The sequence below is a fragment of the Lynx rufus genome, unplaced genomic scaffold, assembly GCF_022079265.1.
Source record: "Lynx rufus isolate CCGP_SWC_20201006 ecotype Redwood Valley unplaced genomic scaffold, mLynRuf1.p SCAF_8, whole genome shotgun sequence".
NCBI classification, from domain to species: domain Eukaryota; kingdom Metazoa; phylum Chordata; class Mammalia; order Carnivora; family Felidae; genus Lynx; species Lynx rufus.
The window spans coordinates 1562509-2687560 of NW_025814896.1; the positions used below are offsets into that span (position 1 = coordinate 1562509).

General features: G+C 58.1%; 14 protein-coding genes, 1 long non-coding RNA gene and 1 other non-coding gene across 30 annotated transcripts; 9 read left to right on the plus strand and 7 right to left on the minus strand.

Moving 5' to 3' along the window:
• Positions 1-15251: 15251 nt before the first annotated feature.
• Positions 15252-23341, plus strand: RBBP8NL (RBBP8 N-terminal like). Its single transcript, XM_047067931.1, has 13 exons — positions 15252-15312; positions 16116-16158; positions 16699-16794; positions 17080-17192; positions 17809-17881; positions 18276-18406; positions 18553-18635; positions 18853-19019; positions 19409-20093; positions 20344-20470; positions 20945-21015; positions 21456-21585; positions 23211-23341. The coding sequence occupies exons 1-13, from the start codon at positions 15252-15254 to the stop codon at positions 23339-23341; spliced, it is 1911 nt and encodes a 636-aa protein (XP_046923887.1).
• A 3119-nt stretch (positions 23342-26460) lies between these two features.
• On the plus strand, positions 26461-41602 carry CABLES2 (Cdk5 and Abl enzyme substrate 2). The gene is made up of 10 exons (XM_047068812.1): positions 26461-26942; positions 34296-34367; positions 34473-34565; positions 35755-35832; positions 36445-36553; positions 37093-37258; positions 37651-37754; positions 38114-38220; positions 39029-39233; positions 39425-41602. Exons 1-10 carry the CDS (start codon positions 26461-26463, stop codon positions 39563-39565), a joined length of 1557 nt encoding a protein of 518 aa, XP_046924768.1. The 3' UTR covers positions 39566-41602.
• Positions 41603-41715: 113 nt separating this feature from the next.
• On the minus strand, positions 41716-42896 carry RPS21 (ribosomal protein S21). The gene is made up of 6 exons (XM_047068813.1): positions 42849-42896; positions 42635-42697; positions 42439-42502; positions 42231-42302; positions 41870-41925; positions 41716-41783 (listed from the first exon to the last, which is right to left on the minus strand). Exons 2-6 carry the CDS (start codon positions 42682-42684, stop codon positions 41774-41776), a joined length of 252 nt encoding a protein of 83 aa, XP_046924769.1. The 5' UTR covers positions 42685-42697; positions 42849-42896; the 3' UTR covers positions 41716-41773.
• A 17486-nt stretch (positions 42897-60382) lies between these two features.
• Positions 60383-111054, plus strand: LAMA5 (laminin subunit alpha 5). The gene is given in 81 exon segments (XM_047069096.1): positions 60383-60688; positions 64891-65043; positions 74404-74521; positions 75207-75325; positions 75414-75584; positions 75675-75772; positions 80319-80434; positions 80658-80776; positions 80929-81019; positions 81201-81335; positions 81493-81552; positions 85902-86042; positions 86127-86264; positions 86361-86495; positions 86581-86715; positions 86790-86927; positions 87407-87459; positions 87693-87798; positions 87915-87967; positions 88057-88162; positions 88485-88584; positions 88687-88843; positions 88979-89117; positions 89408-89550; positions 89628-89734; positions 89835-89988; positions 90508-90668; positions 90757-90865; positions 92040-92137; positions 92219-92420; positions 92508-92634; positions 93222-93361; positions 94018-94133; positions 94307-94518; positions 94862-95066; positions 95262-95406; positions 95617-95757; positions 95900-96061; positions 96265-96366; positions 96471-96554; positions 97232-97462; positions 97940-98053; positions 98294-98421; positions 98624-98704; positions 98822-99036; positions 99220-99320; positions 99432-99612; positions 99705-99854; positions 100391-100542; positions 100611-100721; positions 100905-101016; positions 101649-101819; positions 101984-102180; positions 102295-102411; positions 102550-102704; positions 103001-103142; positions 103247-103349; positions 103917-104027; positions 104756-104935; positions 105026-105174; positions 105255-105425; positions 105564-105700; positions 105775-105928; positions 106065-106198; positions 106274-106436; positions 107274-107408; positions 107544-107692; positions 107766-107898; positions 107985-108128; positions 108232-108362; positions 108465-108653; positions 108739-108877; positions 108989-109134; positions 109206-109398; positions 109474-109638; positions 109764-109920; positions 110029-110162; positions 110259-110352; positions 110511-110633; positions 110834-110904; positions 110906-111054. Coding segments are annotated over 81 exon segments (11127 nt in total). The 3' UTR covers positions 110975-111054.
• A 472-nt stretch (positions 111055-111526) lies between these two features.
• ADRM1 (ADRM1 26S proteasome ubiquitin receptor) lies at positions 111527-125031 on the minus strand. Of its 2 annotated transcripts, none has more exons than XM_047069095.1 (10): positions 124944-125031; positions 116840-117053; positions 116126-116242; positions 114024-114147; positions 113615-113701; positions 113082-113163; positions 112604-112836; positions 112211-112368; positions 111944-112046; positions 111527-111755 (listed from the first exon to the last, which is right to left on the minus strand). In XM_047069095.1, the coding sequence occupies exons 2-10, from the start codon at positions 117050-117052 to the stop codon at positions 111652-111654; spliced, it is 1221 nt and encodes a 406-aa protein (XP_046925051.1). In that variant the 5' UTR covers position 117053; positions 124944-125031; the 3' UTR covers positions 111527-111651. The 2 variants fall into 2 exon arrangements, with proteins under 2 accessions (XP_046925051.1, XP_046925050.1); XM_047069094.1 differs by lacking the exon at positions 124944-125031 and adding an exon at positions 117781-117882.
• OSBPL2 (oxysterol binding protein like 2) lies at positions 124126-161297 on the minus strand. 5 transcript variants are annotated; one of them, XM_047069092.1, is made up of 14 exons: positions 161226-161297; positions 147994-148166; positions 144548-144656; positions 142743-142818; positions 139102-139236; positions 138556-138653; positions 135678-135860; positions 133961-134068; positions 133264-133353; positions 130755-130878; positions 129232-129360; positions 128085-128208; positions 127087-127177; positions 124126-125335 (listed from the first exon to the last, which is right to left on the minus strand). In XM_047069092.1, exons 2-14 carry the CDS (start codon positions 148028-148030, stop codon positions 125233-125235), a joined length of 1407 nt encoding a protein of 468 aa, XP_046925048.1. In that variant the 5' UTR covers positions 148031-148166; positions 161226-161297; the 3' UTR covers positions 124126-125232. The 5 variants fall into 5 exon arrangements, with proteins under 5 accessions (XP_046925048.1, XP_046925046.1, XP_046925045.1 ...); XM_047069090.1 differs by having other exon boundaries at positions 133961-134128; XM_047069089.1 differs by having other exon boundaries at positions 133961-134128; positions 144548-144692.
• Positions 161298-161384: 87 nt separating this feature from the next.
• On the plus strand, positions 161385-165424 carry LOC124503810 (uncharacterized). Its single transcript, XR_006960269.1, has 3 exons — positions 161385-161566; positions 162035-162104; positions 162222-165424. It is a non-coding gene; the product is annotated as an uncharacterized LOC124503810 (long non-coding RNA).
• Positions 165425-178466: 13042 nt separating this feature from the next.
• Positions 178467-182002, plus strand: HRH3 (histamine receptor H3). Its single transcript, XM_047069741.1, has 3 exons — positions 178467-178716; positions 179791-179957; positions 181082-182002. The coding sequence occupies exons 1-3, from the start codon at positions 178467-178469 to the stop codon at positions 182000-182002; spliced, it is 1338 nt and encodes a 445-aa protein (XP_046925697.1).
• Positions 182003-193657: 11655 nt separating this feature from the next.
• MTG2 (mitochondrial ribosome associated GTPase 2) lies at positions 193658-207214 on the minus strand. 3 transcript variants are annotated; one of them, XM_047068614.1, is made up of 8 exons: positions 206162-206203; positions 205114-205314; positions 199984-200174; positions 197929-198076; positions 196924-197039; positions 195975-196193; positions 195712-195850; positions 193658-195165 (listed from the first exon to the last, which is right to left on the minus strand). In XM_047068614.1, exons 2-8 carry the CDS (start codon positions 205205-205207, stop codon positions 194771-194773), a joined length of 1302 nt encoding a protein of 433 aa, XP_046924570.1. In that variant the 5' UTR covers positions 205208-205314; positions 206162-206203; the 3' UTR covers positions 193658-194770. The 3 variants fall into 3 exon arrangements, with proteins under 3 accessions (XP_046924570.1, XP_046924571.1, XP_046924569.1); XM_047068615.1 differs by lacking the exons at positions 205114-205314; positions 206162-206203 and adding an exon at positions 207128-207214; XM_047068613.1 differs by having other exon boundaries at positions 205114-206199.
• Positions 207215-208861: 1647 nt separating this feature from the next.
• On the minus strand, positions 208862-239781 carry SS18L1 (SS18L1 subunit of BAF chromatin remodeling complex). Of its 4 annotated transcripts, XM_047068585.1 has the most exons (11): positions 239631-239777; positions 229014-229090; positions 228229-228313; positions 226761-226905; positions 226065-226262; positions 224736-224900; positions 224299-224403; positions 223304-223393; positions 215528-215647; positions 212260-212387; positions 208862-211713 (listed from the first exon to the last, which is right to left on the minus strand). In XM_047068585.1, exons 1-11 carry the CDS (start codon positions 239697-239699, stop codon positions 211687-211689), a joined length of 1209 nt encoding a protein of 402 aa, XP_046924541.1. In that variant the 5' UTR covers positions 239700-239777; the 3' UTR covers positions 208862-211686. The 4 variants fall into 4 exon arrangements, with proteins under 4 accessions (XP_046924541.1, XP_046924540.1, XP_046924539.1 ...); XM_047068584.1 differs by lacking the exons at positions 208862-211713; positions 212260-212387; positions 215528-215647 and adding an exon at positions 239179-239251 and having other exon boundaries at positions 222091-223393; positions 239631-239713; XM_047068583.1 differs by lacking the exons at positions 208862-211713; positions 212260-212387; positions 215528-215647 and having other exon boundaries at positions 222091-223393; positions 239631-239781.
• A 335-nt stretch (positions 239782-240116) lies between these two features.
• Positions 240117-245848, plus strand: PSMA7 (proteasome 20S subunit alpha 7). Its single transcript, XM_047068286.1, has 7 exons — positions 240117-240310; positions 242473-242599; positions 243152-243276; positions 243939-244061; positions 244496-244615; positions 245167-245229; positions 245638-245848. Exons 1-7 carry the CDS (start codon positions 240215-240217, stop codon positions 245728-245730), a joined length of 747 nt encoding a protein of 248 aa, XP_046924242.1. The 5' UTR covers positions 240117-240214; the 3' UTR covers positions 245731-245848.
• A 2210-nt stretch (positions 245849-248058) lies between these two features.
• Positions 248059-258749, minus strand: LSM14B (LSM family member 14B). Of its 3 annotated transcripts, XM_047068283.1 has the most exons (10): positions 258455-258749; positions 256571-256734; positions 255366-255501; positions 254492-254608; positions 252371-252538; positions 252044-252121; positions 251661-251822; positions 251191-251341; positions 249242-249427; positions 248059-248645 (listed from the first exon to the last, which is right to left on the minus strand). In XM_047068283.1, the coding sequence occupies exons 1-9, from the start codon at positions 258579-258581 to the stop codon at positions 249256-249258; spliced, it is 1275 nt and encodes a 424-aa protein (XP_046924239.1). In that variant the 5' UTR covers positions 258582-258749; the 3' UTR covers positions 248059-248645; positions 249242-249255. The 3 variants fall into 3 exon arrangements, with proteins under 3 accessions (XP_046924239.1, XP_046924240.1, XP_046924241.1); XM_047068284.1 differs by lacking the exon at positions 252044-252121; XM_047068285.1 differs by lacking the exon at positions 254492-254608 and having other exon boundaries at positions 248060-248645.
• A 26794-nt stretch (positions 258750-285543) lies between these two features.
• TAF4 (TATA-box binding protein associated factor 4) lies at positions 285544-351715 on the plus strand. Its single transcript, XM_047067923.1, has 15 exons — positions 285544-286916; positions 322320-322486; positions 323696-323815; positions 326886-327005; positions 327771-327893; positions 329321-329410; positions 329981-330226; positions 332474-332621; positions 333034-333148; positions 335284-335453; positions 335777-335907; positions 336573-336698; positions 337134-337190; positions 337620-337739; positions 350558-351715. Exons 1-15 carry the CDS (start codon positions 285584-285586, stop codon positions 350723-350725), a joined length of 3234 nt encoding a protein of 1077 aa, XP_046923879.1. The 5' UTR covers positions 285544-285583; the 3' UTR covers positions 350726-351715.
• A 5035-nt stretch (positions 351716-356750) lies between these two features.
• On the plus strand, positions 356751-363440 carry LOC124504184 (uncharacterized). Of its 2 annotated transcripts, XM_047069550.1 has the most exons (5): positions 360821-361308; positions 361800-361890; positions 362656-362856; positions 363044-363078; positions 363219-363440. In XM_047069550.1, exons 1-5 carry the CDS (start codon positions 361072-361074, stop codon positions 363249-363251), a joined length of 597 nt encoding a protein of 198 aa, XP_046925506.1. In that variant the 5' UTR covers positions 360821-361071; the 3' UTR covers positions 363252-363440. The 2 variants fall into 2 exon arrangements, with proteins under 2 accessions (XP_046925505.1, XP_046925506.1); XM_047069549.1 differs by lacking the exon at positions 360821-361308 and adding an exon at positions 356751-357602 and having other exon boundaries at positions 363044-363440.
• A 4952-nt stretch (positions 363441-368392) lies between these two features.
• Positions 368393-908643, minus strand: CDH4 (cadherin 4). 2 transcript variants are annotated; one of them, XM_047069548.1, is made up of 17 exons: positions 908587-908643; positions 905967-906078; positions 521764-521990; positions 520932-520937; positions 500085-500258; positions 433607-433762; positions 425862-426006; positions 415526-415698; positions 396358-396495; positions 383608-383793; positions 376217-376470; positions 375607-375749; positions 372112-372345; positions 370783-371016; positions 370560-370699; positions 369785-369949; positions 368393-368599 (listed from the first exon to the last, which is right to left on the minus strand). In XM_047069548.1, the coding sequence occupies exons 1-17, from the start codon at positions 908641-908643 to the stop codon at positions 368393-368395; spliced, it is 2751 nt and encodes a 916-aa protein (XP_046925504.1). The 2 variants fall into 2 exon arrangements, with proteins under 2 accessions (XP_046925504.1, XP_046925503.1); XM_047069547.1 differs by lacking the exon at positions 520932-520937.
• Positions 740269-740353, plus strand: TRNAR-UCG (transfer RNA arginine (anticodon UCG)). Its single transcript has one exon. It is a non-coding gene; the product is annotated as a tRNA-Arg (tRNA).
• Positions 908644-1125052: the final 216409 nt, after the last annotated feature.

Consider the following 1125052-nt stretch of genomic DNA (forward strand, 5'->3'; position numbering starts at 1 on the left):
GTTCCAACCACAAAATGGGAACAAATAAAATATTTTCAGAAGTGGCACGTGGCAGGATGGGAGCCCCCATTGTCCCTTGGGGGTTGAAGCTACGGAAGGAGCAGATGACCCCAGGCCCCTCTGTCCCTCCCCAGGCCCCTCTGTCCCTCCCCAGGCCCCTCTGTCCCTCCTCAGGCCCCTCTGTCCCTCCCCAGGGCCCTCTGTCCCTCCCCAGATCCCTCTGTACCTCCCCAGGGCCCTCTGTCCCTCCCCAGGGCCCTCTGTCCCTCCCCAGGCCCCTCTGTCCCTCCCCAGGACCCTCGCCCCCCCCCAGGCCCCTCTGTCCCTCCTCAGACCCCTCTGTCCCTCCCCAGGCCCCTCTATCCCTCCCCAGACCCCTCTGTACCTCCCCAGGGCCCTCTGTCCCTCCCCAGGGCCCTCTGTCCCTCTCCAGTCCCCTCTGTCCCTCCCCAGAGCCCTCTGTCCCTTCCCAGGCCCCTCTGTCCCTCCCCAGGCCCCTCTGTCCCTCCCCAGGCCCCTCTGTCCCTCCTCAGGCCCCTCTGTCCCTCCCCAGGGCCCTCTGTCCCTCTCTAGTCCCCTCTGTCCCTCCCCAGGGCCCTCTGTCCCTCCCCAGGGCCTTCTGTCCCTCCCCAGGCCCCTCTGTCCCTCCCCAGGGCCCTCTGTCCCTCCCCAGAGCCCTCTGTCCCTCCCCAGGCCCCTCTGTCCCTCCCCAGGGCCCTCTGTCCCTCCCCAGGGCCCTCTGTCCCTCCCCAGGCCCCTCTGTCCCTCTCCAATCCCCTCTGTCCCTCCCCAAGGCCCTCTGTCCCTCCCCAGGGCCTTCTGTCCCTCCCCAGGGCCCTCTGTCCCTCCCCAGGCCCCTCTGTCCCTCCCCAGGGCCCTCTGTCCCTCCCCAGGGCCTTCTGTCCCTCCCCAGGCCCCTCTGTCCCTCCCCAGGCCCCTCTGTCCCTCCCCAGGCCCCTCTGTCCCTCCCCAGGCCCCTCTGTCCCTCTCCAGGGCCCTCACCCCATCCCAGGAAGTCTGTCTGGAGTCGCTGTGGGAGATTCACTGCAATCCCACTCAAATCTCAGGAAGTCACTTTATGGATATTGACAACGGACGGGAGGCCACGGACCCAGAGGAGCCAACGCAAGAGCTGGAGGGGGACTGCCCGACGTCAAGCCCACCACGAAGCCACAGCAATCGCGCCGCCGTGTCCCGGCGGAAGAAGGCACAGACCGTGGGACAGAACAGAGCCCAGAAACAGGCCCCAGAAACCCAGTCGCCGGACGTCTGACAAAGGAGCGGAGGCGACACGACGGAGCAGAGACCGTCTCTTCAACAACCGGGGCCGAACCCGCCGGCCGTCCGCCTGCAGAAAAACGCATCCAGACACGGACCTTACCCCCTTCACGAAAATTCACTCAAAGTGGGTCACAGACTTAAAGTAAAATGCGAACCCTGATCTCCTCGATGACAACCCGGGAGAAAGTCTCGGTGACCCTGGGGATGGCGATGAGCTTTCAGACACAACACCCAGACAGGATCCAAGAAGGAAAGCTGGCAAGCTGGACTGCGGTAGAATTAAAGACGTCTGCTCTCGAAAGACTGTCAGGAGAATTAGAAGACAAGCCACAGGCTGGGAGACAGTATTTGCCAGAGAAACATCTGATAAAGGACTGTCATCCAAAATACCTAAAGAACTCTTAAAACATAGCAACAAAAACACAAACACAAACATGGGCCCGAGACCCAAACAGGCAGTTAAGCGTCCGACCCTTGACTTCAGCTCAGGTCATGATCTCACGGTTCGTGGGTTCGAGCCCCAAGTCGGGCTCTGTGCGGACAACTCGGAGCCCGGAGCCCGCTTCGGATTCTGTGTCTCCCTCTCTCTCCGCCCCTCCCCTGCTCGTGCTCTGTCTCTTTCTGTCCCTCCCAAATATAAATAAATGTAAAAAAAAAAATAACGCACAAAATCGGCCCGGGTGGAATCCCCTGGGCAGCTCCCACCCTGGGCCAGGTGTCAGGACGGGGGACGGCATCCTGAAGTCACCCTGCTAATCAACAGGCAGCGGTCACTGAGCCCTGCGCCCCACGAACCTGAGAAAGGATCTGACCCATTCCGCAGTCAAGGAGGGCCGCTCCATGGAGGTGGTGCTCAGGGCGAGACCTCGCCAATGCCCGGGACTTAGCTCGATGAGGGGGAGGGCTGCTCAGAGGGCGGGCCCGGCCCGGAGAGATCGGACCCAAGGCTGTGTGGAGGCCACTAGCCGCCCGGCTGGGAAAGCGGGAGTATCTCCGGGATGGCAGGTGGAGAACGGGGACCACCCACCCTGGCTCGGCCCGGGCCGTGTGTCTGACACCCCGTCTTCCCAGCAATCTGAAGAGGTGGACACGCCGTCAGCCCCTTCCACAGATTAGAAAACAGAGGCCTCGCTGCTCAGGTCTGTGCTCGGCGCTCCAACCAGGGGCCTGCAGCAGATCGGACGGCCCTTACACGGCCCTGAGAGCGAGCACCCCGCTCCCCTCACCCCAGGCCTGTCTGTTTACGACCTGATGCCCCGTTCGTTGTGCGTTTTTTCTATTAATTTTGATCTTTTAAAATATTGCATTGAGGGGCACTGGCCGGCTCAGTCGGTTGAGCATCAGACTCAGGTCACGATCCCAGGGTGGTGGGTTCGAGCCCTGCTTTAGGCTCGGTACTGAGCGTGGAGTCTGCTTGGGATTCTGTCTCTCCCTCAGCCCCTCCCCAGCTCGCATGCACTCTCTCTCTCTCTCTCTCTCTCAAATAATAATTTAAAAAAGAAATTAAAGTACTGCATTGAAATATTATTAGCGCTTTTCTTGACAAACTTCACACACAGCTACCATGCGATGCGGCAAGGCCCGCGTTCCACGGGGACAGAGACCCACGTCTACACGGCACCTGTGTCTGCGTGTTCGGTGGCGTTATACGAATAGTGTTATACACTATTATACGATAGTGTTGGAATGACAAATTTCAGAAACGCAGAACAGATTCGTGGCTGTCCGGGTTTAGGGAGGCAGGCAGGGCAGAGGTGGTTATAAAGGGACAAGAGGAAAGTCACCAACGGGTGTCGGGAACGTTCCCTGTTGACATGGGTGGTGGGTGCAGACACCTAGGGAGAAGATGATACTGTAGAATTTAACACACGCACGCACGCACGAGCCCACGCGGGGTAACTGCTGGGTCAGGGGAGACACCTTTTGTGGAAAGGATGCACAGTCCTTACAGCTGCGGGTGACCCCACAGTTATCTCAATAAACATTGTATTTATTTATTTATTTTAAGCTTATTTATTTTGAGAGAGAGAGCGTGTGCGTGAGAGCAGGGGAGGGGCAGAGAGAGAGGGAGAGAGAATCCCAAGCTGGCTACATGCTGTCAGCACGGAGCCCGACGTGGGGCTCGACCTCACGAACCGCGAGATCATGACCTGAGTTGAGATCAAGAGTTGGAAGCTTGAGCGACTGAGCCCCCCAGGCGCCCCTCAGTAAAAATTGTAATTAAAGCAACACCCAACAACGTGCGTTGCTTCTCTCGATTGTTGAGCTGGTGGCCCCTGCCCCTGCCCCGTGCCATCCTCCAACCCGGCACCTCGCGTCCTCCCTCCACAGCCCAGCTCAGGGCCGGCGTGCAGCCCGCTGGCCCCGGGAGCACGCTGGCGGGGAGCCCCCCGCCGGTCCCACTTCTCACGTTTCCGCAGGGGTCAGCCATGGTCACGGGCAAAACCCGAGCCAAACCCCGCAACCGGAAGCAGCTGGAATGTCTGTGGGGGGCGAACGGCTAAATCCGGTGAAGATGCCCATCTTGGGGGTGTGCTTCCAGAACTGACCAGACTTCACCTCTGACCTGCCGACCCCCAGTCTCCAGGGCAGGGCCTGGGCATCCGGCATCTGCCTATCCGTGTGTCTGTCTGTCAGCCATTGATGTCCATCATCTGTCTATCTATCGATCGTCTCTCCATCTGTGTATGCGTCTATCAATCGATATCTGTCTGTCTGTCTGTGGGTCTATCTATCGACCTACCTATCGACCCACCCATGCATATGCATCCGTCCCTCAAAGATCAATCTCCCTGCCCAGCCCTCCATCTGCCCACCTGTCTACCTACCTATCCCCTATATGCCATCTATCATTCCTCGCCCTGTCTCTCAAACGCTGTAGTAGTTACACAAACGGTTGTTTTTAGCAAGAACCCATCAGGGTGTGCAGGGTGTGTCGCGCTGAAGATTGTCAGGGACTCTCATCGGCTGCACGACACGAGCCGGCAGAGTCTCTGAAAGTCCTGAGGCCTTTGGCGGGCAGCACAAGGCTGCTCCCGTCGCTCCCGCCGTGAGGTCTACGTCCAGGAGAGCCGGAAACAAGCGTTCGACCGAAACCTTGGGTGCGTGTTCGCGGCAGCACCACTCACGATCGCCACGAGGTGGAAACGGCCCAAACGTCCATCAGCAGGTGGCTGGGTAAACAGGCCGTGCCCAGCCCGACGGTGGAATACTACCCAGCCCCGAAGGAGGGACGCACTGAGGCTCGCTCCAACACGGAAGGAGCTCGAAGGCTTTGTGCTCAGCGAACAAAGCCAGACACGGAAGATCACGTCCCGTGAGATTCCGCTCCTGGGAAGTGTCCGGACCAGGCGAGTCACGGAGACCGAAAGCGGCTTAGCTGTTGCCAGGGGACACGGCGAGCCACAGCCGACCAGCACGGGGTCCCTTCTGGGGGGGGCGACAAAAATGTTCTGGAATCGAACGGCAGTGAGGGTGGCACAAAGTGGCCACGGAACTGTGCACCTTCGAGATGTTCAAGTGCACAGACGGCTGGCTGCACAGAGAAAGACCCGGCAGGAAACCCTGGCGGGGCAAGCCGAGGCCGCCCTGGGGAGCGGAGAGGTGACAGCAAAGGGGACTTGGGCCTTATCTGCAAGGGGCCGTCTTGTGTCTCCCGTGCTACCAAGAGAGAAGTGTAAAATCGGGTGCCTAGCGCGGAGGCCACGTGGAAGGAGGGTGGAGGGGTGCCCCCCGCTCCCAGCTGCCCAGACCAGGTCCACGCTTGCCCCCGTCGCGAGCCGCAGCCTGGCCCAAGCTGGGCGCACAGCACCCCGCCGCCGGGTCGTCAGAAGCCTGTCTGCAGCGAGGGTGGGGACAGAGGCCCCAGATATAGCCGCAGGTAGCCTTGCCCCCGGAGCCCCCCCTCTACAGGGCCACATTCATAGGTGAGCCATTTATGTGGGGCCAATGCCCACACCCCCATCTATCAATCCAGCAGCACAAACAGCAGGACGGCTGGGCTTTTCAAGCTGCATTTGCAGAGGCCTTTGAAGCCTTATCTCCCAGCCCTCCAGAGCCAGGGACAGAGCCTGGGGGCGCCGCCCCTCACCCCTGGGCAGGCACTGTGCCCCCAGCAGCCTCAGGAAGCAGGGCTGGGGGGTCCGGGGTCCCGGCTCTGCAGCCCCTGCCCCTCAGCTGTGGGGGAGGGCTCCCTGGCCCCGAAGAGCCCTGCTTTGGGTTCTGGGAGCTGTTCCTGACCCCCTGCCGCCCCTGCACGGGTCACCGGGCCTCGGTTTCCAGCTGGTCAGTTTGCCGGGTGGCAAAGGAAGGGTCTCCGGTGTCAGTCACGTTTGCTGGGGGCCTGGGCGTCGTGCCGCCCGAGGGGGGGTGCCACCCAGATAGTTCGTCACACCCCGGCCCCCGGCACCCAGCACCTAGGGTTTCAGAAAGCATGGAACGAATGAATGAGTGAAACGAAGGAACGAGTGCCAGGGTGTGATCTCATTCAACCTGCACACCTTTGTCTTTGGTTGCAGATGAGTAAACTGAGGCTCAGGCCCCCCCCCCCCCAGCAGGAGGAGTGGGCGGGAGAGTGGCCTCCGGCTGGCCTGTTCCCTGTCCTCTCTCCTCCGCCCCCGGAGAACCTTTGCCGGCTGCTCCTCGACGCTGCCGGCTGGCCCGCCGGTGTCTCCGGCTCGGTGCACCGGCAAGGAAGGTCCCCAGATGTCCCCGGGGGCCGCCCAGCCCAGCTGGGCCATTCCACGGGGGTCTCCGGTGTCTGCGGGCCGCTGGGACTTTCGCGTCGGCCAAACGGATCCACCCTTCCCGGGCGGATGGCTGGGGAAACTGAGGCGTGAGCCAGAGTCTCCCGGTGGATCAGAGACAGCCGGCCCCAGGACCCAGGGCCCCCAACACCCAGCCCAAGGGAGCAGGGAGGCGGGAAGACACGGCTTCCCGTGGCCGCCAGGTCTCGGGAAGGGGCCGCGTCACCCTCTCCCCACTGACCTCCCAGCCCATTTTGACCTCATGGGCCCTCCAGGCCTCCCCACGCACATGCGCCCTCTGGCCCTGCACCTTCACCGGTGTGTCCCAGTCCTGTGTCACCGGCCCCGCCCTTTGTGAACCCCCCACTCTCCTCCCTCAGGCCTCCACGGCCGCTCACGGACCCCACGCGGGGAACGTCCAGGGACAGACTTGGGCACACACATCGGGGAGGAAGAGTTAGAGAAAGGTGGCAGAGCAGGACCCCGCCTAGGGGAGGACCCGCCCCCGGACCTGACTCTCCATCCGTGCGGAGAGGCCACATCGTGTTGGGGGCACAGGTGCTGCTCTCAGACAGAGCGGGCTCGGATCCCTCACGAGCTGGTACACCCCCTCCCTGGCCTCGGCCTCCCCGTGAGATGGGGAGGGGGCACGAAGGGACTCTGGTCACAGCATTCGGGGACAGAGGTTGTCACCACTCCGGCAAAACAGTAGGAACAGGGGGCCCTGAGTGCAAAACGGGGACACTTACTTGTCCCCCAGTAGCCAGCCACCACCGTGCCAACACACTGTGCAGAGGGGGGTGACAGGGTTCCCTCGGTGATGTCAGGTCCAGCTACCTACCTCCCAGAGGCGGGGGCGGGGGCCGTGTCCTCCCCGCAGCCCAGGGGCCACACCCGAACCCGGACGACACCCGAAAGAAATCGGGCCTCGGGCGGGGCGAACAGGGACAACGAGGCCGGTGTTCTGCCCCGAGGCCGGGCTGGGGCCGTGTCCACCCAGCAGCCAGGGAAGGGGCCAGGGGCCGACGCCGCTGGGCGACCACGTGGGCGGCGGGATAGTCACACGTCCTTGCGTCAAGAGCGGTTTAGTTTCCTACAGATCGACTTTGTTCTTACAAAACGAAACTCCGCCTCGCCGCTCAGTCCAGCAATGGTCCCATGTTACCTGAAGGACGGGGGACTTCTGTCCACGGAAAACCCGCACGCGGGGGCTCACAGCGGCCGTCTTCGTGACGGCCAACACCCGGGAGCGTCCGAGATGCCCTTCGGTGCGTGACGCGTAAGCGCCCCGTGGTCCGTCCACGCAGCGGGATTTAGGCAGCGCCAAGAAGATGGGGCACCTGGCGGCTCGGTCTGTTGTGCCCGAGGCTTCGTTTCGGCTCAGGTTGTGATCTCGGTTTGCAAGGTGGAACCCTACACTGGGCTCTGCGCCGATGGCCAGGAGCCTGCTCGACGTTCTTCCCTCCTCTCTCTCTCTGCCCCTCCTCCCCTTGGGCTAGCTCTCTCGCAAAATAAATAAATAAACTTAAAGGAGGGAGAGAGAGAAACGAGCTACCAAGCCGTGAAAACACAGGGCAGAACCCTAAAGGTACATCACTACGTGCAGGAAGCCAATCCGAAAGTCTCCACACTGACTCCACCCGGATGAGCTTCTGGAAAAGGCACAAGCTTCTGGAGGCAGTAAAGAGGTCAGTGTCTGCCGGGAGAGAGATGAGTAGGAGGCACACAGGGGATTTTAGGGCCGTGGAAACACTCTGTGTGACACTAACGATGTGTGTCCGAATCCGCAGCACGTGCAACACCAAGGGCGACCCTAATGTACTGTGGACTCTTAGGGCCATGGTGCATCCAAGCAAGTGTCCACTCTGCAGGGGGAGGGGTCTGTGGGCAATCTCTGTGCCTCCCTCTCAGTTTTGCTGGGAACCCTAAAACTCCTCTAACAAAGAAAGTCTATTAATTTAGGGGCACCTGGGAGGCTCAGTCAGTTAAGCATCCAATTTCAGCTCAGGTCGTGATCTCACAGTTGGTGAGTTCGTTCGAGCCCCCCAGTTGGGCTCTGTGCCGAGAGCTCGGAGCCCAGAGCCCGCTTCGGATTCTGCGTCTCCCTCTGTATCTGCCCCTCCGCACTCACATTCTCTCTCTCTCTCTCTCTCTCAAAAATAAATAAGCAAAAAATTAAAAAACAGAAAGTCTATTAAAACAAAACAACTTTATTGAGGTATACTTTGCATAACGCCGTCCCTCTGTGCCGCAGCAGCCCTCGCCCACAAGATGCTGACTTTCGTCCACATCCCTGGGTGTTAGGGGACCATCCCTCCCCGCCACTGGCGAGCGCAGCCCGCTGACCGGTTATCCACACGCCCGGCGATGCACGGTTGGGCGATCGTGAACTTGGCGGTGTGAGCGTCACAGGGTCACAAGGTTGTGGGGCGGATGTGTTTACCTTCTGGAAACTCACAGCTATTGTTTGGTTACTAACGTGGTCCGGCCAGGGCCCCCGCCCACCCGCTGGCCGGCACGGGGTGCGCCTCCTGGGGCAGACCCTGGCCCAGCCAGCGTCACAAATTCCGCCCGGCGGAGGAGGCCCCGGCTCAGAGAGGCTGGGTGAGTGGCCCAAGACGGCTCAGCTCTCCGGGGGGAGGGGGGCGCAGAGTCAGGACTCAAACCTGGCTGAGGTGGGGGAAGGGGAGCAGGGCACGGCCAAGCTGACCCTGGACGGCCACACGCCCACGCGAGAGAACGCACCACACGTGTGCACACGCGCAGGTGAACACGCACAAGGTGTGGGGCAGCTCACGGAGCCACGGCCAAGCACATCCGCTCACGGTCCCCACGCCCCCTCCCTCACGCACACACACACAGATCCGCGCCTGGCAGCACGCGGACGCATGGTCCCCGACAGGAGGGCCGGTGGGAGGCCTTGTGCGGAGGCGTCCACAGAGCTCCAGGGTCCAGCCAGAGCCTGGGATCGCCCTGGCTGACCTCCAGCCCCTTCTGAGATCCCGGGGCCCGGCCACCGCCGCCAACGGGGCCTCACCAGGGAGCAGGAAGTGCCTCGCGGGACCTCACCAGGTCTCCTGGCCTGGAGCCCGGGCCTCCTCCTCTCGCCCTGAGGTCTCCCTGGAGCGCACTCAGTGCCCCTGGGGGAGGCTGGTGCTCCTGTGGGGCCCTGAGGACGCCCGGAAGGGGTGTGGGGAGGGGAGCGTGGGGGGCGGGGGCAAGACGGGGGTGGGGGGTGGGGCAAGGGAGCATGGAGGGGACGTGTGGAGGGGGAGCGAGGGCGTGCAGGACAAGGGGTGCAGGGGGCGCGTCATGGGGCAAGCAGAGGCCGGCCTGTTTCTGCACGAGCGTGGCCACGACGTCCCAGCACAGAGAACAAACGCAGGAGAGCTCCCCACCACAGCAGCCCCCCGCCCGGGCCCAGCCTCACCGAGCACCTCCACCTGCCCAGAGGCCCAGAGATGCCCCTGACCTGGGACACCCGGCCCTCTGGGAGCGCCCACCACGCAGGGGCTCCCCAGACGCAGCAGGGACACTTCCGTCCACAGGTCTGGATCTCCGTCTCCTGACCTCTGGGAGGAACAGGCCTGCGCCCATTATCCCCCGCCGTACAGAGGGGAAACCGAGGCCGGAAAGGTCAGCCCGTGGGGAGCCAGGATGCGAGGCAAAAAAGGGACACCGCGGGCCTCTGGCCCCCACCCACCTCAGCCCCCTCCGCTCCCCTCCCCTCACGGCCCAGGCCCCCGGACTCTCCCTGTTAACTGGCCCCTCGGTAATTATGGGAAACAATCCCGGGTCTGTGTGGTTCAGCCCCGACCCGTTTTGCCACTTTCTGTTCGAAGGCAGAGCCCGTTTGGCAGCTTTGGGGCAGTCTCTGCCTCCTTGCTGCTCAGAGAACCCAGAACCTGTCCGGCGGGTTTGGCCAAAATTGTGCCTTGTTGCCCGTGCAAGTTCACACACTGCTCACTTCTGTCTCCCTCAGGTGGGGAGCGCTGGGGCTCGGCCCGAGGTCGCTGGAGGTCGCTGCAGCGAAGGACCATGTGAGTACCTGGGGACCCCAGGGTTCGCAGCTCCAACAACGGGGGAGGGAAAGGAGGGGGCTGGGGTCCCTGGGGTGCCCAGCCCCTGCTCCCTGAGCAGGAGCAGGGGGGTCGGCCGGACGGGCATTAGAGGCGCAGCCACCTGCCCTGGGGCCCCTGGCCGAGGGGGCCGGGGGAGAAGGCCCAGTGGGCTTCCTGGGCAGAGGGACGGGGTGCAGAGAACTCTGGGAAGTCGTCGTCCGGTGGGGACCCAGGGGCACCAGGAATGGGCCGCCGGCTGGCACCGCATCCTGGACCTGCCCCACCGCCTGGACCCCCACAGGGCAGAGGGGTGCAGCCATGGGGGTGGGGGTCGTACGCAGCGCCACCCTCCCCCCCGGTGCAGTGCTGGGCACCCTGGGACACTCGGCAGCCCCCGAAAAGCAGCCACAAACAGGGACGCGCGTCCCGCGCAGTCTCCCTTGACCAGGCCTCGGGGAGGAAGCCCGGGAAGGCGCAGCCACAGAGGGCCAGCCCATCCTCCAGGAGTCAGGTTGCAGGGCCCGCTGTTACCTGAGCCGCAAAGCAAAACCTCAGCCCGCCAAGCAAGCGCACACCTGCCTTGTTCCCCTGAGCGTGCGTGCGTGCGTGTGTGCACACGTGGGGTACGCGGCTACACGGACCTGTGTGCGTGCGTCGGCGCGTGCGGCTCTCCCCGGGCCTGTGCAGGGCTGCGTGTGCGGCCGGGCGGGTGACTGAGGGCGGCACCGCGTGCGTGGGGTTTGTGTGTCGGGGTGCGCAGGAAGGCGTGTTAGGATATTGTCGGGATGCTGTCACCTCCCTGTGTGCGTGCGGGCGTCACATACGTGTGGCACAGGTGATGTTAGAAACCACCGGGCAGTGACGCCCCTCTGGGCATAAACTGGCCCAGGAGCTATCAGGAGACCCAGGCCATGGGTTTGTGCCCTGGCTTTGTCCCTTGCAAGCTGGGGACCTCACCCTGAGCCTCAGCTTCCTCAACTATAAAATGGGGTTGCCACAGCTACTCCGTGGGTGAGCGTGAGACCCAATGAGTCGTTGCACGGGAAGCTCCCGACAGGTGCCCGGCGCCCAGGCTGGCCCCTGACCGCCAGCCAGCCTCCCGGTCCCCGGAGCGCCCACCACACCCGAGGAGACCCGACAGCCCGAGGTGGCACGGCCTCTGGTGCCTCCGGGAGCCCAGGTCAAGATACATGCCCACCGTCTGTGTCAGGGACAGGGACACGGAGGCACAGCCAGGCGGGTGACTTGGCCAAAGTTGCCACGGAAGAGGCTTTGCCCGTCACCACCGAGGCCCCCCAGAGAGGATGGATGGAGACACTGCAGCCTCTTATGCGCTCTGAGGCTCAGCCCTGAGTCTGCAGACCCGGAAGCCCAGCACCTTCTCGGAAGGTCATGGGGCTCCCGTGTGTGTGTGTAGCCAGCCCTCTCCCGGGGCCTGGGCACTCTCTTCTGTGCGAGGGGGCCGGATGGCACCTCCCCTGGACACGGCCACCAAGACCCAGGGGACCCGAAGCGTCCACACACTGGACAGCTGTCCAAGGATGCAGGTGTGCACCTGGCGGAGTCTGAGGCCTCTCCCCTGAACTCGGGGCCGGGGATCCTGCCCTCTCGCGAAGGGTCTTTGTGGCAGTGGGATGCGTGCTTGTCTGAGGGAGGAGGCACCCCCGTACGTGGCACTATCAGCCACCTGGGGGCCACGTGAGGGAGGCGCTGGTGGAGGGACAGCGGGCAGTGGACACAGGGTCTCCGTCTGCACTCAGCTGAGCACTCCACTGCCAGGTCCTCGGCTGGACGCGCATCGCCTGGACACGCGTCCTCTGGAAGGTGTCACCTGGACGGCTGTCCCTAGATAGAGAGAAAGGAGCCTGCTCCTTCCGGGGGCTCAGCCCCAGCAGGGACCTTCCAGCACAGGCGTCCAGAGTGTCCACGGGCCCCGAGGAGCAGAGCTCAGGCCTCTGTCCCCACCGCACCCCGGCCAGCAACTCAGGCCACCCCCTCCTGTGCACAGGCCACCCGGGCCCAGAGACCGGGGCCCAGCCCCCCACCTGCGGGCACTCCCGGCAAAACACGGAGCAGCTGCTGGGGAGAGCTGGCTCCAGGCAGGTGGTCCCCACCTCCCGCCCCTTCCTTAGACCCTCCCCCCTCCAGGAGAGTGGAGGCCAGGACAGGGTCTACCCCAGAAGACCGAGTCTGTCCACTCTGCCTTAGCCAGATGTGCTGTCACCTGCCCCCCCCCGGGGAGGTCACACAATCCCTGCAACACTGTCACCCATGAGCTGGATGGCTCTGGGCCTCTCCGGGAGAGGGGAGGGGAGGGGAGGGGAGGGGACGGGAGGGGAGGGGAGGCTGCCGCATGATGCACCCCTTCCAGCTCTGCTTCCAGCCACTAGGACATCCTGCCCTGGGTCGCTGCTATGCCCTGCCCCGCACGCAAGAGACCATCTCCTCCCGTCAGGTGGGGCCTGAGGGGCCCTGAGGTGGGGGGGACGGGGTCCACCGGCCCTGCGTCGGCACCCTGGTGTCGTCGTGGGGACCCTGGCCCACCTCCCGCTCAGGCTCGGGGTGCGGGGCTGCTCCCAGGCCTATGGGCACCAGAGGCTCCCTCGGGCAGCTCCCTGTGGACCAGGCGCGGGCCTGTCTGGCAGGTCTGGGTGGAATTTCAAGCACCGCGACTCAGCCCCGGCCCGGCGCTCCTCGCCCAGCCTCGCGACGAGGCCTGAGTCTGCAGAGGGCCTGCTCACTGTGTGGCTCGGGGGGCCCTGCTGCGCGATTAAAAGCCCCCCAGCCAGCGCCGCGGGGCCACAGGGGAACGAGCCAGCGGTGCGTGCGGGGCAGGACACAGCATCCACGGACCCCGGAGCCGGTTCAAACCCCAGCTCCACCTCCTCCCGGGTGGCTGGGGAGCATGACGTGATCTCTTTGGGCCTCGGTTTCCCCCTTTGGACAGCAGGCCGGGACTGGCATTAATGCCTCGCTCGGGCACTGGCCTCTCCCGGCCCCTAGAATCTCAGGTCTTGTCTCCTAACCTCACCAGGTGAGCTCCAGCCCCCAGCCTCGAGGTGGGGCCCCTCCTAAACTCTTGTCATCTCCACTCAACACGCAGCCACCGAGCAGCCACCCCCGTGCCCCTGGCCATCACTTGGGGGTGGCCCAGAGCCCAGGCGGGCCCTCAGAACAAGCTAAGGGGCCCCAGCATCCCAGCACCTGTGGCCAGCCCTGTTCAGGGGGTTCCCACAGCCAGTGCAGGCCAGCAGATGTCACCGCGTCCTCCGGCCGAGGCTTCCTGGTGCTTTGATGCCTGACCTCAGGTCCAAAGAGGCTGCTGAGAGCCACACTCCACGGTCCAGTCTCCCTCAGGCAGCTTCAGAAGCCTCGGCTGGCCCCGACCCCTGGGTTCTCTTGGGGTCACAGTCAAGGACACTCCTGGGTTCCACCCCCAACTCCAAGAGCTCAGAGCATCGTGCCTCTTCTGTGCTCTGTGAGCAAGAATCACCAGTCGGGCCGGCCTTCCGGTCTGGCTCCCGTCATGCGGTGCCACCGCATGACGGCCCCTGGGGCACACTGGCAGTGGCACGTGGGGGTTCCCAGCGGGGGGCTGTTCGGTGGGCGTTGCTGCAAACACTCGCGTGCATATCGTCAGCGCAAACGGGATGAGACAGCGCTCCCTCGGGCCGCCAGGGCGAGGGCTCGGGCACAGCCTGGTGCGATGGGGCCCCGGGCAGCTTTGAGCAGAGGCTTCGAGGGCCTCGAAGGGCCCAGTGCTGTGCAGAGAGTGTGTCCTCGTGGGAAGGGGGGTGACTTGGGCCCCCGTGGGCGTAGCAGGAGAGGGAAGGTGGGGTCTGGGTGGATGTAGGGGGCCGACGGGCGGCTGTGGGATGCCAGCAGGAGACGGGCCGGGAGTACCAGGAGCTCAGCCGCCTGCCTGCGGGGTCCAGCGGACCCCAGGGCTCCTTGGGCTGAAGCCCAGAAGAGGCCACCTCCCCTGGCCTGGAGGTGAGATCCAGAGGAAGAGGGTGGGGTCCGGCCCCAGGTGCACCTGGGAAGAGTCCGTTCCTTTGGAAGAGTCCGTCCGGCGGGGCCTCGTCCGTCCCGCGGGGCTGGCAGCAGCCTGGGTAGACGCAGGCCAGAGTCCAGATGACCATCCACGATTACTCGGGGCGAACTCAGGGAGAAGGGGCGCTGGGGCCTCAGCACCCCTTCAAACAGGCACACACAGCATGGCACACACACATACAGGCACATACCACACGTGCAGTGCTCGTGCACAGTACACGGGTGCGCACAGTACTCGTGCACAGTACACGCACATACACGTACACACATACCACACGTGCAGTGCGCACACCACACGCACACACAGGGCATGCACGGCGCCCCGCCTGGCCCAGGACGGAGTGCAGCCTGAATGCGTGGCAGCCCAGAGCAGAGGTCTGGGTCGGAGGCCCGCACTCGCTCCAGCAACTGGCAGCGCCCCCTCCTCTCAGAGAAGCACCTGGAAGAGAGACCTTCCCAGAAGGGCTCTGCATGTTGCAACCAGCTCACGGGTTAACAGAGCATGTAATGGGTGCCGGGAGCCACTGCACACCAGGCCTGGCCCAGCCTCCTGACCCGTGGCCCAGCCTCCCGGGCCTGGGACCAATCTGTGGCCACAAGGGCAGTGGCAGGCGAGGGGAGGTGGGGGGTGGCATGGGGACCCACGGCCCTGTGAGCCCACTCCTCCCAGCTGCCTGCCCACCAGAGACCTCTCCAGGCTGCCCGGGGCCCGGAAAGGCCTGGAAGGGAGGGAGGGCAAGGGCATCCAGGCCCCAGCCCCCGGGGCCCCTCAATTCTGATCTCAGGCAGTGGACCCTCAAGGTGTGCACGGCCCAACCAAGTACCTCTGAGGACCTGTGGGGAGGAGGGGGTGGGGCCAGCAGTCAGTGGGATTCCTGCCCCCTCCCCGGGACCCGGTGGCCTCTCAGTAGGGGGCCCGCTTCCCTGGGCGGACGAGGCTGGTGTGTGTGTTTCTGCGGATCTGCGCCTGCATACACAGACCCTTCCCCGGCCAGAGTGACCTCTCCCCACGCCTTCCTCTACAGGCTGGGGACAGAGGGGCGGTAGAGGCCAGGGGGCCATTCCCTGTACCCTGAGCACAGAGGGGCCTGGGCCAGAGCCCTCGGGAGCCATGGAGAGCTTCATGGAGTCACTGAACAGGCTGAAGGACGTCCATGAGAACGAGGTCCGGGGTGAGTGCCACGGGGGGCGGGTGTCCACAGCCCTCACCTGGCCCAGGTCGGGGTGCTCCTCCACGAACCTCCAAATCTTGCCAGACCGGGGGGCCCTGCCTTCCAGGCCCAGACGGGGAGTCCTGACCCAGAGCCCAGAGGAGGCAGGCGCCCAGCCGCAGATCAGCATCCCTGAGCGTGGCCCTGGAAGGTGTTCTCCCGAAGGGTCAGCCGACAGCAGAGCAGACATAAAAAGCCAGGCCTCCAACAGAAAGCCAGACGCTTGGGTTGAGATGAGCCCCTCCCCCAGGGCGGGCAGGGGTGCTGGCGGCCCACAGCCGCGTGGTTGCCCACCTCCGGGATGGATGGAGGCCCATCCTGAGCATTCCAGGGTTCAGAGCTGAAATCCTGCTCCCCGACAGGACCCCCGAGGCCAAGAGCTGCCCCAGCCCCCAGGCCTGTCCACTCCACCCCCCATCACGGGGCTGGGGCCAGCGTACTCCCCTCACTCTCGGCCGGCCCACAGCCCTCACACACCACCCTGAGGGCCCGAGGGGCCCGGATCTCTTCCCCGGTGACCTGGAGAGGTGGAGACTGCGTGGGCCCAAGTCAGACTCCAGCCCAGTGGCAAGGGCTTCCCCAGAGAGCGTGTTTTATTTCCACACTGGCTGTACCCCCAGAAACCACCCCTCCGGGACTCGGCCTGGTGGGATGGCCTTGGGGAATCAGTGAGGGGGTCCAGGCAGGCGGCGGGGGTCCGCAGAGGGCCCTGCCTGACAGCCAGGGACAGGGGGTGACCCCCACCCCTTTCCTGGCTCCCCCAGGTCTGCAGAACAAACTCCTGGAGCTGAACTCCGAGAGATGCCGGTGAGTCAGGACAGACCCTGGCCCGGTGGGAAACCGGTGGGAAACACAATGACCACAGTCCAGGGCGCTAACGCTGCCCCCATCCAGCGATGCAGAAGGGGAAACTGAGGCTCGGGGCTGGGGGCGGGGCTGAGTCACCGGTCCGAAGCCGTGCCTCGAGTAGCTGCTGCAGCCAGGACTGGAACCTCCAAGCCCCGCCGAGCGAACAGGGGCCCTCCGGTGGGGGGGCAAGCCGTATCCGCTCGGGGCACCCAGGGCACCAACAGTGAGACCCCCAGGGCCCGCGGGGCAGGTTTTCACATCGCCACTTCACAGACGGCCGCACTTCTGTGCCACCGCCAGCAGCGCGTGGACGCGGCCGGTCACCAAGGTGGCCACGAACGCTCGCGTTTGGGCCGCTGGGCCGGCACCGCCCTCGTAAGGCCGGGCCCTACTAGCGTTCCCAGCAGGTGCACCCCGCAGGACCCAGCCCGGGACTCACCCCGGCAGGAGGGGCCTCCCGGGCAGAGCAGAACCCGCGCCTCGGCTCGCCCCCCACAGGGACGCCCAGAGGGTGGAAGAGCTCTGCACCAAGAACCATCAGCTCAGGGAGCAGCAGAAGGCGCTGAAGGAGAACGTGCGGGTGCTGGAGAACAGGTGAGCGGACAGGGGTGGGGCGGGAGGGCAAGCGGACCGCCGGGAGGCCTCGCGCTCTGGGGGACTGAGCCAGGCGGTGCCGCCCGAGCCCTGAGTAAGAGGCACTTCTGCGGCTCCTTCTCACGCTCGGCAGAACAGGGAAGGCTTCGCCCACGTGCCGGGGCTTCCGCAGTCAGGGGAAGGCAGGGCCGCGTCCCCGGAGCAGGGCAACGAGGGCCCCAGCCCCCTCTGGGGGCCCCGGTCTCCGTCCTGAGAGCGGCCTCTTGCCCCCGCCCCACACCGCAGGCTGCGAGCTGGCCTGTGCGACCGCTGCATGGTCACCCAGGAGCTGGCCAGGAAGAAGCAGCAGGAGTTCGAGAACTCGCTCCTCCAGAACCTGCAGCACGCCGTCCTCCTCAGTGAGCCCCGCCCCTGTCACCCTGCACCTTGCTCTGCCCCACCCCGTCCTCCTCAGGGAGCCCTGGCCCGTTACCCTGCACCTCTCTGTCGCCCCCCCCGGGGGGCCCAGGGACCCCCAGGACCTGCTCGGCCTGACATGGGGGTCTCGGGGAAACAGACAGTGATACAAAAAAGCCCCAGCGGGCCCCGGCATGTCCCTCACTGGTCAGTCACCTGGGCTGGGGGGTGCCCCCGACCTCGGGACGCAACCCCTCCTTCCTGTGATGAGGACAGTCCCACAGAGTCCGGAGCCCCCACCTGCCAATGAGGAGGACAAGCCGCCTGTCCCCCAGGGGGCGCCCCAGAGACAAGCTTCGTTGCGGGGGGGCGGGGGGGGGGGTTCTCCACCACTTTTGACGGCCTCCACAGCCTGGTGCTGTTTACTCAGTAGGGTCCAACCACGCACTCACACAGCAAGCACTTACGGGGCGCCTGTGGGCTGCCAGACCCCGGGCCGAGTGCTGGAGTCACAGCTGGGAGACAGGCCAAGGAGGGGGACTTCCCTGGTGTTGTGGGGACCCTGCCCCTGCCCTGCCTCTCCTCCCCCAGTTCTTCACTGATCAGCGCATTTTGCAGCCAACGAGTTGAACCGGCTGCAGGGGGAAAACGAGACGTTGAAGGAGGAGATAAAGCGGCTTCGGGGCCCACGGTGAGTGGGGGAGGTGAGCACCCACACTCCCCAAACCCCCCCCATGGGAGGCCCCCGCCACTGGTGCAGAGAGGAGGGCACAGGACCCCGGGGGGTCCCCACAGGCCATCCCCACAGCACAGACTTCTAACCTCTCATAGTCCAACAAGTGGGGGCCTGGGGGACACCCTAGAAACTGAGCTGGGTCCCCAACACCCGCGGCAGCCATCAAGGTCTTAGCCCTGCAGAGCCATGGACGGCGGAGTCTCAGGCAATGTCAAGAGCGAGTGCTTTCCTGGTCACCTGAGTGTCCCCGCAGGGGTGGCTTGTCCCCCAGGAGGGTGCGCCCTGGCCTTCCTGGTCCTGGCACCGCCCTTGCTCACCCTCCCTGTCTTTGCCTCCCCTCCGGAGTCAGGCTCAAGCCCCAATACAGGGAGGGTGCCTCAGACCCCCCCTCGCCCCTACCACTCCCCTCCCCGGGCGCTCGGAAGGCCGCCGTCGAGAAGACATCGGGAGGCCATGAGGAGGCCGAGGACGACCACCCAGGTGGGAGTCCCCAGAGGGGAGGTGCTGTGACGGACAAGAGGCCAGAAAGTTGGGCACCACTGAGGAGCCCTCTGGCTGGAGGACGGAGCTGCCCACCCCTCTGAGTGCCTCCTAACCGGCCCTGCCCACTGCTTCTCCTCCCACAGAAAAGTCCACGGGGTACAGGACACCTCCAGTAGCCAAAATCTCCCCAAGCGCCAGCCTGCCCGAGACGCGGGCCCCAGACACGGTGAGCACGAAGGCCCCCGAGCCTGCTCCCCTCTTCCAGGCAGCCCCAGGCTCTGTGCCGGGCACGGCGCCCAGCCCCACGCGGCAGGTGGGCCAGCCAGGGACTGCTGGGTGGAGGCGAGGCTCAGAGCGGGCGGCTAACTTGCCCAAAGTCACAGAGAACAAGGGCAGAGGCCGGCAGCCGCCCCCGCCCAGGCTGACGCGTCCACCCGGCGCAGAGCCCCCAGCGGATCTCCAACCAGCTGCACGGGACCATTGCCGTGGTGCGGCCTGGGTCCCAGGCATGCTCTGCTGACCGGGGCTCCACCAACGGGACACCCGCACTGCCGCTCACCGGGAGCAGCCCCCCCAGCCCACCCAATGAGCACAGCCTCCCCCTGGACAGGTGAGGCCCTGACCGCCACCGCCACCCCAGCAGAGCGCCCGGTCTCCAAATCTGGTCCCACTTTTCAGGAGGCGGCCAGGACAAGGGGAGGGGGGTGTGGGGGTAGCAGATGGGGACTGAGCCCCGGGAACCCTCTCGGAAGTGGTCTAAGACCGACCATCCTCAGTGTCTGAGAGCATCGTGTGGTCGGGACACAGGGATCGTGGGGCCAGAGCAGGCAGCTAAGGCCGGGAAGAGAGAAAGATCTCCGTGTGCAGCTCCTTCCTCAGAGCCCCGGGCCCCAGGTCACTTCTGGCCCCTCCACGACCGTGCGCGCGGGCCTGCCTTGCGAGCTGGGGCAGCTGGGCTGTGAAATGGGGGCTAACCCAGGGCTTCTCCTCTCCCTGCAGCTTTCTGCGGGCCACCCGGCACCCGGTCATGACCTATGAGTCCCTGAAGCGCTCCCTCCGGGCTGACCGCCTCTGCCTCCTGAACCGCCACCTGGCCCTGCACCTTCAGAGCCCCCACGGCGGCCCCCAAGTCCCCGCCTCAGCCCCCAGTGGCCCCCGGCCCCAGGGCCTGAAGGCTGGAGAGGCAGAGGCCTGGGAGGAGCCCATGGGCCCGCTGGGCCTCCCGGGGGGCCCAGTGGACATGCGACACCCTCGGCTGGAGGGACAGCAGCTGCGGGCACAGGGGCGGATGGGCAGTGCCAGGCTGAGGGGCCCGCCCCCGCCGGGGGGCACCCCACCCTCCCCACCAGTCAGCTCTGACTCAGAAGGCCCCCAGGGCGAGGCAGCCCTGTCCGGAGGGGGACACGCACAGCCCGCCGGTCCAGGTAGCCCCAGGGGAAAGGAAGCCACAGCCACACAGGACTATGTCCCAGACAAGCCCCTGGACCTCTCGGAGCGCGGCCGGGGCCGGGATGCCCCCAAGCCTCCTGACCAGCCGGGGTCACTCAGCCCCCCAGCTGCCCACACTCCCAGCCCAGAGCCGCCCCACGGAGCGGAGCCGCCTGCCCAGCCTGTACCCTGGGGACTCAGCAATGGCACCAAGGGAGCCAGAGCTCCAGAGGCAGAAGGACCCCCAAGTCCTGCGGTAAGGGGCCCACCCCTGTTCTCGGCCTCCACGCGCCTCCAACCCAGGCCCGGCATCCAGCCAGGCCCAGGCCGTGCTCCCCCCTCTTCCCGTCAGGTCGGTCCCCAGTGACACAGCCTGGCTGCCTGATTCACGCTAGAGGCGATGCTACCCTCCAGCTGCAGTCAGCCAGAGCCTGCTAGGCTGTGCCCAAGGCTGGGCTGGGGGCAGGGCTCAGATGAATTCAGCTGCTTCCTCACTCCCCCCCCAGGATCCCGCCCAAGCTCTTCCAGGGCCCCACCCCAACGTGCCCTCTCCAAGCGGGACGGGAGATGAAGCTAGGGGGAGACCGAAACCTCCCCCCCACCCACACGGGCCCGATGCTGATGGCCACCCAGGTAGGATGAGTGCCTGGGGTCAGGAGCACCTGGGCGCGGTAGTGGGACGGGAGGGGCCGTGGTCAGTGGCCGCCGAGGAAGCCCGTCCTAGGTCCCAGCTCAGCCCCCTGGACCTGCTCTGCCAAACCCTGGGTCTAGGGCTTGGCACCCCAGCTGCAGTCCCAGAAAAGAGTTGGGGGCCCAGGGCAGGCACATCTCTGACCATAGGCAGTGAAGGGAAGACCATCCTAGCAATTAGGGCTGCAGGGCAGGTACCGAGCTCCCGGTCACACAGCTACCAAGCCTGGGGATAGCCCAGCAGGTGGGGCCGCGGCAGAGGGTCCCGGAGACACTGGGAAGGTTACTCGGCCCCTCGGTGCCTCGGTGTCCTTGTCTGCAGTTGCCACTCTTAGTCTGGCCTGCTAGAAAGGCCTGCGCATCCGCTAGACTCCAGGGCCCCCCACCCCGGCCTGACCCACACCCTGTGTCCTGCAGAGCTCAGCAAGGCCCAAGTGCAGTGGCTGGAGTCGGACGACCCGGACGAGTCAGACACCTCGGACGATGAGGTGAGGTGGATCCCCAGCCGCACGCTCCGTGGGGCGGGGCCGCTGAGCCGCCTGGGCTGCCCCAGGCTCGAGGGAGGGCCCTCGTCCTGACCACACCCCCAGGCCCTCAGGTGCGCCCAGGCTCGGGGGAGGGCCCTGGTCCTGACCACACCCCCAGGCCCTCAGGCGCGCCCAGGCTCGGGGGAGGGCCCTCGTCCTGACCACACCCCCAGGCCCTCAGGTGCGCCCAGGCTCGGGGGAGGGCCCTGGTCCTGACCACACCCCCAGGCCCTCAGGCGCGCCCAGGCTCGGGGGAGCGCCCTCGTCCTGACCACACCCCCAGGCCCTCAGGTGCGCCCAGGCTCGGGGGAGGGCCCTGGTCCTGACCACACCCCCAGGCCCTCAGGCGCGCCCAGGCTCGGGGGAGGGCCCTGGTCCTGACCACACCCCCACACCCCTAGGTGGGCCGGAGCTGCGAGGTGGGGGCCAAGCCGAGCACACCGCGGGAGGGGCCCAGGTGCTTCTGCACCAAGGAGCGCGGGCAGAGCCTGCAGCAGAAGAGGAAGCGAGCCGCGGGCCCCTGGTGCAGAGGTACCGCGGGGACCGGGCCGTCGGGACGGGGTGGGGGGCAGCCGAAGCACAGCGCCCCCACCCCACCTTTGTGGCCGCTCAGAACAGAAACCAGCTCTGGCACCTCCCCCTGGCACAGGCCCCTTTGAGCAGGGACCCAGGTCAGGACAGTGTGGATCCTGGCTCTTCTCAGCCTCACTGTCCCGCCTGAGCCGGTCCCGTCACCCCGAACCTCAGTTTCCCCCCAGAACCGGCAGTTGGGGGGGTGGCAGTAGCAGAGTGAGTGTGAGACTTCCGTGGGATAAGGCTGAGGACAGTTGTTATCACCTTCTTTGGCATCAGGGCGAAGGGGCTTCCTGGGCCACAGCAGCCCCCAAGCCCGGTGGCCCGGAAGTCCTGCTCCTCTCCTGGCCCCTCGTGGCGGGGGTCTCCCGGACCCTCCTGTCCACCTTCAGAGAGGGGCATCACAGAGGGTGCAGGCCTCTGGGTGCGGAGTGTGTCTGTTCCCACTGAGGTGGTGGGGGCTGCTGGAATGTTTGCCGGGGGCGGTGCTGTGGGCCCCTCCCAGGAGAGCACCGGAGCCGGCCGGAGGGTATCACAATGACCTTTCACTTCCTGGTCGGGCCACAAAGGCAGCTGGGCTGAGAGCCTGTGAAAGCCTGAGCTAATGACACAGGCCGCCCTGGTGTTTGTGCAAGCAGACCGGCAGTAGGCAGGCTGGGCTGTGGCCGCCACAATGTGCCATTGTTGCCTGGAAAGTGACAGTGGCCTGTGTTTGCTCGGGCGAGCCATGGAGGAGGCCAGCACACCTGTCATATTTCAAGGCACTTCCTGCTCGGCATATTCGGAGACTGTCCTGGTGGCCACAGTCCACAGGGGTTCTTGGGTATCCACCGCGCCCTCTGCTCTGAGCCAAGTCCCATCCCCGGTCTCCTCCCTGGGCAAACCCAGGGGCTCCCAAGCCGACACCCACCCAAACCCTGCAACGCACACACTGCCCGTCAGCGAGAACGGCGGCGTCGCCCAGCTTGTGGCGGGCACCGCTTGGCTCCAGGGGCAGCGCCCTTGGGTCCTGTGCCCACACGGAGGTTCAAGGTGGCAGATGGGATCGACTGCCTGTGGGCCTCAACACCCTGCCCAGTGACGGGGCATCACTGTTGCACAGGTGGGAAAACCAAGACCCCCAAGAGTTAATCTGCCCAAGGCCACAGGGCTGGTACGTGGGGCCAGGATTCCAACGTGGCCTATCCAACCCAGAGCCCTCGTTCCATTAGGGCCCAGCATCTTGGCAGGACCTACCTGCGAGGGTCCGAGGACAGACCAACTGCGCCCTAGGCCCATGGAGGCACCCCACCAGTGTCTCGGGGATTCTGAGAGCATTTCCCAAGAAGCGGGATTTATCTAGAAGGTCCTGGGCCTTCAGCAAGGCATCGAGGCACTGGGGCCAAATGGTCTTGAGTCACACGCCTGGGGGGAGAGCCCACCCTCCAATCAGACCAGCCCCGCGCCGGTGTCTGGTGCCTCCAGGAACGCATCAGCTCCCCTTGCCCAAACGCTGCCCACAGGGCCCTGGGCAAGAACCCAGCATCACTGCGAGGGGGACACAGACTGCTGCCTGCCACCTAACCTCGGTCTACTCTCCACAGCCTCCAAGAAGCCACCCCCAGGGAGAAGGAATCCAGGGGAGCCCCTGACAGCACATGAGGGGTCCGGGAGCCCAAGGGACCCTGAGGATGGCAGCCCCCCACGAAGCAACGGCAGCTGGGAGGAGACTTAGCTGCTCCCGGGGGCACCACACCCAACTGACAGCCCAGCACAGGGCAGGAGGGGACCCGGACCTGGACCATCTCCACAGGGGCTGGAAAGGCCAAGAGGGGGTCTTTGGATGGCCACTTGGACCCCTCCATCTCCACCTATCTCAGAAATGACCAGCTAGTCCTGGCGCTCGACCCTCACCCCAGCATCTGCTCCTTTGGGGGGCAGTAGGGTTCTCAGAGGCAGGGGAGGCAGGGGTGACTCAGACTCCGGCCCAGCGCAGTCCCCACCCCTGCTGCACGTAGGCAACCCTTCCTGGGCAGTGCCCCCACTTCTGACGGTCTCAGACTCCACTGGCATCCCTGACCCCCAGGGCCCTGCGCGCCCAGCCACCCCCTCCCTGACTGGGCGGAGTGCGAGTGGTGGTCTCGGGCGCCCCCTTGTGGAAGCCTGCAAACATGCCGGCAGTCAGGGTGTCGGGAGGCCAGCGGGCTGCAGTGGGCGCCCCACTGGAGAGGGCGTAAGGTGTAAGAGAACGAAGGTGTAAGGGATGGCATGTGCCGCTGGCAGAGTCAGGGGGTCAGCTGGGTCTCCAACTGCCTGGGCTCTTGAATGCATCCAGGCCTGGGAACAAAACCAGCCCCGTTTGCAGAGGGTACAGGGACCAGGGCAAACTCTGGGGAGGGCTGCAGGGAACAGAACGGAAAATGTGCCCCAGCCCCCACACAGAGTACCCTCCGCACTGACCGACTACTCCTGTGTCCCCAGACCACACCTGCAGGACCCCAGGGCGGCTGGGCCAGGATTGCACCCTTAGCCCTCAGGGGTACCCTGCTCCTTCAGCCATTGTCACTTTCGGAGGGTGTGTCTCAGTACCCTCTGGGGGAGGAGCTTAAACAGGCTCCCAGGCCCCATCCCAGACCCACTGAACTGGGGGTCTTGGGAGCAGGCCTGCACGCGAAGTCTGAGAAGTTTGAGAATTGCTCATTCTGGGCAAAGGCAGGATACAGGGCAATGGCTGGGCCGGGTAAGGCCTGCGACAAATTGAGGGTGCAGGTCTGACAACAGGGGCACCACTCCCCCTCACTCACTGGCCTTCCCACCTGCTGGCCCCAGAGACCAGAGGGACTAAATGCCCAAGAGGGAAGCTGGGGCGGGAGGTGCACGTCTGTGTGTGTGTGTGTGTGTGTGTGTGTGTGTGTGCGCGCGTGTGTGTGTGTGAAAACTCCTATTGTTAAAAGTTGCTCTGATCTGTCTGACATCAAATAAAAGCTGTGTGCAGACAAGCATGGATGGGGCTGGGGAGCAAAAGATAACAGTCCTCCATCGCTCCGTCCCCCCATCACCCCCTTCTCATCTTCCTCATCTGACATCAGCTCAACTGTTAGCTACCCATTTGTCAGCTGCCCACCTGCCAGGGCCCCCCCTCTAGTACCACCTGGGCAGGACTGAGGGTCCACTCTGTGTCTAGGCACACCACTTCACAGCTCTGGTCTCACTCCTTCCAGGAGCCCCGCCAGTCACACACAGCGCCCCCACTTTACAGACAGAGGGGCTGAAGGTCGGGGAGGGTAAGCAGCTGACCCAAGGTGGCCCAGCTGGCAGGTGGCAGAGGAGGCCGAATCCGGAGCTCAGGCTCTTGGCCGCCCCAGTCGCCATGCTGCCCACTCCCCGCGCACCAGCAGGCAGCAGCGGCAGTGGGCACCACCCATGGGCACAGGGACTCCCCAAGAGGGACCTTCACAGGGCAGTTCTGCTGCCCGTGAGTGCCTGGCGGCCCGCGTTCGGTCCTCATTACAGATTTGGTCAAGCCCCACTTTCTGCCTGACGGGAAACTGTCCGCTCCCTCCCAAGCACAGGAGAGGCCTTGAAGGCCAACTTGGTAGGGCACCAGGAAGAGGAAAGAGGACAGGCCGGATGCTGGGCGAGCCTACCTGGGATGGCAAATGAAAATCAGTGGGAGGGGACATGGCCACGGTGGGAGGTGGGTACGGGGACTGAAGGGGGAGTGGCCGTGCAGCAGGCCCCAGCTGGGACAGGAGACTCCCTCACTCATCCTGCCCTCACACAGAAGCGCACAGCCAGGTTGCGTCTGCCCTGCCCTGCCCCTCGCCCTCCCCAGCAGGGGCTCAGAAGATTCCCTGGATCAGGGTGTGTGCCCAGCAGCTACACGCAGAGGCACTACTGGGCCAACCCACCAGCAGGTGCCCGGATCTGCAGCAGCACTGCTGACCCCGTGCTGGGATGTCCCTCACTGAGCCTGAGTAATCCTGACAAGTACCCTGAAGTCGTTGTCCCAGGCAGAAAGTTGGACAGAGCAGACGAGGTGGTGGCGGGACCCTGTCCCCCCCCCCCAAAGACACAGATGGGCTCCTGGGGGCTCCAGAGGGCAGTACCCGAGCATGAAGCCACCTGCTCTGAGGTCAGGGGCACCTGGGTACAGAATGGGAAAGTGAGGCCGAGGCACCACGAAGGCTCAGGTCACGTTGCTGCTGAGGGAACTGCAAGACCCGGCCTGAGACTGAAGGCCCAGCACTGCCCCCATCTGCGCGTGATCCCAGGCAAGTGCCTTCTCCCTTCAGACCCTCAGTGTCTTCCTCAGTCAGTGAGGGAAGCCAGGTGGCACCACCTGCCATTCCAAGGAGCCTTGGGGCTCCTCGAGGAGATGACCCTTTGCAAGCTGAAGCCCCCTCTCCTGCAGAGGGCAGGCGGCACAGCTTCGGCCCCCACACCCCAGCTCCCAGCACCGACACACACCCCAGAGGAGACAAGCGCTGGAGCCTAAAGACTCAGGCTCAACGGAGGCTGACCACGAAATCCGCAATCCAGCAAGAAGAACAGGGCGCCAGCGCCCCGAAGCTCCTGCTTCCGAAACGGGGATTCGAACCTTGGGTGACACGGCTGCCTTGCCCGCCGCAGCAGAATTGCCTCTAGGACCCAGGGGAGCCGCCCACCGTCCTCCTCCCCCTCCCCAGCAAGCCAGCGAACTCCACGGTCCGCCCACCGCGCCGTGCGGGCCAATGAAAAAGCAAGACAGCGGCTCATTTGCATGCGGGGCTCCTCGGCCAATGGGCGGCGTTCGCGGGCGCGTGCGCGCAGGTGGGGCGGCAGCGGCGGGCGGCCGGCGGGCTCAGTCCGAGGATGGCCGCGGCCGCGGCGGGTGGAGCCCCGGGCCCGGCCCCCGGCCCCGCCAGGGCCCCGCCGCCCGCCGGCCCCGGCCCCGCCGCCAGGGTCCCGCCGCAGGCGCCCCGGAGGCGCGGGGACTCGCGGCGCCGGCAGGCCGCGCTCTTCTTCCTCAACAACATCTCCCTGGACGGGCGGCCCCCGAGCCTGGGCCCGGGCGGAGAGAAAGCCCCGCCGCCGCCGCCCCCGCCGCCGCCGCCGCCCGCCGAGGCCCACGAGCCGCCCGCGCCGCCGCCGGGACCCCCGGGACCCGAGCCCTCCTCCCGCGGGGCCCCGCCGCCTCCGCCGCCGCCGCCCGCGCCCCCCGCCAGCCTGCCCGGGCTGCCCGGGATCGCGGGCAGGGCGTCGGCGCCCCAGGGCCTGCTCAGCCCCGCGCCCGCCCCCGCGCCCGCCGGCCTCGGCCTCGGCCTGGGGCTCGGGCTGGACGGGCAACGCCAGAGGTGAGTGCGGGCCCTGAGCTGCAGCAGCGCGGGGCTGGGGTGACCTGGGGACGTCGACCCAGGAGTGGAGGTGGGCCGGCGACCTGACAGCCCGGGACACTGGGTCAGGGTGACCTGGGCGGGGAGCGTCGGCCCAAGGCATGGGGGGCACAGTGGGCCAGGCCCCCTCTGCACAGGACTTGGGGATCGGGGTCACCTGGGGCCCTGTCGGCACAGGACTTGGGGATCAGAAGGTGACCCTGATCTCCTGTGAGCCGCAGACACAGGGTTGGGGTGCCCTGGTTTTGCCAGCCTGAGAAAGAGAGTCTTGCTTGGGCCCGGTCAGTCTAAGATGTGGGGGTCAGCGTCCTCGGGGCTTGTCCCCAGACACCGGGGCCACGGTCCCCTTAATTCTTCCAGCGCCTCAGCCCTCATCAGTCCCCAGACACACAGCCCTGCCAGCTCTGGACACGCCCCTCCCCAGCCCGCCTTTATCCTGGACTCTGGATTCTGGAGCACTCTTGTGTGGCCGCTTGCATTCCCTAGCTGGGCGACCCCTCCATGTGGGCCAGGGTTCTTCCTGCACCGTGACATCCAGTTTCTGAGTCTACTGTACCAGGGCCAACCTCCCAGCCTGCCATCCCACAGCTCCCGCTCCCTGGTACACCCCCTACCTCTGTGCAGACTCCCAGCCCTCCCCCCACCCCGCCCCGGTCCCCTCTGGGTTCAGTGTCCCTGGCCCTGTCACACCCCAGCTTGCACTCACTCCACCTGCTCGGATTCCGTTTCGAGGAAGCCAGATCAGCCCCCACCCTTGAGCCCTGCCCCTCCAGTGTGCCTGTGCCCAGAAAGGCCTGGCTGCCAGACGCCCTGCCTCCTGCCCCGGAGACCCTTGCCCAGCCTCCTGCATAGCTGCAGCTTTGGGTGCCCCTTCAGAACTGCTGCCACTACCCTGCCTCCTCGCCCCTTCCTCCAGGTTCCGGGGCTATCCCATGCCCTCCCACTGCCCACCTGCACCTTGAGGACCCATTTGGGGCCTGGCACTGAGGATGGGCTGCGGTCACAGTCCCTCTGGAAGGCCACTGTGTGCGGGACAGAGCTGCAGGGTGTGCGGAAGGGCCCCAGTGCGGAGCCCCGCAGCCCAGGGCCCTGCAGAGGCGGGCCACTCCTGGGGTCCAGAGGCGGCTCTTCTCAGCTGGGGGTCGTCACGGCTGCACACGCCATGGTGCCTCCCACCCCCGGCCCTCAGACGGGGGTCACGGCATCGGGGTCTTTTCTAGGGCTGTTTTGGTTGGGAAGGTTCAGTCCAGAATACAACGCTTGGCTCTCACTTTAGGGTCAGAGCTCTTGTGTGTGGCCCGTGGAGAAGCGCTTGCCGAGGTCACTGTCCCACCATGACGGAAGTATTTCTAACCACACAGAGGAGCGGCTGCCTCCTGGGCAGGCCGGAAGGACACCCTGGACCCCTTCCACAAACAAGCCTGGCTGCGCTCCGGAGGCGCTTGGGGGGTGACTGGGGCCAGGGGATCAGAATCCCCAACACGCGGCAGCTCGGCAGCCCGCGTCCGGTCCCCTGGGGGGTGACATGGGGGTGCTTGTGCGAGAGGAGGCTGACACCAAGAACCAGCTAGTTCCCTAGCAGGAGTCCGTCCGTTTTAAAAACAGAGCCCCGAAACGCACTTGCCCTCGGCCTCGAAGTGGTCGAGGACGGTCCCCCCCTTGCGCCGGGCGGATGGCAAAGCCCGTCTGTCGTGGGAGGAGTCGTGGGGCTTCGGGGGGGAAGGCGGCTCGCCTGGAGACGGGCCCCAGCTGGAGAGCGACGCGTGGGCTCCCCGCCGTGTGACGCCGGCCGCCCCCTGCCCCTTCCGTGTGCGTGTGCGTGTGCATGTGCGGACCACGTGTCTGCTCAGCAAGCAGGCCGCCCTGCTGTGGGCCAGACCCTGCGAACCAGCCTGGCCAGCAGCCTGCCAGGGAGGGGCTTGGGGGCCGTGGATGCTGGATGCGACGCCGTAACCAGGAGCCCTGTGAGGCCGCGTGGCCCGTGGTGTCACCGCGCGGCCCATTCCTGGGGCGGGGTTGGGGGGGTGTGCAGGGGCCTGAGCTCGGGAGGAGGCTGGCTCGGGATGGGATATGGTGTGGGTCCGGGTGCCCTTCGGTCTTCCTGCTGCGTCCACCCCCGTCCCCGTGTCCCTCCACCCCTGGCGTGAGCCCGGGCCGTGAACCCACTGTCCCTCCCGGCGGACAGATAGCGGGCCCCCCGTGTGGGGACTGTCCATGTCACTCTGAGTTCCCCAGGCCCAGAGACGGGCCCACAGAGGGAGTCGCTGCGGAGTGCGTGAGGGGGCGGCCGGCCTAGCAAAGGGGGCTCCTGGCTGCAGGCTCAGTCGAGAATCTGTTGCTTTCCAGGAGCAGGCGGGGGGAGGGCCTCTTCCAGAAGTCTGTACCAGTGTGGTGCTTCGACCCAGGCCTGCAGAACAGACCTGTGCCCGTCAGGGGCTCTGTGACCACTGGCAGGAAGCACGGCCCCACTGAACCTCAGTTTACTCCTCTGTGAAGTGCTTCTGCCGTACATACTATGAACCCGAGGGGCTGTGTGAGGCCAGGGGAGGTCACAGGCTCGGCGAGGGGAGGCAGTGGCCAGGGCCAGGCGAGCAGACGCTTGTCACAACCAGGTTACCAGCGAGTGCTCACACGCAGTCCACAGCAGGAAAGCTGTGTTTCACACTCAGGGTTGAGTCTGGCGTGGTTTTTCCTGCTAAGCCAATGAGCAAGTCATTGGAATCCCTGTTCCTCTCGAGCCCCCAACTTGGCATTTATTTTCATTTCAACACTGCAGTCGCTTACCACGAGCAGGCAGGACGCTGGGCTCCTCCAGCCGGCAGAAACAGGTGGCCCCCGCCGGGCCCTGCGCCCTCCTCTCTCGCTGCCAAAACAAAGCACCGTGAGCTGGGTGGCTTTGAACAACACAGGGCTTCCTCGCACCGTCTCAGAGCTCCTAGGTCTGAGGTCCCGTCTGGAGGCTCCAGGGAAGGGGCCTTCCTGCCTCCCCCAGCTCCTGGTGGCCCCAGGCGTCCCTTGGCTCGTGCGTGGCCTCAGCCCCCCAGTGTCGGCCTCCATCTGCACGTGGCTTCTCCTGGGTGTCTCTGTCTGCACCTGGCGTTTTCCCCTCCTTAGAGGGACACCAGTCATTGCCCACCCTAATGGCCACATCTTAACTTGGTCACATCTGCAAAGATCCTACTTCCAGATATGGTCACGGTCACAGATATCAGGGGTTAGGACTTCAATGTAACTTTGGGGGAGCCCAGCTGAGCCCACCACGGTCCACGTTAGTGTCCAAGGCACTCGTGACCGGGAAGGTGAGCCGGGGCACGGGGGAGCCCAAGGACATTGCCGTGTCGGCTGGGAACGCAGACTCTCGCAATCCTGGAGGGTTCACGCCGGAACGGTCCTGAGAAGGGGCTGAGCATTTTAGCCGCCATGTTGGCCAGGAGCCACCTCGTGTTCCGGAAGCTGCCAAGCTCCTGTCCAAATTCAGCCAATTTCAGTGGCGCATCTGGCAGTGTGCTCACAACTCTGATTCGGGGGCTTCTTGCTGGAGGACAGCCAGAGGTGGCAGCCAAGGTTAGAGCCTAGAGGCGCTGCCCCAGGGTGGCTCGGAGGCCTGAGACCTGAACCCCAGAGACCACACCCTGGGTCCCACGGCCAAGGGGTCTTCAAGCCTCCCTGAGCGGTTGGCTGGAATTTGGGGTTTGTGCTTTGCCTGGCAGGGACTTGGCGAGATGGGGCACCCAGGACCACCACTCCCTGGACAGGTGTGCACCAAGGGTCTGCGAGGTCGGCCGCTGCGCTCGGATGGGCACGGAGCAGGAGAGCGTCTCAGGTCATTGGCACTGGTACCTGTCAGCAGCCTGCTCTCAGCTGGCCTGACCCCTTCCCTGGGCCCCTCCCTCGGTTCGGGTGGTCCTCGGCCCTCAAACAGACCTCAGGTGGGCACCCCTGCTCCGTTGGGCGTTTCTGTAGTTACAAAGTAAAGGACGTCCATCAGGTGCTAGAAACTAACCAATAGCAATTTCTCTTCCTGTTTGTGTTCCACGTTTCGTGTTTCGGGGGCAGGTGGGGGGTAATTCTGAGAGCGAGCCGGAGAGCCAGCGAGCCGTGGTCAGTGCGGTGGGCACCTGTGCCCCCGACAGCCTCTCCCACACCCCTGACCTCTGGCCCCTTCTTCCCCAGAGAGTCAGATGGCGAGTGGACACCATCCCACATACACTGACCTGGGCGCCACGGAGAGGCTTCTGGGCAGGGGAGACCCGTGTTTGCCCAGACATCCAGGGCTGGGGGGTGAGGCAGTGCAGGGGGCAGAAAGCCCGAGCTGTGTTCTCTGTAGCTTGTTCGTGGGTGGTGTTTTTCAATGGGGTGTAAAATGCAGGCCCAGCTCTGGGGGCAGCACACGCCCCCCCCACCCGAAGCTCTCGGCAGCCAGTACCCCTCGCACACCAAGACCCCCACTTTGTCACCGCCATCACGGCAGCATGTGATGTGCGGGCACGGGGAGGCGACCGCACGCGGCGAGCACGGCGAGCCCGGCCTCCTGCTGACCGCGCCCGCTGCCCCCAGCGGGGAGTGTGCTTCCGCTCGAGCTGCCACAGGGCTTCTGTCCTGCCTGCTGGCCGGACGGACGCCTTTCTGGGTGGCTGTGTCCAGAGAGGCTGAGCCGGGGCACCCTCGGCCGGAACCCGCCCATCCTGGGTGGCCCATCCTGCCGGAGCTGTGTGTGAGGCCCTGGTGGTCTCACCTTGGGAGTCCCCGGAGGGCTCCACATTCCTCCAGAGGAAGCCACCAAAAGACCGGCCAGCGGGTTCTTTGAAAGGGGGCGCTGCGTAACGGACGGCTGGCGCTGCTCCGTGTCCTGGGAAGGGCGAGCCCCTCCTGACCACCAGGGGAGGCCCTGGGAAGGTCCTGCGTGTCCACCACCAGGGCTCTGGCCTCGCCTGTGGCTTGACCGCCGGCTGTCCTGCTGCCTTGGCCGCCCACGACGCGGTCACCTCCACACCCAAGGATGTTGAGATCCCTGGGAGCCTGCAGGCTGCTCCTCTCCTGCCCACAGACTCACTTGCGGAACGTTCTGCAGCTCACTCCGCCCTCTGCGGACGGATGCGCCCAGTAACGCCGGGGAAGCCGGAAGCTGCACACCCGGGCCTCCCGTGTCCCAGGTGCCCACCCAGACCCACGGCTCGGGGTGCCCTGATCGGGGGCCACAGGTGTTCGTTCACCCACGCGCTAATGGCCTCTCTGGAATGGAGGCCAAGTTCAGCAAGGGAGCACCTGAGGAAGCGTCTGGGGGGCGGCCTCGATTCCAGCCACCCCAGCCAGCGCTGCAGCGGTAGTGGTCGCACAGACCGCCTGCGGGGGTGCAGGGCCCAGTACCGCCTTACAAGCTGCGTGATCTCGGGCAAGTTGCTCGCCGGCTCTGTGCCTCCGTTTCCCCACCTGAGAACTGAGAGTGAGGGCACGGCCCGTCACGTGCCGTTGTTGCGAAGACCGAGCTTATATGTAAAATGCTCACGAGGAGAGACGAGTGGAAGAAAACCACAGATGTCTGCAAAAGCAACTGGGAACAGATCTTAACAGCTTGGCGAGCTGACTGCCTCAACCCGGAACCCACGGCAGGAGTGAGCCAGGCAGCAGAGCGCCGTGACGCGCCTGCCGCTCCAACGGGCGCCGGGCCAGAGGCCCCGTGTGGGGCCGGCGTCCACGGAGGTGGCTGTTGGCTCCGGGCACGCGAGCTCCCAGGCGTGCAGGAGCCACTGGCGCATCGCCTGGGAAATTAGCCGAGGAAATGAGTCTGAGGAAGCCACACGGGGCTGCTCCGTGGGGCCTCTGAGCCAGCCCTGCAAAGCAGCACACAGACACCCCCGGGGACGGTCGGGCCGTGCCTACGCCGGTAGGTCCCGCACATCCACCTGCTCACCTGGCGCGGGGACGGTGCTCACCTGCACCCACCCCAGGCTTCTCGGGACGCTGGGTTATGCCCGACACGCCCCTCCTGCTGCCTCGTGAGCAGTCAGCGCACCTGCCTGCGGAGGCCCCTGCCGCACATCCCCCCGCCACCCTGGCCAGGCCTCAGCCCCCCCCCCCCACCAGACTCCCCCCTCGCACTGACGTCCCCCGCCCCGGGCACTCTCCTCCGGCAGGCGGGTGTCCTCCACCGCCACCAGCCCCGTCTCTGGAGGTGGGGCCGGTCTGGGACACCCGGCGTTTCACCGGAGTTTCCACTGTGTTCAATTCTCATTTCTTTTCGATAAGCTTCTGCTGTCTTTGTCATCGTAAAGAAGTAAGTGGAGTGTGGGCTGTGGCTTCGTGGTGACAGCCTTGGGGCCCCCCAGACTGCCCTGCTTGTGTGACCTCGGGCAGGTGCCGAGTTGCCGCAGGCGCTCGATCCGTGGCAGGCGGGGGTGGCTGAGCCCCTAGGGCCCGACGGCTTCCCGGGGACTCACGGGCTCGTAGCGACCTGGATTCCAGGCTGGCTCCACCTGGTGAGGTGGCCTGACCACACCGGGCCTGGATCGTAAGCCAGGGGTCCTGCCGGGGGACAGTGTTGCTCCCAGGCAGGCTGCAGCTCCCAGGAGTGGCGTCCTCTGCCCTGTGCCGCCCCCCACACCGGTCCCCTCCCCAGGAGCCCGCCCTCAGCTCACGTTTGGAGTGAAATAGTGCCGCGGACACCGGGGCACCCACCCGGCACGTGCCGGCCCAGGCTGAGCTCAGGACCCGTGTAGCTTCATTTCACAGAACACACGGCCTCGGCCCCCCGGAGCCTCCCTCTTTTGGGGAGGTGTGGGGGCTCGGGGCTCACCTGTGAGATGTGCTTGTGACCCCCACGAGGACTAGGAAGTCGACGAGTGACCAGGTGGTGGTCTTGGTGCCAGTAACCCGGGTGCATGATCTTGACCTGGAGGTGCAGCCCACACAGGGTCTGAACCTTCCCCCTCGAGAAGCCCCCTGACGTGGGGGAGGGGGGAGGTTGGGAGCCCTCCAGGAGCGATTCCTCCAATCCTGGAAGACTTCCAGAAGCCCCTCCCTGCCTTCAGCCTGCTGTGGCTGAGCGGAGCTGCCGTGCCCGTCCTGGGCCAGAGAGGGCTCTCGGGACCTGCTGGCCTGAGCTCCGGGAGGCAGTGGGCGCTGGTCCCCCTCGCGATGTTCTGGCACAGTCTGGTCCTGAGTCTTGCCCGAGACTCAGATGTGGCCACAGACGGGCCCCTGACGCCACGGCTGCGCGCTGCTGTCCAGCGGGGAGAAGGCCGCGAGCGCGTCTCCGGGTCCGACAGCAGCCGTCTCCCCGGTCTGTTGCTGAGGCCCTGCCCTGTCTTTTTACAGACGGCGAGTTGCCTCCCAGCGCTGCTCTCTCGAGTTCCTGGAAGATGCTGCAGGATGTGCCTCCGTTCAGAGGTGAGGGTCCCGCTGGCTCTGAGACCCCGCGCACCCCAGCCACCAGGCTCTGGGGCCAGAGGGGCTCTAGAGGGAGGGGAGAGTGACCTGGGGTTTACGTTGCAGAACCAAACACATATCCGGCTCCCCAAGACATAAAGGCCTAAAGAAGACTCACTTCATCAAGAACATGCGACAGTACGACACGAGGAACAGCAGGTACGCGTGTGCCACGGGAGCAAGCGTGTGGCCGCCCAGAGGCAGAGCTGGAGTCCGATCCCGGGCCCACGCGTGCAGCCGCGGCGCTGCCCGGCACGTCCACCCTCGAGCCCCATGTCGGCGAGCGGCTCCTGCTTCCCCCAGTGTTCAAGCTCGGGTCCACCGCCCCCTTCCTCTCCGGTGTCCCGGGTGAAGGGCCACCTGGTGGACACCAGCTTGAGTAGGAGCGCTGAGGTGAAGGGACATCGGAAACAGAGCAGGTGTGGCGACGGAACGTGGCCGGGAGAGGAGGGCAGCGGCCGGGAGGTTACACTAAAAGCCGAGATCTGGCTGCCCCAGACCAGGGTGTAGACGGGCAGCCAGGAGGAACTCCTGGGTCTGTGGGTGCTGTGTGGGTGCCCTGAAGGCGTTCCCATCGCCCGTCCCTCACGCCCTGTCCTGCCAACCCTGGGGCATCTGAGCTCGGTGCCCTTCCTGCTGGAGGCCGTGCTGCCAGGCGTCCACCCAGGGGCCTTGTCGGGGAGCTCTGTGTTCTAGCAGTGGCCTGGACCCCCCAGCGTGAACCCCAGTGTGACAGGCCCGTGCTGGTGCTGAGGAACAGGCCCAAGCGCTGGGCTGGCTCCCGGGAGCCCCGGGGGGCCAGCAGTCACAGCCAGAAAAGAGGGGAGTCTCCTGCTGCTGGAGCCGGGCCGGGCCGGGCAGGGTAGATCCCAGCCCAGAGTGGGGGGGAGGGCTGGCCTTCCTGCCACACGCCCCACGCGGGGCGCCTCCTGGCCAGCTTGGCTCAGGACGTAGAAGTAGGCGCTTCTTGGCTCTATCAGCCCCTCCAGGTAGGCTGAGGACAGGCCCCCTGAGCGGGACAGTCCTCTGGGTGCACACCTCTGCTCTCGTGTCCTCCAAAGCCTGGCCTGTTCTGGGTGAGCAGCCCCGACCACTGGCCTCCCGCTGCCTGCACGGGCCGGGCCAGACCTTCCTGTGCTGCACATCCTGTGGAGGGGACGCGCCTGCCAGCGGGACCGAGCACCCTCGCTAAGCACCTGCAGAGAACGGGCGAGAGCTGGGACAGCCAGACCGACTGGCTCTCCTGTCCCCTGGACACCCCAGGCAGCTTGCGTGACCCAAGTCTAGGCGGGAAGGAACTTTCTCCTGGAAACACCTGCCACCTGCTCTGACCAACCCTTCCCCCCAGGATCGTGCTGATCTGTGCCAAGCGGTCCCTGTGTGCAGCCTTCTCGGTCCTGCCCTATGGAGAAGGCCTGCGGGTCAGGTGAGTGACCAGGGGGCCATGGGCTAGGCCCCCCCACCCCCACCCCCCCCCCGGCTTGCAGTGGCCTCACGCCGAGGCCAGCAGACCCGCTTCTGCCAGAGCGCCTCGGGAGCACTGAAGGCCATTTGGGTCCTGGTTCTCTGGGAGGGGTGTGTCCGCCCGTTACTTACACGCAGTTGCCTTGGGACGGTCCTCCTCATGGGGATGCGTCCTGTGGCCGACCCTGGCGAGTGCATCCCGGCATAGCTCCAGGAAGCTGACCGTCAGGGCGGAGATAGCACCACAGGACCTGCCGTGAAACAGCAGTAGAGAAACCTGCCAGGCGAGGGGCCTGGGTGAGGCTGGCCCGGGGGGGAGGCCTAGGGAGAGGCTGGTGCCGCCCCATTACTGCCAGCCTGCTGCAGGTGTTGTCACAGGAAGTATGTGGGGCTGGGAAGGGGCAGGACTGGGCAGCGCGGGGCCCGGGGTCCTTCCCCTGTGCCCGAGGCAGTGCTGGTACAGTTCCCGTCCCCCAGCTCTGGGCCTGGCGGGCGCAGAGCGGGGGCCCCTGCTCCCCTGCCGCCTCTGGGGACAGAGGAAGGCCCCGCAGCTGCCTCCCCCCGTGCATTGCAGTGACCTGCGGGTGGACGGCCAGAAGCAGAGGCATCCGTCAGGCGGCGTCTCCGTGTCTTCCGAGATGGTCTTTGAGCTGGAGGGCGTCGAGCTGGGAGCAGACGGGAAGGCAAGAGTGGAGGCCGTGCTCAGTCCGGGCTGGTGGGTGGGCCGGGAGCTTGTGCTCGCCCAGGCGATCAACACGGAGCTGGGTTTTTCTTGACTCCTAAAGTGCAAGGTGTCGGGAGGAAGCCACACAGCCCTGTGAAGATAGGCCCCTCACCTCGCTCAGCAGCGAGCTGATGGGAAACGGCGCGAGTTGGGCGGGGGCCCAGGTGCTGCCTCCGTGCTGGAAGTCAGAGGTCAAGGGCTTCAGAGGCAGCAAGGAGGTTCCTGTGCTGCAGATCCCACGTGGGGGATGGCGCAGGTGGCATTCTGGGACGTTCTTGTTACTGATAACACTAGCGTCAAGTGTTGGTGTAACAGGGAGGGATGCCCGGGAGCGTTAGCTCTCAGTGGGTCCTTCCTTGTCCCCATGAGGGTGGCGTTCGTGTGGGGGCTGCCTGCAGCAGAAGGAGTAAGGCACAGCTTGCTTGGACTTCTGGTCTTACGAGGGGCTGTGGACCCGGGGATGACTGGGACTGAGCCCTGACACCCGTTCCCCTCCAGGTGGTGTCTTATGCCAAGTTCTTGTACCCTACCAACGCCCTGGTCACTCACAAGACAGACAGCCACGGCCTGCCACCCCAGCCCCGGCCCAGCATCCCCCGGGCTCTGCCAGGGTCAAGATACAAACCTACCCCAGCCAAGTCAGCACCAGCCGGCACGGATCTAGGTACCCCACGTGCCCTAACCGGGTGCCGGGCAGGCAGCCACACCAGCTGGGCAAGGGACACACTGTGGCAGGCAGACCAGAATCACACTGAAGCCCATAGCCCCCGGTCCAGACGGGGAGCCAGGCTTGGGAGAAGGGAGCAGACGGCCTGTGCTTCATCCACCCAGGAACTGGAGAGATCCCGTGTCCACACACGGCTCCGGGGCAGGGGCAGGGGTCTCTCGGTCAGGACATCCTTCCACCCAGCCCTCAGGGACAGGGAACCGTGGCCTAGGGTCCCTCCCAGACCCCAGAAGCATTGTTCCCCAGGGGCTAGTCCAGGGTTCCAGCTGAGGCTTGGGTTGGCCAGAGCCCCGGGCTCATGGTCGGTCAGGGCTGTCCTCTGCACACAGGGACTGACGCAGGGGACACGCTGGAGTATAACCCCAACCTCCTGGACGACCCACAATGGCCCTGTGGCAAGCACAAGCGGGTCCTCATCTTCGCATCTTACATGGTACGGGGGGCACCGGCGCAGGCCCAGTCCACACGCTTCTGGGTGTTCGGGGGCAGGCTGAGGGCGAGCCGCCAGGGCAGGGTACTGGGCCCCCCACCCCAGGGCACCAGCACCTCGGGGCAGTAGGGGGTGTGCAGCAGGCCAGAGGCTGCGCTGACCACACCGCCCTGGCAGCCTGGGTCACCACTCTGCATCCCAGGCTCTGGGACCCTCTGTCCTGAGACGTGTCCTCCTCTGATCTGCTGCCTGAAGCCATTTGCAGACCCAGGCCAGCGTGAAATCAGCCCCCAGGGTCTCGGGTGGGTGGCCCCCAGAGCTGTGGGGGGCCGACCCCTACCCTGCGGCCTTCTCGCACACAGACCACGGTAATAGAGTACGTGAAGCCCTCTGACCTCAAGAAGGACATGAATGAGACCTTCCGGGAGAAGTTCCCACACATCAAACTGACACTGAGCAAAATCAGGAGGTAAGGGGACTGAGGAGAGATCTCTGGGCCCCGCCACCGTGATGAGGCCGTTCCTCTCCTCTCCTGTTTCTAGTAGGTTCTTGAGCTTGATAAATCCAGATGTGCCCCGCCCGAGTCCCCTCCTGCTGTCTGACCAGGCCAATGTCAGCAGTTCCCCACCCCCCCCACCCGCCACCTCCGTGGGTCAGGCCGCCTCAGTGCTGCTTGCACCCACACCGGCTAGCCCTGCTCCCTGATGCCCGTAACCACACAGGAGGTGGGCACTGTGGTGACCCCATCTGACAGACGGGATCGAGGGCCGAGGAGGCTTGCCCAAGACCTCAGCGAGTTAAGTGGCGGACCGCCCGGAGCCCAGGCAGCCTGGCCTAGTTGGGACTCCTGGGGATCGCCCTTCCCTGGGCCCTCCTCGCCCCACTGTCTCACTGTCCCCCCTCACCAGCACCAACGGGCTTCGCTGAAGGTCCAGACACTGCTTCAGGGCCTTTCCGCGGTGCTGTTTCTCCCCACATCGTCCCTCTCGCAGCCACAGGGGAGCAGGGACTCTGTCCTCTGTGGTGGCCCCTGGAGGGCAGCATGGGCTACCCAGTACACTTCGGGGGGGGGGGGTTGGGGGGGGCACGGCCCGGCGCGAGGGGCAAGGGGAAGCCGACATCCGCCTGCTTGTCCAGCAAGCTGCGGACCCTAGGCCGGCCGTGCCCACCTGGAGGAAATGGTGCCTTCTCAACGGCCCGGAGGGCCACTCTGGAGCAGGGAGAGGGGCGGCCACTTCCACTGCCCGTCAGCACCCGGCTTCCGTGTAAACCCGCAGTTTAAAACGGGAGATGCGGAACCTCTCTGAGGAGTGCAGCCTGGAGCCTGTGACGGTGTCCATGGCCTACGTGTACTTCGAGAAGCTCGTCCTGCAGGGCAAACTCAACAAGCAGAACCGCAAGCTGTGCGCCGGGGCGTGCGTGCTGCTCGCCGCCAAGATCAGCAGCGACCTCCGCAGGAGCGAGGTGAAGCAGCTCATCGACGTGAGTGCGCCCGGCCCCGCCCCCGCCCCGGCTCCGCCCCCGGCCCCGCCCCGGCTCCGCCCCCGACCTGCTCTGCACCAGGGTGGGGGGGTGGCTTGTGCAGAACCCGGCTGGGGCGGAGCGGCTGGTGCAGAGCTGGGGCTCCACATAACCTCCCTCCTCCCTTCTCCCTCCTCCCTCCTCCCGTGCAGAAGCTGGAGGAAAGGTTTCGGTTCAACAGAAGGGATCTGATCGGGTTTGAGTTCACGGTGCTGGTGGCCTTGGAACTCGCGCTCTACCTTCCCGAGGGCCAGGTGTTACCTCACTACAGACGCCTCACGCAGCAGTTCTAGCCCAGCCTGGCCTCTGCCCGGAGGGCGGCCACCCCTCCCACACCGCCCAGACGCCCCGGCGCTCAGGGCTCCAGGGATGTGTCCGGGTGAGCGGCCGCCCGGCAGGGACGGCAGGGACGCGCCTGCCCCTCAACTGATGCCGCTGTCCCTGCACACCTGCTCCCTTGGAGGACACCGCTTTCATTCCAAAGCACACCACCCGCCATGGTACATTCCTGAGAATCTTCTCGCATTTTTACGCGAGCAAAACGTGAGGTTTTATTTTTTTCATGTGCCTGAGACCGACCCGATCCTCAAGTGGTCATTTCGGCATCTTTCCTTTGCACCGCCTGGTCTTCCGCAAACCACCACAGCCACTGCGCTCGCATCGCAGAGATCTGGGTTTCCGGAGCCTGCGGAACACTCTGGAATTGCAGAAGTTGGCGTATCGAAACATTAGTCTCGGCTCTTTCCGGTTTTCGTTGGTGGACACAGCTCCCTCCCGGCCCAGCTGAGCCCCTCGGGGATGCCCACTGGCCTCCCCCGGCATCCTTCCACAGGCGGGGCTCTGGCATCAATGCAACTAGGGCAGACTCCGGTTTCTCTCACTTTTTACTCCAAGCATCGTGTCACTGTGAAATCCTGATGCCCGAGCGTCACACATGCCAGCAGGCCTCCGCGCAGACACTAGCCCACCCCAGGGGGGACCCACCCTTCACCTCTCACCGGGAAACCCTGCTTGCCTGCGACACTCTGGACCTTCAGGATGTTTGTTGGACTGCTTGCTCCTGGCTCTTGATCTTTCTAAGCAATATCGTGATGGAGAAAACCGGTGTATTTATTGTTACTTGGGATTTGGTTTGATGGGTCTTAAGGGAACAAAATCTGGTCGGGAGCAGTTGAGGCCGTGACTTGGAACACCACACCTGACTCTCAGGCAGGCGGGAGGGGGACGGGCTACTCCACAGCCCCCACCAACGGCCCCATCTCCCTGGGGGGTGGGTGCACACGCCTTTCTTCGTAGGCAGGACGCAGTCTTGGCTGTCACACGAAGCAAGCCCAGGGAGTGGTGGTTGTCACCTGTGTGCAGGCCTGTGCCCCTTCTCTCAACAGGGCCCGTGTTCGGCTTTCCCAGGTCTGCGTGTCCTTCCTGCACGTTCTGTGACCCGTTCTCCAGCTCACTGTCCCGTCAAACACTGAAGAACCAAGGATGATTTCCCTCCCTGGGTCAGCTGGCGTTAAAAAGGACCACGCTGGCTGGGCCATTAAGCTGCTTCCCTGCCGTCCTACAAACCTGTCAGTCTCTGCGACAGCCCCACCGTGTATTGTGTGAACTGACGCTTTTGCCAAAAGGAGACACCGGTTCTGCTCATCACGACGCTCAGGCACCAGCGGCTCAGCCTGGACCCCAGCACCCGTGTCTGCGTGCAGGCCAGCTGTTCCTCTTCCCCCCGGGGGATGAAGCCCAAGCCTGTATTCCAACCCTATTTATTGTGGGATAAACTCCCTGTCCCCCTCGACGGCCCCTAATGCACACGTGTCCCAGATGGACGAGGGTGGGAGGGAGCTGAGATACAGGTGCTTTTCTCCTGGACAGCAACGTGTGCAGCCCTCGTATCTCAAGGACACTCTAGTGTGCCAAGCACTGGAAGGGACGGGTTCCCAGACTTCACCTCAAGAGGGCATGCGTCCTGGTCCTCGACAATTTCCACACAAGTGTTCGAACAGCTGACAGCAGTTTAGGTTTCTGTGTTCCCATAGTAAGATTTAGTCCTTCACAGACCCGTAACTCTCCCTTTGGTGTGTCCTGTCCCCGACGCCAAAAGCTGCTCGTGTGGCGGTCAGTGATCACTGCAGCAAAGCCAGTATTGAAGCCAAACGCATCTGAGCCCCTCACTCTCTAGATCGAGCCCAGACATCTAAGAGGCGGCTCTGAAAGCAGCTGTGCATTTAAAAGTGCGCTAAGCGACTATCTGACCTCAATGTCAAGTCACATGTCATTTGTTTGCAAACGGTAATGTATTTGTGGTTCAAAGTAAAATGTGATTTTGCAAAGTATGCCACAGGTTGCCTCCTTTCAGCTGACCGGCCGCATCCAGCTTTACAGCAGCCCTCACACTGATGCCCAGAGGAAGGCATCCACACTCCCAGAATGAACCAACACAGGTGGGTTTTGCTATTTTTGTTATTTATTTACGACAAACATCTCACATCTGTAATCCTCTCTGGTCAGAAGTTCCTAGGACAAAAGTAAGGACGACGTTAAAACCTCATTTCAGGAAAGGTCCCGGGCCTCTGTGCCCAAACACAGGCCATCTTACTTACTTTGAAACGATGCCGTCGGCCTTGGCCAGTCGTAGAATGGAGTCATCAGACTCACCCTGGAAAAAAGTGCTCGACTATCACCCCTGCTAAACCCAGCTGGCAGGAGGTCCAGTGGAGAGGCCTGGCACAGGGCCTCATACCTGATTATGGGGGGCGGGGGGTGGGGGGTACCTGAGTGCTTTCTCAGGGGTTCCTATCTTGGGCCCCTTAGCAGCCCTATTCCGCGGCAGGAAGGAACAGGCGGCTAGCACAGCCCCACAAGTTCACCCACTCTGCCCACAAATCTACTCGAGCCTCCAGAAAGAAAGACCCCCTTCCCCACTCAACCGCACACCCGGTGCGCAAAGCCAGGGAAACTCACCATCCTCCGGATAGCCCCGCAGATCGCATAGGTTTTAAACTGGCCGTTAAACCTACCCGTCACCTTGTCAACCTGCAAATCGTCAACGCGAATCCTAAAGATCTGGGGTCCGGGAGTGCTCAGCCCGCTAGGCCACCCCGACCTGGCTTCGGCCGCCCTGGGGGCTTTCCCCCGGGCGGGACAGGCCCGTTGCCTCCGCCCGGCTCACCTCGGCCACGTTCATCTGGATGGACGCGTGGTCCTTGGCGCCGATGATGCGGTTGCTGGCGGAGCTACGGGGGGGGGGGGGGTGCGGTAAGCGCAGTGAGCGGGGGAGGGGAGAGGGGAGGGGAGAGAGGGGAGGGGAGAGAGGGGAGGGGAGAGAGGGGAGGGGTGAGCGGGGGCGGGTGGAAGGGCTCGCTCACCATTTCCGCGGCACGTACAGGTCCACGAACTCTCCGGCGTCGTTCTGCATGTCGACGGCAAGCCTGCGAGACCCCGAGGCGCCGTGAGGCCGGGCCGCGTCTCCGCTGCAGCCGCCCCGGCCCCCGCGCCTTCTCCCCAAGCCGCCCCGGCCCTCGGGTGTCGGCTCCCGCCCGGAGACCCCGCCCGGAGACCCCGCCCGGCCGCGCGACCCACCTGCTGCCACCACCACCACGAGCGCGAGCGCAGAAAGGAAGCACTTCCTCCGCCGGCGGCGGTATTGGAGGACGGGGCGGGGCCTCGGCGAGTGCTTCCGGGTCCCGACGCGCCGCGGGGCGCCGCCGGGCGCCCTGACGCACTTCCGCTTCCGGCGGACGGGGCGGGACCTGCGGGTGGCGGCGCCTGGCCGACTCGCGGGAGCCGGTGGCGGGCCCAGGCAGGCGTCGCCGGGCTGGGGGACGCCCGGGCCTCCGCGGCTTCTGCTTCCGCTGTCAGCCCCGCGTGGGCGGGCGGGGGCCGTGCAGACCCCTCCTGGGACTTCGTCCGCGGCAGTGGCCGAGCGGGAGGAAGCCTCGAACAGGCTGGGAGGCGGCGGGCGGACTTGGGGTCCTCTCTAGGGCGCGGGGACACCGCTGTCGGGAAATCGAGGTCGGGGCAGGGAGGGGACGCTGCCAAGCTCCCGGGGCAGGACCCGCTGAGACCTGCCTGTGTCTGCATGTGGGTCAACCCAGCTAGTCCTGGTGATCAAAAGATTCTGTAGCTGGAAGGTGGGAGAGGCAGCTAGAATACCAGAGTGCCAGGAAGGAGAGAGTAGCAGAGAGAGGTCTGCAGAGGGATCTTCCTCGAGTGTTCAGCGGAATAGGGACCCCGGAAATAAACCACATATGTGGTCAAATGATGTTCTACAAGGCTGCCAAGACCACCGTGGGGGGGGGGGAAAGGACTGTCTTTTCCACAAACGGTGCTTGGAAAATGGGACATCCGCATACAAAAGAAGGAAGCTGAACCCTTACCTCAACACCTTATGTAAAAACGATGTGGATCAAGGACCTAAAACAAAATTCTTTTTTTTTTTTTTAATTTTTTTTAACGTTTATTTTTGAGATAGAGACAGAGCATGAATGGGGGAGGGTCAGAGAGAGGGAGACACAGAATCCGAAACAGGCTCAGGCTCTGAGCTGTCAGCACAGAGCCCGACGCGGGGCTTGAATTCACGGACCGCGAGATCATGACCTGAGCCGAAGTCGGCCGCCCAACCGACTGAGCCACCCAGGTGCCCCTAAAACAAAATTCTTAGAAGAAAACCTAGGGCACAGGCTTTACGACATTGGACCCGCCATGATTTTGAAATGAGACCAAAGGCATGGACAAAAACGACAAATCGCGCCTCATGAAAATGTTTAGGATTTGTGCATCAAAAGACACCATCAGCAGGGTAAAAAAAGCAACCTACAGAATGGGAGAATATGTTGCAAATCATACACCTGGTGAGGGATCAATATCAGGATATAGAGAGAACTAAAACTAAACAAAACCTGTTTTAAAAGTAGGCAAAGGACCCCAGTAGACATTTCTCCAAAGACGTATAAATGGTCAGTAAGTACGTTTAAAAGATGCTCAACAGCACTAGTCCTTAAGGAAATGCAAATCAGGGGCGCCTGGGTGGCTCAGTTGGTTGAGCGTCTGACTCTTGATTTGGGCTCAGGTCATGATGTCCGTGCTGACAGCACAGAGCCTGCTTGGGATTCTCTCTCTTCTCAGTTTCTCTCTCTGTGCCTCTCTTTCTCTCAAGATGAATGTATCAACTAAAAAGACGGAGGAGGAGAAGAGGGAGAGAAAGAAGTAGAAAAGAGAAGGAAGAAGAGAAAACTTTAAAAAGAGGCAACTGTTGGCATGGTTGTGGGAAATTGGAGCTTTTGCTCATTGTTGGTAGAAATCTGAACCGTGCAGCCATCGTGGGAGAGAGTATAGCGGTTCCTCAATTAAAGATAGAATTCCCGTATCCAATAACTCCACTCCTGAGTGTACACACAAAAGAATTGAAAACAGTGTCTCCAACAGATACTCGCACACCCATCTGCAGCCGTATTATCTACAACAGCCAAACGGCAGAAGCGACCCGTATGTCCGTCGGTGGATGAACGGGTGAACAAAAATGGTCTACACGTAGAAGGGAATGTTATTCGGCCTTAAAAAGGAAGGACGTTCTGACACAACGGGTACAGTTAAACCTTGAGGACATTATGCTGAGAGAAATTAGCCAATCACACGAAGACAAATGCTACACAATGACACACGAGGTACCTAGAGTCGTGGAAATCAGAAAATACGATGGTAGTTGCCATTGTGTGGGAGAGGGAACCGGAGCTGGCGTTGAATAGGGAGAGTTTCAGTTTTGCAAAGTGAGTTCTGGAGTTGGATGGTGGTGATGCTAATGTGTTATTAGAGTATTTAATACCATCGAGCTGTACGCTTGCAAATGGTTAAAGTGGTAGGTTTTACATCTGCGTGTGTGTTTTAATGTCTGTTTTTGAGGAAGAGAGAGTGTGAGTGGGGGAGGGGCAGGCGGAGGGAGGGGGAGAAAGAATCTTAAGCAGTCTTCACGCTCAGCTTGGAGATATCCAGATATATTTATTTATTTTAGTGTTTATTAATTTTTGAGAGAGAAACAGAGCAGGGGAGGGACAGGGAGAGAGGGAGACAGAATCAGAACCAGGCTCCGGGCTCCAAGCTGTCAGCACAGAGCCCGATGCAGGGCTCAAACCCACGAACCGTGAGATCATGACCTGAGCCAAAGTCGCACGCTTAGCTGACTGAGCTACTCAGGCGTCCCAATATTTATTTATTTTAAAGACTTTATTTTTAAGTAATCTCTGCACCCAACATGGGTCTCAAACGCACAGCCCCAAGACCAAGAATTGCATGGCTCCACCAACGAGCCAGCCAGGTGCCCCATGTTCCGTGTATTTTAACGCAATATTTACGTATTTTTTAATGTTTATGTAATTATTTTGAGAGAGTGAGCAAGCGGGGGAGGGGCAGAGAGAGAGAAGGAGAGAGAATCCCAGGCAGGCTCCACACTGTCAGCACAGAGCCTGAGGGTGCGGCTCGATGTCATGAACTGTGAGATCATGACCTGAGCTGAAATCAAGAGTCAGACGCTCAACTGACGGAGCCCCCCAGGCACCCCCAGAACAATTTTTAAAAATGTAAGATGATAGGATGCACACACATGGGTGTGCACATCCTTTCCTCTAGGGCAGAGTCCCAAGGCCAAGTTCTTCAAGGGGAAGAAACTTGTGCCCCCCACCCTGTGGCCCAGGAAATCTGGATTTACTCTCTTAAGAAACGTTGCTGTCCAAGGTCCCAGGTCCCACTTTGGAGCAAGTAGTCCCTGACGGCAGCCAGGTACCAGGGGAGGGAGGGCTGCAGACAAGATCCTAGGTAGGGATGGCCTCGTTGTGCCTGTGCTGTCCCCGGCAGCCACTGTGGGGCGTCCGAGAGCTGTGTCTGCACTGCCTACAGCTGCGCTGGGGCCCTAGGGCAGAGGCTCACCTGTTTGTTCCCGGCCCACTTCTCTGGAACTGAAGGGGGCTGAGCCATCTCCCTCAGGCCCCTGGTCCCTTGTCCGCGGGGTAAATTGTTTACTGAGCTTCCGCTGGGGTCTCCAGGTTGGGCAAGGGCCAGAGGCCGGGTGGAACAAAGGCAGCGGGGGGCAGGAGGACCTGGCACTTGAAGACAATCAGGCTAAGCCCTTTTTGTAGATCCCAGGGCAGCCTCTAGGAGCTCAGCAGCAGCTGTCCGGCAGGGTGGTGCCGTCCAGGGTTCCTGAGTGCACCTGTTTCTACTCAAGAGTTATATGCCTGTGGGGTGCCTGGGTGGCTCTGTTGAGTGTCTGACTTCAGCTCAGGTCATGATCTCACGGTCTGTGAGTTCGAGCCCCGCATCGGGCTCTGTGCTGACAGCTCAGAGCCTGGAGCCTGCTTTGGATTCTGTGTCTCTGTCTCTCTCTGCCCCTCCCCTACTCATGACCTCTCTCTCTCCTTCTCAAAAATAAACATTTAAAAAAATTGAGAAGAAAATTAAAAGAAAAAAGTATACACCTGTGCTCTCGATAACCTTGACTTGTCAATATCACATCAGGATCACAAGTCAAGCTTGCACTGTCCCTCTAAATTACTCAGCTGCCTTCTGGCCATGAAGTAGGGACAACGGTAGAGCCACCCCACAGGGCTGGGGTGGTCTGCGTTCAACTAGTTAACACGTGCAGTGCTCAGCACGAGTGCGGCACTCGGGAAACCCCCAGCCTGCTAGTGTTCGTCACCACCACCACCACCATCACCATCATCACCACTACTGTTGTCATAATGTGGTTCCAGGTCATACGGTTGGGTTTGAATCGTAGGCTGGTGACTGGCAGCTTGCACCAAAGACAGCCCGATCTCATACGGGTCCCCGTTCAGGCTGCCCGGGGAGGGCGATGGCGGCCAACAGCAGCTGGTTGGTGTCTGTGCAGCAGCCACGTCCTGCAGCCCCCCCCCCCCCGCCCCCCGCATGCACAGGTAAACGAGGCCCTGAGACGTGGGGCAGCTCAACCTTCCAGGGGAGCCTCCCCCTCCTCCTCCCAGAGCAGCTGTTTCTGGGCCAGGCGCGGCCAGGCCGGTCTGAAATGCATTGTGTGTGGAAGGGAACCGGCCAGAACCAGGAAACCCTCCTTCCGGGCCCGGGGCGGGGGCCAGGGTGAGCGGCAGGTCAGGGCCGACCAGACCTGCCCAGGAGTTCCAGCCACCAGCCCCTCCGGCCTGCCCTCCATTCCCTTGAGAGCAGGCCTGGCTCACCTCCCTGGGGCTTGGTGGGGGGCGGGGGGGGGCGGGGAGTGTGCAAGCCAGTGAGCCACCAACCAGGGCCTGGCCCCACAGCCTCCCGGGCTTTGGGATCATCGTCTGACCTCAGAGAGACACAGGCAGTCACCGGCCCTCCCTGGTCTTGATGAGGGTCAAGGGAGGTCACGGTGGGCGTGCGGCACCCCCATATGGGTCAACGTAACCGGCCCAGAGCTTAGGGCATCTGGCATCGTTACTCAGCCTGTCGGGCCCCAGGGAGCGTGGAGGGGCCAGGCCAGCGCCCCGTCCGTTCTATTTTACCTTGTTTTATTTTTCCATTTTGTCATTTACCATTTCGCTCTCTTTTACGTATATGTCACATTGTTTTTCTATTTGATTTTTTTCATTGAGGCGTGATAAAAAGCACAAATACAAATCCTGAGTGTTCCGCCCTCTGGGTGCTCCGCTCCGCTGTTCACCTGGGCAGGCAGAGCTCCCCGTGACCTTGCAGGATGGAGTCAGGCTCTGGGTGGGGCCGGTCCCCTTCCCCCCCCCCCACCGCCCCCACCGCCCCTGCCGCCGCTCCCAGGAGGCTCATGCAGGCCTTCTCAGGACACAGGTGACGTGCTGGGGAGTCCGGTGGGGGCTGAGCTAGGCGCTTGGGGCACATCTGTGCACCGGGTCCGCCTGGAGGGGCCAGCTGACAGCAGGGGGGTACTGAGGTCGGACACCCAAGACTGTCCCGCCTCCTGGCCCCACCCCTCCTGTGGGGGCTGGCCACAGAGGTCTGAGCCAAGTGACAGGAAAGGAGGCCCTTCCGTCCGAAGCACACGCGGGGCGTCCGGCTGGCTCGTCCCCGCGGACACACAGGGTTTGCCAGGCTGGCCGGAGGCCAGCGCGTCCCAGCCCAACCGGGTGGGGATCCAGATTCAGTGGGAAAGCACGGCCGGGCGCAGGCAGCAGAGCCCCCCGGGGCCCAGGCCAGGGTCCGACCCCAGGCGCAGACGGAGCCCCCACGTCCAGGCAGTGACTCGGGCGGGGGGACCTGGGAAAGGCCTGCGTTCCGGCGCCGTCCCCCTGCCCCCAGGCCTTCTCCCCTTCTGCTTCCCCATCAGGAGGTTGGAGCTGTTGTCCCCACACCCATGGGTGGAGGTCGGGGCTCAACAGGAAAGGGGCGGCTGGGAGCCCGGTGAGCGGCGCAGAGATGGAACGGTGCCACCCCCGGGGGAGCGCTCTGGTCAGGGAGACGGAGAGCTGCTGTCCCCGTGGGAAGTGGGCCCGAGGGTGACCCTGCAGCACCGCCCAGGTCCCAGCCCGCCTGTGCCCGGGCTCCGCAGGAGTGGGTGTCCCCGGCGCCCGGCCAGGCAGCCAGGACAGGGAGCTCTCGGCCTGGCACTTCTGAGGGAGGTTCATGCTTCCTGCCTGTGAACCAGCAGCTGGGGAAGGCCCCGCAGAGGCCCCATGACAACCCTGTGAGCCCATTTTACAGAGCAGGAAGCTGAGACCGAGGGAGAGGACGTTTCCCCCACCCCCAGCGTCACATGGCTGGGGCCACGCGGGCTGACGGTGAGATGATCACAGCCAGGACCCGGCCTCTGTGCTGGAGAGGAGCTTGGATGGTGGGGTCTCAGGCGCGGGCACCTTCAGAACATCCCTTACCTTCGTCTGTGCCCCAGCGTCTGTGGGCCTGAGCTGGACGAGACAGGTAGATGGGCAGGTCCCCAGCCCCGGGCGCTGAGCTGGGCCCTGCCCCCAGCAGGGCGCACCAGCAGCTGCTGAAACAGGCCCAGAGGCAAGGTGGAAAGTGACGGAATCCGAATTCCTGTCCCAGGCATGTGGGTCTGGCCCGGGCTTGTCCTTGGCCAGCCGCCAGCTCCCGCCCCTCCCCACCCCCAGCTCTGCAGGCACTCTGGGCCTCTGCGGCCCCTCCACCCGCCAGGACCTCCACCCGCCAGGACCTCGTGTGAGTGGCAGTGGGAAGACAGTGGTGCCGGGAGCTGTCCTGGGCCCAGGCTGGGCACTGGGCACTACAGTGTGCGAGACCGATGGTCCCTGTCCCCAGAGAGCTCGTGACCCAAGGAAGAAGGCCATAGCATCTCATCTCAGGTGTAGGACAGTGGGTCCCACCCAGGAGCTGTCCCCCCCACCAGGATCCCTTCCAGGACATCACACCTGGGGGAGGAGAGGTGCTCCTGGCCACCAGTGGGTGCGGGCCAGGGGCGCTGCTCAGCTAGCCGCCCGTGGTGCCCACGACGGCCCCTTCGGGAGGCCTCGGGCCCAGAATGCCTGGTCTAGGGTTTTGAAGGGCTACATAGGCTGGGCGGTCAGGGAAGGGATGTCCGAGGAGGGACAGTGCCACGTAGTGACCAGCCCTGAGAGGTGCCGCGCCTTTAACACCGGTCACCCCAGTGCCCCTGCGGACAAGGACTGAGTGATGGGCGCCCTGGAGTGGGGGCGGGAAGAGGTGCTGGGCTGGGGAATTCCAGAAGGCAGAGGCTCTCCTGCCAGGTTCTCAGCTCCCTGCAGCCCCTGCCACGTTCCTCCCCTGGGTGGGCAGGCGATGGGGCTCAGTGCACTCCCGGCAGAGATACAGCGGGTCCGGGAGCAGCCCGCACCAGCCTCCCGAGTGACCCAGATCACCGTGCAGGCCCCAGGGGCCTGCTTCCTGGGGCTGGGGCCACAGGGCCTTGCCAGGACTCAGGTTTGCCGTCGCTGGAGAGCAGCGGGCCACACCGTCTGCCGTGAGCAAACCTCCCGGGTGGGGAATGAGTCCCTTGCAGACAGGGTCAGGACTTACCAGCGTGGCGTGGTCAGCGGGGCCCGAGCCTCAACAGGCAGGGTCACACATGGCCTCTCCGATCGTTGGTGCCCCCCTCTGTAAAATGGGCTTTTGTGGGCATCAGATCAGATGGCGCACGTTAGGCACTTGCCCGGCACGAGGGCACCAGACAGCAGCTGCCCAATGGCCCCCTGGGTGCTGGGCGCAGGGTGGCTTGGTGCTGCTGAGGGGCTGGCCCGACAACGAGGCAGGAAAACACAACCGGCCCCATTTACACAGGAGTCCGGTGGGGCGGGGACGCCTCTGGCCTCAGGGCGCACCGCAAGCCCAGGACAGAGCTAGGAGGGTGGGCTGCGGGAGACCTGGGCCCCGAGGGAGGGGTGGCTCTTAGCTCCCAGCCTTCGCCCCCCTCACTGCCACTCGCAGGTTCCGAGAGGGGGCCCAGACCACTTTCGAGGAGACTGGACTCCCAGTGGAACCCCCCCGCCCCGCCCTGCAGTGGCCTGACGGGAGCCCCGCACATCTCCCTGTGTTTACATTCCCCCGGAGGAGCAGGACACATGTTTGTAAATGTCTGCTGGAGGCAGACAGGCCTGGAGCTGAGCCCGGCCACCTTCATTTCACCCCTGGGGCAGAGGACAGCCCCAGAGGATCCTGGAGGGGCTCTCAGCAGCCCACCCCTCTCTGCCAGGCCAGACCCGAGCCGGAGGCTTCGGACACTGGCTGGGTGCACACCTCCAAGCCTCCCCCACCTACTGGGCATCCCGGAGGGCCCCCTGAATGAGATCAGGGTGACAGTAGAGGGACGCGGTTGGGGGTCAGCTGCATTTGAAACACTGGTGACCCTAGGGGAGCCCCGGGTCAGGCCACCTATAGGATGTGCAGGGGTGAGGCCCAGTGCCTCTGGGGCGCGAGCCCACAGGCCCCCTGCACGGTGACCAGGGCCTGCACAGGGGACAGGGCAGGAGGGGCTGTGACTCAGCATCTCTGCAGACGGGACCCAGTGGCATCACACACTCAGGCTGAGTCAGTCCACTGTTTGGGGTTGGTGTCTCTGGTTCACCGCGGCCCTAAACACGGGCCCGCATGTCACCGGAAGCACGGGACCGGCAGGCCATGCGGTGGTGGGTCCGCAGGCACCCTGACGCATCCCTGCCCCCACCATCTCTGCTGGAGGCCCGATGGGCGCTGTTCCTGCGTATGCTGTGCCTTCATGGCCCCCACTTGGCATCCACGCTCCTCTTGATGCCTGGGAAAGGCCAGCCGTCAAGCCATGCCCCAAGCCCTCTCCAGTCCCTGCACAGCCCCTGCAAAGAAGCCATCTCCCAGGAATCATCCATGGTGTGGCAGCACCGAGACTTTGCGCCTCTCTGGGCTGACGCGTGCGCCACAGCACGTGGAGCCACACCTGGTCCCCCACTCGCCCCGCGTGGACGTCGGGACCGTCGTGCACAGCGCGGCCCTCGATGTTTGTGGACAGGAGCTGTGTAGATACGTGCCGGCATCTCTCCTGGTACGTCTGCGCAACGGAAGGGCCGGGTCACCCGGTGGCTGCACTGCCACCGTCTGGTGTTTCCGTTCTGCGTGGTGGCCGTAGAGCAGGGACTGCTGGAGACGTGCGGCAGGTCAGGTGCTGAGCCCTGACCCCCTTGGCCTGCCTGCTGCGGGGCCTCCAGGCCGGAGTGAAGGCTGTGGCCACAGGGTCACCTGCTCAGCACGGGACTCCAGACACAAGATAAATAACAAAATGATGAAATGAAAGAAATAAAATTTTTTTAAAGAGTTGAGTGAACAAAGGAAAAATGTGCAACAGAAAGGGGTGGGTCCTGGGGCCGTGGTCTGCAGGTGGGTGAGAGCGGGCAGGGAGAGGCGCTCCTGGCCGCAGGAACTCCTTCGTCACAGCGGCTGGGGTGCTGGGGGCCATGTGGGGTGGCTTGAGGTGGGGCCGTGGTACAGGGCCATGGTGCAGAGCGCGGTGCAGGGGTGTGGTACAGGGTGTGGTGCAGGGGCGTGGTGCAGGGGTGTGGTGCAGGGTGTGGTGCAGGGGCGTGGTGCAGGGGTGTGGTGCAGGGTGTGGTGCAGGGGCGTGGTACAGGGTGTAGTGCAGGGACATGGTGCAGGGGTGTGGTGCAGGGGCATGGGGCAGGGGTGTGGTGCAGGGACATGGGGCAGGGGCGTGGTGCAGGGGCCATGGTGCAGGGGCCATGGTGCAGGGGTGTGGTGCAGGGGCCATGGTGCAGGGGCCATGGTGCAGGGGTGTGGTGCAGGGGTGTGGTGCAGGGGCTGTGGTTCAGGGGCGTGGTTCAGGGTCATGGTGCAGGGGTGTGGTTCAGGGCTGTGGTGCAGGGTGTGGTGCAGGGGCTGTGGTTCAGGAGCATGGGGCTGGGGCGTGGTGCAGGGACCGTGGTGCAGGGGTTGGTGCAGGGACCATGGTGCAGGGGTGTGGTGCAGGGGTGTGACGCAGGGGCGTGGTGCAGGGACCATGGTGCAGGGGTGTGGGGCAAGATGTGGTGCAGGGGCGTGGTGTAGGGGCCATGGTGCAGGGGCCATGGTGCAGGGGTGTGGTGCAGGAGTGTGGTGCAGGGGCATGGGGCAGGGGCATGGTGCAGGGCCGTGGTGCAGGGGCCATGGTTCAGGGGCGTGGTGCAGGGGCGTGGTGCAGGGGCCATGGTGCAGGGGCGTGGTGCAGGACTGTGGTGCAGGGGCCGTGGTGCAGGGGTGTGATGCAGGGGCGTGGTGCAGGGACCATGGTGCAGGGGCGTGGTGAACGGGCCGGCTCCAGGCTTGAGGGCTGATGGGTTCCCAACAAGGGCCACAGGGCTGCTCGCCTCCGAAAAGCCACCTGAGCTGACAGGCCCAGAGGCCTCTCGGCGGAGGCGGGCAGAGAAGGGACCCCGTTTCTCAGTGGGGGCCACAGGGCAGGTGGGCCTGAGCCCCCGGACAGCGCCCAGGCCAGGGCTCCCCGATGTCTGAGAGGCACCAGGACAGATGGGCACGTACCGCCCAAGGCCTCCCACCGCTGCACCGACCCCGGCCAGCCCCTGGCCCTGCCGCTGCGACCCCTTCAGAGCACCTCCCAGACGGACGGCTGTCGACACCGCGGGTGCACGCCTCTCCGGCCCTTCCTGGCTCCTTTCCTCCCCAAGCCTCGGTTTCCCTTCTGGGAAACGGAACGGTGATTCCCAGCGGCCACCCCAGAGCCTGCCTGCGAGGTGCAGGCACATGGCGGACCCAGGGGCCCCCCCATCATTCTCAGGAAACGCACCCAGGTCAGTGACTTGGGGGAGGCCTAGAGGTGCCGTGGCTCCGGGTCCCTGCCTCGGTCAGCTTACCCAGACAGCAGGGGAGGGGACAAGAGTCCCGGTCTCCACAGCCGGCCCGGAAAATGGCTGCCGCCAAACACAGCGGTGGGTGCCATTACCACCGGTCTCCCTCTGCCCTCGGCCCAGGGCCTCCCTGGGGGTCTGCCCTGTGGGCTGGCAGGTGGCCTGCGGGTGGGAGATGACAAGGTGGAAATCGCCCCTACTTGTTGGGTCCTGGGGCCGCGTGGGGGCGTGGGGTCTGTCAGCTCAGGGTCCCAGGGGAGCCGTGACCTTGGCAGCCAGCTGCTGGGACCCTGTGACTAGAGCTGCACAGGCAGGCAGGAGTGGCCCTGTCACCACCACTGCTGTCCCTTGTTAGAAATGAGCCCTCTCCAAAGGCTTCAGGAGACCCCAGCACTCTGAGACCAGACATGGGGGTGGGGGTGCCCAGGGCTGCCCGAGTGGCTGAGCTTGGCCAATCTAGGGCATCGGGCGGGGAGGAGAGAGAGACAGAGACAGATAGTGACAGAGACACAGAGAGCTCAGCCACAGCCTGGGAATGAGAAGCCTGGACAGGGAGAGGGAGAAAAGACAGAGGAGCAGGCCATGATGAGGAGAAGGATGGAGGGTGAGGGAGGTGAGGCCTGGCTCCGGGGTGGGGGGTGGGGGCCCACTGCTCTGAGAGGGGCCGGGCCCAGGCCGGGCCGGAGGAGGGGGCTGGGGGGGGGGGGGGGCATGTGCCTGGCTGGTCGAGGCCTGGGGCAGGGCTGCTGGTCCCAGGCCAGTCCCTCGAAGGGAGAGGGCCCCACCTGTCGGGGGCTGCTGTGGTTTCTGCCCCAGGAGGAGTGCAGACCCAGCGGGGTTCAGGGGACCCTGCTTCCTGCCTGTGACCAGACGCCATGGGGAGCTGCAGGTGCGCCCCTCTATCTCTGGGCCCCCGACCAGATGTCGCAAAGTTGGGAAGGCATCCGGGCGAATCTGGCTCCCTTCGAAGGCTCACGGGCCCAGGAGGCTGGGGTCTGGGGGCTGCTGGAGACGCTCCCAGCCGTTGGCTCACGGCAGCCCTGGCCCTGCCCTTCCCGGGGGATCAGATTCCTCCTGGGCTGAGGACTCCTGGCCATATAAGGCCGTCTGCGGGCACCTCCTGGAGAAGCGGCAGAGCCCTCACCCTCGCCCGCCCCCCATGGGAACCAGAGCTTGGCCAGGCCCCCAAGGATGGAGGGGGGAAGGAGCTTGCCAGAGCCCGGTCCTGCGAGGGAGGAGGGCAGGGGCAGGCCCCGTCCTGGGCTGGGGCTCGGGGCCCCCGGGCGCCACCCTTCCCTCCGTGCCCCTCACCTGTTCCCCGGGGCTGCCCAGTCTGCGCTGTGAAGGAGGGAGGTGGTGCGGATGGGATGGCGGAGCACCGGGGCCAAAGGTCAGATAGGATGAAAACGGCCCCACGGGAGTGTTGGCGCCCTGGGTGCCCGATGTGGCCGCTGCGGTGGTCTGTGCTCCCCACGGCCTGGACCCCAACCTCACACCCCAGCAAGGTGCTAGGAGGTGCCCTGACGGGGGCCCCCCCGGAGAAAGCTGCACGGGGCTGGGGTGCCAAGAGCAACCTCATCACCGGCCCAGGCTCTTGCTTCGCCTCCCAGACAGTGATGCTGGGGCCCAGCCCTGTCCTTCCCTTCCCCCGAGGCTGGGGCCTGGGGCTTGTTGTAGAAGCTCGTTCTGCAGGCCAAGGGGGGTCCTCAAGTGGAGGGGTGTCTTGCCAAGATGCAGACTCCTGGCCCATCACAGGTGCCACCCTCCCCTACTAGCCCTGGCTTCCGGCTCACAGACCCCGGGCCTCGAGGGGGTGCAGGACGGGGGGCAGGAGTGCGGTCACTGGAGCCATGAGGGGTTCTTCCCAGGAGCCTGAGCCTTCCTCTGGGAGCCGCAGCCTGGCCGGCTCGGGGGAGGCAAACCCGAGAGGGCAGTTCGTGCCGGGGCCGCTCTCTGGCACCTGCCCTCTGCCAGGCCTGGAGATACGGCTGGACTGACAGGCAGGACACAGCTGCGATTTAATTTAATAAAATGAACGAGTCCAAGAAATGAGACGGGGCCAACGCCCACTGGCTCTCTGGGGTGGTGCCTGGAGGGGCCAGACCCGAGGCCAGACAAAGGGGTGGGGGGGGGGTTCTGTGGTGTCCCAGGTGGAGGTAACGAGGCCAAAGTCCCACGAGAGGGGCGAGGACCAAGGACGGCTGGACGGAGGGGCGTAGCCGGGAGGCTCCTGGCTCCACAGGGCCCGGTGGGCTGCGGTGCGGGGGGGACGGGTACAGCGCAGGGCCAGCCCAGGGCCCAGCACCCAGCGGCCAGCAGGCGCCTGGAGCCTATAGCCGTCATCACAAGAGTTCCAACCCACGAAAAGCGGCCTCTGACAACGCTGACCTTTCTGGTTCCTTCCAGCTCTCGGTGCATTTCACAAAACCAGGCAGCTCCACGTCGTTGTGGGAAGGGCTCTCCCACACCCACCCAGAGTCACTAAGGCTGCAGGAGGGGGACGTCCAGGCTAGACCCCGGACTCTGACCCCCCGGTCCAGGACTCTCTGTACACTGAATGTACATCATTCTGCGGAGAGCCACGAAGTCCCTGATTTGAGCAGCCCCGGCCAGCAAGCTTTTCATAGGGCAGCCTGCCTGTCCAGGGCACGAGCTGGGGAGAAGGCAAGCCTAATTGGGGACGCTCCTGGGGGAGCCCAGGATCGGGGGGACTGGCCGGCCCTGGTCTCCTGGCCCCTGGGCACACCCTAGCCTGTCTGTGCCCCCTCCGGGGCACCTCCCACCTCCCACCATGAGGACGCCTGCAGGTCAGGCCTGCAGTGGGCAGTGTGAGGGGCATGGCCTGAGGGCTGGGCACACAGCAGGCAGAGAGGGACCCCTCCTGGAGATCTGGGGTCAGAAGACTCCCAGAGTAGGGGCCTTGGCCGGGCAGCCCAGGGTGATCGATCCCAAAACCACGTGTCCTCAAAGCCAGGGAGAGCAAAGCAATGGCCGGCTGGGGCCACAGGCTGGGAGGACAAGGTACCACTCCTTCCGGAACAACCAGAGGCGTGCCCCGGGCCCTCCTCCCGCCAGGAATGCCAGGGCTCTCACCTGGCTCTGTCCTTCGGGGAGGGGTCGGACCCAGGTGGTAGCCCAGGAGGTCAGCGGTGCCCCTAGCTAAGGGGAGGGGCTCAGCTGCGGCTCTGGCCCTCTCTCCAGCCCCCGGGTCCTGGCCCCCACGCCTCCAGGCCTGTCCTCTGCCCACTGGCCTTCAACGCCCCAAGCTCTGGGCCCGCTGCCACTGTGGCAGCCAAAGGCCACGGGAAGGCTCTGGGCTGAGCAATGGCCAAGAGGGCACCGGGAACTCCCCCAGTCCTGCTGGGTCTACAACCCTCTGCCGAGGCCTTCCCCCAGCTGGGAGTCCTCAGAATGCCCATCTGGTCTGCGTCCCTCCTCCCACTCGACTGGGTTCGACCAGGGCCGACGGTGGCCGTTCAGCTCGGTGCCTGCGCCCAGCCTCTCTGCCCGAGGACGGGGTGCACGTTCTCGCCAGCTGGGCTCCCTGGAAGGGCCTCAGAGCAGGCCTCCCAAGGCAGCGCCCCGCGACATTCCCGACCACAGCGCCAGCTGCTCCAGGAGCCCTCTTCCTGCTGAGACAAGCTCTCCCAGCGACGGAGCAGAGCCTGGCCGCCTGGCCGCCTCCTCCTCACACAGCGAGGCGGGGACACCCCTCGGTGCAGCTTCTTCCAAGGGTGCAGGGCCCAGTGGGTACGGGCGGGGGGGGGGGTCCAGCGCCGCCGTCTGTTAGTGATTGTGGCCACGATGATGCGTCCTGCATGAGGAGCCAGCAGGCACCCGGGCCCCTGCTTCCCGGAGAGGCTTCCCGAGTTTACTAGGCTCAGGTTGAGTCAGGTGTGCCCGGCCTGCCCCTCCCCTCCCCCACAGCTGCTCTGCGGATGGGGCTGAGCAGGGGGCTCTGTGTGGGGGAGGGGCTCGGGTGGGGCAATTTGGCCCAGGGAGGAGGAGGAGTCCGCCGGGGCCAGACGTACCCCCTCAGGCTGCCACCTGCCCCCACCTCCCCCCCAGGGCCCAGTTACCGCACAGTTGGGGGCTGGGTGGGGAGGGCTCTGGTTTGGGACCTCCCATCCGGTGGTGGCCAGAATCTCTCGCAGGAGGAGGAAGACAGGCTGCGTCCGTCCGTGCCCCTCCAGCCTGAAGCGCACCCTGGGATGCCCACCCTGGACTGAGTGACACAATGCTAGGGCAGTGGGACAAGGGGGCACTTCATTAGGGACTAGTGCCCAAAAGGTGCCCAGTAAACGGGGGGGCAGAAAATGAATGACCAAATTCCTCCTCCTTGCTAACTTGCCCTCCTGGCTGACCCCCGGACTTTTTGGGCTCAGTTTCCCCACTCGTAAGCAGGAAAAGTGGCTGGCCGGCCTGCGGGTCAGAGGAAGACGGGAGACATGGGTGGGCCACCTGGGGGTGACTTGCCAGAAGCGTGACATGGGTATCAGAGGTAGAGGCGGGTAGGGGTGGGCAGAGCTGGACCTCCCCTCCCCTGCCCTGCCCACCGCCCCCCAGAGGTGCCCTGGAAGAAGCCAGTGTGTAGCCTGGCGGGGGTGACACCTCCATCCTCCGTGCTGCTCCCCTCCCTGGGCACACCAGCTGGCACACGGTGGGGGCAGAGGGTGGGCACCTCCCCCAGCCCCTTTCACCACATTCTCCTCCGCCCACGTCACCCCCGACCCTCCCAGCCACCAGATGCTCCCGGGGCAGCTGTCTGCCGGGAAGCAGCTAGCCCCGGGTTAACCCTCCCTGCGCTGGGTGCCTTGGCTGACTCAGCACATTCTCAGGCAGCCCCCCTCCGGGCTGCTCGATGCCCTCCGACTGGGAGGCCCGGCCGCTAGGCTCAGAGGGCTCCCACTCACCACCTCTGCCCGCCGGCCCCTCCAGCGACGTTGGGAAGCTGACCTGGGGTGGGGGTGGGTTCCCAGCCTCCCGCGCCCAGACCACCAGGACCCCCAGCTATCAAGGGGGTGCCACGGGCCAGGGTGCGGTGCAGTGATGTCCGCAATGGGGGGTGGACCCGGGGTGGGGGGAGCTCAAATTCCCCATCTGGGAACTGTGCTACTGCCCGGGGGTGGCTTTCTGTCCTTCACAACGGACCAGAAATTAGCTCATGAGCTGGCCTGCCCGCTTGGGGACCCCAGAAATCTCCGCATCCCCCCGCCCACCCGGCCGCCCTCTGGGCCGGCTCCTCCCCCACTCAGAATTTCTCCTACAAAGGTCCCCGCCTCTTTTTACCCTCCCCCAGGTGGAAGGACAAAACTATGGCGGACTGAGGGGGCGGAGGAGGCTCATCCCCCTTGCCTGTTTCCCAACTTGGAAGACAAGGGGCCTCCCAGCTCCCTTGGGATACAGGGTCTGCGGGAGGCCGGGGACAGCTAGAAAGATGTGGATGATAGTGCGACCTTCCGGAACAGCTGTGGCTGCAGGACCCCCACGAGGACCGGCTGCCCGCCACCGAGGACCGTCCAGGGGGTCCCACGTGGGACATACACCCAGCTGGCGTGGCTCAGAGAATGGGGGGAGCTGTCAGCTCAGCAGCTGCGTAACACCCCCCCCCAATCCCCCAGGCTCCCCGTGAGGCCGATTTGGGCCAGGAGCCCGAGGGGAGGAGGCCCAGTGGCCACAGCCACCCAAACCCAGAAACAGCTGGGACCGAAACTGAGTTCTGGCCTCTAGACCCCGTCTCATTTCCCAGGCATCTTCCAGAGAGCGAGCGCCTGCCCAGCGCGAGGGAGTGGCCCCGAGCCGAAGATGGCGGAGGCCACAGGCACCTCCCGGGCACAAGGGTGGGCTCGCAGCCGGCCCGGGACACCACAGGTGCTCAATACATGTCCTTTGCAGCCAATCTTCGCCGCACCCTCAGGGCTCTGAGCACCCTCCCTTTGCCACAGGGGCCCACAGTGGGCACCTGTGCCCTGTGCCTCTTGGTCCATTTCCCTATTCCAGAATATCTCGAAGCCAAGCCTGGTGCAGGTGGGAGCTAGCCAGGTTGAATCTGACCTGGCCGCCCCAGGGGCGCCTGGGGTCTCCGGTCCGGGTCTTCCTATCCCTCTCTGCAGTTGGGACTTCCTTAGGGCCCCCACTCATGGCCAGTCATGGCCGGTAAGAGCGCACTTTCTCCACCTGCAGAATGACGCAGACATGGGGGACAGTAGGAGGGGAGAAAAGCCAAAGCTCCAGCGACAGAGGGTGAGGTTGCAAGGGGTCTCCGGGGAACCAAGAGTCCGGGCTCCGGCGGGGCAGTCGCTCTGGACGGTGTGCCGGTTCTGGGGTGGGGGGCGTGGACGGGCTGGGCCGCTGTTGGGACAGACCGCGAGGGCTGGCCGCTGGGCGAGCGCGCCTGACTCTCCGCGCAGCGCCTGCCCCCGGGCCGCCGGGGGCGCTCGGCCGCCAAGAGGTGCCCAAAGTTAGGGAAACCAAGAGCGGAGCCGCCGGGCTGGGAGGAGCGGGCCGGGCGCCGCGGCCGAGGGGGCGCCGCTCGGGACCGGGAGCCAGGCCCCGGGGCGGGTGGGGGGGGAGCCGCGGTCGGGCCGCGTCCCCACGGCCTGGCCCCGGGCCAGCAGGTGCCCCTTCCGGGAGGCCGGCCGGGCCGGGGTCCGAAGGGTTAAGGCCACCGGCCGCCCCTCCCCCGCCCCTTCCCCGGGGCGCGGGACGCGGGCGCCCGGGCGGGCCGGGGCGGGGCCTGACGTCCGCGGGCGGGGCGAGCCGCCGGCCGCCGCCGCACTCCCGCCGGGCTCCCGCGGCGCCGTGGTCCCCCGGAGCTGGAAGATGGCGAGGCCGGACGCGCGGCTCTGCGCGGGGTGCGCACGGGGGCCCCGGGGGTCCCGGGGCCCCGTGCCGCTGCTCCTGGCCGGGCTGGCGCTGCTGGGCGCAGCGCGGGCGCGGGAGGCGGCGGGCGGCGGCTTCAGCCTGCACCCGCCCTACTTCAACCTGGCCGAGGGCGCCCGCATCACCGCGTCGGCCACCTGCGGCGAGGAGGCCCCAGCGCGCGGCGCCCCGCGCCCCACCGAGGACCTCTACTGCAAGCTGGTGGGCGGCCCCGTGGCCGGCGGAGACCCCAACCAGACCATCCAGGTGCGCGCGGGCCGGGACTGGGTCGCCGCCGGGCGGGGCGGGGTGGCGGGGGCCCGGGCGCCGGGGCGGGCTTGGCGGGGAGCGCCCAGGTGCGGACCGAAGCCCGCACGTCTAGTACGGACGCCCAGGTTCCGCATTTCGGGAAACGGAAGGGACCCCAGCTCGGCCATTCGGGCCCGGCCAGAGAAGTGTGCGTCCCCCTCCGTCAAGGCGGGACGCAGCGTGCCCGGGGCGGGAGGGGGCCCGGTGCCCGGTCCCCGGTGTCCCCAAGTCCCGGGATCCCGGCGAGGGCGGGACTTGGCCTCCACAGCGGCTGCCTGTGGGGAGGGGGTGGGCCCGCTCTGCCTTCCCCCGGGACAGGCTGGAACCTGCTGGGTGGGGGTGGGGCTGGGGTGCGGGCGGATCGGCGGGTGTTCCTAGAGTTTGGGGCCAGACCCAGGAGGCCATCACTGCGGATTGCAGAGGGTTGAAGTTCTCTCTGGGGGTCTAGGGACTTGGTGGGACCCTTGGGGGGGGGGCGGGCAAGCAAACAATGATATTTGGAGCTGAGCATGGGAAATGCAGACTCAATCGGGGGCAGCGTCCCTGCCCCGCAGGTGCTGAGTCTGTGGGCTTCGGTCTCCCTGGGGAGACGTGGCCTCAACCCTGAAGACCCCCTGGAGGCATGCCCACCCCGCCACAAGTGTGTAGGTGGAGAATGGGCCAAGCGGTACCACCTGACCAGGGAAGCAGGGCCGTTAAGACGCTCTGGACTTCAGCTGAGGGCTGGGGTCCTGGGTTACCCTTGCGGGGGCGGGGGCGGATAGGGTCTGCTCCGGGGGCCCCTTGACACCCCTGCTGAACCTTAGGGAGAGTGGGGGCCCGGGGCTGGTGTAACCTGAGTCGTTCAGTCCGGGTAGGAGAGGTTGGGGGAGGGGAGGAGGGCAGTTGGAGAGTGGATTAGCTGGGGTGGGTGATGAATGGAGGAGCCTCAGCTGGGCCCCCTGCACTTCCTGCCTGCCCACTGCCCTTGGCCCAGGGGAGGGAGGGGCTGAGAGGGGGCTCTGGTGCCACAGAGCCCTCCTGGGACAGAAGCGTCACCTCCCTTGGGCTCCTGGGCTCACCTTGTGCTCTCCTCTGAGCCCAGCACAGCTGATATAAGAGATGTCAAGCCCACATTTCAGGTAGGGAAACTGAGGCCTGGAAAACCTGCTGGAAGCCCCACAGCCAGACCAGGATCGGGCTGGGGTGGGCAGTGGAAACCTGGGTCCCTGCTGCAGCGCCCCCACCCCCCCACCCCTGCCACATCCGGTTGATGTCAAAGAGGCTGGGTCTCAGGGAGCTTGTGTGTGGGTCTCCAGAGCTGCCCCAGAGTGCCTGGCTGAGCCCTCGCTGCTGTCCCTCTAGAGCACCTGCCTGCCCCCTTACAACTCCTCGCTGCGCACCTGGGGGGGCGGGGGGCGGCAGAGCGGCAGCTGCCAGACCCCTGAAGGGAGGGGCCTTTATTGCTTAAAGGAGCAGCTTGGGGGCCCCTGGTCAAAGCCTCTTTCCTCTGCTTCTCTTAGCTGTGCAGTTTCTCTCCCTGGGCCTCAGGCTTCTCATCTGCAAAATGGGCACAGTACGAGAGCCTTCTTCACCCGAGTTAGCCTGAGGACCCTGGGAAGCCATCAGTTATAGTGACTTCTGACAAACGTGGTGTCACACGGGAGGGAGCAGGCCCTGAGTGAGCCCCCACAGCGCATGGTCAGGCGAGAAAGAGGAGGAAGCTTCCCTTTGAACGACCGTAGCGCTTGCTGGTTAGCGTCCCGGTTCTGAGGCTGCCAGGTGCACGGGGAAGATCACTTGGCCTGGCAGACACAGGCTGAACAGCCGTGTGGCCTTGGACCAGTCCCCGGCCCGGCCGGTGCCTCTGCCCTCTCCTCTAAGGGCAGGGGGTCTGCTCACCGCCCCGGCCTTCCAACGGGCTGGTGATAGGGCCTCGCCCACAGGCCCCAACTGGAGCCGAGGGCCTGGGGTAGGAGGTGCCAGGGAGGCGACCCCATCCTCGGGCCTCACATCCTCCGTGACCCAGCGCCCATGCTGGCACAAGACTGAGCTCTCGGGATGGACAGAAGGTGGGGGTCCCATCTGGTGGGGGCTGCTGTCCGGGCAGGACGGGCACTGGAGCGGGCAGGGGGCAACTTGGCATTCAGGCCCTTGTGGCCTCAGGTGGGCATTGCAGGGATTCCGGGCTGGCCCTGGGCCCCGCAGGGGAAGTCGGGGGCTCAGCTGCCGGCGTGGTGACTCACGGGGAGGGGCGTGTTACTCCTGTTTCCTCACTGTGTTCCCGGCAGGACCCTCTGTGGGAGGGAGCCTGGTTTCCCCAGCGCTGCCCACTGTGAGCCAGAGCCGGGCTGGCAGGCCGGCCGGGAGAGCCTCTTGTGGGGACTAGAGAGAGTCAGCTCTCCTTGACCCTCTGGGTGGGCCTGAGCAGAAACTTTCCTGACCTGCCTGGACCCTTGACCCAGCTTCCACATGGTGCTCCCAGGCTTGGTTGGGGGCGGGGGGGTCTAACCACAGGCAGCCTTCTCTGGGAGGCCCACCGACCCACCAGGTGGCCCTGCCCACCTCCCTGGCTTCGGGTGTGGGGTCACCACGTGAGCTTGGCAGTGGAGCCACCCACAGACATGACACCCACCGTTCTGGGTGGCCACTGCTCCAGCCCCTAGGTGTGGCCGCTCTGGGCAGCGGGCTCAGGGGCACAGTCAAGAGCTGGGCGGTGGTCCCGCCACCACTGAGCTCTGGGCCCCTGAGCAGGGGACAGTGACCAGAGAATCGCTAGTAGCCAGAGAATTTCAGGCCCTGTGATAGGACGAAGAGGCGGGTGATGTACGGGGCTTGGCTGGTTGGCTGCCTGGGTGGTCTAGAGCTCTGGGGCCCTGCAGAGGGGGTGACATCTGAGCTGAGACAGGACAGGAGATGAGGGTCCAGAGCCCACAGGCGGGAACAAGGTCTGAGACACAGTCACCCGGAGCACCTGGCACCGGGGGTCCTGGAGGCTGCTGGGTAGAAGGCTGGGTGCCCAGGCTCCGTTGCATTTTGGTCTCACTGTCCCGGGCCCGGGGCAGACGGGTCCAGGAGAGGCAGGGGCCCGCCTTGAATTTGTGGAGGCTTGGGGGCTCTCTTGGCTGCCAGGCCTGGGAGTGGGGGAGCAGGGGATCTCCCACGCTCCTACCTCCAACTCCTAGGACAAGGTCTGGCCCCCGGGGAGGTTGGGAGGGGTGGGGCAGCCACATTTCCCAGACACAGCCTCTGGGGCCTCAGTCAATGCCAAGTCCCAGAGGGCGGCCTTTGTGTGCGGAGGGATGGCAGGTCTGGTTTCCTCTGGGGTGGGGGTTGGGTCTCCACTCGGCCTGAGGCCAGTGCCTAGCTGTGTGCCCCCCCGCGCCCCCAGGCTCCCAGCACCTGCTCCTCCCTGACAGGGACGCCTCTGTCCCCCCCCCGAGGATAGGCCCCCGGCAGGTGGCTGGACCGTGGCAGAAGCAGCTGCTGGGCCCCACGTGGGATCCTTTAATCGTGCTGTGGCCGAGGCAGGTGCTAGTGTTATCCCCACTCTTCGGATGGGGACACTGAGGCTCACGGTGCTGTGACCTGGCTTCGTCCCAGGGGCTCAGAGGCGGCAGAGCCTGGAGGTCTAGGCCTCTCCTGCCGGCTCCCCACACGCCTCCACTCTGGGCCTCTCCCCACAGGCCGCCGGAATGGCTTAATTCCGTCTCTCTGGAGACCCTAATCCAGGCTCTGGGTGAGAGCCCGACTTGGGGGGAGCTGCTGACGGAGCTGGGGAGGCAGCCTGAGTCTAGCCGTCCTGGCCACCTGGACCCCTGCCTCCCTGCTGTGGGGGGGAGGTAGTGGTGACATCCCCCGCCCGGCCTTCTTTCCCCTCGGCTCTGGCCGCGTCCTCCTTTTTTGTCCTCCTTTTTCCCGTTTCTCCTTGCTTCTTCCCGGCCTGGGGCCTGGAGCGCACGCTCCGTTCGCCTCCTCGGGGAGGCCCACGCTGGTTTTCCCACCTTAGGAGGGTGCCGCTCTCCCGTTTCCTCCGGGAGGGGTGTGACCGTGTCTCGACGAGCCAGGTGCCCTGAGTCCAGCCCATCGCAGGCGCTCCGTGTGTGTTTGCCGGGCGGACGAGGGTTGGCAGGTTGGTGGGCGGGAGGGAGACCGGCCACCTGAGCACCCTGTCCCCGCAGGGCCAGTACTGCGACATCTGCACCGCCGCACACAGCAACAGGGCACACCCCGTGAGCAACGCCATCGACGGCACGGAGCGCTGGTGGCAGAGTCCGCCGCTGTCCCGGGGACTGCACTACAATGAGGTCAACGTCACCCTGGACCTGGGCCAGGTAGGGCCCCTCTTTTGCCCCCGCAACCCCCACCGCTGCAGCTGCGGCTGGAGAACTCACCGTGGGGCCCCGGGAGAGCCCTGGGGACCGGGGGGGCTGGGCACAGGTGGCTGCTGGCCGCAGGCCCCTTGCCGACGGAGGCGTGGGGGTGGGGGCCTTCTGTGTGTTTGTCAACATCCCTGCTGCACTCAGGGAGGGAGGAGGGGGGAGGGGGCTCACCAGGGGTCATGGGGTGAGGGGACAGCTCGGAGGAGGGCCTGGTGTTTACTCAGAGGAATTCCTCTGCCTGGAGCCTGGCTCCGGCTGGCGGCTGTGGGAGGAGGCCCTGGAAGTGGACATTCCTGGAATAGCTGCGTTGCAGTGAGGCCACCTTGGGGTTAGGTGTGCGTGCTCAGGCCAGGCCCTGTGCTCTCCTTGGCCTTTGAGGTCTCTGTGCAGGAGGAAGGGTGGGGCCGGGCATTTCTCAGCGACACACGCACCCCCTTGCTGGCTCTGGGCTGCGTCAGACTCCCCCAGGCTGCGTCCTGCTCTACGTGTGGCTTTGCCAGGTGCCTGGCCTTGGGGTCCTGCCTGTGAAATGGGCCAGCAGTCCCGTTGCCTCTGCCGCTGGGACTTCAGTGGGGGCAGGTGGATGAGCCCAAGCCCGGAAGCAGCCAACACTGGGTCTTCTTGGGGTCTGGGCCCCGAGGCCGATCCTGCCAGACCCCTGCCTGTTCACGGCGGTGGCTTGGCCACCGTCCTGGTGTGTGACCTGGTGGGTCTCTGCTCCAGGTTGAGCCTCCGTCCCGCTGTCACCCTCATGGTGTTAGGAGAGGTGGTGAGGTGGCCGGAAGGGCGGGCCCCATGGGCAGATTCAGGGTACGTTGTTGGGATACCTTCTGCCCCTAGCCGGGAGGCCTGCAGGCCCGGCCCAGGGGAAGGTGGGCAGCGAAGGGGTGGGTTCAGGCCCCAACAAGTGGCCTGGCATTTCCAGTGGGAGAAGCAGCCGACGTGCAGGGGCAGGAGTTGGGCCGGAACAGGGGTGGGTTGGGGGCGGCCGCCTTTAATGGGCTCCCTGCCAGGGTCTCCTCCGGGCTGGTGGTGGTAGCCGGCCCGAGTCTGCAGGGGGCTTGCTCTGTTTCCCTTCAGCTCACTGGGTTTTTACCACATCTGTGCTCTCCTGTCCTCTGGAAGGGGTCTGGGAGGGGCCTGTGGGACCCTGGGGTCCTCCTCTCTCTGGCACCGCCTTGGGGGTCCATGGGAGGGAGGGCGGGTGGGGAAGTGGAGCCCACTCCTGCTCCGCTCCGCGGTCAGCCGGGGGGACCTGTGCTGAGCTGGCATACTCTTGCCTCCTCACCTCCTCCGGGGGACAAGCCCGGCCGCGGAGGGGAGGGGGGAGGGAGGGAGGCCCCTAGCTGGGTGCACAGTGGCCCGGTCTCCATGGCCACCCCAGGGTGGCCGCAGAGCAGGTGGGCACGATGTCTACCTGAGGCGCAGTGAGTGGGGCCAAGGAGGAACTTGGACGGTGCCCCACACCCTGCAGCTCTGGCCCCTTTGGGCTCCGTGGCCCCTGAGCCGTGGCCTCCATATCTGTGAAACGGGCCAGAGTTGATGAGGCTGGTGGTACGTTTGCTTTGCGGACTGGTTCCAGGCCAGCAAGAGGGTTCGCCGCATGTGTATCCGGACTCTCCAAACCTCGGTTTCCCCAACTGTAAAGTGACGCAGAGGGGAGAGGGGTCATTTCTAGCTGTGTTTGGGGGAGATTGACTCACCCATCCACCTAGCCATTCTTCTCTCTCTTTCTCTCCTCCCCTTCCTTCCTGTTTTCTACCCACCCATTCAGCCAGCCAGCCCGCCCACCACCCACCCATCACCACCCCATCCATCCATTCACCCACTAATATCTCTTCTTATCCACTCATTCCTCCCTCCTTCCTCCCCCCGACTTTACTGACTGCAGACAGATCCCCCAAAGCCCCAGTCTTGGTTGGGCCAAAGGGCTGCCAGCCTGGATTGGGTTGGGGGACAGAGGAGGACAGATACTGCCTGATAAAGTGCTTTGGAGTTGGATGGGGCACATGGACCCAGTTTCTAACTTTGTGGGGAAGAGAGACGTCTTTCCTGGGGATACTTCCCAGTCAAGATGGAATTCTGGAGGAAATTCCCGAGTTCGCCACCTTCCCTCTTGGAAAGGGAGCTCATTGCTTGTTCTTCCCTGAGCCACCGAGCAGTGACTGGGTCCCTCCGGGGTGCCCTGCTTGCTGGGGCTGGGGATGGAAAGCAGGTCCTGACATCAGTGCCCCGATGTAGGGAAGGGGGAATTCAGCGAGGGCTCGGAGGGCGGAGCAGCAGCGGCCTGCGCATGGTGGGGAGGTGTTTTAGGGAGTGGCCCTAGAACGCGGCCCTCACAGTGACCTAGGTCTGAGCCCTCGAGGCCCCCCGGCCTGGTGATGGAGTGGCTGATGCCCAGTCAGACTGGGGATGTCCCCAGGGCAGGGCCCTCCGAGCGCGCTCCCTGGGGCGGATGGGGTGACAGGCTCGGCCCGAGGGGCGGCCGCCTCCAGGTTTTCCGCCGTGGGGGCTAGGCGGTCCCGCGAGGCGTGGGCCCTGGGGTGGGGCTGGGCTTCTGTCAGGAAGCCGGGCTGAGCGGGCAGTGGGGCTGGGCACACCCCCTGTGGCGGGCTGCCAGCAGCCTTTGTTCTGGGATCTGGAGCGGATACCCTGGGAAGGGGGAGGGGGCAGCTGGCATCGGGCATCGGAGGCCTTCCTGCCTCTGGAGAACTGGGCAAGGGGGCGGGTGGGCGACAGGACAGCTCCTAGCCATGGTGGGTGGGCCTGGGGCTGGTGGGGCTTGATCCCTGCAGCGTCTGTGTGTCTGGAGGCAGTGGGGCCCGTGGGGCCTCGTGAGCCTGACCCTTCTTTCTCTGAGTCACTCGCATCCTTGTGTGGTCTTTCCCGTCTCACAGTGGAGGGGGAGCCGTTGGACCCTCCTCCTTCCCGTTTTGCAGATGGAGAAACTGAGGCTATGAGAGCCCAGCCCTGGCTGCAAAGGGCGTGGGGAGCCCAGGCCTTGGCTCCCTGCCCTGCTCGCCTTGTGGACCTTGGCTGGGAACACTCAGACCTGAGAGAGCCAAGCTGCTGGTCTGACCAGCCTCAGAACTGGGCCTCCTCCGGAGGGGTACAGGAAGACTCTACAGCTGGCACTTTCCTGGGTCCCAGTGACCGGCCTGGGGGTCTTCCCAGGAGCCTCCTGCCAGCCTGAGGCTCCCCCTTCCCCCAGGGCAGGGTGGGTGTTGTTCTGACTGCCCTGGCTCAGGCCCGCACCGCAGGGTAGGTCCCGGCTCAGATGATCTGCCCCCTTCAGGGGTTCGGCTGTGGGGTCCCGGCCTTTCCCCCTGAGCCCAGTGGTGTGGTTTTTTTTTTTTTTTTTTTTTTTTTAATGTTTATTATTTTTCTTCAGAGAGACAGAGACAGAATGAGAGTGGGTTAGGGGCAGAGAGAGAGAGGGAGACGGAATAAGCAGGCTCCAGGCTCCGAGCTGTCAGCACAGAGCCCGACACGGGGTTCGAACCCACAAACTATGAGATCATGTCCTGGGCTGAAGTCGGAGGCTCCACCGACTGAGCCACCCGGGTGCCCCCAAGCCCGGTGGTCTTAAGGAGCTGGGCACAGATAGCTGGGGCTCGCTGTGGGGTGGACCCCCTCCCTTTCCAGACACCCCCTGGGGCCTGGCCACGGAGGAGGGGCTCCCCTCAGTGGTCCTCTCCCTCACCTGCCCACCGCCACCAGCTCCCCAGATCTGGCTTCAGGTGGGGACGCTCATCCCCTCCCAGCTGCGTTCTTGCCCTGTGGCAGGGGCAGGTCAGCCCTTTGTCCCAGCCCTGAGAGGTATGGCCAGGTAACGGTACAGAGGGACCGGGGCCGGCATCAGGGTGTGAGGCCAGGGTGAGGAGTCTGCCCTCCGTGGGGGACAGTGGGGAGACAGGGCGCCAGCAGCCACCCCCCACCCGGTGAGGGTGCCGAGGAACAAAGCCTTGGCACAGCTGGTAGCCACTGGTGGGTGAGCCCCCCGTGGGCACTTGGGGAAACTGAGCCAGTGTGGATGGACCAGGACCCTGGTACTGGTTTCTAGATGAGTTGTCGGGCTTGGTCCCAGCCGGGCCACGTGGCCTCTGTGCCTCCTGGGCTGTTCCCTCCTCTAGAGTGGGGACAAGAGCACCTCCCTGTGGACTTTGTGCCTCAGCAAGGGCCCCAGAACCCACTGGCTGCTTTCGCTGTTGGGGTCCCCCGTGTGGCTCTGCCCTGCCAGCCCCGGTTCTGGGCAGGATGCCCTCAGAGGCCGGCCGGCTCGGGGCTCCCCTGGCAGGCCTCCTGGTCCCCGGGTGCCTGCTGGCCTGGCTTTCTGGCCCAGCTGGGCACTCGGCCATGCGGCCAGCACCCTGGGAGTGTCATCGGGGTTGTTCAAGGGAAGTGGCAGGAAGTATGACCGAGGCTGGTGGCCGGGCTCTGGTTACGGAGCCCAGCAGCCGGGACAGGTGCGGGGGCTGGTCCGGACATGGCCCCTTGAGCTGGGCTCCCTGGGGGAGGACAGTGAGGGGGTCCTGGTGGCATCCCTGGGGTAGACATCCCCCCTCTCCCGAGAATGAGCGAGACCCTTTACTCAGAGGACACAGGGCCAGAGGGGCCGCCATGCTCGCACGAGCCACCCAGCACAAGGCACACACACCTCCCTGCCACCTCCCAGGCCTCCCCTCCCAGGCCCCGGTGGCCCCCAAAGCCTCCTGTTTTCTGTCTGTAAACAAACCCCATGCATCGGTGACTAGCAGCCCCACTCACCGAGACTAAACTGTTTAGGCTTGGGCACCCCCCCGCCAGGATAAACTCTACTTCCTGTGGCTCGGGATTGACCATCTGGCCTGACCTGGGCCAGGCTGCAGGGAGGAGGGGACGGGGGGGGGGGGGGTCAGTGAGCTTTGGGCTGGGGCTGGGCCCGAAACCCTCCTTCAAGGCCTCAGTGGTTGGGGTCTCTGAATACCCCTGGGGCCCAGCTCTGTCGGGGTGCCGAGCCACGTGGGACACTCCATTCTAGCCGTTGGGCTCCTACACACCTGTCGGAGGCCCTTCCACGCCCCCCGTTCCCTGAAAGTCTCCCCATGCCGCTCTGCCCACCGGGTGCCCTGACCAGCAGTGTTGAGGCCCTGACGCCTGTGCGTATCCTCCGTTTCCGTGTCCTGCCTCCGTCCCGACAGTGGCTTTCCAGTCCTTGCCTCTCCTGGAACTGGTCCTCGTGTAGCCTGTTTTCAGGCTCCCTCTTCCCACTGTGTGGACGGCCATGCTTATTTACCCAGTTGGGGGCTTGAGTAGACACGCCCGGCCCAGCCTTGCCGGCCCGTGCCGCGGCATTGATCGTCATGGATGTTTCCAGATGGGGTCCCTGCTTAGAGGGGTGCAGACCCAGGGGTGCTGGGCCCTGAAGGTGGGGGGATCCAGGAGGTCAGGGAGCTAGCCCGGATGCCTGGTCTAGGAGGGACTTCCTGCCTCCACCGGGCCACAGTTTGGGACCCTGGCCCATCCCGGGAATGTCCCAGGCATCGGCCTGGGGCCTTGCTTCCTTCAGGGCCAGGGCTGAGTCACACATTGAGGGGTGATTCACACCGCCCAGCCCAGCAGGGGAGGAGGGGGCTGGGCTTCCACCCCCCCCCCCCAACCTACCAGGACAGGGGCGTCAGGGCCGGCCTGGGTCTTTCCAGCTCCAAGATGAGACGGGGCGGAGGTGGCCACGCTGGCCGTGAGCACCTCGCACTCCCATGTTCCAGCCGTGGCCCTGCCTTTAGTGATATGGGCGCCTTAACCGAAGAGGTGACTGACCAGCTGTCACCCTCTGCCCCCCTCCCATCCCTGGGGGTGTCAGGGGCCCCTGGTGGGGTCTGGAGTCCCTCCCTATGTTGTCCGGACCCCAGCCCTGGCCCCTGCAATTCCCCTCCCCCCACCGCTGCCTTGGCACCGAGCATGTGTTGGGCACCGGGTGCCCTGTGCACCCTCCCCGCCACCTCCAGGGACAGGTGGTGTCTTCCCGTTCGGAGCTTTTGGAGAGACACCGCGCCCTGACCCGCACCTTTGCCGTGGTCGTCTTCCGACTGTGCTGTGTCCAGGGAGGGGACGCACAGCCACCGCAGTCTCTAGGCCTCCTGTCCTGGCCCCAGCCCCCCTCAGGCAGTGGTCACCACCGGGGCACGTGCCCTCCCGGGTCAGGAGGGCGTGGGGGCCAGGGGGTGCGGCGGCCGAGAGGCAGGTCTGGCTGCCGTCCTGGAGACGTGCCTGCCCCGGAATAGCCAGATTTTTAAAAATAACTTGGAGGCTTTTGTTTGGCTCTCGCTTTAAAAGACATTTTTTTCCTTTTGCACAGAACTTCGCGGCAGCGGGAAAGGTCAGCCCCAGCTGGCAGCGGAGCCCCGCGGGCGGGCGGGCGGGCGGGCGGGGGGACGGCCGTGTCCAGGGAGGCCAGGGGTCTGCTCCTGCTCCCAGGCCACGTCCAGGGCAGCTGTGCGGTCCTGGCAGCCGGAACCGGTTGGGGACAGATGGGGAAGGCTGGGTGCACGGCTACGTCCCCTCCAGCCTGGGGCCGTGGGCACAGCTGTCTGGGGCCCCCCGGGTGACAGGCTGGTGACGAGGTGGCAAACAGACGGAGGCAGGGGTCTTGCTCGCGTCTAGGGCGCTGCGCACAGGGTGGAAGTTTCCGTGCTGCCCTCGTCCCGCCTGCTCCGTGCGTTCGAATCAATATTTGTGCAAGTGCCCTCAGCTGGGAAAAATGCGACCGGCCGCCGACCTGGGGGAGGGACAGAGCCGGCCAGCGGAGGGCGCAGCCTGGTGGCCTCGCTCAGGGAAAGGCGGGGGTGGGTCCCAGGGGGCTTGGCGGGAACCTTTCATTTCCTCGGGGCCTCTGCTGGGGGCCGAGCTGCCGCCCCCACCCAAGAGCACACACCCAGGGCCCCCCCTCCACCTGCCATGCCCCCCTCCTGCCTCACAAAGACCCCTCCTGCAGTAGGGGCCATTTGAGGTCCCCGGGGCTCCCTGGAGCGCCTGAGGGCTGGCCAAGGTGTCAGTCTGGGTGTGGGGTCTGTGCCCCAGAGACTCAGCCCCTCCCCCGCAGGCGGCACTGAACGGACGATGACCTCAGAGCCCGGCTGTGGGTGAAGAAGCCCGCGCCCCCACCCCCCTCCCCGGGGAAAGGCGGCTCTTGGCTTCAGCTGGGCCTGTCTCTGAAAACTCCAGGCCTTCTGGGAATGACAGGACTCGGAACGGGTGTGTCCCAGGGGCCTGGGACTTTCCCGTCCCCCTCCCCCATCCTTAGCGGCCCGTGCCCACCTTCCCTCACAGGATCACCACGGCGGCCCCAGTTGATGGGGGTTGACTGTGGGCCTTGGGCAGCCTTGAAGTGGCCCCTGCCTCGTCCCGTGGGGCCCCAGTGCTCTGTTCCAGGGCAGCAGGCGCTGGCGGGGCCCTGCTGAGGGCACGGTGGGGGGCCTGATGGGTGACGTCACCTCTGAGGCTGGTGCACCGTCCACTGCCTACCTGGGGGGGGGCCCTGGGAGTGCGCCTGGGGTGGGGGTGTGGGCGCCCCACGCGGCCTGTCTGCTCACTCTGCTCTTGTGTGGGACCCCCCCGCCCCTCCTGAGTGCCCAGCCTTCCCTGTGCAGCTTAGGGGCCGTCCGAGTCCCACTGCCCGCCCTGCCCGTGTCTCCTTGGAGCCCAAACACACCCTGCACGGGCAGAGCCTGCACAGTGGCCCTGCCGGCTTTGTTGTTCCCTTAGCGGCGGGGCAGAGGGCTGGGGGAGGGGGAGGCGCTCACTGGCCCTCAGAGCTTCGAGGCCTGGAAAACACTGCCCCTCCCCCATCCCGTCAGCACACAGGGGAGGCTGAGGCCGGGTGGGTGCAGGGACACCACCCCCCGGAAGCGTGTGTGCAGGGGCGGGGCAGTCATGCCCGGCTGGTGTGCGAGGGTGGGCCTCCTCAGCCGCCCTTGCCTCTCAGGGGTCTCGGTGGCCTCATCATCCAGGCCACGGCCGGGCGGGTGCCTGAGCCTCCTGGCTGTTCTCAGTGAGCCAGAGCCCTTTCCTGGGAACTGTGGCCCAGAGTTGGGGGCTCTGGGTGCTGATGTGGGGACCCCCTGCCATGCGCCGCACCCCCAAGGAGCCGGGTCCACAACCTGTAAGGGTCCTCCAGCCTCCGTGGGGCGCTGCCTCTTGAAAGGGGCTCCTTCGTTACCTCGCCCTGTGTGTCTGCATACCGGAGCCAGCATGGGTGGACTGCAGTCAGGAGGGCTTCCCCGAGGAGGTGTCCCGATTGCCCTGTAGATCCCGTGTCGGATGGGGCTGGGGGATCAAGGCTAACACCTGCTAGGCTGCGGGGCCGGGGAAGCAGTCGACAGAGGAGGGACCCCACCAAGCCCCTGGAGGCACAAGACATTTAGGGACATCCAGGGACGCTGTCCTCCGGTGAGGAAGAGGTGAGAGGCATACCTCCCTGGAGTGAGGTTGTGCTGGGACAGAGCAGGAGAGGTGCCCCTGTGCTGCCTGCCGGCGCTTGAGGGACTCTAGGTGCCTCTGCGGGAACAGCTTTGCCCTTCCCGGGCTGGGTGCCGCCCTGACATGCCCCGGGCCCTGTGAAGTACCAGCTCCTGGGCTGGCGAGGGTTCCTTGGCCCAGATCTGAGAGGGCTTATGGTCCAGCCCCTCTGCCCCACTGGGGTCTCCTGATGAGCACAGGGACCTGCCGTCGGGGCCTCCGGGGCCGTGGGCCGGTCAGTGGGAGAGGGAGCTGGTCCTGAGTCAGCTCTGAGAGTGCCATGGGGGTGACCGGGGTGAGGCTGGAGGGGGGCCCCGTTCCGGGAGCTGCTGGCTGTTTGAGGAGGCCAGGCCCATTTGGGAGCTGGGGCTACCGTCTGGCCACCTGCCCAGGCCGGCCACCAGAGCCTTGGGGACAGTGGAATGAGCACCTGACTTGGCCGGCCAGCCTCGCTGCCTGGGCACTGTGGACAGACTGCCCCTGTGCCCCTTCTACCCCGGCCCCCAGGCCTGCCTGCAGACTGAGCCTGACCCACGTGCCGCTGGGGCAGAGGTGGAGGGAGGCACGCCAGGCCCAGGAAGGGAGACCGTCAGAAATGGGGGTTCCCACCCTCAGTCTCTGTGTCCCCGGCATGGGCCTCGGCAGCCACAGGCCTGAGCCAAGGGGCTGTGCCCCGAGCCGGCTGGCCCTCGTGGGCCAAGCCCACAGACGTCCAGCGTGGGAGAAGAGAGCCCCCCCTTACGGGGTGGGGTGGCCGTCCAGGCCCTGAGCTGAGGGGAGGGGGCCTGGGGGCGTCAACACCTCACCCTCCCGCAGGTTTTCCACGTGGCCTATGTGCTCATCAAGTTCGCCAACTCGCCGAGACCGGACCTCTGGGTGCTGGAGCGGTCCACGGACTTCGGCCACACCTACCAGCCGTGGCAGTTCTTTGCCTGTGAGTCTCCCGGCCGGGGCTGGCCAGGGGCGTCCCCTGGGGTGGGCCGCCATCCCCGTGCTCTCTCAGGGGCCCCGAGTGCCAGGCCTGCCCTCACGCCCAGCTTCCGCGCATCAGGGCCGTCGGGCGTGAGGTCCCAAATGCAGGTGCGTGTTCAGCAGTTCCTTTCCCTGACGTGGGCCCGGGCTGGGTCCAGGCGCTGGTGGTGCCAGGATCTCTGGTGCCACATCTTGGCTCTCACTAGACCGGCTTCATGGCCCAGCAGCTCCAGGAGTAACAAGGGGAGCCGGTCAGGAGCCCTGACGTCTCCCTGGCGCACCTGTCCAGCGCCACCGTGACCGGCCATGTTGATGGGGACGCTCCCGCTGGGTGGGCCTGGGCCACGGGTCCCTCAGAACTCCGGGGGCGAGAGTGAGGGCGGGGAGTCCTCCACAGGGCAGTTGGGAATGGTCCCCCAAGCATGGGATGAGGAGGGCCATTGCGGGGCGGGGGGGGCACTTGTTCTCTGCAGAGAGAGGCCGGCGTGGCGAGGGCCACGCCCTCCTGGGGCAGCTCCCTTCTCAGCAGGTGCCTCGCTCCTTCAGCAACTCCCTGTGGGGCCGGCGGGGCGGCCCCTCGAGGCGCAGCAGTGTCGGGGAGTGCCGCCGGGGCCCCGCGCCCTCACCTTCCCGCCCGGTTCCCACAGCCTCCAAAAGGGACTGCTTTGAGCGGTTCGGGCCACAGACGCTGGAGCGCATCACGCGGGACGACCACGTCATTTGCTCCACCGAGTACTCTCGGATCGTGCCCCTGGAGAACGGCGAGGTGGGCTCTGGGGCAGCACGGTGGCCGGTCCCTGCTGGTCTGGTGGTGGCGGCCCACACCCTGGCCTGACCCTTTGCCCTGTGTGCAGATTGTGGTATCCCTGGTGAACGGGCGCCCGGGGGCCATGAACTTCTCCTACTCACCCCTGCTGCGTGACTTCACCAAAGCTACCAACATCCGTCTGCGCTTCCTGCGCACAAACACGCTGCTGGGCCACCTCATGGGCAAGGCGCTGCGGGACCCCACCGTCACCCGCCGGGTGAGACGCCGACCGGTGGGCCCCAGGGGCGGTCTGGCCGGGCTGGGGCTGGTGTGGGTGGGCCGTGGCGCTCACCGCCCGCGGGTGCAGTATTATTATAGCATCAAGGACATCAGCATCGGTGGCCGCTGCGTCTGCCATGGCCACGCGGACGTCTGTGACGCCCAAGACCCCACGGACCCCTTCAGGTGAGGCCCGCCTCTCCCCGCCAGTCCTCATCCCCTTCCCAGCTCCGGGGCTTGGAGACCCGGTGCCGCCGCCCGCCGCGTCCCCGGATGACGCGCCCTGGCTGCCGTCCCACGGCCTCGGTTTGCTCACATGCGCGGCGAAGCGGGGGCAGCGTGCGTACGGCTCCCCGGGGGGCCCTGGGCCTGGCTCGCACCCGTCTGCCCAGAGGCCGGCAGCGAGGGGTTCTTGTCCGGCCCTCCGGGCCGGCTGCTTCTCCCGCCCCAGCAGGGGAGTCAGGCGGGCGTGGGGACATGCCTGAGACTGCACGTCCTTGTTCTCTAGTCCCCTCCCTTCCCTCGGGACACAAATAACACCTGCTCTGCTGTCCCCGTGCCTGACCTCGTCCCCCACCGCAGGCACGGGCCCAGGAGCATCTGTTCTGGGGAGACCGGGAACGTGCGAACCTGTACCCAGTGTGGGGTCCCTGCGGGGCTGATGCTGCAGGCCAGGCGGGTCTGGGGCGGACGGAGGTGCCAAGAGATGTAGCCGAGTCTGGATGGGGGGCCCGTGGAGACCCCTGCCCGCTACAGGGAGCTAGCAGGCCGCCCCTGCCGCTTCCCCGGCCTTGAAATCCTGCAGCCCCCACCTCATGCATTTGGGGTGGGGGCCTGCGCTGTGCTCTCTGCAGGCCATTGTCCACACCCCCACTTATGGGGGGGGCAGATGAAGCCCGGACAGCAGGGGAGGTCACCCCGTTCGTGGCCTCATGAGCGGCGAGCCCCGGGCCGCCTCAGATACGGCCGATGGGTCTGAGGAGGGAAGGGTACGTTCACCTGGCCGGAGGACGCAGGCTGGCTGCCCGCCTCCCGGTGGCCCTCCGGACCCATCCGGCCCGTCCTGCGGCCCTGTGGCCCCGACTCGGGCCCTCGCCGGCAGCGTCGGCTGCTGAGCTCGGGCCCCGCTAGTTGCTCTGGGAGATCGGGTGCCAAGTGGGAGCACGTGCCAGCTGGCAGAGGCGCCTGCTGGGCGCCAGACCGGCCTCGGAGGAGACGCGGGCCTGCCCTTGCCTGCCGGGAAGGCGTCGGTATCTGCTCTGACTCACCTGCACACGGGTGTGGACGGGGCTCAGCTCACCCTGTGGGGCACGAGGGGTGGTGCCCACGGGGCGGCTGCCCCAGAACCACAGACGCTGACCCCCCCCATGCCACGTCCCACAGCTCCAGCCTGCCCTGCTCTCCCTGTTCCCATCTCCCACACCTCTGCCCTCCTCCGGTGGGGGGGCTCTGCCCCTTACAGCCCCCGACCCACCATCTCCCGTGGGTCTCTGCCTCCTCCCCCGCCTCGGCCTGCACCATCCCCACCTCCTCCACCTGGAGCACCCTCACCTCCTCCTTCACCTGGAGCACCCACACCTCCTTTTCCTCTTCCACCTGGAGTACCTGCACCTCTCCCTTCTCCTCTACCTGGAGCACCTATACCTCCTCCTCCACCTGGAGCACCTACACCTCCTTCTCCTCCACCTGGAGCACCCTCATCTCCTTCTCTTCCACCTGGAACACCCTCACCTCCTCCTCCTCCACCTGGAACACCTGCACCTCCTCCTCCTCCTCCACCTGGAGTACCCACACCTCCTCCTCCTCCTTCACCTGGAGCACCCTCACCTCCTCCTCCTCCACCTGGAGCACCCGCACCTCCTCCTCCTCCACCTGGAGCACCTGCACCTCCTCCTCCTCCTTCTGTTCCACTTGGAGCACCCGCACCTCCTCCTCTTCCTTCACCTGGAGCACCCGTACCTCCTCCTCCTCCACCTGGAGCACCCGTACCTCCTCCTCCTCCTTCACCTGGAGCACCCGCACCTCCTCCTCCTCCACCTGGAGCACCCGCACCTCCTCCTCCTCCACTTGGAGCACCCGCACCTCCTCCTCCTCCTTCACCTAGAGCACCCACACCTCCTCCTCCTCCACCTGGAGCACCCGCACCTCCTCCTCCTCCACCTGGAGCACCCGCACCTCCTCCTCCTCCTTCACCTAGAGCACCCACACCTCCTCCTCCTCCACCTGGAGCACCCGCACCTCCTCCTCCTCCTTCACCTAGAGCACCCACACCTCCTCCTCCTCCACCTGGAGCACCCGCACCTCCTCCTCCTCCTCCACCTGGAGCACCCGCACCTCCTCCTCCTCCTCCACCTGGAGCACCCACACCTCCTCCTCCTCCACCTGGAGCACCCTCACCTCCTCCTCCTCCTTCATCTAGAGCACCCACACCTCCTCCTCCTCCACCTGGAGCACCCGCACCTCCTCCTCCTCCTCCACCTGGAGCACCCGCACCTCCTCCTCCTCCTTCACCTGGAGCACCCTCACCTCCTCCTCCTCCACCTGGAGCACCCGCACCTCCTCCTCCTCCACCTGGAGCACCCGCACCTCCTCCTCCTCCTTCATCTAGAGCACCCACACCTCCTCCTCCTCCACCTGGAGCACCCGCACCTCCTCCTCCTTCACCTGGAGCACCCTCACCTCCTCCTCCTCCTCCACCTGGAGCACCCTCACCTCCTCCTCCTCCACCTGGAGCACCCGCACCTCCTCCTTCACCTGGAGCACCCACACCTCCTCTTCCTCTTCCACCTGGAGTACCTGCACCTCCCCCTTCTCCTCCACCTGGAGCACCCTCACCTCCTCCTCCTCCTCTACTTGGAGCACCCGCACCTCCTCCTCCTCCTTCACCTAGAGCACCCACACCTCCTCCTCCTCCTTCACCTGGAGCACCCGCACCTCCTTCTCCTCCTCCTCCTCCACCTGGAGCACCCTCACCTCCTCCTCCTCCTTCACCTAGAGCACCCACACCTCCTCCTCCTCCACCTGGAGCACCCGCACCTCCTTCTCTTCCTCCACCTGGAGCACCTGCACCTCCTCCTCTTCCTCCACCTGGAGTACCCGCACCTCCTCCTCTTCCTCCACCTGGAGTACCCACACCTCCTCCTCCTCCACCTGGAGCACCTGTACCTCCTCATGCACTGTTGCCCCTCTGGTTTGCCTGCCCCTTCTGGATGGTTCTGTGACCTTCTCTGCGGAATATCTCTGTGGCATCAAGGAGTGGTTCTGTCTTCTCTTGCTCAAACTCATGCTTTCTGAATCTGAGAGAGTGTTTTTGTTGGTTCGGGACCATTCCTGGCCATCGGCTCTGACCTTGCCCCTTACACCTCTTTCCTTTTTCCAGAATTCTGTTCCATAGACGGGAACTTCTTACGGTTTCCTTCTGTCTCCGGACTTCACGTGTGCTTCCCTATCGGTTTTCTGAGCTGCCTTTAGGTGATTAGTTTAGATCACTGAACCTCCAGCTGAGAGTAGCCTGTCTGCTATCTGGAATTTTGGTGATTGAATTTTTTGTTTATAGAAGTTCTGATTGGTTCTTTGGCTACACCTGCCTGTTTTTCATAGCGTTGCAGTTTTGTTTTAGGTTCCTTTGGTTATAACTTTAAACATTCGTGTTTTTGGTTTCTTCCCATTTGCCCCCAAGTTGCTGGGGTCGTGTCCTGCTGATCTGCTGCGTTGGCTGTGTGTTGTGTCGCTGCTGGGCCCCAGACTGGGAACGATCACTCCAGAGTAGTTTTGTGAGGGCCTTTGCCAAACACCCCAGGGTATCACTAGCCCAGTACCACTTTTTACATTAATTTTTGGTGCCCTGACCGTGTAGACCGTGGAAGAACCAAACAACAGGTGTGGACTCTACATTACGGACCCTCAGAGCTGGGGTGGAGACAGACCGGCTTCCTGGGGCCACCTCTCTCTGGCAGCCACTCCTGCTTCCTCTTCCACGGAGGCTTCCCAGACGTCCCCTGGCCCTGAGGGCGAGCAGTGTTGATTCCCAAGGCCCTGCAGACACTCTGGGGGGAGGGGCCGGATCCGTGTGATCTGAGGCCTGGGTCTCCGTGGACCAGCTTCTGAGGTCCTGCTCAGGACACGCACAGTGCCTGCAGCTGCGGTGCTGGCCCGGGACCAGAGTCAGCAGCCCCGAGCTGTGGTTCCTGCCCCCGCCTCGGTTGAGTGACGGAGGTGTGTGTCGGGTGGGGCTTGGGCACGGGTGTTCTGCAAACTCGGTCCTCAGCTGCGGCCAGCTGTCCCCCTGACCACTGAGCCAACAGGAGCTGCTCTCCAGCACAGCAGGCAGGCTTCCAGCCGTCTGGTGTCCACCCCCGCTGGAAGAGGAAGCAGTTCCTGGCCACTTGCCCCTGGGGCGGCGCCCTGGATGCCTGGGGGTATCTGGCTGAGCTCATACTGCTGAGTGAGACCTGGGCCTTGGAGCTGGCCCAGGGAGGCTGTGGGCTCGGCCTTAGGGCCCGGCCACAGGGAGGAGGGCTTAGCTCCATCAAGAAGGACCCGGGGCTCCAGGCTGACCTGCAGGCAGGGGCCACCTACACTGGCCACTGAGTGCCCTGTCCCAGCCCCCCGACACGTGTCCTGGGCCCTCCTCCCATCCTCCGTGGCGGCTGTGCACAGCCCCTGCCATCTTTCTCCTCGTGTCCCTTTGGGTCCACGGTGGGGCCCATCCTGTCTCACATGTCCCCCACAGGCTTCAGTGTGCCTGTCAGCACAACACATGTGGGGGCTCCTGTGACCGCTGCTGCCCAGGCTTCAACCAGCAGCCGTGGAAGCCGGCAACCACCGAAAGCGCCAACGAGTGCCAGTGTGAGTGCCCTGCACGTGCCCGTGTGTGCACACACACGTGCTCACACGCCTTTTCCCTCCGCGTGCTCTGGCTGCGTGGCGGGCTCCCCCCCCACCCCCACCCCCACCCCCACCCCAGCCGGGCCACACCCGGGGTCACCCGTGGTCTGTGAGGTATGCCCTGGGGGTTCCCGCGAGAGGGGGTCAGGGAAGGCCTGTGAACAGCCACGCCCCTTCTCTCCAGCCTGCAACTGCCACGGCCACGCCCACGACTGCTTCTACGACCCGGAGGTGGACCGGCGCAACGCCAGCCAGAACCTGGACGGCGCGTACCAGGGCGGGGGCGTGTGCATCGACTGCCAGGTGGGATGGGGGCGTGATGGGAACTCGGGCGCGGGCGGGGCTCTAGGGGGGTGTGGGCAGGGCCCCACGCAGTCTGCTCACCCAGGGCGGGGGGCGGGGGTGGGGGTGGGGGAGCACGCCCGGGCTCAGGGGCCGCGTATCCGCCACCCCAGCATCACACGACCGGCATCAACTGTGAACGCTGCCTGCCCGGCTTCTTCCGTGCCCCGGACCAGCCCCTTGACTCTCCCCACGCTTGCCGCCGTGAGTGGGGTTGGCCCGGGTGGGGCCTTCCGGGGGCGGGGGCGTCCGGGGTCTCCGGCTCCCTGCTCCGCTGGGGTCCCCACCCCGCCGTGGGAGGCCCGGCCGGGGTCTCGCCCGGCTTCCCGGGGGGCGGCCCAGTGGCCCCGGGCCTGCCGTCTCACGACGCCTCGGCCCCGTCCAGGCTGCAACTGCGAGTCGGACTTCACGGACGGGACGTGCGAAGATCTGACCGGCCGCTGCTACTGCCGGCCCAACTTCACCGGGGAGCGCTGCGACGCGTGTGCCGAGGGCTTCGCCGGCTTCCCGCGCTGCTACCGTGAGGGCGTCCGCCTGGGGGGTGGGGGGTGGGGGGACCAGGGCTCGGTCCCCAGAGCCCTGGGAGGTGGGGGGACCCAGGGTGGAGCCTCCGGTCCTGCCCGCGTGTCCACTGGTGCTGAGCCGACCTGGCTGACCCGCAGCGTCTCCTCCCTCAGCAGCGTCCTCCTCCCCCAACCACACCGGGGAACAGGTGCTGCCAGCCGGACAGATCGTGAGTAAGTGTCGCCCGAGGTCCCTGTCCTGCCCTGGGCTCCGCTAGAGCAGAGCAGTGGGGCGGGGGGGGTGGGGGGAGCCCCGTGAAGGACCCCACGGGAGGGGGGGTTCACTGTGCTCACCTTACTTTTGGTTCTTGTGTTTTTAAGTTTATTTTGAGAGACAGAGTGGAGCAGAGGAGGGGCAGAGAGAGGGGGAGAGGATCCAAGCAGGCTCCACGTGGTCAGTGCTCAGAACCTGACCTGGGACTTGAACCCACAAACTGTGAGATTGTGACCTGAGATGGAATCAGAGGTCAGACACTTAACTGACCGAGCCACCCGGGTGCCCTTTGCTTCTTGTATTTTTATGCAAGTAATGCATATTCGTGCTAAAAAAAAAAAAAAAAAAAAAACCCTCCTGAAGGATGGGGAAGTATAAAGCAGAAAAAAAAAGATATCCGAGTTGCACCATTTACAAATAAGCCCTCTTCCTACAGCCAGGACCTCCCTGTGTGCCTGCACACTTCTGCAGACAGCCACGTGTACATGAGCTTTGTAACTGTGTTTCCACCCACTGTGGCCCTGCAGACGTGTCCCTCCGTGTTCCGTGTCATCCCAACAGATGTAGCGTTTACTTCACTCCCAATTGTTAGAAATTTAGGTTCTCTCCAATTAAAAAAAAAAATGCTACGATAAACATCCCTGTAGCTAAAACTTTCCATAAATTCTCAATCATTTCTGCAGAACGATTTCCTAGAAGGTTCTGAGTCACTAGACATGCATGTTCGGGGACATTTTTGGCTGCAGGTTGCCAAACCGCTCTCTGAAATGAAAGAGTGTCCAGTGCAGTCACGTTAGCGGCATCAGCGGACGCTCAGGGCATCACCGCAGCGACACAAGCTGCTTGCGACCGTCAGCCCAGCTGGCAGGACGCTCACCTGTCGGAGACTGCCTCCCCCTTGTCTTTCTGGAATCAGGCGCGCCTTTCAGCAGATGGTGTGTCCCAGTCTGATGGGCATCCACGTTGCTGGCGGGGCTGAGCTGTCTGCACGCTCAGCAAACGATGGTGGCTCACATGCCGGTGCCTCCACCGGCAGGGTCCTCTGCCTTGTGTCTTGGGGACTCTTCTCTACTGTGCTGCCGTTTCAACCCTCCGGTGGTTCTGTCGACACTTCTTGCCTCTGACTCAGTCGTATGGAGGTGGTGCGCCCTAAACTCACTTATTCTTGTGTCGCTTGGTCTTTGACGGTCTCTTCTTTACATTTAAATGTCTGTTCTTCGTCAGTGGCGTAAACAGCGGTCAACAGACTTCGTCCAGAAAGGACCAGACAGGGCCTGCCTTTGATTTTGAGGGCCGGGTGTCCTTTCGTGGCTCGTGAGCCCCGCTGTTGTGTGCCTTAGCTGGAAAGCGGTGTGGACTGTGTGAACGTGAATGGGCCTGGCTGTGTTCCAATAAAGCTTTATTTGCAAAGCAGGCAGGGGAGCCAAGCCCTTGGACTACAGTTTGCTGAGCCCCAGCATAACTCCCAAAAGCCCTCCGGTCCCTGTGGCCCAGGGTTGGCGCTCCATGAAGGCCATGCTGGTGGGGTATTCAGGGCAGTCTGCTCCTTGTCCAAGGAATTCCGTTGTGTCTTTCCTAAATTTTTTTTTAACGTTTATTTATTATTGAGAGAGAGAGAGAGCGTGAGACAGGGGAAGGGCAGAGAGAGAGGGAGACAGAATCCAAAGCCGGCTCCAGGCTCCGAGCTGTCAGCACAGAGCCCGACGCGGGGCTCGAACTCACAGAGTGTGAGATCATGACCTGAGCCGAAGTCGGACGCTTGACCGACTGAGTCACCCAGGCGCCCCTATTGTGTCTTTCCTAATGCAGACCTTTGTGTCTGTATCTGTCGGGGAGACCGGTTGAGGGTTTTCTTGGTGTTTTTCTTTGGTGTGTGTGCCATCTTGTTTTCATTTTGTAATTCATTTTGTAAAATACTTGGGAAATGACCCTCGCTTGGACGGTTTAAAAATCACGGGAATTACCCATTTCTTAAAAGTTTGATAGGACTTCCGAGACCACGGGCCCTGACACCTGTTGTTTACTGGAAGTCTTCGACTGTGGTTCTCGTTCCTCCCGTGGTCTTGTATCTGTTGATTTCCTGCCTCAGCCTAAGTCCATTCTGGTCGTTTATATTTCTTAGCAAATTGCTTATGTCTTTTGGTTTTGTTTTGTTTTTTATTAAAGATGTTTTAAGTTTATTTTTTTTGAGAGAGACAGACCGTGAGCAGGGGAGGGGCAGAGAGAGACAGAGAGAAAGAGAATCCCAGGCACGATCAGCACTGTCAGTATAGACCTGAGCCGAAATCAAGAGTTGGATGCTTAACCAACTGAGCCACCCAGGTGCCCCTGGATTTTAAAATGTAGTTGGGGGGCGCCTGGGTGGCGCAGTCGGTTGGGCGTCCGACTTCGGCCAGGTCACGATCTCGCGGTCCGTGAGTTCGAGCCCCGCGTCGGGCTCTGGGCTGATGGCTCGGAGCCTGGAGCCTGTTTCCGATTCTGTGTCTCCCTCTCTCTCTGCCCCTCCCCCGTTCATGCTCTGTCTCTCTCTGTCCCAAAAAAAAAAAAAAAAAAAAAGTTGATAAAATGTAGTTGGTATAGAGCCACACACAGCGGTCTGTCGTGATTTCTACCTTCCCTTTCGTTTCTCTCATTGTCTGTTTTCATTTTCTTTCTTTTCCTTTCTTCCTCTCCTGGAAGTTTGCTTAATTTATTGGCGTTTCCAAAACACAGGTTAAGATTCCACCTATGAGACCTGCTGGAGTTTTTTTCTTTGTAGTTTGGGGGAGAGATTTTGTTTCCTAATATTGAAAACCTTGAATTAAAATCTTTCATTCCTTCTACTTTTTTTTTTTTTAATTTTTTTTTTTCAACGTTTATTTATTTTTGGGACAGAGAGAGACAGAGCATGAACGGGGGAGGGGCAGAGAGAGAGGGAGACACGGAATCGGAAACAGGCTCCAGGCTCTGAGCCATCAGCCCAGAGCCCGACGCGGGGCTCGAACTCACGGACCGCGAGATCGTGACCTGGCTGAAGTCGGACGCTTAACCGACTGCGCCACCCAGGCGCCCCATCCTTCTACTTCTTTTTAAAACAAAATTGAAGCGTAGTTAATGTTCAACATCCGGGGAGTTTCAGGTGGACAGCGTCTTCGTTTGATATTTGCACGTATTGCGAAACGATGACCACGGTAAGCGTGCTTAGCGTCTTGTCGCTACACAATTACAGAATTACTTTTTCCTCATGATGAGACCTTTTCAGATCTTTCAGCAAATTTCCAATATGCCATCCAGCACAGTGAACTGCACATCACACCCCACATCTTTCTCGTTTTTACACCTGGAAGCTTATACCTTTGGACGCCTTCACACCTTTCTCCCACCCCTGGCCCGGCAGCCGCCAACGTGTTCTCCGTATCTGTGAGCTTGGTTTTTTGTTTCTGTTCTAGATTCCACGTATAAGTGAGATCACACGGTATTTTGGTTTTTTTACTTTCTTTTGTTGCTGTTTGAATCACTTCTTGAACTTATTATTTTCATTCTGTCCTAGTTACAGCAAGGTGTGAAGCATTGGGTCTCAACCAGGGGTGGGTTCGATTCACGGGAACGCGTCTAGGGCAGGCCGTTGCTGCGACTGCGCCGTGCCAGTGGCCCTTGGCTTTATTCAGGAGCCGAACGGAGGCCTCTGAGCTTTATCTTGTGAAAGGAGACGTGGCCGGCAGGGACGTGGCCTCGGTCGGGGCTGCTGCTCTTGGCTGTGTCCCCTCTCCTCCCGCGGGGTCTTTCCTTCCTGCGTTTGGCCAGATTGGGCAACAGAACGTGTTTTGGTTTTGCACGGTTTGTGTTTCCTTCTCGGGGGGGTCACAAGTTCCATTTTTGTCTCCTCATCTGGCCCGGGGTCACCCTTCCATTTCTGATAAATATCAAACCATTATCTTCTACAAGCGACAAAAATTAAATAGTATTTACGACCTTTTCTCAGACGTAAGTGGAGACGTTTGGCTCACTTTTCTTCCTTCTCTCCAACCCACAGAGTTATTTATAAAGACTACAATGTTCTCTATGATTTTGTTTGTACGTTTTCTCTGGTGGGGCGAATGCCTGCGGTTGACTTAGCTGTGTTAGCGACGACTAATTATCCGGACTACAGCCGTCCTGATCCCCTTGCTTGCAGTTTTCCAGAAACGTGGGCTTTGCCTTCTTGGGATTTTTGTCCTTTCGTTCTTGTATGAGCGCATGAGGCGTAAGGAGAGTTTGCTGAGAGAAGAGGTTTTCCGGCGGGGAGGGCTGGGGTCTGCGAGGCGCCTGAGACTCCCCTCTCACCCCCCAGACTGTGACTGCAGCGCCGCCGGGACCCAGGGCAACGCCTGCCGGAAGGACCCGCGGGTGGGACGCTGCGTGTGCAAACCCGCCTTCCAGGGCGTCCACTGCGAGCTCTGTGCCCCGGGGTTCTACGGCCCGAGCTGCCAGCGTGAGTGTGGCCCCGTGTCTGTCCTCGTGCGGGCCCCCGGAGCCTGCACCCTCTCTGACTGAGTGTGGCCACCCCTCCCTGCAGCCTGCCGGTGTTCCAGCCCCGGAGCGGTGGATGGGGACTGCGACCCTGACTCAGGCCACTGCGTGTGCCGGGAGGGCTTCGAGGGGGCCGCGTGTGACCGCTGTGCCCCGGGATACTTCCACTTTCCTCTCTGCCAGCGTGAGCGAGGCCACCCCAGCGGGCACGGGGGTGTGTGGGGCCCAGGGTGTGGCCTGCCTGGCTCAGGGGGCCCCCATGTGCTCCTTCCCTCTATAGTGTGTGGCTGCAGCCCCGTGGGGACCCTGCCCGAGGGCTGTGATGAGGCCGGCCGCTGCCCGTGCCGGCCAGGGTTCGACGGCCCTCACTGTGACCGCTGCAGCCCGGGCCACCATGGCTACCCCGACTGCCACGGTGAGCGGAGGGCCAGGGCGGGGCCCCGGGTGGAGCGGGAGGGCCACCCACAGGCGCCCCGGGCCTAACCCCGTGTCACCTGCAGCCTGCACCTGCGACCCCCGGGGTGCCCTGGACCAGCTCTGCGGGGCAGGGGGCGTGTGCCTCTGTCGCCCCGGCTACACGGGCGCTACCTGCCAGGAATGCAGCCCCGGCTTCCACGGCTTCCCCCACTGTGCCCGTGAGTGTCCTCGCGGGGGGAGGGTGGGCGGCCATGTCCCTCCTGCCCGCCCACACCCTGCCTTTCTCACCCAGCCTGCCGCTGCTCCGCCGAGGGCTCCCTGCACGCGGCCTGTGACCCCCGCAGCGGGCAGTGCAGCTGCCGGCCCCACGTGACGGGGCTGCGATGTGACGCCTGCGTGCCCGGCGCCTACAACTTCCCCTCCTGTGAAGGTGAGGCCGGCGCGGGGTGCGTGGTCCGTGTAGTTGCCCCTTCGTTCCTGTTGGCCACGCCACGCCCGTCCACGCGCCGTGTGTGCTCACGCGTGCGTTCGTGTGGCCGTTCACGCACTGTGCTCACGTGGGGGCCCGCGTGCCACGTATGTGCGTCTGTGGGCCTCGTAAGTGCGCGCACACGTTTTCACGTGATTGTTCTCGGAAGCGCGTGCTCCCTCGCCGTGTTCACGTGCTCTGTGCACCTACAGCGTGTGTTCACACGTTTGCGTGTTCCCTGTGGGGGGGGAGGGCACGTGTCTTTGTAGCCGAGGGAACCAGAGCACAGAGGCACCCTGCACGTGTTTGCACGCCTGTTCATATGAGTGGGAGGCACGTGTGCTGGCTCCCACGGAGCCGTGGGTCCTGGCCGGGCCCGGGGAAGCCCTCGGCCCTGAGTCAGTGACTGAGAAGTGACCAGAGCCCGTGTCTCCCCACAGCCGGGTCCTGCCACCCTGCCGGCCTGGCCCCGGCCGATCACACCCGTCCTGAGGTGAGCCCAGGTCAGCCCTCAGTGGAGTTCAGCCTGTCACCTCCAGGGAGACCATCGCTTCCCCTGCTGCCCTGTCGCCTTGGCAACCTCAGGGCCCGTTTGTTCCCTTGGCTGGTCCTCGGTCTGCATCCCAGGGACATGCCCGAGATGGGGCAGGGTCGGGGCTCCAGGGCCAAGGGTTTCGGGTAGAAGGGCAGGGACCCATTCCGACCCTCAGTCTCATCTTCTCCCAGGCACAGGCCCCTTGCACGTGCCGGGCTCATGTGGAGGGGCCGAGCTGCGATCGCTGTAAACCCGGGTTCTGGGGGCTGAGTCCCAGCAACCCCGAGGGCTGCACCCGTGAGTCTGGGGGTGGGTGGGTGTCGGAGTGCTGGGGAGGCTCTGGGGCACGGGAGCGGTGTAGGGAGGCGAGTGCTAGCCCCGCAGGGTCCAGGCCCGCTCTGCCTCTCCCCTAGGCTGCAGCTGTGATCCCCGGGGCACGCTGGGTGGAGTCGCCGAATGCCGGCCGGTGAGTCTGGGGGCCGAGGTGCCCGGGGGCTGTGGGGCAGGCGCGTCCCGACCCTCCCTGCTCGGTCTCACCTTTTCACCCGGCCACAGGGCGACGGCCAGTGCCCCTGCAAGCCTCACGTGTGTGGCCAGGCCTGCGCAGCGTGCCGGGACGGCTTCTTCGGGCTGGACCGAGCTGACTACTTTGGCTGCCGCAGTGAGTGACTGTGTCCCGCGGGGAGGGCCTGGCTGTCGTGCGGGCACTCGTCGGGCAGCCTCCGAAAGCCTGGCCAGGCCTGTGCTGGGCACGGGGGCCGCCCTCTCTCTCCTGTGCCCCTGGCAGATGTCACTAGTCGGCCCCAGGGTCTCATCACTGTCCGGAGCCCCAGGCGACCCCTGCGGGTCGTGGGAGTGGGCTTTGTGGCCCCATTGCTCTCTGCAGATGGTAGACCGAGCCCCAGGGGCCCGGGCCCGGTGTGGGAAAAGCGCCAAGGCCGGCTGGGGGTGGGCGGCACTGACCTGGCTCCCTCCCGTCGCAGGCTGCCGGTGTGACGTTGGCGGTGCGCTGGGACAGGGCTGTGACCCGCGGACGGGCGCCTGCCGGTGCCGCCCCAACACCCAGGGCCTCACCTGTGCCGAGTGGGTGCCCCACCCGGGGGGCTGGAGGGCAGGGGGCCGGAGAGGCAGCTCGTCCGGTAGGGGCCCCGGGGGACGGCCCTTGACCGCCCCTGTCGTGGTCAGGCCGGCGCGGGACCACTACCTCCCTGACCTGCACGACCTACGCCTGGAGCTGGAGGAAGCGGCCACGCCCGAGGGCCGCACCGCGCGCTTCGGCTTCAACCCCCTCGAGTTCGAGAGCTTCGGCTGGAGGGGCTACGCGCAAATGTCGCCCATCCAGGTGGGTGGGGAGCTGCCCGGCCCAGGTCTCAGCGTCGAGTCCCCACTGCGGCCGGCAGACGGGGCGGGCGGGGGACCAGGCTGGGAATGGCCAGGGAGGGGCGACCCCGACTCTCCGTGCCCTCGTTCCCCCCAGCCCAGGATCGTGGTGAGGCTGAACGTGACCTCCCCTGACCTCTTCCGGCTCGTCTTCCGGTTCGTCAACCGCGGGCCCAGCAGTGTGAGCGGGCGAGTCTCTGTGCAGGAGGAGGGCAAGTTTGCCACCTGCACCAACTGTGAGTGCCTGGGGGCCTCTCGCCGCCTGTCCCGCTGCCCACCCCGCCCCAGCCCCGCTGCCCGCCCCACCCCAGCCCTGCTGCCCACTCCGCTGCCCCCCCCCGTCCCTCCCCCCAGCCCTGCCCAGCCCTGCCCCAGCTGCTCCTGCCCCACCCCCTACCCTCCCACTTCTGCTCCAGCCCCACTGGGGGCCCACGTGTGGGTGGGGGGCCGGTCTGTGCCCTGGGGGAGCTGCAGCCCGGGGTGGCCCGTGGGCTGAGACTAGGAGTCTCACGGTCCACGTCCCCAGGTACGGAGCAGAGCCAGCCTGTCACCTTCCCACCCAGCACGGAGCCTGCCTTTGTCACCGTGCCCCAGAGGGGCTTTGGGGAGCCCTTTGTGCTGAACCCCGGCGCCTGGGCCCTGCTCGTGGAGGCTGAGGGGGTGCTCCTGGTGAGGCGGGGGCTGAGCGGGGTGGATCAGGGCCCGCGGACGGGGCCCTAGTACCTACCTCTCCCCCCGCCCGCCAGGACTATGTGGTCCTTCTACCCAGCACCTACTACGAGGCGGCCGTCCTGCAGCTGCGGGTGACCGAGGCCTGCACGTTCCGGCCTGCTGAGCAGCGCTTCAGGGAGAAGTGAGGGCCGGCCTGGTGGGGTGGAGGCCTGACCCTCACTGTGCCCACTGCGTGTCCCTGCTGACGGCATTCTGTGTCCCCCGCCCTCCCCCCAACCCAGCTGCCTCCTCTACACGCACCTGCCCCTGGATGGCTTCCCTTCAGCTGCAGGAACCGAGGCCCTGTGTCGCCGTGACAACAGCTTGCCCTGGCCGTGCCCCACGGAGCAGCTCAGCCCTTCGCACCCGCTCCTGGCCGCCTGCCTGGGCAGTGACGTGCGTGTCCCTGGGACCCCACAGAGGGGCAGGCAGGGTCAAGATCCGGGGAAGGCGTGCCCTTGGCTGGAGGTTGGGGGAGGGAGGGCCCGTGCCGCGGTGACGGCACACAGGTGCAGGCAAAGCCACAGGTTTGACGTCGGGAGTCAGAACAGCCTTGGAGCCTCATTTGTAAATGGGGTGTCGCTGACCCCCCCGCCCCTCCAGCTTATCGCGAGGAGGCAGAGAGTCATTTGTTCTCTCTGAAGACCCAGGCTGGGCCTCCGGGCAGCAAGCACTCAGCAGCACTGAGGCCAAGAGGCCTTGGGAAGGCAGGGGAGGCTTGGAGTGAGCAGAGGTTGGAGGCCAAGTGGCCATGGGGGTGTCCTGGGAGGAGTGCCCCGGGCAAGGACAGCAGGTGCAGACTCAGACCTGGGGGGGGGAGAGGCTGTAAGGGCTGTGCCCAGGGGTGTCCAGGGAGTGCACGGGGTCTCGTTCTGCCGGTGGGGCCTCTGATCACTCTGTCCCCCCCACTCCCAGGTGGACGTTCAGCTTCAGGTGGCCGTGCCACAGCCGGGCCGCTACGTCCTGGTGGTGGAGTATGCCAATGAGGACGCCCGCCAGGAGGTGGGCGTAGGCGTGCACGTCCCGCGGCGGGCCCCTCAGCAGGGGGCGCTCACTTTGCACCCCTGCCTCTACAGGTCTGTGGGAGTGGGAGAGGATTCGGGTCTGGGGGGGACGTGTGGGAGGGCTTGGGCCCCCCGCTGACCACCCCGCCCCCGTCCCCAGCACCCTGTGCCGGGGCGCCGCCCTGGACACGCAGCACCACCTGGCGGTCTTCCACCTGGACACGGAGGCCAGCGTCCGGCTCACGGCCAAGCAGGCACGCTTCTTCCTGGTGAGGCCCTGACCCCTGACCTGCATGGGCCCCAGGGCCCCCCTGTGGCTTCAGGCCTTTCGCAAGATTTCAGACGGCATAGAAGTAGAAGAGTGTGGGGAGCCCAGGTGCCCAGCAGCCGCCCCACCGTTAGTGCGCGCACGGCTCGTGGGGAGGGGGTGCGCGGGGGATTGGAGGGGAGGAGAAAGTAACTATGTTAACAAAAAACCGCCTTCTGGTACGATTTGCAAGAACATCGCGGTGTGAAGGGGTCTGTTCGGCGGGGTCGTTGGCTCCTGGTCGTCCTCCGTGCCCTGAGAACGAGGACGACCTTGCCGCGACACGGGCCCCTGCACCTGCCTGGGCACGAAGCATCGTGCCGTGCTAATGTCGCGGACGCCCAGGAGTGAGCGGAGACGTGCCCTCGATAAAGCTCAGGGCGGGTGACGCTCGCTCTCACAAGACCAGTGTTACGTTTCCCGCCCTTTAAAAAATGGATCTTCTCCGGCACATGCTGTTGTAAAAGCGTCGCATGTCGGGAAAGACTCACAAAGGGAAAGGGAGCCCCGTGGCTGCCCGCCGCACCCCCTCCGTGCGCTTTCTGGGGCTGGTGTGTTTCACGCGTGTTGCTGAAGACACGGCCGCAGGGCTCCCGCCCGACCAGCTGACGTCAGGGCGCCTGCGTCTATGCTCAGCCCTGTGGCGGGGACCCAGACCTGCCTCGCGTGCACAGCCCAGCGTGGCTCTCCCTCACCCCCCACACCCAGGCCGGGAAGCAGCACGGCCCCCCCCCCCCCCGACGCCCCTCGGCCCCCGTGGCCGCCCCCCGGCACTGACCACGCCATCCCATCAGTGTGTTCTGGAGCTTTGTTACCGGAATCGCACAGGGCAGGTGTCCCCGCCTCCGCTGTGGGGTTTCCTGGGCAGCTTTGGTGTCTCCCGTTTGTTGTATCTGCCACACAAAATACTGTCGCTGGAGCTGAGGGGGAGGTCGCGGTCGAGGAGCCGCAGAGAGTGACAGGATGGATGGTGGAGGGGAGACAGGAGGGTGGCCCCGAGGAGAGCTGAGAAGGGCTCTGGTCTAGACTGTGCAGCCAGAGGAACCAGGGACTAGGCGCAGAGAGCGGGACGCGGGGCCGACGCGGGGTGTGGGAGGGTCCCACGCGCACGTCCACGCCTGGCTCTCTGTCCACAGCACAGCGTCACCCTGGTGCCCGCGGAGACGTTCAGCTTGGAGTTCGTGGAGCCCCGGGTCCGCTGTGTCAGCAGCCACGGTGCCTTCGAGCCCAGCAGGTGGCGGGGCCGGGAGGGGCCGGGACCGCTGGCGGGGCACACTGGCCGGCCCGCGGGGACTCACTCCCGCGCCCCCTCCAGTGCCACCTGCCTGCCGTCGCGCTTCCCGAAGCCGCCCCAGCCCATCATCCTGCGGGACTGCCGCGTGCTGCCGCTGCCTCCCGGCCTCCCCCTGGCCCGCTCGCAGGACTTCGCGCCCAGCGCGCTCCCGCCAGGGCCCCAGCCTCGGCCCTCCACTGCCGTGGACCCCGACGTGGAGCCCACCCTGCTGCGCCACCCCCAGGTGAGGGCCCAGGCCGGGGGGACTCCACCCTCCGGCCCGGCTCGCACTCCTACCCCCGCGCCCGCTCAGCGGAGCCTCTCCCTGCAGGGGACTGTGGTCTTCACCACCCACGTGCCTGCGCTGGGCCGCTACGCCTTCCTGCTGCATGGCTACCAGCCGGCGCACCCCACCTTCACCGTGGAGGTCCTCGTCAGTGGGGGCCGAGTCTGGCAGGGTGAGTGGCAGGGACGGGCCGTGGGGGCGGACCCCCGGACGAGGAGCCAGCCCGTCGGGGGTCTCTTCACACGGCCCCTCGTGTGGTCATCGCGAGGTGCGGACATCGCGAGAGGTGTCCGCTCTCAGAGGAAGGGCCCAGGGCCCAGGGCAGGCGGCAGCCCCAGCCTCCGGGCCCCCTTCCCGGATTCACTTGATTCCCTTCCAGAGTCGGGGCTCGCCCCGTCACCTAGGCGGGTAATCCCGGGTTCACCGTGGGACACGTGTCGACGGCACCTGTGTTCTCACACGTGTGTCTGCTTCGTTTTTGCTCGGCCGAGCTCGGGACCTGTGCCTAGCGGGCCTCTGTGTGTGGCCACACCCGATTCACGTAGCGCGAGAGGGCCCAGCCAGAGAGGCCTGACGCGCGGTCACATGTCTGCTTTGTGCATCGCAGATGCACGCCCCTTGGTGGGCAGGGCGCTGTCCCGTGGCCATCTCTTCCTCCCTGGTGGCTCCGGGAGAGACCCCGGAATGAGGCCACGGGGCCACGGCCGGTCTGTGGGGCGTGGAGGGTGTGCGCCGACCTGCCTTTTCATCCCCCTCCAGGCCGTGCCAACACCAGCTTCTGCCCACACGGCTACGGCTGCCGCACCCTGGTGGTGTCTGAGGGCCAGACTGTCCTGGATGTGACCGACAGCGAGCTCACCGTGACCGTGCGTGTGCCCGAGGGCCGGTGGCTCTGGCTGGTGAGTCCTGAGGACGCCATGTCTGCACGCAGATGTCTTGGGGCCTGACGTGGGGCTAGCGTCTCTGGGTATGGATGTCCTGAACGCGTCACACCATCGGTCACCTCAGGCTCAGGCAGGCTGTGTCCATCTGCGTGGCCCAGCCCCACGCCAGGTGCCAGGGAGAGCGGGCTCCACGGACCTCCGGGCCAGGCTGTGAGGCTGGTGGAGGTGGGAGGGTGTCTAAGAGCCAAGATGTTGCCTGCTATCCCCCTGGAGCCCTGCTGGTCAGGGTGGCCTTCTCGGAGGAGGAGGCCTAGAGGGATGGAGAGGGAGGGCAAAGGCACGTCTGGCAGACAAGGATGGGAGGGGGGCACCAAGAGGCTGGACGTTTCTTTATCGCTGAGCATCACAACCCCAAGCGTCCATTAGGCCCCAGAAGCCGACCTCCCTTCAGAGCAGCCCACTGGGCACCCAACACCTGCCAGCCTTGCTGGGGCCCGGGTTGGGTGTGGTGCGGCCACTACTGTCTTAGCTGCCTGGCTGGACCCTGGCCGGTCACAGAGACCCCCCCGCCCCCCTTCGTGATGCGCTGCTTCCGGCAGGCTCTGGTATACTTCCCCAACCTGGGTCCTCCCCTGGGCCCACGGGAAGGTGACCAGGCCTTGGTGCTCTAGGAGTATGTGCTGGTGGTCCCCGAGGAGGCCTACAGCTCCAGCTACCTCCGAGAGGAGCCCCTGGACAAATCCTACGACTTCATCAGCCAGTGCGCCAGCCAGGGATACCACATCAGGTGAGGTGGGCTGGGCTGGGCTGGGGCTGGGGCGGGGCTGGAGGCGGGGCTCCGGGTGGGGCGGGGCTGGAGGCGGGGCTCCGGGGTGGGGCGGGGCTGGGGCGGGGCAGTGGGTGGGGCTGGGGCGGGGCTCTGGATGGGCACTTGGCCTCACCACCTGATTCTCCCCCCAGCCCCAGCAGCTCGTCCCAGTTCTGTCGTGATGCAGCCTCCTCTCTCTCTCTCTTCTATAACAACGGGGCTCGGCCTTGTGGCTGCCATGAAATGGGAGCCACGGGCCCCACATGTGAGCCCTTTGGGGGCCAGTGTCCCTGTCGTGCCCATGTCATCGGCCGTGACTGCTCCCGTTGTGCCACTGGCTACTGGGGCTTCCCCAGCTGCAGGCGTGAGTAATTGAGCCCCCAGGGGTGCCGGCGAAGGAGGGTCCTAATCCCAAGGAGGCTTCCCAGTGGAAGGAAGTGTGGGTACGGTGGCCAGGAGAAAGTTCTAGAGCTCTGCTGCCCCGTCTGTAGGACCTCAGGCAGCCCGTGGCTTGGCTGTCAGGCAGGGTCCGGGGACCGGACAGCGATTCTGGGCAACTGACCGCACATCAGAGGAGCCGCCTGGGCCAGGCGGCCTGGAGCTTGGCGAAACCGGGCCGGGGTGGGGTGGGGTGGGGTGGGGTGTCCTCGGGCCCGGACCCCCGGCCTCTGATGGGGCAGAGGGTTCACCACGCCCGTGCTCTGCAGCCTGTGACTGCCGAGGCCGCCTGTGTGATGAGCTCACCGGCCGCTGTGTCTGCCCGCCTCGCACCGTTCCGCCCGACTGCATCGTCTGTCAGCCCCAGACCTTCGGCTGCCACCCCCTGGTTGGCTGCGAGGAGTGTAACTGCTCGGGGCCTGGTGTCCAGGAGCTCACGGATCCCACCTGTGATATGGACAGTGGCCAGTGCAAGTGAGCTGGGCTGTGGGACTGTCACCGTGGCCCGGGGTCGGTCCTGGGTCAGGGATGGCATTGCCACTGAGAGCACCCCCCCCCCCAGGTCTGGAGGGGGGGTTACACCTCGGGGATCCGCTGCCTTGGGGGCCACCTGTGGTCTCAGTAAGCGTGGAGGGGAGGCCCGGCCAGCGTCTGAACTTCCTCTGGCAGGTGCAGACCCAACGTGGCCGGGCGCCGCTGTGACACCTGTGCCCCTGGCTTCCACGGCTACCCCAGCTGTCGCCCCTGTGACTGCCACGAAGCGGGCTCCACGCCCGGCGTGTGCGACCCCCTCACGGGCCAGTGCTACTGCAAGGTGAGGGGCCGGGGGAGCCCAGGTGGCCTCCACGGCCTGATGCCCCACCTCCTGTGTTGCCTCAGCCACTGAAGCTCCTCCTCTGGGGTCACGGGGGGCTTCCCGGCCGATTCTGGGGACCCAGCCCGTCAGCGAGCGGGTGACGGCGAGCCAGGGCGGTCGAGCCCACAGCACGTGGCCGACCGACCTGCCGTGTCCACCCGCCCCCAGGAGAACGTGCAGGGCCTGAGGTGTGACCAGTGCCGCCTGGGGACCTTCTTCCTGGACGCTGCCAACCCAAAAGGCTGCACCCGCTGCTTCTGCTTCGGGGCCACCGAGCGCTGCGGGAGCTCGGCCCACACCCGCCGGGAGGTGTGCGGTCAGCAGGACCTGCGCTGGGGCGGGGCCGCCTCCCAGAGGGGACACGTGACCCCCAACCGGCAGGCCCCGGGTGCGGGACGGGCCCCGTGGCACGTGAGGGTGCTCACCCCGCGCCCCTCCTGTGTGCCCGCAGCTTGTGGACATGGAGGGCTGGGCGCTGCTGAGCAGCGACCGGCAGGTGGTGCCTCACGAGCTGCGGGCGGCCTCGGAGCTGCTCTACGCCGACTTGCGGCTCGGGGCCGAGGCCTTCCCTGAGCTGTACTGGCAGGCCCCACCCTCCTACCTGGGGGACAAGGTGAGCGAGCGAGGCCGGCCCTGGGGACGGCACTGTGAGGGCGTCCAGGAACCGGCTGGGGGAGGACAGCAGTGAGGAGCCCACGTCCGGGGCGGGATAGGGGCTCTGTGAGGGTGCCCGGGGCCCAGCCCAGCCCCGTTGCTGGTGACCCTGGGCCCGCGGTCAGGGTCTGGCCGGGTCACGTCTCTCTGCCCTGCCTCCAGGTGTCATCCTACGGCGGGACCCTCCGCTACGAACTTCACTCGGAGACCCAGCGGGGAGACGTGTTCATCCCCATGGAAAGCAGGCCGGACGTGGTGCTGCAGGTAGCCGGACGGGGCGGGTGTGGCCGCGCGGGCTGGCGGGCACCGCCGAGCGGGACGGCGGGCAGCCCGGCTGCCGGCCCTCATCTGCCCGCGCGCCTCCCCAGGGCAACCAGATGAGCATCATGTTCCTGGAGCCGGCGTACCCGGCGCCCGGCCACGTCCACCGCGGGCAGCTGCAGCTGGTGGAGGTGAGCAGAGCTGGTCCGGGCACCCGGGGTCATCCTGGGTCCTGGCACGGCCCAGGGGAGCCCAGGGGAGCCCAGGGGAGCCCAGGGGGCCTGAGGCTGCCGTGCCCGCTCTCCGGGACAGAAAACGGGGCCTGGGAGCGGGAGCTCGGCCCCTCCCCCGCACACATCGCCACCCGCTGCTCTGGCCGCCCGTGCCCGTGGCGCTCCCGGCCGCCTGCCGGCCCGCGGGGCCCTGACCCCCAATGGCCGAGCAGCTGCTGGGGCGCCCGGCGGCCCTGCGGGTCCAACTGCCTTTTGCCCCGGCCTCCCCGTGTCTACCTCGGGAGCAGCGGCTCTCTTCCCAGCTCGTGGCCTGTCTGGGTCTCTATCTGAGGTGTCTCCGGGTGAACGGAAATTCAGATATTTAACGGATTCAGAGTTCTTGATTTTTCACGTGTGGTTAGTGTTTCTGTGTCTCGTTCACGTGTCAGTCTCTGGAATCAGAAAGCGCTCACCTACGTTTTGTTCCAAAATTCAAAGCATCTCCTCCGTGTGTTTGAATCCTTACCACGTCTGGAGGCGGTGTCTGTGCTCCGTGGGAGGTGGGGGGCCGGGGGCCGGTCCCCCCACGGGTGGTTGGGCTGTTCTGGCCCCGAAGTCACCCGTCCTGCCCCGCTGAGCACCGTCACGGCCCACAGGGGAACTTCCGGCACACGGAGACCCACAGCGCCGTGTCCCGCGAGGAGCTCATGATGGTACTGGCGGGCCTGGAGGAGCTGCACATTCGCGCTCTCTTCTCCCAGACCTCCTCGGCCGTCTCCCTGCGCAGGGTGGCGCTGGAGGTGGCCGGCGAGGCGGGCGGGGGGCCTCCAGCCAGCAACGTGGAGTCGTGCATGTGCCCTGCCAACTACCTTGGGGATTCCTGCCAGGTGAGGTGGGGGCAGGCGGCCGCGTTCCGTCTCCCCGTTCACCTCCCGCCCGCCGGCTGATCTGTCTGCCCCGCCCCTGTCACCCGTGTCCCTGCCTGGCCCTCCGTACGCACGGCTGCGCCGAATCCCTTCACTGCCTGGCCCGCCTGCGTCCGCGGGTCCATCCCGGCGTCGCCGCGTCCCACGCCTGCCCGCCCTCCTCCCCTTCACGCATTCGTCCACCTGCTTGTCTGTCCGAGGGGTTCGTCACTGAGCACCCGCCCGCTCAGAAGAGGCATCTGGAGGAGAGAGAGGCGGCCCAGCCCACGTTGGGGGGCTGCTCACCGAAGTCAGGGCGTCCATATGCCTTTGGGGATCTGACTTCATGTCTCCAGCCGGTCGGGGCCAGGATTCCTGAGGGCCTGAGAGCGTGGTCCCTCGTCTGCGCTCTGGGGCTGGCTCTGCTTCCTTTCCTGAGCACTGTGCCTCTGCCCCCAGGAGTGTGCCCCCGGCTATTACCGGGACGTCAAAGGTCTCTTCTTGGGTCGCTGTGTCCCCTGTCAGTGCCACGGCCACTCAGACCGCTGCCTCCCCGGCTCGGGCGTCTGCGAGGTGAGCAGGGCCCAGCAGAGGCCGGGCAGCCCACCGAGACACAGACTCGGGGAGACCAGGGCCCTTGGATCAGCGGTTGTGGCCACACTGGGGTGCGGGTGGAGGGAGGTGTCCTGGGCGGGGCACCGGCTGGCCTTGGGCACAGAGTCCCTGGCACGGCTGGCGGGAGGGCTGGTCAGACCCTGCTGTGAGGAGCAGGGCCTGTGTCGCCAGCGCCGCCACCTGTGCCTTCCGCCCCAGGGCTGCCAGCACAACACCGAGGGCGACCGCTGCGAGCACTGCCAGGCTGGGTTTGTTCGCAGTGGGTCCGAGGACCCGACGGCCCCCTGTGTCAGCTGCCCCTGCCCCCTCGCCGTGCCTTCCAACAAGTAAGCTGGGCCAGCCGGTCCGGGGTCCCCCCAAAGGGCGGCTGGTGGCCACGCTCCCTTACAGCCCAGTGTGGAAGGTCACCCTCCCCTACCCGGTTGGGTCAGCACTGCCCTCTGGAGGCCGGGACAGCTGAGGTGGGCTTTCCGGGTGGGGGCCCCTGGTGGGCGCACCGCTGTAACAAGGCCATCTCCGGCCCCACAGCTTCGCGGTGGGCTGCGTCCCGCGAGGTGGCCGCACACAGTGTCTCTGCAAACCCGGCTATGCGGGCGCCTCCTGCGAGCGGTGAGCTAGCTGGGCGTGGGGGCGGGGGCTGTGGGGGGCGCGCGCGTGAGTCGGCATGGGTATGGGTGGGCGTGCGTGCGGGTGGGCGGAGGCCGCTCACCTTGCCACCCTCCCCAGGTGCGCGCCGGGCTTCTTCGGGAACCCTATGGTGCTGGGCAGCTCATGCCGGCCGTGCGACTGCAGTGGCAACGGTGACCCCAACCTGCTCTTCAGCGACTGCGACCCCCTGACGGGCGCCTGCCGCGGCTGCCTGCGCCACACCGCCGGGCCCCGCTGCGAGAGCTGCGCCCCCGGCTTCTACGGCAACGCCCTGCTGCCCGGCAACTGCACCCGTAGGCGCGGGGGCCGCGGGGGAGGGCGGGGGGCGGCGAGCAGGCCGCCGCGGGGGCCGCCGTGGGATGGGGTGGGGGGGGACGGCCGGGCGGAGCGAGGGGCTCAGGTCCGAGTACGGCGGCGAGGAGGAGCCCGGTGAGGGAGGGGGCTTCAGGGCTCTTGCCGCGGCACCCCTTCTGCAGGGTGTGACTGCTCCCCGTGCGGGACGGAGACCTGTGACCCCCACAGCGGGCACTGCGTGTGCAAGCCAGGCGTGACAGGCCCGCGCTGTGACCGCTGTCAGGTAGGGCTGCCCGGGGGGCGGGGCCTGCGGCTGGGGGCGGGGCCTGCGGCTGAGGGGCGGGGTCTCCCAGCTGGGGGGGCCCCCCCGCCGTCAAGGTGGTCTGTGCCGTAGGAAGGACACTTCGGCTTCCAGAGCTGTGGCGGCTGCCGCCCGTGTGCCTGCGGACCAGCCGCGGAGGGCTCTGAGTGCCACCCCCAGAGTGGGCAGTGCCACTGCCGGCCAGGGGCGGGAGGGCCCCAGTGCCGTGAGTGCGCCCCGGGCCACTGGGGGCGCCCTGAGCAGGGCTGCAGGCGTGAGTACCGGGGAGCCGTGGGGTGGCCGGCCCCCCCCCCCCCCCCCCCCCGGGACCTTCTGCCAGCGCTCACCCCGCCCCTCTGTACTTAGGCTGCCGGTGCCAAGGGGGCCACTGTGACCTGCACACCGGCCGCTGCACGTGCCCCCCAGGGCTCAGCGGGGAGCGCTGTGACACCTGCAGTCACCAGCACCAGGTGCCGGTGCCCGACGGGCCTGGGGACCGCGGCGTCCACTGCGAAGGTGCGCCCCTGTGCTCTGGCCCTGCTCCGCCAGCCACGCCCGTCCCTGCATCCTCCCAGGTCTGCCTGTGGGCGTGTGGGTCCCAGCCCCTCGTGACCTGGCAGTCCCTATGCTAATTTCAACTTCCAGAGAAATGCTGTGACCCCAGCTCTCTCTCAGTTTTCCAAGGGGTCCCTGAACTTCATGCTGACCCACTGCTTCGTTCTGATCCCCAAGTCCTGGACTCCCCAACCGGCCCTTAGCACCCCTGGACCCACCCTGACCCTCTACCCGCTTCCTGGCACCTGCCCAGTTCCCTGCTGACTTTCTGAGTCCGTGCCGACCTCTCGGTTGAGCCTGTGATTCCCGTGCTCGCCTCTGACCCTAACTAACCGCGTCACTTTCAGCGTAGCTCGACATTCCTGTGCCAGTTCTGTGATCCTTGGCTGACCCGTCCCCACCACACCATCCCCCCGATTCGTTCCCTGGCCCCACACCAACCCCCGACCCCATACTGACTCCCCCTCCACCCCCCCCCCCACCCGTGCTGCCTGCAGTGTGTGACCACTGTGTGGTGCTGCTCCTGGACGACCTAGAGCAGGCCGGCGCCCTCCTCCCTGCCATCCGGGAGCAGTTGCACGGAATCAGCACCAGCTCGGTGGCCTGGGCCCGGCTGCACAGGCTGAATGCCTCCATCGCTGACCTGAAGGTATGTGTCAGTCCGGCCCCCCAGCCTGTCCTCCCGGGGCGCAGGTTCTCACCTTCTCTCCTCCCCAGAGCCAGCTCCGGAGTCCGCCGGGCCCCCGCCATGAGACAGCACAGCAGCTGGAGGCCCTGGAACGACAGAGCTCAGGCCTCGGACGGGACACGCAGAGGCTGGATGGCCAGGCAGGACCCTGGGGGACGCCTGCGGGGAGGCCCCTCCCCCAACGCTCCCGGGGCTGCTCCTCCCCTGGCGCACCCCTTCCCACAGCGGCCTGGACCTCCAGAGGTCCTCTCCCAGGGCCCCCGACTGTCTGCTCTCACCCCTGATGCTCTGTGCCGTGTTCTGACGGGACGCTGTGTCCACAGGCCACGAGAGCCCTAGCCCGGGCTAGCCGGCTCCTGGACGGCACTGAGGCCTCGCTGGGCCGGGCGCAGACACTGCTGGCGTCCATCGGGGCTGTGGACCGCATCCTGAGCGGTAGGGGCGAACCCAGCCGGGCAGGGGATGGCGGGCAAGCAGAACGGTGCTCAGGGTCCGAGCCGGAAGTGCTGCCTCCAGGGGGCTTGGTGCCGGAGAGCCCCGCAGGGTTGGCTGTGTCCACGGGGAGATGGTGCCGTGCCTGAGTGGGCCGCAGGGGGCAGGAGGGGATGCAGGTGTGGCCGGAGAGGAGCGGGCAGGCGGATGCTGTGGGGCGTGCCCGCGCCCTCTCTGGGGATACCGTGCCCCCTTCTGGCGGTGCCCCATTCCCCGGAAAAACTTACAGACAGATCAGTCACCACAAGAAGAGACTGGGGGGCGCAGGCCTGGCCCAGGGGTCAGGGAGGAGGGGAGATTTCAGCCCACTGCCGTCCTGGAGCAGGAGCTGGCCAGGCAAGGAAGCCGAGGGGACGGGCTGAGCAGATGGGCGGCAGGGTTTGGGGTGGGGGCGAGGAGGTCAGGCGGCCCGGCAGCCGAGCACAGCCGTGGCCTGGAGCCAGGGTCTTTCGACTCCTCCAGGGCGTTTCTGGGTCACGTGCTGGTGCCCTGAGCGTGCTCAGGCGGGGTCTAGTGGGCAGAGGTCGGCCTGGGCCGCGGGCTGGCCTTGACAGACCCCACCCCTGCCCCTGTAGAGCTTGAGTCCCAGACAGGCCACCTGTTCCCGGCCAACGTCTCAGCCCCGTCGGGTGAGCTCGTGCGCCGGACGCTGGCCGAGGTGGAGCGACTGCTTGGGGAGATGCGGGCCCGAGACCTGGGCGCCCCGAGAGCAGCGGCTGAGGCTGAGCTGGACAAAGCCCGGAGACGTGAGTGGTGTGGGTCCCAGAGAAGGAGGGATGGGGAGCCCCAGGGGGTGATGGTCAGCCCAGAATGGCTGAGATCGGCTTGAGATGGGGCATTGGGGACTGGGCGGGACCTGGGCCTCGGGAGTTCCGCCTGAACCCCCGTCCCTGTGTGGGGTCTTGGCCAGTGCTGGCCCGCGTACAGGAACAACTGACCAGCCGCTGGGAGGGGAACCAGGCACTGGCCGAGCGCACCCGAGACCATCTGGCCCGGCACGAGGCCGGCCTCATGGACCTTCGAGGGGCCCTGAATCGGGCGGTGGGCACCACTCGGGAGGCGGAGGAACTCAACAGCCAAAATCAGGAGCGCCTGGAGGAGGTCCTGGTGAGGGGCCCTCCTCTCCTTCCCTCTCCCGCTCACCTTCCTGCCCTGCAAGCTCCTTGTTACGTTGTCCCGTTTTTTTGTCCCTGTTACCCTCTTCTTCCCCGTGTCCTCCAGCAACGGAAGCAGGAGCTGTCCAGGGACAATGCCACTCTGAGTGCCACCCTGCAGGCGGCCCGGAACATCCTGGCCCAGCTCTCGGAGCGCCTGCACGGCATGGACCAGGCCAGGGAGGTGAGTGCCACTCCTGGGGGCACCCAGGCAGGTCCGGGTGGGCCTTTGCGTGTAGGACACGCCTCTGGGTTCCCACATCAGATGAGAGCGAGTAGGGGGTCGGGTTGAAGGTCCCACGTAGCCCTCCCCACCCCCCAGGAGTACGAGCACCTGGCCGCAAACCTGGACGGGGCCCGGACCCCGCTGCTGGAGAAGATGCGGGCCTTCTCCCCGGCGAGCAGCAAGGTGGATCTGGTGGAGGCTGCCGAGGCGCACGCGCGGCAGCTGGACCAGCTGGCCCTCAACCTGACCAGGTGCGAGGCCCGAGAAGCGCCTCGGGCACTCGCCAGGTCCTCTCTGGGACACGGCGAGTCTGGGAGGGCTCTCGGAGAGGCTGCTGTTTCCCGCAAGGTCTGGGCAGAAGCCCTGACCCCAGCTGGCCATAAGCTACAAGGAGGGCGCGCCTGGCAGGGAGCAGGGAAGGGATGAAGGGTGGGGGGCTGGAGGAGGCGGGCGGGCTGGCCTGGCAGCTGTGATGGCAGGAGGGAGGGCCCGAGGATGCCCGGGTCCCCCGGCCGCACAGCCAGTGTCCCTCTCCCACCCCCCTCAGCATCATCCAAGGAGTCAACCGGGACCGTTTCATCCAGCGGGCCATCGAGGCCGCTAACGCCTACGGCAGCATCCTCCAAGCGGTGCAGGCCGCGGAGGGCGCTGCTGGCCAGGCGCTGCAGGAGGCGAGCCGCACGTGGGCGGTGAGGCCCCGCCCCTCCCCACAGCCCCGCAGGAGCCCCTGCCCTCCCCCTGCCCCGGCTCCCGCCAGGCAGGTGTGACCCGGGTCCCGTCCCCGTGTCTGCAGACGGTGGTGCAGCGGGGCCTGGAGCCCCGAGCCCGGCAGCTGTTGGCCAACAGCAGCGCCCTGGTGGAGGCCGTCCTCCGGGAGGAGCAGAGGTTGAGCCGTGGTGAGTGCTGGGGGGGGACGGGGGCGGCCCTTTGTGCCCGCTCACGTTTGGGGAGCCCGCTCACGTAGGTGACGGCGTGAGGGAGGGGGAGGGCTGCCTGTGGGGGGGGAGTCCTGGTCACCGTCCGCGTGCTGCCCTGACAGCCAGGCAGAGGGCCACCACTCCCCTGACCTTGTAACGGGCCCGGGAAGGGTCTTTGCTACTGTCCTGGTTTGGGGGCCGTGTGCACACCAGCCTGTGGCATGAAGAAAGGTGGCAGGAACACTCCCTCTGCTGCCAGAACCTTGGGGTGTGGGCAGCCCACAGGCGGTGGCCCAGCTCTTCCGAGGTTCCGTTATCTTATGGACGAGACGGGGATAATTACGCCTGTGGAGGGACCGGTGGCTGCCACGAGCTCATCACTCCAGCACCTGCCCAAGCTGGGGGCCCTCGTGTCCAGAATTCCCCGTCTGTGTGCATGTCGGCCTGGGTCCATCCTTGCTGGTCGGGCCGACAGAGAGGGCTGGGCCTGCGTGCCAGGAGTGGGGGAGGAGGGGCTCCCGGGGCTGAGGCTGCCTTCCGCCACAGCGCGGGCTACCCTCCAGGGCACCGGGACCCCGCTCCGAGATGCCCAGGCCAAGAAGGAGCAGCTGGCAGCCCGAGTCCGGGAGGTACAGGCCATGTTGGCCATGGACACAGGTAGGTTGGTCTCCGTCTGGCCTCACCTTCCGCTTGTCCTGGGGTGAACAGACCCCTCCCCCACACGGGCGTCATGCTGGTCCGTGCTCCCCAGTGGGCTCTGACAGGGGACGTGTTTACACTTGGGTAGCCCCAGCCCTGGGACCCGGCCTCTGGGGCAGGGTGGCTGCATGGGGAGTGTGTAGTGGGGACATTTCACCCCCAGGGGTTTGGGGCATTGGGCAGGACCTGGCTCCCGGGAAGGATGTCCAAGGGAGGACAGGGGTGGTTGGAGGACATGAGGTGTAGGTGGGACCGAGGCGGCCGTTGTGGCCGCAGCCAAGGACGCAGGCAAGGCCTCTGGGCAAGGACCGGTGTGCCCCACCCAGGTCCGACCGTGTGGCTGCCCGCTCGAGGGTAGAACGTGCCAGCAAGCTTGCAAATGGGGGCCGTGGAGACTTACGCAGGGCCCCGGGACAAAGGACGGTGGCCATGGGGAGGCAGGGCCCTGGGACGGAGGACGGTGGCCATGGGGAGTGGGCGTTAGGGTGACCGGGCCGTGGTCTGAGAGGCTGGCGTAAAAGGAACCATCTGGTAGAGGACAGGACAGGACAGGGCAGACAGTGGTGTTTCCAGTGCTTGTTCTCGTGAGCTCTGGGGGGAGCTGGCGGTCTCCCCGGATGGGAGGTGAAGCCAGGGTGGTCCTTGCCTGCGTCGCTCTGAACGTACCTGTCCGCTGCCCACCACAGACGAGACGAGCAGGAAGATCGCTCATGCCAAAGCCGTGGCCGCTGGAGCCCAGGACACGGCCGCCCGTGTGCAGTCCCGGATTCGGAACATGCAGCAGAACTTGGAGCGGTGGCAGGGCCAGTACGGGGGCCTGCGGAGCCAGGACCTGGGCCAGGTGGTCCTGGACGCGGGCCGCTCAGGTGGGCGCCTGGGGTGCGGTGCCCCCGACGGGGGTGGCCCGGGAGCCTGTGAGACGGGGCCATCAGGGTCACCCCCTCTGCTCCCCGCAGTGTCCACCCTGGAGAAGACGCTGCCACGGCTGCTGGCCAAGCTGAGCCTCCTGGAAAACCGTGGGGCGCACAACGCCAGCCTGGCCTTGTCCACCAACATCGGCCGTGTGCGGGAGCTCATTGCCCAAGCCCGGGGGGCTGCCAGCAAGGTGGGCACGAGTGCCGGGGGAGAGCGGGCGTCCGGGGGGTGAGACGGTGGACACTGATGAGCCACGTACCCCCCGCGTAGGTCAAGGTGCCCATGAAGTTCAATGGGCGCTCGGGGGTGCAGCTGCGTGCCCCTCGGGACCTCTCCGACCTCGCCGCCTACACCGCTCTCAAGTTCTACCTCCAGAGTCCAAAGCTGGCGTCTGGCCAGGTCACCGGGGACCGCTTCGTGCTGTACATGGGCAGCCGCCAGGTACTGGGTGGGCACAGCGGGCACGGCAGTCTGGGCGGAGCCAGGCACCAGGTTGGCGGCGGGGGTGGGGGGGTGGGGGGGTGGGTGGTGTTGCTGTGCTGGGACCCCCTCCTGCTGAGTCTCCCGCCACCTCCGCAGGCTGTTGGCGACTACATGGGCGTGGCTCTGCGCGACCAGAAGGTGCACTGGGTGTACCGCCTGGGGGAGGCGGGCCCCGCCACCCTGAGCGTGGACGAGAACATAGGGGAGCAGTTCGCCGCAGTCAGCATCGACAGGTGGGTGGCCGGGCCCCCCGTGCTTCCCCGGCCACTTGGCGGGGTCCACTCCTCACCACCCCCTCTGCCCTCAGGACCCTCCAGTTCGGCCACATGTCCATCACGGTGGAGAAGCAGACGGTCCATGAGACCAAGGCCGACACGGTGGCCCCTGGGGCCCAGGGGCTGCTTAGCCTGCATCCTGACAACTTCGTCTTCTACGTGGGGGGCTACCCCAGCGACTTCACGGTGAGCCTGGGCCCGCGCTCCGTCCCGCCAGGCCCTGCTCCGTGTGTGGCTGCGGTCCCGCGTGCTACACCGTGGGCACCGCAACTGGGGTCTGCCCTGGGTGAGGGGCGCCCTGACTTGTGCCCTGTGCCCACAGCCCCCGGAGCCCCTCCGCTTTCCCGGCTACCTTGGCTGCATCGAGATGGACACGCTCAACGAGGAGGTTTTCAGTCTCTATAACTTCGAGGAGACCTTCCAGCTGGACACGGCCGTGGACAAGCCTTGTGCCCGGTACGTGCAGCCGGGGCCTGGCCCTCCCCTGCGCTCGGCCCGCTCTTGGCTGACCCTGTGACCTCTGACCTGTAGCTCCAAGGCGACCGGGGACCCGTGGCTCACTGATGGCTCCTACCTGGACGGCTCGGGCTTCGCTCGCATCAGCGTGGGCAGTCAGATAGGCCACACGAAGCGTTTCGAGCAGGAGCTCCGGCTTGTGTCCTCCAACGGGATCGTCTTTTTCCTGCAGCACCAGGCACGTCCGCGGCCCGGCCCCAGCGCGCCCCCTCCCCCCACCACCCTGTACCGACCTTGTGCCCCCTCTCCAGCCTCCCCACCGGTACCAGCCCTGCTCCCCGCTCCCTAGTGCCCCCCTGTGTACCGACCCTGCTCTGCTTTCCCTAGCCCCCCCATACCGACCCTGCTCCCCTCTCCCTAGCCCTGCCCCATACCAACCTTTCTCCCCACTCCCTAGCCCCCCACCATACCGACTCTGCTCCCCCCCAGTGCCCCCCCGTACCGACCCTGCTCCCCCCAAGCTCCCCCCACCCCGTACCGACCCTGCTCCCCTCTCCCTAGCCCCGCCCCATACCAACCTTTCTCCCCACTCCCTAGCCCCCCACCATACCAACCCTGCTCCCCCTCAGCGCCCCCCCCGTACCAACCCTGCTCCCCCCCAGTGCCCCGCACCCCATACCGACCCTGCTCCCCTCTCCCTAGCCCCGCCCCATACCAACCTTTCTCCCCACTCCCTAGCCCTCCACCATACCGACCCTGCTCCCCCCCAGTGCCCCCCACCCTGTACCCACCCTGCTCCCCCCCAGCGCCCCCCACCCCATACCGACCCTGCTCCCCCCCAGCGCCCCCCACCCCGTACCTACCCTGCTCCCCGCTCCCTAGCACTCTCACTCCCCACCCCATACTGACCCTGATCCCCCTCCCCAGCCCCGCCCTCTTCCTCAACCCTATATGGACTCTGCCCACCCTCCCCACCCCATACGGACCCCACTCCTCCTCCCCCGGCACCCCCAGCCCATACGGACCCTGCCCCCACCACCCCGTACCGACCCTGCCCGTCCTCCCCACCCCCCAGGACCAGTTCCTGTGCCTGGCAGTGCGGAAGGGCAACCTCACCCTCCTCTATGACTTTGGCACCGGCCTGCAAGAGGCACAACCACCCCACAACCTGGCGTACAAGCTGCAGGCCCTGACCTCTGCCAGCAAGGCGGTGAGGCTGGGGGAGGGCCGGCGGGCCCCGGGGTCGCCCTGGGCGGTGAGGCGGGGGGGGAGGGGCGGTGAGGCTGGGGGAGGGCCGGCGGGGCCCGGGGTCGCCCTGAAGCCCCTGCACGCGGGCGCCTCGCAGATCCAGGTGTTCCTGCTGGCGGAAAACCGCAAGCGCGTGCTGGTGCGCGTGGAGAGGAGCTCCGTGTTCAGCGTGGACCAGGACAACACGCTGGAGCTGGCGGACGCCTACTACCTGGGGGGCGTGCCGCCTGACCAGCTGCCCCCCAGGTGAGCCCGCGGTGCCGGGGCGGGCGGGGCCTCCAGCCAGCCGGGCGGTGGCCCTGACACCCCTCCCCCGCAGCCTGCGGCAGCTCTTCCCCTCCGGAGGCTCCATCCGCGGCTGCATCAAGGGCATCAAGGCTCTGGGCAAGTACGTGGACCTCAAGAGGCTGAACACGACCGGCGTGAGCGCGGGCTGCACCGCCGACCTGCTGGTGAGCCCGCCCCCGCCCTGGCCGGCGGCGGCACCCTCTCCGGGCCCGTGTCCGGGGCCCTCACCGTCACCGTCCTCCTCCCGTAGATGCAACGGGCCGTGACTTTCCACGGCGACGGCTTCCTGTCCCTGGAGCTCCCTCACGTTGCTCCCCTCACGGGCCAGGTCTACTCGGGATTCGGCTTCCGCAGCACGCGGGACAGCGGTCTGCTCTACCACCGAGGATCCGAGGTGCGTCAGCCCCCGCTCCCGGCAGCGGCCGCATGGGGCTCGGGCGGCTGGAGGGCAGGAGGCGTGCCCCGGCCTGGTCCACTGACCTGGCCGCTGTCCCCAGGATGAGCTATGCCAGGTGTCCCTGAAGCAGGGCCGCGTGACGCTCCGGCTGTTGAGGACGGAGGTGAAAACTCGCGACGGCTTTGCTGACGGTGCCCCCCATTATGTCGCTTTCTACAGCAACGACACAGGGTGAGCCCAGCCCGCGGGGCCTCTGGCCGCAGTGTTCGGGGACAGGGTGGCGGCAGGGCCACCGGCAGGGCAGGGTGGGGGAAACGCTGCTGTCCCCTGCAGGGTCTGGCTCTATGTGGATGACCAACTTCAGCAGATGAAGCCCCACCAGGGGCCGTCCCCCGGGCCCCAGCCCCAGCCCCAGCCCCAGCCCCAGCCCCAGCCTCCTCAAGCCGCTGAGCTGTCCTTGGGAGGCAGGCCGGAGCCTGGCGACTTCTTCAGTGGCTGCATCAGCAATGTCTTCGTGCTGCGGTGAGCCTCGGGCGGGGGTGTGGGGGCCGCCACCCATCCCCCCCCCCCCCCGTCCCCCCGACGCTGACCACACTGCCCCCCTCAGGCTCCTGGGGCCGCAGCGTGTGTTCGACCTGCAGCAGTACTCCAAAAGCGTCAACGTGACCGCAGACTGCGCTCCTGTGCCACGTGCCCAGACCCTCGGGCGGGCACCTCAAGGACCGCGGGCTGCGGCGCTGCGGAAGGTAGGGCGCGGGGAGGGCAGCGTGAGCGAGGCGGAGCTGGGGACTGTCGGAAGGCGGCCCCCACGCATTCCTGCGTCCCATCTGACCACCCCGCCACCCCCCCCCCCCCAGGCTTCCCGACGCAGCCGCCAGCCCCCCCGGGACCCTGCCTGCACACCACCCCGGCCCCTCAGGAGCCCCCGAGATGCCTACCAGTTTGGGGGGCTCTTGCCCAGTCACCTAGAGTTTGCCCACGTCCCGGCCCCCCCGGGGGACTGGTAAGTCTGGGCCAGGTGGGGTGGGTGGGGGGGGGGGGCCGCCCAGGCTGATGGCGCCGCTTGGCTTCCAGGTCCCAGGTCTCGATGCTGGTCCGCCCTCGCGCCCCCCGAGGACTCCTGCTCCTCGCCGCCCCTCTCACGGCCGGCGGCCCCTCCCTGCTTCTCCTCCTGAGCCACGGACGCTTTGTCGCTCAGACGGAAGGTCCCGGGCCCCGGCTCCGTGTCCAGAGCCGCCGGCGTTCACGGGCTGGCCGGTGGCACATGGTGAGGCACTGAGGACAGGGGACACGGGCAGGGCCCTGGGAGCTCCCACTCTGACACGCCCCCTCCCGCCCCCAGGTGTCTGTGCGGTGGGAAAAGACTCGGATCCAGCTGGTGATAGACGGGGTCCGGGCCCAGGACCGGGAGCGGCCTGGCCAGCAGCGCCGGGAGCCGGGGAGCCCCCGGCCCCGAACTCTCTTCGTGGGGGGCCTTCCTGCCGGTGGCTTCAGCCCTAGGCCCCCAGTGAGAAGCACCTCAGCGCCCCCCACACCCCCGAGAACCACCTTGCTCCCCACCCCACCCCCCGGCTGAACTCCCCTCCCGGGGCTCCGGGGCCCTCCCCACACCAGCCCGTCTGTGCCCCACAGGTGGCCGTCAGCGGCTTCAGCGGCTGTGTGAGGAGACTGAGGCTGGATGGGCGGCCTCTGGGGCCCCCCACACGGGTGGTGGGGGTCACGCCATGCTTCTCAGGCCCCCTGGAGAAGGGCCTATTCTTCGCAGAGAGCGGGGGAGTCGTCACCGCAGGTCTGTAGGGCATCAGTGCGCCCCCGGCCCTCTGGGGAGGGAGTGGGGCTCTGGGGCGGGGGGACGCCGGGCAGCCCTGCCTCCCTCCCTCACAGTGCCTCCCCGCAGACACCCTGGGGGTCACCCTTCTTGACGTGAGCCTGGAGCTGGAGGTACGGCCCCGGGCAGCTTCCGGCCTCCTCTTCCACCTGGGCCGGGGCCGGGCGCCCCCCTACCTGCAGCTGCAGCTGCGAGAGGAGGAGGTAGGTCGGGCGGGGGGCGGTGTGGGGGCGCTGCTCCCACACCGCAGTGTGGACCCGGGTTAGCGACGCTCTCCTGACTCACCCGCCCCGCCCCAGGTCCTGCTGCGGGCGGACGACGGTGGCGGGGAGTTCTCCACGTGGGTGACGTGCCCTGCAGCCCTGTGTGACGGGCAGTGGCACCGACTGGCAGGTGAGCCGGCCCCCCCCCCCCCTACGGCCGAGCTCCCACCCCGCACCTTTGTGCTCGGGGGAGTGCCCAGGAGGGGCAGCCGCGGACCCCCAGTGGGACCCCCTGGGCAAACAGCCCGGGCCCCTCCCAGCCCAGTTACAAGGACTCTGTGCCCGCAGTGACCAAAGGCGGGAATACCCTCCGGCTGACGGTGGACACACAGACCAACGGCACCCGAGGCCCCACGGTGGCAGTGGCCTCAGGGGATGCCCTGGCCCCTCTGCACCTTGGGGGCCTGCCCGGTGAGTGTGGCCTCTGCCTGGGGGTGGGAGCGGCCCCTGAAGGACCAGGTGCTGGGATCCACCCCCCCCCCCCCCCCCCCGGTTCCACCCCACCTTCTGGGATGGGGCAGCCGGGGAGACAGGTTTCGGGGGAGGGGGCGCTGCTGGTGGGACACTGGCCTCTGTTCCAACCTGTCTCCCATCTTCCTTTGTGCCCCCAGGGCCCATGAACACACAGGCTGGGCCTCTGGCCTACCATGGCTGCATGAGGAACCTGGTGGTGAACCGGTCCCCCCGTCACCTGGCCTCGCTCTGTGGGTGTTCAGGGGGCAGTGGGGGCCAGCGGCTGCCCCGCCACCTAGCGCGGCTGCCCCTCCAGTGGCCATGCAGGACAGTCTTCAGGGGCCCCGGGCCTGGAGTCCACGGGAGGGCGGCCCCAGGCAGGCGGGCTCCCACCTCGGAGCCCGCAGGCCCTGCCCTCTGCTGTTTCAAAGCCTGTGTCTGTCTGGATTCTAGGCTCTAGGGGTGATGAATCTTCTTTCTGGAAACGGCTTTAAGTTATATCTCTTTAAACAAAAGGATAAAATTCTGTAAACTGGGGTTTTTTAATACGTTTTATCTTTCAGTTTCATTGAGATTTTCCTCCACCAATTTTTAGTAACGTGAGAAATCTGCCCTGCTTCTGAAATTAAAAAGTTACTACTTCTGTTTAACAGAGCGTTGACTTTAATTGTGAAAGGAGAAAAGCAGTCAGAGGCGATCTGGCCTCCGGACGTGCTCACGGGGGCAGCGCCGGCCCGGGGGCTCCCCTCGCCTGGAGCGGCTGTCCCCCCACCCCCGAGTCAGAACTGCCAGGGCTGGAGGGGCAGCGCTCGGCCCGGCTCCCTCCTGGGCACACGGGAAGACCAGAGGTGGCAGGTAAAAGACAAGACCTTTATTTCTCAGCAAGCGGCACGGAGGTGAGGGCGCGCTCCGCGCCACAGGCGCCATCGCAGAGGCCGCCGGCCGCGAATCCCGACCCCTTGGGGACAGCAGATGATTAATCTAAGCTCATGTCCTCCTCTTCGTCCTTCTTGTCCTTCCCGTCGCCCTCCTGCTCGGATCTGGCACTGTTCTGCATGGCTTTGGCAAATGCTTCCACATCTAAAATACGTTTAAGACCGTCAGGCGCCCTTCCTAGACCCCGGCCTGAGTCTGCTAACTGGAGGGCACAGGAGATGAAAACATCAACACCAAGGCCCAGGGCCCAGCCGGCCAGCCCTGTGCCGTGCAAACTACAAGGAAAAAAACAAACCCTGCCCTGGGCGCAGGGTGGGGGCGCGGGCACTTACCGCCTTTGTTGGCCGCCTCCACGGCCTCTGCAGGCAGGCCAAACTGGCACATGAGGGGGCCCAGCTGCCCAGAGGCCAGGGCTGCACTGAACATGCCCAGGGCCTGCGAAAGAAAGCCAGACGCCCCCTGAGCACACGCTATTGGTGAAAGCCCGGGGGGGGGGGGGGGGCGGGGACGCTCCGTGACCGGGAGCCACGCTGAAGCTCGGTGAGCTGTGCCCCCTTCCACCGAGCACATGGCAGGGGCACCCAGGCCACAGCGTCTACCTGCTGGAACTGGGGCGAGGTCAGCGTGTTCTGGATCTCCTCTGCCGTCTGTGGCAGTGACTCCCCAGAGGGCAGGTAGGGCAAGAGGCGCTCCTGGACGTCCGCGTTGGCGAGGATAGGGGCCATGATCTCGGGCGTCAAAACACTGGCCAGGTCAACTAAGACATAAGCGCAGGGCCATCAGCGGCTCGAGGCGGACACAGACACCCACGTAGGAAGCCAGCCGCGGACGCCCAAGCCGCGAAATTGGCGGGTGTGGCAAGGTGAGGGGGGCAGCGGCTCAGCCCGGGGACACGCTCGGCCCCACGCCTCGGAAAGCCAGCAAGCGAGCAGGCAGGGGGCGGCAGGCACCTTCACCCCCCCCCCAGCCTGGACCCGAGGAGCACGTGTTACCTTGCTGGCCGCCTCCTGGCCCTGCCGGCACGTTCATAGTAGCTAGAATGCTCTGAAGGTCGCTCAGCTGGATGGGCTGGGTTGGGCTGGCTGCCGTGCTGGTTCCATTACCTGAACTGGGTGCGGGGCTGGGGCTGGTCACCGAGGCAGCTGCTGGAGCGGAAGGGGCGGGGGTGGCTCGGGTAGAAGAGGTGGTGGAGGACGGGGTGACTGCTGCCGACTGGCTCCGCGAGCTGGGGAGAGCGAGGGCAGCGATGGGACGGCCTCACACCCTGAGGGTGCCCGCATCGGTCCTGCCCCCGACGTCCCGGAACTGCTGGGACTCCGGAAGAGTCTAGGCCCCAAAGGACCCTCCCCGGGGGGGGGGGGTGACGGGGGGGGAGTTCTCGGTCCTTCGCCATCTCCTACGTGCGGTCTCCTTCGAACGAGGGGACGCCTGGGGGCACACAGGCATGGTGGGGCGGAGCACAGGGCTCACCTGGACGAAGAGCTGCTCGCCGGAGGCCCTCCACTCCCCAGTAAGCTGGCCAGGCCCGGCCCGGTCAGGGCCCCCAGTCCCCCTGCGAGCAAAGAGACGTGAGCTCAGATGCCACACCCTCCCGAAGAGCCCACCTCTCCCGGCCAAGCATCCTGCGCGAAACCCAAGGGATGAGGGGAAAGCAGTGGCCACAGCGGGCCGAGGTGCCGGACTAGCGACTGCCTCACTCCATCCATTAGGTCCGGGCACCTCCGTCCCGGTCTGCAGACGACGCACTTAGCGCGCACTAACACGCGCTGCAAACCCGGCGGAGCAGCGAGCGCTTCCCAGGCGTGCGCGACACACACCCGCCCCGGCACGACAGCGGGGGCAGCAGGGAACGGGGGGCCCTTCCCAGGGAAGCCGGCATGAGGGACACGTGTTCACAGAGACCACTCGGAGCCAACGAGGAACTAAAGGAGGAACTCGAATGGCAAGGCGACCCTAACTACGGCTGTCCGCCCCTAGCGCAGGCCGCGGGGCCGTGGGGTTACCCAGTCCTCCAAGGCCGGCGGGTCCAATGAGCTGCATGAGCTGGCTGTGGCTCATGTTCCCCAGCAGACTCTGCAAGCCGCCCTCGCCTGTAAGACAGGAGGTGCTCAGACTCGGGCCTGTCGCCGGGTCAACACCCACGGGGCCCCGGGGAGGCTGGGGGACTCCGGCTGACGCTGAGACGGAGCGTGTGCTGGGACCTCTCCCTCGGCTCTCCCCCCAAACCGCAGGTGCCACGAGCCGACAGGGTGGAGCCGAGACGTTTCGCCCCTGGAAGGTGGGGCTGGGGACTGATGGGAACTGGGACGCCTCCGTGTCCCTTTAAAACAACCAGCCTGCGCCATCAGGGATCCAAGACCTCGCCACGTGCTCGGACACCCCAGCGTGTGTGTTCTGGGAGGTGACCGTTACCGCCCAGTGCAGAGAGCTCGTGGCCTCCACTCCCACTCGCCCCCAGCGCTCCAGGCATCGGGGGGTTGTTCAGATACTCGTTGACCTTGCGGCAGTGCTCCTCGTCCTGGTCCGTCTTGGGCTCCTGTGGGGGGAGGGGGTACAACCGGAGCTGCCACAGGAGAGCCCACCCGCCACCGAAGGGGCTCACACACGAGGGTGAGGGGCTCAGACAGGTGATGTTTCCTGTCCACAGTCAGACAGCACTGAGGACAGGGCCCAGCAGGGCGGACAGGGACAGCAGTCCCACAAGATCGCCGGTGCCGTGGCAACGCTGGTTCTCAGAGTAGCGACACTGAAGCACTAAAAGCGCCCTACATGCACCCGTAAGGCCCTCTGACCCTCCAGGACCGGACCCTTTACACAACAGTCTAAGAGCCACAAAACCTTCCGGTGACTCGCGTGAAGCCACAAAACCACCGGTTGTGACCCCACGGCACACAGAGCAGCCCCAGCCGTGGCCCCTCGGGTCCGCTGGGAGCTCCATAAAGAGGCTCGCAGGCGCTCACCAGCCACAACCTCCCGAAGTGCCCCCAGGCCCACGAGCCAGAGTGCCCACGACCCATTCCTCCGTCCCTGAGCGTGCACCGTGGGCCTGTAGGGTGCTAGGGACACAGAAGGGACAGAACAGAGCTCCTCCCCTCCAGGGCAGAAGGAAGTGGGGAGAAGGGCAAAATCGGGAGAAACAAAAACAGTAGAGCTGGTGAAACGATTTTTTTTTTATTACTATTACAAGTTCCTATTTTTGAGCGAGCACACATGTGGTGGAGGAGTGGGGGGTGGGGACAGGATCCTAAGCAGGCTCCCAGGTGTCAGCACAGAGCCGGACACGGGGCTCGAACTCACGGACCGTGAGTTCATGACCTGAGCCGAAGTCGGACGCTTAACCGACTGAGCCCCCCAGGCACCCTCTGGGGAAACATTTCTTGGCAAAACTGGGGAAACAAGCTCATGGCCCCATCTCTGTCTGCAGATGAAGTTTTAGTGGAACAGGGCTGCACCCATTCGTTCACTTCTCGTCCACAGCGGCTTTCACGCTCCTTCGGCAGAAGCACAGCCTGTCCAGCCCACAGAGAGGAAAACCTTTTCTGCCTTGTTCCGGAAAGTGCTGGGGGGAGGGCAATAGGTTCACCTCTGGGGAAGGAAAGTGGCAACATCTGTCAAAACTGCAAAAGCGGGGACACCTGGGCGGCTCAGTCGACAAAGCGTGGGACTCTCGATGTCAGTTCAGGCCACGATCTCATGATCTCATGGTCCCCCACTAAGTGTGGAGCCCGCTTGGGATTCTCTCTCCCTTTCTCTCTGCTCCTCCCCTGCTCATGCACACACCTGCGAGCTCGCTCAAGATGTTAAGAAACCCAAAAAGCAAAAAAACCCTGCAAACGCACTTGTTTACCCACTTCTACCAAGTCCGCTTCTGGATTTTAACACGGCGATCACCACCACCCCCTGTACGGGAAACAAACCTGGTGGAAAATCACTCTGTAACACGCCGCCTGCAACAAATCGGAGACGCAAACGGGCCCAACGGCCGACAGGTGGGAGAAGGCTGGGCGGCTGTTACGCCCAGTGGGATGCTGCCTGCCGCCGTGGGCACCAGGACGCCCTGCCGCGCTGACCCAAACACCCCAAAGCACCCAACTGGGGGGGAGGGCGAGGCAGGGCTCAGAAAAGCCTGGGAAAGAACACTCCGTTTCTGTACAAATACACAGCAAGGAGAAAGCGTGTGGTCAACCTTGCTTCCGCCGTGCGTGCTCACAGCCCAGGGGGGCGGGGGGAAGAGTGGGTGACAAGCACATCATGGGCCGGGTGCCCGTCGACGCATCAAGACCGGGGCCCGGTCCAGAAACCGCTCTGCGTGCCAAGGAGTTCCGGGTCGTGAAAGGGCACCGGGAGCCCAGCCACAAGCGTGTGCCCTCTGCAAAGGTCCCCTGCTCCGCTGCCTTTGGCGCTAGGAGCTCCACGGAAATTCTCAGGTTCCGCGGCAGTCACCTTCGGCCAGCACCAGCTCTACCGCCCGGTGAGCCACGCGGAAAGACCACAGGCCAACAAAACCTACCCACCTGCATCCAGAAGAAGAGCCGTTTGGACCCTGCCTTAAACTTGAGCACGTAGACCCTCCCGCTGGGGCACTGCGGCACGCGCTTGAACTCACAGTCGTCAGGAAAGATGATCAAATCCTTCAGAGAGCCACAGGGGAGGAGTCAGCGTCACACAAATACTGCCTCCGCGGGAAACATGCTGGGTCCCGTGTCGGGGGAGGGGGCGGGGTACAGGATGCACCACCGGGTGGAGAGGCCAGGGTCACAGGCACCCCACCAAGGGCATGAGGGCCGGGAGAGGGGTTCGATGCTCAACAGGGAAGGGGGCCTTTCGGCTTTTCAAGGATTTTGAACAGAGACGTCTTGGGAACGACGTTCCCAGGTGGGTTCAAAGTGGGTCTGCGCTGCTCTCAACAAGGAACACACGAGCCTGGAGAGCAGACAGCGCTAAAAGGGAGGAGAGCTGGTGGAGCGCAGCGTTTACACGGCACCCGAATCCCAGGCACAATGACGGGAGCAGTCTACAGATCCGGGGCGGGAGACCCGAGTGCCCGTGAGCAAAGCGCAACAGCTGGTGTGGGCCCCCGGAGCAGCGGCGCCCACATATCCCAGCAGCACACCCCCACCGTAACAGGGCAGCTGCGCGTCCAGAGCCAAGTGAGAGCAGCTACGCGTGCTTCTGGAAAACCGGACGGTCCTGACGACCAGGCGGGCTTCCTAAGACCAGACACTTACGTCCTCCACGTTCCCCGATGTCCTGTCCTTCCAGCAGAAGTGAATGAGGGAGTCATCCGTCTGCTGAATGTACACGAGCCCTTTCCGTTTATCTGGGGTGACAGTAGTTCCTTTTAGCGACATCTTCCCTGCACGAAACTCCACCAGATACTTGTTGGAGGAGCCTCGGGAGCCTGGCACCAGGCTTGGAAACAGAGCGCCTGAAGTCGTCATCCTGGAAGAGCGACCAGCAAGCAAACCCGGTCAGGATCATGAAAGTCCCAGCTTCCTCGTCCAATGTGACACTGGCGGGACAGAGCGAAAGGCCGCCACCAGGCCGGGAAGAGAGGGGGGCCCCCGCGGCGGCGCAGTCTCCCTGGAGCGCGCAGCCAGCAGGTGCCGGGGCGCGGCCGCAGCTGCTTCTCAGGTTTCTCCACGATCGGAATTAACCTGTGCACCCCAACCGCGCCCCGCTTCCCGCCGAGAACCCCGCTCAGCGCCACTTCTGCGGCCCGGGGCCCCGAACAAGCTCAGCAACGTGAGCTAGGCGGAGACGGCGCCGACACCTCGGACAGGACCGAGACTCCGGCCGGGCTCCGTCGGGGCACGCCCGTTAAGCTGCGACTCGGCAGACCGGCGCCCTTGCACAAACGAGCGCGGTGGGAGGGTGGGTGGGGGAGGAGACGGGACAAGCCCCAGGACCGGGGTCGCGCCGCGCCGCGCCGCCCAGGCTCCTCCGCGCGGGGCCCACGGGCCCACCCCGACCTCGCGGCCCCCGCGGCCCCCGCGTCGCGCGGGGCGGTCGGGCCGGCACGGCCGCCGCCGGCCCGAGCGCCCGAGGCCCCCACGGCCGTCGCCCCGCGCACGGCCCCTGGCCTCCGCCGACCCGACCCCGGCTCGGGGACCCCAACGGCGCAGGCTCCGCCCCCGCAGCCGTCCCCGCCCCCCGGCGACCCCCGCACCTGGCCCGCGCCGCGACTCGGCCGAGAGGCGCCGTCCGGGCTCGCTCTTCCTCCTCAGCGCCTGCCGGGCCCCGCCGGAAGTTCTTTCTCGTTCCGCCCCTCCCGCCGCTCTCGCCGCCGATTGGGCCGTGTCAGGGGCGGGGCCGACGCTGAACCGCCAGCGATTGGAAAGGGCAGCCGTCCATCGACCCGCCCCGCCCCGTCCCGCGCCCCCTTCCGGCGGAAGCGCGGGCGGGCGGCGCGCGGGCCAGAGCGGCCCCTATTGTTGCTGTGTCATAGGGGTGCGGCGGCGGCCCCTGGCGGCGGCGACCGGAGTGGCGTGGCAGGCGCCGACCCAGCGGTGGGCGTTGGAGCCCACATCCTCACCGTCGCGGGAGAGCGGCGGCACCTGCGAGGCGCGAGGGGGCGTCTCAGGTTCACGGCCAGCGCTACAAGCCAGGTCCCAGGACGTGGAGGAAACAGTCCCCGAGTCAGGGGAAGGGCGTCTTAGGACCCGGGGGTTGGGGAGGGCCGGCTTCACGACCGCAGGGGTATGTGACCGAACCGAAGCCCAGGACTCCGGGGCCTGGACGCAGAGCCCACGACATCAACGATGGTCCTCGGGGGCGACAGAAGTCCCGTGCGGTACCCCCGGCCCCGTTTCCCCCGTAATGGTGCCAAGATGGGTACCCCCTGTTCTCCCCCAGGGGCTCCCCATTCCAGTGAGGACAGTGCTGGCATGGCTGCCTCCCTTCTCCCTGGGGGGGCGGGGTGCTCCTACTGACCCCATTCTTGTCCAGCCCCCCCCCCCCATACCAGCGAAGACAGTGCTGGCGCGGCTGTCCCCCACACTCCTTCTGTGCCTGGAGTCCCCAGAGGCTGATGTGTGTGCTCAGAGTGGAGGGCAAGAAGCCCGTCCTCCATACTCACAATGAGTGACGGGTGGCCCTCCTGCTGGTCTTTGAGCCGCCGTTTCCATCCTGCACTTTGCTTCGAGGCTCCAAGCAGTTAGCAAGGGGGCGCACACGGAGCCCTGCACCCTCCCTGCCCCATGCTAGACCCCCGTCCGCCACCAAAGCAAGGCCACTGTGCGAGCTGCCTGACGATTTACCAACTAGATAATGTATACACAGGCTTTGTTTGAAAGCTTTTTGTAAAAAGTGTAAAAGTGGAAAGTAGTTTTGTTTTGAAGATTTATTCACGCTGGTACATGTGGGTCTGGTGCATTATTTTAATTCCTGTATAACCTGTGTAATAATAGTCTGAAGGACAACAGCTTCTGTGTCCATTGTCTTGAGATCTAAAGACTCACCAATTTTGTTTTGGAAAATATAGCTGCTTTTCATTAAAAATTGTTATTTATGTTCATAATGAGTTCGTTGTCTTTTTATTAAATACCTTTACTTTTCTTCATTTCGTTTCTAGTAGGGTGAATCCCAACAGATAAGAGCCCCCACACAAACTCCACGGACCTTGATAATTCCTGAGACCACAGGGGAGAGGGGCGCAGCTGTAAGCCTGTGACCGTGACCGCCCTCTCGGAGCTCAGGGGAAGCCAGAAAAGACAACAACGGGAAGATCCGCTCCGGGTGCCCCGAAGATGGGCCAGCGGGCAGGCGGCACTTGTTCAAAGTCAGGAAAAGTTAAAAAGCTGCCACAGGAAGCCGCAGGGAGACCAGCGAACTTTCCAGACCCTGCAGAGCATGGGGCCTCGAAGGGCACTAACCAGAGCGGCTCCTCAAGCAGGAGGTGGAGCCTGGGGCCGGCCCGGTGACATGTGAGTGAGAAACAGGCATGGCCCAGGCCCCCGCCGCGGGGCGCCATGGGGAGCACGGCATTGGGGTGCGCCCTGGCAGCCCCAGCAGAGCCGGAAGCCCCCGCGGCTCCTCCTGCGCCAGGCGGCAGGGCCTGGGCGCAGCAGCTAGAGAGGGGGCAGGACGTGCCCAGATGCGTCACCAGAGAGGGCACGGCCGGCAAGACACACAGGAAGAGAGCCACACCGTTGTTCCCGCGAGTGCAATTCAAACACGCGGAGTAGAACCGTCAGAGCAGAGGACAGACGGTGCGGCGATAGCAGGCGCCACCGGAGAACACGGTTTGGCGAGTGGGTTTTTGTTTTTCTTTCTTTCCTTTGAGTGACATGTTCCTTTTCAGAGCAATCACAGGTTCTCACCAAAATGGAGCCCATCGCTCTCCACATATGCACAGCCTCCTTGCCACGAACACCCCGCAGAGGGTGTGCCGTGACAGCCCGCGGCCCCCACGGACATGCGGCGTCGCCAAGAGCCCATCTCGGTGCACACAGCCCGCGGGTTTGGACAAACGTATGGTGTGGACCCACCATCTCCCTGCCCGGAAGTGCCCCGCGCCCTCCTGGCCACCGCTCCCTCTTCCCTAAGCCCTGGACGCCACTGGTAACTTTTCTCCAATCGTGTTATATTGTGATAAGATACACGGGACATACGATCTGCCATCTGAACGTTTTTGAGTATGCCGTTCGGTGGTGGTAAATACATCGTGATGTTGTAACGTCTCACCACCGTCCACCTCCAGAGCCCCCGTCACCTTGTGAAACACCAGCTGCCCGTCCCGTGTCCCCTGCTCCGGCAGCCACCACCCTACCGCCTCCAGCATTTTGACGGCTCTGCCTAATGCGATCAGTGGAATCAGACAGCGTCCGTCTTTCTGTGGCTGATTTCAGTGAGCACAACATCCTCAAGGTTCACCCGTGTGGCAGCAGGCGTCAGAACGTCCCTCCTTTTCAAGGCGGAGTAACAGCCCCTGGTCCGGGCGGACTGCGTCTTGCTCGTCCGTTCGTCCGATGGGGGGACACGAGGGCTGCTCGCGGGCTTCAGCGACGCTGCCTCACGCTGCTGTCGACATGAATGTCCAAGTCTCTCTCCCAGACCTTGCTTTCAAGTCTTTTGGGCCCGTAACCACAGCGGAATTGCTGGATCATCTGGTGATTCTATTTTTAATTTTTTGAAGAGCTGTCATACCGTCTTCCACAGCAGCTGCCCCGTTTTCTGTTCCCACAGACAGCGCACGAGGGTTCCGATTTCTCCACATTCTCACCAACACTTGGTTTTTGCTTGTTCTCGACAGCTGCCACCGTAATGGGTGTGAGGCGGGACCTCCGTGTCGTCGTGAGTTGCATTTCCCACAAGATTAGCGACGTTGAGCGTGTTCCCACGGGCTTATTGGCCACTTGTGCATCTTTGGAGAAATGTCTAGTTTTGAATCAGGTTGTTTTCTGTTTGCCCGGTTTTAGGGCCTGGCTCTGGCAGCACTGAGTGCTCCGTGGTCCCCATCATCAGATACGGCAGAGGCTGGTGGAGCCCCTTGTCCGTGCACCTGGGCATCCTGAGGGCACTGCCATCCTGTGGACCATCTGTCCCTCTGACCAGAGCCACCATGGCTATTTGGATGACCATCTCCACTCAGCTCCTCCTCCTGCGAAGTATGTAGCTGCTGGGCACCTAGGCCAGCAGCCAGGCAGCACGGACCTTCCGGTCAAACTCACACCACATTCTGGGCATTCTGTTGTTGTCACTGGGGGCTCTGATCCCCAGGAGAGAAGAGAGATGGTCAGTCAGAGCTCCCCACTTCCCAGAGAACGCAGGTCCCTTCACCCACCCGTTGTGCCCACACAATGGTGTCACGGTGTCCCCGAGCCCCCACCACCATGACAAACAGTTTTCTGAAGCAATCCGTGTGCGGGGCCAATCCTACAGAGCGCACAGTCCAATCCGACACCCGTGCACGGGGACTCGTCTGTAGCCGATCTGCAGTCCTTTCCAGAGAGGCCAGAACGACTGGGACAGTGAAAAATTGCTCAGTGCAGAGCAAGTGTCAGCCACCACCCACTTCCAAGGAAATCTGTATTTGGAGCTGGGGTTGAACATTCATCTTCACGGATCTGCTCGGTCCTCCAAGAAGAACCTCCAAGAGTAGTGGATGCTGTTTACACGGATGGGTACTGACAGTTATGACCTGTTATAAAAATAAATCCGTCTCACCAGCCATACTCTTGCCTGACATTTTCGAGCTACACTGACACAGGATAAACAGCGTGGCAGGCCAGCCAAGCACGTGCACAGCAAGGAAGGAAGGGCCCGTGTCTGTGTGTCGTCACCTGCTGCAGAGACCACGGGGCCTTTACGAATCGCCTGACACAGGACCGTTAGGTTCTCAGAGGGGCGACGGAGCTGTGCAGCCAGGGAAGGGCTGGCTGTCTAGTAAACTCACGCAAGAGACACGAGAAACAGTTTTTACTTTGCAAAACCCTCCCACCACGCACGCAAAAGACAGTGAGGCCCGAAGTAATACAGGTGGAGGGAAGACCACCGGTGTGCCTTGGGTCTGGTTACGTGCTCTGATCCGGGACCCCAATCTCTGCACCACTGTGGACCTGAGAGAGGCCTCGGGAAGACGTCTGAAAGTGCAGACATTGAGACGGGACAAACCAGGACTGGCGGGAACCTCGTGCCGACTGAACTCTCCTCGCCGCCCAGCCCTCCCCTCGGAACGCAGGGGTGATCAGGAGAAGGGCCACTGGTGCTTCCCAACTGGGAACTTTATCAGCACGTCCGTGCTCTGTGCTCCTCGTGCGTACGTGAGACTGGGAAAGCCGGTGAGTCACCAACTCTGTTGGGGAGCACTCTTTCCCAAAGAGCCAGTGTCCCGAGAGGAGGCTTGTGGCCAGGGCCGCCTGGAGGGCTGCCTGCACCTTGGGGAGCCTCCTGGCATTCCTCTCCTGTTCTGATTTCCTGACTCCATGTTCCGACCAGAACCCAGCAAGCAGACGGCACGGCCTCCGCTTCACCGGACGCGCCTCCCCAGCGGGTCGGCGTCACGCTCGGTCAGACACGCGGCCAGTGGCACCGGGCCTGGGCCTGCCCAGTGCCCCCAGAGGCCACCAAGGCTGCACTTGATGCCTCCCCCAGTGCCAGGCCCGCTTGGTCTGACACGGGTCCCCAAAGCAGGTCGCATGTCTGGCAGACCGGCGGGCTGACACTTCCACGCGCTTTGCGGAAGGAGTCTGAAGGGGACGCGGTGGCCAAGCCCTCGGAGCTGCTCCTCAGGGGCGCCCTCCCTGCGGCCGCTCCGGCTCTCCACGCCAACACTCCCACGCGGCCGCTACCCTCCTAGGGCCCGGTGTCTGTGCAGAGCCGTCTCGGCCCTCACGCGTCCCTCCCACCCGTGCCGGGAAGTGGCAACCGGGGTGGCAAAATGCCGTGATGTCCCCGAGGGCCCGGGGCCTGCTTCTCCACGGCCTCCTCCTGAGCAGGAGCCACGACCAGGTGCCAGTGACCCTGGCCGCTTGGGGACAGATTCGTGCCAGCCGCCCCCCGCCCCCAAACAGACAGGACCGTCGGTCTCCAACACCAGGTGGCCTATGAAACCTAGTCAGCGCCAGGGGCCCCATGGCGTTAGGTTATGTCGCACACGAGACATATTCCAACGTGGTGTCTCTCTGTCCCTGGATCAACCTCCAGTGGCTCCTGACAACTGTGTGCCTAGTCAAGGACGCGAGACTGGATCCTCACCCCAGAGGGGAGCAAACTCATCACATCAAGTGCTTAGGGGAGAGTTTGCTCCACTGTCCCTGCTGCACGGACGGTCGAAGTTACAAAATTACTCTAGAAAGCCCCTGGGTCCTTACGGCAAAGCCCTAATGACATCAACGTGTGGCTGAGAAGCCACCACTTTCCACACAGGCCAAAAGCATCGGTAGCAGGTGCCTGTGTTTTAAGATGCATTTTCTAGTGAAAAAAATCTTTAGTAGAGACAAACCTCTGGCATCTGAAATGACCAAGGGAGATGAAGTTGAGGCAGTCACTTTACACGCCGGCATTTGCAGAGACCGAAGTTTAAAAACCATAAGCCAAGTGAGGACGGCCCCACAAATGCGTATGTTCTGGTGTCCACCGTCCTGCCCTCCTCCTCTGGGGCCTGGGCCCGGTGCGTGCTGAAAACCAGCCTCCCCAGCAGACTCAAAAGTGCAAACCTCGTTGGCCTGTTATCAGTGGCAGTGAGAAACGGCTTCATCTGCAAGAAGTTGTTAAACTGCCCGAAATACTGTCCTTTTAAACGTGTCCTGGGACTGTGCCCTTCGACATTTTCAGCTCGCCCTCCCTCGTGGACAGCGAACCCGCCCCCGGCCGCAGGTGCATGAGGTCCCCATTCGGACGACCAGATGCGCCATGACCCCGTCTCAGAACAGCGTCAGAACCGTAAAGCCTCGCACACCTCTGCCCGTCGCCAGTGGCTCCGCTCCCGTCTCCGTGGAGCAGACGCTCGGTTGCACCCAACACCTTGACTTCCGGTTTCCAAAGCTACAGAATCAAGGCTGCAGAACAACTATTCGCTTTTAAAAGTGTTTTAATGACAGATGTGACGTCGAAGCCCGGACACACAATGACGACAGCCTGCCACCGAGAACCCAGCACTCCATACGGCCGCGTGAGTGCGTGTACGCTCAGCAGACGCTCTCCGTTCAGAGCTCCGCTGAGGCCTGTGGTGTTGACACTTCTACAGAAAGACAAGAGCCACCAGAAGGGATGTGTCTAGGATGGACACGCACCTACTTTTTGTTAAGTAACTTTAATGACACGGCCGTAGCGGCTGCTGCTTCAGAGCCTCCCGCAGGGCGCACCTGCCGTAGGCACGGCGACCCTCTGTGACGCGGGCCTGGCCTGCAGAGGCCACGAAGCCCCGGTGACAGAGGCGGGGCCCCTTTCGAGGCTGGCAGCAGCCTGGGGAGGTCCGTCACGACTCTCGAGGTTTCCGGCCACCCCAGGCTGTCACGGTAATGCTTCATTTCGGACAGTATACGATTGGTGATTAATGCAAACCTTGCTCTCCGGCAAAATACTATTCAAGTAGTTTTAACTTAAATATTTTAAAAGTAATCTTTACATTATTGAAGACTGGTAAAAAATACAGAATCTGACAGCTTTTCATTTCATTCCATCTGGTGCTCTGAAAGTCTTCACTTTTGCATTACCGTAATCTAGGAAGCAACCCCTGGCCCCGTAAAGCTCCTCGAAGGGTTACTTTCAAGATCCGTCTTCCCCTGTTACTGGTTCGAATGCACGACAGTCTCAGAAACCCTTTGCCACTGCGTTAGGAGGAGGGACACGGGGGGGGACTTAGAACTAAGACCCTTCCTGGTTACTTACTTCCATTATGAACTTTACAATGAAGAGGGTGCTGTAACAAGCCGGGCTGATTCCCGTCACGTGAAGGGACGGCAGAGGATTGTCCTTTTCCGCCCTTAATGAAAACATGATGATCCCATGTGAAGCTTGATGAACAGTAGTAAAATGTTTGGCGATCAGAAGTTAATTAGAATCAAATCCTTGACCGGGGATGGTGCTGTCTCCACGGACACAGTCGCTGAAAAAGCTGGTTTCTGCCGTGACCTCTTGACGGAGTCCGGTCTCCGGTCCCGGGGGCCACTCCGGCCCCTCAGTAGATATCTGGGCAGCGGGAGAAATTCCGCTCAAAGTAGCCCCCTGCATACAACCAGTCGGGAGCCCCCGTGTGCGGGTTGCTGCCTTGATGAAACCACCTGGAACACAGAGGACATGGTCAGGAAGCACGTGGACAACGGCTCGTGTTCCCTGCAGGGAGGCATCACCGCATCAGCACGCAGCTTTAGATGCAGCCCAGGGCAGCAGCCGCGGCTGAGAGTTATCAACCACGTTTTCTCTCGAACGCTGTCCCCGCGAACAGCCCAGAGTGGGCTTCGCCAGCAGACCCTCAAGGCCTTCACAGAAACACGCTGGGCTGTTAGCAGAGAACGGCCACTATCCCTTCCGAGGGAAGGACGGGCACAGTGCTGGTTCCTTCCCTGGAAGCAGGCCTGGCGTGTCTAACTGGGGAAGGGGACGACCTGTGGGCAGGGAGGCAACGGGGCCGCCACCGCGGGCACGTGTGTGGCACGTGCCCTGGGAAGCCCCCCGGACCCTCGACTGCCGGCGCGCATCCTGAAGACGACGAAGGACCTGGGGCTCACAAAGTAGAAGGAGTCATCTGAGGACCAGATATCGCTACTTCTGCAATTTATTTTTTAAATCGATTCCTTAAAGACAATGAAGGAGGGTGGATGCTTTTCAAGCTTTTTCTGGAATGAAGCCAATTCCAAATATTGGAAAGACTGAAAGCGCAAACTTAAATCAGGTCGGAAGCCCGAGCACAAAGAAATGGTTTTAAAAATGTTAGTCACAAAACAGCCACAGGAGGCGACCGTGACCAGGCCTAGAAAACAATGCCTACAGCGCATCAAGCTGGACTGGAAAAAACACTCAGTGAACAGCTCAAAGCCACCCCAAGATTTTTTTGTTAATTGTTTATGTTTTTTTTTTAATTTATTTTTGAGACAGAGAGAGCCAGAGCATGAGTGGGGATGGGGCAGAGAGAGGGGGAGACACAGAGTCAGAAGCAGGTTCCAGGCTCTGAGCTGGCAGCACAGAGCCCGACGTGGGGCTTGAACTCACAGAGTGTGAGATCATGACCTGGGCCGAAGTCAGATGCTCCACCGACTGAGCCACCCAGGTGCCCCATGCACCCCAAGATTTTGCTAGGACTAACATTTTAACGGACATACGTTTTTAATTATGCTCAAGTATTACGGTACTTACCCGACTGAATCCTCACCGAATGGGCTGTTTTCACGTAATTACGACCACTGACAAACCAACCGCGCTTTTCCAGTGAGACAGCAGGAGGCCCCGGGCCCACAGGGTCTGCTCCCTGTCTCTGTCTGTCTCTGTCTGTCTCTGTGTGTCTGTGACCCTCTCACCTGGTCTGAACACAGGTGTGTCCCCACCTGCGATGCCCCCGGGCACCGCTCTCCACACCCTCCCTCTCCACGCTACCACGTGGGGCCGGCCGGGGCCTATCCGGCCACCTGTGCCACGTGGCAGGTGACGTGGACAGGAGCAGCCTGCAGCAGTGCCAAAGGGCGATGGCTGAACACACCATTCCTTCCACAGCACTGCCTTTCCACAAGCTGTGTCGTCCTCCAGCTGGTGGCCTGGTTCAGACTACGGTTTGTTTTAAACTGTCCTATTTGAGAGGAATGCTCAGGGTCAGATGCGCTGTGGGCAGGACTGCCAGGCCCGGGTCGGAGGGGACCTGTCCCTGCACTGGCAGGGTGCCTACTCACCTTCGGGGACACTCGGCCCGTCTGTGTCACGGAACCCACGCCAGACCCGGGGCTGCGGCCCCGCGTTAATGGGACCCCAAAATAGCTTCTGCTCAGCCACAGGTGCACGTGGGGCCCTGGCCACTGCCCTCTCCCAGCCACCGAGGCCTCACCTGGTCTGCCACTCGGCCTCCTGCTTGGCCCGTTCCCTCCGGGCCTCCCGCTGCTTCTCTTCCAGCCGCTCCTTCTCCTGGCTCGCCAGATCTGGGGGCCAAGCACACGGCGTGGGTAAGGACTCAGAGTTGACGGTGAGGCTCCCGGCTTACAACCAACGGAGGCGAGGGTGGAAGGAAACAGACAGATGCGGCAACGCCCCCACCCCCAGACCCTAGGTGAGAAGTCACGCTGGTCAGAAACGTCGTCGTCTGCAAACCACACCCGGTCACGAGGCTACAGCAGCGCCCCGACCCCAGTGTGGCTGCGGGGAGAGGCAGGCCTTTCCCCCGCACCGCAGGAGGGCGCAGCAGGGCTCGGGAAGGAGCACCACGCAAGGGCAAGCTCAGGCTCACGGGCGACTTGACCCTCAGGGCAGGGCCGGGGCCAGCGGGGGCCGCTTCCCACAGAGGACCGTCCCGCGTAACCTGACCCTCGGGGCTCTGTGGCCCGGTCCCGGGTGCAGGTGCAGACACTGGTCCTGGAGAGTGGGGGTCTCCCTGCCCCGTGCAGTCCCTCCACTCGACACCGACTGTGTCCACAAAACCCAGGACCGCTTGGGACGGCCCTCTGGCCAGCGGCCCACCGCACGGCTGACGTGGACGGGTGAGCTGGCGTGCGGCCGCTCCCTCGTCACGCGGAGACATCCACGGTGCACGAGCAGCCTGGGCCTGGGATGCGGTCCCACACTGACTTTGGACGGAGAACACGTCCAACCTTGGAAACGTTACCCCAATTTCGCTGATAAGAAGAACCGGGGGACTCGTGTTCCGCACGCGTTGTCCTTCATTTTTCTAGTAACTTAATCGTATCCTATCCACAAGGGGACTGGTCTGCAGCAGGCTGGGATTTCTAAACCTCTTCCACCTCGGAGAGTGCGAGATGCACTGTCCTCGGTCTCCCTGTCTGTCCACCTGCAGCACGGGCGCCCCCCGCCCCCACCGGCCCGCGAGCGCACCCATGTCGCCGTTCTCCATGCCGCGGATGTCGGGGCGCAGGCGGCAGTCCGTGGGAGCCAGGGTCTTCTCCATGCCGCTCTGCAGCTCGTTGAGACTGACGGTGAAGCTGGTAAAATTGTACATCTGGGGGGAGAGGCGCAGAGACCCGTCACCACGCTGGCATGTTTCCGCGCTCCGCTCAGCTAGGCCGCTCGGGGCGGCTGGGTCCTGGCCACTTCTGCCGGTCCACGCTCTGCCCCACAGTCTGTGCGGACGCAGCCCCACAGCCGCCCCGCCCGACCCGCCCCCCCTCCCCCCCCCGTCAGGTCCTGGGAAGGCCCCCAGCACCTCCTCACTGTCCCGCACCTGCCAGCCCTCCAGCTCCACTCCTGGGTCCACAGACACGAACCACAGGGAGGAGGAACAAGTGTTGTTTGTAAGAGGAATTCCTGGCAAGAAGTACACCTTTGCCCTGTTGGGTCGGACTATTTTACACTCTGCTGGGAGCCAGCAGTGGCTGCGTCGAGGTGACGTCCGTGTAGGTGGGGGTTCTGTGTCCTTTTTACTGTGGTCTGGTAGGGTGATAGGAGTGAAGGTATACTTCACATGTAGTCCGTATGTTTTAACGTATGAACGAGATAAGTAATGATAGATATTAAAATAAAAGTTACTACACAAAATTATTACATTTATACACTCACCCTCTATACTGCACCCTATCACACAGGATGTAATAAGCTTATCATGTGCAATATAAATTATAAGCGTAATTTTCAAGCATAAGTACCAAAGTGCATTTAAGCATCTGAACCGACAAGTCGGGAAAATAATCTCTCAGAAGCAGTCTGGAAGCCCCTTTCAGTGAGACCCAGTCGGTGCAGGCCGCCTAGAGAAGGTACCGTGTGCACGCGGGGCACCTGTCTCACCGCATGTCGGGCACGGCAGCACACCCACACGACATGTTGGCGGAGCACTGCCTTTGCCCCGGGGAGGCCAGGCCGTGGCCAAGGCTTGACCGGGGCTCCGGGAGGGCGGGGAGCCCTCGGAGGCTCACTCTGCGGAAGCAAGGTCCTAGGCGGCGCGGACACGGGGCCGGGGAACCGCTGAGGGGTCTGGCCTGGCCAGGGGTCAGGGGTGCGGAGAGGGGCGGGGGTCAGGGGTACGGACCTGGGCAGAGTTGGGGGGCCGAGTGTTGACCCTCCAGAGTAGCTTGCTGCCTGGAATGACCTGTACAGTCTCCTGAACCTCGGGCACGGCATCCGCCACATCGCCGTCAGCTTTCTGGGAGCTGTCGTCCTGAAACACAGAACACCGTGGGCCGGCCGGCCAGGTGGGACAGCTACTCTCGGAGCGACTGTCAGGCAGGGCAAGATGGGCTCTCTGGTAAGGGAGAAGATGCCGTGATGCTGTCTTTGCAGGGGCTCCCCGTGCTGGGGCTCCCCCAGAGGGCAGGAAGTCAGCAGCACGGGAGTGCACCCCCCCGCCCCCCCCCCCCGGGGAGAGCACACACCAACACCAAGGGAGCCGCCGGCTGGCAGGTGGGGCTGGGGGGCTGGGCCTTCGACAGCGGCGGCCAGGCGGGGTGCGGCCCTCCCCGGCCGGAGCCAGTCCCCACACGCCGCAGCTCGGCCCTCCGCCACAACCGCTCACGCCGGGCGACCTCATGGACCCTTAGCACCTCTAGACTGAACCCCGTCTACAGATCACATCTGAACACGAAACGCAACCACCCTCACATTTCCCAAGCAGCAGGACCCGGAGAAGGAAGCAGTGGCCACCCCCGCAGCTGCTGCGGGAGAACGCGGGGACATGACGACGCGGCCTCGGGACCCTCCCGGCCGACGTCCAATGGGGCTCGGTACCGCTGGCCGCGGGCCACGGGGTTCGGTGCCAGGAGCTGCAGAAGGCTGCTCCCGGGCAAGTGCTCACACAAGTCTGTCTCATGTCGAGTCACCCAGAGGACAACGAAGCTAAACTAAGGCACCAAAAGCCACCCCTCCGGGCATTTCACATTCCAAGTCTGTGTGGTCTTCACATGGAACGTTCCTTTTGCTTTTTAAAGTCAAAGAGCACATTGGAAGGTGTCCAGCAGCACTCAGGCGATGCCACAGGGCCGGACCACTGAAACCCTGGGGGAGGCTGGACGCCTCTCTTCTGACCTCGAACAACCTGACCCTTCCTTTGAGCTACTAACTTCTAGTTTTAGCCCTGAGATCATCAGTGTTCCAAAGCTCTGGGTGGGGGGAGTATCCTTGTCAAAACTTCCCAACTGTGGAATATATTACCTGGTGCTCAGAACTGAAAACACAGACATGACAGTCTTGATTTTTTAATAGGTCTAAGCTAACGAGGTGCTGGGAAACAGGAGGTTTACAAAGAAGAACCCAGAGCACGGCGTTCCCAGAAAGAAACGTAGGTGCACTTGGGCTCTGCCAGGCCTGGGGGACATGGCGTACCAAGTGGCCCCCGGGCCCGGCTGACGGCAGCAGCCTCTGCACACAGAGACGCAGGGAAACCGAGGCCCCGAGCAGCACACAGACGGACGGGCGGATTCCAGGCCTTCATCCTCTCCAGCTGGGACCCCACAGGCCCAGCAGAGGGAAGGCAGACTCCCCCGGCACTCGACTCTGAAGCCCTCCCCGCCTCGGGCCCCCCCCCCGCCCCCCCCCCCCCCGGGGGCAGCACCTTACCGGCTGTGGCTTGCTCAGGTGGTCGCCTCTCCTCTCCCGCTTCTTGAAGGACTCGTACGCGGCAGGGTCTATTCCCCACAAACACTCTGTCCATTTTCCATAGATCATAAAGAGCTTCTTTTTGCTGTAGTCAAAGGGAATTTTTAGTTTGCTTCAGTTTTTTTATTTACCTTTGGCAATCTCTACACCCAACGTGGGCTCAAACTCACGACCTGGAGATCGAGAGCCGTGTGCTCTTCTGACTGAGCCAGCCAGGCGTCCCACCGAAGGGAATTTTTAAAACCGTGTTTACAGCAATTATAAACCCTTCATCTAAACAGGCAGCACCTCGATTGTGACCGTGACCGTGGAGTACATTCCCATTCTGGTTTGTCTCCTTGTAAATTTTAGGACCTCTCTGCACGGAGGTGCGAAGAGGAAAATCTGCCTTTGAGGGTCCCCCCTCGGGCCTAATTTGCCAGAAAGAAGATAAGGGCACAAGCCCCCACGAGTGTGGACAAGAAAAGGTGAGAAAAAGGGAAGGTTTCGCTGGAACCCACGTGCTGGTCTGGCCACTGCCCTTGAGATACATGAACCTCCAAGACTGTGTCCTTCCCTTTCCTACAAATCACATCAACAGCCCTCGCAATTTCAGCCGGCATTGTCTGCTTTATCCTCATATCCACAGATCGGATGCCCACATCAGTACCCGTCTGCTTGCTTCATTTCCTAACGACCTCTGGAAACTGTCCAGATCAACCACCAGAGCGCTCTGCCGGACTCCAAAAGGAACAACGCCAACAGCGCTGGACTGTTTTTTGTTTTTTCTTTTTGTCTTTTTTGTGTCTTCCTGCGGGGAAAGCACGGTGGCCACGCACCCCCTGGAGATGCTGTTCTGCCAGGCGTGTGACATTTCTGGGAGGGCGGGCACCCCTGCCTCGGGCTCAGCCCGGAAAGTGGCCACGCGGGGACTGGCGGGGGACACTCGGCCAGTCCTCACTCAGGACTTAGTCACCTTGGCCGACATATTCTGTCCCCAAGAGGCACGGCGTTAGGCAAGAGCTCACTCCAGTTTGGGATGGAAAATCAAAAAATCAGAGCAGGGTTGGCAGACCCTCCGGGACGGTGCGCGTGGCAGTGAGGAGTGGCCCGTTTCTGCAGGCCCGTTTCACGCGGACCACGGTCTCTCTCTGGGTTGTTTCCACCACCAGGGACGGGCTGCTCGGGGCACTGGCAGGTGCCCTTGTCCTGAAGAGGGCTGCTGTCCTGCAAGGTCTCCGAGCTGAGCCCTGGCTCACTTCAGTGGGCACGGCGGTCAGAGTCTAAAGTCTAAAAGCATCTGACAGGCTGTTTGAACAGGTGACTTTCTGGTACTCAGCAGAAGAAGAAACAGCACCCACCGTTTTACACTGGAAACTTGTTTCTAATTAAAACGTAGGTGGGGCACCTGGCTGGCTCAGTGGGTAGAGCACCTGACTCTCGATGTCAGGGTGGTGAGTTCAAGCCCCATGTTCCCATGGAGGCTACTTCAAAAAAAGAAGGAAAGAAAGAAAGAAAGAAAGAAAGAGAGAGAGAGAGAGAGAGAGAGAGAGAAAGAAAGAAAGAGAAAGAAAGAAAGAGAAAGAAAGAAAGAAAGAAAGAAAGAAAGAAAGAAAGAAAGAAAGAAAGAAAGAAAGTGTCTAGTTTTTAGGAGGTGGAAGGGGTTTCATGACATTATACAAATCCCAATTTCCTGACTGGGGAATAAAAAGTGAGAAATCTGAGGCCAAAAACATAAGATAAAACAACCCAAAGGTCGGGGCGCCTGGGCGGCTCGGTTGGTCAAGCATCCAACTTCGGCTCAGGTCACGGTCTCGCAGCCCCGAGTCGGGCTCTGTGCTGACAGCTCGCAGCCTGGAGCCTGCTTCGGATTCTGCGTCCCCGCCCGACCCTCCGCCTCTCTCTGCCCCTCCCCTACTCACGCTCTGTCTCTCTCTCTCTCAAAAATAAGTAAACGTTAAAAAAAATGTTTTTTGAAATAACCCAAAGGAGAGAGAACCCCGGAAAATCTACTGGGAACTTCTGACCGTGTCTCTGGTCCAACACTTAAAAAGTCTCTAACTCACAGAGTGCCACGAGCCGGCCCGTGGAACGGAGGCTCCCACCACGGTCTGAGTTGTGTCTGCAACACGAGGCAGACACCGCCACGGAGGAGACGCGTGGTCACGTCTGCCACCTCAGTTCTGTTGGCAAAAGCGCAGCGTTTCCTCCCAATGAGAGCACCTCATCTCCTCACGTCCATTTTAGCAAAAGGAGTCAGACCCAGACCTCTCCTCCTCCGGAGAGGGCGAGACAGACCCCGATCACTCACCGCCCGGAAACGACACTTAAAACTAACCCTTCGTCTCTCTGTAGACCCAGCGAGGGAGCGTCTTCTCTAAACCAAACAGTCATAATCTTTTCTAGTGTGAACAAACGTCACTGGCACGACTACATCGCCATCAAGGGGCGCACGCGCCGCCCACGGTGAGCCACCCGGACGCAGACCTACTTTTTGTCCTGGATGTGTCCCTCCACTTTGTGAAGTTCTTTTCCAAACAGTCCACATGGTTTAAAATGAAGCACACACTTATCTCCAGTTCTGCGGGAAAAACAAACACAGGCTTCCGTCGTACGACGCGAAATGTCTGGGAAAGGTGAACCTAGACACCCGGGTGGCCGGGGCTGGGGCGTCAGGCAGTGACTGCGATGGGCGCGGGGCACCTTTCTGGGGTGACGGAGATGCTCTGACACTGCCTGGTGGCGACGGTACAGTTCAGTAGATACACCGAAATTCACTTAAATGCGTGAATTTTACGGTATGCAAATTGTATCTCAATAAAGCTGCTGCAAAACAAAGCCGCTATGTCACGAACTTCCAGGAGGAAGGTTCGAGGGTGGACAGAGATCAGTATTTGAGGATGTTTCACGTGGGAATCCCATCATTCTTTAGTGTCATTTAAAATTTCAAAATCAATTCACTATTGCGACTGAAACCAAAACAAGAGGTAAGCAGGGGCACAAAGATGATGCCACCACCGACCAGCACCGTGGCGGCCACCCCCAGGCCTGGCTCTTCCCGCAGGCGCGCCGAACCCCGACAGCCTGAATGGCGGCCCGGAGCAGGCCGGAAGCGTGTCCCCGAGCTCACGGCAAGCGCGTCTAGGGCTCGGCGCGGTGTCCGACTGGCGCACGACCGGTGCCGTTACCTGTGGTTTACAATCTCCACCGTCCCGTACTGCTCTATCCAGAGCTTCCCGATAATCACGTTGTGCACACAGCAGGTAGGGTTGGTCCAGGTGTAAGCCTCATTGTGTCTGTGAAAGATGCCAGAAAACACGAAGTCAGACGCCAGCAAACAGAAGCACTGCGTGACCCTAAAAAGCAAAATGCCAGACAGAATTAAGCCGTAATTGCCTTGAAACCTGTGCCGGAGTAGAATATCGCTTTGAACTCCCTCGAACAGCGGCTATTTATTTAGCATTTGTTTGAAATTTATTTCTGCTTTCCTTTGTAGCATCAACAAAGCTTTCTACTTAAATGTCAAGACAAGTTAATAAGCAACAGGAGACCACCGAGACAAAGAGAAAAGGCTGTCCCGGGAAGCTGTCCACACAATGGCCTCTTCAGCCGGCGCCTGCGGGAGCCGCACGGCCCACACCCCGCCCGAGGTCCAGGGAGCAGCTCCGTTCGGAACGCCTTCCCAGACGCCTTTGCTCGTATCCCTCATCCTCCCCCAGTGGCCTGACCCAAGGAGAAAAGAACCCCCACGGATGTGATGCAAGTTCATGAGACCCGTGTCTCGAGGGAGGCCGTGTCAAAGAGCCATGATCAAGGGCAGAGACTAGCTCAAAGCAGAAGTATTTCAGGACAAGTATTCGGGGCCCCTCAAATTTCCAGGGGAAACTCAAATGCGTTAATCAATAAGATTTGCCACTTTTCAATTCTGCATGCCCCGCCCCAAGAAAGCACGGACCGCCGCAAGACGCACATGCTCCCCAGAAATGGGGTGCCCTCACTGCACCTGGTGACCCCATCAGCCCTGAGGTACACGGGGGTCAGGGGCTGGTATTCTCCGGCAACCAGCCAGGCTGGGCCAACGTGAAACAAAAATCATACCCCGTGCTTCATCACGGCGGGCCACGGTTAGCAAGACGTGCCTCTCAGGGAGCCTGCGGCACGCCGTGGCCTAGACCGGGTCTACGCTGGTTTTGCAACGTCCATGCGACTGCTAGAGATTGGGCTTTTGCTTTGCGAGGGGTCCGAACAACACCGCACTGGGGAGCGTTTGGACTGAGATTTCATGGGTGTGCGGGCAGCCTCCACGACGCCCCTCAAAGTCCCCCACCTCCCAGGTTTCATCCGTGTCTCCCTCCCACCCTCAAGCAGCGTGGTCCTCGTGACCAACGAGGGTTTAAGGTCAGGGTGAGGCCACTTCTGCGATGAGGTCCTAAGAGACACCGTGGCGGCTCCATCCCCCTTGGGTCCCCAGCTCTGGTGGATGCCAGCACCCCGCTGTGAGCACCCCCAGGCCTCCCGCCAACGGCCACGGAAGGGGGCCTACAAGCAGATGTCCCACCAGCCGCCTTCGGCCCGCGTCCTGCCCGCCACCTCACGGGACCCCGAGCCAGAGCGCCCGCCACGCCGCCCCCCACCCCGGCCCTAGCCCTCGGAAACCACGTGGCACAGGAGAGAGTGGCTGCTGTAAGGTGCTACGTGCGGCTCGTCACCAAGCGGAAGGACTACCACAGGCAGTGACTAAAGCCATCCAGGTCCTCGGGGGCTGTCCCAGACGCCCACATCACACCCAGTCCCGATGAGGGGTCTGGGGGGCGTTGCCTGTTCGAAGGAGTGTCTGCCGGGGGAAAGACCCTTCCGCTGGAACTTAAGAAAGGCGCCCTCCAGGCCCCCGGCCTCCGCACTCACTTGAGCAGCTCCAACGTGATGGTGCCCCGGGGCTCGGCCTCCACGCTCTTGCCCCAGAACTTCAGCTTCGGGTAGATGGAGCCGTGAAACAAGAAGTCCTGGTGGAGGCCCTCTGAATAAAATGCACTGATCGGGGGGTGGTGGCTCACCTGCTCGGATATAAATCTGAACCCTAAATCCTCCCTAGGCACAAAAACAAGAGGGAGAGAGCACATCAGTGACAGCGAAATCCGACAAAGGTTGGCTCGGCACACCTCCTGGGGGAGCCCCGCAGCCCCTGGCCACCCTGAGTGACAGAAATATTCAACACTCGCTCTCTCAGGCCACCCTTGGCCTGACACTGACCGCCCCCCCCCCCCCCCCCCCGCCACACAGACACTTGCACGTGCACCCACCGCCTCTGGGCAAATCTGAACCCCGCATGGAAGGAGAAAGAGTGTGAGGGGCCTCCACTCACGCTGCCCCCAGCACGTGCAGGCCTAGAAGAAAACTCGTAGAGCCAGTGATTTAGACGTGGCCACCTCAGCCCTCAAGGGGCACCCAGCGCCCAAGACCCGCAAGAGTGGGGAGCTCGCGGCCTTCCCGAAGGAGGCCCTCCTCTAGTCCCTGCTAGGGCTCCTGGAAGTTCTGTGACATGCCATGTCTGATGCCCCAAGATACTCCTGGGCCAGGAAACGGGATTTTTAGTACATGCTCTTTTTCAATAAAAATGTCAGTTTCTAATTGTTCCGGAACTGTGAATACACCTACAGTTGTAGTCGTTAAAAATTATAAAAGCTAAACCACATAATTACTAACTTAACTGGAATCAGAATTTCCAATCGTTACAGAGGAAGGAAAGTTGAAAAATTAGATTTTAAAAGGTTGCCAACCAAGGTATGTAATTTACAAAATGAATACTTGTCTAAGAAAAGCAAGTGCTATTTTTAGCCGTTGAGGAGCAATCTGTAGGGAAGAAGACACTGGAGAACGACTTGGTTTAGTTACAAAGCTCCTCAGACCGGAAGGGCCCTCGGGGCCCCGCGTGCAGCAGACGCGGCCGCAGTGCGACCTGGACCCGAAGACGGGCCTGCACGCCCGGGAAGATGCTCGTTTCTCAGTCAGTCCGGGGCTTCGCCTCAACCCCTCAGCCGAGTCCTGGCAGTGACCGATGATCAGGGGTGGCCGTCAGCACCACGGGTCGTGGATCGTGGGTCATGCTGTCTGTGAACCCACGTGCTCACTTCCCGTCGTCTGGAACTTCTTTCGTATCAGCTCTAATTCCTCTTTTCAAGATTTGTTAATGGTGCTTTTTAATAACGAAACGCCAATAATGTCCTGGTGGCTAGACAAGGTCAGAGCCACCCACCCCGGCACCAGGACACATGCACCGTGGGGAGGCAGCAGGGGCGTGGCTGATAAAGGAAGCGTTCTCTGGGAACTCACAACAAAAGTTCCTCTCAACAGTGAGTCTCGGGGCAGGTCTTTCCCTCACCTGGGCCTCAGGTCCCCCATCTCTGGACTGAAGAAGCAGGGACTTGCCACGGTCACCCAGGGTCGCCCGCACGGACCCCCACGGCAGCACCGTGCCTCCAACCCGCCCGGCTGCCTCAAAGGCAGCGGGGTTCCGAAAGCAGGTGCCCGCGCACCGAGCGGCAGCCAACATCTCCGTCCGTGAGAAAACCAGGCCAGCGGCACGCAGAGGGGCCAGCGGCAGGGCCGCCCCGGGCGGCCAGAAACAGGTCAGAGCCTAGACCCGGACATCTGTGCCACCGTCCCGAGTGGGAGGTGATTTACGCCTGTGTTGCTAACACTGCCGACTCCTCCCGCAAAGGTGTGAAAGCAGTGCTGACACACACACCCTGGCACACGCTTCCCTGAGCCGCACGCGCCCGGCGCGCTGACTCAAGCAGACCCACCCCCCACAGGCGTCCACAACCACTTACTCACCTTTGAGAAACTCTCATCATGAACAACTCGGCCATTAAGGGCAATAAACGGCCCGAGAAGCACAACCCGCAGGGCTCCCTGAGATCAACACGCCGTGACGACACAGCACGCCGCCACGACTCCGCGGCGCAAGGGGGCGGTGCGTGCATCAAGCTGGGGCGCACGCAAACGCCAGACACAAAACGTGGCAGCGTAACTTAGCAAAAGCCTGTGACACCGTGGGGAAATGACGATGGCACGATGCTAAATGACAGACCACACACGTGCACGCCTCGAGGAAATCGACCACAACCTTCACGGTCTCCCGTGGGATGACGTCTCCCTTTTCGCTTTTCTCAACTCACGCGTCTTCTAAAAAGGGTGGGCTCTTACCGTTGAAGTTACGCTTTCATTTACTAAGACACCCCCACAGACTCTCTACAGGACCCGGAGGGAGCCCCGAACGGCCCCACAGAGGAGCCCCAGCCGGGCTGAGCAGATGGCGGGGAGCACAGCGCCTCCGTCCGCTGATTTACTTGCTGGTCTGGGTGGGCACCTCACGCGGGCAGCGGGGTCGGGAAAGAGCACCCCAAACAGGCCCGGTCCACCCTCGTGGGGCCCCCGCCAGGACCGCCACAGGCCGTGCCGTTTCTGGGGCGTGTGCGGGGCTCAAAGACCAGGTCAGAAGACCAGGTCGGGGGGGGCAGCACGGGGAGCCACCTGGCAGAAACCCCACCCGGCCCCTCGCCAGCACACGGGAGCTACTGCCCGCAGCTGCACCTGCCCTGGTGACAGCCACCAGATGCCCTGCTGACGTGGGCCGGCCTCACGCACGAGGGCCTGTGTCCACGTCGGTTCCAGGCGAGCCAGCGCCCCTCCGTCGCCTGTCGCCTCCCCTCCTCTCCGGAGCCCGGTGCTCCGCTTCACCCCTGCGCAGCCGTGCCGGGCGCCCGCGGCCCCGACCCCTTACCTGATCAGCTCGTAAGTCTCTCCCAGGAGCGGGTTGAAGGGCTTGCCGGTCCTCTCCCACTGGGAAGCCACCGCCGACACCGCAAAGGCAGCAACGCACTGGGAACAGCGCACAGGATGGTGAGTGGGGGGCCACGGGGGGGACGTGCAGCCTCTCCGCGCCAGATGTGCTCCTGGTGGCACGAGTCTCCCTTGTCACGTGTTTTGAGATTGCGGAACTTCCGGGGAAACGCCCTTCAGCACGAGCACTTCCTCAAACCACACGGGCAGGAACCGTGTGCCCTCCTCCCCCAGCCCGGGCGGCCCTGAGGCCCCGTGCCAGGTCGGCCGGGGTGGCCGCACCCACACGCGGTGGGGGGGACGGGGGGGGGGGCAGGGGGGCCGGTCCCGAGCGGACCTAGGAGGAGCCGAGGCACAGGGCAGGACGGCACCCAGGAGTCAGCGGGAGCCACGCGGGCCGATCACCACGGGGCCACTCACGTGGCGTCATGCTCACTGAACACCACAGTCTCGTGTCTGGCGCCCCCGGAAGGGGCCCACCGCCCACCTGCATCCTTTCCAGGGCCTGGGGCTGGCAGGAGGCTCTGTGAATGAGGTCCACGTGCTCCATGTACTCCGTGATCCGCTGGAGGAAACTCAGAGGCTCGTTGAAGGCGATGGGCATGGTGATCTTGGACAGCTCCTGGAAGGAGCCAGTGAAGACTCGTCACCATGGGACCGTCCCCAGGAACCCGAGCCCACGCCCGCCCCGCTCTGAGCGCAGGGAAGATGCTCGTCTAGCTCGTCAGGAGAAAGGAAGTCAACCCCGTGGAGACCCGGCCTGCTCGCCTGCTCGAGCAGCAGCGCTGCACACGGGCCACGGGCAGGGCAGGACGGAGAGAGGCCCTCACAGCCGGTGGGGGTGCAGAAGGGGGCCGCCTGGAGACGGGGCACCACGGCAGAAGCGTGTGCGCACCTGCCCTCTGGTCCCGCGGCCCCGTTTCCGGGAGCCCGCCCCACAGATGCTCTGGCAAACACACAGCAGACATTTGACAGGGATAGGCGGCCAGAAGGCACGGCACTGCGAGGTGACCGTAGCCTAAGCAGCGGCGCCACGCGGCTGTGGCACCCCGCAGCGAAACAGAGGCGGAAAAGCCTCTGGTTCGTCTGAAGAAAGAGGGAGGAGATGACACACGGTCCCCTCATGAGGCACGGGAAGACAGACCACGGAGGGTGGAAATGGTCTCCTCGAGGGGAAGGGCCAGTGCAGCGCGAGGGCAGGGACAGGAAGGGAAATTCTTGGAACCTCAGCCCAGAGATCTGACTTTAGGTTTACGATTTTGAACAAAAGTAATTTAGAAAACCAATGTCTAAACATCGAGAACAAAAGAAGCAAATGAGCGCACGCAAGCTCTGGGGGCCCAGCCACGTGGACGGGGACCACGGCAGGTAACTCCAAGCACGGTGACCGGAGACACGCCCTCCGGACAAAACGACCCACAAAAGGCAACCAACTCGCACGTGTCAGCACACACGCTGGTGGCGGCAGAAGTGGTCCTGTCCTCCGGAACCGTCGTGTGTGTGGGATAGAGCAGGTGAGTCATTAATTGAGTGCTGGTCTAAATCGGTCACCTGCACTGTCGTTAGAAACTGGGATCATCGGTGGGGGGGGGAAGAGGCACAGACATTCGACCGAGGGGGCTGGAGTAATCCCGTCATCCCAGATTTCAACCGTCGTTGAAACAAATCCAAACAGCTCCTAGCTCTCCCCCCGGAAAGACCGAGAACAGCAATTCATAGCCCACCCCCTACCCCTAGGGCCCAGCTGTGGTCCTGAGTCCTCTCTCTCCCTGCACAAGCGGCTGACTCCAGATCCTGGACGAGAAAGGGACAGAATGAGCCAGAGCTTCATCTATAAGGGATCACGGCCAAGCCGAAGAGGCTATTAACAGCCAAAGAGGGAGTGGCTCGGGGGCTGGAATGCACCGGGGAGGTCTGACTCCGTGAGTTTGAAAAAAAAGAAACACAGACAAGCTAGTTGGTTACACTGGCCATGCTGGGTCATGCTAGTGAACCACATCATGTGGCGACGGTGATAAAGTGAGAATCACTCACTGACCCTGACTTTCTTCTGCAAACCGCACTGGCGGCCGCAGAAGGGCACGTTCTCGGCACAGAAACATCCCAGGAAATAAAGGAAGAGTGACAGCACCGGCCCGAGCGCCAGGAGCTCTTAGTCGGGAGGGAGGTAACACCACAGACGGCAGAAGCACAGACAGAACGGTGCTCCGACAGCCGGGGACTGGACCCGGTGGGTAGCGGATGGTGCTAACGCGTGGCCTTCTGAAGTGTGAGGGTGGCCGTGCTGGTGGTAAAGAGCAACACGAAAAGTATTCACGAGTGGGGTCTGCTTCAAAATACGAGGAGAGGCGGGCAGCGGCGAGGCGCGGTGGTGTTCCCCAGCCCTGCCTGCCTCAGCGGCCCGTTGGCCAGCCCGGGGCCGCCGTCCCAGCAGGCGAAGGAGGAAGAGGGCCGTGTGCCACCCCAGAGGCGAAGCCCGTGGGTGCCGAGCCGGTGTAGCCAGGGGACGCGCCGACCCACGTGTTAATCCGAATGCATCCTACGGCGGGTCCTTGGGGAATGCAATGTGATGGTGTCGCTTTATGACAAGAAGCTGCAGGACCAAGGAGCTAGTCAGTGTTTATTATTCATTTTTGAGAGAGAGAGACAGACAGACAGAACCCGAGCCGGGGAGGGGCAGAGACAGAGGGAGACACAGAATCTGAAGAAGGTTCCAGGCTCCAAGCTGTCAGCACAGAGCCTGATGCGGGGCTCGAACTCACGGACCGCGAGATCATGACCTGAGCCAAAGTTGGACGCTTCACCGACTGAGCCCCCCAGGCGCCCGACCAAGGAGCTAGTCAAGTACGACACCTATCTTCAGACAGATACACCCACCTAGACCTGACCTGCTCACACAGCCAGAAACGTAGGAGAAAACACTGCTAAGAGAAAAGAATCCCAAGCATGCCATTTTAGAAGACAAGAGATGTGTGGGGCGCCTAGCTGGAGTGACTCTTAGTCTCGGGTTGTGAGTTGGAGCCCCATTGCTGGGTGCAGAGTTACTTGAAAATAAAAATCTTAAAAAATTAAAACATAAAAAAAGCCAAACAGGTGCGTACACAAACCCGTGTGTGCAGAAGCAGGGTCAAAAGGCACGCCTGGGCTTTCCAGCTCTGTCTGCCGAGAGGCCTGGGGCAGGGTCACCCCAGGAGCGCCAAGCACATCCCACGCCAGCCCTTGGTGCCTAAACACCAGCCGCCAGTACGAAGACAGCAGGGGGTACTAGGAAAGCCAAGTCAAGTGCGTGGTGAGCAGTGACGCTCCGACAGGAACGCTGGCGTCTCGCTCACCGAGCCCCGGCTGCTACATGAGACGTCACCACGACGGGAAGCCGGGTGAAGGGCAAACAGCTCAAAGTACCACCCACAACCGTCTAGAAGTCCAAAGTTACTTCAAAATAAAAAGTGGGAGAAAAGAAGCAGTTTCCTCTGGGAAAGGGGCTGAAAGAGACGAGGGCAGAAATAAACGGCGGTGGCAGCACGCATGGGAGGCACGGGGGACAGGGCCGCAAGCCTGTCGGTACAACGCTGTTGGTACAACCCACGGCCTGCGGTGCGCCCTGCCCTCCCAAGGCGGGCACAGCTCACATTCCCAGACGGTGACAGTCCCGTCACGCAGGACCACAAGAAAAGAAGCCTAAGGCCCCGGGACACCGATTATCCAACCACCTCCTCTGAGCAAACCCTGATGCAAACCCTGAGCATCTGAGCTGTGCCCCAGGTCCCACACTCCTGCCCGTGGCTCGCCCTCAGCCTGTGTCGAGCAGCCCACGGAAGCTCCCCACGTCGTGCGGACTGTCCAAAGCCGACTGGGAGCCCGTCACAGAACGCCAGGGTCAACGTAAACCCCCGTGATGCGTCTCACATCAGGAGGCTTGCCTGTGGGGTCACGTTCCCGCTGGCTGTGAACACCTTAGCCTTCGTGCCTTTTCTCTCCCCCACCCCACGTCTGTCCCTGTCCTATCTTATCGTCCTCGTGCTACAAATGTGCAGAGCACGTCTCCCTAAACTATCAGCAGTGCAACAGATACCCAGGAATTGAAAACGTTTCGGCTTCAGGCCCTGAAATGAGTCCCTCTGAACTTACCAGGCCGATGCATTTCTTTAATATGCTCCACACGCTGAAGTCACTTCTGGTAAACATCGGGGCAGGCAACGACGTCCTATGAAAGAACGACCAGAGTGACACGGGTTGGTCCCTCCAGCACCAGGTTCACTTACAACTGATGATTTTGCCCAGTGACCATTTTTTTTTAGTTTTCAGATGCAAACACCGGCCATGTGTCTGATCTGGCAGCTGAGTGCTGTTAAGTCCTAAAGAAACGTCTCTGCACAGGCATCCTGGAGGGTCTCCCGGGAAAGGACGGTGACCACGGCAGAGGCCGGGCCAGGAAGGCACAAGACAGAGCCGCGTTAACAAAACCTTTCGGAAGTCTGCCGGGAGCCTGCCGGGAGTCCCTTTCAAACTCAAGTTTGTTCTCCTGAGGCTCATTCCTTTCTAGGCTCTCTTCCTGCCAGCTTCCCGGGGAGGCCTGGCAGTCTCCCTCCCAGGAATTGGGCTGGGCTGAGACACTATTCACCTGGGAAAGAGGGGTGCCTGAGCGGGCTGTGAAGCTAGGGTTGGGGGGCGGTGTGCTGGACCCGTTGGCAAGGGTCAGGAGGGAAGAGCAGGAGGAGGGGGCCGGGGGCCGAGGTAGCAGGGCAGACGGGCTCCGCTGTGGGAATGGGCTGGATGCACCTGAGGACTCCAAAGAGGCCCCTGTCGGCTGGGACCAGTGACAACGGGCCCGGGGCCGGAGCCAGAGGAACACAGAGGGCCAGCCCTCATCCCAAGAGGAGAGGGACCCTGCGGTCCCCTCTCCCAGCCAAGACACTCTGTTCACCATCGCTGGGGACCACACAGACACTGGCCGAGAGGCAGAGGCAGTGCATTCAGATCTGCCTAGTGCCCGTAGGGTGGAGAGGAGACGGGAGGGTGTGGAGGCAGTTGCGGGCGCTACAGGGGCGCAGGAGGGGCGGCCGGACTGGGATGTGACACAGGAGCCGGGAGGGCTGAGGAGCCCAGACGTGTGTAATGGGACCACACGTCAGAGCTGGGCGACAATGCGTGGGGGCAGGAGGACGGTGTTAGGCCGACGCACGAACCAGATTCATGGGGCACTGAGCGGAGGACAGCAGAGCATGACCCACTCTAGGACAGGCCATCGGAGCACACGTGCAGAGGTGCTCCGACGCCTGCCGGGAGAACGAGCCGACAGGCAGGGGTGGGACGCCCGAGTCCCCCGCTGCGTGCATCTAGCAGGCGCTGGGGTCTAGGGCCCAGAGCAGGGGCTGCGGTAAGGCTGCAGGGCTCCCTCAAGCTGCAAAGCAAGTCAGCGTGGTGGGGGACAGAGGCCGCCTGGCCACCGCCACCGCCTCGCGGGGCCTGTCTTGCCCTTGTCCTCACTTCTGCTAGGGAAGACTTAGGTCACCGTCTCCAGAATCTAACTCAGAAGGAAAAGGAAATGTGGGGAAAAGGAAAAGGGGACTTGCTGCTCTAAACACCCATTTCCAAACCATAGGGCAGACAGGCAGTGCGACATTGAGAGGCAGGCGGTCTGCAGGGGGCAGCAGGAGGGCGGCCCTCCCCCCCGGTCCACCCCGCAAGTCCTGGGGCGGGGACCGGAATCAGCAGTCAAGGAAGTGCCATCACTGACCTCCAGGAGCCAAGGAGAGTGGCGTCAGGTCTCAGAATCTGTGGCTGAACAGGGCACCAGGGGATGCTGTCTGGGGGCACCATGGCTGGGTCACCCCTGGGCTCAGGACTCAGGAGAGCTGAAGGGGCGCCCTGTGGCACGGCCAGGGCGTCACAGATACAGCGGAAGATTCTAAAACGCGCGCACGATGACGTACCTGTGCTTCTGAATTCCATTTTCTCGAGGGGGCCTCTCCCCGGCCTTTCCGACCCCGTTACTTCTGCCGGAGTCCACACACATCACCGCAGCGACTCTCTGACTTGCCTCTGAAAATCCCCCGGAAGAGCTCTCAGAATCAAAGCCTGCACACAAGCAGAGTGGTAGTTTTTGCAGGGCCGGGGGGACACAGAAGCCCAGCTCCAGGAGCTCTGAGCGCGGAATACCGGAAGCTCTACTTCATTCCTAACGGGCGCATTTTGCCACAATTCGCTCTGGTCCCCAAGAACCCGAGGCAGAGGCGGAGGTAGGAACGCTTCTGGGGGCTTCCCCAGGAGCTCAGACAGCACGGGTGCCCTGTGCACCCGGTGCAGCCGGGCCGCCACCTGAGGTCTGGCTGGGAGGCCGGGGAGCGCGGTGTGCCCGGGTCTCAGGCCGGGCTCACGCCCTTCGGGGCAGGCCGCCTCTCCGGCACTCAGACCCGCCCCTAGGCTGCAGAATGTCCTGTCTCTGCACAAGGTCTGCAGTCAGCCCCGCCTCTTCTAAATGCAAGCCGTGGGGGCGCCTGGGGGGCTCAGTTGGTTAAATGTCCCACTCTTGATTTCAGATCAGGTCACGATCTCATGGTTCCGTTCATGAGATCGAGCCTCACACGGGACTCCATCCTGGCAGCGCAGAGCCTGCTTGGGATTCTCTCTCCCTCTTCCTCTGCCCTTCTCCAGCTTGTGAGCCACCGCCCCCCGCCAAAATAAACTTTAAAAATAAAATAAAATACAAGCCACAGCACTGATGCTACAAGAACCTGCACCACGCAAACACACCGCCAGACTCTCACACCCATGAGCAAGAACCCAAGCACAGAACCAGCTGGAGCTCAGAGCACACCTCACGTCCACGTCCACAAAGAGCCACAAAGAGCTCGGTGAGCCGCAGCCACCAGGGAGGGGCTCCTGGACCACGGCGCTTGGCCATGACAGTGACCGTTTCCGGGAGGACGCGGGCTCACAGGGAGCTCGGCGCTCGCGCTGGCCCCTCATTTCACAGACCAGGGGGAGGCCCAGGGCATAAGGCCAGGCGGGTTGAGCACGCCGTCAGGCCCGAAATATAAAGAAACCTGCTGTGACACTTTCCTGAGGATACACAAAAAAGTCCTGTCTTGTACTTTTCCATATTGACAGGTTCCCAAGATGGAGTGTCCACACTCATCACATGGTGGCTTTGAGAGGATACATTAAAAACAAGCCTCTTTAACGATCAACATTTTCTGAAACAGCCTGCCACCTCTGATCTCACTGAGACAAAAGCAACATCTACTTAATCCCCAGTCCAAACTTGGCTTCTTAAGGAGACCCCCGTGCTGCAGGGCCTGCCCGCCCTCCTCTGTGTGTCCCTGTCCCCATGCACCCCCTGTCAACGCTAAGAGGCTGCAGGCAGCAGCTGTGAAGGAAAACGTTCACCTAAATCACTGCCCGAACCTGCGCCCGGGAAAACAGGGCGACACATCACTGAGAACCCTGCTGAAGTCTTTTCTCACATTAAGCCGGCGCGACATAAACGGTTTAAACATTTTAACGTACAACACGTGTTTATTACAGAAAAAAATACAGATAAACAAAGGAGAAACTTGAAATCACCTGTCATCTGATCACCCAGAGGTACACGCTGTTAACAGGTCTGTTTCCGTAGCCCTTAATCCGTACAAGTTTTTCACGTACTTTGAAAACTTTCCTCTTAATAGTGCCGGTTCTTGGAGGAAGTAACTGCCCACGAAGCCATTCCTCTAAAAACTGCCGGGCGTAGACACTTCCCCTTAGATTACACAGGAAGGTGAGTCCTGTGGCGAAGTGATCGGGATTCTGCGTCCTCCACGGTGCCTCCCTGGGGCCCTGCTGCTTGTCTCCCACTATTTGGTTTAGACCAAAGAGCCGAAGTGAGCCATCATTTCCGTGGACAGCTGCGTCCCGGGTCTCAGAGACGTGCAGAGAAGTGCAGCCGTGCGGGGAGGCGGGGGCAGGGGGAGGGGGGGTGCTTCTCTAAACGGCGGGCTACACAAAGCTCAGGTCCAATCCGGGGAGAAGTCTCCAGGTGGAGTCTGGAGACGTTCAGGGGTCCAGGTCCACTGGTCCCAAGCAGAAGGAAGCTGCCCACAGGAGTCCTAAGGGAAGGGCACGCCAAGGCCGGCTCTCTTGGTTAGAGGCCTGGTCGCCCCACAAGGGCCAGGAGGCCCACAGAGCACGTCTCGGACGACGCAAGCGGTCACTGAGGACCATGCAGGTTAGGCGGACAAGCGCATTGCCTAGGCGCACAGTCTCGAGGAAGACCGCAGCTACGAGACCAGGAAAGACGACTCAAGTAACTGAGCTCAGCCCCTCCTGCTGCTGCATCTCAAACAAGAATAAGTCAACAGTTGGGCTGTTGGTCCATCAACCTGGTCTGGGAGGAGGGGCCAGTCTGGCCGGTGAGTGACGAACGCCCCAGGCACACTGACCGGGCTCCAGGAGACAGACATTCACACAGCAAAGCGTGTCCAGAGGGGACAGTCACAGCAGTCACTACGGAAGTAGCCCCTTTGGCCACACCTGAAAGACCATCACTAAAAACCTGGTCTGGAGAAATATTTCAAAGTTGCTATTTTTATACTCCTCCACCTAAGGAGGAGGGAATTGGACTAGAATAGTTTCTCGAAGTCCCTTTCCACCAGTAAGAGTCCTCAACAGATGACAAAGGACGTTCCAATTGTTGACCACAGAGAATGGAGGGCCGTCTTGAACTTGAAGAGTCTTCGGGCCCATACGGCTACTTGTCACTTTCCTGCAGGTGCTCAGGGCTCCTTCCCGGTGATGGCGAGCAGCCAAGCTGAGCCAGTGCGGGCTGACCCAGCCCAGCCTCCCCTCCCCTGCCCCTCCCGCCCCCCACACCCGCACAAATCCCCATGCCCTCAACACGCTGTTTTCCGTCAGGCATACACTATCGTCTTTCGGACTACAGGCCGCGCAGCAGTCCTTAAAATGGTCACAGGAAAAGCGAAACGTAGCTGAACTCTGAAACGGTAAGAGGCGTCGCGGAAGCACGCACACTCACGAGCCTTGGAACACTTTACGCAGCACTAGACAAGATCCGGTTAGAACAGAGGACAGCGAGGCTTTGATCGTTACGTATAAATAACATAAGAGAACTGCCTGTCTCACTTAGGATCCAAGTAACGGTATTTACGCTCCAGGGCAACTCTTTTAAAGACTAAAACCCAGTTGCCCCTTCTTGTTATCACCTGTGGCCCAAAGCTGAGCTTCTCCCCCGCAGCTGGGATAGGGTACATGCGAGTCAACGCCGGGGGACACGTCGCATCTCTCTCCTGCATGGCCTCACATCCCAAGGCCAAGTCCAGGACCCGGACCCAAGCTCCTGTGCCCACACCGTGGCCTCTGAGTCACTTCCTGCCCCGCTCACCTGTGACAGCATCAAAGAATTCCTCCTCGCCGTTCATCCTGCCGTAGCCCGGCTCCCTCGCCACCCAGTCTTGGCTCTTCTACTGAACCATTGTACTGGACCTACATCGACAGTGTGAGTAATCGTGCGCCGTGAACTTTCCTTCTGGTAAAAACCCAACAGGCACTGGAAATCTAAGGGGAGAAAACATTTCAGTACACTTAGCTTTCAGAAGTTTTATGGTTCAGAAACATTTAGAAAATACCCATTCACAATTCTTGAAATCAATCTCAATTACAACGTAAGCAAAGAAATAAAATGAGTGATCTAACAACAAACGCAGGATTTCAAAAAGTATGAAAACATCCATAATATAAATATCCATCAATGAATAACAGATCAAGAAGTAATCATTATTTGAAGTTATTAGTGTTTTTTTAATGTTTACTTATTTTTGAGAGAGAGAGACAGAGTAAAAGCGGGCAGGGGAGAGGCAGAGAGAGAGGCAGACACAGGATCCGAAGCAGGCTCCAGGCTCCGAGCTGTCGGCACAGAGCCCGACGCGGGGCTCAAACCCACGAACCGTGAGATCGTGACCTGAGCCGAGATCAAGAGTCACACACTTAACCAACTGAGCCACCCAGGCGCCCTTATACAGTACTTCCATTTTTTAAAGATAATTACAAATTTTTAAAAAGAAAACAATGAAATGATAGATTCGGAGCGAGTTACTGTACAGGTGGAAAGGCGGCTCAGTTTCCGTGGGTGTTCACTCACATGTCTGGGGCTCAAACCTGCCCCCAGACGTCCCACTGAAGGTCACCACATACCCACACGGAAGCTACAACAGGTGGTTATAGGCAAATGTGCGGAATGATTTTCAAGTATTTGTTTCACGCCAACTTAAACAATTTTTTTAATGTTTATTTATTTTTGAGAGGAGGGGGAGGGGCAGAGAGAGAGGGAGACACAGAATCCGGAGCAGGCTCCAGGCTCCGAACTGTCAGCACAGAGCCCGACGCGAGGCTGGAACTCACGAACCGCGAGATCGTGACCTGAGCCGAAGTCAGACGCTCAACTGACTGAGCCCCCCGGGCGCCCGGAAGAACAGGATTTTATAAATGGAAGAGACTGAGCAAAAGATTAGCCTTGTCCCAGAAGGTTTGACTTTTTACAAAAACAAGCTGAGTCCATCTCACTATGTTAGTGACACAGATCTGGGCCCCCAGAGCCCTCCTGCGAGTTCTGAGGGTGGTGAAGGGGCAGCCGGGCCCGAGGGAGGGACATGCCCTCTGTCCTTGGAGTGGAGACACAGCACTGGGTGACGTCCCCAGAGCGACTCATCTCTGGACCCGTCCGGTGCTACACGAGCTCCCACACTAGAAAACAGACTGGCATTAAGTTCCTCCATTCTTCCTGCCTTGAAAGGCTCTCTCAGAGATGCCTTTTCCCTTCCCACCGGCGGAACCAGGCACCAGGCGGCTTCTGGAAACACCCATACAAAGCCTCGCTCACAAGTCCGGGATTCGTTGCCTGTGCACGTTAGAGAAGTTATTACTTACTTCCAGTTCCTCTGGGACAAAATGTGTCCCCTCTACAACACGTAGCAACTTGCTCTGCCCCGCTAGAAGCCACCCAAAGGACCCAGGGTCCCTGGAGGAGAAATGGCTGAATCCAGGACTGGGAACCAACCCTCCAGGGCATCAAGAAGCTGGGGGTCCCGGCACAAGATGCAGGATGGGCCTGCAGAGGCTCCCTCTGCAACAGGAGAACCGTCTGAGCACCAGGCTGCTCCAAGACACTGAGACACGTTGGGTACAGCTGGGTCCTCGCCCGCGAAGATGCCGGAAGGAGACGGGGCGGCCGTCCCGGATGATGCCGGCTCACCCGGTCGTCCTGGAGCAGGGGCCACGCCCATCTCCTCAGTGTCGCTCTGATGTCGTGCCCGTGCTGCCGCAGCGAGCACAGCCGACTTGCTCTGAGAAACCAGTCAACGACGGGAGCACCAGGAGTCCTCCTGTCTCCTCTTGGGCGCAGCCTCTCTGCACCGCTGGCGGGGGGGGGGGGGGCAGGTAACCAGGGTGGGCGCCGCTACAGAGCAGTTTCCAGCGGGTCCATGGGATGGGATGAGGGCGTGTGAGAGGCGAAGGGGCCGGGAGTCCTGACCCGTCCGTGCGGTGATCCCCCACCACGGGCTGCAGTGGATGCTCACTCCCGGCCTCTCCGGGGGGACACCAGCCCGGGAGACACCACCAGTCCTCCCGGCTTCATACAAAACGCCTCCCCTCATTGAGAGGAGTCTCATCCAGCTCTCTCCGAGGGGCGCCCTCTGACTGCCGTCCGTGCGTCCAGGACCCCCGCTCAAAACGCAAAATGTTCCTCCACCACTCGTACAAGTACCTGTGCCTAAGCCTTACACATCCATCTGCACGACTCTCTCAGAAAAACAGATCTGCTCGCCTAGGACTGAGTGAGTGGCTAAGGGACCCTGGAGGTTACTCTCCAGGGTCGACTCAAGAGGAGACCCGTGAGTTATCTCTCTTTCTCTATAAACACCAGGCAAGGCCACCCAGAGGTGATCTTCACAGGGAAAGACAGGGACACGAGTAAATGAAAGTGCTGAATCTACTTTTGCAGTTAAATTACCAATTCTGGATTTTTAGATTGTTCAAACTAACATAAGTCCTATCTAACACTTTAAAAACGTGCTGGCAGGCACCAACCAGATGGAAGGGAAGGAAGGAAACAGAGGACCTGCCTGACACAGTAAACCAAGCAAAAATACGGCACACACCTGGAACACGCCCCGAAGCAGCAACAGGACACACGGTCTCCAGCAGCGACCGGATGTCAGGCCACAGATTACATCTCAACAGATTTTACCAAAAACTCTCGCGCAAATCACCTCCTCTGCCCATAAGGCAACGAGTTAGAAATCGATAAAAGAAGGAAAACTGGAATACTCACAAACTGTGGAAACCCAACGGCAGGCTCTTAAGCAAGCAACGGGTCAAAGAAGAAATCACAAGGGAAATGAGAAAATACTTAGAAACAAATGAAAATGAAGACACGATATACCCACACGTAGGAGACACAGTGAAAGCAAATGCTGAGGTGAGGGAAACTTATAGCTACCAACACCAGCATCAAAACTCTCAACCTAACTCAAATCAACAACCCGACTTTACAAGCTGAGGAAAAAGAACAAATACCGGGGTTAGCAGAAAGAAGGAAATAAGGACAGAAAAACAGAGAAAATCAATGAAACTAAAAGTTGGTTCCCTGATAACATCAACAAAATGATCACCTTCGGCTAGGTAGACTAAGAAAAAGAGAGAGAATACGCAACTAAAATTGGACATTCTTACCGATTCGACATAAATACAAAGGACTCGTAAGAGCCTACGAACTATGAGCAATGATACGCCAACCACCTGGATACCCTAGATTGAAACGGACAAATTCCCGGAAACACAAGACTCACCAAGACGAACTCACAAAGAAACACAAAATCTGTGACTAGTAAGGAGACTGAACCAAGGATCAACTCTCACGGCAGGGGCGCCTGGGTGGCTCAGTCAGTCGTGCGTCCAACTCTTGATTTTGGCCCAGGTGATGATCTCCCGGTTCGTGAGATCAAGGCCCGCATCAGGCTCCTCACGGACAGCATGGAGGCTGCTCGGGATTCTCTCTCTCTCTGCCCCTCTCCCTGCTCACATTCTCTCTCTGTCTCTCTCAAAATAAATTTAAAAATTTCACTTAAAAAAATCTCACAGCCAAGAAAAGCCCTAGGCCCGATGGCTTCCCTGGTGTATTCTACCAAACATCCAAGGAAGAACTAAGACCAATTCTTCTCAAACTTTTCCAAAAATTGAAGAGGAGGGAGCATTTCCTAACTCATTTTCTATGAGGTCAGCATGACCCTGAACCAAGGCCAAACAAAGACACTACAAGAGGAGAAAACTACACTGCAATGTCCCTTAAGAACACAGAGGCAAAAGTCCTCAACAAAATAACAGTAAAATAAACACATTAAAACGCATTCAGCAACACATTAAACGGACCATACACGACGACCAGATGGGATTTCTTCCTGGAGCGCAAGGATGGTTCAACATATGAAAACCGATTGATATAATAGGTCACATCAACAGAATCATGGGGAAAACACACATGACCTTCTCAGTCGATGCATAAAAATCAATCTGAGAAAATTCAACACATTTTCGTGATAAAAACTCTAAAAGCTAGCAATAGAAGGACAGTACCACCCCCTAGGCAGAGCCAAATAGGAAAACCAACGGCAAATACAGTCAAAGGCGAAAGACTGAAAGCTTTTCCTCTAAGATCAGGAACAAGGCAAGGATAGCAGTTCCTCAAAAATTAAACACAGAATTATCACATGACCCAGCAATCCCACCTACAGGCATTTGCCCAAAAGAACGGAACGCAAGGTCCTGGAGAGATGTTTGCACACGCAGGCTGACAGCAGAATTACGCACAACAGCTAAAACGTGGAAGCGAGCCGGTACCCGCTGGCGGGTGAACAGAGAAACCAAGTGTGCTTTATACGTGCAATGGACCATCCCGGCCTCGGAAAGGAGGGAAAGGCTGATACCCGCCACCACGTGGAGGGACCTTGAGGACACTGTGCTCAGTGAAGTGAGCCAGGCACAAAAAGCAAATACTGTCTGATTCCACTTACATGAGGACTTAAGGAGCGGTTAAATTCATAGACACAGATGATGGCTGCCAGGAGCCGGAGGCAGGGGAATGGGGATTAGTGTTTAATGGGGACAGAGTTTCAATTTTACAAGACGACAACGGTGCCAGCGAGGGGTGGCAATCAGGGTTCCACACGGTTATGAATGATTTACTACCACTGAAACGCACACTTAAGAACGGTTAAGATGGGGGCGCCTGGCTGGCTCAGCCAGCGGGACGCGCGACTTTTGATCTTGGGGTTGTGAGGTCCAGCCCCACCGTGGGTATAGAGATTATTTTTTTTAATGGTTAGGATGGTACATTTTATGTTATTCTACCACAACTGTAAAAATTGCAAAAAGTACATTAGCACTGCAAACAAAAAATAAACGATTATGCACAGAGCTCAAACGCACCGGCTGGTAAGCTTAGTCAGCTTCACGCTAAAAGGGAAAAGCTGCCATTATCACCAGCGATGGGATTGTTGCTAAGGAGGGACCCCAAAACCTCATCTCACACTCCAACCTCGGGGAATGTTTCTCCTTCTGACGGCTCAAAGTGGTGGCTCATTCTCACCAGGAAACCGTGTGGCCGTGTGAAATCGGGGACCTGCAGAGCAAGGTCGGGCGCTGGCACGGGGAGGGAGGCGGACGCGGACCCCAGGCCGGAACGCAGGGCGGTCCCAGAAGATCGCCAGGGCGACTCGGGAGGCCCTGCACGGAGAGCAGCCTCGGGAACTGGGCCCGCGCTCAAGGCGCCGACTGCCTACGGCTGGGTTTCCATCCAGCACAAGTCAGAAGCTGTACCTTCTAGCGCACAGTTCATGGCAAGGCTCTCATGGCCCCAGCTCTTAAGGTCAAGGCCAAACGATCTAGAAACAGATGCCCCGTCCACAGTGCAGAGAACTCGGTGAGCCTCAGGCTAGGGAGGCGACAACCAAAGCCCCCCCCCCTCCTCCCCCGGGTCCCCGTGGGCGTGAGACCCCTGGAGAGACGTTACAGTAACACTGAAAGTTACCAGAGTGCTCGGCGGTTCCCCAGGAGCCCCGGAGCAGGAAACACTGTCACTTCCGAGCGTGGAAGCCGCACGGCTCAGCACACACTGGACAATTAGCCGTGGGCGGGAAGTGAGGAACAGGGTGGCAGAGATGGGAGCGAGAAATCAGGAACAGGGAAGCCAAGGCTTCTCGGTGACGCTAACGCGTGGCAAGGGGGACGCTGGCCCTGGCGGAGGGGCGGCCCCCCGCTCGCGGGCTCTCTCCACCAGGCAGCTCCACAGGCTCGAGTGAGGGGCCCCGAGCCACCCCGTCCTGTGCCTCTGGAGACCTCGCCCCTGTGGGGGGACACCGTGCTTGGGGCCGCTCGTACTTTTCGTGCCTCGAAGCCCACTTTGTGCACGAGGCCCACCTGTCACCGGATGCCTGCAGACCCTTGCCCTACGGATGCCCACTATGCCACAGCCCCGCTTCCCTCCTTCGTAAAGCCTCAAAAATTCACGCAGGCACACACCCCACCCGCACAGGCTCCAGCCCGCCAGAAACGCACTCGCGGGCTCCGTTGGGCGCGGGGCCGCTGGCTGCCGGGGACTCTGAGCCCCCAGAATGGGGCTGAGACCACAGGGCAGGGGCCTTTCCCGCTGCCCACCCGGCAGCCCTGGCCAGCTCCCGGGATCCCGCCACACACAAGGAGGCGGTCGGCAGAGCAGGGAGGCGCCGAAGCACCGGGGCCGGTCGGAGCGGCAGGACCTTCCCAAGACCCAGCCGCCGGGTGCGACCTAGTAAGGATATCAGGCCAAGCCCGCCGTTCGCTCTCCTTTCCAAAACCGCCTGCACTGCTCAACTCGCAGTCACGGAAACACGCCTCAGGCCACCCGCTGAGGGACCCTCCGGCCCGCCCGTTCCCACAGCCGCACAGCCGGGGCGGTCAGCGACCTGCTCGGGGCGCACACAGCCTGTCTCACAAGGTGAGCCGCACGGACCGTCTGCCTCCCTCCCGGGGAGCGCCGCACACTCGGGCCTCCGGGACCAGGGGCGGGAGCAGGGACTGACCGCTGGGCTCTGCGTCCTTCCACCCGTGCGGGATGTGATTCCATCCGGTAGCACGCGACGCTCCACCGAGTGCCGTTTCCAGGCCACGCCGGGTGAGCCGTGCGTCCCTGTGTGTGTCCCTGTGTGTGTCCCTGCCCGGGTCTGCGTCATCTTCATCGCAAAAGCCGGCCTCCTGACACTGCAGAATTTACAGCTTCTCCCCCGACGGGCAGCTGTGGGCTCTTTCCAACACACTGGCGCCACCCTCAGAAGGCACCACCTCGCTTCCAGACCGGCCAAGCCGGTTTACCAGCCACTGTGCAAAGGCTGGTGGGTGGGGTTAGGAGTCCACTCAAGAAACGGAGGGCTTCTGGGCTTGAGGAAGGTACACGAACCTCTCATGCTCTGTCAATCGCTAACTGTTTACCACTCTCCGGGCCAACAGGGTGGCCTTGAAAGGCAGGCAGAGGGTGAAGCTGCCTGGCCCGGAGGAGGAGAGCAGGGGAGCCACACTTCCTGGTGGGACTGGGCCGGCCGGCTCGGCAAGCGGGAGTGAAGCACTCCACCGCCCAGGACCACTCCTTCCAGCTCCCTGTGCCCCCTCCAGCTCCCTGTGCCCCCTCCAGCTCCCCGCCTCCATTGAACCAAACTCCTTCTCATTCAACGAGTGCCAGGAATACATCACACACTTCAAGGAACAAGAGCTTAGAACCCAGCACCAAGTGTTTCCAAACATGCACAAGATGAACGCAAGCTTTTTCACGTACACACGTTTGTTTTAATCGACCTCGTCATTGCGAAACAGAAAAAAGCGGTTCCAACGCAGCTCGAGAGAACGCGTGAGAACACTCGGGAACTCTGTCCACGGCCTGTGGTCTGTGTTCACAGAAGACCGCCGAGCAGCCACCACGCCAGAGGGTGCCGTGCAGAGCCCTGAGAGTCCGCAGGGCCAGCCCCCCCCGCGCTGCCTGGTAGCCTTTGATGAGAACCAAATGCCGCGGACCAGCAAGCAGCGACCGTGGCAGCTGGGATGTGGGGTGCGGGAGCAGCGAAAGGGGGTGCCCCGGCCATCCTCAGGGCACCCCACTCCCACAGAGCCTGCTGCCAGCCTCCGTCCGGCAGGATGCTTCAGATGCCATCTCCGTCACGGCACAGAGTCCCGTCTGCCATACCTGCCCTTCCCTGTCCCCCGTCCTTCCCGCTCATCTCCAGGCACGCCCTTCTCACTGCGCTGATGTCCGACCTGCTGGTTACTCTCAGCAACACTTCCTGAACACTAATGGTGGGGACGGGCGGTGTCAGGGATGAATTTGTAACCAACGTCCCAAATACGAGAGAGAAACAAAAGGGGAAAAATCGTAAAGCTCTGAGTTCGTTGTTTTTCTTCAGGAAGGTAACTAGGTTCTCCACTAAGTTCTCCAAAGGGCTCTGGATCCAAAACTGGGCTATGACCCCACGTGTGGGCCCCACGTGCCAGTGAGCACACCAGGCACCTGAGAACAATGGAGCGGGTCACACACACGTCCCGGAGGCCCAGATCCAGTAGATCGGGGGCTGGGCCTGGAACCTGCACTTCTCGGAAAATTCCCCAGGTTCTTCTGATGAGAAGCCAGGGTTAAAATCCCTCCGTCGCTAACCAAAGAGCCTTCCGCCCTGACAGGCGTCGGCATTCAACCCAAAGCACAGCTAGCACAGGCAAGCACCTACAGCACCACTGAGAGGCTGGCTCCCCGCACGGGGACCCCTCCCACCCTGCTCTGTCCTGGGGACCTGCCCTGCTCCCCCAACCCGGTCAAGGACTCTGGAAGACAGGTCCTTGCTCCTAACTTATACAGGATTATACAGCATGGCCCCGGCCCTTCTCTCCCCTGTCCAGTGTGTGACAGTGTGACATCTGTCACCACTGTCCTTTTTCCTGGTGCTTCTCTACACACCAAAGGGTTCCAGTGTGGACATCAAATCATACAGTCACCCTGGTTTTAAGGCAATGGCAGAAGTCACTTTCTGGCCAACACAGCGGCTCAATGTGTCAGACTTCAGCTGATCTTTTCTCGCGATCAGCCTTCTGTTTGTCCAATAAAACTCACAGCCTTCCCTGCCCCGTGGCTGCCACAGTTTTTTCCAGAATCTGGATTCAGTACAGCTTCCCTACAGACCATTCTCGTGTATGTCATGCTCTCTCCCAAGAACCTCTGCACCAGCCTGGACCAAGATTGTCTCCGGGCACCTTTTAAGGCCAGTGCCCGTCCACCGCTCACCATCAGACAGGCCTGGCCACCCAGGAGCGGCCCGGATGGTTTCCACCGCTGACAGGCCTCAACCCTGGGGACAGCCCCAGACCGTAGCACCCAGGGACCCAGGGTCTCTTGAACAGACTCCCAGGCACGGTGGGATGAGGCCCAGAAGAGCGCCACGCACACGCCCAGCCCCCACCCCCATCAGGCCCCAAGGCTCAGCCAGGACCGATCCCAAAGTCTGGGTCTCCAAACAGCGCCTGCAGGCAGTGCCGCCCGCATCTCAGACGTCTGCTTCTTCAAGACAATCCTTGGTATTTTTTTACTTGTAAGTCTCCTCTACCCCCAATGTGGGGCTCAAACTTACAACCCAAGATGAAGAGTCGCACGCCCTACCGGCTGGCTCAGTCCAGCCGGGCGCCCCACGACAGCCCTTCGTAAAGGCTCACTTCTACTCTGGCCCAACACAAAGATCACGACGTTCGCATAACCTGAAGGTCCAGGTGAGAGCCCTGGTTTGGGGTTCTGCCCAACGGCCCCAAGTTCTTTTCTGAGTTTGGAAGGGAGAGGAAGAAATGCCGTCAAGTTCGCAGGCCTGCCCGAGTGGCCATTGACAGCACAGTCCCCAAGGAGAGCTGCGGGTACGGGCCGCACTCCACACCGCGTCTCCCAGTCCGGGCTCGACCCAACCCGGGCGTGACGCGGCTGTCACACCAAGCACTTTGAGAAAAAGAAACGACGTCAGGGACACAAGTTAATCACCGCGCGCAGAAAGCGCATGTAAAGTATCCAAGTGCAACCCAAGATACTAATGCTTTTTATTGATCAGTCAAGTTCACATACTAACTTCCTTTCGGTCTCACTCCGCTACGACTCCACTGTAAAGTGCGCCAAGCTCAGGGGGAAGCTGCACACGTGACAGCGTGCCGAGCACTAAGTCAGGAGTCAGCCTCCACCGGGAGGACACGGCAGTGGCCCGGACCACGCGCTGGCTGTCCCCGCGCCCAGGGCCCTCGGCTGAGGTACGGTGTCTCCGTAAGCACCGGACAACCCCACGCGAACAGTCGGAACTTGAAGGCATCCCCGTGACTCATCTCAGCAGAAGGCAGAGCTGCCCACCAAAGATGTCCTGGCTTCGCTTCGAAACCGCATCTGCGCCTGTCTGTGTCACGGCCAACTTCAGCGCTCTCTGGCCGGGACGGAAGGGGCAGCCGAGGGGCACCCGGCACCCGTCATGATACTGGACACTCTCCGTTACATTTTCACAGACAGTCCTCACAGGAGCCTGTGCTGCAGCCACAGACCCCGGACGCGAGAAGAGAGAAGTAACTCTGCCCCATCGAAGTCAAGGGGCTGCGGCTGGAGCCTGAGGGCCCCCGCCCGCGCTCTCCCTGCTGCCCCCACCGCCTGCGGAATGATTCTTCAACTCTGGAGCACGTTAGCCACCTGGAGCACCGTCCTCCCGGCTCTCACTCCATGTAAGCCCTACGTGCCTCGTATCCGCCGCAGCCAAACTCCCAGGAAAAGACGAGGCCGTGGCTTTTCAAAGAAATACTAAAGAAACCATTTGTACGAGACAACTAGCCCCGTTTGAAGACAGTACTGAGTGCCTAAAAGGTTGGAAGACTTCCCCACTAAAAAACCAAATGTCCTTTTGTAATCGGCTGAATGTAACAAAATGTTAAAAGTCCAGCCAGCTTTAAGTGCACGTCCAAGCCTCATTTGCTAGCATTTCCTGGAGGGCATGGCTGAGGGCACTAGGATGAAAGTCAAGTGGCACTTTTTAAACATTACAATAACCCCGTTGGTCAAAACGCTAGACAAAACGGGAGTCTGATGCCCTGAAACGCCTCTGAGACAAGGAATGCCCTGGGCATGCTTCAAGGTAATGCAGCGAGTCTGCTCAGAACTGAATTGCGAGCCACAACGTCAGACCTGCATGGACCTCCATCATCGCCCCGCTCCTACAATTCAGCCTTCCGCACGGTGAACATCAACCACCTTGCTGCCAACGAAGCAACTGGGCAGCAGGTGGGATATTTCAGGAAAAGCTGGGATAGCCAGATGGAGAATTCTTTTATTTCAGTAGGAATAAAATGGTTCTATAAACACTCGTGCTCACAAAAAAATGAAAATCTCTCAGGTGCATATACTGTAAGAACTACAATTCTGACACATTGTAATACAGCACATGTAGAATGTTCCAGAAGAAAACGTTGAGGGGCTATTGTAAACAATAATTTTGTTTTTTTTCAACGTTTATTTATTTTTGGGACAGAGAGAGACAGCATGAACGGGGGAGGGGCAGAGAGAGAGGGAGACACAGAATCGGAAACAGGCTCCAGGCTCTGAGCTATCAGCCCAGAGCCCGACGTGGGGCTCGAACTCACGGACCGCGAGATCGTGACCTGGCTGAAGTCAGACGCTTAACTGACTGCGCCACCCAGGCGCCCCAATAATTTTGGTTTTAAAAGGCCATAGGGAGGGGCGCCTGGGTGGCTCAGTCGTTTGAGCTTCCGACTTCGGCTCAGGTCATGATCTTGTGGTTGATGAGTTCGAGCCCCGAGTCAGGCTCTGTGCTGACAGCTCAGAGCCTGGAGCCTGTTTCAGATTCCGTGTGTGCCTCTCTGTCTGCCCCTCCCCCGCTCATGCTCTGTCTCTCTCTCTCTCTCTCTCTCTCTCTCTGTCAAAAATGAACAAACATTAAAAAAAATTTTTTTTTGTTTTTAAAAAGGCCATAGGGAGAGGCACTTCAAGAGTGTAAACTCTGAAGCCAGCCTACTTGGGTTCAAATCCCTGCTCTATCATCCACTACTGTGTGACTCAGAGTAAGTTACCCACCTCTCCGCTCCTCGACTCACTCATGAACACATTAAGGATGTCAAACACAGGAATAAAGTGAATATAATAGGCTCGCTGCAGTCCTGGGAAGACAACTGTTACACAGTATCACCACCCGAGGTAGGAGCTGTTATTAACATTAAGGGCATGTGACGCAGACAGGAAAAGCAAATCTACCCAGGAGAGTCAGTCCATGCGTGGTCATGTTTTCAGTGACAACACCATGCCAGGCCCCGCGCTGGACAAGGAGGAAGTGGAGCCGGTAAGGTTCCTGTTCTCAACAAGAGGAAAGGGAACTAATAATCTGGAGCACCTACTATGTGCCGGGGACTTGGGGGTGATGGGGTCGTCTGCTCCTCAGCCCTGCAGGTAAATGACATATGGCACAGAGGAAGGAGCTGAGGCTGGGGGAGATGGGAAAACACCACCCAGCAGACGGTCAGCAAGAGCCTTCTACTTGCAGGGATGCCCTCGGGGACACCGTCCTTGCACCAGCCCCCAGGGCTGTGTCCCTCCTACATCCCCAGTGGGTTGGAGGGGTCAGGCAGCTTGCTGCCTGCATTCCAGAAATGAAGGAAGCGAGGGAGGCCAGGCGAGGGAGGCCAGGTCTCCAGATGTGCCCAGGCAGGCAGTCCCAGAAAAGGGGCTAATGCCGCAGCTGCGGGCCCAGGTGGGCAGCTGGTCCCGGACTGACACTCAGGATACAGACCCGGGACGTGAGCACGGCTTCCCGGGAGGTGACCCTCACACTCAGGAGCACCGGGCCAGCACCTGGTTTCTCCTCCCGCACACGTGGGGGTACCGACTGGAGACCGCCTCAGGCCCCGTTCTGCGAGGCTGCGCTCGGTAAGTCCGACGGCTTGCGCGGGAGCGGGGAAAGAGGAAACACGTCCGACCTGTGCGACATCGGTGTCCGGTCCAGGGCGCCCCACGGCACGACGGGCAGCGACGGCTGACACACGGACGGCGAGCCAGGCGCGGGCGCACCAGCCCTCTCACAGGTGGTCGCCCGGGGCGGCGGGGTCCCCGGCGGGGACGCTGCCCCTCCGCGCGGCCCGCGTGTGCGACCCGGGGCCGCAGCCCAGCCCGCCCCGGCCCGCAGCCCGCGCCCCCGGCCCTCCCGCCGCCCGGCAGGGCGGGCAGGCGAGCCCAGGCCTCCCAGCCCACCCGACTTCCGGCGCCGCGGTTGCCCGGCGACGCGGGGCCTCCGCCGCCGCCCCCCGCCCGCCGCCGCCAACTTTCCTCCCAAGTTTCCCCGGGGCCGCAGGGCTGACGGGCGGGCGGGCGGCGGGGGTCGGGCCGGGGTCGGGCCGGGTCCAGGCCTGGCCGGCGGGTCGGTGAGCACGGGGCTCCCGCTCCCCACCACCACCCCGCCCCGCCGGGCCTCCCGCCCGCCCGACGCCCGCCCGAGCCCCCGGCGACGCGGGGCCGGGGTCCGGGCCGCTCACCTGGACCGCGGTCCCTCCGGCGCCGGCCGAGCCTCGCCGCCCACCCCGCCCCCGCCCCACAGGCCCGCGACCCGCTGACACCGAGGCGGAAGTGCGGCCGGCCGCCAGGCAGACTGACAGCCGGCGCTCTCCACTCGCCGCGCCCGGCGCCGGAGCGTCAGCGGCCGTCCGCCCAATCCGCGCCCGGCCCGAGGGCCGCGCCGGGAGGCGGGACTATGCTAATCATTTGCGGGAGCGGCAACCCCCGTTGCCCCTCGGGAGTCCCGCCCGCGCGGAGGAGTGACGCCACGGACAGCCAGTCACAGCAGGCAGAGGCGGGGTTATGCAGATATTGACCCTAGGTGGGTGGGAGAGAGGGAGGAAGGGGCGTGGCTGGACGGGTTGAGTTTACAAACAGCGAGTCAGGTGGCGGGGGTGCTGGGCGGTTGGTGGCTCTGCGCTACGCTGTTCCCGACCCCCAGGGGACGGGCGGCGGCGGGAGTCCTCCTCTCAAAGCTGTCTTCCTCAGTTCAAACATGTTGCGGGCTCCCCCTTGTCCACGCTCCTTGGCATACCATTCATCGCTCACCAGAATCCTGCGCCAATTTACCCTCCGGCCGTATCCCTGGCAGTTAATTCCCCTGTTTAAAACTCACTAATCTGTAGTGGCTCCGCGATTGAGCCCAGAAGCTCTGGAGTCAGACCCCGAGCTTGCATCCTTATCAGCTGTGTGGCCTTGGGCAAGTTAACTAACCTCTCTGAGCCTATGAGCACCCAGATTTTCCCATGCAAACTAGGTTTCTCCCACCCTCATCCCATTTGAATCACAGGTCTGGGTTTGGGTGAGTGGAGTAACAGGAACCAACCAGGCTGGTTGCTCAGAACGTGATTGATTCAGGGGTGAGCAAGTGACCCTGTCCTGGCCAATGAGGGTCCGCCCTGAGACTTCCGCTGGGGGTCGGAGAGCTCAGGCCAGAAGGAAGGCTGAGGCCAAATGACTCTCCCATCTGCCCACAGACCTCTCCAGAACTGGGCCGGCTGAGAGAAAGACGCTGTCTGGAGCTACTTACTGGGCGTCTTGCCACCGTGAGGGATGTGGCGCCCGGGAATGAGGCCAGCCCAGAGGGAAGCGAGAGCACACGTCCTGGGTCACCTGGAACAGCTACACCCTAAGCAAGCTCTGTCCTAGACTTTTCAGTTACAGGAGCTACTGTATTTTCTTTTCTGCTGAAGCCAGTTTGAGTACAAAGGAATACTGGGTCTTGCACCCCCAACAGTACTGACAGAGTAGTCGTGACCACATGGCACACGGAGACAGTCCCGCTCACGGCCGCCTCTTCCACAAAGCCGGACCCCACCCCCACCGTGCCCCACCCGGCCTCCTGTCCCCCAATGCTGGTCTCCGCGCTGCCGCCTCAGAATGTGATTCCCCATCTCTAGCAAGGAGGAGGTACTGACAGGTCACCCCCAGCAGGACTAAGGGTGCCTTGAGGGCAGGGGCCGGCCTCGACTGAGTGGATGGGGTCTCCGGCAGGGGTGGGGCCCAGAGATCCCGTCATCCCCCATCCTAGAGACTGGCCCAGCTCACTGGTGGGCCCTGTCACTGCCGCCCGCCGACGTGCTGGGACTGAAAAGGAGCTCTCCCAACCTCTGCTGTAGAGAGAAACCGGGAGAGGGTGGGGCCAAGCCTCCGAAACAAAGGCGTTGCCATGGTTACCCCTGAAGAAACCGACCCCAGCAGAAGAGGGAGGTGTGTGCAGGCCCCCAAGCCAGGACAAGGACAAGGCCTGTTGCCATGGAGATGCTCCAAAGCTTCCCTTGTGGGCCTGGCCAAAGTCCAGTGCAGGGTCCCAAAACCACCACCCCTCATTCGAAGAGGGGGCTTTGTGATTCTGACCTAGGGCAAAGGACACGCCCCGAGGGATTCAACCTGCCGGCCCACCCCGTGGCCATGACCTCTGGGGTGAGTGCGGTATCGGGGAGCTAGGGCCAGAGGAGAGGCTGGAATGGAAAGAGTCTCCTGTCTGCCCACGGGCCACACCAGGGCTCAGCTTGACCACCTCTGCCCTGGCCTTGGAGTGGGGTAGGGTCTGACCCCAGGTGGGCCCTGCGGCTGGGATATCAGTTTACCCCCTTTTAACAGATGCAATAAACTGAGTTCCAAGGATCAGGTGCTGGTCCTTCCTGGTCCCCGAGGCCAGGACTGAGTGAGAATCCCCTCTTGGCTGATGGCTGGGAGGACGGCACCTGGGACCCAACGCAGGAGCATTTTTCCTGATCTTCAGTAGGTCAAGAGGCCGATTCCAGAGGCAAAATTCTCTAAGAATGGGACAGAAGATGGGAGCGGAAAAGGAGACAGAGGGTTTGGGGCCATGCGATGATGGTGGTGGTGGCTGACGTCATCCCGTGGGTGACATGTCTTGTCCAGTTTCACGCCTGCGACGGCCAACCGAGTAGATACTATGTGTGATTCCCACTGTGCAGATGAGCAGACTGAACCTGTGCTGAGGAAGCGGCCCAGGAGCTCGTCAGAAAGACAGAGACCTGCCCAGACCTCTCCACCGGGTCTGCCCCTGAACCAGATGCCCAGCTGTTCCTGGGTGGCTGGGGCCCTGTGGGACTCCATCTGGGTCACCATATCAACTACTGTTGACCTACCCACTGGCGGGGGATTGCCACAGAGTCTCCTCCATCCTGAGCGCTCAGGCCTGGCTTGGCTCCCAGGGTCCCCTCGGGATCCCGGGGTCCATCCACGTATGCTGGGCTGGTACGTAACTTTCAGGGTGCCTGCTCCTGCAGGAACTGCTCTCCGACCAGGCCAACCCCAAGAGTGTCTGTGTGTCCCTCACCGCCCCAGAATTAGAACCTCCCTGTCCCACGTCCCGCACGAGGCTCAGTTGATATCGTGACCCAGCAGCCCTGTGGGTGGCTGCCCGGCCTCCCCTCAGCAGCTGGCCGACCTGTGGGCCCGGTGCCCGGAAGCCCCAAATGTGTGGGAACGCGTGCCCCTGCTGTGCCGTCAGGAGGCACGTTCACACGCACTACCCTCCTGGCTGTCTCCCCGAGAGGACGCAGAACACGGACGATGCCTCCTTCAGATGGGGAAACTGAGGCTCAGGCCGCAGAGCCGGCCGGCAGCCAGAGCCACCCCGTAAGCCCAACCGGGCTGGGCGTCCAGGAGTGCCGATGCCCGCAGTGCTGGCCTGGCCTTTGCCTTGGAAGGGGGCGGGGCGGGGCCCGAGGCTCAGCCCTCTCCCTGCCACCCACGGGCCTTTGCAGAGACACCTTCCGCTCTCTTCTGTGGGATGCTGGGGCGTCTCCTCTGAGGATGCCACCTGGGTGGCCGGAGAGCGCTGGCCACCGCGGCCTGGCCCTGGCCCTCACGTGGCCCAAGCGGATCCTTCCCCATGCAACCTTCTCGTCTCCTCTGCAACGTGACAGCGCTCGGCTTCCCCGTCGTCGGAGGAGGGTATTTTTAGTTTTGAACCCACCACGTGAAGAGAGACAAGTTATCAATAGCAGCGGCAAAGGGCTTTTTCTTTTTTTTCCCCATGGCTTTGGGGCCTGAGCAATCTGCACCCGTTAAATTCTGCCAAAGAAAAAGCAGTGCCTTCCTCTTACCCACTTTCCACCCCGCTGCGGCTCCGCCAGCCAGCTCCTCCCGGCGCGACCCCGCCTGACTCAGCGGCACCCCCATCCCTGGGGGAGGGAGTTGGCCCTGAGGTCAGCGTGTCCCCTGGAGGAACGGGCGGGGGTGAGCTGACCCCGGGGGCCGAGAGAGAGGGCAAGGCAGGCGCGCGGGGGTTGGCGGGGCCCCGCCTTCTACACCCACAGAGGTCACATAGGCCCCACTTCTAGCTTCAGTAGCAGCCCTAGCATTTATTGAGCACTTACTGTGTACCCAGCAGTGGGCTGAGCATCTTTGAGGGCGCTTTCCCAAACCAGGTGCCATGCAATCCCCAGTCCCTTGTGGCTGTTATTAGGTGTTTCTGGAAGAAAGGGTTTCGTGGCCAAGTAGGTTTGGGAAAGCTATGTAAATGAAGCCGACGAGGGGGCACCCAGGTGGCTCAGTGAGTTAAGCGTCTTGATCTCGGCTCAGGTCATGATCTCACGGTCCGTGAGCCCTAAGACCCATGTGGAGCTCAGTGCAGAGAGCAGAGCACAGAGCGTGGAGCCTGCTGGGAACTCTCTCTCCCTCCCTCCCTCTCTCTGCCCCTCCCCCGCTCGTTCGTGTGCGTGCGCACGTGCGCACGCACGCTCTCTCTCTCTCAAAATAAGTAAATAAATGAAATCATAACTAAATAAATAAACTAGGCCAACAAGTGTCCTCTCCGATGCAGGGTTTCCCAGGGCCCTGCTCACTCTGGTATATGTGGGAGCCTCTGGGATACGGAGGACCCACCTACAGACCCAGGATTTGCTGGAACTGGGAGCTTTTCTTCCATGGAGTGTCCTGCAAGATGCTGGAGGGACCCCTACCTTGCCGGGGGCAGGGACGTTCGGACCAACGCAGCTGCCTTCCCTTCAGGGTCAGCTGGAGCTGCACGTGTAGAAACTCAGAACAACAGAGCCTTCCGCAAGGCAGAAGCGTCCTGTCTCACGGGACGCAGCCCGAGCTGTCCAGGGCTGGCGGGGAGCCATGCGTCATCGAGGACCACGCCCCAGCCTATCGTGTCGCCGTTCTAGAGTCAGCCTCCATTCTCAGGTTCACCTCATGGCCCAAGATGGCTGCTGCTACTCCAGGCATCTCATGCATATCTGGCCGGGAAGAAGGAAGCAGAGAAGGGCAGAAGTGCTGCCCCACAGTGAGTCGGCCCCATTTGAGGATCGGCCCCTGAAAGCTCCAGGCACTTCTGCTCACTCTTCGCTGGCCAGAACTGCGTCCCACGCCATTCTTGGTGGGACAGCAGCATTTTAGCGGAGGGCATGGCCAGCCTGAACAGAACGGAGGACCCATGGCCTGTGCCTGTGCCTGGCGGGATGCTCAGCGTCCCCAGACACTGAAGCGCTCAGCGTGGGCCTGTGGGTGCCCCCTTCCTGGCAGTGCCCTGACTTCAGGCCGGTGGTTCCTTGTGGTACCTGTCGACCACCTGCTGTGCTGGCTCCGTGGTGCCACTGGGAGGCCCTGATTCCAGGAGGCCAGAGGGGACCTCGGGCAAGGGGAGGGGCGGCTGGGCCCTGCCCCTTCTCTCTCCACCCCTCCTAGGGGCCCACGTGGGGCAGGAGGGGTGAGGTGCGTCTGCGTGCGGGGCATCAGCAGGGTGGGCAGAAGCAGGAGAAAGGGGCACCAGCAGCAGGTGGGGGTGGGGGTGTTGGGTAGGAAACACCGGGCATTTGAGGTTCTTCTGGGGGTCAGCGTGCCCCCTCCATGCCATCCCTGGGAGGTGAAGGCAGGGGAGGGGAGAGGAGGGGACAGCTGGCCACGGTGTGCCAGGCACGCCCCAGGCCTGCCTTCGTGGCTCATGGAGGACTGCGCCCTGTGCGACCTGTGCAGTCAGGCGAGGCTCCGTGCTCAATTCACTGCCCCGCTGTGGCCGCCTTGAAATTCTTCATTACTGGGGAGGGGCCCACGTTTTTGTCTTGCGCGAGGCCCCACAAATTCTGCAGCTGCCCTAGATGAGGTACAGGAATCAGGGCCCGCAGGTGCTGCCTCTCCAGTTCATGCACACAGCAGGCTGGGTGGCTCTGTCCCCTCCAGGCAGGGTGGCAGGCTGGGTGAGCAGGTCGGGCTTGTTCTGGGGAAGAGGCTTCGTGCTGGGGACTCAGCCGGACCTGCCCCAGCTCGGGGAGGGCGATCTGCCCGCGAGTCCCACAGCCAGGGCAGGACCAGAGACGAAGCCATCGGGCACCTCCAGCCACTCACTGGCTACAGGAGTAACATGGCTTTCTGGGCTCCTAGCCGAGCTACACACGGTAGGTGCTCAATAAACGCCCCTGGAGGCTGGCAGGCGGTGGGTGCAGGTGGTCTTGGCAGGCAGCCAGGGTTGCGATGGAGCCTGGAGCCCCCTGCGGTTTGCAAACAGGGGTTCTTCCCAAGCCCGCTTCCCCAGAGCAGGGTGGAGCCCAGAGGAGACAGAGGCGTGCGAAAAGCACCTGTGAAGGCAGGACACAGGCGTGGCCCCAGAGCCGAACAGCCAGCGCTCTCCCCAGCGGCCACCCCTCCCTCCTAGGAGTGGCCAGATTCTCCTGAGGGACCTCCACCCCGAGGCTGGCCCGATCCCGTACCCCAGGCAGGGCACGGGATGGGACCTGGGGCATCACTGTGTCACTCTGGGGTAATCAGGCAGGCGGGGGGCTTGGTCTCAAGGGCGTACATTGTGCCACGGGGAGGGGAGCAGAGCTGAACCTGGGGCGGGGAACGCGGGTTCTGATGAGAAGCCTCCAAGCCTGCTTCTCCCCACGGGGAGTCCAGGCCTCTGGAGCGCTCCTCTCCCCATCAGGGCATCGCAGGCCGGGACCACCCTTCCGGAGGGTGCGCTGGTGAGTCACTCAAGACAGACTCCAAGGAGCTCCGAATGTTTCCGGGGGCATTTAGCCACTGGCCTCTCCAGTATTGCACCATTGTACAGATGGGAAAACAGAGCCCAGGGAAGGGATCATTACTTGTCATGTGGGTGTTTCCGGCTCTGCATGAGTCAGCAGAGCAAATCTGGAAATGTGAGAGGACTATGTGATGCCAGGGAAAGGTAGATCCAGGCTGAATCTGGCAGGGGCATGGGGAGAGGGCAGGGACTGTGGAATGGGCAGGGGTATGGGGGAGAGGACAGGAGCATGGGGAGAGGGCAGGGTGTGGGGGAGAGGGCAGGGGCGTGGGGGAGAGGGCAGGGGCATGGGGGAGAGGGCAGGGGCTGGGGGAGAGGACAGGGGCGTGGGGGAGAGGGCAGGGGCATGGGGGAGAGGGCAGGGGCTGGGGGAGAGGGCAGGGACTGTGGAATGGGCAGGCATATGGGGGAGAGGGCAGGAGCATGGGGAGAGGGCAAGGGCTGGGGGAGAGGGCAGGGTGTGGGGGAGAAGGCAGGGCGTGGTGGAGAGAGCAGGGGCGTGGGGGAGAGGGCAGGGACATGGGAAGAGGGCAGGGGCTGGGGGAGAGGGCAGGGGCATGGGAAGAGGGCAGGGGCATGGGGGAGAGGGCAGGGGCATGGGAAGAGGGCAGGGGCTGGGGGAGAGGGCAGGGGCATGGGGAGAGGGCAGGAGCATGGGGGAGAGGGCAGGGGCTGGGGGAGAGGGCAGGGGCATGGGGGAGAGGGCAGGGGCATGGGAAGAGGGCAGGGGCTGGGGGAGAGGGCAGGAGCATGGGGAGAGGGCAAGGGCTGGGGGAGAGGGCAGGGGCATGGGGAGAGGGGAGGGGCATGGGGGAGAGGGCAGGGGCTGGGGGAGAGGGCAGGGGCATGGGAAGAGGGCAGGGGCTGGGGGAGAGGGCAGGAGCATGGGGAGAGGGCAAGGGCTGGGGGAGAGGGCAGGGGCATGGGGAGAGGGCAGGAGCATGGGGGAGAGGGCAGGGGCTGGGGGAGAGGGCAGGGGCATGGGAAGAGGGCAGGGGCTGGGGGAGAGGGCAGGAGCATGGGGAGAGGGCAAGGGCTGGGGGAGAGGGCAGGGGCATGGGGAGAGGGCAAGGGCTGGGGGAGAGGGCAGGGGCTGGGGGAGAGGGCAGGGGCATGGGGAGAGGGCAGGAGCATGGGGGAGAGGGCAGGGGCTGGGGGAGAGGGCAGGGACTGTGGAATGGGTAGGCATATGGGGGAGAGGGCAGGAGCATGGGGAGAGGGCAAGGGCTGGGGGAGAGGGCAGGGTGTGGGGGAGAAGGCAGGGGCGTGGTGGAGAGAGCAGGGGCGTGGGGGAGAGGGCAGGGGCATGGGGAGAGGGCAGGGGCATGGGGAGAGGGCAGGGCATCTCCCCGGGTAAGAAGCAGCCCTTCCCCCAGGGCCCTGGGGAGAACCCAGGTGCCCCGTGTGTCCCTGCAGAAGGCAAGTCTCTGGTCTGGGTCTGGGCACTGGGACTTCATTGTCCTCAGTCAAAGCTGAGCCGGCCTCTTTCTGCTGTAGCCTGGGTCACGCCGCTGTTGGAAGCAATCTCCCTCAAGGACTTGGGGACATCTCCCTTATTGGGTCCGGCGCCCCGGCACTGAAGGGACACTGCTATTATTGGGCCCAGCGCCCCCAGCACCGCAGTTGGCTCGCTGGTTACCTTCCTGACAGACACAGGCCCCACAAGGAGCCCCCCCGAGCCCCGGGGTTCCCCGAGCACACAGAGGCGCCTCGCCAGGGCCGGGCCCCGTCTCCTCCTGCAGGAGGCAACGCCGGGTGGTGTGGGCCCCGCGTGCAGGCCCCGTGGGGCCCCCCTGAAGGCCGGCCACCTCAGGGGGGAAGCGGGGCCCGGGGCTGCAGGCAGGGGCAGGGTGACGCTGGCGCGCTGGGGGCTGGGACCGGGCTCACGCGTGCTCGCGCCCGCGGGGCCCGGCATCCGCAGAGGCAAGATGAGGGCTTCGGGGGGGGGGGAGGGGGACACGGGGACCCGTGGGGGGTCAGGTGATGGGTCAGGTGTGGGGGTAGGAACAGAAGCTCGGCCAGGCTTCGGGCTCCAGGGCCAGGGCTCGGCCTTGGGGGCCCTCACGAGGCCCGAGGCCCGAGATGGGGACCGGCGACCTCTCGGCCTCACCCCTGGAGCGGAGCAAGGCAGCAGCCAGTCAGGGGGAGTGGCCTGCACACAGCAATCAATGTCCCAGGACAGCCCCCAGTGTGCCCAGCCCAGAGGTCACCCCGTCCCCTACCCCCGACAGACTCCTCTACCTGTACCGTGCTGACCTCAATGGTGCCGTCCAGGGGCAAGGGCATCGTCGGCCCGTGTGCGGAGCACGTGGCCCCTGCCCAGCCTCAAACCCCAGGCCTGGGGGTCTGCAAATGGACTGCGGTCACCAGGCCCACCCCGCCCGATCATCATAGGAGGGGCCCAGTGGGGGACAGGCACATCGAAGGGAGGGGAAGGTCGGCCCCGGATGACGCACTAGGGAGCTAAGGCGCTGTGGCCGTGCTGCTGCTGGGCAGAGGGCACCGAGCAGAAACACGCTCCGGTCAGGGCAGGGCCTCCAAGGGCAGGCAGCAACTGGCCAGCTGCCAGCCAGGAGTCCAGACGAAGGAGCGGCTCAGGGCAGGGAGTGTTGGGGCCAGAGCGCGGCTTTCAGCGTGGGACAGGACCCTGGGCACCGTCCCCCGCTCACGCAGGCCCACCCCTCCCCACTAGCCCACCGCTACAAGCCCTGGGACTGGGCCCCGGGTCAGCGTGGCCCGTCCCCACCTCTGTCCGGGCTGACGACCCCCAAGTTCTGACATTTACAGGAAAGAGGGAGCTCTGGTCGGTCCGAAGGCCCCAGAGCAGTGGCGGCTGGGGAACCGCGGAGTATGCTCAGCCCAGGTCCCCAGGCCCAGGTGACCTGTGGCAGGGCTGGGTCACCCAACCAAATACTCTTGGGGATGGCCGGGTCCCGTCCCCCACAAGCCGGATTCAGGTTCAGAGCCCTCCAGCCTCTCACCAGGCCCCGCGACAGCCCCCACGCAGCCTGACCCAGGGCCCTGGAGGAGACACAGCGGATGAGAGCAGAGTTCTCTGTTTTCTCCACGGAGCGCCCAGGCTTTGCCCATGGGGGGAAGCTGCACAGATAAAACACGCCCCATTCTGGGGCGACTGGCGGCTCAGTCGGTTGAGCGTCTGACTTCGGCTCAGGTCATGATCTCACGGCTCGTGGGTTCGAGCCCCGTGTCGGGCTCTGTGCTGACAGCTCGGAGCCTGGAGCCTGCTTCCGATTCTGTGTCTCCGTCTCTCTCTGCCCCTCCCCTGCTAGCGCTCTGTCTCTCTCAAAAATCAACATTAAAAAAATTAAAAAACAGGCCTCATTCACTCAGGGAGTACTCGTCAGCCAGCCGGGGGGTGGGCACAACCAGAGAGAGAGCCTGGGTCTTGCAGAGGGACTTTCTGGAGGTACAGGTGCCTCTTTCCTCAGAGAAGGGCATTTGTTACCCCTCTGGCCCCTCAGCTGTCCCCGCCCCTCCCCCAGGCAGCTGTCCCCATGCCCCTCAGACCACACCTCTCCCAGGCTGCGCCGCCTCTTCCGGGGAGCCCACCAGAGATTACCCTTCTTTTGTGTCTGATAGCTCCACCCAGCCCCACCCTTGGGGGAAAGAACCCAAGGTGAGGACGTTTCAGACCCAAGTCAGGTGCCGACTCCCTCTCCACACTCACTGTGCTCTTGGTGGCCTCAGCCTCTGCCCTCGGCCTCTCGTTCCCCCCAGTGGAGACCGAGGCCCCGGAGGGGGTCTCTCCAGCGAGGACGAGGTGGGAGGGGCCGAAGTGGGGTGTGAGCTTTTCTGGGGCCCGCTGACTGGGCCGTGGGCCGGGCTGACCCAGCCTCCGAGCCTGCAGCACCGGCTCCCGGCGAGCAAGAAGTAGGCCAGGAAGGGCTGCGGGCTTCCTTCCCGCCGGCGGAGCCCGAGGCGGCCTCCAGAGCCGCCCTGCCCGGGCTCTCTGCGGTCTGCCGGGCCTGAGCCGCCCTCGCCCCTCACGCCCCTGCACGCCCTTCTCCCCCTGTGCCCCGTGCTCGCAGCGGACGCTCGGGAAGAAGGCGGTCTCGCAGTCCCGGCTGCCCCCGGGGACCCCCACCCGGGGGCTCTGTCCCGGGGGCCTCCCACCGAGCTCCCGGGGCCCAGGCCCACCCCCAGGAGCATGCCCGGGCTCCCTGGGCCCTGCCGACGAAGGCCGTGCTGGGGGAAGGGCCAGGGGCCCCCCACGGGACCCCCCACCCCGTGGCGGGTGCGGGGGGCGACCTCGGCTCGCCGCCGACCACCCTTCCCCCTCCGTCCTTCCTCTGCCCTCCACAGGGGTGGGGTTCTAATGATGTCAGCCCACGCTGCCGCAAGCTCAGGCACGGCTGCCAGCCACCAGGATTAGGTCTGAGCCAGGCCAGTGGCACTAATTCTGGGTTTCTGTTGGCAGCCCCCCCCTTCCTCCCGGGGAGTGAATGAGAGCGCAGGAGGGCAGCCCAGCCGCAGGCAGCGATCTCAGGGACACATCCCCTGCTGGCAATGGTGAATACAGGGAAAAGACAGATGGCGAGAAGCTGCTGTTCTCTGAGCTCCTGGATACAGCCGTGTCTGAAACCTACCCCCTGGACCTTTCAGCCACAGGCCACAATCAGTACCCCCTCCCTTAGGGGTATCGAGTCGGTTTTGTCATTTGCAGCCACACTTCAGCAACTGTATCCCTGGTCCTCCCGTCCCCTCTCTCCTTCCGGCCACCTGGGCCCTGGGCCCAATTCAGCTCTGTCCCTAAAGGCAGGGAAATCAGACCCAGCTTTTATTCCAAATTGGTGGCGTCCAGAGCCATTCTGGTCACACCCGGACCCTGAACTCATCAGGACGCACCAGGAGCTGGCTCAGAATGTCACCAAGAGAAAAAAAAGAAAAAAAAAAAAAGACAAGGAACAAAAAAAGAAAACTCTGCATTCCCCGTATTCAAATGAGCTCCTGCAGAAAGAGAGAAAGCAAACAGCAGTGGTTCCTCTGAAGAAGTGCCACCGCGCTGGACCCAGAGGCCTGACGAGTGCTCTGGCAAATGTGCCGGGGCCGTCACCAGCAGGACAATCGCCCCGCAGCTGGGCCTGGGCAGTTCCACGCCTCCATTATTCCTCATTAGTGGGCACGTCCCACGCGGCAGGGCAGCGCGCTGCGGGAACAGCCGCGGGCACGCGGTTGGTTGAAGGAGAAAGGTTTTTCCAGCACAACGAGGGTGGCTAATGGCAGAGCCCGGTGACAGCGTAGGACGCAAGGGACAGCGGCCTGCTGGTCTGACACGGGCAACCCCCAACTTTGTTTCTCCGGCGCGGAGCTCCTCTAACCCAGGACCCAGGAGGAGGGGGGCGGGCTGCCGCGGGGCCCGGCTTCTGATTCCAGAGCTGGGGCTGGGCCCTGGGGGCTTGTCGACGTCTGTTCCAGAACGTCCAACGGGCAGTTGAATCTCGGGCACCCCATTGGCCCCAGTCTGCCCCTCCTGCATGCTCCCTGCCCACCGGTGCCACACCCTCCTCCGAGCCACTTGAACCCAAAGCCTGAAGTCAGCCTTGACCTCTGCCTTTGTGTCACACGCCTCACGGGTCAGCTTCAAAAGACACCCAGGATCCGGCCAGGTCTTCCGCCCGCACTGCCATGCAGGGCGGGGCCACATCACCCTCACCGGGGGCACCTCCCCCCGCCCTGGGCCTCTGCCCTCCACCCCGCCAGACTCTGTGCACCGAGGAGGGGGGCCCGGCACAGCCCGGAGCCCTGCGGGGCCTCCGCCTCCAGGCAGCACGTCTGCCCTCTCCCACGCCGTCCCCTTGCTCTGTGCCCCAGCCACAGACACACGCTCCCACGTCCTGGTCCTCTGCTCCCGCAGTTCCCTCTGCCTGGAAGGCCCTTCCCTCCAGACACCAACCGGGCTGCTCCCTCCCTCCTCAGTCCTCAGTGGGAGGGACAGCTGAGCCCCTCTGAGTGCTGCAGGTGCTGTCCCCTGCACGTGGGGGCCCCCCCGGGGCTGCCCCAGCCTCTCTCCTGGGGGGACAATTGGAGGACAGGGATGGCGGGCGAGCCCCTTTGCTACGGCCGGTCTCGGGGCTCAGCTGGGGCTCAGCCCCTCCCTCCTCCACGGTCCAGCCTACCCGGCCAGCCTCATCCCACCTCGATGTCACCCTGCAGGTCTTGGGGGCCTGCCTGGGAGGGTGACCCACACCCTCACCCCTGAGGGTCTGAGTCCCTGGTTGCTGTGCCTTCTCAGGCTGGGACAGCTGCCCTGTCCACGCACATGATAGTCACACGGGGGCCCCACGGTGCCAGGAGGGCCCTGCACTCCGCACGTGTCCCCACGGCCGCTTTAGGTCCCAGCAGCCCCACCCCTCCTGCTGACGGAGCCCTGACTGCTCCTCCTGTCTGGGCCCAAGGGGCTCGAAATGCCAGGGAGGCAGTTGAGGCTGAGTTCACCAGGCCCTTGCCCGTGTGTCCGGGTGCTAGTGTGCCTGTGGGAGGGGGCCTGTGACCCTGCAGAGCCCCGGGGGTGGGGGTAAAATTCCTCCGTGGGCCACGGCGTCCGGGCGTTCGTTCTCCTCCCGCCGGGCATGCAGTGCCGCGTACAGACCGGTTCGTTCCGCTGGGTCCCGTGGGGCGGCGCCCGCCCTCTCGGCCATTGCCCTGCTGTGGTGCCTTGGAAGGCTGTCCGCGTCTGCGTCCTGCGAAGCGACCCAGTCCAGGCTGGCGCGGCAGGCCGAGCGGGCAGCGGACTCCACGCTGATGGGCCCTGACAGGGCGCCGCCCGGCATGGGTTTCCCTGTCCTCGGGTCAGGCTGCCATGAGGCCCTGGGTCACGGTGACGCGCCCACACCCGAGCCCGTCTGTGAAGACCGGCCAGTGTGGAAGGGGCCCAACGTATCCAATTCGCCACCAGGCGGCGATTTGTTCTCCAGAAGAATGTGCCATTTTGGGGACTCGGCGCTGGTCTCTGTTGCCGGCGGGGTCGGACGTTCAGAGGAGGCGGTAGCCAGGTCGTCCTGGGCAGGTGGGAGCCCGGGCTCCTGGCTCACGCGTGGCCCCTGGCGCGACCGCTCTGTGCCATCACGCCATTCCCGGGGAACACTGGGGCCCATAGGCACACGTCCATCCACACGGCCCCAGCCCAGAGTCCTTGTCCCCACCTCTGACCTGACCGACCAGCCCCGCGGGCTTTGGACCCTGCCCCCGAACCCACAGATGTTGTCACCTGGGCCGTGTTCTGGCCCACGCGGCACCTGCCACCAGGGGCTGGGAGTCCCACCCACTGGGAAGACGTGCGCCTCGCCTCAGCTCCAGTTCAGCAGCAGACCCCTGTGCCCCACTCTCTTGAGAGGAGAGCTGAGTGGCACACGCCGTGGCTACCCCCGGCCTGTGCCCTGACACCGTCTGTCCCCTGCTTTGCTTCATTTCCTACAACCGTCGGACGGAGGCATTTACTCAGTCACCGCCTTATGCCGGCCTCCCTCCGTTAGGAGAATGGGCGCGATGCCTGATATGTAGTAGGTGCTCAGGAAAACCTTGTTGCATGGATGAATGAACGAATCGATCGATCCGTCGGTGGGTGAATGATCTCCTCTGTGTGGGGTTTGCAGGAGATTCTGGCTGGAGTTTGTGTGAGTGGGGTGCTTGCTCTACGGCCCCTTTGTGAGACTGGACGTTTGGCACACCAAATGGAGAAACTGGGGCACGAGCCACTCTGCGAGGGTCTCGGTGAGCCAGAGGAGGGCCCTGCTCCTGTCCCCCAACCATCAACCCGACTGTCCCAGGGTCTTGGAGGGTCCATGCCATCCAGGGACCTGGATACTCACTTCTTGGGACAGAACCCCCCGGGCAAGATGTCCTGTGCACAGCCGTATGAGGACCTGCCTCATTCACCCCAAATTGCCTTGGCCCAGTTGGGCCCAGCCCAGCGGACATCAGGCTTCTGTCCAACCAAGGTCAAAACTGGCCTCAAGGGCCTTGATGTCAGAGCCGGGCCAAGAGTGTGGCTGTTAAGTGAGGGGCCTCTGGCCTCGTGTGACCTTGGGCAGGTGGCTTTCCCACTCTGCACAGGGACCTTCGGTCCTATCCACCTTTGAGGGCAAATGGGAGTTAATGAGGTCATGCATGTAAATGCCAGGAGGAGGTGCTCACCAGTCTTGGCCATGGTCACCCTCAAACTTGTGGGTCAGCCCTGGCCCTCCCTCTCCTGATGGCCTCAACTTACAGAGGCCGTCTCCACCTCAGGAAAACACATGACTCCTTTGAGTCATATAGCTGGCCCCCCAGTGCCAGGGTCTAACTGAGTCCGTGACCCCTCCAGCTGCTGTGGGGACAAAGACTGCCAGGGAAGGCTCCAGAATATTGAGAGCCACAAGGACAACCACGGCCAGCTTCACCGAGACTTCAGAGGGGCTGCCCTCTACACAGACTTCCCCTTGACTTGTCCCTCCATCCCGTACAATAAGCAACACGTAGTCCTCATCCCAGGGGGGACACCGAGGCTGGAAAAGGGGCTCCCAGCTAGTGAGAGAGAGCCAAAGCCCCCCTCCAGTCCCCCATCAAACTCCATCTCCCAAGGCCAGGGGTGAAGGGCACCCACACAGCACCATCCGGCCAAGGCCAGCCTTGGGCGACTGGGAAAGAGCAGGGCCTGGGGGACCCGCTCAGCAGGGAGCTGCTGGCAGACAGAGCGTGGGGCGCAGAGTCCCGACCCAGGACCAAAGGTGCGGGAGAACTTGGGGGATGGCAGTGATGGGGTCCAGCGGCTCTCTGCTCCTCCAGAAACTCTCTGCGTGGCTCGCCTCACCACCAACTAGCTGCCTGGTCCTGGCACAGCCCTGCCCGCCAGGCACACTGGGGTGGGGTGAGGAGAAGCCCGGGAGCCTGCAAGAGGAACGGGGCTCGCTGGTGGAGGGGAGTACAGCCAGGTGCTCAGAGAGGGCTTCTGGGAGCACGAGCTGGAGCCCCGCACTCCTCCTCCAGCACGGGGCCGTGAGAGGCCGCGGAACAGTGGGCCCCCTGGGGCGAAGGTCCGGGGTCTCCTGAGGAAGGGTTAGAGGGAGCCTAGCCTCCTCCACTTCCCAAAGTTTCTGAAGTATCTCTTGGGGCCAGGGCAAGAGACGGTCCCCGCGTGCTGAGGAAGCCGCGGTGGTAAGTATGGGAGCGCCTGTGTGTGCCGGCGGGACAGCAGCCCCTCCCCCCAGCCTCGCTGCCCCCACCCCCCACATGCAGACTCGCCCATTTCTGTCCTCCTGGAGGCTTCCGCAGATGCGCGCCGCTGGAGACAGAGCAGAGAGAGTCGCCGCTTTTCTCTCCCTCGGGCGCTGTTCCCTGGCTGTCTGCTGTCTGCTGTGTGTGTGTCTAACTGCCGTTCGTGGGTCCCCAGCCTGACGCTGGGTGGCTGTTTCCTTGGTCTGTGGGTGTCTGTGTGTCTGAGTGTGGGCGCATCTGTCTGTCTCGCTGTGTCTCCTGCCGAATCTGTCCTTGACCCTGTCTATCTGAGCATGTGTGTCTGGGGGGGAGGGGGTGCTCCTTCCCGCCGCCTCTCCTCCCACCCCCCCCCTCCTGCAGGCGCTAACGCAGCCGCGGCAGCTGCTGCCTTGGCTGCGCCCTAAGCGCAGTGACCTCGCCTGTCCCTGCAGCGGTGACCGCCTCACTCTGCTGTCAGCAGGGGGAGGGGGCCATGGCCAGGCTCTGAACCTCTGGCCTCTCCCTGCTCAACCTGGGGCCCGCCGGAGCCCCGGGGGGGGGGGGTGCTCCCTTCCCGGCTGGGCCCACTTGGCCCCCCATCTTCCCTTATGTAACTCCACAACCGTCTGCGCCTTGCAGGTCACCCTAGACCCTGCGCTGGGCTCTGCCCAGAGTCCCACGCATATGGGGGCTGGAGCGGACCCCTGGTCGGGGCCCCTGCTCTCGGAGGCCCCTCCCCCTCCTTTCTCCTTGGGACGTTCCTTCCCCTGAGACCCGCTTGCCTGAAGCATGACAGGAGGAGGGGTCCCGCGGGGCAAGTTCCCCTGGGCGCAGGAGCAGGTGCACCCCTCCCTGCATTTCAGGTCCCCACAATCGTCCCGACTCCCGACGAGGGCCCGCCAGGGTCGCCGGGGTTGAGGGCGCGGGTTCAGGCCCGGCGGCGCAGGTACCGGCTCCTGTGCGCGCGGGCCGGCTGGCAGCAGGCGCGCCCCCCGCCCCGGCGCCCGCCTGCTCGGGCCGGGCTCTCCGCCAGCCGCCGAGCGCTCCTGGCTGGGGCTCCGGCGGCCCGGCGGGCACGCGGCGCTGTCCGTGGTGCTGCCGGCGCCGGGCGGGGCGGGGGCGGGGCGGGGGCGGGGCGCGGGCGGCAGCCAATGGCGGGGGCGCTGCGCGGGGCGCGGGGGGCGGCGGGCTGCGCGCGGGGCGCACTCGGCTGCGCGCTGCACTCGGGGCGCACCGGCGCTCTGGCGGCGGCTCGGGCTCCCGCTCCGCTCCGGGTCCGCCCGGGCTGCAGCGGTCGTGCCGCTGGCCCCGTTCGGCTCGGATTCCGGCCCGAGCCCCCTCGGCGCCGCCAGCCCCGGCCCCGTCCCGGGTCTCGGCGCCCGCGGACCATGCGCCGGGCACCCCCCGGGGAAGCCGGCCGGGCCGAGAGCCCGCAGACACCAGGCTCCCGGGCCGGGGCCCCTCCCGGCCGCCCGGCCGGCGGTCCGCGCCCTGCCCCGCGCCCCGGCGCCGCCTGAGCCGGCGGGTCATGGAGCGCACGCCGCCCGACGGGCCGCTGAACGCGTCGGGGGCGCTGGCGGGCGAGGCGGCGGCTGCGGGCGGGGCGCGCGGCTTCTCCGCCGCCTGGACCGCGGTGCTGGCCGCGCTCATGGCGCTGCTTATCGTGGCCACGGTGCTCGGCAACGCGCTGGTCATGCTCGCCTTCGTGGCCGACTCGAGCCTCCGCACCCAGAACAACTTCTTTCTGCTCAACCTCGCCATCTCCGACTTCCTCGTGGGTAAAGCCCCCAGCCCCCGCCCGAGCCCAGGAGTGTCCAGCCTGGCCCGGCCAGCAGGGATTGGAGCGTGGACCTAGGGCGCCTTTCTGTTCGGGCACACGGCCCCGCCAGGGAGCCCTGTTTGGGGAGGGGGCGTCCGGGACCCGGGGTGGGGCGGGGGGCGCGGGCGAAGTTCCTTGCCTCCCCCACCCGGGACCGGGGCTGGGGGGTGGGGGGGATGTTCCTCGGGAAGGGGCCCCGGCGGGCGGGCGGGCGCTTGGCCAGGCGCGAGGCGCAGCGGCCGCGAGTGCACACCGCTGGCTCTGCGCCGTAGCCAAACAAAGGCTGCTGGCGGACTCAGGACGTGCGGAGGGCGCTGGGAGAGGTTTGGGGGAGGGGACATGGAAGGGAGTTTTTAGAGCCGTGTTGGGGGAGGGGGGCGTGGGGGAAGCGGGGTGGGGTGGGGGAGATGCTCGGAGGAGCGCGCTCTCACGTGTCCGTGCACTGCTGCCGGCTTGGGGGCGGGGCGCGCGGAGGGGGCCCGAGCACCAGACACCTGTTGGGGCTGCTAAGTGCGTCTGCCAGACCCTGGGCCGTGGGAGCGGCTGGCGTGGTGGCAGCCAAATGCCCTTTGGGTCGGGAGAAAGGCGTTCTCTCTTTCTGAGCTGAGGAGGAAGGGCTGTCCAAAGGCTGGGTTAGGGGCTGGGGTCCAGCAGGTGGAAGAGGAGGGAGGAAATTTTCCTGCCTCCCTTTGGGGCCTGGGAGGACTGCACAGAAATGTGGACGTACGGAATCAAGGCTTGGGGGGGGGGTCTCATCGTGCCCGGAGGTCCCCACCCCTGGATCTTCCCTCCTACCTCCAAGTCCAGGGGACGCCAGTGGGACTGGAAGCTAGGCAGGGGCTGAAGGCCAGTCGCAGGGAGGAGGGTGTGCCTAAGAGACAGGGCGGAGGCAAGGGCAAGGTCAGGGTTGCCGGTCCCAGGAAAGCGGCCGTTGCGCCACCCCCAGGTCCTGCCTGTCTCTCCACTGTGGTGGGTTTGACCCCAGGCCCCTGTCCAGCCATGGCCCACCGTGGCCCTGCTCTCTCTCCTACAGGGGCCTTCTGCATCCCACTCTATGTGCCCTATGTGCTGACTGGCCGCTGGCCCTTTAGCCGTGGTCTCTGCAAGCTGTGGCTGGTGGTGGACTACCTACTCTGCACCTCGTCCGTGTTCAACATCGTGCTCATCAGCTATGACCGCTTCCTGTCAGTCACCCGCGCTGTGAGTCTGGGAAGCCGGTGCCCCATGTTCGCTCCTGGGAGGGGGGTGGTCAGGAAGTGGCCACAGCAGAGGATGGCCACTTCCAAGTTGCGGGCAGTACCGGGTGGGCTTGGTCTCTGCTGGCCTCACCCCGGACATACCGGGTACTCTATGGCCAGCCGCCCACTCAGTAGCCATTTGCTGCCGGTAGGACGGGTCCTGGGCCAGGCGGGAGGCACGTCTGGACCCGGCATCGGGTGTTCCCGAAGGAAGGGGGGCAGTTCAGCCTCCGCCCTGGAGCAGGTGCAAAGTCTGGAGGGCTGAGGGAGGATCCGGGCCAGAGGTCGTCGGTGGTACCCTCCCCACCGTGCGCTCGTGTGTGTGTGTGTGTGTGTGTGTGTGTGTGTACATGTGCGCACAAGCGTGCCCCCGGAAGTCAGTCATCAGCTTCTGGCTCCACGAGCTCTTCCTGGTGCGAGTAGTCACCGTGAGCCAGGGACGCTGGGCGGCCTGGGCTTCCCGCATCAGGGCCAGGCGGGCACGGGGGCAGCAGCCGGAGTCCCGGTGGGCCCTCTTCTTTGAGATGACTCTGCCAGTCACTCTGAGCGCCCTCTGCTGGGGGCCCCACGTGTCCCCGCCTGGAGAGGCCACGAGACCGTGCAGGGCAGGGGCTCAGGGTCCCCTTGAGCCAATCCACCTGTGGTCTCCGCCTCTCTCCCTGAGCCACCAGGGAAGGGAGGACAACTTCCACCGTGAAGATTGCACGAGACACGCAGCAGGTGCCGGGGGCACGGAGCCCGGCACGGGGGGCGCTCGGTGGGCAGGGGAGGGTGACAGGACCTCCCCCACCCCCCGGGTGCCCACGGCCAGCAGGGGTAGCACACAGGCAGCCTGGCATGAAGTTAGCGTCTGGGGACGATCTGAGGGAGGTTGCATGACCGCGGGAGAGTGTGCTGGGGCCTCAGCCGGCCGGACCCACGTGGGGAGCGGGGGAGGGGAGGGAGGCCGCGCGCAGAGGCCCAGAGGCTGCGGCGGTGGGCGGTGGGGGGGGGGGCGCGCGCGGCGCGGGGTGTTGGGGGAGCTCCCAGTCCCCTGTTGCTGCTTCCCCGGGCCCCTTCCCTCCTGACCCAGCGTGTCCCGGGCAGGTCTCCTACCGGGCCCAACAGGGCGACACGCGGCGGGCGGTGCAGAAGATGGTGATGGTGTGGGTGCTGGCCTTCCTCCTGTACGGGCCGGCCATCCTGAGCTGGGAGTACCTGTCCGGCGGCAGCTCCATCCCGGAGGGCCACTGCTACGCCGAGTTCTTCCACAACTGGTACTTCCTCATCACGGCCTCCACACTCGAGTTCTTCACGCCCTTCCTCAGCGTCACCTTCTTCAACCTCAGCATCTACCTGAACATCCAGAGGCGCACCCGCGTCCGGCTGGACGGGGCGCGGGACCCCGAGCCCCCGCCCGAGGCCCAGCCCTCCCCGCCGCCCGCCGCGCCCGGCTGCTGGGGCTGCTGGCAGAAGGGGCGCGGGGAGGCCGTGCCGCTGCACAGGTCCGGGGTCGGGGCGGGCGAGGCGGCCCCGGGCGCCGAGGCGGGGGAGGCGGCCCCCGGGGGCGGCAGCGGTGGGGGCGCCGCGGCCTCGCCCGCCTCCAGCTCCGGCAGCTCCTCGCGGGGCACCGAGCGGCCTCGCTCGCTCAGGCGGGGCTCCAAGCCCTCGGCGTCCTCCGCGTCGCTGGAGAGGCGCGTGAAGATGGCGTCCCAGAGCATCGCCCAGCGCTTCCGGCTGTCCCGGGACAAGAAGGTGGCCAAGTCGCTGGCCGTCATCGTGAGCGTCTTCGGGCTCTGCTGGGCCCCGTACACACTTTTGATGATCATCCGGGCCGCCTGCCGCGGCCACTGCGTCCCCGACTACTGGTACGAGACGTCCTTCTGGCTGCTGTGGGCCAACTCGGCCGTCAACCCCGCCCTGTACCCGCTGTGCCACTACAGTTTCCGCCGAGCCTTCACCAAGCTGCTCTGCCCCCAGAAGCTCAAGATCCAGCCGCACAGCTCCCTGGAGCACTGCTGGAAGTGAGCCGGCCCTTGGCGGGCACCCGGGGTGGCGGGGGGGGGGGGGGGGCCTCCCACCGCCGCCCCCGCCAGGCTCCGGTTTCCTGGGCAGCCGGCCACACCGCCCCCGACCTGGCCGCCCCCGGGCGTGAGCCACGCCTCGTCTCCAGCCCGCCCTAAATGCCGCGGCAGAACCTCTCAGACCGTCCGCCTGCCGCGGGGGCAGCTCGCCGGGCCGGCCAGAGCGGCCCCTGCTGCCTGAACCGGAGCCTGGTCGCCCACCCCGCCGCTCAAACCCTAGCTTCACCCCGGGAGGAACAATCCCAGCCACGCCGCCCGCGCCCCACAGACGGTCCGGTGGCCGGTGGCGTCCACCCTTTTGCACAAGTGCTGCTTGGTGTCCTTCCCAAAGCGAGTGATCGGCGTGCGCTCCGGGCCTCGTGAGCAGTCTGCCGCTGCACGTGCACACACCTGCGCACACCTGCACACGCCCCGCCCCGCCCCCCGCCCTCCCCACAAGCCAGGGCCACGGGCTCTGCTGCTGTCTGTCCCCTGCTCGAGCCCAGGCCCCGGCCCCCTCCAAGTCCCTGCGCCCCCAAAGTGCCAAGTGCCCCCCAGGAACCCGCGGCCGTCCTCCGCCCTTCCGTTCTGGGTGTTTCAGGAAGACGAAGAAGAAAACACGTCCGTGAACTCCATGTTCCTTGGCTGTTTAATCAAGAGAGACAAAATTGCTGAGGAGCTCAGGGCTGGATTGGCAGGTGTGGGCTCCCACGCCCTCCTTCCTCGCGCTGCTGCTTCCGGCTGAGCTGCGCCAGCTGCTTCTGCCCACCCCGCCCCCGGGCTCGGGGTGCCGGGCCCTGCCTGGCGGCTCCGAGCGCGGCCGGGGCCCCGGACGCCTGCTCGTCGGGAAGGCCGCCTCTCTTGCTTCATCCGCTCCGGCCGAGGGGTGGGAGGGGGCCCCCGGGGCTCGCAGGGGCAGCCCCAGGACACCGGGGCCGTCGGCCACGTCCCGTGCACCCCGTCGGCGCTGTGCATGCCCCGCTCCCCGCCTGCCCGCTGCCCTGCAGACTTCGAGGTCCACAGTAAAGTGTATTTTTTTATTGGTGCTGATTCCTGAGGCCTTCCTGGGGGCGGGCTGGGCTCCCGTACTTTGGTCGGGACCCCAGGGAGACACAAGGCCACTCGGCAGGGGATGAGGGGCAGGGGGGAGACAAGGCTGGTCTGGCCCGTCCTACAGGTCCGGTCCCGATCAGAGACGCCGTGCCCCCAGCCACGCACCCCTGTTCAGGAAGGCGGCATGGAGCGAGGAGGGCCTCACTCCAGCCTCAAGAGTATGACCCACAGCCCCGCCCCCTGTGCCACCTGCCCACCACCCGGGACCGGGGTTCTCCTGTGTCACAGGATCTTCCACCTGGGGACCTGCCAGGGGACCAGCTGAACTCCAGGGGTGGAGGGGAAGGGATGGGCCCGAGGAGGGGAGCCACCTCGGGTAGAAGAGGGGTCCCCGGCAAAGGCGTGGAGGCGGGACTGAGGGTGGCAGATGGGGACGGGGAGAAGAAGAGGGTGGTGCTGGGTGAGCCTGGGTCCAATGAACAATCAGTCCCTGCATGCTCCACGGCGGGGGCAGACCTTGTTCCCGCCCCAGGGGCTCAGAGTCCCCTGGGAAAGGGGGCGAGGCCAGCACAGCTTTGGGGAGATACAAACTTGGGCGGTCGGAAGCCACCGCCTCCAGGAAGCCTGCCTTCCTTTCCGGCCACTAGAGCGCTCCCTCCCCCGACCTCATGCTCTCTCCCCACCACGTGGGTTCTACTTGCACAGCACTTCTGACCCCTTCCTTCCTTCCCCACTGCAGACACAGCCTGTCTCTTACGGCCACATGCCACCGGGCCCTCGGCACCGGTCAGCAAGCTCTGATTCTCTCCACTGCAGAGCGAGGTTTTTCATAGCAACATTTCAAAGCCTTCCTCCCCCAGACACCTCTCACCCCGCAGCTATACCTGCACCTTCATTTCCCAAATGCCCCAGAAAACTTTCCCAGAGCCCTAAGCTGGCGCCCCTTTCCTCCACACTCTCGAGAGACCCCCTCCGGCCCAGGCAAGATGCTCTTCTTTCGCCCCCTCCTTGGTGCCAGAGGGAGGGCCGAGCCTGGGGGCTGGGCGGTGTCTTGAGCAGAGGTCGGAGCGGGGGGGGGGGGGGCGGGGGGGGGCGCTGCAGGGGGAGCGGTGGCAGAGGCGGTAGGCGCCACCCTCTGCGGGGCCCGGAGCTCGGGGAAGCCCTCGTGCTCTGGGGGCCCCGTGCACTGCCGGCCAAGGGGCCTCCCTGCTGGCCCCGCGGGACCTGCCTGCCAACCCCCCACGGCGGGGGTCTGTCCCTGCAGCCCAGAGCTGTCCGGGGAAAGACAAAGCACCTGTCCTCTGCAGCGGTGGGCGCCTCCGTGCCCGCGGCACAGCCAGAGCCCTCGCTGCCCCTCCGCCCAGCCCTGCTAAATGGCTACAAATTGGAGGATAAAAGCGCAAGCTTTCAAGCAATTTTGTCTTCAATCTCTGGAAACTGCTGCTCCCCGAGCTCCTGCGTGAGGCTGGAGGAGGAGAGAAGAAAGACACCGACTTTATTGGGCCTGAGTCCTGCGGCAAACAAACACGCCAAGGGGGCCTTTCTCCTTGGAAGCAGGCGCACCGGGAGGGGACACAAAGCCGGCGGGCCCGGGGCGGGAGCGGCAGCCTCTGCAGGGGCCCGCCCACGCCAGCAGCTGTTGTTCGTTGAGTACCTACTGTGTGCCAGGCACCGTAAGGGGTGCTGGTCGGCTGGGAGGTGGACAACCAACTAATGGCCATTTCCACGGGGACTGAGGACTGCAGGGGACATCAACAGGGCAGGGGCTGGAGAGGAGGGGCCGCCAGCTCACTAGCCAGGGGCTGGGAGCCTGTGTGAAGGGTGGCGGTTCACGCGCCCACAACAGTGACTGACCCCGGTGGCGGGGCGCTCCAAGACGCCGCAGGGACCAAGCCTGGGGCCCGAAAGAAGGGCGTGCAGGCAAAGGGTGCCCCTGGGAACAGGTTCCAGGCACCGCCCCTCCCAGGCTGGTGTGGACCCTATGTTTTCAGGGTGCCATGCGGGCACCCCCCACCTTTCTACAAAAGGGAAAGTTACCCGGTGTTTCCTCTGGGCAGCCGGGGCCACGGCAGGGACGGCTGGGGCCCCTCCGGCTCTGGAGCCCTGCCGTGTGGGGGAGCCACGTGGCCGTCTGTCCTCCGCCCCCACCCATCCTCACACCCACGGCTGGGCTTGTGGGTGCAAAGAACCTTTTCCAGCAACACTTGCTGGAGCCCCTCTGTCCTCACAGCCAGCCCACGAGGGGTGCTCACATTCTCCACTCTGCAGATGTGGGAGCCAGGGCTCTGGGTTCTGGGAGACTCACCCCACATCACAAGCCCAGTACACATCGGGGGCCAGGACTCCACCCTCCCATTCCACTGGGGTCTCCCCTGTGCTCCCCTGAGCACCAGGGGCCCCCGTGTTGTCCAGGAGGGGGCTCCGGGGAGCCTTGGAACCGGAGCTCAGCGCTGTTGATCTTAACACAAGCACGTGTTGAGTATCGGCTGTTTGTGCTCCGTTGTGTTGTGCACAAGGAGCCGGGAAAGTCACCCCTCCTGAGCCAGCAAGTAGAGGAGAGAAGGGGGAAGAGGCAAGGTGGGCTATGGAGTGGGAAGCCCCAATATCCAATGCCCAGGTCAGGCAGGGAGTGTGTTTGGAGAGGAAACTGAGGCCTGGGAGAGGGGACTGCCCCACCTGCCCAGCGGGTCTGGGGGAGGCTGCGACTGAGGCCAGGCATCCTAGGGAACATCTAGCCCTTTCTCCTTCCTGTCCCAGTAAGTCTCGGGGGCCAGGCAGGGGCTCCTGGGCCTCAGTTTCCTCCTCCACACAATGCGGTCCTGGCTCGGCAGGGTGATGCGGGGGCAGGGATCCCTGGGGCTCTCTCCTGGGCCCCCAGGGGCCAGGGGGCGCTGGCTCTGCCCGCCCATCATTACAGAAATGGCCCCATCGTCCATGCTGTCTGCCCTGTACCCAGCGGGTAGCTCTGTGCTGACCTGTGCCTCCCGGCTGGCAGCAGGCAGGCTGGCTGGAGGGGCTCCAGGAGTCCCCTCGGCACTGGCACCTAGAGGGCTCACCTCTGCCCCTGCTTTCCTTCCTTTCTGTGGAAATGAGCATGGGATCTGGGCGTGGCTGGACGGGCAGGTGGTCTGGGCTGTGCCACCTTCCAGCCTCGGCCCCTGCAGATCTAACAGCGTCCTCACAGGGGCTGCAGGTGGCAAAGGACACCTTGTGCCTGATACTTGGGGGACCGGGCCCGGCCCTCCAGTCCTCAGGGCACATCCGGTGACGGTGACCCACCCTGGCGGGGGCCATCCGGGAGCTGGGGATCCTACAGGAGGGGTCGGGGTCAGGGCTCAGGGTCAAGCCCCACAGGAAGAAGGCAGGGACTCGGCTCCGGCAGGTCAGGACCAGGGAAGGGGCGAGGAAGCGTGGCCGTGGAACCTGGCACAGGGAATGTTCCCCGGGCAGGAACGGCTCCCGGTGTCTAACACTCACTGAGCCCCAGGCCCCATCGTGAACCCGCTTCCCATCTACACTCACCTGGTCGTCAGACAGATGAGGTGCTTCTGTTCCGTTTGACAGGTGAGGACACTGAGGCACAGAGGTTGAATAATGACCTGCTCAAGGTCCCACAGCTAATGAGTGGCTGAATTGGTGCTGGTTCCTCCTGTGACCACTTTCCCAGCACCCCAGCCCCCAGGGGCCACCTTCTCCGGCTGGTCCCGAGCCCGACAGCCCGGGCCCCCGGAGCCCCTCGGAAATGCACACAGGCGTCTGGCCCCCTGCCCCTTCTTTGGGGAACCACTCCCCCTTCACTCCAGCGGGTCCCGGGGGCCGGCCCCACCCACAGGCTTCAGGACCGGTGCGGGTCCCAGGCGTGGCTGGTCAGAATCCCCGTGACAGGTTGGGGTAGCGCACATCCCGGGCCCAGCCGGAGAGCAGCAGTGCTGGGACCTTGGCTGGGACTCTGGGAAGCCCGCGTTGCCCTGCAGCTGGTGGCCCCCAGCGCCGCCCTCACGGAGGCTGCCCCCTGGCGGGAGCACAGCTCTGCGGCCAAGGCAGAGGAAGGCCTGTCAAACCCTGGGAAGAGGCAGCTTCCTGGTGCCATTGTCCGAGCGCCTGGATCCAGCCCTGCCTAAAGCTAGCGTCTGGATCTTTCTGTTTCATGAGTCACCAAATACCCTTTTCTTCCTACGGCTGACACAAGATGGGGTTTTGCAGTGTGAGGTGCTGAAAATGTCCTATCCAGCAATACTTGGCCTGGGCTGGCATCCCTCTGTCTCGGGGGGCAACGGAGCCTTCCTGCCCATGGGAGGTCTGTGTCTTTGATGAAGAAAAAATGGGGAAGTGAATCAGCTATTTAGTAAAATAATAATTAGCTGTTTGTAATGGTCATGGGTAGGAAAGCAATCTTTTCTTTTTTTTTCTTTTTGGGGACAGAGAGAGAGAGAGAGAGCACGCGTGCACAAGTGGAAAGAAGGGCAGACAGAGAGTGAGAATCCCAAGCCCTGACTTGGGGCTCGATCCCATGACCCTGGGATCATGACCCGAGCTGAAATCAAGAGTCTGATGCTCAACCGACCACCCGAGCCACCCAGGCGGGTGCTCCAGAAAGCAATCTTTTAACGCATTAGACTCTGAGGGTAGAAAAGTCAGGAGGCTGAGGCCACATGCCTGTGACATCTGTCCTGTCCACAGGGTGCCATGCAGGGACCTGACCAGGACATCCTGCCCCCCCCCCAGGGAAACAGGCAGCTTGCTGTGAAATCTGCTCGAAGGGCCCCAAAATACAAGAGCCCCCCCCTTACCTGTGGGGACCTCGCTTCAAGACCCCCACGGAAGCCCGAAGGCGTGGGGGCACCAAGCCCTACACGCACCAAGTGTTTTCCTCGACACACACTCCGCCCTCGGTCGAGCGCGGTTTATAAACCCTAACCGGGCGCAGCGGGAGATTAACAATAACGGTGAAACAGAACGGTTGTGACAATGTGCTGTGACACACGTCGTGTGACTGGGGTCTCTCTCCGGGGCACCTTCTTGTCCTGGGCTCACCCTCCTCGTGCCCAGGTGATGGGACGAGATGCCCGCGCCAGGGGATGGACGTCACGTGAAGGACGCGGCACGTGACGCAGAGCCAGGCTGCACCTGACCTTCCGACCTCGAGTCAAGGGGAGTCAAGTCCTCTGCTTCCCGTGGGGAGCCCGACGGCAGGTTAGGAGGGACTACTGTCTCCCTCAAAAGAAAAAGAGAAGGGAGAGAGGAGATGCTTTTGGGCGTAAGGAGGGGAGGTGACGAACTGTGCTGGGCTGCAAACGCATCTGTGACACACCAAAGTCACACCAGTTTCCAAATTCAAACATGACAAATTTCATGATCTTTAAATGCTTCTACTTTAAATGCTGATGATCTTTAAAGAGTCCAGCAAACCCTGGTTCCTAGCTGCGGTGTAGGAGTTGGGGCAACTCAGTGCATGGGGGAGAGCCTGCCTTTTGCCCTCCTTCCCAGGCCCCGGCCTCGGCTGGCTCCCCAGCTTGGCAGAACCCCGTGCTCCTGGGAAGCCAGGGGGCTAGGCAGGTGGGCAAGCTCCCCCTGGTGCCCCCAGGGCCCACAAGCTTTCTTTGTCAGCTGAGGTTCTGCTCGGTCCTGCTCCTAGGCCCGCCAATCTATTAATTCATGCTAAAGTGTGATGGACTACTCAGGGAAAGATGGAGATTTCCACTTGAACCGAGGGCATTCTTTAAGTCCAAGTGAGTCACATTCTAATGCAGGGATTTCAGACAGGGACATACCATGAGTGCATGCAGGGATGGTATCAGTGAACCTTCTCGAGCCCCTGCTACCTGCTGGGCCTTATGCTACACACTGATTTGGTCAAAGGTTCCAGATCTATCCAGCTGGGAGGTCAGAGCCCTTGGACAAAGCCCCTCTGGTGGTGCAGTGGTTCTGTGGGGTCACCAGGCTAAAGGAATCTACTGGGGCCACAAGGATATTTCCTGGGATCAGAACTGGGCCCTTTGAGATGCCCCCTTTGGTCATCTGGGGATCCCAGACATTCCTCAGTGGTCCCCGTGAGCCAGCTGGCACTGGGGCAGGCCCAGGCTGGCTCCTCTGAGTCACTTGGGAAGGCGCCCACTATCTCTGGGAGGGGGTGGCTTCTGCTGGGGCCACCCCGAGTACACCAGGGGGAAGCTGGTTAGAAGTGGTCGGTTAGGGCTGTCCTAACACAGGTGGAGTGCGGAAGTGACTTAGAACACGTGCTTTTGGGGTGGGGGTCCGGGCTGCTGGGGGAATTTTCTGACTCTACCCTCCCAACCTGGGGGCCTCCCCTGGATTTGGTCAGCTGAAGGCCTGTCCCTGGGGCTGAAGGGGGCCTCCCTGGAGGACAGAGCCACAGCAGAGTGTGAGCCGGGCAGGCCTGGGGCAGCGTGGGCAGGGCAGAGGCCCGGGGCGGGGTGGGTGGGGGTGCAGTAGGTGGGGGAATCACATGGGGCGGGGGGTTTGCACCTGCCTCTGGCCCTGGCTGCAAGCCTGCAGCCTCCCTCCGCCTGCCAGGGGCTTCCCTCTAAGGGGTTGGAAGAAGGCGGTGCCCTAGGCCAGGGGGTGCCCCCGCTCCCCTCCAGCCCTCCCTCCAGGCACCGAGCTTTGTGTTTCCCCGACCCCCCTTCCCACACCTCCTCACTTGAGGCAGGCAGATAAAAGACAGGAGCCCATGCTATCTGGATTTCAGATTTGCAGCAGCTAACGCTTTAGCGTAAGTGTGCAGAGCTCTTTGTTGTGGATCTGAAATTCAAATCAACACATCCGGCAACCCTCCCTGTCCCTTCCCAGGGACATGACTCTGTGGGGGAGGGGGTCCAGGGGAGGGCCCAGCTCTAAGAAGCCACCCAGCTGTGTGGAAAGGACAGGGTGGTTGGGTGGGGGCGCTGGAGGGGTGTCGGCCCGAGGCCCGGACCCCTGGGTGTGCTCCCTGGAGTATCCTGGGTGGGGCCGACGTGAACAAGCGTAAGACGCCCAGGCCAGGCCAGGGGTGACCCTGCTCCCCCGGCCTTACCGTCCCCACCGTACAGACGAGGGAGACCAGGCCGGAGGCGGGGTTAGCACAACTCCCAGTGCTGAATGTAACAGGCATAGCATACGGGTGTAGTAATAGACCACGGCCAAGGCAGAAATCGGAGTGATTTCCCGGCTCTGGGGGAAATATGGAGCCATTGGTACCCATCAATTTTTTGCAAAGACTTTTTCTTTAAGGAACCAAATGATCACAGGATGGACACTACCCCTCAGTGCCCCATCTGTGGCCCCCATGGCCCCCAGGCAGCCCTGGCTGTGCCCCGGAAGTTTAGAGGCCTGTGGACTGTGGAATCACCAGGTACTGCGACTCCCCTTAGCCTGTGTGGCACTGTGCACTCTGGGCCAGGTGGCCTGGGGGTCCCCCTGCCCCATCTGGCCTTTCAGAAGCCTGGAGCGATGCTGACATCAGAGCCCCAGTGCAGGCCGTGAGGAGCAGACCGTGCCCGGCGGGTCTCGAGGAATTTCTGCCCACACCCATTCACCCCCACGGTGCCCTGGACTCAGGAAGGATATTCCCTGCAGAAGCCTGATGCCCAGGGGTGGCTTTGTGTCCTTTCAACCTTATGTATCTGCTTTTGACATTTGTCAGGAACGCCAGGCTTGGTGACAGAGGGGACGACGCAGGCCCGATCTCCCCGTCTCCACGGAGTTCATCCCAGAGCAGCGGCTTCTCCGGTGTCTTTCCTGCTTTTCCTTCTCTTTGGAGGCTGTCGTGGATTCACACGCAATCGTAAGAGACAACGTGGACCCCACGCTCCTCACCCAGTTTCCCCGTGGGAGCCGCGTACAGGACCGCCCAGCGGGACCACAGCACGGGGGCCACCTGCACTCGCGTGCAAGCGTGGGGCGGGTGCCTAGCTAACGTTCTCGTCGCAGTCAAATACAAAGAATCTCCCCTTTGACCTTAAGTGACACCAGGCACGGTCACGCTGTGCACCTGTCACTGCCGTCCAGCTCTACCCCTTCACCTTCCCAAACTGAGCTGTGCAACCCGAGAAACACGAAGTTCTAGGAGATTTTACCACCTGTGCAGATCGTGTCACCACAATCAAGACACAGGACAGCTGTCATGGGGGCCCCTCGTGATGCCCCCAGAGCCCTGAGCACCACACATCCACCACCCATCTGGGCAGGTCTTCAGGAGTACCGTTGAAATGCAACCCCACGTGTGGCCTCAGGGGTGGGGTGCGGTGTCCGGTCCGCTCCCGCGTGTCGCTGAGCAGAGCTCTCGGCTCGGTGGCCTTCCGTGGTACGCCCCGACACACATACGTGGTCCTCAAGGGCACCGTCCTGGCACAGCGCACATCACAGGTGCCTGTTGTCAGCGAACCCCGTGGGGGCAGGAGTCGCTGCACAAGCCAGGTGGCCGCAGGAGCCGAGACAGGCTGACAAGGCCCACGGTGGGCCCCGTGGGGAGGCCTCCCCGATTTCACGGGGTACCTGGGGAAGGGCACGCGGACCACAGGGAGCGCTTAGTGTGGCCCAGAAACAGCTGGCGCGGGGGAGGGGCAGCGCGAGCGGCCAGGCCAGGGGAGGAGGGGCCTTTGCTCCAAGGGAGCAGGTGGCCCGGAGCGGGGAGGGAGGAGCTGGGATGTGCAGGGGCCACACCACGCATGCTGCTGGCTGGAGAGAGGAGGGGACTGACACCCTGCAAAACATACATGATGTCGAGGTAAAAAGGGGGCTATCCTGGCTTGACTGGCCGCTCCCCCGTTCATATACAGCAGAACCTCAGGATGTGACCTTATTTCGATTTGGAAATAGGTCCTTTGCAGACAGAATTAAAGATCTCAGAATGAGGTCGTCCTGGCTCGGCGTGGGCCCAAAGTCCGGTGACTGGTGTCCTCGTAGGATGAGGGGATGCACAGAGAAGCCACGTGACCGCGGAGGCAGACCGGAGGGGCATGGTGCGAGCCCAGGACCCCTGGGGGAGACAGGGTCCCCCGGCGCCTCCCGAGGGGGCACTGCCCTGCCCGCGCCGTGATGCTGGACTTGGGGCCTCCAGAGCTGGGATGGAATGAGGTTCTCGTTGTAAGCCCCCAGCGTATGGACTTTGTCACGGGAACCAACTCCCCCGCCACGTCCCTGGCCTGCTCCCCTCTCAGGAGGGCGCTCGTGTCTGGGTGGAGCAGGTCTGCTGTGGGGCTGCAGGGCCACAGGGAGGGCCTCCGGGCCCCACCACACCTGGGCTGCCTGCCAAGGAGCCCGAGGCCGTTGTCCCCAGATAGCTGAGCTGGGCGCACGGGAGAGATCAGGGTCTCAAGGCGCCCGGATGGAGAAGCCCCACCCCCAGCTCACTCCGCACCTGAGCTACACACCGATGTGGACCCCAGCCCCACATTCCTGGCTTGAACCCACGGCGTGGCCCGGACCCCGTGCGGACAGTGTGGACGGCGTGTTTTTGCCTCACCCGGGCCTGGGGAGCTGCAGGCTGGAGGCCTGTCGGTCCCCACCCTACATTCTGCAGGTTAGGACAGGTCACCGGTCAGCCCGGTCTAAAGGCAGGGACAGAGTCACCTCTAGCAGGACAGGACGGGACAGGACAGGCAGCACAAAGCTGTGGTCATCTGCGGTTACCCTCGCATCTCAGGGCAGGTGGCCGACCTCCCTGTCCTCCTCCTGGAACTGCCACGTCCACTCGCACCCACCAGACTGGGAAAGGCGTGGGGGACAGACGGGCCTCCGCAAAGACAAAGGGAGGGCAGCCAGCTTCCCCAGAGGCCAGCAGAGCAGGGCCATCTCTTGGGGTGGGGTGGGGACAGAGCCGAGGGCAGGGGTGCTGAAGGAACCCTCAGGAGCCATGCCGGAGTCTGGAGGTTTGTTCTTTGGAGCAAGTGGGTGCAGGCGCTCTGGAAGTGGGGGGTGCCAGGCCTTAGGGCCAAAAGTGGGCGGATTTGGAGGGCGCAGCATCCTGAGGCTCAGGCCCCCGTCGTCACAGCCACTTCCAGAAAGGCCATGAGGAACCGAGTGACAGCCACCTCGACGGGAGGGACTGAACCAAGGGGCAGAGCCTGCACAGGCCACATGGGAACCGCAGGCGGAGAGCACGGGAGAGGGAATCCTCAGGGCAGAGGGGGACCGGGGGCTAGAGCATCTGGGGAAAGAACCGACAGGGAAGGACAGGGGTTAGTTAGGACAGACAAGGGCAAGTGGCCCAAGGCAGAGGTCAGCTCCAAGGAAAGGATGGGCCACACAGAGGGCTGGACGCCTCGGGTAGGTCCCAGACGGCACGCATGTCCCCTATCCACAATCATGAGAGGTGGCCCTGGTGTGGGGCTGGGACGGGAGGGGGGTGGCACTGGGGCCTTGGCCACTCAGCGAGTCCTCCCGCCAACCACGTGCCTTTACAAGATATATTTTTCTTAAACGTCCATTTATTTTGAGAGTGTGCGCACATGGAAAGGGGAGGGGCAGAGACAGAAGGAGAGAGAACCTCGAGCAGGCTCCTTGCTGTCAATGCAGAGCCCGATGCTGGGCTCGATCTCGTGACTGTGAGATCGTGACCTGAGCCGAGATCAAGTCAGATGCTCAAACCCATTGAGCCACCCAGGCGCCCCTCAAGATATTTTCAAACTAAAAGAAACTTAAATGTACCTAACATCAGACACCATTCCTTTCTTCGTTCCATAAATATTTATCAGAGCGTCTTCTGGGTCAGGCCCTGAGGCTGCCGGGGGCCCGGCCGAGAGCAGGGCAGACGCGGGGAGGCAGCCAGTGTCGCCCCTGTGCAGAGTACCGCGTGCCGGGGCCCAGCCGGAGATGAAAGGCCACGATAATTAATGCCGCTCTACGAAAGCCTTTGTGGTGGCCCCAGAGAGAGCGAAGAGATCGCAAAACCCATCTGTGTTTCCAGAACACAAGGACCTCGGAAATTATCAGACATTAAAATAAAGCTGCAGGCAAGGGACTCTGGTTCCAGCGCAGATGTGACGCAAGTTCAGAACGGAGCTGTTCCCGAGGGCTCAGGTCAAGTGTGTCATCGGAGGGGACGCCGGCACCCAGCCCCCCAGCGCCCAGCAGCCGGCGGCGGGGACCCCGTGGCTAGTGCCCACAGGAGCCAGGGCCCCCTGCTCCCCATCCACTTTGTCCCTAAGGGGCCCTCAGGGCCGTGGCCCAAGCGTCAGACTTTTTCTGGGGGGAACACAAGTCTGCGCCGAGTTAATAAGCCGCACGCGGCCGGGAGCCAGCCGCGTCCCCGGGTCGGATATTGGGTGCATTCAGTCGTGACGCAAGCGGCTCCGCGCAGCACAGCTCCGTCTGGGAACAACCGGGGAGGCGTCGTCCTTCCTGCTTCTCTCAGACGGGGGCATTCGAGAAGAGCCCGCGCCCTCCCGTCCCCTCCTAGGGCGTGCGGGCCTCGGGGGCGGCTGCCGGCACTGACGGTTCCGGAGTGGGGGCTCCTGGGCCCGCGCCTCCCGCTCGGCCGCGTTTGAAGGCCGCGGGGTCCTCGCCGATGAGGGCGCCGAGCGACACGCATGAGACCCCCTCCGCCCGCCGGCGGGTACGGGAGGCGCGGAGTCTGCCGGAGGGGGAGCCCCGGCTGGCGGCGGAGGGCGCGGCACCAACGCTGCCGATTCTTCGCAAGCGACTCTCGTCTCCGTGCCGAGCGGGGGGGATGGGGGGGCGCCTACCACCTGAGCGGCTGGCGGCCGCGCTGCAGCTCGGTGGCCACGTGCTGGCGGTGGAGCTCCTGCAGACGCAGCAGCAGCGCCTCCACGTTCTCCCCGGTGGCCGCTGACAGGGCGACGGCGCTCGGGCCCAGGCGCGCCCGCAGCCGGGGCACGGCAGCCCGGGCCTCGGGCAGGTCGACCTTATTTGCCACGACCACGTGGGGCCGCTGGGACAGGCCGGCCTCGTGCTGCTCCAGCTCCCACTTCAGGTCCTCAAGCTGAGTCCACGGCTCTGGCTCCGAGAGATCCACCACGAACAGGAGGAAGCGGCAGCGCTCGACGTGCCTGAGGAAGGCGCTCCCCAGGCCCCTGTTCCGGTGCGCGCCCCGGACGATGCCCGGGATGTCCGCCACTGCAGGGGGAGACAGAGCAGGGGGGCTGCCTCCGGAACCCCGGACACGGATGCCGCCGGAGGCTGAGGTATGCGGGGACAGGCTGGCGGGGGGGGGGGGGGCGCCCGGTAAGGAACAGTGAACACACGCCAGCCTCTGGCTGTAAAAATGATTCAGAAAAGGGGAAAACGGCCTCCTGTAAACTGTTAGGAACTGGATTGCTGACAGAAATTATTATAGAGCACTCTGCAAATGCAAAGTGCTATATGAGTAACGTGAGCGGCAGGCTCACTGCGTTTAACGGGCACCTTCCCTCCCGGGGAAAAAGTCTTCTTCCCTCGAAATGGCACGGGGAAAGCTCTGAGGTCACGTGTCACCTCCGCGACAAGTGCCGAGGGGGGAGGCAGGCCTTCCTCGGGCCTGAAAGGAGCACACGACTCCCGAGCGCACTTCGACAGGGGCTGCAGCAAGGCCACATCTGGGGGGGCGGCTCTGAAGGCCGACAGAAGCACGGCTCCGAAGGACACTGTCTACACCCAACCTCGGAGAGGACTATGAAGTTCCACCTGCTATCTGTTGGTGATCGTCACAGCGAACAATCCCAACGTGGGGCTTTAAGGTGGTGAACGGGTAGGACGCCACGGCAGGCCTCGCGTTCGAAATGGCCCGGAGAAGCGAGGACTTCCCGGCATTGGGGAACCCAACCTGGAAGAGAGGCAGAGATGGGGTGTCACCGCGGGGCACCTGTGGCGACACCGGGGACAGAGCGTCTATCGGTCGGCAGTGCCCACACCCCCTCCTCCTGCCTGGGGCCCCACACGATACTCACCATCCCGGCGTGGGCCACCGTCTTGAGCTCCAGGAAGAGGACACGTTCCTGACCGGGCTGCCCGGGGGTACAGGTCACCGGTGCACGGTTGTCATTGGCCAGGAAAAAGCGGTTGCCTTTTCCTCCCGCACCTCCCCGAGCGGCGACGTACTCCGCGCCCGGGCAGGACAGGTCAGCCACGACTTCACTGCCCTCCTTCACTAAGGTGCCCACAGGGACCTGAAAATAATGAAGCACTTGTGGGGCTGGAGGGCAGACATGTGAGTGGACCAGACCCCATGCATCTGTCTGTGTCTAGAAGAAGGGGGGGTGTAGCAGAGGGAGGGGGCAACACTAGGTCCCCCTTCACAGAGCTACGAAGCACCAAGAGAAAGGTCCCGACCTTCACAGGGACTTTATGGGGCTGTCATAATCCTTGCATGGCATTCAGATGGCTTCTTCAAACAGTGTTTCTAAAACATTAGGGTGGATGGAAGCATCCGGAAAACACTGGGATAATCTGAGAGAGAGATGGCCTGAGAGGGTCAGGACAGAGGAAGAGCGGACCCCTGGAGTCCCGCTTTTTATTAAAAAAAAAAAAAAATTTTTTTTTTAACGTTTCTTTATTTTTGAGACAGAGACAGGGCATGAACGGGGGAGGGTCAGAGAGAGGGAGACACAGAATCCAAAACAGGCTCCAGGCTCCGAGCTGTTAGCACAGAGCCCGACGCGGGGCTCGAACTCATGGACTGTGAGATCATGACCTGCGCCGAAGTCGGCCGCTCAACCGACTGAGCCACCCAGGCGCCCCTGGAGTCCCACTTTTTAAATACAATTATTTTGTGATTTTTGAGAACGGGTCATACACACGTGTGGGATAAAATTAGGACCAAGTCTCGGTCTCGGGCAGCTGTGTGTCCGAGCCAAGGGGACCCCTGTGAGGCACCCCCCGAGGCCACGACAGGCTTACCCGGATGTAGAGGACGGCGCCGCCTCGCCCGGAGCAGTTCTTCCGGCCGCCGGCTTGCCCGTGGAAACCCTGGTACCGCGACAACACAGAGGACAGGGACTTGACTTGCTGGTCAGCTACGAGTCAGAACAACGACCTTCACCATTGTTGGCTTAAAAGCAGAATTCTCTGCACACTGTCCATTTCCTCTGGTTGGGTTTAAGGACATTAGGAATGCTTGTGCATGGAAACATGGAATGAAGTCGTGGCACAAGTTACCGAGCGAGCAGTGGGATATTTTAATTTTTTTTTTAAACATTTCTTTCTTTTTGAGAGACAGAGCGCGAGCAGGGGAGGGGCAGAGAGAGACGGAGACACAGAATCGGAAGCAGGCTCCAGGCTCTGAGCTGTCAGCACAGAGCCCGAGGTAGGGCTTGAACTCACAAACCGTGAGATCATGACCTGAGCCGAAGTTGGACGCCCAACCGACTGAGCCACCCAGGCGCCCCGCAATGTGACATTTTAAAAAGCTAAATTCTCACTTCCTTTCAAAAAAATACAATTTCTGAACATTCAAAATCACCTATAATACCATCATCAATGTAAAAATAGTTCCACTTTCGGGTTTGCCTGGGCGGCTCCGTCAGTTAAGCGTCTGACCCTTGGTATCGGCTCAGGTCACAATCTCAAAGGTTCATAAGCTCGAGCCCCACAATGTGGTCAACGCAGTCCACAGCCTCCCGGAACGTACCGAGACAGCAACACCGACCCTGTTGTTACGTGCTGGACTAGAACGTTACACTCCCTGAGAGTAAACGCACTTTGTACTCCTGAAATTTAGAAAAACCCACCACTGAAGTTGGTTCAGGGGCGTTAAGTACGAACACACATATAATTTAATAAAAATGATGTCCATATGTCAACATTTGAATTCAAATTCCCACACGGATAAGAAGCTGGAGACGCTCCACCCCAAAGAGGAGCAGACACCCCGATCCTTCCCACACGGCCCCTGGGGACACGTGCCTTTCAGGATGACATGGCCACCGTCACCTCCATCACCACCGTCGGGGCCTCCGAACTCCTTCCGGGGCTCACTGTGGAAACAGCTCACCCCGTCGCCTCCACATCCCCCTCGGATGAGCACTCGGCGATGGTCCACAAAATGCCTCTTCTGCAGAGAGCACAGCGAGCCCGCTCGTTACTCCCTCCGCGATCCTCGCGAGGACCAGGCAGCCATGTGGAATGTGCCTTTTGTATCTATGACAGGTTTTAAGACTAGAGGTAAATGACGCTAAGGTTACTAATCTTGCCTCCAGTGCAAAAATAGGAAAAGGTTCCCACGAGCCCCTACTACTTGTAGGCCCACGTCAGTCAACAAGGCACATGTAAAAAGTGGTCAGCACGGAACTCAGTTGGATAACGAAGTCAACATTCCCGAACTAAAGAAAATGAGAGTTGTTTAGAGAACATTCCTTAAACAAAGCATCTTTCCATGTTTTTTCAAATAGGAATATGTTACTGAAATAACAGGTCTTTACTAATGGAAAGACACCATAATGAATGCGAGAGTCCTTGGTGGATTACCAGGCTTCTAACTTTAAAGAAAGAATGTTTTCTGCAGCCCAACTGAAAAGGGCTTATGTTTGTTTATTTTTTAATTAAAAAAAAAAATCTTTATTTTTGAGAGAGAGAGAGAGAGAGAAACAGAGACAGAGACAGAGTACGAGTGGGGGAGAAAGAGAGAGAGGGAGACACAGAATCTGAAGCAGGTTCCAGGATGTCAGCACAGAGCCCGACGCGGGGCTCGAACTCAAGGACTGCAAGATCACGGCGTGAGCTGATGTCAGACACTTGACCGACTGAGCCACCCAGGCGCCCCTGAAGAGGGCTTAGGTTTAAATGTAGCAATACAAACAGAACTCCTGACCTGAGAGTAAGTGTTGCTCTAGGCCCCTAAGGGAGGCACAATCTAGGAGAAGAACTAGAACTAACTAACTAGGTTCACATTTGATAAACATTAGCTCATCCTGGCCAGCTCTCCAAGGTGCCAGGGCACAGTGCCGGTGTCCCGCTAGCGTGGAACCCGCCGCCCTCCTGCACGCGCGTGCGGGTGGACGCAGCCATCCACAAGGCCCCTCCACCAGGACCCAGGGCATCTGCATTTCTGTCCGCTACTGCATAAGCAGATCTTTTTTTTTTTTTTTTTAATACCCAAGTATTTTAAGATTCTCTGGCACCACCACGTGGAAAAACCACGAATTACTATTTCAAAAACTTTGCTGTAGGCCAACATAATCAAGATCAACGTGATGGGAAAAAAGCACAACTGATGAACATTCTAGGGAAAATTAAACTTAGATTCAATTTGTACATTCAGCAACGACCATGCAAAGCTGAGGTACGTGGTAAGTTGTCCAGAGAAAACACTGTTGGCCCAGGTGATGCTCATCTGCCCACACCCCTTTAGGAGGAAACAAAGTGGGTCGTAAGCACCTATCTTCTTAATCAAAGGTCATTCACGTTCTTTGTAGGTCTTGAATTTAGAACAAAAACCAGGTAAGACTTAAAGAAGTATAAAGCTAAAGGCATGCCCCTTCCCCCCCCAGATGTTTTAAATGAAGAACTACTCGTACGTACTTAAGAACGTACCTAGTACACACGTCCCACGGGCGCCTGGGGGCCCAGTCTGTGGAGCGTCCGACTCTCGACTTCGGCTCAGGTATTGAGCTCACGGTGGGGGAGTTTGAGCCCCACGTCGGGCTCCGTGCTGGCCTGCCTGGAATTCTCTCTCCCTCTCTCTGCCCCTCCCCTGTTAGTGTGCACCCTCCCTCCCGGCTGCAGGGAAGGAGCACGGCGCTCCGGCAGCACCCACGCGCCTTCCCCGCTCTTCGTAGTTTCCACGAGCACAGGACTCGGCGCACACAGACCTTCTTTCCATCTCATCGTGTTCAAGATGCTACATGTGTAGCATCACACACATCAGAATGAAATGAACAGGAAAATGAGATCTCAAAACAGTGTGCCTTGCTTCTGAGAGAGGGAACTGCAGGCAACCTCCTTCAAGGTCAGAAATCTCACCAGCTTCTTCTCGGAGAGCGGTTTCTTTCCGGGGGGCTCCTGGTGCTTGGAGAGGTCCGCACAGCTGGCCGAGAGCAGCCTGGGGGGAGCGTGCCACGGGAGCTGGCCGGGCGCGACCCGAGTCCAGCGCCCCACGCCCCCAAACACGGTCCGCGGTCCTACTGAGAGAAGCCTCGAAGGCAGCATGGCTCCTTAACAGAAATCAAATTGGCAAAATCAGACGCCTGGTTTAAACCTGCAAACCGAGGGGCGCCCGGGTGGCTCAGTCGGTTAAGCATCTGACTCTTGATTTCGGTCATGATCTCATAGTTGTGGGATGGAGACCCAAGTCGGGTTCTGCGCGGACAGAACGGAGCCTGCTTGGGACTCTCTCTCTCAAAATAAATAAACTTAAAAAAAAAAAACAAAACCCACAACCCTGCAAACTGAAACTAAAGAAAAGGCCTGTGCACAGCACTATCTCCACGTGTGGTTCTGAAACACGTAAACAAACTCACTAACAGGACAGTCTTCCATCACCACTCTCAGCTCCGAGCCAGGAAGGGTCACCTGCCCTTCTCAGCCTCTGTCTTACTTGGGAGCAAGATGTGTGTACAAAGGATTTAAATCGTTAAACCTCCCGCAGCACTGGACGCACTCCTCTACAGGTTATCAAATATCTGCTCAGTGAGAACATTAAGAAGAAAACCTGAGCCTCAAATAAAAAGTTCTTAAAACACCCAGGGGTGCCTGGGTGGCTCCGTCAGTTGATTTCAGCTCAGGTCACGGTGTCACGGTTTGTGGGATCGAGCCCTACGTCAGCACGGGGTCTGCTTGGGATTCTCTCTTCCTGCCCCTTCCCCACTTGTGTGTGTACCCTCTCAAATATTAAAAAATGTATTAAAACAGTCAATTACTCAAATATTAGTGGGTTATCCTGTGCAGTTCAAAAATAGCCAAACTGGACCAGTGAGAATACGGGCTATGGAGCGCGGTGGTTATGCCCCCAGACTGGAAGCAAATGTCCCCTCTGCCCCTTGTCCCCAGTGTGGACCCGGAAGCACTCTTCCCTGTGCGGCCTCACTCTGTGCATCCGTCAATGGGACGGGGCCGGCAGGATAGGCCGAGTTAATCCCCGTGAACAGGCCGCCCACGTGCGTGCTCAGTGTGAGCCACCTGTCCCTAACTGGGGGCTGCTCACACCCTTACCAGTGCCCACACATCTGTAGGTGCCAAGGCCACATGTGAGGCAGCCTGGGACCTGGCCCTCTAGGGGTGACAGCCCCTTCTCCCTTTGCTGTGAGGGCCTGAAAGCCACCCACTCTCAGACGTCCCTGATGCGTGGGCACACGTGTGCCATGTAAAAGAAAACTCAGAAAGCTTTCCTCCCGTTTCTAAGTATGAAATACATACGCAAATAGGAAAAGAAACGTACATGTAATGTTTAAGATATAATTAGAGGGGCGCCTGGGGGGCTCAGTCGGTTAAGCATCCGACTTCGGCTCAGGTCATGATCTCACAACTCGTGGGTTCTAGCCCCACGTCGGGCTCTGTGCTGACAGCTCAGAGCCTGGAGCCTGCTTGGGATTCTGTGTCTTCCTCTCTCTCTCTGCCCCTCCCCTGTTCACTGTCTCAAAACTAAATATTAAAAAAAAAAAAAAATTAGAAAGCCACCAAGTGTGTAACACAGCAGGAGAAGCGACAGAATTTGCTTGGACCTCCCGTGAGCCTCCAGCTCCACATTCGGGCTCCGCAGGGAAGGGATACATTCTTTGTAGGAATTCTTCTCCTAGCAAGGCACTGAAGAGTTTTGCTTCTCATTTGGAAACTGTCACAGTCATGGAAAAGGCAGAGTCGGGGGTGAAGGACCCTTTCCTTCCTGAATCGCCTGCGGGGAAGCTGCCGACCTGACGCCCCACGCCCCGGATCACCCCACACGTGTCCCCCGTGGAGCCGGTGTCCCCCGCGAGCAGGCCACCAGCCACACGCACGGCCCTCCCTTCAGCCTCCCTAGCCTGGGACGCTCCTCAGCCTCGCCTTGGCTCTCGTGCCAGTGACGCTTCGAGGCCACGGGCCAGGTGTCCCGCAGCAGGTGTGTGTCTCCCGTCTGACTGACGTCCCCTCCCCTCGTGACAAGAATGTCACACAAGCCCCGCAGAGGGCTGGGTCTCCTTGGTCCTTTCCTGATGCACTCTGAGCATCCGACCCCTCTGGGGTCCCTGCCGGCTTCCCCCTCGTCATTAGCTCCCCATTTATTCACCGTCGTGGGCTCGTGCTTTTCTGTTTTAGTGAGCTACACTTGGATATGCATACGTTTACTTATTTATGATTTATTTACGTATTTATTTATCTATCTACATATCTATCTATCACGTTCAAACGGTCCCCAGTTTGGCCAGTGGCGGCCCATCCATCTTTGAGGACTTCCTTGCTTCCGGGTACAAAACGTTCTGGGCTCACTTCGTATTCTCCCCAGACGACCCTGAGATCAGCCTTTACTCAAGAAGCCCCAGTTGCTGTGAGTGGAGAATGGGATTCAGAAGCCCCCGTGCCCGCTGGGCAGGCTGGGGTTTCGCAGCTTGCGGGCTCTCAGGGGGGACCCGGAGGGCAGACAAAGGTACGCACACCCACACACCCACCTGTGCATCACTGCTACGCCTGTCCACCCACAGCTAGCGAGCAGCGTCTGTCCAAATCCAGGAATTCACACCTACGTGCCCAATTGCACACCGCAGGACGCACGCTCATTTCCTCTTTCTGTCTCGACAACTCCATTCTCTGACTGCCAGGTCCCCGCTTCCAGCGTCCTGGACATGTTTGTTCACTGGCTCAATCCTCATAGCAGCCAAACCCTCCCCTCCTCCACCCCCCATGCTGGGCTGAACGCCAACCCCCCGCCCCGGGGATACCCTCCTGTTACCTTTCTGTAAGTGCATACTGTTTTTACAAGGAACTTTTATTTGGGAATGATTTTAGACTTACAAAAAAAAGGTGAAAGATATTCCCATATACCTCTTGGCCGGTCTCCCCTAACGTTAGCGTCTTACGTGACCGGGATATGTTTGCCAAAACTAAAAACCCAACTTGGGTTAAACTCCAGGTGGCATTCGGAGGGCACCAGTTTTTCCACCAATAGCTCTTTCTCTTTTCCAAGGCCAGAGCCAGGGTCCCACACCGCGTTAAGCCATCCTGGAGTGCTATCTTTAAGACAAGGGCTGTCCGCCCAGCATCACAGGCCCAGCAAGAACGCCCTTCAGGAGGGGAGATGAAACGAGACGGTCTCAGATGGTGAAAAAGCATCTCTACAAGAGATGCTCGAGAGTTCCTGAGGTGAAGGAAAACGGCGCCAGAGGGACACCCAGATCTTCGGCAGCAACAGAAAAGGTAAATGAGTTACAAGCACTGCCAATTTTCCTGGTAAGATTAGACACGTAAGATCACAGCAAGCAAGACTTACTTATAACACCGTCCAGTGGGTTTTCAACGCAGGCAGAGGTCCTACACCTGACAGCGTCAGATCGCGGGGAGATGAAAGGGACCGTGGGGGGCAAGAGGCCCACACCAGCCTCAGCGCCGAGCAGGCGAGGACAGGCTGGGCATGTGCACCGTGTCCCCCAGAGCCGCCCCTGACACGCAACACAGAGACGGCCCGAGAGCCAACCGACAGGGACAGGGGACGCTTCAAAACACGCCAACGGTTCAGAAGAACAGGGCTAACGGAAACAGAGAGGACACACAGAAAATAAACAATAGAACAGTTTAGTTTAACCTAACCAGAACCGTAACTGAGGTAAGACAGACGTCCAGAAACAGCATCACCGGACACGGGGGAAGACATCTGATAGTGACCCAAGGGCACCGAGCAGCTACAGATGTGCACAATGACAACTTCAAAACACATGAAGCAAAATCTGAAAGAACTGAAGGGAGAAACAGACCGCTGCACAGCCATCCTGGGGAATTTTAATACTGCTCTCGCTCTCTCAGGAAGTGATAAAAAGAAAAAAAAAAGGAGCTGAAGAGAAAACAAGCACACAACCGAAAACAGCGACGAAGATGCAGAAAATCTGAGCGATCTTATCAACAGGGTCGATCTGACATGCACAGAGCAGTTCATCCAACGACTGCAGAGCAGACGCTGTTTTCAGGCGTCTGGAACACTCACTAGACAGACCATCGGACGGGATGCAAAGCTTGAAGCATTGATTCAAGAGGATGGAAACCACGGAGGGTGTGGTGTGTTCTCTGGCTACAAGACCGACGTCAGTAAGCATACAGTACTAAGGAAACCCCGATTACCCGGAAGTTATACGGCACGCTTCCATTTTGAAAGGAACGGCAAGGACAGCACAACGTGCCCAGTTCAGGGGACCCTCGGGGCTCTGCGTGCTCACCCTGGCAAAGAAGAACAATCTAAAACCAGCTAAGATCAAGAAACCAGAACGTGCAAAGTGGAAGGAAGGAAATTATAATAAAGAGGAGAAATAAACCCTAGCAGACGAAAGAAAAACACCACAGCCACTGAAAAGATACACTGAAAAGATTCATGGCGCTAACAAAGCTCTCATCAGACTGATCAAGAGTGAACGCAGATCCCCAATGTCAGGAATTTAAAAGGGGTTCTCAGCACCAACTGTCCAGATACGAAAAGGGTAAGAGAATACTATGAACAAGTTTTTGCCAGCAAATTCAGCAACTTACGTGAAATGGACAATTTGTGAAAAGTGCAACTTACCCAACTAATACAACAAGTAGAAAATCTAAATAGCTCTGTGTCTACTAAAAAAAGTTAAACTGCTCATAAGAAACATCCCCCAAAAGACTCTAGACTCAGACGATTTTACTGGGAGATTCTAAAGAACATTCAAGGAAGACATAAGAGCAATCTTACAGAAACTTTCTCAGAAAAAGGAAGTGAGGTCACTGCCTAACTCATTTTACAAGGCCAGTGAAACTCTAGTACCAAAGCTTCATATTACAGAGAAAATTACAGTCCAACATCCCTCATGAACATAGACACAAAGAATCCCTAACAACACAGGGTCCAGTTGAGTCTACCGCGAACCAGGGCCAAGCGGGATGACTCCTGGAACACAGGCTTTATTAGCAGTTACAACCCCACCCCCCCTTCCCACTGGCAATCACACACACCTGACCCAAGTCCACAGCCATTTGTGATCAGGAAAAGGAAACGCTGCAGCAAATGAGGAACGGGAGGGTACATCTCCAAGCTGACAAAGGGCATCTGGCCCACGCGGCCATCACACGGGATGGAGAAAGACTGGACTGTTACCCACGATGGAGAAGAAGCCGCTATGCTCACCACTGCTACGCAACACTGTGTTTCAAACGCTGCAATAAAGAATTAAAACAAAACAAAAAAAGAGAGGTGACAGCGCAGAAGATACGATTGTTTCCACAGAGAGTCCCAGGAAAACCCATAAAACAATGACTAAAATTAATAAAACGATTAACCAAGTTTGCAGATTACAAGGTTAACGCACAAAAACCAATTGTATTCATACACTAGCGGCAAACAACTGGAAAACGAAGAAAACAGTCTCATCCACGGTAGCACCATACATAAAAAGTGCCTAAAAATAAGCGTTAACTATCAACATTCAAGACGTCTACTGCGTTGCAAAATACTGAGCTGAGTATTTTTTGGGATCGCCTTATCTGGGCCTCACAACTACTCTGTAAGCAAAGTACTTTCAGTCCCCCGACTGGCAGATGAAGAGGGAAAGTGGCTCTCCCAAGGTCTGAGTGGTCAGGCGGCAGCGGCGGAGCGAGGAAACTGGTAAAGGGGCAAGTCCTCCAGCATTGCCACCAGCACATCCACGGCAAAGCCCGCTGCAGGGCTGTACCGTGCACCCAGCCCCGGCCGACACCAGGTACAGGGCACCGGTGACACGAAACCCGGAGACCTGTGGCAGAGGTCATCGGCTACAGGGCCAGCCAGAGACCTGCGCTCTGAATCTTGCCTACTGGGCTTACTTCCTCCTTCCGGCCCTTCCAGCGCCTGGTGGAAAAGCCTGCTGATTGCATGCCTGAGTGACAGGGCTTCCCTCGATAAGTAACAAGTTCAACTTTGTTTCACACTGCTGTTTTCCTTCTAATGCCATCCCTGCACCGCCCAATGAGCCAACCACATGGGGCTATTCAATTTAAATTAGTTAAAAATTTAAAAACGGGGCACCTGGGTGGCTCGGTCAGCTGCGCATCCGACTTTGACTCAGATCACGATCTCACCCTTTGTGAATTCAAGTCCTGCATCGGGCTCCGTGCTGATGGCGCAGAACCGGCTTCAGATCCTCTGTCCCCGTCTCTGCCCCTCCTTTGCTCTCTCTCTCAAAAACAACATTTAAAATAAATAAATAAAAATGTAAAAATACTGTCCCTCAGTTACACAAGGCACATTTCAGGTGCTGACAGCCACGTGTGGTCAGCGGGCCCCATACTGGACATCCCACTTCCACTATTATAGAGAGTCCTTCTGGAGAGTGCTGGTCTCTACTGTGGGAACTCAGGAAGTGAGCTCAGATTCCTCCCGGGAGCATCTGTCTACTGGGCCCGTTCAGCAGGTAAAGGCCAGACAGTGATGAAACCCAGGGTCCAGAGTCCAGTGGATGTTATGATTACAGGATGGGGCTTTTACAATTGCTGGAAAGGTACTCAGCACATGGCAAGGGCTCCACTTTATTATTTTTTTAATATTTACTTTTGAGAGAGAAGGAGAGCGCGCACGCCACAGGGTAGGAGGAGAGACAGAAAGGGAGACACAGAATCTGAAGCAGGCTCCAGGCTCTGAGCTACCAGCACAGAGCCCGACGTGGGGCTGGAACCCAGGAGCCTCGAGATCATGACCTGAGCCGAAGTCGGACGCTCAACCGACTGAGCCACCCAGGCGTCCCTCCAGTTTGTTTCTTAAATTACTTATTATTGTTTTCCTTCTAGTAGGCTCCCTGTCCAACGTGGGGCTATGAACTCCCCACCCCCAGATCAAGAGTCGGATCCTCTACCGACCAACCGAGCCAGCAGGGCCCTGGACACTATTACTTCGCTCTATAAAGCGTTAAGCTCAGTTGTACTGCTGCGGAGAAGTTATTCTTTGCCAGGAACCTCTTCTAAACCTTCTACAGAAATTTCAAAATTCATTCCTTACAACCACCCAAGAGCGTGCGTGCTGTTTGCAGAGCCGGCCCGGAGACACTTGCTCTCCCTGCCGTCGAGGAAGCTGGTTCCGGGCCGCTCCCGTCTGGTTCTGGTGGCGGCACCCTCTCCACTAAATCCTCTGGGTCCAGGGGCAGAAGCAACTCCACCGTCGCAGCTCCAGGTCGGCGTCCCGACTGCACGGTCTCCGCACACGTTCGCTCCTCGACGGCGCCGTGGCGGTGCCGCCCGCCCCGGACCCGGGAGCACGCCTGCTCGGGGGCCGCAGAGACACCCGCCACACCGGGAGCACCCGGCGCGGGAAAGCGGGGCAGGGAGCCGCGTTTGCAGCAGCGCTCCGTCTACACGCGCTCCGACATGTTTCGCAGGACGTGTGAGCGCTCGCGCCCTTTCGCGCGGCCGTGCGTCCCCGGCGGTTACGCAGACACGCACGGAAGGACGCGGGGGCGCCCGGGACCCAAGGCCGCTCTCACAAGGCGTGCCCGCCGTCGCCGTCCCCGCGCCCCCGTCCCCTGGGCCACCCCGACGCCCGCCAGCGCCCGCACTCACCGCTCCTGGACACGTCACTTCCGGGGCTCGGACCCGGGCTGTCAGATCACTTCCGGGGCCGGACCCGCCCCCGGCAGGCTGCGCCTGCGCAGGGCCTGCCCAGCGAGCGAGAGCGGAAGATAGGACCTACTCCGGACCACGTCCTTGGGCGCAGTCCGCGTTGGCTGTGTCGCGGTTGGAGGGGCGCCGGCTGGCGGGCACCCGGCCACCGCGTCAGACACCCGGAGCCCCGTCCGACTGACGCGGGTCATCCCCACCAGAGACCCGCCTCCTCCGTCAGGCACCGGCTGCCCCCTTCGGACAGACATCTGTTTCCCCCGTCATGCAGACATCTGCCTCCGCCTTCAGACGCCGGCCACCCCCATCAGAGACCCGTCTCCCCCGTCAGACACCTGCCTCCCCCGACAGCCACGGGCCGCTCCTGTTAGACCCCTGCCTCCCCCGTCAGACCCCTGTCTCCCCCATCAGACACCGGCCTCCCCCGCGAGGCACCGGCTGCCCCCATCAGACACCCCCCCACCCCGGTCAGGCACCGGCCACCCCCATCAGAGACCTGTTGCCCCGCTCAGCCACCCACCTCCCTCTTCAGACACCAGCCGCCCCCATCAGACATCTGCCTCCCCCGACAGCCACGCCCCCCCCCCCCCCCCCCCCGGGACACCTGGCACTCCTGTCAGGCACTGGCTTCCCGGGTCAGACATCTGCCTCCCTGTTCAGACACTGGCTGCCCCCATCAGACACTGCCGCCCCGTCCAACTGATGGCTGTCTGCATCAGAGACCTGCCTCCCCCATCAGACACCCGCTGCCTCTATCAGGCACTGGCTTCCCTGGTCAGACATCTGCCTGCCTCCCTCTTCAGACACTGGCTGCCCATCAGACACCATCGCCCCGTCCAACTGACGTCAGCAGTCTGCATCAGAGATCCACCTCCCCCACCAGACACCAGCCTCCCCGGTCAGACCCCGCTGCCCCTGTCAGACACCTGCTGCCCCCAACGGCCATGGGCCGCTCCTGCCGGACAGACACTTGCCTCCCTCATCAGACACCAGCTAGCCGGGTCAGATGCCTGTCTCCCCTGTCAGACAGACACCCGCCTCCCCTGGCAGTTACCCACCGCCCCTCCCCCATGACCAGGTGCTGGTCCACTGGGTCCGAACACAGAGAGAAACTGCCCTGTTAGGGTGGTTTTGAAGAACCAGTTTATTCATACATTACACCAAATCATAAGCAATTTATACGCGCCAAACTCCCGACTGGAAAAAACCGAACTGATAGGATGTTTTTCAGAAAATGTACCGTGCTCACAAATAAGACGAATTTGACCTGTTCCGTTACTAGAAACGAAGTAACAGCGCAACAAATCGAAAGGGGAACAGAAGCATCTTCCTCCTGTGCGGCTCTGAACAGACACCCGCACTCAGACCACCTGTTCCCGCAAACACCGGTGGCCCTGAGGCTTGGGCCCTCGCAGCCCCGCGGTCCTGAGGCTGCCCCCCCCCCCCGGAACCTTCCAGCAGCCCAGGTCCCCACCAGCCAGTGGCTGCACGGCAAACTCTAACGGGGGTGAGGTTCTGCGTGCCGCCGTGTTCGCGTGCGCTTCTGGACGCTGCGGGCGTCTCTCAGGTCCGAGACCTGCTGTGGCTCGGGGACAATTGGGAGGAAGAATGAGCATCACGTTCCAAGCGTCCTTTGCATCGTCACTGGCCTTCTGTGGAAGGAGTCATAAAAAACAAAGCACCATCGACCACACTGCACGAACAACTCACTTTAGCCTAAGCTTTGCAAACATGTTACAGAAGAGAAGATGTAATAGGTTTAATAAAACAGAACTGCTGGCACCACCTCTTCCCCACAACAGCACATAAAAACGGACGAGACATTAAATAAACATTCCGTTATTAATCATTAAATATATTAATACCCCAAATCATGTATAAATTAGGAAATAAATGTACAAACTATTTCACAAAGTGCTTTTTAAAATATATACACAACATTCAAGAAATTCTTAATGTAAGACATTTCAGATTGAAGTTCTGGGATAAGTGTAAGTGTCCTTTCCTTTCAAAAAGTATTAATACAGCACTTAAAAAAACACACACATAAAAGGCATATTCGCAGATTGGCAAGGAAGAAAAATGAAACCACTTTCACAGTTATCTAAAATGTGTAACGTTTTCAGTGGGAAATTTTAGTTCCCGATGGAGTTTGCAAATCAGTTCTATGAAAACTGTCAGGAAAGAACAGGACAAAATCGAGGGAGACACCTCCCTAAATGAAATTACTAATGTCTGTGTCATTTAGCAACTAAGAACTCTCTTTCAGTAATTTAATAGAGTACGTATCTTTAAGCCCTTACCAGCGTTAAGAGTTTTTAAAACCCATATGCCTATAAAATAGACGCTCCTATCCCAATGTACGTGTGATTCTGTCCCCACAGAAGAGGGGAAAATATGCTAGAACAGGACTGGTACTCATCTGGGGCAATCTTTAACCTGCACCTCAGTTCTTCATCTGTAAAATGGGAGCAGTAATTGCCTCCGTATTTCCCAGTGTGGACTGTCACGATTCATTCAAGCAACAAAACAAAAGAAAACAGAACAAAAACAGCATAAAATGCCTTGTAAACCGTAAGCCATTCAACACCTCCGGATGAAGGACTATTGTAGCTTTTCAAACGCGAAACTTATCAATTTAAAAACACCATCTTCAGTAGACCTGGTATGTAAAGAATTGGATATTTTCTTGAATTTTCTTGGTTGTTCTTGGAAGTATGTCAGCATTTATCCAAATATGTTTTTAAAGTACTCACATGGATACTATTATCCAGGTAAAAGCTGACAGAATGTTTGTATTACTAATTAGTGAAACAGAAGGTTTCCTTTTACTATGCTTTTCCAAGTGAGCTGTGTATAATGCTTGAGAACTTAAATGGGATTTGATGTTCTAGGAATGTAAAATTTACTCAAATTTCCCTACATAAATCCTTTTCCTTGGGAAGAACACAGTCAAATTTGTGGGGTTCTTTTTGAAAATAAGGTGTGAATTTCAGATATCTCTAAAAGAAAAGGAACACTTGCTTAGAGACCTGGATAAGCAGGTCCTGGAAGAAAAGAATATAAAAGAAAATACTTGCCAACCGTTTGGAAATTTTGGTATAAATATTTTAAATTCTCAATTCGGAATAGGGCAATATCAAATATCCAAATCCCAGAACTGACCGTCAGATAAATAAGGGCCAAGGCCAGTCATTTTAAAGAACTACCCCCTTTCCTTCCCTGGGTCAGGCTAATCGTACGTTTATCTGGAATATACTCGTTGATCCCTCTTTACTCTTCATACAAAAACATAAAACATTTTGGATAAACACAATTGGCGAGAGACACAGGGAGCGCACGAGCCTGGAAAGGGCTATTCGCAGCCTCCCCAAACGAAGCATGTTTATACTTTCCGCTGTGTACCAGAAACTGACCCAAAACACAGAAGATGCCCTCCCCTGCCATCGAGGCACAGGGAGAGGCTGCCACCCAGGGGCTGTGCGCGCGTGTCCGGCTGCGGTGCGGCCAGTGAAAGACAAGTTTACAACCCACATTACGACAACTGCGTGAGGAGGAGCAGACCCGAGGCCTGCTTATGTGAACACACGGACTATGGCATCTGGTAGATGTGTCCCATCGCTGGGCACAGAATACTCTGGTGACAACAGGACCCCTAAAGCTAGCTAGAAACATCAAGGGGGAGGGGGACAAAAGAGACAACCTCCCCGTCGTATGGACGTACAATACTATACACAGCACCGAATATGTCACACCATCAAAGCGCCGTCTCTCGCCAGCGGTGCACCCTTGGCATCGTACCCAGATGAAATGTGCACGCTTCACATGCAGACGCTGCGTGGGGCGGAGGGGCAGTCAAGAGGTCAGAGTTCACCAGAACTGCCACCGGCCCAACCATCCCCAGGGGACATGCCACCACAAGGCTCTACTAAGAACGCTTGTCCCTTACTGCTGGTAATTTCCATACTGGCCCTGTAAGAGACCGAGACACGTGTTACACTTCCGTAGTTGAGACAGACCTCCCACCCCGCGCCCCGCAGCCCACACCCAGGACTAGGGACGGAAGCAGGGATGGGAAGCAGGCAAGCAAACAGCTCTCTGCCTAGATCTCGGGCGGGCAACACGATCGCTGGCTTTCTGAAGGCCGTCCATCCAAGCCTGCGGCCAATGATTTAGATCAGAGGGTCAGCGAGGCTCACCCTTACCAGCTGCCCCCCAGTAAGACCCCCCCAAGGGGCCAAGCTCCCACAGGTGACTGGTCAGCAGCAGGGCTGGCTGCAAACTTGGGCTGGGACCCAGACGCAGAGCCACTCGGCCAGCCGTGTCTGACCGAGTGCGGGTATGCTATGCGTACAGTAATTCGCAAAAGCCTTAGCGGACCAGAGAATTCACATTCTGGAAGAGACCCTGGCAGCCAATTCCTTCCTCTCCTTATTCCTCACGACCATAAGAGAAACCTCTGTCACGTTTCCACAGACACGACGGATCTGCGCGTCTGAAGGCATCCCCAAATCTTGCCTGCTCATAGCCATAAGGCCGCTGCTGCTGGGCGGACGGGCCCGTCTGAGATGCCCTGTAGCTTCCGTACTGCTGGCCTTGTCCTTGCTGGTACCCGGAGTACTGTGAGGCGGCTCCCTGGGCAGGCCCTGTGAGGACACACACCCGAGCCATGAGAACGACCCAACGCCCTCCCCAGCCCTCCGGAAGTGTGCCACACCGCTGGATCCAGCGGTGGAAGCTCAGCCGAGTGCTCGAGCAAGGCTGCCGTCGGCTCCTGCGCGGCCCCCCGGCCGGGGCTAGCGGGCCGCTCCCCGGCGCACCTGCACCGGCTTCCCGGCAGCAGCGAGTCCGCCAGGGTGGTCGCCACAAACCCACGAGTTAAGCACCACAGCAGCTGTTGAAGACTCGCGTGCGAGAGGAAGGAGGTAGGCGTTCCCGTGGAAACTAAGGCAAAAGCTTTGGAAAGAACCGATAAAGGCCAAGGGGGCACCTGGGTGGCTCAGTCCGTTAAGCGCCAACTTCGGCTCGGGTCGTGATCTCTCAGTTCGTGAGTTTGAACCCTGAGTCAGGCTCTGTGCTTTCAGCAGGGAGCCCGCTTTGGATCTTCTGTCTCTGCCCCTCTCCCCACTCGCGTGTGCTCTCTCTCTCAAAGATAAACCCTTAACAAAAAAAATAGATTTTAAGGCCAAATAATTTTTCAAAAAATTGTTAGTCAGTCGTGGCTATAAAAGGTTGAACAAAAATCTTGAACTGGGGCTTACCTTCCTCACCGTGTGCCACGGTCACCTGTGAGCTCAGGAAGACACCTCACGCAAGGGCCCCGCCTGGCAGGTGATCCTGAGGTGCAGCGAAGGCCGAGTCCCGCGGCCTGGACCGGTTCCCTCAGGGAGGCACACGGTTTATGGAGGGGACGGGGCCCAGCTCTGGCTGGATGAGCGAGAGGGGGCTCCTGACTACAGTAAACGAAGACATTTCGGTACAGACAGATGGAGGTTTTATAAAGACTCGCAGACTCACTCTTAAGGAGATAATCACCCACTCATTCAGGTGGCGAGGCCGGCTTTCACTGTATCTTACCTCATTGTATGTATGTATGTATTTATTTATTAAAAAAATTTTTTTTCAACGTTTTTTATTTATTTTTGGGACAGAGAGAGACAGAGCATGAACGGGGGAGGGGCAGAGAGAGAGGGAGACACAGAATCGGAAACAGGCTCCAGGCTCCGAGCCATCAGCCCAGAGCCTGACGCGGGGCTCGAACTCACGGACCGCGAGATCGTGACCTGGCTGAAGTCGGACGCTTAACCGACTGCGCCACCCAGGCGCCCCTGTATTTATTTATTTAAATGTTTATTTTTGAGAGAGACAGAGCGTGAGCAGGGGAGAGCCAGAGAGACAAGGAGACACAGGATCTGAAGCAGGCTCCAGGCTCCGAGCTGTCAGCACAGAGCCCGACACGGGGCTCGAACTCACGAACTGCGAGATCATGACCTAAGCCGAAGTCGGACGCCCAACCAACGCAGCCACCCAGGTGCCCCTCGCGGTGTATTTTAAATACTGACGGTTTGCCAGGCCATCACGTGGTGGCCATGTCGGGCAGCGGTCCTCCTGTGACAGCAGCACCTGGGCTCTGGGGAGGGTGGCCCAGATGCGCCTTGGGAGCAGGCGGGGACCCTGGGAGAGCGTCGTGCGGCCTCGGGCTCTTGGCAGACATGACCCGCAGGCAAGAGGCCAGGCCTGCCCTGTTTCAGGTGTACCTGCCTCAGGGGCCGAGGCCCATAGAGGGCTGGGCAGATGGGCGGGCTATGCTCCCGGCAGGACGCTCTGCTGTGCCGGACGGCCTGACCTCGGGGAGACTCCGCTGACCTCCAGTGGATGGGGTGTCTCCCCTTTGTGGCTGCTGCAGCTCAAAAAGCCCACGTTTCTGTCCGACGGGCCTGGAGACCAATGCTTGCCGGCGGGCTCCAAGGCAGAGCGCCCCACCCGGGCCCCTTCGCCGTCTGGGGAACGCTCGTGGGGCGAGCAAAAGCTGACGAACGGGCGAGCCCCTCCGGGAGCTGCTGCGGGACTGACCCACACGTGGAGAGGCTCAGAAGATGCCCATGTGCCCCTGGCTCTCAGTCCCTAACAACGTTCTCTCGTCAGGGAACCAGAGCTCCTGTGAGACCTGGCTACGTCTAGGGCTAGTGCAGGGAGAGCATCACGGTCCCAGAGAATAAGGAAATGCTCAGAAACAAAAGGACGGGGACATGTCAAAGGGACTGGAAGAGCTCCCACGAGGCAAACTGGACATGCTGAACAAAACAGAGAAGTACTGGAATACAACCCAGCGTATAAAACTAATATCCACAGATACATACTAATAAATGATTAAAAGTGGAGTGCGCCTTATAGAGGAACTCCAAGCAGTCTACGGTAGACAATCCCCCCCTTGAGTATGGGCTGGACTCAGGGGCTTGCTTCCGATGACTGGGGGAAGGAGAGGAAGATGGGACAGCTCGATGGCGGGGGCACCGGGTGGATGCCTCTAACCAAGCGACCACACCTAGCATCAGAGTCACATCACGTTGATGTGGGATGAGAAGGGTCTTCCGCCCCTGCGAGCTTTCCAAACCCCACAGCCCACGGTCATCCTGAGAAAAAGCTCAGACAAAGCCGACCGAGGCTGTCCAACAAAGCACCCGTCCAGTCTCCCTCACGACTGTCAAGGTCCAGAAAGACCGGGATTTCTGAGACTCTGTCCCAGCCTAAGGAGCTGTGAGACTCAATGTCCTGTGGGACCCCAGAGGGGTCCCGGGACAGAATAGGATACTGGGGGAAACCCCGTGAGATCTGGATAAGCCGGGAGTTCCGTCCACAGCAACGTGCCAGCGGAGTTTCTTAGTCGTAACGATCACGCTGTGCTCGGATGAGGTGAACAAGAGAGGAACTCTGTGCACTAGCCACACAGCTCCGCTGGAAATCTAAAACTATTCCAAAATGGGGGCGCCTGGGAGGCTCAGCCGGTTGGGCATCAGCCTTCGGCTCAGGTCGTGATCTCACGGATCATGGGTCCGAGCCCCACATTGGGCTCTCTGCTGACAGCGTGGAGCCTGCTTTGGACCCCACGTTCCCCTCGTTCTCTGCCCCTCCCCTGCTTGCGCTCTCTCTCTCAGAAATAAATAAAACATTAAAACGTAGATAAAACTATTCCCGAATGAGCGTACTAAGTGTCACTGAACGAACAGCAGCGTTACCGCGTGTGGGGCCCGGGTGGGAAGGCACGCCCTCCCCCCGACCCCCTTACCGTAGCCCGGCTGCTGCCCGGGATAGCTCTGCTGGTTGGGGTACTGCTGCTGGTACCCGGCCTGCTGCTGGGCTGCGCCCTGCTGGTACCCCGCCTGCTGCTGGCTGTACTGCGAGTTCCCTGTGGGGGGAAGGAGACACATGGGTCATTCCCAGGGACAAAGGCAGCCCTTCCCGCCACTCAGGACGTGGACGCCTCGGAAAACCCTGGGCCACCTCGACTACCTCGGAATCTTCTCTTTCCCACAAATCTTTTACGACATTTTCTCTTCTTGTTTTAGAAGATTACGAATAAACACCCAAAACGAAAGTGAACCGGAAGCGAAGGTTAATGCAAGTGTTTTGGGTTGAACCGTGTCCCCTCGAAAGGTACGTTGGAGTCCTTACCCACACACCTGTGCACGTGGTCTTATCTGGAATTAGGGTCTCTGCAGATGTGATCAGTGAGGGGCAGGCTGGCTGGACTAGAATGAGCCCTAATCCAATGACGGGTGCTGTCGTAAGAGGGAGTGTGGACACAGACGCAGGGAGAGCCACGTGTTGACAGCAGCGTGGAGTGACGTGCCTACAAGCAAGGACACCCGGGACGGCCGGAGCCACCGCAAGCGGGGACGGAGGCCGGGGACACACCCCGCATCGGCTCTCGGACCCCTGGCCCGTTTCAGCAGCACCTGGTCACGGCGGCCCTGGGCCACCACGACAGCCAGAGGCGGCAAGTCGGGACAGTCAATCCCGGCAGCCGCTCAGCTGTGGTGCCGGTCGTGGGAAGGACAAAGCACGAGGACTCGCACAGGCAACTGAACGCACCGCTGCCGATGCAGCCACATGGCGGCCAGTGGGGAGGAAACGGAGAAACTCTAACGGTCTTGGGCGGAGAATCAGTACCGGTCTCTGAGCCTTCGGAATGTTCTACACACGTCCCCCTCCCTTGCTGTCTCTTCTCACCGGTAAGGTGTGTGGGACGGGGCCGCGGGCCAGAGTGGGTCCCAAGCAGGCTACACGGACTACCCCACGTGCTTCCCGTGACACTGGGAGGGGGACACCACCACACCCCCATTTCACACACGGGGCGCAGAGAAGGGAGATTCAGAGACGGTCGGTCCTGTGGCTGATGGGACACGCTGAGGTGAGCGGCAGCTCTAAGGCTGTGTCTCCACGCGGCTCGGAAGGAGCCCTGATGTTTCCGGACACCTTCAGCGTGGAGGCGCACGTCCGCGGTGCTGGCTCAGATCCACATCGGGTTTTTCCCTTGACGTTAGGAAATCAGTGCCACAGAGCATTTTTTTTAAGGCAGATATATACATGTGTATATGTATATTTTTTTAACGTTTTTTTATTTATTCTTGAGACAGAGAGAGAGTGTGAACAGGGGAGGGTCAGAGAGAGAGGGAGACAGAATCTGAACCAGGCTCCAAACTGTCAGCACAGAGCCCGACGTGGGGCTCGAACTCACGGACCACGAGATCATGAGCTGAGCTGAACTCGGATGCTCAACCGACTGAGCCACCCAGGCACCCCAATATACCTATATATTTTTAAACGTTTATTTATTTAAGTAATCTACGCCCGACGTGGGGCTCGAAGTCACAGCCCCGAGATCATGAGCTGCACGCTCCCCCGACCGAGCCGGCCTGTATGTTTCTATCTTCACGTTGGTAAAGTCCAAGCACTATTTCAGATTCACTTTTTCTGTTTTTCAGAGAAAATGCCTTAACTCTCATTTTCAAGATCTCACCAGGCAGTGTCCACGCTAAAAGCCTCGTTGCAGAAGGAAGCCTGCAGTGAGAAAAGTGAGGGTCCCAGTGAGCGCCTCGCCGGACGTGGGCCGAGAGTTAGATGGAAATCTTCCTAGAGCCTTCCCGCCGCAGGGTCTCCAGAGCTGCCCGTTCAGGTTCAGGCTGGAGACGAAATTCCATTCACGGGTCTCCAGACGCTTTTATAAAAAGACCAGCATAAGCGTGGTTCTGTCGTGTTCTTTTGACTTAGGGCTTCGCTCTTCAAAACCACGCAGAGCGTGCAGCCTTCGTAGTGCGTTCGGTCCTGAGTCTGCAGCGGGGGCTCAGGAGACCCCGGCCCTCACTCGCCAGCGACACCTGCCAGCAGACGAATGGCTGGCCCGGAGAGGATGTGGCAGCCCCCACCTACCCGTGGGGACCCCGCTCCAAGACCCCCATGGACGCCCGAAGGCGTGGGGGCGCCAAGCTCTCCACACCCCAAGCGTTTTCCTCGACACACACCCCAAGTGCGGTTTATGAACTCGGCACAATGGGAGATTAACGGTAACGATGAAACAGACTGAGCGTCAGGGAGGGGATCCTCTGCTTCCCTCGAGGGGCCCCGTCACTGAGACGGCAGGGAGACTGTGGGTGGGGGGAGGGAGGGACTACTGTAGTTGCCTGTTCTTTTCTTTATAAGCAAAACATGTCCCAGAAAGAAGAAAATAGAGGCCAGATTATGAAAACCCGTATTTGTCGAATCCTTTTTTCTACTTTGTTTTCCCAATTAAAAGTAAGTTTTCCTTTTCTAGGAGCCGTAAAATACAAGTATTTAAAAACCAGATCCTGGTGGCGTATTTTTCTAAGCAGCAGCTTTCCCGAGAGCCGATTCACCCCGCGAGGGTGTAAAACTGTCCGCGGGGACGTCAACAGCAGCCACCAAAGCAGCGTGCTCCGACCCCAGGGCGAGTCCCCCCTACAGGGGCCCTGCAAACCCACCGCATCTGCTCTGACAGCTCCTTCCCCGAGGCCGGCAGGCTGGACGGCCACGGGTGGGCAGCCACGGGGCAGATGCAGGGCAGGACGCGGGGCGGGACGTGGCGGGCTCCACACCTCGCCTCGCTCACCCTGGAAGCACATCTGAGACACGGCGGGTCCTCCTCAGGGCTTGACGTTTTTGCTCAGTCTGCGTACCTCAGCCTCACAGCCCCTTCTTACTGGACGGTAACGGAGGAGCTCACTCACAGGCTATCCGGCTGCGGCCTGGCACCCAGGAGGTGCGCCACAAACGTTAGCGGGGACGCCCCTGGGAAGCACACATCCGCCCTCCCACGCCCGGAAAACCTTCCCTCCACCGGAGTCAAGCCCAGTAGGAAAGGGGCCTGGCTGAGCGTCGTGGACACAAAACCACCCCCAGGAACCAGTGACCCACCAGCTCAGTGACGCAGTCTATAAAAACTATGGAGCAGGGGTGCCTGGGTGGCTCAGTCGGTTAAGCGTCCGACCTCGGCTCAGGTCATGATCTCGCAGTCCCTGAGTTCGAGCCCCATGTCAGGCTCTGTGCTGACAGCTCGGAGCCCGGAGCCTGCTTCCGATTCTGTGTCTCCCTCTCTCTGACCCTCCCCTATTCATGCTGTCTCAAAAATAAATAAACATTAAAAACAACAACAACAAAAACCAGGAGCAAGGGTGTGCCTTGGGGACACGCATGGGCCACTCCGGGTCTCCTCGGGGCAAGACCCTGAGGACACCCAGGATAACAGCGCCGTGACCATGGGACCAGGGGTGCGATGGGTCTGGACGGCGACAGGGTTGGGCTGCTTTGATCTTCGGAGATAGTCAGTAACGTTTAATATCTGTAAATTTACCTTCCGCACAGGCAGATACGTTCGCGAGATCCACAAATGTGAACACGAAGCCAGCCCACCTTCAAGAGGTTCAGGGAAAAAGGCCACCCGCAGCCTGCCTGGTCGCCACCCAGTCCCCTTGCAGCCACTTCTATCGGTGTCCTGACCGTCTTTCCAGAGTTTGTCCGTGGGGTGTGTGTGCATGTGCAAACATGTACCGTGTTCCGCAGAAGGCGGCACCCCAGACACCCTGGTCCTCAGCACCCGGCCCCACCCGGATTTTCCACCACGGCAGCCACAGAGGCTTTGCTTCCTTCAACAGACACACGGACCGGTCACAGGGCCACAGACCCTGGCTCTGTCTGCTCTCCGCCACTGCAGATCTCAGTGACAGGGTGCAGCAGGACTTCAAGGCTTCCGTGGACTGCTCGGCGGGGGCCCTGATGGCGCTGTGTCCACCTGGCTCGGCCGGCCCCACATCCCCTCATCCCGCTTGGCCTGGAACCAGCCCTTTGCACGTTAGCGCCCTCTCATTCTATGGGACCACCCGGGGCTCCTGTCCCATGCCACCTCCTGTAAACCCCAGGACCAGCCGCCGCGCCCCACAAGGCTCCCCATCACACTGTGGAATAATGTAATGACTGGAAGACTCTTAATTTTGGCTTCAACCTACCCCCTCATTGCTTCCACTCGGTGCCCTCCGCCTGCACGGGGCCACGGGCCACTCACGCACATCCAGTCTCCTCAGAGCAGAACACCGCCTGCCTCTCACACCACACCCGGCTCTGCCACCCACCGTGGGGTGACCTGGGCCCTGTGACACAAGTACGGGTAGTGCCGGGTCGAGGTCCAGTTAACGAGACGGAATGAAACACTTCCAGATTCAGGAGGAAACCATTCCGTCTGCCACACCTGCCTTAAAAAAAGTGACCGTTTTAGCAAACGTCCCGCGGATTATGGGAGGCGAGAACGCGTGAGCCTAACGTAAGGGTATAAAAACGTGCGCTTCGAAGTTCCGAAGGCTGAGCGGCACGTCCTGAACTTGTCTTTGGAGCAGTCATTTCTGCCGGAAGGTTCTTTCCTGAGCACTCTCACCGGGACGCCGCAGAGCTGGCGGTGAGCAGAGGGCCCTCCCAGTGGAGAGGGCTGAGCGCCGGCGTCCCGGGAGGCAGACGGAGGGCCCACGGCCGCGGCCTCTGCGGACAGGCCCCAGTGCTGGCGGAGGAGAGCGTGCAGGGATGAGCCCCAGGTGGCCCCGGGAGCTCACCTCTTCCCGGCAGGCGGAGACCCAGCGGCGCAGACACCTGAGTGCGCCAAACTCGACTTTTTACGCGTCAAGTTGTTTCTATAATGGCCCAAACACGCAGAGTTTTAGCCGTGTAGAGCCCACCAGCTGGTGTACCCTGTGAAGTGTCACCAGCAGCTGCTACCTGGAGGCAGGTCAGTGCTCCACAGCTGTCGGCCCCTGGCCCGGAGCCATGCTGCTGGGCACAGGAACCCTCTCCCCGGGACCCCCGTCTGCAGTGTGGCCTCTGGCCGCGGCCTGTCTGCGGGTCTCCCGCTGCGAGGGGCTCCCCCTCCAGCACCCTGTCGAAGCGCCTCCCGGCGAGGCTGCGTGGGCGCGACTGCCCGGTGTGGGCCCATCTGTTCCCCCGTCAGCCCGCGATCCCTCCACCCTCCCATACCCGTGCCAGTGACAGTGACACGGGCCGGCCGCCACGGTCAGGAGCCCGCAGAGCTGTCGCTGGGCCAGCGTGGGTCTTGGAAACGTCCAAGGTGAGGGGCATGTGGTGCGCCCCGAGAACGCTCACTCACACCCGCCTTCAACTGGAAGCGAAGAGAAGCACCTGAGCTTCCGCTGCACAACAGCGCTTGGGGCGACCGTGTGGATGAGGGGACCGCCTCGGTGGTCTCGGGTGGCGAGTTTACTGTGGTCGTAACGGAAGGCACGACCAAGCGCGACACAGGAACCACCTGAGTCGTGGTGAGGAGGCAGGATAAAGGTGTTGCCCGCAGGGCGCCTGCGTGGCTCAGCCAGCTAAGCGTGCGGCTCAGGTTGGTGAGTTCGAGCCCTGCGTCAGGTCCGCTGCTGTCAGCTCAGAGCCTGCTTTGGATCCTGTCTCCCCCCCTCTCTCGGCCCCTCCCCCATTCTCTCTCTCTCAAAAATAAACAAACATTAAAACAAATTTTTTAAAAAAAAGCGCCACCCTTTCCCCATCAATGGCCAACACTCAATCACTTGACTGGTTCATAAAAACAACGGGGAACATGAAGTTGTCCATAAATAATTTTACTTCAAGGTGGTTGGGATGTTCTGTTCTCTTGTTCTACACCCATCATCAGGTTTCAGATCCAGCCAGGGGTGATGGCCAGGTCACGGCACCTGCTTTGGGAACAGGTGGGGCACCTGCCGGGGTAGGGGTGAGGACCTGCCTGGCTGTGTGATGCACAGGCACGGGCCATCACGGGGCCTGGGGAGCCAGACTCGCCAGGACAAGAAGGCTGGGTCTGAGCCGTGTTTGCAAGCAACACCCAAACGTGGAGACGGGGAATCGCTGCGGGGAAGTCCTTCCAACTGGGCAATTCTCCCGTATTCTCCACATGTCCTATAATCTCCTACCGCCATAACTAAGAAACAAGACCGCGCCACAGAAGACAGAATGCAGTTCTTCAAAAAATCAAACACAGAATTACCGGACCACCCCTAATTCTACTTCTGGGTATAAATGCAAAGGAAACAAGAGCAGGGACTCGAAGAGACATCTGCACACTGACGTTCACAGCAGCGTTATTCACGACAGCTGAGAGACAGAGACAACTCAAAAGTGTCCATCGATCGGGGCGCCTGGGGGGTCAGTCGGTTAAGTGGCTGATTTCGGCCCAGGTCACGATCTCACCGTCCGTGGGTTTGAGTCCCGCGTCGGGCTCTGGGCTGACAGCTCAGAGCCTGGAGCCCGCTTGGGATTCTGTGTCTCCCTCACTCTCCGCCCCTCCCCCACTCACGTCGTGTCTTTCTCTCCTCCCCTCTCTCAAAAATAGATGTAAAAAAATTTTAAAACATCGACCGTGAAATGGACGAACAAGATGCTGTGCCCACACACTAGAAAACGATTCCGCCTTTAAAAGGAAGGACACTCCGATAGCTGCTAACACACGTATGAACCCTGAGGACATTATGCTGACCGAAGTGAGCCACTCACAGAAGGACAAGTGCTGTATGATCCTGCATGATGGACGCAGTCACACACAGAGACAGAAAGTGGGCGCCGGGGGCTGGGGGCAGGAGATGGGAACCAGTGTCTGATGGGGGCGGAAAATCAGTCCGGAAGACGAACAAGTTCGGGGACGGACGGTTGGGACGGCCGCCCAATGTAAGTGTGCTGAACGTCACTGAACTACGCTCAGAAATGGTTCAAGCGGTAAATACTGTTGTGTTTTTAGCTTAATTCTTTTAAAAAGCCACTGTAAGCACCTGGATTTGCAAACTGCCTGTTTCATGGTTATATCTGTGTTTCCTTCCCCAGGGGCCCTGCTACGAAACCTCACGCTGTCTCCCCTTCTGATGTCCTGACCGGGAAGCTAGGCTATAAATGGGCTGATGTCCCAGTGCCCTGTGGCCTCACGGTTTTCTCTTCTCCTGGGGTCTCGCAAGGGCAGCGAGGTACCTTCACCCTATAGGGGCCCTGTCTGAGAGGTTAATGTGCAAATTTCTTCCTAGTTGTGTTTGGTGACATCACATTGGTGGCTGGAAGTCAGTGTGAGTGGGAGTATTCACAGCAGGAAAATGGGTGCGTGCTGCTACTTGGCTCTGTGTTGTCAGAATCTGCTTCTAGAACGTCACCGCCTCACCCCACCTCTGCGGACAGCTCCCAGCCCAAGCTGCACTTGATCTGGCCAGCAGGTGTTTCAAGAAACGCCCAGGCCAAACCCAAGGAAGCCACGCACCCCATGTGCATTGCCTGCCTGGCTCGGGAGGGACACGGGGTGCCCGGACCCCACAACCGAGTCGGGAACTCTTAAGGGAGCCCGTCTGAGCTCCCCCTGCACAGATGGTAGGGTCTGTGCCCCCACAACTCCAGAGCGGCCACTCCAACCACCCCGCCCGCGTCATGAGTGCAGGACCCGCAGCAGCCACAGGTACCCTTGGCCTCACAGAGTGCGGCGCCACCCGGCATAGCGCGTGTCTGACTGAAGCGTGGGCCCCGCGCAGCTTACCGCCCTCGTAGTAGTGCTGCGTGGACTCCTCGAAGGACCGGTCGTAGCTCTGCTCCGTGTACGACTGCTGGTAGGCGTAGTCTCCGTGTCCTGCGGGAAAACCCACATGGACCACAGTCAGTGGGGGGTCCAGGCCGCCTGGGCTCGGGGTTCAGTAGTGAACTGAACGGGCAACACATGGGGTCAGGAGTGCCCGGAGTCAGGCCCGATCCGTCTTTTTCCCGCAGGTTAAGTCTGTGAAGCAGCTTCCCGCCACCTCCTGGCCTCCATTCCCTTGAGACGCAGGCAGCCACCCTGCTTGGGGGTGAGCGTGAGGAGTCCGTCTGTCACAGTTTACAGAGAGGAGACCGTGTACTCAGTGCCCGACACGTGACAAGGCCCGGCGGCCCCTCATCCCGGGCACCGTGAGCCCTCAGGAGGCCTTGTCACCATCATGTGGCGGCGACACAGCTCGCCCTGCCCTGGCCTCGGCCACCTCCCCACCACCCACCCCACGCGTGCTCCGTGCTCAGGGTCCTTCCCCCTGCAAATCCCACCAATCCTAGGTGACCGCTTTCCACACCACCTCCGCAAATCCTGAGACTGTTTAAACGTGACCGAAAGGCGGCACCAAGGGAAAAGAATCCGCAGAAACTGAGCAGCAGATACAAACCGCCGCCCTCGGAAGGCATTTCATAAGGGCTCCCGTGTCCACCTTCCAAAACAATTACATGCCCTGACTGAGGGGACGGCACATCTCAGCCTCAACCCCCTGCTGCCGTTTGGGAAGGGAGAGAGGAGCCTCAAGTAGGTGAGTGGCTGTGGCCTGAACTGGAAGCTTCTCTCAGCAGAGACCAGACGTGCCCTCACCCCCGTTCCCAAAGGCACTCGGGCGAGGGGGACTCCGGGTGTCCTGCCGGCAGAGGCCGGGGGCGACGGGTCTGCACTGGGGGCGACCGGAGCACAGCGGTGGGCAGCCACCCCACGGCCGGTGCTGGGGCGGGTGCGGGCCTCACCGTCAGGGTAGTACTGCTGGCTCATGGGCTCCGAGGCGGCCTGGCCGTGTCCGTACTGCTCGCCTCCGTAGTACTCCTCCTGGCCCAGGTACTGCTGGGACGAGCCTGGGGGCAGGACGGTAACTCAGCAACGGTTCTCCCATGACGTGACAGCTTCCTCGACGGCCTGGTCGGGACCCCCCGCATCCAGCCCCCAGTCCCCGGGACCACACTTACAAACCTGACCGCCCCGGCACCTGCTGCGGACCCTGCGCCTGACTTAACCCCCTACAGCCCCTCAAGCCCGTCCACCTCCAGGAGCGGCACCGGCCCTCGTCCTTCCATATTTCGTTAGCCCCACGAGGCTCCGGACCATCCACGATCCTTGCTCAATACTACAGAACTAAAGACTCACGCCCCCCAGCTTCCCAGGCAGAAAGACGCGGTGAGGGCATTACCTTGCTGGGAGGGCCGGTAGGGCGCCAGGGGCCGCTGCCCCATCATGCTGCTCCCCTGCCCGCTCTGGCCCATCATGGCGATGGACGACTGGCCCTGGTAGTGCTGGCTCCCGCCCTGCGCCGAGTTGTAGTGGGACGAGGCCGCCTGCTGGTGCATCATGGACACTGGGCGACACGACAGACCCGAATAACCCCGAGAAGCTCCCCAGGCGGGTGTCCTCACCCTCACCCCAGACGCCGGCCGCATCCCTGTCTGACTCCAGCTCCCGGGCCACCTCCACGCACAGAGAAACACGAGTCCTGTCCTGTGATCCCTCGTCCCCCAGACTGGTTGCGAAGGAGCCATGCCCGTGCCCCCGGATGTTCAGGCCTGTGCCCTCTGGCCTGTCCAGTCGTGCCGCCCCTGCTCAGAGCCCGCTAGAGCAGCACTGCCCAGGAGGACGGGAAGTGAGCCATGCCATGACAGTAAAACAAACAGGTGAGACCTATTTTAGTAATATATCTTGGCTCGATATGCCTAGAATATCCTCATCTTGGGGCACCTGGGTGGCTCAGTTAAGTGTCTGTTGATTTCGGCTCGGATCATGATCTCACCGTCTGTAGGTCCGAGCGCCGTGTTGGGCTCTGCGCTGACAGCACGGAGCCCGCTTAGGTTTCTCTCTTTCTCTGCCCCTCCCCTGCTTGCTCATTCTCTCTCTCTCTCTCAAGAAAAAAAAAAAAAAAAGGTGCCTGGATGGCTCAGTTGGTTGAGCATCTGACTGGCTCAGGTCGTGATCTCACGGTTTGTGAATTTGAGCCCTGCGTCGGGCTCTGCTCCCCCACCCCCGCCCCTCCCCCTGCTCATGCTCTCTCCCTCCCAAAAAAGCCAGACATTACAAGACTTTGTAAAAGTAAACTAGGGAGAGAGCTCATGATCTCCCTGTCCGTACCAAGCCTCTGAAATTCAGTGTCTGACACTCTGGGACAGCTCGACGGGGACCCGACGTTTCCCAGTGCTCGGCACCCCACTCCCAGCCCACGGGTCTCCCTTGGCCCAGCGTCTGTGGCCCGGCTCGCTGCCCACTTCTGCGCTCTGGCCACACCGCCCCCGACCCCATGTGAGCCTGGTCCCGTCCTCAGATAGGGCACGGACCGCCCCTCGGCACGGCCTTGCCTGACGCTCCCGCGGGGACTGGTGGAAACCCCTTCTCCACAGAGCCAGACCTCACGTGGTCTGTTCCCACGGCCCCCACCCCTTCAGAAGCCCCACGGGACCGCGTGCACGGTCTGCACATATTTTGAAGGGTCACGGGGGCCGGCGGGGTGTCCCAGGGCTGAGCAGGGCGGTACCTGGGTTGGACTGCATGTTGATGTTGGCCCGGGACACATAGTTGCCGATGGCGCCCTGGCCCTGCAGGGGCACGCTCTGTGAGGCAGGTCCCGAGTGGCTGTAGCCAGGCCCCGTGCCGTGGCCGCTGCCCGACATACTCATGGAGGTGGTGGGCAGCGTGCTCTGTGCCGTCTGCTGCATGGACACGTGGTTCGGACCTGCCAGGAGCACAGGGAGGGGGCCTTAAACCCACCAGGGACCGCGTCTGATGGCAGGCCTGGCCCTGCCGCCAGACACCCCACGTTTCCTTCGAGCGATCGCGCGGAGGGAGGCCAGCCCGTGGTCGGCAGCGCCACCGATGAAGGAAACAAACCGAGTGCGGGAATCGCACGTTAGCTGTGACGGTGACGGTTCCCGGTGGCCAGAGATCGAGCTCTTGATCCGGAGATAACCTTTTTGCTCTTGTTTAAAAAACCCACCAGGAACCCGTGTGGATGTGAAGTCAAAGCAGAGCAGGCGACCTGAAGCGCTTTATCCCCTTTGCATGTTACCCCTGCTCACGTGCACCCGGGCACAGCGGTGCCCCCGCAGCCGGGGCCTCTGGGAGGAGGGATGCCCCACGCTCAGCTCTGCAGGGCACGGGGTGCTCTGCCGAGACAGCCAGGCACCGGGGAGCCCGAGGCGGTGACCCTGTCGCCAGTGCTCCGGGTACTCACCGTTGCCGATCTGGCCCTGCATGAGGGAGGACGGGGGCAGGCCCGTGCCAATGGCATCACTGAGGCTGCCCTGGGAGTGCAGGCCCTGGCTGGAGCCACTCTGGGACAGCGCTCCGGGGCCCAGGTTCATGTTCTGGGTGGGTGGCTGCAGGCGACAAGAAAGTAACGGGAGGCTGGTTAACCCAGAGAGGAAGCACCTGAAGCCCTCCAGGGACTCGGCGGTTCGAGAGAGCTACCTCGACGGCTCACGGCCACCTGGCAGATGTCTGTGACCGACTGCCGCTCACACACGTGATCGGTGACTGCGGACTACGAGGCCCAAACACCTCAGGCCAGGAGACGGTACACCGAGCATTCTTGTGAGCGTTCAGACCTTAAGCGAGTACCAAGCTAACCAGCACATACCGGAGATTCAAAGATGGGCCCTCCTTACTGGGGATGCAAGGGACCACCTCACCGGTCCACCGCACTGCCCCTGCCCCTGCACCCTGGCCTCAGCTGGCCAGGATTCGCTGTGTCCCTCACCCACACCACCCCATGCCCTGGGGCCTTTCCACAGACTGCCCTGTGCCCTAGCCCTCTCATTGCTCCTCCCGTGCGTGCGCCCTGCCCCGCAGCAAGCCCAACCGTGATCAGGATGTAGAAGGCGACGGGACGCACGAGGGACCCCTGCACCCTCACCTCCCGGATCCAGACCAAACAGCAGCTCCGAAGGTTCGGAGGCAGATGCTGTCTACACCTGGCCAAGAAAATGAAGTTCCCCGCAGGATCCACTGCTGTCTCCAGAGCGAGGAATCCGATTTCATAGGCCAATCAATGTCCGTTTAACAATTTCGTCGGCAAGACACCCTGGCACCTATGACATCGCTTTCCAGGGCACCAGGGGGCATCGCGTGTGTCCCAGAACGTCCCTGCCCACCACGGTCTACACGGGCCGGTCCTTCTCGCGGCTCTGCCTTCCGGTCCACCTGCGGGAGGCGGCCACTGCTGGACCTTGCCTTTGCAGCAATTATTTGATTTGGGGAAAACGGATTTTAAAAAGCTAAGCAGAAAACAAAGTATGTTGACACTTAAAACCTTCACTGCACCGGCGGCATCTCACAGTTCTGTTGCCGAATCGGAGCGCCGTTTATTCCTGGGCAGCATCTTCAGACTCGCTCAGAAGGGCTCACGATAAAGAGCGAGAATCCCCCGCACCACCTCCTGTTCCCCGCGGAGACCTGCCGCCCACCGTTTCTAGGTTTGCTTCCTCAGGGTCACCTCCCTTTGCTACAGAAACTGATGTCACAATTCTGACCGGTCCACTTCTGACTCGGGCCGACTGGCCTCCTGCCCCCTTTGCGGGCTCCTGTCTGTTCCTTGGCTACTCCACGTAACACGCTCCGACGGCTGCTCCCCGGATCGCACCGGGCAACTGCACTGGGCGAGGGTGGCCCACTGTCCCCCCCTGCCCCCCGCGGGCACTCACGGCGGGCAGCAGGGACTGCATGTTCTGGTTAGAATCCGCGATCGTGGCCAGGTAGACCAGGTTCCGGTGCAGGATCTGCTGGTACCTGCAGGGGAGGGGCACACAGTGAGGCAGCGCCCGCGGGCCAGTCGGAAGCAGCGAAGTCCACCCGGGACAGCCTCGCAGCCGGGCCCCAGGGGGACACTGACCTTCGGGGACGGGGCAGGCAACACAGCGCTCTGTGCTCTAGCACAGGGCCGGGCAGGGGAACAGGACCCGGCTTGAGTCGTGAGCGGGATCCCGTCTGACGAAAACATGCTGAAAGGCCCCGAGGCGGTGGCCCGAGGGCACGCGCCACCAGGTCTGTTCAGAGCGGTGGGAGGAGGCAGAAGACTGAGGGAGACACCGGAGCGGACGCCAGAGGACAAGCCCTCCTCCATCTGACCGTGACACGCGGCGGACTTGATCTCTCTGTCCCCTGGAAGCGGCCCCCCAAACAGGCCGGGAGGATGTGGGGAAGCCCGGTTCAATCCAGGAAAGCCCCCAGGCGCGTGGCGGCCGCTCACACGCGCCAGGCCTCCGGTGGCTCTGACAGCCAGCCCCTGCACCTACTCCGCGTCCGGCCCCGGGGGTCACACGAGGTCCCGCCCGGGGGCGCTCATCGTCCCCTGGTGTGTCCCCCAGCAGCCCCCTCCTCCCACCCTTCATTTCCCTCCACGTCGTCTCCCCCTCCTCGGGGAGCGCCCCGGGGTGGGGGGACGAGGCCATCCTCTGAGGGTGACCTCCGCAGCCCGACGGCCACTTACTGGGTGCACTCGGCCGTCTTGCCCTTGCTCTGGTAGTCCAGGATACACTGGATCAGGTGATGGTTCTCGTCCAGCATCTGAAGGGGAAGCAGATGGGAACAGGGACACAGATGTGTCTCCGGCGCCCGGCTGGAGGGTCACGGGGCGGAGCTGGAGTCGCTCCATTAGGTGCGCGACAGTAACCGTCACCCGTGTGCAGGCGTTCTACGCGCAGAACTGCCGCTCTTGCGCATCGCGCCGCTCGGCAGAACCGAATACTCTCCATGTCCCTGTGCTAAGCATGTGGCCCTCCATGTGCCGGGGTCAACCCCCCGCCCCCCCCCGCCCACCAAACCCAGGGGCGGGTCCCAGGACCTCTCACCCGGCAGATGAAGACCCACAGCCGCCGGCTCACCATTTTCTAGGGCCCGTGACCGCAGCGCATCTGTCCAGCTAGGGTGGGCCCAGAGTCTACGTTAGGGATGCTGGGCCGCCGGGTCTGTCTGGAGAGGCCAGGCAGGCAGTCCCGCCCGGGGGGGGCAGCTCGCGGCCCTGCAGGGCACCACAAAGGCCTACCACAGCCAGCTTTTCAGGACGGCCACGTCGGGGGCAGTGCCCGGGAGAGTCTGGGGAGACCCGGGAGGAGGCGATGGAAGGAAGCACAAGGGGGAGGAGGGCCTAGTGGGAGCAGGGAGGGGTGCGCCGGAGCCGGTGGGGAGGGGAGGGGAGGGCAGGGCAATGTGCACGGGGCGGTGCCCACCGAGGTGAGCCCTCCTCCAGCCAGCTGTGAAGAGAAGATCCCGGCTTATTCACCACCCGTGCCCGCGAGCACCCTCTGGAAGGAGGGGCAGGACCGCGCCCAAGGCCAACGCTGCTTTCCACGGAAAGGTCTTTACTCGGAAACTCGGCCGAAAGAAAGCTCTGTGACTTTTGTCCTCAACGACTACCGGTCACCACGGTGCGGGCTCTTCTGGGAGGGCTCAGCGCCACAGGCCCCTGAGCCAGAGGAGGCGCCCCCTGCTCGCCACCGCCCAGAGGGCAGCTCACCTTCCTCCCTGCGCAACGTGGGCTCCTCCCTGCACTCTGACCACGGAGTCCTCCTCCAGAGCTCGGGGCCCGAGCCCGTCCACGGAGGGGAGGCCAAGGCAGCACAAAGGGCCTGACTGGGCCACGCCGCAAGGCCGAGTCGGCCCCGCGGCCCTGCAGCCCTGCTAGGCGACCGTCCCCCAGCCTCTGCGACCTCGGGGTCGGTCTCTCCTGCTCGGTCTTAGTTTACAGCTCCGTCCTGTCTACCCTCCGCCGTTTTCTCCCACGTGGGGGCAGTGGAGGCAGGCACTGCGGGCCCAGGAGCCGCCAGGGGGCTTGCTGAGGGCAGGTGGCGGTGGCTGGGCCCACCACCCTGAGGGCAATCGGGACTGGGCGTCCAGGCTGATTAAGGTAAACGACTAGAATGACCTTCCTCTCCCTCCGAGAGCCACCCCTCTACGGCTTCAGCTTCCTGCCTGAAACTGCCGGGCAGGGATTCTCTCCCAAGGACACACGCCGCAGAGCTGAAGTGCTATCAGGAGGTCCGTTTTAGCATCGTCCTTTTTTTTTTCAATTTACTTCTTTTGAGACAGGCAGTGACGGAGAGAATACCCCAAGAAGGCTACGTGCTGACAGCGCAGAGCCCGACGCAGAACCCGATGTGGGACTTGAGCTGACGAACCGGGAGATCGTGACCTGAGCCGAAACCAAGAGTCGGAGGCTTAGCCGACTGAGCCGCCCAGGCGCCCCACCACATCGTCCTTAACGTTCCAAAAGGGACAGAAGCTAAAGAGTCAAGGTCAGCAACACTTCAGCAGACCGTAGCGTAAGCAGCCATCGCGAACGGTTCGCAGTTTTCCTGCGCACGAGGAAACGTACCGTTAAGGGGATCGAGGAAAAGGACACGAAATGGAGCACCATCTCAGTTAAGTTACGAACACTTGGGAAAAAAGGCCAGGCCAGAGTGGGTGACAGATGGCGGACTGGAGGCCCCTGACCTCTAAACCCTGACGACCCGGTGAGCAAGGGACGTGAACAGAGCAGAGCTGAGACAGCAGTGACAGAGTTCTAGAACCGGAGAGCAGATCCTGGGGTGCCGGATGTGACACAGCCACACCGGGAGCCCAGAGACCAGGAAGGCGGAGGCCTCAGGACCTTCCCCACTGCTCACCGGTAGGCAGGGAGGCAGAGAAGGGGGGCGAGGCAGAGGGGTAGCACCAGGGCACCGGAGGCAGGGGCGCACCCCCCAGTGTCACCACAGACCAACCCGCCCCGGGCCCTGGCCCTGAGCAAGAGTACTCCCAGGAAGCCTGCCACCTAGAAAGATCTGGACGATCTAGACGATCTAGACAAGCCGAGGCCAGCTGCAGACGCCGAACCTGGGGGAGACGAAGACCATGCAAAAAGGAAGCTTAGAAAAACAAAAGGAGAGAAAAGCGCAACTGTTACTCATATCCCCAAAAGACAAAAAAAACCGTGTTCGTTAAAATATTTTTTTATGTTTGTTTATTTTTGAAAGACAGAGACAAAGCACGAGCAGGGGAGGGGCAGAGAGAGGGAGACAGAATCTGAAGCAGGCTCCAGGCTCTGAGCTGTCAGCACAGAATCCGACGTGGGGCTCAACCTCACAGACTGCAAAATCACGACCTGAGCCGAAGTCGGACGCTCAACCGACTGAGCCACCCAGGTGCCCCAAAAGACTGTACTCGTTAATAAAAGATGCCATTAAACAAAGCAAAAAGAGCTCTGGAATATTTCTGTATTGACCAGAGCAAAAAACAACGCAAGGTTGGAATATAAAGTTGAGAAAAACTCCTAGAAAGCAGATTAAAAACACCAAAGTAGAAAACAGAAAAGATGACAAAATTAGAAAAATGATCTGACTGGCAAGAAACAATTCTTCAAGGACTTCCAGAAAGAACACACAGGGAGAAAAGTCATCTAAAAATTGGTTCAAAGTATTTTTTCAGAATTGAAGGATGTGAATTTCCATATCAGAAGGTTCTCCAAGGGGCCGACTTGCCAAAAACATCAAGGACAACACAGAGATCCTAAAAATGAACCAACTGAAAAACTACGGCAGTGAGTTTCTCCACACAGGCCAGAAGTTGGTGGACAGTGGAGAACAACTACCTGATCCCGAGTGAGGCTTCCTGAGGCGGGGCGACCAGATCCCGAGTGAGGCTGAACAGGGATGACCAGATCCGAAGACTTCCTGAGGAGGGACGACCGGATCCCGAGTGAGACTTTCTGAGGAGGGACAACCAGATCCCGAGTGAGGCTTCCTGAGGAGGGACGACCAGATCCAAGTGAGACTTTCTGAAGGGGGATGAATGGATCCCGAGGGGAGGCTTCCCGAGGAGGGACGACCGGATCCCGAGTGAGACTTTCTGAGGAGAGATGATCGGATCCTGAGGGAAGACTTCCTGAGGCGGGGTGACCGGATCCCGAGTGAGGCAGAAGAGGGATGACCAGATCCAGAGACTTTCTGAGGAGGGACGACCAGATCCTGAGTGAGACTTTCTGAAGGGGGATGATTGGATTCTGAGGGGAGACTTCCTGAGGAGGGACGACCGGATCCCGAGTGAGACTTTCCGAGGAGAGATGATTGGATCCTGAGGGGAAGCTTCCTGAGGAGGGACGACCAGATCCCGAGTGAGGCTTCCTGAGGAGGGACGACCAGATCCGGAGACTTCCTGAGGAGGGACGACCGGATCCCGAGTGAGACTTTCTGAGGAGAGATGATTGGATCCTGAGGGGAGGCTTCCCGAGGAGAGATGACCGGATCCCGAGTGAGACTTTCCGAGGAGAGATGATTGGATCCTGAGGGGAGACTTCCTGAGGAGGGACGACCGGATCCCGAGTGAGACTTTCTGAAGGGGGATGATTGGATCCTGAGGGGAGACTTCCTGAGAAGGGACGACCAGATCCCGAGTGAGGCTTCCTGAGGAGGGACGACCGGATCCCGAGTGAGACTTTCTGAAGGGGGATGATTGGATCCTGAGGGGAGACTTCCTGAGGAGGGACGACCAGATCCCGAGTGAGGCTTCCTGAGGAGGGACGACCGGATCCCAAGTGAGACTTTCTGAAGGGGGATGATTGGATCCTGAGGGGAGACTTCCTGAGGAGGGACGACCAGATCCCGAGTGAGGCTTCCTGAGGAGGGACGACCGGATCCCAAGTGAGACTTTCTGAAGGGGGATGATTGGATCCTGAGGGGAGACTTCCTGAGGAGGGATGGCCAGATCCGGAGACTTCCTGAGGAGGGACGACCGGATCCCGAGTGAGACTTTCTGAGGAGAGATGATTGGATCCTGAGGGGAGACTTCTGGAGGAGGGATGACTAGATCCAAAGACTTCCTGAGGAGGAATGACCAGATCCGGAGACTTCCTGAGGAGGGACGACCGGATCCCAAGTGAGACTTTCTGAGGAGGGACGACCAGATCCGGAGACTTCCTGAGGAGGGACGACCGGATCCCGAGTGAGACTTTCTGAGGAGAGATGATTGGATCCTGAGGGGAGACTTCCTGAGGAGGGACGACCAGATCCCGAGTGAGACTTCCTGAGGAGAGACGACCGGATCCCGAGTGAGACTTTCTGAGGAGAGATGATTGGATCCTGAGGGGAGACTTCTGGAGGAGGGATGACTAGATCCAAAGACTTCCTGAGGAGGAATGACCAGATCCGGAGACTTCCTGAGGAGGGACGACCGGATCCCAAGTGAGACTTTCTGAGGACGGACGACCAGATCCGGAGACTTCCTGAGGAGAGATGACCGGATCCCGAGTGAGACTTTCTGAGGAGAGATGATTGGATCCTGAGGGGAGACTTCCTGAGGAGGAATGACCAGATCCGGAGACTTCCTGAGGAGGGACGACCGGATCCCGAGTGAGACTTTCTGAGGAGAGATGATTGGATCCTGAGGGGAGACTTCCGGAGGAGGGATGACTAGATCCAAAGACTTCCTGAGGAGGGACGACCGGATCCCGAGTGAGACTTTCTGAAGGGGGATGATTGGATCCTGAGGGGAGACTTCCTGAGGAGGGACGACCGGATCCCGAGTGAGACTTTCCGAGGAGAGATGATTGGATCCTGAGGGGAAGCTTCCTGAGGAGGGACGACCAGATCCCGAGTGAGGCTTCCTGAGGAGGGACGACCAGATCCGGAGACTTCCTGAGGAGGGACGACCGGATCCCGAGTGAGACTTTCTGAGGAGAGATGATTGGATCCTGAGGGGAGACTTCCGGAGGAGGGATGACTAGATCCGAAGACTTCCTGAGGAGGAACGACCAGATCCAAGTGAGACTTTCTGAAGGGGGACGACCGGATCCCGAGTGAGACTTTCTGAGGAGGGACAACCAGATCCCGAGTGAGGCTTCCTGAGGAGGGACGACCAGATCCAAGTGAGACTTTCTGAAGGGGGATGACTGGATCCCGAGGGGAGGCTTCCCGAGGAGGGACGACCGGATCCCAAGTGAGACTTTCTGAGGAGAGATGATTGGATCCTGAGGGGAGACTTCTGGAGGAGGGATGACTAGATCTAAAGACTTCCTGAGGAGGAATGACCAGATCCGGAGACTTCCTGAGGAGGGACGACCGGATCCCAAGTGAGACTTTCTGAGGAGGGACGACCAGATCCGGAGACTTCCTGAGGAGGGACGACTGGATCCCAAGTGAGACTTTCTGAGGACGGACGACCAGATCCGGAGACTTCCTGAGGAGAGACGACCGGATCCCGAGTGAGACTTTCTGAGGAGAGATGATTGGATCCTGAGGGGAGACTTCCTGAGAAGGGACGACCAGATCCCGAGTGAGGCTTCCTGAGAAGGGACGACCGGATCCCGAGTGAGACTTTCTGAAGGGGGATGATTGGATCCTGAGGGGAGACTTCCTGAGGAGGGACGGCCAGATCCGGAGACTTCCTGAGAAGGGATGACCGGATCCCAGGTGAGGCTTCCTGAGGAGGGACGACCGGATCCCGAGTGAGACTTTCCAAGGAGAGATGATTGGATCCTGAGGGGAAGCTTCCTGAGGAGGGATGACCGGACCCAAGCGAGGCTTCCCGAGGAGGGACGACTCGAAAGGCTGGCAATACCATCGGGACGAGCCGGAGATCAAGGTGGAGCCGTGGCCGGTGAGTCGTGGCGAGACCCTCCCGAGCCGCTCTCCACCCCCCCCCCCCCCCCCGAGGCCAGCAGGGTGACCGGCCCCCCGCTGTGCGCGCCCGGGGGACACCCGCCTCCTGCCGGCCTCCGCGGTCCCTCCGCACCCCTCTCCGCGGCTTCCTGAGGCCTCCGCCGGCGCCGCAGCCGGGCCGCACACACCGAGCGCCCGCAGCAGGCCGGCCCGTCGCGGAAGGGCCCTGGCTCCCCGGACGGGAGCCGAGCCGGTGCCCGGTCCGCCGCCGCCTCCCGCTCCGGCCTCGGGTGGGGGGAGGCCGCCGGGGAGTGCGGTCACTCTCCGCACCGACATCCGTCACCTCCTCCCCGGAGCCTCTGGCTTCTGTCACGTCGGCGCCGCAAACGTCACGGTGCCCGCCGCGGCTCGGGCGGGAAAAGACCGGCCCGATCTCTTCACGGGCCCTGAGGGACTCGGGGACATCGGCGCCGGGTCCCCCCACTCCCGCACCTTGGGCGGGGGCGGCACTGCCTCGGTCACAGCCCGGGGATCCCGGGACAACCGGCCTCTGACTCCACGCACGCGGGCCAGGTGCTCGGGCCCCGGCCCGCTGGCCGGGGGACAGGTTAGGGGCACGGGGCCAGGGCCACCGGAACGTCAGTGGAGACACCTGTTGGTGTCACGTGGCAGACCCCGGCTGCTGCCCCGTCCCCGGGTCCCGGGCTGCCCCGCGAGGGTGGGAGGCCGGCGCGTGCCGGGGGAGCGCCCGGATGCTTCCTCACCCTCCGGCCCGAGGGGGCCCCGCGGAGCCCGGGCGGCACCTTCTCCGGAGGAGGGCCCGTGGCCTCGTGTCACGGGGCAGAGGGCCCGGGCCCGGCTCTTCCCTCCCGGAGACGGTGCTTCCTCACACTTCCCCCACGGGGGCGGCACTCAGGGCCTCACGAGCAGACCCACGGCACCCCGCGCCCCGGCCGCCCGCAGCCCCCCGGGGTCCACCGGCCCCAGGACCGGCCCCCCCGGGACCAGAGGCAGGAGGCATCGCCCCCTCCCGTCCCCGGGGATGGAAAGAGAGACAGGTTCGCGGTCTCTCTTGCCCGGGACCGTGCTCACCGGGGAGAAGGCTTTCGGTGACAACTGCCCAAGACAGTCAATTAGGCGAGCTGGGGGTGGGGGGCTCGGCGTCCGCAAGCCGCTGGCAGCGGTAGGACGGCGAATTGTTAAAAAGGCCAGTTTTACCTTCTTTACCGAGTCAGCTCACGTGCTTGAAGACGAGTTCCAGGCCTGAGAACGTACGGCACCCACCCCCAACCCAGACGGCCGTCCTTCACCTCTGTGCCCCTGCCCCCCAGCCCCCGGGCACGAAGGGCGGTGGCGCAGGGCTGGTCTGGTGCCGCCCCCTCCCTGACGCGCAGATCCCGTGCACGGCACCGGCCCTCGGGGGTCTCGCTCGTCTGCACTGGACCCGCGCCGGCAGACACGCCAGGTGCCCAGCTCCCGCAGAGCCTGTCTCCCCCCCGGACAACGTGCCGGGGGCACAGGGGGACAAGACTCCGTTCCCACCCTCCGGCCCAGAAAACGAATTAAGGAGAACGACACAAGCAGGGACGGTAAAACTCACGTTTATTAAGCGACTACCGTGTGCCAAGAAACTAAGAGGTGCCTGGCCAGCAGCCAAGGCCTGGTGTCCGGGGCCCCCTCCGATGTGCCCAAGCCCAGCCACACGGCCCACGGACGCGACTGCCACGCCACCCTGCGAGCGCGGTGGGAGCGCGGCACTGGGCGGTGGGGACCCCTGGTCCCGAACCAGCAGAGAGCAGCCCACGCAGGTCCCAGCCTGCAGGCCAGCTAGCCAGCTGCGGGGACACTGCCCGTCTCCACCTCAGGGTCCCTGGCAAAGTCACATTCCCTACGGTCCCCCCCAAGTGCCGTGCTGCCCTCTGCCCCGGCACCGAAACGGTTTGGTCACCACCGGAGAAACCTCCCGAGCGCTCAGCGCAGGCTTCCCCCAGGCTGGCTCTCCCCGCCCTTCCGGTTTGGGCCCCGTGACCTGCTCCGTGTAGACCACCTGCAGGACCGCCCTCGACTCCTTCGATCTCCCGCATCCTTCTGTGCAGACCACGTGCGGGACCGCCGCAACTCCCTGGATCTTCCAGAGCCTTCCTAGCCTCGCTCCTTGGTTTTCCTTGTCCGGAATCCCTCTCCCAGACACGTCTTCTGTTACGAGTTAAACCGTGTTCCTCAAAATATTCGGTTCGAGTCCCAACCCCCAGAGCCTGCCAACGCGGCCAGATTTGAAAACGACGTCTTTACACCGTATTCGAGTCCAGGCGAGGTCAGACCGAGGTCGAGGGAGCCCTAAATCCTACGAACGGCGTCCTTAAAAGAAAAGGGCGATTCGGACACAGAGATACACGCGGAGAAGAACACCCCGGGAAGGCCGAGGCAGGGGTGGGGTGAGGCGTCGACAAGCCCGCAGCACCAGGAGCTCAGAGAGAAACAGCAGAGCCTCCCCGAGAGCCCCCAGAAAGTCACCAGCCCTGCCCACGGCTTCATTTTGGACCTTCTGGCCTCCAGAGGATGAAAAGTAAATTTCTACCGTTCTAAACCACCGAGTTTACGACAACGTCGCGGCAGCCACAGGTAATGAACACGTCTGCTTCTCCCCGACGCTTCCACTGGCGGAACCAGGGTCACAGACGCTCTAGTACGTACCGAGCACTAGCTGTGCCAGGCAGCGTGCCAGGCTAGGGACACAGCGAAGAATAATTCGGTAACGTGCAAACTCAGGAGCCCCGGCAACCTGTCAAAGCGCTGCAGTTAGCACAGGACTGCCAAGAGAGAATGGGGGAGGGGATGTCTGAGTGGGCCTTGAAGGCCGAGCGGGAGTTTGCCGGGCAAAGTCCTGCTCAAATAGATGCTGAGGACAAGCCGTGTACTTCCTGCTCTCTCGCCTCCCTCAACGCTCCGAGCGTGGGTGTAAGACCCGCACCTCTCAGCCCCTCACAGCCAGTCAGCAAGACCCCCACCTGTTCCCTGCCACAGCGCCAAGGTAATACGCGCACTGCCAATCCCGTCAGTACAAATCAGGTGAGGGCCTAAACGGAAGACCCGTTTTCCACGGTCAGCGAGTTTCCCTCTTTGCGACCTGATGCCTGGGGACATCAGGCGCTCTGGCACGCGGTTTTGCCCGAAGACTTCCGGGAGCTTTAACGGGGCGTGAGCGCAAAGTGCAGACAGCTAGATGGGTGCTAAGCCAAAAGAGGCTTTGGAAACAGTGTCTGCGCTCATCACATTCGAGCTCCAAAAAGGCAAGGTGCCAGGAAACCCCCCTGGATTGCCCGAGGGTGCCTCTGAGCCAATCCTTTGACCCTGTGTTTAGCCAGGCGCTCCCAGGGCAGTCACCGGCGACATGTGACCCTGGAGCCACTGTGCGGGTCTGTCTCCCCGCAAGCCACTTAACAGCAACCACGCTTGTCTTCGCTATGCCTCAGTTTCCCTATCTGTAAAACGAACACAGTACCTGCCTGCCACAAAGAGTTAAGATCCGCAAAGCCCAGCGAGCGGGCAATGCAAAAAGCGCTCGGTGTTTACTAAACAAACGCAAACGTCGCACTTCTGCCCCTTCTCAGGTGCTCTTTCCCGTTCGCAGCTCGCTGACGTCCACTCGCCAAAACCGGCCGCAGCAAAGGCAGTCTGCAGACAGGCAAGAGGCAGAGGACAAGGTCCACAAGGTCCTGGCGAGCCCCTAGGCAAGAGGGGCCGCGGTCGTGAAGGCGAACCCCGCCGGCGGGAAGCAGCCAGTGGGGAACCGAGGCGCACCGCTGACCCGAGACTCCCCAGGGCGAAAAAGAAACCAGGGCAGCTGCCAGAGACGCCGAGAAAACACAAACGGGAATGGCTAACACCGATTTTCTTCTGAACTTGCCTTCTACGGAGAAACAGAAGACTGAAAATCCCAGACCCAAAGCGTAAGGCTTCTGGTAAAGGTGCCCCCACACCCACGTGAGCGTGATCTCGGTAAAACCACAAGGCCAAACTTACAGGACGCGGGGAAAGGCTGTAAAGCGAATCGGTAAAGTTTCTGTTAGGTGAGGAGGCTGGCCGGGGTGTCAGGCTGAAAAACAATGTGACACGCGAGTAAGGGCCGCGGCGCGCGGCGGGCGGGTCGGCCCCGGGGCCGCCGCGCTCCGGGCCGGGCTCCGGGGCCGCGCGGGCTCGGCGCCCCGCGCTCCACGCGCCCCCGCGGGCCTCGCAGGGCCGGGCCCCCGTGCGCCCGGGGCCCCGCCGCCGCCCGCGCCGCCCCGGCCGCCGCCGGCCCGGCCCGGCCGGGCGGGCCCGGGCCCCGTCCCCCCGCCGAGCGGGCCGCGGGCGGCGCGGGGGGCGGCGGGGTCGCGGCCGTCGGCTGCGCCCCGGCTTTGTTCGCGCCCCGCGCCCGCCGGCAGCCCGCGCCTCGGCCCCGCGCGCCCCGGCCCCGCGCGCCCGCCCCGGCCCACCTTCTGGATGGTTTGCTGCGTGACCTCCCCTTTGCCTCGCGGCCGGGCGGACGCGAAGGCCACCGACATGGTCGCGCGCGGGATCTGCCCGAGCTCCTCGGGGCTTCTGCTCCGGCGGCGCTCGGCGGCCCCGGGCGCTCATTCTCCGCAGTCGCTGGGGGGGCGGGGGCCGCGGGGGGCGCCGCGCCGTGGGCTCGCCCGCCCCGCCGGCCCCTGCGTCGCCCCCGGGCCCGCCGCGCCGCCGCCCCCGCGCGCCGTCCGCCCCCCCAGGCCGAGCCCCCGGCGGCGCCCCGCGTCGGCCGCTCTGCGCCCCGCGCCCGGCCCTCCACCACCGAGCCGCCCCCCGCTCTCCGTCGCCGGTGGTTCGGCCCGGCCCCGCCCCGACGCGCGCGCACGTCAGCCGGACGCCGCCTGACGCCGCCCGACGCCGCCGTAAGGCGCCGGACGCCAGCAGCGCAGTGCGCGGCGGCGGGGGCGGGCAGGCGCGCGACGCGGGAGCAGAGGCGTCGTGAATCGCGGGCCGCGCGGCCGTGAGTGTGCGCTTTTCCCCGGCTCCGCCGCCGCCGCCGCGCCGCGCCGCCGGCATGAGCTACGACCGCGCCATCACCGTCTTCTCGCCCGACGGCCACCTTTTCCAAGTGGAGTACGCGCAGGAGGCCGTGAAGAAGGGCTCGACCGCGGTGAGCGGCGGCCGGCGGGGCCTGGCGTGCGGGGCGGGTGGCGAGAGCGGGGCGGCGGAGGCTGGTGCGCGCCGGGCTCCCGGGGTCGGCCCGGCTTCGCCCGTGCTCACGGCCTCCGCCGTAGGGATGCGCTTTGTTCGGGCGGCTCTCGTGGAGCCCCGGGATCGTTGGTGTCGCTGAAGGAAGCGGGGCGGGGGCCCGTCTGGGACCTGCGGATGCTGGGACGGCCGCGCAGGCGGGCGCAGGAGAGTCTGGGGCCACTGCCCTCCTGCCGGTGGGTTCTCACCGAACGGTGGCAGTGCTACATGTGTGCCAGTGACTTCGCACGGGCGCTCGCGAGGCCGGCGCGCTCGGTGTGAGCGCTGAGCCTTGGAGTACCGGTTTCTCTTTCCCTCGGGCGTCTCCAGGGTGTATGAGCGGCCGTGGGACGGCCATTTTGGCGGGTCACCCTGCAGGGCCCTGCTTGGGCCCTGGGCCGTGGGCGCGGGTGCGGGCGCCTAGCAGCAGGGCTGGGTCGTTGTTGGCTCGGTGACTCCTTCACGTCCGTAAGCAACTTAGGTGAGCCGCACCCCTGCGGTCCCGGCCAGGGGACTTCCCCACTGGGGACGGCGGTGGTCCTGGAAGCCCAGGTGCGCTTCAGGAACAAAGGGAAGCAGGCTCTCCGGGGCGGCGGTGCCACCGGGAGCCCTCCACCGGGTCGGGCAGCTTGGCGATCATTCTCCTGCTGCCATCTGAGCACAGATCTGACGTTTGGGCCACCATTTGAATTTTGGATGGGGGATGCGTTTGAGACATCTGTGGGTCTGTTTCCTGGTGTTACTGGTTTTCCTCTTACCTGCTGCCGTCTCGGAGGTTCGCGTGCAGAGAGAAAAAGGACACAGCTCTGGGCGATGAAGTGCTTTCATTTCCTGAATGTCTTCTGAAATTCAGGTCCAAAATCCATCTTCTGGCCCAACTCGGGTTAAAGAGCGCTGGGAGAGGAGCTGCTTGGACACTCCCCGGCCCCGTACTCCCTCGGGCCAGCCAGGGTGGCTTTGCTTAAACCTCCCAGCATCTCTGAGCCTGGCTCCCTTCTCCCAGGGGAACCTGGAGGGTTACCTAAGAGCATGAAGAGCCTTGAAGTCAGAAACACAGATCAGTGTTTTTCCACCATGGCCTGGGGCTGGGGGTGGGGGTGGGGGGCGCGGGCTGGAATTTTGCACCCCAAGGGGTGTTTGCCAACGGGTGCAGACCTGTTTCTTTGCCTGTGAAGTGCTGCCAGCTGACATCTAGGGGTAGAGGTGGGCAGGGCAGCCCCAGGGCCCGCAGCGCCTCGGCTGAGAGATCTCTGGGCCGAGACGTGTTGCTCCTTGAAGCATTGCCCCATTTCTATCCGCTCCTGCCCTGACGGGGTCGAGGGATCACTTGGCCAGTGGGAGATTTTTCCATGTTTCCGATACGCTCTCCTCTCCTGTACAGTATCTGCTATATGCAGAGAGCAAGCTAATTCCCGGGAATAGTTGTTAAGAGTTGTCCTTCCACTTGAGGGCAAACCAGACCTTCCCCAGAGCTGTGCACAGGTGTGCCATGGTGCGGGGGGGTGGGGGGGGGTGTTGTTTCAATGTTTTTTTACTTTGAGAGAGAGGGAGCGGTGCACACGTGAGCAGGGCAAGGGCAGAATCTCGAGCAGGCTCTGCACTGCCAGCGCAGAGCCCGACTCGGGGGCTCGATCTCACAAGCCACTGGGAGATCATGATCTGAGTGGAAACCAAGAACTGGATGCTTAACTGACTGAGCCACCCAGGTGCCCCCAGCGTGGGTTTTAACATGCTTCACAGCTACAGAAACATTGCTTTCGGGGCACTTGTCTTGAATGTCAGGATCTCAGGCTTAAAAGCCTTGCATGTGTCTCTGTGATTCTCCCGGTTGAAGGTATATACACAACAGTTACTGCGTTGTAATTGAGACTTCGTATCAGTACGTTCAGTGCACAGGAGTGGGTGCCCAGGTCGTGACACTTGGGCCAGCTCTGCCAGAAATGGGTCAGTATCTGTGATCTGCGAAGCGTGGGGCCCCCACCCCCAGGGTGTTCGCAGGTCCCGGTTACCATCTGCTAAGCGCCCTGAGCCTGATGGCAAACCCTCTCGTTGCTTTCTTAAGCACCGTGTTGATTTTTATTGAAGGTCGGCGTGCGAGGGAAGGACATCGTTGTTCTGGGCGTGGAGAAGAAATCAGTGGCCAAACTGCAGGATGAGAGAACCGTCCGCAAGATCTGCGCGTTGGATGACAACGTCTGCATGGCGTTCGCAGGTGAGTGGGGCCGGTGCCCTGGTCCTCAGAGGCCCTTATTAGCACTTTGGAGGCCGTCTCAGTGGGTTGGCTTTTGGAAGATCTAGAAAGTGGGGAAACTAAAGTCGTTTAAAAGGAGCCGATTGGGACCTTTGCCAGCTTCACCAAAGCTTTTGGGGGTGGGAGGCTTTGCTGTTGCTGGCGCATGACTGGATCACAGTTACAGTCTGGAGACAGGCCTGGCGAGCCTGGTTTTCCCCGACCACAGTTCCCTGCTGTGGGGCATGCTGGGTGCCCCGGGCACTCTCGTGGCTTCCCGAGCTCCTCCGTGCGGGTCCACTCTAGCAAGATCCCAATTTACGTAAACTAACCTAGGGACTGACGTGTCTTGTCCGAGGCCTCTGTGCACAGCCAGAGGATGATCACCCCGGCGTCCATCACCCAGATGACCTGAGAGCTGGGTTTCAGAGGACTGGCTGGAATATGTAACTGCCGTGTGGTCGTGTGACCTGTGCCGTCCCCGATGGGAGCCGATGAGGCGTGGCTCCGGTGGCAGTCTTTCTGCTGTTGCAGGGCTCACTGCGGACGCGAGGATAGTCATCAACAGGGCCCGGGTGGAGTGCCAGAGCCACCGGCTGACCGTGGAGGACCCAGTCACCGTGGAGTACATCACCCGCTACATCGCCAGTCTGAAGCAGGTGGGCATCCCGCCACAGTAGTTCATGGTACCTGTGTGTACCTGTTTGCAGAGGTCCCTTCAGGGGAATCAGAAAACTGCTCTAATTCCACGCACAGTCCCGATCTTTGTGCAAATGTAACTTACCGTAGGTTATCCATTTTGGTGGCATTGTTTGCGTTTAGTGGTGTGGGACGGTCCAAATTCACGTTTCTGAAGGGACGTGATAGTCTCTGTCTTGATGTCCTGAACGGTTGGCTTCCAAGCATTTGGGAGGAGCTGAGAGCCACCTCCACCCTCTGGTGACGTGCCGGTCATTTTAAAGTCAAGTGTGTAGCCAAAGCGCGTGTGTTGTCTCTACGGTCCAGCGGTCTCGGTTGTGCTCTACGATGCGTTCGGTCGTGGGCAGGTCTTGCACACCTTTCTGAGCCAAACTGCACAAGAGAAGGAGGACCCTGAGTAGTCCGGGCTCACGTCCCTCATCGTTGGAACTGCAGATAACTTGAGTGTCTCCATCCCTTCAGCGAAGGCTCAGCTGTTGGGAACGCCGTGTGCGTGTGTGTGTGTGTGGGTGTGTGTGTGTGTGTGTGTAAGAGAGAGAGAGAGAGAGAGAGAGAGAGGACTTAGGGTGGGTTCCACAGGACCTTTCGTGCTGAGGCATTAACATGTTCCTTCTCCCGCTAGCGCTACACGCAGAGCAATGGGCGCAGGCCGTTCGGCATCTCTGCCCTCATTGTGGGTTTCGACTTTGACGGCACCCCCAGACTCTATCAGACGGACCCCTCGGGGACGTACCATGCCTGGAAGGTGAGGCCCTGACAAAACAGAGAGTCTTCGGGCGGTCTCGCCAGTAAAAAGTTGCAGAGGCCACTGGAAGGTACCGCGTCTCCTGCTGGTGTAAGGAGGCCGTGTCCTGCGGGTGCGCGTGCACGCGTACTCACCACCCGTTTGTTCTGTGACGCTCCTGCTGATAGAGCGAAGGAGTCATTAGACATTGCTGTTTGAGACCATGTCCAAGGATAGGGAGCAATGGGGGTATGTGACATGAAGCACAGTCACCCATGTGTCTTTCAGTAACAAAGGAGAATCCCACTCATGGCTAAGGATCAGCACCAGTTCCAAACAGCTCTTTGGGAAAGGAGTCCATAGGGCAGGACCAAGGGGCCAGGCTGCTGCGGTCTTGTCCTCGGGCCGGTTCGGGATTGTCGTGCCCTGCACCGTAGAACACATTCCTCTTTCAGGCTAATGCTATAGGCCGGGGCGCCAAGTCCGTGCGTGAGTTTCTGGAGAAGAATTACACTGACGAAGCCATCGAGACAGACGACCTGACCATTAAGTTGGTTATCAAGGCTCTCCTGGAAGTACGTTTGCGTTTGAAATCTGGTGCTTGGGCTGGGCAGAATGGACAGCACAGAAGTGGGCAGCTGTGTGCAGGCAGCAGGAGCGGGGGCGGTGAGGCCGCCGGCGGTAATGCTGGGCGCCCCAGGGCTTGGTCGGCCGGGCCCTGCCCCGGTGCTGTCAGCTCCCTCATGCGGCTGGGGCAATCAAGGACCGAGTTGCTGGTCCGAGGGCACGCTCAGGTGAGGAGCGGCAGAGGCAGGACGGGAGCCAGCAGGTGTGGAACTTTCCACTCAGAGCACGCCGCTGCTAAGATTGGGGGATGAGGAGAATGGGGACTAGTGGCTGGGAGTTGTGGCCTTGGGCTTTGTCAGCACTTGGGAGATGCTGGCAGGTAAAGCCAAAGAGGCAGGGGAGTGGCCAGAAGGCCAGGCTGGCGTCCAGCTGTTGGGCTTTGGTGGGGGGGGGGGGGCAGGGGGGCTGGGAGCCTAGCTTGTGTGGAAGCAGGGGTGGCGGGGTGGGTGGTGCTGGTGCCATGCAGGTAGGCACCTGGCCTTATTCTTCGCTTTACAAGGTGGTTCAGTCTGGCGGCAAAAACATTGAATTGGCTGTCATGAGACGTGATCAACCCCTCAAGGTAATCACCGAGGTCGTCTGGTGTCCTTCGCTCTGGAGCATCCCCAGGGATGGGGCGGGGGCGGGGGGGGGGTGGGAACAGGGACCCTACTCCTGTGGCGCTTGTGCTCCAGGAGATTTCTTCCCAAGGCTCCCCACAAACAAGTGGAAGAGTAAGCATCATCATGTGGGTCTCCGGGGGAGGCTGGGGCTCGCGTGGCTGCTGGGCATGTTGAAAAGCTGCCGCAGGCCTCTGGCAAGCTGACCGGTGTCACCCGGATCAGGCGCGCACACCCTAGTTTTTCTGTTAGAAGCTGCTGTGAGGTGCATGTGGCCGGAGCCCCAGAGCTTTCCTCCCCAGGGGAGAGGGGGTGCTGGTTCCCTGGTGCCTTGTGTGCTTTGGAGGCTAACTGTAAACTTTCTTTGGTAGATTTTAAATCCTGAAGAAATTGAGAAGTATGTTGCTGAAATTGAGAAAGAGAAGGAGGAAAACGAAAAGAAGAAACAGAAGAAAGCATCGTGATGATGAAATCTTGAATTGATTTTTAAATTCAAATCATGGATTTTCCAAGTGATACATAGGCATTTCCCTCCACTCATCTACTGTCCAAGGGTCCTGCAATAAACTTCCTATTTGTTAACCTTTTCTTCAGAGCGTGTGTCTCTTGGGTGCAATCAGGACGGCTCTGTAGAAAGGGGGTCTTCCCCTCGCTGTGTCTGAGCGCTCTCCTTAGTGTGCGCTCTCCTCTGTGCTCTTGTCGCCAGTCTCGAAGTTGCCAAGCTACTGGTGGCGGGCCAGGGGCGTCCAACTTTTTGGTTTGGGAGTCCAGCAGTGCTAGGAGCGCACGCCAAACGTGACGGCTGCTTTAGACAGGCGCGCGGCATTAGAGACAGACGCCGAGACTCCCGAGTTTCTCTTCCCAGAGGGGCTAGCAGACGGACCTTGTTCCTTCCTGACGGACACACGTCAGGGAACACGCGGCGCCCAGTTGGTTTTCACTCAGAATCCCACAGAGCAGCAGCCGTGTTCAGAACGAGTCGTTTCTGCTTTCCCTAGATCAAGTCTTCGCACTTGTGTGCTCTCCCTTGAGTTCCTGGTGCTGATTGTCCCCTGTGCTTGCTCTCCCGCCAGAGATGGCCCTTCCAGGTTCCAGCCAGCAGCAGCCTCGCCCTCGCTCTGCCACCAGTCCCGGTGACAGGACCACAGGACCACCGTCGGGCACCCCTGCCCCACCGGGCGATGGCACAAAGGGCTCTTTGAGTCCCTGGGCCGGCTGCCCTGCCAGCTGTGTCCTTGGGATTCCAGGGCGCTGCTCCCACCTCCGTCTGCAGCTTCCCTCACTGGGTTCTCACTGAATGGCACGTATGTATTCGATCTAGAAAGGAGTAAAAACGCCCAGATACGTTTTGAGCTCAGTGTAAAATGTAGAATTGTCAAAACGTCAGCATAGAGCGTCAGTAGTGAAGTTAATCATTGTGGTAAACTGTGACGGGACTATATTTAGATCGCCCAAAGGAAATACCTGCCTAGTGCGACCGCTGAGTCACCTACTTCGTGGAGGATTCGTGTTTTGGCTACCTGCATCTGACTGTGGAAGATTTTAACTTTTTATTGGCCAAGGATGTTAGTTGTTTCCCCCAAAAAGGAAGGTTGCTGAGAACTTGTTGAAATTGTGAAACTGACCACGGTGCCGTGCCGTTGCAGGCCAGCCCCCTGCTGCTTGGCCCTGCTCTGGGCCCAGCGGAACCACAGGCAGGCACCGAGGGAGCAGTGACACGGTGGATGGGGCGGGCCTTTCAAAGACCCCCAGAAACCCATTTCAGTGATGCGGGGCGCTTTCAGTCCAAACAGCCACGTCTGCTGTTCTGGATGGTGTGGGGTCCAGCCCTGAACAGGCCACAGGGCACAGAGGACACAGGAGCTCCAAGCAGCCTGGGGTGGGGGGCAGGCATCTCCCAAGCAGGTTTACTGTGGACAGAGCTTTTAGAACCAGCTCTTGTCCCATGTCTGGAGAGCAGAGCCCCTTGTTCTGGGAAGCTGGCCCGCTGCACACTCGGGCTGGCTCATGCCCTTTACCCAGACCAACCGGGTCAACGTCACTCGAGAGCAGATGTCGCCAAGGAGCCTGTTAGCGCGAGGCCTGAACAGCTCCTGCCTCTGGACGGGCACGGCAGACAGGATAGGACTCCAGCAGCACAACCAACAGAACGATTTTACTCTCAGAGCAGAGAAGAAAGTTTTAAAGGTTTGCACGTTTATTTATAATTACAATTTACATTACTCCAACAGAGCAACCCATTGCTAGGTTCTAATTCTTAGCCATTAAGTCCTACAAAAATAAACCCAAGCTTTTACAGTAACTGAATCAATACAGAACTAAAACCTTTATAGCTATTTAAAGGGGTTTAGTTACCAAGGTGCTTATGTTCAACACAATGCCCTGTCCATCAGAAGGGCGCATGCTTATACTAAAGGTCTGACCCATTTACTCATGCAACAAATTTATATTCCCCACCCTCCCTCCACCCACCTGTAAAACAAAAACACAGAACTATTTACAATCAAGAAGAAATATGTTCTCGGTCAACCGACCTTGCAAAAAAGACTGGCTCGTTTCCAAGTGGATGAGACACTGAACGGTGGCCAGAGTCCAACAGTGACTGGCCTGGGTCAGGGGATGGCAGGGACGGGGCAGGAAGGGTGGGGACACCACAGGGCTTTGGTCCCCAACCCTGATTCCTATGGAAGCCAGGCTCTGAGCAACAGTTCCTAGCTCACGTTCAGGACCCCTTCCTAAGCCTCCAGGACTTAGCCCCCCCCACACCCGCCCCCACCACCCACCAGCCCTCAACCTTGACATCACGGCTCTGGATGTAAGGGTTGTCTGGTTTGCTTCTACAACATGATCCGTGGGACACCCCCACTCTCCCTGCCCAGGCCCACCCACCCCCGCACGTCCCCAGGCTGGCCCTGCCTGACTCCTGAGACCCCAACCTACGGCACTGGGGGGGTGCCAGGCCAGCAGCACCAGAGGCCAGTTGGGTTATAAAGATGCAACTGGCTGCCACGTTTGCCGAATGAGATTTGGCTCCACTTTAAAAAAGTCAAAGCTGTCACACAAAAAAAGTCACAAAGTGAGGATCAAGCTTTTGCTCTAGAAACCTTTTTCCAAAATACCAAAACCTTAGAATTAGGCTGTGTGCAACTAAAGAGGAAAGACAGGCCAAGATACCTCAAAGAGGTTACCCACGAATACTTCCCCCAAACAAGTGGTTCTAACTCAGACCACGTCCAAGTTCAATTAAGTCCAAAACATAAGTAGTAGTATGAGAATTTTCCAAACTCGGTAAACAAAGTGACCCACGTCTCCCAAGTAAGTGCAGCGTTTTCCGATAACCTCAGACACAGCTTCGTTTCTGTGCTGCTTCCGCAGGCACCTGCGAGAAAGGGACAGGACACTACGTGAGCACGCTCAGCACGTCCCACTCGGCAGCCCCCGCCCCCCCTCCCCCCCCCCCCCCGGCAGGAGCCAGGCACACAGGGTCCTGGGGAGAACGAGGGTGCTCAGCCTCCCTCCCACCCCAGTCAGGCCAGGGCTCCCCAGACTTTCCAGTCCCCATCAACCATGAAAATCACCTTTGTACACGCTGGGCACACCTGTAGCCCACTGCCCACCCAGACCCATGGGGCACACAGGTGGATGGGACCTTGTTCATGCGCACCTGGGGGTCCCTGCGGGGCAGGGAGGCCAGCTGGTGACGGCAGTCCTTGCCGACCACACTGCAGTAGCACGCGCCCAGCCCCCACACCCGGACCCGCACTTCGGGGGCCTGCCGTCCCTAGGAGCCCCCCAGGTGATTCAGAGGACCAGGGCCCTCATCTCGGCCCCAATTCCCGCAGGCTCCTCCTCTTGCTGGAAGCCAGGGCCGCCGGCTCCAGGGCTCCTAAGCTCTTCCCGAGGAGGGTGCCCACGGGCAGTGCCCCCCCAACGCCCTCCCACCACCGGGTCCAGAAGCTCCCTTCCGTCACTCACCTGCGGCCCCATCCTTACACCCTGCCGGTCCCAGCTCTGTGGGAAGTTGGGTTGCGGCGGGTTGTACCGTTGCCCCTGCCCCCTCGAAATCCACCCCTGAAGCTACGGCCACGAAGAAACCTTCCCGATACCCCGAAAGTCTCCGTGTTGAGCTTCCGCTCTTCGGCCCACGTAGTCCGCCTAGAACTGGACCACAGACAGGTGCGTGAGACCGAATGCAGCCGGCATCTGGTCACAGCTTCCTGAGCCAGCACAGGGAGGGGGTGTGGGGGAAGGACCGGCAGGTGGACCCATCAGAGGGGGTGACCCAGTCAGGACCCCGCAGCCAGAGAGCCCACCCTGCGGGCGCTCCCGGCCACACCGCCAACGGGGTCTGCTGCTCACCGGGCGGGGCTGCCCAGCATGAACTCTCCTGCCTTTATCGACAGGTGAGTGCGTGACACTAGGCAGTGCCCAGGCAGGTTCTGAGACCTGGAGCGTACCGCAGACCCCTCCACGGAGAAGTTTCTAGTATGTGAGGAGAGGGCTGGGCTACATGCAGCGGGATCTCCAAGAATATGAGGCTTACACCCTGGGGACGGTGGGGCCACGGCAATGACACCACGCACCACCCAGCGCCCTTCGTACTGAGGATGCGGCCAGCACCCACCTCTGTGTCCCAGGTGAGGGCCCCACGTCCGCTTACAGGCACAGAGCTCCCGCTCCACTGCCCCCCTGGCCTCGCTTAGAGAGCCAGCAGCTGCACCCTCCACCCGCCCAGCCCGACAACCCCGACGGTCGTCGTGGTTCCCCTCACAACCTGTCAGCAAACCCGGTCCGCTCCCCCTGCCAAGCAGAGTCAGCAGCCGAGCTCTCCTCCGCCGCCGCCACCACCCGATTCCGAGGCCCCAGGACTACCGCACAGGCCTCCGGGTGGGCCACCGGCCCCTCTGCCTGCCTTCGGCATCCTCAGCGGAGACGGGGGAGAGGTCAACCGGCACCACCCCCAGCTCCAACCTGGACAGCCGCCCACAGCTCCCGGCACCCAAGCTGGTCGTCACCGTGACCTACTCGCCCTGCTCGCACGCGCCCCCTTCATCCCTGACCGCCTCTCTTGGGACTCTGCTCCGGCGTGCGGCAGACGCCTGGCAGGCGGCCCGTGTGCAGAAGCTTCCTCCGTCCACCCACGAGCGCTCCCGGCACCACACGGTGTGACACCTCCGTACTCGATTTACCTTTACCTCCCACCCCAGGCCCTGCCCAGCCTCCTCCTGCCCGTGCCCGGACGCGTTTCTATCCTATTCGCACACGTACTCTCTACTTTCCCTGCCGGGATTGAAACATAGGACAGCAGGGCCCCAGCGTGTGCTGTGCCCTCGATGCCCAGCAGGGTGTCTGGCACTCCGTTTGCGGAATGAGTGCACACGGGTTTCTGTGCCTGCCCCTTCTATACCGTCTAGCTTGCTCGCAGGATAACCTCTGAGCACCAGTCTCCAGGGGCTCTAACTGCACGCCCAGGTCCCCAGTCTCAAGCAGTCGGGAGCCGAACACGCAGGCCAGCTGCTGCAGGCAGCAAGGGCCTCAGGCCACCGGGTCGGCTGCCAGGACAAGGCGGCGTGTGACCGAACGACCCATCACTCAGCTGGGGAGCACGGTGCCGAACTCAGCCTCAGTGGACAGAAGAGTAGCAGCGCCAAGATGGAAGCGGAGGCCGGACCTCGGTCCGACCCTCAGGTGCCTGTGACTGTCAGGGGTTCCGCGCTGCCACCTGCTGGCGCCACCGGGACCGGTGTACTCACACGGCAGAAACAGGAGGAGGATCTTAGGTTTGTCCTGAACTTAGACGGGAGTCTGGTCTTCAAGAGAGCATGGCCCAGGCTCTGGAGTTTTGAGGCAGAACGAGTGTCTTCCTGCCAGCTCATCCAGGCCTCGCCAGCCCCGAGCCCGGCCCCCTCACCAGGCCCCCTGACCTGGTCTTGAGCTCAGAAGAGATGTTGTCGAAGAAGGACTTGGACTTGTCATAGTAGCAGTTGGGCCCCAGGTGGTCTTCCTCAGCAGGAGCCTCGTCACTCTGGGTCACCACCGCTGGGTCCTTCTCGTCCCCCTTCTCAGCTTTGTCATCTGCAGAGAGAAGCAGAGTACACGGTGATGCCTCCCTCGGCCAGGGCGGGCCCCTGGTCAGCTGTCCTCAGGCCAAGCACATGGGCGGGGGGGGGGGGTGGATGGCTCGTCGTCTGTGTCAGAAGGGGCCCACCCCCCCAGCCGTGTAGCTTGCTTCTCACCCACGAGCAGTTTGCACATTACCCCAAGCCTCGTCCTCACTCAAGAATTCTTAGATGGCGCCGCTTCCACACCTGCCCCGCCCCCACCCATCTGTCTTGCACCTGCAGCTACAGACACTCCTTGGTGGGGAAGGCACCCTCTGCGTAACGCCAAACACCTTTAAAATTCAGTTTCTTCTTAAACTCTTTGTCCAGCTCCTCTCTGTTGAACTGGGCGTTTGCACTCTCAAAATCAAAGTCGCCTTCAAACTTGATCGTGTTCTCTTTGACGTTAGTCGGGCGGTTTTGCCCTCTGGAGCGATTCCTCGTTCGTCTGTTCCCTGGGGGAAGGAAGGAAAGCCGTGACTGGTGAGCCGCCGAGCTGACATTACTCCAGTGAGATGGGTGACAAAGAGGGGACAAGGCACACGGAAGCGGACACTGAGCCCCAGCGCCCCAAAGCCGTCACCCACAGAGACCAAGCAGAGGGGCGAGCAGAGAAGCGGAGCACAGCGGGTGGCCCGCGGCTCCCCGGAACTCAGGTGGCAACAACAGCTGTTACCTGATCGCCTCCTCTGAGGTCTTCTGTTCTCGTCGTTCACCTGCCCTTGACTCTGCACAGCTGTCGGCTGAACTACATCTAAGGCGCAAAAGGAAAGAGTAAGGCAAGCGCCCACCGAAGCAGAGCCCAGCGACGGAAGCGGGGTGGCGCTAGCACAGGGGCCACGCAGCAAGGGCGGGCCCTGCGAGAACACGCGGTGTTTACGATGGGGGGCAGGGGGTGCGGGCTTTTGAATGACAAAGAAAGAAGACAGAAAAGAGAACCCCAGGAAGCAGGGCACCACTCTGAGGCGGTGAAGCGGACACCAGGACGGGAAGGGACAAGTACCGCTGGTGGTCTTGCCGCCCGGCTGGGCCGGGCGCCCGTTCAGCTGCATCCCCACGGTGGCCTTGCCAGGTAACAGCTTTTTGGCATTCAGGTTATCGACAGAACCAGTCTGGACGGCCTGCTCCACCATGGGGCTCTTGCCGACTGGGACGGATGGAAAACCAGCTCCTGAGATGGGAAGGGAAGGAGCGCTGAAGACCAGAGAGGAGAAAACCTCACGGCCCTCCAGCCCCTCCCTCGGGGTGGCAGGCCGGGCAGTTGAAGGCACCACCTCGAGACTCTCCCAAGTCTGGCAGAGCCTCCCGGACCATCCCCTCCCGTGACTAGCCCGGCGGCCACAAGGCCAGCTCACCAGGGAGCCCTGAGCCCCCGATCCCCAACCTAGGTAACCCCGAGGAGACAAAAACACCCTGCCAGAAACAAACACTTCCCAGGTGGTTTAGAAAACAGCTTTCCAAAAACCACACAAGCTCTAAGCCCGAGGGGGCTCCTTGGTTCCAAGATGCTGGCAAATTCACGGTCTGGGAATTTGTTTTGTTCTGGTCCACGCTGGACAAGAACCACCCCGGTCTGGGATCTTCTAGTAAACGGTCATTCTTTAAAGTTAAGCTCTAGAACGCGGTCGTTTGTGCTTGAGGCATAACAAAACCAAAAAGAATGATGTGATAAGACCCGACTACAGAAAAGCAGTGCATCTTGAAGAGACGAAGGCTCCCAGGCTGCCCTTGGTGGTGGGGCCGTACCAGAGTCTGTCCCTACAACACTGCAGTCTCAGCCCTCGGCGGAGGTCCCAGCTCCCGAGGTGTCCTCTGAGGCAGGAAGGGGGAGAGGGCACGCCACCCACACTGGTCCATCCCCCCCCCCCCCAGTACCGTCTAAACGGGGCACTGTGGGGCTGGGCAGAGGCATACAGAGCTCTGAGGCACAAAACCTGGGCCCTGAGCATGGAGGTCACCATCAGGAGAGACGGCCCATTACGTGTGAAAATTGGCTATTTCAGTTTTCTGGTTTTTCACGTGAGACAGAAACTAAGGCAGTTACTGTGAAACCTTCCTCACGACCAGATCAAGAGAAGAGCTCCCAAGGCAAGCTGGACGGCCTCGCATACTGGCGCGCGCAGGTGTCCTGTGACGGGACCACGCTGGAGCCCCCTCCCCGGCCTGCCACCTTGCCCAGCAGGGCCCTCCCGGGAACACAGCCCGGCTGCTCCTGCCACACTCTAACTCGATGGGGGTGAGACTCAGGCTCACCCGTTCTTGATAAAACAAAACCATCAACAGACTACCCTCCCCTGAGAGCAGCTTTACACCAACAATTCAAAGAACAAACCGTCTAACGTAAACTTTGGGCAAAAACACCACTGCTTCCACGTCAGGGACACACTGGCATCCGTGTGGGAACGGAAAGCAACACGTGCGAAATAACAGACTGGCACGGATGCTCTGGGTGCGACCCTGGACCGAGCCTCCGCAGGGGGAAGGCAGGGCATGGCGCTCTACCCAGTCAGGCACGTGAACCTCAGCTCTCAGAGAAACGAGAAGAACATCAAGAAAGACCAAGACGCCCCAACAGGTGCCACGGCCCAGCTGAGACAGGCAGTGCACCCCGGCATTAACAAGCTGGTCGCTTGGCCCACGCCGTTCACCTGCTCGAGCGAATCTCCCAATTCTAACGGGGCTTCACGTTAGAAAGACACCCGAGGCCTCTCGGAAGGGTGACGAATATGCCACGCGGCTCCCAGAACAGCAGGTGAGTTTCTTAGGGACGCTCCCCTGCAGTGTCACCCAGCAATCTAGAACACATTCTGGGCCAGCTGAAGCCCCAGGGAAAGGCTTTCTGTGCAAAGCTTCCCACATTTGGTAGTCTCGATCCAGGTCCAAGCAGCCCCTGGACCCAGGGGGGAGTGAACAAGTTCCGGGTCAGTTCTTTCTGACGCCTTCTTTAAAACCGTGCGAGCTCGTTAGTAAGTCACGACTACGTGTTGAACCACATGGAAGCAGCTGAATTGACCCTCGGGCTTGGCAAAGCATCTACTACAGCCACTGTCGCTCTGGGCTACTGGTTTACCCCCTTGCTCTCAGGACGGCAAGACAGCATGCAGCTCTCCCCGACTGCGGTTACCCTTGGAGGTGAGCTGATGTGGCTCTGAGGACACGTCAAGCTCTGAGGCGGGCTGTGGAGACGGAGAAGAGCTAGGGCTGGAAGCTGCGGCCGAGGCTGGAGGGCTCACCAGCTTCTCTAAAGGAAGACAGAGGAGAGCAAAAGAGAAAGTACGCAAGTAAGTAACGAGACACCGGTCCCGTGTCCAGCAAGCTCGGAAGAGCCAAGCAACCTCTCACGGGACACGTGGCTCGCACAAACCTATTCTAGAAACACCGTGAGCCAGGCAGAGCAGCAGTCCGGACAGCGTGACTCAGGAGCCGCCCAAGAGCAGGTCTGCAGGGCCTGCCCACAGCCCCGGGCCGGGGTAGGAGCCTGCCGACTCCAGGGTTTGAACGCCTCGCAAAGCTGCGTCCGGGGCCAGGCAGACTGTCACGCTACACGTGCAGAAGAGAACCTCATTCCAGGATCGACCCACCTCGGGGGACGGAACTTTTGAGCAAAGCAGGGACAGCAAAATGCCTAACGGATGGGTATCGATTCAGCTTTTTGCGTTTACGGGCTTCCAAGGTGTCAATAGTTAGAGCCCATCCGTAACCACAAAACCAGTTGTTTCTTATTGAAGCAAACATGCCGTGACTTCCACCCAGACCCAGGCTGACGTTGCAAATGAATTTTGATTTGACTCATCTGTCCCCAAAGTCAGACGAACTCTTTTACTCTCAATTGAAGAGCGAGCCGGCGTTCTAACTGGTTCAAGTTGCACCGAGTGCCGTGCTGAGCGTGCGGAACAAGCAGAACAGGCCAGGAGCAGGGTGTCCCCACGATCAGGGTCTGCGGCCCCGCCTCCTGGAGATCACAGCGCGAGTTTAGCAGACAGAAACAGGTTACTCACCTAGACCCAAGGAAGCGGCGTACTGCTGGCTAAGCAGAGAGCTGGCAGCCAGCTGGCTGTAGGGCGGCATCCCTCTGAAGGGGCTGTAAGGCACGTGTGGCTGGAAGGAGGAGGCCGAGCCCGAGCCCAGGGAAGACTGACCAACGAGACACACAGATGAGAGCAGCGCAGAGCGGTCAGACGTGTCTGCCTGTGTTCCTGGAGGCCCGGGGTCGCGGGGCAAAGCCTCCAGAACCACGTACGCGAGCTCAGAGCTGCCTTTCCCACATCCCGTAGCCAGGTCCGCCCGTCCGGGTCACTCTAACCGGAATTTCCCCTAACTCAGTTAACCCCTCAGATGGCTCCCCACCGGCTGTCGTTCCCTAGGTTAGCCTCTGTAAGAGGGCAGACCTGCCATCCGAGATTTGGCCCTGCCCCCAACACGCAGCAGCCCAGCCACACAGCTCCCACACGTGCGACACCTCTCCGGTCCCCTTACCCTCAGGGACGCTGCTGCCTGTTGCTCCCCAAAGACCTCTTTGTGCCCCGAGGCCTGACTCAGGTACTTGCCTCTTCTGAAGTCTCTGAGAAGTCTCCCTCCAGACCTTTCATAGGTCTGGCCCGGGGCTTCTCCACATGTCCCCAGAGCCCCCCCAAGCACGCTACCTTCCAGGGAGCGCCCTCAGTCCCAGAGCCTCCCGCAGAAGCAGCCTCGGAGCGACCAATGAATATTCAGATGTGCAAGTCAAGAAACTATTAAGCTAGGCTCCCCGGTAATCCTGGGCAAATTCTGCCCTAACGCAGGAGGCACATATACGGCATAAGAACCGCAAGGTCCATGTCCCACGACACTGGGGTTTAAAATCCAGACGACGTCAGGAGAGCAAGTCCTGCTGTCTCGACCCAACAGTAAGGACAAACGTGATTCCCCAAGCCTCCCCGGAAGACTAGAAGCACCACCCCCTTCCCTCTCTCTCTCTCTCTCACACACACACACACACGCACTCGCACACACGGAGAGTCTCACTCTACAACACACGACACCGCAAGCTGAGGGAGGTTAAGACTTTCTGCAGCAACAGCCTGCACAGAAATTAAACCACTTTTCATTGAAAGGCTATTCCTCGAGTCGAGTGCTCCCGCCAGACAGAGGACACCAAGTTCCACTTGGAAAGCGGCACCTCTCGGAAAGCGTGCCCACGTCGGGAGGAGGGCAGCACACTTACTTGGACGATAGCAGGGTCCTGCGGGAGCGTGTGCTGGGCTTTCGGAGGCTCACACACGGTGATATCTTTGATATCACTTCCCCGGAAAATGATGTACTCATAGATCTCCTCTCGCGGGGGGGCCGGCCTATCTGTGGGACGGTCTTCGGTACCGAAAGACCTCACTTGGGAGTTGAGAGAGAGAAGGGTTAGGTTGTCGTCCTCGGCCAAGGGCGTTCAATCCATCCTCCTGCACTGCAGCCCTCGGGCACTCTGTGCCCGGCCCTGCCCTGCACACCACCCTCGGTCCACCTCCCAACGGCTACTCCGCCCCCCAGTTTCCAGAGCACAATGCCTACAAGGCCCCGGCTGGCAACGCTCCAGAAGGTTCGGGGCCCAAAGACAAGTTAACAAGTTCTGAGGCCCACAGTCCCCCGAAGTTGACGGTTCTCAAGTGTGAGCACAGGAGGGCCAGCGCCCTGAGCAAACAGTCCACTTTGCAGAACACCCCTCACACCCGACTTCCGAGATTAAACAGCCCGCCAGCTGCTTTTTGCCTGAAACCTCGCCGCACGTCACCCCTGGGAGTTTGTTTTGTTAGGCGAGAAGCCTGTGGGCTTGTTACCCGCACCCTCCCCGGGAGGGGCTCTCACAGAAACAACGGGAGAAGTGGGCTCAGAGCCTGGACCCACACCACCGCCAGCCTGGGTCTGCCCGAAGGCCTTCTTGGGGTATGCACCCTTCCCAGCAGGGTTCAGGCTCTGGGGGCAGAGCTGGGCTCGAAGCAGCCTCTATCTAATCTGAGCACAACTCCTGCTAAGGACCAGAGGCTCTGGGCCTCAGTTTCTCCAACGGGGATGGCATGCCAGATACACTCAAGTGCCAAGGGTATACGTCAACACATAACCTTGCAACTCTGGATTCTCTCCTGGAGCCACGCAATTGGTCTCTCCTAGAACTCGGGCGCCAGACTTTAGAAGGTATGCCCGGAGTTTGGAATGACTGCGTCCTGAAGGCCCAAGGCTCCCTCTGACGTGGGAAACAGGGACACGATGCCCTGACCCTCACAGGCCCAACGACACCCATCAAACACCCAGGGTTTCTGCAGCCCTGGCTGCACCCGGCACTTCTCTCCAAGAGGCAAGGGAAGGACACTCGCCATCTTCCCCCGGAGGATGAAGACAAAGAAACTTTGAGCCACCTCCTCCTGCCTCTACAAGCCTGGAAAAGATTCTGGACTCCCCTAGAGCCACATTCCAGCCTCCTGCCTCTACGTCTGGCGGGGGCTTCAGGGTGCTCACGGCGCCTCCAGGGAAGGGTCGGCCACAAAAGGGGAAAGCCACAGACTGAACGTCTGCATTAGGGCAGGAGAGCGCTTTAAGTGGGGGCACCCAGCAGCCGACCGATGCTCCTCTCCCGGCAGGAGGCTCCATTAAGACGTGGTGTTTGTTCAGGCTCAAGGCCCCAGCTGCTTAATAGGTTCCAGAAGGGCTCACAGGAGTAGCGTTCTGGGGAGGCCCCGGGGAGCCTCAGGCCCCTCGCCCCGCCCCTCCTCCGCAGGGACCGGGATCTCGGCGCCCGCCGCCCCCTCCGCCCAGCCCAGCAGCACCGGCCCGCCACCTGCAGAGGTGGGCTGCGCGGAGGAGGGGGCGGCGCAGTGGGAGCTGGGCCCGCCCCCACCTCCCCTCCCCACCCTCGGGCTGGGCGGGCCGGCCGCGCACAATAACCCGCCGCCGGGGCCGGGGGAGACCATTGTGCCGGCCGAGCCCGGCGGGGGAGGGGGGGCTTCGCGGGGGAGGAAGCGCCCGAGGAGGTGGGGGGCGCCCGGAGGGGGGGGGGCGACGGCGCCCACCGGCTGTTGGCGCCCGGGGGCCGGGGCGGTTGGGGCGGCCGCGGGGCCGCTACCTTTGGCGAGCGCCACGGTGGAGTTGTCCGTGTCGATGGTGTAGAGGATGCCCTCGTAGCGGATCTGCGCCTTGGAGATGAGGCTGATCTTGCTGCCCAGGTACGGGGTGCCCGAGGAGCCGCTCATGGCGGCGGCCGCCCGGCTGGGCCTGGCCCGCTCGCCTCCGCGCGGTCGCCTCGCCGCCGCCGCCCGCTCCTCCGCCTCGGCGCCTCCTCACCGTCGCCCGACGGGCCTGCGCGGGGACCAGCAAGCAAGCGGCGGCGCGCGGCCGGGGGCTCTGAGGGGAGCGCGGGGGAGGAGGGGCCGCAGCAGCCACATCCGGGGCCTCGCGCCGCCACGCCCCGCCCCCGCACGCTCGCCGCCCATTGGATAGCCGCGCCTGCCTCCCTTTAAATATGGCCGCGCCGCTTGCCTGGGGGCGGGCCCGCTCTCCGCGCCTGCGCAGCACGCGCCGTGAGCCCGGGCGGGCTTCCCCCGGCTCTCCGCCCCCTCCTCGGCCAACTCCCGGCGGGCCCCGCGCGGGGTGGGAGCACGAGACCTGGCTGGCAGGCTCGGGGGGAGGGGTGGGAATCGGGAGGGGCGGAGCGCGCGTGCGCAGGCAGGGGGCGGGGGCCATGCTGGAGGGGCGGGGCCGGGGGGCGGAGCGCGGCGACGAAGCCCTGGGCGCCAGTTCCTGAGAGCAGTCTCCAGAGCTCCATAGCGTCTCTGCCGAAGAGACCAGAAGAGCTTCCCCTGTCCTGGGCTGGAAGGCCGCCCGGCCGGGGTGCGCCCCGTCCCTCCCGTTCTAAAGCACCGGCGGGCCGGAGTCCCTGCCCGGGGGGGAGGGGGGGCGGGCGGAGGCGAGGGCTGCGGGTTTCTGCCCGCGACGTGGAGGCGGGGTGCGGGGCCGAGGTCCCTAACCGTGACGTAGAGGCAGGGGCCAGGTTTCCCTGTCCAGCGAGGTGAAGGCGGGGTTCAGGGTCCCTGCCCGGGAGGCGAAGGCGAGGTTTGGGTCCCTGCCTACGAGTGGAGGCGGGGAGACGGGAGTCCCTGTCTCGGAAGGTGAAGGCGGAGTTCAGGGTGTCTGTCCCGCGGGGTGAAGGGGGGGGGGTTCGGGGTCCCTGCCTGCGACGTGGAGGCGGGGGCTCGGGAGTCCCTGCCCAGGGAGTTGAAGGCGGGGTTCGGGGTCCCTGCCTGCGACGTGGAGGCGGGGGCTCAGGAGTCCCTGCCCAGGGAGTTGAAGGCGGGGTTCGGGGTCCCTGCCCCAGACGCGGAGGCGGGGGCTGCCCTCTGGGCGCAGTGGCAGCTGCGGGTAACGAGCGCTTCCGGCGCGTCAGCCGCTAAATATAAAGTGCTGAGCGCATCTTCTCTTTTAATCCCTCCCCTCCCCCAAACCTGCGGTAGCTTCGTGTCCCTTAAAATAAATCCCAGCCCGCTACCAGCGCCTCAAAGCCCCGCCTGGCTTGGCCTGGCCCGCCCGGCTCCAGCCCGGAGGCCTCCTGGGCGTCCTCGGTGAGAGGCGGAGAGGGGGGCTCCGACTGTCCCTGCGCGGTCAGCCACTAAGAGCGCGCACGTGTGCGCTGGCTTTTTGTCCGTCTCTCCCTCTGGCCCGGCCCATCAGATCAGGGATTAGTGCTGGGCCCTGGAAGAAACTTGGCGCATGGTGACTAGCATTTTATAAAAATGAAACAGAATAAAACGGAAAATATCAGGGCATCCCACATAGAATATTGTTTTGTGTTGAGGCCATTTACATGTGTGAATATTTACGTGGGTACTGGGTCAAATGTGGGATGTGTTTCTTATCAGAGTGCCAAACAAACGAATGAAAGCCACTGCAGAGAACAACTTGAGCCACCCCACAGACCAGGCGTTATGACTCCCCTGGTCTTACAGAGGAGGACTGAGATCCAGCACAGGACAGAGGAGCTGCTGGCAGGACAGGTGCCTGCCCGTCACAGAACACTCCGGTCCCACCGGCGCTCAGCCATGGCCAGTACCAGAATTTGAGAAAAGGGAGCGGAAGAGATGGAAAAGTCTTCAAAATGTATCTGCCAAGAGCTCCCTGTACATTTTAGACCTGGTTCTTGACTCGTGTAAAATTGCAGTGGTGAGGAGAGCAAGGACAGGACGGCCATGGAATTAGTGTAGCCCCACTGAGAGAGATCTCTGGGGATCCGGGCATCCTGCTCCTGGAACAGAGGTAGGGCTCTCCCTCACTGTGGCACAGCCTTTCCCTGGGAGCGCACCTGTCTGGAGTAGCTGTCGTCCCCTGTCCCCTGATCATCTCTGCAACCATCTGGCCTGGTTGTCCCCCCGTGCAGCCGCAGCCCTCCTTCCCTCCACTTTCCAGCTCTAGAACATGACTTGCCCAATGTTACAGATTCTGTGCCTCCCAGATCCTGGTTTCTGGGCCACAGGCCTCTGTGTTGGAGGTGGGGAAGGACTCTTCACTAACAGGAGTTGGTTCTGTCTTGGAAAAGAGAGTTAGACCCGAAGCCTCAGGACCAGGGTGTGGTGTCATTCCTGGAGACCTCCAAGAGCCTGCTAGGCTTCTTGGTGTGCAGCTAGGTGGTTCCCTGAGGACATTAGCCGCGGGGCAAATGCCCAGGCAGGGCAGAGGCTAAAAATATATGGGGCACACAGGCCCAGGAATGCCAGTCCTACCACCCATTCCTTGGTGTCCTGCCCAGAGCGGAGGGTACTTTGCAGAAGGTTTGAGAAGGGGAACGGTTGTGGCCATACCTAAACTTGACTCTGGAGGTCATCGGCGTGGTCTGTGTCCCAAGCTGGGGCACACCCATCCAGCACGTCCACCCTAGACAGACAGCTCTTCACGGAGCCTATCTATCGCCAAGCCTTAGACTCCTGGGGTGGGGATGGGGGGGGGGCGTGGACGGAGAGACTGCTGAGGAGCTGGGAAACCCTGAGCAGTTCGGACTCCCTCTCTCAGTTTCTCCGTTTGTCCAACAGAGATTATAGCTGTGCTGCCCATCTCGTCAGTGCTGGTGAGGAGCCTGGAAGACCGTGCCCGTGGGGGCCTTGGCAGGGGCCAGGAGCCCACCGCCTGGGCCCACCCAATGGGAAGCTGGCTGTACCGAGGACCACCCACTGCAAACATGAGCCGCTTACCTAAGCACCTGCTGTGTGTATGGAGAAGAGCGAAGCGGGCCCTCCTAAGGACAGGTGTGAATATGTGGACGTGGGACGCCACCCTGGGTCCCATCACCGGCTGGCAGCGTCACACGGCCAGCGTCCTGCAAGAGGAGGGCACGTTGCCACAGCATATCACTGTGACTCTGATGTCCCCCTGAGGAAGTATGGGCCACGTGACCGTGGGTATGCTAGGTATCACTGCTTGCTAGGAGCAAAACGTAACAGGTGAGTTGATTCAAAGACACGTCAATGATGGGTGATCTACAGAGCAAGTCAAGTCAGTGGCCTGAAGCGTGGGAGCATGCCAGCGGGGCAGGACCTCACCCGTCTCCTGAGGCTGGCACGAGGGAGGCGGGTGCTCGCCTCTGGGGAAGCCCTGGCCCAGCTGCAGGTAGCGCCGCCCGGAGGCAGCCGAGAGTACAGGCGGGCTGGGCGCGGAGATCAGGGCTGGCTTTGAAGGTGCCACCTACTAGGCCTTCCCAGCAGGGAAAGGGGCTGGAGGCCCAGGGTGTTCGGGGTGTTCGGTGGCCGGAGGAGCCGGGAGGGAAAAGACTGGAAGGGGATCTTGTTGTTCTTCCGGAGCCAAGAATTCTGAGGTCTGACCTGCTCTCTGTGAATCCTGTTGAAATCCATTTCCTCCTGCCCAGGGCCCTACAGGGCTGTTTTCCTTAGAGACACGAGGAGCACCAGTAGGTGAGGGCCTGAGGTTCATGCATCTTGTTCCCCCTCTCCCCTCCCCCCCCCCCCCGCCCTCTCCCCTCCCCTCCCTCTCCACCCTTTCCCAGTTAAGCACTCTGGTGTGAGGGAGCTAGGGAGTGAGAAGTCCAAGAAAAACATTAGGGCCCCGACCCCAGCAAGCCACAGCCACCTTTCCCGGCTTCCCGCTGGGCAGAGGGCTGAGCAGAGTTGGCTCCCCGAGGGGAGCTGCCCCTCAGAAGTTCAGAGGGAAACGCTTCGAGATTCTGGAAATAGGAGAGGGCACCAGAGGAGGCCCGAGGGGCTTCTCTCCTGATGGCGGTCAACTCCGCTGCTGCTCCCCGAAGCTTGAAGAGTGGGGACAGGGTGGGGGGACATGTTCCTGGGCCTCACTGCTGGAACCCGGCCCCCGGGGCCTCCTGGCTGTGGGGTCTCCCAGCGTCCGAGACGTCTAGACCCCACCTCAGAGAGACGAGCGCTGAATGTGCAAGGAGCTGCTCACGCGGGACCAGCGCACAGAAGAACCCAGTCACGCCCCGTCCCGGATCTCTGCCTGCGGGGCCCTGGCGGTGAGGGTGACAGCCTGGGTGGGGTACGGGCGGCCTCAGGACCGCCGCCGGAGCCATCCTCAGCCACAGGGCCCTGCCACCTCTTCCCTCTGCCTGGGGCCCCTCTCGGCCTTTCCAGGGAAGAAGAGACATCCAGGCCAAGAGGGGCCCGGAGGGACAGCCTCCCGGCAGGTGAGGGGGTGGTTGGGGGTGGCCTGCTGAGGACAGAGCTGGACAGCAAAGTGGCAGATGGCCTGGGGGTGGCTCCTGGTTCCCCCTCCCCTGCTAGTTGGTGGGGGCCCCTGATGGTGCCACCCTGCCCCCCACCAGCCTGAGAGCCCTTGCACAGCCGGCCTGGCTCGAGGGGAGCGTGCCATTGTTGTCTGTCGGGCTCAGCTTACAGGGGCCGTGAGAGCGGCCAGCGCAGCGAGTCGGTCCGGGCCGCCTGCCGGCCACCTGGACCTTGTCCCCTGACAGTTCCCGAGGGAAGAGGGAAAGGACGACCAAGTGACCAAGGCCACAGCTGAGGGTGAGGAGAGGGCATGTGACGAGCAGGGAAGGGGGGTGTGTGGCCCCCTGCCCCTAAAAGATGGCTCTGAGGACCCAGCGACGGTGCGTCTGCTCGCCAGCAGTTGTGCCCCAGAACGCTTTCGCAGTGAAACCGGAAACCCCCGGGCCCGCTGGCAGCAGATTGGACCTTTGATGGCAGCGTGTGCCCTGCTGGAAGATTCTGGGGCACTGAGTGTCAGTGGAACTGGGCTGCAGGGACAGGGTGGCAAGAGAAAGAGACGGAAAACGATGGCCTGACCCCCTGCACGTAGGCTCACAGGGAAGCACGCCCGCGCTGTTACGGTGGCGGTCACTAGGGGCCTAAGGGCTCGAAGGAGCCCGCGTGGCTTTGGGAGCCAGCCACGCATGGGTACTGGTTACACAGGTGCATTACATTTGTGGATATCCGTGGAGCTGAACACACGTGACCTGAGCACTTCTGTGCGCATGTCTATCACACTTGGAAAGAAAGTAAACGGAGAGCCTTGTTCCAGGGCAACCCACTATGCTTTTACTAAGTGCCCACAACGGCCGGTGTTTACTGAGCTGCCCCATGCCGGCACCGATGCCCGCCCGGTCGTGCGTTCCCCTCCCCTGTCCCCGGTCCCGGGCCTCGGATGTGTGACACCGCACCTTCAGTGGGGAGGCGGCCAGCCAGGTGCTCGGCCAGAGGCACACGACCAGCAGACAGCAGGGCCGGGATTCCCTTTGGAGCGTCAGGCTGCTGGCCTGCGCGCCGTGCCCCACAGCCCTCAGCCCTGGGGGTCAGGGACCAGAAGTGACTTTTGTACTCAAGGAGCTCACCCTTCCAAGGTGTCCCGGATGGGGGCTGCCCTGAGGCTGGAGCTGGGCATTTGGGGAAGCAGTTACTTCTTCAAGGCTCTGTCCTCACCGCACAGCCTCGGCAGTTGCCATGGAAACCCACAGGCTTACCCGGAGCGTCCTAGGATGCCTGCTCCAAGTCGACTCCAAGGCTGGGCCCTGTGTGCCGGTGGGGCAGAACTGCAGCCCCAAGGACGAAGTAAAGAGGGAGTGGGAGAGACCGCCCAGGCTCCCAAAGCCTGGACTCCGCTGACGGCACTCCGTAAGCCAACCTGAGTGCCCCTTGTACACTTACTAAGACATTCTCACGGCCCAGTAAAAGGCTGCAGCATGCGGATGAGCCAGGCACACGGGTATTTTCACTTGCGTTAAGGTCTGGGGTGTTAACCCAATAAGCCTTCCCTTCTGCTGCTGCCTTAAACATCCTGAACGCAAAGGCTGGATTCATGCACCGGGTGGAAAGAAATAATGTGCATGAGGAGCCTGTAGGTGCCCGGGTGGACACAAGGCAGCGCGTGGGCCGGGCTGGGAAGAGGGCTCGTGCCCCAGGAAGATGGCTCCTCAGTACAAGACCGCTTCCAGCTTTTCCAGTGGGCACCAGCGGCTACACAGAGAGGACGGCGCCGGAAACCACGGCCTGTGGCCCATCCGGTTCCTACAGGCCATCACAGACCTACGTGAATACATGCTTGCCTTTCTCAAGCTCCGGGCCAGGAGAGCCACGTTTGCCTTGGGACTCTTGCTGGGTTTGGGGGCAGAGTGTTTTCACAGACAGCCTTCAGCGTGAACTGCGGGGCCTCAGGATGACCACTCCAGAGTCTGGTGTCTCCACCATGGGCTGGACTGGAATTCATGCCTTACTCACCTCCTTATTTGTTTAAAAGCTTTATGGACAGGCATCTGGGTAGCTCAGTGGTCGAGCGTCCGTTTTGGCTCAGGTCATGATCTCGCGGTTCGTGAGTTCAAGCCCCACGTTGGGCTCGCTGCTGTCAGCACAGAGCGTGCTTGGGATCTTCTGTCCCTCTCTCTCTCTCTGCCTCTCCCCTGCGTGTGCATGCACGTGTGCTCGCTCGCTCACTCTCAAAATGAATCAACAAAAAAAAATGAAACTAAAAATAAATAAAAATTTTGAAATATCACATATCATAATATTCACCCATTTACAGCATACAGTTTAGGGGCGCTTGGGTGGCTCAGTCGGTTAAGAGTCTGACTTCGGCTCAGGTCATGATCTCGCGGTTCGTGAGTTCAAGCCCCACGTTGGGCTCGCTGCTGTCAGCACAGAGCGTGCTTGGGATCTCCTGTCCCTCTCTCTCTCTCTGCCTCTCCCCTGCGTGTGCATGCACGTGTGCTCGCTCGCTCACTCTCTCTCAAAATGAATCAACAAAAAAAAAATGAAACTAAAAATAAATAAAAATTTTGAAATATTACATATCATAATATTCACCCATTTACAGCATACGGTTTAGGGGTGCTTGGGTGGCTCAGTCGGTTAAGAGTCTGACTTAGGCTCAGGTCATGATCTCACAGTTTGTGAATGCTGGTCCCACGTTGGATTCTGTGCTGACAGCTCAGACCCTGGCACCTGCCTTGGATTGTGTCTTCCTCTCTACCCTCCCCCACTTGTTCTCTCTTTCTCTCTCTCTCAAAAATAAACAAACATAAAAAAAATTTTTTTAACGTAGGGTTTAGGGACACGAGGGTGGCTCAGTCAGTTAAGCATCCGACTTCAACCTGGGTTGTGATCTCACGGTCCATGGATTTGAGCCCCGCGTCGGGCTCTGTGCGGACAGCTCAGAGCCTGGAGCCCGCTTCGGATTCTGTGTCTCCCTCCCTCTCTGCCCCTCCCCCACTCATGCTCTGTTTGTCTCTCTCTCTCAAAAATAAACGTTAAGAAAATTCAAAGCGTACAGTTTAGTGGGGTTTAGCATAGCGCCAGAGGCGTAAAGCCACCTCCAGTGAATTCCTGGATCACTTCATCCAAAACCTCTAGCCACTAGTAATCACTCTATGCTCCACTCTCCCTGAGACTTAGGCAACTACTGTGGGTTTGCCTGTTCTAGAAATTTCACTGCAATGAGATTCTATACTATGTGGTCCTTTTGTTTTGTTTTGTTTTTGGCTTTTATTTCAGAGAGAGAGAGAGCATGTGCACGCGCATGAGCGGGGGAGGGGAGAAAGAGTATCAAGCAGGCTCCATGTTCAGCACAGACCCCAATGCAGGGCTCGATCCCACAACCCTAGGATCATGCCCTGAGCCAAAACCAAGAGTTGGACTCTCACCCGACTGAGCCAACCAGGTGCCCCTACACTACGTGGTCTTATGTGACGGCTTCTTTCACCTGGCATCCTTTATACACGTTTTCAAGGCTTCTCCACATTGCAGTGTTGATTGGTGCTTCCTCGTTATGGCTGAGTCACATTCCACCGTACGAAGTTGCTTGTGTTTTCTCAGGTGATGGCCGTTTGGGTCGTTTCTAATTTTCAGCTACCACGAATAACACAGCTATGAACATTTGTGTGCAAGTTTTTGTGTGGACTTATGTTTTTATCTCTCCCAGGTATATACCTAGGAGTAGAATTGCCTGGGCACGTCATCGTTCCATATTTAACATTGTGAGAAATGGCCAGACTGTTTTCCAAAGTGCCGTACCACTCTATATTCCCACAGCAGCATGTGAGGTCAACCGGCCCCGGCCCGATGTTATCTGGGGACAGGGTGTCCGCGTGTCAGTGGTGCTGCTGCTCCATCCGGGAATGAGACTCATTTCCCTGCTTGGGTGAGTGCCTCGGCACCAAGTGTCCACTCCCTGCCGGCATTTGCCCGAGGGGCAGACTTCTGTGCTCAGATGAGCAGGGCAGATAGAACTTTCTTCAAAGCTTGGCATTGGGAGGGGACTGGCCACCCCTGGGAGAAGCCTCTTAGCCTGGCTGGTCACGCAGCACAGTGGACACGGGCATGCAGCCCAGAGACCCTGATCTCCAGTTCCAGGTCTTCAAGCCTGTTGTTTCCATCCCCATCCTGATGCACGCAGACCACGTGTTTTCATTTCTCGGAAAAATAAGGCCCACACGGTAAAGTTTGCAGCAAGTGCTCGAAGGAGAAACCGTAGCAGTTGAGATTTGTAATTGTTGAGCGTGTTCCGGGCATCGTGCTAAGCAGCCTGACAGGCACAGCAACGCTCCAGAGTGGTCTCACAAACAGGAGACTGAGGACAAGGACAGGTGGGGAGCGTGCCCACCGTCCGAGCAGAGCCCGAGTGCACACCCAGGCTGGGAAAGCCACGGTCTCCAGTGTGCCGTTACACATCCACCCCACACGTTTGCTGAGTGAATCGATGAGCTGCCCCGGCTGCCCTGCCTGTCATCACACAAAGTCCAAGCGAGAGGGTCCCAGGCTGGCTTCTCCGGCAAGCAGGTGCCGAGACGAGGGATGGTATGGATTATTGGGAGTAACACCCACGGGGGAGGTCGGGGGAGTCAGGCTGGGCTGGGAGCTGTCAGCCACTCTGCAGGCCTGGCCAAGTCTCTGCCCACCCAGCGGGAGCTGCTGCTGAGGAGAGAGAGTCTGGGGGAGGAGCCCCACCCTGGGCAGAAATGGCCAGGCCCTGGTGCCACTGCCTCCCACCATCCCTGCTGGGCTCAACAAAGGCGAGTCAGAGCCTCAGGCCACAGGTGCTCAGCCTCTCACAGTTGGACCGCAAGTCCCTTTAGGAAAGGAGATCTGTGTGGCCGCAGTTCCCTCCTTGTGCCCACAGGTGCCGTCCCCTTGCACGTGGCGTGGCCGTTCCTCCAGGGCTGCCCCAGCCTCTCTTCCTGGAGGGAGGTCTCACAGAGGAGGTAGGCAAACCAGCCTAGTTGGTACATCTGGTCTCGGGGCTCAGCTGGTGCTCACCCCCTCCCTCCTCCGCTGTCCAGCCTTCCCGGCCAGGCCAGCCTCACCCCACCTCTGCTGTCACCTCTGCAGGTCTTGGGGGCCTACCTGGGGCTGTGACCCACATCCTCATTCCTGTGGGGCTCGAAATGCCAGGGAGGTCGGTCTTCCACTTGCGGTTTCCACTTCCTTGATGCTCTTCCTCTGGGCTTCCTATGGGCCAGCCCTCCCTTCTCTTTCTGATGTCATCCAATCAGACGGGCCATCTGCAGCCACCAGCCACTCTGTGAAAATGGCCAAGCAGCCCCCCCCCCCGCATCCCCTGCATCCCTCCCTACTTTACCCCCCACATCCTATCCCTATAGGTGCCCTTGGCTCTACCCCCTAGGGTGCCAGCCCTGTGAGGGCAGCCTTGGTCCCCAGTACCTGCAGCAGGTGTGAGCACCTAGTCCAGATGTGCAGGGCAGACTGCTGCCAGGTGGGTGGAGAAGACAGTCCAAGGCCCTGGTCCCGCCCACTGCTGCCCTACTCTCCAGGCCCGGGGCTCGCACACTCACTGGTGGGGAGAGCTGTGTCGTGGCGGGCGGGGTTCGGACATCATGTTTCTTGGGGGGGAGGGACGGCCATCGCCCCAGGTGGTTTGTCAAAAGTTTAAAGTCAATTTTTATTTGACAGATAAATACATAGAAACTCAGGAAAATTAAGTGGCCTGTCAAGCACACTTGGCTTTAAGTGCCCGACGCAGTGCTGTCTCCAGAGCTTCCAGGCCCGCCGGTTTTCAAGAGGAGTTAGAAATCTAGATTTTTAAACATGTTTGTTTATTTTTGAGAGAGGTGGAGCGTGCGAGCAGGGTCGGGGGTCAGAAAGAGGGGGAGAGAGAATCCCTCCCTCCAGCAGGGCTGGAACTCACAAACCGTGAGATCATGACCCGAGCTGAGATCAAGAGTCAGATGCTTCATCGACTGAGCCACCCAGGCGCCCCTAGAAATCTGGATTTCATGAGAAACCTGGTTTTATTTGTCAGCAACTCATGTAATTGTCCTATGACACTGTGCCCAGATTCTTCCTGAAGCGGCGGGGGGGGGGGGGGTGGTGGGGGGGTGGGGGAGCTGGCAGGTGCTCTTGGCCCCTTCACCACAACCCCCCAGCTTTCAGCTCTCGGGTCAGACACGGCTTTTCTTCCTTCTCTCGCAGACAGGCATTCAAGTGACATTTCTTGATGTTTCCAGAAGACTTCCCCCGCCCTCCCCACCTCTGGCCAGTGTTTCTACCGAGTAGTTGGAGCTACGTATGGTGGTAGCGGGAGATGAAGGACAGCAACAGTGAGAGCTCCTTCCAAAAGTGCCTTTCAGACAAATCCAAATGTAAGGGGGTGACTTCCGGTTCAACCTAGCTTAGCGGGCACACGTACCGCTATCCTCTCCCAGGACCCAGCAGGGACCACAGAGGGACGCTGTGGCACCTCCTCTCCCTCATCTGGAAGACAGGTGCCGCGGAGGCCCTGGCAGTCGGACCAGGGAAAGCCACAGAGGCTCCAGCATGCCAGGGGGCTCTGAGGGTGGGGCGTGAAGGGGGGTTTAGAACAAGCACGAGCAGTTATGACCCCAGACCCAGGCTGCAGAGGCTGGCAGAAGACCGGAGGCCCCGGGTTCTCTCTCGGGGGTCAGGGCCAGGAGGCTCTGGGTTCAGGGGGCCCAGGCACAACCACACGCACCGGCCAGGGAGGAACAGGGAGATGAGTTCACAGGCACATCTTGAGAGGCGACCTTGGCCCTGACTCTGCTAATTCCCAGAGTTCTGGCAGCCAGGCTTGCCTCCCGTGCAGGAGATGGGGGGATTCTGCAGAATTGGCCTGGCTTCCCGAGACTTCTGGCCGAGTGTCTGGACCCTGCTGCTTAACTTTAGTTGTCTACCCTCACCCCACCCAGCCACGCTGCTCGTATTAGCACCTAGTGCCTCTCATGAAGACCAGCAAACCTCCAGGATCACCAGCCCCTCGAGGTAAGAGCATCTAACACGAAAGACAGATTCCATACCTACCAAAATAAAGGAGCCCTAAGGAAACAGAAACAATAAGAGTAGCAAAAGATCATATAAAAAAGAAAAAAATCTCTAAGAGAAAATACCACACCCATGACCTAAGAACGAGGTGTTATGAAAAAGGAACAGGCAGAGAATAAGAGCTCATTTGGGGGGCATCTGGGTGGCTCAGTCGGTTAAGTGTCCAGCTTTTGATTTCAGCTCAGGTTGTGATCTCAGGGTTTGTGAGATCGAGCCCTGAATTGGGCTCTGTGCTGACACCATGGAGCCTGCTTGGGATTCTCTCTCTCCCTCTCTGCCCTTTCCCTGCTTGTGCGTGTGTGCTCTCTTTCTCTCTCTCAAAATAAATAAATTTTTAAAAAGAGCCCTTTTTTTAATTAAAATATAAATAGCAAAAGTGAAAACTCGAAGATAAGTTTCCCACAAATTAGAAAAAAGCAAAATGAAAAAATACAAGAGAAAATATAAAATTAGACCACTGGTTTAGGCACAATCTAACGTATAACTAGTGAATTAGGAGAACACAGAAGGGAGAGATTCGTCAAGGCAGTCATCCACCAGAAAATGTCCTAGAACAGGAGGACGCGAGGCTCTAGGCCAAAGGAATGAAAACCCACCCCAGACAGGGTGTTGCAACATTTCTAGAACCAGGGCACATCAAACTGACTCTTCCATCTTCCAGAGAGCAGGCCAGGTCCCCTGTGAAGAGCCCCGGATCTGACTGGCCCTGGATCTGGCAGCCATCACACGCGGGCCCAGGTGACAGCAGCATGGCCTTCGAAGTTCTGAAGAAGCTGTGTTTGGAATCCCAGAAGCTCTACGCAGTGAATCTTGAAAGAGGGCTGCATAGGGCCACCTGCAGGTGACAAGGGGCCCCACGCACCTGTCCCAGGAAGCTGCCAGAGCACGCACGAAGAGTGGGCAGGGGGCCCGTGGAGGGGTGCACGGAAGCCAAGCAGGGCTCGCTGACACCGGGAGAGCTGGGGCATGGGGTCCCCTTCCAGCACAGGGACACGCACCCCCGGGTGGCCGGTGGAGGAAATGGGGGGTGGAGGGCCCTGGAAAGGGGCAGAGCCCCCACACTCTTGTGTCAACTCCATAAGTAGACGTTAGGAAATTGCCACAGGCAGGCCGCAGATGGGGGTCCTGCCGGGGTGGGAGGGAGGGGGAGGTGGGCTATGCTTCCTTAAGACCGACTTTGCTCCGATGCTAAGTCCGTCCTAAGAGAACTGGGAAGACGGCCTTCTGCCCGCGCCCTGCCCCCATCCGGGAGAGCGGTCGGTGCGTCTGAGGGGAGGCAGTGCTGACGGGACACGCAGGGATGGGTGGGCTGTGCTGTCCAGACATGGCCAGGTGGTGAGAATGGGCCCTCCCGAGGCTGTCACAACCGGTGGCCCCGGACCCTCAGGTCACTGCTTGATTGATTAATCCCCTGGTCACTGATGCATTTGTGCCACCGACGTCCACTGGGGGCCTTCCACATGTGAGACCCTTGCTGGGTGCCAGGATGGAGCCAGGATCGACACTGGACAGCCACAGGCTGGCCGGAAGGTGGCCTTGGGGGCGGAAGCTGGGAAGCGGGCCAGTGTCCCCAGCAGGGTGTCAGGTCGGTGAGGAAGCCCAGAGAGGCCTCGCGGCAACCGTGCTTTTTGCTCAGGCTCCGAGAGATGCCCATTGCTTCCCCTCCCCCGGGTGGCACGGGCGGGGCCGCATGCCATGCCGCCGCTGCCGGCGGGCCTGGGCCTAGCAGTGTCCTTGTTGCTGGGACGTTCTCACCCTCCTGACAGGAGGGCGGATTGAGGGCCCTGCTGTCTGCCGGCCGGCCTGGGGGCCCTGACTCCACACGCCGCTGGGACTGTGTGCCCCGAGGCACCTCGTCCTTGGCCGTGCTGCCCAGGACATTTGCACAGCCGTCCCGCACAGGCTCTGTGTCTCTTTTCACGTGTCCCTCCCGCTCTGTGGATCAGGCCAGGCTGGCTCCTCCCCACGCCCTGGTCCTTGCACACAGAGTGAAGGGCACAGAGGTGACAAACTTGAGCCCCAGGCCAGCCCGAGGCCATGCAGCAGGAGGGGACAGAGGAGGGACCAAAGCCATTCTGGGTGACCATTACCTGCCTGGCCCTGTGTCTACACCACTAGCCAGTGGGACAGTGAGGAGACCAGCCCAGCACAGGTAATACCTAGTGCCCCGCTGCCCTGCCTTTGCAGGAGAACCCCTTGCTGGGCCCTCACCTTGCCATGCCTGAGTAGGCCTGCTCCCACGACACTGCCTCCTGGAAGCCCTCCTGGCTCCCTTCCAAAGCAACACTTCTGTATCACCCTGCTGACTATCCTTGTGCTACTCTGGCTCTGACTCCCTGACTCACGGCCTTTCTGATTTCCTGTCACCCTCCCATGCCGGCACGTGTCCCCGGAGCCCAGCACAGGCCTGGCGCACGGTGGCGTCCGTGAGGCGTTGGCCAAGAAATCAAAGAACACGCTTCCCTCCCCACATCGTGGAAGGAGATGCCTGCGTGTGGAGTCCCTGCCCTGTGGAAGTCTGTCCCTGGAGCCATTTCTCTCCTCCCCCCACATCTGCCTGGGAGGCCCCTGGTGGCCCCTGCCGCAGGCCCCCAGGGCACGGGCTGCGCGCCTGTGTGCCAACGTCCGCAGCTAGCCGCGTTCCCGGGAGAAACGTGCGTTTCTGTCCCCGCTGTCCGGCAGGGAATGTTCGCGGCAGCTTTCTTCACTGTGGCCCTGCCACCTGAAGGGCGGCTACACAGGCGGCGGGTATCCAGCCGGTGGAGAACCGTCTGCGAGAGCTTGCCCGCGCACGCGGGCCTCACCTGCCCGGGGAAGGGTTCCCAACACAAAAGAGAAGTCTGGGGCTCCGTGAGCCTGACCCAGCGTCGCCCCACGACCCTGGCGCTCCTCTCTGAGGGGGGTGCCCAAGACAGGCAACAACGAGTGCGCACAGCAGCACCGTTCCAGAGATAGAACAACCCAACATCCGCCAACCAACGGACGGGTCCACCAAACGCGGTCTCTCCACCGGCGGAGTGTCACTCGGTCTCAATAAGGAGCGAGGCATGGACACTGCCGCGTGGACGAGCCTTAAAAACACAGTGCAGAGTGAGAGAGGCCGGGCCCGGGAGGACACACGTCGTATGATCCCATTTGCAGGAAAATCCACAGGGACAGAAAGCGGCCCCATGGTTGCCAGAGACTGGGGAGACAATGGGGTAAGGACTGACTGTTTCCAAGTCTCCTTTGGAATGATGGAATGTTCCGGACTGAGAGGGGACAGCTGCACAACAGTGCCAATGTACTCACTGCCACTAAGTCGTATACTTTGACGTGGTTACGGTGGTGGATTTTATGTGGTGTGCGTTGTATCACGATACAAATCAACCCCTCACAAAAATAAAACATTGGGAGTGGAAGAGCGTGAACTCTGCCTAGTTCCACTGACCAAGTTTCTGTATGAGCTCTAAAAACAGCATATGGGTTCTCAGGGCAGGACCTTAATTTTGCAAACTGTTTCCGAGTTGAACAACCCCCTTTGATAGACTGGGAATATCAAAACGCCTATTGGCATGGATTTGGGAAAGGTTTTAACGTGTGAGAAGACAAGCCTTCCTCCCCTAAAGAAGAGATCCACTGGCTTGCCCATGACTTCCAACCTCATACTTTGGACACATGCTACTCTCCTTGGCTTCCCGAGAGAAGGGCAAGTGACTCATCCCAACCATTCCCCCACTTCAGGAATCCTGAGGGAAAAGATCGGGAGTGTGGGCATCTCTTGTGTTAGAGCACAGAGTCGTAACCTCAGGGGATGGGCGACTCATCTGAATGAGCTTTTCAGAATGCAGGTAACTGGGTCCCTCTGAAACCTGTGCGTAGAACTCCGAGAGAGGCTGGGTGCACCTGCGTGCCTACCTGTGCGGGTACACACAGCACCTGAGTCTGTGTGTGTTTTTATTTGACTTCTTAGGTGCTTAATGTCTCATGTATATACAAGAATGTATACATCATGGTGTGCCTTTCATAATAAGGAAGCAGGAGCCCACGTGCCCACCTCCCAACCCAAGAAGTAGAGTTTAACCAGCCCCTCCGAGCCCTAGAAACCTTCCTTAATGGTGTCCTTCAATGGAGAGACCATCGCTCAGTCCCCTTCCACTGCCGCCTTGCTTGGCTCCTGCCGTTGAGTCTGGGTGTCTTTGGTTTATGCTCCCCAGGGGTGGGGGTAGTGTTGCCTGGCTGTGTGGGATGGGGCTTGGGTAGCAACACGGGGTCCAGCTACACTGGGGACTTCCAGTGCCTTCTTGGTCCGTACACCAAGGAAACTGGCAAATGTTATAAATCAAGGCTCCCCCACCCACTTAGGAAGACAGTTATCAAACATTCACCAACGCCTAACTGGGTAGTTGATCCCTGACTTCTAGGACCTCAAGTTCAGTGCAAGCGGTAAAACCTACAAGCATAAGATAACTTAAGAATGTTGACGAGAACCCCTCTGGGTATATCCCCTAAAGAACCGAGATCGGGGTCTCGAAGAGACATCTGCACACTCACGTTCACAGCAGCATTATTTACAACGGCCAAGAGAGGGGAGTAACCCAGGTACCCATTGACAGATGAATGGATAAATAAAATGTAGTCCATCCATACACTGGAGTATGATTCAGCCTTAAAAAGGAAGGACGTTCTGACACCTGCTGCAACATGAATGAACTTGAGGACATTATGCTCAGTGAAGTAAGCCCGTCACAAAAAAGACAAACCCTGTATGATTCTACTCACATGAGCGACACAGAGTCAAGATCATGAAGACAGAACGCAGACTGGTGGTTGCCGGGGGCCAGGGGGAGGGGAAACGGGAAGCTGTTTAATGGGTGTAGAGTTTCAGTTTGAAAAGGTGAAAAAGTTCTGGAGATCTGTTGCACAACAATGCAAATAATTCATTTTTTAATTTTAATGTTTATTTATTTTTGAGAGAGAGATAGAGAGAGAGGAAGGGAGGGAGGGAGGGTGAGCAGGGGAGGGGCAGAGAGAGAGGGAGACAGAGGGTACGAAGCAGGCTCCAGGCTCTGAGCTGGCAGCACGGAGCCCGACACGGGGCTCAAACTCACCAGCAGTGAGATTGTGACCCGAGCCCAAGCTGGGTGCTTAACCGACTGAACCACCCAGGCGCCCCAACAGTGCAAATAATTCTTAACGGCACTGAACGGTACAGTTAAAAATGGTGAAGATAGCAAATTTTATGTTGTTGTCATTGTTATTGTTTAACCACGACCAGAGAGGAGGAAAGAAGGCATTTTGATGGCAGCAGATTGCTGGTGGGGACAGCCCTGGCTGGGGACGCAGGACACTTGGGTTTGGGCCCGTGTTCTCCTATTTCCTGGTGGCCTTACGCAAGTCACTCACCATCTCCGAGCCCTGACGTCCTTGTCTTACGGGACGAGGGGTTTGTTTTAGGCTTTCCAGCTTAGAAAGCTGAGCATGCACAAATGAGTCTGACACGTTCCCTCATTGACTTTCACTCAAGTGTGACATTTACAAAAAAACTACACGCATCAACACATTCTCTCAAACCGAACACACCCGTTTAATGCCATTGTGTGAATAGACTGCCGTTTATTTACCCATTTTCCTGTTGATGGAAATTTGGGTTGTTTCCAGCTTGGGGTGACCATGAACAGTGCTGCTTGGGCCCCTGCAGCACCTTCCGCTGGTGCACACGGGGCCCTGCTGTGGGGCACGTGTGCGGGAGGCCTGCTGGGGGGGCTGAGGCTGCTCAAAGCTCTGTGGAAGTTGCCCAGGATCTTCGCATCGGCAGGTGCTCCTTCTCCTGGCCAACTAGGTAGCGTCAGCCCTTCCGCGTTTGGTCTCTCGGGGTGGGGGAGGTCTGTAGCGGGCCTAACTTGCATTTCCCTGGTGACCGATGAGGCTGAGCACCTCTCACGCCCCAGTTATCCTCTCTGTCAGAGGTGATGTCTTCTGTCCATTTTCCCGTGTTGTTCAGATCTTCTCCCATCCGGTGGGCCACTTCCCGTTCTTCTGGTGGCGCCTTTCCGCGAGAAATTCTTAATGTGGTCCAATTTATCATTTTTTTCCTTTATAGGTTTTAGTGCTTTTTGCACTTATTAAAAAAAACCAAAACCGTACTCCAAGATCATAAATATGTTTCCTTCTTTTTAGAATTAAAAACAACATTTATTGAGAGAGAGAGAGAGCGCGCGCACACATGAGCAGGGGAGGGGCGGAGAGAGAGGGACAGGATCCCAAGCAGGCTCCCAGCTGTCAGCACAGAGCACGACTGGGGGCTCGAACTCAGGAACCCTGAGATCGTGACCTGAGCCAAAGTTGGACACTTACCCGACTGAGCCCCTCAGGCGCCCCTAAACATGTTTCATTCCAGAAGTTTTATTTTACCTTTTACGTGTAGCTCTTCCAGTTCAGCTGGACTTGATTTTTCTGTATGGTGTGAGGTTTGGATCAAAATTTTTGGATCAAAATTTAAAAAGAAAATTCATTTTTCTTGCTTGTGGGTAGCCAACTGATGAAGTGCTAATTATTGGAAACCAAAAACCATCGTTTCCTCACTGCAGGTGGTTGTGCATTTTGTTGTGAGTAGGCTGACTACGTGCGAGGGTTTTCCTGGACCGTCTGTTCCATTCAGTTGGCCTGTTCGGCCATTGTACCAATACCCCACTGTCTTAAATACTCCGGTTACAGTGGCTGAATATGTGGTGGGGTAACCCTCCAGCTTTGCTCTTTTTTTTTATAATGATTTTTTAATGTTTTTATTTATTTTTGAGACAGAGAGAGACAGAGCATGAGCAGGGAAGGGGCAGAGAGAGAGGGAGACACAGAATCGGAAACAGGCTCCAGGCTCCGAGCCGTCAGCCCAGAGCCCGACGCGGGGCTCGAACTCACGGACTGTGAGATCATGACCTGAACTGAAGTCGGATGCTTAACCAACTGAGCCACCCAGGTGCCCCCCCCCTTTTTTTTCAGCTTTTCTCTTTTTTGCAATTATCTTAGCTATGTTTGACCTTTTGCATTTCTGCATGAATTTTAGAACTAACGTGTCCGTTTCTTTTTTTTATGTTTATTTATTTATTTTTTGAGAGAGAGAGAGAGAGCAGGGGAGGGGCAGAGAGGACACAGAGGATCTGAGCCTGATGAGGGGCTCAAACTCATGCAAAGTCAGCCACTCAGCCAACTGAGCTACCCATATTTGAGAGAGACAGAGAGAGTGAGAGAGAGAGAGACAGTGTCTGAGTGGAGGAAAGGCAGAGAGAGAGGGAGACAGAATCTGAAGCAGGCTCCAGGCTCTGAGCTGTCAGCACAGAGCCCGACACAGGACTCGGGCTCACGAGCTGTGAGATCGTGACCTGAGCCGAACTGGGAGCTTAACCAACTGAGTCACCCAGGTGTCCCTAACGTGTCAATTTCTAATACAAGGATATTATAAATGAAAACCCCCTCTGTGCTTTGCTTTTGTTTGCAACCCACACACTTTGGTAGGTGGTATTTTCAGTAGCATTCAGTTCAAAATATTTTCTTTCTTTCTTTTTTTTTTTAAATATATATTCTCTTCTAATTATTTTTTCAACTTTTTTTTTTTTTTTTTTTTTGGGACAGAGAGAGACAGAGCATGAACGGGGGAGGGGCAGAGAGAGAGGGAGACACAGAATCGGAAACAGGCTCCAGGCTCCGAGCCATCAGCCCAGAGCCTGACGCGGGGCTCGAGCTCACGGACCGGGAGATCGTGACCTGGCTGAGGTCGAACGCTTAACCGACTGCGCCACCCAGGCGCCCCTCAAAATATTTTCAAATTTCCCTTGTGATTTTTTTTTTTCACCCTGGGATTAGTTGGATATTTCCAAATATTTGGGGTTTTTATAGCTATCTTGTTGTTATGGGTTTTAATTTAATTCCAGTATAATCAGAGAACATATTCTGTATGATTTGAGCCCTTTTATATTTATTGAGACTTGTCTTATAGCTCAGCATTTGGTTTATCTTGCTAAACATACTGTATACATGAGAAAAGAATGTGTTAGGTGTGTTTGAAAAATACGAGCTCAAGATAGTTTATATAGTGTTCAGATCAGTTGTGTCCTTCATGAGTTTTTTAGTTCATCTGTTCTATGCAGTGCTGCGAGACCCATGTTAAAATCTGCAACGATTGCTGAATGATCTGTTCTCTTCTTAATTTTGTCAATTTTTTCTTTACGTATTTTGAAGCTGTTATGAGGTACATACTGATTTACGATTTTTGTCTTTTTGATACAGTCACCATTTTTCATGAGGCAGCCTCTCTGTTTATCTCTGACGGTATTCTGTGAAAGCCCATTTTATGTGATGTTAACACGGCTCCTCCAGTGTTGGCAGGCTTCCTGTTGGCATGATAGATTTTTAAATTTATGCCTCCTGTGAAAATAGCATATGGTAGAGTCTTGCTTTTATATCCTTTTCATCGAGGTGCTTAATGCCTTACACTTAATATGATTGATTTGGTGGGCTTTAGGTCTCTAATCTATTTGTTTTGTTGGTTTCTTCTAAAATGTCCTCTTCCGCTTTCTTTTGGGTGATCTGAATTTTTTTTTACCTTTCTGCTTTAGTTATTTGTTGGATTTCGAGGTGTACTCCTTTGTGGTTTGTTTGTTTTTTTAGTAATGGCTTTGGCGATTGCAGTGCACAGTGTCTGGGAGCCAATATAGCAGAATGTACCCCAGATGTAGAGCCTTCCAGTGTCACAGGCCCATTGTCTGCGGTCGTTGTGTGCCTCGCAGCTACATACAGTAAGATCCCCACAATGCAATGTTACAATTGTTGCTTTACACAGACGTATGGATTTTAGAGGAATGAAGAGGAAAGTACTCTTGTATGTGTATTCAGTTATGTATCCTTTTCATTCTTTCCTGATGATCGAGTTTCTAGCTGGTATCATTTTCCTTCAGCCCGAAGAATTTCCTGTTTAGCATGTCCGGTAATACAGGTCTGCTGGTGAGGATTTCTTTTAATATTCTTTTATGTTAAAATATATTTACGTACTCTCATTCTTGAAAGCTGGTTTGACGTCCTGCAAATGTGTTGACAGGCTTTCTTTCAGCTCTTTGTACATGTAGTTCCACTCTCTTCTGGCATCCATAGTTTCTGATGAGAAGTCATTAGACTCCATGTGTCGTTCCCTGGATGGCTGTGACCGCGTGGCTACTTGTAAGAGTTTTCTCTTTACATGTGCCTTCCAGCAATTTGACTATGCTGGGCCTATGCATGGTTTTCTCTGTGTTTATCTTGGTTGGGGATCGTGGAACTTCAAGTATGTAGATTCATGTCTTTTACCACGTATAGAAGATTCTAGAAATTATTTTCTTCAAATAGTTTTTCCTGCCCCATTCTTTCTCTCCTCTCGTTTTGTAATTTCAGTTACACGTATGTAGACCTTTTGAAATGGTCTCACAGATCCTTGGTCTCTTTTATTTATTCCCCACTCTTTCAGACTGAATAAAGTCTATGGATAGATCTTCAAGCTCACTGATTATTCCTCTGTCATTCACTCTTCTGTTAGGCCCATTTAGTTAACTTTATATTTATGATATTTTAATTTTCAGTTCTACAATTTCCATTTTCTAAAAAGAGTTTCTAAGGGCACCAGGGAGGCTCAGTTGGTTAGGCGTCCAACTTTGGCTCAGGTCATGATCTTGCAGTCTGTGGGTTCAAGCCCCGCGTCGGGCTCTGTGCTGACCGCTCGGAGCCTGGAGCCTGCTTCAGATTCTGTGTCACCCCCCCGCCCCTCCCCCACTCACACTCGGTCTCTCTCTCACAAATAAACATTAAAACAAATAAAAATAAATAAATAAAAATATACATATAGTTTCTAGTTCTCACTTGTGGGTTTTAAAAAATATTTTCCCCCATTAAAAGCATATTTTTCTTTACATCAGTGATTACAGTTATAACAGTTACTTTAAAATCCTTGTTTGCTAATTCCGCAATACGGGTCACGTCAGGGATCAATCTCCATTACTTACCCTTTTTGGTTTGAGAATGGCTCTGACATTCTCCTTTTCTTTGTAGATCAAGTAAATTTGGATTGTATCCTAGACACATTGTTATTTTCTGTTGACTTTGGAGTCATATGTACACATCCCCAGAGTTGGTTTTATTTTGTGTTTGTGTTGTTGTGACGCTAAGACTCGGCAGTGCTCGGGCTACGAACAACGACCCGTGGGCAGCAGCTCTGATCTCATGTTAGACCTCATCTTGGTTCTTTTGTTCTCAGCCTACCTGCCTGGAGTCGGCCCCATGCGTGTGGTCCAGTGTCACCTGGGGATTTAGGCCCTATTTATAAACAGAACTCAGGCCCCTGCTTCTCTTACTCCTTCCCTTCTGGGATGTCCCTGCATCTCCCAGAGGGTGTCATTGGCCCGGCTCCGTCTCCCAGCCCCTTAGGCAGAAGGACTATAGGTGTTTTGTTGGTGCTTTTTTTTTTTTTAATTTTTAATTTTTTAAAATTTACATCCAAATTAGTTAGCGTATAGTGCAACAGCGATTTCAGGAGTATGTTGGTGCTTTATCTGGTCGGTGTGGCATGGGCTGCAGCCTGGCCTTAGGCCAGGAGTGTTGAGACAGGCAGCCCCCCTCCCCAGCATCTGCCTGCCTTTGCTCACTCTGGCGACTCCAGGAAAAGGTGTTTTGTATTTTGTCCCGAGCTCAGAGTGCTGTCTGTGGGAAGGTGAGTTCAATAGGAGGTTACTATTCTACCACACTGGAAATGGAAGCCCAGCTTTCAATTTCTGTGAAAAAAAAAAACCCTGCTGGGATCTTAAAACCTGTTTTGTATTGAATCTGTAGATCACGTTGGGAAGAAAGGACAGGCTCCTAATTCTTGAACTTTGTATATCCCTCCACATACTTATTTTTTCTGTAATTTCTCTCAATCGTGTTTTACAATTTCCTCTCGTTTTTTGTTTGTTTTGTTTTGAGAGAGAGAGAGTGAAAGAGAGCGAGAGAGAGCACATGTGCGTGCATGAGCGGAGGAGGGTCCAGGGGGAGGCGAAGAGAGAGAAAGAATCTTAAAACAGGCTCCAAACCCAGCTCGGAGCCTGACATGGGGCTTGATCTTACAACTGTGAGATCTCATAACCGTGAGATCAAGACCTGAGCTGAAATCAAGAGTTGGACGCTGAACTGAGTCACCCAGGTGCCCCTCTGTCTGTCGGTCTTTTGCTTTGTTTTGTTAGTTTTACATTGAGGTGTTTGGTTGGTTGATGCTTTTGTAAATGGTCTAACTTTCAAAGTTTAAATTTTTACATTCTCACTGGCATTTAATGGTCAGTGCCTAACCTTAGCTTTACGTATCTTGTGCAAACAGTTAATGCTAATGACACAGGTTCCAGCGACAAAACCTATGGTTTGGTCCATCTCCGAGAGCACCTGCAATGAAGTTTTCAAAAGGTAACTTTTCAGGAATGGAGGCTGGGGCTTTACGAATTGAGCATTTAAGCTGAATGAGGGGCAAGCTGTGTCTAGGAATTAACCAAAGCAATAGGCAGTTCTACCTGAAAAAATCCTCTGAGGGGCCTCATACTCAGAAAATGGAGTTCGGCAGCCTCACCTTTCCAGGGAACGGGGACTCAAGACACCAGCAGACTCCTCGGACTTGATAGGAAGGCTGTTTCTTGCTTGTACTCTGACGTGGCAAGGGAGACGGCCCAGGAAGGCTGACCTATCGGAGTTCCCACCTAAACTTCGAAATAAGCCCCTCCCTGAGCTAAACTAGTAAAATCCATCGTGACAGCTGTAGTTAGCTATTTGTGGGAGTCAGCCAAGACACCGTCGTAAATGAGTCACTCGAGAGTTTGTAGACAGCCCGCATCCAGCAGATACAGGTCAAGCTCCGAGAGGAGGCAGGCCTGACTCTAACTTCGGAGCAGACATCTAATCAGTGTACCGAGGGCTCGGTCCACCTTGCCAGTCTAAAAGGAGCATTGCCAGTGTCTGTCAGCTCTGGGGTCCGAGTCCCAGGTTTCTGTCTCCACCTGGAGAGACCTTGGGCTACTAATGACATCCTTCCTGAGCGTCAGTCCCCTCATCTGCCACACAGGCTTGGCCTGGCATGGAGGGAGAGCTCAGTGTGTCGGTGTCGCTTACCTGTGGCCACGGAGCAGACTTCAGCACCACACTTTCTTTCCGAGGCAGAACAGGGAGGGGTGGCCTTGGCTAGTGGATTCCACTCCAGATGCACCAACTCTCAGGCTACTGTTCTGGGGCAAAGGGGCTGGTCGGGCTGATGACGGCCTTCTGATTGATCTGAAATTTCGGTCTTCTTTCCGTAAGTGAACAAACTAGTCATCTGTTATATTGGGTTGAAGTGTCCCCCCCCAATTCACATCCGCCCAGAACCTCAGCACGTGACAATCTGGAAATGGGGTCTTTGCATATGTAATTGCTTAACAGTGTTGAGATGAAACCATTCTGAATTTATGGTGGGCCCTAAATTCAGTTAGTAGTATCCTCTAAAGATGAAAGGAGGGGCACCTGGGTGGCTCAGTCAGTTGGGCGTCCAACTTTGACTCAGGTCACGAGCTCACGGTTTGTGAGTTCAAGCCCCGCGTTGGGCTCTGTGCTGACATCTTAGAGCCGGGAGTCTGCTTCGGATTCTGTCTCCCTCTCTCTCTGCCCCTCTCCTGCTCATGCTGTCTCTCTCAAAAACAAATAAAAATGTTAAAAAATTAAAAAATAAAAAAGATGAAAGAATACACAGGTGCCTGAATGGCTCAGTTGGGTGAGTGTCCAACTTTGGCTCAGGTCATAATCTCACGGTTCGTGAGTTTGAGCCCCACTTCTGGCTCTCTGCTGTCAGAACAGAGCCTGCTTAAGACCCTCTGACCCCCTCCCCCCAATCAAAAACAAATAAACATTAAAAAAAAAAAAAGATGAAAAGACACAGAGATGCAGAGAAGCCGTGTGACCACAGAGGCACAGATTGGTACAAGCCCAGGGGCCACCAGAGGCAGGAGGTGGGAAGGACCCTGCGCACTTTAATGTTGGACTCCTGGCTTCTGGAACTGTGAGAATGAATTTCTGTCGTTTCTGTAAGTCCCTGTTTATGATGATGCTGACAGCCCTAAGAAGCGGATGTGTCTACATCTATGGATCAGTTAGGTGTTCCTGCACTTGACCCCGGGTCAGGGATCCATTCTTGATGACCGGCACACCCTGCCAGATCCAAGGGGCTGAGGAGCACCATCCGCTGGGGTGGGGAGGTCCCCCAGGTGAATGGGACTCTGGTAGCCTAGGCCTGGGTCTTTAAAAAATGTTTTCTTATGTAGTATTGCAGGTAGACAACAGAAGCAAAGGGAACACAACCGACATCGCGTACCTTTCACACGGCCAGAGCAACGCGGACATGATTTACTCTCGAGTTTGAGTGTGTCTGAGGCTTTCTCTATTTTATTGAAGAGACACCGAAAAGGCGCACAACGTGGCCCCATGGCTTCCTCACTGCCCCTGTTCACTCTCAAGGTGGGCAGTGCTCCAGGGAGCACTGTGGCTCCCATCTTCCCTGGGGGGGGGGGCAGGGGACGGGGACTCCCCTGGCAGGGAAATGGGACCACAGGGGGTGAGGTGGGGTGCAGACTTAACCGCCCACACTTCCTGTAGGACAGTGCCCTGGAGCAGTCTGCGGGTGAGATCAGCGCCCCTGCAGGGAGCAGGCCAGATGCAGAGGAGAGCAGCGATGCTGGCCTGCGTCCAAGAGTGCAGGCTGACCTGACCGGAGGCTGGGGGAGGGGGGTCCCGTCAGAGAACGCAGGAAGCCACCGCTGTGTGGAGAAGCAGGGGTGCCCTGAGATGGCACCGCCAACCTTCCGGGAAGACGACAGTAATGTAGCAGGGGCGACCTGAGAGTGGGGATCCCCCCTCCCCCGCAGTCACACCGGCCCTCCAGGGTGCAGCGGAACAGAACAGTGGGCTTCACTTTCTACCCCCACCCCAATCGTAATGCTTTGAGGGTGTGGACGATGGCTCACATCTGTTTCCCGGTACAGATGTCCTCACACGGGGCCTGAAATCAGCCTGCCAATGCTGTTGCTTGGCCTACTTTAAGCTTTTCTAATTATTTGTAAGCGTTTAGAGATTACGATTTTATACAGAATTCCACATTTCCGCTATTTGAAAGCCAGACCCCAGCCCGGGCCGGGCTCCAGGGGCTGGAGGAGATGGGCACGGGAGCCGCGGGTCCCAGCCCCCCGCCCCCACACCCGGCGCGTCCCGTTCCTCCTGCGCGCGGAGGTGCAGGTGCACGGGTCCCCCGCCCCCAGGCGCGCGGGGCTGGGTCACGCTGCCCGGAGACCGCGGTTGTCCTCGCCAAGCGTCCCGGAACACCGTCTGTTGGTAAAAAGCAAACAAGCAAAACCCGGCACGAAGAGCACTGTACCTGAGCTAGTCAGTTCTACAGCGGAGATGCTCGTGCACAGTGTTTAGGTCACGCACTTTGTCAAAGGGAACAGAGCAAACAGGAAGAGGCCGTCCACACAGGACCGCTCCCGACTCGGGACTGCCGGTCGCCACAAGCGCTGTCGGTTCCCCCAGTGATTTATGGATACCCGTGTGCGGGAGCCGTGCCGCCCCAGGCCGGGCGCCACTCCCTCCGGGGAAGCTCGGGCCGCGGCGGGGGGACGGGGACGGGGACGGGGTCGGGGACGCGCGGGGCCCAGGACGCACCGCCTCGCCCGGCAGTCGCGCAACCGACGCCGCGAGGCCAGTCCTCGGCCAGGCCCGGCCCGCCCGCAGCCGTGGCGCCGCCGCCGCCCGCCTGTCCCGGCTCCGGCCCCGCGAAGGCAGCGGCGGACGGGCCTCGGGAGCACGGCCTCCCTCCCATCCTCCCTCCCTCCCTCGACCGCCCGGCGCTCCCGTCAGCTCCGGCCGCAGCCATTTTGGAACGAGTGCAGACAAAGAGCGAGTCACCGTCGTTGCCCCCAGCAGGCCCGGGGTGCGGACCCCGCCTGCCGCGCCTAGCCGTCCGTCTGCCCCAGTCCCTGGCCCTCCCGGCCGCCCGCACCCCCACAGCCCGCCGGCCCGATGCCGCCCGCTCGCCCACCGAGCCCAGGCCGCCCGCCCGCGCCCCGGCCTCTGCCGCTAGCAGCCATTGGCCGCGCCTTTTAAGCGCGCGCCGCGGCCAATGACGAGGCGCCGAGCGGCCGGGCGGGGGGCGCCGTGGCCAATGGCAACGCGCCGGGCGGCGGGCGGGGGCGGGCGCGCCGCCGCGCCTGCGCACCGCGCCGTCACCGCCCTCTACACCCCCCCCTACGCCGGCCGCCCCCCGCCCGCCCGGCCGCCGCCCCCGCCCCGCAGGCGCGCGCCGCCCCCCGCCCGCGCCTGCCCGCCCGCCCGCCCGCCCGCCCGCGCGGAGCCTCCTCCCCGCCCAGCGCCGGCGAGCGGCGGCGGCGGCGGGCCGAGGAGGAAAGATGGCGGCGGGCTCGGATCTGCTGGACGAGGTCTTCTTCAACAGCGAGGTGGACGAGAAAGTGGTGAGCGACCTGGTGGGCTCGCTCGAGTCGCAGCTGGCGGCCAGCGCGGCCCACCACCACCACCTCGCGCCCCGCGCGCCCGAGGCGCGGGCCGCGGCCGCCGGCGCGCTCGGGAACCATGTCGGAGCCGGAGCGGCCGTGCCGGCCGAGGGCGCGCCCGCAGCGGCGCCGGAGCCGCCCCCCGCAGGTAGAGCGCGGCGCGGCCTGAGCGCGGGCGGGCGCCGGCCGGGCCCGCGTCCTCACCGCGCCATCCCGCTTGTCCCCGCAGGGCCCGCCGCGAAGCTGAGCGCGCTCGAGGCCGGCGCCGGCGCCGGGGCCGGGCCCGGGGCCGGGGCCTGCGCGCCGGGGGCCGCGGCCGCGCCCGCCGCCCAGCCCGCCGCCCGCAACGGCCCGCCCGGCGGCCCCGGCGCCGCGCAAACTTTGAATGGGAGCGCCGCGCTGGGGACCTCGCTCCGCGCCGCCGCCGCACCTGCTGTCAGCCTGCTCCACAACGGGCCCGCGCCCGCGCCGCCGCCCAAGCCCGCCGCTGCCGCCGCCACTGTCATCCAGACGCCGCCCTTCCTCGGCGCCCCCGCCGCGCCCGCGCCCCGCGCCCCCTCGCCGCCCGCGCCCCCCGCGCCCGCCGCGCCCCCCGCCGCCGCCGCCGCCCCGCCGCCTCCGCCGCCGCCGGCCGCCGCCAGCCTGGCCCGGCCGCCCGGCCCCCCGGCCGGAGCCCCGGCGGCGGCGCAGAACGGGGGCAGCGCCGCGCCCGCGCCCGCCCTCGCGCCCGCCCCGGCCCCCGCGCCCGCCCCGGCCCCTGCCCCGGCCCCGGCCCCCGCGCCCGCCCCGACCCCTGCGCCCGCGCCCGCCCCGCCGCCCGCCGCCAACAGTCAGCCCGGGCCCGCCGCCGCCGCCGCCGCCGCCGCCGCCGCGCCCGCGCAGGTGGCCAAGGCCGACTCGCCCAAGACGGCGGTGCAGCCGGCGCCCGCGCCGCCGCAGGCCCTGGCGGCCAGCTGCCCGGCCGGCGCGGGGGCCGGCATGATCCTCGGGCCAACTATGCAAGGGGCGCTGCCCGCCGCCGCCGCCGCCGGACTGCCGCCGCCGCCGGCCCCCGGCACCCCCACCGGGCTGCCCAAAGGCTCGGCCAGCGCGGGGCCCCAGAGCCTGCCCAGGACGCCCTCGGCCACCACCGGCGGGATCCGGGCCACGCTGACGCCCACGGTCCTCGCCCCTCGCCTGCCGCAGCCGCCTCAGAACCCGACCAACATCCAGAACTTCCAGCTGCCCCCAGGTGAGTGGCCGCGCCGGGCGGGCCTGGCTGCCCCCGCGGGGAGTCCAGGAAGTTGTGGGGCTGGCAGGGCGCTGAGGTCACGGGTCTTGCGCGGGCCTGCAGCGAACGAGCCGGGGCGCTCCCCTGCCCGGTGCGGGAGAGCTCTCTGCCATGCGTGTGTGTGTGTGTGTGTGTGTGTGTGTGTGTGTGTGTGTGTGTCTGCGGGCACGGCCCCGGGTGCTGTGGCAACAGGGGTCCCCTTTCCTGGGGCATCGCTTGGCCTCAGCTCGCTGCTTGCATTGCAAAGTTTCTGGGCTCCCGCCGTGCAGCAGCGGCTTTTCTGCTCTCCCGGCTCCCTGTGCCCCTGTCCCGCTCCTCCCCTCCCCCCGCCGTGCAGCGCTCTGGCTGCCGGCCTCCGCTGGAACGGCTTACTGGGTTATGCAGCCTGGGTCCATGGCTTTCCTGGGTCTGCTGCCTTCCCCTTCTGGTTTTGGGGATCGGTTGTGTTAGAGCCTGTGAACGGAACTCGTCTGCTCCTCTGTTACTCTGGGCTGTGATGGAGGGCTGGGCACTCCCCCCAGCTGGTGAGGTCAGGCAGAGTAGGGACGCCCCTTCCTTGTGGCCGGGCAAGCGTGCATGGAAAGCTTCCGCTTCCCTGCTAGCGGCAGGATGGCAGAGATCCCAGGTGAGCCCTGGAGGGATCCTTGGGCACACACACCCTTCCTGGTCCACGTCCCTGCCTCCCACTGTGTCGTGCACTGCTTCGGCCACAGCGTCCAGCAGTGCCGTGCTGCGGGTTAAAGGATGCTCGGTCGCTCTGGTTAGTGCCATCCGGTGAGATCGGCGGGTCTCTCAGAGGTGCACACGGTGGTGCGTAGCGAGGGGGAGCAGTCGCGGCCACAGCCTGTGCGTTTCCCGGGTCTCTTGGGTCATCCCCGGCAGCCCGTTGGGGTTCTTCAGGTCTGACAGTGAAAGGTACCCCACGGCGTCCCAGCTCATGCTGCTGTGTTTTGGGATTCTTGAGCAGAGAGAAACTTGAGCACTGAGAAGCCCTGTCTCCTCTCGCATCCCCTCCGCCTCGCCCGCGAGGACCGGGAGCTTCTGGAGAGCTCCTCCCTGGCTGTGTAGTAACATGTGCTGCTGTAGCGGCCAACGCGGTGGCGGGAGCCGAAACAGCACCTCCCGTGTCCCCGCGTGCTTTCTGGGAAAGAGCCGTTGGTCACCTTGTCAGAATTTCAGCGTCTTAACAAGGGAGGGTTTTCTTGTCAGAGCCCGTGAGGGTGTTCTTAGGCCGGCAGGGGCGGGGGAAGTGGGCAGCCCAGACCCACGTCTCCGGGGTGGGAGTGGGGCTTGCCGTGCTCGGAGGGGACAAGGTGACGCAGAAGAAGTTGCTGGAGAGGTGTCGAGATGTCCCTTAGGACGCGTCTGGTTTGTTTTTTGAGTTTGTAGTGGGCGCTTATTTGAAGGTTCTGTTTTTGCTCGTTGTGTGTGTTTTGAGTTTTCGGTGGAGAATAGGGCTGATCTTTTAGTTAACCTTTGAAAAAGGGAATTCGGGGTTGTGGTGCATTATGTAAAACGTGGGAATATCCTTTCGCTATGTATAAAACTCCCTTTCTGGGGGTCTTGCACAGCTCAGCACCTGCCTTACTCCTGCCAGAGACCATTCCCGTGCCGCACTCGTGTTGTTGGGAACTGGTGTGAGCTGGTCAGTAGTTGGCCAGGCAGGCGCTTGGCCTGACCGGCAGGGCCTGTGTGACGCCTGCAGGTGCGGTGGTCTGGGGATGGCTGGGTCTCCTTGGTCTGTGCCTTGGCGCAGGCGAAACCCCTTCCTTATTTTTGTGCCCGGGGAGGAAGCCATGGTTGGGAAAGGGCGTCTCTGCCACGAGTGACCCTGGACTCACTTTCATCTTTGGTTTTAACGTCGCTGTCACAGAGGTCTTCGTGTGCAAGTAGACCAGTCCTTGAAAAAAGCTGTAAGAGTTGTCATGAGCGTTTGTGTTAAGTCCCCGGGATTTGAGAGCAGAGAGCAGCCCGTGTTGACATTGGGGTGACAGATGTCTTCTAGAATATAAAAGATGTGTGTCCGTGTTTTCTTTGATGCTCCCCACACCCCGGCCCCCACCAATTGGGAACTCTGAATAGTTACATCGCCTCCTTTTTACAACAGCGGGAGCAAAAAAAGTATCACCCCGAAACAAAGTTCTCGCTTTTAAATAGTGCAATTTTGTAAACCAAAATGACAGGTTATGAATATTCTAGTTATATAATCGATCAGGAAATACTAAACTCTCTTCCTTGATGTTCCCTCTTCATTGAAATCTCTCATCCCAAAGACGTATACAGCGGAGGTAGAAGTGACTTATACAAATAACCGTGCTCGGCTAATAGCTCATTCTTGCTACAACTCAGAGACGCAGACACTTGGGAAGGGATCTGGGGCGGGAGGCCTTTCCAGGCTGCACACAGGTGTCAAGTGAGCGTGTATGAACGAGGCTGGCCCGTCAGCTCCTCTCCTTCCTGCAGGTCGAGCTCCAGATGGGGAGAGGAGGTACGGGGGTCTCACCGGGGCCCCAGGCCTTCTCATCGTGCGCTGGAACCCGTGTGGATTTTGGCTTTAGCGAGTTCCATTTTGATCTTCTTTGTTAGGACAATTTTGTAAAGAAACGCTTACGTTGTTGTAGTCGATTTGCTCGTTTGAAGGTACCAGAGTGTCGGTTTTGTCCGCTATGGGGATAGCAAGAACAGATAAGAGATTTTTGCCGCAAAGGCACTTCTCCAAGAACTGCGAAAAGCGCTCGTTTCATACAGCTTGTTAGTCGTAACATCCCGGTAATATTATGATCATCATTGAGAGAAAAATAAGTGATATGACACCAAAATTAGCATTTGCGTAAATGGTTTTGAAAGATCTTTTCAGGTAGATGCTACGTTAAAGATGCTCATTTCCAAAGGTTATCTCTTGGCGTGGCAAGTTAGTGTTTTTTGCAGTGGACGTCTGTTTGTCCTGCTTTTGCAGAGAATGCTCTCCTGTCACCTGAAGGTTTGGCCAGGGCGTAGGTTCTCATTCCGGGACGGAGCACCGTTTCCTCTCCATCGGCGTAGTTGCCTTGGCCTGGGAACATTTGCGTGCTCCTTATTGGAAGTGAATATTATCACTGTTAATATCCTTGCTCGTAAAAACATGGCTCCCACCATGATGAACGCAGTTATTTGCTGGTAGGGAAGGGAAGAACCCAGCGGTAGCCGACTGGGCTGTTGGGCCGGGTTATTTCCCAGAGGGCTGACCCTGAGCCGGGCGGTAGGGTGTGGAGAGCCCAGCACTGAAGTAAAAGGAACTGGACATTCTGGTGGCCGGTCTTGCCCGCAAGTGCTGTGGCCCGAGGGGTGCGTTTGCACCTTTAGATTTTGTTACTTGAGGGCACTCTTGCCTTCTCTGCCTGGAGTCCCAGTTGCCCCAGCTAGAAAGTGCCGCTGACCATTTTGCAAAGCATTGTGGAATCCTGTCGGGACGAATGGGACACACCTCCATTGTGTAACGTCTGTTATTTATGTGCTGTCCCAGTGACGTTACGGTTTTTGCGGGTCTTAAGCATTATGTTGCTGTAGATGGTGCCAGGTCTAAAGACAGCTTTATTCTCATCAAAACCATAGCAGCCTTGGACGCGTTTTCAGTCACCGGGGAACCTGGTGCGGTGGCTGACTCTGGTTGTGTGAGTGGGAAAGTTGCCGGGCTGTCACAGGCCGGTCACAGACCCGGTGGACGTGTCCTGCTGCCGTGGGGGCAGTGGGCGCGGCTGCCTGCTCGGAGTGGGCTTTGGCATGGGGTTTGCTTTAGCCCAAAGGCCTTGGGGTTTTGCTTTTGATGTACTTGTGTAATGGTGACGTTCACGAAGAGAAAGGGAAAAGAACTCCTGGAGAGCCACACGCGGCCGGCACTGGACAGCTCTGCTTGGCGGGGACAGAGGTAGCTTCTCTGAGCTTCCACACCGTGGGCTTGGAGGGGAGGCCATCCTCTGTCCGCACCTCGCCCCTGACTGTCACCACTATCTTAAGGGAGGACAAAGCCGTCTTGGCGCCTGGGGGTGGGGTGGCGTTTCAGGCGTACGTGGGGGTCTTTTGGAGCTGGCGGTTCTCACCTTTTGGCAATAACCAGGAAAGGGGTCCCTTAGACCCTCCTGGGGCATCTGTTCTCTCCTGCTGCCTACCGTGCTGGAGGGCAACGCGTGCTGTGCGCATATGGCACAATTACTGGAGTTTGAAAAGTCGAGACTTCCCGAGTCCTTTGCGTTTGCCGGTCCAGGGTAGATCCGTATTTCTTAGCGCCCCACGAGGAAGTGGTTAGCAAGCGGGATCTTGCTACCTGGGTGGCCGATGAACCCAGGGGCCAAAGGGCCCGACTCCCAGGAGTTCTGTCACCTCCGGGCCATGGCGAGTGAGTGCCCTCGCTTGTGCTGTAGGAGTTGCTGACAAGTGGGCACTGGGTCCCCTCGGGCAGTGGTGTTTGATCAGAACGGGACTGACCCAGTTCAGACCCTGCCCTAGAAACGAAGCAGGTTGGTGGGGCAGAGCAGCGGGGCGCGCACGTGGCTGTTTCCTTGAAATCAAAATAAAGGTAGTTCCTGGTGTGCTCCTAACCCCGACTTCGGCTTCGGTGTGTAAATGTAAGCTTTCCTCATCTGAAATGATACATTTGAAGAAAGCTTTTCGAGAAATAGCTGGTCGTGTGTGAGTTGATCAAGACAGAATTAACTGGTTTTAAAATTTTGAAGCAGAGATTTAAAAGGACTCTGGAGCAACTTGCCTTAGGTTTGGGGAGTTTGCAAAGTTCTCAAGAGCACTTTTGCTTTTCCTCATGTTGATGATAAGCAGGAGTCTCAGGTTTTCTTGGTCGTCCTGGGAAATAGTTACTGTTTAGGGTTCTCGTCTCTGAAACTTGTCTTCGACTGGAGTCTTTATTTGATCAGGTCTTTGATAGTAAGAAGACTGAAGGAGAGAGGTCCTTTCTCGCCACTGGAGCCTCTGTCCTGGGTGCCGTGCCCCAGCGTGTGAGGGACAGTTGTTTCCAGCTGGGGGTGAGACTGCCACGGCGTGGGGCACTGTAGGTTAGAAACACGCGGACTTCAGGGCGGTAGATTGCTGACCAGTGCCTCTTAACACCCCGTGTAGTAGATCAGGTGCTGTAGCCTCGTTTGGAAATTGAGAACTTTATGTTTCTATGCTAGAACTGGGAACCCTTTCAAGTACAATTTTTGTTTCTTACACATCCTTAGATGTCTGCACTAAGGGAATGAAATCTTCAAAACACAAAGAGGTATAAACATTGTCCACAATTTAGGCACCCGCCCCCACATTTGAAAAGTGCATGGATACCCCCTCCTTTTTTTTTTTTTTTTTTTTAAGAGAGAGTGCAGATGAGCGAGGGGGGGAGAGAGAGAGAGAGAGAGAGAGAGAGAGAGAAAGAGAAAGAGAAAGAGAGAAGCAGGGCTCACCTGAAGCAGGTCTCGAGCTCACCCGAAGCGGGGCTCAAACTCATGAATTGTGAGATCATGACTTGAGTCAAAGTCCGATGCTTAACCGACTGAGCCACCCAGCCGCCTGCCCCCTTCTTGTCCTTCTTTCCTCTGTGGCCACTTGCCTGGCCACATCCCCCTGCATGTGAGTGGACGGAGGCCCTCCCAGTGTGGGTGTGTGAGTGAGTGTAGATTGGGCTGGAGGCTCAGAGCCCCTCTGCAGTCCTTCTCAGCTGGGTCGTCTTTTTTTTTAGTTTTTTTTTTAACATTTATTTATTTTTGAGACAGAGAGAGAGCATGAGCAGGGGAGGGTCAGAGAAAGAGGGAGTCACAGAATTTGAAACAGGCTTCAGGCTCTGAGCCGCCAGCACAGACCCCGACGCGGGGCTCGAACCCACAGACTGCGAGATCATGACTTGAGTCGAAGTCGGACGCTTAACCGACTGAGCCACCCAGGCGCCTCTCAGCTGGGTCTTTTATCCCGAAGTTGGAGTCTAATGGGACCTCTCTGCCTCTTGCATGTGGCCTGGGAAGGGAGTGATGGACGTGTGTGGTTCTTTGACCACTGAGCTCCTGAGGAGGGTGTGACCAGGTGGTATGGGACCTCCTCGCTGACATCGGGGAACTTGTATCCCGAGGGCATATTTTGAAATGTTTTCCAGCTCTTAAGGTTGGGGAAATCCTAAAACAGGTCTTTATGACCGCGTCGCATTGGACAGCAGATTTTAGCTGAGGAGCAAGCAGTGAGAAGGTTGTGTCGCTGTGCAGTGACTTGTTTTGGGCAGTCGGCGGTCAGAGTGGACACGGAGTGGACAGAGCAGGACACTAGGAGCCAGAACAGCAAGGCCCTCGTCCTCAGTGCTGCGCCCTCCGCACTCAGAGTGGCCGGCGTTGGCCTGGACACTGCAGAGGGCAGAGAGGGGCCTTGTGGGGTCAGCAGTGAGGCCCGGCGCTTTGGGGAGGGGGGAGGTGCTGGGGCGTGGGGTGGCCATACTGTGTGGACCGTCTTGTGTTGCCACCGCAGCTGGAAGGGGACGGAAGGCAGCGTTTCCACCTCAATCTTTGTGCCACGGTGTGGGGGGCAAGTGCGTCAGGGGAGCTCTCCAAGGGGCCGTCACGCCTTTCACAGAGGAGCTTTGTCGAGTGCTTTTTAATATAATCCGTGTACGGATTTGCGTAGACCGACACCGTGGGTTAGTGAACACAGCAGGTCACGGGCCAGGCCTGGCGTGGTTTGATCTTGTCAGGGCGCCCCCGGCGCCCCCACGTCGGGGAAGGGGAGAGGCGGGTGCTGCCGGTGGGTGTTGTAGCAGAACCACAGCGTCGTAACGCTACTAGTCCTTTGAAAGGGACTCCTTTCCCACGTTTTTCCTCCTGATACAAAGTTTTATTCATTATGGGAAGCGTGGGCAGAAAAGAAAACCGTGAGGGAGAAAATAAAGTTCCTCATAATCTCGCCTTGCCCGGCTGGTCACCACCTGTATCCGCCTGCATGAAGCACGTGCAGGGGGAGACCTTCGGTCACCGAGGTCCTGCCGCGCCTCCTGCCTTAGCCTGTGTGGGGAGTGCCCCCGCCCTGGTGGCCTTTGAAGTCCCCTCCTTCGGAGCTTCCCCACAGGCCCCTGGGAGGGGCTGCTGTGGCTCACATCCCGTCCCCTGGTCGGCTGTGAATGACCCTCAGGTGAGTGTCTTTGTGCACAGCTCTGCGGGCGTCTGATGGATCGAGCATTCATGAGTCTTTGATACAAATTGCCTTCTTGAGGACTCGACCATTCACGCTTTTAAAACCGTGGTTTTGAGAGCCATGGCCAAAATGATGATTTTTTAGAAATTGCTACCATTCTACAGGTTTCGTTTAGAAGGTCGTGTCTGGTTCTAGGGTGTATTTCTTTGACCAAGTGAAGGTGAGCCTTTTCCCGTGGATGTGGATGGAGACCGAGGTCCTTTGCTCTAGGATGTACGTCGGCCGGGGAGCCGATCCACGGTGCTGCGAGGACAGGGCATCACGGGGTGGCTGAGACCGAGGACTGCAGTGAAGGGGGACGGGGGCGGAGGGCCGTGGGCCTGTCTGGAACGTGAAGCGTGTGGTGCCGTTTCTGAGGAGGCATCAGGGGTAGTTGAGCGTAAGGTGTGGGCTGGGGGCAGAGTCCGCGAGGGGTCAGAATTTGGGAGTCCCGTGGCATTTGATGGAAGTTTTGGCCGTGAGGGTGAGGCCGCCTCCTGGGGGACTGTCTTGGAGCAGGGGGAGGGCGGCCGGGAGAGCAGGCGGGCCCCCCCTGCTGCAGGTAGGGGGGGCGGAGGAGGCCTAGGAAGGAGGGGCGACCCTGAACGCCACCTGCCTTTCACCTGCCCTTCGGGGAAGTGGACAGGGGCAGTTGTTGTTTTAGGAGCTTTTTATGAAGTAGGAGTGTTTGTCATTAAGGCAGCAAATTCCTCCCGGCTTCTTTGCCTTTTTATGTGTGGAAATGGCTGGGGAGGGACATTAGCACTTCCGATGAGGTGACGAGGTGCTGCGGTCGAGCAGCCCACGTGGTTTTGCACTTGTGTGCCCGCCCCGGGCTTCCTGCCGTGTGCCGATGGACAGACTCGTGAGTCTGAGGATTCTAGAGCCGGGTGGTCCCAGTGAAGATGCTGAGACCCAAGGAGGTGAGTGGCTTTTCAGAGACTCCTCAGCCCCTTACCCGAGGGGCTGGGCCCAGAGAGAGGCCAGCCAGGTGGGAGGTCTGGGGCGATCACTCCTTCCTGCCGCATCTCTTGTCTTCGTGCCTACTTGAGGCAGCTGACACAGGGCCGGGCCTTCTCGCGAGAAGATCCACAGCCCGGCGAGTCCCGAGCACACGGCAAGAGGCTGGCTGACCCCAGGGGCCGACACGCTGGTGCTGTCTGTTCCAGAGAGCCGGCTGTAGGAAGGCAGGGGTGTGTCCAGCCGCCGCCGGACTCCTGGGGTCAGCGGGGGCTTGTGCCTCGTGCTACCAGACGGCCCCCCGGCCTCCTCTCCGAGTGGCTGCGGGCATTAAGGTTGGGGCCATCCCGACGGCGGGAAGGGGTGAGTGGTCGGGAGGTCCCCTGGTCTCCAGGTGCAAGTCCCTTTCTCCTGACTGCAGAGCCGTGCCCGGGCGGCCACCCATCAGCCTTGCTCGTGGCCTCGAAGGGCAGAGCCACGCCTCGTGAGTTTGATTAGTCGGTCGATGAGCAGACATTGGGCACCAACTTCAGATCAGACTTGTGCTAGAGTAGGGCAGTCCCCGTCCTCAGGAATTACTTTCTGATGGGGCTGTTGGTGGGCCACGGAAGATGGGTTTGCAAGGGGAGGAGGTGGGGATAAATGCAGCATCGTTTCTGAAATGGAATCTCATTAGCCGCTCCTTTTCCTGCAGTAATTGCTGAAAATAAGCTTTCTGTCTGTTATAGTCCATTTTGGACACTCCAGCATTTTCTCTGCTGCTCTGGACTGATTAGATAACAAGTCAGGGTTGCTGCCACTTTGGTACGTATTTAACAGTTGAGAAACTTTGTTCAGAGCGTCTCCCAAGCTCTAGGTGACATATAGTAAAGACAGCCTCCAAGTGGGCCGTGGGAGCCCGGCGCGGAGCTCACTGGGAGTCCTGCGAGTCTGGGCCAGGGTCCCGACCGCTCTGGGCCAGGTGCCCGGTGGGCCAGCCCTGGCTTGCGTTTCATGCTGAGTGGTTTGGACACCGCTCTCTGGGGTCCCGATCCTGGAACTGATGGTGGAGCCAGCCCCTCTCCGACTCTGGGGGCTCTACGGTCCAGACACACCTCCGTAGGGGTCTCTGACTGTACTTGGCTTGGTGACCACCGAGACGGCTGGCCATCTCCCGGCGTGGGTAGGGCTGCCGACCTGCTGGGGACACGCCACCCTCGAGGACACTGTTGTGCCGTCAGCTCGGGGAGTTTGCTGGCCTGGCCTTCTTGAGACCGTCAGCCTCAGTCCCTCGGAGGCCCGGTCACGAGCAGCTGCGTGTGACGGTGTGCGGCGGGGGCAGAAGCACGCTCCGTGCTCAGTGCTGGCATGTTGGACGGCAGAGGTGCGCTGTGCACGGAAGGCAGGTTAGGGGTGGCAGAAGGGGGCGCACGCTCTTCAGGTCTGCGTGTCGCGGGCACGTGTGTGTCCAAGTGTGGGAGGTGGCCGGAGGGTGTCCCCTCGTTCCCTGCAGGTGGCTGCTTCTGGGGCGGTGGGGGTACGGGCCTGCGCACGGGACCTCCACTTTTCTCTGTAACGTTTTATTTCTCTTAAAGAGACCCGAGGCCACTATGGGAATTTTTAGTGACTGTTTGTTCTGGGGGGTGGGCCCCTAGAGTGTTTCCTCTTGCAGTTGTGTGTAGTTTAGAACTTTCCAGGCAGCTCCTGGATGTGCTCATCAGTAGATGCCCAGTGTGGGGTCGTGGGCAGGCGCCAGGTGGGGCTGCAGGCACGGGAGGGTGTAGTGTCGGTCACTTGGGTGCCTCACTGTCCCCGCCCCGTCGCACTAGCTGTTAGTCGCGCCTCGTCATTCCTCACTACGTCCCCTCTGCTTGGGCTGCTGCACACAAGGACCTCCACGGGTCCCTCGTTACTTCTAGAACAAAGCCGGACTCCTGACGGTGGTCTGGCCGTGGGGCGTTCACAACCTCCCCGCCTGCTCTGGCCCCCCCCCCCCCAGCTCGCTTCCACAGTGGGCAGCGCACCAGGTTGCGGCTGCACCTCACAGCATTATTTTCTGGGTGCTTCTGCGTGTCGTTCAGGCCCAGGCTGCTGCAGTGCTTCTGGGCGCCGGCCTCATGGCCCCCGTGGTAGAGCGGGGCGCTTCCTCGGGACTGGCGTGTCCCACCGAGGCCCGTCTCCGCGGGGCCTGGCAGTGGGCGGGTGGCCGTGAGTCGGTCCAGGCGGGGCTGTACCTGCCGGCGAAGCGGGAGCACCTGAGGTCGGAGAGCGTGGCTTGTGCCGCGTTCATTTTTGAAGCTCGGCATCAGCGTGGCGCTCGTGTGGCGGGGATGCCTGTGGCGTGAGTCAGGGAGTCTTCTGGAGGCGTTTGTGGTCTGTCCGCTTGGTGGACGGGCCACGACTTTGAAAAGCCATTAACTGAGACAGAAGACTAGTGCGGGACAGGATGTTTTGGATCTTAGACGCGCAGAGTTGAGTTAGTCACAGTCTCCGGTCCCCGCGTGACCTGCTGTATGTGACGAGCACCTGCAAACTCCACCCCACAGAACAGCTGGGAGCCTGCCAGCATCCCGCGGGACCATCCAGCCCCCGCCGCCCCCAGCCTGTGGCCGCCGTCGTCCTGACCCCACGGCCTCCACGCCTTTGCTTCTCTTTTCCTAACTGCCCGTGGCCTCCCTGAGCATCGTTAAGTGTGTGGGGTTTTTCAGCTTCAAGCGTGTGGAAAGGGTACCGTGCTGTGAGGCGTCCTTTGGGACCTTGGCCGTAAGTGATGCTTCCGTCCTGTGCTGTGTGGTATTTTGTCACGTGGAGACAAGCAGGACTCCTTCATCTCCTCTTGTGTTGTTTGTGAGAAGGGCCCTCACACTGCGCCTGAGTCTCCTGCCTGGGGAGGGGTGGCCAGCCCAGGGGGCACTGGCAGACTCTCATCTACAGAGCCGCACACAGGAGAGATCTTGAGAACAGGCCGGGTCTCTTTACGGAGACTCACGTTCTTGGTTCTACATGTGTACGCGGGGGTCGTGCACCGGGTGTCCGGGCGGGGGTCAGGGAGACCTGAGATTTGCGTCTGAAATTCAGAGGTGGGTTCAGGGCTGGGGATCGGGGGCGGGGGCCCTGATGATATTTCAGGAGACGTGTCTGGCTCAGCTGGTGGGACTCTTGATCTCGGGGTCGTGAGTTCAAGCCCCACATTGGGTGTAGAGTTTACTTTGAAAAAAAAAAAAAAAAAAAAGACTGATGTCATCTTAAACCACGAGGGTGGTGTGCTCACCGGGTTTGGAGGAGGGACAGTACAGCCCAGAGAAGAGAAGACAGGCCAGAGACCTGTTGGGGGACATCTGACACCTAGAGGTGGAACAGAGGAGGAACCAGCAGAGGGGAGCGGGCCCAAGCAGGGGGCCCATGGGGGGCCCGCGGGGGGGTGGGGCGCAGGGTGCCAGGTCATGGGGTCAGGGGTGTGTCAGGGCGGTGAGTGTCTACCTGTTGTGTGTCGGTGGCCGGGACAGGCCGGGCCTCTGGGGGAAGGTGGGGAGGGGACAGCCTTTGGGGATGCTGGTTTCGGAGGGGGAAGGAACAGAGCCACGTGCTTGGAGTGTGGGGACGGTTCCTTTTGTTGTTTCTGGACTTGTTTCCCGAAGACGGGAGATTGGGAGCCGTGCTCTCCAGGAGGAGCGTGATGCGGGCCACACACAGTGTGAAGTTTCTGGTAGCGCCTTCAAACGGACAAGGGATGTGAAAGCGCGACAAGGTGAAGTCCGTGTTAACGCATCGGGCTCAACCCCGCCTCCCAGGTGTTGCCAGGTCGACACGCTGCCCCCGTGCACGGTGTCCAGAGCCGCTGGCGTCCCGCTTCCTCTGGCTGCTGTGCCGGCACGTGGGCTCGCTCAGGTGCCTGCTGGCCGCCCGGGGCTCGTGGCTGCTCTGTACGTACCTGCGCACGGGTCAGCGGTTGCCACAGAGAGAGGGAGTGGGGGGCAGGGCCCAGGGGGCAGCCAGCAGGCACTGGCTGGTGCCAGCCGCTGGGGGATGCCAGGTGTCCGGTCAGGCATGCGGGGGGGGTGGCCGAATGAGAGGACGGGAGCCGGGGAGGAGGGACGCTGAGCCAGCCTCTTGGATGAGGGAGGGTGAGGGGCTGAAGTGGCCCAGCCCCACCTCCACTGGGGGGGTGAGAGGGAGAGCTTGCCCCGGTGGGGGCAGCAGGTACAGGTGGGGGCCGCTGGGTGGCAGGGAGGGGACACGACAGAGGTGGCCTTCCTGCCTCCTTCCTCTGGAGGGCCGGGGGCGCGCGGGAGGCTGTCCCCGGGCTTTGTGCCGGGCGGTGTGCCCTGTGGCCCGACCGCCACACAGCACTGCGTGCTCCTGAGAAGTCGGCGTCCCATATCAAACCAGAAGTGGGGTTCTCTTGGAAGAGGGGCACCCTGGCGGGAGGGTGGGTCGCCTGCAGGGCTGGAGGGTCAGGTGTACACTTGCCTGGGATGAAGGTAGCTGATCAGCAGGGGTGGTTGGAGAGTGAGGGGCGGACGTGGGATCACGGAGCCGAGATGGCGTGTAAATGGCTTGTTCTCGCAGCGTGGCCCTGGGGCCGGAGGGTGCGGCCGGCAGGCTGGGGAGGCCTCCCGCGGCGCCCCCAAGCCTCCCGCGGCCTGCCTTCCGGGTGCCGACGTGTGCCTGAGCGCTGTCCGTGCGTGGCGAGCACGCGTCCCCATGCCCGAGACACCTGCACCGGCTGGAAAGGAGGCACCTGCGGAGCCCGGCGTTGCCGGGTCCGGTCTGTGCCAGAGGTCCTTTCCTCACCTGATGTTCCAGGTCCCCTCTGGGGGGGTTTCCTCCCTTCTAAGTAATGTCCTGCTGTTCTCTTTCTGAAATGCCTTTGAGTTTGTCAATTTTCTTGTGTCTGGGGGGCTTGTTTGCATGCCCCCCCCCCCCATCTTGGCACTTTCAGCTCTTCCCCAGGCTGCTTCCTGCGGGAGGAGCCCCACGGATGCCTGGTGCCCGGGATGGTGCCGGTCACACAGCAGTGTGCAGGTCTCTGTCTTGCTGGAGCCTGTTATAAGGGGTCTGCCAGTTCTGGCTCATGCAAGCGCTGTACGGACGGAGAGCCATCGTGGTGCCCTGGCTCCCCTCGTAGCGGTCAGGCGGGACTGGACAGGGGACCCCTGACGCAGGGATGTCCTCTGTTTCTGAGGAAAGGACCTCGTGGCCATAAATTCTTCTGCCTAGAGCGTGGACATCCTGCCCTGAGCCCTGGGGGGTGCCAGAAAGACCCCTCCCGTTCTCTCAGAGTCTGCTTCTCTCTTTCTGCCTCTGCGGGCATCTCGTCCTTCTGTTGGCTCCTCCTGTCGGGGGTGTGGGGCCACGTCCATTCCTTGACTCTCGGCTTCATGGGCTCTTGGCGGGGGAAGAGGTGTGGCAGATGGGAGAGTTCTGCTGGTCAGCCAGCTGTCCATAGGCCACTTCTTAGGGGGTTTGGGGTACCGCGCTTGAGTCTCCAGGTACCAACAAAAGCAGATGACGTGTTTTTTGGGTTTTGTTTTGTTTTTGGTAGAGAGCTTAATTTTTTTTTTTTTTTTTTTTTTTAGCGCAGTTTAAAGTTCACAGCAAAATTAGGAGGAAAGTACAGAGATTTCCCATAGGTCCCCTCCTCCCCCCCAGCACAGCCTCCCCACTGTGGCCGTCTCCCACCAGAGGGTACCTTTGTCACAGGGCATGAGCCGCACTGACACGCCATCCCTTAGGGAGCTTACATTAGCTTCATCTCAGAGGTTTGGACACACGGAGAAGGACACGTATCCGCCTTTATAGTGTCAAACAGTATTTTCACTACCCTTGAAATCTTTTGTGCTCCACCTGTTCACCCCTCCCCACCTCCCGACCCCATCTTTTTAATGTCTGTAGTTGTGCCTTTTCCAGAAGGCCCTACAGTTGGTGTCACACAGTGCGGAGCCTTTCAGATTGGTTTCTCTCACTTAGTGATGGATGTGCATTGATGATTCTCCTCCATCTTTTCATGGTTTGAGAGCTCGTTTCTTCCTATCACTGACTGACAGTCCATATTCTGGATCTACCACAGTTTATTTATTTGTCACCTTTGAGGGACGCCGTGGTCGCTCCCAAGTTTTGGCAGTCGCGAGCACAGCCGCTATAAAAATCCGTGAGCAGGTTTTCGTGTGGACACGAGTTTTCGACTCGTGTAGATAAATCGCAAGGAACACGATTGCCGGCTCGTCCGGTGAGACTATGATTCGTTTTGTAGCAAAACACCAGACTCGCCTCCAAAGCGGCCGCGCCGTCCTGCGTTCCCGCCGGCAACGGCCGAGCGCTCCTGCCGCTCCGCGCCCTCGCCAGCGTCTGGGGTCGTCAGGGTCGTGGCTTTGGGCCCTGGTGACAGGCGTGCGTGCGTGGTGCCTCGCTGTTGTGATTTGCGTCTCCCTGACGACCCGTGATGCGGAGCGTCTGTCCCCGCGCCCGTCTGCATCTGTGCGTCTTCTCCGGTGAGGGGCCTGCTCGGGTCTCCGGCCCGTTTCTAATTGGGTTGTTTTCTTACCGTGGAGTTTTAAGAGCTCTTCGTATATTTAGGATGACTGTCTTTTATCAAATGTCATTTGTACCTATTTTCTCCAAGTCTGTGGCTCCTGACAGTCTTTCCGAGAGCAGACGTCTTTAATTCTACCGCAGTCCAGCTTGCCAGCTTTCCTTCTTGGATCCTGTCTGGGTGTTGTGTCTGAAAGCTCATCGCCATCCCCAGGGTCACCGAGACTTTCTCCCGGGTTGTCATCGAGGAGATCAGGGTTCGCATTTTACTTTAAGTCTGTGACCCACTTTGAGTGAATTTTCGTGAAGGGGGTAAGGTCCGTGTCTGGATGCGTTTTTCTGCAGGCGGACGGCCGGCGGGTTCGGCCCCGGTTGTTGAAGAGACGGTCTCTGCTCCGTCGTGTCGCCTCCGCTCCTTTGTCAGACGTCCGGCGACTGGGTTTCTGGGGCCTGTTTCTGGGCTCTGTTCTGTCCCACGGTCTGTGCCTTCTTCCGCCGGGACACGGCGGCGCGATTGCTGTGGCTTCGCGGTGGGCTTGACGTCGGGCAGTCCCCCTCCAGCTCTTGCGTTGGCTCCTCTGGGTCCGTGGCCTCCCGTCCGTTGTCAATATCCATAAAGTGACTTCCTGAGATTTGAGTGGGATTGCAGTGAAGCTACCGACCAAGCTGGCAAGAACTGACATCCCGACGATATCGAGTCTTCCTGCCTGTGAACATGGACTGTCCCTCCATTTATCTGGTTCTTTGTTTTAATTCATCAGAGTTTTTAGTTGGCTTTATTTGGTCTTGTATTTCGTTAGATTTATAACTAAGTATTTCATGTTTTTTGGGTGCTAACGTAAATGATAACGTGTTTTAATTCTATTCATTGTTGGTTTATGAGACAGTGATTGGCTTTTGTAAGTTAACTTTATATCTGGCAACTTTATTGTAATCATTTTTAGTTCCAGGAGTTTATTTTGTCATTAAAAAGAAAAAGCTTACTTAGTTTTTGAGAGAGAGAGAGTGCGGGAGAGAGCAAGCACGTGCAAGTGGGGAGGTGCGGGGGGGGGGGGATCCGAAGCAGGCTCCGCGCTGACAGCAGCATGCCCAGTGTGGGCTCAAACTCCCAAACCAGAAGATGGTGACCTGAGCCGAAGTCAGGTGCTCAACCAAGTGAGCCATCCAGGCGCCCCTTCTGTCATTTGGTGGGGGGGGGGGGTTCTACGTAGATGATCTTGTGAACAAAGACAGTTTTTTATTTTTTCCTTCCCAATCTGTGTACCTTTTATCTCATCTTCTGTGTTGCACCAGCTGGGATGCCTGGTGACACGTTGACGTGCAGCAGTGAGAAGAGAGACCTCCTTGCCTTGTTCCTCTTTTTAGGGAAGCTTTGAGTCTCTCATCGTGAAGTAGGATGTTAGATGTTAGCTGTAGGTTTTTTTGCGGACAGTCTTTATCAGGTCGGGGGAGTTGCCTTTATTCCTAGTTTACTAAGAGTTTTTCTCACGAATGGAGGTATTTTGGGAAGAGTTGTCAGTGAGCATCTTCCCTGGGAGGTCAAAGGGGGAGTCAGGCAGGGAGACCTTAGGAGGTTCCTGCCATATCCCGGTCTCAGGAAATGCGTCTTGGTCTAGCCGGGTGGGAACGGGGGCAGTAAGAGACATTACCTTTGTGAGGGCAGGTGACAGACAAGGGGACAGGGCACAGGAGGAGGATAGGATCGACCCAGAAGGGCGCCCATGACTTCTCTGCCCACCGGGGGCGGGACGTAGAAGTCAGGCACTGTGCACGTCTCCTGCACCCCCACTGCCCTCTTGCAGATGGGTGGCTGAGGCTCGGGTTGGTGAGGCACGCTGCCCGGGGCCTCCCTGATCCTGAGCCCGCTTGCCCCTCCCTGGCCTGGGGACCGGTCATGATGGTGGCCCGGTGGGGGCATGCGTTAGCCCTGCTGTGTCCAGAGGAGCAGCAGCTGTGTCCGGCCTGGTGGGTGGCACAGGTGCGGAGGTGGAGGTCAGAACTGCTGTAGCGGGAGCCGGTGCGATGAGTGTGTGCGGGGCCGAAGAGCTGGCTGCCTGGGGAAGGGGAGTGCGGGAGGGGGACGAGCCCTGGGAACCCTGGGCGGGGGGAAGTCCCCTTCGACCCTGCAGATGGTTCTGGATGTTGCTGTCCTCCTGAGCCAGGGTCAGACGGGCCCACACAGCGACAACCAGTAGTGGGACTCTGTGCAGCCAGGCTCCACTGCTGACTGGCTGTGCAGGTCCCCTCAACCCTTGAGTGCCAGCTCTCGGAGCCATAACACGGGTGGTTAGCAGTGCCCCTCGGGGACAAGGAGGTGTGCCCCGGGGAGTCTTGGTACGGCAACAGATGTCACTCTGCTCAGCCCCCACGCACGATTCAGTGTTTCTACGAAAGCATTTTCGGTACCTCAGGCTCCTCAAAGGCAAGCCCCCTCTTTGGTCTGGGGTTCAGGTGAACAGGCCCCCGTGTGCTCCAGTACCTGGGAGGAGTTGGCCATGTCACTGCAGGAGGGAACCCGCTCAGCCCAAGACCTCCTGGGGCTTTAGGGGACTTTCAGGGGTGATTTTTGGTACTTGTGTTGGAAAGCAGCCCGCCGCAGTGAGGGGGCACCTTGGTGGTGGAACAGAGTGGGCGTGGTGATGAGTGCACGTCGGGGTGGTCGGGCTGGACGGGAGACCAGCCTTGGCAGAAGGGTGCATGTAGGAGGGAAAAAGGTTTGGGGGCCACCCTGGCCGTGGGGGATCCCGAGGGAACAGCGTCCTGGCTGATGCTTGCTCGCCAGGCAGCCCCTCTGTCTGAGTGTCCTGGCAGGGAGAGGTCTGGGAGCCGGCATTGACACAGGAGATCTCAGGCTCCCTCGGCTGTGTCGTCTTCTACGTGATTGAAACGGGGCAGCATGGGTTTGTAGGTTGTAGGGTACTGCGTTTGTACCGTGGGAACCAGGGGTCGCTTTTCTCACGGCGAAGCCGGACTTGTTCTAAAGCAGAGTGAAGCACTCTGGGGGCGGCTGGCGTGCTCCGTTTTCAGCACAGGTTTTAAGATTTTACCCCCCACCCTTGTGAGTCAGTTCCCTTAGAACGAGACTGGCCCCGGCGCTCTGTGGGTGTGGCTTCAGACCGAGTCCGGCCAAGACATGGCCCTGCTCTGCTTTGGTTGGTCCTCACTGTTCTTGCTTCCAGCATCCACCCGCCCCCTTGCGCTTGTAGGGCGCCCGTTTCGGGGTGGGGGGGGGAGGTAAGGCGAAGCACAGTGGGTCTCTGCCGAGCAGTCTCACAGACGGACTGTCAGGTGGGAGCGAATAGCGCCCAGCTTCCGTGCGCGCTCCATCACACCTGGTGTGCCGCTCCGGAGAGAAAGGATGTCAGCAGAAGTGGATCATGCATTCTGGGATCGTCCTCTGTCGGGTGCAGACGCTGGCCGCAGAGTTCCCAGAAGTGGCAGTGTGGCCCTCTGGCCGTGACACTGAAATCTCAGGTGGTGATCTTTATGACCGCGGGTTAAGTTAGTACGAGATTTCGTAGGACACAGGTAGCCCGAACCACAGTGGAAAAGATCGATCCACCAGACTTCAGAATCAGAAGGAAACTTTTGCTAGGTGATAGTCGTCGTTGATAAACTGGAAGGCAGGCTTCAGAGTGGGGTGGTGCATCTGACGGAGAACTTGTGTAGAGCACAGGGAGGCAGGTCAGAGCAGTGGTCAGAAGACCGTTAAGAATGGGCAGAAGAGGGGCGGCTGAGTGGCTCAGTCAGTTAAGCGTCCGACTTCAGCTCAGGTCACGATCTCACGGTTCGTGGGTTCAAGCCCTGCCATCGGGCTCCGTGCTGACAGCTCGGAGCCTGGAGCCTGCTTTAGATTCTGTGTCTCTCTCTCTCTCTTTTCCTCCCCCACTCGTGCTCTGTCTCTCTCTCAAAAATAAATAAAAATATTTAAAATAAAAAAAAAAAGAATGGGCAGGTCTGAACAGACACAATAGAAGGTATAAAAATGGCCCTCAAGCATATGAGAAGATGCTCACGTCATTGGTTATCAGAGAAGGACACGTTAGAGTCCAGTGGGTACCCCATCGCTTCCACGCCCACTAACAGGCTGCACCCCAGCCGGTGGGCGTGGGGGTCATGGAGCCCGCAGGTTGCCGGGGGTGAGTGCCCAGTAGGAGGAAACAGCACGTGGCAGGTGCTCGAACAGCACTGGGTCCTTGCTGTGTCCAGCAGCCTGTCCAGGAGGAGTGACGTGAACGTCCGCGAGGGACTCCCTGGCAGCGTTTGCAGCAGCCCTACTCACCAGAGCCCAACTTGGAAATAACCTAAATGTCCGGGAGGTGCACGGCGTGTGGCCCGTCCGCAGTCGGTACTTGGTGACGTGGAGGAAAGGGTGCCGACACCTGCAGCTTTGTGGAGGGGCTCACAGCACTCTGCCGGGTGCAAGAAACCAGGCCCCGGACACCGGCCGTTGCACGATCCCAGGTCTCCGAGACCCCAGGAGAAGCCGCGTGGTGCCCACAGCGGTGGCCTGCTCTGGGGAGCCTGCCACGTGGTGCCGGGGCGCTTTGTAACTTGATGGAAATGTTTCAGGTCTCGACTGCAGGAGTGACTACTCAAGTGTGTTTATTTGCTCGAGCTCCCAGATTGTGCGCTTAAAACAGGTGGACTTTATTCTTTGTAAACTAGATTTCAGTAAAGCTGCACCTAAAAGGTTATGGTGCCTCTTTCTCTGTCTGCCTCGGTGCTGCATCATGTTCCGGAAGGGAGGGTAGTTGTCATTTGTATAAAGTGCCAGCGTCTGCGGTCTCCTGAGGCCAAGAAGCTGGCTCTGGTGTTCAGGGGCTTGTTTGAAATGGCTTCGTTAATGGTCGATCGGGTCTGATATGCGTACGCACTTTTCTTATGGCTAAAACAGAGCGCTTGGAAGCGTCTGCATGCGGTGAGGAGAGGTTTGTTGGCTGTGCCTGGAGAAGGGCCGCTGCCCCCCTGGGCACCTGTGTGAGCAGTTACGTGCTGGGGGCCGTGGGCACCACCCGAGTCGGGTCCATCTTGGCTTTGTTCAAACGGAAGCATCGCGTGGTCTTCGTTAGAGAAAGTGGAGTGTCCGTCAGGGGCTGGCTGTGCACTGAACCCCACGGATGCGTCTGGGGCTTCCCTCCAGGCCTGGCCGTTTCCGTAGTGGCCGCTAGAAGGTGCAGCTCCCCTTGTCCGTAGTTACAAACATCTGGTTTTTAAAAAGATGTAAATACAGAACGTATTTCCATGTAAATACAGCAGCCCCCCCCCCGCCCTTATTTGCAGGGGGATCCGCTCCAGGACCCCCAAGGAAGCCCCAAAGCGTGGGAGCACCAAGCCCTACACGCACCAAGTGTTTTCCTCGACACACACTCCGCCCTCGGTCGAGCGCGGTTTATAAACCCTAACCGGGCGCAGCGGGAGATTAACAACGGTGAAACAGAACGGTTGTGACAATGTGCTGTGACACACGTCGTGTGACTGTGGTCTCTCTCCGGGGCACCTTCTTGTCCTGGGCTCACCCTCCTCGTGCCCAGGTGACGGGACGAGATGCCCGCGCCAGGGGATGGACGTCACGTGAAGGACGTGGCACGTGACGCAGAGCCAGGCTGCACCTGACCTTCCGACCTCGAGTCAAGGGGAGGGTCCTCTGCTTCCCACGTGGAAGCGGCGGGAGCCCAGCGTGGATGAGGGGGTAACTTCCGTGATGTATGCTCATCCTGCAAGATTTGATAAGGACAAAAAAATACGGGAAAGACGTGAAGGGTGATCCATATTATTGTCCCCAGGCGATCATTGTGGCTGTCCCTGACGCACCGTTTCCTTTCTAAAAGTTCCCCGGTCCTCCACTACTGTGGGGAGTTACAGACTCCGTGGTTTTTTTTTTTTTTTTTTTTCCAACGTTTATTTATTTTTGGGACAGAGAGAGACAGAGCATGAACGGGGGAGGGGCAGAGAGAGAGGGAGACACAGAATCGGAAACAGGCTCCAGGCTCCGAGCCATCAGGCCAGAGCCCGACGCGGGGCTCGAACTCACGGACCGCGAGATCGTGACGTGGCCGAAGTCGGATGCTTAACCGGCTGCGCCACCCAGGCGCCCCTTTAATGTTTATTTTTGAGACAGAGAGAGACAGAGCATGAACGGGGGAGGGGCAGAGAGAGAGGGAGACACGGAATCGGAAACAGGCTCCAGGCTCCGAGCCATCAGCCCAGAGCCCGACGCGGGGCTCGAACTCACGGACCGCGAGATCGTGACCTGGCCGAAGTCGGACGCTTAACCGACTGCGCCACCCAGGCGCCCCAGACTCTGTGGTTTTAATGGCCGTGTCCTTACCGAGTGCCAGCTCTGTGCCGGCACGTTACATGTGATGGGGGTCCTTCCGGAAGGGGTGACGGGCCGCGTGCGCCACACGAAGTTCCAGCACGCGCACATCGGGGTCTGCTGCGCAAGTGAGGCGGGGTAGGAGGTGCTGTTCAGACGGGTGCTCAGGGAGGCCACTCCGAGGAGGGACAGGACGGGGGGCTCCCAGAGCGCCTGCGGAACTTTCCAGACAGCGGGCTGAGCCTGCATTCTGGGAGCAGCCAGTGGGGAGTGGGGTCCCAGGGGTGTGGCTGTGGCAGGCGGCGGGCGCGAGCATGCTGGGTCGCTTGCACGGCGGGCTTACGTGTCGTCCGCGCTGCTCTGCGGTCTCTGTGCCTGTGTGGCCGGGCATGGTCCCCGCCTGCCTGTCCCCAGGTGCTCTCTTGTGTCTTCCTCCACGTGCCCTGGGCATCCTTTTCCTCCCGGCCTCTGCCTGAGCCTGGAGTTAACTTCTGTGTGCCGGCGGCGTGGCTGTCAGCGTGCGGGGTTCGTGGACGTGGGAGGAGGCGTTGGGGGATGGCCCCGCGCTGTCGCTCTGTCCCCGTTGGCAGTGAGCGCCCCCTTCCTTCAGCCGGAGAAGTGTCAGCACGTGGCTTGGGCAGGGCCCCGCATCTGGGGTCAGGGAGCCAACCGCAGGGTACTTCCGATTCAGGTTGCTAACCCAGCAGGGGTCCCTTAAATTCTTTGAAATTGTGTTTGTAGCTCTTCCCTGGCTCGGAAAATCACGGGTCTGATAATGCAATCCTGTTTACTCACTTGGCGTATCGTACCATATGCTTAGAGTTTCACAATTAAACAGTAAAAGTGGAGTTTAAGGTTTCTTGCAGTTCCTGTGTGTTCAAACTCCATTGAAATAATTCCTTTTTCCGTGTGTTTTGTTACCAGTTTGATGATACACGCTTTAGTTCTCTGCCCGCGGCAGGAGAGCTGGGTCTGCAGAAGCCTTTCCTCTGTCCCCTCTCTCTTGCCTGTCCCCAGAGACAGTTTAAAGTTTTTATTTTCATTGGTTTCTGGGCCATTCATTCAGTTTCTTTTTCTTTCTTTCTTTCTTTCTTTCTTTCTTTCTTTCTTTCTTTCTTCCTCTTTCAACAGGCTTTTTTATGGGGAAGGGACTGAAGAAAGGGAATTGGATGAGAACTGATTTATTTTTATTTATTTTACAGCTTTTTATTTTTATTTTGTTTTGTAATGTTTATTTTTTGAGAGACAGAGAGACACAGAGCATGAGCAGGGGAGGGACAGAGAGAGAGGGAGACACAGAATCCGAAGCAGGCTCCAGGCTCCGAGCGGTCGGCACAGAGAGTCCCGTGTGAGGCTGGAATCCACAAACTGCGAGATGATGACCTGAGCCAAAGTCAGACACTTAACTGACTGAGCCACCCGGGCGCCCCCGTATTTCTTTTTGTAAGAGCAAGCATGTTCGTGTTCACACCTGAAGTGCACGTGTGCGGAGTTGCACCCTGTTTTCCTTGATGATGTACCCTGGAGCTCATCTTGTGCTGGCATTCTGTGTTAACTGAGAAACGGACTTTTATATCTGGCCCACTCAGAGAAAAATTACTTTTCCTAGCGACACCTTCCTGCACGGTGCAGGCACTAAAACCTTCAGAATACCTCTGGAAGGAATGGTCCAGAAGGACACCTGAGCTCCTCCTGCCACAGGGACGAGGCCCAGCAGCCCACGCCGGCCGAGCCGGGGAGCTCCGGGCTGCAGGTGGGGGCCTGCCGGGCGGTCCCGCCGACCGAGGTGAGAGGCAGCTCCCCCCGGGCTGCTGTGCTGTCGCCAGCGGGTGACTCAGCCTCCTGGCCACGCGCCAGCCGGGTGTGAGGAGGCTCGCCTTTAAATAGAGCTCAGCACGCGTAAGGCTTTTCTTGGGGGTTAGACGCCCATAAGACACATGCAGCACAGTGCGCCCGCTTTGAGAAGTGCGTGCATCTGTCCGGCCCCCTCACACTCCGGACGCACATGCTCCATTCACCCCCAAGGGCCTCTCCTGCCCTCTCGTTGACAGGTACGCGCCCCGCTTCGCGTCTCTGTAGTTTTGTTTGCCGTGTCACAATTCGCGGAAATGTACTTGCACGTCGCGATCGTGTCTGGCTGCTTCACGCGGGGTGTTCTGGGTTCGCCCCGGTCGCGCACACACCGTATCCGTCAGTCCACCGGGCGCCGGCGGTTCGGTTTCCTGGTTTGGGCAGTAATGAATGAAGCGTCTCTGAGCGTTCGTGGACAGGGCTCGGTGTGGACGTACGCGTGCGTGTTCTTTTCTCCAGGGTAAATACTGGGAGCGGAATTGCTGAGTCACAGGGGAAACCTGTGTTCAGGCTCCTCAGGCTCAGGCCAGACTTTTCCTAAGTGGTTGTGGGAATGTGCTGTTCATCCAACAGGAGAGTTCCTGTCCCTGCACGCCTGTGCCGCACGTGGCAGGGTCGGCCTCTTGCGTTCTAACTGCCGGTGGGTGTGTGGTGGCGCCCCACCCATCTGGCTTCACGGTCCTTTCTTGAGACTTAGTCTGCATATCGTGACGTCGACCCCGTTGAGCGTCTGACTTTGTGAGTTTTAACAAACACATACGTTACGTGTGACTGCCACCACGGTCAAGGTGTGGACTCCTCCCCAGGCCTGTTGGCGGTTGCCCCCGGCGGCCCCTCACTGGCCCTGGCACCCTGTCACTATGATTTGCCTCATCCGGGGTTCCGTAAATGTGAGCTTGCACAGTGGTGGTCTTGTGTGTCTGGCCTCCTGCACTTAGTGGGACGCTCCTGAGGCTTAGCGGGGTGTCGCACGCACCCCTTTCATCGTGGACGACTGTTCCATGCCGTGGATTTGCTGCATTCTAGCCGTGCTCTGAATCGTCTCTCTCTAATTGGTAAGAGTTAACCTCTATCCCGGTTACGATTCCTTGGAGGTCACGTATGTGGCCGGTGTGCTCCTCAGCTGACGGCCAGCCTTTGCACTTTTCTTCATGGCGACGAGTGGGTTTCTTGGTTTTCCTGTAGCAGCATTTGTCTGTCTTGTCTTCGTGGTAAACACCTTTGAGTCATATTTAATACCTTCTTCCTAACCCCAAGGTCCCAGGGATATTCTCCTGTATTTTCTTCTGACATCTTGACATTGGCTTCTGTCCCACAGGATCAGCTGTGTGTGTGTGTGTGTGTGTGTGTGTGTGTGTGTGTGTGCTGCGGTAGAGCTCAGGGTCACTCTCTCCTCTTTCTCCAGCAGACAGTTGCCCCAGCACTGTTTCTTTGAATGGGCCTTCCTTACCCCACTGGTCTGCACGTCCCTCTGCAGTATTTCAAGTTTGTGTTACATAGGGGTCAGTTTCTGGGCTCTCGGTGGCTCTCACTTGGTTTATCTGCCTTTTCCTTGGTAGCATCGTGTCCATAGTGTGCTGACACTGTGCTGACACTGGGGCAGTACCTCACTCGCTTCTTCCAGAGAATTGTCTGTTTTTTGGTATTTTGATCTTGCTTATACATTTTGCAGCCAAATCTTTGAAGCTTGTGAAAGTCCCCATAGTTGCTTTGATTGGGATTGTATCGGTCCGTGGGTCAGTTCAGGGAGGATTGACATCTACGGTATAGTGCCTATGTATTCACGAATTTGGTTTATCACTCTATTTAGATCTTCTGTAAGATCTTTCATTCAAGTGTATGTATTTTTTTCCATGTAGGTCTTGTTAGATTCTTTCTAGGATTCTCTAAATAGTAGTTTTTAAGAATTGCATTTTCTAGTTTTTGGTGATGGTACATTGGATTGTAGTTGAGATTTGGATAGTGACCTTGTGTCTACCAATCTTATCGAATGCTTTCATTAAAAAATGTGTGTGCCATTAAAAAAACTTTATTTATTTTGAGATAGAGAGTGAGAGTGTGTGGAAGGATCAGAGAGAGAGAGAGAGGGGAAGAGAGAGAATCTCAAGCAGGCTCTGCTCTACCAGTGTGGCGCGTGATGTGGGGCTTGAACCCATGAGAACCGTGAGATCATGACCTGAGCCGAAGTCAGATGCTCAACCGACTGAGCCACACAGGCACCCCTGTGGGTGCTGGGTTTTTTTGGGTGTTATATGTGAAGAATCCTGTTCTGTACAATTAATGACAATTTCATTTCATCAGAGCCTTATGCTCCCACTCCCTGACCTGTCCTCTGCGCTGTCGGCTTGCTGGGACCTTGGGTACGGTGTTGGGTGAAAGAGGTGATGGCTGGCCTCTTTGAATTATTCCTGATTTCAAAGGAAATGCTTCTAAAGATCTGCCATTGGAGACGATAGTTTGTGGATTCCCTTCATCAAGTTAAGGAAGCTCCTTCCCACTGCTAATTCTCCGAAGTTGTTTGCTTTTTTTGGCGGGGATATTTATTCTGTAGTCATGAGTGGATGTTGAGTTTATCAGATGCTTTTTCTGCCAACTGTGGGAATTGCCTTCATGTTACTGAAAACTGCACAGTGTCTCTTGTCAGCACCTTCTTCCTCCCACCTGCGCTCTCCTTCCTCGTTCTCCGGCTTTTCCAGCCGCACCCCCACACCCACACTTCCGGAGAGTTCTGAAGCCACCAGCTAGGAGCCCCCGGCTTCTCCTTCCTGAGTGCCGGCCCCTCCTGCCTGGGCCCTTGGGGCCTCGCTCTCCTGTGCTTGGACCTCAGCCTCCTGGGTCCCCTCTCTGTGCCCTTCCCAGCTGACCCTCGCGGTGTCCTCGCCTGCGTCTCTGGGACAAGGTGTGTTCTCCCTCACCCTCCCGGCAGCGAGGCCCCACTCCTTCCCGCGTCTTTACCGTGTCGCTTCCTCCGTGAAGCCCGTTAGGCCCCTCAGATGAGGTGCGGAGGCCCCCTGGCTCCGGGCTCCTGCAGTGCTGCGTGGCCCCCCTCCATGGCCTGGGTGGACGCGCGCGGGTCCGCTGCTCGGCTCGTGCCCTCCCCCCACCACGCGGGAGGCCCCAGGAGCGGGTGCCGCCTTGTGCTCCTGGTTTTCGTTGGTGCGTGTTGCATGCTGGCACGTAGTAGGTCCTCCGTGGGTGAGTTGCTGGCTGATGGCGGGAAGGGATGGGCTCGGGCCCCTGCTTTGCTTCCTTGACTCCAGTGTTCTGAGAAGCGGGGCTGCCCGGGGCTGACGTTCTGCCGTAAATCACGTAAAGTCACGGCCTCTGCCACCTGACCTCCGTTTCCTTGAACTTGTGCAGCATTTGCACGAAAACTTCCACAAGAGGCAGGGCGTCCAGTGTTCAGTGTAGCTCTACGGCCCCAGGCGCTGGACGGGCCTCCAGCCTGGCTCCCCCGAGTCCGGTCCTGCGGCACGGGCGGCTCTGACTGGCACGGCGCCTTTGACGCTTTGAGGTCAGTCCCTCTCCTGCGGCCTCTGTGGCTCCCCAGCCAGCTGGACACGTGCGAGGGCACAGACGCTCACCTCAGGGTGGCCGAGTGTGCGGATTTGAGGGTACAGTAGATGATACTGACTGTGCGAGGACGTAGACCTTGCCGAGTAGAAGGCCACGGGGATGACCCTGCAAGGGAAAGTGCCTTTCTCTCTGCTTACTGATCCTGACAGAGACCCAGAATGTTCCTCCAGAGCATCCTGCGCATTCTCCTCCCCGGTGTTCGTGCAGAGCCACCTGTCCTATTTCCAGAGCTGCTCTTGGGACCCTGGACACCAACACAGCTTTGTGAGAGAGGCGGTGCAGAGGCGGCTTCTTCGGCACCTGCCTGGGGCTGCTCTGCACGTCTGCTTTGGGACTGCGTTCCTGAGGCTTTGCCGGGAGCATGTGCACGTTTACTCTTGTCTACACACGGTTTACACTAGGAAGCACTTAGGGTGAATAACAGCAGTATCCCTCACAGGAGAAGACAAAGTCCAGAGAAAGGGGGTAGGGGAAACGAAGGAAAGGCAGGATGGACTGGGGGCGAGGGCACGAGGGGCCCTGGGCTGTTCCGCTGCTGTGGGTGCGCTGGGGGCACAGGTGGGGAGCAGAGCCTCCCCCGGTCAAGGCTGAGGGAGCACCAGAGGAGTGCATGAACCGCACCTGGAAGGGCGTGGTAACGTGTGTGTGCAGAGGCTCTCGGGTGATGCAGGGCGTTTAGGATTTCAGCCTGAAGAGTAAGAGGTAACTGCGCTCCGTCTCGATCCTGAGAGTTCAGGGAGGTTGAGGGGTTGACCTGGGCCAGTGGGGGTGCTCGCTGCCCACATGGGGAGGCTGCCCGGAGCAGGAGTGCAGACAAGTCGCCGACGCCCCTGGATTTCAGGGGTTTTAGAGAAGTGAGAACATGAGAAAGTGGCGCTGGCCGAGCAGAGGAAGGACCGGGGCGCAGAGCCCACGACTCCTCTCCCATGCGCTGTGCCCTCCCAGGCAGGGGCAGGGACACTGGGTGAAGTGCGCTGGGCCGGTGCTTGTCCGCCAGCCAGGCAGGTCGGGCCGCCGGCCCCTTGAGAGTGGGGAGGCCTGGGGCCATGATGTTGGAGGGCAGCCTGGCCCTCGGTTAGGGAGGCTGTGTCTTCCGTCCTGCCCTGTTGTCGGAGAGCCGGCCGTGTCTTTTCTGGGGACGGTGTCTTCTCTCCACCTTCCAGAAGAGCAGTGACACGTAGACAGTGCTGGAGCTGCAGGGCGGGGCTGCCTGGACCCTTTGGCGCGTTGGTGTTTAGTGTCTGTTGAGTGCGAGGCCCCGGCCGCCCCCGGACACGTGCAGCATGGAGCGTCCGGGACCGGGCTGGGCAGACGTCCATGGGAGAGAGCGCCTCGGCTCCCAGGGTTGCGATGGGGCCACAGGGATGGGGATGGTGCGTGGGTCCCGAGGTGAAGTGGTGGTGGACCTTGAGGGGGGGGGGGGCAGAGGTGGCGGCAGGCAGCCCTCCTCACAGCCCGTCACCCAGCCCTTGCTGGCCCTGTTTTTCTCGCTGTGGATTTAAGTGACGCGGGGACTGTAACACTGACGTAAAGGGCCGTAGATGGTGGGGCATCGTGCAGACACCCTGAGCCGTGTGCAGACCGTGGTTTTCGGCTCTCAGCACACCGCTGAGCACGCCCGCGGCACTGTCACCCGGGTCGGCCCCCTGTGTTGCTCCGCAGGTGTATTTTTACGTCACACATCAAGGACATGCGTCTCTCCCGGCACACAGTCGGAGCACATTCCTCTGGATCATGTGCGGTTCTCGGTGCGGACGTGGCCCGCTGGCTCCACCTGTGCCTCCCGGGCGAGGGACGCGCCTTCCAGCACTGGTGCTGTGAGAAGAGACCCTTGCCCAGAATTTAAGCCCTGCATCCACCCCAGGCTGTGATAGATGTAGGTGAAGAGAGTCATCTAGTAATTTGCCCGTCTTCGTTAGTGAGGCTGAGCTCCTTGCTGCCTGGCCCTTTGTGTTGCTTTGGGGAATCACGTGATACATTTTTTGGCCACTGATATTTACTTAAAAAATGTTTTTAGATTTTATTTTTAAGTAATCTCTATACCCACTGTGGGGCTCGAACTCACAACCCTGAGATCAAGAGTCACATGCTGCATGGACTGAGCCAGCCAGGCGCCCCTTGGGCACTTTCTAAAGTAGATAAGACAGCTGTGATTACGACAATTTTGTCAAGATTTGGACAGAATTTTGTTTTCAGAAATTATGCTTTAAACACATTCATTACAAAATTTCGACCCGTATGGAAATGTGTGACCCACCCCACCCCCCACCCATGGCCTCTTCCACCGGCCCAGCCCGTGGCAAATGGTTTCGCAGGGGGTGTGTGTGTGTGTCTGTGTGTGTGTGCACGCGCGTGTACATGTGTGTACATGTGTCTAAAACACAGTGTCTGAAGAGTTCTGGGGACATGCTACTTTAAACTGTTAACGTCCTAAGTTTCATCAGGACTTGGAAAGCCCCAGGACGCTGTGAGGAGAGGGAAACGTGATGGGCTGTGGAGTCCTGACTCTGTCTCAGGCCGCCATCCGCTTTGAACCCTGAACTGGCGGGGGATCCACCTGCCCTGAGGCTTTTTTGTGTTTCTGTTTTATTGAAGCTCCGGGGACCCGCAGCGGTATGTTGGTTTCAGCGCACGATGCACGACGTACGACGTGGCGATTGGCATGTCTGTCACGGTCATCCCGAGTTTGGTGTTTTGTTTTCATCAAACATCTCAGATATTTTTTCTAATCTTTCGCATTTGAAAGCATTGACAGCATGGGAAAACAGTTCCCTTTTTTTTTTTAATATTTATTTTTGAGAGAGAGAGAGAGGGAGAGGGCATGAGCAGGGGAGGGGCAAAGAAAGAGGGGGACACAGAATCCGAAGCAGGCTCCAGGCTCTGAGCCGTCAGCACAGAGCCTGACGTGGGGCTCGAACCCATGGACCGCAAGACCATGACTTGAGCCGAAGTCGGAAACATAACCCACTGAGCCACCCAGGTGCCCCAGGAAAACAGCTCTTCACATGCACGTCCACCAGATAGCACACTAGCCACTGGTTGTATTTTTCTTGGCTCATTGTCCTTACGATGGTTGGGCTTGTTTGCAGCTGGCCCGTGGAGTGCGGCTGGAGGTTGTGTTCTCTTTGTCTGCCCCTCCATGCAGACGTTTGAGGGTGTCAGTCCTGCCCCCAGGGAGCTTGTGCTGAGGGAGGCACCGTCCGGGAGCCACAGTCGTAGGATGTGGGCCTCGAGCTGGCTCTGGAGGCAGCAGAGCAGAAGGAATGTTCTAGAACAAGGCCCTATGGTAGGCAGGGGCTCTGTGGCTGGCGTCTTCAAGGTGAGGCTGCAGAGGGAGGGCCATCTTATCCCAAAAGCTGTGGGAAGCCCCTGCAAGCTCTTTGGTAGGAGGGTTTCCGAACCATTGCTCCATGGTGAAGGGAGGTTGACCATGCTGCTGGGTACCAGTAGCTCATCCCTGGTCATCTGTACTTTTCTGTTTTATGGATATTCCAGAGTCACTTGTCCTTTTATGTGCTGGTGTACTTCTGGTTTGTTCCCACCTTGTTACACACAAAGCTGCTGCGGGTGATGTGTGTGTGGGTCTGTGTGTTGTGTCGCCCTGGGGACCTGATGTGCGCTCCCTGATGACTGGTGTGGCGCACCCTCACGTGTGCTCACTCGCCATCTGGTATCTTTGGTGAGTGGTCTCTTCAAATGTGTTGTTTCTTATGTGTTTTCTTGAATTCTGTATTGTTGTGGATGCAGGCCTGTCCTTGGGTGTGGGCCTTGCGAGGACTCCATCCTGCGGCCTCTATTTTCATTCTGAGTGTGGTTTCCAAAGAGCAGAAGTGTTTAGTTTTGATAAAGTCCAGTTTACCAATTTGTTTTTATGGGTTGTGTTTCTGGTGTTGTGTCTAGACTATCTTTGCCTAACTCAGGGTCACAAAGATTCCCCTTCCCCCCCCACGTTGTCTTCCAGAAACTTAGAGTGTTAGGGCTCACGTTTAGGTCTGGGATCTGCTTGGAGTTGCTCTCGGTGTATGGTGTGAGGCACGGATCCAAGTCCATGCTTTTCGCGTGTGGATGTCCGCTGGTTCCCCATTTGTCGAGAGGCTGCCCTTTTCCCATCCGGTTGCCTTTGTAGCCACCACTGGTCCGTGTTTGTGCAGGCCTATTTCTGGACTGTTTTGTTCCTTGATCTGTTCGACTTTGCCTCAGTGACCGCAGCTTTCTGATGCCTTTGGAAAAGGTCAGTGTTAGCCTCGACTCGGTCCTCACTCCTGCTTGTTTGGGTTACTCTAGGACCTTGTGTTTGTGGATTGTAGAATCAGCTTGTCTGTTTGCACACAAAAGCCTGCGGGGGTTCAGGTGGGTTTTGTGTTACATCTGCAGATGGCGTTTGCGGGGAGTTGACATCCTAACCACGCTGGCCTGGTGAAACTCTTCACGTCACGTGTTCCTTAACGTCTCTCGGCCGTGTTTGTAGCTGGCGGTGTATGCTCAGATGAACTGAAGTTCGTGATGATGGCATGTGTGTTGTGCAGGGAGCTGCACAAGCTGGAACATGAATCGGGTCAGAAGCTTCATCTCCAGCTAAATATTCAGAAATGCGGTAATGCCACTGCTCCCTGCCCCGGAGCAGCAGTGTTTCCTCCTGTGCTGCTCTTGTTTCCAGCCTTGAACTGCCCCCCTGTGCAGATGAAAAAGAAAATATTGAAGTTTGCAACAGTAAACAGGTCTTAAAAGAAAGGTGCCCTCGGTGCGCACTGTTAAACACCGATGCCCCCCGGAAGACGCAGGATGAGCCTTGACGAACAGGGCCCCGCACTCTGGTGGGGACTTCTTCACCCCCCAGCTGGCGCCCCAGCTCAGCTGGCCGGTGGGTCCTGCACCACTGTCTGCTGGCACTTCAGGGGCCCAGGGGGAGTTTTCCAGAAATGATTGTGCAGTTTATGGACGAGCGTGGTGAGATGTGACATTGACCAGCTGCTCGTGAAGGGTTGAAACCCTGGGACCAGGGCCACGTGTCTGGCCTCACGTGTGAGTCGGGTGTGGATTGGGCTCAGCAGCACTGTTTGGTCCAGTTGGTGCGCTGTCCCTTCCCTGCTTAGGCCTGCGTGGCGGGGTGTGGTGCCAGGACGCGGGAGCCCCGCCCACGCGCTTGTCTGACCCTGTGCCCCGAATCCTCGTCCCTGTGCGTTTAAGAGGCGGACAGCCATGAGAGTAAAAGGAACACTTGGGCCTTAATTTCCACCAGCTTTACCGGTGTCCCTGTTAGCATCTTGCTTGGTCTGCTGCCCCTCCCGGCGGGGCTGCGGGTGGCGGTGTGGTGGGAGGGCCCCAGGGGCGGTCTCCCTTCTTCCCCGGCCCTCCCGGCCCTCCCCCTCCACGGTCTCCTCCTCTTGGCGCGGGAGCATGGGGTGTGCGGCACTCAGAACTGAAGCATCCGGCGAGGTGCAGACAGACTGTGCCCTTTTCTTGGGCACGTCCTGACTCCGGCTTCTTCAGCATCAGCGTCGGGGCTCAGAGCACAGTCTCATTGTGCACGTGTGTGATCGCGGACGGCTTTGCCTTTCCTGCCGCTGTCTGTGTTGACTCTCACCACGGCCCGGCGGAGACCTTGTGGTGGAAGTCTGGTCCCCCTGACCCCAGCTGCTGCTCCCTGCTCCTGTCACTCCAGCTCCCGCTGTTCCCTCGGGGAGGCGCCCCCTATCCCAGGCCCGCGTGTGAAGGGCTGTGTCCTGAGCCCCCTGGCTTCCCCAGAATTGAAACAAATTTGTTTTGCTTTTAAATTTCAGCATGGTTTATTATGAAAGGGACGTTTTGGAGGGAAGCTTACTTAATGGGCAGGTGGGGTTCCCAGCGGAATCCAAAAGTGCCTGTTTAATTTGTAGTGTAGCTTTGACCTACATTTTGGTTAAAAATACGATAAGGAATGTTGTAGGAGAGGGATCATGACAGCTAACATTGGGTGAAACCTTGAGTTTATCCTGAACTCTGGTGCTCGAGGAGGGGTCGGATCCGTTCTTAGGAACTGGCGGTCCGCGCGATACTGGGATACTGTGTGTGCGCTCCGCTCTGCTGTGTGGGGCGCCCTGCCTCCCAGGGAGGGGCGGGTCAGGGTCTCGTGTGGCGAGCACAGGGAGGCCGGTCACTGCTGCATGGCACGGACCTTGGAACTACCGGCAGGGCGTTCTTGCTGTGCACTGTCATTTTAAAATCTGAGCTTTCACAGCAGCAAAAGATAGAGAATAGTCCAGTATCCTCACCAATAAAGAAATCATAAATACGCTTTGGATGGAATATTACGTAGCTACTGAAAATTGTGTTTTTGAGGAATGTTCAATGACACGGAAACAACTTACGCTACAAGTGAGAAGACGACGCGGGCTGAGTAGCAACGCCATAGCCTCAGTTGTGTTCACAGTGGCCTTGGTGTGTTTTCCACGCACACGGTCACCAGAGGACGCGGGATTTCAGGAGATTTGTTTTCCGTGTGCGTCTCTGAGTTCCTCAAGTTTCCCGTACAAACTCTACTCTGGGAAAGATATCAAAATTGTTAAAAAAGAAAACCCAAGTTCTTTTCTGTCTGCCCGATCAGGGTTGTGGCTTCCGTGGACTGGCTGGTTTTGGCTTTAATGTGTCTGGAGTAGAAGGGAGGCGGCGGCTCCCGGGTGAGGGAGGGGCCGGGCTCCATCAGGAGGCCTGGAAGGCCGGTCCGGGGCTCCCAGGCTTGCCTGGTGACTGCCTGTAGGGCTCGGCTGCACGGGCCAGACAGGCTCTGAAGGGTCTCCTGAAGTGGGCGTTGTGTTTTCCGTGTCAGGGCTTTGCCGGGTGGCCCGGATGTGCGGGGGGCCTTTGGCGGCGTCTGTGGGTGGGGGAGGGGCCCACCTTGCCCCTGCAGAGGGTGGGGAGGGGCGGCCTCCCGGTGTGACTGTGGGCCAGGCCTGTGTGTCTCAGCGTTGGCAGGAGTAGACTCTGTACAGCTGCTTATCTGTTTGAGATGAGTGGTCACAGCCAGAGTTGACGAGATCCAGGGCTGCGATAACGTCATTAAGACGGGGTGTTCGACGCAGCGGTCGGTGTGGTGACCGTCCTCGGGCTATTCTGCCTATTGCCCGATCAGTGACCATAGCTGGGGAGACTGGGCGTGAAGTGCGGCCCCAGGACAGCGCCTGCCCTCCTGTGCACGTAGCCTTCCCTCCGCCTCAGGAGCGAGTGGCTGTTCTCGGGTTCGCGGTCAGTGGGGGTCCCGGGGTCTACGAGCAGCCCGCCTCCCTCGTGTCCAGCTGTGTCCGTCAGTCTCACTGCTCCATTTGCATACCCACTTGGACGTGTTTGTAATGCCCGAGTCCAGTTACGTTACGTGCTTAAAGTTACGTGGTCACTTCTCCAAATTTTGTTCAAACCACAGGCCTGCTGCGTGGCTCATGGTACCTTTTCTTACGGGTCTGTGGGGCCAGGGCACCACTTCTGTTTTGTTAGCATCTTAACCACGTCACTGGTTCATACATGTTTATCCTTTAAATATTCCTCTAAGTTTCTGTAGGTGTGATTTCTTAAGCAGAAAAGCAGCTGACAGTCAAAGCGCGTTCATGCACTGCCACGTTAACAGGCTTAAAGTTGGGGCACTAAGTCACGGGTGCTGCCGGGCCCTTTACGTGGCCAGGGGCCTGGCCATCCCTCCTCGCTGCTCGGCGACATCAGCAAGTGGCTTCCCAGAACCCTAACGAGGGGGAGGGGGTCTCTAGTGACTAGTGACAGGGGATGGTGGGCTTGAGAGACTGGCATTGGGAGGAGGGCCAGGTTTCCTCTTTTGGGGTCCCCAGTGTGCTAACGGGCTCCAGGGTCTAGGAGAGTTCAGCAGAGTGTTATTTCAGCAGCTGGTTTTTGTTTTGTTTTTACATTTCAGCACGGTTTATTATAACGGGGACGTTTTGGAAGGAAGCTTACTTAATGGGCATGAACGTGGTTCTTTGAAATGAGGGATTATAGCTGTGAGCCCGGGAGAGGCCTGTTACTTCTGGACGTCATGCTGGGTGTCGAAGGAGCCGGGACCCGGGGGTTCAGGGGCTCCTCTGGGAGTTACTGGGGTCGTTCAAGCTCCCGTTTGGTTCGGGAGGGAAAGCCCTGATGCTGCTCGTTGTGAGGCCGGCTGGCCGTTTCTTCTCGGAGAGGCCACCTTGTGTGCAGCCTGGAAGAGGCCGTGCCGTGCCGGGGAGGCCTCCTGTCCCGGAGCGCCATGCACCGGGCCTCGTGCGAAGCGGAGCGTTTCTTCCTCGCCCTGTCCCACCAAGTGGGAGACTTATCCCCAGCTGGGGATAGGCTGCTGTTTCTGGTGGAATCGACGACGTAAGTGCTTTGTGGTTCTTGAAGCGACAGTTAATGCCGCGTCTGGCTGGTGGCACTTGCTTCCTGGTGATGGAGCTCTGGAGCTGCCAAGCGCGGGTGGCCGTCCCTGTCCCTGCGTGTGTGTCGCGGGCGCCCCAGGTTAGCCGCGGGCGTGGCACGGCCCCCGCACCCGAGAGCAGTCCCGGGAGTTGTGTTCCCGAGAGGAGTGCCTGCTTCGGGCCCCGAGGACCCCAGGCCTCCCTCCTCCGAGACGGCCGGTGGGGCTGGGGGCGGTGGCGAGCGCCGGGCCGCCTCGTGGGGCTGGCGTGTGGCCGTGCAGGCGGCCGCGGGGCAGGTGCTGTGGCCGTGGGAGCTTCGCCGCCTGGCTTCCTTTCCAAGACTCAGTTGCTGCTTGAATCCCACGAGGAAAACCTCGTACGTCTTTCTGTCCCGGACGCCGTCTTTCTGTCCCGGACGCCGTTTTTCTGTCCCGGACGCCGTCTTTCCTGGCGAGTGTGCGACCCTGCACTCTCGCGGCTTCTCCTTTTTCCTTCTCAGAGCCGACCGGCTCCCCTCTGGTAGGGTCAGCACCTTCCCTGGCTGTGGCGGAGGGGGGGCGGGGGCGGGCACGTCTCCTGACGCCAGGTCTCCTCTATCCCCAGGTATGGTCCTCGTGCGGAGCGAGAACGGGCAGTTGTTAATGATTCCTCAGCAGGCCTTGGCCCAGATGCAGGCCCAGGCCCACGTGCAGACCCAGCCTCAGACCACCATGGCGCCCCGCCCTGCAACCCCCACAAGTGCCCCTCCCGTCCAGATCTCTACCGTACAGGTGAGTGCACGCGCGCCAGGTGGCAACAGCCCGAGGGACGTCCTTCCGGCAGGTGTCCCGCGAGGGCGGAGAGGGGCGGCCACGCGCGGCCACCCTCGGGAGGCTCAGGGGAGCCAGCTCCGCGTCCATGCTCAGCGAAACTCTGCCTGGACTCCGTCCTGTCTGTTCCCTCCCCTCCCGTGACGCCACCCCCGGTGCCTCAGTCTCCTCTTCTGCAGAGTGAACCCTGCGTGCGTTAGTGTTATTGTCAGGGAGGCGCGTGAGAGCGTCAGGAGATTGCGTTGAACGGCACCCCCGCCCCACGTGCTTGGGAGGTTAGCACCCTGGGCCCGGAGGTTGGCTGGAGGGGGGACGGGACCCCCGTGCTGGCGTGTCTTGTCCGCATCCTGACTTCCGTTCAGCGCGTGCCAGCACGCTACCCGCGTCTTGTCTCCCGATGCCTTTCTGCCCGGTGCCGTGGCCCTGCCGTCCTGACTGGCTGGCTGGTTAGTAACTCAAGTGGAGGCTGGAAGGGGCTTGAGGTCTCTTCCTCCTGTGATTTCAGCCGCGTTCCCTCGGGAGGTGAAGGCCTGCACTGTAGACGGAGGACTTGGCTGTGCAGGGAGACACCGTGCCCCTCATCGAATGTCCAGGGCGGCTCAGAGCAGTGTTGTCAAGGCCCGTGGGGCCGTGTGAGGCGAGATGCAGGCAGATGACACCCGTGCTGTCACCGTCACGTGTGTGTGTTACCGTCTGGCCGCCAGCGTGGCCGCTGTCAGCCCGCGTCTGCACCACTGTGCTCAGGACTGGCCCCGTCTTTCTATCCGGATTAGTGTCAGTGGGCCGCTCGGACCGCTGTCTCCTTTACTTCCTGTTCCGCAGCAACGTGACCCATCTTTAGACCCAGGGGACGCACGCTTCTTACCGTTTCAGTGCTTACGAACAAGATGACTAGAAATCCACACAAGGACTGATTTCCCAGATACTCGCGTTCTTTAAAGTCCACGTTTGGTAGACCGGGGTGAAGGAGCCCGGTGGTGGTGTTACCACCGTACGCACAGATTCCGGTCGCACGCTCCCCCCTTGAAGTGGGGCGGCTCTGTTGACTGTAGCTCGCGGCCCGATGCGCCCGAGCCCCCCCTTCTGCGGTAGCGGGCGATTCGGCTGTGTTGGGGGCGGGGAACCGTGTCAGTCGTTGCTCCTTTTAGATGATGCCTGCTTATTTTTCAGGCACCTGGGACCCCTATTATTGCACGGCAGGTGACCCCAACAACCATAATCAAGCAAGTGTCTCAGGCCCAGACGACGGTACAGCCCGCCACGGCACTGCAGCGCTCGCCCGGAGTGCAGGTGAGGAGGCCGTGGGAGCAGCGCCCTCTGCGTGGAGGTCGGGCCTCGCGGGCTGGGAGGTCGGATGCAAAGGTGGGCTTCGGGAGGAAGTGTCCTGAGGACTGTTTTGTCTCTGATGGCCTACCCAGGCTAGGTCAGGCTTTTCTTTAAACCGCATGGGATTGAACACCAGCGGTGGGGTTTTTTTTTTTTTTTTTTAAATATTTATTTATTTTTGAGAGAGAAACAGAGCATGAGCAGGGGAGGAGCAGAGAGAGGGAGATACACACTCTGAAGCAGGCTCCAGGCTCTGAGCTCTCTGCACAGAGCCCGACGCGGGGCTCGAACTCGTCAATCGCGAAATCGTGACCTGAGCCGAAGTCGGTCGCTCAACCAAGCGAGCCGCTCAGGTGCCCCGACACCAGCAGTGTTTTTAAAACGTCCCCCTGGGGCGCCTGCCTGGGTGGCTCACTCGGCTGAGCGTCTGACTCTTGGTTTCAGCTTCGATTATGATCTTGTGGTTTACGGGAGCGAGCCCTGTGTCGGGCTCTGTGTTGATAGTGTGGAGCCTACTTGGGATTCTCTCTCTCTCTTAAAATAAGTAAATACACTTTAAAAAAAAAAAAAAAAAAGCTTCTCCCTGTGCCAGAAGCATAATTACAAATAATCACCTTAATTAAAAAAAAATTTTTTTTTTAAATTGAGAGAGAGTGCATGCGAGCGGGGGAGGAGGGCAGAGGGAGAGAGAGAATCCTACAACCTCTGGGATCATGACCTGAGCTGAAATCAAGAGTCAGAAGCTCAACCGACTGAGCCACCCAGGTGCCCCCCCGCCTTGTTTTTTAAAAAATGTTTATTTATTTTGGGGGAGGATGGGCAGAGAGAGAGAGAGAGAGAGAGAGAGAATCCCAAGCAGGCTCCGCACTGTCAGCACAGAGCCAGACACAGGCTCGAACTCACGATCTGTGAGATCGTGACTTGAGCTGAAATTAAGAGTCAGCCGTTTGACCGACTGGGCCACACAGGCGCCCCAGAAACAATCGCCTTATTACTATTTGACCGTAAAGCAGAGGAATCTGTAGCGTGGACGGTTTGGGCGTGGTGCCCGCCGACCTGTAAGTGCGGGGGCGAGGATGTGCGTCTCGTCTGGGAGCGGGGCCTCCTGCTGCTCGTGTGCGCTGATGGGTGTGATCTCCACAACCCCCTCCTCCTGGTGAGGCACTGACAGGTGAGGGGTCGGGGGCTTCTGGAACGCACCCCTGGGCCCGTGTGCGGCTGCCCAGCTGCCCTGCGTCCCCGAGGCCTGTGCCCTTTGCCAGGAACCAAGCCCGGTCCCAGAAACGTTCCCCATCGGCCTTCTGGGGTTGGTGTGTGTGTGTGTGTGTGTGTGTGTGTGTTCTTTCCCGGGTGTCCGAGGCTGTGGTGGGGAGAGTGCCCTGGTGACCCTCCCCTGTCAGCCTGCCTCTGGTCAGTCAAGCCGAGGGCAGGCTGGCCCCTTCCGTCAGCCGGGAGGAGCCCCCTGGGCAGGGTGGCGGCTGGCGCTGGGCGGCCAGGCTGGGGAGCCGGAAGCAGAGGGGTTCAGAGCTGTTCGGTCCTGAGGTGTTTCGAGCGTCCGTCACGATGCAGGTTGTGCGGCGTTGGCCACTTTGTGTCGGGCGTCTGCCGTGTGCGGGGACCGCGCTTCCGTCGTCGCTGGTTGTCGTGTGACGCCCCCCTGTGCTGCTGTGGGGCGGGCGCTGTTCCGGTTTCCCAGATGAGGAAGCCGAGGCAAGAGTGGTGTGGACGGTTGGCGGGGGAGGCCCAGGAGCCTCCTGGCGCCGGGCGCCCTGCCCTCTGGCTGCACCTCGTCGTCTTTCCTTCTGTGTCTGCGGCAGGGAGGTTGTTCCTCGGAGCAGCTGGACAGGTGGGAGCAGAGCGGCAGACTCGTGTCCTCGGAGCGCCCGTGAGAGGGTGGCTGTCCTGGGACTCGCTCTCCGCCTGGGTTCAGTCCGGTGGGCGTGTCAGAGTTCTGCTCACAGTGAGCGGAGCTGTCCTGACAAGGCCCTGAAGCTGGCGGGTCAGGCGGAAGGCAGACGCGGTGTCGGCACCACGGGGTGACCTATGCACGCGTCAGGCCCGCAGAAGGGAACGTGGGGAGTGTGGCTTGAGGTGCAGGGGACTTGCACGGGGTGACAAGTGCCCTGGCCGTTTCCGGGCGTCCGGAAGCCTCTGAGCGGTCCCCCCAGCTGCCCCGAGACGGTGGCTCCGTGTGTCCTTCCCCGCAGCCTTCCTTCGAAGGGTCATGTGATGTTCTCAGTAATCCCTGCGAGCGAACCTTAGGAGTGAGCGAGCACACTCGGGTTGTAAGGAGAGGGCCCGCCGTCTCTAGCTCCGTCCCCTCGCGGGGTGGGGGGTTGGGGGCTGAGCGAGCCACCGGCACAGCCGCAGATGCTCAGGGGAGGCCTCCCGGCGCGCCGGGCCACAGACAGCAAGGTCTGGAAAACCGGAGAGGGAATGTCGAAGGCTAGACGCATCAACTGGGAGAATGTAATACACAGAGCAGTAACTGTTTGTCGCGACGGCTCGTGTGGAGCCAGGCTCCGGGAGCCCCCAGGGGCTGCCGTGGGGGTCTCCGGCCCCTCCCCACTCGCACCCACTCCCTACGGATTGCTCAAATCTGCTCGGAAAGCCCTCGTTTTGTGATGTTTCTCGATGAGGCTCGCTCGTGGAGAGCAGGGAGAGGCTGGCCTGGTGGCGGGGGCGCAGCTGGGGCCCCCGCCGGAGGTGATGTGGGTGGAGACCCGGCGGGAGGACGGTCCTTTCCCGTCACTGGCTTCTGCACAAGCCAGGTGACACGTTTTCAGCTGTAGTTTCTCCGTTTTGCTTCTCATTTCTGGGAGGACAGACACTTCACACTGGTGGCCGTGGGACTCCTGGCTCCGGCCTCCGCTGGCCAGGCTCTGCCCTGCCCGGGCTCCTTGTCCCCAGTTTTCGGCCAGGCTCGCTGTCCGCGGGGTCCAGGGCTCCGCCTGCTGTGGGTCTCGTTCTTTTTGGGGGATGTGAGGGCCGTCTCTGCAGGCCCTCTGTTTACCTTGCCTTTGGACTCTCGTAGCCTCAGCTGGTTCTGGGTGGCGCTGCCCAGACAACTTCCCTCGGGACGGCCACGACTGTTCAGACGGGGACACCTCAGCGAACGGTGCCAGGGGCCACCACCACCTCCACGGCTGCCACGGTGAGTGCCACCCGTGGGTGGGAGACGGGAGCCTCGAGGGGCCCTCCGCCCGCCCGCAGCCCCCCTTCCTGCAGGGTAGAGCTGCGCGGGGCAAGCACGGCCCGGGGACCTCGGCCTCTCCCAGGCGGGCTGTGAGCCAGCGGGCTCTGCAGGGCGGCGGGAAGGCCCTGTCCCCCTGCTTGAGGCTCCAGGCCGCACAGAGGTCCACGGTGACAGAAGCCCAAAAGGTGGCATTTGAGGCCGCGGCCTGTGCAGCATACAGGAGCGACTGTCCCCAGAGCAGAGCCACGTCCCTGCTGGGCTTCCAGTGGCTCCCCGCGCACGTGCGCGTCGGTCACCTGCCGGGGTCCTGCTTTATTTAGACTCCCTCTCACGCTGCTCTGCTCAGGCTTTTCCGCACCTCTCGTAGCTGGGTCATAGTTTAATTCCTTTTGTTGCGAGTTTACGTAGACGCCAGCTTTTCTTTATGGTAAAGCCATGTCATGGGGGACGTGCCACAGGTTCCTCACGGTCACGCGTGTGGTTGTTCGCCCGGTTACGTCCCCGGGCGTTGAGCTGCTGGCTGAGTCAGGGTGAGCTCTGCTGTGCCCCTCGCTTGGTGTGGCCACACGGCACACGTCCCGGCTTCCACCCCTCAGCAGCCCTGAGAGTCGCTGCATTTTCTGCAAAGGAGTTTCTTGTAGACGTTCCGGTGAACCCAGAGGCTCTGATGGAAACCTGCCTCTTTAAGACTTTTTCACTTGTATCTTTTTAACTTGAATCCAGGAAACCATGGAAAACGTGAAGAAATGTAAAAACTTTCTATCTACGTTAATAAAACTGGCCTCATCTGGTAAACAGTCTACAGAGACAGCCGCTAACGTGAAAGAGCTGGTCCAGAACCTACTGGTAAGAGGATGCGGCTCTGAGCACTTGTTTGACACGCGGGGAGGTCCCGCCAGAGGCGCGCGCGGCCTGTGGTGGCCTCCTGGGGACTGACCCGCACCCTTGGGTGGAGGCCGGCGCCCGGCCCGTCCTGCTTCCCACGGCACTCACATGAAGGCCCCTTGAAAGCGTTCTGTCCACCTCAGGAGCGTTTGTAAACACACCTGATTGAGAGCGTTTTCGAGGCTTTTTCTTGCACCTCTCTGTGGGCACGGCCGTCTTCTCTGCGTCCCCTTTGGTCTCAGGTCCCTCCTCCTTGCCCTTCGCTTTCCTTTTGGTTTCTTTGTTGAGGAAGCCTGGTGGTTTGACATCTGGGCTCTTGGATGCTTTCCGTCCTTCCGCTGGAGGGATGTGTCTGCCCGGGGCCTCCGTTCTCGACGCAGGCAGCCGGGTGGGGGGTAGAGGGGGGACCCCTCCCCCGGGGTGACGGGTGGCAGGACAGCCACTCTCGGAGCCGCCGTCTCCTCCCCAGGGGGCTGGCTCTTGCCCCGCTTGCAGGCCACCCTGGTTTTGGTCTGGAAAGGACAGAAGTCGTGCCCCCGCAGGCAAGCAGTTGCTTGGACCACGCACTTAAGTATTTTCAGGGAGCGTAGAGATTGAAAAACGATCTCCCCTCTCGTGGGAAGCAACAATTCCTAGCTTTTTGTTTTAATTGTAACAGTTCCGCCTTCTCGTGAAAATCGCTGACAGAGTAAATGCCTCTCCTGTTCATCCCCGTGGTCCCTTGTCTGTGGTCTGTCCCCTCTTGCCGAAGGAGCCACTCGGCACTACGTCCCTCGCTCCCCACGTGATCTGGCAGTACCCCTGCCCCCGCCTGGCTGTGCTCTCGGCAGGGCACCGGGGCCCCTGTTCCACCTTCTCATGGGCCCTCCTGGTCTCCTGGACGCTGTTGCCGCTTCCTCTTTGAAGCTGGCATTAGTTAGGGCCTGGCTGCTGGTAACACCCCAAACAAGAGGGCACAGGTTGGACAGGTTGGGCGGAAGCTCGAGTTCCCCTGCGGGACCCCAGACGTCGGCAGCCCTGGCTGAGAGCGCTCCCTCTTAGGGCTTCCTCTCGAGGATGGCCCGTGACATCCCGTCCCTGCCCGCCTCTATTTGCCTCCCCTACCCTGAGACCACACATGCTTCGGTTTCCAGAACAGGGTTGTGCCCCCCTCTTGTCTGGGTTCTCACTTCCCACCCCGGGCTTCCTCCTGGAGGCTTGGGGGTCTCAATGTGGGTCGCCTCTTCTTGTAAAGGCGTCCCTGACTTGCCCCATGCTGTCACCTGTGCCCCATGCAAGACCTGGCCGAGAGGACGCTGATTCCAACAGGGCACCAGAGCAGTGCTGAATAACAGAGGAGTGTTAACTTGTGTTCACGAGAGAATTTTGTTGTGGTTTTCGTTTTTAAGGATGGAAAAATCGAAGCGGAAGATTTCACCAGTAGGTTATACCGAGAACTTAATTCTTCACCTCAACCTTACCTTGTGCCTTTCCTGAAGGTAAATGTGGAGACCCCCTGCGGCACTGCACGCCGGCAGCCTGCCGTGGGCCTGGTGGAGGGGAGAGGGGGGCGCCCAGGTGGCCCCGTGGGCTTGTGGGTTTCAGGTGCCCTGTGACGCTCCTCACGTTCCCCGTCAGGGGATTTTTCTCTGAGCCCTGAGGCCCCTGGCCTGTGGCCTGGCCGCTGGCACAGAGCAGACAGAAGCACCGGCCGGAAGGCCGATGGACGGGGCTCGCCCGTTGGCGGTGGAGTTCAGAGGCATCAGGCCGGCCCTCTTAAGTAACTTTTGGTGCCGTGACATTCTTAAGAGCCTTTCGGAAATACCGCCCTTTTCTTTTTTCTGAACAAATTCTAGCCGGTTCTTTCGGAGAATAATCCTGCTCGGTGACAGCGGGGCTGCGGGTTAGTGCGCCCGGCTGCCCGCGCCGACGCCCAGAGGCGTGAAGGCGCTGAGACCCGCGCGGTTGAGCTTGAGGGGCTTGCTCCTCAGCGCGGGAGGTTTCTGGGTTTGTGAGGAGGGCGCCCGGCCGCGTGCCGCCGCCAACCCTGTGTCTGTCTTCCCGCCCAGAGAAGCTTGCCCGCCTTGAGACAGCTGACCCCCGACTCCGCGGCCTTCATCCAGCAGAGCCAGCAGCAGCCGCCGCCCGCCTCGCAGGCCACCACCGCGCTCACGGCCGTGGTGCTGAGCAGCTCGGTCCAGCGCACGGCCGGGAAGACGGCGGCCACCGTGACCAGCGCTCTCCAGCCCCCTGTCATCAGCCTCACGCAGCCCACACAGGTTGGCGTTGGCAAGCGGGGGCAGCCCACGCCGCTGGTATGAAGGCGAGAGCCTCGCCCGTCACCCCCGTGCCCACCTCTCACGCAGATCGGCCACGGCTCAGGGACGCGTCCCCGCGGGCAGGCGGCAGGGCTCCCGCTGGGGGAGGCCGGGGCGCTAACAGAGTTCAGGCGTGAACTGGGGCCGAGGCCCCGCACGCGTGTTTCCTGGGAAGACGGGATAAGCCCGTTGGCTCTTACCCAGCGGCCTGTCCATTCCCGGTATCGGCCGGGGGTGTTCGTGCCCCCAGTGAACACCGGGCATTTGTAGTGAATCTTCAGTGGGACGTTATCTTTGATCAGGAGCAGCGGCCCCGGGACAGGAAACCGTGTGCCTGGCGATGGACACATCAGGCAGGCGGTCGGTGGGCCTTTTGTCTCACGGCCTTGAGCCCAGCTCTGCAGCCCCAGTTTGGGTCTCGGTGACACAAAGCTGCAGGCTACCGATTGTTGATTTAAGGTGTGGATCCAGTTTTCTGAGTTCCGTGGCTAGATGAGGGCTGTCTTTGCTGGGAAGGGTTGCATTTCAAATTTTTTTTTTTTTTAAGTTAATTTTGAGAGTGAGACCGCGTGAGTGGGAGAGGGGTAGAGAGAGGGAGAGAGAGAATCCCAAGCTGGCTCCGTGCTGTCAGTGCAGAGTCCGATGTGGGCTCAAACTCATGAACTGTGGGATCATGACCTGAGCTGAGATCATGAGTTGGACGCTTAACCGACTGAGTCACCCAGGCGCCCCAGGAGTTGCATTTTAAATGTGCTCCCCAAACCTGGAAGGGCAGTTGGCTTTTTTAATTTCAGAGGGATTTTGTTGCTTTACAGACCATTAGAGTTCCCCCACGGTGCAGGTTCCCTTGTCACCTGATAGCGGGTCGTAGAGTGTGTTTTGTCACAGCAGCCACATAGTAACTGAGTGAGCCACCGGTGAGCCACCAGAGTCCATGGCGCTGTTTGCCCACCTGCTCAGGGAAGGCTTTGTCTCGCGTTGACCACTGGTGAGGAAGGTGTGCTGAGATGGTGGGTGAGAGCGTCTGGTCTGCCGGGCTGGGCACTGTGCGGTGCTGCGGGCTGAGGGTGCGTGCGAGAGGAGGGCTTTTCGTGCCGAGGGTGCAGGTCTGTACGTACAGGGCCGTCCTACCCCCCTGGCCTAATTTGTGCTAAAGGGGCGTTCCCTTGAGGAGAACCTCGTGGGTCCCAGTCTTTCCTGGAAAGGTCTGACTTGTGGTGCGTAGTTGTGACCTGACCTGTGTTCCTGGTTTGTGGTCAGAGGCTGTGGTGACCCACGGGGTCACTTCTGCACTGCGTTTCCCAGTCCCGCCGGGGGCGGGGGGGTGTGTGTGGGGGAGCAGCAGTGGGATCAGGCCTGAGTCCGGTCCATTCCTGGATCCTGGAAGCCTATGGAGATGAAAACCGTGGCTTTTCCCTTAGTTCGTGGCAAAACCTGACTCTGACTCTAACCACCCTGAGGCAGTTGTTGTCTTGACTCTTCCTTTAGAGGGTGAATTTTCATGGGTTTGTTGCAGAAACAGTTTGGTTGCAGGGCACCACCCCGTGTCCCCAGCAAGTGTCTCGTAATACCGGGCACGCCCATCAGGTCACCTACGTAATAACCTTCTGGGCCGGGCAGTGTGTCTCTGGCACAGGGAGTGCCACTGTGCGTGGGGCGGGGCGCTGGGCTGGGCCCAGGGTTAGACGGGGCGGGGTGGGGGGGGGGCCCTGGAGCAAAGGCAGAGGCAGGAGCTCACTCTGGCTGATGGGAGCTCCAGGCAGCGCAGCCCCGAGCAGGCCTGGGGGCAGCAGGGGACACAGCTGGGGCTGGACCCAGCTCTGGGGTGTCTCCCCAGCTCAGCTTCGGGTGGTGGACACGGGCAGGCCCCCACGGGGAGGCCGCGGGAGAGGCTCTTCCCTGTAAGGCCGAGGGCTGAGTTAAGGGCAGGATGCGGGAAATCTGACCCCCCCCCCCCACCACCCCCGGGGTAGAAGGCGGCGCATCTCTTAGAGACCCTGTGCGGGAGGGAAAACGGGCCCTGCAGTCGCTAGCAGCCGTATCCCCTTCTGAGATTTGGGGGGAAGGCACGTGTTCCACGCCAGACCGCCGGGTCAGCCTGCCTCGTCCTGGCACCGACCTCAGGCCCCACGTGCAGGTCTGCCCCCAGAGCTCACCTCTTCTGTGGCGCGGACGTGGGCGGCCAGGTCCCGGCAGGGCCCCCGGCTGGGCGTGGGTGCTCATGGGCCCGTGGCTCTGCCCCAGGTCATCCAGCAGCCGCCCAAGCCCGGAGCACTGATCCGCCCGCCGCAGGTGACGTTGACGCAGACGCCCATGGTCGCTCTCCGGCAGCCTCACAGCCGCATCGTGCTCACCGCGCCTCAGCAGATCCAGCTGAACCAGCTGCAGCCAGGTGAGGGCCGCGGGCCGCACAGCCGGGGCTCCCCGCCACCGCCCCCCAAACGTCCGGGCGCCCTCTGCGGCGTTCACGGCGCCGCGCGGCCATCGCCGCGTCGGGGTGATTTCAGGGGCGACGGGTCCGGTTCGCGCTGCTGGGTTCTCTGTCCCGAGCCCCTCCTGCACCTGACGGGTGCGCTCGTGCCTTCGCCCAGGATTTCGGGCGAGGGGTCCCGCGTGTTGACGGGCGTCACCGTGGTGGGTCGGCAGCGATGCCCTCCCCTCAGCCGCCAGGCTCCCGAGCGGTTGGGCCCATGTGTGTGGCGGGGGAGCGGGGGCACGCCCGCATGTCCCGCGGGGAGGGTGCGGTGGGGGGGGCGCGCGGGGCACGCGTGCAGCGCGTGGACCGCTGCTGTCTTGTGTTGCAGTGCCCGTGGTGAAGCCCGCCGTGCTACCTGGAACCAAAGCGCTCTCTGCCGTCTCGGCTCAAGCAGCTGCCGCGCAGAAAAACAAACTCAAGGAGCCCGGGGGAGGCTCGTTTCGGTACGGGGCGCACTGTCCGCGCTGAGCAGGTGGCGGGGCCAAGGCCTGGGCCTGTGGCAGCCTCGCCCGCGGGGCACCGGCGCTGTGGTTTTGGGACCGCTTTCTTTCCGTGCCTTTGACCCCCATGTACGCGTTTTCCCGCAAAGTTAGCGCAGGGAGATTTGCTGCAAACGCATAGCAGGAAGTAAATGAGCCGCTGTTTTCTGTATGAACTGACAGAAAAGCCATCGTTGTGACGCTAGGTCTTGGTGTTCCGAGTGCGTCGTGACCATCACGTAGGACGCCTCACCTGCCCTTCTTTTAACTTCAGACTTTTGGAAATAAATGCTGTGGTTTGGGCTCTTGAGCAGCTGGGTAAAAAGCTGCGTGTCAGGGACGCGCAGCGGGAAGGCCGTGGCGTTGACGTGGATCAGGATGTGAAGCAGCGGGAAAGGACACGTGTCCTCGGGGTGTTCACGGGCCCGCCCCCACCAGACTTCGTCCCTGACACCGTTGGCCGCTGGAGCAGGGCTGGCGTCAGCGGTGCCGAGCCGGGGTCGGCGCCCGAGCGGGGTGAGGAGGGCGCTGTGCCTGGATGGCCCGGTGTGGAGGGCCTGCGCCCGGTGGGGGCGGGGAGGACCGCCCCGAGGGAGGGGCCCACCTGTACAGCAGAGAAGCGAGGGAATGAGGGCCACGGGGAATCCGGGTGTGTCCCACGGAAGGAAACTTTACTGCGGGCACGAGGCGAGCTAGAAAGGCCCCGTGGTGCCAGGTTAGCTCGTGGGGTCCGTGTCCGTGTCCATGTACAGATTGCGGGGGCTCCTTGCTGTGTGCACCAGAGGCACCTGGGAGTAGCGCCTGGATGGCAGGGAGCCTGCCCAGTGCTCGGACCACGGCTTCCAAAAACCATTGTGGCGCCGTGACCCAGGTGCCTGAGAAAGGCTGGTTTTGGGGTCTTTGCAGGGCAAGCTAGCGCATCTCATCAGGTCAGAGAGCGGTGCTGGGGTGGATGGGCTCCCTTCCCCTGTGCGTGTCTGTAGTGACAGACTGTGTGCCCTGGGTGAGACAGGAAAGCACGAGCCCGTGACGGTGAATAAATGGGGAGCTAATGACGAGGGGGAAGCCGGCAGGGACCCCAGAGGGGTCAGATGCTCAGAGTGCATCAGGAAAGGACCAAGGAGACCCGGCCCTCTGCAGGGCTTGTGTGACATTCTTGTCACGAGGGGAGGGGACGTCAGTCAGACGGGAGACACACACCTGCTGCAGGGCACCTGGCCCGTGGCCTCGAAGCGTCACTGGCACGAGAGCCAAGGCGAGGCTGAGGAGCGTCCCAGGCTAGGGAGGCTGAAGGGAGGGCCGTGCGTGTGGCTGGTGGCCTGCTCGCGGGGGACGCCGGCTCCACGGGGGACACGTGTGGGGTGATCCAGGGCGTGGGGCGTCAGGTCGGCAGCTTCCCCGCAGGCGATTCAGGAAGGAAAGGGTCCTTCACCCCCGACTCTGCCTTTTCCACACTTGTGGGACCATTTTAAGAAAAGAATGCTGTTTGATTTTCTAAGCCAAGTTTCACTGGGAACAAACTCCTTGAAGCCGTGGGTCCTGTGTGGCTGGGTTTGCTCTCTGAGCTTAGTCCTGACCGTGGGGGAGCCCTCTACACGCATCCTCGTGCTGGGACTCCTGTGCAGCTTTAACGCTTAGCTGGTCTTCCTTTAAAAGAACGGACTCCCAGGGCGCCTGGGGGCTCAGTCGGTTGAGCGTCCTACTTTGGCTCCGGTCATGATCTCACGGTTCGTGGGTTCGAGCCCCGCTTCGGGCTCTGTGCTGACAGTTCGGAGCCTGGAGCCTGCTTCGGATTCCGTCTCTCCCTCTCTCTCTGCCCCTCCCCTGCTCGTGCTCTGTCTCTGTCTCTCTCAAAAAATAAACATTAAAAGAAATTAAAAGAAGAAAAAAAACCAGACTCTTTTTCAAAGAAGACCGCTGGGCTTCCTCGATCAGGTGACGGTGCAGGGCCGGAGGGCGCCGGCGGGACGCTCGCCTGGAGGGGCGTCCGTGCGCTCTCTGCACGGGGTCCCCTGCCCCGCTTGTGGACCGCTGGGTCAGGCCCCCCGAGCGTCTCCTGACGCGCCCCTCGCTCAGTCAGCTTATCTTCCTCTCTGAAGGGATGACGATGACATCAACGACGTGGCCTCGATGGCGGGAGTAAACCTGTCGGAAGAAAGTGCACGAATATTAGCCACGAACTCTGACTTAGTGGGCACCCTGACGCGATCCTGTAAGGATGAAACCTTTCTCCTACCAGCGCCTTTACAGAGAAGAATCCTAGAGATCGGTACGTGGGTGCCGCCGTCACGGGGCCCCCGGTGCACATGCGACTCTAGCCCCGCATAGAGCCGTCTTCTGCCCAGCTCCCCGGCGGAGCGCACTCGGTACCTTGTCCTGCCTGTTACCGGTGCGGTACTTTCCCCGAGCTCGATGCCGGTGGTTCTCAGGTAGTTGCAGCGGGTGTAGACCGATCCCCCCACCCCCACCCCTGCCCCGAGGGCCTGTCCAGGCCGCCCTCCGGTCGCTCTGAGCGGTGAGTCGTGGAAGACAGAACGGTGACTCGGAGAGGAGAGAAGGAGCTTCGGCGGCTAAAGCGTTGCCTACCCCCAGGTAAAAAACACGGCATCACGGAGTTGCATCCGGACGTTGTGAGTTACGTATCACACGCCACGCAGCAGAGGCTACAGAATCTCGTGGAGAAAATATCAGAGACGGCCCAGCAGAAGAACTTCTCGTACAAGGTAACACGCTGCCGTCCTGAAGAGGCCGAGCTGGCCGTGGACTCCGGGTCGGTCCTGCCGGGAAGCCTCCTCCTGCACTGGGCGCGCGGGGCCGCACAGGTGTCGCGCTGGCTCCGAATTCTCCACGGAGCTGCCTCAGCGCCGTGCGCCCGGCCGGAGGAGGAGGGCAGGCCGGGCCTGCATGAGGCACGGGGCCGGCGCCGTGGTGGGGGTCCCGGAGCCCCTGCCAGTGCCACCGTGGCATGCCCACGGCCCCGAGCCAGCCCTGCTCCCGTGACTCGGGCCGCTGCCCCGTTTGTGTCGTGGAGGGTCACCTGCACCGAGGTCCTGCCTTCAGGGGCAGGTCGCAGGGTGGGATCTGCCTTCCTCTGTCCTCACGTGGGAGCTGTGCAGAGGGGCCCAGCCGCGTGAGGCCCGTGCCCTCGGAGTGGCAGTGAAAATCAAATGATGCACGAGCGTTTGAGGTGGAAACCCCTCGTGAGCCCCAGCACGGCTCACTGAGACTCCGTCTGCATGCTGGCCTGCAGACCCGTCCCAGGCAGGCCATCCGGGCCGGGGGCGGGTGTGCGGGGCTCCGTAGGACTCGCTCTGGGGAAGCGGGGTGTGCGCAGCCCGTCCAGCCCGGTCCCCAGGTTTATTATGACCGTGTTCTTGCCTTTCTGTAGGATGATGACAGATACGAGCAGGCAAGTGATGTCCGGGCTCAGCTCAAATTTTTTGAGCAGCTTGATCAAATTGAAAAGCAGAGGAAAGACGAGCAAGAGAGAGAGATCCTCATGCGGGCGGCCAAGGCAAGTGTGTGCGCTTCTCGCGGCCGGCCGCTCCCACCCCAGGCCCCGGGAGGCCAGCGTGCTGTTGGGGCCGGCCCGGGCCCGAAGGCGTGACGCATTTGATTTGGAAGGGGGCCTCGGGTGGGCTGCAGACCTGAGCCAGAGCTCCTTGGGCCGACCTGGCCCACCGTCCGTCAGAGCCCTTGACCGGCGGGCACGGTGAAAGCCACGTGTGAGCTCTTCTCCAGGGGGACTGACCTTCATGATGGCTGTTTTCTTCCCCATTGTGTGCAGCCTAAATTGTTACGTTTGGGCCGCAAAAAAGCATTGAAAAATGTAACATATGTCCCGTCGTACAATCTGGATGTTATCATATCATGAGTAAGATAGCGTGTCTGTTAGACGATGAACGCTTAGGTCCGAGCTTATTTTTCTTTTTACCTCTTTAAAAAATAGTCTCGATCCAGACAAGAAGACCCAGAACAGCTAAGGTTGAAACAGAAGGCAAAAGAGGTAAGCGACTTCAGCCAGAGAATCTTTGCTCTACGCTTGAAAATAGACTCTTACGTAACCTGCTCGTGCCACACAAGAAAGGGTGAGCAAGGGACGGGGTTTCTGTAGGACGGGCACCGACACAGCCGCTCGAGACGGCTGCAGACAGCCCGCGTCCCGCTCCCAGATGTGGCGGTGTTTCCCCCTGGGTGCGCCGTAGCCTTTGTACTTCCGACTCGTTACGTCCTCTGGGCTTTGAGAGGCGCGCTTCTGCTTCTGCTCCTGCTTCATTTTTCTGATTGCGGGATAAGCTTACCGTTGAAGCCAAACGTGAGAGAAATTTGAACTTTGACGGTTTCCGAAGACCCGCTGCCGCCTCTGTTTTTTCCGTAGCAAAGCGAGAGCCACGCGTGTGACCTGACGGTCCTTGTTTTCCTTTTCTCAACAAAGATGCAGCAGCAGGAACTGGCGCAGATGAGGCAGCGGGACGCCAACCTCACCGCGCTCGCCGCCATCGGGCCCCGGAAGAAGCGGAAGGTGGACTCTCCGGGACCGGGGTCGGGGACGGAGGTACGGTACCGTGGCGGCGGCGGCGAGGAGGGCTGGAGGGGCCCCGGGGGCGTCTCCGCTCTGTGCGCCAGGTCGGGCAGGTGCCCAGGATCCTCGACCGCCCTGCGCGCCCCCCCCGCCGCGGGCCTCCCTGGAGTACTTGTGCGCCCGACACCTCACGCTCACGTCAGCTTGTCGTGGACGCTGCGGGAGCCCGGGTTCTCGCCACACGGAGGCTTGGTCCGCGTGCGTGGACGCGGTGAGCGTCGGGCCGCCCGCGGAAGGAGCTGTTGGAAGAGGCCCGTGCGTGGGGTGGGCGAGGAGCCGGGCCGGGAGTCCGGGTGCCGGGGAGAGGGACCCGTGCCGCTTTCCGTGTGTCCAGATTTTGTTGGTTTCTCGTGTTGTTTGTTGTGATACCTTCACACACGGTTGTAAACCCAACCTTAGGATTTTGTCATCTTGGTTTACCGTCCGTTGTGTTTTAAGTTACGACAAGAAAGAGAGCCTGGCGTTTCCCGTTGGCGTGTGTAGTTTCTGCTTCTGGAGGCCGCGGTCCGGGCCTGCACGAGCAGCGTTTCCCTCGGCCCACAGGACCTCATCCGGCATTTCTAGTGGGCGGTGCGCTGGTGGGGGCGGGGCGGGGCGGGGCGGGGTTCGCTCAGCTTCTGTTTACTCGAAAGGGATGGCGTTCCCCCCCTCAACTTTGAATAGTACTTTCCCTGAATGCAAAAGTCTGGGTAGACAGCCCTTTTTTTTGCATTCTACGCTCCTGAAGGAGCTGAGCGTGTCCAGATGGGAGCCGTGTACTTTAGGTGAGGACGTGCTAAGAGGGATGTGGGAGCCCCACGACCAGGCACCCCTTATGCCCCTGCTCCCCGAGCCCCTCTGTTTCACGGCTGGAGTCCTTCACGCTGCGGAGGGCATCCCCGTCCCAATGCTGTGCTGTCTCGTTCCGGATCACAAAAAAGGTGGGAGGTTTCCTGGCGTGTTTTGCAAAATGGCAGAACCCTTTTTCCTAACCTGATCAGCAGCTGCGATGGATGTGTGACCGTCTCTCTCCCGTGGAAGACGTGGTTCCGGTGTCTTTGGGCCCCACGTGGTTCACGCTTGTGCCGCGCACCTGACGTATCTCCCTTCTCTGGCTGCTTTGACGTTTTCATTGTAAACTTGAGAAGTTTGTCTCGGTTCTTTTTAGACTTGGTTCTCTTGACATTTGGCCTGCTTGGGGTTCTTTGATCCGTAGAAGAAGTTCCTCAAATTGGGGACATGGTGGCCTTCATTTCTTCAAAATTTTTTCCGGTTCCGGTTTGCTTTTCCTCTTGGACTTGCCAGCGACACGTACATGAGACCTGGTGACGTTGCCCTCGGGTGTCTGGGACTGTTCGTTTTTCTTTCATCTTCAGGCAGAATGATTTCCCCTGTTTGTCCTCGGGCCCCCTGACCACATGGAGCCATGTCACCCGCAGGCAGCCGTGGAGCCCACCCACTGAAGCTCGCGCCCGCCGACGTGTTCACAGTTCTGGGGTTTCCAGTCTTTCTTACGGTTTCTGATTCTTTGCTGAAGTTCCCTGTCTGCTCACGTGTTGAGAGAGACCACAGCCCCCGGGACATCCTGCCTTTGGCCTGTTCATAAAAGCTGCTTTATGGGGCGCCTGGGTGGCTCAGTCGGGTAAGCGTCCGACTTCGGCTCAGGTCACGATCTCGCGCTCCCTGAGTTCGAGTCCCGCGTCGGGCTCTGTGCTGACAGCTCAGGGCCTGGAGCCTGTTCGGATTCTGTGTCTCCCTCTCTCTGCCCCTCCCCCATTCATGCTCTGTCTCTCTGACTCAAAAATAAATAAACGTTAAGAAAAAAAAAATTAAGAAAAAAAAAGGCTGCTTTAACAGCCTGTGCGGGTCCAGGGTCTGGGCTCAGACCGTCTCTGCTGGCCGCCCTTCTCCTCACCTGTGGGTCCCACTTTCCTGTTTCTCTGCGTGTCTAACGATTGCCACTCGGTGCTGGAGATTGTGGGCGGCAGATGGACTCACTCCCAGGAGTGCGGGTTCTCGCTTAGCAGACGGTTCATCCTGACTCGGTCGGGCGCTTTGTTTTTCCCTTTGGCGTCAGTAAGGGTCTGTGGAACGCCCCTCTGACCTAGTGCGCCCCCCGTAGACACTGCCTCCCCCGTCCAGGTGGCTCCCGGGGAAGGGCAGGTGGCCTCGCGGCTGGGTGCTGGGGTGGGAGCAGGGTCTTCCCGCTCGGGCAGGCGGGGCTCTGGCCGGGAGCGTCCTGTCGTGCGTGTCGAGCATGTAGCGGCCTCGCTCGCTGCAGCAGTGCATAGCCCCGCGGTCCCTCTCGTCCTCCCGCAGGGTTCCTCGAGGGACCGTGTGCGTCACACTGATGATTCATCTCGATGTTGGTGTCTGTGTGGTCGTTTCGGTTTTCTGTGATTCCTCTGCCGGGTTGTTTTGGGATGGTTCGTGGGGAGGGCGTCTGCAGGTGCTTACACGCGGAAGCAGCTCGTGCCCTGTGTACTTGAAGGCCCGTTTGCGTAGCTGTGAAATCCTCGTCTCCCATTTGCTTCCCTCGAGAATCTTGAACGTGTTACTCCGGATATTTATTCCTGGCATAAAGTGTTGCTCTTCAGGCCTGATGATAGTCTAATTTTATTTCTCTTATACGTCATGTGTTCTTTTAGCCCAAGTTACCCGAAGAATTTGTTTTTTTTTTTCTTACGAGCCTTTAATTTTCCTTGGAACCGGTTGTCTGGGTTGGCGGTCTCGGGTATGGGTGGCGTTCACGCAGCTTCAAGTCTGTTTTCGTTCGGGAACATCTTTGGTGGCTTGTTTCCCCGGCTTCCTCCTTGGAGACCCCGACGGGGACCGTTGTGTCGTCCTTGCCTCTTGAACCCTCTGTCGGCCTCACTTGCGCTCACGTTCTTGTGCTCGTGGCTTCTTGAGTTTTCTGTCTGATGTTTTCTCAACTCTGGCGCCTCGTTTCTGAGTTTCGCTAATTCCGGCTTCTCTTGTTCTTTACGACTGTCGTCAGTGTCTCTTAGCTTGTTTTGAGGTAGACCGTTACAGTTTTGGTCTGTTTGTTGATTCCGTCTTCCCGGTGTTTTTCACTGTCTGCAAGGATGTTACCCGTCTTCGTTTTCTCCCTTCCCTGTAGCAACTTGGGGGGGAGGGGTTCAGTCCTCGTGCTGTCCGTCGGCTCTTTTCACGTGACTTTCGTTTCCTCGAACTCGATGGGCGTGTGTGTCTGAGGTAGCCTGCGAACCTGGCGGAGCCCCTCTCTCGTGCCCTTCGTGTGCTGGACGCTTGCTCTCAGCATCCACGGCTCCCCTCCCCGCCTCGCCCCTGGGCCGTCCCTGTCTCCACCGCCCCGTCCTGCCCACCTCGTTTCCCACCTCCCGATCTTGTCCGCGGGATGCTGCTCTGTGGCCGCTGCCCCCTGAGGCCTCCAGCCCGGCGGTAGCCCGGCCTGCACAGTTCTGGGGGTCCCGTTCGGGCTCATCTTCGCGGGGTTTGCTCTCAATAGCAGTTGCTGGTCTTGGGTTTGGCCGCTCAGTTGCCGTGAGTCATACACGGGCCTTTGGGAAGATGAAACTGCTGCCCCCGTTGCTGTCTTCCCAGCAGACGGTGCTTATTTAAAAATACACTTTCTTTTAATTGAAGATCGTTTCCAACCTACAGAAGAGTTGTAGGAGGAGTGCACGCAGCTCTTTGTTTATGCTCTCAGTTCTGAGTGTTGCATGACCCCGACCCCGTCACGGTGTCTCGTGTGTGTGTGTGTGTGTGTGTGTGTGTGTGTGTGTGTTACACGTGTGCGTGTATACGTTCCTCTGATGGAGTGTTTTGCACCCCTAGTGCTGCTGCCGCCGGGCCCTGTCTGGCACGAGGCCTCACAGACTCCAGGCGGGATGTCTGCCTGTCCTCAGGCCTGCCCCCGTGTCACCAGTGGCCCCAGTAGCATCTCCACGTCTGTGCAGGGACGTGGGGCATCTGGTTGGCTTGCACGTGAGCCTGTTAACGGATCCCTCGTTCTCAACAGCGCTCAGGGGATGAGCCTCGGCCTAGGCCTGTGTGACTCTGGCAGAAACGCCTCCATCTCGATGGCACTGTGTCCAGTCTGTCACATGAGGAAGCACCCCGTGTGGTGACCTTCCTACTGATATGGACCGTGGTCACTAGGTTCGGCCACACTGTCCGGCGTGTAGTCACCGCCGTTCGGTTAGTATTTGTTCGCCTTGAGCGAGGAGGTGTTCCAGGACTCCGCGGGCCACCCCAGCCTCAGCGCCATCGCGGCTGCAGGCCGTGACGTCTGTCCCCTTCACGCCTTCTGCTGCAGGAAGACCTTTCCCTGCGTCCTCCGTCCGCCCGTTTGTTCGTGCGTTTGTTCGCCACCGTGGCCGGGGCCGTGGTCTCCCGTGGTCTTCAGTGGGTTGTAATCAATCTCTCGTTATTTCTAGATTGGGCAGTGGAAGCTCCTTCAAGCTGTTTCTATATCCTTTTGAAATGTCACCCTTGTTGACACATCGCGGTTTTACCGGCGGGAGAGGCATCCGGAGCCTCCGGTACTCCTGCGCCCTCGGGCTCCCGGCCAGGAGCCCCGGTCCCCCGCGGGGGGCGGCGTGTGGAGGCCGGTTCTGAGCTCTGCACGCCGGTTCCAGGCCCCTCTGCAGTCCACGCAGGGGAAGGTGCGTGCAGGCACAGCCCTTCTGCATCTGAAGCGGTCCCCGCACTCCAGCGGGCACCCCGCTTCTGGTCCGCACCCAGGGGCGGCTTCCCGGCCTCCTCCCTGTCCTCACCTGTGAGTCCGTGTCCGTGGGAGACCGAATGCCGTCATTGCCGATGTGTTTGGTCCTTCGCTCAGCACACCCAGCCTCCCAGACGCTCTGGCTGCTGAGGCCCCGGCGCTGGGGGGAGGGGCGGGCAGGTGGGCAAGGCCCGTGGGTGAAGGTCCGACTGGGTTCAGATGTGTCTGGAGGACACGCCAAGGAGCGGGACGAGCGTGTGTTTCCAAACCCCACGGGGAGGGCCGGGCACGAGGTGGCTGCTTGCGGTGAGCGCGGGGACCCTGAGCGACACGGTGGAGAGACGCAGGTCGCCAAACACTGTTCTGGGAGGTTCTTTCATGCGTTGTTGCTTTTGTCTGTTTTTGAACTTCAGAGGGAGGCTTATGTGTTACATATATAACAATTAACATAAAATCCATACTTTAAAAAGTTCTCCATATGCCTCTTCTCATCAGTGGTAATGCTTAGTTCTTTTTCTTTTTTAGTTTGGGATTATTTCCTTGGGATATGTCTTTTTAAAGTAACTTTTTTTTTAACTGATTTTGTTTATTCATTTATTTTAAATGTTTATTTTTGAGAGAGAGAGAGAGAGAGAGAGAGGGCAGGAGCGTGTGAGTGGGGGAAGGGCAGAGGGAGAGCAGGACAGAGGCTCTGAGAGGGGCTCCACGGTGTCAGCACGAACTCACAAACCGTGAGATCATGACCTGAGCCGAAGTCAGATGCTTAACCGACTGAGCCCCACCGGCGCCCCTGAACTAATTTTAGACCCGTGGAAAAGTTAGGTAAATATTGGAGTATTTCTATACACCCCTCACCCAGCTTCCTGTAGTGAGCCGTCAGTGTGCTTAGATGGTTCATAAGACCTTATTTGATTTGGTTTTTCAGAATTTAATTTTTTAAAATTATAATACACCTTGTTTTTTGGAGGAGTTTTAGGTTCATAGCGAAACTGACTGAAAGTACAGAGATTTCCCGCGTGCTGCCTGCCCCCGAACACGCACAGCCTCCCCACCGTCAATACCCACCGGAGGCTACATTTGCGAAAACTGATGAGCCTCCACGGACGCGTCATCACCACCGAGTCCACGTGCGCCTTGGGGTCACTCTCGGCGTCGTGCGTTCCGCGGGTCTGGACAAACGTGCGGTGACGTGCACCTGCCTTCACAGCATCGCGCGCTCTAGTTCCACGGCCCCGAGACCCCCCGAGCTGCGCGTGTTCATCTCCCCGCTGCCGTCACCCCCACCTCCCGCCGCCCCGACGGCCACTGACCCTTTACGTGTCCACGGCTGTGCTTTTCCAGGAAGTCGTGTGGCCGGACTCACGTGTGGGGCTCCTCAGATCGGCGTCCTGCCTTAGTGACGAGCGTCGGAGCCTCCTCCCTGCGTTTTCGCGGCCGAGAGCTCGTTTCTTGTGAGCACGGAGTCATGGTCCACGTTGTGGATCTGCCACAGTTTATCCGTCACCTTCTGAAGGACGCCGTGGTCGCTCCCAAGTTTTGGCAGCCGCGAGCGCAGCCGCTGTAAAAATCCGTGGGCAGGTTTTCGTGTGGACACGAGTTTTCGACTCGTGTAGATAAATCGCAAGGAACACGATTGCCGGCTCGTCCGGTGAGACTATGATTCGTTTTGTTAAAATTTTTTTTTTTTTTCAACGTTTATTTATTTTTTGGATTTTTTTTTTTTCAACATTTATTTATTTTTGGGACAGAGAGAGACAGAGCATGAACGGGGGAGGGGCAGAGAGAGAGGGAGACACAGAATCGGAAACAGGCTCCAGGCTCTGAGCCATCAGCCCAGAGCCCGACGCGGGGCTCGAACTCCCGGACCGCGAGATCGTGACCTGGCTGAAGTCGGACGCTTAACCGACTGCGCCACCCAGGCGCCCCAAGACTATGATTCGTTTTGTAGCAAAACACCAGACTCGCCTCCAAAGCGGCCGCGCCGTCCTGCGTTCCCGCCGGCAACGGCCGAGCGCTCCTGCCGCTCCGCGCCCTCGCCAGCGTCTGGGGTCGTCAGGGCCGTGGGTTTGGGCCCTGGTGACAGGCGTGCGTGCGTGGTGCCTCGCTGTTGTGATTTGCGTCTCCCTGACGACCCGTGATGCGGAGCGTCTGTCCCCGCGCCCGTCTGCATCTGTGCGTCTTCTCCGGTGAGGGGCCTGCTCGGGTCTCCGGCCCATTTTTCATTCAGGTTTATTATTGTTGAGTTTTGTGAGTTGTGCGCACAGTTTGTTTGGGGTGATGGTCCCTGACCAGATGTTTCTTTTGCAAATATTTTATCTATGTTTGATTGTCCCCATCGTCCTCCTGGGGACCTTTTCCTGTTGTCACTCAGGACCCTCTTTGCTCCTTCCTCCGTCGCTCCTTGTTCCCTCCTGATCTCAACACTCACGAAGTGTGGGGGTCGCTTATTTGGTACAGAGTCCCTCAAGTTGGGTTCATCCTGGGTTTCCTCACGATTAAGTGCACGTTCCATAATTTTAGCTAGAATTCACAAAAGGGATAAGGTGCCCTTCTGAGCGCGTCACATTGTGGCGACTTGGATCCTTTGGCTAAAGTGGCGCCTGCCGGGCGATCACGCCGTGAGCTCCTACTTTTCCCGTGTGGCTGTCTCCTGCAGTGGCGGTGGTGCTGTCTGCCCTCCGTCCTTTCCGCCCCCCCCCCCCCCCCCCCCCCGCTTATTCCTTCATTTAACGATGACTTGTGTGCCATTGTGCCACGCCGGATGACCTTGTGCCCGAGGGTCTTTGTGTTCTGGGGCGCACCGCTGAGGGCGCAGCAAAGTTGCCAGGAGGTCTTGTTAGGAACAGCCGGGCTCCCCTCCCGAAGATCGGGTCGCTTCGCCTTCCCCCGTCTCACCAGCACCGCGGGAGATTGTTCAGGATTGTTTAAAATTGTGCCAGTCCGGTGGTGACACAGGGAATCTTGGTGACTGTGCTGTGGGTGCCTGAGAACAGGCCTATTCTCCCGAACGGTGTAGAGCTTAATAGATTTCCACAACACGCACCTGCTGCTCAAGCTGACCAGTCTTCTGAATCCTTGCTTATTCTTGTCCATTCGATGGGTCTCGTACGGACTGTGGCGATGTAAAGTCTGTGTCACTCGTGCGTTTCTGTCTTTATCTCCTGTGTCTTCTGCAGCTGATGCTTTGTAGCTGGGCTGTGTGTGCCACGTTGTTGGGTACGGAAGTATTCAGAAGTGTCACATCTTCTGTGAATTGGCACTTTTAGTGTTAAAAAATGTCTGCCGTTGTCCAGTGGGCTTGAGCTCTGCTGTGTCCTGAGTTAGGACCATCATTCACCCCACTCTCTGCACTTCCCTCACCAGAGAGAATCTCTGTCCCTGCTTTGGTCTTATACTTCCTGATTTTAGGTATGGCTCACATCTATAGCACGTGCCTACGTCTTGTTTTCTGAGCCGAATCGAAAAGCTTTCCCTCTATTAGGTGAATTGAGCCCATCTGCCTTCTTCTGTTACGATCAACACGCTTGGTCTCTTCTGTCTCACAGTGTTTTATAACTATGCCTATTTCTTACGTTTGCTATGATTCTCTTCCTCTGAAGTGTATATTCTCTGCTCTTTAATTAAAATGTTTGTATTTAGGAAGGCTTACGGTTGTATTCTGGTGGTTATTTTTGCACATAAACCTTGTTAAATGTCCCCTGGTTTTTCTTAGCTGTTCAGCTTCTTAGTTCCCATAGGGCTTGAGCCCCGCCCACTTTCTCACAGCAGCCAGTGCACGTGCCCCTTGCTCTCCGCCCTCCCGCCGGGCCCCTCCTCAGCTCCAGTAAGCGGTGTGGTTTCCTTACAAGTGCTTCTGCCCGCCCCAGCACTGTGCGTGTCCCCTGCCCATTCCTGGCTTGGATGACGACTGCACTGTGGCCCAGCCCGCGGAGGCCTCCATGCAGAATCCCCGACACTTGCATGTTGCAAAAGGTCTTTCTGTGGCTTCGACAGGGAGGATGGTCTGGCTTGGATATAAGATCCTTGGCTCGCACTTTCTTTCAGTCCTTCTGTGAATGAGCGTCCGTGGTCGTCCTGCTTTGGAAGCTGGTTTTGAAAAGCCCCGATGCCAGGCTGATTCACTTGCCTTTGTCATTTATTGTCTCTTTTACACAAGGCCTTGTCTTGATCTTTGAAAACTAGCAATTTCACGAGGAGATGTCAGAGTCGGTTTTCACGGGAACTTTCAGTGTGTAGATTTGGTCTTTCTGGTTCCTGGACTCTGGCTTCCGTGTCTGTTGTGTTCTGTCTGCTTCCTTCTTCAGAGGCTCTGTTAACACAGGCCTTTGCTTGCCCGCCACCTGCCCTTCCCCAGACCTTCCGCGGCTGCGCCCCTCACGAGCCTGCCTTTCCTCGCGGGTCTGCCCTCGGTGCCTTGCAGTTAATTCATGCACTTCTGAGAGATCTCTGTGTCTCCTTCCCATTTTTTTCTTGCATTTACTCCACTCTCATCCCTTCTGTTTTTTAATCTACTTCTCTTACCGTTAGGGATTTGTCATTCAGGGCACTTCTCATGTCCTCAAATGTTTCAGGACATCTTTTGGTTGTTGGAAGTGTTGTCTTAATGGTTTTCTTGTTTTTCCAGACAGTCTCTGATGTGCGTGGAATTCTGTTTTCTGATTTTTGCGGTAGATCTTGACAGACTTGCTAATCTTGGGTCACTTTTGCCAGGTTTGGGTGTCTCATCAGACTTGCGGTCTGATGGCGCCCTCTTCTGACCGCGCTGAGCAGTCGGGTAGTGTGGCCGGTTTTCTGTTTGCGTTGCTTGTAGGAGGGTCCTGGAGGGTCCTGTGTCCTTTGGCGGTGACGTCCCGGTCTTGCAGGAGCCTCAGTGTCCCTTTAGTTCCTTCCCTTGTCGGAGGCTCTGTGTTCTGAGGAGTCTGGACGCTAGACTGGGGTGGACCGGCCATTCTGGGTGGCCTCTGTCAGACCGCGGCCCCTCGCTGTCTCCTTCCTCTGCCTTTGCCACGTCACCTTGTGGGTTCAGGAGGACCTGCCAGGTGTTCTCATCTGGAGTCTTTCTGGAGCAGGGCGCTCCGTGCTGCCACGTCTGCCGATGGAGCGATGCCTGGGTAGAATGGTGCCTTCTTGTTCTGAGTTGGTTTTGGGGAGATGGAGGGAGGTGTCGGGGTGACTGAGTGGTATGTGTCCTCCTGAGGAGAGTACCTGCGTGTCTTTGCCGCCACGTGTACTCCCGGCCGCCTGTCTGCACCGGGTGCTCTGTTTCGTGGACAGGGAAGGCGCAGAGACGGGTGCAGGCGAGTTGGGGAACCGAGGGGAGCAGGGCGAGCCGGTCGGAGGCTGTGCCATTGGGTTCGCTGGAACCGGTTCGGCCCAGGCTCCTGGCTGTCCAGCTGAACGCGGGGCGGGGGCACAGCCTTGAGGGGCCCCTCGCTCGGGAGCCGCTTGGCCGTGCTTCTGGGGGCCCGTGAGTGCAGGGCTCTTGGCTGCTGTGGCCCCGAGGTGGACATTTCCCTGAGACCGTGCCCAAGGGCCCGTGGCACCGGGGTTCACGTGTCGGCACGCATGGCGAGCACCCAGCCACGCCGGGGGCTTCTCTCCCTGTGAGCATTGGCCCCCAACTGAGGTGGCCCCATGAGCCGGGATTTGGACGGAAAGCGGGGTTTTTCCCATTCGGTTTTACATCAGGTGCTCATTGCCTGTCAGATCGATTGTGGCATTTTGCCAATGGCAAGGTTGCCTTCAAAAGAAATAGCTCTTTTTTTTTGTCTTGGACCAGTCAGTCCCGTGACCGGGCTGACAGGTGTGCGACGTGCCGTTTTCAGGGGAGGACCTGCTGTGTGCAAGCGATACATCCAGGGTCGCCTTGCTCTTAGCCCAGCGCCTGCAGAGACCGGGCAAGGCAGCCCTTTGATGGGGTGTGGGCGTCACCGCTCCCCCTGGGGGCCATCCCCGCCCCCACCGGTTGTTCCGTGATTCTGGGCTGGGCGCGGTGTCGGTAGGCTGGGTGGTCACGGCCGTCCTCTCTCCCGGGCTCCGGGCTCCTGTGACCCCTCCCGCAGCCAGAATACCCGACGAGCAGTATGACCAGGACCCTGGAGGGAGGACGGTGAACTGCGTCCTTCCGTTTTGGCATGAGATGGGGAAACGGTGCTCGGCCCGTGTAATTAGAAGTAATGTGAGTATTAAGTAGGATATCTTTGAACATCGGCTTTTTACAACATCCATAGAAACACCAGGAATTGAAGTTTCTCGCTGGCCCTCAGAGCGTGCCGCCTGCACCTGGGGGCGGCACTCCACCGGCTCACTTGCCCGTTAACGCTTTGAGACCAGTTGTGGTTTCTAAGAAATATTGGAATAATATCGCAAGTATTATTTGTCTTGAGTTCTGACCCGGTAATTTCCACCTGAAGTGGGGGCCCTGTCCTACCTGTTTTTGGCTGTTGGCTTTCTGTTTGGAAAGTAGAAACATCAGACGTGGTCCAGAATTGGTCACGCGTGTTGCAGAGATGTTTCGGTCCGTTACGTAGGTAGTGCCTTTGCTCTCTGCATGGCTGCGCCTGTCCCCGTGAGTCTTGGCGTCTGCAGGGGAGGTGCAGAGGGCAGGCCACCATCCGCGGGCAGCTGTCTTTCCAGAAACTGGCCTCTGCTTGGGCGTGCTGGGCTCTCCCCATGGTGTCTGGGGTGCAGAGCGGCGGGCCCCCAACGGGCCCCCGGGCTCCTGCCGCTCCAACGTCATCACAAGCCTCTGCGGGGGGGGGGGGTGGCGCGGTGTGTGTCTTGCACAAAATGCTCCTTTAGGGCTGTTACTGAGGCTCAGGAAAGCACGGAGAAACCAGAATTGTTCTTCCAAACAAGGAAAAGTAGCTGCCACGCAACCTGGCCTGGAGGAGGGACCTCAGCCGTGAAGGGTGGTGGAGGGGGTGCAAATTGTAATTGAGGTCAAAGATGGGTGCGTGTGCACAGGGACTCCCCTGGGGGAAAGGGCTCAGGTGGCAGAGGGACCTGGTGCCCGGAGCGTGCGTGGGCCTCGCCCGCCACCTGCTGGCCGGCTCCCGGAACTGCGGCCTGGTCAGGGTAGGGCTCTTCAGCTGTCGGGGAACCCTTTCCTCCCACCTTCCTAAGCTGTGAGAACATGCGGTAAAAATACCCTGTGTTATGTTTGCACTTGAAATATGCACGAGCAACTTTAACCATCAGAACACAGATGCTTAGTTTTCATTCTGAACGGAGAACCAGGCACCACGCAGTTGGGAGTTGTGTGGTCGGACGGAGATGCGGTGCTGGAACCCCAGGACCCAACACGACGCATCCGGGAACACCGCCCCCAGTGACTCTTTGTCCACGTGCAGGCGTCAGAGACTCGCAGAAGCTCGGCTATTCCCCAGCGGTGCAGGCCCTGAGCCCAGTTGCTGCTGTCGGCCCGGAGGTGGCAGTGTCCCGCTGAGACTGGCTGGGAGCAGGGTGCCCCCTGTTGGCCGCGGACGACCGCGGTGACCCCAGAGCTCTGCGGTCCAGCCCACTAACCGGCTGACCGCCCGCCCGCCCGCCCGCCCAGCCTGGGAGTTTAGACTTTGCAGCATTGGGAAAGTGCCTTTGCCGGCGACATGGGGACGACACGATTGCCCCGGGTGTGGCATCGGTCCCACCTGGCCGCCTGGACACATGGAGGTCGGGGACACCAGCTTCAAGCCCAGGAGCTGTCTTGCCATCCCCCTGGGGCAGGAGCCTCCGCCTGTGCCTTCTGCAGGCCCCGAGGGCCGGAGTCTGAGCCCTGGGAATTGCAGGGGTTAGTGCCCATATGGGTGCTTGAGACCACCGGTCCCGGAGGTCAGCGTGGGGGCCGTGCCCCCTGCTCGCACCCCCTCCCTGTTAGGGACCCGTAAAGCACTTCAGCTCCAGGAGCAGGTCTGCAGGAAGGAGCCTGTCCCACACGTGGCTTCCTCCAGCTTCAGGGTTCCTTGGCACACCTGTAGGGAAACTCGAGTGGCTGTGGGCACGTAGCCCTGGGGCCAGCACCTGGCCCTGCCCCTTCCTGCCAGCGCCTTGGGTCCCGCCCACCCGTGCACACCACTAACTCGGCTGTCTTCTTTCTCGTCACCAGGGGTCGGGCCCAGGCTCGGCGGTCCCAGGCAGCTCCGGCGTCGGAACCCCCAGACAGTTCACGCGACAAAGGATCACGCGGGTCAACCTCAGGGACCTCATATTTTGTTTAGAGAATGAGCGTGAGACAAGCCATTCACTGTTGCTCTACAAAGCATTCCTCAAGTAGCACAGGGCGGGCGCGGCGTCGCGGATGGAGACGCCTGGGACGCTTTTATATATTTGCAGATGACGCCTTTTGTAACAAGCAAATGGGATATTGTTTAAAAAACAGCCACCTCTTTACAACGGAACAGTTTTATATTCCTGTTTCTAAGTCAACTCTTCAGTGCGGAAGAAAACACGTTTCTGTAACAGAGAACACAGAGGCCCGTGGGCCCTCTTAAAGGACAATTAACTCTTAACTCATCTTTGATTGAGTGGCCTTCTTGCCAAACAAGCCATATATAAAAACTGATGGAATCGTTTAGCAAATAATTAGTTGCCCTCTGTCACCTCGTAGCGGTTTCTACATTATTTGTGCGTTTTGGTTCATTCAACCCGACTTACTGCGTAGGTGTGTGTCTACAGCGATGACCTCATTTCATTTATTTTATTTTTGTATTAGTCAGTTGGCAAAGCAAACTGATTTTTTAGACTATTTATCTGCCCGTCCCCTCCCTCGCCAGAGTCCCCGAGGAGCCCGGAGCCCACGGCGCGCCCGCGCGGAGCGGAGCCACCTTCCTGCTCAGGAGAGGCCGTGCCGCCGGCTCCTCCCGAGCGCGTGGTCGGCACCTGTACAGACGCAGTTTATTTGCTGTAGTTTGTAAAGCTGTAAAGTTAAAAGAAATGAAAACCTTTTCAGCATAAATATATTTTACTTGCACTGTGTTTTTTAGCTAAAAGTGGAAACTTAGATGAAATAAAATCAAAGTTGAGAAGAATCATCAAAAGACTGTTTCTCAGTGTGAATCAAGTGTTGAAAAATGGTTGGTGTATTTTGTCAGTAATTGTACATAATTTTTGGCACATAACATAAAAATGGCTATGTAAACTATAATTATTTTGCTAAGAGACTGTAAGCAAGCTGTGGGCCGACTTCGCAGATGTCCAGAGCAAAGCCCCTTCTTTGTACCTATTTTTTTATTACAAATATACTAATTGGTTCTTTATATTTTCAGAGGTTATTGTATTAAATTGTCTATTGATAGTACTTTTATGACTGTAAATACTTGGGCTTTCTCCGTGTGAATCCTCACGTCAGACTTTAATTCGCGCGAGTGTGAACCGAATGCTGATCAGTATTTTTTATCGACGCCCGAAAACTGTTACGCCTTTTATTTTGTCTTTTAGGAAATCCCTGTCTTTCCATTTTTTCATGTAAATTTTGCACAGTTACTTGTTCATATGTAAATATTTTACTTTCAAAAATGAAGTTTTTAATTGCTATTGTTTTATATAGGATTGAAAGAAAATTAACTCCTTTATTAAAAACAAATTTATCTGTATCTGTTTTGCCCGTTTTTCCCGGTTTTCCAGTTTTAGATCTGCCGCCAGAGGCTCAGCTCTGGTTCCGCTGAGGTGTTTGTTTAGGGGCTCCTTGTTAGCATCAGTGTGTAAACCCCAGCCACTCGGGGAGGAATAGCCTGACCTCCGCAGACGGGACCTCCGCGCTGCAGAGTGAGGCCTGGCAGGAGGGCCCGAAGCCGAGTTGCCTCCCCGCGTGCTCGGGCCGTCCGGGCCACCCCGCCTGCCTTCCGTTGCCGGACCGCCCCACCTCGACACAGGTACGCTGGGCACCTGTCCTCGCGGCTGGGGCACCTTGGGGAGAGGCGAGGTGAGGCCCTTGTGGGCCCGGGGGGTGGTTCTGAGCACAGACTCGTGCCCCGGAGAGCCCGGTGCGGACACAGAGTGGCGGAGCCGGATGGGGTCTCCAGGACGCCCGCCTCCTTTCTGCCAGCCAGCGTGGCGGACCGGCCAGCGCCCTGCCTCCCGAGCGCTGCTGGAGCCGGCCGTGGCGCACTCGGGGCTGGCGCCCAGTTTTCACCTTAATTGTAACTAGTCTGACGACACGCAGCGACGTGTGGGCTTCCGTACAAGTTACACTGGAGAACACCGCTCGCGTCGGGGTGCCCGTTCCGTGGTCTCCGGGGGTTGCCAGCCGTGTCCCCGAGGCCTGTGTCCCCGTTCTGGAGGCCAGAAACGTGAGGTCAGGGTTTGGCAGGGTTGGGGTTCCCCCGAGACCGCGAGGGAGTCCGTGCCGGGGCTCTCGCCCAGCTCTGGTCGTTGCTGGCACCTTGGCCGCAACGTTTGTGTGGCGGTTTCTCTGTGCGTGTCCCTCTTCGTGTCTGAATCGCCCCTTGCCACGGGACCACGAGTGACCTCATTTTAACTTGACCTCCGTAAAGACCCTGCCTCCAAGTAAGGTCATGTTCCGAGGTGCCGGGGGTTAGCCTCCACTGATCTCTCTTGGGGGGACACACTTGCCTGTCACACCTGTGGTGGCCGAGGACAGAGCCTGTGCAGGAAGCGCTTTCAGGGTTTCTAAGTCTCCCGCCCACGGGAACAGGCCCGAGGTGACTTAGCGGGCAGGTCACACTGGTGCTTTCTAACCACAACCTCTTTGTTTTCGTGAAGCTGTTGGCCTGAAATAAATCAGGTCAGTCGGTACAGGACGGTCGTGCTCAGATTTCTGTGGGTGTGACTGACTTCCAGCTTGTCTGCACGTCCTACCGGGTCGGGGACGGTCGCAGCCACAGCCGTGACGCCAGCAGGAGGCCGCGCACGGCCGAGGTGCTGCCGGCAGCCACGAGGCACGGGTCTGTCCGTCATTTTCCCTCACCAGACCGGTAGCTGTGGGTCGACGCCCACCATGACACGTTGTTAGTTGTCCGAGGTCGGGTTTGGGTACGTGGGCGGGCTCGAGGGCAGAGGGCTGGCTGGCGTCGCCTGGGACGCCGGCTCTCACCGCTCCGCTGCAGCAGAAAGGCAGGAAAAGGAAGTCAGGCATCACGTTTGGAAAGGAGGAAGATGGAGGAAGAATCCCAGATGGCGCCATTGTGCGCACGCAGAAGACTCGGACACACGCTGCCCAGATTCGGATTTGGTGAGATTGTAGGAGGGGGGTCAGTGTCCTAAATGAACCGTGATTCTGCGTCCCAGCAACCCGCGGCCGCCAACGACACGACCAAGGTCAGGATACCTAGGGATGCATGCAAGGAACTACAGAGGAGACCCTCACACCCCGACGAGAGAGACGAAAGCAGGTCTGAGTGGAGAAGGTGCCACGTTTACGGAGCGGACGGGGTGTTGCGGGGAGGGCGGTGCTGCCGCGCTCAGAGCCCCGGCGGATGGTCTGCCACGGGACGGTCTGAGTCTGGAGACCCGTACGGAGCTGTAGATGACTTGGAATAGCCAAGGCGGTCTAGAGCGGAATCAAAATGCTCACGCTCCCAGGTTTCAAGACTTGGCGTAAAGCCGTGCTAATCGAGCCGGGGTGGTATTGGCGTGTGCGGGCAGACCCGGTCAGCGAACACCACAGAGTCCAGAAGTGGATCCGCGTGTTACAGCCACTGGGTTTTTGACAAAGACACCAACGCAGCGAAGGGAGGCCGGATGTTAGTGCAACTGGGGGCCTGAGGGCAGAGGGTGAGTCTTGACCCCGTCCTCACGCACACGCAGCCTCGTTTGAGATGGACCGCGGGCCTGGATGTGGAAGCTGAGACTCCAGAGCTTCTAGAAGACTGGAGTGGGCGAGGACCCTCATGGACATGGAAGGCACAAGCCATAAAGAGAAAAACGGCAAAGTGCACTTAAGTTCTGCCTGTCAGAAGATGCCCAGTGAAGGCAGACGGGAGGCCGTAGGCCGGGAGAGAGCGTGCACGGGGTGTAAACCCGATAGGAACCCGCATGCAAAGTGTGTAAAGAGTTCCACAGCTCAGTAAAAAATGTCTGAGACACTTGAATGGGTCCTTTATGAAAGACCTACAGGTGGCCGATGAGTGAAAGAAAAGTTGCCCATCATGACTGGTCATCAGAGAAATGGAAACCAAAACCATGGCGAGACCCGCCACATGCCCACCGTGGTGGCTCAGACTGAAAGAGGCTGACACGAGGCCCCCCCGGGGCCTCAGTCGGTTGAGCGTCGGAGACTTTGTCCAGGTCACGATCTCGCGGTTCGTGGGTTCGAGCCCTGCGTCGGGCTCTGTGCTGACAGCTCGGAGCCTGGATCCTGCTTTGGATTCTGTGTCTCCTTCTCTCTCTGCCCCTCCCCTGCTTGCACTCTCACTCTCTCAAGAATAAATAAATGTTAAAAAATTAAAACAAACAAATGGAATGGGGTGCCTGGGTGGCTCAGTTGGTTAAGCATCCGACTTCACAGTTCGTGAGTTCAAGCCCCGTGTAGGGCTCTGTACTGACGGCTCAGAGCCTGGAGCCTGGTTCGGATTCTGGGTCTCCCTCTCTCTCTGCCCCTCCCCCATCCACGCTCTGTCTCTGTGTCTCTCAAAAATGAATAAACGTTAATAAAAGTTTTTTTAAAAAGAAAGAGGCTGACAGAATCACGTTGAGGGGCAGGACGCCGTTGTGAAACAGTCCAGCCGCTTTGGAAAACTGTTGCCCTTTTTTTTTTAATGTTTATTTTTGAGAGAGCGAGCGTGAGTGGGGGAGGGGCAGAGATGGGTGGACAGAGGATGTGAAGCAGGCTCCATGCTGTGAGTGCAGAGCCCCACGCGGGGCTCGAAGTCACCAACTGCGAGACATGACCTGAGCCGAAATCAAGCGTCGGATGCTTATGTGACTGAGCCACAAATGGAGCGCGTGTCTCCCTGTGATCTCGCGGTTCCTGCCTCCGTCATATCTGTTTGAGAGAACTGAATGCCTTTGTCTGTCAGAGACCGAAGGCGAACGTTCATTGTGGCGCCGCTCGCTCATGGACTGAGGTGGAAACAAGCCGCCGTCCGTCAGGTGGTGAGTGGATCCCAACTGTAGTGTAATCGTCGATGCGATACTGCCCCGGAGGAAAGAGGGATAAACCGCTGATGCTCTCAGCAGTGGAGCTGAATCTCCAAAGAATCATGAAGAAAGAGGCCAGTCCCTCTGGTTCCATTTGTGGGAAGCTCAAGGCCAGGAGAATCCCGGAGGTGATAGGCGTCCGCGTGGTTACCCCGGTGGCTGGCGCGAGGGGCACCGGGACCCTTTGGGCCGGTGGGAATGTTCTGTCTCCACCCGGGTAGCGGTCACGTAGGGGTGCACAGATGTAAACAGGCTGACAGGTGAGGTCTGTGCATTTTGACCCATGCAAAGTGCACCTCAGTGAAGCCTGGGGAAACCCCCCCGGGCCGGACCTCAGCTCCACCTGGACAGGTGACCTGGCCCCACGTGATCTGGTGCCGGATGAAGAGGAAGGTGTGTGGATGTCTCGGGACAGGTGACGACTTGTGATCTTGAGGTTGTCCATACTCATTGATCGACTAGTTGATCGTTAACTAGTTTATCCTTCTCTCAGACTGTGGTCTCCAAATGTAAGTTTTATCTTAAAAAAAAAAAAGTCTACCCGGCCTCCCTCCGTCCCCGAGCTCAGGGCCCCAGCTGGCCCCGAGCCTGAGCCTGCCCCCGCCCACCTCGCACAGCCGAGGCCGCCAGGCTGTTCTGGTCTCCTGCTGCGTCTGAGCTGCTTTGGGGACCCACCTGCCACCTGAAGCCTCTGTATCCTTCGTGCCTCGCATACAGCAAGCGCACCACCAGTGCACGCTCTCAGGGTGGAGGCTATGCAGTTAGAAAGACCACAGTCCGCGGGGAGCCTTTCCAAACCCTCCTGTTCCAGCGACGGGCTGGCAGCCTCCTCTGGGCCGTTCTGGGCCATGCCCAGGGCGCGTTTGCCCCAGGAAGACCAGCCCCAGGGAACTTGTCCCTTCTCCTTAAGAGATAAATGACGCCTATTTTCCAAGAATCTAATTGTCGGTGCAGGTTGCTTTATCAGGCTTTGCTGTAACTGCAGGATTTCTGTATTTTTGAGAATGGGCACCCACTTAACCTTTATTTCCTAAAACGTATTTAGCAAAGGGGAGCCTGGGTGGCTCAGGTCATGATCTCACGGTTGGGGGGGTTCACAGTTGGTGGGTTTGAACCCCACATAGAGGTCACTGCTGGCATTCTGTCTTCCTGTCTCCCTCCCTCTCTGACCGCCCCCCCCCGTGTCTCTCTCAAAAATAAATAAATATTAAAAATAGAATAAAACGTGTTTGGCAAGTATCAATGAGCACGTCTCCCGCAAGGACGGCTTTTGCAGGGACTGGGGGGTGCGGTCGAGGCCCAGTCCGCAGGGGCGCTCACACAGGGCTCTGGCTGGGAGAAGTGGCCTGGGCACTGGTGGCCACCGAGCGCCATGGAAGAGTGGGGCTCTCTCCTGGACATGTCGGGGGAGGAAGGTGGGAGCGACTTTTCAGGCGCTTGTTTGGAAGTTAAAGCAGGAAGATGCCCGCACACGGCGTCGAACGGGGCGCACCTGCCCCCCCCCGCGGCAGGTCCCTGAGAGTGTGGGCGCCTCATCCTGTCCAGCCCCGTCATCCACGCGCTCCCGTACACACTTCTCCGGGAGACACGGGAGATTCGGCCACGCAAAGACGCGTACACAGGTATTCACAGCCGTTTTATCTGAAGTCGCCAAGACCTGGAAAAGCCCCGGTCGTCCGAGAGCAGGTGACGGACACACCTCGGTCCGCTCGGCCTGCTCGCACAGCGCTCCCGGGGGCTGCGAGAAGCGCCGTACGTGGGCGCCCTGGGCACCGTGAGGGGGTCTCCGCGTGAGTGCGACAAGTCTGCGGACTGCGCCTGCGCAGGGGTGAGGAAACTCGGGGTTATCTTGGTTGTGGGGCCGGCTTCGTGCGCCCGTACCAATGCCGGAAGTTTCCAGAGGGCGCGCTGTAAGCATGTGCGGGGTGCCAGACATCAACGATAGCTCAGAGATGCCAAAATGGGTGGATGAGAATAAAAAGCAAATTGGCGTTCCAGTGCGGACTGGCTCGGCCCGGAAGTGGCCCAGAGGAAGGCACAGGCGGAAGGCACAGGTGGGCGGCGGGTGGCCTTGGAGGGGGGAGTGGAGGTGGTCGTGGCCGGACCGACCGGATGTGGGGCCGGGGGACCCCGTTCTGGGCCGGAGGTGGGGGGTGGTGAGGCAGAGGGGCTCCCCGGTTCCGGACCGGATGTGGGGCCGAGGGGCCCCTGGTTCTGGGCCGGATGTGGGGGGGTGAGGCAGAGGGGCTCCCCGGTTCCGGACCGGATGTGAGGCCGAGGGGCCCCTGGTTCTGGGCCGGATGTGGGGGCGTGAGGCAGAGGGGCTCCCCGGTTCTGGACCGGTTGTGAGGCCGAGGGGCCCCAGTTCTGGGCCGGATGTGGGGAGGGGGTTGAGGCTGAGGGGGCCTGGGTCTGTGCCGGATGTGTGTGTGGGGGGTGAGGCACAGGAGCCCCCTGGTTTGGACTGGATGTGGGGGGGGGTGAGGCAGAGGAGCTCCCCGGTTCCCGACCGGATGTGAGGCCGAGGGGCCCCAGTTCTGGGCCGGATGTGTGTGTGTGTGTGTGGGGGGGGGTGAGGCAGAGGGGCTCCCCGGTTCCCGACCGGATGTGAGGCCGAGGGGCCCCAGTTCTGGGCCGGATGTGGGGGGTGAAGCAGAGGGGCTCCCCGGTTCCGGACCAGATGTGGGGCCGAGGGGCCCCTGGTTCTGGGCCAGATGTGTGTGTGTGTGTGTGGGGGGGGATGAGGCAGAGGGGCTCCCCGGTTCCGGACCAGATGTGGGGCCGAGGGGCCCCTGGTTCTGGGCCAGATGTGTGTGTGTGTGTGGGGGGGGGGGGATGAGGCAGAGGGGCTCCCCGGTTCCGGACCGGATGTGGGGCCGAGGGGCCCCAGTTCTGGGCCGGATGTGGGGGGTGGTGAGGCAGAGGGGCTCCCCGGTTCCGGACCGGATGTGAGGCCGAGGGGCCCCAGTTCTGGGCCGGATGTGGGGGGTGAAGCAGAGGGGCTCCCCGGTTCCGGACCGGATGTGAGGCCAAGAGGCCCCTGGTTCTGGGCCGGATGTGTGTGTGTGTGTGGGGGGGGGGGGTGAGGCAGAGGGGCTCCCCGGTTCCGGACCGGATGTGAGGCCAAGAGGCCCCTGGTTCTGGGCCGGATGTGTGTGTGTGTGTGGGGGGGTTGGGTTGAGGCAGAGGGGCTCTCCGGTTGTGGACCGGATGTGAGGGGGTGATGCGGAAGGGTCCCCGGTTCTGGCGTTGGCACAGGGTGAACAAAAGGGGGTTTGTGGACTGAAGGGGGAGGTCTAGGCTGGGGCTGTGGCCATGGGGGTCTCTGGGGGTGCCAGGCAACAGGCAAGGGCCAGGACAAGGACTAATGGTGACAGATGGGGACCAGGAACCCGGGAGATGGGAGGGAATCTGGGGGGCAGCTGCCGGGGGAAGCCAGGGGCACTAGGGTGGGGAGGGTGGTGGGCGCGGCCAGGGCCTGAGGTTGTGGGCTGGAATGTGCCCCTGGTGAGGACCCAGGGGGCTGTTTGAAGGTGGAGATGCCGGAGTCCGTTTGTATCTCGGGGGACAGATCCCGGGATGTGGCAGGGGGGTGGTGGCAGGGCAGGTGTGCTAGGAAGGAGAGCCGTGCAGGGCAGAGAGGGGGTGCAGGCATGGCTCGGAGGGAGCGCCTCGTGGTTGGGGCCGGTAGGACCGGCTGTCTTGTGGGGAGCTGGACTGAGACTCAGCCGGTGCAGAGGCGGAGTGGAGAGTCTTTCTTGCTGGTGTTACTGGAGCACCTGGGTCCAGCTGTGCCTGCAGGCCCAGCACTGATCCTTTTCTGGAGGTGCGGGGGCAGGCGGTGACTAGATTTTCATTTGTCATTTCAGCTGGGCCTGCACATCCAGCCCAGCCCCGAGAGCTGACTCCTATGGCTCCCCCCCATCCCTCTCTCTGGGAAGGGAACCTGCCCAAGTACTGCTCACTCCCACCCCGGAAGAGCAGGGCCGATGCAGCCAGGCAGGCGGACCGCCACCATGTGGGGAGGGCAGAGGGCAGGGCGGTGTCAGACATAAGAGACGGCGGGGAAGGAGGGAGATGCCGGGCCGTGCGGTCCGCGGCTGAGGTTATGTCTGCATGGCCCTGGGGGTGCCTGGGCTGAGGGGGACGTGACCGGACTGAGGCCCCTCATTTGGGCACCGGCAGGTGGGGAGGGGACCCTCAGCCTGCACCTACCCCTAAACACCTTGCCGGGTTCCTGCCCAGCTGCCCAGGGTCCCCTGTGCACCCAGGGCCGAATCAGGGCTCACGCCCCCTCCTCTGGGCACGCGTGACCTCACCCTCGGAGCCTGTTTCCTCGTGTCTGAAACGGGGACAATGGCAGCATCCCCCTCCCCAAACCCCACCGTGGCTTACAGGTTAACCAGAGCCTGCGCAGGGAGCCTGGCCCCGCCCACACTTGGGTGTCAGCCCGGGGATACGAGTGTGGGACTTCTGGCTTCCAGATCTGTGAGAAAATCGACCTGAGGTCAGCCACCCAGTCTGTGGTCCTCTGTTACCGCAGCCACGGGACACTGGTGCGTCAGTTGAGCATTTTACAGCAAGCCGTGCGGGTCCAACCACGTCCGAAGCTGGGTCGACCTGGGTGTCGGTGCGGACCCTCCAGAGAAGGGGCTCGGGGGTCCTCACCACTGCCGGGAGCCCCACTGCCCGAGCTGGCGTTTCCTCTCCGACACAGCCCCTCCCTCGCAGTGACCTCGGCTACAGGGACTTCCAAGGCCACCAAGGAGCAGGGCTTTGTGTGGCTGGTCATGGCGCAGGCAGCCGGGACAGCAGAGGGGAGGGTGCCGAGAAGGATGTCCACTGGTCTGTGACTGTCCCCACCTGACCCTCCCCGCAGGCCCCATGACCTGTGCCCCGCCTGCTCCAGACCTGCTCCTGACCGCCAGCCTCTTGGTTTCCATGACAACCATCCCAGAGATTGAAAGGGAGGGAAAAGCAGGGTGGCGGCTGGCACAGGAGCCCGCTCCGGGTTCGGGGAGCTCACCCCTGCCTGGTCACTTGGCATGCTGCACTGCCACACCCCTTCCTCGGGGGTCTGCCCTGCCCCGCCCTGGGGGCTGCTCTTCCAGGGCCCCTACCAGCTCCGGGTGGGTGTCCCCTCCAAGGGGGCCCGTCAGCCTTGCGCAGTGGGAGGGGGGAAGGCAAGGTCACTCTCCGTGGGATGCGGGTCTAGGGGCCTTGGTGGCCGTACGAAGAGGGAGGGACGGTTTGGGTGGGTGTGGGCCGGCCGGGCTCAACACCGTGGGCAGAAGTCAACGCCAGCCTGCCCTCTGCTGAGCCAGCGAAAGCCCTAACCACCCGAGCCACAGTTTCTGCACCCGGAGAGCGGAGATTGATGCCTCCTCCCCGGTGGTGGTGGGTGGAGGTCTGGGCAAAGGAGACCAGCCCCTCCGCAGCTGCCCCCCATGGCCCAGGAGCGACATCCCCGCTGGCTGCCTGGGGGCCGGGGGGTGCGTGCTCTCTGCACCTCACGCCGCGCACATGCTCTGCTCCTTTGGGAACAGGAGCACACGGCCCTGGACGCCGGGCCATGCGGCTGGGCTCCCAGCCCCCACATACTCCCTGGGCTGTCCTGAGCGCTCGGGGGCGCTTGGCCTCTGTCGCATCTCACTTCGTCTCCCCACCTGCCCACAGTGCAGCTGGTGTGGCCCCGGAGACCTTCAGGGACCTGCCCAGGGTCATGAGCTTCAGGAAGGACAGAACTGGACGAAACCCCAGGTCTTAACTCCACCAGGCTCTGGCCACACTCCCGCTGCTGCCCCTGGGTCTTCTCAGCTGGGCCGGGGGTGGGGGGGGGGCTCCTCCCAGCCCCGCCCTGACAGGTGCTGGAAACTTCGCAGGGACAGCCAGGGAGGTCGCTGCCCTGCTAACGTGGGGGGACAGACCACAGCATGTAAATGTTAAGTCACTAAGTTGTTGTAAAGACCGAAATACAGACCGTGAGGAGAGACTGAGGGCACAGGAGGAGGGTCCCGCGTGGGAGAGCTTTTCCCACAGAGAGGTCTGAAGATTCAGGGCCACGTGGGCCTTCCCGGGAGGCTGTGCAGATGGAGCCCCCGGGAGCCCACTGGCCGGCGCAGCAGGGTCCCTGTGGCTGCAGCTCAGGGGGCCGGACCTCACCCCTCCCTGTCCCCACGGTGGTCTCTGAGGTAAATGTCCAAGCAGACAGTTCGGTCCTAGAATGCGGAATTTCCTATGGACATTTCCAGAAGCCACGCAGCAGGAGTGCCGCCAGTCGGAGGGTCAGCACTGCGGACAGCGGACAGCGCCCTGCGGGAGCCCGGGGACGTGCCTATGCAGGTGAGGGTGTGAGCCTGGGGGCTCGGCCGGTGAGCTGGTGGGCGTTTGGGGGTGTATGAGGGAGCGTGCGTGTCGGGAGGGTGGAAGGAGAAGCCGGCGACTCAGGCCTGCATGAGCGACCCCTGCCACCCGGCCACATACCACTCCCTCTGCCCTTCAGTGGGCACCCAGAGCCCATGCTCCCTGTCAGTCCCGAGGACCCATATTTGGTGGGGCCTGATGCTGCTGTCCTGATGGCTCACGTGGCCATTGGTCCCCAACGTGCCCCCCCATTCCGATGTGACCCGAGGGCCTCAGTCAGGGCAAGGTTACTGCCACCCCAGCCTCAGGAGTCCACTGGTCAGGACAGCAGGTGCGGAGCTGTGGGCATTGTGGGACGGGCCCTCTGTGGGAGCCTCTGGGCCTAGGTCCCACTTAAGGAGGGACCCTGCCCCCCACCCAGCGGCTGAGGCCCCTTCCATCTCCGGTGAGGCTGCTGAAAGCCGCAGACTGGAGGGTGTTGAGCCACCGCCGTTTGTGCCCACGCACTGGCCCTGGGTCTCAGGTGCCGCAGGGCTGTGCGCAGAGAGGGGCCCTGAGCGCCGAGGGGCGAGGCCCGGGTTAGCTGGCCAGCACTCCCGCTCACGGGGAGGTGCCCGAGAAGGCAGTTAGTTGTCCAAGCCTTGGTGGCATGGGGGAGCAGGGCTCACAGCCCTTCAGGGCCGTTGTGGGGGCACAGGGGGCAGTGGGGTCCGTGCTCTGTATGTTCTTTGCTGACGGTAACAGGACTGAAGTGGCCTCATAAGTCAGCCATTGTCCTCCGTGGAGTTGCGCGTCAGAGCGTTTCCTGCACTTCTCACCGTGAGACGCTGTGTCGAGGCATCTGGCGCCTTGTGAGAGCCCAGCGCCTTCCTCCCGCCCCCAGCCTGGCCTTGGGCTGTCAGGGCACAGGGCAGCTCCTGGGGACACCAGCTTGGGCAGCATCAGGTGGGCGGATCGGGGGACCGACCGGGGGACACAAGGGATGTGTGGGAGGAGAGAAGGGTGACCGTTCCCTGGGCTACTCAGGGTCTGGGGTCAGAGGGGAGAGGAGGTGGGGACACCTGCTCTGCACTCCCACGAGGCAGAGCCCAGTCTGTTAAAATCAGGTTCAGATTAGACGTCTATTTCTCAGGTGAAACAGCTCTAGGTGGATGTTCCGGGACAGAGGTAATGGCGCCATCGGCCACTGGTCTGGCCGTCACTGGTATTGTCACTGGGAGGCGGGCAATGGCTTGTGGCACCTTGACCTGGAACGTGAGGGCTTCTCGTTTTGTCCTGCATCTCATGGGCTCTCCCTTCCCCCTTAGAACACACGCCCCAGGGTCCACTCGCAGCCCTGATACACCCTAGACCCACTCCTGCTGGCCTCATCTTGAGCTCCAGACTGTCCACGTGTGGCTGTGCCACGGGCACAGCCAGCAACATGGCCAGAGCCGAGAGCAAGTCCTCCCCACGCCTGGGGCAGATCCGGGATAGGGGCCCCCACGAGCCCTAGGCTCCTCAGTCCGCCATCTGCTCCTGCCCCCCCCCCCCCCCCCCCCCCCGGGTCCATCCTCAAGCCCTGGCCCTAATCGGATCAAGGAGCGTTTCTGCTGCCCTCCCCCAGGCCACAGCATTGACCTCTTGCCAGGAGGGCGGGCTTCGGGTTGGTGGCTGACCTGCCCCTGAGGCCGTGGCCCTGTGATGTCCTGGGGGAGGGGGCCTCTCATGGGGCCTCTGGGCAGCTGCCTGTGGCCCCTCTGCCCGTCCCAGGGTCCCCGGCCCTCAGGGTGGGTTGTCAGTGGGGGAGCCAAGACCCCTGGGGCTCTGCCAGTGCACCTGTGAAGTGACCGAATGCCCCTCCCGGGCCTCCAGGGAAGGGGCCTCCTGGCTTCCCAGAGGCCCCAAGCTGCACTCCTCCGGGATGACCAGCCCTGTGTTGGGGAGCCGGGTGTGGGAGGCTGTTCTTTAGCACAGTCTCCCCCCACCTCCACCCCCCAGGGCCTCACTCCGGGGGTCTGATTATAAGGAGTTTGTGCCCTCCCACCCCCCACGGCCTGTCCCAGGCCCAAAACACTAGCCTAATTATGCATGTAATTAGCTGCTTGCTTGGCACCCTCAAAATTAGCAAGTGGCTAATTGTGCCTGTAATTATGAACTGCACCCGTAATTAACCGTGTGACTTTTTGTTATGCATGTTATTGTGGATGCAAATTTGTGCCTAAGTAAAGGCCGGAGGGAGGTCGGGAGAGTCAGCTCTGCCGGGGGCTGGGGTGCAGGGAGCAGCCCCCTTGGCTCAGGTCTGGCTGGCCCACTTGGTAGCAGGCGAGCAGGGTGGCCCCTCGGGCTTTCTGAACTCAGTTTCCTTGAGGAGGGCGGGGCCTCTGCCGGCCCAGCCTGGTCGGGCTGGGGTGCGCGGCCTCTGCCGGCCAGCACCGCGCTAGAGGCCTGGCTGCGGGGCAGGGGAGGTGTGAGCCACCCCTGGGGCAGTGGCAAGCCAGGAGGCAAGGGGCAGGTCATGTGACTGAGCTGGGCCAATCAGCGCGCTTCTGAGGCCCACCCGGCCTGGCTGGGTTCCCAGCAGACGGAGAGCCTCCACGGCGGGGAGGCGGCCAGGGCCTTGAGACGACCCGTGGGGCATGAGGACTCTCAAGGTGACCCTGGCCGTCCGTGGCATCACGAAGGCAGGAGAACCTGCGGGCTCGACGTAGAACTTCTAGGACCTGGAAACGTTGGCACCTGCGGCCTGTGGGCTTTCGTTTGTATGCTTTCCCCGGCCTCACAGATGGGAGGATCGTGCCTGGTTTCGTTCACGCGCGTGTTCCCGGAGCCCAGAACCGTGCCTGGGACACAGCAGGGGCCCCAGAAACGTCTGCCGGATGAACAGACCCCACTCTCGACACCGAAGTCCCGTATCCGGCCACCTGCTGTCCGGGGGCACCACTGGCTTCTCGAATGCTCGGAGAAACACAAGCCAGGTTGAGCCGACTATTTAAAACGGGGACTTTATTTACTCGTCTGGAGCAGTGCGCCAGGGCCCCGACTCCGCTCCAGCACAGGGCGGCTCCGCAAAGCCGCTACTCAGTTTGGAACCAAGACTGCCGGGCACTAAAAACACATTGAGAAAACATCGACGCTCTTCCCTTTTTTTTTCCCTTGGCTTTTTTTTGTTTTTGTTTTTGTTTTTGCTTTTTTGGTACAAAATGATACAAACAACAATACAAAATAGTTGTGCTGTTGACGGTTACAAAAAAAGTTGGGGCGTCTGCCTAACTCCACGGTGCTCAGAGTTGCAGTGGGGACACGTCATACTCCGGTATCTTTCCCCAAAACAACCACAGTCATGCGGGCTGCTACACATTTTGTCCATTTTCAAAAAGAAACATGCAAAAAACAAAAATCAGAATGGAAAAAGGAGAGAAAAGGAAAAGCAAAACGCGTTCCAATTATACACAGAGGAGGCTCCCCGCTGGGCAGAACCTGTCTTACGTGCGCGCCGGGCCGTGCGAGCGCTTCCGCAGGACGCGCTGGGTGTGGCGCTGTCTACGCGAGACCTTGCGGGTTTTTTGGTGCCTTTTCTAGCACTGACAAAGAGTGAGACTCCCCTCCCCTAACTTTGTACCTTGGAGAGGACAGAGGCGCCCCGTGCATCAGCCGGTGCTCACGCTAGGGAAACTGAGGCATCGCGAGGCCCTGACGTTTGGCTGTCTGGGAGGCCCAGACAGATGCGGGGGTCCTCGGCCGGGGTGCCCGCCGACCACGGCCGCGTTCTCGCCTCCACCCTACGGTGCAGGTGTGTCCTGTTCGCAGAACGAAATTCCCTACAGAAACGAAACTGTGCCCTGGCACTTTGCCAGTGCCGAGTCTGGGCCTCCGTGGCCCCGATCACGGGCACGTGGGGTCCGTGAGAGAGGCGTCTGACGCTGCTTGCACACTTAGCTAATGCTAGCTTGACCTCGGAACCTGTTCCGAGGTGGATGTGGGAGGGCAGGGGAACCCCATCTTTCTCTGGCCCCCGAGGACTGCGGGGGCGAGCGAGAGGGGCAGCTGTCTAGACATTTGGAAGCCGGGATGGGTGTGAGAAGTCCCCCGTCAACATCCGCCCAGCTGGCGGCCACAGCCTCAGCCTGCAGGATTTAGGCAAACTGCATCAGGGGCCGGGTGGCAGTGAGGGGCAGGGGTGTGGGGCGAGGAGGCAGGGGAGACAGGCACCTGTGCTGGGGTCCACGGGACCGGTGTGCAGGAGGCCGGGTCCTGGGCCAGGCCTGGCACGTCCGTCCCTGAGGAAGCCCAGGGCCCCGGAAACCCGAGAGAGTCGGGATTTCAGAGGAGAATCCACAGCTGCCTCGGTGCCCGGACCGTGTTCACACTTAGAAGTTCAACAGGTGGATGAACTTTCCAAAAACAACAAAACACACAAGATTCCAACTCGCCTCCATCAGTCCTGACCCCACCAGCAATCCCTCGAATGGCCACGTCCCCAGACACAGGGACAGTCCTTGCCTGGCCCCGAGGCATCTGCATAGCTCGGCTTTGGACAGGGGTCCTAGTCCCCCTTTACAGCCCCCCCCCCGCCTCCCCGAGATTGCCGTCTGCATAGACGGGGCTTCCAGCGTGTGACACAGTGACTGTCTTTGTCCCTCCCTTCCTCCCCAGGCAGGGGGAGGGGGTCAGGGGCAGAACCCACTTCAGCCTCACCACCAGCCGGCCACACACCAGTGCTCACGGCCCCAGCTCAGCTCTGGGAGAACGGCGGAGTTGGCAAGGAGTTTGGCACGCGGAGGAAGCCTGCCGTCCGGTGGGGACAAACCCAGACCCACTGCACGCACACACACACACACACACACGCCCCCATGTACACCTCTGAGGCCAAAGCTGTTTGGAAAAGAGGGTGACCACAGGCAGGGGGACAGGCCATAGGCTGAGACTGCATCAAAGACAACCAGACGGACAGCACGGACAGCAAGCTGAGCCCTAGCCCTCCCCACCTGCCCAAGCCCTTGAAGCTTTTCCTCGAGGCTCCAGGGTGGGAAACCGAGGCAAGCCAGCTTCCCCGAGGGCACCCCAGTGCCAAGTCCCGCCCTCAGCCAGTGCACCCTTCGGCCCCTTTCTTGGGGAGCCTGTGAATAGACCAGGGTTCTCCTGCGAGGCTGTCTTCTCCCACCGGGGATCAAGGAGCCTCTTCTCACCCAGAGAACAAACGCGGTGGGGTCTCCCCAGTGGGCCCCGGGGACACGGCGCCTCTCACGTCCTGCGGAACTGACTCTCGAGTCTGGCGTATACGTCGGACCTGCCTGTGCAAAGGGCTGTTGCAACTCTCGGGAGTCTGAGCAGCTGCTCGGGGCTGAGCTGGGTCCAAAGGAAAGGAGATGGGCTGCTGTTTCAGGTGGGTGCCGTCCAGACACATCTGTGGGACCCATGGCACAGCAATGTCAGGGCAGCCTGGCCACTTGGAGCAGGTCTTTGCTGTGCACGTGAGCTCAGGAGCATCGGAGACTCCGATGCAGAAGGGCTGTGGCTTGTGCGGGTTCCCGGCCCTGCCTGCCGTCCGCACGGCCCTCACGGATGTGTCCGGTTCTCGGGGGCTGGGCCTCTGACGGGGTCCTTCGGGAATCCAGTCGCGAGGGGCGGAGGGCTCGTGGCAGGGTTTTCGGGGATGCTGGCTGGTTCGGGCTGTGGCTTCTTGGGACGCTGTATTCTTCCGGACCAAAGGCAACGGGGACTTGGGTGGAGTTTGGGGTGACAGTTGTCTCTGGGGAGGGACCCGGGGACAGCCGAGGGAAGAGATGGTGAGCATCAGAGAAGCCCCTGGGAACCCCACCCGCCCCAGCTATTTACAGCGTCTAGAGTCGGAGGGCAGCCAAAGACGCGTTGAAAGCCAAGTGCACACAGCGGTGCGTCTGGTGGACAGGCCTGGCCCGCCCCCGAGGAACTTTCTGCGGCTGGGTCTCCTGCAGCCCTCCAGCCTCAAGGACACCTGAGGGCCCAGGAGACCCCCACCGTGTAGAGCAACGCTTCAGGGCTAGGAAGGGCCGTTGGGATTTGGACCCCAAACTGGGTTTTCTTTGTAAATTTTGTGAAGCAAATCACCCACTTTAAAAAAAAAAAAAAAAAAAAAAAGGACACTTTCTCCCCGATTCCTTAATTGGTGCCTTCAGAGCTGGGACTGGCTGGGGCTGGGGGGGTTGCTCAGGACTGGGGTTGGGGGGCCGTACGTGGTCTGTCTGCTTGCTTTTAGTCACTCCTGAGTTTGAGGGAATCTGATACATGTACCAAAAGGCACTTTTCTTTTTTTGTTTTTAAAAACAGTGCTTCTGTTCTAGGAAATTCAAGTTAAGACAGAGTGCCTCGCGCTCTCCTCCAGCGCCAGCCAGCTACTGCGGTGGGCGACGCGCGCCTGTTGGGGGGGCTGGGGCGGGGAGGGACCCCCTAACACACCACTAAAGGACACGTCCGCGGGGAGCCGGGCAGCCCGGCGCCTCCCACAGGCCCCCTCTGCGGCTCAGTCCTCCTCGCCGCCTCCGTACATGTCCGCCAGCTTCTTGAACCTGGGCCCCCAGTCGTTCAGGTAATCGTAGTCTTGGTCCCCGGAGCTGGACGAGTTGAGGGAGCTGACGGAGCCCGCGGTGGAGCCGCTGCCTTCGTAGTCGAAGACCAGCAGGGAGTCGTAGGGGGGAGCTGTGGGGTCATTGTCGGCGGCTCGGAGGCCCTGGGTCACAGAGACACGGGGTGAGGGGTGGGGGACACGGGGGCGCCCGGGAGCGCTGGGGAGCAGGCCAGGAGGCTGAGCTTTGCATACAGTAGGTTCTCAGTTAAGTGCGGCCTTGTCTGACCGAGGGGCCTCAGAGAACGGAGCAGGGCTGGGGTGTAGGGAAGGGGGAACAGGTGGCACGCTAGATGCTGGCGGCCACACCGATACCGTGAGGCGAGAGGGCTGGGTGGGGCCTGCGCCTGGGGGCAGAGGGTCGCGATCCCGTGTCTCTGCCACTTGGAATGTGACCCTGAGGTGGCCACAAGTCAGAAGTCTCAAGTTGCCCCACGGTCACCGTCCCCGTGAACAAAACCGGGGACGCAGCAGGTGTTGCCAGAGCCCCTCCCCGTGCGCCCTGGCCCTCTCTCCTCCCGCCGGCAGCTGCGCTCTCCGCCCGAGGGGTCCTGTGGCCTCCTCCGGGACCGTGGGGGTGGTGGGTGCACACCCCCGCTCCTGAGCCCGTGGGGAGGGGCTCCCGCTGGCCCCGCCCCGGGCCGTCCCCGTGGGGAGGGGCTCCCGCTGGCCCCGGGCGGTCACTGCGGGGTGGCCTGGGTGCCCACAGCGTCGGCTGGCTGCGACACACCTCACTGCCCAGCCCTGCCCTGGGAAGGGCACCCGTATCACCCCTCCGTAAGAATGGTTTGAAGCTTCCGTGTTTACTTTTCTCTAAGAATTATCCGAAATGGGCTTTTAATCCCAGATCAGGGGTTCTGAAATTTCATCACGTCCCGGGGAGTAAGTGCGGCTGAGGCAGTTGAAGAAATCTGACCTGCGGCTGGGACGTGACGCGTCTCAGCAGCGTCCTGAGACACCTTTGTGTCTCTGCGAACCACCCCCTGGGCTGCGATCTGTGTAAGTCAGTTATTTTAGGGTCAGATTCTGACACGGGCGGGGTACACACGTCGCCAGCCCCCCCCTTGAGGCGTCAGCGTTAGAGAGCAGACGGGGGGACACGCGGGGCCCCTGCGGTCACAGGGGCGCTGAGGACAGGGTGACTCCTGAGCCCCGGTCTGGATCTGTCCCCTCAGCCCGGCCTGGCCGCCCCACGCGGCGAGGGGGCTGTGGCCTGTGCGCGGTGCCGGGGCCTTCTGCTCAGCGGAGCGGCCCTGCTCGGGCGGCCTCGCCCCCGTGCGGAGCACCCACCTCGGTGATGAAGTCCCCGATGTCTCCCGGGTGCGGCACCACGGGCCTGACCGGGTACTGAGGCTCGGCGCCCACGGGCCGCTCGTCCACCCGCCGCACCCCCGGGGCCTTGCTCAGCACGTGCTCCATGGACTCCGGCTGCTGCAGCTGGCTGAGGTCGTAGTCCTGGGGAGGGGCCGGGCGGGGGTACCAGCGGGGGCCGCGGGCAGGGGCGCCCAGCGCGCCGGCCGCCCCGGCCCGGCACCCGGTCTGCCCTCCCCGCGAAGCCCGCTCCCCGAATTCATCCCAGTCCTGCCCGTGACCCCAGGCTGCCCTCGCCGGTCTGACGCTCCCCCAGGGCCCCGGGGACCGCACCCCGCCCCTGCCAGGACGCGCCTCCTTTGTTCCCGGGAACAGCCCGGGGCTGGGGCTCCCGTTCACCTGTCTTAAGGGGGCACTGAGCTCTAGCGGGGTGCACAGCCGCCCCAAGTTCCCCACGGCCACCTCAGACCCGGAGTCCAGCCGGGCAGCTCCCTGGAGTCCGCGCTCCCGGGCGCCCCGTGCACGTCCCCGTTGTGCGCGCGGGCCGGGCGGGGACAGGGCTGGGGTCCCGGCTAAGGGGGGAGAGCGGGAGGGGGGGGGCGCCGTGCCAGCCCCCGGGTGCGGGCGAGGGCGGGCAGGGAGGCCACGCCCACCTCTGCTGCCCGGGCAGGTGCGTGGGCCCCTCCGCACCGAGACGAAGGACAAAACGCCCTCCGGCTGCGAGCCCGGAGGGGGCCGCGGCCACGCGCCTCACCTGGTCCTCCTCGCCGCCCCCTTCCTCGTCGTACTTGAGGATGTTGTCACGCACGTCGTCCTCGGGGTCGATGAGCAGCTGCTTGGTGTGGCGCTCCTTCTCCCTCCGCTTCATCCACACCACGAACAGCAGGACCATGGCTGCGGGGGCAGGGGCCGCGCCGTGAGCAGGGGCGCATGCGCGTGTGAGCACGGGTGCGCATGCGTGGCTCGGCCGTACTCACTGAGCAGGATGACGACGCAGATGAGGATGGCCACGATGGCGCTGGTGCCCAGACCAGCCGCCGCCACGGCGCCAACCGTGGTGCAGTCGCCGTTCTCGTCGCACGGGCACACCTTGACCTTGATAACGGACGTGTTGGACAGCGGAGGGTTCCCGGAGTCTGTGACGATGATGGGGACATCGTACATTCCAGCCTCCAGGTAGAGGATACGCAGGCTCAGCTGAGCATAGTCACCTGGCAGAGGGACAGGACAGGCTTCGTTCAGTCTGCAGCCGGCACTCCTTTCCCCCAGGACTTCGAGGGGGCAGAGAGTCTGACAGCGCGAAAATCTAAAATATATTTGGTCCGTGCATGCACGCACACACGTGCTAGATCGTTCCGTAGAGTGAAAAGATATTGGCAGTTCAAGAAAAGAGCAATTGCAACATGTAGGATGAAGAAATCACTTCCTTAATATATAAAGAGTTCTGCCAAATCAATTAGAAAAAAACCTCAAAGAAAATTAGGCAAGGGCATTGAACAATTAACGGAAGAAACAGCAAATGGCCAATGAATAGATGAAAAGAGGGCACTAGGTAGTTAAGAGATGAAAACGGAGACAATGATTTTGGCTAATATTGGGAAAATGCTCTTTAAAACTGACATTCAGGGCTCCCGGGTGGCTCAGTCAGTTAAGCGTTCGACTCTTGATTTCAGCTCATGTCGTGATCTCATGGTTCATGGGATTGAGCCCTGGATTGGGGTCCTTGCTGACAGCATGGAGCCTGCTTGGGATTCTCTCTCTCTCCTCTCTCTCTCTCTCTCTCTCTGCCCCTCTCCCTATTCACACACTCTCTCTTTCAAAACAAACATAAAACGTTTTCTAAAAACCAAAAAATAATGACATTCAGTGTTGGTGAGGGCTTGGGTAAGCAGGTGTTCTCTTGTACTCCTGGTCAAACTACAAATTGGTGTGACCTTTCCAGATGCATCCTCGGTGCTAGAAAATTTCAGAATCTGGATACCCCTTTATACAACAAATCCACACCTAGGAAACTGCCCTCAGGAAATAGATCGGTCAGGGTCCCGCCAGTCAGTGCCGCGTGCAGGAAGCAGTCACGGACATGAGTGGCTGGGGCTGCGGGATGTTGACGGCCGTGCTCGTTCTAAGAGTGGGACTGCCTTCATGGCCCCCTCAGGGACGGACTGGAGCACGGCCAGCGTCCCCTGCCTCATGGGGGTCCGGTGGGGGGGCAGGGCTCCCGTCTCCACCGCTCACTCTTCCGTGGGCCCCCTTGGGGTGCCGCGCCCCAGACGTGTCCACTCTGCTGGTGCCGGAGGCGGGCTCACCGTTCAGGCGGGTGATGGTCCAGTTCTTCCGCACGGCGGCCGGGGCAAAGGGCAGCTCGAAGACATAGGGGCCAATGTTGGGGTCAACGTCGGCATCGGCCGCGGTGATGTTGATGGCGTTCAGGCTGGGCTTCTCACAGATCTGTGCCTCCTTGGGCAGCAGCTCGGGGGCGTTGTCATTGATGTCGATTAGATAGATCTGGAGGGTCCCGGTGCCACTAGCAGGGGGGATCCCTGTGGGACAGGCACAGGGTGACTGTGCGGGGTTGCTCCTGACTCTCCACGACCACGGGCACACGATGATACACGTGGGACCCGCCCCGGCCCCACTGCCCTACCCAGGGATGGATCCCCGGCCACATCCACAGCCCTGAACCTGCACCAACACCTGCTGTACAACACACACAACCACTCAGCTGTGGAGCTGCCAGTGTGTGCGCGCACACACGCAACACGTGTGCGCATGCACACACACGTGTGCACACATGCACGTGCACAGTCGCCCACAGTACACATGCGCACGCAACACAACGTGTACACAGGCACACGCACACATGCACACATGCATGCACGCACGTGCACACATGCAAACACACCCGTGCACACGCGCAACACGCACGCGCACACGTGTGCACACACGCATGCGCACAGTCGCCCACAGCACACATATGCACGCAACACATGTACACATGCACACGCACACATGTGCACGCATGCACACATGCATGCACGTGCACACATGCAAACACACCCGCGCACACGCGCACGCACACACGCAACACTCACGCGCACACACACGTATGCACACATGCATGTGCAGTCGCCCACAGCACACACATGCACACAACACATGTACACATGCACACACACATGCGCAATGCATGCACGATGTGCACGCATGCACACGCATGCACGTGCACACATGCAAACACACCCGTGCACACGCGCGCGCACACACGCAACACGCATGTGTGCACGCATGCATGTGCACAGTCGCCCACAGCACACAGCTGCATGCACACGCGTCCATGCATGCAACACAACGTGTACACATGTGCACACACATGCATACACGTGCACTCATGGATGCGCACACATGCAAACACACACGCCCATGCACACGTGCACGCACACACACACGTACGCGCACACATGCACGCACACACGCCTGCACACATGTGCATGTATGCACACACAAGTTGCCCACAGCACTCACGCGCACGTGCGCGCGCACAGTTGCCCACAGCACTCACACAGTTGTCCACAGCACTCAACACGCATGCACGCATGCACACGCACACGCACAGTGTGCACACACGCACATGCCCACCGTTGCCCACGGCACTCACGCAGGGCTCTACTGATGCGCGGCTGCAGACGGCGCTCACCAGCCGGGCCCCACCCCTTCCGGGCCCCGTGCCGCCGGCACCCGCCTTCTCTTTCCCGAGCCTGGGCTCCTTGCGGCCAAGGCCGTCCTCCGTCCTAGGAGGCTGGGTGCAGCCTCCCCTTTTCGGGCTGCCCTCTACTTTCTGCTGCTTTGGCCACGGGTTCATTTAAAACCACTTTCTAATCCGGCAGCTTGAGCTGCTGGAGGAGGGGCACCACCCCCACCAGCCGGGCTGGCGCACCTCACGGTCAGCTTCCAGGGCCGGGCTTTCGCAGACCCGGAGGGTCAGGGAAGCCAGGAGGGAGGCCAGCAGGTGGTGACCGGGCCCCAGCTTTCACTTGCCGTGGGACGAGCCTTTGTGCGAGTGCTACTCTCGCTCCTGAAGCCTCAGCGGCACCACCGTCCTAGAACCCACCGGGCGTAGGTCTGCCTCAGGACCTTTGCACATGCTGCTGCCTAACTCTGGGACTCCCCTGAGACCCCATCTTCCCTTGGCTTGTTCCTTCTGGTCCCGCAGGTCTTGGCCCCGCGGCTCGGGAGCACAGCTGGAAGCCCTGGCCCCTCCCTCCCATGCCCTGCTTTGTTTTCTTCCAGAACTTGCTCCCTGAAATTATCTGGTTGACTTGTTTCTCATTCGTCTCGTGGGGGCAGGAGACTGCTAAGTTGTCCACTAATATCCATTTCCCTGTTTGTCTTTAAAAGACCTGGAGTCCCAGATTTTATCTGGGATCATCCCTGCCCAGCCAGAAGACATATTTCTCAACATCCCTCGCAATGAAACGTGGCTTCGTGGCTAAGTCCTGGCCTTTACGAGCTGGGGGTGGAAGTCCTTAGAAGGGCAGAAATGTGTCCCTGCCTTTCTTGGTCTGCCTCCTGTCTGCCGGCATGTGGTCGTGACGGCTGGAGCACGGCAGCCATTGTGGACCGTGCTGTAGCTCGCTGAAGACACACAGGTGGCCAGAGAGAGCCTGCTTTCTCAAACCAGACCCCGGACCCACGGCTGCCGGCCTGCCTCCAGTCTTCTTCCGCGTGGGAGAAAAGAAACCTCACTCACGCTGCGATTTCTATCACCGTTACGCGGCTGGACCTGGTTCTAGCTGACACACGGGCCCCTGGAATGTCAGCCTTGTCTGTTCGGTCGGCTGATGAGCGTCTGGCACACAGCAGGAGCTCGTGGCAATGACAGCACTGGCAGTGGCGCCGACCTGGGCTGGGCCCTGTTCCCAGTGCTTCAGGGGGCACCAGCTCATCAATTCTCACAGCCCCAGTGGAGGCGGTAGGGTTATCCCCACTTTGCAGAGGAGGAAACCGGGGCACGGAGCGGTCAGGTCTCTCCCCACCACTAAGTGGTGCCGGACTGATTCCTGGCTCTGGGACCTTTCCTCTCCCCTCCTGTGCAGAGTCGGGTAGACACCCTGGGCTCTGGGCCTTGCCGGCTCCTGGGTGCCCTGGATCCGGGGCAGGGTGGCCACGGGGCCTGGGGTCCCAGCACCCATCTGTCCACACCCCTGGGAGGCCCCAGTGCTCGTGAACCTTCTTCCTGCCCCATCCTGGCTCCACTGCTGCCGCCTTTGCTCAGCCCTCCCTCCCTCCCCCCTGCCCAGCCCTCCTGCCTCAGCCCAGTTCACCTTCACCCCTACCCGAGGCCCCTTGGGGTTCCCCAGTCTGGCTCAGGGGCCTCGCCGTCACCCTCTCCGGGCTCCCAGGGCTCACACGGTTGGCACGTGGCTTCTCACGGGTGTCTGCCCTGCCTCTGGGGCCCCTCGTGGGCCCCTGCTCGGATGAGGCTGCCGGGGTCCGGGGTCAGGGGTGGTCAGAGTCACAAGGGGCGGCATCCCGGGGCTGCTTGGAGGAGGCCCTTCCCCGGCCCCCTCTGGTGGTCAGGCAGCCCAGAGCTCTGAACGCATGCACAGAGGGGCCTGCCCGAGGGCACTGAAGGACGATGAGGTCCCCTTGCGCCTCCGCACAGGACACCTGGCGTGGCGGGTGCCCCCCTGCTCCCCTCCTCCACCTTCTCCGGGTGCTGGACGGGCCTCACTCGGTCTCCCTGCCATAAAGCGCACGGCAGGGGTGAGCACCCGACAGTCGCCCCCTGGAGTGGGACGCACCGTTGTCAGCTGCCAGGAAGGTGGCCTCGTAGACGTTGTTTTTGATGTAGAGGGATTCGCGGTCAAGGACGGCTGCCGTGGTGATCTGACCGTTGGTGGCGTTAATGTGCAGCCAGTTTGCTGGGTCCGACAGTTTGGAGTATCTGAGGAGGGAGGAGGTGAGGAGGTGAAGGGGGGAGTGACCCCGAGCCCCCGGCCTGCCCTGGCCACCGGGTCCGCCAGCCTGCACTTGGCAGGACGCGGCCCTCGCGGGGCGCCCGCCTGGACCCCGGGGCTTTCCCTGCCGCCCGGGATGGGGTCCTCCCTCAACAGCGGCTCACGGTCGCCGTGGCGGACGGGTTCCCGATCCTCACAAGGACCCCAGGAGGCAGATACTCTCATTGTCCCCTCTTTACAGACGGGGAGACTGAGGAACTAAGACGGAGAGGCCAGGGGACCCGCAGCGACCTGGACCAGGACCGACCTGACTCGAGATACTGCTGAACGTGTTGAAAACTTTCCACCTTCTTGGGTGAGCGCCTGTATCACACGGGCCGGGTGATCCCCGCCGTCCCCAGCCCGGAGCTCCTGGTGCCCCCTGCCCGGACGCACAAGACGGGTCGGGACCCACCTCACGGCCTGCTGCATGAACCGGTCGGGGTCCACTGCCGAAAACGTGGTCAGTACGGTGCCGGTGGGCACGCCCTCCTCCAGGCGGATCAGCTTGTGGTTCGAGGGGAAGTAGGGCGCCTCGTTGATGTCCACGACGGAGATGGTCACCCCTGCCGTAGACTGGAAGGACATCTGGATCCCACTGGCCAGGGGCGCCTGGTTGGACACCATCACGGTCAGCATGAATGCTCTGTTCAGCTCGTAGTCGACTGCCTGGAACAAGGGAGGCCCCAGGGGGTGAGCCGGCACAGGCACCCACGGGGCCGGCTCAGAGGGTGGGGGCCGTGGGCTGGTTGGTCGGCACCCGCCGCCCCGGTCTGTGCCTGCGCCTCCCGCCCGCTCTGTGCCCAGGAGGCCGGTCCCTAGGGAGGCTGGCCCCTCGTCTCTGGCTTCCCGTGGAGTTTGCCAGCGGGGGGAGAAAGAGTTTGGGGAAAAGGGCCCCCGCCGCGCCTTCCCATCATGCCGTGCGACGTCGGTGGCAGGGCTCCCGGGGGCCGGCTCCCAGTGGCGGCACCCCTCTGCGGCTCCCTCGTCAGGTGCCGCTCCCTCCAGCCTGGCTCGCTCAAGGCCCCCGCTGCTGCCTGTCTAGGGGTGCCCTACTAGGTGCCACGGGGGGGTCCTCTTCTGTTGTTCTGACCCGCCCAGCAGCCTCAGGACACTCACGCATCAGGTCTGTGGGTTCCCTTCCCTCTGGCGTGGCCCCTACGCTAACATGATTCCCGGTTACGCCCTGTTGGGGCACCGGGAGCCTGACTGATAAATGCCAGAGCTCAGGGAGGGAGGGAGGCTGTACGGAGGCGCTGGGGCCCCGGCACACGTTACTGCACGTAACGGCTCAAAGGTGGGCTGCGGCAGTCTCACTGGAAGCCACGCAACACGACATGACACGACACCCCAGGACACGACGGGACCCCCTGTAGCAGCACCTCAAACTCCTGTTCAGACCCTTGCGGGGTAACCTACGCACGGACGGGTCCCCCCCGCGGTATCTGGGTGGTTCACGGAGGGTGTGCTCCCGAGGCAGCCCGGATGCCCAGAGCGCCGACTGGGCGAGCCGAGCGGACCGCACGGGCGCAGCGGGAGGTGTGAGGAATGAGGAAGACAGTGAACCGAGGTGGACGGAGCTCTGGGATCTGCCGGGGAGCAGAAGCAGGTGCACAGGAGGGGGAGGAGCTCGGGGTTGTGTGTGTAGCTGTTCGCATCTGTGGAAAGGAAGACCGTAGGGGTGAATCGCAAGAATGCGTGAAAATGGTCCCCTGCCAGCTGGGGGACGGAACAGGGTGGAGGGAAGGGCCAGGGGCATGAGTTTGCTGGGCACACGCCGTCACAGAGCTTTGGCTCTGGAGCCGTATGGCACCTTACACAGCCACTGGTAAGACAGTACGAGTAATGTTAGACGTGTAAAGCGATCTCCGAAAATTGCAAGCAAACTGAAATAAATGAAGTCAACTGTATATCAACATGACTCTCAAGAGAATAATGATTTCAGGTGACCAGGGCAATATGTAGATGGTAGTTCTCTCTCTCTCTCTCTCTCTCTCTTTTAATGTTTACTTTTGAGAGAGACAGAGGGAGAGAGAGAGAGAGAGGAGAGTGAGGGAGGGGCAGAGAGGGAGGGAGACACAGAATCCAAAGCAGGCTCCAGGCTCCCAGCTGTCAGCACAGAGCCCGACACGGGGCTCGAACCCATGAACGGTGAGATCATGACCTGAGCCGAAGTCAGACGCTCAACCGACTGAGCCACCCAGGCGGCCCCTGGGCTTATTTTTAAAGCCTCTGATGTATATTCCAGGATAAGGTAAATAAACGCGTGTAATAACGTGGTTTAGGAAATAAGATTTTCCGGGTACGAGAAAGGAAAGACGAGTATGAAGTCACCGAAGTTAAGTAAAAATCCTCCAGTGTTAAATTCGAATAGAACGGCCATCGGAGTCAGTGAAGTGAATGGAGCCGGGCAGGGTGGGCTCGTGAAGGGTTGTTCCTCGCTCTGCCCCCTGGGACCCCGAGGAAAAACGGCAGGCAGGCAGCAGCGAGCCCCTCCGCCGTCCGGATGCTGGCTTCTAAGTACCCTTCTCACTGGAGAAATGGCCGACCCAGACGGGAGGCAGGCCGGGCCGCGAGATGAACTGGGGGCGTCCGGTTGGGCCACGGTGCAAGGAAGCACTCAGGAAGGGACCCAGGAACCAGCCAGGGGAGTTCCCACCGGCCAGAACCGATCATGACTGCAGCTGACCAAAGCACGGTGAAGACATAAAAATCCACGCATTCTTAACCGTAGTGAGAAGATGAACACACACACACACACACACACACACACACACATTTTGTTTATTGCTCTGGTGGGATGATGAGTGGTCTCCAAAGACATCCAGGTCCTGATGTCTGGAATCTGTGACCACGTCGCCCTCCATGGCACAGGGACTTTGTGGACATGATGAAGTTAGGGGTCTTGCAGTGGGAAATGGCCCAGGACTCCCCAGGGGGCCTGAAATGCCATCTGAGGGTCTTTACAAGGGGAGACAGAGGGACACAGCATCAGCTGTGTGAGCACCGAGGTTCTGGCTCTGAGGAGGCAGGAAGGGCCACAGTGTAGGGATGTGGTTTCTAAACTGGAAAAAGCAAATGGAATCCCCAGGGGGAGCCCAGCCTTGCCGGCTCCTCGGTTCCGGCCCAGTGGAGCTGATTTTGGACATCCGACTACCAGACGTGGGAGAGAATAGCGTGTGTGTTGAGCGCCTCCCCCGGGCTGGATGTGATTTGTTACGGCAGCACCAGAAACTCGGAGGGATCGCGGCCAGCCGCCAGGCTGAGAACGGACGAAGAGGAGTAACGCGTACAGGATTGCTCTCGCGTGTCCTGTCGGGCCCCGTCCTGGTTTCGTGTTCCTATTTAGTGGCTTAGGGCAACACAATTTGTTATCTTACAGTTCTGGAGGTCGGAAGTCAAAACTCAGCGTCGCCGGGCTGAGGTCAAGGTGTGGGCAGGGCCGCGCCCTCCCGGACACTTGCCTTCTGCAGCCCCCGGAGCCCCCGTGCTCCTGGCCCCTCCTCCCCCTTCCGAGCAGCAACCTGCCCCGTGTGGTGCTGTCTGAGCTCTGCCTTTTCCGCACGGCTCCTCCAACACTCACCTCCTGCCCCCGTCTCGCAAAGAGGCTGAGTCCAGGGGGCCCACCCGGACTTCCCGGGGAAGCGTCCTCTCCCAGAGCCCCTAGCTGACTGGGACTCGGGCCCGGGCATCTCTGGGGGGCCGCTGCTCTGACCACCGCGACCTGCCTTTCACCTAAGAGCACAGCCCTTGCTGCTGAGGGCAAGCTCTTTAGTACTGACTCATCGCAGCCAGGGAACGACTGATTCTTAAAAGCACCGTTTTGTACGAGTGGAGACACGTATCCGGACAAGGGCCACCAGCAGATGATAAGACCAGCGGAGGCGGACCGACGGAGGACTGCACGTTTGCGGGTACGAAACGTCACGCCGCAGCCCGCGTGCCGGTCATAAGGGGGGGGGGGAAGAGTCAGGTCTACAAGGACGGAAGGGGCTGTCAGCGCCCGAGCCCAGTGGGCAGGCTTACGTGGCCAGAGAGGGACGGCCAGGGGCTTCCTGATGGGACTCCTCTGCTCCAGCCGCAAAGCTCGTCCCCACGGAGGGACCCTGCAGGTCTAAATCCCAGGGCACGGGAATTGTGGGAGAAGAGGAGCAAGACACCTCGTGATGAAGTGACTGGACAAATCCGCCACGCGGGGCCAGATTCCGTCGGCCATCTGCCGCTGTGTCTACGACAGGTGGATGGTGGACGGGACGGTGGAATCCTCTAGAGTATGAGAGGTTCGAGAGATGCTACGACCAAAGGCACGCAGGGACCCCGTTCAGATCCAGGTCTGAAAAACCACCGCAGACAGACACTTTCAGGAAGGTTAAGGGGAACGGAGCACAGATTTGGACCGGAGACTCTGAAGGAAACACGGCCCGGGTCTGGTACGTGGTTACGTAAGCGGAACGCGTGTCTGAGGGCGATGCATCCTGACACACTTAGGGGTGGAGAATCACGAGGCCGGGGACTGAAAAACGCACATCAGCCACAAGTGTGGATGGCGGGGATACGGAACAGGCTCACGGCCGTCCGACTCCTGCCAGTTTCCACGGAAAGTAGTCGAACGTGCTTCTGCTTGGAGAGGAATGTATCTGCTGTGTCAGTTTTCGCTGCGGACCCCCTACTTGCTGGTGGCGGGGCCGCCCCGCTGATCCGACCTGAGCCCCCTCCCCCCCACCCAGGCCCATCCCCAGCAGCTCGTTTGTGAGCATTAGAAACCTTACACGCACTGCATCAAAGCCACGCCTTCTCAGCTACTGCGACAGAGGGGGTATTAAGTAGGACACGAAGGAATTTAGGAGCAGTGAATAATATTATGGGGTGGGCGCGGGGCTTCAAGAGACCCCGGGGCTGGCCCCACGGCAGAGACCGGGGCTCTGGCCTGATGTCCCCCCCATCGCCCTCTCCAGGCGTGGTCCCCGCGGGCCTCCGGGAGCCCCGCCCCATCCCCACCACGAGACGCCACGTCCTTCCGTGGCACAGGCCGTGTCACGACTGCCGTCTTCCCCTGCCCCTCACAGCCCTTTGAGGAGGGGCTTCACCTTGTGTCTCAGCACAGAGCCAGCGTGGGTCGGCCTGGGGCAGCGGGGGATGGTCTGACGCCTCCCTGGTCGCCCACCGCTGCCCATCACCTGGCACGCGATGCTGGGTGCTGCGAGGTGCGTGTTTGCGGGAGGGCCTTGATGTCACCAGGGCAGGACCCTCACCGGCCCCAGCGGGCGGCCAGTGTGGTGAGGCATGCTGGCCCGAACCATACTGGGGGACTTCAGGCCAGAGGCCACGAGCCCCTGTCCCTCCCAGGTGTGGGCTTGTTTCCTCCGTCCTGATGTCCGATCGCCTCCAGGCCCACAGCACACACCTGCACCCACGCTGTGTCCAGGGCCCCCTGGGGCCAAACGGCGGCTGGTGTCCTAGCGCCTCCCCCAGGACCCCCCGAGAGCCGTCTGGGGACGGGGCGACGCCACTTAAGTGTGATGGTTTTGTCCGCGAACGAGCCACCACAGGAAGTAATCTTTCTCCCTGTTTATTGGTTCATGTCCCCGGGGGACACGGAATAACGCTGTGTGTAATGCATTAAGATAGTGTCACCGGTCTGAGTGAGAACGCCTTCCAGAAACACTGTTACGGCCAGTAACCGTCTGTAGGAGGGCGAAATAAAACACACTTGTAATGGGGAAATCGATAGGTAATCTGCCCCTCCAGCTTCCATCAGGGCGGCTGTGCGTGCTCCCTGGTCTCACCGTGGCTGCCTCCCCGGACGTGGCCAAGACCCTTCGCTGAGAGGCGAGGGGCTGGGGGCACCCTGCTGAGGGGGGATTCGCTTCTGGGCGGGAGCTGTCACCTGCGGGGCTGCGGGGCTGGTGGAAGGAGGGGCTTGTGGGGGCCACACGCCCTGTTCCCCCGATCCCTGGTCCCCTGCCCCCCTGCGACCCCGCTTCGGCCTCTGGGAGCCTTACTGCTGCCGAGGGGGGGGACAGAAGAGGCCAATTCTTGGATTTTCTGATTCAAAAGCTGAGGTCCAGGTGAGGCAGGAGAAAGGGCCTGTGATTGGTCTGCGCCTGTGGTTTTCTCCTTGGAAGAGATTGTGGTTTCGTGGTTGGAGGAGGGACAGGAGGGGGACGTGTGGGGAGAGGGCGGGGGCTCTCGAGGAGGCTGGGGATGGTGACAGATGCCCACCGGGGCTGGGGGCCTGGGAGCAGAGCGGCTGTGCCCCAGCTTGGCTAGAGCCTGAGAGATAGCAGGCCCAGTGGGGCTGGGGAGGAGGGGGCCGGGGGCGTGGGGGGCAGGGCAAGACCTGCCCGAGGGGACTGTGTATTTCCTCAGACTTCAGGGCCGAGGGACAACGCAGCCAGCCCGGGCCAGGGGGCTGAGGGCCAGGCTGGCCACACACATCTCTGCAGTGGCCCAGGGGTGCTCTCCTCCCCTACCCGGCACCTGGTCAGCCCCGAAGGCAGAGGAGGTCCCAGGACTCTGGGGGGCACAGGGGCTGGAGACAGCAGGCGGGTGGTGTGACAGAAGGCAGGCACACCTGCGGCAAGAATGTCTCCGTGGCTCCTTCTCACGCCCCCCCTGCAGACTGTCAACTCCGCGGGCTGGGCAGTGATGTGTACCCAACACAGGGCCCGATGCCTCCAAGGGACCTGGGGACCCTGGTGGGATTGAGGTGACCTTCCTTGAACACTGGGGGATGGGTGGGGAGGCAGCCAGTCCGTGTCATGACAGCAGCTGTTCCTGTCAGGTGAGCTCTCACTGCCTTCCAGGCGCTGTTCCAGGCGCCGCCCTGCCCTTCTCTGTCCAGGATCTACTGCGGTGTCAGCGACAGCCCTGTGCGTCCGGGGCACAGTGAGGGTGACTGGCCCGTGCCCACGGTAAGGAAGCCAAGAGCCGGCCACCTCCCCTGACTGCCCCCCACTGCCCGCGCCCCCTCCTGGCCACCCTCCTCTGCAAGACAACGTCTGAAAGGATGCCGTCTTTACCAAAGAACGCAAAATTAACCCGAACGTGCTTTCCAACACCCATCTTGCCTTAAAAAGACTTTGAACTGGGAGTCTGGAGGAAAGCCCCGGGTGGGTAGCAACGCAAAGAAGGAAAAACGGAGAAGCGTGGTGTGGGTGACGGATGCCATCTGCACACGCGGTCCGGGCTCCGTGGGACGGTGCGGCCGCCTGTGCGCCCGGCGTTAAGGGCCGTGAAACTCAGTCTTAGGTGCACACGTGGTAGGACTCACTTGTGACTTCTGACGAGCGCGCAGTCCTGTCTCCCGCACCGCGCTGGGGACGCAGGAGTCCCCCCAAGCCCCTCACCCTGCCCCCCGGTCGTCACACCCCCATCCCCAACACCGTTCTTGACATTTGTCTATAAATCACGACACCAAATCCTGGATCAACACAGCACGGGGAAGGGAAGGCACAGGCCTCAGCTGTTCAGAAAGGTACATGACAAATCTTCAGACGTTAGACAAACAAGTCCCGCCATGCCGGACGAGGAAACACTCCTTCGTGGCTGAGCTGGATTTATCTCTGGGATCCAGGGATGGGGTTCACCCATTCCTGGACTGAGGCAGGGATGTGGCCTTCAGGGAGGGGACAGGAGAGTGGTCTCTGGGGGGTGGGGGGGGGGTGGCAGGTCAGGCTGCCCAGTCCCTGGAGGTCACACGACCAGGTCCTTGGGAGCCCGCCTCCGGTCCAGCAGGTGGGTCCCAGGGTCGCGGCCCCGGGGCGGAGCTCGCCACGGCTGGCAGGAAGCGAGGAGGGCACCCACCTTGACCACGGTGACCATGCCCTCGTTGGTGACGGGGTCCGTGCGGATGCTGAAGTGCCCCGAGGGGTCCCCGCTGATGATGCGGTAGAAGGCGTTCCAGTTTGGCGAGTGGGGCTGGTCTCGGTCCATCACGGTCAGGTTGGCAACCACCACCTCCACCTGGTTTTCGGGTACCTCCCCTGCGTACTGCAGAACACAAGGAGACAGTGTTCTCACCCTGTGGGGCCTCTCGACCAGCCCCGGGGATGCACCCCCTGTCGCCCGCAAGTGGGCCCATTTGGCGCGCACGGTGGCTGCTGAGAGCCCTCCGCCCCCCCCCCCCCCCCCCGCTCCCGCCCCCGGCTGGCCCGGGGCTCAGAGCCGTACCCACCACCTTCAGACCAAGGCTCACGGGCACCTGCACACACGTGTGCACCGGCCTCCCTCCTGAACCCCCTTCAGACCTTCCCCGTGTGCCCGGAGGCCCATGTGACAGCTGGGCACACGAGACACCACAGCACGTGCTCGCAGCGTGCAGGGCTTCCCGGGAGAATCCTGCCCGGGCTCCCCGCCCCCCGCCCCCGGTCCCGGCACCGTGCCGGGCGCTGCCCATGCCGTCTCCTCAGGGTAACCCTGTTCTCACCCCCATTTTACAGATGAAGCAAGAGAGGTTAAGAGACCCTGGGGCACCACAAAGTGGGGTGCAGAGTGCCAGTCCTGAGGACCAGCCCCCTGTCACCGTGGGCCGGGTCACCGGCTGGGGAGGAAGGAATCCAGAGACAGTCTTGGGAGTGGCCCCAGGCAGCCTGGCTCCCAGCCCTCGTCCTCCCGGGCCCCCTCCGTGCCTGCCTAGTTTCAGCAGAAGTGGTGCCCGAGCCTCACAGGACTCCCCGTCACCACCACCCGCGGCGCACGAGGCCTCCCGGCCACGCTGCCCTGTGCCCACCCGGGGGCCGCGGCCCCAAAACGCCCTTTCGCCCCCCAGGACAGGCATGGCGTCACTTTACGCGGAGGACAGTCTTCCTGTGCACCCAGGGAGCGGCGGGCCTTGGCCTGTGCTCCAGAACGAACTCACCACCCCTGAGTGCGTTTCGAAACGCCCGGCAGGGGGTGTCGGGCAGCCGGTCACACGTCCTCCACCACCTGAGTGCGTTCACGGCTCGGACTCTGCAGCTACCATCTGGGTTCTTTGACACTCTGCGTCCGGGGCTGACGGCAGCCCAAGGGCCAGGCCCCTACACACGGCGCCCCCGTGCGGGGCTGGCTGGCTGGCTCTGAGGGGACCCCCTCCCCCCGGGCGACAGACGCCAGCTGGTGGGTGTGGCATCCGGCCTCCCGTTCTCTCCCTCGGGAGCTTGGGTCATCCTGGGAGAGACTGGGCCCCTCCAGCCCGGCTCTGGGCCTGGATTGCCGCACTGGTTTCTGCCCCGGGCACTCGAAGATTCGGGCCTCAGCTGGTCATTGGCGAGGGGGTTCTGGGTGCAAAGAACAGAAAACTGGGCCACAGTGCCTTGAACACAGGGGTTGACCTCCCAGAACCAGGAGCCCGAAGGCCGAGGGTGGCCATCGGTGGTTCTGTGGGTCAGTGATGTCGGGGCTGGTGGCTCTGCTCTTTCTGGCTTCCTGGAGGTCAGAACCCTGCAGCTCAGCCAGTGTGTGCTTGGTGTGCGGCTCCGGGGACCTGGGGCCTCAGGCCCAGCGAAGGAGGAACCGGAGCCCCGGCAAGGTCGGCTGCCTCCGGGGCTGCAAAGGGCTCTGTTCAACCCAAGGTAAGAGCACAGACCTTCACCTGCACTTCACAGGCTCAGGAGAGGCTCCTGTGTCAGCCTCCTGGACTTTGGGCATCGACGTCCTGCCGGGAACACCACAGCCCAGCCGCTCAGGCACGCACAAAGGGCCCTCGTCACCTGGTCCTCGCAAGTCTTCAAACCCTGATAGCATCACCTTGTCAGCAAGAACAATTGTGAATTTATCCAAGAAGGATCTCTCCCACCAGGCCCTCAGACGCCGTCCCACGCAGCAGCACGAGATCCTATCGTGGGATTCGGGGGTGCTGGCGCCCGTGACCATTCCGAGCTAACGGCCTGTGGCCGCTCCCGTTCCTCCAGCAGGTCCCGGTCGCCGCTGTCCTCCTGAGCCTGCCTCCACCAGCCGAAGCTGCGGCCCCGGGGGCCGGCGTCTGGGAGGCGCACTGGTGGGCGTTCTTCCCTCCATCCCCAGGGCCCCAGGGACTCAGCCGGGAGCAAGGGGGCCGGCCCCTACCCTCGTGGGACTGTGGGGTGCCACAGTGCACAGCATCAAGGTCCTGGCAAGGGACAGCAGGGCTATTCAGCCCAGTGGCCAGAGACCCAACGTGGAGGGGGGAGGCGGAGCCCTGCCTGACTGGGGTCCCAGGCACTTGCTGTCGGGGAGGGAGCGGCCCTGCCATCGCTGTGGGTGGGGCGGGGTCCTGGGGCTGAGAGGCCTCAGGTAGAGGACCACGGGGGCAGGGCATTCAGAGGGCACTTTGCCGAGGCTTGGCCATGAGGTCTGGAGAGTGCAAGGGAGGGTTGGGGGGCTGGGGGCCAGGAGGCGGGTCGTCCTGGGGGGGGCACAGGGCTGCTTCGGGCAGTGTGTGGGTGCGTGTATGCAAGCGGGGTGCCCTGGTCCCTGGAGCTCTCAGGAGGAGCACAGGTGTGGGGTGACGCCCCCCAGTGGTCCTCAGGGAGGTGGGAGCCGGGCAGAGGAAGCAGCGGAAGGCCTGGAGCCGGCACAGTGGCCCCCCCTGCATTCGTGGGGGGGCGGTGGGGGCAGGGAGACTCGAGGCCCCCAGCTGGGGCCAGTCTGCTAACCGCACTGAGCCAGCAGGCCTAGGTCCCACCGCCTGGTGTCGCTTGAGCCTCCGGAGACACACCTCCCCCTGGTAGATGCTCGCCCCGGGCCTCCCTGCCGCACCCAGGGCCACGCCCTCTGCCGGATGTCACCGTGTCCCCAGTGCAGGAGGCGCTCTTGGAGGCTGTGACCACCCGGGGGCTGCCGACCTGGGCTGAATGAGAACCGAGTTTGTCATCCACAAAACGGGCACGCCGCCTCCCGCGAGGCTCGGGGATGGAGAACAGGCACGAAGGGCCTGGCACACTGCCCGGCCCGGCTCCGGGCCCTGAGCACAGCTCCCTGGCTGCAGAGGGAGGGCCCAGCTCCCCGGGAGCGGAAAACAGCACCTACCACACCGGGCGAGGCCACTGCCCGAGGGAGCCCGTCCAGGTGGGCGCAGGCCTGGCTTGGCCTCAAGCAGCCGTGGAAGCTTAAGGGGGTCCCTCGGCCCCTCTGAGCGGGTTTCCTCAACTGAAGACTGGGGCCAGGGACGCCCGCTGCCCACCTCCCAGGCGGCAGGGGGGGAGCCGGCGAGCAACGTGTGCCCTCCCCGGACCGTCTAGGAATTCAGAGTAGGGATGACCCAGAGCATCTGTGGTCCTGGGGCCTCGGCGCCCGGACTCTTGTGAGGGGCTTCGTGGGAATGGAGGCCTGGCAAACGACAGGGCCAAGTTCAGGCCATAGCCCGTCTTGTTAATAAAGTCTGATCGGCACACAGCCACGTCCCTTCATTTACATGTTGCCTGTGGCGGAGTCCACTGATTGTGACCTGGAGCTCCCAGACTTGGAAGTGATGGCTTCACGCCCTTTACAGAAAAGATCGCGGACCCCTCTCGAGGCCGCGATGCTCCCCACCTCGGTGATTCAGAAATGGGCACGTGGCCTCCACCAGCCAACCGGGGCTCACCGAGTTCTGGTGCCGTCTCTGGCCTGGGTGTTGCGCCCACACCTGCCTGAAAGCGTCGGGTGCGGTGGGGCCGCCATCGGCAGCCTGAGGGTGCCAAGCCCAGAGGAGGCGTGTCCCGAGGGAGGCTCCCTGCGGCTCGTGGGGCCTGGGTCCAGCCGTGCCTGAAGTCAGTGCTTGGTTTTTGGCCTCTGAGACCCGAGGAGTTTTCTTTTCGGTTAAGTCGCCAGAGTCAGTAACTTTTTGGTTAAGTTTCTTTTTGGTTAAGACTGTTAGGCTGCCTGGCTGGCGCCTTCCGAATCCCTTTCTTTATTTTCTACAAACTTGCTTTCGCAGCTTCCTCTACGGCCACGAGCTGGTCAGGTGGCCTAGGACCTGCCGGTCGCATGCGCCTGCCTGGCTGATTCCGAAGCGAGACGGAGAGGCCCCGTGCGCTGGCCCCTACGGGGATGGCGCCCAGTTCAGCGTGGGCAACATGAGGGGCTGCTCCGGCTGGAGCCTCCGTGCCCGACACGGCGGGCCCTCGGGTCTTGTGACCGCTCACAGCTGTGGCAGCTTTCCTCTCTGTTTAGATGACTGGGGTGGTCCGGGCAGTGTCACCTAAGAGCCAGGCTTTGGGTGTGCCCCCGCGGGTCACCACAGCTGGCCCGATGGGCACCTCTGTCTGCTCTGCTCTGCCTCTGTCTCCGGGGTGTGGGGTCCGTCCCAGAGCTTCACGGCACGGGCGAGACCTGTGTGTCCCGGAGCCCGATTCCTCCCAGACTCTGGGTGAAGTTTATTCCAAGAGTCTATTTTAATTCATGCGAGTTTAATAAAGGTTCACAAAGAAGGGCCTTAAGCTGATAAATCTGGCTTAGGATTTTCTTATTAACCTTCCCCTAGCCATAATGAGTTTTTAATTTAATTTTTTCAGGTTTTCGGGCACAGGGAAAGCCTCTCCCATGCCTCATGGGATGCGAAGGCAGATATTTGGGAAAGAAGGAATTTTAAGATCACTGGAACACAGTGTCTCGCCTAGATGGTAATCCAGAATTCAAATGTAGCCCCATCCCCGGGGGCGGGGAGGATTTCATCTAGCACAAACACAGCTCCGAGGCAGAAATCCGCAGGGCTCCCGGGGGAAGGTCACATTAGCATAGAGGAGGATTTGGGTGGGGACAGTGAAGCCCAGCAGGATTCAGAGAGGACGGAGAATGCCAGCCTGTCCACACCCCACAGCATAACCCGGGAGGCTGTGTTTTTGTTTCTGTTCCGATCACTTGGAACCATGGCTGGTCCTAAAAGTCCTAAAAGACGCGTGCGTGGGCCGGAGGACTTGACCCTCCCCCAGCCGCCTCTTGGGATGCAGGACACCCCCTCCTCTCCAGTCCGCACCCCCTGCACTGGTGGGGCATCTAACCGGGAAGGAGGGGTGCCCTCCCTGACCTGGAACTCAGGGACGTGCCACAGTCATTAGCAGAGCCTGGAGAGCCGGCCCCGGGAGTCCCCGTCTGGCCAGGATGGGGCTGTGGTGCTGGGGGGGCACCTGGGGAGGGGTCTCCGTGGCCCCCCCCCCCCGGGCACACACCAGCACTGCCCCTCCATTTGTCCTTGGCTTCTGCTGGCATATGTAACTACGGATGCGCCTCTGGACATTCCATTGGTTTTATTGTTTAGAATTTACTTTTGTATCCAGTAAAACCATGATGGTTTCTGCTGGGCTCTGAGTTCAGATCAGAATCAGATTGGAGGACCAGTGGCCCTGATCCAGAAGCAACCAGAAGGCTCTTTATTCACCCTGCACATCACAGGGGAGGGACTGAGGTCTGGGGGCCAGGATGCCCCCCTGAGCCTCTGTCCCCACCCCGAGGAGCTGTCCCCAGAGGAGGCAGATAGCGCAGGGGGTGCGCCCCACCTCACAGGGGAGGAAAGAGGCACGGGGCCTCCCGGACCTGCCTGAGGTTAGCGACTGGGCTGTGTGGGAGACCGGTTAGCAGCTCCAGCCTCTGACCCCCATGTCTGCCTGCAGTCCGGCTGGGTGGGGACCCAGGGGGTCGAAGAACGTGTCATCTTTGGGAAGCGGACACCGGCATGGCAGGAAGGGCTTGTGGTGGGATGTGATGTCGGGTGGGGACGGGCGCTCCCGCCTGCCGTCTCTCGGTGCTCGGAGGAGATCCGAGTAACTATGGCAGAACTTTGCACTGAGTGTCCGTGCGCAGTTAAGGGTGTTGAGTCCGTGCCCGTTTTGAGATGCCAAATTCTGATTCTCAGGAACTCATGCTGAGTTCAAATCTCTCCCTTCTCCTGGGTTTGTGGACGTAAGTCGAAAAGCTGAGGAGACCTGGGATTCACAGGACCTGGGGGGCCAGAGCGGGCCCACTTTCAGGCGGTACGGGCCCAGCCAGCCCTGGGGAGGGCGGAGTTCGCTGGGGGCCAAGTGCTGGCCTCCACACTCGCTGTCCTCCTGTCCCGTCTCCAGAGAACGGGGCGGCGGGGGGGGGGGGTGGAACTGCCATGATCACATGCCCTTTTGTTTTTTTGTTTTTTTTTTAATTTTTTTTTTCAACGTTTATTTTTGGGACAGAGAGAGACAGAGCATGAACGGGGAGGGGCAGAGAGAGAGGGAGACACAGAATCGGAAACAGGCTCCAGGCTCTGAGCCATCAGCCCAGAGCCTGACGCGGGGCTCGAACTCCCGGACCGCGAGATCGTGACCCGGCTGAAGTCGGACGCTTAACCGACTGCGCCACCCAGGTGCCCCCGCCCTTTTGTTTTTAACACTAACACTGAATTTAACTAAATTACTTAATTTAACCACATTAATTGTTTTCACATGTAATCTCATCCATGCTTCTCTGGGGACGGGAAGCAGGCCATGCGGTCACCACGTACAGTGGGGGCTCCGGGGGCCTCAGTCGGTTGAGCATCTGACTCCTGACTTCTGCTCAGGTCACGATATCCCAGGGTCATGGGATCGAGCCCCGAGTCAGGCTCTGTGCCAAGAGTGTGCAGTCTGCTCAGGATTCTCTGTCTCTCCCACTCTCTCTGCCCCTCTCCTGCTCTCTCTCCCAAATAAAGAAACAAGAGGAAACGCGTCTCATCAGCTGCCAGGTTTTAAACGGCCATAATAATGCATCTTAATGGCTTCTATCCACCCCCCCTCCCCCGCCAACAGATGAGGAAACTGGGCTGACAGGGAGAGGTCTAGTGACTTCGCTGTGAGTCCCTCGCCTGCAGAGTGAGAGCTGGGGCAGGACTCCAGTGTGTGAAGGCGGGGGCCTGCTCGTGCTGCTGTGACGGGCTGGCGGCCACCCGTGGCACGTTCACAGTGCAGCACGGTTCCAGGCGTAAACCTTCACGGACACCAGTGGACGCTCCTGACATCCCTTGGGACCGATGACGCTTTTGTGTAAAGTGGGGACATTGAGAGAGGTCCGGCTATCAGCCCAGGTTACAGGGCTAGGAGGGACCAGGCGGGGGGCTCGTGAGGGGCCTCCTGACTCCAGGCGAGTCAGGGGGAGGGTGGCTGAGCTGGTGGCAGGGGCCTGGGACCCCGGCTATCCAGGCTCCACTCCGGGACCCGAGGACGAAGCCAGCAGGAGGTCCTCGGGGCTGAGTGCGTCCTGGGGGCCACCGGCCCCCCACCCAGCTGACCCCCACGCTCACCCTCGAGGGGTGCTGAGTGTCCAATGGCCGTACAACCCGCCAGCCCTGCGGCGGGGGCACCTCGCGGCAGCACACGCACAGGGAAAATGACTTTTAATTAACATTTAAGGGTAGGAACTGGATCATGCAAATCCCCCCCATCTCCTCAGCTTCTGCTGATTGTTCTTGATTAAGCTCGATAAAAATAGCCTGGCTGTGCGGGGATGCGGCCGGCCCTCGGCCCCGCCCACCACCCCTGTGCCAGTGTCCTGGGCCCCGCCTGTCACCCGTCTCCAGGGACACACCATGGGCCACCCTGACTCCCGAATCTAACCCACGATTGCCATGTGACCCAGTTACCAGGACGTTAGCACATGGGTGGGGGGGGGCGCGCACTCCTGCCTGGAAACTGGTCTCCCCCCCACCCCCCGCCGCAGCGGCCTTCGGGTCTGACCGTAGCGAGGCTGCCCCCTGAGCGCTGTCCTGGCGGACGTCAGGATCCGAGGTACCGCTGAAGCACTCCGCCTTGACTCTCGGACCCTGCGCCCACTCCAGGCCTGGGGCCTGCCCGAGGCCGGCCGGGGCATAGGAGGGGCAGGCAGGACGTCCCAGGGAGCCAGGCTGTGCCCACCTGCCCTTTGCCTGGACGGGGGTCACGTCTGGGGTCAGATGCACCTTCTCTCCAGGGTCTCCGTGCGCTTCCGTGGCGCCCGCTTCTCAGAGGTGTGTGCGGATCAAGGGGTGCCCTCCTCCTGGTGCGTCCCCCCTCCTGGTGCCCCACACAGCGCTCCCTCCCCTCGCTCCCTCCCCGGCCCTCCCAGGACTGGCACTTGGGGGAGCCCGCGGGGGTTTCAGTGCGGCTGCGTGTGGAGGGGAAGACGGGGTTTGGGCTGGCAGAGCTGGGCTGGGGCTGGGCCGGTGGGGGGCAGAGGTGGTCCCCCCGCAGGCCTGCCCGCAGGAGCGGGTGTGGGGCAGCCAGGGGCCCTCGCTGTGGCCGCTGAACGTGCTCCGCCTCAGGAGGGGACAGGACAGCCACGTGGCAGAGGCGGGGCCCGAGGCAGCAGGCGCTCTGGGTTTGACTGTCTCGCTGTGTGACCTCGGGCAGCCCGGAACTAGCCCTCTGGGCCTCAGTCGTCTCTGGTGGAAAAAGGGGCAGTGGCCATGTATGTGATGACCACCGTGGCCACGTCAGGGAAAACCTCTCAGGAAACACAGAAGCTTCTAGGCGTGACCACCAAGGCCACGTCGGGGGGGAACGTCCTCTCAGGAAACACAGAAGCTTCTAGGCATGACCACCGTGGTCACGTTGGGGGTGGGGGGGGAATCCTCTTAGGAAACACACAGAAGCTTCTAGGCGTGACAGCCATGATGCTACGGCTCCGTCCCCGGTCCGGGCGGCCATCTGCAGACACAGCAGTGGCACGGGGACACGGAGGACACGCGATGGTGGCCAGTGCACGTGGCTGTTCCGTGTCTCCTTCCCCCTCCGACGACTCTGTGTGAGCCTGACGTTATTCCCAAACGAGCACTGAAAACATCCCAAGGCCACTCAGAATCTACGGACACGGGAGGGTCTCCGAGACACATCGTGAGTGAAAGAACACAAGTCGGAGGACACCAGGCACGGAGCGGGGCGCAAGGTGGAGGCGGCGTGGGGCGGAAGGGGACGCCTTCGTCACGGTGGCTCCCTCGGTAGCTTTTCGGTTACGCTACCGTGTGTGCGAACTACCTGATTGGAAGCTCAGCCTGGTCTCCACTCTGCCTAGAACTCGTCTGTGGGCCTCGTGCGTAGAGCCGCACACGCAGTCACGGCGGCTCGCTTGGCTCAAGCTCCGTATCTGGACTTGGGATCAGAACGGGCCCCTCTGTTCCTGACGCCAAGAGGGATTAACTGCCTCGCCTCCTGGAGCCGGACCGGGCTGGCCGCCTGGACTGCATCAGGGAGGGAAGAAGGATGCGCAGCCGCCCAGGTTCCTGGGATAGTGATGCCGTAAGAGAAGCAGAGAAGACCCAGCCGGCTGGGGACGGCACCGAGACAAACTTCGTGACCAACCAGGGACCACACACGGGCGGTGGATCCGTCGCCCTGGCGGGAAGAGCTAGCTGGAAGCCTCCGCCGAGGGGAGGACGCTCTGCCCAGGACCCTCAATCGGACCCCCCCCCGGGCCGTTCACCGTGGGGCCTCCCCAGCCGGGAGGCTGGATGTGGTGAGCACCCGATGTGATGCATGAACCCTTCTCTCTCCTTCTCCGTACTCTCTCCCCCTTTGTGTTTACTCTGTTTACTTCCATACATTCCCTTTCCCTTATAATCGATACAGTTTTCCTCCATGAAACAGAATGTTTAGCTATGGTGAACTACTGTCATTCAGAACAATCTTAAAAACAGAGAAAAGGATGAAACGAAGGAGGGCATCCACGGACGGGGTGCTCACAGATGGTCCAAAGATCTGAGCTGGCCACGGGGGACCCCCAGGAACGTGGGAGATTGTCCGACCGCGCGGGTGCCACCACAGACGTGGGCTCCACGGGCGTTCTGTTGGATGAGAGAAGCCTGGCTCCGCAGAACTGCGCGACCCGCGTGACTCCATCCACGTGATGTCGTAGGACAAGCAAAGGTCACCCTGGCGATGGACACAGGGGTGGGGGCCGCCTCTGGGGACGGGCACGGGCCTGTGCTCCTGGCCGGTGGGAACGTTTCCCGGAAGGTCCGTGCGTTATGCCGCATTCCCGTCACACCTCAACAGCATCGGCAAGATCTCCATCCGACTCGAAGCCGGAGACCAAGAGGTCTCTCTGGGAGCGCTTGTCTGGAGCCGATGGGCTGTGTCTACTTTGGCTCCTGGTGTATTAGGCAGCGGCCGACCATCTTGGGCGTAAAAGAATCAGGCTGTTTGGGGGCAGCAGGGTGGGCGCAGGCTCTGGTCTGCCCCATGCCGGAGCCCTCTGCCTTTCCGCCTGTCGCTGCAGCCACCGGTCTGTGCCATCGCCTGCCCTCCCCGGGTGGCCACACCTTCTCCAGGGCACCTGGGTGCAAGCGCAGACCGGGATCTCAAGGCAGGTGGGGGCTCTGAGCATCCTTTCCGGTCTCTGGGAGCTTTTGCCAAACCCCGTGGTGGCCGGAGGTGACCAGGAGGGCTGGGCTGAGTCCTTGACTCCCCGGTCGCTATGGTGGCCCATGCCCAGAAGCACATCCTTCACTACCAACAGGGACAGCTGGCTTGGTTTCCTTCTGCCCTGTCCCCGTGGCGACAGTGGAGGTCCCGAGGCTGTTTCCTGGGGGTCCTGGCGGTCACGAGGGCTGGTGCCACCGCCCCAGCAGACAACAAGGGTTCGCAGTTGGCACCAGGACACGAGCGTATCCCCGGGAACAGTGTCCTCTTGCCTGGGTACCCGCCCGGGACCACCTGAGACCCCTGAGGCGGCAGGCGGGTTCTGAGCGTCCAAGGTGCCCACCCACTCGGCGCAACCGCCAGGGTCGATGTCAGATGCCTGGCGTGGTGCTGGCTCCGCCCCTCACTACAAGGTCACCTCTGGGAGGCGTCCTGCTCCCGAGGGTGCTGGGGTCACAGGCGCTAGCGCGGGCCTGGCATGTCCAGAAGACAGGTCTGCCCGGCCAGGTGTGTGCCAGGCCCTGCTGGGGCCTGCAGCCTGGGCATTATTCTCCTTCCAGGGTCGCTCGGGGCCGCTTCACCCATGTCCAGACTCCCCGGGACATTGGCCCAGGGCCTTTCCCGCCATTGCCCACTGGCCCAGGAGAGCAGGTGGCCGCGGAAGCCAGCCCGCTCCTCGCCAGGCGGGCTGTGGATCAGCAGCTCCGCCCGCGTGCAAGCTACCGTCCGCCCGCTAGATGGCGCTGCGCCCCCACAGGCAAGGCCACCCCGCCGGTTCCGGGATGTGGGAAGTTGGGGAGGGGGGTGGAGGTACAGGGCTGTGGGGTCTGGGGACTCTGTGATTTGGGGACAGGAGCACTCGGGGCGTGGGGCGTGGGGAAGCAGGAGGAGAAGATGCTTGGACCCCAGGGAGGCTCTCGTCTCCCAGACTCTGGCTTGTGAGATGTCTTCCTGGCGCTGACCGCCTTCTCGGGGAGGAGGGGTCTCCTCTCTGTTTCCCCACCGCCTTCCCCTCCCCCTCCCCCTCCCCCCTCGCTGCACAGCAGGTGCAGCTTCTGGGCTCCAATCCCAGCCGCTCCCACTTACGGGCTAGCAGTGAGGGTCTGGGCAAGTGACTTCGTGTCTCTGAGCCTCTGTCACTGAGGGACTGTCGGGCGAGGGCCCTGACCCTCACAAGGTTGGGGGGACCAGAGCCTGGCAGGGGAAGGCTCCCAGCGTGGCTTGTGCTGTCGCCATTACTGTCACTGTTCTTGCCGTGGCCCCCTCACCCAGTCGGCCCTCCGGGAGCCTGGACCCCAGCAGAGGCGGTGGCTCTGAGAGGCCATCCCGAGACCTTGGGGTGGCAGCCGCCAGCCAGCACCACTCTGGGGGCCCTTGCTGACCTGACCCTCCCTCCCGCCCATCCTGGCCCCTGCACCCGCCACACCTGAGGACGGGCGCCTGCCCTGGTTGGGGGTGGGGGCACAGCGCCGCTCGCCAAGGACCTGGGCAGTCATCCGGGGAGGGTGTGGACCAGTGAGTGGGGAGAGAGCAGGGCCGGCCCCCCGAAGACGGCTGGGTGGCACAGGAGGGGGTCACCAAACGTGCCGGGCACTGAGTGGGCCGTGAGGATTTCCTGGGGAGGGGCTCCTGGCGGGGCAGCGCTGTTGAATCTGTGACCCCGGGGCCCTGCCCCTGGGACGTGCCGGCATGAGCGCAGCTGGTCTCTGTGACTCGTGGGCTCTAGACTCAGAACGGAGGCGCATGAATGCCCACCAAGCGCACTTGGGCACCCAGGCCGGGAGCAGCCTGGTGTGGGCAGCGCTGCCTGAGGGGGAGGAACGCCCGGCGTGTCCCCACCCCCCACGACGTTCTGCTCACGGCAACGTTCTGCTCCCGCAGGAGCCCCCTCCCCGCCCAGGAGGTCGCGTTGCATACACGGCCACACGCAGCCGCACGCGTGCCTCCCAAAGCGACCGGGCCCCAAAACCACAGGTCAACTCCGGAGAGAGTGTCCAGCCCAGTCTGTCCCGGGCACTTCTCAGAGCGTCAGCTGCGGCTCAACATCGGGCCTCGCGGTGCCGGACTGGAGCACACGTCCCCCCCGCACCCACCCCCGGAGGCAGAGCCTTGGCAGGCCCTCCCGTCTGTCTCCCGCCGCAGACCCCGGGGAGGCCCCCTCCGCGTCGGCCTCCCGCTGCCCAGGGCCGTTGCGGCCCCGCTGTCCGTCCCTCCATCACACTCAGGGAGGGGAGAAGCGGCACGAGCCGCACCCGACGGCCGCGAGCTGCGTACTCACCGTGCTCGTGGTGAACTCCGGCGGGTTGTCGTTCACGTCCGTCACCGAGATGATGGCCGTGGCCGTGTTCGACAGGCCGTAGTTGAGGTTCCCTTCCATGTCTGTGGCCTGGACGATGACTGTGTACTGCTGCACTTTCTGGAGGGACAGGGGCGGGAGGGAACAGGCATCAGTTTGGGTTTCGGCCCGTCCTTTCCATCAACACGCGCGCTCCCCGTGGCCGGCCCCTGCCGGGCGGGACGCTGCCCGCAGGGGCCCTGGCCGCTCTCGGCTCCTGAGCCGCTGGGAGAACGCTCTCCTCCGCTTGCTGTGGGGCCACCGCGCGGCCCGGGGCGGCCTGGCTGCTCTCGTCTCGGCGTTCCCGGCTTCGGGAGGCGCGGATCATCGGTGCCGACGCAGCAGGGAGAACGGGGGGGCGAGAGCACCGTGTTGCGTGGGGTTCGGGAAACCAGGGATGGACGCTTTGCAGAGAGAGGGGCAATCCCACGGACACGCCAGGGCTCCATGAGCCGCCCTCAGACCGGCCTCCACATCCGCGGCTCAGAACAGGGTTCTGAGTTTACGGTTTTGTGCCATCGTTTCCTCGTTGTCTGTGCTCACCAAACGGAGCTCTGGGAGGCCACGGCTGTCTTCCTCGCCACCGTGTCCCCAAAGCCGACAGCAGCGCCCAACACATAGAGCATTAAATGTTCCTAAGCGACCGTCGGTGACCACAGAGATGCTGAGGAACAGTGAGCTTGTCCACTGAGGTCCCTTGGTGCCTGATAAGGCGTCTGTATATTTGTGGACAGCTGGGAGTCGCTGAGGGGCCTGGAGAGAAATCACGTGATCCAACAAGCGTATACAAGGGGTCAGCAAACTATGGCCCTCGGGCCAAATCTCCCTACCACTGCTTATTTAATCTGTAAATAAAGTTGTACTGACACAGGGCCACGTCCACTCAGCGCGCTGTCTGTGGCTTGTTTCTGCATGACAACAGCTGAGTGGCTGTGACAGAGATCACGTGGCCGGAAAAGCCTACAACGGTCACTGTCTGGCCCTTGACAGAAGGCGTGCGTCAGCCCTGGGCTCTGACACCAGACAGCATGAGCCGGGTACCCCCGGGGCAGGCTGGGCAGGGACACCACAAGCTTCTCCGGGAGCCAGGGCGGGGGAAACCGGGGGAGGCTTCTGGAAGAGGAGGGATGTGCTGCCCGGAGGTGACAGCGTGGCAGCCCCTCCCCAAGCTGGGAGGAGCGTGTCTGGGCTCACGAAGTCCACCTGGCTGGGCCCCGGACTGGGGTGGGGGCTCTGGGGGCTCGGGAGCGTCCACACACTGTTTCCCACCTAGAACCTGCCCTGTCCTCCCACCAGTCAAGGCCACTGTCCCATGCGACCGTGGCCTGGGGGCCCGGTGCAGCCCACTCCAGGGTCAGGACGCGTGTGGGGGTGGGGGGTGTGCTGGCTCCTGGCCCCCATCCTCCCCCCACTTCCTCCCCCTGGCTGTCACTCCAGGTGGTGACAGGAGCCCCTGGAGGAGCAGGAAACCGCTCCTCTGTGCACACCTGGGTCACTCCTTCTAGGGGACCGATCCGTTGGATGGGGGGTGGGGAGGCACAATCAGGGCTCCTCAACAGGCCTTCCAGGGCGACAGGCACGAGGGGAGGGGCCGAGAGGCGCGGCGGCACGGGGGCCGGCCTGCCAGGCCTCAGTCCCCATCTGTGAGAGGCTGTGTGCCTGGACTCCAGCCTAGTGCCTGGTACACAGTAGACCCTCGATCAGTGTTTGTTAAGTGAATTGAGTAAATGGCTAAAACAGCTGACACTTGTGAAAATGGATAGAACTTGCAACCAAGGAGACGTAAAAAAATAATAGAAATAGCTTCACTCTGGTGCTGTGCCACGTTCGAAAGTTTTCTCACAAAAGATAAACCTTTACTTCCTTCCCTTCTTCCTTTTACCATTTACCCATCCATCCACCCACCCATCTCTCCATCATCCATCCCTCCCTTCCTCCCTCCCTCCACCCATTCATCCCTCCATCCCCCTGTCCCTCTATCCTCCTATCCATCCAGCCCTCCACCCATCTACTCACCCATCCCTCCATCCACCCACCCGTCCACCCACCCATCCCTCCATCATCCCTCCCTCCCTCCCTCCCTGCCTCCACACACCCCATCCCTCCATCCCTGTCCCACCATCCACCTATCCATCCAGCCCTCCACCCATCCATCCATCTACTCATCCCTCCATCCACACCCCCATTCATCCCTCCACCCACCCATCCATCTATCCCCCCATCATCCATCCTGCCCCCTTCCCTCTCTCCTTCTAACCACCTGTCATTTATGTCAGGAGAACCACAACCACCCCATGAGGTGGCTGACATCTTCTCCTCTGTGCTGGGCACAAGGGAGCTCTAGAAAGAGGGAGAGGCTTCCCCTCGGAGGTGCATCAGAGATGGTTCTTGAACGAGGAGTGTAGGGCTCACTGGAGAGGGAAGCTCGGACAGGCAGCGTGAACAGCAGGGGCAGGAGGCCCAGTGAAATCAGCCCAGCACGTGGCCCTGCCCACGCGGCCCTGCGTCTTCCCACAGCTGGGGCCACCGAGCGCACCAGGGGCAGGTGGACGTGCCGGTGGGGATTCCGGATACCCGTCGTTGCCTTCTGGCTTTTGTCGTGGACAAAGTGCATGTGGAGCCAACGGTGCCCACACGGCAACATCGGTGAAGACACCTAGCGGTCTCTTTCTGAACGGACGGTACACGGAGAGCGTGGCCGGCGCCATCCTCGACGGACTGCCCGCGACAGCAGCACGGTCAGGGTTCACCTTCACCGGCGCGGACAAGGCACACGCAGAAACCCGCCAGGCCTGGCCTCGTGGCCCTGCCCGCGGCAGAGGCCGCGTCCCCAGGGCAGAAGGAAGACGCCCTTCCTTCCCGTCCATCAGAGGGGCCACCTGTGTCAGGTCACAGCTCTGCCTTGGCGAGGACTAGGACTCTGGTGCTGGAGGCGGTGCCCGTACCGGGGGAAGGCCGCCAAACCGATCCTGAATCCCCACATGCCTGAGCCTCGGTCCCTCTGCACCCCGCCCCGCGTGCTCCTTGCCCCACCAGGATGCGGGCGCAAAACCCGGTTTCCCGCAGCCTCGCTTTGGAAGGTTCTCTGGTTTAATCTGACTTTCTCCTCCCCCCCGCCCGCGCAGGACCGACTTCCAAGCCGCACAGAATCTCGGCGGAATCCACCCGTGATGGGCAGGGGACACCTCGGGCCTTCCTGCACGCCGGTGTCCCTCATCACGGGGCAACCCGGCCACCCGGCTGGGTCGGCGTCCCTCTGCCAGTCCTTCCATGTGGCCACACGTGCCCAAGCTGGTGCACACTGACTGTCACATCGCCCCCCACGGCTGGCCTGGCGCTCGGGCTCCGTGGCGAGCACCCTGTGGGCGCCATCGGGGGGAGCAGTGAACGAGTAAGTGGGGCCTGGCAAGACAGCGCCCGGCGCACGAGTGGGCAAGTGACGTGATGCCTGAAGGATGCGGGTGTGCAGGACCACACCCACCCCGCTCCCGGGTTGCTGGCTGCACTCTTCCCTTGGTGCATCATGGAGCCCTGGACTGTGAGACAGCCGGCACGTCCCCGCCCCTGTGCTGGCCTTGCTCAGGGCACACGGCAGCGTCCCCTTCAGTGAGGCTTCCCCCACGACCTGTGCCACTGGGGCTTTGACTGTCTGACCCCCGGGGTGGGAAGGAAGGGGGCCCGGTGGAGCAGACACGGAGCGACCAAACCTCCTGCCCCACCTTGCTTCCCAGGGCCACCACCACAAGGGGCCAGAGCAGAGGACCCGAGAGGGCACAGGCTGGAGGCCGAGGGAGAGATCTGGCCAGAGAAGAGAGGAAAAAAGTCTGATTGGAATGTGAAGTCTCTTTTCCACACCGTCCTGTGTCCTCCGTCATTGACTTACAAGCGACACGGGACCACCTGGGCTACTGGCCTCAGAGACACAGGGACACACATGCATGTGCACGTACGTGCGTACGTGAACGTGCGTGCCTGGTACCTGTATGCGGACATATGTATGCACGTATATAGGTATGTGAATGTGTACAGTTGTGTGCAAGTGTATTTGTGTGTGCACGTGTGCACGTATCCATGTGTACATCCATGTGTGCATATTTGTATACGCACACGCACGCACACATATAGGTACATGTACACATAGTGCACACGTGCATGTATCCACGTGTACATCCGTGTATGTTTGTGCACGCACACATGTGCACACACACAAGTATATGTATATGAGTATGCGTGATGCACGTATCCATGTGTACATCTGCGTGTATGCACACACACGCATAGAGGTACGTGTACACGTATGTGCACACACGCATGTGTCCACGTGTACGTCCATGTGCGCACGTTTGTGTCTGCACACGCGTGCATATAGATATATGTGCACACGTGTGCACGCGTGAAGGTATCCGTGTGTACATCCATGTGTGTGTGCACGTGTGTGCAGCCCACCACCACTAGAGGGTGTGCTGGTCTTGCTTTTGGAGGGTGGGTGGGGGACTCTCTGGGCCCTGAGTGGGTGGGGGGGAAGACCACCCCCCCAGGGAAGAAATGTGGGCAAGGCCCCAGCAGAGCTGGGCCTCCCGGTGGGCGGGGCTCTGAGACCCGGGCCAGCTCGGCCCTGATCAGGGTTTGCACGGCTGTGAGGCTCCCGGCTTGCGGGGGGTGGGAGGCACTCAGCTACTGTGCTGCTGCTTATGCTTTAGAAAGGACATTCTCAGACCCAGGAATGTCGTCTTTTTGCGGCACCAGATCCCCTTCTGGAACGGCATTCAGAGGCTGAGGAAGGCGGCCAGTCACCTGGCGTCCTTGGACACGATACCCTTACATAACCATCCCGTCGTTACTTACGGGAAGGCTTTGGCATGGTCAGCGGGTTGATGTATTCATTAAATAAGGCTTCGTGTCATCGTTTCCGCGAGGCCTGGTGTGGGAGCCCTGACACGGCAAGGGACGTTTTTCAGGGCTGTTCTAGTGCCTCCGGCTGGCGACGCCACAGACCACATTTGCCGCGAGGCGCCTACGTTCCAGCGGCCCTGGGGAGCAGGGGTGAAACCCTCCCTACTTTGCAGTGGATCAAACTGAGTCCCGGGAGGGGGGCGCACATGGCTGGTGGATGGTGTGGCTGGGGTCTGGCCGTCTGGAGCCCCCAAAACCTGCCGCCCGGGTCTCCTGGGACAAAGAGATGACCCTGGACCCACAGTGGTCCTTCTCCACGGGCTGAGCTGTGCAGCGGGCCTCTGATCTCCATATCGGCCCCTGATGGAGCTGCAGGGAGGTGGCCGGTGGGGAGTGGGCGGGCCTGGGCCTCCTGAGTCTCCCACCAACCGCCCCCCGCTGCTGCCCAGGGGGACCCCTCCTCCTCCGGTGCAGTGAATTCGTTGAAATGGGATCTGGCCATTTTCAAGTTCGAGACGAGGTAAGAAAATCGAAAGTGGGGGGTCCCGGGGGTTTTTGCTTAAGATCCCCATAGCTCAGCATTTAAATTTTGCAGAACATCCGTCAAGAATGCAGCTGGCTGACCTGCCCGAGAAAAGCATCCAAGCTTCCTGCGGGCCCGTGTTACCCACTCCCCGTGCCGGCCACCAGGACCGCACCCTGACCCACGTCAGGCCTGGGCTTGGACCCCCACGTGCCGGAGGGGCCCGGGCCGCCCCCCGGCCCGAGAATGGCCCGTGTCACCCCCCACGCTCGTGTCTGCTGCAGGTGCTCTGCAACGGGCTGGCAGCCGGGATGCAGGTGTAAGTTCAGGCTGAGAGCCCGGCGTCCACCGGGCAAGCCACAGACCCTCCCAGCATCCCTCCTCCCTGAATGAGGCTGGGGTTCTCCTGCTGTCTGGTCACCGCCGGTGCCCCGATGCTCCCACCCTGGGCCACAGGCCCCCTCGTGCTTCCCTGTCACTGCAGTCACTGCTGGAACTGCCATCCCTCAGACGCTGACCTACGAGTACACTGGGGGCTTGGCCTCCCCCCTGCGCCTGGGGCTTACTTGCTTAGCACCTGGGTGTCGGATCAGGCCCTGAGAACCAGCCAGGAGAGCTCACGGGACGGACACTGTGGGAGGAGGGCTCACGGGAGGGACACCGTGGGAGGAAGGGACACGGGAGGGACGCCGGGGGAGGAGGGGACACGGGAGGGATGCCGGGGGAGGAGGGGAAACAGGAGGGACGCCGGGGGAGGAGGGGACATGGGAGGGACACTGCGGGAGGTGGCACGGGAGGGACACCACGGGAGGAGGGGACACGGGAGGGACACTGCGGGAAGAGGGGCTACGGGGGGAAGGGGGCGCAGGAGGCGGGGGAGGCGGCACGGGCTGCTGCTCCTGTTCACTGGGACTCGTCCCAAGGGGTGCAGGGAGTGTGACCACCAAGGAACATGGGCTGCGGGTCCTTGAAAGCTCCGTCACCCCACGAGCAGCGATCTCGCGCCTCGGCACATGCCCGGGGGGCTGGGAAAAGAGTCCAACGCAAACGCTTGTCCAGGGCTCGCAGGTGCACTGGCCACGCGGCCACAGGTGGAAACAACCCGGACGCCCATCCACCCGTGATGAATGACCGGCTGCGGTCCACGCACACGCTGCAATACGACTTTGGCACCTCTGGGAGGAACGGAGCACGGACACGTGCTGCCCCAGGGGCGAACCTTGACGGCACGGCACTGGGCGAAGGGAGCAGAGGCCGCCTGCTCTCGGGCCCCGCTGACGTGACACGTCCTGCCAGCGCCAGCCAGTTGAGACAGACATCGGAACAGTGGCCGCTGGGGGCTGGGGGGCAGGAGGGGCCGCCGGCGGGGACAGCGTTTTGGGGGGGATGACCAGGCGGGGGGGCGTCTCCACTGCCCTCCGCACCCTCGGGGTGTGTGGGGCCGGCCGCCTCCCCCCAGGGCTGCGGCGATGCTGCGGCCGCGACAAGCCTCACCCGGCCCCCATCTCCTCCCTCTGCACCGCCAGGTTACTCTGCAAATGAGAGAACGTTCCAGCACTTCAGGGACGGTGTCCTCCCTTGACTGCACGGGGAGTGGCCACGCAGTCCCCAGCAGCGGATGAGCAGGGTGCCTGGCTGCGTCCCCATCTCCCTCTGTGGGACCGAGGGGAGAAGAGCTCTCAGGAACGACCACCGAGGATTTCGGGGGTCTGAGACCCTGGGAAGACACAAGCCAGTGGCAGGGGGCGGGGGGGGGGCTGTCCCGTCCTAGGAGATGCCTTGGTCCCTGAGTCCTGGAGTTTCTCCCCCTCGGGGCCCCTCCCGGCCACCCGCCTGGGTCACAGACACAAGCACCTGCACTGGCGGGAGGTGGGGCAGCCACGGCCACGTACACACAGCTCACGCCTGATCACGGAGGGGCCACGTGCCCTAGCTCCGCAAGTCCAGGATTCCGCGGGGCCTGCAGGGCCCGTGCCCTCCTGCACTGTTGCTCTGGGCGTTTCCCACTTGGTGTTGCTGCCATCTGGGGCCACGTCATTCTCTGAGGGGGGCCGTCCCCAAGTCGCGACGATCAGAACTGTTCGCAGACGTGGGGGAGGGAATCCCCCTGGCTGGGAACCATCACTCCAGGGGAGGAGACAGCCGATACGTGAGCAAAACGTGCCACATCAGATAGTGACAAGGGCTGTAGGAGAATGAAGGAGAAGCGGGCCGAGAGTGGGGGGGGGTTCGTGGGGTGCTAGTTTCCACAGGCTGGCCACACAGGGCTTCTTTGTGAAGGAGTCACTCGATCGGCCAACTGGTGGGTATCCCGGGGAGGGATGTTTTAGGCAGCGGGAACAGCCAGTGCAAAGGCCCTGAGGCAGGCACTCTGGCGTGGCCGGGAAGGGAGGCCAGCGAGCAGGGGCAAGGTGGACCAGAGGGTGCAGAGGATACAGAAGCTACATTTGGATTTTACTCTGGGGGAGACAGGAAGCCACCGGAGGGTCTGAGAAGGCAGCGGAGGTCGGATCCGGTGTGGACTGGATCCCCTGGCTGTTGAGTGAGGACAGAAGTAGGGCAGGAGCAGAGGCCAGGAGACCAGCTGGGAAGGTGCCATCGAGGTCCGGCGGGCGGAGCAAGCAGGGGTGGGTGAGACAGACTGGAGGGGCCGTGGGGGCAGGGGCCCTGGCGGCCGAGGGCGTGGGGACGCAGGCCAGGTGGGGGCGGGGAGGGGGCCGACACGCGTGGTCGGCACAGTGACCACGTAGGGACGTCCCTCCCTCTGCCTGGAGACGCTGGCTCTTCCCCCCTCTCTCTTGGGACGGGGTCGCTCTCCCTTCTGCCCCTCACTCTTGCTGGCGGCTCCGTGTGAGAGAACACAGGCGCCCGCCTGGGGCCCGTGGCTGCCGGACGGTGGGGCTGCAGGGACCCCCGGGCAGAGGCCGGCCTCCCGGCGCCTTGGGAGAGCGGCACCCAGAATCCAGAGCCTCCCAATTTTCAGAGAATCCAGAAACCGGGACTTTTGTACAAAAATCTCCCGCTTAAATGCCGTTTTAAAACAACCAACCCTCACTTCTGTGGCCGGACCTGTCTCTGGGCTGCTCGAGACCCTGGATTGGCTGACAAGGTGCCTCGAAGCCGAGGGCACGGGTGAGATCCCTGTTCCACCCCAAGGAACGCGCCAGCTAGGGTCACCTGAGGTGGGAGCAGCTTTGGGGCCGCCCGGTGTCTGCCCTCGTGCCGGGAGGGCAGCCGCCTACGTAGACGAGCGAGCACGGCCGCCACGCCGGTGGAACTTTAATTACAAAGTTGGATTTATTCACAGGCTGGGTCTGGCCGAGCCCCGGCCAGCACCGCCCTGACATCGCCCTCCTCCGGAGCCCGGGCGAGGGCGGGCCCTGCCCCCCCCCCCCCGCCTCCCCCGCCATCCCGTCAAACCGCACACCTCCAGGAAGAGGGTGGCCTCCCTGCGCCCCTGCCCTCCAGCCAGCCTCTGAGGAGGAGGCAGAGATGGGAGACGCCTGTCAGGGCTGAGAAGGCGGGGAGGGCTTCCTGGAGGAGTTGGCAGGTGGTCCTGCCACGACTCCCATCCCAGGGCTGGGACACGGGGCCCGGGCTGTTCCCGTGGGAGGCCCGGGTCCTTGACCTGCCTCTTGCCCCGCACTCACATCTCGGCTCAACAAAAAGATCAAAACCAATGAAAGGTCCACAGCGGGGGACAAGTCGCGCAGATCCCAACGACGGAAAGCGGGGAGGCCGTGGCGGTGATGCACCACCAGGCGCCACCGGGGGCCACACCCTTCGGCCGTCGGGACGGCTCTGCTCCAACTGAGGACACAGCGGCCTCGGCGAGCGCAGGGAAGGGAACGCGGGTGCGCCCTGGTGTTCGTGTCTCTTCCAGAGCGAGGGTGGCGGACCGCTCTTTTCTTCTTGGTGCTTATTTGTGTTTTCTTTAAAAACATGTTTCTAGGGGCGCCTGGGTGGCTCCGTCGGTTAAGCGGCCGGCTTCGGCTCAGGTCACGATCTCGAGATCCGTGAGTTCGAGCCCCGCGTCGGGCCCTGGGCTGATGGCTCGGAGCCTGGAGCCTGTTTCTGATTCTGTGTCTCCCTCTCTCTCTGCCCCTCCCCTGTTCATGCTCTGTCTCTCTCTGTCCCAAAAATAAAAAAACGTTAAAAAAAATTAAAAAAAAAAACATGTTTCTAAATACTTATTTATTTTGAGAGAGAGCGTGGGTGGGGAGGAGCAGAGAGCGAGGGAGAGAGAATCCCAAGCAGGCTCCGAGCTGCCAACACAGAGCCCGACGTGGGGCTCAAGCTCACAAACCGTGAGATCACGACCTGAGCCGAAAGCAAGAGTGGGACACGTAACCGACTGGGCCCCCAGGGGCCCCCTTATTTGCGTTTTCTACCACGGACATGTTGCTTTTGTGATAAGAGAGACCGCGAGGCGTTATCGTGGAGAAAGGCTCCAAAGGCTCCATCCAGCCTGGGCTCCGGGGCAGGAGTGGCTGTGACGTCCAGCGCTGGACCCCGTGGCCAGAAACGCGGCTCTGAGGGTTCACAGCATGCGTGGATGGGCCACCGTGTCGGGAGCGGGCAGGGGCGGGCGGCAGGGTCTGGGGTGCAGATCGAAAGCCCCATGACGAGAGCACCTTTGTGTCTCCTCTCCTCCCCTTTCCGGCGAGGAGAGCGGGAGGACTTCCCGGGCGACATCCAGGCCACACGGGGTGAACTTACCCAGGGCTCCATAAACATGCCTGAACACCAGCCGGCGAGGAAGGCCCACCTCCACCCTGCCCGGCCCCGCCACTGCCTCCCCTGCAGTGGGCGTCTTTGGAGGGCTTACAAGGGGCTCATTTTCTAGGAAAACACAGTTTTGGAATTTCCCGTGTGGCCTGCCACCAGGCTTGTCGTGAAGCAAAGGGGACACGACGATGCCACCAGGCTTGTCGTGTAGCAAAGGGGACACGACGACCCCGTGACCACAGGATGCCCCCCCCCGAATCCGAGGAACGGGACGGCGTGGACTGCGGCCGATGGCGGTGATCCACGAGGGTCATCACACTGGAGCAAAGCTGCGTGGACCCTCCTCCACGAAATCTCTTCGTGTGCCGACAACGCAGGTGCGGCATCCCGGGACCCCCGGGCAGGTGCTGGCTTCGCGTCCCTGCAAGTCCCGTGAGGCCACGAGAGAACTTCCTGGGCCCACCCTCGTGCGGGGAGACACCGCGAATCGATGAAGGTGGCCGGCGAGGGTCAGCACGCGTGGGGACGGAGAGCCTGGGTGGGGTCCGTGGTGACCGAGTGACCTCGCCCAGGGGTGGGTGAAAGCGAGTCCCAGGACGTCCGGGGCTCGACACCAGCCGCACGACACAGCCGTCAGAACAGAAAGCCACCCTCGCCTTCGGAACGGGGCCCGAGTGTCACGTTCGCCGTCCCGTCCGGCCACAGACACTCTAACCGGGGAGGTTCAGGTGAGCGGTGCCTCCCGCTGGGCACACGGGAGACGCTGGGGCCTCTCACACCTTACGAGGCCTCTGCTGACATTTTAATCATGTAAAAACGCTCAATTTACATAGCTCTGCCTAATTAGACACGGTGGCAATTATGTTTGTGGATTTTCCCGTCCATAAAGATGGCTCGCTGTGCCAGACGGGAAGCTGGCTCCGAGCAGCGTCTGCGGGGTTTCTCTCCCCAGGATGCTGCCGTTCCCGGGGTGGGGGGACCAATACCCTCACGGAGAGAGAAGGAAAAGGCAGATCTGTGTAGGTGTCTCGTGGAGAAACCACGTCCTGTGGCCTGCGTGCCGCCCAAGGGGCAGGGGGAGGGCGCCCTGGCCGGGCAGGGGCTCGGGAGTCACCTGGGGTCCCCAGGCCCTGCCAGCAGCTGCCCGCCGCTGTTACAAAAGCCTGGAAATGGAGCTGTGTTACTGTTTGCCACCGAGCGGCCCGGACCAGGGCGTCCGCTCGACTGCGGGCCTTTATTCACACTCTCCCGGAGGCCAGCGGGGGAAGCTCAGGGCAGCTGGGACCAAAGCACAAGCAGGAGCTGGGGACATCAGTGAGGGGAGGACCCTCCCGCGGCCACCCCCACCGCGTCCTCTACCCGGAGGCAAAGGCAGACCCCGCGGGGAGCGCCTGTGGGCAAAGCGGGAGTGGGGATCTGGTGCGGGCCACCTGCCACGTCTTGCCAAGCCGCTGACGGGAGCCAGGCAGAGCCACAGTCCTGGCACCTCCCCGGGGCACAGAGTCACAAACTCAGAGTGAGCTCCCCCAGGGGGACAGACACGGCGCCCTGAATCCTGACGGCTGGTATCTCACGGTCATCCTCGGAGCGTCCCTCTTTCAGCTCCAGGCCCCACTCTCTGATGAAGTGCAAACGCCACCTTGTCCTGCCTCTTATCAACCATTCCCACTTTAGTATAAAGCTCTGGGTACCAACTCTGGTGGACCGAGTCCAGTAAAAAAGGCCCCAAAGAGCGAGGACACATAGGTTGGAGCGCTTGGTAGCTGGGAAACAAAAAAGTCCAGGCAAGTCCTGATCTCTCCGAGCTTCAGTCAGAGGCAACAGGTGAGAGAGATGGGCTCGCACGGATCCAAGGTCTGACAGCAGGCAGGGATAAGGGTGGGCTGGCTGCAGCCCCGAGGGGTATGGGGCAGGCCGCACAGGGCTCAGGTGGCATGGTGACAGATTTCTCAGACCGTGTCGCCGTGGGTCTGCCTCCCTGCTGGTCCCGCCCTTGCCACGTCCACCCTGCTGACGCTTCTACACGTTTCTTGAGCAACCGCAGCGCCCGAGGCACCCAGCCGATCGCCGGGCCGTCAGACCGAGCCTGCCATCCAGAGCTCGTCGGGCAGGGGACTCGCTGTAAAGGAGCCAACAAGCTTGCGCAGTCTCCCTCGAGGGGGGGCCGCGAAGGAAACGCCCGGTTCAGGGGGAGGCGGAGGACGGGTGCCAGCCCTGTGCAGACTGGTCAGAGACACCTCCCTGGGGGCGACGTCTGTGGAGACAGGAAGAACCGGGGCCTCAGGTCCCCGGGGACAGGGGAGGGTGTGGTGGGGGGTGAGCCATGAGGCGGCGGCGGAGGGGTGGGCCAGCCCTCAGCACCTGGGGAGTGGGAAGCTGGGGGGGGGCTGTGGGCAGCATGGGCACAGAGGCGGCTCCTGGCACTTCTCAGGCGCCACCTCCTTCCTCCAGACCCCCTGACGTCCCTTCTGTCCGGGGACCTCCCCCTTTGCCCTACAGAACTCCCGGGCTTGCCTGGCATCACCATGACGCCTCGCCCCATGACGCCGAAGGAGGCAGGGAGTGTCCATCAACTGCCTCAGGACCACGGCAGCCTGTGGTCTGTGGATGTGCTAATCAGTGCAGAGAGCTTGTGTCTAATTATTTCACTTGACTCGCTTAAGATTCAGAGACCACCTGCTCTGGGCGGGAGGATGGGAAGGGCAGCTGGAGAGGGGCGCTCGGCCACTGAGCAGACACCCGAGGCGGCCTCCCCAAAGGAGAGGCCCAGCCTCCCGGTGGGACGGGGCCGAGGGGCAGTGGAGGCCGGCGGACCCGGCACGGCCACACTCTACCCAGGCCGAGCGATGTGCGGGCTGGTGCGTTCCCAGCGTCTCTGAGAACACAGGGCAGAGGCCGGACGGCAGCGCCCTTGGCGGTCCCTTCGCCAGGGGCACAGTGCCGGCAGCAGGCGCACGGCAGGGGTGTGGAGGACGGGGCCCACGCGGTGCAGGGGCTCAGACAGGACAGGAGGGTTCCTGGGTGGGCCGTCTCCACTCGGGTGCAGGGGCTCTCCCTGCTGGACAACACAGCCTTTCTAGGGGGGCCTTTGTGGGGGCTTTGCATCTGCAAAGTCGGCTCGAAGGTCTGAAGCGTGAGGTCAGGTGGGGGAGGACTTGACTGCAGGGCTTTGTGCCGAAGGCCGGACGACCGTCCAGCACAGGATGTGGACGTGGCTGTAGTGTGTGTGTGTGGGGGGGTCAGGCCAGCACGTCACCGCACGGGACGCTTGTGGGAAGAGCTCGGCTGAGTGAACGGTGAAGACAGAGGGGCCCGGAGACCCTGGGAAAGACTGGATTTTGTCCTGAGAAAGGAGGCCATGGAGGGTGTTCATCTGGGCGACGGGTGACTGGAGACTCAGGGCAGAGGGTCACGGGGCACGGAGGTCATTGTGCTTCACGGTGTTGGGTCACCGGTCACTCTCTCACCAGCCCCCCTGCTCTGCACCCCTCGGCCGTGTCTGTCAAAGGGTGCCCTCCGGCCTCTGGGCCCCGCGTACAAGGAGCCACCGCCGCTTCGGCCGGTGTCCCTTTAAGGGTGGGCGCGGCTGTCACCGGCCGACGGACGGGGCATCTCACGTCTCCCAGGCAGCGGCAGTCGGCGGAGCTGGGAAGGCCCTGAGCCGCGGGTCACACATCCAGCCCCACTCGAGGGTGCGTCCTGCCACCGGGCTGCCTGTGCCCTCAGAGGTCACGTCCTCTTCCTGTCCCACCTCTCCTGATCGGCCAAACCCGACTCTCGAGGACCCTGTTGCCTGTCACGGCCGCTCCAGTCCCCCCTCTGTCAGATGTCACCGTGGTGCCCACTGAGTGAGGGAGGTGCGTGAGTGGGCTTCTCAGAGAGCCCTTCCCACGGACTCAACACCGGCCTGCTCGGCCCCCCACCTTGGGCCCAGAACAGGGGTTCGAGGGGGGATGGCCGGTTACTTCAGGGTGGGGTTGTTAGAAAAAGCAAATAAAAATACGGACGTACCACCCACTTAAATTGGAACTTCAGACAAATGACTAACTTAGCATAAGTATGTCCCATGCGGTATTTGGGACATACTTACACTAAAAAGGACTTGTTTTTCTGGAGCTCAGGTCTCCGTCTGGCAGGGTGGAGCACAGCCGCTCCGCTTGGCTCAGGAGCGTCCCCGGAGTGTCCCCTGGAAGGGCTGGGGGCCAGGCTGGGGTGGGCAGGCACCAGACGAAGACACGCACTTCAGGGGTACCGTCCTCCCTCAGGGCAGCACGAGCCCCCGCCCAGGGAGCCCTCACGTTCCCGTTTCTCAGGGGAGGAGAGCAAGGTCCTTGTGACTGACAGCGCTGGCCGTCACGGGGCTGGGGTGCCCAGAGCTGCCCTAAGGCTGGACGCGGCCTGTACACGTGTTCCGTCTGCCTCGCCTGGGATTTTGAAAAAGGTCGAACCTGGGGCGCCCGGTGGCTCCGCCCATTAAGCGTCCGACTTCCGCTCAGGTCATGATCCCGAGGTTCGTGGGCTCGAGCCCCGCGTCGGGCTCTGTGCTGACAGCCCGGAGCCTGGCGCCTGCTTCGGATTCTGTGTCTCCCCCGCTCTCTGCCCCTCCCCTGCTTGCATCTGTCTCTCAAAAATAAACATTAAAAAAGAAAAAGAGAAAAATCGAACCTGGAGCCTTCCCTGCTCGAGGTTCCAGTAAGGTCTGGGGTGTGGCAGGTCGTCCCCAGGCCTCTGGCACCCTCCCCCATGCCCCGTGTGACCTCCCAGCCCCCTGGGGCAGAGCCTCTCTCCTGCTCTTTGACCTGCGGCCTAAGACCCCCCCCCCCCCGCCCCCCGCCGGCCAGGAACCGTGAGCCGCTCTAGCCTCGCCTCCCTCACTTGGGAAGAAACACGACTGCTAGCACCCCTCCTTCTGCACCCCCACCCCAGGCTGTTTTGAGGACGAAGCGGTGCTGTGTGCTCTGCCCGGCGGCGTGCAGCTTCCGTGGGGCCCCCGGAGGGGCCCTGGTGTCCACAGCAGGTGCCGGGTATCTGTTTTCTGGAAGCAAGGACGGGGCCGGAAACGCCCACGCGTCGGCAGTTATCCCTAACTCCCGCCGTCAGGGGGCCTGGCCAGCGTGCCCTCTGTCCTTCCCTCCCTGAGCGGGCCTGTTGGTCCACACACAGATTAAAGCCGGGAACAGAGGCCCCGTTCCTCCAGCACGGCAAGGCTGGCCTGGGGAAACGGTAGCACGGTATCCAGAGCCTTCCTCGCGCGGCCTCCCGGAAGGGTCCTCTGGAAAGAGGCTCCGTAGATGCCTCTTTCCTTCCGGAGGAGCCGACCCCGCCAGCCGGAGCTCCCGGTAGGGCCTGTGGTGAGCAGCTCTTGTTATCTGAGAAGGAGCTGAGGGCAGCCGGGCGGGAGGGACGCTCGGCTGGCTGGAAGGGCACCAGCCCTCCCGCCCCTCTGTCCCCTGTGCCTCAAGTCCACACCCATCAAATACTGAACAGAGCTCCGTGGAGAAGGTCGTGGGACGGCGGGGCCGGGGTCTGCCCGTGTGAGAAATCGACGTGCCCCAGGGCGGGCGCCCCTCCGCCCTGTCGCGGTGGGGGTCTGGGGCGGGGGAGCGGATAGGGCCACCTGCACAGGAACCTGGGGATAGCTCGCAGCAGCAGGGCTGAGGCGGTGTGGCCCGGAGCTCTGAGACACAGGGCTGGTGAGAGAGCCCACCCCCACCTCCCGCCCCCTGCAGGCCGCGGACAACACCAAGATGGGGAGCGGGCCTCCTTCGGCCTCTGCGCCGTGGTTTAGGTCAGCTGACGGACGCCCATGTCTCTGGGGGACTGGATGAGGCAGAGGGGCCACGGCGTCTGCCCATGGACACAGGGAGGTCACGGGCGGGCACGAGGGCGGAGCCCGAGACGGGGCTGGCAGCAGTAAGGACCCGGATGCTGCGTTCTATTTGGCGTTACGGATGTCGGTTTCAACGCCGCATGTGGCTGGTGGCTACCTGCAGCCCGCCCTTGGAGGGCCACTTCCTTCCCATCCTTGAGTTCAAAGGACACCTGTTAGGATTTAGGAATCCCAAGAAGAGCAGGTCAGGCCTCAAGAGTCTCTCCCCCAAATTCCTGTCCACCTGCAGGCTCAGAATGTGACCTTATCAGGAAGGAGGGTCTTTGTGGGTGTAACTGGTTCAGATGAGGTCACACTGGATTAGGGTGGGCCTCAAATCCAATGACGGTGTTCCCCTAAGAAGAGGAGACACAGAGAGGCACACACAGAAGCCACGTGACCGGAGGCAGAGCCTGGAGTGACGGGGCCACCAGCCAAGCAGTGTCCGCAGCTGCCAGGGGCTGTGACAGGCAGGAAGCGTCCTCCCCTCGGGCCTCCAGAGGGGGCCATGGCCTGTCCACACCGTGGCCGCGGGCTCCTGGCCCCTCGAAGTGTGACACGGGAGTTTTCGGAACTTTGTTACAACATCCCTGGGAGACTCCTCCGATGCCCTTCCCGGAGGCAGCGATGGGGCCGGCCCTGGGGGGGCTTTCTGCCCTCGGCGGAGGCACGTGGGGTTCTCCCTCTGTAACCCGTGCCGCTTCCTGGACGTATTTGTTCACTTGGTGATTTCTTCCTTGCCGGCTTCTCCTTCCCGCAAAGCGAGCCCCACACGTGCTGGGAGGCCGCCTGCCCTGGTCACGGCTGTCTCCGCAGCGTCTCTGATAGTTTTTAGCACATACGAGGTACTCAAAGTTTTTGACCGAATGAAGGAACGTGCCTAGTGGGATCTATGATTTCTTGAGGCAAGTTAGCTGTGTGATGCGTAGCATTCAGGAGAAGTGAGTGCTGGTCATTTGTCCCAGAGAGCAGAAAATGTGATCGGTTCTACCAGACCCCAGGGTCCGAGCAAGGTCACCTCCTCTGAGAAGCCTCCCCGGATTTCTCCATTGTGACAGCACCTCATCCGTACAAGATACTTCGTGCATGCGATCCCCGACACCCCCCTGCAGCATACTCATTTATTTAGTCTCCCACTCTGCACACCCCCCCCCCCACACACCTTTGGGGACAGGCCTAACGAGCTCTCCATCTCCTGCGCCTCACCCAGCACCTCTGTCCAAATCTGCTCCACAAGAAAGGAAAAGACCGTGTGAATCTCTCCAATGGCCTTCCCATCGGGAATCACTGTCGCAGCCTGAGGCTCCACCTCCCCGGCTAATGACAGCCGCCTCCTGGGGGCCGGGGAGCAGTCCCTCCCCCGGTCCCTGACTCCAGGGCCTGGTGTGGACGGAGCCGGCGCCTGTCTTGGTCCCTGGGGGGGTGGTGGGGTCTTGACGGGTCCCCCAGTGCACACATCTCCACCGACGCCGGGACAAGAAAACTCTGAACCCGTGCCTCTGCAGCCCCACGAGTCTCCCTGCCAGTTCTCGTCCCGCTGCCACGGCCCGCGCCTCCCCTCCCTGCCCACCAGGCTGGCGTCACTGTGTCCGTGTCTCAGAGGGAGGGCACTGTGGCTGGCGCTCAGGGCTGTCCGCTGACACGCTCACGGCCGTGCGGCTGCGAGGGCCACCCTGCATCCTGCTGAGCCCCGATGCCGCACAAATGACCTCTCGCGTGACCTCCCCGCCCCAGTCCCCCAACCCCACTACGAGTTAGGAATTCCAAGGAAGGCACCTCGTGCCTTCCCGGGAGGCGGGGGGCACTTTCCATGCTACAACCTGGCGTTCACTGATTAGGAAGGCGCAGGTGGGGCGGCCCGGCTGGACAGGTTCTGGTAGCTTTGTCGGGAGGAGGTCTATCCTCTAGGTGTTAGGTGTCCCCTCTCCAAACCTACAGGATCACCAGGTGTGGGGGTCAGTCTGGGACGGGAGAACCTGCTGGGAGAAGCTTGGCCCTGAAAATTGACACCTGGCAGGGCCCCGGCTCACTGTCCCAGTTCAAGATGAGGTCCCCCGGACCCAGAGAACAGGCCCGTGACACTTCCGGGGAGGGGGAGCCATTGGCCACCGAGATGAATGTGGCCAGGAAGCCGTTGCTACAGGCAGCAAGCCAGGACCGAGGAGCACAGCCCTGTTTGCTCTGAGCTCAGCCAGGGTCTCCTCCCAGTCCTGGGAGCCGAATGCTTTAGAGGATAAACTGAGTCACGTATCCTTTAGAGGGCATGCCGGCCTGTGGTCACAGAGCGAACAGGAGGTTGTCATCGAGCCCAGAGGCAGGACAGGCAGGTGACAATCCTCTGAGAAGCTCGGAGTACCCGCGGCTGCCACCTGGGGACTTTCAGCCAGGAGCAGCTGCCGAATCTGCCCGGGGCCCCAGAGCCAGGTGACTGGGGCAGTGCCGTCTGTCCACACGGGAACGTGCGGCCCAGCGCCTGCAGACGCACCCGACTGTGGTGGGAAAATGCCTCTCCGGCGGCAGCAGCAAAGGCTCCTTTTCCCACCCTGTCCTGAGGTGGCCTCCCTCCGGGGTCCGGCCCTGGGTGGGGTCCACACAATGGGGTGAGGGAGTCTGGGTGTAACCCAGGGGCCAGCCTCGCGGGGTCCCGGGAGGGGCAGGGAAGGTGAGAAGTACCCAGCATTGGCTCTGATTGTGCCTGGCCCGCGCGAAGGGTGCCGCCCCCTCTGTGCGCCTCACTTCATCGCGGGGTACAGCGGATGGCCTGCCACCTGGACGCCAGGGTCAGACGCGGGAGGGAGTTCCAGGTGTGTACGTGCCAGTCCCCAGACCCGGGGACCCGCTGTGCGGCATCCTGAGACCCACAGAGGTTCGCCCCCGTTTTTCCGAGCCTGGGCCCCTTGGCCCCACACATCCAGCTGGGCCTGTTCTGCAAACCACACGTGGGACCAGCTCCGCGATCTATTGGAACTGCTTTGTGGAGACCCCGGTCCTCCCACCCCCCCACCAGGCGCAGTAGGAGATGAGTCTTCTGGGGACACGACCCGGGCCAGGGCGGCCTCTCCCACACGGGCTCCCCGGCCCCGCGACGCCCACCTCACCTCTCGGTCCAGGCCAGCTGCCACCGTCACAATGTCCCCCGTCTCGCTGTTGATGGTGAACATGTTCTGGGATGGGCTTTGTGGGGTCTGGGTCACGATCCGGTACCGCACCATCCCGTTGGCCGTGGTGCTGTCGTCAGCGTCATTGGCCGTGACCGTCATCACGTAGGTGCCTGCGACGGAGAAAGCATCTCAGGTGGAAATTGCTGGCGACACGTGCGGCTGCGTCCTGGCACACACCCAGGGCAGACATCACCAGCTGATCGCAGATCCGCGTGGAGGCCTCCGGAGCCGGCCATTCCCCCCCCCCCCCCCCCCCCCGCCACGTGCCGGACGCCGGCCAATCGCGGGAGATGGTGCTAGAAGGAAACCTGCTCCCGCACTTCCGCACAGAGACCCTCTGCAGGATTTCTGCTCGAGCTCAGGGCTCAGCCCTTCCTTCTTTCTCAGCTGCGGGAGGGCCGGGGCCCAGAGACCACGCTTCTCATGCTCCGAGCCCAGCGCTCTCCGCCCGCTCGGCTCTCAGCCTCCGCAGGGGCGCGGGGCGCGGTGCAGCGGGACGTGGGGGCGCAGAGTGGCGGGGACGGGGGCGCGGTGGGGACGTGGGGCGCGGCGGGGACCTGCGGCACATAGAGAAGGAACGGGGTCTGGGCGGTCTGCGGAAGGCATGGAAAAGCGCTTGTGGGGCGCAGGGAAAGCGAGCCGAGGGGAGACCCCGCAGGGGGCTGTGCACACGGGGGTGGAGGTGGGGTGTACGTGCAGCGGTGCCTGCGGGACACGCGGCTGTCTGCGTTTCAGATCCAAGCGGTTGGGGAGCCGCCCCCGCGGCCCCTCGTCTCAGTGCTGGCAGGGGATGGCCCGACCCTGCCTCCTGACTGCAGGTCCTTTTGGTGTGCACCCTCCCCGGGTTGGATCAGCGCATCCCGCCCCCTGGCCACTGTGATGGGTTCAGCCGTGGGCACCTCACCCATCAGAGCCAAAGGCAATAGTTTCCTTCGCTGGGGTTTCTGGGAAACCAAAAGTTGTCCCTGACCCTGGAGCTGCTGGCTCAGTGAGTGAGGTTGGGGGCTATGGGCACTTTGTGGCCACAGAAGGCCAGGGCCATCTCAGGTGACAACTTCTCCCTAGGAAGCCCCTGGATCAAGCTGCACCTGAACCTATCACCTAAAGACTTTTTAGACATCAAGACGTTAAGGAACAGTAGTTTTAGGTTCATAGCAAAACCTGACTAGAAGTACTTTCGTGTCCCTGAGCTGATGCATTTCCATTCTTGTGCCATTTGAGTTTGAGTCTGTGTCACGCGCAGCTGAGTTCTGAGTAGCACCCCCCCCAGCCTCGTGCCTGCCGTGTCCTGAGCTGCATGTGTTGACTTCAGTTCCCCGCTCCCAGGTTGGGAACAGCGTGCTGTCCAGGGCCCTGCAGGGGGGCAGGGAGTGTGGGCACCTTCTTTGACAGGATCCTTTCTTGGGGGTTGTTGTCTTAAGCTGGGGCTGAACCGGGCTTGGGGTTTCAAGCTGTGCAGCTAGGCCTCCAGGCCTGAGAAAGGGCAAGGAGGAGGGGGGAAGGGCAAGGGGAGAGGGGCTCTACACCCAGAAGCCCCGTCAGCCGGGCCTCCGTTTCCTCATGAGCTCCTTGACGAGGTCCCTGCTCCCAACACGGCCCCTGCCTGGTGACCCGGGGAATCAGTTTCAGGGACCACGGCGTTCCCAAACCTTTAAAATCCCAGGCCCAGAGTCAAATTTGGTGCCTCGTGAGAGAGAGTTCTGGAGGCAGTGTGCGGGCCGGATGCTGCCTAAGGCTCTCGCTGTCTGGGACCCGCCCGGTCAGTCCGTGCCCTCTGGCTGTGCCCCGGCAGCCGCTGGGTGTGGAGCACTCGGTCTGGCTTGTCAGTAGCAAGAGCTGCCCTTTAGTTTGGACTCGTTATAACACTGGGTTAATTCTTCTCTGACTGCAGAAGGAAAGCCCATCCGGTAACCAGTGCATGTTCTCTGGAAGATATCAGATGGTTCAAGGTAGGAAAAGCCCACCCACGACCCAGTCCCCGACACAACTGCCTAGCACCTGGCTTAGAGTCTCTGGTCAAGGAGCCTGAATTTCACATCTTCACCACCGAGAGCCTTTCTGCCCTTCCTTTTTTTTTTTTTTTTTTTTTTTAAAGCAACTTTATTACTGATTAAAGAAATGAAAGGAAGGCATTTTTCACATACCAAAAAGGCAAACACTATTTAAAAATAACGATGATACAGGGACGCCTGGGTGGCTCAGTGGGTTAAGCGTCCGACTTCAGCTCAGGATCTCACGGTTTGTGAGTTTGAGCCCCGCCTTGGGCTCTGTGCCAACAGCTCCGAGCCTGGAGCCTGTTTTGGATTCTGTGTCTCCCTCTCTCTCTCTCTCTTCCAAAAATAAGTAAACATAAAAAAATATAACGATGATACAGAATAGCAGTGACATATAGAGGACCTGGGACTCCTGCGTCCCCTTCTCTCCAGGGAGCAGACGGTCTCAGCTTCCAACCTCACCTTCCGGAGGCAGTTCCACTGTCTGTATGTATCCAAATGCCTTTCAAACGTGTCCAGTCAAGAAATCCACTTGTAGGAATTTGTCCCAAGGGGAAAATCACAGACGTACAAGAGATGATTGATCCGTGCCCTCGGCTGTCCGTGCGGACATGGCTCCCGATGGCCGAGTGTGAAAATCCTCGACGAAGACTTACCAAACACCCACTACGTGCCAAGCACCGTGTTTGGCATTGCACGTTAGTGAGCAAAACGGGACAAAATCCCTGATGCACAGGGGTGGGTGTGACTATCAAATCCCCCACATGAGGACCCTCGTAGGGATGCAGTGTTCCATACCTTGACTGTATGGACCCCCAAGTCCTGGCTGTGATATTGTGCTGAGGTTCTGCGAGACTGAACACACAAGCATATGCCAGCCGACCAGACACGAAAATAGAGCTCTAACCCGCCACCCGCAGGGACCAGCCCGGTGGGGGACATGACCTGCCACCTGCAGGGACCAGCCCTGCAAGCACAGCTCTCTACAGGTCAGCTTGGAGGAGGTGAGACCCTCTATCTCTGGTGACAATCCAGGAAGCCACATATGAGCCCAGCAGCAAAGAGCCCAGAACGGCCGGGACTTGATCAATACCTGACAACTTCCCCGTTTAAGTCCCCCTGCTTCTGACTCAGGGCTGACCAGGGTGTGTCCCCAGTGACACAGGACCCCCCCCACCCCCATCCCCAGGCCCGCAGTCCCATCAGGGACACGCGGACGCTCTCTTAGGTGCACGTTGCACGTGGCTCTACAGCGATCTCCAGTAAAAGTCCAAGTGGAAAGACCCCTGACCCGTGAAGCTCACGTCCAGTGGTGCAGACAAGCAAAGAGCATAATCGATACGTAAATGATATTAGCTGTAGGACAGCGGGGTGCTGGTTAAATAAATCATGATGTTCTTATAATAACATTCCTACGGTGGACTAGCTCAGAGCCATTAAAATGTTGTAGAAGAATATTTAATGATATCTGAAATTTTCATGATACGTGTACGGCTCCCTGGAGAAGAATGAGGTTTCTCAACTCTTCAGTACGACCCCGGTCTTTAAAATCTCGTGTTTATGCGAAGGAGAGAAGGCCAGAGGGTGTATGTCAAATGCTCTCGACAGCAATCTCTGAGTGCGGGACCGCACGTGTAATTTGATTTTTGCTTTCTGAGTTTCTTTGTATCTTCCAAGTTTCCTTCAAAGAGTTGATTATCAGAAAATAAAATGTTACTAAAAAAAGCAAAACAGAAAAAGAAATACTCAGCCGAGAAACAGAATATGGGACTTCTTTTTTTTTTAAACCTAAATCACAATTTGGTTTCTCTCAAAAAAAGAGAGATTCTGAAAATCTGCTGGGTCTGTGGTCACCACTGCACAGTCAGGTGATGGGCGCATGTCACCAGAGAACCCTGCCAAAGGTCGGAAAGGGGCAGGGTCGCTGGGGAACAGAGGAGATGGGGGTAAACCCGGGGCCTTCGGGGCCGCAGAGCTGAGCAGGGTCCAGGAGGTGGGAAGAGGCAGGAGGAATCCCTTTTCGAGAGCTTGGAGGGCCCTCTGGGGGAGGCGCCTCCCTCCCTGTCTGGGCGTGTTCTCCACCCCAGGTGAGCTTGCCCACCCGGTGGGCACCGGGACTCTGCTGACCCAAGGGGCAGGCTCTGACCTGCTGGGTCCCTGTGCCACCGTCTACTCCCGACACACGAGGGCTTCTCCTTCCAAACCCTGCCTCCTACCTTGGTCTCGGCTTTCTTTCCCCGAGGCCTGCAGTGAACGCTGTGGCCTGTGGCCTCCTCCGTGTCCTTCTGTCCTGGGGTTTGGAGGGGTGAGCCCGACAGGCAGTGGCTAGTGGCCATGACCTCACTCCCTCCTGCAAGGCTCTGGCAAGGTGGGTGGTCTGGCAAACCTCCGCCAGGGAGCTCGAGGCCTTTCCTCAGGCACAGACAAGGTGCTGGGGGGTGGGGGGCTGAGACGGTGCTCCGGCAAACCGGACGGTTTGAAGCAAGAGAACTTTATTATCCCCCAGAAGTGCAAAAACAAAGTGTCGGCAGGGCGGTGCCCCCTCTGAAGGTGCTGGGAGCGGAGGGGGTCCTTCCTGCCTCTGCCGGCTCTGGGGGCCGCCAGCCACCCTTGGCATTGCTTGGCTCCAAGCTGTCCCCTGCCGTCACGTAGCCTCCTCCTCTGTGCCTCAGTCCTAATCTCCCCTTCTTACAAGGGACTCCAGCCCCAGTGGATCAGGACGTATCCCAATGGATTATGTCTGCAAAGATCGTGTTTCCCAAGAAGGCCACATTCCGAGCTTCCGGGGTGACCCCGGTTTGGGGGGACACCATTCCAGCCGGTGCAGGGACTGGGGTGGGCCTGAGGCGGGCGGTTAAGCCAGGCAGTTGGGCTGACCCCTGGGTAACAAGGCACTGGAAGAGAGACCTTTCCAACCAAACGCCTGTGGCCTCGGGCCAAGCTGGGCTCAGGGTCAGACTGTACTCCATCCGGATCAGACCCCGGCCCTGCCGCTCCCGGGGCCTGGTTCTGAACCTCACTGAGCCTCTTGGAGCCTGGGGGTCCTCTTCTGGAAGCTGGACGTCCCTCGTGGGGTCCCGAGGGCATGCGCCGGTGCCTGGGGCGTGAGCAGGGCCGTCCCCATGCGTCTGGGGGCTGTGGCTGCCGGCCTCCAGCCGGGCGGGCCTGAGTCCACGCACAACCACGAGCCCCAGCTACCCCAAGGACAGGCCACGGCCCGGGCATGCCCTCCGCTAAGGAAGCGCTTACACCAGCAGCATCTATGGTAACACGGGGAGACGGCGCGTCCTCGTTCCCGGGGCCCAGAGGACGAGAAACGAAGCATCCTTCCAGGGTTTTCTGGGCGCCTCCTTGGGCCTCTCTCCCCGGTAGAAAGGCTTCCATTTTTCTTGGCGAATGAAACAGAACAAAGGGATTGTATTTTCATCTACGCGGGGCCGCTGCCTGCCGCCGGGGTGGGGAGCATCTCTTACTGTTCGCACCGGCAGGGAAAGGGGAGAAAGCAGAGGGTCGGCTCTTGCAAGAAATTCGTGTACAAACGCGGCCGTCCGCCTTAAAGGATTAATTTCACAAGCCTTAAATTGAAGTTTAATTTGAAAACTAATTCAGCCCCATAATTGGCTTTCTGCTCAAATCACTGAGGCTAAAGATTTAAATTCTTAATATTCAGATGACTTTCAAGTATCCGGTACCATCTGTGCATCAGTCCGTGGCATTAATCTCAGGGAGCCCTCCGCCGGCACAGAAATAAAATAAATAAATAAACGGGCCACTAATAGAATAATCTATTTAAGCAAAAACTCTGCGTTATCAAGATCAGGGTTTCTTTGACTTCATTGGCAGCATATAGATTTCTCTGCTATTTAATATTTTAAGGCGACATTAATTTCAAAATTTATAATATAGGCCTTCACACAGTTACGAGGGGTTAGGGAAATCAGGAATTCCAATTAAAGCCTTTTTTAGTTAAAAGATAATCACCGCGGAGGCATCTTTTCTTGTGAGGGTCTCCAAGCCTGCCTCGCAGAACTGTCAGCCGAGCAGCTCCGAGCTCCAGGAAGGAGGCCCCGGGCGTGTCCTGAGCCCTGGTTAGCCTCCAGGGCTCCCGGGTAGGGGGGCTGTCGGGCTGGGGCTGGGGTTCACGGCGTCCCGCCCTCACCTGGGTGCACAGCGGTGAAGAGAACAGACAGGATCTCTGCCCAGCGCTGTAAGCCAGCAACAAAGTAAGTAACTCCGTGAGTAATGGAGTATTAATGGAAAGCGGGGGGGGGGGGGCAGACAAGCCCCCCTCACGTGGGCTGAAGAAGCGCCATGTGAGCTGAGGGAGGAAAAGGGGCCAGTGTCACAGTGACTGGGGGCAGGACACCCAGGCTGAGGGCACAGCATGTGCAAAGGCCCCGAGGGAGGAAAATGCTTCCTTTTCCCGAAGGCCTTGGCCCAGGTGAGCATCTCGTACCACTCGTTAGCACGTACATAGCATATAGATTTCGGGGTTCCTCAACTGGACAATGGACACCTTGAGGGTGGGGTTTATATTTTCCTATCCTGGAGAAAGGTGCTCTCACGTGTATACAACATGTGTTTTCAGCAGGGGGTGGTGGGGTAGGGGGGTGGGTGGGGAAACTGCCCACGCTACATTCTGCCCTTCTCCTGTTTCGTTCTCGTCTTTTTTGCCTGATAGTGGATGTGATGCTTAGAGGCACGGCAGCCATTTTGTGACCATGTGGCAAGAAACAAGAAGGGGAGGCAAATACTGTGTGCACGGATGGCTTCAAGCTCTCCCCCAAACCCCCACTGGTCCCAGCTGGGTCTTCTGTGACTTGTGGCCAAATGTGTTCCTGACAGAGACCTGGGGAGGGGAAGCAGTTTGTACAACGGTTAGCACTGTGGCTCAGAAGTCAGACTGCCTGGGTTTAAATCTTGCCTCTGCCCGCACTAGCTGTGTGTCCTTATTCACCTCATCTCAAAAGTGGGGAAAACGAAAGTGCCTGTCCCGTAGGGCTGTCGTGGGGAGGTCTTGGAGAGCTGCACGGAAACACGCACACGTTAGCCTGCGGACATGTGCGTGAGGTCCGTGCACTGCACAAGCGTCAACATCCTGGAGTGGTCTCGCACGACAGTTCTGTGAACCGTTCCCCCGGGGGAGACGGCTGGAGGGTTTGTGGGGTGTCTCTGTATTCTTACAGCTGCGTAAACCATCTGCTTTTCCTTCGGGGACTCACGCCCGCCACCTGCTCAGACCCTATGGCTTGAGGGCTCCAGAACCAGACCCTGTCTGTGCCTGCAACACGCTCTCAGTGCTCGCCCTGGCCGCGGCGGCTGCCTCAGGCCCGGCACACGACCCCAGCCAGGGCATGGGGATCTGCCGGGGCTCCTGCCGGACCCCCTCTCCCGGGGCCGCCCGAGGCTCAGAGACGCCTGCAGCTGCTGGGGTGGCTTGTCCACAGGGAGAGAGAGCCTCCCGGGGAGCGAGCGAGCACCGGGGAGGGGACAGTCGGACAGTGGCCAGCAGGGCTCCGGCCGGTCCCACTCTGGACACAGTATCTCGGCATCTGAGGCTGCTGCCCGTCTCTGGACTCTGCAGTTAGATGAGGCGGTGAATCCCCTTTTCCAGGGGGGCCTCTGAGGTGGGCTTTGGATACCCAGAGATCGAACAGCTGTGATCAGAGCAGAGGCCCCTCTCGACCCCAAACCACGATAAGCACTGCTCCAGCCTGCAGGACGGGCCATCCCAAGACCTCCACGCCCTCCCAGCCTGTGTGACCCAGCGATTCCAGGGAGCATTTCCTGAATCGAGGGGGCGCCGGGACTGGGGAAAGAACGCGGGGTGAACGTGGGGCCCGGCTGGGACCCTGGTCCGGAGTCAGCTTGCTAACGTCCCCAAGTGAACTACCCAAACCTTAAAAGGTTTTTACCTGGCTGAGTCAATATTTCATACATCCTTCCGTTTGTTTTCCCTGGCACGTACGCCTGAAGCCCGCCATTAGCCCATCACGGCAGAGAATCGTGACGAATTTCCAGTGGTGGTTTTCCTTACCCCACAAAGGCACCGTGGGAAACCTGCCTGTTACCGTGATTCCCTGACGTAAGGGGAGGCATCGCAGAGGCCATTTCCAAGTTCCGCCCGCCTCGGCGATGCCACGGCCTCGTTTGGTGTCAGCCTGCCCTTGACCAGGCGCGTGAGGGCGTCAAGCTGGTCCTTCGCATCGCGGCACCGCTCCGCCCCGGGCTTCGCTCTGGGACGTGGTGTCCCCGCTCCCCTCTGAGGGCTGTTCTGCGGTCAGGGACAGACGCTGGGTCCCCCAGGGACTCTGAAAGTCAGTCAACGCCTCGTGTAGACAGACTGAGAGGCACGGGAGTGGCCAAAGAGGACCAGTCTTGGGACCCACACCGGCCTCCGGTCCTCCCGGCCACGCTTGGCACGCCACGTGGCCCCGAGGGGCTGGGCTGATGGAGGCGCTGCTCCCGTCTCCAGGCTGAAAGGCTTATTGCCCGTTTGTTACCCTAATGAGTAAAGCCGGTCACACGTTTGGGAAGACTGTCTCTATCGATTTAAAAGAAGGCACGGGAGGTTTGAGCTGTGATATCCGGGCGCCTTGACAGAGCGTTCTGGGTCTTGGGGCGAGAGGCCCACCGTGTCTGTGGTAACGAGAAAGCCCCCCCAGCCCGGCACCCAGCCCCCTGCCTCCGGCTGCATAAGGAGCTGGCGGCTTTCGTCCAGTCTCTCTGACTGCTTGGAGCTGATGTGCCCGTCGGCCGCCTTCCCCTGCCTCTCCAGGGACCGTCCCCTGCCTCTCCAGGGGAGGAGCCGCTCCGGGTGCCGGCAGAAATGACGTCACACCCCGTCCCCTTCACTGACACCAGGCTGGCCTGCGTCTTGAGGTTCTGAGACAATCGAAAATGGCACTCGCCTTGTGGAAACAGCAGCCCCGGGAGACGGAGCTACGACAACGTCCTCGGGCGGGGGAGGGATGATAAATGCTCGCCCTCGCCGCCCCATGGTGGCATGCCACCGGCCCCTCCCGGGAGGCCGCCTCCGCTCCGGGCTCCTTGTGCCCGGGCTTCCGCTTGCCCAGGGCCAGGGGCCCCGGAAGGGCCCGGAAGCCCTCCCGGGACGGGGAGTCGCCCACTAACTTACAGACGCCAGTCACGCTGAAGTTCAGATCGGCAAGGCGGCCTCTGGCCCTGGAAGCAGGTTCCGACGTTGCGTGGGGCACACGCGTGACAATGGCTACCCTCACAGGCAGCTGGGCGCCCTGTGTTTTCGTGGCTACTCCCGGCTCAGCTCCACCCGCCCCGACCCCGCAGGCAGGTGTCCCGGGGACGACACTCCATCCTCGGAGGAGGCAGCGGTTTAGGGCCTCGCCTCTCAAACTTGGGCCTGCGCACAAACCACCGGGGGGCGGGGCATCGTGCCCAGACTCCAGGCCCCGCCTCCAGAGCCTGAATCAGGGGTGCGTGCTGAGAGGTTCTGCATTGCCAGCGTGTTCCCAGCGATGCCGCTGGTCCCCGGGCAAGGTTCCGGAGTTGGCTGGGGATTCCGGCCCGCTACGCTCAGGAGGGCTGCTCGCTTCACCTCCTCGGACCCTGAGCCGTGTCTTGGCTAAAGGGGAGAGGGAGGGCGCCCGCTTCTTGGGGGATGCGGATACAGAGACAAATCACGTGCTTCGCCAGGGGCCCGGCCCATGATGAAGTCAGCATCATTTACGCCAAACTGAAGTCTGTGGGAAGACCGGCTCTTGGGTCAACTCTGAGGGGTGCCGGGCCTCGGGCACGCAACTCTCGGGGCTGGGGGCGCCCGGCCTTCTCGTGGGTTTCCCACGGGGCTTGGAATAAAATGCAAAGTGTGGCCTGGGAGACCTCGAATGGCAGGTCTCCTCTCTGAGCTCGCCTCCTGCCCCGGGACCTTTGCCCGTGCCTTTTCCCTCCCCAGGCCCCCTTCGCCCACACACAGACCGCAGACCTCCTGTCCAGGCCGCTCCTGCTCCTGCTTCAGCTCTCAGCCTATAAGTCCCCTCCACAGAGGGGCCCTCCCTGATCTGCAGCCACCTCCAGGACTCTCAGCGCCCCATGGCTTCCTTCTGAGCCTTATCATCACTGCAATGGCCATATTCACCTGCGGTAGCCTGTCTTGTCTGCACCCCTCTCTGGACCGCTCCCAGACGCGCTGTGGGACACGCAGGAGGTGATAAATGAACGCATCAGCAGAAGGGTCCCGTGGGGGCCGCACGGCCTCCCCGGAGCGCGGGGCCTCCTGTCGTCAGGGGCTGAGGGCTCACCTGGCTTGGAGCCTTCGTCCACAGAGCCGTTGTAGACCTGGTTGACGAACTCGGGACGGTTGTCATTCATGTCGATGACGTAGATGTACAGGTCGATGGGGTTCTCCACCTTGTTGCCGTTCATGTCCACGGCGTGGGCTCTGAGCTGGAAAGCAACACAGACACCGTCAGCCGTGGGGAACGGCCGGGAGCAGGTTCCCGAAGGCCCTCGGCAGCAGGCTGGGGGTGATGTGAGGGCCTGGGCCCCTCAAGGGAGAGTCTGGGCAGGGGTGTGAGATTGGGACACGTCATGAAACTTCTCTGAGCCTCGGCTCTCGCCTCCGTGGAAACGGGGAAGGGTTGTCAGCAACCCTTAGTTTTTGGATGAGTTCATTCATTCATTCACCGTTCACTCATTAATTTATTCACTCAACCAGTATCTGTCACGGGCCTCTGTGCACCAGGCACGGGCTGGACCCGAGATTATTGCCCAGTGGAACAGACGTGGCCCAGCCCTGGGGCTTCTCATCTGGAAGGGAGAGGGACGTCAAGAAGGAAGAGAAGACAGGTAACTTGGGTGTACTGTTAGCGGCCGGCTGGGGTTGGGAGGAGGCCGGGCAGGCCTCCCAGAGGAGGTGATATTGGAGCTGAGGCCTGACGAAGGAGATGGAGAGGAGAGCAAGGGTGGAGGTCCCCATGGGGGTCCCAGAGTGGCTGAGGCCAGCCGAGGAGGCCGGAGAGGGGCCGTGTGGGGCCTGGGATGTGGGGGAGAACCGGGTCTGCCCAAGGTGTCTCTTCACCAAGGCTGTGACTGTCACACGTGTCTCTGTGGAAACCGCATCACCCTGCAAGCTGGACATGTCAGACCCCAACATCTTTGCAACAGGACGGCACCAGGCCAAGGGCATGAGAAGAGCCGTGCTGGAAGCCTGTTGGAGTGTGGGGGGGTGTCCCCGAGCTGGGCGGGGGGCACACGATCCTCTCCACGGCCTCCTTGGGAAGGAGGAGGCCGTGTGCGTTCCACACCTGCCCCACGGAGGCTCGGTTCATCGCGACGGCCCCGAGTGGAATTTCACCCTTGAAGTGTTTAAGGAGCCGGGCGGTGGCCGCAGTCTCTGGGGCGGATGTGAGTCCCTAGCACCCTGGTCAAGGGACGTGAAGCCCCCTCGCCGTGTTAGCCCCCGGCCGACCCATCCTGCTGCGGAAGCTCTGGGCGGCGGCCAGGTGACCCTCCGCCTCGTCGAACGCGGCCCTGAGCAGCGCACGGGGTCAAGGGTCAGGAAGCCTCTGGACAAGGTAATCCTGAGCTCCGGTTAATGCTGGCATCTCCCAACGGAAGTGGCGGTGCCCGCTTTGGCGCGGCCCTGTAGCAGAAGCGGCCCCCGGCTGTGAGGCCCGGGGTCCTCCTGGTCTCCCCCCATCCCGCCCCCCAAATGTCCGTCGCATCGCTAGCTTCTGCGGGGGTGTCCGAGGCCCCCTCACCGCTCGGGGGGCCCGTCCTCCTGCGGAGACAGGGAAGCCGTCCGCGCCTTTGGCGACCTGCAACCCCAAGCGTCTCGTCTCGCGTGAAGGGAAGGTCCCGCTCCTGCGATGTCGCGTGCAGGACGTGTGTCTCTTCTCGCTATGGGAGGGGGACAGGGAGACGCCAACTTGTGAGCTTGGTCTCGGGCCCCAGAGGGGACGGGACGAGGGCGGTGGGTACGACGGGTGCCTGCTGCCTCTCCGGGGCTCGCGCTGCGTCTCGCGCTGGAGCACGGACCGCGGAGCACCCCACGCGGGCCCTGAGGCCGCCTGCGGGTGGGCGCTGGGGTGGCACTGGCCGCGCGCCTGCTCGGGGCCGGGCAGGGCCCCAGGAGCCCCACACGGGTCACTCACGCCTCGGGTTTCACAAGAACCCGAGAGACCACCTGGTCCCGACCGCTAGTTTACGGACGGGGAAAGCGAGGCTCAGGAAGACGGCGGTAGTGGCGGGACTCAGCAGTGGGTCTTACGTGCGGAGCCCTCGAAGGAATCTTCTGGAGAACCATCTTGCAAAGCAAACACGACCCCTCTTCGTTTCGTGATTTGAACGCTCGTGTCAGTGACCCGTGGCCACGGACGATCAGCTGGCTCTCAGGTGGGAGGTGTGGCCGAAGGTGCCCGAGGGTGGGGCATGTGGATCCCCAGATGAGGGAGCGATGGCGGGTCGCCCCCCGACGGGGCGGCGTCTTGTGGCACGGCTGACCGCTACGCAGGGACGCCGTCTGGGCGGGACGCGGTGGCCTCGTGGCTCTGGGATCACGGTGCTTCACCGGCCGGTGGCCTCAAGGGAGCCGGGCGCTAGGCAGCGGGATAACGTGCACAGCTTGAAAGCGGAGGGGGCCACGCGCCGAGGGATGCAGGTGCCTTTAGGGGGCGAGAGGGGCCCCGGCGGCCAGCCAGAAGGAAGTGGGGACCTGGGCCCGGCACGGCCTGAACGGGCAGGAGGCAGACACTTGTAGGCCGGCTTCACCTCGACCTGCACCTGGCGAGACCCTGGGGCACAGCTGCCGACTTCTGACCTCGAGTGTGAGCCAGGAAGCGGGTGTTATTTGAAGCCACCGAGTTTGTGCTCGCGCTGGGGGGCACCCCGTAAGGTAGGAGTGCCGGGAGGGGCTCGTGCTGGAGCCTTATGGGGGTGTGAGGGCCGCCAGGACCCTGACCTTGGGGGGGACAGCAGAGGGCTTCACGCGGTGGGACAGAGAGTTGAAAAACGGGACGTGAGGGTTCAGTCCAGAATTCGGCAAATGGATCTGGCCGCCCTCCGGTCCGGGTCCCGTTGTCTCCGGCCGACTTGTCACCCCGCAGGGGGCAGGGCTGACACTGCTGGAGGTGGCTGCCAGGGGTGGCCCTGGGAGCCCCAGGGCGAGGGCCCACAGTGCCCACTTGTGAGATGGGGTCTGAGGAGACTGAAGTCAGCAGCCCCGTGGGGCACATTTCCTAGTTGATGACGAGCGGGAAACAATCATTTCTCCGTCTCCCAAGACGGGACGTCAGGGCCGTGGCCGGAGACGGAAGAGAATGTGGGCAAAGTGTCTGGAGGCGAGTGAGTCACCCAGAGACCCGGACACCGAGCCGAGTGTGTGGGGACGGGTGGATGGTGTCCCCCCAGAGTTGCCGGCTTCCTCTCGGCCGGCTTGGGTGAGCAGGGGGTGTGGCCTGCCTGCAGGTGTCCTTGGAAAGGACCAGGGGCCCTCGGGGGCATCTCCGCTTCCTCTCGCCCAGCAGCCATCCCGGGGGCCCTGCCCCGTGGCCATAGGCAGTGGCACCAGCCACTGGGGCAGCAGCAGGAGGGCTGAACCGGGGCCCTTCCCGGGGAGCCCAGAATTCCAGGGCTGACTTTGGTGTGAGCTGCAGGGGAGAAACAGTGAACTGGAAACACCAAGAGCGGGTCTTCATTTTGAGCTCAAGGTTTCCAGAGTAATTAAAATAAAATGCAAGGGAGAGCCTCCCCGCACGGCGTGCGTTCTCCCAGGAGCGGCTGTGCGGTCAGCAGGCGCTGGGGCCTGCGTCCTCCGGAGCGGGCTTGGCGGACAGCCCCCGGCACAGTCCCCAAGCCCCGCCCACTGCACCTGCTGGCCGCGCCGTGGTGAGAATCTGAGAGAGAGACGCGAGCTGTGCCCACGTTTGCATCTGTGGGGCTGGGGCTCTGCTGCTGGCAGGTCGCGCCCCCCCCGTCTCTCCCTCTCCCCCTTGTCTCTCTATTTCTGTGTCTCTGTTTCTCCCTCTTGCTCTGTCTCTGCTGCGTTGTCGGGAGGGGAGCTGACTCTCCATCTCGAGTCGGGCCACAGATGTGTGTGGACGGCCCGTGCAGCCCGTGGGGGAGCCCACGGGCGCGTGAAGGGGATGCGTCTCGGGCGGCATGGCTGCGTGAGCGCCCGTGCTGGCCGAGTGTCGGTTGGCGCTGAGGACCTGCCGCGTAGCGAGCGGCGCACCAAGAACTCGAGAGGAGGTCCCAGGCCGTCGTCGGTCCACCTCCTTTCCCACATCCCGCCGTCCCAGGGCCCAGCCTGGGGTGTCCACGTGGGGGAGCGCGTGGGCTAAGGTGCTGGCAACACTCGGCCGCGGGAGAAACAGAGGTCAACGCGCAGGGGCTCTGGGGGCAGCTTGCACTGGGGCTGACAGGGCTTGGGAGGCCCAGACAACGACGGGCTGTGAGACCCACCCCTCACAAGCCTCAGTCTCCGTGAAATGGCCTCGCCGTCGATCCCACCTCAAACAGGACCCCAAGTCTGGAGGCTGGCCACGCGGGGTGGGCTCCGTGGCCTGAGACCACGCAGCCTACGGGCCCCGAGCTCAGGAGGGCCCGCGTGTGGCTGAACGCCCTGCCGTCACTGTCTTGAAATCCTTAGTCCAGATGAGGGTCCCCCATTTCGTTCTGCACTGGGACCCGGAATGTGTGGCCATCCTGGACGTCAGAGCTGAGCAGGACCTTGCCCGGGGCGGCCCCTCCCCACCAGGCCAGCCAGGGCCGTGGTCACAGAGCAGCCGTGGGGGGCAGCCGGTCCAGGGCCTATGACAAAGGTTTTCTTTCAGCGGTCTGGACGGTCCGTAAGAAACAGCCAGAGGAGACACCTGCACTGGGGACAGCAGGGGTCGCTGGAGCCCCAAGGAAGGCAGGAGAGGTGCCCCACCGGGAGCTCCCCCTCCCCAAACCACGAAGCAACCGCGGCCGATGGCTGCAGTACAGAGAGAGGAGTGACGTTTCAGGGGACACTGAAGAGCCACGTGGCGCCAGCCCTACGGTCAGGAGAGGGGTCGCCGGGGGCCAACCCTACCGTCAGGCCTCAAGAGAAGGGTCTGGCACCTCAGGCCCGGGGGAGGGGCTTTCTCTAAGCAACCGTGATAATGAAAGACCAATCTGTCTAATCTTGAAGGAGGTTAGCATGATCACCAGCACGTGGCCTCTTTGTGGGGCTGTTTGGAGACAAAGCTCTCCCATGTCGGCCGAGGCTCTGGATGTCATTGGCCAATCAGGGACGAGGGCCGCAGGGCAGAGGGACACCTGACCAGGTGGGCGACGTAGCGAGCAAGCAGCAACCCCCTGCCTTCTCTTCTCACTCCCTGGGAACGCTCGCCGGTCCCCGACCGCTGGCTGCACATCCTTTTAGACTCGGGGGCACAGATGCCTGGAACAGCGCATTCAGAAGGGGCACGTGCCTCTGGGAGGGTGAACAGACCACAAGGGAGGTGGGAGGGGGGCAGGGAGGAGGGGTGGCGCATCCCCAGCGTCCGGCCCCCGCTGAGTGTTGGGTGTGGGAACAACCACGCCTTATTTTACCAGGGCCTCGGGGAAGCCCCCTGCAAGCCCCTCCCGGGGGGAAGGCACCCCTGAAACGGCCTGCCTAGACACCAGCAGCAAAATGGGCCCGAGCGTCAGTGGCCACCTGCTTCAGGGTTTTCAAGTCTGTGTTTCTCCCTCCACGTTCCCTAGGCCTGGGAACGGAATGACCGGTCTGGCTCAGAAAAGATGTAGTGATTTTCCTTGTACCTGCTTCTTCTCCCTGACCCTGGCCCCCACCGTCCGAGGGGCAGTCAGGATGACACCCGGATGCCCATTCCCAGTGGCATCTCCAGGCAGGACACACCCACTCTGTCAAGACCTGTGGTCTGATTGCTGAAGAATTTGGGCACGTGGTCTTTCTTAGGGGTTTCAGGCCAAAAGGCTTTGATGCCTTTTAATCCCAATGGTATAAGCGCCCCCTGCCCGGGGCCATGTTTGTTCATGTTATCACTGTAGGCCCACTGTCAACCACAAGGCCTAACATGTACTAGGCACTTGAGAACTGTTCCCCGGATGGGTAGATGGATGGATGGAATGTATGTATATATGGATGGATGGATGGATGGATGGATGGATCAGTGGATGGTGGGTGGCTGAGTGGGTGTGTAGATGGATGGATGAGTGGATGGATGGATGGATGGATGGGTGGATGGACAGATGGGTGGATGGATGGATGGATCAGTGGATAGATGAAAAGATGGATGGATGGATGGACGGATGGATGTATCAGTGGATGGTTGGGTGGCTGAGTGGGTGTGTAATGGATGGATGAGTGGATGGATGGATGGATGGATGGATGGACAGATGGGTGGATGGATGGATGGATCAGTGGATGGTTGGGTGGCTGAGTGGGTGTGTAGATGGATGGATGAGTAGATGGATGGATGGGTGGATGGATAGATGCGTGGATGGATGGATGGATGGATGGATGGATCAGTGGATAGATGAAAAAGATGGATGGATGGATGGATGGATGGGTGGGAGATGAAGTGGTATACCCAAAGAGAAGAGTCTGGAAGCATGAGCCAAGGTTTCTCTTGGAAGCTTCTCTGAAGAGGGATGTCTGGGTCTAGTGAACTGGGGATTTCTGGAGCCGGGAGCCTGACTTTGATTCCACACCTGTCTCTACTCATGGGCGAAGACCCATGAGTAGAGAGGAACCTTCTCTTCCATGTTGACTAGCTCTGTGAAGCTGAACCCACCTGGGACTTGGGCAGCCAGTCTGAGACCGTGGCTAAGAAGGATGGACCAACCTCCCAACCTGGCTTCCCCAGGTCCAGTCAGCCTCGCACCCTACTTCTCATGGGGCATCAGGGGTCCCTCGGGGGAGGCCACCATTGTCAACGACAGAGTTAACCTCTCCCACCAATTCCTTCTCTCTGCGAGTGGTTGCTGTGCATCCCCTGAGGGCCAGGCTCTGTTCTCGGGCCTGGCGATGTGGTGTGGATAGCTTGATGGCTCTTTGCCATGTGGAGCCTTCCTGCTAGTGCCAGGAGGTGGACAGTGGGCCCCAAGAAGATAACCAGAGAGTGGCGGCGGTGTTTGGCCATGTTCGGCACTGGGGGCTGAAGCCAAGTGAAATCTGGGCTGATTACGTCCACATCAGGGCAAAAGGCTGAGAACACGATGCTCTCCGACGATGGTCTTCATTTCCAAGTTACGAGTGAGGACCTGGACATTCAGACATCGTGATGACAACTACAATGTGCACACCGGCCGTATCGTGCGTGGGGCTCTGTTCTCCGGGCTTTGCACATGTGAACCCTGCATCCTCCCACCTGGTGAGGGGCCCGGGGTCCTCACCTCTGCCTCCAGCTCACACTGCCTCCAGCTGGTGCAAACCTGCATCTTGCAGGTGAGGAGGGGGTCTGGACGGGGGACCGGCCATTAGGGTGGAGGCCACGAGACGCTGCTGCTTTCACCTGAGCTCCGGGGTCCCTCCCCTGAGCTACCACGTCAGGGAGGCCAAGCAGGAGAGGAGCCAACAGCCCCCAGAAGCCCGAGCCCTGCAACGTTTGTGGTCACGTCCGTTTCCCCTCTGCGTGCCCCGCTCCGAGGTGGCACCAGCACAGCACTCATCCCGGACCCGCTGCCGGCTCTCAGAGAAGCAGGTGTGTTATTCTAGGGCTGGACAGGATGGAACTGCTCACAGAGGTGCTCCAGAAAAAGGGCCCCACGGTGCCCAGCAGCCACGTGTCCCCTCCCTCCACCAGAACTAATGAGCTCCTGGGAGCACACGTGGATCTGGAGCTTCCAGACCAGGGGTCCTTCCAAGGTGGTCCCCAGACCTTCCTGTCTTCCCCCGGGAATGTGGCAGAGGTGTCCATCCCGGGCCCGCTGAATGAGAAACCCCAGGGTGGTGCCCAGCGCCGTGGGCTTTACACAGCCCTGCGGGCAATTCCAGCACAGGCTCAGGCTGACAGTCTCCTTCCCAAGTTAGGAACCCAAGGCCCGAGGTACTCACGTGGTAGGAGGCTCGCTCCTCCCGGTCCATGGGCCTAGTGACATACATGCGTCCAGACATGGAGTCGATGCTGAAGACCTCCATGGGGGGCTGGTCGGCACCCACCCCCGTGATGCTGTACCGGATGGGGATGTCGTTGTCTTTGTCGGACCGGATCTGGAAACAGGAGCAAAAGCAGAGGAGAGTCAGCCTGCGGCGGGGGGCAGGGGCCACGCTTCCTAAACGTCCACTCATCCCACCCCTGACTTGCTTGCACTTGGCCAACTCGGGGAACATCAGGTATCCGCTCTGGGAACTGGACTTGATCTTAGCCAAAAGGCCGAGAAGTGATATCTGCTCTGGGAACTGGAAGGGCAGCCAGTGATGAGGGGGTCATGGAGTGCCACCAACCACACGTCCGGTGGCCCAGCAGGTGACGGGGAAAGACGAGACCACGGAGCAACCGCTACAGAGTCCAGAGGGGAGAAAGGCTGGGACACAGCACACACACCCGCTACGTGTTCGTCCGTGTCCCAATATCTTGCGCCTTTGACGGGGGCACCAGAGAACAGGGTCCAGTCCCTGAAGGTGGGAGGCTGTGAGGATGGGTCGGGGCAGAGAGGACCCGCAGCCGGGAGGTAGACACAGATTTCACACTGAGGACTGTTGTCACAATGGCTACAGGCTACATGTGAACGTAAAAGTATTTTCACGGAGAACTGTGAACTCTTTCATTTAGAGGAAACAAAAGCTCTTGTAATGGGAAGGGGCACGTGACGGGAACGGGGGTGCCCGCTGGAAGGTAACTGGTTTCTCTGAGCCCCCGAGACTGAAAAGGTATAATTGATAAGGTCAAAGTAACAGATTGGAATTCAACTTTGGATACAGTTGACTCTTGACCACGGGGTCGAACTGCGCTGGTCCATTTATATAGGGAATTCTTTTGGATAAATACACTACAGGACTGTAGACGTATTTTCTGTTCCTATGGTTTTCCTAATAACGTTGTCTTTTCTCTGGCTTACTTTATCGTAAGCACATGGCACATAATACACTCAACATAGAAAATATGTGTTAATGGACTGCTTATGTTGTTGGTCAGGCTGCTGGTGGACAGTAGGCTATGAGTAGTTAAGTTTTCGGAGGTCAGAAGTTATATGTGGATTCCAGGCAGTGCTGGGGGTGGGTGCTCCAATAACCCTTCATCGTTCACGGGTCCCCAGTATACCTTTACAAAATGCAGTTTTTTCCCTGTAAATCAAAGCTCAGGGATCATAATAACATTTTATAACGAAACGGACACGATGGAAACCTCCAGGTCTACAGAGCGGGGTCGGCTGTATTGCAAGACTGCAAATAAAATTCAATGCAGAAAAAAAACAACCCCTGAGCTCATGGACACAGAGGACAGGCAGGTGCCAGAGGTGGGGGCGTAGGGCGAGCGGCACGAGCGAAGGCGTCTAGGGTGCACACTTCCTGGTCTAGAATAAGGCAGTCACGGGATGGGCGGCAGTTAGCGGTCGTCTCCCGCCCATGTGCCAGCTGCTACGTCTCCAAGTCCTCACGACAAGAGTCGTTTTTGTACCAGGTAGCGACAGATGTTAAGTAGATTTCTCGGGTGGCTGTTTGGGAATGTACCCCCCGCCCCAAATACTCCTGTCCTCCACCCTGTACCCTCCCCCCTCCTCCACAACTTCTCTTCCAACCCCATAACTCTCGCCTCCCCAGCCCCTCCCCCCTCCACAAACCCCTCCCCAACACCCCGCTCCTTCCCCCTCCACATACCTCTCCCCACCCCTCCCCTCTCCACATATCTCTCTCCCACCCTGCCCTCCCCTCCCACCTCCCCAAACCCCTATCCCACCCCCACCCCCACTCCTCCCCTCAGTCTACGAGGACTGTCTTTGTTTCCATCTCCCACCTCCTGGCTCTGCCCTGAGCAGCACACACCCGGCAGGGCTCAGGCCAGGCCACGGAAAGAAGGGCCGGGGCCAGGGCTGGGGACGCATGTCACCCTGTGCCGTCCCTTGGGCCGTGGGGGTGTCGGAGCTCTGCTGTGCTCATCTTGGCCACAGCTACCCCTGCCTCCCTCCAGGGATGAACACATTGGGTCCCGGGCCTGCCGCCTTCTGCCCGCTCATCGCTCACAGCGCTGGGCGCCCCAGGACACGTGCGTACCCTGTGTTCATCATGGGCCCTCTGCTGCCCACCGAGTAACGTCCTTCAGCCAGGACAGCCGAGTGCGAGCAGCCCAGCGGCAGCCGCGTCCAGGGAGATGAGTCTGTACGGAGGACAGAGGACAGAGGACGGGCGCCTTCCTGGCCACCTGGCTCCTTCCCCAGGGCTCCTTTCACAGGACAGCGGCCCTGGCCCTCCGTGGCCGTGAGCCACCTCTTCTCCCCCGAGGGAGTTTGCGCCAAGGTGTGGTCGCCAGGGAAATGGGGCGGCAGTTGCCAGTCTGGGTCCCAGAGAGGAAGACCCCTCTGGCCATCTGCACCTGCGCTGTTTGTCCGCGTGTGGGGAACCCGTTAGAGCAGATCAGACCCCGTTGGGGAACTGTGTGATTAGTGTAGAAAGCCCCAGGCTGGCTGCTTATGAAGCACAAGCTCTGTCTTCTGGGAGCCCGGAAAGTTCTAGAAAGTTCGGTGAGTTCGGCACTTGAGAAGCGGCCGAGCTGCGCTGGATGGAGGGTCGCTGGGTTCGGGCCAGGCAGTCTTCCAGAGGCAGGGGCTCCGGCAGCCGGCCGGCGAGCACAGCGGACGGCCTGGCACGCTTCTACCGCGTTCTCTGGGCCAGACTGCCCATCCTTCATGGGGAAATTTAATTATAAAACCACTGAAAAGAACCCACCACATATTTAAAGAGGTTTTATTTTCTGCAAAGGAATCTCATTACAGTTTGACCACTGGGTGCCTTTGCTTAATTCCCCAGCTGCCGCTCTGTGTGCGCGCCCGGGACTCAGTGCCGGCTCGGGGATGCTCCGCACAGTTTACCACATTAAGAAGAAATACTGTACAAATGAATTCACCAGATCAGGGGAGAGCAGTTTCCCCTTGATTTGTGTCTGGAAAATGAGGAAAACATCACGGCAGCATACGATAGGGCCATGAATAAAGAACACAGACAGGCGTTTCTATCACCACCTCACTTTTACAACGCCACGGAGAATTAGGCTCTTTTGCATTTGTTATTAAAGGACAGAACAGATGGTAAAAGGTTAGTTTAAAGTGACGTCTACATTAAAATAACTTATGGTGCCGGGCGATTGTTTTCACCCAGGGACTTGTGCGTGGAAGGCCGGCTCGCGTCCTTAGGAAAGGCCGGATGAAATGAAGGATTCTGGCAGAATCTTCCCCAAGGAGGAGGTATTTGCCTAATCTCAAATGAACTTGAAACCGGAGAAAAGTCACCATGTGTGGGTTTGAATCGCAAACACCTCGGAGGTTTATTCCCAAAGCATCGAACCGGACAGAATCACGTCCAGACTCCAGCAGAGAAAGCCTCACCCCGGGAGAGGAAGACACCCCAACAAGGAGAGAGGACCTTCAGCTTCAGGCTGGTCCCCTGCTCCCGCCCCGCGTCACTTCAACACCTTCACGTGCCGTGGGCCGGGCCCTGCTCTGGGCGGACCCTGCCCTGCCCTCACGTGGCTCGCGTGCCCGGGGAATCAGACACACCTGAAAAAGTGACACCCTCTTAGTCCACAATTAAAAAGCGTGGTAACGACTGGCAGGGAAGGAACAGGGTCCTTGAGAGGCCCCAGGGGAAGAGCTCAGGGACAGGTTTGAACTCCACTGCCTTGTATAGTTTCTCCACACGCACCACGCACGCTCGTGCACACACGCGCACACGCACACACACGGCTGGATCTCCCCTCCCCTTTCGCACCCAGCGTCCTGGAAGGTGCGGGTTCCGTGTCCTCAGGGTTTCCTTGCCCGCTATGAGGTGTCCCCGGGACCTCCTGCCCTGACATTTGCAAGCTGCTCTCAGGTTCTGAGGACCAAGTTCTTCTGCGAGGACGTAAATAATTCTTCTGTGGCGCCTTCCGGGTGTTCCTCCTCACCGGGTATTAAGCCCGGAGACCTTCCCAGCAAACAGACTACACACCCTCGTTTTTGTTACCTTCTGGGACTGCTGAGGTGCAGCGGCCGCCGCTCGCCCCCCGCCCGGACCGGGACCATCGGGACGCAGGACGCGGGTGGACACGCGGCCGTGGCTGCAGCCAGCCAAGAGAGGCAATTTTCTTTCAAACCCTTGACTCCCAGCAGAGCCCAGAGGTAAGAGAAGGGTTTCACCGGACACATTTGTAGCTCCCCCGTGGCCGCAGCGGGGCCCCAGCTCCGACCGCTGGGGCTTCTTGGTTTTCTCAGGGTCACCTCAGGCTTTCTCTGTCTGCTGTCCTGTCTGCGCAAATGCCCGTCTGTCCTCCCTTCTCCCTCCCGCGTGAGCACTAACATGCTCAGCTCCCTTTTCTGGGCCCCAGGAGCACAAGCACCACAGGCTGTGTCTGCAGGGATGGCGCGTGCAGCTGTGGGTGAACACACGAACCATGGACACATGGCCTGGGGACGGGAACCACGGACACTCGGCCTGGGGACGGGAGCCACGGACACACCGCCTGGGGACGGGAGCCACGGACGCACGGCCTGGGGACGGGAGCCACGGACGCACGGCCTGGGGACGGGAGCCACGGACGCACGGCCTGGGGACGGGAGCCACGGACGCACGGCCTGGGGACGGGAGCCACGGACGCACCGCCTGGGGACGGGAGCCACGGACGCACGGCCTGGGGACGGGAGCCACGGACGCACGGCCTGGGGACGGGAGCCACGGACGCACCGCCTGGGGACGGGAGCCACGGACGCACGGCCTGGGGACGGGAGCCACGGACGCACCGCCTGGGGACGGGAGCCACGGACGCACGGCCTGGGGACGGGAGCCACGGACGCACGGCCTGGGGACGGGAGCCACGGACGCTCGGCCTGGGGACGGGAGCCACGGACGCACCGCCTGGGGACGGGAGCCACGGACGCACGGCCTGGGGACGGGAGCCACGGACACACGGCCTGGGGACAGGAACCATGGACACTCGGCCTGGGGCAGGAACGGGGGGCGGGGCAGGCAGACAGCAAGCAGACGGCCAGTGTCACTTCCACAGCCGCAGGGAAGCCTAAGGCAGCGGGGCTGGGGCGGTGGGCGGCACCGAGGGCTTCTCTGGGCCCTGTGGGAGGAGGAAGTACACAGGGAGAGAAACGTGGGGAGCAGCCGGAGGTGGGAGGAAGCAGGTGCACTCAGAGCCTCACGGGCTGCTGTGTGAGTGAGGAAGTGAGCAGAGAAATGAGAAGGGGGAGGGGAGTCGGGGAGAGAAGCAAGGTCTGGTCACCCCTCACCTCCCCCGACGTGGATCCCACAGCAGGAGGGGGGGGGGCTCCTGGGAGGTTCTGCTCCCACCTCTCCTGCCCTTGCAGAGACCTCTGAGGGTCAGAGTAAGGGAGTGGCCTTTGGCAGGAGAGGAAGGGACCACGGAGGCTGGTGGGCCCTCTCCTCACGCGCCAGCAGGCCGGACGGGACCCCCTCCTCGCGCGCCAGACGGGGCTGGCAAAGGGAAGGCCGGTCCCCCACCCGTTCCGCCCCTGTTGGTCTTGGGCCTCTTTGTCCAAATTGGGGTTTCCTCCTATGTGTCCTCATGCCTCAGAAGCCTCTGTTAGCTCTGAAGGAATCTCCACCCCGTCCCGGAACTCCTTGGGGACCACTAAAGGGGAGCCCCAGAATGTCCAGCCCCACCCCACCACCTTGTCCAGTCCATCTGCATATACGGGCGTGGGGACCAGAGGGGCGAGGAGGGGACAGGTCGTACAAGTAACTGGGGACCGAGAGTGGAGTCACCTGTCTTCCCAAGAAGGCTTTTATACACAGACAGGGAGGCCGAGGACACGGGGCCCCTTGCACAGTCACACCGGGGACAGCCCAGAGGGTCTCTGTGTCCCCCAGAGCGGCTCCCTGGTCGCCACTGTCACTCGGTGTGCGGGGACTGTGGAAGCGCCATATTTTAAGAAGCCACCACGACTCTGAGCTCTGGGACCAGAGCTTCAGTTCAGCTGCTTTTGAGAGCAGCTGTGACATCGTGACCAGTGTCTGCGTGCGTCCCTTCCAGCTTGCCGCACTCTGAGAGCCCTTTGCCACCGTGCTGAGAACAGCGAGACCCGGTGATGATCAAACTGCTCTCATCGAATTAACGGGCCCAACTTGGGGCCGCGGGCGAGCCAGGGTTCTTCCCTCCCCCAACCCTCGCTGCTCTCTCCCACATCACCGCACGGGGCTTGACGATGTTTGCCCGTCTTGCATTTTATCCAGTATTTTCCATGTGACAGAACCCAGCCCTCAATTATTTTCAATTAGGTTCTTGTAATGACCAGGAAACCCCAGAATGTGATAGGAAGAGGCATTTGTTGTGTAACATTCACACTGTTACACATTACCATTCACAATTACTTTGAGTTTTAGAAATCATGAAAAAATCCTCAAAGTCATATGAATACTAATGAAAGCCATGAATATGTTCTTCCAGAATTTGCCTGGTGGGGAAGAGTGAATTAGATGCTTCTCAGAAATGGCCTTCGGGCTGCACCAAATTAACAAAGACAGGTAGCTACTTAATTTGTGGTTTGGGATTACAGGCTGCACGACGACGGCTGGCGGTGGGGGTGACTCAGCACCCGTTCCTGGCTCTTCTAGTAACGGAGGCCCGATTTCCTTTGGGGGGTCATCGTTCCCCATCGTGAGTGGTCTTGGGGAGACAGTCCACACCCCCTGCACCCCCCGCACGCCTATCAGCCACCAGGCAGGCCTACCGGCCAGGCTGGGCCAATCAGCTTCTCTTTCCCAAACGTGGATCTTGAATCAAGAATGAGTCAGGGCCTCAGCCACAGCAATTTCTTACTCGACCCGGCTCCATAGGCAAGGGAATTAAAAGTAAAAATGAACTATTGGGACCTCATCGAGATAAAAAGCTTCTGCACTGCAAAGGAAACAATCAACAAAACTAAAAGGCGACCGACGGAACGGGAAAAGATATTTGCAAATGACATATCGGACAAAGGGCCAGTATCCAAGATCTATAAAGAACTCACCAAACTCCACACCTGATAAACAAATAATCCAGTGAAGAAATGGGCAGAAGACATGAATAGACACTTCTCCAAAGAAGACATCCAGATGGCCAACAGATACATGAAAAGATGCTCAACATCACTCCTCATCAGGGAAATACAAATCAAAACCACACCGAGGTACCACCTCACGCCGGTCAGAGTGGCCAACATGAACAAATCAGGAGACTCTAGATGCTGGCGAGGATGTGGAGAAAAGGGAACCCTCTCGCACTGCTGGTGGGAATGCAAACTGGTGCAGCCGCTCTGGAAAACAGTGTGGAGGTTCCTCAAAAAATTAAAAATAGAACTACCCTACAACCCAGCAATTGCACTGCTAGGAATTTACCCAAGGGATACAGGAGTGCTGATGCACAGGGGCACTTATACCCCAATGTTTATAGCAGCACTTTCAACAACAGCCAAATTATGGAAAGAGCCTAAATGTCTACCAACTGACGAATGGATAAAGAAATTGTGGTTTATGTACACAATGGAATACTACTTGGCAATGAGAAAGAATGAAATCCTGCCATTTGCAGCAAGGTGGATGGAACCGGAGGGTATTACGCTAAGTGAAATAAGTCAGGCAGAGAAAGACAGATGTCATATGTTTTCACCCATATGTGGATCTTGAGAAACTTAACAGAAGACCATGGGGGAGGGGGAGGGGGAGGGGAGAAAACAGTTCCAGAGAGGGAGAGAGGCAAACCATGAGACTCTTAAATACCGAGAGCACACTGAGGGTTGATGGGGGTGGGGGACAGGGGAAAGTGGGTGACGGGCACTGAGGAGGGCGCCTGTTGGGTTGAGCACTGGGTGTTGAATGGAAGCCGATCTGACAGTAAATTATGTTACAAAAAGAAAAAGACTGAGTCAGGGTGGAAAATTCTGGCCGGGGTCCCTCCACTAGTACAGAGCCACCTCCTGGGCAAGACCCGGAGCCCGGGCCCCCCCCCCCGGCTGGCCTGCCCTCCCCTTCCCGTCCGTGGGAGCCCAGGACCCTCCTGGGCACGTTCTTGCCGCTTTGGTAGCTGGACAGCTTCCCACGGCCTTAGGTCAAACCTCCTGACCCCGTGCGGGCCGCAGAGCCTGAGCACAGCGCTGGGCAGGCACGTGCTAAGCACAGGAGAGGTCACTGGGGTGCTCACGCATCCGCGCCTGACACCTCCCCGCAGAGGCCCCACCCCGACCTCTGGATCCCGGGGTCAGAGTGGCGCTCCCTGTGAGCAGAGCCCGACACAAAGATGCTTCTGGGGGGCGGGGCAGCTGAGTGGGAAAAGGAGAAGACCCAAGAGGGAAAAGAGACGTGTCGCCCGGGGTCTGGCTTTAGTCTCATCCCACGGTGGCGGGGGGAGTCCCGGGGTGTGACCTGTGGCAGAGAAGTCCGGCCCAGGGCGAGGGGGGTCCTCCCGGGCACCTGCCACCGGGGCATGGCCAGTCCTCTGCGGGGGTGTCCGACTCTGAACCGCCAGCAAGACCCTGAGCGGGCGGGGACGGTGCACCGGCCCCTGGGGATCTGACGGTACCAACGGCACCGGCCGCACCCCGCTTACTTGTCTCCACGGTCCTTGGCACTGCCAGCTTTTTCTGGCTTTTTCTGTGTCGCCTGCCTTCTTTCCATCCCCCACTGCGCTGTGCGCTCAGGAGAGAGGGGCACGGGGTCACTCACACAGCACGTGGCCTCGAGCGGTGCTCGCCCGGCAGTAGGTGCCCGGGCAGCCTGCTGGAGGGACACGGGACCCTGAGCAGAGCAGCCTGGCGCAGCTGTGCGAACGTGGTTGCCAACGAGGGCCGTCGTCCGCAGACAAGCCAGAGCGGGCCCACTTCCCCCGTCCAGGACCCGAGCTAGGAATACCCGTGTCCCTCAGGGAGCCCAAGACAGGAAGCTGAGTCCACGGGTGCACTTCCTGCCTCGGTCTGATCAAGTAGGGATCAACGGACCGGATGACGTGACACGGGAGCTTGTGGGCCGAGTGTTCCCTCAGGGTTGTCGTCCACACCCTGGTGGCTGGCATCCTGCTTCTCCAGATGAACAGCGGGGGTCTGGCCAGGAGCTCTGCCTCGTCGGTGTTCGACACGCGTTTCCTGCCTGTGTCTGGAAGGCCCTGCCCACACGGCCTCGGTTTTAACACAACAGCTCCAGTCTGCCATTGCCGTGTGCTGGCCCGGGCTGGGGGTGAGGGATGACACCGGACGTCCTTGGGAACGTGGGGCAGGGTGGGGGAGACAGAGGCTGTGGTGGCCAGGCCATAGCTCGGGCTGGGGGGAGGCCGCGGGAGGGAGCCCGGAGGGGCAGGACCCGGCGCTGGGATGAGCCCCCAGCCCCTGAGGGACAGGAATGGTGGGGGTGTGGTGTGAGCAGGCATTTGGGGACAGCGAGGGGGGTGAGGCTGCGCGCAGGCTGAAATGGGGCACCCGGGCAGCCACCAGCCCTGCTGTGTCTGCTGAGGCCCCCCCCGCCCACCTTCAGAAACCACTGCCCCCCATGCTTTGCACGGGCCGGTGGGGAGGACCGTCTGTGGGCACCAGGAGCACGTCCCCCAGCCCAGTGACTGGCTCAGGGAGGGGCATGTGACCCAAGCTGGGCCCACGGAGGTGTTTCCTTTAGGGATGAAGGTCTCCTCCTCATTCTCTTGGGAAGGGCACCCCAGGGACTCAGGACAGGTGCCCTCACCTCCTCTCTAGCTCCCCTCCTGGGTCAGGTCACCTGCCGTCTTGCTTCCTCGTCACACCTGGAAATGGGATCTAATGCCAATCCCTCAGAGCTGTTGTCAAGAGCGCGGGACAGACTGCAGTGGATGGTCTGCAGCATGTCTGAGGGCTGAGTCTTTGGTTTAGTCAGTACCAAGGGCTGAGCACTGTGCTTAGTCAGTACCGAGTACCGTGTTAGTACCAAGGGGTGAGTGCTATGCTCAGTCAGTAGAGTACTGTGCTTAGTACTATGCTGAGTACGTGGCTTAGTCAGCAACGAGGGATAAGTGCTGTGCTTTCTCAGTACTGAGTACTGTGCTTCGTCAGTAGAAAGCAGTATGTTTAGTCAGTACTGAGGGATGAATAGCGAACTTCTTCAGTAAACGATAGCTGAGTATTGCGCTTTGTGAACCGCGGGCTGAGTATGACTTAGTGAGGGCCAAGGACTGAGCCTTGCTGAGTTTATGCATTGCCAATAGTGGGGACCGAATACTTTGCTTTGTCATAGTCTGAGCAGAGTATTCGACTCTGCAGTAACGATGCCTGGGTGCTTTGCTTTGACGTCTCCTCCAGAGAGCCCAGTGTTCCAGTAGATGCACAGAAAATGCTCTGCAAACCAGATGTGGATGACTGAACAAACAAGGGACAGGAGGACACAGAAATACCAGATGAGGCTGAGGTTCCGGGCCACAGTGCAGGGGATACAGCCTGCCCCCTCGCTACCACAGGGCGTTTGAACCCTGTCCTTTGTCAAGTGTCAGAAATCACGCTGCCTGGCTCGAGCAAAGGGGCGACGTACTGGCTCTCGTGTGGGAATGGTGTGGGTTTCAGGCACAGCTGTATCATGGCTCCGGTGATGCTCTCAGCACGTGTTCTCTCCCTCTGTGGCCCTTCTCACTTCCGTGGTTACACCCTATCTGCCTAGCAACCCAGCAGCCACGGGGACAGACCGACAGCCACCGCAGCGCAGCAGTCACACAGCCGCTGTATCCGTGGCACGGACACAGGGGCAACGCAAATGTGATCACGGCCACGACAGCTCACGCTTCTTCTGTACCCAGTCTGCTGGTGCCACGGGTGTTATCTGCCCACCCGCACAGGCTCAGTTACCGCTCAAACTCAACAAGCAGCGTCAAAGCCCCATTACAGACAAAGAAACCGAGGCACAGGGAATGCAGCCACTTTGCCAGGCCAGCTGGTTCCCAAGCACCCGAGCGGGGTCCACACCTAGGCGTCCTCCCCAGAGCCGGCGCTGGCGCCCTGCGCGCTCCGACCCGGGAGATGCTGCCCTCCCGGGGGCTCCATGCAGCTGCCGTCCCGTCCTGGACCCAGCAGCCGCGGCTGGAGACCGGACAGGCAGATTCGCCGGGCACGGGGATGGTGGCAGAGCCCGGCCTCTCCGTCCGTGCCGCCGAGAGTGGGTGAGGAGGTCCCCCCAGCGAGGTCGAGGTGGGCGGAGGAGAGGGGTGCCAGGCGTGTTCCGGCCCCTGCTGCCAGGCCGGCGGCTCCCAGGCCGGCCCTGCCTGTCGGGGGCTGCATCTCAGTGACCGTCCGGAAGCCACCGCACCCCCAGCCTTCGTGGCGATCGTGATGGCAGAAGGCCAAGGGGCCACAGGGCTCGGAACGGGTGGCACCATGCGCGTCGACACTCTGCTCCCATTACTGGTGGAGTCCCAGCAGAACGATGGTTCTCCTTAGTTTTGCTTTGCTCCAGGAGCCTGGAGAGGGGCCATGCTGGGGATCAGGGATGGGTGCCGGGTGAGCAGGTGGTCCTGAGGAGGGGGAGGGGAGAGGTGCGGGGTGGGCTGGGGTCCCGAGGAGGGAGGGAAGGTGGGGGGTGCAGGGGTGGGCTGGAGTCCCGAGGAGGGAGGGAAGGTGGGGGATGCAGGGGTGGGCTGGGGTCCCGACGAGGGAGGGAAGGTGGGGGGTGCAGGGGTGGGCTGGGGTCCCAAGAAGGGAGGGATGGTGGGGGGGGATATGGGGTGGCTGGGGTCCCGAGGAGGGAGGGAAGGTGGGGGGGGGATATGGGGTGGGCTGGAGTCCCGAGGAAGGAGGGAAGGTGGGGGATGCAGGGGTGGGCTGGGGTCCCAAGAAGGGAGGGATGGTGGGGGGGATATGGGGTGGCTGGGGTCCCGACGAGGGAGGGAAGGTGGGGGGTGGGATATGGGGTGGGCTGGGGTCCCGAGGAGGGAGGGAAGGTGGGGGGTGCAGGGGTGGGCTGGAGTCCCGAGGAGGGAGGGAAGGTGGGGGATGCAGGGGTGGGCTGGGGTCCCGACGAGGGAGGGAAGGTGGGGGGGGGTGCAGGGGTGGGCTGGGGTCCCAAGAAGGGAGGGATGGTGGGGGGGGATATGGGGTGGCTGGGGTCCCGAGGAGGGAGGGAAGGTGGGGGGGGATATGGGGTGGGCTGGAGTCCCGAGGAAGGAGGGAAGGTGGGGGATGCAGGGGTGGGCTGGGGTCCCAAGAAGGGAGGGATGGTGGGGGGGATATGGGGTGGCTGGGGTCCCGACGAGGGAGGGAAGGTGGGGGGTGCAGGGGTGGGCTGGAGTCCCGAGGAGGGAGGGAAGGTGGGGGATGCAGGGGTGGGCTGGGGTCCCGACGAGGGAGGGAAGGTGGGGGGGGGATATGGGGTGGGCTGGGGTCCCGAGGAGGGAGGGAAGGTGGGGGGTGCAGGGGTGGGCTGGGGTCCCAAGAAGGGAGGGATGGTGGGGGGGGATATGGGGTGGCTGGGGTCCCGAGGAGGGAGGGAAGGTGGGGGGGGGATATGGGGTGGGCTGGGGTCCCGAGGAGGGAGGGAAGGTGGGGGGTGCAGGGGTGGGCTGGAGTCCCGAGGAGGGAGGGAAGGTGGGGGATGCAGGGGTGGGCTGGGGTCCCGAGGAGGGAGGGAAGGTGGGGGGGGGATATGGGGTGGGCTGGGGTCCCGAGGAGGGAGGGAAGGTGGGGGATGCAGGGGTGGGCTGGGGTCCCAAGAAGGGAGGGATGGTGGGGGGGATATGGGGTGGCTGGGGTCCCGACGAGGGAGGGAAGGTGGGGGGGGGGATATGGGGTGGGCTGGGGTCCCGAGGAGGGAGGGAAGGTGGGGGGTGCAGGGGTGGGCTGGAGTCCCGAGGAGGGAGGGAAGGTGGGGGATGCAGGGGTGGGCTGGGGTCCCGAGGAGGGAGGGAAGGTGGGGGATGCAGGGGTGGGCTGGGGTCCCGACGAGGGAGGGAAGGTGGGGGGGGGATATGGGGTGGGCTGGGGTCCCGAGGAGGGAGGGAAGGTGGGGGGTGCAGGGGTGGGCTGGGGTCCCAAGAAGGGAGGGATGGTGGGGGGGATATGGGGTGGCTGGGGTCCCGACGAGGGAGGGAAGGTGGGGGGGGGGATATGGGGTGGGCTGGGGTCCCGAGGAGGGAGGGAAGGTGGGGGGTGATATGGGGTGGGCTGGGATCCCGACGAGGGAGGGAAGGTGGGGGGGGGGATATGGGGTGGGCTGGGGTCCCGAGGAGGGAGGGAAGGTGGGGGATGCCGGGGTGGGCTGGGGTCCCAAGGAGGGGGGGATGGTGGGGGGGATATGGGGTGGCTGGGGTCCCAAGGAGGGGGGGATGGTGGGGGGTGTATGGGGTGGGCTGGGGTCCCGAGGAGGGAGGGAAGGTGGGGGATGCAGGGGTGGGCTGGGGTCCCGACGAGGGAGGGAAGGTGGGGGGGGATATGGGGTGGGCTGGGGTCCCGAGGAGGGAGGGAAGGTGGGGGGGGATATGGGGTGGGCTGGGGTCCCGAGGAGGGAGGGAAGGTGGGGGGTGCAGGGGTGGGCTGGGGTCCCAAGAAGGGAGGGATGGTGGGGGGGATATGGGGTGGCTGGGGTCCCGAGGAGGGAGGGAAGGTGGGGGGCGATATGGGGTGGCTGGGGTCCCGAGGAGGGAGGGAAGGTGGGGGGCGATATGGGGTGGGCTGGGGTCCCGACGAGGGAGGGAAGGTGGGGGGGGATATGGGGTGGGCTGGGGTCCCGACGAGGGAGGGAAGGTGGGGGGGGATATGGGGTGGGCTGGGGTCCAGAGGCGGGCAGCGTGCTGCTGCGGGAGCCCCAGGGACGCCTGCTGTGCGGATGCCCCCAGTGTAAGGAGCGGTGACACGTGAGGTCCTCGAGGCACAGGCTGGTAGGACGGGGGAGCAGGTGAGAAGCTGGTATTAATAAAAGTTGCCACGCTGGGAGCCCCGCGACTCGGCTGGCACAGCCCGTTCGGGAGCGTCGGCCTGGCTGCAGGAATGGGGGCGGCCGTTTCTAGAAAGGGGGGCGGCCTCCTCAGATCCAGGGATTTGAGCACAGGTGCTGGAGACAGGTGCCCTGGGACTCCCCCCCCCCCCGCAAGTTTTTCCTGCCCCCTAAGAGGGGCCAGCCTTTGAAAGAGATGCTTGTTACTGGGAATCAGCCTGAAACGGACGCCAGAGCTCCACTGTTCTAGAAGGGATCCATCGCCACGATGCATCCTTTCAACTGAAGTCCCGCTTTCTCTGTACGCTCGGTTACAAGAGGGCAAACATTCCTTGGGGCCACTGGGGCAGGCGATCGGGCCACGGGAAAGAAGTGGCCGGCAGACAGGTTTGTTCGGCGACGTGAGGCCCTGGCAGGGACGGGGAGGATGGGTGTGAAGCAAACCCCATCCACAGAGAGGTCCCCAGAAGAGTGACAGCTGCGTCTCTGGAAAGCTCGAGCCTCGATGTCCCTCCCAAGGCTCCTGCCCTCCTGCCCTTCGAAGCCTTCGGGTCTCCCATCAACGCCACGTCCCCAAGCAGCCCTCCAGGACTGCCCTGCCTGAGTCGCCCTATTCAACGGCCGCTTTCAAAGTCCTCTCTCGACGCTCGCGTATGAGCTGGGGTGTGTGTTGGCACCGATGGCCGGTCTCCCCTCCGCTGGTGCCCAACGCGGCCTGGGCCGCAGCCCCTGGGGGAGCTCCCGAGGCAGCCGGAGCTCGGGGAACGCGCGCTGGCTGGGTGGGTGGGCAGTGCCGCAGAGACCCCCTTCCTCCCTCCTCTGGTCCCCAGAGACCCACTCTGTGGACAGGAGCAGGTGCCGGTCCCCAAGGTGATCCTCCGTCCGCGTATGCTGGTGCACCTGGGGTGGCGACTCTGCGCCCGGCCCTGCCCTGAGCACCGCACCCGGCCTCCCCGACTCCCGCTACAGCCCCCAGGCGGACGGTGCCAGCCCCGTGTCAGGTGACGACACCGAGGGTCAGGGGGGCGGGGCTGGGCTGCGGGTCCAGGGCCAACCCCTTCTCCGCTTCGTCTCCACCTGACCACGCCTGGGCTCTCTGGGGCGCTGGACGAACGGGAAGCACCGACACCGGGTCTCAGGGATCCCGGGAAGGCTTTGTTCTACAGGCAGTTTCCAGGGCTTCGTCTCCTTGGGGCCGCACCCCGTAAGCAGACACGGGCTCTCTGATGTGTGCTCGGCAGGACCAACAGCGAGGAACCTGAGGGCCCCCAGGCGGGATGGCCGGGGTGGGTGACACAAACGGGCCCGTGCCCAGAGGAACACGTGGCCGAGAGTTCCTGGGGAACCGTCCTTCCTGCTGGAAGGGGCCCCGGGGAGCATGGGAGTCTCCATCCTAGAGCAAAGGAGCCCCGTGTCGAAACACATTCTCAGGAGCAAGTGGCCAACGTGTTGGTGGCTGAGGAGTGGGGGTCCCCTAAGCCCCGGGGGACGTTTGTTCCTCTCTGGCCCAGCTAACGCTGCCATGGGTCCCTGATCCACGTTCCGAGCCGGGGCCCATGCCTTAGGCATCTTTGTACGCCGTTCCCTGCACCGTGTGCCCTGGATCTTCTGCTGACTCCTGCCAGCACACAGGAGAGGCTCAGGGGAGCACACGGGAGTGGTTCAGGGGAGCACACGGGAGCTCAGGGGGAGCACACAGGAGAGGCTCAGGGGAGCACACGGGAGTGGTTCAGGGGAGCACACGGTAGCTCAGGGGGAGCACACAGGAGAGGCTCAGGGGAGCACACGGGAGTGGTTCAGGGGAGCACACGGTAGCTCAGGGGGAGCACACAGGAGAGGCTCAGGGGAGCACACGGGAGTGGTTCAGGGGAGCACACGGTAGCTCAGGGGGAGCACACAGGAGAGGCTCAGGGGAGCACACGGGAGTGGTTCAGGGGAGCACACGGTAGCTCAGGGGGAGCACACAGGAGAGGCTCAGGGGAGCACACGGGAGTGGTTCAGGGGAGCACACGGTAGCTCAGGGGGAGCACACAGGAGAGGCTCAGGGGAGCACACGGGAGTGGTTCAGGGGAGCACACAGGAGCTCAGGGGGAGCACACAGGAGAGGCTCAGGGGAGCACACGGGAGCTCAGGGGGAGCACACAGGAGCTCAGGGGAGCACACGGGAGCTCAGGGGGAGCACACAGGAGAGGCTCAGGGGAGCACACAGGAGTGGTTCAGGGGAGCACACGGGAGCTCAGGGGGAGCACACAGGAGAGGCTCAGGGGAGCACACGGGAGCTCAGGGGGAGCACACAGGAGAGGCTCAGGGGAGCACACGGGAGTGGTTCAGGGGAGCACACAGGAGCTCAGGGGGAGCACACAGGAGAGGCTCAGGGGAGCACACGGGAGTGGTTCAGGGGAGCACACATGAGCTCAGGGGGAGCACACAGGAGAGGCTCAGGGGAGCACACGGGAGTGGTTCAGGGGAGCACACAGGAGCTCAGGGGGAGCACACGGGAACTCAGGGGGAGCACACAGGAGAGGCTCAGGGGAGCACACGGGAGTGGTTCAGGGGAGCACACGGGAGCTCAGGGGGAGCACACAGGAGAGGCTCAGGGGAGCACACGGGAGCTCAGGGGGAGCACACAGGAGCTCAGGGGAGCACACGGGAGCTCAGGGGGAGCACACAGGAGCTCAGGGGGAGCACACGGGAACACAGGGGGAGCACACGGGAGCTCAGGGGGAGCACACAGGAGCTCAGGGGGAGCACACGGGAACTCAGGGGGAGCACACAGGAGAGGCTCAGGGGAGCACACGGGAGTGGTTCAGGGGAGCACACGGGAGCTCAGGGGGAGAACACAGGAGAGGCTCAGGGGAGCACACGGGAGTGGTTCAGGGGAGCACACGGGAACTCGGGGAGCACACAGGAGAGGCTCAGGGGAGCACACGGGAGTGGTTCAGGGGAGCACACGGGAGCTCAGGGGGAGAACACAGGAGATCTCAGGGGAGCACACAGGAGTGGCCCTCCTCCTGCCCTGCATGTGTGGGACAGAAGCTTTAGAGCCCAGGACTCAGGGCGCCCAGGAGCATGTAGTGGGACTTGGGGTCTGTCTGCCCACCACATGGATCGCCCGGGTGCTCACCGCACCCCTGCCTCGTAGCCCAGGGCACCCTGTCTCCCCCTCCCCAGCTGGAGCCTGCAGAGAAGGTGGGTTCTGCCCCTGGCCCGACAGAACTGGGTGCAGGGAGAAGGTCATGCTGAGCCCCTGAAGGGCAGAGCCATCAGTCCCCAAACCCGTGAGCATGGCCACTCTCACGGCAGGAGCAAGGCGCCCCTCTCATCCCGCAGCGCATCTGCCGATGGCTGTCCACACTGAGGGCGCTTCCTTGGAGCTCCTGGAGCCCAAGCCCTACCCCGGCGGTTTGTTCACAGAACACGCTTGGTGGGGAAGCACTGACTCAAATGCCATCTCAAGGGGATGCCCACGGACCACCTCCTCAAATGTGAGAGTCACCATGGGACCCAGACTGCACTGGGCACGTGCCCGAGGGACCTAAAAACAGGTGGTCAAGGAGCACTCGGACACGGATGCTCACGGCACCGTGCCCCGTGGCCCAGCAGACACAGCCCTGCTGCCCAAGCGCTGACGACAAGATTAACGAGGTGTGGCCTCTCCACACAAGGAATATTATTTGGCCATAGCAAGCAATGAACACGATTCCCGCTGTAACGCGATGAACCACACAACCGCGGGGCTCAGGGAAAGACGCCAGACACAGGAGCCCACGTGCTGTGTATGTCCCCTTACACAAAAAGTCCCGAATAGGCGAATCCATAGACACGGAAAGAGGCTTTGTGGTTCCCAGGGACTGGGGGAGGGGAGCGGGGACCGAGTGCTTGAAGAGCGATGGAATGTTCTGGAACTAGGTAGAGTGATGCCTGCATGACATTGTGAACGTATTAAATGCCGCTAAAGGTGGGGCGCCTGGGTGGCGCAGTCGGTTAAGCGTCCGACTTCAGCCAGGTCACGATCTCGCGGTCCGTGAGTTCGAGCCCCGCGTCGGGCTCTGGGCTGATGGCTCAGAGCCTGGAGCCTGTTTCCGATTCTGTGTCTCCCTCCCTCTCTGCCCCTCCCCCGTTCATGCTCTGTCTCTCTCTGTCCCAAAAATAAATAAACGTTGAAAAAAAAAATTTATAAATGCCGCTAAAGGTAAATTGTATGTGGTGTGTATGTCACCACAGTAAAAAAAGGGGGGGGGGTGTGAGGGCCAGAGAGACCGTTAATGATTCAGAAGCGCTAGCACGGCTCCCTGATTATGTACAAGTCCCCAAACTTCGGGACACCAGGTGGCCTGAGAGCAGGACGGGGGAGGCCGACCTGTGAGGAAACCTCCTGTTCACGCACCGAGGGCCAGGGAGGCGGCATGGCCCGTGTCACCTGCCACGCCGTTGGCTGTGAGCACCTGGCGGATGATGGTGACAAGGACCGGATTCCGGCTCGGCATCTCTAGGTTTAAGGCAAAGAGCGGAAGCTGTGCCTTGCCCCTCCAGGGACTGGGTGGTGAAAACTAAGGACCGTCCTGAGGTGCCGCAGGACCTCCCATTTGGACCAGGACCCACCGCCCAGGCACTGGATCATTCTCCATCGCAGGGCGGGGGGGGGGGTGCGTCCTGGGCACTCAGGGTGCTGAGCAGCGTCCCTGGCTTCTGCCCACTAGATGCCGGTACCCGCTCCCCCTCCCCCCTGAGGTGTGACAACCAAACGTGCCTCGAGATACAGCTCCATGTCCCCGGGGGACAGATCTGCCCCTGGTTAGCTCCTGACTTAGCTCATTTTGCACGAGGCTGTCCCACCCCTGAGCTCCCCTGCTCTGCCTGGAGGGGGAGAAGGAAGGGCTCAGGAGCGTCCCCTTTCTCACGTGAGTCGGGGACCCTGGTGAGCTGGAGGTGAGGACCGGAGCTATCCCGAAGCCACCTCCGGAAGCCCTGAGAGTGGCTTCTCTGCTCGGGGTGACACGGGGCGGAGACCAGGGTGTGAGCCAGGCTGAGCTCCCATTTTGCTGGTGGGACTCAGTTTCCCGAGGCTGGAGGACGGAGGTTCCCTTTCCCGGCTGACCATCCACCAGGGAAGCTGTCAGCTCCTGGGGGGCACCCGCACGCCCTCCCACCTGGCCCTCCCCATCTGCAAGCCAGCCGCCACGCGTCCCGCCCCTCCCGCGCTCCGATTCTCGGACCTCCTCTCCTGCTGGAGAAGGGGCCCTCCTACACGGTCTCCCTGTCCTAAAGCCGCTGGGCCGCGCAGAGTAACGTGACCAGGACGGTAAGTCCACTATATTCACAGCAGTGTGCACACCAGGGGGCAGGATCCCAGGTCACCTTAGCAATCTGTCTACACCCACCTTTCGCACACGTGCGACGGGCTGAAGGGTGACGGGTACTGATGTGGGAGGCAGCAGGGGCCGTACTGGGTGGACCCTGGGGCGGGGTAAATAGCAGAGGTTCTGAGGGCCCCAGCCCGAGGGCTACTTCAGCCCCAGGGCAGGCGACCCGGGGGACGGCCGTCCCAGGCTCCACGTGGGGATGCAGCCCTTGCTGGGGAAAGACGGGAGTGAAGCGTTAAGGCTTTGTGTTGAAGAAAAACCGGGCCAAGCTATCGTCACCTCGACAAGGGAGCTCAGTGAAGAAACCTGTCAGGGGACAAGAAAGAAAGGACAGATGTTCCCTTGAGGCGTAGGGGCCCGCACCCCCACAACATCACCCGAGGGGGAGGCGTGTCCCCCAGGAAAGGACACTGCTGAGGTCCGCCACCCGCGGAGGGGCCCCAGAGCTGGGCGGGCATGATTTGGGAAGGGGGCAGGGCCGCGGTTTTCTGGCTGCTGGCTGCCAGGCACCGACCCGCCCACGTGCGAGGGACAGATGGCCCGGGTGGCCGAGCTCAGGCCCTGGGGGTGCTCCCCTTCCGCAGACTAGTAAGCGGACAGCCCTTCTCTGTTCTCTTGATTCTCTTGCTTGAAGAATACTAAGAAAGCAAAACAGAACTAAGGGATCCACAATGTCACCTGTACAAGGGTCCATGAACAGGGTGACTTCAAACAACGGTCATTTATGTTCTCACAGATCCGGAGGCCTGAAGTCCCCAACCAGCCCCGCAGGGCTCAGGTCAAGGTGCTGGCGGCTCGTGGGGGTATCTCTTCCTCACCTCCGCCTCTGCTGCCTGTGGCCACGAGGCCACGGGAGTGTCGCCACCTTCCCTCCTGCTCTGCTCTGTAGCAAATCTCCCTCCTCCTCCCCCTGCTGAGGAGACAGCTGTGCTGAGGGCCTGCCCAGTGATGCTCTCATTCATCCACATGGTCCCTCGTCACCGTGAAGGTGACCCTTCTGGGTCGGGGGGTTGGGACAGGGAGGTTGTCTGGGTGGGGCACTGTTCTGGAGCCCATCGCGCCATCATTTATAAACAAGAAGCCAACGTTTCCCTTTTACAATAAAAACTGTGTCTCCATTGTGGAAAAAAATCTTTAATGGCAAAGCCTGCCTTTTCCTATCTGTCTTAAGTTGAAAAACCTACCCATGTTCATGGAAAACCTTAAAGCCGTGGGATAGGGACCAGGGCGAGTGGTGAAGAGTGGCTTTGACTCCCTTTTTCCCTCTTAGCCCCTCTCCCAGAGACAGGCACAGGTACAGGTGTGAGCGCAGGGACAGGATGGGATGGGTACAGGTGTAAGTATATTACGGGCCGGGTGTAGGCGAGGTGCAGGTGCACATACAGGTGGGGGCGTACATGGGCCTCATTCTTTCAAGAGGCACACAGCATTTCATCGCACGGTTACACTCTGATGTACGTAACCAGGCTGAGAGAACTTTTAAATACATTCTCTTCACGCCTTTTAGGAGACGTTTTGCCAGGTGAGAGGCAGGCATCCGGGCGGTGCCTTGTTTTCCACAGGGAGAAGCCCTGACGGGGAGGGGCTGCTGCGACTCAGAGTTAGGGTCAGAGGGGGGACATCAAAGTGCCTGCGAGGACTGGCGCGCCGGATTTCACTGTGGAGTCCTCCCGGGTGTTTCCCCCTTACTCTGAGTTTATTCTGAGCTCGGAAACAACCGTGGGTGACCAACAGAGGATTATTCTTCGTAATAATAATGGCCTTGACCCGAATTGGGAGGAGGGAACGAAGTTCTGGAGAGTAACTGTCCTATTTCTGGACAGCGTCACAGGGTTTGCTAGGCCGTGGACAGGATGCTGACTCTGCCAGGAACCCGCCTGTGCTGCCCTTCCAGCGGGCTGGCCATCACGTACTCCAGCCTCTGCACTCAGGCCCAGACAGGACACGCCGGCCGTCCCCGGCCTCTGCAGGCACAGGGCAGTGCCCCTCACTGGCTGCCTCGGGCCAGCTTTGGCTCTAGGACTGGCCCCTGGCCCCGGCCAGGGGAGCTTGCTTCTTTCTCCGGGACTCGTGTTGGCTGTGAGAACCTAGTGCTGGCTGGGAGGAGGTGGGCAGACCTGAGATTGCCAACAAAGGTTTTCTCGCCCTGAACCTGACGCCAACCTGGTTCTGCTTCCTGGACTTGCCGTCCAGCCCACACCGAGTAACTCTGCTCCCCGGCCTCTGCAGATGCCCCACCAGGCCCTCTCGCCTCAGCCTTTCCCACACTCGCCTCCTTCACTCTTTCCGGACACACATCTCAGAGACGCACACTAGGCGGGGGCACGCTACAGGCCTGGAGAAGTTCCACGGGAGGGAGGCCGGCTTCACCGTGGTCAGCCCGGCATCTGCCAAAGCCCTCTGACCAGCCAACATCCCGCCGACCCCACAAAAGCGCCATTACCGTACAGAGCACTGGTGAGATACACTTTCATAGAAAGTGATCTGTTAGAAATCAGCAATGATGCAGTCCCAAATCAAACGTCTATGCATTTTTCCTTATTCACTTTTCCAGTTCTCTGATACTCTCAAAGAGCTGAGAATTGCTTGTACTTCCGTTCTACATAAGCTATTTTAAAAATTTTAATCTTTGTGCTGGCGGTTGTGCATAAAACAAGAAGGTAGACCAATTCCTTTTCCTCCAGGCAGTACGAAGACTCATAGAAACGGTGCCTTGTTTAGCCTGTTTATTACTTATGGTGGTGATGATGGCGACGGTGTTGATGGTGTTGATGGTGATGACGATGGTGACGTTGGTTATGGAGATGGTGGTGATGACGGTGGTGACGGTGATAATCGTGGTGATGCTGGTCATGATGATGGTAATTGTGATGGCGGTGACGTTGGTGACGCTGGTGACGGTGCTGGTGATGGTGGGGACAGTGATAATGGTGGTGGTGATGATGGAGATAGCGATACATCAGTATCATGATGATAGAAAAGGTATGTTTGGAAACCAAGTGGGCAGCTGACAATATAATGGAGATGCCACAGAGCGAGTTGGGTAAGACCCAATTCTGGGTCCAGACCACTTGGGGCTAATTCCTGGGCCTACTATTTCCTCCCTTCTGATCTCGGCCTCAGTTTCCCCATTGGTAAAACAGAGATCCATGTAGTCCCTACCATCAAAGTTTGGGTAACTTTTAAATGAGGTCTTGTATGTGAAGCACTGTGTCTCGTCCACAGTAAGTGCTCAATAAAATGCTTATGAGTGAGCCCGGAGTTGAGGCGAGAGTCAGAGGCTGGGTTCTACAAATTTTAATGTCAGTGTCGTCAAAGAGAGAATTTGGGGGGTAAGTCATGGGGTAAAGGAATGAAAGAAGGAAGAAAGGAAAAAGGATTCACCAACTCTAGGATCTGCAGGTCAAGTGATAAAAATCAGCTGTTACGCCATAAACTCAAACACTGTTTAACTGCGGCTCCTGGGTAAGAAAATGGCCATGGGGTTCAAGGAGAGTGTGGGGCTTGGAGAGACCCAACCTTTAAATGTCCTGTTCGAAGAAGCCTCGTGGTTCAACTGCCAACACTCAGAAAATTTAACTCCATCTGGTCACCTTAGGAGGACTAGGCCTGTTTTTATAACGCACGCGGTCCCAGTGACATCGGACGATGTAATGGTTCCTTTACAGAGTAAGTGGGAAAAAGGCTGTAGATGAAAGAAGTCTTCAAATGAAAGGGTTCTTTCCCCCTTCGAAATCTCCCTACAACTGGATTAAACATGACCTGATCCCTTGTTTGGCACTGGCTTACTATTTCTCATCAAGACCTCTTTTCTCCCAAGTTTTCATGCTGGTTAATTCCAAATACATTAACGAGGTCAGTATTAGAAATACGAACACGTGCACACACAGGCTCTCACAGCAGAGGCAGATAGCTCAGCGTCCGGAAGAAAACGATGGGACACTCCCCTCCTCAGGTAGGACCTGTGGTCTACAATGATATTCCCCAGGAGTCCCTCTGTTTTAAGGCCATCCGGCCTCTCCACCATCATCAATTCACTTAATGCACACGGTGGGAGGCGGGGGGAGGGGGGGGACGTCTTTTCTGTATCTTTAGCCCTCTCTGTAGGGTTCAATGGCCACTACTCATGTCAAGCCATACACGTTATGCACGAATCCAGTTACCCAGCAGCACCCGGCATTTAGCAAGTAGTAGCAGACATGCCTTTGGAGAGCCAGACTTGATGAGACCACCCTGAGGTCTGACGGGAAGCTGGTGTGGAGTAGGGCTGTGATCTGAGAGCCACGGAGGCCGGCGAGATTCTCTCCCTGGGGGAGCTGTTGCTCTAGATATCTGGTGGGAAATTACAATGAAGAGAGAAAAGGAGCCGATGTGTTTAACTACGGCAAACACAGGAGTGGTCCTTAGAGACTCGCCTTCCTCCAGCAATTTCTTCCCTACCCTAAAGACATTGTCTTTTGCAATCTTCTCAACAAAACACACTTTTTACACCTAAGAAAGCTGGCCCCCTACATGGCTTTGCTGCAAAGTATTTATCGATTGAGCCATGCTTTGGTGTAAAATATACTTAGCGGAGAAAAGCATGCCTTACTTTTAAAGACCTTACGTGAACTGGCAACGTAAGTGTGTTACGTTCATTTATTCTTTGCTGCCAAATATTTCAGTGGACAAGGGGTTTAGCAATTCAATTGAGCGCAAACACACAAATGCATGGTGAAGATACCATGTCAGTGACCATGACCATAGGTTTGGGAAGCAGACAGTTCTGGCTTCAAACCCTCCCCCTGCCACGTGTTAGTACACCGTTGGATAACCTTGACCTGTCTAGCTCTCAGTCCCCTCGTCTATAAAGGGACGTTGATTCCTGCTGCATAAAAACTCTCAAGAGGATCGAAACAAAGATGCTTATAACTCGGAAGACTCCTAGAAAGTGCTCAAGACGGGGTGATCACACCTTCCTCCTCCTCTATGACCATCACCGTCACCATCATCATCAAGCTCACCACCGTCATCACCGTCACATTCATCACTGCCGCCATTATCGTCACCGTCACTGTCACCGTCACCACCACCATCACCGTCGTCACGAACACCATCCCCAGCATCACCGCCAACATCGTCGCTTTCGTTAACCCTATCGGCAGTTGCATCAAGCATCGACATCACCATCAGATTCATCACTGCCATTGTCACCATCACGGTCACCGTCATCATTAGTGCCAGTGCCATCATCACGGTCCAAGGGGCTCACTTGTCCAGAAGGAGGGAGAGCAAGAGACACAAAAAACATGTCATCTACCCACACTGAAGAAACGGACGAAACCCAGAAACAGACATACCCAAGAGTACTTACGGGGCAGCTCAGAGCATCTGAACATTTCCAGGGCTTCAGCCTTTGCATCTCTCAAGGATTCTAGACATCGTGTCTGATATCACAGGGGGTGCATGTGTGACCCTCCAGTGGTGAATTAAAATTTCCCTTATTTAGTACCTTGGGGCAGTGTGTTTGCAACTAGGGGAGCGTCAGGTGGTCCAGAGGAGGAATCCCCCGGGGGGTCGGTTCAGCCAACTGGACTGGACGCCCAGCAGCTCCCTCTCACTTCACTAGGGTCTCACACAAGTGGCAACGAGCCCCAGGAGGTGTCCCTGGATGCATCAGGAGGCCGTGTGGGCTGGGGTCCAAGGCCACGATGCTCACCCACTAACACCTGCCGGGTGACCTGGGCTCACCTTCCTGGCCCCTTCATTTCCTGGCCTGTAAAAGGAGGCTTTGGACCAAACAACCTCTGAACCACCTCTCCTGCCTCGAAAGCCTGCTTTTATGACGACACAAAGTGCAAAACGCCAAGTGCGTGTTTCTGAAGCGGGAAGTTGAAGACCTGCTTTATTTCTCCCCGTGTCCAAGTGACAGTGTAATCGGGAGTGACCTTCACCGGCTTTAACTCAGACGGCCCGGTCGTAAACCACGTGTGTCACAGAGACAGACTCCACTCACCCTTTGGGGAGGTGGTGAGACACAGGCCTTCTTGGGGAGGCGGAGGGACCGAAACCCTACAGAGGACAGCGGTGCGACCGCGCTGGGCTCTCGGCACCTGCTGAGGGGAAGCTGGGCAGACGCTGGCTTCGGAGTCGGGGCGGGTCTGAGGGGAACGCGGTGCCGTGACTGTCCCGAGCGTGTGCCCTGTCTCCTGCCTCCCGGGGGGCAGAGCTGTGAAGGTCTCAACAGACCCAGCACTTGGGACGCTCCCGTTTCCTGTGGAGGGAAGCCCGGCGCAACACGGGGCCTTCCCCACCGCTTTCACCGAAGAATCCGGATTTTCAGCGCCTCTTTAAAAAACTGGGACATCCGGTCATGCCGGGCTCATGGTGACATTCAGGGGGCCTGAGACGGTACTCTCTTTACGGGGGCACCTGCTGTCTTGTCCACTGTGGTCCCCACCACGCGCTCTTGTCTCCTACCCTCACATGACCTCACGACAGGAAGCCCGCAGCCACCTCGGAGCCCCCACGGCACCCGCTCAGGGTCTCGGGTCTTATGGTTCCATCCCAGACCGGTGGCTGCTTCTGTGCGGGAGGCGGGCCTTGCAGGAACTCGTCACACGGGGCCGGTTCCCCACAAACGCAAAACCACCTCTGACCCAGCTCCGCTCCCTCTCAAGTTTGGAGGAGCCGTGGGACACACCCCACCCCTCCCGCCCCCGGGGCTCTCGGCTGTGATGCGTCTGAGCCTCAGATGGGGAGGCAGAGAGCGTCTGCGCGGGGCGTCAGGATGGCCGGGTCGCGGCGGCCTTGGCAGGTGCGTCCGACCCCCTGCCCTGCACGCACACCCCTGGACGCTGTCCCTGCCCGGGGTGGCCTGTGTGCCCCACTTGGTCCCTAGAGACAGCCCTTTGCTTCTGCAGACAGCCCGGCCGTCAGGGCCTCGGCCTCCACTTCCTTTCTGCTGATAGCCTGTCAGATGGCACAGGCGACACCCCGTGACCCCGCCCCCCTTCCACTTGGACCAGCGGCCTCTTGGGGGCCGTGCTGTCACGTCTGACTCCCTCCTGCCCGAGCCCTTCCAGACAGACACCCTCAGCTTACCAGGATCCCCCGACTTGGCCACACTTGTGTAGAGCCGAGCAGGACAGGCCAGTCGTGGGCTGTCGGGCCAGACGAGGAGGGACGCTCGCCTCCCTCGTTCTAGACCTCATGCCCTTATTAAGGCGGTCTCTGGCGATGTTCAGTTTCCCCAGCACACCGCAGAGCTCGGGGTCAACCGAAACCTCACGTGTGTTTTACGCCAAACTAGCAGGGCAGGGGTGAGCGACCCAGGGCGGGCTGCTGGCGCCAGCTTCCCGGAGCCTGGGACTCTGCTCCCCACCTGTGATGGCTGATTTCGTGCGTCAGCTGGCCTGGGCCACGGGGTGCCCAGTTACGTGGCCCCACATTCTTCTGGGTGAGACTGCCGTTTAAGTCAGTGGACTTCGGGCCGAGCAGACCGTCCTCCCTGAAGCGGGGAGCCTTCCTCAAGCCAGCTGATCTCTGAATAGAGCAAAGGGCCGGCCTTCCCCAGGCAAGGCAGAGTCCCCGCAGGTGGCCCTCAGACCGTGTCTGTGCCATCGAGTCCCCAGCCTGCAGTCCTTATAATCCTGCTGTTTCTCTGGAGAAGCCCTGAAAGGGCACCGGAGTCTCTTCCCGCCCCCGTCCCCCCCCACCCCCCACGGACGGTACATCGCACGGCGGGGCCGGCTGCCACAAGTGACATCCTCTGTGGGGGACTCAGGGGACACACCCTCTAGTGCTTCCTCAGAGACGTTTCCACTGACCAGCTTCTTCCTCGGGCCCCGCACAGAGGAGGCGCCACTGAATACCTCGGCGATGGCTGGCTGGGTCAGACCCCGGCAACTCCAGGGGCGTCAGCGACGTGCCCCCCTTATCAGTTTTCATTTTAGCACCCTAATAAAAATGCTGATAATCTAAACATGGCAATAACTCTGCTCTATAAAAATGACTGTCTCCTCGTGTTACCGCTGTCATCGGAGGCTCCATAACCCTCGCCACACGAGACAAGATGGTTATTGTATTAGAATGAATAAATGACAAAGGTTTTATTACGTGAGTGATTTTTCTAGGCGTCAAGATGCTTTTTATGTTGTACTCGGGTAATGAACACATAATTCACCAACACATTAGAGTGCCGACCTTAGAGTCTGAAGGCACAGTCACTGCAAATAAGTAAATTATTAATGAGATGATACCTAAAAATACAATCGCAAAGTCCCACCTTCCTCCCTAAAGAAAGAAAACCATCTAGTAACCACTGAAGCCCAAGGAGCTAGGAAGGGACCAACCCCCCCCCCCCCCCCGCCGGGAGCTTCCTTTGTGGCATGATGGATGCCACGGCCAGTCCGAGCTCCCTTCTCCTGTCTCCCCCGACAGAGGCTAGAATTACACCTCCCTTGGAGCTGGGGGAGGCCTGTGACCAACCTCTAAGGATGAGGCAAAAGGGAAAGTCTGTGGCAGCGAAGGGATCCTGGTGTGTTTTTGCGTTCCCGACAAGCATGAAAAGATAGTTACTACTGTCACTTCTTGAGGTGGGCAAGATGGCAGGAGCATGAGCAGCCCTCTTGCAACCACGAGGACTCAAAGCCAACCCTTAACAGTGGTGGAGTCAGGAAATAAAGTGTTCGAGTCCTTGAGTGTTGCCGAACCCCTGACCCGTCACCGACTTTCCCTTCTCTTCTCAGACGTGGAATAAAGAGCCGGTGCTCAGGCTGCTGTAGGCTGGGTGCTCTGCAAGGAAAGCGGCCTCAGGGATGCAGACCGTGGGGTGTTCTTGCCACGAGGCGGGGGGCTCCCAAAGGGAAAGCAGGGGCTAGCCGGCCACAGGCCCTGCTTCCATGGCGGACAAGTGTCCCTGTGTAAGGAGACCCCCACAGGTCCCCTCGGAAAGCAAGAAGAGTGAGACTGAGCAGGGGGGTGAAGGGACGCGTCTGCTCCCGTCTTGGGTGTGGGACTCGAGGCGGGTGCCTTGGTGCCGCAGGCCCCGGGCGCTGGGACCTGGGGGCGCTGTGGGGAGCCCTCTAACACCTCGTGGCTGGAAACAGCCGTCTCCCACCTACAGCCTCTGGCCAACCCCACGCGACTTTTGCCGCGTCTTCTCCCAGCCCCCACACAAGCGTGGCTGGTGTGACAGGGGCGGCGGGGGTGGGGGGGCCGCAGAGGGCGGTGCTCACAGACCCCCTTTCTCATCTCCCTCGCGGCACACAGGTGTGCGCATCCCCGCCAGCCACTTCTTTTGTGCAAGAAATCAGAAAGGTTACAAGCAAGTGGATGGAGGGAGGTCTCCACGTTCCGTTTGGTACAACTTTACAGAAAATCGGAAGATCTTCTAAGTGTGTTCCTGTATCCTGCCTAATATAAAAGGCCAATGATGGTGATGTGGGTGAGGGTCTTGTCTCTTTTCTTTGTTTTCTTTTTCCTTTTCCTTTTCTTTTTCCTTTCCTTTCCTTAGTTTGTTTTTCTGTATTTAAAAAGACCTAAGAAACCTGTCTATTTTTAGAAACACAACCCCTCTGCTGATAGCCTTGCCACGGGTGCCACCCCCCCCCCCCCCCACACACACACTAGAGGCTCCGTGAGCTTCTCCCTCGTCAGCTTGAAGGTCAGGGGCCTGTAGCTTCAGGCAAACGTGCAGAGATTCGAGGGCAGTTGTGTTCACAGCATTCAAATCCAGTTCAGGCCAATCGAACAGGCACGCAAGTCAAGATGTGTGGGCTCTGTTTCCAGCCGTGTCATTAAGTGTGGCTCCAAGCAGTTCCAGGTGGGGTGGGCTTCGTCTGTCCCCTGGGCTGCATCTGGGACCCCCGAGCTGAGGCTGGCCTACTCTGGGCGGCATCCAGCCACCTTTACATCCATGACCTCGGCTGTCCCTGTCTGACCCCTGTGGGGACTGAGGCCAGTGTCACCTGCCCTCCATGCTGCCGTTGTGAGGACAGCACACGCTCTGTGCGGTGGCCCCATCCACGTGAGGAGAGAACGAGGGTTGATGTGCGTAAGTCATCGGGCACGCGGCCGATGAAGAGCCCAGGGCCACGTCGGTCTGGCCACCTTCCTCCACGTTGTCAGTCTGGCCCGGGGACACTGGGTTTTGGCCCAAGGCACCATGGCTGGGGATAAATGCCCAACAACAGTTGGTGGAACCATTCCCTGGGGTGACCAAGGGGACAGGGGCAGGATGGGGGAGGCCAGAGACGGTCCCTCGAGAACGAGAGCAGGTTCCATAAGGAGAAAGGAGAGGCGAGAGGCCTTTGAAAGCAACCTAGCTCAAGGTCACAGAGTGAAATCAGTCACTGGCTCCTCCGCCCTTCCCCCACCCCCCTCTGTCTGGCCTGGCTTGTCCAGTCCCCGAGAACCCCGTCTGCCGCCCAATAACCGCTAAATACCCGAGCCCCCGCCCCCACCAAATGAATACGCATTTCATCCGTACAACTAAAATAGCTCCTTTAGAAGCGTCTTCCCTCCTCCCGGCACACAAAGCTGGAAGGGAGGGCTGGTAATTATACGGGTAACGCAAGTGGTCCCAGCCTGGCTGGGGGCTTAGAGCCTTCCTATAAATTATACCAATCGGCAGCACAGGGGAAAAACCCCACAAGGATATCGAAAGTGATGCTTTCTCCTGATGTACACAAGTCCTGGGTTGTGGCAAAACAGCATGTGTGTGTGTGTGGGGGGGGGGGGCAGAACAGCACGTGGGGGGTGTCGTCGTAAAGTGAGTGTGGGGCCCCAGCTCAGCCGCCTTCACAAACACGTATGATCGTCTCGATGATGTATCGGGAGGAGACGTGATAAATCACAGAGTTAAGGGGTCTGCAGAATACAAATGCATCTGGAATTTTCCTCAGGAGAAATGAATGATGTGTTGTAAATGAATCTGAAAACCATCTGCGGATGCAAATATCGATAGGCTCCGTCCTGACCCTGGGCCCCCCTCTCTTGGAAGGGGACAGTTTCAAGACCAACGCTGCTTCTGTTGCCCGGGAGTTGCCTCTGACGCTTCTTCATGTCTGTTTCTCTTAGTGCCTTCCCGGTCTGGCCACGATGCTCTCCCAAGCCAGGTGTCCCGGGAGACAGAGGATAAGGCATTGCGGGTCCAAGGTCCCTGGACCTTGGGGCTGGGGCTGAGAACACAGGAGAGAGCCCAGACACTACCGGCTGGCGCCTCCTTTCTGATGAGGGTGTCCAGGGGCATCAGGCACAGCCACGGGGTTCCTGCCGCGAAGCCAATCTCAGAAAAACCCAGGGGGCCCCCCAATAGCTCTGTGTCGCTTTGTAAGCAGCCCCCCGGGCCAGGGCCTCAAGAGTGACCAGTAGAAGTTTACAGAACCCACTACAAGTTTGCGTCATTGATTTGGGTGACATGCAAGGCTTCTGTTTGGGTTTTTGGGGGTGGAGACGGGCAGGGAAGCTGCCCAGAGAGCCAGTGGTCCCCAAGAGACACCCCAGGTCCACGCAGGACCTGCAGGCAACTTTCCAGAGCTTGCAGTTCAGACCTGGGGCCCTGGAGGGTGGTCCTCACAGACTAAAGCCGGGAGATGGGGAGGGCTGGGGAAGGACAGGGGCCCCGGCCCCCCGGGGAAAGGCAGGCTACTTGGCTCTGGCCCGAGCCCGGAGTCAGGCAAGCCCTCCTCGCCATCCGAGTGAAGTCGGAAGGTGTTTGCAAATTATATAAAAATAATTATATAACGGTCAAACCTCCAATGGTTGAAGGCTGTGGGCTAAAGCCTGTGGGTTCCTGAAGGTCGTGAGTCCTGACCCGGAGCTCAGGCGAGCTCTTCGGCAGCTCAAGAGCCCTCGCTGGCTCCTTACAGCCCATTGGGAGATCGTCCGGGCATCCACGGCTGTGTCTCCCCTTTCGAACCTGACTTGCAGTTCAAGCTCTCACTCTGAGTGGCCTTTTTTTGCGGTGGAGAATGGACTGTCCAGCCAGGCAGCTCTGCCCGTGGCCATGGGTTGGGGCCTGATGAACTCTGTGGGTGGGTCTGTGACCTCTGAGAGCTCACCACCCAGCACAGCAGACAGTGAAAGAGGAAGTGGCCAGCTGGGCACAGATGGCTGGTGACAGGCAGGTCGGGACGGGGACATGCCCGGAGGGGCCCACTGATACAGGCAGGGGCTGGGGAGGCTTCCTGGATGCTGCTCAGCCCCAGGGGCAGCACCAGCAAAGGGTCTGGTGAGCAAAGCGGAGAGGGCACCCCAGGCAGAGGGATGGGCCCCTGACATGGCCGGAGGCACATGCGGGGGCCCTGGGGTGGGGAGGCGGGGCCCTGCGGGTGGGGAGGCGGGGCCCTGGGGTATGGAGGCGGGGCCCTGCGGGTGGGGAGGCGGGGCCCCGGGGTATGGAGGCGGGGCCCCGGGGTGGGGAGGCGGGGCCCCGGGGTATGGAGGCGGGGCCCTGGGGTGGGGAGGCGGGGCCCCGGGGTGGGGAGGCGGGGCCCCGGGGTATGGAGGCGGGGCCCTGCGGGTGGGGAGGCGGGGCCCCGGGGTATGGAGGCGGGGCCCTGGGGTGGGGAGGCGGGGCCCCGGGGTATGGAGGCGGGGCCCTGCGGGTGGGGATGCGGGGCCCTGCGGGTGGGGAGGCGGGGCCCCGGGGTATGGAGGCGGGGCCCTGGGGTGGGGAGGCGGGGCCCCGGGGTATGGAGGCGGGGCCCTGCGGGTGGGGAGGCGGGGCCCCGGGGTATGGAGGCGGGGCCCTGCGGGTGGGGAGGCGGGGCCCCGGGGGCTCCGTACAGGCCCGCTGGTGATGTCTGCCCAGGACTTAGGCCTATTCTGGCTGAGGAGGGCTCACACGGTTCTGCCCCTTAGAGCAGCCTCCCCAGAGGACAGGCCATCCCGAGGGGGCTCATTACAGACCCTGGTATCTGCATCACCTACATTTTCCCCAAAATCCCTGGCACAGAACCTTTTGTTGAATAACACCCGCTGACATGTGGGGGGCACCTGCCTGCCCTGGGGTCCTAATCTTGCTCCCTCAAGAACTCACATGAATGAGAAATTCAGGGCTCAGAGTCAAGACTCAGGCTGCCTGGTCCCCCGCCACCTGTTTCGTGACCTCTCTGGGCCAACTTCCTCCCTCCCTGGAAGATTGGGAGAGTGACGGTCCTGACTGTCCAGGCTTCTTGTGAGGAGCGGAGGGCGTGACTCAGGAAACACGCTCAGCGCAGGACCAGGGCAAGGACTGTCCGCTCCTTTGGTTTTTGTTTTCATACTGCCTCTAGAGCCCTCCTCCCTCAAGAAGCCCACCCTGCTTGCCGTGCCCACACCAAGCTCTCCCCTTCCTAGCAACGCAGGCACCTGCACGGTCCTCTCCTTCTCGTTCCCACTGAACCACTGGCTCCCAGGGACACAGATAAGCCTCTCCGTTTTTAAGGGTCTCCCAGGGCCTGGCAGGGGAGGAGGCCACTGCGGGCACGGGTGTCGACAGATTCCGCAGAAGCCTGGAAGGTGGCTGGTGAAACAACGGTCCAGGTGAAGAATCACCCGTGTGACTCAGCAGACCGTGAGCAGCGCATTTTAACGCAGGACAGATGCACAGCAGCCTTTTCTTTAGGCACGAGCTGCAGTGTGGCGTTCTCTGTTCCTTTCTGGGACGAGCTGCTGCCAGAGCGTTGAGGTCAATATGGAAGCAGGTGCACGCGGCAGAAGCGGGGCCGGGAGCAAGCACACGTGACCGCCGAGTGCCCAGACTCGGTGTGGGGACAGAGGGGCAGGGGAATCGCAGGGCGGCCTGTGGCTGGCGTGTCCCCCGGGAGACGGAGCGCACCTGCTGGTCCGCCAGGTGACCGAGTGCCGTCTGTTGGGAGAACTTCTGTCCCGGGGGCGAGCTGACGTGACCACCATCGTGCCTGAGATTCTTCCGGACTCCATCGGCCCCCATCCTCATTCCCACCCGCCTGGGGACAGATGGCCGGCTTCCACCAACGGCTCACCCGTTGCAAGAAGCCGAGAGGTCCTGTTCGGGGCCCTGCACTCATCCGCCCCTGAGATAGGCAGCTACTTGCCACAACCAGCTTACGCCTCAGGTTGGCAAAACCACGGCCTCTCTTATTACAAAAGTGAACATCTCGTAAGATAAGAGAAAATAAATTTGGTGTTTAAGGAAGTGGAAAATAGAATTTTCCACGCTTTTTCCATAAGAATCTCGGCGGAACTCTGCCACCAGAGTCGTTACTTTTGTATTTAGAAGAATCAGGGAGCAGTTGAGAAAGCTGTTCCGTGTGAAAGCCCACACACAGCAGCGCGGGGTTTTAGGTTGGGACGGGTGGCCGCCCCTCCCCAAACGACCCCCCGTCTCCCCTTGTTTCCTTTTGCCCGAGGCCTGCTTCCAGCTCACAGGAACCCTGAGGGCCCTTTCGTGGCACATTCGCTCCAGAGCAGAGCCAGCATCTTGGGGGCCCCGCACAAGGGAGCCGCCTTCCAACGCCCCCAGTTTGCTCCCAGGTGCAAGAGTCTGAGTTTAGGTGAGTTGAAGCTCCTCAGTGCCAAGTGAGATTGCTTCCTTAAGCCTCCTTTTGTAAACGGAGAGAAGTGGAGGGTTAATAAATAAATACAGGCATCTGAAGCAGCCGGGACAGCCAGGGACAGATAACCCAGCTCCTGGCCCCAAACCTCAGCTTGTCCTGAGCTTTTCATTTCTGGCTGGGGTGTATTTTGCATTTGATAATCTAGGATTAACAGTTTCTAAGATTTAACATTAGAAAACCGGTGTTCCCTGGGTTTATTTCCATTGTAGCTTGGAATTCCCCGGCTGTGGCCTCTGGGGGCCTGAGAACATAATCCCTACACTTTTAGGAGGTTCCCCTGCTGCCCGCCCCCTTGACAGGAAAGGTGGGTTACAGTCAAGTAGGTTTCCACTTCGGTGGGGTGGGGGGGGGGGAGGCCCGAAGGGAATCTTCAGGGCTCCTGGGGGCCAAGGAGTTTAATTGCAGGCGGGTTAACCCTCCGGAGGTCTGAGTGCAAGGCTGTACCTTCCTGTGGTATCTCAGAGCCTTCCTGGACCAAGGCCGTCAAGGGTCAAGGCCAGGCAGGGAGCTCATACCGTTTGGAAGGCAGCAAAAGGGCCACCCACCCTCCCAGCTCATGAGTACAGAAGTTGCCGGAACTTCCAAGCCATTACTGGGCTGGGACAAACGCTTCGTGGTCACAAAGCACAGGGACTGCGGTCCCAAGTGCCACGGCCCTGTGGCCTCTCCTGGGTAGACGTGGCAGGCGTGGCATCATGGTGCTTGAGTTAGGACTTCATGGGTCGCAGGGCACAGCCCCTCCTGGCCTGAGTCGTCCTCCCCACGCACGATACGTGCTTTAGCAATTCCAGGGAACTCAAGTGCACTCGGGGCGCAGAATTTTCCAGCATCCTCGTCAGTACTTTCTGAGGTCCTGGGTTACTGCAAAGCCAGGCAGGGAACCCTCAGTTTACAGAGCGGAAGAAACAGAATTGCAGAAGCTTCCTCCCGGTGTCCACAAGGGAGCTTGAACAGGCACTAGAAAGCCTCGTGCACTGAGCAGAGCAAAGGGTCCATGGGCCGCTGGGCTGGCGGAGGGCTGGGCAGGCGGGATTCCTGCCTGGGGGCCTAAGGGAGCACTGACCTTCATGGGGGGGGGATGGGCAGACTTAATGCAAAGAAATGGCATTGTTAATACTGCCCCAACCCATCCCAGGGCTCCAGAGGTGGGAAGGTGCTCCCTTCTCAGTGCTCACGCAACAGCAGGTGCCTGGCAGCGAGGACGCTCGGAAGCTACCTTCTTAAACACTCCCCGCCCTGACGTACGGGCAGTTTCAGTGCGGGGACGTGAAGGGCCAAGAGTTTATGAAGGTACAATTGCAAACACTCCAGCATCTTAAATCAGTATTTACTGGATGCAGTCTTCTCGCGAGGGCTCGTCTTCGTATCACCACAAAGCAGGGTTTAACTGTGCCAGAAGCGTTTTCTCAGAACGGGAGCCCCGCGTTTTGTCTCTTGCACAAGCGAGCTTTCTATGTGTTAGTCCAGGGCCTCCAGGGTGAGAGGTGAGGCAGGTTCCAGCTCACTGGCTGCGAGGATGCGGCTTCCGGGGCGGACCAGCCAGCCTCGTTCCCCTGGGGTGGGCTGCCAGGACCTTTCAGACGGCTCGGGGGACCCAATCCTGCTCCCACATCCTAGCTGTGTGACCTCGGGCAAATTACTTACAGTCTCTGTGCCTCACTTCGCTCGTCTATACAGTGAAGCGTAAGAGGGTGGAAATGAGAGGGGATCACTCCTGGGATGTTCTCCGGGGGTGTCAGTCATCACACCATCTACGAGGGGGGGCTGTATCATCCCCGACTCGGGTGAGGAAGTGGGCCGCGGGAGGGGCACAGTCACACAGCTGGGAGACAGGGGCCCGATCTGAACCCACAGCTCGGGCTCCCAAGGGTGGGCTCTTCTCGGCCGTGTGGCCCTGGCCCAGGTGCCAGCGTGTGTGGGGTCTGGAGCCCCGACAGGCACAGCTGCTCCTAACCTCTGTCGGGTCTATGCAGAGTCCAGGCCCTCCTGAGCCCACGCGGGCTGCTGCTTGAGCCTAGAGCCGTGGGCTGCGTGCTGGGAGTGTGGACGGACCACACGTGCACCGAGCCCCGGCCACAGGCCGGCTTGGGTCCCGGGGCCGGGGAGGTGACTCACAGCCACGCCCGCGTGCACGTGCGGCAGGGGCTGTGACAGAGTGTCAGAAGTGACCGTCATCTGCCGTACGGGAGAGGGCGGTGGGCGAGGCTGTGGGGCCCCCAGGCAGCCGGGGCAGCTCCCCGGGGGCAGAGGAAGTCACACTGCTGTCCGGGTGGAGGGAACGAAACACGTGAAGGCCGGCAGCAGCCGCCAGGGGCCGAGCTCGCCCATTCACCATTCTGGGGGTCCCACCAGAGTCTGGGCTGCCCTGTGCTGCCGGGGTGAGGGCACTGGGTGCTCTCGATGCCGTGTTCACACTAAACCTTTGGAAGCGGACAGGCCTGGGTCTGAGGCTGCTGCCTTCCGGCTGTGTGGCCTTGGGCCAGTGACTGAGCCTCTCTGAGCCTCCGTGTCCTCATCTGTGAAAAAAGGAAGATCACGGGGTCTGTGCAGAGACGCTCACTCGGCCCAACCTGGGCGAGGGGGACGAGGCCAGAGGTACAGGTGAGGCCCAGCTCTAGCCACCTCGGTGCCCAGCCAAGGGCACTGTCGTCACCAACAAAGCTCCTTGGCTGAGAGAGGAACGTGGACTCCTGAGGGCACCTGGCCTGGGTGGCCAGGGAAGAATCCTGGCTCATTAGAGGATGGGCGGGAACGAGGCGGGGGGCCTCGAAAGTGCTGGAGGGAGCTGGAACCACGTGTTAAACATCCCCTTGCAATGTTGTTTACACTGTTAATGCTCACAACTAAAGGGGTTTGCCAAGGACGTTAGAAATTCTGTTTGAAATCTGCGCAGGAATAATTTACGAGCTACTCTCTGGGAAGGCGGGAGGCAGCATGTGGGTCTCCGTGGCTCTCCGACTGCACGAGGACTTCCTGCCCTCGGGCCCGGCACCGGCAGCCGTGGGCGGGTGTCCTCACTCCGGGTTGGGGCCTCAGAGCCGTCCCGCTGGGTCAGACCCCGGGTTCTGCTCGTGACCAGGCGGCTGTAATTTTTCCTGACCTGTTTCTGTGACTGAAGTCGACCGGTTCCAAGAGGCCCCTGTCTGTTGTCGCCATCCGGGGAGCAAAGCAGCTGCTTAGAGATGAATTGCTCTTCCGAGATATTTGGGGGTACGCTAGTCGGGGCTGCATGCATCGGGCACAAATCCAAGTCCTGGAAAGTGCTCACGTCCGAGTCCTAACTGCCTCGCCTCTCCCCAAGGGCCCGGGTCAGTAATGAGCCATTTTCTACATGAATTCACTCAGTATCTGTCGGTTGGTGACTGAACTGTGCACCAGGACGGGACAATGTGGTCAAATTTCAAGGCTACGTTTGGGATGGTGTGACTTAAAATCTAGGCTACGTGGGGTCCGGCAAGGTCAGAGGACAAGGGGAGAGGCAGCCGGTGTCCTGCCCAGACCCGCTTCCCTGGGCAGTGAACCGTCGTCCAGCTGCCCCCTTCTTCGAGAGCTGCCCTTGGCCAGCGGGAGCCCCGCCACGTGGGAAGCCAGGCCCCACGGCCAGCGACTGTTAGGGGCACGAAGCGGGGCCACGACTCTGCCCCCCGCTCCGGGGACGAGCTGAGACCACATGCTTGCTTACCCTCTTCTCTTTCCTGCCCGCCCCCTCCCTCCCCTGCCCCCAATCACAGCCACTGAAATCCCGGTCTCAGTTCTGCTTTCTGGAAAGGGGCGACATGCGGAGACAGCGACCCTTGAGAGCAGATGAATGTGTGGCCCCTGGTCCGAGATCCCCGGAAAATACAAGGGTGGGGTGGGTGCCTCGGGGTGACAGACCTCAGGCCCCACGGCTGCAGGGGAACGGCCCCTCGCGGGCTTGCAGTCGTGACCGTGGGCGCCAGCCAGCAAGGCCAGCGAGCGTGGGCACCAGAGACCCCAGCACCTCTCGGGCTGTGCAACGTCCAGCCCTCAGTTCGCTCTTGCATTTGCTTCGCTCATCGCTGCACGGCGAGCTTCCCTTTCCCATCGCAAAGGCACACAAGCGGTTTACTGAGTTTTCCTCGCTTTGCGTCCTCAAACGTTTCGATCTGTCTTACGCGAGAGTCACGGTCACCGCTCCCCCTGCGGAGGGCGTCGTGCGAGCCGAGCAGGCCGCGCAGTGCACAGCCTGGGTTGGGGCAAGCCTGAGATGCCAGCGTCTGGACCCGGTGTCTCGGGAAAATCTCGTTTCTTGAGCCCGAGTCACTTGGATCTCGCCCAGCACTCTCTGGCCTCCACCTGGATCACGTCCACCGCGGAGCGTGTTTTTCCTCCTCCCTAAGAGCTTGGGATGCTTGTGTTTGTTAAAGATGTGGTTTCTGTTGTGTTCTTTCCAGAACAGCACGCCTGACAGGCGGCAACGAGGCTGCTGATGAAGCAGCTGTCAGCACATCCTGCCACGTCTGCAGGGGTGAGGCGCTGAGCTCACACGACGGACCCCCTTCTAGCTCCCGCTACAACCGCGCCTGGTTTGCAACAGCAGGATAATGTCAGGATGGCCCAGGGACTGCAAGGGCCACACCCACGCCCCGCTCCTGCCCGGAGAAGCCCGTGGAAGGGTAGCCACTCTGCTGAGAAGCTCCGAGACCCTGAGGGTGACCCAGACAGCCGCGGGTCGGGACCTTCTCAAGGACGGTGGCCCCCCACTTGGTTCTGCCCTGAGCTGCAGAGAACCGATTCTTTCGGATACGCTTATGGTTTTTGGTGTTGGCCTTGGCTTGTTGGGGGGCTGGTGGGGGCTTGGTGGAGGGGAAGGAGCGGGGGGGCACGGGGACCAGGCTGGGGCACCCAGAGTCTCATCTCGGTGGCTGTGGCTCAGTCTTTAGGATTCCAGATAAACCCCCCACGGAGTGAGCAAAATGAGGGCTCCAGAACAGAGATGCAGCCAGCAACATGCCCCAGGGCAGGTTTTTTTTTTTGGGGGGGGGGGGAAACAGGATAAAAAAATATTTATTAAATGTCTACTGGATTTCAACCTCAATTAGCAGGATTGTGTCGTAGGCCACTTTATCTTTTTCATTTAAAAAAATAGGTCCAGAGTAAAGGAAAGGCCGCCCGTCACTGAGCCACTGTAATTCGGAGTTGGGGTGAGAGATACGTGCTAGATAAACTTGCAAGTTACAGAGAAAGCTTCACGTCTGGCTCAGTGTTCCCTATTTAAGAGACAGATTCTTTTTTTTTTTTTTTAAATAAAGGGTTTTAGATTTTATTTTGAGGCTAGCTAGCTTTGCATAGCAATTCTTTTTTTATTGTGCTAAAAAACATATAGTGTTAAATTTACCATCTTAACCATTTTTATGAGCACAGTTCAGCGGTGAGTGCATTTGCGTTTTGTGCGGTACAGCTCCAGAACTTTTTCATCTTGCAAAGCTGAGCATGAACGAGCACCCCCCCCCCCCACTCTCGGCCGGGGCCAGGCCTGGCTGGAAGAGCGCCGTGAGCCGCGTGCCAGGAGAACCACACGACACACGCAGAGGGGCAGCAGCGGTGGCATTAACAGCAATGGCAGCTGCGACACAACCCACTCCCCCACGCTGCAGGGCGGCGGTGAGATTCTGCGGACGCCCGAGACCCCTCCCTGTAGCCCCTGCCCTCCCCCCTTCCTCGGGGCCAGCGGTGCCTTGCTTGGCCGGGGGGATCAGCGTGACTGCCTTGCCTGCCCTCGTGCGTCTCTGCCTCTGTCTGGAAAAAAGCCGGGTTCCTGCGGGAGAACCTTCCTGCCGTGAGGTCCTTCGCTCAGGCCACGCCCGCCAAATCCCCGCGCACGGGCAATAAACCCCAGCATTACGAGGTGTCTGTCCTCCAGGGCGGCCTCAGCGACGGACACGGTGCCCTTTCCAAAGGAGACCCAGGTCTCCTCCAGCAGCCCCGTCGGACTCAGATCGGCATCCCCACACCCCTCTGTGGCCACCAGGCCCCGCACGCTCCGGCCCTGGCCAGGGCTCCCCATCACCACCTTTGCTGCCCTCGACCCTGGACGCCTGTCCTGTCCTAGGTGTCTGTCAGTTGTAACACTGGCGTGTGTCCCAGCTTCTGTCTGGTTCCCCAGCCGGCCGGCGACGAGCAATGTCCCCCAGGTTAGAGACCACGAGTTCTGGCTTTGGTTTCCTCATCCATCATCTCGAGCGGGATCTGGAGACTCCTCCGCGCACGGCCTCCCCAAGTGCAAACGCTAATTAGGCCGGGTGTCACCTACGTGTGGGCACAATCGCACTGAATCACCGGCATGCCGGCACCTCAATGTTTTAACGAGGTGTCACTTGTTTTCAGGTTCCTCGGAACTCGGGATTGGTTCTGGGAAGACGGCAGGTGGGTCCGCCTTCCTGGGTGTCATTTGCGAGGTGCGACAACATTAAACAGCACGGATTAATTTGATCTCTGAGTGCACTGAGGCTCCCAGCCGGCCTCCCCAGAAGCCCCGGGGCTGGTTAGGACGGCACTGGTCCCTAGAGACGCTTCTGCACAGTTAACAGGTGGGAGGACCCGCCTCCCCCTGGGAGGAAGGCATCAGGGACGGATCAGTTCCGAGCCAAGGTCTCCAGCCCCCCGGGACCACTCACCACACCGCTGCCATCACGGGCATTTTCCGATCTGTGACAGGTGCCTCCTTGCTGGGACCGGATATGGTTTTCGGAGGTGGATGGATATAGGGTTCCTTTAAACAATAACATCAGTTCTGCTGCCATTCGGGGCAGTTCCATTCTCTGTAGGTCTAGTCACCGGGTTTGTTTTTTATTAAACAAAGGTTACGTGGAATATGCTTTAAAATACACGTACTTAGTTTCAAAAGCGAGTTGACTTAACTAACACCATCGGGGAAACAGCAACATATGTGGTGTCCGAGCAGAGGCAGGAAGGGTAAAGGTGGGGCAGCAGGGGACTCGCCCCGGCGGCCCGACCCCGTCAGCGTGCAGACAGTAAACAGCGAGCGTGTACGGCCGCAGCTCACACATTTGAGAGGCAAACAGGAGGCTGAAAGCATCAGGAGGGAGAAGTGACAATTGCAGAAGCTGCTTGGAGGTGTTGGATCACTCTTCTGTTTCAAATCACATTAGGAATGAATTTCGCATATATTTCCCTTAATGTTCTGAGACGCCGTGAGATCGAGGAGGGAGGGGTAAAGCCGGGACTGGAGAAAAACCCTACACATCATTAAGATCTAGAGTTGGCCCTTAATGTGTCCATAGCCTCAAAATGAGGTCTAAATGGAGGCTTTTTTCCCCCTGACTATAGGGTGTAGCGATTATAAATGTGTCTTTGCACGGAGCCTTAGCTCTACTTTTTGGCAGCTGGCATTGCTACATTTGAAACAAGTCCAAGAAAACAGATGATGTGTCCATTAGGTTCCAAATCAAAGTCCAGATTCTCGAAGTGCAGATTCCTCGGCGACTGGCAGAGGCAGTGTTCTCGCACCCAGAGCGTCGTGGTGAGAACCCTGTAGCTGGGTCCCCCGAGTCCCCAGCGTTGGCAGCTGTCTCCTCGCTCGGACGCGGGTTCCGGCCACTGCAGCTCACAGCCCAGCTGCAGACCCGGCGTTCAGCGGGATGAAATCCGTGCATCCCAAACACGGTGGGAGGACATCTCCCGGCACTCGCCAGGCTCGAGCTCACCAGGCCGGGACTGGGGTGTGCTGGCTTTCTGGCCATTTCCACGCCGGAGACGCTCCCAGGACAGGCTCGCTGCCTCCGTGGCAGGCTTGCCCGAGGCGGTCGGTGCCTGGCCCGAGCCCGCCCAGCCAGGCTCTGGAGCGCACCCTGGCCATGCCCGCGAGCCCACCACCGGGTGGATGTTACTTAACATAATGACGGATGCTGCTGCTGGCTGTGAGCTTTCTGGCTTTGCCGAGCAGCTCGAGACGTGCAGACAAGACTCCTGTCACCTCCCTTCCTGTATTTCACAATCCCAGAGGTATGTGGCCACCCTCTCGACACCAGACGTCTCCCCAGGGCGTTTGCTCCGTTGCATCGTTGGAACCTGAAGAGCCATCAGTGGCTTCTCAGCTTGTCCTCTGGTGCCTGTTTATTTTCTCGAATGCTACTCGGTCCTTACTCTGTGGCTGCTTCACACAAATGATCCCAGCATATGAGACCTGCCCGCAGCCGCCTCCCCCTGCCCCCCGGATGGCAGCATAGCCATGGCCAGACCTCAGACAGGGGACAGGGGACCGCGGACTCCCCAAGGGAGGACCGGGAGCAGACTGGGGAGGGCGAGGTCTGGATCCAATGGATTTAGCTCCGATAGCCTCACACACAGACGCCTGTCACCAGATGCTACGAGACTGGTCCACAGCCCACGTTAAGTCCACCTGAAGACACGGGCTGGGCCTCCAGCAGCAGCCACTCTCTCGTCTAATGTCACTGACACACCCCCAGGGCTCGCCCCACCAGCTACTCCGCAGCCCTGCCGGCCGACCCCCCCAGACACCCCGTGAGCCCCTCCCAGGGCGCCCCTCCCCCATCGGCGCTTCTGCTCCGGGCGGGTGGCGGGTGGTTTCCATGGCCCCGGGAACTCTTACACCAGGGACGAACGAGACGTTTTCAGAATCATCTACTGTGGCGGTTTCTTAGCAACCCATTATTAGAGGGCCTCTCCGTAGTTAAAAAAAGATCTCCCTCTCCTGAAAGTGGGGCTGTGGTTTCGAGAAGCCCAAACCGTCTCTGTGCCGGGCGTCGGGTTCACCAGGACAAAGACGGCTCTTCACCAGGTCCTTGGGGCCAGTGTGGTTGCCGCCCAGCCTGGCCTCGTGGAGCACGGACTGACAAGGCGCCGGGCACACGCCTGGGACGGCACACGCGCGTCACGGATGGTGGCCCCTCCCAGCGGCCTGCGCCGGACTAAGGTTTCCACCTGCATTTCCACACCTCTCGCCCCAGAAATTGAATGTCCTCCTGAGCAAAACGTGAAGACGTGTTTTTCTCCAGCAGCCCCCAAGTCTGATTCATATCCCAATGCTGTTATGGCATCGGACCCCCCACGGGAGCGCCCCGCGGCTCTGACGGCGTGCGTGTGCGTGTGTGTTTCTCTGGGGAGGGTGTCTGGAACTTTCCTCGGACTCTCGCCTCTCCCTGCACCCCTGTACCACAGCAGAGCACCCCCTGACCCTGTGGTGCCCCTTCTTCAGGGCAGCGTCCTCCTCCCGCTTTTCTAAACCTGTGGGAGGTGCTGGAACCTGGCTGGAGCTGGGCGTGAGATCTGGGGCGCGTTCCCTTGGCGTGGAAACCTCTGTCCTCATCTCTGGAACGGGAACAGGGAGGCACCCCTCCTGGGGTCTTTGAAAGAACAAAGGGGGCCACCCCTGCAGAGGGGCCCGCGTCACGCCGGTCCCAGCGGCACTCAGGACCCCGAGCCCACCTGTCCCTTCAACAGAACCGCGGGCTGAGGACGGCAGGGGCAGGCGTGTGGAGCGCCGGCCCCGGCCGGTTTATTTATTGAACCGGATGGAGCCACGGCGCATCTGGCTGCTTCCCAGAAAAATATTGTCCAAGATACCTAAGCTTTCTTCTCCGATATGAGAAATGAAACGAAACAGGGCTCAGTGGTTCCACGTGGGCGCCTGCTGGTTTCCGGTGGGAACGTCTTCTCATCCCACATGGGGTGGGTCCTGGTGCGTCTCGGTGGGGCGGGGGGGGGCCCGGCCGTTGGCACACCTGCTCATTCACGCTCAGCCCCCTGGACGGCACGGGTCCGAGCCCTGACCACTCACGGCCACAGGTGGTCAGGATGGGTGGGGAGCTTGCCCCGGTATCTATGCCTCCACACGCGGATCACACGGGCTTGGCGGGCACCGGGGGGCCCTACTCTCCGGGCCGGTGGTTCTCAAGCGTGGCTGCACAATTCGAATCGCCTGGGCCGCTTCCAGGGGCCACCGGTGCTCGGGCCACCCTGAGACCCTGAGAGCAGCATGTATGGGGCAGGGCTCCAGGGTCTCCCCGAGGGGTTAGAGCAGGCAAGCGCACACCCCTCCCGCTGCCTTCACCGTCGACCCGCAGCTCCCAAAAGTGGCCTCACCCGTGGCCCCCCCCCCCCCGACCCGTCCAAGCCCAGCCCCCTCAGCCCACCTGACGGCGCCCCTCCCCAGCACATGTGCCCTAGCAGGGTTCGTCCGCAGGTGCCTGTGCCTGGGGGGCTTCCTCGTGTCCTCCAGCCTCCCCGCCCGGCGGGACCTCCTCCTCCAAGCCCCGCAGATGCCACACCCCCGCCCCATGCTCACACGCCCGCCCGCCTGCTTGTTCTCCTGTGCGGTGTCTTCAGGGGAGAGATTCGAAAGACACAGGCGAGTACAAGGCTGCAAGATGAGCCCTCGCACTCCCGTCTCCGGGAAGGAAGCCTCTCGTCCGCCTGGCCGTGTCCCGCGGCACCCAAGGGCCACAGGGGAGCTGCGCAGACAGGCTCCCTGGACGCCTCGTGTCGCCCCGTCCTCCTGTGCCCACCGTGTGGCGGGAACTGCCCGCCTGGCCGGGCCCCGGGAGGAGCCGCGTCCGGCTGCGCTGACACCCGCGTAAGGCAGCCGGGCGGAGAGCCAAGGCTCTGGCGTCTGGGAAGGTTCAGGGGCACTTCCGGCTCTGGAGGCCAGAGCTGCCCGTCCCACACGTCAGCCCGTCGCACAGGACACAGGCCTGCACGTGGACGTCTTCCCCCAAGCAGTGGCGTCCCAGCCAGCCTAAATGCGCCCCACAGCCCCCGCCGCGTGTGCACCTGTGGCACAGCCGAGGCAGGCCCCGAAGCAGGCTTCCTGCCTTCCCCGCCCCGGGCCACCGCGGCCCCCCTCCCAGCTCAGGGCAGCAGGAACTGCGGCAGACCCCCGGCGAACACGAGTGGCTTTCTCGTGGGCGTGCGCCCGCATGACCAGCCTCCCTGCACACTTTCCCACACGACCACCGAGCTGGAGCCTCTCTCCGCACCGCTGTTCATACCCCCAGGCCCGCCGGGTGGGGTTTAAACACACGACGACCCACTAGTTGAGTGGCACTGGTCCCTGAAGCTTCCCCGGTGATTCTGGTGCAGAGCTGGGTTCTCCCACGCTCCTCACGGGACGGCAGGTGCCTGGGTGCTGAGAGGAGGAGGCGGGTGCCTCCCGGGACCCTGGGACGGCCGTGCCTTCGGGGACGCTGGAGGATGGCTCCACGTGTGGCCCCGGTCCTTGCTGACCTCCCCACGCTTCCTATGCCCAGAGGACGTGGCCCACCTCCCGCCACCCCGTCCACAGACCGCCCATCCTGGTCACTTTGAACGCACCCGTCTGTTTTGGTTGCCTATCACCCGCCCCCCTTCTGCTGGGGGGAGCGTCAGATCTGTCCTTCCACGCCGACCGGTTCTCCCGCTCGCGGGCACTGGTTCAGTTCCGTTCACGGCCGGCCTCCCAGCGTCAGGGGCTCAGGGCCACGAGCCTGCCCACACTTCACACGCCAGTCGCCAGTCCCAGCTTGTCACCTGAGCTTCTCAACGAGGGCCATAAATCAGGGGTTCCCACAACCGCCCGTCATGTTTGATAGTTCGCTGTAATAGCTCAGATAGCTTGGGGGACGCTTTACGTAGGATCGCGGTTTACGGTGACGGTACGCGCGACTGAGCAGCCAGACGGCGTTGCACGGCGTGAGCTCCGGAAAGGTCCTGAGCGCGGGGGCGCCTGTCCCCCCGGAGCGGGGCGAGCCACCCTTCCCGCGAGTGTACTGGAAAGGTCCATGAACCCCGTCACACAGGGGTTTTTACGGAAGTTCCCTTAGGTAGCCGCGGTGATTAAATCATTGGTCCTTGATGACCCTGATGTCAAAGCTACGACCCACAAGTCACGTGGTTGGTCCTTCTGGTGACGGCCCTTCCTGAAGCTGTCAAGGGGGCGGGTGTGAGCGATGACCCTTCAGGGGCAGCGCCTGCCTCTCGATTCACCGCTGCCTGCCTGGGTCCCGTCTCCTGGCCGGCACAGCACAGCTGGCCGGGACCAGAGGGGACAAGGCGCGAGAGGCGTCTTGGCAGGGCCATACCGCGGTCCCATCCTGTCCTCAGCACTGCCCTTGGGGCGGCTCGCACTCACACGCGGTTCGCAAGCCGTGGCTTTCACCTCCCGAACAACCCCCCCACCCCCCCCGCCCTTGGTATCTGTTCCATCATCACCCCTGATGAAAATCGAATGTTTGGAGAGCACGTGCCTCTGTTTCAGCCAGAAAATTCACAAGTCTGGCAACCTCCCTGGATGAGAGGCTTGTGTTACCGACAAAAGGTGTCAGTTGTTTGTAATCCCACGGACCCGGCTGCCTGTGTGACGTCTGCTGGAGACACAGGGCAGAGCGGAGCCCGCGGGCCCTTCCTCGTGGACACTGTCCCTACCGCACGCGGCCCTTCCTCTGGGCTTCCAGCTTTGAGCGCTCGCTAAGCTGCAGGGCCACTGGAAACGGAAGCTTTTCTTACAGCGGATTTTCGTTTTGACAGTTTAATAACCGAGGATTGGACAGAGGCTGGGACATTTGAGATGCACCTTCCTCGGGGACAAAGCAAGGGGGTGGCACGTGCCCCCATCTGGGGGAACCACGGCTGACAGGGCAGCGAAGCCGTGTTGTCGCCCCCCGGGAACCAGCAGAGTCAGCGCGGAGGGCGCCCCTGATTTGGGGGGATTCCATCCCCAGGGACAAGCGCCCTCGCGGAGGCAGAGATCACAGCCGCCACCTCCGGCCAAAGCTACTTCCTGTGTATCAAGTTGCGTTTCATGTTCCAAGTACCGTTGAACAGTTGGACGAGAAGTTCTCATTTGGGAACCGAACTTACACTAAAATACTGCCTGCCTCCCGGAATTAGGGGTTTTTAGACTCGGAAATAACCAGCCCAGGGAAACCGGTTTGGACAGAGGCATCGGCTGGGTGCGTCTGTCTGGGGCCCCGTTAACTGCTGGCTTGGCTGGGCCACCGTGAGCCAAGTGCCCGTTGGCTCCTTGCTGGTCCAAAAGCTTCGGGACTGAGGCCGGGTGGGGCCTGTGCGGGGCCACCCGGAGGGGACCCGGAAGCCCTTCGTGGGCGCGGGGTGAGGCCCGCGCCGTCGGCTGCCTCACTGAGGAGCCGGGATGGCTCTCCCACAGGCGGCCACGTCGCGGATGGACGCGTGAGGCGTGTGCGGGGCGGGGGCGGTGGAGGCAAGAGGAGGCTCTTTGCTGTCCGGGGACTTGGATTCCGGCCGTGACGACACAGCCCCTCCTCCCCAGCTGCCGCACGCGAGGATGTCAGACTCGGACGGCCGGGGTGATGAGAAAACGCCTCTCGGCTGGAATCGGCCAGAATGTTACACAAAGATGACAACCAGGAGGGGACAGAGTGGGTGAGGAGGGCGCTCAGTGGCCCCCGGCCGCCCCCAGTGCTGGTGCTCGGAGCCCAGATGAGGGCAGGCCTGGGAGGTGGGCAGTCCAGTCACCTGTCCCGTCCCCCCTCCCCCCCCCCCCCCCACCAAGGCGGTATCTCTGTCCAGCCAGCTTCTCTCCCCCCACGCTGTCCCGGGTGCGAGGCACCTCCGTGGACTTCACTTCGCTCGTTCTCCGCCTGTGTCTCATTGGCAGCTGCTCTTGGAGCCGCCGTGGCCGATTAGCTTCGGGCAGCAAATGAAAGGCAGGAGCAGATTCCCAGTTCTCCTTCCCGGTCTTCTCCCCCAGGTGAGTTCTCATGCCCTCCCAAAGAGAAGGCTGGTCTTCTCCCCCAAGTAAGTTTTCTTTCAAAGCAATCTTCTGCAGAAGAAAATAATCTCTTTCTTTCTTTTTTTTAAAGCTTATTGAATTTGAGAGAGAGAGAACAAGTGGGGGAGGGACCGAGAGAGAGAGAGAGAGAGAGAGAGAGAGAGAGAGAATCCCAAGCAGGCTCTGAACTGCCAGTCCAGAGCCTGATTCGGGGGCTGGAACTCACGAACCGTGAGCTCACCACTGAGCTACCCAAGGGCCCAGAAATTCATTTCTTTATAACTAACTTGGAGATAGTAGAAACAGGGATAATGGGGCCACACCCACGAATTTGGGGGACTTTGGTTCCCCCCCGCAGTTAGCCAGCCACGACCAGCCTGTATGAGGTTCTCGGTTACACTCAGAGGGATGGCTGCAGGGTGAGTTTTTTTTTTAAGTTTATTTCTTTTGGGGGGGCAGACAGAGAAAGAGAGAGAACCCCGAGCAGGCTCAGCACTGTCACTACAGACCCCGATGGGGGGCTCGATCCCATGAACCGTGAGATCATGACCTGAGCTGAAACCGAGAGCCAGATGCTTAATCGACTGAGCCCCCCAGGCGTCCCGGGGTTGGAAGCCCAGCTCTGTGCTTTGCGAGGGAACCTTGGGCTCTCTGGGCCGCTGCGGGGATCACAGGCAGGTCAGAGGGTGCCCCTCCTTCCGCAGGGGCTTGAACAGAGCAGGGGTGTGTCGGCAGGGGTCTGGCTCCTCAGAGGGCTAACAGACCTTAGCTCTTGTCGGCATCCTTCTTTTGGGAGGCAGGGTGAAGGGCGTCACCGGTGGGAAGGGGGCAGAGACCAAATCTGAGCCTCTATCTCGCTCCGCTCAGAGGGGTCCCGCGGCATTCCGCTCTGGGCATTTGACGAGCCGCCTGTGGCCCTCACCCAGGTCCTAATCCCTGCCGGTCACGAATGTCACCTTACATGGCAGAAACCAGTTTGCAGACAAGACACAGTTTAGGACCTTGAGAGAGGAGGTCATGCTGGGTCACCCGGTGGCCCCAGACGCAATCACAGGTCCTACGAAACAGGAAGAGGCGGGTCTGGCTCCAGCGGTGGGGAGACGTGGGGACCAAGCAGAGAAGGGAAGATGGCCTTGACCATGGAGGAGAGGCCACGAGTCGAGGCTCGACGGCGCCTCTAGAGGCTGGAGAAGATAGGGAAACAATTCCCCGAGAGCCTGCAGGGCCACCATCGCCTGCAGGCACCCTGATTTTCGGGGTTCGGACTCCGACCTCCAGAGCTGTCAGAGGGTAAATGTGGGCTGTTTTAAGTCACTGATTTTGTGGTGGTTACAGCATCCATAGGAAACCAAGGCAGGCAGGGGGGGCCTCTTCTGTGTTTCAGAACCATGGGGGGGGTGGGGTGGGCAGGGGAACAGGGTTAAGTCGTCAGGCCTCCGAGGGCCGTGGCTCTGACCGCACCTGCCATGGGTCGCAGCCAGACGCCCCCAACCCTCTACCAGGAGGACTGTCTGCCCGCTCCCCAATCTCCGGGTGCAGGGGTTCTGCTCTGCTCTCTGCCAGCAACGAGGCTGCAGCCTCTGGGGGCTCAGAGCCACAGAGAGCGAGGCCCTTGGCAGCCGCCATCTCCCCGGGGCAGGGGCTCCGAGGCCCGACTTCACATGGCAACGTGGGCTTTCCCAGCCCCCACGGACGACCAGGCCTAGCCCCACGATGCCCAAGTGCCTGGGTGAGAAGACGCGGTCAGTGGCCCTCCCAGGTGTTCCAGCAACGATGTGTGGGGGCCGGAGCCGGGCCTGTGTTTACACCCAGGCACACGCAGGCCGGAGGCACAGATGGGCCCTGGAGAGGCCACAGAGGGGACACTGGTGGTTCCCACCTGTGAGCAGTGAGGCCCCCACATGCCAGAAGGTTCTGAGGCCTGGGGTCCCTAAAGGGCTCATTGATCAGGCAAGGTGAGACAGGAAATTCCGGCAGACCTGTGCCCCGTGGGCACACCATGAAACTGTCCACACCCTCGGCCTGCTGAGCCCTTGCCTGGAGGCCCAAGGCTCTGCCAGAACCTTCCGAGCCCCTGCCGACAGCCTCCACTCACACCACAGCCCCAGAGATGTTCCGCTCGGATGGATGTGTGCTGGCCGGCCACCCTCCCGAAACCACAAAGGGCCACCCGCACCAAACGGAGATGCCGGTGGGGTCGCCGGGAACCGGAAGGGAAATCCCCCACAAGCCTCCAGAGAATTCTGACTCAGGAACACTGTAGTTCGCGTGAATCCTCCTGATATTCGTGGGAGTATGGAAAATAATCCTTTTACATTTGGACACAGATTTAACTCCACCCCCCACTCCTGAGCGAAACAGCTGTGGATGTCAACCGAATCCACACGGAAACCAGCCCCGCACACGGACCTGCCTCTGTAAAGTTCCCCAGTCTGTAGCTATTTAAATGTGATTTCCAGATCAGAGCAACAAGGCCGTTACTTAGTTTATTTAAGGTATTCGAATATTATCTGATTATTTAGAAACATTTATAGGAGCTAAATATAAAGTAACAGTTGATCATAAATGTAGCACCTCTAAAATTAACCCTCAATCCCACAGCTCTGACAAGACGCTAGTGTGCATGGAACATAAGGGGAAAACTTTGAAAATCTCCTTTAAGAGGGCCTGGAGCCCGGCGGGATCCCAGGGGAGGGCCTGGAGCTTCAGTGCGATCTTAGGAGACCCTTGATTGTGACGGAGCAGTTGTCAGCTCTTGGCCTCTGGTTCCAAATGAGACAGGGTCAGCGGGGCTAATTGTCATTGGCTGCGGGCTTCACAAGGAAACGCTGACAGCAGTCAATGACACACAGAGCTGGGCCAGAGGGGGCGGCCCCAGCGCTGTGCAGTGGCCACCGCCCTGGGAGACTGTGGCCGGCACCCAGGCCACAGGGGCCTTGCCTCCCTGTCCGGCTCAAGCCTGTCCTCTCCAGGGTCGTCCAGGGCCCCTGGTGTCCGGGCGGCTTACCCGGCCTGCCGTCCAGCCTGCCGGCATCCGCGAACACCCGCCCCCTGGAGCAAGGGGCCCGAATGAAGTGCTCTGGTGTGTGGGGTGCATCCAGTCTGATTTCCAGGTGGTTCCCCTCAGCACCGCCACGCCAGCATTGTCTGATGAGTCACTTTCTTCCCGGGGAACCCGCAGAGGGTCTCAGCGCAGGGGATACTGGGAGCCCGGAGCCCTGTGACCTGTTGCTGTGGAATAGCACCGAGGCAGAGAAGGAGCCGTGGGGTCTGAGCAGAAGGAGCACCACCCCATTCCTGGCTGTCTGTGGTGAGAGGTGCTGGGACCCACGCATCCAGGGGAGGCTGAGGCCAGGGAGGGATGCGCCCCAGAGCAGGTGGCGGAGGGCGAGTGAGAGGCAGGATCACCTCAAGCGGAGGTGGAGGTTGGGCCGGTGCGGGAGGTGCCCGTGGGGCCCAGACTCTGGGCCGGCGGGTGCGTGCGGCTCGGCCGGTCCCAGGGGCCGGCCGGGAGCAGAGCTGCTTGAGCTCAGATCACAGGGGACATTTATGAACCATGTGTCCTGGGCATTCCAAGGGATAAAGGGGCGCTTTGCAGAGAACTCTGGCCGCGGCTGGCTGGGGACCGGCTGCCGGGGAGAAGAGGGGAGCAGAGACACGGGCCGTGGACTCCCAAACGCTTTGTCCCCTCCGGCCTCCCAGGTGGACTGACACCCGCAGGGGACGAAGGCAGAGTGGGAGCCCCAGCGTCACCCGCATTCCTCCAGCACAGCCGCGGGGAGGGCACACCGTCCGTCTGGGAGCGAGGGGCCCGCCCGACCTTCCTGGTCAGCCGGGGCTCTGCGAGGCCAGCACCGTATCGTTCTTGTCCGGCCCCCGGCCTTTGGTTTTCAGTGCAGTCACAGCTCCGCAGAACTTGCTGGACTGAGAACCGGGCTGTGGAGAAGCAGCACAGATGCGTACCTTCTGCCACAAGGGTCAGGCCTCTTTCCTGACCGCCCCCTGCCCCGGGCACGGCCACACTCCGCGGGAAGAACCCCATGTGCCGCGAACCCTTCTAACTGGCACGGTCATTGGCGGCCTTCCAGCGCATGGAGAAGGGACTCGTGTGGCCAACGGTCTGCCAGGGTGGCCGGGCCCTCGGGTCAGCCCTGCACAGGACACACGGGTGGCCCCCGCGGGCCCCTGCTGGGGCCCCAACCCCCCTGCAACCGGGAGGGAGGGTGGCCCTCCCGTTGGGGACACGCGTTGAGTCGCTAAAGCGGGTACCATATGGCGCTCTTGTGGCAAGCCGGAACAGGCGTGAGGCTCGTCACCGTTGGGAAAGCAGCGTGAAACTCAATTTCTCGGCGAGGCGGAACAGTTTCCACTTTAGCACAAGCCCCTGCAAACGGCGTCTGCTCGGCGGCCCTTTGTTCTCCCGTCCTGACTCAGCTCAGCGGTGGCTGCTGAGCCCCGGCGCAGCCCCCACACCCAGCCTGTAACTCAAGCGGTGCCCTCAAGGTCGGCCCCGCCCGGGTTTGACCACCGAGGACTGAGGTTCCCCCCCATGCCTCCCGAGACCCTCCCTTCCCCCAAGCAGGGGCCGCGCGGGGCCCAGGGAGAGGGGGACCTGGTCCATTCCTGCGGGATTTCCCTTCCAGGGGAACAGGAGGCAAGAATCCGGTGCAGGGCGGGGAGCCGAGTGGAGAGCCCACACCAGGAGTCCTCCGGGGCAGCCCCAAGCTGCAGGCAAAGCATCAGGTGACAGTCGGCCGGGCCACCAACAGGGCCTTGTCCACAGGCCGGGACGGGGCGGCTTTGAGCTGTCGGTCAGTGCACAGGGGTGGGGCGGGTAGGCGTCCTGCTCTGTTGTCTCATGGCTGTGTGACCTTGGATGAGTCACTCAACCTCTCTGAGCCTCAGTGCCTGCCTCTGGGAGTAAATGGTATTGCTGCTTACTGCGTGGTCTGAGGGTCACGTCATCGACGGCATCCCCTGGGGCAAAGTGGAAATCCAGGAGCGCGCGTGTGTGTGCATGCACGTGCCCACGAGTGCACTCGAGCGTGTGCACAGCAGGGCTTTGCTGGACACTTGGGGAGGCCTGTGACTGGAGTCAGGTCAGGCGGGGGCCGGGCTCAGCGGAGCTGGCGGGGTCCCGTCTTGGGGGCAGTCACCATTCACACCCGCTGGCCGGGTCCACCTAGGGAGGGAGGGGCCCGGATGCCAAGTCCCATCAGGCCGATGGCCACCACTCCTTAGGAACAGGAGAAAACCGAAGTAGTGGACCCAGGCAGCCGCCAGGGCCTCAGTGCTCCAGGGCCTGAGCATGGGCTGAGTTGGGATGCGACAAGGGAATGCACCACCCACAGGGCATCCCGGGGGCACTCAGACGCCCACTCAGAGCTTCGAGGCCCCTTGGGCCTGGGAGGGATGTGGGGGCAGCTCGTGGTGCTGGAACCTCAGGGCCTGCTGAGCCCCTGGTCTGGGTCTGTCTAAATGCTGGTCCTCGTAGGCACAGACCCCACCTGACATGCTCGGGGGTGCAGAGGCCTGAGCGGCTCACATTTCTTCCAGAACAGTGAGGACAGCGGGCCCGGGAGACTGCATGTAACACCCCCACCCCTTCCCCTGCCAAGTGACAGGGGTGTGCCCGGGTGGCTCAGCCTGAAACCCTGGGAACCAGAGAGTGTCCCTGTCTCCACCCCCACTCCCTAATCAAGTTGTGTGGAGTCTTTCTTCCAGCCCGTCTGGGCTCCCGGGCACCCCACTCCTCCCCAGGCACCTCCCCTGCCCTGCCTGGCCCACACCACCGCTCCCCTGGGCCGGCTCCCTCCTCCCGAGGCTCCGCTGCAGCTCTTGTCCTTAACCTTCCACCCCCCACCCAAAGGCACGTCCCAGACCACCACGGGTGGGTTTTTACAGGCTTCTCAACATGTGGGGCAAGGGCTGAATCTCCTGCCTGGTCCAGAGGGCCCGAGGGGCTGCTGGGCTCCTGCTCTCCTCCCGGGCTGCCCTCCCACCTCTCCTCACTCACCATTCTAGCTGCAAAGACTTTTCCAGTCCTTGGGTATACCGGGCTTGTTCCTACCCCAGGACCTTTGCACTTGCTGTTTTCCCTGCCTGAGCTTGCCACAGCTGGCTCCTAGTCTTGCAGGGGCTCAACAGCGGCTTCTTGGAGAGGTCTTCACCAACGCGCCCCACCTAAAGCACCTGCTTCCTCCCCACCTTGCCTGTCCCCGTCTGTCTCATCCCTGCGTTTGATCTTCTCTGTGGTTCCGCCCATCTCCTGGCAGTTTCCTCTCCTCTTGTCTGTCTCCACCACCAGTGTGTTAGCTCTCGAGGACAGGACAGAACCGTGACCATGGAGAGGCCGCTGTACCTCAGTGCTGACCAGAGCCGGTGCTCAGTGAATGCCCCCGTGTCCTCATGGTGCGCTACGGGGAAAGGTGATCAGCACGTGGTGGGGCGAGGCGGAGGGACCCTCCCTTCTCCAGCCTGGAGGGCCCGGAAGGCTCCGGACTCTTCTGAGATGCTGGTTAGTCGTCTGCTTAATTTTGCTTGTAACAGACCGAGGACGTAGTCCTTTTCTCGTCTTCATCGCCTCACGTGTTTGGGAAAATGAGATCAGCCTCTCCACTTGAGAATTACAGCCCGTGAAGCCTCTAAAAGCCAAAACCAAACAGGAAACTCAATCGAATAGCAGCCCGAAGGCCCGAAAACTTTGTGCGGGTGCTCAGAACGTGAGGCCTCTTCCGACGGCTGGTACGGAGATGTCCGAGTCCCGGGTGTGTGGCCGGAGACCCAGCCGCTGTGGGAAGGGACTGTCAGCCAGAGGCAAACAAAGCACAGACGAACCGTGTCACAGCGGACTCACCAGCACTGGCTCTTTCCCCGGCGTCCTTTGGGGGCAGACGCGTGGCTGTCCCAGCGTCACTGGGGAGGCCAGAAAGCAGCACACGCATTTCCGTCGTCTTCTGTGGCCTGGAGCGGGTCTGGTTTCCCAAACACCACCCGTCCTTGGACCCTATCCGTTCCGACTGGCTTGGCTTTCGAGCCTGTGTCCCCGCACCCTCCTTTCTGTGGGTGGCAGTTGGGTCTTTAAGCCGAGAGCTTGGTGAGGGCAGCTGCCTCCATGCTGGCTGTGTACAAGCCAGAGGAAGTTGCCAGGAAACACCAACAATCATCGTGAGCGTGAGCGTGAGCGGGTCTCCCGCGGGAGAGAGTGGCCCGGACCCCCAGGAGGGCACACGCGGCCTTCAGCCCGTCTCCTCCTTCGCTCTAGGGAGCACCTGTTCCAGGCACCCAGGCAGCTCCTGACCCCGTGTCTGGGTGGTGCCTGGGACGCGGGAGAAGGACCCGGGGCCCGTGTTTTCGCCTGCAGCCGTGCTCCTATGCTGTCCGTTCCCTTCCGAGCACGCAGCCATCTTTGAAAACAAAGCCTGTGTGCTACGCTGTCCCAGCTCCGTCCCTGCAAGGCCCAGCCCTGGGGGCTTGGGCTTCTGGAGGGTGCTCTGCGGCTGCCTCCCAACCACGCGCACCGGGGCCCGAAGCCCCACGGCCCTGAGGCCACCGAGTGGACCCCGAGGTCCAAGGGAGGCTCTCACGCCTTGTGGGTCACGAGTGTCTGGGCCAAGGCCCCCACTGCCACCCCCGCATCACCCCTGACGTAGGGCCACTCGAGGAGCAGACACGCCTCGCAGGCGCCGGTCCCAAGGTGACTTTCAGGGAGCCATCGGGGCGGGCCCCGAGCCGCCCTGGCCGAGCCGCCCTGCAGGGCAGACCGCACAGCGTGAAGAGCCCGGCCTGTCTTGCACGCCCTGCCCAGAAGCAGGGGTCCCTGCGGGACGCTCCAGAACAGTCTCCTCGCCAGGCCCCGTCCTCACCCCTGCCCCCGCCCCCCCCCCAAACCTAAAGCACGGGAGCCTCGCCCCTGCTCGCCGGCCTCAGCCCCTCACGCTTCCCAGTGTGCCATTCTCGCGCGCTGACCCCGGATCCAGGCTCACCACGTGGCCACGCGGGCCAATCCGCGGCTTGGCGGGGACGTCGCTCCCCGGTGTTCGCAGGCGCTGGCCTGCCCAGGATGGGGGGAGCGGCCCGGAGCCCCGGGTCAGACACAGAGCGGGATGTTTCTCCTGCGGCTGCCGGGCGCTCCTGCCCACATGCCTGCCGCCCACCCCCCAACCCCCGGCAGGAAGCGGAGCTGGAATCCACCCCGCGGTGCTGGCTGGCCAGGGCCCCTGCCCACTTGTGTCCTGCCCGCACCTGCGTGTCGCTCCGTGCCCACGGGGCTGCCCTGTCCTTCCCAGGAATGTGCTGGCCCCATCGGAGCTGCTCGGCGCACTCTGGCTCAGGGGACGCGGCCCAGGTGCTCACAGGGGCCCCGCGGGACTGTCGGCGAGCGAAGCAGGGGCAGAGGCTCCCGGTCCCGCTGATGCTTGCACCCAGGACGGGCCCGTGGACGGCGGCTGTCCCGAGCGTTCAAGGAAATACTCTCACGTGTGGTTTTTCTCTAGGGAACGGAAGCCCTACGTTCCACGGCGTAAATGCTGGGAACGAATTCACGTTTCCGCGGAACTCCGCTTACATCACACTACACGCATCTGCAAGGTGACCCACCGTGGGCCAGGCCGGGGGCGCCCTCCGCTGCTCTGGGATCTCAGGGAGGGATGGGGGGGGTGGAGAGTCACACAGGGGTGGCCTCCTTCCCTTCAAGCCCAGGCTCAGATCGGGGAGAGCCCAAGGGTCTCGCTGCTCCCAAATCTTGAATTTCACCGCGATGGAAACGTAACAAAGAGGTTTTGTCGAGGTTTTCAACTCCGTTACCGTGCCAAGCAAGGGCAGTGGAACAACGCCCTTCGGTGCTGGCCGTTGCAGGGGCCCCCTCACCAGGCAGTCTCCTTCGGCCGCTGCCACTCTGCCTGGTCCCCGAGCGGCAGCCGGAGGGGTCTTGGCCCATCTAAGCCTCGTCCCGTCACCCCTTGGGTCTCAGAGAAAAACAAGTCCCCCCCACAGTCACACGCCCCACTCAGGACCTGGACCTCTGGTTCTCCAAGCTGGCTCACCCTCCCCCTCTCTCTGGCTGTCTCCGTTCAGCCACTCTGACCTCCTGGCTCTTCCTCTAAGACTTTGCTGTTCCCCCTGCTCAAATCTCTTCCCTTCTGCAGCACCACGATTCTTCTGCTACTGTGCCCCACACCCTCTGGCCCCTAATAGTTGGTTTACTTATCTCTCTCCCCTGAACATAAACTCCAGGGTGGCTGGACTCTGTCTCATCCATTCTCTGTGTACCCTCTGCACCTGAACAGCACAGAACGGGTGTTCAGGTTGTACGTAAAAGCTTAATGAGCGTGTGATGGAGGAACAGATAACCTTCCCCACGACCTACTGTCACCATTTCACACCAGAATGAAGGACACCCTTTTCCAGGAGAGGGCCGCCAGCAGCCTTACCCCAATATAGTCTGAGGACTCGACCTCCTCTTGGCACTTGTCGGAGGACCAGCCCCACCCTACGGTAGCCCCAGGGCAGCCAGAGGGGACAGGGGAGTTTCCCTGGTAACAACTAAATTGTCCTGGAGGTAAGTGAGAACAGGAACAGTGAACCAGACCTGCCAGCCAGGTGGGATGCAGCCCTCACCTGCCCAACCACCTCCTCCCACCATTGCTGGACACTGCTCCTTGAGTTCCAGAATATTCTGAGCCCTGATCGGCCCGACCTCCTCTTTGGCCTCCACAGTGAGGCCCAACGGAACTCCCAGCTCGTTCCCGCACTTGGAGATGATGTCTGGTCTGCAGACTCGAGCCTGGTGGCCATGGCAAAAGTCCTACTCGGCGGGAGACCCGCTGTGACTCTCCATTTGTGGCAGGTGCTCAGAGCGCCTGCCCTAAACACCCACCCGCACAAGGCGCTACAGCAATTCAATGACTAAATCAAATCTCTGAATATTAAGTTAATGATGGAAATCTAAAATATTAATATATTCTAATTAAATATTCTCCAATAAATTATCGGAGCGTTTGCAGTGATTTGATTCTACTTCCGTTTCTTCCAGATCTTTCAGCTGCATAAATATAGCCATTAAAGCAATTCAAGAAAGGGAACATTTTCTGCTCCGACGAGGGAACAGTAGACACAAAGGATCTGCACGGTTCTCTCGCGCGATTGATTAAATCACAGAACCCAAGGCCGCCGAGTCGGTGAACGGCTGCTTTCTTCACGTCCCTCGGGCTTTAGCAAGGACAGTGTGAATTCCCTTCAGGTCTCCACACGATGTGTAATTACAGGGAGGCTGGACGGCTGCTGCGGAAGGGTCTCGAGTGGTGTGTTTGTGTTGGAAGCCGGGCTGGGCGGGGGGCAGGGCCTGAGCCCCCCCACGGGGGGCTGGGAAAGCGGCAGTTCCCACCGGGACTCACGGCGGGAGGAGTCACAGAGTTTCCAGGAGAACGTCACTCCAGGTCATTAAGAACTCCCCTGGAGTCACGTCTTTAGTCAACGGCTCCTTCCCTTCCGGTGACAAAGCCGTGGATGCCACTTCCTCTTTAGCTCTTATGAATTACAAACCCCACAATACAGCCCCACACCTTTGCCTTAAACAGTCAGCTGTCTTTTCAGTAAAATATTATCCCCCAAGTGTATCTTTTCCTGTTCTCCCCATCCCTTCCTGCAGATCTAAAAAATTTCCAGCCTTGTCCTTTCTTTTCAGCCTAAAGAACATTCTTTACCACTTCTTGTGGGTCTGCTGGTAATGAATTCCCTCAGTTTGCTTATCAGAAATGTCTTTATTCCACCTTTAATTTTGAAGGACATTTTTTTTTTCTGGATACAGAATTCTTGGTTGATAGTTTCCTTCATTCAGCAACTTGAAAATGGCCTTCCATTGCCCAGTGGCCTCCGAAAGAGAAGCCAACCTTCGCTGCCCCTGCCCTCTGACAGACTGTGTCTCTTCCTCTGCTTCCAAGATTTCTCTCGAGTTTTTGAATTTCATCAGTTTGACTAATGATCAGGATTGGGCTTTCTCTGTATTTATCCTACTTGTGGTTCAATAGATTTCTTGGATCTGTAAGTTCGCTTCTCTTATCCAGCTGAAATTTTGTGTTTCGGTTTTCTACCATTCTTCAGATTAGGTGACTTCTACTGATCTATCTTTACTTATTTAATTATCTAAAATGTTTTATTTATTTTTGAGAAAGAGAGAGACTGCGAGTGGGGAGGGGCATAGTGAGACAGGAACAGAGGATGTGAAGCAGGCTCCACGTGGTGACAGCAGAAGGCCACATGTGGGCCTTAGACTCACAAACCGCGAGATCACGACCTGAGCCGAAGTTGGACGCTCAACCGGCTGAGCCACCCAAGACCCCCTGGTCTATCTTTAAATGTAGTGACCCTTCTGCCACCTACAATCCACTTGGAAGCCCATCCAGCAAGTTTTTATTAGAGATATTGTACTTTTCAGCTTTACCACTTCGATTTGGTTCTGTTTTTAGTTTTCATTTTTTTCTGCTGTGGTTCCACATGTATTCATTCGTTCTGACTGTGTTTTCCTTTGAGTCCTTGAACGTATCTGTACAAGATATTTCAAAAGTCTTGTTGGTAATTTTAACATAGTAATCCCAGAGTTAGATTCTGTGGGCAGTTTTTCCCTCTTAATTATGGGTTACATTTTGTCTTCTTTCTCTCTTTTCTTTCTATTTTCTGGGGATACGTCTAGTAATTTTTGTTTGCGTATTGGTCATTGTCGATGATACATTGTACAGACTGGTTCTGTTACCTTTCTCTGAAGGGTGTTCATTTCTGTTAAGGCAGGGAGTTAACTCGGCTGGACCTAAATCTAAATCTGTTTCCCTTGCAGGAGACAGCAGTTGAAACTTCCGCTGAGTTCTTTCGATCTTCTTCCTGTTGCTTTTTGCTGGGTTCTTTGGAGTCTCCCTCCCACACGCACAGCTCCCTGGCTAGGCAGAAGTTATAAGCAGATGTGAGAGTCTCCATCTGTGGCTACACGTCTTACAGGATTGATCCCCTCACATTCCGCTGCTTTGTCAGTTCTAAACCCCATCTTCCGACCCCTCTGACCAGCGAGATGGGTTTTCTGTGTGAGAGCTAGCTGCCTGTTGATGGCAGGATGAGAAGTGATCTCAGAGGGAAAGTCACATAAACAAGATCTCGCCCATTGCTGTTTCCTCTGAAACTTTCAGTTCCTGTCGGCTACTGACCACTGTCCAGCAGCTTCAAATAGTTGCAGACTTTTTTTTGCCGAGTTTATAATTGTTATTTCAGAAGTGTTAGCCTGACATATGCTACTCTACCATTACCAGAAGCGGAACTTCCGAAGTAATTACTTTCAAGGATTGTATATTAAACCTCACAATCTTCAAAATGACCATGAAAGGCTAACCAGTAGAGATGGGCACAGTAGCTGCGTCATTCACTCATTTGATAAGTCCTTAATGACACCTATTTTGTCCCCAAGGTTGTGCTTGACAGGCGGACTGTCCCTCAAGGACCTTTATGTCTAGTGGGAAAGACAGATCAATAATCATGACAAAACAGTGTCAAAAACTCTGCCACGGTGGCAGGCAATGGGGCTGCCATGCCCCCTGTGGGAGGGCCTGTGCCGGTCCTGGGAAGCGGGGTATTCTCAGAGGAGGCAGGGAGGGGCCAGGCTGGGGAGCGTCAGGTGCAGTGAGAAAGTCCTCCAGGCTGAGGGAAGGGCTCGTACGCAGGAGTCCAGGTAACCAAGGGTGTGACCAATCTGCACGTAGCCCAGCGTGGCTGTAGTTGGGTGTTCCAAGGAGCGGAGTCAGACCATGAGGTCCTGTGAGACATGCTAAGGAGTGAGACCCTGTCTTGGAGACTGAGGGAACAGAAGAAGGGGGGAAACACACACATGCCACGTTTTGAAGGGTCACCTGACTTTCGTGAGATGGTGAATAATGATCGCTTGGTCACTCACACATGAACGGATGCCTTCCAAGAGCCAGAAACTAGGTTCCTAGGCGAACGCAGTGATGACCGTACCACAAGGTTACCCAGCGGACGTTTCGCAGGATAACACGGAGTCAGACTTCAGCTGGTCCCATCAAATGCATTCATGCATCTGATCAACATCTACGGAGGGTCTACCCTGGGTCGGATACGGGGTGACTCTCCGTGTCCCTGTCTCACACGTTCACAGTGCCGACCCCGGCCCGGGACACATCGCTCACGGAGCTCCGCAGAGACCCCACCCATCCGCATCCACACAGGTCAGCAAATGTTTGTGGTTGGATATGAAGCAACGTGGCACCTGTGCACAGAACGGGAGCCAAACTTATCCTGGAAAATGCGAACCGGTCCGGTCTTCTCAGCTCTCTTGGGCTGGCAGGTGGGACGCGGATTCTGGCAGTCCTTCTGAGCCCCCTGCAGCCGTGCTCTCGTGAGCTCCCTGCTCTAGAAACGGCCTCCCGCTCATCTCTCACCTTCGCCGCGTGGCTACCCTTTGTGCTAAGCGATTATGTGACCATCTCCTTTCCAGGCCTTGCTCCGAGGACAGGTTTGCACGAGCTGCTGTCCGTTAAAATACCGACTTCTGAAATTGAAGGACGCGTCTCCCGGTAGCACAGCCTTCTTCCTCATCATCTTGAGCGGGTTCCTACAGTTGCCCCGGACAACCTCTCAAGTTAACAAGTTCTGAATTTTTATTAGACTTCTTAGAAGTCGGATTTTATCCTCATTCCGAATCTTGCCAGAAGTCAAACCTAACACACACGCTAGAAAAGCAAGTGGCTTTTCAGAACCCTCCACGAAGGTACACATGAAGGAATCCCAACCGCGGTAGCAAAGGGACCAAATTCTGAATGACGGGCAGCAGGCGGCCTGCCCGCAGGCCCTCGGAGCTGGAAAGCGCTCTAGTCCTCTCCCTCTGAATCTGGTGCCTGCACGGTGCTGGGCACCTCAGCTGGCCCCAAACCGTCCCTTCCAGAGCCGGGATTCAGGAGCAGGGAAAATCCCCTCCTGCCCCTTCCCAGAACACAGGGTCTCCGGCTTCTCAGGGGATCAGCCCGCCTGCGAGTGTCCCCCCTCGGCTCTGAAGCAGGGACAGCCCGGAGCTTCCGAGTGCTGCCTCTGTGATGTGGCCGCTCTCCCCTCCCCACTTAAATTTAGACGGCGGCCTAATTCCGGTGGGCACGCCCGCAGGAGCACTTCCATACTGTGCCGCAGACACTCCCCGCTCCTGGCGGCCCAGCCCATCGTGGCCAGCCTTCCCTTTTCAGGGTTCTCCTCCACCCAAGTCGCTTATTCATTCTCCCTGCATCGCAGAACTAATGCTAGTCCTTCCAAGGAAAAAGCCTGTAATTAACAGAGGCTTTTGGGGAAGAACGTTCTGCCTGCTTCTCTCCTGCCCAGTTTTTCATTTAGCATATTTTATCAGAATGAAATGCCTTAATGAGCACACAACTGCAGCTGATCCCAGCTGAACCTCAAAGTGCTCCTCGCTTGGCTTCCCGGCCCCATCAAGCTGTATTCACATTTGCTGGGACTCGGGCTTCTTTCTGGAGCAACTTCCCCCAAAACAGGGACAGGAAACTCATCAACGTCCTGCAGACAGAGACGGGGGCAGGAAGCCTCCCCAAACCCCTGCCCGGGCTAGGTAAGAGCTGAATGGGGGGAAGGGAGGGAGCCAGAGAGGAGGGAGGCAGGAAGTGAGCACATGACAGTGTGGGTGTCATACGCGTGTGCTATCACGTGGGATGGCACGGGTGCACACGTGTGTGTGTGCTTCTGCCCCGAGTTCTGACATGATCACCGGGCGTGCACTTGGAAAAGACAAATCTCTTACAGAAACTGTAAGGAGATTCTGTTTTCCATCTGCTGAGGATGCATCTCCCCATTAAGATCCCAGCTCGGCTTGGGATTCCGTTCCACGGAAAGTACTCCACCATCAGTCAAGAAACTCTGAAGGCCCACCAGGAGGGGCGAGATCTCTGCCGGGACCCTGGTGCCCCGGCCTCCACGGTGTGTGAGCCGCTGGGCGCCCAGACAGCGCCCCCCACCGGGCTTTGCTTCCATCACTCATTCAATGAACGTAGTGCCTGCTGTTTACAACACTAGAGGCGGGGGAGGCCTGTGCTCAGATGCGTAAGTAGCAATCATGAAGTCACGTGGTACTAAGTGCTGTGGAAAAAGCAAGGGGGGCCGTGGGGCGAAGACCAGGCTTGGAGGGTCAGGTCTGACCTCTCGTCAGGCCACCCCTCGTCCCGTCCCCCTGGCACAGGGGAGGCGTCACAGACGAAAGGACACACGTGCTCTCACAGGGGAACCTTCCGGGGGCAGAGACGCACATCCCCTTCCCTCCCTGCACAGCTGGCCCCCGTTTCTCCGTGTCCCTTGCGATAAGGCACGGCCACACACCTGGCTTCGGCCAGGGGACTTCAGGCAAAATGAGTGCCTGCCACGGCCAGGCCTAGCCAGTCCTGCAGCCCTCATTCCGGGGCCCCGAGTGACCGTGGTACAGAGCCCCCCTCCCCCAAACCACCTTCACAGGAGCAGGAAACAACCCGTCTTGTGTTCAGTTCTGAAATTCCGGGAATGCCCTTGATAGCAGTCAGCTAACACTAACCCACACCCTATCCTTCAGCTCGTGGCCTGTTTTGGAGTGGCCGTGGCCAGCATGGAGGTGGCCCTCCCTATGGGGGCTGCTGGACACGCCAGGGTGTCCGCGGAGCGGAGGACAAATTTGTTCAAAAGCACAGCCACGGGGCGGGCCAGGGGACAGCGAGGTTGAGCTGGTGCCACCGGTTCCCTGCTTTTCTCGGCGGACACCTGAGGCCACGTTCCCGTTTCCTTCCTCGAGGTCCAGGTTAGACGCGTCAGTGGCAAGGGGGTCCTCGGGATGCTGCGGCCCCCATCAGGGCACACAGATGTCCTTGTGACCAACCCCCTCCCCCATCAATGCATCCACGGGCCGTGTGGGAGCCGAAGGCTCGGCCGGCGGGGGAGACTTGGCTATTTTGCCTCCAGCTATGACTGACCGGCCCCGAGACCACGGCGGGTCCCTCGGGTAGAAAGTACAGAGGTGTCGTCTTCTCCATCATCCAGGAGGGGACAGGCCCTGGGAGTCCTCGCGGGTCAGGGGCTCTGCCTACGGTACCTTTCACAGCCTGTGTACGGATGGGCGCAGAGGAGGAAAGATTCGTGTGTCCCTACTAGGACCACTAACCTGAGAAACTCTGAAAGCCAGGACAGCAGAACATTCCAGAAGTGCCAGGATGCACGCACAACATCACGCGTGCACCTGCGGCGCGTGAGCAGACCAGAGCCCTCGGTACCCATCACAAGGTCGCGCACTCACTATAAGGTTCCCGCCAAGTGCCGGGGAGGTGGGCCAGGGTGCTTCCCAGACGCTGGGAGGTAAGCTGGATGTGCGCTTGTCAAACTGGGCTACATCTGGCCCAGTGCCTGTTTCTGCAAATAAGGTTTCATTGGAAGACAGACGCGGGGATAGTTTACGCGTTGCCCACAGCAGCTTTCGTAGCGCAAAGAGTTGAGTATCTGAACCCGAACCCGGCTGGCTGCTTAACACGGCTACTATCTGGCCTTTACAGAAAAAGCCTGGCGACCCCTGAGTCAGAGCAACTGCTTCCTACCAAGCTGATCTTTGAGCAGTGCAAAGCACGAGGCCGTAAGTAAGACCGAACCACACAACGGCGAGCCGGCTCCCCTTCCGCTTGGCTTTCCATCCTGATGACACTCATAGAGGAAGCTGCTGGTACTACGGCCTCTTGGGAAGGCTGATGTTTGCTCTTCGCCTCCCTTACAAACAAGTCCCAGGCGGCCTTCAGGCTCTGAGGGTGACAATTACACAGCCAGACACCAGCAGCTGTGTTTTCTCTGCCTTCTGCGAGTCTCGAGTCTCGCGGTCAGCCTTCCTCGAAGCCACCAATGCCAACTCTCCAACTGTGACCGCAAATAAAGTCTCCTCTTGGCATAATTTACATTAGAAATGAATCCCTGACAAAAAACACTAGGTAGTCGGATGACGAGTGCTCGTCAGACACGGTCCCCGAGGGCAGAGAGGGGGCGCGCACGTGGGGGCCACAGAGCTAAGTCATCCTGTCGGTGGCCGGGGGTTGGCAGACTGACCTTGAACACGGGGTCCTGGGACTCCTCCCCCAGGTTGGGGTTCACGTCTTGAGTGTTTCGCTCAAGTCTGTGCCTGCATCACAGGGACCTCCCAACACTCAGGACACTCAAGGGCAGGAGGGGCTCTGGAAAGCTCGAGCTCCCCGTCTCACGGGGGAGGGGGAACTGAGGTCAGAGGGTGGCTTCTCCCCACGAGTGGAAAGACTGTCCCGCGTCCCTCCTGCGCCCTCACGCGCCTGCAACACAGGCCACACTTCTGACCCCCGAGGGTGGGGGGCTCCCCCACCAAGCAATCCTGTGACACCGGCGGGGTGTCTGAAGTTTAACTGACACAGTTTATTCTGTCGCGGGCTGCGAAAACAGCAGGTGTCCGTCCCACAGGGAGGGGCTCAGTCCCGCATCGCGGCTCCCACCCAGAGGGCCTGCCACGACCCCCTCTAGCCCAGAGCAAGTCTACTCGCTAGATTGTCATAATGAGTGTAAGTCAGGAACCCCCGATGGGTAAGACGCGGACATGCCAGGCTCCCTGCCCCTCCCCGGGCCGCCAACAGGAGGCTCTCCACACCTTGTCCCTCGGGGTTTTTATGGAAGCTGCATTACAGACTTGGTTGATTAAGTCACTGGCCACTGGCAACAGACTTGACCTCCAGCCCCTCCCCGTCTCAGGCGTTTGGGGGGCAGGGCTGAAAGTAAGGTCTCCCCTCTCGGAGTCGGTTCCCCTGGCAACCGGCAACCAGTCCCCAGTCCTTAGGGGACTCTCCCAAAGTCAGCATTAACATGACAAAAGACAACTCCAGCGCTCTCAAGGGGCAGGAAATTCTGAGGGTTTTAGGGGCTTGGTGCTTGGGGATGAACAAGGTTCTGTGGCCGGGGCACCGCGGCCATGGCGTGTGTGGAGGGGCATCGGCTGCGGGGCCCGCTGCCTTGCTCTGCTCCGTGTCTGCATTTGAAACGCACAGCCCAGCTCCCTGCGTGGGTGCAGCGGAGACAGGACAGGCTCAGCAGCCCCCGGAAGGAAGGCCACCCGTAGCAACACCCCGGCCAGTGGGGCGAGGCGCTCCCCAACGATGGGGCGCTAAACAGGATCCTCACCGTCGTTTTACCAAAGTATTGCCCGCACTGGGTTGCAATTTTCTCCAAAGGGAAGGAGGAAGTGCTAGTTGATGGCCTTGATTTTGAAACACAGATCTGTAGAACCACTTCCTCCCTTCTCCCAGGGAAAGCACCTTTGGGGAGGGGGCCAGGAGCTCGTGCACTGCAGGAGCCCTACCCCCGACTAGGGATGCAAAAGCCCCGAGTTTGGGGTCACAGTCTCCGTCCCAAGTTCCGGAACTTCCCACCGCCACCGTCATCCCCAGCACAGACACGCCGTCTTTCCACCATCCAGCGTCTTAGTCGTAATTGGAAAAGAGTGTGAGCAAAGAAGGGTGTCAGAGGCCAAAGGCCATGCCCAAGTCGCCACCCTGCCCCCTTCCATCAGCACAGGCGAGCCGACCCAAGTCCGGCCGGACCCCCCCTCCCTGGAGGACGAGGCTGCCCTTCTGATCTCTGTCTCGTGCCGTCTCATTACCATCTTGACCTTCTTGGACACCGAGTGCAGACCATCCCATGCTCCCGCTCCAGGACAAGCCCGCCAGACTCACCTGCAAGATCCCGGAGGAGAGGACGCACTGAGCTAAGACCCTCCCCAGCCAGCAGGAGGGGTCTCCACTTACCCGCACCAGCTGCTGTGGGAAGGGCCCGCGGGAATTTTCCGGCACGTTGATGGGTGGGATGACCCAGTCTCGTTTCTGTCTCCTCAGCCCGTTGGCATTCTGGTGCTGGGGCCACGGCAACAGCGTGTCATTCGGAGGCTGAGAGGCGTCCAGACCTGCACTCGGCTTCCCTTTCTGCAGCATTAGTCGGAGGGGGGAGAGAAGAGTCAAAGAAGTCTGGTTAAGTTCTGCGCAGAGGAAAAGGCATCTGTTCAGAGAATCTGTTCTGTCCTAGATCAACACAGAGAGACTGGATGACGCTTGGGAAAGTGGCTAAGTGTTCGGGGGAAAAAGATCAAGCAACGGAAGAATGGGGAAAGAAATCACAAGGGAAAACACAGTTTATTTATTTATTTTTATTTATTTATTTATTTATTTATTAAAAAAAAATTTTTTTTTCAACGTTTATTTATTTTTGGGACAGAGAGAGACAGAGCATGAACGGGCGAGGGGCAGAGAGAGAGGGAGACACAGAATCGGAAACAGGCTCCAGGCTCTGAGCCGTCAGCCCAGAGTCCGACGCGGGGCTCGAACTCACGGACCGCGAGATCGTGACCTGGCTGAAGTCGGACGCTTAACCAACTGAGCCACCCAGGCGCCCCAATGTTTATTTATTTTTAAGAGACAGAGAGACAGAGTGTGAGCAGGGGAGGGGCAGAGAGAGAGGGAGACACAGAATCGGAAACAGGCTCCAGGCTCCGAGCCATCAGCCCAGAGCCCGACGCGGGGCTCGAACCCACGGACCGCGAGATCGTGACCTGGCTGAAGTCGGACGCTTAACCGACTGCGCCACCCAGGCACCCCTATTTTTATGTTTTTAATATTATTTAATGTGTATTCATTTTTGAGAGAGAGAGAGAGAGAGAGAGAGAGAGAGAGAGAGAGAGAGAGTTGGACCAGGGAAAGGGCAGAGAGAGAGGGAGACCCGGAGTCGGAAGCAGGCTCCAGGCTCCGAGCTGTCAGCACAGAGCCCAGCACGGGGCTCCAATTCACAAACCGTGAGATCGTGACCTGAGTGAAGTTGGACGCTTACCTGACTGAGCCACCCAGGCGTCCTGGAAAACACAGTTTAATTTAAAGTTCTTGTTTACGAAAACACACCCTAAACACAGTTGATAACGCCGGTAAACATGATTTACAACAAATCTGTCAAAGGATGGAGAGTCTCACTATATAAAGAGTTCCTACAAATCAATAAAAAATTTAAATCTTTTTGGTAACAGGAAAGGACAGGAAGAGAAAGTCATGGCAAAATAAAAAATCAGTAAGCTTATTAAAAATGTTCACACCTTCCGTTAATCAAATGAATGCAAACTGAAGTAACGTACTCTCTTCACCTATCAAACTGACAAGATTAAATGAATGGATCTTCAGTCCTGTGCACTGTGCCGTGTTAGTCGGCTCAAGCGATGTTTGAGGGTGTTGGAGCCGGCGTTAGGCAGACCCGGTGTCTTGTGTCTATGTGCACCCTAAGGTCCACTGACTCTGGGCGAGTCGCTCTGTCCCTCCAAACTCCAGCTGCTTTTATAAAACGGGGCTGGCAATAACAACACTGATTTCAGAGGGTTGCTATGGCAACTAAAGCCATCAGAGCCCCTGCCTATGGGGCAGCCACTGGGACTGGATGGTGGCTGAGCCCTGACCGGATGCTGCTGGGGGCTAACCACAGCCTTCTGCTGCTTTGGGCCAGTCCGTCAACAGCCTCAAAAATGCTCCTTGCTGTCAGCTGTACATCAATTAAAAAAAATCAGGAAAAAAACCCCCAGTGGTTCCACAGCTGGAGATCTGTCCCCAAAACGCTACACGCAAACAAACATCTCCATATAAAATGTTCACTGCAGATGTTTTTGTAATAATATTATGGATATTATGTATCCATCAAGTAATGAAAATAATCGGACAAAACCTCTGGAGATCTGATAGCCGCAAATAACAGGCAAAAACATTTTTTTAATGTGTACTTATTTTTGAGACAGAAAGAGAGAGACAGAGGCAGAGCGCGTGTGGGGGAGGGGCAGAGAGAGGGGGAGAGAGAATCTGAAGCAGGCTCCAGGCTCCGAGCTGTGAGCACGGAGCCCGACGTGGGGCTCGAACCCACGAACCGTGAGATCATGACCTGAGCCGAAGTCGGACGCTTAACCGACTGAGCCCCCACGTGCCCCTAAATTGTAGTTAAATGCAGAATGCTATGTTTGTATCTTGGGATATTACAGAGTCATTAAAAGCTACCCTTTGGAGACGGGGACATGACGAATGTCCATCAAATAATGTAAGTGGAGAATGGCAACAGAGTATACACGTAGCACAAGTCCCTATTTGTGTGTGTGTGTGTGTGTGTGTGTGTGTGTGTGTAAGGACACAGAAAAGACCGGAAGGAAACATCAAAATGTAAACTTTTGTTTTCTCTGCTCACCAGGGAGCTTTCCCCAAGTTTACTTTATTCCTTTTACCTTTCTATATTTCTGAATATTGCAACATGTATGACTTTCTATATTAAAAAGTTTCTATATTAATTTCTAAATTAAAGGAGCCACAGCAGAGCTTCACATACACACGCGGTGTCTGCGGACCCTCACGTGCGCGCCCGGCGTCTGTGCGGAGCTTCGAGTACGCACGGTGTCTCTGGGTGTGCCACCTCCTTGCTCCTTTTCCGGGTGCCCCGGCACTGTTTTCATGGCTGGTGCTCGTTTGACTCTGCTTTGGAGACAGCTGCACATCACGGCTCACAAGGCAAAGACAGACCTGGAATAGGACAGCCCACGGCACCTGGCCACAGTCCACCCGCCTCTAGCCACGGCGGGTCCCACCCTCTGCCAGCAAGATGGGCCTGGGTGGTCTGAGCACTGCCGTCTGTGGACCCAGGACCTTGCCCACTTTTTTTTTTTGCAAAAGAACTGCTTAGAAATAAGTTAAGTACATGTGGACAAAACTGCCTACTTGATGAAAAGGTAAACTCTTCCCGAATCCACGGGCAATGCCACATGGACAAGCCACGGGGGAAGGAGAGACCCCTCTGGGACGCCCCCCAGGCCCCAGCGGACTCCCGGCCCGAGCTCCTGCAGTCGAGCGTTTGAGGCAACTAAAACCACAAGCCTTTCGTCCACCACTCCCCACCTTCATCGGAGAGGGGCCACGCGAGGTGTGCACGTCCCCGGGGGCCTTGACTTCTGTTCACGTCAAACCAATGGCTGCTGTGACTCATCTTCCGGCTCTCAGGATGACACAGCGATGGGGCCGCATCCTTACTTTCCTCCGTGAGCTTCACAGAGAACCACAGAACCGCTTTCAGAACGGTCCTGGCCACACACGGTCCCCTCACAGCCCGGGCACAGACAACTGCCTTCCCTGCCCACATGAGTAGCTGACGCCTTGTGGGCCGTGAGCGTCCCTCGCGGTCTCTGCCTGAACTCCCCTCGCCGACTCAGCAGGACGTGTCCTCAAGCCCACTTTCCTAGGGAGGCACAGAGGGGGCCTCAGAGAGGCCGAGTCACTTCAGAAGGTCACACAGCTCACTGGGCAGGGACAGGATCTGAACCTGGGAGTCAGACCTCAAGACCGGAGCCCCTGGCTGAGTGCCACCCCTCACTCGTGGGTCTCGTTGCCTGGAAGTCACATCCCCTTTACCCGACCTCAAGTCATGTGTGCGGAGGCCCGGCAGGAGTCAGCGTTCCCGGAGAATTGCCTGCAGTCTGTGTTAAGGAGCCACCAGGTGACTGATGCGTTCCACAGCCCGGTCTGGGGGCTTCTCAGCTCGCAGCTAAATAGTTCGCCTGTCCCCGGGCACCTGCCCCGGGAGGAGGGACAGGGTTAGTGTTTGTTCTTAAGCGTGTCGGCTTGAGGGCAGCCTGCCGGACTTGGGAGCCTTGCACGAGATGCCAGGGAGCCCCGGCCACAAGCACAGCCGGGGGAGGGGGTGCTGGCCATCTGTGGCTCCCCCGCTGTCTCCCCCAGTGACGGTGCGGAGAACACAGGTCTGCCCCACCGGCAAGGCTTGGGCACCAGCAGGCAGAATGCTCACCCGAGTCCTTTGTATTTCAGGCTCGGGGTTTTAAGGAGTTTTCATAAAGCTGCTTTTTTTTTTTTTTTTTTTTTTTGAACTGCTTTATCTTCATTTGCTGAGGACGAGCTTGCATGGCGTTAATTTCCCTAGTGTTGTTTAAATAAATTGCACATATTTGCTACTATTTTAAAGCTGTGAGACACATATAATAACAAAATCTGGCGAAAATCGATGCCAGACCTGTGCAGCCTCAGCCTGGAAGACACGCCCACGTCTCCGGGCAGAAACGTTGGTGCAGATGATCGGTTGCCCCCCTGGAACAAGCGTGCCGTTCTGACACGCGGTCACCCTGGGCCCACTCGGAACACGGCGCCTAAACACCGATGCACAATTGCGCTAGTTACAAATAATGCTTCCAGTTACTCTCAAAAATATTTCCTAACGGATGACACCCGCGGATTTTCCCAACGTGCTCCCGAATTCTGTATTTCTGAGTAAATGATGGCCGGGTGCCGGACAGCGGAGTGAACGTGACCTCTGTGCCACTGTTACTAGAAATTATATATGTGCGTGTGCACATACAGGTGTATATTGGTGCGTGCGTGTGTGTGTGTATGTGCAATGCACGCAGGTACGTATGTGTGTGCACGAGTACATGCATACACGTGTACGTGCGTGTGTGTTTGTATGCTGTGTGCGTGTCTATAACACTACAGTTTTCCCAAAACCGACAGCCCGGCATCATGATAGGCTGGCCACACCCCATCACTGGGTCTTTACAGTCTCATCCAAGCTAGAAGGGTCATTACTGGCAGGGATGGGGGGGTCCTCGCTGCTGAACTGACCGTCGGATCCGGCCAAGCTCACACCTGCACATCCGGAGAACAAAGAGCCCTGAGGAAATCACTTGGTCCTGCTGTCCTCTTACCGGATGCCCAAGAAGGTGTGGTTAAGAGGTTAACTTCCTGGAGGCGCGGACAGCTTGTGGACGCACCCCGCCCGCAGGGGGCCGAGGCATTATTTTGGCCCCACGCTGTGGGTGCTGCCCTGCCCGGGAGGTCGTAGGGCTTCACGGCCACTCACTCGGCACAGAGCAAACTCAGTGGACAGATGTAAACGTGGGGTTCCCCATGCTTCCTGAGCGCCGAGTAAGTGACCCTCAACCTCCACCCTCATGTGCTCGTGTGGAGTGGCAGGCCAGGAGCTCTGATGACAGTGATGGCTGTCACGGGTCATGGGGGCGCCGTGGGCCCAGGTAATCTCCGACTTAGTCCTCAGGACAGCCACACTCTCCATGGGACAGTGACCAGCACGAGCCAGGAACAGGCGGGTTCGAGCTGGCACTGCAATTCAGGCCATCTTGGGAAGGCACAGATGCTTCAGGGGGATATTCTACCTGAGTGGGGTACTGAGGGGTGAATAGGAGTTTGTTGTCGGGAGAATGAGTAGCCAAGAAGGGGGCAGATGTGGACGCAGGACGGTGTGGGTGCCTGAAAAATCAGGCAGATGCCCTCATGAAATTCAAGGGCTGTTTGGGGCCTAGAAATAAAGTAGAATGGGGGGGGCGATGTTGCAGGCTTTCGGGGTCACAGGGCTGGTCTGACACGGGCTGCTCTTCACTGGCCCTGCCGGTATTTGTTTTGACCCCTGCACCCCCAAGCCTTGGTTCCTCTTCTGTGAAACGAGGAGGCCCTTACCGGGGGGCAGTGTGGGTGACAAGGTGACACTGAGGGCATAGGGCAGATGGCGGGGTTTCAGCCCTACTGTCAGGCTCAAGGTGGGGAGAAGAAACCCACGAAGGGTCACGCCGGAGGGGGCTCTGCAGGCTGGACTGGACTCCCAGGGGTGCAGAGAGAACAGGGTAGGGGGGCTTTAGCCTGGACACCTGGGGGTGGTGGCTTGGCCTGGAATGAGCCCCGAGTGTTCAGAGGGGCAGGTGGGCTTAGGACTGTCCCATAACCTTATATCCCAGTTAAGGAAACTGAGGCACAAGGAGGAGAAGGAATGTGTCCAAATTGCCTAGTAGTGAGGGCGGGGCTGAGCCAGGGGGCGGTGGTGGGTGGGGAGGGCGGGGACAGCCCAGGGAGGAGACTTCCTGGATGCTGGAGGCAGGGTTTGGTGTCCCTGGATGGGCCCATCCCAGAGCCCTGTCCGGACATGGGCAGGCGTGAGTGTCCACCTTGGCATCGAGCTTGGCACGCCATCTGCCACGGTGGCCTCCCTCAGGCGGGCAGGGCACTACCCCCGGCTGCGGGATGGATGGGCTCCCTGCCCTGGATTAGGGTACGACTGGGTGGGGGGGGACCCCCCACCCCTCACTACCTGGGCTGCTGGTCTCCCTGGCCACACGGATAGAGCCCCACCTGCCTCCCGCCCCACCCTCCCCTCCCCTCCCCTCCCCTCCGAACACCCCAGCCACACCCCTGCTCAAGGCTGCACACTCTTGGTGCCCAGGTGCCCCAGGCACAGCCCACCCCGCCCCGAGCACGTACGGGCATCTCCCAGAAGGGGCAGATGAAGGGTGTGGAGCCCGGCCACCTGGGGAGACGTGTCTCGCGGTGCAGACACACAGAGCCACACTCCCACTCGTGAAACCCTAAATCCGCTATTTCTTAATTAGCTTTATTCACGAAGTGTTTCCCGTTTCCGATCGCCTCTCCCCGCTGAGTCTGAATCAGCAGTGCTCTGGACTGGATTCGTTCTGCTGACGTTGCTCTGGGACCGGGGTTTAGGGGGACTTTCTCAGGCGGGCGTCCCAGTGCCGGGAGTGGGGCCTCGGGGGGTCGCTTACAGCCTCTGGGCCTTGGTCTCCAGGCTCACGGGGCTGGATGAGCTCTGTGCTTTGGGGCCACCTGGACAGCTGGGGTGCAGGGTGTGGGCTGAGGCCCTGACCTGGGGGGGTCAGCCTCACTCCACGACTTGGGGAGGGGTCATCCCCCTGCTGGGCTGGAGTCTGGACTCCCTGTGTCAGCGGACACCGACTTCGAGGAGACAGAACGCCATCCTGTGTTTGCACAGGCCGTGGGGCTGGTCCTTTTGCAGACGGTCTGTGGCACCTGGGGGCCTGGGGGACCCAGGACTGGTGGCCTTAAGGTCCCTCCAGGCCAACCTGTGTGGCCCTGGCAGGTCCCTCCTGGCAGGCTCTCTGGGCAAGTCCCAAAGGCAGGTGTCCTCTCTTCCTAGGGATAATGTGACCTGGCCCTTGCACTCAGCACAGGGGTTGTTATTTTAGGGAGAGAGGTGGGAGGTAATGGACCTGAGAACAGAAGGACGGCCCGCCAAGGACCGCAGCCTTCCATTTCAGCGAGACCGAGGCCCCCGAGTTCACGGGCAAGCTGCATGTTAGAAGAAACCATCCTTTCCACCCCCGAGCCCTGCCCGTCCCAACCTGCACCCCAACAGCCACCTGCGAGGCCCTCTCCCCAGGCGGGCTTTCCCCCCACCGGCCCCTCAATCGGCACACTATTCTCCCACGCTCCCGGCAGCTCTGTGCCGCCCGGTCCTGCTCTCCGTGCACCAGAGGGCTGTTCTCTGTGTCTGACTGTGAGTGTAATTGAGTGTGACCTCCAGGTGAAGTCTTCAGGGATTCCTCAATATGAGGAAGAAGCTGGGTCATTTCCCTCCATCATCAATTCACCAGCGAAAGGTGAATAATGCAAAACTGACCTGAGGCAGGATTTAAATTATCGCCTTTTTTTTTGAAAAAGGAGAAAAAAAAAAGAAAGAAAAATCGTGCCAGGGGAAGGCTATAATCATCCCTACCTCCAATCGACATGCAAAAGGTTATAATTCATCACATTCTTCTATTATCTAACCATTCACCTGTTAGGGGCATAGGATTATTAAGCCGAGCGTGAGCACTGGCTGTAAGTAAACGGGCTGACTCATAAAACATCAGAGGTGAAGGTAAACAGGGGGCATAAATAATCAAGCGTCCGCCTTCGGGACAGAATCTCCAGGTGTCTCCCTGGGGTGACTTCCCCACCGTCTTGGCTGGAGGTGGGCATCAAGCGGTGAGTGTGTGAATACGTAACAGCGTCCCTTTTTCCTTGCGACAGGGATGCAGACGGCAGGTCCCGCCACACCCCCTCCTGACCCAACACAGTGGGCTCTGCGGGGGGGGGGGGGGTCCAGGGGTCTGCACGGTGGACATGCTCGGCGCAAGCACCAGCCCCACAGGGCGTAGACATGATGCCCAGCGACACTAGAGAAACAGCAGTGTGTGGGCAAGGCCAAGAGAAGAGCCTCTTGAACAGACAGGCGGGGTGGGAGGAGCCCAGTGCAAAGCCCGGGCTCTGGAGCACAGCCGGGACTGCGCTCCCACGCACGGTCGTCGGGCGGGGACACTTGGCGCTTTTGCAAAGTGCGATGGGTACAGAGGGCGTGGGCCACTCTCCGGAGCCGTGGCTCAGAAGTCACTCCTCCCAGGAGGCGACACAAACCCGGGAACGGCTTCGACATTCCCACATGCCAGATCCCAAGGGCTGTGTTTCTAAGGGGCGCCCAGCAGCCCCGACCCCTGAGGGTGGGGTCCCAGGCGACAGACAGCCTGACGTCCCCGACAGCCCATCCCACCCCGTCCTCAGGTCCCAGGCCGGATGCTCCCTTCACACCTCAAATTCCTTCCACTTTGAGACAAGAGCATGAGCACAAGTCCATCTGATTCGATGAAAAAGTCAATGGAAACATTTTCAGTTAGTTCCTTGTGGGACATGCCGCGTGGGTGCGGTGTCTGATGTCCTAGAGACGTCTTCTTAACCAAGGGGGTCCTGGTCGGCATCCCGAGGCGTGCCCACCCCCTCCCCCTTGGTCTGCATTCCCCGAGTCGGTGCCTCCTGGGGAAGGTCCCCGGGCCACCTGATGTCTCTGACCGGCGGTGCAGCCCTGCGGACCCCTGTCACCCCCAGCCTCCTGGGACAGGAACATCTGCACTCACGGGATGGAAGGCTCTGGGGGCCCTGGTGAGGCCGCGAGCTTCTCTTTTTCCAAAAATAAACCAGCCCTTCCCTCTCATGACACTGAGCAATCTCCAGAGAACGCAGCTGGTACGTCTTTCCTTTCAGCCAAGCTGCCTCCGCTGGGGTCCAGTATGGGCTCCCGGGGCACCTGTGACCTCTCACGCACAGAGTGACCACACGCCTATTTGCACAAGCTCATCCGACCGCTCTCGGGTGGCCGATCTCAGCCATAAACACGAGACTCAGGGGCAGGGGTTCCAAGGTGGCCGGTTACACAGGGGTCTGCGGTCGGGGGCTGAGTGGGGTGTGACGTGCCATCCTGCACCGTGAACTGGCCCTACCTCTGACGGCACGAGGGCGGTGGGGGTCTATCCCCTAAACCCAAGCGTCGCTTCTGCCTCTGCCTCTGGCTCACCGCCCCTCCTGATTTCACTGCCTCCCTGCGGCTCTGGGTTACAGGTGCATCCATAAATAGCGTGCCCCCCACCCAAGTGTCACACGTGGCACTGACTTTCACCGAGGGCAGTTAGGTTCCTAACGAAAGAGGCACTCAAGTCTACACCAATCGTTCACTCCTCTCTTCCTACTTCCCTTTCGACGTGCATTTGAAAACCGGTACATGTCCGCCTGCAGGCACGTATGTTTAAAATAGTTAACTAGGGTAGTGTCTACACCCTTCTGGCTGGTTTCCATGGTAGCTAAGGATGGACAAAGTAAAGTGGTATTTACCAAACACAAAATGAAACAAGGGAGACGCATCCCCGTTCTCCAGCAAAGAGAACACGCAAGCCATTCTAAACACACATTTGCATGAGGTTGGTTCCGAGAGGTGCTTAGTGGAGTCTCTTTCCGCGACGCTGCTGCGTGGAAGAAGGCGCTGTCTCCCCCATGCACCGCTATGGTATTCCTCACTTCCGATCTCTTCTAGGAAGGGGAGGGAGGTCGTTTTGAAAACTCCCACGGAGAGCGTACAAAGAGAGGTCTCCTGAACAGAGCAGCATGGTTGTGCCTTCAAGTATCTATCTGGGAGGAGAGTCTTAGTGACGGTGACAGTGGGGGGCGCCCTGGCCTCGCTCAGGCACGCCCAGGCCACTTAGGGAGGGAGGGGCTGGTGCAGCCCTCGCTCACACCTGGCCAGGTGGGGGTCCTGGCAGGTGCAGTGACCGGTCCCGTCTTGCAGCTGCAGCTGGGCCTGGCCCTCGGCCCCTCTCTGCCCTGTGGCCGGTAGGGCGAGCGCAGACACCGAGGGCGGTCCTGACACCCCCTCCCACCGGGGTCAAGCAGGCCGCCGAGGTCGGGGAGTTGTGAGCGGCCCTGCGGGAAAGAGTTCAGTCACCGCTGCTCAGGGACTTTTCCCGTCGGCGCCGTTTTGTTGGGAAGGTGTCATGCTGTTCCCAAGTGGGGTCCAAACCACATTTCTCTTCACGAACGCCTCAAAGCTCGCCCTTGTCCCCTTAAGCCTCGTCTCCCCCCCACAATGAAGACACGAGACAAACCCGAGAGCAGGCGAGATGGGCAGTCTGTGTGCAGACATCATGCTCGCGGGCCATGATGAGGATCCCCATCCGAGCACAGAAGAGGACAGGAGACCCCACAACGTCCAGACAGGCCCTTGCGTGCGGGCGTGTGCGTGCGTGCCCTCGGCTCACTGCCGCGTGCCCGGCCAGCCTGCTCACCGTCCCCGCCTCCCCAGCTGGCCCACGGCCCCCAGCGCCCGTCTCCAGACCGGGGCCTGCACACCTCGGCACTGCCGACATCTGGAACTGGGTCATTCTCTGGGGTGTGGCCGTCCTGTGCATTTGTAGGGGGCTGGGTGGCAATCCTGCCCCACCCACTCGATGCCAGAAACACCACCCTCCCCCTGCTGTGACAACCCAAAATGCCTCGAGTCTTCTCTGAACGCCCTGGTAGAGAACTTGCTCTAGAGAATCACGAAAGTTGTTTGGTTACAAACATCTTACATGGGATTATTCTTCCGTTTATAGGAAAAAATACGATCGCGGTAAAAAAACCAAATGAAATTAAATCAGCAAGTTAAGCCAAACTGTGTCACTTTTTCTGGGAGCTGTTAGCGGTGGAACCAAATGGATTCTCGCACACGGGCGTCAATGGGTGAGAAAAACGGTCAGTTTCGCCAGCGTCGAGGATTCTGGAAGGCTTCGGTGAGGACGTGGGAAGGGTCTGACGGAGAGCCTTAACTCAAGCCGAGGTCCCGTTACGTTCCCCCCGAAAGGCGCCTGGGGACTCTGGGCCTCCAGTCTATTCCCAGCGTCTACCGCGGACGTGGGGCCCACGGGACGGGCTCCAGGCCACGTCAGCGCCCCGCCGACGGGTTTCAGGTTCACAGGTGTCCCTGTCCGTGCTGGGGGCTCTTGTCGTGGCGGAAAGTGCCCGTGACCCCGTCGCTGTTGTTTTCACAAACAACTTCAGGAGTAAGGATTGTGTATTTAACCAAATACCAAATGGGAGCCCAGGCCTTGGAAGGAACCAGAAACCTGTGCTGGTCTGGAAACCCGGTTCGATTTTCATCTGAAACAGCTACAGGAGGGCAGCGTGGACACCTCACGCCCCACACTTCCGGGGGGGGGTTCTCTGCAAGGCCCCCAACACGCTCACGCACACACACGGGCCCCATCAAGAGCCACAGGCCCCGGGGCGGGCGAGGGTGAGCAGGGCACACACGGGCACGCGCGTGTCTGCAGGGCTCACGGTCGCAGGCGTGCACGCCGTCTCCGCCCACCTGGCCCCCGGGGAGGCAGCGCACGGAGAAGCGCCCTGAGTGCCGGCGGCCCCGCAGCCCAGGCCTGGTGGGGCCGAGACGGGATTCTTTCAGAGGACGGAGAAGCTGGGGTGGGAGGAGGCCTCGGTCTGGAGCGCCGGCTTCTTCTCGTGTTTTAGGGCTCAGCTCAGACGTCACCTTCCTGAGCCCCGGACACAGCAGCGGCGCCTGCCTGCTGCTCAGTCCCCACCCCCCCAATTCCCGGTGGTGTCCCCGCCTCACAGGACAGAGCCTGCGGCAGGGTGCTGTCTGGCGGGGACGCGGCAGCACTCCGTCGTCCTTCCCCCGGGAAGGGACCTGACCTGGGACCTTTCTGACTGCCTCCCCGGAAGCCTCCTTGCCTGGCCTGGCAGTGGCCCTCCGTGTGGGGTCCACGGTGCCGTGCGGATCAGCAGCGAGCCACCCGGACTTCTCCGGCTCACTCCCCATCAAGTCTCGCTGACATGGTGCCTGGGACAGTGTCCCTGCTGGGTCTGGCCGGGCACATCATGGGGGTTCTCGCTGGCTCTGCAGAGGCCCTGTCACCACCGCCCTGCCCCCCCCCGCCCCCCCTCTGCAAAAGGAAGGGTTGACCCGGGCACCTGTTCAGGGCCGTTCGCAGCCTGAAACATCATCTACATTTGACCTTCTCCCTGGTGCCTCCCACTCACCGCAGGCCGGGAGAGGCAGGGTCGGGGACAAGTCACACTTGCCCCGAGGGCCCTTCTCCGAGACCACAGACAGACAAGGAAGCCGAGAGGCACCTTCCACCAACGAGAACAATCGCTGCGCCCTTCATGCCAACAAACGGTTAAAATGCCGTGAGTTTGAGAAGGTTTGCTCGCCCCTGGAGACCCACGGGCGTGGGGGCGCTGACCGGGCTGTGGCCGCCAGCTCTGGCTCTGGACGGGGACCAGCCCAGCAGTTTGTGTGGGTCTCGGGTGTGGCGATACACGAGAATGTGCACGTGTGGCTTCCCCGGGGCGGTCCCGCCAGGAGCAGGCCCCGCGTGCGGTGACGTGGGCTGAACCCACGGGAGCGTGGGGCGCGTGAGCACTCGGCTCCCCACGGAGAACCGCGGACCCTGTCTGCACCTCGCTGACCACTGAGGCATCTCCTGGAAGGTTCTTTCTGAAGACACACAGTCCATTCCCTGGGTGCTTTCCCAAGGCGACACCTCACACGGAAAGCCTCATGTGGGCCCCCCTTCGGTTGAAACCGCCAAACCTGGGTGTTAGGGTTCAGGCAGGGGCACGACAGCCCTGTGGCGCTCACCTGGGGGCTCTCCTGACCCGGCCGGCCTTACCATCTCTCGGGTGGACGGCAGGAACCGGTTCTCCCCTCCCCTCCACCGGGGACCAACCTGGGTGCCCTTGGTGATGCCGGTAATGGGTTCTGGCCCACTCTCAGGATGCAGGGGTGACAGACTGTGGGTCTGGGGGGCAGACCCTGAGACGGAGAAGTGACGGACCACAGAGAGGAAGGCTGCTGGACCGTGAGGCCTAAAGCACCAAGGTCTTGGCCACGCTTGTCCTCACTGTACTGGGGACCCAGGCGGCCCTATGAAGGGGACTGGAGGGCATCCGGAGCCCTGGGGGGTTGCACGGGGTCTGTGTGCCCTCCGCTCGGCTGGCGGATGAGGCCACACACCTGCTGAAAGCCACTGAACCACGGCCTGGGGGGTGTCGACAGCAGACATTTACCGTCTGGGTTCTGGAGGCCGGTAGTCCGAGGTCAAAGTATCAGCAGGGGTTAGTTCTTCCCAGGGCCGAGGGGGAGAACGCGTCCGGGCCTCGCTCCTGGACTCTGGTGCTTTGCCGGCAACCTCTGGCCCTCCTCGGCTCACAGAAACGTACTTGCTGTCCGTCTCCACCTCCAGAGAGCTCTGCCTGCGTGCACATCTGTGTCCAGACGTCCCCTTTTCCCGAGGACGCCGGTCACTGGATTGGGGCCTCCTTGAAGGACCTCACCCCAACAAAAGCCCGTTCACAGTCTCATTCCCAGCGGCCGAAGGCCAGGACCCCAACATACACTCCTCAGGGGGACGCTTTCGGCCCACACACGTGGGGAAGCAGATACCTCGCGGCAAGATCCGCGCCGGCCTCCGGGCCCGGCTGGGTGTGGGCGCCGCTCGGCTGAGCGTGGCTTTCATAAACGCTGACGTGCGCGTTAAGAGCCAGGATTAGTTTCATAAACAACGGTTTCTTTTTTGCAAACTATACCCACAGGTCCCATATTGCCGCCTCCAAGCACCACCGCAGCCAGTCAGCTGACAGCCGCACGCGAAACTTTATCTTCAGTATTTACTGTTAGGCCAGAATATTGCTCTGATTCCTCAGGGGCGATTCAGCACTCCGGTGGGAAATATGTGACCTCATTTGCATTTTCTAATTGAATTGCTATCAGCTTTCCTGCAAGACTGCACAGAAAAAAGTTCTTCCAGATTCCAGCACTGCTGGTATTACCCATAAAAAGGCCGCCTTTGAATAGTTGCTAAGAGAGGAGAGGAAAGGAGGAGAAGTGTTGCCAAATTCGTTCGGTTCACGTAGCTGTCAGTGCTGTCCAGCCCCAAAGAGTCGCTCAGACACCGGGCACGGAGGCGGGGCTCGGAGAGAGCCGGACGCGAGAGACACGGGATTCACAGAACCGGGAAATTAGGGGGTCCCTGAGGGATGTGCTTCGGAGCTTTTGCAAGAGCTTCTCGGGACTTTGCAGCCTGTAGACTGCTCCCGGAAAAGGGCGCTTTGTGTCTCTAGAACCTTCTGCCGGCCGCACCCCCACTCACCTTGTCCCCGTCTGAACTCCCCGCTGTACCCAAACCCGGGCAGGAAGCCCTCGGCACGCGCTGAAAACGTTCCACCTAGAGCTGGTTTTGGGGTGTGGGGTGTGGTAGGGGCCAGTTCACCTTTTTTCCTGAAGGGCACCCCATCAGTCCAGCATCATCTACTGGAAAGATGGTCCTTCCTCCATTACCCTAGGGAGGGCTTGGCAAACTTTCTGCCAAGGGGTCAGACGGTGACATGTTTCTTCTGCAGGCCAAGAAGTGAAATTGAGGCTATTAATATAGATACTCATACAGCCATTTAAAAATACAGAAACCATTCTTAGCCTGCAGGCCATCAAAAGGCAGGTGGCAGGTCAGCTCTGGCCGCGGGCTGTGGTGCGCTGACCTTGGCCACAGAGCGTTACTCTGCTCCGTGCGCATATGACAAGGTTTATCAAGCTGGATGCGTGAAGTGGGAGAATTCCGTTGTACAAAAGTGATACCTCCATGAGGATGAATTTTAAAGAAACATTACCTCTTTTTTTCTGTGCTATTCTGCCCCATTTGTGCATCTGATTGCTTTTGCTCCCAAACCACCCATTTGAATTACTGTAGTTTAGTGGTTCTCAAGTGGGGGCGATTAAAAAAATTTTTTTTCTAAGGTTTATTTATTTCTGAGGCAGAGAGAGACAGAGCATGAGCGGGGAGGGAGCAGAGAGAGAGAGGGAGAGACAGAATCCGAAGCAGGCTCCGGGCTCTGAGCTGTCAGCACAGAGCCCGACGCGGGGCTCGAACCCAGGAACTGGGAGATCATGACCTGAGCTGTAGTCGGACCTGAACCGACTGAGCCACCCTGGCGCCCCAGGTGTTTCTTCATCTATTTACAAGCAGCCTGGCATACAGCGGCCCACCCTTTCTGCTCCTTCGGGGTTCCGGCTGGTTTGGACGGGGTGCCGGTTTGGCTCTCTGGACAAGTTTATAGGGGTGAGCTCCAACTCGTCCTTACGGCGGGTAGAACTTCCTGTGTGGCCACCACGGGTGCGCGCGCCCTCGGGATAAGGATTTGAATGGAAATTGGCTTGTATTAACGAAACCGCTCACATTTTCTTCTTACTTCAGTTTTGCTCAGTTGTGCATTTCTGTCACTTCAGGAAGATTTTCAAATATGTTGCTATAAACTGTAGGTAACACACTGAAATGCTGGGTGAGATCGGTCGTGAGGCCGAGTTTTCACTTCTGACGTGGACTGTGGTTTTCCCTCTTGCTCTGACCAGCTGGGGGTTTCGAGTCAGCTGCTGTCTGGATTAATTCTACCGTTTTCATTTCCCTACTTTCCCCTCTTGGTTTGACGGTTTCCTCCTTTCTATTTTGTTGCATTTCACTTCTTTGTCTAATTTCTCGAGACGAAGGTTCAGGCTGCTGGCTTCCTCCCTCCTTCCGCCCTCACGGGCACGTCAGGCTGGACCCCGCATCCCGTGTAGTTGTGGCTCCAGCTGCCGCTTCCCGGGCTCAGCTCAAAACGCTCTGTAACCAGCTTGGGATTCCTTTCCTACCCGAGGCTCAGTCAGAAGTTCTTACTCAACTTCCACACCTGAGGGGACTTTTCCTTACTTTCCTCGTGACGGATTTCTAGCTCCACGGCTCGGATTTTCTACCTCTGGAGTGTGGGGCGACCTGGTTGGAGGTTCGGCCTCCGGCCACGTTTCACGCAGGGTTTTACGTGTATTTGAAGGTCACGTGCACGCAGCCGTGGTTGGTTTCGGTTTCAGACCCGTCTCAGGGAGGTCAGGCTTGTTGAATCTGTGCGTCTAATCCTCTAGTTCCTTGCTGGCATTCTGTCTGCTTGCTCTAAATGTTCTCAGAGGGGTTCGCTAAATTTTGCCGTTAATTGAGTATTTGTTTATTTCTCCTTTCAGTGCCACTAACTTTTGCCTAGATATTTTGAAGCTGTATTATTAAGTGCACACAAATTTAGGATTCTTTTTTAAAAAGTTTATTTATTTTGAGAGAGACAATGGGGGAGGGGCAGAGAGAGAGAGGGAGACAGAGAGAGAATCCCAAGCCCTCCGTGCAGAGCCCAATGCGGGGCTTGATCTCATGAACTTCGAGATGATGACCTGAGCCGAAATCAAGAGTCAGATGCTTAACCAGGTGCCCCTTTTTCTAAGTTAATTTATTTATTTTGAGAGAGAGACAGAGAGAGAGAGAGAGCAAGAAAGAGAGTGAACAGGGGAGGGGCAGAGAGAGAGGGAGAGAGAGAATCCCAAGCAGGCTCTGTGTTTTCAGCGCAGGGCCAGATGCAGGGCTCTATCCCACGAATCACGAGATCATGACCTGAGCCGAAACTGACCGAGCCACCCAGGCGCCCCAGATTCGGGATTCTTATGTTAACAAAGGCCCCAGTTTCCTCCTGATGAGTAACTCCAAGGCTTTTCCCCCACGTCTTTCCACTTGCAGCTTTTCTCCACCCTTACGCTTTTGAGATCTATCTTCTATGACCTGCGTGCAGCTGGGGCTTTTCTTTAACCTGTCAATTTGTTTTCCTTTAATTACAGCAGCTTATCTATTTTCATTTGTTATAACGATCAACGTATTTGCAAACCCACCATTTTACTCACAGAGAAAAATGGGGTTCCTCTACTCTTTCCTTCCATTTCTTTGATGTTTTTTGGATTGATGTTTTAGTATTCCATTTTCCCATCTATTATGTTAGAACTTAAACAACTGTAGGACTCTTTTTTAAGAAAGACTTTTTAAAATGTATTGTTATTATTATTATTATTATTATTATTATTATTATTTGAGAGAGTGCAAATGAGCAAGGGGCAGAGAGAGAGGGAGAGACAGTGTGGAGCTAGATGTGGGGCTTGAACTCACAAACTGTGAGATCATGACCTGAGCCGAGGTCAGATATGTAACTGACTGAGCCACCCAGGCGCCCCAAGAAAGACCTTTTTTTTTTTTTAATTCACATTGATAATAGAGGTAAAGGACAAATTATATTTTTAAGGCATTTAAAAAAAGTGTTGCCTAAGTTTGCAGACTAGAAGAGGTGAAAATATATACACAGGAAATACCCAGGATGCTTTGCACAGAGCTGGTCATTAAGTTATCTGGCTACAGCCTAATGCTTTCATCTATAATCACGTTAGAATCCCACGAAAATCCCAAGGGAAAGTAACTATCTGTCACTACGATAGGTATCTTTTTCTCAATTTGATACAAGGTAAGACTGACTCTACGTAGACTTTAGGTAACTCAAGTTAAGATATACTTTATGACCCGAAATACTGTCTACCTTGGTCAGTGCCCCATGTGCCCACCACTGTGACCTTGCAGTGGTTTTCCCGGATCTTCTACAGGGGTCTTTGTCTCATCCGAGTGTTGTATTAGTTTGATTTCCATCATCTTCCAGGACAGAGGGAGCATCCCAGACCCTCCAAGTCCGTGCACCCTGTCTGCAGGTTACCTGTCCTGCATCTTTCACCCCCGCAGTGTCACGCCCTCACTGCTCACAGCTATTTCCGCCTACTTAACCTCATGGCTTTTCATTCTGGGATTCCATCTCGAAGCGTCCTGTTTCTGCCTGTGTCGGAGTCTGTCGTGGCGCTGCCTGAAAGGCAGTTTTCCTGGGTCACAGAATTGTCTCTGTTACCACCCGCCACCTTCCGGGCCCTACCGTCCCTGCGAGAAGCCAGCTTCTGTGTCACCACTCCACCTTCCATGGAGCTCGGTCTTCTGTCTGCTTTCGGATCTATGTGGCTCCGGTTTTCAGACATTTTACCATAAAATACCGGTTGGGACTGAAGGTGTGTGTCCCCCGAATTCATACGCTGAATCCCGACCCTCAGGTGTGATGGCGTCAGTAGGTGGGGCTCCCGGGGGGCTGTGATTAGGACCAGAGGAGGAGGTCATGAGGGCTGAGCCCCCGTGATGGGATTAGTGCCCATTGGTGACTTTCTAAAGGTCATGAGCAAGGGTGTTTCCTCTATCCGCTCGCTGCCAGCTGAGGATACAAGATGTCCGGAGGAGCAGTCCAAGAGAGGGCCCTCCTGGGAACCTGAGCACGCAGCCACTCTGATCGCAGACCTCCAGCCTCCAGGACCGTGAGGAATACACCTCCGTTGTTTACGAGCTCCCCCGTCTACGCTCTTTCTTTACAGAGGCTTGAATGGACCGGGACCGTGCTAACCGGCAATTTTCTTTGTGTTACCCCGCTTAGAGGTCACGGGGCTTCGAGTCGACGTGTGGATGTCTGCTGTCAGTTTTTGGAATATCTTCTGCCATTGTGTTTTCAAATATTACTCCCGTTCCATTTTATCCCCCCTCGTATTCCGAGCGTGCACATGTCAGAACTCCGTGCTACCTCTCCCATGCCCGTTACTCTCTGTTTACTCTCTTCCTTCTGATATTTTCTGCTTCACTAAACCTCTCTTCAACTGTGTCTAATCTGCAGGAAGATGGACTCTTTGAGCTCTTTCTTTCGTTTGTTACATTTTTCAGTCACAAACGGCTCAGTTCGTTTTTATTCTTCTAATCCTCTGTCAAAAGCTTGTCTTCAATGTGCTTGAACACAGTGAGTGCAGTTATTATCATATCTGTCTGATAACTCCGTTACCTGGAGCCACTCTGTCACCTGGAGCCATTAAGGGTCATTACTGTCTTCTGTATCTGACTTTTGTGTACCTTGTCCCGTCCCCACGGGTGCCCAGTGACTTTTAGCCGAGTGCCAGACATTGTGTGTAAGAGAAGACGGGGATAATTTGAGGCTTACTGAGATACTTTTCACCAGAGAAGATTTACATTTGCTTCTTGCGGGTGGTGAGGGACATCAGCCACACGGCACGACCTTAATCCATGTATAGAGGGTGACCTTATTCAAAGGTTGGTATTGGTCTCTGTAGGGACTTACCAACTAAGTGACTCAGTGTCTCACACAGACCCTCCTCCCTGCCCCTGGGCACCCCCCTGAGGAGGGTCCAGTGGCTGTGACGGGCACAGGACCACAGGACTCTGGGGGATGGGGCCATGCTGATGACAGCAATGAGCCCTGTCCTTGTGGCAGGGGCTCTCCAGAGTCTGCAATCTGCATGAACTCACATTATCTCACATAATACTCATGACAACCCTACTGTTATCCCATTTTCCAGAGTAGGAAACCTCCCAGAGGTCATGTGACTCGTCCCAAAGCATCAGCCAGTAAGAGGAGCCTTGATTTAAACCTGAACCCAGGGCAGCCAGGCTCCTTTTGATGCTGAGCTCAGCCGTGCCTAGGAAGCCAGTTTGCACTCCTTTCTGGAACATAATTCTCCCATGCAGCAAAGGGGCTGTGGTTGACGGCTCGGCGTCCCTATCTGTAAAGTGGGGACAGTGACAGCACCTGCTTCCAGATGTTTTGAGGGTCAGAGGATGGCCACCTCTTAGGGCAGGGCCTGGGTAGGGTCCCAAAAAGTCAGGACGAGGTACCCTTGGTTTGAATGTGAGAGGAAGTGGGGCGCCATCAGGTGACGGGGAATAAATACAGAAGGGCTGGGTTGGGTGAGCTGCAGGGACTCTGCCTGCCACGTTTCACACACTCAGGGGTGCTGTCCCTACAGCACTTTTCAGCTAGACTCCCTAGGATGGTCTGAGCCTGGGACACGGATTCCCCGTCCCCCCTCTGGGCGCTTGTTGGGTGGGCCTGACGTGGGGCCGGAGGGGCTCTAGTGGCGGGGACTAATTGCAATCACCTTCCGAGAGGAATCGGGATTAATTGCATCAGAAATCGCTTCATTAACACGCCGAACAAAAGGTGTCATTATGTTTTCAATCAGCGCCTTTCATCTGAGGCCTTCCACAGGCTTTGAGGAACTCTACCCTCTGCTCACAGGCTCAGGGTTTCTGCACTGCGATCAGGGACGTGAACCTTGACCCTGCCAGCCCCTCGCCTACAGGGAAGGGCCGCCCCAGGGCCCGCCTTGCTCACTCCTTTCTCATCGCCACTTCGTCATCATCACTCGGGAAAGAATGGAAAACCACGTCCGTCTGTCTTGGGGTCTGTAGCATCCACATGGTGAGGCTCGCGAGTCTCTAGGGCGCCAGTGTTAGAAACACGTTTCCATGCCTGGTTCAGTATACCCACAAGGGCACCTGACCTCCTTCCCAGGCGGATCAGCCCATCACCGAGGACAGAGAGCTATCTGCCCCGTCACCACTTTCTCTCTCTCTCTAAGTTTATTTATTTTGAGAGAGACCGAGAAAGAGGGCGAGCAGGGGAGGGGCAGAGAGAGAGGGAGACACAGAATCCGAAACAGGCTCCAGGCTCCGAGCCGTCAGCACAGAGCCCGACGCGGGGCTCGAACCCACGGACCGCGAGATCACGACCTGAGCCGGAAATGAGTCAGACTCTTAACCGACAGACCACCCAGGCGCCCTGCCACTTTCTCTTTCGAAACGTAAACCACCTCCAGTTTGTTTAAAAGACAGGATAAACAACACACAGGTCCCTGTTTTCCCAAAGTGGGTTCCTTGGCACACCCATCTTGCAAGGTGTTCCAGGAAGAGGGTTCCCTGATCAGCCGGCCTGGGAAGCTCGCAGACGGCCTGCCCCTGGGGCCCTGGGTAAATCTACAGAAAGGCATCTCACCAACTTGGTGTAACCCTCTGCTTCCCAGGGCCTTTTCCTGAGGGACTGCCTGGGAACGCAGTTGAAGGTATGTTCTTTTCTGCTAACCCGCTGCATACAGTGACTGCATCAGGATAATTCGGGGGCCTGTGAGCTGTGAGGGTCTCGGTCCACGTTCTCCCTCTGCTGGCTGATGCCGGGTGTCACGGGCCTGTCCCGGGGGCCAAGCGAGCTGGAACTTCCCGCTGACCCAGCAGCCCCAGGCCTGAGGCCAATGCCGCGGGCAGGAGAATTTGGGGCGCCCGGCGAGGCACGGAAATGCGGGGCCTCGGTTTTTAAGGCCGTCAGGAGGGCGAGAGCCACGTATCAAACCAGGCCTGTGCGCCTGCCCGCGAGGCCAGCGCCCCTCGGGAAGGCGGCCGTCCGATGGTCCTCTTGGGCAGACACAGCCGGCCGCGTGTCCCATGCTCAGGGGACTCTGCAAATGCTGTGCCACAGTGACCTCAAGGAGAGGAGGGAGGCCACTCGCCAAGCCCCGCGTGGGGCCACATCTTACCTTGTGTGCCGGGCGCGCAGACGAGGGCTGGGCCACCAACAGCCGCACCACGGCGTCCCATCGCTTGGCCGTCTGGCCGTCCCGCGCGGTCACGGTGAAGGCCACCTGCTCGGAGGGGATCCGCAGCTCCCTGGTGGCAAAGACGGTCCCGTCCGCCCTCACTTTGAAGTCCACGCTGTTGGTCTCATACTGGGTCCCCTTGGTCCCCAGACAGCTGCTGAACGAGACTGCAAGCGGAAAGGAAGACAGGGTCAGGACCAGCCCGGTGCGCAGGGGGGCGTCACGGGCGCTCACGTGGCTGCACCTCAGCAGCGGGTCTCCTGATGCGCAACACGGGGGAAAACAATGATTTAGCCGACTTCTTGACCTTCGGGGGACGTGCTTTCTCTCTACCCCCAGGGAAGGGGCGGCCGGCCTCAGAAACACCACCTCCCCCGTCACCGCGTCTCAGTCCACCCCGAGTCCGGCCGTTAGAGGCGCCACGGGGATGCTCTGCCCGCAAACGCTCCCTCGTCCGACCCCGCTCACTGCCTGCAAACCTCGTGCCCCCAGCGCCCTCCGGAGCCCCGACGCGTCCGTTTCCTCAGCCCGAGGACTCTGGGTTTGGGGAAGGAGTGGGCCAAAGCGGTGCTCTGAGTGAGGCCACGATCTGCCGTGGTCTCTGGTGCGTGTCTTTTCTCAGGGACCGCACCTGACCCCCGCGCGTTCTGTCGGGATGGCTGGGCCGGGTCCGGGTGACCCGGACGCCTGGAGCCTGAAGCAGCCGGCACGCTGACGCTGTGGCCTGTGCACGGCTTTGCTTCCCGACCGCGAGTCAGGCACCGAGATGCCCGCCCCTCCTAGTGACTCCGTCGCCGGTCATCGTAGCTCCGCGCGGGAAAAGGCACCTCGGGAGCCGTGCGTTCGCTGGGACCACATCGGCGCGGTTTTTTTTTTTTTTTTTTTTACACGGCTGCTTCTGCCACCGCCACCGCCACCACGGTAGGTAAATTATGAGGCGCCAACAGCCAGTGCCGCATTCTGCTGATAGAAACGATGGATAAAGTTACGTAGTATTTATAAAAATGTGGGTCTCTCAGCAGTTACGGCGGGAGAAGTGCGTTTTTAAGCAATTTCACTGTCACCGCTTACGTGATTTAATTACTATTTATTCCGGAAACTAAAAAACGCGTCTCACGGTTACAGTGGATAACGCGTTTCTCCCCTGCGTTCACCTCGTATTGTCGCTTTGCCTTGAAAGCATAAATAACGCACTCGCTCCGTCATCTCACGTGCTTCACCTGAGACGTCCCCCCAGTCACCACACCTCCCACTGGTGGGGTGCGTATAAAAATGTTTTCAAACGGGACGAAGCCAGGCGTTTGCACCCGGTCTGGCCCGAGGGCGGGAGGGTGTGCTTGGGCTCCGGGGGGGGGGGGGGGGCGGGCACAGAAGGCGAGGGCGCCGGGGGCTTGGGTGGCTCGTGGCTCCCCAGAAACATGTCCCCCAACGGGGGGATAACGGAATTTCATTCCAAAGGACAAGAAAATTCCAGACTGCTCTTACGGTACCATTCGCAAGCAAATTAAAATCAGCCGCAAACTAAGCTGGATCAGTCATTCCTGACACCCAATTGTCACTGACAAGGGTACAAATGACAGCCCTGGGAATGTTGGGAGATTAGCACAAAATACATAAATAAGCCCCTTTGTTCTCTGAAAGCACATCTGTAGCAACGCTAACGGAACTGGACAGCGACGGAGGGTCGGCATTTCTTCAAGACCGAAGGGTGATGCTGTGGCATCCAAACACCGTCAGAGGGTGTGGGTGAACTCAAGGGAGAGTTGGCGTGGCCCCAACGGGAAACGCAGAGTGCTGTCCCCAGGGGCCCTTCGGACGGCGCGTGTCCCCAGGGGACGGGGGACCCTCCGGGACACCACAGGTGGCGCCACGCAAGGCCCTGTGACGTGCAGCTTGCCAGCAAGCAAGCCCGCGGGGTAAACGGAGGGCTGCCCCACACGGGCGGCCACGCGACGCTCGTGGGTGTCAGAAGCGGACGTGTTTCCGGTCTGTCTGACAGGGCCCTGGCCAGTCCCCACAGAGCAGTGCTGTGGGTCCCGGGGAGGCCGTGCCTTTCCCTGGGCACCCTTTTGGGCACACGGAGAAGCCTGGCTACAGCCATTCGTCACCTGGCCTGCCCTCTGGGAGGGGTCGCCCCCACGACCACGGTGCTTACGGGGGAAGGGGCACAGCCTGGAACCCCCGGACACCGGCACGCAGGGCCGGGAGCCGCAGGGGGTTCGGTCTCCGGACGTCAGGGCTCTGGAGAGGCAGCTCCGCGTGGCCCGGAGCATCTCTCCTGTCGACCCTCGGGTCAGGGTGCTGCCTGGCACCTCGTGCCCGCGAGCTCCTGCGCAGGCCAGGCCGGCATGGGGGTCTGAGAATGGCCTCCGCCCTGGCTGGGTTTCCAGGCTGGCTCGGGACAGACACCCAAGCTGCAGGTTTCTGGCGGGGTCCTCCCACACCCGCCCACCCCGAAGGCGCCGGACCCCAGGGCCGGGCCAGCCCTCGCCCCCTGCCCCTTGCAGTGCACCACCCCGTTCTGCCTGGGAGAAGCCTTGTGCGTCTTGCCCGTGTGCACCTGGACGGCCACGCATGTGAGGGCAGGGCCGCTGTCCTGGCTTCCCACTGTGTCCCTGGGGCTGAGGACAGTGCGGGCACAGAGTCGCTATGACAGGAGGCGAGGCCTCCCCACAACGCTCCCCCCCCCCCCCCCGCCCCGGGCAGCGAGGGGAACGGCCAGGGTCAGTCCAGAAAAAAATTTAAAGTCCCAGGAGACTCTGTCAGAAACGTTTCCCTCGATGTTGATACAACCAACAAACGCAGAGAAACTCCTGCTCGGAGTAGATTCGGGTTGCGCGTCCATCCTGCTTCAGGCCGGGGCTTTCTGGGAAGGGCCCCCTCAGCTGGACGCCGGGTGGTCTGCTGGGCACGGCCGCTCCCGCTCCAGAGGAAGGCACAGCTGGCAGGCGGCATCGTCCCCATTCTGCAGATGGGGACACTGAGGCCCGGAGACGCTTCGCACCTTCTCGAAGCGGCAGGAGGGGGAGACGGGCTCTGCGGGCTCCCGGACGCCGCCCGAGGGAGACCCTCCTAGTCTGGCTCTGTGTGCATCTCGAGCACCGACTGTGCTGCTGGGGTGGTACCTGCACCTGGTCGCTGGGGCTGCGGCCCCCCAGGCCCCCGGGAGGCCTGAGATCTGCAGGTGGGAAGGGGGTCTACAGCACTAGCCCCTCTGGGACGGGCGGCCCAGCACTACCTGCGAGGGGAAAGTCGCCCCTGGGGCAAGGGCGCATCCCCCCTCCCCCGGAGTCCCCGGGACCCCTGGAGGAGGCCTGCTCTGGAGCTGCGTCCTCCTGTCCTGGGCGGCGACGCAGGATCGTCCTCCTCCAGCCCCGACCTGCTGCACGCGTCTCTCTAGGGCTTGCTAATTACTTGCATTAGTTTTAAACAAACCTGACAAGAGACAGGAGTCCTGAGAGACGTGAAAACCAATAATCTAAGTACAGACAGCCACGGCCCCACGGCCGGCTCCCCCGGTGGCAGCCTGGCCCGCACAGCCAGCGTGGCGGGGGAGGCCGGGGAGTGGGCCCTGGGGGCAGGACTCGGGCGGGCTGCCTGCCCCAGGATCTTCCCCGGTGAGCGCCTGGCCGACCCTGTGCCACCAGAGATCACCAGTGCCACGTGTGCTGCGGGGAGGCTGTGTGCCACGGCCACCTCCACGCCCGTCCGGGCCCCTCTGGGGTAAGAGCCTGAACCCAGGTCTGCGCTCGACAAGCAGCGGCCTCTCTGAGCATCTGGCTCTGTCCCCGCTGTGGCCGGGATGCGCCTCACCAGGCACAGGACAGACCGGTAAACGCCCGCTTGTCTTACGCGGTGGCCCAGGGGAGCAAAGGCTCTCAGCCAAGGACACGCAGGGTCGCCCATCCCATAAACATCCGTGGCCTCCTGGTGCGTGGCCCTGGGGCTACCCGGGCGCGACAGAGCGGAGGCTCGTGCGCGGGTGGCCGGAAAATGACAGCTTGGCTGGTTGAGGCACGCAGGCTGCTGTGCGGGCCAGTAAGGGGGCCCCAGACCAGGCTGGGGGTCCCCAGGGTGCCGATGGGAGCCCAGCAGGATGGGTGGGGTCAGCCAGCACTTGGGATTCTGACCCCGTGGATCTGCGTCCACGCCCGGGGCCCCGCTGCCCCTCCCCAGCCGGAGGTGTGGACCCAGCAGCTCTTGGCGTCTGTCTGTGGAGGCAGGCGGGTCCTGGACAGGACGCATCTGATCTTCAAGCCCATGTTCTGTCCCGGGAAGAGGCCCAGGGAAGAGCGTGAGCTGCTGCGTTCACCGCCCGCCAGCGTCCCCCCCTGCTCCTGACGTGTCAACACTTAGCCGGTGGCAGCTGCGTCTGACCCCTGGCTGGACACTGGGGGCGGGCTCAGCACCAGAAAACGCACCGAGTGTCCTGAGGGATTTCATTGCTGTGGCCGCCTCCCTGCTCCCCTCCCCTCGCCAGGAGGTTGGCAACCCAGAGCGGAGTCTGATCGGCATTCCGGGCTCGCGGTCCCCCCGCTGCGACGCTGCCGGTCCACACAAAGGGCAGGGATGCACCTGCCCGGCCATCTGTCACGGACGCAGGTTCCCGTGCGCCGTGTGTCAGTATCTGCCATCCTGGTCCCCCTCGGAGGGCCTGTTTGAGTGGTTCGCGGAGATTCCGTGGCCCCCCTGCCTGCCCTACCCTCCCAGGACCCGCGTGGAGTCTACGGGGAGGCGCTGCCCCACGCTAAAGGTGGCTCTGCGCCCGCGGAGCTCACGAGAGTAACCCCACTCACTCATTCTAGTACCAGAAACAATTCACTTACAGATACGACAGGCACCAAAGCCAAACACAGTCGCTGCCAGGTAGAGGTTAGGGTGTGGGGTGGGTCAGAAACGAACCGAGTCATTACATCAGAAAGTTAACACTCCCAAGGGAAGCATGCCGGTGGCGAAGGAGAGCCTGACCCAGACTTGGTGGGGCAGGGAATGCTTCCCTTACGATTTGAGGGATGAGACAGCTCCTGTGAGGCTTGGGCAGGCCACACCGGCAATATGTGCAAAGGTCCTGTGGCAGAGGCAGCGCGGGGTCTCGAGGACCCCAGAACTAGCATGACTGTAGCAGGGGCTGTTGCAGGGTGACCGGAATGAAAACAAGCGGGCAGAGACCAGCACAGGCCGAGGGAGGGGCTTGCAAAGGATGCCCAAAGCCTCTCAGAGTCAGCTGAACTAGGACACCACTCCCCCTCCATAATCCACGCAGGATCAGTAGAGCTCTGCCCCAGGAAGGAAGGGCCGCCTGCCACTCAGCAGCCTCTGGAGCTGAGGGAGTGTCCTGAGTGGACGAGACACCCCTTTTGGGGGCCAATGTGAAGAGAGGGTCACAGTGTTTTCTGGCCATAAAAACGGCCCAGTGAACTGAGCTAGGCGTCTGCCACTGTGACTTCAGAAGCATGTCCTCAAAATTTAGCCACAGAGTGGATCACAGGACCCCGAGCAGAAGGCCCCAGCACCCACTGCAGACACGTCTGCTTGGGACAAGAATGCCAAGAGCCAGGAACAGAAGGAGCGAAGGAAGAGGGAAAGAGCAAGGACTGTGGGCGAGGGTCCCTCCAGAGGGGACACACGAACCAGGGACACCGCGCAGGGAGGTGCCACAGGGGTGGGAAATGAGGTCGTCCCCACGGGACCTTAGGACCCACCCCACCCTGGTCCTGGGGCCCCCGAGGGGGCCTCTCATGGGTCATCCAACCAGCTTAAATAGCCTGCTGACTACGAGGCCACCTGGGGACCGTGACCACTGGCCTTGCCCGCGGAGGGCTGCCCGCAGAGCCGGAAGGCAGACTGGTGGCGCCCGGGGCTGGGGGAGGAGGGCGGGAGTGGCCGCTAACGGGTGCAGGGTCTCTTTTGGGGCGGTAAAAAGTGTTGGAACTACGTAGAGGTGACGGCCACTCATCGAGACCATCCTGAGCGTCACTGTTCACTGTGAAATGGTGAGATGTATGGTCTATGAGTTCTGTGTCAATGAAAACCAGCTCCTGGGGCTCCCTGAGTCCCCAGGTCCTGGTGCGGGACTGCCATAGAGAAAGACCTCCCTAGAAGGGCCCGTCCTTCTCCCACAGAGGCCTGAGGACCAGCCCGAGGCATGTGGCCCTCGCCCACAGCCCTCCCCCTTCCTGGCCCCAGCTCTCACCGTCTCGGCCCCAGGCACAGACCAGGGTGCTCACGGGGGTGCCGGGGGCAGGAGTGCTGACCTCGTGGAGAACGGTGCACGGTGTCACAACTGCACACAAAGTGCAGACACCCGGGTCCCAAGTGAGGGGCAGGGAGGGCACTCGGGGGTGCAGGGACGCTTCCCGAAGGAGGCCACGTCTGAGCTCGAACTCCGAAGCTCACTGGCATCGCTGCCTAAACAGACAGGAGTGAGCCGCGTCTGTCCGCGTGTGGGATGTCTGCACGACGCTGGGAGAGCTCAGGGCTCCAGGTGTTTCTAGAATTTCCTGGGAGTGTCACCGACCCACAGAATGTCCGCACCACAAAAACGAACTACTCCGGGCCCTCACCGTAATGCGAAGTGACCTCTACGTGCCGGAAGACGGTTAATTATGTTTTAGAACGCATTCGTTTATTCGAGTGACCCCGCGAGCCCTACTGACCCCCTTACAAGATGCCCTTGTTCTGCACACGGGCCCCGGACACTTTTAGTGCTCCGTTAATCGACGCCCCGACACTCAGCGTGTCGCCTCTCTCATTTCTCCAGGATGGTGCAAAAACCTGAACGGCTCATCCCTCCCCGGCCCCGGCCCCGACCCCGGCCCCACTGGCTCACAGCAGACATGTGCGGCCACGCTTGCCCGGCTGATGCAGAACACGCACCGGTGAAAGGAAGCCCGTCACCCCTCCTCGAGAGGCCCCATGTTTAACCCTTTACCCTCATCCCTTTTAATTGCTCCTCCGTGGGAAGAGGGGGGCACGCCGGGAACCGCGGGCGAGGGGCGCGCGGTTCTGCCTCGTCGACGGCAGCGCCCGCCTGACATTTACGGAGAGGCCGTGGGCTGTGTCTCCACTGGAGAACTGCGTCGTGCTGATGAGACGGGGCCCTTTTGATTCTTCTCCTTGTTAGGTGAGCCGAGAGAGATCAAATGAGCCAGAGGCGAGCTCGTAGCTGGGACAGTGCTGAGGATAACTTCACCCGATAGAGTCGGCCTGCCTGCCTCCCTCCCTTCTCTCCTTCCCTCTGCCCACCCACCCTTCCTTCCCTCCATACCCCCTCTATCTATCCATCCCACACTCACTGCACCTCTATGGTCAGGTGCTGGGGAGCCAGAGGAGGTCAGGGCAGCCTTGGGCCACCGGAACTTGGGGGGAAGATCAAGGTTGGAGAGGAGGTCGTGAGCAGGGGCCCTGGTGGGGGCCACTCTGTGTCAAGGGCCCCACGGATACCTCCTCTCCCGCCGATTCTCCCCAGCGAGCCCCCACCCCCCCACCCAGGGACCCCTGCCTCAGGGACGTGAGCTGAGGCTGCAGCTAAGGGCTCAGCGAGGACGGCCAAGCAGTCACCCCCAGCCCCACTCGGGGCTCAGCTCCCACCACCTCCTCCAGGTGAAAGCCCTGCCCCACAGGTGCGGCACAGAGGTCAGCCGGCTGGATGCCCAGGGCTGTGCTCACCCCACCAGCCCCCCGGCCCCTGACAGAGGACCTCCTCTCTGCTGGCCAAACGCTCCAAGCACTGGGCCTTGGCACACAGGCTCCCCTTGCCCGGAACACCCTTCACCGCCACGTGAGCCTCCTCCAGGGAGTCTTCCCGGATTCATCTCAGCTGCTGACCCCTCTCTCTCAGAGCTTCATGCTCTCCAGTGGCTTCCCAGGGACCGAGGCCGTGCGACGTGCACCTGTCTGCCCCCACGGACGTGTTTAGAGTTGCTGGGGCACAGGGATAGTAAAAAGCAGAGGGATGTTTGGCGGGTTTTGTTAATGTGGGTCATGCATGTTGGCGGTGCCCGAGCGGGACCCCCGCTAAGAAGGGGCTGCCTCACAGGCCTCACGTCTGCCGCTGCCCCTGCGGCCTCCGAACGCACGGGGGCCTCACTGAAACCTCAGGCAACCGGGACCCTTGCACGTCCTTCTGGGCTGTTTTCTGACCCGTGTTTTTAAACACAGACACGATGCTGCACACGCCCCTTCCTCCGTGGGGCCTTCCGCTCGACACGGGCCCACGACCACGGTGCACAGCAGAAGCGGGGTTCCTGTTTGTGGGGTGCAGGAGGCCGGGTCGTGGAACCTGTGTGTCCACCACTTGCAGTCCGGGAAGCCTGTGCCCCACCGGGCTGACGCCCGGGAGCAATCGGCCTGCACGTGGCCACCCGCAGATGTGCCGGAACCTGGCGAGGGTGCCTCGGGGCCAGGGGACTCGCGGCCGGTCGTCTTGTCCTCTGCCACCGTCTTGCCCCGTCCAGATTCCCGAAGCAGCCACGTGTTCACGGAAATTGGAAAAGTGTCATTTGCAGCAAAGTGCGTGTGAACCTGCTGACCTTCTGTACAGCGGGTGCCCCGTGCCAAGCCCTGAACTGTGTGAGGGAGGGAGTGGGGAGACAGGCAGGCCCCCCGTGCAGATGGCTAGCGCACGTCACCCGGGAGGACATGTTCTGGACACGTGAGCTAGGCGTTCACGGGCTAGGTCGTGTCCCTCTCACTGCAGATGTCGTAGTGCCGGGAGTCCCCTGCTGCCCTCCACGATGCCACCTGCGACCTCACGAGCACCAGGAGAACCCACCCCTCGGAGGACACGTGCATGAGATGAGCACTGTTGGCATTTTGACGGGGCCTTTTGAACTTTAAATTGATGTGAGGGGCGCCCGGGTGGCTCAGTCGGTTGAGCGTCCGACTTCGGCTCAGGTCATGATCTCGTGGTCCGTGGGTTCGAGCCCCGTGTCGGGCTCTGTGCCGACCGCTCGGAGCCTGGACCCTGCTTCGGATTCTGTGCCTCCCTCTCTCTGCTCCTCCCCCGCTCACACTTTGTCTCTCTCTCTCTCTCTCTCTGTCTCTCGCTCATTCTCTCTCTCTCTCAAATACAAACAGAAACGTTATTTAAAAACAAAAACTTTGAATTCACGTGCATTCAAACCAAGTGCGACCCTTCCTCCCTGGCCCTTGGCTGTCACAGCCGCAGGCCCCCAGCTGGGTTACGTTCGACCCCTGCACCTGCCGCCCCGTCTGGGCCGCCCGCCCTCCGCTCCATTTGTAGGGTTCCGACGAGAGCCGGAGCCTCCGCCTGCTCAGAAGACCGAAGACACGGGCCCCTCCGCCCTCCCGTCCCGTCTCCAAACCAGCAGCTGACAACGCAAAGCCGAGCTGATTCATTCCAAACTGGCTCAGCGCGTTATTCATGTCTGAGCGTGAAAAATAACAGCCAAGCTTCCTCCGGGCACAGAATGTGTACAAGCCTCTGCCTCCAGCTTCGTAGGGGCAAGTGGGGTGCGTGCTCTCAGAGGTCCTGTGTGGGGCCAGCGTCTCCACCATCGGCCACCCGAGCTGCCCCACCTGTCCCGCTCCGTGCCGTCCAGGGCTCGGCCACCCGGGCGTGTTTCTCCCCACAACACATACCACGTGTCTCCACGCCATACGCGGGGATGCTCCCTCCCGCCCAGCCTTGGCCACGCTCCAAGTCCCCCCCCTCCCCTGCAGCTTGTGGGGGGCTGTCCTTTGTGTTCCCACAGCTGGCCACCCTGCTTGCTTCGTCTGGCTCTGGCCACGGCCGCCAGCCTGCGAGCTCGGGCTGTTGGGCACAGGGCCCGCACTCCTCACGGCGACCTCCAGGGCCGTGGCGCCCAGCAGGTGCTTGAGAGATGCTGGGGGATAAATGCACAAATCCCATTTCCGGGAGCTTCTGAAATGAATATCCAATGAACTAAGGAGCCAGGGGAGACACATCACAAAGCGCAGGAAGCCAGTCTGAACAGGCACCACGCCGTGTGACTAGGATTCCACGGCGTTCTGGAAGGGGCAAAATAAGGAGACCGTAAACAGATCAGCGGTGGCCAGGGCGGTGCGGAGGGCGGATTCGCGGCACTGTGCACTTGTCCAAACCCACGGCAAGTACAACTTCAACCACGGGCTGCAGTTAACAATAACCCATCAACACTGCCTCACGCCCACTATAACGACACCCCCCACGAACGCGAGGTGTGAATCAGGGGGGACACTGTGCGGGGTGGGGGAGAGGGGTGGATGGGAACCCTCCGAGCTTTCTGCTCTATTTTCCCGTAAATCTAAAACTGCTCAAAAAAACCTATTAAAAATGGATATTCACTATCCATTAGACATACCTTCTCCAGAGAAAACACGCCATCTCAGAAATGTTAAAAATCCCATTTGGAAGCAAAACACTGGAGCCTCTCATGCCGTTTCATTTACGGCTGGTAACATAAAACCTGCCTCTCCCGCTGGGTTTCCTCGTAATGAATCGAACGCCATGCCCCAGCCATCACTGACTGTGTCTCTTCTAGGACATTCTTTCTGCCCAAGAAAAACCAGCCAAAGTGGCCACGCATGTGTGCCCTAGTCCGAGGGACCCGTGTCCTCCAGCACACCCCCAGGCTCCATATTGCCCTCAAGGACTCTTGACGACCTTATTTCGTATTTCTGGTGCCGCGTGGAAACTGGAGGCACTTTAGGGAGAGGCAGCAGGGTGTGCGTGCGGCCCTCGCGTGGGGACCCAGGGCGGGGGACCAGTCTCAGCACGGTCCTGAGCTCACGCACGGACAGCGAGTTCTCTAGGTCCAGGTACTAATTAACAGTCCTCTGTTCAAGAAAACAAAGGCGCAGGTGCGTTGGAGATGCCGAAATGGGGTGGCGGAGAAAGGTTCAAGGTCTCAGGGGGGTTATTTATGCCTCAGTGCTTTCCCGGGGAGCCGTCTGAGCTCCTCATTAGTACCTCGCACTGATGCCCCGTCAGAACGAGCGTGGAGACGTCTCCAGCAAGGCGGCCCTCCCACCCTCGCAGGGGCCTGAGCAGAACGTGAGGTCGGCCGGTCCCCCCACCCCCAGCCAAGCAGGGGATGCGACCCGGCCCCATTAAAACACGCCGCAGGAGGCCCCCCGGAGGACATCGACCTTAATGGCTATGACCGCTGGTGGCGCCCAGCTAGGCAGGAGGGCTGGGGACGGGTGTTCTGTCCAGCGAGGGCCAGGACCGTTGCATGGGCTCTGCCCAGGGTCACCGGAGGGAGGCAGGAGGGGCCGCTCGGTCCAAATCTCCACGTGCAGGGATGTGGGAGTCGTCCTAATGGCCCCAAATGTTGGGGGTGAGCTCCAGGAAATGGGGGTGCATCGAGAACCCGGGAGGGGTGGCTGTCCCCGTCTGGACCTCTGCTTTCTCGTCCAAGGTTCTGGGAGCCCATGTGGAGAAACAGCGGTGATGTTTTGACCATTAAGAAAAGAAGGGTATGTTTTATTGAACATGTGAAAGCAACGTTTCATGAACTGTCACGAAGGAACATTTTGTGAATATTCATTCGTTCGTTCGTTCACTCACTCAGGTCCCTGCCAGGTGCCAGGAGCACGTGACCTCGCCAAACCCTCACAAACCCATAATGAGTCCTGGGATTTTCCATTTCACAGGAGTGAACCTCAGAAACACAGAGGGTCACTGGACCCCGAGGTCCACGGCCAGTGAGTGGCAGGGCCAGGGATGAGGGGGGCCCCCCGCTTTGCTGCTCGCCTGACCCCCAGCCACCAGGAGCGCCCCTTCCCTGTCCTTCCAAACGTGATGGCGGTCATTATAGCGTTAAGGCAGACACCGCTGCCTTCAGGAGGCGTCCGCTGGGCTGGGTGTCCCGGGACGTGTGGCACAGGCCGCCACGGCCCAGGCGGGGCTCGCCGGACAGCTTGGCCCCACCGACGGGAGCCCGGCACCCGGGGCCCACGCAGGCCTGCGGCTGCGAGAGGGGCGGGTTTGGGGCGCCCTGCACCCCCGCTCTGGGTTTACGAGCGCCCTTGTGCAGGGCCGGGGGCTGGGCTCTTTTCACACACTGAATGCCACATGCGTGAGGTGGTGAGGAAGACCTGGAGCTGACAGCCAGGGCTCAGGGGAGCCAGGCCCGGGGGTGCCCTTCACAGCCAGGAAACAGGACCGACTATTTTTAGAACCGCCAGCCTCCCTCTCATTAGCACCTTCACATCAGGACTGAGCTAATGAAATCACTCGCCCGCCGCTAAGGCCCAGGTAGAGAGATGGCCCTCTTTCCTGTCCCCAGAGGCCACCTCCCCCGCCCCGCCCCAAGTCCTCTGTGCAGAGGGGGGAGCCCGCCAGAAGGGGCGCAATTCCCGATGACCTCCAGACCCGCCTTATAATTTTACTCTATTTCACGAAAAGGGCAGTTTGGGGCTCTGGGTTTTTTTTTTTTATTTTAATTTAAAAAAAAATTTTTAATGTTTATTTATTTGAGAGAGAGAGAGAGAGAGAGAGAGAGCATGAGCGGGCGAGGGGCAGAGACAGAGAGAGACACAGAATCTGAAACAGGCTCCAGGCTCCGAGCTGTCAGCACAGAGCCCGACGCGGGGCTTGAACTCAAAAACCGAGAGATCAGGACTCGAACCGAAGCCGGACGCTCAACCGACTGAGCCACCCAGGCGCCCCTGGGGCTGTGTTTTAAAGGCATTCCTCTCTGGCTGACTCACCCATTCACAATTTAATTCCTTCTTCTCAAAGCTCCCACGGAGCTGTTCCAGACACCTGAGGAGGGTGTGGTATCTGAGGCCCCTGTGAGGTTTGGGGAGGTGGCCCCACTGACCATTCATGAGGGGCTGTGATCCAGGGGAAAGTCCGGCTCTGAGTGTGGGGCCGGCGTCCTGCCGGGAAGGCCTGCGGCCACCACGGCCCCCGTGGGCCATCTGTGGGACGGGTCCTACCGTCTGTCCACCCTGCCCGTCTGCGTGCTGAGTGGCCTGGCTTGCGTTCCCATGCTGCCTCCTTCCAGAGCCTCTGTTCTCCAAAGTGGGGAGACAGTAGGCAAGGCCACGTCTGATCTCATAGTGCCCCCGTTCTACTGGAGGAGACAGAAAACGGGATGTCGTGGGGCAGCTTAGGGGGCGCTCAGAGCTATAGAGAAGAGTAAGACAGACAGGGCACCGAGGGGCGGGGACAGTCAGGAAGGCCCTGGGCTTGGAGACCAGGAGCGGGGGGTGGGGGGGCAGAGGAACACACACGCACAGGTGCACGTGCACACTTAGGGTTCACATGTGCATGCGTGTGCTCTCCCTGCAGAAAGGGCCCCTCCTGAGCTGGATGTCTGCACGGGACGGACGGGACAGAAGAGAACACGGGACTACTCCCCAACTCATCCACACCCCAGATGCGCCAAAGAGCATTCTCTCCTGGGTCTCTTCACCCCTCTTTTTTTTACATTTATTTATTTGAGAGCAAGAGAGAGCGCGAGCAGGCTGGGCAGGGGCAGAGAGAGAGAGAGAGAGAGAGAGAGAAAGAGAGAATCCCAAGCAGGCTCTGGGCCCCCAGCGCACAGCCCGATGCTGGGCCTGAACCCACGAGCCATGAGATCATGACCTGAGTCGAAATCAAGAGTCGGACGCTTAACCGACTGAGCCACCCAGGCGCCCCTGGGCCCTTGTAAATTAAAAACGCACAAATAAACAAAACGTGCTTAACCCTCTGCCCTTGGCTGCAGACGTTCACGCCAGGAGGAGAATTTAGAGGCACAAGGGAACCCTCCAGGTCCTGGCCCCACTGTGCACGGCACCAACCACACGCAGCCCCCGCGGCATGGGATAAGCCCACTTGTTCGTCCTGTGATGTGTGGGACGCCGGACGTGTGCGTCAGGAAAGGCCACTGCGACTCAGAAACCAGGCTGTGAGGCCGCAGGGGGGCAAGGGCGTCCGGATTTCGCAGGGGTGCGCCCTCCCCCCACCGCCAAGAGCTGGAAGCCGGAGGACTTCTCCCAGTGGCTCTCAGCTCACAAATCCTGAAGCCTCGGGGTTCTGAGCGGGGCCCCGACCGAGTCTGGGTGGGCCACGAGGGTCTGGGCTTCTCCCGGTGCCGGCCGCCGCACTGGCCCGGCACCTCCAGAGGTTGGGCTCGTCGGGGCTGAGTGTCACCATGGCCCTGAGCTTCACCGGCCCGCTCCCTCTATAAATACAGCCGGGGCCGCTGGCCAACCATTTTCCTAAAGTAAATAAAAAGGAACTCAGGAAAGGCAAACACATTTCTCCCTTCTCTCAATCACGCAGACAGCCTAGACCTCTATCTCCATGTCTCATGTCATCAGACCTTTGTGTCCCAGGTGTATTCACACCACGTGGGCTTTGACGCGTGTGGGGACCCCCTTGGGACGAGCACACCTTGGGGTGGCTGCAGGCCAAGGGCGGAAACATCTGGTCTGTCCCCCGTGCCCATGCCTTCCGCGGGGCTGGGCAGGCCTTCAGAAAAGTGCAGACTTGCTCTCAGGAGTCTCAGGGTGCAGGGGAGGGAGCCGACCACCTCCCCTCAGGCCCACAAATACACTGAAAATGGTGGCCTGTTAGGGGTTCCGTGGTGCCAGGTACCAGGAGAGCCCCAGAAGGGGGCTGATGTCCTCATGGAGGGGGGGCCTGGACGGGAAAGCAGGAGCCAGTCCGACCCTGGGGCAGAGGGGGACAGCCCCGTAGAGGCCAAGGGTCCACCTTGCCCTGGGCCCATCTGGGGCCCCACCAGGCCCTGGGGGTGTCATGAAGGGGTGCTTCAGAAAAAATGGGGCTCCTTCCAGGATGGGCCTCTGACCACACCTGGGGCTCTGCGAGCGACTGGGACTTGGGGACATGTTTACCAGGCTCATGACCAGAACTGCTCAGTGGTAAGGGCTGAATTGCCCCCCGACACGGACTCATGGAAGCATCCTCTTTGTCAGTCAAGGGTCACCCCAAAGAAGCAAAGAGCTCGTGTAGCTCGTGGTCCTGATCCAAATCCTGTTTCTAAAGGAAGCAAAGGAAACCGCTGCACATTCTCTCTCTTTTTTTTTTTTTTTGCCTTTTTAAAAAATATTTCTTTAAAGTAATCTCTACACCCAACGTGGGGCTGGAACTCAGGACCCCGAGATCAAGAGTCATATGCTCTACCGACTGAGCCAGCCGGGTGTCCGGCCACACACTCTTTATGCGTCACATCATTGTCCAAGGCAGGTCTGAGGAACACGGGCCCACGGCTAGTGGGGGAGGGGCAGGGACATAGTTCTGCATCTGTGACAGTGGTCACTCTGTGTCCGTCTGGGACATTTCCAGTGCAGGTTAGAGCAGGCGAGGGTCTGGGAAGTCCTGAAAGGCCAGGAGATCTGCATAATATGAGAGTTGGGGATTCAGGGTGCATCAGTCAGCAAGAGGCTCCGTTAAGCCGAAGTAACAAACATCTCCCAAATCACGTGACATGGGCCGTCTGGGAGGCCCCGGGCTGGGGAGTCCTCACTGGCTTTCAGGTCCCTCCCAGGAGGGACGAACCTCCTTCTGCTCCCACTGCCACAGCAAATCCTGCGGCCGACCCCCACGCCAAAGTCATGAGGGAGTGAGACCCTGCCATGTGTCCTGAGGACCGAACAGCAATGCCATGTTGGTAGTGTTTAATGTGGACACGGCAAGGTTGGCAACGGCTGCTCGTGTGACCGTCAGCTTTGACTGTGGTGCCTGCCACGACACGGAGAGGCATGGCTACTCTTTCCAATAAAGAAAATGGCGCTCGGGAAGATTAACGCCCAAAGGAAGTCCTGCATCTAAAGAATCCGCGCCTGTGCGTGGCTCTCAAAGGCCCTCCGTGCTTCTCTGCCTTTCCAGTTCCTGCTCCCACGTTAGCTGCATGTTTCCCGAAGGGGGAGGTTCTGGCATTTCTCCTTTTCTATCCTCCAGCAGCAGTGACATTTGTGCAGCGGTGACCCACACTGTCACACAGCCTGCTCCTCCGACAGGGGCCAGTCGGTAGCGATGGCCTTTAAGTCCCACTGCCTGGGGAGAGAGTCTTGCGCTGGGTGGGTCCCTGCCCAGCTAAGCTCCACTTTGGTGACGTTGTCCTGGCAGGAAAAACAGCCAGTTAACGAAGTCATTTTGGAGGTGGTGGACCCTGGCCTCACACGGTCCTTGGCCCGATCCCCAGACCACATCTACGGTCCCTTACAGAGCAACACAGCAGTGGCAGACCCTGTCCCTAAGGGAGCCCCGGGTGGAACGTCAGGCAAGCGGAGAGTTTATCTCAAGGTAATTATCCCTTGTACAAGTTCGACACGAAATCTTGATAAAGGGTTGTGGTGTAATATGGTGGTGAGGCAGCTCAACCAGCTGCATAAAAATTATATGACATTTTACTCCTGAGTGTAAATTAAAATTTGCAGAAAGGTCAATGAAGCAGGAGTGACATTTTTCAGACGATTTAGGCAACAAGAACGGAGGAGGCTGGAGGCGGAGGGGAACCCCACCCACCTGGCCAAGCCGACCCGGCCCAAACTCAGTCTGCGCCCAGCGGGCCTCGCTCCCGCTGCGCGCACGCTCCAAGATGGCCAAGGAGGGTTCCCGGACTTTCCCTGGAAAGAAACGACAGCCTTTGGACCAGACTCTTCTCGCTGCTGAGAGAAGAGAGGTTTGTGCAGTCTGCCTCGCTGAGTCCCTACTGTGTGATCAGCACCTACTACGTGCCTCACAGTGCAAGAGCGTGCAGCATGCCGCCTTGCCAAGAGCTGAGGCCCGGGAGCCAGCAGGGCGAGCTGTGTGGCCTCGGAGAGCGTGCAGACGTCTCTGAGCATCGTATCTGACCCAGCGCCGGCACCCCAAGACCACGTGGCTTGAGCCCGGGGCCCACGGTCAGATTTCTGGACCCTCTGCCACGAAGAGGTTGCCAAGCTAATGGTTACTCTCTCGGAGCCAGCCCTGCCCGGCAGGACGTTTGCCATGATTAAATGAGATAAATCGGCAGAACAAGCCCAGCACAAAGCCCGGCAGGCAGCCGGCTGCCTAGCCTGGAGGCAGCGGAAGCAAGCGGGGGGCGGGGATGTGGGGACTCACTGGGGGCAGGGGTGTGGGAGCACCTTCCAGCCCCCAGGGACCGCCCTGGCTCCCGGCCTCCTCCTCCTCGGCGACACAGGGAAGTGAAAAGAAGACGCTGACTTTCACGATAACAAGACGCAAAGTGGCAACGTGGATGTTTAAACTGCAAGTAAGCAACGTCTTATCACCTTCCTTCCTTTTAACAAAGGCAAGGTGCTCCCCCACCAGACGTGTCTTTATCTCAAGAGTCAGGGCTGCAAAGTGTAACTTAATTTAAAAAACAATTATGAGCGAAACACAAGCTCCCAGGAATTATCCATTCTTCAGAAGGAAAGAACAAAGGCGTCCACGGAAAGCCACGAGCCCCTCTTGTCTTACAACATTAGCGCGGATGTTCACACGCACTTCAGGGACGAGAGAACCCCGACACCCTGCACCTTCCCGTGGTTTCTCTTCTGGGGGACCGGAGAGGGCGGCTTCGTAGGTGTGCACGGTCTAAATACAGCTCTGTGCGGTTTGCATTCACAACGCTCAAGGCTTTGTGATTTAAAGCAGCAATTACATAGGGAAAGAAGATAAAGACTGGGAGAAATTATCTCTCTGCAAGGTTGGGAGGGAAGGAAGCGAAGGAAGGTTAATTTTTTGGTGAAGTATTTCCAGTTTTTTCACGCAACCATTTTGCAACATCCCTCATGTTTTCGCACATTACATGCTCTTCCGGGGGAATAACAGCTTGTGTTTTTGAAAGCAGGGAATAAACACCTCACAGGCGTCCGTGGCTGAGTCGGACCCCGGAAGATTCTGCAGCCAGACTGCCCACCTTGGAGATGCACTTGTACGTCCAGCCACCAAACAGTGGGGCTGAGTCTTTCTCTGTGTTGGTAACGAACAAAAACTGCCAAAGCTTAAAAAAAAAAATCTCTGATTAGAGCCCACCGAAGCTCACAATTACGCGCTGCTCTCAAATGCAAAGCCGTTGGCTGCAGGTAACGTCAGGGGGTTGGATACGGTTTTGGTCACTCGCTCCTGCCAGTGCCCCCCATGAGCACCGACGCGGTGGGGAGGGTCCTCTCCGCACCAGGTTCCGAGGACTTAGAACCACTCGTGACTGCCGAGTGCCGTGTTTCCGTGGCTCAGGGCAGCCAAGTCCCCGGGGTGGCTGTCACTTCACCTGCTGGCCAGCGCCCTGGGCATGGAGGTGTGTGAACGAGCAGGAGACGGCGTCCGTCATGGCGAATCACAAAGTCTGAGAATTAGCCGCTGTTAACTGAGAGTTAACTGTTAGTCTGAGAGTTAGCATTCAGGGGACAACAGCCTCCAAGGCCAGAGTGCCGGTCCGAGTGTGGAGGCAGCAGGCCGTGTGGACTGACGGGCTTCACCAGGACTGTCCGCTGATCCCGGCAGCAGAGGGCACGCTGCTTGGCATTGCCACCCTTTGCACGAATGTGAACCCTCTGCTGGGGTCCTCGCATCTGGCTGTGCCCAGGGCAGGCTGCCGTGAGCGGCTGGGGGTGGGGCGTCCCACACGGCAGAGCAGGATGGGGGGGGTGGTGAGGCAGCCGGGGCGCCGCCCCCAACACGGGGTCTGGGTGTGGCGGAGATGTGCCGCTTGTGACACTTGGTGTGACCCGAGTCCTGCCCTCCAACACCCAGAGGGGCCCCGTTTCACCGGCCCCGCCTTGTAGGAAAGAACAAGGACAAGACAGTGGCTTGGTCTTAGGGAAGGGGACACACGAGGGATCTGGGGAAGGTGCCCCTTCCCCCTGCGCCCCAGACAGGGCAGCAGGACCTAGTGATTCTGCTCAGGTAGCACCTTCTTCTCTGTGACAGGTCAGCGGTCCCAGCTCTGAGAACCCCGCGAACGTCCAGGGGCAGGGACATGGGCCGTTCTGTCAGGTTGAGCACATGGAAAGCATCGGTTTTGCGTGTGCATATTTTGTTTATTTGCCCAGATAGCGTAAAGACTGGGCGCTTCTGAAATGTCGGGGTGAGAAAGGCTGGCTCCGAGAAAACAACTCTGTTCAACCGACCCTGGCTGCATGGAAGCTTCTAGAGCCTTCTCTCAGCCTTCACTGCCCAGTCTCAAGTCCCAGGGCCGTCCCTGGTGAGTCAGGGACAGTTCTGCTGTTTGTTCCCACTGGCTCGTTAACACGAATACATACAACTTCTGGGGCGCCCGGGTGGCTCAGGCGGTTGAGCATCTGACTCTTGATATCGGCTCAGGTCATGATCTCACCTTTCACGAGATCGAGCCTCACGTCAGGTTCTGTGCTGACAGTGTGGAGCCAGCTTGGAATTCTCTCTCTCTCCCTCTCTCTCTGCCCCTCCCATGCTTGTTGTCTCTCTCAAAATGAATGACATTAAAAAAACCATGACTTCCTACCCATTCAAGAAGGAACTCTGGCCACAGCCAAGGGGCTCACTCTGTTGGCGGCCTGGGGACGGATGCCCCGGGCAGCTGGTGATGGGTCGTCCCTGGGAGTGGACGCTCCGGCAGAGCCAGGGATATGCCGGAAGGATTGTTTTCCCCATACACGGATGTGTGACACAGGCTTTAGGCTGGTGAGGAGGGCGGGTGGGGAGAAGGGCGTGAGGAGTAGGGGCTGGGGAGCTTGCCAGACACGAGGCCAGACACCCTGCACATGACCCCGGCTGCCATCCCGCCCTGTCTGGGCTGCTCTGGATCACGGCTGCCCTAGCCCGGGCCTGTGTGTGCCCCCAAGCACCCTCTCCCAGCACCCACCGCACCTCTCACCTACTCGCTGCCCTCCCACCAAGGCCGGGCAGACCCCCACCGTCCCCTGCCCCCCGGGCTCTAGGCTGATCCTCGCTCCCCAAGGTCCAGGGTCCTTCTCAAACCTCAAGGCTCCCTCCCCTGTCCCTTGCCCTGTAGGTCCCTCGCCCTGGGACCAAGGTCGTACAGGCCACTCGGTCTCATCATCGGCCTCGCCCAGCCTCCCAGCCTGCTGTGCACCAAAGCCCCCTCCACCTTGTGCCTGCACCCCTGCAGCACCTCCTTTTGGCCTGCAGTGTCAGCCCTGTCTGGGCCTCGCCCGCCCGCCCGCCCTCCTGTGCACACCCCTCACTGTGGGGCAGGCGTCTCTGTCGCTCATCTCGGTGTGTAAGTATCCACCTTGAGCTTCCAGGATGTTGGCACTGGCCGGTCCCCACGTGTCCAAGGCTGGCTGTCTCTTTCCCCGAAGGTGGGATGTCGCTTCTGCAGAGACGCCTCTCCTCATCCTCCCTGCCATACCTCGCTGCGCTTTCTGGCCCAGCACACACGGGCTTTACCCAGGGCTCCACAAACCTGTGGGACGGTAGCTTGTCTCCCTCCACGGGGGGGCAGAACGACGGCCCCTCAAAGTGGTCCACGGGGACGTGGCAGATGTGACTCCGTTACATGTCCTGAGATGGGGCCCTCGCGGTAGTCACAAGGGTCCTACAAGGGGGAAGCAGGCGGTCAGAGCTGGAGGCTCGGCGAGAGGAGCAGGTCAGAGAGAGGCGGGCAGGTGCCGAGCTGTGCAGGGGCCTCCAGGAACTGGACGAGGCCGGGCGAGGACTCTCCCCCAGAGCCTCCCTTGGGAGCCAGCTCTGCCCACACCTTGGCTGTGGCCTCACTGTGGACTTCTGCCCTCAGAACTGTAAGGTAATACGTTTCTATTCTTTGAAGCCACTAAAATCGTGGCTCTTTGCTCCAGCAGCCCAGGACACCCCCTCCCTGGCAGGCACACCCCCTGAGGGTGGGCCTGCCCTCCGGCTCTCCTAGGACGGGGCCCAGCACGTGCTGAGCGAACGAATGGGTGTGAGCCACAGCGGGTCACCTCGCCTGCAGCGCTGCGAGAAGGCGGCCCGCGCTGGTTCCGCACAGGGCCCGCCACCCCCCTACTCAGGCTGCCACCTCAGCAGCCTGCCGGCCCCAGAGTGGGGGGCTGTTCGGTTCACTGAGCAAGGTCCCTGCTCATCGATTTGCATCGGTTTAATTACGGATTGCATAAATACATACTTGAAGCTTGCCACGAGGGGTGTTCTGCCACGGAGAGATGACTCAGAAGCAGCATGAAGACGGAGGGCCTGTTGTGGCTGCAGACTCACCGTGCTGTGTGGTTCATCCTCCAGAACCTTCCATCAAAGCTAAATGCCCTCATCATCGCTCCCTAGGACAGGGCGCCCTGAGAGCCCACGAGCCGCCACTTCTCCAGGACGCTGGGGCTCAGAGAGGCGAGCTCTGTTGCCTGAGGCTGCACAGCCAGCTGGCAGCAGAGCGGTTTCCGGCTACCAATTTTTCTGGAAAGTTCTCTGGCTTGGTTATCACCAGTCTGGGCTGGGGGAACCCGCTGAGTGGAGGGGAGCCAGCCGAGAAGCTCCGAGGCCCAGCCAGCAGTGCCTTCTGCATCCCCCAGCCCCTCCCCCACCCACAGGCAGCCAGCAGACAGGTGAAACCCGCCCCCTCAGCTATTGTCTCAAAGTTCTAAACTCGCGGCTGGTGGCAAACTTTTCGCTAAATACACAGATGGTCCTGCCCGATCCTGTTAATGAAAATCTCTCACATGGCTACAAAAACAGACGTGATCATCTGTTTTCCAACATTTTGAAAAGAATCTACAGAGGTGTAAGGTGCTACACAAATGAGAATAATTAGCTTGTGCCATCTGTGAAAAAGAGGAAAGGAGAAGCCGTCCCTGCCTGCTGCAGCCCCTATTTCTGGCTTTGTGGGCACGGAGAGCCGCCTCGGGGGTCCAGGGGCAACGACGGCTCTGTCCACGGCGTTCTCGTGCTCTCGCTTCCCCGGGAAGCGCACGGTGGCCCGCCACCTCCCGGAGGCCCTGCTGGCCTGGGCCCAGGTCCACACGTTTGCTCACATGCTCCGGGCGGGAGGAGCAGGTGGTCTCTGGGCTCACTATCTGGGCAGCCGGCCACGTGGTCTGGTGCAGGGGTGGCGGGAGGCGGGGAGGTGGGGATCGGGGCCCTGGGGCTTCTCTGTGAACTCACTCCCGTGTCTACGCACTTGCTGGGCACCGACCACCAGGCAGGTGCGGTCCTGGGAGGGGTGCCAGCCCAGGCCCGTCTGTCCCGTGGAGCCTGCGTTCGTGGAGGGGGCAGGCCCTGAGCTGTCCAGTCCATCCGCTGAAAGACCAGCATTTTACTTTTTAACCAAATCTCCATCATGCACGGATACTTTAAAAAATTTTTTTCTTTTTAATATTTGTTTATTTTTGAGAGAGAGAGGGAAAAAGAGAAAGAGAGAGAGAGCATGCAGGGGAGAGGCAGAGAGAGAGGGAGGCACAGAATCCGAAGCAGCCCAGAGCCTGACACGGGGCTTGAACTCACGAACCGCGAGATCGTGACCTGAGTCGAAGTGCGACGCTTAACCGACTGAGCCAACCAGGCGCCCCAAATCCAATAATGTATTTATTTATTTAAAAAAAAATTTTTTTTTTCAACCTTTTTTATTTATTTTTGGGACAGAGAGAGACAGAGCATGAACGGGGGAGGGGCAGAGAGAGAGGGAGACACAGAATCGGAAACAGGCTCCAGGCTCTGAGCCATCAGCCCAGAGCCTGACAAGGGGCTTGAACTCACGGACCGCGAGATCATGACCTGAGTCGAAGTGCGACGCTTAACCGACTGAGCCAACCAGGCGCCCCAAATCCAATAATGTATTTAAAAACATATACCATGACTAAGTGGGTTTATCCCACGTATGCGTGGCTGGCTCAACATTTGAACATCAATGAATGTAACCCATCACCTCAACAGACTAACAAAGGAAAATGACAGGATGACATCAACAGGTGCAGAAAAAGCATTTAGCAAAATCCAACACCCATTCATGATAACAAGTCTCAGGAAACTAGGAGTGGAGATTATATTCTCAACTTGATAAAGACTATCCACAGAAGCCGTAAAGCTAACATCACACTTAACGGTAGGAAACTCAGAACTTTCCTCCTCAGACCAGGACCAAGGCAGGGATGTCTCTTCTTGCCACCGCTTTTCAACAATACACGTGAGGTCCTTGCTAATGCAATAAGGCAAGAAAATGAAGCGAAAGATACACTGATTGGGAAGGAAGAAAGAAGACTGTCTTCGCAAAACTAGAAGAAGTGATTATGGCAAAGTTACAGGATACAAAGTCAATACACAAAAGCTTATTGCTTTCCTATACACAAGGAACAAGTGGAATTTGAAATTAAAAACAGTGCCATTGACATTAGCACCTCCCGAAGTGAAATACTTAAGTACAAATCTAACACAATACATTTCAGATCTGTACGAAGAGAACTCCCAAACTCTGATGAATGAAATCACAGAAGAACTACATAAGGTGGGGATAGTCCATGTTCATGGATAGGGAGGCTCAATATTGTCAGGATGTCGGTTCTTTGCAGCTTGATCTATAGATCCACTGCAGCCCCACTCAAAATCCCAGGAAGCTCCTCTGGGGATTTGCCCAAACTGATTCTAAAAAGTGTATATGGAAAGGAGGCAAAGGAGCCAGCATAACCACCACAGTATTAAAGAAGGACAAAGTCGGAGAGCTGATGCTACCTGACTACAGACTTGCTAGAAAGCTGCAGTAATCCAGACGGAGTGGACGGGCTCCCCTGGGCAGCAGCCAGTGCAAACCCCGCTGCCCACTCCCCAGGCCAGGGCCTGGGTCCATTACACAGCCAGCTTCAGTGCTGAGGCCCTCGTCCAGGCGTCCTTTTGCATGATGTCAGGGGTCACCATAGTGGGAGTCAACAGGGCCAACATGTCCTTGAACTGAGATCAGGGCGTACGAGGTGATGGGGCAGGGGGACTGAGGAGCGTGGATGGGACCCCCAGAGGAGGCGTGAAGGCAAAAGGGAACCTCCTACCTCACCGGTCCCCAGGACTGCTGGCAGACACATCCTTGGTTGCCTTCTCCTGATTCTCCTGCCCCACTATAGCAGTCAATCCTGCAATGGCGGCCACTTCTCCCACACTGAGTAGGGCTGACCTGTGTAGCCACCAGGGATGTGGCAGAAATGAACACGTGGGACTTCTGAGGCTGGGCCATAAGCAGGCTGGGGCTTTCCTTCCGCTCTCTCTCTGGAGGCTACGTCTGGGGAACAGCAGCCATGTTGTGGGGATGCCCAAGCATCTGCCTGGAGTCCTGGAGGGAGTCCGCCTGGCAGGGAACGGAGCGCGGCCAGCCCCACTGCAAGTGGGTCCCAGAATCCCACCAAGCCCCTGGAGACCAGCTTGGCTACAACCACACGAGGCATCTTGAGCCGGAACCACCCAACTAAGCTGCTCGCAAGTTCATGAGCCGACGAACCACACGGTGATCAGCGTTCGTTCACTCTTTTGGAAGCCACTAAGTTTGGAGGTGATTGGTTACTTTTGTTACGACACCACAGCACTACCCCACGGTCACTTCCCATGGAAAGGAGGAACGATGGCTGAGAAGGGGCCTTGTTGGGTCTGAGTAAGAGAGAGTAGGAAGCAGCCCCTCTACCTACTAGGGAAGGAGCTTTAATTCTCTGCTAAGGTGCTTGAAATACTCCATTCTGGGACCCTTTCTCCACCCAGACAGCACGCCGCCTGCCTCTGACCTGGGCCTCTGGGGCCAGGACCCCTCCTCCACCCGGACAGCACGCCGCCTGCCTCTGACCTGGGCCTCTGGGCCTGGCTCGCGGCAGGCAGCAAGGGAGCATCCACAGAGCGGCGTGACGAGATGGCTTGACAAGCCCGGGCCTTACCCAAGACAGGCAGCACCCGCCAGTGGAGTCTGGGGGAGCAATCAGCCCCCCGACATCACCCGCGACAGTCCCAGAGCCACAGTCCCACTGAAGCACATCCTCTTCTCAACTTCTCCCTGGAAGTCACCTCTGTTTACGTCATTTCCATCTGTGTTTTGGAGAAAGTTGCCGGAGCTGGGTGTGGGGGTGCTGTGGGCACCATCGAAGACGTGGTGGGGGTCCTGGGGACAGATCTGGCCACTGTGACCCTCAGAGGAAGAAGGGGAGTGTCCCCAGGGACAAGCCAGGCAGAGAAGTGCAACCACCCCAGGCAGGCTCATCCTCCCTGCACCCCCACAACCGAGGCCAACCCCAGGCCTGACGTTAGGGTCTCCTGCAGCCTGACCCCGTTCTGGACTCCCAACGCGCCCCTTCACGGACCACCTTCCACTGGGTGCTCCATACTGCAGTGACCCGTCTCACCCACATCTCCACATTGCCAGCATTTGAACACAAGTGTAGCCACTGCTAAACGGAACTATCTGGAATCTTACAGTGGTGAGCAGACCCTCTGACTTGGGGTGATACCATTTCAGGTGTTATCCATTAAAAACGACTACTCCTGGGGGAATAATCCATTTGTTCTATCAACCATTAACATCTTAGTGAGAATTAGTTTGCCTGATGAACGAAATCATCACTGTTATGCCTTCCTACCAGGCACAAGCGTGGCATTCCAGAAAGGTTAGAACCTTCTATATTATACACATGCCGTTTTCACTGGATTTACCTTTTCCCAGCTTCTGTGTACGTAAGAATTACATGTTTAACTTCTGACTCTCCCGTAGAAAAGAACCAGGGCAGGGACCATGCCTGTTCATCTGCGGCTGCAGCCAGTATGCAGCCGTCAGGGGAACCTCTGCAGACGTGGGCCGGAGGAGCGAGCAGGAGGAGTGTTCCGGGCTCTGCTGATTCATCACTGTGACTTCCTCAGGGCGGCTGGCTGAAATGAAGACAGCGCTCGAGGAAGTCTTGGAAAAGACAAGAGAAGGTGGGGGAGGAGAACACGGCGCAGGGGGCTCAGCGCAGGGGGGGAGCTGTGTGCATGGGTGGAGGGTGGGGACCGTCGGGGCTCGGGTCTGGGGGTGGGTGCTGCTGAAGACAGGCCCAGACCCGTGTCCCGGGAGCCTGGTGGGGCCTGACCCCACGAACTACAGACAGCTGCACGCGCTTCACCTGAGAGGAGCCCGGTCCCTGCCCCACCCCCGTGCCCCGGGATGCCCCCAGCTCTCAGGAACTGGGGGGCCCCGGGCAGTGTGCCCGCAGACAGAGTGGCAGGAGCAGGTGTTGTGAGGGAAGGCCTCGGCTTTTCCAAGGGAGCTGCCAGAGAGGGAGAGGGCCTTCCCACTCCTGGAGGGCTGGCTGGGGGCCACGGTGGTCTAGGAGCAGGAAGGCCACAACGGTCCCTGAACCCGTCCTGGGGGTCTCTGGGAGCCCGGGGAGCTGACCAGGTCAGGCTGCCTTCTCCCCAGCCTTTTCTGCAATCCGAGTTCTAGGGTTTCAAAGCAGAGGCAGGTGATCTCTTGGGGTCCTTTCCCAGGGCCGATACCCCCTATGTGCCTGAAGGAGCACCCCAAGGGCAGCAGAAACACAGGAGAGCAGAACAGGTGCGCAGGAAACGCTGCCATGTCCCGGATGCGGCCGCAGAGCTGGGCACCATGGGCTTGGGCCGGGCCTGGGTTCTGCCGCCTGCGGGGGCCACCCTGGCACCCCAGGGGAGCCGCCCCAGCTGACGTCGCTGTCGGAGCGAGGCTAGGCTTCGGGCGGGCGTGGGCGTGAAGAAGGCTCCACAGACGCTGACGAGGAACGTGGGCCGCTATTTCTGGATTCTGCGTCTGTCTCCTCGGGAGGAAGCGCGCACAGCCTGGCCTCCTCTCCACCGGCCGGCGCTGCCGGACTCGCCGCCGGGCTCTTGGAGCCGCAGCGCGGATGTGCGCCAGGAAGGCCCCCCGCAGCCCTGCCAGACGGACGCCCAGAGAGGGGGCTGCCTTCCGCAAAGCCCCCAGCCCGGCACCCCGTGCGGCTGGACTCCATCCCGGCTCCGTCCGCTTGGTGGGTCCTAACCCCTCCCAGCACTGATCGGGATGTTACCGACCCCCGCCTCCGGGCCCCCCTTTTACGAGGCCACCTTTTCACGACCCATCAGGACAGGATGCTGTGAGTGACAGGCCCAGGGACGCCTGGGTGGCTCGGTCAGTTAAGCGTCCGACTCTTGATTTCGATTCAGGTCATGATCTCATGGTTTGTCCCTTCCCGGTTTAATACTGTCCTATGGGGTGCCAGGCACGTTCCAGCACGGCAGGAGCGCGCCGTGGCACGGGGCCGTGAGAGCTGCACGTGGCCCGCCGTCTGGGTTCTGATGGCCTCTGTCTTTGTAAAAGGCCAGGCCGGGCTCCCTTTACCACCATTGAGCACGTGGCTCCAGGGACTGTCTGAGGCCGAGGGCCGAGATTTCTCTCCGAGGCTGAGTCTCGCCATTAACATCCTTCTGGAAGCCCGTTCGCTGAAGCTCACTGCTCAGGCCAAACCACAAGCGTGGTGCACAGAGAAGTCAGCCTTGCGCTTTCCAAACGTCAGGAAGTGTGCGGTTTATGTGGGATCGGAGGGAGAATGTGTCCCCCAGCCGATTTGACTGTGGAAACCCAGCTTCCGGCTGGGCCTGTCTTTCTGTTCGTCCTTCCTCCCTCAGGGTCTGCCTGTGGCCCAACTTTCTCTGCTCCTGAGACACCTTCCCCCTCGTCACATCTGTAAAACCCGAGTCCACATGTGTGGCTCTCCCACAAGCGAGGCCACCTGTCGGAGCCTCCGGTGTGGCGCCCCGGCGGCGGGCAGGGTCTTTGGGTCCCTCGTGATGCCCCTGGAATGTGCGGAGCCTCCTCAGTCAGCGGCCCACCTGCCTGCCTCCTTCCAGAGCCGTCGGCACCATTGACGTATCCGTTTCTGTGCTGGTACTATACTGTCCTGATGACTACAGCTTTGTGATACAGCTTCAAGTCCGGGACTGTGATGCCACCAGCTCTGGTTTTCTTTTTCAGGATTGCTTTGGCTGTTCGGGGGTCTTTTCTGGTTCCGTACAAATTTTAGGATTGCTCGTTCTAGCTCTGTGGAGAATGGCGGTGGCTAAATGGGCAAGGGGCCCTGAGGAAGACACTTGCTGGGATGAGCGCTGGGTGTTATACGCAGGGGCTGAATCGCTGGAATCTACTCCCGAAATCATTCTAGCACTAGATGCTAACTTGGACGTAAATTAAAAAAAAAAAGCGGTCTGCCTGGCTCCCTGGACACTGGGCCTCCCCCGGCCATCACCTCCAGCTGTGAGCGGGGGTGGGGCACTCGGGCACTGCCCGAGGGGGAGGGGACTCTCAGACCTCAGCTGGGGGTGGGGGTGGGGGCCATCCAGCGCCTTTAAGGGGAGGAGGCGACACTTACGGGTTTACGAGGAGCTCTGAGCTCTGCACATCACGTCTGGGAAACCTGACACAATGAGGGTATTTGATTTGGCCGTTAGTGATGCGATTTTTCACTGTTGACACGTGTGTGCAGAAGAACCCAGCAAACCCCTTGCAAATGGAGCCTCCGGGCCGTTCTGCAGGCTTCTGACTAATTTATACAGCTTCACTGAAGCCTGTGCGGTCAGAGGGGACCAGATGCCGGCCTCTGAGCCTGGTCGGGGTCGACAGCCAGGCGACACCATTACTCCTGCTCTCCCCGTCCTGACCCGCGGGGGTCGGAGCAAGCCCCACGATGCTGTCTCCCGACGGAGGGTCCCTTTGAAGTGGCAGGAAAAGGACACGCTGTTGCTTCTATGAACGGCCACTGGCCACACGCACCGAGATTGGTAGAGGTGGTGCCAGGGGACATCTTCTGAGTGCCACAGTCCTTGCCTCGCCACAGGGTCAGCCCCGGGGTAGGATGCTTGCACACCTTAACCCAAATCTGAGGCCGGAGCTTCAGGGCTGAACGTTCTCCCCGCGGGGTGGGGTGAGCCTGGTCCTGCAGATGGCCGGTACCCACCATGTCCCCTGCTGGACTCCCTGGGGGCCGGATGACATTCTGTGCCTTTCAGGTATTGGTTAACCCTCCTCCCCCCACGACCGTCTGCAGTGAGCTCAGGCCGGAGGCCGTCACAAAGATGAGAGCAAACATTTCCAAATGAAGCCACTTCCCAAAGCTTGCCGGCCCGTGTGGTTTACAGGGAGCTGGCATGGACCCATGTGGCACTGAGGAGGGGACGAGACTTCAGGTGGCTGAGATGTGACCCAGGCAAAGGGGACAGAAACCCCAGGTGCTTAAGGGAGCCTGGGAGCCCCGCACGCACTTCTGGGCTTAGCTACTAACTCATGGCGGGTCTTCTGGACCTACTGCAGAACTCCCCAAACGAGGGCTCACGGTCCAGATCCGAATTCTCAGCCAGGGGTCAGTGAGACCCCCCAGGGGTGCCTGGCACTGTCTGGAGACACCTTCAGTTGTCACGCCGTGGGAGAAGAGCTACTGACTGGCATCTCGTGGGTGGAGGCCAGGAGGTTGCTCAACATCCTTCGACACCCAGGACAGGCCCTCGCCACGATCCATTGACTGGGCCACACGCCAGCAGTGTGGAGACTCGGAACCCCCTGTCTAGGCTGTAGATACTACATATCGGCCAGTTTCACATTTAAAAAAATCCAGATTTTTAGCTTGTCAGGAAGATTCAGGATATCTGGCGACATACAGCCCTCTTCATGGCAGCCGTCGGTGGGAGGTCACATCCGCCCGGACGGCCGTGCGCTCACGGCCATGCCCGCTGCTGCCTGCTGCCTGTCTCCTCGCTTGACCTCACGAGCCCCGAACCCGAGGCTGCTGACCCCATGTGCCCTCGCCTCGTGTTCAGGTTGGCTGTGTCTGAGGGCAAGCTGCTACCCTCTCGTGAGATGCGTCAGCCAGGCATCCAGGAAGGTTGGCCCGGCTCTGGGATGGACGGGCATCCCAGCTTTAACAGTGGCATCCCATATGGCTGGTGGGCATGGTGGACACAGGGACCCTTCGTCGCAAACCCCCCAGGAGTGAGGAAGCCCCCACTGAGACTCCTGTTGGAAAGGAGATCGGATCTTGTAGACTTAATATCCCTCCTGGCACCTGTCCAGGCACGAAGGTGGCCACAGGGAGAAGCCGAGGCCCAGGGACACAGTTCAAACGCTTCTGACCCCATGAAAATTAATTTCAGCCACCCACTCCTGTTCCCAGCTGGTTAATTCTCTTGCTTCCAGTGGGCTGAGCTGGGAGGGCTCACAGCTTGGCTTTGCAGGAGGCTGGGGGAAGGGCCCCGGACTCTAGCCTTGCCATCCAAGGGCCATCTTTTCTCCCCACTTGTGGCGGAGGCTGGGCTTCCCCGAGCTCAGAGCGTGGCCGCCTGCCTGGCCGCTCCCAGAGGCAGCGGCCCCCTGCTTCTGTCCCCACAGACATGCCACGGCTCCGCCCAGATCTTCAACCTTTTCATTTTATTGGCAAAGTTTACTTGGGAGTTCTGAAAGGTCACAATTAATATTTCCAAATGAAAAATACAAGGTAAAGAGCTCTGAGTAAATACTGTTTAAACCCACAGCCAATCAGTGTGCTTAGAATCAAAACAAAGAGGATGAGACGAAGGGGAAGGGAGGCCATCGAGGACCCCACCTGCGGGAGGGAAGAAAGACCCCCCCCCCCAGAGCCTAGCGGAGCCCCGTCTGGGGTCCAGAGGGGATGCTCTCTCGAGGTGGACCGGATGGACGTGCCTGCCGTGCTCTCTGCAGGTTCATGGGGACCCCGGGAAGAGGCGGCGTGGACGGAGAGGACGTAGGGGCTTTGATTCCCATGCCCCAACCTCGCTCCTTCCCCACCAATTCGTGGGTGTGGACAGATGACACCTTTTCAGGATTAGGTTAGTTAGCACTCCGCACAGCCGCGTCATAGCCCACTGCCACCGCCGGCCGCAGCCCCTCCTTTATGGGATTCCAGGCCACGGACGCCCCCAGTTGCGCTCAGACGGCAACCACGCCCATGCGTGCCACGTTCATCTTCTCCGTCAACACTGCTGCCACCTTGCATTTGGCCTACGTGCTTGGGTGTAGGGTCTCCTCCAACCAGGAAGGACGCTCTGGTGTTGGGGTCCCCGCGTCTGCATGAAGGAGGGGCTCGTGCACAGGAAGGAGACAGGGGACCGAAGGCTGACGCGCTCAGCTTGCTCAGGGGGCCCTGCTTCTGATCATCAGCTCGGCCTCTGCAGCGTTTATGGCGCCCGAGGGCCCCGGCAGCTCTGTGAGCCCTCTGCGCCACGTGACCGTGAATTCGGCAGAAGGGGTGACCTCTACTGTGTTCGTGCTCTACCCCCAAACACGGCACCGCCACGGGACGAGGAACGTGACAAACACAGGTCTGCCGAGGGAGGACACTGAACACCGTCCTCACGGAACACGCACACGCCTTCCCGTCTAGCACACATCTGTGGGACCCCCCCTCCCTCACCACAGGGCAAGCAGGTGGTCGGGCACACCAGGCCCTGCTGGCTTTGTAGGAAAGTGACAGGTGTAGATGAAGAGATCTAAGTTTCTATCGAACGGAACAGCAGATGAGTTGCAAAGTCCTTTGAATCGCTTTGCAAAAACCAATCCGCTAAACCAGGCCCATACACCCTGTGCCTTTTCTACACCCTGTGCTGCCTGGGACTGGGTCTACAGAGCACTTGGGAACCCGCAGCTCACGTACGAGGTCGTTGTGATTTTAAGATGCACACTCAGAGAAATAAAAAGCATATATTATTAGCAGCCATTCGGACTTGCTTTAACTCCGACGGCCCTGAATCAAGGTCGCGATCAATTCCGCGGACATGAGAGCCGTGAGCCGCATCAGTGAGATGCCCGCAAGGACTCGCAGCAAAACACAAAATGCAGAAACACTCTCACCCGCGTTGGCTTCTTCGCCTGCACAGGGGAGGGTGGCCTTTGCTTTCCCTTTGCAAGGCAAGCTCCCGTGGGCTTCTGTCTGGAACATTCCTGGAGGACAGAGCCGTCCATGTGCCCCCTTCCTGCCCTGCTAAATGCAGAGCCCCCGCCCTGGGCTGTGATCCCGCAAGGGTTACAGGAAGGGAATTACAAGCCACTCCGATGTGCCGTCTTTGCGTGGTTCTCAGTAAAACCTACGTTTCCAGGATCGGTGCCCACAAGAAGGCCACGGAGATTTTGCGGGAAGCGGCAGACGATTACGTGCTCCGTGGCAAACTCTCAGATCAGTGACGTCTGGACAGAGCTGAAGGGACAGGAGATGACAATAACAAGGACCCTATCTTCCCGCTGTCCGACTTGTGTCTGGCAGAATTTGCCTCGCTCGGTGAAGACGGGATTTCTCCAGGCCTCGCCGTGGCCCGGTGCCACCTTCTGGCCGTCCACTGACCGGCCAACCCGGGCTGGAGGAGTTTCTGTTTCGCCTGAGCAACGCTCATTCCCTTGGGATAGAGTCAAGCTTGCAGCCCAGGAAAGCAGTTTCCTTCCAGGTTCACCGACATATTCGCATCTGGAAAAGCCTCACCAGGCAGGGGTGGCCTGTCTGCATCTGTCAGGACAAGGCCAGCTCTGAGCAGGGCGATCCGTGGGTCGTGCAGGACCTGGGGTCCGTGTGCAGGAGGCCTGGCTTGTCTGTTCGCACATCCTGCTTCCGTTCTGTTTGTCCAGCTGAGCACGGCCGGAACGCAGCCGCCACGTGGGACCACCGGAGAGGGCCCCACGTCGGATTCTAGACCGACCTGCCGGTGGGCCGGAGCTTACCGGTTTATCCGCACTCAGGCCTGAAACCACTCCCTCTGGGACAGCCAGAGCGACGACACGCATCAGCTCCACGGACCCCTTTGTCATGGGCTGAGTTGGAGGAGGGTGGCCACCGGGGTCCTTCGTGAACACGGGGGTGGACGTGCCCAGAGGGAGCCTCGGGGAGAGCACTGTCTGCAGGTGGAGGATGGGCCGGCGCACGCGCCCCTCATGCCCTCAGAGGGAACCGACTCTGGGCCACAGCGGGACCTTGGACCTGCAGCCTCCAGAACCCAGATGGCGCAGTTCCGTTTGAGCCACTTGGGGTTCTTTGTTAGAGCAGACGCTTCCTCTGCCCAAGACGCTGGGTCTCCCTCCAGCCACAGCAAGACAAGGAGCGTGTGGCACGCATTCAGTGAGCGCCCGTGGCGCGGACACATGTGCTGCGCTGGGTCCAGGCACTACATCCACGGACGTGATGCCTGTGACCCCAGCAAGCGGAGCTCGCCCGGGCTGTGACGCTCTCATTCAACACGCGCGTGGCGGGACCGTCCGCGGGGCAGGTCCTGTGCCGGCTGACAGCACTGAGCCCTCGGGAGCTCACGTTCCAGCAAGGGGCTCGGCTGGCGGACAGGAGTCAGGACCTGGGTTCCTGATCCCCGCTGTCATTGTTTCCAGCAACAGCTGACCCCAAGAGCCGAGGAGAAGCCCTGGGGCCAGACTGGGAGTGTATTCCAGCCTCAGGAAGAGCTCGGAGAGCACACGTCCTGCAGGGAATTAGAATCCTTGCGATAAAACTGCTTCCCTGCAGGTGCCGGGTGGTCTGGCCGGGGGCAGAGTGGGGCCCTCCCGTCTGTGGGCGGAAACGGGGGCACGCCGCCCTGCGACTCGGACACCTGGCCAGGCGGAGCCTGGTGCTCAGGTCTGGGGGGAGCTCAGGTTTAACACGGCCCTTGGTGCGGCCAGAAGAAGAAAAGCCTCTGTGACCTCCTGCCGAAAGGACACATCCTTCTCCCCAGGAAGGAGGGGGATGAGCGTCGGGCTCAGAACACTTGTCCCGCGGCAGGGGCTTTATCCCAAGGCCTCCCTCGTGCTGCCAACGTGCGCTGGCTCCTTCTGCAGGGAGAAGGTGCGAGCCGGCCCTTCCGGGGCGCGTTCGGCAACGGTGCTCATCCTCTGGATGCGAGGATCTTGTGGCTTCAGGAGAGACGCAGCAGGGAACCTCTCTGCAAGAGGAAGAGAAATAAAAGCCCAGAAAGTAATTCTCGGGGCGGAGCTCAGCAGGAGCACCGGGCGATGGGATGGCTTCCCGTGGACTTGGTGCAGAAGCATCTCTGGGTCCCCGACTCCGCCCCCTCGATGGCCTGGTGGCCGCAGGCGGGAGCCGCTGGGCGACGCGCGGACGGATGTTTCTTTCTCCCCCTAAGCACTGTAGTCAGTGAGAGCTGCCAGGCGGGCGCACACGGCCCCCAGCTTCCACGTGGCCTTGTGGCCTAGGACGCCGTGCCCACGTGTCGGGCGTGGTTCCTCAGCACCCCCACGTCCACGTGGTTCTGCTCTCAGAGCAAACACTGGCTGCAGAGAAGTCCAGGCAGTGGGCTGGTGGCGTGGGGACGTCGGCCTAAATGACCGACGCTGGGCTAGCAGCCTCGCCCTCGGGCCTCCTCGGGACCAGGACGGACGCCGTGGGACCTCCTGGGCGCCATCACGTGGGACAAGAAGGGCCGAGCACCCTCGATCTGTCCAGCTGAGGGGCTCCTCCTTGGGGCGGCACTTGGGGGCCAACTATGACCCCCTGTCCACTTTAGCCTCCCTCCCTCTGCCCCCCACCCGCCCTCCATCGCTCCTGCCTGTTTACTCCAGCCTTTCCCCGCAGGAATTTCCACAGGCTTCCTGCCTGCTCCCACGCGGCCTGCCTTCCGGAACCTTCTCTTCCACGCTAGTTTTTCAGCTCTGTGCTCACTGTGACGCCCAACGACGTGGTGACCTGCACTAAGCAAGTGGCATCGGTGACTTGGGATCTGTGGAAAGAACCCCTTCGTGAGGGGACAAAAGCGCCATGGAAGGCGGCCGTGTTATCCTAATTGGCTGCACGGGGCTTCTGAGTGGGGCGCGTGTCGCTCGTGGGCAGGCTGCGGCCAGACCCCCCCCCCCCCGCGGTGTGTGTGACCCACACACAGGCTGTGTGTGTGAGGCACCGTCAGCCTCCGTGCCCCACCCCTCCCCGGGCCGGGCTGCGCTGCCCTGCGCGGGGCGTGCGGTGCTCGGGGACGCCGGTCTCAGCCACGGTGGCGGGGCTTGTGCGCAAACACGTTATCCCCAGCAGGCATCTCCAGCCACGATGACCTTTACGCGAGGACGGCGCGACCGGCCAACTAAACGGCAAAGAAGTTCGGAGCACCTGAAGGTCACCACGTGTTTCACAGTGAGGCTCTAATAAGTCATGCCCGTGGCCCAGGCTGCCATCTCCCTCCAGGTAAGGACCACGTCAACACGTGTTCCACGGTGGGGCGTGGTGGCCATTGTGCACAATGCGAAGTGGCCCTGGAAACCTCCAGAAAAACCAAAAGAAAAAAATTTTACATAAACCGGACCACGCTAGAACAAACGCTGGAAACCTCAACTCTCCGTCTTCAGTCGTGCCCGCCAGAGCCGGGAGCAGAAGCTGGCCTGGCGGGGGTGTCAGCGCGGGCTCACCTGGCCTTGTGCTCGGCTCCCAGGGCAGCAGCGAGGGCCCCCGAGACACATGGGGGGAGTGCGCGCGGGGCTGAGGACGTCCAGACCCGCACCGCCCAGCACAGCAGCCACGGGCCACTTGTGATGTGGAGTGTAGCACCTGAGTTGCCACACGTGGCTGAGGCCACGTCTTGGGCGGTGTGGCTCTAGACAACCCTGGTCATTTCACAGGAGGGAAACCGAGGCCGGGAGACTGGCTGACTTGCGCAAGGCCGCATAAACAGTCCACGGCGGGCCGGGCACCACCCGTGTCTCCCGGCGTGGTCTCGTGGCTCAGCTGCCCATCGCTGCCTCCCCAGGGAAGGCGCTCATTCGGCGAAAGAGAAAACCGACCTGGGCCCCGGGGAGGCGTGTCCCAGGCGGGTGGGCAGCAGGACCTCCCAGCCTGGGGCAGGGACGCAGCCTCGGACGTCCTGCGGGGACAGCGCAGGAGCTTAGTTTTCAGACGGCGGGTGGCAGGGTGCTGCGTGGGCTCCAGGACACAGGGAGGCTGCGATGGAAGCTCCTGCCAATGTTGGTGCCACCGGGCGTCCCGTCCCTGGGGCGAGGCTCCCAGCCCCGACCCGACTGTGAACCGGCGAACTGAGCTCTTCACCATCACACTGTGCCCTCCCCTCCCGGCCCCAGGAATCACCTGGAAGCCTTCAGCCACATGCCAGTGAATCTGAAATCAGGTACCACCCTGCATTTCACTCCTGTGGTTCCTGTAACAGATGACCCCAAACCCGTGGTTGACCACAACAGGGATTCATTCTCCTGACCTCCGGGAGACCGGAATCCGGAATCCAGGCGGGGCAGGGCCGCACCCCTGCGGGGGGCCCCAGGGAGGTGGCTGCGGGGGCTCCCGGGCTCGGGGCTGCCTCCCTCCCTCTCTGCCCCCGTGCGCGTCTGCAGGAGTGCCGGGTGCACCTGCTCCTACACCGGCAGAGTAACCCCAGGACCACGCTGTCTCCCGCGAGGCAGGCTCCCGTGGTCTCTGCAGGCTGGAGACCCGTGTGTGTCCACAGCTAATCCCCTCCCTGCCGGCGACCCCCGTGCCTGTGGCGCACAGTGCTAATTACTCTAAGTAGGTATCGGTTCTGTATCAACATTCCCAATCTGGAGGCGTGGCTTCCGAGCATTAGAATTCTGCTCTCAGAAAACACGGCTGTTTTGATCTTTCTACGAAGCCAGGCAGGAAAAACGCTGCGCCGATTTTCTGCACCTATCCGAAGAAATCTATCTTTAACACCCTGCTTCCTGCCATGTCAGTCTCTGAAGGCACGGGGGGGCCTGTTTCTGCTCCTCCGCGGTGCGGCGGATCTGAAAATATGACATTTCACTCCAGCTCCTGTCAGCACTACCCGCGGGTGTCGCTGTGCACGGCGGGGCCCTCTGACGGGGGCTCCCGTGCAGAGGAGAAAACCGCGGGCTAATGTCCTCTTTACAGCGTCTCGGGTGGGGGTGGCTCACGGTCTGCAAGGGACGCAGACGACTGGAGGCGCAGGCGCGGGGCTCCCCGGGGGGCACATCTCGGGGCTCCCCAGGGCGCTGCTCCGAGGGCCTCCGCCTGTGTCCCAGGGCTCCGGCTGAGTCCCTGCCCGGCAGCTCATCATCTCGGGGGGCCCTTGGTGCCCCCGAGGAGCACAGCTGGTGGAGAACATTCCCAGTCTCCGCTTTGAAATCCCAGTTCACGTTTCATCCGGCAAGGAGGACTCAAACGCGTGTACCGCCTCATCTCCCTCCAAGGGTCATCTTCGTATTTTTACCTCGTCCTAAATAAGAGAACTGCGTTCTCTGTGTCAAAGCTGGGGGGGGGTGAACAGGCAGGCAGGCTTGACACAGAGCAGACACGTTTAGCTCCCCGCTGAAGGAGACAGCGAAAGCCAGCATTACAGTCTCCAAAAATGCGAAACAAATGAGGCCGCCCCTCACTCCTGCCATCACACCCGGCGAGTCTTTCCGACATCTTGCGGGTTCACAGAAGAATGTCGCCGTGGGTGTCGCGGAAGGGTTCTCGGTGGGAGGGTGACTTGGAGAAGCCGAGGCAATGCTGGCGTCTCGAGAACGGCAGCGGACCCCGCGTCCGCGTGCAGTTGGGGGACACCCGCCAGCGCGTGACTCCACCCGTGATCTGGAGGGCACCTCTGCCTGTCCGCCAGGTTCTAGGTGTGGCGGGTACCGACACACAGGCAGAGCCGTTGCTCTAGAACATTCTAACTGGAGATACTGAAAATCCCAAGTAAAGAAACGACTGCATGCAGTCCCGGGGAGTGGCATGCTATAAGAGGATGCAGGTCTGTGGACAGACGTGGCAGGTGTGACGTGGCAGGTGGCCGGGCTGGGGGTTTACCACGGGGCAGGTGCTCTGAGGGGCAGAGAAGGAAAGTGATAGAGGCCTTCACGCTCAGGGGACCTGGGGAGTTTGCGCGCGGCTTCTCGCCACCCTAGCGCCGTGACCCTTGCTCCAAGGGTCCCAAGCAGCTTCATCAGGACACCCAGAGAGCTTCCCTGAGCGCGGGGCGAGCCCCCCTGCTTTGGCTGCCCCCTCCTGCTCACCCTCTGGGCCTCTGGCGAGTTACCCCCAGTGTCCAGCATGTGACAGGCAATTGATGAAATGTGGGAACACAAGAATGATGGGGTGACAGACCCTGGTGGCCCGTGTGACCTGCCTTCCCTGTGGGAAACCTCCCACGACACTCGGCTGAGCCAGCACAGGACTCGTCCATCTGGGAGCGACAGGTTAACAGCCGCTGGTCCATCGGGTGAAGGGTTAATAGAGTTCTTCGGGATCCCAAACCAGCCATTCAAAACCCCAACTGCCATTTCTCCTAGGCTCCATCCTGTGGCCGGCTGTCCTCGTGGGTCATTTTAATTGGATAACTGAAAAAAAAAATCCCTTCTTTCGTAATCCTCCTGACACTATTAGCTTCAAGGCTTTCAGGAAAATGTGCTAACTTCTGACCAGTATCCCCAGAGGCATTTCTGAGGCCCCATCTAGCATTTGCAAGACAAAAGACAAAAAAAAGCAAAAACAACAACAACAAAAACCCCCCACTCCCTTGCTCGTAGAAAATGGAGCATTAAAATAGAATCTAAATCCATTTTTCTGATCGATTGTTGCTGAAATGTGTGAAAGTGGCAGCAAATTGAGTCACACGGAGCACAGGTGGGCTTTTGCGATGGTGCGCACTTGTTAGAAATGTGCCCCCTGCCCCAGCCCGCCTGGCGCTCGGGGATTTGCTGGCGCGGGTGCGTATCTGAGAAAATTTCCCGGTGCAGTCAATAGATGTGTACTAGGGAACGAGGCATAAAACACACCCACAGTGAGCAAATCTGTGTGATGTGGCACAGAGCGTCTCCCCCTCTTCTGACTTTTCTCTCAAGCCTAAAGGGAGATTAGTGTGAGGTCAGTCTATCTATTTAAAACAGATCCTTTCAGGAATATGTTGACCAGAAGGAAAAGAAAATGCCTTTGATGCTTCTGGAAATACATAAATATTCCTCTGATGAACTCCTGGATTAAACTTGAGGACACAGGTGGTGCAAACAAATGTAAGAAGTTTCACAGACACGTGCACACACGGGCACATCCTTATCCCCCCGTGGCCCTCATGTTCCCTCATGCCTAGAAATTTCTTTGCACCGAGACAAGGTGGAGAATTTTCCTTCCTTGGCAGAAACAAAGGGGCTTATTTCTTTGCAGATTCTCATGCTACTTAGAAATGTTAGGAAGGCTGTAATGGATGCAAATTTATTTTAATGATTCAAGACTTTCTATATTCACACACACACACACACACACACACACACACACACACACCTCTTTCCTCTCTCTGACCTGGAGTGGTGGCAAAGCAGGCATTGGTGAGGTCGCAGGGCAGAGGGCAGAGGGCAGAGGGCAGAGGGAGAAGAAGCCTGGGGGCCAGTCGGGACCTGGTCCCTTAAACCCCCCCGCAGCCGATGCAGGTGGAGTCGTTCTTGGGAGGAGAGGGTCACTCAGGAAGTTCATCTCGGGGGAGGGAGGGCTGGATTCCGGAAAGCCCGAGAGGCGGGGCCTGCACTGTGCAGAGCCAGGGGGGAAGGCCCCGGGAACCGTGTCCACTCCCAGATTCTGGGCAAACGCCGCCCCCGAATTCTGGGTCCCGGCTGCTCCCTGAACCTCACAGACCCTGGGAGACCCGCAGCCAATTCTCTGGTCTCTCCTGCCAGACCAGACCTGACCCCGGGGCTCGGGCCGCAGCCGTTCACCGCGGGAGCGGGGCCCTGGGGACGGGTGGTCCCCTGGGGACCGGTGGCCCGTGGTGGTGATGTTGCTGTTATCCTCTCTGTGCACAGGTGCACCCGGGAACCCTGCCAGGCTCAGGCCCCGAGGTCTGGAACAAGTATAGGGAGGTGCGATGGACGCGCTCATTGAGACAGAGCGAGAGCCACTCAGAAAAACGGCTCAGGCATGTGGACGTGAGCAGCCGAGTGGACGCAGTGGTCCCTCCTCGACCCTCCACTGTCCCCACCTCGGTCCCTGGGGCTGATGCCACTGCCGGGAACCACCCCCCGGCCAGCCCGATCACACACAGCAGCACCTCCTCCAGGAAGCCTCCCAGGAATCAGCCATTGCTGAGGCCCGGCCCCTGCACTGACCCATCCGCTCTCACGCTGCTCACGCAGCCACCGGCCGCCGTCCTCGTCCAGTGGGGTTAGCACCACACCCCGCTGCCCCGAGCAGCTGTGCGGGTCAGTCATGGCCCCCCGCACGTGGGCCACCACACGCGGGCCGGACTCAGGGAACACGGGGCGTGGGCGTCTGACCAGACACCCTGGGGAGAAGCTCGTGGCAGAGTATGTCCAGTCGGGTTTTAATTTCGAGAGAATGAACGCATCATCTTTGTGTGTTTTTACCCTGTGCAAAAGGTGAGGTCTCCGAGGAACGTCACTTAACTCATGGTGATTCTACTAAGTGGTTAAGGTTACAGGGACCTTCCCCACTGATGACACACAGGCTCAGTTCTGAACTTCTGTGCAGCAGAAAATGCAAGAGCAAGGACTCATTGATTCTTCGTGGAAGCCCATGGTCCTGTGGTCACTGCTAAGTTCTAGCTCACAATGGAGGCCCTTGGAAGGCATTTTGGGGGGAAGCAGAGCCGTGCGGCGGTTCGGTCGTGGGCCTGAAGCCCGGCAGTATGGGGCGGGGAGCAAATGAGAGGGAGAGAAGGGGCAGGGGGAGACAAGGAGGCTGGAAGGAGAGGGAGGGAGGACAGGGAGGGGGAGACAGGGAGGCTGGATGGAGAGGGAGGGAGGACAGGGAGGGGGAGATAGGGAGGCTGGATGGAGAGGGAGAGAGGACAAGGAGGGGGGGAGGGGGAGACAGGGAGGCTGGATGGAGAGGGAGGGAGGACAGGGAGGGGGAGACAGGGAGGCTGGATGGAGAGGGAGGGAGAACAGGGAGGGGGAGACAGGGAGGCTGGATGGAGAGGGAGGGAGGACAGGGAGGGAGAGACAGGGAGGCTGGATGGAGAGGGAGGGAGGACAGGGAGGGAGAGACAGGGAGGCTGGATGGAGAGGGAAGGAGGACAGGGAGGGAGAGACAGGGAGGCTGGATGGAGAGGGAGGGAGGACAGGGAGGGGGGGAGGAGGGTCCAGTCAGCATAACTTGATTTGGTGACTATTTGCACAACACTTCACCTGGTGCCAGTGGAGACAACAATGCACAGAATAAGAATACTCCAGATCATGTCAACCCTACAGGTTAAAGCAATGGTCCAGCTTAGGAGAGGGCATCACAGCTCCCAGGGCAGGTGCCGGGAGGGTGCAGGGTGGGAGGAGGGAAGGTACAGGGCAGGTGGAGATGGGTGCGGGGAGGGGGCATAGAGAGAGGAAGGAGGGTGCGGGGCCGGTACAGGGAGGGGGCCCCTGGGCTGCAGACCAGACCCCTGAGACTCGGGTCCACCTCAGAGGACCCTGGTCTATTGAATTTAAATATTATGTAAGCAAACTGTTAACAATATCACGACTAAAATAATAGCCACACTAACAAATGGGATTTAATTTCCTCCTAGGAAGGGACTTAACACTGAAAACAAGAGACAAAGACCCCCCACCCCAGGACCCAAAAGCCTCACACCCCTGGGGTCTCTCCAGGAGCGCCAAGTTCCCTCCTGGAAAACACCTCTATGCTCTAGACACACGATAACCACAAGCCACGTTTCCACTTTTTAAAATAAATGCGCGCCCCATCAGGTGCTTACTGACGAGCAGGTGCTCCTGGAGATAAATGCTACCTGTCAGGACCTCCCTCCGATCAGACTGTGAGGGAGACAGGGTTTCCAAGTCACTGACTTGGGAACTTAAGAAAGCTGAAGTGAGTTTGCCCCGAAGGAAGCCTTTGCCTCCTCTGTCCTCAAACCTATTTCTGAAGAGTTCTTCCTTGTGCTTAAACGGCTCCTGCCTCGGTCTGTAGAATCAGAGCAAACTCCCTGACGACAGGGCCGCCTGAGTCGCGAGGACAGGACGCAGGTGCCTCGGGGACGTTCGCCGCACCTGTGCACCTGGGGGTCATGCCCACGGTCCTCGTGGCACGAGGGCCGCCTCCACGTGCGCACAATCACCCTGGGTTTTGGGAGAAACTATCTTTAAGGACTCACATCCGCAGGGGAAAAGCAGGGGAACAGCCGCTGTCCGGTGAATGGGCCGGGGGCAGGCAGGGGACCCTGTGTGTCCACCGTAGGGGCGGACCCTCTGAACAGGGGCTCCCGGGGAGGGCTTCGCCCCGCTGTGCGCTTGGGTCACAGGACGGTAGGACCAAGGGCGCCCTTGCTGGCGAGGGGGCAGAATGGCCGGCGGACCAGCTCTACGGAGCTTCAGGGTGACTCGAGGGGCATAGGGAGTGAACCACCCCTTGGTGTGAGCACACACGCACTCACGCTCATGGACCGTCTCCTCCCTAAACCGTTGGAACCCACGCTCTGTCTGGGTCTGTTCCGGCTGCTAGAGCTAATATTTCAGGCTGTGTGGCCTGTTTCTTGCAACTCAGAGGTGATGCCTTCCCACTGGGTCCTCAGAAGACGGGGAGGGTGAGGGAGCTTTCTGGGGTCTCCTTCCACGGGGGCCCCGCTCTCAGGACCCCATCGCCTCCCAGGGTCCCCCTCCTAACACCGTCTCCCTGGGGGCTTAGAATTCAGCATGCACATTTCGGGGGGGCAGGGAATGCTGTCTAGAGTGAGCTGGCGGGCGTCCTGGGCCAAGCAGGAGTAGGACAGGGGAACACTTAGCCGGGGACGGGGCCACGGCTCTGCGGCAAACCGACCGCCATCAAATTCACCAACGGTTTGTGCAGATCCAGGACTTTCACAGAAATCCCGATTCTTTTAGGAAAAGCTGGCAAGACCTCCATTCTCTTGGCAGAAAAATCTGCAAAATGATCGGTACAGACGCCACTGGGCTATTTTCACTGGGAAAAAAAAAAAAAAATCCCGCCACCTCGGCTAGTGCTAGAACGGATCTTATTTTTGCCTTCTGTATTTATCAGAATTTTCAAGAACTGCAAAATGTCCTCCGGTAAAGGAGGGAGAGGGGTCTGGAAGGGAGAGCCTTTCCTTCCTGAATGTTGCCACCCAGAATGTCAAAGGCATTTGGCAGGTCAAAGGCGCCAGGACGGTCAAAGGCGCCGTCCTGGAGGGATCCGTGGGCTGGTCTGTGCCGCCCGCGGTAACGTGTAGGTTCATGCACGGGGCACTTTCCGGTGGGTGGGGGAAGATATGGGACGAGGGTGTGGGACCCCTCTGAGGGCTGGGACCCTGGAACTCCGAGAGGTGCCCCAGGTGCCCAACGTCAGGACAGTGGAAGGGGCCCGAGGGCCAGCTGGCCTCATGCTAAGCGTGGAGAGCCCGAGCTAGGGAGGGAAGCAGACGATGTGCAGGGCACCGTCAGGGCAGGTGCAGGGCTAAGGAGCGTCCTCTACAACGTGGAGATCTCTGGGGCCGACAGAGGGGGCCTAGTTTGCCAGGAGAGCTAACATGTCCTCAGGTTTCTCTCCGGGCAGGCAGGTGAGACCGGGTGGGGAGGGGGGTGGTATCCAGACTTGTCATTCAATCCCCGTATTGCGCCAGCCGGAGATGGACCCCCGGTTCACCCACGGGGTGACCGAAGCTTTAACAGATGAGTAAGGGGAAGCAGGTTTGAAGCCGGGCCATATATGAATGGCTCTCAAGAAATGATAGAAGCTAAAAAATAGATTAAAACCCGTTGTGCTGAGTGAAAGAGGCCAGGGATAACAGCCACGTGGCGGATGAGTCTGTTCACGTGAACCGTGCAGAGCGGGCGAAGCCACGGGACAGAAAGACAGGGGGCATATTAGCAGTGGTCACATCCCCTTTTGGGGTGATGAAATGTCTTGTATAAACTGTACTGTACGAAAAGGTCTGAGACCCTGCCCTCCCCACCCAGCTCCACCCCTGCACCACACACATCATATCTGACCTACTTGATCTGCGTGAGTAAGACAGGGAGGCTCAGAGCCACGAGCTCTGGGTCCGCTCTTCCCCTAACTAGAAAGTTCCATCAGGCAGAGCCCCGTGGCCATATCCGTGGTGCTGCCTCCCTGGCCCCGCTTCTGGGCAATCCCCACCCTCACTGGCAGCATTCCTGACGGTATCCTTTTTTCCCAAAGCCAGTGGTTTCATTCATTTGTTTCTTTGGTGGTTTCTGGAATGTTCTGTGCCCTCAGGGCAGGGCCTCCTCTAGATGAACTCTACATCCCTGCCGCCCAGTGGGTGCCAATCACCCTGGTTAAACAAATCCACAGACAGGGCCTGAAGTATAAACATCCTGCTCTGGCCCCCACCTCCCCAGAGGTCCACCACCAGGAAAAACCTGTCTCCTGTCTGTCTGTCTGTCTCCACTGTCGATGGCTGAAAGCAGACAGGGCTTTAGATCAGGATGGTTCATGACCACAGGGCCTGGCTCAGAGCAAGAGGAGCTGGGACCACGTGATCAGTCTTCCCAAGACAGATTTACGGTGCGCAAGGAAACGCATTTAAATATTTGATCTGAAGAAGAAATTTCATTCCGTAAAGCATGTGTTTCACTCCACCGGCAGCCGGTAAGCTACAAGCAAAGGTTCAGAACTGCTGGCCCATCTGCAGAGAAAGCTGACAGAGCTCATCGCGTGGGCCACCGTCCCGCCCGCTGGAAGGCAGGTGTCTGCCCCTCCCCAGCCAGCCCTCCCTCCTGAGACACCTGCCCACTGGCTTCCCCTGGTGGGGTCCCAGGATGCGTGGGGAGAACCCCAAGAAAGCCAGCACACGCTGGTCATCACGGGGCCCGAGAGGAGATCTGCCAGGCCCGTCTTCTGTGTTGCGGAAACAGCGTCTGGAGCGGATTATTTCCTCTTGTCCTGGAGTCCTCTCCGCTGTCCTAATATCTACTCCTTACTACTTTCAAAGACCGGGATTTTATAAGACAAACATATGGATCTCAAGATTTATCATATGCCTTCCACCACATAGACGTGGGAAATACAGCTGTGTGTACTTATTCATATTCTGAACATTTATACGCGGCATATAAATTCACATAAACACATTCCGGGGAGAAAACAGCGTCAAAATCGTGTGAGGTGAGTCCAGCTGCCAGGCCTGAATGGCATGGTGACTTTGTATTTATTTTAATGGACTCTTGTCTGTCATTTCCAGCTTCATAAAAATACAGCCGATTTTTAGGAAACCAGCCAAGAGAGAACCATTCGCAATTTGTTCTTACGCATCTTTTCACTTGATGCATTTTCCTAAAGCAAGAGTAACGCTAGCTGAGTGAGCAGGTAATACACCTACTTGTAGTACGTTTGTTTATGGACATATTGCCTCACAGGTAAAAAAAAAGTTCCCACAACAAATGCCATAATCCTACACACTTGAGAGGAATACAGTGCTACACAGATTAGAATCATCTGGAATTTTGCAAGATGCCTCTTCACTAGACCAAAAATGTCAGGTGTTCCCTCGGGGGCTAAAATCCACACTTCTTTCAGCCATTGTTTTATCCTTAATGAAATTTTAATGCCTGATTCTCTCCTTTTCCTTCCATCCATTCAATCACTATTTATCCATCCATCCAACCATCCATCATGTATCCATCACCCATCCATTCACCATCCATCCATCCATCCACCCACTCATCCCTCCATCCATCCATCCATCCACCACCATCCATCATTATCCATCACCCATTCATTCATCCATCCATCCACCCACCCTTCCCTCCATCCACACATCCATCCATCCATCCATACATGTATCCATCATCTATCCATCCACCATCCAACCATCCATCTATCCAACCATCCATCATGTATCCATCACCCATCCATTGACCATCCATCCATCCATCCAACCATCCATCATGTATCCATCACCTATCCATTCACCATCCATTCACCATCCATCCATCCATCCATCCATCCATCCATCCATCCATCCATCATGTATCCATCACCCATCCATTCACCATCCATCCATCTATCCAACTATCTACCCATCCCTCCATCCATCCCTCTGTCCGTCCATCCATCCATCCATCCATCCACCCATCCAGCCAGCCAGCCACCTTCTTCTGCTCCCTGAAGGTAAGTGCTGTAAAGGTAGGAATGCCTGGCTGTAGATGCCCAGGAGTTGCATGTTTACTGGCAGTGCTGAAGCCACCAGTACTCTAGTAGCATCTCCGACGCACTGGACTACTTCCTGCCTCCCTATCCTTACTGTGCCTTTCATGCTCTGCTTTGAAACTGCCCCGATCCCTCATTTCTCCAGTGGGATTACACTGGATGACGTGGGATTTGCTGAGGAGATGCCTCGGGATTTGAATCGCACTGGGAACCCTGAAGTGACAGAGACCCAGGAGGGTCGGGTTGGCTCAGGGACATGCTCAAACCGGGAAGGGCACTGAGTGGTGCCATCAAAGCACAGGGTTAGGGGTGTGACTGACACCTTTCCATTCTGTACCCTTTGACCCGCCTTTGTCTTGCTGGGGGCTCGGGCATCCTGGCTTTCCTGCCGCGTGGGGGCCTGTGGCTCAGAGAGCGTTAGGGGTGGACCTGTTTGTGGCTGTCCTAATAATCTGGGCAGTCCCACACTGCTGCTGGTATGGTAAACACACCCCAGCACAGAGCCTTATCCAGAGACGGCACTGGCCTGGGGCAGCCGGAGCAGAATGCACCGCCTTATACCTCAAGGCCACAGAGTCTGTGTCTCAAGTGGATGAAAACAGCCCCTGGAGAGAAGGTGAGTGCCAAGGAAGAAGCAGCTGTGGAGTCCCTGCTTCAGAGAGGGGGCCGACCGTGAACTTCTGGTGGTGGGAGGGGCCTGGATGCCCCGTTCGCATGGCCACCTGACCAGTGAACTGCACCACCCAGGATGGGACCAGTATCACATCAAGGGAACGTGACCTGAGTTTAGGTCCTCCTGATTCAGGAGCTCAATGTGTCCCCAGACCGGCAGCAGCAGCATCCGTTGGTGGGAGTGGCGGAATCCACAGGCCCTACAGAAATGTCAACGTTCTGAACCCCCAAACCTGTAAATCTATCGCCATCCACGGCCAGAGGGACTTCGGGATGTGGTTGGTTAAGGGTCTGGAGATGGTCCTGGAGTATCAGGACGGCCCAATGTCATCATAGGGTTCTTCCAGATGGAAGGAGGAGGTCAGAGTCAGAGAGATGGGCAGGTGCTGGCTTTGGAGGGGGAGGAAGGGCCAGGAGCCAAGGCATGCGGGGGCCTCTGGAAGCTGGGAGAGGCCGGAGCAGGGCCTCCAGAACGAACACGGCCCTGTCGACAGGCTGACCTCACCCCGTGAGACCTGCTGTGGACTCCTGACCTCCAGCACTGTAAGATGACGGCCTCTTAAGTCCCTGGTTTGTCATAGCAGCCACGGAAGGCTAACCCACTGGGGACTGCTTACAGGGAGAGTTCCCAGGCTCTACCTCAGACCTGCTAGATTGGAAACTGTAGGGACGGTGCCCCCAAATCTGTGTTCTAATGAGCCCCAGGGGCCCAGTGACCCTCACGCCCTTTCTCTGTCCCAGAACCCCACTGAGGCACGGCTGGCCAGATGGTTTCAGACAGGAACTCTGCCTCTCTCTCTCGTTTACCTATGGTTTGAGCCCCTGGGGTGGGTGGGTGCTGGTGGGGATTTGCAGGCCTGGTCCTCAGCCCCTCCATGCAGGGCACTGCAAACAGCTCACGGAGCTGGGGATGCTGAGTCGCCCCAAACAGCGGGGACACGAAGGACCCCTGTCACGCAGGGTCACTGGTGGCTCACACAGGGACATAGCCGTAGGCTTAATTAAGCATCACATTTTCTACTCCTGCCCCGATGCACCACATACACCCTGAAAAGACAAACTGTGAAGCACTGTGCCCGCTCCCTAACCAGGAAACCAAAGGTATCGTAACTCAGCAACCATTTGCAAACTCAGACACGGAGCTTGGTCCTGTGGGAGCTCCAAATGCACCCCTATGCCCAGCTGCAGAGGGCACCCCGACTTTCCATGTGCCCGGGAAGCTCTTTCTGGGGGTCTGCAAAGGCAACCACAGCCCTGTGCCTGGGCCTGATCTCTCCAGAAGGACTATGATTTCCTCCCGACCACTGGCTGGTGCCCCATTTTCTCACCGCCCCCCGGGAACGAGGGCCAGGGGGAATAACAGATTCCTTCAAATGTATACGCAGTTACACAGTTCCAAGAATTTTCGAATGCATTTTTGTCACCTTTTGGGTGATTGAAGCCTTATTTTTATGCATGGCAAAAAATCTTAACAATTCACAAAGAGTATTTTGTAGGATTTGGACAAAAGAGAAAATTCATACTGAGCCCTGCAAAAAGCTCCTTAGCGGCGAAGTACTGTGTACAATTTGTAGGTAATTCACATCAAATTACGTCTCCAATTTGCCGGCGTGTGGTTGGAAGACGGGAGTGCGGGTGCGCAGAGTCCTGAATGATGTTAGCGGGTCCACATCCTCTCCCTCTGGTCACACCGTCAAATCATCAGAAGTGGGGTCAGACACAGAGGGCAGGAGAAAGGTCACCGCCCCTACTCCTCGCTTCCCAGCAGACGAGGCCCCTCAGAAGTATCTGAATGTCCCCCGGGAGAGAGGTGACTCCCCCCCAGCTGGCCTTCGGAGGGTGCAGGATAGTGAGGAGCCAGAGACAGGGCAGGGGCCCCAGGGCCTTTGCTGGCAGTGTCGGACACCCTGTGCGGGGTTGGGGGGGAGGATGGCCTCACCCTGGGCCATCACCCAGGACGGGGTGGTCTACGTCCTGCGATCCCCACCAGGGATGCACTGACCACTGTTTTAGAAATGAGACGCTGACACCGTTTCTGGTGCCCTGACCGTCACAGGCGTGAGCGGGCCTCGCGTGGGCTAGCGCTTCTCCATGCCTGCCCCCTCGGCCGCCTGCCCGTCCTCCCTCTCTGCCTTTCCTCCTGATTTCACGGCCTCTGCCTTCGGGGAGGCGATCTCCCCACAGCTGGCCTGCTCCAGCAGCCTGGAGTGACGGTCGCCGCTCTCCCCACACCCGGACCCGGGAAGTGGCTCCTGCGGGTGTTCCCTCCCATCCCTGGCCTTTGTCAGAGGAGGCCCTGACTTAGCTCAGTGCAGGACCGGGCACTGGCCTTGGCCTCACCGGGCCCCCACGTCTCCGGCAGAAGGAGGCCCCCAGCCCCGTTAGGTGCCCACGTCCCTCAGCCTGGCTCATGCACACGCCTGCACCCAGCACCCCTGCAGCCCCTTGGTCCATCTTGCTGTCAGCCTGGCCAGGCCCACCGCCCTCCCTCAAAGTCCAGGTCAAGGTCTGGCTCTGGCTATGCCACCTGACATTCCGTGTGCCCAGGAGGGGCCACGACCGGCCTGTGATGGGGAGGCCCCTCCTCCAGCCTCAGGCAGGGTAGGGGTGGCGGGGGCCTCCGGGGAGGTGGCACTGAGCTCGCTGGGGGCCAGCTCAGCGTGGTGCTCCACAGCCAGTGTGACACAGTGCTGTCACCTGCTCGCTCTCGGGGGCGGCCCTCGAGGGCAGGGGTCCTGCTTCTGTTTCCCTCCTCCCTCCGCCTCTCAGACCGGCACCGTGCGGTGCTCCAGCCAGGAGGGGGCTCCCCAGTGTCTTTCCTTCCCGCTCTTTTAGGGGCCCTACCCAGGGCCTCCCCCTGCTGTGCTTCCCTCCCGGCCACAGTATCGGCCTCCCCTGAGATCTGGATCTAAGTTGTTCAAACACCTGGGCTCTGCTCCCCGCAGGGGCCCCAGCAGCGTCTGTGAGGCACCCTTCCATCTGAGACGTGCCGGGGACACACTTGGGGGGTGGAGAACGGTGTGTGGGTGGGGGGCGCACCGAGCAGGAGTGAGAATCCAGGGCAGGGTACAGCAGGAGCACAAGGCAGGGGGCCCTCCCCTTAGGAGTCTTCAAGGATGCGTGTTCAACCCACAGGACACGAGTTACGGACGCGTGTGCTTGCTCCCTTGGGCACCAGCGTGGGCTGAATGGTGTCCCCCAGATTCGAGTCTGTGTAGAGCCTCAGAATGTGACCTTATATGGAAACGGGACTTGGCAGGGTAGAATTAAGGTGGGGACAAACATGTGCTTGCACCGGGACGCACCCGAGTGGCTCAGTCGGTTGAGCATCCGACTCTTGATTTGGCTCAGGTCATGATCTCAACACGGCTCGTGGGTTCGGGCCGGCATCAGGCTCCGGGCTGACAGCCCGGAGCCCTCTTGGGGTTCTGTCTTTCTCTCTCTGCCCCTCCCCACTCATGCTCTCTCTGTCTCCCAAAATAAATAAATAAACTCCGAATTAAAAAAGAAAAAAGACGGGCTCCTACAGGATTAGGGTGGGCCCTAAAACCAACGGCAGGTCGCTCACGGGAGACAGCGAGCCCACACAGGGCTACGGAGAAGAGGCCACACGGCGGTGGAGAAGGAATCGGTGGCATCCACGAGCTGAGGAACACAGAGGACCACTGGCCAGCCTGGGAGCGGGGAGGGAGGCGCCGAGCGGACCCCCCCACAGAGCCCGCGAAGCAACCAGCCGCGCGGCACCTCGGTCCCAGACTTCCGGCCTCCAGAGCTGTGGCAGAAGAAACCTCTGTTGTGCAAGCATCACATCTGCAGTCATCTGCGCGGCAGCCCAGAAACTCCTACCGACCCCAGACAAGCGCCCGGCTGAGCAGCTGGCTCTTGTGGCTCCTGACGTCCAGGCGCCTGCTGGCCACACTTCGCTCCTGGGTGCTCACCTGCGTTGTTTATGGCTCCGGTATCTACTTACTTTTTTATTTTTTTTTTTATTTTTTAACGTTTATTCATCTTTGAGAGATGGAGTGCAAGCATGGGAGGGGCAGAGAGAGAGAGAGAGACACACAGAATCGGAAGCAGGCTCCAGGCTCCGAGCTGTCAGCACAGAGCCCGACGCGGGGCTCGAACCCACAAACCGCAAGATCATGACCTCTGCCGACCGAGCCACCCAGGCGCCCTACTTACTTCTCATTTGAAGATTCTGAACTAATTAACCAGTTAACATCTTTAGAAAATACTGTGTCCGTCCATCTGTCGGTCCGTCGTCTTCCTCTGTCCTTAGGTGGTATCGAGCTAAGCCCGCTTCACTGAGATCTGGCCGGGAGGGGATCCGTCAGGAAAGGAGGGTCTCAACTAGCGAAAGAGTGTGAAGCGTGAAGTCCTGTTGGTTTCTTTGGAAGTAGATGGTTTTATTTCTTTCGAGTCTGAGCGTTCACGCGGATGGGAGCACGTTAGCGAGGACCGCAGTGAACTGGGCTCGTCAAGCAGAGGCCGGGCTGGAAGCGTCCTAGTGAGGGGGCACCCGTGTTTCTCTCCGCGCTTCGTGTCCCTGTTGTGCATTTAGCACGTCTGCTGCCCGCCAGTGGCGAGCGGTGCCGCTAACGTGTCTGATGCCGGTTGTCAGCCTCGGCAGGTTAAGTGCCGTCCCCGTAATTGAATCTCTCCCGGAAGTCGGCCCTCTTCCCCAGGCTCTGTGCCAGCGGCCTGATGGGCAGCCTGTCCCGCCCAGCAGCCGGGCCCCAGCACACCGAGGGAGTCCGCAGTCCACCCTGGGGACTGAGCCGTGGGTGTGATGTGCCCCGTCAATGCCCCTCCTGTCCCAGGTCCCCCGGTCACCTGGTCCCGCTCTCCTCTTCCAACGGTGGGAGCTGGCACGAGGCTCCGCTCGGCTCCCGGGGGGCACAGGGGCACATTTGCTTGTCGTCTCAGGGTACGTGGAAGGATCTAGAACGCTGCCGGGCACTCTCCCTGCATCCCCTTAGAAGAACGGGCAGACTGCCGAGGACAGCGCAGCCCGAGCCTCCCGGCAGACCTTGGGGCTCAAGCGTCCTCTGCTTGTTCGTCTGCCCCCACCCCATGCCCTGCTCTGAAAGGGAGTCCATCCTGGGCGGGGGGAGCCCCAGGACCCCCACCATTTGTACTGCCCTCCCCACCCTCCTTCCAGGCCTCTGTACGCCCTCCTTCTCAGGTGACGGGGGATTCCCCAGCAGACTCGAGTCAGAATGAGCTCTGCCTCCTTTCAGGGCCACATGAGCCCACGGCCTCCTTCCCGAGCCGACCCCACGGCCCTGCTTCTCCATCTGAGTTCTTGTACTGAGACTGTCTTGTGGTCGGCGAACGGACCGCGGTGAGGTACAGCCCAGCACCCCTGACTCCGGGCGACATGAGCCACACCAGCACCCCTGTGCTCGAGGGAGCCGTCACCCCCGCCCACCCTGCCTGCACGGTACTGCGGCCTCCGCCGTGTCCTGACACACGGGGGGCCGGTGCTTCCGGGCTCTGTGCGTGGGGAGGGCCAGGTGAGAGCCGGGCCAGCCCGGGTGTGCAGGCGGGCGGCATGCAAGGCACCGGCTCACGGTGGCACTGGGCCTGTCGTGAAGCGCTCTGATCTCAAACCCCGTGGGGCTCGGGCCTGTCCCCTCCCCCCCGGAGTGGGAGGGGGCCCGCTGCTGCCCGAACCTGTGTCAGAGCGGGCCCCCGGCCAGACCCCGCACACAGCCCACGCGGCAGCCACGAGGATCCTGGCAAAGAGGCAGCGGGCCCGTCACACTCAGACCCCTCACGGCCCCGCCTTTGCTCTTAGAGAGACCATCTCCGTCAGGAGCCAGTCAGCAACGTCTTCCACAAGGGGCTGCACGGTAAATCCTGGGCTTGGTGGGACGTACGGTCCCCTTTGGCCACTCCACTGGGTCATCCAAGTGCGAAAGCAGACACAGGCAACATGTCAATGACGGGCGTGTGTGCCAGGAAAACTTCACTTACAAACACAGGCAGGGGGCCCAGGTCTGGCTCCAGGACCCCAGTGCGCTGACCCGGGCCTAGCGTCCAGGGCCTCGCCGTCTGGTGAGACAGCCACCAGCCACGTGTGGCCACAGCGCCCGCGAAACCCGGCCAGTGTTAACTGAGCTGAGCAGTCAATGTAAAGCATCGGCATGAAAAGAGAGAACGAGGTTTCTCATGGATAAACTCTTCCGCTGACCACGTGTTGAAATGCTGGTTTGGGTACATCGGGTGGATTAAAATTCATTTCACTTGCTTGTTTCTACTTTTTAAATGTAGCTCCTCGAAACTTAAAAACTTCACAGGCAACCTGCCTGCACGGCTCTGGTTTGCTTCCAGTTCTGATGCCCCCGCCCCCAGGCCCCGAGGGGAGGGCTCCGCCCTGAGGATGGCTTCTCCTGTTCCCTGTGGCTGTCACACGCTCCTCCCATGTGGAAACGCGTGTCTGCCCCGTGTCTCCAGCTTCCTCCTTGGCATCGCTCTCTTTAGCTCAGGTCACTCTTCTGGAAGGCGGCCGTGTGGCCGCCCACTGACCGGCACAGCTGCCCCGCCACTCTTGCCCCTTGTGCTACACACCTCCCTTCTGCGCCCTTCGGCTTCCGCGGGGTCCCCGAGCTCACGTGCGTCTGTCCCCAGCTGACCCTGGACAGCCCGAGGGGGGGGACCCTGTGCCAGGCCCGGAAAGAACGCCTGAGGAATCTCTGTGGGACAGATTCAGAGTCTGCAGAGGGCAGCGCGAGAATCGGGCAGCGCTCACGTGCCCACCCGTGCCGGACGGTCCTTTCTGGGGGCTGGAGACACAGCTCTGTCCCTTTATCAAGCCCCTCCGAGGTCTTCCTTTCGTTCCTACTACGATAAACGTTACATTCGGAGCATGGGATCTTTCGGCCCGTGCCATTTGGAAGGGGACCCTCACATGACACAGAACGTAAGCACCTTCACTTCTTGAAGGACATCCTCCCTGACCGCTGTCTCATTCTGTCACATTGTCTGGAAGAGACACGAGACTTTGATTTCCCCCTTAGCAGCAAGGTAATTTGCGCATGTTATTTGCTCTGTGGGCATCTCCATAACCCGTTCGGAATTTATTTCATGATGTCTCTTGAAACCACTGTGGACCCAAGACACGCGGAATCAAACTAATGACCTCCGTGCGGACCGGAGGCCTCCCCCTCCCGCGAGAGGCTGGGGGAAGACGGGTAAATATTAAGGAGCAGGGTTCTTCTGGGCCCTGGCCACGTGTTCTCGAGACAAAGAAGCCTTAACAGAGTTGCAGATGTTCGCATGCACTATGGGATCTGCCATTTCATCGGAGGCAGAATCGTCAAGCTCTGTAAGAGCCTCTTCTCTCCAGGTACACGGGGTAAAGAGACCCACGCGCTCAATCTCAGGTTTGCACGGTGGCGTTCAGGGTCCCCCACCCCCCTTCACTGGGGAGTTTTAAAAGGATATGGTGGAAAGATAGCTGGAGAAAGGGAGGCCGGTTTTGAGCTGTCTGTCCTCCTTTCTGCAAGGTTAGAGACCCCATCTGGAGCTGCGGGCCCGTGGCTGACAGGCGCGGAGGCCCCGGGGTGGCCGTGATCAACCACATCGTCCACAGCATCGTCCTACAGTTGTCCGGGGCGGGCAGGGCTGCGTCCCCTCTGGACGCTCGGGAGGCCGCCTGCCTTCCTCGGCTCCCGGCCCCTCCCTCCATTTTCAAGGTCGGCAGCACGGCACCTGCCTCTCTGACCTCTGTCTCTTCTGCCTCTTTTTCCCATCCAGACCCTCCTGCCCCCCCCCCCCCCGCCCCGTACAAGGACACGTGCGGTTGCATTTAGGGCTCACCCAGGTCATCCCAGTCACTCCCCCCTCAGCGTCCTTTGCTCCCATCAGCAAAGTCCCCTTTACCATGTTAAGGTGACACTTCACAAATACTGGGGAGTGGGACGTGGACGTCTTTGAGGGCCACCCTTCTGTTCCCTACGTGTGGCTTCTCAGACCTGAAGAGTCTGGGTGCCATACCGAGGTGTCCCAACAGAGAAGCGCGTTCGCTCTGCAAAGTGGAGGACGGTCACCTCCCACTCTCTCAGAGCCCCCTGTATTTCCCAAGCCCCTCCCTCCTCCTTCAGCACCGATGGCTGGCTGCAGGCTCACAAGGGCCCCACCACACCTGAGCTTCCTCATTTCCCTTCTCGGCTCCCCTGCAAGGGCTGCTGTGTCCAGCTGGAGAAGACGGCCAGCTTGGTGGCCGGGCACCGTCTCTGAGCCTACCGGGTTCTCAGGGGGCTCTGCCATCTTCTCGCTTGTCCTCCACTGGATCCTCTCCAATTCCGCTCAAAAAATACTCCAGTCTTCACCACTGACCCCAAAGACCTGCTCTGGGCCACCCTCGTCCTTGACAGGTGGCCTTGCCATTCACCTCCAGAGACCATCAGCTCCGAGCTTTCACCCCTCCCATAGTCTCATATGTTGCCTTGCCTATGGCTATTTTGAGCCATGACTCCTTTTTTCCACAGAGCCCCTACTGAGGTGGGCATGTACTAGATGCTGAAGTGACACCTGTGAAGACACTGTGCAGATATGTGTCACCCTCATGCAAAGTATAGATCCCTGACTGGGGACTCTGTCTGACTTGGAGAAGGGTGCATAAGGAATGGGCCTTGAATTCATCCTGGAATCCCAGTTCAGACACAGAGCATGGTACACATTCTTAGTACATACAGAGCACTTGGGAGGCTCTGGGATGGATATTCCACCCATCCTTCATCCATCCACCCAAGCCATATACCTATCCATCAATCTACCCATCATCCATCCATCCACTCATCCACCCACGTAACCAATCATCCACTACCCACCCATATACCTATCCATCAATCTACCCATCATCAATCTATCCATCCATCCATCCACTTATCCATCCATCATCCATCCATCCATCCACCCTTCCATCCATCCATCCACCCATCCATCCATCTATCCATCCTTCCATCCATCCATCCTTCCATCATCCACTCATTCATCCACTGACCCACCCACCCAACCATTCATTCACTGATTCATTCATCCATGCATCATTCATCCAGCCACCACCCATCCACCCACACACCCATCCATCCATCCATCATCCATCCATCCACCCATCCACCCAAGCCATATACCTATCCATCAATGTATCCATCATCCATCCATCCACCTATCCAACTCTCCACTACCACCCATATACTTATCCATCAATCTACCCATCATCAATCTATCCATCCATACATTCACTTATCCACCCATCCATCATCCACTCATTCATCCATTGACCCACCCACCCATCCATCCATTCACCCATCCATCCACCCGCCATGCATCCATCCACCCACCGTCCATCATCCATCCACCATCCACCCGCCATCCATCCATCCACCCGCCATCCATCCATCCATCCATACACCCACCATCCGTCCACCCGCCATCCATCCATCCATCCATACACCCACCATCCATCCACCCGCCATGCATCCATCCATCCACACACCCACACACCGTCCATCATCCATCCATCATCCATTCACTAATCCATTAATCCATGTATTCATCCCTTCCTTAATTGAGTACTGACTGTGGGTCAGCATTTGATAAGTATACGTAATTCTTTAAGGGCAAGGACCACAGCTTAAACTTGGACCATCACAGGATTTTTAAGACTGGTCCATTTACTTCTGTCTAACCTTCCAGAGGGCCCTTGTTTGGTGGAGAGGGTCCCAGAGCTCAGTTGCTGTAAAACCCGCTTATAGGCCATTATCCTACTGACCCTCATCCCTTGTCCACTTTCTTTGTCCTCACTGACACCCTGGGTCCACCTATTGGGAGTGGCTGACAAGTCCTGGGAATCCCGACAAGCCATGCAGTTTTGTTCTTCCTGAGTGGATCCAGCAGCCTCCAAGTACTAAAGCAACCGTTTCCTTGGATAAACGTTCCCCCACCTTCTAGCAACAGTGCCTTGTTGTGCAGGGAATCACCCCTCCCTCTCCTGGTCCATTTCCGTGGTGGGAGTAACGGCCTCACCATAGCTCCAAAAGAGGGCACGTGATCCTGGTCCAACCCCACTGCTACATGTTCACGGCCTGGGTCAGGGACGGACACACCACTGAGGCTGAGTCAATGACAGTCATTCCCAATATTTTCTTGGAAATACAGAGGGAAGGAGAAAGTCTGTCTCTTCATGCTGAAAACTTCCATCCTGAGATACAAAGATGGAAACCCGGAGGGCAACAACCAGCCTGGGTGGGAACCTGCGTCAGGACAGAGGTAACCAAGAGAGAAGCACCACTGAACACACGTCTAGCCGTTCCTGCGGCCGGATCTGCCGATGTTGCTGCGGGAGCCACACTGTTTGTCAGGGTGCTTCAAGCTGTTTTGCCGCGTGCAGTCGAGCAGCCCTGCCTCCCGCCAGCGCCGTGTTTTGGCCACGCGCTCCTATCGTTAGGTCCGTTCCTTCTAGAAAGGGTGTTGCTGCGGTGGGGTGGGCAGAGTCCCCCCGAGCCTTCCCACGCTGAGCGGTGCTGGCCTCTTGAGTGCACAAGCCTGGCTCAGGCCGCTCTGCTCCCGCTGCTCAGGTGCACCGGCGGCCTTGCCGTGGTGGGGCCCGGAGCCCCTGTTCTGCAGCTAGAGCCGCGTCCTGCATGCATTTATACGCTTTATTTATACTAAGATGTCACAACCATCCTACAGCAGGCGCTGGTAAACACAGCTGCCAGAAATTATTTTCATTAAAGCCTTTTGTGGCTGAGGGGGAAGGAGAGAGGGAGAACACTCTTTGCCATGCAAAAGGAAGGCCATTTAATGGGAAAATGATCACTTTGGCTAGCAGCAGATTCGAATTCCGGGAAAGAGCTTTTCTCCGGGAACCTGAGGCACACGGGGTGACTTTCTGGTGGGGACTTGGGGCTTCTGCTCTGCACTTTCTCACTGCTCCTTGATTCCTCTGGGCTTGAGAAGACGCGCTACAGCACAGGACACTCAAGTTCTACCCAATCTGTGTCCCAGCCTCCTGCTAGAGCCCTCAGTGGCTCCCCAGTGGCCTTGGAGTCAAACCGAAGTCTGCGCCATGGCCTCTAAGGCCGGCGGTGGCCTGTGGCTCAACTGTGATTCTTGCTGAATGTCTCCTGTCGTGGTGCCACCGGCCCCTCAGTGTGGGGACACGCCAAGCCTTGTCCTCCACTGGCCTCTGCACTCGCTGCACCTTCTGCAAGAGCCACCAGCACGGCAGGGATCCACACGACCGGCTGACTCTCTGGCCTCCAGCCACACGTCCTGGGGATGCCTGTCCTAGGGCTGGGGGGGGGGGGCTTGTCTGTGCTCCTTACCTTGTTGCCTGAGAACATGGGCTCCATGAGGCAGGGCCTGTGGCAGGTGCATAATTACCCCAGAACGAAGGAAGGGCCCGCCTGACGGGGTTGCCGGCTCTGGGGACCCGGGGGCGGCCCTGGAGCTCGCAGGATGGGGCTCTTCCTGGAGCACCTACCCCGGCTTCCCAGCACGGCCTGCAGGGCGGGTGGGGGGAAGGGCTCGTGCGCAGTGCCGACGGGTCCAGGGGGGCTGCCGGTAGAAGGGACCCAGGTGTGCCGGTGGGCGACCCACATTCTAATTATGTGCTTTCCTCGAAGCCTTTACTTTCTCTCTGGAAGAAACAGCAATCGCAGCAGGCAGTTAGGGAGGGAAAAGTGATCTCTTGAGGGCCAGCTTGGCCTGGGGACCGGTATCCTGCCAGTATCAAGCCACTGGGAGCTTCTCCGAAGCCCCGGGTTTTAACTGGGGCAGTGACACCTGCTTGACTGGGCCTCTCTGACCCCCGCTCTTCTCCCCGCTGTGGTGGGGAGACCGCACACGGCCTCGGGGGAGATTCCCCTGGACGCGGAGCCCTCAGTGTGCCGGCGGCCCGGGTACCCTGACATGATGCACATCACAGGACACGCGTGTGCCGGTGTGAGCCCGGCCCCGTGACAACCTCCAGGGCGGGGGTGCACGTTCCACATGGTGCCTCTGCTTCCAGAAGCCGAAGGCCCTCCCTGCCTCCCATGGCCACTTTCTGAGGATTATGTACTTTTCTTTCCAGGCTAGTGCATCGTCCGCAGCTCCTGGGGCTTCCCGGGGCTGAAGTACACACGCCCGTACACACGTGTGCGTGGCTGTCTGTCGACACTGGGACAGACACGCGCCTGCACGTCCACGGCCGTTTGCACACTCGCACTCACAGCTGCTCTCCCTGCACACTCACAGGCACGGCCCAGAAGTGAGTCTTCCCCAGGATGACAGCCAGCGGACAGCATCTTGAAGGACACGGGGCTTCCCCTCCCCCAGGGCTGGAGAACGTGAACACGGCAAGGACCCACCAGCCCAGGAACGCTGCTCTGGTCAGCACCTGTCTGGCACTAGAAGTTTCCCGTAAACCACCCGAGGCAATCAGCCGGCTGGTGCACAAGGCAGAGGTGCTCCTGGTGCAGCCTCCAGAGAGCACACGGGGTGCACGGCAGCCCCCCCAGGCGGCGTCCCCCCCGCCCCCAGCCCTGCTCACCGCCGGGGTCTCCCTCCCGAGACACAGCTTCCTCCCACCCCCTTCCCACACTCCTGCTCCTCACATGCCCTTTGAAGCACCTGCTTGGCCAGCAAACGTGTTCGGGACCCGGGGGGGTGAGGCCATGGGGCTGAGGGCAGGGGTGCGGGGATGTAGAGCCGGCCCAGAGTCTCGTGCATCACCCTGACTGTGTCACCTCTGAGCCTGGGCACGTCAGGTGCTGTGGCGGCCACCCCTGCTCCATCGGAGCCGACGGGCATCTCAGCAGAAGTCACGGGACCACGGCTCGCACACCCCAAACGTGACAGGTTGTACGTCTGAGGACAGAAGAGTTCCTCGGGGCTCATGCGGCGAGACCCCCCCCCCCCCCGGGTGCGCTGGCTGCAGCCGCTGGTGTTCAGACAGTTGGCCCCCTCGGATGGATTCCGGGTCGGTCCGTGGAGTAGCCACCAGCTCCCAGCCTCTGGTCCTCACCGGGGCACCGACTTCTGGGGACCATGTGCCATCGCGACTGCCTTCTTTTTGGCCAAGGGCACCAAGAACAGCTTGGCTAGGAGGGCGGGAAGCTGGCCAGCCAGCCGAGGTTAGGAGAGGGCTCCTGGCTCCTGTCTGCACGGTTCGGGAAAAGGCGCCTGGTACGTAGGCCTGGCATCCACCTCGGACGGGCGGGCACGGCTCCCGTACTAACAAGACTCCCCAGCCCTTCTGCCATCTCAGCCTCCGCCCTGACTTGTGCGAACCGGCCTTGCAGGGTGCCACCTCAGTACGCGGCCGCCGGGGACCCCTCACTGCCGTGTTCTCTGCTCCCCGCCGTCAGCCGAGACCAAGTAGATGTTCAGACAGTCCAGGGGAGCGGGGCCGTGGTCCGCGTCGGGAGGACTGTGTAAACCTTGCCCGCAGCTGTCGCCAGCCTGCACATCAGACGCTCAAAGGTCAGGGATAAATGTGATGTTATGTGACCCGCGTGGACCATCAGAGAGCCCGGCTGCCCTCGGCTCCCCCCACACCTCATCAAAAACGAATACACAGGAAGCCGCCCGGGAGTGCCCGCTCGCTTCCTTGCAACCGTGAGGAACTGCTTGCGGATCTTTCCAGACCCCCTCAGCCCTTGGAATGCACACTTCACGGGAGCATTTGTCACTCGGTGAGCAGACCCAACTGGGATCCTGCACCGCAGAGGACGGGGAGGCAGAGCCTGGGGGAAGGGGCTCACCGTACGCGCGCAGGCCAACACGCAACGCGAAATCGCCCTGGGCCGCTTGCGGACAGGCTTGTCGTTCAGACTCAGACCTGAAGACCCAGGCTGGTTTTTGGTCGGTTTTCCTTTAGCATCATCTAGCCGATCACAGATCAGATAGGCGCGTGCGCCATTTGGGGAGTGAGCATTCCCGCTCGGGCCCGGCCAGCGACCGTGTCAGAAACAGCTGCCGATCGCAGGCGGTGATGCTGGCACTTACTGGGCTTGGAATCCAAACCCACCACAAGCCACTGGGATGGCTCCTGCCTTCTTCTTCACGATGTGCGAGCAAGACATTGTCATCAGCTCAACAGAGCACATGCCCCTCGGGCGCTCACACGTGCCGATTCCAGCACTTGGACCCTGCCAGGACTACCCCGAATGCGTTCCACCCCCCGACAGACTTGGCGAACAGCCACCCACCTACGTCGGCGGCGTCTCTGCCTGGCGGTCCCCATCTCTTAGCAACCGGAGATTTGTATTTACTCAACCCCAGACTGATGGGCTGGCAGAAATAATTTCAATTATTGGGCTTGTTTTCTGGGGAGGAGTTCCGTTCACATATGATGGAGACTGTTAATTTCAAGAAACTTCATTTGACTCACGCTGCTGTGGTCTTCCGACCGAGCGCTGCAACGATGAGTCTTAATTGTGGAATGCAATACCCAATGTTGCAACAACAAAGATTCTGAGTTCATGGGTGTCTGCTGATCTCCTGGAAGGCAGTGCCCCCTGGAATGAAGGGACAGGAACCCGGATGTGGAGCTGAAAGCCTGGCCCCCGAGCAGATACCTTGTGGATCTCATGGGAAGATCCGAGGGAGATGCCCTTTCCTGTCCGTGCACCAGGGTTGATCTGGGCAGGTGTATTTTGGGGAGGGGTGTGCCAGTCAGATACAGGAAAAGCTGCTCTCTGGTTTCCTGCCTGGTGTGGCTTGGGGTTCAGCCACTCTCCACCTACACTCGCTGGCTTCCTGAATCACCTGGGCCTGGCCCTCTGCTCGTGCAGGCAGCTGCATGTTTAACAAGCTGGTTAGGGGAGACGTACAGACATGTGACATTCAGCCAGCACGGGGCGGCAGGTCAGCTCACCCTGTGGCTGTGGCCAGAGCTGTGGTCTCTGCCTCCCCGCTCCGTGCCCCGGCCTGGTGGACCCCTGGCCGCTCTCATCCTGCTTTTGACTCACATCCAACGGGAATAAACACCTGGGATCAAGTCAATGGCCCAAGTGCCTGCTGGGTCAAGAGGCAAGAGGAACACAGCTCCGGGAGGGAAGGCAGACAGATGAAGGTCCTTCCTGGGCCCTGCTCTCCCTAACGTGCGTCTGTGCGGGGAAGGCACCTCCATCGGGCAGAGGCCCCGTGCTGTGAGGCTGGGAGAAACCACTGCTCGGGCTCCGGACGGGCCCCTGCCGGCTCCCCGTCATCCGTGCCAGTTCACCAGGTGGGCACCACACCAGCACTCTGTGTCCACTGTCCCGCCTTGTTTCGTGCATGGTGCGCCCCTGTGGTCTGTGCTCTGACAGGCCCGGTTCGCAGGTGAGGGCTGGCGATGCGGGGGACAGGGGCTCTGGGTCAGCAGTCACCCGGCAGAGCCCGGTCCTAGCTGTTAGGTCGGGAGGGGCCCCAAGGAGTCAAGGAGGAGCGTGTAGGGCTAAATTGCAAACTGGAGGCTCCAGGCGAGTGGGACTGGCCTCTCGGAAAAGGGGCTGGAGGGGAGGTCAGGCGTGGGCGGGGGGTGGGACCGCGGTTTCTGGGCCTCCCTGGCATCAGTACCCCACTTTCCTGAGGCGGCGTCCTCCTGCCCTGGCCTTGGTGGAGGCGACACGGACCAGTGGGGCACAGGAAAGGGACAGTGTGTGGTCAGCAGTGAGGCAGGAGGGGGCGGGAGGGCCCAGGGTGGGAATGATGTGTTTGCTCCTGGGTTCAGTGGCACACCAGCGCCCAGACGCTCAGCCGGGAGGGGTCCTCGCCTGACCTGACCCCCCACCCCGGGCCGTCAGCACGTCCTTCCAGCCTCACCATCTCCAGAGACACCAGCTATGTCCAGGCCACCGTCGCCTCCGGCCTGGACGAAGGCCAGTCTCCCTGTTGGTCTCCCGGGGCGGCCAGGACAGCTCCCGACAAACATAAGCCTGGCCGGGCACCAGACGCTTCCCCATTTGCGACACGTCCCCATAGTGACAGTTGGTCTGAGCCTCGTCTGCCTCTTCGGGCCGCACGTCCCCAGTTGTCCGGAGCCGCCCCTCCGGCTGGCCCGGTGGCCCCGCCCCTCAGGGTCTTAGTTCCCATGTGGCTCCTTCGTTAACTTTCGGTGCAATGTCACCTCCTTGGAGAGGCTGCCTCTGACCCCTGCGCCGGGAACCTCATTCCCCCGCCCCGAGTTCACTCACTGTGTGTGCTGTCGTGCCCTCCCTGGAGATAGAGCCGGCCACGCGGCATTCACCCGTGCCTCATGGATGGAGGGTGGCATCCAGTGTCCCTTTGTCCCGAGTACACACTTAGTAGAGAACCCGCCGTGTATCTGTGCCATCTGTGCTGGCCTGTAGCAGTCAGTGTCACGTGAGCATAATTGGGGACAGGCTTCAACCGCAGGCTGGCTGGTGGCAGGCTTCCTGGAGGAGGAGGAGGATGGCAGGGCCCTGAAGGATGAGCAGAATCCCCAGACAGGTGGGTGTTTCTGCCTGAACATGGGAGACGGAGAGGAGGCCTGAGGGGCTGCACGAGCATGTGATCCGGGGTGGCCACTGGAGAAAGCTGACACGCCTGAATCACAACACTGTCCCCCTCCCTCCGCACAGTTACGTGGTGGATGAACGGATGTTCTGCACAGGGAACGGCACGCTGTTCCCCCCCCTCGTGCCCCCGCTAGGCCAGCCCTGGCCTGACTGTGCTCCCCTCCCTGTTGACCCTCCCCCAGGCCCCTCTGCGTGTGCACCTCTGTGTCACTTCACTGCGCTGGCTTCTGTCCCCAAGTCTTTGTGCAGCCCCAGCCCCAGTCGTCGGCCTCTCTTCCGAGCGTGAGGCCCACACTCGATGCTACGAACGTGGGCGATAGATTGTTTCATAATTAATTGAATAGCACAGCCTGGACGTTTTCAATCACCTGCTGACAACAGTTACTTTGTGCGGCTCCAGGACGCCGGCAGTGAGCTCTGGAAGGTTCCAGCACACACCTTAACCACCTGTCATTTCCATGCGCTCTAAACATGCAATTTGAATCAGGTCTGATTTGGAAGATGCGTTTCCGCAGCCTCCCTAAAGGTGAGTGATGACAGTCGTAGGGTGGAAAGCACCAGTTAGGTTGGCAGACGCACAGCATGAAGCCTGCCCGTGTGACCTCCTCCCACGGACGGCATGTGGCACGGACGCCTGGGGCCGGAGAGTGCCCGTCACCCGTCCCGGGGCCGAGAGAGACTCACTAGGACGTGGTCCACCTGATCCAGCAGGAGCCCCGCCTCCATACTTTCCCGATGGCCCACAGAAACAGGGGTGGCCACAGAAGTTTCTGGAAAGGTTTCCTAACCCCTCAGACGGCTCAGCTTTTTCTACTGCCCTCAGCACTTCACCGTGCCAACACATCCAACGCCACCTGGGTGCCATTTTTCTTCAAACCGACCCACTTTATTATTGTCTACGCATACAGACACATGACCCACGTGCGCACACACATGTCTATACACGTGTGCATGTTTACACATCTGTGCACCCCCCCACACCCCCCCTTTCCATCACTTCCCCCCTTTCCACACCCCCCCTTTCCATCACTTCCTTAAATCTCCCTTAGGTGGAAAACCAGTCTCATCACTTGCTATGAAAAACAGGCCATTTTATTTTATTTTTTTTTAAATTTTTTTTCCAACGTTTTTATTTATTTTTGGGACAGAGAGAGACAGAGCATGAACGGGGGAGGGGCAGAGAGAGAGGGAGACACAGAATCGGAAACAGGCTCCAGGCTCTGAGCCATCAGCCCAGAGCCTGACGCGGGGCTCGAACTCACGGACCGCGAGATCGTGACCTGGCTGAAGTCGGACGCCCAACCGACTGCGCCACCCAGGCGCTCCAAACAGGCCATTTTAGAAAGAAGAGAATGTCATACTGTTCTGGCCAGAGGGGCTCGGAGGCAGGGCGGCGTGACGGCCACACACAGCAGCTCCGGGGACAGACGGCCTGGCTGAAATTCCACTCTGGAGATTTGCTGCTGTGTGACCTTGTGCAAGTTACTTAACCTGAGTCTTGGTTTCGTCGTCTGTAATGAAAAAAAAAAACCCCGGGACATCGAGTCCTGCAAATACATGGGTTTGCCCCCAAAGGACAGACAGTAAGGACATAAAAGTGTTGCTGATTATTTGAACTGCCCCCCCGATCATCTCCGGGCTGGAGCTCTGTGCCTGAGGCCGTCTTGAGAGGCGTCACGGGCACGTTTGTCAACTGGCATTTTCTCCTTGAGGTTGTCAGAACAGGTGGGAGAGCCTTAAACAGAAAGCATTTTCTTCCCGGCGTGATTTGGCTTTTTCACGCAGTGTCCCTGTGCTGCTGTGCGCCCCGGAGTCCCCTCGGGTCCTTGCCCACTGGGGGGCCATCTGCCTGGAGCCTGAGGGCTGTGAGCTTCCTCATGGGTGGGGGGGGGGTTCCAGAACTTCTGCCATTCTTGGAGCGCCTAGCAGTCAGCGCTCCCTGGACAGGGGCGGGCGGGGAAAGGCCCCTGCGCCTTGCCTTCCAGGCCCTGGTGCAGACGTGGGAGCCCGCGAGTGGGGTTCTGCCTCCAGATGATAATTCTCGCAGGCGCTGGAGCTCCAGCTTCAGGAGCCCCTGTGTGACGTCACGCGAAACGAAACGCCCAACGGGGTGGCTGTTGCAGGTGGGAGGTTCCATGACCTCGCTGTCGTCGGGTATTGTTCCCTGGGAGCCCGGGCGCTCGGTCTACCCAGAGGGAGGGGACCCTTTGCCCCAGCCTGGGGACCAAGGCTGCCTGGCCAGAAGGCCAGGATACAAAGACAGCTCAAGACTTAAGTTTTGTTTTTTTTTTTTTTGTTTAAGGTCTGTGACGGCTGCTTTTCACGCCTGCGTCCGGGGACCCCGCGGCAGGGTACGCGGAAGGAAACAAATTAAAACGGCTCGAACTGAGCAGGCGTCTCCTGAATGAAACATCAAAGCCAGCCCCGGGCGGGAGGCGGGTGCTGTTTTATTTATGGTGAGGCCCTATTTACAGACTCTGAGAACTTCCTCAGGCCGTGGGCGTCCTCTCTGCGCGAGCACCCGCCGTGCCTTGCACCGAGCCCTCCGGTGTCTCCACACGGGCAGAGGGTGGATGTAGCTGCCCCTCCCTGGACCTGCTCAAGCCCCCGTTGGATGGGCAGTCACCGCAGCGGCAGACTTGGGAGGGGGGTGAGACGGGAATGCTGAGCACCTCTAAGTACTTGGACATCCCTGGGTACTAAGCACCGAGCACCCTAGCGAAGGACATAGGCACCCTTAAGTACTAAGTACTGAGCACCTATGCTAGTACTCAGGCACCCTAAGTACTAAGAACCACACACCTCTTCTAAGTACTCAGGCACCTCGAAGTGCTAAGTACAGATGGTCCCTGACCTACGACTGTTCAACTTACGATTTTTTGCCTTTACGATGGTGCAAAAGCCATATGCATTCAGTAGAAACTACTCTCAAGTTTTACTTTGGATCTTTTTGCGGGTCAGTGCTATGCGATCTGATGGTTTCTCATGACGCCAGGCAGCGGCAGCTCCCAGTCAGCCATGTGACCAGGAGGGGGAGCGGCCCCCAGGGTACCTATGACCACCCTGCACCCAGACATCCCGTCTGCTTCTCACTCCAGGACGGCATTCAGTACGCTACACGTCAGCACTTTATTATAACGCAGGCCTGGTGTGAGAGGGTCCTGCCCAGCCATGGGCTCAGCTCACACGAGTGTCCCTGCACGGGGAAGGCAGGCGGGGCTGAGCTCTGATGTGCGGAGGCCAGGCGTATGCCTGCATTTTCGACTGGACGATATTTTCCACTTGGGACGGGTTCACCAGGACATCTCCCCATCGTGAGTCCGGGAAGATCTGTGCCAAGCATCTCTGTGAAGCTCTCAGCCTCCTGAGCAGACAGGTGGTCGGCAACCAGGCAGGACCCCGTTTCACCTCTGGGTGTGACTAATTGTCAGTGGTTGGCCCCGATCTCACTCCACGTGGCTCCATGGGATGACCTTCCTTCCCCTTCGGACGTCTGTCCCCAGCTCCTGACGCGTGTGCGGACTCAGTCAACCGCCATCTGCCAGCATGGACCACAGCGGACTTAGGGTAAGGGTGGAGGATGGCCGGGGTCCTCCCGGGAGCTCTTGGTAGAAGACGCACAGAGACAGGGCACACAGACACGGCTCTGCACCGAGCAAGACGGGGAACAGGGGGACGTGGGAGAAGCAGGCTACGTGTGTGTGTGCTTGTGCATGTGTGTATGTGCCCGTGCGTGTGTGTCGTGGGGGGGGGCTGTTCATGGAAGAAAATTTCCTGGAGGTAAGTCCCAGGGAACCAGCTTGGCGAGACAGGTAGGGTGAGACCTTCCAGCACACCTGGGTTTATCAGATTCAGTCTTATTTTTAAAAAGTTTTAATTTTGAAATAATTGTAGATTCACAGGAAGTTGCAAAGACAGTAGAGAGAGGTCCCAAGTGCCATTCACCCAATTTCCTACAAGAGTCGATCTTAGGTAACAGCGGGACAGTAGCAGACAAATCAGATCTCTTACGTGGGAATGACTACGAGGTGTATATCCCCCCCTCGGTGCCTCGCCAAAGACCCGGCCTCTCATAAGGGCTAAATCCGTGTCCCGTGAACAGCCTGCCGACGTCACACATGGTCAGTGCAGACGAGTTCTGTGGCTGGGACATCTCTGCCATAACTTGCTACAAGATCACTATCACAGAAGGCTCCTGAGACCCCTTTCGAAATAGGAAATTGAGGGGCACCTGGGTGGCTCGTCGGTTAAGTGTCCAACTCTTGGTTTCAGCCCAGGTCATGATCTCACGGTTCATGGGTTCGAGCCTCATGTCGGGCTCTGTGCTGCCAGCTCAGACCTTGGAGCCTGCTTCAGCTTCTGTGTGTCTCTCTCTGCCCCTCCCCCACTCACGCTCTCTCTGTCTCTCAAAAATGAATAAATGTCAAAAAAAATTAAGGAAAGACTCTGTCTCTCTCAAATAAATACACTTAAAAAAATAAATTGGAAATTGATTTGGGGGCACATGTGGGACCACACTCCGTGATGTAGATGGTCCTTCTCTCCAGCTATTGAAAGAGAATTTCCTCCTAGACCCAACTCTAACATTCATGAAGGTATCACAGCACATCAGAAGCCATGATGTAAGGTCCCATGAAAGTGCGTCCTTTTGTCCTAAAACAGAACTTGGGTTTGTGTGGTGAATCTTTCTCTCCCTCTGGTTTGTGGGGCATGACGGTGTCCTTGCTCCCACACACCGAACGGAAAACACGAGGCTTGTGAAGTCAGGCGTTCCTGCCCAGCTGCCCTGGCCCCCCAGAGGTGGCTCCCTGACCCCTGGGCCAGCCTGGACCCGGCCACCGAACCCTGGCTGTCCCTCTCCTTGGCTCCCCACCAGCCCTGTCTTCTCTTTGGCAGCGGTCTCATAAAAAACACTCTCAGAGTTTTTAGAATTCACCTTCAGATTTTAGGAATCTGCTCTCAGGCAGTCTGAGGAGGACAGGACGGGGGGCCTACCAGGGCACTCACTGGTCTGGAGCGGGGTCACGAGGCCTTCAGGGCCCCGCACAGGGGCCTCCTGTGGTTGCCGCTGGCGAAAATCCAGGGGTTTTGTGAGACCCCTGATTCTTAAATGTTGGCGACTAGTTAAAAAACCCAACTTTTCCAGGCAATCAAGAGTTACTGGTTACTATTAATATTTTAAACAAAGGTTTCTCTTAAATCAGTCAAAACTGAGAACAGTAAGGGACTTTATTTGACCTTCATCGGTTCCTTCTCTGATCCGAGTCTCCGACCTACAAACCCTCTTCCTTTGCCGTGAAGAACTCGCCAGGCAGGCCTACCGCTGACAGGTTCTCCGGTTTTGTTCGAGAAAGTCTTCGATTTTCTTCACTCTTCAAGGACCCTTGTGCTGGATACAGAATGCCGGGGGTGGATTTCTCTTTCTTTTCTTTTTTTTTTTTTTTAATTTTTTTTTCAACGTTTATTTATTTTTGGGACAGAGAGAGACAGAGCATGAACGGGGGAGGGGCAGAGAGAGAGGGAGACACAGAATCGGAAACAGGCTCCAGGCTCTGAGCCATCAGCCCAGAGCCTGACGCGGGGCTCGAACTCACGGACCGCGAGATCATGACCTGGCTGAAGTCGGACGCTTATCCGACTGCGCCACCCAGGCGCCCCGTGGATTTCTCTTTCAAACCTCCAGTGCTGGCCCGGTTCCTGAGGGGGATGGCCACTGTGGCTCTCACCCCGTGCCTCTGTCCGGAAGGTGCGGACTTTCTCTCTACGGCTCTTCCGTCGCTACTGATTCCTGTCCCAGGGCCCCGTCGGCACCTTCCTGGCTCGGCAGGTCCCACCCTGGGGGTCCACCCTGTCCCCGGGACTCTGCACGTGGAACCAGCACTCCCAGTGCCGTGCCAGAAGCTTCCGAGTGTTACCGTGCTCACCCTTCACTTGGCAAAGAGAGTCACACGCTCGTCCTCAAAGCAACGCCAAGGCCGGCCGCAGCCCCTGGGAACTTGTCACATGTGACACCTGCAGACTCAGGGGCCCGGGCGCGGGTGGGCGGGTGTCTCTCCCCTCGACATACCTGAAGATCACACAGGGCAAGCCACAGATGGGCACATCGGCATGATCTTTATAGCATTCGGGTCTCCCACCAGCACGGATTTCACACTATTGATTTTTGGTCTATCTCAAATCCCACTCGGCGCCCCGTTTCACTACGAGGTGAATGCTGTGTTTACATTATTAAGTGTTCTGCAAATATCTTCATTTTGAGACCCTCTCTCTGATCAATGTTCCTCAGCAAAACCCAGAGCGTCAAGTAACCAGCCCGAGACGAGGTGGAGAAGTCTTCCTGTGGTTCCCTCCCAGGAGTGGCTTCTGTTTTCTGTGACCTTGAACAAGTCACAGAGTCCCTGCCCTGCGTGTTCCTAATCTGGGGACCTGGAAACCACCTCGACCTGCACCTGGTCACAGGTGCTTGAGAAGAACTTTTTGATAAACAAGAAGAAAGGTCCTAAAACGGTAGTGTGAGACAGGCACTCACGAGCCGCTTAAAAACGGTCTCGTGGGTGTGTGTTTATAGCCCCAACCCCCAGAAGCCACTGAAACGCACCCACGGGAAGTGCACCCATGGAGAACTTCCTTCTCATGGCTCAGGGCCTGCACGGGCACCGGCCTCGCGTTGGCAGTGCTGAGGTTGCGTTCACGCATCAAACACTCACACGGTCCGAGACAGAGACCGGAGGCCCTCCGGTCGGAGGCACGGATGCTCTCCCTACTCAGCCTGCTCGGATCCCCGTGGACGACTCGCAGGTGACACACGGGCCCTGTCATCAGATCCACGCAGACGCAGTCAGGTCCTGCTCGGGCCTGAGAACATTCTAGGTGCTGGGGACGTGTCCCTGGCGGCCTCAGCCACGTGCTCAGGAGAGGGGCTGCGGGCTCCCCAAAACCTTGGAGGTCCAGGCTGGACAAACGTACCAGCGCCTAGGCCCAGCGCACGTGAGAGGAACCCCCTCCCCCAGCCTGCCCGTCACCCGCGTCCAGCCTGGGGGTGACACCAGCAAGTTCTTCCTTCATCCACCTGCTCCCTCCCAACCTCCCAGACTCGTGTTCTCCGCGGCAGGGCTGAGCTCTGAGGGCTCATTCCTCTGGGCAGTCTGCCTTCCCGTCTTCTGTGACTGCCCATGAGGGCTGAAGCCTCGCCCTCGTCTCTCCACGCTTCCACAGCAGGGTCACCTAGAGGCTGCGTCTTGCCATCCTCAATGCCTGGTGGCTCTTCACCAGCCGACGGCGTTCACCTGGGCAGTGCCGCATACCCACTGTGTGCCGGGACTGAGCCCGACACTGAACCCACTGTGCGTCGAGACTGAGGCTGCGTACCCACTGTGCACCGGGACTGAGTCCATGTACCTGCTGTGTGCTGGGACTGAGCCAGGTACCCACTATGTGCCAGGACTGAGCCTGAGACTGAACCCACTGTGCGTCGAGACTGAGACTGAGTACCCACTGTGTGCCGGGACTGAGCCCGTGTACCTGCTGTGTGCTGGGACTGAGGCCACATACCCACTGTGTGCCGGGACCGAACCCGAGGCTGAACCCCCTGTGCGTCGAGATTGAGGCCGCGTACCCACTGTGCGCCAGGACTGAGCCCGTGTACCTGCTGTGTGCTGGGACTGAGCCAGTGTACCCACTATGTGCCAGGACTGAGCCAGCATACCCACTGTGTGCTGGGACTGAACCCACGACTGAACCCACTGTGCGTCGAGACTGAGACCGCGTACCCACTGTGTGCCAGGACTGAGCCCCTGTACATGCTGTGTGCTGGGACTGAGCCAGTGTACCCACTATGTGCCAGGACTGAGCCAGCGTACCCACTGTGTGCTGGGACTGAACCCACGACTGAACCCACTGTGCGTCGAGACTGAGACTGAGTACCCACTGTGTGCCGGGACTGAGCCCGTGTACCTGCTGTGTGCTGGGACTGAGGCCACATACCCACTGTGTGCCGGGACCGAACCCGAGGCTGAACCCCCTGTGCGTCGAGACTGAGGCCGCGTACCCACTGTGCGCCAGGACTGAGCCCGTGTACCTGCTGTGTGCTGGGACTGAGCCAGTGTACCCACTATGTGCCAGGACTGAGCCAGCGTACCCACTGTGTGCTGGGACTGAACCCACGACTGAACCCACTGTGCGTCGAGACTGAGACCGCGTACCCACTGTGTGCCGGGACTGAGCCCGTGTACCTGCTGTGTGCTGGGACTGAGGCCACATACCCACTGTGTGCCGGGACCGAACCCGAGGCTGAACCCCCTGTGCGTCGAGACTGAGGCCGCGTACCCACTGTGCGCCAGGACTGAGCCCGTGTACCTGCTGTGTGCTGGGACTGAGCCAGTGTACCCACTATGTGCCAGGACTGAGCCAGCATACCCACTGTGTGCTGGGACTGAACCCACGACTGAACCCACTGTGCGTCGAGACTGAGACTGAGTACCCACTGTGTGCCGGGACTGAGCCCGTGTACCTGCTGTGTGCTGGGACTGAGGCCACATACCCACTGTGTGCCGGGACCGAACCCGAGGCTGAACCCCCTGTGCGTCGAGACTGAGGCCGCGTACCCACTGTGCGCCAGGACTGAGCCCGTGTACCTGCTGTGTGCTGGGACTGAGCCAGTGTACCCACTGTGTGCCAAGACTGAGGCCACGTACCCACTGTGTGCCGGACTGAACCTGAGACTGAACCCCCTGTGCGTCGAGACTGAGGCTGCGTACCCACTGTGTGCCAGGACTGAGCCCGTGTACCTGCTGTGTGCTGGGACTGAGCCAGCGTACCCACTATGTGCCAGGACTGAGCCAGCGTACCCACTGTGTGCTGGGACTGAACCCGAGACTGAACCCACTGTGCGTTGAGACTGAGGCCGCGTACCCACTGTGCACCAGGACTGAGCCCGTGTACCTGCTGTGTGCTGGGACTGAGCCAGCGTACCCACTATGTGCTGGGACTGAGCCAGCGTACCCACTGTGTGCTGGGACTGAGCCCGAGGCTGAACCCCCTGTGTGTCGAGACTGAGGCCGTGTACCCACTATGCGCCGGGACTGAGTCCATGTACCTGCTGTGTGCTGGGACTGAGCCAGCGTACCCACTATGTGCCAGGACTGAGCCAGCATACCCACTGTGTGCTGGGACTGAACCCGAGGCTGAACCCCCTGTGTGTCGAGACTGAGGCCGTGTACCCACTGTGCGCCAGGACTGAACCCATGTACCTGACTGAACTGGGGTGCGGGCCCCAGGGACCCGGGCTCCCTATCGGGCGAGGCGCTCCAGTGTCTGGGACGAAGCCTGGCACCTGAACGAGTGAGTGCACGAATGAATGAGCACATGTGACCTGCCTTCGGAGCCGACGCGCTAGTGGAAAGGCCGTGATCTGCTTGGCTAGGGCGTTCCCATCTGCCAAAGCTGGGCCAGCGGGACGTGGCCTCTCCTCCCCAGAGAGGGGGACGAGCCCCTGGTCAGAGGAGCCAGGCCGGGCCTGGAACAGGGGCCGTGTCTCTGAACTGGATCCCATCTGCCATTTCATCCTCCAAAAGGCCAAACAAAAGAGGTGTGCGTGCGTGCATGCTTCTAAAACCGGTCACACGTACACATTTCTTCTGCTGGGGAAGTAACGTATCTATTAAGAAATGAAGGGCACATCCAGCTGTAAAGCAGACCAACCTCAGGAAGGAGCCTCAGGCGTATTTTCACATTTGCTTCCAACCCTTCCTCTGCGTTCATACACATGTAAGAACCTGCACGGGGCCGTATGCACACGGTTTCGACCAACTACAGATACAACATATGGAATAAAAGTGACAGTCCCTCCTGGTGTCCCTGTCTCCTGCCTCCCCCCCCCACCCCCACCGCCATCTTTCCCAAGGAGGCGGGGGGCGTATCTCTACAAGGACCACGGCTGGGACGGCCCCCGTGGTGTGACCACCACTCTGCACGTCCAGAGCCCCATCCTCCGTGTGATGGCCACTCTCTCAAGGTTCACCAAATGGTGAGATTGTCCTCCCCCAAATTGCACATACTGCTTTTGGTCTAACCTAATTTCACACGGTTTCATGGCATTTCACTCTTCTGTAAACATTTTCAGTGTTATTAATGCCAAATGAACCTGAGAAATGGATTAAGACACACCCAGGGGCAGCTGGGTGGCTCAGTCGGTTAAGCATCCGACTTCGGCTCAGGTCGTGATCTCACAGCTCGTGAGTTCGAGCCCCGTGTCGGGCTCTGTGCTGACAGCTCGGAACCCGGAGCCTGTTGGGATTCTGTGCCTCCCTCTCTCTCTACCCCTCCCCTGCTTGCACTCTCTCTCTCTCTCTCAAAAAAAAATAAACATTACAAAAAATTAAAAAAAAAAAACCAAATGGAGTGGAGCGCCTGGGTGGCTCAGTCGGTTAAGCATCAGAGTTCAGCTCAGGTTGTTCATGGGTTCGAGCCCCGGGTCGGGCTCTGTGCTGACAGCTCAGAGTCTGGAGCCCGCCTCGGATTCTGTGTCTCCCTCTCTCTCTGTGCCCTGCCTCCTCCCCTCACCCCCCTGCTCACGTGCTCTCTCTCTCTCTCAAAATAATAAACATGAATAAAATAAAAAAATTTTAAAAAGGCCCATCCAATAAGTAAAATGAAATAAATTATAAAACTCAAAGTGAAAACATAAAACAATATTGCATATGGATGCTTTGTTAAAAATTTACACTGTTTCCCATACAATGTAAATACACAACTAATGAACAATTAAAGTTTCTTTTAAACTCTTGACACTTTCTCTGGCATAATTATAGGAAACGGAATTTTTTTTTCCCAAATGAAAAATCACCCCACGAATTAATGTCCCAAGCATCACCCGGGGGGCCACAATCAGGTAAAACTGTATTTCAAGGTTTTATGAATTTGAATGGATTTTGGATTTTTCCCAAATGCTAATGGTGGGGAAGCATACAGCGAACGTTTTTCTGAAGGATAATACAGCAGTATTTAATAAAAGCAGTACAGGTGACCCCCCACCCCCATCATGACCTGATAACTCTTGTTTTACAGCGTATCCTAAGTAGTAAGCAAATGCAAAAATGATGAAGCGTGCTCATTACTATGCGGTTTACAACTTTGAAAATCGGAAGTGACCCAAACATCAGTCTTAAGTGCTGGTTAAATCACGGTTTCCCCATAATTGTGGAGTTACTCACTTAAAACGATGTAATTTACAACAGGGAGGGACGTGCGTGGTTTTGTAAGTAACCAGGCACCCTGCCCTTGACTGAGGGCAGCACGATCCTACTGTGGTGAACGAGTCCGTCCACCGTGTGCACAGGTGTGAACAGGAGCGTGCATGGCGGGACCGTGTGAACTAGCATGGAATTCTGTGCGGATACTGCGGTTCTGGAGTTTGCTTTTCTGCATTTTGTACTGTTTTCTACCACGAAGGTGTATCGTGTACCTCGAAAAGGTTGAAGAGTTGGTGACGTCGATTTGAACCCCGTCCTGTCCAGTCCGCTTTCCCTCCTTCCCATGACTACAGCTCTGGTCCCAGGCAGGGACGTCCTCGAAGGGCATCCCGGAGGACCAGCTGCTGTCTTTGCCCCGCAGAGCCCACCGCTCCTCCTTATGGGGTGTCTCCCCTCTCTCCGCACGGCGTCCTCTAGGCAGCAGGAGCTGCCTAGAGCTTTGGTAGAGCTATTGCGGTAGCCGTGCATAGAAATCAGTATGAGGACCATTTAAGAACACCATCATGTGGACAAACTACGTGTGGATGTGTTCATTAAAACCCTTGCCGATGTCTGAATGAAATGCATTTCACGCCACTGAGGGAGGCTTAGCTAATTGTTAGGTCTCGGAAAAACTAACAAAGTCCTACCGATTTCTGGATTAGCAGCACTGAAGACCTGTAATTATTATTACCTTTGAGTATGGAAATAAATCACTTAAAATACAGTAAACAAATACACCATATAAGTGCTCATATGTCGATGCTAAAAGATGGCTTTTCTAAAGGTGAGAACTTGTCTTATTCAAAACTATATCCTGTTGCTTAGTACAGAGCCTGACGTACGGTAGACGCTTGGTAAGTATTTTTGGGGGGTGAAAAGATGACATTTAATCATAGATAAGAAACCTAGCATTCATTCGGCAAGTGTATATTGTATATATTGGCCGCTGAGTGTGTGCAAGGCGTCCTGGTGAGCGTTAGGAATTCAGCTTGAGCCAAACAGTCCCTATCCTCGTGTGGTGCACACATTCCTGGGGAAATTCGTCTTGAATAAGTGTATAATTACAGAACAGGAAAGCGCATGGAGAGAGAAGGACCAGGCTGCAAGAGAATAATGGATGGGGGGGGGTCTCATCCCCACTGAGGTGATGGGGCAAGGCTCTCAGAGGAGGTGAGCTCCCCAAAGGTAGGAGAGGACCTTTCCAGGTGAGGGACAGTGGCACTCGAGCAGCAAGGAGCTCTAGACTCTGAGGCTGGAGGGCACGTGGCCCAGGGACACCAGGGAAGGTCTCTTGAGGCCCAGACGCGGGGTCCCAGTGGGAACGTAGCCCCAGGCGCAGAGGTCAGCGGCTGCCTGCCGACAGGGGGTCCGGGGGCCGCGCCGAAGAGTTCTGATCGTGCTACGTGTGGCAAAGCCTGTGACGGGTTCTAAGCAAAGCAGCAGCATGATCTTATTTTTGAGCAACCCAAGAGGACAGTGCTGGGGGACCACTTCCTCTGGAACTAGTGGGCCCAAAGACCTGTGGCCGTTACTACCTTGAGTCTGGAGACAAACCCTGGGACTCTGCTGCCCCAGCACAGACAAGGAAGGAAACCGTCCCCCGCGGAGAGCTTCATGGGCGCAACTCAAAGAGCTTCCCCCGGATGCTGTGTGCCCTCCCTCAGCCCCACCGGCCGTCGCTCAGCATGTGGGGCATGAGGCCACCAAGCCAAGGTCCTCAGTCATCCAGGTGTCAAGGCTCCAGACGTAACAACAAGCGAGTCCGAAGCCAAGGGAGCGTCCAGGGAACAAGGGATCACAGCGGCTGCTTACGGCCTGCGTGCCTTCCCCGTAAACAAATCACAGACCCAGGCGCTTCCTTCGAGTGACCCTACATGTCGTTTCCAGATATCCAGTCTCCCCGCGTCGACAGCGAGGCCCCCGTTCAGAGGCGCTGGCGGGAGCTGAAGCCTGAGCCCTTCCTGGCAGGTGCCAAGCCGGCACGTCGCCTCTGCCGGCAGGAAGCAAAGCTTTGTCATGAATGCCGAACTCCCTGGTTCCTGGTTCCACTGCCGCAGAAAGTGTCAGCTCTTCACCTCCAAGAGAGGTTTTGTGACAACTTACACACTGGGACCTGGATGTACAACTTCTAGAATCTCAAAAACGAGTTCAATGAAGCGGCATGTGGGAGGAAGATTTTTACACGAGAAGTTAGAAAGGGAGCCAAAAATACAGAATGAAGTCTAGGCTGCACGCCTCGCCTACAGGGCCGCGTCTCGGCCTCACCTCCCACCCGCCCCTGACCTTGGGCTCCGGCCGCGAGACGGAACGGCCAGTGCAACAGGCGAGCGCACGTGTCCCGTGGACTCTGCCAACAGCCAGTCTTGGGGACAGAAGGCTGCAGGTCCCAATGGCAGACAGACGCGTGTGAGCAGGGGGGCTACCTGGGGCGGGACCAGCCACGTCCGTGACTCTGGTTACGATGGGGCCGTCCTGGGGGGGAGGCGGGTTCCACACCCCAGTGTGAGCTCCTTCCGGGAAGACCCCTGAGTGGTAACACATGAACAGCAAATACGGGTCCGGCAGTTACGGGGCAGTCAGGATGCAAGCACTTCGCACGTGAACTCGCCGGCCCTTCCCAACTCGTACGATCCCTCTTTGACACAGGTGGGAGCTGAGACACCGGTGCTGTGACCTTGGACCCTGGGAGCGTGGCCCGTAGCTATCTTTCTACAGGTGCTACAGGGGCCCTGCCCCTGGTTCCCTACTTGTAAAGGGAAAACGAGATACTTGCCCGAATGGAGACTAAAGAAGGACTGGAAAACATGAGCTTCTAGCAGCCCCCACGACACCCCCGCCTGGTGGGCGTCACCCTGTCTCTACCCTACAGACCAGGGAGCAGAGCGTCGGTGCTGGGATTCGAATGCAGGTCCGCCAGCCCCGGGGCCTGGGTCCTCAGGTTAGTGCACATCGTGTCTGCAGAGGAGGGTCCTGTTACCCCAGGGCCACCAGAGCAGGCTATGACAATGCAGAGCGGTGGGCAGCCTGCTGACCCTGCTCCTCCCGCCAGCGCCCATGGTGGGGGGGGAGCACCTCCGTTCTGAAAGCCCACTCCTGCTCCCACACTGTCAGAAAGACCCAGATAATGAACAAGCACGTGGAACGTATCATCGCCCCTCTGTGCCACGTGAGCCGCTCAGCTAACAGGTGGTGTGGAGGTGGCCGGCGTTTCCCGTCCTTGTGTCCTCAGAAGGGATTACGGCGTCGGCTGGACCTGCAGAGCCTCGGCCGCCGTGAACGCAGGCTAATCGGGGTGCTTGTCCTCTGTACCCTGGTGGCCACCAACAGGCTTCCTGCTGCCCAACCTGTGCCCCTCCCGTGCACGCCCAGCAGGTGGCAGGGCCAGCACCCTCTGCGGGGGAGCTCCAGCGAAGCCCAGTGGGTGGTGCGGCCGAGCCAGTGACGGGGACGTCCCCGGTTTCCCGTTTAACGGTGCACCAGGGCACTCGCCGCGGTTCTGGCCACATGGCCGAGGGGTCCTGAGCGAAAGCCTCTCCGGGAACAACAGGCGGGGGGGGGGGGGGGCACTGGTGGCAGATTCCCCATGAAGCCCCGAGCAACGCCCGGCGCTGTGTGCGTGTGCGCGTGCGTGTGGATGTCCGCACACACAGATGTGTGTGCGTGGGTGTGTGTGTGCACGGGTTAGATGCCTCCACTCTGTCCCGTTGAGGTAAGGAGACGGAGTGTGCCCTTCTGGCATCTGACAGTTTATTCGCTTAGCAAATCACCCCTCGCACTTGACTTTTCACAGTACCGGGTGAGTCATGTTTTCGGAGCCCTTGCTCTGCTGACACAGTGGATTTGGAATCAATATTTTGTGCTGGAGAAGAGAAGCTGTATCAGGGCTCAGCACAAGGACGTGGGTCGGCTGGGTGACCAGGGTGCCACTTGAAGCCAAGGGCACTCCCAGGGCTGTTCTGGTGGCTCAGGATTTCGTCGCATGGAATCGAACCCGGGCGCTGCACCCCAAGGCTGAGCCGGACCAGCAGGGAGTTTGTCGGGGCCCCTGCTTACAGCGGAGACACCTGCTCGGGGACATATGCCGGGGCTCCGCCGGAACTGGATGAAGCCCCTCCCCCCCCCCCCCCCCACCCCAGGGGACGGCAAGGGCAGGCTGGGCCGCAGCTGGAGTGTCATCCGCTCTCCCTCTCAGCCTCTCCGTGCCCAGTTTTGCATTGTCGCCTAGGACAACAGGATGCTGTGCGAACTCATGGGAGGTCACACCACGTGGGAGTCCTCATTTCCCAGGTTCCTCCACAGACACTTTCGCAGCCACACCCGCAGTTTTGAGCCGGCATGAGTTAATACGCATTCCAGCAATTCAGAATCAGAGAACGTTCTAGCATCATGTGTAAGGCTGGATATGCCTTGAAATCTGTAGAAACGCATTTCTTCCTTAATTTAATTCACGGCCCTTGGCTGAAGCGCTGTTGCAGAATTTTATGATGCTCTGGGCCTTGGCGAATCCGGGGAGACCTGCCCAGGGACAGGCGGCGGCTGGCTCCCCCACCTTGGTGGGGCGGAGTAGGGAGGGGCCTCGCGGAGTGGGGACACTGAGGCTGGGCACACGCCTGCCGCCCTTGCCTGTGTGCACGTAGCGAGTGAACGGGCTCAGACGCCACCCCATTCCTCCGCTAGCCCCACGGCGAGACGCGGACAGACTGGGCGACTCTGCCTGCGGGCACAGCCGGGTGAGCCCAGGGGGGCCCGGTGCCCACGCCTGCACCCGTCAAGCACAGCCCGGCCCGCCGCATGGTGGCCTCACGGGATGGCCCGGCCATGGCGTGCAGACGCCTGACCAGGGCCCCACAAGGGATGCTGAGTCCCTGCAGGCTGGCTGGACACACACACCCGGAGGGCCCTGTGGCCCGGGGACCTGAACGACCAGGGGGTTCAATCCCATCCGGGGCCAGGTGGGGGTGCAGCAGCGTGAGGACGACCCTGCCTTAGGTGACAGTTTCTCGAATGAGCCGACTTCTCAGCGCAAACACTGCAGGTGTGCTGGGCCCTCTGGGGTCCTGAAAAGGAAGAAGATACAATCTGACCCGCCCAGGGGCGACGGCACGGCCGCGGGAGGAGGCCCGGCGCAGGGAAGGCCTGCCGTAGAACAGAGCTCCTCTGCCCAGCCTTGCCAGGACGGCCAAGCCAGCCTGGCAGCATTGCTTGAGAGAGAGAAAGAGGTACCCGTGCCATAAATAACAACCAGAAAGCACCAGTCACAAAATGGGAAAAAGCCAGAAATCCCCTCACAGCCACGGGTGGCGGGTTCCAGTGGGGCTCTGCCCTTCCCTGCCCCCGCGTCAAGCTGCCCTCCTTCTCAGGCGTCCCTTCTGATCCCGAAGAAGTCCCTGACCCCATGCAGGGCCTCGGACACAGAGAAGAGGCAGGCCTCCTGCTACGGCCTGTGCCCCGGGCATTTCTCTGGTCCTGACATCACGCCCGGGGCAAGAGGAGGGGCCTGGACCGCGGGTGCAGAGCTAGGACAGCCACGGGTGGGGGTTGGTCACCAACAACCTTCCTGTGGACACGGAAACACAGCCCAGACACACTGCTGACTGCTCTGTCCAGCACCCACCCTGGACGGTCGCTTGTGTCCCCCACGTCGGAGCTGAGCCTCACAGCCCTAAGGGGTTGTTGGTAGAAAGGGACCGAGAGTCACCCAGACACAGACCAACAGCGTAGCGCAAACTCCCACGTCGCTTCGAACATTAATCAGTGCCTCATGTTTAATTAATCTTTGCTGAGTTTGCTGAGTGATGAAAGTAGAATTTTCCATCGGTAGGAACAACACGTATGTATTCAGGGCCCTTCTATAATTCTCTGCCAGAGAATTTCTGCCAAGTCTTAAAGATCCATCTCCAATCTCCCCCTCTCTTTAATTTTTTTAAGTTTTATTTAAAAAAAATTTTTTTTTTCAACGTTTATTTATTTTTGGGACAGAGAGAGACAGAGCATGAACGGGGGAGGGTCAGAGAGAGGGAGACACAGAATCCGAAGCAGGCTCCAGGCTGAGCTGTCAGCACAGAGCCTGACGCGGGGCTCAAACTCACGAACCGTGATATCATGACCTGAGCCGAAGCCGGATGCTTAACCGACTGAGCCCCCCCAGGCGCCCCAAACCCTCCCACTCTCGATGCCTCTCGCCTCCTCCCCATGGGGCGTGACCGGGACTCACAGGTAGAGACTTACTTTCATCTTTCGGCCATAGCAGCACCCCTGTGGTATACTGGCCAATACACCTGTCTACACTCACAGACAGGCCCCCTGGATGGTGACAGGTCTGCCCCACCAGTCAGGTCCGCCCCCAGTAAACACCCGGCTGACCGCATACTTGTCTTCTGAGTTGTATCTGCACCTGCCCAGGGCACGCTCCCACGCCACCCCCAGAGGCAGGCCCCCACGCACCCTGGACGGGAGCAGGGCCACGTGGGTCACGGGCGCTCGGCCACAGACACACACACGAAGCCACTCTTGGTGCCCTCGATGAGCTGGTGTAAACTCTTCCGTGCAGGAAGGCTGGTCTGGCTGCACACGGCTTCCTTCAGCTAGAGAGAGATCTTGCTATTTTCTCTGGGATTCTCTCTCTGGATGTACCACTAAACACCAAAGCGGCAAAGTTTCACGAGGAAGTGCGATCTCTGGCCTTCTTCCTCCCATCAGCTCTCCCCAGTGGACCATCCACGGAGAGAACACAATAAGACAGCCTATAAGAAAGTAATCGCTTCAAAACAGAACAGAAGGCAACGGTGACAAAACAGAGCTGCGTCTGGGTTCAGCCTCTGCCAAAACAGTTCCGAGGTGACAAAGATGGGCATTTTCACTGCCAGAGAGCCAGGCCGTTCTCTGCTCACGATGGTATTCTTAATGGGAAAAAAGGACATCAAGTAATTGGCCAGCTGACCTGAAGTCCACCAAGAAATAAAGACGCGGCTCACAGCCCTGAGAGTTACTGAAGCTCGTGCCTTCAGCTCTGCGTTCAGAATATAAATTGCCAGGGGAGACGGAGATGGATCTTTCCGGAAAACAGCCCTTCCTTTTAGAACTTTGCGGGGTCGTGACCCATTTGTGGACAAGCACAACCTTGATTTACCCTGGACTCCCAACCGCCATGTGAAAGCCCAGCACTAATCGGGGTGACCTATCGCCCAGTGCCTCTCTCATGACCTTCAAGGAGGTCATGTGTTGAAATTACTACCGTGAACGGTTTCTATTTCAGGTGGAGAAGAGCGGGCATGGTAGGAACAGTGAGCGAGCGCACGACGGTAACGACAGGGCAGCAACGCGACACGATCAGAGAAAGACGTCGATCAATTCAATGGCACTTGCCATGCTGAACGGCCGAGCTCGGGGAGGGGGGAAGCCCGACGCTGGCCCCCTCCGGAGCACGACAGAGGGGAATGCTCTGGGAGGCGGGCGAGAACCGTGGGCACTTAACCACACAGACCATAATTGCACTGATTACCACAATTGAAGCGGGTCAGGTACCTGCATTAGAAACTCATGCTCCCCGAGCATTTTCAGTTTACTGCCTGGCACGAGCTTCAGACGGCTGCCAAATACCGTAGAACATCACCTATCCTGGCCAGACACGTTTTCCAGGTGGACGCAGCTGTTTTCCTTCTCACCGTCATTCATTCGTGATTGCGCTCATTCATTCGTTCCCGCGGCGGTAGGGACAGCGGCTGGGGTTTGACGAACACCATGCCACGGGCTGTGCTCCGCACGAGAGGCCATCCTACTGCCATGACGATGCCATGAGGCGCTTCCTGTCTCATGAACGTGAGGCCTCTCTACACGTCCCCCCGTCCTTCAGCCAACACCGTGGGAGCTACCAGGAGCCCTTCTCCCCGGACAGCCCACATCACCCCTGGCACCCCTCTCTGGCTCTCCGTCACCACTTCCCTTCCGAATGCCCTCAGAGCTCAAACACTTCGTCATCTCACGGGCCCCGGTGCTTCCCCTGGCTTCTCACGCCAGGCCCACCCGCCATATGCAAGCCCACTGGGTGCTCCACAGAATCCAAGGCTTCCTGTGTGCACGGATGCACTCTCCTTAGAAAGCATATCACAGACCGTGGGTCCTCACCGTGTAGTGGGGACTAAATATTTGGCACAGCACCGGGCACCGTGAGGTCAGCAGGCAGTCTGCACACCAACACCTTATACGGGAGGCTTGACCTTTCTATTCAACCGCGGGGGACACTGTTCTCTCCTCATGTCTCTGGCTGCCTTGCAAGCCCCCCAGCCTTGAGCCTCTGGTGGGACCCCCACCCCTGTCCTTCCACCCATCCGTCCCTACGTTCACGGTCTTTCTCCTTGCTCCACGGAGAGCTCCACGAGAGCGCCACGGAAGGGTCTTTGAGGACATCAGTGATTAAGACTCATGCAACCTCCATGGGTTCCTCTCTGTAACTGTGCCCTCCTGAAGGCTCTGGGTCTACCCAGCACACGCACCCAGACACCTTCTGCCCTGTCACCTGACTTCCAATCCACTTTCCGAGAAGCCAGAGACACCCCACTCCCAGCTGGGATGCAGTAAGCTGCCTTCTGGAAATTTCTGGAACCTTGATGCTCTCATACCTGTCTGAGGTCAGGCCTCCACGTGCCAACTTTCTGAGTGAAACCTCTTCGGGTTTTTTTTTTTTTTTTTTTTTTTTTTTTTTTGCCGCACTTGACCGTGCATCTTGAAGATCCTACTCAGATGCTGGCTACTAAGACAGCCATGCAGGGAGACGAGGAAGTTAGGGGAAAACCAAACACGACTGCCGCTGGCAGGGGGAGGCTGGCCCCCACGGGATGGAGGCAAGAGCTGCTGATGGGCACGTTCCAGAACTGTCTTCATAACCCAGCGAGCGGCGAGCTGAGTGGTTGGACAGCGCTGTTACTTGGGCAACCGAGCCGCACATACACGGAGCCAGCCAAGTCTGTGCGACAACGCTCCCATCGCCAAGTTGGCCTGTGAGCTCGGGCGCCTGGCTGGGAGCGAGATGGAGGGTCCGCAGTGAGCAGAGAGGGTGTGGCCAGAGCTGAAGCCACCCCACTGACAGCCTGAGAAACGATCCTCTCTCTGGCCCCCCCGCGTTTTCACGTGCCCTGTGGCCCCGAGGACTTGCCAGAGGATAAACCAGAGAAGCACCTCACGGAGCCTTCCTAACTGTGCAAAGCAAACTTGATCCAGAATCCGTTTCAATGGCGAGCCTCAGAGGAGGCCAGGAGAGGCACGGACGGAGTGGGCCTGGAATTATAAACGGGTGGCAGAGTCCGGATCGTCAGCAGGACCCCCAGCTCCGAGGTGGGAAGGCTGTTCTGGCCGGACTTACAGAAACCAGTTTTAAGGGAAAAAACAAGCAAACAAAACTCTCCACGGTTCACACAGGGAAAAACAAACCTAACTGGAGCCAAATCCGCTGACGCTCAGCCTGAGACGTCATTCTTGCCATGTACACGTTACAGGGGACTCAGGGTCAGCGAGGGACACGGCGGGGAGTTCGGAGACTCGGAGAAACCGTGAAGTGGACCACGCACTCCCGGGTTTTACAGCCCCAAATCCGGAGGGGACTACTCCCCCAGGGTCCGCCCCGTGTCCCCCGTGCACAGGGCAGCCGACTTCTGCAACAGTGCAGGTCTCGTCAACGCGCAGGTTATTCTTATAAAGCCACAGATGCCTTGCGCTGGAGAACAAGGCTAATATTGTACAAGGCTGGCATGAGGGTGGAAAGGAGAAGGACGAGAAAACGAGGATAGGAAGACAAGTCCACACACAGCTGCGAGGGGGCAGGGTCTGAGTCACCACAAACCACTGAGAGTCAGGGCCGGGGAACCTCCGGGGACGGCCCAGCAGGGGCTTCCCCAGGGGACGAATCAGAGGCTGTGTGCCCGCCACCCGCATGGCCCGCGTCAGCCCTGGGACGGAGCCGAGGCCCTGAGCTGAGCGGGAGCCCCCGGAACGGTCCAACGACCGGAGTCGAGATGAAGCTTGCGTTTCAGCTGGCAAAGGAGCAAACTAATTTTTCAAACTAAGATCCTCCTTTAAAACCCCCTGCACTTGCCTTGTTAACGTAACAAGAGTCCTAGCAAATCTCTCTTAAAAGGAAACTTTCTCACTTATTTCTGACGCTCGGAGTCAAATTCTCCTAGATTAAACAGAACTCTACTTACTGCCTTTTCGCTAAGGTTCTGACTTCCCCACGTTTAATTTTGGGGTTTCCGGGGGCCGTTTCTTACTTAGGGGACACACAACGCGAGGTCTAAAGAGAAGTGTGCAGGCGGAGTCTGAACGCCTGCAGAGTCCTGCCACAACCAGCAGCACAAGGTCTGCGAGGGGCCGCCGAGCTCCTCGTACTGGGAACAGACGGGGCAAGACTCACGAGAGACCCGGGGGTGCACGCCCACGGGCGAGAACGCAGCGCTGACCAGCGGGGACGGCGGGGGTCTTGTGGGCACGTCGGCCGCGCCGGGTCCGCTGACGGGAGCAGAGGGCTCCAGAGGGGGCTTCTCAGAGTGGGAGCCACCTGGGAGCACCCCCGAATGCAGATTCCCCGTGAAGCAGGCACCACGCGCTATGGAACTTGGAAGCGGTTTCTTCCCCACACAGGGTCCGTCCCAGGTGCCAAAGCGCGGGTGGACATCGATGCAAATGCCTGAACACCGTCACTACGGGTCCCTGGCTGAGGGTCTCACACACAGCGGTGTACAAGACAGAACCACCACGGCGTCAGAGCTCCTTCTCACTACTTGCTGTGCCTTGAATGTCACCTCCTCAGGGAGGGCTTCCGGGCTCTCCTGACCTCTGCCCCTCTCCCATTCCTGCTCACTTCCTTCTTAGCCCTGTCAGCCTCACTGTGGGGCTCATGTGCCTGCCGCCCCACGGGCATGGATGTGTGAGAGCGACCAGTTCGGTGCTGTAGCCCCAACACCCGGCTCAATGCCCACCTGCTGGGGGAGCAGGCAGTGTTTTCTAAGAGAAATATAGGGCTTAGTTTTCCAGCCACTGCCACCCACTCGTGCTTTAGCTGGGCTTCCAGGAGTACTCGGACCCGGCCACAGAACTGGGATCAAGAAGTGGGTTCTCGCCCATGCTAACCGGAGATCCTGGGAAGCGTCGCGGGGTCTCGAGGAATTTTAAATCAGAAAATAAACTTGTTTCCGGCCAAATGTGAATCCTGGCGCACGGAGATGGGAGAGCATTAAGGCCCCATTAACGGTAACGCCAAACGGAGGGCTTTGGGACCCACAGGCGGACACCCCGAGGTGTGAGCGGGGGCGTCTTCGGGGACGTGAGGATCCCCTCGAGGGCCAACACGAATCCACACCCGCCCTGACCACATGGTTTCCCGTCTATGGATCCAGGCTGCCCAGTACTTTCCCTTCAATGGCAGCTCTGCTCACGGCGAGTCTGGAGCACAGCGGCTGGGTGGGTGGGCGCCTGGGCAAAGTGTCCAAGTTCCAACCTGCTCGGTGTACCGGTCACGGCCGCGATGCCCGAGCACATTAGGAGAACCCAGGGCACACCGCACCAGTGCTGAGGTGTGACTGTGGCCAGCGGGGGCTGGAGAAAGTTCCGGGCTGGGGTTGGTGGCCAGGGTTCTCCAGGGTCTGTGGTGAATCCACCTGCAGAGCTCAGCTCTGGGGGGATGTCCCAGGGCTGGGGCGGCCCCCTTCTAGGCCTCTGGGGGCACCAGGAACTTTGCCAGAGCCTCTCACCCGCCTCAGAGCCTGTATCCCTGATTCCGTGTCCCTGATTCCATGCCAGGGCAACCGCTGGTGCCCCTGACCCTTACCCCCTGCCTCCGTCTGCCCAATAAGAGAGGCAGCGTCCCATCTAAAGACCTGAGGCCATCTAACAGAGAAGCTCGGGGGGCCCACTTGGCTGCGAGGAGGAAGGGGACTCGGGGACCCAGCACCTTCACTGGGCAGGGCCTGGGGGGTGGGCAGTGTGGCAGATTTTGGCAAGGCCGCGGCCCCCCGGGGCTCCCCCACGGCTCCTGCGGCCACCTCCAGTGATCATTATTAACAGGGCTCCCTGTAATTGGAAGATAAACCTTGCAAGTTCATAGCTGTCTCAAATTCATCTTTAACTTAAAAAGAAACATCAATAATTAAAGCCGACCGCATGTGCTGCGGCAGCACGTGTGGGGGACAGATAAGGACCCGCCAAGCCTTTGATTATGGCTCCTTCTGCCTCAGGGGATTTAGACCCTGGAGTCCCGGCTCTGAATTATTTGTTTTAATTTCATTTCTGGCATCGGTGAGTGCCGAGAGCCTCCTCTTTCCTATGCCCCCGGCGGCTGCTGGGAGGGACTCGGGCCAGAGGTCAGAGCCTCGGTCAGGCCGGGTGGCCGCAGCCAGAGGGTTCGTCACCTCTTGGTGGCCGCTGCTGTCCCGCTTCCCACGCTCCTGGGTACCGCACGTCTGCAAAGGAGCCCCGTGCCCCAGTGTCTGCAGAGAAGCCGTTGGGGCCCCGAGGGACTCTGCCCACTGGGTCAGGAGCAGAGGCGCCCCAGACGGAGCCCCGACTCGTCTGTGAGATGCCTGAGCTGAGAAGCGCACGCAGGTGCACGCTCATTAAGCATTTATCAAGCCCCACTGTATGCAGTGCACCACCAGAGACAAGGCTGGGAGATGAAGGAAATCCCACCACCCTGCCCTGCCGGACCTCGAGAGGGGAGCAGGGCCCCGCCGTCCGCTCAGCGGATGCCGTTACGGGCCAGCACCGAGGGTCAGGGCGCCTCTCCCAGCGTGCTCACTTGCCCCTGTGCTGCCACGCGTGAGTGTGCTCAGTGTGGAGGTGGGGCTGGCCCTGCTGCCCCACGGACGGCTTCCCCTGTACGTGAGGACTGGCCAGGCCCCAGGCAGGAGCACTCGCTGGAACTTTCCGCCGTAGCGAGCGCCACGACGCAGGAATTCCTGAAGGCCGCCTGATGTGTGGACGCACCCAGGCCTGATGTCCCAGGGAAGGCAGAACGCAGATGAGCCCGTCCCCAGGGCTCCCTGGTTGGGGGCGGGGCCCAATCTGGAGCGCACCAGGGGCCCAGAACCTGCGGCATTTTCCGCCTGACACGTGGTCAGGGGTCACGGGCAGAGGGCGCAGAGAGGGGCTGGGGGCCTGTGGGAGGGTCCTCGGCAGTATGGGAAGGAAGTCAGCCCCCCAGGGCTAGTGCCACGAGTCCCTGAACTACACACCAGCTGAGGACCATGGAAGGGTCCTGAAAATTCCCAGTGACCTTGTGCTGCATGAGGAGGGGGGACTGAGACTCCTGGGTCGGGGGGTGAGGAGAAGCCTGGGAGGCTGTGGGCCTAAAGGTGCCATGAGGGGAGAGGCGAGTCCACTGGGGGGGGCACTGATGGAAAAGGGAGGAAACTAGATTATCTGCTCCCCACCCGCTCCCCGGCCGGCGGGGCTGCCCCCCATTGGCTCCAAGAGCTGCTGTCCACACCTCTGTGTGACCACAGACACCTGGCTGCAAGCGTGGGCTCCGTGGTCGACAGCCTGGGTGTTCCCCAAAGGCCACCACCCACAGATGACCTTCACGGGGTGGTGGCCCTCACGGATGTCAGCTTTCCCACTTGTAAAAAAAACAAAGACAGCCGGAGGTGCCTGGTGCTCGCTGGGTTGGGCATCCAATCCTTGATCTCGGCTCAGGGCACGATCTCACGGTTCATGGGTTCAACCCCCACGCTGGGCTCTGTGCTGGTGGTATGGAGCCTGCTTGGGATTCTCTCTCTTCCCCTCTCTCCCCCTCCCCTGCTGTCTATCTCTCTCTCTCTCTCTCTCTCTCTCTCAAAATAAATAAACATTAAAAAACACACAATAAAGAAAGATGGACATTATCTACCAATAGTTCTCCTCCACGGGAGAGATTCTGTCCCAGGAACATGTGGCAATGTCTGGGTACATTTGTGGTGTCACAGCTGGGAGAGGGTATAACTGGAATTTGGTGGGTGGAGGAGGGGAGGCTGTTGAACGCGCCCCCCCCCCCCGCCCCCCATACTGCACTGTGCCCAGGGCAGCCCACAGCTGTCAACGGTCCCCGGGCTGGAGGCCTCAGTGTTCCCCGAGGACCAGCACACCTGCTCACAGCACCAAGTCAGCGGGACCAGAGGGGGCCCAGCAGGTGCACGGGGCACAGGAACGACCCCATACCTTGCGCTCAGGGACACAGTGCACAGGAGCCATCATCAGCCTAGAGAGAGACGACCACCATGGCCACGCTTACAGAGGTCACGGCCCTGCTGTCCCCCTGGCGCGCGTCCTGAGGGAGGCGGTCACCCCCAGACCACAGAGGCAGCCTCTCCGAAGCTCTGTGACCGCCGGGCCAACGGGTGGGGGAAAGCGGCCCCGCTCCCTTCTCTGCTCCCGCCCTGGGGGCCGAGGACTTGGCTCTCACCCTTGTCTGAGATACACTTGCCTCTGAGCGGTCATGCCGCCCCCCAAACCCTCTCCTCCTCACGTCATCGGGGGCTGTGTCAGCCTTGGCCCTTGCTGTGGGATGCTTTCCTCTCTGCTCCTCAGGCCACTCAGGCCTCAGTGACCTTCCGGAATGTTCACCACCCTCAGCGCACTCCGGCATCAATCCAATCTCATCTGAAGTGCTCTGTAGGGGTTTACCGGGCTCCCCAAGGACCCACTAGAATTCCTGATGAACTCCTGGATGAAGAGCCCTCGTCGCCCCCCACCCCCACCTCAGCGAGCAGCGTGTCCTCGGAACGGAGTCTGCGGCGAGAGGGAGGGGAGGCTCCCGACCAGGGCAATGGCATCGCCCCTGCACCCCTGCACCACACCATGGACTCTGCCCCTCGGCAGCCAGGTGGGCATCTGTCTCAGTGTCTCAGGGAAGTCGCAGACCTGATGCCCCAGGATCCCTGGAGGCCAAAGAAACACGTGGGCAGAGCAGGGGACGCCCTGCTGGGACGGGGCAGCATCCGGGTCACCTGCAAGATGTGGGCTCGAGGGGCCCAGGCACGCCACAAACCTTGAGTGACGGAGGCGGGGCGGAAGGAGGTGGGGAGGCAGGGAGCAGGAAGGAGGGGGCGCTGATAATTAATAAGGAAACCTCTGGGATCCTCAGAAGGAACCAGAATCCCAGAGCCCGGGCAAATCTCGAAACGGGGTCCAGACAGGACGTTCAAGTAACAAGACGTTACCCCTTCCCTGGGACTGGATCTGAAGCCAGCTCCCACAGGAGCAGGAGGTGGCACGGGGGGGCTGTGGGACGCTTCGAAGTCCTGGGATACCAGGTGTCTAGATCGACTTCTCTTTTTAAAATTCGCTGCAGCAAATGAGGCAGTGTCGAACGGACGCCGGCAAGAGGAGGCAGGGAAAGGGAGTCGTCACAAAGCAGCAGAGGTTGGGAGGCACTGGACAGACCCGGGCGCACAGTCGGGTTCTCCAGCCCAGAACATTCCCCCAGGTGTGCCCCACCCTGAGAGGACACAGCCCTGTCACGGGCGCCGTGACTGGCATCTTGGCAGAGTCGGTCCCCCTCCCTAACCGTGAGGGGCCGCCGCGTGGTTAGGCATCTCTTAGGAGCCGCTGACCCTCTGCCCGAAGCAACGAGCCGATCCGAACCGCTTTCCCCTGAGGTGTCCAGTTCTGCCCACCGGTGCCGAGTCCTGTGTGAGCCGCTGAAGGGGTGCAGTGACTTCTCTCCCCACGGGGTCATGAAGACGATTCAGAATCTGACTTCAGGGTTATCACCCACCCGTCTAGGAAGAGAGGTTTGCAAACGGCGTGTTTTTCTACTCATTTCCCGGCCTGCATTTAATTTTTCTGAACTGTTTTTCTTTCTTTAAAAATTAAAAAAAATGTGTATTTATTACTGAGAGACAGACAGAGACAGAGCATGAGCATGGGAGGGGCAGAATCTGAAGCAGGCTCCAGGCTCTGAGCTGTCAGCACAGAGCCTGTCGCGGGGCTGGAACTCACAAACCGTGAGATTACGAACTGAGCCGAACTCGGACGCTTAACCGACTGAGCCCCCCAGGCGCCCCTAATTTTTCTGAACTTTTAAATTTTTCTTCAAGTGCCCTTAAAAGAATTCAGGATGCTCTGAAAATACCTGACTCCCTATAATTCTACACACAGGATAAGGGCAACGGGTTACACATTCTTTCCCACTCTCTTAATGAGAGCAACCAAACCCTCTACGGTTCACAGAGCCACCCGGGGGTGGGGGGGCTAGCTTGAAGTCCCCTCCTTCCTGACCACAGAGGGGATAGTCCAGCTTGCGAAGAACTGGAATGGCAGAGCTCTCAGCCAATCAGAATGGAGGGGCGTGGCCAGACCCCTGCAAACCCCTGGGAGCATCGGTCCTGGGGTTCCGCCTCCCCAGAGAGAGGGCGCTTCCCCCGTTCCGTCACTGAGTGTTCAACCATGTGCACACGCCTCCAGAAAGCCTCTGTCCCCCTTCACTTTCCACACCTACGTGCTGACTTTGGGGACACGAGGGTTTCTCCTTCCCGTTAGCGAAACTCACCTATGTGGTGCTCGCACCTGCACACACGCTCTGCTCATGAGCCCAGGTCGAATGTCAGTAATGCTCTCATGTCAAAGCAAAACAAAGAAACCATGAAGAGTGCACTGAGTGAAGACAGCTGGCATCTTCCAACCGAGATGGGCTTGAAAGGGAGCAGAGTTTTTCTCCTCTGCTCCGACCTCTCCATTTAAAATTGAACCCCTCCCTGACCCACACTACTTCCCACCGCCCTGCTTCCCTGATACCCTAAGGTTTACTGATTGTGCCCAGCCCTCCCACCTCTACAATGGCCACCTCCCAAGGGGAGGGATCATCGGCTCCTTCTGTCTCCTGCCCCACCCCCCCCCCACCTGCCACATGGCAAGCGCTCAAAACACAAGCTGAACGAAGGAATGTCCCTCAGGGTGCAGAGGCTCTGCAAGACCATCCTGCCCCCAGACAGCGTGTCACCGGGCAGGGAATGGTTGGCCCATGCGTAGCAGGTGCACAAACACGTCAGTCACAGTGCTTTCTGGCCAGCCAAGCGCATTCACGCACACAGTCCTCTGAATCCTCTCTACAAGGTGGGGACAGACATCAGGACCATGCGACTTAGGATCAGAAAACTTGGGGCCAAGACACGGCTCAGCCCCGGGACCACACAGGTCACGAGTCTCCTCTGAGAGGTGGGGGTGATGATCCGGAAGCCTCCCTACTCCGGGGAGGCTCACGAGGCATTCTGCAGTCTGTGACATCATCTGTTCTGAGGTACAAAGGCCCTGAGCCTCTCAACAGTGTCTGCCTCTGTGGCCAAGTCTAAAAAAAAAAAAAAATCCCCGAAAAGCAAACAAAATCCTTGTTTTTTTCCTCTTTAAAATGATGTTGTTTTCACTGCTTTCAGATTTGTTTTCGTTGATCTGCTGATACTTGGTTCTCACAATGAGTAGATGATCATTATTTCTGACCTTAATATAGCCTTGTGTTTCTCATGCTTCCTCCTCCCACACGGTCTTTTTGGAACAAACTATCACACAGGCTGCTCAAAACTGTGGACGCCTCACACACAAATCCTTAATAAAGATGCCAAGTTGGTTCAGCAAATGTCAGAGATTTCTGATGTCATGGGGGAGGAAAAAGTTCTCATTAAATATTTGAAAGTGGAATGAATGTATTAATTAAATACTCAGAGAAACGCGATCTTGTTCAAAATGGTCCTTCCCTCCCCACCACGGAGGGAGCAGAACATCACCACACCACCCGCGCCCGGTGTAGACGCTTGGGGGTCCTGGGCACCGTCACAGGAATCCTGACAGAGGCTCTGGGCGCCACTCGGGAGAGACACGCCCCCTGGCCCCGCCCCCGTGGGTCCCCTTACCGGCATTCGCGCTTCCTGTCAAGGACCTGCCACCCTCAAAAGGCAACGTGAGCGGCCCGGGAAGGCCTCCACGACTCAGGAACAAAAGCTCCCTCAACGTGGGTTCTGAGCCTCACAGCTGATTCACGATTACAGGGAGCGGGACTCAACTCGTCCACTCGGTCGTCGTGTGGCCCCGGCCACCGGGTCGACCCCCTGGGCCTCAGACGCGCGGGCTTGGCTCGCCCCCATCTTGCAGATGAGGAAATGCATCCCCAGGAAGAACAGGCCGTGTCCCAGGGACACGGAGGAGGAGACGTGGAGTCCGGGTGCGAGCCCTGGCCGTCCGCGCTGCGGTGGGGACGCCTCGGCGCCGGTCCCCCCGGGCTGGGTTTCTCCCAAGAGGGCGCAGGTGTCTCCGTCTCTGCTCAGATGCTGCGTGCGTGTTGTTTCCTGTTTGCAAAAATAACCTTATGCTCAGTGACTTGTTCAAACAGCACTTACTGTTGATGGCTGGTCCCCAGGGCCACACAGTGACAGGCCAGGGCCTCCGTAAAGATCAGCGCTGGCACACTCTCAACAAGTGACGCGGATGCCTGGCCGCTGGGGGTGCCCCTCGGATGGCGGAAGTAGGCGGCAACCGCCTTGTTTTAGGTGTTTGCTTTGTTCTAAACCTGCTTCCGTTGAGGTGGTATTTCTGCAAGTTCTCACGGAGGCGTGGTCTGAACCAAGAAGACACAGGTGAACCCGTGTCTGCCCCACTATCCGCCCCACAAGGGGGCTCCACCTGGGACAGGAGCACAAAATGCCCAGGTTTCTCCACGGCGGCGGCCGCAGAACACAGCTGCTGCCTGCTGACCGCAGGACATCCCCAGCGTCCCACTGCCCGCAGGACCACGTGGGCTCGGAGAGACATGCTCCCACTAATCCCCACGTCGACTCGGCGAGGGGCTGCTCTCACCTCCATCTTGCAGACGGAGAAACCGAGTCTCAGAAGGATGTTCACTCCCCTCCCCAGGGCCACCCAGCGGGCGCACCGTAGGCTCAGAGCTGGAGCACGGACCCATTTCACCCCGAGTCCAAGCTCTGACCTCGTCCTCCCCGCCCCTGCACTGTCATCACCTCGCGTGACGGTTGGCGTCAAAGGCTTCCCCAGGCTGTTTGACTGATTTCCTGAGTCACGCGCTGTGGTCCAGGTTCATCATGCAGGTTCATCCCAGGGGTTCACTGTGACAGCTTCCTGGGCCGAGGGGCACCGGCCCTGACGAACCCCACCCCCGCTGCTCGGCCCCTCATTTCTCCGACTTGCGGCATCTGTGCAAGCAGCCGAGCCGACCGTCACGTCTGGGGCCCGCGTGTGAGACTGAGCAGGACCCGCGCCTGAGACCGGTGGTTGCAGAACATGCTTTCCTTCCTGGCTGGGGGGGGGGGGGGGGGCGTGGAGCTTTGATGGGAAGCCGGTTTCAGTAATTACTAGTTTAAACACTTAACCTATTTTTATTTTTAAATTAAACACCTGTGTGTATTAGGGATCTTTAGACAGAAGCACACACATTTCATTTCAAAGTGGGTTTTCATCTGTGGCAAATTCAATAAAATATGAAATTAACAAATGTAAATAATATCAACAGTCCAAATTAAATATCAAAGCCATCTTGTACCTCAGTGACTAAATGTTACTTCCAAAACAAAGTCCCCGAACTATCAACCACCCTTACCAGTGCGACGCTCAGCTGTTGGGCGCTCCGCACTGGAATGACATTTCCCCACGCGGCCGCCGGCGTGTACGAGCCAGGGGAGGGCCGGGATGGAACCCCGTTTGACAGATGCGGGCGTCAACAACTTTGTTACTCTGATTGACTGCATGGTATTTTAGGCAAATTAACCTGTCCAAAAAAATTCTTTATTACTGCGCTCATGCACAGATGGAAATATGAACTTGACAATTCTGGGTACCAGCTTAGCAATTAACTGAAATGTTTCAATAGACTAATGAACTTTCATTCGAGGCATGTTCCCTGTCAGCAGAGGAGACAGGCTGTTGTCTGGGCAGGAGCTGCGGAATGTCAAACAGAGCCCAGAAACCACGCTCCGCACAGAGGGGCAGGCGGGGCAAGTGCAGGAGGACCTGATGGGTAGGAGGTTTCGGAAGGCCCGGGAACCGAGCACCCCAGCCTGGGATGTGGTCCTTTCGAGAGTTCCTTTATCATGTTCCAACTCCACCTGATGGTTGGGTTTTCTACAGAAACCTAGGTTCACGATGCTGACCTTTGATGGAAGAATATGGATGGTGCCATTTTAAGAAACGCACAAGAGCAAATATTAACAGTATGGCTGGAAAACAGGAACAGAAGCTAAGGATTCCTTGAACTCTTGCAAACAAGTACATTTACAGATGTGATGGAGTGACCACCCTGAGCTGGGATGAACCCAGGGACGCAGGGAATGAACCCTCCTCTGTGGGACAAGGGCCTCCCACCAGCACATGGTTGGGGAAACAGGGTGAGGTTCCTGTTTGCTAAATCAGGACGGCACACCCAGGAAGGTGCTTTAATTTTGTATCTGGTCCTTATTACAACACTTAAGGCCACTCTCTGCAAACAGATAAACGAACACCTCTCTCCAGGGGGCCTAACAGAAAAGGAAAGAAGTTGGTATCAATGAAATGGACTAAAATTAAAATAACTTAAACATTTTGTTAACGAATTATGGAACACATTGGTAAATAGCAACCTCATCTGTAGTCTTCTAGCTATACTTTGTGTGTGTACAAATCTTCAACAGGTAAATCTGTGATAGATGCTGTATATGTGTTGAAGATTTGTACATCTGTCTATCATCTATCTATCCATCCGTCCATCTGTCCGTCCATCCATGTATCCATCCATCCACCCACCCACCTATCCCCGTATTCATGTATTCATCCATCTGTCATCTATCTATCATCTATCCATCCGTCCGTCCATCCATCCGTCTATCTATCCATCCATCCATCCATCCACCCACCCACCCATGTATCCATCCATCTCTCTATCCATCCGTCTGTTCATCCATTCACCCATCCGTCCATCTATTCGTCCGTCCATCCATCTGTCTATCCATCCATCCATCACCCACCCACGTATCTATCTATCATCTATCTATCTATCCATCCGTCATCCATCTATCTATCCATCCATCCACGTATCCATCCATCCACCCATCCATTCTAATGTGATCATGGCACAAAGCGCTACATGCCCAAGCCCATGAGGATGCTCTCCCTCTTGAGTATGCCCTCTTGACCCTACCTCTGAGTTGACTCAGCCACAAGGAAGCCCAGGAAGACACACACTGACAGCAGCTGGGATTCCCAGCCTGTCCCCTCTAGGATTCTGGGCTAGAGATGCCACCACCTGCAGTCTCCCTTCTACAGGCATCTCCCAGAAGCTCAGGGGCTGACGTGCCCCACTTGGGAGCTGCCAGCAGGCTCCCCAGCAGCCACACCCCAGCACCTCACTGCCTGCTGTCATCCAGCACCTACAGCAGTGTCCTCCCTGGACACAGTCCTTGAGTGTCACTTGTTCTCCCTTGCCTGTGTGACATCAATGCCCTCGCGACATGCCCTCACGCCTTCCCATCCTGTGCACACTTGCAAACTCACGTGCAAGATTCCACCCTGTGCACCAATGCCCCAGTTGTGACACAGGTCGCAAACAGTGGACATGTTCACGGTAAAGACTAAAACCTGATGTGGGACTCTACGCCCTCTGAGATTCAAAGAGCCCCCGCAGGCTTCACGCGGATACCACCGTGTTCTGGGGACCAGGGCAGAGTGCCACCCGAGTAGGTGTGAAACGTGGTCCGGGACTGACAGTGAGTCGTCAGCATTCGGTAGAGCTTTTGCTCTGGGGTGAACCCAGAGTTACAATCATCATTTTGTTTTTAGAGACAGTTTTGGTAACGAAAAATAGCTTCGGGTTTGTACAAAAATAGATTGTACAAGCTGGACACAACTTCAAGAAAGCACTTACTTGACAGATACCGTCCTACTTTGGGAGAGTCCAAAGGCTACAGCAGGGAGTACGGCAGCCAGGGAGGTGCTGGGGGGGATGTGGAGGGGGAGGGAAAGGGGATCCTGGGGGGGTCCGTTCTTGTCCCACGAGTGACGCTGCGGGTTAACCAGTACACATCTCCCCTCCTGCTCGGCAACAGCGCGAAGGCACAGACGTTTGTGCGCAGAAGTGTCAGTGACCACGCCTCGCACACTCTCGGCCAGGCCTGCTGGCTTGAGCCCACCATAAGCCGGGGAGGGGCCACGGTGTGCACTTGCTACTCAGAAAGAAGGAGGCGTGTGAATCTGATCCCCCACCCCAGCCTGTGCCGTCCTCTGTCGAGTTAGCCCCACCCCTGCCTGGGTGATGCGTGTGCACTCCGAGCCCAGACCTCCGGGATGAAGGGAGGCTGGCGTGCTATCTGGTCCCCTGGTCTCTGTCCCCTCCCTGCAGTTCACCACGTGCCCTCAAGTCTCAGTCCTCAGGACAGAATGGACAATTTGCCCCAGTGGTGCCGGTCTAGCTGGGGCAACAGCAACTGCCCAGCACCCAGGATGCTCCCAGCTGCCCTGCCCCGGCCCTCCGCTGCAGCCAGCGCCTTCCCGTCCCTCCCGCCGCCCGCCCTAAAGCCCCCTCCGTCCCAGGTGGACATTCCATTGCATGAGTGGGGCACGAGTGCCCCGGGACGAAGGTGGGTCACCACACGTGTGGGGAGGGAGCCCCTTCTGGGAGTTGCTAAGGCACACAGTGTGCACGGGTACAGACACACCCACCCTGGGTCACAGCAGTGGGAAACCGCAGTCCCCACTGGAGAGGTGGCAGGGCGGGATGACACCACCCAAGCCCTGAAGGCTCGTCTCAGGGCGGCTGGTGGGCTTGGCTTGAAGAAAATGAAGAAGCAGATAGGTGTTAAGTCCTGAAGTTCACCTTCTCTGCTCTTGAGAAACGTAACCGTTTGCTAGTTCTGAGTCGCAGGTGGGGGGTTATCCAGCCTGCAGATGGCGGGAGGGCTCTGATGCACACACGTACCTCCCCCTGAAACGCCTTCACCTTGCTCCTTCTGTCCGCTCAGCCACCGGACACGGTCTCTTCCCTGCCCTCTGGCAGCTTCCCGAGGCCCACTGTGCCCCAAAGACAGGGAGGCATGTGGAGGATGCACAGTGGGGTCCCCACCCGCTCCGGATGCATGGCTTAGGCCGTCACAGAGGTGGGTTTCGGGTCTGGGTCTGTGTGCAGAGGCCCCCGAAAGGTCAGCCCCTCAACGGAGCACACTCCGGGCTGCGGGCGAGGACCACATGATCACCGCGGTTTTGGTCGCAAACACGCCGCGGCAGAACAGCAGGGGGAAGGAGCCCCCCGCGGGTCTGCACAGACGCCACCGGCTGCTCTCTCTGTAACAGGGACATTCCTCTCATGTAACCTGCACACCTGCCTGCTGCTTTCTCTTAGTTAAATATGCCTGATGACTATCTGGCCACCCCACCCCAAACCCCCGCAAGATGGGTTTCTTCTGGGGAGATCCGAGAGCGGAAGCCACTCTCCTGTTACACGGTCTCTCTTCCAGCCTGGTTCATACTGGGGTTCCAAGACTCGCCCAAAGACAGGTGTGCCCGACTCCACGACACCGAGGGAGCAAAGACGTGGGCTCACAGATGAAGTGTCCCACCCCTCGCCCGCCCAGCTGGCACAAAGGCAGGGTGGGGCACATGGCTACCTCCTCGTCCCACCTGATGAAAGGCTGCAAGTGACCAGCTGTCATTTTGGGGATGTTGAAGCCAGGGGGGCCGCCCTCTCCTCCCAACCCATTACCTTCCCCATCAGAGATGACCGTGCAGACCCTTGGTGGCCAGGGAGGAAGTTCGTGGGCTCCGTGGCCTCTTTTGCCCTAGCTTTTCCTAGTTTTAGATTCGTTCCTGCACCTACTGGCTCAAGCCCATACGGCTAGAGGGTCCTCATCTGTACAGCAGGGTTGGTATGAGTCCCCACCCGAAAGACTAGCAGGGCAGTGTGTGTGGGGCCGTGGCCACGGGGCAGTGTGGGCAATGTGTGCAGGGCCGTGGCCGTGGGGCAGTGTGTGGTGTGCTCCCTTCCTTCCCGGTGGATGTGCACCAGAGACCAGCTCTGCACGGGTTCTCGAGAACTCCAATTCATCTGGAGAAGGGGGGGGATTACCATGGAAACCGTGATACCAGCAGAAGAACTTACACAACCTGGTGAACTGTCCCTGTCTGCAATTGCCCTCGCCAGCAGCCTACATCTAGAAATGCAAGATTCAGTTGGCCCTGTTTTCGTACATGCTGGTTTTTACAGAAATTGTTAATTCTGCTCTCTCTGTCAAATCCTTCCATTAATAAATAATTATGAGGTCTGTTGGGAAACACAGAGCTAGCTGGGCCCAGATACATACGTTTTCCTTAAGACACTACAAAGAGAGAAGAGAAAAATGCCAAACCGTGAATCGTCAGAGTCAACAGGCAGAGTACGTAACACCAAGTTTCCAACCACCCGCTCTCTGTTAATTTATTTTTCTCTACCTGTTATTAAGGCCAAAAACTTAAAAGTTTGTCACTAACTTACACGGGATCACTTTGAGGTTTAACTGATTACAAATGTTTTTCATTATGGGAAGCTCAAGTTGTTCACTCAAAAAAAAAAAAAAATCCAACAACAAAAACTCACATGAACTATAAGCCTACGTTTCAAGGGCATAAATTCCAACACAGCTAGAAACGCAATCTTGCCGTGAGGGATGGCCGCCGGTGCAACTTCTGGTCTTCTCTGGGCGGGCAGAGTTCACTGTTCTCCCGCCATGGGTGTCGTGCACACGAGGGGCTGCCATGGCTCCTGCAGAAGGGCTGGGCCGGGGGCGGGATTGTGCCACGAGCTCCCTCGCCGACACGTGAGGGAGTAGGGGTTCGGCTCTGGTCACCCACAGAAACAAGAGGTACTCATTTTCCCGGTGCTCTTTGCTCACATCCTCTGGGGTGTTTTCTCTGGCACCGACCAGTTCTCGAATTCTCCGACACCCGGGTGTCCACCAGCTGGGCCAAGGACACCAACCACATGGAGTTGGTGCAGGCCCCACGGGTTAGGGGCTCAGTCCCACGAGACTGTGCCCACTTCAGACACCAGTCACCAGTCCCGGGTCGTCTCTGCCCTCCCTGCATGCCACCCCCACCCCCGTCCCCCAGCCCCGTACTTCTCATTGGCTGGGGTTTCCCACGATCCCCTCCTCCGGCTCAATGATTTGCCAGAATGGCTCACAGAACTCAGGAGAACAGTCAGTTCACTTATGTTTATGGTTTATTATAACGGACAGAACTCGGGAACAGCCAGATGGAAGCTACATGTGGGGTGAGGTTTCCTCACCCTCCCTGGGTGCACAGTTGTCCAGCACCTCCTGTGCTCACAGCCCGGAAGCTCCCGGAATCTCACCGTCCAAGAGGATTTATAGAGTTCCATCTCTAGCCCCATCATCTCCTCTTCCCGGAGGAGGGCAGGTGGGGCTGAAAGTTCCAGTCCTGCAGTCACCACATTGTTCTGGTGACCAGCAGCATCCCCAGGCTGCTGGGGGACCCAGGGGACCTCACTAGCTCAGGGGGGTGGCAGAGGCTCACGATGGGTAAGGGACACACAGGAAACTCCTGTCACACAGGAAATTTCAAGAGCATTAGGAGCCCTGTGCCAGGAAACAGGGACAAAGACCAGACACATTTCTTACTGTACTGCCCATCCCTTCCGGCCGCCTCAGCTGCCTCCACCTCCCTGCGCGTCCCGCCTCTGCAGGCTGAACAGCTGCATGGGAGGCTTGGTCACCTTGGCAATCACAGGGACCCTAGAACAGGCACACGCTTAAGCCGTGGCGCATCTGGAAAAGCAAGCACCAGCGACTGCCGTGGGGAAACAAACCAGCTCCTGAAACCGCTAATCTGAGCTTCAAGGATGTTGCAAACAAACATCTTGTACAGAGAAGCACAAGGCTGCAGAGTCCGCTGCTCCCCGGAGCCCGCTGACCGCCAGCCCCGGGATGAGGCCCAAGATACGCAGAGAGAAAGGGATGAAGGCAGACACAGACGCCCCTCGTACAAGCTTTCCTCTCCTTCATTTAATCTCCTGGAGTTAATTATTTCCCTGGGGGTTTAGGTATCCAGCTCACTAGATTTACTTTCTTCTGAAGCCCTTTCTCCCAGACTTTTTTTTTAGCATCACATCCTGGATTCTGCTCAGAGAAGGACAGTTTATAAATGACTATTACCAACACCAATGTGGAGGTGATGAAAAGCAATGTGTGTTTAACACGGAGGCAAGTGTGTTTCTAGGGAAATATTAAGGGGTGAGAACACTGCCACGTGGCACTGGAGGTTGGTGGCACTGGAGGGTGCTCCCGCTGGCTGACACATGCAAACGGGTGTCTGGTCGGATCCGTCACGAAGGAGGAGGTCTGCCCCACTTCTAGATGAGCTGCTCTGGAATAAAGCCTCCGGCTTGCTCTGCCTGGAGGGCAGTACTGGCTCCCTCTGCAGGTGTGTGTGCTTTCTGAAGCAGCGGGGCGGAGACAGGGGAGACAGAAAGAAGGAAAACCCCATTTCTTTCCCCAAGGAAGCACTGGGAGCTGAAGTGAGATGATAAAGAGATGTGAGAAGCTCCTCTCCCTGGGCCAGCAGAACCGGGAGCCACACCTTTACTCGCCCTCCTGGAGGTGTGACGGGCTGTTTTCAGGTCATTTTCCACTCTACACACAACAGAGATACAGGTAAAGCTCCTGGAGAACCGAGTTCTCTGCAGTAGCAATTAGGCAGAAAAGATGGCCCAGGGCCAGAGACTGAGGGGGAGAAGTGAGGCTCCAGAAACAGACCCATGTGGGTATAGTCCCTACCTCACACCAAATGTGAAAGCAGAGTTCTCACAAGTTACAGAGCTCTGTGAAACATGTAAAACCACAGCATTAATGGAAAATGTAGGGGGCTGTTAGTGATCTGGAGGTAGCGGGAGATTCCTTACATAAGACCCAAGAGTCTAAACCATGGCATGAGAATGAAGGATTTCCCTTCCACTAAGTCTGTAACTGACAGAGTCAACCAACGAGTGCCCGCTTGGAGACATCTCACTTTGCAAAATCGACAATGGGTATGATACCCCAAAAAACCTTTGCAAAACCACAAGAAAAAGTCAGGAAAATACATATATTTTTTAAAGACTGCAAAGGATATGTGTGGGCAGAATTCACGGGCGAGGTAACTCAAATGGCACTGAGGTATGTGAAAAGATGCGAATTCAGGAAAATGCTCAACAAAGCACAAAGAAGCCAACTTTAAGCCCGCTGGATTCGAGAACACAAGAGGTAACCGGCATGCCCACTGGTTTGCTCATTCCACATCCTGTTTGAACAGTAACCATTAAGAAAGACAAAACGACACGTCATCCCTGTGAAGGCTCGATGCCACTGACGTTAAGTATGTCTGCCTGCCCCAGACACATGCCCTGAAGCCTGAGAAAGGAAGCCGGCCTGGGATTCAGGCTGGACACGGCTCTTGGTGTCCAGCACTGCCCTGAGACATGTGCGGCACAGCCTGGCCCCACAGCAGCATCTTCACGGAGGGGCCACGGCGCAAATGCCACAGTGGTGGCCTGCGAGGAACGTGGACATCTGCTCTCTGAAGCAGGGGGTCATGCCTGTATCCCAGTTTGGTTGGGGGCATGACGACTTCACTGCCTAGTACTTCCAGTAGTAATCCTGGGACCTGCTGGCCACACCCAGCAGCCACAGAACGATGACGATTAAGGGAACATGTTGGACCAGTGACTGGGAGAGCAGCTCATCTGGCACCCAGGTCTGCAGAATCAACTCTCCGAATAAAATAGGGGGAAGTGAGGAAAGCTTCAATGGACCATGTCAGTGGCTGGGTCGAACATTCCTAGACCACAAAGCAAAACTGTGAGCATAAAAGGCAAAGAACAATGTGCTCCAGAGTCAGGCCACCGCTCCAGTGCTGGGTGGGAGGGCAGGGGTTCTCCAGGACAGGAGTCCAGAGACCCTGGCTCCAGGCCGGGGGCGCTGTCCAGGGTGCTGCTGGCTCCAGGCCGGGGGCTCTGTCCAGGGTGCTGCTGGCTCCAGGCCGGGGGCTCTGTCCAGGGTGCTGCCGGTGACCACTGACCAGGGTTCACGGCAGCCCCATCTGAATGATCAAAGAGCCAGCATATTGGCCAGGGAGGGTGCCCCATGGGTTGTGTCCACTGACAGGCTTTCTCTGTTCTCAAAATGACAGCTGCAACTTCCCATTTGACAGAAGCCACTGGGTAAATTTACTGTTAGCACTTTCCAGACGTGATCAAGACACCGCCCTGTCAACACACATGGCTTAAAAATAAACCTGCCCTCACCCAAATTATGTGTGCTTGAGGGACTGAGCATCCAGTGTTCTAGAAAGCTGAACACATCTGGGCTGGACGCCTGCAGCCCAGGACCCGGCCAGAACATAGCACCTCACACTCCAGGGGTGGGGGGTGGGGGTGGACTGGGCCAGTGTGGGGGCAGGGGGACAGAGAGGTGCAGGAGGACAAGGCTCATTTTTGGGAAACTCAGTTTCAAGGTGGAGCTCAAAAACTTGCAAGGGAGGAAGACTTCCCTGAATGAGGAGCAGTAGGAGGAAAGGAAGGAAGGAGCAGGTGTCGATCCGGGTCTGGAGTTGACAGAGGGGGAGAGACCCAGCACGTCAGACCCAGGACAGAACCGGCCAGACTATGGTCTCCGAGGTGAGATGAAGACTCGGCCAGGGGCTGCCTGGGTTCGAGGGCAACCTGTCCAGGCGAGGAGAACTCTGACCCCAGAGAGGGCCCGTATGCTGATGTTCCCGACCTCTAGCCTCACAGAGGCTGACAGGAGTCCACATGCCAGAAAAATCCCTTTAAAAAAAGTCACACATTTCCGCTTGATCTTGTTACATTAGCACCGACTTCATGGTTGCCAACCATTTTGTGTGTTCGCCCGCTTTTTCGCACTGCTGGGCTAGGTTTTATGTCCATTTTTAAAAAGTCCACAAGAAAAATAATTTATGAGAAAATCATAAATAATGGGTGTGGGCCATCAAATGTGTTTTCAAAATAGAGCTTTTTCTTCTTAAATGGAATCAAAAAGCTTTTTGGATTAAAAAAAAAATCTTTTCGCATTCCAGAAGGTCGTGGTATTACTTAGCGCTTTTATGAAAGGAAAAAAAAAAAAAGCAAACAAACATTAAAAAGAAAACTATCTCAGTTCATGTATCCGGGGCCCAGGAGAAAATTCCACCTTTATATATGTGTGTATTAAAAACCCATTTGGCCCTCACTTGAGGGGTGTGTTTGTTTTCCATCACGCTCGTGTATTTAGCCGAGCATCTGGGTTTCAGTTCATGCGCTGGAGGCAGATTCAAACAGCAACGGCGTTAAGACAAGACCGCGAAGGTTAACAGACCAGGAAATGGACAAATCACTGCTGTGGCCGCGCTAGGTTTGTGGCTCCACCTGGTCCTGGTCTCGCCTCACGTGAGACCTCTGGCCCAGTTTCCCGTGGGCCAGTTAGTAGTTTCTGGACGCTGTGGCCCCCACAGAATCACAGCTGGGACCCTCAAGGCAATTTGGGGATGATGGCATCCGGGCGTGCCCTCTTTCCCACGCAGCTCTTCAAATAAGGTCACCCAGGGTCACTCAACTGCAGTCCATTAGAAATCCATTTCTCTCCCTTCATGACGCATGGGGCACAGGCATGACACTGGACACGTGCACGTGCGACGGGAGAGGAGGGGAAGCCCCCGGAGACAGCGGGCCCTCCCGCTCCTTGGTGCATCACGTCTCCTCCTCGGTAACAACCGTGAAGATACATAGGACACTCAAAGGAGCAGAGACCCCTCAGCGAACACCCAGGACAGGATGCCTGTGAACTCCGTGAGCCGTGGAGGGAGAGCGTCAGGCTTTGCAAGAGGAGGTGAGCTCGGTGGAGAGGCTCGGATCCTGACTCAGACTTTTGCTGCTGTGTGATTCTGGGGGAATTGCTCAGTGTCTCTGTGTCACAGCCCCGCACAGGGTTGCTGAGGCAGCGTGCAGGCCGAGTAGCCACTCTCCACCCTCCATCTGCCCTGTGGTTGCATCACCTGGGCTTGTTTCTTCATCTGTCAAGTGTCTGTGCAGGGCCCTCACAGGGAGACACCACGTGGACGGGCTCTGGGCCAGGGAGGGCCATGCAGAGCTTTGGCAGTGCGTTGGATGTGAGGCTGGCCTCAGCCATCGGGCTCTCAGCTTTGGCTGGGGCGGGGGATGGGGCCATTCCTACCTTGCACATAGTGGCACTGGCCTCAGCGGGTTCCAAACGGCCCTCCTGTCCTGGTACCAGCCCCCCTCCCCTAACAAGAGGTGCGTTTGGTCCCAGACATGGTTCATCCTGGACGGCAGATCATGCCCAAGTCCTCGGCAGCACTGGCTCCCTCCCCTCCCCTGCACTTGCTGCTTCGTCTCCACAGAGTGGGGCGTGTGTTTTCACCTCCTGTGCTGACTCCCTCTGTACAGGGATCGTCAAGCTGGTACAACGATGCTTTATCTGTGTGCAAAAGCTGCATCCTGTGTGCAGAACCTGCCAGGTAATAGGTTCTAATGGCACCCTGCTGTTCCATGGGGCAGAGAAGTAAGGAGAAGGCAGCCGGGAGAGAAGTGTGCACATGTGTGTGCGTGTGTGCATCACTGTGCATGTGTCTATGTGTGTTCGTGTGTGCATGCATGGGTGGATGTGTGTGTGTGTGTGCACTGTGCATCTGTGTGTTTGTGTGTGCACGTGTTCGTGTGTGCATGCATGGGTGCATGTATGTGTGCACCGTGCATGTGTGTATGTGTTCGTGTGTGCACGCATGGATGCATGTGTGTGCACACTGTGTGTATGTATTTGTGTGTGTAAGCATGGGCGCACATGTATGTGTGCACTGTGCACGTGTGTATGTGTTCTTGTGTGCCTGCATGGGAATGCACATGTGTGTGTGCGTGTGGGACAGAGGGAGGGAGAGAGACAGAGAGAGGGAAGGAGAGGAGGAGCACACAGGAAGACAGGGACAAAGACGGAGAATTAACAACACCGAACACCATCCAGGTGGCAGCAGAGGTTTGTGCCTTGCTTTGTGGACGGGCCTTTGTGACCTGAGCCCCAGGGGCCTCCATCAAAAGCTGAATTTGCTCAGTAGCCAGCGCCTGGCTGCCTACCCATGCCCAGTGGCGGGCAGGACTCATTACTTCCAATAACAGTAACTCAAGCTCATCACCTGACCTGAAGGCTGACATCTTCCCGACCGTGTGGAATTGCATTTCACGGAGAAGTGCAAATAGGCAGGCACGCCCCGGCCTTCCACACGGTTCACACCAGAATTTCTAGCACAAAGCACTCTGGAACGTCACTCGGAACCGACAGGCCCGAGCCCGGCTCCGAGTCACAGAAGTGGGGGTGCTGGGGAGCAGGACCTGCCCTGCCGGGGCCAGACCTCTCTCTTCCACTGCCCATTTTCCCCCAAATTACCCAAGGACCCCTTGTTTATTTCCATTTCTCCCCAAGTGATGCCCAGAGCAACGCTCACCAGGAGCTTGGTAATTAGGCCACTACTCTGCAAGCTGCTGGATTGAGAAGCAGCACATTTGTGAAATGCCTCATCTAGAAAAACGGTAGTAAAGAACGCACACGTGTGCGCTGGGGGGGGGGGGGTGGGGGGCGCACACGCGCTCTCAAGTTCGCGCACTGTGGCTCCTCCCCCGCCACATGCACCCCAGGGCAGGGGGACGCTATTCCTACGGGACCCGAAGGCTGGCGATGCTGCACGAGAACCGTCACCGCTCCCGGCTGGCCTCTGGCCTGGGAGCGTGTCTGCCAAACGTTCCCCATCCCGGACCCTGTGCTCTCCCCACAGTTACTTAGGCTGCGCCGACGTCCAGGAAGGCTCATTAGGCACCAAGCGGAGCTGCTGCCGCCTGGGGAGACGCTACCATTAAGTCTGCATCGCATCCTCCACGCAGCGGCCTCTCTCCGAGTCTCAGGATGCTGCCTCCCGGCCCTAAACATGCTGTGTTCTTGGCTTCAGACACAGAGGGCACTGGGAAGACAAGACATCAGCACAGGGCCTGGGAGTTAATTCTGTCTAAACATACAGTCTAGAATGTGCAGGTGTGGGGGTGGGGGGGGAGGGGCGCAATGGGACGTGTCCCGTCGGTTGTGGCTGGGTTTTAGGAAAGATTCTGACACACGTATGTGTGCACATACGCATATGCACACGTGCACTGCACGCCCGCAGGGATATATGAACACCTCCCGGGGCTTATTATGGGCCCAGTGCTTTTCCCGTGTTGTCTGGGGTCTGATTCAAGCGTCCAGGCAGTTAGGGAGCTGAGTTCTTCACTTCTCCCTCTGGAGAAGTCAGCAGGCCTCCTGGCCCAGCTCAAATGTCCCCTGGACATTTGGGAAGTCTCATGGCGTCCTCTGCATCTTGCACTCAGAACTGCTCTGGGGGCATGGGGACACAGAAGGATCGTGGAGGGGAGAGGGAGGACAAACCCTGGGGGGGGCGTGGCCTCCTTGGGGAGGGGCTGGGGGACGGGATTTCTTGGAGGGAGGGGTGGGAGGCGGGACCTCCTGGGGGGAGGGAGCTGGTGGTTGGGACTTCTTGGGGGTAGGCGGTAGGACCTCCTGGGGGAGGGGCTGGAAGACGGGACCTCCTGGGGCGGAGGGGCGGAGGGGCCGAGGGGATGGGAACTTCTGGGGGGACGAACTGGGAAGGCCTTTCAGCTTGCAGTCCTTGGAGGCTCCCCCTTGTGTCCCTGCAGACACACGTGTTCCCAGGACGGCCCTGCCACCTCTTTGGTGCACGGCTGGCTTCTCTTGGCTCTTGCAACACCTGCCTCGGGGTTCTCCATATCCAACCATGCCTCCCTCTCCGTGGGCTTCCTCGCCCAGGTCTGGGCGTGGCCATTCCCTCGGGTGACCTCACAGAGGGACCATCGGGAGTGGTGTGGGGCCTGGGGCTGCCCCACTCCAGGACTCTCTGCCCCTTTCTGTGGCTTGATTTTTTTCCCTGGCGCTCTTCACCACCGGATGGAAACACTTCTGCGGCTGCCCGTGGTTTCGTCTTCTCTCTGTGCTCAATCCCAGACCCGTGGAATCAGGGGCTTGCCTGTCCCATTCAAGGTCACATCCAGTGCCCGGCAGGGTCTCAGGCACAGGAGGGCTCAGACAGTTCTCTGTTGCCTCAAAGAACGAAGAGGTGGATAGACCACACTGAGCTTTTAACTTATCTGTCCTTCACACCAGACAGGACTTCCCAGGAGCCCCGCTGGGCGCTTCTGGTCCCCGGTAGCCACACAACCTGTGGTGAAAAATGGTCGGTCCGTCCAGAGCTTCCCTAGTGTCCATGCCCGCGGATCACCTGGGATGTGCGGGACCAGGGCGGGGCCCCGGAGTCTGCATTCCCAACAGGCCCCAGCTGCTGCTAAATCTGGGGACTGTACTTGGGCCTTGAAGGCTAACATGTGCTGTTAAGTCAGTGAGCCCAAAGGGTCGGTGGGGGCCCCAGCAGCTCTCTGCACAAGTGCCCACCATGCCGGCCACAGTTTACCATCTGAACGCCGCCCCTGGCCCACCTCTGCACCCCAAATTTTCTGAATAAATGACCGTATGAACGACACAGAGAATGGGGTGCTGCGCACCTCGGGGGATTTTCGTGTTAAAGCACGGGAACGAATCTCCCCTCCCCTCCTTCCTGCTCACCCGGAACGTCCATGAACACTGAAGCTTGCGAAGTCCAAAGGGTGGCTTCTGTTATCATTGTTGTTCATACTACTCACTTCGTTTTTTGCTAGGCCCCTTCCCCTGAGCATCTGTCCTGCCTGTCCGTCCATCCTCTGTCCGAGCCCAGGACCCAAGGTTCCGGGCTTCCTTCTGAGGACCCCGACATCCGCCCAGAGCGAGCTGCTTCTGGACAAGCGGGAACGTCCATTTTCCACTCGGGGTGGATCAGGGGTCTGTCTCTTGCTGCACGGGGGCCGTGCTTGAAAGGCGGCGAGGAGAAACCCTGTGATCCAACCAGTGCTTTAGCGTCTCAGTGACGCCACTGGCCGCGTCCACAGCAACCCGCTTCTCCACTAACCGGGAGGACTGCGGTCAGATGGCACCGGGAGTCACAGTCGTGATCCGGGCCCAAGGTTGTCAGAAGCACCCCGTGTGGGCCGGGTGGCCGGGCCTGTGCCGTCTGCCTGCCGGGGAGCCTCGTTCGGGGGAGACGCGGTGAGGTGGGACAGGCAGGGCCGTCAGATGTCCTGCCACTGTCCCTCCCATGACGTGCTCTTGTATCTAGTATTTAAGAAAGAGCTTTCTCGACAACTGTGTTTCCAGCCCAGGTTATGTGGCTGCTGTGGGCTTAGCGTGCGCCGGGGCCATGCCGCTGAACTTGGGCGTAGGCTCACCGGAAGGTGGGGGCGTCTGTCTCCTGCAAAGACTCAGTGGCCGTGAGTGGGACACCGGCAACACACCGGCGAAAATCAGCTGCTGCCGGCGAGGTGCTCCGATGTCTGCTTTCAGCCCCGCCCGTGGCTTGGCTGGCTTTGTCGTGGGGACAGGCGTGGAGGGGGTGCCTGGGGAGGCACAGGGAGGCAGGCAGCAGCGGGGGTGCCTCTGAACAGGCCACAGGAAGGGCACAGCCGAGGTGCTTCCCCTTCTGCACCGTTAGCGCTGGCACGGTGCCAGGCCACACGCCCCGGAGGTGCGTCGGGAGGGCGAGACAGAGACCAGGGCCGCATCAGGGCTGTGCAGGTACCGGGGCAGCAGAGCAGAGGGGGTCGGGAGACCTGCCTTGAGGAGGGACAAACAAGCAAGGTGTTGAAGGTAAGCATCGGCTCACTGGACAGCAAGCGGGGCTGAAAGAAAAAAGCCCAGGACGTTATGCTGACTAACGGCTGAAGCTGGCCAAGTGCTTCTTCCGGGGGAACACCACGCCGGGGGCTTCCTGGCATTTGTGTGCCAGATTCTCACTGCAGCTCAGTGGTTCCCGTGACAGAGACAGGGGAACGGAGGCTCAGCCCCGGCCCCGCAGCAAAGAGGCAGAAGATCTCTGCCTGGCACCAGAGTCCTTCCTGCCCTAAGACAGCTGAGCCTTTGCAGTGTGGAGGCTGGCATCCAGGCGCCGCCCGTCAAACCTGTCAGCTGCCCGCACCCCAACATCCTTCCCCAAAATTAAACGCCGTAGCGCCTGTGGTTTCGCGCAACTCCTGCCTCTCACCACGCCCTCTGCTGTGCATGTCGGCTGTGCGTCCCCGGGCCTGGGCCGAATTCTACATCTTGTCCAATCGTTTTCTTCGTGGCATTCTGGGAGCCAGCCGGTTCTGAGAAGCATCTCGGCACAGTCAGACAGTCTGTTCACACAGAAAGCATTCTTAAATTATAATAAACCCTTCACGCTTTCCCCGTCATTAAAACGGTGTACCTGTCACTTCGACTCAGGAACCGGTGGCATCTCCTCGGAAAGGCTGCTTCTCTATCCTGTGGCTAAGACTCCTTCCTTTCTTTGTTTTCGAAGCAAGAGCACAGCAGTGCAAGACTGCTCCTGTGTTATGCATGGTGAACTGAAGCAGGTTTCTGCTTCAACCAGGATCAGGGAGAGGAAGTGTCATCGACAGAAAAGGAGGAGACAGTGGGGGTGAGAGGGAGAGACAGAGCGCCTTTAGGAGCAAGACAAACACAGAGAAGTTTCTAGATGCTTCTCCACTGCCATATTTGTCACCAGGACGGGGCGCACGTTCACAGAAGTCTATGGTCTTGCAGGGACACGCGGTCAGTAGTCATGCCCCGTGTGTCCTGTGGGCGCCTGGGTGAGGCTGCACCCCCGGTTTCCAGAAGCCCCTGCCCGCGTGGGGGTGGAGGGGGCTGCAGGCTCTGGTCGTTTCCCAGTTAACACAGTGCAGCTCTCCACGGAAGAATCAGGAGGGGAGGCCTTTCAAAAGCACTCATCAAACACCTGTGGGGTGCACAGGGCAGGGCACTGATGCATTAACTCAAACGGTGGGTCTGCACAGCACCGGAGAGAAGGGCAGAGCCCAGGGCCCGGCGGATATGCCCGCCCTCTGCCCCCTCTGCAGCCCGCGGGGCCCCCCAGGAGAAAGGGAAGCCACAGCTCCACACGCAGCACCTCGGGCCCCTCACCGGGCACATGAGGCTTCCCCGGCCTTCCTCCAGCAGCCCCTGCCCCAGGCTCAGGAAGCGGCATCATCTCATGCTCCTGCTGGAGCTGGGGGACGTCTGAATACCCAACTCCGAAGTCTGTGGCTACTGCTGGGCGAGAACCCGGCATAAGTGACGGCACGGGCCGCTAAGGTCCCCCCTCCCAGGAAACACCTCAGCTCTTCCAACAGAAGACAGGAGCGAAGCTGGTCTTCGCACAGTACCTCTGAGGGCGCCAGGGGGTGCGTCACACTGGCCCGGAGGGTGGGTGCAAACAGAAAGAAAGGGGCTTCAGGTGATGCCACGCTGAACGTGTCGGCACGGTCGCGTCAGCTGAAGCGGACACGGGGACACTGGGGCATCCCTCGCTTCTCCTGTCCCCAGCCGCCTCTGAACATGTGCTCAGTGGCCCCAAGATGCTTCGTAGCCTTTCCTGACTGCAACAGATGCTGGAACCACCGGTGCAGGGTCCCCCAGGAACAGCTGGTGCCAGGAGCTGGTATTAGCTGGTGACCCCAGAACCAATCCACCCAGCCGGGAAGGTGCTGGCCACGGACAACCAGCTCAGGCCATTTTGCATCAGAGGTCATTGCGGGCCGGCACAGGACCCCCAGGGAACCAAGTGCACATTGGGGCGAGTGGGGAAGAAATGCAGGAATGTGCCCAGATGTTCTGAGCTCCCCAGCCCCCTGCTCAGAGCAGCTCCTGTGCACCCGAGTCACGGATGTACAGACCCCACCCCAGGCTACGTGAAGCCGAAGGCAGGGGCCAGCTGGGAGCCCCATGTCCTCCTGACCTAGGTTTCCACGTGAAAGCCCTTCTCACCCCACTGCCCAGTGGCTGCAGGGGCCATCCCACCCTTCGTGGCCACTCAGCTCACCCCTTCCCCTCCGAGGGGGTACGGGTCCAGCAGAAGGGAGATACGGAGGCTTCAGACAGGAGGCAGCCCGAGGTGGGAGGAATGGGGTCCTGGGGTGGGAGAGTCTTAGGGGTGCATGACCTCCAGAGGGGCTCCCGAGGGGACGGTGCCACATGTCAGTCATGCGGCCACAAGGGGAGCCACGTGGCACAGCCCGTGATTCCCCATGGCACACCGCAGTTGAAGACCACCCGAAAGAGCATTGTGTCAGCGCCCCTGGGAGATCCAGCATTTCCTGGCCCACCGCCGGGTCTTGTTACTTAACACGCTAATGAAAACACGCTTCTACGTCACAGATTTTTTTTCACGTTTCGACAACTACCTGCCAGTGTGATCGCTGGCCTTGTGATGCTGGCCTCAGGTTTTGCATGTGAAGGCACGGCTCCACTGGGGGGAGAGGCACAGGCTGCACTAGCCGTCCAACAGGGTCAAGGACAGAAAACGGCCTCAGAACGAGAGGCGCCGAGGCCGGAGAGCGTTGGCGATGCGGGCGGTGGGGGGCTGGGAGGGGGAAGCCTGGGTGGCCCCATGGAGAGTCACCGTCCCCATCCACAGTGTCGTTCTGCGTCACTATTACTAAGCAGGGGAGGTCGTGGCACCTGCTCCATCCAGGTCACAACTGCGTCTCCAAACCCTGACCAGAGCTGGTGCTCGAGGCCCAAGAAATGCTTGTGACTTTAATGCTCTCAAGTTAAATGTTAAATGACTTTAATTAAACGTTAGCCACTGTTTTTATCACAGCAGCACTATTATGCTCTCTCCTCCTCCACCCACCCCCTTCCCTGCTGACACTTGGGCAGAGTCGATCGATCAGCCCTCCTTCCCTTGATGAGACCCCGCCCGCAGCTCCCGAGACCGGTCGCTCCAACCTGCACCTCCCCGCACACCCCTCCTCTCTTTAGGCCAGGGGTCGGGGCATAGGTGTCAGGCACTGTTGTAGCGAAGCCCCCCCCCCACCCCCACCCCGCCTCCAGGGCCGCATGAGCGCAGCACGTGCCCTGGACAAGCACCGAGCGCGCTCTGCCCCCGGCTCCTGGGAAGCCCGCTCTCACGTGTCAGCACACAACCCTCTCTTTGCTTGTGGTGCTGGGAAGTAGTCCCAGGGAGCAAAAAAAAAAAAAAAAAAAAAAAAACAAAAAAAACAAAAACATCATAGGGGCTGAGGTCAAAACTACTTTGTCCCGGTGCTTAATGCCATCTGTTCCCCAGAGACTGCCCAGCGTCACCCACTCAGACCTTCCCATGCACACTGCAGGATTCGTTTGCTCTGGGGCTGAACTCTGTAATGGAGAGGCCATGGGCTCCCAGAGGACCATTCCCCTGCAAGCTCACACATTCTGGTCGGGAGCGCATGGCCTCTCCTTGCCCTGGGCCAGTGGAGATTGGATTTTTATGGGCAGACGTTATATGGGGGAGGGTTTTATGGGAAGCCATTATGGGGACATTCATAACAACCAAGCCCACGGTCGACTTCTCAAGTCAGAGGCTGGGCCAGGTCCTCGCACGTTCCATCTTTCTCACCAACGCGCTCCTCAAATGCAGTCCCCAGAGTTAATCCACATGGCGTGGTTTTGCTGTGTATAATACACCATGTAGGTTGGACGGACAGGGACGTCTTTGACATCTAAATGAGCCCCCACGTCTTCCATTCTCCACGGTGCCTCTTCTAATGTTTTTAAACACTAAAGAAGAACCGACAGAAACATCTTCCTGAGAAAGAAAGGCTAACTCTCGGGTGGCCCCCATCATTTGCTCTATGGGAGACGCAAAGGAGGACTGGAGTTCCCACCACTTGGCAGGGTCACCATGGAGCCCCTTTATCCCTCCTAGAGGCTTCTCTGTGGAGAAGGGGATCTGGACTCAATGCAGGCAGTATGAGAAGCCTTGGGAAAGGCAGCCCGGCACACACTCAATGTGAGCACACCTGCTCGGGGAACCTCCTGGGGCTTTAAGGAGACCCAACACCGGGGTCTGGGCTGAGGCTACCCCTGAAGGCCGCCCCGAATCTTGTCCTTCCCATGTGCATGGCGTGGAGGGCAGGCGAGCTTGTGGCACACAGCTGGGGGCACACCCGGATGGACGCTGGCACCAGGGTCAGTGAACGCAGGAATGCTTTAAGGTTGATCATGACGTCGGGTCTAGGTGTGACCAAGGTTTAGGGTGGTGGGCGGGCTCTCCCTGGAGAGGCAGGTGAGGCTCCAGCATCTCTCTCACACACCACCCCCCGTGCTCTGTGCTGCATCCGTGCTGTTCCAGGCAAGAGCGGCCGTAGGTGTGGGCTCCCTCCTCGCCACCATGCGGGGCACAGAAAGAAAATATCTGCACATGACGTATCTGATAAGGGATGTGTATCTAGAATGTACAAAGAATTCTTACAATCCAATAAGAAAAGATAAATAACCCAATTAAAACAGGGCCAAGGACTTGAATAGATATTTCTGCAAAGAAGAGATCCAAATGGCCACTAAGCACATGAAAAGATGCTCACTGTCCTTAGTCATTATGGACCCATCCAGCGCAAAGCAAATCAAAACCCGAGATACTATTCATACCTGTGAGGAATGGGTATGGTCATAATAACAATAAAAAACCCAGAAAATAACAAGCGTTGGTGACTGTGTGGAAGAGTTAGAACGCTCCTATGTCCCTAGTGGGCTATAAAATGGTGCAGCCGCTTTGGAGAATATTTGGCAGTTCTTTGAAATGTTAAACACGGAGTTGCCATACATGCCAGCAATTTCACTCCCAGGTATCTACCCCCAAGAACTGGAAATGTATGCCCACACAAACACTTTGTACACGAATGTTCCTAATAGCACTACTCATAGTAGCCAAAAAATGGGAGCAACCTAAATGCTCATCCCTGGAATGGATTGGCAAGATGGGATATATTCGTTCTGAATGGCTGTGTAACAAACGACCAGAAACTTATGGTCAGAAGTCTGAACCACGTCAGCAGATTCCTCATGGAGGCTCCAGGGGAGAATGTTTCCTTGCTTTCCCAGCTTCTAGGGGTCACCTGTGTCCATTAGCTTGTGGCCCTACATCCCTCTGGTCTCTGCTTCCAATGTCCTATATTCTCTCTCTGACTCTGACCTTCAGCTTCCTTCTTCTATGAGGACACCTGTGGTTACACTGGACCCACCTGGCTAGTCCCAGATAATCTCCCCATCTCAAGGTCCTCACTTGAATCTCATCTCTAAAGTCCCTTTCACCATGTAAGGTGACATAGACACAGCTCTGGGTGTTAGGCTGTGGACCTCATGGTGGGGGGCATTATTCTGTTTACTACCCATCCAATGAGTGTACAATGAAATACTCTTCTTCAGTAAAAAAACAATGAAGTATGGACACACTCTTCAATACACATGGACCTTGACAACAGTATGCTAACTGAAAGAAGCCAATCACAAAAGACCACATATTTTATCATTCTATTTACATAAGACATCCAGACTAGGCAAATATACAGAGACAGAAAATATACTGGTAGTTGTGTAGAGCGTGTGTGTGTGTGTGTGTGTGTGTGTGTGTATGTGTGTGTGAACGGGTAGTGACAGGGTGGTTAGAAGGGGGATGGGCAGTGGCTGCTAACAGGTGTGGGGTCTGCTTTGGGGTGATCAAAAGGTTCTGAAGTTATATTGATGATGAATGCCCAACTCTGCATACACCAAAAACTGTGAATTTTACATTTTGAAAAGGTAAATTTTTTGGTATGTGAATTTTATTATAACAAAGCTGACAAAAAAGAGGTTATTTGTCTTTTTCACCATGATGCCTTTGCACTGATGGTAGAATGGTGGATGCCATGGCAAAACCCAGGCTAGGGGCTCCAAACAGTAATTGGCCCTCAGTATGTTCTTCATCACCGAGTCTTTACTGGGTTGGGTGGGGGGGGCGGTGGATCATTTCACTAAAGAATGTCCTGGATGAAACAGACCAGCAGAAATTAGTTTTGTTAAATCTTGACTCAAACACATTCCTTTCCATTATTCAGTGAGATGAATGGGGAAGCAGAGGTGAAGGACATACCAAAGTGTGGTGGGTCAAGGTGCAAAGCACTTGTGTGACTTTTGAGTTACAAGCTGAACTAGCCACTCTTCTCACAGAAAATTATTTTTACTTAAAAGAACAACTGACAGACAAACCATAGTTAGTCACATTTGAATGTTTGGCAGACATTTGCTTGGAAATTAACAAAGTGAGTCTGTCACTTCAAGGAAAACAACTGACAATATTTATTGCCAATGATAAAATTAGAGCTTTCAAGCAAAAATGAGAGTTTTGGAAAACTGGTGTCTGCCATTGTGAGCCTGAACAGCTTCCCGGCAATTAAATATTTTTCTCATGATACTGATGGTGATATTAATGAGTGAATTTTAAAAATATTACAAGATGGAAGATATGAGAACTCAGAAAACCAACAATTTCAGAAGATTGAATCCACGTAATCCATGGATTTTGTAATCCATGATGTTACAAAATTATGCATGCCTTAGAGATCCATTCAAAGTACAAGATAAAACAAAGTAGGAAAAGTAATGTGATGGTTTTAGCTTCCATATTGTAGCTAAGCTTTAGGAAACTAACACTTGTTAACTTTTGGTGTAATATCAAAGAAAAGAACCCATCGTTATCTGAAAAGGGCATTAAAATACCTCTCCTTTTCCATTTACACATCTACGGGAAGCTGCTGGGGTTTTTTTTTTTCCCCAACCCAAACAACATACCACAACAGAGTGGATACAGAAGCCAGACATTAAAGAGATTTGCAAAAATGTAAAATACTGCCACTTTTCTCACTAAAATGGTTTTGTTTTTCACAAAATGTGGTTCGTTTTCATAAAATACGCTGTTTATGTTAGCATATATGTGGTTTATTCTATGTTTAAAATTTTTTTTTCATGTTTATTTAGATGGGAAGGGGCAGAGAGAGGGAGACACAGAATCCGAAGCAGGCTCCAGGCTCCGAGCTGTCAGCACAGAGTCTGACACAGGGCTTGAACCCACGAACCGCAAGATCATGACCTGAGCTGAAGTCGGACGCTTAACTGACTGAGCCACCCAGGCACCTCTATTCTTCTTACCTTTAAATGAATTAATTAATAACTGTTTTTCAAATGTCTTAGTCTTAATGTCTACTATGGTAAATACCAAAAAATGTCACCCGTATATGCAAAAGGTCTTTGGGCCTTCAATAATTTTTAAGACTATAAAAAGGAGCCCAGAGAACATGATGCTGGGGAGGCGCTGGCATGTCCTGCGGGATGTCAGCAGAGACGGAGCCAAGCAAGAAAGAGTAGAAGGAGAGCATCCGGAGCACTGGGCTGAGGAGATGGGCTGCCAGCCAAACAGGGAGGTCAGCGCGGGCCTCAGAGGGAGTGCTGTGGGCTGAAGCATGTCCCTCAAATCTGTATGTTAAAGCCCCGACCTCCAGCACACAGGACATGACTGTGTTTGGAAACGGGCCCTTTACAGAGGTGATTAAGGTTAAATGAAGTCATATGAGTCAGCCCTAGTCCAAATGACTGGTGTCCTCATAAGAAGCAGATATTAGGACACAGGTACACACACACAGAAGGATGACCACGTGAGGACACAGGGAGAAGATGGCTGTCTATATGCCAAGGAGAGGGGCCAGGAGGAACCAACCTGCCCACACCTTGATCTTGGACTTCCAGACTCCTGACCATGAGAGAACTCACCTCTGTCATTTAAGAACCCCATCTGTTAAGGGGACCTGAGCAGAGTGATATGGGGAGAGTCACAGAGTGTTCAAAGGGACTGAAGAAGTTAAGCAGGTAGATAGGAGGAGGAAAGGTGTCTCAAGCGCTGGGAACAGTGAAGGCAAAGACCCTAACATGGGAACAGCACATGTGACTAAGCTCCAGAGAGGCGGGTAGAACAGAGTGATGGCAAGAGCAGGGGGCAGAGTATGAGGTGAGTGGGAGCTGCTACAAAGACCACACTCTGCTTTGAGTTAAATGTGGACCCTCTGCATGACTGGAGCTGACCAGTGAGGTAACCTGGCTTGAGCTTTGGTAGGATCCCTCAGTCTGCCATGCTGGGCAAGGACTAGGGTCAGCAAACTTCAGCATGCCCACCACCATCTGATTTTGTAAAGTTTTATTGGAACTCAGCCACACCATTCATTTACATGTTGTCTGTGGGTGCTTCACACTCCAATGGCAGACCTGAGCAGCTGCAACAGAGTCTTATGGGCACCAAAGCTGAATATGTTTATTATGGGCCTTTGATGGGACAAGTCTGCTGATCCCTGGTATTGACCATGGGGATGAGTGTGGAGTCTGGGAGATCTGTCAGAAGATGACTTTATCCCTCATGCATAGCGTGCTAAGAACTGCTTTTGGGGAGTGACCGCAGCAAAGTGGTAGAACAGGAAGCCCCTGATCCTTCTTTTCCTATGGTGACAATGACTTTACAACAGTACATAGATAAATCTCCTTTGAGAAAAATCCAAACACCAGTAGGGTAAGAGGTTCTTGCATCCCAGACGAGCCAAGAAGTACTACATCAAAAGTGGTAGGAAAATTCATGGTATTTATTCTTCGCAATCCCTCCCCTAGCATAGAGCAATGTGATGGAAAGAAAACTGCCAACTCCTGGGTTGGGAGGGGAGAAGAAGAATGGAACATAATTCAAGATTCTGACTTTGGGGTGTATGTGTGGCCGAGAGAATGGTTTTTGTCTTCCCTGAATCTAAACGCTGACATGTATGGGAGCCAGGTTGGAAGGCACTGAGAAGAAAAGAGATCCCAAGGCAGTCTGGCACCAGAGAGGCTTAAGTGCTACAGACAGAATGTGGGGGGGGGGGGCGCATGCTGGTAGAAATAGACAAACCTCAACTAGGAAATTACATATAGCAGCCCAGAGAAGATGCCCTCCCAGAAAAGGCTTGAGAGGCCTCCAGAATCTCTCTAGCAACCTACACTGGTGAAAGTCTTCTATGTACTAAACCAGATTGTAAAGACTGAGGAAGGTGGTTTTTTCTCCAAATGCTGAAGTCCCAACGAATGATAACAAAATAAACAACAGAGGGAGGGAGGGAGGGAGGGAGAGAGAGAGAGAGAAATGTGGCCCAATAAAAGGAACAAGTTAAATCTCAGAAAATTAGCCTTAAAGAACTGAAAATATATAAATTACCAAAGAATGCAAGAAAAAAAAAACCCATTGTTATCAAGAATAGTCAATGAAGCAGAAGATAGCACAGGAGAACAACTAAATGGAAGCAGGAAAATGATGCATGAGTAAAATGAAATATCAACAAAGAGACAAAAACAGGGAAGAAACAAACAGAAATTCTGGAGCTAAAGAATACGATAACCAAACTGGAAAATTCAATGCAGGAGTTCAGCATCAAACTTGAGAAGGACAGAAGAAAGAGTCAGTGAACTTAAAGACAGGGTATATTCAAAACTATCAACCAGGAGAATGGAAATAAAGCAGAATGAAGAAAAGTGAAGAAACCCAAAAAACTTGACACCATCAAGTGGACGATGACTTATGAGAGCCCCAGGAGGAGAAGCAAGAGGGAAAGGGGTTAGAGAGCCGACCTGAAGAGACAATGGCTGAAAATTGTGAGGGGAGAAATGGACAGGCAAATTCAAGAAACTTAAAGAACTCCAACTAGGATGAATCCTGAAGACCCCTACACTGAGGCACATTGTAATCAAACTCAAAAGCCACAAAGAATCTTGAAAGTAGCAAGAGAAAAGTGACTTGTTGCCTACAAGGGAGCTCCCATAAGATTACCAGTGATTTCTCCGCAGAAACCTTGCAGACTGGAAGGGAGGGGTGTGATATATGCGAAGTGATAAAGGAAAGAACCTGCCAGTTTAATCAAGAAAACTTATCTGGCGAAACTGTCCTTCAAATATGAAGGAAAAACAAAGACTTTATCAGACAAAATTAAGACTTTAGCAGATAAACAAAAGCTGAGGGAGTTCATCCCCACTGCAAGAAACACTAAAGGGAGTCTTTCCAATTAAAATAAAAAGATACAGTGACACAAATTCACACGAAAATACAAAACTACCTGGTAACGGTGCACGTATAGACAAATGAAGAAACCCATATACTGTAACGTAGGAGCACAATTCTAGCATATTATTAAAAAAAACCGAAAGCATACAAGGTTACTATAAATCTATGTCAATGGGTGTGCAATATTGAAAAGGGTAATTTGTGCCATGGTCACATAAATTGGGGGGTAGAGATGTAAAAGAGCTTTTATATGTGGCTGAATTGTTACGCTCTTATCAGTTTAAATTAGATTGTTACAACTTTGTGTTGTTTTATGCAATTGAGATAGTAACCACAAAGAAAACACCTATAGAATGAACCAACAGGCAAAGAAGAAGGCAATTTAAGCAGGCCACTACAAAAACTGGGCCCATGGGTGTCTCAGGTCCTATGTGAGTCTCCTAGGGACGGCATGCAGCTGGATTCTGGTGTTTTCTCTGGTTTTACTCACTCAGCCCATCTGTGTGTTCTCACTGGGGAGTTCCCACCCGATGTGGCTACTGATGGGGAAGGACTGATTAGCGCCATTTTGTGAACTGTTTTCTGAACATCTTGGAGCTTTTTTGTCTCTCCTTTCCTCCCTTGCTGCCTTCTTTTGTGTTTTCCTGATTTTTCTGTAGTGACACATCCTTAGCTAGGCCAAGAATAAAATGAGAAAAGACTCACACAACTAAAATTAGAAGTGGGAGGGGGCGTTACCACTCATGTCGCAGGATTGAAAAGGATAGTGAGAGAACATGATGAACAGCAAAGCGGATTACCTGGAGGAAATGAGCGCCTTCCTAGAAACAGCCAACCTACCGAAGCTGAATCACGAAGAGATCCTACAAGGCTCTGAACCGACCTACGACTAGCAAGCAGAAATGTACTCAGGAGCGAGGCGGACCCCCGGCGCCGGCCCGAGGATCCCACTTGAACGCCGCCTTCTTCGAGCTGTCACTCTGACAGAGGAATGATCTCTCATTTCCCAGAGAAGGGCTGTGGGCACAGGTCTGTGCTCAGTCAGAAGGCATCACGTGATGCCAGCCTCCTCCAGGAGCCGGCTGTTGCCGGCGGCCCTGTGCTGTCTGGACGCACGCGCAGCAGTGAGGGGAGATCGAGTTTAGTGTGCTCCTCTCAGGGACTAGGTCTCCAGGCTGCAAGATCCGTCCTTCCAGAACATTCCCTGCTCTGACACCACCAGGGCCACCTGCTGCCAAGAGAATGACGCGACGGCTGCCCTCACTCTGACCCTGGGTTCTGGCCAGCGTGGGGTACTTGCTGTCCCCTCCTGGCCTGCCCCCTTCAGCCCCTGAATTATAAGTGTTGGCTCAGACTCAGTTCCCCATGGAGCTCCAGGGAGTCTAAATGTGTAGCTTCCTGCTTCTGCCCCCTCCCCCCCAGCCACCCTCTCCCCTGGTCGCACCCCATCTCCCCCCCTTCCCCTGCAGCCCTGCTCTCTGGCTCCCACCTTCTGCCATAGAGAGAGTTCTCATTTCTTGGGTTTCCAGCCAGCTCCCTATTGGCACCCATGGGCTCTGTCTGGTTCCTTCTGCTCCTGGAACTGGCCCCCTGCCTACGTCAGTCCTCCCTCCAGGCTGTTTTCCTGGACGTGGAATGCTTTTTGCTTTGCGAAAGCCTCCCCTTCCTTCTGGTCTCAAATTCAATGCTGCTTCCCGTGGGTGCCTCCCCAGGACAGTCACCCCTTCGTCGCGCCCTCCTTGCACTAATTTTCCCTGGAGTTTGTCGAGTGGAGCCATTTGCTGAACAACCATCACAAGCTGCAGGCTCTGGGGAAGGCAGGGAGCCACAGCAGAGTCCCACACTGTGACCACCCCCCTCCCCCCCAGCACCAGCCCAGCAGCACAGGAAGACCCCACGTGGCCAACTGCTCTGACGGATTCTTCAGTGAGCGAGTGCTGGGTGCCGGGCAACCCCCTGGGGATAGGAGACACAGCACACCCTCTTGCGGAAGGAGGGGCCAACTGCAAACACACAGGGTCGTCTACACCTTCAGATCGTGCTGGGCAACACGAGACAGAGCAGGCTGGGGCAGGGGAGGGGGCACCCCCAGGACACAGCCCGGGGGCCCCGGGAGGACTCCAGCTTTTATCCTCAGCAGAGGGAGATGCCGTGGAACCCTGGTCAGAGCCGGGCTTTCCGAGCGGACACCCTGCCCCACCTGCTCTGATGCGCACAGATGTGAACACACATCACGTGGGCGCAGGGCCACGGACGCGGCCGGGTGGAAAGGCAGAGGGGAACAGGGTCCCAGAAGGGCTGGGAGCAGGTCCGCTGAGTGTGTGAGTGTGGAGGGGTAAGTGAGGGACGGTCCCCCAGAGCAGAAGGGCCGTGTCCCTGGGACTCTGGAGGATGCTGTCCAGGAGCACTTCTGTGTTCAGCAGGGGCAGGGCAGACCTCGACGTTGGGGCGTCACAGAGCCGTGACCGGCCTCATTCCTCAGACTGGGGCCTGGAGACCCTGAGACCCCCAGCCGTCAGGCCTTGGGCAGGCTCAGCACACACGGATTTGTTTAAAATGCCACATTTTTTTTTTAAATTTTTTCAACGTTTATTTATTTTTGGGACAGAGAGAGACAGAGCATGAACGGGGGAGGGGCAGAGAGAGAGGGAGACACAGAATCGGAAACAGGCTCCAGGCTCCGAGCCATCAGCCCAGAGCCTGACGCGGGGCTCGAACTCCCGGACCGCGAGATCGTGACCTGGCTGAAGTCGGACGCTTAACCGACTGCGCCACCCAGGCGCCCAAAAATGCCACATTTTTAAAGACAAAATACCGGAGACGTATCCCAACAACGTGACAGGACACCATCCGGACGGCGGATGGCGTGTTAACCAGAGTCTGCCCCTGACTCCGGCCCACTGAGCGGAAAGTGGAACACGCTTCCCCGGCCCCTCCCCCATATATTAACGTGAACAGAGTCCCTTAGGTAAACGGTGGAGGGGCCGCCCCGAGTCGGCGTGGGTCCGAACGACCGCGGCTGCTGACGCTGAGGAGCCTCTCCTCGGGGTGTGAGTGGAGGTCCCTCGTCCTTCTGCCTGCACCCTCCTGCCCCGGGTGCTGGAAGGCCTGCGGGAACCACCCGCACTCCCCTGCCCATGGGCCGCACCCCTCCTGCCATCACACACAAAGCCAACCTGAACCAGCCTGCAGGACACCCCGCTCGGGACCACCTTCTGGCCTCCATGTTCACCGTCATGTCTGCCCACATCCTTGAACAGCGGCCGGCCTCCCCACTCCCCCCTAATCCCCCCACACCCGCCCCCCGCCGCAGCCAGATGACCACAGTCACCAAACCCATCAGATCACCAAATTAAGTGTGCTCAAAGCCCCCACGCCTGTGCCTCACCCCGCTGTCCTCTGTCCGTGGAGCCCACCAAGCTCCGGCCCGCCCCACTGCACCTGCCTCTCCCCTGCCTGACGCCCGCGTCCTCAGCCCGCACGACCAGCTCTCCCACCTGTAGGAATGTCTGGCCTCCCCTTCAGGGAGCGCTGTTCACCCCACTGGCCGTCTCAGCTCCCGGGAGCCCTCGGTGCCGTGGACCGAAGTTCCTGTTCATGGAGCTGGCTGGCCTGTGGCCCATTTCTCTCCCCCAAAGTTCTGGAGTCCCCAGGGCTGGAAGTTCCGTCTTTCCACTTGACCCCTGAATTCTTATGATCCCGCACATGACCTGGCATCCCACAGACAGCTGTGAAAGAACAAAGTAAGTTCTGGATCATTCTGGTGGGCTCACCTCTGTTCCTGTACATTACCTACTGAATTACATACGCCACAGGCATATTGTCACCAAGAGAAATCTCCCAGCAGCAAAAAAAGAATCAGAGAGTATCTACATTGGAAACAGTTCAACGAACAGGATGAAAGGAGGCGAGCTACATACGTCCCTTCTCCGAACATTTGAAAACTCAGATGAAGAAATCACTTTGGATTCTTTTTTTTTTTTTTTCAACGTTTTTATTTTTTTATTTATTTTGGGGACAGAGAGAGACAGAGCATGAACGGGGGAGGGGCAGAGAGAGAGGGAGACACAGAATCGGAAACAGGCTCCAGGCTCCGAGCCATCTGCCCTGAGCCCGACGCGGGGCTCGAACTCCCGGACCGCGAGATCGTGACCTGGCTGAAGTCGGACGCTTAACCGACTGCGCCACCCAGGCGCCCCTCACTTTGGGTTCTTAAATCCAACTTGAACCTCTTTGTTTTAACGTCCCTTTTGCTGCTTGGGCAGGAGGCTTTGTTCCTAAGACACGATTCGAGTCTCATGCATGCCTCCATGTGAGTACAGGTAACTCCAGGAAGCCTGTTCGGCAAAAGTTAATCGGAAATCAGAGATTACGTTTCCCTTTGTGTTATGCACACATTTAAAGTCATGAAGGAAAATTCTAAGCAAATAAATCATGTTTTACAAATTACTAATACCCAAGGAACAGATTAAGATGTGCAATGAAATTACGTTCAAGTCTCAGACGTACCGGTACACACACATCTCTGATCTATTGTCAAACGCTCGAAATAAAACAATTATAGATGTTCGCGTATATTCTTCTCCTGTGTTTTCAGAGCCGAATGCCAAGAGTCTGCTCGGAGCCGCACAAAAGATAAAACAGGACGAGGTCTCAGCCCTCGGGGCGCACAATCAAAGTGAGACAGATAAAACAATTCAGACATGAAATACATCAGCTGAAAAGCCTGTTAAAATTTATGAGGTGCAAGGTTTTGTTGGCTTTTCCAGGGAAAGGCAGACCCGCGAGGGGAGCCAAATGACGGAAAGCCGCCGTGGACCAGGGTGATGCAGGGGAGGGCCTAGTGAGAGACGCCGGGCGCCTGGGGCCGTGGCAGAGAAAGGGCGCTGGGCCAGCGTGAGGGGCGGCCCGTGTCTGGAAGAGCAGGGACCCCAGGTCAGAGCGGATGACTCAGTTTCCCCGTGGGGAACGTGCCTCGCTCAGATTTATACACAGAGGCACTTGTACCTGGAACTGGCCGCTCCACGCTGAGCTCACGCTCTCCGCTTTTCGTGTCCCCTCCACAGGGCCTGAGTACAGGCTGGTGCTCCGCGTGGGTGCAAATGACCAGGGAAAGAGTCCCTGCTGCCTGGCCCCTCACCCTCACTCTCTGCCCAGACTCTGCTTCTGGAATTCCCGATCGTGGGGCCTGAGACCAAGGTGGCCGTAGGAAGAGGTCTGTCCTCCTCCCAACGGGTCAGCGTTAACGAGTTTAGACCATCTCCGAAAGCCACCTAAAAATCTGGAGTTTTCCCAGTTTCCTGGGTCAGCATCTCCCCCGATTGTGGCTGCAATTAATAAGGAATGAAAGGCAGCACTTGCAGAACGGCCACGGCACGCACGACGCGTGGCAAAGCGCTTCCCCGTGCGTGTCCCGGAAGGATGCCCGGCGCGTACCGCCATGGACAAGCAAGTTCTGCGTGACAGCAGCACTTGGGTTTCTAAAATGGAAAACAAATCTGCGCACTTTCACGTGTGTTTGTACCTGTACAGGAAAGCGAGCACACGAGACTGAAAACGCCGGCCGACTCCAGGAGCAATCGATCGCGGGTTGGGTGGGTGTGTGGCGGGGCTCGTGGGTTGCTCAACAATGGGAAATCACTCATGTGTTACTTGTGCAATTAAAAACGAATTTAAAACAATAAATATCAATGAAAGCAGCTGCTTTCTGCGGCTTAATCTTCCTTCAGAAAAGGCGCTGAGCACCAGGTGGGCGGTGAGGCCGGGTCTCCCACGCCAGGCCCTGCTGGCCGGGGGGTCACAGAACCACCGCCCCCGCTGCCCCCCCCCCCCGGCTCTCTGCCAGCACTCACTTCTGACAAGATGACTTAAGACCAAGGGCTCGATGGGAAGACGGGAGCCCTCTTCCCAGGTCTCAGAGTCAGTGTTATCTTGGTTAAACTGACTTGGAAATCAATACAAAACTCCAGCAGAGGAAGCACTGTGCCCAGCGGAGCAGGTGTCCCCGGGCCTCTGCAGGCGGGGATGTGAGCAGGAATGAAAGGGGCAGAGTTAGGTGCACCTGCCTGGGCTCTGCCCGGTCGTTTGGTGCCCCCACTTCAGGCTGCCTGGCCTCCCTCACCTTCCTGGAGGATTGCTCACTCTGCCCTCGTCGGGGGACCTGCGTCCAGGTCTCCCCAGGGGCGCCTCTCCTCCCTGTCCCCCCTCCGCTCTCTCCCAATCTCAGTCTTCCTTCAGCAATCAGATGAAGACCTCTGATGCCCAGAAGCTGAGAAGCCATGTCTACCTTCTCCAGTCCCCGTGGACACCCCTCCCTGCACCTCCTTCCTTGGTCGTGGGGCACGTGGAACGGAGGGAGAGTGGATTCTCCCTCCTGCACTCGAGTTCCTCGGAGGATGCCTGCTTTGTCCACTCTTATCCCTAGGGTTATTAGCACACAGTAGGCACTCAGGTCTGTTCAACAAATAAACTGATTACCGCAGCACGGCAGATGATTTTAGAAGTAGTATTTAATCGCTTTGTGTGTTTCTTGTCTCCCATAACCTGGTGAGTTTCCCAGTGGTGGGGTGGTGGGGGACGGAACATGACCTGTGGTCCCAGGCAGCCTGGGTTCAGATTCCGGTGCTGCCACTCACTGGCTGGGCAACTCTGGAAAAGTCACTCCGACTTCCCACGCCCCTGGTTCCCTATCTCAGAAGGAAGATGCTTCATAGGGCTCATCTATAAGCATCAAGCACATTCACGTGTGGGAAGGGCTTTGGATTGTGCCAAGGGACCCATCAGTTCTGAAGAGTGTTCGCTGTAGTCTTCATCACCATCAATGCCATCATCAACGTCGGCATCATCACCGTCTTCCTCATCACCATCATCACCATCACCATCACCATCACCACCATCATCACCATCATCGCCATCACCACCACCACCATCATCATCACCACCATCATCACCACCATCATCACCATCACCACCATCATCACCACCATCATCACCATCACCATCATCATCACCACCATCATCACCACCATCATCACCATCACCACCATCATCACCACCATCATCACCATCACCATCACCACCATTATCACCATCATTGCCATCACCACCACCACTATCATCATCACCACCATCATCACCATCACCACCATCATCACCACCATCATCACCATCACCATCATCATCACCACCATCATCACCACCATCATCACCATCACCACCATCATCACCATCATCATCACCATCACCACCATCATCACCACCATCATCACCATCACCATCACCACCATTATCACCATCATCGCCATCACCACCACCACTATCATCATCACCACCATCATCACCATCACCACCACCATCACCACCATCATCACCACCATCATCACCATCACCATCACCATCACCACCATCATCACCATCATCGCCATCACCACCACCACTATCATTATCACCACCATCATCACCACCATCATCACCATCACCACCATCATCACCACCATCATCACCATCACCATCATCATCACCACCATCATCACCATCACCATCACCATCACCACCATTATCACCATCATCGCCATCACCACCACCACTATCATCATCACCACCATCATCACCATCACCACCATCATCACCACCATCATCACCATCACCATCACCACCATTATCACCATCATCGCCATCACCACCACCACTATCATCATCACCACCATCATCACCATCACCACCATCATCACCACCATCATCACCATCACCATCACCACCATTATCACCATCATCGCCATCACCACCACCACTATCATCATCACCACCATCATCACCATCACCACCACCACCATCATCACCACCATCATCACCACCACCATCATCATCACCACCATCACCACCATCACCACCATCATCACCACCATCACCACCATCACCACCATCATCACCACCATCATCACCACCATCATCACCATCATCATCACCACCATCATCACCATCACCATCACCACCATTATCACCATCATTGCCATCACCACCACCACTATCATTATCACCACCATCATCACCACCATCATCACCATCACCATCATCATCACCACCATCATCACCATCACCATCATCATCACCACCATCATCACCATCATCGCCATCACCACCACCACTATCATCATCACCACCATCATCACCACCATCATCACCATCACCACCATTATCATCATCAACATCTCTAATGTTCCACCAAGTTCCAGAAGGATCCCACGGTTGATCTTCAATAAAATCCTATTGAGTTGAATTTGACCAAACAATCAGAAAGACAAAACTTCCTCCGAATATGAAAACTGAAAATTAAGGAGGAAGCGATACCTAAGCAACATACACTTCGCAGAATATAAATGACCTCGTATCAAAAAAGAAGCCGGCACCAAAACGAGACCCTGAAAAACAGAGGTGATTTGGCTGCTGGGTTTATCATCGAGACGACAGACAAAGAAGAAGCGGAGGGAAGGCAAGGTCAAGGGGTCTTTCTGCAAGGTCAAAGGTGAGCCGGCTAAAGGCACTCAGACCCGCGACCTGGGCCTCAGCTGCCCCACACAGCATTGGCTCGGGCAGACGGTGTTTTCCAGCAGAATCATTTTGTTGGAATGTTTCAGAGCAGACCCGTGGCTGGGTTCCAGCCCTGCTGCTTACCACACCGGTCACCCTGGGCCAAGATTCCCGAGCTCCGGGCCGTTTTCCTTATCTGAGCCGTGCAGGCAGAGCAGTGGAGGGAGCCCAGTGCCGGCACGTGACGAGCTCTCAGCACTGGGACGGCTGTCCGCAGGTGAGGGAGGGGACAGAGGGTGCTCAGAGGTGACGCCCCAGGGAGACACCATCACTCCTTCCAGGGAAGCTCCGGCCTCACTCAGTGCTCTTCTCACCAAATCTCGCGGTGACCCAAGGGCAGGCAAGTGCGAGAGCCGGAGGCCGGGACATAGCCCCTCTGTGCCATTTGCCTTGGGACGTGGGGCCGTCTGGGGGCACGGCGGCCTGTACGGGCTCTGGGTCACTGCTGCCACTGTCTTGGGGTTGTGTTCCCAAACCCATTCCCGCAGCCCCTGTCCCGATCCAAGAGGCCCACCTCTGCCCCCACACACATTCCCACAGGCATCTGTCGGCTTAGCCCACATTTTACTACTGTCTTAGTGAAAATCTACGAGTGCATCTGTTCAAACGCAACGCCTCACCACCTTCCCCTTACAGTGGCCAGGCCATGTGCTATCGCCGGAGACAGAACCACAGGTGACATAGGACCTGTCACTCCCCCTGAGTGGCCATTCTAGCAGGAGAAACAGACTATATCAATCTGCTAACAGGCCAGACAATTAGTGTGAGAAGAGCCTGGGACAAAACGGATGGTGTGACGGGGCCGGGGTGGGCCAGCGGGCATTCCAGCCTAGACCTGCAGGGTCTGGTGCAGCTTGGGTGCCCGGAGCCCAGGACAGAACATTCCAGGCCCCGGGAAGCCTAGCTAGAGGGCTGGCTGAAGGTGGACCGTTTAGAGCCCTGACAAGGAGTTCACGGCTTTATACTGGGAGCACGGAGGACGCCGCTGGGAGGGCTGAAGCAGGGGCATGTTGTGAGCTGGCGCATATTTAAAAGGTCGCTCTATTATTCTGAAGGCCTCTGTGGTCATATGGTCATTCTGTGCTGCATGTGGGGCTGGGAAAACGAGGAGGGGGCGGACGCGTAAGGTGGGCATCACGGCAAGGAGGGGTCGGGCCACCGGGGAGGCAGAACCCCTCGAAAACCAATTCTCGTCTGCTCGCGTTGTTTGAGCAGAGGCTGTGGGTGCAGGCACCAGACCGGAAACGTGATGTGAGCATAAGGCCAGAGGGTTAGGCCCGTGGGAGGGAGCGGCCCTGTGTCAGGCGAACTGCCCTGATTTGGACAGTAAAGTGCCAGGAGGGTCCGGGGGTCCCTGGGGGGCGGGTGTGGCCACGTTCCACTCGGGTATCTTTAAGGAGCCCCAGAGCGTGCAGGACAGAGCCTGTACGTGGGCAGATGTTTAAAGAAAGGAAACCGGATGCGAACAGCAGCCCCAGAGTTGATGCTGGCTGCAGGAAGGTTCTAGAATACGTCACTGGCCAGATGGGATGGCCCAGAATGGAGACGCATTTGTTTGAAAAGAAAAATACTACACCATTCTACATACTTTTTGTTCTCTGTGAGATGTTTCCACCGACCTCCCCAGAGTCCCTGGAGACCAGAGTCCCGCAGGTGTGTGGGTTGGAAGCTGCCGCGTTAACATAAATGTCATGGGAGAAGGTCTGCATCCCCAAGTGACCCCCCGTACATGCAGACGTGCCCACAAGGGTCTTCCCCAGAGGGGCCTCAGCGGTGTTTTTTTTTTACGTTTACGTATTTATTTTTAGATAGAGAGGGAGCACAGTGGGAGAGAGGCAGAGAGAGAGGGGGAGAGAGAACCCCAAGCAGGCTCCATACTGTCAGCACAGAGCCTGATGTGGGGCTCAAACCCACCAACCGTGAGATCACGACCTGAGTGGAAATCAGGAGTCTGACGCTTAACTGACTGAGCCACCCAGGCGCTCCTGGTCTCAGCTTTTAATCCTGAGATCAGGAAGGTCCACAGAAAGGTTATCAGAGGGATGGTAACGAGTCCAACATGATTCCCAAAGTAAGGAGTCACCGAAGCTCCGTGTCTCCTGCCCCAAGCTCGTTGCCCTGTCCTGCCAGGGTGCCCACGGGCCCAGCCTCCCAGCAGATGTCCACGGTGCTGCTGAACCCTGGGCAGACGCTCTACAGGGCAGGGCGGGGCAGGGCAGGGCAGGGGAGGGTGGGGATGAGGTCCGGACGGGGCACCTGCTGACTACTGCCCTGGGAAAGCTGACGTGCCCCGTCCTGATTTTCCAGGGAACAGGTATCATTTGTCACATGAGAGGCACCCTTCCCTCTTTGCAGGGATTTTTTTTTTTACAGCAGGTGCGGTGGCCCACGTGCCCGTCACTCAGGTGCCACGCCCACTCATGACGCGGTAATAACGCAGGCAGGGTTTTTTTGTTTGTTTGTTTGGTTTTTTAATAGCATTTGCCTGGACTTCACACAGATTCCTTTCTTGCCGACATAAGAGTGCGTAAATCAAGGCCTTCACCCTGGGTCGTGTTCTAGCCCAAAAGGGTACGCTCCAGCAAATCAGCTGCTTTCTAGCTGATAACGACGCCGCGAGCACGGAAATTGCGGGATGAACGTCAAGAGCACAGATGCTCATTTCACAGTTTTCTTTATAATGAAAGTGCATGCAATTTAATTAGCCATTTTATTTTCCCAAAAAAAAAAAAAAGTACATTTTGGCTCTAAGAGCTTCTGAAGGTCTCCTAACGAGGAGGGACGCTTGCATTCAGGACGAGCCGCCAGCCTCCCACTCCAAGTTTCCACGTGAAGGCAAACGCCACCAGCTCAGCACTGAGGTCTGCAGCCCGGCCCGGCCGGCATCTCCAGGGGCCTGAGCTCTGCCTTGGGCGCCCCGGGGAGGAGGGTGTGGGGAGTAGGCCACACGCAGGGGACCTCGCACCTCTGGAAGGGTGGACGTTACCACGTGATCCGGGAGACAAGGGGAGGCAACGCCCGGTGCAGCTGGCCAGCCGTGGGTCCTCCCGGTGGGTCCGGTGGCCCGGGGCGGGGGTCCCGTAAGCATGAGCCTGAGGCCAGAAGGAGCATGCTTTTCTCATTTTGTGGCCTCGCACCCCCTCTGGGAAGCCCCCACCCCTATTCTCAGGTGTGGGGTTTGAGCAGGAAAGACCCCCGTGTGGTTGGGCGGGGGGCTCAGACTGGTTCAGAGACTGGGCTCAGGCCTGGTCGGGGGATTCGGGGAAAGAGAACCAGTTGCTGGAGGTGTTGTCCTGTCATCCCCTGTGTGGGCGGGACCACCACCTGCCCGGGGACAGGTGTGTGGAACCCCAAACCGAGGACCGGAAACACACTATAACGGGGAGGATGAGGGAGACCGTGTCTGGTGACATCACCTACTGTGCACGGACTTTGAGTTTGGTCTTGTGTCCCTCACACCGCAGACTTCCAGCTGCACGGCAAGTGCGAGCAGGGTGTGCGGAGAGAGGGGTCCCCGGAGGACCCTGGGACGGCCGGCACCGCCTCCTCGGGTCCTGGGCTATGGTGGCAGGTCCAGAGCCACAGAAACGTCCTGCCCTCGATGAGCTACCGTTAGCTCACTGCGCAAAGTTCAACCAGTGGGAAGCGCGCACATCCCCGGGGAGTTTGCATTAATTTACAGGGAGAGCCCGCGGCTACACCCAGTGCGCTCTCAGAATGCTGTAGCACAGAGAGCGTCTCACAAAGCCCAGCCTCAGATCTTGTAGAAAACCCGGATCTGCTCGTTTCCGCACAGCGCCCACATTCACCCCGCCCGGACCGGCGCCCAGGACAGTGGGGACACAGTGTCTGTCTGGGGATGGGACCTCGGTCCTCCCCTGCGTGGGGTGTTCCATGTGGGGCGTCAGACTGGGAGTCGCTCGGCGGTAGGGCCGGGATGCGGAGGGAGGACCGGGGTCGCCGGGCTGGACAGGATGCCCCACCGTCCAGAGGGGCCCGTGCAGGGGGAGGCCGTGGGAGGACAGGAGCCGGCAGGGAGAGAGGCTGGAGGGAGGAAAGGAAATTACAGGGGAGGAGACGGGAGAGGAAGGAGGGCCTGCTTTGCAGGCTCCCAGCTTCGCCTCAGGCTAGCTTGCTGCTAAGACGATACGGGGAGGGAAGCCAGTGATCAGAAATGTTAATTATGTCAGGACGCAGGCCTCCTCTAGAGCAACTTCTCGTTCTCCCGGGGGCCGCCCAGAGCCACCACCAGGACGGTTTAATCAACCGCGGTGGGCGCCTCCTCCCACCCACGTTGTAGGCTTCCCGAACCCGCTAGAACAATAGAACAATAGGCTGCTTTTTGGAAGGCCGCCTGCCGATTCTGTCCGCCCTCCCTGGGGACCCAGACCCCAGGCCCGTGGCTGCGTCCTAGGAGGCGAGAGTCCTCTCAGCTCCTGTAGACGACGGTAAAGTATTTTCCCGGCACAGGTCCGTCCACACCCAGGACACGGGTGTGGACGGCACAGGTAAAGGTGTGCACCTGCTTCTCATGGCATCCACTGCATTTTCCGCGATGACTTTTAATTTCCTACCTCACTTTAGGGCTCTTGCAATGATGTCCTTGTCTGGCATTAAAAGCAAATACACCTCAGGGTGCCTGGGTGGCTCAGTCGGTTAAGCGTCCGACTTCAGCTCAGGTCATGATCTCACGGTGCGTGGGTTCGAGCCGCGCGTCAGGCTCTGTGCGGACAGCTCGGAGCCTGGAGCCTGCTTTGGATTCTGTGTCTCCCTCTCCCTCTGCCTCTCCCCTGCTCACACTCTGTCTCCGTCTCAAAATAAATAAACATTAACAAAAAAAAATACACCTCCCAAGACCCTAGAGTCCCCAGGCTTAACGAAGTTCATCGTGGATGCACATTTTCAAGCTTCCAGAGGGAGTGCTGAGGGGCACCCCTGCTTCTACAGAGAAGTGGGTCCCCTCCGCACAAGCCGTCCTGTGCAGCCGGTCCTGGGGAGGCCCGTGGCCAGCGGGGTTCTCCTGGGTGCCGATGCCGGCTGCACTCCCCCGGCAGGGATGGATTAGAGACGCCTGCCTCAGGTGAGGGCCGGGGAGACGGCTTCCCCACTCGCAGCTCTGTCCAGGAGCCCGGCTGGTCCGCGGGAAGTAGGGAAGCCCAGAATGGGGGATTACGGTGGATGGCTGACGCGTTCTGGGCTCAGTACTGTCAGCACCGAGGGGTTCTTTGTTCTCTCCCGACCCTGACCTGCCAGCTATGACACTATCAGCCAGAAGAAGGACTGGGGTGGACAGAGTCACCACCAGGGCACACGACCCAGTGAGGACGAATCTGAGGCACTGTCTGCGGGAAGAAGCTGTGTTTTATGTCCACACACACACACAAAATAAAAGCCACACCGAGGAGCCCAGCTCCCTGCGCAGCTCTGGGAGAGAGCCCGCACCCACCCGCCCTGGGCTGGGACCCACCAATCCTGGGGGTCCGCCTTTTATCTTGTCTCCCACTGTCGCTTCTCCTTCTGCCCTCCCTCCCTTTCCAGTCCTGACGGTGCTCCTAACACGGGCACCAATTCTCAGAGCCAAAACCCCTCCCCAGAAGGGCGGGTCGCCCAGGGGTGGTGGCCCCCACCTGTCCTCCCAGCCCTGCCCCACGCCACCACCCCGCCCCTGCCCCACCTCTTTGTGGGAGTAAATCCCATTCCTTCCTGAGATCTCAGGTCAGGAGCCCCCAGGGACGCGTGTACCAGTCTCCCGTCGGGGTCACTTCCTTTGCCATATGCTCTACGGGAATCAGCAAACGCTTCCTGTAAAGGGCCAGACCGTCTAGCGGGGCACGCGGTCACTATGGCAATCACTCCACTGTTGTCCTGTGAAGGCAGCTTAGCCAATGAGACCTGCACAAAACAGGCAGAGGAGCGTGATGTGCAGACCCCCTGCCCTGTAAAATCCATGGGCCTCTCTTCCTTCATTCCAACATTTTATTAATGGCAGAGTCTCTCACAAACAGATTTAAACTCCATGAGAACAAATTCATGTCTTTCTACCACCATTACAGCCCATCTGATAAATGCTGGTGCCATGTGGCCCTGAGCCTGGCACTAGAGCAGTGTGCAACCCAGAAGCATGTATCCTGGTTAACACTGCCAGGGAAAACCTTTCTCCTTCGCCCTCTACTTAAAACTTGGGGATATGTAGGCTTGAATTGATCACTGCCAGCTTGCTTCCATGAGGGGAGAGCCTGACTGAAAGGAGCCAACCTGGAGGTGGTGGACATAATCATGAGGACCGCTTCAGCCCCTGGATCAAGCCGTACCTGAAGCCGTCCCCAGGATTTCTCTGTTATACTTAAGATTTTGTGCCAGCCATTTGAGTTGAGTGTGGCCACTTCAAATGGAAAGAGCCCTAAATGAAGTCCTTGATGAGTAAAACACAGATCTCTGACCCCACTTCAATGCTTTTCCAGTGCCTCATTTTTTAACTTGTAGAACTCTCCATGAGCTCCTTATTACGTTACAAGCTGCGAAGGTTGTCCCTACTCTATCCTGAGAAGATCTTTGCCCAACAAACTCTCCGCCATGTTAGTTTATCCCTCGCTGGAAGGCTGCCCAGGGCGTTTAACTAGCTACTGTTCGGGCATATGGCAGTTGACGCATCTATAAGAATCCTGGACTTGGTCCAAGGCCTTTATGGGTGAGGCCAGAGCCCACAGAGAAGAGCATACAATCTAGTTCTAGAACAGGGATGTGAATACACCCCTCCAGGGAACAGCTGGGCCTTCATTCACAGATTCCTGGCCCCGGGAAAAATGAATGAGACTTTCTCACCTGACCAGAATTTACCGCTTCTCTTGTCTGGTTCAATGACTGGAGCTCTCGGAAATGCTTTTTTTGTTTTTTTACTTAAACTGAAAATTATTTTTCTCTCTAATTAAATAAGATGCACAGATTTCGGTGGCATTCTCAACTGGGAAGAAAGGCAGGAGAAGGGAAGGAGGGGGCGGTGGGGCCAGGCTGAACGCGACAGCGTGAACTGTGTATAAAATTTATCTCCCGGCAGCGATTTGCCGGCTGTGGCTGCCGTTCCCGATGTGCTCCGTGGTTTCCCCCATTACATTAAAATACCTCCATCCATTTTCATTTCATTTGCTCCTCGGGGCTCACGTGCCTTCTCCCCAGCACATCCTCGCGTGCAGAAAGGCAGGCACATGCGTTTGCCGACTCAGAGGGTGAGCGCACAAGATCCCCACTGAAAATATTGACCTTGGCGTGGTTACAAGTGAGGAGATGCTCTTTTGAATCTAACGTGTGGGCTGGGCTCCTGCCACGAGGAGCAGGGAAGGCACCTTCGCGGCCGCTGCCAGGGCTCCGAGCCCGCGGGCGGCTGGCACGGGGCACCGGGCTGGTGAGAGGCGGATCCTGGAGCGCGGGCCCAGGGCGGTGGTGCTAATGGGCTGCGGGTCCAGCCGTAGCCGGCCGGCTCCCCGGGCCCCCTGACCCGTCAGGAGCTGCGGCAATTAAAGCCACGCCTGCTGCTTCTGCAGAGCGAGGGCGAGGCGGGGAGGCGGGCAGAGCAGCCGCGGGGAGGGGAAGGGCTCCTGGCAGTGCGCGAGATGCTATCGGCACACAGCCTTCCCTCCCATCTGTGCGGGATGTGAGTTCCCCGAGATTGTGTCTGTGTGCAGTTTACCTACGTGCACAGCCGTGGTTGTGCTGTGAGGGGGCCTCTGCCTTCCGAGGGCCCGGAACACACAGGCGGCTGCCGCTCCCCCTTTGCTAGTAACGCGGGAATCGCTCTAACGGCAGCGAACGAACGTGGGGCGTGCGGAGGGCTGGCTCCCGGCTGCCGGCTGCCGACTTGGGCTCATGCCGCTCAGCGAACACCAGCGGCCGGGGGGCCCCTTGAACGGTGCGCGCCAGAGGCTCCCTGCCTGGCCGTGGGGGTGCTCACCGCTGCTCACAGCGCCCGGGGCCCCACCCACCTGGCTCCGCATCTGTGATACGAGGGCCTGCGGGGTCGGGCTCGCATCCCGAGGACCCCTCGAGTGTGCCCACACGCTCGCCAGACCGAAGCCCCGGCCCTCCTCAGTGGTGTCAGGTCCAGCAGCAGCGATGATCTTCCTCTCCCAGAAGTGCCACGCCAGGGGACATGTCTTTGCACAGGGGTCTCCAGATGCTCAAACTTGTTTTGGTTTCTGAAATGAGCCAATCCCAAGGCAAATGGCAAAATAGTCACGAGCACCGCCTGGGGCCAGGGGCTGCAGCGACGGGGACTTTTCACCCCTCCTCCGGGAGGCTAACAGGTGATGCTCCGTGGGCTCCTCTCTGGTGGTTTCTTGCTTCCCGGGGCCCAGGGCTCAGCTGGAACGGGAAACCCTCCCCTGGACCAGCTCGCTCTCCCTGATTCTGCGCAAAGTCAGGACCCGCAAAGGGCTCCCCCAGCGTGCTGTCTGCCCTGCCTGCCGACCTTCCTTCTTCCTCGGGGCTCTTTAGAAGGTGGTACCCCAGGCAGCGGCCCTCCATCCTCACCGTGTTTAACTGCACGGGACTGTTGTGCTAACCGACGCGCGCTGGTCTTCTAGCACCTTCTCACTGTGCAAAACTGGAACTCGGTGCCCACCGGGCACTCCCACCCCAGCTCCCAGGGCCTGGCACCCCCTCTGTTCTCTGTCACTGTGGTTTGGGCTCCTCCGGGGACCTGGGACGAGTGGAATCACACGGTATTTGTCCTTCGACGTCTGGCTTATCTCGCTGAGCATAACATGAGCAAGGTTCACGTGTGTCGCAGCCCCTATCAGAATCCCCTAACTTTTTAAGGCCGGGTAATACCACGTCGCGTGAAAACACCACACTTGGTCGATCTACTCGGTGGCCGATGGAGCAGCACTGTGCATTTCTCTGCGAGGGATTTTCACCAGACCCACCCTTCTGGTTCACACGTGGTTTAGGCTCCATCTTCCCCGAGCTCCCGTTCGTGTCATGCACAGAAATGACTGCTCTTGGCTGTGTGATGCAGACTGAATAGGGACGAGGGACATACGCAGCCTTTACAGCTAAGAGCTGCCCCCCCCTCCCCGAGGCATCGTGAGTGAGAGGGGAGGGGCAGCACCCGCCAGGAACCGGCCTTGAGCGGATGGACGCTTCCAACGGAGGCGGGCAGGACCTGGGGAGCCTCCTGCCCAGGGAGTGGGGGACAGGCTCACTCGGCCGCCCCTTCCGCCACAGCCCTCAGGCCGTGTCAGCGGCACCCATCCAGCCCAGGTGCCCATTCCCAGGTGTGCCCCGGAAGCGAGCCAGGTGCCCGCTCCCAGGTGCTCACTCCCAGGTACCTGCTCATTCATTCCCACGACAGCAATGCTAACACACGCTCCCATCTGAGAGGCTCAGCGTTACTCCACGTGGAGGAAACCCGCAGATTTACCACTGCCCGCCGTCCCCTTTACCTCTGGGAACTTGACTGTTCAATTCCAGGAGGGGCGCTGCGTCTGCCCTGGGCCTGCCTTCGATGCCTTTCTGGATCACTCCGAGGGTCTCAAAGGTGAGTGTGCTTGCAGGGGGCTGCACACGGAAGGACGTGCGCTGTGCTCAACGGGCCTAAGGGGTGAAGAGTCCCCAGACTGTGTACACATTTGGAACCTCAGAACGTGACTGGGGTAAGGGTCTTTGCAGAGGGACTTGAACTAAGGATCTCAGGACGAGGTTGCCTGGATCAGAATGGCCCTAAACCCAACGTCCGGAAAGTGGAGATCTGGAGACAGACATGGGCGCCCTCCTCCGAGGCTACTGGGGACAGGTGGCCACGCAAGGTGGGGGAATGGGACGCAGAAGGCAAGGGCAGAAGGAACGTCACCTTGGGCAGGTAGGGGGGCTGTGGAAGGAGCTGAGCTTCGTCCCCAGCAGGTCGGGCTGCATGCAGGACCCGCATCGTCTTGACAGGTGCTGAACCTGCCTGGCTTCAGCTTCACATCTGCCCGATGCTACGGCTGCAAAGTGCCTTAGACGGAGGTCATTATGGGGCAAGAGCACACGATTCCACGGCGCCGAGGTGCCTGGGACACAGCTGGGGCTCGGCGAGTGCACTGCCATCGCTCCCCGAAGGAGGGGGCTTCAGGAAGCACTGCATTTGCACTCAGGCGGGGGCGGCCTGGGCTGGGAACCACGGACATCCGGGTTCGTGGCAGCGAGACCGGGCCACGGTTACTCGACCCGTCAGGGCAGGGAGAGGACCCGTTTCGCGGGACGGATGTGAGGATGGAGTGTGGTGGCGCCCCTAAGGCCCCAGAGCAGACCTCCGGCCTGCCCCGCTGTGCCCGAAACGCAGAGAGCAACCAGGAGCGGATGTGTCCTAAGCGCTGACGGCAAGATCCGGGACAAGGCAGGGAGAGGCAGGAGGTACCGGCTGGAGCCTGGAATCTGCAGACTTGCCCCCTGTGGCCTTCCGCGCCCACGGGGACCCCCTTCCTACAGCGTGCCAAGGAACCGGAAGCTGACCCGTAACTCCACAGGCGTCTGCGTTTTGAATACGGCTGCTTCCCTGGAAGGAGCAAGGGGGCGTCGGGGGTAAAAACAGCTCCACGAGGCCACTAGACAGTGCCAGCCTTGGGTGCCCACAAGGTCACGCCCAGATGTCGCAGGTCAGGAGAGGCTGTGCCTGGGGCAAGGGGGGCACGGCTCTCACCAAAGCAGGCTGGGCCTGGCCACCCCAGGGAAGGCATCACCGCTCGGAGCCGAGATGCCCACGCGTGGAGTTACGGCATCGGGCCACGGGGACTCGGCGACTGGGGTCCTGCCGGGAGAGTGCTCTCTCGTCAGAGCCTGCATCGGCCACTGTGTGATAACTCGCTCTGCCGCAATTTACATACAAAGACAGCTTATTTAACTTTTTAAATTAAAGCTTAAAAGCCCTTAATTAAAATAATAAATCACAGAACCATTCCCATGGCAAGGTGGGAGTAGCTGGGTGGATTCTAGATTCCTCTCATCAACCACGCAAGGTCTGGGTCGCAGCATCATGTGGCCACTCTCCCCGCCCTGCAGGCTGGACCCCGAGTGCTGATCCGAGCTCAGGTCCCGCCAGGATGCCCCTGCTACACAGGGCGCACGTGGCCGGCTCCCCTCTGCCCCTCCGGGTTTCTCGGACAGCCACTGTCCTAACAGTCAAGAAGCCCCAGGACACTGCCCACGGCCAGGCACACCCAGTCTCTTTCCCCCGGCAGCCGGTGGGCCAGCACCTCGGGAGACGGCATTGCCACCACCCTGGTCCCGGCCACTTGCCAGAAAGAGGGAGCTTCAGAAGCCAGAACCCGGAGAAGGGCTGATTCTGGAGCACAGGGAAGGCAGTGTAAGCGTTTGTGGGGTTCTGTGTGTCTGCTGCTCTCTTCCCGCCCACGTGATAGGAGCAGGATCAACACGATTCACCCCTGCTGTACTCGTGGCAGAGACGATGAGGACAGTCTGCTGTGCTCCAAGACCGTTTTGTTTGTAAGAACAGACAGCAGGGCAGGTCTGGCTCCCGGGCCGCAGCCAGTGGGCAGAGCCCGTCAGGATAAGGTGCACCTGCCCACCATTCGGTTTCGTGGGAAACACCCAAGGAACGGACCCCCTTCCGTGATTCTGCTGCACACAGGACACGGGGGGATGCGGGTGTGTGTGGGCACCGGAGCCTGAAGCTCTGGGTTTGCATCCCTCTAGCTGTGTGGCCCGGAGCAATTGCACACCTGAGCTGTGACTTAGCTTCTCGGCTGTAAGATGTGGGGCTGCGGAGGGGACCCCAGCGGGCTAAGCCCAGGGGAGCGCTTAGCATAGCTTCGGCTCAATCCCCACCGTACAGGAGTGGTTTACGTACCGTCTCCGGGTCTTTCTCTCTGGTGTCACAGCACACACGGGGGATCAGGATGGGAAGGGAATTGGTACGATTCCCCATATGTACTGTGACACCAGAGACAGAGAATTATTCGCTGATGAGTCGGAACGCACCCAGGGTCTCAGGGCAGAGGAACAACTGTGTCTGGAAGCAAAGGAAAGTATTAGTCTTGAAATGCTCGGATACTTCCAGCGACTAACCCCTCGGGGATCTGGGGAAGGGGATGGACAAGTGCCCACAAGTCCCACGGTCCCACAGGTGGGTGGCCTTGCCGTCCCCACCTTCCAAACCAGAAAGTTAAAGCACAGAAGCATTAGGACCGGCTAGCCAGGGGTGGGCAGCAGCGTGGACCCAGGCAGCGGGGGCTACCCCTTCTGGACCACTTGGACGGACGACATCTAGAAACATCCACGGAACAACTTTTACTACAACGGTTACGTGCACTTACACATTTAAAAAAATGCCTGCATTGATTAAGCGTTGCTCCCAAAATACTGTATTTTTTTTAAAAAGGCACCCGCTCTTAAAATTTTGTTTTTAGTTTACTTATTTTGAGAGAAAGACAGAGAGAGCGAGTGGGGGAGGGGTAGAGAGAAACAGAGAGAGAATCCCAAGCAGGCTCCGCACTGTCATCGGGGAGCCCAGGACGGGGCTCAAACCTACGAATTACAAGATCATGACCTGAGCCAAAACCAAGAGTCGATGCCTAACCGACTGAGCACCCCCCCCCCAGGCGCCCCAGGCACCTGTCCTTTAAACCTGTTACCCCAGACTTGGTAAAGCGCCCAGGGGAGAAGGGGCCCTGTCTGCTGTGTGGATGCCCGTGGGCTCCCAGGCTGCAGCCACATGGAGGTCTTCTGCCGTCCGGGTGATGGGGTCACAAGCACACGGTGTGTGGGGCCGGGCACCTCTTCCCTCAGGCACCGCCGGGGGCTCGGCTGCCAACAGGTGACGGCAGTGCAGGTGAGTCAGGCTGGGAAGCCAGTCAGAAGACGCCACCAGGCGACAGGTGCGCTGGTTCAGGTGTGCGGGGCCCGAGGGTCTCGGCTCTCCCGGGGGGGGCCAGCGTCTGCCCACCAGCACTGGTCTGGCAGGCGGGAGGATCCGGGAGGCCAGCTACGCGCCCCACGCACAGCACGGATGACTACGGGGATCGTTAACTGTCCCGTGGGACAGCGACCACACCCCCTCCTCCCTCACACATGCTCCCTCGTGCCGGTGACACACAGGGGTCCTCCCTCCTCTCAGCTCAGGCTGTCAGCGCCCCAGCGCACAACCATGTTTTGTTTCCCTCTTGTTTCCAGGCTGCCCAACAGGGAGAAAAGCATTTAATCTTTAAAGCCACTTAGCACAGCTGGTGACTCATCAGTGAGGGGACTTGAGGCTGGGCCAGCTGGCAGCTGACACACCCATCCAGGCTGCGGCCACCCCCTCCGCGGGTTCCCCCGCCCCATCCACACGCACCCCCGCCCTCTTCATGGGGACTCCCGTCCTCTCCACGGGTCCCCCACCCCGTCCACAGGGACCCCCACCCTCTCCACTGGGACCATCACCTTCTCCACAGGGGCCTCCGCTCCCCCCATGGGGACCCCCACCTTCTCCACGGGGACCCCTGCCTTCTTGCCCGCCCCCGTGGGGACCCTCCCACCCCCTTCATGGGGACCCCTGCCAGCAGGAGACCCTAGAGGTTAGAGGGCCGCTGCTGTGCGTGTGACAGGGAACCTCCATGGGGTGCAGGTCAGTATGAGTTTCTCTAACCACCTTTACATAGTCAATACTGACTCCAGCTTTCTTCATGGTGGTCTTCCTTCTTTGTGCCTCAGTTTCCTCATTTGTGAAAGGGGAACAGTAATAGTATCTGCCTCCCAGGTGAGGTGAGGGTTTGATGAGTTAATGCCACTCGTAGAATCATGAAAGACATTCAGCGCCGGCTGGCAATGACCTTTCATTATGAGGGAGTGTTGACATCTGGTGAGGGAAGCGGGAGGGGGGGCGTGACTCTGGTCCTGTGGCCGTGGCACGCTCAGGGCTCCCCAGCGCACAAACGACGCAGGACCTTCATTCATTTGGCACACGGACCACCTACCACACTGTGCACGGCACGGAGGGTGGAACAGACCAATCCCGGGGTTACAGCAATGAGGCCTCAGGGGACGGTCGTCCGGTCACAGAGCATATGGTGCCTGCTCCTGTGCCTTCGGCCTCAGAGCAAGAGAGAGGGTCTAAGGGGGAATCTGATTCCCACACTCTGTCCCCCCCAGGGCCCTGTTTGCACTGAAAGTGGGTACGGGGAACAGAAATCGGGCTTCGGGAGCAAGGCACGGCCAGTGTGACCATCTCTGAGAGATGGTCCTGGATTCGGGTCAACTCTTCTCAGGGACACGATTCCTGGCGGGAGTTACTGAGCATCCCTCTGAATCCTGGACACCGCGGAGAGCCGGGTAATCTTACGCCAAAAACCACCACCAGCTAGACGGAGTGAGAGAGATTCCATTTCGTTATTAGCCGATCATCACAGGTGGCCTGAGTATGCTATTACCACACTGGTAAAATTCTGTTCCGAATTTCACAAAAACCAAAATTCCAACCTGGAAACATAACTGTTCTCATCGAACCGGCAATTTCCGAACAAGCCCCGACCCACTCCAAGAGCCACTTTATGGTCACGGCTTGAAATCTGGTTGGAATTACCTTGATAATAATACAGCCATTCGTTTAGCAATGGTGCACCACGCAGCTAATGGATCTCGGAGGCCTAATTTCTAGAATCCGGTGCCGCACCGTTATCGTACGGCGGGAATTAGCGACGCTTCGCCAGAACGGAACGGCCCGAGTTTGTCTCTGCGTGATTAAAACACAGGTAGTAGCGCATTAGTGTTGTTAACAAGACCGTCCATTCCAGCCGGGTGATCCATCCAGGAAGGGCAATCCGCCAGAGCTCAGCGCTTCCCGCCACCTGGAAATCCACGCGCGTCCAGACGTGGGGAGGCTCGATCTGGAATAAGTCTCTACGTGGCGGCTGTCTGGCCCACGAATCCCCGCGAATGTGCCCTCTCCTGTGCTCCTGTGAGCTGTCGAGAAGCTCACCTCCAGCACCGAGCCGAAGTCTAGCGTAAGCAGGCCGTGGTCGCGGAGCACGTGAACCTTGCGTGACCCAGGGCCGTCGTGCTGAAGTCACACAGGACTAAGGGGCTCGTAGACCAAATGTGGAACCGTAGCCCTCGAGCTGCATCAGACCACCGCCTGGCCTGGGGGAAGGGGTCACGCCCACTTGCGAGCTGCTGTCCCCGGCTGCCTCTGTGCCACAGGCCTGAAGTGCTTCCTGTCCGGCCCCTTTCAGAAAACATGCCTCGTCCCCTGTCTCAGACCGCAGGGCCCCCCCCCCCCCCCCGGGAGAGCTGCCTGGTGAAGGCAGAGCCGGGAAGGAAGGAGGGAAGGGCCTTCGCCGGCCCATCCGCTTGCCCTGTGAAGGCACAACTGTGACTTTTACGGATATTAGCTCACGGAGGGTGTCCGCTCACCCGTGAACACGACACCCAGAGACAGCCAACAGGAAGGTTGAGGCTTGATAAAAATTCTCACCAACTCATCAAAGGACGACCTTACATTTGGAAAGACCCAGAAATAAATTTCAATTAATGGAAAATCAATTTCCAGTGACATTTCTGTTCATCAGGCCCCAAATTGAGGCAGAGGGCATGAGGAGGGTGTGGCTGCCTGGTCGGGCCGGCCGCGACTCCCCCCCCCCCCCCCGCACCGCTGCTCCGCGTCTGTGACCCCTGGCCGGCCGCGTGGAGCCACCACTCACCGTCCCGGGGCCGACGCACCCGAGGCGCGTGCAACCGCGAAGACCGGTGCTCTGATGGGCAAGCTGCAGACTGCTTGTTCTCAGAGGGGGTGCTACCCACACGCGGGCCTGTCAGATGGCGGCAATGCCGTGTGCCGGACCAGGGGGCTCCCACGCTCGTCTGCTCGCAGTTGTGGCTCAGCTGAGAGAACATTCAAGTTCACGCTTGGACTCCGGCCGTTTCGCTGTAGGGGCCCTGCTCGTATGGAACAGAAGTGTGTGGGAGGAGTGCCCAGGTGCACCGGTGGTGATGACGACAATCTCCGCACGGAGGACCGCATCACACCCTGCCGCCCAGAGCCTCTCTCCAGGGCACCTTCTTCCCCATCCTAAAAACATTTGGGTCATTCTCCACCTCCTTTTGGATCTTGCTGTCACAGGAACTTCTAAGAGACCAGGGCTGGCATCTGCCCAGATCTTTCTACACGTATTCATGGAAGAGACCCAGATTTCAAAGACTCAGTGATCCCCAAATACACGTTCTTGACCCCAAAGCTCAAGCCATCCCTGGTGAACCGCTGTGGTCCCCCGTCGAAAAGAGAGGGAGGAACATGCACTTCCCTCTGGGCAGGGGGGCCGGGGTGAACCCACCGCGGGCGGAACATCCGAGCGGGAGAGCGGGGGCCGCACGCAGAGCCACAGGCAGGAAGAGACACAGGCTGTGTCCCTCTCTAATACCATTTGTAATGTGTAATCAATCTTTACGGGCTGTCCCCACGGGGAAGGAATAATGGAATCAACTCACCACACAACCGCAAGCCATGTGCATCCCGTTAAAAACGGGACCGCATCACATTTCCTGGAGCGGTACTGACGACTCCTTGAGGTGGGTGGGAATTGTTTCTAAAAACGAACGCTCTGTGTGATTTAAAGAACCCTAATATGATAAAGGGATGTGCCCTGCCACTCTAACGAGCCCATAACTCATCGTGCGGGCCCAATCCATCCCAAACGGCATGGCCGTTTATGTGGAGTTCTCGAATAAAGGGTGTGATTTTGTGATTCATCACATCAAACCCGCTTAAGTCTCTGCACAAATGGCTCCAGAGGTGAACACAATAGAAAGGTGGAGAGTGACAGGCTGCTGCCCCTCCAGGTGTGGGGCGGGTGCGGGCCCCGGAGGACCAGCCAAGCAGCCAGGGCGTCTGTTCCAGCCAGCAGCAGGGGCTCGTGCTGCCGGAGGTCACCGGGCAGGGGTGCGCCCAGCTACCTGCCCCAGGTCCCGCAGCCAGGAGGGCGAGGCTCGCGTCACGTGCCCCATCGCTCTGGCTCCTGCGGAAGGCAAAGCGGACTCAAGGCCCCGAGTTCCTCACCCCGTGAAACATACGTACAGCTTCGTAGACCGACCTCCATTCATATTCATGGAGTCACTCGCCTGGGGACTGCCTGGGGCTGGGGAAGCAGAGGAAGGAGCTGCTCACAACGTGCTCCGTGAGAGCACCTCCCCCATGCACGTGCCCTGTGCACACACACACACACGTCAGGCCCACGGTGGCTCCTCTGCTCTGCTGGGGGGCAGGTGCAGGACGGGTGGCAGCTTCCAAGCCTCCCGCTTTCCCGGCAGTCGCGGCGGGAAGCTGGTTGGTCACCTGTTACCAGCCAGGGCTGGGTTCTTGCAAAATTCCCTGTTTTTTTTTTGGCTGAGCTCCCCCCCCCCCCTTCCGACAGCTGACTTCCGTGCAGAAAGGTTCCTTCTGGGTCCATCTGACTTTAGGGGGAAAGTCAGGACTGATTGGCAGTGGTGATGAGCACTGAGGTGCTGCCCTGTGGCTCCGTGTTCCTCACCACGCCATGCCCGTGTGACAGGGGTCACAGGACAGCTCATCCACTGGCTGCCATGGAAGGCGGGTGTCCAGCCAAGACGTGTGTCCGAAGGAGATGCAGGTCGGGGCTTCGTCCCGAGTAAACAGACGACACCAGAAACGGGCAGGGGTGTGGCCTGGAGCGGATACAGAGGATTCCATTCCTGGGACCCAAACGGAGATGGGCCGGGCTGCTCCGAGCGACGGACAGGGGAGAGCCCACCCTTGCGCTGGGGAGGGGACCCCTGGCTTGGGCGCGTGCAGGGGTGGCTTCAAAGACACAAGGCAACTGACCCCCCCCACCTGGCTGCCCCGGGACGGGGTTCCCTACAAGCCGTGTCCGAGCCTGGCACTCATCTTGGAGGAACGCGTCTTGGGGCCCCGGCCGCCAGCACTGGGTGCACGTGACCACACGGTGTGATACGGCAACGGCAGCTCAGCATGGGGAGCTGTGGCGAGGAGGGGGAGAGAATGTGAAAAATTCAGTCTCCGCCACAGTGGTTACCACGGAAAGGGAGGTGACACCAAGTGCCAGCGACGCTGTGGAGCAGGCAGGACGTGGATGGCGCTCGAGAACGCCCCCTCCGGAGCCTGAGCGCGTCAGCCTCCGAGGAAGGGGCGCTTGTTACAGATGAAGGGCCGGGGCTCAGACAGGCTAGGCCACCGGCCCAGAATCACGCAGCAAATACGCAGAAAAGCCGTGACTTGAAGGTCCTCAGTGAACCAAGAGAGACCCGTGTGCGCCCTCCGTGTCCCCCTAACACCATCCAGATGCCAGGGACGTGGACGACGTCTTTCCAGTGAGAAGGACGAAGGCGGGAATCAAAAGGCTGCCTTAAAATACACGATGGAAGTTCTGGATTTATAAGTTTGGGAAGAAATCGGCGTCTCCCTGGGAGCCTGCTGCACATCCCCCCCCCCCCCAACACTTCCTTCAAAGCACTGTAGCATTTTTGAAAAAGAATTGCCCACGTTTGCATTTCCAAAGGTTTTCAAAGAGCATTCCTTGAGCTGGGAGCTGGTTCTTGGAGGGACGCCAGGAAGACGCCTGTGGTTTCAGAGAGCCTTCCTGACTCCTTCCAGCCACCCAAGGCTGGAGATCCCCTGCCTATGGCCGAGCGTTTGTGATGGGACAGGTGGGAGGGGTGCCGGCCCCGTCTGTCACCGACCGCCCTGCCCACTGGCTCAGCCTTGGGGTCCGAAACATGTTTTTCAAGACGGAAGGGAAACGACTTCCCATCGGGACGCTGGAAAGCAGGGAAGGACAGAGCTCATCTCTGAGCTGAGATGTCTCTGCAGAGTCGGGATCCGGCGTGACCGAGGATGCTGCCTGGACCGTATCTGTGGGCCTCGCTCCGGCCCCCAAATCTCCATCCCGCCATTGTGACCCCACGCAACAAGGCACGCAGCACCCTCCCGAGGTTTCAGCCCCGTGCTCTTACCAAAGAGCCGTCTCTTCCCGCCAGGTTGAGGGTGATATTCCAACCACCTGCCCGTGGCTCCCCTCACCACCTCCTCATTGTGACGCTTCTCCCCAGAACAGGCTTCATGGGGCACATCTTGCAGTCGGGCTGCGTGATCAGAAGGCACTAAGTCCGCCCTTTGAATTGCTTAAAAACAGGCGCAATTTATTTGCTATACTGTAAGAATTTATTTTTTTTCCACCCTAAGAATTTAAATTTATGTAATCACGCTTTAATTTTTTTAATAGACATTTCAAGCCACTAAAATGGAACCAATCCGAATAAAATGATGCCCCGAGAAGTTGGCCTGGAGGTTAAAACAAATTAAATTTGAAAACATCCTAGAGCAGGTGACGGGGTGGGAATGATGTCAACGTCTTAGGCAAACACCTTCGCCCCTCTCCTGGGGTCTCCTGGTGATTTATGTACCGTTTCTCCTCCTCAGCCCGGAGCCTCGGCCCGTGGCCCTCCGGGAGCCCCCCACACCCAGTCCTCACGCCGTACCTCTGGCCGCCCACCCAGTGCACGCCTGTCTCCCACCATTTTCTAACTTTACAAGTGCACGGGAGATCCGACCTGGCCTCCTCAGAAAATACGACTTTTCCACAAAACAAACGGTCTGTGAACCTGGCCAGAACAAAGCTGATCTGGGTCCCCTCCCCACGCTGGCCACGTCGGGGAGAGGAGCCCATCCAACCCCAGCCGGGTACCAGGTGCAAATCCGGGTGGGGGCCTTCGGGTCCGACCACCGTTTTCTGGCCAGCAAACCAGAGAAACAAAACAAGGGAAACCCACAGGTCGGCAGACCGGCCCGGAAGCATCCGCAAGGGGCTGAGACAGGAGAGACGCAAACTGGATGCTCTTTGTTCCTGCTGGGCCCCCTCTGGGCTCATCCTGTCTTGTCAGGGAGGGAGGGGGCAGTGCCCGGTGCCCCTCGTGTCAGCCCCCCTGCGTCTGAAGTCCAGCCAAGCAACATGTTACCCAGGAGAGCTGAGTGTGACCTTCGAGGGGCCACGGTTTCTGGGTGCCAGTGTCGGGCCCGGGGCCCCTCACCCTGCCAAAGCCCAGCTGTTAACCGCAGTCTGGCCGGTCTCCTGCCAGTCTCGTTTGCAGATGCAATTCATCCACAAGCTGCATTCAAAGCCTTCGTCCTGTGTCCTGCATCTTCCCCGAGCGGCCCAGAGATGCCACTCTGCCAGCACTGGTACAGCCCCCCAGCCACACTCCAACAGCTTCCCTCCAGGGCCACTGCCATCAGCCTGTGATACGGTTCTCGCTGCCCACCTGGCCGCGTGGGCCCGGCCACAGGCTCCTTGAGGGGCGGCCGCCCTTGCCGTCTGCAGGCACGTGAGCTGGGGTGCTCCTCTCACCTCCAGCGGCCTCTTCATCCCCGACGGCGGCCCCAGGACGCAGACACAGAGGGGCTGTCCAACCCCAGGCCCCACGGCCGACACACACAGCCACACCATGTCCACTGGGTACATGCAGCGTGCGAGGAACTAACAGAATTCGGGCTGTCGGCGCTGGGGGTTCAGGATCTGGGGCGTCCCTCACCTACCCTGGCAGGGTCAGGGCTTGGGGCGGCGAGCACGTCTGTCCTGCCATGTCTGTGGCCAGGAGTCTCGGAGACGCCCGCCCACAGGTGTCCGTGCAGTGAATCCATGAAAGAGTAAATGACGACACGGCCAAGCTAGGACGTGTGTGTGTGGGGGGGGGCGGGGGGGGCAGCTGGTTTCCCAGCAGCATCGCAGCAGGTGCCCGTCTGCCGTCCCCCAGACCCGCCCCACCCGCCCCGTGTGCCCTGAGCCGGGACTGGGAAACGCCCAGCTTCGAGCTTCGGGGCACATCTCCGGCCCCCGAGCGCTCCCTGAGGGATGCCCGGCCAGCCCTCCCGTGGAACCTCTTCCTGCAGGGGCGCCTCCTCCGGAGAGGAAAGGCCTGAGTCCCGCCGGTGGATTCATCGTCAGAGTTTCAGTCTTCTCGACAGGCCGACTTGTCACATCCAGGACGGGTCTCCAGGCGGCATGCAAATCTCTCCCCCAGCTCGGCTTGCACACAGTTGGCATCCTCGCTCTTGGAGCCAAGAGGAACACACCGCCGCCCATTAGACTCCAGTGGGAAACATCACCCACGAAAGGAGGGGACCCGGAGCCCTCTACGGAACCACCGAGCGGGTACGGGCCGAGACTGGAAAATGCCGCACACGCGGCAGGTCACGTGTGCTGGCGGCACTGGGAGGCCGAGGGCTCTGGCATCTGGGCAGTGAGGGCTGATGGGAAAGGAGTTCGCACCGTGACTGCGCAAAGCAAACCCTGGTCGCCAGCTGGGTCTTTCCGGAAAGCGGGGGCGGGGGAAAGCGTGGCCCCAGGAAGCCGGGGTGGGGAGTCCGCATGGCGGTCGTCATCCCTCCCGTGCCATGCCCGTGACAGACCAACGCCCGTGACCCCGAGGTGAGAGGACACTTCGCTGGGACCGGCTGTCACAGTTTAGGACACTTCCGGCAGCGTTCTGAAATGTTCATTGGCCTTTCGCGGAATTTACCGCCACTTCCCAAATGTACACTTTTTGGACACGGCCTCACTTTTCGCATTTTAAAGGTAATTTTCAACGTAACTTAAGGGAGAACTGCTTGGCCTTTCAGAAAGGCTGTGTTTGTCCTCAGGGTGGTCGGCAAAGTGTGAGGCTCGCGGGGGCGGGGCCTTCCACCTGGTGGCCCCGGGTGCCGCCCGCCAGGATGGGCCCTCGGAGGCGGGGGCCCCGTGTCCCCCAAGCCCACCCAGGCACAAATCATTTCCTAAGGGCCCCGCCTCGCTCACCTGCACGTTTAATTCCTTCTTCACGTAAGCGTGACTTTACCCAGCGAGCGTATTTGCCAAATTCCAAGATCCCAGTACTAAGTCCTTCCCTAAATGTGAAATTCGGTTTTATAATTCATAAAAACTCTCCTTCCTCAGGAGCAGGGAGACTGACCAGCTCCCGCAGGTGAGCTGTCGGGGAGTAGGGAAGACGGCCCATGGCCCACGCCTCAACCACCCAGGCTGCACTCCAGCGTCCAAAACGTTCCCACACTGGCATCTGCCGGTCAGAGTTCGGTCGGGTACCGGCCGAGAGGAGCTCGGCAGTCTGGGGTCCCAGGGCCAGCCTGTCCCTACTGAGTCCCGTGAGTCCCAGCACCATGAACACAGAGAGACACTGTGCCGCCCATCACACCTCCTGCCTGGATGGACACACATCCCACACGCTTCCCTGCGGGGATCCGATGCCCTGTTTCCCAGACGGTGGCAGAGTGCTCACGGGGACCACAGCAGAAGGCGGCACACGCCCCCTGTCCCGGCAGGCCGGCCAACATCAGCCTTTCTCTTCTGGGGGGCTATGGACACCTGGGGCTGGGTCCCTCTCTGCTGGGGACACGGGGCAGCGTCCCCCCGGGGGGAGGTCCCACCGTCTGCAGAGACGCAGGCCAGCTGTGGGTCTTGGAGGAAGAGGCCACCTTGCCGACGTGGCACCTGCCACATTCTTTTTAGCTCAGCTGAAACGGCTTCTTGCTGGCGACACAAAGAACCCAGGTCAGAATCTCAGCACCTTCCAGAGCACCTTCCAGAACGCCGAGGGGGCGAAGGTTACTGGAAAGCTGTTCCGTCAGCAGCTCCAGCCAGATAAACAGATTTCTAGTCACCCCCCCCCCGCCCCCCCTCCCCCCGGGGCAGCGTTTGGGCAAGGAAGGTACCAACCCTGTCAAATAAACATTACAAAAGGCCCATTTACCCTTGCAGAGTCACTTGTAACGGGCACCATTCAGGAGGGGGGGCCGCAGCTGCAGTCTGGGAGTGGACGCCTCAGCCCCTCTAGTGTGACCACACCCGACCACGGCCACACCACGTCACGTCTCAGCACCAACACGCCCAGGTGCGCCATCCGCGTTTTGCTTTTGACACATTCTTATAACCAAAGTTAGAAAGAAAATATTGCTCAGTTTGGCAATGTCGTAAGTGACAAACGAAACCTATTACGGCTGAGAAATTAGCAGAGCTAAGTGACATTTGCGAATTTAGCAACAGTTTTATTGCTCGACCAAACTTTTACTAACAAAAGAAACTGTCGCTTCTCCAAATCACGGGCACCTGGAAGATGGTTTCTGGAGTCCGTCAGAAGCATCCGAGGGGCCCCTGCCAGGTGCTGATGAGTACCCTGGAACCCCCAGTGCACACCCTTCCTGATGCCAGAGCTGTTTACCAAAAGGAGCAGAAAAGCCCTTTTAAGATGTTGTGCTTACATAATACCCCTCATGTGTTTCCAAAAATCCACACGGTTGGCGGTTGGTGAGGGCTTTTTTTCCTCTTATGCCAACATGGAAAATTCCCCAATATTGTGCAAAATATGAATTTTCCATGTAAAGGATTGTTACTTGCGTGATCATGGAAAATAATACTTTGGAGCCTCATAACTAACTCTGTATCGTAAAGAGGGTACCTACTGCAAATTAAAGCAATGAGATAATTAACTTCACGCTCCTCCGTCTGGCAAATGTGCAATGTCTCAAAAGCGCTGGGGGTGGAGGGAAGGACTCTCCCACCACGGCTGGGACGGCAGGCTGGAACGGCCTTTCTGGAGAGTAAGCGAGCGACAGCACGGGAATTAAAAACACAACTGCCCTCTGATGCGCAAATCCGGGTTCTTCCGGAGTCACACACGATGCTCTGCGTCGCCACACTGTTCGTAACGACACAGAGTCAGAACCGGCTTCTGTCAGTCAGGACGGGGTGTGTTTTGCCGCACTAACAACCAGCCCACAAACCTCAGGACCTTAACCCCAAACGATTCCATTTCCAGCTGGGGCAGCCCTCCGACCGGCTGCCCTGTGGGTGTTGGCTCGGCGTCCCAAGCTGCTTTGAGTTGATGAATTGCCATATGGGAAAGGGCCCCGAATGGTCTCACGTGGGCGGCTGGATGTTTTGACATTTGGTGGCACACACCATTGCCACTCAGATTCCATCGCCCAAAGCGAGCAGCGTGGCCACACCCGATCTAAGGGGCACCCCCGCCAGGCGCCCTGCAGGGGAGCAGAGGTGGGAAACTGGGGAGAAGCAGCCACGCCCTGCACCCCACCTCCCCGGGAGAATGGGGAGTGTCCTGTGGCATATTGGTGGGTGGGCAGCGGCTAAAGGGCACTGGGTTACTGAGTGCCAACGAAGAGAGATCTCTAAACAATATTACGTAAAACAGGTCCCCTTCTAGTACGACGCGGCACGGTCCCATTCACACACTTTTTAGATAAGTCTGTGCAAAATTTAGCATGGCTTCTGTACCGTACGTCATGGAGAACAGAGAAGGTACAAAAACACGGATGGAGAGATGCCACAGGCAAAAGTGTTGCTTCTGGTAAAGAAGGAGATGTCACTTATCGCGTAGTGATCTTCTTTCCGTAGAAGTCTATTAACGTCTGCTGATTCTGGATGGCGGCCACCCCAGTGTTTACTAGGTCACTGGCACTTTTCAGTGATTTATGGAGTTTTTTAAAGATACAAAACTGGGGGCACCTGGGTGGCCGGTCGATGGAGCGTCCTACTCTTGACTTTGGCTCAGGTCATGATCTCATCGTTTGTGGGATCGAGCCCCGAGTCAGGCTCTGTGCTGACAGCATGGAGCCTGCTTGGGATCCTCTCTCCCTCTGCCCCTCTCTTGTTCACACGCATACACACTCTCTCTCTCAGAAAAATAAAAATGAAAATAAATAAAGATACAAAAAGTAGGCAGTACGTGCACTGAAAAGAGGAACGCACCCCATACGGTGGCACGCAAGTGAAGAAACAGCAGAGAGCGATGGCGGCCAGGACCCTCCGATGCTGGTGAGTCCCCGACGGCTCGGTCGCTGGTCTGAGGGGTGGCCTCTCGGGCCCACCTTTCCTCCCAGCGCTCCATTGATACACATTCAGTGCACGTTAACTCACTTACACGAGGTATCGACTCCACTGCTATGGCAGCAGATGATGGAGAATTCCACATTTTGATTAATAACCTGAGCAAATACATACGGAATTCATGATGACTGCAGTGTTTAATTATTTTCTGGAGAGGGCGGGAAAGACATTAAGTTTCCCTGAGACACCTTCCGGGCACACGGGGAAAATGGCAGTGAATACGCTATTTTAGGCAGCAACGGGGAACCGTCAAATTTGTCCTCCCACCCATCCTTCCGCTTTTGACAGTCTGTGATGAACACATTGAGAGAGAAACCTGAGGGTGTGCCGAGCCGGTGTGCCGAGCCTCAGCGCCGGGGAGGGCTGGCGGGGGTTCCAACTGCACACACCTTTGTGCCATGACCGCCTTAGTGGAACGGGTCAGGGTCAACCGCGTCACAGGAAGCCGCCAAATTCTAGTGCTGCCGAGGGAATCAGGATTCCTAACGCTGCCTCCGGCCAGCCTCGAAGACGCCTAAATAAGCCGGCACCCAGCCGTACCACACGATTCCATCGAGGTTCTGGAAAACACCCCAGAGTCAGACACAGGAGTGGGAAGCACCTACTGAGAGCTGTGGCGGCTCTGAGCTCATCTGTCATTATGGGGGACTTGTAAGGTCCTGCCGCCCGTTCCCCTTGTTACAGCCACAGCACCCAGCACTTGGGAGGGTGCACTGAGCACCGCCTGATATGAGCTTGTGAAGACTGAAAGCCCAGGACCAGAAGCTGACATTATGTGTCCCAAAGCACATTCTCCTGTCTCACTCATCACAGGGGTAGGAATTTTCTGTGATTAGATATCAACATCTGGGGTATTCGTTCTTGTGTGCTGTTCTTTTTTCTTTTAAATGTTTATTTTGATACATATATATGTTTATATATCTATATTTATATTTATATCTATATCTATATCTATAGAGAGAGCATGAACAGGAGAGGGGCAGAGAGAGAGGGAGACACAGAATCCGAAGCAGGCTCCAGGCTCTGAGCTGTCAGCACAGAGCCTGACATGGGGCTCAAACTCATCAACTGCGAGATCATGACGTGAGCCGAAGTCGGATGCTTAACTGACTGAGCCACCCAGGTGTCCATCACCTTTTTTAAAAAATATTTATTTATTTTTGGGAGAGACAGAGAGAGACAGAGCACGAGCAGGGGAGGGGCAGAGAGAGAGGAAGACAGAATCCGAAGCAGGCTCCAGGCTGAGCTGTCAAAACAGAGCCCGACGCGGGGCTCGAACCCACGCACCGTGAGATCGTGACCTGAGCCGAAGTCGGACGCTCACCCCGCTGAGCCCCCAGGCGCCTCCTATATTCTGTTTCAAACGTGGCTCTCGGTGGTTTTGTGACTGTTTCTTGGTGCTTCCCAATTTCCAGAGCACAAGCACCGCATTAACTGGCATTTTTTGCTGGGTTTTACACATCTTTTCATGGAACTCTTTGCCTTTCAATAAAGTCAATTTCTTAAATGTGCTACCACATGCAGGATCTTTCTAACTGCGGTTTCTAAAGCTGGATAAGCAATATGTCGCTGTTCATTCGTGTTCCGCCCACTTCCTGAGCACCTGCCCCGTGAGGCCATGTTTGAGGCGCCAGCACGGCAGGGGTGCCAGACCCACACACGTGTGTCAGCTTGGCCTCTGAGGTCCCGCTCGGTCTGTTACCTGCCCTTCCTCTGTCCTCACATCCTCATCTGACCACAAGCCCATCGGTCTCCCATCCTGGCTGAGGTTGCTGGGCAGCAGGGGAGGAGAGGGAGGGGAGGAAACGGCAGGGGACGTGCTGAGCCTGTGGCTGCTCTCGGGGTGCCGTTCCCCTTGGCCCCCCCCCCCCCCCGGCCCCTGGAAGGAGGTGTGGCACGGGAGCAGGTGTGGTCTGCTCCCTCCTTCCCTGCGGGACAATCACAGGCACAGGTGACAGGGGGTGGGGGCTGCGGGATGGAACCCACCGAGAACCAGGAGCCAACTCAAGACCGACAGTGGCCTGGGATAGTTTTCTGCACTTCTGGGTGGAACTGTGTCCCCCCCAGATTCACGTGTTGGAGTCGTGACCCCCAGCCCCTCAGAAAGTGACCGCACTTGGAGACAGAGTCTTTAAGGAGGTGATTACGTTAATGGGGTCATGGAGTGGCCCTGATCCAATAGGACTGGGGTCCTCACAAGAGGAGGAGATGGGAACACAGAGGAAGACCATGTGAGGACAGGGGAGAGGACGACATCTACACGCTCAGGAGGGAGGCTCCCGGAGGAACCCACCCATGACACCTGATCCTGGACCCCCAACCTCCTGATCGCAAGAGAGAAAACTGGGCTGTGCCCGGTGCCCGGATACCTGGCCCGGCAGCCACCGAGGCCCACGTGGGGAGTGAGCTGCGGCATGGAGCTTGGACGTGGGGAGAAAGGCGAGCAGCAGATACGGGGAACGAGGTGGCGGGCGTTCGCAGGGCCTGGGGTGCAGGGCTCAGGAGCCCGGACTGCATCCCGCCTGGGGGGCTGTGGCACGGAGATCAGGACCCTTCCCTGGTCCTCCCCGCACCCCAACAGCATTTGGACGGGAGCAAGCTTCACGACGTCGAGGGCCAAGCACCCCGTGCCCAGGCAGGAAGCCGAAGCATCACGGCCCTCGGCATGGGGCAAGTTCAGGGCCTCTTGTGGGCCAGACCCTGTGTTCCAGCCCAGCCCAGCCCGGAGCCCCCGCTCAGCAAATACATGCTGGGTCAATGAGAAGTGGTGTGTCTGCACGGGGGGCTGCCCCCAGTCACGGTTTGACCCAGGCCTGGTGAGTCACTCGTGGTGGATATCAGGGCAACTGCAGTCCTTGTCAGGGCGTGCCAATGCAGCGGGGGAGGGCCTTTGGTTCCCTGCACACAGGCAGACAGGGGTCGTGTTCACTCTCCCAGCGACGGGCTGGGGCTGACCCGGTGCCCCGAGGACGGCAGGAGGAGCCAGCGACCCAGAAATCCTAGCTGGCCTGGGTGCACCACGCGCAGGGGTCCTGCCCGAGGGGCACGGACAGGGGTGTCCTGGGGGTGAGCTGTCTCCCTGGCTCCCAGGAGGTCAAGGCCACTGAGAACCAAGGGGCAAGAGGGAGAAGGGATGGGGCCAGAGCTGGGCTGGGCCGGGTTTGGCCTCCAGGTTGGAGCTCGGACTATTAATTCTATCCTTTCATATCCACGCACAACAAAACTCTGTCTGTCTGCGAAAACACCTCTCAATTCGATTGCTTGGGGGCCTCCCCGGAGGCGGCTGGGTGCACTTGGAGGGTGTCGTCCTCCCGGACGAGCAGGCATGGCCGTAGGTTGGCGGGGGTGAAGGTAACGAGACTAAACCCTCCGCCAGAGAAAAGACTGCTCCAACAAGAGATCCGAAGGAAAATCTGCAGAAGAGCACGGTGCCCACCGGATGCCTTGATACATGGATGTGCCAGTTCTCCCGACACACGGGCCCCGGGTTTATCTTGGCCCACTTGGCCACCACCCCCCCCGCCCCCGCTGACACAGCCCCCGCAGCCCTCAGCTGGGCGCCAGCTGGGTGTCCAGCTGAGGGCTGCCTCTGTGTCCGTGACCGTGGCCAGCGGCAGGGAGGCACTCGCTGTTGCTTCGGCGGTGGGGGCGGGGGGGGTGGGCAGTGAGTTCAGTCTTCAGAGCAGAGCAGTGAGGGGCGCGACCCCGAAAGACCTGGTGGCGGTGACTGGGGCGCAGACGCTGGCTCCGAAGGGCTGGTAAGAACAGGCAGGTCTGACAAAAACTCTGCCCCTTTCACGGCCCCGCGATGTCCGCGTCGCTCGCGGGGACGTTCTCCCCGAGTCCAAGTCCAGGGCTGCCCGGCTTCCACCCGGTGAGGCCCTGTTTCATCCTTTGCTTTGACAGGCCGGGCTCACTGTTCCCCACGAGGCTCTGGCTTTTGAGTTTCCGCGCAGAGGAGAGGGGTCTGCGGATACACGGGGTGGGGGACGCCTCACGGAGGGGAGGGCGCGTGGCTGTGCAAAGCCCATCGGCCTCTGCTCCCCTCAATTCTGGAGAATTCTCCGTTGCTCCAGCCTTCCCTCCTCGGGCTGGCTGGCTCTGCTTAGCAGCGTCCTCTGACGTCCACCCACGCGGTGCCGGGGGACCCTCCCAGGTGCTGCAAGTGTCTGCAGGTGCGGGTGTGACACACACCTACAATCACCCGCACATATACACAGAAGTTTGCGGTTGGGTATTTTAATGACGCTGTTACTTGTTTTTTAATGGCGTTCACCAAGGAGGTCTGGTGTTTCCCTACTGCACTTAGGCACAGGCCTCGGGGAGGCAGGAGGAGACAGTATTTGAGGGGCGAGGGCCAGTCCTGATTTTTGTGGACCGTCAATGCACAAGAGCCCTTCCTCCCCTGTGGGAGCCGCCCCGTCAGTGAAGCCGTGTCCTGGCCTCAGGACAGTCACCCCCACCCCCACCGGAGGAGGGCCCCGTGCTGCGGGGGGGGGGGGCGGCGCTGTGGCCGTGGGGGTCCTCTCCCCGGGGAGGCTACATCCCTTGAGTGAACGAACGAAGACTGGCACGGATGCTGCCCTGAGCAGGACTCCCCTCGGGTCCAGTTCTAGCTCTGGCCGGTCGGGCGGTCTGCACCTGTGGGGAGCCCCGGCCGCTTGCTGAGACACGGCTGTGATTTTCCAGGCTCGTGTGGGGTGGAAGGCTGCTGTATCTTCTCTCAACAGAATAAGGAGAAAGTGGGAGCACTCACTGGGGGGGGAGGGGGTCCTTTGAGGCAGAAATACCCTGATCCTTCAGGATGTGGCTCGAAGTCCTGGCAGGGATCAGCCTGCTTCCCAGCCTTGAACCCACGGAGGGGCAGGGGTTCTCTGACCAGCAGCAGGTGCAAGGGAAGTTCAAGTGGCCATGTGCAGGGCTCCCAGGAACTCCTTCTCAAGCGCCCCAAGCACTTCACCTGGGCCCACTCAGCCGCAGCTGAGGTCTGTGCACCGGGCCGGTGCTCAGAAGGGCTTCATAATGTGTTCACCGCTCCCTGTCACTGTCCTGAAATTCTCAACTCTTTGTGAACAAGGGACTCTGCGTTTTAGTTTGCACTGGGCCCCACAAACCATGTCACTAGTTTCAGACTTTCCTCACATATAATTTATTTCTACAACATTTTACTTAAAAGTTTTTTTGGACAACTATGCATTGATCTTTTTTCAAAGCCTGATATTAGGACCATTAGTTTAAATCCAGTTCTGTCTTCTCTGTATCAGCAGAGATGAGCAAATGCACCTGTGCTCCTGTTTCATGGGCCCGTGGATTCAATTTGTACACATGAGGTCGAGCCATGGGGGCCCCTCCAGGGGTGTCCCCGTGGCCAGCGCCCCCTCCTGACTCTGCTTACTTCTCTACAGGTTGCTGGGGATCCAGGTGAGTCGACCGGACCCATTTCTTGTCTAACTGGCACTAATTTGCCACTCAGGTCAGCAAACCGTTAGATCATGCTTCTGAGCCTCAGCTTCCTCATCTGTGAAATGGGAATAATTATAACCGCCCAGCCTGGGTCACAAGGTTTCTGGGAGATCAACTAGAGTTGGGGCTTAAGCAATGTGAGCGATGGATGACCCTTCCTTGGAGGAAATTCTCAGACTTGAAGGGCAGAAGCTCTGTGTGTATAAGGCTGTGGTTGTCGGCATCCAAGGGGTGGATGGGATTCATGTCTTCGATCGGCCAACTTCTGGATGAATCCGGGATAAATGCTCCCTTCCTGCCACGGCCACGGTGGAGGCTGCCACGTGCGTCCTCTATGGTATTTCGACGACAGAGGCTAGAAAAAGGCCCAAGTGTAGGGAAGGACCTCAAAAGCAGCAGAACCTGACCAGTGTGGACGCACAGGGCTGTTTCCCCAGCTCCAGACCCCAAGCCCAACCGAACAACAGCCTTGGGGGCTCCCCTCGCTCTCCTGCAGACAGATGGCCAGGAGCTTGGCGGGGTGCCTGGCCTTGGGGTAAGTCTGAGGGCCTGCTGTTTGCTATTTACCAGCTTTTAAACAACCGTATTAGCATAGAACACATATGCCAAAACACACACATGGTCACAGAAACCAAGCAAGCAAACAAAATTTTCTCCCCGCCTCTCCCGTGGGCCACAGTCCAGCCCCACGTGGTTTTCATTCGGCCCCTTTCGCTCCCAGATCTACAGCAAAGTCCCTTAGTGCCCCTGTCTGTACAAGATGCAAGTGGAAAACGAGAAAAAAAAATGGAACAATCTCACTAATATTTTAAGCCACAAAGTAATATTTCTATAGCAGAGTGCAAATAGAATTTTACATAATGCACAGAATAAATGCCTCTGAAAATCAATATTTCCAGCTGGATGTACAAATTAAATGATGATATTCAAGTGCAAGATTAAAACAATGATTTAAGATAGAAATTGAGTTATATTATCTCATGCCTGCCTACTGCTGAATATGTTAATAGAACAAATTTGTTAGCATTCAGTCAATTTATCTCCCTAAACAGGAGGAGGTGGGGATTCCTGTCTGAAAAGCAAAAAGCATGGGGAGAAACACCTCCCAGAGTACATCCTGGGGAAAATACTGCCCAACCAGAGGCTTATTTGGGAATTGGGAGGCCGGATGTGGCTTGTCCTCCCCTGTCAGGGAGACTCGGGGTTAATTTTCCAGAAGCATCCTTGGTTCCATCCCTGCAGGTCCAAAGGCCTCGTGAGGCTCCTGCCTCTCCACTAATGCGGAGGGTAATTAGGCCTGGCACACTCGAGGTCTGCAGGGCCCACGCTCCCCACAGTTAACACCCACGGTCACGTCCTCACCCTATTTATTCTCTTTGAAGAGTGGGAGCTGGCTCCGGCCCCTCGGGATGTCTGCTCAATAATGCAGCAGGAGGCACAGCGTTAATGGTCCCTGCACACGAGGCATCTCTAATTGCAGAGAAAGGCGGCAGAAACGAGGGAGCGGCCAGGAGCCCCCCGCCTGGCGTCGGCCCTCTCAGGTCCCCAGGTCTTCTAACACCGGCGGGACAACGGGCCACTTAGTCGGGGCACAGCTTGCCAAGCTGTCCATGCTGCAGGGTCCTGGCACTCTTGGCGATGACGTTGCTGATGACGGCTGAAGCAGCAGGCATACCTGCTCAACCCAGGCCCCGCGTGACCGGCAGCCCCCGGTGTGGGCTTCCTCCCCCCACAGCAGCCTCAGGCAGCGCTGGCCCCAGAGCTGCTCTAGGTCGCCGCGGACCTCGCGTTCTTCAGCTGCTTTGCAGAGTTTGCTGCCATGGGGCCTTCTTCCTCCTTAAAACTCCCTTCCCCTTGAGCTCAGTGACAGAGGGTCCCCACTCATCCCCCTGCTGTCTGACCGCTCCTCCTTGGAGCTCCTCCTCTTCCGCAGCCGCCCGCTCTCCACAATCTCCAGGGTCCTCACCCTGGGGCTGTCTTTCCCTCGCCCCACCTTGCCTGGGTGGCCTTCCTTGTGGAAGAAGCTACGTGGAAGGTGTGAGAAGGAACTTGGTTCTGCTGCACCAGGAGAGCCTGGGTGAGAACAGGGCGCAGCCCCAGCCGGCACCTGGCTTCACTAACAGAACCCCAACACGGGAGCAAACTGCACTGGCATTCCCACGAGCACCACGCTATGGGACCCCGTGTCCCCAGAGCCTTGACAATGACAGCAAACTTTTGGATTTCAATAGATTGGCAAGCGTGGCCCTCTGGTTTGCTTTAAACGGACCGCAGGTCTTTCTAGAGATGAGTTGCATTTGACACGAGGTTGGGGGAAGTCTGAGGTTTAGGGACCCACTGTAATTCCTGGCTCAGACTCCGTGCATCTAGCTTGGCGTTTGCTCTCATGTTGGTCAGGGCTCAAGGGCCCCTCAGGACAACTTATGGAGCATCCCTTATGTGTTAAGTCCCAGGAAGAGCAGAGAAAGCGGCACATGGTTTAGTCAGGGCACCATCCTTCCTGGAGTGGTGGTGGTGATGGGGGGGGGGGACAGAGAGAAAAGCCCACCGTGCTGTGGCGCTGGTGGAATTGGATTGCCCGTGTGGAACCTTCCACGGGGTCTGGGCTCTGTGAACCGTCCGAGGGGGCAGAGGGTTTTCTGTGACAGGGGATCAGAGTTGGCGAAGTGTCTTCGTTTTGCTCACACACATTTTTATCAGCATCTCCTCCCCGGATGGCAGCCAGCCTCAGGACCAGCGGCAGGTGACACTTCTGAGAATCCATCTGACATTTTTATGGCTGAAGATCCCAGCCAGGGGCCGAAATCCCCTCAAGTTCCCACACTTGAGCAGCGAGGAAGATAAGACCAAACTTTTAAATCCTGGATAATCCTCACTTTACTAATAAGCAGTTTTTATCTAAATCCTGCATTTAAAATTGTGCTTTCCCAACTGATGCTGGTAAAATCAAGTTCCCACATCCAATTTCCAGTCTGCACTCAGAAAGCGCTAACCCCTCCAAAGCCTTGTTGCCGTGCCTCCTCTCAAACAGATCCTTGGTCCCCATGAGCTGGGACTCAGCCAGTGCCGCCTCCACTGTCCACATGCCTAGAAGAACCATGAGGTCCCTCAGTTTCTTGTGGATGGAATTCACTCTTGTCCTCCCACCATGACCCCACCCTCAAGGACGGCCCATGAATCCCTTTTAAAAAATCTATTTAATTCCGAAAATATTTTTTACAGCACACATCGTCGTGTGCCAGACGCTTAGGTCTTTAATATTGATTCTTTCATCCCTGTTAAAACATCAAGGTAGATCCTTTGCAAGGCCCATTTTACAGCGTGGGAAAGTGAAGCAAGAAGGAGGCCACCGAGATGGTCAGTTTGGGAACCTGAACTCAGACACGGCAGTCTGGGTCAGGGTCTTCCTACATAGCAGCTGTGGGTAGTGAATCCCAATGATGTTAAAATAGGTCGGTCCTATTTCCTCCTTGACCCACACAGGTGGGGTTCTAGAAATGCACCTTGAGAGTGACTGTGTGCCAGCCCACTGCTGTCCACCAAGGGAGGTGCTGAATATCTGTCTGAAAGATGGAGCTGCTCCAACGTCGTTCAAAGGCAGATTCAGCACCCCTCGGTGGACAGCACCAGGCCAGCGCCGAAGGATCCAAAAGAAGAAAAAGTTGCAAGATGCTTCCACTGTCTCTACCTGTTAGATCAAGCTGAGTCTTGTTCTTAGCCCAGGCGCATATACTCCTGGGCTCTGCCTTCCGGATATGGTGGAACAGATCTGACTATTTCATGACATTAGACACTCCCAGTGCATTTTCTTCCCATCCAAAAGCATCCTCATTGCCAGTCTGTTTTCAGAGAGGCTCCCGCCTTCCCCTTGATCGCTCTTGCTGTCTTGTTTTGGCTCTTGTCCAGTCTTCAAAGATCTTTCCGGAGATGCCAGGGCAAAAGGACTGCTTTGCCGGTTCCCAGCTGTGTGGGTTCCAGTCAGTAAATGGCTGCGTCCTCCACCGCACGGACGGTGTTCACTCAGCTCTACTCCACCCGCCATGGGCAGCTTTAATCAGCACAAGAAGACCCCAGATGCTGTCAGAATGAGACTTCAAGAAAAGGGCCACCTTGGGGGCAACTTCCACAGCAGCTAACGACGAAAAATGACGCTATGAACATATTCCACCCAGCAAAACATTTCTTCTACTGAAAGAATCTAGAATAAGAACAAGAAGTTCTGAAAGTAAGCTACAAATTATCAAGGAACCATGCTATAGATTTCCTGTAGATGGATCCCATGTCATGTTATAACACATTTGTATGAGATTATAAAAACCAATATTCACCCCGGGATTGTGCAATAAATAGAATTTATTAAAGTACTTGTGAAATGCCTCCAGTGAGAAATTCATCTTTGATCCAGATTTTAATAAGGATTATATAATCATAATGAGACTGTAATAAAACAGCATTACCTGAATAATCCATTTTATTACCAATTTTATTATGAGTTCTCATTTATTACAATTCACTGGATATTTAAAGCATATGTAAATGATGTGATATAAAATATATGAAGAACCAGAATTATGGTATGTGTCTATGTAAATTTATCTTCCTGATATCTAAGATCTCCAGATTTCCAAAGATTATATAATCAGAAAGGCTCTCAACAAGAGGTTAAAAATGTGGCTTTGGGTCTCAGGAATCAAATATGAATGCCTCACCATGGAAATGGCCATTCCATCCCACAGATATGAAATCCAAAGTCTGCAGGATTAAATCTTTATTAGGAGCAGAATACTCTAGCTAACAGATACTGAAAACATCACCAGAAAACTCCTTTTACTTTACTCCTGCATTATAAGTGTAATATGTGGACATATGTAATCTTCAATAACCAAGATCAAGATCATGCATTTGTAAAAACAAAACAAATCAAAAAACAAGGCCAACACCAACTCCCTTTCCAGAAACAAGGAGACTAGGGTAAACGACACCTGCCTTGCCCACATCACATGTCCCGATTGCATCCTGGCTTTGATTGTCTACATAACCTGCCTTCCATCTCTCGATCTCCTGGCTCTGGCCTCCTCTTCTCTCCCACATTTAGGAGAGAACTCCTCCTTAGCTCCTCCTGCCCTCCCTGATCCTTGCTTTTTGGGTGTGCCCTGTTCCCAGCTAATCAATAAAACCCTTAAGAAAGGGGCAACTCCAGGCTCCATCCACTGTGTCCAACTCCCAGAATAACACCCCGGAGGCTGCCAGCATGCCTGATGGCCCAGAGAGGCGTCATCCCTCTCTCCAAAATCCAAGGTGCCACAAAGCAAAAGCAAGATGGCGACGGAACACGTTTGCTGAGCTGGTTCTAGTGAGTAGCTAATGATGCTCTTCTGCCTTGTTCCGTGCCCATGATAAAATGCCACGTCCTACTGATGCGGCCCTCGAGTGTCCAGCACACAGAACGGAATGCCTTCTGTAAGAGAGGGAGCCAGGAACCACGGTGATATATCCTCAGAGCTCTCACTCACTGGAGACAATGGGGCCAGGAGTCTCTCCCTGTTCTTTCACAGACACACGCAGAGCACCACAGGGATGCTGGGACAGGAGAGGAGACACGCAGATGTCACAGTGCCTCTCTGCTCACTGCACATATGCGCCTGTCCTCCGGGAAGGGAAGAACGGATCCCCGCCTGAAAAGCTCTGATTCCTCTTCTGTGAGGACGGAAGGACATCAAGGATGTGGAACTAGACAGAATGTACACAGTCACGGTGTGCCCCAGAGCCCTGCCTGCAACATGGGGCCTAGAGTTCATTATAAGGTTTCACAGACTCTAAAAGTCTTTGCGAGGGTAGAGCTCATGTTAGTGTTCTCGCCACAGTCACAGACACACAAAACAACAACAAAGGGACAGAGGGAAGCTTTTGGAGGTGAAGGATATTCACTTCACGATGGATATCGTGACGAAGGTAACACGAATGTGTACACGTGGGCCAGAACTGAGCAGACCACACATTAATTGTGTGCAGCAGTCTTTGCACCAATTGCACAGTAAGGCTCCGGGGGGGGGGGGGAGCCAAGATCCTGTGCTTTCAAAAGTCGACTCGGGAGGGGCACAAGGGGGGCATCTGTGTGCTGGGCACGTGGTTGTGACTCCCGTGAAAATTCAGAGAGACGTACAGTTTGTCTGCTTTTCTGTTCGTATGTTGTCCTTTCCGCCGAGTCTGAGAAAATGAGCAGAGGGCTCCGAAATTTGGAAATACTGTCAAGGGCAAAGAGCCCCCCCTGAGTGCCCAGGGGGCCCCACACACTGTGGCTGTGGCCTCGGTGGCAGGCACTTGACAATCAAACTTGAGTCAATTTTCAAAGAGCTTTCTGGAAGAACATAATTAGATTAGAACATTACATTTGTTAATTTTTCAGTTGCTCATTAAAATTGACACGTCATTTGATTCTGACAGAAACCTTTTTATCTTGATGTAAAGCTGTAGGCATTTTTTTAAAAAATAAAGCTATATTTAGGAAGTTCTGAAATACGACAACCACAATCATGAAATCGAACCGCTCTCTCCATCACTCACATCCGAGAATCACAAAATAAATCATCTTGCCCCCATAACATCGGAAAAGAAAAACAAACAGGGCTGCAGCCTTTATTTAAACTTTTGCAGAGATGAGTCCGTTATGGGGCGGGGGCGGGGGCACGTTCCTGACTCGGGGGAGCGGTTCAGGGTGCCAATGGTTAGCCCACTCCGCAGACGAGTGCCGGGGAATTCAGACCACAGGACGTGGGTTCCAGAAAGGTCTTTGCTTTCTGTGTCACAACACGGCCCTGCTAGGCCCTCCCTAACACGGAAGCTGAGAGAAGAAAAAGATCCTCCTGCCTGTGTTCAGTGAGGATTCCTGATGAGCCGGAGCAGAACCACCAGGGTCAGCAACTTCCAGAAAGAGGGGGTGGGTGGTAGGAGGCACGGAAGCCTTTGGGGAGAGGCAGGCATGGGTCCAGTCCCCCCTCGCACAGATGAGCCACGTGCTCATGGACCTTCTGGTCCCGCATCAATAAAGTGGGAGTAATAAAAGCACTAACCTTGTGGCAAGGCCAGGAAGCTGACCACCAACGCAGGTGCCTGTCCATGGGAACAGGGGGGAGGCTTTCACCCGAGCGGCGCCTTGGGACTCCCCACTGCGTGTGTGAGGGGGACAGATGTGCCTTCCCTCGTCTCTCGCAAGCCCGCTGCCAGGTGGACGGGGCTCCCAGGACTCAGAGACACTGGAGGCTGACACAGGGTTCTTCATGTCTGAGCGAGGGTGGGACACCTGCAGTGGTCTGTGACTCAGAGCGAGAAAGGGACGTGTGGAGACCCCGGGAACCACGGAGGCCACAGCGCAGAGAAGGTGAGATGCGGGTCTGGCCATCGCATGGAGCCAAGCACAGCGCACAGATGTTTGTTTCCTCCTCGTTCTTCCTTCTAAGCAAGTCGCCGGCTCCTGCACAGGGAGAGGCTTTAGCTGAAGCCTGCGGACACCTTGAGATGCATCCTCGGTATGTCCCCGAGGAGCCGGCTGGGGGTGGCCAGATCCTGGCGTTCGGGGCCGCACGCCAGCCCGGGATGCACCAGGCGAGCCCGAATGGGGCAAAGGAAGCAAGCCCTCCACCCTTCTCTCTCCCACGAAACTCCCTAAATCTCCCACGAAAGCTCGGCCCAAAACGCAGCTGCGGCCGCCCCACCCCGCCCCCCAAACGTCTGCTGTTCCAGTTTGGTCTCCAGTCACTGGAAACTTCCAACTGCGTTAAATTACACGGGAGATGGCTGAGCAAATGGGCACAGGATGAAACCAGGGAATTCACCCCCTGTGAGGTCTGTCCAAGGTACCACTTGAGCTTTACGATGACAGGGCTATCATTCAGAGACTGACACGCCCTAAGTCACTTCTGACCCGGAATAAAAGGATAAAAAGCTGTCTCTGAAAGCAGCCTTGTAATTTCAACGCACATTTCAACGTTCCCGTTAGAAAGAAGGATTTTTTGTTTGTTTGGTTTTTACGAAGGATGCTGGGGGTGGAGAGGATAAGGAGAGGCAGTCGCTTCGTGTGCAAGATTCTGGTTTCTCTTTGTTAAAGAATAGACTGGACAATCTGTTTACAGATACTCCTGTAACGGAATGCTCTATGAATATGGCTTTTTTAATTTTAATTTTGAAGTTACTTGTGACTCACAGCAGTTGCAAGATCAGTGCAGAGTCCCTGAGGATTCCTCCCCCGGACTCCCTGCGGACAGCACCTTACAGAACCCACGTCCTGGACTGCGAGTGGGGATGCGACGTCGGCACGATGCTGGGGACACGGCGCAGCCCTCGTTCAGTCAACACCGTTTCACACACGCTCTTTTAGACCTTGCTGTGAACGTATTCCTCCACCGGCAGGCGTGCGAGGTGGGGACACGGCTCTTCCCAGTGACACTCCAACCCCAGCAGCGTCAACAGAAGCAGCACAGCGACCACAAGGAGCTACCGGATGTATGTTTTCTCCGCAGCTGTAATAAACATGCTCAGAGTGGCGGGAGGGGTGTTTAGAGACGGGCTGGTGCGCGGTCGCTGGGCTCTGGGGAAGTCCCAGGCTCCTCAGTGCAGGGCACATCATGCCCCATGCTGTCACTCAGGAGGGACAGACGGAACGCCCCTAGCACGGCGGATCCACGCAGCCCCCTAGCGCCAGCCTCCCAGGGACTGTCCCCTACGCAGGGCCCGGGAGACGCTCAGGGAAGCCGACAGCACCTTCTCACTAAACCGCTCAGCTGCACGGATCCCCAGCCTTTCCGGCCTCCGCACCCTGCTTCTCAGAGCTTTGTCTTTTTTTTTTTTTTAATTTTTTTTTTTCAACGTTTCTTTATTTTTGGGACAGAGAGAGACAGAGCATGAATGGGGGAGGGGCAGAGAGAGAGGGAGACACAGAATCGGAAACAGGCTCCAGGCTCTGAGCCATCAGCCCAGAGCCCGACGCGGGGCTCGAACTCCCAGACCGCGAGATCGTGACCTGGCTGAAGTCGGACGCCTAACCGACTGCGCCACCCAGGCGCCCCAGAGCTTTGTCTTTTGAGGCAAGGAGCCGCCTATGGGAATGCTGCCCACTTCGGGGGTGTGGGTGGGAAGAAAAGCTCTCCCAAACTTAAAACTTTGGTAAAACCGCGCAATCCACAAACGGTGACCGGGATCCCGCTGCACTTGCTGCCCCTGTGCACAGTGGTCTTTGCCTGCTCCCCTCTGCCCTCCAGGTCTCAGCAGCTCCGCTGGCCGCAGGGCGTCCGCAGGGGTCTTTCTGGGCTCTGGGCGAGGCAGACGCCCGTCCCTGCCTGGCCCTTCAGCCTCTGAACACAGTTCACCATCTGGAATGGAGCGATTCCACACCTTGCAGGATCTGACAAAGATCCTGCCAGCAGACTTCTGTGTGTGTGTGTGTGTGTGTGTGTGTGTGCACCTTGTGCACGTGTGAGTGCACCATGTGTGCATCTGTGCGAATGAATGTGTGTGGAGCACGTATGTGCTCATGCGTGCACACCGCACGCACCTTTGTGTGCAGGTCCGCGTAATACACGTGCATGCATTTATGCGTACTAGTGCACACGCGTGTGAGCACACTGTATGCACGTATGTGTATGCACACTGTATGCACATGTGTGAGTGCACTCTGTGTGTGGGCATGTGTGTGTCCACAACCCTTTGCACCAGGGTTCTGGAGACGCTCTCGTGTCGACCTGCTCTTGTAAGGTGGACAAGTTGGGTCCCCCCTCCCTCTGGCCCAGGGCCCTAAGGTGGGAATTCTTGGTGCCTCTGTCATCGCTCAGAGTGCGAGCGGAATGGAAGGTCGAGTCTCCATCGGCTGTACTTAGGCTCTGAGAAGTTCCTGCCACACCAGTAAACATCTCTGAGCTTCCCTGGGACTGTGCACGGGACACACCTCCTTGCGCAGGGCTGCAGCACCAGGAGGGAGGGCTCTTTCTGCCCCCGGGGCCTCCACCTGAAGGAAGTGCCCTTGCCTCAGGTCCCGCCTCTCAGGGGGCATTTCAATTAAAATGGCTAAAAGTCACCCCCCACCCCCACCCCAGGCACAAGAAGCAGAGGGGGGAGGCTGAGCTCACCAGCCCTGAGAGCTCAACGTCTGGGCCCGGGGCCTGTACAGCGTCTTCCTGAACGGAGGAGGGGCCGGTGGGGGCGGGGAGTTGGCAGACAAACCTCCGAGAAGCAAGCAAGTTCTAGATGTTGCTCCTCGGATGCTGGAACTTTTGGAAAATGAAGGCCTGCGGGGACCGGGGCGTTGTCCCTGCCCCTGGGACCACCAGCCCCGTTTCCCCCGCTGAAGACGGGGGTGGCCATCAAGGGTCAGGAGGGGCAGGGGGTGGGAGCTGACACGAAGATCCAGGTGACGGCCGCTGCTCCGACCCAAGGATGTGGGTCCTGCGGACGCTGTGCCTGCTTCCCGGACGTGCGTGCGGCGCCTTCCTATGGACGGGTCAGATGCTTCACGGCCATGCTGCCCCTTCATGAACCGTTCTCACCCGGGGACGGTTTGTCCAGCCCGCTCGCACCCCAGGGGTGCTGGGCAGTCATGTCCCGGGACATTTCCGGATGTCACAACCGCGGGGGCTGCTCCTGCATCGAGCAGGCAGAGCCCCGGACGCTGCACCCTACGACGCATGTTCCACCGCAAAGATGCTCAGCTCCAATGTCGGCGATGCCCGGGCGAGAAATGCTGACCTATGCCTTCTGTCTCAGACTCTCCTGTGCAAAGATTTCTTTAAAAAAATTTCCTTAACATTTATTTTTGAGAGAGAGAGAGAGAGAGAGAGAGAGAGAGAGAGAGAGAGAGAGAGAGAGAGCATGAGCAGGGGAGGGGCAGAGAGAGAGAGGGAGACAGAATCTGAAGCAGGCTCCAGGCTCCGAGCTGTTAACATGGCGGAGCCTGACGCGGGGCTCGAACTCACGGACTGTGAGATCATGACCTGAGCTGAAGTAGGCCGCTCAACCGACGGAGCCACCCAGGAGCCCCATCTATGCAAAGATGTCTTATCATTACAGCTTCTCACAAAAAATTCCTATTGCAAAACTTTTAGAAATATATATTTTTTGAGTCGTGGTGGTGGGAGGGTCAGAGAAAAGAAGGAAAACAATGAACACGTGTTTCACCTCAAATATTTCCTATTACAATAGGAATCCAATTTCTTTCCAGTTTTTTTTTTTCATTTCTGAAACAGGGAGGGGTATAGACTATATTTTTCCCCCTTATTTTCTCCCCACGTTTTTTATTTTTTTTATTTTTTAATTTAAAAAAAATTTTTTTTTCAACGTTTATTTATTTTTGGGACAGAGAGAGACAGAGCATGAACGGGGGAGGGGCAGAGAGAGAGGGAGACACAGAATCGGAAACAGGCTCCAGGCTCTGAGCCATCAGCCCAGAGCCCGACGCGGGGCTCGAACTCACGGACCGCGAGATCGTGACCTGGCTGAAGTCGGACGCTTAACCGACTGCGCCACCCAGGCGCCCCTCTCCCCACGTTTTTTAATAGGCACCCACAAACCCACTGTGACCCAGCTGTGTTCCTCTCCCCTCCTGCCCCCACAAAAGGGTGGGATTTAATTAATTTCTCAATGTGCTTTTTTGTTCCAATTCAAGTTCAATTAGTTGGATGAAATGACATAATGGGTATGAAACAGCTCCGAGAAGAGTTTAAGGCCCTACACACATAGAAAGTGTCATCACCGAAACCATGGAAAACAATTTGTCCACTGTAATTATGTGGCATTTGCATGGGTAAGTAACAAACAGCCCGCGTGTTCGTACAACGCCTCAGACTTCGCGGACCCCTTGTGTGCACGGAGAGAGGAGCAGCGAGTGGTACGCAGCCCTGCAGCCCTCCAGAGGCACCATGTCTCAAAATGCTTCTCCGTCAGCAGGGAGACTGAGTGCAATGAATCAAGTACCTTCCCCTCTCTCCGTGAGAAAATCCAAGCACAGTGGCTGGTGTCGTCCTGGCACGTGTTCATCGGTGGCAATCAGGTATCAGTGCCTTCCCCCCAACACTAACCATCTTCAATTTTATTTTTTAAAATGTTTATGTATGTATTTTGAGAGAGAGAGAGAGAGAGAGAGCGAGCGAGCAGGGGAGGGGCAGAGGCAGAGGGAGAGAGAGAATCCCAAGCAGGCTCCACACTGTCAGCCCAGAGCCCAACACAGAGCTCAAAACTCACGAACCGTGAGATCACAACCTGGGCTGAAATCAAGAGTCGGAAACTCAACTGACCGAGCCCCCCGGGGGCCCCTGATTTTACTTCCGGCACGAAGGTTCCCAGTGACGAAAGGAACCCGCTGCTCACAGGTGACGAGAGTGCTCGGACGCTGTCTCTTCCCCCAGTGGATGGCAGAACCTTGCCCGTCCTGAACGCCAGGTGACGGGTGGCCTTGGGGCCCGAGGTGGGGGGGCAACTGCTCTGCACGCGTCCCCCCCAGGGTCCCCACAGCCTGCCTGACCAGAGGGGGAAAATGAATCAATTAATAAAAGCAAATTACCTTTTACCAAGTTAAATAAAAGCTAATATAAATGAAACCCTGCGTGTGTGGCAGATTTATACGCGCTATAACCATTCCATTCCAGGATGGAAACGTTTTAATGTGATATTAAAAAAGATCAAATTAAACTTTAACGCACGCAACCCTTGGTGTCAGAAGCGGCAAGACGCCTCTCTCACGTTTGCACGGAGCCCACGGACCGCGGGTCCACTCGCATCAACTTTCCAGAGGTGGGGAGGGGTGTCTGGCCTGCAGCCCAGCGCACCTGCTACCTCCTCCCCCAGTCTGGGAGCAGAGACCCCAGGTCTGCCCCAGCGCCCCGTTACTGGTACACGAGGGCTCAGGTGGGGACGGGAGGTGGCACTGAGGCGGAGCTCGGCCAGAGCTCAAGGAGGACTGCAGGGGACGCAGGTAAACGGGCAGGGAGCACGCTGGCTGAGGAGCAGGACAGGCTCTCCCAGCAGGAGACCCCGGCTGGCATTCGGGGGGAAAGGCCCGGAACCCCTTCCACTCCTGGGACTCAGGTCAAATCCCCCCACAGGCCCGGGAAGCCCACCGCGCGCCGCAAAACACAGGCCTTGGCGCTCTTTTGGGAAAAGGATCGCAACTGACGGACTGTCCTCGAACCAGTGGTACCAAGATCTGTGCTCCCCCTTCCCAGGAAGACAAACTTCCCGGATGCTCGAGGGGCCACAGTGCTGCAATGTTCCCGCTGGAGAAGGTCCGGGCCCGGCTCTGGGCGGCTCCGCATGGCTCTCTGGGACCTGGGTGGGGTCAGCCCAGCAAAGCCGCGTCTAGTGGGTAGAGATGCCATTAAGGTCTGGGCTCAGGAACTAGGTACTCCCCGTTCGCGTCCTGGCCCCCCGAGACCTGGTGACTTTGCCTGCTGAGTGTGCCTCATGTCCCCCCTCTGTGACACGGGAAGGTACCCGTTTTCTCAGAAGCCCACCGGAGATCAATGAGCGAGTGCACGCCACATGCTCGCTGACACCACTCACAGGGACGCGTCTGTCAGAAACTCCACTCGGACAGTCTCAGGACAAGGAGCTGCGGGGGGCTGATGCCCCCCGCGTCTTCGCTGTCCCGCAGACTCACGGTCTCTTTCTCCCCAAGTGCGGATCCTGAGAGACACATCTGGTCATGCTTTAGAGAACCCCGGTTGTTTTCCGGTCGGGTGGGGGTACCGAGGACACGCAGACGGGCCAGGCTGTCCTTGTCCTGCAGGAACGCAGCCGGGGAGGACGTGCGGGCACACACGGGCGGCCCCCGCACACAGGGTGCTGACCGCAGAGGGCAGGGAACGAGCCTGACTCCACTGGATCGCAAGTCCTTCCCGGCGACAAGCACTGTGAGGGCACCATCCTGAAAAGCGTCAGTGAGGGTCATGTTTAATTCCCGATGACGGCACCGGCCCTTCTCTGCCCTGAGAGATCCGCCCACGTCGCCAGCACGGTGTCCACCCCACGCACCCCGCGAGGCCCTGTGGGAGCTGTGCCCTCGTGGATCTTTCCTGACCCCCAGCGCAGGTGAGTATCCCCAGCCCACGTGAACATTTCATTACCCTCGTCATTTTCATGCCACAGTTTGGGTGATCATAATCCTATTTTCCCAACGAGGCTGAAAGCTCTTTCAAGTCAACGAGTTCAAACACGCACAACAGCAGAGTCATTAAGCCTTCGGGATCTGGGGCCGGGAGGCCCGCTGGTGCATTCTGTCTCACAGCTCAGCTCCTGGGCCGGAGAAGGTGGCAAAGATCGGTGTCCCCCCCAGGGCCACTCAGAGGATCAAAGAAGGAAACGCAGGTCGAACACCGATCTCTCGGTGCCTGACCCACGGGAAGGGCCCTGCCGACCGGTCAACTTTACCAGGAGGAGTGGGGACGGGCGGCATATGCGTGGTGCCCGTTCCCCGCTGGGCATCGTCCTGAGCACTTCGCCTCGAGGCGTCTACGCGGAAGGAGCCGTTATTGCCTCCATGTCGCAGCCGAGGACACCGAGCCCAGAGAGGTGAGCTAACTTCCTGAGGCCACACAGACATCAAGGGACGGACGTGTGGGCTCTGGAGCCAGGCTCCTAACCCTCACTGGGGGCTGATCCCACCCAACCGCCCCGGGAGACACCCCACTCTACAGATGGGAAGAGTGAGACCCGGCGGTCGTGTCTCCACTGACGTGGGCATTTCTGTGGGTGACTGCCACCCGCCAGCTCCCGGCAGGACTACGGAGAAGATCCTTGGCAGAAACGTGTGGCTGGACTGGTGGACGTGCACGCGCGTCTTGAGACCCAATAGTGTAAAACTGTGCCGCGTGGGTCTCTGCTGTCAGGGTCGCGGGATCTCACAGAATGGATGTGGATCTTCCAGGGAAAGGTGGCGGGCGGCACGGCCAGCTGCTGGGCAGGTGGGGCAGGCGCTGCTGGTGCGCGTCAGGGGCCTCTAAAACGGGACCGCGAAGCCCTTCGGAGGCGCCTGCTCAGGGGGCGTGAGCACAGCTGGGACCGGCCGCATCAGCCTGCTGTGACCGGCGCGTCTTCCAGCAGCAGCCGCTGGACCGTTGGCCGGGGGAGTGGAATCAAAGCCCCGGAGGCTAGAAACAGGGGTGGGAGTGCCCAGAGGCAACGGCTTCGTGTCCAGCACGGAGGCGTCCCATTTCCCCAAGAGTCACGAAGTGTTAGGAGGGGTGAGGTCAGCTTTCGAAGCAGAGAAATGCCACTAAACGTGAAGCCCTGGCCGCTAAGGAATGTGAGAGAAAGTCCAAGAGCCCAGAATCTTGCAGTGGAAACCTCCAGTCCAGCATCACACCTGCGGGGTGATGCCCACACTCAGCCACTTCAGGAAGGTCCAGTGGGAGGCAGTAGGGTTCTAGGAGCATGTGTGCCATGAATGGGTGGATGGTTGGATGGTTGGATGGATGGATAGATGGATAGATGGACAGACAGATTCCAGTCTGTCCTTCAAGGGTACTTTTCCTATTGGGGGAGCAGAATTAGCAGAGGGAGTGGTTAGGGACTGTCCTCTGCACCTCAGACCGCTCTGATATAATAACACCAGCCACGCGGCTGGCTGTGGAGGCTCCATGGGCTTCCTGGGCTTGGGAACTAGGGATGGTCAATAAAGGGACGACGGTGGTCCGAGCACCTGCCCGGTGCCTGGGACACGTGAGTGCAGAACGAGCACTAGACGCTCGGAGTGACAATCGTTATTTCTTGGAACCCAAAGGCCACATCTGATGGTCCCTGAGAGTGAACAGGTGACAGGTGACATGGGCCACGCCCTCCTGGTGACGGAGAGGCGCCTCAGGCCCCCATCACTGGGGGGGCCTGGCCACAGGAAGCCCCACCCTTGAAGCCGTGGTGGCCACACCTGTGCATTCATGGGGAGGAGACCCAGAAGGGTGCCCAGGCTTTCAACTCTGCACAGACCAGAACTGAAGACATACGGAACAGGACTGTCCTGAGCCACGACGGTGGACACGCGGCTGGCAGCACGATGCTCAGGACCAGACACGGGGAGGGTCCTGTTCGAGCGCTTTGCTTTCATGGTCTTGTCTGTTCCATTCCCCCCACAGTCCTATGGGGGGGGCATGTTCATTACCCGAGCTCTGTAGTCCAGGGGGCTTAGCCACTTGCCACATTCCAAGGTCAGGAGTGGCAAAGGAGCGAATCACTGTGGAGGCTCGTCCCCCTCCCGTGGGCTGCAAATAGGCAGCTCTGGGAAACTGTGTGCAGGCTTCTGCCAACACCGGGCACACACCTGCGCCAGGCCCCAGCCATCCCAGCAGGTGTGCGGGCACAGAAACGCACCAACGCCCACGCCCACGGATGGCCGTTGCAGCCCTACCTCCTGACCCTGGAAATCTCCCCAGTGCCATCAGCAGGCGGAGGGAAAAATGATCCTGTCTCCTTCTGCAGGGGACAAGCAAATGCACAGCAGACTGGCTATGGCGCACAGGACACCGCGGATGGACTCAAAACCCCACGTCCCGCTAAAGGATCGAGCCACAAAAGATCCCACGTACCTCAAGTTCAGAGTCAGGCAAACTAGTCCAGAGGGTTTGGCTTGGGCATCTGGTCACCCTTCGGGCATGGGATGGTAGCCCCGAGAGAGCTTCCCAGGGGGGTGGGAGGTACACGTGATTGGCTCCACGTCCCGGCCGCACTGGGGTCTCATTTGTGAAAAGTCATCTGGCCGCGTGCTTATCATTTTTTAGGGAGCTGTATCCCAATACGTTGAAGAAGTCCTGAATTATACCAATAGGACTTGCTATAGGTGTTGAAAGGGTGACCAGCCTTGTGCCCAGGACGGGCAGGCAGGCACGCCCAGGGCACACTTGTAAGGAGGAGCTGGGCGTGAGTGCTGCACTCACTCTTGGGGACCTGGGAACGGGGCCCAGGTGGGAAGACCGAGGTTTGACGTTCCATCCGAGGCCGCATCGGGCCCTGTGCCGTCACCATCCATCCAGGCTCTCCACTATTCTGACGTTTTGCTTTAAAACAGCCCAGCCGCCGGGGCGCCGGGGTGGCTCAGTCGGTTGAGCGTCCGACTTTGGCTCAGGTCACGATCTCGCGGTTTGTGGGTTCAAGTCCCGCGTGGGGCTCTGTGCTGATGGCTCAGAGCCTGGACCCTGTTTTGGATTCTGTGTCTCCCTCTCTCTCTCTGCCTCTCCCCCCGCTCACACTGTGTCTGTCTCTCAAAAATGAATGTTAAAAAAAAAAACAAAATAGCCCAGCTGCCGAGTCGTGTGCCAAATGACCTTGTAAACTATTTTCCGTGATGCCGGGACTCAGGGACACGCTGGGGGCAGATGCCCTTCCAGGGTGGCGAGAAAATAGATCCTGCCTGCCAAGTGCGATGCAGCGTAGCCACTGTGCCTCGGTTTCCCCACCTGTAGAGGCTGTTAGCATATCTCCGGGGAGTCCAAGAGACGAGGGGCAGGACGTGATGCCCAGGTCGTGTCTGACGTGGGCTCCACAAATGACAGGTGTTGTTCTGGGGAGCGAGGGCGGTGGCAGAGAAGGGGCGGAGCGCTGAACGGGCTGCTCGGTCAGAGCAGGATGTGTGGGTCTGTGGGCCTGTCCCTGTTGCACTGAGGGCCCAGGGCTGCGGGAAGAGGAGGCCGGAGTCCACTGCCCAGCGCAGGGCCTGGCAGGCTGGCCGGGAGAGTGGGGACAGCATCCGGGCAAGAGAGAAGCTCTCGGAGGCATCACATCAGGGAGGGCCAGGGGCCCGGCTGGCAGAGAAAGGGACTCTGGGTCTCGCCCGGGAGCAGGTGGGAGGTGCACGGGGTGGCGTCTCTGTGAAAACTGGACAAGCCAGAGGGGGGGGAGGGGAAGGGAGGGAGGCTGTTCGATTAGCCTTCCGAGAGGACGCATACGTCCGAGGCAATGATTTGGTCTGCATCTGTCACTGTGTGCGGTGCTCTCCGTTCCCGGCTGTGGTTCAAAGAGAGGTAGGGCCCTTCAGCGGGAGGACGGCAGTGTGGCGCGGAACCCGGGATTTGCTGCGCGTCTGTTCCTGGGATCTCCATGCAGAGTGACGCTCCGTGTGATGGCAGCCACAGCTCAATCACGTCCTCAGGAAGGACACCTGGGACGGAGCAGGGACCCCCCCCCCCCCCCAACTCCTGACAGACAGCGTGTGCAGCTCGAAGAGAGGCCTTGTGAGGAGGGTCCCACCTGCTGGAAAAGCATAATCTAACTGGCTGGCTGTGTGGGGGCGGCCAGGGGGCTCCGTGGGCCTTCATGTATCCCGAGTCCTTCTGTGCTGACCCTGCAGGCTTGAGGTGGGGGTCCCAGGCCATGTCATGAGAAGTGATCGCCCTGGACCCAGGAGGGGGACAGCAGGCTGGGCCACCTGAGATTTTAAACCTTTTCATTGGTTGCTGGATGTAAAACTAAGCAAATTCCACATTGAACAAAACCTCCCTTTTTTGTCATCTGAACACGATTCTGAACCCTGTGCTGTGCCTGACACTTTGAGGGAAGCGTGGGGACAATGGTGTCTTGATTCCAGGTGTAGGGTGGGGCCCAGGGTGTCCACCGGCCCCCTGTCCCCAAGGCTCAAGGCCACGCAGCGGCCAAGGCAAGTTGTTCCGAGGCCTCCACAGGACCTGGCCCTTCCCACCAGCCCACAGCGGGCGCCTGTGGCCTCTCGTCCCCACGTCCAGAAAAACAGCATATTTACGACCATCTAAATCCTCTGGGCCACAATATTCCAGACCTGCTCTTGAGATGATGAATATCTGGGCCAAAATTCCATCTGTGTTTCCCGAGGCAAAATAAATCTATCACTCTTAATTCGGCGAGGATCATGTCAATATATCACCAGTCAACCTCGGGCCCAGGAAATATGTGGCTTCAGTAAACGTCTGGTCACTCAGTTAATGCCCTTGCCCCCGCTTGGACGGAAGCAGATGGAGCCTGGGAGGGCACAGGGGTGAGCGGGATGGGGACAGCCATCTTATACCGGGGACGGCTGCTTCTGAGCAGCAGGGGCCTCATCCCAGCTGTATTGATGCCCACCGGTGCCGTTCTCAGAGCCCGCCTGGGGCCAGATCCCAGGATCTGCCTTCCGCCTGGAGGGAGCCCACATCTAGGGAAGATTCATGCAGGAGGTCTGGACAACAGTCACTGGGATTCAAATGACACGTGAGCCCCGAAAGAAGCGGCAAGGGCTGATGGGAGATTCAGCTAGATGTGCGTGGGCAGAGGGGAGGGGGAGGTGATCAAGTATGGCTTCCTGGAGGAGGTGACATTCGAAGTGAGCTTTGAAGGGAGATGTGAGTGACAGGTGCTGGGGACAGGAAGGCAGGAGGTGGGACAGAGGGCGTAGGAGGCACTGGGGAGAGAAGGGGGGGGGGGAGGGGGAAGGGCTGAGCGCTGGCCCCCGTGGTGTCACGTCTTGCACTTGAGAGGTAAGGACATCCTATTGCCATTCACAGATGCTGATAGACAGCAAGTTTTTCACGCACAGCTGGTATCTCAGGATGTTATGGAGCGAGCATCATATTTTAGGGGTAAGAAAGGAGGGAGAGAGAGAAGGGGCGGGGGGATTTTTCCATATGGTGAAGGTTCTCATTAAAATCAATTGTAAACTTTGCTAATGGCTGGGTTAACATCATTTGGAAATCATTGTAAATATCAGCTGCATCTATATTCAGCATTTGAAATTTCCTTATTGAAAGCCTGGGTGGCTTTGTGTGTGGTTTTCAGTGGAGCGTTATTCATTTAAAGTTGTTTGAAAATCCGATCAGAAAGATCTTCAACCCAGAAATTTAGTGATTTGAAATATGCTGTCTTCTATACTCTCGGGTGCTCCTTTTGAGGGGTGTTCAGAAAGAGGACAACTCCAGGAGTGGTATATGGGGGCGTGTGGGGTTTCCGGACGGGTCCGGACCTTGTGCTCCGTGAGGCTCTGATCTGTCCTTGGGGATCCTGATTGAAGGCACGAGGGGCTGGTTCAGAGGGTTTGCAGGGACGCTGAGTTTCAGCTCCATCAAAGGGGGGGGGGGACGGGACACTTATTACCTGAATGTCCTGATCTGCCAGGTGGGCTGGTGAGTCCCTCCTGGAGAGACAGGTCTGTCCCGCATAGGTCCCACTGCTGCCTGGTGTGAAGGCTGGCCACCCCGGTGCTACTCCCCGTCATTGCCACGTGATCGGATACCCACCGCTGGGTATCTGGGGGATTGCGGCAGTGCTAGAAACGCGTGTCCTAAGCTATTTTCGGGAAGGCGGGTTCTAAGAGTGCGAGGCGGCCGAAGATACCGACGGGTGGCGCATGTTATCGAGTGAGCTAGACGTTTCCGCCGTCTGGGACGATCACCGACCTACACTGTGGCTGGCGGGTGGGTGTACATCCGAATAGCCTGGGGGGCACAGAGACTCCCCGCCCTGGTTCCACACCGCCAGCTGCAGTTTTCTGAGGCAGGGCCTGGAAATCCACATTTGGGGACCCCGGACCTAGATGACATCCTGTATTTTCTTCCATTCCCCTCCCTCCGTCTATTTCCATGCCTTTACTGGGATTCTGCACTGACACACTAAGTGGTGAAGCTCGGGTGTTCTTTTTCCTTTTTTCATGGATACACTGTAGAGTAATATCTGGAAAATTCCTACATGCCTGATAAGATGCTCACAGAGAATGAGTTCCTTTTATCTGCTCTTGAGAACTGCCACGTGTGCCCGCTGGGATGCTGAAATTCACAAAGACACCCTTCGCCGGCCCTCATTTATTCTTGTTCCCACCCGTCCAGAGTCTGCAATCAGGCCCACTGTGTTTGCTGACGCGGAGGTGAGGCCTCCGGTTTCTAAGGACGGCGAAGCACTAAATCAGAGCCACACTCTGCCCCGCGGCCTGGCCGCGGGCCGCCACGGTCTGCTCGGCGGAGGCCAGTGCTCTCTCGCGTCTACGATCATCGGGCCGCACCTCTTTCGTGCTCCCTCCGTGGTGGCTGGGCTTGTGCGTGCGTGTGTGCGTGTGAGAGCTCGGAAGGCCCCGCGGGCTTTTACGGCCAGGCCCGCCAAAGAGATTCTCGAACGCAGGGAGAAATGAGCCCCGATCACTTAAATCGACCATCCTCTGCTCCGAGCTGCTGCCCATTTGCAGTTTGAATAATAAGCTTCCGCGCATCTCGGGCCCGCAGAACGGCAGGTAAAATGGCTGAGTCCATGAAAACATACATCACGGAGCCTGCCTCCTCTCATGACCCAGTTCTGCCAGTGCTGGAAACGGAGACCAAAAGTAGGTCATCAGAAGGAGAGGACGTGGGTGAGGGGGAGGAGAGCATTTCGTGAGCAATCGCTGAAAAACGCTCCGGTGTCGGCTTTGCGAGAGTAACGAAACACCGGGGCCCTGTTTTCAAGACACGTCGGCTCCTCAATTAGCAGGAAGTGCTGTGCCCCCATCCTGAGCCCTCGCGTGCCGTGCCGCAGAGCCCAGGTCAGCTGCGCTTGCGGTGGCTCTGGGACGCTCATGGTGCTCCCACACGGTGCTCCAGCCTCCCTTGAGTGGGGGCCAGCTCCTCGCCCGCCAGCGTGCAGGGACTCAGCTGCACAGGCACCGACTGGCCGGATGTGGCCGAGGACCAGCTCCCAACAGGTGAGGGCGGCTTCTCCAGGCCCGGGTCTCCGCCTTGGAACATCAAGACCCCACAGCGGGGGCCCCTCAGGCTGCGTGGGGCGTGAGGGGTGTGCCACGCCGAATCCATTTGTGAGCTCACTTCCACTTTCAGGAGGAGGCGATGTTCTCCCAGAATGCATTTACTTACATGCGGATCTCCCTATTGGTGGACTGATCGGCCACATCGTTTTTAGAGACGCGGGGACGATGCTGTGTTCCCACAACAAGAAGGGGAAACAGGATACGAACTTGTACCCCCCACGTGGTTTCCCCCGGCGAACCCCGGGGCACAGAGATGGCGAATACACCAAAATATTGCACTGGCCGCGGTTTTGCTCCAGTGGTAGAAGCGGGTGTTCTAATTGATCTTGTTTATGAGTTTTTAAAACGGCCTCTGAAGTTTAGGAAAGTTTTGCATTTACAGAAAAGTTGCAAAGACGGGACAGAGAGGCCCCCCCCCCCCCACTGCACCTCACTGTGGCGCCTGCCGCTGTTATCACAGCAAGCAGATGCTGACCCACGGTTACAAACTGAAGTCTGTTCACTATTCATTTTTTTAACTTTTTAAATGCTTATTACTTTTGAGAGAGAGAGAGTGCAAGCAGGGGAGGGGCAGAGAGAGAGGGAGACACAGAATCCGAAGCAGGCTCCGGGCTCTGAGCCGTCAGCACAGAGCCCGATGCGGGGCTCGAACTCATGAGCTGTGAGATCATGACCTGAGCCAAGGTCGGACACTCACCCGACTGAGCCCCCCGGGCACCCCAAGTCTGTTCACTATTCTGACACCCTTGGGACCCCGCCCAGGACCCCACACGACACTTAATCCTCATGTCTCCTTGGGATCCACAGGGCTGGGCTGTCACAGTTTCTCAGACTTGCCTTGTTTTGGGTGACCTTGGAAATTTGAGAATCGCGGCCACATGTTTGCAGGCTGTGCTGTTTTCTGTGAGCGCATCATTTCTTTTTCTTCGAGTGGAAGCTTGTCTCTGAGGCACAGCGAAGGCTGCCTGTGCTGATGGCTTTTCTTCAAACTTCCTCCCGGAAAGCACGGAACTGCTCGGAGGCGCTGCCCTGCTAAGCCCCCGGGCACCGTCCCCATGGTCTCACAAGCTCGCTGAAACCCTTCTCCTCCATTTGGATTCCTGGCTTCAAATAAGAACTAAAAATAAACCAAATCTACTTACAAAATAGATGTTGAGTGAGCTAATTTAACAGCGCATTATCTGAAGACGGTTATTATAATCAAGATGGCTCTTCGTTGTTCTACAATCTCCTAATTAGATGTGGTACCAAAAGCTATTCTGGCTTTTAGAAAAATTACCTTTGGAGAAAATGTCTGTATTTATAAACGTCTGTGTATGTGTGTGTATATATATTTATTTTTAGTTGTTGCATCTGACTTAAGAAACTATATTCTACTGAAAAACTCACACAACATGTTGCAAACTCACTCAGGCAGATAAGAAAACCCAACACCCTCGCAACGGGGTGCGTGTCACTGAAGCCGCGTCGTAGGGAAACTGCGTGGTTACAGGACAGAGTCGTGGTTACAGGTGACCTCGTGTCTGCGTGGTCGGACCTCGACGTTCTCTGCGTGTCTGGGGCTTTCTGGACACCGGTCGCCCTGCACCGGTTCTGCCCGAGTGAGAAGAGCGGCCCCCGATGGGTTGACGGGGGGACGGACGGATGGACATCCCTCACCCCGGGGACGCCGGGCAGGAGGTCGGTTGTGGGCCGCCTGCATCGCCACACGTGGGTCTGCCTTGTACCCTGTGCCCTTCCTTTCCCAAACCCTGCAGGCAGGTGCGTCTCCTTCCCCGCGAGGCATACACATGTTCCCGGATTAACGCTTTGATTGGCCAAGTCGCGCAGCAGAAAGATGGAGGGTGTGTCCTCGAGGGGGAAGGAAGGAGTCACGTGGACACGTTTAAGGCCTTGGCAGTTTTCTGCCACATCCCTTCACTGAAAACACCCCCGCAGGCCCGCCGCGCTCCAGAACCCGGCCGGCAGTGGTAGGAAGCGTGGGGCGGAAACAGCCCTGCTACCCAGGGACTTCACTCTTCCCGCATTCGGAGGACCCGGAGGCAAAGGCACAGGTGCGGCGGTGACGGCGTGTTGGGAAGGACGGAGAGGGGCCGCGAGCTGTTTCTCGCTTGCACCACGTGTGAGCTGCCTGGCCCCTCCGGGCCTCAGTTTCCCCATCTGCAAAGAGGGCTCGTCCACTGAAGGTGCAGGTTCCTCACTCAGGATTCCAGAAAAGACTCACGTCCGGGACAGCACGTCACACGCTGCTTGCTCCCTCCCGCACTCGATTTGGACACGCAGCACCGACTGGAAGTCGTTCTCTCTTGGTTCTTATTCGCATTCAGGACACTGATGGGGAGGGAGCAGGGAGCCCCACAGCCCGACCTGCGGTGGGTCTTTGACACTCCACCCTCATCTGCCCCCGACCCCCCATGCGGATGCCACATCCGGTTCTCTGTGCATGATTCTTTCCCGACACGTCACTTGCTCGTAGGGAATACGTAACAACGAGTGGAAAGGACAGACAGGGGAGCCCGTGTGGGGCCACAGAGTGAGCAGCAGTCCCGCCATGTGCCAGCAGGCAGACGCGGAGCCCGGCCCCCCCGGTGGCCCCCGACACCCCGGCCCGTGGGAGGGAAGATACACTCACGTGCTGTTCCTTCCATCTCGCTGTTCCCGCGACAGCTACTCAGCACCTATCCCGTACGGGCTGGATGCCAGGGTCGTGACTCAGGCAACAGCCCCGTCCCGGCCCCCAGCCCTGTTAGCACTGACCCTCGAGAGCCATGAACAAGTCAGAGTCAGCTGCCCAGACCCAAAGTCTGTGTTGGGCTCCTCCGGCCGTGGGGTTACCTTCTGTCCCTAGGGTCACAGGAACGAAGGCAGAAAGTAAGTCACGCCTGAGTTCCTGGCTCCCGGGACCGTGGACCGGATCCCAGAGCTGCTCCCCGCAGGGACAGCGCACTCCCGGCGAGTCAGGGGACGCGGGGCCAGTTCCCGCGTGTTCAGGACCGGCTTAGAGCCTCCCTCCCCCCGCCAGCCCGCCACCAGTCAGGGCGACAGCGGCCCCCGCCCCTTCCTGCCCAAATTCACCTCTTTCTCACCCTCACCTTGCAGCAGCCACTGGGACGCCCCCCACACCTCACATCACAGACCTTCCTTCCAGACGTGAATGAAAGCAGGCGCGAACTTAAGAGTAATTTCTTCAAGAAATATAGCCTCAAGCCCTACATCTTCAGCAAAACGTTGCCAGCGAAGCCATGAGCGCTGAGCTGTGTTCTGGAACAGGAGCGCTGTCCCCGCTCCGCGCTCTGAGCACCCGCCCTGTGCATCTCTCCCTCCTTAAACCAGACGCGTCTCCCAAATCCAGCCCTCGGTGGACCTGGAAAGCACTGAGCAGGCACCGTGCGGGGCTGAGGGGGGGCGTGCGCTTCCCTCCCGCTGACTCTGGGCCCAGATCAAGGACCACGTTGCCACACACGGCCATCAGGAAAGGAGCCATGTCACTGTGTTTCAGATCAGTCAGATTTACACGTGACGAGGACACCTGGCTGCATCGTCCACGGCGCCCGGCATGCAGGTGAGCACCTGTAGCCCGGGCCCCTGCCCCCCATGCGTCTGCCCGGGAAGACCAGGCCCAGAAGCCCTGCACAGGCGGGTCAGGATGGCTCATCACCAGGTGCTGTGTGGTCCTGAATAGCTGCCCAGCCTCTCTGGGCCTCAGTTTCCCCATCTGCAGACAGCACGCAGGAACCACACAGACCTCCCAGAGTCGAGGCACTGAGCGCCAAGCCCCAGGGACTCCAGAGCGCCTCCAGACAGGTGTAAGTAGTGAGGTCCCCGTTCCAAGGACAGCAGTGCCCTGATCCAGGGCGGGACACGAGGCCACAGGGAGCTGGACGCATCCGCCCCAGAGCCCAGAGCAAGGAAGGGGGATTTCCGTAAAAAGCACGCTGCCAGCCCTGGCGTCCTCGGTGGGCCCGCGGTGTCTCCCTGCGGCGCGAGCCAAAGACACATGAGAATAAGTGGCGATACTCAAAGGGAAGTGGAAGGGTTGGGTCCATTTTCCACAGACCTACCTGACCTGTTGAATCACATCAAGCAGATGATACGGAAGAATTTCCCACTTTGTTCAGGATGTGGGTAGTTGGACCCTCGACTCAATCCCCCCACGGTCAAATGCCATACCGGGACTCCAGGTAAAGTGTGACCTATGCCCTCTTATGACCCGTGACCTTTGTCCTTCTACAGATGAGGGGTGAGTCCCACCGACACGGAGCCAGCACAGTCCGGCGTTCATGATCCCGCGAACGTGCTCACCCGAGGAAACATCCGGGCCGCGTCTTCAAAACAGCTTTTACATTCACTTTTACTGGAATCATTCTTTAGGACCTTTTGTTCTGTTTCTTTCATCCTCTTTTAAAAGAAAGTCCCTCACATTCACAATTAGGCCTGCACCCTGGGCCCGCCGGCTGCCCACGCTCCGTGAGATCTCCGGCCATGCCCTCCTCCTGGGTCCGCGATGGGCCCCTTCTCCCCAGAGGTCCTCCCCCCCGACCGTGCGTCCCATTTCTCAGGCTGGTTACTCCACTCACAACCAACACCCCAGGCCGCTGCGGCCCGGTCCAGCCTTTCCCTGTGCATCCCAGGGCGCGTACACCCCCGCGGCGATCCCAGGTTCTCCCTGGGATCCAATCAAGCCACTGCTGGAATGTTCATTTGGACAAATCATCTTTGGCCTACACGACATCGGTGAGTTGGATTCTACTGTTATTCCCGCTGTTTTATTAAGTGAAATGGCCAAACAACCACACAAAACCTGGGTCTTTCGTCTAGAAATGTTCCGAATATTGTCTGAAAGGAACTAATTTCTGTAGAAGTCTTTTCCACCGGGAACAAAAAGGAAGGAAGAATGTTTCCGGCTCATGATGTCGCACTTCCCTGCACTCGCTGGACGCCAGGAAGCTCACAGCCAAACATGAGGCTCCCTGTAGCACTCAGGAAGATGTTCCCAGCACGCAGGACTGCGCGAGCTCGGACAACGACAACCGTCACCTCTGGTGTGTTTCTACTTTGCACTTGGCCTTGACCTCTTCCCCACTGCTGACACCCCCGCACGACGCGGGGTGGGTATGGACACAGGTCACCGCAGGTGCGGGAGTGCCCACTGCCCGGCTTCGCTCTTTTCTTTCTAAAAACAGTAACGCGCGAAAACTTCCACGTAAGCTTAGAGAGAGCGATAAATCTCGCTCTAAGAGAGCACACGGCTCAGGCGCAAAGAGAGCGTCTCCTGACCACACCAATTCACGCCACACCCGCATCGGTCTGGATTCCAGGGAACAGGAGACACCTTCAGCTATTTACCGTTAACATTTCCCGAAACCGAAAACACCTCTGAACTGGTTGCCACAAACAGAACAACCCGAGCCTCGAAGAAGCAGCCCAAGGGGACCCCGCGAGGCAGAAAACGGGGTCCCAGCAGGAGCCCGCGCCTCCAGGTCACACAGAACAGACCAGACCGCCGGGCTGCTACGGTGCGAGCGGGTCTGATGCCCCCCTGGAATCCTGCGCTCTCTTCGTTTGGGCCTCGCGGATTGCACCCCGGTGGAGTCTACCCGCTTTCTACACTGGCTTCTCAAGTCGGAGCGTCCACACCAACTGCTCATTGGTTCATGGCTTCGCTGCCTCCTCTGCACCCCTCCCCTACGCGCGCAAGTTAGCGACGCCCCCGCAGACTCGGACACGTGACCGGTGTCGCCCACGCACGGCCGCAGCAGCAGATCCGCTCACCGGTCTTCGCGGTCCACGCAGGACCTTCGCGCGGCACCCACGGGGGAGCCCTGGGAGCCGAGACACGTCCTCGTGGGCGAGGCGGGTGGGTATGGGCACGCGTGTCCAAGCGGGATCACTTACCTAGGAAGAAGAGAACAGAGAAGTTTCGTTAGTGGGGTCCGGCCGAGCTCCCCTGTGGTGCCCTAATGGAAGGCGGTAACACCCACCGGTGTCTCTGCTTGTCACGAGTATTCTGGACCCCCCCGTTTAATCTGCATGGCACACATGCTTTCCAGAACACGCTCCTCTCCAGCTGCTGAGCCCCTCTCTAGTCGGGCGGCCAGGGTGGCTCTCTGCCGCACGGAGAGCGTGCGCACAGAGGCGGTGGGGTCAGCGGGTTGAAGGGGGCTCCTGACCTCTCAGCCAGGATTCTTCCCACCTGCATTACAATTATTCCTAACTGACTCTCAGTGCCCGGACAGGGAGCTTGGTAAACAGCAATAATCAGCAGCATTTCCTTGGGGAGCCTTGACTCCGTCTCAATTTCCCTGGGTCCCCCTATGCCACCCATTTATAACGGCTCTTCTGCACAGAAGCTGGACAGAATAACGTATTTTCTACATTGTCCTAAGCTGCACGCTGGAAGGAGCCATGGACGCTGAAACTACGAAGCTTTAACATCAGATACGGAGAAACAGCTTGAATCAAGACGCTGGACTGTGGTACCACCTCCCGACTCTGGCTTTCCTCTTGCCCCCAGCATGAGCACATACGACCCATCTAGGGCACCAAGAAAAACGCGGTTCTGGCACCGACCAGAAAAGACCTTGGAGATCATCCACTACCTACAGGAGAAGACAGTTCTTTCTCCCGATCGTGTTAGTGCCGCCCGCTGTGGACGCAGAGCCTGGCTCCTGGAGAGGCTTGCTCAGCACCCTACTGCAGAGACAGTTAGCTGTTCCAGATGTGCAAACATAAGGAGTTTGCACTTCCTGTCTCCACGGCAAGAGGGTTCCAATGGACACCTGAACGTGCCCACGTCGGGGCCTGAAATTCCCAGGGCACCTCTTGCGCCCAGGACCTCTCAGGACCCCGGGCCATGAGGCCGTAGGATGGGGTGCTTGACTGGCTAATGGTTTTAACACAACTCACAAAGATGAAATATGAACATTGACTTTAACAGGAAATGCTCCCGCCTAACCCCACAGAGAGCCTGTCAGAGGGTCAAATTTTTCACGGTAGGCGGGTGCAGGCGCCTCCTGGGGCAGGAACACAAGTTGCAAAATGCAGCCCCTTCTCTCGCTCTGTGCCTTCCACTCCTGTGCGAGCACACAGTCCGTGCTTCCCCCTGGGGACGTCGCGGTCTGAGGGCGAACCCGACGGCCGGGTGAGGTGGGAGACTCGGACAACACGTTTTCTTTCTTTTTTTAAGTCTATTTATTTATTTTGAAAGGGAGAGTGAGCACGAGCAGAGGAGAGGCGGAGAGAGAGAGAGAGAGAGAGAGAGAGAGAAACCCCAAACGGGTTCCGTGCTGTCAGCACAGAGCCTGACGTGGGGCTCAAACCCGCAAACTGCGAGATCACGACCTGAGCTGAAATCGAGAGTCGGATGCTTAACTGGCTGAGCCACCCAGGTGCTCCTGACGCACGGTTGTTATGAGCGAGTCCCGCCTGTGGGCTCGCTCCCATGTGAGCATCTGAGCCCACTCTGGGCCCCCAAGGCAAGTGTGAGTAATGACTCCGTCATCTGTGGCCATCAAGCTGGGGCCTCCAGTGCCCTCCTGTCTTTGTAACTACCGGAGAGCCTATTAAAAATTTAATTTCCATTTCTGAGCGCAGCCCGTGCCGTGTCCGTTATCTGAGAAACACAACGGTAATGCAGACAGATTACCGACCCCTCCCCCATGCTGCCGCCACAGAGGTCCCACGCAGCTGGGAGACCCCACATCACCGACGAGGACACCCTGGTGGCTCCCGGCAGGGAAGTGACGGTCCTCACGCTGACAGCCATCGTCACGGCACCAAGAGCCATCGTAAAACTAACAGTAATAGTCATAAGGGCCCAGTGACGACTCGGTGACACTTGAGACGGGCCGGTGCCCATCTAACAGCTCTGGATGGACTACCCTGCTGACCCTGCCGACCACCCTGGGGCAGACAGAACCGTCACCCACATTCTGGGGACGAGCACGTGATGTGCAGGGGTGCCGGGGAAGCCAGGATCGATCAGAGGCGTCTGGCCCTGGGCCCAGACGAACGGAAAGCAGCCCCTTCCCCGGGATCTCACGCACAACCTCCGCTCCCTGGGGAGACTGAGGGCGGGCTCTCAGCGCAACGTCTGGGGGTCCCTGCACAAGCGGCAGGGCTGCGGGATGGCGGGCCACCCTCCAGCCACATTGGGCGACCCGAGGACCCTTTCCTGTGCAGCCTGAGGCCTGGCTCCTGAGTCCGATCCTCGCTCACCCATACGCCCGACTCTGCTGTTCCCGGCCCGTGGCCCCCAGGCTTCCATCCACACGGGGAGGTTCCTCCAGAGGAGTGGGGAGTCCTGGGGCCTTAGCTCAGCCGAACTCCACTCACAGAGGAGATACAGCCAGTGGGATGCGTAGGGCTTCCACAGACCCTGCGGAAAAACTGGGTCAGTTTTGGGGGACGACCTCCTGGGACCGTCCGAGACTCACCTGCAAAGCGGGGCAGGTGAGGAGGCTCGGAGTTTATCCTAACATTCAATGCTTTTTATATTAAGGGGATTCAAAAATTCGGCAGTTATTAAACTGAATTATTTCCAAAGAGCTAATAAAATCGGGAGCCATGCTGTCCCCCGAGTTTGCTTACCATTAATTATTGAAGCGTCGATATTTACACAGTAAGGAGAGTGAGAGTGTACATTTGTGGTCACTCGAGCCAGAACACTCTGGAAGTCCTCTTTCACTGGGCTGTAGACGAGCCAGCCAGTGTCCGCTGAGCCCTGACCCCCCGCCCCCTGTGCCCCCAAGGCTCTGCCTCAGCCTCCTTCTAAATGAAGCTTCAAGTAGATGGTGTGCACTTTAATCCCTACAGCAGCCCTAAACGTAATGTAAAGGGTAGAAGTAAGAATCCAATAAGTAACGTAAAATTCTAAAAAAAAAAAAAAAAAAAAAATCAATTTATATAAGAGGGAAAAATGAGAAAAAGCAAAGTCACAAAGGGAGACAGACGTTTGACTCCAAGCACATCAGTAATAAAACTGAGAGGAGGCACACATCCCATCACAGGGTGCGAACTGTCAGAACTCACAGAGAAACATCGGGACCCAGATACGCACCATCCACGGAGATGCGCTTAACACAGAGAGAGGCGGGCGGAGGGGAGATCGAAACACGCCCGCCCCACGGACGGTAAGCGCACAGAGGCCTGGGCCGCTGTCTTGATGTCACATAAAGAGACAACGACCGGGGCACCTGGGTGGCTCAGTCGGTGGAGCGTCCGACTTTGGCTCAGGTCGTGATCTCGCGGTTCGTGGGTTCGAGCCCCGTGTCGGGCTCTGTGCTGACAGCTTGGAGCCTGGAGCCCGCTTCGGATTCTGTGTCTCCCGCTCTCTGCCCCTCCCCCGCTTGCACTCTGTCTCTGTCTCTCTCTCAAAAATAAAACAAGAGACAAGACCAAGAGTGCTCACCAGGGAAACGCAGAAAACACCTGCCCACAGCAGGATGTCTGAACGACCCCAAACGGCCAGCAGCTTCCCACTGCTAAAAGGTAGAACCCAAACCGAGCCTGAGGTGCACCCCAAACGGGTGCACTAATGGTGGACGCACCACGGGCAAGCGGTAGTGAGAAGTCAGAGCAGCGATCGCCTCTGGGGCCGGGTGGGGAGGGGCCGACCGGGCACAAGAGGACTTTCTGGAACGTTCTGTGCCTCGATGGCAGTTTTGGTTTGTCACACTTGCCACGTGTGCCTTTTTCTCTCTGGGAACGTCTGCCTCAAAACCGCCAACAAATGCTGACATCTGTGCCGTGAGGTGCACGTGGAGTGTCGGGCTGTGGCCCCCGTTCGTCCGTTCTGGAGTCCAGACAGGGACGGGAGGGAGAGCTGGGCGTGCGAAGGAGCCCGCGCGGCGACACGTTAAGCGCGGAACTTCCGTGGGGGCCGTACGGGTGTTCCTGGCTCAGCCGCTCCGTAAGTTTGAAAGATTTCACAGCAAACACCCGGGAAAGTCCCGCGGTGGGTTTCCCTTACGTGCCAGGTGTCTGGAATGCTCTCTTCCTCTGCCTCCTGCTCTCCGCCCCTGGTTCCCTCGAGTCCCTCTCACCTTCTTCAGCTTCTAAGTGGCCGTTCCCACCTGAATGAGAATGTCTCTGCGTATTAAAACAGCGAGTGTGCCCCCGTGTGGGCCTCCTCACCCCACCGTGGGCCTCCGCCCCTGGCCTCTTGAATTCGAGTCTCTGCCCGCTACTCCTGCTGTTCAAGGCGGCTACCTGAGGACAGCCTCTCAGTGCCTCGGTTTCCCCAGTGCAGACACTCCGCTGGCAGGCACACACCCCCAGAGAACGTGGATTAAGTGAATACACGTTGACTCCCTTACTTATCGTGTTAGCTGCGCACAAAACGTCCCGTGCTTGAACCACGGCCTAGAGCGCTCCACCTTCTAGAAGGAAACAGTAGCCCCGGAGCGGGGAACGAACTCCCCAAGAAGGGAAGAATGCCAGTTTTCAGTAAGTCCCTTTCTCTCCCGTGCCTTGTTACCCAAGATTGATGCCTTTGACTGGATGTCTCCAGAAAAATTCTTAACTGCTATGTAATAAAATCTATTAGTGGATAATTCAGGTTCTCCCACATATAGATTTTTGTAGATACAGAATGTTTTAGGAGAATTATTCTCTCACACATGTTTTATTAAAAAGCCTGGCGCTAAACATCGTTCTTCTTAAAACAAAATTACTACCTGCAAGGAAATAGCTGTTTTGGAAAGAAAGGAAGGGGAAAAAAGCCCTTTCCCATTGTGCCTTCCTGTGTTTCATTACGAGCTGTTTATTAAGTATTGAAGGGATAATGGATAACAATGCATTTGTTAAATGACAAAACTTCAAATACAAAGACTCATTTATGGGTCTCTTTCATAGCAGCGTATGATTTTCTAAATCTATTCAAGGCTTATAGATTTTAGTGATTTGCACACAGCATGTGAGGGCAGAGACGGGAGTTCGTTATCCAGTTTAGAAAAAGGAAGACCAAGGCAGCAATTTATGCAAATCTCTCAACTTTCAGGATGAAACGGAAGCAATAATTTTTAAAACAACCGGGAGCGGGGATGAACCTTTGGGCGCCCGGGGCCTCGTGGGCAGAGTCCCGGGAGACCATCCCCGAGGCGGTGGGCTCCCGGGGGCCCTGCCCCAGTGACAGGCTCCTCGGTGCAGCTGCGGGGAGGGAGCTCGGTCAAATGCCCGTTTTCCTGCCACCCGCTGTGATGCCCGGGGAATTTTGCCGGTGGCCTATCACAGCGACAGGAGCCCGGAGTCTCACTTCGCTGGTTTTTAGGTCTTGCTTCCGGGGGACACCGAGGGCCACAGGGTGGGACCAGAGGGGCCACCCCCACCTCCACAACCCACCTGAGCCGGCTCACCTGTAGAGGAGCACAGGCCAGATCTGCTCTCTCCCCGGAGGAGGGTTCAACCTCCCGGGCAGCAGTGGGGCAGGAGGGGCCGCGAACAAGGAGACAGGCTTAGTGGAGCGGGGCGGGGGGGGGGGGGGGCAGACAGAGCCAGCTAGACTAGTGGTTTGTCACCGGCTCCGTGGACGGGGTGGGGAGCCAGCCTCTACACTGCCGTGTGTGTGCGGGCCCACCGCTCGCGGGAGGCACAGACACGCTTGTGCTGTTCCCTTCTGTGCTGGCCGCCTCTGCTGTCGCCAACGAGAACAGATGACGGGGCGCACAGGCTTGCGGCCACGGAGGCACTTTCTGCGGCAGTTCATCGGCTCTCGGTATCCAGCTTGTTTTTCCAAAAAAATATTTTCATGGGGGGCAGCAGAGGCCATGACCCCCAGGGGGGAAGATTGCTCTGTGAGAAGCACAGACTTCAGAGAACCACAAGGTACCTCTGGGAATCACCTAGGAGTGGGGAGGACACATCTATAACCTGAGCAGGGTGCAGCCTGTCTGGGGACTGTGGGCTCCGGAAGGGTCCACGTGGAGTGTGTGCTGCTGGTTTGGAGTGGATCGTAATCAGCTTCCTCTGGAGAAAGGTCAAGAGCTGGGAAGATCCATTCTGGTGAATTTCCAGGAAAGATCTCGAGCTAAAAGTAAATGGGTTTCAACGATCTGCTTGTGTCTCTGGCTGAATTCACATACTTCATCCAATCCTGCGGGGCTCAGGGCTGAATCCAAGCCCTTGGACGACCTCCCAGCTGACGACCGCCAGCGCTCAATGCCGGAAATGATGCTCCATTCCTGTGCATCACACCCCGACGCTCTCCTGCCCCTGCACTCAGCGAGGGGGTCTGTCCTGATGCAGCCGCCAGCTGCTTTGCTCATTCATGCGCTCCGATGACCTTCCCTGTCGCTCACCGTAACGTAGCCCAGCTCTGTATCAATCTACCGATGGTTATCACTTTTATTGTGTCCACACACTCCCTGCTTTCTGATACCATCTCTGTGTGGGGACTTGTTCGTCACATGGGTGCCCTGCTCAGATGGGGAGTGGCCTGCACGAGAAGAGGCATCTCAGGGGACCTCTTCACCATGGCATCTCCGATCCCAGTGATACTTGGCATCTGGTAGACAGCAGTCTCTCCGACAGAGCCTTCCACTGGGAAAACGAGAACGCACAAAGAAGCCCACCCACACCACCACCACCTCCGGTGTCACCACCAGTATACCAAGACCACATCACCAACACTGCCACCACCAATCCCAACACCATCAACACTACCACCAGCACCACCACACCAACATTACCAACATCATCGCCACCACCACCAACACCACCAACGTCACCAACATCACCAGCACCAACACCAACGTCGACACTACCACCATCAACACCACCACACCAACATTACCAACATCACCACCACCACCGTCAACGCATCACCAACACATCACCAACATCACCGACACCACCAACACAATCATCAACACTACCAATGTCAACACCACCACACCAACATCGACACTGCCACTATCAACACCACCACACCAACATTACCAACATCATCACCACCACCGTCAACGCATCACCAACACCACATCACCAACATCACCGACACCAACATCATCACTATCACCGTCAACAGCACCATACCAACACCACATCACCAACACTGCCACCACCAATCCCAACACCATCATCACTACCACCGGCACCACCACACCAACATTACCAACGTCATCACCACCACCTTCAACGCATCACCAACATCACCGACACCACCAACACAATCATCGACACTACCAATGTCAACACCACCACACCGACACGACTGTCAGCAAAACTAACACCACCAACACCAACATCCCAATACTACTGTTGCCAACATGAACACCACCAATACGAACACCAACATGAACACCAGCATCAACACCACCAGCATCGATGCCATCATCACTGACAGAAATGCTGCCAATATCATACCATCAACACCACCATCACCGACATTAACCACACCCCTGCCAGCAGCACCACGGCAACCAGTATCAACACCACCATCACCAACACCAACACTACCACCACCGACATCAACACCGCCAACAAAACAGAGGAAGGACACGCCCACAGGGTCGAAACAACAGAGAAAGTAGCACACTTGTCTTAAAATTGCCCCAGAGAAGTTCTTTCTCTGTTCTTCAAGATCAAATCACAGTTTTTAACATCTTTAACATTCCGTCCACTACTTGAACTCCGTACGTCACTCTGTGCTATCCCTGTCCTGTCCCTCTTTTTTGCATTTTCTGCTTTTCACCAGCCCGTGGTGGTGGAGTGTGCCAGTGTCAGGAGAGTCACAAACACCCGTCCTGTGAGAGGGCTGGGGCAGGAGCTCTACAAACGCGACAAACGTGAGGGTCAGGCCCTACAGTAAACCACACAGGACGGGGCTGCTGGGTCTCAGCCGCCATGGTCCGCCCTGTCGCACAGCAAACCCTCCTGGCAGGTGCTGTGCTACCTGTGGGCTTATTCACAGGACGCACACACGGTGGTTGGGAGACTCGGCGTAAAACCGCTGTGAGGTAACACGCATCTGGTTACAGCCTGTGCCATATGTTGTACGACAAGGAGTCAGCAATAAAATTATGCTACTCTTCTCCAAGGCACTCCATTCCCGAAGACTTGAGGCCGACGGAGTTCGGTAAATAGTCATCCAGCGCAGGCAAGGATTTCTGCCTAGTCCGATGTATCTTGAATGTGACTGTACAAATCTTACGCGAAATGCCCGTTGCTGGGCGATTAAAGTACAGTCAACCATCCCTGTTGGCGCTGTGATTATCCTGAGTGTCGTTTTATATTTCTTTAACAGTCAGGGGTATTTTAAGATCCCTGCATTGGACCAGTCACCTGACCAACTGTGCACAGTAGCAGGAAAAGGCCCACTTAGTCCAGAAACACGTGAGAGTGTGATCTCATCATTGCAAGTATAAACACGTGTAGATTCGGGTCATAGGTACAGAAACAATATCGAAAACGTTGAAAATAAATATACCAGAATTTTCGTTGTGCTCATCCCCGGGTGATGACATCCAGCCAACGGCTCCTTCCAGATGGGACGGCCGCAGCCACAGACAGCCCTGTGTTCCTGCTCAGACAAGCAAAGAACGTTCTCCTAAAGACTTGTCTCCCAGAACACAATGCCCCCTGATGTCACCTAGTGGCTCTCCTGAAGTGCCATCAGGGAGTGAGCCTACATCAGATACGCCTCGCGGACCGCGGGGATGCGGCGAGTGGGGCGCTCCTTGAGCGTCCGGCACGGAAGAGTCACCTGGGCCCAGGTTAAAGTGGGCACTGGTGCCCGCTCTACCCGGAGGCAGGTGTGCTCTGTGAGTGGGGGCATGCAAATGCCCCCGAGCAGATTATAGGACAAGCACAGGGGAACCGGCCAGCAGGCATCCTCACTCTACAGTTACCTAGTCACACGAAACCGCACTTGGCCTCGCCATCCATGAAAACTGCTACAGTGACAACATGGCAAGCAGCAGCATGCACGAGCTCGATGGACCCAAACCGCACTCATGAGAGTTGTCGCCTGAGCCAGGGCACTGGAGTCCTGGGATCACCCAGCCCCGCCCCTGCCATCTGTTGTTGTTAAAACAGTTATATTCAGGCCCCAGCGTACGCCTCACCGAAGCCCGGGTCACGGCCAGTCTTTGTGGGACGGTCTGTGAGGACTTCCCTCCACCCAGGAATAAGCCGCCTTGGAGGTAACTTCCGTAGCAAGGACTGGGGCTGAAGTGCCCCGCTGGCCGGCCTCAACCGGGAGAGGAGAAGTGAGCCGTTCACCGGGTTCTCGCTGGGGCCCGTTCGCTGCCCCGAACCAGCCAGATGAACCTAAGGCCCCCGTGGCCTCCTGGGGCGGCACCTGCCTCTTGGATCTGGGGGAATTCCAGCGGGCAGCTTCCCGCCCGCACCCAAGTCTAGACTCCACAGGGAAGGCAGGGGGCCCCGATTTCCAGTCCAGCCTCACGGGTGACGAAGCGGCCAGTCTGATCCCCGCCGGGCTCCTGTATCCCAGCGATGGCTGGAAACCTCAGAAGATGGCTCTGGTGCACGGGCACCCGTCAGACTTCTGGCAAGCGGGTGACCATAAGTAACCACCTTGCATCACGGGGCAGCCGACACCTCCCGAATCACAGCCTGTGTTGTTTTACCACGTCTCTACCCATCCCTCCGCTCCTCCACAAGTCCATGTGACTTTGGGGGACCCAAAGCGAGCCACAGACCCGAGAATAATCCACCCACAAATAGGTCACCCCGCACGTCAGTAACAAGAGCTCAATATTCGCTCAAGGTTTTTCCTTTTGCTGTGAAGATGCACGTGGAGGGAAACGCAAAGATCTCAGGTGTGACACCGACATATCCTCTAGGACGGTCCCGTCAAGGTCGTGAAAGTTGTCCTTGCCCCCGAAAGTCCCCTCGCCTCCCGCCCTGACCCCGACCCCCACCGCCGCCAGAAGCACACGCGATGACGGTGTTTTCAAACCATCGACTCGTGTGGCTTCTGGAAAGAACGTCACACAAATGGAATCGGACACCAAGCATTCCGTGCGAGCCTTTTTCCACTTCACGTGCTTCTGGGATGCATCCCCGTTGCCCACAGGTGTTAGCAGTTTGCTCCTTCCTGTCGCCGAACAGAGCAGAGCTGCCCAGACACGCCTGTGGGTGGCCGGTCGCCTGGGCCGTTTCCGGTTTCCGGACTATTGTCAACGAAGCTGCTTCAAACGCTCGGGTACGTGTCTCTCGTTTCCCTTAGATAACATCTGGGGGAGCAAAACAGCTGGAGGGGACGTACATTTGATTTTCTTCCTTGAAGACAAATCATGTGGCTGTTGACGGTGAGGAGTTGGTGAGGGAGAGCGGCAGGCCCGTTGTTACAATCTGGAGAGAATGCTTTATTATTTTTTAAAATAGTTTTTAAAGTTTATTTATTTTGAGAGAGAGAGAGAGAGAGAGAGAGAGAGAGAGAGAGAGAGAGAGAAAGTGTATGTGTGGGAGGGGAGAGAGGGCACAGAGAAGGGAGACAGAACCCCAAGCAGGCTCCATACTGTCAGCACGGACCCTAAGGCGGGGCTCGAACTCCCGCATCGTGAGATCATGACCTGAGCTGAAACAGAGAGTCAGACGCTTAACCAACTGAGCCACCCAGGCACCCACCGCCGAAGAGAGTATTTTAAATGCATGCTCCTGGGCCCCGCTGACTAAGAATCTCCCTGTGGGGGCCCAGGGAGCTGTATTTTTCAGCAGTTTCCCCAAATAATGCTGCCGAGGGGCTGCCTTTGGAGACCACTGGGTTCTGACTCCCAGCCCTGGCGGATTAGGTTCCAAAAGTCAGTCAGTTGCTCAACCGCCTGCACAGCGTGCTAACCTCTAAATGGAAGTCACGGCAGCAGCCATGTCCTAGGGTTGCCGAGAAAGTAAAAAAGCTTAACACGCACGTGGCGCTTAGTGTCCAACCCTGAAGCACAGGACACACGTTAGGTGTCGGCAGCAGAATCAACTGGCCTGTCGAATGGACCCTGGTGGAGAGCCCCGCTCACCCTTGGCTGTGACTCTTGGCACCTGGAGCTCAGCCCTGGGGGAGCAGGGACGGACAAGTCAGTCCGCTTCAAGTTCAACGCCACTCTGTCCCAACTCTGTCCGTGGCGCAGTCAGCGTGCTGAGCCTGGTCTCGCCCCCTGTCCATCACGGGCGATGTCGGGGGTTCCGCCGAGTATGGCGGTCAAGCCCCCGGAGACGTGCACGAGGGGCGATCACAGCACACAAGACCCCTTTCTCAGTTCTCCTGACCAGGGTGGCCCGTGTTAGCGAGACTGGAAGGGAAGGACAGGAGATGGAGGGATGCCCGGAAGCTTCCAGGCCGGGAGCTGGGAAGTCCCGATTCCACGCGGTGGAGACGGCCAGGGATGATGGCAGGCAACACATAAAAGCACGGAGTGAGGGCGGACACTGGTTTTCCAAACTGATGGATGAATAAAAACTAAATAAACTTGACTGGTACAGAACAGCCAGACCCACCGATTCCCTGTCTTTGCATCTCTGGACATGAGCAACGCGTTCAGGTCATGCTGGACCCAGGACATGCCGTGGAAGGCAAGGCCCACGGTCCGTGTTCTGTGTGCACCTACAAATGCTCACGGTCTTTTAGAAAACGCTCCAGGGACAGAGGACAGCGGCAGGAGAATGGCCTCTAATTTCTAATGACGTTAAAAACCACTTTCGGCCTTAAGACTCAGGAGACCGAGGAACAGGGTCGAGGAGCGACGGCGCCTGAACCCGGTTTGTATTTCTGCCGTCGTCACTCAGCCCTCCAGCTGCCACTCAGGCCCCAGGACACTTTTTACAGACTAGGCACTTCTCGTGCTTTAGAACTTATCCTGCAATTTAAAATAAATCAGCCCCGTACAGATCCTAGCACAGGCATAATTCACTCCAACGGAAACAATCGTAGAGCAATCACCACCACGGGATGCCTTTTAGCCAAAGCCACTCAGGAGGATCGTTCCACGGGGACCCTTGGGAACTCTAGGCGTTTGTTTACGGAGGCTCTCGACAAACGAGTTAATCTGGAATGCTCTCTTAAGAAATTAGAAATGGCCCTGTTCTGTTAAACAAGCAGGTGTCTCTGTGACAGGGACTGGCGTCTCCCGTCCCCCCGAGGCTCGTCCACACGGGAGCTGACCCCCTGAAACCTCGCTACCACGTGTTCCAGGGCTGGAGCCTGGGGTGTGTGTGGATGCAGAGGAGGCCCCACTGCTAAGGCCGAGGAAACGCAGACGAGCGCTGGACTCACAAGGATTCGTCAGCGGTCACACGCAAACGTGGGGGAAAGTCCTGCCCCGGCCCCGTGCCTCCCGCCACGTCCAGGCCAGGAGTGATCCAAGCCCTTCCCGATGCCATGAGTCCCTACACCGGGCAGGTGATGCAGCCCAGAACTCCCCCCGCCCCCCACTTCTCTCCTTATTGGTCAGAGGGCACATCCTGGCTTCCTGGCACTCCGAATCCAGGAAAATAATCGTTCAAGTGCGTGAGCGATGCATCCATGGGTTTGTTGGTCTCCACTCAGAGGCGGGTGTAGGAGAGGAAATGTGCTGGAGGGAGAACCGGGAGGAGCCTGGGGACCGGGACCAGAGTGAAGGGACTCAGTGTCTGCCCCCGGGCACCCTGCCGGCAGGAGGCTGTGTGTCGGCTGAAGCCTTTACTGGGCACCGCGGCAGGCACAGCTCTGTGTCTGGCCACCGTCTGGGCAGCGGCCCGTAGCCTGTGCTCGCTCATTCCACGGTCACTCTGCCTTTTGCCGGCAAGCAGGGGCGTCCCTGACCGTTGCCGCAAGGGCGCTTCACTGAGGCCCCGGGGGTGGCCAGCGAGCCCTCCCGCTGCCACCCTGCATGTCCCCAGGGGCCCACCTGGATTGCGTCTGGTGGCCTGTCACGGGGTCTCCCCCAAATGTGGCCACTCTGCAAAGCCGGAGGTCTGTCTCCCGCAGCTGTGCGGCCCCAGGACCTCACGCCGTCCTCGCCGAGTGGACGGGCTCAGTGCACATTTGCTGACAGGATCCCCAGATCCCCGTTCGTGATGTGGAAGGCTCTGGGGGAGAGTGTGCTGCTGGGGTCCACACGAGCCGCTCGACACCCGGCCAGAGAGGGCGGAGTGAAGCAGGAGTCAGGCAGGTCTCCCCGACACCCTGCACTTCCATTAAGAAGGTAAACGGAGCACAGTCCTCGGTCAGGGAGACGCGTCGAAGCCCGTGGCTGCCAAGCCCGTCCCACGAGGAAGCAGGGGCACTGACCTCAGTTCTGAAGGGCCCAGTGCGCTGGCCTAGAGCATCGACACGAAGCGTGGTGTGCCCGTTCATCCCGGGGGCCGCGGGCGGCTGGGGGGGCCGCCTTCCCGCCTCTCGGCAGGGAATCTGCACCACACCCACGTCCTCGTCCCCAACGCACAGGTGCTCCCCGCCGGTGCCTCCTTCCCGGCCCCGGGGGAAGGCCCGGACCGCTTCAGGCTCTGGTCTTATCACGCCTGCTCCCCAGACGGAGGGGGATAAACACACGCACGAGGGGGCAGTGGGGTAGCGGTCAGGGGAGGTCGGGAGCCGGCCGCACACACTCATGACGCAGGTTCAAACCCGGCTGGGCTATTCGGGAAGTCGCGTCACCTCTCTGCGCTCCAGGCGAACGGGGTCGCGACGGCTCTCCCGCGCCGTTCGTGTGACGAGAACAGACACACAAGTTCCCGGGATGCCCGCCAGGGTGGGCGCACTCCGCGAAAAGCTTCCGAAGCGCAGCGAGGACAGCTATCACCTGGGAAGCTGTTGGGGCTCTCGGGCTGCTTGTCTCCCGGTCGTGGTGACAAAAGGGCAGAGAGCCAGACGGCTGCTGGGCATCTAACGTGGCCCGGTAGCAGGAGACCGGCGGTACGGATGCGGCGGTGAGCAGGATGGAGGGACGGGGACGCATCCCGGCCGCCGTTCCCTCTCATGGCAGACGCCCCACCGGAAAACACGCCGCCCAGCAGCGTGGCCTTTGGAGGCTTCGTGGAGAAGCCAGGAGTGGAACCTCAGGACGGACAGAAGCGCACAATTCTGAGGAGAGTTAGGGGCACGAGAGTGAGACCTGGGGATGTAGCCGGCACGGTGGCAAGTCTTTGTTCTGGGGGAGGATGGAAATGGGGGCCTGGCATGTGGCAAGTCTGGGAGGCCGGGCGAGACCGGGCTTTGGGACCTCAAGAGTGTTCTGGGCATCTGCCTCGTGTCCCTGAGGCCTGGGGGACCTACAGGGTAGCACAAGGTGAAGGCTGTGTTTCAGGAAGGTGGGTCTGCAGCAGAGAAAGGGGAAAAACATCCAGAAGCAGGTCTGGAACACGGAGGATGCCAGGGGAGGGAAGTGCCTGAACACGAGCAGCCAGGAGGCGAGCGGGGCGTCAGAACGAACGAACGAACGAGGGAGTAAGGACGAGACGCGGCAGGACGAAAGCAGGGCTCAGATGCTTTGGCTTGTGTGGGCTGCTCCCCTGGACCCTCGTGGGCCAGAAACCCCGAGGGGCCTTCAGAAGCTCTTGCCTGGGGCCACCTGAGAAGCAGTCAGATACCCGGTCGCTCGGCCGCACACACCCAGCGGTGAGCTGTTGGGGGGCGGCCTGGGTTCTCCTTCGCGAGGCTTCCGATCGGCTTGGGCTCCTTCACACCCCGATCTTAGGCCCCCACCACAGTCAAGGAGCTCCCAGGCTCACCCGCTCTTAGCCTCAGCTCACGGTGTGTGCGCTGACGTCGCACTGGCTGAGGCCACCCTCGGAGGGAGGAGCACCATCACAGTCAATAGGGTGCATGGGGTGGGGGATTTCTTGTAACCGTCTCTGAAAGCAGCTGGCAAGATGGGAGACAGAGGTAACGACAGGTGGGGACAAAGCCGTGGTCTTGCGCTTCTTGATTAGATTTGAACCGTTTGCTGGGAAAGTCACAAATGCAGTGCGAATGGCTTCAGCTACGTTATTGAAGGGGGCAGTAACGTCTGGGGGTACCTTCAGGTACCGCTGGATCCAGGCACGCAACTGTTCCGTCAAAGATCCAGCTCTCACTTTGTACCTCTCGGCTCTGCCTTCCTCTGCCTGAGCTTCACTTCCTGTTCCACCTTCCCACCCGGCTGGCCCCCAGCAGTGGGCTCCCAGATCCAGAGGAAAGAAGGCTACTCTCTCCCAAAAGTCTGTGGCGGCAGGAAAGGAGTGCTTCGGAGCAGCTCGGTGTTGGGGCTGACTGACCGGTTTCAGATCCTGGCTCTACCGGTCCCTGGCTGTCTAAGTCCCGTGCCTCAGTTTCTTCACCTGGAAAATGGGGATGGTGATAGCATGACCCATCTCAGGGGGTGGACTTGGGGACAGTGTTTGGCATGGGATGGGTGCTGCATGGGCGGCTGCTGTTGTCCTCAAATCAACCACGTAGGCAACGGCCCATCCCTCCAGAGAGAGCTGTCAGTGCAATGGTCACGTGCACTGGATGGCTCCAGGTCACATGACATGTGCCCCCAGCGTCTAACCGCGTGGGGGGGTGGTCAGCTGAGCAAACATCCAGGCCCTGTTTGCAGAAGGGCGGGGAGAGCGTGAGCGGCAGGCTGTGAAGAGAGCTCAGTCCTGGCCGAGAAACCAGCCGTGGCCCGCCGCCCGCCCCCAGAATGCACAAAGGCAGCGCTGACCACAGGTCCGTGCTGCTGAAATGGGCCGTTTGCTTCCAGAAGCATCTCCTTATGGATAACAGAAATGCACACTGGAGACAGACATTGCCAGCATCTTGAAGAACACTGGTACACGTGCATTTCGGCATCATTCTGCCTCCAGCTCTCTGATTACACCTGGCATTTTCGGGGCCCTGCAGAATCCTTCCTCTGGGAATCCGCATTTTGCAGAGAATTCACGTATCTGGAACGAGCAGGAGCGATGGAGCCGAAGGAGAGGGAAGTCCCACGTGGCGGCTTCCCGAAGCAACAGGGCACATCTGTGCCCAGTGTGAACACACGCACACTTCATCCTGAAAGATGAAGCCGTGGGCCCCTTGCTCAGGACCGTCCAGCTGAGCCCGGCAGGGAGGAGTGGGGAGAAACAGGAGGGCCAGGGATGTGAGGTGGAAAACTTATCACGAGGGACATCGCATGAATAAAGATTTGGAAGCATTTTACTGCATTTGAAAATCATTTTCTGAAGCAGTTTCCTGGAAAAAAAATTTCACGTATTCTGATGATCTTTTCTATGCAGAGAAGCACCAGGAGCTAGAGAATGAGAGACAGGGTGACTTCTAACTCGTTCTTGCATTTTTCACATCAAGTTAGCGCTGCCTGTGGGTCTGGTACTGGGCCCTGGGAGGAGAGGCGCCTCGGGAGGGAGTGCTTGCTCACCCCAGCCCTGCACACCCTCGAGAAGTCTGTGCTGGGACTCACCTGTTTGAGTGCACAGGTGACAGAGGGGTTTAAAGGCACGGAGACACAGGCGGGAATGAGACAGCCAGCACACGGTCGTGCCCTGGGAGCGGAGAGGCGGCCCTCTGGCATTTCCAGACCCATGCACGGACAAGGGCGGGCTAAAGGATCTCCACCTTGGGCCCATTTCCCTGACGTGTGTGGCCAGACTGTGCTTTGCTGCCGTGGGGCCACCCTGGGCACTGCAGAGTGTAAGCAGCGTCCCTCGCCTCCAGCCGTTAGGGGTCAACCGCATTCTGTCCCCTCCCCAAGCTGTAACAAAGCGTCTCCTGATCTTGCCTGGTGCTCCCAGGGGCAGCATTTCCCTGCAGCACGCCGAGCGCAGGGGAGAGGGGACTCAACCTGCCATCAAGTGACTGGAGTTCCAGACCAAGGATGTCACTGCCCAGTTGTGCGGCCAATGGTAACGGTGTTGACTGTGTGCTCCACTCATTCATCTGTAGAACAGAGTAGACGCTCCCTGCTTCCTTCTCCTTTGCCTCTCCCAGAAGTCCTCTGAGAAACAGGCAGAAAGACAGATGTGAACACGCTCATGGTCCTCTGAGAACCGAGCGGAGAGATCAGTGTGAACACGCTCACAGCCCTCAGAAAACTGGGAAGACTGGTGTGCACACACTCACAGTCCTCTGAAAACTGGGCAGAGAGGTCAATGTGAACATACTCATAGTCCTCTGAGAACCAGGCAGAGAAGTCAGTGTGAACGCGCTCATAGTCCTCTGAGAACCGGTGGGAAGATCGGGTGTGAACATGCTCATGGTCCTCTGAGAACCGGGCAGGAAGACTGGGTGTGAACACACTCACAGTCCTCTGAGAACCAGGCAGAGAGGTCAGTATGAACATGCTCACAGTCCTCTGAGAACCGGTGGGAAGACTGGTGTGCACACGCTTACAGTCAGCAGCATCTGAGCTGCATTCACTTTGTGACTCCATGTGTGCACAGAGTGTGCAGGATTTGCCCCAACATACAGGCCACCAAACTGAGGTTCAGAGAGGAGAGGCGTGACCTCCTTAAATTCAACAAGTCGGTGCCAGCACTAGACGACCGAGCTCACAGTGCTGTCCGTGGTCTTGGGGTGGTGCAGGGAAGAAATGGCAGGCAGGCAGACCCGATGTCCTTACATGTCCCCATGGCACAGCCCGGCACCCACACAGAACACTCCTGGGGACCCTGCCAGGGAGCAGCTCCTGCCTGCCCCCACAGGGCTCTGTCCTCCCCACAACATGGCCCTGCCTCCTGCACCTTCACCAACCCGGTGTCCAGTCAACCCCCAAGATCTGATCACTACATGGATCTCTTGCTCTTGGGGAGAGTATGGCGAGGACCCTGAGGATCTAGAAGACGGGCACCAACTCTACACTTGCCTCTACATGGCACATCACTCCAATAGGGGTCTTCCCACTGAGATGGGGTCACAGGGCCCAGACTGACCCACCACCCAGCTCAGTGATCCGTGGAGAGGAGAAATACAGGGCAAGCCCAGGATTGCCCCCTGTTCACTGCCTGGAGAGAGTTTCCAGCATGGGGTTCTGGGTTCAAAAAGCCAGGGGTTCCCTGGGCTGAGAAGATGGAGTGAGGGTCTGGGAGGGGAAGGGGCTTAGAAGTAATGAGGCAGAATATACACCCGAGAGAGCTATAGAGCTGTGGAGGGAATTCCTTCAATCTTGGGCTGAACATGATCAGAGGACACATGTGAGAAAGCACTGTGGTCTGGAAGCATCAGGGGAGCTCACCTAGGGCTGGAAATGGTGTGTGTCCCCACCAGCGGGGAGGGGCTTCAGGCTTCACAGCACACTGAGCAGACAGTCAAAACAGGAGCAAAAAGAAAAACTGCCCCAGTCCTGGGACACACTTAGCCCTGGGCTGAATACTGCTCTGATCTTCCATTAACAACACAGAAGAGCAAGATCCAAATGCATCAGTTTCCAAGTAACTTCCCCATGTCCTAGACCAGAGATCAAGAATATTAACAGGAATACAGAAATGCTTACACACACAGAAGCAAAATTCACAGTATCTGGCACTGCATAAAAAATACCAGGCACACAAAGAAGCAGAAAGATATGACCCATAATGAGAAAAAGTGATCAATAAAAAAGATCAGGAGGAGAGAATTAGCGGACAAGGACACTGGGAAATTACTACACCTCTATCCACATGTTCACGATGGCAGGGGAGCAGGATCGTGTCCTGCATCAAACTTGTGTGGGGGAAAGCCACAGCACCCGAGATGCGGAGTGAACTGGGGTCGCTAGCAGACCAGCCGCTGCAGGAGAAAAGAAACTACCAGACTGGCAGACACATCAACAGCAAATGTCCAGATGAAGTACACAGAAAAAAAATAATTTGAAAGAACAAAGAATCGGTGAGTTGCTGGATGCCTTGAAGTGACCTACTAAATTTGTAATTAGAATTTCCACAGGGGATGGGGGCAGGGGAGCAAATGTGCTTGAAGTAATGACTACAATTTTCCAAATGTGATGAAAACTATAAATCCAAAGACTCAAGAACCCAAACAAAAGAAACAACAAGAAAACCAGGCCAACACAGTTTATGATTAAATTGCTTAAAACCAGTGATAAAAAGAATTCAGGGGTGTCTGGGTAGCTCAGTCAGTTGAGAGTCTGACTCTTGACTTTGGCTCAGGTCATGATCTCATGGTTCACGAGTTCAAGCCCTGAGTCAGGCTCTTCGCTGAGCGCGCGGAACCTGTTTGGTATTCTCTCTCTCCTTCTCTCTCTGCCCCTCCCACATGCATGTGCATGCATGCTCTCTCTCTCAGAATAAATAAATAAACTTAAGAAAAAGAAAGTCTTAAAACCAGCCAGAGTTGGTGGGCGGTGGGGGATCCATTATGTACAGATGAACAAAGTTAAGGACAACAGATTTTGTCTCAGAAATGATGCAAACCAGGAAACGCTTGTGCCGTATTTTTAAATCTTGAAAGACAAAACAAACAAACAAAACCCCAAACCAAAAATTTTATACCCAGCAAAACTATCTGTCAAAAAAATGGCAAAATAAAGACTTTCTCAGAACACAAAAGCTGAAAGAATTCAGCACCAGCAGATCTGCCCAATAAGGCATGTTAAAGATCTTCCAGATAGAAGGAAAATACAACCAGATGGAAGTCTGGTTCTACACAAGGGAATTACAAACTTCGGAAATGGCTGAGGGAAGACAGAGCTTTCTCTTACATCATTTCTATGAAGTGGTAAATGAAACATAGCTAATCTCTGTTATGCATTTATCACATCACGACAGCTTGTTGTTTCTCTGTCTTCTTTTTTTTTTACATTTATTTATTTTTGAGAGACAGAGACAGAGCACAAGTGGGGGAGGGGCAGAGATAGAAGGAAACACAGGCTCTGAGTAGGCTCCAGGCTCTGAGCTGTCAGCACAGAGCCCGATGTGGGGCTTGAACTCACAAACTGTGAGATCATGACCTGAGCCGAAGTTGGATGCTTAACCAACTGAGCCACCCAGGCGCCCCTGTTTCTCTGTCTTCTATGTTCTGGTCTTTGACCTTGACAGATGGAAGTAATACGTATTCACTTTGTATCCTCAGGACACACATGGCACTTAATAAATACCTGATGCATTAGCACACACTTGTTGTAGGCTACATGTACATCCTGGTGGGCAATAGTAAGTTGTGTCACACCTGGGTCATCTGCTGGATGGAAACCAGATTCAGCTCTGGGTACTCATCACTCATGTTGTTATGGACCGAATGTTTGTGTCCCCCAAAATATACATGTTGAAGCCCTAACTCCCAATGTGATGGTATTTATAGGTGAGCCTTTTGGAGGTGATTAGGAATAGAGGAGGTCAAGAGGGTGGAGCCCCCGTGACAGAATTAGTGTCCTTTTAACAAGAGGAAGAGACACCAGAGCTTCCTCGGTGCCATGTGAGGACGCAGCCAGAATGTGGCCACCTGTGAGCTGGGAAGACATCCCCCCTCAGGACCCAGATCTGCTGGTGCCCGGACCTTGGGCTTCGCAGCTTCCAGAACTACGAGGAACAAGTGTCTGTTATTTCAGCCCCCGAGTCTGTGACAGCAGCCCAAACAGACTCACACACAGGAAAGTAGGTCCGCTGTTGTGAATCAGGGTTGGGTCACTCTTAAAACACAGCAGAGTCCCCAAACTGCTCTGATGTGTCCACAGCTGTCCCCAAATCAGGGGCCACTAGGTAAGCTCGTTTTGAGGGTGAATGCCCATGCCTGGCCTGGCTGCCCACATTTTTCCATTCTGGCACAGATGCCGGCTGCTGGCACCCCTTCTCCTCCAGGCCGCACCCCTGGGCACACACATGCTTGTGGTCCAGCAGCGCACACGGCATCTGGACCCAGGCTCTCTGGGCGAGCCCCTTGTTGTCTGGGGTGCCAGTTACTGTTCCCGATTTAGAGGCATATTCTTGTACTCAGAACAGCCACGATCCCTGCCAATAGATTGAAGGAAATGTCACTGCTCACACAATTACAGACAGCTCCAGCTCTTCTCTTACAGAAGTTCTATTTACATCTCATAAACTATGTTGGTGCCTTTTTTTAAACAACGAAAGCTCTATGTCTGTGTATGAGATTGGGAGGAAGGAATTATTTCCCAACCTGTGAAACCTTCCACAGGACGGAAAGGTTCTGCTTCGGAATACGACCCCCTAAAGCGCTCACCCAGCAACAGGGTCGTGAACGGCCCCAGGAGGTGTCGTCCTTCCCCCAGGGGGAGACGCACGATCTTCTTAGGGAGCAACGGGCTGGAAGCAGGGACCGCCACTCTTGGCAGTCCTGCTGGGGGAGAACCAAGTTTTCCCCCGGGCAGCTCGGGGCCGTCGTTCACTGTGTGTTAAATGCAGGGTAACAGGGGTCCCGCCAAGAAACACGGGAGCTCAATGTGAGGCTCCGTGTGAGCGCTCCAGTGCCTGGAGGTCTCTAAGTTCACCCCAAAAGTCGTAATCTGATTGTAAAAACTAGGTGAGGGTCATTTTGGAGAAGCATTGAACTGGAAATCCTTTTTTGTAACAGGCTATTTTTCAGAGCAGTTTTAGGTGCAGAGCAAAATGGAGGAGGGGAAGGTGCAGAGGGTTCCGGAATGCCCCCTACCTCCACCCATGCACCGTCTCCCCACCGTCGACACCCCTCCGGAGCCAAGCATTTGCCACAGTCCGTGAACCTACGTGGGCACGTCGTCAGCACCCCAAGTCCCTGCTTTATCTTAGGGCCACTCTCAGTGCTGGGCATCCCGTGGGGCTGGACACACGCCCCAGGACATGATGCACCCACACAGCATCCCACAGAAGAGTTTCACGCCCGGTAAGTCCCCCGTGTTCCACCTGCCCCTCCCCCTCCCCAGCCCCTGGCAAACACTGATCTTTTACAGTCTCCATAGTTTCATCTTTTGCAGAATGTCATATGGTTGGAATCACACAGTGTGTAGCCTTTCCAGACTGGTTTCTTTCACTTAGTAATTTGAATTTAAGTTCCCCCCATGCCTTTTTATGGTTTGGTAGCTCATTTCTTGTTAGTGCTGACTGATATTCCATTGTCTGGATGGACCAGACAATGACCCTCCCACCCGCCAAAGGACACCTTGGTTGCTTCCGAATTTTGACAACGACAGATAAAGCTGCTGTAAACACCGGGGCAGGTTGTTTCGTGCGGACATTAAGTTTTCCATTCCTGTGGGTAAATACCAAGAAACATGACTGATGGAAATCCTGTTTTTATATTAGAAACTTCCTCCTAATTGAAAAGCATTGAATGCCACTATCAAAGGCACCTGCCCAGCACCCCTCCCGGGCCAGCAAGAAGTAGAAGGGACATCTGAACGTCGTCCTGTCCAACAGAAACTTCTGCGGTGACAGGAATATTTTGTAGCTGCCGCGTCCAGTATGGCAGCCAGCAGCCACATGTGGGTACTTGAAACGTGGCTGAGGAGTCAACGGTTTCCTCATATTTGATTTTACTTTACTTAAACTTAAATGGCTACGTGTGACGAGTGGTTGTGATGAGGGACAGAGGTGAGCTCAGGTGTGCTCGAGGTCTCCCGAGGCATCAGGCGCGGGTTCTGTCACCCAGGGATTCCTGCCTCCTGAGCATCGTGGCCATCACGTGGGCCTCTTCCCCTTTCCAGTGGTCTCAGGACACAGTGGATTTCCCACATTCTCTGAAGCTCCTCATCTGCCTGTCCTGTCCCTGACTCATACTCTGTCCTCTGCCCCTGACGCGCACGCTGTCCTCTGCCCCTGACCCGCACTCTGTCCTCTGTCCTGGACCCGCACTCTGTCCTCTGCCCCTGACCCGCACGCTGTCCTCTGCCCCTGACCCGCACTCTGTCCTCTGCCCCTGACCCGCACTCTGTCCTCTGCCCCTGACCCGCACTCTGTCCTCTGCCCCTGACCCGCACTCTGTCCTCTGCCCCTGACCCGCACTCTGTCCTCTGCCCCTGACCCGCACTCTGTCCTCTGTCCCGGACCCGCACTCTGTCCTCTGCCCCTGACCCGCACTCTGTCCTCTGTCCCGGACCCGCACTCTGTCCTCTGCCCCTGACCCGCACTCTGTCCTCTGTCCCGGACCCGCACTCTGTCCTCTGCCCCTGACCCACACTCACCCCCCTCGTGGCATGTGCAACCCCCATCTCCCTGGCACAGCTGCCCCCCGGACCATCGCCCTCTTGTCTCCTCTCCCTCTTTCTACTCAACCCCGTGAAGCCTGGTCCACGTCCCCTTTGTGGACAAAATCTGGCCAGAACTTCTTCCCGCTCCCTCGTGCTGCATCTCCCTGTCTGCCCTGCGGCCCCATCCCTGCCCTCTCTCGCCCTGGACCGTAGTGCAAGGAGCTGACGTTTCAAGCCCTCTCAGACTGTCGGCCAACAAGACTTGGCCAGTGGAAGGAGGTGCGGGGGCAGCGGCCGGGGCACCTGTCCCTTACCGGGGCCCAGCACCCCGCCCTGCTTGGGCCCCGGCCTCCAGCTGAGAACAGGTATGTCTTCGGGCCTTCACTCACCTCTAGCTGCCCCTCCCCCTGCTTCCCTCGATGCTGCTCAGGTCTTCTAACACCTGGGTCCAGGTTCTGCATTCTTTCCTCTAGGAGGGCCCAGCTGTGTTTCTGTTCTGAGACTCAACTTGGCCCGTGACCTCACCTTAGTGGCCCTGAGCATGGTCCCGCCCGTGCCAGTGAGCAGACCCAATCTTGTCCCCAAAGGCATCTCCTCAACCGCCCTCTGAAATGTTGTTTTGTTTTGGAAAAAGCTTCCGAACACACGGCTTAAACTCACGGTCGGTCTCACCCTGCCTAGTACCTCACCACGGAGCCTTCACCTCACACAGAGCCCTGAAGGGGCATTAGGGCAGCGCTGGTGCCCGGCGGGCGGGGTGGGGGTTGCGGTCACGACCGTGTCTCACTTCATCTCTGAGCCTCAGTTTCCTCGGCCGTGAGACGAGGAAAGTAAAGACCCCACCCGGTAGTGTTGCCGCGAGAATTAAATCTGTACATGTAGGAATTTGCATATATACACGTACGCGCAGGGTCCACGTCTAGAGGCACACGCACACAGCTGTACGTTTAGGACACATGATCAGAGCGCACACACACGCTCTCTCAACCGGTCTGGCAGGCAGGGACGTTCTGCAAATTGCGATTTTGACTTCCATCCTCCCACGCACAGGAACCGGCACTCCAACCCCCCTGCTTTTCTGGAACTTTCCTATTTCGGGACTCAACGCAGGGCTGAGATTAACAAAACATTTGTGGATTAAGAGCTTAAAGAAACTCCAACAAAACGCTGAGACCTGAGTCAGAATCACATCTGTTGTAAAAATTGTGTGTTTGGTCTTTAACTCCAATTAATAGTCCAGCAAAAAACATCAAGGGTCCTCATTAACCAGAATTAAGCGTTTCGAGTTTTCTCACATTACTTCTAGGGGCTGTAGCACTGTCCACCCAGCAATGCTAATTACCACCAGTGCCACTGCCCCAGTGGTGACGACACCAGGCCCCCTCCTGCCCCTGAGGGGCTGGCTCTTCCTCACCTGGACCACATTCAGCGTCTGTACTGAGGTTTGCATTACCTGGAATTCTGTCTCTGGCCATGACACCCACAGGCAGACGCAGGAGCGGTGCCAAAAGGAAGATTTCCTGCAAAGTCAGTAAGCCAACGCGATGCAAATTTATCTCACAGTGGTGTTCGTTTGCAGTCCATGGCAAAATAGCAAGTGTGCAAACATTTCTAGACCGCCATGAAAGCAGAGGTGAGGTTTACTGTGAAGCATGAAGCTTCAGGGGAGGAAGAGGAAGGGAGGGAGGGGAAGGAAGAAAGGGGAAGGGAGGGGGAAGGAGGGGAGAGAGAGGGAGGGGAAGGGAGGGAGGAAGGGAGAAAGGTGAAGGGAGGGTAAGGGAGGGAGAGAGGGAGGGAGAGGGAGAGAGGGAGAGAGGGAGAAAGGGGAAGGGAGGAAGGGAGAAAGGGGAAGGGAGGGGGAGGGAGAGGAAGGGGGAGGGAGAGAAGTCCTACAGCAAAGAAGGGGAAGGCAGGAGGGGCCGGGGGCACCGACCCAGAACACCATGTTTCCGGGAACATCCCCTTTTGGTGGAATGGGATTTCAGATTTCAGATCTGGGTGTCTCAGGGTGTGCAAGTCCGAGGGAGGCTCGGGACACGTCTAATTTCTCCCCAGACGCTCCGTATCTTCCCTGGCACTTTTTAGCACTGTGCTCACAGTAGTCGGGGTGGGGTGGGGGTGGCTGTGCATTACCGACCTCATAACACACACATCCCCTGTCCGGTGAGTTTCGTAGGTGGTTCATATTTGCAGGCTTTGCAAACAGAGCGCCTCCTGCAAGACGTGGGACGGCTCCAGTCGCAAGCATCACAAATGACAGGGGGGAACGGGCAGATTCTCCTCGTGCAGTGTTTGCCTGGAGTATTTAATACTTTCAGAGATCCTGGCAACAAATGATACTAGGAAGCAGATTGCCTAGTGGCAATGAAAACCCCAAAGTTGACAAGCAAACCCTGCAGCCTGCACTCCAGATAGAATGTTCTGAAGTCCTCAATAACATGCTCTAAAACCTCATCCAAGGCAGAAACAACAGAGTGCTGGTACCATCAGCCACAGCAGGAACTTTCTTAATAGAATATATAAAAATGCTCCAGGCAGTAAAAAAAAAAAAAAAGGAAAAAAGAAAAAAAGGAGGATATTTCCAGAAAGAAGAATGTTGAAAGCAATCATAATTATGTCTTAAAGAGAGGGTTTGATTGCTTCACCCACGTCACCCAGGGCATAGTGATTATAAAACTCATCTCTCTTCCCATCGGAGGTAAGAGAAGCCTTCTTAATAATCTAAAAAATATTGCGGTCTCTCTCCCAACCTGTGGGAATTGATGATATTTACGATCCCTAAGGCACTGCATTTCTTTCGTATCGAGGAACACCAATAATAATGTACTATTCCATTACAGAAGAACGTCTCACTGGGTGAATGTGTTCCAAGGATCCAGAAAATGGAGGAAGTTAAAAAGTCATCCTCTGTGACCCTCGACAAAGCAGCCTGGATCTAAACAGGGAACCAGGGTGGTCCGATACTCTCCGATGCTTTTTCCAACAGAATCCAGAAGACGCGCCGTGAAAGCATGAACTGGTACACAGTGAAGCAGACGAGAGAAGAAAAGGACACAGGGAGAAGCCATGCGTTCAGAGCTGGGTACCAAGATCAGCAGCGTTCCCTCCTCCCGGCACGGGTGTAAGAGAACGTGTGTGCGTGTGTGTGCAAGCCACTCGGTGCTCAGTGCCTTATTAAAGTTGCTTTAAGAAAACCATACAGACATGATGGGCTTTTTTACCCACAATGTATTTTATTACAAGCGCACAGAACCAAGAACTGTAAGCAATTTGCTAAGTGAACCGGAAATTCAACTCTCTGCTTATGAATTAAGTTATGGGGCCCGTTGGTTAAAACGCGAGCTCCTAAAATAGGTTGTTTCTGCAAATAAAGACTTCGGCATGGAGAAAACAACATGCTGGCAGAGACGACGCGGGAGACGCTTGGCTCCTCACGGGAGGGACCGGCAACCCCTCCGATCACGGCCCTCTCAGCTGCGGCGGACTCCTATTGGCTCGATAGAGCCCGTTCTTAAATACCCAGAAAACGGGTCCTCCTGCTGTTAAACACAGACACTGTTAAAAACTAAACAATACAGGGGCGCCTGGGGGGCTCAGTCGGTTAAAGGTCCGACTTGGGCTCAGGTTATGATCTCACAGTTCGTGGGTTTGAGCCCCACATCGGGCTCACTGCTGTCAGCACGGAGCCTGCTTGGAATCCTCTGTTCTCCCCTTTGTGTCTCTGTCCCTCCCCAGCTCTCTCTTGAGCACTCTCACTCTCCACGTATATAAATAAACTTAAAAAAAAAAACACTAAATGGATTACACTCACAATTAATATATTATATTAAAAACGTGCGTAACGAATACTCAAAATTTCTCACTTCCTAATTATTTCACTACGTTCTACTAACTTGAATGCTGTCGGGGTTATTCAGGCCTCTTGACGCCCAAAGGCAGAAATCCCATATGATGAGGTGCAATTTTCATCTCTCCCGAGCCCACGGTCAGTGCCGTCACGTTGCAGCTCGAAACAGGCCACGGGATGCAGCCCAGTAATCGGCAAACGCCAGGATCGAGGCTCTGCGCCCCCCCACTCTGTGCCATGAGGTCAAGGCCTGGCGTGAAGCTGCTGGACACAGACCACCGGTTTCATACCGTGTCATACTTTTGTATTCGAAGAACGTTCAGCAAGAACAACGTTTTACCACGTGACCTAACTGTGTGGGGAAGTAGCTACGTCCCTTTCCCAGCAAAAGGGAAACAGGGGATTCCCATTAGGTCACAAAGCAGACATGCGTTCAATTCTGCCTCCTGCAAAAACGTAGGCCAGCGGCAGTGTTTGCCGAAGAAACTCATCAGTAGATGCCGCGGACGTCACGGAACTGACCACAAGCTACCGAAATTACAACCGCTTCCCGCTAAGTGGCCGAAGGCAGACCGCGGAAGTCTTGAACTCACTTGTGAAAGTCAAGCCGGCCTTGGCCCTCCGCCCCGGGGGGACGTCCTGCCTGATGGTGTCTTTCTTTGCTGGTGAGGAACTCTGCGATGTGGACTGGGGGCTCTGGGCCGTGCTGTCGGGTGGACCCCCAGAGGGGCTGCAGGCGGGGTCAGCCATGGGCTGGTCCGCGGTGCCTCAGTGACAGAACTCACACCAAGATTCTGGACGCCTGAGGGAGCCCGTTTGGTGCCACTCTATGCATGCCGTCACACAACGGTGCTGCCGTGCCCAACAGGAGAGGACAGTGGACACTACCCCGTAGCGGTGCCTCCTGGGCTCCCCCCGTGCCTCTACCCACGCGGTCCCTCCTGGGCTCCCCCTTGACTGATTTTAATCTGGGTCCTTTTGCTGGAAGAAGACTTCTCCATCACTCTGATGGGTTTTAGCGAGTTCTGGGAGTCTCCGCGAGTTATCGAACCCTGAGGGTGGTCCTGGGGACCCCTGAGCTCTGCAGCCGACCTCAGAAGGGAGGGTGGTCTTGAGGCTGGTCCTCGAACTTCGAGCCGCGTGTGCACCAACGGCTGATACGCGTCTCCCGGCAGACACCCTGCGTCCTGCACACGCGTGGGCTGCTGCTCTTGGCGGTGCCACAGCAGGGCTAGCGCGAGCGGTCAGGGCAAGCTCGTGGTTTCTCAGCGCACTCGAGACGAGGCCTCAGAGACTCGGCCACAAGAATGGCACGTGGGGAGAGTCACCAGCGCATTACACATAAGCTTTCAAAAAACAAGCAGCAGAAACGGAAGGCGGTCTTAGTGTTTAACAAATGTTGGCTTGGTAACAGCACACGAGACGTTCTTTGTTGGTCGTCAGCGTCTCGGTCGGGCCTGATTTAGGTCAACTGGCCGTGGCCTCGAGAACGAAGAAAGCGTGGCCTTGGGTGGCAGGGCGCCTCCCGTCTCCCCCGCAAACCGGACAGGTGGCCCCCGCGTCCCCGCAGGCTGGGTGTGGGAAGCGGACGGAGAACTCACTAAAGACCCCGCCACACCGTAGGCACTCTCAGAATGGCAGATATTATTAAAATACCCGAAAATATCACTGCTTACGGGGAGAAGAGAGGTACAGATGAGAATTTCAATCTTGAATGAACGTCTTCAGCAACTTTAAGAAAGGACAGGGTGACTGGGGAGCCATCCGGGCCACTCTAACCAGGGAAGGACTGACCCTGAACTCATCGCCCTATAGCTGGGACCCTGTGGCATCTCATTTGGGGAGCACGTTGGCCCCCACAGTGGTCCTGGGACCGGCCTGAGTCCTGCCTCCTGCGCGGTTCTTCCTCTCCGTGGCTCTCTGCTCCCTACTACAGCCCAGGCTTCCCCTTCGTAGCCATTTTTATGAAAGGAAAAAAACAAAACAGGGAGGAGAATGATATCTAATAGGACTGCAGCAAAATCAACTATTTTGGTCAAGATAATACAGCTGTGTTCACATATTGTCAAACATCTGGAGAGAAGCTTAAAAAAACCCACTTGAATCTAGTCGTCTTATGGGGCCTCGATGCGTTTAGGCGGCCTGTTCTTAGCAAGTGTCCAATTTTCCCCCGTCAGTCGGCTGCTGTGGTGGCAGAACGGTGGCCACGGCGGAGAGAAGGAAGTGGAAATTCAGGTCTCCTTTGGTGGATGACACGTACTACACGCGATTCACATGCTGAGCTAAATGGGATGAACTCAAAACGCAAGCCCACCCCAGGGGAGGATTTGATTTTATCTCCCTGCCGTCCCACATAGACACTTCCTTCATCAGCGAGCTCACACAGGCAAAGTAATTTGGAAGGTAGTCTATGGAGAACACAGGAAAGTCCAAATTTGTCCTAAATAAATAAATAAATAAATAAATAAGGCTGTATTTTAGTCCCCATAAACTAGTACACCAGACTTGAGAATCTGTTTTTCTGGCTTACAGTTTTTTTTTTTTTAATGTCTATTTATTTTTGAGACAGAGAGAGAGAGAGATAGAGCATGAGAGAGAGAGGGAGACACAGAATCCGAGCAGGCTCCAGGTTCCGAGCTGTCAGCACAGAGCCCGATGTGGGGCTCGAACTCATGAACCGTGAGATCATGACCTGAGCCGAGGTGGGACACTTAACCGACTGAGCCACCCAGGTGCCCCATGGGAATAGGAGAGTGTAAAAAAAAAAAAAAAAAAAAAAAATCTCTGGTTTGATATCCACCAGCCCCTCCCCGTTATCGGGTCTCCCTGGAAAGTCTTTTTCTAGTGCGTAATCCCACAGAAATCCCATTCTTTCTGGATGCTCGGATAAACACTGGAAAGCAGCAGGTAAGCTATGCCCAAAAATCAAAATGCAGACTCTCCAGCAAATTCTATGATGAGCCCCTTCCTCGTTCCCAGAGGGACAGAAAACACACACCGCGCTGCCCCTTCCAGAACTCCACACGCCTGACCCAAGTCCCCGCTGACAGTCACCGGGGATGTTCAGACACATCTTTTAAGTGTGTGGGCATATAAAACTCACACACGCTCTAAAGAAATTCGACATTTTCAGACTTTTAGCTTATTAAACAGGAAAGATGTTAAGAAGCGTGACCTGGAAAGGAGAGTCCTCCTTCGCGCTGAGCCTCTGGTTTGCAAGCGGCCTCTTTGTTCTAGTGAAAATTAGTTTGGTAACAGCTCGGAGCCCACGGTGAGTGGCGAGCCCATCCCCCACCAGCGGCGGGTACTGGCACGAGTGCCCGCTCGCTCGGGAGAGGATCTGGGCTCAGCACATGAAGGCTGAATTGCTTCTCACCCCAAGGGCAGCAGAGACGTCCAAGTTAGTTATTGGACTGTTAACAAAGCCCATCCGAGGGACCCCTTGGTCCAGCTGGCTCCTCCAACCTCCACTCCAGAATCCAGGGAAGCCATTTGTGTCCAAAATTGCCCAAATCAATTAACCTTCTCTGGTATTACTCACCACTCAGGGACAGAATTCTGTGCGCAAAAGCAAAATGATGTCTTGGCGCATCATCAGGCCGGGCCCTCCGAGGTAATAACAAATGAGGATATTCTGGTCAACAGCCCAATGTCGGACTGTCATCTCTCAACTGAGTTACAGGGGTGGCGTTAACTTCTTTTACTACAACCTGAAAACGGCCCAGAACATACTCCAAACACTCGCTCTTTATATTTGTTCCGGGTTCCAAGTGGAAGTTAGTAAGATCCCATCTATAATAATTACAGCTGGAAACAAGCCTACTGGGACTGTTTAAGAAACATAATACGCAGGGACAGCATTAACTGAATACTGCTTTTCTCTGTTTGACCATAACAGGGCTTACCCGTCCTTCTGGGACTGTCTTTCTGACACCAGGCAAGGCCCCAACGTACCAAGTTCCCCAAAAAGTGACGTGTCGCAAAGGAACAAGTTTTATGAGAAGAGGCAGCGCTGGCCCCACTAACTTCTAAGCTCGTGGACAGGGGTGGCGTCAGCATGGAAATCAACCGCCAGGAGGAGGGCCACCTGTCCCGGCTTCCCGCCAGCCGGCTCGAGCTCCAACCACACCTTGCCATTCCCCGCTGACCACGGTCGCGCTCCGCTCCGCTCGGCAACTTTGGGGCAGGGGTGTCGTCCTGACTACGGGCCCGACCTCCCTTTCTTAGAGCATCTGTTTTGGAACATCGCACTTGTGAATCCTGCCTCTACCCGACCAGGAATGACTCCCACCAGGCTCCAAGGAGCAGGCGGGGCCCCCGCCTCCCGGTCTCTGTGGGCGGGTAGGAGCCTACCTGCGGTGAGCGTCGATCAACAAACGCCGGTGGCCCAACTCACAGCACCGCCCACCCCGCTTCTTCCAGTTCCTTCCTGGCGCTCACCCCCGTGTGAACGTCTTCGGTTCTAGCGGAGCTAGGCGCGCTCTCTCGTCTCCGTTATGGGGATGTTAAGATCTTGCTTGCCTGCTTCGGGGTCTCTTGCACGGTTCTGGTGCCGTGACTCAGACAGCTTCATTGCTGGGCCCTCGGACTCCTCACCTGGGACCCCAGGTGTGCACGGTGGAAGCCTCTGTCTTCACTCCGGGCCGACTGGAGGGGTCCCCTGGTGAGCCCCACCCCGGAGCAGCCGCTTGAAGCTTGGTCGGGACACCTGGGCGCTTGGGTGCTGAGTGCAGATTCGGGCGGGGTTGGGGTCCCGGGCCGCCGTGTGGGCGAGGCGTCACTGGCGTCGAGCACGGGTTATGTTGCCGAGATCTCGCCGGGCGGGGCTCTGCCTCTCCAGTACTTGGCGCGGGCTTCCTTCGTGGACGTCTTGCTGCTGTCACCCCGGTGCCCGCGTCCCCCCAGGGAATTCTCACCCGTCTGACTCTCCTCCCCTGAAGACTCCTGCTCTGTCACCAGCTGTCCGCTTCCATCCCCAGTGGTGTGATTTCACTGAGCACGACCTGGAGCTTCAACAGAGAACGGAAGTTCTTTTCAACAGCAGAGAAGAGGCCTGTTCCGGCTGGGCTTTGGAAAGTCAGCCCACGACAAGGACGGTGGACAGAGCTGAAGCCGTGGTCCCGGCTGGTGCGGGGCTGCCTTCATGCAGTTCGGTCGCCCGCCCAGGCAGGTGCCTCCGGCCGGTGGAGGGAGGGGTCCACGTGGCGCCCGGAGCCCTGGGCTCAGAGGGAGCAGGTGGAAGGTGTGGCAATTGTCAGGATCTAGCTCTGCTTGGGAGCCAGGGACGAGCTCAACAGGGAGGAAATCTACGTAAGGATTTACTTAAAGTGAACTTATTACTGTCAGGGTCCTGGGGGGCTCAGTCGGTTAAGTGTCCGACTCTTGATTTCTGCTCAGGTCATGATCTCAAGGGTTTGTGGGACTGAGCTCCATGTCAGGCTCTGTGCTGAGTGTGGAGGCTGCTTGGGATTCTCTCTCCCTTCCTCCCTCTCTCTCTCTAAATAAACTTAAAAAAATGTGATTTTACTACCTTTAGAATATAGAAGCAGGAAAAGATTAAGGAATCCTTAGCCAGAACTGCAGGGCCCCCTTATTTAACAAACAGGTAAAGGGGCGCCTGGGTGGCTCAGTCGGTTGAGCGTCCGACTTCGGCTCGGGTCATGATCTCACGGATCGTGGGTTCGAGCCCCACGTCGGGCTCTGTGCTGACAGCTCGGAGCCTGGACCCTGCTTTGGATTCTGTGTCTCCCTCTCTCTCTGCCCTTCCCCTGCTCACGCTCTGTCTCTCTCTCGAAAATAAAATAAAAATTACAAAAAACCCAAATAGGTAAGAAAAATTTTACTAAAAATACCAACTGTTTGCATAAAAATGACTCTCCTCCACCTTGGAAGACCCACAGCTACTTTGAGGAGTCCTTGGCCACGGAGGACACAGAGGAAACCCCAGCAGGTCATGTTTGCAATCAGGCAAAACCTTTTTGTGCTGCTCAGCAGGGATTTGGAGGGAGTGGTGTCCAAAGTACGGAGTCCTCAGGGTGTTTCTGTCCCAGAGGACCCAGTGAAGTGAGGCGCAATCCCCACAGAAAGTTCTAACCTGCAAGGAGGTTTCGGAAAGGCGAACACGGAGATGCCCAAACACCCTTCCTGTGACGGGTTTCATCAGCTGGGGCTGCAGGGCCATAGCACTTTCCGGTCCTGGGTTGATCTGGGGACTTGCTCATGAGTCCAGCTCACCCCTCCTCCTCGACAACTTCCTGGTCAAAGAGCCTCGCTGTCGCATCATGACCTCTCGTGCACACGGGTGCCACCCTGGGGCCTGAGCCGGGAGGGCCGGACACAGCAATCCTTTGTGTCCAACTCAATGTTTAGCGGGCATCTTAATTTTTCATGGATTTGCCACCAGGTTTCACGTTGACCTCCGGCCCTGGGAGCTCACGCGGCAGCTTCCAGCGCCTTGGGCAGCAGATGCCAGTCAAGTGCAAGGGCCGTGCGCTCATTCCGTAAGATTCCTCTGCAAACGGCGCGCATCCTGGTGGGACGACTCCAGGTCAGTGCACAGGGTAAGGGAGCGAATGCAGAAACGACACAGGAGGACAGGACACCAAGTGCAGGGGAGGAGGAGTTTAGGGAAAAAGCAGTCAAGCTCCCACCCCCACGGCAGGTGCCTCCCCTCCCACCCGGGGTGGGGGGGGGCCTCTGTGCTTCCCAGGCCTCACCCCTGCCCTCAGGAGCCGGCGCCTTCCCTCCGCCCGGAGCCAGCCACTTCCACGAAGACTGTCTGAAAAGATGCCTCGTCACCGGGCCTGCAGTCTCCCCATCCTTCCCGAGGCAGGGAAGTCACCTGCAATTTCTCCGAAGATCATCTACGAAGGCGCTTTCCCACCGCCGAGGTGTCAAGTCTTGACCGTCCGCATGTTATGTTTCGGCGAAGGAATGTAGTTCATTAATCCCGCAAACTGACAATTAAGAGGCAGTGCTTGCCAAGTGCTGCCTTGCTTCGTGCCCCTTTTAATTGCGGGGGAAGTGGAGGGGCTGTAGCAAGGCTGTCTCCCTCCCCGCTGAAGTCCCGGCTTAGGGATTTTGTGCTTTTCTAATCCAATTTGCTCCTGACATTGCCAATATTCCCTTCCTAACAACTGGCACAAAACCGGGGGAAAGAGGGGAGATAACGACACTCACTGTTCAAAGTCGGGGGTCTACACAGTAGGCCCGGTTCTGCGTTAGGAACCTGGTCCTCCCCCAGCGTGCACTGGTAACGTCTCGGGAAAAAGCTGCAAACAGATCGGGGCAGGACCACCGAGGCGCAGGGGCCCGTCCCCCGGGGGGTGTCGGGAGAGCCGAGGCAGCGGGCCCAGCTGCCAAGCAGGCCAGCAGGGAGCAACAATGCTGGGTTTCATAGTAACAGTAATAGGTGACCACTGCCGTTTATCGAGTCGGTGGCGAAACAGAAGACCTCATCGGTCTCCCCAGCTCTGAGACGTGCACCGCCGCCTTGAAGCCAAGTTCAGCACCCCCTGCTCCCTTCCGCGGCGAGACCCCCTCTCTAGGAGAGACAGCCGGCTCAGCCACCGCTCAAGGGCCCCAGGGCCACCCACTCAACACGTTCCCCTCCCACAGGGGCCGCCTCACCACCTGCTCCTGGGAACAGTTCCATTCACACCCGGATCGGGGTGGCCTGGCCGCTTCCATCCTAGCCCCCACGTGCAGACCCTGTAAAACCAGGTCCCCCAACGGCAGGCGAGTCTAGGGCTCTGAGCCCCCTACTGCACCCTGTCAGAGCAAAAAGCTGAGACCCAGATCTCCCACTCACGTCGTAAGGCCGAACATCAGAAGAACCGGCTGGCTCCCGGGCCCAGTGAGGGAAGCAGGTCTCACCTCCGATTGCCTGGGCTCACCTTGTTCCTTGCAGGACAAGACGCACCCCTTCTCTGCTCCAGAGCCTTGCTACATTGACCAAGGCTTCCCTTCCTTGGCAACGGAGCCGGGGTGCCAATGAGCAAAGACAGCGCCAATAGCAGGGCGTGTGGTCACTCAGTGCTTATTACACACCTGCGTGGGTGACGTGCTCCTGACCCCTCTTCTCCTTGAGGTTTACACCCATGCACACTCATCCAGCAAACGTTTATTGACTTCCTACTAATGGAGAATATCGACTGACTGGCACAGCGCCCTCTCGGGCCCTGGTGTCGGCCACCTGCCTGATACGTGGGCGGCTTCCTGACCTCCACTCGCCCAGTGCTTCTAGACTTTGCAGGTGGTTGCTGGCCTAGAGACCCCCAGAGGGAGGTCCCTGTGGGCCCTGGGGTCAGCGTGCGCCGAAAACCCAAAGTTGAAACTTTCGGCAGACCTCTAAGGTTCTGTGTGTCCCTCTCCCCACCTCAGCGGTGTGACGTTCAAAGAGGTGATTCCAGACAAGGGCACAACACAGTCTCTGAATGCACACACATGCGAGAGTCAGGGACGTTATTTCTGCCTCACAGACAGAAACGAGAAGGGAGCTTTGGTTCATAAACATAAAACGCAGGCTCCACTGTGTGCCCCAAAAGGAGTCGTTGCTGAAATGAGATGGGCACCCCCAGGATGGGGTCCTGGGATTGCCGCTTCATGATGCCCATTCCTTGCTGGGGACCTAACAGCCCCTCAAACCCTGACCCCATCCTACAAGTACACACAAAACTCTGGTTCAGGGATTCTCAGTGGTGACTTCCCACTAGACCTACACAGGCCAGGAACTAGGGGACAGCGATGCCTAGTGCCCGTATCTGCTCTCACGTGGCTGACCTGGAGAGGGTGATGGCTGAACAGGCCAGAGAGAAGCTAAGCCTGTGCATCAGGCGATATAAGTGTAAAAGGGCACTGAGATGGCGAAGGGGCACTGGGGAGGCTCCAGGGGACAGTCTGGGCTGCAAACTGACTGACCAAAAGGAGACAGCCAGAGGGAGATCTGGGTGAAAGACTTCCAGAGAGAATAAAAAATGTAAAGTCCCAGGTGCTGGGCCAAGCTTGCTGGTCCCCAGGATGGATGGACTATGGGACTGGCCAGAGCTCAGAGGCAGGAGGTGCAGGGGAGAAGCAGGAGGAGCTGAGGCCAAGAGGTCTGTGAGATCACTGGTGGGGGGCAAGTAGGGCCAGAGGCCGGCTCTGCCGACCCTGATACGGCTTCGGTCATCACCACCACCACCATCACCATCATCATCATCGCCATCGCATCATCATCGTCACCTCCACTGTCACCACCATCATCACTACCGTCACCACTGCCACCTCCACTGACATCATCACCTCCAGCACCATCATCATCACCATCACTGCTACCTCCACTGTCACCACCATCATCACCTCCATCACCTCCATCACCATCGCTTCCACCTCCACTGTCACGATCATCGTCACCACCATCACCATCATCATCACCACCACCAACATCATCAACATCATCACCACCACCATCATAACTGCCACTTTCACCGTCAGACCACAGTCACCAACACCATTGTATCAATACCATCACCAAATTTTGGCTGCGTTGCTGGTCAACTTTCTCAGAATAACCGTATATCCTAATGTCTCCAGCTCTATGTTTGGGTTACCCTTACCAGAGTTACTTGAGGGAGGATAAAACAAGTCCCTCCCTCACTCCGGAGATGGTGCGGGGCGATGTGAAGCTCCAGTGAACAAAGAAACTAATCGGAGGTTTTGCCCACCTCTAAGGTACACAGAGAAACTGGCTGCGGCGGCCATAGCGGCAGATGTCGGCAACAACTAATTGTTTCCAAATGGCCCGTGTGGTTACTGCAACACGGCGGCTGTCTGTGAACTCCACGTAGGTCCTCATTGTTTTCAAATGGCTCTGTCCAACAGAGACAGTAAACACAGGTTCGCTCTCTTTTAAGGAAAATTCACGCTCTGAAAGGAGAGCTCTGGTACAAAGCACCTCTCGCCAGTCAGTAATTTTCTGACAAATTAAAACACCGATTTTTCTTTGTGCGGCAAGTTTCCATTTATTACCCATTGTGAATCCAGGCTTCTCGTTCTCTGTCTGTTAACTTGCTCACCCCCAGGAGAAGTTTTCCTATTATTCTCAGAAGCATCACTGCATTTATAGAACAACTGTGTCTCCACGTAAGTATATATAATCACACTAATGACACATCTAACATACAGGGCGCACCCTCTGCTCTGAAGACACCCGGAGAAACGTCCTTACAGAGCTCATCCCTGGAGCTCCTCCCCCACGTCTCTCGTCTTCTGTAGGTGCTCTTTGTGCATCCATTTTGTTCAAGGCCGTCTTCGATGTTCCAAAAATCAATTAATTCGCATGCCAGTAGCTTAAACGTAGTACAGCCGATCACCTGGGGCAGAGTTTCTCAATCCCAGCACTTTGACAGCCTGGCTGGATGCTTCTTTGTTACGGGGGCTGTCCTGGGCAGGTGGGATGTTTCCTGCACACGCAGGGCGTTTGGCAGCATCCCTGGCATCTACCCACTAGATGCCAGCACAATCTCTGAGGCTGTGACAACCAAAGCTGTTCTCAGGAATTGCTAAATGAGCCCCGGAGTAAAAGCAAAACCAGCTTTGGGAACCACTGACCGACAGGAAAACCTCAGATGCTTACATAACTTAGTGTTCTTATGACAGCAAAATATGGTTTTTACTCACCAAGTTCCCAACATATTCTACTTAGGGGTGGAGCGGTCCACTCATGCTAATGGCCAGAGATGGTGAGCTCAGCACATATGCTGGACAGCAGGCTCCAGAGGGTACTTCAAGGACAGTGATATTTAAGAGCCATCCCCCTACCCATCTCTCCATTCATCCATCCATTCATCGATCTATCTGTATCAGCTACCTATCTATCCATCCACCCATCCATCCATCCACGCATTCATCTGTATCATCTTTCTATCTGTCTGTCCGTCCTTCCTTCCTTCCTTCCATCCATCCATCCATCCATCCATCTCTCCATCCATCCATCCATATTATCTATCTATCTATCTATCTATCTATCTATCTATCTATCTATCCCATCCACCCATTCATCTGTATCATCTTTCTACCTATCCGTCCTTCCTTCCTTCCTTTCCTTCCTTTCCTTCCTTCCTTCTATCCATCTCTCCATCCATCCATCCATATTATCTATTATCTATCTATCTATCTAATCCATCCACCCATTCATCTGTATCATCTTTCTACCTGTCCTTCCTTCCTTCCTTCCTTCCTTCCTTCCATCCATCCATCATGCTTCCTTCTTTCCTTCCTTCCATCCATCCATCCATCCATCTCTCCATCCATCATCCTTCCTTCTTCCCTCCCTTCCTCCCTTCCTCCCTTCCTTCCTTCCATCTGTATTATCCATCCATCCATCCATCCATCCATCCATCCATCCATCCATCCATGTTTATTTGGCTACTTCACACGAGCCAGGGCCCATACTACAGATGAAGTGTAAGGACTAGCTACAGGGTCCATGAGGAACTCCTAGTTGATCACAGTGGCTCTCATGGGGATGGCACCATCCCAAGGAGTGGTTTTAACAATAAGGGGGGTACATTGTTGTTATCACCACGTCTGAGTGCCTTTAGCATCTTGTGGGCAAGGACTAGGGATGCCAAGTCGTCCTGCAAAGCATGAGAAGTTCCATGTGCACAGCTGATGTGGCTTGTCCCGTAAGCTTAGAATTATTTGGGCCCAGACCTTAATCGTGTCTTACATGTAAATATCACCTGATCTGGCAGGGATTCAATCTGCAGTGAATTTTCCCAGGAGGGACATTATCACATGAAGAGAGGGGGTGTCGTCCCTTGTGTTGTTCAGCACTTTCCAACAGCTCTTCATCGTTTCGGAGAGTCAGGTCCCCAATTGTCCCCAACCTCAATGCCCACCTGAGCCACTGAAGTCACCAACCTAGCTGCGTCCGACACAGCAGCTGCCACCCACCCAGGGGGCCCAGCGATGGGCCACAGGCCCCCGGCTGGGTCTTCCAGTGGAGTCCTGCCCGGGTGTGGGAACCCCGTGGGTGGCGCATGCCGTCCTTGTGACCCTCCTTTATATCACGGGGATGCCAGAGAGTCATTTGAAGTGTATGCCTTGGGACACGAACCACTCTTCTGTTTTGATTGTGGTGCTAAAATAACCTACATGAGATAAAACTACAGACTACCTTTGGGGGTGATGAAGTTGCCCTGAACCTGGACGGTGGTGGTGACCGCGAGAGTCTGAGAACACTAAATGCCACTGACCTGCGTTGAAAGGTGTGTGTGTTACATCACGGCGAAGCTGTTCCGTGTACGTGGTACGTATACAGCCCCAACTCCATCCAAGTCCGAGCTTCCTGCCCTGCCCGCAGCCTTCCTGACGTGCGCCCCGCCCCGGCACGCTCCTGAGCCACCGCCCCACTCACACTGGGGGCACCCAGCCAGCCTCGTTCAGGTTCTGACCGGGCCACAGACCTCTGGGCTCCGGGCGGCCTAAACGCCCCTCCCTCCCACCTGTGCCCAGCGAGCCTTGGCCTCCGCATCAAGGGGTTTTCACTAACACCCACCACGCCCGACTTCCACACAGGTCCATCTGACCATTTCCTTGCCGGCTCCCGTTCTGAGCCACCAACTCCACGAGAACAGGAACCACCTCCACCTTGGTCGCCTCTGTGTCCCCAGCAGCCAGCACAGAGGCCGGAAGAAAGGGCGGGCACTATCAGTGACCACTGGTTGCGTGAGTGGGCGTATTTCTCATCAGAAGCAGAAGCTGATGTGAAGCCGTCAGGAGGTAGGTGAACAGCAGGCTGGTCGGTTCACCTTGCGCTAAACAAGCGATCACACACTTTAAAAACCGCGTGGAACCGCACACACGCACACCCAGGTGCAGGACTGACGGCTGACGGGACGGGCTTGGGCGTGGTACCGACTGTGATACTGTCCCACGACGTCACTACTGGAGGCAAGTGGATGAAGGGTGGACGGAACCTCTCTGTACGGAGCTGTGACTCTCTCTTAATTGACAAAAACCTTTTGAGCACGTCCCACGGGTGCGCCTGACCCCCAATGGTGCTCGCGGTCTAGACGTGTAGAAAGCGTCACACAAGATAGGAAGTCTGATACGTGTGCAATTGGGCAGCGTGGGGGGTGCCACTGAGAACGGAGACCCCACCCCGGGCGGGGGGGGACAGGCGAGCGGAGGAGGGTCCACAGCTCCCGAAGAAACAGCGGGGTGCTCCCCACAGGGTGGCCCTCATTCTCTGCCCCACGGCCGCCAAGCTCGGCGCCTTCTTGCACTCATCGTGCGAGAAGGCAGCACCTTCCGCCCCCAAGATGTGAGCTCCGCGGACAGTCTGCCTGTTCGGCCCCCAGAGCAGCCGGTACATGGTTTTCATTTGATGGAAGCTCTTTTACAAACTTCTGAGGGATGGATGAGCGCTCTGCACGCGGCCACAGGCAACGCATTCCAGAACACTGGAGAGGCGCATGCAACCCCGGGGCCTGGCGATTAGGCATCTGCGGACAAAGACGGCGGGGATCACACAGGCCACCCAGCCCGGGCAGAGGGCCTGGCTGCCAGGTGTGGGACCCCTGAGGCAAAGTCAGGGGCCGCATGCAGGCCCAACGGCTCCCGGAAAAGGCCTCCCGCCGTATACAGAGTTTCCTTGGGGCCTACGATGGGTGACGGGAAAGCCTACGATGCACCTGCTGAGCCCATCACCGCTCCGCCCTCTCCAGGTGTGTAAAATACATGTCCCCGGACATGACCAGGCTTGAGAGAGCAGCTGCCTCAGGGGCCAAACACCTGGCTGCGCCTCAGAGGTGCCCTCCACCCTCTGCCCCCCCCCCCACTGGGGTGTCAGGTGGTCCCACAACAGAGACAGATTCTCTCGCCAAGGACCATGCATGGTGCTGACAGTGACTATGTGGCCCTGGCTCCCAGAGAGCACGTGTCCTCTTACCTGCTGGTGAAGCCCAAAGTCTAGTTAAGGGTGGGGCTTAAACTCTAGTGCCCTGGAAGGAAGTCGCTGCTGATTCACATTTGGCGGGGATTCTGAATAGAGGGTCTGAGCCCCCCGAGGGTCCCCAGGGGACAGACGAGGAGGAAGGGAGCTGAGGCCCTGCACACATGCTTGCCACAGGCCAGGCCCGCAGAGGCGTCTGTGGCCCTGAGGACGGGATCTCTTCTGCAAGGGTGACTGGTCTGTGTGTGGGGAAGGGAAGCATTCCCTTGTGTCATTGGCCCCACGCTGTAAACAGAGGCAGGACCATTCAGGTGAAGGTCGTGGGACCACATGCAGGGCAGTGACGGACATTCGGTGTTCCAGATGGCACCCTGTGACTCTACTAAGGAAGATACGCCAAAGTTTGGGTTTTAAATAAATGAAAACAAATCTGCCGCCCACACCACCTTTTCTGTGTGGTGCTGAGCGCCTCCCGAGACCCGGCCCCCACAGAACACATTCCACACTCTCCCGACGGCCGGGGAAGTGGGCGCCGTGGATACCTCTCTCTGCAGGGACCCCACACTGACCCGGGCTGACAGAGGTCCAGCCACTTGCCAGGGCCTGGTGGTGAGCCAGCGGGGGAGGTGTGTGGGCAGAGACCCCCGTGTGGGGCGCTCTCCCCTCCCCAACCGCATTTCCAGAAAGAAATTCGAGCTCCTTCCGGGAACACCTGGAGACACCTGGATAGGCGTCATCAACACCGCCACCCGCCACGTGTGACAGCGCTGAGACCCACACACTGTTCGTCTTCCCAGGTATCAAATGACGACGTTAAAATTACTTAATTGCTTCCCGGAAGTTCGATTTTCACTTTTACATGTGCTTCTTTTTTAAAAAATTGTTTTACTTTAATGTTTATTTTTGAGAGAGGGAGGGAGGGGGGGGAGAGAGGGAGAGAGAGGGAGAGAGAGAGAGAGAGAGAGAGAGAGAGAGGAGGGGCAGAGAGAGAGGGAGACACAGAATCCAGGGTCCGAGCTGTCAGCACAGAGCCCGACGTGGGGCTCGAATTCACAAACCGAGAGATCATGACCTGACCCGACGTCGGACGCTTAACCGACTGAGCCACCCAGGTGCCCCACATCTGCTTCCTATTAAAACCTTTTTCTATGCAGTGAGCTTGGGAGGAGACACGGCACTGGTCTGACTTTCAAGAAGTTGCCAAGACTAAATGACACACTAGCTACCCTGTTTCCGAAGTGTGTTATTACAGGGTGGTGGGCGGGTGGTGGGGGCGGGGGGTGGGGGAGGCTGGGTGAAGACTGGGGCCTGGCGGGGCTGGCTGGGAAGAGAGGCAAGGGACAGAGGAACGGTCACTGTTTTTCTCTTTTCCTTGAACCTTGAACTCAACACCCACCTTGGCTGCCAGGGACTCCCTGTTCACGGGGTTACCTCCCCCTGGGGCTTATCCACTACAAGGCCTTTGCTCGTATTGAAGAACGCGTCCAGAGGATTAACGGCAAAAAAAATCAAATAACGTTATCTCTTGCTTTCCCTGCCTTACTTCTTACAAAATGTAGGAAAACTCTCCAACAATCGTGGAAATTTAAAAGCCGAATAACAAAACTCCAACAGCAAGCCCACCAGATAAGACGCTTCAACAACCATCTGTACCTTTGAAATTCATTAACGAAGGCAATTTACTGAGCCTGCCCCAGAATGCATTATTCACGCGAGAACAGCGGCACTTGATAAATATGGAAGGCTTGACTGTTCTGCGGGGTCTGAATGCTTTTACATAAATTCCCACTGGGATTAGCAATCTTTCCAGAAATCAAACGACACCTGTAAAGCTACTTAAAGTTGGCTTTTCTTCCCCATCAGGTGGGGTAAGGAAACCTTTCAGTGAAGGACGAAGATCCATTACGGGCGGAATCAGGCATCATCTCAAATAATTTTCTGACACATGACAGTGACTCCGAAGTTGCCGGGAGCGCCCCCTGTGAACCTGCCGCCCGACTGTAGGCGGGACCGGGAGGACGGAACGCTATTACCTGATCACAGCCCGAGCGCGACACACGACAGCCACGGAACTCGCGATCAACCGGCCAACCCGCCAGCAAACAGACGGAAGCAGGTGCGGGAACGGCCGGTGCCAGGTTCTGAGGCAAGGGCCAAGGCCGTTTCCCACGAGCGGGGCTGACCGTCAAGCTGACGTTTTGTAAAGTGAACTTAAGTGGTAGGCAATTATCTGGATAATTAATTTTCAAATGGTTTCTGCCTAGACCATCTGAACGCCTGTGAATGAGGGAGTAGCCGGGGGAGAAGTCCAAATTCCCTCTGGATCTCAGCCGGGCGGGTTTGTTCCTCAGAAACAAACGGTAGCACGTGTCACCGTCCCCTGACCACGTGATCACCGTCCACTGACCACGTGATCACGGAGCCTCATCTGAAGACACACGTGGCCAGAAGCCCTTCACGCTCAAAAGTGAAGAGTGAACGTCTTTCTTCTTGGTCAGACCAGTGCCGGTGGCTCCAGTCGGCCGGGCCGGGGTGGGGGCCGCTCACTGTCATGGCCACACGCCCCAGTGGGCAGACCAAGCTCACGGGGAGAAGGCGGCCCCGACCAGATCCTGCTTGTGAAGTGTCTTTGCTGTGCTGCGGGATCTTGGACAAGGGTCCTGTCTGTCCCTCTGATCCCCTCATTACCCGTCTGCAAACTGGGGGTGGGACGCTAATGTCTCCTACACGCAGCACAAGGACGGGGATTCACACGGAATCCACTCACTCCAGGTTCCTGTTATTTCTACTGATAGAGCGGAGTAACCTTGTTGGGGGGCCACCCAACCTCCTGACCAGCCCAGGGGCCGAGGAGCCCCCTTCTGTAGGCTCCCACCCCCATGTCGTCTGGGTCATCCTGTCCTGACACCCTCTTGCATCCTGCAGGTGTCTGCACCCCAGGCCTGGAGTGGGGGGCCCTGTCAGGGGCCACGAAGGTACGTGTCTCAGAACCCCAGGTTCACCGGGCCTTGGGGTTGGGGGGCATCGGGAAGGGTGAGAACCGAGTGGCCACGGTGCTGCTGTCACCCCTGTATGGGGCCCTCCCTTCCCTGCTAGGCGACAGCCCAGACCCCCTGACTTCCAAACAGCGGGGGCGCCCAAGTTTTGATGTGAAGTCTCGCGATGGTTAACGGCGGGCGGCCCGCTTTGTCCCACAGACGCTGCAGGAGTGGAGCAGAATAAACCCGGGGGAAGCTCCTGGTTCCTCTTACCTTCCCAGCCTCACACCCTGTGCCGCCACCTGTCCGCTCACCTGTCCAGGTGGACAGGTCAGGGACACGATGCAAAACCGGCCCTCAGGGCCAGGCCGGGAGCCACCCCGTCCACAGCTGCCTGGGTCCTGAGCTGACCTCGTGAGACCTCCCCTCCAGGGCCTCTCGCTCTGGGACAGGGGTGGGGGCAGGCCCCGCCTCAGGCCTCACGGGTACGGTGACCCGACCCTGTGACTCTGTCTGTAAGTCGGGAAGTGACTGTGGTTTCGGGACTGCTTTACAAGCAACAGCACAGAGCAGCGATGACCACGGTGTTGCGTCCAGGAGCTCGCTAACATGCCCGCCTTGGCCCTGTCCCCACCTTGCTGTCCTCCATCTGGGGCTGAGCTCCCAGGACCCAGGCTCAGGTGATGACTGTCCCCGCCCAGTGGCAGCAGGCTGGGCAGGAAGGAAGGGGCTGTCTGGGCTCACCGCCCTCCTCTCTGCCTGGACACCACCCTCCCAGCCCCGTCCCCTCCCCTCCCCTCGGTGGAGCCCTACACCTCCCCCACTTCCGGATCCTTCCTCCAGGAAGCCCCCTCAGCCTCTCAGTGCTCGGGGCGACTCTCCTCGACTCAGTACCCAGCTCGGGCCACCGGGTCCTGGGTTCTCCCTCCAGGCGAGCAGGAGCCCCCTGGGAGGGCAGGAGAGAGAAGTGTGAATGCAGGTGCGCATGCTCCCTAAAGCTGCTAGCTCCCCTGTGTCCCAGGAGCTATCACTACAGCTTTTGTGCAGGTCAGGAAACGGGGGCTTTATAGGGATCATACGGTTTAGCTTCTACGACATGGTCACACTGGGATCTTCACTATGTCGCGGGGCAGAGGCGGGTGAGACGCCGCGATGTGGCTCAGAGGGGCCCTTTCCACGGCACCCACCCTGAATCTGTGGCCTCCAAAGGCAGGTGCCACACATGTACCTGCCCGGCACGGAGCGTGTGGGTGAAAGTGCACCGGGGGCCCAGGAAAAGGCAGGTGGGGTGGGGAGGAGGGGGGAGGGAAGTATCTCAGAAGACGTGCGGTGTCTCTTGATGCAAACCCGCTTCTCTGCTGACCACGCCAGTCCCCTCTCTGCGGGGGCTTGTGACCCTGATACGTGGAACGTGTCCTAAGTGAGCTGCGTGGGATCGAATACAGATACAGGTCTGCCCGGCACTTCCCAGCGGCTGGGTGGCGGTCAGGACACTGGGGCGATGCCAGGGAGAACCCCACTGCCCTTCAGGGGTGGGGAGGCATTCATGCAGCCAAGGCCCGCTGCTCTGGACAACTGTGCCCAAATAACCTCCACCAAAGCACCTTCGGACACCACCATGGTTTGCTTGGCACAATGATCAGGGCACTGAGATACTGACACTAACAGACCTGCTCACGTTCCGGCCGTGTTTTCACAACTAACTGTATTTCCGTGTAGAAGTTGGCCTTGAGTCTGAAGCCTCCCAAGCAAATCCTCTGTCGAGTGAAGAGTCAGCTGACGTGAATCGGGTCTCCAGACGTTAGAAGCCCGTGTGACCCACATCGCGTCCTGTCCCTGCTGCAGGGAAAACTGACGTAGATGGACAGTCTGGGTGCGGATCCGGCCCTCGGTCCTTGGCCCAGGGTGGCAGGGGAGGGTGCTGCCACGGGCCCTGCACATGTGTGTGCCTCCTGCCTCCGGGTGCTGTTAGCCCCCCTGGGAAGCATCTTTCCCCAGCCCCAGCTGGCCCAGAGGCCTGCAGCTTGGGGTTCCCCCAAGGCCCCGTCCTGGGGGATGCCCCCCTGAAGGGGGCTCATCCCGAGACAGCCCTGACCCACAGACTGGGGTTTCACATCCACAAACAGGGCCCACGGAGGATCTCCACCTAGACAGCTTTGATCATCACGCGCTCGTCATCAACACCGTAGACACAAACACGCCCTCACTCCCATCCCGGGTAAGGGTCCCGGTCAGTGACAGGTGCAGAGAGCCGCCTGGCTGCGGCAAGCTGCCCAGTCCCCTCACACGGGACCCAAGCCTCCTGCTGGAACTGTCTTCCCTTTAACGACAGGAAAACTGAAATCAAGCACGCTCTGAACTGGCTACGAAAACTCCTGAATAAACAGAGTACCGCGAGTCCGTGCACCTCTAAAAGCAGCGCAGAAAACTACATATGACACAGAAAGTAGCCACAGTCTCTGGATGAGGCGGGGGCCAGCCAAGATTATGTGGCATAGTTTCATTTTTGCAGGCTTAACAAGAAAGGGTAGAAGGGATACGCGTAGCTCAAAATACCTAGAGTGGCAATTTGACGTCCTTAATCTTCGTCCACCTTCATTAAAATCTTCTATCAACGTACGCCGTGAAAGTAATGTTTAGAAAGCAATGAACGTTGAAATCCCTTCTTCTGGTCCTATTAGGGGACTGTGCAAAGCGATCATTTCTGCAAGATGGGCTGTACGTTTGGTGAAAAAACGTCCTCTGTGTCTCGTGACAGGCAGCGCGTGCAAAACAAAGAGGACGGGAGGGCCTGGGGGGCAGACAGGAGCACAGGAGAACACGGGCAGCAGAGAATACGTAAGGAGCGGCTTTAATTCCCCCCCGCCTGGCCGTCCACGTGGCCCTTGCTGCCAGGTCCTGCCCCGAGCGGACAGGGGGCCATGCTGCGGGCCTCCCCAGGCAGCCTTCGCCAGGTTGGTGCCGTGCCCTTGAAGCGTCACTGTCCCCGGCCATGGGGCAATGCCACAGTTGACAGACGCACCCCAGTCCCCATCCCCGCGCACCTCCTGGGGACTGTGAGGGCAGTGACACAAGTTAATGTGAACCGGGTTTTTAAACCGGTAGAGAAATCCTCGCGGGCTGAAGACCTATAGCAGTGCCTGAAGCCACGTGACTGCTGCGTCCTCCTGATCAAACTTTAAACGCTTCAGGGCCTTTTGATTTTGTTTTTTGTGTGTGTGCCATTATTGGTATTTCTCCATCACTAAACTCGAAGATTGGCTTAAGAAAGACAGACAGAATAGCCTTTTCAGAGTATCAAAAAGAAGTCCTCGGATGTGCAGGCCTATTTGTAGATTCATTGTACGGAGCTGTGCGTCCACGCGCGGAGAAGCTCACCATCACCAGGTTCGACACAATTGCGATTTCTGAGGCTTGGTCTATTTCGGTCATTTCCTGCAGCGGGGCGCGATAACGCAGGCCGCGGAGGCCCTCCTGCGCCTATCAGAGCCCAGAGCTGGCGGAATCAGAGATGCCTTTGTCCATTTAAAGGCACCCATTATCTCTCCGGAGAACACAATATGTGTTTATTTTACAAAAACCCCCAACACAAATGGAAATTAAAAAAAAACACACACATTATGGAGGAGGTTAGAGGGACCTGCTCCATGGTGTACGATTAACCACATTCCATCAGGTGCGAGCAGCAAACATCGCTAAACAATCGAACTTTCTAGTATCTTTTTTCTCCATTAATTTCTACATTCTGCTCATAAAACATTCGCATAATACCTTTCTGGTCTGGCGGAGTGCGGGTTTGCTTAATAAAAATCTCTAATGGAAACTATAAAAAGTCCTTTCAGTCAACAGGAGGTAAAACAAATCACTCAGCACCCACGACTCCGGGGACACCGAAGGATCAGGTGCAGACTTGTCCAGGTGTGGCTGCTAGGGGCCCAGCCAGCTCGTCCCCGCGGCCACTTTTAAGATCCTTCCGGTCCCGGCCCTGAACTGCTCCAGGGCGGACGGGAGGGCCCCAGTGCAGGAAAGGGAGGTCACAGAAGGCCCGCACAGGGACCTGGGGAAGCCTGGGAGTTCACTCCAGCGGCGGCAGCAAAACCAGGGTGAAGAAAAAGGAAGGGAGAAAGGAATTGGGGAAACACAGTGGGAGATGGTAAGGAGTCTGGGAAGAAGGTGGGTCACAGAGAAAGGCAGTGGGTCACGAAGGGAAAATAAGGGAAACGCATCGGGGGAAAGACAGACGTGGTAACAAAAGCCAGGACGTCTTCGAGTCGGCCGGCACTGCGGATATCTCCGAAAGGCAAGAGAAAAACGAGGGATATGTCTGCAGAGAGAGCGGGGCAGGCAGAAAGCTTCACAAATGGCACGCAAGGAAGTCTTCCAAGTTGGAGAGCAGAATTTCAGTGGGAAGAAGGAAGCGAACAAGAAAACAAACCCCTGAAGATAACAAATTCAGCAAGAAAAAGCAAAGGGTCCATAAATTAGGGGCAAGAAAAGTTCAGCTTCACTGACTAAAAATGTAAACAGCCAACAACAGATTTTCCCCCAACAAGCTGTACTCATTAGCGCAGGTACGTAAGCATCTTCCAGTCCCACCTCCACGCCGGGTGACCTCGCAGGTCCCCACGGTTCGTGAACATGCCACACGGCGGGGCTTCCGGGAGGGCGGAGGGGCGGTGCATCTACAAGCCTGAGACGTGCCCCGAATCTTCACTCCTGACTGGCCCTGCGGGCAGTGTCAGAAGGTGCAGGGGACACGCGCACACGAACGCCCCCTTCAGAGCCACCTCCTGCGACGAGAAATGGAAACCAGCTGACCTTTCAACATGAGACGTCACAGTTCAACAGTCGTCAGCCAGCCCTGTGATGGAACATTTACGTGGCCGTGAATGACGGCCGTGACCGATGACGGAAAAGACTGTACGTGTGAGGGGCATATTTATAGCGTTTGTTCAAAAGCATGGCCACCAATTTGGCTTAAAACTATTTTCATCAAAGACACAGCTGACTGAAGTGCAAAATCTTTTTGGGTTGAAAAGTAACTTCCGTAGGCTGAACAATCAAACATACACTTGTGTAACATTGAAGTCTGTACTCGTACTTGGGTGATGGGGGGAGGGGAAGTGGGTGATGGGCACTGAGGAGGGCACCTGTTGGGATGAGCATAGGGTACTGTAGGGAAGCGACGAATCACGGGAATCTACCCCCAAAACCGAGAGGCACGCTGTATGCCCTGTATGTTCGCCGACTTGACAATGAATTATATTAAAAAATATATATATATATAAGACACCAAAGTAAATTTATGGAAATAAGTTTTGTAGAAAAATAGTTGGCCGTTTGCTCTAAGAAGTGTATGTGAAATGATCATCTTTGGGGGCGCCTGGGTGCCTGAGCTGGTTGAGCGTCTGACTCTTGACTTCACCCTGTTTATCATGGTTCGTGAGTTTGAGCCCCGTGTCGGACTCTGTGCTGACGGTGCAGGATTCTCTCCCTTTCTCTCTCTGTGCCCCCCTTGTTCTCTCTCTCTGAAAATGAATAAATAAACTTAAAATAATATATATGTTTAAATGATCGTTAAAAACATCTTTTTAATGTTTATTTATTTTTGAAGGAGAGAGAGGTAGAGCATGAGCAGCGGAGGGGCAGCGAGAGAAGGACACACAGAATCCAAAGCAGGCTCCACACTGTCAGGGTACAGCCCAACTTGATCTCAGGGACCATGAGATCATGACTTGAGCTGAAACGAAGAGAATGTTCGACTATTTTTTTAAGTTCAAAAAAATTAAAGCTAAATAATGTTTAGGGAGAAACACGAGGTAATATTTTAAAGCAAGGGAATGATAAACATTAATTCAGCGTAATGTATACGGGGAGAGCACAAGGTTATTGGTAATCTTCAAACTTTTATTTTATTTATTTATTTTTCATATTTATTTTTGAGAGACAGAGAGAGAGGGGGGCAGAGCATGAATGGGGGAGGGGCAGAGAGAGAGAGGATGACACAGAATCTGAAGCAGGCTCCAGGCTCCGAGCTGTCAGCACAGAGTCCCATACGGGGCTTGAACTCACGAACTGTGAGATCATGACCTGAGCCAAAGTCGGACGCCCAACCGACTGAGCCACCCGAGCGCCCCAAATGATCATCTTTGGCCGGTGGCACCGTCTTCTCAGCTAGACTAAAGAAGTCTGGGTTTTGGATAATCTCAGTAAAACTCACCCTTCTGAAGGATCACCCCCACACACCTCCGGTCTTTCTGGGAGTGCTGAACATTGCAAGCTTTGTGTTCTGCAAGCACATATCTGATTAATTGTTTTGCCTATGAAAATTACTTCCCCAGTCTAAAGACCTCTAAATGGTAATCGTCTTTATGTGGGCAAAAAGAGCTTCATCATTAAAAAAGTCTGAGAAGTTGTGAGCTTTCATTTTATTACTAGTCTCTCTTTTTTATAATCCAGAATGCAATGGCAAAACGGCATTAAATGTGTCTGCCTCTTTCATATTTTATTTAGGTACATGGAGTTCACTGTTTTTATGTTATTTGTCTATTACCTTCTGTTAAAAGAATTTGAGAAGTAACTGGGAATAACTGACAAATTGTATATATTTAAGGAGTTAACAGTCCTTCTGAGAGCGGACTTATGACCCAGTGTGTTTAAATTAGGTGCCAGAGGTCCCCTCTGGTTTCAGTCCTCCTGCCCCTCTACTGCATCGAGAACGGTCACCGGAGCCCATGGGGACCAGACACGTGACGTCAGGGTTCTTCTGGAGGAGAAAGATGCCAGCATTTGCCCAGACTCCCTCCGCAGGGGACGAGGGGCACGGGGATCCACCCCACCCCCACGCCAAATTGGGAACGTGTGGCTTTAACACTGGACCCAGGGAACATAAACACTGCAAGGAAAGGAAACGTCCTGCAGTTTGCAGGAGCCGAATTCTGCAGTGTCTCCCCACCCTGATTGGGAGCACAGGAGCCCGGCTAAATATAACAGAACCAGGCGGATTTAAAGCTGGTGACAAAACCACATCTCTACAGCGAAAGGTAACACTGCCATGGTCCCTGAGCCCGCTGACTTGCAGGAGGCGGGGAAGAGGGAACGGAGGGCATTTTCGGCCCCCCTGAATTCCACCCCTCCTGTTGTTAGCACTTGCTCTGCCTTTTAGGGATCCCTCATTGCGTTCAGTCTTGGCATGGGGCCCACTTTGGGGGACATGTTCCCCCCACCCCCGCCCGGCAGCCGTGCAGAGCTCAACTTGGGCTTGGCCAACCGGACCCTTCCTGCAGAGACAGAGTCTTGCACACTGATGCTGGTCCCCGGTGGGGGCACGACGTGAGGCTCCAGACGGGCCCCCTTGCTTCCCACCGGTTGTCCGACTGGGTCCTCCAACTCCATCGATACGGGGCCTCCCTGATGGGCTTTGCACATACGTTCCTGTGTGCCAGGGATGGCCGGAGTTGGGCTGTGACTGTCGCAGTCAGGAGCAGAGGAGGGACAGCGGGACGACAGTGGCGAGAAGCGTTCCCGATGCCTTCCGCACGCGTGCACGCACGCACGCACACGCGGCCCAGTCCTGCCGCCAGCCCGCGATATAAATGAAATGAGTTGTAGCCTTCAGATCCGTTCATTTTAATAACTTAGCCGGCAGTCTTCTCTGGAAATGAATATCTGCTCCAACGGCTTCCAGCTTTCCTTGTAAAAATAATGGCAGTTAATAGGGAAAGGCTGTCATGTGTTCCAACTCCAGGTACCGCCGGCATGACAGCTGTGTGATCAGACGGAAGGTACGCGGAGACAAAAGGAATAATTAAAATGAGCCACCAGAACCAGCCCTGGATTTAAATGTTTAAATGTTTTAATTTAAAAGAACAATGGCACCGGGAAAGTCTCCTCGCATCCGGTACTGACAACCTGCCATTTATTAATCAGTGTTAAATACCAGCAGCTCTGGGTTTGACACCAAACAGCAGATGATGTGTGACGATCCCTAAAATAGCAGCCGTGTCTCAAAGCTGATTTCCCAATGACTCTGGCGTAACAAGAAGGCTCTGGAATATTTACTGTACCAATTAAACAGCATTAACCACCCCTGCGGCAAACTGAGAGTCCCGGGCACCGATACTAAACGCGCAGAGCCCTCCGGGCAAACCGAGGTGCTTTTGCATGTGGCTCACGGTGTCAAGTCCGCTCAAAAAAAGCAAAAAGCCTATTACGAGGGCAGTGGCTGTCCACCAGGGGCCCCTTGGTCTGCGGGAGACATTTGGCAATGTCTGCAGACACGTCTGATGTTCATAACTGACACTCAGGGAGGCGGGTGCTATTGGCATCTCGTGGGCGTGGTCACGGCTGCTGCTGGACATCCTCGCGCACAGGACGCGCCCCCCCCCTGCCCCCCCAGAACCATCTGGCCCCGACGTCAACAGCACCGAGCTTTAGGGACCCTCGGAGTAAAAACATCTACTTCTGGGGAAGCAGGGCTCAAGTTGAAGAAATGTGTACTCACACACGTACGTTGCTTTTCAATCAGCAAACAGAGGGTCAAAGATCTGCTTTGTTACTTATTTTATACAAGGAGCTGCATCTCAGGAGTCCGGGAGCCTTCCCGACTGGCTGACTTGACTTCCGTCTGGAGCCGAGGCCCCACCAAACGCGGGTCAGTGTCTAGCCTGTTGTATCTTACTCCCCGGAATGCAAACTCCCGCTCAGGACTGCGGGCGCCAGAGACAGAGTCTGACGTGTGACCCCCCCCAGGGCAGCCCCGACACACCCCAGCGGGCCGGTCAGAAACGCCACGTCTACTTAAAACGGTGGTTAGCTCTGCGTTTTCTTGGAGTTCCCCACACCTGCTATAATTTCTTTAACCACAAACATTTTCACAGCAGGACGATAACCGTAGAGATGGTTCACTTCGATCCGACAATGATGATGTTGGTTAAAACTACGTCCTGAAGGTGATGTGCTCAAAAGTCCCTCTCTCGGGAAGACCCGGCCCCACCCCACGCACTGGCTTTCAACCCCAGCCCAGCCAGCGTTCCCGGTGTCAGAGCGCCCCGACCTGCCTTTAGTGCCTCTGGGATGAACGCTCGAGAACTCGCTCGGCTCAGCAGAGCCTGAGGAAAGCCGTCCTGCCGACTGCGGGCAGCGAAGACGACACTAACGGTCCTGGAAGGCGGCTTGGGGCTCTTTGGTCGGATTCAGGCTGGTTACCGTCACCAGGAGGACGCGCAGGTACACAAACGGGGTTTCTGAAACCCTGCGGGACTTTCTACCTCGGCGGGGCCTGAGCCCCGTTAGTCAAGAGAGGCGCCTGGGGGGGGGCCCTCGAACAAACACGCCCTGCAAAGCGAGTAGTCAGTGCCACCTGCCTCTTCCTTCTCGTGGACCAGACGGTGGTGCACGGCAGTGGTAAGAGGGCGTGGCTGGTGCCAGCGACTGGAGTCCCAGCCCCAGCCGGCAGTGTGGCCTGGCTGGCTCTGTCCCGGTGCCCACTCTCGGGTCAAGAGGCTGGTGAGTGTGTGTGTGTGGGGGGGGCGTCCCTTCCTTCAAAAACCCCCCTCTCTAACGCTTAGTCCTGTCTCCTTTCAGTTGTCCCAGAGAATGGGCCCTTAGGCTCCCGTGGTGGGCAGGACACCGGCGGGGCTGAAGCTTCGACGCGGCATCACAAGTCTGAGACCGCGGGAGAGCCCCGCGGAAGCTGGCACAAAGCCTGCCAACTCCAGGTCGCTCCCGACTCGGAAACGTGTGAAGAACTGTGTCTTTGTCACCCTGAGAATGAAGCCAGAGAGAGGAGATGTCTTTGAAGTTCTATCTGAACTCAGCGGAAACTTCTACCTCAGACCCGGGTCTCAGTGCTGATCGTTCTGACGCCTTTGCCCACGGGCGGCCTGCCTGCAGATGTGCTCCTGGGGCCTCCCGGTGACTATGTCCCTGTGAGCAGCCACGCTCAGGCTCCTGACACGGATACCAGGCCTCGTCCGCTCCTCCCCCCGCGTCAGCACAGCACCTGCGTTTAAGCCTCAGGAGATCCTTGTCAAAGCAGACGATCCAAACTCTCGGACAGACACAGAGTACAGCCACCGAACGCCGGAGCGAATGACGTGAGTCAAATATTTGATTGGCGCTGTATGTCGGAAAACAAAACCAGAACTTACTGAAGATACGTTTATTTTTCCTAGTGTTTAATAAAGTTTCGGTTCTAACAGCGACTGCGCGCTAGCGTTTAGAGCGAAAGACCGAGTCAAGCAGCCTGTATCTGCACACCATCTTGCGAACCAAACTCCCTGCAGCCCCGATAGGATGTTCCTTTTACAGACGACTTTAGAGCCCTTTCGTACGCAGTGATTGTTATAAAATATAGTCTAGAATTCCATGGATTCTCAGAAGGTGTTCTCTTAACTGTCGGGTGTCTTAATAGTCCTCTCGGGTGAACGTACGTTATCATCGGCGAAACGCTGATTTCTGCCTCTTTGATGACTGTCTGCCTGAGCCCCGCCCTGCTCTGCATCTGTCAGGACGCCTGGGCGGGATTCCTGCCATCGTCCAGCAAGGCGCTCATCATCTGCACGGAATCCTGTGTTTGTGCACTATTTGCACCTCCACTTTGCAATCATTTGACACGGCATTCGGAGTTTACTGCGGGCCCGCGGCAACACTGGATGACCCGCAGAGAGTGAGCCAAAGAGGCGCGGTGTGCTGGGCTGAGATGCGCCAAGCAGTGAGCAGAGAGGCAGGGGCCACTGGGAACTCCGTGTATGGGTGGTCTGTGCACAGCCACGTAGTGGGGGTGATACAGAGTCACAGTGTGAGGAGCCACCCCTGGGGCTGCGGGGGGGGGGGTGTCTCCAACGATGGTGTCACTGATTCCTTCCTTCTCTGTACTTACGGGCTCCTCTTCCCACTAGAGGGAGACGCCAATCCCCTCCCCGTGAGTGTGGACTGGCTGATGACCACATTGACCAATAGACTGCAGTGGACAGATGTTCTGGGACTTCTACTGATGGGTCACACGACCCTCTGGCTTCCATCTGGGCCCTTGGAATGCTCTCTTTCGGGAGAGGCATGTGTTTCGGGACACATGCCTCAGAACTGGTCCCCAAGCTCTGGGAAGCCCAAACCATGTCTAGTCTGCAGTCTCGGCCAACCTCCCGGCTGATGGCCGCCATCCACTGCCAGCCACGACGTGCACCATCTTGGATGCCCAGGCTGCTCATGGCCTGGGATGACTCCAACCCCAACCACTACCAGACCACAGGTGCACGGAAACCCCAAGACGAACCACCCAGCTGAGCCCATCTTTGTTTCCACAGAACTGAGCAGAAGTATCGTACCGGTGTCTTACTCCTTTGAGTGTTGGGGTTTGTCATACAGCGACAGGCAAGTGAAACATGTATGCCAACACCCTTCTTGGGGGCTGGCTTTTAATTTTTTTTTTCAACGTTTATTTATTTATTTATTTTGGGACAGAGAGAGACAGAGCATGAACAGGGGAGGGGCAGAGAGAGAGGGAGACACAGAATCGGAAACAGGCTCCAGGCTCTGAGCCATCAGCCCAGAGCGCGACGCAGGGCTCGAACTCACGGACCGCGAGATCGTGACCTGGCTGAAGTCGGACGCTTAACCGACTGCGCCACTCAGGCGCCCCGGGGGCTGGCTTTTAAAAGACAGGCCCACATCTTCCAATAACACAACTTCCAACGCCGAGATTGTTTTGACCATTTTGACAAAAAGTCAAACTATTTTCCAGTTAAGAGACAAGTCTTTTAAAAGTTAAAAATGCAATCAGTCAGAACAGTCAACAGAGAAGACATATGCCTCTCGGAGAGGAAAAATAGAGGAAGTGATGACAAGCCACACCCGGTGATTTCAAGGCATACATGTAACAATGGGACTTCGCTGTTTCGATGTTTTTAAAGGAGTTGAACCTTTTCACTAAGTTTTTACCATTTGGGATGCTGAAAACGCATTGGGCTTTTTCTCAAGGACTTCTGGGGATGTTATCGATTTAATAAGATGGCAAGACTTGGTTTCTGTCAAGGATCTATTTCAGGACACTCTGGGGGGTGCTTTCTGTGGGTATAATCCTATCAATACAGCGTTGCAAAGTTTTTGCAGAAGTTTTTTTTTGAAGCATATATATGCTTCTTTTTCATATATAATGTCTTCAGGGAAGCTTTTCCCCACCTTATCCACTTAAATAAAGTTCTGACATGCAAATAAATTTTGCATAAGCAGAGATATACGACACCCACAGTTAAGGACTATGGCCAACCAATTATACCCATGTGTCATTTTCGCTTTTACAAACCCCTGATAAAAGAGAAAATCTTAAAGAAAGTACTTCACACGTAAAATATTTCTTTTATAGCAAAATGTGTCCAATTGATTTATGAGGTCCTCTCAAGGAGAACAAAACACACACTATAAAACCGAAGCTCGCAGAAAGGTTTCTTGGCTTCTCTAGAAGAAACACTCAAATTGTACGGGGTACGGATTTTCATACTTCCTAATGTGAATTCTTCACGGAAGCCGCGGGGCCCTACTGGTGGGTGTGTTATTTTTATGATAGTAGACGTTTTTAAAAACAGTAGAGCTTCTCAAGCACTGGGCCTTTCATTCAGGACATAATTGGTCAAATTTGGTCCATGGGTTAGGGAGACGTGGGGTACAGCCTGCCTGGTTGAGGACTTTGAACCAAGACCGTCGAAGGGGATGAGCTCGGTGTTGGCACACTGGTGCCCACCGGCCAGGTGTGGCCCCGCCATGGAGAGATGTTGTCGGGGTCCAGACGGCTCATCATGGCGGCTCTCCTGCTGTGAAGGCAGAGCCGTATGGGTGCAATGGAAGGACGGAGCACAAAGCCGAGGACATTCGGCGTCTGGCCCTCAACAGAGCCAGTGCGGTGACTTCAGGACTGGCTGAAAATGGCCAGTCCCTTTGGGATGATCAGTGTGGTTTTGCAGGTCACTGAAGATGGCTGCTTTGGCGTGAAGGTTATTCTCAGCGGAAGGCAGCTGAGACCCTGCGGGCTCAGAAGGAACGTCTGCCCCTCCCTTAACTCCATCAAAGAATCTAAATTGCAGGTTTTTCCCAAAAGAAAGGTTACTGGCAGAGATGCATTTTATCTGAGCGACCCATCTGTGTGGCAGGACCGATATCTAGTTCCCTGCTCTTCTTATCTCCATGTGAAGGGCACTCCTTCCCTCTCAAGTCCCAGACCCCGTCCCCCTAGTTCAGGAGGTCACGTATGCCTCATTTTGCCTGACTGTCTTTGGAGTTTCTGTCTGCGTGGATTCCCGGTACGTATGCCATTAAATGTGATTTTCTCCTGTTACTCTGCCTCGTGTCAATTCGATTCTTACTCCAACTAGAACAACCTTTGAAGGGGACCGGAGTCCTTGGTCCCTGATGGCTTCTGCTAAGGAGACGGGTGCAGGGCTGGTGGACCCCCTACTGGCCTCGTGGGGTCGTCAACCCTGCACCTGTCCCTACAGGATCCCAGTGACCTCCCGCCTCTTAAATGCAGTGCAAAGGACCTGAGTTACACAGCAGAAGCTGCCAGGCAGTGACGCTCAGGAGCGACAGGAAATCCCTTGTTTCCTTGCAGCCTGAGCGCGTGGATGGCCCGCTTGTAAGGGCACCGTGGGGTCACGGCACGGGCTGTGCGGGAGGAAGGAACCCGAGAGCCCGGCTCTGCCATCGGCACCCGCACCCCCGCTGGCTGAGAACGCCAGGCTTCCAGCTTCTGGAAGGAAGCGAGCGGCCACCTGACCAGCTAAGTGCCACGGTTTGACACACGTTCCACAGGAGAAGGGATCCGACCGGAGAGAGTAACATACACCGAGGGGGAGAAGCACATCAAGGTCAAGAGATTCCTCCCGCGAGCCCAGGATGTGCCGTGAGAGCCACGGCTGCGGAAGCCGGCGGACGGAGCCAGGGTCAGAGAGGGGCCAGGAAAGGCGTGGGGCCCCTGCTTCTCACACGCACAGACGGGCCGGGGCCCGGCTCTCCTCCAGCCTCCTCCGAGCCCAGCCTCGCTCACACGACTCCCTCCTCCAAGCATGGCTACTGCGGGAGCCCCCACCCCGAGTTCCAGGCACGGTGCTGGGTGCTGGGTATTGGGCAGGCGGGCCCCCCCAAAGGCGGGCCGGGAACGACCTCGTTGTACCATGAGAATCGGGTCTTTGTCCCTGGCCTCCAACACCGAGCATCTAACAACCCTCAGGGTTTCCTGAATGTGGGGAGTTTCTGTCATGCTCGTGAGGCCCCTCGTTTCGGGGGGGGCGGCTGTCACTTGAAGCCTCAACTGCACACTTGGAGAGTTGGGGATTGACCCAGCCTGACCTCCAGGGGCCAGGGACAGGAGGGGCGGTGACACAGCCAGTGCCCGAACCAGCCGTGCCTAGTGACGGGCGCTCAGGGAAAACAGCACGCAGAAGCACAGTGGGGCGTCCCAATGCCACTCTGCTGCCCCCGGGGACAGGAGCTCCACCCCGCTGCCCAGGCCTCTAGGGACACTAATCAGAACTGTGGCCTTTTGGGGCCCTGTGGGTCCTTCTCCCAAAGTATCGAATCTGAGGGGGGTCACGGGAAATCTGGAGCCTGTAACCCGTTGGTCAGAAGTACGGCGGTAGTTTGGAGGAATTTGCCTGTAGCCTGTGGGGCCTGAGCTAACACTGGGCAGCCAGTGTCCGAGTGGAACAGCAGAAGCCTCGGCTGGTGTGGGACGGGGTTGAGGGGAAGTGGAATCCACGGGGACCTGTGTGAAGGGCACGTTGCCTATCACCGTGTTTAACAGAGGGACGGGGTAGGTCAAGGCTGACGCCAGGAGGGCCTGATGCGGCCGGGGAGGTCAGGGGCGGCTTCCTCGAGGATCTAACCAGGCCACAAAAGGCTGAGGAACAGCACGTGCAAAGGCCCTGTGGTGAGACCAAGTGTGGCCAGAGAACAGAGAGCTCGGGGAGGCCTTATCACAGTGGCTTCGTGGTCACGGAGGACCTGTGGTCCAAAGCCCTGGGAGCCCCCTTACCAGCACCACGGGCCCAGAAGGCCCCTCCTGACATGATGGCGGCTGGGGCTCTCATCCCCACCATAAGAGCCTGCGGCCGGTCCCTGGGGCTCATCAGAGAGCACAGGGCTCTGCCAGCCCCTCCTGGGCACACCTGCAGGGGCTGCCGAGGGCTGTGAACACATCCCTGGGGTGGAAGCCTCTAGAACCAAAGTGGCAGATCCATTTAAATGACTGGGCTCAGCATCTAAGGCCCTGCCAGGGGTGAGGAAGCCATCAGTCACCGGGATAACAGAATGGCTCGTTCAGAGCAAGACGGACAGAGGCCAGGCGCGGCCTAGGCAGCGGATGCCCCCGTGTCCTGTGGGTTGGTTGAGCCGCAGGAGGTCGCCTGGGCAGCGTCAGGCTCCACACCCGGCAGCTGGGTCTCCCGGGCGTAAGAGGGCCCAGGGGCCATGTACGGTGAGGGCTCGGCCCTGCGTCAGCTGCACACAACTCGGGGCACCCCTCCTCGCGGCGCCTGGTCCCGGGTCCCTCGGTCTCCCCTCCCCTGCCCACTCGGTTGAGAGCTCCGTTCTGGGCTGCACCTTCTGCAGCCTTCCGCGCACCCAGGCGGGGCCGCCAGGAGAGGCTGCGTATCCCCAGAGCCGGTGGGCCCCCAGGGCCTGCTGGGGTCTCCGCCCCAGTGAGAGCCTCACAAACAAATTCCCTGGAACGGCTCGGGCAGGACGCCATCCTCCTTGCTGCACTTCCGCCTGCCTGTCGAGGGGCAGCCTCGGTTTCCTGTCAATGAACCCAACACGGAATCCAAACCCTCAGGCATTCTGCAGATTCACAGATCACGCACACGCAGTAAGTCACGGCAGCTACGAGGCCGATCGCCGTGAATCTGTGGCTTAACGGTCTCAGAAGGAAAGCCAGGTTTGCCTACACAACCCGGCCTGAGCACAGAGCCAGTGACTCCAGCTTCCTATGCGTGGGTGGGGCTGGCTATGGCTGCAGATCTGAGATCCAGGCGCTAAGAAAGAGAGAGAAAGGAAAACACAGGGGGTTCCACCCCTTTACGTCGCGGTGGGGGTCCGCAAAGGTAGAAGGATCAAGTGCCAGGGTCACTAACAATCAAGGCTTAGGAAGAAAGGGACGGGGGAGAGAGCGGGGGGGGGGGGTGGGGGGGGCGCAGGGGTGGGGTGGGGAAGGACCCTGGGGCAAAACGGGCGGTGGGCAGCTGGGGGGAGCACCGGCCCGCACAGCGCACGCTGATCACAAGCTGCCACTGGCCCGGCACTGCCCTCCTGCCCGTCAGTCCGGGGAGACTGTGCTTTCTGGTGGCCTCCGTGTGACAGCGGAGGAGGTGGGGCTGGGCCTGGAAATTAAGCACACTGGGAGGCACTTCAGTCCTTATGAAGTTCCCTGATGCGCCCACAGGAGCAAGAAGCAGGCGCTTACTCCCAGGACCACTGCGACGGAAGCAATTTCCACTGTGGCTTCTCATACTTAGCACTCGGTAAAGCTTGCGTTCTCTCCCCAAAGGAGAGCCAGATTAGGTAGGGAAGAGCCTGACGTCTCTAATGCAACCTGATCTGGCCTCGCCGTGCGCAGGGAACGTGCAATCTGTCTCATAAATGCATCGCAATGTTCCACAAATCACCCACGTTTATCCCCCGAGACGTCTTTAACTCGGGGCTTAGAGTTACAAATGAATTCTCCTATGGATCTATTATTCTCTCAAATAGCAGAGAGAGAGGGGATGGGGTTGCACAGCGCTTTCACAGCGCTGGGCTAAATTAGATCATGCAAAACCTAACGAGGATCATTCAGAAAAACGATGGAACTAGGGCAGCCAGGAACTGCAAGCCGACTCCTAATTGGGCACTTAGCCAAGGATCAGATGTCACTGGTGTGTCCGCTCCGTGGGCCACGTGCCGATCTGATCCCTGACACTCGGAGGCGAAGTCACCGAAGAGCGGTCGTGTGGCATGAGCCCCTACTTGGAAGTGGCTGGCGAGTGCCATGTTCCAGCAGGTACAACCTCCTCTCCAGAAGACACTGCACCTCCCACAGGGCAGGACAGCCACGGCCAGGGCAGAAGAAACACCCACTCAGACAGGTGGGTGGGTGGGTCAACAGCCGGGCGGAGATTTAAACCCACCAGCACTGTGGCCCACGTGCTAGGTGCCATGGTTCGTTCCAACCCCTCAACAATCAACAGCTCTTTCTACACGTATCAAAGTTGACGAGGCCGCCAACAACGTTGTGCTACCTGCCCCGCAGGAGCATCCCGGACCCCCTCCATCCACAGCTCACTCCTGGCCAGCTACAGCCGTGGACGGAGGTGTGCATGGCCGTGGCCGGTGTCGAGATGTCCTGCAAGGGCACGGGCATCAGGGCACGGTGTGCAGGCAGAGGGACAGAATCTGACAAACAGAACCACACACAGGGGGTCAACTAGTATTTGACAAAACGGAGTGATTTAACAGGAAACGGAAAGGCTTTCCAAGAAACGGTGCCGGAATAACTGGACCCCCGCGTGGAAAACACACTGATCCCTACCTCACCCCACACACAGAGGTTAACTCAAAACCGCGCACAGATCTGAATACAGAAATGAAGCTCTAAAACATGCCAAAGACCCAGGGGAAACCACTGCTGGGGCTCTGGACTAAGAAGAGATTTTGGAGACAGAACGTAAAGAGCGTGACCTGTAAAAGGAGACATCGACGAACTAGCTTCCTGCTCTTTGAATGATATTCGCACGAAAACAAGGCAAAAGCCACCGGATGGCAGAGAACGTTTTCATTATAGCCATCTGACGAAAACCTGCATGCAGAATATACCAAGATCGCTTGCAACTCAACAATAAGATAAACAACAACAATATCCCAGAATCAATAAAAGATTTAAACAGCGGCTGTGCAAAGGAAGACACACCAATGAGCAATGAGAGTGTCCAATGCCATCAGCCTGTAGGGAATGGATATTAAACCACAGTGAGGTTTACACACTCACCCAGGGGCCACAGTTCCAAGCACTGGGCACACCACCTGCAGGAAAGGAAGTGGGGTTCTCACACGGCTGGTTTGGAAAGCTGTCCGGCAACGTCTAGGAAGTTAAGCACCTGCGTCCCAGCCGCTCACGCCAGACAGCTGACACACGAAGGACGCGGGCACAAACGTTACGGCAGCTTATTCACAGCAGCAAAAACCTAGAGAAGATCCAGAATGCCCACCAGCGGGGGCACAGAATGCATGTCTCCGTTCAGGGGAATACCAGCAGGCAACAGTATAGTGACACACACACAATAACGCGGACGATCTCTGAAACATTCAACAGGGCAACCGAAGAGTATGTGCCCCTTGACCCCGTCTCTTCAGAGCTGCAGAAAATGCCAAGTGATCCACGGTGATGGTAGCCTGATCGCTGGTGCCAGGGGTTAGCAGGAGGAGGGTCCACTGCACAGAAGCAGAGAAAGCTTTCCAGGGGAGACGGGATACTCGGAATCTTGCCCTGGTGCAGGTGTCATGAGCGTATGTATCTGTCAAAACTCACGGAGGGGCGCCAGGGTGGCTCAGTTGGTTAAGCCTCTGACTCTTGGTTTTAGCTCAGGTCATGGTCTCACGGTTCAGGGGACTGAGCCCCAAGTCGGGTTCTGTGCTGACAGTGCAGAGCCTGCTTGGGATTCTCTCTCTCTCTCTCTCTCTCTCTCTCTCTCTCTGCCCCTCCCTGACTTGTGCTCTCTCCCGCTCAAAATAAATAAACATTACAAAATATTTTAAGAGCTCATGGAAGTATACACTTTAAAGGGGGTACAGCATATTGTACGTAAATCTTACCTGATAAACTTGATTTAAAAAAACAAACAAACAGTAATCTTGACCAAGCGAGATTTTCTCCTACACGGGAACTTCAGAAGCCAAGATTCGTTGAACCGATCTTCCCCATAGAATGTTTATGATTTGAAATGGGGGTGAGGTGAGGGGAGTTTTGTTTGCTTGGGTGAAAGAAATGATTTCAGCGACGCTTTAAATACAAGGTCCCCTCTATCCCTCACTGACGTGCTGCCCCTGGGTCGGTGGGGCCCAGCACGTGTCCAACACGGCCTCGGTCCACGGAGGCAGCGCACTCCGGCCGAGCAGGGAAACCCACCCCAGAGCACTGCTCGATCCACGCCGAGGGCAGCACCTCTTCAGGAGGTGGCGTCTCGGGTGCCGTGGAGCGTGGGCAGCCCACATCACCCAGCTGCCAAGGCAGCTTAAAACCCGGTTCCGCAGGGGGGGCTGGGGCCGGGGGCCGTAAGCACAAATGAATACCCGGGCTTCCTTCTCTGTCTCTCGGTCAGTAGGAAATAGAGAATACACCTTCAGCTAAATGAGAGCTGAAGTGTACTGGAGGAATGCTATAAATTATATGCAGGCCACCAAATAAAATTCAATTTTCAGGTAATGTGAAGGTGTAATGCGTCTGGAGAAGCTGTTTTGCATATCACACCAGACAGCAGGTAATAAGGAGGGAGGCAGGGTTTGCGACTGATCTGTCACAGGGCCGCCGCGATTGTCCCAGTCCCTCCCTCCTCTAATCACACCATTGCAGTGTTGATTCAGAACACCGCGGCCCATGAAAAATGTCACCGTTCTGTCGATGGCGCGGATCTGCTGGCAATTCCGGCGAGCAGCCGCTGCACATGAAGGTGATAAGGCGCTCTATCCTGCCATGCTCAGCAGGTTTCTCGTTTCCTCCTGCAATTACACATCAAACTGTTTTAGCTTCACACGCTCTGGCACTATAAATGGCCTCGAGGCAGAAGGCCGCCTGGCGCACTGAGGAGCGGGCTTCAAAGCCCAGTGCAGACTCCCGATCCGGGGAGGCTCTCCACACCCTCTCGGCCCCTTCCCTGCGTGCACACACCCACTCTGCAGAGCCCTGAAGACATGCCCCAGAAATCATCCTCTCATTATCTCTGTGTAGTCCAATTAACAGAGGGCTCGGGGAAACATTATTAAGTGTCAGTGCAGGAGACACGGCCCCAACGGAACTGGAGCGCACTTCACGCCCTGGCCTCTCCAGCGTGGCCCACGGTCTAGCAGAACAGCACGTCCTGGGAGCCTGTTAGAAATCCAGTGTCCCAAGATCCCTCGGGGACCTGCTGACTCATAATCTCTAGAGGTGGGGCCAGGAATCTATATTGATGGGGCATCTCCAGGTACGAAGCCCAGCCCCAAGCTATAATCATTCAAGCCTGCCTGTATCCCTGGTGCTTTTCTCAGGAATCACTTACCTGGTCTCTGATCAGACACCAGACAGGCTCAGAGGGGGTCTTCATAGGGCATACTTTTTGGAAATTCTATTCATCTACCCACCCATTCATCCATCCATCCATCCATCCATCCAGACATCCACTCGCCCATCAATTCACGCATCTATCTATCCATCCATCCATCCACCCACCCACCCATCCAAACAAACATCCATCCATCCACCCACCCACCCATCCAAACATCCATCCATCCATCCATCCACCCACCCACCCACCCATTCACCCAACCATTCACCCAACCATTCATCCATCCACACATCCATCCACCCACCCACCCAAACAAACATCCATCCATCCATCCATCCACCCACCCACCCATCCATCCATCCACCCATCCATTCACCCAATCATTCATCCATCCACACATCCATCCATCCATCCATCCATCCATCCATCCACCCATCCACACATCCATCCATCCATCCATCCACCCACCCATCCATTCACCCAACCATTCACCCAACCATTCACCCATCCACACATCCATCCACCCACCCACCCATCCAAACAAACATCCATCCATCCATCCATCCACCCACCTATCCAAACAAACATCCATCCATCCATCCATCCATCCACCCACCCACCCATCCATCCATCCACCCATCCATTCACCCAATCATTCATCCATCCACACATCCATCCATCCATCCATCCATCCATCCATCCAACAAACAGATACTGGGCACTGCCTCATACTGGAAACACAGGGATGAGAAGCTGTCCCGGGTGCTGAGCTCTGTATGTATCAAGCACATAGCTGGCCTTAAACAAACTGACACCTTCATCACTAGAAGAGGCAAGAGAGCCTGATGGCTGGAGTACATGTGTATGCTAGAGGCTGGGAATGCTGCTTCTGCCCCGACCAGCTGTGTGACTCTGGGAAGCAGGATAGTCTCTCCGAGGCTCAACTGTGTTGGGTCTGTGAGATGGAGACAATAATGGTCTCTGCCTTGAGGGCTGTTTGTAAAGATTAAATGAGTTAATAAATGGAGACCAGCATCTGGAAAGAGGAGTCAAACATAAGTGGCCATTATTATCATCATGTTATTGTCACCCCTGAGAACAAGGAACCCATAATCTGGAAACTGCAAACAAGTACATTATAATTTCTTTCGAAGGGACAGAAAAATACAGACTGAGAACAGGGGAGAAACAGACCCGTAAACAATCCTCCTCATTCATTCACTCTCTGTCTCTCTCTCTCTGTCCCCACCTACCCTCCTGCCCATCCATCATCCACCTACTCAGCTAAGGTTAATATTACGGTATACATATGGCAACACGTACAAATCACAAGTGCACAGCTTGATGGGTTTTCAAAGTGAGCACCCCCAGCATGTGGCCAGTGTCCAGACTGGACTGAGAACATCGCCAGGACCAGAGAAGCCGCTCTCATGCCCCAACCCAGCGCCCACCTCCAAAGGCGACCACTCCTCTGCCTTCAGTCGACATCCGATCTGTGATGGTCACCTTTGGTGCGCATTCTTCAGGAGGCTGGACAGTATTCCGCTGTACAGATATCTCATGATCTACTTATACATTCTATTATTGATGTCTCGATGGTTTCTAGTTTGGGGGACATAACGGGTGACGTGGCTAAGATATTCCTGCGTTTGTCTCCTGGTGCCCATCTGTATGCGTCCTGTTAGGGATCTGTCTCACGGTGGAGCTACCGGGACACAGGACACGCCCACATTCAGCTTTGGTGGGAACTGCTGACGGTTTTCCTAGCGGTCGGGCCAGTGTCCCTCCCGCCACCAGCATCCCAAGAGCTGCTCCATGGCTCCCCTTCAGGGGACTCGGAATAGCCTGTCTTCTCAGCGTTGAGAATCAACACACCACAGGCCTTCCCACTCCGTGCCTGTTCTCAGCCCCCGCAGGTGCTTTCTGCCCAGTGTCTCCTCTCGTCCGAGTGTCTCCTCCATCGCAGTCCGGATGTCAGCACCCACTCCAGCGACCGTGCCCCCCCGTGAGACACCGGCCTCTGTGCCCTGTAGGTCTCTTTTCTCTGGGATTTTGGCCTCTCAAGTCCTAGCTGCCTTGGGTGTTTTCTGGTGTTTTCGAGTCTTTCCTTCTTCCTCTGTTTTTCCCTTGTCCCTCCCCCCCTCCCTCCTATCTACGTAGGGCAGCCATTGGTTCCAGACCAGTCTGAAACCACCCACTCTGCCCCACTGAAACTAGAGGTTCCGGTCGGCATGTGTCGATGGATAGATGGCCTGGTGGGGCTGTCCTGGAGGGGGACAGCCGCTGGCAGAGACGTGAATAATGACTGTCATGAAAATTGGGGGTCTGGAGGTGGCATTGTGGACAGAAGACAGAGCAGGGGCTGCAGGTCCCCGGGGCTCCAAGTACGTGCTCCTGCTCAGGAAACGGGAAGAAGGCACTTTGTTGTGGTGGAGAATGATGTGCAGGGGAGGAAAGGGTGGGGGAAGGTGACACGGCCAGAACGACCTCAGCTGGGGGACAGTTCTGATGAACGCAGGGTGGCGGGAGGCGGAGACTCAGAGAAGGTGGCGTTCTGGTTTCTCGAAACACAACCTGAAGCCCCTGCAGGAAAACGACTCACACTCCTGGCCTTGGACGTGTCTGTGCTGGAACTGAAACACAGCCTCCACCCTGGCCCACTGAGAAACGGGCTGCCGAGCCCCATCCGCGCACGACAGGGCCCCACCGATCAGGGTCAGCTGTCCGCACCCAGGACGGCGCCCCTCACATGCTCAGAGCCCGTGGTCTCTGCAGCGCTGGGGACACGGAGCCACAAGGAAGGGCTCAGCAAACACGCGTGCGTCAGCCTCCGTGTTTAAACACGCAGTGGGGGAGGGTGGGGGAGGGGCATTGAGGAGGGCACCTTTTGGGATGAGCACTGGGTGTTGTATGGAAACCAGTTTGACAATAAATTTCATATACTGAAAAAAAAAATAAACACGCAGCAGGGAACCACGCTCTTGGCTTCAAGGTTGTTTTTAATTAACTGCTTGTTCCAAAGACGCCAGCCTGCGAATCACTTTGTGACTCTTCTCCTCCCTCATTAGACCCTGAGTTGCTGTCCTACACACGCTGCTCACTTGAGTGGTAAGTGAGTGACACAAACATTGCAAAAGAAAACACCACCTACCGGGAACACGATACACGATTACAGAAAAATTAGCAACCATTAGCCCGGACTCCGCGCTGGTTTTCCATAAAAGGTCACAAGGAAGAAGTTCGTTTAGAAGAACAACCTGAGCGTCCAAATGGAGCCCATACACCCCGTGCTCCTGAGACAACCTGCGAAGACAGCACGGAGGGAAACACAGCTTTGGCCTCAAGGGTCTCCGGGAGTTGCCGTGACCGGTGCCCTCTGCCACGTGCACTGGCGCCCACGGCCCAGGTCCCCTTGACCACGAGGCACCGCTGTGGTCTCAGTGTCCAGGACCCTCCTGCCCCGCACGCCCACGCCACGGCACCACCAGCATTTCTACAGCAATCACGACTGGGGGCTATGAGTCACACACACACAGACCGGGGACGCACGGGAGGGGGCGACGGGGGCGGCCAGAAGGCCAACGATTCCTGCAGCCTTTGACGCTCAGAGCCGAGAACCCGACCCGAGATTCCGCCGTTTTCCACATAGAACAGCGGACTCCACCCTGCCCCCCATCCTACCAACGCCGTGTGAACGTGCGCTCCCTGAACTTAGCCACATGACAACGTGCGTGTGGGTCCCAGATAACACGCTACAGCACGTTAACGCCACTCGCTATAACTTTCCTGTGTTTCTCATCTTTCATATACGAAGCCAGGGTATTTTCCAAGCAAAACCGCTATCGTAATCAGCCCGATTAAAACACCTGCTGTCAAAAACGGAGATTATTCCTTCACCTGCCAGATTAAAAAAAAAAACCAAAACGAGCCATCTCCACTAAATACATTATGCATTCCTCTGTCCTATTTATTTCGTTGCTTTTCCCCCTGTACCCCGTAACACGAACACCTCTTCATCACTTTTTAAACAGCAAAGACTGCAGAGTAAACCCCGCAGGGTCTCTCTCCAGATGGACCGTTGCTAATTGCGGTGTGGTTTCGCCGCATTAGCGGAGAGCGGATGTGCACAGGCTTTGGTTCTAGGGATGGCCCAAGGCCACCGATGACATCAGCGGCTGACGTCTCCCCCTGGGCAGTGCCCCTGCGCTGGAACAGGGAGGCTTCCTGAGGCTCGTTGGACGGCCTTTCTGGAAGGCATGGACCCCCACCTCACCTCCCAGCAATCACCGCAGCGTCGACCCTGGTCAGCCGGTCCCTCCTCCCTGGCTTGGCCTCGAGGACCACGTCCCACTCAGGTGCCAGCTGCAGACCTGGATTCTGCTTCCTGCCCTGTGTTCACCCGGGAGCCCCCATCCCCTGTCCTGAGGCTCCCTGAGCTGCTCCCTGCCCCGTCCTGGGTGCTCCACCCAGGCCCTCACTGACCCTCCCTCGGCAGACCCCCCCGAGTGCCCGAAGCGGGCTGCTCGGGGTTCAGGGCAGGCTGTTTTCCCAGCCGCCCTCCTCCAACCCCTCACCTGCCCGCAGTGAGCGTGGCGCTCAAGGGACAGGTGTGCCGCCCGTCCGCGGGGGCTGGCGCGAGCTCCGCTCTGCGGTCCAGGCGTTGCAGACCTCACTGTAAGACGGGGCTGCCTGCAGGACCACAGGGGCGGCTGAGGGTCCGGCTGAACCGTGTGCTGGGTGTCCCCTCCCAGCCAGCCCTCCGGAAAAGCAAGACAGCAATGGCTCCCATCACGGTAGACCGCTTCTGGGCTCCGGATGATGGGAAGACGGGGCCGTACTCTTGCTGGTGGCGGCTCTCGGGGATGCTGTGCTCACATCTGTCCACACCTCGGGCTGGGGCAGCACAATCGCCCTTCATCCTTGCTGTATGCACACCTCACGTGTGTGAGCGTGCCCTGATTCGTTTCCCCATCCCACTGCGGATGGACATCCGGGTCGTTCCCAACTCTGGACCGCCGCGAACCTTCTAGAACATGGCTTTGATGCACACCGTGCCCTTCTGTAGGGTGTAATCCTACAAGGGGAGCAGCTGGGCCACAGGGAATGCATGAGCAGCTCTAAAAGACCTGCCGTGTGGTCTCCTGAAATGATTGGGGCTGTTTATTTTATCTTTGGTGCCCCCCCCCCCCCCTGCAAAAATCACTGTAAACAGAAGTAGCAGTGAGACTTTCATTGTCTCATCACATCCCACGCGGGGCCGGCTGCCCTGCACTCTGGTGCTGTCGGGACAGAGGTGACACCTCTCCCTGCTGAGACCTGTCATTCCACAGTTCTGGCGATGATGTCGCACCTCCAGAGTGAGGGGGCACCTGCACACAGTCACGGCCTCCCCTCTGGCTCTCACCCCCTTTCAGCTCCAGCCCCACCAGGCCTGGTCCTGACCCTGCCCTGCTGCCCCACAAGGCCTCGGTGCAGGGGGAGGGGCCGACTGCAGAGGGAGGCTTTTTCTCAGAGACCGGGATTCCCGTGGCTGCCCGCACTCCTGTGACCCGCGCTGGCCGAGGCTGGTGTTCCTGGACTGGGCGTCAGACACTCCTGGGTTAGTGCCCGGAACCTCCTCTCCAGCAGTGGGTCTGGACAACTCTTCACCTGTCTACACTCTCTGGTAAAATGGGGCCCACCGACACCCCCTCGGAGGGCCATGGTTAGAATGTGAGAACACACAGGCTTTGCAAACAGCCTTCAGCCTGTACCTCGTGCACGGGTGCCTGTCGTGAAGCTGTGGACAGTCATGTCCTCACCATGGGGACGGGTGACACCGTGGCCGTGTAATTCAGAGCCCGACGACGGCACGTGTGTGGAGAACACACAGTAGGGCATCGGTCAGGCACAGGGTACTGGGCAGACCTCCACAGGGTGACCCTTCAGCTGAATCAGCCAGAAAAGGGAAAGTGCTCATGCGTAGAAGGAACAGGATGGCAAGGGCCCGGAGGGGTGAGCCTTGGCGCGGGAGGAGAGGGACAGCCAGGACGGCCCAAGTGAAGCAGAAGCAAGGACAGCAGGAGGGGAGCCTAGGGGTCAGCAGGGCCACACGTGTGTGGCTGGGAACCGTCGATATCCCTGGGCTGAGCGTGCCCCTCCCTTAGCGCTGTGCTGGGCCCGGTGAACAGCCATCCGCCGACGCGCAGTCCGGGATGTCTCCTTCATCTCAATGGCCCCCGGGTCTTCACGTCCCCCGGGTTTGGGCTCCAAGGCACCGCTGACCAGTCTAGGTTGTACCAGTTATGAGGCAGGAGGCCCTAAGGGCCCCAGCAAGGACCGTCGGGGAGGCCGTCATCAGGGCACTAGATAAATCAGAAGTCGACAGGTGAGGGCAAGAACCGACCCACAGGTGCTGCCCTCTGGGCACAAGGTGGCCTCGGCTGTACCTGCCACGGGGGACGGTGGTCCAAGCTCAAGGCACTTCTGTACTGAGCCCTCGCTGTGGCCAGCAGCCCCGCCAAGCTGCATGCGAGGTCCTTCTCTGGCGACAAAGTGTGGATCCACTGCGGGGGACTGAACGGTGCTCCCCCCAAGACACAGGTCCGCTGGGACTGTGAGCGTGACCTCGTTCGTTAAAAGGGTCTTGGCAGATGTAATTAAGGACATGGGCCCTTGATGAAATAGAGCCCTGGATCCAGGGACAGGAGAAGAGACAGGGAGGAGGCACCCACGACCCACAGAGAGGCCACGTGATGGCTGAGCAGAGACGGGGCGTTAGGACACTGAGGGTGCTGGCGGGGCAGAGAGCAGAGCACGGCCTCTCCCTCGCCACCCGCACGAGGAGCCAGCCCGCCGACACCACGACCCCAGCCTCCCGGCTCCCAGACTGTGAGGAACCACATTCGGTTGCTCTGAGCCCCCGGCGGCCCATCCTTACAGCAACGGGGCCAGTGACACACACATACATGGTCTCACTTGGCTGTCACACGCGTGCTGTTCTTGGCCCACTTTACAGACGGGAAACCAGGGGTTCAGGGAACCTGACCGGGGTCATTTAACCTCTCCTAGTTAAAAAAGAAAAAAAAAAAGCCAGAGGGCACCGGGGGGCTCAGTCGTTGAGCGTCTGACTTTGGTTCAGGTCATGATCTCACGGTTCTTGAGTTCAAGCCCCACGTCGGGCTCTGTGCCGACAGCTCGGAGCCTAGAGTCTGTTTCAGATTCTGTGTCTCCCTCTCTCTCTGCCTCTCCCCTGCTTGCACTCTGCCTCTCTCTCTCTCTCTCAAAAGTAAATAAATGTTAAAAAAATTTTAAATGCCAGGGTTTAAACTTGAACCACGATGTTCACTTCAATCTGATGCCTACGATAGGCCTCGAGACCAAACGGTCAGTAAGAAGCCAACGGCATCTTCATTTTCCTGATCGGCATTTACTATTTCACAGCAAAACAGCAGAAGCAGGTGAGTTCTCCGTGTGCTCTGTGAGCGGACGCGGCTCCCTTCTGCACACGTCTCGAGGGCCAAGTACAGCCCCGGGGAACAGACAGACGTGTGCGGACAGGAAACCTAATGGATCGACGGCGTTCTTTCCCCACACGTTTTGACTGTGAAGACGGCCTGGCTGCCAGGCTGCTGACCAGAAGCTCTGTGCACATGAAGGTAACACCCCCGACCTGGGTCTGGCCTCTGGGGCCCAGTCAGCTGGATGCCGGTGCCACCGTCCTGCCCCTGCCCTCCCTGTGCAGCTCTGGTTGTTTACTGGGGTCTGCAGATCGGTCATTCTGAGCCACAAACAGCTAGAGAGTTCTCCCAAATCTCCGCGCTACTTATCAATATATAAGCACACTCCAGCCGGAGATGGGCTGGGGTGTGTTGACAGTTGTTGATGATAATCAACTCAGGAGGGAAAATGTTCTGCTGGCCTGACTCCTTGCACCGGAAGGTGCTATGCACACTGGCGATATTTTTAGAGGTAGCACCTGGCACTTCCACGTGGGGCCCACACCCCACAGCTGGCTCAAGGTGGAAGAAACAACCTCAGCAGATTTGCAGGTACAGAGAGAGGGAGGGAGGGAGGGAGGGAGGGGGGAGAGGTAGAGACAGAGAGGGAGGGAGAGAGGGAGGAGAAAGGGGAGGTGTAGGAGGAGAGGGGATGGGGAGAGAAATAGAGAGGGAGGGGGAGTGAGGGAGGGGAGAGGAGGAGGGGGGAAGAAGGGGGAGAGATAGGGAGAGAGATAAAGAGGGAGGGGGAGAGGGAGGGAAGAGCAAGACAGGGGAAGGGGAGGGGTGAAAGACAGGGAGGGAGACAGAGGGAGGGGGAGGCAGGGGAGGAGGTGAAGGGAGGCAGGGGAGGAGGTGGAGAGAGAACACAGGAGATAAGTGTCTTCGGATACCTGGACGGTGTGGCCCCTGACAGAGGGCTTTTCCTATAAAGGAGACAGGCCACAGGATCTGGGTCTCATCTGAAAGGCCCCTGGTCAGCTCCGAGGGCCACGCTGTTTACTGAGAACTAAGGTCAGGCCGGTCCTGCTGTATTCTGAGTGAGTGTTTGCACACGCCTCCCCAGAGCAGCCCCTCCTTGGGTCCATGGTCATGTCCATGCAACACCTGGGCCAACCACCCCCCACATGCACCCCTATGATTGTGTACAGACATCCAACGCTTCCCAAGGGCAGGGAGTCAGGAAAATACTGTCCAAAGACTTTACCGCTTCAAAAAGACTGCCTTTTATTAAAAAGCATAAGCCCCCAGTCCCCAAAATGGCACTTGGTAAACTTTCCGTCCAACATCCATTCATGATAAAAACTCTCCACGAAGTGGGTGTAGACAGGACGCACTTCAGCACAATACAGGCCACAGCCACCATCACGCTCGCTGCTGGCAGACGGGGAGCTCTCCCCGAAGATCAGGAATGAGACAAGGTGCCCACTCCCCCCATTCCCCTCCACACAGCGCCCCAAGTCCTCGCCCGAGCAAGCAGGCAAGAGGAAGAAATAACAGGCATCCAAAGCGGGAAAGAGGATGTAAAACTGTCTCTGTTAGCACGTGACATGAAATTATACCTGAAAACACTAAAGGCTCCGTGAGAAAACTTCGAATAAATGAGTCCAGTCAAGTTGCAGAATACAAAATCAATACGCAAAAATATCTGTTGTGTTTCTACATACGGATAACGAGCCATCGGAAAGAGAAATTAAGGAAACTATCCCATTCACGATTGCATCAAAATGAATAAAACAGCTGCTAATAAAAAAACGTCGAAAATCACGAGGTATCCGTGAAAGAAATGGAAGGCGACACACAAATGGAGAGACGCTCCATGCTCCTGGACTGGAAGAATAAAGACCGTTAAAATGTCCATCCCGCCCAAAGCAATCCACAGGTCAGTACAATCCTTCTCAAAGCCCAATGGCATTGTTCACAGAACTAGAAAAAGCAATCCTAAAGTTTGTATGAAACCAAAAAGGACCCCAAACACATGGTGTGGACAAGTCTGGACGGCCTCATGCAAGAGAATGAACCTGGTCCCCTCTCTTACACCACCCACAAAAATCAACTCAAAGGAGATTACAGACTTGAACATAAGACTTGAAAACATGAAACTCCTAGAAGTCAACACAGACGGTAAGCTCTCTGACATCAGTTTTAGCAATAAATTTTTTGATTTGTCAGCAAAAGCGAAAATGAACAAGCGGGGGGCTCAGTCGGTTAAGTGTCCAACCCTTGATTTAGGCTCAGGTCATGATCTCCCTGTACATGGGATCAAGCCCCGCATCGGGCTCTGTGCGGACGGCACGGAGCCTGCTTTGGGTTCTCTCTCTCTATCACTCTCTTCCTGCCCCTTTCCCCAATAAATAAACTTAAACAAATAAGCAAGTGGGAGCACATCAAACTAAAAAGCTTCTGCACAGCAAAGCAAACCATTAACAACATGAAAAGACAACCTGCAGAATAGGAGAGAATACCTGCAAACCATCTGATAAGGGGCTAAGATCCAAAATATGTAAAGAACTCCTGCAACTCAATAGCAGAAAACCACAAACAATCCAATTAAAAAATGGGCAGAAGAAGGGGGCGCCTGGGTGGCTCAGTTGGTTAAGCGTCTGACTCCGGGTTTTGGCTCAGCTCATGACCTCACAGGTCATGGGTTCAAGCCCCACATCGGGCTGTGCACCGGCAGTGCAGAGCCCGCTTGAGATTCTCTCGCTCTTCCTGTCTCTCTGCCCCTCCCCTGCTCATGCTCACTTTCTCTTCCTTTCCAAATAAGTAAATAAACTTAAAAAAAAATTAAAAGGCGGGCAGAGGGTCTGAATCGATGTTTTTCTAAGGAAGATAGGTAGGTGGCTAACAGGTATATGAAAATACGCTCCACACCGCCCCTCATCAGAAATGCAAATCACAACCACGACGAGATCCCGCCTCACCCCTGTCACAAGGACCGTCAAGAAGAAGACAGCACGTAACTAATGCTGGGGAGGGTGTGGAGAGAAGGGAGCCCCGTTCCCGCTGGCGGGAGTGCAAGTTGTTGCGGCCACGACAGAGAGCAGGACGGCAGTTCCTCAAAAGATTAAAATGGAACGACCCTATCATCCGCAATCCCACTTCTTGGTATACATCCAAAAGAGTGAAAACAGAATCTCAGAGCAATACCTGCTCTCCCATGTTCGGTGCGGCCTTATTCACAACAGCCTGGCGCCCCGCGTCACATAAATGGGTCTGATCATGCGTAGAGTAAGATTCAGCCTGAAAAAGGAAGGGCGTGCCGACAGCTGCTACCACGGGGGTGAACCTTGAGGACACTACTCTGAGGGAAGTGAGCCAGTCCCAAAAGAACAAATACTGCGCGAGCCCGCTTACACAAGGGACCTAGAGCCGTCACATTCACAAGGACAGAAGGTCGGATGGTGGCTGCCAGTGGGGGTGGGGGAGGGAGGGAGAACTGGTGTTTCGTGGGGACAGAATTTCATCTTGGGAAGATGAAGAGGTTCTGGAGATGGACGGTGGGGACGGCTGCCCAACAGTGTGAATGTTCTCCATGCCACAGAGCCTACACTGAAAAATGGTTAAGATGGAAAATTCTATGTCATGTGCATTGACCGCATTAAAAATCATCCTCAACTTTTTCTTTATACCTTTTCTAATGTTTTTTTTTTTTTAATTTATTTAAGAGAGACAGAGACAGCACGAGGTGGGGAGGAGCAGAGAGAGAAGTAGAGAGAGAGAATCCCAAGCAGGCTCCACACTGTCAGCGCAGAGCCCGACGTGGGGCTTGAACCCATGAAGCCATGAGATCACGACCTCAGCTGAAACCAAGAGTCAGACACTCAACTGACCCAGGCGCCCAGGCGCCCCTCGCCTGATCGGACAGTTCTGCAGGCCCACGTGACGCACACCTCTGTGCCCCGGGGGTTCTGATTCAGCGGGTCTGGGGGTGGGCTGACCGTGTGTCTCCAACACTTTCTGGGGAGATGTGGATGCCACTGGCCTGGGGATTTCCAGACAGAAGTCCTGAAGCCTGTGGATGGCAGAGGGCCCAGCCTCTCCCTGGCTGAGCTGGCAGAGCTCGAGGAGGGACACGGGACATCAGTCCCCACCTGGTCTCGGCTGCTGGAAGACACCTGAGCACTGGGTGCAGGCGCGATGGGCGTGGTCTCTCGCCGGGAGACCTTCGCTGATGGGGCGTTGGGTCCAGCCCGGCCGCCCAGCCTCATTTCCACAAGGAGGCGAGTGGACTTCAGCAGGAGGCCAGCAACTGGCTTTCCGAAGGGCTTCTAATTCCTCTCCCGCTGGGGAAACCACCCGACTGCGGCTCCGGTCGGAATTCCGATTCTGGGAACCGACACTCCCTTCTGCCGCTCACTCCCGGGCTTGCAAGGGGACCGTCATCAACAGCGCCGCCAGGAGGACCACAAAGAAGCACAAGGATGTCGTGGGGCTCCGTTCGCCACAGCCTGCTGGCCCCGCGGCAGGACCGGCCTCTGCGGGAGCGCGGGCTACACAGGCAGCCGCAGGCTGGCCGCCCTCTGGAGACGGCCCAGCCCGAGCAGCCTGCGCCGACCGAGGGCAGGGGAGGCGCACCGGCCCTGCCTCTGGCGTGCCCACGGCCCGCTGGCATCAGGGCCTGCCCCCCCCTGCCACCCAGGGCGCGGTGCCTTCACGCGCAGGTGACATGTCTGCATTAAGCCGGCCGCTGGGGAGCGTCATGTCAGACTCTGGCCCCAGGACCTCAGGATGTGGCTGTACGTGGAGACGGCGTCTTTCGAGAGGTGAGTACATTTAACGCCGTCACCGATCCGACAGGCACCTTCACAAGAGAGTAGGACAGAGACGGAGGGACAAACACATGAAGACACCGTCCACAAGCCAAGGAGAGAGGCCCCAGGAGAAGGCCTGCCCCCACCTTGACCTCTGACCGCGAGAAATCTCCCAGCTGGAGCCCAGCAGCACAGGAAGGGCTCCCGGGAAGACCCACTTGGACCTGGGGTGCTCACATGGACGTGGGGACCAGGGACAACACCTGTCACAAATGAGGGACCTCGGTGAGAACCTGTGGCAGACAGGCCCTGGCGCCGGGGACGCGCTCAGTGACGACTGGAGCACCGACTGTGCTGGCCATGATCACACGAGAGCTGCAACATCACGGCAGTGACAGCCACGATGGGGGCTCTGCTGTGACGCGGGCGTGGGGCAGCCTCCGTCCGATCCCCGCCGTGGTGCTGTTATGTCCCCAACCTCCAGGTGAGGACACAGCCTGCCCACAGACCCAGGTTGCTGAGACAGTGAGGAGAGGCCAGCCCCCTCCCAGCCTAGGTGCTCCCCCCCCCCCCGGAGCACGGAGGTCAGGTGCTGTGCTCCCTCTCTTGCTCACCCCCTCGCCCCAGGACCACAGTCTGTGCTGGCAGCTGAGGGGCAGGTTGAACAACTTCGCAGTTGCCTGCAGCCTGGCAGAAGGGAGGCAGGGGGGAGGGGCAGGGGGTCAGCTGCAAAGGAAGGAGGGGGAAGGCGCTTGAGAACGATGGCTTAAAACCATGGTCGACACCAAGGGCACCCTGCATGGAAGTCACATACAGACAAACAGCCAGGAGCACCGAACCGAGAAGGGGTGGGTTCAACGCAGTCATTCTTAGAGGCAGAGGGGCACTGTCAGCACGCATGCCCTGTCCTCGGGGATCAGGCCCCAGCGTCCCTCTGCCCTGGCTCCTGAGGTTTGGGGGGGCTGCCTCTGCCCCTCCAGCTCAAAGGATGTCACAGGGCCCAGGCCTGACCAACCAGAATGTTCTATTTATTTTCTTCTCTTTTCTTGTTATTTTTCTTAAGAGAGAGAGTATGTGAGCGGCCAGGAAGGGCAGAGGGAGAGAGAGAGTATCCAAAGCAGGTTCCATGCCCAGTGTGGAGCCTGATGTGGGACTTGATCCCACAACGCCAGGATCATGACCTGAGCTGAAATCAAGAGTCAGATGCTTAACCAACTGAGCCACCCAGGTGTCCCACAGAACATTCCATTTAGAGCCACTGCTTCAAGGGGAAAAGAAGAGGTAGATTAAGCCAACCAGATGCAACCCAAAGCTCTTGCTAGAGCTCCTAGCTAAGAAAAGCTGTTTTGCTGGGTTTGCTGATTCCATGGACCCTGTCGGAGCTGATAAGGTGGCGGGAGAGGGAGCCAGCCTAGTTCGAGGACACAGTCCTCAGTCTCTGGAGGACCAAGACATGCCATGGAAACTTCAGTTATATGAGCCAGTCAATCCCCGCCCCAGCCTTCTCTCTTGTTCTGAAGCCACTTTGAGCTGAGTTGGGAAAACAAGAGGGGCCTCAAATGCCGTGCTAAGCAATCTAGACTTCAGGATTCCAAGCCAGTGGGGCGCCAGTAAACGCTGAAAACCGGCTCTCTGGGAAGGACACTAATCTGTAGCATTTGCCAAGTTCCAAGGCCACTCTCAAGCCCCCACACGCCGAGACTGACGATGCCACTGGGGGCAGACCGCTCAGGTGGCTCGGGCGGCAGTCAGGAGCCAGTTCCAGCCATCCTGGGTCACGCCTGGGGGCCCAGATCTCAGCAACATTCACTGAGATTCCCCTTGGTTTGTCTTGGTGTAGATTAGACTGAGACAGACATTCATCTACCTACCAGGATTCAGTAATGAACCAGACACGGGGCAGTCCCAGAGGAGGACGTGGCTGCTGCCTGCAGGGGACAGCAGGTTGTATCAATGGCCAAAAGGCATCCTTCATCGCTCTCAAGGGCCTGCCATAGCCAGGCACCCCTGCTTTAAGGGTGGGGAGACTGCATTCACCTCTTTCTAGAGGAGGCGGCTCAGTACTCACGGTCCCGCACTGAGACGTGGCGTGGCCCCCATCGTGGCCCCCCTACAGGACCACGCTGAGGAGTGAGCATGGTGACAGGCGCACGTCCTGCGGGTGCCAGCAGATGCCTGGCCTGAGGCTTTTCTGTCCAGCCTGTCCACACCAGCGGGCCGCCTGCCACGCTCTGCCCACGGTGCCGACACATCTCCACCCCCACGCATCCCCCAACGCACACACAGTCCTTCCTTTCTGGCACACATTTGCTCCCTTTATTTTTATTTTTTTGAGCTCCAAACTTGCTCTGTATCAGACAGAGCTCAATGAAATGAGCTGTTCAATGTAGCTGCTGAGCATATGGTGGGCCACATCTAAGGCATGACTGTGGTGGCGTCTTTGAAGTGGGTGACACAGTGCAGTCCAGCTGGTGGCTGAGCCTCCATGTTGATGCTCGGCTGTCTGGCCCTGTGGGACGCTGCCCACTTGAAAACTAATACAAGAAAGACAAGGAAGTCTTACTTGAGGTTGTGCCAGCCAATCATCCAGGCGCCATCTCTGCTGAGGTTGTTACATTGAGAACGCAGCTTTTCCTTGTGTGAGGGAATGACTAATGTGGTTCTGAAATCAGACCCCCTAGACGGGCCCCAAGGCGGATGCTTGGGGTGGGGAACTCCTGAGGACACAACATGGTTCCCCATTTTGATGACAGTGTGGGACGGTGAAGAAGAATATCTGATCCATGAAAGCAGGGACCTCATCAGCTTCGTTGGTCATGGAATCCCCAATATCTAGGAAGGAGGGATGCATGCGTGGGTAGGTAGGTGGACATATGGATGAGTGGGTGAATGAACAGGTGAGTGCATGCGTGTGTGAATGGGTAGGTGAATGGATGGGTGGCTGACGGATAGACGGACACGTGGATGGATGAACAGGTGGATGGATGAATGAATGGATGGATAGATGGATGGATGGATAGATGAGTGGAAGGACAGATGGATGGACGGATGGATGGATGAGTGGGTGGGTGGGTGGATGGATGGATGGATGGATGAGTGGATGGACAGAGGGATGGATGGATGGATGGACAGATGAGTGGATAGATGGATGGATGGATGGATGGATGGACGGACAGATGAGTGGATGGACAGAGGAATGGATGGATGAGTGGATGGATGGATGAAAAATGGATGGACAAGTGGATGGACGGGTGAGTGGGTGGGTGGATGGATGGATGGATGGATGGACGGATGAGTGGATGGACAGATGGATGGATGGATGGATGGATGGATGGATGGACAGATGAGTGGATAGACAGAGGGATGGATGGATGGATGGATGGATGAGTGGATGGATGGATGAAAAATGGATGGACAAGTGGATGGATGGGTGAGTGGGTGGGTGGATGGATGGATGGACAGATGAGTGGATGGATGGATGGATGGATGGATGGATGGACAGATGAGTGGATGGACAGAGGGATGGATGGATGAGTGGATGGACAGAGGGATAGATGGATGAGTGAATGGATGGATGAAAAATGGATGGACAAGTGGATGGACGGGTGAGTGGGTGGGTGGGTGGATGGACAGAGGGATGGATGGATGAGTGGATGGACAGAGGGATGGATAGATGAGTGGATGGATGGATGAAAAATGGATGGACAAGTGGATGGACAGGTGAGTGGGTGGGTGGATGGATGGACGGATGGATAGACGGATGAGTGGATGGACAGATGGATGGATGGACGGATGAGTGGATGGACAGATGGATGGATGGACGGATGGATGGATGGACGGATGGATGGACAGATGAGTGGATGGACAGAGGGATGGATGGATGAGTGGATGGATGGATGAAAAATGGATGGACAAGTGGATGGACGGGTGAGTGGGTGGGTGGGTGGATGGATGGATGGATGGATGGACAGAGGGATGGATGGATGAGTGGATGGACAGAGGGATGGATAGATGAGTGGATGGATGGATGAAAAATGGATGGACAAGTGGATGGACAGGTGAGTGGGTGGGTGGATGGATGGACGGATGGATGGACGGATGAGTGGATGGACAGATGGATGGATGGACGGATGAGTGGATGGACAGATGGATGGACGGATGAGTGGATGGACAGATGGATGGATGGACGGATGAGTGGATGGACAGATGGATGGATGGACGGATGGATGGATGGACAGATGTATGGATGGACAGATGAGTGGATAGACAGAGGGATGGATGGATGAGTGGATGGATGGATGAAAAACGGATGGACAAGTGGATGGATGGGTGAGTGGATACAGGATCACAAGATATTCTTCTTTTCCTTAATAACTTACAGGAAAGGCATTAAAGTGTCACTGGACTTTCCTACAGCTCCAGCCTGTCCGGTCTCAGTAAAAAAGCCAACACTCCTGAGGTGCAGCTGGCTGTTCTCAGGGCTTTGGCTGGTTTGGATCTCTGCTGAACCCTGAGCTGTGCGCCCTCGGGCAAGTCCCTTCCCTCCCCTGAGCTCATTAGCTCTCATCTGGGAAAAGAAGTGAAACTACATTCACTATCGGGTCTGGTCCAGGATGCCCCGTGGCGCTGCAGGCCCCCCGACGTTAAGTATGACGGTCAGATTTCTAAAACTGTGAGTATTCTCAGCCACCAAACGGTATATTGTTAGTAGCTGTGACTGAGCCTCTTTCAAAGTTTCCACGCTGGGAATATTAAAAAATGAGTGACATTTCAGGGCGGCAGTGAGGATGCAGGGTTAAAGGCTTGCCCACATCTTCCTGGAATGATCCTGGGGACTTACTTCTCTCACTTACAGCAGCTTCCACCTGCTTAAGATATGCTTAGTAGTTCTTATCCTATTTCCTCTTTAAAATAATTCTAAACCACACAAAGTGAGACAACAATACAGAGTCAGATTCCCTGCCTGTTGGGAGGGACTGTGGGCCCGATTTCCAACCACGCACCAGCTCTAAAGAGCATCCAAGCCGCTCCTGGCGGCCCCAGTGAACCCTCGCGTTTTGATGTTTAATTTTCAATTTGCATCTTTAAAAAGGTAACATTTGATCCAGATGAGTTGGTCTGGTCTGAAATGTTTATCTATGAAGAACACATTTTAGTTCCTTCTGGAGAGGGAGGAAACCCCTTTTCACGTCGTAGTTATTTAAAGAGTGTTAGGGAGGCGTAGTGTGTCTGTCTCTGAGGCCCAGCTGTGTTGATGCGTCTTTGGCGGTTCTGATTCTGGTACCAAATGAGGGAGAAGCTCAAGGTCAGGGACGCCGCCTTGCTGGCCGCGAGCCCTCACCACTGCTCCAGGGGTTAGGAGGCAATTCCGAGCCCAGGAACGGGGGGCGGGGTGGGGGGGTGGTGCTGAGCAGGCCTCTGTATCTGTGCCAGCCCACGCGGGGCCTTGGAAGGCAAGAGCATCTTGAAAATGTTGCTGCTTTCCTTTTGGCAAGATTACCGGCAGCTTCCCAAACTGCTCAGTTTCCAGAACCTTCAAGTGAATAAGCCTTCAAGAGCCAGACACACGCTGACAGCACCTGAGGACAGAGCGACCTGGGGCCACAGCAAGCAGTGTGGGCGCCCCCAGAAACCGGGAACATCCAGGAGACAGATTCTCCCCCAGAGCCCCCCCGGGGGACACGACCCTGCTGAGAATACACCTACGCTGTTTAGGCCACTGAGTGTGTGTTGATTTGCCACAGCGGCCGTAAGAAACCGGTGTTCGTCTGGCCCATTCGCAAACCTCACAGAAACGCAAACGAAGAAATGGAATGGCGCGGCGTGCAGCCTTTCCAGTCCGGCTTCTCGTGCTCAACAGAACGTGTGTGACCGTCATCTACGTGGTGCTGGCTCCTTCCCACTGTCACCACGTGTCACCCTGCAGGGCCGAGCTGCGGCCCTCTTCACCCATCTTCCCGGGCGTGTGGGCTCAGGAAGCTGCCTTGTGGAGCAGGTCAGCATGAAGCTTCTAGGAAGAACATTCCTGAACGGTTTTTTATTATTTTTATTGTGACACGTGTCTTGAGAATATACCTGGGGGCAGAGTTTCCGGAGAAACGTCAGAAAGAAGTTTCTGTCTAGCTTTGTGAAGAGACAGAAAGTTGTACAAAGCGGTGAAGTGCAGCCCACCGCTGTCCACGAGCCACGAAGACGAGATCAGTGGCTCCCCACCTTCCCCGTGGCCTCCCCGTGCTTCGGTTACAATTCTACCGCCAGCCCCCTGAAAACGGTGTATCTGATCAGTGGCCAACTGCTGGGGTCCGGGTGCTGGGATTCGGGGCCCTCGCGGGTCCACCGGCCACCAGGTGAAAGGGCCCCGCCACACAGGCCACCAATGGTGAGCACAGGAAGCTGTGCACGTGGGGAGGGGACGTGCGTTCCCATCGCAGGGTTGCAACAGGGGGTGGCCTGTCGAGGGAGCTGCCGTTACGGTGGAGTACTGAATAGTGGAACGGGGCCAGCTGTGTGAGGCAAGGGGGGAAGAACCTTCTAGAAGGAGGGAGAAGTAACTGGTGACGGCAACTACTTTTTGTTGTAGGCGTGTTCACGAGGGTCTCGGGGAGCCGGGGAGGGGCGCCCCTCTGGGAGTGAGCGCCGTGGACGGTGTATCCAGGCAGAGGGCAGGGGCCCCGGGATGAAGCCGGATATTACTGGGGAACCGGGGCCAGGGGAGTGGGGACATCTGACCCTGGAGGCTGAGGACAGAACCACCCTGCTGAACCCCAGTGATGGTAACGCAGGTGGGGCCTCTGGGAGATGATTAGTAGTAGACGAGGTCACGGGGACCAGGCCCCATGATGGGATTCGCGCCCTTAAGAACAGAGGAAGACCCTACCTTCCCCCATGTGAGAACGCAGCCGGGGCAGGGAGGGGGCAGGGCGGGGCAGGGACAAGTGCTCACCAGGAACCAAAGCTGCCAGCTCCCTCACCTGGCACTTCCAGCCCCTGTAAACGTCTGATGCTCGACCGCATCTTCGTACAGCAGCTGGAGTGAACACTGCCTTCAACACGCCTTCCCACCCCTTTGCTGGAATATTCCGTCGCCGTCTCCTCCAGGCTGGCTCCTGGATGCTGTCCAGCCTCAGCTCAAATTTCTCCCGGTCAGAGAGGCTGGCGGTGGCCCCTCAACATACAGTGACACCCCCTCCTGTCAACGTCCCCAGCCCCCCCCAATACATCGCCTTCTGACAGCAAAGGGTGTGTTCCCCCAGATCAGCCCCAGCACGAATCCACAAGCCAACCGTCTCCTGTGCTCTCCACACTGCCAAACACCAAACCACCTAAGATCCTCCCCGAGAACTTGGAGCCCTGGAGGCAAAGTGCACTGTGTTTTCTCCAGATGAGGATTTGGGAGATTTGCTGCAAGCCCGGGGGGGGCGGTTTAAGTGATGAGGGACAAGTGCTCGCAGTGCAACCTCATGTCCATCACAGAGAAGATCTGTTGGAGAGACCCTTGGATTAAATCCACGTTTCAGCCTCGGCTTTATTTCCCCCTCGGTGCAGACGTGAGGATACTGACCAGTTAACGTGAACGCGGGGGATTGGGGCCGTGGCTGAACCGTGTGTGGTCCTGCCACACGGACTCCGTGAGCGGCTCTCGCTTCCTGTTCTTTACCAGCGTGGGGGAGTCCCGGCCCCAAGGTCGGACATGGGCACCAGGGTCCATCTCATAGACCAGGGGCTGCCCCCACACCTGAAGCATCGGTGCCATGGGGACGAGCAGTTTCTAGAGTGTCTCCCAGCACAGGCACAGTGTGGACGCGGCATGGTGTCTCATGGGGAATTGCCAGCCCCCGGCGGGCGGGGAGGAGGCCGGCTGTGGCTTCCGAGGGGTGGGAAGGCTGAGGCGAGACAACAGGGTGATGGACAGCTTTCAGTGTAATCTCGAGGCCCCCCCCCCCAAAGTCAGCAAGGTGACGACACTGACATCAGCCAAAAGAACACACGATCTTCTTAACAATGTTCGTCCTACAAAGAACAAAACAGCCATCTCACCTCCAAATCCCGGGAGCCCCTGGGAAATTGGCATCGTCCCCAAGAAATGACTCCGATTCAGGGGAGGTGTGACTGAACGAAAACGGTGCCGTGTCCCCTCGCCGGCCCTGCGGTGCGGTCCCCGTCCCACCAGCTGAGCCACGCCGGGGACACCACGCCCCCTCGGCCGTCACGATCCCAGTTAAGTCCCGCAGCCCCGGGTCTGAGCCAGGTGCGTGGGCCGCTTTCAACGCCACGGGCAGTTTCAGGGAAGGCAAGAAGCATGAAATCTACCTGACGCTCTGACGCGAAAGCACTCCACCGCGGGGAGCAGAGTGAAAGGTGTAAAATTAGACAAATTAACCCAACTTCCCAGAGAAGCGCGGTGTTCAGGACTGGAGCAGCTGTTGCCGCTGTTTCTGGAAATTCAAACAAAGACAAGGAAGCCGAGGGATGTGCCGAGGGGCCTCCTTTCCCTGGCAGGAGGGGCACTGTGCGCGAACAGGTGGCAGCTGGCGGGGGGCGGGGAACGGCTGCCCACCCGTCTGCCCACCCCCCCCAATGCCGTGCCTTCCCGGTGCCAGCCCCCGGGACGCCCGGCCACCCCGTCTGATCAGTAGCACGTGAAAAGACATGGTCTTCTCGTTATCACTTAACTGAGGTTGTCAGTCTCCTAATTGCTTCAATAAAATATAATTAATTAAGAATAACATGTGGAGATACTTACATGAGCTGGAGATTGCACACGGCAATTTCTAGATTTTTCCTGATACTCTGTGTCCTGCTGCTGCATTCAGACAAAGGGGGAAGCTCTCCAAGATCAGAGACGGTGCTTTCCCGTTTGCCCTTTGGGTTTAGGAATAAAGGCAACTGAAACGGCATCCCATGAGGCATGGGGAGCGTGAGCTCGAGTTGCTGGTAGGAAGATGCAGACACGGGAAGGTGTCAAGTCGGCCCAAGTGGCTGCACGGCCACCAGCAGAATAGCTCAGAAGACGACACACCCTGAGGTGCAGGCGGAACCGAGTGATGTGCACGGGGACCCCTTCTCTTTCTCTGGGTCCAACTTACACGTTTCCCGTGAGAGGCAGTGTTTGGAGCCACTGCCCCCACGTGGAAGTAGGGGTACAAAGTGGTCACTTTCCAGAGTGTCCTGACTTCTAGGGAGGTAGCCACACACCTCAGAGTATGACAGCAGCCGATGAGTGAGGCCACACCTGTCCCCCCCCACCCCCCACAACACACACACTCATCATGTCTCTGGTCTGTGTACCTGTGGCTTCTACCTTCAAGGTCACCTCGTGGACCCAAGGTAGCTGCTGGACCTCCAGCCATCACTTCTGTGTTCCACATAGGAAAAAGGAGGAAGGAAGAAAGCCGAGGGGGAGGCAGAAGGGAAAGTTTGCAAAAAGAAAAAAAAATTTCCAGAAGTCCCCCAACTAATTCCATGTATTTGCACTGGGTCAGAACTTAGTCATGTGGTAACACCTAGCAGCAAGGGAGCCCGGGAAACAAGCCTTTTGTTGAGGAGATTACTTATCCCGAGTAAACGTGTGGATCTGTGAAGAAGGAAGAAAGGGGGGAACGGGACTTTCTCCAACAGATTCCACTGTGGTGACCAGTGGGAACGTCGCTAACCCTTCCGTTTTCTCATCTGTAAATTGGTCTAACACTTCCGGTCAGACACGCATGTGCTTTAAGAGTAAAGCTCCACGCAGATATTCATTAGGATGAAAATGCATTCTGCGCTAAAGAGCTAAACAACTGGGCAGATGTTAGGGCAGGTTTCCAGCCGCGCAGGCGAGCGGGGCCCCCAGCTAACCCTCGCTCCACCCCTCACGCGTGGAAGGCCAACGAGGAGCCACGTGAGAACCACGGGCTCAGGGCACGCTGGGTGCACTCGCTGCTCCCACACCCTGGGCGACACCGGGTGAGCCTGGCCCCCAGCCCCTGCCTGGAAGGTCCACGCACCCTGGAGGGCAGGGTCAGTCTCTCCAAGACAACAGCACGCACGTAAGACCAGCTACAACATCAGCTTGCAAGGGACGATGTCAGACGTGAGCCAGGGGCACGCTGGCCTGTGCCGGTGCCCACAGCGATGCCCCCCAGAAAGTGACGACCAGTCTGATGCCCTGTGCTGCTTCTACAAGGAAGACAGGCTGTTTTGGGGACAGATGCAAAGAACCCATGTTGGTGGATAGAAGCTGGTGGGGGGAGATCTGGAGGGGTTGGGATTCAAAAGTTCTCTCTACTTTTGAATATGTTTGGCATTTTCCATTAATAATCTCTTTACTTTTTTTTTAAAAAAGGTTTATTTATTTATTTTGAGAGAGAGAATGAATGAATGAGTGGGAGAGGAGTAGAGAGAATCCCAAGCAGGCTCTGCACGGTTAGCGCAGAGCCTGATGCAGGGCTCAAACTCAGGAACCGGGAGATCATGACCTGAGCCGAGATCGAGAGGCGGACACTTCACCGACTGAGCCACCCAGGAGCCCCAAACTTCCATTTTTTAAAAAAGATCATTGATGAGGGTGCCTGGGTGGCTCAGTCGGTGAAGTGTCCTCCTCTCGATCTCGGTTCAGGTCATGATCTCCCGGTTCCTGAGTTTGAGCCCCGCGTTGGGTCCAGACTGACATCACCAGAGCCTCCTTGGGGTTCTCTCTCTCTGCTCCTCCCCTGCTCACGCTCTCTGTCTCTCTTCCTCAAAATAAATAAACATAAAAAAACCGCAACAAACTCTGTTTTGCTTTTAAATAATTGAAGATACTGTTTGAAGAGTCTGGTGTTTGAAGAGGTCAGTGTGCATAAAGATTTGGGGTTCGGTTTACAGCAAACTCGGCCCAGCCAAGCCCAGTGCGATGCCCTCACAAGAGGCCGCACAAGCTAGAAACGCCAGCTCCCGGGAGGCAGCCTCACCAGGCCGGGCCCTGCTCGGTCACAGTGTGAGGGCTGCTCTGTTGTGGGGTCTGTTCCTGTGGCGCGTGTTCCAAACTGGACGCTCTGCTTACAATTGTGGGCTTGACTGAAGGGACACCCAATGGCTGATGCAAGCCGATTACTTTTCCCAGACACGAGGAAGTCACGGAGTGGAGGGGAAGGTTTCCCCCGTTGCACAAGGCTAGCCCGACTGAGATACAACCACGGCCCCTCTTCCCTGTTCAGAAAAAAGGCCGGTGGGTGGGGGGGAAGGGGAAGGGGTTGGGGCTCAAAGTCCAACAGTGGACCCCGTTTTCCTGCAGCTCCTGGTTCGGGGTGGGCGGGGGGGGGGGGCGGAGCCGAGCTGAGGCGGTCTGGTTAGGACCCAGAGTGAGTGACAAACCATCTCGAACGCCCTCGCCGTGTGACTCAGAGGACCTGACTTCACCACCCAAACCCATCGCGCTCGGGAACCACGGCCGCGGATCCAGGGCTAACTCGCAAACACAAGTGTGTGCAACAAGTTCATGACAAGAGAACCAAACAAGGAAATGGATGGCTTCCAAGCCTGTCCAAGAGCGGGACGTCACACGGCAGGAATGGTCATCAGGAACATGTCCAAACCCAGTGTTTTTCTGGAACCTGTGTCTGAGTTCATCGGGACAGAATGTACGATGCCCAAGAAATACGTCAAAATAAATCCCCACTCAGCTGGGTTCCACTGGCCCAAGGCACCGTGCCCGGCCCGCGTGGGGCATGTCTCTCCTGTGTGCGTCACCGGGTCACCACTTGGGGGCATGGTGACACTCCTTGGTGCCAACCCTCCTTTGGGAGGCTCAGAGTGCATGAGTCCCAAGAGGAAGCAGGGCAGAGGAGGAAGGACATGCGCATGTTTCTAATTTCTTGCTTACTCCCCACGGAGAAACTACGGGGCGGACAGTAACAAATAGCGAGTGCCACTCTCCCCCGACCCAGCGGGTAAGATTCATTCCACTAAATCTAGTCGCAGTGGCTCACATAGAACACCACTGCCTGCTTCTCTCAAGAGGGAGGTGGTTCCCCCAATGGTGCCCATCAGTGAAGCCATGGAATGACCCCACGGAGCCCACGGGACCCAGATACTTGCTCAAATACCAACCTACAGGTGCCTAAAGGTCCTTGAGTGATAAAGTTGGTATTTAAATGAGTAGATTTTCAGTAAAGGAGATCGCCTTTCACAATGCGGTGGGCCTCGCCTAATCACTTGAAGTCACAACAGAAAAAAGTCTGAGATGCCCGAAGGAGAGGAGATTCTGCCAGCAGGCTTTCTTCCTACTCAACTGCGATATCCACTCCTCCCCAGAGCCGGCCGCCCGCCCTGCAGATTTCAGACATGCCAGCCGCACAAAGTGTGGGGGCCTGTTCCTTCTGGTGCATCGGTCTCTGTATGCCCACAACCTATGGGTTCTGTTTCTCCGGACAGCCAGGGCCAACACAAGGTCCCTCCCGCTCCCCTTCCCCTTATAGGCGATAAGTATCAAATAGCGTTATTCTGTTCTTGTTGTTATTCTTTTGTGTGTAAGCATCACTCCTAAGAACCTCATCTCTTGACTACGTAAGTTGTAGAGACCCAGAGTGCAAACCTATCCTAACGCAAAATCAGGCCTCCGTAAATATTTAACGCTCAAAATCTTTCAAGCTACAGAATCAATGCCAAGATAAAGAACGAGGACTGATAATACTTCAATGTTCACTCAACGCTAACGTGAGAATGTAAGTGAACGAACGCAGAAGGGGAGTCCCGCAGAAATACGGTCAGCTCGTGCCCCGACGACCTTCCTTCCGCTCTGCAGTAAGCAGCATACACAGCTCGCCATGTGCTCCCCGCGCTCACTGCTCAGCGCCTGGGTCTCTAGCACACAAGTGAGCCCTGCCCCCCGGCAAACGTCCATCCTGTGGACGGGGTGTGCTTAAGAGACAGTCATGCAGAGCAAGCAGATATTTAAGGCCAAGTCGCAGAAACACTGGTGGTTCCTGGACTCGTGGGGAGAATCACATCCGTTCATCTGTTCACTCCACAGGCCCTTCCCCTCCCCACGTACAGGTGCTTTGCTAGGAGTGGGCACCCCAGACACCAGTAAGAAGTGGGGTCCCTACCCAAGTGGAAATTGTTTATTTTTCTAACAAAAACTCTGACATAACTTAAATGTTTATATCTCATTTGCCAACACTTTATTTTAAATTTATTTCTAATGTTTATTTTTGAGAGAGGGAGAGTGAGAGCATAAGCGGGGGAGGGGCAGAGGGAGAGGGAGACACGGAATCCGAAGCAGGCTCCGGGCTCCGAGCTGTCAGCACGGAGCCCGACGTAGGACTTGAACCCATGAACCGCGAGATCATGACCTGAGCCGAAGTCAGATGCTCAACCGACCGAGCCGCCCAGGCGCCCCAACGTGACTGTGTCATTCTGAAGAAAACGACAGGATTTACGAAAGTACCGATGCACACACAGCAGGGGCCTCCCCCAGGAACGGGACACAGGTTTCAAGTTCCATCTTGTCAGCTTTTCAAGGTGACTGTGGGTCACCTGGGTCCACCCTCAAAAGCCAATGCTTAAAAATATACGTGTTTAGGGAATCATACAATCCCTGCAGAAAAGCTGAGAAGTCACAGGCATACAGTCTGATAGATTTTCACAAAGCGAACCCCCCCTGTAAACCTCCACCTGGACGGAGGAAAGGACGCGGACAGCCTCCTAGGACCACCCCTCCTTCTCCTCCCTCTTCCCAAAGCAAACACCCCAGGAGAGGCCTCGTTTTCACAGACTTCTTCGTTGTTCCCTATTTGAGTAAGTATTTTTATCAAAATAATTTTCCCGTAAGGATTTAAGTAGTACTAAAAAGTATATCACAAAACCCACCAGGCGTCTGTCACACCTTCCCTCTCTGTAGGAGCGTCCAGTCCGATCCCAGGGCTGACACAGGGTTACAGGTGCCTCCGTGTGGACCTCAGGGCTCTGAGCCTGGAAAACGGGGAAGGGCTGGGGCTCAGGTGTCAGAGGAGTGAGAAGGCAGGCCGTTCCAAGTGGGCGGTGTGGACACTCTGGCCTCGGCCGCAAAGGTCTGAGTGCACACTGGCCATTGCCACGGTCAGCGGGATCCGCCACGAGACCAGAGCATTTTCTAGATTCGTCCTAAACCTGCTCTTGGCCATCACAGTGACCCAAGGAGCTCATTAAAATACAGACTGGGTCCCTGCCGGCCAGATTTCCAAAGGAGGACTCAGCCTCTGGGTCCTCAAAAAAGTCCCCTGGTGGTTCTGGGATGGGGCGTCCTGTGTTTGAGAACCATTACTTTTTCTAGAAAGGTCCGGTTGATGGATATTTTAGGCTTTGAGGGCCCCATGGTTTCTGTGTCAACTATTCAACTCTGCTTTTATATGAAAGCGGCCACAAAGGAAACCTAAGGAGCAGGTAAGGAACAGGTGTGGCCGTGTGAGGATAAAATCCTATTTACAAAACAAGCAGAGGGCCAGATACGGAGGCCCCGCCTCTAGTCCTAATCCAAACGGTCTATCAGACACATTATGAGATTAAAGATCATGGGGGCCCTCAGTCGCTCTGATGAAATCACCCAGCGCATCTGATGTTACTGAGGCTACGCGGAATGCGGGTCTGTCCACACTCTCACTAGTGAAGGAGCTCATTCTACGTGATCGCTGTGCCTTGAGATCGCAGCACAATGAGAGAGTTAGCGAGGCCTTTAAAAATTAAGTGTTTAGGGGCGCCTGGGTGGCGCAGTCGATTAAGCGTCCGACTTCAGCCAGGTCACGATCTCACGGTCCGTGAGTTCGAGCCCCGGGTCGGGCTCTGGGCTGATGGCTCGGAGCCTGGAGCCTGTTTCCGATTCTGTGTCTCCCTCTCTCTCTGCCCCTCCCCCGTTCATGCTCTGTCTCTCTCTGTCCCAAAAATAATTAAAAAAAAAAAAATTAAGTGTTTAGGGTTTGAATAACGTTATTAATAACACCAGATGTGTATTAGTAATGCCACATATATGAGCACGAAAGCTCTTTTACTGCTAATAAATTAAGTAAACATTTATTTGTTTCACCTCCTAACACACCCACGTATGTTCACTGTGTGTCCTCACTCAGTCGCAGCAAGACGGGGGCCCCTGTGCATAATTTAAAGGATAACAAATGTCCGCCTTCTGGGATTAAGCGGTCAAATCTTTTTTCTCTGGGGTTTGGAACCACGGACGGAGGGATGGGGTCCCCAGAAACTTCTCTCCTCTCACAAAGCCTGGAGATTTCCGGCCTCGGAAGGGGCGAGGGCCTGAGAAGCGGAAGGAGGACGCCAGGGCCCCCCAAAGGCCTGGCCTCCCGAGAGGAGAGCCAGCGTCCGATCAGGGGCTGCCGCGCCTAGCGCTCTGGGGTGTCTGCCCTCCGGCCTTGGGGCCCATGGCTGGGCGGCCAGGCAGGTGGCTCGGGCCTAGCGGGCAGATCTTCGTGCCGGGCACGGAAGCTTCTAGAACATGGTGGGCGTGCAGGAAGGCCGGACATGGGCGTGCGGGCACTCACGGTCTGATGGCTGTGGAGACGTCCTAAGTGCACACGTGCCTGATTTGGCCTACGTGCCGGCTGAGGAGCTCTCTTTGTGTTTTAACATGACACTTCTGACGAGTAAAAATGGAAAGATTTCACATAAAAGTCTGGGTTTAACTCCTTTTGGGAAGTTGGCAGGTGTGGCCTCTCTGGCTCAACAGGCCGAGGGCCGGGCGCGGCCTGACTGCTGTGGGGGGAGCCCGGTCACCACTTTGCCGCGTCCTCGCCCCTCCCCGCTGCCCAGCACCCGACCCCTCCTCACGGCAGCGTCCGGAGGTGCCTCCTCCCTCCTCCCTCCTCCCCACCATCAAGGTGCGGGCGCGGAGAATATGCTCTTCCTTATGGAGGTGACGTAGTTCCCAGAATGGGGCTTTGTCCCTCCCCGTCCTGAGAGACGATGGGGTGGGACGGCCTTCCAGGGGGGAGAAAACGCCGGAGCGGAGACTTAACACGGGGAAGCCGTCAGGGAGGAAGGACACGTCTGAGATGGAGGGGGACGGAGGTCAAGGGCAGGGGTGGGTGGGGGGCCCAGAGGAGGGAACACCCTCCAGAAGTGTGGCTCCTCCTGAGACGCAAAGCCGAGGTGACCTGGGTGTCCCTCGGGCGAGACGACCCCCGTCCTCTCCCCCGTGTAACAACAGCCAGCACTGTCCCAGGTGGTCGGCACGATGACAGTGCAGTACCTGCAGGAGGGCTTCACGTAACATGTGTGAGGGACTAAGGCCACCAGGTCACACGGACACAGTCCAACAGGTGCAACCGCTGTTACCAGCGAGGACGCCGATGACAACGGACCCATTTTCCGGGAGAAGTGAGCTCCGTGAGGCTTGGCAGCAACGGTGGAAGCCGCGGGCACTGAGGCACGACGGATCTCGGCACAATCCACAGGTTTAGACAGGCTGGTTTTGAATCCCAGCGCGGCTGCCCCCTAGCTGTGGAACCCCTGGGCAAGTCACTTAGCTTCCCTGGGCCCAACGCTCTCTGTTACGGGTACCGTGCGAGTACCTACGATGCTCTGGACGCTGTACGTGCTGATACCAGAGAAGCGTTGCTTGGATCCCTGCCTGGCACGTGCAAGGATTTAATAAACCTTGGCATTTGCCGTTGGTGGCGGTGATGATGATTATTAATTATCGAGCACTTATCCCTGCCATGACGCTCAGCTCAATACGTGCGGTATCTCATTTAATCCTCAAAAGAACGCAGCAAGCCGCACACTCTTATTCCCCTGATACCACGGAGGAGTTTGAGGCCTGGAGTGATCGGGCACACGGCCAGGAAGTCCCCTGAAATCCACGCCGGCACGGTGATGCCGTGGGTCTCTGCTGCTCGCAGCTGGACGGCCGAGCCCTGACACGGGGCTCGGCGGTGGGAGCAGCAAACGTCTGCTAAGTGACAGAGGGGCTCGACAAAGACTTCCGGGCCGGGCAGTAACGCAGAATGACTTTCGCGAGAACAGCTTGTTTCAGGATGTTCCTCGATCCTGCCAATTAAAGCGTCCCGGTTCGATCGTGCCAACGCCTGGGGGTCCTCAACATCAGAGGGCTGGTGGCCGTTTATCTGTGCATCAGACACTCAGGAAGGAAGGCTTCTCACAGGCCCCCCACACTGATGGAAGACCGAAGGCTTGCCCCGCGTTTCTTTCCAGAAACACGGGGTCCACCATCAGACTTCTTTGCGGTGAAGGGAAGACAGGGCTCCACCCCCGCCCAGGCCAGCCTGCGTGAGGACCCATTAACAGCACGGTCACTGCCACCAGGACTGTGCTGCAGAATCCGGCAAAGGCCCTCAGTCAAATCAGGTGACAGAAAGGATATTCCTATAGAAGGAAATGAGAAGTGGAAAAGAAACAGCTTTGATCACAGACCGGGCCAGCAGGTGGCACACGGGCCGCTGTCCCCACGCTCCCTGCCCGGTGGGTCCTGTGCCAGGGGGCCGGGGAGCGTGGGGCCCCCCCACAGGCTTCTGCTGCACTGGGGAGCCTTTGTGTGGGTCAGCTGGTTATTAGAAGTCAGGTGACACGGGAAAACAGCGTGGGGAGAAAGGAGGGCTAATGCATTTGACATTTCTAGAGAACCGTGGGGGGCAAGCGTTCCTCCCCCAGGAAATAGATGTGCCGTACTGGCAAGTGCTGCGAACAACGGTCCGAGGTCCTTTGAAAATGTCAAATTTAACAGCACGGGAAAATGTCTTTTGATTCGGAAGATGAGAACTCAGGGGAGTTGAATTAACAACGGAGCAAACATTTTACCAAGTAATAGGGCCTTAGTGCCCTGGCACGGGGCACCGCGAGGGGCAGCCTTTAATCTCTGGAGTTTAATGAACTTTGAAAACTACTCAGTAAATACTCCAGGCCTGGCAAGCGCCCTGGCAAGATAACGCCAGCCCCACTTCAACGGCCTGTGTCATTTTTGTTATTAAAGAAGGTTAATTTTCATATGCAAGGAACTCAGTTCCCTGGAAAGGAACGTCAGGGCGGCACGTTCCGTCCCAGAGGCCCCTGTGCTGCCTGTGCCTCGCGGAACCGGGTTCTAGAGACGGTTCTGGGTGAGCACCTGCCTGCACGCAGGGTGGACCCGGGAGCAGCGGCCACGTTCCGCAGAGGCAGCGGCCCCGGCTCACTGGGCCCGCCAACCGCAGGGGGCACGCCCGGCCCGTCCCGGGGGCGTCAGACTCCCCGCCGAACACAGAGAAGGGGGCCTTGGAGACACGGCGCTGTTCTCATCTGGCAGCCCCGCCCCCCACCGCGTCCACGTCCTGCAGCACGACCTGGTCACCACCCGGAGTAAACGGGCATTTGCCAAAGCCCAGCACGAGTTTACTGCGGCGCTCGCCCGAGCCTCGCACCGGGCTCCCGCGCACGAGAGAAGTTCGCACGACAGCTTCCTCGCCAGCCAGGCCTGGACAAGCCCACCCAGCCGGCTCGCCCCGATCTCGTCCCCGCCCCGGTCACCGAGAGCTGCTGCCCTCCACACGCTCGTCACTACCTCTCTGCTCGGCGCCGGGAGGGGAAGGGTGCCCGACAGACCCGATGCGGCGGCCGATGCCCTCCTCCCGCCCCGCCAGGGCCGTGCACCCACGGGCGTGCCTTAGGAGCGCTGCCCAGCGAGGGCAGATTGGAGGCACGGCCATAATTAGGGACAGACGGCGTCCTCAGAGGACAACGTGCCAATGCAAAAATACGCTTTCCCTAGTTTTTTTTTTTTTTTTCCTAAGGGTCATTCTGCTTCTACTCCCCGAGGCAGAGAGGAAGAGAGTTGGAACAACCACTCTCACGGCCCAAGCACAGACACGCCAGACCCAGGGAGCGTCCCCGGAAGGAACACGGGCGGGAATAAACACACCTCTTTGCTGCTCAGGAATGAGCCTCTGCTCAGGTAGCCCCAGAGCCCTCACGCCAAATGGGGAGTCCCCCAAAAGGCTGTGGGAATGGCGTTCGGAGGGACAGGGGCACAGGTGCGGTCCAGACGGCATTCCTCTGCCCATAAAGCGCTTCAGCGGGGTGCATGGGCCACGACAGCAACCGCTGACGGGACACCAGTGAAAAGCGGCTGTCCTAGACCTCGGTCCGCTGTCAGGGTCACGTCTAGGGTGACCCCAGGCCCAACCCAGTCCCAGCCAATGGCTTCCAGGCCCCCCGACAGAGCAACATGGCGGCTCAGCCCCCCCCGTCCCTAAATGACGCTGAGTCTGTCCGTTTGGGTAAATTGTTCCTTTCCTGGGCTCACCTACCTGGCAGATCACAGAGTGGACACATCCCAGGGGTGTTTTCTAGAACACCCCCTGAGCTTCCGAGGATTCTGAGGCCTGAGGGCACGTGCAGCTACCCAAGCCGGCACCAGAAGTTTCCCCAGGGACAAAAGCTAGCAGGGAGGAACCGCGTGCTGTGGCCACGCCACTCCCACGAGCCACACTGCCTCTCCATCCCCAGTCTGCGCTAATTAAAAACACCTCTTTAACCAGCGATTTTTAATTACAAAGTTACATCAGAGAATTTGCAAAACTGACACAGGGAAAAGGAAGGACCTCCCGAACGCGACCAGGTTTCTCACACTTGGCACTCCCAACAGGAGGACCATTCTCGGCCGCGGGGGCCGTCCTGTGTCTTGCAGGATTGTTCAGCAGGGTCCCTGGCCCCCAGCAGATGCCAATAGCACCCCCCCCCCCCACCAACCTGTGGGAAACCAGAATGTCTCCAGACGCCGCTGAGTGTCCCCTGAGCCCAGGTGAGAAGTCCGGACCACAACCCCATGCGGACACTCTGCCCACGCTCTTTCTACACACGCATCAAGTCAGGTATTCATCCCACGGGTACTTGCGAGGCACCTACTATGCGCCGGGCATCGGGATGAGGGGAGATGGATGTTGTGGTGAATAAGAACGGCAAGGTCACATTTTTAAGGGAAGAAACAGATGCTTACAAGTTGTGCAAAGCCCTCAGCGCTCATCCGACACAGACAGGGCCATGTGATCACGAGGGGCTGGGACGGGCCAGCCTGGTGACCGGACGGAGAAGCCCAGCACTGAGGGAACGAGGCTTGCACCTCCACCGTCCCACCAAACGCCACCCTCGCACGCCACGGCGTGTGCGTGGGACCTGGGGCTGACCGCTCTGCCCTCCTCTGAATGATCTCTGTGGCTGTTTTCTTCCTCAGGAAACAAAACAAATGTGGGGGGAGACGGGAGCACGCCGTTTTCGCACGTTAGTCCTTCCCTTCGAAAACTAAAAATTCTCACTAAGTGGATGTTTTCGTTTATCGTAAACTGCTGGGTTGAGTGCGATGGGCTAATTATTTCCGCACGGTCTAAAAGAGGCCCAGAATAATTGTCTACAATTTTCTGCATTTGCTTTCTCCCAAAGAACGTATTTTTCTTCCTTAAATCTCAGAGCCTGAGTTCCTGATTGGGCCCTGGTGATATCATCTGTAAAATAAGGAGGCGCTCCAATCAAACGTCAATCACAAAATGTCCCAGCGATCCTTCAGGGCACAAGCTGGCGGCCTCTCGGACAGACAGGTCAGGGAGGGCACCGGCCTCCGACACCTCACGCCGGCCCTGGCGTGAGCAGGGCTCTCGTCTCCCTTCCCTCCAAATCTGAGATGCTGCCTGCCGACTCCCACCTAAGCCTCCCCTTGCAAAGTACCCTTCTGAGTCCCCATCTGCTGCGCTCAGATGGTGACTGTGTCACCCGGTGCGGCTTGTCGTTTTCAAGAACTTGCTAGATTGTGAAGGATGACCCTCCAGCGTTTCCACCGCATCCGCGTTTGCGCCCGTCTTTCCCTCGTCGGGAGAGGCCTCTCGAGCAGGTACAGGGCGCTCAATTCTGAGGTCACAGAGCCCAGATGCCGCAGGTCTTTGCAGAACCCCAACCTTTCCCTTTCCCAAAGCAGTAGTAGGCCCCACATCCCCTTCTCTCACCGCTAAAAATCTCCAAGTCGTAATAACCATGCGGGCTGCCCATATTGAGCCACTTAACAGTTCATATGGTCTTTAAAATGCATATCGTGTGACAGGCGATCTGGATTTGTGAATGACAGCTTTTTATTAGAACTGCCTTGCATCCTCAGGAAAGATATTATCTTCCTGTCTTTGCAACTTGCCAACAACATCTTGAAGGATTCATGGAGGGGCACAAATGGGGGGGGGAGAGGAGGCTTTGCTGGCTCCCGCGGTTGTGGGCGGGAGAAGGGGAGGGCGGCCGAGAGGGCTCCAGCCGAACTGCTGGAGTTTGTGCGAAACGGGACGCACACCTGTCCACAGATTCCCCATCGGGGGCGGTGATGGCGACGCTACCGAGAGGTGACCCGGGACCGGGACGAAACGGAGACAGGTGCGATCAAAGCACGCACGGTGTCCAATCCACCACGGAGGCGGTAACAAAGGCATTAATTTAGCTGCAAACATTAAATGTGTACAGGAAGATGGATTTTCTTAACAGTTCAGCGTGGCATAACCTTAACGCAGTACATTAAAATCATTCATTACAATGAATAAATAGCTTTAATGAGACTGGAGGATCGAGCCGTCTCCGTGTAAGCGGGTGATGAAGTAAAGCAGGTGATAGCTGTCACCGAGCATAAATTATGCAAAAATAATACCCTTAATATCATCTCTCCAGCGCATTGTTGCTTTTGTTGAATATTCAAAGGGACGGCTTCCCAGGACAATATCAAATTAGTCTGTGTAATTAAAAAAAAAAAAAGTCTGCAACAAAATTATTTACCCCACCTTAAACACCGGCCAATTACCGTCTGATTTTCTCCGAACGATCTGTCCGGGCTCCACGCATACCACCCAACTCCGAGTGAGTTTCTTTTTGTTTCAAATTCCTGAAGTTAACATTTCCCTTCTGAAACTTGCAACGGGAATTGAAACAAAGAACGTTCAGGCACAGAGGTGGTTCGGCAGCGGGAACGGGAGGAAACGGCACCGTGATTTCTCACTTGCCCTTCAGAGGGTTCTTACTCGACTCAGTGCCTTTACATGACACATTCCAATAGCCCCCCTCCCTTCTATTTTAGGTTACAAAATGTGACAGCCATCCCGTAAAACGGGGGCGGCGGGGTCGACACAAATACCGGTACTCAAAGCACTACCACTGCTCTCAATCAGGAGGATGAGGTTCCAAATTTCCTCAGTGACCCGTGCAGGACTTTGCTACACAGGCTCCCAGGCTGAATGATCTTCCATGACTATAAAAACCACGGCTCTAACCATTCCCTCCTGTTTGGCGCTGGTGGTGAGGAGCGCAGCGTGACTTTGCACGGCTGACTGCCGATGAAGGCCGCGGCGTGCTGTGGGCTCACCCATCGGTGCCCGAGCGCACAGCGCTCCGCCCGGACCCCACCGAGACCCGCCAAGGGGCTCACTCCAAACCCTTTGCGTGTTCAGCGTCTGATCTCCAGACCCTTCCCAGGAGCGGACCCAGCAGCTTATCCTGTGCCCGAGCCCCAGCTTGAATCTATTGAAAGGAGCAGCGCTCACCACGCCCGGGGAACGCGCCCGGTGCGCCAAGCACTCACTGTCGCGGCCACCATGTCTGTGGTTCTCAAGCTTCCCTTTCCGTGGTGGAAGGCGGAACCCTGGGCGGATGGTGAAATCCGGCCTGAATCAAACGGCTTTGAAGGGGGCCTGTGCTGTATACACACCTCTCCGACTTGAAATCAGACCCTCAAAAGACAATTATGCCTAAAATCTGTGGACTGTATCGAGGTCAGTTTGCTGGGGGTAACTTCTGGGAGTTAGACCAGGAGGGGATGGGGTCGGGGGGCCTTTCTGTACTATGTTGCAACTTCTTTGTAAATCTTTGTTTCAAACTAAAAAGTTCGTAAATTATGCTAAACCATACAGAACGGTGCAAGGAGGGTTGAACGGTGACCCCCAAAAAGAGAAGTTCACGTCAAACCCCTGGAACCTGTGTGCATCACTCTATTTGGAAAAAGGATGTTTGCAGAAGTAACCGGGTGGAGATCTTGAGGTAAAGAGATCAGTCATCCTGTTGGATTATCTGCTGGGTCCCGAAATCCAGTGACCAGTGTCCCTAGAAGATGGGTCCCGAAATCCAGTGACCAGGGTCCCTAGAAGATGGGTCCCGAAATCCAGTGACCAGGGTCCCTAGAAGATGGGTCCCGAAATCCAGTGACCAGTGTCCCTAGAAGATGGGTCCCGAAATCCAGTGACCAGGGTCCCTAGAAGATGGGTCCCGAAATCCAGTGACCAGGGTCCCTAGAAGATGGGTCCCGAAATCCAGTGACCAGGGTCCCTAGAAGATGGGTCCCTAAATCCAGTGACCAGGGTCCCTAGAAGATGGGTCCCGAAATCCAGTGACCAGGGTCCCTAGAAGATGGGTCCCGAAATCCAGTGACCAGGGTCCCTAGAAGATGGGTCCCGAAATCCAGTGACCAGGGTCCCTAGAAGATGGGTCCCGAAATCCAGTGACCAGGGTCCCTAGAAGATGGGTCCCGAAATCCAGTGACCAGGGTCCCTAGAAGAAAAGGAGAGAACCGCGGGAGAAGGGCAGGTGATGTGTAAGCGGGACAGAGACGAGGGACGTGGCCCCCAGCCAGGGAGCACCCACAGTGTCAGGACCGGGAGGAGGCCGAAGGGTCCTCTGGCTAGAGTGTCCGGAGCGAGCGCAGCCCTGCCCACACGTTGATCTCAGACCGAGTTGTTAAAGCAGCCACGAGATCCCAATATGCTATCCTTTCAAACTTTTCAAGGAACAAAACCTGCATCCCAAGGAACCCATTAGAACTGCTTCTCCGGAATATGTTTATTCAGATGAAGCAAAATCAACACCACGTTAAAAAATCTAAAAGGACAAAGTGGTCACGTTATTCGTTATAATTGGGGGACGCGAGAAGATTCTGGGACTGCCCGCCCGCTCATCACAGGGGCCGCGTGGGTCTGCTATTCAGCCCGTCACAGGAGTTGACCTTACAAGGTCCAAAAAGCCTACGACGTCAACATGGGGGAAGATGGGGAGCCCCTCACCTGGCGCTGAGGCCCATCCCATCACTTTGAACTGTGGTTCTGACGTTGTAGCGGCCCGGGACAGCCTGGTTCTGAAGGGGACTTGACCTGAGCCTAACGCTGACGTTCTCCCTGGGAATCCAGTTCACGCCCTTCGGACCACGTTGAAGACGCGGAGGCCGCCTCCCCGCTAACGTGGTTGGTGGACTTCAGAAAGCCACGGTACAGGGGGTTTGTGTTTCACATCTGAGAGGCAGAAGACCCGCTTCCCTCCGTTCCCGACTGAAGGGTTCAGACGCTCTCAGAATCTGCAGGATGTCAGGTTTTCCCAAACCATCACGGGGCCTCGGGGCTCTCGGATGCGGATGGAGTCGGTCCCCGCACGTGCTGGAGGACCAGAACGACAGGCTCTCTGTGCAGGGCATGGAGTGCACGGCCCGCGGTGTGGACGGGCCGGCTCGGAGCTGGGAAGGGGCCCCCGGGCCGCATACCAGCTCAGCGTCCCCAAACCCCCAGTCTCGGTGACACTCGAAGGTCACCTAACAACCACTTCTCGTGCGGGCCGTGCGCGGCAGGCCTGGCCCCCGGAGGGTTTCGCACTCAGGCCAGGGACAGGAGTGGAAGAGAGAGGGTGGCAGAGTGGAGCCCAGGAGGGGAGGCCGCACAGAAACCCTCAGCCACGCAGCCACACAACTCCTCGGCCACCGACTGATGCTCCCACGTGGCACACGATCCTCTGGATCTGTCACGGGCCAGGAGCCCCCAGAGTGGCATTTTCCAAGGGGACCAGAGCTCCTCGCCCGTCACGCCAGGGGACGCGGCCACATTCCCTGGAGCCCCTCAAGCTCCCGACCCCCGTCGTTCTAGACTGAGCCACAAAGTCTTCCGTGATTGCAGAGTACTGCTGGCAAAATGTGTCACTGGGCGGTCCCTTCCGAATCCCCCGTTACCGTGGCAACGCAGACGTGCAGGACAGCCTCCCATCACGTTTTGGTGGTGGGAGCGCATTCGTAGTTTGATCCTCCTGCAGTTCCCAGCTCGCCTCATCGGTGCTCACGGCCTGGGATGAGAGAGGTGTCCCGGATGGCGCACGGAGTGGGCTTTCGCCCCAAGAGATCCGCCCATCCTGTCGGAACTAAGAAAGACTGTCAACGGGATCTTGGCCCAGGGAACTTCCAGCGAGGAGAGGCGGTGTGAACGGGGCCTCACACTGCGTGGGATCCTGGACACCCTCACCTGGGAGGCTCCAAGCGGTCCCGCCACAAGCCTAAGCCCATGTCCTTCACCCGTGAAATGGAAATACGAGTGTCCCTCCCAGGACTTCCCTGTGGGTCTGTGCTGAGACACATGGTAGGAAGGGCAACTAGGACTGTTGCCTAGGACTGAAGAGGCCAGAAGGAGGGGCTCATACCAGCCACACGCCATGGGGAAGAACACAGAGGAAGTGGCAGGTTCCAAGGCTGGCCTTCGCCCCACTCCCCGCTGATCTAACCTCTGCTCTGGGCATGGCTCTTCCAGGACCAGAATGTTCCACGTGCAAGCGTCCACTCGAACCCCACGTTCTCTCTCCGTGCCCTTCCCCAGGTTCCTCCTGCTTCCACTGCTGTGAAGTTGCCATTTCTCCAACCTGGGAAAGCTGGCCCGAGGCTGGCTTCCTCCAAAAGGGTCCCAGCTACCCACGAGCTCCCTCTCCTGAGATCTTTGCCAGTAGCACTCACATTCCACACCATAGAATTCTGGGGTGATTCAGTCCGTGGCCACTTTCTCACGTCACACAGTCCATGCTCATGTTGCCGACACCAATGGGGCCCAGGTGCCAGACATCATCACCACCCTCTCTGCTGTCAATGTTGGAGGTATCACTGCTCATACCACCGTCACCACCACCATCATCACTACCTTTTCCATCACCACCTCCATCACCACCACCTCACCATCACCATCATCACCACCATCTCCCTCACCACCATCACCGTCATCGTCACCATCACCACCACCACCTCACCATCACCATCACCATCATCACCATCATCACCAACATCTCACCATCACCACTACCACCTCCATCACCACCATCTCACCATCACCATCATCACCACCATCTCCCTCACCACCATCACCGTCATCGTCACCATCACCATCATCACCATCATCACCACCACCACCACCATCACCATCTAACTGTACTGAGCACCTAGTGGGTGCCAAGCACTCTTCTAAGCACCAGCCTTAAAAAGCCCCTCTGAGCTAGGCACTACCGTTATCCCGCTTTACAGCGGAGAGAACTGAGGTCCAGACAACATAAGCAATTTGTCCGAGGCCACAGGGAAAGCGCACAGAGGAGCCAGCACCCGAGCCCAGGCAGTGTGACTCGAGTCAGCTCTCCTAACCACACCCCAGACTGTCCCCCGACCCTTCTCAGGACCCCCTGGGAACTCTGTAGGCACACCACACACGCCATACGTGAAGGGATGGCCCAGTTGACCTCCTCTCTCACCCCCTCCCTACCCTGGCCATCTCTTCCCCTGTGCAGCCTTCCTGGATTCTGTGTAGGGGTGGGGGTGGGGGGGTCCCGCATCCCCACCACGTCACACGCACCGCGCTCACGTTCCCACATCTTTGTCCCCTATGAACACGGGATCCCCTAAGGAGCGACCACCTTTCACTGCTGTCGCCCCACCAGCACCAAGCTCCGTGCCTGATCCCTGACGGCTGTTTGACAAGCGTTTAAAAACTCAGAGTAGCTGGTCTGCCAAAGCTTGTTGACTCACTACCGTCAAGGAGCCCGCGCCCTCTGTAGCGGTAAACTCTCCCCGAGCCGCATGTGAGCCACCTCCCGCACCCCGGCCACCCTCCTGCTCCATGTGCGGCAGCTTCCACGCCACTCTGCGTCATTTCTGAAGAGGACGGAGCGTCCCAGACGCTAACGGTGAGCGAGTCCAGAGTTCACGCGGCCACGCGCGTGTTTCCGTTTTCACATCACCACACACCCGAACGAGTCACACTTCGTGTTTATGCGACCCTCAGCGCTTTCGGGTCACTTTACGGTGTGTTCAAGAGCTGATCCAACGGTGTCCAGAAGTGAAGCATGAGCACAGCGAGGTCACAGTTCACAAAACGGCCCAGCGCCCGCACCCGCCGGGCCGCGGTGGCAGGACGATTCGGGGTAAATCTGGTACCAGGTTTCAGGGTTTTTCGGGGCGGGGGGTCAGACACAGCGAGGGACGTCTACAGCTCTCCCTGCTGCTCTCCCTCCGCTAAGCCCCAGCGTCCTGAGAGGCCCCGGACGGCATTCGTCACAAGAAATGCAGCGGGAGAGCGCGCGTCACATTATCTGCAATGAACACAGAAGATGATCGCTGGTTTCAGAATAAAATGTGCCTTGAGCAAGGCGCCGGGCACCGAGAGCAAGCAGTCAGAAGGCACAGCCCACTGCACTCGGGTCTTGCCGGACCGCAAAACCTGCCTCCCGCTCGCGGACCTGAGCGACTGTGGGGCCGGGAGCTCGGAACTGTCTTGGGCCCCGGCGGGGCTGCTGATGGCGGCCACGTGCAGGAAGGCACGCGATTTTCTCTCGGGCTTCGGGGCCAGACGGGAAAGACGGGTGCAGGGTCCCCGGCAGGAGAATGCGCCAGAAGGAGTGGGCTCCGGGCAGCCAGAGCCTTCGGTTTGTTAGGAATAAGGCAGAAATCGCGATTTTTAGGCAAGATAGGAGCGAGCACTGACACGTAAAGAAGACAGAAGTGGGAAGCATCCTGTGGGACGGATAAGAGACATGTGGCCGGCGTCTGGGCTGCAGGCTGGTTTATGACGGCCCCCGCGGCTGCAGGTTCGACGCCGTTAACCCCACTCCCCGGCATCACCAGCACGCACGTCCGGCCTTCCCGTGGATGTGGAATCAAACTTTCCGATCCGGTGAACGTGTTCTGTCACCACCGAGGTGGCCGTCCTTCCACCTGGGTGAGCGTGACCGTCACCTGGCTGGCTCATGGGTGGGGGTGGGGGCGGGTGGTCTGGCCGGGGCTCCCCAGGGGTGGTCGCTGCCACCCCCCCCCCCCCCCGCTGCCACCCGGGTGTGTGAGAGCGCCGGCGAGGCTTGGGAGCTGCTCCTGGTGCCGCTTCGTCATTGACGAGGATACCTCGGCACACCTGCGAACAGGTGTCCACAGCTAAGGCAGCACCACGGAGCCCTGCAGCCCAGCACGGATGTGCTGGGTGGGAGCGACGGGCAAGCGTGCGCTCAGAGACGGTGCCTCGCTGGTTTTCTCTGGTCGTCACACCGGGTGGGAAGGGCTGGGGTACCGCTCCTCACGCTGCCGCCCCCGCGTCCGTGTGTGACACGGGCCGCGGCACCACTGCGTGACTTCAGGACCAGCGGCCGGGTCGCACGTGCGGGGCAGGCCAGGGACGGTCGGGCGTCCGAGGTGGTCACGTGCTTACTCCGGGGCCAAGACGGCCGCCCAGCAAGAGGGGGCAGAGGGCGAGACGGGGTCCCGGACGTGGAACAGACGTGTCGAATTCAAACAGGATTCACTTCAGCGGTATTTCCTGGAACCCGAAATGGGCAGTGTCTGCAAACACAAGCTGCCCGCCTGTCGTGCGACCAAACCCCACTTCTGAGTCATCCTCACGAGGCCGGGCTTGGTATGAGCTCCCCAGACGACAACAACACATGTCTGGCCGGGGCGAGGGGCGGAGGGGTGCGGGGGCGAGGGGCGCAGGGGGGCCGGGAGGAGCAGATGACAGATCCGCCCTGCGGAAGGGCCCGCCCCCTGCTCTCCCGGTCCTTCAGCCAGGCTCGGCTCAGGGCTGCCCTGGGCAGGACCGGGGGGGTCCCATGGGAACGCAGCAGGCCCTCTCCTGGGCCAAACGCAGCGACAGAGCTGGACCCAAGGGGCGACGAAGGTCTGCCCGGCCCTCTGGCGGTGGGGGCAGGGGCCGAGGGGGTGCTGTTGTTTAAGGGCAGCATGAGCCGGGGGCTGGGAGCCCCAGGGAGAAAAGTGTGGTTTGGAGAACAACCAGATGGGCCTGCCCACACGACCACCAGCTTGACGGCCTTTCCCGCCTGGCCCGGAGCCGACAGGATGAACGCACATCCACGGGGTCTCCCAGTTCCTGGGTGGAAGGGAACAGCCTTTACTGAGTGCCTCCTGGACACCAGGGGCCATCCCAGGAGGAGCCCCCGCGTCTCCAGCTGCCCCCAGGACCACAGGGCCCCAACGCGGTCTGCCTGGAAGACGCCGCGGGACCACAGACGACGGCCATGACCTCACGCCCAGAGTGGAGGCCCGCCAGTGCCCAGGGCACCGCCGGCCTCCTCTCCCACTTTCCCACCCTCTGCTGCCTCACTTCTGCCAAGCCCCGTGCAGCCCGGGGCCAAACCAATCAGGGCAGCTCCAGAGGCTTCTGCGGGGCTCAGAGCACAAGCTGCAATCAGATTACACGCTCCAGCGCCCAGCCCTGCTCGCTCCCAGCAGAACGGAGCCCTTCATCAACACTGAGGCCAATTAAAAAGTAGGCAGGCTCCCAGATAAAACCATCCCCAAGCTGTGCGTTCCCACCACCCCAAGAATCCCACGGGGTGACCACTGCCCGTGCAGCTTGCGCCCTCGAGGGATGGACCGGACACAGGACAGGGAGGAAGGGCCGAGGCGCCACTGGCTTCCCACGCTGCCGAGAGGGCCGTCCCTGGGGGGCTGGAGCCCCTCGACTTGAACACATGTGCTTTTCATGGAGTCATTTTGTGTACTTCCATTAAAGACCTTAATACCCAAGTGACGGGGGGGGGGGGGGGGACCCAGCCTTCTCATTATAGTCTCTGTAAAAACAATATTGTAAAAATCTACCACTGAGTTATTTACAAAGCAAGAGATGTAATCAGTATTTAAGCACCCGCTGGAACGATGGGTCTTTCGCTGAGAGTCGCAAGCCCTGGCTGGCAGCGAGTGTTTGAATCCTTTTCCGGGACCTAGAACCGAGCGATGGTCTGTCCTTTGAGGCGGACACATGCCTGTTCGAAGCCATACGAGGCCCTGGCTTTGGAGAAGGCCTCTGCGTATGCCACGGGCATCACCATGCGTACTTATCTCAGAGCCAGGGGCCCCCTGGGGGCACGGAGAGGCGTCCGGCCCGGCCCTCCACCCGCCTGAATCCGGTGACACCACAGCCACCCAGGTGCTCAAGGTGGGAGAACCGGGCCACCTTGGAGCTCCCCAGGTCCCGCCAGGTCCGCCACTCCCCTCCAAGCCCGCGTCCCTGCTGGAGGCTGTCTCCACGGACGGAAGGGTACCTCTAGCTGTACAGTGGCAACGGCCTCGGCTAGGGGGGCACCTCCAGCCCTGCCTCATCAGCAGCGGGGAGGTGACGGACCAGCGCACAGAGCTGGCTGCGGGCCGTGCTGCTCGGGAACCTTCCTACAGGCTCCCGACACCTAGAATGGCATCCACGCCCTCGCTGCCCTGCGAGCCCCCGGTGTCCCGTCCCTGCCCCCTTCCCCCCTTCCCCCCGCTCCCCCCGCTCCTGCGTGCGGCCCCACGACGCTGAAGCCTACCTGCTGTGGCACCTGCACCTCTGCTCTCACCGACCCCACTGTGCGCGGCCAGCTCCTCTCTTCCTCCACGTCTCCACTCAAATGACATCTCTGCAGGGGTCTTCTCTGACCACCTGATCTCAGCAAAGTGCTCCCTGGACTCCCACCTCTTTGGGCTTGCACTGCTCACTCGTTCTGTAATTCTTGTTTTAACAGCCTCCCAGACTCACAGAGAAGTTGCAAGACCATGCATGACCAGTCATGCCTGCAGGTGCATTTCCTCGACCCCACGTGCTTGACTGCTAACACATCCCCCAATATGTATGTCCTAAAGCCAAGGACGTCCTCCTTCGTATCCCAGCTCAAACATCAAGATCAGGGCGGGAACAACTGACACAATGCTACGATCTCATCTACAGACCTTTCCCAGATTTTTCTAACCACCCCAGGAACGTCTTTTAGCAAAAGAAATTCCCAGATCAGGCACGGAACTCCGCCGTCCCCGCTCAGGTTTTCTTTCGTCGGCTTTGTGACCTGCGCATTATTTCTTAAGTTTATTTATTTATTTTGAGAAAGAGAGAGCAGGATAGGAGCAGAGAGAGGGGCAGAGAGAAAGAATCCCAAGCAGGACCCACATTATTAGCACAGAGCCCGACGTGGGGCTCGAACCCAAGAACCGTGAGATCGTGACCTGAGCTGAGATCAAGAGTGGGACGCTGAACTGACTGAGCCTCCCCCCCCTTTTCTATACAGTTTATTTATTTCGTGACTTGGGCATCTTTGCGGAGTGCACTTTGAGGAGTGCAGACTGTTCCTCGGTTTGGGTTTGTCTGAGGTCTCTCGGGAACAGATCCGGGATCCCTGGGGATCAAGGGCTGTGTGCCAGCAGGCACGCAGTTTCCACGTGTCCCGCTACCACAGGTGCCGTGGCTTTGACGGCTTCACAAGGACGCATCTGCCCCACGCCCCACGTGGAAACTCACCTTTATTTTCCCCTTTATAACTGTTAGGAATCTTTAGGAAGATGTTTTGGGTCCGTCTGCCTCTCTACCCTCCTTAACTCTCGCCGACCAGACTCACCACCTACGGACGCTTCTCGCCTGCATCACCTGCCGTCAACGCTGCGTCGAGCGGCGCATTCCTGGTTCCATCGGTCACGCCTCACGTGCCGGCTGCCTTTCTTTCTGCTGCAAGGATGCCCCGCCCCTTCCTCACCCCCAGTCTTTTCTGTTTTCTGTCAACGTGGACTCACACATTCTTGCTCTACTCCCCAGGCTACGAGCCCCGCCGTCTTACTTATTTCTGACTCTCGCACTTCCCCAGATAGGGCTGGTGGGGGCCGGTCAGGCTGCTTCCTGGGTCTCTCTGCCATGTCCCCACCGTGGCTGGGCACTCCCTTTCCACACTGTTCTTCTCCTCACCGTCTTCACTCCGAACTCGCTCAAATTCTGAGGCTTCCTCGTGCGTCGGTCTCATTCACTCACCCCTGTCCTGCTGTTGGGCTCATCACTGCTGTCTCTTCAGCTCCAGAACGCGTCTGGCACAGGGCAAGCCCTTAGCCAGAGACAAACACCAGACGTGTCAGGACACGGTGAGCCCGGGGAGCAGGTGTCCGAAGGAACCCAGTGGACACGTTGGTGCCCTGCCCACGGCCCCTCGGCCCCCGGTGGGGCTGGCGTCTTTGATGGCCAGTTCCTGCCTATGTGGCTCTCCCGGCCACGAGCAGTTAGCAGCCGGCCCCGGGCAGTGAGAGGCGGGCACTGATGGGTGAATGCCTGCCTCCTCCTTCCTCGCGGTGGGTTCCCCGTGGTCTTGCAGGGGGTCCCCAGAGGGACTGAGCTACACTTGCCCGAGGCCGTGGCCTCCTTCACAGGCCCTTTTCTGGTTTTCCTCCTTAGACTGTCTCCCCTCGTCAGCTTTCCTGGCATCATTTTCTCAACGAGCTGCTTGCGGCCCTTCCTGGCAGGGTCAACTGTTAGGGCACTCGGAGCTAAGACAGGAACCCCGTCCTGGGATGAGCCCCCAGGGCTGCAGAGGCCAGCTGGAGGCGAACTAAACGCAGGAGCTCAGGAACATCTCTTTGGAGGTTCAGCCTTCAAACCCGGAGGAGTGCAAAACGCAGACGCAGGCATTTCCCCAGCAAAGCCCGTGCTCCAGTTCCGACAATCTGTCCCCACAGGGAGCCCACACTCGCCCTCCATGCTGCGACGCCAGGGAAGCCGGGAACGGCGAGAAACCCTCTGGTCTGGATCTCTGACGCCCGGGCTCGTGCCCGCGTGCCCACCCGAATCCTGCACGAAGGCAGCTTGCCGGTTTCGGTTTTATCGCAGCTCACGTCTGAGTGGTCGTTAGAAAATAGCATCTAATCCCTCCCGGCTCAGTAGAATTTGGTCTCGTTTAGTTATTTGGGGTCTGCCTTGGATCTGTTAAATAAAAATTATGCTGACACTTGTTAGAGATGGTAAGGGGGACGTCATTAAAGGGGGACCACTGGAGTGGGGCTCTGCAGGGGGAGAGAAGGGGCTCAAATCTCTGAATGCAAGGACAAGCGGGTACCTGCAGCCAAGGGGCAGGGATATGCTGCCCGCAAGTCCCCAGGGCTCAGTTCTGATCTGACGGCTCTCAAAAGCCACCTGCAGGCGCCTGACAACTGTCTTTCCAAAAGCGGATGCAGGCACGCCCTCAACGCAGCACAGTCGATGAGCCTCAGTCTCCCTGACGCTCTCAACATCGCTGCGTCAGGTCGAGTTCATCTTCAAAGACACACAGGCCTTGATGGGGTCCAGGCGCTGCTTTCGTCCCAGCTACGGCCCCTTCTTGCTCCCCCGCCCCTAGCCCACCCTCCAGACTCAGCTCCGCCCCTTCCCCCTGACTCCAGCCAGGAAGACTTTCCAGTCATCGGACCAAGGGGGTGCTGTGTCTACGACCCCGCGGCCCTTGCGCTCCTCCATAGCGTGGAGCTCATCGCCATCTGCCTCTTGTCGAACAGGAGCGGCTCGTGAGCAGGGGCTGTCCGCTTCCTGGCAGGCCCTGCCACCGCCCCGCACTTGACGGCTTCCTAGCAGGTGCCTGCAAGTTCCAGAGAGACGCTGAGCCCTGGAAAAGACCCTGTTGGGATGACGATTATTTGCAAGAACTCACAGAAAAGTTGGGAATCCTACCCAAAGGATACAGAGACGAAGAGACAGTCCCCAGACTGGAGGACGCCGTTGTGCAGAGGCTATCAGCGTGAACGAGGAGGACAGATGCACAGCCCCCAGTGGAAGCTGCGACAACCGCCGTCACCAAGTTCCCCAGGCGGCCCCAGACGCTCCCCGAGTTCTCACCGGCCACGCTGTCCTGGAAGTACCCCCGGAGGTGGGGACGGTACTCAGACTTGGAGACCACACGTGGCCATGCCAGGACTGGAGCCCAGGGACACTGCTGCCTTTCAGGACACCAGGGGACCCGCCTAGGGGCTTACCACAGTCACAGTGAGCTAGAACTCAGGAAAGGGACTTGCCAGCTGGAGGGGCGGGACAGGGTGTCTAAGCGGGGAGAACAAAAGGATCCTGGGGCACTTCCTCACAAGCCACATCTAGGGCCGGGCCGAGCTGGGACATCGAGCTTCTGGGGCTGCTGGCAGATCTGAGGGAGACGCTCAGCAGAACAAGTGCCTCCGAGGCATTCCTTGGTCATTCCAAGACGCTCACTGAGCCAGAGTGAGCGAGCCAGTGAGTCACGTTTCGGCACTGGAACACTCTGGTGGGGAAGATAAAGGAATGAAATCCCGATCGACTGGGACGGTGCTCGGCCAGAAACCAGCAAAACCCAAAAGTGGAGACCCTAGTGGCGGGGGCGGGGGAACCTCCCACGAGCAGGTGGTCAGTGCAGGTCTGTCTGAAGAAGTGACGTTTTTACCATAGCTGAGGGACGAGAAGGTCTTGGCATGCAAATAGAGGACAATGTCGTGGGCGGCCAAAACTACGCGCAAAGGTCCTGGGGCAGGAAAGCGGTCCACGGATTTAAAAGTTAAAGGCTGTGAAGCTGAGGCTTAGTGGACACTGTGATTAGCAGAGGCCAGGCCCTCCTCTAGCCTGGGTTTCAGAAGAAAGGTCTCAAGCAATCGTGACCTGGTTTGTATTTTCTCACATCCCTCAGGCTGGTGAGTGAGCAAGGGAGAGTCTGAGATCATTAAGAGGTGACTGCAATCGTCGAGGTCTAATTGCTTATTATCTGGGGCTCAGCACAGCGGATTTACCTACGTTGCTGGGAAAAAAAGTCACAATCAAGGAGACTTTAGCTCTAACAAGGTGGATGAGAATATCTTCCTGGATCATCACAGGGTTTAACAACAACAACAACAACAACAGGAAACCCACGCTTGCCCGTAGCCCACAAGTGAGTTGCCGGTCGTATACTGCTCATCCTGGAAGATTTAGTTCCGCATAGTTCCTGAGCAGCAACTCCCTGCGTGGTCACGTACGCATCCGAGACAAGGTGAACGCCTCACAAACGAAGACTGTTTCTGCGTGGAGCGCAGGGCTTGCCATCACAAACCACAAATGTCACCCAAGAAGTGGGATGTTCAGGGAAAGAAATCCCCGTCGTATAGATGACCTTATAAAAAGTAAAGATTTCTCTTTTATTTTTTTAATATAATTTATGGTCAAACTGGCTTACATACAACACCCAGTGCTCGGCCCAACAAGTGCCCTCCTCAATGCCCATCCCCCATTTCCCCCTCCCCCCCACCCCCCCATCCACCCTCAGTTTGTTCTCTGTATTTAAGAGTCTTCTGTGGTTTGCCTCTCTCCCTCTCTGTTTGTAACTCTTTTCCCCCTCCCCCTCCCCCATGGTCTTCTGTTCAGTTTCTCAAGATCCACATGAGTGAAAACATATGATATCTGTCCTCTGACTGACTTCACTCAGCTTTTAAAAAGTACGTAAATAACCAAAATCAACTTGGTAATAAGTAGGACACCCTACGGTTCTCTAATCATCTAAGAAAACAGTGTACTTAATGTTCATACATACAGGCACACACATATGCACACACGTGAGTGCACACAGGTGTGCGTGCATGCACACACACACACACACACACACACACACGGCCTGGGAGATGTACAGGTAAGTTCCACCCAACAGTCAACAGAAGATTTTCATTTTGTACAATTTCTCCCAGAGATTAGAACAAGAAGGGCCAACCCCCGTCCCCATTTGGTTTTATGAAGCTAGTGTAACCTCAATGCCAAAATCAAGCCAGAAAAGTACAAGGAAAAATTATAGGTAATCTTACTTTGGAAGATATAAAAATTACTAATTATAAAAATCAGTAAAATAAATCCAGCAAGGCATACTAAGGTTGTGTCTCATGACCCAGCAAAGTTTATCTCAACAACGCAAGTTTGTTTATTAATGCAATTTCCTATGTGAACAGATTAAAGAGAAAAATTATGAGACTGTCTCAATAGAAGAAAAAAATTGCAAAACAAAGTCATGGTAAACTAAGAATGAAAGAGAACTTTCTAAACCTCATAAAGAATATCTTTTAAATCTACAGCAAACATCGTACTTAATGACGTATTATTAGAGCCACTGCCTTTTAAATCAGGAACAAGACAAAGTTATCTGATATTAGCATCTCTATTTAACACTGACTAATTAGCAAGAAAAAAGAATCCAAGGTACAAAGAAATAATTAAAAATAGCATTATTCATAGATGACAGGATTATCTACATGCTAGAACCCCAAAGAATCTATAATTTATTAGAAATCAGAAACTGAACAGATTGTTAGATACAAGATAAATTTACAAATGTGCATGGCACTTCGATACTCTAGAATGTGTGGGACATGTAATTTAATAAAAGATGGCATTACTGATCATGCACGAAATATCAAGTACTGTAAGTAACTCTAACAAGAAGTGTGTAGGGGCGCCTGGGTGGCGCAGTCGGTTAAGCGTCCGACTTCAGCCAGGTCACGATCTCGCGGTCCGTGAGTTCGAGCCCCGCGTCAGGCTCTGGGCTGATGGCTCGGAGCCTGGAGCCTGTTTCCGATTCTGTGTCTCCCTCTCTCTCTGCCCCTCCCCCGTTCATGCTCTGTCTCTCTCTGTCCCAAAAATAAATAAACGTTGAAAAAAAAATTAAAAAAAAAAAAAGAAGTGTGGAAAAATTTATGGAGAAAATTGTGTATTACATCATCCATTTGCACAATGGAGAAATAAATCTTTAGAGGTAAATATATCAGGTTCTCTCCCCATTGGGCAATAGGTTGAAAAGAATTCTAATGAAAATTCCAGAATATTTTTGTGTTTTCTGGAAGGTGTTTCCAAATTTCTATGGAGGAACAAAGGATAAAGGACAGGCAAGGAAGTCTTGGTGAGAACCAGGTGGGAAACTGCCCCGTCTACACCCCAGGCTTAGAACAAGGCCGAATCAGCACAGGGTACTCCTACAGGTTTTGACAAACAAATCCAGAAACACACTTGCACGTGTGAGAAATTTCTATATGAAGGACTTAACTGGAAATCAGCAGAGAGTAGAAAGGTTACCCAAGGCACCATCTCAGTCAGCCCTCCACACGGAATGAATGAAGTGAAGCTGTATTTGTATCCCACTCCATTTACAAAATCAGCTCCCAGAGGTTGGAGGACTCAAATGTGAACTTCTAGAAACATCTGAGAAGCAAATGTACCAGAGTGCGCTTAAGGAGGCACTTCTTAATGCACACGAACAATCCATAGTTGCAGGAAACAAGCGGTAAGCTCCCAGCACTCTGAAACTTGTGTTTATCAATGACGGCACGAAGAAAGCTGAAAGAAAAGATGCTAATTGGGAGAAGATATCTGCTCCCTTCAAATCTAATAAGGAATTCACAGCTAAGGTACCTAAGTAACTTTTACAGATCAGTAAGAAATGACAACTTAACAGAAAACTGAAGTTTAACAATAGAAAACCAAAAAAAAAAAAAAGAATGTCAAACACATGAAAAGACGTTCTGCGTCATTAAGAATTTTGGAAATGGAAGTAAAATCATATTCGCATGCCAAAAGTTTTTTTGTTTGTTTCTTTTTTTTTTTTTTTTTTTAATCTGCTCCAAACCTTTGAAAAACATTTGAAGCCATAGAAATTCTCAGACGTCGCTCACAGGAAGGTGAACTTTTCCAAGCACTTAGAGGAGCACGAGATGTTTCCCCTTAAAAGGTGAAACAGTCCTATTCCACCGGGCAGCAACTGCACGTGGACCTGTGCACCGGGGACACCCTTGCACACGGAATCAACAAGTTCGCAGAGGTCGCATCCGTAACAGGAGAAAACTGGAAACAAGTCCACGTCCGTCCGTGGCAGGTGCATAAATTCTGCTACGTCCCTCCGACAGACCCGTGTGCGCCAGGGAAGGAACACACGGCAGCCACGGGGCAGCCCCACGAACGGAGCCCAGAAACACAACGCATTTGTGAATGTGAGAGACTGCGCGCCCAGCCACAGGCACAGCACTGTCCCCGACACCGCGGAAACTCACCAGGGAAGGAGGCCGTACAGGCGAGGAAGCTCGGGCACAAAGGGTTTCACGGGCTCGCTCCGGACCACGGGCTCAGGGCCAGGTCTCGAACCCGACAGCCGGCTCCGGGGTCGACATCGCTAGCCCTGTCGGTGCCGGTTCTCAGTTCAGAGGGCACATCGTAGGACTTCCCGTTTCCAATGCTGATGACAGTGGTCTGGGGCCACGCTCTGAGAACCACTGGGGATCACAGAAGCCCCTGCGCCTCATGATCTCCATGGAAACAGGCTCACTGTGGCCTGGGGTTGAATGGGAGATGCGTCCCTCATTCAAAGTCACTCAACCGGAAGCAAGACAGAGGCTACGTCTTCATCTGGGGATTCGAGAAAAGCAACTTTTTTTAAACTTATTTTTTGAATTTTAAAAACAGCGGCGGGGGTGGGGGGGGACAGAAAGAGAGAGAGAGAGGGAGGGAGAGAGAGAATCCCAAGCAGGTTCCACACTGTCGGCACAGAGCCTGACATGGGGCTCGATTCCACGACCCTGACAGCACGACCTGAGCCAAAATCAGAAGTCGGACACGGAACCGACTGAGCCGCTGAGGCGTCCCAACAAGTCCCACTCTGGGGCCCGAGCACGTGTTCACGGCGGGCACGTGCGCCACGTGGATGTGCACACGGGCCTGGAAGCCGGGGAGAGGGTGGGCCCCAAGCCCCCCCAGGAGCCCCTTCTGAGTGTAGCACACGGTTGTGCGAGCTCGGGCTGAGCTCCGCATGGGCAGCCTCCCCGTAGAAGGAGCCACGTGAGCCTCCCGTAGGCCAGGCCACGAGGGCGCCTGGAGCTTCAGTGGCCTGTGAACGAAGTCACACACCTTGGGGAAGGTGGGGGGGGGCCCACCGCCGCTGGCTGGGTCCACGGGAGCTGCTGCGTGGCGTCCTGGGATGCACCACTCGGGGGTGCCCGCCACCAACAGAAAGCCCCCGCGAACCAGGCGGAAGGGGTACAGTCAGAACCCTTCTTTCCCAGGCCCTGCTCCAGGGGGGTAATTCACGGTGAGTGTGGAAGGTCACGTGGAAAGGCCGGCCACGGGCAACTCAGAAGTCACGGTTCCAGATCTGGTTGTTCTGATTCACTCACCCGAGAAACATTCACATTCTGAGCTCCGGCCACGTGGTCCCCATGCGGCTCAGGAGCTGCCCCGGGCACCAGCAAGGAGCTGCTCTGCCCTCGGGCCCCGCCTGGCCACCGGCTTGGCCACGAAGCCCCGAATTACCCGCCTGTGGGCCCGGGATCTCTTCATTACATTTGTCAGGATTTTACTTCTGCGGCTGCGTGTGTGCGTGGGCACGTGTGGGTGAGCACGCGGCGAGAGGGGGTCTCTGATGCTTCTTGAAAGACTGAAGCCCCACAGGCGGAGGGGCCGTCTGTCCTTGGCCAGCGCGTCCCCGTCACCCAGCTCAGCACTTGGCAAACGCCAGACGCTGGGCGAGACATGTCTCGTGCACGAATGAATGAGCGAGCTAATGAACGTGCGAGCGGGTTGGGGGAGTGAGGAAACGCAGGTCACACCGGCTGGAGCAGTGGCCGCCCGGAGCCCCAGGGACCCCAGGAAGGAACTGGGGTCCCCGCACCCCCTCACTTCATGGATGAGACCATCAGAGCCCCCAGCCACTCCTGCACTCAGGCAGGCCACGTATCCAACGCGTGACCAGCAAAGGGACACGTGAGGCAGGTCAAAAGGCTTCCTGATCAGCTTTGAAAACTTCCCGGCGAGGCCCTTCCAGTCTGTTCCGTCGTCCAGTCGCGCACAGTCTCGGTAACTTCCTCCTGCTTGATGGCATCTTGAGCCGGCACAACCTCGTGATCCCGCCCCTCCTGCCCCAGAGCTGTCCCGGGCACCCCTCGGGGTGGGCCCCACACCCAGCCGGGCTCCACCGTCCAGACCCACGCTGAGCCCGCGGACCAGGGTCCCCTTCCCCACCGGCAGCTTTCCTCGCTCCAGCCCGTGGCCCACGTACCCAGCGCATCCCTGCCAGGCCTGCCCTCGACCTGGACGCTCCCCTCCCGACGCACTGCCTGCCTGGCTCCTTCCTGCCTCTCAGGACTCGGCCCAAATGGCTCCTCCTCGCGGACCCTGCTTCCCTAGCACCCGCCCTACTGGGCTCCGAGCTGCTCCTACTGGTCAGAGCACTGTAACCCTCACTGCTTGCTGCTGGTGCCCTCACCGGCCCCTGCAGACTGCGCCCGTGCTGTGCGGGAATCCCCCGTGCCTGGGCCATGACGGGCAGCCGGATGCTGGGCTCACCTCGCTGAGGGTAGACGCCACCAGTGACACATCACGGTGTCCCTCCAGGTGCCCCGGGCACAAGGACGAGTGGACGGACGGAAGCCCCTGCCCCCTGACCTCACGCCTGCTCCGCTCCCCGGTCCTGGACGTTGGCTCCCTGTCCCCGCACCCTGTGCTGTGTGGGCTCGTCACTGCTGTTTGGCAGATGTCCGTTCGAGGAAGGAATCGGGAGCGAGCCCCCCGCCCACACGGTCGTCAGAAACCGAATCACAAGGGCAGCCTTCTCCTTCTCGGAGCGACAGACGCCGTGCAGATTAGGAGGTCCAAGCGGCGTGTCCGACTCACGTGCTGTGCTCGCGGCAGCTGCGTGGCCTGCCCCCGGAAAACCACAAACACTCCCAAGGACTCAGCAGCCCCGATCACCTGCGCTTGTCCCCGGGCTCGCTTTTCTCTTTTTGACACGCATCGTCACGAAAGGTAAGGAGTGATTTTTCTCCTCCTTCGTCCCGACCCACCAAGGTCACGTGAGCACGTGTCTTGGCAAAGGGACGTGTCCCCTGTTGTGGCTGGAAGAGTCTAGAAGGTCTAGAAGGGTCTCCGGAGCCCAGGCGGGCCCCACGCTGCACACAGATGGAGATGTAAACTCTCAGTGGCCTCCTGTCTGTAATTTATCAGCAGGACAAACACCCCGCGAACCCCTGGACAGAGCTTCTCCACTGCTACCTCCTGAACTCTGACGCTGGCCGCTCCCCAGCCTGTGTTCTCAGAGCAGCCAGTCCACAACGGTGGAGCAGAGGTCCTGTTCCTGGGATCCGAGTTCCCTGTGTCTTTCCCCAAACTCCTCCTGCTGCGTTTTTAAAAATTATTTTTATTTTTTGAAAGAGTGAGAGAATGCAGTGGAGAGACAGAGGAAAGGAGGGGGGAAGGGAGAGAGAGGGAGAGAGAGGGAGAGAGAGGGAGGGAGGGAGGGAGGGAGGAAGAGAGAGAGAGAGAGAGAGAATCTCAAGCAGTCTCCATGCACAGTGCAGAGCCGGACGTGGGGCTCGATCACACGACCCTGGGATCATGACCTGAGCCAAAATCAAGAGAGGGACGCTCAACCGAGGCGCCCCCTGCTGCACCATCCTCTGTGCCTTCGCCCAGCCTTCTGCCGAGATGGGAGGAGCCAGCCCGCACTCCGCTTGGGTGCAGGCTTGGAGCCTCAGTTCACGTGTCCACAGCCCTTACCGATCAAAACCATCTTCCCAAAGTTGGGGTTTACATGCCTCTGAGTATTCTGGCCGTTTGTCAACAGATTCTGTAAAGTGGTGGTGGTGGTGGTGGTGGTGGGTTTTGTTTTGTTTTTTTCTATGTCATGCTAAGTGTAGAAACCCTCATGATTCCCAGGGCCCGATATCTGGTCCAGAACTGAGCCCGAAGGTCTGTCTTTGTGCCCTGGCTTCCCTCTTCCTGGAGACCCTCTCCAGGTGGCCTCTTTCTGCCCCAGTGACATCCCGCCTGGACCTTCCTCACTGTGGTCACCATCCCCTGCATTTGAATCACGGCACCCTTGACCGTGAGCTCCTGGGCAGGGCCCCGTGCCTGGCTCACGGTGAACAGGAATAAATGGCAACCACTGGGAATGAGCGGCTGGCGGCAGGACTCATAACTGAGACGCAGCCCTGAGCTCCCCCCAGCCCCAATGGCATCTCCTGCTTCCTGTTTCTGCCTCCCAGCCGGCACCCTTCTCTCTGAAAGCCCCTCAAGGGTAAGGAGCTCACTCGGTCCCCAGAGCACAGCCCCGGGGGCGCCCGGCAGCACACTCCGGGTGCACGTGAGCATCGTCCGCTCTTCCCAAGCCCAGGGCCCATCTGCCTGGCTGTGGCCGCTTCTGCGAGGTACTGACACACAGAGACGGCCTCACAGACAGCCTGGCTCGGGCTTTAACGACGCCGGTTATAATGTGGGTTCAACGCGAAGAGAAAGCTGTGTGTGGCGATTACTTCCCTTTAGAACCAGGATCTTGCCAAGAGTCCCAGATTTCAGCTTGTGGATGTTATTTGTTATTCCTTCCAGAAAGTCATCGTCTCTGTTCACTTTCCTTCCGAGGATTTGTTTGATCTGTTGTCTTATCTGAGCTTATTATGGCTAATTACTCAATAAAGAACTTCCTTCCTAGGCCTTTCCCTTTAAAGTGTCATCTCGTGGGGGCGAAGTCACTGTCTGCCTCTTTTGATTTCGCTCCATCAGAACCCGGCTTTCATCAAGACGCTCCACAGACTCTGATGGGAGCAGTTAGTGCAAAACGCAGCCTTTAGATTCCTCCTTCCCTCTCGCCGCTCTCCCTAACGCTGAGAGATGAAACGTGGGAACGGAGAGGGTGGCTCTAAATCCCCCCCCCCACTGAAGGCACCGAGGGCCTGCACTGCTGGGGACGCATGCCTCATTGACTACTTTGTGGGACAGAACAAAGACCCCAGCCCAGCCCCCTGGAGGCCTTCGAACCCCCCGCGCTGGGGCGGCGAGAACAAATCAGCCTCCGTTCACGGGCCATCCGTGCGCCGGGAACCAGGCACTCTCAAGGCAGATGTTTCTAGAGCGAACGTGGCCTGCGTGCATTTAACTGCAGAATTTCCCAGGAAAGGGAAGGGGGGGAGCGCGTGCACACGGACCCTCAGACACACGTAAACACGGATGCACGCGCGGAACACAGGATTCTGGGGGCAGGTGCGGAAGTGACCCTCGCGACGAGCCTCCTCTCATCCCACAGAAAGGGCGCATAAGACACAGAGTAAGGAACTCACCGGGCTTAAGAGGGTCCTTCCCAGGGTGGTGATGTGTGAGTTCATTGTTTCTTTACGAAAAGAAAGCCAAGATGAGAAGTCACTGACCCAGAAACTTCCCTTGGAATTAATGAACTCAGGCTGCCAGCACGTAAAATACGGCACGTCTCCTTGCTGGCTGATTTCTGGGCACCTTTGCCTTGCGGCCTCCACATCCCGACTTCCCCTCCTGACCTTGACGGGTTTAAGGATGTCCATGTGGTGAACACTCTGATTAGAAACGCCCCCCCCCCAAGTTTCCATGTAGGGTGTCCCGCAGCCCAGGGCTGGGTGCACCACAGAGGAAACGTTCTCCCTCCCGCCGACCCCGGGCGGAGATTTATGGGGAGCACTTGGTGGCAGAACTCCCTGCCAGGCAAATGGTTTTATGTGGTTTTATGTGTCTTCCTCTCCTTCAGCTCCCGCATTAATGGGATTGTTCCCTCTGGTAAGAATTACTGTCTTCGGCCCCAGGCCAGGCTCGCTGTTGCCTTAAGCCTCCAGCACCCGGCCCTCCAAACCCCCAGCGCAAGTGTTCTCAAGGCAAAGTCTGCACAAGCGAGGGTTCCAAGGGGAAACAGAGTCTGACCCTCTCCCAGGGGAACACTGGGGCATCTGTTCACAAGGGACTGGACGGACTTCAGATCTCGCTAATTGACAGTATAATGCTGCAGATTGAGAATGCCCTCGCTCAGGCGGCGGAGAAACGGGAAGGGAGCTGTTGAGAAAGCCACAGTTGGCTCTGCCTTCATTCACGGAGTATTCATGGGGCGCCTCCGGGAGGCCTTAGAGCAGGGAAATCGCGGGTTCCCGCCGCCCTCCTGGAGGGCACAGTGAACAGGAAACACCTGGGGGCTGTGGGGACAGCCTGACCGGTGTCCTGGTGCGGCGGGCGCAGGCCTGGGGCTGCGGGGACAAAAAGGTGGCAGGATCGAGTCCCCGGGAGCCCTGTTTGGTGGCTTGTGAAGATGGAAACAGACACCCCTTATCGTCCCAGCTGATCGTCCAAGGACAGACTTCAGCCGTGGTTTTGAGGCCTTCGCGCGGGAAACACTGGCCCTGGCTCGGCTCACGGCCCATCTGTCACCCCGGCGGAAGACAAGAGGACAATTCCCAGGCATTGACATTAGCACGTCTTATTGTAACTGGCAGTTAGAGCACATACGTTTGGGAAAAACCAAGCACGAGGTAGAACTGTTCTAAATTTTGAACCTGACAAAAACAAACACCCTTTTTCTTTCCAAAAAAAAAGATTCATAAGCAACTACCAAGTGGCCAGTTATGTCCGTGTTGCACGGGGGTTCCAGGGAACAAAAACTCGAAACAAGGAGTCCTAGGTCCTGCCCTTGGGGACCATAAGATCAAGGTTGGAAATGACTCCGTGGCTTGTAGTCCTTGTTGGTTGTTGGAGAGGGATCTGCGCCGCGGGGCCCGCGCTGCGTGTCGGCAAAACATTTTAATTAGCTGCCGATATTTGAAAACGGGAGATTGCACATTTCATTCTGGCTTCCTGGCTTCTTGTGGAAAATCTGAAGGTCTGGCCGCACTGGGCCTTCATCCTGAGCTGCCGTGAGCTCGCGCTGGTCCCCTACTCTGGGTCACGAGCTGCCCGCTTTGTCTGGTTCCTCCCAGGGGACTGTCCGGCCCCTGTACGGATGGGAACACGGGGCCATGACAAGTGGGTAAGAAGAGACGTGAAGAGATCATCACCACCGGGGTGGAGAAGAACCCACACAGGAGGCCCCACGGAGGGGAGGGACGGCTGTGGGGATCGGAGAAGCCGAGGGGTTTCCTGACCGTCCACCTGTGTGGTGGCAACATGGCAAAGACGTAGCTTTAGACCTTAGCCAGCCACCTCCCGTCCTCCTGTCTCACTCGAGCTCTCGGACAAAGCCACGAGAGACGCTCAATGTCCAAGGGGAGGCACGACGTGAGGGGATGAGGCAAGGGGGCAGGTCACAGCTCAGCACAGGGAGGATTTCTAACGGAGCGGCCCAACATGGCAGTCTCGGCCGTGCCTCCAGCCGCTGGGGGTGCGCAACCTGGGGATGAGGGCCACGTGCTGAAAAGGCACCCCAGCATCTCCCCGGGCGGAGAGCCCTTCGCCTCTATGGAGGGTCCTAAGTCAAGACACCTTGAGGAATCTGGACCTGCCAGCAACCTCCTTCCTTTCTTAGAAACACGTGGTCCTGTCAGAACTGTCTCTCCCTTCCAAGCAGCTGCCAAAAGGAAGAGTGAAAACCTGAACAACCTCTTTGAACTAAATTTCACATTTTTCAAATGTGTACAGTTAATCCCAACCGAGATCCAATCTGCTGACTTTAAAGAAGTATCCCAAACTGGCTGATTTTCAGTTGGTTTGGCTTGATTTTTTTTTTTTTTAAGGGATATTTTCTAATAGATGAAAAAAAAATTCCTTTTCATGCTTCACTAATGCAAAAACAGCTGAACCAATTTAGCTCAAAGTTTCTCAATAGCTTGTTACAATCCTAATTAAAATATTCACATTCGGCACAAGCTTTGGGGAACATAAGATTGCACTGTCAGTCAAATTCTGGCTGAATATTTACAACCAGCCGAACAGAAGCAACTGCTTGGATTTTACTCTTTGTTACCTCTTGAAGAAAATGCAGCCAGACAATTAATGGTGAGGGGATTAAAGCGAGCGAGGGGCACTGCATTTCCCCGCTTGGCCGGACTCGTAAACAATTGGGTATAAAGACTCTCAGGGTTCTTGGCGGAGCTGGGGTGGGGTCAATGCCAAAGACCTCATTTCCCCAAGTCTCCTGGGAGACGGTGGCTCTCAGCTCAGGGAATGGCCGTGAGGGTAGGCGGGAGGGTGTAAGTGCCCGAAGAGAACAGAACAGAACACATTAGCACCCAGATGTACCACCTTCCAGCTGCAGGACCCCAGGCAAAATGCTAAACCCTCTACCTAGATGGATTCCCCATCAACTCAGCGGGAAGGATGATACCCCCAGGGCGAGAACGCATGCAGAAGTCTTAGCTCACCATTGGGCACACAAGGGATGCTCTATAAATGCCGTTGCTATATTTTATCAATCTACCTCAGCAGCGCGCCCAGGCAAAGACAAATTCTTCAAGTACAAAATTCTGAGGAAAAAAAAAAAGGTATAGCCATCCTGGAAACAAACTTTTAGCAAGTGCATGATAAGCTTCATTCCTTCTGAAACACCAGGATGCTCTCCTGACAACCCGATCATTTCCAGAACAATCCATCAACGTCTTATCCCATAGACGTCAATGTCCTTTTGGGCTGTGAAGAACACAGGGGATTTCCCAAACTCCCTAACACTTTCCAGTTCTTATGAATGCTGTGTATGTGTGTGTCTGTGTATGTACAGATGCATACGTAGATGGATGGATGGATGGATGGATGGATAGATGTGTAGGTGACAGACACACAGATGCATGGATGGATGGATAGATGTGTAGATGGATGGATGGATGGACCGACAGAGGTGGAAGACGATACATACCTATACATATACATATACGTATACATATACGTATACATATACACATACACATACATAACACGCACGGGTAGATGGGTAGATAGAAGACACGTGTGCAGACCATGTGTGTGCTCACACACATATGTACATGTCTAGGGGATTTTTCCCCATCTTAGCTATCAGCTACTACTCCTCAGTGTCCTCTGTAGGCCTGTCTCCATCAGTCCCCATGTTTCTTCTCTTAAACCAGAGCAGATGGCTGACGTGTGTGCAAGACAACAGTCTTGAGAAGGCCCGTGCAAGAGCTCAGGCTGGACTCTGTCATTCCCACTCTGGAGGCACCTGTTCTTTTGCTTCGCTCTTTGTGTTTGTCTTAGATCCAGAAGCCTCCACAAGAGGAACACTTATGTGCACCCTGCCCCATCCGCCTTGGTCCTGCCGGGGTCACTGCTGAGCCCCGAGGGTAAGGAAAGCCCCCAGAATGGCTGAATGTACCTCGGTTCCATCCAAACACCCACTTTTCATGTTGGCAAAGGCTGAACGGAGAACAGCCCCCACTCCAGCCTTCCGAACTTCCCCTGTGTTGGCCATTTCCTGACTCAGAGCTCCGTTCAGGGCCTTCAGTCCTCCAGGGAAGGTTTGTTCACTCTTTATTGCCTGGACATTAAAGGATTTGGGGGTCTCTCCTCAAAGAACTGAAATGGAGCGTTTTCCTCGCTACTCGATGATACGGCAACATTTGGGGAATTTTATCCCCACAGTGGCTGCGTCAGATGTGCTGAGCGTGAAGCCAAAACCCCAAAGCCAGCGAGAATTACGTTGGCTTTGCTTTTCTTTATGAGAAAATGGCCTATAAAATGTTAACGTGCGACTCCCGATGTGGCCAACGACGCCTAATTAACAGGGCCTCCGTAGGTAAGGGAGCCAGGCACGGACAGCCAGTGGGGGACGGAGGCTCTGTTGTCCCCACGAAGGCCCGTGCTCACCTCCGTAGCATACTTCTGGCCAGCTTCACGGAGACTAGGAGCGGGGTGGTCAAGTGGGGACAACGGGTTGACCGAGGCCGGAAGAGCCCGGTGCTGGCGGGAGTCAAGGTCAGCTGTCCCGGCTGCCTCCGCTTGTGGCCAGGCCAGAAAGAGGGTCTAGCAGAGGGCAGACGGGGATGAGCAGTAGGCTGGGGTAGACGATGTGTCACATCTGGGCCCCGGGGCAGGCAGAGGTCGGAAAGCCGCCCTCTCTTCTCCCTGAATTCCGATCTTTGACTTATGTCAACAGCAGCAGCACTGGCAACTGCCTCCTGGGCCCTGGCCACTTGCAGGCGTCTGCTGCACTCAACCACGCATTCTGATGACGTTCGCAAAGACCCAGCTTGGTGGGTACTCCTCTCCAGCTGGGGTACCAGGGAGCAGGCTCAGGTGCTGATGTGACGGAGGCTTGGAACTCAAGCGACAAGGGTGTGGCCCCCTGGAGCCCCTTCCGGCCAAGCTCGTGCTCTCCCCCGCCCACCACTATCTGGAGAACACCCCAGTTCCACGGAGCAGCGGGGTGCCCACGCCCCGTCCTGCTGACCTCGGGGCCTCGGCTGGGGGGTGGGGGGCTTCCCCAGCCCTGGAAAATGTTCACCAGCACCCCTGGCCCGTGTGCGCTTGATGCTGGTGATGACAGCCAAAAATGTCCCCAGACACGGCCAAACGTCCCTCGAGGGCACGATCACCCCCGGGCAGAAACCAGCGTCACAGAATCTTCGGTTACCACCGTCGCCGTGAATTCTTTACTCCCCACACCCAAAAGCAGGAAGACAAAGTCTTCCAACAGTAAAACTGAAAATGAGCCCCCTACACACACGGCGGGGCTGACGTCACTGTTCTCTACCGTCCTCAAAGAGAAGTTCCCCGAAAGCAGCCGAGCTAAGTCGCAACCTCCTTTTCAGATGTTTCTGAAGTGGCCCATCCCGCGCCCCGGTCTGCAGGGCCGCCCGTCCAGCGGGAGGCGAATCAGGACACAGCATCAGCTTTTACAGGCCAATCAAAAGTTCTTTTAAGAAATGAGGAGGGGCGCCTGGGTGGCGCAGTCGGTTAAGCGTCCGACTTCAGCCAGGTCACGATCTCGCGGTCCGGGAGTTCGAGCCCCGCGTCGGGCTCTGGGCTGATGGCTCGGAGCCTGGAGCCTGTTTCAGGCCTGGGTGCCTTCAAACCCCCAGGGGCCACACCCCGACTGTGAGCAAGCCCCTCCCACCAGCTGACCAGGCTTTGCTTCCACTCGTAGAGAGGCAGGTTTGTCACTTACGGGCTGGAGAAACCCACCAAGAATGAGGGCAAAGTCCAGACGTAGAGCCCGGTGGGGCAGAAAACCAGAGAGACCCAAGCAGGTGAAGAAGCAGGGGAGCTCCAAACGTCTGGCCCTTCATTTACTCGGAGTTGGGTGAGAAAAGGCAGTGCTCTGTCCCAGAAGCGGTGGGAGAGCATGAAAACACAGTCGGGGTCCCCAGGGGCCCGAGTCGAGCCTGAGCACCTGGCAGTCCAGCAGGACACAGGGAGACAAACTCATCTCCTTGGCAGGTTGCTCTGTGAAGTCTCGAGGTTTCCAGGGTCCTCCGACCTGTGTGTCTCAGTGGAAAATAGGCCCCGTTTCTTGCCCTCAGCATTTCACACATTCATAGGGTGTCAGGTTACTTGCTGAGCTGTTCAGAAGAACTGAGAAGACCAGAAAAAAGCCAGGCAACAGACTGCCAGAAAACAAACATAACATGTGTAACAAATAAGGAATCAATGTCTAGCATATATAAAGAGCTCCTACGAATCAATAAGAAAAAGCCAAACCGCCCCAAGGAATATATTCACCTATGCAGAATTACAAATGGGCCATATAAAATGTGACATGTTCAAACCTACTAGTTATCAGGGAACCAGAAATTTTAAATAATATAATGTTCTAATTACCAGATGGTCAGAAACGAAAAGGGCTGAAAGTACCAAGTACTGGAGAGGCTTCCCAGAATGAACACACTCATGTATTCTTAGTGGATGTTTAAATGAGTGAAGTCATTTTTAAGGGCAATTTAGCATGTGTCTCCCATTTTTAGAGGAGTTCACCACAATGGAGAAAGACATCAGTCTAATAAGGAACAAGGAAGGCAACAGCCTTCCTATCGATGTCCTCAATACTAGTTAAATAAATTAGCAGGATACTCAACCTATGGGATACCCTGCAATTTTTAAAAGAAAGTAAACCCGTATGTTCTGATAACGCATGTTCTCCAAGGAGATTTAAAAAGCAGCTTGCGGAAACGCACACATGACAAATTCCATTTGCGCTAAAATATTTACCTAGGGTGATGTACCTATGGAAATACCCTGGAAAGGTGCCAAGGGGAGCTGATGGGGGACACGGGGAGCCCTTAGGGTCTGCCTGACTGCATGTCTGACAATGACGATTCAGTCTCCTACTACTCGTGGGGTGCACCAGCGAGAGAACAGAATTATTCCATATCCTACAGGTCAAACCCCCGTGGGGGGGGTCACATGTCTTCATCCTGGGACGGGAACCCCCTGAAAGGACACGTACTGTGCCCGGACGCCGGCCAGGGACGTGTCACCGAACTGAGGCCACAAACGGCCGATCTACACCCTTCTCAGGTCTCATTTCAACTGCGTGCTGTTTCTTTGTTTTTAAAGAAGCTGTAGTCACGCTTTGGATAAAGTGGGGGAGACGTCACTTCTCACAATGTCCACAAACTCCCAGACAGGCCTGCTCCACATCTGTCTGCTTCTTCAGAGTTTAGCGACTGCGCGTGGTTTTGCAGCAAGCCTTCGAGAGGCGGCTGTTCAGCCGCGGCCCTGAGGACGACCAGGAGGCTGAGCCCACGCCGGCGACCCAGGTGGCGAGCAGACAGGGCAGCTCGAGCCCAGATTCCACCCGCGTGTGGCCGGGCCCCTCCTGTGTCTGAAACGGACGTGACCACAGTCCCTGCCGTGGGGCTGCCGGGGGACGGAGGGGACGGGAGGCGGCAGGCTTACTCGCGTCGGACCCCCGGAGCCCCTCCACCAGCAGGGCCACCACCACGGCCACCACGGCCACCACGGCCACCACGGCAGGCCTGGCCCAGGTGTACCGATGTCTCTCGAGGGAACAGGGTCTATGCAGGGACCACCTCAGGCTTGAAGCATGTTCTCTGCCTTCTGTGACTCACTCCCCGGTTCGAACAGAGTTTCCTGTCAAAGTTACTTCTAGAAAATACAGAAGACCAACAGGCAGGTTCCCAACGTCACATCTCCTATGAGGACCACAGGTTTGTGCACTCGAGACAGGGCCTCTCCTGAGGCCACATGAAGGGAGCCCCTCAGCAGAGGGCGAGGGCAGTGGCCTGGGGCAGGGCTCTGCTGACCTCGGGTGGAGACAGCACGGGGCGCGGCTGTCCCGGCTCAGAGGTCCCCATCTCCTCTCTTAGACGACGGTCCCCAGACAGGGCAGACAGGTGGTCAGGTCGACTCCCAGCACGGGGGGCGTCCCACGCGGGGCCGGGTGAGGGCTCTGCCGGGCTGTGTGTGCTGCATCCCTCTGCAAAGTGCCCTGATGTGGTGGCCCTGTCCTTAGCACGTGCTTCATTTTGTTTTTCCCAGTTCCAAAGGGAACGTTTGTTAGAACAACAGGCTCAAGAGTAACGGTCAAGCCGATCTTTCTCAAGCTTATTAGCACGCGTAAATTACTACGACGAGGATATCAGCCACATACTAACAGAACTCGCTAGAACAAGTTCTGATGTAGGCAAGTCCGCCACCTGGGACGTATCTGCTGTTTGCTCTGTTATACAGGATACTCGTCAACTACCGTGTTACCAACACGCGTCTCTAAGTTTCAGTTCTCACCTGCATTCCAGAACGATGATAAAATAATGCCGTTACTTCAATTACAAACATTAAGAAACACGTTTATCGACGGTTACCACTTCTGAAGATCAGAACGCGCTTCGCCGAAAAAGAAAAGGAGAAGAAAGTCCAGACCGGCGACGATGGGGAAACCGACTCTACTGTTGGGCAGCGGGAGCGAGAGGCCAAAAAAGTCACCAGGTTCCGTGATGTCAGTCAGGTAAAGGGGAGGCAGACCTCCGTTTACTGCCTGAAGTAGAATTACATCACCGAAGAGGTGACCCGAAGAGGCCTCCTACGCGGGCTTTTATTCCAGCACGTGCTTCGTGTTGGAGGGTCTCACCGCGCAGTCCGGTCGGCAAGGCTGCCCCCACCGAGCCGTGCACGAACGTGACTGCGGTGCTCCCCCCGACGGGGCTCCCCGTCGTGGAGCTCGGAGAGCCGCAGCTCCTCGCCCCGCACCCCCCCGGCGGAGGTGTCCGCACCCCGAGTCTGCCAGCCAGCCAGCCAGCCCAGCACCCAGCCAACACCGCGGCTCCCCACGGCCAACGGAGAGGTGCGACGACCTGGAGGGATCTGTCCTCACCCACTTGCAAATTAACTGGCTCACACCTCAAGAGGGTGTCTCGTCCCTGCGACTCAGTTCACAGCAACCGTGAGCCAGCGCTCAAGATGGTGCTACCTCGGGACACGGGACACGGTACGTCCCACGCGTGGCGGGAGCCTGCGAGGCGCTGCTCTGAAGACAGGCAGGATGGGTGCGTGCTTAGTTCTTTGTCCCCAGAGCCACCGACTGCACCCGTCACTGTCTGCGATGACGACACTTTGTCCCTTTGGACCCAGGCGGCTTCCAGAGAGGTGGTGCATGTTCCGTGCAAGAGGCACCCTGCCCCGTGACACAGTATGACTTTTTGTGCACAAAATCCTGGAAATCCTGGATCCTGGATGCCAGGGTTACACCACACGAACGAAATACGCAACGGAAAGACTGTGATCAAGTGTGGCCCTCCTTCTCCCCTCCTCATCCACGGAAGGGCCTGGGCAGCCAGGCCCTGTCGTCCCAGGGAGGCGTGGGCCCCACATCTCTGTGCCTTTTCTCCAAAAATGCCACTTGAAAACAAAAAGTAAAAACGAAACGCGGGAGTTTTTAGGACCCTGTGTCAATTATATAAAAAAATCCAAATGGTTTGCCCTTCCACACCAGAAACGAGAGGCAGTTACTAGCTGTCGTCCGCCGGCTTATTTGAAAGCTGGGACTGTCACCTCTGAAACGACACGTCCTTCTGTATTTCCTGAAGTCTCACCCCACACTCGTCCACCCTGCCCCGGGGGAGTCAGTCTCCAACCAAAAAACAAAAACAAAAACAAAAAAACAAAACCACCATGAGGTGCAAACGGATTCTGGATTATTTAAATACAGGAGGTAAAAGAAAACAAAAGAGAACCAAAATGATGCTGTTACTGGAAGGTCTGTTAGAGAAAGTCTGGGCAGAATTCAATCTTCCTACATTTGGCAAGAGAGGACAGTTGTTAGTAACTCCTCTGTGGTGAGGACAACCAGCTTCCTGCTGTCTCCGGACTCAGTCACTTCAGATGCACAAATATTTAGCATTACGGTGGAAAAATGGGGCAGTGGGAGGCCACCATACCAGAGGGTCAGCCGTACACGGAGGAAGGTTCTCCACAATAAGCATGTACGTGGGCGTCCAGACTCCTCTTTAACCATGTGAGGGGTGACCTCTAGTTACGGGATAGCCGCGGGATAATCCGATGACCGTGTGCACAACGTGAACACCCGTGCCCACACGCCGCAGATACCTAGGTCCCAGCTCCCAATCGGCCAAGTCAGCCGCAGCGGAGGAGACCGACGGCTTCTTCCCAAACCAAGAGGCTTTCTTGGGTCCCAGGGCTACATGGCATAAAGCAAATACCTAACAGAAAGACTGTGATAAGGCACGAGCCCTCCCTTCTCCCCAGGAGACTTTCTCAGTTTGGAACAGGCCCCCATTCGCCTGTGTTTGCACAGCGTATACAACTGTGCTAAGACAAAGCGAGGTGAGCAGATGCTTCACGGACACCCAAGCAGGGTTCGCTTTGCCCTGTGAGCACCTGTGGGTCTCAACTTGGACGAGCGGCGGACTGGCAGGTGAATGACCGGTGGGAGCAACCCTCAGGGCCTCTCTCAGAGCTCATACCGCAGGAGACTGGAAAGCTCTAGTTCATCTTAAATAACACTGACAGCTGCCATTAACACTCCCCTCTGAGATTTGTCATCCTGAGTCACCACAGGAAAAATCGTGGGAGTAGATATCCTGTTACGTTTTTTTCCTCTTTGGTAAAGTATGGGAAAGGAAAAATGTGTTGATAGTTTGTGTGTTTTCCTTCTTTTAAGCAAAATCCAAGTAAGAACATTTAGAACAATCTGAAAAAGGCGGCTGCTCACCTGATCACACGTATACTGCTAAAAACAGGTAAGCTATCACACACGGACCCCACCGGCACCACTGAGGTGGACCCACGGAGCTGCGAGGTCACGACTGGTTTGCCAAAGGGCCCTTCTACACTAAAGAGAGGGTGCTGGGGCCACGCAGGGGATGAAGCTTTGGGGTTGGCCCCAATAATGTTGGGGTCCAATAACCAGAGTCAGTGAGTCGGGGTGCTGTGGGTTCCTACCACGAGGCCAGGACGAAACGGGGTCCTGGAGATGAAATGTTAGGTAAACAACCATGTGATATGTGGTTTTTTACATGCACGTGCCCATCTTTGGGGCAACAAGAAAAGCTGGTGAATTACTCCGTCTGGGATGTGTGATGGAGAGGAGGGGGGCAGGCTGGCCAGCCACCTGGCCACGGAATGAACAGGACTTACGTCCTCTCCCAATGCAGTCACCATGCCTCCCACCTGCACGAGGACTCTGCTGGTGAGCCTGGCTCCCTGCTCCACTCCCGCTCCTACAACCCAATTCTCTGCATTGACATGCCTCCCAACTAAGCGTGGACCCAAAAGCGGTCTCTCTATCTGCAAACAGCCTCCTTCCTCTGACTCACTGTGCCCAGCCGCTGGGACCGCCTTGTCCCTCTAGGACTTCTGGTGTACCCTCTGCCTCTGTTCCCTCCTCCAGAAACGCTCAGCCCCAAGGCCTGACCCTGCCCCCCTGTCCGGACCTCAGGTCCTGTCCAGACCTGTCCGGAGCTCAGTCCTCGGCAGCAAAGCAGTCCCCATCACACCGTCCTGCTTTATTTTCTGCATAGCGCTCTCCTACGTGAAATCATCTTGCCTGTGTATTTACTTGAGGGCTTTTGCCTCTCCTTCCGGAAGGTGACTCCACGAGCAAAGGAGAATACAAGCAGAAAAGCCTAGGGAAGTCCTGGGTCCAAAGCAGGAGCTCAGTAAACTTTTGTTGGATGGAAGCTCAAAGCTTGCTGAACGGTGACCCTGAAGAAACAAGTACCTTGGAGAGCACCTCGCTCAGTTCCCAGGTCTTTCCTTCCAGCCTGGAGCCCACCCTTCCCTACACACAGAGCTGACTCAGAGGGCAGGGGCCCCTCCTCCAGAAGGAGACGCCAATGCTTGAGGCTCTGGCGGCCGTCTTTCTTGCTCTCCAGTTAACTCCCAAGCATACGGATGACTACTCGAACCCTTCAGGTAATTGCAGTGCAAGCTGAAAGTAAATCGGGCAGAGTGGGCTCTCGGTCGAATGAGACGTGTGAATTACCAGCAGTGTCCCAGTGAGGATGCCTTACGCTGCTGTTACAGATCTGACACCTGGGGACTCCATCAGTAATGGCTTCTTCGACGACGCAGACCTCTTTCAGCCCGTACTACATTAAGCTGAGTAAAAATTAAACGCTGACCGTTCAGTGACACTTTATATTCCCAAGGAAACATGGCTAGTGAATTGTAGGGGCTAACACTGTGTTTAAAAACTGGAGACTTCGGGTTTCACTATGTTAGAAATCACAAGGTGGTGTCACTGGCGGTGTTAAAGCTAGAAACAAAAGAAGAAAATGATGCACCTGTCGCCCACTGTCCGTTTCACTGGGGTAGAAATGCCACCTGGATGGACGAATGCATCCACTAATATGTCAACAAGAAGGGGAACAAATTAGGACCGGTACAAAATGCACACACAAATCTACTTATGTTTCTCATCAGGAGAATGTTAATTCTTAGAAGAATTTGATTGTTCACCAAGACGTGGGTAGGAATCAGAAAGGACAGAGAAAGCATTTCTGCTCCCAGCATCACTAAGCCAAAGGCGTTCTAGCCTCGACCCTTAGTACAGTCTTTCTCGTTACCCAGCAGAATCTTACACTGACTCATGCTGGGTCCCTGTTCTACCCGTAAATTAGTAGTGATTACTACCAGTGATTAAGTGTCCCATAATTCCCCTGATTTTGTCCCTGACTTCGTATTACCAATTTTAAACTTACAGAAAGCCTTATTCTGAGCGTGTGTCTATGAATTTGTGTTAGCACTGTAGACATAACCAAGAAATTAAAATATTAAAATTGAACACAAGACGCTAGGAAGCAAGGACTCAGCCAAAAACGACAATGAAAACCTAACACGAGAAATGTCAGGACATATAAAACTTTATAAATTAATGAGCCACAGGAGAAGCAACCCCTTCCTTCTTCGTGAATTGGCAGAGTGGCCCCTGGCTACCTTGTCACCGGGAAAAATGGCAAACCTAAAACCAAGAACACTGGAGGACATTCACAAGAAAGGAACAGACACAGAATTTCCCTGAGTTGTGTCTCCTCTCTCTCTCTCTCTCTCTCTCTCTCTCTCTCCATTTTAACAACCTCAACATATATCTGTGTTTTATAGCAAATTACATCAAATCCTTTTGGAATGTGGACAGAAGAATGACAAACAAATATGGAAACCCGACAGACTAGCTAAGCAATTCCCAAAGCAGGACAGACGTGCACATTGAGAGCATAATCAGTGGGCTCTCCCTCGCTGTGATCCTGGGGAGGGGGGGGACCCTGAGAGCAGGACCCTTCAAAGAAGAGCACAAAACACGGACAAAGAGCAAGGCACCATTTGGCGGGTGCACCCCCTGTCCTACGAGGCCAGCATGATCTCCTCTCCCTCTGTCGGGCCCTCCCTCTGCCTCCCATTTCTGCTCTCACAGAACTTTGGGAAGTCCTTGTCACCCGCTAAGGTCTGTCATGCGTCCATGGCTTCACCCAGAGTCGTTCTTCCTCCCGGACTCTGCTGTCTTCACTCTCCGCACAGACACACTGCTTTACATCTGAGTCGAGTCTGTGTCTCAGGGAGCCTCTCGCCGTTGGGGTATTTTTCACCTCCGCCCCTACAGAGTCTAGCCTTGGGCACCCTTCCAGCCAGTGTGACTGTCACGGCAGTGATGGGCACTCTGCCACGTGACGTGGACACAATGGCACATGCCATCTTGGGTCATAAAGCCTAGGGATCATGCATCCAAAATCAATCCTCGGCGAGTCATAGTTACAAGAACAACGAACAACTTCGGCCAGGATGCCACAGTGGAGACGACACGAAGCGGACCCACAACAAGTCTGCGAACAAGACAGACACCTTCTCCTCGGGACCAAGTGGGGCCACGTGGTAGTCAGCCCCAACTCACTGACGCCGAGTGATACGGGAGAGATTGAAGGTTTTTATGCTGGAATGGGGCGCAGGGGGCAGGGAGACTGGGGAATAATAATGCAAGCTCCTGCCGCAGGGTCTTACACGCACGTACTAGCTCCCTGAACATGTCCCACCTGTTGGATGCGATCAGTCTAGGTTCTCACACGGACACACGGCATCCGCACGCGCACACCTGCACACGCGTTTTCCCGCAGAACCGTTCAAGAGTTCTAGTTAAATATTGCTCTTCTCATGTTCTTGGCTCCCAGCCAAGTTTTTTTTTTTTTTTTTTTTTTTATTTTTGGGACAGAGAGAGACAGAGCATGAACGGGGGAGGGGCAGAGAGAGAGGGAGACACAGAATCGGAAGCAGGCTCCAGGCTCCGAGCCATCAGCCCAGAGCCCGACGCGGGGCTCGAACTCATGGACCGCGAGATCGTGACCTGAGCTGAAGTCGGACGCTTAACCGACTGCGCCACCCAGGCGCCCCCAGGCTCACTCTTGATACAATCTGAATGAAGATTCGTTTTCGGCAAGGACGGCTAACCTGAAGTTTCTTTTACCTTAATTCATAACCATTTTGGGTCTCACGTTCCAGCCTAGACCAGACACTCCGCTACTTTTCCACGTTACACTTGCCGACAGAAAACACTCCTTGAGAGCACCGTGCCTTCCAGACAAGCACAGTCCGCCCCCGCCCCCCCAGCAGAGCCCTACGATGACACCACACCCCAGTCTGTGTGCCCCCCAAGGAAGCAGGCAGGGCAGCACTCCCGTTTTCTGAGGGGTCAGTGAGGTCCTTTGTGAGGGCCAGAGAAAACGCAAATCTGACAGCGTTGGGTCAAGGAGGGAGGATTTCAAATATTCAGGATCCTTAAATTCCTTTAAAAAAAAAAAAAGGCTAACTGTACAGTTGGGTAAATTTCACTTTACATCCGGCCAGGAATGCCAGGCAGAATTTATCCACCCGGGAATTTATCCGCTGCTCCTAACCGGGCGCCCACAGGCCCCGTGATTGTGAGGGAAGTGCTTTCAAGTTCAGAGATGACCAGAGGGGTGGTCGTGCGGGGCCGTCCTCCCTCCCCGTCCATCCTTCCACCACGGCAGAGCAAACAGTCTGAACCGTACCGCCCGATGGTTACAATCCGCGCTCTCCCGGGAAGCTGAGGCTCGCCGTCCTTCAGACCCGAGGCGCCTAGATGGTAGTAATCCGTAATCCTACACAACGCCACCACTGCCAGCAGGCCTCACAGATGGCGGCCTTATGCATTTTGAAGAGTTTTATGAATTCCAGATCCTTGGATTAAGCAATCAGGCTTCAGTGTGCACCCTGCCATCCACCAGCGCCCCAGGCAGGAAAAGGCACCGCTCGTCCCTGGAAAATACTTACCCCGGAGCCTGCTCGGATGAGGCTGGCGTGTCCAAGCCTTGCACACTCGGTCTCCGGTCCATCGCTATGCAGCCTTCTCCCTCTCGCCTTGAAGACGCCGTGCATGAAAAATGGCCCTGAGCACGCAAGCAACGTATGGGTTTACGAGACCAGCCTCCTGTTAACAGCACACAGCCATCAGCCCACAACCGTGTTCACCATCGTAGAAGAAAGCGCGTCGGCTGTGGAATGATATATTTGCCAGCGGACTCATCAGCCAGTGTCCAAGACGGCTGAGAGTCCCGATCTCCTTCCTTAACCTAAGTTTACGTTCGATAAGATACATCGCACCCAAGCGTGTGCAGCCTTCTCCTGGCAGGTCAGCACACAGCAGTGAGGCCATGTTTTGGCTGTTCCCCAGCTCTCTGATTTGGTCAGTATTTCGCCGGAAGATCGTTTTCTTGGTCACCGGGGTCATGGATGTCTCCAGTTATACAGCTGAAGTTAAAGCTCAGTAAAAACAGTGACAATGACTGACATTTACGGGGCAAAGCGATGTGCCCCATTTCGTGCTGAGCACTGCCCCCCACCGATCAATCACTGCCAACGGCAGCACCTCCACCAGCGAGGTCCTTCCTCGGAAACGTGGGAACTTGCACGGAGGCGCCCGTAATACCAGCCACTCAACGGGGAGCGTCCGCCTGGTGCTTCCCCCGCATCAGCCTGAGCACAGACGCGTGTCAAGGGATCCTGCCTTTCTGGAGAAGGGGGCGGACAGACCCGGGGTTACCCCACTCCCCTTCACGGGACCACCTCAGGCTGCTGCCGCCCGATGGGAAACTGTCTGGTCCCATGGGAGACACAAGAAGCATCTCAGAGTTCACAGTCTAAACCCGATCACGCAGCTTTGGCCAGTGCAGCCCTCACAGGGCCACGCACTAGACAGGATGATTTGCACCCAGTGTGCAGGGCTTTATAAGGAAACGGCAGCAAACATAACCAAAAAGGGCAAGGAACCATGGTTTCCTTGATGGCATATTCTAAATTCCTGGCCCAGCAGTTACCGAAGGATGAGTAACTTCAATACACAAGTCTGCGTAGAATCAGTTCTAGAAAATCCAAAATGCCATCCCGCGGACAGACCCCTCTCACGATATCCCCAACAGACGGGCGCCCGGCCTTGGCTCACTAGCCCAAGTGAGTTCCTCGGTTCCTTGTGCGGTCGACTGGAGCGTTGGCGTGTGGCCCACACCGGAAGGCTCTGGTGTGAGTGACTTCTCTGTACGTTCGTGGAAAACCATCTCCTGGACGTCGACTGCTGGCTTCCGCGACCTCGGGGCAAGAACGGTCTGTGCCAACCTCCCACCCTCCTCCACAAGTGGCTGGCCTCCCTCCCTTGCTCACTCTTCCTCCCTGCCCCTGGACCCTCTCGTTGGGATTACTCGTATTGTACAGTCACATAGTATTTTCCAGTCTCTCATTCAATTTCAGGTTTTAATGATGGGATTACACTTACCTGGGATTTTAAATTATGTCAAAGAGGCTTTCTGGGAATTATGATTTCTTAATTAACTCATCTTCTTAAACTCGGCTAATACTCTTTATATTCATAAAATGAACTCGGAAGCAATGAGATGGCATTTAAAATCTGCAAGCAAATAACTCTTTAAAGGTTGTGACTAATTCAGAGGGCTTTTCCCCTCAAACATCCTGCACTGGTTGCTCTAGATTCACTGCTCTGATCCAGCCTGGGGAGGGGCCCTTCTCAAATGCTGCATCAGATGATAAATCCCCGAGCCGTACGATGCCCAGCTATGCCTGGCAGGGAAGGGGTCTGAGCTCGAGGAAGCCCCAGGGTGTCCACATAACAGGTGTGGGGAGAGGCAAGGACCCGCAACGCGTGTGTCCCAATCTGCTTTGGAATCCTTTGCGAATTCCCACAGTCTGCCTCGCGGAGTTCAACATGAGCCAGTTTTTATCTAGACCACTTCTTCTGAGAGGGCCTCTTGTTCAAGACCAATTACATAAAATCTCTTCAAGTCCGTATCGTTTAACGACGAAACACTTCAAAACCAAAAAAAAGTGTAAGAAATAATCACACACACGCACACACACTCACCCCACCTAACTGAACAAATGAGGGCACACGCCATATGCACCTCAGATCTCCAGGAACGATCACACATCCCAGTGGGAGCTCCCTGGGCCCGCCCTCCTCCGACCTGGCCTCTTCTGGAAAGGCAGAAACCACACTTGGAAATTGGTTTGTGTCTCCTCTCTTCATTCCCATGCTTTTGTTCCGCACGGACATATAACCCGAATGTATTTGATCGAATATTCGATCAAATATATTTGAGGGTGTTTCAAAACATCATCTAAATGGTACCATTTAGTCAATATCATTCTGCAATTTTTGTATACCATTATGTTAGACGTTTATCCACGGGGACACGGATACACAGTTTATCACAGAATCACACTGTTTGACTGTATCACAGTTTACGCATTTATTCTCCTATCATCAGACATTTTGGTTTTCTTCTGTTTGCTTTTGTTCCCCCCCCCCCCATTTTGAACAAGACAGCAGTAAATACCCTGTGTGTTCTCCGTGGGGATGTGTTCAAGAATGTCTCCAGGAGATACACCTGGAAGCAGCGAATTCGCTTTAGGACTTCCATGCACATAAAACGAAGGATGAGATTTCCTCTAAGATGCTCAGTCTTCCGATGGTGTTATTTTGGCCCTAAGGATAGTTTAATGATTAAAGAACAAACACTTTCTGGAGAACCATTAGTATAATTAAAAAGCCTCCCTCCAATTTCAACTAAAATCTTTGGTGTTGTGCAACTCTTGAAATGATTATTAAAAATGAACAGTAACGGTGAGTGTGGAGAGGCACAGATGACTCAGTAATGGGCACACACGCCGGGGTCTGCGGGGGAGGGGCAAATGAAACCGGAAGAGCCCAGCCCTGGAGCCCTGTGGTGGCCTGGCCAATTCTCCGGTCCCCATTCTTCAGGACGACACGAATTCACGGTGAGAAGACCCACCATCCTCGTCCTCCTACTTTATTTCTTGCCCGAGTCTTACAACCATTCCATCCGTCAAGACGGAATGTTCTCCTCTGAGGTCCTAGGTGCACAAACAGACTTTTCTGGTTCTAAACCTCTGATTTTCTTCTCCTCGACCTTTCCCCGACATCTCTCCTTAAAGTATCTCGATAGCTTGAACTTTTGAATGAGTTTTGAAGCAACGTGCATAGAAAGGCAATGGTTGAACCACTGCTCTACAAAATGGCTGGTGTTCTTCTCCTCGGTCAAACCAAAAGGGTGAACCTAGCCCCATGGCGTTCCTGGGGACAGCCAGAGGTGATCCCAACGATCAAATCTCTCCTTGCCCGTGGCTGCCCTGCAAGCCCGCCACCCTCTCGCCCAGCCCTGTGACCAAAACCTTGCAGAAGACCCCAACGAGGAATAGGAGTCCTTGGATATTTGCCCAGTTAATAAGAAAACTATAATGGTATTATGAGATAACCAAACTAATTAACCCCCTGCAGTTTGAGAAAACTAAAAACTCCGGGGCAGAAACTCACACACACACTGCAAAATTACCAGAGGAAGGAAGGAAGGATGAAGGAAGTGCCATTCCTACCCTCACAGCAGTGCAAGTCATCGATGCAGCATGGGTTGAGAGAGTAGGAGAAAGCACACACAGGAAGGGAAAACTCACAGCTCAAAGAAACAGAAATATCCAAGATGGCAGAAGTCACGGAATGGGACGTCAGGCCTTCCAAACGGGGAGCACGTGGTGTGAAAGAGTGGAAGGGACACCCTTCTATCTATACACTGTCAACCCCAGCCCCATCGTTATCATTAGCGTCTTCTTTATCATCGTTACCATTATTTTCTTCGTCACCCTCCTCATTATCATTTTCCTTCTCATCCTCACCTAGATCATCATCACCATCACCACCCCCACCACCACCCGACAAAGCAGTGCGCCAGCCATAGCCAGGAAACGACGCATCAGCCTCTCAGGCATCCCTGGGAGGCATTTTCCCGGACCACCCCCCCTCACAGTGGAGCCCTGGCCGCTCAAAGAGCAACGGTGGCTCACCCAGGGCAAGGAGAGTGGAGCCGGGATTCCACCCCTCACCCGTTTTCTCAAGCTGTCAGCCTCAGAGACCGAAGGGGCGTGGCTGCTTCCCATCGGCCCGACTGAGGCCAGAATCTCCGTGCCCCCCAGACCGCTTGTCCTCACCTCCACGTGTGAGTGGATTCACCGCTACAGGGTTTTGTTGCCATGGGAGGAAGGGAAGAGAGACCTTTACCTACAAGGTCTCACAGTGAACACAGGGCAATCGGGCCCTGGGACCTCAGAGTCAGCTGAGTGTCCGTGACTCGGGGCCACCTGCCCTCTGCAGGAAGGAGTGGAGATTCCACACCGACAGCCTCCCCTGGTTCCTGTTAAAAAAGAAGCCGGTCTCCGCATGGACAGAATCCCGGGAGGCACTCCCTGCTCCCCCGCAATACTCAGTGAGGACCTACCAGGCACACAGGATGGGCACGACCAAGGGAGACGGGAAGAGGCCCGTGCAAAGGCCTTCCTGGAAGGGGACCAAGAAGGGACCAAAGAAAGACCACGTGCTGTGCTGGGCAACAGGTGCCAGGAGGTAACAGACCCCGAAGGAGACAGGGTGGAACGCTCGGATTTCGCCACACCACTGCTGATGCTGGAGGAGGCAGGGGAGGAAGCACACCTACTGTGTGCCGGGCACGGTGCCATGTGTGATGCACACATCACCACACTGCATCCGCAAGCTGACCAGTGAGTGAGGCGGGTCCTGCTCTAACCCCCGCCGGAGAGAGAAGACAAGGCTCGGTGAGCTGACACGATCCTCTGGACCTCACAGCCGGGAAGTGGGTCCGTCTGGGTCCCGTGGGATTGAGGCAGGCGGCGACGGGGGGAGGTGCCCCGAAAAGGAGATGCCCCCAGTGGGGGTGATCGACAGAGCAGGACCTCCTCCCAGGACGGCATCAGAACTGGGCCAGATAACGAGGAAAAGGCAGACCTCCTCCCTGGCAGGCAAGTCGCTCGGGGGCGACCGTGCTGGGGGCGGGATGGAGTGGCTGCTTTTATCAGAAGACAGATTGACAGACTGAGTCGGGGCCGTCTGTCCACAGACACCTGCATCTACCTCGAGGACTCTAACCAGATCGGAGAGGTAGAGACAGAGTCACCAGCAGGGAGAGACAGTGGCCGGTGGCCAGCCACTACCAAGGTCACCCTTTAAGGAACCAGATGCAAGAACACTTTACAGCTTACCCCAAACGCTGCCACGAGCAAGCCGTGAGCCCCTGGCTCCGGGCCCGGGAGGAGGCGCAGGTGAGACTCACTGTGCCCTCCAGGAGCCACACCTTGTACATCACAGAGAAACTGCGATTAAAATTTCTCAATATCAAACCAATCGATTCGTCTGGAATCTTAAAGAGCTTCGTACGCGCCTTACTCCTAAGTTTTCGAACAAAGCGAACGTAATTACCTTCGATCTCCCTTGGACCAGATAGCGGCAACTCAACCGTCACGGGGACCACAGACAAAATTGCTGACCCGGCCCTGCTCGTCTTGGCACGCTGGCTGGGCCGCTAGGGGGAGAATCGATAGAAATACGTCGACATCTGTCCACAGCCACGCGGCCTCTGCTCTCGGCCCTCGCGGAGGTGTCACCCCCACGCGAGAGGGCATCTTCAGATATGCTTGATCTCATCAGCTTCCCGCGGCAGCACTGTCGCGGCCACCGTGCTTATTAAGAAGACGCGGAACGCCTCTCGCCTCTGTTGACAGGTCTTTGAGACTTAACGGCGACTGAAGGCTCGGGCAGCCCCTGAGCGGACTTCACGCGGGGAGGGCGGTCTGGGGGACCCTCCTCCTTGTCCTCCGGGAGTGTTTCCTGGACGCCGTGCGGTCTTTCGCCCTGCACCAGGAAGGCACGTCTCCTGTCCACACCCCGAGGTGTGCGCCCCGTGGGCAGCCTCAGAATCCTGTCCGAGGCGAGACAGGCACGTCCAATGCTGCCACTCGATGCCCATTCATCCAGCGCGGTTTGGGTACCTGCTGTGCGCCAGGCGCTGGGTGCGGAGCCGCGAGCCAACAGATGCCTGTCTGCTACAGAGTGTCCCCTCCCGTGGAGGGCAGCAGACAGCAAACACGTCAACGAAGGGGGCAGTTTCAGAGGCTATCTGTGCAGGGAGCAGAGCAGGGTGACCGCTTCAGACAACTGATACCCGGAGAGGTGGCTCCTGAGCTGAGACCCGAGAGGAAGCCAGCTTGGCGGGGGCGGGGGCCAAGGGGGAGGGCACACAGGCGCCATGCAGAATCACTGGGCAGGGCGCCAGGGGAGGAGAGCAGGGGCAAGATGGGCAGGGGTGTGAACGTAAAGGGGCCTGGGGGTCCCCTCCTCATAGAGTGGGAGCTGGGGGCCTGGACACCAGGCTTTCTTCCCAATAGCTTAATCGAAATATAATTTATACACCAAACAGCCCATCCATTGCAAGCATAAGCCACGACGGTTTTTAGGTCATTTTTAGAGCTATGTCACCATCACCGCCACCTAATTCCAGAACATTCCACCATCAGAGTCACTCGACATCTCCCCACACCCCAGCACTGGTGACCACTGAGTTGCCTTCTGTCTCTACACGTTGCCTGTTCCGGACCTTTCGCAGGAACGGGACCCTGAACTGCTGTGACGCCTGCCCGCACTGAGCCTAGTGTTCTCAACTACAGCCGTGCCGGGGCGTCTATCGGGACTCATCCTTTTTATGACCAAATCACGTCCCCCTGTATGGACTTGCCACCTGCTGTCCACCCGTTCACCTGCTGACAGGCGTCTGGGTGGTTTGCACTTGAGCTGATGTGACCACCGTGCTGCCCAAGTCTTTGCCCGCCCTTGGGCCTCCTCCCCTCGGGAGCACACAGGGGTCACAGGGGCTCCGGATCTGCCCTTACGAAGCCACGTTGGAACAGGAGCTCTGGCTGCTGGGTGGAGACCAGCTGTGGGCAGCGCACGGGGGGTGGGGGGGCCAGAGCCCTGCTCAGCGGCCGCGAGGGTGTGGCTCTCAAACGCATTCTGGGTGTGACGCAGTTTGCGGGGGGGGGGGGGGGATGAGGGAGAGTGAGGGCATCGGGACTGTCCTCATGTGTGAGCCAGCGGGTCCTGGAGGCTGTCCCACCTCCTGCTTCTCTAGTCCAGATGGGCAATTCCAGGGGGCATCCAGGGTGCACGTGTGTGTGCACACACATACACGTGCACGTTTATACACACACGTGATGGGCACGTGCACACACTTATACACACATGTGCATATACACAAATACACAGCATATAACACACATACACATAGATATCCACGTACACATATACACGTGCACATGCACACACACACGTTTACACACACACACGATGGACATGTGCACACACATACACACACAACCATACACACATATACACACATATGTGCACATACACACATACACACAGATACCCATATACACATACACACAGGCACACAGGCACACACACACACACACAGACGCATAAAGATGTACACACCCACAAGCACACGCACACACACACACACGTGCACACACGCACCCAGATCCATCCCTAAAGGTCTCGGACCCGGAGGCTGTGTGAGTGTCCTGAAGTGCACGCCATTGACTTGTGAAGCCCAGACCCGCATGGGAGTCACGTGCCATCTCTCAGGCAAGGACACTGATGCTCTGGGGCCATGGGACGTCCCCAGACCGCCCCCGTCCCTGTGACGTGCTAGGTGAATGGGCCGTCCAGTCAGCCGAGCCTTTCCCTAACGAGCCCACAGCCTTTAGGACATTACAGCTGGCAGCTTGGCCGCAGAGCCCGGCGGGGTGAGCACACGGCGTGTCATCGGGCAGGGGGCGTGTAGAGGCACGGGGGCATCCCGAGGAGAGGAGGGGGAAACTGAGGGAGACAGCAGCGAACGGGGGCTCCCGCCGGGCTCATCTGCCCGAGGCTCTGGGAGAGAGGTCACCCCCGCAGCCACGCGAGGCAGGCCTCCCGGTCACGGGACACACGGTCACACTCACGAATGGAGCCGCCGGCCCCCGGCCCATCAGGCGGGAGCAGCCGGCCGGGGGCTCTGTCAGCGGAGAGCGCAAGCCTTGAGCGCAATCTTAAACGCGTTCGCGCCAGTCAAACAATACTGAAAGTCAAGAGGTAGGACTGATTTTACTAGAGTGTATTATTTAGCCCAACGCAGCCAACGTGGTATCGTTCACACACGTCCTGTATACAGCGCTGTTAGCGGAGGCCCTTCCCTCTCTCCTGCTGCGTCTCAGACGCCAGCCTGCACGGCGCTGACCCGGTGCTCCGGGAGCGTCCCTGGAGGCTGGGCCCCCTGGTCCGGGAAGACGAAGGTTTCGAGCTCAGGTGCAGAAGACTCCACCGTAAAGCGAACGAGGGAGGGGAGAGTAGCCCTTCTCGGCAAATCTGAGCGTTATCGGTCCCAGTGCCTCCCCGGAGCTGCAGGAAGGGGGCTGAGGTCACGAAACGCGAACGCCGATGCCCGTTACCAGCTGTAAGGAGTGCACGCGTCACGCTTTGCCCGAGCAAGGGCAGGAACGTGCCACTGTGTGACCTCGCGTGGGGATTTGACCCTCAGAGCCTGGACGTGACCTGCAAAGTAGGGATGACAGCTGTGCCCATCTCTCAGGGTGGCAAGGCTCACATAAGATTACCTGTGACACAGCCAGGGCCAGACGGGCTTTGATAATGAGCAGGACGCGGTTTCAGGAAGGGAGGGCAACAGGAGGGAGGCTTGGCTGGCTGGACAAAGGCTCGGGGAGGCGGCCCCGAAGGGCGCAGTCCACAGCACGTCTTGGGGTCAGGCCCATCCTGGGGGAGTTTTGCCTCCCCTGCCCCTACCTTCCCTCTGGAGCCCACCTGTGACCTGAGCTGTGGCCGGAGCCCCACCCCCAACCCAGGCTGCCCACCCCCTGGCCAGGTCGGGCAGGCGGAGTCCTCCAGAAGGGGCACGTCTGGGGCAGCGGCAAGGAGGCTGCCCTCCCACCTAGCAAGGAGCCCCGCATCTACCCACTCATTCCCAAACGGCAACCCTGCAGCCTCTAGACTCTGAGACCACCCCCAGACACAGCAGGCAAGGTGCCTGCCCCCGGCACTTACCATCTAGGGGAAGAGGACCCCAGAGAGGAAACAGTGACCACAGCAACTGCTCTAGGGCCGAGGACGGTGCCCTGCCTGCAGGTGCCAGTGTCCGGGGATGAGGGGGGCCAGCCGGAGGGCACGGCTGTGGGCGGCATTCCAGAAGAAGGGAACAGGGAATAGAGCAGGTGCAACGGCAGCAAAGGCGGGAACGTTCCACCTGCAAGGGAGGGGTGGGAGGCCTGCCCCCTCGCAACGCTCCCCCAAACGCAACCAGAGGACAAGCAACCCAAGGGCCTGTGGAAGGGCAAGGGCCCCCGAGCTGGGCGCAGTGAACCCAAGCCCCATTCGGTCTCTTCAGGTCTCAGGGGCCGCACGTGCTGAGCAGTGGTTCAGGAGCCACGTGGAGTTACGTTTGTTTTTGCAGCAGGCCGTCCAGACAGCACAGACTTTAATTCTGAGCCACTCCAACTCAGGGGCAATAAACCACGTTATTACACGCCTCGCCTGAAATGTCAACGCAGGGCTTTGGCAGACACACCAGGCATCTGAGCCACGGAAGGTGGCTCCGCTCACTGCAGTGCCACGCAGTGGCCCCCTTTCCCGTCCCACCATGGGCCCCGGACGCCCCAGGCCGCCTCCACCCGCACACGGGCCCACGTACACGGGCAGGGCCGCTTTGGGCCACGCTGATCTCCCCCCTAACTGGCCGCAAGCGGCCTGGCCCGGCTGTCTGGCCGCCTGTGCGGTAAAAAAGCCACTGCTGGGGTCTCCTGAAGCCAGGGTCTCAGGAGCGCCCCTTACAGCCGCACCCCTGCAACACCCACCCTGGGGGACCGCGACTTTGACTCTGGGAACGTTCAGCGTGCGAATGCAAGTGGTGGCCACGCCTGTGCCCGTTTCTCTTCATCAGAGTTGTGCGACACCCCTTAAAATAACCCCCGCTCTCGGAGGGCCGGCCAGCAGTCTCTGCCCCGGGAGGCTCGTGGGAGTGAAGCACCAACACCCTTTACAAGTACATGTCCGGCCTGGGCCAAAAATAAAGACACCCCAGTGCGCAGAGGGAGAGGCTGAGGCTTTGTTTCGGGATAACGCTGGGCAGGATTGAGGCCTGGGAAGGGAAGAAAATCTCAGATCTGTGTGGCAAAGAGCACTGAGATCGCAGGCTCGTCCTGAAGTAGCTGGGCATCTGAGAGCACGGGGGAGGGGGGGGCCCAGGAGGGCTGCGGCCACGACGGGGACATCTGACCCCCACGCAGGTGCTCTGGGTACTCTGCTGTCGTCCCCACCCAGGGCACAGGAGGGAGCACCTGGCATCGGGAACCCCGCCTGGCGGGCCAGCATCGCGGGAGGGGTCTCGGATCCTGTGCGGACACAGCTGGCACTCCCAAGCCACCACCACGGTGGAAACCTGGTGCCGCCCCGCAAACACGGGGTCCCCCTCGGCCACCGGACGTGCGTTTCCCAGGCTTCTCGCCAGGGAAGCCCTAAGACAAGCCCACCTTCCGTCGGGCTCTGCTGTGATGAGAACAGTTACGGAAACGGGGCCGGTGGAGAGGGGTGCGGTCGGAAAGGGCTGGTGCCTGTTCAGCGCGTGTCCATCTTGCCAGCCACGACTGGCCCCTGCCACGGGTCACGAGCTCCTCGGGGCCGGCCCGCGCCCGGGCCTGGCCTTGGTGCTGCAGATGCGTGGCGGGGAAGCGGACAGATAGCAGCACCTTCCCACGTGGGGCTTCTAGTCTCGCTTCTCTCTGAAGAGCCTCTTCGGGCCCTCCACAAATGCTTACCAAGGGCTCCTGGAGCCAGGCACCATTCAGCGCCAAGGACGACAGCCAGGGCTCACGGTCCAGGGGGATGAGAGAAATAATTAAGCCAGACGGTTTCCAGCAGGGATTACTGTCAGAAATGAAACCACGTGGCGAGCCAACGCCTGCTGTCATCTGGGGCTGGGGCGTCGGCCGAGACACGAACAACAAGGACCACCCGTGGCCAGAGTTGGGGGGGGGGCATTCCAGTTCTTGAGGACAAGCTGGACAAGTGTGGGGAACAGACAGGACCAGGTGGCGGGCACGCAGCGGCTGCGGGGAAATGTGCCAGGGCTGGGCCAGGTGGCAAATGTGTGCACGTGTTTGCCAAGCACGGTGGGGCTGGGCAGGGCAGGAACGGGATGGGATTCAGGCTTTTTAAATGACCCCTCAGACCAGTGTGGGCAATGGATTCGGGGGGCAAGACGGGATGTGCTGAGGGGCGTGTGGTCATCCCAGGGGAGGGGAAGCGGAGACGGTGTAGAAGTGGCCGCGGCAGGATGCAGCCCGCGGTAAGCTGGGAGGGACGGGGACACAGATCTCTCCTGCAGCGAGCCTCTGGAGGCTGCGGGGAGATCGGCCCTTACACACGTTGCTGACAGTGTAAACCACACAGCACGGCCACGGACAACATCCACCCACACGTAAAAGGCACAGGCCCTGGGACTCAGCCGTTCCAATTCTGGGAAGTGATTCTGTGAGATGTTCCTGGATGCGCAGGATTATTTCTACTAGGAAACTGGTAATAAACGACTACCTGTCTGGCAGGAGCCGCCTCAGGCACGGGCAGAGCACCCACAGGACCGGATGCCAGGCAGCTACTGAAGAGAACGAGGCGGAGGGGCGCCTGGGGGGGCTCAGTAGTTGTCAGACCAGCGCAGGTCACGATCTCGCGGTCTGTGAGTTCGAGCCCCGCGTCGGGCTCTGTGCTGACAGCTCGAAGCCTGGAGCCTGCTTCGGACTCTGTGTCTCCCTCTCTGTCTCTGCCCCTGCCCCATTCCCTCTCTCTCTCTCTCTCAAAAATAAAAATAAATTTTTTTTAAATGTTCTATGAATATATATAAGCACAAATATTACCTAACATAGAGTCCCCAACAGATATGTTATCTCACAAATTTGCTTTCTCACCTAAGAGTAGCTATTACTCAAAATTCCGTGGCCGTTCGTAGAATTATACCTCATGCTTTGTAAAGGCTGCCTCGTTTCCTGTTCCGCACTTGGCTGAGACAGTTCTCGGCTGATCGGCAGGGGTGGCGTCTCATTATAAATAACCGTCCGGTGAGCGCACGTGTGCACCCGGGAGCAAACGCCAGAGTGAGTTTCTAGAGATGGAAATGCTGGACGGAGGGGTGAGTGGACGTTGTCAAATGACCGTCCAGAATGTCGGCTATAAATCCCACCGCCCCGCCCCCCCCACCCCCGCCGGCCACATGCACGAGCGTGGATTTCGCCGCACATCCCAACCCCGAGCGTCACACCTCTTCACACCTGCCAACCTAATCAATAAGAAAGTTTTATTTTCCATCGAAGTGAGTGTGAGCACCTTGAAATGCCTCTCCGGCACCTAAAATCCTTCTCCTGTCAACTGCGTGTTCACCGAATGCGGCCACTGTTTCTTCACACCCCCCGCCATCCACGCCAATTTGAGATCCTCTCATTGATTTCCAAAAACTCTTTACTTATTAAAAGAACTGTCAAAGGTAATAAAAACGTTTTCCCCAGGTCTCTATTTTTTCTGTGAAGTTTAAACCGTCCGCTTTTGACAGGAACTTTAATTGTTACACCCTCAGACATAAATAATTGTCTTTCCTACGTGACTTTCGGGAACACGAATTTCTCGGATAAAATAGGAGGCTTCCCGGGGACCATGCCAGGCGGCACCCACAGAACCGCTCAGGGAGAGGGGAGGGGCACGGCAGCCCCCCCTCGCCTGGCCGAAACGAGCCCTACACCTTCCGGCCAATAAAAATGCACCCGACCGGCCAGCTGTTTGGAAGTGACCCCCAGGAAGGCAATGCCAGAAACGGTTATGTCGTGCGCCTCGAGACACCGCGAGGCCGGGCCCGTCTCGGTCCTTCAGATGCTCTCGGATGACGGAGATGAAAAGTCCGAAGAAGCAGCACATCTTGCATTTCGGGCCTTCTCACCGCCGGAAGCCAAGTAAAAGTTTCCTCTTTGGCTGCCAGCTGACAGAAAAGGCCGTCCTGTGGATCCTCGCCCTGAAGCGCGCCCAGGAAGCCCGTCCGCCCACCCCACAGGCAGCAACCCCTGCCCCCCTGCGCCGGAGGCTTCCAGAATGCCCATGAGGCCTCGGGATCAGAAACTTCACTTTATACGGCGCAACCTGAACACGAGTTCTGCTTTCTCATACGGAACCTTAGAAAGATGGTCACTGATGGGTCAGGACATGCTCGTGCCCCCCCCCACCCCGGAGCAGCTGAAACCCCACACCCTCCAGGCTGGCCACACAACAAACACACCTACATTTCCACGGGCTTCCGAAGCCACACGGCACACGAGAGAGGTAAGTGTGTATTTCACAAGAATAACCCTTTTTCTCCCTCAGCCGGCTTCCTCTTATGCGAGGAATTTCGTACGAGTGAGCCGAAATAGCTCAAAACCTGCCACTCACTCACTCGTTCATTCAGTGTGTATTCATGGAAGCTTCCATGAGCTCAACTTTGGGCTAAGCCCTTTCTAAAACAAGTCACGTAAGTGAGGCGTCTGGAAGGGGACCTACTAATTACCTGCCTAAGTAGAGACTCCTACAAAGAAACGCTAAGGGGAAACACCACAGAAACACTATATTTGTCACCTAAAGTTAGTGTCTGGAGACAGAAGGGAACAGGAGGGGACAGCTTAATTATGGCAAGTTTCCTTCAACTCCTTTTCTCTCCAGGATCTGTCCACTCAGAACGGCAGCCTCTACTTTCCTGATGGGTTTGCAATGGCGTCACCGGCACAGGGGGAATGGGACGTGTGGGGACCGGCACTGCGTTTGAGGCCAACCCGGTGGAAGAGGAGACCCGGCCCATTCGATTAAGCAGCCGCCACAGCGGCACAGATCTTGTCCGGGTTTTCCGATAACCCCCTGACCAAGACGGCTGATGTTCTGGGAGGCAGCTGGCCACGGAACGCTCTCCGGAAGGAACCACGTGGACAAGAGAAGACCAGCACCGATGACACCCTGCGGGCACCGATGACACCCGCCTTCCTGGGCACGCACCCCTCCCCCAGCCCGAGCCAGCCGGCCTGGGCGTCTGCCTTTACTGCACGGAGCACAGACTCCGTCCATAACTGCCTCTTCTCTCCCAGCCCCAGCTGGTGTGAAAGGCTGCGTCCCACCTGCAGCGTCCTCTCCCTCCCAAAATACACGCCTCCCCGGGGCACCTGGGTGGCTCAGTCGGTTAAGCGTCCAATTCCTGATTTTGGCTCAGGTCACAATCTCACAGGTCGTGGGATCGAGCCCCGCGACGGGCTCTGAGCTGACGGTGCGGAGCCTGCTTGGGATTCTCTGTCTCCCTCTCTCTCTGCCCCTCCCCCGCTCAGTCTGTCTCTCAAAAATAAATAAATATTTTTAAAAAACACACACCTCTCATGCTGACACAGCTCAGGAAAGACACAGGTCCTAGTTTTCTTCCACCTTTTGTTGGAAAAATGAGAAATTTCGAGGCCCTGCTCTCTACAGATAAGGGAACATTAGCGGAATTTAAAATAGCAAATTCACACCTGAAGGGGAGGATACCTTGGAGACCTAAGATTTCTATTTAAGGCGAACACTTACTTACGACCCACACAGGACAGCAGGGCTACAGAAGCCAAAACACAAACCTGCTATCCTCTCTTTGCTGACAGTTGACTCTGGGCCAGGCACCAGGCGAAGCCCCGGCCAAGAACGACTCCTTTATCGGTGGGGGGGGGGGGGGGGGGACGGTGCTCCTGCGGCTGCGCCCCTGCCCTGTACCGTGTGAGCAGGTGGGGGGAGCCAGCATTCACCACCGTGACCCCAGGGACTTCCTCCAAGTTTAAGAGAAAAGCTCCGTGATGCTCCTGCCTGCCTGTGCCCACCTGCTGGCCTCCGGAGAGTTTTCCGCCCCAGAGCTCTGCCCGCAGGAGCAGCCTCGACAGCGAATGCGTAGACCCCGTCTGGGCGCGAGCCCCGCTCCCTCCGCCCCTCTTCTGCCTGCCCCGAGGATCAGGGCACAGGGTTAACAAAACGCCCCTAAGTTCACGTCTGCCTGGAAACTCAGGACGTCTCTCATCTGTAAACACAGCCTTTGGAGACGTCATAAGTGACGACGAGGCCACCCACACCAGATCAGGGTGAGCCTGAATCTGGAGACAGAGGGAGATGTGGACGCAGGGTCCCCTCAGACACACAGGGAGGAGGCCGTGTGATGAGGGAGGCAGGGACTGGAGTCGTGGTCACCAGCCCAGGGCCTCCTCCGGCAGCACAGGAACCCAGAAGAGGCAGGGAGGACCCTCCCCCGCAGCTCCGGGAGTGTGGCCCTGCACACACCTCGATTTCGGATGTCTGGCCTCCAGAGCCCTGAGACAGAACACGTCGGTCGTCGGAAGCTACCCAATTCGTAGGGATTTGTTATGGCAGCCCGAGGACACTCATGTGATCGGTTCCAATTTAGCACCCAGACTCCTCCAGGAAGGCCTCCTGGGTCGACAGCGCAGACAGAGCCCCCATCAGGTTCCCGGCAAGGCTCGGTGCACAACCGCCCCTCCGTATCCATCCCCCGGGACTGGCACCTGGAGGTCAGGGTCACGTGGGGACATCCTAGAGCCTCGCACGGTCTCACAGGTATGGATTTCCATGCAAAGGTAAACGGAACCGCTTCCAGGTCAAGTCCCAGAGTCCCGGAAATGACCTCTGTGATCTCCCCTCAATGCGCTGACATCAGAGCAAATACTGTCCTGTAATTTCAGGAACGAGGGCCTCGTCTGGGGGCAAGTCACACCCTAACCTCCTCTCTCCGCCTCAACATCACAGAGCCTTGAGTTCATCATTTCCCCAGCAAGGAGGAATTAATTCCAACAAGCCTCTTGGATGCCCCGAAGATCTACAACAGCCACAGTGTGCGTGCAGCAAAGGTCACCGCGTCTCGTTACCACGTGACGGGCAGACCGCGCCTTCCCGCCAGAGCCCCTTTCTGGGACGGGGACCCCACGACCTCACCGTATCAACTCAGCCATCCAGAACGTGCTCGGATCGCTTCCCGGAGTTGGCAGCTTGGCCCGCCTGCACACCGGCTACTTCAGCAAAGTACCACCCGAGGCGCGGGGGGCGTCGGGGCCCCGGGGAGGTGGGACCGATGTCGACGGGAGCCAAGCACCGCTGGCCCGCACCCGGAAACGTTGCAGTATTGTGCCTTCCAGGTGTCATCTTCCCCGCGTGGGCTCAGACGGCTGGACAGACCTCTCCCGGCCGAGTCCGCAAGAGCAGAGGGTGTGGGTATCACGGCTGTCGCTGCGCGAGGAGCCCCCGTGGCGTCAGGCTGACGAGTTCAAGCGGAGGCCGAGCTGAGGAGGGGGGCTGACCTTGCCGTCCGCTCGGGTCCCCAGACCTGTGGCCAGGGATCCCGCAGGAGACCCGGGGATCTCAGTCTATCCTCAGACAACCCAGTGTTGCCAGGAACCTTCGCCCAGTCCTGGCACCTGCTTCCACTGCCGACTGTTGTTGACATTTGAATTCGGGGAGGCGAGGGGCACACCGGGCGGCGGGCGGGGGCAGACGAGCCGGGCTCCACGACACGGCTTTCAACCCCACCCACCGCACTCGCAGGATGGCCACGAGGGCCCCAAACGCCGGAGCTCCGTCCCCCGCTCTGTGAGCCGAACAACATGAGGAGACCTCCCGGCAGCCCGGGGGGCGCAGAGGGGGTGACGTCCACTTCCCGGTGCGTGGAGCACACTCAGGAAACACCCTGAGCATCTACAAGCCTCACCGTCACGCCTGCCAACGGCCTTCCCAGCCTCCTGTGGGCACGTGCACCGGGAGCTCACCGGGGCAACCCCCCTCCTCGTGCTGTCCTGTCTCTCTCTGCAGGTGAGTGCTCTGTTCCAGAACCCTACCCTGGGTAGCTGCGGGGGCGAAGGCAGCATCCTGTGTGGCTGGCACACCGCCACGTCTGGAAGGGATGTGGGGACTCTGGGGACCAAAGCCACTCCGTGCACAGCTCCGTGCTGCCTCAGCACACACCAGCATCTTACCTACTGCAGGGACACGCGGTGGGGAGCCAGGTGTGCAGCGGGGGGGGGGGGGCCCAGCATGCACCCCAGGACTCACCCTGAGGCTGCAAAGGAGAGGAGGGAACCCCCCCTTTCCCATCCAAGCAAAGAAGGGAGAGAAGGGAGGGGAAGGGAGAAGGGGTAGGTGGGCAGGGGGAGATAGGAAGGAGAGGAGGGGGAGGAGAGAGAGGAGAAGTGGGAGAGGAGGAGGGAGAGGAGGAGGGAGGGGAGGAGAAGGGGAGGGGGAGGGGAAAAGGGAGGGGAAGGGGGAGGGGAAAAGGGAGGGGAAGGGAGAAGGGAAAAGGGAGGGGAAGGGAGAAGGGAAAAGGGAGGGGAAGGGGGAGGAGAAAAGGGAGGGGAAGGGGGAGGAGGGGGGGAAAAGGAGATAAGGGAGGGGAAGGAAGAAGGGGGAAGGGGAGAAAGGAAAGGGAGGAGGTGGAGGAGGAAGGAGGCAGAGGAGGGGAAGGGGGAGGGGGAAGAAGGGAGGGGGAAGAGGGGGAAGGGGGGAAGAGGGGAAGAGGGGAAGGGAAAGCAGGTGAAATGTCCCACGTGTAATAAACATCCGGCCTTTCTCTGTCCTGTGTGTCGTTGCGGTCCATGGAGGTGAGGCCCGGACCCGGAGAGCGGGAACACAGCAGGTGTCGACTGCACGCACCTGGGAGGACCACACGCCGTCCCGTACCTGAGGGAGTTCAAGGACCCAGAGGAGGTCCTGGCTCGACCTCTGACTAGCCAGGAACCTCAGGCCAGTGACTTGCTTCTCTGTGCCTCGGTTTCCCCATCTGTAAAGTGGGGGGACTGCTGCTGCTGCTGACAGACCCCCACCAGGTCACAGAGAGGACTGTGTGAGTACCACGGGGGGAGCCCCCGTGCTGGTACAGACTGCTGTGACCGAGGTCATGACAAGTCCCCGGCACATCGAGTCACCAGGGCGTATTGCACGCAGACCAGCATTTGCCAGGGGCCACCAGGGAGGGGGCTCTGCCATCAGACAGTGGCGACGGCTGGACGCAGCAGATCCAGGGGGCCCCAGCTCGCAGCTCCGTAAATGCCCAGGAGGGAGATGACGTCACGCACGGTCTCCCGAATCTACTCACCCTCGAGTGGAAATCCCTACATCCACAGACACACGCGCACACACGTGCACACGCTCACACCTGCACGCACGCACACACACGTGCACACACACTCAGACACACACATGCACACACACACGTGCACACACATACAACTGTTCGTGTTTTTAAAGCATTAGCATTCCAAAGCCCCCATCTTAGAAGACGTCGGAAACAGCCACCAAAGCAGCGACGATCGTGGAGCTTCTGGGTCAAAAGGTGCCCTCACCTTCAGAATTCACAATATCGGCTTTGCTTCCTCTCCGCGCTCCTCGGGGGAGGCGCGGTTCCCTAGATCGACGAGCAGACTGTATTCATTTCCCAGGGAACTAACTGGTCTAATTTGCAGAGTTAACTAAATATTGGAGCTCTCTGACCTCGATCAACTGCTAATGAGACCGCAGAGCCCCCCCCACCCCCACTCCTCTCTCTTTCTCGGAAAATATGCAGGGTGGCTAGTTTTATTTTTTTGACCACTGGCCGAAGGTGAGACCAGCCGGGTCACACTGCCCTGTGGAGAGCCTTAGTATCAGATTATCTTGGAGGACCCAGTGGTCAGAAAGCTCGAGGCACACAAGACGAGCACGCTGGGCGGACCACAGGCCACGTCCCCAAAGGCAGGCAGTAAAAAGCCCCCCACCCCCGTGCCTTTCTCAAACCACAGTCTGCCCACCCCTCCAGCCACCTGGCCATTTCTCCTGTTCCCCTTCAGCCACGTTCCCCTGACCACAGGACCTTTGCACAGGTTGCTCCCTTTTCCAAGATACTTGCTTCCTTCTTCACTTGGTTGGCTCCACTCATCTCTTGGATCTCAGCTAAAGCCAGGCTTTCTGAACCCCATGAACACTTTGTGCTGGATAATTCTGTGTTGAGGGGCATCCCGGCGCTGCAGGACGTCAACCAGCAGCCCTGGCTTTCACCCACAAGATGCTCACAGCCACCCTCCCCCACTTTGACAAACAAATGTCTCTAGGTGTTGCCAAGCGTCCCCGGGGGCAGGCCAGGCCCTGAGCCCCTGGAAGAGGCCACGCCCTCCAGGTCCACTCTTCCTCCCATCTGTTCCAGCCCCAAGGTCTCCATGGTCCACTCGCCAAGCTCAAATCTACCTTGAGCTGGTGGTAGGTGATCAGTGCTCACCCAGCCTCTGGGCTGTGAGCTCCCAGGACAAGAACCACCCAGTTAGTCCCTGCGCCGAGCACAGTCTGACTCGTAGGAGCTCAGAAATGCTGGCTGAACGCATACATGAACGACCACAAAACAGAACAAAACAACAACACAAAATACAGGGAACCAGAAGGACACCTGTGCCGGCCCCCAAGAGGCTCAGGAGCTGTCTCAGGGCCCCTTCTGGAGCCCTCCGGTGCTGCCCTATCAGCTACACGGGGGTCCCAACTCAATCCAGGGATTCCCCTTGCCCCATCCTGGGGCGCCCCCAAATCACCCCAAAACATTCAGCACGAGGTCTACTCTCCCACCGGTTTGTAAGCGGATAACAGTGCTGACCACAGGCACAACGTTGTGCGGCAGAGTTCCAGAATATCACCGTCCTGCGCAACTGTGCTCTCTACCTGCGGACAAGGGCTCTGCACCTGTGGACAGGAGCTCCTCACTTCGCCTCTCCCCCGCCCCTGCGAGCACCTGCCATATGATCCAGCAACCCCACGTCTGGGTATGCGTCCAAAAGAGCTGAAGTCAGGATCTCAAAAGACATCCGCACTCCCAACGTCCCCTGCTGCCCTAGTCACAACAGCCAAGACCTGAGAACCACCCAAGTCTGGCCCTGGCTGGATGGCGAGGGCAACTTAAAGGCTGCTGCTGCGACACTAATATTGAGATTGCAATCTAGCCCTACCTCCCGGTCGGGCATGGGGAGAAGCCTGTAACGGCAGAACTCCCCGACTCGGATCATCCTGTTGACCCTGCGCATGTGTCCGTATGTGCACACAGATCCAGCTGTGGCTAAATGGACGACCGTGACCTGGAAGGGGTCTCTTGCTCTGCCCTCCGCCTTACTGCCCGCGTCCAGGGGCAGGCACACAGACGTGTGCCCACCAGTAATTGAGGGTATAGAGGAAAAGAGGTCGGACACGTTTCTGGACCTTAGGGGGCTCACAGTTCCTGATCGGGGGCTACGCGCTGAGTAGCACCCTAACTCAGTCATCACGGATCCCAATTCCCCCCGGGCTCGGGAAAGTCTCCTGCCGCCCTGGATCCCCTACACCATCCGTCCCTGCCACACCCGTCCACACCCGCTGCCTGACTCACCATCCATAAAGCTTCGAGGACAGGACTGATTCCTCAGGAGAGAGTCGACATTAATTCTAAGAGAGAAAAAAATGGGCAAAGAGGAAGGAAGGAAGGAAGAGCGTCTGTCTGGGGAATCTTCACACACCTAGGTTTTTTACGGTTCACAGCAGGAAATCCGGACAGAGTCGGACTCGGGGCAAGGCTGCTTCCCGCTGCGGTCACTGCTGGTCACTTCAGAGCTGAGTCCTGGAGCTTCACCCCGACGAGCGGGACAAAGTCTGAGGCCGACGGAGAACCACTGTCTGAACAGCAGCTGGTGTTTTCACCTTCATTAGGGCATCAGGTGCTGGTTTCTAGGGCGGGCAGAGGAGCCCTCAGCCCACACTCAAGGTTTCGACAAAAACTGCGGCGAAGAGGGCGAGGGTCCTCCTGCGGGGCAGCCCCAGGCCTCTCAGACTCGCGGGGAACAAACCAACCGGCAAGGTGCCCCCAGCACGACCCCCAAGGGTGCCAGACCGGCCTACTTTTTCCCAAACGCCACGGGGCATTCCACCTCTCCCCGCCTTCTGACGGGTTCCCTTGCAGAAGAACCACGCAAATTCACCCTTGCCTGGCTGGACAGACGGACACCCACAAGAAGACACGGAAAGCGCCCTCCATGACCGGCCGTTGGAGGAGGTCACCTAGCCCGCCGGCTGAGTGGGGGAATCGGCGGCTCCTGACCCCTCCCTTGTCCCTGGGAGGTGGCTCTGCCCACCCTTCCCCCACGGGGAGCCCTTCCAAGGAGTCAACCTTGAGAGGGCGCGAGGCCCTGAGGCCATGGGGGCCGAGCAGTGATGGAGACCAGTTGCAGCCTCTCTGTCAACGCGAGGTTCCACAGGCAGGCGCAGGATCTCCTCAACTCCCGGCCGCCCCAGCGGCCTCACAGGGAGGTCCCCTTGCTTACGAACCCTGCCGCCTACCCAACCACAAGGGCCCGCACCTGCCACCTTCCCTTACTTTGCACAGATGGGGCCAGTTTCCGAACCAGCACCGGCCCTGCATCTAGAGCTGCGGTTCCCGACCAGGGGGATCTCCTGCCCCCCAGCGGACCCGGGGCGACGTCTGGAGGCATTTCTGGTTGTCACACCGGGGGAGGGGCTGCCACGGGCACGGGGCGGGAGGAGGCCAGGGATGCTGCTGGGTGTCCTACAGAGGCACACCCACAACAAGCACCATCCCGGGGCCGCCGGGTGGACAAGCCCGGTCTAGAGCCAAGACAGGGGCCCGGGCCGCGGGGTGGGCTAGTGGGAACACACTGCGGCCGCAGCCTCCCCCTGCAGGTCAAGCACGAGTTGACAGGATCCACAGGGCAGGCGCCTGGACACTCGGCCGCGTGGCCACCTCCTTCTAGAAGAACGGGCTCCCCGAGACACTTACAGCTGTGAAGGTGCAGGGGAGGCTCCGTGCCCGCCGGAGGGAGGCCCGAGGACCCGCGTCCAGGCCCCGTGGGCGTGGCGGCCGTGACCCTCCCGCTCAACGGTGGCCGTGGGAGACGCGGGCGGCGGCGCCCGGGCCCAGCAGCAGCTCAGAGAGCCGCCCGCGTGTGGAGTGGAGCCAGGGCGCTCCAGCGACAGCGGCTCTCCCATCCCCTTCCACGCGGTCGGCGCCCGCTCGGCTCCCATTAGCCCATCTGTCTGATCAAGCCCCACTCCCAGCAGGCAGCCACGTTTGTGGCCTACTAAATTAATTGCACTGAAAAGCATCCACTCTCCCTTTAACAGACAAAGCGATCCCGCTCAGAGGACGCGGCAGAGGGCAGACGGGCAAGGGCGAGGGGCGGAAACCCGATAAGGCGGTGCCGACAGCTCTACTCCCCCTCGAAGCCCAAGGTTCATCCTGCCCCCTGGAACAGCACGTGTGTTTCGCTGCCTGAACCTGATTTAGGGGGACAAGTGGACTTTTTCAAACTCCTCCGAGCCTCCAAATTATAAACTTGGTGAAGCACGGGCTCCATCTGCAAGGGGCAAGGTCTTTTCCATCGCCGATGTTCCAGAAAATTAGATTTTCCCGTTCTTAACCTCTCCCGATGGAATGGATTTTGAAAAACGCACATGCGTCAAAAAGCCTATCTGAAAACACCTTCCATTTGGAAGCTGAGCCCCGTTTCGTTTCACGGCTTTCCTGAAACCCGCCGGCCCCCGCCCACCAAAACCCGCTGGCGGGAGGGAGAGGGCGTGAGGACGGGAGCGGCGTGGCCTTTGCCGCCTCCGATAACCCCCCCGCTGTCCGTGGCCTCTCTCCTGAAAGCGTCCCGCCTTTCCCAAGCACTGACGACAGCGAACTAGGAACAGGCCCAGCACGCGGCTCCCTCGGCCGGACCCCCGCCACCTGGCCCCCCGGGAAGCTTCGGGCATCCTTCGCTGTCCACCCCCTCACGTCTGTTTCTACAGCAGGAACGGAAAAAACCAGACTCCGGCTAGCTTCGCGGGGCCGGTGTGCTTCTGCGAGCCCGGAGTCAGGCTGCTTCCGTCTGAGGTGGCCACCTGTCCCCAGGGCCAGCTTTCTCTGTCAGCTTGAGCTCTGTGCTCCCCGAAAGCACCTGTTCCCGGGGCTTCTCTCCTGCCTGGCGTCCGGCAAGAGCTTCTCACCCAGGAATCCAGAAGCTGGAGCCCCTCGACGGTCCTGTCCCATCACAGGCCCACCCCCACACCACCCCGTGGCCCCAGGGAGACAGACACTGCTGCACGCGGGGGCATCCCATCGGCCCCGTGAGCACCCGAGCTGGGGGACCCTCCACAGAGCACATGGGCCGGGTCTGGGGGCTTCCCTCAGACACAAGCTGAGGCTCTGTGACCAGAGACTGGCAAACAGGCCAGGGACAAACAAACCAGGTCCCCCCGGTCCCCAAGGAGCACTCAAATTCCTTGGGGTCCAAGAGCTAAGTTCATTGCCCTCCACGGAGCACGGCCGCTACAGCCAGGGCATCGGTACCTCCTGGCTCCCTCCCTCTGTGGTCTTTCCGGAGAAAACCAGGGACTGTTAGGTTTTCAAGAGCGTCCTCTGGGGCCCCCAGAATAAACGCCCTCCTCCCACACACAAGCGGTCAGCTGGCATTCATCACCTGTTGTGTCTGGAAGGAAGAGACTCGTCTACTTAAACACCACCTCCCAGATCTGCCACGGCCCGACGGCGGGGGGGGGGGGGGGAGGATCTCACGTGGCTGCGACGGTCCTCCCTCGATTTGCATGTGGAATTAACAGCTCCCTCTGTCTGGTTCTAAAAACATAATTACGTAGAGGTTTATGCCCGTGACAAGTGACTGGTGGCGGCCCAGCAGGGTCTGTCTGTACGAAGCATGGTGTGCCGGGGGCAATCCGGCAGCAAGCTAACAAATCCGAGCGAAGGGCGCCCCTCGATGAAGGCGCTCAGGGGGCTGTGCAACCACCTGGGACTGTCCCTTCAACCCCCTCCCCAGCCCAGCCCCCAGCCTCCGGGCCCTGAGCCCTCGCTGGTGTCCCGGGTGGTGGGGGCTGAGTCACCACCAGGCACCAGGAACGGGGACGCCTTAACAGGCCTCTTATCTGACCCTCGGACTGAGCCAGGCCCCATGCAGGACACGGGATTAAAAAGGATGAAACGAACAGACTTTAGCCACGACCGGGCCTCGATAGGCCACAACACGAAAGGCATCCTGGGCAGGGCCAAGCCTGGAAAGTGGATTTCCTCCTCACGTGATTAGGGTCCCGTCCCTTGAGCACGGGCCCTGCGTGCCATCCTCCCCAGGTCTCAGTGCGGCTGGAGGGGAGACAGGAGAACAGACGTAGAACGCAGGGGACCCAAAGGAACACCAGGTGTCCCTCGGGCCACGCTGGGGTAGGGTCAGGTGCAGGAGAGGCCGCGGTGAGCACAGAAGGCCTGCGCCGTGCAGTGCCTACTCCCCTGCCTGGTGGGCGGAGGGGGGGAGGCGCATCCTACCCACACCCCCGATGTCTCTCTTTAGGACTGACTAGATCCGGAGTCGCTGAGTAAAAGCGCATGACCATTTCTCCGGAGCTTGACGGATTCTCTCACTTTCCTTTGTATCTCAATTTAACATCTCTCGCGACCATGTAAAAATGCCAACTCAACAGGTGATTGGCTGGTTTTAGGTAACACCGCTCTAAAGGGGAAGGAAAAGTTTATTTAATTGGTAGGACAAAAGTGGAAAATTCCCATGTTCAGGTCATTTCCTTGGTTACCAGTAGGAGCGCACGTTTTCCCCGAGTTAGTGGATATGGGCTGCTTACGCTCAACGGGTTCCCACCAACCTGCATCACCTCTTTGTATTTAAAGGTGAGAAATTCTCCATCACACGTATCACAATTCCTTCTCTCAATCTGCTTGCTTTCCACGTGAAAACATTTCATTAATAAAAGGATTTTTTTAATCTTTTTTTTTTTTTCTGACCCAACCCTCTTTTCCTTTCTGGTTCCATCCCAGGCTTTTCTGTTCAGCAGGGATACTTCCCACCCTATTCAGACAAACACGCGTCCCTCATATTTCCTGGGTGTTGGTTTTTTCAGGGGCCAACTTGAAGTGTCTAACGGTCCATCTACAACTCAAATAAATATTCATCTGATCCGGGGCATCATCTGGCCCTGAGCCCCCGCAAAGCTGCTTCGCCGTGAGTCTGAGTCTGAGTCTGACGGACACAGGACAGGTGCCCAGACCCCAGCTGGGAAGTTGAGACACTCTCTCCTATCCCTGTCTGGCGGTACCTTGGGAGAGCCACCGCGAGCTGAACCGTCCTTCCCCCTGGAAAACTGAAGCGCTACCCCTCAGCACCTACGACTGTCTTTACGTGTAGAACCTCTAAAAAGTAACATAGGTAAAGTGAGGCCCTAGAAATGGCCTTCATACAACGATGGCAGGTGTCCTTGTAAGAAGAGATCAGGACACAGACACACACAGAGGGAGGACACGGGGAGAAGACGGCTGTCTACACACCAAGGGGAGAGGCTCGGAAGAAACCAGCCTGCCCACACCGTGGTTTTCAACTCCTAGCCTCCGGACTGCGAGAGAAAAGGTTTCTGTCGTGTGAGCCCCCGGCCTGTGGTCCTTCGTGGCGGCCGCCGAGCAGACTCCCCACCTGGCTTGCAGGACGTGAACCTGGCTCCCTAGCGAAGGGCCCGGACTGCCAGCAGGCTCAGGGCTACCCCACCGCTCTGGGCCCCGCTGGTTCAAGGACGGGGCCGTCCCGCAGGCTGAGCTCCATGAACAGTCGCGGTTCGGAGGTGGGGAGGTGGCCTAAGCCATCTGGCTGTAATGAGCCTTAGGGTCTTTGCACAGCTGGTCCCGGACAGTGAACGCGGCCCCTCAGGGGACCTCCCTTACACACCTCAGCCCCACTCTTCTCTCCAGGGGACGCCGAAAAGCTGGTCTGTAGTCACCACACTCAACCCCAGGATTGCCACGTGGAATACTCGTCGTGGGCAAATACCAGAGATCTTTCTTGGATTTGTTTCTTGTTTTTAACATCTACTTATTTTTGAGAGAGAGAGAGAGAGAGAGAGAGAGAGAGAGAGAGAGAGAGAGAGAGGCAGGCGCAGAGAGAGAGGGGGGACACAGAATCCGAAGCAGGCTCCAGGCTCCGAGCCGTCAGCACAGAACCCGACGCGGGGCTCGAACCCACGAACCGCGAGATCGTGACCTGCGCTGAAGTCAGACGCTCAACCGACTGAGCCACGCTGGTACCCCCTCTGTGTTTTTAAACAGTAAAGACTATAGGCTTTTGCCCTAAATGCATTTCAGATGAGTCGGACGCTTAACCGACCGAGCCACCCAGGGGTCCTGAAGCTCTTCCTCATTTTCCAACCAGGGACCCCAAGTTTGTTACCAGGCCCACAGATTCGCAGCCAATCCTGGGCCAGCAAGGGCTGTCAGAAGGGGGCAGTCTGGGCGTCCGCTCACCCACCGGAATCGAGATCCAGCAGGCATCGGTTCTCCTGCCACCGGTGGGCTGCAAGCCGGCTCCCGTGGCCCGCTCCCGTGGCCCAGCCTCCGGCCGGGTTCTGAGCAGCTTCCGACGTACGGAGGGCCTATTTCAGGCCTGGGGACAGGAGCCTGGCAGCGAAGTCTCACCTCCACACGTCGGAGGGCCGGCCTCTCCTCCACCAGCAATCATCAAATTCACTTTCAAGTCAAGACCCCGGGGAGCTGCCTGACCTGGTCCCCGTTAGGCAATGACAACCAGGCACTGGGTAACTGTCCGCCTCGCACCACGCGGAGAGCCCTGGCCCTCCCCGCTGCCGCCCGCCCCCCCCCCCCGGCAATTATTCCAGTGAACAAAAGCGGCAGCCGCCTCCCCAGAAAAATCTCGGAGGCTGCTGGCGTGTCTGGCTTTTGCCAGGATGTGCAGGTGGACAAAGATCAGTGCACAGCTTTCCTGCAAAACGGGGCGGGAAGGGGGGTGTCAGGGACGCCACCGCGCCCCGCCCCCTCCCCCCCACAAGGACACTGGATCCCACTAGCTCAGCCCGCACAAGACCAGTTCCGCCCACCCACCCTTGCGGCTCAGAGCGGTTCTGTGACAGCTTCTGCTCGAGCGTCTGCACACATATAGGAGTGTTGAACATTAAAGAACCCGTCTGCGGCGTCCTTGAACGTCACACGCCCCTGGCGGGGTCCGCACCTGTGGAAAACACGCTGCATACACTTAACACCAAGAGGCTCGTGGAACACCGGCTGGAAGGTGCAGAAGACGCTGGCATTTCGTTTCCCCCCGGGCACCGAAGTTCAACCCCGACACACTCCACTGTCTCAACCCGTATCGTGCTCCCAAAATTCCGGTCATCCCACCAGCACAAGGGACGTGTTCCCAAAGGCCAAAGGCCACCGCAGAGACGCGGCACGAGCCGTTCAGGGGGCACCAGCAGTGTAGACAGGGCGCGAGCACCTGCAGGGAGCAGGCTGCCTGTTGATGGGAAGGAAATCAGAGCGCACACGGACCACCATCCGAGTGACTCAGAGGTGGACCAGAGAAGCAGATCCAAGAGCTTAGAGGCCACGGGTTTCCACTGACCTGAAGTTCACCATCAGGCAAAACGGGGGTGGGGCAGACGCCTGCTGGAGCGCTTATCCTAACAGAGGGCCCAGAGGAGGCTCCTCACTCTGCCCCTCCGTAAGCAGGCTCCATTTGGGAGGCTTCGTCGTTTGCACACACTCAGGACTCACGTCCCTTGTTTTTGTTTTTTGTTTTTTTTTACCTTGCACGTAGTTACACGGCAATCAAACATTTTAAAAGCGTAATGGCGTCACGGCAACAGAGCAAATGAAACCCTTCCTGTAAACTGCAGTTTTGAAGGAACCTAGGACGTTTTGCCTACAGTATTCTACGGCAACTTGCTTCGTCCAGATGCACAATAATCACCCTTCCCGATAACTCTGAAAGACTCTTAAGATCAACAGGTGGAAGGAAACCTAAGCAATGAAGGAAAGAACAGAAGCTTTCAGACTCTGAAAGAGTGACAGCCAGGGACGAACAGACACACAGCCGCCCGCCTTGGGCCTGGAGTCGTATCAGAGTGGTGGCTGTGTCACAAAACCATCAAATGGCTACAGAAACAGAAGGGGTGCCGTTAGATACGGCTCAGCGGTAATTACAGGCGGGTCTATTTCTTGCCCGTGGGACCGGTCTGTGGCCCCAGTTTCCACACCTGAGGCCAGACGTAGACGCACATCTTCAGCTCTGGTCTCCAGGCATCTCCCTGCTGGAACGTTTGCCAAACCCACGTGGGATGGGGACGCACCCTTCATTCGTTTGTTTCCGTCTTCCTGACAAGCGGAAATGACGACGCCAGACCGTAGCGGCTTGTTCCAATCCTGACGTGACATCAGCCGCACCGTTGGTTCTGAGCAATCCGACGGCCACTCAAAGCGGGTGCCAACGCATGCCCACCAACACCCTGAGAAGCTCACCGGCCAAAGGGAAGAGAAAAACTGGTAAACAGGAGGCAGGAGAATTGGAGGGAACCGAAGGGTTTAGTCACAAGCTCCTAGAAACCGCCGTGGGGGCTCGGGATGACACAAGGAGGTTCGCGTGCGGGACCCTTGCTCCACACAGTGTGGTCCTGAGTCCGGTAGCTACAGCGTGGGGGCCTGCAGACCCTCGGGCCCCCGCCGAGACCCTCGCGATCAGAATCAACACTTCACACAGGATTCTCACGTGATCCGTGGGCACACGACCTCCGAGAAGCCTGAAGAAAGTACGGTTGTGGCACTGGATGTCCACACTCAACAAGGGTCACGGATACAACGCTCCTCTCCCCCCGGGACGAAGGGGAAGCCTCGCGAATGAAAAGACAAGTTCACGTGCAAAACGCGCAACGCATACTCACGGGCGGTCAGGCTCAACGGCACACGTTGCTGGAAAACACACACGTACGAACCACGCCCATTTAACACGCGCACCCCAGCACACACACACAGATCACCTCCTGCCCTCCAGGGGCTCGTGGTTCAGAGGGGAGACAGGCAGTAAAAAGATGTAAATCTAAGGTAATAAAGCGTCACAGGCTCAGTTCCAGAGTGATTTAAGGGGAAGGAGGAGACTGCACAGGTCACAGTCATGACCTGGGGAAGCTGTCACACAAGCACCCTCGCTGAAGGCAGACTGAGCTGTGTGCTCGACTCCATCCCAAATCCTGACTTGTAAGAGATCGGGCCGGGGCTTCCCAGGGAAAGAAGTCAAACACGAAATACGCATTAAAGGAAGGGCGGGGCTGACCGGATAGTTCCCGACCGACCTGCAGCTGACTCGTTTCTGGAGAGACACGCGTTCCCTGAGTGGCTCCTGCGACGGGGGTGGGGGTTGGGGGCGGCACCCTGCTCGGAAACAGAGCAGGGCCCTGGCTGAAGGCCTCCAGGACCAGCGGGGAGCCAGGGTTCTCTTAAAGTTCTGGAAGGGCAGCCAATCAGCTCGGTGCCAGAGCGGCCTCTTTGTTACTGAAGGCGGATGAACAGCCGCCCAGGTTAACAGAACAGAAACGGCAGCGCGTCCATCTGAACTCGCGAGATCAGGACCGCCTCCTCCAGGCAGGCGCCCTGAACACCCGCGTCGCACCGTGCCACTCCTGAGAACCTCCGCCTGGCCCCTCGACACGCCAGTAGGCAGCCGCGGAGCCGGGGTCAGGGGGATGGGGGACAGACGGAACTGGCGAGGGAAAGGAGGGACGTCAGGTGACCGATGCCTGGCACAGCTGTCTCGCCGTCCCCGCCGCTGCCCAGGCGCTGGGAAGGAGCCCGAGCCCCTCTCACGGGACAGCTGGCCGGGCTCTCGTCCTGCCCGGGTGTCCCGCCAGGCACCCCCCCCCCAACCCCCTTCCCAGAACGCAGGAAGAAGCAGCAGGGTGAGGACTCCGGGCAGAGGGAGGAGGGAAGGGTGCGGCCAGAGACGCGGAGAAACGTGAGTCTGAGCAGAGATGCCTCCCCTGGCTCCCCCGGGGGCCCTGCGGCGGCTCGCAGGGAAGGGGCCTGCATCACCTCAGCGGACCCTCCTCCCCCGCGCCCATGTCACAGGCGAGGGCACGGGTCTCAGAGAGGCACAGCGGCTTGCTCGAGGCCACACAGCTGCCCGGGTCCCCGTGACTGCGTCACACACGCTGCGGCCGTAGGCGACACGCACAAACTGCCCTGTCCATCGCGGCTCCCGGGGAGATGCTGTTCCTGGCCTCTTCCAGCCTCTGGAGGCGCCTGCACCCCGCCTCCATCACCTCGACCTCTGCTGTGGGCGCCTACCCCCCACCGCGGACACCGCCTCCCTCAGCGTCTCACCTCCGCGTTCTTGACCGAGTCCCATCTGTCAAGTCCCTTCCGCCCTGTGGGTGGAGAAGCAGGTGTGTCCCACATGGAACCCAAATCGTAGGCTGATCCCTCAGGGTGCACAGGGCACGACACGGGGGCGCGTTAGTAACGCAGATGCCCGGTCCCTGCCCCACGCTCAGTCAGACCCTCCCAATGGGGACGGAGGGATCCTCCCACGCTTGGGGGAAGAACAGGGCTGGGGACGCCCCCGGGTCAAGGGAACACAGGCACGTGAACATCCTGCCCCCGTCGTGCCTAATCTGAAGTCATACCTGAAGCTGCCTCATCACTCTGGCTGGCTTAGTTTCAGAAAGGCCTGCTCGCAAAGTCGGGGAAATGCGTAATGAACCGACAGGCCGCAGGCACATCCGCATGTGACAATCAGCCGTGAGCCGCACGCGCACCCACAAGTCGCCAGAGCAAGCCGTGTGCTCCTTAACTGAACCCGTCCCCTGGCCGAGGGTCCCCGGGCTGGGGGGCGCCCAGCCAGCGGCCCCCCTGCACCCCTCCCTCCCCCCCGAAAGGTGCGCTGACTTTGGTGGGCTCTACTTCTGTCAATTGGATCCGACGGGAAAGACGAACCGGATCTTCTCTTGCCTCTGCGTTATCCTCTAAGTACTTAAGTTTTAATTATACCTAAATCTACCTGAAGACGTTCGGTGAAACTTCCAATCCTGGGCATCAGCAGTGGAACGCGGTGTAAAGGCACATGTAATTTCCAAACCCCTCGTTGTTAATGAAATCCCAAACATTCAGATTTTAATTGAACTAGATAAAGATTAAGCAGCTTAGCCCAGCTGGCATCACGAGTTAGTTCTCAGCAGAGTTTTATGTTGTAGGCTAAATCATTGCTTTTGTAATCGTCCTAAATTGTCCTTTATCTTGCTAACGCAGATATGATTCTCAGGGAGCATCAGCTTCCCTGTGTCCCCGCCGCCTGAAATATTTTGATGTGTAAAGTCTTAATAGTAATTTTAATAATATTGTGATCTATACGTGTGATGTATATTCAATAAATTCTTACACTAATTAGAAAAATACTCGAGCCTTTTATGTGACCTATTTTTAGAGAGCAGGTTTATTGTCTGAGAATAATCCCTGGAAAGAAGGGGCCAGAACTCTCGGGGGTGGGGGGGGTCGCGTGTCCAAGGTGAGGGGCGCGTCCGGAGCCCCAGGGATCAGCCGCCAGGTCTGCCCCCGGCGTCAGCGTCGTGCACACCCCTGGGCAGAGGGCACCCGCGGTCCCACTTGAACGAAGCTGGCGAGTGTTTCCGGACGTCGCTGCTGTTCTCGCACGTGGCCCGGTCAGTGCACTGCGGGCGCGCGGACGCTGTGAAGGCGCCACTTTCTCCCCATTCCCACGCACCCATGACCCGAAGCACTTGCGGGACCATCGACAGAGACGGGCAGGCTCGGTGTTGTTCCGTCACAGTCTAGCGGTCACAGAACCCCGTCCGTAAAGTGGGCTGGGGGCGGTGGGCTTGGGACCCTCCGGTGACACACCACAAGTGTCGCCCTGGGGGCCACGGCCACGATGAGGCCACGGTGGCCGGCTGCCGTCACCTTCTTCCTCCCCGTGGAAGCCTTCCAGGGAGGTTAGCGGGGTTAAGAGCTGCAGGAAGTCCGTGGCTTCCCAGTGGCTTATGTGTGCAGGTGGGAGGGCCCTGCCATCAGTCAGCCAGAAAATGTTCTAGAAAGAAGGGCACGAAGAGGGGGGGTTGTTTCCCTGGGGAACCCGCCTTCCCGGAGGTCCGGCCAGAAAACCAGGGCTTTTCCGCCTGAACAAAATGGTACGTAGGCACCGGAGAACGGCCTGCCTCACCCCTGCAGGGGTCCGTGGGTCTTGGGGGAGAGAGGCAGGGGCCCTGAACCAGGCCAAGAGCGGGGCATTCTCCCCATCCAGGTAGGCACTGCTGCAGAGAGAACCCACAGGGGCCGGAACCCAGGCGTGGCCCATTCAGCCAAGGCCCCTGCTCTTAGGCACCGAGGGCTCTTGGCTGCGGACTGAGGGAGAGCTGGGTCTGGAGCAGAGGAGGCCTTTGGCTCAGCGCTCCCCACCTGCGTGGGTCCACCGTAAGAGGCTCTCTGCCTGTCCCCTCTCCTCTTGTAACTCCTTTCGTCCTGACCACTTGGGGCTTCCTTCTGTTCCTGGAACATGCCCAGCTCAGGCCTGCCTCAGGGCCTTTGCACGTGCAACTCTCTCTGCCCAGGACACTCTCCCCTTAGATCCTCATGTGGCTGGCTCCTCTCCTCCTCATCACTCAGTTGTCCCCCCCCCAACCTTTTTTTAATGTTTATTTTTTGAGAGACAGAGAGAAAGAGACAGAGAATGAGTGGGGGAGGGGCAGAGAGAGAGGGAGACACAGAATCCGAAGCGGGCTCCAGGCTCCGAGCCGTCAGCACAGAGCCAGACGCGGGGCTCGAACCCATGAACCGTGAGATCATGACCTGAGCTGAAGTCGGACACTTAACCGAATGAGCCACCTAGGTGCCCCTCAGTTGTCCCCTTAATGTCACTTCCTCTGACAGGTGCCCCCTACCTCCAACCTCCCCGGTTGTCTGGCTTTGGAGCACCAGACTCTCTCCCTGAAGCTTTTTTTTTTTTTTTTCTTTCTTCCATATTGAGATGTTATTATTAGGGCAAGTGTGTCCATGGTCTGTAACTGATTTCACCCACCAGCGTGACTTCCCTCTCACGGATTCGTGTCATTGTCAGCCCTGCCCTTCTGCACTCCGTGTGCACTCCGAGCAGGCAGGAACAGAACATCCCTGTCACCAACTGTCCGCGCCTGGACCCGCCCACGCTTGTTTGGTGCTTGAATACACACGTGTTTCCCTAAAGCAAATGATTTTTAGTAACGTCCCTTTGTGAAAACCAGTCCCAAACCCGGTCATCCTTCTCAAACTTCATCTCGAACATTCACACGGATGCTCGCGACAAGCCAAGCCCCAGGGGGACGATGCTGGCCGACGTACTGCTGATTTCCAAAGGGCCCCTGACACTTTCCATAGGCTGTTTTTGTCTTTACCCCTCGCTCCTAGAGCACGGTTTTACGAGCCTCCCGCAAGGCAGGGTAAAAAGGTACAAAGCTGAGGAGGGCAGGATGGGGTGCTGCGGGTGTCTGAGGGGCTTTGGGGAATAATCTGCATCTCGTTGGGACGCCGGGAAAACCCCGCGCAGGTCCTGGACGGTAACCCTGAGGCTCTGGGCTGGGCGACCGCTGCGTCCTCACGGGAGCTGGTGACAGAACAGACACCCAGGGTCGCTGTGGGACTTGCTGAGGAGGCAAGTCAGCAGTGCATGTTGGGACCAACACCCTTGTTCTTGGCTTTCCCCAACCGCCACGTTCCTCAGCGTCTCGGCGCCCTGGCACCATGTAACCAAATACCACCGCGAACACGGCGGTTTCAAACAGCAGAAAGCCACCCTCTCCCAGCTCCGGAGGCCCGAAGCCCGTATCCGGCCACGTCCCCTCTGACGCCCGGAGCGCGGTCCTTCCTGCCCCTGCTGGGGCTCCCGGGGTGCCCTGGTTTGCGGACACCTTACTCTGGTCTCAGCGTCCACTCCGACCTGCCCTTTCCCTGTGGGTCTCTTCCAACCAGACTGAGCGTCCCCTTCCCCTCTCACTGGGGCACCACTCACAGATCCAGGGCCCATCCGAACCCAGTAGGACTCTATCTTAACTTGAATAAGTTTGCAAAGATCCTTCTCCCCCCAGATAAACCTCGCTCACAGGGGGTTAAGACTGACACAGCTTTCTGGAAGCCTGGGTTCGACCCACCGTCTTCAGGGACGCTCATTCAAATTCCCACCAGCACGACTAAGATTCTGCTGTTGTCAGAACCAACTCTGTCCTTCCCGAGCATTTTTAGTCCCAGAATTTCAACGGGCTGTCATGTTAGCACATGCTCTTTCTGTCGTTACCATGAACACAGGGGACTCTCACCACCTATAATCTCAGACTCCTTTGCAGCTTGAGTCGTTAACAATTTTCTTTAGTGCAGGTTCTTGTAAATGTGTTTAAAAACAATTTTTTTTTTAGCGTTTATTTATTTTTGAGAGAGGGAGAGAGACAGAGTGTGAGCAGGGGAGGGGCAGAGAGAGCGGGAGACACAGAATCCAAAGCAGGTTCTAGGCTCTGAGATGTCAGCACAGAGCCAGACGCGGGGCTGGAACCTACGAACTGTGAGATCGTGACCCGAGCCGAAGTCGGACGCTCAAACAACTGAGCCACCCAGGTGCTCCATAAATGTTTTTTGAATTAATACTTTTTGTTTTGTTTTTTGGCAAGAGACAAGGACGATGGTTACTGCAGGATTTGAGGGCAAGGTGGCTGCCAGGGGCTCACGGTGTCTGTCGTAAGTAACGTGATTTTTCAAAGAAGTGATGAACACCAGAACCTGACCCCCAGACGGTCTGCGGCAGGCAGGTCCGTAAGGCTCGTGAGGGAGGGCAGGACCTGCTGGATGACAGTGTTCCAGAAACACAGTCCGGGGGGGGGGTGGGGGGTGGCAAGGAAGGGGCGAGCCCAGGGAAGGGGAGGGTGGTGGGGAAGGGGTGAGTCTAGGGAAGGGGGGGTGGGAAAGGGGCGAGTCCGGGGAAGGGGAGGGTGGTGGGGAAGGGGCGAGTCCGGGGAAGGGAAGGGGGGGTGAGAAAGGGGCAAGTCTGGGGAAGGCGAGGGTGGTGGGGAAGGGGCGAGTCCAGGGAAGGGGAGGGTGGTGGGGGAGGGGTGAGTCTAGGGAAGGGGGGGTGAGAAAGGGGCGAGTCTGGGGAAGGGGAGGGTGGTGGGGAAGGGGCGAGTCCAGGGAAGGGGAGGGTGGTGGGGAAGGGGCGAGTCCAGGGAAGGGAAGGGGGGGGTGGGAAAGGGGCAAGTCCGGGGAAGGGGAGGGTGGTGAGGAAGGGGTGAGTCTAGGGAAGGGGAGGGTGGTGGGGAAGGGGTGAGTCTAGGGAAGGGGGGGTGGGAAAGGGGCGAGTCCGGGGAAGGGGAGGGTGGTGGGGAAGGGGCGAGTCCAGGGAAGGGGCGAGTCCAGGGAAGGGGAGGGTGGTGGGGAAGGGGCGAGCCCAGGGAAGGGGAGGGTGGCGGGGAAGGGGCGAGTCCAGGGAAGGGGAGGGTGGTGGGGAAGGGGCGAGTCCAGGGAAGGGGCGAGTCCAGGGAAGGGGAGGGTGGTGGGGAAGGGGCGAGTCCAGGGAAGGGGAGGGTGGTGGGGAAGGGGTGAGTCTAGGGAAGGGGGGGTGAGAAAGGGGCGAGTCTGGGGAAGGGGAGGGTGGTGGGGAAGGGGCGAGTCCAGGGAAGGGGAGGGTGGTGGGGAAGGGGCGAGTCCAGGGAAGGGAAGGGGGGGTGGGAAAGGGGCAAGTCCGGGGAAGGGGAGGGTGGTGAGGAAGGGGTGAGTCTAGGGAAGGGGAGGGTGGTGGGGAAGGGGTGAGTCTAGGGAAGGGGGGGTGGGAAAGGGGCGAGTCCGGGGAAGGGGAGGGTGGTGGGGAAGGGGCGAGTCCAGGGAAGGGGCGAGTCCAGGGAAGGGGAGGGTGGTGGGGAAGGGGCGAGCCCAGGGAAGGGGAGGGTGGCGGGGAAGGGGCGAGTCCAGGGAAGGGGAGGGTGGTGGGGAAGGGGCGAGTCCAGGGAAGGGGCGAGTCCAGGGAAGGGGAGGGTGGTGGGGAAGGGGCGAGTCCAGGGAAGGGGCGAGTCCAGGGAAGGGGCGAGTCCAGGGAAGGGGAGGGTGGCGGGGAAGGGGCGAGTCCAGGGAAAGGGAGGGCGGCAGGGAAGGGGCGAGGGAGGGAGGCGAGCCAGGCCTCGGGCTGGGCCGCAGATCCATGGTTCTCCGGAGGAGAGCTGACTGTCTAGGGCAACTGATCAATGAAGCCACGGGCTTCAGTCTAATCCTTGTAACTCACACCCAGTCAACTTAATTGATCCCGCTGCCCAATCAGGGCCGGCAGCGGGGAGGCCTGCGGTGGCCCGGGGCTGAGATGCCGCTGTGCTGCTGTCCCAGGCCAGGCCGCCGCCCAGCACGGGCCGGGAGCGCGGCTCTCGGACAGACCGCCCTGCTCCAGGCCGCCTTCTTCCACTTCTCCGAGCTCCAGCGAGGACCGGAGCTCCTGGCCTCACCTCGGGACAGCCAAAGCCGTCGGGGATTCCCGCACGGGCATCTCTGTGCCCCCGGCGCTGGCCTGACACCCCAAGCCCAGAAAACCCAGAAGGAGGCGGGGCACCCTGCCAGAGCCAAGACCCTCACAGCCACGAGTAGCACCTCCTGATTGTCATTCCAAGCGCAGCACCGCAAAACCCTCCCCGGTCTCCCCACAGACTCATCAAAGTCCAGCCGGGGGCGCGCACTTACTGGATTAAAGGAACATTCTAAAACAATAGGAGAGGCCTGGCAAAGGGTCTGACGTGCACTAACGTCTCCATCACACGCGAGAAGGAGGGAAGGGAGCACGTACCGGAGGGCTTCCGGAATCTAGCCTTCACAGGGGGGCAGGGAAGACACGTTCCTTCACCGGATGGACAAATACTCAAGTGTATGCTGGGCGCCAGGCGCTGACCTTGGCACCGGGAATATCAGCCACCAAGGCTGACAAACCCCTGTCCTCAGGGGCTGGCCTGCCCGTGGGATGCCACGCATCTGCCCAGTGACCCAACCTGATCACTGAAGATCACCTTCTAAGTGACGCTTTACGGTGAGCAAGGCCTCCGTCCACAGGGCTGTTTGTTCGACATGCACACAGGACACCCTCCACGGTACAAGGTCAGTGCTTCTCTGAGTTTTTAAAGAGAAGGACCCCCGTCAGGAGCCCCACAGCGCACCGCACGTGAACAGAGAGGAAGATGCTTCAGCTGACGCTCGGGGGGCTTTCTGGTCCTGCCCACCTGACTCAGTACCTCAGCTCCAGAAAAATCTGAATAACCATCAGGAAGAAGCTCAAATTAATCCATCCCACCCTCCCTTCCTCTACCCATCCCTCCACCTCCTCGCCCATCTATCCATCCATGCATGTACCCATCCATCTACCCACCTGTCCCCCTTCCTTCCTTCCTTCCTTCCCTCCTTCCTTCCTTCCTCCCTTCCTCCCTTCCCTCCTTCCCTCCATCCTTCCTACCCGCCCACTCACCCTTCTATCCATCCATCTTTCCTTCCTTCCTTCCTCCCTTCCTCCCACCTATACCCACTCACCCACCCATCCCCCCATCCATCCACCTATCCATCTCTCCACTCACCCACCCATCCCTCCACTTCCCCATCCTTCCTTCTTCCACTTACCCACCTATTGTCCATTTCATATACCCATCCCTCCACCTCCTCGCCCATCTATCCATCCATGCATGTACCCATCCATGTACCCACCTGTTCCCCATCCTTCCTTCCTTCCTTCCTTCTACCCACCCACCCTTCCTTCCTTCCATCCATCCTTCCTACCCACACACTCACCCTTCCCTCCATCCATTCATTCATCCATCCTTCCTCCCTCCCACCTATACCCACTCACCCACCCATCCACCTGCCCATCCCCCCACCCACCCACCATCCATTCATTTCATCCACTCATCCTTCCACCTGACTTAGCCTGAAACATCCTTCCGCGTGGAGTGGCCCAGGGAGAAGGAAGCATCTGGAGTGTGTGCACATAGGTCCAGCCCCAAAGCAGACTTAGTCCTTCCTGGGCTGGGGGACCTTGGGCAAGGTTCTAGTGCCTCCCCAGACCACCTTACTCACTCACAGAAGGAGTGCAGCTGGCAGGGGAGGGGTATAAGGGCAGCGATTTCCCCCTGGAGCACTTGGAAAGATGCGCCAAGCGGGCTGTGGAGGGTACAGGGCCGTGCGGGACTCTGCTGGCTACGGGGACATCCCAGTGCCACTTCTGGTCTCACAGGACATCACCAAGCAAGTCTCAGACGTCTGTTAAGGCAAACGCCGAGAACGCACAGGTCCCTCTCCAGGCACCCTCAGCCCCCCAGCACCACCCCCGCACCCCAAAGCGCTGCTAGCTGGTGAGACCCTTGTGCCCTGTGCTGTAGGCGTGCACGGGCAAAGCCACAGGCAAAAGAGGCTGAGAATCAGCCTGCCCCCGAGGAGAGGGAGGCCTGCGGGGGGTGCAGAGCTCAGCCAGAGTCACCCCAGGGACTGGAGTCCCCACCCCCAGCGCCCTGAGCTGCGTGGAGGAAATGAGAAGGCAGCCCTGGGCACGCTCACGGCTCAGTATGTTCCAGACCCCACTGGGACCAGCCGCTGCTAGGACTGGGCAAGGCCGGGCAGGCAGGACAGGGTGCAGGGGGTCACCCCTCCTCCTCCCTTCCCCCCATCACCCCAACACTGCTGGGGCCTCCGTGAATTCTCCATTTGGCCTGGGAGCAAAAACCACCCCCCCCCCAGAAAGGGGCTGTCCATAAACCCCGCTCCCACTACAATGGCTGGGAGAAAGGAGTCCCCGCTTTTTAAATGTTTTTTGTCCTTTTCCTAATAGGATCTGGATAAGCCATTTTCCTTTTAAGCCCAGTTTGCTTGCAAGGAGCCAGAGTCTGTGTCTGTGACTTTCGCCGCGGAACCTGATGATTTTATTATCGCCTGAAGACCGTGAATCCCCTTGAACGGCCGACACAGATAAAAGCCGTGTGTTGTGGGGGCCGCGCTGCGTCCCGCGAGGGGCAGCCCCTAATGTCAGCGCCAGGCGGGCGTGCTCCAGTCGTCAGCGCCTTCCCCCGCGGTGGCCGCCGAGTCCTGCTTCCGCGTCACCTGTCCCTGCCGCCCGGGCCCGCGGTAACCACAGCTGCACCTGTCGCCGGGCCGCGGGCAGCAGGGGGTTGCTGGACCAGCGGGATCATTAATTAGGAGCCGCTAGGCGCCCACCCCCTTTTGCAGGGGCTCCTGGCCGCTCTGGGCGGATGACGTGATCAGCGGGCAGCTCGCCTCCCCCCACCCAGGCCCCTGTGAGACCTGCCTAAGTGCCTGAGGGTCACCCAGGTCACCCCACAGTGCATGGCCACAACCTCCGACACCGGTGGGCAAGAGAATTAGGCTGTCAGTCAAGGGGGACAAATGTGATTTTTTCCGCTAAAAGAGGTTACACAGTTCAACTCTGGGGGCCTGAACCAAAGATCAGGAAAATCCCATTTTCACGGATCAGCTAGGGACTGTGGCCACTCCACGCAAGGGGGTTTTTGTGGGAACACGTAACCAGAGAACTCCACCGAGGAACGCATTCTATTTGGGAAAAACAAAATCACGAGAATAACAATATGCCCGAGGCTTCTCTCAACAAATGGATTTGGATAAATAGATTTTTTTTTTTTTTAAGGCTGATCACTGTCCTTCCAAATCCTATTGGCTGCGATTTTCTTTCATCCTGTGAAACCCGATCTCATTGAAAACATGTGGCGCCCAAATGGTGTTTCACCATGGCTGGAGGAGCAAACGTGCACTCGTTTCCGGACAGACACGGCGCAGTGCCAAGTCACCTGCCCGTCCGGGCACCCGGGCATCTCAGCACAGCTCAGCTGCTGGACCGTCTTTCCGAGCAGGTCGGGAAACCAAGGTCTGTCCCACGGTCATGCTTTCCTTGTGGGCTGCTGTGGGGGGGGGGGGGGGGTTTACCCAGTAAGCCTCACCCGCCGGGGCAGGGGGGTGCCGGACGCAAGGACAGACACGCAGGCCCAGAGGCACGCCCGGGTACCCAACGCACAGTTCTGGAAGCCGCCCCAGCGAGCGTGGGGAGGATGTGCAGGGAAGGCAGCTTCTCAAGCAACCTGGGAACCAAGCCCATGGCGTCCACCCAACTCCAAGCTCTGACACGCACCAGATGCCCCGCAAGGGGGGGATTGCGCTGGGCGTCCCCGAGACTGCAGGCTTCTGTGGGAAACGAGCACAGCTCACAGGCTCACACCCCCATCAGTCCCCTCAAGTGTCTTCGTTTTCACGAGCTACCGGGGGCTGAGCAACGACCATCCACCAGCAGGTGCGTGGTGAGGGCACACATTTCACTTCTGGACACCGAGGCCACCGTGGCTCTCCCCCCAGGGTGCAGCCGAGAAGGCAGACTCCCAGAGGGTACACGGCATCAGGGCCACGGAGCGGGGGGCGGAGGACCCCAGCATCCACAGCACGTGTGGAGATTCTGTGTCCCATCTAAAGTGGCCGTCTTACCACACATCCAGTGTTCCGAGAGGCACCGTGGAGAAGTCTGACGTCAGCCGTGTTTAAAATGACAGGGCTGAACTTTTCCATCCTCCCAACTGGGCTGGCGGACGGTAAGCCTTGGGCAGATGTCAGTCACAGAGTGCAAGAAAACAAGCCCAGAGGACGTCTGAGTGTTCACAAAGCAGTAACAGATGCAGTTCTGAAACTTGCCCGTAAACCAGTGAGAATGAACCCGTCAGATCCTTCCCTGCAAGCTGGCACACACATCCTTTCTCATTGTTTTATTTTAGGGTTTCAGTGTCTTGTGAACCAGACCAATATGCAGGGCTGTTAAGAAGCGTTTATACTGTCATATGTTTGTTTTCACAAAGTTGCCGAGCAGAAGTGTTTGCTCATAATTTCCCTCCTTGAGGAAAAGCATTAGCTACCAACAGCTCTTGGCTTGTGAACTGTAACCAGCAGCCCCTCCCACCTCAAGTGGGAAGGTTCTATCCGATCCGGAAGGTTCTATCAAGTCGTGCGCAGAATGGCTGGAAAGGCTGGCCTCGTAAAGTACCGCCGTGGGATGTCCAAGCGTCATTGGCCGCTGCACCCCTGCAGCAGGGCTGGAGGCCTGGGGGGAGCGCGCCCTCCCCGAGGGGCCCTGGGGCAACAGAACCCAGGCGGCTCCCACCCCCTGCTCTCCACGCAAAAGCCCTGGGAAGGAGACCACGGGCCACACGCACACAATCTGGTCAACGTGCCATCAACCTGAACACCGGTCTCTAATCTCTCAGCGCCCTGCCGGGATGGTGGGCGGGTAAGGCGTCCACATCACTGCCACGAACGGCTCCCTCGGACTCTGTACGGCCGCCCCACTCTGCCCCCAGGCACGTGCGACCCCACCGGCCGGGACGCACTAGTTGTGCAAGTTCACGGCCTTGGGAAGAGGAGCCGACAGAAGGGGTGAGGGCGCGGGAGGGGAGCAGGCTTCCAGCCCCGGGGACGCCCTCCCCGTGAGGGCGCACAGGGCCCTACGAGCACCTCCCGAGCAGGTGAGCTGAACAACAGCACCCCAGCCGTGCAGGCTTTCAGGGGAGTCGCGCCCGTTTCTCTAATGAGGCAGAACATTGACATTTGGATTCCACGTCTCTGGAGTAATCCTGTCCTTTCCTTATCTGGGATGAACAGAGCAAAAAGGAAGTGGGAAATTGGTTCATTCTTAACCCTAGATTTGCAGTTACAGGTCATTAAATTGGAAACTGAATACACTATCCATCAGCGGTTAATAATGTTTCATTTCCTTTATCTTTCACCGTTACGGCCGTCGTTACGGGTGTCATTATCATCTGCCCAGCAGCGAGCGCTGGGCGGCGGGGCTGAGGGGGCAGGCCGGGCTCTCCACAGCTGCGTCCCCGTGTCCTCTGCGTCCTCTCCAGCCGCTCGGGCCTTGGGGGCTGTGGCTTGCAGGCACGCGCCCCAGCCTCTGGCCCCAACGCCGGACCCGCGCGGAGCTGCACTTAGGCGGGCAGCCGTGCGTTCAGCGTGACCTTGGTGACGCCGTCTCCGCTTGTTGGCCTCGGTTTCCTCATCTGTCCAATGGGCGGACAACACCATGGGTCGTGTGCTTGCACGAACGCTGTGGACCGATGCATTGGGAGCAAGAGGCCTCACCCAGGGCCCGTTCTCTCCCGCACATTACAGAGAAGACCAAAGCGGAAGCGGGGGGATCTGGCAGAGGAGTAGAAGGTGGGGCTGTGTGCCGCGTGGAACCCGGCCCACAGCCTGGAGTTGGGGCACACAGCACCCCTCTCCTCGCCAACTGTCCATGGCTGCTTTTGTGCGACAAGGGCAGAGTCCGGCACGTCCCGCCGTCCTCTGCCGACGCAGCCTCGATGATGACTGTGTCAGGCCCTCTACAGGTGGACGCCCTGGCTCCCCAAGCCGTTTAAACCCTGGACTCCAGGCCTTAGAAAGTTCCGCTGACTTTCAAAGAACCCGCGTGGGGGCTTCAGCCAATTTGGATGGGTTTTGCGCGCTCGTTAATGCAAACAAATGGCCCCTGGACAGACCGCATTCCAGCAGCCACGCACCTCAGCACCCGGGCAGGGCACACATTAGGGACACGTCAGCACCTGCTAAGCACTTAGGGATGAGGATCACCGGGCACCTGCTAAGCACTTAGGGATGCTGGGAGGAAGTGATGAATCACGGGATTCGGCTCTGCTGTATGCTAATGAACTAGAATTTAAATAAGAATTAAAAAAAAAAAAAAGAATGCACCAAAACTACCTGAAACAAATCACAAAACTCCCCAGAGGGGCGTCAGCAGCAACTGGGCTCACAGAAGTGCACGGCCCTGTCGGCTGAAGACAGATGTCGGATTTCCCTGATGAATCTGCAGTTTGCGTAGACCACACCTATCGCCCCTGCTAGGAACGCTAACAGGCTCCAACGTGCAGTTTGCAAGAGAAAAAGAGGAGGGAAAGGCACATTTTTTGAGCACCCAGCCTCTCGACGGATGACGCCGGTCACCCCGGAACATGGCTTTAAAGGAACGGCGGCGGAAGGGCCCCTGGGTGTGAGGCGCAGGGACACGCGCATCCCCAGCGTCCTCACCGGGATTCAAATCAGCATCACCTCCTAAACGAGCGGATCCTGAGCCGCACAAGGAACACGGCCTCTGAATCAGCAGTTCTGAGTTCCGCCCCTAGGGATTCGTCGTGAGGAAGTAACGAGAGACGGTCCGTAAGCTGGGTTCACAAAGACTCACCACGGCACGGATTCCAGCAGCAAAGATCCAGGGAAGTCCTGTCCCAGCACACGCACGTCACGTCCACACGTGTGCAAACACGTAAGCACACCACACAACCACATGCTTGGGCACCTGCACACGGACACGTCACACGTGGACACCCACTTACACACCCACACAAAGCACGTGTGTGCACATACGAACACAAGCTACAGGTCTGCGTTAGATCGCACCCACGTGTGTGGTTGTGCACACACACCCGAGTCCCATGCACACTCACACACACTGCATACATGCACATGCCTCTGGTATAAACAAAAACCTTTTAAAGGTCATGTAAAGTCAACAGTAAGTATATCGAGGGGTGCCTGGGGGGTCAGTCAGTTAAGCCTCTGACTTCGGCTCAGGTCATGATCTCACTGTTCATGGGTTCGAGCCCCGTGTCGGGCTCTGTGCTGACAGCTCGGAGCCTGGAGCCTGCTTCAGATTCTGTGTCTCCCTCTCTCTCTCTCTGCCCCTCCCCTGCTCAAGCTCTGTCTCTCTCTCTCTCTCTCTCTCTCTCTCTCAAAATAAACAATAAAAAAATAAAAAAGAAACCACCTTGTCTAAAGTGTGTTTGCAAAGGTGAATCCTTGCTCTGTTTCATCACTAATTAAGCTCCCAAGTGGCCCCCACGCCAACCGTCTCGATTCCTCTGAAGCCTCTCTGCAGAGCAGCTGGGATTCTCGAAGGAACAAACACCAGAAGTGTGGCCGGAACCTGCTCAATCAACAGATGCAGCACGTCTGTCGCGTTTATCGTGTCGGCAGTCAGCCTGGCGGAGCTGACGGGGGGCAGGGGGGCCCGTGGTGGGTGCACAGGTCCGGGGTCAGTTCCCTTACGTGGGCTCCAAGCACACGGCCCCTTCGGCTTCGGCGCTGGCTGCACGGACGCCCCTCCCCCACACGATTTATGGGGCCCACTTCCCGGAGGGGGTGACCGGGCACCCGAGGCTGCACGCCGCTGCCTGGAACCCGGGGCGTGAGGGAGAGCCCTGCCCGCCACAAACCCAGAGCAGGGAGGCCGACGGCTCGGAGCCACGTGTCCGAGGGGTGAGGACAGCGTGCGTCCTGGGTCTGCCCCATCTGCAGACCCTCGGGACCGTCGTCGCTTTTCTTGAAAACTCATGACTTGAGCGGGAAACGTTTCATCAGCACGGGACAGGCAGCCAGTGGCACTTACCGTCCAGAGCGATGGAACCACAGCCGTGTGAGACGGGGCCCGGACGCCGCTGCCCCCCACCCCTCGCTCAGGGGAAGGGAGGGGAGGTGGCACACTCGGGAAGGTCGTCCAGGCCCCCGGCCGCAGCCAGAGCGACGGGCGCACGCCTCACGCACGGACGCCACGCGCTGTGGTCTCCCCTCGGCCCCCTCGCGAGTCAGACCTCCGCTTCTGTTTTAATGGACTCCTTGATTTTACGGAAGCACGTGTACTTAACAGGCAAATTTATATCAATGCCCAACATGGCGCTTATAAATAAGCACAGTAAAAACGAAGCAACGCCACTAAATCTCTGCTTCATACCTGCTGCTTGCTTTCTCGGTGAAAAATCGAGATTTGCAAGAACTGGGGCGTCCTGGTTCCGTCCTGAGGCCTGGGAGACAGCATAACAGGGTCTCTGTCGCTGCAGGACCCCCGGCCCAAACGCCGCGTGGGCCCTGGGAACCCCGACGTCCTCCAGACCTACTGCAGACGCCATACCTCGGGAGACCATGCGGGGCCTGACTCCCTGGTCCTCAGGCACCGACAGCCCGCGTTTGGACAAAGTGCCGTTAAAACCCACTTGCCAACCTTCGTGGGCATTCCGCCTCCAAGTAAGGTTCCTTCTGCCCTGCTCACCTGCACCTTCCCCCCACACCCCCTTCTCACACCCAGCCCCAGGGAACGGCCACCCCACCCCACCCAGCCCCAGCCCCAGCAGTCAAGGCTCATGGCCAGTGGGAGGGTGGGGCCGTCGCCAGACCTGCCTCGCCAGTGGCTACCGATAGGCGTGCAGGTCTATTCTTTCACACCAGGCCCAGCCTTGACCTCCTGGAGTTTCGTCCTTGCAGCCACGGGCCCTGACTAAGATGCCCCCCTTCCTTCCAACTACCTGTCTGCAAGGAGTGTCTGAACCTCCTGTTAGCGTGGGCCTCCACACAGCCGCCCTGTTACTGGAAACGGCCTTAACCCGCCATCAAGCTCGGAGTCCGGCCTGGCAACCGGGGTGCTGGAGTCACAGAAGGTCACAAGACTGGAGGTTTTCACATCAGGGTTTGCACTGCTCACGTTTCTTGGGCACTAGGGGTGCAGCCCGAGTCTGCGTCCCCACAGGGCTTAGGCGAAGGCACCGCCCTCGTGGGACGCAGGCTCCCCGGTTCTCAGACCCCTCCCACAGTCTCCCTCCACCATCAGGGCGCCCCGGTCTAGTCTCAGGGGCAGGCTCTTTCTTCCACCCAGGAATCCAGCAACCGTGGGTGCCTGGCCCCTGCAGGTGCACGGGGAGGAGGGGAGGAGATCCAGCCGCTGACCTTCCCAGGCTGAGTCCCAAGGCAGCCCCATGGCAGCCGAAGCACCCTCCCCACGGGCAAGCGATCCTAGCCTCCGGTGGGGGCTCTGGAGAAGACCAGCCACCAGGGGTGAGGGGAGGCGGGAACCACTCAGGGAAGGAAAGCAGAGAAGAGGGATGAAGGGCCGAGCAGTGCTGGCCGAGAGGGAGGGAGGGAGTCAGGGAAGGTGGGACAGTCACACAGGCCCCACTGGGCAGGACACGCCCCCATCACCTGCTCAGCGACCAGCCCCAACTGGTCCCTCTGGGCCCAGCCTGCTCCAGGCCTGGGGTCACAGCAAGAGGCAGGTCTGGGAGCCCACGGGGCAGTGGAGGGAGGGCGACAGGCAAGAAAACACTGCCGTCGGCTCTGGACAGCAGGGGAGAAGCAGAGGGGCTGGAGCAAGCTGGTCGCAGAGGCAGGGTGCCCAGCCCAGGAGGCGGCCCCGCAGAGGCCCCAGCACAACGGGAAGCGGGAGGCACCGGGCGCTCGCTTTTGCAGAGTCTCGGGCAGGGCAGGGTGAGGAGTGCGCGGGGCTTTGTGGCAGCCGCAGAGCACTGGCCCTCCAGCTCGGCTTCCGAAGCTGGTTGTGGTGTTTCAGCAAAGGGTGCGTTTGAGAGCGACAGCTGAGAGGCAACAAGGCCCTGGGAGGACACGCCCACCCGTGCCAGCCCCTGCCCACCTCCTGGAACGTTCCCGGACCTGCTCCTGGCCACAGTGTCTTAACTTTGGAGGGACAGCTCTTGGGAACAGCAGTCACGGCCTCGTGACTTCTCACCCTAGATGTAAAGGAACATGGGGCGGTCCTCCGAGGGAGGCAGGGGGCCAGAAAAGAGATCCCTGCCCGGGCCTCGACCCCGGGCTTTTGCAAGTCGCGGCATATCCACCGGCCTCGGCTGCTCCCAGGAAAGCTGCCGGTCGATCTTGAACCTCCACCAGGAAGGGTCCCTGCCGCCGGGATCTGAAGCCAACCCCCACTTGGGAAGTGAAGTTCATCCCATCAGCACCTCCTTGATCACTGACCACGAGACTCTGGGGTACCGCTCTTTCCCGGAGGCCTCTGCCTCCCCACAGGCCCATCATCAGAGACCCCGCAAAGCCTCAACTCCATGCTTCTGAAGGAGACAGAACATGCTTCGCGGCCCGTCCCCACTCCCTCCCAAATTCCCTTCCAAACTGCCTCCGTCTCTGATTCTGAACTCCTCCTCTGGAAACAATGATTACGCCTTGCATGTTTCCCTGAGGGCTGGGCATCCCCTGCCCAGGAGCCGCCACCCGCGAGTAACTGCAGGAGGTGATAACACTCACATCCCTGGCCCACGAGGAACACATCGTATCATTTCAACATCTACAGCGAGAACCTCCACAGCGCCAAAATACCGAAGCATCACCACCTCATCTGGGGAGGCCTCCAGCTCGCCAAGACCGGGAGGAGAGTTGAATCGATAAAATGTTATCAGCCAAGCAGCTTGACTCCTGCACGTTGAGGCACGCAGACACCTCCAGATCGCCATTCCCTGAGGTCAACATAACTCTACAGACCTACCCAAAGCTCAGCAGCGGAAGGATCCTGGCAGACAGGGCGCCCTGGTGAAGGGTGGTGGTGGCAGGGAGGGAGACAAAGTCAAGTAATTTAAAAAATGAAGCCCCGGGGCGCCTGGGTGGCGCAGTCGGTTAAGCGTCCGACTTCAGCCAGGTCACGATCTCGCGGTCCGTGAGTTCGAGCCCCGCGTCGGGCTCTGGGCTGATGGCTCGGAGCCTGGAGCCTGTTTCCGATTCCGTGTCTCCCTCTCTCTCTGCCCCTCCCCCGTTCATGCTCTGTCTCCCTCTGTCCCAAAAATAAATAAACGTTGAAAAAAAAAATTTAAATAAAAAAAAAAATTAAGCCCCCTGGCCCCCAGGTGAGAGACCACCGCGTGCCTTGCCCATGCCGGGACCAGCCAAACAAACCGGGAGTTAAAATTTACCAAAGGGCAGAGCCCATGTGCCTTTCTGCCGGGTTGTAACACAGGCCCTGAGTCAGAGAGGGGCACCAGGGGCTGAAATGTGCGGACCAGAGCTGGAGGAGTCATTCACCCCTGCCCCTCGTCTGCCAAGACTCTCGTGAGCCATGCTGTGCACACAGCACACAAAGAGAGAGGCTGTCCGGCCCTAATGCTCCCGATGCAATCATCACCACCGTCACTCAATTATGCTCCGGACACCTGAAGCTAACGCGGTCCACAGAGGGCCGATTTCATTAGACTAAGACCCACTTGCCTTACTTTGCTTTGATAACGCCTTAATAAATACACTGAGCCAGCTCCAATACAGAGGTGCAGAATGAAAATACTTTGACTCTTCCATTTTATGTCCGTTCTTCTCTGGTTTTCATGCTTTCAAATTCTCATGCTTGTCAGTTCCAGCCTCTGCCCTTCCAAGAGGTGGGAGAAAGCTCATCTCCTTTCCCTGCAAAGATTCCTTCCCGGGAGGGAGGCTTCGCGGGTGACCCGGGCGTCGGCCTCGCCCTCCAGCTCCCTAGCACACATGCTCCCCCACGTCTAGCTGTAACGCCATGCACACGCACACGCACACAGTGCAACCACACTCGGGCAGACGTGGAGGAGAGTACAGTAAACACTACATCATCACACACTTTAATAAAGCGGTGAGACAATGGAAGCAATTAATCTCACTTAGCTCAGGCAAAGGGATGGGAGTAGGCAGCAGAAGGGGGCTCCACAAAGAAACAGCACTTGAGGCGGGAGGCCCTGGAAGGTTCCCACCGATCACAGGGCAGCTGGAGGGGCAGCCAAAACAGAGGGGCAGAGGGAGGAAGGAAGGGCTGGCAAGTAACACTCGTTTCGGCACGTGGCTCAGTGCCCGCCCGAGGAAGGGGTGGGCGTGGCATGGGGGAAAAAGGGAAAAGGGCACTGGGAACGTGCCATGGGCTTCAGACCCTCTGGGATTCGTGGCCGATGGGCCAAAGAGTGCCGCAGCCGCTCTGGTATCTAGGAATCCGAAGATTCACAAGCGCTTCCGAAGCGAGACGTCACCACCAAGCGCTAAACAGTTAACGGGGTGTGTTAACGCAGCGTGGCGTCTGGCTGGACCCCACGACTTGCTCTGTCCAACAGCCCCTGACCCCACTGCCGTCTCAGAGACACTGTGACAGAGTATTAGGCCCAGTCTCCGTTATCCAGCATACTGGGCCTCCATGGATGCCCACCCCCTCAAAACAGACGTGGCCACAAGGGAAACAGCAGTGAGCGAGAGGGCTGACGTGGACACCAGCCCCGTCACTGTCCAGCTGGCGAGAGGAAGATGGCAGGATTATGGGATCACTCCGATCCACAGTGCAAGTGTGGCCTCTGGTTCTCCCTCCCTCAGTTCCCAGGCAGGACACCAGGATTAGCACCTGGATCAGGAAAGCTCCCTACAGAGGAAGCTACTTACGCCGAGTCTAACCAAACACGTCCAATCTCAAAATCTGAGATCCCTGAAAAGCAAAAGGCAGAAGCACCTTGTCGGTACAGAGCGTCTGGAAATACGTTTAGTGCCCAACTGCACACACGCACCTCTGCCCCACGGTCCGGCCTAAGAGTTCAAACAGAAACGAGGCTTTGATTCACGCTCAGGAAAATAAAAAATACGTTAATAGGAGGCGAGTCAAGCCGCTGGGAGAGGGTGGCTTTTCTGTGCCAAAAGACAGACACTGCAAGTTTCCCTAAACAGGTTATCATCTTAACATTGTAAAGCACTAGACTTCGTTTTTAAATAGCAGAACCACAATTATCTCCGCACGCCCGTATCGCCGCTCTGCAGAGCTCCTATGTAACGAAGCAACTGTCAGCGATACGGGCAGGACGCACATGTCTGTGCCACGCTAGACGGCCAGCCTTATCAAAACCCAACTGCATTAATCCTTTCCTTACATCAAAAATCAAATAACTTTCTGGAGAGAGGCTCCAGTCTCACGAAGAGCGGTTCCACTGGGAGACGGTGAGTGGAGATTAACCGCACAATATGGTCGGAAATACATAGATAAGCGCCTGCCTCCTCCCCAGCGCCTGCTGAACACTCGGAACCCGGGACTCTTTCAGAAAGACACACACAAGTGTCCGCAGCCACACGCGGCCTCCCCGTCCCATCTGTCCTCCTCGAGACCGACCAAGAACTCTGGCAATAAACGAGACACCCGTCCGTGGCGCCATTTCCAACAACAGCAGTTTTAACCCGCGTGGCATTTAAGCAAGAAGGGAATAATATTATTTCAAAACTGATAAGGGAGAAACGCAATAAAACAATTCCTAGATAACCGCGGGGAGGGGATGCCTTCCTGATAAAATACCTTTCAGAGTGAGGGAACAATGTGCTTTTCTGCCTGCGCAGAGGGCACACTTCTGTCCTCCTCATCTTGGGAGTCGCCCCTGCTCCCCTGTGCTCACAGGAAGTGATTAATTAGAGCCTCCTTGAAGCGGCAACCTTAGAAAGCCACTGGGGAACTTCATCTGCACGTCACAGGATGCCATCCTCCCAGAATCCTCCTTTTAGAGCCCGACAACGGGGCCTATCTCCAGCAGTCCTGGGCTCCCAGAGGACAGAGGCCTGGCTTAGAAAGGCCTCTCCTCTCGGTGCCTCTTCCGTAAAGGGAGGAGATGCCACCCGTGACACAATTCCGAGCACAAGTGTGGTGTCCTGCTCCCAACTCCCCGTGCTCTCAGGCCGCTGCCGCCTTCCGCCCGCCCCCGGCCGTCAGCTCACGCAAAGAAACCCAGGAGGGTCGGTCCCACAGTCCCCACCTGCCTCCGCCCAAACCCTGGCTTGTCGGTGTGAGACCCCAGCTCCCCTTTACTGTGATGTCTCCACTGGGGAGAGGCACGAGTAAGATCCCCTCACATCGTGACAGAGCCGTCCAGCTCGCAAGGCACCTTCGCTCAGGCCCCTGGGGGGCGCGGGGAGCGGACGACCTCCGGGCCGAGGGTGCCGGAAACTCACATCCCTATTTTAGGTTCGCGTGGCCTCACGCACCGGACGAGGGGGACAGGTGAGAGGCACTGACGCAACATCGGGTGAGCAGGGGAGACTTTCACAATCTACACGCAGGCACGTGAGCCTCTTTGCTGCAGCCCGTTGTTATGAGACGCCAGAGCCAAGCCCGCGGCCCCGTGCCAGCCCCAAGGGGAATTTAATCGTGCTCACAAAGAAATTAGGAAGGCAGCCCGCTGGCCCCTCCATCACGCTGATTCAGCGCAGCTGGACGTAAGGACTGTCTTCTGTCACTTAGGAGGAAGGGGTGTCCTTGTCAAGGGGCTCGACTTAGTACAGAAGGTGCAGGATCCAAAGGGCACGGGGACAGTAACACACCAGGAGCGCTTGTTCCCCAGGCTGGCCCTACGGGTTTTCTCTAACTGCTCGGTCACCTGCTCTGCACACTCAGACTCGCGTCCAAGGAAGGCAAGCAGGACGGGAGAGGCGGGCAGACTAACATGAGGAGGCCCTTGTTTTCCAGTCCCCCAATTCATCCCTGTGGACCTCTAGAAAGCTCCCGAGTCTCTGTGCCCTGGAATTCCTACCTAAAAAGCGGAGACAGGCCCATTCTAGTTTTAGGGGCTGCCACAAAAGGCTGCCACTGTCACCGTGTTTAAAACCCAGAGACTCGTAGGCAACACCACGCTTAACAGCATTTTCCAATGCAAATCCCCAGAGCAGGGCTGGCTCAATGACCCACAAACACAGGGCAGGTTTAGCGAGGACTGAACTACCGCAGTAAAAATTCACCTGCAGTTTCCGGGACTGGAGTCCGGGGCATTTGTTCAACGTTTGAGCCAAAAACACCCGGGAGAAAGACTCCCCCTCTGTGGAGAAGCTTGTACCTGGCTTCTCCATCACTCAACCACCAAGGAAAACACTTGAAGCTCCCACTACGCTCCCCCCCACCCCCATTTTCAAAGGATCCGAGACTTTAAATGGATTTCAAAGGCCCCTGTAATTCTGCCAGCATACATTTTATGTCTTATAAGGTACTTTTATTAGCCAGGATTGTAGAAAATTGTCGTTTACCAGCCATTAACCTTTCAAGCATGTAACTATTTTTTTTCCCCACGTGGAAGTCTAGCTCACACTTCTCTGCAGATCAATCCTGAAGCTGTCCAGCTCCTTTAAGGAAAAAAAAATTCATCGAAAAGCCTCCCTGTTCTGAAGAAAACATTAAGTTCTGTAATTTCACAGACGTCTGATCGCAATTTTATCACCTTCAGCCCTTCCTGGCATTGTTTTTTATCTTAAGATATTAAGAGCTAGTTAAGACAAGTGATCTAACCCCTCCTTTGTACTGAGGGAAGGTGGGAAAGATCGACAGGTAGAGGGAAAGGCGTCCAGCTTTACAGAGGGAGAACTGGCACCACGGCCACACTCGAGTTAGCCTCTGACCCCGCGGGCGCGTCCCTGCTCCAGCGTCAAATACGACCTGACACGATCCGATCACCCCACAGCCCTATTCCTAAACAACCACGGCGAATAACTCACATTCTCACTTGCCTCTCCAGGAGCCCACAGAGCTTGAAGGAAGCCACGCCTTTAATGACTGCCTCTGAAACACACGCCCTCCGCCAACAGGTCTCTAGCCACACGTGAGAACGTCAAGAAGTCCCCACACAAAACCGTAAACACCCACCGGATGGAGCTGACATCGCACAGAAAAGCTCCCGCCTCGAAGGCCGGCTGCCCGCATCTCGGGGCTCGACGCTCAAGGGGAGCGTCCGAGGTCCTCCGCCGCCGACCGAGGCTCCTGGAGAAGACAGGGGCCCGCGGCCCCAGGCGCCCCCCCCCCCACGCATCGGGAATGAGTCCGCTTCCTGCTGGGGCCTGGACGTGGGCTGCACCCCCCCAGACTGGGGAAGGGAGAGAAGCAGGGCAGGGGGGATACCGCGGGGCTGAGCAGGGCCAGCTGCACTGGCTGAGGCAGTAGCACCGTGACCCGGTGACCCGGGGCAGCTCAGCCGCGCCCTCAACAGGCCAGGTCTGCCTCCCGCTCGTTGTACGTCCGCCTGCAGGGCCACCCAGACTCCCCCGCGAGCCCAGGGCGCCCGTTCATCTCCTCCCACGGCCAGTGCGACAGAAGGCCACGCAGGTCACAACATGCACCTGGGGTCACACAGCCACGACGGGGCACTGGGTCTGGACACCCCGAAGCCGAACAGTCCCGGCCCTCCCACCTGGAAAATCTGGGACCGCGGTGATGGTCGGGGCAGGGGGACGGCGTCAGGCGCCAGTGGGGGAGCGTGGACGCGGGACCCCGAAGAGTCATGCGTCAGCAGCCCTTGCTTGGTAAAGGGGGGCTAGTGACGCGCCTGCCTCCCGGGGTCGGTTGCGCAGATGCACGCGGCTGGCCCCGGGGAGGCGCCCAGCACAGAGCCCAGCTCAGAAGAGCCGCGGTCACCACACGAGAACGACCGTCCCACCGTGGCGTGCCGGTGCTCGCCGAAGGGGGCTGCACGCGTGGCCCATCCTGTTCACGGCGCTCAGTAATCAAACGCCCGCGGGTGTCCCTCCGACGGGCCAGCCCAGGCCCGCTCTCAGTACCTCGCTGAAGAATAAAAAAGAAAGGAAGAAGGGGGTCTTTCTCCCAGAAATCCCCTCCGAGTACAAAGCAGCCCGAGCGTCAGGACCGAGCCACCAAGTGGCTTACCCAGCAGCTCCGGCCACCAGAGGCAAACGCGGCCCCAGGGCCCAGCTGGGGCGCGACTTGGGGACCCCAGGCATCCTGCGTCCTCCCCTGGCGGGAACAGGCTGCCCACCCAGACCCTGGAGGAGTCAGGACGGCCGGGCTGTGGGACCTGCGGCAGCAGACTCCCCGCGAGGTACCCGGGGCTCTCCGGCAACCGCTCAGGGTACCCTGCGACCATCCCCGGGGACACGTGAGGCTGCCCGCAACGCAGCTGCAAAGGAGCAACGGCGACAGGGGCTGGGCCCTTGCAAACCGCCGAGCGGCTGCTCCAGGGCAAGCCGGCTCCCTCTGCTTTCGGAGGCGCCGAGCAGCCGGGCGGGAACACCCTCGGAACACGAGGAACGAGACACTCGGAGACGGAACTCACGCCTTTTTGCACCGGCTTCGCAAAGCAGCCCTGGGGGGAGGACAGGCACCTTGTACCCACGCCTCCCTGCCCGAGAGCAGGGGGAGCGAGCGGAGACATGCGCCATTCCCAAACGCACACCTGGAGGGTAACACGATATTTACGACGCATCATCCTTGTTAAGATGGCATCTGACAAGGAAAGATAACGGGAGGAGAGCCAATGTCCCACATACATTTTAATTCCGATGGAACCCTCTGTGTCACGCTCTGGAACACGGAATGCTGTGTCACCGTGCTGAGGGGCCTCATCTGCCGTCCTGGAGACACGGATGCTCACGGCCTTGTTCCAACCACCCCACCCCCCGAGGCACGCCTTCCGATGTGGGCTACCCCCCCCCACCCACACACCCTCAGGGAGAACACGGTTCCTCACGAGGGATGCTGACCCCTGGGGTCCTGAACCCTCGAGACCCAAGGCCCTCAGGCTTTAATGAACATCAGCTTCCCCACGAGACACATCAAGCAGGCAGAGGCCCAGGCCGCATCCCGAGGATTTCTGATGCGGTGGGTGTGGCAGTGTCCCAGGGCACCTGTAACAAATGATCACCAACTTGGTGGCTTCAAGTGACAACAATTTATTCTCTTGGAGTTCTAGAAGCTAGAGTCCAAAGTCAAGGTGTGGGAAGGGTCCTTCCTGCCTCCCCTCCTGTGGCTTCTCCCCTGTGTCTCCTCTTCTAAGGACGCCTGTCACTGGATATAGCCCCCCTCCCCCCGGATCATCCAGGATAATCTCATCTCAAGATCCTTACTTAATTATAGCTGCGAGAGCCTTTCTCCAAACAAAATCAGCCGCAGGTTCCAGGGAGATGTAGCTTGTGGGCCCCCACCATTCAACCCAGGCCGGAGGGTCTGGGAGGGGACCCGGGGCCTGCCAGGTTTCACAAGTGCCCCCCAGGCACAGGTGGACGTGCTAGGTCTCTGCTCTCCAGGTAAGGAAACTGAGGCCCAGGGAAGGGAGGGCACCCCAGCTCAGCCCCCCTCCCAAGAATGCCCCTGACTCTGAGCCTGCGCTCTTCTATGAGCCCTGCTATAAGCAGGAGCCCGGGGCCACGTGTTCAGCAAACAAGGGGTTCCCCCCTCAGCGTTCCAGGCAGGTCAATGTCAACAGTGTTCAAACTCACACTTGGGTGGAAAAACCAAAGCAAGACAAAAAACCCGACTTTCTTCCGAGTCAGGTGCACAGGCACACGCATGCGGTCCTGAGGGAAGACCCAGAAGGAAAGCCTCTCTCCATCTGGTTCGGAGACAGAGAGAGAAGGATCCTTCCCTTCCCGGCAGACACGGGTCTGCACACGCCCCACCCCGGGGCTGGAACTCAACTGAACTGTATCCAGACCAGGCCAGGAACGCCTCCCTCCGCACCCGTGGCTCCGTCTGGTCCCCTCCCATCCTCCGGGAGGACCGTCCTCCTAGAGACAAGGCGGGGACTGGCACTCTTCCGCCCGTGGATGTTTATCTGTCGCTGAAGGCTTACCTTAATCCTTCCCAAATCCCCACACACTGTCAGCGAGAAAACAGTGAAACCAAACAAGGCAACGTTGGCAGCAGCCAGACCGGAAGCTGCTCTGGGCTTGGGAGCCTCCGCTTACCCTTCACACCCTCGAGTGGCAAATCACATCTCAGGACCCACGAGGAAGCTGCCAAACAGGGTCCCAACTACAGACACAGCTACGGCAGGTGGGGGCCCCTGCCAAGAGGCAGGACTGGATGAGGGCTGCGTGGGGCGTCCAAGAGCCGGACCTCTTCACCCTGCCGTGTACCGGGTTTCCTCGGTCACCCTGGGCCCCCGCTTCCCCCGCGGTGAACTGCTGAGGACCCCTCGGAATCGCACGAAGGAACGTGAGGAGGGGATACACGTGGGAGCAGGAAACGACCGTGTGTCCCTCCTTTATAACACCTGCAGGAGGCCCCAGGGATGCCTGGAGTGTCGCCTCACATGCACACGGGTCTGCGCAGAAGCAACCTGGGGATGATTATGGATCTCGGGTCATTTTCCGGGTGAGCCCAAAGCCGTCACAAGGGTCCTCCTAAGCGGAGGCGGGAGGCAGCCAGGTCAGAGGTGGTGATGGGAGCACAGGAGAAGATACGGGCAGAGGTACCAGGGTGGCCGTGAGGTCAGAGCCTCCAGAAGGAATCAGCCCTGCCCAACCACCCCCCTGCAGACTGAAGCCCAGAGGACCGGCCCCTGTTGGAGTTCTGGTGTCCAGAACAGCGAGAAGATAAATTTGTGTCCGTTAAGCCACCAAATACGCCGATCACTGGGCTACACTAAACTAACACGGTCCACGACCTAAGCGGACTCCTCCCTGGAAAAGTCGTGCGGGGGATGGAAAGTCACAGAGACCCCTGCACAGAACCTGGTGGGCCGGGGCGTGACCTACCAACACCCTGAGCCCGCAGGTGTCTCGAGGGCATTAAGTGAGAGGGCAGGTTAGCACGCGGCGGGGACACCGGGTTGAGGATAATCAACTAGGTTTGCTTTGTTTTGTCTTCTTTCCTGTAAGAATGGAAGTCAGGGAGCCAACCTGAAACAGTGCCAGAGGCCACCAGGAGAGGGCAGCCTAGAGCGCGGGCAAAAAGTCACCCAAATTCTGAGCCTTCTGACAAAAGGAAAGGATTGCACCACCCCGCTTGCAACAGGCCAGGCCCCCCTCTGAGGACGAAAACTCAGAGGCAAGTGCCCTGAGGTTTCACAAGAACACACGCGGGAGAACTTTGGACTCTCGACGCAAAGAAACTCACATTAGGGTATTTTTTTCTTTTTTTATGGTGAAATCCATTTTAAGTAAAGACTGTTCCTTCAGAAAGTCAGAATAATCAGGACATTCTCTGGAAAGACGAATGCTTGCTCGTTCACTTGTTCTCAAGTTCTCAAGTCATGATTAGTTCTGGCATCTACTTCAGTATGCTGCAAAGAAAGGTGGGGGAGGAGGAGGAGAGGGGGGAGTGGATGGGGGAGGGAGAAGGAGGGGAGGGGGAGAGAGGGAAAAGGAGAGAGGGGAGGGGAAGAGAAGAGAAGAGAAGAGGTGAGGGGGAGGTGAGGGAGAGAGAGGGGAAGGGGATGGGATAGGGGGAGGGGGGAGGGGAGGGGAGGGGAGGGGATAGGCCTGGAAACCTAAAATGGGAGGCCCCTGCAAACACCTGGGACCCCAGACCCAGGGTAGAAAGGACGACGGCAGATAGAAGGCACACATCCGGCCAGGAGAAAGTGCCAGAAACCTCCTTCAAGCCATGGTCTGTGGCCCCCTGGCGGTCCACGATCGTAGGCCTCCTCACTGTCCCCAGTGCCCGGGTCACCCATGTCCAGCTTCCAGGCTGCAGGCCTCGCCTGGGGGGTCCCTCCCGGCCTCCCCCAGCGCTGGCAGGGCTCAGCGCCCCCTGAGCACATGCCCCGGGCCGTCTGCTACGTGCCCAGAATTGAAGACTCCCGTTGGCCTCACGGAATCCTGGCTCTGCTGATCCTGGGGCCGGTTCTGCAAACCCAAGGTGTCCACAGAGTTTGGACCCACTTCAGATGAGCCCTCACACATCAGTGACGCCCGTCCAGCACCTCCTGATACACTGGGCTTCTGTTTGTTGCAAACGTCCAAAACGGGAAACAATTAGCACGTCTGAATGCTTGATAATTACTAATTTTCTGACGGTGCCCGGAACATCTGGGCTATCCTATGTGCACGTGACCTTAGCGCTCCGGAACCATCTTTGCGCACGGTACGTGAGAGATGTAAGTGAGCTACAAGTGTGGGTCTGGACAGACAGGGAAGGCACAGCAGATCTTCTGATCCACGAAACGGGACCAGTGCCACTCATGGGCAGAGCTTTCGCGAGGATCACAAGGGCGGCGTCCGCGGAGGCTGGCAGGCAGCGTGGCCCGAACTCCGTGTTGTTACGGGACAATCACACAAGGCCTCCCGTTTCCTCATCTCGAGAGGCCGCTAGAATACGCGGTTCTGAACCGCAAAACCTTCACCTTTTCTTTTTTTTTTAATTTTTTCAACGTTTATTTATTTTTGGGACAGAGAGAGACAGAGCATGAACGGGGGAGGGGCAGAGAGAGAGGGAGACACAGAATCCGAAACAGGCTGCAGGCTCTGAGCTGTCAGCACAGAGCCCGACGCGGGGCTCGAACTCACGGACCGCGAGATCGTGACCTGAGCCGAAGTCGGACGCCCAAACGACCGAGCCCCCCGGGCGCCCCGAAAACCTTCACCTTTAAGCCACAGCTTCCACGAGTGCATCATCCTCACGTCTAAGTGGCGTGTGAGCTCTCAGCACTGAGGGTTTTGATTTGGTGACAGGTGATTATACACACGGGGCAGAAGTCAGAAGACGGGAACTCCTGACACACTGCCTCAGGGACCCGGTGCGCAGCACCCAGTCGGGCCACGAGGGCCGCGCCCACGGGGGCGGAGCTCACCGTCGGGGCGCGGTCCTGCGCTGCGCCCACTCACCGCCACCTAGTGGAGACCAAGGTTCCCCAGAGCCGGTCGATATTGCGGACAGAGACGAAGTCCCAATGCCCGCTCTCCTGGATGAGGACGGCTGAGAGAGCCCACGGAGACCGTGCACTCCACGATGGGAGGGGCAGACACGTAAGGACTCATCCACATCCTGGCCACGGACTCGAACGTGGTGCCCGTTCATTTCATCTGCCCAGCAAATACTTACTGAGTGCCCACGGCATCCTCTCGGCTAGGCATGGGTACTAGCCAGGCCACTAAAGAGAGATGGAAATCAGGGCCCAAGGAACAGAAACTGAGCAGAAGGACCCCAAAACCTGGGCACAAGTCAGAGGATGAAACGTACTCCAAGCTTCCAGAGACAAGGACAGGCACCAGCTAGGGTGCACAGCACTGTTTCCCTAAATCAGGAACTGCGTTGGGTCACGTACGGCAAGAAACTCAACTGCGGTGTGTTAGCCTCATTCTTCTCATCTCTTGGGGGACAACGAGCCCACGGGTTATCTGGATGCCCTTCAAGGACGCCACCTAGGATCCCGTTCCCGCTCTACCGTCCTCACAGTCACAAGATGGTTGCTCTGCCTCAGACATCGCATCTGTCTTCCAGGCAGGAGAAGGAGGTAAAAAGCAAAAGGCAGAAGGCGTGGCCAGCCGAATCTGTTCCTCTTTACCAGGAAGAAAAGCAAACAGAGCCACAAAAAACCCCCTTCCCAGAAGCGTCATCTAGCAGCATACCCTAATGAGGCCCCACGGCTTGAACCGCCACCTTGGTGTGAGGGCGTCCACCTGCTGTGTGAGCATCTTAAACAGGACTCCGCGTACGCCAGGCGGGTGGGTACAGAAGGGGCGTCGCCGAGGAAGAGGGCGAGGCGGTGCTGGCCAGGCAGCCGCCCCTGCCGCTTCGAAGCGCACGTGGCCGGGGGGTCACCAGCGCCATTGACCCGCTCGCTCACGGCAGCTCCCGCTCCCCCGCGACTTAACCAGGGCGCCCCAGACGTGCCAGGGTGTCGGCGCTCTCGGGCTCCTTTGTTACTTCTTCATCCGAGACGAAAGCCCGCACGCGGCCCGCACCGCATGCACGCCGGCCACGAAGCCGGGGGCTGGGTAGGCGGGAGGGCTCGCTTACCTTCTCGTGCGCGCCTGTCGCTGCCTTCTGCCCCGGCAGGAGCGACCTGTCCACACGGAGGGGACAGGGCGGCTATTTTCCACGTCCTCGTCCAGAGAAGGGTACTCGTGGCCGCGCCGATCACATCGTGGCAAGTGCTCGCTTGCTGACCGCAAACGCCTGCACTTGGACGGTCTGGGACCGTCCCGCCCTCTCCCGCCCGGTACGCAAAGGAGTCGCTCATCCCACGACGCGGCAGGTAGGGCGCCGGCAGCGGATGTCGCTGCTTGTCTCCCTGCGTCCACCCCTCCCTTCCTCCTTCCGAAAACAGAATCCCACTCGCTCCGAGGACACGGCTCTACCAGGTGGGGGATCGTAACAGCGCTAACCCAGATACGGCGACACAGCCCTCTCCTTCCCAGAGTCCCCACCCCTCGCGGCTGGGAGCGGCGGGTGACCAAGCTCCAGCCCACCAGAACAGCGAGCCACCTGACGAAGTGCTTGCTTTCCCGGTACAGGGAAGGGATGCGGACGGTGCTACCCCCTCCTCGCTTCATCCTGCTCCAAACTCACGTGCGATGCCCGGAGCCGCAGCAGCCAGTTTACAACGATGAGGCAATAAACCGAACTGACAAAGTAAAGACGGCAGGGTTAAACCAGGCAAGTGATGACGCCGCTGATAAGCCGCCGCCCCAGCCCTCGACCATCTCTCTCCTCCTTCTGAACATCCTGAAATGATCTAAAATAGTAAACCGGAGTGACAGGCTGCGGCCCTCATGAAATTTCCGGTTTAGGTAAGAGAGATGACCGAGCAGAGAAAGGAAGTTCTCCGATGAGGGAGCAGAGTGTGGCCCGGGGTGCACACGACGGCCCCACGCTCACGCAGGAGGGGAACACAACGGCTCGTCATCGAAGCAGGCTCCTCTTTTCCGTGTCACTTGAGCCCGCTTCCCCTAGGTAAGGCCCAGACCCCTCCGAACGTTTCTACTCACACGCCGCCTCTTTTCCAGCACGCGGGGGAGACAGGACCCCGTGCGTCGTGGGTCCCCGCCACACATCCTGTCACCCTCCCATCCTCGGGCGGAGCCGCTCTGGGTTTTCCAGAACTCTGCCCGCCACAACAGAGCAATGCAGGTCACCGCATCAGCTGCGGCCTCCTCAGCAGGGCTGACCGTTAATTATTAACAAAGCAGAGAAAAAGACACCGGCTCGGCAACCGGCCCCCGCTCAACCAGGGCTCCCAGAACGTTCCATCTGGGCCCAGGGAGAAACCGCTTAACCAACCTACTGTGGGTATTACCATGCACCGGTGATGGCGGCCGTAGCGAACTACCTTGAAAACAAAACCGCAGCTAAGAGCCCATGTGACCACATGCACGTGCTAGCCGGAAAAAGGAGACACAGGAGACAGAACTCGGAGGGGATCTAGGGATCTAGGAACCAGTGGGGCACTCGTCCCACAGCACGTTCTGCTGGTCCAAAGGTCCACAGTACCATAGTATTTGCTATCCTATCGGGGAAAACTATTTTAAGCCTAATTAGCATCAAATTTCTAGAACGGAAATGCTTTTCATTTAGACATAAAACAAAATGCCACGACATTTCTTCCATCCACTTATCATAAATAAGTTAATTACCATGTAACAAATCGCTCCTTCTGGAATCTGGAGGTTCGGGGCTGCTGGTAAGCTGACTCAGGCAGAGAAGGAGCCACCGAGCAGTCGTTAATGGCTTACGGCGTACTTACAATAAAATGGGGACGCCGAGAAGCTTTGCTCGTCAAATGAAGGTTAAGCTCTCTCCGTTGGAGTAACTCAATTATAAGGAGTCATTATCGGCTTAACCTGATTCCTACCAGAATAGCAGAAGTGTTGTGCCATTATCTTATCTTGGACCCACACATCTTCACTGCAGTCTTGTCACTTGCAAAGTTTGTACACAGAGACATTTTTATCTGTCCTGGTTTGAATGTATGTCAGCGTTGGCTTTTGCTTCTGTATCTGCAACAATTATTTCTGAGATAGAAAACATCTCTCTGTCCCTGAGAACGGCGTGGTGGAGGGGGACGGAGGCAGGTGCAGGAGAAGCAGTGGGGCTCCAGCCTACCCCAGAGGAGGGGAGGAGCAGGCCCCAGTGACTGGGACACAGCTCCCCTCAACCTGGGCTGCGCTGGGCCACATCTCAGGTACAAGTAAGGGCCCAGAAAATGAGTCCCGCATCCACAAAGCCTGTCTGCTGGTCCCAGTTCGCCTACCATGGTGGGCTCTTCGCCCCACGCTGGGTAAAAACCATCTGGGCTCACGGGGCAGGCCAACATTCAGCCAGCGATCGTGACTTCCCCACCACGCGGGCCAAGAGCGGAGGGGCCAGCTCTCCACCCGGGGGGGGGGGGGGGGGGAGACCAGACGCCTGTTAGAAATCCCACGTTTCATCATAAGAGGTCTGAGATTCTGCCACTCTTCTGCGGTAGGTAGTACTTATTACCAAAACAGAGGCCTTCTTTCTGAAATTCCTGGGTCAAAGTGAAACTCCAAGATCCCATCAGGTGTGGCTCCTTGCCCAGAGAGGCACAAGAAGCCAGCTTCCAGATCAGCACACGGGGGCACCACAGCGCCCCTGTTGTGTGCAACAGGACAATGCACTGAGAGTAGAAGAATGTTCCAGGCCTTCCCTGAGGGCACACAGGGACGCTCGGGAGACCAATCCATCCTGAAAGAGGGTCTACCCTCTCGAATTCTGAAATGACACGCACGGCACATTCACAGAGCATCTCCTAAGGCTCCCACCACATATGCCTACTCATGCAACACGCCCATTCTGCTTCCGGGCAACTGCCGCGGATTTTTGGGGGGAGGGAGGGTGGGTAATCCATGGAAAGGCTCCACAGATGATGCCCTTAGCAGGTCAACGCAGATGACAGCAAACAGGTGAGGGAAGCTGCACTCAGCCCCAAATAAAAATCCCGTTCACGTAACCGAGAACAAACAAGATACGTGACCGAGCTCTGTCCCCGAGGAAGAGGATCCGAAAAACCCCCACCACCGCCCCCCTGAGGAGCTGCTGTCAGCTCTTGAGAATCTGAGATTCCCTGAAACCCAAAGCTGGGGAGAAAGTCAGCGCTATGAGGATTATTTAGTCGTGAGTGCTGAAATTTAGCTCTGAAGCCTTATCCAAAGTTTGCTCCCTCCGTCACTCCGAAACCGGCTAAAAGCTGCTGCTTCTGGGAAGGCGCTCAGCCACGGTGTTCGAGGTAGGACTTGGAAACCTCACAAGGAAGGCCTGATTGATCTCCCCTCCCGTACACATGGGAAGTTTAATTAGTTTGTCTCGAAAGGGAAACGGATCAACATACAGAATGATCTCCTGTCTCTTGACTTTTGAAGCTGCCTCTGACGTTCCCATCACAAACGTGGATATAATCCTACAATTACGATAAAGCTAATTGGTAGTTCCCTCCTGCATGTGTGTTTTCGTGTTATCAGTGGGGTAGTAATGAAAATGAATACCACATTTGTGAACAGAACGTCTGTGGGTTTATTTACCGCATTTCCAACAACATCGTCTGCTTTATCATGCATTTCAAAGCAGGGATAATTTAAGAATCCAGAATTTCATACATAAAAATACTTAGCAAGAAAGTCTCTCTCTCTGCACATTATTTGGGTGACGTTACATCCGAATTCCAATTTGTTGCCCAGGAAATGATTCACCTCACTCAAAAATGACAGGCATTCTGAATCATTCACCTGGGATGCAAAATGCCTTTGAGGTCCACGGAGGGACACCTCATTGACCTCACAACCATCATTTGGCAGACAGCCTGCCTCAAAGACAGCCCCGACCCGCCTTTTCCACGGAAAGGTCTCCCCAGTCCAGAACACAGCGTGCGATTTCTTCCCCCCCCCCCACGCCCCCCCTACCTTTGAGAAGCTTCTCTCCTTCCAGAATATTCTCCGAGATTAGTGCCGTGTAGTCTTCTTCGGAGAATCCAGCCTTGCAGGTCTCCCGGGCTGTAAGATCCCCATTATGGGCCTGAGAACAGAAAGAAAAGAGGTCGGGACAAATGTGAAGTTGGCAGAAATTTAATCCAACCCCTTGTTTCCCAGTGGCTGCCGCAGGCAGGGTCTGGCCTCCGGCTATGACAGAACCACCTGAGCCACAGCCTTCCCCCCAAGCTCCCCTGCTTCCGCGCTCTCAGGGACTCACCTGGTCTAACAGCACCCTCCTGGGGGGATTCCGTCCCAGACCCCACGGAAGCCCGGAACCGCCAGCACCCAACCCCGTATAAACTCGGTATAAACCGCTTTTTCCTCGACACACACCCCCCGGGTCGAGCGCGGTTTATAAACCGGGCGCAGTGGGAGATTAACAATAACGATGAAACAGAACACTTGTGACGTGTCCTGTGACTGTGGTCTCTCTCCGGGGCACCTTCTTGTCCTGGGCTCACCCTCCTCGTGCCCAGGTGACGGGGAGGAGATGCCCTGCGCCAGGGGATGGACGTCACGTGAAGGACGCGGCACGTGACGCAGCGCCAGGCTGCACCTGACCTTCTGACCTCGAGTCAAGGGGAGGGTCCTCTGCTTCCCGCGCGGAAGCGGCGGGAGCCCAGCGCGGGTGCGGGGGTAACTGCTGGATCGGCCTGGGCACGGGGGTGCAGGCGGGGAGGAGGGCCAGCGGATGGCTGCGGGCCTCGGAGGGCCTCTTTGTCCCCGCAGAAAGGAACGTCTGAGGAGTGTCCGAAGACAGCCGAGGAAGCCACAGAGAGGAGGGAGGTGCAGCCAGCCGAGGCCCTCTTGGCCACCGCCCCTTAGGGCCCCAGAGCTGGGCTTCTGTCTTCTCTGTGGGTCCCCAGGGAGGGAGGCGGCGGCAGAGCAAGAGAGGAGGTCCTCCCAGAGGCGGCTCAGGGCTGGGCAAGGAGGGAGGCTCCCGACGACGCGGCTCCACCCTCCAGCCCTGGCACCCCCACTGGGCTGGACACTTGTCCGCCCGTGGAGCCCCCATCTCTGGTCCAAACGGGCGAGGCAGCTGCCCTGACTGACCTGAAAGGGTGGGTGTCCTCGGGTCTTGCCCAGCGGGAGGGGCTGGGGGGCGGGCGGGGAGCCCCCCGGCCAGGCTGCGGGGGCCCGCGGCTACAGGTCAGCCTCGAGCGGAGGGGAACCGTCGAAGAGACGGCGCGCGCGGCAGGACGCTGGGCCGAGACGTCGGAGCGCAGCGGCCCCGCTCCCCCGGCCAGCGCTCGCCGGCAGCAGGGGCGCAGCCCGCGGTCGTGGCTTCGCGGGGCCGCCGAGCGGAACGCGCCTCCCGCCGCGGCGCCCGCTCCAGCCCCGCGCGCCGCCGCCGCCCGCCCGCCGGGCCCCGGCACCGCGCCGCCGGCCCGGACGCGGACGCCCTCCCCACAAAGCGCCAAGGGGAGAGCGAGGGGCGCGGGCTCGTTCCTTGGGAAAGCTCCAAGCCGCGGCTCCGCTCCTCGGGAACCGAGCTCCACAGAGGACCGGAACCCCGGGGGCGAACTCGCCCGGGAAAGTTTCGCCCCGCCCGGGCGAGTGGCGAGCGCAGCCGGAGCGCCCCGCAGCCTCCGAGCGGACCCGGGGGCGCCGCACTTGTTTATTTCGGAGGCTGCAACCGCGCTGCCCGGAGGAGCAGCGAGGCCGATCGGCCACGAGAGGGGGTTCCTGCAACTCCCGCGGCCCCGCCGCCTCCCCAGGGGCGCCACCCGGCGCAGCCCCGCACGCCGCCCCCGGGGCCTGCACCCGCCGCGCACAGCCGGTCTGGGGGCCGAGCTCGCGGACTCGAAGGGAAGGAGGCGGGCGCCCGGACCGCGCTCCCGGGCACGCTCACCCCGCGCCCGCCTGACTTCCCGGCCCCGCTCCGAGCGGCGAGGGCCCCGCCGGACACCGGCTCCAGCCGCGCCTGGGGGACTCCGCGGCGAAGGTGCCCCGCGGTCCACATCCGCCGCCCACCCGCAGCCGCGGTCTGGGTCAGCACCCGGAAGCCCAGCACGGAGGAGGCGCCGCGCCGCGCCGCGAGACCCCGGCCCCCGGCACGGGGCGGCGAGACCGGGTGTCCCCAGCACCCTGGTTCTTCGCCTGCTGCCGCCGGCTCCCCCGCCCGCAGTCCCGGCCCGGGCTGGGCTCGCCAACTCCGGAGGCGCGCGGCTCCCGGGCGATGGAGGGCGCGCCGGCTCCGCCAGCGGGCAGCCTGCCCAGGCGCGGGAGAGCCGAGCTCCGAGCGGCGGCCGCGGACCTGGGGCGGCCGAGGGATGCTTGGCGGGTCCCGCTTCGGGCAGAGCTCTCTGGGCCCTCCACCCACCCGCACCGCACCCCGCTCCGCACCACGGCTCGCCTCTGCCCCGGCGGCTCCCCGCTCCTGCCGACCGCGGGCGGCTTCGCGGAGCGCGGGAGCCTCTGGATGCAGCGGTGCGCGCGGCGGGGGCGCCCGGGAGAGCCCCTCCGGGCGAGTGCGCGCCCCGCCGGCTCCGGGGGCGGCCCCGCGGTGCCCGGGGCTTCCGAGCGGCCGGGACGCCAGGCGGCAACTTACCCGGAGCGCGCCGGAGAGCGAGAGCAGCACGAGGAGCACGCCGGAGCCCGCGGTCATCTTCCCGCCGCGCCGCGCCCCGGCGCCCGCCCGGAGCCCGGCGCCCGGAGCCCGCTCCCGGCCGCCGCCGCCGCCGCTGCCGCCGCCGCCGCTGCCGCCGCCCCGATCGCGCGGCTCCGATGGCCGCCGCCGCCGCCGCCGCTCGATCGGGCCCCGCGCCTCCAGCCCGGCCGCGCCGCCGCGATCGCCGCCCGGCTCCGGGAGCCAGGCCAAGTCGGCCGGCGGCGCGCTCCCTCGGGCCGGTGCGTCCGCCGGCCTCGCAGCCGCCCGCGCCTCTGTTCCGCGCGCTCCGAACTGCAGGTGAAGCCGCGCGGCCGCCCCGCCGAGGCCCCGCCCCGAGCCCGGCCCCTGCGCTCGCTCGGCCTGACGCGGCCCTTAAAGGCGCCGCGCCCCCCGCGCCGCGCCCGCGCCCGGCGCCTCCTCCCCGCGCCCCCGCCCCCCACGGCGGGGCGTCCGAGCCCGGGTCGGGGGAGGGGAGGAGGGCGGGGACCTGAGGACTGAAGGAGGCACAGAGTCTCCCCTCGCCCCACCCCCACATACCCTGGGCGCCCCCTCTGGATGGGGAGCCCCTGCTGCTCAGGCCAACTTCCTGCCCGGCCCACGGTGGGAGGGCGCTCCCCTTCTGTTCTCCCCGTTTAGGGTGTCTTCGCACCGACTCCCGCGGCCCGGGCCTACCTCACGAGGGGCCTTGCACCCACGCTTGGCGGGCAGGAGTCAGCCCCGAGAGACCAGGCGGGCCGTAGCGAGGGCGCAGCGCGGACGGGCTGTGGTTCCGCCTGCAGGCTGTGCTGACCCTCCAAGCGCAGTGCAGAGCCCTGGCCGCGCTGCGCCCCTAAGGACTGGGGACGGGACTGATTCCTGGTTGTGCATCAAAACACACTGCTAGGCCTGAGAAGCCGGGAAAGAAATGAGAGGCCCCGGGAAAGAAAAGGAAGAAATTTCCCGACAGGAGAGCTGTGTCAGGAATGTCCGCGCCGCCTGTCCAGGCCGGCTGCGTTTGCTCTGCTTGGGTGATCTGCGAACCGGGGGGACACTTCTTTCAGAGATCCTCGAGTGAAAATATGTGCGGCTTGGAAAGTGAGTAAATGCTTCTTGCACGTTTCCCTTTGGCTTGGAGATTGAGAGAAAGTGGTTTTGTTTGCTCAGATATTTGAAATTTCTTTGTCTTGGTTTGGAGAAGCTCTGTGTCCAGAATACATTAGTTCTGGTTTAAGAAATGCGCCGCAAAGGAGGGAGAAGAGGACTGAGTGCAAGTGTGGAGCCCCAAGGTCAGAGCCAACTTGGGCAGGTGCGCAAAGAGCCGCAGAACCGCCTTTTCTTCTCCCCCAGGGGCCCTCCCACCTGGGCAGGGCGGTCTGTTGGTTAGTGCGATGCACGCTTCAGACCCCAGGTGATCGGATAAGCCAGGAGGAGCCGGGTTAGGCGTAGATGCCGCCCCACAAGGTGACGTGCATTTTCTCGCTCTGCAAGCGTGGGCAGCTAGTAAAGGGGACGGCACATCTGTACCAGCCTGCCACTGTACCTTGCCCTGCATCTGGGCACATTCCCAACCTGATGGGGAACTAACATCCCCGAACGTGCCTGGCTTATCAGGGTCACGCTTGCACAGAGGTCCTGCATCACCAGTGAGGTTTCAGGGATAAATGTACCGGAAATCCACACGGGGTGGGGGGGGGGGATTGCATTCCTCGGCCATGTGCTCACACCTCTGAAAGACCCCTGCTCCTGCCCCCCCTCTTAATGTACCCCGTCACTGCCTAGAGAGCCCACACAGGCCGTCCTGAAATGTGCATCCCGGGCCCTGCCTTTGTCTCCGGAAGACCAGAGCTTGATAACAAGTGTTCCTCAGGGGACGAGTTCCAGAGCAGAGCATTTGCCCTCCTGGCTCTGTAACCCGCTGGACTGCAAACAGTCATGGCCACTTGAACTGCAAAAACGGGGGTGTTGGGTGGGGGTCCTGAGGCCCAAACACTGGAGGACACGCCGGCCGCTGAGCGCCTGGGAGTCATGAGCCACCAGAGCTGTCTCCACTTACAGACGGGGTGCACGCATCCTGAGACTACCCGCCTTGAGTCAGGCACAGAAGGACCGACGAGCTTCGTGGCAATTAACTCCTGGGGTTGTCCTCACTCCGTAACTGGGCTCTGTTCACACCCCCATCCCATGGCGGGGCGAGGGGACTTAGAGAGATGCTTCCGGCTAGCCCAGGCCCCGCGACCCCCACAGCGCTTCCCCAACTCGTTTGATGGAGGCAGCCCTTTCACACGGCGTCTGATGTCTTGTGGGAACTCACATTTTCAGGAAGACGGCTTCAGAGGCCCTGCAGTAGCTGGTGTGAGTCCAGTAGAGAGCATTGGTTTATCAGGCTTGCCGCGAACGAAGCAGTGAGGATACATTAAGAGAGGAAGGAAAACTGTGATCTAAGATACACGGCAGTGGAGTGAGTCTAAAGGATGGTCTCCGGCCAGGTCGCTTGAAGTGTGACCCCAGACCAGCAGCACCAACAGCCCTTGGGAGCTCGTTTGAAATGCAGAACCTTGGGCCCACCACCTAGGGATCCGCGTGGTAACCACCTCCCCTTCCTCTCCGCCTCGGCCCTCAGATCATCTGCTTCGGAATCCGAGAGAGGCTCGTGAGAAGCTCAGCTCCTGGGCCCCACCTCCCAGCTGGGGCTTTGGGGATCGGGGCCTGGGACCCGGCCCCTTGCCAGCCTCTTGGGTCAGTGTTCATGTTCCCTAGCGTTTGAGAACCACCGGCCGATCCCGCAGGTAAATAAGCTTGTCCTGGGAGCCTCATCAAAATGCTGCTTCCTGGGCCCTGCCTTGGATCTACTGAAGCCGGACAGCTGGGGGGCAGAGCCTGGGAATCAGCAGGAGGAAGTTGGCCAAACCCTGTCCCAGGGGCCCTGAGGGAGGACTGCAGCCAGCCCTGCTCCGCCTGACCTCCATCCTTCCTCCGGGGGCTCCAGCCCACCTGCAGGAGAAGCTGTGCTCTCTACCTGCCGGATAAAGAACCCTAGAGAAAAGTGGGCTTTTGTTTCCAAGAGAGATTAGGAAAACTCATTTGGGGAGGTAGCATGTGAGTGACTGTTTCTTCTCGACACCTGTAAACTGTTGACTGTAATTGGTCCACAGATGTTTGCTGAGCACCCTTGCTGAGGTGGGTCTGGGAAGGGGCTCGTCTTTAGAAGCAAATCAGATGCTTGTGTCAGGGCCGCGTTCCCCTGCGTTTTTGTCTGCTGCTGATTTGCTTTGCCCCAGTTACCATTATTTTTTAGGCACGTCAGTGTTAGATAAAAGCTGTTTTGTAAAGAAAGCAGGGAGATGCTAGTAAAAGGTGTGTTCCTAGAATAGAACGGAATCCTTGTGGGCAGCTGAAGGTATTCAAGGCACAGTAGAAGTGAATGAAACAATCCCGACACCCAGCCCGAGAAACCCTTCCTGCTGGAGCAGAGAACAATCCTGAGGGGAAAAGCAGATGAGAGACGGGCTGGGACACAAAGCTCTGTGCTTCAGTTCCAGTGACGCTCAGCCACGAAGCCCATTGACTGTCCCTGTTGTCACCAACATCATCATGGCTCCCTTTTAACATTTTCTGATATTTACTGTGTACCAGACCTTGCCCCAAAGGTTTTGAATCATCATCTCACGTCCAAAAGAGGCAGTGGTTCCCGCAGACGGAAGGCGGGCCCGAGCTGGCGTGTGGCCAGGCTGTGAGGCTGCACTGGGCAGCGTGACTGAGAACCTGGGGGCCACCTCCAGACTCTGGTGCAGAAGCCTAGGAGGAAAGCTACAACTGCCCCTGCCTAGCCCGCGCCCACCTCCTTCCTTTTCCAGCCTTCCCCGGTCAGGCCGGCCCACCCCCCCCACCCCCCCCAGGAGCCTGACCTCCGACCCCACCAGGCTGGCGCATCCCTCCCGGCTCCTGTGTGTCTGCCCTCCTGCCCTCTGCCAGGACACCGTCAGCCTTGGGGGAGGTGGCGCTGCTCTGTCACTCACATCTCCCTCTCTTCGGGGTCAGCACCTGGCTTTGGCTGCTCTGGGACTTCCTGCACACGTCCGTCTTCTCACTGTCACACCGCCCTGGCACTGTTCTCTGCACGCCTTCCCTGGGACACTCGGAGAGCCTTGCGGGCAGCGGTGTAGTATTCACCCCCCTCCACGGAGCCCGGTGTCCAGAGGGCAGACGGGCAGGGCCACGGCAACAGTGGTGGCCGCCAGGGCAGATCCCATGACCGTCTGGGCTGTACCCCGCACTCCTCCCGGACCCAGGGCAGAACACTGAGGAGCCTGACCCGGAACCCGGGGCTGCCTGAGTCCGGACCCACACCCTCGCCTGAGCCAGTGCCCCGGAGCACGGGTCCCGCCTCCTGTATTTGGAGGAAGACGCGGCCCCGTTGGGTACGGCTCTCAGGGCTACTGCTCCTCTGGGGCTGGGGTTGGGGACAGGGGCTTTGCCACTTAGGAGACTTCGGTAAAGTAGGAGAGCAGCTGGGAAGGGAAAAGGATCAGGACAGCGCAGTGTAAGGGCGCGGCCTGGGACCTGCTGGAGGAAGAGGTGCGTCCCGGCCACGGGAGGGGAAGGGCTGCCTCGGGACCCCAGCAGTTCTTTTCTGTGCTCATTTGTTTCCTGTCTGCTGTAGGAAGAGGGGGAGCTCCGGTGCTGGGAGCAGGGACACATGTCACCAGTAACAGAGTGCTCACTCACGACCTTGCATGGTGTCGACTTGTCGGCTGGGTTTTAGAAGCAGCTGACAAAGGAGGAAGGGAGGTCAGGTGACCTCGGCTGACGCGGGCAGGCTGGTGAATGTCAGCGACAGAGCCGCTGCGCACCCGTCCGCGCGTCCCCGGGATGCCCGGGAACGTGGGTGCCCCGCGCCCCTGCTCCCTGGCACCTCCTAAGCTGGGACGGAGCTGTGCCCGTCCGTCTCTTGGGTGCCCTGCATCCCCGGGTGGGATCAGGGGAGTGAGTGCATTTTTTACCCTTTTACTTTCTTCCTTGTCTGGTGGTCCTTCTCCCGAATCGTATTGCACGTGTGTCTTCTCCCCTCTACCCGGGGACTGAGGCCTGTCACCTCTCACCCCTACAGCCACCTCCTCCCCCCTGCTCTCCCTGCAAACCAGGCCCTGCAGGGCCCCCGCTGGAAACGTGAATCCGAGAATGTCACATCACGCCCCTGCTTCAAGCCCTCAGGTTGGACCCTCGATGACGTGTCTGTGGCTCACCAGGACCTACGCCGTCTGGTCCCCGGCCCGACTCCGCTCCTCAGAGCTGCTTCTTGCATCCAGGTCTCTGTGCTTTCGTTTGGAACATTCTACCCCCGCGCCTCTGCATGGCTGACTTCCGCTCAGGGGAGAGGCCGTGCAGACCCCTGCCCCCCACAGGCCTGCTCACGCACCTCCCACTCAGCCAGGACACCTCGCTCCTGTCACTCTGATTCTCGGCTTGTCTGAGGTGTGTGTGTAGTGGGACAGGGGCAGCCCACTGTGCCCCTGCTGTCTCCCAGTGCCAGGGACAGTGCATGCCCCGCCCAGCACTGAGCAGACGAACAAGAAAGGTGGGGATAAGGCGGGTCTCCTGAAACTTAACCTTGGAAGAGTGAAGAGGGCCCCTCGATGCTGCACCCACCTGAACCCTTGCCTACACCTGGAAGAGGCTTTTCTGTCTCTTCTGGAAAACTCCAGGACAGAATCACAAGAACTGGGGCCAGAGGAGGCAGCTTGAGCAGAACAAGCTGATGACAGGAGGTTCCAGAAGGCAGGGGCTGGGGGGGGGGGGGTGGGTTGGAAGCAGGACGATGAAAACAAATGTCTGAGGAGAAGGAAAGAGATGATACAGGATTTAAGGGAGGGAGAGCGGGCGGGGGACGTTGGAAATCTGAGCAGACCAAGAGCGGCGATAAAACACAACAGAGACCAGGAACACGGAAAGCAGGTGAACGCAGGCTTTAGGTGTCAAATCAGCGCCCAGGCTGTGACACTGCGCTGGGATGACACCCCGTGGCTTCAGCGCCCCGCCGCCCCCACGCCTGGCGTCCCCGGGGCCACGGCTGCCACCTGCTGAGTGGCTGGCCGGATCCTTTCAGGTTACAGTCACCCGGGTTTTGTTATCCAGCTTTGGGGGATTAGTGCCCATCAACTCCCCCAGGGCACAGGACGCAGGCCCCGGGGCTGCTGGGAGGTGGCTGGACTCCTTGGGCAGTGGCAGGAGATCCCAGCTCCGTCCACTCTGCTCGGGTACAGCTGTGGAATGGGCAGCGAAAGCCTGAGTGTGGCGCTGTGCTGAGTGTGGGGGCCAGAGATGTGCGTCCTTCAAGAAGCAAACCCTCGTGTTGCCTTCCGAGCAGTGCCTCTGTCTCCTTCCCCTTTCCGGGTCTGTGGTTGAATGAAGCTTTACCCGGAACAAGCCTCAGAGGCAGATGGGGGAAGCCTCCTCCCTAAAAACATGACGCCCACCCGTTAGAGATTCACTTCTTTGGGATAAGGATGCTTGGACCCCAGCCCAGCCCCGTAGATTCAGGTGCAGCGAATATCAGTCACTGCCTGATCAATCTGTTCTCAGGGTTTCCTGGGTGACTCAGAATGCACAGCAGTGGCCAAGGCATTAAGTCACCTCCAAACCCTTCCATCTCGAATGTCCTGTTGTGGCTTAATGTTTGATACTTCTCCAGTAAGCGGGCTGCCTTGGGTTGAGCGAACAAATTCCTTGTTTGACGGGCGAAACCGTGGCAGGTGGCCAGAGTGGCGGTGATATCCCGTGTCCCGGTGGACCATGAGAGTGGGATTCTCGGGACCGCTGGCAGGGCCCTCGAGGCTGCTGGGCGCTGTGTGTGGAAAGGAGAGCCTTGTGGAAAGGAAGCGGGGAGGAGACGTGGTCGTCCAGTCTGCTCGACAGGCCATCCAGCTCTCAAGCTAACACTTGTGGACTTGATGATTCCTACGAACAGGATTCCCCCCCTCCCCCCCCCCCCCACACATAGCAAATGGCCTAGACCTGGGTCTCCAGCTGCAGAAGAGGTGAGTCCTGGCGAATGAGTAGAAGCAGGTGCTGGGGCGTCAAGAAGGAGGCAGGAGGGCGCGAAATAACCCAGTGGGTGCAGAGCCCTCTGCCCCCAAGGCTGCAGAAAGGATCGCCCCCGGGCCCCCCACGGAACGTCTCCAGCCAAGGCTGGGTGCCGCAGAGCAGCTTTGAGCTGCTTGCTGGGGGCACCGCGTGGACGCTCGGGCAGCACCCTTGTCTCCCGAGCAGGGTCTCGGGCACCACCCCATCCGCTTGCTGCAGCCCCGTTTCACTGGGGCTCCGGGAGGGACGTGGCTTGCTTCACATTGTGAAGCTCACCCAGAACAGAACAGGGAGGCGAGCACAGGTCTGTCCACAGGTCCTGGGGCCTCTCTGGGGGGTACTTTTATTAAAAAAAAATTTTTTTTAGTGTTTATTTTTGAGAGAGAGAGAGACAGAGCATGAGTAGGAGACAGGCAGAGAGAGAGGGAGACACAGAATCCGAAGCAGGCTCCAGGCTCCGAGCTGTCAGCACAGAGCCCGACGCGGGGCTCGAACCCACAAACCTCGGGATCATGACCTGAGCGGAAGTCAGATGCTTAACCGACTGAGCCCCCCAGGGGCCCCTCTCTGGGGGGCATTTTAGCTCCATAGCTACAGCACAGAAAGCAGCTCCTTCCGGAGCGTTCCCAAACTGAGGAAGAAGAAGAGAGACAGCGGGAGGTCTAATCCTGATCACAGCTGTTTCCGGGAGACCGTGTGGGTGGTGCTCCCGGACCGCAGGTGGCCACCCCCTGAGACAGGGGTGAGGAAGGCCTGTTCGCTCCAGCAGCCGGGGTCCTCGCTTAACGAGCTTGGGCTCGAGCGCACGGACTCCCTGACTGATTCGGGTTGAACAGGTACTGTGCTGCGTCCCAGGAGACCCGCCCCTGTCCCCGCGGGTCTCACCATCCCACGGGGAGGTTAGGTCTCACACCAGGGCCGGGCCAAGGCCGGGGGGCTCCGTGAGGCGCGCACAGCAGCAGTGCCTCACCCCTGTACACCTGCTGTTCCAGCTCGTCCTGGCCGCCTCCCTGCTCCGGAAGTGGGACTGGCAGCATCGGCCTCCGTTTACAGGTGAGGAAACGCAAACGCTTCCCTGGGGTTAGGACACAGGTGCCATCCTCCTCCCGGAGCCCCTGTATTCGGGGTTCTGGGGGCTGTTGTTCCAGGACGGAGCCAACTGGGGCTTGTCGTGCCAAATGCATCCACCGTCACACGTCGTACGAGCACTCGTGCTGCCCTCAAATCCCCCTGTGCCCTGCCTGCCTGTCCTCGGCTCCCCAAGCCCCTGGCAGCCACCGGTCTTTGAGTCTCCATAGTTTTGCCTTTTCCAGAACATCATACAGTTGGAACCATGTAGTGTGAAATCTGTTCAGACCGGCCTCTCTCAGCAGCGCACACTGAAGATTCCCATGTCTGTTTAGCACCGAATGACGTTCCATCATCTGGATGGACCACGGTGTATTTGTCCGTCCACCTATTTAAGGACTTTCTGTTTGCTTCCAATATGCCTGTTTTATTTATGTTTACTTATTTTTAATTATTTTTAATTTTTTCAATGTTTATTTTTGAGAGAGAGAGAGAGAGCGCGAGCGCTTGGGGGAGGGGCAGAGAGAGAGAGGGAGACACAGAAGGGAAGCAGGCTCCAGGCTCTGAGCTGTCAGCACAGAGCCCGACACAGGGCTCGAACTCACGAACTGTGAGATCATGACCTGAGCCGGAGTCGGACGCTTAACCGACTGAGCCACCCAGGTGCCCCCTGTGCCTGTGTTTTTAAACAGTAAAGACTACAGGCTCTTGCCCTAAGTGAATTTCAGGTAAGTTGATGGCCTCTCTCCTGACTTCCATGGTTCTTCTTCTTCTTAATAGAATTTATCGTCAGGTTGGCTAAATACAGCGTATACAGTGTGCTCTAGGTTTCGGGAGTAGATTCCTGTGATTCATGACTTATGTACAACACCCAGTGCTCATCCCAACAGGTGCCCTCCTCAATGCCCATCCCCCATTTTCCCCTCTCCCCCACCCTTCCATCCACTCTCAGTTTGTTCTCTGTATTTAAGAGTCTCTTATGGTTCGCCTCCCTCCCTCTCTGTTTGAAACTATTTTTTCCCCTTCCCTTCCCCCATGGTTTTCTGTTAAGTTTCTCAAGATGCACATATGAGTGAAAACATATGATATCTGTCCTTCTCTGACTGACTTATTTCACTCAGCATAATACCCTCCAGTTCCATCCACGTTGCTGCAAATGGCAGGATTTCATTCTCGCTCACTACCAAGTGGCCCGGGATCCCAATCTCGGAGCCTCCGACCCAGGCCCCGTCAGGTGGGTTGGGTTAGTGCCCCAGCCTCTGGCTGCGAGGCACTGCTCAGGGCGTCTCCCCCCACCACTGCCGCCTCCGTGCCGACAGCCCCCCCCCTCCTCGCTGTCCTGGAGCCGAGCTGGCCGCCTTCCTGGCCTCTTCTGAGTCCTGGGGAACACCTTTCACAACAGGATTGTTAGATGCCAATTAACCAAGTTGCCCTCACTCTCTCCCACTTAGGTACTCAGGATTCTGGAATTGGCAAGGATGAAGCACTCTGCATTTATAAATAGTCTCCTGCTTTTTGGGATTTCAATGACTGTTATGATTGTTCTCCCTCATTTATAAATTATTGCTGGGAAAGGCACATTCTCAAATACTCATTGCTCTTAAGAGATAATGATCTGTGCTGAGCGCCACAGCCTTCCCCGTGCAGGAGCCGCTTTATTGCACTCGAGTCAGCGTTGAGAGGAATGTGGTGGAAGGTGCCAGAGAGATACGGCAGCTGGAAGAGGGCGGGCTGGCGTCGCCGGGTGGCTCTGGCCCACGTGCTCCGGAAGCGCCTCTCCAGGTTGGACCAAGGGAGAAACAGCCACCTTCCCCACTGACCCGTTCAAGGGACGGAGACGCAGCTTTGGGGCGTGATCCCACTTTATTCTCAGGCCCGTGTTCAAAAGTGGGGCCCATTACTATCGCCATCGGCTCAGGAAGAATCGAGACTTGGGCAAGAGGTAGCAGCCGGGCCTGCGGCAGAGGAAGGATGTCTGAAGATCCTTTGTGCCTCTTCCCGCAGGGCGCTGAGGCTCCTTGTCCTCCCGAAGTCCAGGCTGGCCTCAGCGACTCGCTTGGCCAAATGTGACAGAAATGACGTTTGGGGAGACATACCAGGTCACAGGAGGCCGTGCAGCCCCCAGGGGGTGCCTCCTCTCGCAGCATACTCACCGGACCCCTGAGTGGCCAGGTGCACGGTCTCACCACGCTGAGGCCACCATGCGGGAGTGGCCGGGCACAGGGTGCCTTCCGCTGTCATCGTGCACGTCCACCTTGAGAGTGAAGGTCTCCAGGACCCTCCAGACCACCGAGTCGCCTTCACTGGCGTCTGTGGAACAGAAGAATCACCCGGCTGAGTCCTGTCCAAATTCCTGAGCCACAAAACTGTGAGATACAATTGGAAGTGGATGTTTTAGACACCAGGCTGTGGGACAGTTTGTACACAGATAACTGTTACCTTGCCCGGCTTAGGAGGCAAGAACAGACTCAGACCCGCACGACTGTCTCTGCAGCCTGCTTGCGTAGCTAGTCACAGCTAAGACACAGGACGGAAACCCCTCCTCACTTCCATGGTGCCTTTGATACTGACGAGCTGTTCTGGGCAGCCCCCGGTTTTGCAGGGGTGAGAGGAGGTGTGTTCCCGCAGGTGCCCCCGGGGAACCAGCCGACCCCCGGCAGCTGGCTTGGCCCAACATCTAGTTGATTTCAGCCCTAAACACCGAGCTTGGGGCTGGAAATCCCAACCGTGTCCTGACAGGTTTGCCTCTCACGCAGCTGGAAGGCAGGGGCGTCCCCAGGAGGCCCCGGCTCAGCGTGCAAGGCCCTTCCACGCCCTCCCTTCACACACGGAATGCGTTATTCTGCTCACACTCCCAGTTTGCAGGGGAAAGCAAGACAGGAATCGGGCATCTCAACTCATGTTTTCTCCAACGCCAGAAGGAGGCAGGGGGAAGGGAAAGACAGAACAAAACCAGAAGAGTGCAATAATGCATCTCCGGGGACGTCCTTCCTCGGGCTGCGTGGCCTGGGCTGCCGCGGGAGGGCTCCTGGCAGACGCGGTCGGCTGCGGGTGCGTTGGGGTCACCGCCGTCACGCGAAGGGATGGTGCCCGGCGCCGCGCATGCGTACACGGAGCTCCGCAGGGGGAGTCGGCGGGGAAAGGGAGGGGAACTGAGGCCAGACGCGATGACGCCCGTCCCGGGCCTCTGCCGAGTGACACTGCATTGCAGGGGTGGCCTCTGCGAGGCTTGCTCCTGGATGGTCCAGATGTACACGGAGAGCCCTCTCCCCCTCCCCCCCCCCGCCCCTGCAAGGGGGGTGAGGACGGAACAAAAGAACAAACCTTCCAAGTCTTCTTGGTGGAGGGGACTTGCCTCCCTCACCCCCCAGCAGGAAGCTTCCCGGTCTGGCCCTGCTCCACAAGCTCATCTTGCACATGGTTTGGGATGTGCGATTTGCTAAACGCAGCCCCAGAGCCCGGAGGAGTAGCTGAGGCACCTCTCCAGCCCAGGCCAGGGCCCCCCGGTGGCCCCAGGGCGGGTTCTGCTCTGAGGTTGTGGCTCCCGCCGGGTCACGTCTCCAGCAGGCACTGAGCACCCAGGTGGCTGCCTGCCTCGAGCCCTGGCGGTCCCTCCTTCTGCCTCCGGGGCATCCTCCACCCCTGCACGGGCTGAACCCAAAGGACATGTGTGCGTGTGCGCAGGGAGGGAGGTCAGGGTGCGGATCTCGCCTGGGGTCAGCCTGCCTCCGGTGGTGGGTGGGAGTTAGCGGGTTAGTACCCCGGCTCCTCACTCTGGTAAAGCCAATCTCTCAGGTTGTCAGAGTGCAAAAGTTTCCGCTTGTATGGCAGAAATCTGTCGTTTAAAAGCGAACGGAGGGCGGCACTTTTCTGGGCCGAACCCCAGGTGCCCGGTCAGTAACCAGCTGGTAAGTCACCCTCCACCCTCCCTGTCTCCCACCTCCTGAGCGCATCTGTACGGTTTTATGAGTGAGAATGCCTTCATTCATTTATTCTTTTACTCTGGTAAGAACGGTTGACATGAGACCTGCCCGCGTCACAAAGCTGTAGGTGTGCAGTTCGGGATCGTTAACGATGGGCTCTAAGCGGTACGGCACATCTCTAGAACTTACCAAACTTTACACCCGTTGAAGAACAGCTCCCCATCCCCCCCGCCGCAGCCCTCGGAAACCACCATTCTGCTCTCGTTTCTAACTCTATTTTAGCTACCTCACATAACAGGAATTACACATTTTTCATCCTTCTGTGTCTGGCTTGTTCACTCAGCACAATGTCCTTCAGGTTCATCCCTGTCGTTGCAAATGGCAGTTTTTCCTCCTTAAAGCTGAACAATGTCATGTTGTTTACATACACCACGCTCTCTCCATCCACCATCAATGGACGTTGAGATGTTTTCCCACCTCTTGGCTCTTGTGAATGACACAGCAACGAGAGGGGACTGTGTGTGCCTTGTTCTGAAGCACATGGGCTGTTCCTCAAGACAGATCCCATCTTAGGTGACAGAACTAGTCTTAGCACATTTAAGAAGAATTCAGATTGTATCGAGTATCTTTTCCCATCACAACCAAAAGGAACCACAGGTAAAATAGCAGAAAGAATGGGAGAAAATTCACAAATACGTGGAAATTAACCCCCTCTTGCACAACCAACAGGTCAAAAGAGGAACCAAAAGGGATTTTAGAAAATGTCTTGAGACAAATGAAATAAAAACACACCATCAAATTTGCAGGATGCAGCCAAGGCAGTTCATAGTGATGCAGCCAAGAGGGAGGTTTATAGTGATAAGACGCCTACATCAGGAAGGAAGAAAAATCGCAAACAAACAACCTGATGTTACACCTCCAGGAACTAGAAGAACAAACTAAACTCGAAGTTAGCGGAAGTCTCGAAGTTAGCGGAGGGAAGGCTTGGAGTTAGCAGAAGGAAGGAAATAGTAATGGTTAGAGCAGAAACAGATGAAGTAGAGAATTCAAAAAAATAGAAAAAAATCAACAAAACTGAGCGGATTTTCTGAAGTATAAAAAGATTGACACGACTTTAGATAGACTAAGAAAAATCTAAGAAAAAGAGACTCGAATCAGAAAGAGAAGACGTTAAACAACTGATTCCACAGAAAACAAAGGATCTTAAGAGGCTGTGGGCAATTTTATGCCAACAAATTGGACAACCCAAAAAAGTGAATAAATTCCTAGAAACACACAACCCACTGAGACTGAATCGTGAGCAAAGAGAAAATATGGACGGACCAATCATGACTAAGGAGAGTGATCAATCAAAATCCCTCCCAAGGAAGAATATTCCAGGACCAGATGGCTTCCCTGGCGAATTCTACCAAAACTTAGAGGAAAATCTGCACACCCGTCCTTCTCAAACCTTTCCAAAAAATTGAAGAGATCAGAACCCTCCCAAACTCATTTTATGAGGCCAGCGTTACCTTGACACCAAAGCCAGAGAAAGACACAGGAAAATTACCTTCACCGGGTGATATCCCTGATGAACGTGGATTAGCAGACTGAACGCGACACCACGACCAGGTGGGGTTTATCCCTGGGAGGCAAGGTGGTTCAGCAAACACACACCAAGGAGTGTGACGCCACATTAACAGAACAGAGGGTAAGAAGTCGTAGGATCATCTCAGGGGCGCCTGGGTGGCGCAGTCGGTTAAGCGTCCGACTTCAGCCAGGTCACGATCTCGCAGTCCGGGAGTTCGAGCCCCGCGTCGGGCTCTGGGCTGATGGCTCAGAGCCTGGAGCCTGTTTCCGATTCTGTGTCTCCCTCTCTCTCTGCCCCTCCCCCGTTCATGCTCTGTCTCTCTCTGTCCCAAAAATAAATAAACGTTGAAAAAAAAAAATTTAAAAAAGAAGTCGTAGGATCATCTCAATAGATTTGGAAAGAGCATTTGACAAAATTCAAGTGTCTTCACCAGATAACACTCTCAACAGGCTCGAAATTGAAAGAAACACACCTCAACACGACAGAGACCACACAGGACCAGCGTCCAGCTCACATCACACTCAGTGGTGGACAGCTGAGGGCTTTTCCGTTAAGATCAGGAACAAGATGGGGACGATCGCTGTTGCTGCTTCTACTCAACGTAGCACTGGGAGTCAAAGTCAGAGCGATTGGGCAAAACACAAAAAGATAAAGTCATCCAAATTGGAAGAAAAGAAGTAAATTATCTCCCTGTGCATATGACATGATCTCCTATGAAGAAAGCCCCAAGGACTTCACACACACACACACACACGCACACACACACACACACGCACACACACACGTAAAGGTTGCAGGATAAAAAAAAAAATCCACACGCAGAAATCAGTTGAGATATCCTTAAATACACTGTCGCACGCAAGGCCCTGTCTCATGCTCTACTTTCAGGGAGTCCATCTGAGACCAGAGGACCCATGGATTTTCAGACGGGACCTCCTCCCAGAAGCACGCCTGCATCAGGAGAGACAGGCCGGGGTCTTGCACAACCACGTGGAGGGCCTCCGGAAAACCATGTGCGCTGGCTGCCCCGGGAGTCACTGGAACACGGCACCGGGGGAGGAGGCAGACAGAAAGTTTTAGCCATATTTATATACAATCAGAAACCAAGTCCTGGCTTCAGACCTTGCCGCTGACACTGGGCTTTTCCCTTCCAGCATCATATGAATCAAGGAAAGGTCCCGTGCAAAGGGGAGTCCCGGGGTCTCCAGCCCAGACAGTGTTTTCCACTGTGAGCAGAAATCCAAGGATCTTCAGAGCGTTGGCTGTTTTCCCGAGGTCTAGAACAAAGTCAGGGCTCGGGTCACCCGCGTTACACGATTCAGTGGGGTCCGGCCACATCGGGGGGGGGGACAGGTTTGCATAGCCTTCTCGATAATTGTGTGTATTCATTTACATAGATTTTCCTGTTGCGTTCAAAATGCCATTGACTCCAGCTGTGCAAAATAAAGTAACGTTAATAGTTCAACGTAAGTCAAGTGCATGCACACATGTTACTCAGGGCCACTGGGAGAGGGGGCCTGTGGCAGCCCAGCTGGGAAGAGGGCTCAGCCATCTGCCCCATGTCTGAATCCAGGGGCGGGAGTCGGAATAGCTGGGACTAACGGCTGGCTGGAAGCCGGAGGAATCTCTGGCTGCCTCTAAAGCAGTAAAAATGTGGGCTGGGGGCACCACAAATGCTGGAGCGGGCGACACGCAGTTTCAAAGAAAAGACCTTGGAGAAAACCCGCCTTTCCGTTTTCATTTTAAAATGATACATTTCCTCCGTACAATCGGATCACTTCGCACTCTGACAACCTGAGAGATTGCTTTTACAAAGGATAGCGCTCGAAGGAATTCAAAGACTACTATTAACTTGGAATCCGACTCTTGTGGTTGCAAGGAAAGGCGAACAATTGCAGAAGGCGATGGGGAGACTGGCTCTCAGTATTTGGGGTCTAAGTTGTGTTATCAGGATATCGTTTTCCACTTAGAAGAGGGTGAATTCCAACCCGTACTGGCTTATGTTAAAAAAAAAAATAGAATACTGTATATTGGCTCAGGTAACCCCAAAGCCAGGACCTACGTTGGCTTCAGGCATGGCTGGACCCAGGTGCTGAACAGATTTCTTTTGACCGCTGGCCTCTGTCCCCTTCTGTATTGCACATGTTAGCTTTGTCCTGAAGTAGCTTTCTCCTTCTACTAGTGAGATGGCCGCTAGCAGCACTTTCAGACCTGTCTTGTCAGTAACACAAGTGATAGGAGACTTGACCTTACTGGTCATCCGAGTAGAAGGCCTGGAAAGAGCCTCATCGGGCCAACTTGGTCCCTGCAGCCTTCTGAACTAGTGGCTGTGCCGGGATGATTCAGTGCTCCGATTGGCCATGCCTGGGTCACATGACCACTCAGGCATGGAGTCCATGAACTTGCGTCTCACTGAGGAGGGAGTGGAATCCCCCAGTGAGAACTGAGGGTCTGTTACCAGGAGAAGGGGCTGGGATGGGTTCCGGGAAGGCGGAAGCCACAGAGATCCGTGAAACGGGTAATGCTGAGCCTAGCACTGCAGCCTGGGCCTGGGGTCTTTCCCTCAGAGGCAGGGCGCTCCTTCCCTTGAACGGATGTCATCGCTGAGTGCAATGTCATCTCCCTTGAACGGATGTCTTCGCAGGTACACCTGCAGGATCATCTTCGGGAAACGGTGCCGTTGTCAAAGGGTCGGTGTATTTGTAATGTTCCTGGGTTCGGCTTTCCCTTCTTTAGAGGCAGCCTTAAAGAGAAATAAAAGGTTTGCTCTATGCGAGCAGCTTGCCTCTTTAATTATCCGGACTGTCATGACCCCAGGTCACCTTGGGGCGCAGCGTGGGAGTGGGGTGCCTCCTGTCCGGGGCTGCCACCGGGCCCCCTCCGGGGGTAGCCCTGCCTCTGTTGACTCACCTTGCGCGGGGGGAAGCGGGTCCTCCCCACGTCGCCGAGCGGGACCCCACAGGAGCCAGAGGCTTACAGGCGACGCTTCTAAATCAATGTGACAATGACGCGGTGACATTTCACCTTCACGCGGCGCGGCTCCAACAGAGCCGGCTCTGAGCAGTAAGATTGAAACTAAATGGAATTTCAGGGGTGATGGTGGCAGGGGCCGGGGGTGGCGAGGCTGTCTTTGTGGCGTAAATTCATATGCATTCTAAAAAATATTGCCCGAACCGAAAGAACTCGGCACGGGTCCAGGAGACGAGCAGACAACAGATTCGTGTTTACCCAGCATGCTTCAGTAAACTTCCAATCTATTTACAGGTATGCATGACAAAGTGCCTTGAATGTATGAGTTATTGGTTCTGCTATAAATGAAATTAATAATATGAGGTGATGGAACTGTAGTAATAACACATCACTGAAGCCGGCTAAGCTCGGAGACCAGAGATCAGCTTTCAAGTGAGAGGGGCCTCCAGCCAACTGTGGTGCATCGACAATTGACCTGGACACCCGTGGGTTATCTAAGCGGGACGAAAAGGCACTGTCTCGCACAGGTGATTAGCTAGTAAATAAATCCGGGAGGACGGGGGGGAGGTTGTAAAACAGAACCACACCCCTCCATCGCGGTGCCGTCGGAGGTCCTCCATGCCCCGTCCTCTTGCCGAGGGGGCTCTCGCAAAGCCGGGAGGTCGCCCGTGATTTACGGACAGACAGTCACAGAGACGCTGGCGGCGGGACGCGGGCCCGCCCGGTCTCGCTCCGTATTGCAGATGGTCTCCCGGCCGCGCCACGGTCGGGGCTTGGTCCGAGACTGAGCGAACGGCGAATCGCGGTCTGACCAGCCCTTGAGAGCAGGCAGGTCTCCGCCCCCCACGCTCAGGGCAGTCGGTGTCATCATGACTGTTACTGACACTGATGATACAGATGAGGCTCGGAGAGATGGGAAGGTGTCTCCCGGGGAGCTGGGTCCCGCCACCCGGTGCTCTGCCCCGCGCACGGAAGGCCTGCAGGAGATTCTGTACAGGAAGTACAAGTGGGGATTAGCAGAGGGGATGTGTGTTTTCCTGAAACACAAACACGCACACGTAGTTCTGTGTTCTCCGCAGGCATTTTTTCCCCATTCATCAAAACGCGAAACCTGAATAATTCACCCCAAACTCACATCCAATAATGTAAAACCTCACCGAGATTGACGGGGCTGGAAAGTGAGTAACAGCCTGCCAGCCTCTGGATTTCCCATCGCTCTGGGCAAACACAAATTAGGAAGAGCGGAACCCACCAGGGAGGGCGAGGCCCGGCTCTGATGCCATTCTCTTTCCCGGCTCTGTCGGCACGTGGGAAGGCCTTCCGTTCATTTGTCAGAGGCCAGGGAGCTTTATAATCATTGGAATAGAGCCGTGGCTTGAAAGTGATGGGGAGTAGCGAGGCCTTGGCCTCACCACCTGCTGTTAGCCGAGCTGCGTGCGCCCCGGGCACGGCTTTCGTCCGGGCGGCTCCTGGGTGCCGGAATGGGCGGTGTGCCTCTCACGGGCCTCCAGAGGCCCCGGGACAGGAGAGGCCTGGGCCGAAGCTGCGGCTCGTGTGTCTGGACATCAGCAACCCATTTCCCAGACGGCAGCGTGGCCGACACCCCGGCAGGGTGCGCTGAACCAGGTGTGGCCAGATGTGGCCTGGGCTGGTCTGGGGTGACCTGGGCTGGCCTGGCTTTGACTGCTCGCCCTGGCCTAGCCTCCCTCGACAAGGTGGCTCGGAGGATGAGCCAGGGACCGGCCAGGGGGCCACACACCCTTCTCTGAACACACCTTGAAAAGCTTTTTGGGTGTGCATGGGAGACGTTGGGGGGTCAAGCACGGCCACTGGCACAAATATGAATCTGGGGGCTGTAGGGGCAAGGCTCAGAGTGAGGGCTGGGACCAGCTGGGGCACAGGAGGTGCCCCGGGGAGGCGTGGGGGGAGGGGAGGGGGCACCCGGGGCGCACACGTGGAGCAGCCTCCCTCTCGAGCCTGGATGAGCAGGGGCTTGGCCCTGAGCGGGTCAAGAGCACCCTTAGGTGCCTGGCCTGCCTCACCCTCTTCTCGGGCCGCCCAACACCTGCCTCACGACTCGTGAGAAATGACGAGCGGTGTGGCCGTGCCCCTCCCCTCTGCGAATCTTTGATTACTCCAGAAGGAGATTCTAGGTGGACCCGAGCCAGGCTCGAAGCCCCTCACCCGCGACCCACGTGCTCGCCTGCTTGCCTGCTGACCTGGGTCAGCGTCACGGCTTCTCTCAGCATCAGGGTCCCTTCCCATCTGCACTTGGACACGTCCTGACTGGGTGTGGGTCCTTCCAGTTCCTGCGGTCGAGACACTGACGGCTTCAGTGACAGTGTTGTCCACAGGAGGGGAGACATGTATTTGTCCTTCTGGAGACTTCCAGAAAGGCTAAGGCATGAGTTCAGTTTTCTGCCCCTTGGCTTACTGAATGTGTGACCTTGAGCAAGTGTGTTAACCTCTATGAGCTCAGCTTCCCGTTCTGTAAAGAGATGACGACGGCCCCCCTCGCGGGCAGATGGTGAGGAACGGAGAATTTGATACGTAGGAGGCAGTGGTGAGTGTGCCCCAGGGGACATTTGGCGAAGTCGGGGGCTATTTCTGTTGTCGCAACTGTGGCGAGGGTGGGGACGGGTGGGGACGCTACTGGTATCTTGTGACTAGAGGCCAGAGGTATTGCCGGACATCCCACGGTCCCCAGGGCGCGGCCCCACCGGAGACGCTGGCTGGGCTCCAAACGCCAAAGTGTCAAAGCGCGGGGGGTTGGGAACCGCAGCCGAACAGCCCACGTGTGGGCGTCACCCACGCGGGCAGAGGTGATTGGAGCCGGAATAGCCGCCTCACCGCCAGCTAAGGGCCCAGGGTGATGGGACGTGCCCAGCCCAGAAGGGAGCGGTCCCGCAGCCACTGGACAGTGGGGACTGCGCTAAGAGCCCCCTTTCCCCAGTTCAACACGGGCCACTTAGGCCTGCGATGTATCTGGCGTGTAGGGAGACAGCAGATAAGGCCCCGGGGGCTCACACGGAGCTCCGTTCCAGGGAGGATGCAGCTTTCCTAGTCGGAGTGCCCACGGAGTGCAGAGAGGACGGGACTGCGGGTGCAGATGGGAAAGGAGGACACTCAGAGCATCTCAGGCACAAGGAGCGCCCAGGGCCAAGGCCCGCACGGACCGCGCGAGGAGACGGGAGGGAGCCCACTCCTCTGACCACGTGACCCGCAGGCACACTCCCATTGGCCGGGAGCAGTCGTCGCTGTCCTGTCAGGGGCTGGAATGTCCTGTCAGGGGCTGGAAGCCCGCAGGGCACGTGACGGGCATGGGGCAGAGATCTGTCCCGTCTGGACCAGGGGTGACCAGGGAGGAAGCAGATGCGAGCCAGCGGAGAGAGCAGGGGCCTGACGCTGAAGAGAGAGGAGAAGCGTGGGTGTGACGGTCAAATCCGGGGCTGGAGAGAAGACAGCGGTCCAGCGCCTCGGGAGAAGGGGGATGGCCGCCGTCGGCCCGCCGTTCACAGCCAACCGCTTCCAGGCCCACTGGACCACCTGCCTGGGAAGAGGTGAGTCTCTGTCCCCACGGCACGGGGACGTTCCCCACCCCCATCCTTGTCAATGCCTCGGGTTGTCTCCGGACACTGAGGCTCTCCACGCCCACTCTGCCAAAGCGTCCTAAATGGAAAATTCACGCAGCTAGACTCTGAATGTGATACACACTCTGGGATAAGTTCAAGAGGGTGAGGTTTTACTTTTTCTCAAATACATGATCGGTATTTCTGTGAAGCGTGTGCATGTGTGAACACGGACAGGGACAGACAGATGATAGACCATAGCTAGGTGGACAGAAGATAGACAGGTGATGCCAGACGGAGCTTATTTCCGCCCCCAGGTCCCCATGCACAAATAGTAGGTTGAACACCAGACCATTTCATCCCGTCATATGGCTCTGTTGAATGCATCGATACGCGTACGCATCCCTTAATTCACTCACAGATTGCTGCTTTCTGCAAATTCCAACAGAGCTCTCAGATCCAGAGAGCTCTCGGGACAAAGGGGAAACGTGACTTCTGTAAAACCCCATTTTTTCCTTATCACCCAAACTCCTGCGGACTCCCAGCAGGGCGCGCCTGTGGCTCACGGCCACTAAGTGGCGCTGTGTGGCAGCTTGGCTTCCGGCCCCGCGGGGCTCAGAGGGGCCACCACGCCCGCCCTCAGGGGGATGACGGGTCCAGTGGGCAGCGGTCCATCCGGCCCTTCCCCAGGCCAGGCCAGCAAAGAGCAGGGGGCATGCCCTCCAAAAGGAAACCGAGACACCACGAGATGCACACGGGCCGCGGACGGCCCGGAATCTGAAAAGAGGCAGGAATTTTCTTGCACAAACAGTGAAGGCTAAATCAAGTATTGAGATGGTGCGGCGTGAATACAAAGCCTTTGGTTTTCTCCCTGGGAAGCAAGAAGGAAATGGAACAGTTCACATTTCAGAAGGCTCGGGCGTGTGGGAATGAAACCTCTTTCCGGCGGGGGTGACAGAAGAATGCCACCGTTCCCAGCACCGTCAAGGGACGGCACGGGGCGAAGCGGGACCAGAGGTCCAAGACTGTCTTGTCATTTGGTTGCTCCCTACACTCAGCTTCTCCTCCGTCAGCAGAGCCCCTGCCAGCGTGACCTGCGTGCCACTCGCCAAGATGCCTCCCCGGGGTCCAAGCCGGTGCAGCCTCCGGGGCTCACGAGGCTGACAGAGCTATGGGGTCACGAAGAAGGGGCACCTGGAAACCATCCGGTCCACTTGCAAGCAGACGCTCTAACCTGCAGGCCCGTAACTCTGACGAATACTCTGTAGTAAAGCCTTCTGCCTGCACGGCCACGCTTTGTGTCCTCGCCGCCCTCGTGAATTCTCCATTGTGCATTGCGTGGCACGTGGCCCCTTCCTTCCTCTCATCCAACCATGGCTCACGCACGTCGGGTACCGGCAAGGAGCCGGTATTTCACTGTGCAGGACCTCATTTAACCCCTAAAGCAATGGTGTGGAGCAGACTCACCGGTGCCCCCGGCCGCAGGGCTCGGGGAGTAGGCGTGGGGGGCAGCGGGGACTCCAGAATGGTCTGCGCTTCCTGCGGCCGCTGTAGCAAATCAGCACAGACTTGGTGGCTTAACACAAGCGTACCCCCTCACAGTTCTGGAGGTCAGAAGTCTGAATCGGGTCTCACCGGGCTCCCCGCGGCCGTGTGTGTTCCCTTTGGAGGCCCCAGGGGAGAACGCCTCTCGCGCCTTTCCCAGCGTCTGGAGGTGCCACACTGCTCGATTCAAAGCCGGCGACAGCGGGTGAGGCCTTTCTCGCCTCCGTCTCTCTGACATGCCCTCCAACTTTCCGTGCCTCTTTCTGACCACAGCTGGGGAAGGCTCTCTGCTTGTAAGGACTCATGGGATCAAAGTGGCCTGACCCAGACGATCAAGGGAGACCTCTCCTCTCAAGGTTCTAACCGTAGTGACAGCTGCAAAGTCGCCTTTGCCGCGGAAGGTCGTGTGTTCCGAGGTTTGGGGCACTGGGAGGTGGAGGTCCCGGGGGCGTTATTCTACCGACCACAGGAGCCCACAGCCGCCCTGCCTTGTCTGCGCAAGCCCTCCCACCATCATTTCCGGTGGCAAGGTCCCTTCCTTTCCTCTTTGCCCAGTGTGCCCCTCACCCCCTCCCACCGGCATCCGAGTGTCTTCTAACTTCTGGCTACAAAACAGATGCCTCCAAACACTGCGCACATTTTTCACATTCTGAACAGACAGCATCCTAAACCCATCCGCTCGTTCAGTCCCTTGCCGTTCTTGAACCGCTTTGGTGAGCGGCTCGTCTCTATCACGAACTGAAATCCAGAGCGATAAGGTAAGTGGGACTTCTCAGGGCCAGTGCTGAAAAGACAGCCCAGGGGCCACCGGCTTCCTCGGTGATCTGACCCAGACGACAGGTTACGTGTGGCTGAGCCAGTTAGCGTGGCGACTTGAAGCAGGAATTTCCTTACGATGTTAACTCCCTTTAAGGCAATTTCTGCCTGATCTGATTTAATTTGCTCTGAGTATGCGCGAGACAGATTTTTAAACAGGAACTGCCGCGTGGATCCTGAACGCGTTCTGAGCGGTAGACGGCACGGCCTGGGAGTGGCGGGCAGGGGGCCATGGTGACGTGGAAAGGGACCCGCTTCTGCTAGGACCTGGTGCTCCCCTCTGAAGGTGGATACTGCAATGAGAGGTTGTCTGAAACGCTGCCCCAGGGGATCGGGGCAGACGTCGTCGTCGTGGGCAGGAAAGAGCTTGGGCTGGATTCTGTCTGCAGGCAGTTCTGGTGGAACGTACCAGCAGGTCAGCGTGTCCCTAAGAGGGAGCCTTTGTTAGGGATGCGGATTCCTGGGCCTCTCCCTCCAGGGGCGTGGCTTCCAGCTGGGTGGCGCCCAGGTGGTTCTGATGATCGGGAGACCAGATGGCCCTCACCTCCTGGTCAGGCTCACGTCAATGCTTTCAGCCAACCTACAACGACGCTGAATTCCGCAGGCGGCTGCCCAGTGACCGATCTGCCAGGAGCACTGGGTTCTGGGGGGTATGAAGGTTCTGGGTATGAGGGCCGCAGGAAAGGCTGGTCCTGCAGAGAGAGACGCAAAAAAAGATACGGAGGATTGTCCTCTCTCTCTCCCCCACGGACACACACACACACACACAGACACACAGTAATGAATCCTTTCTCCCCTGAACACCAACACATGTGCACACACAGACACAGTCTCATGAATGAATTGTTTTGGCTTTAAGAGCGTAACATCTTGCAGAAGAAAAAAAGGAAAAGGTAGTTCCTTGCAATAATGAAAGTGATCGGACTTACTGTTTCCACATATTTATTTAGCGTTTGTCCAGTTGTTAGACCTTGTGTCAGAATGAAGGATGCGTCAGTAATCAAAATGGACACGTCTGCTCACCTCCTGGCACCTTGCGAGTTCATTAATTTAATTAACCCTCCCAGGCAGCCTGCGATGTGCAAACCTCCCCATCTCCTAGGTGAGATTCCTCTGCACTGAGACAACAGGTGTGTAAATAGGCCTAGAACCCAGGCCGGCTGGACTCGTCTCTCCCCTCCCCCAGAAGCTCATCACTGAGCAGCGTGCACATGAATTGCCCCACAACCTACCCTGACCTTGGCTGTACCCAAGTTCTTGTGGCGAAGCCACAAGTTCTAACAGTGAACGAGGTCACCCACCAACTTCAAGAGACAGAGGAGCCCGGGTGGGAACGGCCACAGCCCTGGGGAGATGGGCGGATGCTCTGGGATGCTCCGGGACACACCCGCCCTCCTGGGCTCCTGGTGTCTTGGGCGGGGCTTGGCTATGGCACACCTTCTATAAACAATGATTGAATGAACGAGATTTGTGGTTTCCTGGTGATGGAGAGACTCAAATTGGGACTCTGGCAAGGGGCGGCTGCAGCCTTTATTTCTTTCCGTCTTTCATGCCCACCTCTTCCGCGCCAGGAAGGATCGCGAAACAGCAGTGATGACCGGCACCGGACGGTGTGCCAGTCCCCAGGCTCAGTCCTTGCGGACACGGACTGTCCCATCATACCACAGTCCCGGGAAGAGGTCCCACAACACCACAGTCCCAAGAAGTGCTCCCATGGCACCACGGTCCCAGGAAGTGCTCCCATTGTGCCACAGCCCTAGGAAGTGCTCCCACCACACCACAGTCCCGGGAAGAGGTCCCACAACACCACGGCCCCGGGAAGTGCTCCCCCACCGGCCATGGCCCTGGGAAGTGCTCCCACCACACCACGGTCCTGGGAAGAGTTCCCACGGCACCACTGTCCCGGGAAGTGCTTACCTTCCCATTTATTTTTTTTTTAATTTTTTTATTTTTTTAACATTTATTTATTTTTGGGACAGAGAGAGACAGAGCACGAACGGGGGAGGGGCAGAGAGAGAGGGAGACACAGAATCGGAAACAGGCTCCAGGCTCTGAGCCATCAGCCCAGAGCCTGACGCGGGGCTCGAACCCACGGACCGCGAGATCGTGACCTGGCTGAAGTCGGACGCCCAACCGACTGCGCCACCCAGGCGCCCCTACCTTCCCATTTAAAGGTGAGCCAAGCGAGGCCCAGAGGAATTAAGTGACCTGTCTCGGGATACACGGCTGGCATGTGGTCAAAGCAGGCTGGACCCCAGACTGAGACCCGATCCCACCTCTCAACCCTATGCCCCTGCGCCTACCTTGCACGCATCGTCCACATTTCAGACCAGCTCCGTCCGATCAAAATGTAACGAGAGCCACGTGTGAAATTTAAGCTTCGCTAACAGACGCATTAAAAACAACAGGTGAGCACTGACGTGGTATGTAAGCGATGAATCACTGAATTCTACACCTGAAACCAATTTTTACCATATATGTTGACTAGAATTTAGATAAAAACTTGAAGTCAAAAAATACATAATTATTTATAAATTTAAAAAGGTGAAATTGACTTTAATGATATATACGCAAAACATTATCATTTCGGGGCACCTGGGTGGCTCAGTCAGCTAAGCATCTCACTCTCGATAATCGGCTCGCGGTTCGTGAGTTCAAGTTCAGCGTCAGGCTCTGTGGTGACAGTGTGGAGCCTGCTTGGGCTCTCTCTCCCTTTCTCTCTGCCCCTGCCCTGCTCTCTCTCTCTCTCTCTCTCTCTCTCCCTCCCTCTCTCTCTCCAAATAAATAACCTTGTAAAAACATCCTCATTTCAACGTATTATCGATACAAATACCATCCAGTAGGCATTTCTGTGCCTTTTCTGACACAAAGTCTGTGAACTGGTGTGTGTTGTGCCCTTGAGGCCCAGCTGGGCTCGGACCTGCCACGCTTCAGGGGCTCCCCAGCTCTGTGTGGCCCGAGTCTGTGCAGGACGGGCACAGGTATTTTCCTGGTCTGCACAGGCGATGACACAGGCCACCCAGAGATGCATCTCTCTTTTCCCAAAAGGCTTAAATGAGGCCAAGGAAGGGCTTTGAAGCGGAGCAGAGTAAGCGAACGCTTTTTGTTATCACCAAGGCTACCAAAACATCAGGCTGCCAGGCACAGACAAAGGTCCTGTGGTCTCTGAGCCCCGGGAGACATAATTTTGTCTGCAGAGCATCTCCCCTTGTGCCCGGCCCACATCTGGGGCTTTTTCTCCTGGTCCCACACAGGGGTTTCCTCTGGGAAATCAGTCCACGCCCAATCCCGGGTAATGTGGGGCCGAGGACACCCTGATTCTGGGAAAGCACATGCCAGGTCAGCCCTGTGACCACCAGGGAAGTGTCAGTGACACTCAGGGCCTTGGGGCCGAGGGGAACACAGGATCCTGTAGATAGTCATGTAAAGTGTGCTTGATCTGTTTTTTTTTTTAATTAAAAATAATTTTAATGTTTATTTATGAGAGAGAAAGAGAGAGAGTGTGTGAGCTGGGGAGGGGCAGAGAGAGAGGGAGACACAGAATCCGAAGCAGCCTCCAGGCTCCGAGCTGTCATCACAGAGCCTGATGCAGGGCTCAAACTCACAAATAGCGAGATCATGACCCGAGCCAAAGTCGGGCGCTCAACCGACTGAGCCACCCAGGGGCCCTACTTGGTCTGTTTTCTTATCTCCAGCTCTGGAAAACCGGCAGGTAGCCCCTGCCAGATGCTCCTCTTAGGAAAACATTCTGCCATGTGGACATACCACACATGTGCATCCGTGGAAGGGCAAACACGGACATGGCTACGCCCTGGAAACACCACAAAAACATGATGCTGAGTGAGGGAAGGCAGACGCAAAGGCCAGGCGTGGAGGTTTCCCTTGACAGGAAGCGTCCAGGGCAGGCCAATCCTCAGAGACAGAAGCAGACTAGTGGTGGCTGGTGGCTGGGGGCTGGGGGCTGGGGGCCGGGGGGCAGGGGGGGGGGGCCCACGGGGTGTGGGATTTCCCTCTGGGTGACCCACACATTTTGGGACTAGATGGAGGTGCTGTCGCAGAGCATCCTATATGCCGAATGCCACTGAGTTGCATTTTTAAAAATGATGAAAACGGTAATGAGAAAAGAAACCATGGTGGGGAGACTGGCTTTGTGCTTATAAAACATACTTTGGAAAAAGTGAAGTATATCTTCTCCTGCATTCAAAGAGGTTGCATATTTTTTCTAACCCGTGGACTTTTGACTAATATCCATTATTTTCATTCTGTAGCACACACCTGTCGCTCGCCAGAGAAGACAGCGGTTCGGGTCATTCTGGGTCCTTCCTCCGGCTTCCTTCCAGGGAACCCGCCTGGCCTTGCGTGGAGCAGTGGCTGGAGGGAGCGTCATCGCCTGTCTCCTTCGAGAAGTTGGGCAGAGGAGGGCAGCTCCCCCCTCCCTGCCCCGCTCCTCCGTAGCGCCAGCCCGCTCTCTGGGAATTCTGACCTTCCAGCCTGTGGCTTGAAGGTGGCAGAGACCGGGCGTCTCTTCATCCCCTCGGACAGACTTGGCTGTGGACCATCCTCACGGCTCTCAGGGGCTCCCTTGTCTAAGCTGCTTCCCCAGCCACCTCCGACAGGGAACTTTCTAGACCCACAGTCATTGGTGTCCAGCCCTCGTACCTGAAACCCGTAACCTCACACCCAAAAAGTATTAGATAATTGAATCTGTGCTCCAGGTGGTGGAATTTTTTTTTTTTTTTAAAGCACAATATGGGGCTTGAACTCATGACCCTGAGGTCAAGACCTGAGCTGAGATCAAAAGTTGAATGCTCAGGGCATCTGGGTGGCTCATTCCGCTAAGTGTCCTACTTCAGCTCAGGTCATGATCTCAGGGTTCGTGAGTTGGAGCCCCGCGTCGGGCTCTGTGCTGACAGCTCGGAGCCTGGAGCCTGTTCGGATTCTGTGTCTCCCTCTCTCTCTGCCCCTCCCCCGCACATTTTCACTGTCTCTATCCTCAAAAATAAATAAACATAAAAAAATTTTTAAATAATAATAAAAGGGCATAAGATTTGAATAGTTAACCACACCATAGAAAATATATGAATGAGGGGCGCCTGGGTGGCTTAGTCAGTTAAGCATCCGACCTTGGCTCAGGTCATGATCTCACGGTCCGTGAGTTCAAGTCCCACATCGGGCTCTGTGCTGACAGCCCAGAGCCTGGAGCCTGCTTCGGATTCTGTGTCTCCCCCTCACTCTGCCCCTCCCCTGCTCACGTTCTCTCTGTCTCTCTCTCTCTCTCTCAAAAGTAAACAAACAAACAAACAAAAAGAGTTCGATGCTCAACTGACTGAGCCACCCTGGTGCCTCCGGGCACTGCGATTTTTGAAAAATTTCCACGGTGTTTCTAATATACAGCCAGGGTTGAGACTACTCCAAAAAACTTCTCCCCCACCCCCTCCTTTTTTTTTTTTTTTTAAATGTCGTTGGAATCAGCGTCTGTTGACTTGTGAACGAAGAACCATCGGGCTTGGAGCAGTGTGCCCAGGAGCACACAGTGGGAACCCTTGTTGTACCTAAACGTGTGCACCTTGGAAAGCACTGATTCCTTCTTGTTTCTTTGTTTTCCCTTGGGAGTGATCAATGTTGACTTACTCATGCCCGTAATTCATAGCGAGTGGCCTCCTGTGCCTGTGCAGAGGCCCCTGGTTGCCTTCCGCAGTCTCGGGGAGCCCGTGTGACGGGCCGCAGTGTTTGCTCTGTGCCCTTTAACTGGCTTTAAGAGCAGAGGCGGCTTTAGCCGAACAAATATTTAAGAGCTGTGTATGCTGCATGTGCAGGGGCTCGCTTCGAGAGATCACGTTTCACCAGGACCTCCAATCCCCAGTGATCGATAAAATAACTTCCTAGCAAGTACGCGGACGGGCATAGGAGCTCTCGAGGAGAAAAGGCGATATTCTCCTACGATTTTGGGCAGTTAATTTCGGCGATCCCGTAGCTGGGACAGGATCCCGCCGGCTGTCATTTTCCCAGGAAGCCCAATCAGCCAGCATTCCTACAGAACACTTGTCAAATGTACAGTTCTTAGTATGAGGATCAAAATGCTGAAACTGGCAAGTTAATCTATAAATCTTGTTTTCCTCGTTTAAAAATGTCACTCAATCTGGATTGTGGTCTGGGAGTTCTGAGGCATCTGGAGGTATCTGTGACTGCTGAAGGGAAGTTGGAAAATGTGCATCTTGAATGGTCTTTATTGGGCCCAAACGGCAGGGCTACGAGGATCTTTTGTCACCGGATTCTGAGAGTGGGCTGTGAGGACCAGTCCTCCCAGAGCACCAGTCCGGACAGCAACACCCAGGACCGTCCTTCCTCAGCAAGACATGTGTCTACGTGTGGTTTTGTTAACTCCAAAAAGTTCAAGGGCATTGTTTTTATTGCGCACTATATTTTTCATTGGTGGCTACAATGAGCCCCTTTATTAATTTTGCATGTGCAATAAAAAAGCACCAAGAGCGGGCCACCCCAGGGCATGCACTTCGGTTGAGGGACAACGTGTAACTTAAATTGACAGGTACAGTAACCAAAGAAATAGATACAAGACATGCAGACTAGAGGTCTTTTTCAGAAATGGCAGGATGATGGATGGGCGAGCATGGCTTTTCAGGGAAGGATTGTATTTCTAGATTCTGGAGGCTGGGATACGCCTGTCCGCAAGGCTGCCCATTCCAAAGCCGATGGCTGCCAGAGTGTCATAGACACACGGACACGTTCACAAATGTGTCTTCAGTTCTCTACCATCCGAGACAAGAGCCAGTAGCCAGATGAGAGTATTTAAATTTCTTGAAATGAGCTAAACGTAGATATTCAGTCGCCCAGTTGCACGAGCCACATTACACGTGCCCGGTAGCTGCCTGTCCCTAGAGGCTGCCGTGTCGCACAGGGCAGATACAGAGTCCTTCCAGCAGCACAGAAAGTTCCACTGGACGGTGAGAGCTAACTGCCCCCTCCGTGCCATCATGCCCTTTTATCTTCCCTTTGAATCTTTGTACTTTTATCTTCCCCCAGGGTAATAAAATGGGCAACCGCCGACACAGGGCAGAATTTCTCATATGTACATATCACTGTTTTGGGTACGCTCAAGACCCGACCGAAGACTCCCGGCGAGCTAGGAGCCGTGGGCCACTGGGTAATGAGTGGGTGGCACAGTCGTTTGCACCGGAAAGGCTGCTTTAACAACCGAGACCCCCTCTCGCTTTACCACATTGGTATCTCTTTGCGACCATGAGCCTGGCAAAGTGATACAGAGGCCTCGTGCTTATTCTTCTGTCCCAGCGATGGATTTTTGATATAAATTGCAGATCTCCTTTGTAGGAGCCGTTAACAGGGATGGTGCGAGAAGCGAACCACAAGTCGAGATGGATGCTTGCCACAGAGGAGGCTGATCTTCAGTCGCGTTGCAGCTTAACCGGCAATCCGGGACTCCTGGGACTGCGGGACAGTGGGCAGAATGCGGCTTTGGGTTCGCACCCTGCTCTCGAGGGCCCTCACGAGGAAGGGCTCTGAGCCTGTATTTAACCCGCTAAGTACCCATTTTCTCAGCTCTAAAGTCAGGCAAAACCTTCCTCAAAATCAAGCCGGGGCGAGGAGAGAGAGATGGTCTGTGAGAGGGTCCAGGAACACGCCCTGCACCTACAGTGTTGGCCTCTGCTCCTGACTCTTTTTCTCTGACACGGACCTCCCCCTTCTGCCTCCTCCTTCCACTTCCCAGATCACGGTGATGACACCAGGGCAAGCTCCTTATCTTAGGGTCAGCGATTAGCCACCTCTGTGCCACCTGTGACCTTAGTTTCCAGGGCCACGTGGCCTCATCTTCATGGGCTCGGGGGACCTGGGTGGCCATGTTTTAGGAGAGCGTAACCCCACTGATCACCACTGAGAACAGCACAGCGAAAGTCAGGAAACAATTGCACCCTTTCCTTTTACGGTGCTGCAGCTTTGACTGCTAACGTAGAGCGTCCTGACAGGGAAAGGGGGAATCGTCGAGATACTCCCTTGCGTTTTCCATCGTTTCCTATGATGAGGGAGGAAGGACAACTGGTAAACCTCCCTTCCCCCTTCTCTCCCCAACAGAACATCAGGGTAATGCCTCTCCCATAGTTCACGTCCCTCCCCCTGCCTGAAGGACCCAAGGTGGGTGCTTATGGGTGTCTCCTCTTTCTGCTTTACTTGGCTTCTGAATTCTCTCTCCTGAGGTATCTTCCAGACCTGTTCACTCTCGACTTTGCACCCTTTAGGGGCACCGTATATGTGGTGCCTTGTTTATCAATTAATTCCTTCTGCGACAATTACATCATGGCCGATGACAAACCACATTTGTTTAATGATCGTTTTCCACTATGATAGTTAAGGAGATGATTTAATGAGGCTGAAGTCAATGGTACTTACCATTGCATTACTTACCATAACATTACAGCGTTATTTAATAAAACAAATTTTAAAACGATGCTGGGGAATTAGGTGCATAACTCTCATTATTGTTAATGGTTGTTGCATACCTAATTCCCTGCTCGGTGCGCTAAAATCTTGGCTTCGGCTCCTCCTCCTATGGAAATGAGCTGACGAGCATCTGCACAGAACATACCGGCCCCAGGTATAAATAACCGCGGTGATGTTTCTTGGTGTGTGCAGAAATTAGCCCTGACCCCAATAGAGGCAGAGCCCGCATATGGATTCAGTTCAACAATCAGTGCCATGGAAGGGTCATTACCAAGGAAATGAGGTAAACATCTAATTAGTTTTTATTGACTTACACACTCAGAATGTAAATCTTGGGAATAGGTAGGACTCACTGCCTTCTGGGGTCTTAGTACTGGCATTTATGCATTTTAACAAGACGGTTTGTTCATTGAGTGGGCAGCTGGAGAATGGGCAGGCCCGTGGGTGGTGCCGGAGGACAGTGAAAGTGGGCAGGGGCCCGGGGGAAACGTGGCCGGGTTCTCTCTGACAGACCAAGGGCATGGCCGTGTGCCCTGCCCTCTGAAGAGACAGTTACGGAGGCCACCCGAAGAACTGGCTCGTTGGGATCAGACCTTAGGCAGGAGCACGTCTGGATCAGAGTACAGCTTTGTGAACGTTCCCCCAGACCGGGCAGCACAGGATGGCCGTGGCGGGCTGAATTTGACCATTAAAATCATCCCTGTGGGAACAGGGGGCGTGCTTACCTTGTCTGTGCTGGGGCTCTGTGCTGGCTATACGGCCGGAATATAGCGAGTGCTCAATAAATAACCGTCAAACTTCTGTCCAGGACAGTTTTCCAAAGATTGAAGTTGAGGGGTACCTGGGTGGGTCAGTAGGTTGAGTGTCCGACTCTTCATCTCGGCTCAGCTCATGACCTCGCGGTTTGTGAGTTTGAGCCCCACGTCGCACTCTGTGCTGACGGCACGCGGAGCCTGCTTGGGATTCCTCCTCTCCTTTTCCCTGCCCCTCTCTCCCTCAAAAATAAATAAATGATCTTTGAAAATAAAGATTGAAATTTAAATGTGAAAGTGGGTGTTCAGACCCCTTTTGTTGGCAAGTGGCAGAGAGATACAACTAAAACCGGGTTGAGCAAAAACAGTGTGCATTGGTTCACGTACAACTGTGGAGGCCCTTAGACTTCAGGCAAGGCGGTTTAGGTATTCAAGTTACTTTTCGGGATTCACTTCCTCTTTCTTTCTTTCCTTTCTTTCCTTTATGATGGCTTACCAAACTGGAACTGCCCCAAACAGAGTTCTCTTTCCCAGTGATTAATTTCCAGCCAAAGTCCTGTGATCGTGTCTCATGGGTCTTAGGTGTGCAAGGAGCTAGTACGGCCAGAGTCTCCCTGCCGGGGTCTGGGACGAGGCTCACCTGAACACATGGACCCAGGATGGGGCGAAGTACCTTCCCAAAGGAAAAGCAGTGTCCCAGTGAAGCAGGCACGAGTTGCCTTCTTCTGTGGGAAGGGTCGCCTATCCCACAGCAAAGCCATGGACACGGGTAAAGTCAAAGCCTTTATTTTTTTTTTTAATTTTTTAACGTTTACTTATTTTTGAGACAGAGAGAGACAGAGCATGAACGGGGGAGGGTCAGAGAGAGAGGGAGACACAGAATCTGAAACAGGCTCCAGGTTCTGAGCTGTCAGCACAGCCCCGACGCGGGGCTTGAACTCACGAACCGTGAGATCATGACCTGAGCCGAAGTCAGATGCTTAACCGACTGAGCCACCCAGGTGCCCCAAGTCAAAGCCTTTAAAGACGGGTAGGAGCTTGGTCAAAGTTTTACCACCGGATGTTGTGATTTTTTTTTTAAACCGTCTTCATTTCAATGCAGCTGATGACATTTGCTCTGCCTACATCAGCGGGCTTCTGGGAGGAGTAAGGGGGCTGATACTGTTCAAGATGGTATTTTTCACTGCAGGACACAAGAAACACAAAATGTGCTGGCGGGCCCCATAAACAAAGCAAGACAAATTTGAATTTCAGATAAACGATGAGTGCTTTTCTAATACAATTATGTTTCCTGTAATATTTGGGACATATTAACACGAAAAAATTATTTATCACGAGACACACATGTGCCAACGCTTCCTGTGATTATCTGACATTCAAGTAACTAGCTTGTTTTTTTGTTTTGTTTTGGTTTTTTTGCTGAACCTGACAACCTTCCTATAGTCATTACATAAGACCAACACATTTGATTTTTTTAGTGTTTATTTATTTTTGAGAGATAGAGCGTGAGTGGGGGAGGGGCAGAGAGAGGAAGACACAGAATCCGAAGCAGGTTCCAGGCTCTGAGCTGGCAGCACAGAGCCTGATGTGGGGCTCGAACTCACGAACCGGGAGATCGTGACCTGAGCCGAAGTCGGATGCTTCACCAACTGAGCCACCCAGGCGCCCCCCCTCCAAACATTTAATTCTTATGCATGATGAGCCTTTGTCTCCTTTCTTGTCCTAGTGTCCAAGAGGGTGTGGTCTGTACATCTGGACGCTGTCTGCAGTGCTGGCCCCCAGGGCCCAGGGAATCCGCAAAGCCGTTACCCCAAAAGGGAGCAGAGAGAGGGCCGCTGCAAGAGACGGGCCCAAGGGATGAGTCGCTTTCCAAATGAAAAGGTCAAGGGGACGTGAACTAAATGTATTTAGTCAGGAAGCAAATGGAGAGGAGGGAGAAAGGAGAGTTTGTTTTCAAAATCCCAATCCCCAAATTCCAGAGGTATTTTTGTGCAATCTCAAGAAAATTGTCTTAGATTAAATAAAGGAAGTATGATTTTATGCAATTGGAGTCAGACGTGTGGAAGCCATTTCTTAAGTGCCCCAAACACACATATGTGCGCGAAGAATTCCAACTCACTGGTGTGTTCATAAATATTTATTGAGTGCTTCAGGCGTATCCCTGTGTGGCTGGACCCGGGGAGGTAGACGCTTCCTGGCCTGTTGAGGACGCCACTGAGTTCCAGGTAAGGAGGAAGCTGTGGAATGCCAGGGACACGAGCCAAGTGCCGATGCTGTCTGAGACCCGTGAGGACCGAGATTACATCTACACCTGTCTACACCTTCACCTCCACCTCCGCCTGCACCTGTACCTAATCTGCACTGACACCCACACCCACCACACCTGTACCACTTCTACTTCTGCACTTATATCTACGGCGACATCTACGTCCACACCTACACCTATACCTACACTACTTTACGGCACGCCTTCTTTATGCACATAAATAGGTATCAAAGCATAAAGACCCTAAAGAGAGAACTTCTTCCGACGAATACATGCTTGCAACCGTATCGGTACAGATGCAGAACATGATCGGCACCCAGAAGCCTCTCCTCTCTTAGGAGGACAATTGACTTACAGATCGAAGCATCGGTCGAAATTGACCACTGAAGATGAATCAAAAAGGGCACGCTTGGCGAAGGAAACAATGAATCTTTGAGCAATTATGTAAGTTGATGAAGGCCTTGCAGCTAATTCTAAGGGCAGCTGGAGGCTCGTCCCCACGGGGATGTGCTGTGTGTTGTCAGGGGCTAGGGGTGGCTGCTGGTAAGAGAATTACCCTCCCCCTACCCAGAAGCAGTGGTTCCAAAGGGGTCAAAGTCGGAGTCTCCCAGGTAGAAGCCTGGAGGGAGGCATCCGGGGTGTGGTGGAAAATAGTTCCATAGGGTCGTCTGGGATTCTGGCTCCCATCTTTCCGCCCATCAACCCAGCACAGGGTTTTCATCTCCCACATCAGCTCCTGGTCCAGAATGATGCTGGAGCAGCCACTGCCAGACCGAGCTGGAGGCTGGAGGAAAGGGAAGGCCCTCGGGGCACCGGCTGTCATCAAAGTCCCACATCACACCTTTGTTCCTCTCATTAGTGAGAACACAGCCAGGTGCGGGGTGGGGGGGTTGCTGACAGCCATCAGGTTTTCCCCAGGAAGGAGGTGGGCAATGGCCGCCTCGTCCTCTTGGGGGAGTAATTCTGGCGTAAGAAGTCGGCGGGTGGGAAGAATCGTGGAGTGGGAGACAGCTCAGCGAGAGTGGACGTTCACACAGCAGGGAGGGCGAAGGGAAGAATGCAGTGTATAAGGCATCTCTGGGGTCGACTGGGCAGATTCCGGTGACCAGAGACACTGGGTGACCGGAAAGCAGGTGGCACGTTCGAGTCTGGGAAGCGGGTGGCGCTGACGTCTTCAGGTAAAGGGGTGGATGCCCCACGTCCGCAGGGCCGGGAGGGTGGCCGTGTGTCCAGGCGTCAGCGGCCGGGCGGAGCTCGGGAGACAGGCTAGCACGGGAGGTGCTGGCGTGGAACTGAGAGTAGGGATGATCCCTGGAGCGTTGGGAGCGGGTGAAGTCACCCACGGAGACGCTGGAGGAGAATTGCGTTGGCGTCCCGGGAAGGACCAACGTCAAGCGACGCATTCAAGACAAGCTCAGAGGCAGGAGCAGAGCTGGGGGAAGTGGCGGGAAGTCAAGGGGGCAGAGTGTTTCAGAGAGTGAGGGCAGGCTCCAGATCGCATCCTGGTAAGTGGAACCGGCCCGTGGGACCCCGTGGACCGGAGGGCTGGGCCAGAAGGAGGAGCTGGAAACCTCCTCCCCGTGTGTCCACACTTAGCATCTTTGCTGAGACGGAGCCAAAGAGCCCTGTGGCTTGAGGGCACCACTGGCCAGGCCCAGGGAAGCCTTAGCATCAAGGCGAAAATGACAGGGACGGGTTACAGCACATCAAGCATAAGAACCCATGAATCCACACTCCCATAAATGACAGAATGAATGATGGTTTCAAAAGTTAGGGTACACGAGAAAGCTATTCTTTACAGAAAATGTCAATTACTCAATGTAGAGAAATAAAATGGGGAAATCATCACTTTACAGCCTCTGTAGTAATGACTGATTCAGGCGGGAACCATCAACGGTCACTAACATCACTGGATAAAAGGCCGTTGGTAAAGAGGGTGTCCACATTGTCTCAAAGTCTAGGATCGCTTACGAATCGCTGTGGGCACATGATAGCTTAACGAGACAGAAACCGGCAGACACATCTCAACCAAAAGCTCAAACCTAACGAAGTGAAGGGTGGGGAAAAGCGACTCCGTGTCACCCCCCAACGTGATGCACCCGGAAGGAAACATTTCCTCCGGGGTGGTTTGGCCAGAAGTGATTATCCTGAACCAAATCAGGAGGGAATGATCAGATAAACACATTGGAGGGATTCTCTGCGAAATAGCTGCCCAGCATTCATCGGAAGATCCCCGCCACGAAAGACAAAAATAAAAATAAAGTCAGGGGAACTGTTCCAGATTAAGAAGGGATTAAGGGAATTTTAGGAAACACACACGGATACGTTTAGTGATGAAGGGTCCTGACGGCTGTATGATTCACACGGTTCAGTCAGTACATACTGTAAATATATAGATCACTGTCCCTTGGTGTGTGTGTGTGTGTGTGTGTGTGTGTGTGTGTGTCTGAGGGCACACGATCACCTTACTAGTTTGCAACTATCTATTTATTTTCCAAAATAAAAAGTCGGGGGGAAAAAGAAGGGGCAAATGTCCCCACTATGAGACTTGGCAGGTGTGTTTGTGAATCCAACTGCCTGCGTGTCTATAAACACACACACACACACACACATGCACACATGCACACACACACACGTGAACACAGCCGTTCTGATATTTTGAACCCATGCTGCAGAAATGAGAGCACACTCATAAAGATGCACACTTAAGGAGTCTTTCTACACCAGAAACAAACAAAAACATTCACAAACTGACTATCCATCCATTAATGATTTGAAAGTGGGACATTTATAATGTGGGATTCTATGCAACTATTAAAAAGAATGCCTTCTGGCAGAGTGGTACGATGGATATACAAACTCCCCCAGTGACACAAAAAATGCTGGATTAAAAAAAAAAGCTTTAAAATGCATGATGTGCTGGCAAGAAAGCAAATTCTCCTTGGAGGCCAGCAATTGATTATTGCTGGGAGCCCCGAGAGGTGATAGAGCGGGGAAGCGGGTCCTCCCTTGAGGGTGCCTGACCGCTACCCGTGTCTGAGCTTCAGTGTTACGGCCTGCCGATGCAGGGACCCAACGCCAAGCTCACGATCCGTCCAAGGAGCCAAGCCTGCTACTGCTCCCCCTCTTAAAGCTGGGCCCGTGCTCCCCGATATAAGGGGGAAGAAACAGATCCCCCCCGAGGGGCTGCACGGACACTGTCCTCTCAAACCTTGAGGCAGATTTGAGACCTGAAACTGATACCCCGAGAGTTCAGAGTCGTGGCCTGAGTTTCCATCAGCACCTCGCCTGCAAAACCCGAAGCCTAGTTGAAGGCAGTCCTCGCTGGTCATGTTCTTGGAAGCCTGCAGGAACAGAAGAAATAGTCTCCCCTTCAACAAAGGCTGAAAGGAATTTCAAAGAGGAAGTTCCAAGTAGACAGAAGTTTCATTCAAAAATCATAAACTCATTGGGGCTCCTGGGGGGGGGGGGGCTCCGTCGGTTAAGTGTCCGACTTTGGCTCAGGTCATGATCTCACGGTTGGTGGGTTCGAGCCCCGTGTCGGCCTCTGTGCTGACAGCTCGGAGCCTGGAGCCTGTGTCTCCCTCTCTCTCTGCCCCTCCCCCGCTCGCGCTCTGTCCCTCTCTCTCTCAAAAATAAATAAACACTAAAAAAAGAAAAGATGTAAACTCACAAGGACACATGTGTCCAAAGGCTAGAATTTTCCAGAACCGATGAAAGACTCCAGTTCATGGATTCAGAAAGTGCAGTTAATCTTAAGCAGAATAAAAATAAATCCATACATAATACATACCACCCTCCTCCCCCAACGAACTCACACATCTACACACATTTTGGTGAAACTACAGAAACTAAAAATAAGACACAGTCCTCAAGCAGAAGGAGAAGAGGGGCAGCTCGCAAGTTTATGACAATTAGATAAGCGATTAATTGGCTTATCAATAGTGACGCCATAGTCTCCTCCACAGTTTCCTACATCTACAGAAGGAAGTGCCTCACACATTTATCTCTGTAACCCACATCGAGCGGGTTGTTGCGAATGATGTGAGTTACACATGTAATTCTTTTTTCCTGCAGGAAAACCGGGTTGCCCCTCACCGTTTACTGAGAACTGCACCTGTCTCCCCTGGTCCGCTCTGCCGTGCCAGCTTGGTGGCAGATGAAGTGTCCACGGACATCCGGTTCTGGTTGTCTCCCCTTTCACTGGTCTATTGGGTGATTCTCGGGGCCCTTAATTACTGCAGGAAGAGCTCTCCCTCCTCACATCTTCTTCCCCGTGTAGACGAAGACGTCCGTGTCCTTGTGCGCGTCTTTTTACCTGGTGCAGGATCTTACCAGGTCACCCGCACACGTTGCTACATCGGGGTCTTGGCTGTAACTGCTGTAGCAGCACGGACTCTCTACGTCGGTTTGGAGAGAATCGACGTATTTAATTATATTGAAGCTTCAGATCCATTGATCTTGTGTATCTTTTTATTTACTTGAGTTTTCTTCGTGCATCAGTGAAATTTAATAATCCTGCGTCATATAGGTGTTGCAGAGCTCTTGTTAGATTATCCCTGGGTCTCAGCATTTGGGTGCCTTTGTAATTAACGTGCACTCGACTTTCATTTCTGTTTGTGGCTTGTATGGCGATAGGAAATTAATTTCATGGAGGTATATATTTTTTCCGGATCTCTTAATAAACTGTCTTATTATTTCAAATAATTTACCCGGGAATTCTATTCACAATTGTGGGTAGCTTTTTGTTGTTGTTGTTTTCAAACTTTTCATATGTACTATTTCTTCTCGTTTTAATACTTTCTGTTACATGATAGCATCCCTTTTTATTTATTTCATTAATTTCTGTTCTGACAGGTATTATCTCTTCCTTCCTTCTCCTGAATTTCAATTGAGCCTGTAATCTTTTGATAATGTGCCTGATAGCTTATTTATTTTCAGCCTTCCTTCCCTGCTAGTGTGACAATTTAAGGCTAATGTAGCCTTGCTGCCTCCATCTTTTTGAGGTAGGATTTTTGTTACTATTCAGTTGTAAGTGGTTTTTAATTTTAAGGTTTAAAACTTTTGCTTTTTAATTTTTATCATGACTTATTCTTTGTCAAAGAAAGAATGAAAGTTTGTCAAAAATTCTTTGTCAGCAAATTACATTCAAAATATACATTCAAAAATATATAGGCATATGACATTTTAGTTATCTTTCAAAATTGCCCATTTCTATTTTAATTGCAGATAATTTGATGTGTGCAATACCCATCCTTTGAAATACATTAAGGATGTACCCTCAATGTATTTCATATCGCACCATGAAGTGTCCTCAGCAGAGCTATGGCTCAGTGTGTGGTCACTTCGTATAAATGTTCTTTGCATCTCTGGAAAGACTATGTGTCCATGACAGTTGCACACGGTGTGCCCAGGGAGGCACGAGGACATCTGGTTGATAGGACATCCCCCGTGGATGGTGATGTGGACAGTGTTGGGAAACCCAATCGTACCAAACCGCCCCAAACAGCCTCAAAAGTGGGACACAGAATTCGCAACACATCAAACTGAAAGGTTCAGTGTTTAAGATATATAAATAACTCCCACGACACATTTTTCAATAAAATAAAGATAATCCAACACGACCTGAAAAGACATTACAGGAGAGGAATTCTGAATGGCCAATAAATACAAGGTAAGTGTTGGGAGTTGTGAACCACAACCCACCAGACCGACTAGCGTTCCAGCCACGACAAAGCCTCTGACAAGAGTGCAGCCCTGTGTGCATGTGGACCCATGGGTGACCCGGGAATCCGATGCAGGCAGCATGAGCGGACACTAACACTCTGGGAAAGTACTTGGTGTTACTCAGTAACTTCGGAGATGCACGTAGCCACGGGCCCAAAACTCCCCTCCCAGCCCCTCACCCCAGAGAAGCTCCGGGCCCACGGCAACAGGACGGGCCAGCACGTTCACAGCGGCGTTGTGTGTGATACAGAACAATGGCGGAAACAACCCAAATCCACCGAGGGTGGAACAGAATCAACGTGCGGGGTGCTCCCGGAATGGAACATCACGCGACACTGGAAAGGACGACTTAGAACTGCACGCGGTCAGACAGATAAAGCCCGGGAATAGACTGTTCAGTGCAAAGACAGGTGAGAGGAAAATACATATGGTGTGTTTGGTTTAAAACGTGGAAAACTTAAAACACGGGAAAGCTGAGGATATATTGGTGGAGACGCAAACATTTACGCAGAGCGCGAGAGCACAAATTAGGGGTGACTTCCGAGGGGAAGGGTTGGGGGGGCAGGCTGGCGGGATGCCTCCACTGTGTTCAAAGTTCATGGGTTTTTTGGGAAAGGGGATGGGCTAACTGGGTAAGGGGCATTAAGGAATCTACTCCTGAAAGCATTGTTGTACTAGCTGCTAACTAATTTGGATGTAAATTAAAAAAGATTAAAAAGAAAATTAAAAAGAAAAGTTCATGGCTTTTTTTTCTTAATCTGTTGCTGGGATCTGGAATAGTGGTTTTGCGATCCTTTACATCTTGTAATCACATTACAAATGACCTTTTGTAGATGCCTATAGACTCTCTCTTCCAAATCCATTCTCCAACAGCATCCAGAAAGTTCTTGCCAACATGAAGATTTGATCAGAACATGCCTGTGAAGGTTAATTTTACGTGTCAACTTGATGGGCCGCAGGCACCCAGCTATTTGGTCAAACATTTTTCTGGGTGCTTCTGTGAGGGGGGTTTTGGAAGAGGCTACCATTTTAATTGGTAGGGTAGAGGAGGTTGTTCTCCCCAGTGTGGGTGGGCCTCACCCAATCAGTTGAAGGCCTACAAAGAACAGAAAGACTCCCCCTCTCCCAAGCAAGAGAAAATTTCTCCAGCAGGCGGCCTGCAGCCCTCCCCCAGTGCCTCTCCTGGGTCTGGAGCCCACCTGCTCTTAGAAGAATATCTTTCCGTGTGTATGTACACCCTATTGGTCCTGTTTCTCTGGAAAATCCTAAAACAACCCCTTTTAAGAAAATCTTCCTTTGGCACCACTTTATCTCCGGATCACTATCGGTCCCCGACACGTCACGCAGGTGCTCAGGTAGACTCATCTCTGCCACCTCTTGCTAGGACCCGGGCTCTACTCTGGGCTACGGCCCTGCCAAGGCCTAACACTGATCTGCTCTGATCTTTCTGCTTGGAGGATATGTCCCCCGTCCCCAACCCTCCGTCCTCAAGATTCGCCTCCAATGTGTCGCCTTTGTGAAACCTTCCTCTCCCCTCCAGGCCACACAATGTATATCTCATACCTTGTAAGTTATACTATCATATCATGTTTTACTTCCGTAAAGACCTGTGCACGATAATGTCTTTGGAGCCAGACACACCAAGACTTGAACCTTAGCCTTGCCTCTTCCAACTTCGTGAGTCTGGCAGCCAGTAGGAGCCTGAGGGAACCAGACAGACATTATTCAATTGGAGAAAGACACCGCTGTTGGGGCATCTGGGTGACTCAGTCGGTTCAAAGTCCGGCTTCAGCTCAGGTCATGATCCCACGGTTCGTGAGTTCGAGCCCCGCGTCGGGCTCTGTGCTGACAGCTCGGAGCCTGGAGCTGCTTCGGATTCTGCGTCTCCCTCTCTCTCTGCCCCTCCCCCGTTCATGCTCTGTCTCTCTCTGTCTCAAAAATAAATAAAAATATTTAAAAATTTTTTTTAAAAATACGGGCTCCTAGATGGCTCAGTTGGTTAAGCATCTGACTCTTGGTTTCAGCTCAGATCACAATCTCATGGTTCACGAGATGGAGCCCTGCGTCAGGCTCTGTGCCGACAGCTCGGAGCCTGGAGCTGCTTCGGATTCTGCGTCTCCCTCTCTCTCTGCCCCTCCCCTGTTCACACTTTGTCTCTCTCTGTCTCTCAAAAAGAAATAAATATTAAAAACATTTAAACAAAATAAAGGAGAAAGACCCTACTGTCCTCTCAGGCTGGAGCTGGACGGCCACATGTCAAAGGGACACATCAACAGAACCAACCGATACTGAGCCGTGGCTTTATCCACAGTAGTGGAAGGACTGGATGAAACCACTGTCATTCAACAGCCACGCCTGTGGCACCAGAATTAGCGCCCGTGTGCGCCTTCTGATGTTGGCCGAAACCCGGGGATGAGGATGTGCCGTGGCCTTGGAAGTCCCAAGCGGTCTGACTTCACGGGTGTGGGTGGGCCCAGCACTGGGGTGTTTTCAGAGCTCCACACCGAGGACCCCCTCTAGGTACCCACCCGTGCCCATAATTTTGCATACGTAGGCGATCGTGACAGAAACTAGCTCAGTTTAGACAACTCCCCAGGTATCACCCGTTTTACATCCTGCAGCGAGTGTCACTTCAATGTCTGCTGGTGACAGCCCCGAGTCCCCCCAGGTGCTCAGCAGGGTGAGGGAATGAGCTCTCCAGCAAGAAGTGAACAGAGATGGCGTCTGTCGGGTTTTCTGAAGCGTGGAATTTTCTCAGTGTGCACGCCTTACAGAACCAGAGCCCCGTCACTGCCCACTTTTCTCCAGAACCTGGGGTTTGTTTTTTTGCTTCATTCTGCTGTGGTTGGGGACTGTCATTTTGCTAACTTTTCTCTTATGACGTGTCGGGGGGCTGTGGGGGGGATTCCTATAGGCCACGAGTCCCCTTCCTTCCTAAAGGAGGCCCACTAAAGTGGCACCTTGGCCAATGAATTCGTAACTAGAGTGTTCTGTGGCTTCCTGGAGGTAAAGGAGAGGCTTTTCCAAGGCCGGGAGACTTTGGGGGTGTGTTAGGCTTTTGTGAGAACGCTGCCTCTCAGCTCAAGTCCCGAGGGTAGCTTTCAAAAATAGACTCACGTGCGGGCCTGTCCCTGGAGATTCGGGTTTGGCTATTCCATGTGGTATTTCCACAAGCTTCCAGGTCGCTCTTACATTGTCCACCCCTCTACCTCATGTTTTGAACACACGAAACATAGTTAAATAACTACATTCATGTCTTTTTCTGGTACTTAATGAATTGCTTTTTATGTGTATTCTTGTGGTTGAACTGAATCGTAGGCTCGGCAAACAGGCACGCACTGATGTTCGCCCCCTCTCCAAAATGTGATGCTGCCTTGAAATCAACAGGTGCTTATTACGGTGTCTGTGGTTCTTGACCAAGGGAGAAATGTGACATCAGAACATAGGGACACATGGAGTCTCTTCCTAGCTTTTGATTTTCTTTTTCTTTCTTTCTTTTTTAATGTTTATTTATTTTTGACAGAGAGAGAGAGAGAGAGCGAGAGCGCGTGCGCATGAGCGGGGGAGGGGCAGAGAGAGAGGGAGACACAAAATCTGAAGCAGGCTCCAGGCTCTGAGCTGTCAGCACAGAGCCTGACGCGGGGCTCAAACTCACGAACCGCAAGATTATGACCAGAGCTGAAGTTGGACACTCGACCGACTGAGCCACCCAGGTGCCCCCCTAGCTTTTAAATTTCAATCGCATAGATCCCTGGGCAAACAAAAGACCTGGGAATAGTCTGTAGACTTGGGAGGAAGCCAAGGGCAGACTCTGTTACCCTTGGACGAGGCAGGCATCCTTGGGCGGATGGGGAGTGGGTGGTGGATGGTCTGAGGGCGTAGTCACTAGCGGGCATTGTGGAAATGAGCCCTGCTTCCTGAACTAAGCACCAGGGAAGGAAGCCAAGCCCAGAGAGGCATGTTGGGTCTCAGAATACAGAGAAACGATGCCTTTCTTCTGGGGATAACTTAGAAAGAATGTGGCTGTTCTAGGGAGTGGGGAAGTTCCGAGAGAACCCTACAGCATGTCTGTGGTCCTAGCCCATGGCAGGAACTAAAGAACATCCCCATGTGATGGGCCTGGTGGTGCAAAGGAGGGTGTCTCCAGGGTGGCCCCTGGGGCCAGGACGAGGGACGTCTCAGTATCAGGCTGTCGGCCCGGCGTCGAGAAGCATGTGAGTCCTTGCCTTCTCTCCGTCTTCCCACTTGGTAGACTTGTAGGACTCGCATCCACGGGGTGAAGGAGGTGTTCAGAGTTATGCAGGCTGAGACTGAATTTCGCCCACCTCTGTGGAATGGAGCTTGGGGGGTGGGCTGAGTTGTAAATAAATGAAGAAAGTTTCATGTTAAAATATATGTATCGGTTGGCTGATTTTCATACCTGCCCCACTCATTTTACTACATGCCACGGATCGCCATGTGAGACCACGAAATCTCAGCTGCATGTACAATAAGCATTGGTTTCTCGTGCGTCTGTGTGTGGACCGGCGGGGGGCGGTTCGTGGACCCTCGTGGGCTTGGCTTGGCGGCTGGAAGTTTCCGTCCACGGCCTGACACCAGCAACCCTGTCCCTCCTGCCCACGTTGCATCGGCCGGAAGGAGTGTCCCGCCCACACAGCAGCCTCGGCTTATGCCAGTCGCCTCTCTGTTAGTGAGAGGAGCTGACCAGCTACTGGGCACGGGCACAGATTTGGGACAGGTGGGAAGGAGGCCAATTTGCCCACCGGCCACGGAGGTCCACGGGCAGAGAGAAGTCCATGCACACGGAAGTCTGGAAAGACATTCACAAAGTCGAGCAAGACTGGACATTGAGGAAAGAACAGAGAGAGCTGCACGGAATGGCATCCCGCGTGAGGGGGTGGCCCTGACAAAGTGTCGGCGTGAGACACCTCGAAGCCACGCGTGAGCAGCAGCGACTGTGGCTGCACCCTTGTTGTTCTAGAAGTGATGGGCAGAACCTGAGCTCTGTGGACCCAATGGCAATTGACACTTTTCCATCAGGACGGACGAAAATGGCTGCTTGATCTTTAAGCGAATATAATTTTCCAGAGCCCATAAGGTATTCTTGGTTAAACAGAATAAAGGGGCAGTAAATTTCCCAGCAGGAAGCACTACACTTCTTCTTTGCGGTGGGAAATAAATACCAATCCTAAGTGGTGTTTTCGGATGCATCCCTTGAGAAGCTAAGTCAGCTATCCCCCCTCCACTGTGTCTCGCATGGCTGATAGACAAGCGCCGGGTGACCGTGTGCCACGGGTCGTTTGGCCACCCACAGCCTCACTCTGCTCGTTTAGCACTGGGAAATCTGCACACTTTTGCAAATGACTTAGAATCTTGGCGTGCGTGTCTCGGCCCCTTGAACACCGTGGAGGTCGTGGAAAGAAATCTTTGTTAAAACTGAGCTTCTGAGGAGCCCTGAGCGAGGAGCTCCAGAGCGAAGGGAAGACACACCAAGTAACCAGCGCAGAAAACTAGCGCGGGCCTGTTTGTCCGGGTGCGGCCAGTCTGGCATCGCACAGCTGGACGCAGGTCTGGAGATAATGACGTCATGCCCTCGCTCCCTCGTAGCAGATAACACTGCTAACGCTGCTACATATCTCAATCATCATTGGGATATGGGATGCCACCATCTCCGCCAATGGTTCCAATGCAAGTCCAGTGGAATTCATGGCAATGTGACCAAGATAGGGACAGATGCCACTGGTTCTGCACACTGTTCCATTCCAAATGACGCATGACCTTGTGCCAGCCGGTTTAGGGTTTGAGAAGTGAGGTAACAGCCTGAGAACCGGCCAAGGAGGGCTGGAAAGGGACACACTGAGAATTCTGAGGCTGAGATCCCAGACGCGTTCCTCAAGAATGTTAGAGAATGGGAAACCTGCCTGGAAGGTAGCCGAGACAAAAGGAAGGAAGACCCAGTGGCCAACAGCGTCCCCTCCTGTGCAGTCCTGCCCCGGACCACAATGGCTGCCCCTCCCCCCCCCCAGCTGGTTTCCTCTCTCTGTGGGTAAAGCCAACTGGAGACGCAGCTCCATATTTGCTAAAGGCACAGGCAATCCAGCTCCCTTAGGCAGATTTTGGTCATGGTTCCAGGAGACGGAGGTTCTCGGAGTTTGCTCACTGACCAGGAAGGTGGGAGGATGACCTTTCTCTGGAGTCCCCAGTCATGTATTGGGCTCTTTGGTTACTTGCTGAGTCTTAACCTCTTTCACACGAAAAATCAACTCAAACTGGGTTAAACAATAAAGGAAATATGCCGGCTCATAACTGAGAAGTCTGAATGAGGCGCTGACTTCTGGGAGAGGGTGATGCTCCCATGACATTCTCTCCTATTAACCAGCAATCGTCTGGGGGGGTCACAACATGGCACCACCAGTCTTCCACACCTCGTCAATCTTTCACAGAAGGCTTCGAAGACTTCCGCCATTTTGAGGGTCATTCTGGGTCAGTGGTTTTCCATTGAATTGGCTGGTTCCCATTACCTATAATGATCACTTTCTCGGTGATGGTTACCTTGTCAGTGTCTACCAACACCCCCTTTGGTTAGCTTTCAGTTTTTGTCCTTCTAATACTATTATCAAACTTTTAAAGAAAGGATTCTTGCTTTCTGGCAACAAGATGTTCCAGGATCATCTGTACTTTGCCCTTCCCTGGACATCAAATCAATTGCTCTGCGAGGAGCTAAGATTCCTTGTAGGGCAGACTGGTTTTCAGAATCAAAACCTAGATGTGCCAGGATGCCTCACATGAATCCCCAGGGCTCCTTTGCTGACATGGGGAAAGTACTTACTGTTTAAAACGTAAGTTCACAATTTAATAATCCCATCTATTAAACACATTATATTCTAATGTGGAAAAGGGTGGTGTTTTTGCTGACATATGCCCTATAACTGTACTTATAATTCTTATGTGGACCATCGGCCCCCGTGCTGTGGTCACCTTGTTGACCTGGTCTGCTCCTGTCTCATTGGCCCAAAGCTCGCTCATTGTTTCTTCTGGAAGCCCTTTGTTGCAGGCATAGAGCTACATCCTGGGAACAAACACTGAACAAGACAGACACAGGCTGGACGTTGCAGAGTTTATGATTCAGAGGGGGACGCACAAAAAAGTGCTTACGGAGAACCGCGAGTAGCACAGTGACATGTGGCTGTATCCTGGCTCTGAGCAGAAGTAGGAAGTCAGGAAACAGAGCCATTCCTCAGGCTCCCTGAGACCCCACTGTCACCCACACAGGTACTGCTTTCTGAACCCCCGGTTCCGTCACCTATGGTGAGTGTGAGGTCCAGCGTTATGTGGGTGGCCCTTCAGGGCTGAATGGAGACAGGTTCTCTAAGACAGGACTGTGGTGGCTGAGGAGCCGATGGCTTCTGCGTCCACCATGACCCCTCCAGGGGCGCCGTGGTCTGCAGTCACAGGTGCTCGGGAAGATCACCCGTGTTTTTCCGTCTGCCGCCCATTCACGCCCCAGCCCGATTGAGGCCTCCTGGTTGTGTTAGGACAGTGCCCTGACCTCACACAGGGGACCCTTCTTTAAGAGGGGCCCATTCCCCCACAAAGACAGTTAGAAGCTGGGGGCCCTCGAGGAAAGCCCCGGGAATCAGGTGAGATGATAGAAATGTCCCTAGACATTTTCAAGAGGGCAATAGCTACCTCTCAGACACTTTTAGTGATGGACTAAATATGTATAAGAGTATGAAATGTAGCCCCTGGAGTCCATGGAACTGATTGACACATGGCTCCAGAGCTTTAAAATTTTTTTTAAATGTTTATTTATTTTTGAGACAGAGCGAGACAGAGCATGAACGGGGGAGGGGCAGAGAGAGAGGGAGACACAGAATCTGAAGCAGGCTCCAAGCCGTCAGCACAGAGCCCGACGCGGGGCTCGAACTCACGGACCGTGAGATCGTGACCTGAGCCGAAGTCGGACGCTTAACCGACGGAGCCACCCAGGCGCCCCAACATGGCTCCAGAGCGTTTAAAGTGGTCTTCAAACATTTGAGACAGATTGGCTTCTCTCTGAAACATAGGCTTTGTCAGTTAATGGACTCATGTCAATTTTTCAGGATGTTTTATTGACATATTAAATTTAAAATAAGTTTAAGACAAAACTTTCTTATACTATTTGTCAGGAATACAATAAAGCAAAAAATAACTCCCCCCCAAAAAATCTTAAAGCGCACAACCCCCCCCCCCAAACTGAGGGAACCAAACAACACAGAACCACAGTAAAAGGAGAGAAAGAAGCCAAGCCATAAATATGCCAGGCAGTAGATGGTCTTCTAACAACTGGGTAGCTACAGCTGCAGAGAGGAAGAAACAAGATGTTTGTCGGGAACAATTACCCTTCAAGCGACTTGATTCTGGAGGATTTGCTCAAAGAGAGTCAATCAGAAATGAAACAGCTGCTTTCAATGGCGGGGGGAGGGCGTCGTTGCCTCGTGGAATAAGTCATGTAGCGGGAGGGGACCAGAGCGGGGACCAGAGGCGCAGGGCCCCGGGCGGCCCGACCACACTCCAGGGAAGCAGCTGGCAAGCTCCCCACCTTCTGATGCGACAACAGACTCCGGATAATGTATTTTCCGGAAGGTGTTAAGTCTAAGCGTACACACGGAAAGCTTTCCCATGAGTACCCTTGACTTTCCTTCAGAAGCTCCTGCTAGGAACAGGATTCCAGAGAGTTTGAATTATCTGGGGCATTTCTTTTTTTTCCCCTTCTTTCTTTTTTTTTTTTTTTTGAGGGGGGGAGGACAAGAAGGACAGAGAGGAATCTTTTTTTTTTTTTTAGTTCATTTATTTATTTTGAGAGAGAAAGTGCATGAGTGGGGGAGGAGCAGAGAGAGGGGGAGAGAGAGAATCCCAAGCAGGCTCTGTGCTGCAGCAGAGAGCCCAACATGGGGCTCATACTCACGAACGGTGAGATCATGACCTGAGCCGAAATCAAGAGTCAGGTAGATGCTCAACCGACTGAGCCCCCCGGGGGCCCCATGCTGGGGCATTTCTTAATTTGGCAATGGGAGGCTGAATCACATTGAATACATACTATTTTGATTGAAGGTGACCTATTAATTTCTGCTTCATTCCAGAAAGGCCTGACTGTTTGATGGGATCTGAGCATCTAAGCACCAAATGTCACCGCGGGAGCCACATCCTTGATTTTCAGCGAGCACCGATGTGTCGGGCACTTTGCTAATCTCATTTTATCTTCAACCCCAGGAGGGAGCCATCCACGTTGCAGGCGTGAGGAGATCAGAGCTCAGGAAGGTTACAAAACCCGTTAGGATTCAGAGCAAGTCAGCGGCAGAGGAGGGATGGAGTGAGAGGGTCTGATCCGGAGCCATCTTCCCAACCGGGGGGCTCCCAGGCCGTCTGAACCCCTCCCCCGGAGTGTGAGTGTTTGCTCACACTGGCCAACGTCTCTGAATTCGCAGCTGCTCCCTGTAGGGCAGTTAACTTGCTCAGCGCGCTGGATTTTTTCCTCCGGGTAAAAACAGTCCGTGCCAAAATCTCCGGAGAACTGAGTCTCCTTACCTGTGGGTGCCACATCCTGGCCTGTTTGCCGGAGCGCACACATCCCCAGTGGGACCCGCAGAGTCCGTTCAGCGGCTTCTGGAGTGGGGGCGGGACTGTGGTGCTTCGCAGCCCCCACACCCAGGGGTTTGACGGCAGGGGGGGGTCCCATTTCCGTCCAGGAGACGTGGCGTGCGGGCTACGTGACGCGGGGTCCCTGGCGTTTCCTCACCTGGCCAATGACCTGCTTCTTCAGATGGTGCACTTGCCAAGTTCCGATGTTAACTACGCGCACGTTCCTTTCGGGCCACAGGGTAATTTTATCTGTTTAGAATTTATCACCATTGTTTCGACGACGCTCGTCTCCCGTTAAGTGTTTTGCCTTGAGCACAAAGAAGCTAAACAATGAATTTCAAAATGTTGGCAAGAGGCCCCCGGCTAAGAACATATGATACGAAAACCATAATGTCTGCGTGCGCGGTGCTCACGCTCCGTCTCACGGCACTTGGAGGGAGCTGTCTGTCTGTCTGTCTGTCAGGTCCCATGCCAGGTGGCAGTGATGGAGGTCGGGGAACCGGCCCTCCCACCCCACCCCTCCTCGGAGCGCCCGCGTTCCGGTTCAGGAGCTGAGTCCCTACGCTGTGCCAGGCTCCGTGCCGGGTGCTGGGAACCCGCAGGTGACAGAGACCCCCCCCCCCCCGCCCGCAAGAGCTGGGACTACGTGGCCGTCCGCGGACGCGGGCGAGCGAATGAGTGGACAAGGCCCCGTGTGACCACAGGCACAGATGCCGGGAAAACCTGAGCCGGGGGTGGGGGTGGTGACGGAGGGCGTGAGCGGGTGTGGGTGCACGTGTGCGTGTGCAGGAACAGGTGTGAGTTCGTGCACCGCTGTGTGGCTGGGGAATGCTGCCCTTGGAGCTTGGCCTTGGTGAGGGACAGCGGGAGGCCTGGAGCATTGGAGGGCCAGGTGCAGGGGAGGGACCTCACATCAGCCCCGCGGCCTGCGAGCTGCGACCGTGGACGTGGGAGGAAGGGGTCCTGTCTCCTGCAGGACGCAGCATGGGGCCGTCGGGGGTGGTGACGTGCGTCCTTGCCTTGTCCCCAGGCTCAGGGGGTAGCACCAAGTGTGTCCCTGTCAGCGCGGGGTTGGCGGGAATTCCCATTCGGCGTAGATAGATGTCCTCCGTCCGCCAGAGACGTCCCTTCTATTTCCTGGTTTGCCAAGACCTTTCACCATGAATTGGGGCTGAGTTTCATCTGACTGATTTTTCGGCGTCTATTAAAGTAGCCTTATCTTTTTCTTGTTTATACCATTAATACGGTGAATGATATTATTTTGCTTGGACGGTTGAGCCAGACTCGCATCCCTTGGATAAACCCCGTCTAATCATGATGGACGAGCTGCCTCACACACTGCTGGGTTCACACCGCATCATTTTGTCGAGAAGTTTTGCAGAGATGTTTATAAGGCGTAGTGGTCCGTTTCTTCCTTTCTTTTCTCCCTTTCTCTCTTTCTTTCTCTCTGTCTTTCTGTCTCTGTTTCTCTCTCCCTCTCTTTCTCTCTTTCTTTCTCTCTCTTTCTCTGTTTCTCCCTCTTTCTGTCTTTCTGTCTCTGTTTCTCTCTCCCTCTCTCTCTCTTTCTTTCTCTCTCTTTCTCTGTTTCTCCCTCTCTCTTTCTCTCTTTCTTTCTCTCTGTCTTTCTCTCTCTGTTTCTCTCTCCCTCTCTTTCTCTCTTTCTTTTTCTCTCTTTCTCTCTCTGTTTCTCCCTCTTTCTGTCTTTCTGTCTCTCTTTCTCTCTCCCTCTCTCTCTCTCTCTTTCTTTCTCTTTCTCTGTTTCTCCCTCTCTCTCTCTCTCTTTCTTTCTCTCTCTTTCTCTGTTTCTCCCTCTTTCTGTCTTTCTGTCTCTGTTTCTCTCTCCCTCTCTCTCTCTCTCTCTTTCTCTCTCTTTCTCTGTTTCTCCCTCTCTCTTTCTCTCTTTCTTTCTCTCTGTCTTTCTGTCTCTGTTTCTCTCTCCCTCTCTTTCTCTCTTTCTTTTTCTCTCTTTCTCTCTCTGTTTCTCCCTCTTTCTCTCTGTCTTTCTGTCTCTGTTTCTCTCTCCCTCTCTCTCTCTCTCTTTCTTTTTCTCTCTTTCTCTGTTTCTCCCTCTCTCTTTCTCTCTTTCTTTCTCTCTGTCTTTCTGTCTCTGTTTCTCTCTCCCTCTCTTTCTCTCTTTCTTTTTCTCTCTTTCTCTCTCTGTTTCTCCCTCTTTCTCTCTGTCTTTCTCTCTCTGTTTCTCTCTCCCTCTCTCTTTCTCTCTTTCTTTCTCTCTCTTTCTCTCTTTCTCCCTCTCTCTTTCTCTCTTTCTTTCTCTCTGTCTTTCTCTCTCCCTCTCTCTCTCTCTCTCTTTCTCTCTCTTTGTCTCTTTCTCCCTCTCTCTTTCTCTCCCTCTTTCTGTCTCTCTCTCTCTGTTTCTCTCTCCCTCTCTCCCTCTCTCTTTCTCTCTCTCCTCCCCCCTCCTTCCCTCCCCCCCCTTCTCTCTCTCTTTCTTTCTTGTAATGTCTTTATTCGGTAGTAGTATTAAAATAAGCCTGGCATCTACGTAAATTGAGAGCACTGTCTTTTCCCATATTCCCTGGAGGCTGTTGTGAAGATTTGAGATGCTTCTTTCTTACGTGCTTCATACAATTTGCCAGTGAAGGTACCTGGGCCGGGAAGTTTCTCTTCTGGAGGTTTCTAACTAATAACGCCTTTGATATATGTGACACCATTCAGGTTACCTGCTCAGAGTACGTTTCAGGGGCTTGTGCCTTCCAAGGAGTTGGTGCAGCTCATTTACGTTGTTGCGTTTATCAGCATGGCGTCGTTCGTAAAATCTTGTCATCCTCGATATTTGGGGGTACCAGAAGTGATGACACAGTCATTGTTGATGCTGGTAAACTGTGATTCACTCTTTTTTCTGGATCTGCCTGGCTACAGCTTTATGAATTTTACTGATCTTCTGTAAGAACCAGATTTTGGTTTCTTTGGGTTTCTTTGGGTTTGTCTACTATTTTTCTGTTTCCAATTTTATTGATTTTCTATCCTCAACTTTATTATTTCCTCCCTTCTGCTTGCCTTGGGATTAAGTGACTTCCCTGCTTTAATTCCTCAGGGTGGAATTTTATTCTGTTTATTATTATTATTAGCATGTCATATTACAAATTGTCCTATAAACTGTTTTATCTGCATTCCACACATTTTGATACGTTGTACTTTTATTGTCGTTGAGCTCAGAATCATTTTAATTTCCTCAGAAAATTCCTTTCTATCCGTGCCTAATGGAGAAGTATATTATTTAATTCCCAAATACGTAGAGGTTTTCCGGATATTTTTATTATCTGGATAGATATCTGCATAAACATCCCTCTTTATCTCTGATGATATTCTTTGTTCCAAATTCTGCTCTGCCTAAAGTTGGTATATTTCTTGCAGCTTTCTATCATTTGTGTTTGTGTGGTGTAGAGCATTCACTAGCTTCCGACCTTCATTGCATGTGTGTCTTTGTGTTTAAAATCGATATTTCCTGGACCACGTGTAGCTGTCTTCCTTTCTCTGAACCCAACCTGACAGTCTCTGCCTTTTAACTGTTGTATTGAGACCATCCACATTTAAAATGATTATTGATGTAACTGGATTAAAACACATCATTTTGTGCGGCCCCTGGGTGGCTCAGTCGGCTAAGCGTCCGACTTCGTCTCAGTTCGTGATCGCTTGGTGTGTGAGTTTGAGCCCCGCGTCGGGCTCCGTGCTGACAGCTCAGAGCCTGGAGCCTGCTTCGGATTCTGCGACTCCCTCCCTTTCTGCCCCTTCCCTGCTCACGCTTTGTCTCCCTTTCTCTCAAAAATAAACATTAAAAAAATAATACATTAAAAAATTAATTAATTAAAAATCCCGCCATCATTTTGTTACTTGTTTTCTAGTTTCTAAAAACTCCCCTCTTTCTGCTGTGTCTTCTCTAGGTATGAGGGACCACTGTATGATTCTGCTTGATTTCTTCTATTACTTATACCTCTTAATTTTGTGAGTTTTTCCTCGCGTGTACCACACACATTTGAAAAAACCTAGGTTCACCTTCAGATGGCATTGCCCCACCTCGACGCAGGGTAAGGGACTTACAAGTATGTCCCTAATTCCCTCCCATCCTTTATGCCACGGTTGACGTGCATCCCAGCAGCACATGTGATACACACAACACCTGATGTGTTTGACGAGGACGCATCCCCCACCTGGGGGGTAGTAGCCCCCATGCACTTGACTCTCCTGTTGCCCTTGCTTGGCCTTTGTTAACCAGTTAACAGTTTACAGATGAGATTCCTACCAGTGCCAGTGAAATCAGGCAACATCTGCCCTGTGTCGGCGAATGCTAGGGTTTTCTTCTTCCCTGCAAGCATCTGTTTCTCCCCAGGTTTGGGTGCTTTTTTTTGCCTGCTCTGCAGCCTTGGTTCAGAAAAAGCCCGTGGCTTGCAGTTTGTCCAATTCCACACGCGTGGTAAAGGCGGAAGCAGTGATCTGTCCAGGACTCTCCGACACGACACGGAAGGAACGTGTCAAGTGTCTGACTCCACTTTGCTTAAACTGTATCTCAGCCTCTCTCAAAGCACAAAGTTCCATTATAGAAACTTGATCGTATCTGCCTATCTGGCTGGTGCATCCTCTACCAAAGTGTCCACGTGCCTCCCAAGGCTTGTGGACACCTGCCCGTTGTATCTCACGCTGGAAACCTGCAAGGTGTTATCTCACGTTTTCATCACTTGCAACATTTCTTTCTTTTAATCTCCACAGAGGAGCTCTCAGGGAATCTTGCAAGGTGCCCTTCGAGTGGCAAAAACACCTGGAACCAGGCGGACCTGGGTTCGGATTCATGTTCCAACACTCTGGTTGCACCAAAAAGGCGACTTTCTCAATCTCTCTAGGTCATCTCTTTTTTTTTTAAGGTGATTTATTTATTTTGAGAGAGAGAGAGAGAGAGCACAAGGACGGGAGGGGCAGAGAGGGAGAAAGAGAATCCCAAGCAGCCTCTGCACTATCAGCACAGAGCCTGATATGGACTCGAACCCATGAACCATGAGATCGTGACCTGAACCGAAACCAAGAGTCGGACGCTGAACCGACTGAGCCACCCAGGTGCCCGGTCCAAAACTTATCTTCCTGTCTCCTGAGTTACCGCCCTTCCTTCCAAAACTTCCATCATCCGTTTGTTGGGAACATGCTCCACCTGGGAACCACTGCCTCTTGCTCTCTTGAACACTGTTTCTGGAACGGAGTCCTGGCTCACCGCGGCCCCAAGCCATTGCTGGTTCCCCTGGGGGTGGTTCTCTTGGTGGGCGCTCCACGCCGTCGGCACCTCCACATCGCCCCTCTCTGCTCCCCGACTCAAGTCTGCTCTGTCCGCTGCAACTAGCTGAGGTCCTGCCATCGGCTTATAGCCGCACGCAGTAAATATCGGTCCCAGAGATGAATGAATGGAGTTTTATATTGTGAAAAAGCAGGGGTGGGGCGTCTGGATGGCTCAGTCGGTTAAGCATCCGACTTCGGCTCAGGTCGTGATCTCACGGTTCATTGGTTCGAGCCCCGAGTCGGGCTCTGTGCTGACAGCTCGGAGCCCGGAGCCTGCTTCGGATTCTGGGTCTCCCTCTGTCTCTGCCCCTCCCCAGCTCACGCTCTGTCTCTGTCTCTCTCTCTCTCCCAAAAATAAATAAATATTTAAAAAATTATTATATTCTGGAAAAGGGCATCAAACTTGAGAGAGAAATTATACAGTCCCCATGGCCATGTGCTCAGCAGTTTCCAACAATGATTTCATACATGCCAAGCCCACAGGAGTATTGAGGTGCAGAGATGAGCACAGGGTATTCCATTGTACGGATGCCCCCAAATCAAACACATCCCTCCAGGTAAGTATTAGGTTCATGACTCCCCACTGTGCGTCTTTGTTCATTTGTGCTGTTATTTTTACAGATAGATTTAGAAATGAAATTGGGTCAATGGTCATGCACATTTTAATTTCTAAATGATACTGTGCAACTGCCCTCCAAAATTAAAAAAAAAAAAATCAAACAAAACGAACAAGAAACAACGTAAAGATGTTCGTAGATACGCTCTCTCATCAGCAGCGGGCGGGGGGGGGGCTCATTTCCCCACACCTTCGGCAAACACTGCAGTCAGATGACGGGGCTGACGGCCCTCTAGATCTGCGAAGATGACGGGATGGCTGACCCATCATCCTAAGAAGACAAGCTGCCGTGTGGACAGGTCCTGGGGAATCCATGCAGAGAAGGGGAGGGTGGCGACATCGTGCATTTAAAAAGTAGCTCGATTTATAAAGGCACAAGTGGGAATTACCACCGTCAAGGAGGGTCTATTTGCAGATCGATGCGCACACGGTCGGGCAGGGTCCCGCGTCTGCTCCAAAGCTGCACACGCCAGGGTGCTGAGCGTCACAGGCGACGGTGGCCCGAGATGCTGGGCTGCGTGACTCTGCTGGCCATACCTGCCCTTTGACTCAAACTCCTGAGATGTAAATTTGTAGACGCAGCCGCTCACGCTTGGATTACAGCTCATCAGACAAAGACCCAGCTCGTCCCCATTGGTAGCCAGGTCTCTTCCTCTCTCTCTCTCCCCCCCATTCTCTCTCTGCCTCTCTGTTCTCTCTCTCCCCTCTCCTCTCTCACCTGCACACACCCCCACAACAAAACCCAGGCTCCTCTCCCTTCCGCTATCCACCAAGCCCTTCGGTTCTGCTCTTCAAGGCAAAACCCAAGGCAAAGGGTGAAGCTGGCCGCCGTGCTCGCGGGCGGAGTAAGTCAGGCCTTGCGAGGCCCCGGGGTCAACAGCTGCGAACGCTCGTGATTCGAGGTTTCTTATGTGTTTACATCCCTCTTCTACATGTTTACATTTTGCCATTATTCTTATTTTAGAAAATGATTTTCAGGCAGATATTCTAGAATCTTGCTTATGTTTTGAATTGGAATTTTTTAAAGTTTATTTATCTTGAGAGAGAGAGAGAGAGTGCACGTGTGGGTGCGAGTGGGGGGAGGGGTGGAGAGAGAGAGAGGGAGAGAGAAAGAGAGAATCCCAAGCAGCCTCCGGGTGTTGTCAGCGCAGAGCCCGACGTGAGGCTCGAATTCACAACCCCGAGACCATGACCTGAGCCGAAATCAAGAGCCAGGCACTTAGCCAACTGAGCGACCCAGGCGCCCCTTGAATGGAACTTTTTAAGCCTGCAGGGAGGTCTTCTGTCAAATGTCCGAGTTGGGTGTGCGGGCTCTTAAAATCTACTTCATTAGACGGCAGGGTGGGCATTTTCAAATCCTGGCAAAGACTTCCGAGAGCAACAGAGGCTCCTGAGCGCTTGGGAGAGAGACTCTTTTCTGTCCCTCTCGCAGGGTCTGGCAGCTGGAGATGGGACCCGTCTTCCACGGAAGGAGGGAAGAAGGACAAAGCTGTCAGGCAAGCCCGCAGGGTCAGGCAGCAGCCCGGCCTTCTTCAGAAGCCCACCCCTCCCCAAGTTCACTCTGGGGACATCACGCTGGTGGCTCGCACTCGGCCACGGTGAGTGTTTACCCCGTGGAACTTGGCAGGTGCTATATACACCCTTTTCATCTGAAAGCTGGTTGCTAACCACTTGCCAACCTGTCCCCAGCTCCTCTGCCCCTGATGGATGGAGCTGCTGGCTGACGGGGGTCTGGCTTTCCAGTTGAGACCAGGCGGGTGGTCCCCCTACGTGTCTACAGGTGCCCCGGCAGCTGGGTGCCATCCACGGCCACCTTCTCAGGGAGCACAGGGCTCCCACCGACCCCTCCAGGCAGAGCAAGTGGAGGAAGCCGGGGTGGGGGGCGGGAACGAGGACACCTGCGGAGAGGGGCCCATCCGGGCTGTTCTCAGGCGGGCGCTTGCCTGGGGTACGTGGCCCGTGGCACCGGAGAGAGACGTGTTTGCTCTGCCTCCAGAGAAGCCCCAGGAAAGAAACAGACCCCCAGACAACGAAGGAGGATTGGTCCAAGTACTGGGGGAGAGGAGTCCAATGTCTCCCGGGTACATAGTGATGGGGGAGGGGATTTGAAAATCTTAACGGATGGAATGAAAGGAGAATAAGGGAAGAATATGGAGGTTAATGAACACGAAGTGACTTGGAGTCAAGGAAGCACTGGCTTATGGGAAGAATAAGAAAAACAGCTTGACTAAAACGCTTATTTATTTTTAGGCTCCGCGGAGTTTGCAAAGTAAGACATCGATTGATTGATTCACTCATTCATTCAATCAGAAGCTTAGGGAGAAGCACACTGTGTGCTGGGCAAAAACATGTGCGGGGGTTTGATATCGAACAGATTAGGTAAGGCGGCTGACTGACTGCCTATCTGGAGACACACGTTAATCCAGTGATGACATAAATAATTAGATAATTACAAAGGATGGCGTGTGTGAGTGTGAGGGTTACAGAGTGCAGCATGTGCAAAGGTCCTGAGGTGTAAGTGGGACTGGAAATCAAGGCGTGCCAAGGAGGCACGTCGTGCGGAGGCCCGCCGGCCCTCACCTTGTTGCTGTTGGTGCTGATGACAGAGCGACAGGCGGGCCCTGAAGGTGTAAAGCCAGGCAGGTGTGTGCTCGGATGTGCCGTGTTAAGGCCCACTGACCAGAACGCCGTATGGAGGACAGACTGGCCGGCGGCAGGGCCTCTCGGGAAGGAACGGAAGTGTGGCTGTGGGCACGAAGCTTTTCCTGCCCCCGCACTTCCTGATTCTGCAACTCCGGGTTTCCCACGGCTTAGGATGGAGACACAATGGCACCTGTTTCCCGTGCTTACTTTTTGATTTTCATAAATGCAAATTAAAATACTTATCTGCTCTGTAAAGACTTGACATGTTTAAATAACCATTATCCCTTCAATGTATTCCAGGCCTGTCGGAGTCATTATTCTCAGGATAGAATAGGCATTAAACCCACAGGGGAGTCATTAAAACATGGCTCTCTCTCTCCGTTTGACCGAAACGGCAGTTGTAATGTATTTATTCAGGATTTAGAAAATGGAATTCAATTAGCACCGAAACGGGGTTAAATTAAGTAATTCCTATTGTATTTGTCTGACAGACAGGGGTGGCCTGACCTGGGAGGGAAGGGACCCCTCCCACGGCCCGGGTTCCCTTGTGCTGGGAGACAGATGTCACTAACGGGGTGGATCCCGCTTAACCCCTTAATCGCCCACTTAGCTCTGTTGGTGACATCGGAGAACCAGGCAGGTCTGCGGGTCCGACGTGATACCTTAACAGGAACCCTCCTTATTCGTGGTGACTGGTAAGGGCTTCGCTTCTGCAGTCTCAGCGTCAGGTACCAGTCATGTGGCCTGATCGTGCTCCCTGTAAGTAACAAGGTATAATGAGAGTGTAAAACAGATGGAAAGGAATATGCCTGTTACTTTGTATTTTACTTTTTTACGGTGATAGAGTTTGAGATTTCGATGACAAGGAGACTTCAAGCTGTCTGGGAAGGAGCTGCTCTGACACTCGCCTGGTTGCAGGAAGATTCCCGATTGCTTCTCCCCGCGAGGGAGGACTTCAGACGATTATTATGGACCCGAAGACAGAACTTTCTAGCTGGCGGAGAAGCAAAATGAGAAAGAATAATGATCGGACAAAGAACAAAACGCCCCAAGAGAGAAAGACAACCCACGGATCTTAGGTTTGAAACCAAGTGACTGTCTCACGTCGCTGTTCGGTCGCCCCCCCCTTGGCCGCACGAGCCCCGGCTGACGTGCATCTCTGGACACCGCCCTGGGGCAGACCGCCAGGGTGGGAGCTGCGTGACAACTACCGTGACAATCCCGCGTGCAAATGCATTTTCGGAAGACGCAAAGGGCATCGTGGAGAGCAGACCGCCTTTTGAGGTTATAGCCGCAAGGGCTGCGGTAAACTTCCCCTGGCAAAAATCGTGCCCCGTCCCCCCAGGTTGCACAATCCTTTCTCGAGACCCAGAGCCAACGCGGCGACAGCTTTTCTGTTCTTACAAAGCACACGCCGGACCGTTCGGCTTGGGGAAGAAAGGGAAGGAGGACGCGGGGCTTAAAGCAACAGCGACTGTAGGTTTCCGAGATGGGTGTTGGAATTCAAGCATGAATTGAGACAAGTCGGAGGAAATTCTTCGCGTCTCTTGACGAGCAGCAGCGTCAGTGAATTTTTCGCACCTGCAGAATGAGGAAGGTAGAGGTGGCAACTTGCGAGGAACTTGCCCTCATGGAAGTGGCTGACGTGATAAACAGCCCAGAGGACGTGGGCTGTCCCTCTGGACTGTCTCGAAGCAGACGCTGTGTCTTTGTGGGAATGAGGAAAAGTCATGAAGGGGCTTAGGCGGGGGGCCGGGGGGGGGGCGGCCTCGGAGGTTCGGCTCAGTAAGATGCTCTTTACCCAGAAGCCCGACGCCAACTCTGCTGATCAGGAGAAAAATTCTGGAGTTCAAACGAAAGGTTACTTCTCAAATACGCCGAGGAAGCAATAACTCATGACATGAACTTTTGTTGCTCTAACATACACGTTCTCACTTTCCACTTCAGGCAACTTCCAGAAAAGCTCAAAGCAGTTAGTGTTCACTCTGGAGGAATGAAGTCATCAGCTGGAAAATCGGATCAAAACCTCATTGTGCCGAACAACCGGAGGAAGCCTCAGCGCTTGTGGATGAGACGGAGAACGGCAAGGACAGAACTCAGCATCCGGCGCGCCCGGCTTGGGTGGGTGGCCGTTCGCCTGGACGCGTGTGAGTGCCGAGCCCCGCGGGGTTGACTGCGTGCGATGCGTTCAGAATATACAGCCGGGCGCTCAGCGGAGTGAGTATCTCATTTCATAAGAGACGGATCTCGGCTTCCTGCGGGATGCTGTATGCCTTGAATCCCAAACAGAAAGCCACAGCTCCCTCCCCTCTCCGGAGTCACCTGCGAGCCCCCATGCACGTCCCTCCGCGGCTCGGCGTCCCTGGAGCTCCCCCGACTTTATGACCATCGGTGCACTTGATATCCCTGTTCGTGGCCTGTGGTCTGTTCCAAAGAAAACCCCAATAGCTCCAGCTGTCCTTGCTCTGAATCGCGGGCCTGCCCGAAATGGGGTGCAAGCTCACGACCGCGTGGTCAAGCAGCTGCAAGGACTCCAGGCTGCAGCACTGTGGATCTCGATGGGAAATACCAAGGAGACGCACGCCTTAACTGTGTCCTCGCAGCATTATCTCCAAGGGGCTTTCTTAACTTGGTTAAATCTGCATGACTCTCCTCAAGAGTGAGGATGATGGCAAATAGCCGAGTCTACGCATGAACCATGGAACACGTCACTTCACCGGCCAGAAGCAAAGGGCGCTTGTGGCAAGAGCGTGCAATAAGCCATTTGTCCTCTGGAATCATGGCAGGCGCACCTTGGGACAAGGACTGGACTTCGTGTTCCCGTTGCCAGCACACCGAGTGGACACTCGGAAACAGCCGATGCAGGGGGCAGACAGTGGATACTTTGCAGGACGTTTCTGAATCACTGTTTGAGAAATGTTGCTCTCAGTCATCGGTGCAAGTTCCAGTAGCTGTCCAAATCATCTGGCCTCGTCCGATCAGTTCCTGAAATACGGGTCCTAGCAAAGCGTAGGTGCTACAGAATAGTATCTAATAATGCGTTTGCTTGCCTCGAGCTGCATTTTCAATGTCGCCTTGTGGAGTTCTCACAAAGTAGGAGTTATTATTCTACCTTCAGAGATGAAGCCAGATAACTTCCCCAGACAGCAAAAAAGGGGACACCACCTTGTGGGGGGGACACCGGGGTTCGGGCTCCCCCACCCCTTCACTGTCAGCGTATACACCAGCCTCTCAGCCCCCGTAGCCAGTATGCGTGCGCCATTTGCTCCGCGGGCACCGTGTTGAGCACGTTGTGTGCGTTGCCACCGCACCCGAATGTTCGGCATGACCTGGCTGTGTTGTGCCCGTCGCACATGAGTGACCTAGAGTGACCATGGCTGCAAGGTGGTTTCTGAAGCCCGTCTTGTCCTGGATGTAGGCGAACCTTGAGGGGGGCTCGTTGGAGCAGAGATGGGCTCCAGGCTACCGTGGGACGCTGTCCTCGGCTTCCAGCGTAAGGACTTTGCCCCTCTCGCCCAGGAACACCTTCCGTATTCTGCCCTAGGTCTATACCCGGGGGGGACAGAAGGCTTGTTTCCATGACCTTGGCAAGCCCAAGGTCACTCATTCCCTTCTCTGTTGTTACCTGCCCTGCGATGAGACAGTCAGACTCAGGAGCAAATGCTGGCTCGGCTGTACTTTTCAAGGAAAATAAATGGAAAAAAAAAAAACCACATCTTCCCAGTCGCTAGGCTTCAATCTTTCACCAGTGATTTAAATTTTCAAATGTCTCTATTATAAAGCCGGAAGCATGGTTTCTGCAAGGTTCATCGTGAAGTCGCCCTGTAACAATCCCATCCCTGGAAAAAAATCAGTCAAACTTAGGTAATAATAGGAGAGTTGAAATAGAATGATAAAGTCTTTTTCTAACACCTCCCCCCTCCCCCCCCGCATTCAAGGGGGATGACAATTCTGTTTACTCGGTTCTGGTAAATTCCAGTCACATCGTGAGCTTTTTAGGAGAATGAGAAATTGATTTTCTCCCCGGACAGCACCGAGCACAGACTCTTATCATCTTTACATGATCTTTGCGGCGATCTATGAAGAAGGCCATCGCTGAACTCGAACCCAGGTGGGCCAGGGTGGCCTGCGCTTGCCAGCTCCTGGACCGAGTGAGACCGGATGTCCAACGGGTCTGTTAGGGGAGGGGACTTGGCTCACACTCACGTGGCCGGGGCGTGGGTCACGTGGCAGGTGCGTGGCAGGGGTGTGTGGGTGCGTGTGACACTGGTGTGCACAGTGGGGAGAGGGGTTCCTCCCTCCCTGTAGCTAGAGCACTTTCCGTCCCACGGGAAGGTGGCCGCGGTGCGGTCGGGTCTCGATTTTCCATGAAAAGCCGGGAATCAGACTTTTTATGTGAAATTTCCCAAGTCTGACGTATCGGCGGTCGTTCCAAAGGCAAAGTGAAAAGCACCACAAAAGCCAAAGGAAACAAACCCGCAGCCCGCGCACACCGGCCAAGGGCAGCCTGGCCGTGGCCTCGGTCCCAAGGGCAGGTCGGGTCCACGCGCTGCGGTGAGCTGCGCCCTTGACAGGTTAATTACTCTGAGCGCCTGTTCTGGACATCACGGCTTTTACGTTGACGCATTTTCCCCATGTTCCTATTAATACGTCTAATTACGCAGTTTATGGCTTTTCCTCGGGGTCCATTGTCACTCGCACATTTCTATCAGCAGCCTGATTGCACAGGTTCCCTCAGTTTAGAGCCCACGTTACCATTCTACTCAATTTTTTTTTTTTTTCTGTTTCCTGTTTTGCTCTGCTTTACACATCCATGAAGACATACTGGGAGCTTCGAACGCATTCAGCCCCGACCGGTTTATTTAATAGAGTGATTGCTTAGTGCCCGTTGCAACAATTGCATTTAAAATGTATCGTTCTTTTATTTACTGGTCTGGTCGGCCCTACTTGACGCCTAACATTACTTGACTTCTCCCTCAATCAATAATGCCAGAGAGCAATTGGTTTCCCCGAGCGCCTTCACAAATGTCCTTAATTACCTGGCTGTAATTCCCAGAGTCGTGTGTATTCACTCTCCTGTCCAGTGGGGCTGCAGCTATGTGGCATCCCACGGTGGTTGAGGGGGACCCGTTCGAAACGCTAGCGATGATCCAAGCCTGGGTTTTTCCAGTAGGTCTGTGGCTCCTTCTTCTGCCTTTCATTTTTAATCCTTTAGCACACGTTATCTAATTTATGCACCCTAAAGTAACCTCATTTTAAATTCACATGGGTTGTCACTTAAAAAAAATAATCAAGTCACATAGGTATCTAAATGTATGATAAACACCCGTGCTACATAGGCTATGGAGAAATTTAGAAACTATTTCCTATAAATTTTCCATGAAGATTCGTGCTGGAGCTAGAAACACAGGATGCCAGTGGCAATCGCTTTTTCTAGCAATTTGCTTTTACAAATAAAAGATGTGCTCTCGAAATTGGATATTAACAGTGGTACACTGGAAATTGACATGAGCAATGTTTTCGCAGTGTTGTTAGGCATCTCTGTGCCAGAGAGAAGTTGGCTCAGGGAAAATCGATGATTTTATTAATATATACAGGACCCAGATCCTCATCCTGCTTACAGGCTTTTTAATGAGGTCGATGCTGCAAACATGGGGTTTTGAAAAAAGCTGGAAAAAATGGCATGTCAGTTCTGTTAAGTCACGGCTGGTTATGTATTTTTTCTCAGACGTAGCGGGCTGAATGACCACAGCGCGTGGACGCCGTGTGGTCTTGTTAAAACCGGCTGCTGGCTCCCGAATTAAGTCGCAGAAACAAGGCAGAGGCAAAGCTGTGAGTGTCTGTATCCCCAGTCCCTGCCGAGACCCTTGTCTCCATCACTCCCAAGACCACAGAGCTCATTAGTGTCACAATTGGTGTGATATTAATTTTCAGAGCTACTGAAGATCTAATTAAATGGAATGACTGATTTTTAAACACTTCAGGCTGTGGATGACACTCACTTCACAAAATATATCAAGCTTCCCCATGATCGGGCCTGGGCCTAGTGGGTTGGAAGACAGAGTGCCATCCTGTCTTCCTGAGTGGGAGCAACGCTCACCGCTAAGGGTCCGGGTGCATATCGGTGTCGTAAAGGGTTAGCTCACGTATAGTTCCTCAGGCAATGCTATTTAGTTGCCAAGTCTTAACATTTTTTTTAAAATGTTCATTCACTTTTGAGAGACAGAGAGAGAGAGACAGAACCTGAGCAGGGGAGGGGCGGAGGAGAGAGAGAGACACGGAATCCGAAGCCGGCTCCAGGCTCCGAGCTGTCGGCACAGAGCCCGACGCGGGGCTCGAACCCACAAACCGCGAGATCGTGACCTGAGCCGAAGTCAGATGCTCAACCGACCGAGCCACGCGGGCGCCCCAGTTGCCAAGTCTTAATTGGAATATTTTATTCCTTAGAGGAGGAAGAATCATCTACCTTTTGGGAAATCCAGCTTTAATCCCCTTCTCTCTGTACTTCTAACTGGATTTTTTTTTCTGAATATGAAATTTATTGTCAGATTGGTTTCCATATACAACACCCGGTGCTCATGCCAACAGGTGCCGTCCTCGATGCCCATCCCCCACCCTCCCCTCCCTCCAAGCCCTCCTAACTGGATATTTCAAAGGCAAGACGTGTCACACTGTTCACAAAGGCGGCGAGGTGGGAAGGAACGTGGTTTAGCGTCTTCCTTAAAGCTGCAGCCACACCCGAGGAGAGCGATCTGTCTCCGGCAGAGACGGTGCCGTGTGCGGGGCTTCGGCGTGGCTGGGAACTCGCGACCTTCGGCGTGCACTGGTTATTAAGATTTCATAAGTGTTACAGTACATTGTCACAATATTATGTCACCTCCTCCCAAAGTATCGAGGAAACGATGGCAACATGTGGCTTGTCAAACAATTATCCGTTGAGGCTGATTACTGCAGACAGCCTGTGGGGATATTTCAGGTAAATGCTGGCGCTGGGAGGAGAAGCAGGAGGGCATTCTGTGCTGGTTCCCTCGGAAGAATTTAGGCAGAGAGAAGAGAACACTTTGTTTCTCCCACGGTAGATTTTCCCACGTTCCTTCTTATCCCGTGGCCATTCCTCACCTTCCGGGATCGGTTCCATTCTGCAGAAACAGCAGCGTGAGTGTGCAACGTTGTATTAAAAAGAAGGTTCAGCGCAGCGTGCTTGGTGCTAGGCAATCATTGGGAGTCACCTTCTGCACGTGTGCGGGGGTGGCGACACCATTCAGTCCACTGTGGCGCATTCAGGGGCGGAGTAGGACGCGGCCCTGGGAACAAGGTGGTTCATCTGTGCTGACGTGGGAAAGGCCAGAGTATAGTAAGTGCAGAACACAAATTGTAGAATCCCGATTTTGTTAGGAAACAGTACGAAAACTGAAATTTCTACGTGAGTGTGTGTGTGTGTGTGCCTCTCTCTGTGTGCAAGTGCGTGTGTAGAATCCCAATTTTGTTAGGAAACAGTACGAAAACTGAAATTTCTACGTGAGTGTGTGTGTGTGTGCCTCTCTCTGTGTGCAAGTGGGTGTTTGTGCACACGTGTGTTTCTCTGCGTGCGCACGTGTGCATTTATGTTTGTGCACCTCTGTATGTGTGCACACACGTACGCATGCTTGTGCGTGTGTCTCTGTGTGTAACGTAGGACCGTGTGCACTCACGTGTGTATGTGTGCACACACATCGCAGAACGTAACATACCCAGAAGACCACACGTGCGTCAGTTTTCCGCTCCTGCTTCTGTAGACAGTATTCCCTGCAGGTGAGTTTTCCTTTCCATACGTCTGTCTGTCGTATCTATTGTATCTCCTTCATCGCAACTGACGTGGGCTACTTTGTATTAACTCCAAACGACGGAGAGCCTACAGCAGGAAAAAGAAACGGTCGTCTGGACTGGACGCAAACTCTACACGACACGGGCCAGGAGGGAAAGCCAGCAACCTGGGAGTGACTGTGACATCCAGTTCCGTCATGAAGTGTGCCCGGAGGAAGTGGAGGGATCTTTCTGGAAGGCAGTGACAGTGTTCTGCCGGACTCCCTTGGGCGATGACCCTCCTACACGCGTACTCCCCAAGTAGTATCTCATTCAATCTTCAAAGCAACGGTTTGAGGGAGATATTATTATTAGGAATCTGTGGATGCGAACAGCAAACTCAGCAGCACGGACCAGTTCATGAAAACTAGTTTATTTGTAGGTAATTTCGGGGGAGGGGACACCTGCCAGTCTCCCTCTGCCCTTTGGAAGAAGGAGTTTAGTGGCAGGAAAAGCGGGCCTAGGGCCCGGTCCCGCCCCCCCCTCCAGGGATTTGGTCTTGTCTCACAAACGCCCAGCTTTGTTTCCTGCCCTGTTGAGTGGGGACAATGACACTGGCCTCACGGGGCTCTGGGCAGCCTCGAGGAGTGGAGAATCGAGTGGAGACGCTGGGTGCAGTGAAAGGCTGTGTCCCCCGTGGCTGCTGACTACTCCCTGAGGGTCCCGGAGATGAGCACAGCTTTCCTACTTGTAACAGCCCCAGGGGAGGCATCTGGGCCCTGGAGCCCCTGGCTCTCTACGCTCCCGGTGCTGTCCCATGCGCGTCACAGCTGTCTGCGGAGAAGTTCCCAGGCTCCGGCTTGCACCGGGGACCGGGTGGGTTGGAAGCCTGGAGCCCAGGAGCCCAGACACGTAGCTTGTTTGCAGGGGCAGAGGTGTCCTCCCCGGGGGAGAGGGGGCCAGGCTGGGCAGAGCAGAAAGGGACTCTCCACCTGACCCTCCCAGGACGAATGGCTGACTTAGCCTGCGCCCCCCTCCGATGAGGCTGTGGCCTGCTGGCCCAGGGCACGAGGTCGGATGAGTTCCAGCCTCAGAGGGGTTTCTACGAAGCGTTCATGTTCTGCTGGGACATCCATCTGTCATTCCGACCCTGTGTTGAACTGGTGGGGAAACTTGACCTGACACCTGGCCCCAGGTCGGGGGAATCAGAGTGAATCGTTACCCTGGGGGACAGGTAGCACGTGGGGCTGAGTCCCTGCGGCCCCCAAGGGCGTCCCAGCGCGCAGTGACAATGGCCTGTGCTGTCCCCACACACAAGGATGTCCCCTTCCTGAGACATGGAAGGGGGGGGCTCTGCAGGACTGTCCTGAGCTCTCAGAACCATCCGTGTCACTTGCCTGCTGCTCTGGGCCACATTTCCCTTGGGTGGGAAAGGTTTGTCAGGGCGAGAGTGGGGTCTTACGGCACATTCACAGACAGAGCCTCTCAAGCACAGGAGGACCATTATGATGTGAGTTGGGGGTATGGGAAACATAATCCTTTCTTTGGTATTATTGGTGAAAATTGTCTTGAATTTCACAAGTAACTACATGCTTATTTAAAAAAAAAAATTCAAGGGGCGCCTGGGTAGCTCAGTTGGTTGAATGTCTGACATCGGCATGGGTCATGATCCCGCAGTTTGTGGGTTCGAGCCCCACACTGGGCTCACGGCTGTCAGTGTAGAGCCTGCTTCGGATCTTCTGTTCCCCTCTCTCTCTGTCCCTCCCCCACTCCCGCTCGTGCTCTCTCTCAAAAATAAATACAACATAAAAAAATAAAATAAAAATAAGAAAATGAAAATGAAAGATGAGGCAGAGTTCCTTGGACTCTCAGCCAAACCCACTTCAGAGGTAACAGCCGTCGATGGCTTTGCGTCTGTCCAGACTTCTCTGTGCTCACAAGCAGATATGCACGTAAAGAAATCGTGGTTTCAGGGTGTCCGGGTGGCTCGGTTGGCTAAGCGTCTGATCTTGGTTTCAGCTCAGGTGGTGATCTTGTGTTTCGTGGGACCGACCCTGGGTCGGGCTCTGTGCTGACAGCCGGGAACCTACTTGGGATTCTCTCTCCCTCTCCCTCTGCTCCTCCCCCAATTGTGTTCTCTCTCTCTCTCAAAACAAACAAACAAACAAAAAAGATACATGTTTTTTTTTAAGGTTTGTTTATTCATTTTGAGAGAGAAAGAACAAGTGGGGGAAGGGCAGAGAGAGAGAAGGGGGCGGAGCGTCAGAAGCTGGTTCCACGCCGACAGCACAGAGCCTGAGGGGAGCCTCAAACCTATGAGCCGTGAGATCATGACCTGAGCCGAAGTCGGATGCTTAACCGACTGAGCCACCCAGGTGCCCGTCACCTTCTTTAAAAAAAATTTTTTTTAATATTTACTCATTTTTGGGAGAGACAGAAAGAGACAGCGCACGAGCAGGGCGGGGAGCAGACAGAGAGGGAGACAGAATCCGAAGCAGGCTCCAGGCTCTGAGCTGTCAGCACATGGCCGACACGGGGCTCGAACTCACAAACCTCAAGAGTATGACCTGAGCCAAAGTCAGACGCTTAACCGACTGAGCCACCCAGATGCCCAGAAACACGTGGTTTTGTTTCTCCGTAAACATAATCATACCACACCATCTCGCTTTGCAAATTGTTTCCATTGTAACACATTTTGAAATCTCTCAGTGCTAATAAAAATAAAATAAAAGTAGTTATTTCCTTGTAAAATACGTAATGTTTATGTTCGTAGCAAAGACCGGAGGTTCAGCAACCTGCAGCCCAGAGGCCGAATTTGGCCCGCGGCCCGTTTTGCACAGCCTGTAAGCTGAGAATGGTGTTTACAATTCATGTGGTTGTAAAAGAAAAAAAAAATACAAGAGGAACAGGAGACCAAGACTGAACGGCCCACGAAACCTCATGCGTGTTACCCGACCCTCCACAGAAAGTGCCTGCTGTCTCTGGTCCAGACGCACCGGAACTTAGCAACAGATTCCCTCCTGGTGGACTGTCTGGGCAGTTCGAGCACCTTTTGTTTGTTGTGTTAAATGCATAACGCAGAGCTTGCCATGGTCACCAACTCAAGTGCACATTTCAGGGTATTAAGCACACTCACAGAGTGGGGTGACCATCCCACTATTTCCAGAACTTTCTCATCTTCCCAGGCATAGGCTCTGTGCCCTAGAAACCGTGACTCCCCGTGGTGCCCCCATCCCCGCCCTGTAGGCTCTCTTCCACTCGCTTCCTGTCTCAGAATTTCCTTATTCCAGGCACTTCCTGTAAGCCAGTCCCACGGTGTTTGTACCTTGTGTCTGGTTTCTGTCTCTCAGCACGTCCTAGGTCCCTCCGCGGTAGCAGGTGTCGGGACGCCATTGCCTTCAATGGCTGAATCACATCACACTGTACGGATAGACCCCGTTTTGTTTATCCGCTCGCCTGTCGATGGACACTGGGGCTGTTTTGTGGTTTGGCAGTTGTGACGAAGGCTGCAGGAACATTCGTGTGCGACGTCTGGGTTCGGGTTTTCGATTCTTTGGGGGCACATACCCCCCAGAGGGCCCTGACCCCGTGCCCTGCGGCATGTGGGTTCTGCAGGCCCCCACGCGGCTAACAGAGCTGGGGCAGGTGTCTGTGTGGTCCGGAAGCTTCCGCTGGGCGTCAAGATGCCGGGGCTTGGCGGCTCAAACTCCTGAAGGCAGGGGTGGAGGAAACTGACGGTTGAAATCAGTGCAGAGTTGCTGTGGACGTCCTTTGACTTTTCCAGAGGTGTTGTAGCCCTGGAGGCCTCTCCGGGGAGGCGGCGCCTCTGAGGTCCCAGGGAGCCCCGACGGGTCAGCGCACCCCCTTCCAAGGGTCCGGGTCTGTTGTGCGACCACCTCTGAGTTGGGAGGCGCTTCTGCTGACGGGGAGTCCTTGTCTATTGCGGCGTTAACACAAGGCGCCGTGACCGTCCTTACCCCCATCCCCGACTTCCTCCTGGGCCCCAGCCCAGCAGCTGGGAGGAGGGGCGGGAGGACGGCCCACACGGCTCCCGCGGGATCCCTGGTTCTGGCACACACCGTCGAGGCCCAGATGTTGTGACTCCCCGGCCCCTCCCGACTGTTCCTTCGTCCTGCAGCGTCAGCACGTTTGTAAGGGAAGCAGAACCGGCCTCTGGCTGTGCAGCTGGAGATCTCTCCTGGTTCTGGGGCCTGCCCGGAGGGCTGGGCGCGGCCCGGAGAAGCTGGCTCATCCATCAAGGCCTCCGGGGGCGCCGGGGGAGTGGAGTGGGGCTGCCTCTGCCTCCCCCGGTGCGGAGAGAACACGCTCCGCCCGAGACCTTCGGTCCCAGAAGGGGGGGCCTGTCTCCGCTCCAGCCCTGCGCTGAGCAGCTGCTTACAAGGAGGCCCGCCTGCCCGCGGGCCACCGCCCTGCCTCTCTGTTTAAAGGAGAGCACGCCACCCCAGGCCCCTGCACGCACAGAGCCGGGGTGGGGACCGCAGGGGTGCTGACAGCCTGTGATCCTGCCTCTCCCAGCCATGCTGACCGGTGCAGGGTGAGCCCCTGACTCAGGAGCATCCAGTCCTTGGCGGGGTCTGGGACAAACCCCATGTGGTCCGGGCTGAGACATGAACAGAGCCAGCAAGGCTCCTGATTACACATTTGAATCAGAGACACGGACGGATCTGCCGGTGTAGGCGCTGTGGCAGAAACCAGGGGCCCGTCTGCACCTGCTTCTGGGGCTGCGTGTGGGGATGAGCCCTCCGGATGCAAGGCTAACCTCCCTGAGCCTTGCACCTCAGTCTCCCTGGGATTCCTCCTGTGGCTTTCTGTGCAATTTCCCTACCAGGACCCTATGCCCAGAGCGGCCGGGGCGGAGTCTCTGATCCTCCCACCGAAAAACTAGACTGAAACAGGATGCTTTTAAGTGCCTGGTCGTAGTAACGGGTGGCCATGATCTGAGTGCTTAGTAGTGATAACGGGGTGGCCCTGAGCTCTGATAGGGCGCTGAGCACTCCACTCAAACCTTCACTCGAATCAACTCATTGAGGACACCGTCCTGGGCACATCACGCGTTTGGGCACCAAGTGCAGGCGCGACGACCTCCTGGGCACGGGGGAGCCCGCCCTGGGCAGCGTGCAGCACAGGGTGAGCATGCGGGCAAAACGAGAAGCTTTGGAACCCGTGGCTGTGACCTTATTGGGAAAAGGGTCTTGGCAGCTGTGACTGAGTTAAGGAGCTTGAGATGAGGGGTCATCCTGGATGACCCGGGTGGGCCCTGACCCCACACCAAGTGCCCTGTGGGAGGGAAGCAGAGAGGTCCGATGGACGGGGGAGGGGGGGGTGGGACCTCAGCGGTTAGACATGGGAGTGCCAGAGACCCTTAGAGCTGCACGGACAGGCCAGGACGGATTCCTCCAGAGCCTCCGGAGGGAATGTAGCTGCCAACACCTCCATTCGGATCTCTAGCATCTACACCGTGAGAGAGGAAGACAGAGAGGGAGAAAAGGGAATGCGGTTTCCCAAAGGAAGTCCGGGCACCGCCATCCCCAGAGGGACACAGGTGGAGAACGACCTTGGGGCCCTTTCAGCTCGGCAGCTTGCCCCCTGGATGGACGCACTCTTGGCTCCCAAAGGCACGTGCTATCCAGGAACTTGAGACCCCAGGGCCGGTTTCTTTCCGCCCCCAAACATGGTGGCCTCCCCAGGCACCTGCGGTGGGGAGCTGGCTCACTCCCCCCGCCCCCGCCCCCTGGCAGACGGTAGTGCCAGGACACCTCTGTCACCGATATGCAGGGTGTTTAAGACACCTTGGACGTTGGTCCAGCCAAAGCGCACACTTTAATTGGGATCCCTTTTTGTGAATCATGCTAATCATTGTCCCCGTGGTGATTTATCGGCCGTTCAGGGCCTTGCCTCCGCAAGGTGCTCAGACCTGCTCCGACAGCCCGAGCAGGGCCTGCCAGACAGCCGGGACACTGTTTCCTTTTAATTTCGGAGGAAAACAATGTTTACGAAGGAGGCAGCTTCATTTCCTCCCTCGGTAGATGAACAGGTTCTGTGCTCAGACCAAGAGCGTCCCGTGCAGAAGCTGGGAATTAGGTGTCGGCTAAAGGAGGGCAAAGCGGTTTTAATGTCCCCAGCGGAGGGCTGGATCTGCCCAAGCTCTGGCCTGGAGTCTGTGCTTGTGGCCAACGGGGAAAATGTGTATCCCAGCCAGCTGCAGCCTGGCCCCTGGCCCCGAGCTTGGTTGAAGGGGGCAGTGGCTTGGGAGGAAGTGTGTTTTTAGGAGTGGCCTGGTTCCCTTTTACTGCATCCTGCTCAGAAACTCCACCCCCAGCAGTGTTGCACGTAAGCTGAGCTGGCTTTTCGCAGAAACGCCATCGGGCAGGTATTTCCTTGTACAGATGGATGCGTTCAAAGCATCCCCAGGCTCACGGCCGCTGAGGGCGTGACACAGGCCACGCGCTGCTCAGAGGGGGCCCAGGCTTCGGGATGTCCTGGTGGGGGCACGGCAAAATGAGTTAGGACGCCCACAGTCTCTTTGGGGAACACTTCGTCTTGTGGAACCGCGACCCTGTGCGCACGCCGGGAAGGACCACCCCGAAGTCACTTCTGGGGATCCCAGTTACCGAAAGGCCCGAGGCCCGTCTCCCGCAAGGACAGGAAAGCAGAGGAGGCAGAAGGATGAAACCGGTGGCCACTCCGTTGCAGCGTGTCACGTGGACCCGGGGAAGGAGCGGCTGCCACTCAGGACTTGTGACCAAACCGCTCTGGGAGCAAGTGTGGGTGACGGACCGTCCGTGTTGTGGGGGCCTGGGTCGCGGGCGGGGCTGCCTTTCATGGGTTGGACACATGAGGAGAAGGGCTGAAGACCCTGGGGGCCCAGCGTCCGTGACAGTAGGGGCCCCTGGGCCCCAGATCCACGCAGGTGGCTGGCACCGTGGTCCCCGTAGACACTGGTGGCAAGAACAGACCCCACCGTTTCTTGCAATTGTCTGGAGCTCTGACCGTGGACCAGGGCCTGCTCTTTGGGGGGCAGAGCTTCAGTCCGGAGGCCTCGTGGACACCTTGTCTTCCCACTCCACTCGAGTCCTGTGAGCCCACGCCAGGCCCCGGGGGTTCTACATGCGTTGGGGTGGGACCCCGGGGCTGCAGGGAGGACAGATGGGACTCCAGCACCCGGACTTGGCAGAGCTCCTGGCGGGATCGAGCGGACACGGGAAGGGGACAGGACACCGGGCCCACTGTCATTAGCTCCCAGGGAAACAGACATTTCTGCTTCTGTTCAACTCGCCTGGTGCTAGGAGCGTGTCTATTACTGAACAGTCACCGAATGAGTGAAAGATTTCCTAAGTGGGTGGGGGGACATGATCCCACACAGCTCCCTGGGCCCGTCCTTCCTAGACGCACTCCGGGGCCCTGCAGAGAGCATCTGAAAATGAAAGAGAAGCCTCTGGCCGTTCATCAGGCTGGCTCAGCGCCCTGCCGCTAATGGTCATCGACAGAGAGTGATCCAGAGCTCCGGCAGGCAGCTCCGACCCACGCCACAAGCAGCCTTGTGTTATGCTTACGATTCTTACAAGGAGCAAACGATCTAGCACCAGAATTTTATCTAGCTGGGGGCTAAACACTCCCACAGTATCCTGGGCCTGGTGGCCCGCAAAGCGCAAGGCTGGTTTTGTGACTGCTGTCTTCTCGCACGGGAAAGCAGGTCCCAGGGAGTGGATCGTACAAGGGACAGCCTGGAGGAGGAGGGGGCAGGCACACGCAGGAGGGAGGAGGGGCGCAGATCCCACATTTGGCGACGTGTGAGGAAGCTGGCCGCTGCTCCCCGACACCCGCTCGCTGCTGTGAAAGGGCTCATCCTCCTTTGCAAATGAAGGCGGGTGAGATACAGCACTTCCTTTACTGGACACAGGAGATTATTGATGGGCTCTGTGCTGGTTCATCTTATGTGTCAACTTGACGGGCCACGGAATGCCCAGAGGTCTGGTGAAAACGTGATTCTGGGTGTGTCCGTGAGGATGTTTCTGTGCGAGATGGACATTGGTGGACGGGGGAAGGCAGGTGATCTCCCCAGTGGGGTGGGCCTTGTCTAAGCAGTTGAAGGCCTGAATGAACAGAAGGGCTGAGTTGAAGGCATGCTCCTGCCTGACTGTGGACCTGGGACCCTGGTTTATCCTGCTTCCAGATTTGAACCGAAACATCGGCTCTTCTGGGTCTCCAGCTTGCCAGCTGTCGATCTTGGGACTTTTCAGCCTCCCTTATCATGTGAGTCAACTCCCTGTAATAAATCTCTCTCTATCCTGCTGGGTCCGTTTCTCGGGGGAACCATGAGGAACACAAGCCCCCGTGGTGGGAAACTCGGTGGTGTCACTGCAGAGGCTCCCCCTCTATGCTGAGTCACTGCTCAGGCGTGAGTGCGGTGGGGGGCCTACAGTGCTCGACCTGGCGCTGCCTCCTGACCTTGGCCTCCATCAGTCACTGTGGAGGCACCCTTGTCTGGGGGCCACGGTCCCTGGAACGGAGGCTCTCTGAACTCCCACCCCAAGCTCAGGTGCACGCATGCCAGCTCATGAGCTCCGTGGCTCCCGTGACGTCGCTAAGATGCGGGAGGGCTCCGTGGCACAGCACGGTCTGGTGGGCCACCGCCCCCGATCCCAAGTTCCGAATTAGTGAATACTTACTGTAAGGCAGCCGTATTACTCCCAAGTTGACCTCAGTCTGAGTTCAGCCAACAGGAAAGTGCCCATTGGAACCTACTTATTAAAAACAGGTGTGGATGGGGCGCCTGGGTGGCGCAGTCGGTTAAGCGTCCGACTTCAGCCAGGTCACGATCTCGCGGTCCGTGAGTTCGAGCCCCGCGTCGGGCTCTGGGCTGATGGCTCGGAGCCTGGAGCCTGTTTCCGATTCTGTGTCTCCCTCTCTCTCTGCCCCTCCCCCGTTCATGCTCTGTCTCTCTCTGTCCCAAAAATAAATAAAAAATGTTAAAAAAAAAAAAAAAACAGGTGTGGACAGTGGCAAGGCATGTTCACCATCCGAGAAGCACAATGAGAGAACATTTCACGTTTTATTTTATATACTTTGGAGCCAGTTTCCTATTGTAAGAAGACATATTATTTCATCATAAAAATTAAGCACAGGTTAATACGGTTTATAATTAGCATATAATAAGAGTTTGCAGGGAAACAAAGGTCCCAAGCCTCTTAGAAGCAGGACGTGCTCGTAAGCATGGTGGGCATGTCCCTCGTATTTGTATTTACATGAAGGCTTGTCTACTAAATAGATTTTTTTCCCCATAAAGATTATAGAGATATTTAAACACATTTTTTAATGTTTATTTTATTTTTGAGAGAGAGACAGAGTGTGAGTGGGAGGAGGGGCAGAGGGAGAGGGAGACACAGAACCCGAAGCGGGCTCCAGGCTCCAAGCCGTCAGCCCAGAGCCTGACGTGGGGCTTGAACCCACAAACCGCGAGATCATGACCCGAGCCGAAGTCGGATGCTTAACCGACTGAACCACCCAGCTGCTTCTATAAGGATGTTTTTCAAGCAGAGCCTTCCTGCATCACAAGTTCTAAAGTAGCAGAGTCCAAATTCATGAAATTTCCTACAATCAGCGTTGTTACCGGTCAACCAACCAGTCACGATTGCTGGCTGTGTCCTGTGTGCTGCAAATAGGGGAACGTTTTTGTTGCCGAATACACGGGCACAATGCTTCGTGAGCACTGACTTCTATTTTCCCTTAGGCTTATAATATCCTGTTCTGCGTCTATGCAGAAAGGAAAAAACCACATTTTGTCTTTTGATTCATAATTCATACGCTTGGTACATAGGTCTGCTTATGATCTCAATTGTTAATGTTTTCCCTTTGTAAGACAGGGTTGGAGCAAAGTCAATATTTTAGTGTTGACAGTTCATGCTTGCTTGACGTTATTTGTGTATTGCTTTCTTTAGAAACCGAAAAGTGAAGAAAACACCCCTCCCGGAATAAAGTTTTCGGGCACGAACGAGACTGCCACATTCAACATTCAGAACCCGTGTATCTTAGGATTTTTAAAGAAATATTAGCAATATTCTCGGCGGCAAGATATCCCTAGAGCAGTCCACAAGATAAATTAGAAACGGGGGCATCTTGCTTTTGATTTATTACACAGAAAATGTAAATGCGATCCTATGAATATTACTCACAGAGAGAAAAATGCCAAGGGTGGTTTATCGTGATCCTTCGACGCTGGAATCCCGTCCAGCTGTTCTATCAGCAGACCGGTTGCTAGGGACTGGAGTCTGTGTGACATCCTTCTGGGGAAGAGCGCTGGATGTTATCCCTTCTCTCTGGCAGCGGTGAGGGGCCAGGGCTCTATGCCTACGCGCTCGACTGCCAACAGGAGGCTAAGATTTCTTGGCTGCGTGGCTTTGCAAGGCAAGCGACTGCCACGGCGGCACAGATTATGATAAAATGTTGGGCGCCTCACCCAAGCTCAGTCCTCACCGTGATGGTGTTTACCTGGGTGGTGAGCTTTGTTATGCTGCTATTGCTCGATGCACGTAGCCCACCCCCCCCACCGCCACAGACTCGCGCTCCCCTTGTCGGATGTGAGGCTTGGGCTCCAGGACACTCACTCTGTCAGCAATTATCACGAGATTGGCTGGAGAGGCCAACCGGAGTGAGTGCCTTGTGTGCGAAAGGAAAGATTTTACAAGAGAGGTCAGGGCGCCAGTGCCTGCTCAGCGGTGGGTCGTGAAATCCCGCTCCGCCTGCACCACAGAGGCTCATCACGTCCACAGGCTGCCGACGACTCACGATGTGTCACTGCGGGCGAGGGTGCCCCAGCCCTGCTCCTCAGTGCTCCCAGAAATGTCTGGCAGGGAGAACCTGAGGTTCAAAAGCTTGGAACCACTGGTCTGACGTCACAGCTCCAAAGTCAGGGGCTAGAACAGGTGCAGAGTGGAGGACCAGGTACACATCAATGACGCACCTGCAGTGTTCTGGGCGGGTGTAAACACGGGTGAAATCCATCGGGTCCTGAGTTCCACTTCTGAGATGTAATTATCATCAGCTCCATGTAGGGACATGGAATCTGAGGGCCCGGGAGGTGGCCTACTTGTCCACGGTGCCACCCACTTGTCCACGGTGCCATAGCTGCTGAGGCAGATGCCCACACCGCCCCCAAGCCTTGGAGGGGGTTGGCTTTTCCAGCTGTGTCACAGCAGGAGGCACGGCTTGGGTCACTCCATCCGGGCCAGTCACCCTACACCGTAAATGTTCCTTCACAAGGAAGCAGCTGGTGAGTCTGCCCCTTTCTGAAGCCCGTCACGTTCTCGCTAATTCCTAAAACGAGCTTCACCTGCGTGCCCGTGGCCCTCAGCTGGCTGCGTGACCAGCCCATGGCTCTGACCTGTCCTCTCCAGCTGGCCTGGGTCCCTTGGCTTTTCCTTCTCAGCTGCCTTAGGAGGCCATGATGAAATACCGAGAAGCAGCAAGGAAGAGCCCTGATCCGACACGAGAGAGAACGGCACCCAGTCCAGCAGCGCTGAGTCGGCAGCCTTTGAAAACAGACCAAGAAAGATAAATAAGGATACACATCTCCTGAAGCCATAAAGGAAACTTCGACATTTTAGAGCCAATCTGGTATCAGAAATAGATTTTTTATCTCTATTTTTCATGTGCCCTTTAGTCTATAGATCACAATTCGGTAAAGCAAATAAAAGGACTGATGTTACTGGCTCTGTATTTTACGCATGATGGAGACATCACGGTAAAGCCTTCTCTTATACGTCGGTAAATAAAAGAATACTATTACAAGGGGTAATCAAAGAAATAAGAAATATAATCGCCATTGAGGAAACAGACTGCCACTCTGGGCATTCTCTCAGGAAAGAATAGATGTCAGCACGGGATGGATTTATATTTTCCTCTCCCTGGTTTGTTATGTCTCTTGCTGACATAAATAGAAACCCAGTGCTCTGTGTCCATGGGACCGAGCGTAGCACAAATCACAGAACACAGAGTGGTTTCTGCTCCGCTGTTGCATAATAAAAATGCCGACTCCTGGGACTGTCAGCCAGAGCTCCCTCTCGGGCTTTCGGAGCGTCCAGGGACAGGTGAGGACCAGCACCTAGCGGGAGAGAACGTCAGGGCCGGGACTTGCGGAAGCAGAGCGGGGGGGGGGGGGGGGGGGGGGGGGGGGAGGGGAGTGACGAAGGCAGATGTGCATTCGTGGCGACCTACTTCGTGAAATGAATCCATGTTGGACGAACGCTAGCAGGAAGCACCTGTTCGGCCTTCGGCCTCCACTCCAGGGTGGCCGCTGGATCCTTGGTTTCTGGAGCACTCCTCTCACGTTACCTCCTTGGCCACCTCCCTGCGCACGATGGCCTAGATACATCAGGGAGCTGCTCTTTGCTCTTTTCTGGTAACCCACGATTACCCTCCCACTTCATCCATCCCCCGGATTAATCTACCCGGTGCAGTTCAAAGGGGCACGTCATCGTCTTGTGCCGTTGCCCTTTGGGGGCCGAAATTCTGGGGGACTCAGGACCTGCTCGGATCCAGCCTCACGTGGAAAAGAGGCTGAGCTGCGTGGCCTCCCACTTCCTTTTTCTGAAATGTACACTGGGTTCTCCTTGCCTGTTGGAATCCAGCCTCTGGCAAAATGGAATTCAGGATGGCAGGATACAGACACCGTGATTTGGTGGCAATTAAGAGGCCAACAAAGGAGCAGCGGGCGTTCGAGGAGTCACCCCTCAGAGAAGGGGCTTGCTTCTTGCCAGGTGCGGAAGCCTGGGTTTAAGATGAGCGTTTGGGACGCCGCCCCTTCCCCTCGCGGCTCCGTCCGTGACGGTCTGCGTGCCGGCTCGTTCTGTCGGGTAGGTGGCCTGGTGGTTTTGCCGCAGCTTTCCTAAATCTCAATATGTTGTGCAGAAGTAAAGGCTGGCATAATTTATCACAGTTGAACATGTGCTTTGTTCAATGACAGGGTAATTAGACATTCTTTCAGCAGACACATTAAATATATACTTATGCATTAAAGCTCTGTGTCTCAGATCAGCTCTGTTGATTTATTCTTTATGCTTGGATCTTTGCCTGTTGATAGCCATATAAAACTAAACTTCCATGCCAAAAAATAAAAGTGGCAGGAAAAAAGAAATGGCTTCCATATGCTCACTCAGTCAAGTGGGGGGTGGGAGGTGGTGGGGGGGGGACGGGGAAATGCACGCACGCACACGCGTGCACACACACAAGTATATACACGCACGCGCTTAGCGCTCCGGGACAGGCCGGGGCTCGATTCTCCGTTCCCTAGCCCGGTAAACATTAATTATGCAGTGATGACAATAATTTTGCATGCATAATGCTGACCTCTTTCACTAGAGGGCAACAGAAGCCCAGCTTAAGGAACCTCCACCTTCTGCTGCCAGTGACAAGAAACGTTAATAAGACGCCGCGTGGATTTTATAACGAACACCCTATTAATTTTACATAAGAGTAACGTTACTTTTGAAAATCCAGTTACGCTCCTGAATATACATGATCCAGCCTTCTCAACAGGTGGCACGGAGCGGTCTGCGAGTTCCTGTCACTGCCGCGCAGGGTGCCGCCGGGCTTTCATGTGGGTGGCGTCTTTGTGAGGGTGGAGGTTCTCCAAGCAGGTACGCTTAGAATCACTCCGGAGCTGAGCGCCACCTGGGCAGGAAACAACTCCGCGGACTGACCCGCGGACCCAACAGCCCCTGCAGGGCGGCCACGTGCCGTGAGCGTCTCTTGGTCCCCAGACAAGGCTTGCTTCCGGAGCATGTGCCTGGCTTCCGGAGGCATCCTCCCCTCCCTCCTGCCCTGAGGAGGGATGTTGGGGTGGGGGCTGCAGGTCACGAGGGGCATCCGTCTCTGGGTCTCTTTCACGAGGCTCGGAGCTTGAGCTGCGAGGAGTGGAGCCGGTTTTCATCTGTGCCCCCAAATGTTGAATGTAACTCGTCCACCACCAGAGCCTGTATCCTCTGTGCTGATTTAATGTTTGAAAGCCCAGTCGCTTTACCAAACGGGGTTCCTGGATCTTCTTTCCCCCTTGTGAGTGGGAAGGACCCACTGGATGCCGTGCTCTGTTGCTGAGGAGGGAGAATCTTTAAACAGCCCGAGAAGTTGATGGCACAGATTCGGCCAGTTGAAAGCTAATTACATAAATCTGCCGTTTGTTCCTAAATATGTTGAAAATATCAGGAATCATTAGGGAAATGCAACGAAGCTTCAAGTTTCGAGAGTCTCTGGACCAATTATCGCGTATGAAAACAACACTGAACTTCTTCTACGAGAAGCGTTTCAGGCCAAGATGTATAATGAGGGACCGCCTTCCCTCTGGAGGGGAAGCATGACATTCTACAAACACCCTGACTCAGCATTTACAGGTTTTGCTTCCAAAAATAACCATGGCCTTTTCTTTGGAATGAGGTCTTTGAAATCGGTGCTTGGCTGGCTCTCCAGGGTGGCTTAATTTCCACAGGAGGGTGGACGTGTGTGTTGTGCGGGCTGGGGGGCGAGGAGGGGCAAAAACCTACAAATCTGTTTTTCACCGTATAGCTGACAGCCCTTTGGGAACCAGGGGGTGGGGGTGGGGAGATGTAGCCAAGAACTGCTCAGAGCATCCAGGGTGTTTTCATGGTGAACTTGGCATCCTGCGTTCCGAGTCCTTAATCCTGGGTGGCAGGGGCTGAAAGTCTTTTCCAGAAGCCTCCTTGGTGCCCTTCACGTTGTCCCGTCTGGTGGGGAAGCTCTGCTGTGGTCCAGCCAAGCCTGGGGCTGGGAGGGAAGTCACTGGCGTGGTGCCTCGATCTCCCATTTGCCGGGCTCCGACGCGGCTCGGCCGTGCCGCAGTGTTCCACAATTTCCTTTGAAATGTAACTCATTATACAAAAGCAGAACTAAATAAAAAATACTCCAGAGAGGGAACAGATTGTTAGCTATAGATTAGAAGAGCAGCCTAATCCTTCACAAGCATTAAATATTTAACATAATCACACCACAGGTGCCAAGAAGATGTCGGCGTTGTTTAATTAGACTTAATTAAACATAAGGAAAAATCTAATACTAATTCAGGTCGAGTTTTTTAATCGATTACAACCCCCACTCCCCCTTAGAGGTCCCCATGTATTAGCTGTATCGTTCCTTACCTTCTTATTAACCAGAAACCTCGCCTGGGTAAGAGTTGAAAAGTCGTGCAGAAAGGAAGGAGGTGCTGTCTATGAGCAACCAGACTGTATAAATGGATCACGGAAAAGAATATTTCTGTGGCCAAGAAATGGCATGAACACATGGTCACTTCCAACATCTGTAAGGTGGGCATAGGACTTTTATCTGACCCACGTTGCTTTATTGATGTGAAATGTCTTAGCCGGGAACGCGTGCACTCGAAGCTTTAATCTGTTCATATATACGTGCGTGTGTGTGTGTGTGTGTGTGTGTGTGTGTGTGTGTACAGGATAGCCTTCAGACTGTAATGTCCACAACAGAAAGCAAACACAAAATGTGACAAATTATACCTTGACCACGTGTTTGCAATACAAACTCCAAGACCCATTAAAGCACAGACAAATACATTTGCTGCACATACGAAATGTTTGAACATTTAGTTTTTATCGTTGAAATAATAACCTTTCTTGATACTGACACTGGGTGTGAAATTGCTGTTTCAGTTTCCCGTACTCTGGGTCTCCAAAATGAAGACAGAACACAGGTGCCGGCATGTAGCCGTGAGAAACACTATGTTTAACAAATCAACATTTTAAAAAACTTTTACCGCTGCTCATAGAATTATAAATGTGCACTCTTCACGGGCACGTATGTTGGCTACAGGAACGCTGGGGGCCGTGTCCCAGTTAACGACGCAAGGTGTGCAACACAGAACAAAAGAACACTTGGGTTTTTGTAACACCGTGGGTCCAGAAAACTGAGAATTTTATCTTAAAGAAACAATCACAGATGTGCCCAACAATTTAACGATGTAGTGAGACAGATGTTCATTGCAGTGTTGACTAAAATAACAGCAACAACAGAGAAAATAGAAATGACCTAAATGTTGCATCTGCTGGAGGAAGTTAGGGAAATTTACATTGTAGAGAAACCTAGCTCTTTCAACTGCTGTCTAGTCTTTCACGCCAGTGGAGGACCTTACATGGAATCCTGAGTAGGGGAACGGCAGGGGTGCGGAGAGGCGAGAGGCTCCTTCCCCATCCTGGCTGAGCGAGCCAGCCCCGAGTGGGGGGAAAGCCAGGGAGAGTGGACTCCAGGCAGAGACAGTGATGGCACGGGGTCTGTTACAGGGGGTCTGGGGCAGCTGCCAGGAGGGACAGAGGCCCCTGGAGTGAGGGTCCTGGAGCACCAGTTCTGGTGCTGGGTTCGGGGCACTTGTGTGGCCAGGCCTTGTCTGCGCAGAGGCTGGTTCTGCAGAGCGCCAGGCGACTTTGCAAGCCCTTTTGGGAGATGCCCGTCTTAGTTTTCTGTCTTGCTGTAACAAACCATCACAACCTAGTGCCTTAATGTAACATAAACATGTTATCGCAGAGTTCTGGGGGTCAGAAGTCCAAAATGGGTTTCATGGGCTAAAGCCAAGGTGTTCGCAGGGCTGGTTTCTTTGGGACATCCTGGGGCGCGGTGGGGGGGGAGTCCATCTCCTGGCCTTTCCAGCTTCAAGGCCCATGTGCATTCCTTGGCCCGACCCCTGCCTCTCTTGTTGCCTCTGGCCTCCTGCCTCCCTCCTATAGGACCTTTGTGATGATATCGCAGATCATCTCCCATCTGAAAATCCCTAACGTGATTCTGTCCATTTGCCGTGTAAAGTGACACACTCGTAGGTTATGGGCATTAGAACGGGGGCGTCCTCGGGGGCAAGGATCCCGTCATCCACAATGCCTTTCCTGCTAAGGTTAGCTTTTTGTAACCAAGCATCATGATGAGCCGGTCGGTTTCCCGGTTACGGTGCTCACAGTGGTCCCCTTCGTGGGCGTGGGGGCATAAATACTCCATCCTTGTGTGTGAGTGTGCGACTCTGAGTGTGTGCACGTAAGTATTAACAGAGACACAACATTGGAATTGGAAACGTTGGAATCTGAACGTGGTTATGCTGGCTGAGAGATTACCAGTGACTTAATTTTCTTTTTCCTTTGAGAGAGAGAGAGAGTGAGAAAGAGGGCGCCTGTGTGGGCAAGAGAGGCAGAAAAAGGGGGGGGGGAGGAGAGAGCACAAGGGAGGGGCAGAGAGAGAGGGAGAGAGAGAGAATCCCAAGTAGGCTCCACACTCACCACGACCCTGGGATTGTGACCTGAGCTGAAATCAAGAGTCGGACACTCACCTGCTGAGCCCCCAGGTGCCCCTGAGTGACCTGATTTTCTTCTCTTTGTTCACGTCTACTTTCCACGCTTCCTACTTTTGTGTATGTTTACATTTTGTGTCACTTGCGTCGCAAATTTTAAAATCCTGTCAACCACAAAGTCAAGTACAAGAACAGGATTCACCTGTTCGTCTCCACAGGAAACTGCCCGATGTGGAAATGAACGTTACATTCATCTCTGGCCAAATGCTCTAGAACTTTCAACTTAATTACCAAAAGTCAAACATTTTCCTGTCTACAATGTCATTAGATACTTCTCCCTATGCTGGCAGTATTATTTGCAAAAACTGCAGAGATTGTGGTTTTCTCTAAAAGCTAAGAGGGCTATTTTTGGGAAAGTTAAACTTCCTCTGACAGCTTCTCGACCCTGTCGAACGCCAGAATCTCTTGTCCAAGCATTAGAAGTTCCATCTCCTCCTGCCCCACTGTCACCTTTTCTGGGAGACAGGCCTGGATCTTATGGTTGAAAACAGTCCCGGGGTGATTGCAGGGTGGACACTTCACTTTCTGTCTTTGGACAATGGTTTGGAAAGCACTGCTCTCGTCCGTAGACATGATGCTTCCATTTGTGGCCAGCCCAGCGGGATCCACACCCGCCCAAGGCCACAGACCAGCCCGGAAATGGCGTCTGTGTTCACGCCATGCTGGGAGGAGAAGCTAACAAGTGTGCTTTTCCCTGGACGGACTTTGCAGTGCTTGCTTTACCCGTCTGTCCCCACTCTTGTTCAGTGGCCTCAGGATTGGCTCTTTTTTTTTTTTTAATGTTTATTTATTTATTTTGAGAGAGCGAGCGAGCAGGGGAGGGGCAGAGAGAGGGAGGGAGAGAATCCCAAGCACGCTCCATGATGTCAGCCCAGAGCCCGATATGGGGATCAATCCCACGAACGAAGAGACCATGACCAGACCCGAAATCAAGAGTCAGGCACTTAACTGACTGAGTCGCTCAGGCGCCCCCGGATCAGCCTTTACAGCAGTTTAACGTGGAGAACAAGGAAGGGGGGAAACCGGATGGTTGAGCTTCAGGGCAGACCTTGGAAACCCACGACAGAGCTCACAGGCTGCTGGAAAAGCCATCTTGAACCCAAGAATAGACACTCCGGCTTGACAAATAGGCACAGAGAAACGCATCATCAGCTGGGTGGAACTGTTTTCCCCAATTGCCCAGACTAGACAAGCCCTCCCCATGCTTGGAGGTGGGAGAGAGTCTAAGAGGGAAGCTATATGACGCTGGATGGCCCCCCTCAAGAGTGGTCCTGCTCTCTGCCTGCTGTTGAGCCCCGGTGGAATGCTCCAGCAGCTTGGGGATGGAGACAGAAGGGCGGTCTCCTCCTTCCCACCCAGAGCTCTGGGAGGCAACAGGGTCCCATCGAGTTGCTGTTAGCCAGCAGGGCGTGTTAAGGGAGGCAGGATGCGGGCCAGGCACCTGAATTCCTCTCAGCTGCAGACTTCGGTGGAGGAGTGTGGAGCCTGGGTAATCCCAGGACGCACAGCGACCAGTAGAGGCCGATGGCCAGAGGAGGAGCCAGAGCCATGCTCACCTGGGTGTGCGTGGAAGAAGGGACCAGAAACCAGCCCGTGTGCCATGGAGAGAGATGTCAGTGACTCCTGCCGCATCATGTCCCCCGCCCTCCCCCCCAAGGCTGTGGCACTGGGTTCCCTAAAAGCCAGTGGCAGCTCCTGGGAGAAACAGGGAGGGAGAACCCTGTACCCTTTGAGACAAAGATGGGTGGGTGAGCCCTGGAACGAGTGACGTGGTCATTTACTAGGAGTTTAAATGTCTCGGGGGGCCACAGGGCACAGGACAGCTCCCATTAGTTCTTCATTCATTAAGCTGAGAGATTACCAGCCAGGTCCTCCCATCACCCAATTATTTGGATCTACCTAAACGTTTCACACACTTAGAAAAATTAAACAAAACACAGATTAAGACCCTCCTGAAACCTATGAGGGCATTAGTCTCTACCCCTAGCTCAGAGGGCCACCTCCAGGATGTGGTTCATTTTCCTCTTTCTGTCCCCTGCCTGGGGTTGTGGCCCCACCTGCCCCCTGGGGGGGGGTAGAAGGGCCGTCCTAGGGGGTCTGGGGTCTGGGGTCTCAGCACGTGATCCTCTGATAAAAGACAACTGGCCTTCCCGAGGTGACGGCGGCCCAGGCTGGCCAGTGATAGGCTGGGTGTCCCCCTGGCCATTCCAGTGGGATGTCCCATGGGCTTGGTCAATCTCACACATCTTCCTTTCTTGCTACACTGTGTTACCTTCTGAGAATCACTGTGCCTTCTGTTCGTTTTGACGGCTTTACATGACTTTATACAACTCTTCACCCCTTATACCTACCAGTCTGGTCTTTTAGGTGTAACTTTTAAATCTGACGTTACGGAATCTGTCCACTATTTTCTAGGGCTCTACCAACCACCTAGAGTTGTCAGTGGTGGTGTAGGTTCTGGGAGATAAGTCCCCTTCCTTGACACCTGCCTGGGGGTAGTGGGAGGTGTACCCTCAGTGATGCTGCTCCTTTACTGGGCACCTTGCACAAAGATGCGGTCTTGTATGCAGTGGTCCCCTGCAGTGTATTCACCCACTGGAGTGTCTCCAGGTTATCGGCGGGGAAACTGAGGTCACTCAGCTGGTGAGAGGTGAATTCAAGAACTGACCTGTCTCTGACCAAGTCTGTCTTCTCTTGGCGTCCTTATCTGCTTTCATTCAGGAGCCCAGCCCGTGCGCCTCTCTTTGTGCCCCCCCCCCATGCCTTCTCTCCCTCCACCTGCTGGCCACCCGCCCAGCTCCCTGGCTCCCGGGGCAGGCCTCCCATCAGCACCCTGGAGAGCTCCACTCCACCCTCCCCAGGCAATGCCAGATTCTCAGCCTTCACATCACTTCCCTCCCCTAACGTCCGCCCACAGAGCTTCCCTGGCTGCAGGATGAAGTCCTAACACCTGCCGTGGGATGGAAACTTCAAAACCCAGCGCAGCCCACGCCAGCGAGAATCAGCTTCTGTATTCATCCTCTAGATCATCAAGCATCCCAGCAGCGTCTGCCCAGAAGAGATCAGCCTCATTTTCATCTCCGAGCCTTTCCCGTCATGTTCCTCTTCCCGGAGACACTGATCTTTCTCTCTGTCTGCGTCCTTTATAACAGGCCCGGGCTGTTCCCCTTCACGGAAGACGTCCCTGCCCTGTCTTGTCCACACTGGTTGCCCCTTCTCCGAGGCCCCGCCCCAGGGCAGTTCTCTGCGAACCACTCACTTGTATGCCATCTACCCCCGTCAAGACCTATTTCCCTGAGTATCTGGTCCTCCCCCACTGGGCTGAAGTTCCGGCTGGGCCAAGGCTAATTTACATCTTTGCATCCCCCACCCCCACATGCTAGCACAGCACCTTGAAATACAGCAACTGACGGACATTTGTGGGGTGAACAAACTTGCTACAGACCCAACACTGTGGCACTGACACCAGTTGTAGCTCCTGGGATGGGATCCTAAGAGAAACAGACAAAGTCGAAATAAGTCACACAGCCAGACATAGGGAAACATACAAACATAACACGCACAACAAGATGATGTTCTCCACTGCCTTTGACGTGGATTTGCTTGTCGCTGGGGTGTGATGGTCTGGGAGAGAGACACAGATGAACAGCCAGAGGGAAGCGTGGCTTTGCGGGTCGGGGCTCAGGCTCCAACTCTGGCCCCACGGTCTGTGCACTGGCTGACCCACGTCTGGACGTGCGCTGTCCCCTCCGTGGTTCTCATCTACTCCTCCCACCTCACAAAGCCTCTGCAGCCAAATTAAGGTAAAACTCAAGAAGCAGCTTTGGGATTATTTAAGGATCTCTCCAACGTGTTAATGAAACATGTTGAAGTGATGCTCTTTCCGGTACATTCCTTAGGATTGATTCAAAGATCCACACTTTTTTATGTTTTCCTGAAATTGGGCTGAGTCATAAAAGTAAAAATGTACCATAAGTACAGTGCCCCTCCCCCGCGGTTGGTTTGAATTTACAATTTCTTGTTTGCAGTTCTTGGTGGCAGAGGGCCGAGGAGGTACCGAGCAGTTACGGTCACTTCAGTGTTTAGCACGATAGTGGGAAAGCATCCTGTGACTCTGGACAGCCCAGGTGTGGCACACGGTGCCGTCTGCAGTCACCCCAGTGACAGCTTCCGGGGGAAGGCAGGAAACAATCGTGTTCTCCCTCTTTCTAATGAGGACAGGCGCCCCCAAGAGAGGGGAGTATGAATAGCCAGCCTCAGGGGGATCTGGCTGCAAAGGTTGGGGTTCCGTCCCCTGGCCTGTGGGACGTGCCAGAGCCCCCGACATAGGGGGTTCCATTAGCCGTCTCGTTTCTGCTTTCTATCAAGGGTGTGGGCTCATCTCCCAAGTAAATTTCTTCGGCTTTTCTGGAAATACAGATGTTAGCCGCAATTGCAGGAAATAGCCTAATAGTAAGGACAAGGAGGCTGTCGGAAGGGACGCTGTCTGGCAAGACTCACTTCTCAGAGCCAGGGGGGCCTCTTGTTCATGGGTGCACTTGAAGGAGGCACAGGGTGTGGCCGCCTCCAGCATCACTGGGGTCGCTGAGGACCGGCAGCCTTCAGCAGCCGCGGGGGTGGGGAGGGGAGTGGAGCAGGGTGGTTGTGGGACGTGAGGATGTGCTCAGCTGCCAGAGCTGGTGACCTGTCGCTGCCGGCCGCCTCCCCACATCCCAGAGGCCCACTCTGCCCGGCCCGGCCGCCGGCTCACCAGCCTCGGATTCGGGACAGGGCCTCTCTGATGGAGCTCTGTGACCAGAGAAGTGCCTTTCGTTCATATTAAGAATGTCCTGCCCTCCTCCAGTCGCTTCCGGTCTTGCCCACCCGTGAGCATGGATTCGAAGAAGCTCGCGGGACCTGGGATGTCGCAGGAGACAACGCTGTCAGAATCACCTGCGTCTTAACTCCCGATTCATGCAGGTCTGGCACCACGAGCCGCTCTCCAGGGCTGGGAAAATTGCTGAATTTCTGAGTCCCGGCCCGTCATCTGTGAAACGTGCAGGGACGCCCTTGTGCTCCGAAGTCGCCGTCTGCATGTATCTCTTAGGAGCTTAAGAGGCTGGTCGGTATTCCCTGCTCAACAATCCTGGGTTCAAAACCCTGCTCTGCCCAAATAGCTGGATGGCGTGAGGCAAATGTTCAAACTCTGATACTTAGTATTCTCGCGAAAGGCAGGCAATCACATCTATCTTGCAGGTTGTTTTGAAGATTAAATTAAATGAGACTTTGTAGATGAAGCCTTTGGCATCATGCCTAAGCAAACTATCAACGATAGATCTTAGGATCGTTATTTTATATGCTCCCCAAACCCCAAATGAGTTATTTTTAACATCATTTTTAAAGATGGAGAAACTGATTTGACACATTAATTTTTATAGAAGCCTCGAGAAAACTGCCAGCTGTCCCCACCCCAGCCTAGAGGGTGAAGTTTCTAAGTGTTAAATCTGATCACGGCAGCTGGTGTTGGATTCCCACCACCTTTGGAAGAGAGTCCAAGAGCTTTAACCCGAGAAACACGTGGCCACAGGACCAGGGCTCAGCACTCCTCCAGCCGCGGGACATCTCGGGGTTTCCCCCTCTGGCCACACTGTGCACCCCGACCGCTGAGCCCTGACAGGCACACATGTCTGTTCCTTGTGGAACGTCCTCACCTCCATCACCCCGTCTGCTCAAGGATCTGCACCACCACATCCCCATCAGCTCACGTAACCATCCGTCGAAGATGTGTGTGACCTGATTGCCCCCAGCACACCCCCTGCTCTCCGGGTCTTCCGGACGCAGCCAGACCACCTGGCATCTAGTGAGTGCCCAGGACCCGTGGCCCTGGTGTGCTCACCATCACCACCGCGGCCTGGCCGAGCCCAGTTCTGGCACATGCGAGGGATTGTGCTCTGAGATGCTCCCAGTGCGGTAGGAAGGGGTGCAAGCCCCAGGAAGCATTTCCAGTCTTGCGGTCTGTGGGTCTCCATCCTGCGAGGGAGGCTGTCCCCCTCTATGGGTGCTGAGGATTAAGAGTGCAGCAGGCTCTAGGCTGGCAGCTTAGAATCACAAAGGACACCACCCACAGAGGGGGGATGTGACCCCCGGGGCCACTGACCAAGGCTGTGGGATCTTGGCAACCCCAGGTTCCCTCCCCAGGAGAGGATGCCACAGCCCAGGACCTCCTGGAACCTTCTCAGAAAAGGCACTTGGGAAGACTGGCCTTGTTCATCATGATAGAGGATTCTTAAAATGTAGGTAACACACACACACACGCACACGTGCACACACACGCACACACTTAATAAGGAAGAACCAGAATCCACTGGCCGCAGAGACACGGGCACTGGTGGCCTCCTGTTCTGGAGACAGTAACTTTCCACAGCGAAGAGCTGTGTCCGTGAGATCCCCTTGAACTTGTCACACAGGCCACGTGGGGAAACGCACTTACCCTGCGGTGGCTGATGTACTCTGGAGGTGACGTTGTCGAAGAAGTTTTCTTTATGTGCCAACACTTTAGCGTTTCCTTGAACCATTAGTGAGGACAGCAGATGCCTGGCGAGCGAGACATCATGACGGGCCACGTGGCGTGGGGTGGAGCCACGGCGGGAGCCACCTGGGGAGCCTGGGTCCTCAGGTGCTCACCGTCATCTCCTTTATCTTTTTACCCACTGATGTGCTTTTGGTTAAAAAAATGTTCTCTGGAGCGCCTGGGTGGATGAGTCGGTTGAGCGTCTGACTTCGGCTCAGGTCATGATCTCACGGTCTGTGAGTTCAAGCTCCACGTCGGGTTCGGTGCTGACAGCTCAGAGCCTGGAGCCTACTTCCGATTCTGTGCCTCCCTCTCTCTGTCCCTGCCCCGCTTGTGCTCTGTCTGTCTCTCTCTCTCTCTCAAAAATAAATAAATAAACGTTAAAAAAAAATGTTTGCTTAAAAGAGAAGGTAGATTCTGTTCCGGCAGCTGTAGCTAAATACCCAGGCTGAGTCGCTCAAGAAGCAGGCAACCCCACGCCGAGCGGGCAGGTGCAGGGAGCCAGGCCCCGGGACACCCCGGGGTGGGCAAACCGCCCTCCCCGTCCGCGCACCGAGTTCTCCCCTCTCAGCCCTGTTGCTTTTGTGCAGGTTTCTGCTCCTTTTATGGGGGACGGTCCCACCTGTTCTACCGGGCACCTCAGGGAAAGGCTGGGCTGTGCCCCCCGATCATAACCGTGCTTTGGGGAATTGATACGGAGTCATAATTTCTTTACCTTTTTTCTTTTCTTTCTTTTTTTTTTCCGCAGCATTGGTATTATACATAATACATACTGCTGTTATACTTCGTAGCCTGTGGCTCATTCATCAAAGTCTCGTCCTATTAGGAAATGCTCTCTGAAATTGTGTTTTTAAATGGCTGGATGCTATTCTATCATATCAATGCACCGCACTTAACTAAATTTTAATATTTAAATTATTTAAAGTATTTTGCAACTATAGGTAGTGCTGTGATGGATTTCCTTAGAAACAAATTTTTGTATGACTCTGATCATTTCTCGTGAATAAATTCCCAGAAGAGCTTCAGAAGTTCTAACTGGTTTTAAGTATTTACATCCACGTTGACAAATTCCCTCGAGAAATCTTCACCAATTTACATTCTTGATACTAGTGTCAGAAAATATCCATTGCTCTTGTTTCCTCCTAAACCGATATGATCGATTATTGGATATTTGCCAATGTGTCAGGCAAGGAAACGGAGAGGATCTCATTGTCATTTAAATCTAATTGGTTATTGGTGACATTAAATACCTATACATTTTTCCTTTGAGTATCCGTTGGGCCCCATCTCTCCTTTGTTTAGAATATTTTAGATGTTTAAACCCATTGCTCTTGAACTGAAATCTGGGAGACTCCCTGTGATCTCTGATGCCCTGGGGGACCCAGCCCTGCCTCCTGTTTCCAGCCACACCTGATGCCTCCCTCCGCTCCCCAGCTCCTCGGCCCCTCCTGTCCTGGGAGCAGCTGTCACCCAGCCCTCTCTAGCAGAGCCTCCGGGACCATGTGAAGCTCCCTCCTTATCTCTGCCACCTGCAATTCTCTTATTGATTTAATTTTCTTCTTCCCGAAATGGGTGTTTCTTGACCCCGGGGCTCACGGGTCGGTTCCCAGAGGACAGCAGATGCCTTCACACCAGGGGTGCTCCACATAGTTGTTGATTGGACACGTACCGGCCAGAGCGGAAGGTGATGGATTTAGGAAGCACGTGGATCGCAGTGGTAACGCCCACTCAAGGCCACGGCATTTCGGAACTGGCAGGAACCAGCTGTGCTCCCAGGAGACCCGGGAGTTTTCCTAGCTTTGTGCCAAGTCCCCGTAAAGGACGCCCCAGGTCGGGTGGATTGGGGCGCATCTGTGGACGCGACGGGAGTATGGAGGGTGCTGCCTGGTAGAGCTGCAGGGGGAGGCGGCCAAGCCCGTGGAGGCGCTGACACTGCCTCTCCCTCCTTTCCAGGTGAACGACTGTGGCCTCGGGGAGAAGCAGATCCGGCTCTCGAGGAGGTGGTGGCCCGGGGGAGGACCACCGGTGTCTGTGCTCAGTCAATGCTCACCGATTCCCACAGGACTTCTCCCTGTTCGTTCTACAATTTTCTTATTTTAAAACACATGTTTGAAAACTAACAAAGAATGCAAAGTTATAGGTAAATTTAACGTGATTTGGGGGGTCATTCTTCCTTGTACAATTTGCCACTTGTTTAATGGACTATGTACTTTAAAAAAAATTTTTTTTAATGTTTTATTTATTTTTGAGACAGAGACAGAGCACAAACGGGGGAGGGGCAGGGAGAGAAGGAGACACATAATCAGAAGCAGGCTCCAGGCTCCAAGCCGTCAGCACAGAGCCTGACCCGGGGCTCGAACTCACGAGGTGTGAGATCATGACCTGAGCCAAAGTCTGACGCTCAACTGACAGCCACCCAGGCGCCCTGCTGTTTGCTTATTTTTGAGAGAGAAAGAGAGAAAGAGAGAGAGACACAGAGTGTGAGTGGGGGAGGGGCAGAGAGAGAGGGAGACAGAATCCGAAGCAGGCTCCAGGCTCTGAGATGTCAGCACAGAGCCTGACGCAGGGCTTGAACTCACGAACCGTGAGATCATGACCTGAGCTGAAGCCGGATGCTCAACCGACTGAGCCCCCCAGGCGCCCCTAATGGGCTATGTACTTTTTTAAAAATTCAGGCAAAAATGCACATAAAATTACCCGTTTTTTAAGTGAATAATTCAGTGGCATTTAGTACATTTTTCGTGCTGTGCAACCACCACCTCCATCCTGGTCTAGAACATTTTCATCACCCAAAAGGAGGCTTCATATCCAACAAAGAGCTTCTGTCTGTGTCCGCCACCCCCCCCCCCCCCCCCCGCCCAGCTTCCCACCAACCACCAGTCTGTTTTCTTTCCTATGGATTTGCCTGTTTGGGGCATTCTGTATAAATGGAATCATGCGATATGTGGTCTTTGGTGTCCAGCTTCTCTCATTTAGCATATGGTGTATTTGAGGTTCGTCCATATCAGAACCTCCTTCTTTTTCACGGCCAAGTAATAGTCCATCATATATATACATACATATATATATATCTCCTCCATCCATCTGTTGGGGACGTTTGGGTTGTTTCTACTTTTTGACTACCATGAACAGTGCTGTTATGATTAGGCCTGTTCATGTATTTGAGTCCTTGTTTTCAATTCTTTGGGGTATGTATCTAGGAGCGGCATTTCTGGATCATACAGTAACTGTGTATGTAACTTCTTTTAGGAACCACCAAACTGTTTTCCACACTGACCGAACCACTTTCCATTCCCACCAGCAATGCACAAAGGTTCTGATTTCTTAATATCCTTGTCAACACTTGTTATTTTCCAATTTTTAAAAATTATAGCCATCCCAGTGGGTGTGAAGTGGCCTCTCATTGTGTTTTGACTTGCATTTGCCTCAAGACCAATGATTCTGAGTACCTTTCACGTCTTCTACACATACGTGTCTGTTCAAGTCCCTTGCGCATTCTCTGATTGGGTTGTTTGGGTTGTTGTTGTTACATTGTAGGAGCTCTTTGTTTATTCCAGGTAGAAGACTCATATCAGATAGATGATGTACAAATATTTTCCCTCATTCTGTGGGCTGCCATTTCACATCCTTGATACTGTCCTTCGATACACAAAATTATTAATTTTGGTTAAATCCAATTTATCTATTTTTTCCTTTGTTGCTCATTTTTGGTGTCATAGTAAAGATACCAGTGCTAAATCCTAGGGTTTTAAGATTTATCCCTATGTTTTCTTCAAAGAGATTTATGAGTTTTAGCTCTTTTATTTAGATCTTTGATTCATTTTTGAGTCAATCATTGTATATGGTGTGAGGAAGGGGTTCAACTTTACTCTTTTGCACATGGACATCCAGTCTTCCCAACACCATTTGTTGAAGGTGTGCTATGCACTTTTGCACCAATATTTATTTGTTTCTACAATTAAGCAGTCATTTGCTGGACAGTGGACAAGGTAAAACAACCAGATCCAGTTTCCAATGGGGTAGGACCCTTGTGTCACCAAATACCCTATCTGAGTGTGGACATCTTCCTATACACACATCTCATTGATGTCAACAATCTGGGTACATGTCTAGCTGTCATGAAAGTTGAGCTCATACGTGGCTTTCTTATATGTACACATATCCTTAAATAAAAAGGAAGAGTTTTACAGTGGTCAAATTTTCTATAGGGATGGTGTCAGTGGGTGATGGAAAACAGGAAGAAAAGTTTTAGATGATTCTAGTGTATGTTTTCTAAAAAAAGTCAACGAAACACACACACACACATTGCAGATCACCTGGTTCTGTACCAGCTTTCAAAAGGAGTTTCAAGCCTCTGCCCGTCCACACACACTTCTTTACTAAGTACAAAATGATCACATGTATCCACCGATCAAGCCTGTGGTGACCATGTGTACCTGCCGATCAGGCATGAGATGACCCCATGTACCCTCTCCCTATCAGGCACGAGGTGACCCTGTGTACACCTCAATAAGGCACGAGGTGACCACATGTACCCACCAATATTGCACAAGGTGACCCTGTGTACGTGTCCCCCCACCCCATCAAGCATGAGGTGACCCCATGTACCTGCTGGTCAGGTACAAGGTGACCATGGTGATCAATCAAGTCTCCTAGGTTTCATATACATCTGTATTCCCTTAACATCCATCAGTCTGGGCGCTGTAGTCAGGAAAGTGGTCACGGCTGTAGAGGGACACCCTCACTGTGATCACATCCAGTGCGCCTGTGTCCTCTCATGGCAGCTGTGAACCCCCACTTCAGACTCAGGGTCACTCACAGCCGAGCCTGTCCTAAACGGACAGTGTTTCACTTTTGCTTTTCTTGCAGTTTGGTGACCTCTCCAAGCCTCAGTGTGACGCATCTGTAACTCCTCCCTCGTGGGGCTACCGAGAGGCATGGGGTGCACGTGGTCATGGGTTCACGGGAAGTGCTGTGCACAGTCCCGGTCCTCAGTTTGAGCCCAACAGGTAAGCCCAAGCTGTCCCTTCTCAGTCACCATTTGGAAATTGGGTTATGTGAGGGGATGAGAGCGGGTTTTCAGAGGAAACGTTCTTACTGAGTCTGAAGGATATAAGTCTGCCTGCCAACCCGTACTGCTCAGAACTGGGAATCGTATTTAGGGAGGATTGAGTGTGCGGTCCCATAAACACCTTCCAAGTGTCATCAGATGCACGGACAGAAGGTCTGAGTGTCACTCTGTTGGAGGTATGATGTCTTCCTAACTTTCTTTTATTTTTAAGTAGGCTTCATGCCTAATGCATAGCCTAATGTGGGGGTTAAACTCACGACCCTGAGGTCAAGACCTGAGCTGAGATCAACAGTCAGATGCTTAACTGACTGAGCCACCCAGGCGCCCTGTGTCTTCCTAACTTTGAAATAAAAGATAGAAGAAACTAAGTGGAAAAAAATCAATTACAAGTTAAAAGTTCACATTCGATAAGAAACAACTGAAACAGAAGTTAAAGGAACATTCTGGAAAACGTTTCAGACCCATGTGAAGGGCTGTGGCACTGACAGCATTTGTAAAGTGACCAAGACCAGCGTCGAGGGGGTGACACTTGGTTGCCTACCTGGGACCTGGGACAGCATCTGGTACATGGAAAATCTGCCGTAGATACTCTCTTAGGTGGGGTTGGCAAATGAAATACAGGAAGCCCAGTGAAATTTGAGTTCCTGGAGGACAACAAATAGCTCTTCAGTATAAGTATGTCCCAAATATTGCACAGGACATACTAATCTAAAAATTTATGTGCTGTTTATGTGAAATCCCAATTTAACTGGGTGCCTGGTATTATCACATGCAACACTGGACAGCTCTCTTGTATTTCTTTATTTTAATTTTTTAAAGTTTCTTTATTTATTTTGGGAGAGAAAAAGAGAGGGAAAGAGAAAATCCCAAGCAGGCTCTGCTCTGTCTGCCCTGAGCCCCACATGGGGCTCGAATCCATGAACCAGATCATGTCCTGAGCCAAAGTTGGAGGCTTAATCGATTCAACCACCCAGGTGACCCAATTTTTTTTTAGAGAAAGAGCACACGAGCAGGGGGGATGGGAAGAGGGAGAGAGAGAAAGAATCTTTTTTTTAATTAAAGTTGATTTATTTATTTTGAGAGACACAGAGAGAGAGTAGGGAGAGGTGAAGAGAGAGAGAGAGAGAGAGAGAGAGAGAGAGAGAGAATCCCAAGCAGGCTCTAAGCTGTCAGCATAGAGCCCCATGCAGGGCTGTATCCCATGAACTGTGAGATCATGACCTGAGCCAAAATCAAGAGTGGGATGCTTCACCAACTGAGCCACCCAGGTGCCCCAAGAGAGAGAGTATCTTAAGCAGTCTCCATGCTGAGCATGGCTCCAATGCAAGGCTTGATCCCACACCCCCGGGATCATGACCTGAGCTGAAATCAAGAGTCAGACAGTCATCTGACTGAGGCACTGGTGCGTCCTTGGACAATCCTCTTTTAAATAAGTGAACTGATGATAGTTCAAGGAATTGGAGAAGAATTGTGAATGGCTGCGTGACACAATACCGTAATGTGGGTAAGGATGGGAAAATGTTCAGTCTCCCGAATGTAGAGCAAAATAATAACGAGGAGCAGTACTGAAGTCTGGTCAATTAACATAGTAAGGAAACCATAATCGTTAGCACTGTTGGGTGTCCTGTGTGTCGCCATCACAAGTTGCTGAGGGCAGCACGGACTGGGAATAATCGGACTGCATGTGAAAATAGCCGTACAAATGTAAACAGCCTCAGACACGATGAATGTTGCTCCCCGGAATCTACCCCGAGGAAGAAGCTGCATCACTAACAGAAATTAGGAATGACCTGCTGTCCGTTGTCTACACGGCGGCAGGAAGACCGAGTTGTAACAGGATCCCCACAGAGCCCGTGCTGCTTCCCAGATAAAGGCGGGAGCAGGGAATGACAGAGTCAGGAGAGGGAACGGAACACGAACTCCTACCTGAGCCAGCAATGTGCCTGAGTGTCGTTATTTATCCTCACAAATCAGGGTCAAAAGGAAACCCCAAAAAGGGGGTAGCAGTTGTGAAATTGTCAGCGATCAAAAATGAAAAGAACAAGTTAATGTTGTCCTGTCGTTAATTTTGTTTGAAGTGTAAGTTTAAAACGTAAGTAACGGGAGAGGAAACAGGCCTTCAAGCAAATAGAAACAATAACCGACCCGGATAGGGCCTCCCAAGGAAGCTCTGGGTGGCAGGGTTATTGTGAACCAAAGCCCCTCCAGAGCTGCGTTGGCGCCCCCTAAGACATTTGAACAGGGGTGCCCGGCGGGGCTCAGTCGGTCAAGCGCCCGGCTCTTGATTTCGGCTCAGGTCACGATCTCACTGTGTCATGAGTTCGAGCCCCACATCGGGCTCTGCGCCGACAGCGTGCAGCCTGCTTAGGATTCTCTCTCCCTGCCCCTCTGCCCCTCCCCCCTTCTCTTTCTCTCAAAATGAGTGAACTTTAAAAATAAAATAAAATATTTGAACAGATTCTATTCCTCCCAGCGGCCGCCTCACGCTGGGCTCTCAGCTGCCCAGTCCTGTCCGGAGGTCGGTGGGCTCGTGCTCAGCTGGGTCTGAGGCTTTCCTCCCTCCCCAGCCTCACCGCTGCCGTGTCGCCAGCCGCGAGCACTGACTCTTCCGAAGCATTTCACTGTTGGGATTCTTTGAGCCCAAAAGGTGTCACATGGACCCAAATTGCTTTCTTCCCGTTTTATAAAACGTCTTCTGATTTCCCCGTCACTCCACTCTGAAGGGAACACAATGAACGCATTCAGGCCCTCTCCACGTGGACTCCCGCGTAAATATATCGTAAACGGTGTGCTTTGTTCGAAAGAGTTGACAGCTATCTTATGGGGAACGTAACCGGGAGAGATTCATGCTGACTGAATATCCCCTAAGTCAGGCTTCAAGGAGCCGATCCTTTCAAAGGCAGACAAGCATCCGATCCTTTTGTGAGAGCCCTGGTCTAATAGCTGCTGCACTTATTATGGGCATTTAACTATTGCGTTTAAGAATTACGCACCGCTTGGGTTTTCACTTGAATTCTGCCTCCCGGCTTCCTTTGACTGTGGAAGAAGAGTGAAAGGGGGAAACACAGCCACTGAATCTCTGATTCCACTTCCACATTCCGCACCAACACCCATCAGCTTCGTACAACGCCCTCCGACGCCCAATAAAAGACTGGAATTGCCAAGAGCCCAGAATAAGGCGGCTAATAAAAACCAACCCTCCTGGTAGCCTGAGTTCTGAGCGAAGTCTTTAGAGACACAAGGACAGTTCATTAATTGGCCGTCCCTGAGAACAAGCTTGGAATCAAGTTCTGATTTTTTTTTGTAAGCGGATTCAAAGAAGTCAGCCAGAGAAAGCTGCCTTTGAAATTCCTTTTCATCCGCGGCAAGCTGAATTACACCTTTGATGGCACGGCTGTGTTAATCGCAGGGTTCAGGGTGAGCGCCAGCACCGCACTTTTTGTGGGGCTCTATTATTGGGCGTGAGTGTCCAGGCAGTAACGAAAGCAGCCATAGGCTTGTTCCTAAGGTGGGTAACAGAGCCCCCGAGGGGCGTCACGGGGCCCTCAGGTAAGGCGGGGATCTCAGAGACAAAGGGACCGTGCGCGGCCTCCCGGGGACAAGTCAGAAGCCATCTTCATGGCTCAGCCACACGTGGACCGCTGTGCAGGCCAGGGATGCCTAAGTTTCCACTTCCTTGGTGAGGACAGGCTCTGGGACCAACGGCCACGGTTCACGTCCGGCGTGACTGTGTCCCTCATGGATAAGTGGCTTCCGGTGTCCGTGTGTGAGCCATCAGCTATGGATTGCCCAGTGGTGACTCGAAGGTCGATGGAGCCCTCGTCCACACTCGCAGTGACCTACCGTGTGCATGCACTGGCCTCAGGTGAAGTTAGAGAGGGGGGGAAGGGCAGGGGGACAGAAAACGGGCCCCAGGAATTGAAACGTAGCAAAAAGATGTTGAGATCGTTTCCCCGATGACCCAGAGCCACGCAGCAGAGCCCGTGCAAAGCCCACCGAGGCCACGTTGCCACCTCCAAGCCTGGGGACACAGCCAGGGTGCACCCCGTTCAGCACGAGGGGGGAGCCCTCTCCCTGCACAGGCTGGCGCGGGTCCTTATGTTCTAGAATAGCATGTCTTTGGAAACAAAAGCCTTACAATAGGTGCCCAGGTCCTGAAAAGAGTGGGAAACACTGGATCTTGTCACACGGCCCCCCGAGTGCCCCGAGCAGGAGCTGGCAGGGTGCCCGGGAGACAAGGGGATGACCGCAAAGGGAGGCCGACCTTGGAACCCATGAGGTGCTTGAGAAACAAAGCAGGTACTCACGGGACAGATGCCTGGGGACATCACAAGGCATTTACGGCAGCCAGTCAGCTGTGTCACTGAGGAGAAAACGCTCACCCTGAGGAGAATCAGTGACAAGAGGTGAAGTGACGCTCCTGTCCTGGAGATGTGTGTGGGGTGAGTTCCAGATCCTACGGGGAGCCAGAAACAGCCAGGCAGCGGAGGGCATCTGGAGAGCGGGGTTGTGGGCACCGCTAGCCGAGGACTCAGTCGCTGGGACCGAGGTGGGCTACCCTGGGTGGGCTCCTCGGGTGCTGACCTCTCCTCCGCGGGCTCCCCTCCTGGACTCAAGATTGCTGCCACAGCACCAGCCATTCTCCTGGTCCCCCCGGGGCAGGGCCTGAAGGACCGATCCTGGGGATCCTCTGGCCTGTGAAGCCACGTCTGGCTGGAACACTGCACCCGTCCTGGGTTAATTACTAATCAAGTCTCTGACCCCCAAGGCCTCCAGGCCATGAGCCCCAACTCTGATGGGTCAAGGGGCAGGCACACGGAGTGAGGCTTGTGGGTTCAGCCCACTTGAGACCGGGGCGAGGCCCGCATCCTTCCCAGGTCTCAAGGAGCCGTGAGTCTCCCTGTCGGGAGGCTGAAGGATATGGAGCAAGGATGTGGCCCGTGAGCCCCGGGGAAGGCACCGTGAGGCTGTCCTACACTTCTGTCCTGATAGTGGGGCTGGCAGAACTGGGTCAGTGGGAGGTTCGTCTCAGCCATGACTGAGGATGGTTCCAGAAGTCATGGCCAGGCTCCCATAGTCCTCTTAGTGATTTCACAGGCTCTTAAATCGTTCCCTACAAATTACTTTGCTTGGTGACCATTTCCGCCATTCCCACAAATAGAAGGGTACCAGAAGCACCCCCACACCCGTCTCCCAGAGTCAATGACCATGGTCACCGGCCCCTCTTCTTGCCCCCTCCTCCACCAGCCCTCCCTCCTTGGATCCACTAGGAGGAATGTTGGATGCTGGATTCTGTCTTGACTTTTTAAAAAATTTTTTTTTCAACGTTTATTTATTTTTGGGACAGAGAGAGACAGAGCATGAACGGGGGAGGGGCAGAGAGAGAGGGAGACACAGAATCGGAAACAGGCTCCAGGCTCCGAGCTGTCAGCACAGAGCCCGACGCGGGGCTCGAACTCGCGGACCGCGAGATCGTGACCTGGCTGAAGTGGGACGCTTAACCGACTGCGCCACCCAGGCGCCCCTGTCTTGACTTTTTTAAATACCAACATTTTAGCCTCTGAGAATTAGTGGATATTATTTTCCCTCTGGCCTGTGAACTTTCGAATTCTATGTGCTAACATTATAGTTTATAGCTTCTATGTAAGCTTATTAATGGGCACTGGTTTATTCTCTCTCTGGGCAGCCCTGCCCGCCTGCTCTGTAGGGAGAGAAACCTGGTGTGAGGGAAGCAGGGTTTGTCTGTGACACCCGTGCATTTAGACCGAGTGCCCCCTGAATCAGTCAGCCGTCCCCTCCTCACCATGCAGCTGCTCTCCATCTGGCGGCACGGAGGTCCCCACTCGTGTCTCGCGTCCTCTGACGGGCGTAGTGGGGCGGCTTCCCGAGCAAGGCCTGAGATGCTGTCAGCCTCCAAGGGTGGCGGAAGCCAGGTGAACACGGGGCCTCTGTGCCCGGTGTGATGAGCCAAAGCTACCAAGGCCCAGCCTGTTCCAGGCCCAGAGGGAAAGGTGCTGTGGCCTCGGTCCAGTCCCGGGGCGGGGAAGCGAGGTGCCCGTGGAGCACGCGGTTTCCATTGGCAGCTGTGTGGGGTCCCAGCACCTCCCCCCGCTCCGTGGCTCCGGAGGGATGTGTCTGCTGTGGCATTACGTCTCGCCACTACGGCCGGGCCCTGAGCTGCAGAACAGGGAGTGACCTCCGACTGGTGGCCCAGCACGGACGGTGGGCCTGGGGCCCCGAGTGGCAGCTGGCCAGCCTCCCTCACTTTAAGGCAGGGCTCTCCCCCCCACCTGAAGCCCCATTTTGCTGGCCAAGTCTTCTTGTTTGGACCAGAGACGGAATTATCCCAACGACTGTTTTCTTCTGGGTAAATGTTTTCTTTGTATTTCCAGTCTATGGGGACCTGCTGAAGTCTCAAGGAACAGAAAGGGATATTTAAAAACAATTTTTTTTAATGTTTATTCATTTTTGAGAGACAGAGAGAGATAGAGCATGAGCAGGGAAGGGGCAGGGAGAGGGAGACACAGAACCCAAAGCAGGCTCCAGGCTCCGAGCTGTCAGCACAGAGCCCGACGCGTGGCTCGAACTCGCGCGCTGTGAGATCTTGACCTGAGCCGAAGTCAGCCGCTTAACTCACTGAGCCACCCAGGCGCCCCATACAAAGGGATATTTAAAGGGGGGGATGTGGCTATTGGAGAGAAGCAGCCACGGAGAAGGAACGTGGCTTGGAATCTGGCTGTGCGGAGCGCTGCCCGGGTCCGTCACTCAGATGCTTTCCCAGCACAGAGGAGGCCCACGGAAGGCGCCCGAATCATTTCCAGCCTTCCACGGATCCCCACGGGGGTTTGGCAGAGAGTGCTGGGGGCTGATGGCAGGGAAGTGGGCACAGAGAGACGGATTTGCTTTTGCCGATTTCCCTTTGCCCGGCCATCGGAGAGGCTTCCCTCCCGTTCCGGAGCGTGTGAATGGGTGGGCATGGATGCACACTCGGGACTCCGTAGCCATTCAGAGGACAGTTGTCCCAGGAACTCAGCTTTGCAGAAGCCCAGAGAGGACGGGGCGCCCTGCGCGCCCTCACGCTCCCGGGGCAAATCCGTGCAGCCGTGGTGTTGGGCCTTGCACACTTCTCACTGCTCTATTTCCGCTGCAGGCCGCTCTCAGGGCCACGTCCCCGGGGCTCATGCCTGAGGGAGGCTGGTTGACAATGAGTTGTGAGTTCCTTCTCTCCCGGCTTACAGCTGTATGACCCCCTGTCCTCTTTCAGAAAGATTGGGTGGCCACGACTGTGCTCATTCCAGAGTGTTCTCAAAAGCAGCTGTTTATTAAAGTGCCAACAGCAGTGATTAATCTCCGGTGCTCTGCAGGACATCTGTTTGCGGCCTGACAAGCCCCGCTCGAGGTGGAGCCCGGGTTCCCCCGGAGCCCCCACCCACGCTGCTCCCGAAGACGCATTTGTTTTATTCAAGGAAGGCCTGTCCGTAAGCCCAGTGTCCACGTATTTGGTGCCAGTGTTTGGCATCTTCACAGACAACTGGCACCTTCTTAAAAAACAAACCGAAAAACAGCCCAAGAGAGGTGGGGGTTAACAGTCTGCATTAGAATCTCTAAAGAGGACATCTGTTAGCTAGAATTCCAAAAGTGGTGATGGATTCACGATGCCCTAAATCGCATCTGTATGGGCACAGAGGGTGGATGGGCTGTGAACTCTGGCGGAAAACAGCTGTCAGCAGCCAAATGCCGATCCGAGTTTACGCAGCGCGGCATGAAAAACCACGTCTGAGGGCGAGTCTCAGGGGTGTGAGGTGGGGGAGGGCAGACCAGCAGGCTTCACGTCTCATCGGGCTCCTCGACCACATCTTTCTCGACCCTGGCACGCTGGCAACAGTGTTTCGCAGTGGTTCACGCCGCCAGCCCCTGGATCCGTCAAGTCGAAGCAGCGAGATGAGGTTCAGAAGAGAACGCTACGTGTCTGCAGACAGCGGAAGGCAAGCTCCTTGCAGAAGGTACTCTCGAGAGCGTCTACGGCTGAGCGGGGGGTAAGCTCTGGACCTAAAAGCTTGGTTGGCAGAGCTAACTCGCGGTCGCTCAGTTCACCAGATGAACGCTTGGCTGCGGGATGAAATGCCTGAGATCTAACACAGTGCCACCCACTGCAATCAATTTGCAAACGTGTCGACTGGGTGGACGACGTAGGCGCTAAAAACGTGCTTCTATTAACTGCTAATAAAACGCGTACAATTCCAGTCGCTAGCCTTTGAGGATGTTGCCAAAAGATCGCGGAGAACGGCAACACGCCGAGCATTTTGGGTGTCAGGCGTGGTGCGTGCCAGGAGCGCACACACTGTGAGTGTTGGGAGGATCCCCCTCCCCGTGTGTTTTCCCCTGGACTTTGGTCTTAATTTGCGGATTTGATTCTCGGAAGGGAAGAGAAAGTTTCGCAGCACTGGAAGGGCAGCCTGGGAAAATGCTACACATTCGGAAGGCCTGTGCATATTTCGTTGGATTATCCTGGGAATCAGGAGGGACCGTGTGCCAGAGGGCCCAGCGTACAGTGGGAGCTGGGTCAGCGTCCGCGCATTCCTACTTCAGCGGGGTGTTCAGCAACACCGTCCAAGGTCTCCTGGCTTCGCTACCAACATTGTCCTGAATTTTCCGTGCTCTGCATTTGGCCTTCACGGGGCATTCCAGGCCTGCTGTTTATCACTTGCGGAAGCCATGCGCCCTCTCTTTGAAATATGATCGGGGCACCCGGGGGGCCCAGTTGGTTGAGCATCCGACTCTTGGTTTTGGCTCAGGTTATGATCTCATGGTTCGTGAGATCAAGCCCCGAGCTGGGCTCCTCGCCGACGGCACAAAGCCTGCTTAGGGTTCTCTCCTCTCTCTCCTCTTCCCCTGTGCACACATTCACGTGCTCTTTCTCTCTCTCAAAATAAATAAACATGTAAAAACAAAACAAAAAATAAAATAATGAAGCTCGCAGGAATCAGACTGGAGAGCAGGCCAGACTTTGACCCCCCGGGCCTTGGTCTCTGGGTCAGCACACGCTTAGGGGGGCCTTGGGGATCCGAAGCCTGCTCTGGAGCAGTGAGTCAACCACGGCTGACGTGGGCCACGGGGAACAGGCCCAGGGCTCTCCCTGGAAGGTGCACAGTTCCCCAGGACACCCCCTTTCTCCTGTATCGAGTCCCCAGCAGCGTCGCGGCACTCGTGTGCTCATCTGTGTGCACTCACCTGGTGCGCATCCACCGAGCTCTCTGTGCGCGTTAGCGCTGCGCCGGGAGTAGGGGGCAGGAGAGACACTTCATGGTTGCTCCCCGTGTGGACCCAATGTCGCCGTGTTGGTGAGCCGTCCAGATGGACAACACACACAGCAGCCAACAGAGGAGCCTCTTCCAAATCAGCGTGAGGGACAAAAGGGAAACAAAGACACCCCGCAGAGTCCAGTGCCCCTGGCCCTGAGAGTCAGGTAGCTGCTGTGGCGAGGCGCTCCGTGAGACATCCCTGGGACACTGGCCTTGGGGTGCGTCCCAGCTGACGGGAGCCCAGCCACGCAAAACCGCCGTGGGACAGAAAGAAGTGATGCCGAGGAGGCTGTGACGCGTGGCAAGGTCGACCCTGCGGGGCCTTTGAGACAAGCATTTAAATCGTATCTTAAGGCAAGATTTGTGTGTGGACACAACGGGGAGCTAGCTCAAAGCCTGTCCCCTCCCTGGCATGCATCTGCTTCTCAGGGGGCACTTCACGTCGGCCAGCCTGCCCCTGGCAGCTCCCTGAGACTGGGGCCAAGATCCAGTGAGTACGGAGGGAAGGGGGGACAGTGCCCACGGGGTAGGAGGCACGGGGTTTGGAGACACTCCCGTCCAGGGCCGACCTCAAGGACCCTGCTCTTCCCCAGAGGGCCAGCTGTGAGCGATGGCATTGGCTTCGAACAATCCTATGAGCTGGTTTCCTCGATGGCTCCTTGTCGTCCCCCACGGGTGTTTTCTTCAGACGCGGTGTAGTTATCCGCAGACACGGTGTGGTTATCCGCAGAGCGTCCTGTGGCATCCACAAACAAACCCACGGATGCGGTAACTAGCTGGAAGATGTGTCTCTGTTTAGGGAAAGTCTCCCTCTAGCACCTGGCTGTCTTCCACGGCTGCACGTAGTTTAGATGAACACTTTTTTGAAGATAAAACGAGCACACAGTAGACTTTACATCAGTAATCTTCACATTCGCCTGGGCAGCTACGCGTTCGCAGGAGGTCACCGGGAAAACTGTGAGTGGTTAGAATATGGAAGTTCCTACTGGAGGGAACATTCCAGGTCCCAGCTGGGGTATCGGCCAGGCGAGAACTGAGCATTTATCTCCCTCATGCGGAGTGTGGTGGGGGGTGTCCCTGGAGAACACTTTGTGGTCTGTATCATCTAAGCCATTCGGCTAATATCACTGCAGGGAGAGGAGTTGGTGTCATTTAAAGATGTCCTTGGGTGGCTTTAAGTTTCACACTGTTTTTATTGCTTCATTAGGAGAGTGTCTTACGATGCCATCAGAAGGTGACATGGGCAGAGCTGAGAAATGCCAGCGAGCTCCCTTCCTGCCGCCGTAGTTTCAACGTGCAAATTGGGCTTCCGAGATAATTAGACTGGCTGGTTTGGGATCTGCCTACGCCGTCCCCAGGCCACCGTTGGTCCTGTAGGGCCGGACCTCGGGGTGCGGGGGCTTTGGGTTGGGAGGCACTGGTGGGGTAGGGAACGCATGCCTGGGGCTGCTTTCCTTTTGCAAATTTAGTGTAAGCTATTAGCTTCTGCTAAACCGTGAAGGTCGCAGAAAGGCTGCTCTTCGGGGCTGTGTTCCTGGTCGGGGTTTGTGCGGTGGCTAAAACGTGGCCCTATTTTCACGTATGTATTTCTAAACATGTAGGGCTCATCACTGACAGCCGTGTGTGAATTCCTCAGGTCACCACGACGTTCTCAGGGTCCGGAGGAAGGACGGGGCACAGGTGGATTCCTGCCTGTGGCCTGGGATTGTGGCGGGTGCTGGTTCTGCCACCTCCGAGCGCACAAAGGCCGCCTTCAAGGGCCCCGGCCCACCCGTCTGTGCGAGGTCACCTGCTGAGGTACGCACGTGTGATGGGGGCGCTCCAGCGCTCGGGGCTGCTGACTGTCCCCATCAGGAGCCCCATCCCAGAGGGCCCTCAGGGGCCTGAATCAGCCCTGCTGTGTTCACAACGCAGACCCAGAGCCTGGCCCAACGTGTGACATTGAATGTGGCCCCCAAGAGGTTCTGAATGATGGCATGAATACAGGATTTAGGAATGAACGTGTATGTGCAAGCAGAGGCCCGCCATCTAACTCAGCCTGGGTCGTGGTGTCTGCACGGAGGCCTCAGGACGCCTGGGAATGTGGCTCTGGTCAGTCTCGAGTGGCTTCTGCAACAAAGCACCAGAAACTGGAGGCTTATATCAGGGATGCACTCGCTCTCAGTTCTGGAACCGGAAGTCTGGGAACCAGGGGTCGCTCCAGGGGAGGGTCCTTCCTGCCCCTCCCAGATTCTGGGGGCTCCACTTGTTTGTGGGCTCGTGGCCTCGTCCCTCCACCCTCTGCCTCCCCCTTCACGTGGTCTCTCCCTGCCCAAGTGTCTCTCTGTTCTTTTTTTAGGGTCACCCTAAACCCAGGATGATCTTTCTTTGAGATCTTTGATTGGATCACAACGGCAAAGATGCTATTTTCACATAAAGTCACATCCACAGGCTCTGGGGTTAGGATTTGGACATACTTTTCGGGGTGCACTCTCGGCCCCTAACCTGGGAGGGGGCTGCCGGTCATGGGATGTGCACTCAGGGGGTGCACGGTGCCAGGACCTGCCGCGAAGGAGTCTGGGAAGGAGGTGGGTCAGCGTCCTGGGCACGTGGGGCCAGCACGTGGGGCTGACCCTACTTGGCAGAGCGTGTCCTCTCACTGGGGACTGGTGTCCGGGAAGGTCGGAACCGGGAAGGTCGAGTGGTCTTAATAAGCGTGATTTCTCGTTACCTCATCTACTGCACACGGATGACCGATTGGCAAGGAGTTAGAATAAAATACACTTAACACTAATGCTATTTTAAACTTAATTACAATTAAGTTCCTCGTGAATATCAATTATCACCGTGTTGTATGATCGCTAGTTAATAGGGAGTTCCGAACTGTAAAATGCCAGATTCAGCGACTTTACTGCACGCAGGGCTGGGCCACACTGAAAGGCCTGCTACTCCTTGTTTTTACCTGAAGGTCACTGGACAAAGATCCACGAGTGGCTTCCAGCTGAGGGCTGGCCACAAACTCTGCTTGGGGGCCTCAGGGCAAGCCTCCGCCTACCCCCGGGCCTCCGTTTCTTCATCTGGAACCCAGGGAAGTGGTGACAGCCACGCCAGACAAGGCGGAGGTCACGATCAAACATTACGTGGCAACATTAGCTAATGCTCACATAGCGCTTCCCGTGGGCCGGCCCACGATGCGTTCGTCCTGTTCCCAATTTATAGGTGCAGCATCTCTGAGGTGTCAGGAGGTGGGGGCCCCAGGATGCAGCAGAAGCCAGCTCTCATGCACAGCCTGGGGCGGGGTCGGGTGGCCCCGTGTCCCCAGCCGTCTGTGGTGTTTCTCTAGCTGGAGGCACACGTGGGGCCCCACCTCCACGCCTGCCCAGGGCACAGACCTTCGAGGTGTGAGCAAAGCGTCCTGCACAACATGCACAACACTGGGTCTCCACCTGCTGGCTCCTCGCTCAGGGGACCCGGCCCTCACAGGCGGCCCCTCAACCCCAGCCCCCCCCCCCCGGGGACATCACCTGGGCCCGTCACCGGTGAAGACCGGGAGGCCACAGGGAGCTCGCCGGCTGCCTCACCTGCCTGCTGTTTCCACCGTTTCCTCGGCCAAGGTCCTGAGTCGTGAACTGAGAACCTTTATTTCAGAGGTCCTGCTTTCTGCTCTTTATGCTTGTATCTTTTTGATTTTGTTCTTTTTTTTAAAAAGTTTTTTTTTTTTTCAACGTTTATTTTCCATTTTTGGGACAGAGAGAGACAGAGCATGAACGGGGGAGGGCAGAGAGAGAGGGAGACACAGAATCGGAAACAGGCTCCAGGCTCCGAGCCATCAGCCCAGAGCCTGACGCGGGGCTCGAACTCCCAGACCGCGAGATCGTGACCTGGCTGAAGTCGGACGCTCAACCGACTGCGCCACCCAGGCGCCCCTGATTTTGTTCTTAAGAAACAAACATTTTGGGGCGCCTGGGTGGCTCAGTCGGTTGAGCGCCGACTTCGGCTCAGGTCACGATCTCGCGGTCCGTGAGTTCGAGCCCCGCATCGGGCCCCTGTGCTGACAGCTCAGAGCCTGGAGCCTGTTTCAGATTCTGTGTCTCCCTCTCGCTGACCCTCCCCCGTTCATGCTCTGTCTCTCTCTGTCTCAAAAATAAATAAATAAACGTAAAAAAAAAAAAAAAAAAAAGAAACAAACATTTTGTGATTTTATGGAACAAGCTGACTTTTGAAATTCTATTTCAATATTTCTTCTAGGGTTGGGGCGGGGCCCAAGGACATCGCTGGGGACCCAGGACCCTGAGGACGGACCCGGCTGTGTCAGGGGAGGGCCAGTGGGGCGGCCAAGCGGGATCCCGCGCAGGGAGGGGGAGGGACGTGCAGAGTGTGGACGCCCCCTCCCAACATAAGGGAGATCTCACCGGTCAACTCTGACTCACGCTTTTCTATTTTATTCTTTCTCTTCTTTTTCAGTCATTGCTTCCTCCACATCTTTCGGGTTTAGGTGTTGTGCTGGGGAGGGGTCCTGGGGCAAGGTTGTGGACACAGGCCTGGATGCGCAGCCGGGGGGCCCTGGCACCCTCACTCAGGCCGAGGGGCCCTGGGCAGGTCACCTGTGGCCCCAAGCCGGGCTCCCCGTGGCTACAAATGAGGGTGACGAGCCCCCGAGTCCAAGCAGTCACTGTGAAGTCTGCAGGAAACGCCTGGCAGGGAGTGAGAGCATTTTAGGCCTGATTTTTTTGAGTTAAAAGCTTAATTCTTTGCTTTAAAAAAAAAAAAAGTACTTTATATTTTAGATCAGTTTTAGGTTCACAACAACGTAGGGGGGGGCACAGAGGTTCCCCGCAGCCCCCGCCCCTGCACACGCACAGCCTCCTGATGTGCACATCGCTCACCAGGACGGTGTGTATCATACCAAGGATGAGCCTCCACGGACACGTCATCACCACCGAGTCCACGCGCGCCTTGGGGTCACTCTCGGCGTCGTGCGTTCTGCGGGTCTGGACAAACGTGCGGTGACGTGCACCTGCCTTCACAGCATCGCGCGCTGTAGTTTCACGGCCCCGAAACCCCGCGAGCTGCACGTGTTCATCTCCCCGCTGCCGTCACCCCACCTCCCGCCGCCCCGACGGCCACTGACCCTTTACGTGTCCACGGCTGTGCTTTTCCAGGAAGTCGTGTGGCCGGACTCACGTGTGGGGCTCCTCAGATCGGCGTCCTGCCTTAGTGACGAGCGTCGGAGCCTCCTCCCTGCGTTTTCGCGGCCGAGAGCTCGTTTCTTGTGAGCACGGAGTCATGGTCCACGTTGTGGATCTGCCACAGTTTATCCGTCACCTTCTGAAGGACGCCGTGGTCGCTCCCAAGTTTTGGCAGCCGCGAGCACAGCCGCTGTAAAAATCCGTGGGCAGGTTTTCGTGTGGACACGAGTTTTCGACTCGTGTAGATAAATCGCAAGGAACACGATTGCCGGCTCGTCCGGTGAGACTATGATTCGTTTTGTAGCAAAACACCAGACTCGCCTCCAAAGCGGCCGCGCCGTCCTGCGTTCCCGCCGGCAACGGCCGAGCGCTCCTGCCGCTCCGCGCCCTCGCCAGCGTCTGGGGTCGTCAGGGTCGTGGGTTTGGGCCCTGGTGACAGGCGTGCGTGCGTGGTGCCTCGCTGTTGTGATTTGCGTCTCCCTGACGACCCGTGATGCGGAGCGTCTGTCCCCGCGCCCGTCTGCATCTGTGCGTCTTCTCCGGTGAGGGGTCTGCTCGGGTCTCCGGCCCGTTTCTAATTGGGTTGTTTTCTTACCGTGGAGTTTTAAGAGCTCTTCGTATATTTAGGATGACTGTCTTTTATCAAATGTCATTTGTACCTATTTTCTCCAAGTCTGTGGCTCCTGACAGTCTTTCCGAGAGCAGACGTCTTTAATTCTACCGCAGTCCAGCTTGCCAGCTTTCCTTCTTGGATCCTGTCTGGGTGTTGTGTCTGAAAGCTCATCGCCATCCCCAGGGTCACCGAGACTTTCTCCCGGGTTGTCATCGAGGAGATCAGGGTTCGCATTTTACTTTAAGTCTGTGACCCACTTTGAGTGAATTTTCGTGAAGGGGGTAAGGTCCGTGTCTGGATGTGTTTTTCTGCAGGCGGCCGGCCGGCGTGTTCGGCCCCGGTTGTTGAAGAGACGGTCTCTGCTCCGTCGTGTCGCCTCCGCTCCTTTGTCAGACGTCCGGCGACTGGGTTTCTGGGGCCTGTTTCTGGGCTCTGTTCTGTCCCACGGTCTGTGCCTTCTTCCGCCGGGACACGGCGGCGCGATTGCTGTGGCTTCGCGGTGGGCTTGACGTCGGGCAGTCCCCCTCCAGTTCTTGCGTTGGCTCCTCTGGGTCCGTGGCCTCCCGTCCGTTGTCAATATCCATTAAGTGACTTCCTGAGATTTGAGTGGGATTGCAGTGAAGCTACCGACCAAGCTGGCAAGAACTGACATCCCGACGATATCGAGTCAACTAATTTAGGTCCACTTTTTAGTAACACTATTCTGCTTCACGGGCCGTGTGGGTACCTCCTAATAACAAAACGATCCTAATTCTTCCCTCCTATCCCTGTGTCTCCTGCCTGTCTGTCTCCAGTCTTGGGGGCAGTAACTTGCCCTGGGTGCCCCTCTCCCATGAAGCCGAGAAGAGTTGCTGAGTCTTTCAGTCTGTTCAGCTCTCACTTGTTAGGTACGTGCGGCAACTTCCAAAGTCCTTACATGTGGAATCAGAAAATGACAAGCTCTTTGCTTTTACATTTTTTTCCCCCTGATAAATGCATGTGAAGCTGTGTCCTTGACCCTGGGCACCATGTAGACAAATCCATGGGTCCTGGTGGGGCCACGCTCCCTTTGTTGTTTACTGTGTGTTGTGAGTAGCTGCTGTCCTCAGTCTCTGACCCTCCAGAGGCTCCCTCTGTCTCTGCACTGTGTAAAACATGTAGAGTCACCCGTGAGCGAACTACTGTGTTCTCAGTTTCCAGAGGAGCAAACTGAGCCTCAGAGAAGCTTCTGGACGCGTCAAGGTCACCTGGAGCTCGCACCAGGCTGTGCACAAGTTCACAGCTTGAGCAGGGACCCTGAGCCCTGACTGACCCCCTTCCTGCAGCAGCCACCTGGTGTGGTGTAGGGGACGCCCAGCTGCCCGGGGCCAGCAAAGCTGACCTGCTTGTGGGGGGGGCATGTGCAAAAATCGAGGTATGTCTTTTTTTTTTTTCTTTTTTTTTTCAACGTTTATTTATTTATTTTTTTTGGGACAGAGAGAGACAGAGCACGAACGGGGGAGGGGCAGAGAGAGAGGGAGACACAGAACCGGAAACAGGCTCCAGGCTCCGAGCCGTCAGCCCAGAGCCCGATGCGGGGCTCGAACTCACAGACCGTGAGATCGTGACCTGGCTGAAGTCGGACGCTTAACCGACTGCGCCACCCAGGCGCCCCAAAATCGAGGTATTTCTAATGTGGCATTTCATCATCTAATCTATGAAGGGCTGCGTACGCAAGTTTCCAGAGTAACAGTTTAGATGTCTTGTTTGGAATTAGTATCTTGCAGCTCTTAAAGCCCTGGAAAAATGGAATATTAGTCAGGTATTTAGTTGCTAAGAAACCAGTACGAAGCAGGCGGCCCCATTTAGAGCCGACCGCGGAGCCTGAAAAGCTTGATTTGTGGAAAGCGTAGCTCCTCCCACACCCGGTTTCCTGTTTAAACAAAGCAGATGTCTACAAATTCTCACCGCGGTCCCCTTATGTCTAAACCCAGTCCCTGGAAAAATGAAAACCAAGCCCAGACTTTCTCACGTTGGCCCACGGGGAGGAAGGCTCTCTGGGGAGTCTTTGCTCATGGCACGCGTCCCTCCGCCCACCCTTCCCGGGTACCCAGGCTGGCCCCAGACCCCAGATCCACACCGCGTGACCTTGCTTCTGGCCACAGCTGGATGCACCATGGTGTGGACCCTTGCACTGAGATGGGCAGTCAGAGTATGTGTTCTGGGAATTTGGACCCTGGAGATTCTTTTTTTTTTTTTTTTTTTTTTTTACTCCGCACCCAGCACAAAGTCCAAAGTGGCACTTGAACCCACGACCCTGAGATCAAGAGCTGAGCTGAGATCAAGAATCAGACGCTTAACTGGCTGAGCCACACAGGTGTCCCTGGACCTGGGAGGGTTTGGGGTGAGTGTCTCCAATGCAAGAAGACATAAACTGGGGCCCAGGGGTGACTGTGTGCACTGCCATTGGTGGGGGCAGCAGGAGGTATGCAGAAACCGAGAGCACTTGGGGGTGTTGCCGTTCTGGCCTCAGCCCTGCATGGGCCTGCCTGCCCCTCGGCCCGGGCCTCGGGAGACCTGGGATTCTCAGCCAGTCCTTTCTCTTCTGGCTTACGTGAGATCAGGTTCCTCTCCATTTCTTGCGACCAAAAAAATCCTAATTAATCCCCTTCCGCTGTTGGACCACATTCAGAACCACATTTACATCTCCCGCGCTCTCCCTGAGGACTTTGATATTTGCAGTCTTTGTTTTCAACCATTTTCTGAGTCTTAAGTCTTGGACACACGGCCTCGACGCTGCTGGGCTGTTGGGCTGCAGGGCTCCCGAATCCAGGGCGATCCCCCGGCTTCTCCAGTCACCTGGCACTCCTGTCCCGGCCGCCCCCCAAAGCGTGAAGGTGGGGTGCACTGTCCTCACCCCACCAAAGACGGGACGCACCTGCTGTTCTCCACGCATGCGGGTGACTATAACCCCGTGTTCTGATGTTAAGGGGAGTCGAGTGAGAGTTTAAGGATGTGTTGGTGACGAGCTGGCTGGGCCTGAGTCCTGGTTCCCTGTTTACAAGGCCTGTGGCCTTGGGCAGATTATTTAAGCCTTTTAAGCCTCACTTGCAACATTTGTAGGTTGGAGAAACTGATGCTATGTGGTTTTGAGAATCAAATAAGATTTTGTTCATTATCTTCCGAAGTTGAATTGTGTCCCCCACCCATTTCGTACATTGGAGTCCTGCCCCCTAGTACCAAGAATGTGACCTTATTTGAAGATGGGTCGTCGTTACAGAGGAGATGATGCTAAAATACGGCTCACAACATGGGGGGGGGGGCCTGATCCAGTATGTCCTGGTCCAAAAGGGGGACCTGGACACAGAGGGGCACGCAGAGAGGACGGCACGTGGAGTGGAGGCAGAGAGCAGGACGCGACCCACGAGTCCCGGCCCAGCGAAGATGCCCCCGGAACCCAGCGGGAGAGGCTGGGGCGGATTCCGCCTCTGGGTCCTCAGAAGGCGCCAGGCCTGCTGACACGTCCATCTCGGACGTCCAGCCTCCAGACTGGAGACGGCCTGTTTCTGTTGTTGAGGCCCTGGGTCCCAGTTGCAGCCGTCTGGGCAGACCCGGGCCTGGGGGGAAGCGTCCTGCAGGGAGGCACGGAGCCAGGCCCACCGTGTGCTCCTGGCCGTCATTCCCTGGTTTCCACGGGCCGCGAAGGCCGCCTTCTCAGTCAGATCCCCGTGGCTGATCTGGGTTCCTGCCAGGAACTGGTCTTTCCTTCCTGGGGAAGTGATTCATGGAGCCCGCAAGCCCCAGGGCCAGGAGACACCCCTCATTTAGCTCAGGGGCACTGAGCTCTCTGCACCTGCAAACACAGAATTACCAGATCCCTGGGGCACCTGGGGGGCTCAGTCGGTTGGGCGTCCAACTTGGGATCGGGTCACGATCTCATGGTTTGTGAGTTTGAGCCCCACGTCGGGCTCTGTGCTGACAGCTCAGAGCCTGGAGCCTGCTTTGGATTCTGTGTCTCCCTCTCTCTCTGCCCCTCCCCTGTGCGTGATCTTTCTCTCTCAAAAATAAAAAAGAATTACCAAATCCTCAAATAAGGCTGTCAGAGGACAGTCTGGGCCAGAGACCAAAAGAATAAGAGGTCACCTCTGGAGGCCTCAGGACGTAGGACGACAGGAGAGAAATCCGGCCCCCTGAGAGCCTGGTGACCCAAGAGAAACAGACAAGTGACAAAACCACCCTCTGGACACCGGGTCTGCTCATCTGGTCCCGAGACTCACTCCTGCTTTGCCCGCCAATGGATCAACCTTTTCATCCTTTCCGGTCTGGGCGGCCACAGGGAGGCTTGCTGGGGGAAGCCTGTCCCCAGCTCACATGGGACTTCGAGAGTCCACGGGGAGAGGTCAGGGAGGAGGAGCAGACAGCTCCCGGTGGGACGCATGCCCCCTGTGGCCTGCCGTGGGGGCAGGACCACGGGGCACCCTTGCGGGTCTGAGGTCCGAACCACACAGTCTCCTGGGTCAAATGCATCTTGGCTCAAGTCTCCCTGCTGAGCGGCAAGGGACACGAGGCTCAGCCTTGCAGGGCCTGCAAACCATCTCCGCCCCCGGGTTAGGGAGGGTCAGCCCAGTGTCCTCCACACTGGCCTTGACCCGTCACCTGAGCTCTCGGGGGCTCCTGAGGTCTCTGCGTCATCAGGTGCACCCCAGATGGCCTGCTCTACACCCACTGAAGACAGATGTCGCTGCGGCCGGTGATGGCCGCTCTGGTGAAGGCGGAGGGAGCTGGCGGGACACGTGCCACCTTGGCCCGTCGGGCCTGGACCGGTTCTTCTTTTCAAAACTTGTCACTTGGGCCACGTGGGTGCAGTGACATGACGGACTGAAGGGCTCCCTGGGGGCCCGTCCAGTCCCTCCTTCCCCTTCCCCGCCAGCTCCCAGCCGCTCGTTTCCAGCAGAGAAAGCTGTGGCCCCTGCACCCGCCTCCCTGCTTCCCTTCTCTCCATCCCTGCGGCCCGGCAGCTGCTGTTTTCCCCCTCGCGCCACACACGGAGTTGCGAACAGGTTAAGATGCTTTGTGAAAATGTTTCCCATTCCTGAGAGTCAACACCGCGGCGCTCAGGCTGTTCCCATGGAGACGGCATAAACAAGGTGGGCTCTCCAGGTGATCGGTGTTGATCAATGATGCACGCAGAGTGAACTCGCACACATCCTCCCCCCTCGACCCGTGCGGGTGGCCCTTGTCTAAGCAATCTGTTTCAGAAACCTTCCTGGAGAGAGGACTCTAGAAAGTTCTAAACCCAAAAGGATTCACCGGCTTCAAAAAGAGCAAAACTGAGTGCCACCGTGTCAAAGGACCCAGTCTCCCTGCTGTGAAAACAAGCAGATCCTGAGCCATTGTGTTTTGTTTTTTTTTAACTTTTTAGCAAGATGAACAACAAAACCCCTGAATAATGTGTTTCTTCCTGCCACGGGGTGGGGGGGAGGGGCAGAAACGTGTGCACGTCATGATATTTGCAGATGTGAAATCTCAGTTAACTGGAGAGGACCCTCTTTGCTGTGTGGTTGGCTGAGTCACGGCCCCCCGAAGACGCCCACATCCTCACCCCCGGAACCCGGGCCTCGGTCACCTCCTAGAGGGATTCCACAGATGGAATGTCAGGGTCCTTGAGGGGGGGTGTTCCCCGGGTCGGCGGGCAGACCAGAGGGTCATGAGGGGCAGGCAGGGGGGTCGGAGTCACAGGGACATGGGAAGGCGCTCTGAGTGGCTCTGAAGACGGGGCGGTCCCTGGAAGCTGGAGGAAGTGACTCTCCCCTGGAGCCTCCAACTGCACGCACCCGTATGCACCCCCACTTTGGGCTTCTGGCCACCAGAGCCAGGAAAGCAGAAGTTCGTGTTGATCTCAGGCACGAGGTTTGTGGTCGTTGCTTGTGGGGCCCCGGGAGGCGGTGTCCTCCCCAGTCCTCCTGTCCCTCACGCCCCCTAGAACGCCCTGGGGCAGACTCAGGGCTGCAGGCGAGGGGGCAGATGGTGGGAAGCAGAGCCAGGCCAGGTGACAGCCCCCGTGCTGGTCCCCACCGGCTTCACGGTCCCCGAGGCACACTGAGCCACGTGCCAGACCAGGCATTTGTGCTGGGCTTTCCGGAAGCACGCAAGCTCTGTGAGAGCAGAGACTCGGTCTGTTTGCTGCAGAATGCACCCCTGCCCGGCCCGGCCCTGCCCTGTGCACTCCTGCCGAGAACATAGCAATCGCTCAGTAAATATTTGTCGATGAGGACACAGCATCTGCCAAGTCTCCAAGGAGAGCCAGACTCCTGGCCGTGTCGGGTCAGCAGTTTCGTTTGCATCTAGATCAAAGAGAAATAAAATGAACGGGAGTAAAACACCTCCTGTGCCCGCCCCTCCCCCCACCCCCACCCCCAGGACGCCAGACTCCCACCCACCCCCTCTCGCCCGTGTTTTCCTTCTGCAGCCCCCAGCACAGTGGGACCTGCTGTCCTGCGGGTGCCCGGGCTGAACCCCGCAACCCGAACATTTTCATCAAGGGCATTCGCTTAGCTACCCATTATCACCCCTGGTAGCAAGTGCAGGGTTTCTCTGGCGTGAATTGCTGTGGTTAGCTCCCGGGATCTCCACGGCCTTGAGCACAGTTCAAATCATTTCGGGCACTGGGAGAGGCCGGGGCCTCCGGAGTCCCCCAGGGCTGTCACTCAGCATGAGCCGGTGGGCCTGGGCCTTGATCGGAGACACAGCAGCCTGCCCGGGGTGGGGCTCGTGGTGTTGCTGTTCAATAGAAGCGGCTTATAGACCCTCCCTGGAGACAGTGTAGACCGTGGTGGTGGCCGTTCTAAATCCCCACAAGCAATGGTCTGGATTTAGCCAAAACGTGATCAGGAAAATGTTGAGAAGGTGTGTTGATGCTCATGCCTCGTGCTGAACCACGAGCAGCATTGTTCTTTTGTCAGAACCTGACTTCCCCCGGGGAAGGCTCTTCTCTGATGCTCAGCCAGTGCTGGGTCTAACCGGCTCCACCTCTGGTTCAAGAGTAGGCGCTGAGAAGCACACTCCATCCCCACGGACACAAGAACAGTTAGAAAATTCGCATGCCGGGATGTGAGGTCCACAGCTACGTGGTCTGAGTGGGCTGGGGTCATTCTGTTGCCACCAGTGAACGCCAGCTGGGGGATATGCCCAGTGCACAGGTGGCCATGAGCTGGGGGACGCCAGAACCAGAGCCAGAGCCCCGGGGGCGTCCTTTGTGCCCTGGATCAAACCGGACCTGAAAGCGGCCCCACCCCTCTAAGCCAAGACCTTGCCTTTGTTTCACCTAACACAAAGGATCTAAACTGATGTGACACTTCCAGCATCAAACTTTCTCCGCTACTCCGTGAGGAGATGGAAACTGAGGCAGGTCGCATGTGTTCCCCCCATTCCAGCTAGCTGCCGCAAGCTGCCTCGACCCCGCAGGCTGAGGCTTCAAGGTTTCAGCTCCAGCTATGCCTTTTCCTCCTACGTGTCACCAGAGAGTTTATAGATGTAAACTCAACACAGAGAAAAGCTTGCCTCAGATGGGGCAGCATGCCCTGTTAGGTAGTGAGTTCCAGGTCTATAGAGGCATTCAAGTGGGGGGTGGATGAAAGGCCTTTGTCAGTAAGCAGATGCCCTGCACCCAGGAGCAGGTGTTTTGATTTCGGGCTGTTGGAGTCAATGACATGATCTGAAATAGCAAAGGAGTGTCTTACGGAAAAACTGTGGTGTAGACTGAGCCCAGTTTCAGGGCCCCCCACCTACTTTCCTGCTTCTCCCAATCTCCCCACGTGTGCACAGGGCCTTCATTAAACACCGCGGCCCTCACCGTCTCCTTGACTCCCGTGGCGGCTCTGAGACGTGGCAGAACGGACGCCACTTCTCTGTCTCTGCCCTCGGGGGAGGACACTGAGGCTCAGGAGGGCCCGGGAGTCGCACAGACGGCAAGTGGTGGTGTAGGAACCACAGCGGAACTGGTGCTGTCTGGGTGCAAAGCCCTGAGAAGGCGGCTGCCCCGCGCGGTCCTGCTCACATTCCGCGATCGCACAGCCAGCTGAGCACGTGGTCCTGGGCACCCACGGCCGTGCGTCCGGCGGGCTTTCTCTCCCCCTGGGCAGAACGGTGCCATTCTGCGACAAGCCGGCTGTGGCCCCTCTGTCCTTCAGAACCAGGCCCTGTCATGTGGGGCCTTCCAGGAGCACCTGAGAGGGGCTGCGGGGGAGGCTGGGAAGGCTCTGCTCTCAGACGTGCGTCCCCGGAAATGCCCCCGGTGAGCCCGGGGTCCTCGATGGACACCTGCACCCTCAGTGACCGAGTGCACTCTCCGTCGTGCAGCCGGAGGCCCTCGAGGTGCCGGGAAGATGCTGAGGATGTGTTACGAAAGGTGCATTTTGATTGGAAGAGGAGGCCGGGTTTTTGGAGGAAATGCGGACAGCCTGGCCGTCTGTCCTCACGCCTGTGTCCCCTTGGCTGAGCTGGGGACGTGGGTCAGTCCTCGGGAAGCAGAGGGGCCGGGGCTCTCTCCAGGGCAGCTCTGCCCAGTGGGACGGTGTTGGGGCCCCGGCAGGAGCGCACTGGCCCTTTCTACTGAAAGTCTCCGGGGGCTGCCCGGTGGTGGGCTAACCCCTCCCCGATGGCCCCCGGGACTAGGCCCCGGCCTCCCTCTTCCAGGAACACAGAATTCGGCCCTCGTGGCCAAGCCTGTGTCCTCTGGGAGAAGTCCTTCCCACCTCCCCACCAGAACAGCACAGTTACCAGGGATCAAAATCATTTCCAAAGTGCTCTTTCCCCAGCTCTGGGGAGAGGGCACCGGAGGGATTCGGGCTGACAGCTCGTCCTTCTAGATCGTTCACCGGTATCTGAGGGTCCCAGTAGCAGGTGTGCGCGGGGCCGCTCTCTGGAGACCCCGGGGCCTTCAGCAGCCTGGCTTGCACAGCGGTGCTCCGGGACCGGCTGCGGTGGCTGTGCCTGCAGAGGCCGGGATGCAGAGGGGCCTTCGGCAGAGTCAGCAAGGTGGAGATCCGAGCGCAGTGTGGCCGACGGCGGGAAACAGCAGTGGAAGGTTGGCAGCCTGGGTGAAAATACTTCTGGAAAGTCGTGTCCCGGTCTGGAAGAGCCCACGAAGCTGGAACGGTCTGCATTAAGTTGCGCAGGACGACGGAGAGCGGGCGCCCGTTCCTTCATCAGGCAGGTATTTCTTGAGCACCGTGCGGTGCTGGGGCCCATGACACCCTGGGAGCAACAAGAGAAATTCATGTGCCTAAACGGGACTTGGGGACGATGAGCGGAGTGGATAATAGAATAGAGATCACGTCGGGAGCCCCATGGGCGACAGTCTCCTGCGAGAAGGAAAGCCTCAGCGGATCCTTGGGCAGCTCCCCCTTATCTACAGACACGGGGGTGCGGGGACAGTGCTGGGGACCGCCGTGAGGTCAGCGGGATGGCAAACACTCGGCCAGTGCCTGGCACACGGCGGACGCTCACACTCTACCCCACCCGGTTATCACCCACCCGTGTTTCGTCCCTGCCACCTTCGCGGCACACACATAGACCATGCATTCTGCGCTGGGTGATGGCAAAGTAATAAAGCACGGTGTTTGTTTCTCAGCGGAGGGGACAAGCGCACCCCTCGACCAATTTCCATGCTTCTGGCATCTGTGAGTAGCATCTGGCGAGCCGTTCTAAATATATCCCACCTTTCCACGCTGACTGCAGAGAGGGGACCCTGCGTCATTCCAAAGCTCCGGGCGGGGGTGACGTGTCTCAGGCTCCTCTTACACTGGGGGGCGGGGGTCTGCCCCATATTCCGAAGATGCTGGCCCACGTCTAACACCGTTCGTGTGCGCTGAGGGTGGGGAGATACGCGGCTACTTTTGAAAATGGGAAATCAGACGGGGTGGTTTCATAATTATCCAATTAGTGTTCCCCCATCCCCAGCAAACTGCATGTATAACTCCAAAATTAAAGCAGGAATGTAAAACAAGGAAATACATTATTTTGCTCCCTTAAGCACCCACTGCCATATGTACATGTTTGCAAAGATTTTGCTTCACCGAGCTTTCCTGGCAACCCATCATTTCTCGGATGCTGTGGGTTCCCCAGAGGAGCCTTGGGGGTCGCTGTTTAAATGAGGAGAAAATTGGTTATAAATCAAGTTAATTTTCAAAGATATTAATCCAAGGAGAACCCGATTTTGTGTGAGACGGTGGCTCCATTAAGGGGTACCAGAACTCGTAAGAAAAAGAAAGAAATGTGTCTCTTCAGTCGGAGTCAGAGAAACATTTTAAATCGTGGCGATATTACATTTTTAAAACTGTTTTCCCCAAACCCACTCCCTTCTAGGTTTTCATTTATTGTATCAGCTTGGCATCCCAAAGTATCGCACGCTGGAGGAATATGGCAGAAGCAGCCTTTATGTGTCACCCAAACCTTGAATGCCTCTGATCCTCTGCCCCCCTCCATCCACCAGGGGAGGCTGCTGTCCCCAGGGTGGGCTCTCGGGCAGAGGGCACGTGACGGGTCACGGTCACCCTGAGTGGGGTCCCGCACTGTCCTGGAGGCACCTTTACCGCCTGACCTCGCCTCATGGTGGGGGCTCCGAGGCCCCCAGGTTCCTCCCCCCAGGGAGCTGTGGGGTGGCCACCTGGGCCCCCTCCTGATGGACGAGCCCCGTCCTGGGGGGGGGGGGCAGGGAGCCATGCGCAGCGGGAAAGTGAGAAGCATGTTGGGGGCATGACCTCTGATCCGAGGTTTTATTTGAGTCTGAAATTTGTTAATTATGTACACGGCTTTCCAAGATGTGGTTTTGGTGTCTGCTCTGAGCTCTTCATGGCAACCCCAAGGCGAGTCCAAATGTCTGGGTAGCCTGGCCTTTCCTATTGTTTAATTTACTTGTAAGAATATGACCTTTCTTCTAATTACAAAAGAAATTCACCCTTGTGCAGACATTTTGGGAAATGCAGGAAGTTCTTTGGAAGAAAATTAAAGTCTCTGACGATCCCAGCCTTCCCGCATGCCTCCTTTCAGCGACGCCCACCAGGCGTTGGGTCACTCGTGTGTGTCTGTGAGTGTGCGACACAACCCTTTACTCACAAATTTCTGTCTGGCTCTTCCCCTTGTGTTCATACAGCACGAGCATTTCCTGCATCCTCAAAATATTTGTTGAGAATGAAGTCGCTAATTGTTTCATATTTCATCATGTGGCTGTTGTATTCGTGGCTTACAACTGGCGTCTTGTGGTAGAACATGTCGGCTGCGTGGAACTTTCCACTGTAATTAACCCATGTTGTAATGCACATCCTTGTACGTCCACCCCTGGCCATGTCCTTTGGGTCAATCCATCGACGCTTCAGAAGGAGGGACATTGGCTGTGACTCCGGGCTCAGGGGCTGGGCTCTGGCAGACGCTGCCCGAACTCTCAGCTTTGGCAGATGTCATCCCCCTCTGAGTGGGGTCTCACTCCTGGCAGAAGGTGGGTGCCGTGGCTTAGCCCACGAATGAGGCTGGGTGGAGAGAGGGGGGATTTCTGAAAGGGTCCCGGCGGCCTTTGGTTTCAGACAGTCCAAGCAGGAGGAGTGCAGTGCTGGCTTCCAGGTCAACAGAAGTGTTCTCAGAGACGTAACACCAGGCAGAACAGGTTAGGAAGGGCACCGTCCACTTTTAACCGAAAGGGGAGAAAATGATCCAGGATAGTATGTATATCATTCAAAAAGCTAGTTTTCTCTTCCGGCTTCGTGCTGTGTCCTAGTGTTTGGACTGAGAGATTTCGGGACAGAGGGTCGGGAAAGTCTCATTAAAATCACTTAAAATCCATCATGAGAGGCAAAGGCCCCAGTGTGGCCAAGCCTCAAGCCCGGCGGGGCACCTGGCTCAGCGATGTGTGATGGGAGGGTGGGATCCTAGCCCCTCCAGACCTGCCCGAGGAACACCGGCCGCTCAGGGGCGGACGAGGCAAATAGTCGGGCAGAATGGACCCTGAAGCTAAGGGCAGAGGATCTTGGTTAGCAGGGGTGGGCATTTCTGGAAGGTGTGTTTCCTGGGACTGGATTTTGAAAGAGCGCTTTCCCGGGACCCACGGCTGATGTCACAAGGACGGGTCTCTGAGGTTGGGGTCTGATGTTTGCCAACAGCTCAGGAAAGAAGGTTGAATTTGTGATAGGGACCCAAGGAGACACGATGAGTCCCAAAATTGGCAGTGCTAGTGTCTCGTGGGGGTGAAGCCAGGAGTGGGGCTCACGGGGCGGGGCCCCAAGCTTCTACCCCTCCTTCCCTCTCTCTGATGTCTGATGCTTTGCTCCTCCCGTGTGTGGGGCCAACATGGCTCCCCCCAAGTTCTTCTCACTATCTGCCATCAGATTAAGCCGCTGGCAGGGATGAACTTCCTTTGTCTCAGTTACAGGTTCTGCAGAGGGACACACGGAGGGCTCAGCTTGGAAGGGGATCACCCGTGCTCCCGTGTCCTGTGGCCAGGACCACGGACCCAAACCCTGCCGCTCCTCTGTGTCTCTCGAGACCTGCTCACCCCACAGTTCTCATCTGCAGGATGCATGGGAGTAACCGAGACGCCTGCTGGCCTGGTGGCCTTGGTCTCCGCTTCCCGCGTGCCTTCCCCTCCCCCAGTGCCCGGCAGCCAGAGTGGAAAATGAGGACCGTAGGAGGCTTCGGAATCCACAGGGCCCACTTGAAGCATCGGCCGTGACAGTTACCTGCCCTCTTCGTTCCGGCTCTAACTGCAAGAGACGATGCTGCTTTTCTTGGAACCTTGCCTGACGATATGGCCCCTCGGCCCCTCCACCCCCTCCCCGCCTGTGTCCCTCCACCTGCGATGGCCTCTTTGAACACGTTGGCCTCTCTGGGTGTGAGTTGCACAAAAGGTGTCATTAAGTGTGATTGAAAATCAAACTGCTATTTCATTAATGGACCATTATCAGGAAATACAGTGGCGTTCGAATTCCCGCATGCTGGTACCACGCACACTCCTTTTCCTTCGTGCACTTCAAGACAAATAGTCTGCTCAGTGCTCCCTGGGCCTTGTGCACTGGTGAGTGTTCTCTGATAGACGTAATTATCCCGGGTGTGCTGGATGATCTTTATTTGAATTCTTTGAATTGATGAAACATGCTGTAAATGCAGATTGTCGAAGGGAAAAAAAGAACAGTGCAATTCATATCCTACCAGGTAATATTATTCCTTGAAAATTAAAATCAACTGTACATTATCTGTCCCTGATTCACAGAGGTGGCATTGTGTCATGAGGAAGGAGCTCCACAGAGAGGCTGGACTCGCTTCCCTGAAAATGCCAGGGGTCGAGACACCCTGGGACGGGCGGGCAGTGCCCTGGGAGTAACCAGGGTGGTGCAGGCACCGAACGAGGCCGAAAGCACGATGGGGAACAAAATGCCCCAAACGAGAAGCTGAAGGTACCGAGCTGGACTAATGTAAAATATTTATGGAATAAATTACTTCTTAATGTTCTCTCTTTCCAAGTCTGCAGAAAAGAAGCCAAGTCAGGCCCAGAAATGTAGATGAGGAGGTCCCGCCGTGATGGGACACAAAGGCAATTATCCACAAAGCCTGTCCCCAGAGTTCCACCTCTGACTGAGTTGTGTGGAACTGGGGGCTCTGCTCTCTCACACTGGCGGGGAATACTGGGCCGGCCAAAGGGAGAGAAAGTGGGGGGAGTGTCCTTCTCCCTATCGAGTTTTAAAGTCACAGTTGCACGTCCACAGAGGAGCTTGTTCCGTGGCTCCCGCGGACCCCACAGGCGGCAGGTGGTTCTAACGGGAGGCGAGGAGGACCCTCTGCGGGCCGGTGGCGATGGTGGTCCCCTGACAATGGTGTACCAGGAGTGACCTCTGAACTGGGCACACAGAATATGGTGCTAATGGCTTGGTGTCCCCCCCTCCCCCGCCCCCATGCCCACCAGAGAGCAGGTGGGATGACTCGAACTCACATTAAATGTATTCTGATGACCTGAAGTTTAGCATAAATAACGAGGAGATCAGCAACCAGCCAATGTGTTGGCCTCCCCGAGTAGAGAACTTGGATATTTTACTTCTGACAGCTTTGGGGCCCCCAGTCGTGGGCTGTGATGCCCAGGCTCCAGTCTGTGAAAATGGGGGGAAGACACAGAACCTTTGAACTGCCCCCAGGACAGCGTTATGTGGAGGGAGTGGGGCGACAGCTAACGGGAGGGACCCCAGGAAATGTGGACACCAGTACAATTCCTGAAGTCTCAAGAACCTGCTGAAACGGGAACTCTTTTCTAATGTTTATTTATTTTTGAGAGAGAGAGAGAGAGGGGGGGGAGCAAAAGCAGGGGAGGGGCAGAGAGAGAGGGAGACCCAGAATTCCAAGCAGGCTCCAGGCTCTGAGCTGTCAGCACAGAGCCCGACGCGGGGCTCGAACCCACGAGATGTGAGATCGTGACCTGAGCCGAAGTCAGACGCTCAACTGACTGAGCCCCCCAGGTGCCCCCAAACTGGGAACTTTTGCAGCTTGTGTTGGGACTGGTGGCTTCTCTTCTGCTCTGGATTCATGACGGCCCGGCGATGGCCTCAAGTCCGCCGTGCCAGGGGCCCCGACAGCTCTGTGATTGGTGAAGGCTGCAAATGAGAGCTTGCTCCCGACTGCCCAGAGCTGTCGCCATTGACCCTTCACCGGCACACCGCTGACCGTGGGGACCAAGCAACATCTGAAACTACTCTTCTGGGGAGTGAGTGCTCTACAGGCAGGCACTGTGCTTGCTTTTCACAAACTGCTCCCCTTAATCCCGACGCTGGCTGCAGTCAGAGAGGCACGTGTGAGCGTCTCCACGTGTCGGGTGAGGAAGCTGAGGCTCGGAGGAGGCGGGTCAGCTGTGTGGGCTGCGGCCGGGAGGATTCAGGGTCGGAACGAAGGCCTGGTGGTGAGCCTGGGCAGGGGGACCCTCCGCTGCAGCCTGGGGGCTCTTTCCAGGGGTTCCCCCTTTCACTGCCACTTCGGGGGTCCTCGCTGTCTCCCCACCGGCTCAAGGTTGTGCCTGGACGTTAGCTTCAACGCAATAGCTTCTTCTGCTCTCAGTGTTCTTTGCCGATCTATCAATGTTCACCTGTGGCCAACTTTCCCCCTAAAGGACCAGATAGCACATGTTTTCAGATTTGAGGCCCAGAGGCCCGTGTTGCAACGAGTCCACCCCATCCCAGCGTGAGAGCAGCCGTCGCTGTAAACAAACACGTGCGAAACCCCAGGGCAGCTGAATTTCACTTGCAGGCCCTGAATCGCCAAATCCCCTTTTCGTCAAAAATGTAGGCTACCAAAACTTGAAAGTATACATTGAGTGCATGGAGTTCAATAAAGTTTCTAATTTTTTTTTTTTTCATTTTGAATGAAAGCAGGGGACGGGTGAATCATTTTTTTCTTGAAATTTCTTCCCCTTCCCGTCAAATGCCGAAATCAATGATGCTGAAAGTGATGTCTCCTCTAATGTATACAGTTGATTGGGACTTTTTCAATCATTTATTCGGCAAACATGGGCTCAGGGCCCGTGCTGTGCTAGGCTCTGTGCTGGGCCCAGAGGACAAGGCCGCAAACAAGACTCAGAGCAGAGGCTGGGATGGGGTGCAGGTGCCATCTGGTGACCCTGGGAGACGCCCGTGCAGGCTAATTCTCTCTGCGGGTCTGAATACCCAGCGTCCCCCACACACGGGCTGCAGAAACACAGGGATGCCCCGGGTTCCAGCTCTAGGCCCCAGCTCTGCCCGGGTTTCTGTTCTGGGACCTGAGTGTTGGCTTTTCTCCTCCGTCACTCTCTGAGCGAGCACACAGCCTCTTGGTCCATTCCATCCGTCTTCCCATATTTTTGGATGACAGCAGGCAGCTTTTACTTCCATGGTTTGCATGACCACCAGGGAGCCCCACGCTGAACGAGGGACCGCCTTCTAGATCCTTCATTCCAGCTGCACTGAGCACGTTAAGACTTGCTCGCCCAATTCTTCTGCAGTGACTGAAGGGTACTAAGGATTTTCAGGAGCAGGAGAAAATCATCAAAGTGACGCACCAACCCCTGGCTCCCTGACTACTGCACGCGGTGCTGTTGCCTTTTTATCGTGTCTCCCAGTACAAAACGAGTACCGCAGTGTGGCTTCCGTGGTAGGCGGGCCGGTGGCATCTCCGGGGTGGCCGGCCAGGAGGGGCCGGGAGGGCATCAGCTCACACCCCTGGTAAACTGCCGGCTTCTCTGGTGTGGGGGAGCGCATGGGGGTGTTTCTCTGATAGATGCAGGGATGGGAACGAAAGCGTGCCGTTGGCCCGCTTCCCGGAGCCCTGGAGGTTGAACTTTGGCGGCGGCGAAGGGGGAAGAGAATGACACCATGTTCGGAACAGAGTTGCTAGGCTGGGTCCTGCTCCAACTGTCATTTTAAAAATAAAGTTGGTGTCTGGGAGGTGAGTTTGGCTGAGATCGAGCTGGCAGCTGCCTTTGAGAGAGAACACGCGGGGAAGGCGGATTAGCAGCTAAGCCTCGGCGTCAGATGGCTGTTTTTTAAGGAAGGTGTGGAAGTGGAGTTTTCGGTCTCATCTGTGGCGTCAGCTCTGTCCTCCTCTTACAGGGCGGCCTGGGTCACCAGCGGGCAGGTGCCCAGCTGCACGGCCAAGCCCATCACACTGGCTGGGCGCCCTTCTCCCTCACTTTCCCAAACGGTGCCGGGATCCCGTCTTTTCAGCCTCAGCTAACGCCTACAGCTCAGAAAACGATACCACCAATGGATTTGACTGATCTTCCCCCCAAAGTCACCAGTGCCCGGCAGCCCTCAGTCCCCCATCGCCCGGTCATCTCCGGAGCTCTCGCCGCAGCCACCTACCCGCCTCCTTGACTCCACGCTGCCCCTCACACAACACCCAGAGGGTGCTTCCAAGCACCAAATTGACCGTATCGCTCTTTCTTAAAATTCCTCCCCAGCACCCCCTGTTGGTTGTGGGCACCCCCCATGTCGGGACCCCGGCACTCTGGTCTGCCTCATCTCCCTCTCTGCCGTGGCCCTGGGGAGACCCCACTCCCTGTGGGCTCGTGAGGCCACCCCTGTCTATATTCCTCCTGGGCCCATGCAACGCAGCCCTCCTCCGTGGACAGCACTGACCCACTTTCCAGGCTCAGCCCAGACGTCCCTTCCCTTCACTAGGAAACCTCCTGGCTCTGCCCCGACGGTGTCCCAACTCCTGGCCCCCCTTGGAGACCAGAGTGGATATTGGTGCTGCACCCACATCTCCTCCTTGCCTGCGCCAGCACCTGTAGCCCTTTGTCCAGGCCCTTCTCTGGCCGCACAGTTCCCGCCTCTGGGCCCAGCAGACCCAAAGTGCCGGAGAATTAGAGCTGCCCAGGACAGCGCCCCATCAATCGGTCTTGGGAGACCGTTCAGAAATACTCCCTCAGGCGGGAATGCTCCGAGGGGCACCCTCTCTGCTGGCTCTTGGGGGTCCCCTTGTGGGATTAGCTCCAGTGTCCCATAGTGGCAGCTGGCTTAATGACTCACTTTGTCTTCCTTCCCCTCCCTGTCTCACTTCTCCACTCCCCTGCTGGGCTTTCTTGGGCTTCCCTCCTAACTAAACCTCTTATGCTTGAATCCTTGCTTCAGGCTCTGCGTCTGGGGAAACTAACCGAAGGCAGAGTCCCTTGTCCTAGCGTTGTGGTTCCCGTGCTAATCCTCACCAGGCGGGCGGGCTCCGCCCGGGCTCTGCCAGGCTCTCGCCTACCAAGTTAACGGTTGCGTCCTCGGGTGTGCTGCCTGGCACGCGGCAAAGCTTCGGTAACAACGCGGTGAACGGGAGGAAGGCAGGCTCGCTCACCCACATCATTGTTCAGCCAACCAGAGCGTGGAAAGGTGTCGGTTGTCCTCTGGGGGCCCCAACGCGCTTGATGGTTTGACTCTCGGGGAAACAGCAGCCACTGCGGAGGTGGCTGTATCATCTTCTCTTCCCTCAGGACTGTGTGTGATGCGCTGAGCCGTTCACAGGACTTACAAACGGTAGAAGGTGGATGGGGCAAAACACACTTGCTGATCTTTCCCCTCCTCTGCTAGAGAAATTCACAAGCTCCTTGGCACTTGGGACTGCTGCTGGTAATACAGCCTTGTTGTGTATTCCTCCTGAATTTAATTAAATAGGGAATGATATCTCACCTGCAAGATAAAAGAGAGAGAGAGAGAAAGAGAGAGAGAGAGACTATGAGATGCTCTTTACTTGTTTCTTTCTGCTTTAGATCTCTATTGTGAGCACTTGTTTAAAAAAAAGAAAAAAAATTAAGGCTCTTTCTTGACTGAAATCCATAGCACAACTTTCTTCCTTTATTAATAATTACTTTTATTACTATAGAAACGGTACCCAAACAAACAGATATTACCCACAATTTTCTGCTGTCAGAGTTCACTCATAAGACTGGGCAGTTGAAGTGAGTCCCCAGGAATCCTCGAAAAATTATATAATTATGTACAAAGTGCACTAATGACGCTGAAGCAAATGGCTTTTCATTTCTCTTGCCATCTCCTTGACCTCTTCGCACAAATGATTCCAGAGAGGGAGGCAACGGCCACTCTCTCACTGATGGGTGGGGGTCGCTGCTGTGAGGTCTGAGGCTATTTCGGGCAAGTCCAGATAATTAATTTCTTGCCACAGAAAAGAGTGGCACCGTGTAGAAGGAGGGTGGGTGGAAAAGAGTGGCACCGTGTAGAAGGAGGGTGGGTGGAAAAGAGTGGCACCGTGTAGAAGGAGGGTGGGCAGAAAAACTGTAGCAGACAGATAATGGCTGCCGTCTACATTCAGCTGAGGGAGGAACATTTATCGGGGCGGGCGCAAGGGGTGTCTCCTTTTTCTTCCCGGGGAAGCTGGCTGGAGGTGTAGCGGCCGATGGCAGCTTCTGGGAGGGGACTCTGCCTGGAAGGCTGTGTGACTGGGTGGGACCCAGAAAGGGCCAGCAACCAGAGGCCACCCTCAGCGAGCACAATTTGGGGAGAAATGAGTTCAGTGGAGCATAGTGGGAGAATCCGTGCACACTGAAGACAGAAAAGGAAAGAAAAAGACAACGTTCTCCATTGATAAATCTGTATTGAAGGACACCTCCCCACTCACGACTCCATCTGTAACTCATGCTGAGTTAAGTGATCTCCATGGTCAGCTGGGTGATTGCAATGTTCCAGAAGCTGGAAGATAATGGGTATCATTTCAGGTTGTTAGTAATGGTGGTGGGGGTGATAACAATCGCCTTCGACGTGGGCGCATCCAGCCCGCGAGGCACCCCCCTGTCCTCTGGCACCCCGCTGTCAGTGAGGAAGCTCATTCTAGAGGCGACGAGGGGAATAATGGCCTGAAGATAATTCAGCCTTTAATCTATTGTCATCAATCAAAACTTGATACTCTATTATCCATAGCTAGGAAGTCTCTTTTCACATCACACGACGTTCTTACTAATCTCATATACCAATTTTGGATCATTTTCAAATTTGGGAAGTATTTTATCAAGCTGATTTCATATACGAACTCTACGATTCAGAAGAACTTTCCACAGACCCGCTCCCGGCTCCTTGAAGCTCCCCACCGTTGGCGCTAGGCTTCTGATGTCCAGTGCCAGAGCGGCTGTTTATATCACAGTCCAACTTCTGCACGTGCTGTGTTGTGTCCCAATGTCGGATGCCTTGATGTGGGGGAGGACGGAAGTATTCCTGAAAGACAACCTACGCTAGAATGGCTGGCGGTAACTGTGGGGTGCCTGGGTGGCTCAGTCGGTGAAGCGTCTGACTTTGGCTCATGTCATCATCTCGAGGTTCACAAGTTCAAGGCCCGCGTCGGGCTCGGATTCTGTGTCTCCCTCTCTCTCTGCCCCTCCCCTGCTTATGCTCTGTCTCTCTCTCTCTCTCTCAAAAAAAAAAAAAAAAAAAAATGGCTTGCAGTAACTTAATGGGAGGGGAAGACTGTCAAACTATATTATTTTTGCCACTTCTACAAAATTGTTTGAGTGTCCAGACATATTGCTAGGGTTCCTCGTGGGGCTCTGGAAGCGGCCTGTGCGAGTGAGGGTCCTCAGCCCCCCACCGCCAGACCCACGGACACCCCCTTCTCCGGGGATGGTCGTGGTTCCGGAAAGGAGAAGGGGAGGCAGGCCTGGCCTGCAGCCAAGCGAGGCATATTGTTCCTTCTTGAGTGCAGGTAGGTGGATTTGAAGGAAAACAGATCTTTATTGCCCCTTGCCTAAGAAATGGCAGCAATTTTTGGCTGCGCATAAGAAACCAGGTGCAATCTGCTGTCCCTCAAGGACGTACATATGAACTGTGATTTTTCCATTTCAAGAATTTGAGGAGATGTCTGGGTCTGGGGGTGGAAATGGGGAATAATTACAAAAGGGCTCACGGGCTCTTTCTGGAGGAGGATGGAAATGCTCGAAAGCTGGTTTGGATTGATGTTCGCACAACTCCGTGTGTTCGGTCGAAGTCACGCAGTCAGACATTTAACACGGGTGAGCCGTATGGTGAATCTTTTTTTTTTTTTTTTTCAACGTTTATTTATTTTTGGGACAGAGAGAGACAGAGCATGAACGGGGGAGGGGCAGAGAGAGAGGGAGACACAGAATCGGAAACAGGCTCCAGGCTCCGAGCCATCAGCCCAGGGCCCGACGCGGGGCTCGAACTCACGGACCGTGAGATCGTGACCTGGCTGAAGTCGGACGCTTAACCGACTGCGCCACCCAGGCGCCCCATGGTGAATCTTACCCCAATAAAGCAGTTCCAAACAATCTGAGGGAAGATAACGCTGGACATTCCAACCCCTCGTCATTTCTCCAAGTTTGCAGGGACCCCCAGGGTGTTCTGCCTCTGTGTCCTGCCCCCGCCCTGGCTCGCTGAGCAGAGGTGTGGAGCCAGGCTCTGGGTGGTTTCCCACTGCCTGAGACCATACGGGTTCGCACCAACGTGTGCTGGCTGGCTCTGCTCCCGTCAGTCGGCCCAGGTGGCTGCAACCCGCAGCCGATGCCAAGTCCCCCACCCAGCTTTGTCACCTGTCATCTCTCCAGCCTTGTCACCTGTTACCTCTCCAGCTCTGGGGCAGGAGGGGCTCCTTCTGAAGGCCACCTGCGCTTGGACCATCTTGTGAGCACCTCCACAAGCTTTGGGCATTGGGCACCATCTGTACACGGCCCGAGGACGACTCCCCGTGCCTGTCCCTACTCCTCAAGTCCTAGAAGACGCTGCTCTTAACCGGATGCTTCTTTGGCAACTTGGACCCCAAATCAAGGAATTGTTGTATTTTAACAGACGTTGCCAATTTCCTGGGAGAAACATGTTCCTTTCAAAGTGAGCCAAGAGGAGGAGAGAGCACCAGTGGGAGGGTTTCGGGACTTTCCTGCAGACACACGGGGCCGCAAACCCCTGCCGAGCGGCCCAGGTTGGTTGTGATGGGCTGGACACCTTACAGTAAACAGCTCGGACAAGTCGGAGAGGAAGCTCGCTTCTCCTGCTGCTGGAGCGCTGTGCCAGCCTGGGGGCTCCTTTTCTCTCACCCCCCTGGGAAGCGGGAGGGGGCAGAAGCAGGAGGCCTTCGTGAGGGCCCTGCCGCGGGTGGGGTCCTCTGCGCCCAGAGGGATGGAAGGAGTCCATGTGGCGGGGCACCTTCTTGCCACGTACCCCGCAGCCGTTCTATGTGGCAGATGGCTCTGTTTTATCTCCCATTTCTCTGCTGGCTCGAAATTCTGGGTACTTAGTGGGTGAGTGAGATTTTGCGGGGCGTTAGGTACAAGAGGGAAATGAGGTGGGACACGGGGAGGTGGGGCGCAGCAGGCGTTTCTCCGTCTGGGGTCTCGGGCAGCTGCTGGGACGAAGCTGCTGGCCTCTGGGGCCAAGGGGACGTAGGATGGGCTTGGGATGGCCTCGGAGCTGGTCGGAGCATGCATCCGGGCACCCGGCCTCCCTCGGGCCCCTCAGTGCTCTGGTTCCGCCTTCAGATAACCCTGGACATTAGTGGCAGTGTGGCCCAGCTTGTTATTTCCTCTGCTGATAAAACAAGGAGAGGTTGCCCCGGGGCTTTGTGAGCAGGAGTCAGAAGAAGCTCCCAACGCACTGAGCCTGGTGCTGGCCCAAGGGCGGCGCAGGATGCAAGGTCTGGATCTATTACTTGTGTTGTTATTACTATGATTATTACCAGTGCACTCTAGTTCTTAACAGGTAGTGAGCCCTCCGTCAATGTCGGATGTTAGCGTTCTCACTAATTAGCATTTCCCTGCGGTCAAGCACGCAGGAGCTGTGGGAGGTGGGTGAGGCCAGCGCTGCAGGAACGGGGCTGGTCCTGGGGGAGTGAGCGCACAGAAGACACAATGCGGGCCTCGCTGCTCTCGCCCTTACCCGGACTCAAACCCCTCTCTGTCTCCAGGAGGCAGAGTAGCCTTTAATACGCTCCTCAGTGGTTCTCCAAGTGTGGGCTGGCATTGCCAGTGACTTCCTAGAAATGCAAGTCATCAGACCCCACTCCAGACCCCGTGAATCAGAAACTCTGGAAACCCTCCTGGGGATTCGGGTGTTCGCTGAGGCTGGGACCCTGTGCTCTGTGTCCACCTGGGCCCCTGATAAGCACACGCCTGGGGGATCGTCTCCGAGACGACCCGGGGAGGGAGGACAGGAGGACAGGAGGACGAAGACGCCTTCGCATCGCAGGTGGTGACTTCAGTTACATAAAGAACAGTTAGATCTTCCAGGAGATGGTGAGAATGAGAAGAGAAGCAGAAAGGCCCCCGCCCAGTGTCGATGACTCACGAATCGATGGCAGGTCCGTGCTGCTTTGCCGGGAGGCAGCACGGGCATCGCAGGAGGTGACGCGGGGAAGCGGAGTTTGCCCAGCGAGCGTCGGACTCCAGGTGGGAGAGCGTGACTTCCTCCTCGCCTTTTCTTCTCCTTTCTTTTGTTCTTTTTCTTTCTTTATTCCTCAAAAAAAAAAAAATCTCTGATGGTTTGTTTACTTTTCTTTTTGCCATGTGAAAGAGTGGGGAACCAGCCTGTAAGTATGGCGGAAACGGACTTCTTCGATTTTCAGCCTCGGATCTTTGTCAATTAACCCGGCCTCGAACACAAATACTGAGTTATGGGAGAAAAAAAGCCCAAAGCAGTCACTAGACACACTTCTGCCATTTGTCAAGTATACGTTTCTTGGGGCTTGGGGGAGGGGTGCAGGCGAGCAGAACCCCCCCTCCCCCCTCCCCCCCGCCCTTTCCTCCCCCCCCCCAGGGCGATCTTATCAGTATTCAGAGATCAGTGAAAAATCAGGACACTGTACACTAGAATTTAGGGAAATACCACGTCAGCAAAAAAAAAAAAAAAAAAAGGATCACCATTTCATACCAATCACACTTGCAAAAAGCGAAGAAAAAGTCTGAATGCTTCGCATGATGCCAAGGATGTGAGGAGGCAGGAAGTCACACAGCGGGCGGGGCGTTTACCCCTTGGAGAGAATTTGCAATTTGAGCACCTAAGAAAGCTGGAGAAACAAATCTGTTCCCAACGGCTCTGCACCTAACACCTACCCTACTGGGGAGTTTATGCCTCTCCCCCTGGAGTGTGGCCAAGGCTGTCTGCCCACGGCTGCCTGGTCAGCGGGAGGGAGATGGTGGGAAAATGAAGTATCCTCACAAGCGGAGGGAACAGAGTCTGGTCTCACACGAGCGGAGGGAACAGAGTCTGGTCTCACACGAGTGGAGGGAACAGAGTCTGGTCTACCAGACAGCCCTTGACGCGGGTGAGGCAGTGTGCGTAGCTCTACAAACTGCATAGTGTACTGACTCAAGATACAGACAGATTCCCGCGGTACAATGCACTTTGTGCGAATCTCAGCACGCCCCATAGAAGGCATGGGCCTCAGCATAGTTCTACAGTCTTGCTGGGTGCAGTTTGAGCCAAAGGGAAGCCTGGAAATGGGGTGGGGGATTTTTAATATCAAACTGGGATGCCCCCATCTTTCTGCAAGTTTGAATCTGTCACCAAAACATCCCGTTTTACAGGTTGAAATTAATCAGAGTTATGACCCACCTCTGCATGGGAACCAGCCGGTCATGAGCAGAGGGGGCATTTACTGAGAATGCTTTATGGGCAGAAGACTTCCCAGGGCTTCATGAAGAGGGAATAAGCCCCTACTGTTGCTGCCCCTGGGGAGTTGTGACTAGCCGAGGATGGTCATGTGTGGACCGGCCCATCAGCATGTTAGCAGGTGCTGGCTGGTAGCTAGCCCACAGGGGCAGGTGCCGGGCAAGGCAGGCAGGGCTGCGGTCCCTCCTTGGGGCTGGGGTCCCTCCTTGGGGCTGTGGTCTCTGTGTGTGTGTGGGATGGCTGCCTCCCGCTCACCACCAGCTCTGAAGCCGAGGGCAAGTCCAAAGCCAGTTGGAAGGGAGCTGCTGTCCTCGGTGGCTGCCGTCCCTTCTGTGAAGATGCTCGGGGGTGCTGGGTGTGGAGCCGTGCTGGGTGGAGCGGGAAACCCGCTTAAGGAACAATAAAACTACTGACTGAATGGGAGGCTCGCGTGTGTTGGTGTCTGAGATGAAAGCAGTGGTCTGGCTTCCCTGTAATTGCTGTCAGGTTTTAAGCGCTCCTCTGTTCAGAACTCTCCTTTTAACGCAGCCGTGAAAATTGTTACCAGGCAACGGAGCGGTCCGAGCGCCGAGAATCCAGGAGTAGCTGGTGCGGGGAACGAGTGGCTGGTGCGGGGAGCCCCCAGCCGGAGCTGCGGCCACCGGGCCCCCAAAGCCCGTGTGGGCTCCCCTGCGCCACTGGCCAGCAGCCGGGGTGGTGTGAGGGCCGGGGGAGCCTGCGGGGTCAAGCATAAAGAGGTGGACGGATGTGTCCGGGTGCCACGGCGCCCCGTGGGGCTGACCTGCTGCAGGGCGAGGGCGTGGGAGGCTGTGTGTGCGCTCCACTGGGAGAGATGTGAGTGCACCAGCCTCGCCACCAGGAAGAAGTCCTGTCCTGGGGCTCCCCAGACTCATTCATCCACGGTGGACCCAAACCTCCAATTCAAGCCCAGCAGAGAACCCACCGCTGGGGACCTTGGCCCAGCTAAACCGCCCTTAACCGTCCCTGCAAAGTCAATCAGCTGGTCAGGTTTCCTCACATCAGCTCGTCCTCTCTCAGCTCTGTGGTTCTGACTTGAACATCTCTGCACCTTTAAGGTCCTAGCAGGTGCGATTTACCTCCTGGACAGCACTGGTGTCTGTCTGGGGGAGTTTATGGACCCCTTCTTGGTCTCAGTCAGTCTCATACGTATATACATATATATATGTAAAATTTTAATGACTGTGTTATATATAAAATACATCATATATGTAAAATAGTTTAATGACTGTCAATATATGATTTAGATTATGATATGTATCTATATACGTAAAAATTTTAACAACTGTTTTATAGATAGATACATAGATAAGTAGATGATAGATATATAGACAGATCTATGGACGGAAGGAAGGAAGGAAGGATGGATGGATGGATATATAGACAGGTAGGTCAGTAGATTAGATGATGATGATAGATAGATAGATAACGTGTATGTATTTAGTTACAGAGAGAGAGGGAGAGAGAGACAGCAAGGTAGGGTCAGAGACAGAGGGAGAAAGAGAATCCCAAGCAGGCTCTCAGCCCAGAGCCCGACCCAGGGCTTGATTTCACGACTGTGAAATTATGACTGAGCTGAAATCAGAAGTTGGCCACTTAACCAACTGAACCACCCAGGCACCCCAAGATAGATAGATGATACAGATAATCAACGAATGGATGGATAGATAGGTAGGTAGGTAGATAGAGATAGATAGATAGATAGATAGAGATAAATGATATAAATAGATCGATGACTGGATGGATGGATGGATGGATGGATGGATAGATGATACAGATAGATGAGTGGGTGGGTAGATAGATAGATACATACATACATACATGCATGATACAGGTAGATTAATGAATGGATGGATGGATCAAAGAATGGGTGGTTGGATGCATAGTTAGCAAGCTAGCTAGCTAAAATTGAAGAAAGGCCCATAGAGGCACACATGATTGATTAGAGCCCATGACACACCTGCATCTCTGACTGCAATTGACCTGGCCAAGGGTGATGGGGGCCTGGGACTACGAAGTGACGGAACAAGTGGGGGGAGGGCTCGGATTCCCCATATATTTTGCAGACAGCGCTGGCCAGTTTGGAGGTGAATGTGGAGAAAGGACTGCCAGTGCTGACTTCCAGAGCTTTGCTGGGCAGTGGGGACCCATTCCTTTTCATCCAGCATCATGTGCCTCAGAGATTCCAAGCCCGCTGGACACAGCTGTCCCCAGACAGACAGAGAGAAAGAGAGAGAGAGAGAGAGAGAGAGAGAGCTCCTGGAGACTGGAAAGAGCAGACAGGCAGGCGAGCTCAGGGCGAGGGAGGCCGTCTCACGTTTCTAAGGGGAGCTGTCACAATTCAAGCTGTCCCTTGGGGATAGAGATCATGCCCCCTGGATGCCGCCAATGTGTAAAGGTGGCCCTTTTGACACCGGTTCTCTGCAGCAGCTGCAGGGAGGAGGGGGTGGGGGGCCCCGTTCTGAGGCGGGGGTTGTCTTTCCCGGCATCAGCTTCTCGGGAGCATTGACACCAGGGCGCTGCTTGCAGAGAGCCTTGATTGAGATCAAAGTGTGTGTGTGCATCATGTTATCGGGGCCTGTTTCCCTCCTGCCACTTTGAACGAGATTCCTGGCTGTTCCGGGCACCTTCAGAGGAAGCATCCCTCTCGCTCTGGCTGCCTTGTTCGGAGCAGCTCAAAGAGAAGTTACTTAAAAAGCCTTCTCGCCTGTGCACTGCTTCTGTGAGTGCATCTTGCCTCCCTGGGCTCCTGGCTCTGGCCTGCGACTCTCTGATGCGTCTCGTTCCCAAGCCCTTTGTGGAGACTTCCAGCAGCCAGCTCGAACAGGAGCAATTAGCTCCGACGGGTAATTAGGCTTGTTTGCTTGTGCTGGGCTTGGGCTCTGGGGCGTGACCGGCTTTTATTTCAAGTCCACTCTGCATTGCCTCCTCCGAGCGTGAGGCAGACGAGATGGCAAGGTGTTTAGAAAACACAATTATGTTCCACTGGCTTCCAAAATGTTCACGGCGTGTTCCGACGCGGCTTATTGCCATCTGCTTTCAAGATGACTCTCTTTCCCATCTTTGGTATTCAACATTTGCCTGGTTGTAAGAAAAAAAAAATGTCTCCGGGCCTACCTGTCTCCCAGCACAGGTGGGCTGCAAGGCGACATCTTTGGTAGCTCGTGTGTGTGCGTCTACAGTGGAACGAGTGCAGATGAGGAAAATTATCCCAAAAAGTCTGCTCCACCAGTGATCACTGGGACTGAACTGCAAGTCGTCCTAGGGGTCAAGGAAGAGGAGTGTGGAAGGATCTCATGACATCAGTACCAAGATTCCGCCTCCTGGAGAGGTCACGGCAGCCCCCTCCTGAACCGTCAGGTGGTCCAGACCCCCTCCTCCCCCGGCCACCTCCAGAGACAGGGGCCCTGCCAGTTTTAGAGGAGGGACTTGGCCGAGGGCTTGAAGAACGCCTCCTGTCTGTCTCCCAGACGCTTTGCAATGATTGCTCCTACCTCTGGTCTCTACGACTCTCGGGCTAGGAGTGAGCTCTCTGCCAGAGCCAGTGTTTGGGCTCATGATCCTCACTTGATCCTGACCTTCCGTGACCTTGGGAAGCCTTCTTGTTGCCAGTCGTACACCCTCAGGACCCCCCAGAGGACCCAGTTCACACCCGCATCCCCAGCTTGGACAGGGCTGCCCCTGGCTGAGACAGTCAGTGCCTTGGTGCCAAGTAGAGGAAAGCATCCGCCTGGACGAATGCAGTTGGAGGAAGTCACTTCCTCCGGGAGAGCACAGACCCAGGAGTCTCAGGCTGAGCTAACGGATGACATTTCTGTGCAAAGAAAGAAAGGAAGCGAGGGAGTGTGGGGATCTTTCAACCCCCATTCTCCCCACTGGTCAGGGTCTTTGGACGGTCCCTGAGCTGGCCAGTAATAGGCACTCACGTTTTGGAAATTGGCAAATGGATGAGCTGGTTGTCAGGGTTTTTTTTACCCACTGGGCGGAGCATTCGAGCGCCGTGGGAGCGGATTTGAGAGAACGGTCTAATGGACATTTTCACCTTGCAGTTTGTGTTTGTGGAAAGCGGAGACTTCGAGAGTGCTGGAATTCAGCAAGTCACGAGCACAGGAAATCGTAGGAAAATGCCATCATTCGGAAGGAAGGACTAGAGCTCGTGCAGAGTCTGGATGGGGTGCTGGCTCCGCCCCTGTGACACCGCCTGGGTCTCAGCTTCCCCGTCTATAAGATGTGACAGGTTGGGGGCGTACCTGCCTCAGAGAGTTGCTGTGAGGTGTGAAGGAAATTATTTCCGTGGCGTAGGTTGCTACACCGCAAGGCCCCGTACGTGCTTGAGGTAGGATTATGTCGTCTAACTCGTGTTTGGCCAAGATGCAAAGAATCTGGAATTCGCACGCAGCAGAAGCATGCCGGCACACGGCAAGAAAACTGAAGGACTTTCTTCTCTTTCCAGGAAACGATCCAGATGCCAGGTGGATCTGTGAGGGCTCAGTGCAGGAAACAGAAACCCCTCAAAGTGGCAAAAGCGGAAAGTGACCTCATACGGGGAATGGGATCTGGCGAAAGCTCCGGGTGGGCAGGAGCCGTGGGCGCTGGAGAGTCGCAGACGGGCCAGCCTGCGCAGACGACATGGTCTGCAGCAATGGCCCGCCAGGCAGAGGCCACTTCGACCCTCGAGGAGGTGGGAAGTCAGGAGACCACCACAGAACTGTTGATCCCAACGACATGTGGAGACTGTGATCCTTTGGTTGGGCATTGGGGCTCAAGAACGTGCTGCCTCCGTCATAACTAAGACACTCAGACTATGTCCTGACCGCCCGCGTTGTCGCACCCGCAAGCCGGCTATCTGACACTGGCCCCTGCTGACACCAGCCGAGGGAAGCCTGCAGACGGCCCCCCTCCTGTCTTCCCCCTCTCGACAAGAACATCTAACTGGCAACTCTGGGTTCGAGGTGAATTCGTTCTCCGTCGCTGCTTAACAAATTACCACGTGGTTCCTGTGGGGCAACGGTCCATTCCAGGTGGGTGTGGCTTGGCTCCCGACTAGGGCGGGGTCTCAGGGACAGGCTCACCTGTGGAAGGACCTGCTTCCAAACGTACTTAATCGCCGGTGGAATTCATTCCCCAGGGAATGAATTGGGCTGAGGTCCTGGTTCCTCGAAGACTTTCACACCCTCAAGGGGGTCACTGGAGGCCACTTAGCATCAACTCACTGTGCAACAGATTCCAGAAAATGTAGTTTTCAGCTTGTCAACCTTGGCAGGACAGGAGGCACTCAAGGAAGAATGGATAGAGGTTAAGTGCCAGTTGACCACATCCAGGGGTCGAGAGGAAATTAAAGACACGCGGTGTCTCGAGAAAGACCCTGGATGTGGTAAAGGCCGTGATGGTCTGTCCACGTGTGTCTGCTGACAGGCAGGCCTTTGTGGGCTGGGAGACAGCTCAGACGATACTTTCTACAAATGCCGCCAAAGAGGAGCCGTCAATAGTGGGCAGGTTATGAAGTGACAGACTGTCAACCTCGGAGCCATAGCATCCTATAGCGGGAAGGGTCTTCGGCTTTTGGACGGAGGCAGAATGATGGAGTCATGAACAATCCTTCGGGCCTGGAAGTCTCCACTGGCACATTGCATAGATCACTTCTCCGACCCCAGTGCCCTAATCTGATAAATGGGGTAATGATAGTCCTTACCTTCTAGTGTTGTGAGGGGTTGATAATTGCTTTTATCCATGAAATGCTTTCCAAATAACCACTCATGTGGCATGTTGCTCAAAGACGTGGGATGTTTGCAGCCCCATACCTTCTTTTCCCAGATGGCTAATGTGACACAGATTTTCAACGACCCAACGGTCCTGTAAGAAGTTCGTGGCAATGGTGGGCCTAGAAGCTGGGTCCCTCGGCACCTAATCGAGAAAGAGGAAGAGATTTCCAGTAAAACAGACAGTCCTTTCTCCTATTTAGGCTGAAACGTGAAATTGCTGTTTTATGGTTTAAAACGGCTGCTTGTCGACTGGTTCCGTGGCAGAGCCGGGCCCCCCCCGAAGGCAGGTTTGCCTGGGCATAGGTGGGGTCGGCCACCCCGGGTCCACAGATGCCTGTGGCCTCTTGGCCGGGGATACAGCTGTGCATCTAGCTCAGGCCAAGTGCCCGCTGATTTCACATTATGAGTCTGCACTAGCCACTGGTTCTGGTTTCCTGATTTACATGAAGTTCATGCTTCAAAGCAGGGTTTGGCTTGGCCTCTCTACCCTGCCTGCTGCTGTTTGTCTGACAGACGAAAGCTGGCATGACTTGCATGCTTCATTAACTGGGCTGGAAGGGACAGCGTTCACGGTCTACGCACTGTCAGAGGTGGATACGTCCCGCCGGCTGTGGCTCTGCTCCGAGACCAACAGTCCTGCAAGCTTGCTGAGGCCTGCTGGGCTGGGTCGGTGGCCCTTGTGTTTGGGGGTCTGCAAGCCAGCCCCGTGAGGTGTGCTTTGGGGTCGGTGAGAACCCAAGTCAAGGTGTGACCTGCTGGGGAATGCGCTCCGGCTGAGAGGTGGGTTTGGAACCCCCCTCCTCGAGCCCGGCTCACCTGTCACCCGAAAGCCCTTATGTGTGGGAACAGCTGCAGGGAAAACGAGATTCAGCTCAGTGGTTGGCAGGTGTGGCTCGGGGTTCACTTCTACTCACAGGACGTTGCTGGATCCTCTTGTGGGGGCACCATACGAGACCTCCCCGGGGAGATGACATCACATCACGAGTGTCAGGAAAGAGCTGGCTGAAACTCCCTGTTTAACCTGAAATCATAGGACGGGGCACCCGGGTGGCTCAGTCGGTTAAGAGCGTCCGACTTCAGCTCAGGTCACGATCTCGCGGTTCGTGAGTTCGAGCCCCGCGTCGGACTCTGTGCTGACGGCTCAGAGCCTGGAGCCTGCTTCCGATTCTGGGTCTCCCTCTCTCTCTGCCCCTCCCCTGCTCTGTCTGTCTGTCTGTCTCTCTCTCAAAAATAAAATAAACATTAAAAAAAATTTTTAAACTGAAATCAGGGGAAGGGATGTCAATCCGTCTGCACGTTCGTTCACCCAGACCTCATCCTGGGTGATGGTCCTGGATGGGGACTGGTCATGTGTGTTTTTCTGAACACCCCGGATGATTCCAATGTGCAGCCGAAGTGAGGAAGCACTGATATATGCATATACGTGCATGCCTGGAAAATCTCCCTGCACGGACATGTTTTTATTCATTCATCAGCCCATATTCACTTACTGTATTTGTCACCATGCCTGATGTGGTGACAGGGAACACTGCCCAGCCTCTGGCCCTGGCGTGGGTGGCTTCCAGGCCATTGTCACGCTGGGAAACATGTCCTTCCTCAGCTCAAAGTGGCCGGACTCTGCCTGGGAAGCTGTTTTGAACAAAAGGAACTGGGTGAACCTGACCCATCAGAGGCACACTGTGGACTCCACAAGGCGGGTGATCTCAGCTTGGAGACTTGCAGTGGAGGGTGACAGCCGCTCCCCCACAGTCGGGGATCCTGTAATCCCCAAGGATGCGCGGGGGGTGGAATTTGGTATCTGATGCGTGGGGTTGTTTGGAGAGATCCCATCACATGGTGGACGATGAGCCAAGATGATGAAACATGGGCGGGCGGCTACAAATAGCTTAGCTGGTGTGTCTGCTTTTAGACACTCAAAGTGCATTTTGTTCATAGAGCATTTCCAGGGAACGTTTCCAGGGCGTGACGTGGTGATAGTTTGGAGGCATGGCTCGGAGTCTGTGGAGTTGAATGGGTAGGGATTGGCCGGCCTGCGTGTGCTCAGAGTGAATGCCTGTCTGTGTGGAGGCCAGTGGCTGGGGAGGAGGGACTTTGGCGACAGACTGCTCTGGGTTCACACCTAGCTCCCCCTATTTGTGGGCTCTACCGTGCAAGGCACACACCCTCGTCCATGAAAATAGGGGCAATGACACCTGCATCTTGGCATTCCTGGGAAGACCAGAGCTGAGCCAGTAAAGAACCAGGCACCACGCTGACACGCGACAGGTGCCTAAGGAGCCGTCACTGTGTTGGGTTTGTATCGGCTGCAACCTTGACACTGGGCAACAGACCAGCCCAACGCCTAAGGGCTGGAGGGAAGTAGTGTGAGTCATGAGTGTGGGCTGTGGGGCTGTTACGCTGATCCCAGGCAGGCTCAGCTGTCTCCAGTGGGGGTTCCTGTCTGCAGCCAGCTGAGGGGCGTCCACTCTCCTTTAGGGGTCGCTCACACGGTTTCCCTGGTAGGCAACTCTGCATATCTGTGCAAGGCGCTGGTAGGGGTCACAGAGTGAAGGGAAATGCTCGACACTCTTCAAGTTTTGGCTGGAGTCACAGTTGCTGACATCCTGCCGGCCGACGCAAGTGACCTGGCTGAGCCCCGAGTCAGGCGGTGGGACCACCAAATTGTGGGCAGAGAATGGGAAGGGCCACCAAGGGGGCTATCAAGGCAACCACGTTACCACGCATTCTCGGGAAAAAAGACTCCGAACTGGAAGATATTCTGCAAATTCCGCTTGTCATTTCTCGTCCAGCTTTGCTGCCTGACTTGGTGACGGTGGACCGTGGGGCAGGACCTCACTGCACTGGTGATAAAGCAGCTGCTCGGACCAGATGGGCGGGACCTATGGGGAGGGTCTACAGGGGCAGAAACGAAAATGAGACACCACCTCCAGTGGGTTGCAACAATGAACAAACAGCATGATGGGACGTGCCTTCCATGGCGGAATGGCGGAGAAGCCTCATGTTTGTAAGACTTTTCAGAATGTGTCTGTTGACTGCACGCTTTCGCTTGCAGATTTCGCAACAGTAAACACTGAAATAATTGAATGTTTGCTGTTCAGAGATGCCCTTTGTGTGAACTAATAAATGTCTTCCAGCCTCGAATTTGGGGAGAAGTTAAATAAAAATGGTCACGCGTGGTTGATTCTGCCCACTGCCGAGACGTTAACTGCCTCTCTCTCCCCCATTTCGGAGTCTGAACAACGGGTCCTCGTGAGCAGCGCCTCCCTCGCTGGGGAGAGTGGTGGATGAGGGAATGCGTGGGGCGGAGGGGCACGCGCTTGGAGGGGAGGACCCTCCACTGGAGATTGGGATCCTGAGGAGGGGGGCCCTCCAGCTCATCCGGACCCCCAAGCCTCCCTCCATCTGGAGATGCTCCCAGGAGTCTCTAACCTGCAGGCCATTTTTGGGGGGCAATGTGTTTTCTGTTCCCCATAAATCAGCCCCACTGATCACTTTGGGCATCGTTAGGCTTTATTGTGACACGTTGCCGCCTTTGGGGGAATAATTGCCCAGTTTGGCCAACATGGGACCTGCGTCCTTTATCTTTATTTCCTCTCTGGGGATGCCCTAATTAGTATTTACTTTCACTTAAAAGAGGGAAATTTCTTCTGATGAAATCAACAGTTTCCTCTGCGTGCCAAGCTTGTTTTATGATATTAAGCATTTAAATAAAAAATTATAAATGTAGCATGAAATGCTGATGGGGGTGATTAATTTATTTTTATTTTGCATATTTTAAGGCAGTGGGGATTGCTGTTTTGACGCAGACCCAATTACAGTCTTTGAGTTCCGCCTAGACGCGAGAGAATTAGCCCCCGACAGCGGCTGTGAGTGGGCGGCTGGGCGTCCCGTGCAGGCGGGGCCCACAGGCTGAGCCGCTGTGGCCCCTAGAAATAGCAAAGAAAGACATTGGGGACAGAAGGAGATTTTCAGTGCAAGCAGGGGGCTGGGCGGAAGGGAATCACCTTCCCTGTTCCCTCCCTCTTCTTCAGTCAACGAGCCTCCCAGGACCGGCCACTTCCTTCCAACCCCCACCTGCACCATCCATCAGGGTCAGCTGACGCTGTGGCCACTCTGAGTCAGGAGGCCTGGGTCTGAGCTGTTACCCTGCTGCTCCTGGTCGCTTCTAGCTGAGTGACGCGGAGCTTCATGCAAACTCTGTGAGCCTCAGTTTCAGCATCTGTGAAACGGACAGCTCCCCTGCCTAACCCGCTGGGGATGCTTGGAAGACCAGACAGTGACCCCGAGAACGTGAGGGTGTCTGTGGACTCCGTGAGCACTTCACACCCATCAGCGTGGGCCCATGCCACCTTCCCTGCCTGGGGCCCCCTTCGCCGGTCTTCCGAATATGCTGAGTGGTTCCATGACAACACTAAAGGAGCAAGAATTCCTTTACAGTGGCCAAAGCTGAGGCTCTCGTCAGTGAAGCCCCTTGTCAAAGGTCAAAGGGAGAAGTTGAAAGCGACCTGGTCAAAGGCTGGATTTAGGGCTTGTGTGCAGACTTTTAGCCCACGCGGTGGTCCGCTGAGCCTGGCTGGGCTTACCCTTGAAGCAGGCCAGTGGGCCCATTGTTTCTTCCCCGGATGTTGACAGATCGCCCACCCAGCCCGCCAGCCACCTGAGAAATGCCAACCTGTGGTTTAAACGACAGCTCCTCATGTGTGGGGAGGGTGGGCGACACAACAAAACGCAGGTGAACACAACCCAAAACAGTCTGTTTTGCTTCGTGCGCGATGCTGTAGACCAGTATCAGGTTCGGGCTTTGCCACGATGTTCCCTGGCGCCTGGCTCTCAGCCCGGAAGGCCAGCCTGCGGTCCCCCGGCACCCCTTCCCCGCGATGTGGGCAGCTGGGCCGACACGGGCGCCAGGATTCGCGTGGTGGGTGAAAGATGCAGAGCTGGGTCCTGGAAGTCATATTCCTGTTTGGTTGCTGTGTGATGAGTGTGTTCTCAGAGGATTATCACTTTGTGTGAGGGACGGACCCAAAGACCAGCCCATCCTCGGAGTAATAGGAGACCTTGTTCATAAACAATCATTCTGAAAAATTAAAACAAAACATAAGAAGTAACACATTAGCCGACAAATGTGTGACACTATAGATTCTTTTATTCCAAACAACATGGTTTTCAGGTTTTTCAGTTCAAAGCTTGTGTTAGGGGGAAAAAAAATGAAAGCCATCGTAACAAAAGAACAAAAAGGGGAAATTTAATGAGAAACATGACAGAAGAGCAGGGAAAACACAAAAGTTGAAATATAGCAGATAACAGAGCAGAAAAACATTAAATGGCTTTTAATGAAAGGATTACCCTGGAAAAATCGCAAGTGTGGAGCAAAAAGTATTTTAATGATTGTATTACAAGGAGAAAGCAGATTAGCTGTCACCCCTAAACAAAATTAATCCGTACAATAAACTCAATTTGGAAAGAAATGTTTTCAGTGGAGACTGCCTTGGACAGAAGCGCCGTGGGTGCGAGCCGATTTGCAGGAAAGAAAGTTGAATATTCCTCACCGGCCGTATCAGATTCTTAAGGGATGTGAATGATCTAACCTCAGTTAAGCATCTGGTATAAACAAAAGCCTTTTAAAGGTCATGTAAAGTCAAGAGTAAGTATATCTAGGGGCGCTTGGGGGGCTCAGTCGGTTGAGCGTCTGACTTCGGTTCAGGTCATGATCTCACGGTTCATGAGTTCGAGCCCCGTGTCGGGTTCTGTGTTGACAGCTTGGACCCTGGAGCTGCTTCGGATTCTGTGTCTCCCTCTCTCTCTCTCTGCCCCTCCCTGCTCATGCTCTCTCTCTCTCTCTCTCAAAAATAAATAAAAAAGATTAAAAACAAACAAAAAAAAAAGAACAGCAACTTCATCATAGAGCTATTCTGATTATTACATGAAAAAATATATATATAAGGAACAGTCTCTGGGGCGCTCAGGTGGCTCAGTCGGTTAAGCATCTGACTTCCGCTCAGGTCACGGTCTCACAGTTCATGGGTTCCAGCCCTGAGTCAGGCTCTGTGCTGACCGCCGGGAGCCTGGAGCCTGCTTCCGATTCTGTGTCTCCCTTTCTCTCTGTCCCTCCCCCACTCATGCTCTGTCTCTCTCTTTCTCTTAGAAATAAATAACAAACATTAAAAAATTAAAAAAAGAAGAAACATATTTGCATTCACTCTGGTGTCATGTGCCGTGTGGGAGACTCTATTTCATCTTTGGCGCCTTCTCAAATTTGAAGGTCTCTAAGTGTTTTTGTAAATTTTTTTAATGTTTATCTATTTTTGAGAGAGACAGAGACAGAATGCGAGTGGGTTAGGGGCAGAGAGAGAGGGAGACACAGAATCTGAAGCAGCTCCAGGCTCTGAGCTGTCAGCACAGAGCCTGACGCGGGGCTCGAACCCATGAACGGCGAGATCCTGAGCCGAAGTCAGATGCTCAACCAACTGAGCCCCCAGGTGTCCCATTGAATGTCCCTTTAAACTGTAAAGAGCTGGCTTGAGTATTGGTTTCTAGTTGGCCTTGAGCCATCTATTGGGGACTTCCCGTCACGCTCTCTTTCTGGATCGGACAGCGTCCTTCCATTCACGGCACTCTCGAGGAATATTCCTTATTTGTTAACCCTCCGAGCTGAGACCTGTCTGTGCCAGTCAGCAGCTGCTGGAATAATGCTGATTAACAAACTGCCCTCAAACCCAGAGCCTTGGAACAAGAAGACTTTCTTTCCTGAGTCAGCAGATCAGCCTCTGCTTGGTCCCTTCAACCTAAACGAGCAACACGCTCAAGCTTCAGCAGGGCCCAGGTGCGACCTGGCCCCAAGGGGCACAGGGGTGGGGGGATGTTTGTGGAACTGCCACCCACTGTTTGGTGCCATCTGACCCCGAGGTTGTCCGGGTGCCTCGAGCCCCTCAGGAGGCAGCAGCTCCGAAGAGCCTGGATGGCAAGAAATGGGATTTAAGCTCTGCGTCCGCTGCTTGTCAGCCGCGGGCCCTGGGCGGGCACGAGCCTCGGCCCCCTTGTTTCCAGAGTGGCTCCAGTGGGAAGGAGCAGAGCCTGGGAGCCACGCAGATGTGGGTCATGCATGTGTTACTTGTCCAGATGAAAACAGCAAAAAGAACTGCTACAGGACACCTGGAGGAACGCCCTCCCTGATTTCATCTTCCCTCGCCACTTCAGGAAAGAAGGGGTGACGGGCTCCTGGGGGGCTCAGTCAGGTGAGCATCTGACTCTTGATTTCGGCTCAGGTCATGATCCCAGGGTCGTGGGTTCGAGCCCTGTGTCAGGCTCTGTGCTGAGTGTGGAACCTGCTTACGATTCTCCCCACCTCTCTCTCTCTCTCTCTCTCTCTCTGTCTCTCTGTCTCTTCTCCCCCACTCTCACTCTCTCTTCTCTCAAAATAAAGACATAAGTATTTTTTAAAAAGGAAAAAAAAAAAAAAGAAACACGGGGCTAGGTGGAAAGTCACCTTTGCTTGACCCTGGGCAGGTGAGACATACATGAAAGTCCCACTGACTTCTGACCACAGCTGGCCGTGGTGGGGGTTACTCTCACCCTCATGTTCTTGGTGCTGGAATGGAGGCTCCAAGAGGTTCTGCACCTTGTCAGAGTTCACCAGACTACCAGGTGTTGCTTGCAGAGAATTCTATCTCTTCCAGGCAGGTGTCTGGCCTGCTCAGGGTAAGGTACCACCCAAGAGATGCTCAGCTGGCAAGAGATGCTCAGGGGCACTTGGCCCCTATGGCCGGGGGCAGGGCGGTGAGGGGGACTCGCTTTGACAAGCCCAAGCTGGTATCTTGCTGACCAACCACTTTTTCAACTCAGCCACAGGTTGCTTATGAACGTCAAACAGAAGGGAAGGATGTGATCACACAGAACCTGTCTTCTCCAAGTGGTGGCTCCCCTGTGGCTCCCCTGTGGCTCCTCTGTGGCTCCCTTGTGGCTCCCTGTGACTCCTCTGTGGCTCCCCTATGGCTCCTCTGTGGCTTCCCTGTGGCTCTCCTGTGGCTCCCCTGTGGGTCCTCTGTGGCTCCCCTGTGGCTCCTCTGTGGCTCCCCTGTGGCTCCCCTGTGACTCCTCTGTGGCTCCTCTGTGGCTCTTCTGTGGCTCCCCTGTGGCTCCTGTGTAACCCCTGTATGGCTCCTGTGTGGCTCCCCTGTGGCTCCTCTGTGGCTTCCTTGTGACTCATCTGTGGCTCCCCTTGTGACTCCCCTATGGCTCCCTTGTGGCTCTTCTGTGGATCCCCTGTGGCTCCCCTGTGACTCCTCTGTGGCTCCTCTGTGGGTCCTCTGTGGCTTCCTTGTGACTCCACTGTGGCTCCCCTGTGGCTCCTCTGTGGCTCCTGTGTGGCTCCCCTGTGGCTCCCCTTGTGGCTTCCCTGTGACTCCTCTGTGGCTCCTCTGTGGCTCCCCTGTGGCTCTTCTGTGGCTCCCCTGTGGCTCCTGTGTAGCCCCTGTATGGCTCCTGTGTGGCTCCCTTGTGGCTCCTCTGTGGCTTCCTTGTGACTCATCTGTGGCTCCCCTTGTGGCTCTTCTGTGGATCCCCTGTGTCTCCCCTGTGGCTTCCCTGTGACTCCTCTGTGGCTCCCCTTGTGGCTCCCCTGTGGCTTCCTTGTGACTCCTCTGTGGCTCCTCTGTGGCTCCCCTGTGACTCCTCTGTGGCTTCCCTTGTGGCTCCCCTTGTGACACCTCTGTGGCTCCCCTGTGGCTCTTCTGTGGCTCCCCTGTGGCTCCTGTGTAGCCCCTGTATGGCTCCTGTGTGGCTCCCCTGTGGCTCCCCTGTGGCTCTTCTGTGGCTCCCCTGTGGCTCCTCTGTGGCTCCCCTGTGGCTCCCCTGTGACTCCTCTGTGGCTCCTCTGTGGCTCCCCTGTGGCTCCCCTGTGACTCCTCTGTGGCTCCTCTGTGGCTCTTCTGTGGCTCCCCTGTGGCTCCTGTGTAACCCCTGTATGGCTCCTGTGTGGCTCCCCTGTGGCTCCTCTGTGGCTTCCTTGTGACTCATCTGTGGCTCCCCTTGTGACTCCCCTATGGCTCCCTTGTGGCTCTTCTGTGGATCCCCTGTGGCTCCCCTGTGACTCCTCTGTGGCTCCTCTGTGGGTCCTCTGTGGCTCCCCTGTGGCTCCCCTGTGGCTCCCCTGTGACTCCTCTGTGGCTTCCCTGTGGCTCCCCTGTGGCTCCCCTGTGGCTCCTCTGTGGCTCCCCTGTGTCTCCTCTGTGGCTCCCCTTGTGGCTCCCCTGTGGCTTCCTTGTGACTCATCTGTGGCTCCCCTTGTGACACCTCTGTGGCTCCCCTGTGGCTCCCCTGTGGCTCCCCTGTGGCTCCTCTGTGGCTCCTCTGTGGCTCCCCTGTGGCTTCCCTGTGACTCTTCTGTGGCTCCTCTGTGGCTCCCCTGTGGCTCCCCTGTGGCTCCTGTGTAGCCCCTGTATGGCTCCTGTGTGGCTCCCCTGTGGCTTCCCTGTGACTCCTCTGTGGCTCCCCTTGTGACACCTCTGTGGCTCCCCTGTGGCTCTTCTGTGGCTCCTCTGTGGCTCCCCTGTGGCTCCCCTGTGGCTTCCCTGTGACTCCTCTGTGGCTTCCCTTGTGGCTCCCCTGTGGCTCCTCTGTGGTCCCGGCGTCTTCAGTAGGAAGCTGTGTCACATGAAGTTGCAAGTACAGAGGCCTCTTTACTAGGGTGCCCTCCATGCTAGCCCAACATCCATCGGCCTCAGAGCCATGCTTTCACACCCAGACAGAGTCAGACGTCAACAGGACTTGCCACTTAAGCCACAGACTGGCCCTGTATTTGGCGTCGTGGGGCCACATGTGGAGGCAGGCTCCCGTCCCAAACCCAAGTTGTTGAGGACTTCCCAGTTTCAAAGGGATATTGGAAAAGTCGAACATTTAGCCCGGCCGGGCTGCCCTTTCCAGGGCCCGTGGACCTGGCATCACAAACAACAGGAGTGTGCTTCTCATGCTCTCGAGGCTGGAGGTCCAAGGTCAGGGTCCCTTTCCAGCAAATCCTCCAGAACACGTCCTCTGCTTCCCGGGCTCCCCACCGCTGTGGTCTGAGGCCTGGGGTTTGCCGCCAGGCTCACCTGGCCGAGGCCGCCCACGGAGCTCAGAGTGCGGCTGTGACAGGCTGCTTTCCCGGGGAAGCATGGGTAGTGCGGCTGGGGAACGGGGAAGGTTGCTGAAGAGAAAGCAGCCCGCACATCACGCTCTGCGGGAGACAAGCGAGCAAAGGCACAGGGGAGCGGGGTCCGAGCACACGAGCTCTAAGTGGCCTTCCGACGCCACGGTGATTACATGGTAATTATTTATAAAGGCTCGACTGTAATTCGGGGACAGGGATGGGGTGCCGTGAGCCTTTTGGCACAAACCATTCTGTACTGTGGGTGCTCGTGGAATCTCAGAGAGGTTTAGGAACTTGCCTCAGGTCACACAGCAAAGAGAGCAGGAGAACCCAGGAACCGAACCCTGATCTTTCTGATGCTCTTAACCACCGTCCCGTGCTGTCAGGCTGCTAGGGGGACAGACGGAGAGGAATGGGCCGTCCTGTCACTCCCTGTGGTTGTCATCGTGACGGCTTCCCAAAGATGCCCACGTCCCAGTGCCGGAACAGTGACCCTCCTACGTTACAGTCACGAAGGCGAAGGGGAAGGCTGGAGGCGGAGCAGAGGCTGCTGGTCAGCTGACCTTGAGATGGAGAGGTGGTCCTGGAGCCTACGGGCAGGTGGGCAGACTCATCAGCTCCCTCGGAAGCCAGGAGGGCGGCAGGAGGGTCGGTGTGAGGGGCGTCGGGGACACGTGCCCATGGAGAACGGCACCGTGAGATCGACCAGCACTTCAGCTTCAATGACGATGACGGCCTCTGAGCTGAGAGGGGTCCCCCCTCGCCAGACCCTCCAGATGGAACATCCGCACCCACACCTGACCTCTGCGAGGGGACAGGGCAGACTTCTGAACCCCCTGCACTGTGGGGTCACGAATCTGCGCTGTTGGCACTCAGGCTTGTGGTTATTTGTCAAGGATGCCACGGGAGGGATTCAGCCCCGGCCCCTGTCCACAGATGGCTCAGGTCTACCAGTGAGAGAGACACATGGGACTGCGGACTTTGGGAGGTGTGATGGGCACACACCTGCCCCAGGGGCTCCCTGCCTGGAAACGCTGGAAGGTCACACACAGACCTGGCGTATCCTCTCTCTCTCTCTGGACCTCCAGAACCCCCTCTTGCAGTTCCCTGGGCCGCCTCCCGCCGTCTGAGGGTTCCAGGCCTGCTGTGGGGTTTCTGAACCAGCCGACCTGGAGTGTGGCCCGGGAATATGCGTTTCTAGCTGCTGGTCGCCCTCAAGAACCGGTTATCAGAACTTCTCTTTGCGGCTTGAATGCATCCCTACTCCGTTGGCTGAGGTCATCTGTGGGCCTGTCTTCCTTAATTAACTCAGCATTTATTGAGCACGTATTCTGGTGGCAACGTGCTGGACTGGGCTTTTCACGTGCGAGATGATCTCCTGGAGTCGACACAACCACGAGAGCCACAGAATGGCCCTTTCCCCATCTCACAGATGAAGAAACTGAGGCTCGGATGCCCTGTCCAGATGCAAGGACAGTGAGTTGCATTCGAGAAGGTTCCGTATCCACTGTCTTATCAGTTGAATGGCTCCCCTGGGATCTTCCCCAGCTCCAGCCCCTGCGGCCCCTCCTGCCGCTCTGTGCATACAGCAGGTGCTTACTGAGCACTTACGGAAAGAGTAAATCCTACCTGAGTTTCAGTGGATCTCCCCATTTTGTTTCCAAGGAGTATTCCTACAACATAAGACGGAGCTACGTCCAAGGGACATGTAACCCAGGAGGCACAGCTGAAGCAGCAATGCTTGGGGAAGATCTGGTGCCTCGAAACGCAGGCCTCCCTCCTCTTCTGCCTACCCGGCCATTGAGATTTGACTCTGGTCCTTCCTCTGGGGTCCAGGAAACCCGCTCCCACGAACAGGCAGTCCGATACAAGACCTTTCCTTCTTGGCTGAGGCCACCCGAGTGCAGGAGGCCCGTCTAGAAAGCGGCCTCCGAGATCACCACGGCAGAGCTCTCCCTCCGTGCATCGGGTTCCGGGGGAAGGCACCACGGCGGATCCCGGTTCCTCTTCTGGAGCCCGAGGTCTCTGCATTAGCAGGGAGGCCTGCAGCCCAGCCTGCTGAGATCTGGTGCTGAAGCAACACCCCCCCCCACCCCCCCCCAGAGGAGATCTACTCAGGTGCACCGTGAAAGTCATTTTGTTCATCGTCTAATCGACTGTAATTAACTGAGGACGAGAAACGGGCCCAGGGGAAGAAGAGACACAAGGGACACAAAGACGGATTGTCAGGCGGAGCGCTGCGGGAGGCTGTGCGGACATCCCATTTCCCTTTTCTAAGGACCTTCGTTAACGTGCAGCGATCACTCACGCCATCACCGGCATTTTTAGCTCGCCAGCTTATCGATACGGGGTGGTTCCGTGTCGATGGGCTGACGTGTTCCCAATACAGCCTGGAGAGGGGACGGTGGATATTCATCTCTGCGTGCCTGTGACTGTGACGGCAGATCGATGTGTGTCCGCATACCCCCGTCCTCTGCGAAACCACACTCTGATGACAGTAATTAAGCTGTGAGAGGTGGTCTGGCTGAACCCAGCACCGCTCTGCTACAAACGTTGCTCATTGATCAAACATATTCTATTTTTAATATCCACAGATTAGCCACACTCTCAAAACACTGCATTGCCACGGGCATGTGAAATGAGCCCTCGCCGCGATCCCAGGACTGTGCTCCTTCGGACCTGCCGCTGGACCGGGAGGGAGGGAGGGGTTCCGTGCAGGGAGGACTGCTGGCCGGAGGGGCCCCGCGTGTGGAGGTGCGGCCCTGAGACACAAGAGGGGCTTGGCCGGGGGCACGGGGGGCTCCCGGCTGTGGTCCCGACCCCGCCCTCTCCTGTGAGAGCCAGACCCGGGGTGGAGGAAGGCCGCTTCCGCGTGGGGACCGCGTGGCGACACCTGAGAGGCTCTGCACTGTCTTCCGCTCACACCTGCTCCATCCACACGGACCCGTCAGTCTCTGGAGCAGAGCATCTAAGTAGTGATGAGAGGGGGGTGGGTGCCCCGGGGTCTCTGCCCCCTGCACCCCTTCTTCTTCTGGAGCAGGGGACCAGGACAGCCCCTGGATGCAGCGACGGCTCATGGTGATGATGGGACCTCACCCTCACAGCTTTGCTCGGATCCTGGAAAGAGGGGCACTCGCTTTGAGCTTTGTAGGCTTTCATAGGTGGGTTCACCTGGGGCAGGTGACTCTGGAGCTGCACACCCCAGGTGTGCCCCCAGGCCCGTTGGCATCTCTGGGGCCCCGGACCCACCTCGCGGAGCCCAGCCGGCCAGCGGGCCCCCAGAGCCCCTCGGTGACCGGGGCCGGCGGCCCCCACCCACCCTCCTGTTTCCCCGTGAGCTGGTGTTGGGTTCTTTTGCCACAGGCAGTGGAGCCACCCCTGGGCCGCGATGCCCACCAGGCTCAGCGCTGAGAGGAGGGACTGGGAGGCCGTCCTGGGCCCCGAGGTCCAGATTTTCATGCGTGATAAACGAGAGTCACCCTGGTGACTGCGGGGTTTGAGGCCCGTGGAGCCTGGTGTCAGGACTGGACTTGCCTGTGTGCCCGCTGGTGTGGCCGGAGGAGCTGGGCCCTGGGGGTTCCGTGGTCGGCCAGCCACGAGCTCTGGGTCTGGCTGGATCCGTGAAAATATGTCAGAGCGTTCTGGAATGGCAGGATGTGGGGTGGGGGGGAGGGGATTCTGGCAAACTGTCCCCGTCATTCCCGAGGAATGCCACTGTGTGCTTCTTGTCACTTTCTTTTTAAAAAGGTGTATCAGGGGCGCCTGGGTGGCGCAGTCGGTTAAGCGTCCGACTTCAGCCAGGTCACGATCTCGCGGTCCGTGAGTTCGAGCCCCGCGTCGGGCTCTGGGCTGATGGCTCAGAGCCTGGAGCCTGCTTCCGATTCTGTGTCTCCCTCTCTCTCTGCCCCTCCCCCGTTCATGCTCTGTCTCTCTCTGTCCCCAAAATAAATAAACGTTGAAAAAAAAATTAAAAAAAAAAAAAAAGGTTTATCATTTATTTTGAGAGAGAGAGAGCACAAGCAGGGAGCAGGGGAGAGGCAGAGAGAGGGAGAGACAGAATCCGAACAGGCTCCAGGCTCTGAACTGTCAGCACAGAGCCCGACACGGGGCTCGAACCCACGAACCGCGAGATCACGACCTGAGCTGAAGTCGGACGCTCAACCGACTGAGCCATCCAGGCGCCCCCATAACACAAATTTTTTAACAGTTCTATGGATTTTTTGTAAAGAACAATTAAAAAAAATTTTTTTTACTTATTTGACAGAGAGAGAAAGCATGAGTGGGGGGAGGGCAGAGAGAGAGGGAGAGAGAGAATCCCAAGCAGGCTCTGAGCTGTCAGCACAGAGCCTGATGCAGGGATCAAACTCAGGAGCCGTGAGATCATGACCTGAGCCGAAGCCTGGGATTTAACTGACTGAGTCACCCAGGCACCCCTGTTGATTGATTGATTGATTGATTGATTGATTGATTTTGAGAGAGAGAGTGTGAGCACAAGCAGGGGAGGGCAGAGAGGGGGGGAAGAGAATCCCAGGCAAGCTCCACACTCTCAGCACAAAGCCTGACATGGGGCTCGAACCCACAAACCGTGAGATCCTGACCTGAGCAGAAATCAGGAGTCAGAGGCTAAACTGACTGAGTCACCCAGGCGCCCACTTCTTGCCATTTTCTGAGATATTTGTGCCATTAGGTGTGATGTCCTGTGTCACTGTGATGGAGTCACCATCACCCTCATCCTTGGGGAGCAGCTGGCCGGGCAGGGGTGCATCCCGAGGCCAGGGTGCCGACTCCACAGAAGTCTGCGTGTCCTTGCAGGGTGAGGACAGAAAGGCCCCCCGCCCCCCAGTGGCTCTGAGGCTGTCTGTCCCCAGGGGCCCCAGCTCCAAGCCCTGGTCACCAAATCAACCCCGTGGTACCTGATGGGGTCCCTTAAAAACATGTCTGCTCTCCGAACACTACGGCTCGGGGCTGCCCTGTCGGGAGATTTCAAACCGCATTCTTGCCTGCGGAGATTAGAAACGTGTACCTTTGTATATCTTACTTGCTGAGAACTGCCTGGTCATCTAACACTGAGATTGATTTCCAAAATCTCAGTTGGAAAAATTAGAGAGATTATTTCTTGGGGAAATAACACAAATTACAATGTGAGAGCATTTTACTTCAAAGAAGTGCTTCTTTCTCATTTGCTCTGCCTTTAAAGTACACCCCCCCGACACATCTGGGATCGTGCCCGACAACTCTCATCAGTTCGGTCTCCGCCAGCCACGTAGGCTGTCAGGCGCCATAAATCACTGCGCGTCTGCAAGACGCGGCCGGCTGCAGGGGGACACGCCCCCTTTTCCCTCAGACGGAAGCGTGGCATTGGGGTGTGGCCGTGGATGTGCAGGGGGCGTGTGCGTGCGTGCAAATGTGTGTATGTCTTTTTTTTTTAATTTTTTTTTCCGTTTATTTATTACTCAGAGACAGAGAGAGACAGAGCACGAGCAGGGGAGGGGCAGAGAGAGAGGGAGACACAGGCTCCAGGCTCCGAGCCGGCAGCACGGAGCCTGACGCGGGGCTCGAACTCACAAGCCGTGAGAGCATGACCTGAGCCGAAGCCAGACGCTCAACCGACTGAGCCACCCAGGCGCCCCAATGTGTGTATGTCTTCACGTGTGCACACGCATGTGAGTTTGTGTGCGCGTGCACGCCTGTGTGTGCAGGGGGTGGCAGTGCGCTCGGGGTAAAATGTCTTTGGCTCCAGGACAAATGCAGGAGCACTTGGCCCCCCAGCTCCTTCCTCTGAGCCCCTGGCCCCCTCCGCTGTGCCACCCAGTGTCATCCTGGCACCACGAAAAGAACGAGAAACGTGGAGTCACCAGGCACCTGACCTGGTGTCCTGGCGCAGCCCCTCCCGTCTGCGAGGTGGACAAGGGCCCTCGGTCGTCACTTGTGACGTGGCGCTCAGGTCCTGTGGTGCCGGGGGGCGTGTAAGGGCTTCAGGAAGGGCCCGAACGCAAGCATCTACAGTGATGGTAAGGAGGTGCTGTCCGAAACGGCTCTGAGTCGTTACTCATTCACACAAGAGGCCTGTTTGGGAGAAGCTAGCGTCCCCTGGAGGGGCCTGGGGGCGGGGAGAGGACAAGGCTGGTTCAGGGACTCTGAGGGCACAGCGCCACTGGGAACGGGCCCACTGCCGTGGTGATGTGGCCAAGCCCTTGCCCTCTGCAGCCGCCCTCTGCCTCCATGCCCAGGACGCGCTCTAGCCTCCCGCCCGCCTCCCGCCTGCCGGGCGGTCCCGGATTGTGGCGGACTCCTAACCCGGGCTGGCCAGCAGTCACATCCTGTCCGCACCTCTGCTCACGTCTAAACCCCGTCCCCCGCGCTCCGGCCCCAACGGCCTGTTACCAACCCACTGTCCCCCCAAGCTCGTGCACAGGCCGCTCACGCCTGTTCTCGAAACACCATAACCAGAGCCTGGTCACTGTGGTCAGTTCGGGACCCCGCGGCCCTCAACATGGCCCAGGGAATCGGCGCACCGTGGTCCGGCCGCCACACGTCCCGGCCTCGACTCCACCCCGGTGCGTTCACCACCCGCCTCTCCCTGCAGCCCGATCTGGCCTGTGCTGTCGGGCTCCTGCCCGTCAAGACCCTTCTCCCACCTTCACTTTCTCTTGGGCTCTGGGACACACACACACATTGTCAGCGGCCAAGAGGCCTCAACCTTGACGGCCTCTCGGGCTCAACATGACTCCATGTGTCCATCTACAACACATCCTAAATTTAAAACAAATCTACAGTGGAGATTAATTCACCCGCTTTCTAAAATGAATAAGCAGATGTAATCAGCTTTATTATTTTTTTGAAATTGCATTTTTCCCCACCGTGCAGGGAATAAGCGTTCCTCAAGCCAAAGCGATTTGGCAAAAGCTTACGAGGGTTGAAAAAAACAAAACAGCAACAAAGCTTCTCCCACAGCAACCTTATCGCAGCGGCCTCGCGGGGCCGGCTTCCCACTGCTGTGACAACCTCAATCCCTTATTCCACGACCGGCGGCGGGCGAGGCAGCCCGTGGAGCCCACTCCCCCAAACTGGGGATGTTTGCCTGTGCCGGTGTCTGGGGTCACCAGCGATCTCGTCCTCTCCTGCGTTCTCTCGGTTCTTGCCGTTTACAGCACCTGCTACCGCAGTGGAGACATTTCCAGAGATCTCTTCTGCTGAGCCAGACTTTGTCACTGGGCTCTGCATGTGTCATTCCTGGCAGCCAACTGTCGAACAGAGGCACGGAAAACTTACAGGTGTCCTGCCTAAGCCCTTGGTTAAAACCTGAGCCTGAGCGCCAGGTCCCAGAGAATTCCGATCTCCAGCAGGGACTCTAGTTCCAGGCGAGGGAACGAAGGGCGTTCGAGGACGACGAGAGGGTCGACGTTACTGCGTGGCCATTTGAACAGACACGCCAGGAGAGACCATAGAAGGTGAGAGCACACGACAAGATGCTTGGTATCACAAACCAGGAGGGAAAAGCAAATCAGGGCTGTGATTGCACACTGTTAAAACCATCTATTGGAGTGGAGAAAATACAAAAGACCGGTCACACCAAGCGTTGGTGAGGATGTGTGGCACCCGGGACGCCCACTTGTTGCTGATGGGAGGGCAGAACGTTGCAGGCAGTCTGGAAAGCACCTCGAAGCTTTCGTAAAAACGTTACCCAGACAATTACCACGGGATCCAGGGTTCCTACTTCTTGGCATTGCCCGAGACAAATAAACACTCACATTCACGGAAAAGCTGCACGTGAATGTTTGTGGCAGTATCGTTCATGATCACGCCAGACTAGAAAGAGCCCAAATACTCTCCAGGGAGCGCCGACTGGATGAAGGCGTACGAGCAGCGGAAAGGCTCCACCCCTGATGCACGCGACGACGTGAGTGAATCTCAGACGTGTCATGGGGAGCGAAGGCAGCCAGACACAAAAGGCTCCGTACCCTATCAGCCACCTATGTGGCGTTCTTGGCAACGCAGGACTTTAGGAAGGAAATGTAGGCAGTGGTTGCCGTAGAACGAGTGCCCCTGAGTGTGGAGGGGGCTGAGGCTGCCCCACACCCAGACTGTGAGGGTGGCTATGAGCAGCCCATCGAAGTGCACACCTAAAAATGTGAATTTTATTGTATGTAAATTTAAAAAATTACCTAGAGGACAGCAGGGAAAGAAAAATTTCTTATGGTTTGTTTCTTACAGTTTGTCCAACTCCTTCCACTTAAGCAGCACGACCAGTAGAGAATTCCACACTTAGGTACGAGCCTCCTCGTGGGTGGGCGTAACCATCCTGCTAGGTTGTTGAGTGGACACTGAGATTGTTTAGAGGATTGTGGTCAGCAAGGAGTGACGACTCATGATGAAAGCAGAGGTCTGGGCGGACGGATGTCCTTTCAAAGGGTCGAGGCGTGAGCTTCTAACACGGACCTCTCAGCGCGGGGGTTCTAGGGATGAGAAAACAGTGTGTGGGTTCCTACAGGTTAGGAATCAGGGCTGCAACATTCCCCTATAAAATAAAACAGATGTTAAAAATATAAGATAAAATTATGATTCACTAGGACCAGGCTATATAGAATGTCTAATTAACCAGACTGTGTTTTTCCTCTTTATTTTCTGCTGTCCTCTCCTTGGAGACCAGAAAGTGGTAAAGAGTTTTACAAATCAGTTAAGGTTTCAGCCCTAAGTCGCGGAACGACTGACCTAACAAACTGAAACAAAATGGAACATTTCAGAGGTTTCAGGATCACTGATCTAGCGATCAGTGACGCACTTAAGACTCTCACATTTTCTGTTCCCCCATCCTGTTGGTGTTAGTTCCCTCATGGTCACAAGGTGGTTGCGACAGCACCGAACATCTCACTCTTAGACATCATCCCCGGGCAGAGAGAGACGACAGTGTTGTGTCTCCTTTTAAGAGGTAGAAAGCCTTCTCCAGGAGCCCCTCAGCTGACTGTCCATGCCTCAGTCCCGATTTGTGTGGTCCACATGCCAATTGTTTTAGGAACACCTAAACTGATCACTGTCCAGAGGACTGGGTTCAACTAATCAAGATTTCTTGCCCTCCTGCGGCTGGAGAGTGGCCCCAGCTCCTCTAAATTACATGGTTACTTGATGCGTGGACGAAATAGGTGTTTGTTCTCTAAGCAAGGAGGAAGGGGGGGGTGTTTGCATCCACGGTACCTGCCAGCTTCTTTTGGGGGTTTCTTACGAAGTCAATTCCATAGACTTTTTTTGGTCTTTAGTGTGGCACCCGGCTCTACATCGTCACAGAGCTTCGGATTCAAGTGGGGAAGTGACTGTTGACTTACACGTAGGACGAAAAGTGCCTGACAGCCGTACGATGTTTAGGAGACGATTGCAGGAGGTGGGTGCCCATGACATTGGGGTGGGGGGGCAGGGCAGCCTGGAGAGCCACCTGTCAGGAGAAATCAAGATCATATAACGATCTCTAACCAACAAGAAGTCCGGTTATGTTCGTTGTATGACGGTTCCTAAGACAGATGGGCACTTCTATATTTAGCAATATGTTCGACAATAGGGATTTTCAGAGCAACGAGAAAAACGTTTGCTGATTACTCTTCAGTTAACTTTAATCATTCATTCATTTGGTTAACTAGAACATCTTGGCCAAGCCCAGCCGTTAATTGAGACTTTCCGCCGTGGTTCTTGCAAAGCCAGTAAAGAAAATGAGAGACAGGATGGGAAACAGGGAGTCCATGCAGCCCGAGAGGCTCAGACTGAACCGATTACAGGGCGGGGGCCATGCCCGCAGGGATAGCTACTCAATGGCTCCGATTCATTCTTTCAACAAATGGTTTTGAATTTCTCCTTTGCTTAGGGCTGTGTGCTGGGTACTTCTGGGAGATAGAAAGAAAAATCTAATCTAGGGGCGCCTGGGTGTCTCAGTCAGTTGAGCCTCGAGTCTCGGTTTCGGCTCAAGAAGCGATCTCACGGTTTTGTGAGTTCGAGCCCCGCGTCAGGCTCTGCGCCGACAACACGGAGCCTGCTCGGGATTCTCTCTCTCCCTCTCTCTCTGCCCTTCCCCTGCTCAGGCTGTTTCTGTCTTTCCCAAGATAAAAACAAATAAACTTAAAAAATTTTAAAAATCGAATCTAGCTGGAGGGCTAATAGAAGCACGCGCAAAATTATGATGCACGGTATGTGTGCTATGTGGCTGAAAAGGTTGGGAAAGCACGACTGGCAGGTTCAAAGAACTGAGGACACGTCCCTGCTGGGGCTGGGGCTCCGGGGTCAGCTCGGTGCACACCTCTCTGACTGACGCCCCACGGCTGATGTGTGAGTTTCTGGACATTTCCCGGATGGAGGGAATGGAGACACAAGTTAACAGCAAGAAGCAAGACGCGAACCGTTTGTGGCCTCTTATAATTCAGGCTGGGTTCTATAATGACACAGGCCATTCACAGATTTGATGGCCAACCGGTGACCAGCCGATCATCACGGTGAAATGCGCCCGCTCTAGCTCGCCTGGGGTTGCTCTTCCCCAGGAAGCAGAGGTGGCTAAACAGACTGTGATGGTGACGTGTGTGGGCTTTGCCATCACAAACCAGGAAAGATCGAGGTCAAGCCTGAAGGTTGAGGGGGTGTCATCCAGCAGGAGTACTTTCTGCTTTTCTGGAAAATTCTTTAGCTAGTAGGCCATCACAACTGACATGTGGCTTGACCCCACGCCTGGGAACGAGCTGGTCCAGATCAACCCAGGATTGGCCGGTGGGAGGAGGGGCCCACGTACTCACCTTGTCTCGTCTTCCGTGCTCCTGATTGCTTTCGACTAGCTGGCCACATAAAACTCTCACATTCTTGAATTTCACTTTGGGTTTAATTAAAAACACCAAGGTCATTCACTGACTATTCCAGCTTGTTCTGATGTCTGTTCAATTTTTATGGAATCCCATTAAAGTTCACTGCAGACATGTTAAAAACGTTAAGTGTTCTACAGAAAGTTTTAAACCACTTTATAATGACTTCTGCCTGCGGAACAAAGGGCATCGGAACCTTCCTCTGTGACCCAAACTGAAGAGGGAGCAGCAAGTCTGGGGTGGGGTCCCAGGTCACTTGCATGAGGTAGGCAATTCCTACGGGAGACCCAGCCGCTCGGGCCCCTGTAGCCACAGCCCCACGCTCAGCCTGTGTGCCTTTCCTTGCAGGCAGGTGGGGTCCAGGGTGCTGTGCCCACCTGTGCTGCCTAGATGGTGGCCAACGGTCACGGTGACCACGGAAGTGGCACATTTGGGTTGAGAGGTGCTGTAAGTATAAAGCACACACCAGATATTGAAGGCTTAGCCCAGAAAAGAGCATGCAAAGTATCTCATTAATAGTTTTGCATTGATTACGTGTGGAAGTACTTTAGCATTTGGATATAGCGGGCTAGATACAATACATTATTAAAATTAATGTTGCCTGTTTCTTTTTCCTGTTATATTTTTAAAAATTTTTTAATGTTTATTCATTTTTGAGAGACAGAGAGAGACAGAATGTGAGCAGGGGAAGGGCAGAGAGAGAGAGAGAGACACAGAATCCGAAGCAGGCTCCAGGCTCTGAGCTGTCAGCACAGAGCCCGACAGGGGGCTCGAACTCACGAACCGTGAGGCCATGACCTGAGCTGAGCTCGACCAACTGAGTCCCCCAGGGGCTCCTCTTTTTCCTGTTTTTTTTTTTCTTTTTTTTTCTTCTTTTTTTTTTTTTTTAATTTTTTTTTCAACGTTTATTTATTTTTGGGACAGAGAGAGACAGAGCATGAACGGGGGAGGGGCAGAGAGAGAGGCAGACACAGAATCGGAAACAGGCTCCAGGCTCCGAGCCATCAGCCCAGAGCCTGACGCGGGGCTCGAACTCACGGACCGCGAGATCGTGACCTGGCTGAAGTCGGACGCTTAACCGACTGCGCCACCCAGGCGCCCCTCTTTTTCCTGTTTTAATGTGGCCACTGGAAAATTAATCCCACATGGCGTTGCTGTTCTGTGGGTGGGGGGTGGGGTCTCACCTTCTCCCACGACACCCTGTCTCCCTTCCTCTCTCCAGCCCAGACTTTCCTGGTTGGAATGGGCTGGAAGGTGCTTCTTTGGGACTCCTCTGTGCCCCTCTGTGGTGGCCTCGGGAAACAACGGGACAGAAGCTCCCAGCCCCGCATGTTTGTGTCTCCCCATGGATGGTGCCCTTAGCTCCTTCAAGCGGACAGTGGGCCTGGCCCTTCCAAGCAGGGCGAGGTCCGCCTCCACCCTGCCACACTGCTCCATCAGCATCCTTAATTCCCCTGCACAGATGACCAGGGACACAGACACAGGATATGAGACCGTCAGCCCAATGTCTCAGAGTCTGACCCCAAGCCCATCTCTTGAGTGTTAGGAAGACGGCATTAGAGACTGCCTCACTGATGAGCCCGGTTAGTTGTGTTTTCCTTGCGTTCCCAATGAATTCCCAGCCCCTGGGACAGGGGCCAAAACGGTGGCCTCCTCTGAGCACCAGGCCCCGTGGAGAATGACGGCAACCCCTTATTCGCGTCCCCTGTTGCCCTTCGCCCCTTCTTTCCATTTCTGTCCTTTTCAAGATGACAAATGACGGCTGCACATCAGTGCCCCCCAAATCTCTAGGGGTTCATGCCTCTCAGGCCCTCTCAACCTCTCTTCTGTCCCTGCCCTGCCTCTGTGCGTGGGCTGGGGGCAGCCGTGCTCACGGCTGGTGGCCTCCGCTCCTGCCCGCAGCCCAGCACCTGCTGGCCCAGCAGGCCCTTCCGCAGCACTTTCCGGACGGAGCCGCACAGCTGGGTCCCTCGGTGCCGCTCCTCGTGACCGGGTAGTGGTGCTGCTTCCGGGCGGGTGGAGAAGGAGGCCGTGCACCAGGGGGAAGCACACACCAGCAGGCGAGGGCCTGATGACAGAGCAGGTGGGTCTGGCACTCAGCTCCCATTTCCGGCATCTGGCTCCCTGTGCCGTGAGCTGGCCACCTGGGCGGGGGGTGGGGGGGTGGTTGGTTGATCCAGCAACCCTCTGCGGCCACCACGTTCCGGAGGCTAGGCCTGGCTGTGGTGCCTGCGGCCGAAGCTGCTCTGGCTGGAGCCCCTGAAGGGTGGCCCTTGCTTGGGACGCCCCGACCACAGTCCGCCGAGGGCCCTCCTGTTCTGGCAAGGTGGCCGTCGGCCAGGCCCCTGAGGGTCCTGAGTGCGAAGCACGTCTTCCTGGCGCTGCGGGGCTTGGGGTCCGTTCTGCTGGTGGCCGTGCCCCAGGGGTGAGCTCGGCTGGGGAAGGGTCCCGGTGTGGGTTCAGCGCCTGTCCCTGCCGCCGCGTCCCCGGCTCTAAAACCGCTCCGCTGTGCTGACCGATGACTGATGCTCTCAGCTCCGGCTGTCCTCGGGGTATTTTTGGAGATGCCCCGCAGTGGGCATCTGAGGACCTGAGAAGCCGGGGTGGGAGGCGTGAAAAGCCGGTGGGGGGGGCGGTGTGAGAAGCTGGGGGGGGGGCGGGGATGTGAGAAGCCGGTGGCGGGGGCAATGCTTTAGCTCTGCTCTGGTTCTCCATCTGAGATGTGGGAGGGACCAGTCTCTTCCAGGTTTGTGCGGGGATCCAGGGGTGGACAGCTGAGCCTGCGGGCTTCCGATGCGCACAGAGGTTCAAGTTCCAGGTGCTCAACCCTAGTACCTGCCTGACCCTGGACAAGCGGTGGGGCCACACTAGGCCTCAGTTTCCACTGTGAGGTGGTGACTGTCCTCACCCCAGAGGGACGTCCAGAGGGGTAGATGAGTAGTGAGAGCAGGGTCCACACTAAGCTGGGCTGGGTGTGGAACTCACGGCAGAGCTCACGGACAGTGTCACAGCCCCGTGTCACAACCTCATAACCACAATACGCAGTGGGGTTCCCGAGAACAGCCACCTAAGTTCTTGATTGCCCCCTGTGTTCTAGAACATCGCTCCCCAAACCTTTCCAGTCGTGCTGTGGACAGACCGTGAAAACCCTTCTTTGGCTCGCTTAATTGAAAGGCTGAGTCTGCTGGGAGCCGTCACGATCGGCCAGGGAGCTCCAACCTCCCAGCCCTGGCTGGCCCCCCGGGGGCCCAGGAGCTCGGTGGGTCAGCCATCATCACCCGCTGGGGGTCCACCTCTATACTGTGCTCTCCAGGGCGGTTTCCCCATCTTGGCACATTTGGCATGGGGGAGGGGGCTGTCCTGCCCGTGACTGTAGGCGGTTTCACAGCAACCCCAGCCTCCGCCCAGCTGTGACAACCACGTGAATACAGCTACATGTGCCCTGGGAGGCAAACCACCCCCCTGAGGAGTGCCCGTCAGGCTGGTTCATGGGTATCATCCTTTCTCAGTCCGGAACAATCAGCCGCGGGGCGGGGAGGGCCCACTCACTCTACATTTCCGACTGGGTCCCGGCAAGGCAACCAGGGCCGCTGAGCTCAGGCCACCCCTGGGGGGCTGTGGTCTCACCCCGCCCCGTGCCTCCCTCCGGGCAGGTGTCTGCAAAGACCTCTGCTGTCTCTTCTGTCCCCCGCACGATGTCCTGGATCCCACCGCCGGAGATAAACCTCATCATCTCCCAATAAATGACCCGAGATCCCTGTTATCGATGTGAGAGACGGCCAGGTGCAGCCGGGGGCACCAGGCAGGAGCGGGGGGAGGCGCCAGCCAGTGCCATCCACGGCACAGCCTCTCCCGTTCCCGTCCCATCTGGATTTGCTTTTAACTCCATTGCAGTCTGGGGGCCAAAGTAAAACATCTTGCTTCCCTAAAAATAACTAAGGCTTGGTAATCCTGAAAAGAGCCATTTGCATGTTTACTGTTGAGACCACATGGAAATTAAAGTTCTATCAATTATAACATAGAGACTCTCCTTCAACGTAAACACCCACATGCAATTTACTCTGTCTGGGCGTGTGTGCCCACAACGGGTACCAAACAGTATTAAATGATCATTAGCGACAGAACGCCAGGGCTTTCAGGCTGGGGCCTCTTCTTCAGGCTGAGCCGTCAAAATACCTGGCACCGAGTTCCACGCCCGCTCACGCTGCGTCTGGGTCCGCGTGGTTGGCCGGAAGTGAGTTGGAGTGACCGGCCGGCAGAGGACGCCCTGGTCAGCCTGACGGGAAGCGCCCTGGCCACACCCGGCGGAGCCCCGGGACTGTTCCCCGCAGACCCGAAGCTCCCGCCTCCTAGAGCACCAGGCTCCCTCCCCCACCTGTCTGGCCGCCTCTCAAACCCTGAGCGCCTCCAGGCTGGGGTTCCCCTGCATCCGCCCCCGTGATCTCAATCACACCCTGACCTTCCCCTTTGTCACGTGCACCGTAGTTCTAGACTGGGACATTTCCTGTAGCCACGTCCCCAGCGTGTGGTCTGACACAGGGTTTCCATCGCTCGTCCATTCGTTCGTTCATTCATTCAACAAGTGCTGCCCGTAGTTGGTCTGCAGCTTCCGTCACTCATTAAAACTGAACTGAGTGGGGGAGGTAGACAGGGAACAACGGAAAATGAAAGCGTCTGTGAAAAGCAGCACGAATAGAGGAGCGGGGGTCGTGGTGCGGGTTCCGGCTCAGGGATGGGCCTGGCTACTTCCCAGGCTGGTCAGCGAAGGCCCGTCTGAGCAGTGGATGAGGCGGGGCTTCGGGAGGCTGGGCGAGGGCTCCGGGGCCTGCTGAGACCCCCCAGGGACGCAGGCTCTCGACTGCTCACGTCCAAGCGTGCGTTTCTGCGCCTTCTCTGTCTGGGGAGCCCTGCCGGCCTGGCTGCAGGGAGGCCGCCAGTGCTGGTGGAGGCAGGTGAACCACTTGAGATGGCCCAGTCCTGCCGTCCATGCTCGGGGCGGGCTCAGGGCTCGGCCCCGGTTTCTTCGTCAAAACGGCCCCATGCACGATGGCCTGGGTGAAGAGATAGTGTCCCTACTGCCCACAGCAAGGGGTGAGGGAGGTGTCCCCGGGGGGGACACAGCGTCTCAGGTTTTGTGGGTCAGATGCGTGTCATGCTATCACTCCAAGAATTTTCTATGAAAACTTGGTGAAATGATGATAACGCGGAGCCTCCGGAAATGCAACCGAAGACAGAGTCCAGGATGGCTGCTTAGGAAAGTGCACGCCTGTTTTGTTTTCTTTAATCATTTATTTATTATTGAGAAACAGAGAGAGACGGAGTGTGAGTGGGGGAGGGGCAGAGAGAGGAGGAGACACAGAATCCGAGGCAGGCTCCAGGCTCCGAGCTGTCAGCACAGGGCCTGACGCGGGGCTCGAACCCACGAACCGTGAGATTATGCTGAGCTGAAGTCAGTCACTCAAGCGACTGAGCCACACAGGCGCCCCTTTAATGTTTATTTTTGAGAGAGAGAGAGAGAGAGAGAGAGAGACAGAGCACAAGTGGGGGAGGGGCAGAGAGAGAGGGAGACACAGAGTCTGAAGCAGCTCCAGGCTCTGAGCTGTCAGCACAGAGCCCAACGCGGGGCTCGAACCCACAGACCGCGAGACCATGACCTGAGCCGAAGTCGGACGCCCAACCGACTGAGCCCCCCAGGCGCCCCTACCTGTTTGGTTTTTGAAGCATCAGGGCGGGGGGAGGGGTGCAGGCTCCCAGCTGCTGCAGTCCACGGGCCGACGTGCGCCTCCCAGTGGCCGTGGCCGGCACCCCCGTGGAGCAGGAGAAGGCCCTGTGGTTGTCACCCCCTCCCTGCAGGGTGGCGGGTGGAGGGGACGCACCCATCTTTTATATTTTAATTTGAGGGAGCCGTATCCACTTCCGTGCCTTCCCCGACCTGCCTTCTAGGGGGTCATCATTCTTTTCTTGAGCATTATTTTGATAAACAAACAAAAACAATAAAAAAGGCCATTCCAGACAAGCAATTCCCCCTTTTATTGATTTGCCCTGTCAGGTCCTTTTATGCAGACATACATTTTATGATAAAACTTCAGTCTTGCCTTTTATGACAATAAATAATGCATTGCCTTTTGAGCGTTCCTGTGTCCACGTGAGTTCTGCGCCGGCCCGCGGCCTGGCGTCCCCTGCAGGCCCCAATCCTTTATGTCACCTGCTTCCACGGTTACTGTCAGCTTTCTCTTCCTGAAAGACGGTAGCTGGAAACCACCATCTCTAATTGCCAATTAAATTCCACCGGGTGCCGTTTGTATCGTCTCCTCTCTCGGTTTAAGGAGCCCCGTCCTCGGGGTAGAGCAGCCGACGCCTTGACCGGAAGGTTGCACACGCTCTCCAGCTCGGAACGCCCTTCCTCCCACCCCCAATGGCCCTCAGACCGGAGGCGATGGTCCCTGCAAGGGCAGGTCCTGCCCCTCGAGCTTCCCGGAGGGAGAAACTACGACAGAGCAGAGGACACACAGGCACAGCGCACTCCGCCGTCTGCGGCCCCGTGAGGCGCTGGGGTTCTGGAACGGAAGGTTCTTTTCCTGCCCGGCCCAGCAGCACTGCCTCCGGCAGAGACCCGGATGCCTGTGTGTCTCCCATCGTGAGGTGTGGAGAACCCACACGTGGGTCCCTTGGGGAAGAAGGCGGGAGGGGGTGGCTGCGGGCCGGGCCTACCCAGCTCCTGTGCAGGGTCCATGCACACAAGGTTGAGCGGGAGAGGGGCGGCGGGAGGGACACGCGTAACTGGACGGGACAACCTTTCTCTCCCGGGCCACCGCCTCCCTCCAGAAGGCGTTCACATCGACCACGAGGGAATACAAATCCCAAATCAGTCTACACTGCCACGTAGCAGTGACCCTATTAAAGCTAATGATGACTCCCTGGAGAAGCTGGTCCCACCCCCAAGGCCAGGGAAGATAGGCTTGGGTCTTGGCCCCTTGGCGGACTAGGCATGGGGCTGGGGGTCACCGCTGCGGGGATGGCTGAGCAGCTGCTGAGAACCCTCTTGGCCGAGAGCGAGTTCTTTGTCAATGGTCACGACCCGGGTGGCTCCCTGGACGGACTGATCACTTGCTGTGGTAGTAAAATGAATAGTTCATCGTAGATTATTTGAAGGCAAATTACTTTAAGTGTAAGAAATAAAAGGACAAATTGGCAGTTGGGTTTTGTGTGAGGACTTAAGTGCATAATTGGCATTGGCCAGAGCGTTAGGAAGGCAGCGTCCTGGGGGAGAAAACGATGAAGCGGGGCTGGGCGGACACACTCATCTGGGGGCCTCTAAGCTTAACCCCAGAAGACCCCGGGCCAGAGGTCTGGGCTCCTTTGCCGAGCGGTTTGCCAGAGAGAATGACCGGGTTTCCTAACCGGATTAGCCTGGGAAGGACCTGAAAAGCATTGTCAACAACGCAACTGATTTTTAGGCTACACTTTTTAATGGGACAAATATTGATGTTGTCCGGAATGAGTCTTTCTTAGATTGTATCCAGTTCCCCAGAGCTCCCTCGATGGAGACCGTGGCTCTATTAGTTCCAATTTTGCAGGGTGAGCCCAAGAAGCAATTGCTTCTTTAAATTGTCAAGGTCTCCTGGGACAGGACGTGCATGCCAGAGCTCTGTTGGAAAACATTCACGGATAGCCAGCCCCATCCACAGCGGGGGATGCTCCTCTATGATATTCCACTGTACGGAAAAGAGGCTCCGGGAACCGGGGATGGAGCTGCTCCCTAGTCTCCCCATTCTTTCTTCAACACACATTTTCTTAATTTTACACTCAGCTTGGTGCTGGAGGGTTAGCTACATTCACCAGCCTTGTGCGGTTTATGGTTGAGCAGGAGACGTACGCTTACTGGATGTGCGCATCTGGAGGGAGGGGTGAGATGGGGAGACGCTGGACGTGAGGATGGCTAGGAGGTGACGGGCCGGTCATGCTCAGTCCCTGCAAACACTGCATTCCATGGGGCGCCTAGGGGACTCAGTCGGTTAAGCGTCCGACTTCGGCTCAGGTCATGATCTCACGGTTTGCGGGTTCAGGTCCCACGTCGGGCTCTGTGCTGTCAGTTCAGAGCCTGGAGCCTGCTTCGGATTCTGTGTCTCCCTCTCTCTCTCTGCCCCTCCCTCACTCGTGCTTTGACTCTCAAAAATAAATAAACGTTAAAAGAAATACTGCGTCGCAAATGGATATTGCAATCATCAGTGCTTTGAGATGGAAAGAGAGTCCATCTTTTTAAAAAAAAAAGTGTTTTGGTCAAATATATTTGGGAACGTAAACTGAGGAAGGCAGGTGTGTTGATCGCAGGACTTTCCAGAGCCTTTCTCAAGGTGCTAATCTTCCAGGGCGGGCACGGGAGGTAGTGTTTCCCAGGGATGTCACTTACCAGGAAGCCCATTTTTCACGCACGTTCACGAAACACCTGCGATAGTCGATCTGTGACACACAAACACAAATGCACGAGTGCACACACCCCTCTTCTGATGCTCCCTGGTGGCCCCCACCTCTGGTGACAGGGCACACACCATTTACCAATGTCACCCAGGGCCAAACGCTTTCCATGCTTCCCTCTCTGTACATCACGCTAAACACCGTCCCCCTGAAGCTTCGTGCACCCAGCCCCGCCTGCCTCCTGCCTCCTGAAGAGCTGTCCTACTTTTTCTGCAGAATCTCTCTTGCAGAGCACAGGCACTTTCTTTTACCGCCCTCATATCACCTGGCCCAAGTCCCCACGCTGCCCCAGTCATGCCACTTAGGACACTGGCCAGCTCGTTGCACCATCACGGGGATCATCCCACACGGACATTTGCGGAGTGTTCTAGGGGGATTTAGCAAGCACTCCGCACCATTGGCCCATCATCTCCAGCTCTCCCAAGCTTATGCTTCTGTTAATGAAGCCCAACATCCATTAAATAATTTTCTGGCATCTGTATCATGTTGGTGACTTGAATAAAACTCAGAAGGTGCTTCTCAAACGCCGATCCTTGGCCACGAATTCTTGTGTCTGCTCTTGGCTGGCCGGGATTTCTCAGGCTCGGACTCAGGCTCTTCCAGTCTGTTTCTGTTCATCACTGACCTGCAAGGATGATGTGCTTTTTGTGGTCCTGAGCTGCCATCCCCCTCACCCGTGCTTTGCTCGCAAACTTGACAGGCGCTCTTTCGGAGTCCACGCCCAGGCAAGCGACAGGGAACGGGACGGGCTGGTGGAGCCTCGGAGCATTCTCTAGAGACACAGCCTTTGGCGAGTAGGAAGGCCACCAAGGCCCCACAGCTGCTGTCATCCAGGAGCAGCAAGGTGAGTGTAGGCACCTCGGCTGTCCCCATCTGCCAAACACTATCTGCAGACGGTTACAGCTCCAGCGCTGAGGCCCCTCCCAGAGAAGACCGACCGCCAGCCTGTGCGTGACACCACCTGTGGTCCTCACCTTGCCCACGAGGCTACCTGGGGCATCCCTGCAATCCCAGGGTGGGACCCCGGTCCCACACGAAGAGGGTATTTACCGCGGGCGCCTCCGGGCCAAGCACCGGGCTGGGAGCCTGGCAATGTGCACGGCCCTCCCTGGGAGGTGCGACGGGAAAGCCCTTTCTGAGAGGGGACAGATTTGAGCTCTGGCAGGTCTGAACGGAAACTCAGTTAACGGCATTCCAAGACATGCCCATTCATGTTTTCCAACCCGTCGCTGCTCGGGTGTAGTGTGTCAGCTACCCGGGGGTGGGGGCCGGGGGCTGGGGACGCAGAGGCGCCCTGTGCCCAAGGAGCGCACGACCGGACAGCCAAGTCTCAGGACCTCTGTCCCCCAGGCCCCCGGCAGAGGTGGAATGACTCTGCTAAGCGAGCCGGCATCTCCGGACGGGCTCTCCGATCCAGAGTGCTGACGTGAGGCCGCAGGGCGCGTCGCGGTCGAGGCCGGCAGGCCAGAGACTGGGGTCGAGAAGACTGTCCACGAACAGAAGATGGTGCATCCTTCATTCACTCCTTCATTCATTCACGCTGCATTTGCCAGGTGCCCAGAGCCCTCACGGCACCTCCCCTCCCTGGTGCCACGTCTCTGTCTTCAGATCTTCCTGCCGCAACAAATTTTGGAGAACGTGACGTAGCGCCTGCCCCCGCTGACAGCGGAGACGATGAGGAATCTGGGGGAAGAGATCTGCCTTGTGACACAAAAGCGGGTGCTTACGCGTGGAATAAAAAAACCAGAAAACAGTTCATAGTCTTTGTGTCAGAAGTGGGCTGGGCTGCTCACAGACTAGGAATCTGTTTAGACACCGGGGGCCCAGGGGTTCACAGGGTCTTGACCCGGTTCCAGGTCTCCCGCTGGGGCCTCCCCGGCTCGGGCTCGACTCTCCAGCAGACTCTCCTCTCAGTCTGGGCAAGAGGTCCGGACAGGTCGCGGCTCCCAGCCAGCCCGCTCTTCAGGTCTCCCTGGGACCTCAGATGGGCCACCGCGGTCCAGGTGCCCGCCCCGGCCCCCACCCAGGACGGGTCAGCCCCCTCAGCAGCACGGACATGGTGTGTGGGGCTGGGGGGGGGGCAGGTTTCTCAGTGAAAAATTGGGCTGTTGCCACCGGGTTGGGGGCAACAGGCACCGGGCAGTGGAGGAGCCACCGTCCACTGAGACGGGCGAGTGGACAGAGCCAGGCCCCACCGGCTGACCCCCCCCCGCCCCCGCCCCGGGCTATCCCATCGAGTCCTCAGACCGCCCCTGCGGGTCGAAGGCACAGTGTTACCCCTTGGCCATGAGCAGTCAGAGCCAGTCAATGCCCAGACCCAGCCGGCCCGCGGGGTGGGGCAGGTGGGGCACGGGCTGCCGTCCTTTGCGTCGGGCATTCTTGGGGAGCCACCCGACAGCTGCATTTCATCAGGGAGCATCGTCCTCGCTGAGACCCACGGGTGAAGCACAGGGACGACCGGGTTATTCAGATTCCCACGCAGGCGTGACCTCGGCGATCCACCTGAGACACACAGACCGTGACATCTCCGTGATCCCTTGGGGCTCCAGTGAGGGGCACACGTCGCCAGGCTGGGGACAGTGCTGGGCCAGCCCAGGTGACAGCGGAGTGACTCAGGGGCCTCTGTGCCTGTCACAGAGGCCATGGGAAGCAGCACGTGGCAGCCCAGCGGGTGCTGTCTCCTGGCCCCTTAGTCTCACGTAGGACAAAGGACCACGGTCTGCGGTCTACGGACGGAGTTATCTACGCAGAAGAACACAACTGTGGTGTCGCCTGCGGTCATGCTGGCTGGTGCTGGGCCCTTTAACATAGATTCACTCCAAGAACTATTTTCCAGAGACCTTGCAGGTGGCAGGAGTTGCCTGTGGGTGGGACGACAAGGGAGCAGCTGAAATTCGTTTCCTGAGGAGCCAGGGGACCGTCTCATTGACGGCAAATCCAGGGGCGTCCCTCCCCCAGGCAGGCTGTGTGCTGGGCCCTGCCCCCACCCGGGGGCTCTGCTGTATCCAGCCTGGCCCCACCCCATGTCGGCAACAGCCCCACTTCGGTGCCGAGGCTCCGAGAGCCTCTTCCCTCTCCCCGCCCGCCCCCTCCTCCCAGAGTTCACCCGGGAGCCTTTTCGAGATGCACATACAGATGGTCCCCACGCGTGTCTGGACGTCTTCTGTCCCCAAGTCCCCACAAGTGTCTCGACGTCTTCTGTCCCCAGCACCTAACAGCATGTGCTTTAGAAAAGGCATCCTGATGGATCGTCAGTGCACGTAGTGCAGTGGTTCCCACTATCGCAACTGGGTCCCCGGGGGACATCTGGACATGTCAGGAGACATTTTTAGTTGTCACAACCGAGGGGTGTGGCGGGTCTGCAGTGGGGGCCGGGGTGCTGCTAAGCATTGGATAGTGTCCAGGGCAGCCCCACGACGAACTCCTGTCCCCAAACGCCGCAGTGTGGAGGTGAAGAAAGTCGGCTGCCCTGACCTGTGGGCGCATCTGCGTCCGCGAGACCCCGTCAGTGCGGCTGAACAGCGGGGAGCTGGGGCAGTGAAGGGAGAGGGGAGGCTGCAGGGGACCAGGGCAGGGGGCAGCACTGGTGGCGGGGCAGAGCCAGTCAACAGGCGAGGCTCTGGGGCGGGAGCACGACGGTGCAAGGGAGTGGGTGCGGGCGAGTGGGCCGATCCAGGGAGGCCTGGCTGCTGGGGGGCCTTGGGGGCTTGGGCAGCGGCTTCTACCCCCTTGTAGGACGGTGGGTGCTGGCTGTCCATCCGTCCAGGCAGCAGCCGGAGGGCGCAGGGGCTCCTGGTACTCTGCCGTCCGTGCACACCTGCCTGCACCTGCCATGATCCCCTCCTGGCAGTCACGGCTGCCTTCCACCCCTTTGAGATGCCTGGGAGTCCGGGGCTGAGCAGTGCGGCCCCTCGGGACGGGCAGGGGTCTTTTCCAATCATGCCAAGGGATTTGAATGAGCAGAGAAGTGGTACTCAGGGCGCGCGTGCGCGGCAGCTCTTGCGAGGCTGGGGGCCAGCCCGTGCCTGCAGCGGGTGGCGGCTGCTCCTGCGTCCCCTGGTTGGTTTTCCTTGCACCAGGCACTCGGGGCTTTGATGGTTCTGGGCCCTCGCCGCCCTCCCGGCCCCCGCGTCACCGCCCGCCACTTCACAGGCTTTTCAGGAGCAAGTTTTTGATCAGATCTTGTGCAAGCTTCACACAGAAGCGAGGACGGACCCTGCTGGGCCCCCCAGACCTTGGGGCTGGTGCCACGGACAGAGCAGGCGATTCGCTGTCTCTGTGATCTGCAGCCAGGGAGAAAGGCTTTGAATCTCTGTTGGTCTCAGGCGGCCCTGCAGCGAAAGCCCCAAAAAAGAAGTGGCCGGGTCCCAGGCACCGTGCTCATTAGGGGAGGGCAGCGAGCGTGCGGTCTCCCCAGCTGACATCTGCCGGGCGCGTATGCAACCGGCTTCTTATCACAGCCCTACAGCCAAGTTCAAACCTGCCCCTGCCCGCCATCCCCGGAGTCCCCGGTGGGGTTGGTTCCTCCAGGTTTCCTGATCCGCAGCGAATGTGCGGGGGCTCCCGCAGCCCCGACCTCCCCAGCACAGGCCTCCCCGTGCCCCACTGTGACTCCCTCCTTCCTCGGTCTGCACTGAGCTCCGGGAGGGTGGCCGACGTCCGTCCCGATGAGGCTGCATTTCCTGCTTCAAGTCCGGCAGGTCGGAGGAGGCCATCCGCACAAGTGCAGAGAACTCGTGCAGCAAACGCCCTAACGGTGCTGGCGGCCCGCCCCTCCTCCCCGCACGTGGGCCGTCTGGGCGAGGCCTCGGTTGTGGTCACTCTGTGAGCTGGGTGCTCACCGCCACCCCTGACCCAGCCCCTGCAGCCACGGCATGATTTGTGTGCGATCTACACTCCCCATCAGCTCCTATAAAGGCCTTGAGTGGATGACAGCTTGACCCAGTGCGAGAAGAGAGGAGACAGGGCCGAGCACAGGGAAGGAGGCAGTAATGGCCGCGGGCCGGCCCCTGAGCTGATCGGAGGACACGGGAGAGCACAGGCCGCCTAGTTTCTGGCAGCTACAGCACATAGTTTTTGTTTTCAGACAAGAGAAAACGCTTGTGGAGGCGAAGTGCTCCCAGGCCTCAGCTCCTACAAGAGGGGCTCCTCCTGTCTGCAAGGGATCGGGGCCCCACGGGAAAACCAGCGCCCTGGCAGGTGCATGTCCGGCTGCAGAGCTGGGCCAGCGGGGCTTGTCCATTTTGTGAGCAGGGGGTCCTTTTCACTCAGTGGCAGGTGTCCTGGGCCCCGGAGCACCTCGAGGCACTGGCTAGGTGCTCAGCAAACATGTCCTGAGTGAATAACATGAAAAGCGCCAGCCCCGACTTCGAGAACCGACCATGTGACTCTGTCCACAGAGGATAGTTGGTGAATGTGGAAGGACGCCAGCAGCCGTGGCCGGTTGTGTGATGTTCTGCTGTGGAACCTGGTGCCTGTGCCGCCTCTGGCCGCGGTGACACAGAGGGGGCAGAGTCAGCAGCAGACGCCCATCTCTCGTGGTCTGGAGGCCGGAAGTCCGCGATCAAGGTGTCGGCCGAGTTATTTCTCCCGAGGGCTCTCTCCTTGGTGCGTAGACGGCCGTCTTCTCCCCATGTCTTCGTGTGGTCGTCCTTCTGCACGTGTCTGGGTCCTGGTCTCCTCTTCTTGTAAGGGTACCTGTCGTGTTAGGTCGAGACCCACACTAGTGGCCTCATCTGACTTAATCACCTCTCTGAAGACCATCTCCACATCCGGCCCAGCCCCATGGCGCAGGAGGCTAGCATTGCCACGTGTGGATTTGGGGGCACACGTCGGCTCACAGCTGTGCTCTGTGGGAACCATCACATCCAGTCCTCCAGCCACGGCTCCGTGGCAGGCCCTGCTACGGCTGATGGAATTAATGTGTGTCGTGCCACGGTGTCAGAGTGAGGCTCAGACTCAAATGTGCACAGCTCGGGTGTGCCACACACGCAGTGAAGACACGGCCAGTGGACCAGCCCACTCTCCAGCCATAGGACCCCCTCCTCCCTCTTTGCGTCCCTGCATCCTGACCTTTGGGACAGACGATGTGCTGAGCCAGGGGTGGGCTATGCCCCTGGGGAGGATGGCCACCCTTCCCCAGACTCCAACCGACCGGACCTGCTGCTAAATTGTGGGTTTGGGCTCCTGGGGGGTCCCGCAGGGGAGGCTGTAGCCTGGCCGGGTGACTGTGAGGACAGACAAGATTCCTCTCAGGATGTGCAAAGCCTGCGTCCCCACTGGGCACTGAGCTAGGCTTCGCAGGGTGTCTGAAACACTGACACACGGGGGCCAGCCCATCTGCCCATGTCGGGTGAGCTGGGCTGAACCAAGCAGAGGCAGATGCTCGCTTTCCTCCATATAATGAGTGCATGCAGACACTTTCTCCTTTCAGACTCTGCGTTTGCTTTATTGACCTGGAGCTTGCCCAGCCGGGAGGAATGTGTACATATAAATGTGCTGCTCGATGCAGTCTCTTATTATTGAGGAATAAATCAACTCTGATTTGGCTGTTTTCCCAACCGGGTTTAAACAAATAACCACATAGTTCAACCCCAGTGTTTTTGACCGATGACTCCAAACTGATGCTGGGGGCGCTGGCTCACCTGGGCGTCATGCTGTCCCCAAGGAGCTCAGGTCCCCATCGGACAACAGTGCTCGAGGGTGGACTTGTCCTGTCACTGCTGGGAAGGGTGGCCGGCCCACCACACCCGGGGAAATGGAGGTGCCTCCCTTGGGGGAGTTTGTGGCCCTGTAAGCCCGTGCTGGAAAAGAAGGAAGATTGGAAATCAATCAGACGTTTCCATCTTAAGAAATGAGACCAAAAGAGCAATTTAAGCTTAAAGCAAGCAGGAGAAAGCAAGTAATAGCTAGAGTAGATATTAATACAATTTAAAACAGAAAAACAATAGAGAAAATCAAGGAAACCCAAAGCTGTTTCTTTGGAAGCATTACTAAAGCAGATGAATCTGTAACCAGCCTACCCTGGTGGACGTAAACTCACAAATGACCGACCTCAGGGAGAAGTGAGGGGCCATCATTACTGAGCCTACGGCCAATGAGCAAATACTACAAACAGCTCTGTCCACAAATTTGATAGTTCAGATGAAATGGACCAGTTTCTCAGGACACACAACCACCCAAACTCACACAAGGAGGGAGAGATAATATGCACAGGCCTACATTTATAAAAGAAAGTGAATCAATAATTAGCTTTCCAAGAAAACAAGCACCGAAGTGGGTTCATTAGTGCATGCTACCGAATATTTACGGAAGAAATGGTACCAATTCTCCCCAATCTCTTGTGGAAGCAGAGAGAACAGTTCCTAACTCATTCTGTGTGGCCAGCATTATCCTAATACCAAAACCAGATAAAGACATTACACAAAAGGAAAACTCTAGGCCAATATCTGTCGTGAACATAGACACAACAATTCTCAGCAAAATATTAGCAAACAGAATCCAACAATGTATCAAAAGAACCCTACGCCACGGCCAAGTGGGATTTATCTCAGGTATGCAGGAGGTCAGCATTCAAAACCAATTAATGGAAGCCATCCCGTCAACAGGCTAAAGAAGAAAAAATGCAGAAAAAAACATTTGACAAAATCCTGCATCCTTTGGTGTAAATAAAGCCAGGCCTAGAGTAATCCATCGCCCAAAGGCCATTTAAAGTTGTGATTTTAAATGTATAGTACATGGCCTTCTATTTTAAAAGTCCACTGAGAATCTACCCGGTTAATACTCCGGTGGGTTTAAAATTCCGCTGAGTGATGCGTAGACCGCTTCCCACAGCCCCACAGAGCTCGCTGTCACTCCTGGACCCACCTGAGCACACTGGGGTGGGGTGGGTCTGGGGGTGAGTGCATGGGCGTCAGGGCCCGGGCGAGTCTCATGATCAGTCCCAGTTGGGACGCACAAGAACGCAGAGGGAATGAAGTCCGGATCAAAACCACGTCAAGAACAAAGGTGCAAAGAGGCATCCAGATAAAGGTGTACGGATGTGAGACAGAAAAGCAAAAGCAAAAGCAGTTTCTCAGCACTCATCCACCGTCACCTGTAATGATGGGTCTGGGGCACATTCGCGTTGTAATTGTCACATGGATAAAGCAGCAGGGTAACACCACAGGTGAATCCGTTGTCCTGACACCAAAGACCTTCCCTGTTTCCAGTCATTCTGAAACTCCCACTCCTTGAGCATCCATTGAGTGCCGTTGGTGTCCGCGGTGCCCACTCAGAGAGGGGACAAAAACGAGGATGCCAGCCTGGGCTGGCCAGGTTCTCACGGCAGTGACGATATACAATTACACGGATTGCAACAGTTACGACTGTCCATCCCGGCGGCAGAAGTATGGCAATAGACTGTCTCTCTGATTAGACGGACAAGCACAGGCCTGGTTCGGAATTTCCCTGGGCACTTTTGACTTTATTTCCCCCCGAGTAGAATGGGTGCCCTGGGCCCAAGGGGGTGCGGCATACGCTCTGCAGGGTCTCCGTGGACGCCTGTGCTCCCCTGGCCGCATCTGAGTCTGTGGACGGTCCCGGCCCTCCCGGAGGGGCTGCGGGGCCATCGTTGATGCCGAGCACACATCTCCCCTCGCTTCCAACGGCAGATTAATGATCCGAAGTCGGAGGAAGCTTCCTCCCCTGGGCTCACATCTAGTTGATCTCGTCGTTCAAAACGACTTTCTCTGTCTCTGTCCCTGTCTTCCCTCCCCCTGCACCTCCTTCTTCCTCCCTCCCTCCTCCCTATATTTGTGCCTACACGTCTATACATGATTTTGTCTTTCTGTCCGTCTTTCTCAGGCCTTATTGGCATTTTCGAAGAAAGGTCCAGAAAAAGAGTCAGGCAGAGGTTGCCATTGTGGATCCCTGGCCCACGGCTGGCCTCGCTGCCCACGGTCGCTGCTGCAGGATAGCCGGGTCCTGGGTCCCCGACGTTCCATTCTGAAGGTGGTGCTGGCAGTGCGGGAGCCGTGGTCCTGCCCGGGCCCACGCTCAACCTGTGGGGGTGAAGGACTGAGACCACGGGCTTGGGCAGACCCGGACGCTCATGGGAGACCCCAGTGCTCCCCACTCTCAGGCTCCCAGGAGCCTTGTCCTTTATAGTGTCCTTTCTTTTCCTGCTCTGGAACATTCTGCTGCATAAAAACAAGTATGGGGACTTAACAGGACCACTGCTCACTCGTCCTCAACAGACGAAGCGGTTAATAGAGTAGACGCGTCAGGAAATCTCAGTGAGATGTTAATGTGTGTTTTAGTTTTTGAAAATTTCCTTCTTGCATCTGAAAAAGGAAAACAGCAGCTGCTGAGGTCCCGGGGCTGATCTGACCTCAATGTTATGACAAACTGTTGCGATGCTCACAGAGAAGCCGCCTTGCTCTCTGTCGACCATGAACATAAACAACCTGGGGCCAGGTCCACGGCCCACGCAGGCGCTGTGCATCCACAAGCAGGCCCCCCCAGGCGCTGCCTTGCTGGCGAAGCTCTAACCCCCTCCTCTCCTTCCCGCCCACGGACATGACTGCCGGCTGCCCCCAGACGGAGAACCGCCCCCCTTTCCGACCACACCCAGGCCTGAGCAAGACTCCTTCCTCAGGCCCCCCTCGAGCCCCCAGCCCCACAGTGGTTCTTTCTGTCCCCTTCTCATAGAAGTGTCCTGACTCCCCAGGGTGGCCGTGTCCCTCGCAACCTGCTCACAACCTTGCTTGTCTGGGTCCTTGGCTGGTTGGACGCGGACATCACCTGGACATCACGTGGTCGGGGCCAAGGACAGAGCTGGGCCCATGTGTCTCCTTCCCCAGCGACCCCTGCAGGGCTGGGGCAAATAGAGATAGTCTGAGGATGATTTTGTTTCTGATTCAGCATCAAAGTCTCAGCAGCTTATCAGCTTCTGTGGTGGTGACCCAGAAAGAAGGGGACAGAGAGACCATCTGAGGGGAGAGGGGAAGGGAGACAGAAAGAAGGGAGGAAGAGACAAGGAGATAGGAGAGAGAAAGACACAGAGGCAGGGAAGAAGGGTTGCAGGCCTGGGGTCCTGGGCCATAGCTCCTGGACAGCAGAGGCACTGGGGCCTCTAGGGGACGTGGGAGCTCCCTGGCTTGGTGGCTCCCATCCTGGGCCAACGTACCGTGCGTCCATGTGGCCCAGAGGCAGTGGTGCCCAGGATTTGATTTACCTGCTTAGACAGAGAGCACACCAGCTGTGGGTGGCAAATCCTGAAGACCAGGGGGTGTCTCTGCTATTTGTTTTGCTTTTCCTAAGATCCCCCGTGTTCTTTGCAGGACCCCGGGGATTGGAGAGAGACCCGGAAAAGGCTGGGCTTTAACTTGATTACATGTCACACACATCCGAGTTTGCAAGTACACGGCGTTCACTGCTGCCCACGGCTGGGCCTTGCGAGCAGCTTCAGCGGGAGAGGGACCCCGTCATCCCCACGGCTAGCGTCTTGCAGAATAGAAACCCTGGCTCTCCATTGCAGAGTGGGGAAGACTGACTCTTCCTGACTTGTGGAAGCTGTTTTGACTCGATCATTACATCTCACAATGAGCGCATCTTCTGAGCAAACATTTTATGCCAGCTGCAAATTGTCTGTTGCTGGGAGCGAGAAGCCTATGGCTGCGGCATGGCCAGTGGTGGTACTCTTCATTGGTTGTTCAACAAGCCTTCCCTGTCAGCGAGAGCCCTGCCTTGTTAAAAAGAGGCACACAGCTGGCTCTCATACCCCCAAACCCTTTGAAAGCTGCAAATTCATAAATAAAGCCCAAAATAGAATTTGAACATGAACTGCCTTACCCAAGGTGTGAAACACTTAGCACTAAACAAATCCGCTCTCTCCTAACTGTTGCATAAACAATGGGATTAAATATAAGACCGGATACATCGGGCCCCGGGAAACAGTTGCGGGGATTTGTTAATGCAAAGCACTTACGGTTCCTGCTCAACCACTCGTGTCCGCGGACAATCACCTTCGTATTTCGGGTGTGAGTTTTCTCCTCTCTGCCTGAATTTACAAAGCAGCGATGGCAAATGTAATTTGATGGGTGGATTTAGGGGGATCCAGTCTAAGCTCGCGGTGCCTTCAGCGCGAGCGGGAAAGGGGGCAGCAGGATCCGAGCGTGGCTCAGGGAGTTTGAGAGATACACCGCACGCCCCTGGAGGTGCTGTCGGTGACCGACAGCGGCAGGCGGCCTGGAAGGTCTCTGTCCCCAGCAAAACAGACTAACAAGAGCCTTGTAAATCATTCCACTCTACAGCTATACGTAGAATCAAATCCTGAAAAGCACAAGCATGTTTGTTATTTTGGGGGGATGGAGGGAGAGGGAGAGAGAAAGAGAGAGAAGAAGGGGCGTCAGCTGAGTCCCAAAGGCCTGACTTAGATTAGAATTCCCTTAGTTCCCCATAAATAACTTACATGCAAGTCACACTTTTTTTTTTTTTTATAGCAAAGGAATAAATTTACAGCTCGGCTTTCGGGTTCTCCCTGGAAATTCATCTCCATAAAAAGAGTAAGCATGTGTATAATATTAAACATGTCGTTAAAAGGTATTTAGAATTGCCATTTTGAATCCAAAGGCTTGCCAGAACATTTTGCCCATGCTCGCCCTCACCGGGAGCCTGAAAAGCAGGCGTCCCTTTATCTCTCCCACCCCCGCCCCTGCGGCGGCGCGCCCGGCCCATTGAGGATTTTATCACACGCCAAGTTAGAAAGCACAATTTGCTAACATTCGGTTCTTTTGTGTTGCGTCCAACTTTGCACCTCAGAAAAGCATTACTGGGTTTATGTGTCTGGAAGTGTTTTTCATTATTCATATTTAAATTATGTCCCTTTGAGAAGGAGATAAAGGCTGGAAATTTTTATCAAGAGACAAATGATGTAGGTAGGGAAGGATCTCAGCCTTTTATTGTCGACGGCATAAAGCGTTCCAAGAGTAACCAAAATACTTGACTAACTTGAGGTCTGAGTAAAACACATTTAATGATGGAAGTAAGTGCAGGGTTAGCTGGAAGAAGCCTGTTCTTTTAAAACTTTCTTACTTCATCAGGTGGACCAGATGGCCGGCTCTGACTCGGGAAGCGTCTTGCTCTAGTCTTTTGGGGAAATTCTCAGGTGCACCTGTCTCTTAGGCACAGGGTGGGCCTCACCTGCCTGAAGGTCACCCAAACCCAGAGCACACACATCAGAGACAGTGTGGCTTTTTTACACGGAAAAATTTCCCCTGGGGAAGGGAAAGAGAGTTCCAGCTAATGCATCCATTACTGACTAGGCACTTTCAACTCAGAAAGGATTTAATAAGGAACAAAAGCAAATAAACATATCTTTTTAATCCTTATAAAAGTCATAACTCAGAATAAGCTCTTCTTTTTTTATTAAACACTTTTTTTTAAGTTTATTTACTTATTTTTGAGACAGAGAGAGAAAGCGGGGGGTGGGGCAGAGAGAGTGGGAGACAGAGAATCCCAAGCAGGCTCTGCACTGAGTAGAGCCCAATGAGGGGCTCGAACTCACACACCACAAGATCATGACCTGAGGGAAACCAAGAGTCGGATGCTTAACCGACTGAGCCACACAGATGCCTCCAGAATAAGCACTTCCTTAAGAGAAGTTTTAAAGTAGTTGAGTTTGTTCTCCCCCCAAAAAATGACAGCCGTAGAAGAATCCGTCCGGTAGCTCTGTGTGGGGACAGTGGCTTCATCGATTTGCTTTGGCTAAGTGGCGAATCTCCAGGATGACTAGAATCCTTTATGGAAGTGTCATGGGGCAGAAGCCAGTGGTTTGAGTGTTCACTAGGTGCCTGACCCGCTGTTCCCACATGTTGGGGTGCATCAGAGCCACCTGGTGCCTTGTTAACATGGGAGTCCTGGGGGCGCCTGGGTGGCTCAGTCGGTTAAGCGTCCGACTTCGCCTCAGGTCATGATCTCACAGTTCGTGAGTTCGAGCCCCGCGTCGGGCTCTGTGCTGACAGCTTGGCGCCTAGAGCTGCTTCGGATTCTGTGTCTCCCTCTCTCTCTGCCCCTCTCCTGCTTGCACTCTGTCTCTGTCGCTCTCTCTCAAAAATAAATAAACGTTTTTAAAAAATGGGGGTTCTGATTCGGCACGTCTGGAGCTGGTTGAAGGCTGTCTTCTTACCAGGCTCCCAGCTGAGGCAGAACCTCCTTGTCTTCCAACCACACCCTGGAGAACGACGTTCTAAGGCTTTACAAGCAAGATCTCTTACAGACTTTGGTAGACTCCGTGAGGAGAGCAACGTTACTGCTTCCATTTTCAAAATGCAGAAACTGAGTCTCAGAGAGGTGAAGAAACCTTCTGCTGGGGGTGATGGCAACCCTCCCCAAAAAGATAGGTTCACCTGGAAAAATAAGTCTTTGTGTATGTGATTTTTAAAAACATTAAAAAGAAATTTTATAACATTTATTTATTTTTGAGAGAGAGAGAGAGAGAGCGAGTGTTGAGCGGGGGAGGGGCACAGAGAGAGGGAGACACAGAATACGAATCGGGCTCCGGGCTCCGAGCTGTCAGCACAGAGCCTGACGCAGGGCTCGAACCCGTGAACGATGAGATCATGAGATCATGACCTGAGCCAAAGTCAGACGCTTAACCGACTGAGCCACCAGGGAGCCCCAATGTATGTGATTACATTAAAGATCTCAAGGTGAGACTATCCTGGACTAACCAGGTGGACCCTAAGTCCAATAACTGGTGGCCTTGGAAAGACAGAAGAGGAGAGACACGTGGGGAAAAGCCACGTGGAGACAGAGGCAGGGGTGGGAGCTGAGAAACCCCAAGCCAACGAGCACTGCAGCCGCCAGAAGCCGGAGGAGGCAGGAAGGAGCCTCCCCTGGAGCCTTTGGGGGGAAGCAGCTCTGTGACACCCTGATTTCTGACTTCTGCTCTCTAGGCCGTGAAAGAATCCATTTCTACTCCTTTAAGCCACCTCGTCTCTGGTGCTTTGGGTTGGCAGCTCCGGGAGACCGGCAGACCCCAGAGGTGCCAGCTTAGCAAACGCTGTCCCGGGTCCTGCCCTCCTGCCTGTGGGGGTGGGGCCCTCCTGGCCATCCCGGGTCCCGCAGGACCCCTCCCCGTGCTTCACAGGCACCCACGGCCTCACCGCGCGCCCCTTCTGCAGGCAGCCCTCCCCCCCCCACCTGCCACCTCCAGGCTCTCCCCAGCTGCCAGCCCTCCCGGCTCCCCTCCTGCAAGTCTGCTGGGCGGGGAGCGGAAAGGTGATGGTTCATCTCTGCACTGGGAGTGAGGTCATTGCCTCCTCTGATTGCTGAGATCTTGCTGTCTTCCTTCTGAAAGGCGACGCTCCTCGGGTTTGAATCACCTGGGAGATCAGATAGGTGGAAGTGGGGAACGGTACAAAAGAGACGTTCAGCCCACTCCACACCTTATCTGGCAGTCCCAGCCGAGGCTGTGACAGCGTGAGGCGGGGACGGAGGAAGGGCTCGTCCCTTCTCAGAGGCCTGCTGGTGGCTCTGGGCTGCAGAGCCCCCTCGACCAACCATCCCAGGCTTCCAGCCCGGAGCCCGCAAAGCGCCCAGAATTTCGGAGCGCACTCCCACCTTCTCTCTGGCGGTGAGGATCTTCCTTCTGTGGGCGGACGCCGCTGCATCCTGTGAAGCATGCGGGGAGCTCGCGGGACTCCTCAACCCGGGACTTTGCTATTTTCCAATCCCACTGCCCTGCAAAGCTGCGATGCCAATGGAAGGGCCGTGTCCAAGCGCCCGGTGATTCCTGTCGCATTCCGGCCCCATTGCAGTCAGCCGCACGATGCAGGTGCTGTCCTATCACCCATTTCATAGATGCAGACACAGAGGCCCAGGAAGGCGAAGTCCGTCCTCCAAGTATTTCCCAGCCGGCACGAGGAAGCCTCCAGACACGCACCACGCTGGCCAACCGCTGAGCCCGTGGCCGGCCCCACATGACTCCCTCCGGGGCTTGATTCCAAACGGGAACTCGGGGGTTATTTACCGGTGATCGTTCAGGAACTGCAGGTGAAGAAAGAATTCTTCCGTGACATAAATAGACCAGACGTGGCCTGTCAGAGGGGTTCAGGCCAGAGCCACCCGAGGGGACTCACTGATGAACCAACCGCCTGGATCAGTCAGATGCCTGGGCAGCTGGCTAACAGTGTTGCTTCTGGTATCACCCCAGACTCGCTTGGGCAACGCGCCCCGTCTGCGGACAGGACCCAGTGACTGCCGTTTTGCCGGGGTCCCGGGACGCTGAGCCCACTGCCTCGTCTCCGTCATTGCCTGCAGGTAGGGGCCCCGCGTCCCTCCAGGAAAGAAGTTACATCCCAGGTACGCCAACGTTGGAGGACGGAAGGTACGAGAAGCCCAGAAGATGAGTAAAATCTCTGGAGATAAAATGTGAAAAGCCAACATTTTTATGAAATAGCACTTAGCGGCAGCGTGAAAGATAAAATGCAAATTGTACGGGGGATGGGGTAGGGGCCGGGCTCCTTCTAGAAGGTACAGGCAGTTCCAGGTTGGCCTCCTTGGACCCTTCTCCCCTGAGAGAAGCCTCCAGTGGATAAATAACCCCTCCAAGGTAACGGATCAAAAGCACTTGAGTGCAGATAAAAGCACGAAATACACCTGCCATTCTTTGTTACGGGATTTTGCAGGGAGACTGAGAGCCCAAGGTTAAATTATTTGAAAAAAGCCAAAGGAAAGAAAAAGAAATAGATGATGGAAGCCCAGCAGTAAATAAAACTGTGGCCTCTGAGAACAGGCACTGTCGTGTGATGCGGTATCTTTCTGATTTTTACAACAACGCCTAGAACGGCGTTCAGGGTCACCGCGGGCGGTTTGACTTCTCCATCGGCCGAGACGTGACATTGCCCGGAGCCTCCCACGTTGCCCACGTGAGAGCATGTGCCACCAGAGAGCGGTGGGCACCCAGGGCTGCCCGGGGAGCGCCTGCAGGCGAGGGGATGTCGCGGCCACTGCACTAGTGCCCGGAGAGAGGTGCCATTGGAAATCGAATCTTGTTCCTTGTTGGGAGATGATCAACTTCACCTTGATGCCACTGTCTGCCCCCCTCCCCCGCCCCAGCCACGTGGCTCACCATCCACCAAGATGGCCAGTGAGATGAGCGTCTCCGAGCTCTGCGTTTGAGCCTCTCCTCCGTGGGTTTGCCGGCTGGTTCTGTCCATTCAGGGACTCATGCCAAGGGGAGCTTCACGTCAGCTTAGGGCCACTGGCTCTTGCGAATCTGGCCTGCTTCAACAACAGAGGAAATTCTCACGCGCCCAGACTTTTCCTCTCTGCTGGGAGAGCTCCCGATTTTGTTGCCTCACATCCTTTATTTCCCACTGGCTGGGCAGGTGCACGTGGGATCCAGAAAAGCTGTCCCCATGAAGACAGATGGCCCAGGCTGTCCACTGTCCTCCAAGTGAACTGTTTTACTTGTCACGAATCTTTTCTCCAAGTCCTTTTTCTGCCTATTTCTGTCTGTAAATAAGGGTGGAAATGGAACTTGTTTGAGAATTAAATGGGATCAGTCAAGTTAAGGTTCAAGGATAAGGTACAGGTCCAGCAAGTCTGATAGTGGAGGAGATTTTCTGTGTGTGCACCTGTGTCTGTGTTTCCAACCATCTGGATGTAGATTCCTCGTTCATAATCTGTCCTGGATAGATCATAGAAGGAGGCAATCAGTTGCTCTCAAACACATCCTATTTTAATTTTAATTTCATTTAAAAAATCAGTTCACTGAAATAAAGCCTGAAATAAAGATTATGTGAATGAGCAAAGCAAGTCTTAAATTATGAAACGTTTTATATTTTCTATGGGAACCATAGTAAGACAGCTTTGAAGTTAGATGAGGGCGGTGCCCCTTAGTCCTCCCGACCCTTTCTGCCTTCCCTTCCCTTCCGTCCCCTCCCTTGGTCACTTGGTCTTCATAGAGCATGGAGAAAGACACCCTTGCCTCCGGGTGACCATCTGTCTCTGGGCTCCGGCACCAGAGTGAGTGAGAAAGGGCATCGGTGGGTTTCCCTGTTCCCCGGGGCTGGATGTGAAGCCGAGGACTCTGTCCTGCATTTTGTGCTAATTCTATGTTTTGTTTTCTACCGTGTCTACCTCTCCAGAGCCTCCAAACAGATATGGGAAAGTGGACAAAGACAGCACCTACTTGAGGCCCACCCATCAGAGGGGTCGCCAGTCAATGAGCACATCAACAAAACTGGCTTTGTGAGTGTTTACAACACATGAGTAACGAAAAACCACTTGTCTCCCCCCTGAAAGGAAGCAGCCCAGACACCCCACGGAGCAGTCCGTTCTCAACCCTCTACCGACGTGCCGTCCTCTTTATATTACACTTTGATTCTTCGGAACGCGCTACTCATCGAAGACAAGCGCATGTCAGAAGTGAACCAGTGGCTTCATCTGAAGGGAGGCGTCATGGATGTGCTGGCGGGTGGATCCACTGGGATGTTCATCCCAACACCGCTTATAATGGAGACGAAGGGAACGATGTGGACAAGGTAACGGAAGGATGCTCTGACCCCATGATTCCAAAATAGTGTGTGCAATGTTTCATTTTATTTTTTTTCAATATTCATCCTTCTATCTGAGAGAGGGGAGGGAAGCATGCAAGGTACCAACAGTGAAAATCTTCTGGGTGATGGCTCGTCACCCATTTTCACTTGACCCCATGAAAATCTTCTGGGTGATGGCTCGTCACCCATTTTCACTTGACCCCATGAAAATCTTCTGGGTGATGGCTCGTCACCCATTTTCACTTGACCCCATGAAAATCTTCTGGGTGATGGCTCGTCACCCATTTTCACTTGACCCCATGAAAATCTTCTGGGTGATGGCTCGTCACCCATTTTCACTTGACCCCATTTTGAAATCATTGTAGATTCAGGCGTAGTACGAGATCCCATGGGCCCTTCACCTAAATTCCCCAACGGGAACATCTTGCAAAATGAGGTCACACCAGGATGTTGACGTTAAGCGATCCTCATTCAGATTTCACTACTTTTGCACGTGCTGTGTGAGCACGTGCGTGCTCACTTTTCTGCAATTTTATCACGCATGAATCCCTTTGACCACAGTCAAGAAACAGAACCATCCATCACAGGGATCCCTGGTGCAGTTTTTATAGCCACACCTCCCTCCCTCTCACCCTCTTCCATAATCTCTAGCAACCACTAATCTGTTCTCCACCCCATTCTCTTGTGATTTCAAGAAAGCTTTATAGACAGAATCGACATTAGCTAAGCTTTGGGGACTGACATTTTTTCCTTAGCGTAATTCCCTTGAGCCCCATCCAAGTTGGTGACTGCATCAAGACTCCACGCCTTTTGATTGTTGAGTCACGTTCCACGGTGTGGATCTCTGTGCTTACGGTTTGCTCAACCGTGTGCTCATGAAGGACCTTGAGGTGGTTTCAGTTTGGGGACATCGCATCCAAAATTCCTTTGGCAATTGATGTGTGGATTTTGGTGTGAGCTCAAATTTCCATTTCTCTGGGATAAATGCCTAAGAGTGCCATTGTTGGGTCATATGTTAGAGCACATGGTTAGTTCTAGAAAACAAACAGATAGCAAAATCCCCACAAACTTTTCCAGAGAGGCTGTACCATTTCACGTTTCCACCAGCAATAGGTAGGAGAGCCAGCTTCTCCACATCCTAACCGCCCTTGGCTTATCATCATTATTAGTTTTAAATCAGCCCTTCCGATAGGAACCTACTCCTTTCTCCCTGTGGCTGTGTTCAGCATCTCCTTGATGGCCAGCCGTGCTGAACATGGTTCTGAGCACCCTTCCCCATCTGAATGTCCTCTTCAGAGACAGCTTCTTCGTGTCTTTTGCTCACCTTCTAGCTGGTTTGTGTGTGAGGGTGTGTTCTACTGTTGAATTTTGAGTTACTCGTACATTCTAGGCGGGAGTCCTCTCCCAGCTGTGCGGCTGGCACGTGGGGCTTTCCAGCCTGCAGCCTGTCACTCTGTCCTCTTCCCGGGGACTTTCTTAGAGCAAATTTTAATGTGAGGAGGTCCAATTTACAGTCTATCCCGTTGTGGAGCGTGCTTTGGGTGTCAAATCTAACCTCAGGTCCAACTTTCTCTCGCGCTGTTGCTTTCTTGTAGCTCATGTTGTACCCCGATGTTCCACACCGACGTCCACGACCCACTTGAGCTGAGTTGTGCATGCTGCCCGTGGCTCCCACTTGTCCAGTTGCTGAAGCACCACTTGCTGGAAAAGGCATCCTCCCGCCATCGAATTATGTCTGTACGTTTTCTCAAAATCCGTTTGGGTATATTTATGCGGCTCTACTCCGGGCTTCCCTTTTCTGTTCTCTTGATCTGCGTGCGTCTGTTCCCCGGCCGAATCCACAAGTCCTGGTCACCACAGCTCCGTAGTGGGTCTTAGTGAGTAGGGTGATTCCTCCCACTTTGTGCTTCTCTTATGAGATTGTTTTTAGCTCTTTTAGGTTCTGCATTTCATGTTTCTTAAGTGGTGAAAAGCTTTTGCTAGCATGAACCAGGTGTTATGGAAAAAAAAAATCAAAGAAAGTATTCTATATCCAAAAAAACCTCTTCAGTGTATAATGGTATTAGCTGGAACATGAAGGTTGCTAGAAAGTCTGACAACAAATTAATCCTGAGAAGTAAGTGAGCCCCAAGCTGGTGTTTCCTCTAGGATTATACCTGCCGCTGAGGCCCAGAGCCCTGATGGAGAGTCCCCGGCAAAGGGGACAGGTGCCAATCTTGACCCCCCCCCCCAGAGTGGACATGTCAGCTGGGGGACTCAGCCTAACATCAGACTCTGGAGGGCAACCAGAGGAGATGAGGCGAGGACTCGCTTCATCCAGGGAGACACCTGTCCCGGCCTCAGCTCTGAGCAGAGGGGGTGCAAGGAAAGGGCCACCAGGAATCCTGGCCACACTCCATCCCCGGGTGCTCTCAGGGCTCAGCCATGGCGCAAGGGGTCACTGCACTGCTTTCTTACTGTCTTTTCAATCTGCGTTGTGCTTCTTCCTCCGTCCCTTGGTTAGCTAATTAATGTTAATGTTGTTAATGATCTCGCTGTGGCCCCTTGTTCTTCATCAATCTTGCTGTCTTTCATACAGCAAATTTCTTTTTATCTTTTCGAAATTCTAAAGATCAGAAAAATGCCCGGGAAAAGGATCTATTACTAAAAAATAGCTCAAAAAGAAATGCAAAACGAGACTCTAGAGAAATCCTATTTCACATCCTGTTCCCCAATTGTCGCTGGCCGTGACAGGTCATTTTGGCCAGGCTATGTGACAGTCTGTGTCCTCACATACAGCTGGCGGGCGTGTGAACAGAAACGACCCCTTTGGAAACAAGTCAGTGCTACCTGGTCAGGTAGAAGCACCCACGCGTGACCCTGTACTTCCACTCCCACGTGAGCACCTGGTGAAACGCTCGTTCACACGTGGCGGGAGAGGTACGACCCCCGTTGATAACCGTGCGGTGCAGAGAGCAGAAATCTGGGCACAACCCAGACGTTCAGCAGCGTCCGAATGGACATTTAAATCGTGGGGGTCACAGTGCAAACGAGTGAACACACCGGTCCCTGAGCCACAGCTGACCGTCAGAAAGACACCGTTGAGGGCAACAAGTTACCCAGGAGATGATGATGTTTTCTCAATAGATTGTTCAATGACGCGCAAGACGAAATCAACATGGACAGATGCACATAGTTGTAGTAAAGCCAAAAAGTGGACCGTGTTATATTTTATTTATTTTTATATTATATTATTTTTATTTTTTCTTATTGTTACTATTATTTATGTATTATTATTTACTGTTATTTATTATTGTTATTATTTATTACATTCTTGCACATTAAGAGGAAGTGGAGCCTTGCCTGTGTTTGGCGGAGACACTAGGAGGACGTAAGGCAGCTACGGTTCCCATGGACTCTCTCCACTTGCACGGGGTTCCCTGTGCCTTGACTCTGGGACAACTGCAGCTGGGACACACTGTCCCTGAAGAAGTCTTTGTTGTCCACTTGAAATTCAGATTTAACTGGATGCCTTGTATTTTCGTTTGCTCATCCAGCAGGCTTAGTGCCAAGGTGGGTTCATGGTGCCCCAACAAACAGCTGGCAGGGTGGGGGGCACTCTTACCACTTTCTCCAAAAGATAGACCCTCTCCCCCCTACCCGCTGCCCCAGCCTGACACCCCCCGCCCCCGCCTGACATCACGCAGAGGGAAGGAGACCACCCTCAAGACGAAATATCCGGCTATGAACAGGTTACCCCCTCCATGAAAGTCGGGCTGACGTGGGACAATCTGGGCTGGTTTTGGAGCTGTTGGGTGGCCGCTACTCAGTCTGTTCCGACCGAGTTATATCTTGCAACAAATCTTTTTTTTAAAAAAATTTTTTTTCAACGTTTATTTATTTTTGGGACAGAGAGAGACAGAGCACGAACGGGGGAGGGGCAGAGAGAGAGGGAGACACAGAATCGGAAACAGGCTCCAGGCTCTGAGCCGTCAGCCCAGAGCCTGACGCGGGGCTCGAACTCATGGACCGTGAGACCGTGACCTGGCTGAAGTCGGACGCTTAACCGACTGCGCCACCCAGGCGCCCCTCTTGCAACAAATCTTTTAGGGGCAGCGTCTGCCACCGAACTGTGGGCACGGGGGGGGCAGACGGGTCTGTGGGGATCTGCCGGGAGGCTGTCAGGACTGTAAAATGTTTAAAAGGCAGGTGCGATTCAAGGTTATCTCTCTGATAAGGAACATAGCTCATGGAAGACACAAATCACGAAGCCCTCGTAAAAATGACTCGGCCGGCGGGGGCGGGGGGGGGCGCTTTTGCCTTCTTGCTCAGCTGACCCTGGGGAAGCATGGGGTGCCCGGCTTCCAGAAGGCACCCCTGGCTGGCAAAGCCGGGCCGCACAGAGCTGGGAAGTGATCACTGGGGCTGCAGGAAGCTCTCGGCTTGGTGCCGAGTGGGGAGAAACCCAGGACAGGTGCCGGGGTCGCCCCTCCAAAGGTGTGCGTGATAGAGAAGGCTCCTCGGCTTTCTGGGGATCAGCTTCCAAGGCTGTGTCAGCTGGGGGGCAGACGCCCGCACGCGTCCTACGGAAAGGTAAGCATGTTCCGCAGCAATGTTTGCAAGACCGTCCTCCTCGCTGCCTGCCCGCCATTCTTACCTGATTTTGCACAGAAGGTCGTTAATACCCGGCGCTAGGGTGACCGGGACTGGCACTGGCAGTGTTTTGCAAGGCTGGCCGGGCGGCTTGTGAGGGTGCGTGTTCTTCCCAGAGAACGGAGCTGGTGCGCAAGTGTGCTTCGGATACAGGCAAGTTAGACTCACCACGTGATTCGAGAGCTGGTTTATCGTATTTCCAGAACATACATAGACTCATTAGTCAGTTATCACCTTAAAAGACAAAAGACAAGATTGAGAAAAAAAAATGGCACAGTAAAGTGGGAATATGTTTCTAAAAGATAAACGTATTTGTCCTCAGCAGGGACCAGCATTGCCTTGTGGGTCCCACCCGGGGGTGGCACTCAGTCACTGGAGGTTGTTTGCAAATATCTTCGCGGTGGCTGGGGGGTGCTCTCTTTGACAGCAGGGAGGCTCGGCATTCCAGCCTGCAACCGAGAGAGAAACACCCTACCACAAAGCCCATAGGGCCCCCACCGCAGAGCCCGGGAGGGCAGGGCAGAAATCTGCACACACACTCTGTGGCTTTGCTGCCACCAGCCCCAGCAAGCTCTCTAACAAAAGCTGTGGCCCTGACCACAGGCAGCCAGTCGGTTAAAGTATGTCTGTGATTCTGATGTGTATTTTCCATTGGTTGATCCCACATTTCACAACTGAGAGGCAGACGCTCCGGAGAGGGCGGGAAATCTCATGTAAATAGTTATAAGCTAGAAACCCAGGTGTAGAGGGGAAGGGCGTTTGCTAATTAGACTTTCCTGCAGGGCTGACTGGGGACCAGGTGCTGTCCAAGCCGTGACTTTGGGGGACAATTCCCTGGTTCTTAGCCCAGCAGGTTTGAATGACTTCTCCCCCAGCGCATCGGTCGGCCACCTGTGCGGTCGATCATAGAAGCTCTCAAGGGCTAATCAGAGAAGAAGCGAAAAGCCGTGAACCAGTCAAGGAGGTCCATAACCACAAGGGAGGAGTGGAGCAGAGATTCCAAAGCAGGGCACTGATCTCTCCTAATCAAAGGGATTTTGGAAGGAGAAGGAAAACTCAAAATCTAGTGGGGGATGCCAGTATCTCCCTGGTAGTAATATACAAGAATAATGACAATCATAGCAAAAACTGCCATTTATGGAGCACCTGTTATGTGTGCAACGTGATAGTGGTTTTTTTTAAATGAAGGCGACATCAGTTTTTCATTACACCAATCCACCCAACTCAGAATACATATCCTCATTTTAAGATAAAGAAACCGAGGCTCGGAGAGGTCCGTACACTTACCCAAGGCCACACACTGCAAAGTGTGGAAGCAGGGATTCTAACCCAGAACCTCGGGAAGGCATAGCTCTTGTCTCATCCACACTCTTCACTGCCACCCTCCTGATGTGTTTGTGTTTCATGAGAGAGCTCAGGCGCAGAGGCCCCAGGCTGCCAGGGTCAGAGTGTCTGGTGCCCCCTTTGTAGGAATCGCAGGGTCTACAGCCTGGTTTATCATTTTCGTATTGTCAGCCATCAATGCATCAAAAACAAAAAAGTGATCAGAGACAGCACAGCACTCCATCACCCTCCAAAGCCTCATCTGGTTTGACTACAGGGCTGGGGGGAACCTGGTGTGAGCTCTCCTTCCAGCAGATGGACGGGGAAGTCTCATTTCCTGTAATGTCTACCCATGAAGACGAGCGTCTGTCTCCACGGCAGCAGGCATAAACACACTTATCTTCATGGTAGAAGGGGCTTCACTGTGGCTGGCGTTTAGACATAGTAGAAGTGGGACGTACCGTTTACGCTCCTCGGCAGGGGGTCACGGCATGGAGAAAAGTCGTAGATGTCTCCTCTCAAGTGGAAAAAAAAAAAAACAGAGCATTTGGAATGTTTGCAATATTTCTTTTTCATTTTTGTGCTCTAGAAACATAAGCTATCAAAGCTCCTAGTTGATAGATAACAAACACTAAACCCTCTGAGGGTGTTAACTGACAACTAGATAATTTGAATAGCATTTCATATCAGACCAAGATAACCTTAAGGTCGTTTATCCAGCACACATACTTTGAGTGTTTACTGTGGCTAGGCTTTGATCTAGGCTCTAGAGATATAATGATGAGCCAAAATTGGCATGGTTCCTGTGTTTCTGAGGCTTTCAGCTTTGTGATCAATTATTAATCAGATAGCCACACAGATGAACGTTGGACACTTTCCCTCTGTGATTGGGAACGAGGGTATGGTGTGCTGCCCTTACCACTTCTATTAACACTGGTCTGGAAGTCCTAGCCCGTGTTATAAGGCAAGAAAAAGAAATGCAAGGCACACAGAATGGAAACAAAGAAGCAAAGCTGTTGCTATTTGCAGCGGACATGATTGTGTACATACAAAACAGTATAACGTGTGCAAAAATAGCCATTAGAACTAATATGTGGTTTAATGAGGCTCAAGATACAAGGCCAACATGGGGACTTGTTCTTGCTGTGAGATGTGGCCGCTATCAATGTCTTTCCTTCCGCATTGGTCCCGCTGAGAGGAAAGTCTATTGATCCCCATCCTTGAATCTAGGTTGGCCTTAGTGGTTAACTTGGCCAATAAAATGTGGAAGTGACATCCTAGAGCTGGGTCATAAGAAGAGCCCTTTCTCTGGGGGTGCGGGGGGTGTCCAACCACCATAGAAAGGCCAGACACCCTGAGACCGCTGTGCTATGAGAAGACTATACCACATGCAAAAGCACCAGAAGATGACACAGAGAAAGAGACAGAAGGGATGTCAAAGAGCCCCCAAATGCCATGCGAGTGAGGAGGCCCAAACTGGGCCCAGGTGGATCAGAGCTGAGTCACCCAGGTAAGCCCTTCTTGAATTTGTGGTATACAAAACCAGGAGTAGAATGTAGCGGTTGTGTTAAGCCACTAAATTTGGAGCCCTACCTGTGGCTAGTGGCTGCCATGTTGGATAGCACAGCTCTAGAGAACACACAGGAAAAAATCTCCAGGACGCCGTCAGGCAAAGATTCTTTAAGCAGGACACAAGCAGCATTGGCCATAAAAGAAAAACTTGATTGTTAAAAAATTTCATCAAAGTGAGAAAAAAAATTGCCCACCAAAAGAGACCCTTAAGATGATAAATAGGTCACAAACAGAGAAAAAAACATTTGTAACATATACACTTGACAAAGGACGATTATCTGGCTATACATAGAACTTTTATAGATCGACAACCACAAGGAGAACAGCTCAACACCAAAAGGGCATAACAGCGTCAAAGCAACTTCATGACAAAAGCTGCATAAATGGCCAATAAGCACAGAAGGAGGGGTGTTCAGTGTCATCAGTCATCGGGAAAATGCAAATTAAAACCACAACGAGATGTCATTTCACATTCATTGGAAGGGTTAAAGTTAAACACCAAGCCAAGCCAAACCCTGATCTGGTGAATACGAATCAGACGGAAGTCTGCTGGTAGGAGAGCAAAATAACACAACCCTTTGGAGAATGGTTTGGCAGTTTCTTGTAAAGTTAAATACGTGTCAGCCCTATGACCCAGCCATTTCACTTGTAGACATTTGCCCACAAGGAATGAAATCATATGTCCAGAAAATGACTTGGACAGCAATTCCCAGAACTGTGCTGTTCCTGGTGGCCAGGGGCGAGGAACAAGGAACACCCCCATTGGAGGACGGGTGCAGGGGTCCCACTGCGCTCCTCCTGTGGGCCACCCCTCACGCACTCATGAGGAGAAGCTGCTAGGACCTGCGGCAGCACGGGGACGGGTCCACGAATCAGAATGCATGCTGCGTGGTTCCGTGGAATTCGAGCGAGAGTAGGTGAAACTGATCCGTGGTGATAGAAATCAAGAAGGTAGCTGCTGTTGGGCAGGGGTGGGGACTGTCTTTCAGAAAGAGGGAACTTTCTGGGGGATAAAGTCATTCCAAAGCTTGTTTGGGGGGGGTGGCTTTATGGGTTCGTGCAGTGATCAAAAGTTAGTGAAGGAAACACACTTTAATGTGTTCAATGTATACCTTGATTAAAAAGAGAGTCACATGGGGAGCCTGGGTGGCTCAGTCAGTTGAGTGTCCGACTTTGGCTCAGGTCCTAATCTCATGGTTCGTGAGTTCGAGTCCGCGTTGGGCTCTGTGCTGACAGCTCAGAGCCTGGAGCCTGCTTCGGATTCTGTGTCTCCCTCTCTCTCTGCCCCTCCCCTGCTCACGCTCTGTCTGTTTGTTTCTCTCTCAATTTTTTTTTTTTTTTTAAAGAGTCGTAAACGAATGGACCTGGCAGCACTGGGAAGGGAAGGAATGTGTTTCTGGAAGCCTACAGTGGGGAATCAGCCAGTGTTCCCTGAGCAGCAACCTGGTCCTGAGATGTCAGAAGGTCTGGGCAGCAGCTCAGACAGGTGCCCGGGGGAGGGGTTGCTGTGGGGGGGGGGTTGCTGCCCAGGGAGGGGTAACACGTCTAAAGTCCTGCACGGGGGAGCTTGGTATGTTTGGTGGTGAGAATAGATGGCACAGGGCTGCCTTTGACCATCCAGGGTTTTGGTGAAGATTCTGTTCCTAAGAGTACGGGAAGGCAATGCTTCTGGCACAGAGGGGCTGTGGCCAGCTTTATATTTTTAAAAGATCATCCTGGCTGCTGACAGCAGACCAGGCTTGGGAGACTCGTCCAGGGAGGAGGAAGTTCCTGCAGCCGGCAGGGTGGGAGGTGATGGATGCTTCTGGATGGAGAGAGGCAGAAGTGGACCCGTGTAAGGGATGCACACAGGCAAGGGTATGAAAGATTTCTCCGGGATTTGTAATGGGGATTGAATGAGGGAGACAGAGGGATGACCTTGGCTTTCTGGCTTGTGGGAAGGAAGATGTCGCCTTTCTGAAGGAGGGAGCAAGCACAGAGGACCAGGTTTGGAAGAAATACACAAGGACTAAATTCTTTTTAGAATGTGTGGCCATCTGACTTGTTAATCCGAGGGAAAAAAGTGCATTTCCCCCAAAGTATTAGAATTATTATTATTTTTATCTTGTCAAAGAGTTGATATTTTGCCAAAAAAATGTGCACGGCTTCATACATACATTTTTTTTTTCAACGTTTATTTATTTTTGGGACAGAGAGAGACAGAGCATGAACGGGGGAGGGGCAGAGAGAGAGGGAGACACAGAATCGGAAACAGGCTCCAGGCTCTGAGCCATCAGCCCAGAGCCCGACGCGGGGCTCGAACTCACAGACCGCGAGATCGTGACCTGGCTGAAGTCGGACGCTTAACCGACTGCGCCACCCAGGCGCCCCGATACATACATTTTTAAATGTGTTCAGATGCAGAGTAAGAAATAACACCAAGATGAGGTGCCTGGATGGCTCAGTCGGTTGAGCGTCCGACTTCGGCTCAGGTCATGATGTCATGGCTCGTGGGGGTTTGAGCCCAGCGTCGGGCTCTGACAGCTTGGAGCCTGGAGCCTGCTTGGGATTCTGTGTCTCCCTCTCTCTCTGCCTGCCCTCCTCCCCTGCTCATGCTCTCTCTCTCTCTCAAAAATAAATAAACATTAAGAAAAAAAATTAAAAAAAAAAACACCAAAAGATCCCCTATGTCCTCACTCGGTTTCCCCCATGGTACCATTTTGCACAATCATAGGACAAGATCGCAAGCAAGATGTCAGTGTGGATGTGATTCACCCATCTTTCCACATTCCCCCTGAGCTTACTCGCTCATTTGTGTGTGTATGTGTGTGTGTGTATTTGATCTATACAATTTTCTTCTTTATGCTTTTAAATGTTCTGTCTCTATTTGAATTTTCCTCTTTTCCTAATAATTTTACAAATTAAAGGAGAGGGATCGACAAAGAAATTGCAAGTGCATATAGGCCATCCCGTTAAATTAATGATGTGGTACCCACCCATCGATCTATTGTAAAACTTGAAATTTCTTAATTGAAATGGGGACTAGGGGAAAAAATATAAAATTCCACCGTAAAAGCTAATGGTATAAATGGATTTCTAACGTCCAAATTATTTACGGCTGTAATTAAATGAACTCTGGAAGGATGAACTTTGCTGTCGCAAATGCAAAGCCACCATGAAAATGGCTTCCCCTGACGCAGAGGACCAGCACCCAAATTCCCTGTCTTAGCAAAGCCATTCATGTGGGCAATACCTCCAGGGCTGGGAGGCTGGAGGGGGAACCAGCACCTTATTTAAAGAACAACATGTCTTCTCTGGAGACACAATCCTAAGGTACAATATTTTCTCAGGAATAAAATTTCAATGGTGATATTGATGAAGATGTTTGACAATCTCCCTTTTTAGGGCCCCCACTGAGCACTCCGTGCTCACATAAGGAATCTTCTGTCGCATCCAAACAACCTTACCATGAAGAAAACCAAGGCCAGTGAGGGGCAGTAATTCCCAGAGTACCCGGTTGGGAACAGACAACGTCACATTTTAAACCCAAGTCCACTGAACTCTTGGGTCCGACTTTTTAGTTAAAATGGCATTTACCTCTATTGTGTTAATGTAATTAATACGCAAATTAATTCAAGACTGTTTGGCCGCTGACGGCATGGCTAACTGATGTCGAAATAATACCCCAAGTCTGAAGGTGGGTAAGTTCCTATGCCTGCATGAAATTTCCACGGAAAAATGTAAATCAAGAGGTGTTTGTTCTTTCTCTCACACTGACTTTAAAAAAATTTTTTAAAGTTTATTTATTTTGAGAGAGAGAACATGCGTGCCAGTGGGAGAGGGGCCGAGAGAGAGGGAGGGAGGGAGAGAATCCCAAGCAGGTCCCACGCTCAGCACAGAACCTGATGCGGAGCTCGATCCCATGACCCTGGGATCATGACCTGAGCTGAAATCAAGAGTTGCACGCTTAACTGATGGAGCCACCCAGGCGCCTCTCTCTCACACTGATTTTCAATCCATAAATATATTGTGACAGGCATGGAACTGACTACTGTTTCCACCCACACTGCTGCAGAGACCCCTGGACTGGTCAGTGGCGTCCACATTGTCCCTGTGTCTGCTCTCCGCAGCTGGCAGGGGGAGGCTCCCGAAGGCAGTCCACACACCCCTGCTCTCCAGACCCTGTGGCGGCCCCACCCCACTCAGAGTCAGAACTGGAGTCCTGGCCAGAGAGCACAAGGCCCTGAAGGGTCTGGCCTCCTCCCTGTGTCCTTGGCTGCCCCTTTCCCTCCTTCACAAAGCATCCGGCCTCTTGGCTCTTTCCCACACAGGCAGGTAGAAGGCTCTCCCAGGGCACTGGAGTCTGCCCTTCCCTCCGCTGGGAGCACTCCTTTCCAGACCCCCCCTCAGGGCTCACCCTCTCACCTGTCCTGGGTTTCTACTTTGATATCACCTCCTGGACCTCGGAGAACACCCCTCCCGGGCCACTACCTCCCCACTCAGGCGGGTGCATTGGCTTCTGGACACCCTATCTTTCCACCCTATGGCACTGCCCGCTGGTTTCAGGAGTCTGTTTCCTGGAGGCAAGCTGGGTTTTCCGTGGTGGTGGGGGTGTCACTCCTGCCCTCAGCAGCTCAGCGTCTGGGGAGACCAGCTTGGAGAAGCAGGCGAAGCAGGCTGATTCATGTTCTTTTTGACCAGGGTCATCAGTACCGTCAGGCCTTCGTCACTGAGGTGCAGAAAGTCCCCTCAGAGAGGGCGGTGGTGATCAGCACAACTTTGCCTGCCGGGGTCCAGGGGCTGATACTGATAGAACATTCCAGTGGGACACGGGGATGCTATGGACAGGCTTGCAGATGGCCTCCTCCCACTGTTACTTTTCAGTAAAATTCAGAAAAAATGCAGGCCGTCAGAGGAATCCTGACTCAACCTCTTGAGCTCCCAAATTTATGGCCAACTGCTCCCACCCTCCTCTCCTCTTCTGCTTCCCGGGATTCACATGGGTCTTCCTGTCCAGGGTCAGGTCCCTGCCTTTGTGTGCAGAGCCTGGTTCCCTCCAAGGACCAGGGTCACCCTGTCTGCAAACCCCATCTCTACTGACTCTGTCTCAGCCAGAAACTGTGTCCCCTGCCCCACCGTGTGTGTGTGTGTGTGTGTGTGTGCATATGCAGGTGACATGTGTATGCATGTGCACCTGTGGGTGTGTGCAGGTGTGCATGAGTGTGTGGGGGTGTGCATATGTGTGCATGGGTGTGAGGCTAGGCGTTGAAGCAGGTTCGACATCCCTAATTCTTAACCCATCTGCTGCATTGCACAGAGTCTCTTAAAAAGGTTAATTCTGCCCCAGACCCTCCCCTAGGAGACCACCCAGCGGTGGACACCGCCATGATTTCCTCCAAATTCTAAGATGACTGGGCTCCTGTTTAAAATCTTCTGGGGGTGCCTGGGTGGCTCGATTGGTTAAGCATCTGACTCTCGATCTCAGCTCAGGTCTTGATCTCAGGGTCTTGAATCAAGCCCCAAGTTGGGCTCCACACTGGGTGGGAAGCCTTCTTAAAAAATAAAAAATGAAAACTAAATAAATAAATAAATATAACCTTCTGATATTCCATGTAGCACAAGCTCTGGTCCCAACATTTCTGTCTCAAGATCCAGCTACACTCCTGGGAATTATTTAAGACCCAGAGAGATTTTGTTTATATGGGTTATATCTTTTTCTCAGTTTATGTGGACTCTGTATGTTGGTATTTATCATATTAGAAGTTAAAGCTGTGGCATTAATATTTATTTATTTAAAAATAAAAGTAAGAATCCCAGTACAGTTTAACACAACGTTTGTTTTTTTTCATGAAGAAAAAAGCCTAAGTTCTAAGACAAAACATAATGAGGATGTGTACTCAAGGGTTGAGGTTTAATAAAAGTAACATTTTTTTTCCGGCTACATCAAGGGCATTTCAAAGTGAAATTGGCATTTCTTTGCGAGTACGTCTGCTCACCTGCAGGGTTCGTCCAGGCCGCCTCCACACATACCACTGGTGTCTGGAAAGGCAAGTAAACACTTTTGCAGTAACTGTGAAAATAGCCTTGACTTCGGGGTCCAGGTTTCACATTTGGGGAACCATATTTGGAGACCAATGGCCCAGAACGATAGCCTCTAAGCCATCATGGTATTTCTGGCCCGTGGCCGCGCCCCTGCCAGATTCTGCCACCCCGTGGCCGGCGGGGTGACGTGGCGCTGAGGTCTTACGTACTTCCTGCTGTGGCTTCGTGCACGTGGCTGTTCCTACCCCAGCAGCCCCCCAAGCCCGTCCCTGTGCCTGGCTACCACTCCCCGTCTTCATCATCACCTCATTGCCAGTCGCCCATTGCTGTGAAGCAAACCACTCGTATCTTAGAGGCTTTAGGTGACACCAGTCATTTACTGTGTACATGAACTTTCTATGTGGGAGGAGGCGGAGGGGACAGTTTGACTCTGCTGCACGTGGCATCAGCAGAGGTGGCTTGGCCCGGGCTGGTAGACTCACTTCTAAGATGGCTTCTCATGTGGCAGGTGAGCGGGGCTGGCTGATGGCCCCTCACTCCAGCGTCTCCACGGGGCGACCTGGGTGCCTTCCCCGCATGGTGGCCGGATGCCGAGAGGGGGCATCTCCAGAGACCTGTGTGGAGGCGGCCTCACGTTCTGGGGCCTGTCTCTGGAGTCATCCCTTCCTTGGCTGTCACCAGTCTGAGCAGATTCAGAGGGAGGAAACATAGACCCTCCTCCTTGCTGGAAGGAGCCTGGAAGTCACCTTGTAAGAAGAGCCTGTGGAGTATCGTTGCAGCCAATTCTGGAAAGTGCCATCTGCCACATTCCTCCGTGAAGCCTCACCCACCTCCACAGCCAGATGACTGCGCCTTCTCGGGGCTCCTGGGAGACCCAGCGCGTCTCCGGAGGACACCCACCACATGCCAATGAGATCCTCTCCACAGGTCAGTGCCTCACGCCCCAGCCTGCCCGCCCCCATCTGTGAGCAGCCCTGCCTGGTGGGACAGGTAAGCCACATGGTTTCTACCAGCGAGTGAGTACTTGAGTAAGTGAGTGACACACATCTTCTCTGTCTTCTTTTCTATTTGCCTCGTTTTGAGCAGGTTGTTCAATGGCTTTGGTTGGCAGCTTCCTCATATTATGCGCGAGAGTGATGAAGGAAGTGCCCAAGTCACGGGTGTGGTGAGGAGCCAACGCCATGACCAACGGAAAGGCAGGTGGAACAGAGCAGAGACTCGATGGATGCGTCTGAACTTGAGGAGGTGGCGATGGGTGGAGAGTTTACTTGATGACAAAGAGGTCCAAAGAGCTGGATGAGGCACCGAAGGAGCCCCGTGGGGCTCCCTGGGAGCAACACCTGGCCTTGCACCTTGGCCGGAAGAAAAGGACGGAAGCTTTTTAGGCAAGAATCACTTAGAAAGGGCGGGAGCTACTTTATTTGAGATCTGAATACGCTTCCCATAATTAGTTCTCCGCTTAGCTCAATAATTCCCCTGTAAGCATATAATTCATTATAAATAAATATTACCATGGAGATGCAATGATTATAATAATTTTAGAGTGTTTACTCTATATGAATGCTTTGTAACCATATGCACTTACCATTGTGGAGTAAAGCTCTGAGCCTTCTAATGAGCAGGCCGTTTAATGTTTGTATTCTGACTATTTTCTTCATAAGCAAAGTCGTGCAGACCGGGGTGGAGTGCGGCATTGGGATCGTGGGGACATCTGGGACAATGGCCCAGCTGATTCTTTGATTTCCATCTAGGCCACGGATTCTCAGGATCGGTGAGGACAAACTTACTTTCACAACAAAACCAAAGGTCATCTACCTTTCTCTCATGTTTTAAATGAGTGCACAGTGGAGTTTTCTGGAGACCTCGTCAGCTCGTGTGACATCATCACTCCAACGCTTGAGGGCAGGTGTGCTTGCAATTCTCTCAAGTTTTAAACTTTTCTCAGCTTTAATGTGGTAAGTGTTGACAGACAAAAACAGAAGCTCTTTGGAGTTCTTCCTAATTGTGAGAGTGAAAACAGGTCCTGAGAACATGAGCCAAGTTGTATCTGCTGCGGTCTTGCCCAGATACCACCCATTCTCTCCCTGGAAGGGCAGCCGCAGACCAGGGCCTCCTTGGCTGGATTTAGGACACTGTGTGGAGAGATGGAGATAGAGACAGAGACAGAGAGTCAGAGATGAAGAAGGGGGAGATCGAGGGCTGTTATGGGGTCTTCCCTAGCTAACCCTTCCTGTATAACAAACCATTCCCACACTTCATGGCTTAAAACAACCACCTCAGACAATTGAAAAACGGGCAGAAGACACGAACAGACACTTCTCCAAAGAAGACATCCAGGTGGCCGACAGACACATGAAAAGAAGTTCAACATCACTCATCATCAGGGAAATGCAAATCAAAACTACAATGAGATACCACATCACACCTGTCAGAATGGCTACAATCGACAACACAGGAAGCAACAGGTGCTGGCGAGGATGTGGGGGAAAAGGGAACCCACGTGCACCGTTGGCGAGAATGCAAACTGGTGCAGCCACTCTGGAAAACAGCGTGGAGGCTCCTCAAAAAGTTAAAAATAGAAACACCCTACGAGCCAGTAATTCCACTACTGGGTATTTACCCAAAGAATCTGAAGACACTAATTCAAAAAGATACATGCACCCCCATGTTTATAGCAGCATTGGCTACAACAGCCAAGTTATGGAAACAGCCCAAGGGTCCATCGACTGATGAATGGGGAAGGACAGTGTGGTGGATATACTGCTCAGCCACCAAAAGGAATGAAATTTTGCCACTCATAACAACACGGATGGATGCAGTGGGTTTAATGCTAAGTGAAATAAATAAGACCGTATGATCTCACACATGTTTGGAATGTAGGAAACAAAAGAACAAAGAAAAAAGAGACAAACAAAGGAACCCAGCCTCTTAAATACAGAGAACAAATTGGTGGTTGCCAGAGGGGAGGTGAGTAGGGGTTGGATGAAACTATTTTTTTTTCCTTAAAGACAAAAGACAGTTGCCTCAGATGCTTCAAAACGATTTATCTAACTCTTGATTCTGAGGCTTGGTGGTTGAACTTAGCTGGGTGGCTCGTGTGGTCACAGCCGGGCTGTCTTCCCTCTGAGGTCCACCACCGGGACCTCGGCAGCTCTGTCCTCAGGGGTTGGCTGGCATTGGCCACGTACCTCGGCTCTCCTCCTCCAGCAGGGCAGCCAGGCTTACTCCCATGGATAGCGCTGGGGTCCAGGAGAGTGAGCAGAGTCTCTCAAGGCTCTTAAGGCTTCAGAGTCACCCCAGCCAGTCACGAGTCCAGTCCACTGTCAAGGGCTGAGGGTGTAGACTCCACCTGACATGGCGGGGCTGCACGTTCACACAGCAAAGAGCATCTTTATAGCACCCAGTGAAGCCATCTTTGCAGACTGTCCGCCTCCCTCTGAGCCACTGTCACACAGGCCCCTCTGTTTGTCACTCAGGTCTCACACCTGTCCTCCGCCCAAGAGGCACAGACCGGCGATCATCACCACTGATGGCCGTTTTCTGAGTAGAGCAATTGTTTTAGGCAAACATCAGACTTCATCTGCACAACATGAACTCTGTACTTCTCACTTAAGTGGTGTTATTTGTTAAGAAGCAGATGTTTGGAATTATAACCTATTTTTCTCGGAATCAAGGACAATTCAGGTTCTTTAGATTGCTCTCTGAGACATGCATCGTGCTGACAGAATTTGAACATTTCCCATATGTTCCAGTTCATAACATTCTGCAGGAGGGTCCACAGAGCCCCAGCAGTGTTAAGTTTGAGTGGCACCAGTCAGCTTCAAATAATTTTTGATACATGGCTGCACCTGTAAAAATGGTTAAGGAAAGGTAAAAGCTTTGAAAAGGAAGACAGCTCTTTTCTCAGGGACAAAGTGGGCATTTAACAGTAATGTCCATGTGACCAGCTGCGTTTGTTCTAAACTAGATTGTTCTAAACTAGATTGTAAAACCCACAGTGCCGTGGTGATACCGTAGGCAGGGAATATAGAATCTTGAGGAAAGAAAAGGCACTGATTTAATCGTCATTATTTTCATACATTCTTTTTGGAAATTGGAACGCTTGAGTTTAAAATAAATGTTAGTGTCTGTAAAGGTACCATATTGTCAGCTCTCACTAAACCGCTTTCCCCAATTCCAGAATTTCTGAGGGTCTAAATCTCAGAGCCACTCTGCATTCATTCAGTTAGCTCTGACACACACCCAGTGTGCCAATGATAGCAACCTCGATGCCAATCGCTGGAGTATCATTAGGAGAGTCCACACAAATATCCTGGAGATGAACCACTTCTCAAATCCGGGAGTCAAGGAAAATTCCCCAAAGGATGTTAGTGCCCAGAAATTACAAGTCTGTTCAAAAGAGCATCATCATACCTGTGCTTTCCAGAAGGCTCTCCCGGACTCGTGAGTTATGCTGAGGTTAAGACAGATTAGCTGCATCAAGCTGGAAGTGGAATGACATACGCTTTTGCACCTTCAGGAACCATCCATTTGACTTACCACTTGTCCGATCTGTGGCTGTGGGTGAATTTATCACACCAGCATGGAATCCAGCAGGAGCCTGTCTCCCACTACCTGGCTTGTAATCAACAACCCACTCTTGGAGATTTTGGGCTGCCTCACCTGGTTATGCCAATAAATCTGGGTGTATAGCTCCTTGATTTGTTATTGATTTCCCCACGGACGAATCTGAGGCTGCATTTTCAGTGATAGGTCTTCAGACCGGGAATGCGGTGCAAAGGAACCACTCTGCCAATATCGGGAGGCTCACGGGGTGACCTCCTCTTTGTGATCGAAGCTCAGCATCGGGGCTGAGCGAATGCTGTGGGTGCAACTCGCTGGCACTTAAGCGGAAGGACGGTGTCGAGCAGGTGGGCCAGAACGTGGTCATGCTTGACCATGGCGTTGGGAGCCTCCGGACACCAGTCAAAGACGGCGTCCATAAAGCTTTTTCTGTATTATTCACGACTGTTATTGATTTTGCTTAAAAATACTCCGTTGCATTCCAAAGACCCATTGGTGAAAAATTTCAACATGTAAACACTCTGTACGGTGTGGATTGAAAGGCTAGAATGTAAAGGGTTGAGTCAGCTTTTCTGGGATCCTGGCTTTGAGAAACACTCTGGTTGGAATTCTCAGACTGTTGTCAGGGGGTATTAGTCTTTAGATCCTGTTTGGAAATGGGTCGTGTTGTAAAATTGGAGGAGAATGAAACAGATCTGCCAACCGTAATAGAGACTCAGCGTCCTGCCAGCGGGTGCGTGGGCACAACATCATCAGTCAAAGTGAACCTCCCTCCTTCCAGGGAAAAACCACCCTGCCCACTCTGGCGGGTTTTGCTCAGCAAACCTTTCCACTCCCAATCATTGCTGTTTATCCGACTCGCACTGGCTTCCAACGCAGTTTTCTCTGTCTCCTCTATTTTTATTAAACAGATTCTCATGCCGTCTTCTAGTTCGTACGTATAAAAGCAAATGTTCATTGGAAGAAGTTTGAACATGTGAACAGAGGGCTGAAGAATTGTTTTAAAAAAAAAATCCTTTGAGCAGGGAGGTGTTGGAATTTCATGCCGAGTTTCTGAGGCCGCCTTAGACTGCGTTGTTTATGGAGTGCACATGACCGGCCTCAGATTTCTGAGGCTCCCAGAGCGTGTGTGCTCCTCTGTGGTGCACATGTCCTCTGCCTGCTTCCTCTGCCCAGAGGTCCTCCTGGAAAACTCCTCTTATGGGTGATCTCGCCGAGTGCACTCTAAGAGCCCACTAGATCTAAAAGGAAACATTCGTGTAGTTGGAGTTTTTCATATCTACTATTAGATACCCACGGGGTATTCTGGGAACATATATTTAAAAAAATCACTGCTCAGACATCAGGGTTTCAGACGTGAGCTCCTAAGTTCTGGCAACGTGGAAGAAATGGGAATTTGAAGCTCGGTGGCCCCCTTGGCGAGTGCCCACGGAGGCAGCCTGTAACCCTTCTCAGCGCTAAGGAGTTTTTAGCAGCCAGCACGCGCTTCTAGAGGAAGTGCTCTACAAACCTCTCTCTCTGCAGAGCAACCTCACCAAAAGAACCTGCAGGAAGGAAGAGCCTGGTAAACCTTAATTCACCTGGTGGCGATTTCCAGGATTTCCCCCATATTATTAAGGAGCTCTCCAGCACAGGCCCTGGGAAGGAGAGCAGGGGAGGGGTGCGGAACCCACATTTGCATATCAAAGGAGCCACACGAAGCTCAGTCATTTTTGCAAATCGCTTATTAGATGTTCTGTTTGTAAATAGTGAAGCCGGTCTGGTCTTTGATTTGGGTTGCTCCAGTAGTCTGAACACCCCTATTCTTTTGAAGATAAAACCCGGAGTTTTCTTTACTTATGTGCTAGATAATGTCTGCCTGGCCCAGAGCAGCGTGAAAATATCACTCCCTGCCCCTCACGTACCATCCTCTCCCGTCCCCTGGCCAATCCTCTTTCTTTCGCAGAAATAAGCAAGCTCGGTCAAAATGTGTGGAAAGCCAGTACTGAAGGTGGTTTTTAAAGTTTAAAGAAAAAGTTGTAGTGTCCACTACTCCCTTCACACGGACACAATGGCAGAAAGAGCGTGGTTTTGAGAAGAAAACAAATCTCGTTGTGAAAGCCAACGATTCTGTGACCATCGGCAGCTGCTTCGAGCCCTGTGAGAGATGGGAGCCTTGGTTTTCTAGCCGGTTCTCTCGCGAGAGAGGACTGGGACTACACTGCAGGGCCACCGTGCAGGTTACGATGAGACCTGTCCTCCCAACGAGCCAGTGACACGGAGAGAAAGGCATGCACTTTTCTCGAGTAAGAGATACTCAAGTGACCTGACGAACAGATGTGACTCGTGCGTGTTGTCTGACTTGGATGTGGACAGACCAGTGACAAGAAGACATTTTGGTGGGGGTGGGGGAAATTTGGACATGGATGTGCTTTGGATGAGATGAAGGAAGGATGTTGATTTTGTTAAGTCTAATAATAGCGTTGTGGTTTATGAGCAAACGTCTGTTTCTGTAAGGGATGTGCCCTAAAGGCTTCAAGTACAGCCAAAATGTCATCCTGTCAGTAATTCATTTCTTTAATCTAAATTTTAGTTAGTTAACGTAAGTGCGATATTGGAGAATTTAAGTGATTGATCGCTTACATATGACACCCAGTGCTCATCCCAACAAGCGTCCTCCTCAATGCCCATCCCCCATTTAGCCCATCCCCCACCCCTCCCTCCATCAACCCTGAGTTTGTTCTCTGCATTTAAGAGTCTCTTATGGTTTGTTTCCCTTTCTTCTCTTTTGTCCTCCCCTTCCCATGTGTTCATCTGTTTTGTTTCTTAAATTACACATATGAGAGAAATCATATGGTATTTGTCTTTCTCTGACTGACTTAGTTTGCCTAGCATAATACATTCTAGCTCTATCTATGTAGTTGCAGATGGCAAGATTTCATTCTTTTTCATAGCTTATTAATATTCTGTTGTGTGTATGTATGTGTGTATGTGTATATATATATATATATATATATATATATGGTTTGGCTATTGGTGATAGTGCTGTTATAAACACTGGGGTGCATGTACCCCTTTGAGTCTGTAATTTTGATCTTTTGGGTAAATACCTAATAGTGCAATTGCTGGATTGTAGTGTAGTTCTACTTTTAGTTTTCTGAAGAACCTCCATACTGTGTTCCAGAGTGGCTGCCCCAGTTTACATTTCCACCATCATTGCATGAGGGTCCCCACCAACACCAGTTGTTTCTTGCATTGTTAATTGTAGCCATTCTGACAGGTGTGAGGTGGTATCTCAATGTGGTTTTGATTTGCATTTCCCTGATGATGAGTGATGTGGAGCATCTTTTCATATGTCTGCTGGCCATCTGGATGTCTTCTTTGGAGAAGTGCCTGTTCATTTCCTCTGCCCATTTCTTAACGGGCTTGTTTATTTATTTATTTTTTTTTTTGCTGTCGCATTTGGTAAGTTCTTTACAGATTTTGGATACTAACCTTTTATCCTATATGTCGTTCGCAAATATCTTCTCCCTTTCCGTCAGTGGCCTTTTAGTTCAGTTGATTGTTTCCTTCGTTGTGCAGAAGCTTTTTATCTTGATGAGGTCCCAATATGAGGCAGGAAACCATCAAACTCCTAGAGGAGAACACAGGCAGCAACCTCGTTGACCTCGGCCAGAGTGGCTCTTACTGGACACGTCACCGAGGGCAATGGAAACCAAAGAAAAAATGTCAGTAAGTCATTTTTAAAATGCTTAAGCAAAAAGCAGTTGAGGAAACATGGCTGAATAGTAATACTCACTCAATCTGAGTGGCATATGGAGGTTCATCGTGCTACCCTCTCTTCTTTAGTGTTTGTTACCATCTTCACTGAGAACCTTGACATCATCCCAAAGGCCCCAGCGTGGGTCTAGGACGTGACAGGTGCTTGGGGTGCAGCATCCACCCGTTCTTCTGACAATCAGTGGGTGCATCTTGCCCTCTCTTCCCCTTGCTGAACAGAGGAGAATGGGCAGGATGGGCAGGCCTGCGCCCTCCAGGACTTAGCTCCTGTGTGGAAGGCAGGCATCCGTGCTGAAGTTGACAAACGGGATGGGGAGACACGCCCCTTGGCTAAATTCTCTGCAGTTTCCCCAAGAGCCAAGTGTATGTGGGTCTAATCAAGCGAGATGTAGGTTTGAAGTGAGTACAGGTTTTACCGAGCCTCCCTGCGTATCAGGGCGGACAGAGTGGCTCCCGACTCCTGGTCCCTGCCGTAGCCTGACTCCCCACCTTGGACGGGTCACTTCACAGTGCCCGGCCCGGACTCAGATCCAGAGAGTGAGCCCAAAGCATGTGGAAGCTGGGAAGGGCACGTTGGGGGGGCGGGCCTGCTGCGGATGGAGAGGCGTGGGACGGACCTCAGCCACCGGCCGCTCCAGGCTGAAGCCGGCCATTGCCGGCAGACACCCAGCTCCAACCCACGCCTGAGTGTCTAGGCGGCCATTCCCGGCAGGTGGCTGGGGCTGGGAGGCCGTGGGTTCTGCTTCTTCCTACGAGTAACTTCACTACCTTCGTAACACACACATCCATGAAGGTACTAGAGACAAAGAGACTCACAAGCCAACGAAAGGATGAGGATTTTACAGGCCGGGAGGCCTTCGGGAACTCTCCCCTAGGGCCTCCCGCTTGCTTTGGGCAGGGTGGTCTGAACGCCCCCGTGTCTGCGTGTAGCGGGGGCTCCCTCCTGGAGGCGGGTGAGCGAAAGGCCCGCGCAGGGGCCGTCTGTCCCACTGGTCCATCGCAAACAGTTTAGCTGAGCTTCAAGGACGGTTTCACCTGCACAGGATTTTCGGCCTCGCAACCACCGCAAGTCAGAAGTAAGACCCCACCCTCGGCACACGAGACGGGGAGTGGGGCTGAGTCCTTTCCAAGGGGAACGTGACCAGGAGGAAACGGCCAGAGGCAGGGTCCCCTCCGGGCTACACCTCTGCAGCGGTTATAGCTGAGTTGGTACCTCCTTGCTGAAAGTGAAGCCTCGCTCGGGGACAAGTGGCCTGAGCTCATGGGGGACAAGGTGCCCCAGGTCTGTGCACGCCCCTTGGAACGCGAATCCTCACAGGAGGCCTGCTGGAGCGGGCGCTGTGGGGTGGAAATGTGTTGTGAGGGCCAGTCCAGCGGCCCCTGTCCTGTCCCTTTGGTGACAGTATCCACGTGTCCCAAGAAAGAGTCCCTGTCCCCATTCTCCGTGTGGGTTGGAAGGGGGCATATCCTCGCCCTGACCCCAGAGTCGTCACAGCACAGGAGTGGGTGTGGCATGGGGACCTGGCCCTCGTCGGCCTGACTGAAGCCCGGGAAGACCCGGCACCCGCTGGCCTCTCGGAGGAAAGCAGAGCCGCTCAGGACCCCTCTGTCCTGGTGGCCGCCTTGCCCAAGCCAGGCAGGTGGCGTGGGGAGACCAGAGGGAGGACGGCTGTCAGGGACCGGGCCTCTGCCGCACCCCCTGCGTCTCAGAGGCCCCGGCCACAGTCTCTGTGCTCTGGTGTCCGTCACCAGCCCCTGGCTGCATTTGGACCCACCCCGAGGTTTTCCTTCTCCAGGGTGCAAATGGCAGGACTTCTGCTGCCTCAGAGACCAGCAGGGGTGCGGAGCTCAGACCAAGGCAGCATCCTATGTCCCTCAGCTACTCGCACGCACCAGCCAGCCAGCGCTGCGGCCGAGGGGCCCCTCGACATCCCTCCGTGTGTCTTAGAGCTCTCCCGGGTGGGGCAGTCTCGTCGCCTCATCCCTGCAAAGACAACGTCTGAGGCCCGCTGGAGAGTCAGAGGCTGAACCTCCTTCCACAGCTGTGTGGTCTGGGCAAACCCACGTGCCCCGGGCTCCGGTTTCTTTGTATCCACTGTCATTTATTCCTTCACCTACCCCCAACTTCCTGAGGGATGACACATCCTGGGCCCAGATGTGTGAGCAGACTCATCCTCTTGGTGGCTTCCGAGCAGCTCACAGCCTGGGGACAAGCGAGCAGATCGGTGCATGCAAGGGGGGGCCGTAGGGGGTGGGGTTAGAACCAGGGCTGGGGGCTGTTTCTGGACGGGCCTAGAAGAGGGGGGTCTCCGGTGTGTGGCTCACTCGGGGCAGCGGGGCCGGGCAGAGGCTCAGGCCCTCTCTGGGAGCATTGGAGGAACCAGGGACCAGGGTGGCTGGAAGGCCCTGAGCAGGTGGGAGCGAGGTCCACCTGAGGGCAGGAAGCAGGCGGGGCTGGACCCAACAGGGCCTCACGAGTGAGGATTGGATTTCTGCTAAGTGCTCCAGGAAGCCTCTGGAAGCTGGTAAGAAGTGAAGCGTGTGTGCACTTGCGTGAGTGTGCACGCATGTGCACAGGTGTGTGAGTGTGTGCACTGTGTGTGTGTGCACGTGCGTGCCAGCACCTAGTGTTCCTGGGGCCTCTCTCGGCTCCACAATTCCACACTCTCCACGAAAGCATTCGCTATGTCACTGGGCTCCGTCCGCGTCCCCTGGCTTTGTGCAAAGGGGGGACGTGGGCAGCAGAGAGGGGAGTCTGAAGGCGCCGGGGTGTGGATGGGTCTGTGTGTGCGTGGCTATGACTCCACAGAAGTAATTATTACACTTCCTGGATGTTAGTTCCATGCCGGGGCAATACTTTACATGGCTTTTGTCATCCAGCCACCCAAAATGGCCCTGAAGTTATCACCTGCTGATTTTACAAATGGGGAAACTGAGGTTCCAAGATACGAAGAAGCCTCCTCCAGGCTGCACGGACAGTGAGCCGTGGCGCCTGCGGTGGATCCGGGCCGCTATCCGCTCTTCTCGTTACTGTGCCTCCCGATTGGGGCCTTAAGTCTTCAGCCATTAAATGACTTAAATCAGCTTTGCACTCCTGGAGAACCTGACGAAGGGGCTTTGTCACCGTGTGTAGGGTAGCTGTGGAGGCCGCAGGAGATGCGAGGAGACCCGTCGCCTGTATCCCGCTCTGCGCCCCACGCCATGGGGAGGCCTCATGCCCAGAGGGTCACCTGGGAGCCCGCGTAGGTGAGGAAGGCCCTACGTTCTGCATGGAGTTGCAATTGTGTATGCCGGTGAGAAAAGGCCACTTTCCTCCTTTCAAACCCTCCCTGAGGGGGTGGAAGCCATAGCTCATAGAAGGAGAAGGGGAACGAGACCCCCAGAACCTCCAGCCGCAGAGTCGCTGGGACACCCGACACTTGGCTGCACGGTCCCCCCATGAGCCCCGGTCCCCGGGTGCTGGCCCTGTGCCCCAGGGCGTCGGCTGGAAGGTGAAGAGGGAGAATCAAGTGACCCCAAGGCCGGAGGAGTAGGACTTCCTGGCGATGGCATTTTCTTCACGTAGAAGAGAAGGTGAATGCTGGTGTCCGAATGCTCCGAGCTTCTGGCTGGAGCTGGAGACACGAAGAGCTGGAGGGATCTCCGAGTTTCTCAGATCTTGAGCTTACAAGAGCATTTTTATTATGAAAAATTTCACACGTACAGAAGAGAAGAGAGGATAGCGTCGCGAACCGCAGCACACGGGCCCCCATGTCCCCTGCCCCCGCCCCCTCCCCTGCTCCCTCCCTGCGGTTATCGAGGTGTGCCACAGACACCTCGGCATTTTCTCTTTAAATGCTGCAGACGTACGGGACGCTTCTACAATAAACGCAGTAACATGTTCAGTCTACGGACCTACGGCCGCGTGAGGGCCGCTGGGTGACTGACTAACACACCGCTTCCAGGGCCCCCGGCTGGACCCACCGATCCCGAATTTCTGTCGCCAGTCCTGGAAGATGCATTGAACGCGTCGCCCCCAGAATCTGGGGCACCTTCTAGTTCAAGACCCCCGGAACCCCTCGCTCTCAGCCCCCGAGGGAGGAGCCCCCGTTCCCAGGACCTGCAGCCCTGTGTGGCTGGAAGCTGCTTGTCGCTTTGGAGCCTGAGAGATGGAGCCTGCAGCCGGGTGGTGGGACATTCGTGGCTGTGGTCGTGCCAAGCCCTAATGACCCTGCGTGTCGTTAGCTAACATGTTTCCAAGCCTTGCCTGGGCCTGGGCTGCTCTCCTGGGAGGGGGTGAGGACGGCAGCCGGTGTCTCCCACCGCCCCGTGATCAGCAGGTGTCTTCAAGGAAGCCGGACCGAGCCACGGAGGCGGATGTGGGAAGTAGCAGCCTGCTGGACAGCGGGGAGCGGCCCGGAGGGCCCGTCTCCGCTTTGTGTGCTTCTCCAGCGGCAGCCGGCACCTCCGGGGAGCATCACGGAGCCGCGGACAAGCGGCGGACGGCAGACCAGCTGGCAGCAGCCGCCGGGAGCCACAGACCTCAGGCTGAGACTCGTAACGTCCTCCGTGGTCAACTGTTACCACTAATGAGGGAAGAGGCTCGCGTGAGGCGAGCGCGAGTTAGTGTTTACTTAGTGCTTAATGAATGCCAGACACAGAACTCTGCTCCTTACATGATGTCTGTCGTTTAATCCTTCCAACAGCCCCGCGGGGTAGAACATTATGATTTCCGATTTCCAGATGAAGAAACTCAAGTTCAGAAAGGTTCAATAAATCTCTCAGAATCAGCCGGCCGGGAGGCAGGGAGGTACGGGTGCCCTGTCTGTAACCATTAGCGGGGAGCGTCCGCCGATGGGGCAGAGGGGGGTGATGTTCGGCCTACGATTATTTTCCTTTTCTAAAAAACCGTACATCGTGCGCACGGCAGAACCGCTGACTTCAGAAAGCCGGCCTCAGCTTCTGCAGCACAAGGTACAAAAATTTAAATCAGATTAGGAAGCACGGTTGCTATGGTACCGGGAAGGTACACTTTCATGCAAAGCAATTTAATGGATGTGGAAATGTGTACCTTCTAACAGGAACACTATACTTTAGAGATAAAATCCTCCAGCAGGCAGAGGGCTGATAGACAGGCCTCTCCCTCGTCGGAGGCCCGGGCCTCGCCTGCCATCCCGGCTCCTGCCAGGGAGGGGCCCGGGGTCGACGGGAACGCCTTCCCGGGGCGCCTCCGTCTGCTTCCCAACAGAGTCAAGAAAAAAGATGCCACGCTCACCCTGCCCATCTGCGTTATGTGTTTAGACTGGTGTCAGTCCGGCTCTCTGGGGCCCGAGGAACGAGCCATTCAACTGTGGAATCTTAACCACCTCCCTGCTGCCCTTTCCCCCACTGCCCTGCCCGCACGGCCGCCTCGGGGGCTCTGAGAAGGAGCGTCACCTCTCACTTCTCCGTCCCCGGCTGCATGGATGCCCGGGCATGTGGAATTGGGGCACCCAGTCTGTGATGGGGGCTTTCACTTGCGCCCAGAGTCGGCTACGTTCTGTCTGTGAAAACTTAGACGGGACACTCACCTTGGGTCTCCGTTCCCTCGTCTGTAAAATGAGCCCAATAATTAACGTGCCTTTCCCCCTGGTTTTGTTGGGATGTAATTGACATATAGAGTATAATTAATAGTTTTAGGTGCACGCCACGGTGGTTCGATATTTGTATGTATTTCAAAACGATTGCCACGGTAAGTTTAGTTGATCCAAGATCTATCACCTCGTGTACATAGTTACATTTTTTTTCCCTTGTGATGAAAAGTTTCAGGATGTAATCTGTAAGCACCTTTCAAACACTTCAGTCGCCGTGCGGTGCCTGAATCTGCTGGTAAGACGGTTGAAAGACACCAAACTCTGGCCTCGGTTCCGGGCGTGTGGGACGGACTCACTGAAGGGCGAGGTCGCAGTTTCGGCGCCCCGGGTGTGTTCGATGTTTGAGGAATACAGGCGGCCACGCGTCCTCTCTGCCGCCCCCCTCTGCTTGCCCAGCACCATCTCTCTGGCTCCGTGGTTACTCCACGACACGCCGGCACTAGCCCGCCCACCCACCAGCTGTGTCCCCTGCCCAGAACCTCCCCCACCCCAGATGCCCACGTGCCCGTCTCCCTCTCCTCCAGATGTTTGCTCTCCCGCTGCCACCTTTTCAAAGAGGCCTCCTGGCCCCACCCACCGCCCATCCCGGACCCTCTCTGCCCCTCGCCCTGCCCTCCGTCTACCACGTGGGTCTCCTTGCATTTCAGGGAGGCTTCTGACCTTGTCTATGGCTTTCTGTCTGTCCACACGGGAACTGTCTGCCCAGGCTGTGAGAGTCAGACATCTTTGCTTTGATGGATCTTAAGTACCCCAAACAAAGCAGATACTCAAGAAGTGTTCCATTGAATGAGCATCCAGCAGTTTGAATAAATTTCCTTCTCCAATAGCCTGAATGTGACTCGTGCTGGAAATCGCCCTATGTAGGGAAGAAATCCCAATGAACACACACTCACCTTCACAGGGAGGCCCTCCCTCCCCACCCAGCCCACCTGCTCGAGCTCCTACCTTGGACTTCCTGCCATCCTGGGGGCCGTGTATTTCACTTACGTGTTGAGTTTCTTGATGCGTCCCCTGAAACCATGATTTCCAAGAGAACAGGACTTTTTATGGGGTTTGTTGTCATCTGTATCTCCGGGGCCTAACACGTAGTCAGAGCACAGTAAATACTTGCCCGAGGAATGAGCTCCCGAGTGAATGGCTGGGCCAGCCTGGCAGTCGTGCCCACAGCCAAGTGGGAAAGCTGAAGCCAGAGAAGGTGTCACTTCTCACCTGAGGCTCCAGAAGCCACGTGAAGCTGCACATTCCTGTTCAAGGCGCTCACCGTGACCCCAGGTCCACACGTGTCCCAGACACTCACTCATCTGCGCGTTCATTGGTGGGGAACACCTGACGGTTACCTTTTCTGGAATTGTATATTCCATGCACGCCTTTGCAAGACCACAGGCTGGAATGATCAGGGAATCCGGAGGGATGACCCAGGCCGATGGGAGGAAACTGAAGGAGCAAACAGTGTGTGCAGTGAATGGTCTAGGTCACTAGACCATTGCTCCAGAAGGAAGCTCCCCTTCTAGCCACGGCCTTAGTCAGCCCCTCCTTTACTCCTGCCACAGAGCCTTTGAATAAGTGTTCCCTCAAGGAAATGTTCCTTCTTTTCTTCACTGTTCAGGCCTACCAACTCTTCAAATCTCAACTCAAATGCCACTTCCTCCAGGAAGCCCTCCCTGACCTCCCTGACTAGGTCAAGTCCCCATTAAGTGTCCTCAGGGCTCGATGTCCCTCTCCTTGGTAGCTCTTGTCACAGTCATTGTGTCTTTTGCTTGTTAGACTCATGTTTGGCTTCCCCATCTAACTTGTCTGCTCTGTGAGTGCACAATTTGAGTCTGGTGTTTCTTCACATTTTGTCCGCATCTCCTTGCAGAGCTGAGCACAACAGACACCCATGACTATTGCCGAATGGGTGGTTGGATGGTGGGATGGATGAATGGATGGATGGACAGATAGAAGGAAAGCTGAATATAAGGTGAGGACTGTGTTTATCATGGTTCTCCAGAGAAACAGAGTCAATAGGATCTATTGATCTATCTATCTATCTATCTATCATCTATCAATCATCTATCTATCATCTAAGAGATTTATGATGAGGCATTGGCTCACATCACTGTGGGGGCTGGGAAGTCCCCACGGGCTGCTGTCTGTAAGCTGGGGCCCCCGGAGAGCCAGGGGGTCAGGTTCAGCCTGGGGGCAGCTCATGGTCAGACCGAAGGGATGGACCCCACCCCCTGCCGCCTCCTGTCCTACCCAGGCCCTCAGCTGAGTGGACGGGGCCCACTCACACAGGGGAGGGCCAGCTACTCTCCTGAGCCCACCAGTTCCAGGGCTAACCTCTGTGGGAGACACCCTCACAGACTCCCA

Excerpts from the sequence above, each read along its gene's own strand:
- RPS21 (XM_047068813.1), bottom strand. The coding sequence starts at position 42,684 with ATGCAGAACGACGCCGGAGAGTTCGTGGACCTGTACGTGCCGCGGAAA. Across the intron at positions 42,303-42,438 it reads TCCAGATGAACGTGGCCGAG|GTTGACAAGGTGACGGGTAG; the intron begins GTGAGCCGGGCG and ends GACGATTTGCAG. Across the intron at positions 41,926-42,230 it reads GCGGGGCTATCCGGAGGATG|GGTGAGTCTGATGACTCCAT; the intron begins GTGAGTTTCCCT and ends ACTTTTTTCCAG.
- SS18L1 (XM_047068583.1), bottom strand. The coding sequence starts at position 239,699 with ATGTCGGTGGCCTTCGCGTCCGCCCGGCCGCGAGGCAAAGGGGAGGTC. Across the intron at positions 228,314-229,013 it reads AAGACGGCCGAGTGCACCCA|GTACCAGCAGATCCTGCACC; the intron begins GTAAGTGGCCGT and ends CCTCCCCTGCAG. Across the intron at positions 224,901-226,064 it reads CAACATGCAGTCCAACCCAG|TGTCCATGATGCACCAGCAG; the intron begins GTACCGCCCTGC and ends CGTGTCGCCCAG.
- PSMA7 (XM_047068286.1), top strand. The coding sequence starts at position 240,215 with ATGAGCTACGACCGCGCCATCACCGTCTTCTCGCCCGACGGCCACCTT. Across the intron at positions 243,277-243,938 it reads ACATCGCCAGTCTGAAGCAG|CGCTACACGCAGAGCAATGG; the intron begins GTGGGCATCCCG and ends TTCTCCCGCTAG. Across the intron at positions 244,616-245,166 it reads TTATCAAGGCTCTCCTGGAA|GTGGTTCAGTCTGGCGGCAA; the intron begins GTACGTTTGCGT and ends TCGCTTTACAAG.
- LOC124504184 (XM_047069549.1), top strand. The coding sequence starts at position 357,432 with ATGCCGGAAGTTTCCAGAGGGCGCGCTGTAAGCATGTGCGGGGTGCCA. Across the intron at positions 361,891-362,655 it reads CCGGGGACGTGCCTATGCAG|GACTGAAGTGGCCTCATAAG; the intron begins GTGAGGGTGTGA and ends TGACGGTAACAG. Across the intron at positions 362,857-363,043 it reads ACCAGCTTGGGCAGCATCAG|GTGAAACAGCTCTAGGTGGA; the intron begins GTGGGCGGATCG and ends TCTATTTCTCAG.
- MTG2 (XM_047068614.1), bottom strand. The coding sequence starts at position 205,207 with ATGCCCTTTGTCAGCTTGGAGATGTACCCTCCCGTTCCTCATTTGCTG. Across the intron at positions 198,077-199,983 it reads CGCTCTCCGAGAAGAAGCTG|AAGAGGCATTTTGTGGACCA; the intron begins GTGAGATTTCTG and ends TGCTCTCTGCAG. Across the intron at positions 197,040-197,928 it reads TGGCCATGTCATCCTGAAAG|CTGACCAGCAAGTCAAGTCC; the intron begins GCACGTGTCCCC and ends TCTGACTCGTAG.
- TAF4 (XM_047067923.1), top strand. The coding sequence starts at position 285,584 with ATGGCGGCGGGCTCGGATCTGCTGGACGAGGTCTTCTTCAACAGCGAG. Across the intron at positions 322,487-323,695 it reads TCCAGATCTCTACCGTACAG|GCACCTGGGACCCCTATTAT; the intron begins GTGAGTGCACGC and ends CTTATTTTTCAG. Across the intron at positions 332,622-333,033 it reads GCTGAACCAGCTGCAGCCAG|TGCCCGTGGTGAAGCCCGCC; the intron begins GTGAGGGCCGCG and ends CTTGTGTTGCAG.
- OSBPL2 (XM_047069089.1), bottom strand. The coding sequence starts at position 148,030 with ATGAACGGCGAGGAGGAATTCTTTGATGCTGTCACAG. Across the intron at positions 138,654-139,101 it reads AGGCCCTGGAAAGGATGCAG|TGCGTTGCTGCCTTTGCGGT; the intron begins GTGGGCGGTGGG and ends CGCTGTTCCCAG. Across the intron at positions 130,879-133,263 it reads GGACACATCCAGGACAAAAA|CAAAAAGAAGCTCTTTATGA; the intron begins GTAGGTCTGCGT and ends CTTTGACTACAG.
- CABLES2 (XM_047068812.1), top strand. The coding sequence starts at position 26,461 with ATGGCCGCGGCCGCGGCGGGTGGAGCCCCGGGCCCGGCCCCCGGCCCC. Across the intron at positions 34,368-34,472 it reads GGATGTGCCTCCGTTCAGAG|AACCAAACACATATCCGGCT; the intron begins GTGAGGGTCCCG and ends TTTACGTTGCAG. Across the intron at positions 37,259-37,650 it reads ACCAGCCGGCACGGATCTAG|GGACTGACGCAGGGGACACG; the intron begins GTACCCCACGTG and ends CTCTGCACACAG.
- RBBP8NL (XM_047067931.1), top strand. The coding sequence starts at position 15,252 with ATGGAGAGCTTCATGGAGTCACTGAACAGGCTGAAGGACGTCCATGAG. Across the intron at positions 16,795-17,079 it reads GTGCGGGTGCTGGAGAACAG|GCTGCGAGCTGGCCTGTGCG; the intron begins GTGAGCGGACAG and ends CCCACACCGCAG. Across the intron at positions 17,193-17,808 it reads GCAGCACGCCGTCCTCCTCA|CCAACGAGTTGAACCGGCTG; the intron begins GTGAGCCCCGCC and ends CGCATTTTGCAG.
- LSM14B (XM_047068283.1), bottom strand. The coding sequence starts at position 258,581 with ATGAGCGGCTCCTCGGGCACCCCGTACCTGGGCAGCAAGATCAGCCTC. Across the intron at positions 252,539-254,491 it reads ACATCAGCTCACCTCCAAGG|GAGCTGGTTTTCCATCCGTC; the intron begins GTAACCGCAGTC and ends TTCCCATCTCAG. Across the intron at positions 251,823-252,043 it reads ACCTCAGAGGAGGCGATCAG|GGAACAGACGAACGAGGAAT; the intron begins GTAACAGCTGTT and ends TCCTTCCCCCAG.
- CDH4 (XM_047069548.1), bottom strand. The coding sequence starts at position 908,643 with ATGACCGCGGGCTCCGGCGTGCTCCTCGTGCTGCTCTCGCTCTCCGGC. Across the intron at positions 415,699-425,861 it reads GGACGAAGGCTCCAAGCCAG|GCACCTACGTGATGACGGTC; the intron begins GTGAGCCCTCAG and ends TCTCCGTCGCAG. Across the intron at positions 369,950-370,559 it reads GGGGCGGCGAGGAGGACCAG|GACTACGACCTCAGCCAGCT; the intron begins GTGAGGCGCGTG and ends GCCCCTCCCCAG.
- HRH3 (XM_047069741.1), top strand. The coding sequence starts at position 178,467 with ATGGAGCGCACGCCGCCCGACGGGCCGCTGAACGCGTCGGGGGCGCTG. Across the intron at positions 178,717-179,790 it reads CATCTCCGACTTCCTCGTGG|GGGCCTTCTGCATCCCACTC; the intron begins GTAAAGCCCCCA and ends TCTCTCCTACAG. Across the intron at positions 179,958-181,081 it reads TCCTGTCAGTCACCCGCGCT|GTCTCCTACCGGGCCCAACA; the intron begins GTGAGTCTGGGA and ends TGTCCCGGGCAG.
- ADRM1 (XM_047069095.1), bottom strand. The coding sequence starts at position 117,052 with ATGACGACTTCAGGCGCTCTGTTTCCAAGCCTGGTGCCAGGCTCCCGA. Across the intron at positions 114,148-116,125 it reads GGCTCTTCTTCTGGATGCAG|GAGCCCAAGACGGACCAGGA; the intron begins GTGGGTAGGTTT and ends CTCCCCCCACAG. Across the intron at positions 111,756-111,943 it reads GGAGGCGGCCAACAAAGGCG|ATGTGGAAGCATTTGCCAAA; the intron begins GTAAGTGCCCGC and ends AACGTATTTTAG.